We start from the raw sequence: 1,020,384 nt of genomic DNA on the forward strand, positions 1-1,020,384 counted from the left end.
AAGTGGTTCACCATTGGCTTACTCCATACTATGTGCACCTTGTTGGTTTCTCACTTATCTATCTGTGGCTGGCTGGCGTCACCTTTACAGTAACTACTAGCAGTACTCCGTAGCTGTGCTACTATAGGTAGTATTGTGTCTGTTCAACAAACTCGACAAGGGTCCCCCAAAACACGGCAGTCGATATTGATCCTTTGGCAATGGTTAAACTTTACTTGAGGTGTTATACAACTTCATTGGTTGACGGATTACTATCCGTTGCCACCCCCTTAGCTTAGGTTTGGTTCGTTTCTCGGGCCCTAATTACTGGTTCCCCGTCAAACCAACGCCAAAGAATGATGCCTAGGCGACGCGGACATCTCGGACGGTCAATAATCGACAGTCAAAGCAAAGCAAAGGCAAGGGATATGCAAATAGGCGCGTCTCATTTCATACTTCTCCCCCGTTCGTCCCATTGCCATCTCTCCGCTCTTCCCGAGGGATACACAACCTGAATAATTGACGTACTAATAAACCACACAGCATATAGAAAGCACATATACTATGTAGTGCACAGTGCTGCATTATCCACACTATCAGACCAAGTCTACATAGTTAAGCCAAGCCAAGCCAAGTCAAGTCAGAGTATCGCTGCGGTATGAATGGCCCGGGGTTTGTCAAGCGCCGCACAACCAGGCCCGGCCCGTCCGGCATCCCTCCGCGAGCCAACCCCCAGCGAGCTTGGTACATATAAACCTTTGATCCGCCTCGTGTTTCTGTGCAACAATGCGCAACCCGTCAAAAACGCAGCAGCCCGTCTCCCATCGACACTCGGTGAGCAAATTCTCGCCTCTTTCTGTAGGTGGCCGCACACACTCTCGGTGCACCTGTCCCTCTCCTCTCACCGTCATCCCTTTTCTTCCATCGCATCACAATTTGTTGGCGTGCGCTCCGTTTCGTCCTGTTACATTGTTTCGCCTACGACGCTCCTCCCCGCCGCTTTGCCGTGTCCCGTATCGTGAACTGGTCCATGTTACGGTTTGTCGGAACTGAACAAGAACGATCAATCTCTTGGGCTATAGCTTCTTCATCCGGTCCTCCACACCCAATTTAGCTGTTTATGTCATTTCTCTTCAAACCATCACACCAGTTCGGCTCTTTCTCTGTACTTCACCTGCTCTTGACCGCCTTTTCGTAACAAAAATTACCCTGGCATTTTAAAATGGTTTCATTATCGTTATCATCGTCATCGTCATTATGGCCGTTACTGTTGCCGCCGTCATCCACATTCACCGCCCTTCATTCGCTTCCTATACAGTCTCAGTTCCTGCATCTCCGCTGTGAGTACAGCATCTTCTCAAACTCTGCGCCTACCCATTTGGTTCCAGGTCACCCATTGCCTCCCTACTACCACAGAAGACAACTAAAGATGTTGTTGGCCAACCAAACCCGATCATATTGTTGTTCGAGGTTGCCAGTTGGTCTCAAACAACTGGCTGACAAAAAAGTAATCATGCTCGTACACGGCCTTGTTCCGGATTTCCTCCCATTGCAACGCTGAAACCACAGAGTTCAAGTTAGCATCAAATCAGAGAGCCATGGTCACAGCTTGTATGGTTCTACATCCCCGAGGGTCGACTTACCATATCGTCTAGCCAGGTTGCTAGTATGATGGACAAACTTGATCTTTTCTTTATCCAAGCCTGCCAGTGTTCGCAAGTCTTGGTCTTTACAATCTTCCGAGAAAGGGTAGATGCCCTTGTTACAGTAGTGGAAGTGTGCGAGCAAGATGTTTGCGCCTGTTCAATCCCCAGTCAGCAAGCGCTTCCGTGCAGGATGGACCGGGGTGGTTGTGTGACTCACCTAGGTGGTATTCTTTGACCTTCTCCTCACGCGCAAAGCGTCGCTGCAAGTACATCGATAATCAGCAAACGTCACGGGCCACTATCGACTTTCAGGGCTATCTTACCTTCATGCCGTGCTTCTTTGCGTATCCAGCATCATGAGCTGTGATGAGAGCTGTGTTATGCAAAAGAATGAAGATAACAAGATACGTTACTAGCCAAGTGCTCTGCTTGTTCTTTGACATCATCTTCTGGAGTTTGTCCAGAAGCTCTCTTCGCAGCTTGGTCTGTATATGGTGAATCAGGATAAGATCCATCTGAGCGCCAAGTACAGGCGGAAGAGGGATCTTGCCATGGTTCGGGTTCGTTTCGTCCAGGATATTTTGCTTCATCCCCAAGGTCTCTTCTCCAACAATGAAGCTCGACCGCGTTGTCAGACGAATCGACATCCACAACAAGAGTGTATGATGAATAAGTTCCACGCACTCTGGCGTAGTGGAAGGGTCTTTGAAGATTTTCCAAGCACGTAAGTACGTCCGGAATAGCAGGCCTTCAGGTGGGCCAAGCAACTTGGTAAAAGCATCCTGCATGCTATTCTCAATGTGGTCCAGGTATTCTTTCTTCGCCTCCTCGAGGTTGACCATCGCATACGGAGGAATCTTCACTGATTTCTTGACACCCTTGTAATCCCAAGTACGTTCCAGCTTGTCACCAGCCTGAGGAATGAATCGTTGAACTTTCACCTTAACAAACTTATTCGATAGCCCCTCGGAAAGATAGATGGTTCTGGGCTCTTCAGTCGTAGCCCAGCTCTGTATCGGATCCGAAATGTTGTTGGTCCATCGTCGTGTCCATTCATAACCGGGAACTTGGCCCGGCTTGAAAAGTCGGATATCCGTTATCTTGTATCTGAGGCAAGGAAAGCGCCCTGCTCTCGAATTGGAGACTTTTTTGCATGTCAAACAGGCCCCTCCCTCTTCTTCAGGGTTGTTTTCACACTGCATCACTGGTTAGTGGCCTTTGCGCACCAGCCAAAAAGCTCATTACAAGTAAGACATCATCTTATGTAACAGAGCCGGACAGTGCTACTTACACGAATTCTTTGCATTCTGCACCTGATGCAGGAACCAATCTTTCGGGTTTGGGCAGTTTGTTCACGGAGATTTGGGTCCTTGAACGGACCTCTCTTTCCTCCTCTTTGGTTAGGGAGCACGACTTCAAAATTGGCTTGTTGATCCATTAGAGACCACCCGTTCTGCACAGTATCTTCGCCAAGTTGAGTATTGATTAGCATACTATATTGGGAAACGCTGTCGGGTGGAGCCAAGCTCTGGTGAGTAATAGTATTTGTATCAATAAGGTTGGGGTCGGAACTGTAGCCGACCTGTGGAAGTGCCTTGGTGACAAGCTGTTGACTGGGCATCATTACTTGATTCTCCAGCTGTGGTTCCTCTTTGAAAGCTTGGGCGACGTAAAAGTCTCTCGCTGAAAGATTAGGTTGATGAGTTGGCCCAGGACCACTCATCACAGGCTCCGCTAACGCCGTCTGATCAGAGATGAGAGGAAAGTTGACAAGGGGCGCAACATTCAAGTTAGTTTGCTGAAAGCTGTAATCCGGTTGTTGACCAGAGCTCAGAGTCGTGTTATCATACGGTTCAGATGATGGCATTGTCATAGATGGTTGTTTTTCTGCCATGTAAGGAGCATCTGGACCAGAAACTGCTGGTGCAGAGCTCGGTAGCTGTTGATAGCCTTTCAGGGTGATGTCAGCGAGGATCTCAGGTGTACGTCGGTCGATCCGGCAAGGTTAAGAGAGTCAGGCGCTTACCATCTTGATGTCTTGGGTCCCAGCCACAACATGGGCAGAAGAATAAGGTCAGATCCGCCATACGCCTGGCTAATGGGGAAGTAGAAGATGGCATTGAGTTCTGGCCACAGTCGTCCCAGCTTGAAGATGCCCCATAGTGCTCATCGCGTTGACTGTAAGGTCCTGATAATGGGAGTTTTATCAGAGGTCCCTGGGACGAAGCCGGTCCTTGCTCAGGTGTCATTGGGACCGATGGTTCAAGCCTTCTCCTCTTCCTACAATGCTCTTGTTCAATCAGTTGATGTAATTGAGAACCAGAGGCTATTCCATAGAATTGTGCCAGTTGCTCAAGATTGTCTTGGATCTCAAATGGTATAAAGGTGAAGTTGTCATTCACGGGAGGGGTGAAAGATATTGACGAAGAGCCCGGATCTTCAACTCCCGGTTGGAGGAGAGGCCTCTTAACTTTGGAAGGACAATGTGGATTCTATAGAAAAAAATCAATTCACCGCACATTTGGGTCTCATGGGGAGGGGCCTAGGGCAAAGAAACGGGAGAAGATGCTTGTCCGAGAGTCATGGCACAAGAGCCACGACGGGGCTGCGAGAAGAGGAAACGGTGGTGATTGGCAACAGCCGCAGGGGTCATGCAAATTGGACGATGGGATGGGGGATCGATGATATAACTCCATGCAGCTTGCCGCCAACCGGGGAGAGAAACTCTTACCATAATGGCTGCAGTGAGACAGGACGGGGTGTGGAACAAACACTGCCTAGCAGTAGGAGTAAGAACAGAAAGACGAAGGTCAAGGTACCACCACGCGGAATCAAACTCGACGAAATACAGTTAATGACAAAGAAGAGCTAGCTTGCCCGGTCTGTCTCTCAGAAGCGGTAGTCAAAAATCGAGCGACGCCGGGGTGAGAAGAGGGGGAGTGTGGTGGGAGGCTAAGGTGCCACGAAAGCCATCACCAGGCACTTGACGTTGAAACCCCCCGTATTGCGCCGAGTGGAGCACCAGCGATGGCCGAAGTCAAAACGACGGCCGAGAGAAGGATACCAGACGGTCGGGAATAGAAAATACTGTGATAAGGGAGGCGAAGAATCCGGGGAAGCTAGGCGGAAAGGCGATAAGTAGGTATGTTAGTGCAAACCCAATCAGGTCTTTGAGGCTCCTTGCCAACAGATGGAAGGTCGATGAGACGTTGGTGTGCTGCTCGCAGCCGCCAACCTGAGAACCTCGAGCCTGAGTACGATTAGAACAGGACGTGGAGCCTTGTCCACCCCGTCCACTGCTTTAGCAACAAGGCGGGCTGAGCTGTCGTGGTACTGGCGACAGAACGTGGAGTAAGTAGCCGGTGGTGCTGGTCCTGGTGTTTGCACCGTTGAGCGAAATCAGCACAATATGCCTGCGGCCGCGATCGTATGGATGACGGCTGATGCGGGCTGCGGGCTGAGCAAGTATGCGGCTGGCGGTGTGGTGGTTGTAGTGACTCGGCGTTGAGCGCTTCAAGCAACGGCTTGACGGTCTGCTGGGAACGGTGATGATGAACGAGTCTGTGAGAGAGGAAAGTGGACTCGGTGAGGACGGTGTTGACATGGCCTCGTGCTGAGTAGTTTTTGACCGGTCTGAGGGGTACCATGGGAGTGGCAGGGGGCCTTCTGATTGTAGTGCTCAGGCTTGTCAGGTAAAGGATTTTGGGATATTACCCGCTCTGCCGGTTCAGTGCGCCTGAAGTTCTCGATCTAACGTTAGGTAGTGAAATATGTTATTAGGAGCCGTTCCGGCGGGGCAATTAGCAAAAGAGAATTAGAATAAAGGCTTTGTTCATGGCTTAGGAGCTTGGGTGATTGAAATCGTGCGTGGTCGTAGATCCCTAGACAATAATGCAGCTCAATCCTTTGGCAATCGAATCTTCGGATCGGGTCATTGTTCCATAGCCACGGAGCCTAGCCATGCCAACGGTTAATTCGTGCATTGAAATGGCCATGTGATTGACATGGGGCTGGTCAATGTCGGTCATGGCTGCACAGCCGCTCAGCTGGGATTGGATGTACCATTCTCAAATTGCTTTTTTTCACTCACAGGGTCTCGCAACGCCAACCCGCCCGGGTATCTCACACCAGGGAAGGGAAAAAGTACTGTACATCGTCAACTCCGCAACGTAGCAAAGGTTCTCAAAGGTACTTGAATAGCCAAGCAGTTCAGAAGAAAGATCGTTTTTACCCTATCGTCGATGTAGGCCCGGCGTTGGAGGGCCGGCCATTCTCGAGAGTAACGCATACAAGTCTGAGAAAAGGCAAAGATACCTCGACAAGTACTGAATGAGCAGTCAAGTTTCTAACCAGGAGGAAGTTCCGTTTGCCAAATGCACTCGGATGCAGTGGTGTATCGTAAACGAACAAATACCTGAGCGTTGTTTCAGGCCCTTTCAGCTCCCCTTTCACCAATCTCAACTTGACCAAGGCTGACGAGTGTTAACAGCCAACATCTCACAGAATGTTGAGACCAGTGGTGTTATCTGCCAATACCTGGATCATTGCCAGAAGCCTGCCTTCTGTCCATGTGATAAGACGAACGTGTGTTGTCGTCACGCAAAGGCTCTGGTTGGTACGAGGAGGAGGCAGGGGCAGCAACCGGTGAGAACAGTAATTACTTTCACTCTTGGCCGAGAATTAGAACTAAAAGATCGGTCCGATCGATATCCGGTTGTGTACGTTATCATTGCGGGCTTCTTACGACAGAACCTGCTAGCTGATGTTCGAGCCGGGCGCACTAACGAACGGCACGATGCAACTCATGTCCCTGAGCAGCCGCCAGCAAGGCGTGGCCCAGCCACAGATTCTGCGTGAATATGGTTGCATCTTTCTGGGTTATATTACATCAAAATGCAAGTGGGGTATGCGTGGCTGCGTCCGCGTCTCTTGGCTTGACGGTATTGTCTCTTCTCTCGCCAAATTGTAGTGGTTTTCGATGCGAGAATGGGTTCCTGGCGATATCAGCCAGCCTGTGACGTCGGATGGATGGGATGGCAAACTATGCAGGTTGCAGAAATAATCACTAGGCTTTTTCTGGGACCACAAGAGGTGTCTTGCTATGATTGGAAGTTAATTAAGTGGCGCTTGCGCTTTCCCTCGAGGAAGGAAGGTCCAAGTCAAGTTAGTAAAGTACTTTATTACGATGGACGTTAGAAATTTTGCTTTGCGTTAGTACAAACCGCGCAACGGTCTGACGGAAGAAAGGTCCGTTACCGTTCACCGGATTTCCACACTGGGAAGTAATTGAACACCCATTTGTTTCATATCCAAAGTTAGTGCCTTCTAAGCTCCAGACCGAGGAATCCAAATCTTCACCGGATCCAGTACCTTGTCCCTACCTAAGCGCCGATGAGGAACTCTTTCGTTGATCTACAAAAGAGCATGGATGCCACATGGAAGGACTAATATCGTTAGTCTCCATCCACCAACGGGTCTTCCCGCGTTCTAGATGGGGCGTTCTAGATGGGACGAATCGAACTGTTCCTCAAATAGAAATCGTTGAAGCTTTCTCCTGGTTATGCCTACCAGTCCTACCTGTAGCTACAGCTCGTTCTGTCAATTCTGTGCTACCTAGACGTACAGGATGCAGGTAAGGGATGGTTATACATATGAAGTCGCATCCCTTGCTTTGCTTGCAGTCACAAGACACCATCCGTCTAAGCCCGTATTCTCTTCAGCCATGTAAGCAGCCATCGGCCAGTCATCGTTCCAATCACCCCTGCTCCATATTCGCCAGCATCAATAGACATTGGCTATTATCCAGCTTCCACGATATGGTAACGCAGCAGCAACAGAGCGAGTCAGTGCAGCCACTCGGGAGCTCCGCGAGCTCTGCCCACGGACATTACAATGCTGGCTTTGCGCACTGTCCAAGCCTCCCCGCCCGGCCGGGAAAGAAAGAAAGCTATGGTCAAAACCCCATTGGGTGATCCATGGGTGATAATGGTTCTCCGGTGCGCCTCTCCCGCTTCGGTGTCGGCTGGCACTTGTTATCAGAAATCAAATATCGGAATGCAGCTTGCTTCAGGGCACGCCAGTCAGCGCGGATGACGTTGCCTATACACAAGATCCCAAATGGTCGGTATTTCGGGAATGAGAAATGTGACTGCTCACCGGTTTGCCAGGAGCCCTTGTTCCCAGAAACTCGGTATTCCCCCACGCTGATACTTGAGGGGCAGATGCCGGCATTTACCTGTCCAAGCCAGGTACGGTATTTATTATGGAAGTCGTATGCTGTTTTTGATGGAGATGGTTCTATTGATCGGCCCTGGACGAGCCCTACCGAGCGCTTAGATGAGGTTGTCTCGTCTTGACATTGGTTAACCTCACTCGTGGCCTGATGCTTCACGGAGTATACCTGGCCCATCTCGCTTAAAGCTCCCAATTTCTTAAGCTGGGTCAGGTCATTCAGTTTTCGAACTGATTAATATGCCAACTCCTGTATGTAACACTGTCTGAGAGTCATGACCAAGACCTTGACTTGTCTCACCAGAGACTCCTCATGACACCCAGTTCGAACTTCCCCTGAAGCTGTCACTACAATAGTGCCCTCTACCACAAGAATCTGACTGCCTTCAGTCAATCCTTCGTTGCCAGGTCCATCACTTAACTCTTTTTTCTGCTTGTACACAAGTTTTGCAGCTGATCTCTCATGCAAGACTGTTTCTTCATATTGACTCTAGCTTATTCAAAGAGCATTTCATCAACATCCCTTTTAAATGTCAATCCTTGTTTCCCTGGGCGGCGTCCAACTTACCAAACCGTTAGCGAACCATGTCGATTCTGGCTTCTCACCAGCTTGCGCGTTCGTTTACCACGACTAGCGACGCAAACAAACCACCAACGACTCGTTGAGCCATCACAGCGCCTGTACTCCCGCGAAGCCCAATACAAATGGCCTTGGCTTGGTGTATCTCGCATTCACGGGTATTGAGAAGCTAAATTTTACGGGACGTGCCACAACAACCTTTGGAATAAAAACAACTATCCAAGCAGATATTGTGACCGGGTCTGATCCCGTGATTTCAGGAGGCAACGGATACCTACCTTGATCCCTCTGCATGGAAAGCATGGATGATTTGTTAATGTCTGGGAACGAAAAATATTCGTTTGCCAGGCAACATGCCTCTCCGCAGGTGGAGCCTTAGGGTACTTGCGTCAACCGTGAAACTTAGTTGGAAACTGGATCTTGTCGTTCAAGTTTCGATGTTGGAGGCAATCTCCGTCGCGGACGACTGCTTGCCATATTTGTTCGCTCTTTCTCACCCAGCAAGAACAAGTTGTGATCAGTCACTCTCGGTTTCACAATAACCAACAGGCTTCCTTCGATCATGTGATCAGACAGCATGACCAAAAAGAACCGCGTACTGAGCATCGAAGCCAACCACCCAACGTGACCCAATTCGGCTGTGTCATCCATCTTTGATACCGTCGCACGACAACGCATATTCTTTTCCCTGAGATTGATGCTGACCGGTGGCACGCTCGGCCTTGTCCAGTAAATCTTGCTCTCGAGTCGAACCGAGTCATTTCTCTTCCTGGATTGATATCGGTCACTCTACGCTGCTGACGATTCAACAACTCCTCGCCAACTATTCAGCCTCTGGCCGCCTTGCATCCGAGACTGGAACCCCTCACCTACAGCCGACTGTTTGTGTTGGGCAGCATCTAAGACATTTGTGCAGGTACTTGATGATTTGCCGTGGAACGCTGCGCTCTGCTGACTTGAGCCGTCTTCTAGTAGCTTTCGGCGTCCAGAGTATTCATCAGCCCATGCCATGGAGTTGAGTCAGGAATCTATTCACGATGTTATCCACCCTACTGCAGCCTTCTCGGGTCCTCCATCAACCACCCAGCTGGGCTCGGCAGTTCAGGATAGCCATGTTGCTGACTGGCAAAACTCATCGCTGAACCCAAAGAACCGCATTGATAGCCTCAGCCCACTGGATCGTCCTCTCTGGCGCATCGATGGCTGCACTGCTTTCGGGAGCCAGTTCTATGCTGTTCCTTTATTCATCGACTCGATGTCTCCTATTCGAATGGATGTTTTTATTCCTGAGCCCTCGAAGCTCTCACCAGAGCTTCGACTTGCACTCGATGTTGATGTGGCATTTCATACCACGAGTGCAATGCGCATTTCGCGTCTCGGAATCACTCAACATGTGCTCCGCATCCTGCAACACTGGACAGCTCGGCAGCAGGGGCCTCTGCAAATCTTCAGTAACATACCTTTTGGTTCTAGGATTGTGCTTAGGAACATGCCCATGAAAGTTGCTGACGCGGAGGTCACCATCGCTCCAACCCACTATCTCGAACGCCAACTTCTGTCTGTGGCTTCTCTTGAGAATGCTTGGGGAAGCGACGTTGAGTTACCGCCGACTGTCGATCTTGGTGACGTGGTATACGTCTCACAGCTACACGACAGCGTCTGCCTCGTCAGAATCGGAGGCAAAATATGGATTTTCAAGGCACTTACCAGTTACACCAAGTACCTTTATCACGAGCTAAGGCAGCTGCTCATCATCCCACCACATCCCAACATTGTCTCCCGTCCTGTGCACCTGGTTACAAAGAAATGCAGTTTTGGGAGTAAAGTGGCTGTTGTCGGATTTACTCTCGAGTACCATATCCACGGTAGCCTGCGTGATCTGATTCCTTTTCTCAAGCTTCACAACATGGTGTCCCTGGCCGACGAGACAAAATGGGCTATACAACTAGCGTCGGCATTGGTGCACCTTCGTACAACTTCCAGTATCTTCTATCCGGATCTCAGGTTAGACAACATCGTTCTTTCAGCTAGTCGAGATGCTGTTATGGTTGATTTTGAGCAGCGTGGGGTCTGGTGTGAGTTCGCCGCTCCTGAAGTCAATGCTCTGGAGTACGTGAGGCTTCTTGCTATCGATGAAGAAATACCCACAGAAGTCAGCGAAAAGTATTCGAAACTCTTGACAGAGATGCTTCCGCATTGGGAGGCGATGGGTGAGAGCGAGGAGTACAAGTGGCCATGCAAAGGCTATAATGTCCCATGGGCATGTCTCACACCAAAAGAGCAGGAGGCATGCGAGGTGTATATGCTTGGTCGTGTATTGTGGTGCATCTTTGAAGGGAATAGCGCTCCCCAAAGAGCCGCGGTCTGGCTTTCATATCGATGGGAGCCTCTTGTCGAGTTTCCAGGATACACGAAGACTCCTGGAGCCATGCAGAAATTAATTGATCGTTGCACGCGCGGAAGGCAGAATGGCCTTAGTAGGCTGATTGTGAGGGAGAGGAACCAGCTCGTGCTCCGAGAGCTCGAGAAAACAGGGCTCTCCACCCCAGATGGGGTGCAACGGACGGCCAAGGAGTGGTGGTCGAGAGAAATCGATGCATCGGAGAGGTGGCTCAGGCGAAGGATCGAAGGTATGAAGAGGGGTGATTGGAAGGAGAACTATTACGATCGGCCTAGTCTGAAGGATGTTCTTGCGGACCTTGAGGCCTTTCGCGATGAAAGGGGATTCAAGTTCTGACTTGGGCCGGCGACAATCGTACAATCCGGACATGTCTCACTCTCCACTCAAAAGCATAGCAAACAGCAAGCGAGTTATTCAATAAGAAGCAACAGAGTTCGATACACTGAATTCTATTTCATAAGTATGGCCTAGTTAGTTTTATATTACACAAATCTCGGTCTTTGGTATTCAGCTTGTAAAGCTATTCATATCAATAAATGATGCTTATTTTCGATGTACATTGTCACCAGTCGCCCAAGTCTCCGTGTCTCATCTGGTTCTCCTTGTCTTACGACCACCCGTTTGCCCCTGAACAGACCTCTTCAATCCCGATCCTGTACTCGATGTTCTCAGTCTTCCCAGCATTGCCCTAAATCGTTGTACATAGCCAGCTGGCGCTCCATAAATCTCAATCTTGCCGAGAACTTCCTCGAGGTTATGTAGGAACTGGCTCGCAGCTTCGGGGATCAGATTAAGGACGTTAAGAATGAAGTCTTGATCTCGATCTCCAATTAGCCGTAGGTAGAGGTTTCGGTCGATGCGGGGTGCATCTATTGGACCATGGTCTGTATTGCGAGATACCACCAAGTCCAGAATGTGCACAAGGCTACGAGCTGCTGATAGGGCTTCTCTTGCTGAAATAGGGCTTTCGCGGGAATAAATATCGTGGCGCATCCGACGAACGCAGCCTAGAATATGTGAAGCTGCCCATATGACATCTCGGGGGGGATCAGGGTCTGAAGTTTGGCCTGGGGTGTCGAGATCTCGAACAACGCGGTTAATGCGCTGAGTAAGTTTGTAGAATACGTCCTTTATAGGGTCTTGTGGGCGAGATAGTGAGCGGAAATAGTGAAAGAAGTGATGGTTATCTAGAAGCATACGAGATATGGTTTGTTCCAGGTCGTTGCGTTTGATGATCTTCCTGCGATGAGTAACCTTTTCAAAGATATCTGGTCGAAAGTCCCCTGGGTCCATTTTATAGACAGAGGAAAGCATTTCTCGAGCTTCCTGGGCGCGGAAAGCGTCAGGCTCGTTGTTGTATTCTGAGTCCGGGGTGACGAGATGGCAGTGAAGTCCCTCCGCCAGTACATCGAGACGAAAATTAGATATATTTTGGAAAACTTCGCCCATCTCCTCAGCATAGCCTACTGGGTTCATCCTGAGAGGCTTGTTGAGATCAGTTTCGTACAGAGTTTGTTTGACGATCTGATCTAATAGCCAAAGGAGGTGCTGGCAAGGCTGTCCGTCATCTCGACATGAGCAGCTGAGGTTGGAAGTGCCGTCTTGTGGCGCGCGGATCCGCACAGAGCGCGTGACAAGCTCTGTCATTTGGAACGCATATGTATCGTCTATGCGACGGCACTTTTCTAGGGCGATCTTTGGGGGCTCTTTGAAGGTATCGCGGACGATTGACTGGGTCTCTTCAGGGAGATGGCCGACGAGATATGTGAGTTTGGTTGGGGATCGGATAGCAGAGGGCTCATCATCATCGTCGAATTCTGAACTGTAATCTACATAGCCAGAGCTATCTGAGCTTGTATCAGAGTCTGAAGATGATTCATCGTGGTGAGATTGCTCGGTCTTCCGGCCTAGGGATTGAGCCCTGGTGCGAGAGCGGGTTTCTGGAGACATGCTCTCGAGAGATAGTCGACTAAAACGAGATGAAGGAGGATACATCGGCTTATAAAAATGTTCAGTGCCGTGGTAGCGTTTATGAGAATACAGAGTGGTTATTCTATGGCTTTATATCGCATGTCGACCCAACAAGGCTGCAGCTGGCAGCGACTTATATCGAGAGACCCCAGTTGCGGCCATTGGTGGTTGGTTATAAGCCTCATGGCCGGGCACAAGGACACATGAGGGGCCCAAGGCATCATGACCAATATAGAACAGAAATTGTAGCCTTGAGACGGGATCGAATAAGTGTAGACCACTGTTCAACGCTCGCAATAGGTAGAGAGCTAGAGGTTCCAGCTGTGGCTGTGGAGTCCCGGTGGTGCGTTCTATGGCAATGGGTGCAGGTAGTGAGATACCCACTCATGATCGAAGGAATGACTCCTTCGGTAGATGAGTGAAGTTCAGGCAGCTGTTGTTGGTAGCTTTGTTGGTTGATGATTGGTTTATACAGGCTTGAGTATACTTGGATTCTTGACTCAAGTAGATTAAAACATGCACATGAAGCTGTCATTCATCGAATCAACAAGTGTATTACAGATGACTCAACACTTAATACTGTCAACTCGATAAATCAATTAAAATCAATCATATTCAATACCACCTCAAACTAATACCTACGTTGCAATCCACGTTGGTTTACTTTATTCAAAGCCTCCCACACTCAGCCACAAGCCCACTGTCTGGCGGCTAAAGAACCACTCACAGCTCTCCACGGCTGATATCGCGACCTCATCGGCGGCCCAGCTGGTGAATCGATAGACTTGCAACTTATCCGCAGTGCAGGCCAAGACCGATGCGACCGGGGAAACATACCGTTTGCAAAGCCAATCTTCTGTCTGGCAAGGCATTTTTCAATTGACAGCCCCGAGAGCTGGCAGACAGCTTGTCCACGGCTTGTTGAGCAGATTGCAAGCCAGCTGAGTGACCAATGAGACATGGTATGTTTCTATCTAATACGGATTTCTAGGGCCTTTTGGGTTGTGTATATCGTTTCTGTGGTGTGATATGATGGCATCGATGTTTTCTCATCTTCTTCCGGAATAGCCTCACTTATCACAAGAATATTTTTGCAAAAGACATAGCGCCCAAAAATAACCTGAAAGGTAGAGTGAAATCATCGTAAGCTTAGTCATTACCAGAGACATCCATCTTCTCGAGGGGCGATCAACTGAATTTTCAGCAAATCCCCTTTCTCGACCTACAATTCTACGTTACTGCGAACCAACGATTAAGTCTGAAGACAGCTGAACCTCACGAGAGCGCCCATGGATCAACAAGGTCATCCAATCGTGGCATTCGATACTGTCACACGCAGACATGTTGTCATTGATTCCATGTGTCTCTTGGTAGTGTTTGTTATTACAACCAGCTCGACTCTCTTAGTGGACAAAATATATGCAGTAGCCTAATATCGTCGTGGACAGACTCAAGCTTTTTTGTATTGGTTCCTTTTGGTGCGGACTATGGTAAGGCGTAAATACAATTGTGAACTATGGCTTGTGAGGTTAGATCATCTACCAGGGATCACGCTCAGTGAGCAGTGTCCAGGCAGAGTTATGTTTCATCTCTCGAACTAGTTCGCATGTCATAAGTCTGGCAAGACTCTTCACAGGGCTCAGTCCTTGCGCAGGGGACCTTCAATCTTGAAGGATGAGAAGGACTGATTCTCTCATTATCAAAACAAACTGACTTCAATCTAGTTTACTGGTGTTTATCTGTTTCTTTCCCCATTGCTGATCTCAAATTTCGTAAAATGCGCGACGTAAAACCCCCAGCGGGGAGATGGAGAGTCAAGGCCATTTGTACGTCACACATCTGTATGGTCGCGAGTCCATCAGGCAGATCATAACCGTGAACGAGGGGGTATTGGCTTCTCATGGCCAAGGCTTCCAGATCGAATAAAAATAAAAGGAACAAAGAGACGCGAAATGCAACAAAAGCTATACACAGGCAACAACATCATCAAGGCCTTTCCTATCCCAGGCCATGTTTAAAAGAGCAGTTTGTGACTGGTCGTATCGCCACTTGCTGAATCAACCTTGAATTTCCCCAGTGCACCTAATTCCCAGAACCGTAAAGGAGAGGTGTTTGCGTGTCAAGCGAAGTCCGAACCAATAGTAAAACCACCTCAGAGGTGATGCGTATTTGGGCTCCTGTTATAGAGCCCCTCCAAAAAGCGATAAAGATGCATCATGCACAGGTCAGTGCAGGTCGAAGTCCGTCATCGAAACGGACGACTCGGGAGGATGCGTGGCTCTTGGCGGCTGCTTTGGTTGGGGTCCTGCCTTTTCGGAGGATCGTCTTCGGATCCGGCGAAGGAGATTTGGGAGAAGACGAAGACCGGCCTGCAGACGAGGATTTTGAGTTCCTAGGCAGGCTATCCACAGACCGGTCGGATTGTCAATCGATGCCATGCTGTTGCTTGAGCTGAGCTAAAGATTCCCGGCGGGCTTCGAGGTCCTCTTTTGACTTGGCCATCTTGTCGGGCTGGTGGTATAGAACTGTGATCTCGGTCAGTATTCAATTGCCCCAGTACATACGTCCAACGCAGTCATCGAAAAATGAACCATTGTGACGCAAGGGTGACGAGGTGGACGCACCAACGAGGTATCGGTTTTGAAAATTGAAGCCGTTGAGCTTGTCGCAGGCTTGCTTGGCGTCGGCTACGTCTTCATAGACAACGAAGGCAGTACCCTTGGTGTTGTTGGCGATACCCTGTCGAACCTGGCTACAATGGCTGTCAGTATTAAATCGCAAAGCGCACATCGTCTCGGAGTGACAAGAAGGTTGTCTTCAATGACAATTGTCGCGTGTCGAGTAACAGGGTCTGTGCATACCGAATTGGGCCAAATTTTCCGAAAAGGTCGAACAACTCTTCCGGAGTGACGTTGTAACTATGATTCGATATCGATTAGTCGTTATTCGGGTGGGAGGTTATCATCGCGGTTCCTATCATACCTCAAGTTCTTTACGAACAGAGCTCTAGAAATCAGTTAGCGAATGTCAGACAATGCAGGTACGTATCGCCGAGGTCGATCGAGGTCGAGAATGCGATGTGATGAATGAGGCGCAAGAATTCGAATGACGATTTTTGGTCTGTGCCAGACGTAACAGGAGCAGCGACTTACCGATTGACTTCTGGGGCTAATTTACCGCCGCGACTACTCATCTCTTGGATGATGGTTTGATGGTGATGATACAGGTTCTGTAGGAACGGAGAGGGCGCGGTGGTTTAACGGGACGAGAAGAAGGGATTTGAGCGGAGCGGAGAATGGGAGGACGGGCGACGGAAGGCAAGATCTATGCACGTGACCTACTAATCGGGCGACAGCACGGGCGGAGCGGCTTTTGACGAATCACGAACGTTTAGCGTGAGCAACCTCGTCACTTGATCCTAAGGAACTCTAAAGGCGAGGAGAGATATGATAATGGGAAGACATATAATTTATCCCAGTTGCTCCTGTCAAACACCTACTTCTCATGTTTCCTTTCTCACCTTTCACAACTGTCTGTCCAGGCAAATTGCTCCGACATTCGTCACGCGACCCTACCAGATGTCAGTATCAAGTCACCGCATCTATTCATACTCAGGTCAGGCTAGATGAGTGACCTGTCGCTACTTGAGGCTTACCGTGACAACGTGTGGCCAAGCGGCCAAGGCAGATAAGGCCAGGTACCGTGCAAGTGCACCGCGACATGGAGTTGCGTACCCGCTGATAGGGAATTGGGCGGCACTTCTAAGCCGAGGTGCAGGCAAAGAGGCCCTGCAATGACTGGCTACTAGCGCCTTTGCGTGCTCAGGTATCACTGCAGCTGTGAGTAACCCGGTCACCTGGACACGTGGAGGACTTGTTTTCAGGGATCATTGATCAGTCAACAACCAACGTCAGTGGACAAGTCGGTCCAGGTTAGCTCTCAGTTCAAAGACTACCACAACGTGCTCGCAAGCCGAATAAAAAGCTTGGTTTACTAATTGAGGAAGGGCAACTTTGTTCAGCTCATCAGTATTTTATCCTGTCATATATACTAAGTTTATCATCCATCAAAGAAAATATTTATTATTTAAATCTCGGTTACTCAAATACAAGAAATGACTATTACCGTGGGCCGATTTATGATTCTCCACTAGCAAATGTGGTTCACTTCCTCGCCGTTGGTCAGCACTACTTGATAGAGCATATGATGTCAAAGGATTCATGGTGATAAAAAGACGAATGAGTACGCAAAAGTTCGAGAGCAACAGCAGCCCTCAGGCTGCCTGGGACTATGCTGTACGGAAGGAGAGAGACATCTTACTAAGGTATGGAGACGGAGTTACCTCGTTCATTCACCTGAGGTGCCAAGTACTGGCTCAGTTCACTTCATCAGCAACCTAACTCAGTCCAGCCATCCTCATTTACTTCATTTCATTAACTTAATTTCACTTCACTTCACTTCACCTCCCATCCGCTCTCTCTCGCAAAATAAGTTATTTGAATAAAACATTTTAAATGTATTATTCGGGGTTGAAGCTATTGGTTTATCCCTGAAAATCAGCTCTGATCAAAGCAAGGCTCAGGTCTTGCCTCTTCGCAACGGACAAGCTGCTCCAATACGTCTCCATCTTGCACCAAAGAGTTGATCGACATGAGTGGCTCCACAACGCCTCGTTTCGGCTACGACGTCCTCTCCGTATTCGACGTTCCTCCAAACGCCCGAGATTTCCTCGCCGACGTCATCGAGTCCAATCGAGCACCAGAAGAGACCGAAGAGCTTTTCCAAGAGAGCCTGCTAGCACGCGCTGCAGATTGGCATTATCTGATCGAATGTGCTAAGTCCATGCGAAGAGCTCGCCCAGAAGATAGAAACAGCTTGCAAGCGCAAGACGTCCTTGCAGACGTATGGTACACGCTGAGCGGGCAGGATCCTCCACCTGGCGAGGAGCCATGGGAATTAACCGACAGGCTTATTGCTCGGGCTAAACAGCTCGACGTTGACCCCAAAATCCGACCACCACATATCACCGAGCAAATCGAAAATCACCGACAACAGTGGCTTGGATCAAAGGTTTTCCCAAAGACAACGACATGTCTCACAACATCCCCTTATTGGTCTGACCAGCCTCATGGGAGGCGCCCAGAAGGGAGTAACAACCTTGCGAAATGGAAAGATCGAGCATGCCTCCCTCTAGCTTCCTCACAAGCTCGCGTCTCTGCAATACTACATTCACAAACACCCGACAATGAGACTTATCAAACTCTGAGTGTTGATAAGCCTGCTGGTGGGCAGGGTTCCCCGCAAGAAGTCGCTCTGTGCGACATGACCCTGATTCTCAAGCCTCAAAGTTCAATTTCACCATACTTTGTAGCCACTTCAGCATCGGACGAGGCTGGCCAAGCCATTGCACTGGCGCGAAAGCGACCATTGCGGGGAACTGTTCCTTCAGTCCCCTTCGCGCCTCTCACATCGCAGGAGTTTGGTCTTATCCAAGAAAAGTTTGCCCACGAACCATTCTGGCTCCTCACTGTGGTGACGTTCCTGATCCGGACTAAGGGCACGCAAGCAATCCCTACATTTTATAAGGTAAAAGAACGATTTCCTACGCCAACACACATTGCAAGTGAAGGAAACACCGAACCGCTCGTCGAGATGATACGCCATCTTGGCCTTGCGGAGCACCGTGTAAGTTTGATGAAGAAGTATGCTCGGGGCTTCTTGGACCAGCCTCCAGTTGCTGGCATCTATCACAAGGTGAAGAAGTATGACCACAGGGACATTGACCCACTGAGCCTCTATCAACAAAAAGGAAGTAGTGCACTGTTGGTGGACAAAGACTCATATGGGCAAGATCTTCTAGAGGCCTGGGAGATTGGACACCTTACACAAGGCAAGTATGCTCTAGACAGCTGGCGCATCTTCTGTCGGGATGAGCTACTTGGGCGAGCGACGGGCTGGAACGGCGAGGACAGAGATCCTAAACTTCAGCCTGAATGGATGAGGGTTCGTCCAGATGATAAAGAATTAAGGGCATATTTGAGATGGATGTGGATGAAGGAGGGCTGGGAATGGAACCCAGACACAGGTGAGCGTACAGTGCTGTGCGAAGAGTTGCGAAATGCTGTCAATGAAGGGAGAGTTGTGTATGATGAGAAGGGTGGGTTGAAGATTCACAATCTGGCCTATTCAGCAAACGCCTTGATATTAGGGGAGGAAGAATTGATGGCTGAGAGCTAAAGGAAAGTCATTGTTGACTGACCAACCTTGTCCTGCTGCGTTGGTTACTCGTACGAGTATATACTTCGTAGGTAGTTGTTGAGTAAACACTAAAGTAAAGGCTAAAAAGATTCAAAGACAAAAAGTTCATCCACCTACCATAGATTATGCCTAGGTACCCGTATCCAGGTATTTTAGCTGTCGAGTCTGTCTGTTTGGTCTTCCGTGGTACCATATCGTGATACGCCACTGAGGTAGCATCGATTGGGGATGTTTCCATTCTTGGGCCATTTAGCTCCCGGCTCTAACCAAAGTGGTGATGGGGAGTGGCTGGGTCCCTTGCTAAGGCAAGGCACTGTTTAGCTGCCCTTCCTGACCTGTACGAGAGAAGAAAGACGAGGGGAGGTCCGAGAGCACCTGCAGAGTTAGGTAGTCGGTACCTTTGATTTCCCCTCTGTTCGGCAGTAGCTCCAAGTCATGCAAGGTCTCAGTGGAAGCACAAATAGAATGGAAGGGAAGGGAGCTTAAAAGTGGGACGGCAATGGGCTCCATCACGGGATCTCTAAAGGACACCGTTGTACAATCAGACCCGACCCTAATCTAAGCCAATCCGATACTACCATACTGCTCTTTTTTCTCTATTCGACTCGTCTCGTCTGAGCTGAGGTCATCGCCTGCAATTGATTCACAAAGGACAGCTCGCCTCGTCTCGTTCCTGTTGTTTTGCCTCTCCTTGCCCTATTTCTCACTCTTTTTACTTTACGTACCTAAATTTTGTTTGTCGAGCTTCTCAAACAATCCCCCCATTTGCAATTCATCTGCTATTGTCTCTGGTCGAATCAAACGCCCTCAATCTAATTCCACCAGGCTTCACCAGCTGCCCCAAGTCTCCTTCTCTTCCGCTTCACGACGATCACCGACTTCCACTCCTGGGAAGCCTCGCCCTGTTTCGTCTCGCCCGTCAGCAGGTCTGCACGTGAAACAAGCTTCCATCCGACACGAACCTCTACATAAAGCAATGTCCCAGCGATTCAACTCAGGCTATGGCCTCGGTGGCCCCGCGCCTTACGGCGGCTCCCAGGCTGCTGATCCTCAGCAGGGTGAGGGCTTTCTTGAGCAGATTCGTCCCTATACTAGCAAGATTGAGGATGCGCTCGACACCATTAGCGAGCCTATCAAGCCGTGAGTCGAGCGACGTCCTTTATAAATGCCTTTGGAGCTCCGAGAGCTGACCATTTGCCCTCTTTGACAGCTACCTTCCTGCCATTGGCCGTTTCCTAATCGTTGTCACTTTCTTCGAAGATGCCCTTCGCATTGTCACCCAATGGTCCGATCAGCTGCTTTACCTGAAGGACTATCGTCATAGTAAGATGCGCATTGCGTCTCTTATCCCAGATGACACCGTCGGCAGTACTGACATATGACAGTTCCTTCCGGTATCACTCATCTCTTCCTGCTCGTCAACATTATCGCCATGTTCTCTTGCTCTACTCTTGTCATCATCCGAAAGCATTCCGACTATGCCGTCGCCGGCCTTATGGGCGTTGTTGTCACACAGGCTCTAGGCTATGGTCTCATCTTCGATCTCAACTTCTTCCTCCGAAACCTTTCTGTCATTGGTGGCCTTGTCATGGTCCTGTCGGACTCTTGGGTTCGCAAGACGCAGGTCTTTGCTGGTCTTCCCCAGATCGATGAGAAGGACCGCAAGATGTACTTCCAGCTCGCTGGTCGCGTTCTGCTCATCTTCCTCTTCATCGGATTTGTCTTCAGCGGAGAGTGGTCTCTCTGGCGTGTCATTGTCTCCTCACTTGGAGGAATTTCCTGCGTCATGGTCGTTGTTGGCTTCAAAGCCAAGTACAGCGCCACTCTTCTTGTTGTCATCCTGAGCATTTTCAACCTCTTGGTCAACAACTTTTGGACAGTGAGTAACTTGCGGCGTGTGCCGACTGCACATAAAATGCTAATAAGTCCCATAGCTCCACGAACACCACCCCCACAAGGACTTTGCCAAGTACGACTTTTTCCAGATTCTATCTATCGTCGGTGGTCTCCTTCTTCTCGTCAACAGCGGCCCAGGCCAGTTCAGCATCGACGAGAAGAAGAAGGTCTACTAAGTTCGGGACCAGAACCAGGACAGCAAGCTACGTCCAGTACAGTGGGCGCCAAGGTATCCGGCGTTGGCAGGGCATTTCCTATTTACTACATTGAGAAGGAAATTGATAAGAAAAAGGTGCGATCATCTGCATGATGGCCGAGCGCGTGATGTGGTGATAGTGGAGTGGCACCAGTTTTGGTACGATATATGGAGATTATATATCTGCCGTTACAGCATATCAGACGAAATGAATACATGGATGATCTTTACGTTGGTTGATGTTCATATCGCAGATAGGTTGGAATGGCTGGCGTCTAGATTTGTTTTGCTTGACTGGTTGTCGTGGATTTGAGACAGCCTCAGGGAACAATTATCCCAGGTGATTTGCCGAACAGTGGGCTTCTGTTTGTATCTCCTTATATCAACATCAACATTGATTGGAAACGAAATCAACACCTGTTTGAACAAATGTTGGACTGCATGTGATCATGGGTGTGGTATCAAAACGGGCAACCAAGTCTCAAACTGAAAGGAAAGGAGAGGTAAAACAATCATGTCATAGTTTTGTTTTTCTCATCACGTACTGCGCTTTCATCTCCTGCTATAATCCTCCGCGTTGCCAGTCTCACTGTAACCCAGAGTAGCTTACTTACCGATATGTCCCGATCACCCATTCACACGCCTTCACCAGGCCGCGAAAACGGCATTACAGATAATAGCAGGACAAAAAGACATACAACAGCGGGGATTCGCTGGTCGTCACCGACCCAACTACTAATCCGCCCCTTATTAGTTTATCTATGGGAGATCAGACGGGATCCCGAGTTCTCTAGTAGGTATGGTCGTATGTGATAGTGATATGTTCAAGGTTTGCCTATGACAAACGACGAGAATCATCAGGCCTATCTAGGCAGGTACTGAATAAACAAAGTCTTCATGGTCCTACTGCAAAATAGACTGAGTGCCTGAGTTAAGTCTGTGCAGCTCAGAGTTGAGGGCTGCCTGTCTATCACATCTCTATACCCGAACTACTAAAAGTCGTGATAACCTCAACAAGCTAAAAAGTTCGTTATGCTTTGCCTCACGAACAATGAAAACTGGGTACCATTAATCCTGTCAGATCTATACATGTCATAGGTTATATACAACTGTCACATATAGTGAAGTCCTGGCCTCACCTTGACGAAAGCCTTTCAGCATTTTTATTTTATTTTCGACAACTCCATACCATATGATGCTTCAACCCTCTCTGCCTTGGTACAATAGATCTGTGGGATTCTTAACTCAATCAAAGGAGTTTAGCGCCGGCCAGTTCTCCTCGGCATGTCCACCACAATCTCGTCCTCTTCACGGATGTCAAATTACGATCACGTAGCATGGCAACATGTCTCGTTTGGAATGAAAAATAAACCAAATCAAAATCAATTTACACCATTACTTTTCGCCAAGTCGCCTCTTCCTCATTAATAACTCGTTCATCATAGATCACACCATACTGACTACTTGACGATCATTAGTCCGTCGTATACCAAGACCATGCCTTAGGCAAGGGGTTCCCCAAGTTTTGGCTTTGTCCAACAACGATGCGGTGCTGTATTCCAAATCCACAACTTGGGATCTATGAAATGGTCAAGTCTTCTATAGAACAAGACCCTTGGTCTGCTTCAGCTTCTTGACGTTGATGTTCCTCAACATGGGCACCCAGATGAAGAATAAGGACGCGATGCCAACACCGGCAGCAAGCATTCTGACTTGCGCAAAGCCATAGGACTCCTGAATGGCAAGTCGTGCAGGGCTGTTGATGGGGTAGGCCAGCTGATTGACAATGTTTCCAGCAATGAGTGGTGCATTGGCCAGCTCGGACTCTGGAAGGTTCTTCATAAGCTGAGGGATGAAGGTATTCGTCCAGATGGCACCGGAGATAGCTCCTCCAACCGCACCACCAACTCCTCCAGCGACATATAAAGTAGCGAGCGCAGCAGCGACATATTGATGGGCAACGGCAGCAAGGACAGCAAGCTGCATAACCAAGATGAAGACAGCTCCACCGATGGAGATAAAGATCTCGCACATGATGATGTATCCGACATACTGGTTAGGAGCGCGGAAGTGGATCATGAGACCAAGCGCAAAGATGTAGATGGGTACAGCAAAGTAAAAGGTCCATTTGTAGAAGCCAGTCTTTCGGATGAGGAAGCCGACGATGAAGAGAAGAACGCCTGAGACGACCTGGAAAGTAGAGTTGACGTAGCCAGCTTCAGCAGGGCCGAGGTTGACAACGACCTGCAAGAATGAAGTAAAGAAGTAGTTCCAAGTATAGTAAGAGATCTGGTAGGTAAGATCAATCATGCAAGCGGCAACGACAGACCTATCGAGGAGGAAGCGGCCCTGCAAGAAAGGAACAGGGGCGAGCCAATACTCCCAGACACCAAAGAAGACGAGAGTGCAGAAGCCAACCACGATCATAGCGATGATGTAGCTGGTGGACCAGCCGTCAGGCGCGTGTGCAGCTAGGTTGAAGGGGAGGAGAAAGACGACGAGACCGCCGCCGAAGAGGAAGATACCGATAACTGTGATTGTCAGTATGAGGCGCTGCAAGAAGTTGATAAGAGTAACTGACCGTCAAACTCGTTGAAGACCCACCAGATGCTACCAAAGAAGCCGCGGCTTCTATGAGTCTTGGTGACTGTACCCTTCTTGAAAGCCTTGTGAAGATTGACCTTCAAGACAAGGAACAGAGGAATAGTGACACACGGCAGAACAATGGCTATCCAGCCGAAACCCCACCGCCAGTTCTTGACATCAAGAACAAAAGCAGCGGCAGCCTTGGAACCGGCAAAAGCCGTAATCATGTATGGTGAGGAAGTAAAGGCAAAAGCTAAACCTCGGTTCCTGAGATTAGATGCATCGGCAGCGAGGACGCCAACAGCATAAATCATGCCTCCCCATCCGACAGAGTAGAAGACTTGTGCAGCACAGAAGGTGGCGAGGTTCTGAGATACAGCCATGAGGATAAGACCAAGAGTTGCAAAGCCACTCATGAGCAAGAACCCCTCAGCGCGTCCCCAGACGTCGAGAGCCTTGGCCATGGGGATGTAGCAGGCTGCAGTCATGGCGTCTGATACGATGGGGATGGTGGTCATGAGGGAATGGGCCTGCCACTCACTGGTAACGTAAGGCACCAAGACGAGGTAGAAGGAACCACGGAATCCACTTATAAGGAAGAGTGTCCAGATGCTATTGAAGTCTGGTTAGACAAACACCAAGAGTCGGTTTCGGGAGTACAACTTACAGACACAAAAGAGCAGCCAGAGATCCCTTACCCCAAGTGAGGGTAATGGCCTGAATCTCCTTGACTCCAGTCTGGACATCTTCACTGGGCACATCAGAATCGTTGCCCTTATCATCAGGAGGGAGAGCACCAGCAGTGGCCTCCTTGTCGTGGCCAGGACCAGTCTCGGTGATGGTCTCGGGAGTCTCTTCGATCTCCTTCTCGTGGGGAGCCAGAGTATGTGTGACGGCAGTATTATCCTCGCGAGCGAGGCCCTCACGGATCTTTGCCAGGGCTGACATTGTTGCTGTTGAGCTCAACACTAATTGATAGTGCAGTGGAATTACGATCGAAGCTGCAACACACTGGAACTGTGATTTAAAGAGTGAGGATAAGAGGGGGAGCTATTGCATTCTTTATGTAGTGCAATGTAACACTGACATGGGCATATGCAAAGGACAAGAGTTGGGCAATTATCAGTTGTCTACATATTCCCATGTGTTGGTTCTGCACCGGAACTCTCTCCCCACGCGGTACACTCCCCCTGCAACAGTCCATTGTAACTTGCCTCGGAGACGAGCGAGGCTTTAGGCCAAGGAGCTATCAAAACATCGGGCTCTGGGCTGAAGGGATGCTCTCAGTTGGCCTTTTCCCCAATAGGACGGGGTCCGCAGCTGGTCGACAGACGGGATCAGATTGCAGGTGGCAAACGAGTGGGGGAACTGACCCGAGATCGGAACATGGATCATGTGAAAATTTTTATCTAATCTGATTGATGGATAAGATCCAATCGTCAACAGCTTCATCCTTTCAAGGGGGCAAAGGGAGTGTCGTGGTTAGTGGCATGGCAGTCTTGGAAATAACTCGACATACCGAACAAGAGCCAACAGCACCACAACGCTAAATAACTGAACGGACCAATAACATAATGCTAGACCTAAAAATGATGGGAAACTGAATAATTTACGATGCCGAAAAAAGCTGCCCATGGACCCTGGTCGCATCAAGTGGCTTGGCATAAGCTTGGGATCGTCTGAGCCCACTGCAACTAGCAAGGGCCGCATGGAAAATCCCTACGCTTTGTGGATACCTATCGACTCGGGAATACAATAATCAACGTACAGTTCAGGTTCGTCGTGCTATTTTGTGCCTTGTAGGTAGCTTATGGATCAATTTCCTATCTCCAGACAAGACGATGTTGTTTACAAGGGCCGGTAGGCTACCTCGCCAGAAACTAATAGGGTGTCTGTGAGCAGCCTTGCATGAATACCATCTCGTGCATATTATATGACCAGGCCCAATAACAAGAGTTGAATGGCCCCCCCACGGAATGAAACCTGGCTAGTATACTTTCGGTCTTGATTTTCCTCACTCAAGCGATTAATCCCGAATGACTGATACTAGTAAGTACACGCTGGCTCTCGGTTCACCGGTTTACCAGGGACCTACGGTGCCAAGCCATAGTTCAACCGAGCGATAATCCAAGACTGTTCTTAGATCAATCCCTTGTACAGAGCAGCTTTTGTTCCATTCCACGAAGCGGAGTTTGCCGAATGTTCCTTTTTAGACGGGCCGCGTGGCCAAGACCAAGAACGATGCGCGATATAGCCCACATGTTCCATTATCATCCTCACCTCCGGCATTAGATGGAGTTGTTGCCACCACCTGATGCAGGAAGCCAAAGAAACTCCAGAAGATGGGTGGATCAGAGCCAAAGCAACACCCCTTCTGTTCTTCCAGGTCTTTTTTTTTATTTTATTTTTTGTGTTGGTCTAATCCCTCAAGTGAGGAGTGAAAAGGAATTTCACCAACACTTATCAAGACACAAGGCTGCCGTTATTTTGAAATTCATGTCACAATGCATATAAATAAACAAGATTTAAAATCAGAAAACGCTCAAGCAGTTATTGGAGATGATGTCTAACGCTACTACAACACCATCGACTACGCAGCACATGCTTGTTGTGATGACCATTCATCCCTCGTGACTCGATATTCCACCTCACCCTCCTCGATTCCCGGAGGAGGATTGTCGTACTTGTTGTGGAACGTTCGAACATGCTTGAGTCCAATTTTTGCCATGATAGCTCGGGACCCTTGGTTCACGGCCATGGTTTCACCAAAGACCTCTTCCACGCCAAGGTCCTCGAGACCATGCTTGACCAGCGCTCGAGAACCCTCTTTGGCGAACCCCTGACCCCAAAACTTGGGAAGGATCCTTAGGCCGAACTCGACTCGCTTCTTGTTCACCTGAGGCGGATCGTCGTTGCTTTGACTGGGCGCGAGCACCCACCAGCCCACAAAATCGTCCCCAGCAAATCCAGCCCAGCATCCAAGGCCAGACCCAAATGATGCTGTCTCGAGGAGCAGTTTGTGCACAATCGCCGACTCATCGGCAGTGAGTGGCTTGCCGTATCCGATGTACTTCATGACTTCCGGATTCGAGTCGAGCTGATAAATATGATCTCCGTGCTCGTGCCCGAGAGGCCGTAGTTCGAGACGACTGGTGCGAAGGGTTGCTTGGCTCATTGTGTTGGTCGTGATATTGGTGGCGGTTTTAGGTAAGAAGCTGATGTGTAAGATGGCACAAGTGATTCTTCTCTCCAACGAGTTGCATAGAACGAGGGCTGATCTAGATATCTACAGACAAGACCTTTTCTCAAACACCATCGTGCCTCGTCCCCTCTTATATATGTAACACCAATAGATTCAAGAGCAGGGCTGTGATCTTGCTAAGATGCTGCCTTCTGAAACTTGACAAGATCAGCATCTTGGCAGGTATTGGCTCTGTGCAGAGAGGAGGTTCCTGGATGTTCTCCTCTGTGTAGAGTGGCAGAGCTCAGCACGCACAGCACTATCCAGAGTGTCAGATCAACTGCCGTAGACAGCAAGCGTGGGTTATGCTCTCTGGTGGGTGAGCCGCCAAGATCTTGTGAAATCCAATGGATCTGATAAGTGGGTGATTTAAGCATAGTATTAACCTTCCCACTTTTCTCATACCTAAATGCAACTCTAATCGTTTGCCCAATCATGCATGCTTGTTTCTTGATTCTAAATCAGGTATCAAACCCGATGAAGCAATTCATGTGAAGGATCTACTACCCAAGATCGGCCCACAGATGAGTTCTTTTTTGGACCATGTGCATTCCTCCCACTTCCCGATACCTGCCTGAGTCAGAGAACAAATCCACCGGGAGAAGTCAAGCTATTTGTCGACACCAGCATCTTCTGACCACACTCAATCTCCGTTCCCGCTGAATTGAATTGACGATGAAATAAGCATAAAAACGCCTCTCGGAACATTGACCTCCAGCTAGGCAATTTAGTGGCCAAACAGCGGTTCCTTTACTCCGATAGGAGGCAGTCATCCCGACGCCTCTCCACCATTTCCCCACGCCTGCGGCTTAATCAAGGATTGCTCACGCTAAGTTCGTCATCCTTGTCATGACAAATGGATCATTTAATTCCATCCAGCTCTCTTCTCAACTGTTTCTGAACCGTCTCAAAATGATCTTTCTCGAGCAAAAAGTTGCTTAGAGCTGCCCTCCCCCCGGCAGCCAAGACGATGCATTGGGTCGCAAATACGGTAAAAACAGGTGACGATCGCTTCCGATGCTCGGCGGTTTACTCCACTTCTTGTCGTTTCGGCCTTGGCGCCATGTCACATTGCATCTTATCATATCAATCACACCATCTTATCTGATCACCATCACATTCTCTTTGGCCCAGGGTTTCTTGGTGTTGCTGGCTCATTTTTAGTCCGCCAACACAATTGGCGTATCCCACACTCTTCTCCGACTCACTAGACTAATACTACCTAATCATCCTGGTTTATCTGATCCTCAACCCTGGCCGCATGTGTACACGCGTACGTTGACCAGATACAATAGAGTTCTTGGAGGATAAACGTTTTACCTGTCGCCAATATACCCTCGCATCGACTCCACCATCTAGTACAAGGGTTCTCTGAGCTGAGGCTGCTGAGCAAAATGTTGGTCGAAATCCTCACTCTCGGCTCCCTACGATGATCCTACCTCTTCTGAGAGACCCATCAAGTCCATGTCATCATGGACTGTGCCAAAGCGCAGAGTGCAATGCAGGGCCATTGTATCCATCAGCGCATGGTTAGATGCCCAGACCGACCACACTTTCATACTCATAGTAAATGATACTTGCATGACAGGGTCTTCTTGGCTCAGGGCTCCTGAATCGGCTTTCTGAACGACTACTGACGTGTCGCATTGATTGCCGAGATTGCTCTGTCCTCTTCTGTCAAGCAATTGTACTTCCTTTGAACGACGCGAGAGCCTTTTCGTGGGTTACTAAGACATCGTTGAATTTTCGACGGCTCTGTTGGTGACAGTCTCGTTACTCAACCGGCAGTCAGTCATTGGATGTGCTTCTAAGAAACCTTCGCTTTACCCCTCGATCGACAGCGACAGCCATGGCCGTCACACTTGATCAGTCGGGCACAGAGAAGCCGAAAAGAAGCTTTCTCTCGGTAGGTCAACACCATCTCCAGGCCCCAGATGAATGCTGTAAGCAAACGATACTGATACGCTTGTCAGTCTCTCAAAACCTGTTTCATCTACCTCGAACTCTTGTTCGCTGCGGGTCCAACATGGGTCGATTACTTCCTCATCGCGTTGGGTACTCTCTGCGCCGTTGGAGCTGGTGTTCCCTTCCCTCTTATGGGCGTCCTATTCGGCCAGCTCATCGATAACTTCAACGGAGCCACTTGCGCCGCCGGTGGTAGTGGCTCCGGAGCGAGCGATGCAGCATCTGATCCTCTTGACTATGAGAATGCTATCAACGACAAGGTCATAAAGACAGCTTGGATTGGCGCTATTGCACTTGTCCTGATCTATGGCCATCTGACCTGTTGGAACATCATCAGCCAGCGTCTTGCTCAGCGGTTACGGACTCGCTATGTATCCGCACTTCTGCGCCAGCCTCCAGAATTCTTCGACACTCGTGGAGCATCTGGGCAAGTCTCAAGCCGACTCCAAGGCGATATCACAGCTGTACAGGCCGGTACATCAGAGAAGGTTGGCAACATCATCACAACCATGAGCTTCTTCGTCACTGTCTTTATTATTGCCTTCACAAAACAGCCAAGACTCGCCGGTATCCTCATTTGTATGCTCCCTGCCTTTCTTCTTTCCGGAATACTAGGAGGAAGATACCTGGGCAAGTTTGTGGTCAAACAAACGGAAGCATCCGCTGCAGCCTCGTCCATTGCTTCCGAGGCTCTGTCGCACGTTGCAGTCGTTCAAGCTTTCGGTGCCGCTCCCCGTCTTGAAGAGAAGTTTGCAGAGCACATGGCCCGCTCTCGCAAGTACGCTATAGCTAAATCTTCCATTGCCGCTATCCAGACCGGTTTGCTGTACTTCATCGCTTACTCCGGCAATGCCCTAGCTTTCTGGCAAGGCAGTAAAAAGATCGTTGAATCTGTGGCACGCAACGACGGGAGCACGACTGTTGGTGAGATTTATGCCATTGTCTATCTTCTCGTAGACGCTTGCGTCATGCTGGGCGGAATGGCGCCTACTCTTCCATTTTTGGGAGCAGCCGTGGGTGCATTCCAGCGGCTCAAGGAAGATATTGATGCTCCTTCATCCATCGACGGCACTTCACGAGAGGGGGTTGTACTTCCTCCAAGTGCGGCAAAGACCCTGACGTTCCGCGATGTGTCATTCGAGTATGCCTCTCGGCGAGGCCAGCCTGTCCTTGAGAACGTCAACCTTGACTTCCCTGCGGGAAAATATACGGCGATTGTTGGGCTTTCAGGGAGCGGCAAAAGTACTATCGCATCACTGATAGCACGTCTGCATGATCCCACCAAGGGCACGGTCGAACTGGAAGGACACGACTTGCGAGAACTCAACGTCAAGTCTCTCCGAAGTTTTATTAGCTTCGTTCAGCAAGAACCCTCGCTTCTCGACAGGTCCATTCTTGAAAATATCGCACTAGGTCTGGTGAACTCTCCAAAGGAGTCCCACCAACACCTCAAACCATTGCTCAAGGGCCCCGAGCTTGCGAAGATGGCTGCCAAGGGCAAGGGCGCACTAGATTCAGCTGCATCTCTCGGACCCGAGTTCGTCGAAATTGCCAATTTGATCCGTCACGCCACTGAGCAAGCCGATGCGGCCAGCTTCATTGAACGTCTTGAATTAGGCTATGGTACGACTGCTGGCCCCAAGGGGTCGCTTGTGAGTGGTGGTCAGAGACAACGCATTGCACTTGCTCGGGCTTTGATCCGTGATCCTGAAATCCTTGTCCTGGACGAAGCAACAGCAGCTCTCGATTCTGCCAGTGAGAAGAGAATCCAGCTCGCTGTCGAGAGGGCTGCTGCTGAGAAAAGAACCATCATCTCTATTGCGCATCGTTTATCCACTATACGTAACGCCGACAATATTGTCGTCATGAAGGCTGGCCGAGTCGTTGAGCAAGGAACTTATGATGATCTTATGGCCAAAGAGGATGGCGAATTTGCGCACATGGCAAAACTGCAGACAGTCGGCAATAAGAGTGACACAGGATCTGTGGACGGCGAGTCCATCGGCGCTTCAACTCTCCGAAATGATACGCAGCCGAACGAAAAGACCGAGGTTTCTGGGGCGAAACAGTCACTAGATTCCCAGATACTGGGCCGGGAGAAGGAAGAGACCAAGAAAAAAGATGAAATAGCATCAGATGATCATGAGCTGGACGATGTGAAACCTTTCAGCTCTGTCATCAAGGGTCTTGTCTGGTTGATTCGACCATCTCTGGGCTGGTTCACCCTCGCCATGATCGCTGCTGTCTTCGTTGGGGCTACCTTTTCTGGTTCCGGTATCATATTTGGCTTCACTGTTGGAGCGCTCAACCCTTGCGCAAATACCCTTGACCACATAAGATCCATGGGCAACATGTTCGCAGGCTTGTTCTTCATGCTCGCAGGCGTGGAGCTTATAGCTAACTTTCTTGCTTGGCTGGGCTTCGGCATTGTCGCTGAAAGGCTTCTCTACAACCTGCGGGTTCTGTCGTTCCGATCCTTGCTGGAGCAGGGCATCCACTGGCATCAGTCTGAAGGACGAACGCCGACCAGCCTTCTTGGCATCATTACCAAAGATAGCATGTCTGTAGGTGCCTTCAGTGGTTCAACTTTCGGTACCGTGTTTGCTATCCTCATCAATGTTCTCATCGCGGTCATTATCTCCCATATCTTTGCTTGGAAGATTGCCTTGGTGTGTCTTGTGACGCTTCCCATATTGCTTGGCTCAGGCTTCATGCAGCTGCGCATGCTGGCGCGTTATGAAGAGCGACACCGCGAGGCCTTCTCTACTGCCACCGCACTTGCAACTGAGGCTATCCAGTCCATCCGTACAGTGGCAGTCCTGTCCCTTGAGAATGAGTACATGGAAGGTTTCGCCCGATTATTGAAGCCTCCAAGGGAGCAGGTTGTGCGCGCCTCAGTCACAACTAACATCTGGCTGGCCATTTCATACACAACCGGTACCTTTATCAACGCTCTCGCGTATTGGTGGGGCTCACAGCTCATCATGAAGGGAGAGTATACTCAGAAGGACTTCCTTATTATATTGGTCGCCATGTTGACGAGTGCCCAGCTTTGGAGCGGCATGTTCTCACTTGCTCCGGAATTCTCTCGTGCTCGCCTGGCCCTGTCCCGCGTCATGACGGTGGTCAACATGGGAAGTAGCACACACGCAGGAAAACCTGGACAGGATCCTTCTAAGACTGGGAGGGATATTGAAGCATCCGGTGGAGAAAAGTCTCTCAGCCCAGCGGATAACCATAGTCGTGGAGGTGCAAAGGTGACGTTCAAGGGCGTTTCCTTTGCTTATCCTAGCCGACCTGATGCCACTATACTCGACAATGTCTCCTTCACGCTCTCGCCTAACCAGTTTTGTGGTCTTGTTGGTCCTTCAGGAGCGGGCAAATCGACCATCATGAACCTGGTTCAGCGTCTATACGAGCCCACATCTGGCAGCGTGCTCATCGATGATAATGACATCAGCAAGCTTCCAGCGTCATTTCGAGATACAATTGCTCTAGTCCCTCAAGATCCTGCCCTCTTTGATGGTAGTGTACGTTTCAATGTTGGCTTGGGAGCACCTCCCGGTCATGAAGCCACAGATGATGAAATTAAGGAAGCTTGCCGTTTAGCGAATATACATGATGTTATTGCGGCCCTTCCTGATGGCTACGATACTGAATGCGGCCCCTCGGCTTCTCGTCTATCAGGCGGTCAAAGACAGCGCCTCGCAATCGCCCGTGCTCTTGTTCGTCGTCCCCGGCTACTGCTCCTAGATGAGAGTACCAGCGCGCTTGACGCCGCCAGCGAAGCAGCTCTTCAAGAGGGTCTCGAGAGAGCATCAAGGGGCACGACGGTATTGGCTATCACTCATCGACTGCATACTGTGCAGAAAGCCGACATCATTTTCATCGTTGAAAATGGACAAATTATTGACAGTGGGCGGCATTCTCAACTAATGGAGCGGAGGGAAAGCTACAGACTGAATGCCATGCAGCAGATGTTGCAATGAAGGGTCAGTCGATGAAAAGACATAATGTGACTTAGCATGTATAAATTAGATGTTATAATTTGTGTATGTACTTCATCAGAATAATTTTTTTATTGATAGGTTTAGTTGCAAGTGTGTAACTCCCAAGCAGCGTATCGTCATGGTTGAATCCACATCAACTCGAAACATGTATGCGACGATTGGACGTTTGCCGTTCGAATCGCGATAGGCCTCTGATGGCCTTAGATTCTAGGGCTGATTAAGCGCCAATCCCTAATCTACCTAATCCAACTCTAGCTGGCATGTGCCTGGAGCTCACAAATTACATATCATTATCAGTATATGCTTATAATTAATCACCTCATGTCAAAGCCTTTAACGTCTCACAAGCCTCATCCCGTCGCTTCCTATCTCGACCCCACACTCTAACCCAATGGCTGAAGCCGTGGGAACTGCCCTCGCGGTAGTAGGCGTTCTCGGCCAACTCTTCGACGGCTGCGTTAGAGCCTACAGCCTCTTCACCGCAGCAGCTAACCTTGACACAGATAGCCAGAGACTTCTATGTAAAGTACGCATTGAGGAGATGCGCCTGGTCGTCTGGGGCCGGGATTGGGGCGTTGCGGAGGGAAGACTTGAAGCTCATCTTGAGAGCACAAGGAATCCCCAGCTGAGGAGTTTGGCACTTCAAATCCTCGAGGAGTTGCATAGCGCAGTCACAGACTTCAAGAAACTGAAGAACAGATACGGGCTAGTTGATGAGGGGAGAGCCAGCTTGGAAGTCACTGGATCGAAGCCAAGGAAGTCGCCTTCGCCTTCAAGAAAGAGGTCAAAAGATGATGAGAGTCGCGACTTGAATGGTGCTTCAAGGGTAACAAGTGAAAGGAATTGGGGGAAGGAGATGGGTTTAAGAGCAAGATGGGTTATAGCAGGTGAGTCCTCGAGTCCATCTGTCATATCCATCAAAACAGAACTGATCGCTCGTAGATAAAGACAAGTTCATAAACCTGCTAAGGGACTTGCGAGGTATATGTCCCCTCCTGAATCAACAGTTCAGAAAAAAAAGAAGAAAAAGAAGAAAAAAAAGCTAAAACCTCGACTCTAGACTTCAACGATGGCCTCGAACGCCTTTTTCCAACCTCCCATCTCCCATCGTTTCAACGGGCTTGGACAAATCAGCTCCTCGAGTCTGCACAGCGTGACGTTACTCAACTTACTCTCCTTGAAATAGCCTCAGACGGTGTCTACCCCAAGCTCACCACTTCGGCCAACCTCAAGAAGCTCCGAATCAACCTAGACGCCAAGCCCCAGGCCTCATTCAAACCGACGTTCGCTCTCAAGGTTCCCCGTGCTGCGCTTGATCTCAGTGGGGATGGTGGTGATGGCGGGAGAAGTACAGGGCGGCATGAGAGCGCGGGTGATGTTGTGATTGAGTGGGTTGACTATGATCGCGATGATGTAGATGAGCGTGTAGCTCATGTGCGTCGTCTTGACGATCTTGCTCGCATGATGCACTCCGCTTCCGATTGCCATCCTGACCTTCATAGCATCGACTGCGTAGGCTACGTTGACGATACTTCACGGTGCAGATACGGGCTCGTATACAAAGCGCCCTCGCCGTCTTTCTCGACGCTCCATGAACTCATCGCCAGCTCGGACCTCAAGACTCCTAACCTCGATGATCGAGTCCGTTTGGCACATACGCTCGCCGTCGCCTTATGGTCTCTGCACTCACTTGACTGGCTTCATAAAAGCCTTTGCAGCTCAAACATTCTCTTCTTCCCTTCAGCCTTCTCAGCATCGGCTCACTCGTCCACTGCTGCTGGGGCACTTGTGCCAGATATACAGTGCCCTTATCTGACGGGTTTCGATGCTTCAAGACCAGACCTTGATACCGCGCTCTCTGTCGCGCCCCGTAATCCTTCTATCCTTACGCTACACCGACACCCAGCTTCCTTGCGAGGCTTTCCTCACTGCAAGCCCATGGATATCTATAGTCTGGGTTTGGTGCTACTCGAAATAGGTCTCTGGAAGGTTCTCCAAACATACCATAAACCACACTACTCCACGGGTCGATGGCGCGACAAGGTCCTGCGTGCGGCTCTCGTTCCCGGTCTGGGTAGCAAGGTCGGTAGTCGATATCGCGATGTTGTGGACAAGTGTTTGGCTGTGAGTGAAGAGATGACAAGTGCTGAGGCTGGCAAGGTAATAGAAGATGTTGTCACTGCTCTCGAAGCCATCCGGACCTGACAGTGAACTTCATATGAACTGGATACGAAGCAATATAGATAGATTATCAATATGGGCCAGCTTAGACCATCGGTCACCAGACAGAAATCCACAAAGAATGAACAGTGTAAGAGATGTATGTATTTCAGCTCTTGGAAACTTATATAACCGTCGTAAAAACCCGCTACCGTCTCTTCTTCATTGCCCCTTCTTTGACTATCATCAAGAAACAACAAAACCCAGTGCAATGCCAAACCAAATAAGTCCACAATAATAATTTCAACCTTGCCTGCCTGTACGCCATCGCAAATTGGAACTCCGGTATGCCTTCAGTCTTGCCCTCATCCGAGATAGTATGCATTATTCACGTCTCTCTAGTTGCCCTCCTCCTTGACCACGACAAACTCCATCGAAGTCGTAGCCGTAATGATCCTTGTATGCAGCAGAAACTGAATTATCTTGCAAGTTTCAAATGACATTAACTGAAAGCCAAACACTTCTCGGTAAGCAATCATGCATGGGAGAAGAATCATTAACATTCAAACATAAACCGCTCGTCATCCTCTTCTGAGCCAGAAACGCCAATGCATGAGAGACGTTAACATTGCCCGTGACGTACGTGAATCATGATCGTGACGTGGAATCGTACAAGTGTCTGTTACGCTTCGCGTTAGAACGCTGAAGCGGCTGGACTCGCTGTGCTGGTGCTTTCTAAGCTCCAGAAACTTTACGGGCCGTCGAAGCTGCCGTCACTGACGCTCCATGATTGGCGCTGCCTACTCTGCCGCTGGTCTTTCGAATGCCAGCAGACTCCTTTGCCCGAAGGGGAGACTCTCCCTGGCGCTTGCTGCCGCGAACCTTTGTCAGAACGCCAGGGGTACTAGCAACTCGTTCGACGTGCTTGGTCCGCACAGAGCCAATGTTCTCAGCGTCGTGTGATGCATCGTTGTCAATCGTGTAGATAGCTGTCGTCTGGCTAACCGAGCGTGTCTTTTCACTGCGAGCAGGTGATTGGGAGGTCGCCTTACGATGACGGCGCATGCGCAAATGCAACTCCTCGTCAGACTCTCCGCCGTGAGCCTGGCTGTGCGTCGCAATGTACTCAGCTTCTTGCTCAATAGTGCGCTGCTCTTCAACAGCGAGCCCGTTGGAAGTTGAGCGCTGGTAAGGGTGATGACGATCCCTGGCAGTCTTTCGCGGTTGGCCCGGGGTAGGAGCTGGTAAATAGTCTTCCTGGACCCCAATATTATTGCGGTCGTGGTCGACTTCACTCAGCGGAGTACGGTTTGAGGGGCTTCGGTTGGGGGGTGTCGAAGCCTGGCCGTTTCGAAGTGTTGTCTTTTGCATGGCACGAATGGGGGTGCTGGGAATAGGGTTGGCAGCAGCCATCTCCCTCCTGAGTCTGCGCTCAATTCTCTCTTCAACCCACCATTCGCGGAATGTGCCCTGGTTCAAATGGAGCCAGTGCTGTTGAGGGCCAACAACCATGCCAGGTCGCATGAAGCGCATGAATGAGATAACTTCATTGGCGGTGAAACCGTGTCGGTAAATGAGATAGGCACCAATCAAACAACCTGTGCGGCCGAGGCCAGCCTTGCAATGAACAGCAATTCCCTGCTTACGGACAGTGATGGTCTCGTGAGCGAGTCTGATGAACTTGCGGACAGTCGAGAGCGAGGGGCATGTGCCGTCGTCAAAGATCATGTCCAGGTGCTGAATACCCAGCGCCTCAAAGTACGAGGGGGAGTAGAGTTGAGAGTTAAGTCGGACCACCAGGCCAATGTTCTTCTCGGAAAAGTGCTTCAGCACATTCTTGAAGGGCTTTGGCAACTTGGGATGGGCATCCACGGCGGCTAGCGTCCGTGGAAGCAATGGGTACAGATCGGATCCCTCTGTGATTTTCTGGACCGGCGCGTGCTGGGGAGAAGCAAATGCCAGGAAATGGGGAGTGATCCAGTTGAAATCACCATGTTCGACTCTCTCGAAACGCTCGTATTCGTCTAGATCGAAGTTGTCTAGATCGCAGCACTTTTCTTCCTTGGCCTTCCACACACCATAGACAACATCTTGAACGCTAATGCCATAATCGGCTTGACTGTAACCCGCGTCTCGGAATGGCATCAGAGGAGGATCGACCTGCGCAATCGGGGCAAGGGCCAGATGGGGAGGCCAGTTCTGTATGAGGACCATGTAGCATGCGAGCATACAAGCGGCGTTCGCGCGACCTTGACTTGATGTTAGTTTCCTTGCGCTTCGTACAGATTACACGGAAAGGCTCACTTCTAGGGTCAGCAGCGCTCCAGAAAACAATAGGGCGGTCCTTGTTTTGCTTTGCGCCTAGGATATCATGGAATTGGATGGCGAATCGGTAGAGGTGGCCGATGTGCAGAGGGCCAAAATCATGGTGGAAAGCGTTGTACAGAAGAGTATCGTCGACGGTAAAATAGCATGGCTGCGGTCGGTTCGACTTGGCGGCGAGCGGGGTCGCACCCGCAGCAGCTCGTTGGCTTCGCTTCTTGGGAGAAGCTGGCTGGGGCTCCTCGGGGTAAGGGAACGGGGTGTCTGGTGTGGGAGGCTGGATGTAGGAGGCAAGGTAAAGCCGGTCTGAAATATAGTTTAGCCACGATGTTGGCAGAAGCATGTTGTGAACATTGATGTCGATGAAGCAAGGTGGAGCCTTGAGCAGCGGCGAAAACTGAAAAGGATAACAATGCGACATGGCCCTGAAAAGCCAAGCGGCCATCGTATGAATGATGTGTTGTAGAGAGTAAAGATTTACCTGGTATGTACTCGACTATCTGCGCCATGTTTTGCGATTGCCTGGTAGAAGGAGCCATGTTGTTGTTATGTTGTTGATATTGACTTGCGCTTCAAGGAGGCTGGCGGTGGGACCGTCCAGAGGCTGTTGTTGAACAAAAAAAGGGCAGGGGCTTTCGAATGCAGTCGAAAGATATCAGATTATAGCAAGATATACACAGTCAATGAATTGAAGCAGCGGCGATGTCTCAATGTGACGAGCGACAAATGAACAGAGCAGGCGGTGACCGGGGATGAATTGCCTTTGACAGTTCAACGGGAAGCTGCAGCGTTGAGTGAGCTAAATAGGTAAGGTAGGTGAGGTAGGCTGGCGTTAACAGGTTAAAGAAGGGGGGTCTTCAAGTCCAGCTCCAGCGCGGACAAGAGAAAGCACCAAAAGCCAGAAGGCAAAGCTGGGGAAGGGAAAAGAATTGAAGTTCTTGGTTGACGATGTTGATGTAAGATTGGACACTGGGCTAACGATTCTTTTGTATGGGCGATTGTCGTTGTTTTTTGGCCCCTGCCCGAAACAGGTTGCTCCTTGGTGCTATTGCCATAGCAACAGTGACTTTTTAACTTGGCCCGGGCCCTGGACCACAACATACCACTCCGCTCCAGCTCCAGCCCAGCTCCAGCTGTAAGTCCCATGCGACGTTGGTCTTGGTGGTATTAAACACCCAGCACTTCCAGTTGTTCCTCACGCGACTTCTACTCGCGGTAATAAAAGCCGTTCTGACATAAGGTAGGTATCTTTGTTTCCCCAACTGCCTCTATTTGATGTCCTAAGTACCCTAAATAATCAATTCTGTTTTGATAGACTTTGTTATGATATCAAACTACACGGCTATAGCTCAGCATAAACGCTTACATCTTAGGGAATTTAAGGAACTAGTGTTACATCAGGAGTATCTGCAATTAAAACTGCAAGGCTTGTTTCCTAAATGGAGCAAATGCAACAGATTCCAAGGGTATCCAAGTGATTAGATTCTACTATGGTAGTTATTGTTATGATTGAACCGTCCCCGGCTGTGGCTTTTTCTGTGGCTGTGTCACAAATCTACAACGTCAATGGTCTAGAATTTACCGCCCGGTTCCTGTAATAGATTCCCCCACGGCCAATCAATCTCATCCCCACGCATCTATCAGAAACCTCCAATCTTTTTCAAGATCAGAGTCGCACACAACTCACCTCACTCACATTCAAATACATATCCTATCACTTATACTCACTTCTAACTCAACTATCTCAAAAGAGGCCCTCTTCACTATCGAATCAAAACGCAAAAATTCCCAGGGGTTGACGTTCCTGTCCTTTCGATTTCGGGCTTAGGTCTCCATTCCTTGTCACGGCAAAGGCCAATGCTAGCATCGTCATTATAAAACTACCGCACAACCAGAATATTTAAGCATCGGGAAACGAATAGATCGATCACAACAAGCAAGAGAGATTAGAGCGTCGCTACCAAAGCAGTGACCACTTCCGCCACAGTCACAACCATGACCGCCATTCCCGATCCCGAATTTCCCTGCTCGATGCAAGCCACCCCCCTGTCCTGTGACGATGACGACCCCAAGTCTGAGGCTACTAAGGCCAAGGCTGGCTGTTGTTGTTATTGTTGTTATTCTCGTTCTCTTTGCTGACCCCTACCCTGGTTCTCAGTGTCCTCAACGTCCCCTTTCCCACCGCTCGACTGGCCACAACCGCCCTCAAGGCCATTCAGGTGGACCCTGAACTCTCCCCACTCGTCAGGCGACAGCTCACCGTTGTCCCAGCGCCGACGTCAACGCAGGGTTCTCCGTCTGGCGGCGATGCAGATGTCCGGCTTCTTGAGGTTCAGTACAGGGCCACAACCAATCGAATGCTCCGAGTCGCTGTCAACGGCTTCATGGAGAGCTTGAAACTCGTGGTGGAGGTTATGGAGCAGTTAGATACTGACGTTCTTGATCATCAACAATAACAGCCATCCATATCACATAACAATAAACAATGCTCTAGACCCCTAGCCAAACTACTTCACCACATTCATCCTTTAATTCATGTCACTCCTCGACATCTCAGAGCTTGGACCCATGTCTCGCTTCACTGTGCTTGTTAACGTGACCTTTATTATTTAGTTCTGGTATTTCCATGCTCCACAACTCTTGTGAGGCCGTCAATCCCTCGTTTCCTAGGTTATCCATTGCCTCTTCTAGCGATTTCAACAAATACACTCTACAACAAGCCCATCTAGGCCCAGAGGCACCCGTCTAGTATCCCGCCCTGTTCAACGCCCCAAGCAAAACGCCGAAACAAAAATCGCTGCCGCCCTTGAGGATATTACGAAGAGAGTTGACCCCATCACGTACCAGACCTATCCAATTATGTACCAGGGAAGTTCCCGCCTGTTCAGCGCCTGTGTATATCATGTAGTGAGCTAGATGCACCCAGATCCTCTTTGTCATGCCTTTTCTTTATCGTCTGTTGACCCTTGCAGCCCTTCCAGTCGTCTTTTAAGTTCCTCGACCTCTTTCTTCAGATCGCCGTTTTCTTTCTCGAGGCTCTTCATGTGCACAATGGCGTTTTCGACAACACTGGCCTTGCTGTTTTGCGCGTTCGCTTGCTTCCCATCCTTCTTGTCACCTTCATCCGCAAGATTCGTCTTGTCTCCACCAGGCAATAATCCAGCCATGACCTGTAAGGCCGAGTTAATTCGGTTACGGCGCCCCTGCTCTGCAATTTTGTGCGACGTTCGCTTTGATGTGAGATTTGTTGAAAGTTCGCTCGGATATGAAATTCCTGGCACCTTGTTGCCCTCGAGGATATTTTGGTAGTTGGATTTCGACATGAGCAATTGCGACGCAGCACTCTCCGCTGGTGTCATACCCGGTGTGCCGGGTAGAAGAGGCTTGATGCTAGGGGATATTCTAGGCAACAGCGCAGGCGAAACATGTACTGAACCTGTTGACCTTTTCCTGTTCGACCGAGGCGCGAGCTGAGGAGTTTTCCGTGCGGATGGGCCTGCCGAACCGGGAGCCAATTGGGGGCTCGCACTTGCTGATGCAGGTCCCGAAGCCTTGGGGAATACTGGTGATGGCAATGGCTGAAAGCTCGATCCTCGTCGAGATATAGGTTCTACAGAAGGAGACTGCACAGAAGAGCGCGAGATGACCGGGGTCATGGTCTTGCCAGATACCGACTCGGGCAACTCAAGCGATTCAATGTGTTCAGACACAACCGGTTCTTGAGGCCCATTTGCCTGCTTGCTTGCCCTGGATGCCGGGAGTTTCATGAGCGATGCCGGAGTAGCTGGAGCTGGACGTGAATCAACAGGGCCAGAGACAGGCGTCTGCTGGTTGCTCGACTGCGCTTGGATGTATGGCGATTTGCTGGTCGATCTCCTATTGGGGATTGGCGGCGGGGGCATCTCCGAGAGGGCCTCAGGGGATACCGATGAGTTCTCCTCTGCCGAGGTCTCGGTAGAGGTCGCAGGCATAGGAAGAAAGGCACCATTGTTCTCTTCAACCTCACTGAGTACATGTGAAACGATGGCCGGACTGGGACCTGTTTTCCGACGCTGAGGCTTGACAATGGGAGAACTTCGAATGCTAGCCTTTGCCCGTGTCTTGGTCGCGGTCTTTTTCCTTGTAGCCTTCTTGGGCAAGTCCAAAACGGAGGTAACGGGAGCAGCCGATCTGTCGAGATCTATATCGATTGGTGAATTATTGGTGTTCGTAAGGCGCGGATCGTAGACTGTAGAGGGGTCGTTCTGCGCGTGGAGAGCTGGTGAAGTCAGAGGACTAAAATAGGCGCTGGGAATAGTATAGCCACTGTCCATGGAGAAGTTGGGATCCAAAGGGGTAACTGCGGGGGAAACGAGAGGTGTGAATGCCATCTAGAACCAAGTTAGCAACAGGACATGTAGAGGCGGGCGTTGGTGATGGACTGGAGTCTTACATCTTGCTCTTTCATGCGCTGGTGATAATTTCTGTCGTAGGCACCTGATGTTGGAATTTGCTCAGCCTGTGAATAGAACTGTCCACTGTTGGGCATCTCAAGACTTTGTGGTGTAGGGGGCACTGAGTGGTTGTGATTATGGAAGAAAGCCACCTGCTGCTCTTGCATCTGGCGCTGCTGCTGTTGGAACTTTTGTTGTTGAAGATATTGAATCTGGGCGTCGATATTAGAAATCGGATCGCTTGCGGGCGTCATCATGTGCGCGGGAATGGTTGATTGAACCGTAGATGTTGACATGGGCATCGTGTTTGGTGTAGACATTAGGCCTGGATTGTCGCTGTCGGTCATTATTGTGTCGGGGGCATCTCGCGTTTGGCTCATCAGACCCTGAGCAGAGCCATCTTGGAAAGATTGGAAGTCGAAGTGCATGCCATCGCCCAAACTTCCCATGCTGCTCATGTCGAGAAATTGATGAAAGTCGTCCTCACCAGTCGAGGCCATTGTCTGGTCCTGCCCATTCCATGCCGTCGAACTCATCATGGCCGGGTTGCGGCGGGTGTTGATCGAATAGAGGCAATTACAAGTGAGTTTATCTGATCAGCCAGGCGAGTCGTGAATTGCGCCAGTCAAGGCTGCACAGGATGGAACTAGTCGTTGAAGCAGCACTAAAAGCGGAGAAAGTTGACACCAAGCGAAGGTGACGAGAGATATTTACAGAATAGAAACAGTCGATATGCAGTATCAAGATGCGTTCCAGTCGGACTTGGTCGGTGAGTAACCAGCTGATCGGCGGAGATACATGCAATGGAAATATCTGACAATGGCGCAGAGACGAGAAAGCTTGCGATGCCGCAAAAGAGTTGTGATGGGGCCGAGATTGGAAGCAGAGGCCACGATGACGATTTGACCTGAGAGACAGTGGAAGGTGATGAGAGGACCAGGGAGACCGTCAACTGTTCTGGAGGCGATGTAGGTGTAGATGCCAATGAACTGTGGGAGAGGAACCCAAAAAACGAAGACGCAAGCGTGGACGCGGACGAAAGACGAGACAAGCCGATGTTAACTCGGACTGATTCAACTCTTGGTCAATTAAAACGAAGAGTCCAAACCAAAGGTGGTTGGTCGTATAGTGGCAACCTTAGCACAACTACCTTAGGTAGGTTCATCTAAAGTGGGCGGGCGACGGGCAGTTGCTTTCTTTTCAGACGCTGAATGTAGAGAGACTTTTTGTCGACAGAGTGGAGTTTACCTATTGCCCGTAGGTGAGAGTGGGGTTCTCGTACGCTCCGTTTTGGTGGAGAATAGCCAGTCACCATTCTCTTGCCCTATGCTTAATGTGAACTGGAGGAGGGCAGGCGGGGGAGGAGCCTGAGGAGCCAAACTGTAGCTTTCGTTTCACTTTCTTGTCTGCCACCATGATGGAAGCAGTTGTCAATCCCGCCAGGGAAATCCATCGAGCGACTTGTTAAAGTGCAGGGATCCAATAAGTACCAGTACTTGGGGAGTGGGATGTCCCCTCCATCATTCATCCATCTCCTGCAGGACATTGTCAGCTGGGGATCCCCAATTAGAGGATATCGTCAAGGGAGATGGTGGGAGGGTCATTCCATGGCAGGGGTCAGTGCCCGTATCTGGTTGGTGTAGAAGTTCATTTCTTTGGTGTCATCCAGGGCCAGACGCCAGAAGAACCTTCACGAGCATGGCTCACGGGGTGGGTTTTCTGTCTGAGATACTAACTACTGAGCTCGAGGATAATGGACTAGAGCTGAGTTGAAGTTGCATTGCTGACTGTCTTTCTTCCCTCACATGATGATTTCCATCTTGACCTCTGTTCTATTTTACAGTTTTACACGCTCTTATTCATGTGACTAGACTCTGTGACACCTGTGGTTGCCGCCAGCGTGGGATGTCCCTTGTTCCGAGACCCTTCTGCAGTGGTCTCTCACACTAGAGGCTCCAAGGAAGAAAATCGGGATACTTCGGTAGCTTCCTAGTGGTAAGAAGTTTCTTGATACATGTCCAAGGATGGATGTGTAGTACCTTGAGTACACCAAGAACGATCTGGCCTACTGACACTTGTCTTAGAAGTTTTACTAGGAATTCAGGACTTTTACATTACCTACCTACCTACCTACCTACTAACCCAGGGATCACATCAACGCAACTTCATCTTTTCCTTCGTTGAGGGGGAACACACGGTACCCGCGGACAATTCTAAGTGGTGGATATCCGCCTGGTCTATGCGTAAGGTTGGGAGTGTTTAGTTTAACTGCTCGGGTTAGCTTCAGAGACCAGACTCTCTCCTCCGTAATAGGCCCTGTAAAACTCATCGCTGGGCTATGGCTCGCCTACCAGAATTGGAATTTGGCCGTGCTGCATGGGGGCCATATCAGGTCCATCCTTCCCCGAGTTTCTGGACATGTTTGAGCTTCTGTTTGGGCGACCGATGTGTTCATGGCTCTGTCTTCTTACAGACCAGTGGACAAAGGATGTACCTTTGTACCTTAGTACCTTACCTAGGTAGAATGCATCTCACACGAGGTGGCTATGAATTTTTGCAATGCCTAGAGCCAACTTCTTTAGGGACTTGCCTGTATGGTCGGTAGCTTCAGGCATTACTGATCATCACTTTTGAGAACGAATATAGCTATATATTTCCTCGCATTGTTATTCTCTCCGGGACTGTACGGCTCTAATTCGTGTTTCATTGGACCTTTGCTTCTCCGACTCTTCTTCAATATCATTCCCCGAATGCAAAGAAGCTTGTTGAGCCTCTCCATCGAACTTCATCCACTCATATTCATATTCCACATTCAACATTAGTCCTGATGATTCCCTCCCAATCTGACTACCCTCCCTCCTCCGACGACCAGGGTCACCCTTCACCCCCGGCAACATCTTCCGTAGGATAGCAAGGGGAGGCAAGAAAACTTAGGACCTCTATCCTAATTAACAAAAAGACTTGAGTAAACTCTAGTATAATTTAGTACCTATAGATTTAGGGGAGCTTAGATTAGTTATTTTTGACACCTTGGTTCAACGTCAGAGGTTTTCTTGCCTCCTGAGGGATAGGTACGGAGAAATCTGCAGAAAGCTTTATCATCTGTGCCTTGCATTACATTGCAGAAGGATTAGCACCCGAGGCTAGGTTCAAACGTGATTCCTTTCGCAGTTTTTGGCTCATAATCGTCCAGTCCCTACAGTCATGTTGAACCCTCATCCCAAAGAAACACGGCCACCAGCTAAGCGGCTGAGAAAATCTCTCAAACTCAAAGAGCCGCTTGATCATCACTAACCAGGATGCCAACAAGACCCTGAAAACGCCATTATCCTTCGCTTGGCTCTAGGGCCCACTGGACGAAAAGTTAATGACAACCAAGACGGTTACTACAGGCGACTGCCTCCGGAGATTTCTCACTTTCCTGGGACGTTCTGGCTCGTCCAACAACTGGGTAACTGGTGCAACTCTGTAGGAGATACTACCAGGCTACCAGCAGTCTCAGGCGCTTCATATGTAGGAAAAGGCCAGAAAAGAAATTATCGTTATGTTTTTCATACCGTTGTTAGACTAACTGCAAGGCATGAGAACTTATGGGTGTTGCTCAGCCATTTCATCAACTGTTTCAAACACAACACATAGTCTACATCTTCCGTTCATCGATTCATGATGAGCAAAACTCCTCGGATCTAGATCTATTCATCTACGAACCTCGTAGACCCTTGATTCCACTTGTCATAATGTCATGATACTAGACAAAGATCTTTATTCCCTTGCCCACCGCGAGGCAACTTACCAGAAACACTCACCGAGCTCCTCGCTTAACATGCCCCCACGTGAACCCGGGGGTGAGGCTCAACAATACATGGAGACACGTCTCAAGACGTACCGCTTCAAGCTGCAGAAAACTATACAATTGCGCACTTCGTAGATGAGTCCCTATACGCAATGGCAATTGGGATTTCGTTCGAGAGGTAGCTGTATGAGTGCCTAGGAATGATTCGTGACCAACTTTCGTGTCATGAGCTTCTTTCCAAGGGGCAGCACTTCCAGAATAAGCGCGAGCTACGTTTCGAATCTTCCATCAAGCCATGTTCTGAATCGAGTTACATCATTCAGGATACACTAATAAGCTTCAATTGCTTGATGAAGCACGTGGTCATAATAACAAAGACAAGGCTCGGCCCGCCGCTTGCGAAAACTCTGATGCTGGTAATGGTGAGTAGAGATGACTATGGATTCCCCATCAGTCGGGTTCTGGACATGACAAAGGTGTTGATGACAGCCAATCTCCAAGGCGGGGAGGTGTTCGGTGACCGCGAGAATGAAATGGAGAATTATATTATATCACACAACAGCGCCCTTACTCTAGCTAGCCACACCAGAGTTCGCCGTCGAAGAAGATTCAACAACTTAACTGGATGTCCAGTTCATACTTCAGCCAAGTCGTGTTTGAAACATCACACAGGTCACATGTATGAAGGTACAGAATGTAGAAGATTGTGCAAATATTTTGATTTCGAGGAATTTCGGCTTGACAGCCCCGGCTTCCTCCAGCTTCCCTTCACATCCAGATATGACTCAAGAGATAACAAAACTGACTACCGCCGCTCAACCTCGGCCAGCAGTCACGTCCCCTTCACCTCATCATCAAACCTCAACTCAACCCAGCATCTCTTTTGGCCCCATCCAATATCTCCATCATCTTGATCATCCCCTCCAGGTCCCCTTTTCTTGCTACACTAGCCAATTACATACGTCAGGAGATGGTGGTATCATTAGAAACAACAACAACAACGATCGAAACAAAAAGGACGGGAAATAACGACCAATCCCGGGTCCACGTCTAGAATGTACAGGATGAAAGCGGCGCCAAGAAAAAGACACAAATGAATACGAGCAAGATTAAGCCGGCGGATACACACGCCGATGCCGGTTCATGCGATACTTTATCAAAAAGAAGAAAAGAAAATAGCTTCTCTCGGAAGGACACTAGGTCTGAGAGGAGTAGTGAGTGTGATTGAGTGCGTGTGCCGATATGTGCATGCACCGAGATGTAGATAGTGAATGAGAGTGATAGAGCATTATGTATGCTCAAAGCCATGGGTTTAACCTGAAATGACTATGCGCTTGTAAGGGGTACGTGTGCCAAGCACGATGGGGGTATCTTAGTAGCTCACAATGTGCATGCAGAACTCAAAGACGTCATCAGTTCATAAAAAACTGCGGCTGCTCTACTGACGAGAGCGGTCACCGAGGTTCAACCAGCTCATATCTGATGACTGTGAGGCCATTGCGAGCTGAGGCTGCGTGCTTACTCCAGATGGGGGTGTCTGAGGTGGTGGGACCCGTGGAGACAAAGGTGCACCGAAGTAAAAGCTTGGGTTATAAATGCTGCTAGTCGCTCGGTCTGTGCCCCAAGGTTTGTCTTTATGATCAGGGTCCCATGTCTCGTTCACGCTCTCGGGAATGCCGCTGGAGTAGCCAGAGGATGCCTTTGAGATAGGGCGCTCGATTTTGCCAGCGACACCGTCTCTGAAAGGAATGTTCTTATTATACTCAGCGACGACAGGGCTTCCGGAATTGACTCGGTTCATCTCAGGGCGAAATTCGAAGTTCAGAGGGGGCACAGTTGCTGAATCTTGCGTAACACGAGGGTTTCGATGCGGGATCGCATCTGAGTAGTGCGAGTCGCTATCAGAGCCGACAGTGTTTCTCTTAGAAGAGCCGAATCCTAAGATCTGAAGAGCACTACCGCCTGACCAGTATCGGTTCCAGCCTGAGCTCCTTCGCAAACCGTCCTGTGTCTCGAGGGGTCCATTCCGAGGTCGAGGCTCGGCAACAGTTGGATCAAAAGCCACTCCGCGGGTGTCTTGTCCTTGTAATACAGGGTGTTGCATTTCCTGCAGGACTGGTTTACCAATGGTAGATTTAAGTTGCTTGTGTTCAGTGCTGACGGAACTACGGTTGGTGCCGTTGCTCAGATTGCGAGAAATACCGGGCTTGTTCTTGCCAGCACGGCCCATCAGAATCGCCATAGATGAGAATGATTCTTGTGACATGTTGGAGTGGTGGCCGCGGAAGGGTGACACAGGGCCGCCACCAAGCCCCATGGGATCCTTCTCATCAGAGGGGAAATCGTGTCTCGGCTGCGTGTTCTCAGGCGATGGTTGACGGGTCTTCTTACGGCGGCGCAAGAGCAATAGAATGACGATGAGCACAGCAATGAAGCCCAAGATCGTGCCTAGTGTGATACCCAATATGGCATTGGAACTAAGGCCAGATTTGTCATCACTACTGGCACCGCCAACCGGCGCGATGTCACTGTTGGTAGCAGAGCTAGAATCAGAGATGGTCACCGATGAGAATGAATCGTCGGTGGCTGTTGCTGAGGTAGTCGACGTCACTAATGTCGATGACAAATCGCTGCTGACAGACTTGGTTTTTGTGGATGATTCAGTCGATGATGTCTTGGTAGTGCTGGTTCTGGTCTTGGTTCCAGTGGTAGATTCCGCCGAGAGAATTTTCTGTGACTCGTCACCTACAATTCCAGAGGCATCAAGCCAGGAGTTCTCCTTCATGTCAAAGAAGGCGAGAGGCTCATCTTTGTTGCCACCAACAAACACAACTCTGCCATTTGAGTCCTGTGCCATCGAGTAATCGGAGCGTGCTGTCGTAGGGGCTAGTGTCGAGTTATACTCAGGCCAGTCATTCAGGGACAGGTCACGCTTCACGTTTTGATCCGCAGCATTTTGGCCAGGTGCATTGTTGTTACCCCAAACAACATAACGGTGAACTTTGTTGGGACTGACTGAGAGATCGAAAACGTAAAGACTCTTGGAGCCATCGTCGCCCTGAACAAGCATGGCTTTGCTGGAAGCCGCGACAGGCGTGGACAGCGTGATGCCCGTTGTTCTCCAACTTGTTGCGGCGTTGAAGAGTAAAACTTGCGTGTTCCAGTCACTGCCACCAAGCAGGCAGACTTCGGCATCGGACCAGGCCAGAAGAATGGGATTGACAGACGCGGCAGATCCCGCTGCGCTCTGGAGGATATATGGTCCTGAGGCAGCGAAGTATCGTGAGGTATCCGAAGGTGTTTCTCTACCGTCCTGACTACCGCCAGAGACGACTATCTGGTCGGTATTCTTGATATAGGCAGCACCGTGGTGTTGTAAATTTCGGAAGGCTGTGTCATCAATAGGCAGCGTCTCCCACTTCTTGTCGGCGAAAACGTATTTTTGCAGACCATTGTAGTCAGCTTGACCACCACTACCTCCGATGATGAATAGCGCTGCATCAGTTCCCACACAGGCTCCTCCGGTAACTTGTTCTCCCATCTTCAACTTCTTCCATTCTGCACCCTCCTCAAGCGGTAGCGACAAGAAAGCAGTTGGCGTAAAAACATAAAGGGTGTTGTCGTGGACAACAGAGCAACCATTGTCCAGCGAGGACGGCGGCTCAGGTAAACTCATCGCGGCAAAGGTTCCCAGTCAATCACAATCTTGAGAACAAATTAATATGATTTCGATGGCATGACGGGTTCGAAAGTTCGTCAGTTGGTGTTCGCGTCGCAAATCGAATCGAAGGCCGAGTCAGAAGCCAGCAGTGGTCAAGACTGTCGGAAAGGAAGTTCAATTCTTGGAAGGCCAAGAGAATACACACGTCGCTGAAAGACAAGTCGTCACGGGTAAGGAATGAATCAAGTTATTCGCAAGCAGACAGAGTTGAAGCTAACGGATGTGGCGACGATCTGATGAACCCGATGCCTGGGGAGAGCTGGCCGGATGCAGCAAGAAAGTGTTGGTGTCGAAAGGAGTGGAAAGGTGGCTGAGTTCTCAACACCACAGGTGCGAGAGTGACAAAGACGCCGACGTAGAGGAAATCGCTGTGATCTACTTCAAAAATCGAAGTGGCAGTCGTATTCGAAGGCGAAAGATGAGGTGTTCGGTTCGGGAGGGTAGATGTCTGTCGTACGCTTGGTCGATATCGCTCTCAAGCCAAACGACGGGAATGCAAGTCAAGCGTGCAATTTGGCGCTATAGGTAAAAGGAGGGAGTCCGACGATTGGCAGTAAACCTCGACGTTATCGTACCAGACGGTGTTGCGAGGCCTGGAATGGGTGTGGCAGAGACAAGCGCGGGAAAAAGAGCAGACAAAACCAAAGCAAAGCAGATGATCCAGGAGAAAAGAGAGAGAAGAGAGCAAATACAGCGCTGGGGGGACGAGACGTATGACACGAGCTCGTAGTGGAGAGTCGTGACTGGGGTGACCTTGTCCAAGGCGAAGTCTTAGAGACAGGCAAAAATGTCATGGACATGAGTTGACAGACACAAATGAGCAGGGGTCTGACGCTCGTGGTCCTGCAAGCAACCACTGAGTACGCCGCACCGTACCACACGAGCCATGAGCAATCTTGCTAGGACTTAACGTGGTATTATGACGATAGCTCGGCGCACTTCTAGGGCGTGCTGTCCGTCTATGATTCGGCAATTGCTGATCCCAAGTTGTGATTTGTTGCGATTCTCTTGTTATCGTGAGCTTGGGCAGTGGCGGAGTTGAGACCAGAAGTGAGACGCCAGTGCCAACAGAGTTCAGCAGCCAGCGACGATCCATACAAAATCCAGTAACTGCAGGTACAGTGGGTCCCTCGCTCCCTCCACAAGAGGCTGGTCCTCCCGCCCAGGGGTTAAGGTCTCTTATTGGTTGGTGCTACTCTTACCAAACGCTTCCTGACGCCCAGTGGCAGGGGCTCCTCACAGCCAATGCAACATATCATTGGTGGCATGGAATGCCCATTTCAGAGACGTCGGGGCATTGTGAAATGTTACAGGGCAGCAATAACACCTCCACTCGAATCAGGGGTACTAACGAGGTCTGTTCTAAAAGAGGCGCGCGGCCCGTGCATCCACCCTGGGCTTGAAGAGATTAAAATAGGGGCAACCACTAGAAGCTCACAAGTTCGTCACTTTTGTCAGTCAAGCGACGACGTTATAGGTTCGGGATGTTATATAAACGTTAAGTACTCCGTACTGAGTCATCAATATCAATGCCATTATGGAAGAAACGTCGTTGGCATGGTATTTCAGGTATCACATCTTCATATAAGAACCTGCAGGCTTTCATAAGACATGCATGGCAGTAATGCAATGGATATCTCACACACTTTTGGTAGGGTAGGCAATTATCTGCGTAAGTACAATGTTAGACCACACTCTTGAGAATTCGCGCCCGTAGCAAACCCGGCGAGCCGAACATTATAGGTCACCAGCAGAGATGAGCAAATACGAGAATTGAACTTCGTGTTGAATGGTGCTTGGGCTGTGTACACGTTTGTGTTTCGCTTCGTTCCTTTCTCACACAATACCACACTTGTTGGGCTACGTGGACCTGGGTATCTGATGTTGAGAGTCAGAGATTATCAGTGATAATGATGTCCATGGCCAGCCTGACCTGGGTCTCTCTAACTCGGACAACCCCTCCCATTAATTGGCCATGTCTGCTTCGACACTTCGATCTAGTATCCCGCCAATTGTTGCAGTAAGTGCTCGCTGGGCCTCGGGGAGCAAGAAAACTTGAGACATTAGAAGAGGATGTCAAAATAAACTCAGTAAAGAGTCCCCTAAGCTTGGGCTAAATTCCCTGAACATTTTTGTCGTTTAGGGTCAAGGTCCTAAGCTTTCTTGCCTCCCCTAACTGGGGTCCTAGGCTAAACCCACAAGTCTCGATATGAAACGCGCCATTGCGCACCCAACCTGAGGACCCTGGTCCCCTATCGATGCTAATAAGAGCTTGGATTCTTTTCACCTGCCCTTCTCGAATTGCTCGCATGAACCTGCATAGGTATTTCCTCTCGTGTACGATTTTCAGCAAGAATGGTCTTGACAAAAGCCGCGTGTGAACATGTTGATTGAATTGGAACACCCAAATCGGCGAGTACCTCATGAATTACTTGTTAATGCTCATTGTCCTTTCAGATGACGATTTCTTCTAATATGCATATACCCTGGCGATACTCCGTATTATGATCTTGGTTCATCTTCAAGGGATGGACCTGTATGTCATTGGATTGAGCCAATTGTCTAGGTATCTTGGACATTGAAAACATACACACGTCTTGTGCTCGCTAACACCGGTCAACTTCTACTAACCTCCTCGCTACCTACCTAGGTATTGATTGTTTACCTAGTCATGAAATAAACCAATGGAGCAAATGGCAGGCCTACTTTCTCGGATATTCGCAAGATCGTGTGATGCAACGCCAAGTACCTCGGTTAGGAAGGTGAATAACGTTCCATCGATGCACTCTCTTTCCATAAGTTTAGTGGCCAGCAATAACTTCCTATTCGAATATGTGCATACTATATCACGAAATGAATCGTCGCCTGTAACTACTAGATATTTTGTAGCAGTGAACGTGTTTAGTATTCCGGTGGGGCGAAATTCATCAAGGGCATTCAGAAGATCATCGCAACGAACCCGTTAAATCTGAAGGTATAGCCACGGATTATACTAATGAACGAATCGTAGGCTGGGAGACCACTCACCGGTGGCGGTTCCTCTTTGCATTGAGTAGGTTAGCAAGAGACGATTAATTCAGATATCATATGATTGAATAATAGTCACCTGAAACCAATACTCATGTAACTATTGGCAGACAGATGGATCGATGTTACCCTATACTGCCTATGGGAAAACAAAAACAAAACTCAGGTAGTTGTCAGTTTATTACCAATGTAGAAAGTGTATCGTCTGTGTTCTATTTGGATTATGGAGCAAGCCTAACCAATCGAAACAAATGAAGAATGATGGCCATCCAATGGGATTTAGGTATATACAGTGCACATTACAATTGTTAGTTGCTTGGCCAGGTCTGTACGTTCATTTCCTCGCGATACTCCCTCCATAGGTATAAACGCGAGTATGAGCGACCCTGTCAGGTACCAGAACACGATTGCAGCCGAAACCTGACCTATAACACAATTCCGAACGGGTTATAACCCATTCCCGATATAGTAGAGGGCTTAGACCAAGGAGAACATATAGATACAGCGTCTTCATTCTGTAACGGTATTTCATTATAATTTATGCAAACTGCCTGCCTTTCCTCACCAAACCGAAGTCTTCCTGGATCCGAATCTCAAATAGTATCGCCTATAACCACTTATGATGCAAATATCCGCATGGACCAATAAACTCCAACAGTGCTGCAAACCATCGCTGTTAATCTAATTTCTACCCACTCCTTTTGATATAATTGTCCATTCTTCCCCCGACCTTGTGAGAACCCTAAACACACTGCATGTTTCCGTATCGTCCTGTCGTAGTTGGGTCCACAGCCTCGATGCTTGGCCAGCCATCCTATGAGCCAATCATCGTAGCAAAAGCCTCAGCTGGAAGTTGTGACTGGAATTGTTAGTCCTCCGTACCCGCTTTCATGATAAATGAGACCCATACCTTCTTCTCGTTAAATATTACCAAAGCCTGGTCGAATTCCCAATTCACTTGGGTAAGACACATCTCGGAGTATTGGGGTGTCATGCCCGTTTGCTTGCATAACTCGGTGATCATTGCTTGGTGTTGATCGGCTGGTGCCGTAGTAGGAATTGAGGCAGGCGCTGCGAACACGTTGGGGAGTTGACTGTATGTTCGAAGCGACAGCATGTCGCTAACGACTCGGATGACCCCCTGCCCTGGCTTTGCGGGTCCAAGGATGAACGTACGGGAGAAGCTTCGCTTTCCCGTAGCATTGGTATTGGGGTCATGCTCCTCGAACTCACCGTGCACTGCAATTATCAAGCCATCGACGCCTCCGGAGCTCTGGCCGCTGGGGTCGACAAGTCCCTGTAAAGGATGGCAATCCATGATGTACTTGTTGATTTCCACTTTGATGTCGGGGTGTCGAGTAAGGGGAAGGGTCTTCCAAGCATCCTGAATGCTAGCAGTGCCACGGAAGAGTCGTTGGATGCGAGGGTTCGGCATGGTGATTTTTGTCAAATTCCGCGATAGTTTGATATACGAAGCCCAAGACATAGGTGCAGCAGCGTTGGGATCCGGAGCAGCTCGTGTGTCAACCGATATAGAAAATCGACTGTCTTCGTCGTATAACCTCGACGCAAGGCCAGGTCGGTCGCTGTCATATGCCGCAAAAAATTCCAAGAGGAAGTTTTCGCCAATACCACCGACATCCCTGAAATCAGGACCGTTCTGGGGAATTGGCTTAGGCCTAAGGGCAGCCTCCTGCTCAGCAATCTGCTCCAGGGTGCGTAGTTGGGTACCGTTGATGTTCTGCAACCTGGGAAACCATTCCAGAAGGGTTGATGGGTAGCTCGGATCTGTGGTTTCAATGGGATTCCCTGTCATGAATAGGGTTTCGAGGTACTTGAACTTGCCCTTCCATGGTTGGAGTGCTTGCATTGAAGCCACCTGGTTGCCACTCATGTCGAGATTTTTCAAACGAGGAAAAGTTGTAGCAACGACTTCCACTTGACCAACATCATCGATATTATTGTTTGCCAGACTGATGCTCTCGATTGCATCTTGCTTCTCCTTATCCGTCTTGAAAAGACTCTCGCAGACAGCCATGAGTCCCCTGAATGTCTTCAGAGCACGTTCTCGACTCTCAAACATGCCCAAAGTGACGAGGTTTGCGTCTGAAGCAAGGGCATCCAAATTGAGAAGCTTGTTGGTGCCAAGATATCGAGAACTTAGAATTTCCTGAAGTTTGGTACGGAGCTCTAGAGTAGACTTGGACTCGATTGCCGTGCCCCTATCAGGGACTTCGTCCACTTCGATGACCTCCAAAGGCGCACCAGCAAACGTGAATGTGTTGAGCTTGATTAATTCGGAAGCATCCTCCCCACTCGCTCCTATGTAGACGTAGTCACCGACTGTATGGTGCTACAGTGAGTTAGCAGGCGTTGTTGAATAGCATCAGCTGAGGTGCGGGGGTGTATAATTATATAGCAGGATGCATGGTAGATCGATAAATAGTTCTCCGAATCTCGCATAGCCGAGTCGAATATTCCGCACCTGAAGCCCTGTCAATGACGATACATACCTTTTTGATGGCGACTTTTCGCTTCGATCCAGTTCGGAATGAACCAGCTTTTCTCTCCATAAAGCCAAGGAGGTCGTTGACACCTCCTCCAGCATTGCTGGCTGCTTTGCTTTCTTTCAAACCACCAACTCGTAGAACCGTCAGGCCTGTCATGTCTTGAGATCGAGTCTTGGGACCCTTGCCAGAGGAAGCACTTGAAATGCGAGAGGCAAGGGATGCAGCGGTGCCGTTGCTCAAATGCTTCAGCACATTTTGAGCATTTTTGGAGGGGCCGCCACGTGTTGAAGTTCGAGTACTGGACCGAGTAGGTTTGATATCAGCAGTGGTAGCCTTCTTAGCACGTCGACCGGCACTGTCCATATCCAAATCGCCATCGCCATCAACACGACCAGCCTTGCGCTTCTGAATTCCACCTCTGGAGGTGGTAGCTGGTTTGCGCGCATTCCGCGTCTCGCGCCCGCTGGTATTCTGACGACCTCGAGGCGCCATAGTAGTAGGTGATGGTTCGAGATAGTGATAGTAGTGGTTTTTTCCCTTCACTTCTTTTTGGTAGTCTTGCCTGTACTTCTGGTTTTTTCTCCTTCCCTTTTTTGTATGTAGTTTTTCTTTATAGCGTGGTATCAGAAGCGCAGGTGATTGCACTTGCGAATTTGTGGGAGCCGTGTGGTGATCTCACAACCTCAAATGCTAAACGTGATCGAGTTCGTGGTTGAGGAAGGTGACCAGAGCTAGTCAGAGATGCAGCAGATGATAATCCAAGCCTCGAGCCGTCAAACGCGATTCCTTCAGATGGCGATCGCAGCCTGAAGATGGTCTACACCAATGCAGGGACAAGCGTGTGTAGGTCGGTCGAGATTCGTGCGACTGTGTAGTGTAGTGAGTTGAAATGAATAAGACGCGACGATTCGGCGGCGTTATCTCTGTCGACGTGAGAGCGAGAGCCGAAGATTGATGACAAAGATTTGCGCAAGCTCCGCGACGTTTGTGGTGCGGAGATGAAGCAATACGTGAGGAAGAAGGTAAAATGTTGTCGAAGACAAAGAAGTTCTCTTCGCGAAGCAAGCTGTGACGTTTTACGAAGGCCCCACTAACCCTGGCGAGCATAAAAGCCACTCGACCAGGCAGCCTCACTACCTGATTTGGCCAAATTAGCGGTTAACTTACCAGAAAGCCAAACGGTGTAAATTCGGAACCTAAATGGAAACCAAGGATCGATTACCTTACAAAGGTACCTAGTATCTACTTTGCTTCACATGTAAAGAGCGAAAAGTAAGTGCTTCCAAAGGAAGTACGAGAAAGACTTTGCGTACCTAAGGTACACCTACCTTACCTTAGGGTTTTCCAAACACTGCGCATTGATGGCCTGATGATGTATTTCTCAGCTAGCCAACCTACCAGGTACCTACTAACCTTATACCTACCTTACTAAACTTAGGTACCTAAGTTCAATGTTGGACCTGAGTAAGACATTGTCAAAGCTGGAAAGATCCTACCTAAGCTATACCTACCTTACTTCGTACCTGCCTCAGATATGTCTCGGATCACGTGATATCGCGTTTTAACCCAGCGCGACCCGGACATGGGCAACGCGCCCTTGCCTTCCTTAGCTAAATCAATCATCTGCATGTGCCTGGTTTTTGTCAGGGAACCACTATCACAAGGGGAAAAACAACATCATCGTCCAGAATGTTTTAATTATTGATTCAAATCACTGCATACTGAGAAGCCGCGCGTCACTACACTTATTCGCCACCATGGACAGTGATGAGTTCGACGATGACATCGCTGATGAGGATTTCATTACCGCTCTTGATCAAGTCTCGTCTTCTATGAACGGACAAGGCAACAGAAAAGCTTTACATGCAGTAGTATCGCAACCCTCAAACAGGCCAAACTCTGCAGCTGTGGCAGCTTTGGAGTTGGAAGATCTCCCCTCAGATGCATTCTCATCCCCAGAGCCACAGTCGAGATCGAATGTGTCTGTAGCAGCCCCAGCTGGTCCAGCCCCTCGAACAGGGTTCAATCGAACAAGTTCCGGAAACTGGCGTCAGACGACCCTTTTTGGCGGCTCGCTATCAAGCGATGGCCCGCGCCCTTCCCAGCCAGCAGCGACAAGAGTGTTCCGCGCCGATCTTCCTCGAGAAGAACCAACACACCATGAAGTCGACACTGAGGCTATGCAGACATGGGTTTATCCCACCAACTTAGGCGCTATTCGAAATTACCAATTCAGTATCGTCAAAAACAGTTTGTTTAACAACACCCTAGTAGCATTGCCAACTGGTCTTGGGAAAACTTTTATTGCTGCAACCGTCATGCTCAACTTCTATCGATGGACCAAGAAAGCCAAGCTAGTATTCGTCGCTCCAACAAAGCCCCTTGTGGCACAACAAGTCGATGCTTGCTACAATATTGCGGGTATCCCCCGGTCTGAAACAACACTGTTGACAGGTGATATCCCTCCAGCTCTCCGTGTTGATGAGTGGGAGTCACGTCGAGTCTTTTTCATGACTCCCCAGACGCTACTAAATGATATATCACACGGATATGCCGATCCGAAATCTATAGCTCTGTTGGTCATCGATGAGGCTCATCGCGCGGTTGGAGAGTATGCATATGCCAAGGTCACAAAACTCATCCGACGATTCTCCAAGAGCTTCCGAGTACTAGCATTGACTGCCACACCTGGCTCAAAAATCGAGACAGTACAAGAAGTCATTGACAACCTGGGCATATCTCATTGCGAAATACGCACAGAAGACTCAATAGACATTCGTCAGTATGTTCATCAGAGGAATATCGAACAGGTTGTCCTTGATCCGTCCGACGAAATGGTCCTAGTTAGCGAACTTTTCACCAAGGCCCTGAAACCGATGACGGATAAACTGAGCTCGCAAAATATCTGGTTTGGACGAAGCCCGATGGCTATCACAGCATACGGATTGATGCAATCCCAAAGAGAATGGTTCGCTTCTCGAGGGAGGCATGCGAACCAGGGCGTGCAACACATGATGCGAGCTGTCTTCAGCGTTCTTACCAGCATCGCACACTCGATAAAATTGCTAAACTTCCACGGTATTAAGCCATTCTATGACAATCTTGTCGACTTGCGTAGCGAACAGGAAGGCAGAGGAGAAAAGGGTTCCAAGTACAAGCGCCAACTGATTCAGGATTCTAATTTTCAGGAGATGATGGATAAAATTTCCAAATGGCTTCGTACGGAAGGGTTTGTGGGACATCCCAAACTCACAGCCTTGGCCGACACTGTGTTGAATCACTTCATGGACCAGAGTGATAATTCGGCGACTCGTGTAATCGTGTTCAGTGAATACCGAGATTCTGCTGAAGATATTGTGCGCATGCTGAATAAACATCAACCTCTTATCAAAGCTAGTGTCTTCGTTGGACAGGCTGACGGCAAGAGAGGAGAAGGCATGAAGCAAGCACAGCAAATTGAGGCAATCAATAGGTTCAAGAAGGGTGATTTTAACGTGCTCGTTGCTACCTCAATCGGAGAAGAAGGACTGGACATCGGACAGGTCGATCTAATCGTATGCTATGATTCTTCGGCATCCCCAATTCGAATGCTGCAACGAATGGGAAGAACTGGCCGAAAACGAGCGGGTAACATCGTGCTGCTACTTATGCGTGGCAAGGAAGAGGATCAATTTGCCAAATCCAAGGACAACTACGAAAAGATGCAAACATTGATTTGCGAGGGAAGCCGGTTCAATTTTCGATTTGATCTCTCGACACGAATCGTTCCGAGAGGCGTTGTACCCGAAGTGGACAAACGACACGTTGACATTCCCGTCGAAAACACACAGGACCAGTCATTGCCGGAGCCGAAGAAGCGTCGAGCACCAGCAGGAAAGAAGAAGCCACCGAAAAAGTTTCATATGCCTGACGGAGTTGAGACGGGATTTCAGAGTGTGGCGAGCATGTTAAAAATTGGTGGGAGAGCAAAACAACAACAGAACAAACGCAACCCGGAGCTGGGTGACCTCGCCACAGTGCCTGAACTCAGCAAAGTATTACTCGATGAAGAAGAGCTTAAGGAGCTCAACAGGGCATACCGCAACTTGCCGTTCAATCATAGCATAATTGAGGAGACAGATATGCCTGATATGACAGCGCACCCAGAACTGCAGAGGCAGCTCAGACCAGTATTTAAGCTAAAGCATGGGACACGCACCAAACGCTTTGTCAAAATGTGGCACAAGATGGCACATGATCCAGAAAGCTTGGTTTTGCCGTGTCGATACCAAGATAGGAGCAACTACCTGGAGATACCAGTACACGCATTTGCTGGATCTGAATCAGAAACCGAACCAACAGACGAAACACCAACAACGAAAGCGAAAGGAATTGGAGCAACAGCGTCAGTCAAGAAGAAACAAAATAGAAAGCCACCTTCAAAGGTACAACCTCGTGCGAAACGAAGGAGATTGTCATCCGATTTAGCACTGCAAACATTTGCTGTTGGCTCCATGGTGGATGAGGGCCTTTCTGAAGAGAATGATGAAGAGGACGATGACGATGAAGAGGACGAGGTCATACCTAGAGGTCGTGGGCGACCAAAACGAGGCAGCAAGCCTAGATCGAAAATGAAACGAAAGCCTCGGCAGAAGAATGGCGGGCTTAACAGCGACGAGGTCGGTGATGATTGTGAACGCGACAGCGATATGATTGAGACTGATGGATCCGACAATGGCGAAGATCTTCTGGACTTCATCGTTTCTGATAATCACCCGATGTCGAGTGGGAGGGAGCCCGTTTCTCTACGAACAAGTTTCTCATCCGCTTCATCAACATCCACTCCTGAGTGTGCCCATGATAAAACAACAAAACCTTTTTATGTGCCGACCCAATTCCCAGGCACGCAGGAAAGTGATGATATTCCAGACCTCGGAGAAGTTCTGAAGATGACCGGGAAGCAACGAGGCCAGGAGTTTTCCGATAACGATGTTATTGTAAGACGCACAGCACGTGGACGGCGAGTTGTTGTGGATGAGAGCGACAGTGATTGATTCGTACGATGGCCTGCAGAAAGTTTTTCGGTAATTGGCAACGAGAGAAGTCACTAGAAGAAACACGTCAAGATGTAATGACAAATGGTACATAAGCTATATAGACTATCTTAAAGAACAATTGATGAATGGGCGAATCGCAGTAAGGGTGTCATTGTTTCATATCTTTATCCTGACCGTGTCAATACCTTACGAATCGCTCACTGGTGTAGATCCTGCTAGTGTTGGTCAGCCGTGTGACTATATATGATGATCGAACATAACAAGGTGACAACATCTCGAAACTTCAGAAACCCAGTTTATAAGCACCACCGCCCCCGACGCATTTGCCAGGCTCACCGACCGCCCGCTCGCTCATGATTGTCTCCGCGTGCAAACACACGCGAGAGCGGCGCACAGCAGAGACGAAGAGAAGAGCATCTTGTCAGGAGCTTAGCTAGCAAATACATATGCCGAGGGCAGTCTCAGACGGCTCTTCCTATGAGAAATGGAGGGTTTGAAAAAAGGAGCTCATCATGCGAGATTATACAGGAAACAAGTGTGGTGTAACTTACAGGTGTAAATGTGGCTGTTGTGCGTTTTGTTAAGAGTAGAAGAAAGGAAGAAATTGCAGAATCACGACCTTGAGTTTTCTGCGCCTACAGTGGAGAAACAATCCTTTAAGCGATGTGGTCCACTTTAGACGCGGAGGCGCCAACTTCAAACGCGTGCTTTCTAGCCACAATGGCACCCCTAGACTGGAGAAAAGAAACTCCGAAGAGGCTTTGTGAAGATCTGACCTTTTCAGGGATAACCAATTACTTATAATAATATGAGGCTTGCAGTGGTTTGTAAAAAGGCCGCGGGGTGTCAAAATACGTCAGACGCGGGAAGCCGCATTCACCATACAAAATCAGATCTTCACGTCAGACGTTTTCTGACCACCCCTAGCCTTATTATATTACCCCTCCTGACCCCACTCACGCAAACAGCTTGCAGCTGGAGCGGCTGCTGGCCACCCCGGGGAAAGGATAATCCAGCAGGGGCCTCCTGGGTTTCGTGGTAGACTACTTGAGTACCTATCGTGACCCATTAATCACATCATTACTTGCTACTAATCTATCCCCCACCCAGGGATATCTTGCTTATCCATTAACATCGCCGAGAGAATAACAATACCCATTGATAAAGAAGCAAGCCATTAGCCATGACTGCGACAGGAACGAGCGTTTCGCTCCTCAAGTTTGTGGGCACCGTCTCGCTGGGCTTACTGACGGTACGTTCGGATTCTACCATTGACCCTAGCAGCCTGTGTATCAAGTGATGTCACAGAATTCTATCACATCTACGCTCGCAAAGAACTGAACATAGCATATACCTTTCTTTGTCTATGGCCTGGCGTAATCATGTTATGTTGTCATGCCTCGTCGCATGCTGCTTCGCATACTGCTTCACATACCATCGAGTTCTTACCAATCTTTGCTAATATTTGTCTTCTAGGGTGTCTCTTATTCCATCACCTCTCTCGCCCTTCCTGTCCTACTCCGACTTCCCTCTTCTAACTCCGCCTCCCACGGTCTCACCTCTCTAAACGCTGCTCTCAAGACACCCATCCTCGCCCTCACTTCTCTCGCCTCTGCGCCCTTCCTCATCAGCTTTGCTCTCGCTCCCCGCTCCTCTCGCCACCCTTACCTTCTCTATACAGGTCTCCTCGCCACCCTCTCATTCGTCGCTCCCCTTCTAATCCCCGCGCCTGCTCCCCGACATGTCGCATCATCGGCGCCTCGGCAATCCCCAAGAGCTAAAATGGAGGCTAGCTACGAGGTTTTAGGCGACGCTCACAGTGAGCCTGCCAGTGAGGAAGATATTGATGATATCAACGGCGAGGGGGTGAGAGTGGAGGTGGAGGGCCTTGTCCACAGCTACATTGCACGAACAGCCTTCTCTGCTCTGGGTTTCACCATGGCAGTTATTGGAATCTGGGGTGATGGTGCACCTCAGGCAGTTGTCTATGTCTCATAGGAGAGTTTGACACACTTTTGCGATTTGCTTTACAAGTTGAGAGAGATAAGTTAAACACAATGGCGTTCCCATTTTCTTTTACGAATGATATTTCATGATTAGTTAGGACCATCTCATATCAACAATTCATTTTCGTCTCAAAATGTGAAAACGGAAAAAGAAACATGACAGCCGCATAATAAGTAAATAAACCCCAAAGTCCCCAAGTGCAAGCTCGTTAAGAATCGATTGAAGACTCGATGCATATTTGAGAAGAAAATCAAATCCTTTGCCTTGATGGCCACAACATAGACACCACTCAATACAGTGATTCATAAATATCGGAACTTTCATCGGAACTGGAAGAACGACCGTAATCAGAGCCCGACGAACTGTTTTTTGAGCCATGGCGTCGCTTCGTCTCCCAGGCTTGAGACAGACGAGACTTCATCTCCTGGACAGCAAAATCAATCGTTGTGCCGGACTCCTTTTCATCGGGATCGACTTCTTCGTCGTCAACCCGAGCTTGAACGCTGAAATACCTTGACGCTGAGTACTTCTCACCCAATCTCTTAGCAACATCATTGGCTTCATTCAAGCTTACCAACCGGCGTTTCCCGGGATGTTGCTTCATTGTGGTGCGGCAGAGATCCCATAAAACGAGGTCGATGCTTCGGGATTCGAGCCTTTTGCTTGAACGATTCTTCTCAACACCCATGGAAGCCAAAATCAGAGGAACTTCCTGTGGCTTGTAGGTGTCACTGAGCCCCAGACTTTCGAGCGATCTCCTCTGCTCTGTTGAATGAGCGTCCATGGCGGCCTCCTGGATAAACTCCTCCGAGTTCTTTCGCAAGGTATCGTGGACGCGATTTCGGTCTTTGATGCTGGGCTTGTCAGGCATGGTAAACTTCTGGCTAGTGAGTTTGTCATGCGCGAGCTCAGCAGGAGTCCGACCGACGGCGTTCTCCCGGTAGACAAGGCTGGGCTTAAATTCTACCAAGACGCGAACAGCGGCAATCATGCCAGTCATAATCGCCGTGTGAAGGCACGTGTCCCCTGCACCGTTGAGCATCTCGAGTTCCTCGCCCTTGGAATACTCGAGAAGGAGCTTGAGCATCAGGACCAATTCCTTCTCTTGGCCAATGTATGGCTTAGCATACCCTGAGCCGTTATATCTGCGGTAATTGTTGCGATTGTCGGCACCAAGTGTCATTCCTGAAACTTGGGAAATCCAAGCGTGTACGGGGGTGGTGCCGTTCTCGTTGAGGTTCTTTCGCTGGAGGAAAAGATGGCTGCGAAGGCCTGAGTCCAAGAGGTCCAGAAGCTCACGAAGCTGATATGCCTTGGGGCTGCGTTCGATTGCTGCATGGAGGATGTTTTCACCCCTTTGGTTCCGAGCCGACTGATCCGCATTGGCTGCTAGCAAGATTTTGACTGCGTCGATTCTTCCAAGGCGGCAAGCTACCATCAGCGGTGTATCACCTTCAGAGTTCTTCTTCTCGATGAAGTCTGGGCAAGTTTCAACAAGATAATCAAGCAGCTCGTTAGCATTGTCTCCAGGATACGCCAAAACCGCGCAATGAATCACGAGATCATCTGTCAACAGAGTCAGTACTGTTTGTAAAGATTTTGGTTGAAGTGCTTACTATCAGCTCCAAGCCACTTGGAGATTGCGCGGTCGAATCCGCCAGGACTCTCCTTCAAATGCTTGAATCTTGAGTCCTCCTTGGAGGCCTTGGACTTGGCAAACTCGCCATACAACCTATGCGGGGCATCTCCAAGGAAGAGTTCGACGCTCTCCACACTACCACCCAGAGCAGCATGGAGAAGAGGCGGCGTCCTCAGTCCGCTGCTTTTGATAACCATACCACGTCCAGCATTTGCCCAATCCTTTCTGTGAAATGAATTAGTGGTGAGTAAATAAGACGATGGACGTTACTTCGTACCTTTTCCTGCCGTAGACGGTCAGCCCCTGGTAATATCGCGGCTTTCGCTTCAGCTCGACACCACTCTTCTTGACGAGATGATCGAGTGGTATGCCTGCCCCAGTCCGTTTGATCACTAGGGCGAGCAATTGAGTCTTCCCGTGCTCAACTGCCCACTTGAAATCCGACTGGGGGAAGGTAAAGCTGCAGGTCGAGCCTTCGTCCTCTTGATCGGCGTCATCGCCTTCAAACTTCTGACCTGAATAGTGTTGTGCCAAGTCCAAAAGGAGCTTGAGGCCAGTAGTATCGTTGGTGTCGAACGTGTGGACGAATAAGCTTCTCTTCTGATATCGGTACACAACCTTCTCCTTCTCCATCAACCAGCTTGGAACCGATTCACATATGATTTGGAGGGGTTTGGTATGAGACTCCACCTCCATAGAAACATGCCCAATATCGTCGATGGTGAACTTGTCCTGCACCTTCTCAGACACTATTCGTGGTTCGTTCTCGCTGGAGTTATCAGAGCCATCGGAATCAGACTCATACTCCTCATCTTCGTTGCCAGCCTCCATTCTGAAGCGGACCTTATCCTTTTTGGGTGGAGACCATTGTGCCTTTACAATTTCAAGCAAAGCCCTTGCTAGGTCATGGTGTCCTCGAAGGAAGGCTACCGAGAAAGGAGTGTTGCCCATGTTATCTGAGACAGCGATCTTGAGCGGTGGTTGATCCTTTTCGGCACCCCAGGCTTGAAGGGAGAGCTCCTTGACCTTCTCAATGTCTCCCGCCCACGCAGCCTCCATTCTGTTCCAATTAGATAAGACAATGAAAAGCGATCTGGATGTACTTACAGCTCAATGTAGCCATCTCTTCTCTTTTCCGTCATATCACGGTCATTGTTGAATGAGAAGTGAAACTCGAAAGGCTTGATGGCCTTTTTCTCGTCCTTGATTCGGCTACTTGTGCTTGAGGCATTGTTCCTCAGATTCGTCTTGATGTCAGGATGCAACTCATCAAAGGTTTTCCCACCTCGGCTTATGAGTTCTTCTTCAAGGGCTTTGAAGCCTGCTGACAGCTCCTTGATTGCTTCCAGCTTTTCCGGAACTCCTTTAGGCTCTGGATTCTTCTTGATATCCTCCTCATATCGCTTGAGACGAGACGCGAATGACCTCTTTTCACTCCCAACTTGCTCTGAAACAACCCAATGAGAGTAACTTCCAGGAGTGAAGTGGCTCAGGAATTCATCCATCCCTGGGGTCTCCCTTGGTTTCACAGGTCCGTTCGTTTCAACGGTGAATCCACGAAGACTCTTCAGCGACTTCTGGATCAGGTCTAAAGCTGATTGACCCTTGTTCCAGTTTCTCTGATACTCATTGAAGATTAGCCGATGTGTCTCTGTATTCAGTGAATTTGGGTCGGCGCCGCCTTCAAGAAGCTTGATTGCAACGTCTGTGCGACCAGATCGGATGGCGGTGATTAATGGCTGTTCCACAGTCTCCTTATACATCTTCTGGTTGGTCTCCAGATTGCCCAGGCGCCCAGACATGTCGGAGACCTTGGCGGACTTCAACCAATTATCGAAGTCGATGTGAGCTGCAGCACCAGCAGTCAGCAGCTTCAACACCAAAGCGACATCACCACTCTGAACCGCAGTGTTGATCGGAGCAATAGTCTCTGCGTTCCAATAACTTCCATCGCAGACCATGTGATTGATAGCTGCCTTGATGCCCGTCTTATCGTTATCCAGGAGCGTATCGATGAGTTCCACCTCTCCAGATTCAACATATCTGTGGAAAGCAGTGCATCCTTTTGAATCAGCTTGGGCAGATGTTGCACCGAGTCGCATGAGGAGATTTGCCATCGATTTGGCCTTGTCATTAGGCAGTGTCAAGGCCAGAACTAGTGTCAGAATCACACGACTGTCGCCATGTTCCGCGAGAGACTTGACGGGCAGAATCGAATCGGTCCCGTACTGCGTAGTATTTGTCAGTAAAAACTCCTTGACATCTAGGTTAGGGAGTCAGATTTGATTTCACTTACATCACAAAGAACCCTGACAGCATCCTCGTTGCCTTCTGCGATGGCAAGATGAAGAGGAGAACACTGGAGATCCCATGCTAAGGCGTCAACATTGAAGAAATCCGGCTCGTCTGATGACTCTTCGGGAACAAGATCCTCAGCATTCTCTGCTTCAACTTGCTTTATCTTGACGAAAGACCCAGTAGTCATAGATGCGGCATCGGCATCTGTTGTCTCGTCATCAATAATCTCGCCATCTGATTCTCCATCGGGATCTGATGCAGCACCCTCGTTACGAACCCCGTCATTATTGTCAGAACTGGGCTTCTTTGCTGCTCGGCGCTTCTTGTCCTGTCGTTCCTCTTCAGCCTCTTCGTTTTCGATTGACTTCTCCATCAAAATTTTGATAATCTCCACATCACCTCGTGAGGCAGCGAGGTGTAGGGCATTCTTGCCATCCGCCAGTCGTGCAGTCAGCCGTGCACCACGCTCAACAAGACACTTAATGACCTCTGGCGTCGATGTCATCACGGCGAGGTGGAGAGGGGTTCTGCCAGTGTAGTCTCTCTTGTTAGGGTCGGCATCTTCCTGGCTTAGCCAGTTTGATACGTCGTCAACGTCACCATCGACGATCGACTGGCAAAGCCTGGTAACGTTTCCCACATACGCCATATCAGTCCAGTCTTGCTCAGTCAGAGGGTTGAAAGAACCAATTTGCTGTCGACCAGGGTCATCGATCAAGAAGGAGACTTTGCCTTTGATATAAATCTCAGCCTCCTTCTCTGCAACCTCCTTTTCCTGGTCCGTAACAGCCTCTGGGCAGCAGCCGCAGCAGTCTTCAATCACGTCTTCTACACGCCCAAAGAATGCAGGGTGGCGATGCAGGTAAACCTCTCGATCATCGGGCTGGTTCCATTCTGCATTGAGAAGAAGATCGCGCGTATAACAGAGTTTCTCGATCCGCTTGGCATTGAAGTGCTGCCCATAAGGCACAGTGAAGGTATGATAGTTACTGACGTCCTCCTCAGACAACCAATCAGCAATTTCATCCTCATGATAGTCCTTGATGTTGCCGTGGAGGACCTGGTGGGATCTATAAACCCTGGGCCGGCCTCGCTCCTCACGTCTCTTGTCGAGATAAGTATCTCGAGCTGTGGTGGTTGGAAGTCGTTCAAGAACAAGGAGACGAGCCAAGCCTAGAGTTCTTCTGAAACTTCTTTCGAAGATGGTTGGATCGATCTGGTTTCGATCGAGTTCAGGCCAGTAGACCTCAAAGTTTCTGTGTGAATACTTTGACAGTCGATTCTCGTAAGAAGGGCTTCGACGAGTAAGATCAATGTGGTTGATTTGCGTGATGAAGCTTCCGAGAGCCCGGGGAGTCACATATACCTGAGTCCCGTTAGACCAAGCCAAAAACTCCGGACCCCCTTGCTAAGACAATGTGTTCTCATGACGTATGCTGACTTACCTGAGTTCCATCATATGCTCCACCTGCAGCGTCAATGTCAAAGCCAGTGAGGATTTCACTAACAGATTTGTAGACGCGGAGAACAATCTGGAATACAATCAGTGATCATTATGGTAGACGTGAGGCAGTGTGGGTTTCTGTACCTGAATGTGACGAACAGGATATTGACTAGCAATTGTAATTGCATATTTTGTTCTCACGACTGTTACCTCATTCAAAAGAGCATCTTTGATTGCCTGTTCAATCTGTTTGATCTTGTCGATGGCCTGATCGTGATTGAGCCCATACAGAAAGAGATCAACATCGGAAGCAGGGCAGAACTTCTCGTGGTAATACTCTCGAAGTTTTCTTTTGGTTGTGTTGAACTCTTTAGGGACAGGCAGAAGACAGTTGACGACTGAAGAACCAGCAGCCACAACGTTTGACCAGTCTAAGTCAGCCAGTGATGATTCTGAGAATATGTTGAAGTTCTTCTGGAACTCTTCGAGGTTCGCAACCGTCGCAGGGGAGTCATGAGCACGACGCTTATCATCTGGAAGAGCCATTATGTACTTTGACTTTTCCTCGTCAGACTCGGCGTCCAGATTACGTGCGCGAGTGGTGATGAACTTGGTATTCTCAGTAAAGAGGGGAACCACATTGAGATAGGGGTCACCGAGGATTGGGTTCTGGCGATCTTGTGCATATATAGATCGCAAGTTCGCTTCATACTCGCGATATGGCTCCATGATTTCGGTGATGTTTATGTCTTTGTGGTCAAAGATGTACTTCGCCAGCTCCGAATGAGGAGCAGGGAGCTTTGGGAGACCGGCCATTTTTGTTGGAGATCAGGAATTCTGGACGTAGTAGAAAAGAGCTTGAAGGATAGGGTGGGAAATAGAGAAAATAAGGAAGCTGAGGGTGTATAGGGGAGAGAAAACGTGTATAAATGCGAAGTACTGAGCTCGTTCAATGCGGATGACACAAAGTGATCTTGTCGCAGTAGTCAAACGAATATGATATCAAGCTATTAGAGCGCCTTAGGTACTCAGAGAAAGAACACCCGAGCAAGAGAGGATTTCTCAACAGTTTTATATACACATGAATGGAACTTGCCCAAATGCCAACCCCTCCTCTTTGACCTGGCCAGCTGAAGCCATCCCTACCGCCATCAATAGAAGTCTACCCCACTACCCTACGCCTAAATGTCAGTGAGGTTAGACCGCGTCCCACAACGCGTGTTAGTGGCAGCTTCCTGGGGTACAGGGGTATGTGCTGCCTAAAATGGCGAGCAACCAACACGCGAAAGCTCGTGATCTTGGCCAACACCTTGACCAAAGAGACCCACTGATGCCTGGCTTGGAAGGCAGCATCTACTTATTGAGATGATCGTTATCACATTCAATGGTCTGGTTGCGGTGAGACAGCGTGAATTGGAATTATTTCCCGCCAGAAGTCGTGAAATGGTCGGCGATGGACTCTTTGGGATTTTAGTCAGGCAGAAAACCCCTAAATTCCACTCGAATCGACACTGACTGATCAGTCAAGAGCTTGACTAAATACACACTATTTTAGTAGTGCAGGTCAATTGATTGAATATAACATACGATCTTGGTGCAGACCCATACCAAATTATGAAACATCCATCTGTTGTCTTCCGCTATCTTCATTTAGATAAGTAACCATTCTATTCTGTTCGTCCATGTAGCTTGAATATACCTCTACGATTGAGTTGCAAACAACGTTATGAAGTATAAAACCGCAATTGCGCCATGACATGCTTCGGTATTTGGTGGTAACAATGAACGCTACCTAGTACCTTATGCAATAGAAACAAAAAAAAAAGAGAGCCATTCAGAGGCTGAATGCCTACCGCTAGAATGGCACGTCTCTAAATTTGAAATCATACTCCAAAGTTGGCAGTAAATTAAGGCAGAACAGTGAATCACGTGCTCTCGCACCTCCCACTTTAGTACCAAACGCGTGACGCGCTAGAGCGGGACAGCCACCTTCGAACCCTGGGCCATGATAACAAGCAGAGCTTTTCCAAATTCAATCATTTTGCCACGACTCGAGATATCACAATATACCAACTACTCGATGTTTCTGACAAAGGCAGCTGAAAGACGCTCCGACATCATAGTGTCGGCTTCATGACTCGCAACAACCTTGCCGAGCATCTGTCCTGGCTGTTGAATGATCAAGCCTGCTCCAAGCCTGTAACGCCATCTTTTCCAGTCTGTAGCGACTCTTCTCAGATTAGCTTGCCTCAATCTCAACACTCAAGCTCCCAAGCACGACAGAACATACGGACTACTACATCTGACCGCCCCGAAGTCGTTACTCGAGGGAGAAGCGACGCGTCCGGTACATCCAATGGACGGGCTGGATTGGGCCCAATATCGCGGCAGATGGACCAGGTGATATTCGACGACGAGGAAGACGCCATGGGACGCCTTGTGCTCAGCTCGAAAGCCAAGAAACCCAGCCTTGTTTCCAAACCACAGCAATTCCCTACGCCTTCAACTGCCACTCAGGACATTTCAACCCAGCGAGATGTTATTGTCAAACGATTGAATGAGTCGCCACCCGAAAAAACACAAGTTCCAATGTCGGCTCCAGCCCGACAGCCCACGAGTAGTCCCGACTTCCCAGAGCTCAAGACTGGCGGTATCGATTATATGGACTTGACCGACGATACCTTTGCTTCTTCCGATTCATTGTCTTTCGATAGTGACGTGAAGCTATGGCGCGAAGACTATGCGACTCGACCAGAACCCGAGCCGGCCGTGTCAAGCGGTAGGAAGAGGAAGAGCAATGAGATTTCCAAAGAGGAATTTAGCGATTTCGGTGATCTACCCGACGTCTACGAACTTCTAGGCACCGAACCTCCACCTCCAAGCCCGACACGATCCGCTCGACGCAAGAATGGACTGTCTAGTACTCGAGCTCGTCAAATCCGCGACATCCCATCAATTAGCGAGGAAGACCATGTTATGTTGTCGCCTTCAACTCGGGTTCGCAACCAGTTTATCCGCGAAAAGAGAACAGCCCCCTTTAATGAGTCCAACCAGGACCTGAAAGGTTCTACAAACCCATTGAAGGCACCCGCAAGCTCTGGAGATACCAAATTACCACGAGCACCATCACTACCGCCAAATACAATACCTACAGGGGATGAGCTAGTTATTCCCGACTCTGATGACGAGTTTCTTACACCGCCGTCTCATAATGACTCTCTCACTATTTTGAAGGCTTCCACGGTCGGAAGCGACAGCGTTGAGTCGCCGGAGCTCAAGCCTCCTATATCGGCTGTCAAAATTGACCTCCATACGACCTCCCAACGTCAAATTTCGTCTGGCTCAACTATTACTGGCGAGCCAACAAGCACAACAAACAGCTCACAGTCCAATAGACCGATAGCTGGCGATAGTCTTCACGAGTCACGTGGCGGGGCCTTTCCTCCCTCCAGCCAAGAACCGGTTCTCCTCAAGCAATTGGCTTCCGACTCAAATGCCTTGACCAATTGGGCAGAGTTTCTCGATAGACTCATTCAAGAAAATGGAAAGAAGTTTTCGCAGGCAATAAACGAAAGATGGTCGAAACCGCAGCGTGCAGAGGTCAAGGCTGAGAAAGAGCGTCTGAAACGGCAACGATCTGCTATCGCTGAACTCGCTGGCCCAGTCGAAGAATACAGAATCCTCGGCGAGAAACGAGAGAGGCTGGCCCAGCAGATCGCTCAAGCCTATGAGGAGAGTCTCGATACAGACGAGGACGAAGTTCGGTTAGATGATCTTACTGATGAAATCCAAGAAGTTGAAGATGGCCTCCTTAAAAGCATTCGGGATGCTAGGCTCGATGTTGGCGGGTTTCTTGCGACCACTAAGACCTCACATCTTGGTCCAGCCCCTGCACCAGTTGTCGTACTAGGTACTCAACCCGTCTTTCAAAACAATGTCAATATGTCGATGGCTTCACGAGATGCCATCCCAGCTAGCGAAACGGGCACACAAGTGGTTCATCAGACTCAGTTACCTAAAACAAACGCTTGGAACCCCCCAGGCTCTAGAATTGAAGCATCGCAAGGGCTAAGCGTTCTTTCACAGGAGGATGACGACCCTTCTGCACTATTCCCAAGAGATCCTACAAGAGCGTCAGGAGCGCCTTATCAACAGGGACGGATACTTAAATCTAGGCCAGCAAGTCTCATCCCTGTGGATGCAGAGTTTGATGTCAGTGACGAAGAGCCGTCGGATCCGGAAGACATTCAGTCTCGTACCCAGGCCCGGCCTCCAAACATATTCCCGCATCTGAGTAGTAGTAGCCGACGGACGCCGCAAGCGACACATCACCGAGCGTGCGATGAATTCAGTGATTTCAGCGACGATGAGGAGATGCTCGCTTTTGCACAGGACTACGAGACCCGTCAATCTCTGGCACCCGAATCGCAAGACCAGAGAAAGATCTTTTCAGAGACGTCAGGTAATGCGCCAGCAGCGGCAAAGTTACGAGCGATATCAAAAAAGTCGCTACCCTTGATGGCTTCTGAAGCGATCCCTGCCCAGCTGATGAAGTACCCATGGTCATCCGAGGTCCAGAGGATGCTTAAAGATCGGTTCAGAATGAAGGGTTTCCGTTGCAACCAGCTCGAGGCAATCAATGCTACGCTTGGAGGCCAAGATGCCTTTGTACTAATGCCGACGGGCGGCGGCAAGTCACTGTGCTACCAACTGCCGGCTGTTGTCAAGACTGGAAAAACTCGTGGTGTCACAATTGTTGTGTCGCCATTGCTCAGCCTGATGCAAGACCAGGTTGATCATATGAAAGCTTTGGGGATACAGGCCGTTGCGTTCAATGGAGAGTGCTCAGCTGAATACAAGAGGCAAGTCATGAGTGCTTTCAATGAGAAAAGCCCGGAACATTTTCTGGAACTATTATATGTTACCCCGGAGATGGTGAGCAAAAATGTCAATTTCAACAGCGGGTTGGAAACGCTTCATCGTAAAGGGAAATTCGCACGTCTTGTGATCGATGAGGCACACTGCGTCAGTCAATGGGGTCATGATTTCCGCCCAGACTACAAGATACTTGGTCAAGTACGCCAAAAGTACCCAGGAGTGCCTGTTATGGCCCTCACAGCTACCGCGACCAAGAATGTCATTGTCGATATCAGGCACAACCTTGGAATGGACAACTGCCAGATTTTCTCACAAAGCTTCAACCGCCCGAATCTGTACTACGAAGTCCGCCCGAAGACAACAAACGAGAAGGTTATGGATGCAATTTCTTCTCTTATTCATTCCAGATATGCAAATCAGAGTGGAATTGTCTATACTATCTCACGAAAGAACGCTGAAAAGGTTGCTGAGAGCCTCTCGGGTAACGGTATCGCGGCCAGGTTTTATCACGCAGGTTGCGATCCCCAGGAAAAGGTCGATGTTCAGAATTCCTGGCAGAGAGGACATGTTAAAGTTGTGGTTGCTACAATCGCATTTGGAATGGGTATTGACAAGCCTGATGTGAGGTTCGTTATACACCATGGTCTTCCAAAGAGCCTGGAAGGCTATTATCAGGAGACTGGCCGCGCAGGCAGAGATGGCAATCCTTCTGACTGCATTCTTTTCTACGGAAAGGCGGACATAAGAGTCCTGAAGAAGCTGATTGCGGATGGAGATGGTAGCCACGATCAAAAAGAGCGCCAAATGTCTATGCTGAATAGAGTTACGGCTTTTTGTGACAACAAATCTGATTGTCGAAGAACTGAGATTCTTCGCTATTTTGGGGAAGACTTTTCTGCAGCACAATGCAGAAAAAGCTGCGACAACTGCAAGGCTGGGTTGACTTTCGAGCAACAAGACTTTTCTGAATATGCCGTTGCTGCCATCAAAGTTGTCCAAGCCCAGAACCGCATCACGGCAGTGCAATGCTCCGATATTCTCTTGGGTAAAAGGTACCCCGCGAATGAAGCAGAACTTTCTGACGAGTGGCATGGCATGGCAAAGGGCCTTAAGAAACATGAGCTGATCCGAGTCATCGACAAGTTATCGGCCGAAAAGGCTTTCAATGAGGATAATCAGGTTGGTCGCCATGGCATGGCGATTCAATATCTACGTCTTGGACCAACATATCGATCGTTCCTCTCGGGTCAACGTAGGTTGATGCTGTCGATTCAGGTGCCGGAGCCTGGTGCAGCCAAGAAAACCCCCAAGTCTCGCTCCAAGAAAGGCAGCAAGGCATCGGCCGAGGAAGAAGTCTCGAATATGCCCTCAACGTACGTTTCTTCGCCTGTCGGCCGGCAGAAAAAGAAGTCGCGGACGACCGAGACTGATCGCGGGAACACTGGGCAAACAGCATACTCGTGGGAGGATGCAGGTTTTGTAGTGGACGATGATGATGACTACGACGACGCCTTTGACAATCTCCCCCAACATCGGCCCGCGAAGCCACCCTCTCGTACTTCCGGGCCGCCGATATTGGTCGATACCGACCTGGGAAGCCTGGATGAAATACACCGAGACATGGTTGAAAGTTTTGTAAGGGAAGCAAAGCAAACAGAGGAGAAGATTCGCAACCAGAAAAGCTTGAGAAGGCCTTTGTTTACCGACAAAGACTTCCGACTCATGGCTATTCATTGGACTACCTCCCTCGAGAAGATGCGCAGGATCCCAAGCATCGACCCCGACAAAGTCAACGATTACGGTCCTAGGATCCTCCGCATTTTGCAAAAACACTACAATCACTATCGAGAAGCCATGGATCCTCGGAGTGGTAGCCGAGATCAGGACGTGGTGGACCTTATCAGCTCGGAAGTCGAGATGGATGATGAAGGCCTCGAGGACGAAGACGGCGAGGATTCGCACTACTTCAACGGCAGCTCAAGGCCAGATGTGCAGGCATTTCACAGCAGGCTTCAGACCCTAGGCAGCACACAAGCTCAGACCAAGACGCGAGCGTCTAGTAAGAGCAACGGAGGCACGAAGAGGTACACAGGGGGGAAAAGATACCCCAGCAAGAAGCCTACAAGTGGCGTGACAAAACGCAGAAGTACTGGTGCCAGCTCCAGCCGTAAAGCTAGCGGCTCATCGACAGTAGGCAGAATCTCCGGCAGCGCCCCAAAGACGCTCAAGAAGAGCGGGATAGGGTTGATGCCCATGTAAATCAGAGATCAAGTGCACCTTCCTTTTTGATTCACGAACCCGACACTATTAGAACATGGAGATATGGATACGGATACAATTGGCAGGGAGGAAGTGGAGGATGGATGATGAATATTTCAATGACATGCATGGGCGCTTGTTTCTCCCTTCTATGATCATACCCCTTTCCCACGAAGCTTTGAAGAATCGAAACTCCAAACATTAGGTAGATGACAGTGATTTTTGAGCGGGCGGGAGTTGACGGTGTTTCTTCTGCATGGGCGGCGATTGGGGGCTTCAACTTGTTTCGATTTTATACACCACACAACCCTCGGCGTTTCTGGGACGCACGCACAAACAAGGAGCTTTGCATTAGTCTAGGCTTGCATTTATACATTAAGGTAGCTAAGTAAGCCACCTGTGCCATGGCATCGAGGAAAATAAAGCCTGATTGTCACAAACATGCACACAATAATGAAAGAGAAATCATACTATGGACCAGAAACGTTCTGCTTTTGGGAACTGTTAGCATAGAACCCTTTACTTCTTTGATTAGAGTGCTTTCTACATCTAGACAGGCAGCTCGTCGAGCGGAAGCATGTGATGCGAATGTTGCGATGCAGCAATAGTGTGCCAGCCTAGATTACCACTTAGCTTCCTTCTTCTCCGTCCTAATTCCAGCACATCGTGCACAATTTGGCACAAAAAGAAAGAAAATGTTGAGCGAAAGAGTTTTGACTCGTGGCTGGGGACTACGGAGTCCAGACAAAGAAAACGGGAGAGCAAGACTGTGTCATCCCTTAAGTTATGTCCCAAACTCCGTCAACCGTCTTGATGTTAACCTGGTACGCCATGCTGCTGAAAAGAATTATTTCGTAAATGGTACGCCAGGCTTTTTGATAATGTTGAGGCCGATAGCGAGGCCACGAGGTTCGTATAACGAAGTCAAATCGATGGAATATGATGTTACATTGGAACGGAAAGCATCGTTCCTGGGTGAGACTGTTAACACGCTATGCTGCAGTAGAGGTGTATAGCTTTTAGTGCCTCCATCTGGGCTTTGAATCTTTCGGCTCAGCAGGAGAAGGTTTACGCATTGTAGACCGAATACTCGAGACAGAGGCAGGGCTGGCCCGACCGGTTTCTGTGGGCTGAGGTAGAAGACTAATCCTCCTTGTAGACATAGCAAGAGAGCTAGCAGGCCTGCTGTGCCGGTCTCCATCGGGTCCGATAGATCTTGAGGCCTGTAGAGACGAGCGTCTGCCGGAGAGGGCCGTTGTTGATTGATGAGAAGCCAGGCGTGGCTTTGGCAATGGCTGAGAGTTTGCACCAGGGGACGCAAGCCTCTCCCGGAATGAGAGGTTTGAATGACTGCCTCTAGTCGGCGTTTCGTCGACTCTGGGAGACGCTGATGAGGCACGTGCTAGAGGGCTGCGCAATGTCGGTAGCTTTGAGGTACCAGAACCTGGTGTAGTTGAGCCAGCAGATTTGTGTGCGACAGGGCTCTTCTTAGCATATGGACTCGGTGTCGTTAGCGTAAGAGGTTTAAAGTTGTGACCAGTATCGACATCTGACGTATTTGTCGAAGCGTTCCAACGTGGGCGGTGTGCAAGCTTCGAATCTGGTCGTTTAATCTGGCTGGGCGGCAGACTGGCAGTAGACGAAGAGCCTGTGATAGTGGAAAGGCGAGAGAAACCCGATTTCCTGCTTGTTTGTGATGTTGGTGCTGGCAGTGAAGAGTGTCGACGGTTCGAGGGAATTGGGCGGTTGGCAGCACCTGGCGTAGCCCGTACTTTTGGGTTTTTTGATAATGGCGTATGAGGATCCAGTCCCAAACTCGACATGATAACCGACGATGGTGGTGAGCTGCCGGGGGTTTCACGTCCGCTACCTAAGGTTGAGCGATCGTTTGAGAGCATACTGGAGATGGAATCCCGTAGCTGCTGACCCTTATCTGCATGAATTTCCTCAATCAATGACTCTGCATCTTTCATCTGCTGTTTCAAAGCCTGCCACCTATTTTGCATGTCGTTATGCAAACGCAGAATCTCACCATTAACTGTTAGCCGCTCACTGACACCCTTGTCGATGATTGAGAGGACACGCTCAATAGCTGGCCCGTAATGCATTCTTTTGGCCTCGTAGCTTTCCAACTTCTTCATCATAGCAGGCTGGTTAGTCAGATGCATACCGGAGTCGGCAGCCTCTCTAAGTTTGAGAAGAGAGCGCTCGACAGACTCTTGCATCTTCTGCGCTTGTCTACCAGCACCTCGGAAAACAATAACCCATCGATCCTCTCCTAACTCCTTGCGCAGCGACTCAGCATCCTTCTCTAGCTTCTTGTAGCTAGCATCAAGTCCTTCACGACGCATGTTTAGCTCCTCACAGGCTGTGGGAAACGATGGCTGGGCCCTCGCCTCAAACATGGACAGCCGCATCGGCAGGAAGTCAAGAGATGCCCTCAAGGGCTGCATTCGAGCAAACAGAGCCAGTAAACTCGAGTCGTCCTGCGACAAGGTGGGCGTGCCTGGTGAGTTAGGTGTTACTGGAAAGGTCGGAAGGCTATAACGACTTGGTGCCTGCAGTCGAGCTGCCTGAATAGGGTTTTCTTCCACAATTGTCTCAAGGTCCCCAATGTCAACACTGTCAGCGTTGGCAGCCATCAAGCTCTTGTGGCGTCGTTCTTCCATCTCAAATACCAATCTGCTGAGTTCGTCCATTTCCCCTTGTACATCTCCGAGAACGTTGTTCCAAAGTTCCTCCCACTCCATAGCTATTTCCACCTGAGCTCTTACCACATGTAGCGTCCTGCGGATCTTCTCCCACTCATGAATGACTGACTCCATTTGCGAAACAGCTTGGGTCAGGTCTTGCACAGATACATTGGCAACATCTTTCCTGTTTTGCAACTGCTCGATAGCTCCAACATAGGCTTTGACAAGCTCCTCAAAGCGAGTAATAGCCATTTCTACTTCAGCCAGGCCCTCGCGACCACCAGCTGCAGCCCACTCGACATCATCTTCGCTATCCAGGCCTTCCACAACCTCCGATGCCTTGGATATCCAACTCCTGATTTGCTCGGCAGCATTGATCAGGGCTTTGGCAGCCACCTGAGCCGTTGGAATAGCAGTAACCTGGCTCGCTAGCGATTCCGCATCTGGGAGTTGCAGTGACGTTAATTGAGCAAGCTGGGAGGCAAAAGAAGCGCGCGATAATGTGTATATAGAACCGGGGCGGTTATGGCCAGGTGTGAAATATGAGTTGAGGCTAGGAACGTAATCGGTCGGGGGCGTAGCCGGCGTAGAAGTTGCGATCGGTGGTGTATCCTTCGGGGGTGGAGGAGGAGGAGGTAGGCCTGCACTATCAGGAGATGGAGGGCGTGTGGTGCGCTCGATGTGTTCGCGACGAGTGTCCAGGGTGACCTTTGTCCCATTGCCGTTGGTATGGTCAGGGAGACGATACTTTTGAGTGTCCATGTCCAGGGGTTCGGGGGTCTGAATCTCGGGCAACAAGGCCACGGTAGACTCGGGAATCTCGACCTTGAACGGCGGTAGCTCAAGATTGGGGTCGTGGGCGACGGGCTTTGGTGAGGAAGAAGCACCGGCGCCCTTCCACGGGCGACCGCGCCGGGCGATGACCGATTTGACTGAACCCGCTTGGTGCTTCTCGTCGAGCTGTCGAAGCTGATCCTCGTTCAGACGGCCGATGCGATCGTTTTGAGGCGTTATCGGGGGCGTAGAGAATTTTTGGGCGCCAAATCCCAAAGCTTTTAGTCGGGCAGCTAATCCTGGTGAGGTCTTGCGAAGAGCAGATGATGGTAGGGGCGACGTTGGAGTAGGAAACGGGAGAAGAGCGTTTGTTGACGTTGACGTTATTTTTGTTATCGTGGCAGGGGTTGTCGCGGCTGAGGCACCGACAGTCGTGCTAGTCGTGGGCGTATCGGTGACAGACGAGGCAGACGAAGTCGGAGTCGTGTCAATAATGGAAGATGAGAAAGTGAGCAAGCTGGAATTAGGATCTGGGGTGTAGGTGGAGGAGGGATTGGCAGAACCAGGGTTGAATGGCAGGTGAGATAGTTGACCAGGGACATCAGCGAAATTCAGCAGGCTGTCCGTGGGCACATCATGGTCCTGGTCACTGTAGCAGTTGCCGCTGGTAAGCTCGCCCACGTCGGTAGGTCGGTTAGTTTCAGGGCTTGCAGCAGGCGTTGATAAAAAGGGATCAGCCTTTGGCATCCAGTCGCTGTCGTTGTTATCTTTGACGGCAGAGGTCGTCGCGTTCAAATCGCCGGTGTTCATCTAATCGTTGGAGTTGGCCCCTCGAAAAGCGAGGGACAGCTGGAAACCTGGTAAGAAATTGGTTGTACCAGTCCAAGTTATGAAGTGCAGATCCAGGTCCAGAAGCCAGGATTTGTTGGATGGGTTTGGGCACTCGAGATCCAGAAGCGAAATGTTCTTTGTAACCCGTCAATGCGCAGATGGAAAAAATAAGACAGGACAGATTGGATGATTGTTGGTGAGGCGTGAAATCTCCAACTTTTTCTGCGTAACTGTCACAGAGTGTCCTTATGCACTCAGAGCCTCTCCCTCTATCTCCCTGAGACAAATATCTTGCCTTTCAGTGCCACTAATCACTCTGGCCCAACCGTGCGCTATCAGCTGTCATGGTATTGCGTAGCCGTGATCGCTGAGGCCAATACGAACCCCAATGACAGTGTCGGGGCAGAAAGTTGGAGGGAGAGTGGTCGAATGAATTACAACGCTCTCACATGCACATGCACATCTAGGATGTGATGGATGGGCTGAGGGTTGTTGTCAATGATAGCTTAGGTGGAGCTAGCGGCCAAGTTTTGAGGGTCCTCTGTAGCACAGCTTACCAGACTGCCAGCCACTGATTGGAGGTAAGGCAGCGCACAATAAGCGCAAGAGACTGCTGCAGGAGTGCAGAAGTAACTGCAATAATAGAAGCAGGCGGCCCAATTCCCTGGTGGATCAGCAATGAACAGTCAAACGGTCATACACTGCCGTTTGAGTCGATTAGGAGCTGTCGTCTCGGCCTCAAGCTATAACCTCGCCTAGCTCAAACAGGTAGACAAATGATAAGCACATCGGCAGGACAGGTGCGTTGGTGAAAAGTACAACAAGAACAGTCGTATCAAATGTTGTCGCAGAGGAAAGTTCAGATGGGACCGAAGTATTTGAACTCTCATCAAACGAGAGCAACACGGTTATCGTCCGATGGGGACATAGAGACAGAGAGTGTCAGGCGGGGACAAAAGGGGGCCAAAGTTTCGGACAGAGTATTTGAAAAGAGAATAATAAGATGTGTCCAAGATGAAATGACTGTCGTAAGTGGAGAAAGGTAGAGTTGTAGTTGGCAGGAGAGAAAAACCAACAAAGATGAGTTTGTAGTCAAACGCTTGTAGTCAAAGGTTAAAGAAAATCTTGCTGGCAACTTAAGGTCTTGAAGATTGGTGACTTATTAGATGGGGATACCTAAATGGAAGGGCCAGAGGCATGGAATAGGCTAGGTTTCGGCAGGTACAAGGTTGGTAGCCAAGGCCGGCGAAAATAACTGGGAGTTCTGTTTGTATAAAAAACCGTGGGGAAAAGAATAGAGTGAACAATAAAAGTTAATCTCAATCCGGCAATCAGAACGATAGTCAAAGAGAAAGGCCAAACGAGGTAAGATGGAAGCCACTAAAAGTCAAAGACCTCAGCATAAAGAAGGTTTATGAGGTGTCGTTAAAGCAACGGGTACAAGCTCAGATGAACACGGAGTCATTTCTCTCAGCACTCTGCAAAGAGACAAGAAGCCCGCAGGAAGGAGTACAGTTGAGGATTTTGAATTCCATACCCATCTATTCGTAGTCTCGTCTCTTTGTACAATACTTGGACGCAGGAAAGGACGATGTTAATATTACGTGCTACGTAGTATGCTAGATTGATGCACACTGACCTGGGATAACTGCCGGGATTGGATCATAGGCTGCCTCTGATTTGCTTGCGAATTGTGTGAAGAGGTACATCCCTGGTCAATGATCTCGCCTAGCAGCAGCCGGTCGGAATTAGCGTATCGACCAGTTCATGGATAGGCTGCTGTCGATCCAGAGGTTGCTTAAAGTGAGGAAGCTTGTAAAGTGGACAATTAGTTGGTTGGGAACAGAATATCATATGTATTCAGTCTCGAATTAACAGACATTGAAATGTACGGAGCCACGAAGAGAAGTCATTCTGGAGAAGATGCGTTGCAATAGAGCAGGCAGAATATGCCATTTGTTAGATCAGTCGTCAGAAAGCTACACTCTTACCAGAATCATTTATTGATGAACCTTGGAGAGGAAAAAGAAAACAAACAGTGGCAATACGGTAGATGCAATAGCATATGCACAGAGGTATCAACATCAATCTACTAGGTATTCATTCACCAATTACGGTTAGATTTCAGAAAGCTTGAGCTGTAACAACCGGCTGATAGTGGAAGTCTGCATTTCAAGTGCATAAACCCAATAACGGAAGAATTAACCATCGGGCCCGTCCCGAGCCCCAGGTTCGACTTTCACAGGGTTCCAATGGCCTTTGTTGAGCACGGAACTTTCTTGTAAACGGCTCCTTGTCGTCATCGGGATGGAGTTCCAATGAAAGTCTGAAACTCGTAATTGTTGATGCCCATAGCAACGGGCCCAGTGCAGGCAAGCAAGAATTCCAATCAACCTGGAGGAGATTAGTATGTCCGATAAAGCCTGTGCTAGAGGTCTAGCCCTCTGAATCTGCAAACCCACGATCCGTTCTTGTACAATTGCACGTTGCCCGGGGATATGATACTGGCGTGCTGTCGGTTATCGACAATTGTGATATTAAAAGAGCTTCGCTGCTGTGCTAATGATGCCGATGCTATTGCTCCATATTCGATCCTCCCCTTGACCCCATCTATTTCTTCATCCCTGACATCTGACCGTGCAATTTGTCGTGTTGATAAACGCCTACTATACCAATTGTTCCAAGCTCAAGGAACGGGTGGTCAGATGTGTCCAGTCAACAGCCTCTTATTCGAGCTTTATTACTTGTAGGGCTTACTGGATGGTCTTGCAATTTGTACCTGTGTATTGCAGCTGCTTTCCCTGTCTTTGGCGTCTGTGATGCCGATCTTAATCCTCTTTTGTCCCAGGCCATAATAAGTATCTGGTAGCTCTTTGTCGACTCTAGATACATCTCAAACCGCCATCACGATAAACGAATACCTAGAAAACGTATCGACTCTCCCTCTACCTCCCTCCTGCTCCTGCTCCTGCTCTACCGATAAACCCTGACGACACGCGGCTTCTGGAAAACACGAAATCTTTCTTCAATCCTTGCTCTGTTTACGACCAGCAACTTAGCTTCTCCATCGCCGTTTAATCACCCCTGTCACGCGTTGGCCCTTCGTTGTCCAGTCGGTATCCGTGAGAATTGGAGAACTGGATGTGTAATTTTACCCTGGCTTTGCCCGTGCCTGTCCCGCCAACCACTGACTGAATCCAGGCATCAGGTCGCCCCATCGCCGTTGGAAACCCCCTGGAAATCATTCATCCATTGAATTTCCCCTTCCCGTCTTGTCGCCGTCAACTTTTTAATTAATTTAATTCCTCCCCCTCCTTACCTGGTCTCATCTTGTCTTGCTGTCCTGTCTTCTGTCTTTGCTACCCCTCGATTACTGTTTATATTCGATCCTCGCCTTTTCTGTTATTCGCTCTCTCAATCATTGTCCCTCAGCCGCAGCGCAACCCAGTCGCAGTTCCCGGGCTGATCCATTATCAAGCCCCAATTTCCAGGCCAAGCTATCCCCGAGATATCGTGTGGGACCTCATTTCTCGTGTTTGTGAATCTGTGTAAGTGCAGATCATTGTTCACAGACACAACGTCACTGTCAAAAGTCACGAGGTTGATCTCGCGAGGGTCGGTCGACTACTGTACTACTACGCATCGATAAATCAAGTTCAAGCTCTATCGCACTCTGCACGCTCTTTTGTTTAGCACGGTACCAGCATAGCATCCATAGCATGATGGCTGCCACCAACGATCAGACACCGTCATTTCGCTGCGACTCCCCGCCTCCAGACGCTCTTCCAACACCAGCTATCGGCGCATGCCCAGAGCTCTCTCGCTGCTTGTCGACGACATCCTCTTGGTCGCATGGCAGTAACGATGCCAATCCTCGGGATGCTCTGGGCATTGAGAAATTCAACCGTCATTCCACCGGAAGCCTCGACACTAGCACGCTGAAGAATCGCCATTCAGATATTTCGGCCATTTCTCGTCACTCCAGTTATAACTTTGACGGCAGGAGTCGCCGACGGGGATATATGCGGCCGCAAGGAACTGATTTTGCCGCCAGCGCCCGATCCCGCGAGAGTGTGATGAGCCTGGGCAGCATCGCGCATCTGCAGTACTATTTTGCTCGAACAGGCCTACTTGACGGCAAGGGTGGTCAACTGGCCAGGAAGAAGCAGCAGCGCGCCACCCTGGATCTCTCTTCCTTGGACACGAATGCCGAAGCTTTGCCCAAGATCGTGGGCTCGGATTTTGACTCGTCATACGCCTCTACCGACAGCAGCCCAGATTTCAGCTCCCAGGGCTTCGGCACCGACCTTGTTGAGTCTCCTATCGAGGAGCTGGATGATTACTATGAGGACAACTTCAGTGATCTTGGCGGTGATATGCTCCCACCGACTGTGAGTACGTATCACCACCGTGAAAAGGTGGTCCCTAAGCCACCTACCATTCTGGAGCTCAAGTCAGAACTCGAGCAAACGCTTGGCGACGCCAAGAAGGCACTGAATGAAGTTGAGGCGCGAAGAACCGGTACTTACGAGGCACCGTCCAGTGCCCCCGATTACCCCAACATGCCAGCGGAAAACACGCAAGGATGGTTTGAGCTGCAAGGAATGCATATTCTCGATGTTGTTACGCTGGCAATCCGCGCGGCAAAAATCTACTACACAGCACACGAACTGCCTGACCGTCTTGACTCTATTAAACCCGAGAAGCAAGTCAGGGCAGACCTGCTAGCTGTCATGGAAACATTAAGGCAGATGGCCACCCGAAATTTCAAAGAAGGCATGAGGCAAGAGGAGATCAAAACGATGAATGACTGGGTCGAGAGTGTCTTCGACATCTTGAAAAAGGAACAGGAGATCGAAGATGCGGAGAGGGCTGAACGGGTCGGCTGGACATGGCTCAAGGGCGACTGGTCTGGTCGCGAATTGGAGCGGGAACGGGCGTTTCTCATGTCCATGGACACGGCTTCTGAACCTTTACCAGAATGGAAGTCAATGTCGCCTGCAGATGCGAAGCCTACCCCTTTCCTCGAAGCCATGCAGAATGGTGTGCGACTGGTTAAGCTTCACAATGCCGTTGTGCACAAATCACGAAGGCGATTTGGTGCCATTGGAAGCTTTCACACCGATACCCAGAAGCCCTATCGCTGCGCTGATAACTTACGATACTGGGTCAAAGCTGCCGAACTGCGCTTCGAGGTCATGTTGAAAGTCGATGTGCTCGGAGTCCAGTACAACACATCTCCACAGGTCTGGGTTGATTTTGAGACCGCCATTCTCAAGTGGTCTCGCCATGTGCGCGAGGAGATCACTCGCGAGCTTGAGTTATAGCAAGCGAATCTTACACACTCTTTTTTGTTTCTGAAGTGACGAGGGACATGCCCAGCTCGATTCACTAATACCCTAATGATTGGACGTTGAGGACTACACAGGAGTTCACTTTGCTGGTTTTCACTTTTATTTTCTTTGTTATTCCTTCACTTTTTTTACCCTGGAAAGATCATCGGAAATTGCATATTGCGCAAAGAGCATACCGACCTCTTTTGTTCCACCGGCATGACGAAAGCACTTTGAAGCACGTTACTTTATATTCACCTTCTTAAACACCACCGGCTTGGAGAGCCCGGCAACGCCCTTTTCTTCTTAGACAGAACTCCCACTACATTCTAGCATATACCCATTGCATAGGCTTAACGCGGATGAAGACATGTTCAGCTTTAAGCTGTTAGACTGAATAAATAACGTAAATACACTATACTCATCACCTTGATTCTCCACTCTGGCATGTGAACTTGGATCAGAAAGGCTTACAGGGACTAGTCACGTCCGCAAATAAAGATTTTGATGAATTAATATATGTATGTATTTATTTTTTTTTCTTCTTATTTTTCTTCTTCTTCCTTTCTTTTTCCGCCTCTGAATAAATATATATATCGTACCTACTTTAGGTATTCGCGCCAACAGAGCCCAAATTAAAACCAGAAGCTAAAACTACCTTATCGTGAAACTGACCAAAAGCCATAGCAGCTACCAAACTCCATTACAAGTGTGGATATCATAACATATCATTTCCAACCTTTCCAATCCTTACTCAATATCGATCTTGTGGATCTCAGTCCACTCTTTCTCAGCCTTGGGCACAGTAATAGCCAAGACACCGTCCTCCATCTTGGCGGTGATGCCCAGACCGTCAACCTCGTCGCGCTCATCTGCTCCCGTGGGCGGCAGAGCTACGTTGCGTTCAAACATGCCGACCTTGCGCTCGCCAGAGCTGAGAGTGCTGAGGAAGGCTTCATCGCCAGGGCGGTGGACGACGCCTGCGATCTTAAGAAGGTTGCGGTCGGCATCCCAGTTCACACCAATATCCTCCTTCTTTGCGCCGGGGAGGGCGACGTGAATGACATATGACTTCTCGGTGTTGAAGATGTCGATAGGTGGGTTGAAGGAGGAGTCGGATGAGTCATTGGTGTCTTGTTCCTGGTTCTGGTTCTCTTGGAACTGCTCGCGCATGTTGCGAAAGAAAGGATGATTGCCCCATCCGCGGAAGAGGCCAGAAAGGTCAAAGGGGCCACCGTAGGGGGGAGGGGGAGGATGAGGGCCGTGATGAGGACCATGGTGAGAACCATGGTGAGGACCGTGGGGGAAGCCACCGCGGCCTCGACCTCGACCGCATCGAGGGCCTCCACGGCCACGGCCACGGCCTCGCCCAGCCCATTCAGGCCGAGCTCCGCACTGATTCTCTTCAGGAGCAACTTCTTCGGGGTCAGGGACGTTCATGGTCTCGTCAGACTCGTGACTTTCACTGCTGGTAGCTTGCTGAGTCTCGTTTGCCTGCTGGCGTTGCTCATTGCGGATTCGACTGTCGGGAGCACCTTCGCCAGAGAACCAAGGACCCCAGACGAAGCCGTCAGCCTCAGGGGGTGGAGGAGGTCCTCGTGGACCATGTCCATGCCCATGGGGATGAGGATGGTGAGGAGGGTGAGGGCCAGCTGGCGAACCAAAGGGGAAACCCGCCATGAAAGAGGGAAATGGAGTCTCAGTCTGGTGATCTACTCCCCGGCCAGTTGCTTGATTGGGGTCAAAGTGCTGAACAAAGTCCCAGAAGTTTGCATTGTTGAATGGGTTTGGTTGTCGACTCATTTTGTGTAATGTATACTTATCAAGTAAGGTTTATAGTAAATGATGATAGTGAGGAGAGGTCAAGAGTGTTTATAAATGTAGATGATGTAGAGTAAGCTGGTGGTAAATATCGTACCATGTCGACATAGCATGCGATTTATATAAAAAAATTCTCCATTGAGACGGGCTGCCAGATGGGGCATCTCATCCGCTAGGAGGCGAGATCTAGACACACATGCGTAACCCGCATCGTAACCTTGACTAGGCACAATACACACACGTACCAGACTTACATGAATTGGTCGAACCATTTGGATCAGCAGAGAAGGCAAATGCGTTTGATTCGGGACATTCTTGTTGCCGCGCGGCCACTCGCACACTCACATCTCCTTGAAATCGCCTCCAGAGAATAAGGTCTGGGGTTGCATGAGGGAGCATGATCGGTCCCGAGACCAATAAAACACTGGGGGCGGATAAATTGGGCCACACTCCGAGTTCGTTAACTCGGCGCCGGTTTGTGTTTTCGCACTATCGTAATATGCGAATGGCGACTTTTCGCAGACAATACTATCCGAGCTTATTCGAAGGCAAAAGCAACTCAAAGAATTAATTAGCGACGATTCGTTGGGAAGAAAATACGCGCTACCTAATTTCAGCCGACTGCTGAGTCATTCAGCAATCGTACACATCATCGCCACATCAGATTAGATCAATCAGTCTGCCAGCAGCCGCGTGGCCTCTAACTGATTGTCTACTGGGCTCTGAGATTAAGCTTGACATTAATAACAAGATTTGCTTGAGCACTTTGTCAAGCGCGCTGTGTGAGAGATAGTTTTCCTTTAAAAGACAAGTGAACCTGAGATTCAGTCTCAACACGCTCATCTCAGAGAGGTGTTCTCCGGAAACTTAGATTTTTATTTATTTAGCAAATATTCAAATTAGTAGACGGTTTCTAAATGCTCTTGTTCTTTTATTCTGCTTTATTTCCAAGATCTCCAAAGATTGGCACTTTGGGCCACAGCTGCTTGAGTTTGCCCACTTACACGGCTGGTCTACGTCACCTGTGCCGTCAACCATTTCGCACGCGTGGAAACACACGACTACCAGTGCTGATTCGACATTTTAACATGCTTGTCTGACTCATTGAAACTGAGCAATAACAATCTGTCTATGGCATAGACATCGTCGGGGGCCTTTAAACAGCCAGCAACCACTTTAGACCCTCAACAGTATCTCGCTCACGCTTCTGCGATATCTCAAGTTCTGGAAAGATGGCCCAAAACGCATGAGGCAGACCCGGGTAGATGTCAATCTTTGTAGGTACTCCCTCGTCCTTGTAGACTTGCTCAAGCACAATGCTGCAGTCTCTGACAGGGTCCATTCCACAGGCCTGGAAGTAAGTCTTGGGAAGGTTTGCATGACTGGGGAATGCAACCGGAAATGCGAGAGGGCTCTTTGGGTCAGGTCTATATTTCGCTGTGAAACTTGTCAGTACAGCCTAGGCATGGGAGAATTGCAGGCATACAGTGAACGAATTTCATCGACTCTGCGTTAAACACGGGGACCTTGGCATTTTGCTCGTAGCTGATGAAGTACTCCTTGTACTTTTCAGGGACCGTCTGATCATTCACGCCAGAAGTGATTGGAGCATAAACACCCGTTAGAGGGTGCAAGGTCTCGGCTTCTCTATAAAGATGGGAGATGGTCAGAGAGATGTCGGCGCCTGAGCTGGTACCACCAATGATGAAGCCTTTGGACGGGTTGATTCCAAGCTTGTCCACATTTTGAGATACCTGTCTGGTTTCAGCATTGCCACATTCGTCTCTTGAATGAAGGGTCACTCACCCAAATAGTAGCATCAAAGGCATCGTTGATAGCTTGGGGGAACACATGTTCGGGAGCATGGCGGTAATCAATATTCACAGCAATGCCTCCAAGCTTTGTGAACTCGGCACATAGTCCTGCTTCAGTGTCAAGATCACCTGTGATGAAGCCACCACCGTGAAAGACAACAAGCCCAGGAAGTCCGTCAGTCGGCACATCACCATCGGGCATGTATGATCTGGCGTCAACTTCAAAGCCATCTCTCAGAGGAAACTTGAAGTCTTTAGTCTGATATGAAAGTGCGGCCGCGTCAGATTTAGGTCGATACTGTTTCACCTGAGCCATCATTTCGCGAAAAGATTCCAGGTCAGTGTTCATATCCCATCCGTTAAGCATTGGGTTATGAGCTCTGATGATCTGAAGTTTGTGAATAACTTGTGATGTCTAAGAGTATTGGACAACTTACAGGCTCAAATTCTGGATGGACATTTCCGAGGGCACGAATTTCCTCAATGTTAAGCATGGTTAGGTTGCTGAATAGATAGAATGAAGACCGTATTTTTATGCCTGGCGAGTTTGCTCTGGGTCCGGAAGCCTTTGGCTTTATAGCTAGAACTGCAGCTGATGATCTGTTGAGAGGAAGGCTCAGTATTTCTCAAGATTCACATTAAGACAAAGCGATTTACGGCTCAGATTCACTGGGACTTGCGGCTGACCCACGCAATTGGGGGCTTGAGCAGAGCACAGGATGGATTCACGAGCCCGTGGTAAGCCAACAGAGGGAAGGGTCAGTAAAATGATTGGATACGGCTGCACCTTCAACCTTCAAGTTGCAGGATATCTCACTAGGCGAGTGAGAATATGCCCTTGTCGCCGGCGTAAATCCGTGAGGCCCGGAGAGCGGGTGGACCCGCGATGCCAGTCCCCGGAAGACACCGGCTCCAAATTACAGGGACCTATTCCCCAGATTGGTAATTTCGTAAACGTCAAGACCGATGTGTTAGAACCGCGATATCGAGCTGGATATGTTTGTACCCAAGTCCAAATCGGAACACTCATCGCAATGGATCTCTACCTCACTGCATTATTTGCGTGACTGGAAAGAAATGACGTCAGAAGAGAAGCGCGAAGTCCTCGCGACTCCACGTGAGCCATAAGCAATGATTGGTCAGCGGCCTAGGCAGAGCTTAGAAATCTGACTCCCTGGCACATTTCGCCATTGGAAACGAATGGCCGCATTCAGGTCAACTTAGCCGACGATCTATTTTCTTGACTTGTTAATTCACAACCACGAATTACAATTAGACACAATGGACGCAGCTCAAACAACAATCTGTATGTTATAGTCTCCCAAGCACTCAATTGGTCTTAAATTCACACTAACTTGGCTCTATAGCTTCGCCCGTGGGCGCCGCCGCAAATGTTGCGTCCCCTTCCACCACAGCTGCTAGCAAGCCCAAGGTGAGCTTCTCCTTGGTCAAAACGGCTCTCAATCACTATACTAACACCCCTTCAAGCCCTGCTGTGTGTGCAAGGACGAGAAGGCCAAGCGTGATGAGTGTATGCTCTTCTCTAACGCAAAAGATCCTGCCGCCGACTGCAAATCCCTAATCGACCAGTACCGATCATGCATGTCGGGATTTGGATACCAGGTGTAAAAGATTCATAACTTCACACGATGGAATGACTTCGGCCATAGAATATGGCCATGTATAACAGATACGATAAATGTAGAATAAAGGGCAATCCATGCATGTTCCCCTCCGGAGAATATCGTAAACATTGATGGTCAGCAGTGGCGTGATATGTCCTCTTAATTTGTAAGTGATGCACATTCCTGAAGACTTGTCCTTGATGGCCGCCGGGTCAATGTGAATAGCGAGAAGAACTCATAAAGGCTTGAGAGTTCGTTGATTGTGAGTGTCCGTCATAGGCTCATGCGCAGGTTCGTTTCCACTGGCCTGCCTCAAACCCCCAAGAATGAAATGTCCCAACAAGAAAACATGGCCGTGAGTTCCAGTCATTTAGTCTTCTTCACATCGTCTTCCCTGCCTCGAAGGCCTGTTTTCATCATGCTCTCAACCTCCTGGGTCTTGTTGATTAGCCGAGAAACGAGTGTTTCCATCTGCTGCTCAATGCCTTTCCTGCGCTCTACTGCTTCAATAATCCTGGTCACAGAAATGGCAACGGCGCGGACTCTACCAATCGTCAGTTGAATCCTTGAAATCATTCAAGGCTCTGCTAAAATGCATACTCTTTTGTTCGTCGATCTTGTTGGAACCTGGCGATGCTGGTGCGTAGCTTGTCCATCCCTGTAGCTGACTCTTGAACAATAGCATTCATACGCTCATCTCGCCCCTTCTTCAACTGCCATCGAAAGAGTCAGAGAAAATCCGATTATAGGTTAGAACGTTGTGAGTCTTACCTGTAAAAGGCGCCCCTGGGCTTTTGCAGCAAAATCGGGATTGTCGTCCTCATTGCTTGAATAATCGGATTTGTTGCTTGAAGCCATGGCTGAGATAAATCGCAGCTAAGTAAATGCACGAATCAATATCGTAAAGCTGAAATTCTTCGGTTGGACCAAAGGAGTTGCTGGAATTTTGTACGAACAAACCTTTCTTGGTACCTCAGGTACCTCGAGTCAACTTGTATCGCAAGGTAGCAGATGGAAGGAGCGAACTTGCCTTCCACTACCGATTCTCCAACATTAAGCACTGGTGAGTACCTTGCACATACAACACAATGAATGACAATGGAAGACCTCAATTAATCACCACGCATAAATTATGGGTTTCACCATACTCTATAAAATGCAATGCTTTTGGCAGATCCAGAACCCATTTTGGTATTTTCATACAACCCAAGGCAGATGCTGCTGGGGGATATCTCACTCTATCGGGTCAAAGCAATGTCGTCTATCCTCAGAATCATCTTGACTGTCTCAGCCGCCAGCTCGATCGCGCTTGTGCTAACAAGAAGAGGCTGCAACACATTCTCCTTGGAAATGTTGGTGTTGACTCCTCCGGACTTGATACTGACTCCTGCATTCTTCTCGCCCATCTCGTGTCGGTGTCGTAGCTCCGTCACCACCTTGATACTGTTGAGACCCGCGTTCTCGGCCAGTGTGGTGGGGATCACCTCAAGAGCATCCGCAAAGGCCTTCCAGCAGATGGCCTCGGTGCCTGTCAAGCTGCGCGCTTGCTTGGACAGCTGTGCAGCAATTTCAATCTCAGGGGCACCACCACCGGCGATGAGAGCCTTCTTCTTGACCAAGCATCGTACCACACAAAGAGCATCGTGCAGACTTCGCTCGGCCTCCTCAAGGATCAGAGAGTTGGCGCCTCGTACAACCACGGAAACGGTCTTGCCGACAGACTTGGTGCCGGTAACCTTGACCATGCGCGATCCAGAAGACTGAACTTCCTCAACCAGGTCCGCATAGCCCAGCTTATCCTCGGTGAAAGAATCAATATCAGCGATGGGTTTACAGCCAGTTGACTTGCAGATGAATTCGACCTCATCGCGCTCGATGTCCTTAACAGCAAGGATACCAAGCTTAGCCAGGAAGTGTAGCGATAGATCGTTGACAGCATCTCGCAAGATGGATTTCTGAATGAACAGAACGTTGCACTTCGCCTTCTTAATCTTCTTGGCCATGTTCAGGAGGTATAATCGCTCCTCCTTAACGATCTTGTCCATTTGTCGGTAGTCGTTGACCTGGATAGTATTCTCCATCTATAGATTGTAAGTAAAAAATATTCCTCATACGACAGAAATGGACATACATCAGGCTTGGGGGGGCTCAGCTGGAATTGGATGAGACCAATTCGAGCCTTCTCCATACGGGCCGGACCACCAGCGTTCTTGAGCACAGGCTGGGTAAGGACGAGACCATCAACAAGTTCACTATCTTCAATCGTTCCACCAACTCGCTTGACAATTCGAATGTTCTTAAGATCGACGTTATCGGCGGTCTTTAGGTCGATGGTCTTAGTCACTGAGTTCACCGCCATGGGTCCAAGCAAATTCGAATATTGGGAGACAATCTTGGACGACAGAGAGGTGTTGGCAGCTTGCAGTAACGAGGAAGTATCGCTCAGAGTGATTGGGAGGGACATATCGTGTAGGACCTCGACGGCAGCAGCGGCAGCTCGTTGGAAGGACTCGGAGATGACGGAAGGGTGGATGCCCTTGGAGAGAAGTCGGTCGGCAGCACCGAGAAGACTTCCGCAGATGACGACAACAGATGTTGTACCATCACCAGCTTCAACATCCTGGGCACCAGAAAGGTTGACAAGCATCTTTGCTGTGGGATGCATGACAGACATGCTCTTGAGCATAGTATTTCCATCGTTTGTGATAATGGTCTCGCCCTTTCCACCTCGAATCATCTTGTCCATTCCTCGGGGACCGAGAGAGGTTCGGATAGCGTCCGCGACAGCTGTTCAACCGTTAATATTTGAGAAGCTTGTTGTTGCACCAAAGGCGCCTTACCTCTAGCGGCGACAATGTTCGAGGAGCGCACCGCCATGGGCTTCTCCTTATCCTGTCTAAAGTCAGCGGGGTGAAGCTCAAAAGCCTGTCTGGAGCTCTTCATACTCGGAAAGTAGCATTGCTAGAGCCTCCCGCTGCAGGGGCTGGAGCTGCGACCGGGGCAGACATATTTTGATAATAATTTGGCGGTCCCTAGATCCTCAAAGTAAAGAAGTGATGTTGATGGCGGGGCTTTGTAGGAATACGACTGGACTTCTTGGAGATGTCCCACCCCCCCTAGGCTGCCCTACTCCGCCATGGAATTGTCAACCTAGAAATTTTGGATCGGGGGTAGAGATCATCCAGCTCCGAGAGGTTCCTTGAGCTAACTCTGAACGTCCTAGCGTGCTTTTGGCTCCAGCGGCACTATTACATAGGTCCGTGCTCCAAGCTCGCTCAAGGCAACTCACAGATTACGGAAGGCATTCGGTGACACACTCCAACCCCAAACAATCACGACCACAGCAGCAACGATTCGACTCTCTTTGATCATAGATTATCCACCAGTACCTTCGTAATTAAAGAACTCTCATATCAAACCCCCGCAACACTATTATACGATTGGAGAGCTGCGGTCCTCATCATGGTCAGTCTCATTGCAGGCATACAAGCTTAGTTGTGTCCTATCCCATACTGACAGCCAGCAACAGCCTTCCGCAACCGGCTCCAACTGGGAAAAGTACCAGAAGAACTTTGCCGACGATGAGATAGAGGAGAAGAAGATTACACCTCTAACAGACGAGTGCGAATGTCCTTCTAGAAATGAGAGTGCGATTAGTCCGCTAACACCAGCGCCAGGGATATTCAGGTTCTCAAGACGTACGGTGCCGCGCCTTATGGTACATCTATCAAGAAGCTCGAGAAGCAGATCAAGGAGAAGCAACAAAGTGTCGATGAGAAGATCGGCGTCAAGGTTGGGCGGGAATCCTGCGGATGTATGACAGACTTCTAACATCAATAGGAATCCGACACAGGACTCGCGCCCCCCCATCTATGGGATGTCGCCGCCGACCGTCAGCGAATGTCTGAAGAGCAACCTTTCCAGGTGGCACGTTGCACGAAAATCATAGCTGACGAGAAGGGCGATGAGGCCAAGAGCAAATATGTGATCAACGTCAAGCAAATCGCAAAATTCGTTGTCCAGCTTGGAGAGCGCGTCAGTCCTACCGACATCGAAGAAGGTATGCGCGTGGGTGTCGACAGGAACAAGTACCAAATTATGCTTCCCCTACCGCCCAAAATCGATGCGAGCGTTACGATGATGACGGTGGAGGAGAAGCCCGATGTCACCTACGGCGATGTTGGTGGTTGTAAGGAGCAGGTTGAGAAGCTACGGGAAGTTGTTGAAATGCCTCTACTGTCTCCTGAGCGCTTCGTCAACCTCGGTATTGATCCTCCCAAGGGGGCTCTGCTCTACGGTCCTCCTGGTACCGGAAAGACCCTCTGTGCCCGAGCTGTTGCCAACCGAACAGACGCCACCTTCATCCGAGTTATTGGTAGTGAGCTGGTTCAGAAATATGTCGGCGAGGGCGCAAGGATGGTTCGAGAGCTGTTCGAGATGGCCCGTACAAAGAAGGCATGCATCATTTTCTTCGACGAGATCGACGCCATCGGTGGTGCTCGATTTGACGATGGTGCTGGTGGAGACAACGAGGTTCAGCGAACTATGCTGGAGCTTATTACGCAGCTTGACGGTTTCGACGCTCGTGGAAACATCAAGGTCATGTTCGCCACCAACAGGCCCTCTACATTGGATCCTGCCCTCATGCGACCCGGTCGTATCGATCGAAAGATCGAGTTCTCACTGCCCGATCTTGAGGGCCGTGCTAACATTTTGCGCATCCACGCTAAATCCATGTCGGTTGAGCGGGACATCCGGTGGGAGCTCATCTCTCGTCTCTGCCCCAATGCAACGGGTGCTGAGCTGCGTAGTGTTTGCACTGAGGCCGGCATGTATGCCATTCGCGCAAGGAGAAAGGTTGCATCCGAGAAGGACTTCCTCAGTGCAGTTGACAAAGTCATCAAGGGTAACCTTAAGTTCAACTCGACGGCGACGTATATGCAGTACAACTAGACATACTCACCATAAGGCAAGGTGTATTTTAATGCGGTGTATGAATACAGGGCAATTGGATGGCGGGAATATAGACGTCACAATGGAAAAATTGCTTCTATGAACATGCCCAATAGTGAATTACATTAATGACTTTGTTTGTGATGCTCCCGATGCCATATTGATATCTGCAGAATCTATCTACTGTGAAATTACTCCCGTGGTTCATTTGCAATCCGAAAGCCACAAAACAAGACCATCAAGGTCCTGAAAACCCGAAACACCGTTCCCGTGATATGCCCATAAACGCTAACGTGCAATATGAGTCCATTTCCGTACCATCCAAAAAAGCAGATCCATCGCTCAAAATACCCTGCAGAACTACCTTACCTAAGGCAGATGTGTGCGCCCAGCTTAAGCCCGAGAAAACCATCATTATTCGTCCACAAATTCCCATAATGCCATGCATGTTCCGACTCATGAGCCTTCCATCCGGGAGAAGCAACCCAAGCATGCGACGTCTCCTTCTGCTCCACGCTCAATACTGCACCGACTGCACACAACAGCCCGGTGTCCAACAGCGTTCCATCCCTTGTCCGCTTGCCGTGTTCCGTTCTTCGTATCGTTCTGTTCTTGTTGCTGTCTGTCATCAACATCATCCATATGGAACGACCTTGAAAGTACTTCTTGCTCCGAGACACCAGAGCCACCGTCCAGGTTCCAACCATGGCATTCTCTGATACAAATGAAGCAAGTGCGCTCGCCACATCCCTGACAATCTGCAAAGGAGTCGAGATCAGATTTCTTGGTTGGTTTGCGGTGGCAGATGTTACAGGGAACAAGGAGAGCGCCTGTCACTCGAGATTTGGCAAAGGCGGGCTGCACCGGCAGCATCTTAAGTTGCGATGAGCGCCGTCGGCGGTGGGGCGTATTGAAAGAGAAACTGGAAGCGTTGAGACCGTCTGTAACGTGAATATCGTCGCCGGTAATACGGGTTCGCTTCGAAACTGGAAGGACCTTTCGTAAGGCTAACTCCGGCCGTTGGTCAAGGATATAATAGTCCTTGGCTTCCTCTGAAGGGTATAGAGACAATCTGGGCTGCTCATTGTCATCGCTCCATCGTCGCTTACGTCCTGCGTGGGCGTCTTCTCCAACGAAGGGCATTGTGGCGTGGTCCTTGCCAGTACTTGTGAGGCACGCACGGCGAGGCAAAATTGAGTATGGCAGCGAAACTAGTGTAGTCAAGATTCGACACGGAACAAAACGCTATTGAAGTATCCCAGCGGCGCTAAAAGGAAGGCGAATAAGACAGCAATCGAGTATGAGGGCGTGGAGGTGAGAGGAGGAGGTTGAGAACCAAATAGGATTGAAGGGGAGTGGTTAAGAGGAGCAACAGTGACTGGTCAACTAAGGTACCTAAAGAAGGCACCTGCTGTAACCTAGTGAAAAGTGGTTCCTGTTTGGATAATGGAGTGGAGGTTGAATGTTACTAGCTGATTATCGTCCAATGACATGGGAGGAGGCCTGCACCAACCTCAGACGTAAAGTGAACAAACCACTGGAACCATTCACGCATTTTACGGTTTGATATGGATGGCAGCATATTGGATTTTCATCTCCACGGCTTGTCATAAATGCTTGCCAAGTTGAAGCATAGAATCTAGTAAGGCTACAATCAAGGATAGCCTAGGTACTTATGTAATAGCTATATATCTCAAGCCAATAACACAAACTTAAAGTCCCTCGCTGAGAGGCATTTCAAGGTATCCTGATGAGCCCGAGACAAGACCTTCCAGATATCACTCGTCATTTGTTGTGTATTGATAACAATATATTAGTCGGTTGTCTTGATAGAATCAGTTCTGCATGAAAAGTATGAGACATAAGTCTGGGGGTGGGGTTGAAAGGTGACATAGTAAACTTAACCAAGGCTTTTGATGAGAATCCAATGAACTCGGGTTATTCAGATCAGGACATGAGAATCATATCAAGCATTAAAGTTGGCCAAAGTGGCAGCCATGAGTACAGAAAGCTTTCACATTTTTACCACCAATCACCCCTGCATATTTCCCAGTGTAGTTTGTCGAATAAGGTATTGAAAACGATTCATCTGATTTACACTCTAACATCCACCTTTCCTTCCACGACCAGGCTTCTTTTCTACCCGCCACCGCCGACAAAGGAGCTGCTCTAGGGGCGACTAGTATACAAATGAGACTTTGAGATGTTGCCCCTTTAGCGGCGGACCTTGACCTCCTTAGGGGGGTCGTAGGCGATCTTTCTAGACTTCAACCAAGCCCACTTGTATCGCTTCACCCAGACACTGACGGCCCACAGAGAGGCAGAGACGACAAGGACCTTCATACCCATTCGCTTTCGGTCGTCCATCTCGGGCTCGGCAGCCCAGTTGAGGAACTCGACAACATCCTTGGCCATCTGAGAGGTGGTGGCGGGAGTACCATCCTCGTACTCGACGAGACCGTCGTAAAGGACACGAGCCATGGCGATACCGGTACCGGGGAAGTAAGGGTTGAAGTTCATGCCGGGAGCGACCTGAACACCAGCAGGGGGCTCTTCAGGGTAGCCGGTGAGCAAGCTGAAGATGTAGTCACAGCCACCGTGACGGGCCTTGATGATAAGAGACAGATCCGGGGGAAGAGCACCATTGTTGGCAAATCGAGCAGCCTCCTCGTTCTTGTAAGGAGGAAGCATGTAATCGGCCAGCTTTCCGGGACGCATCTGGATCTCGCCCTGCTCATCGGGCTCACCGGGGTACTCGTTCTCCTCAGCAAGGGCCTTGGCCTCGTCAACGGTCAAGACGGAACCAACGAGAGTTCGGTAGGGGATTCGGCTGAGGGAGTGGCAGGACTGGCAGACCTCCTGATAAACCTGGAAACCACGGCGGAGACTACGAGGGGGTCAGTAATTCGGCACGGCGTATTCAACAGGATCGGTGGCATCTTACGCCTGGTGGTCGAAGGTCTTGAACCACTTGTTGTGAACCCAAGGGTACTTGGTAGCGTGAAGTCTATATGGGCACTGTTAGCAATTGGTGATGCAATAACAGTGCGGATCATCGATAGCCAGCATTTATGCCTCATCACCCAAATTGAGATGATGCAGAAACACAACAATCAAGAACCGAAAGCATCACGTACCCCTCTTCAGCGGGAGTCATAGCAAAGGCGACAGGTCCATAAAGGTGATAGTACCAGGCCATGGAGCCGAGGGCGAGGGTAGTCGAGGCGGCGGCAGCCAGGTTCAATCGGGTGGCAGAGGCATCGCTGGCGGCGCTGGAGCTCGAGGAAGCGGCACGCTGGGAAGAAAATGGGGTCAGCAATCGTGTACATGCAATTGAGGCGCATTCTGTTGCGATTGGCGTGGTTGCGGCGTGTCGAGGTTCGTGGTTATGATCTCTCGGCAAACGGGAAGCTCGCTGGCAGAGGTGGTAGGATCGTGCCATACCTTGGTGACAGCAGAAGGGCCGTTCCGGAGGCCATTGAAGGTGCGCGTCGAGCGCAAACACGACCTGGCAAGCATTGTGGGCGAGCTATACCGTCGCTGGTGCGATCGAATATGAGACGGCGAGATGGGGAGGTCGTTCTCGGAGTCGGAGGACAAAAGGGCTCAAGCAGAGATCATTAGCAGCATCAGACAAAATCCTATCGAGCGTTCCAATAAGCCGGCTCTGATTGGATGCGGGTCGGATCAATGTCACGTGTTTGACCACTCTCGCCTTGCTCGGCTGAGCGGCCAGGTGACTTCCGATGAGTGAGTGTTCCAAATTTTTCCGACTTCCGGGTTGAAGTCGGGTTCTTTTTGGTCCATGGATACTAACAACCTACTAGATATTGGCGTAGGACAGTAGAAACAGTCATATGTAATAAGAGTTAGTTCTTACAGGTACGACTATTGTAACTACGAGACCCTACGGAAGCGAGTCATGACCATTTGTATGATGTTTCAATTAATCAAGCCATCTTCAAATGATCGAATGAGATGAGTGATACCTATGTATTCCTGTCTGTTCGTAGTCACTCACACTCGCTCATTGACGAGCCGCTCCGAGCAACCTAGCTCTGCTGCCCATGGCAATGGGAAATTACATAAAAAAGTCAGGAAATGCTCTAAGCCTGATCAAGAAGCCTAACTACTGCCTAATTCTGTCTGCTGCCCCACCCCCACCTTGACTCGATACATCTTCACACCAAACAGCGGCGACATTCTTTTGATTTTATTAAACCGACTTTTCCTTTTAGACTTGGTCGTCACCATCTTTGCTGTTTAATTCTGAGCGAATTCCTCTTTTCTCGATTTACTATAGAATGGCTTCTTCCGATAAGATCTTTTCCCTCGAGGGAAAGGGCCTCAAGCTCGACACTGCTGAGGATCTCGAGCCTCATATTGCCCCTCTTCGATCCGCAGACGTCGAAGAAGTTCGTATTTTGGGTAACACTCTGGGTGTTGGCGCCTGTAAGCTTCTTGGTGAGGTTCTTGCGACCAAGAAGAACCTGAGAGTACGTCAAACATCACCTTTCCCTGGCTGCTATAACTTGCCAACACATTTCTCTCCAGGTCGCAAACTTCGCCGATATCTTCACCGGCCGACTCCTGAGCGAGATCCCTGACGCTATATCTTCGCTGCTCACCTCCGTCCTCAACCTTCCCAAGCTCAACACTATCAACTTGAACGACAATGCCTTTGGTTTGAATGTCCAAGCGCCTCTCGTGGCCTTCTTAGCCGCCCACGTGCCACTGCAGCACCTTTACCTGAACAACAACGGCATGGGCCCTCACGCTGGTATACTCATCGCTGATGCGCTCTCCGAGCTTCACTCCAAGAAGGAGGCTGCGCGAAAGGAAGGAAAGGAAGTTCCCGATCTCGAGACTGTTATTTGCGGCCGAAACCGATTGGAGAATGGAAGTATGACGGCGTGGGCAAAGGCCTACAAGCTGCACAACAAGATCAAAGTGATCAAGATGGTCCAGAACGGTATTCGACAAGAAGGTATCTCCCACCTTCTCGCCGAAGGTCTCAGCCACGCTTCCAAACTCGAGGTCCTCGACCTGCAGGACAACACTTTCACCGTCACTGGGGCCCGAGCTCTGTCAAAGGTTGTTGCCAACTGGACCTCACTCCAGGAGTTGGGAGTTGGTGACTCCCTGCTTGGTGCCAAGGGTGGTGTCCTCGTGGCAGCTGCTCTGGCTAAGGGCAAGAATGCTAAACTCGAGACCCTGCGCCTGCAATATAACGAAATCACCTCCAAGGGTATCAAGGCCTTCGCCACTGCTGCCAAGGATGGTCTTCCTGCTTTGAAGCGAATTGAAATCAATGGCAACATTCTCACAGAGGACGACGAGTCGATTCCCGTCCTTCAGGAGCTTCTCGAGGAGCGCAAGGAGAAGTTCGGTGGTGATATCGTCAACGAGGATGATTGGGGTGTTGACGAGCTGGAGGACCTCGAGGAGCCAGATAGTGACGCGGAGGAAGAGGAAGAGGAGGAAGAGGAGATCGAGCCTGAGGACCGAGCCGAGAAGTTGATCAAGGAGGCCGAGGAGGCTCAAGAGGAACCTGTTATTCCTGTCAAGGACAAGGAGGTGGATGAGTTGGCAAAGAAGCTCGAGAAGACTGGAATTTAAACATAGATATAGATGAACTGCATGATGATAACCATTCACTTCACAAGGCGTGAATGGAATTTGATACCCCTTTTACAATGACCTGGACAATCAGCAATAAAGATATGGACGTGACTTGTTACGCATAAACCATGAGTTTTAGGAAGTCGAAAAATGCTGTTTTTATCAAAAAGCTTTTTTATTGATTCTAGATGGATACATAGTGGGTGAGAGCCTGGCTTAGATATACTGCTAGGAAGCATATATTAAATATCACGGTCCGGGAGCACATTGAGTGAGTTGCAGCCCCGAAAGGCAGGTGTTGAAAAGGACGACGTACCTGTGGCGAACAAAACTGCTGCCCTTGCACATACTCTCTCTAGGTAGAACTAAGTGTTAGCATACACAGCAAGTACTTGACGAGGGCGATACTGGAGGAGGGAGCAAAATGATTTGCAAAAAATGAAAGTTCCACCAACGCCACCCTATCCACTCCCCTTTGGAAGCCAGTTTCTCATGATAAACTCATCCAGCAACCTGATAACCATACTAAGCAACAAAACCCAAACAATGACTAACAGCCCATGGCTCTATCAACAAATCCCTTTCCTGTACGCACATTGGCGTATAACTTGTCCACCTTATATGATATCCCATCTCCCTCCCGAGCTTCTATGTAGATTGACCGTTGAACATCTGGTCATACTATTCTGCTGCTCGGTTTGGACAGACGATGTTTATTTACATAACATCCATAGTGTCCACCTCCGGTGCTCGGAATCCTTGGTAAGCACCGTACTGAGTTGCCATCTCCAGCAACTGCTGTTCACGAGCGTAGTCCGGACCCATGTAGACAGGGTCTGTAGCGTGTGAGTAGAGACCGTAGGTGCTCCTGGGCTGGCTGTCCCGGGCCTCTCTTTCACGCTCTCTTCGCATCAGCTCCTCGTACCCAGAAGTCATGTATGGTTCGACCTCAGGCTCTGAGTTGCGAACCCACCTACCATCAACTGCCTGAACTTGGGTACCATCCAGACTCATGACTTGTTGCTGCTGGTTCAGTCGTTCGTAACGCAAGCGGGCAAGTTGCTCCTCATGTTCCACAGTAGTGCTACTCCAGGCGAGAGCTGGGATATCGCCGCCGTTTCCGGGAGGGCAAATATTCCAAAGTTCAATAAGTCTCTCTTGCTGAGAGGGTTCGGCAACTTTGAACAGCTGGAGTTGTGAAGGCGTCAGAGTAGCTGGATTAACACCATGGTGTTGCAGTATAGCTTCAACCCTGGGTCCTTGCGTCTGGGGTGGCTCTGAAGCACGACGAGGGACGTCTTGGTGTTGAGCTGCTTGAGCTATGTGTGCAGAGTGGGTGTAGTGGACTGAAGTATAGATGATGGGCTCAGCATGATCGGCCTTGGGTTCTTGTTGCTGTGCAGGGGCAGGCTCGGGAATTGGGTTGAAGCTGAGGTTACGGGCCAGGAGAGCAGCAAGCTCATCCTGTTGCATGGCGGACGGAGAAAATGACATGGTTGGTTCTATTGTTTCTGAGAGTTGTTAGCAGTTGATGCATAATATTGAGCTCAAGGGTAGTTGCTGAGTACCAACTGTGGTGCGGTTATATGTATCAGCAGGAAGAGCACGAGAAGTTGTTGCTTTATGGTTTGATATCAGAATATAGAGACGATAACTGTAGCTCTTGGGGTCGTCTGCCTATTTCAATTCGATGCCTTTTGAGAAATCCTGGTTGAGATAGCAACGAATTCGAAATGAAGCGATATACGGAGGTGTTTCGGGGTCATGCGCAATGCAGATGAAGAAAGGAACAGGAGGATACCCTTGTTCTTTGTTATATTTGGAAGCTAAGCTAAGCTTTTTGACAAGCAGTCAAAGGAAAGCAGACAAGGTCAATATAGAAAGAAAGAGAGATATGTATAACAAAAGGTTGAGTCAAGAAAGAGAGGTTTGTCTCTTGTTCTTTGGCTCAAAAGACCCTTGATTAGGCCTTGACTTTGAGGGGCTTGTCTAAGAGCGGTGGACCGTTGGGTCGAGTTGCAGGGACCGCACGGGGAAGGGAAGTGAGTTGTGAGTGGGGAGACAAGAACGCCTGAGACGATCTTTTGGAGGTTCTTTATGCAGTTTTCAAGTGAGATAATGAGACTTTGGAAGCGCAGAGGCGCTCTATGATGTTTCTTTAGGTCGAAATCAAGGCGAGCGTTGTTAATGTGAAGAATCAAGAGTGAAGCGCGGGGGATATTTCTATACAAAGAAAATACATGGAGGGGTAGGCACCTATGAAACGTGGGACAGTTCAATGGGACACACACCTGCCAATTCATTTACTCAGGCACCCTTCTCAGGTCATGACGCAGTAAAGACACAACTAACAGAGGCACATGATGGGTTTTATGACAACATCCACTTCCATTCACCACCAGCACTAAACTTAATGCTTTTTTGGTGCATTATTTGTGTATTGATCTTCGCTCCCAGGCAATATTGCTCTCAGATGTCTATACTATATCGAGGTACCGATACTTCATTCACTGGCCTCATTCACGCCTTCACAGAAGGATTTACACTCTTCCAACTCCAAGAGCTTCAAACCCTGGTCTTATTGACCTTGTGCGACCCAATAAGCCTGTGCCACAAGGCGACCATAACACACTAATTGCTGTCCTATGCTCTAGCTTAACGCCGAGATGGTCGTCTGTTGCATTCCATTTCCGAATCATCTCCTTTGACGTGGTTTACTCAGTTTCGCCACGTTCTCAATCATTCTGGGCCGTGCATGTCATTCTGTGAATCAAAATACAGGCAGCATGAGATGGAAATCTCAGGATCATTCACTGCCCTAACCAGCTCCCCTTAGGCTCCAACACACATGAGACTCACCGCCAGCAACAAAACAGTCATGCCTAGGTACCTAAGGTTTTATAGTGGTATTTTGTGGTCCTCAACTGTTGACGCTATGAGCTCTTACCTGCCTTGGCAAGAGACATGCGAACTTGACGGCGTGCTTGACTTGGGTCTCGATGTTAGCCTGGTCTCACTTTCTACTTTAGTCTTTCAAAGCGTCAAAGTTGCGGGGGACAGAAACGATATGAGGTATTAAAAAGTATCCACGAGTGGTGTATATGGCTGGCTATTAGAGGAATCTCGTGAAAGAAATATCATGCTATAATAAAGTATCATGTTATGTCGATTCAGTCCACTGGTCCACTGCATGCGATCCATGGATGTTTGATGTGCAGTTCTAGACCCCAAATCCATGAAGGTCTCCTCCTGCAGGGGAGATCGATTTACACGGGAAGAGCTAGAGGGATCCGCCACTCCCGCTTTCACAGCCACGTGTGTGCCACTCCTCTCAAGGCTGAGCTGGAATGTGGCGTGCGAAGCGTGGCGCTTAGTTGTGGCACATACATTTTACACCTCAGGCATCAATTCTCTAGCCTTGCATGTACCTACCTACCTCAACTGCAACACGCAGCTCCAGGCTGCCTAGGTGAAGGAAGCTCCAAGTCAACGCCGTCGCAAACATCTCGACAACACAGTTCCCCTCCACGTCACCAATTCTCACCCCATCTTCTCTTGCCTTTCGGATCACGCTACTTCACTTGATCAGAAAATTCAGACATCATGGTAAGCTAACCTCTACACTCGCTCAATCCTGATTGTCGTCATCGAGGGACAGCTTCAAGTGCTGACCTAGCTTGTCTTTCACGCTATAGACATCGATAGGCACGGGTTACGATTTGCTCAACTCCATCTTCTCCCCTGATGGACGCAACTTTCAGGTCGAATACGCAGTCAAGGCAGTAGAGAATGGCGGTACCTCGATCGGTATTCGAGCTAAGGATGGTGTTGTCCTAGCTATCGAGAAGGTCGTTTCATCCAAGCTCCTAAAACCCGGTGCCAACAAGCGCATTGCAACTATCGATAGCCACGTCGGAGCTGTACGTTGACCTACCTGCAATGGCTAGCATGAGCTCGTACTAATCTCACCAGGTATCTTCTGGTATGGTTCCTGATGGACGTCACTTCGTTGATCGCGCTCGCGACGAGGCCCAGAGCTGGCGACAGAACTTCAAGACCCCCATCCCCACATCCGATCTTGCCAGCCGCATGGGTGGCTACCTTCAGGCCTACACCATGTACGGATCAGTTCGACCATTTGGCATTACCGCCATCGTGGGCGGCTACGACACTCCCGAGGAGACCCCCGTCGATGGAGAGGTTGGCTCAGGACCCAAGGTTGGCGCTGGTGGCAAGATCGAGGGCAAGCACGGCGGTCCTTTCCTTTACATGATCGAGCCCAGCGGTATGTACTGGGGTTACTACGGAGCGGCTACAGGCAAGGGTCGACAGGCTGCCAAGGCTGAGTTGGAGAAGCTTGACCTACCCGCTGGTAACATTACTCTGGAGGAAGCTGTGAAGCAGGCTGCGCGCATCATCTACATTGCGCAGAAGGATAACAAGGATAAGGATTTTGAGCTGGAGATGACCTGGATCAGTGGGCCTGACGGCCCTACCAAGGGACGACATGTTGAGGTGCCAAAGGAGCTACGAGAAGAGGCTGAGCGATTAGCAAAGGCTGAGGACGAGGATGATGATGACGACGACGACAACGAAGATGAGGATGCAAAGGATGATAAGATGGAGGACTAGACGAGTTGTGTCAAGAAAAATCAAGGCACCTGTACTATCACGATGACGAGCTCTTAGAATTTAATGGTTCATCTGCAGGCATTCGAATTACTCCCAGGGTGACTGGTTTCGATTCATCCTATCTGTCTGGGGGAATTATGTCTATTAGGGTATCAGTTCCGAACTTGCTGCATTGCATTTCGGTACCAGTTTTGCCAGTCACCAATGAAGGACGACTGCAACTTCACCTCACCAGAGAAGCAGCTCGCTTGTGTCTTGCTATACACAGCAAGAATATCCTCCATTTTGCTCTTGTCCGCAGCGACGAGGGCCGACACAACGATTAGACTCGCCGTACTGGCCGCTTTTGCGTATGCATGCGAGTCATCCTGACCGGCAGCCTTATGAATCTCGCGCAATAAGTCTAGCATGTCATCAGGTTCAAGAATCTGGACCTCTTGGCGGTTACTGCGGGCCTTCTTCAGGCCCTTTTGGTAGTTAGAAATAATCTTGCTCGCACGGGCAGCAAGGGGTTTTGTGCTGGTTGTGCGCATCAGATCGAGTAGGGGTAAGAGAAGAGTAAACGAAAGAGGGCTGCGAGACTCATTGCGAACGTAGATGTCGATAAAATCAAGAATCCGGTTCTTGAAATTGAGGACTGACTGCTTGGCCTCCTTCTTTTGCTTCTTGGAGTCGTTCGAGCGGTCTTGAATGCGTGGCTTGATAGCTGCTGCGAGCTGCTCGTCGATTGCAAACATTTCAGAGTCAGACATATCACCCTCGGAGTCTGATGACTCGGCATTGACGTCCTTGTCGAGTCGATGGCTGTTGAGGATCTTCTCGAGTTCATTGTCCAAGTCCTCAGGTCTGTCGAATTCGCCTTTGCTTTTTTCTCCATCTTCGTCCTCGTCGTCTTCTTCGTCTTCTCCGCTTTCATCGTTCGTCTCCTTAATATCAATGAACTCGACATCAGAATCAATCTCGATATCCGAGTTATCCTCCTCATCAGCATCTGTTCCTTCTTCGTCCTCATCCTCGTCGACCTCCATCTCATCCTCCCCGGTGCTGAACAATTCCTTCTGGCCTTTGGTATTCTCGCCAGATGTGAGGGGACCGGTCAAGAGCTCCAAACCTGCAGCTGAGATCTGTGGTGTGAAGGCACCAAATACTTGCTGCGTAACTTGTCTCATGAGAGATGAAGGCCGTACAACCATTGACAGCAAGATCTCAAGGATAATCTCCGATGTGCCGGCCTCGCTCTCTGCGGACTTGCCCTTTTCAAGGCGGTCGGAACATTGGGCAAGGTCGTTGAGAACCTCCATAGCATCTGGGTCCTCGTTGTAGAGTCGGAAGATAGACACGGCGTGCAACATCGCGATACTCTGAAAAAGATTTTTCTCACTGTCGTCTCCCGCCTTGCGCCTGAGTAGCTTTTGCATCCTCGACAACGCCTCCTGGACAGCTGTCTTGATCTCTTCGGTCATTGCTACCGAGTTGGGATCAATGGATGACACAGCAAGACATAGTGAGCCGTAATCCTCTGTTCTTCGGCTGACCTTGGCGAATGACGACTCAAGACGAGTTCGGCAGAGCTCTCGAACACCTTCTGTGAGCGTATCTACCGGTATGTTCTTGGGTTGAGAGTATGCCAGCTGAGAGAGTTCTTGTAGGGCAGCTGAGAATACAGTCTGTTGAAACTCTCCCGATGTAGGCGAGGCCGAAGCATTGAGAATTTTTGAAAGATAGTCCACGTAAACTCGGAGTGTTGATGAAGCCTTCTTTGTGTCTTGTTTAGCAATCGTGCTGAGGGGGGTTCGGATGATCTTCAGTATCTCTTCGCCAGTCTCTCCTGATATATTCTGCAAGATTTGGTCGACAGTTTTGGTATTTGTTCTTTGGTCAAAGTTATAAGCTCCGTTCTCGCCTAGTAGACCCTTGAGAATGGGAACAAGTGTCGCCGGATGCGCCGAGGTCGTTGCCTCAATTGCTTTGAGGGCCTTGTTCGCTGCTCGGTGAAGATATCTATCCTCTTTGGAAGCTTGATTCATGAGGCAGAGGGTGAGATTCTTGCTGAAGAGAACCTCGATATGGGCAGGAAGTTCAAACAGGCCCTCGAGCATCTTTCGAAATACCATGAATCCCCTGAATTTCTGGCCTTCTGTGGCACGTTTAGAGAAAAGGGAGTCTAGCAAATGTCAGTGACGATTATTTCAAGGGTTTCATGAAACTCACCATCTACTACACGAGTCCAGAACTGCTTAAAATCCTCAAGTCCAGCTTCTCGCTTCTCGAGAAAGTGTTCCAAGAGGATACTCCACACGTAGTGCAATTGAGGAGACCAGCCTGGGAAATTAATCTGCTGGCCAGGCTCTGACTGATCAGCAAAAGAATCCTTGAAACTTTCTCGCAGAATTGCAGCGAGATCGCCAAAAGTGTTCTTGTGGAGAGGCACCGGCCAAGGCTTGATCCTGAGACCAGGGAATCGAGTCTGGGCAGCGATCCAGATTGCTACTCCTTCGGGTGTCTTGGCCAAATTGGCCTCAGCGACCTTCTCCAGTGTAGTCTCAGCTTGCTTCTTGTTCAGCTGCTCGATGGACTGGACGATAACCCAACCGCATTGTGGTCGAAGCCACACCTTCCTGCTTGAAAGGTCTAGAATGAGATCAAGGACCGCGTTCCATCGGGATATGTCGCTGAACAGAATCCCAGATCTAACGAAAGCGAAAATTCCGAAAAGCCGCCCGAAAACGAAGTCCCTCTCCTCCTGCCCAGGGAGATTGCCGATGGCTTGTGTATTCTCAATCAATATTTCCAGGATCTTCTCAAAGGTGAGTCCCTGATATCTCGACTCGGCAAGGTTTTTCTCTCCGAAGAGTTGTCCGAGCACTTCTGTGAGTACGAGGCTGAAACCAAGGCGCGAGGCATTGCGACCACTTGCAAGTCCACGGAATAGGCGACGATCTAGGTGCCGTTGCAGTACAGTCTCGGAAACGCCCTCTGCAAGCAAGCTGGGAACGATACAATCGGCGGCCTCGATTCGCTCGTCGGGATCCTCACTCCCTAGTAGATCATAAAGCCCAGCCTCTCGTTTCCGCTCGTCGCCAATTGGCGCCTCGACGAAGGGTGATTTATCGAATGCTGGCTTCGAGCTTGGTCTGACGGATTCGTTGTCGCTCTTTGTGCGCTTGGGGGCTTTCTGTGCGCCATTTGTGCCTTCTTTGGCTCCGCGCTTCCTTTTGCTGCCCATGATTTGCCGCGCGTGGGATTTGGAGATTTGTTGCTAGATTCCTTACCTATCGCGATCCTGTTGGCGATACCTGGGCAAGAAAAATTACAGGACTTGACAGTTCTGCCAGGTGCGACCGCCAAAAAGTCCCCGCGACCCCACGTTAATAGTGTCAGATTTGATAAAGATTATGATAATCTTAGGAAATTTCATAAGAACTTTACCCTCAGCCTTGTTCTTATTATACTAAATTTATTATCAATCTTCTATCGTACTACTAAATTTATATAGTTTTTCTTCTTTTTTTTTTTTTTCCTTTTTTAGATGTTTTTGAAGTCGTAGGTAAAATACTTGAGTATCGGGCGCCAATACTTTTCCGCTGACTGTTCCGTCGAGGCAACATTGTGTCTACAGCATAACCGAAGACATAGTACGTATAAAGGGTGCAATAGACTGATATAGAGAAAAGGAGAAGCAAGAGTCCTTGGGTCAATTGTGAGCTGGAACAGATCTCGTAGAATTTCATTATCAGAGTGAACAAGTAAGTGGTATAACAAAATAAAGTGATATAACAAAATGATGTGAGTTTTCATCAATTATAGTACACGTATATGGAAAATCAATGACATATCTCTTATGTATTCATAAGAGATATGTCAATAATCAGTTTATGTTCCGTAACTGCGGTTATGTTTGGAAAGACTCTAATATCATCCGTGGATAGGAGCTTGGAACACTCAGATAGACTCAAGTATATAAACGTTTTATGAAGAAAAGTATACTCCTATTGTGGCTTCTTGGAAAGCTCTGCTGTACAATTTCCGCTATTCGGACATTTGCTGTGGAGCTTGATGGAACCTGGTATATCAACCGAGAAGCGAGCGTCTTCAAATGTCAAAACGCAGCCCCGGTAGAAGGGGCAGAACCAGGTATAAAGCAACGGTTACCGAGTTGACGCAAAATATCGAGAGTCAGCATCCATGCTCCAGCCGCAGTTGTGGAAACAAGGTCGCGTTTCACTGATAGGTTGCTGAGTTACTGTCGTGACTACAGTACGTATATGCAGGCTTCAATCGAAGCTCGTCCAATATCATCCGTTGTGTATCCAACCCTTGCATGTTCGCAAATGCTGTCTAACACAGATGTGCTTTTATCAATTCAATACTAAGATTCATTAACTTTAGATGCCTGTTCTATATCCATTGAGTAGCGGATATTACCTAGGCCGTGTGTTCCTGAGCTAGAAGTTGTTTGCCCATGACCTCTTGCCTGGATTATCTAAAATCGATGAGCACCACGTTGTACCCCAAGTGGACAACGTTTGCTGACAGGATGTGCCCTTGAATGTAGGGAAACATGTGGATGCTTATTCTGATTCGTAGAGGTACTTATTTCACGTGGTCATTGCAGGATGGAAGCATGAAGCTCAATATCGTTGTGTTAGGTTTGCCCTGTGCTCAAACAACATGAGGCAACGACCCATGTGGTGTCTGCACTCGTACAACGACTAACCACCTCACTACCTTACCTACAGATATATCTCATGCCGTGCTACGGGCAACTACGCTGGGTAGCTGAAGATCATGCCCATTGGGCACATTGCTAAGCCCACATCGTATGAAAAAAATTGTCTGCGCTTCTGGCTATTCAAGACGAAGCTAACATCTGGACCCTGAATATCTTGACCCTGAGCTACCCTGTATTTGGAACTTTGTTCAAGATGACTTCGCCGACGCTTGGATCTTTTTCAGCAGAAAAATGGATTAATCCACTAACTACTCACCACTGTCATGGGTCGGGATGATGAGAATGACTTCCGAATTCTCAGGCGTCGCGGCAGGCCAGAGATGGCAATTTTCGTAAACACCTCAGAAATAAAACCTTGTCTGTATACTCCCGTATCCTGAGGAGTGAAGTCTCACCAGTCTCAGTCCAAGTTGGAAAGCTTGGACTTGTTTTTTCATTTCCGCCTTTCCGTCGTGTCCGTGCTTCTGGAAAGGCAAGCTGCGAACGTGTTCACCCACAGCTAGACCTAGAGATGGAAACACTTAACGCAGGGGGTTTATAAGAAGACTGTGTACAACCGTGATAGTGCAAATTGTCTATGCCAAGCATGAATAATCATGTATAAGTCTGACTGGGATTCGTTGACGAAGAAGACAAAGGCATGAACCAGGAGATCGAGGCTCCCACTCTTGAGCATAGTGACATGGTGCTAGGTCTTTCGGCATTTAACGACAGAACTAATAATATTATAGATTCCAATTCAGCATATAAATGCAAACACGGAGATGTCATTGTATGCTACGTAGTGACGTGTGTAAAGCTCGGATAACGGGCCAGGAACTTGGAAGCTATGGTATGCGGAACACTGACATAGCAAGACATATAATGTAATGCAATGGCTAAGTCGAAGTCGAAGTCTAAGTCTACAGCCTCACTTCAAGAACCGGCTTGATGAACTTCCTGGGCCGGGAAATGAGTCTGTTGACTCGTAGAAAGGGACTAGAAGGTGCCAAAATGAATGTTGGTCGATGCTCGTACTAGCAACCGTAGCTCAAGCGTAGATCGCCTGGGCAACAATTCAAGGATCAAAGCTGGGGAGAGCTTGAAGACAAAATGACTGGGACAGGCCAGAGAGGGAGTCTTGAAAGACGAAGAAAGTCAGAATATCTTAGTCGAGGCCCCCAAAAAAGAAAGAAAATGTGACAAAGGGAGAAGAGGCGTCAGAATATGGTAAGCCACCTTTTCTTATTGTGACATGTCTTCGCCGACAAAGAAAAAATAAAACAAAATAAGATATGGATTGTAGATTTGATGTTTGCGCTAGGGTCTTTCTTGGCGCCTCAAAATCCCAGGAGCGTGGGTCGGTCCACTAAAGCAGAGAGGAGCACGAAAAGGAAGGAAACATAATACGATACTACTATGGTGACTGTGATGAATGAATGTGTCTACCTAAGAAGGGTGTCTATGTCTACCGGCTTAATGGCAATAGCTGCAGTTTGATCTCTCAGATCACATCAGTCTTTCAATACCTTCCTAGAATAGTCTTCCTCATCTCGAATGCCTAGGTTGGCTTTCGGCAAGTATTGCATAAGCCTTGTCTGAGACGGCATCAAAGGCAACAAAACGGTGTGAGATCTTCCATGATTGTCGATAGCATCTGGGTGATAAACAGATTGATCCAGATGGCGGATCTTGCGATCTGCGCCACGAACAAATTTGAAGATTACAGACGAATCTCATCCTTATCAACAATAGATTGGAGAGATTGGCTAAGTTTGGCGCCCGTCAATGGTGAGGCCATTTCGAAGCTAGGAATGATTCAAAGCTGAGGACTAAGTTGGGTTGTCTAGATTGTTAGCAAGATCTGGGGGAATCTACAAAGTGGTCGGGAGTATCGGATGTCCACCTCATCTGTTCGTTCATGAAGCGAAAGAAAGCCAGAAGTAGAGTTGTTAGCAAAAATGCACGTGACGGCGCGTTAGACCCATAGAAAAAGAAGAAAAAGAAGACGCGACACGTTTTCCTATTTGTTTACTTTGGAAAGCGGGTGCCAATTATCACCCTTTATTACCCCACGACGTTGGAACTGGGAGCATGGTAATTGCAACTGCGCCGTAGCGAGCACTCACGACTCTCTGTGCCCATGTCAATTCTCTAACAGAATTCTGCACGCGCCATCACACCATCACATTAGTGAGGGAACTTATCGTCGCGATTACCCCTCATTCGACGGTCAGGAGACGCTTTCGCGTTGAAGTCTGGTAAGGCTCAGGGATGGTGAGCCTCTGGTAGCGTCGGGAGGGCTTTGAGGAGGGGTGACGTGGTGGAGTCTAAGCCGTGAGTCCATCCCACATTAGGAGGTGGTAATGGATCCTCAGACGAGCTGGAGAGCTGACGAGCAGCGGACTAACCGACTGATGCGAAGCGATTGGGTCGCTGAGGGCGTCTCTTGTAAATTATGGGGTTTTGGCTGCAGCTCACCACAACGTGGAACCCGGCTTCTGCAGTGTCATTCGTCTCTGGGGAGATGTCAATCAAGTAAACAATAAAACCTAAGGTGAGATGATACTGTGAGGTATCCGTATAGCTACTAGCCTACGCCGTCGCATCTCGGCCTTTGATGGCTGGTAAGTGGCAGCTAGAGGTGGACTATTGAGAGAACTCAAAGCTTGCGAAGCCACTGCTCTTGGCTCTTCCGAGTCTGCTTACCTACGGGCCGCAATGCAAGGGAATGCAAGTTCTTCGATAGCCATCTTCATTGGGCATGCGCAATGGCCTACGATGAGGCTCGGCTTCGACAAGCGGCAGTGTGCGTACCGTAAACTGGGCCTAAAGGGAGGGTTAATATCCGATTGCGCAGTTAATTATTCTGACCACCATCCGTATACCAACTCGACTCCAGTGCGATGACGATGTTTTAATAAGAGAAAGACGGTCACGGCCAAGAATGACGTTGAATCTTGAGACGGTGCCAGGAGGGAGGATCGGGAATTAAGGTCATGGATCGACGATAAAGATACTGTACAGCGCACTTGGGCCATGTCTTCCTGGCCGGGTTGTCCAAGTTCAAGGTCCCAGAATATCCGAACTCTGGGCACTTACTGATTTGGCAGGCATTGGCATATTGAGTGCAAACGGCCCGTCAATCTGTCAAAAGTCGACCCGATACTGCGACAGAGGTTAATGTAGGTCTGCTCGAATTCGTTATAGCATGAAAGGATAAACCTGGTTTTCAGCTGTGTTATTGTTTGCTTTGGCCATTGATAATCCCTCGAGAGGCTTTTAGACACCACTAAACAGGAATATCCCCCGCCCATGAAGTCGAGCGATGACTTGATTGAGACAGTCTTGTCGGGACTGAAATCGAGATTGGCGATCTTGAATTGATTAAGAAACCTGCCACAGCTTGTTTTGGTGCCGCTAAGGCAGATCGAGGCTGATGAGGATGGCTGAAGAATAGTCCAGGCAGTGTCTCGTCATCGCATGTCACTAAAAACACGCCATTGATTTTGACTCAACAGCGACACCATTGAACCTTCGTAACAGTCTAAAAAAAAACTTCAAGTGTGGTACCTTTGGAGAACAAGATCCAACAAGCCCGCGCTGTCGGGAAGGCTTCGATCAAGCAAGAGGGAATTATTCTGCATTGACCGCCGAGTTTTGAATCTTGGTGAGGTTCAGGGAACAGAGGCAGAAATATAGCGATTGACATAACTCCACCAAACATGATGGAGATTCGTAACGGTTACTGTACTTCTGGTGGGAACTGACCTGAAAGAATGGAGTCTCCATCCTTAGGTGGTTTGATATATGGAAGCTAAGAAACGAGCAAGCATAGCCCATGTACAGAGAGACCAATGGGTCGAGCCTGTTACTATGAAACTTGAAGATTCGTGTATAACCCAGGCTGAAGCTGTGTTTCTGATTCTGATATCAACTGATGATGTTGTGTCGATACAACATTGACAAGGGCCATTGCTGAATTCTCAAAGCTGAGCCGCTGGATATCGTGTTGCCCTCAGTCACAAGGTCGGAGCCGCGCACTCAAAAAGCTGCATCTTCCAGGTACGAACAATGCAATGCAATGCAATGTAACCGAAGAACTGGATGGTGTGGGTTGGACACAGACAGCTTGATGCCAAAAGCGGTTCGAAGTAAACAATTGGCTTTTTTTTCTTCTCTTTGATCGCGTCAAGACGCGGTCTCAAGATGTTGATGTTAATTTTCCATTGGAAGATATGGGATTATTCATACATAATCAATGACTATGGGTCAGACTTCTCCATCTGTTATGATTGTTCGGAAGGCTTTCAAAAATGGCATCTGTGAATCGCAGCTGATGCTGTTGCGCGTCTCATAGACTGCGCCGAATGTCATCAACTCCAGCTTCCCCTCACATGATTCTTTCATGGCGGCAGGGAAGGACCCTGGTAAACCTTGTGAAGAACAGGGAGGGTTGCTGCAGTGTCAGCGATAGCATCAGCTTGGCAGCGGAGGCTGTGCTTGGTGAGAGTAAAGGTGACGCTCATGTGAGCTAACGACAATAGTGATGGTTTGACTGAGAGCTTTGTTTCGAGAGGAGGGGGCAGCGGCTCCCGGCAATTAGTATTCTACAGTACATCTTTGGCGATCAGAAGCTAAATTTTCAGCCTTTTCTTTGAGTCAATTGAGCAATCATGGCGCATGGCTGAAAATCGTATCGGTTAAAGTCAATTCTTATTGTCTAAACGATCAACATATCTTTAGTGGGGGGAAAGTTTTAGCACACCAACAAAGACTACAAAGAAACCAGACAAAGAAACCATCTCAATGAACTCAAGCGTCTCGAAGAAACAAAGATCCGCGATCGTCCCGCTGGGGCCACAGGCTTCGGACCTTTGAATGCCGAGGACAAGACGCAGAGATGGATCGCATCCTGATACCAACTACGAGCACTCATACAGAAACACAAGGCTGTAAACTGAACAAGGGTGTGAAGCGAAGGAGCCACGATCAGCAAACAGGTTCGTTCGTCATATGGCGCTCTAGCCTTGCTATTGGACGACTTGGTGTTGGTAGTGAGCAGTCTGACTTTAGGTGTAAGAGGATTTCTGACCTTGGCGTCGGAGACCCCGCGCAAATAACACCTGCTGAGGTGCTGTCGCCATCGATAGCTCTGAATATACCACCTCGAGATAACCTGTTCTGGCTGTGTTGGTTCCCATCTTGGAAGAGAGCAATGCAAGTTGCTCGGGGACTATTGTTGGAGAATGTTGTCCATCAGCCGATGTCCACACAAAACTGGACTCAGCACTCAGAGCCCGGGAACGAAACGCCTCCCGAAGGAATTCAAGGGTCCGGTCCCTTGGCCAGCCTTTCAAAATCTATACGAGTATCGAGTCTTCAGAAGGTTTCACATGATAGCTATCGCCCAACTGTCTGCATTCCTCGCGCTGTCATGCACACGTGGGGGACCAACATTGAGTAAAGTCAAATACCTGCGATGGAAAGTCTGGAAGCCGTTTTCATTCTGCAGAAGCTGGGCATATTTCGGAAATGGCACTGCGATCATATTTCGGAAATGGCACTGCGATCATCTTTGGATGGTATCAAGTCCGATAGGTAGTAGGTATGCATCTGCAGCAAAATCAAGGACAGGGTTGGACTGATCTGCGAACCGCATTTAAATCTTGGATAATTTGCAACAGCGCAATGCTCATGCAGTCCCGATCCTATCCGCAAGCTACAAGGCATTGGATATCTGACTTGTTCAGTGATGAGAAGTTCGGGTACCTGATTCCTGCTGCAAGTCAGTCGTATGTATGGAGGATGTATGTAAGTTGGCGACACGAAGGCTGAGTTGCAATTGCAAGCATGAACTGCCCTTTTTGGGCTCTTCTCTATTCACCCCCACCTCGCTTGTTCATCCATGGAGTTGCCTCTGTAGCTTGTCTCCAACTTCTCTATCTGGACACTAGCATCGGGCTAGACAAGGGTTGGATCTTGCTTCTGACCCAACAACGCTGCGTTAATTGATCGTAACCTTGCACAACTCACAATGCCTTGCATTGCATTCACTCAGGAACCATCATGTCATGTAATTCTCAGCCCAGTCCAGTCGAGTCAATAATCGCGATTCATATTATGCTGAGAATGTGGATATGTCTCTCGGAGGATTCCGCATGATAATTGCACTGGGCCTCGATGGTTTGAATTTGCCCTTTTCACCAAATAGAGGACAAATCAGGCTGAATAGGGAATCGCTTTGAGTCTTCTGAAGCGCCAATTCACCATTGTCATTCGTCGTGCTCGCTGTGGAACCGCTGTGTTTCTAAACAAGGGCCCTAGTCGGAGTGTGACTGTCTCACAAGAAGAAAAGGACCCTGAATTTTCACAGAGACAGATGGCTCCATCCTCTTTCCATGTCCCACGGAGCCGCTTTGATTGACTCTTGCCCTGAACCTGAGCGGTAGCCACTGGTCTTAGCGGAGTGCTCTCTACAAGGACATGCTCTTCAGTAAAGACGGTCGAGGCCTCGAGAGGCGTCATTCTCAAGAGCGTTCAACGGGCGCCGGCGGCTTCAGAGTTGAGGAACCCAGTACAGGGAACAACCCCCAGTTGACGACAGGGGACCCAGGCAACCGAGAGACGCCGAGGCTGCTAAGTTCCTGGGGCACGATGATGAACACATTGAGCATAAGTGAACATAGCATCCCATTTAGCATAAGCATAGACCAGGCATTGAAACAACAGCGCACACGAGGCAAGCGGACAGGGCTGTAAAGATGACAAGGACGGATATCAAGATGTCCAGTGCAGAGTCGAGGTCGACCAGGGGTCGAAGAACGGCTCTGTTACAGTTGAGGCAGTTTTTCAAAACAACAAGAACCGGTTTTGGCGGGTGAACGTAACTTGGACCAAGATCCCAGTGGGCGGTTAACGTCATGCCTCAGGGCACGCACTCAAGGCACGCACGTACAGCTGGAGCTCCAATGCTAGATCCCCGGAATAAAGACCAGCAGCACGGTTGTCAATTGTGCGAGTTTCGGCATGGGAAATGCCTGCCCCAGTTGCCAAAGCTGTGTGCTATTCCTAGCACAGAACAAAGACCCGGCACCAAAGAAAGGGAGGCGACATTTTGACATTTGAATTGGAGCAACAGAATGGAGACGTTGGGGCCTTTTACTTTTTTCATCCGAGACACAGACATGATAGTGTGATTACAAAGATGCTGAATTGAACGTTTGGTTACGAAATATGGAAATTATTATGGACTTGACAGCGGTCTTGCCCAAGGGAGGGAGATTTACCTACGCAGGGAGAGATAGCTCATGGTGAGAATGAAGCTGTACCCATAGCCGTAGGACAGTCGACTCACAAATCACTCTATACATCTGACTCGTTTCTTCGTTCCGACCTGACACATCTTACACATCCATATTAAATCTCTACCGCCAGCGTCACTGTCGTTGTCGCTGTCTCAACCGAGTCGCGGAGGCACGTCGTAGTTCCGAGGTCCTGGTGGCCAACGAGCATCGAGATTCTCAGACAAGAGGCGTTCACGGTTCCTTTGTCTGAGTTATATCGGGCTCCTCACGCCACTGGAGCCGCTGTTTCTGGCGGAGCGACAACTGACAAAGAGCTGACGTGACTTGACTTATTGTTGTCCAAACTCGAGGTTGTTTATCCAATCCCGAAGCGACGGTGATTTTTGGCACGACACTAGGACATAGAAGCTGCAACAAGCCACAGCAATACAGGCTCGATTGATCACAGTTAAGTGCTCAGTCTTTCATCATGAGGCTTGAGAAAGGCTCCGGATTGAGAAGTGCTGTTTCTGGGTCTTGATTGGTGTGAAGACCTGTTTGGCTCAGAGCGAGAGAACAGATACCTACCTTAGATAACACTGCGTTTGACTGTATATCGTCGTTCGATTAATTGAGCAACAGGCATTTTGTTACGGAAACAGAGAAGTATACTATGTACCTCCACTTTATCTTTGAACCCTTTTAGGTAGTGACTTATTGTGGATTGTTTTCGAGGTTGATCTCTTTGAGACTGCCCATCAATATGGCTTCAACAAAGTCTCAGCTGCAGGGTGAGTTTCTTTGTTCAACGTTTATGCAGGCAGCGGTATCCATGCTTTGGGAATATTTGATTCTCCTTTTCTTGTCGCCATTCTCGTGATAACTCATCTCCTGTCTTGTCTTCTCATTCATGTTACTGGGACGACGCATGGTCATGGATCCAGCTGTTGAATTAACATATCCAGCGTCGCGGGTCGGGAGGACGCATGGGTGTAAGTATACTTTATTACACATGTCGATGCCCTCACCGCTTCTTATCCTAGGGGGATGATGTAACCCGGTTGGTCGGTGCATGGCTGATGGCATAGAGAAACGCATTGAGCAATTGTGTAAGATATCCATCGATTGGATGTGTTGCGTGCGTCAAGGCTGACCAGGGGAATGGGTGTCGAAAATAAACGGTCGATCATTCACGCAATGGGATCAAGTTTGTCGATATATCTGTGCTAAATCGAGATGAACAAAGACGATGAGATAGTCTATCAATAGCCAAGAGTCGAATCTCTTGCGATATGAGTTTGAGACAATACCAGCAAGTAGATGGCGTTTATCGCTGTCATGGAAGTTTGTCGAGTATTCATCGGCAACTGTTTAATTTATCATGACTCTATGGGTGGTATTCTTTATGCGAATTGGAACTGCCCTGACGTTTATGTCTGTGCAATGGATCCATAATGGTAAATGGAAGCTCTAGAAGCCGGGAATGCACATGACAGAGTCGAAAGACACAAATGTCAATCAGGATGCCTTACCTTACCCAAGACACTATCAAAGGTTATCCAAGGAAAGTAAACAAGATTATCTCGTCTGCCAATCTAGCAAAGTCTGACAGAACCAAGTTTGATGCAAAACATCCAAATTCAACTGCATATCATCCAATTCAAGGCACAGCTTCACAAGCATAGCATAGCATAGCTCTGCCCTGCCCTGCCCTGCCTTGGCCAAGGACAAGCTCCCGCACGGTACCTTAACTGAGGTGCTGCTTGACCTTACCACGTAAAGTGCCTATAATGCCCTGGTCTTGTTCTGTTAAGCGCCAGACGAATCCAGGACAAGGATGGCCCCAAAGGTCCAAGGTGACATCCCCACCTCCGCTGAGCAACCGCGCGCTGTCCTCCGGGGCGACGTCCATTCAGAATCGAAAGATACCTGGTAAGTGGGCAGTAGACCGGCTGGGGAGGGGACTGGCGAGAGATGTGATTTGCTTCAGCAGTGCAGGCCTTTGCTGCAGGACGCAAAACGACTTACGGGAGCTCTGTTGTGCTGCCCGGTACCTTGTGCCTTGCCTTGAGGCCCTGAAGGTGCAAGTGAGAAAGTGAGGTGCCCACCGAAGGCACGGCATCTATCCAATGTGGGATCTTGGTGGACTTGGCTCGACACGCCCCTTTCATACCCTCACACCTCTCCCTTCATTGCACTGGGCGTGCAGCTTTCGTCCACTAAACTCCACTGTAAGTCGGTGCTCCCCAGCGACCCCAAGGCCCCAGCACGCTCCCAAATCACCCCTAACAACCTTGGTGGGAATCGCCTGGGAAAAAACTCCAACCAGACAAGCCTTTGCCTGGACTGGGCTTGGTTGAATCCATTCAAAAGGCTTCAGCTCCCGCATTCACATCTTCACTTTGCTCCCCTTTCCCACCCATCCCGTCCGACAGTCTCCCCAAAAGGCAAATACGGTTACGGCTAGCCATCTTTATATCCAACTTAGACAACCGCTCGTTCTTCTAATCAATTGGACCCCATATCAGTCCTTCTTCGATCCAGCCAACAGCAGCACTAACTAGCTTGAACTCGAAGCCCACCCTCGGATATCGAACAGGTTCTCACCAGTGGTCGATATAAAGAAAGAAAAGGGGAAAGCATTGAAAGACAAGAAACACGGGGGAAATACAATTCTCGTTCTTGGAAAAAGGCTTTCTGTCTGTCTCGGTGTGCTAGTTTTAGCATTACGGTACTCAGTAACCTTATCTTTTCCTTGGTACTAGCATTGCCTGTACTGTACTGTGCGTATTTGAGACCTGTGCGATTTGGTCCTCTGGTCCTCTGCCATCCGCCCAGCAACGCCCACCCCTGGTCAATTTGGCACTTGGTCTGGCTCAGCTTAACCATCTCGATCCCTCTCGAGATAGACTAAGACCTCGACGTCTTCTCGACTCAACTTGACTCTTCGCCTCATAATCGTAAAGGCGACGACTCTCCCTGTCGTCGGACGCATTCACGATTACGTCTCTATCGAGTCTTGTTCGCCCCTCTTTCAAATGTCATTCGAACGATTATAACGACCGTCACACGCTATCGTCGAAACCCCGCCACGAGCTAATCTCCCATCATTCATCTAATACTTGGTTCGCCCACGAGTCGATTTCAATACAATTCAATCTGTACAAACCTTGGCTTCAAGGCATTTGCCCAGACGCTCGTTCGATACCGTTATAGAGGTGTTACTGCAGCATTGACTTACTGCAGAACTACCTCTACAGTCCTCCATCGCCGTGTCTTCGATATCGAGTAGCTCTTAGTAGCTGACGTGCTTCGACAGAACTCGATTAAACCCGGGTTCCCTCGAATCGTCCCGCTGCTTCATTACCATCATTCACAATGGAAGCCTCTTCACCTCTGGCGGCGTTACACCGCCCGTCCATGCTCCCTAGTTGGGGTAGTCGAGATGTCTTTCGCGGGCACCCTCATTACTCTACATCATCTGTCACATCTGCAAGCATGAGTCTACGCGAGCAAATGCACAAGCATTCTGGAGACTATTTCAACGTCAAGGACGTACGAGGCTCCTCGCCCGCTGCGAGTTTGGCTGCTGATCTTTCACAGAACTTCCGACTTGACAGCGATTCGAGGTTTGTTGCGGCACCTGGTAATCGGTTTACAGTGTCTTGGCTAACATACTCCCAGTCCTCAGTTCCCCACTCCCAGAAGAGCACTCTTCACTGCTGGCATGATGGGCAGCTTGGAAGGTCGCGGTGAGCAAGACCAACAAGGTCTAGAACACAGAACCTCGTGGCTAATTGGCATGTTCCTACAGATTCAGTCACGACTCCCCCATTGCCATCCTCGTCGCCCGCCCCACTGGCCGAGCTCAAGGAGTTGATGGAGGTATCACCTCTGCCTCACAAGACACCTTTCTTCACTCAGTTCGAGATAACTTCTCCAACTCCGGGGACTACACCAGCCGCTGACGATGAAATGGTTCTTGATTCACCGGCTCCTATCTCTCGGCAGTCTTCCTTGGAACCTCCCAAGCCCATCATGGCTGAGTCAGTCTCATATTCCCACATTCCTCCTGGAACTCCAACTGACGTCTTTTAGAAACCGTAGAATAGCTGTCCCACGAAGACCATCCCTAACCCGGATGAAGGGTTTCAGTACCACGGCGGTACCGAGTCGCCAGGCTGACACGGAGCTGCCTCCGTTCCGCTTCGGTGCTGGCTCTCGCCTGAACCATACCAGCTCCAACCTGTCTCTCAGCGAATGTTTCGAGTCGACATCACCACCTCAGGAGCGCAGACCCGCATCTGCCAACAGCCCATGCCCTGGTCTTTTTATCGGCCGCACTAGACCCCAATTCCTCAACTTCAATGCATGCTCTCGCAGCAATGGCTCTCCTTCCATGAACTCACATTCCCGGCGACAGTCCAATCCCTTTCTCAGAAATCGAAAGCAGTTCCGTCGGTCATTAAGCATGTTCGAGCATCCCGCTGACGTAATGAAGAGCAATTCAGAGGGAGAGGAGACCACATCCTCCGCGCTTCAATCGGTTATGGATGTAGAGGAGGCTCAAGAGCCCGTCCTCCCCCATTTCCTCTTGGAAGACCCCACCGATACCATTCCTCGCATCACTCGAGAGACACTCGTCGACGTCTTGGATGGCAAGTACAGCTCCCACTTCGACCAAAAGATTGTGATCGACTGCCGGTTTGAGTATGAGTACGAGGGTGGCCACATTGACGGTGCTGTCAACTACAATGATAAGGACCTGCTCACAAATCAGCTCTTCCAGACTCCTATGGATGGACGGACGCTTCTCATCTTCCACTGCGAGTACTCAGCCCACCGTGCCCCCCTGATGGCTCGTCATGTTCGATCTGAGGACCGCACTGTGAATGCTGAATTCTACCCCAAACTTACATATCCCGAAGTCTACATTCTAGACGGTGGATATTCGGGCTTCTTCACTGAACACCGGGGTCGTTGCTATCCTCAAGAATACGTTGAGATGTCCGATGAGGCTCACCAGCGCACTTGCGAACGCGAGATGGGCCGATTGAAATCTCGTAAAGGTCTCAGCCGTGCCGCGACTTTTGCTTTTGGCCAACGTGAGCCTTGTGTGGACGAGTCACCAACTGCTCCCAGCAGGCCTCAGTCACGAAATCTGCATGCACCAATGTCCCTCCTTGGTGCCTCCCCTATGATTGGCGACCGATCACATGCTCGCCGTATGGCCTCTTATTAGACGTTTTGATCTTTACGACTTGGTCTGTTTTGCACGTGGTAGAGTTGGACTCTATCGGTGCTGGTTTCACCTTGTCTGCTACTTCTGGTCTATGGTCATTCCTCTCTACCGTCTCCTCCCAACAATGTTGTCAAGGGGATCCTTCATTCTATCCCATCCACTTTGATGAATCCAACGGCCAATCCGACCGCGGCGCTTCAAAAGCCAGTAATATATGCTTTGGTCTGCTTTGACAACTTGTCCTTTCAACTAATCTTCACTACGATTAATCATTCTCATGCTCCTAGCACCACCACGACCGCAACGACTTCTTCGCTTTTAGATCACTGACACGAGTTCTCACTCATCGACTTATTTTCCTTTTTCTATGTTTTACGCATCAGCAGACAGACCCATTCATGGTTTTCAACTTTTCACGCTTTACATGGTCCAATGATGGAACCTCATTCACCAAGGAGCCAACTTACTCCCATTCTGCATTAGGGCGCGCATTATTCTTTCCTTTCTTTTCACTCAACTGCATCTGCTTTGGCGATTTCCGGACTTGCATTTTTGGCTTCTAAAACGTGTCTCGGGAACAAGCTTTCCCCGACGACTGTGGCGCTGTTCGCAATAGACATTTCGATACCAGATGTCTCGGCCTCTCAGTGGCTTCACCCTAGGGGACACAGAATACCCCTTTTTACAGAAGCCATACCGTGGCCAGGCACAGCATGACTCGCATCTGTCACTCGGTACCCTATTCGACAGTCTTTTTGATACCAGTATCCTAGAATCATGGATACCTACCTATAACATCCCATCTGCGCATATTGTCGCACCTATACCCCCTGACCTTACAAAACGGGAATGGTTCACCTCTTTTTTTTTGTTCTTCACTACATATTCAAACAAACCCTTCCCGCAAGAGAAATGTTGGGAAGATGGGAATTACATATCACCCTCAGGCCTGGAATGTATTTATGTTCTGTCCGTAATAGGCACAGGCCGCAATGTCGCAGTATCATGAAAGATTGATACTGCGATACTTTCTGTAAATCTAGCTGGCGGAGCAGCAAGATGCACATGGCTGGTGAAAAGTGGTTTTGCTAGTTGTGCATCACTTGACATTGAGGAGTACCCCTGGCTAGATACCTGAAATCGAGGGACAAAACAGTTAAAAGTTAACGTGCTGCTTCTTGACGTGATTGAGTTTTGTCGCGATTTCGCGAAAGGGCGTGACATCAAATGCTGGTTCATATGGCTGCGAGGGCTTCTAGTCAGTCAGGCACACCGTATTATTTGATCAAAGAGTCAATTTCTCGATACAGTATTGCGTAGTCGTCTAAGACGGGCATCTATTACGCATCGCTATTCAGAGTCTCTCAGACCAGATGGGAAAAAACAACGGCCCCTTAAATGAAGAAATTTCACCCAAAACCCGTTCTTTTAAACGCCGCCCATGCATCTGATATAGTATACAAAACCGAAGAACTCAAGTGGCAGCTTCTTCACCCTCTTGAAGTGTGAAATCCCATTCCTTGAACGCCGCCCGAAAAGCCTCGACGTCTTTCGTCTCCTCCTCAACGGTCTGTTCACAATCCTTCCATACCAGGCGACTTTCAAGACCAAGAAGCTTAGCTAACACACGACGTCCGAATTGAAGATCGAAGCGCATGTCTGAGGGCAGAGGCATGACGAGGGCTTTGCCCTTAATACGGTCCTCACCATCGTCCGCCCAGAGCCATACGCGGAAGAAGTCACCCCCTGACTCGGCCTGCTGTTCGAGCGTGAGCTCCCGAGCGGTGAATGCTGGAAGAGACTGATTCTCCGCCTCGACCTTGAAAGCGGCTTCCGCAACGCCTTTGCGAACGAGATCGGCTGCGAGAGGCATTAGTTGCCAGATAAGGTGAACATTGCGCTCTCGGCTGATCTCCCACGTCACGACGCCGAGCTTGTGTGAGCTCTTGGAGGCAATCATAGCCTGAACAGCTTCTCGGAATCGTGTCATTTCGTTGTAGGTTTTTGCGGCTTCTCCTGCTGGATCAGTGACAGGACCGATGCTAGGTATTGTAGGGTTGTGTGGTAGTGGAATGATGATCAAGTGGCCTGGAAAGGCAAGGCCTTGCTCTGCAAATGTGTTCGAGGTTGGCAAAGGACCTTTGGCCGTGGAGATGTAGGCGTCGTCACCGATACTACAGCACATGTGGGCCGATAGGTTGGGATTGGAGAGACAGAAGTAACATCGATCAGGACCCGGAGGTGGCGACCGATGGCGCTGCTTCTGGCGTCGGCCTCTATGGCCTCTGTTGTTATCATCGCCCCCGTATCGGCTGTAAGAATCATCCTTCGGTGCACGCTTCTTAGTCTTAGGGTTGAACGGCGAGGCTGTCGCGCCGGGGGGTACTGAAGCATCTCCTTTGTTGAGACTAAAAGCGTACAAAGACTTTGCTTTAGCGTCATTGCCGAAAGGGGCCATTGAAATGAAGCGAGTGATGCAGGTATTATCCGTTTCCTTCTCGGTGGGGTGAACGAAAGCCTCTCGTTCGTAGAAGAAGGCTTCTGGTGAAGCTGTTAAGTGATAGCGCGGTTTGAGCGCTGCACATAGTTCTGCAATGTTGTCCGAAACGGTGAGTGACGCTTGGCTTGTGGGATCGAGCGCAACCTGAGAGCCAGTCCAGACACTTGCTGGCCATATTGACGTCAGGAGAATATCAGCGTTGTTCGCGCCGCGCAGGCTCTTTGCGTCATCCGCTGTGTGGAATGGGAGGTGCTGTTCCTTAGATAGTCCTGCAATGAGGTTGGCATCCAATTGGCCACCCAAGACGACAATCCTCACACCATCAGATGTCTTGGTAATGCTGCGCTTGCCTAGGAAATGTAGGTTCTCGCAGATCTCCTCCTCGGCTTCAACCTTAGCAGCAATACGAGGTGGGAGTGGGTGGGTTCCAATGGTGAAATAGGTTGGTAGAGGGACTTCAATGGCCCCATCTAGAAGCGCATTCACAGAGTCATCGTCTTGGGTTGCGCTGAAGACATCGCCAGTGAGGATGGCCATGGAGAAGCTGTTTTTGATGTGTAATGTCGCTAGCTTCTTGAACGCCGGTTCAAGCTGGCCATTGAGGCTGCCCAAGACAATACTTCATGAGAATTGTCAGTCCGTACAAGTGAGTAGTGAGTTGGCATCGTAACCTACATTTTTGGTGCAGCCATCTTGGTTGTGGTTGTGGTATAGTGAGGTTATCACGATAACTTCTCTCTCAGGCAATGGATGAAGAAGCTATGATGAAAGTGCATACAGAAGCGCGTTGAGCTTAAGAAAGATAAGAGGATGCGGCGCGCCTATGATTGGTCATAGTGGGACTTCCTGCATTAGCGCCGCCTTATCGGTTTTACCGCCTATCAGCCGGCAAAAAAGTTTTGGAGGGACGCATTTTCGCAGTATGTGAAGCTCTTTTTCGCACCAAGATCTGGATCTTCAAGTCTGAGAATTTTGTCCTTCCACAAAGTCATACCGCCAAGATGCCGTCCAACTCATCAGGGCGCATCACCAAGGCGCGGAAGAACAAAAATACAACACCCCATCAAAAGAACCACCGATGGGAGTCTTTTACTACGAAAATATCCAAATTCAACTCGCTCCAACCATTGCGAAAGGTTCGCCGCCATGACCTCGATACCGAAGACCTTTCCACCACGACGTCCTATTTCCAGACCGGGCTTCAGAAATGGGGAGAACTCAATGTCTCAAAACCTTTTTCTGCGTTCAAGACTAAGGTCTGGCCGCTATGCGAGAGCCTCCCGCAACTCCTCCATTTCGAACAGAGGATAATGGACTTGTTGGCCGATTTCATAGCAGGACAGGATAAGGAAGCTCTGGAGCCCCTTTTGGACCTTCTCACCGCCTTCTCGCATGATCTGGGAGTTCGATTTGAGAAACATTATGGCAGGAGTTTGGATTTGATTGTGGCTATTGCTGCGAAGCCCCAAGATGTCGATGTTATAGAGTGGACGTTTGGCGCCCTCGCCTTTTTGTTCAAGTACCTGTCAAAGCTTCTTGTACCAGACTTACGACCAACCTTCAATGTCATGGCCCCCCTTCTCGGAAAGTCACGACACCCTCCCCATATTGCTCGATTTGCGGCTGAAGCCCTCAGCTTCTTGGTTAAGAAAGCAGCAGCCCCCTCACACCGCGAGACAGCTTTGAAGCGCCTGGTCGAATGCGCGCGAGATGATCTTTTGAGTATCAAGGATGACCGCCAGTTTACCTTGTACAAGGACGGATTGATGAATATGTTTGCTGAAGCAATCAAGGGTACTGATAATATCATCCACTCAACTGGCCCGGCTGTTTTCGCCGCTCTCGTTGATGCAATTCCCGAGGAGGAGCGAACTCTCACCGAAGACACCACTTGGACCGATGTCGTCTGTGGCGTTCTCACCAGTGTTATCCACCACGCGACTGCTGATACTTTTGGAGATTTCGCTACCGGAGTCCATGAGACCATTCGAGCCAACGTGGAGCGTGTGTCTCCTGCTGATCGCCAGTGGCAAGCAGTTCCTCTCTTCCGGATATACGGCACCATGGCTGGTGTTCGGAAAGGAAATCGCCTTACGGACTGGGCACCACTTATCAAGAACTTTGTCGAACTGTTATCTGAGGTTACTAAAGCTGGTCTGGAAGTACCACATGATGCCGCAAGTGCTGTTTGGAAATTTGTTATCGTCAATATTGCCATTGTCTGGCACCATGCACCTATTGATGCATTGATACCCCATATCGTTCCTCTTACTCAGTCACTGAGCAGGGAGCCCTTCATGAAGTGGTTCATCCCCTTTTGCTCTTATTTCTGCGAGCTGGATGCCCAGCGCTTTGGAAGCCTCTTCCGTAACGATTTTCAAAGGTGAGTATTCGAGATGAGAGAGGCTTTTGAATATTTGCTGACTGTGTTAGATTTATTGCGAACCACTGGTCTGAGGAACCTAATGAGGACATGATTTGCATTCTGTTACCAAAGATGATTGAAACCCGTGCTTTTCCACCAGCTGGTGAAAAAGACAGTTGCAGAATGCCACAAGGCTGGCAGGATCAGATTGTCTCCAAGTTCGAGCGCCTAGAAATCTCGCCATTTCCTGAAAGGGGGCCTTACAACAAAGATCCTCAAGTTTGGCGGGATAGATGCTTGCCAAAATACTCGGCTCTTCTTCAGATACTTGAGTTGACGACTGTTCACCCATCAACAAATGCTCGTATCGCCGAACTCCTGCTCCGGAAACTCAAGCTCGCCCTTCGCCCTTCATCTACCCTGGCATCCGATGAAGTTCATTTCATTGTTGGTCAAGGATTCCATGCTTACCTTCGTATGAGCAAGGCCGCCGGCTCCGTCGACATTACCCTGAGCCCCCTGCTCCGAGCTGCAGTTCCACGTTTCTCCCAGTCAGTAAGCTTTCTGCATGCCTATCTCGCGTACGAAGAGATCCTGCAAAGTAAGGAGATTGCACGGAGACAAGACAGTACCAGTAGCGATAGCTCATCCAGTGAGGAGGATCCGGTGACTTCATCATTGATTGAAAACCTGAGTTCTCCATCCCACGATCTGAGGCTGGCGTCCTTGAATTTGCTGAAGGCACTTAGCCCGACGCCAGACAACTGGAACGCTGTCGAGACTATGATAGAGACCGAGGAGACTCCGTTAAGTCTTGCGCATACAAGGACAATCGCCATGCATCTTCGCAAGCTAGGTCAGAATTACGCTTCGTTTGAGGAGGGCTCTTGGCTGCAACGAGCTGTGCCTGCTTTCTTGTTTGGTATGCTGACAGTCAAGCTGTCGCCTGTGTGGGATGATTCGGTGGAGACTATGAAGCAGATCACACAGACCAAGGCCGGAGAAGAGGCAATTTGCGAGGTTGCTTTCCGCTGGCTGAAGATTCCCTCAGCTCGCTGGGGTCCCTCACAACCTGAAACCCAAAGCTCGCGTCCCGCATTCGTTTCTGACTTTGAATGCACCAACGTGCGTCGACTTGAAGAAGTCGCAGCCGAGGTGGAGAATATTATTGATCGCCCTGATGAGTTGATGCTGCAGAATTTCGACGACAAGCAGCAAACTGCGGAAACAGCCGCTGGAAACTCTAGGTCTCGTGCGCTGAAAGTGTTTAACGCGATTCCCTCAATTGCAGAGAGGAGATCGCGGCTCCTTGTGCCGCATTTCTTGGCTTGGGCGAGTGAAGACCGAACCCCTGATTCAGCAAACGATCAAGATGTTTCCGAGGGTGCCACTTGGTCTCTCGCCGATCGCAAGGCTATGCTCAGTGTCTTTTCACAGTTCATCAACCCCCGGGTCTTGTACCAACATGAAGAGGTTTATACCGCACTCATGCAATTGATGGAGAATGGTGATGTTGAGGTCCAGAAGGTTACCCTCAAGGCCATTCTCGCCTGGAAACAGGAGGCGATCAAGACCTATCAAGAAAACCTGGAGTTCCTTCTAGATGAAGCTCGTTTCAAAAACGAGCTCACAGTCTTCCTTCAAGATGAGAACGCAATCAAGCCAGAGCACAGGGCTGATTTGATGCCTGTTCTCCTTAGATTGCTTTACGGTCGTACAATTTCCAAGAAGGGTGCAGCAAGCGGTAGGCATGGCTTGCAGGCCACTCGGCTGGCAGTCCTTCGGAACCTCAGCGTCGAAGACATGGGGAGCTTTTTGGACATTGCCACGGGTAAGCTGAAAGATGTCAAGGTTGTCGGCGCCTCAAAGACGATCTTCGAGGAGCCTATCCTTCCCATCAGGAAGCAAGTTGGTTTTCTCAATATGATTTCCTCCGTCATCTCAGAGCTTGGCACCAACGCCACGCCCTATTTGGATACACTCCTCAATGCTGTTTTGTACTGTCTTGTTTTTGCCTGCCGTCAACTCAGCGCACAGGGTATGGGCCCAGAGAGCGAAGAGGAGGAAGAGAAGGCCAGCACGCAGTCTCTTCTCAGGGTCATTCGATCAACTGGGTTAAAATGTTTGATCGCTCTTTTCCAAAACGCTCAATCTTTCCAATGGGCACCATACCAGGATATCATTCTTGAGGATGTTGTGGCCCCAAGGTTAGAAAATTTGCCCAGCGAGACAACACAGGGGGTTTCCGGCATGCTGCAACTTTTTGCTACTTGGTCTGTTCTCCCCAGAATTGCACTATTCCTTGCACCACATAGCAAGGTTCCTGAGGGTATTCTTCCCAAAGTTATTGAATGTCTTTCAATTGAGAAGGGTAAGGATGAAGTCAAAATTCATGTTCTTACTATAATTCGAAACTTGATCAAACTTGCTACTGCGCCTGCACAGGAGTCCGAGTTCAATGAGGTTATCAAAGCAGACCTTCTCGACACCAACTCGAAAACAATCTTGTCACAGATCTCTACTGTTCTGGATATGTCCGGGATTAGTAATGACTTAATGGAGGCCTGTGTTGAGACAATCCTGACTATGGCTCCTATTGTTCAGGATACCGAGGACATTCAAGCCGTGATTGAGATCTCCATCTTCCTTCTGAACCAACCTCCACGGAGAGTCAGCCCCAAGCTCAAGGGCAGAATCCTGCTCATCGTTGAGCAGTATGTCACTCGTTCCACTGCTTTTGAGAACCAAGCACTTCTCGACAATGTTTATGACACTATATCGTCTCTTTTCAGTTACTTCAAAGATCGCGAAAACAGACAATCTCTTTCAAGGGCCATGCTGGCTATTGCTGGGAAGGATAACAGCCTCCAGGAAGTTGCTGGTCTCTGTGCAGCTCTCAATTCTTTCAAAGAGGGGCGAATCGATGAGCCGGATTATGACAGACGCCTGGCCGCTTACAGTGCAATCTCGGGCGATCGGGAGACTCCATTGACTCCAAAGCAGTGGCTACCTTTGCTTCATAACTTGACTTATCACATTCGAGACGATGCTGAGTTCGGTATTCTTTCGTCCAACTCGGCCGATGGACTTCGGCGGTTCATTATGGACGCAGCGACATGCTCTTCTGAAATTTCGAGGGGGAGATTTGACATTCATTTGAGAGGTGTCATCTTGCCTGCTCTTTACGCCGGAGCCCGGGAGCCATCCGACACAGCTCGACGAGAGTATCTTCGAGTTATGGGTCATCTCCTATCAACAATGCCCGAATGGGAACCTGTAGCTGACCTCAGCGCATTGTTGAATGATCGGACCGAGGACAGCGCTGAACTAACCTTCTTCTTTAATATCTTAAGTCCTGCAACCGCAAGACAGTTAGAGGCTCTGCATATTTTAGAAGCAGCCAACAAGCAGAAGGAGATGGGAAGCCAGAATCTGGCCCAGTTCTTTATCCCACTCCTTGAGCACTTCATATTTGGTCGCGCTGATGGAGTTGATGACCATGGACTTGGTGCTCAAGCAATTATCACCATCGGTAATCTTGCAAGCTCTCTGCACTGGAAACACTACCGCACCACTCTCCAAAGATACATCGGCTATGTTGAAGCCAAGCCCGAACAACAGAAGCTAACAATTCGACTTTTAAGCAAGGTCGCTGATGCACTTGTCGATGCAGCTGAAAATGAGCCGCAGGAGCGCATGGAGATTGATGAGGTTGATGCATCATCATCAGCCACCACCAGACTCCCCCTCACTATTCCGACGGCGGAGAAATTGAGCATCGAGGTTACTAATTCCTTCCTGCCCACGCTTGTCAAGCATCTCCACGAAAAAGACGAGTCGGAAGTCAGCTACCGTGTCCCCGTTGGCGTGATCATTGTCAGACTTCTGAAGTTGCTGCCCTCGGACCAAATGGACCAGAAACTGGCTGGTGTCTTGACTGATATTAGTCACATTCTTCGCAGCAAGTCTGTCGAAGCTCGTGATATGGCTCGAGACACATTAGTCAAGATTGCTGCTATCCTCGGCTCCTCGTACTTCGGCTTCATCCTGAAGGAGTTGCGAGGAGCTCTGACCAGAGGTTACCAGCTCCATGTGCTTTCATACACCATGCACTCCATTCTGGTTGCAATCATCCCTATCTGCTCTCCTGGTGATTTGGACTATTGCCTTACCTTTGTCGTAACGGTCATCATGGATGATATTTTCGGTGTCATCGGCCAAGAGAAGGACGCTGAGGGCTATACCACCCAGACCAAGGAGATCAAGAGCAGCAAGAGTCAAGACTCGATGGAGCTTATAGCCAAGAACGCTTCGATCAGTCGGCTTATCGAACTGGTCAAGCCACTGCGCGCGCTTCTGATGCAAAAGGTTGATCTCAAGATGGTTCGTAAGCTTGATACCCTGATGGCGCGTATTACGGCCGGACTTCTGCAAAACCCTGCCGCCGAAAGCCGCGATACCCTTGTTTTCTGCTATGAGGTCATTCAGGACGTCTACAACTCTCAAAAGCCTGAAGTTGAAGAGAAGCTGGACCCTCGAGTTAAGAAATACCTTGTTCAAAAGGGTGCGAAGAAGAGCGGCGATCGAGGCAAAACGACTAAGCACACATACAAGCTAATCCGCTTCGCGGTGGACATTCTGAGAGCAATACTGAAGAAGCACGATAGCTTGCGAACCCCTACCAACATTTCCGGATTCATTCCCATTCTTGGCGATGCTATGGTTGGTGGAGAGGACGAAGTGAAGATCTCAGCGTTCCGACTACTCGCTGTCATTGTCAAAGTGCCATTCCTTGACGATGAGGGATCCAAGTTGTACAAGGTTGCAGTGAAGGAAGCAACCAAGAGCATCTCCATGGCAGTCTCTACCACAACCGACCTATCTCAAGCAGCTCTCAAAATGCTAGCCGTTGTCCTTCGAGAGCGTCGTGATGTTGTCGTGAAGGATGCGGCGGTTGATATGCTCCTTGCCAAGTTGAAGGACGATCTCACTGAACCCCTTTACCGCCATGTCACATTCAACTTTCTGCGGTCGGTTCTGGACCGACATCTGGAAACCGCCGCCGTTTACGACACTCTGGACTATGTTGGCACAGTTATGATCACCAATGATGATAAGGACACTCGTGACCTTGCTCGAGGTGCCTTTTTCCAATTCATTCGTGAATATCCCCAGAAGAAGGCCAGATGGGCTAAACAACTGAACTTCATTGTTGCCAATCTCAAATACGAGCGAGAGGGTGGCCGGCTATCTGTCATGGAGATTGTTCACCTGCTTCTTATGAAATCATCAGATGACTTTGTGCAAGAGATCTCCTCCACATGTTTCCTTCCGCTATTCTTTGTCCTTGCCAATGATGACAGCGAGAAGTGTCGAGTTGCAGCTGCTGGACTACTAAAGGAGATATTCCGCAAGGCTGACAAGGAGAGGACTCAAACTTTCCTCGGACTTGTGCGAACATGGCTAGATCAAGACGGAAATGAGGCAGTTCTCAAGCTTGCCTTCCAGGTTTTCGGCTTCTATCTAGAGTCCGACGAAAATGCATCCAAGAACAAGAAGGATTTCAAGCTCGTTCTAGGAAAGATCAGCAGCGTCATTGAGGCGGAGGATATTCGAGAGGCCGATGGGGAACTCTTAGACGCGGCACTTGAAGTCATCCGGGTCTCATTGTCTGTGTTCCCTGACAAGATTCTGTCAAGCAGCAGCGAGAAGATGTGGTCCAGCATCTTGAGATGCCTGTCACATCAATCGACTTCGGTCAAATTGTCATCTATTGGACTGACAAGCTCATACCTGGCTGATTTTGCTCAGCAAGCCAGTGACGTAGCGGTTGGCGAAGCAGTGGTCGGCAGCCATGGTCTTACACTTGATTTGCCGAAGGTCCAAAATCTGGTGAGACTTGGTTTGGGTGTCTTGGCGACTCGAGACATTGACGAGAAGCTCGGAGCGGAAGCTGTCCAGGTCCTTGCTTTCTTGGCTCCTCGCCTCCCCCTTCGACCTGTGACTGAAGGGGAGAGGTCTGACGATGATGTCGAGCAAGAGCAGCAGAATGAGGAGGAAGAGGACGAGGACGAGGAAGAGGAAGAAGAGCAGGCTGAGGGGACACAACGAAAGACTGATCTTCAACATCTGTTCTGGAAGATCTCTCATATTATTCGACGAGAGATCCCCCCTAGGGCTGCTGCCATCACACCAAAGGTGGCTGCGATGGAGCTTCTTGAAACAATTTGCCGGAGATCTTCAGCCGATCGCCTGCGACCATCTTTCAAGACTATCCTCGTTCCCCTTCACAATCTTACTGACCCCTCCATTGCACCCCCTTTCTCCAACGATGAACTCTTCAAGACGAAACACGAGGCCCTCAAGACAAGAGCGCAGATCCTCATGGATTCCCTGCAAAAGAAATTTGGTACGGCTGAGTACTCGAAGCAACTTCTTGCTATTCGAGAGGAGGTGAGGGCCAAGAGAGAACAGCGTTCAAGCAAGAGAAAGATTGAGGCACTGGCACAACCGGAGAAGTATGGAAGAGATAAGAGAAAGAAGTTTGAGAAGAATAAGGAGCGCAAGAAGACTCGATCAAAGGAGCAGAAGGTCATGCGACAGTCTTTCAAGCGGTGGTGAGGACGATCAACGACGTTGCATCAACTGGCGTTAGGGATTCTTGTCATTAGGTAGATTGTTTCTCGGCGTCATGATCTGGACATATAGTAAAAGTCATTTGTAGAAGTAGACGAAAGGAAAATTCAGCCATTACCAGTTGCAACTTATTCCACTATCTCTCCACGCGAGGGCTACCTATCAGTTGGAACAATATAATTCTGATAAACCAGTCCTGCATGAGCTGGACTCGTATCTTTCTTGGGGCTTCCAATCCAATCCAATCCAAGAATCGGATATCGGCCTCTGCGCCAGCCATCAGCACACCAGTCTCCATCCGACGCCCGGGAACAGTGGTATGGAATCTTTACACGAAATGACGTCTTGTGCTGATACTACGACCTGTGTTCATCAGCATGCTTGAGTTGGACCAGACATTCGGAATTCCGAGCGTTCAGCATCGTTGAAGCTCGTCATAGTTAGGAACTCCGAAGTCCCACTCCAACCCATCTTGAACAAATACACGAAAAGGGGCTTGACAACGGATTGATTCCGAATCAAATAAATCACAATGTAACATAGGTCTACCTAGACAAGGCTCAAAACTCATCAGAACAGCATTCCCCTACACCATACAACTCAATCATGAGCTCACAAGGAGAAGATGTCTGTACAACTATCACTGCGGGGAAGTTGTTACGCCAAAGGATAGAAGCGAGTGGTTTCATCCTTGCTTCAGGTGTACACGATGGATTCTCTGCGCGCATTGCGCTCGAGGTTGGATTTGATGTCCTGTACATGGTTAGTCTGCTATGCTTTGCTATCAAAACTTGGACTGACGAGTATAGACTGGGGCAGGAGTCACGGCATCCGTTCACGGATGTGCTGACCTAGGGATCGCAACACTGAACGACATGCGGCGGAGCGCAGAAATGATCGCCAGTTTGTCACCATTTACGCCTGTCATTGCCGACGCGGACACCGGATACGGCGGACTAATCATGGTGGCACGTACGGTTGAACAGTATTCGCGCTCAGGTGTCGGGGTGCTACATATCGAAGACCAGGTGCAGACCAAGCGATGCGGTCATCTCGCTGGAAAGGTCCTGGTGGACTTGAAAGAGTATTTGGCCCGTATACGGGCTGCCGTGCAAGCACGCCGAAGGATTGGAAGCGATATAGTCATCATTGCACGAACAGATTCCATCCAGAAGCATGGATATGAAGAAGCACTGGCATGGCCAGTGTTGCTGAATATGGTGGAGAATAGCGTCACGCCGAAAATCTCAGCTAAAGAAGCAAAAGGCTTGGGGTTCAGCATGATGATTGTGCCGCTGGCCACGCTGGCTCCGGCTTATACTGCAATCAAGGCTGGTCTGCAAAAGCTGAAGGAAACAGGTTTAGCAGATACCGAGCTTACACCACAGGTGAAGATACAAATATCCGCCCCAGAATCCAGTAATCTAATACTGCAATAATAGGACCTATTCCGAGTATGCGGGCTCGATGAGTCGATGAAAATTGATGAGGAGGCTGGAGCTTCCAACTTTGAAGGTGGCGTGGACTGATACGTCCTAGGATGCCATGCTACGCTCGAGGCTGGCCATCAAAACGTTTTGCTTAGAAGACGCTGTATGTAGCTCCTTGAAGTATCCATGCTCTCTCTACCCAAGATAGTCAAGATCCAGAGGGAAGTTCCAGTCCATGTACACCTCGGGGAAGTTGGATGATCCGAAGCTGTCGCCTACAGGCGCAGCTGTCGAGTTCCAGTACGTGCTGGCATCTGTGGCACCCGTCTGGACAGATTCTGGCGCAGTCCTGTTCATGTCGTATGGACTGCCTTGCCCGTTGTATTCGACTCGTCACCACCAAAGAGAGTCAAATACCACGCTCATAAACTATGGTAGTTAGGTGAGTAGACCTAGGGGCATCTTCTCTTGCACGTACCAAACGACTACGGATCCTCAGATCCAGCCCATTAGCTGTAGTAGTATCCATCGAATCGCTATTTGACCACAACTGCGAGAGGATCGTCCCATACCTCTCATCAAGGTCGCCGTGTTGCATGGAACGCCTTTTGACGAATGATATCGCCTTGAATAACGATTGTTGAGCATCACGCAGGTCAATGTGCTCTTTCAGCTGGCTCCTGACTAGTCGTAGGATGCAAAACGCCGCTAGCAAGGCCATGCGCGTATAGTAGTTTGAAGCATATAACGCGAAGTCCTGCATGGCATCTAAGCGAGGCACGGCATCAAGAACTTCTGTGGCTATTGAAAAGGTTGTGATCAGGCCTGGTCTCTTAAAGTCATGACTCTGTAGGAAGAAGTAGTAGGCTGATATTGCGAGACGGATGCAGCACCGGGTAAGGTAGCCTGGTAAGTCAATTAAATTCAGTCCAATGACGCTTTACTTAAAGTCGGCTCACACATACATAAGTCATCACGGAGAGGAAGTGGGACGATTTCCACTTGTTCACTGAAGATCCTGATTAGTGGTAGCAACGACTTACTGCCCTCGCCCTGCTCGTCTATGATGTCGCCAAATGCTCTAGTGGCATCAATTAAGATGTCGTGGCACTTGATGCGGTAATGGAATGAGGCGTCCACAATCTCCTCGAGCCTAGTTTTCCTCTGGTAGGGCTTGGATTCGGAGATAGAAAGATATGGGAGGCCATCGCACAGGCTAGTAATATTCACGTTGAGCGAGTACCATAATTCTACAGACAAGAGAACTTACGCTTGGAATACTAAACAACAGTTGAGCCATAGATGAGCCCTAATATCTCTGATCTCTTTGGACAAAGAAGTATGCGTCCTTGCAAAGTCTTGCTCGTGACCGTTGACGAAAAGCCCATTCTGAACAGCGAGAGAATGGGCTGTGCCTGCATACACATCTGAAGGGTCTTTCCATATTGTGTCCACTGGTAGAGGCCAGAGACACAGAATCAGGGAGCTTTTAATAATTGGAATAGGGTTCGTAATGTATAAAAGGGGCTGGAATGTTCCGCCTCTGATGTGTTGAACAGCTATCCGGTGCAGCTTCGTGGCATGCTCCAAGCGCCTGGAGCCTGTGGCAATTATTGTCCAAAACAGGAGGGAAGACTCTTTCAAGTACGATTCGCAGTTTACCTCGTTTTCATTCAAGATTCCAGGCAGGAGCTTGCTGTAGTGGTTGAAGAACCTAGCATTTTCAGTTGGTGATCCATTCGCTGTGTGTGGTAGACAACACTTACCGAGCAAAGCAATCGTCTATCTGTTTTACCGCAATGCCCTCCCGACCCAAGATTTCAGAAAGTGATGAAGATCGGTCTGACTGTACAGCATATGATGGGTCAACTTCAAGTGATGGCTCCGCAGCGGTATAGATCAAGGCACTGCTTGAAGTTCCTACAGCCGTGCGATCAGACCGAGCTGGCGAAGCGTCCACAGTAGCCTCTGGAGCTTCCACTATATTGTTGCATTCTATGTGCATGCGTTTTCAACGTGAACATGGCTGTCCGGGGTGCTGATACAAGTCGCACCTCAACTGCAAGCCATGAATTAGCAGATCTCAATTGTCCTGGGCCCAAGGAAGTCTTGAACCTTCTGTCGCCTGCAACGAGCACAGGCTTTCATGCGACTTGTCATATGCATGATTGACTCCTCTGAAACTGCTGGAGGCAGTTTGACAAGGGCCGCCGTATTGCCCGAACGGTTGACTTATGAATTCTGGGTCGGGGCTGGGACAACTTCCCCACGATCAGCGGGCATTAGTTATGTATGTACGGAATTCCGACTGCGGATTCTTCGGCAGATCGACGCTGGGTTTAAGTTTCAGGCATATTGTTTTTACTGGAAACAGACTAGAGCATAGAGAAACGGAAACTTTATTATTCCCAATCCAACGTCCATGTGTAAGCAGCACAAGACGGCCATAGCTGAATATCATTCTGGGCTTCACCATATGAACTCACTCAAACAACATAGCGGAACCCCCTTGGATGATCATCGCCTTCCATTCCTACACCTACGCCGGCATCCTCAATCATTACTCTGTCCAGTCGCTTATTCTCCCAGCGAAGTAAAAGTGAGTAGGCTATGCTAAGTAGCACGACCAAGGATGTAAACCCACAGGAGATCCACGCACCCTTGTGATAGTACGGTCCCTGGTCCTTGGGGAATATGTTCGTGCCAACCAAGGGCCCAAACTGGCCCAGCGTAGCAAAGATTGCCCACCCACCAGCGCGCTTGCTCTCAGTGTGGTGTAGACTGGAAACCCATGGAAGAAGAATGCTGATACTGACAAAGATTTGCACACTGAGGAAGACTCCGGCGTATCGAGCAGCAACCCCCTCGGAAACACCAAGAAGGCAGTATCCTACTGTCGATACAATCGCAGCAGCGGCCACAAAAGGCCCACGCAATTTAGCGCGGTCGCTGGCAAAAGCACATGCTAGAATTGTGACAAAGCAGAGAGCGTATGGGGGAGCGGACAGTCCATTGCTTTCTTGGTGGTTGAATGTACCCATTTCGGAGATGATAGTCGGAATGAAGAGAGGCAGCGAGCCGAAGCATACGTTGCAGGAGAAGTACATCAAGCCTGGTACATAACCTAGCACAATGAGTCATCAGCCCGAGCATGTAAAGAATAATGGAACTACTCACTCCGCCAGTCCAAGAATGCTGAGCGCCATTCTGCCCAGCTAACCCCTCCCGCTCCCTGTGAGTCGACAGTTTGTCCCCGTCCAACACACTGCCAGGCAACCTCTTTTTCTCTGTCGGTGAGAAATTTGGCGCTCAGAAGGTCGTCCGGGAGATAGAACCATGCCAGGATGGCAACGATCCATACTGGTAACCCTTCAATGAGGAACAGGCATCGCCATGGCGCAACTGAGCCCCGAACACCCAGAATAGCATATCCCAAAACGCCTCCATATGCGTTTGCAAGGGCAGAGCCAGAGAGGAAGATGCCTTGGCGGAAGCCAACTTTGTCTCTGGGGTAGAAGAAGGACAGATATAGAGGCACCCCGGAAAACATGCCTTCGAAGCAACCGAGCAGCACACGCAGGGCGACCAGACTGGCGTAATTGGTGACAGCGGCTTGACATGCTGATATGGTCGAAAACCCTATAGCAGAGAAGAAAACCCAATTATGACAGGACTTCTTTGCTCTGTCACCCTCTCAAATGTATCCTGCTGAGCCTTTTCTTCAGACATGATAGATCGTTGAGGTCTTGATGGTATTTGCCTTGACACGTGCGTAGTACCAGACAGTTTCTTGACAGAAAAGCTGGGTGGCCTACATCAAACTCTCTCGCCTATACTCGCGGTTTTAATACTTCCACAGCCTGAAAGCAGGGCGATTTATGCGAACCTTCAGTAGCCTCGAGGATCTGTCGGGGTGGCATGGAGGCAGTCTGAGGGTAAGATACGACTCGGAACTCCGATGTTGACTTCCCCCAATACATGCGCATGGCCCCAGGAGATTAGCATCAGTCTAGTCAACCGCAGTGATATAATCAACTACCACTGTACGTGGTAATCCCAAAGCTCACTAGGAGTGGCCCAGTTCAGAATGCAACTATAGCGTTAGAGGTGATCTCGGGCCTCCTTGTAGCTTCTGCTTGATAGCCTGCCTGGGTACGTAGCTAGTGCATTGTTCGGAATTCCGATCGAAACCGGCATAACATTTGCGTAGCGGACTTCGAACTAAGACAACTCCGATGCCTTCAACTTGATGAGCCGACCAGACAGGAAAGCCTGAGCAACATCCCGTTGAATACTGAATCTCACCGCAAAGAGGTCGTGTATAAGATGCTCAAGTGACCTAGGGCAGTGGTGTCCTCTTATCCCTTCGTCATCTACCAGCGACTTCAGCATGAGTGAACCAAAAACCTAGGTCACCAAGCCCGACGGTGCAACTGTCACAATGGATCTCAAAGCTGAAACTGGATGACATCCCGGACCGAGTGTGTACTCGAGCAAAGTACCTAATTCTCGATGGACTGGCGTGTGCATTTGTCGGATCTCATCTACCTTGATCCGAGACGGCAGCGCAGGCGATCCTCAACCTGGAGCCAACACAGGGAGACGCCTCGCTCATTGGGTGGGAAGGACGCAAGGTTACCGCTCTCACTGCCGCGCTTCTAAATGGAACCTTTATCCAGGGTTTCGAGCTGGATGACTGGCACAGCGAGGCTCCCCTTCATTCGAACAGCATCATCCTGCCAGCTCTGCTTGCCGCTGCGGAGCAAGCCAATGCACAAGCTTCTCACTTCACAACCTCCGGAAAAGACTTCCTGCTCGCGACTATCGCGGGCTACGAGACAGGACCACGTGTAGGCCGTTCTCTCTGGGGCACACATGTTCTCTCATCAGGCTGGCATTCTGGAGCAGTCTTCGGACCTGCTGCTGCCAGCGTGAGCAAGCTTTACGGGCTCGATGCGGACACAATCGAGGATGCTTTTGGGATAGCATGTACCCAGTCGTGTGGGCTCATGTCTGCCCAGTTCGAGAGTGACGTAAAGCGCATGCACCATGGGTTTGCAGCACGGAACGGTCTTCTGGCTGCTGTCTTAGCACAAGGCGGCTATGTGGGTATCAAGTAAGTCTTCGAGCGCGAGTATGGAGGCTTCTTGAAACAATTCAGTTCTGGAAATGGGAAGCAACCCCAATATCTACCGCAGGAGTTGACGAGCGAGCTGGGAATCAGGTGGCAGACGAATGGCATTGTGATCAAGCCGTACGCAGCGATGGCAGGTACACATCCTAGCATTGACTGTATCCGCCATCTCCAAGAACAAAACCCTGACAGGATGAAGAGGTTCGATGGAATAAAGAAGATCGACATCCTCCTTAGCGAAGCTGCTTTCCATCACGGAGGCTGGAGAGCCGCTAGGCCCCTCACAGCAACGGGAGCCCAGATGAGTAACTCGTTCACGGCCGCAACACAGATTGTTCATGGACAAGTTTTGATGCCGCAGTTTACCCCTGATACGCTCGTTGATGAGGATGCCTGGAGACTTGTCGATCTCACTGAGTGCAAACTCCATATCACTGATGGAGACTCCATCGGCTGTCAAGAAGTGAGGATTAGGTTTGAAGACGGGACGGTCCTACATCACAGTGTGCCGAGTGCTTTTGGCGTAGAGCCACCCCTTTCTAACGACGATATAGTGGCCAAATGGAGGCAACTAACCAGGGACATTGTTGAGAATGAAGTTGTAGGAAAGATTGAGGAGATAGTGTTGTCTTTGGAGGAGCAGGATGATCTTGTGGCACTTTTTGAGCTCATTCTTCAAACATCGAAGAATCCGTTGACCAGATAGAGCTATGCTACTTAGACGGTGCTAGCAACATTCAATCTATAACGGACTTGTCCTAAGATAAATGGATTCTTGTTTAAAGTACTGTTAGATTAGCACGACTCGCTAGTAATGGTCCACTGACTACAGAGGTACTGTAGTCTACCCTCCCTTCACCTCTGGGGCGTGTGACTGGACTCTGAACCATGGTGAACATGACATGAAGTTTGTAAATCATAAGGTAGTACTGATTTGTTTTGTATTGATAAGCTCATGGACCTGCATGCAGCCTCCAAGGATTTAAGATGATGCTCAGCGAGCAATAGTGATGAAAGCCTAAGCAAGAGAAGTGTTTCCGACCAACCAGACCCAGCAGGTAGACGTCCAGTTCTCCTCTACAAGCAAGCTTAAGTGTAGATTTATAATTTCATTATCGAAATGCCAATCTAGCAACAAATAAGGTGAAGCCGAAGGCAAGCAAGCAAGATAACAAAATATGTGGTTTTTTAACATAACACAATATGTAAATTTAGAATAACCCTGATGTATAAGAGTACAATATTATCATTCAAGAATACGCAAAGCTTAAGATAGAGGAGAATAAGCTTGTTTTAATTCCAGGTCTATGTTTTCAGTCCCGGGCCCTCAGTGGAGGGTATCCCATCAACGCCACCCAATGCTTTTGCCCAACCTAGGCATTTGACAAACCTCACATTTTTCACTCTATTGTTACATCCCACTAGTCGCATGCTATCATGAGCTCTCGTTATTACCAGCTTGAATGTCTCCTGGAAGAGATTCCTCTGGCCAAAACTCAATATCGCCGTCTTCGCCTAAACTTCCCCTCTTAACAAGACGACCCTTTTCCCTCATAAGGTCTTCGATGGTGACTTTTCTGTCGCCAAAGATGTTCAAGTGGTCGCTGATGACGTGTCTGTTCCTGCACTCAGGACATGTGATGAGCGTAGAGCCATAATGGTAGCCCTGCTTAGAGACATTGTGGTGAGAGCGATGGCCACATGGAATGCACGTAAATGATAACTGGTAGTGTGACGCCTTGATCTCGGGCCTTTCTCCTTCGCTTTTTGGCGTCTCGCCAGTTTGCGCCTGCTCAGGTTTCGGTTTGGCGTATGTTTGGGTAGGTGGTCGTGGAATGTTATGCGCTGCGCGGAAAGACTGGAGGTTTGTAGTGGCAGGACGAATAAAAGAAGCGCGCAGGAATGGCAAGGAGCGCTGCGGTTGCTTTGTCAGCTGGCGCAGGACTTTGGAGGCGAAGGAAGGCGCCCGTGAGGCCATTTTGCGAAATTTGATTGACTTGGAAGGTGAAGGTCGGGGAAATGTTTTCATTAGAAGAAGAAAGGTCTTGGTCTTGAGACGTCATTTGTGGGGCTACCCATGTTAGGAAAGATGGTGGAAGGTCAGCGAATCATATCGTTCCTATCACTTACACGTCTTTCACTGCTACAGGAGAAAGATAGACGCCGTCTTTGCCTTGATTATCTTCCCTGACTTGGATATCCGGAAGCTCAGTAGAGCTACGTATCTCTTTTATACGATTAGCTGATGATCTTCTAAGCTAAGGTTAAGCATGAACTTAATAATAATACTTATCTTTCAGCTTTCCGATTATGTCTTTATAAACATAGAGTGTATCGAAGAGTGATGGATCAGCAAGTACTCTCCTTCTCTATAACAGTCTTTAAGCAATTGTACCGCGAGTCCCTCGTCACTAAATCCTACACAAGGTACCTACCTAGGTAGGTAGCTTAGGTAGTAGCTACCTCACATCTCCATCCTCCCTTCCTCCTATGAAGTGAAGACTTCTTCTTGCCGACTTTCACAGAAGTCAAAACCTAATAAGGTTCATCTACCTCAACGACGAAATTTCTGCCTTAACCAAGCAGTGCTAGTACCAGTTACCTCTTTTTTTTTTTTCTCTTTTTTTTCTTCTTCTTCTCAGCACCTAGGCCAACATTCTTCCTTCAACCCAAAGGATCTTCAATCGACCCTGGTAGCATATCACGCCGAATTCATCCATCGCACTTCCACTCAAAGGTCAGTCAGAGCTTAACCCAGTAGAATATCAACCAGCAGATTCACAAGTACGATTCATAGCTGTACATTAGGTACCCCTCAGGGAGAAAGAAAACTTCTGACATTAAATCTAGGTATTGAAGTAAACTGGTCTAAAGGCTTGCTAAGATATACTAAACTTACCTAAGTCTTTTCATTACTTAGAAAATAGGTCCTAAGCTTTCTTGTCATGCGACTCACAACTCTCGGTGCCTCGTTGTGTTGCATGGACTTCCGTCCCGGAGATTCGGTTATAGAGTCGCAAGACATCGTCCATGGCCTACTCAGGCTCAATTCAGCACGTAATGCAAATGGGTACCGTCCTTTGACTTGGGACCCTGCCCTTGCTTCCAATGCGCAAGACTATGCCATCCAATTGGGCTGTGGCGCCGTGGCACCTGGCAAGCCGGAGAGAACTGCTGTATACAAAGAGATCTCGGCCACATGCGCGGGTCAACCACATACGCGTACTTTCGAGACTGCTGCGAACTTCTGGCTCACTGCCAATTACAGGCCCAACCGTGTATCAGAGGACTACTATAACTACCGTAAGTGATTTCTACGCTCCGTTAAAATATTCGCATCTTAATGGCTAAGGGGAATGCATGGGTCCTGAGGCAGGTCGAGTCGGATGTGGTCAGTCATATGATCATGAAAATCACTGCGTTTTTTACACAGTTTGTATGTTCTCTTCCCACAGAGATTGGTATGTTGTCCTCAGAGATCAAGTTAAAAAGAGATACTGACGGTTTGTGTAGTGTGAATGCATGAGGTGACCTCTGCCCTTATGGTTGCCATCATAAAGAATGCGATGAGGGAACGGTAACATCTGGTATTATATCATGCAATAGGCGGTGAAATCAAGAGTTTGCTTTGCTAGTAGTGATAAATCAGAACCTTTCTTCACGGTATCCATCTCGTCCTTCAATTATGTGACGATGTCTACAGGGTAGGCAACCGGCTTATATAATCATGGTCGGTCGATTGGCCCGTGCACTCTGCCCTGCAGCCTGGTGGAACAACGAGCGACGCGATTGAGAAAAAGGTCCCCGTTCGCGCGACTCCATCAAGCATTGAACGTTGAAGCCATCACGACAGACAGAAAACTCCACATATCTCGACATCTTTAGTCCACATCGATAGTGCTATCATCATCGGGTAAATTTTGGCATCTGAATCACTTGTATCAGTTCCAGCATCCGGCGATAGTGAGAAGAGACTCTTCGCGTGTTGGTGAAGCTCCCTTTCCGCAGCATGAGATGACCATCGAAACCTCATAGCACACACAATGGAACGATCAAAGCCCCAGGCTTTCTTGACAAGCTACGCGCCGCGACTGCGCGCCTACAACAACTCTCTCCTCACGCCCGTTCTACCAAGCAGCGCGCCCGCCGGACCGGCTTCGAGAACCACAAAGCGAGGGACGACGATCATAAATTATGCTGAAGATGGTTATGATGACCTGGAAGATGATAGCGACGATCCTAGACGACGGCCGACAGGCTTGAGGAGCTTGCGAAAGGAGGACTCGGTCAGCAGACAAGACCTCGCCGACAAGATTGGCAAAGACACCAAAGAGCCTGTCGAGGTGCAGGGCGTCTGGCGCGATTGGATCGCCAAACACAGGCTGCTGAGGAGCGACCAGCAGAATGCCGTTCAAGCAACATTGCCTCTCACCCTGATTCCGATTCGAATCGATGTGGATGTTCCCGCATTCATCCCACCAGCTCCATATCCCATGCCGCATAATTCAAGTACAGTGGACACCTCACTTCCCCAGTATCGTCAACAGGAGGCGACAGTGCCGTATAAACTTCGGGACATCTTTTGCTGGAATCTGCACGAGACCCTTATCTCTACCGATCAGTTTGCCCAAACTCTAGTGCAGGACCTCGATCTGCCAAACCGGCAGGTAGTCATTGCTGATATCAGCAAGCAAATCCGGACGCAACTTGAAGAATACTCAGGCGTTGCCCTTCACCCACTATTTCATAGTGACCCGCAGGCCCTCTCTGTTCCACAGCCCACGACTGCTGCACTGACACCGCGGCCAAGCTTCGCGCTGAAGTCTCGGGATGACTCTCCAGTCTCCGCCATCCGAGGGGCCTCCCGGCCTGACACTCCGGCGCAGACAGGAGGCGCGGCCACTCCTTCGCAATCCCAAGTTCCCGATGTCACCGCAGAGGCGACGCCGATTCTTCCTGAGTCTGACGACTACAACCCTGACGATACCTATCGATGCATCATCAACTTGAACCTTAATCTGGCATCAATGCTCTACACTGATAAGTTTGAATGGTCTCTATTGCATCCGCCCGGAACCGCTGAAGCGTTCGCCAAGGTCACTTGTACAGATCTTGGGCTGACAGGAGAGTGGATACCGGCAATGACGCATGCCATCTACGAAGCGGTTCTGCGGCTGAAAAAGGAAGCCTGCGAGGCTGGCGGCCTCGTTGCTGGATGGGGTGGAATGCAGCAGGAATTACCAAACGATGCTGCCCATGGCTCTGAAGCTGGCTGGAGGTACGACCCGGAGCACCTTGGCGATGACTGGGAGCCGAAGGTAGAATTCCTGAGCAAGGAAGAGATTGAGAAGAGAGAAGGCGACCGAGAACGTGAAGTTCGTCGATTACGCCGTGAGACGGCACGGTTCAGCTCTACAACAGGAATGCTCGGAGGCACGCCCTTTGGTGCGCCGATGGAAGTCGAGGAGGAGAGAATGGGGCGAGGCGAACGGTCCAAAAAGAAGCGGCGTTTCCGAAGCCTGAGTCCGCTTGGCCGAGGTGGTACACCGGGAGGGCGAGGGACACCAGACGTTGGGGGATACGGAGGTGGCGGAGCTTTGACAGACCAAGAGAGATATCAATGGAGGTGCATGCACTGCAGGATATGGGGCACAAGCGTCTGGGCTGTGAGGGATGGACCAGCAGGTCCAAGAGTAAGTTCGAGGGTTGGCGGCTCCGTTTTCATTGCTAACATTACTCAGACACTATGTGCCAACTGTGGTTATCTCTACGAGCGTGACCAGAGACTGCCCCGTCAAAGTAAAAACATCCATATATCAGATATCCGTGGATAGAAGTCCCACCAGTCCGGTTTTGACAAGGAGAAGACATCTGGCTGCACTCGGCTTCTCCTGCAAACCACGCATGAAAGCAGGAGAGCCGGGCAAATGTCATTCCATGCTTTAGTTCTGAACATCGAGGCAATTGAACGGCATCCACTTGTTCACGGGGAATGGCGAATAGTACTGGCAACACGTCACCCTGACAGCCAGTGATGGTGGTGTTTGTTTTTGCGAGCAATAGCTTTTCTGGAGGTGGAAATTGGAAGGGATGATTATACGGCGTCTCGGGAGGATTTAGGGTTCCTCATGTGGATGATACTTCCCCCCTATCTTTGGAACGTTGGTAATTGCGGGAAGGACATGAGATGCAGTATTGCGAAATACGCATCCTTGTAGATTATATTGATGCCCGGTGGTTTACAAGGGGTGTTTGTGATGCGTCCATTGACACTCTAGCATCTTGAATTATAGATGGGTTGAGCTTAACTCAGAATTATGTTTGTATGAAGAGCAACGCAGTGTGAGGTGGTCTACCTAAAGATGTGATTTTCACCTTGTCTAGACATGTGTAGATGGTTCATAGAGAAAGGCACTGTAGGTGATATGCGGTCATCACGTGTGCCAGCTTGACCCGACCTCCATATTTCCTAAACCTGACCACAACAACCTCATTCTATCCTTAACATGGCCCCGTTAGGCAAAATACGTAACTTCAACAGAGCATCATGCGTACTACCCAAATATGCAAGTCACCTCTGGACCCTTGCTATTGCATAGCATTACATTGGCTGTCGAACCACCCAGACAAAGCCGCACCACGCTTTGGGGTAATCCGGAAGAGCCTCCTCCACGATCCAATCCGTCCACTCTAATGCACCACATCACAGCCTAAGGAACGATTAACTCACACCCCGCACTTCTGAAATGGGCTATTCTGTACCTTCCGAAACAGTGGATATCACGTCCCACTGGGGTACTGGACGACTTGGAGACGCCCCCAAGGCGGTTCGAGCCGAGAAGATGCTGCCGATTCATGCAGGGTTGGTGACTTTGATGCCCCTCGTTAGCCGTCTTCCGTGTCTGGAAAAGGCATTCCGTTCGAGAGCCTCGGCAGTCTGAGGAATCTGTATTGTCGTTGCGAGTGCTTCGAATATTAAAGAACAGAAGGTAACACGTCTCAGAATTGAGGCGGCGAAAAACAAATAACACTCCCGGACAGTGCTCATAAACCAAGTGCAGTCAGTCAAGGCCCGGCGGAACAATTGAATCACCGTAACATTCGTGTCGATTGTGCGCTGCACATTCACCAGCCATCACATGAGACTACCAGTCACAGACAAGACCTGGTTGCCTGCCTACTCGCCTGGCAAGGCCTTTACACATGACCGGCAGGAGAATCCTGGTCTATAGTCAACAATATGCCGGGGTTATAGCCACTATCTCGGTCATGATGTATCCGAAACTGCTGAATTTGGACGAGAAAGCTCTCCAAACCCTTACCTCCATGCGCTATGTCAGGGGTTTAACTTCTGCCACCTCCGCATTGCCCGGCAGCTGACCAACAACAGCTGTTTTCGTGATGGGCATGGGCACACAACGAACACATGAACAAACTAAATTTGACGGAAATTCTTCCACGATACCTGCAGTTGCCGTCTTGAGACTTCTTTTAAGCGGACGGATTGAATCCCGAAGTACCGCGAGATCCCCTCTACCAGGACAACTCATCTTAGGTTCTACGGCTGTAATTGTTCCACCATCAAGAGCATATGAGCTTTGAAACTTGAAGTCAAATATACATCGCCAATGTTTCGAGTTACGGTTTACAGATGGGAAAAGGAACATCAGCGCTACCAAAGACCGATCAGCTGGAAACGGATGCTCGACAGACAGTGTGATGTAAAGGCGCCCTTCACTTCCCTTAACAGATCAGTATGCATAAATTGTCTCCAAACGGAATATATAATCTTTACCGGAGCTACGGCCCATGGAGGCGATATCTACTGAGGAGCATCGTGCCCGTGGTGCAAGGCACCTGTGGATCTCGAAGACAGGCTTCTCCATATTGAATCCAGACGAAGATGTGACGGCACCGCATAATTGGTAAACGCCATGCTCGAATAGTGGCAAACGGGCCAAAACTTTGGGTCCTTGAGAGAACCAACAGGTTGTGGGGTCAGCCTCCTCACTAGAGGTACGGCTAAGTAGAATCAACCCTGGGCGGAGATCCATATGGTTAAGATCGCAGGGTGACTGAAAGGTGACCGTTCACTCATAGTTGCCTTTCCGGGACTGGTAACTAGACTACCTCACGATCATTCTATGGATTATATCACGGGTCTCATTAGTCCACGGCAAAAAGATGATGGAAGCGACGGCCCGAAAAACGAACGATGTTCCTATCCTTTAGAGGCCTGTGAGAACAGTAATTCGGAAACTTGTTCTTATTCTTACACGGCCTTGTTAGTCCAGGTTACAAGGTTCCTCCAATGAGCGAAGATCGTGAGTGCAGCCTCTTCGGAGGCCAAACATTGCTCTCCTTCGGGAACTGCGGACCGGCCTACTCGTTCTCTTTGCTATTGTAGGTATTCATCGGGCACTTACCGTACGCCACCGGAGGCTATCACGGAGATCGGCTCAGGAACTGCCCCCTGCAGTCACCGTACCTCGTTGTGGCTCTACTCGACAAGTCTCCGCTCTGGAGGCATGCCATGCTTTGCCTGTTATCACCAAGCGAGACATCACTGGCTCAGCAAGGTTCTTCTTACCTTCATACTGTCTAAGGGCATGCGGCCCGCGACCCGAGTCTCTCCTGAGGCTATGAAAATGGAGCCTCATCGGTATGGCGGCTTCTCTTGATGTTGATCACTCCTTTCTTTCAAATTTGGACATGGGTGAAGGGGACGATCTTCTAAGTTCCAGATCTTCTTGTTGACGAGTATATAACAAGCTCGGTTTCCCAATCCAAATCAAACTCACCACTCATCACTCATCACAACTTCTTCAGTCAACTCAGTCTCATCTATCCAACGGTCTAGCTTCACTTCACAATGTATCGCATCGTCGCAACCGCCTCGGCTCTTATTGCCGCTGCTCGGGCTCAACAGGTCTGCTCTTTGAACACCGAGACCAAGCCTGCCTTGACCTGGTCCAAGTGTACATCCAGCGGCTGCAGCGATGTCAAGGGCTCCGTTGTTATTGATGCCAACTGGCGATGGACTCACCAGACTTCTGGGTCTACCAACTGTTACACCGGAAACAAGTGGGACACCTCCATCTGCCCTGATGGCAAGACCTGCGCCGACAAGTGCTGTCTTGATGGCGCCGACTATGCTGGTACCTACGGAATCACCTCCAGCGGCAACCAGCTCAGTCTTGGATTCGTCACCAACGGCCCCTACAGCAAGAACATCGGCAGCCGAACCTACCTCATGGAGAACGAGAACACCTACCAGATGTTCCAGCTTCTGGGCAACGAGTTCACCTTTGATGTCGATGTCTCTGGTATCGGCTGCGGTCTGAACGGTGCCCTCTACTTCGTCAGCATGGACGAGGATGGTGGTAAGGCCAAGTACTCCGGAAACAAGGCCGGAGCCAAGTACGGAACTGGCTACTGTGATGCCCAGTGCCCTCGTGATGTCAAGTTCATCAACGGAGTTGTAAGTATTAACCTAGAGTACGATTGCAGGTTTGAGACAGACGCTAACCAGTATTTAAGGCCAACTCTGAAGGCTGGAAGCCCTCTGCCAGTGATGTCAACGCTGGTGTTGGTAATCTGGGCACCTGCTGCCCCGAGATGGATATCTGGGAGGCCAACTCCATCTCCACCGCCTTCACTCCTCATCCTTGCACCAAGCTCACACAGCACTCTTGCACTGGCGACTCTTGTGGTGGAACCTACTCTAGTGACCGATATGGCGGTACTTGCGATGCCGACGGTTGTGATTTCAACGCCTACCGCCAGGGCAACAAGACCTTCTACGGTCCTGGATCCAACTTCAACATCGACACCACCAAGAAGATGACTGTTGTCACTCAGTTCCACAAGGGTAGCAACGGACGTCTTTCTGAGATCACCCGTCTGTACGTCCAGAATGGCAAGGTCATAGCCAACTCTGAGTCCAAGATTGCAGGCAACCCCGGTAGCTCTCTCACCTCTGACTTCTGCTCCAAGCAGAAGAGCGTCTTTGGCGATATCGATGACTTCACTAAGAAGGGTGGCTGGAACGGCATGAGCGATGCTCTCTCTGCCCCCATGGTTCTTGTTATGTCTCTCTGGCACGACGTAAGTCTAACGCAACCCCCCCATTCACACCTGAAATAGGAACAACACATACTGACTTTTCTCTACAGCACCACTCCAACATGCTCTGGCTCGACTCTACCTACCCAACCGACTCTACCAAGGTTGGATCTCAACGAGGTTCTTGCGCTATCACCTCTGGCAAGCCCTCCGACCTTGAGCGAGATGTCCCCAACTCCAAGGTTTCCTTCTCCAACATCAAGTTCGGTCCCATCGGAAGCACCTACAAGAGCGACGGCACCACCCCCAACCCCCCTGCCAGCAGCAGCACCACTGGTTCTTCCACTCCCACCAACCCCCCTGCCGGCAGCGTCGACCAATGGGGACAGTGCGGTGGCCAGAACTACAGCGGCCCCACGACCTGCAAGTCTCCTTTCACCTGCAAGAAGATCAACGACTTCTACTCCCAGTGCCAGTAAAGGGGCTGCCGAGCTATCTAGCATGAGATTGAGAAACGATGTGATGAGTGGAAGATCAAGGAGAAGTGTGTGGATGAGATGAACTTGATGTGGGAGGACAGGGGTTGGCTTTCAGTTTTCCGAGTACTCTGTGCTCTTCTTTTGCCCTTCGTTTGTCTCGCGCAATAAAAAGCGACCTTTGCCCCTATTATTATATACATCGGTAGAAAATAGTTACAACTGTCGTTATCAACCTACCTCTTACTCGACTCGCTTTGAAATTTCTGTATAAGTAGCTGTTCTACCGAATATCTCTCCAAGATAATCTATGGCTTTCTGGAACGCCCGTTTGCATCCAGTTCTTGACAAGAAACGATGTGGCCAAGAAAGGCATGGCCAATCCTGTCGTCAAGATGATGTGGGAACAACATAGGAGACCAAGATCTTGGAGATAATATCGGTGTTGCGAACACCGACTCTAAGGTATGGATAAGGCTGTTGAGTTAAAAGAAGCTTCGAGCCCAATGCGAAGACAAAGCTCCCCAGTGTCAACTTCATGATATGATGTCTGTCAGCTAATATCCTACTACACGATCTGGATTGGACGTGCCACTTTCTGGGTACTGGACTTTTCCTGGGGATCACAATAATGTCTCCATATTTCAATGTATCCTTATATCAACACGTATGTCTAGGTAGATACACGGCTAAAACGATTGCCTCCCGCATCTCGAATTCCGAGATGCAGAATTATCCTAACTCAAATCCCCCATCAATTACAGTAGATTTAAACAGACTCGCGCTTCTTCTCGCTCTGCTGAATCTCAGCCCCGTCCTTGAACTCCTGGGTCTGATGCTGAGCAGCGTCAACGCCGAGCATCTGGGCGCCCTTCTCAGTGTGATCGGCACCACCGAAAACAGTATCCATGTGCTCAAGGGAGATACCCTTGGTTTCAGGGACAAAGAAAAACACGAAAACGCAGAGCAGGATATTGACGGCAAAGAAGAAGAAGAGGCACTTGAGGCCAGTCTTGGCGAGGAATGTTGGGAAGAACTGTTGGAAAATGGTGTTGGCCACATTCTGGCACTGAGAGGCCATACCGACGGCCTGGGTTCGGACGTTGGCGGAGAAGACCTCACTGGTCCACATCCAGACACCGGCACCCCATGAAGGCTTGTAGAAGAAGCTGTAGGTATATGTTAGTGTGCGTTCAAGAAAGGCGAAGAACCAAGAAAACTCACATGAAGAGGTAGAGCATGACAACAATGCCAATAGCAGTGGGCTCGGTCTTGGGGGTGGGAGTAGCGAGGCCAATGACGGGAACAATCAACATGCAGAGGGCCATACCCGCGGCACCGACCATGAAGAGCCATCGGCGACCAAAGCGATCGGCGGTCCATACAGCGTTCAAAGTGAATAGAATACCCATGGTGGCCCACAAAGCGTTGATGAGGTTGATCTTTTCAGTCGAGGTCCAGACTTGCTTGTAAATGGAAGTGGAGTAGGTGTTGAGGGTACCCTGGCCGGTGAGCTGCTGGCCGACGTTGAGGACAACTGCAATACCGAAGCGCTTCCTGATAGAGGGGTCCTTGAAAAGGGCACGGTATCCAGGGCTGATGGCCTCCTTCTCGTACTCGATAGCAGCCTGGATAGCCAGGACCTCATCCTCAACCTCCTCCTCAGTGTCACGGATACTTCGAAGGGCGGACCGGGCATCGTCGATCTTGCCCTTCTTGATAAGGAAACGGGGAGACTCTGGCTGGAATGGGAGCAGGATGATGACCAAGATGGGAACGAGGACCTGGAAGATAACAACCATGCGCCAATCCCACTCGCCGAGCTTCTCTCGGTTCTTGCCACAGGCGAAGTTGATCCAGTAGGCAATAAAGGCACCGACCGAGTAGAAGAGTTGCCAGAAGGTCATAACCTGACCTCGAATCTCAGGGGGGGAGACTTCACCGATGTAAACAGGGCCAGCAGCTGAAGGAAGTCAGTGACCAGTCACAGGAGCTGGTAAAAGTATATAACTTACTGAGAGCGGTGCCCTGACCAATACCGATGAGGACACGGCCGAGAATGAAGACACCAAGCTTTCCCTTAGGGGCAAAAGCCTGGATGATAGCGGCGATGATGGTGATGAAGCAACCAATACCCATACCGGCACGTCGACCGAGCCAATCAGCCAGGGGGCCACCAATGAAGAAACCACTAACGATAGCACCGATGGTGTAGCATGTGTTGATGAGACCGACAGTGTAACTGTCATTCTTGAGGTCGAGATTGAACCAGTTCAGCCAGTTCTCTGAGGCCTGGAGAGCGTTGAAAACACTGGAGTCAAAGCCGTAGAGCGTCATACAAGACGCAGCTACCATGGCAATGAACCAGTTGTAGACTCTGGTCTTGCTGGGCATGTTGGCGGTGTTTGGCCCTGAGCCTTTCTTTTTTTCGGGTGTCTTTTATCTAGAGTTGCCGATTATATGACTCAAGAATGAGAAAGGTCGATCTCAAAAAGAGGCAGAGAAGAGAATGAGGATAGTGGGACGAAGAACAGAGGAGAGAAGGAGTGAAGATGATGCTTCCCTTGCTATCTTTTTATCTTCGAGACGAGGAAGGGACCCCCAGAGGCTAGAGCCGTCTTTCTTGCCCCCAGACCCCAGACTATGTCTTTCCTAGGTTAACCCCAGACCCAACCCCAGGATGCGGTTGCGGTTTGCGTTGCGGCTACCTATGGATGGTTTACGGACGGACGCACCTTCCCCACCATCCATAAGCCTCTAATTGTGTGTTAAATCTGATGTCTCAATTTGAATGGCCTGACTTTCTTTCTGTTGTTCTTGCTGTCTCCTGAAATTTTAACTTGACTATTCAGTAGAAGAGACAGCATTTACACCCACCATTCACGCTCGTAACTCGATCCCTGGTACTTGACGATAAGGCAGTCGAGCATGTATATCGATTCCATGTATGTATCCATCCCTCTTATCGAACGTTGAGAATTCGCTTAATTATTGTTGTTTCCACTTTTCTAGTACCGAGTCGGATCCCATCATCCCATCGTTGAGCCTTCAAAGTTCAAACCCCCGCAACTATTGAACGACTTAGCTCAAGATCGGAACCCCCAAAGTTGCATCCTATTCCCCCACGATTCATTTACCATGAGTCTAAAGAATAGAATTCAGTCCAATGTATCAAAAGAAGACTCCCTTAATTAGACTTGTGATGCTACTGTGCCGTGCCGAGTTCCGTCTGCCCAGGTCGCTAACCCCTGTCATGCCCTCCACCGGCTCGGCGCCTCTGTCAGTTTTGGGTGGCATGCTTAACGCCTGTTGGAGCAATTTCTTCCTGGCTTTCTCTTAGACCTCGACTCTCTTTGGAATTGGCTTCCTTGGGGGAGTGGAGAATGGGGGAATGTCTTTTTGCGGCTGATGGTGGCCGTACCGCGTGGCCAGATGGCAGGGCATCAAAAGCTACGATTGGTGGAATATCTAAGGAAATAATTCCTCCGTCGAGATAGTCAAAATTTAACTCTGCCCGTGCTAGACCCGTTCTAAGCCAAGCTCCATGCCTCCACCTCCACGATTCACCCGTGCGGAGTAGACCGCTTCTCGTTTTCCTGGATCTCTTCCCCGCATTGGATTTACCTTGGATATGGAGAAGAATCTCGGGGAGAAAACAAACAAAGATAAGCGGCTATTGGGAAGTGATTACTCCGTGATCGTTGGTATTCTATCTATGCTGCGATATGCTACAATTAGTAACTGAGTCTGATGGCGCCACATCATCTATATCTTTGACAGTTGAGTCTATCTGAACAGCATAGAGAGCAAGGTAACCCCAAAACGTAAGACTCAAGGGTCCTCCAACTTGACAGCGACCTCATGGATGTAGTAGACCTGGTCAAGGCGCGGCATGACTTGATTGACTCCAAAACTGAACCACATAGCTCCAGCTCCAGCTCTTGCCAAGATATCGACCCCTTATTCAGCCCGATCTTACACCCTCTTACAAGTTGTCATATTGCATCTTGACCATACCGCTTAGACGACAACAACACACCACACCATGAATCTCAATGCCAAGTACGATTAACCCAGGGTCCCAAGCGCCACTGACAACAGACCGATGCTTCCTTTGTGTAACGACAACGTAGTATTCTACCTCGCAAGTGTTTAGCCTTTTGTAGAGTACCTAGTAGCTATTCTTCACAGTTTCCCTCTCCTTGACAGCAGCACAGTTAACGCTAACTGACTCTCTCGCGGAAGTACATTCAACATAAAGCCAAATCACGCTACTCCTATGTTCGGCGGGGTCGGTCGATTGCTAACTGATAGAGATTACTATATTTCTGCCTCAACTTCATCATTCCAACTCCGAATTACAGCATTGTCACCCCCAAACTTTGCGCCTATCCCCATCATTCATACACTAAACAATGCACAATTGCTTTCGGCTAAATTCGAATCGATGCAGTGGTGTTCATCATATTTCCCTAACTTTAGCCAATAGGTTGCTTCACGGGGGTCTAGTCGAGGGTCTAGTCGATGGTCTGATTGTTAGGTCCTAGTCGTAGAGTCACAGAAGGCATTGCCTTTCTAAAATAGGCAGACTACCTATTCAATCCTGTCAATGAAACTCACATACCATGAATCATCCTGATTTGATATCATCTTCATAGCAATTGAGTCTGGATTCATGCCAGCGATAGGTTTCACCCTGTACACGGCTGCCCAACGGACACCGAGAGTATTACAAAGTCGGAACCTCCGGTCTAACCTATTGCATAGCCTTACAAAGACATAAATAAGGATTGGGATTATGTGTCACTTTGGAATTGTTTGAACCTTAATGTTCATGAGTATGCCTATACCCAACTTCCTTCTTTATAATTTCGAGTCAAGTGCTAATGCGGTTTGGCCAACCTACATCAGTGAAATTGCAGACTCCAGCTCCTCATTTACACATTGAACCAGATATAATACACTGCATCTCGGAGCACCAGTAAGTTAGGCTTTAACTCTACCCTAAATCTAACCAAAGAGCCTTGGCCCTAGAGCGTGCTTGGAGTTAAGCATGATGAATGTTTCTTCCATCATCTTCCAAAGCCCGATTCTGGGATATATTATCAGGAGTTGCCACCGTGGAACATTTGTGTAATATCAACTCCTCCCCATGGCATCTCCTTGAATTGCTGTGAGCTTTGTATTTAAAAACCAGCCTGAGTTTGGGGTGGTATACCTCTGCCCTGATACTGTAATTGATATTGTTCTCTAGCAGTATCACGTATTTGCTTTCGCCTCGAAAGTCGGTCCACCATTTCCTGGGATATCATACTAAAACTTTCTCTCCAGGTCGAGGCATCTGCCCAACGGTCTCCGTAGGTATCTAATGTCTGTGAGACCTTATCGAGACACCTCAAGCTGCGATCAAGGTTATCCTCTCCATTCATTCCTTGGGGTTGCAATCGTCTTGGGAGAGGAGGGGCAGGTGCAGCACCCGGGCGAGAAATTGGAATCGGAACCGGCATTCCCGAAAGAAGCATATCTTCCGCATCCCTTAGAACCGCGAGGAACTGATTCGCCATAAAATAGACCCTCAACACATCATGATATGTATAGAATCCGGAATTTTGTGCACCATGTGCTATCTCATGGACAGTGTCAAGGTAGGCCATCGAGTGCTCAAAAATCAGAATACGGTTATAGTCGGTGATGCTGGGTGCCCTGGCCGAGGGCGCAATACAGTAGACGTAGCTATACCTCAGCTCCTGGTCGAACAATTGTCGGATTTCAGGGGCCAGATTTGTCGGCAGAGTGTCTTGCCATTCGCGCATATCAAGACACATTTTCCAAATATAGGAGATTGGATCCTGCAGAGGGACCGAACCTGATTGATACAACTCCTGATACCAATGGGATTGCGCTCGCCGGAGTTGAAAGAGCAGCAGAGCAGGGTCTGCGGGTTGGGGACCGGTGATGGGACCTGACACAGAACTCTTTCTCCCGTTATTAGACGCCTGAGGAAAGGCGACATTAACAGTATCATCAGTAAACGAAAATGTTCGCGCATGGACCATACTGATGGCACTAAAGTGTAGGTTAGCAGGTGCGGGCTTGTTCACAAAGAAAGGGTTATAGAGACTTGCCGATCAAGAGCATAGACGCAGTAAAAGATTTTGCGTCGCATGTCCAGAGAAGCTTTGTCAGGGATAGAAGACAAAGGAGGGTCTTGGTGAAAACCTAGGTCAACTATCGCACGAGCTGTGAAACCTATCAAATGCCAGCTATCGAAGTGGGCAGGGTCCAACATGGCATATTGCGTCAAAAGAAGAAGCGACTGGATTTGTGTTACGTATCCAGGAGTGAGAGCACCATCAGCATGATTCATAGCTCTTGACGCATACTCGAGGCCAGTAAGATAGTGTGTATCTTGGCTACGTTTGCTTTGGACTGTAGAGCCAATGGCAAGGACCATGTACACCATCCAATAGTCCGAGTCTTTGATAGTCCGGGTATCTTCTTGATATATGTCGTCAAGAGCGGTTAAAAGTGAGGTTTCCGAAAAGCAGGGGAACAACGAATAGACATTGTCCATGTAATGCTGGACCAGCACATGGGCAGTTTGTCTCGGAGGTAAGCGGGCTTGGTCAGACTCTGGAAGGGCATCGTTCGTTGTTGCCGCCAAGACTAGTCTAGCAAACGTCATGTTTGTTGATATAGGTTCAAAGTCTCGCGTTGTTGCATTGACAGAACTATCGAGGCATATTAGCACCAAAATCAAGGACTTAACTTGCTGTTGAGTACTTACAGAAAGCCAAAGTCGGATACAAGAGAGTTGACATCAGAAGTCTCCCGCTTTTGCGCCGCTTTGCGATGTATAGCGGCGCGAATGAGCGCAAGAGAGTCTCTACGGTCCATCTGTTGCACATTAAAGGCCGATGCATCCGTATCATGGAGCGCAACGGATGCCTTGCGTGATTTTGCAAACTGAAGCCGTTTTTCAAGCTTTTCTATGCGTAATTCCAAGGCCGCCACGTAACTGAGCACAAGAATTAGATCGGCTCGCACTCTCAACGACCAAGTTATCGACCAACCTTCTCTCCTTGCCTCGAGCGAACTGGTCGTTTGCCGCTGAACACTCATTTGAACGACCAGCCTTTTCGCAGGCTGTACAAGCTGGCAGTTTGCCATCACACTATATGATATTAGCCTCTGTCCGCAACATATGAGCGGCAAGCTAGTTGTTTTTACCTTGACCTTGGCAGCGCGGCCTTATACACGAATTCAGTCAGCAAACATGGCCCCTCGAATATAGTCTCACTACTTACACCGAGAGCAAGCGGACACTGGCCTTGACACCCTCAAAAGCGGGTTGTGAGAGAAACTCGGACGTGGCATTTTGTTAAGCCTGTAGATGCCGACCTAGCACAAGGTATCGACGAGAAAAGTCCTGAAGGACTGATATTGCGGAGTGTCCGTGCAACCAACTACAATAAGCGTAACGAATAGAGCTTGACTGGAGATAGTAGTTGATGGGTGAGGTCTGGGGTAACAGTTCGTTCGAGTGTCGTCAAATTTCTCCACTCGGAAGCGGGACAATTAAGACCACGAGGACCAGGTCGGTTCCAGAAGTCAGTGGACAAGAGCCAGTGGATTGACCTGTGATCTAAGCCGTTGACTCCGGTAATACGAAGGGATTGTAGTTGACCTTGAAGAATCTCAAGGAGCCTGACCACAACGTGAAGCGCAATCAGAAAGGGGCGTGGGAAATGGGCGCGGTCTTGTGCAGGCAGTCAATCCACTGTTCCGTGGCGTCGTTGGCTAGTTCTTCTGAGTGGACGGTTGCGGGACAATCATCCAGGAATGGACTTAAAGAACTCGATGCGTCGATAACGCGTTGTATTGGGGTTTCAGACCTATCTCTAAGTTTCTGAAAAGGACAAGCTGAGATGATGACGGGAGGGAAGTGGCATCTCAACCGCAAAACATGGCAATGTAGTTTTGGCGACAATAAAGATAATAAAGTGCTGTTGTCTCATCAAGTCGACTCGTGTCCCTCGAGTTGTCGAGCGGGGCGGGGCAACAAATGTGGGTGGATAGATGGCGTAGTGCGGTTATACAGCGGCACAAATGACGATTAGCAAGAGGTACAGGTACTATTATATGGTCTGTGATGGGCAGTTTTAGTATTGAAGAGCGTTGCTATTTCTGACGGTGATAATGGTTGTTGTTATTGCGTATCAAGAATGTCAGCGACATGAGTGTAGGGAAGAAAAAAGATCAGGCGAGCCTCCATGACAGTACGGACAGTTCAGTTGTTATTGGCAGGTGAGCTCATCCCAGGCGGGCGTCAGTAGAACAACCACCTCGGTTCATGATTGTAAACTCTATTCATCAACCTCAGAACAAAATTGAGGGTCGGTGATCAATGACTCCCCGAAGCTTCAATATCTAATATGCCAATTCCCGCTAACAAATTTCCCTGTGTACAAAAGTTCCGAACTCTATCATATGCTGTCTTATGCCGTGTTGAGCCACCGAAATGCAGAGTTATAGAACCAGGGCGAATTTAGGATACGACGAATCTCAGACGGACTGACCGGATTCATTTCCCCGATGCACGTCAGTTCAATGCTATACTTTAAATACCTGCCGAATATTCAATGTGTCTGTGTACGTACTTGACCTGCAGAATACTGTGCAATCGTAGCTCCCTTCGACCTCATCATGACATGCCAACGTCTGTTGTTTTTAGAGCTATAAGTTTCTCTACTTCGATTGAAACTCTCATGCTTGGACTTGCGACAAGTAAATACTATAACATTAACGACTGAGTTACAGTCTGTAAACGCGACTGAGTAGCGGGTAAGGTTGAGTTTTATATCGACACAAAACAGAGTATCAGATATTGAACGTGGGATGGCAGGATGGCAAGGTTTTGTAGCTTATTTATCAACCGATAGAGGCGCGAACAGACTTCGAGGCTAAGTAAGATACCTGTAGTAGCGGGTCTCGTGAGCAAGACGTCCATGGCAGATGAAAACAGAAGAAACCATGCATGCACGTCCGGCTGGAGAAGAATCAATTCCGCACGGTACTTGAGTATCGAGCTCAAGTTCCGCGACCCATAAAATAACACGATGTAGCACGATGGTTGGACAAAGCTGGGAGTGGGCTCTATCAGATTACGGCAGATGCCTGAATCTACAACAGGGAATCGTATATGGATCCTTTACGTGTTGTGTTGTGAGGGACTTCCTGAACATATTTGCGCGACATGTCATTGCTGACACGCGCGCCATCGAATGTCGTATATGGCTTCTCGGCCACATGATCCACGCGAAATGCATGCCCTGGAATCAACGTTGAAGGACCCAGAGGGGGCTGACCGAACAATAAAATTCATCACAATTCAGCACCTGTCATTCAAGGATCTGCACTAATAGAAGCTAAGACTAGTCCTGTCGAGGTAAAGTCAATTTTCGTCCACCTTATCTGGGGCAGGTTTCCTGAATGCTGAAACATTCATCACTCAGCCAATATGTTGCGCCGAGCTGTCAAACAGCTCGTGACATCTGGTACTCATCAAGAAATCTGCAAACCTTATCCTTCTAGCGGATCCAAGCAAATAAACTATGGTCCGGCGGTTTAGACCAGCAAAAGATTGGTGTTGATGTCTATTCTAGCTAGCTATTATCTCTTAATTGTCACCAAAGGCCCTAATTCTCTAGGTCAACTTACTAAGGCATTGGTGATGCGTTGACATACCTGACCCGCCCAGCCTTCTGTGCCACTTCAACTCCCAGTGGAGGCTTCAAATTTCTCGGGGTCTTGTTAGTGAGCATCGACCTCGAACAGTTTCCCCGCTATTGCAACCTCGCTTGCCCTGGACGCTTGGGCGTCGCGAGAGTCAAGCAGCCAATCAACAACAACTAACTTGCCCATCGACCTGTTGCCTTGCCCCTCGTTTCCGCGTCGTCCAAGAACTGACCTGCTTTGGCGTACATCCATACCTAGGTACACAATCACTTTGCCTGTGTCCTCTACCAAACACTCCCACAACACAATCGTCTGACCAATATTATCCAGTCAACCAGCGGTGATGTTGCCATCAGCGTATACATCCCTTACCATCACGGATTATCCATAAACGCCTGCTCTGATCCAGGAGCTAGAATCTATCGTCATCGTTTTGGTTCAAGGCGTCCCTGCGCCCTGTCTGCTTTGTTTCTATTCCCCGTGTGCGTGCGTAACCGTGCCTCTCAGCGCATCGGCCTCTCGATATCGATAATCTCGGCATCGGATGCCTGCGCGCGACCAAGTTCATCCTACCTCTTAGGCGATTGCGCCGATACATCCCATGGACCCGGCAGATATCTTCCGGCAAGGCTTCGGCCAAGTTGCTCCCCGCCAGAATCCCGTCTTCATGGGTCACCCTCAACACCACATGGTCCAGTTCCAGCAGCAGCCGCCACCTCCGCCGGCTTTCAGGAAACCTGTACAGCAGACTGACGAAACTTCGGATGGCGACGGCTCGAGTCACCGCATTGCCCACACTCTGACAGCTTGCTGCCGTTGCCGACAGGTACTTATCCTCTTGGTGCAACTCGATAATCTGAGCTACATGCTAATGTATTCCTATGTAGAGGAAAACTCGATGCGATCCAACTTTGCCCCGCTGTTTGCCATGTGAAAGATCCGGATCGACTTGCGAATACCTTGATGCAGCCAAAGGTCGCAAGATCAACAGGCATTATGTTATTAGGCTACAGGACAAAGTCAGGCAACTCGAGGCGGAGCTTAGCCAATATACCGACGACGAAAATGAGTACCCTACAAGTAATGAAGATATGGTACGGCCCGGCGGAATGGTTCGGCTGAATGGTGGCGATGAGACCCCTCGATACCTAGGACCCAGTAGCGGTATCGCAATGACACGTCTTCTTATGGAGCAAGCGAAAAGATACACTGATTCCAAACGCATCTCCGATCTCATCCCCAGCGTCCGCGCCAGACAAGCTCGTATGCAGTCTATACAAATGACGGGGCCTTCGGCAAGGAGAAAGAGTTACCCCATGATTAGCCAGCATCCAGCCGAAAGTTTGCCCACAAGAGCTGTTGCAGATAAGTTACTGGAGATCTTTAACCAGAAAGGTAAATCTCAATCCTATTTTGGACTACTCCATTGGGAATGCTAACTTATAAAAGCTCAACTCTTCTGGCCTGTTCTGCACGAAAAAGATCTTCTACAGGATCTAGATGCGGTCTACAATGGCGACACTGATCCCTATCGGCTTTTTATTGTCAGAATGCTTGTAGCCATCAGCTTACAAAAGCTTGACACGCAATATGCTGGTTTGGCAGACAGCTACTACTTGGCAGCAATGCAATTATTCGAAGACGTCGTCCGCCCCAAGGATCTCAAGACATTGCAATGCCTTGTGCTTCTCGGAGAATATTCGCTTCTCACCCCTACAAGGACGCCGATCTACTATGTGATCGGCCTGGCCGCTAGAATATGCCAGCAAGAAGGACTCGCTAGCGAAAAGACTATTTCTACAGGGTACAACTTGGATGCCAAAACAATCGATATGAGGAGGCGGATTATCTGGACTGTGGCCGCGATGGAATATGGCTTGGCGCACAGTATGGGTAGGCCCAACAGTTTTGCGACAGGCGACGACCGACTAGACGTCGAATTCTTCGCAGCAGTCGACGACGACAATATCACTGACCAGGGCATCCAGCCTGGCCCTCCCAGTGAGCGTAAACTTGTTGCTATTCATTTCTACAGAATGAGAATGTGCCAGGCCGAGATCCGAAGGGCTTTGTATGAGAAGAAGAAGGAAGAACCAAAGAACGACTCGCACCCTTGGTTTGCAAGAATTGAGAAGATGAACAAAGAATGGCTAGATGCATCACCTACAAGCCCCGATTGGTGCAAGCCTTGGTATGTCCCCCTCCATGCTATTGCTCTCATGTCTAATGCGATTCGATAGGTTCACCGGCAGGTATCATCAGATGAGGATATTCATGTATAGACCTTCTCCGCAGATTCCAAAGCCATCACCTCGCGCCGCTGCGATTTGTTATGAGAGCGCAGCGTATATCATCCAGCTCAATGCTAAGCAGATGGGAAGTGGCGCAGATCTCACATGGGTTTTCCTTCTGACTGTGAACATGTCCCTCAACACACTCTTATGGACTGTTTCGTATCCAGAGGTGCGCCGAGCGCATCCCCGTCATGAGGTTGAAACCCTCGTTCAGACTTCTATGGAGGTTTTGGATCGTTGTACGGAAAGATGGCCGGGGACTGCATCCGCCTCACAACTTTACTCCATCTTCTCGAAAGCTTGTTTACAAGGCTATGATGAACGCCCAATGACGGGACAGGCAGCCGGCTTCTTCACCACGCCCCCTTCCTTCGCGGACCCTAACTCGCCCGAAGCCTTCCAGAACCTTCAACAAGTCCAAGCCCCTTATCAGAACCCACCTCAGTTCAATCATGTATTCAACTCACCACCAGAGGCCATGAATGCTTACGCCTTCGATCCCAACTTTCCTCCACCTCAGCCGAGCTTCAGGTCTAACTCCATCTTCTTCAACCCTGCGAGCAATGAACCTACGGGGCGAAGATTCTCATACTTCCCACCCGACTTTATGCAGCCCGGCGAGAACATGATGGATGACCCAACACCACCAGCTACCACAACCCCTGAGCAACATATAACATCGCCTCCGGACCACATGTCAGAGCAATTGCCAACTCCTCCTGATAGCATCCCGACCGGCAATATGGCAACACCAACCCCTAGTAATACTTTATCGCCCTCAAACACCCTGACAGCCCATCCTACACCTATTATGCAGCATGCCTCGCCAGCTGGAGTTCCCCTGGTGCCCGTGCAGACAAACATGTCCCCTCCTATCAAGATTGAACAATCTCAACGTGGGCCCACGTTCGTTGTACCCCAAAACCCACAGGCTGCACCTACCCAAAGGCCTCTACCAACCCCAAGCGGTATTGGCGATTGGTTCTCGCCTCCTGCACCATTTATTTCCCCGTACGCTTTTAACAATATGAGCAACAGTTTTTTCAACGATTCCATGGCGAATCCTGGGAACTATGGCGATATGTCAGGCTCTGGTCTTGGGTTGCAGAACATTCAAGGCGGGAATGCCCCTCCTCCTGAGTTTGACTATGGTTTTGCTCGGCAAGGTAGCCTTACACAGTCACAGCAGCTTGAGTTGATGAATGTGCTTGAGACCGAGGGTATGGGAGACATTGATGCGTTCCTCAACGGGGGAAACATATCTAACAACAGGTGGTATTAAGATTATTGCTAAATATGAGATAGGATAGAATGAATTGAGGTAATGGATTGGTTTCACAGGATATGTAAGCATGGACGGCGTTTCTTGGTTATAAAGCATTAGACATTGTCTGCGGAAGGACGCTTGAATGATAGACCTGCACTTATTTCAAGTCTTGATTTATACTGTATGAAACGCATTTGTCATGAAAAGTCCCGTCCCGAGATCACTTAGTGAAGTCCACGAAATATTATCTTTCGGATATCAAGCTTACTCTTCATCATATAAGGTTCCCGCAAATGGGGGCAGGCGACACACCAACTGAGTGGCCAAAAATGGCAACCAAAGAAATACGGGGTTAGCAAATGGTCGTTATGGCGGCATAGTTTATTTTCCATCTTCAAGGTTCCTCTTCTCTGGAAGGCCAGCTAGTGAGGCTGCCCTGCTGACAGTCTTCTTGGTACGCTTCTTGCGTCGCGTGGTACCTGTGACGATGGGTGCTTTCTGCACCCACTGTGCGATAAGGCTAGCCCTCACACTGCAAAGGGGGTAGTCCTTGCTATCGTCGTCAGACCATCCTTTGAGACCTGAATTGTTAGTAGATGTGGCATTGGATGAAGAGCCGTTGGCAGCAGCGGCAGTTGCAGCACGTTCTTTCTCATCGCGCTTCTCTCTAGCCTCAATGGATGCACGGAAGGTGGCATCATCACAGACTCGTTCATCATTGAGGGCTTCGTAGACTCGCTGGTCGTGTTCCCGCTTGCGCTGTCGACGCTTGTCTGCCGGACTCAGTACGGCTGGTCTAGCGTTGTCGGATCCACCATTGATTAGAGATGCGGCGGCGGCAGCAGCTTCCTTACGAGAAGCACCGATGTGCATCTTTGAGACATCCTGGGGGAGGGTATCGTATAAGAACGGGAGGGGCGCAGGTATGCATAAGGTCTCCCAAGAGGCGCTGAGCTGTAGCCAGTTATCGTCGGCGCGGCGGAGAATTTCAACCCAGTCAGACCGAGCAGCAGAGCGACTAGGTTGGAAGACCGGATAGCCATCGGCGAGACGGATCAGTCTTGCCGCCATGTAGGTGTGGCGTTGAAGCTCCTTGGCCGAAGTTTGGGTGAGGCAGTGACAAAGGAGGAGGGAGTGAAGGGCGTCGGCCATAAGGGGGTGGTACGTCGACCATTCGCATGTCTGGGGCATATCGGATGGCTGTGTTTTCCCATTGGAGTTTTTAACCTCTTGGTTAGGATATGGAGGGAGGTCTGAAGGGGGGACGGCGGCGAAGAGTTCCGAAATGGCGTAAGTGGTATGTGGCTCGAGAGAGTATGTGGCCTCAGAAGGGCGAGGATGGCGGGTGCCTTTTGCGGAGGAATTAACTCGATCATTAAAGTCCTTTGCGATGGAGGATGGTAAATTGGGCGCGTACTCGAAATGTGACATAAAGGTGAGGAGGTCTCGAAGCGCCCACTTTGCGTACTTCTTGACAAGCTTCCGCGCTTCGGCCTGTTCACGGAGAGACTTTTCTTCAATCTCTGGCGACTTGCGGCTACTGACTTCTGGATCAAAGGCCTCGTCTGGGCTGTGTGAATCGGCATGCCCACTCTGGCTCTGACTTGTTGGGATGCCACCTTCGACATACTGACATGCCAGTGATAGATACGCCGCGCCACGAAGGAATAACAGCTGAGATTCTAAACTACTCGGTTGATCTTTCTCAGATGGGGTGATGTCTTGACGCCATCGTCTGCCTCGATGTGCATACTGGGACTCGAGTTCGTTGCCACTGAGTCGATGGGGTTGCTGATGTATTCGACACACTGTGAGAGCGACTGTCAAGTCATGAGCCGCACCTTCGAAATCCTCCTTGAAAGTTTTGACGATTGCACGCGTTCGGAGAGCTTCGCCTTCGTTGGGCCTCTCGGATATGATGTCTGTCAAGGGCTGAAGACTAGTAGACTCTGCCAACTGGCGGGAGGGTATTTTCTCATGAAAGAAATGTACATATTTGGCATCTTGATCCTGTGGGTTACGCAACAGCACCAGCGCCCCAATCTCATCAATCGGTGAAGCACCCTGCATTGTTGCAACGCTGCAAGCAATTTCATCTAGATGGTATGCACGGCTAAGCTTCTGGCTTGCCTGCTCCCTCATCCGAAACTTGCGCTCGCGGCTCAATCTTGTCCCATGTCCTGGCCCTGTCATTCCCAACACAGACATAGAAGATGCGCCGGGTAGTCCACCATGCACGTTAGTCAACACGGGTGAGGCAATGTCACTAGCAGCTCTCACGGCGAGATTGGTGGCTTCGTCGACGAGACGGCGAATCTTCAGTAGGTCATAGAGGACGGCAGGGTCAATAGGACACGGCCGGGGGGTATTGTAGTTGATGTTGGCAATTGTTTCGAGGATTTCGATAGGCATTTGGAGCCAAGGACCGTGGAAAGAGGATATGTATCGCCAATGCCTAAGGTAGAGCGTCAACGCCGTAATCGAATGGATCGCAAATGGCCACTTTGCAAGAAAATCAGCGGCGCATAACCAAACCTACTTGTTCCGGCAAATGTTAAGTGTCTGGAAAGACGAAGACGAGGAAGAAGAACCTTCTTTCGACGTCTTTGGTTTCTTCTTTTGACTCCCTCCGTTTGTATCCATAGTATTTGAGGTTTGTGGATGCGTTTGCGAAGCGTTGTCCAGGGTCGCATTCTGCCCCTCACCACCAGGAGTCTGGTTGCCTTTTTTCTTTGCCATTTTTTGTACTGAAATAGCGGCGTAGGCGAAAAGTGCGAGCAGATGCCTTGTGCGCTGGTATAAAATCTGGAGACCCCCGAACCGGCTTGATCGCAGACCGCAATGCGTAGATCGATAAAGGGTGTATTCTGGTATCGAAGACGTGGGGTAAGTGTAAAGAATCTAGTTGCGACGATTGCATGAGGGACGAGATGAAAAAGCTAAGAAATTTCTACTATATTGATGTTGGCTGGGAGAGAGGAAGAGAGAGCTCTTAAGAATTTTGTGGTCCAAAAACAATAAAATGGTCAGACTGCTATTGTGCTCGAACGCAGGCAATCGTCGTCTTTTTCTGTAGTAAAGTAAGGTGGTTTGGATATGATGCAAATCACGTGAAGGCAGAGTGCTGCGAAGTTGCTGAGGAAGGTGCTTTTCAACGATAAGCGAAGGGTAAGGTAACCGGCAGCAACCTGGAATGGAAGCTGCCTTTCCTTAGTAAGGTGTTTGTCAAATTGAAAATATGGATCTGATATCTCTTACAAGTGTACCAGTACTTAAATGTCATCGTTGGGCTATCTTTGTCACGAAAGGTCATGCTCAGAGATCTTTTAGGTCTTGTCTGATCGTCTTTTCTTTAAAAGCCCTTGTTCCGTGAATGTATTGTCCCTGGCGAGAAGATGAAGACAGAATTCGAAGCATGTACAAAGACGGAACGTCTCTGCAATTCTGTGACTGTTGGATAATTGACTCAGCATGACCCGAGATACGTTTTTTTTATTATCTCAAGGAAATATAAAAGCATTAACTTAGGTAGATTAGGAAGTGATGAAGGTGTAGGTGAGTATAGATATTCCCATATGAGACCTATCCCCAGCGGCTTATGTCGACAAAGACACAAAAACCACACCAATTTCACACAAAGCTCCTTTGATGCACACCGAACTTTTCAGTTCACTCCTCATATAAATTCAAATAAACATCAAGCCCTTCCACCACATATTTCAATGCTCATAAACAAGGTCGCGCTCACTAAACTCCTTTTCGGATGTAAGATAGGGGAACTTCTCCCGTAGCGGCAAATCCTTTGCTGTTCCAAGCAATCGTGGTATTGGTGCGCTTTTTGTGCTGAACTCGTTGGAAAGAAATGATATGAAGGCCTGTATATCTCGCTTCGTCGTCATGGGACCGAGACTCGCGCGAACGATTCTGCTCCTGTCAGTCGATGAATTTGATGATAATGGTGAAACATACCCTGTTGGCTTATTATGTATGACTGCCATCTCACTCGATCCACAGGCGTGTCCGCTTGAGAAGATTCTGTCCCATTCCCAGTCCTCATAGTCCAAGGCTTTAGCGACACCACCAGGGCAGCAAACGCCTGAAGCATAATCGTCAGCAGTGTTAACATGAACCCAGATGATGTCCTTACCTCCTGCTCGTATGTATACTCCAGCGCTATTGGCAAGCCTCTCTACCTCCGTCCAGGGGATATATGAACCATCCTCTTTCATAATGTTGAAGGCAAAAGTTGGCCCTTGAAGTGAAGGGTCGCCATACATGAATGGGCTATCAACATATAGCTCGATCAATGGAGATCCGTTTCGGTGCTTCAGATCCACAAGACGTTCATATAAGTAGCGAGCGAGATAACAGCAATGACGAGATATCATATCCTGCGACCAACCGTCAGTTAATCCCAATTTTAAAGTGTCATGACAACTCACCATTGAGCCATAAAGCCTTAGGTGTGTATCGATGGCGACTCCAAGCGCCAAGATACTGTGAAATGGCAGTGTGCCATCCTCGACACCTTCATGTATATCCCATATTTTATGCAGATCCCCCAGCCCGGGAACTTTCTTCATAACCCGGGAGTCTTTTGAGGGGGATAACTGAGCAATTGTTCCTCCGCCAAAGTATCTCCTCAGGTTCAGTATATGTCCGGATGCCCGCCTGACAACCAAGGCTCCCAAATCAGGGAAGCCAAATATCTTGTAAAACGAAAGGCAAGTGAAGTCGGGTGCATCCATCGGATCGTGGAAAAGGGAGCTGAGGGAGCTAGTCATAGCGAGAGCTGCAGCATCGAAAAGGGTATAGACATTTCGAAGTTGAGGGTGTTGCCGTATTCTTTTCGACCAGTCCTGTGGTAACCGGCGTCCACTAAGATTGGACTGGCCTGGATATGCGAACAAGCCCAGACTGGTCGATTTTCCTCTCCGGGACTGGCAGCTGAAAGGCCGCGAGATCCATTCTTCAACACTCTCATCATCTTCGAAACAATGATAGTCCCCAGACGTAAGTGCGCGAACCCCGATAATACTCGTGTGGGCTTCTTTGTGACATCCATACCAGAAACCCTTGGTAGGGGTCTTCTCTCCGATGTCCCGAAACGCGTCAGCAACGAGCTTGATAGCAGCCGTAGCATTGGCGACGAAGACCAGGTCGAAATACTTTGGATCAGCACCAAGGAAATCAAGAGCTTTTGCACGAATATTATCAATCATATCACCCGACAACTTTGCCGGGAGATTCTCTGAGTGCGGATTACCCCAGAGGTTACCAATCATTGCTTGGGAGAAGCCGGTTATAAGTGATCGCGCATATATGGTAGCTCCTCCATGATCAAGATAAGCCCCTGTAAGCAAGCGTCAGCGGATCTGGGGATGAAGAACCAAGGAGTGAGACTGGCACACCTTGTACCATGTTAGGATATTCATATTCTCGAAAATCCTCGACCGATAAGTTGTATTCCATGTCTGGGGAACGTATATCTCGCTCTGAACGCTGTTCGAGCGCTGTATTTGTGTCTACCTGAGCACGTAGTCAGTCTCCTTTCAAGATAGACAGATTGGTGGCTCTGGATTACAAAGCTGACGTACCATGACTGAGGGGGACATGGAGGCAGTTGATGTACAAGCAGCTGTGTTTGGGAAGGGAGAAAGACTTCCCCGAGTATTGACGGAAGATGAGACAGTCTCGGAAGATAAACAAATCTTCAACGATAAGTACCATCGAGATCGGTTAACAAGTACTTTAATTGACTTTGCAAGCAAGGAACCATGGTCAAGGGATATCCGGGGATAAATCACCACCTGGCTCACAGCCACTCACCAACCAGAATCAATATATGACACAACTCTGATCAGATCAGCCCGGTTCCTCGGCTTGGCCTGCATCTGTATCTGCACGTCCAAGCTAGGGCAGTTTCTCTTTTTGACCCTTTCCATGTGATAGAACATTCCCGAAGTGAATACTAGTCAGCTACCCAAGGCCAAATCAAGGAAGCAATGCTGATTGCAGTAACAAGGGTTTGAAGAGACTTTAGCCAAGGGCTGCTTGACTTCTCAAAGGTTGAGAACCTTGGACCTTGCTTGAATGTTAGCTGATGCTTTCCATGTTGATGAGCTGAGCAGCCTGGGTTCCAGCTGAAAGAAGAGATGGATGCTGCTAAAATCCTTAGGCTTGGCTGGTCAGCTCTAGTGATTCTTACGTGCGCTAGGGCCGGGCCTCGAGAACGATGATTTGGGGGCAGAAGTGCACTAAAATAGATGCAGGAGATCCATGGTTGCTCAGCATCCACTCCAAACGTTGCGCGCAATCCCAGTCTTGATGCGAGCAGGGGGGTAATAGAATCCGGAATCTTCTATAGCAATCGACTGATTGCGCTACTCAACGAAGCTACAAGAAACAGTGCTTAAGATTGATATTAATGCCTCACTTATCACATCTTTCTCATGAAAAGTGGTTCGCCGTTGATTCTTGAAAGCCCTGGACGCATAAATTGATAACTTCGGTGGAAAAGTACAGCTACCCGCGAGTGTGTCAAGCTTCCTCACAAGGAATTCAGCTGATAACAGTTAGAGCAGCTTAAATCAAAAGGTCAAGGAGTTTTTACAAAGGGCTCCATCAAACTACTCAAGTGAATGAAATGAGAGCTTCCGAGATTTCCATTCAAGAATTAGATCAGCATTTTCTTATACGTACCTTGATATTTATCAACTGGCTACCATAAGATGCCTACATACCTACTTAGGTAATTCATAGGTCAGTGACAACTAGCACATCTGCGCCGTACAATACTGGCCACCAACCCGTTACCCCTAACCGCCGATTTGCATTAATATTCACTTGGACATGCGCCACAGCCATCAAGATAGGTTTCAAATAGGATTCTTTTATTATGTCTGTTTGTCAACAAACTAGAACACCCTGCAGCTCGTATCAAGCAAGCTTTGTTAAAGGGAACAGCAATCTGCCTCCAGACAAGAATTTTCAATATTCTCAACGAACTGAAATCGCCCCTCGCATCAAATCCAGTTTCATTATTCACCCCCCTCACATCGCAAGAATGAGAGCAAAGACACCGGCCAGAGCAAGGTTGATTGGGAGCGTAGCAGACGAGGCACCGTTGGGACTAACAACGCTAGTCTCAGTAGAAATAGGTTTGCCGCCAGTGCCAGTGCCAGTGCCAGTGCCAGTGCCAGTGCCTGATGGAGTAGGAGTGTTCGTCTCAGGGTTGACAGTCTCAGTCGGAGTAGGGAGGTAAGCTGGGGCAGTGAAATTCGAGTCGATAACACCCGGGTTCAAGTTAACAAAGTTGGCGCATGTCAGACGGGTCTTGTTGGCGTAATGAAGAACAAAGGACCGGTTGCCAAAGTAGGCCCCGATACCTTCCTTGGTCGAGGCGTAGTAGTCGATGTAGTCAGCTGTGAAGGGGTCGCTGGTGATCTTTCCATGCTTTCCACTGTTGTCTCCAACCTGACAAGAGGCAGGTTTCTCAGGGTCACAGGGAGGCTCCTCGCCACGAGCGAAAGGGTCGAGATGGGCGAGAGTGGCGGTACAGTTGCCATTATCGGGAACAGGTTCAACGTGGATGTGGTATGCTATGGCAAAGTCAGCTACAGTCTGGTTGAGCGATAGTCGAAGAATTACTGAAGGGACCTCCCTCCTTGGGAAGGTTGCTGAACTGGACCTTGAACTGGACGCCGTGTCCATCACTCGGAGCTTCAGCCTGGATAAACCCCTTCACATTGCCGTCGATTGCGGCATCTTTAAAGAAAGGCTCCTTGGGAAGGGTAGCCTTGTATTTGACACCAATAGGGTTGTCGTTGACTCTGGGAGCATCGTGAGGGTCATCCTGGCCAATAACCTGTCCGGCAAGCGCCGAGAATAAGACGGCCACGATAGCTTGAGTGCGCATCTTGAGTGAGATGGTAAAGCTGTGCAATATATGTAGGCAATGCTGTGTGTAAGGCAAGCAGGTGCGACTAAAGACCGTCGAGGCGAAGTAGGATCTCGATATTAGAAGTATACGAGCGAGCGAAATGACCACTAGGGCCCGACAGAATTATTTAGGTGCTGAGACTGGCTCAAAAGTGAATCAACGGATCCAGTCTTAGGTTGAGATGAGATGATGAACGGCAGTGAAATTGACAGTGGCAGTGGCAGCCGAAGCTATATATAGCGTGGGCGCTGAAGCTTGCCAAGAGCGCCATCACTAGGTGATAATCCTAGAGGATAAATGAACATGGATTGGCCAAAATGTAAGCAGCTCTCAGTACAAGCCGCATAAACGAGGAAATGCTAAAGTTCCCAATCCGTGTTGGGCAAAGCCTGGTATGAATTTGTGCAGCAAGCAGCAACCAAAAAGAGGCTCTTCACCTCCATTCCCAATGAAAGAATTGCCTAGCAAATAACGTGGGGGAGAGACGATCCATTCTAGGCCCGGTAGCAAGCAATAGTCTCCCTGTGCCGAGAGATCTGTCCAACGATTGGTGGTCACAGGGGACAGCCCGTATTCACGAGCGACGTGGCTTAGGCTTTGCTTGTTTCAACGGACACGACGCCATGCGTTTGTTCACCTTTTGATTCAACGGCTATGACGGCCAAGCACAGCATGGGGCACCAGCGGACAGCTTAAGCCCCTTTGAAAGCTCTTCGGCACACGGAACCCCGTGTTTGCCAGGAGGGTGCTGGGGTCGGCGCATCGCTGACAGGCGACAGACGGCCAACAAGCAACAAGGGAGGGTTGCGTAACCTCACACGGCGTCTAAAAGCAACATCCATTTTTACTAAGCCCTGGCTTGAGATCTTGCTGTTTGTGTCGCTGTTGCACAACAAGCAAAACGAGTGCGTAATGATGGCATCACAAATTTCCTTTTGATGAGATGCTCTCAACTTCCGAGCCTTGGTATTGCCTCATTAGGGCCACTTATCTAAAGTCTCTGACAAGGCCGTCATCTGACGGAATGGAACCCTCCGTGGTAACTCTCTTGATCATCAGCTTGGCGATCATAAGCATGGCGCTTGCATGTTTTGTCTTGTTTCGTTTCGTTTCGTTTCGTGTTGAGCTCTGGGCAGAGGTGTGCCTGGAGCTATTGGAGCGTGAAGCACAGAGCTCAAATGCCAAGGTCGCTTAAGACACCAATACATTTCCGTTATTCTAGTTAGAGGCTCAACCTTTTTGGTAGGCTCCAATGTAGTCACCATTTAATATACTACGTAACTACATTACCACGAGATTAGTAGTTCAGTTAACCTCTGTGATCAAGAACAATCAGAGAAATAGTTACGCAGTTTTAGTGGTCATGGCTAGACCATACACCTGGTTGGTTGTATCTCGGGTTTCAGAATATTCCAACTGCACGCCATGATTCTGGTTGCCTCTCGTCAGCCAAGATAATATCTCAATTTCAATGTTACACTTCTCCGAGCCCGGATTCCGGCTTGAGGAAGATCAGTCAACTATTCTTTCGGATTTCACAAGGTTCACATCCTAGACCATCCGTGTAAGTCAGCATCTAAACATTGATTTGTGGAGATTTTGGTTAGCACTGTCTGCTCAACTGCGTAGCCAGCATCAGACCAAATTAGGGGAAAAACAAAGCTGAACAAACACTGAGACATGCATCTTGCACTGATAGTCTAAGGTAATACACACCGAAAAATTTCAAGGCGTACCTAGCCGTCCCTGCCTGGTCAAGATCTAGCTGGGTTTCTAGTGATACAGTGGCGCATCCAACATGTGGCGGTGCTTGTGGCTCATTCCCCAGCCTTGTTGCTGAGGCAGGAAAGGAGCTAAACGGCGACACATTGACGCATTACCACCAGCAGCAACGGAGCTATAGTTACCTAGTATCAACGTCGCAAACAACAATCCATCACCACCACACTCATAACGATACATCGATTGGCCAGCCATACTTGAGCTCTTTCCAGATACGCCCATCATGAAGCCCGTCGTCAGCGCCTTCAACGCGTGGTCATGGTTTGCCAATTCCTTTGAACTGCTTTGGTTTGATCATGATGATGCTAACATGAAACTTCCAGCACCGTTCTCTCCGTTTTCGCCATTGTTATTCTCAGCGCTCTCGCAGGTCTCTATCGAAGCAACCATGAAGAATTCACGGGTGGCGTAGATGATCCCGAAGATGGCAAGGCAGTTTCAGACACCATCTTCATCGCCGTCCTCGTCTACGTTGTACGTCCTTCCACGATCAAACGGATTGGCCATCCGCAACCCGAACCCAATCTTGCATCTTGCTGACAGCAATAGGCTTTCTTCGTCTTTTGTGGCTTCCAAGGATTCCTCCATACCCGAGAAAGCCGTCGAGGCGCGATCGCTCTGTAACAATACTATCGATCAGCGAGCAGAGCACGACACGGAACCTGGCGTTCTGGGGATTTTTATTGATTTGAGTTTGGAATGGCATTGTATTTGAAAGACAAGCATTATAGTTGCGTGGGCAAAAGAGAAGATCAGCATGGGACGATGATCAAGACGACGCGTATACTGTCCAAAGGCACGCGATGTACAGAATATTCTTTGGCTTAGACGGTTTATTAAGTTTTGCTTCCTACTATTCATCCTGCAATGTAACATACTGTCTTGTGTGGCTCAAATAATATTACTATGTTGAATGACCCGGCCAGCGCTACGTATGTTCAAGCTTGGTTGGCTGTACTAAAGCTGTTTTTGAATGACCACCGTTTCGGTATCTCAATTAAAAGTGTCCAACCGTAAGTGCGCAGGTGGGAGGGGAAACGGATGCCTCGCGATGTATCCGTATTCCGTACAACAATGGGATTCCCTGGTCAGGAGCATCGGCCGGACACCACGATTAGGCGACGGGCCGTCACAGTGGGGCCGGTCCGGATGGTGCCGAGCGGATGAAAGCCATCGGTGGCCGTCCGAAAGTTCCATTGTTTGCAACTTTCTACGTCACAGCAATCTCATCGGCATTGGGCTTTTGAGCAAAGTACCGCACATGTGCGCCCCTCTTTTCAACAAGAAGATCGTCATGTTCGCGTGAAGATAGCGAAAAGGTCATAAATATCTTGCCAGTTTCTGCCGTCATAAGCCAGCGTACGACCATGACGATTGGTCGATAGCTCGATCTTTCTATAAACTGATAGAGGAGCTCCCACATCATGGAAAGCCAGACGCCAGATTAGAGAAAGAGTTGTCCGCATGGATGCTCATTTTTGCTTGGCTGGCCCCGTTAATGTGACAAAGAAATGTGCAACCCTGACTGTAGTGTCGTCATCGATCGATCTTCATCAGAATTCGGATTGAATGCTCCGTGTGTTCTTATACGACGAGTATTAAAAAGAGGAGGCTCTTCCGAGTAACTTGGAAAGAACTTTCAATTCCCTCCAGCCCGAGAAGTTAATTGCACAATTGACTATAATCCAGCCACTAAAATGACGACCCAGAACTTCAAGAATGGTGGGTTCTCCCTCGCCACTCTCTACAATTCAACGACACAGCAACTGACCAAGCATTAGAGAAGGATATCCCCGTCTCTCACCAGGACTTCCCTGGTACTGAGAGGGAGATGCCTAACCCCAAAGCCACCCGTGACGAACTACCTGAGGCCGGCGGCAATTCGAGGACATATCAAGGCTCTGGAAAGCTCAAAGGCAAGAAGGCACTGATCACTGGAGGCGACAGTGGCATTGGTGCTGCTTCTGCTCTTCTGTTCGGCCGGGAGGGCGTTTCGGATATTGTCATTGCTTATCTACCAGAAGAAGAGAAGGATGCTCAGGACACCAAAAAGCAGGTTGAGAACGAGGGCGCCAAGGTCCATCTTATCTCTCTTGACCTCTCGAAACAAGAGAATTGCAAGAAACTTGTTGACTTTGCCGTGGAGAAAATGAACGGGATTGACATTCTATTCAACAATGCAGCTTGTAGGTTTATCTGACAGTATCGACCATATCGACCATATCTGACAATCGATCTAGACCAGATGATGGTCCAGGATATCAAAGACCTCCCCGAGGAGCAATGGATTCACACCTTCAACATCAACATCCACTCCTTCTTCTATATCTCTAAATACGCCCTCCCTCACATGAAGACAGGAGCTACTATTATTAACAATGCTTCCATCAACGCCTACATCGGTCGCCCTGATCTCCTCGATTACACATCCACAAAGGGTGCGATTGTTTCATTCACACGCGGTCTCAGCAATCAATATGTCGGCAAGGGTATTCGTGTTAATGCTGTCGCTCCTGGACCCGGTATGTTAAGCCGATCTCATCAATGTATGATACAACTAACAATGCATAGTTTGGACACCTCTCATTCCCGCCACAATGGACGACGAAGCGCAGAAGCAGTTCACAAGCCCCATGGGACGACCTGCTCAGCCATCAGAGATTGCTACGTGCGTGGTCTTCCTGGCGTCGAGTGACAGCTCGTGTGTTAGTGGACAGACCATCCACTGCAATGGCGGTACCATTGTCAATGGTTAAAATTGGGAGAAAGCAGAATGACCGAGTAATGACATTGATGAAACATTAATCTAGAAAAAATACTGCACCTTGGTTCCATCACCCCGAAAGGCATTTAAGTGTACAGTGCGGTGTCTTAATAAAATTACACTGTACCTAGTCCCTATGCGACGACTTCCCTCATCAATCCCAATTCCACCTTGTGAATGACCCTCTGACAATGAATATTCTTCAAATTTCAGCTTCGTCGTACTCCTCTTAAACTCTCATATCTTATTTCAGAGAGTTTGTTCGGGGTTATTCCCACTTGTCCCCTCACCACTCTCAACAACCTGTGAGCCTTCAAGCTCAAGAGCTGACATGAGATGAGCAACTCAAGACAATCACCAGTTCATTTCCAAGATACAGCTCGACATGAGACTCATAAACACACATACTTTTCAACTTGAGTTTTATCCTGGCGGATCGCGTCGATATGCCATCCTATCCCATGTCTGGGGTGACGATGAGGTCACTTTTCAAGATGTTGCTTCAGGTGATCCCGAGGAAGCGCTTCATCTTGAACGCTATAGCAAGCTGCGCGAGAGCTGTAGAATGGCACGCTCTTTGAAGTTGGATTATTTATGGATAGATACTTGCTGTATCGATAAAAGCAGCAGCGCCGAGCTTTCGGAAGCTATCAACTCGATGTTTCGTTGGTATGCTGAATCGACCATCTGTATCGCCTTTCTTGAAGACGTTCCCTCCTCAGAGTCTGAAGAGGAACAGAGAAAGACATTTGCAACCAGTCGTTGGTTTACCAGAGGCTGGACACTTCAAGAGCTCATCGCACCGGGAAAGGTCATTTTCTACGGACAAGGCTGGCAGCGGCTGGGTAGCAGATCTGAGCTCAAAGAAGATATAAAGAGTGTCACTGGGATTGATTATGAGCTTCTCGACGCAACACATCATATGGCGGAGATCAGGCAAAGTCAGCTTGGTGAGTTTTCAGTCGCCCAGAAGATGTTCTGGGCTGCTGGGCGCGAAACAACGAGGCCAGAAGACATCGCTTATTGCTTGCTGGGTATATTCGATATTAACATGCCTTTGCTCTATGGGGAAGGTCAAGTCAAAGCTTTCAAGCGGTTACAAGAAGAGATTCTTAAATCTACCGATGATGAGTCAATTTTTGCTTGGCGGCAGCCTCGATATCGGGTCGAAGGAAAAACGTATTGGAGCCTTCTTGCAAACAGCCCTTCAGCTTTCGATCTCGGCCAGACCTCAAAAGATCTCAATGGCCTGGTGCCTAGGAGATCCAAATACCTATCACTTAGGTCAGGAAGTTCAATGTCTATGACAAACCGTGGACTGGATTTAGAGCTTCCATTAACGCCGTTCCCAATCGATACGTCAGGGACCATTTTCTTGGCCTTCTTGAACTGCGAGTTTCGAAGAGGCCAGACATCTATCAACCCGGCTATCCTCCTTCAGAGGGCAGCGTGGGACAGAAACTCACATTTTGTGCGAATTCGACCAGACATATTAGCGTTGTCCATGATGAACAGCATCATTCTTCCCGATGAACTCTTGAACATGATACGAAGTGGTCAAAAAGATGTTTTGCAGGAGGCCATTCCACGACAGATCTTCGTACCACATAACACCCCGGACCTACGATATTTGAAGGGTGTGATATTTCGCCCAGAGATGAAGGGCCTTGCAAAGGAGAGTAGGATGGTTGTCAGAGTGCGTTCACGATCACCAACATGGCAATATTTTGTCGATGCTCGAAGTGGCCCCTCGACCACGCCAGAATCATATGAGATTAACTTTGACCTAGCACCTGGTCCTTCACTTGGATCATTACAAGCATCCATAGTTCTGGGAGTGTTGGAACTTGACCTAGGCAGCTCAGATTCCATGCAGTGCTTGGTCATGGGATTAGAGCCCTTGCCTCCAAACCCTTTTCAAACGATGCCTCTTTACTTCTTACCGTGGTACGCATTTGAAGAACAGACTTGGATTGCAAAGCAGGACTTTTCAAGAGTTCTGGACAAAACACAGCGAAGGCTGGAGTGGAGAGTTCCAGATATCGTGACGGCGAAACTTGGAATTGAGAGCAGGTATTCGAGTTTATTCTACAGTTTGACTCTGGAGATTGAGAATAGCCGGAAAGTCAATACCTGGTTTTGAGGACAGAGACAGACTTGGTTCGGGATTTCGCTTGTTACTATTATACAGGAACATCTGTCATTTCCAGCTTGGTATGAACTGCTTCTGGCACCTCGAACGGCCTCTCCTCGAATATCAGACCCATACTCAGCAGTTCTTCGTCGGTGATACCTGGCCGCTCATCGATCACTCTCTTCAGCTCACGTGCCTTATCCGTGACATCCTCAATCTCAACAATCCATTCATTCGCCCACTGCTCACTTAGGGCTCCTGGAATGCCAATTTGAATACTTCTATATGGCAATACCTCCAGCTTTGCTGTCCGCTCAGGGTCCCACTGAATTCTCACATCAACCGTTGTCTCACGCTTCTCGCCAGGGTTGAGCTTATGAGCGTGACTTGATAGCACACCTCGCTCAAGGAGAGCGATGAAGTGCTCGTGTTTCATTCGCAAAGCCAAGATGCGGGATTGGCCAGGGTCTTTGTAAGAGTACCCGGCGCGGTACATCATCCATGCCCAACTGGGCTTGATCCATGTCATTCGACCTGATTTGAAATCAGGGGATGCATTGAGCTTCTGCGCATCTACAGCAGCTTTAGCAATGGATTCTTTGTAGGCTTGGTACACTATTATAGTGGTGTCATTGTAACAGGCACGAACTTGGCGGTAGGGGGCGGTTGAAAGTGCTGGTGGCATTATGGAGAAGTCGATCAAGGTCGATGATGTCTGTTCAAGGATGGTAAGACATTCTATGGTGGCCATTCCAAGAATTAAAAGCCCCTGGCTTTATATCTATAACATACTGTCTGCACCAACGCCTTTAGTCTGGTGACTCTTTCGGTGAAAGGATTGGTGGTGGCTCAGCTTTCAGCTGATTGACACAAGCAGACTCCAAACAGTATAGTTGGTTGTAGTGATTGATTTTGCTATTACATTCTTCATAGCTGGAATGGCCGAGTGGTCTAAGGCGGTGGTTTTAAGTTAATCTATTTAACACCACTCTCGAAAGAGGCGGGAGTTCAAACCTCCCTTCCAGCAAATTCGCTTTTGCTCTTTTTTTACTCCCAGGAGTACATCTAACCCTTCTGCCTCTAATTCTGTCCTTGTCTTTTTCATTATTGTTGAGACTGCAGTCTTAGGAAGTTCTGGACAGTATCGTCGGATCGCAGCTTGTCCGAAGGATTTGGAACTTACACTGCAGCATATCCCCTGTAACTATCGCGACGTCACAGGTACGCCCCCCTGTAAACACACTGTAACCAAGCTCCCCACAGAAGTACCAATTGCCCCACTTCATGGAGCTCCAAATAAGTGTGCGCCTGACCAAAAGCTGAGGCAGTGGTTGCTGGAAGGAAGCCTAGCTTGGAAGATGGAGAATGAGGGGTCCTGCCATGCGCTCCATCCAGCTTGCTGTAGTTACGTTTGGGCTCTAACTACAGGCATCCATTGCTGAACTCCAAGAATCCGAAGACGCTGACCCGACAACATCGCCAAACGACAATCATTTTGTGGTAGTTGTTGATCACCTGCGAAGCGATTCGTTATCAACAAGCCCTAAACCTTATTGACTTTATCGTCGTCGACGACCACCGCTCACTGAAGACCCACGATACAGCTTTACCTTCAGCCTCGTAGGACAGTGAATGGGCACTATCTTGTCTTACACAAGTCAACCTTTCGCCTTGAGCCCGATTCTCCAAAACAGCTACCTCGCCGTCGAACCTTCAGAAGCTTTGCATGTCTCCGCCGGAGCAATCCACAACTTCATCTAGCCAGCCGATCTTAGACGAGACGCTGTCTAACAAACCCAATGTCGAGTTGATGTCTGCTCAGGACCCTGCGGCAGGGACGCCTGAAACCACAGATCATCATAGCCATGGATCGGACTCCAGGGACAATACTGGAAAGGAGGACAATTTGATCGACTTTGGTGATCAGGCAGCTGACGTTGCAGCACACGAACACAAGGCTGATGCTGCTGAGCAAGGTCCCTCAGAAATGGTCAAGGAAAAGCAAGCTGCCGATGATTATCAAGCTCCCAGCAGTTACTTGAACACTCACGCCTCAACAGCAGCCAAAATCAAACCTATTGCATTACCCTCGTCGAACGATGCTACCACCCAATACCTCACCGCCGAACCATCCACCTATGTTGACCCTACGCCTGCGACCCCGATAACCTCTCAGCCGCCTTCGCGGACCCCTTCAAATGCTGCGCGTTCTCATGTCTCTGGAGATTCTACTCCTCCTAAATCAGACGCAGAATTTGACGAGAGACGATATATAAGTGAAGATGAGCACGAAGGCGGTTCACAGTCCGAAATTCAAAGCATCATGGAGCAGTTTAGCGAGTTTGGTGGTGGTCCTGGCGAAGAAGAAGTCATGAGTCCCAGACTGGAGATCGCCTCGCCGATGCTAGGTCATCCCGTTCAACATCCTCCTCGAAAGTCTAGTCTGGAACCTCTTGTGCCTACGCTCTCTGGTCAGATGCAGGGCCTACACATCTCCACGAGTTCCCCTCCAGCTGAGACCCCAAACAATACTGGTGTTGAGGATCTGGGGCCACCTGTTCCACCCAAGGATGGTGTTCATGGAACACCTCCGCGTCCTAAGATAGAGCGGAACATGAGCGTTGCTTCTCCAAGCTCGCCAGCGCAGTCACACCGGCCTCCTCCTCCTGAGCCAGAGCCAGAGCCTACTCAACCCTTTGATTTCCACCGGTTTCTCGAGCAATTGCGAAACAAGAAGGCAGATCCTGTGGCAAGGTACCTCAAGTCTTTCCTCTCTGAGTTTGGCAAACGACAATGGATGGTGCATGAGCAAGTCAAGATTATAGGGGATTTTCTGGCCTTTATTGCCAACAAGATGGCGCAATGCGAGGTCTGGAGGGATGTATCTGACGCGGAGTTCGATAACGCTCGTGAGGGGATGGAAAAGCTGGTCATGAACAGACTGTATACTCAGACATTTTCGCCTGCAATCCAAGCGCCCAAACCGATTCCTGGGGCGAAGCCGAAGCGCAAGGGCGGTGATATTCCTCTTGGCCCCGGCAGGCGAGGCCAACACCAAGAGGATGTTGAGAGAGATGATATTGTTAGGCAGAAGATGAGCATTTACGGCTGGGTGAGGGAAGAACATTTGGACATTCCGCCAGTCGGCGACAGTGGACGTCGGTTTTTGAAACTAGCCCAGCAAGGTCAGTTCAAGGTTACAGACTGTCGGTATTTACTAACTTGATCCAGAGCTGCTAAAAATAAAATCCTACAGGGCACCGCGAGACAAGATCATTTGTGTGTTGAACTGCTGCAAGGTGATCTTTGGTAAGACAGCTGAAAGGTTACAGCTGCATAATCATATTAACGACTGACAGGTTTATTAAAACATAACAAGTCTGATTCCTCAGCTGACTCCTTCATGCCCCTGCTTATTTATGTTGTACTGCAATCAAATCCAGAGCACCTAGTGTCTAATGTGCAATACATCTTGCGCTTCAGGAACCAGGAAAAGCTTGGGGGTGAAGCAGGCTACTACTTGTCCTCGTTGGTATGTTAGTTTGCTCTGGAAGTAGTCACAATCTAACACATTGTAGATGGGTGCTGTTCAGTTCATTGAAAACATGGATAGAACTACTCTAACAATTACTGATGAGGAGTTTGAGAAGCATGTAGAAGAGGCCGTCTCAGCAATTGCTGAAAAGCATGCTCAATCACCGCCAGTCACCCAACAGCCAGTATTCAACGAGAAGTCTGGGCCTCTTCCTGGAGAAACTTCTGCTCGTCCTTCTCTTGACGGACCACGCACTTCAACTTCGAATGACGAGTATACGGGCGAAGAGAAAGCTGCCATCACTGGTCTTCTCAAAACTATACAAAAACCTCTTTCCAGCATTGGTAGAATGTTCTCTGACGATCCTGGCCCTTCCATGGATCCCGGGCCCAGCAGTGCGCCTCGGACACCAGCGCCTCCGGAGCGTCACAGCCGTGAGGAGCCTCGCGAACATCAGCAAGCACCTTCAAAGCATGCATTATCTGCTGAAGAGGCTGCCGCACGGCAGGCGAGCGCTGAAGCAGCCGAGGCTCAGCGACTTTCCCGTGCAGAGCATGCAAATGTCGTCGAAACATTAGCAGGCATGTTCCCTGACTTGGACAAGGATGTTATAAGTGATGTGGTTTACGAGAAGGAGGGCAGGTAAGTGGTCCTTAAATCGATGTCTTTTGGGCCGGAGCTGACATGTCTCTATAGGGTCGGCCTGGCTGTTGATGCGTGTCTCGCTCTTTCAACATAATGCAACTGGGGAGCAGATAATTGTTGGAGCCAAGAAGCTGCCTCTGCGCTCCTTTTAATTGGTCTGGAAGCATCGCGGTGCGATTTCAGATTATGACAACCGCCGTGGTTTCCACTGGCAGCAGGATAGAACAGAAATACCATCATCTTTTGTTTCAATGAGATCTGGTGTCCCACCGCGTGCTGTTACAGATGTTGATAATCTCGCTGAGCTTAAAAGGGATCAGCACCAACCGTTATGCATACCACGTTGCAGCCGCAGTGACACCTTATCTCAGATCTTGTAGATCACATTTCCAAGCATCCGGCAAACTCAATATTCCTGGCAGAATTTCTGTGCCTATAAGATCGGCATCGACAGTTCCTGTACCAGAGCTAAGCTACCTGATTCAAGCCTTCACCTCGTTTACATTTCGAAAAGGCCTGACCAATAAGTTATTTTTGAGCTTGTTGAGTACATTCTATGAAACAATTGCTTGTGCATGCAGCTCATTATCTTATAGGCTCAAATGCCTGCTCCTCTTTAGTTCGAACGATTCTTCATCCCAGTAGGGCAGAAAGCACGGCCTAATATTAACAACATTGACTCAGACCGTTTCAGCTTTCTCACGTACAACTTAGGTGATCCTTGCATTTGAGTCATATCATCGATTCACTGACCCTCCAACGCTTAAAAGAAGAGAATCCTCCTCAAACCCTCTCAAGCTCTTCTTTGGGAATCGACTATCTAGGACAAACTTCATCAATCATGCCTCGAAAGCTCGTAACAGTCCGCCACGTCTCGGCCATAACAGCCATCCCGCGGGCAGACCGTATTGCGGCTGCCACTGTCGGCGGTTGGACATGCGTCGTTCCCGTCAACGTCTTTGAAGTGGGGGATCGCGCCGTATACTTTGAAATAGACTCGCTTCTACCGGCCACGGACCCGCGATTTGCTCCTCTGGCGCCGAAGATCATCGGGCCAGACGGCCCCACTTCCGCACCGGATATCCGGGTTCAGACTATTCAGATCCGGGGCGTGTTGTCGCAGGGGCTTCTATTGCCATTGGCCGATTTCCCGGAAATAGTTGCTCAACTGGATGGCATTCCATCAGATAAGCTACGGGACGTCGGATTTGAGGACATCCTCAACGTGGGAAAATTTGAGAAGCCTGCCATGCCACTTCAACATACTTCGACATCAGACGCACCTTTGCCTGAGTATCCTGACTTCATACCACGAACAAACCAGGAGCGCGTGCAGAACCTCACAGATGTATTCGCTGAGCATGGTACTGAGATGTTCGAGGAGTCGACCAAGATGGACGGCTCATCCATGACAGTTTTTTACCTCAACGACGCCAACCCTCTCGCTAGCACAGTCCCTAGCGAGACGAGACATAACGGCGTGGCAGTTTGCTCGCGGAATCGTATTCTGGTAGAGAATCATCCACGAAGCCCGCCTCTCTTTTACGCTACCGCACGAGCACTCAACCTCCACGAGACGTTACCCAAGATCGGGCGTAACATAGCTCTTCAGGGTGAACTTTGCGGGTCGAGCATACAGAGTAATTTTGAAGGATTTGCCAAGGGAACGCATTGCTTTTTCCTCTTTGCAGTGTATGACATTGATGGGCAGCGATACCTACCACCAAGGGAGGTGTACGAGACCTGGGCACCACTACTGGGCGTTAAGCACGTGCCTGTACATGGATACCGGCCTTTGAATGAGATGGGTTCGCAGGTCACAGATCTAGTTAATCGAGCGGAAGGAAGGGGAATCAATGGGCGGAAGAGGGAGGGGATTGTGTTCAAGCGCGAGGATGGGCAGTTCAGCTTCAAGGCGATATCCAACTCTTACCTGCTCACACATGGAGAGTAGTGAAGGATGTAGGGGAAAGCCGTGTTATGTTGCATCAAATTTACGAAAGATACAATTGAGAGTGTTGTTTGCATAGTTAAAAGGTTCTATTGACAAAAATGAATGATTTGATGCGCTTCCATAGTAAACAAAGTCTTTCGCTGTAAACCTCGAGTACTTCCGTACCCCGCCCCCAAAATGTAAGTGAGAGATACCCAGACTTTGATAATCTTTTTTTGGTACAAGCAGCCAAAAATCGTATCGAATAGATAAGAGCCAGATGGCGTTAGCTGTACAAGCATATCCAAATATGCTAGGTAAATCGCATTATGGACAGTGAGACTCAACTGTTGCCAGCTGTTCCTCAAAACCCTCTATAACCGCCTCCATTTCCATACCCATATGTTTGTTGCTTGTTGAGAGGGCTGTAGCCGGTATCCCCAGAGTCGTATCTTCCCATGCCCACTGGACTTGGGTCTCGGTTGGTCCACGCTACAGGTGCGGCGTTGTCCATCAGATACTGAGAGTCGTTGTTGTGCTCCATGTTGGTAAGGTTTCGTTGCATTGGGGGGCTCGAAGACAGGTAGTTTGGTGGTGGTTGTTGATATCCTGACTCAGCGTCCCTGTATTGGTCAGGGGACATAGATCGGCCCGAGCCCTTTTCTTGAGGAGCAGGCATGGCGAACATGGAGATGTTGTTGTTGTCCTTGCGATCAAGGAGCAGAGAGTTGCGGGCATCCAGAGGGGTGAGAGTGTCCATATCACGCTTGGCTTTCTCTGCAAGATCTGTCAGTATATGTTTCAGTTCATGGTTTTCAAATCAACTTACCCATCTCCTTTCTTCGCTTGCGGTGTGGGTTCTCCTTGACGAGAACGTTGATCGCGTTCCAAATGATGAGGATAACCAAGAGACCAGTCAAAGCAGACTGGACTGCAATGAGGACTACACCAGCGATTGTCTTGCTGTCCTGGGGGATCTTGAGCTCATGAACAAAGACAAGAATGAGAGCAACAGACAGGACTCGAACAGTCTGAATGGCGATACCAATGATGTTGCTGGATTTTCGCTCGAAGGGTCGAGTCCAGACGAGGAGGCACAGGAAAATGGACTCAACAACAAGCTGGGCAATGGTCTGAGCCATGCCATTACCATCGCCAACAGCGAGAGTGCACCCCTTGGCAAAGAGATAGACAATGGTGGGGATGAAGATCCACCAGTAATCTTTCTTATAGGATTCATAGAAAAGAGAGTACTTGACCCAAATTTCCTTGTCGTTGTACAAGGCATCAGCGTTGCCCTCAGTGCTCTTCAGTTTCCTGACTGTGCTGAAGATTTTCCACGTGAACCAACCAAGAATGGCTGTAAAGATTGCGAGCGTGACACCAGCTAATAGCTGTGCGGCCCACGAGTCGCCCACTGTAAACTGGAACACACAATACAATACCCAGATACCGTAGAGGACGAGGATTAGATGGGTGATGGTACGGGCAATGGACCCCCAGTAATGTTCACGGAAACCAGCCAAAGATTGTGGAAAGCTGCCAAACAGAGCCCAGAATTCGAGGATAGCCTTGACGAGAAGAATGCTGACAATGATGGTCGCGATGATGATGGCGACAACAAGCAGAACCATCATGAAAGTGTTGGACTTGGGAACACTATACTGCTGAATGTAGGCCGAGATTCCAGAAACTGAGAGGGTCTGGTTCTTGAGGCTTTGCCCACCTTCACTCTCTGACGCATCACCCACTGAAGTCTCAACGCCACGGATGGCGAGGTTGGCCAAGGACTCGAAGGTGTTGAAAGCGCGCTTAACTTTATACGAGTGGTCCTCGGGAGAGCTGGTAGAGTTATCGGAGAAGACCAGGGTAGCATTTCTGAGCACCTCGAAGCTGTCGTTGGTAAGATCACCTCCGGTCATGTTACGGAAGTTATCGATAGACTTCTGCAAAGACTCCCATGGGATGATACCGGCTGAGAAGCCGAAGTTCTTGGCAAAGCTGCGGTACACAGGGGGGTAGTCGACTGAAAGCATGCCGTTCATGGCCATGCCCTGGAACCATCCGAGAGTCTCGGCAAAGCTTGGACTAGGAGCACCACCATGTCCAGCGCCTGCAGTACCACTAAGGGCGGATGAAGCTGCGGATGCACCCGAGACGAGAAGGGCAGCACCAACAACACCGACAGAGAGATAAGTGACAGCGGGAACGGAGGCAGTCTTTCCATTGCCGACTTGAGCCTGGAAACACGCAACCTGCTCTTCGGGATTGTCGACTGACACGAGTCGGAGAGTTGCTTGAGCTGAGATATCAGGGACCTGGAAAGCAATGGAAGGAACTTTGTTGGCCCACTCCGAGTCTATCTTTTGATTTCCAGCGGCAGCGAAATGCTTGTTGGGGAGAGGGCAGAGCTGGGGGATGGGAGTGTCTTTACTGCAGGGGTTGATTGAATTCTCGTAGACCTTGCGGCCATATGCGTTGACTTCGAGGATGGCAGAGACATTTCGCTGCTTGTCACTGGTACCCGCAACATCGAAAGTGACAGTTTGTTTGTCGTTGTCGTAACTGATGTCCAACTTGTCAATGCTGATACCGGGCTCTGAACCGCAATCAGCAACACCAGATGTCTTGAGAATGTTGTCACCAAGAACCCCGGTGACGAGGGTCGCGGCCGTTACAGCCACCTTCCAGGCACTCCAGTTAGAGTGAACTCGGGTCATATTGAGTGTATGTCGTGCAAGATGATACTACAGAAATACGGGAAATTCGTGGCTCGTTCGGAACTGATCGAGGAAATGGCTTGAGGAAGTTTCTGTCGTAATAGGTATGTCGATATATCCAAAGAAGGATGGGATATAGAGTAGGAAAGATCGAGGAATAGTTGGAATTCGTTTGACGGAACAAGACTTTAAGGAATGGTATCAAGAGACGATGAATGAAATATGAGGATAGAAAAACAATTTGGAAAGAGAGCAATGAATGTCCGAGATCAAAAAGATATCTCAAAGGTGTCGGCAAAGCAGTGCAAGCACGCGCACAGAAGTAGGCCGAGGATCAACCTGGAAAGAAGAGAAGATAAGGGGCAACGAATTGCCTGAAAACCCGTGAATGTCCAACGTGCCGGCGTTAAAGTCGTTCGAGGGTGTTTCGTATCGTGAGACCAGAGTCTTTTTGGGAGACGTGATGAGGTCGTCGTCGAGTCTAAATTTGGTGGTTGTGTGTAGTTGGTTTGGTGTTTTCTGTCTATGTGACGCTGAAATGAGAGGCTAGTAGTCGACAATGCCGCAAAGGAAGCAGCATGTCCTTGTACGGACGGCAAAATCAGATAGTTGACAAAACAACAGAGAGTGTGAGAGAGCTGGAAAGAAAAACAGAGACGCTTCTTGTTTATTCAAGATTATAATGCAACAAATAAAGAGATATGAGACGATGAGAGTAGGAAGAGGGAGAAGAGGGAAGGAATAGATCAAAGTCAACAGGGAGACGAGTACAGTAAAAGGCAAAGATGCGAGCAGAAAAAGAGGAGAAAGCCCCAAGAGGAGAAAGGATGGACGAGACGAGCAAGGAAGCCAAGGAGATGCAAGGTTTGGAGTGGACAAGAAGGGGGTGACGAGGTTGAAGCGACGCCCTGGACCACAGCTTCCAAATGGTATTGGGGGAGAAAGTGCTCTACAGCGCCTCACACCAGGAGTCTCTCCAACTCTTTAGCGTCCAGGGTCCCCTCCAAAGTCCCCAAATCACAATTCTCAGTGGGCAATTTGAATCATCCATGAGACGGATCCCATCCACTTCCTCTTCCATCGAACCACACAACAAGAAGAAGTTGAACCCCTGAGACTGCCCATCCAAGATCCCAGACCCGTCTATGCCAGGGGCCAGGGGTATCTTAGTGGTTCGTTGGCAGCTTAGTGGATGCGGTCTCTTCCAGTGGTGCTCATCATCCAATCACGGACAATTAACGGAGGCCAAGCTTGTTGCTGCAGGGGTTTCCCTCGCGGGTGGCTGACCAGTCTCGGGCCAAGCTAACGTCAACCCCAGCTTCTTCTGAAACCAGCCAGTTGAGGTCGAAAAACTTGGATGAGAACTGGTTCGGTACAGTTTGGTTTGTGTACGAAAATGCGTATGAATATGCATTCATCGTGTGTCTGGAAGCAAATCGTGTAATGGAGAAATTTTCACGGCTCCTTGGGCAGTTGGTGGACTGAATTACTGAGGTTGGGAGCTGAGAACTAATAATAGAGATACTGACTATCTCCACCGTTGTCAGCCTCTTATACACATACACAAACACACTATGGATACATTAACACAAATACTACTATTGATCGATAAAAATCTCCCACTGTCTCGCTACTCAGCAGACGAAGATCGATCATTTACCAGTCTGGTCTCGAGCCAATATTTGCATAACCAACAATCACAGTGGAACCTTTGATTCTTCTGGCCAGGGTTTGTGGTGAACCACCTCACATCATGGCTGTCCAAGCTTCATGTCCTCACTATGCACAAGTGCGTACAAAGTGCAAGGGATAGCCTGTGCTCTACGAACGTTAACAACCCATCGCTTCACCCTTCATCCGCTCAATTCTGCAGGTGTGACTTTCTACACAAATCACGTCCCAGAGTGTCCCGTGGCTAAGGGACCCTACGTTTGATGTGTCGACTAACACACGACCCAAAACTCAATCGTCTCATAAAATGTCACCACTAACTCAGGTCACACAAATAAGAAAGGTTACACAATCTTGAATTCATGATCGTCGTCACTAATTCACAAGTTCAGAGACGGTGACTTTTAGCCAGAAGCATTGACCTCAATCTGCCACTCCATGGATCATTGATGAACCGCCAATATAGCCTCCCCAGCGCAATCACCGCCAAGTTATTATATTTCTATACCATAGATAGAAACAACCTCCCATAATCTAACAAGCCTAACTCATCGCTTTCCTGCCGAGCCAAGAACGTTCACGCGACCAGGCCATTGCAAATCTCGGTAATCCGAGTATCCCAGCTACTGGCATTGAATCCCTGACAATGGCAATTGCTTCCCATGAAGCGGCGCAAGAAATTAAATTAGGAGAGAAACAAAAGATAAGAGAATCAAGCTCATGAAGGAACAGTCAGGAGCGGTAAATTGGATTCTCAAATCCTCCTTGCCCCATTGCCGTGGAAATGAGAAGCATCTTGATTTTAACGCCATCAATCTCAAACACTTAGTGCATTATAATACACGATATCCCTTACCGTGCTCGACTATTATTCAAGATTCCCCACTGCGTGTGCTGGCCCTTGATCCTCCAAGCCACGTTCCTCGGCACCCTGCACTCCTTTTGAATCCAAAAGCTTAGCTTTGCACTCGCTCCATCTTTTCCCTTGCTAGATGCGGACTACCAGACCCAGGGACTCGTAAGCACTTTGCTCACGCGCAGGGCGGCCTCCGCTGAGCCTCCATCTTGACCAAGAAAGACGCATATATCTGGTATATTTAGAAATGCCAAGTTGCAGATCAGAGAGTCTAGAAAGACTATTTGCATTCATAAGTGCGGTATCCAGACGCCGTATCCTGTTCCAATCCCTTCTTTCTCTTCTTCATCTCATAATACTCCAATATTGGTCGCCCCACTTCAGGATATCCATCCCATCATCCTTCAACGCACCCCGTGGACCAAACAGCAAGCCCTACCTAGTCTATTCATTCCGGAAGAACAAAAAAAGAAACAAGGCTATCGCCTGTAAAACAAATTCGTTGCCGTAAGAATCATCATGGTATCCAAAAACACATTTTTCTCATCCTCCCCTTTTTCATTCATAATTGGACAAGATATTATGTCGTGTGTGTGGTTTCAAGAACACAAAGCGCCTTCATGAATAGGAATATATATCCGAACTGCCGGTACAGTGGCCATTCTTACTGGTATCCAGCCATGCGTCTATCACCCCACATACCGTTACCAGTGTTGGCATTCAGGTTTGGAGAGTGAGAGTAAGGAGACATGGATCCTTGTCCACTGAAAGGACTCCCATTTCCACTCGAAGGGTCCGTAATCCCGTCATACACCATCGGTCCCATTTGTCCCATGGGCATTCCATGGTTTTGAAGCCCCAGGGGGTTCATCTGGTTATATGTCTCTAGCCCATTACTGGGCATCATAAAGGCATTTGCATTTTGCTGGTAGCCAGCACTGCTCGCAGTCATTTCCTGCATGGGTGCAGCATTAAAGCTCTGGTGGTTCATCGGATGCATTCCCATCTCTGCATGTGCCGACGGAAAGTTGTGGGTGGCGTTGCTGGCGTTGGTATACTGGTCAGTGTAGAACCCTTGCTGCTGCTGCTGCTGCTGCTGCTGTTGGTGGTAGGGCTCCGTTGGCATCATAGGGTACGCCATTTGGTTCTGGTTGTGGTTCTGATAGATCTGTGGAGTTGCCTGTGGAATCTGTTGGTGTTGTCCTCCCACGGGATATTGCATCGGCATATTGGTCTGAATAGGCGTGGTCAATATGTTGCGTGGAGGAGGGTCCTGTACTGGGCTAATAACAGTGTCTGCGCTGAGCTCACTGGCTTTTGCATCTACCAGTCGAAGTACGGGCAATGATATTTGCTCCATATGCTTGGCCAGATGGACCGTCAATTTCTTCCATGTCGGGAATGTCTTTCCACAGAAACGGCACGGCTCATCGTGTGGCTTCTTCGTAGTCTCGTGGTGACACTGTTCAACCTTTTGCCACGTCGGCTCAGAGCCGCCCGCCTTCTTGACAGCAGCTTTGCTCTTGACCTTTGGCTCAGGGTACTTGTGCTCTCGAACAAGATGCTGAAGGAAATTATCACGACGATAACACTGGTGATGACAGGCTTCAACATCGCAAGTCCACCACTCAAGCTGCCGATGTCCTTCGTTTTCGTGTCGGACCCAATCGGCTTTGCGCTTGAACATCTTTGGCCCGGGACATTTGTCCCAGGTGCAAGTGAATGGCTGAACATCTTCATGGACGTGCTTAGTCCAGTCAGATGGTTTCATGAACTTCTTGGCAGCGAAGCAAAGTCGGCACTCAAACTCAGCTGGAAGGTGAGAAGTTGGAGGCATTGGAATATCTTGAGGGAAGCTCTCGGTATTGATAGCACCTTCAACTGGAGATCCATCATCCTCATCGTTTGGGGACGAAAGAGGATCCAGCTCTCGTACGTTCTTATTCTGGTCCAACAAGGTAGCAGAGCCGCCTCTAGAAACGCACATTATTCCAGAGTTGCATGCAGCACCAAGGCCGATATGAGCAACCTTGTTTTTCAGTAAGTATTTGTATCGTTGAACCTGGTGGTATGCGATGCGGTCGACCAGAAAGGTGTTGGTAGTCGCCAGGCCAGGGTTCAGGTCAATGATGTGTTGCTGGAACCCTTCGAGATTGGGGGTGATGTTGTCAATGACGTTTGGGTTTGTTCTCATATCAGCTTCATCGCTGAAATCGTCGTCATCGTCGTCATCATCATCCAAGTCGGCATGTTTGGTTTTGGCTAGGGCTGCTACAGGTGGGCCTCCCGTCTCACGCTTCCACATCGATACGAGAGTAGGATGGCTTTCTGTCTGCATGCCAGCTGGGGTAGGTTTAGGAAGTTCGGATTTGCTTCGGGGGCGGCGTATCGACTTTTTCACGGAAAGGCCACTAAAGGGACTCTTTGGTGATGTGATGGAACCGCCGGGGGTGCCGCTGCCACTCACAGAGCCGCTTCGAGCATGCGTAGTTCCAATGGATGCAATATTGCTCCCCATGGAAGCAATCGCCGTGTTGATAGAAGGCATGGGTTTCTTGCCCCAGCTACCTATGCGGTTTGGTGGTGCAAGGTGAGAGACACTGTCTCCTCGCTTGGAAATACTATCGCGCTTCGAGTCTTGGCTCCCTCTACCCTCACTGCTTGGTAAGCTCTCCTCGTCGTTACCGCTGCTGAGGGTGCGCTTGAGACGAGACGCGCTAGGTCGCCGCACCAGTCCTCGAAGATCTCTTAGGAGACTCCCCGGCTTGCTTGACCTGCTCTCTCGACTGCTTGAGAGCTTCTTCAGGATACCACCACTGGTGCCGTCGGCCATATCAAGATCGAAGACACTAGGGAGACTTCGCCGGCGGGTTCCCCATGTTGCTGCTCTCGACAGAATGGAATCAGTATCACGATACATCCTCTCAAATCTCTCCATGGCAGCAGCTGATGACTCGGGTTGGTTTCTTCCCGGCACTCCACGGCTGATAGAAGGGAACATAGGTGCGTCCGCCCAGTTACGGTTAGCAGCGATGATGTCGCGGTCTTGTTGGCTCATTTCGCCCTGGTCACGGTAGTAGGTCTGACCGGGAATGAACTTATTCTCAGTCTCCCGGCCAAAGGGAATCATATGTTCATGTGCATCGTCTCGTTGGCTGTCCAGTTCGTTAATTTGGTCTCGTGAGTTGTCGTCTGGCCTCACTGAAAGGTCGTTCATCTTGTCGGCCAGCCAATCACCCACGAGTTCTTTACGTTCATCATCATCTCGACGAGTTGCAAGCTCATTGATGCTCGGCACTTCGTTAGAGGGGCGGTTGTTGGGGTCAAGGCCAGAGTGGCCTGTTAATGGATTCTGCTGCCATCTGCCAGTAGAGTCACGGGCAGATGAGTTGTCTCCGGAAGATATCAAATCTCCAGCAGACTCAAAACCTCCGCGGACTGTGGTGGGGCTGTCTTCAAAACTGCGCTCAACAGAGGTGTGAACAGGAGTCTCATCATGATTGCCCCACATGGAGACAGTAACACGAGGGCTCGTCATGGTAGCGACACCTGGTGCAAGGCCGTCCTCGCTAGATCGGCAGCTGCTACTGTGACTTGGTGTCAACTCAGACGCTTGTGTGTTAATTGGGTGAGGGTTGAATCGTTTTTGAATCTCTTGGGGTGAGATACAGTTGGGGAGTTCCGATGGTGCAGATCCTTTGATAGCGTATGACAGATCACCCTGAGGTGGTGTAGCATGAACAGATGCCGTCTGCTCAGGCGTCAATGGATATGTGCCAGAGTCCACGTCCTTATCTGGCATAAGGCCTGGAGTAAAGGACTGGTCCAGTCCGTTCAAGTCCTGTTCCAGGAAGTTGGGAGCACCTCCATCAGCGTTGAAGTCGGCACCAAAGAAAGGGTCGTCGTCTAAATCGCTGAAGTCACTGGCTTGGTAGTGACTCAAGCTTGAGGTGGAATCTGGTGTCTCGAGGTAGTTGATCGGGGAGAGTGAGTCGCTATCCACACGCGACGGTGTGGTAGGCAGTTGATTCGAGTCGAAGGCTGAGGTTGGTGCTTGCTGGTTCGAGGTAGGGAAGGGTTGGTTATCCTTGTCATAAAGACTGGCAGGTGGTACATCAAATGTCGAAGCCATGGTTGCGATCAAGTGCAGGGAGGAGCTGAAGTATATATGCAACAGGTGGACCTTGACTGGGCGAGCTCCCGGAGTCAGATCACAGGCTAGGGAACATAGCCTTCGAGATGATACCGTAGAGAAGTGAAGTGGATCGGCTCAAGTGCAGAGGAACTATTGGAGCTGCAGAAGAAATGCCGTTGAGATCCCACGGGCCGTTACGCGCCTCATGAACAGGGAAAACAGAGTCTACCAGGAGATTTGAGAACAACAAGCGAAGGATTGCAGTGTAGTATCCCTTGTTCAAGAAATGTGAAAGAGAAGAGAGAGGAGGGGGAGAGGGCTGAAGTTGGAACGCGGCGTTGCGCGCGAAAGCGGATCAAAGAGCGCTTAGGGGTGCCCCTGCTTAGTACCGCAGCTAGAAAGGCACGGTACCTATGCCAGATGCTATAGTTAGCCCAGGATATCGAATCCGACGAGCAACAGCTCCAGAGCTCAGGTATCAAATGCGAAAGATTTAAGATCGGCGCGGGATTGTGGTGTGCACATCCAAGCAGGACTGAAGTGGTGAACTGTCCAGGACACGAGCGACGGGGCAGCTTCGCACTTTGCTGATTAGATGCAAGGTGTACAAGGTGTGTTACTGTAAGCTGTTGGTTGTGATATGATGGCGAGAGGGGCTCGCGATTGAAATGGGGACAAAATGGTACAGGCAAATTGGCGGCCGTCCAGGTACAAGTCAAAGTGCAGCCAAAAGGCAGACCGGAGGGCAGACAAGAAGAGATTGTGGCAGAACCAAACAGAAGTGAGGCTTGATCAGTCAGAGCCGGCGTCTTGATTAAGAGAAATCCAGACGAAGGCGGTAAGATCGTGCGGTAGTTGGTACAGTAGATACATGTAGGGTCGAAAACAGAACGAGGGGCGTTTTAGGCGCAGGCGTGACATACAGTACAGCCTGGACCTGGTTCCTAGTCCCCAGTCTCTTTAATCTGGCGCTTGTGTGATGCATTTGTTGGAGGAGGATGGGGAGTGGAGGAGCGCCCAGCTGCAGGGTTGTGGATGGAGACTCGTTTGCCAATAGGCGGGCCGTCGGGGAAACGGTTGTTTGATGTCTATGAGATTTGGTATTAACCGATGCTGCGATACTTGAACCCAGCACTGGCATACAGCACAGGATACTGGTATTCCTCTATCGTGCTGTGCATGACCATCCATCTCGACGAGGCATTCTCAATGGGGGCTCTGTTGCCGAGGCGCATTCACCAAGCCCCACGCCCCATCATGAACCCCTGTTCCAGCTCGTCCGTCGCTTGGCCATTCAAGAACTTGAAGACAAGTCTCAAGGCATTTTCCTATTTCCGACTTTGTAGTTCGAGTATATTGTGTGTGATGGTACTGCGGCGCTGACGGTGGTTGTTCGACTTCGAGGAGGATTGCAAACAGTCTCTATATGTCGTGTTGCACCAAAGGCTCCCTCCCACCAGCCCTGTAGGGTTTCCTTGATGTCACTGACGATCTGAGACTTGTCTCAGTGGCAAGGCACAAGTTTCCGTATAAACCGCATTGCTTGTTGCCCGACCCTCCTAGATTCCAGGCATCCTTTTGAAAAAATTGATCCGGCATGCTTCAGTTCTTCTTGTACGATGTTGTTGGGTTTTTCCACTTTGTCTCGAGGCTGAGACTAAAAGTCGCTACAAAACACAGCCTCCCCTGTGCTGTGCATGCATGAGCCTGTCAGGGCCTGACAAATGTTGGAGATCACAGATCACAGTCGATGCATTGCATATGGTTGGTTGTTAGATCGCACCAGTTTGTCTCACAGTTAATTCCGCTTTATTTACCCTCGATTCCGTAGAAGCATACTCGACACCACGTTAGGTTGTATTGTTGCGCGCCCGATAAACGGACCGGCAGAGTTTAAATGCGACCGTTTCGCCTGACCAACATTGTGACATTATCAATAGTCTCGTCGTCTTGGTGGATCGCATGGGCCGGGCGAGCCTTCAAGGCTGAGAGCGACAGCCTAGACCAAACCCGTCGATAGACAATGACCCAGATGTGACGTTAGAGTCTTGGAAACATAATTGTCTCTCCAGTGTTCTCCATTTTTATCTGCGCGGTCCTGTCATATGTTGTGTTGCGTTCCTGATTGGGCAACCATTGCGCAACTTGAAGAGGTCGAAATCGCGATGGATTGGATGGGGGCCAAGTCGACGAACTGCATGACCGAGGCCAAGCAATTAAATCCCGAGCCTAAGCTTGAGGCTGTGCAGTGTCATATTAAAAAGGTGTCAGAGCCCAAAAGCTTGTTTGATTCCTGTCTAAAGGATGTGAGGTTGTGGATGGACTATGTGGCAGTGCATTCAAAAACGAACGATGAAGGTTTCAGCTCTTCTATGACAGAGTCGCAACGAAGGGCACTATTATCCTTGTCAGATTTAGTTTCTCTTGATTTATAAATAATACTTAAAGGTTAGATTTATTCCCATGGCCGAGTATTTAAAACTACACGCGACACACGATTAACGTGATGGTTCCATCGTACAACGTGAATAAGACGACAACGTAGACTACTGTGTTAACATGTAATAGACATGACATAACTAACCTCCTTAAGTGCGCTCTCCATCCACCGGCCCCGACGGAAAGCATTCAGCGGAATATCATCTTAATAACGATAAAGTCGAGAATGAACTGGTCTAGTGCTCCAGGAGTGTGCCTACCCGTGACCACTACATGGGATGACCGGCACCCATGACATTTCTCAGCCGCTAAACCGGAATTGGTCTCCTCAACCTCAGCTCTTTCATCTTCACGCAAGAACAAGACTGGATTGCATCTTCGTGAAACTCAGGACTATAACCGCCCACTAACTTACCTACGTCTCGCTATACACAAAGCTTAGAGACTCACACACAATTATCTGCGGGATTGTTGCTCACACGCTCTCAGGAGGCAATACGCTTACCATGTTCCAGGTTGGTAGCCGAATTTGAGGTTTATATAGTATTGGATGGATGCTGAGAATGTTTCTTGAACGCAGCCTCACCCCGGTGATCAATTCCACCTCCGCCTTCACAGAGCACGTTCAGTTGTATTGACGACACAAGAGTAAGTTCAGTACCACTGAGACAGGATTCACCCTAGACAACAATCCACATTCGATGTCGTATGAGGACCAAGACATGTTATTGTCCGCAGTCTGGAAGACACGAGATGAAAACGATGCACCTTACTGACATGTACAGGCTCGTTGAGGTCAGAGCAGCTCAGCGTACCTTCGAAGGTGCCTATGTCCGCACAGCTCTCGGCCAGTTCTCATTCGCCCTTATTATCCTCAAAGTATTCACCGAAGAGTTCTATGCCATCGGCGCCCTTTTTGCTGTGTATGGGGTTGCAGTAATGCTCGTAGCCATATACCGCCGATATGAAGGCCAGAACCAGTTCTTTACTTCTGAATCCGCGGACGGGTCACTGAAGCGGAAGTTCAGGACGAGCGGGAATAGTGTATTGTTGCTGACCATACTGAGCTTGAGTGCGTATATAACTTTGATGGTTTTGACGTGGCGTCTAGTCTCATAAAGTCACTTTTTGCACTGTCGTGTCAGGAAACGCCAGTTCTCACGCAACACAGCACCTGGATATCTTAAGATATCATCGGATCTCTACAGGATAGTAATACCTTGCACATTTGAAGCAGATAATATTCTCCCCTTCTGTGCTGCTTGCGACTCATTCCTCTCCATTGTGCCTAGGTCCTTACTTTTCAAAGGGAAGATAAAGAGAGATTAGCTCTGAACGACCCTGAGAATATATGATAACAGACCATCACCCCAACTGTTGCTGTAGATATAATAACTGGAAACATTCGAAATTTGTTACTACTGAGCATGGCTCTTATCAAGACACATTTAGTAGATCTCAAGTGCAGACATCAAGTTTATGTAAATCTTATTAATATCCTAGAGATAGAACAAGGCGACATACTAAAAAGAACACTTTATCTTACACACACTCCTAGTTAGAATGAATATTTGCCTTTATCCCACAAATACTCTCAATAACTATGCTAATAACCACTTGATTTTTCTATAGGGCATGGTCGTTCATTTATCACAAAGTTTGACTTTACTACAAACTCATAAATAATTCAACCCTTCCAGGAAATTTCTGATCACCTGACTATCCAGTACTTGAAGCTAAGTAAAATAATGAGTTGGCTCATCATTCATGGGCTTATATGTACTTGCTTCAACAATTTACATCTCAACTGTTGAGCTCCTGGAGATCCTTGGGGGGGGGGGGGGACTCCTCCCACCTGCATGAAAAAAAACCCCGAATAATCCTATAACACTAAAACACCATATATCAATGTCAAATTCCCGAGATAAATTATGGAGGAGTGTCTGGTAGTATGGTAGACGAAATCTGCACGACAGGTTGCCCGGCCTAGTATCTCTGCCTCAGCCAAAAGCTCATCCTCGATAACTTCAACCACCCGATAGTACACTCGGTCGCAAATTTCAAATGAAATCAAAATTGCTGCCCTTTGTATCCCCTGGCAGTGAAAAAGACACTGGAATGGCAGACCACGCCATGTGTTTGGTCGGTGTGACCCTAAGCTTCTCTTGGTTCATCTCAGCTCTTGCTCTCCTGGTTTTCTGGACAGATGATGACACCTCGTTAAGACCAAGGCCTTTTCTATTAGATGGGTTGTTCAATTATGTGCTCTCTGTCTCGTCTAGTTATCTTCCGGGCTAGATAAATGAGGATGGGAAAGATACCTAGAACGGATAGGGAGACTGCCACCGCCTATGAGCCACGAACAAGACATGAGGCTGTATCTTAGTTTTTGATACCTGAAACCTTCTTCTACTTACATATTAGCACAGGTATTTGGGGATCCTTGTTTAGTAGTATTGAGATATGACGGAAGCTTGATACTAGGAAAAAAGAACAACTTCAAGAACCTGATGCCAAGATAGGGTGGATTGTTCACTGCTATGCATGGCAAAAATGACTCATACACTCAATGTGGTAGTTTCTCCATTGCCCCAGGATATACACAGATGTCGAGCTATATGTGGTTATCAGAACAAAGGCAAGACTTTTGATTCGACGTTTACAGAGACAGGCGGATTCAGAATCCAATCAATGCCGTGAAAGGATTGGAAAAAGACGAGTTTTCGTTTGATGAAAAAAGGATTAAAAGCCAGTCTTAGTCCACAAGGCTACCTCGGGGAAAGTCCAAATCCAAATATGAATTTTCAGTTCATGCCCACATCAGTCGGGTCAGAGCTATGCAGTAAAGTCACATGTTCAAACTTAATGAAACACATAGTCAGTTGTGATGTTTCACGTTCAGGATTGCTTTCTTCCCATCGATGTTGGTATAACACCACATTTGCTGCACCTTGGCCTTCTGAAGTAACTGCACAAGTGGGCTTAATTAATAACTGGATTTAAGGCAAAGTGAGATTCAAAAGGCTGCAGACTGTTCGTCAGTTCACAGTAACACAGCAGAGTAACACCAAAATAGGATATATATATATCATTATAAGTCTTACTCAGATCACTTGACGGACTGAGCAAGTCATCAACGCCGCCACCATGAACCGTTCTCGTCTTATTACAAGCCCAAGATATCTTCTGTTCTGTATACCATTATCGCTGGGTTTGATATGCATTCATGGTCGCGTTATTTATGACCTGTTGACCAGAGTTCCCCTGAAGTTGCCGGTCTTGCCCCCTCCTTTCGTGAGACCAATCATCACCGTAGGTCTCTTGATTCTTCACATATGTGTATCCAGGATATGCCTGCGTTTGGTTCCATGCTGCGTAGTTGGTCGCAGGCACCGCGTTTGGTGGGAACGGAACCGCTGTGTTCATGCTGGAGCCATCGAACCCAGGGACCATACCGCTCATAGAAGTCGTATAGGCATCGGACAAAGCGGATGGCCTTCGCTCGAATTGTCGACCTGGGGCCATCAAAGAGTACTGAGAAGGATGGCCGCTGGACAGAGGCTCTCCTCCGTACGACATGGACCGTGTTGGTGGTGCAAACTGACCCCAAGCCATGTCCATGTCACCCTGGGGTACTGGCTCCGAGTTCACAGGGGGCCAGCCAGATGGGGAGTGGTTCACTGAGGTAAATGGAGAAAATTGCGCACTCATTGGAGATCCTGTGGCATATGTATGCCATGGAGTACTCAAATTCGAGGACGAAGTTGGGCTGCGCTCGGGTGCTGTAATTATCCAGCTGGTAGGATGTTGGTTTCCCGCTTCCGGAGGGGTCATACTTGTAGGTGAAGTCCCTGAAGCTGCAACTCTTAATTAGTTTAAAATGATAAAAGGTTGATGATCATAGATGAACCTTTTGTTTGAGGTGGAAACCCTTTGACTCCTTCAGCTTTTGTAATTTTGGGAACTGTAATTGGTCCAGGTCTTTTTGAAGATGGCACAAACGGTGGCTTTGTCTTCTTCGGCTGCTCAACTGGATTGCTGATCGGAGTTGCTGGAGACGATGTTGCCGAGCTCCCTTTTGGACCTGTAGAAGATTTCGATGTTTGCTTGCTTCGTGAATCGTCAATCGATGCTTGGTCTACAGGGAAGAAACTGCAATCTTTCTTCAAACGAATGCAGTTGATACAGCGTCCTTGGGTATCATTAGGCGACGTGATGCATCTGATCTTTCGGCGCCGGCAGTGACCTTGTGAAAACAAGTTAAGACGAGTACACTCATATATTGGCAGACCTAGACCTACCACAAGCCACCGAAGTACGATGGTAACCCAGCTTGTTTCTTTTCTTCTCGCCCAAGTTCCCGTTTTGCTGTTGTTCTTCTGCCTCAGAAGCCAGTAAGGCAGCATTGTTCGGTGCTGAGTAGGACCCCTTCATATCCAGACCATGATCTTGACCTAGTGACGGGGCATGAGGGTCGGCCATCGTCATAGAACAGAGTTGTTGAGAAGGAAGCGTATAGGAAGGCATGAAGCCTTGGGGCGGCATACCCATCTCATTGTCGGCAGGGGAGAGTGGTGGATAGTGGTAAGACATAACGCCAATCATGGGAAGCTCGGATGATGTACTCTCCCACGAATTACCAGCTCCCAACGAATAAAGTTTCGAGCAGTCCTGCGACGTTATCGCGATGGCCATGGACACTGTGCAGTGCAGTGCAGTGGTTGTGATTGAAGTTGTCGGCAATGAGTTTAGCTGGGCACTCTTTGAGCATTCGAAAGCATGAGACGAATTTGCCTGCTTGAAAAGAATGAACAATCGGATCGAGTTGAGTCGAGAGCTTGTGCAAGCTGTAACTGGAGCTAGAAATTTCGCAGAGGTGGTATGTCGGGGACGACACACTTGGATAGAAGTACCGATACCTTACAGTATCGGTACACAAGACGAAGCAGTATAATAGAGAACGTCCTTGGAGACGTTACTGAAGAACCTGGGTCGCAATGGCGATACCGTTTTTGATGGGAACGAAGTATACTTTGACCAGCAGGGCTTTCTGAATCTGTCACAAAGAGAAAGCAACGAAGAAGATGCTCCCAGCGCGGCAGCAGGTAAAGGTACGTTGTGAGGGAAGATCAAGCTCAAAGATGGTAACAATAATAGGATCAGGTTTCTGACCAGATCAAAATGTGGTCCCTGGCATGTATTTGACCTCTGGTCCCGAAGACGATCGACTTCTAGGGTCAACGCAGACAAGGGTCTTTGCTCTTAAAGATAATGTATCTAGCGGCAACTAAACCATGGACCAGGAAAGGGGGGGTCTGGGGGGGTGAGGGATTCAGATCGAGTCGGAGGCTAAACCGACCAAGGTGGTCTAGTATGCAGTCTCTTGTGGATTTAGCACTGATGAGTACCGACGACTAAAATGGTGGATAATAAAAAGGGTGGTGACAACGAAGTAGTTGGAGCGCCACCGTGATGATATATTGGCCCAGAGCAAGCTGGGTGCAACATGGGCTACCTAAGCGGTTATCGACAGGTCAGAGGTCGATGATGTTCAATACCTTCCCTAGTATATTTCACTGCCTGGATGTCTTTTCTTTTCTCGACTTGCCCCGGCGGTGGTGGGCTAGCACTACCGCTGAAGTAACAGCACGTAAGTTTGTTGATGACAAGCGGCCAAGACATTTCTGGCCCAGGGCCGCGGAAGATGGGCCTGCCAGCATAAGTGCCAACTGGGATGCAAGATCAAAAGTAAGCCTGAAGATCCTTGGAGGCAACAAGGGTGATATGGACAATATCACACAGTTGATTTCCCAAGTGATTCTTCAACAAGCGCGGTGGTTCAGTAGTGTCAATTTAAGTGTCTCGATGCTTCCCAACACAGGAGCGGCTAAATCATAACGCGGGGCCTCACAACCAGAATCAGAAAGAAATGTGAGCTCATCAAGGGTTATCAACTATCGAGAGGTGCTCCCCGACCTAAGATCCTATGAAGTTTAGGTCGTACGCTGGGCCATAGAGTATAGTGGCTCCAACCTCCACTGAGCTGCGTTCGGTGATGGCGGTTTGCGGAGGAACCTAGCCAACAGCACAACAAACACTCTTGCTTGTGAGGCTTACAGTACGAGGCCGTCACCCCTGTCAGGATATGAATGCCGGGACCGGGGCACCAGGGCAAGAAAGCCGGGGCCCCGATGCCATAGACTTGATGGCCCATGAGTTGCGGTGCATGAGCATGGGGCATTGATGTTGACGTGAGCGATAACCATTCTCCTGCATCAGTCCCAGTAGACATAAAGAGCTGGCTTGATTAGTGTGAACCATTGACAGTGCGGCATCGTAAGTACCAAACTCTGATCCAGTAGGCTCTATAAGGATGATAGAAGCATATCTGGTCAGCCAATAATTTACAGATAAGGGGCAATATGACAATTTGAAGCAAAGCTTCCAGGGCAACCATAGACATCCTATTTTTTTACCCTTGGAAATAATTAGAGCTGCCACCTGTGAGTTGTCGATGGTTCCTGAAGTACCATTAATCATAGTCGTACCCGAGAAGTCAAATTGGCGCGTTACAAATACAGTACGTGCGTCTCAGCTCGTTGATGTTACCCCTTCTCTCCACTGATTGATATGTGCATGTACTGATATCTATTTGCTCATTGACGTCCAGGGCGGGTCGGCCACATTTGGCGAAGAAGAAAAAAAAAGCAAAGATTAAGTCGCCTACAAAAGGCCAACGGGTTTTGTCGGTATATATCCTGGCCCAATTGAGGAACAAATGGCCCTGAGAATCGGACAAGGCGCGGATCATCAGTCAGATTTTCATATTCCTGTTCGATTTTGGGAATCTCAAAGGCGGGGCTCGACTGGGTGTGTCCTAGGGGCCTTGACGCTCCAACTGCAAAGTCCAAAAAATTATAACACAAACCCATTAACATCCCAGCTGAACCTGGCATCGACCAATTTGTGGGTAAGCAAAGTTGTTGATCAGTCCGCAAGGTAGTCCCAATGCGGCAAAGGGGTCGGAAAACAAGGTTCAGCCAGAACGCAAAACCACTCAGTGTGCGTTATGTGAGCCAGGTCAGTTCTCAACTCAGGTATAATACCCTCCTTATTCAGAGAAGTTGATGTCGTATGTCTGTGCGCTTCCCTCTGTGCTCTGACAGCTCTGCAGATTCGCACACACGCGAGATTATCACAAGAAACCTCGCTTGGCAAATGTCTATCGCCGTAAGCGCTGCAGGTATCGATTTGCCGATCTCTTGACGTTCAAATTTTTGTGGATGTCGCCAGGTGAGCACGATGACTGTACTGGTACTCTGGCATCAGACCCAGCAGCTCCAAAATCCCGGCACATATAAGGATTTCAGCGACCGAGTTTCAATGAGCAAGAGCCTGTCGCAAATTGATTGCAAAGCCCCTGTACCCAGCAGTGCCCCCTCCTTCAAGTTGGCAACGAGGTCTGAGAACACCACAGACCAATACGAGCCTGACCCTTCACACAACATCAACCTGAGAATGCGTCTGCAACTAAAGACATGCAGCGGTGTTAATAGACGCCACCTAGCTGATGTTTTGGTAGGTTCCATGCCAATGGTGTCTTGGTGCGAGATGACCACTCCTTTTCAGCAGTGCTGGAAAGAAGGGAGTTGACTGGGCGCAAGCTTACGCAGACACGGGCCAAAAGGATATTGGTGAGCACGTCTGCTTCCAGATAAATAGAAGAAGTGATGCCGTCTCCGGGGCATCATGAATTCGGGATGGCTAAAGAGTTCAAGATCTTCCCGACAGAGGCTTCACGTCGATCTGAGGATACTCCCGGCGCTAAATGGACGGGCGTCGGGGCGAAGTCTGCGGAAATATTAGTGCCAATAGACACGAAGCTAAGAAACACCAGAGAGCAATGGCTTGAGGGGAGATGAGCGACGTTGACTTGGGATTGGGTGTTTCCAAGAAGCTGCGACTTGAGGACCAAAAATCTAAGACCTAGCTAAGGCTTCTCCTACAGCGGAGAAGACCTGCCTAACCTGCCTCCATCTCCTGTGAGACTGTGAGAGCCAAACCCAGCTTGGCATGGGAGGGGGCTGCCCACCCACTGATTGACGGGAATCGAGCATCCCGCACGTGCACGTTCCTTGACGTGCACTGAACTTCCTATCTGGGGTTGCCTTGGGTGCACAGATCCCTTTGAGAGCCCATTTTACCTGTGCTACACCTTAGTCTCCCCACTTCAGCTGCTTGTTTTCTCCACCAACCTTGTCAAGTGCCGGCTCGCCAATAGCAGATCAGATCTACGCAATATCTCCTTGACATTAGCACATTCTTTTGCGCGGCCCGTACAGGTACACGGCCTCCGGGTCATGTGCCGCGACAAGCCTCTTGAAGTGTGTTTGGTAAGAATGGAAGTTTTAGTCCGTCAACATGGTCCTATTACCTGATTGGCTGACGGACAGACCTGACGAAAAAGCTGAGGCAGGTAATATGTCAGAGATGGCCTCTGCCTCTACCGTATAAACTGATTAAATTGAGTAGTGCCTGTGGGTCTGAGCTACTGCGTTCATTTGACCAATGGTGCTTTTTAGCAAAACGTCAGATCTTTATGCATCAGTCAGCAAATCGGCTGATTGAAAAGGCCTAGCGCGGACCCATAGGCACTACTCAATTTATTCGGTTTGTACGGTATCTTTGCAACTGAGACACCTTCTCCAGAAGCCCAATGCTCTGAGTATTTGGCGCTGGATAGCAAAGTCTTCTTATTGAGCAATTTACGTGAAGCGGCCATCAGCTGGATCATCGTAGCTCCTATACACTGACCATTCAGATAACGAGGGGTTATGTACGTCTCAGGTCCGAGTACCCCTATTGGCCCATCGCCAATAATGGCCTTACATTAGACATCTTACAACATGCTGGCAATGCCGAACTTTGCAAAGCAAAACCGCCTCTCATAATCACATCACTTACGCTACACCCATGCCATTGAATAGACAGGCTGGACAGGAAAAACAACCCCAAATTCATCAGGGTCTGACTGTATGTCGATCTGGTGGGGGAGGCTTCTGTCCCTGGATCCTCGCAGATGGCCAACCTACCAACTTCCAGGAATTCAATTTGAAATGTGGCTTGAGCCCGCGCGCTGAGATCCAGCGTCTTGGGAGGGTGAGAATTATTCTAACCAAGGAGAACTCCAAGGGAAAACCGTCCATCGACCAAGCGTGTCACATTTCAACTGTGGTTTCATTTCCAAATATCTGAATGAGTTGTCATTCAACACTCCACACAGACACCCAGCGTGGAAAGAAATTCGTTATCAGAATGAGACTAGGTTGCGAGTCCCTGTATCATAACACAAGCCCTTGCAGCAACTGACTGACATGGTTATTGGCCAACAATTTTCCGTGCCCCATGCCAACCGCAAGTGTTACACAATGCCCAATTCTAGGGATAGATGTCAGGACCTTCTCAGACATTATCCAGATGCGAAAACATAGCGATGATTGCAGCGGCTCTGAACTAATTCGTCGCGGGCTCTCAAGGCTCTCAATAGTTACGCCGCTAACTTGAAGGTTATCCATATTGTCGGGGCATACTCATTCACTTTCAAAAGCCACCCCCACCATTTGAATCCGTCAAGTTGGTGAGAGTTCGGGGAAATATCAACTGAAGCATTCTGTCTCTCGGATCCCCCGAAAGATCTTATTTGAAGATCACTAGATCTTTACGCCAGGCTGTTGGAGGCGGCGCCACCGTGAGATGGCTCTCTCGAGTCTCAGATCTTGCCCTTGGAACTATTACAAAAATATCCGAGAGACACTTTGTCCCATCATGGTCTGTGAGGAGAAGACCTGTGACCTGAAATCCATGCAGTCGGAGATCCCAGCCTTCTGAATTGTATCTCCCACATATACAGGCCACTGAGGTCATGTCGTTCGTGTCCTTGTCAAGGATTTGCATGTTGAAGTCTTTCGAAAAGAAAAAGAAATGGGGCCAGGAGTCGTCACCCTGGGATTGCACAGTTTACGAGTTCATGCCAGTAGCGGTTCTTATTCACAGCAATTCCACTACTACGCGGATACCATGACATTACTCAAATCGCCCAGGCCTGTCTACCTTTTACGAGTGATTCAAGCAGCTTGACAAGCATCAAGAAAATGCTCTAAAGGGAGCGACTCTTTAGTTTGTGGGTAATTCACACCATAATTTCTTGCACCGCCCTCTTCTGATGTCTATTTGTACGTCTCCGCCAGTGTACAGATCAAGGCAGCGCACTAAAAAGTTGTAAAGGTCATAGATTCTATTATTCTATTTTCTACGTGAACGTCCTGGGTTATGCGGCCAACAGCTGCTCAAGAGTTGTGAGTATCTGTGTGATCCCGGCCACATCGGTGAGGTTGCGATATCCGAGGACAGATACACTCGCGCTGCAACCAATGAGAGTTAAGGTCATGTCGATCACAAATGCGAATGACAATTGCGTGACGTGCTTTTTTTGACCTTAATATTTGTCACTGGTTTTCTAGCTTTCTTTCTGTCTCCTCCTGTGCCACTTTGCTGCTTTATTTAGCTTGTTCTCCATTCCTCTCTGCAGTCAACAGATGCTGGAGGGCAATTTTCATATTGAGTTCTCGTTTGCCAGCACCACAATATCGGACCAGGATGCAGGAACATGGAATCTTAGAGCCGCTAGCTGAGCGCCAGCGAAGTCGCTTGAGCAAGATTAGGCACTCGAACGGTGAACGGTGGGCTGCTAAACCTGTTCAGGTTGATTCGGCGTCGAACAAGGTTCCTGTTTCTTTTGCCGACAGGGGTTCGGGCAGGCGATGTTTCTTCCTCGGCCGAGTGTCTCGTGAAGCAGAAGGGGTTCAGAAAATTCCGAGGCATTTGTGTTGGTGGTGATCCAAATTGTCTATATATCGGCTACAGGGTAGACGAATTGTTCAACGTGAATAATTGTTCTTGGTTGCCAATAAACTGCCCTTGATTCTTCCCTAGGTCAAAAAGAAAGGGGCGGGCAAATAGCCGTGGAAAGTACCTGCAGTTATACTATATTGACATCGTGATAGGATTTTCCACTTTCCCTCCCCTCCCCACGAGGGTCAAGCAGCCGTCGCCCCTCAGGCTGTCGAAGAAGTGAGCTACTGCATGGGTGGGTGTCAGACAGACCTTTCAACATCTAAAGAATGAAACTATGATGCTATAGTCAAGATGCGTTGAGCCTAAGATCTAGGCGACGCGCCGAGCCAGAACTTTGTGGCCCTATCAGAGAACAGTGTGGCCAGAAGCTTAACCTTTTGACGAGATAGCCATGTCAATTCACAGTGGCTTGATCGGACATGGAGATGTGGGAATATTGATGCTTGGGCTTTGATGACACCTCGATCAGTTGTTATCGAATTAAACGACATGCTAGGAATAGCCGAGGTTGCATATAAAATGTAGTCAACTTGTTGTTCGAGACTCAACTAAGTACTGACCGGTCGAAATGGCTTTCCTTAGTAAAAGACATGTCTGCGTTCACAAAGAAGCCGTTCTCAGGTAAGTCAAGGAACAGTATTGTTACAAGACAACCTACCAACTTAATGACGAGGTTTATTAGGAAAATAAAAGAATGGATAGAAACCACATGAAGAAAATATCCGCACTGTAGATTTGCTGTCGATTTCCGTATCGATACAGTGTACACTTGAAACACACACACTATGCCCCAGTGTTTGCAAAGGCAAATTGATTTGGATTGTGCTGGTTGGCTGACGTGGGTATCGCCCGACCATCATCACCAGTTGCTAAAGACATCAGAGGACACTACTGCGGCTCCCATACTGTGCTAATCGAAAGCGACGTCGCTCGTAGAAAGCTAGAGGCTACCACGAGTGTCAGCACCAGGAGCGCCTCGTGCCGTTCGCATCTGTTTTGGCATATTGGCAGTGCGAATGGAACCTACGCCATCTACACACCGTATCTATCATGAGCGACCTGCAGCGAGCATGGGCCAAGGCCAAGTACAGCATATCTAACGATACATTTGACGAGGTCGACGAGGAGCACGAGAATGATGTACTCCCTGAGTTGCCGGAGCCTGTCGACGATGACTCTTCCTCAGCCTCGTCCGCCTCGTCCGTCTCCTCGACAGGAACCATCATACCATCGCCCAACCAGAAGCTGTTCGCTCGACCTCAAGGGTACTTTCCAATCAGCACTTTGCTCAAGTGAAACATGGCGGGACTGACAGGCTACAGAGTCGCCCGCGGCAGGACCCTGGAGCAGATCCCCTGGACAACCTATTTTGAGCGCGAATTGTCTCTGAAGTCAGAGCAGGAACCGGAAGTAGTCTATCATGCCTACCTCACTTCACCGGTCGGGAAAGGACCACTGTTTGTGATGCACCATGGTGCAGGATCATCAGGGTTGTCGTTCGCCGTTGTTGCTTCCGAAATAAAGAAGCGGTTGTCAACAGCAGGTATCCTGGCCATTGACTGTAGAGGTCACGGGTCCACAAATGCACCAGGCGACAAGGCACTGGACATGAGACTGGACACTCTATCTTCGGATCTGTTCAGTATGGTGCAGCTCACAAAGAATGAGATGGCCTGGTCAGAGATGCCCCCGATAGTGCTCGTGGGACACTCCTTGGGCGGAGCAGTTGTTACTGACCTGGCCAAGTCCGGTAGGCTAGGAACGTCAGTTTTAGGGTATGCTGTGTTGGATGTTGTGGAAGGCTCCGCTATTGATGCTCTACAAAGCATGCACACCTACTTGTCTACGAGACCACTGGGCTTTGCAACTCTGCAAGCAGGTATCGAATGGCACATTCGATCTCGGACGATACGAAACTCCATTTCTGCTCGGACATCTGTTCCTGCGCTACTCGTCTTTAACGAGAACGACGACCCGACAAGGCCGTGGCGATGGCGGACCAACTTGGGCGCAACACAGCCTTACTGGGAAGGTTGGTTTATAGGGTTGAGCAAGAAGTTCTTGGGAGCGAAGGGAGGAAAACTCCTACTGCTCGCTGGTACTGACAGACTGGACACCGAGTTGACCATCGGTCAAATGCAGGGTTAGTTGACTGTTGGACTAATGCCGCTTTCTGAACATTGTGTACTGATTGACCGATTAGGGAAATATGCCTTGCAAGTGTTCCCTGAGGCCGGTCACTTCATCCACGAAGATTTACCGGAGAAGACAGCCGTTTCGCTGGTCGACTTTTTTCGCAGAAACGACAGGAGTGCTCTCGTACTTCCTCCCAAGGTTTCGGATCTTCTCAAACAGGGCAAAAGAGTATGAGAAAGACTAAATTGACAAGGGCTAACGTGTTACTCATGACGTTGGCTTCATCAAACCTTGTTTGATGCCGACCCAACGAGCGGTGGCCCAAGAGCCGGGTTATACTTTCAAGATCACATTGAAAGTGGGTAGGTGAACATGACAGTCATGCAAGGTGCAAATATGCAACCTGCCACTCCAGGTTCCTTCCGAGCATCTTACAGCTCGTAGGAGAGGATATGATAGTAGTTCTGATGGCTGTGGCTAGCAAAGGAACTATTGGCGCAGGCGTCTATTGAGCAGAGATAGACTTCCTATGAATAACTGGGCTGGACCCCAAAGATAGAAGCATGAATTGAGACACTAAAGGATCAATAGTGATTGCCAACCATTCCCAGAAAATCGAGACGTTCTTATGTTCCAGAACCTTCATATTCCTTAGGTACCTGATGATGAATTTCCCCTTTCGGTGTACTTGCACCAAGGTTGGTACGCTCTAAAAGCGCCTGGACGATCAGGAAGAGACTAAGTTCTATTGATATGAAGTGGCTTGTATAGAGACACATTTTCTGAAACCAAGCTACCTTGCTACCCTTGTTGATCACATCTCCCATGTTGTGTATGTAACATACAGTACAGCAAGAACGATACATCCTGTTCAAGTTTGAATTTAATTGAAATTATTGCAGATGTTTTGGTATTGATTGATCATCGTCCCCACGGGGCCGTTTCACCCGATTATAAGGCGGTTCTATAGCTATACGTACCGGTCGCGGCGTCCAATCTGCCGAAATGGTCTAGACTAGAACACGTGGAAATGCGGCGATTGGCTGGTGATCTGCATATCATTAGAGTTGGGGGAATTACGGATACGGTTCACACATTTTGCCGCTTCTGGGACCGTGAGCGTTTATTACGAAGGAAAATGCCCGCTAGCATGGTTACAACTAAGGTCAGGGTGCCCAAAAGTACATAATGGGCGTAGCTCCTGGGTAAGCTTGTTGCCGTTGGTGAGAGCTGGGTAAAACTGTCTTGTCTCACTTAAGGAGTCTTTTTTAAATCTACGACGCGCGTACGTGAAACCGGATAACTCTCTCTTCTTGACATTCATTCAGTTTCAATTTCAATTATCCTTTCATTATCTTTACTGTCGAGTATTCATCATGAAGCTGTCTGTATTCACATCCGTCCTCCTGGCTGGCCTTGTTGCCGCTCAGCAAGAGAAGTTACCAAAATGCGCTGTACGTCGCAGAGCCTCCCTCATCGGCTGATTATTCCGACTTGATTCGTTACCGCTCGCAATTCGACGATGCTAATCTCTCCTGTCTATGTAGCAACCATGTGTTGACCAGTACACCACCGGTGGCGGCGTCGCGGGATGCGGACAGCTCGACGTCAAGTGCATCTGCAGCAACAAGAACTTCCTCTCTGGCATCGCATGTTGTCTCGAGGACAAGTGCGATGCCGCCGGTAGGGATACCGCCGTCAAGTACGCCAAGCAGATCTGCTCGACCGCCGGAGTGACCGACCTTCCCGACCAGGTTACATGCGACAAGAACGCCGCCTCGGGCAGCGCAACTGGTGCTACCACTCCCACTTCCAGTGCTGGTAGCAGCCAGACCTCGCCGGCGACTGGCAGCGCTGGTGGCGATAGCGGCAATGCTGCTGCGCGTGAGGGCGCCGCTGGTGTCTTGGGTGTTGTCATGGCTATGCTCTTTGCCCTGTAAGGGACAATAGTTATACTATGTACTTCGTTTCAAGTTGTTTCATCATCATCAAGAGGAGGGATATAATTGGGAATAAGTAAAGCAATTGGGATTTTCTGTTCTATGCATGCAAATTTATGGAGTTTGAAGCCATACACTGCTATGTGGTCGCCACAAGACTACTATTGTTGGTGATGGTTTATAAATTTATATCAATTGAAATTCGGTCTTGCTTAAGACACACTCCATACTGCCCATGCTTGACCCGAAACATCCTTCTATCCTGGTTCCATGTTAGGCGTAACATCTTCGTCGTTCCATGAGTCAACACAAAGCGCTTACACCAGCACCACAATTGGAGATCAATTGCATACTGGTTGTTTGATGCACCTCTTAACAGCGAACAGACCAACAGCTCTACATAAAACCCATGACAGGCAACCAACATGTCAATCTGAACCGGGTTCTGTTGACAACCTCCAATGACCTTTGAAGGCCCCTGGCCCCCCACAAGCCTCAAGGGCATCAACTTCCATTGGCATGACCCCACCAAAACCGTACGTCACTAGGCGAGATGGGTATTGGAAATAACCCCACCATCGACGAGTTCCAAAAGATAGACCAATTCTCTCTCCACCATCATACGTGACTCTTGAACAGTCCTCCTTTGATCGTGTATACTCCCAACAATGGCTCCCAAGACCATCATTGCTCCCTCCATTCTGTCAGCTGACTTTGCTCAGCTTGGCCATGACTGTGCCCGTACTATGGAGCAAGGCGCAGACTGGCTTCATGTCGATATCATGTAGGTCTCGAGTAGTAAAGCCAAGGGAACTATACTGACATCGTAGGGATGGCCACTTTGTTCCCAACATTACGTTCGGTCCTCCTGTCGTCGCATCCATCCGAGGACACGTCGATCAGCCCACAGAGGCCCATGGCCGGGGTACCTTTGATTGTCATATGATGATTGCAGAGGTAGGAATATCTTTCCGAATGCGAATACACAACGTCTAGCTTACACCGGGATGCCAGCCCAAGAAATGGGTCAAGGAGTTCAAGAAAGCTGGCTGCAACCTCTACTGCTTCCACTATGAGGCCGCCTTCTCCAGTGCCGCCGAGAGCCCAGAGCAACAGACCGACGAGAAGACTAACCCCAAGGCTCTTATCCGATATATTCACGATCAGGGATTGTTGGCTGGTATTGCTATTAAGCCTGACACTTCTGTCGATGTGTTGTGGGAGATTCTGGAGAACAGCGATGAGAAGGAGAGACCTGATGTAAGTCTCACTGGTGTATCCATAAAGAATGCCAAGTTGACATATAGCTACAGATGGTCCTCGTCATGACCGTATACCCTGGCTTTGGCGGCCAAAAGTTCATGGCATCAGAATTACCCAAGGTCCAGGCCCTCCGAGAAAAGTATCCCGAGCTCAACATCGAAGTCGACGGTGGCCTTGGACCCAAGACAATCGACGAGGCTGCCGACGCTGGTGCCAACGTTATTGTTGCAGGCAGTGCTGTCTTTGGGGCCAAGGACCCCTCCGAGGTTATCGCCCAGTTGCGACAGGCCGTTGACGCCCGAAGTGCAAAGTAAGTCTGAGATGTACTATGCATGTGGACATAGGTATAGACAGGAGTTTAGTGATGATATGACGAGAGATGAAAGAACATGTAAAAGTCGAGGGAGCTTCTAGAATAAATTCCTTTTATTGTTGAGTTTCTGACTTGCTTCAGTGCTTTTCTCCGCCCTTCTTCTTTACTTTGACTGGCCATGATGGTGATTATGTGGAACTCCCAAGACCATTCAGAGACGTCAAGTATAGTTTGAGAGCGCCACAAGTTAAGAATCTGTTATCTTGCCACATGTCCCTCGAGTTTCCTCGCATACTCTGATTTTGTAGAAGGTATAATGGATGTCTCATGGGATTCTCGGGCAAGGTGATGCTGCAACCCACGGCGTATGAGGTGTTCAGACATTGACCAATACGACCCTTGCTAATGTCTTGGGTCGCGAAATAGTATCCCATGCTGAACATCCTCAGAAATTCTTACTCGATGAGGGCTGAACCGGCGTGTACATGCATAGCCCTGCATAACCTTTATGCATCATGCTGGCTCCAGCCAGTAATCAGATAAGGTCCACCATCGGCCCATCATCATGGCTGCTCTCCTTAGCGCCCATGGCTGGTTCATGAGGAAGAGCTGGTCAATAAACGGCAGGATTAACGACAATTGAAATATGAAAGATAATTTTAGATTCGACTGAAAGAAACTGAAATACTCAGACTACCTGAAGTATATACGATTGACATTAAATAAACTCTGTGGTCTGTTGCTCCAAATCTCGGCCCTGCAGTATCGAACGTACATAGCGGCTCATACGCTTCCTGGCATGGGTCGATTTTCGGAGCCAAAATTTTAAAGATTGGCGACGTCAGCCCATTCTTTGCGTTGCGACTTCGCACAACTTTCGCTACCTACCTTACGTCCTCAATTTATCTACAACAAAAGCCCTCCCACTTCGCACAGCTTCTGGAAATCAAACCAATTGCGCTGGCCATTATGAAGAGAAAAGCGGAAGCAGCTGTTGGAACCTCCAAGACCGACAAGAAAAAGTCCAAGCCTTGTAAGCACTGCCAATCGTTCTTTCGCGACCTTCCACTCACCAGACTTTTTCAGCCTTGAGCGCAGAGGAAGCTCAGAAGCGGTTTCGTGCTGGTCTTTTCGACAAGAAGGTCCTCAATTCGTATACGGATCAATATGCTCAGTCAGAACCTTACAAGCATGCCGTCATCAACGGCCTTGTTGACGATTCCCTTCTTCGATCGGTTCGCAGCGAGATCAAGGCCAACGTCGAGTTCACCCCCAAGGAGACCGATATCTACAAGATCCACCAGTCAGGCGACCTGGCCAACCTCGACGGTCTAGACGACGAGTCTCTAGCTAAGCTGCCTTCGCTGCTCAAGCTGCGCGATGCTATATACTCCGAAGCCTTCCGCAACTATGTCTCTCACATTACCAATTGCGGTCCGTTGAGCGGTCGCAAGACTGACATGGCTATCAACATCTATACTCCTGGCTGCTACCTCCTTTGCCATGACGACGTCATTGGTAGCCGGCGCGTTAGCTATATCCTCTACCTCGTTGACCCCGACACGCCCTGGAAGCCCGAATGGGGTGGCGCGCTCCGTCTGTTCCCCGTACAGGAGCTCAAGGACAAGGAGGGCGAGATCGCAAAGACACCGCTTCCTGACGTTACAAAGGTCATTCCACCTGCGTGGAACCAGCTGAGCTTCTTCGCTGTCCAGCCTGGAGAGAGTTTCCACGACGTCGAGGAGGTCTATCGCGCCGAAACCAAGGAGCAGCTAGAGAGGGACGGTGGTCGCATTCGCATGGCTATCAGTGGATGGTTCCATATTCCCCAGATTGGAGAGGAGGGCTACATCAAGGGAGAAGAGGAGAGAAACGCCAAGAACAGCGGCTTAATGCAACTTCAGGGCAATCCTGCTCAGTACGATATGCCTCAGCCTCGGGTTATGAAAGTTGACAAGGCCAGCCAGGAGGGCTTCGACGAAGCTGATCTTGAGTTTCTGCTCAAGTACATCTCGCCTGCATACCTGGTTCCTGATGCCTTGGAAGAGATCTCCGAAACCTTCAACGAGATGTTTGAAATCACTTTGCCAGATATTTTGGGCAAGAAGTTTGCCCAGCGCCTCAGGGACTACGTTGAGGCTGAGGAGAAGAAACCCGCACAAGAAGATACTGCTACGATAGAAAAGACGACTTCATGGCGTGTAGCCAAGCCTCCACACAAGGCGCGATATCTCTACCAACAACCCAGCGGACCTGATCAGCTTCGCACCTCACAGGAGGAATCCCCCATCACTGAACTTCTCGACATCTTTCTGCCCAGCCGTCAGTTCCGCCAATGGCTCCAGATGGCCACCAAAACCACCATCGAAAGTGCCGATCTCCTCGCGCGTCGTTTCCGCCGCGGTCTCGACTACACTCTCGCCACTGGCCACGAGGGCAAGGCGCGCGTAGAGATTAACCTCGGATTCACACCTACATCTGGCTGGGGCGATGATGAGGAAGAGGACCCCGAGGAAGAAGCTGAAAATCAGAACGGCGAGGATGTAAAGAGTAAAGGCAAAGGCAAAGCCAAGGCTGTCGAGAAACAGAAGAAGGTGGAGGAGGAAACACCTGAAGTCGGCGGCCAAGAAATCTTCATGTCTGGTGATGATGATGCCGATGAAGATGCAGCTGTATATAAGACAGGCGATGACGACGACAACATTCTCTTCTTCCAAGCTGCGTCATGGAATAAGATGACTATTGTTATGCGCGATAGCGGCGCTCTTAAGTTCGTCAAATACGTCAGCAAGAGCGCCAAGGGTGACCGATGGGATATCTCTGGTGCCTTTGAGATCGAGGAGGAGGACGATGATGAAGACGCTGGCGAAGGAGCTGCGCCAGATGATGATGACGAGGAGGAGGAGGAGGAGTTCCAAGGCTTTTCACCTGATGCAGCTGAGAGCGACTCTGAATAAGAGCGATATGAGAATAGAGATTGATACTTGCATTTTATTGCAACAATAGATACCAGGACAAAAAAGCATGGCAATGATTGAAAGTATGTTTGATAATGAATTTTTTCTTTTTAAATAGCCTTATTGATGCAAATTGACACGCTTTCGCGTGATAGTCTGTATGAAACTCCATCGTGGTATCATTATAACCAACTCCCTATGTACCGCTGTGATTCCGTTATATGTGCATGATAAATATTGAATGTCCCAAAAACCTGATCCATACTTGCCTTTACTCTTTCACTCCTCACGACCCGAGTGCGGGTTCGGATTTGTGGTTGAAAAGGCTAGCCACTTCTGCCTGCAATAGCTCCGTAACTCCCTGCGCTTCTTGAGTTCTTCCAGATTGGGTCAAGTGGTTGACTGTGTCGTGGCCTAAGAAGGCGAGCCATGATACGGTGCTTAGCTTATCTGGCTTCGACTTCTTGGGCTCAACAGTATTAACTAGCTTTCGTAGTCTTTGCTTGTCTTTGAAGAAGTTCAGAGCAGGAAGGTGATCGGGATGTGTGGGGTGGTAAAGGTGCAAATGAGCACGTTCCAGAAGAAAAGGTTGTGGCAGACGATCGGCCGTGGCAATATGAGCATCAAAGAGTTCTTCAGATGGAGCTGGTCGACTGTAGGACTCGACGGTCGAGAGCCATGAAACTGACCTCCATGACGAGACTAGAAGATCCGATAGTAGCGGGCTGGTCCGGAAAAGTTGCTGTGCTTGCAACATGGTAGAGATGCCTGAATCAAGGTTGCCATATTGAGGCTGACACTTTGTCTTGACGAGTTCTCCGAGTAAGTTGGATGCTCTCCTGAGACGCTTTTCATTTGACAGGTCTCCTGAGGTGTTGTTGATTGTCCGCGCAAGCCATTCCCAAGCAATCTCCTCCATGCCTTCTGCCACCAGGAACGGAGACAACGCTCTGATAAAAGTATAATTGTCCATAAATCGTAGATCCTGCTCAGCACCACAAGCTCGTAGCCATCTTATGATACGCCCTGACATACCCGATGTAGCGAGACTCCCAAGGCCTGGCTCATTCGCTTGCAGTTGCTTTGCTTTGGCGACCATCACACCGATGGCGGCCTTGGGTGTCATCAATCCTCGAGCTACAGCATGGTCGAAAACCTCTATAGGATCACGCGTGGGTGCAACCAAAGAAGGGGATGCTAGGCTTGAAGGGAACGTCGATGTGACATCTTTGTTGTAGCTGAACAGCGGGTTCGACAGGATATCTTTCAAATGGCGGTTTGTAGCAGATAGTCGGGCAGGATCAACATCTACGGGTTTCGCGGCAGCCGGTGATAGACTATTGGGGCTCTCTCCATATTCGCGATCGAGCTGTTTTCGAAAGGAAGTCTTGAGACCGTCAAGAAGCTTTTGAGATTGCTGTTTCGACAAGGGTAGGGGTTCGTGATAGGATGCGAACAGATTCTTGAGTGACTGAACCGACTTTGTTGTGAACATGGCGGGCTAGAGAGAGTGAGTCTGGTAGGCGGTTGTATTACTGGCAAACCCTACCCTCGAGAACGCCAGAGGGATGTAGGGATGCAACGAGTCGTCGGGAAGGCAGTGTGAAGTGGGGTTGGTGTTGATGGGTTTCGGTCATGCGTTCTGAAGTTGAATCTAGCATGATGCCATCGTCGAACGAGTTACGCCACAAAGCGGGCCGCTGAGACGCATCATGTGATGCAAGGGGGCTTCCAGCCTTGGGTGGCTCAATCCTAAACATGGGGAAAGCCACCACTGCTCCTTTGGCTTTCAAGAGGCACCATAACAAACATCCCTGCTCATCTCTTACTCGTCATGCTATACCTTTCTCATAATACCTTTGCAGTACCGATCTCCGTTAATCTCTGGGTTTGAGTGGTCTTTTACAGAAAGCTACTGGTACTCTTTACCTCCGATAGAGGGCGAAATACACAATACGTAGTATGAACACAAACACGTGAGTATGAATTGCGGATGGACATGCAAAGCAAGGAGTGGAGGGAGCTTGAGTGGACACAGCCTGACTACGCTAAGCGTGCTTGTGTTGCAGGAGCCCCTGGCCTGAAAATTGGTCTTTGTCTGGTGTATCGAGACTTCGATGATGATCTAGCTCATTCCTTTTGAGCGCTAGATGCGGCCATTCGAAAAGTACCGGTACATGATATTCGAAGGGTACCTGACAGGAGCCTCACAGCTTACGGGTGAGTGCTGACAGCCGAATATTCAGGTGCCGCATTCTCAAACCACCATTTGCAGTGTATTGAGGACATGGCGCTTGATTATCTGACCGGCGTGTAACCACCAATTGCGTCTCACTGAGACTCGGCACGCCTGAGAAAAGAGCGGTGATGGAAAACGCACCTCTAGGGACATGTATTGTCGTTATGTTTGATTTTCCGCATGAAGCATCTGATAGGCAAGTCCCTATCCCTGAAATGCGAATGTGACGTTCTTCTCCAACAATTCAAGCCCAAGTCCGATTATTTGCTACGTGCTCGTGTGGGCTTCTCGCAGGGGCCCGAACACGGCGAGCTCCAAACTCCAAGATCCTTGGCTGAACTTGGGGCTAAGCGACCAAGGGAAGGTCAAGGCTCTGACTCTCGAGGTACCGAGTGACACAGAGACGGCAAAGGACAGTCATACGTCGAGCAAGTAGCTGTACTTGCGGCCATGCCGTTAAGGTACTGACGCCACCTGGCAAACAGTCTCCAATAGTTAGGTCGATCTGCTTCCGGCCAGGGCAAAGTGTCGACGTCGGACGTTTTCAATTGGACGAATTGAATGTTTTAGATCCTTGGACGCTTTTGTTAGGGTGTTCAACGCAGCGTGGGAACACCTATTGAGCCACTGTAAGAGGGCTGAGATATAGCGCAGACGTGTCTGTCAAGGGGGCCAAAAGAGGCCTGAAGAAGGGACGTTCTCATAGTGGTGACCAGCCGCTAGAGGCAAAACCTTCGTAACCTCCACATCCTCCACTGCCACTGACTGACGGAGCGGGTGCTGAGTGCCCTGAAGGTGAACCGCAAGCCCAAGGCTCCATTTCTTCTGCTTTGCTTCTGGGGAAAACCTCGTCCCGTCTCCTCCTCCTCTCCCTTTGACTAGCACCAACCAAAACACAATAAACTCTTTCCTCTCGTCTCCATCCATCATCGACGCCTTCAACTGTCGACCACGGATTCACGGTCGACTCTGTCCTTCAACCTGCCTGTTGTTCCCGCAGAGGACAGCTGACAGGCCGCTTCCTTTTTTCTTCCATTGATTTCCTCTCCACACTTTGAGTTTGAGCCTCCATAGCTCTCCTCCCGCACAACACGCACGCACACACATCCAACACATAATCAATCACAACCCATCTAATGTCCGAAGTGACTTCACGGACGTCCGCCTCGCGCGGTAGAGGCTCTGGCCGCGGCGGTAGAGGAGGTTTCGCCGGTCGCGGCGGCCGACGAACCAATGGCGACAAGCCCGACCACAGCACCGCTGATTCCCAAGGTGCATTCGAAGATGAAGGAGACTTTGGCGAGCTTCGAAAGCAATATGGCGACAAGACTTCGGTGATTCGCGAGATGTTCCCCGACTGGTCTGAGGCCGATGTCCTTTTTGCTCTTCAGGAAACAAACGGCGACGAGAACGAAGCTGTCACCCGCATTGCTGAGGGTATGTTACGCTCTTTACCCACCTCAACCTCAGTCCACCCTTCGCGCCCACGCTATACACGTATAATCTGTTCGAGATAGCTGCGCATCAACTCCCCACTACCCTTGTGACCTCACGCCGCCTGTTTCTGCTGCTAACACATTCTCTCTTCCAGGAACAATCTCTCAATGGGGCGAGGTCTCAAAGCCCAAGAAGGCTTCCCGAGCTAAGGTTAAGGACCAAGCTCCCGCATCTTCGAACGACGCGACGTCTACTGGACCCCGAGCCACTCGTGGTGGCCGAGCTGTATCTGAGGGAGGTCGTGGCCGAGGCCGAGCTACAGATCGAGGAGGCCGTAGCACACGTGGCCGATCCTCTGTTGTTCCCACTAACGGCGCTGGAACCAAGGACAGCTCAGCCTTGTCCGTTCCCACAGAGGAGTCATCTGCTTGGGGCACTAAGGAACCTAAGAAGGATACCTCAGAGGAGAACCAGCCCATTGCTGATCAACCTGCCCCATCTGCGACAACAGAGGCACCCAAGCCTGCTGCTCCTGCAGTGAAGACCTGGGCAAGCATGCTCCGTCAGTCCGCTCCTCCCAAGGCCCCGCTCAAGCCAAAAGAAGCTCCTGCTACTCCTCAGCCAGCTGCCGAACACGCTGAAACTGAATCTGCCCCCGAACCTGTCGAACCCGAGGCTGAGGTCGTGCCCGAGCCCGAGTCCGAAAACGTACCTGCCCCCGCCGTCGACGAAGCTGATGAAACTACACCCGTTGTCGATACCGCTACTCCCACCGAAGTTCCTCACGTTAATGTAGAGCCCGAGGTGGCTCTCCCCCCCTCCAAGGACGAGCTCACCGAATCAAATCTTGAACAGGTTGTTGACGAATCCAAACCGCCTCCGACTGGTACTGTAGCAAGCACCGCCGCTGACTCTTGGGATCCTCGACAGAACCCTGCCAGTGTTACTGCTACACCCATCTCCGCTGCTCAGCAGCAGCATGCCGCCCCTCCCAGCGGATTCGCTGCCACCGCTGCTAAAGCTACAGCCGAGCGAACCGCCCGTACTCCCAGCCATCATCACCATCAGCGCCGTGTCCTCGATCAGGAAGAAGCTGTGCGTATGCCTGGCAACCGAGAGGTTGACCGAGCTGCTGTCCAATTCGGAGCCTTCAGCCTGAATGGCGATGAAGACATTGACGGCGACCGAGAGGAGCCCGAGACTAGAGCTCAACCTCCTGCCGACTCGCCTATCACTCATCCTCGGACCTCGCTTCCTCCTGCTACTCAAGCGGCTGTCCCCGATTCGTTCGCACAGAAGCCCACTTCTACAGTTGCCCCTATTGCGGCTCCTACCGGTATGCCATCCATTGCTTTCAAGTTTGCTGTTTAAACGCTGACATTTCACAGCTCCAGCTGCGCAGGCGCAGGCTCAGATTCCTGGCCAAGGTCCTGCTAGTGCTCAGCAATACGGTCGATTTGGCCAGGCTGGTGTCCAGGAGACGGTCGGAACCCCTCAGAAGCCACTGGACCCCTTCAACCAACAGAGCACTCCCTCTACTCAGCCTCCCTTCGACAACTTCGCTGCTCAGACTTCCCAAGCGCAACAGCCTGGTGGCGCTTTCAGCTCCGCACCCAGCGATTACTCCTCCTACTACACCGCGAACCAATCCGATCGAAATCCCTACAACTACTACGGCCAGCAGTTCGGCCAGCAAGGAGGACAGGGCCAGCAGGATGGCACTGCGTCTCAGCAGCGACCTTTCGGTGGGTATGGGGCATCTCAGGTGGATAACCTTAGCCAATACCCCCAGAGTGGTCTGCACAACCAACCCCGATTTGGCGGAAGTGCCGTGGATGCTCAGAACAGCGGGAACAGCACTCCCAACCCTACTACACAGGCCCAGCAACAGCAACCTCAACAGCCCGGGCAGCAGCAACAGCAGCAGCCAGGCCAGGGATCTCAGCCTCAGTCACACGGCCAGCAGTATCCCGGCTACAACCACCCCTACTACAGCAACCCGTACTATCATCAATACTACTCTGGATATGGCCAGGGCGGATTCGGCCCATACGGTAAGGGCGGCATGTATGGCCAGCCCTACGGCATCTCCCCCAATGCCCCCTATGATCACAGCTCATCCCCTGCTGGATTTGCTCAGTCTTCACTCCATCGAGACAGTGGTCTGGGCTCTGGTCTTGGTGATTATGGTCGTGCCGCGACAACCCAGGCTGGCAGTCAGCCCGGCCTTGGTGGGAGCACTTTCAACAGCGTCCATGATACCTTCAATCGTGGAGGCTCCGCTTTCCCGTCTCAAGGCCAGTCGTTCAACAGCCCAGCCCAGCCCGGCAATGCCGCGGCTGATGACCTGAAGCCATTTGGCGAGCCCAAGGCCGCTTCTGGCCCTTCTCCCTCTCTGGGCGGAGCTCGACCTGGTTCCGCTACCAACGCCCCGCCTGCTCAGAGCGGTCTCCCGCCACCCCAGAATGTTGGCGCGTATGGTGGTTATCCTAGCCATCTCCAAGGCCATGGCCTCCATGGTAGCAACGCATATGGCATGGGCGGTAACGCCGGTACCAACCAGCACGGAAATAGTCCCTACGGGTCATACGGACAGGGTTTCAGCGCCAGCGGCTACTACAGTGGCAACCAGCAGCAGCAGCAACAACAGCAGCGCGGCGGCTGGGGAGGCAACTATCATTAGAGATCAGATGCCCAGCAGGAGCGTAGCGACAGACGAGGCCGATGCCTGACGACTGGCTTGGCGATAGCCGACGTAATGCCTTGCGGAATATCTTAGGGGATGAGAGGGGACGAGAGGTGAACTATGATCAAGGAGTCGGGGGGTTATAATCAGCATGATGCATATGGCTTTCATGGAGCCGGACGAATATTCACTCTCACACCTCAAATGTGTCTACGTGTACGTGTACGATTGTTTCTTTTTTTTTTCTCTCGAGAATCGCCTTAAGAAAAGATCAGGGTGGCATATGGCAAAACAAATCAAAGGAAACGGAACGGAATGGAAGGGCAAGGCGTTTCGCCATGGTCTTTTTTCTCTTTCACTCTCTATCCCTCACTGTCATTCTCACTTTACCTGGTATTTCTTCTTGTGAAACACCTGGAGCCAAGTAACGAGATTGCGTGCGTGTCATTTTCTTTCCCTGGATCAGGATTTGCTTGCTTTGATGGTATTTTTGGGTTGTTTGTCGGGGGGAGGGCTCAACTGCAACGGCTGGTTTCTTATTTACGACAACAAACAAACTTTTAGGAGACGGGGTTGAACGCGTGTTCGTTTAACAATGTATTCTTTCTTGACTTGAACCGTAGGGCGATGAGGAAAGGGAAAAGGCAAGGCGTGCATGGGAGAAGGCAATGGAAAGGAATTGAATGAATTGGTTTGGTCAGGCATGAGATTGAGAAGCTCCCTTAAACGGGCTTTGATCCAATGATATCGATGAAAATGAGAAAACTTATTGGAGAGGCATAGTTGTCGAGCATGACGTGATGAGTGAGTACATGAGTGACTGGGTATGTGCATATTGTGTAGATTGAGGGTGTTGATTGTAGCGAGGCCTGTTGGGGGGTATAAATCTTACTTATGCAAGCACCCCCAACAGGAGATAGACTCCGACCTGATTTGTAAGTAAAGATGCCATCGAGGTTATGACATGTGTACCACGTAGATAGCAGCGCAGGACTTTGCGTGAGGAGAAAAAGCTGGCCGCTTCGTATGTAAGACTACCAAGTCGTTAACCGTGAAACTCGGCTATAGAGAAGATTAGTCACCAGCTCAAGCGGGGAGCTATGATCAAAAGAGGAGAAAGGGAGAGAATGACGGGATAAATAACCTCCTGCTCTAGAATTAGGCAATAGATGGACTAGATTGTGTTGTTGGTGCTGGATGGCTTTCTCCGGCAGCGGAACCCGGCATGTGAGTTGGGGATGAGTGGGGTTGAAGATGGGAAGAAGATCTAGCATGCGAGAATACCTTACTTATCCAGTGGTTCGTCTTGCAAAGAGGGAAGAGAGTGTCTGTTTCATCGTGTAGGTGACCCATCGTGTCATTGAGATAAGGTTGTTGTAGCGATGATCACCTTGGTAAAGTAAAGAGTTATCTACTGAAGCTTGTTTGCCTGTCAATGTAACCAAGTGTTGCAGCTCCGGGAATAATATTATCCTCGTCAAATGAAAAGGAATTCGTCATTCGGCTAGACCCCATCCCCCACAGTCTACCCCAGTCAATTGACTGATTGATACGGAGCCTCGAGGCCTTTGGATGAGGGTGCGAAAATAACCCGATCAAAGAGCTTGCCAGAGCCACTCCAAAATATCCTGAACATGTACAGTTATTTTTATCACTCAGAACTGAAGTCCTAAGCTTTCTGTCACCCCTCAAGTCCTCCATTGGGGGTTTAGGCTTGGCTCTCAAGGGTTTGGGTCAATGTAATATATATTACCCTGGGCATTTCCCCATTGTTTCCGAGGTGATGACTTTTGAGACTCTCTCGTTCTTCATTCTTGCTCCTTCGAGCGAGAAAACAGAGTTGAGATGATGGCTGACCATTCCAATGAGAAGAGACCAGACTTTGTCATCGACTCTGCTTCCCAAAATACTGCTCTAACCTCCTCAGGGCAGGAAAAGATTGTGCCTGGAGATGTGATCGATAATGAAGAGTCTTCTCACCCTCTCAACTCCGACAATCGGCCTGAAGAGAACATTTCTTCCAACGATGACGGGAGCGGTGATGCAGAATCGGTAGATTCGAAGGATGAGTTGAGATTATCGAAGGCGCGTTGTATAGCTCTCGTCTGCACCGTCACAGGAGCTTCTTTTCTCAACGTGAGTCTGTAACAAACAAGTATCGAACACACACTAACAATGATAGACTCTTGCCAGCCAAAGCGTCGTCATCATCCTTCCTCAGATTGGCCGGGCCCTCGATGTTCCTGATACGAGACTTCAATGGGTAGTGTCATCCTACGTCTTGACATTTGGCTGCTTCCTGTTACTCTGGGGTCGAATCGCAGATATCTACGGCAAGAGACTGATTTTTATCCTGGGGTCATTTTGGGTTACTATCTGCTGTGTTGTCAATGCTTTCATACCTACTGAGATTGCGTTCGATCTATTCCGTGGCCTTCACGGGCTGGTAAGTTACATCTTACTATAACACAGGACACGGCTGATATGTCCAGGGCGCTGCTGCTAATGTTCCCACGGCGATTGGCATCCTCGGGACTACGTTCCCTCCGGGGAAGGCAAAGAACTACGCTTTCAGTGCATACGGTGTGTTTCTCCACATACTTCATCAGGAGCTTGCTAACAACGCCAGCTGCCGGTGCCCCCCTCGGTAGCGTCTGCGGCAATCTAGTCTCCGGTCTCATCGCGGAATGGGCCAGTTGGAAATGGGTCTTTGGTGCCCTAGCCATCATGGCCGGCATGATCGCCGTTGCTGGTGTCTTCTGCATCCCCGCTCCGCCCCCGGAACTCCGACCCGAGCATAACAACCTGCGGTCCAAGACGGCGGCTGTGGACTGGATTGGCGCTACTCTTATCACATGTGGACTCCTTGCACTTATGTTTGCTTTGACAGAGGGAAACGTTGTTGGCTGGACTGCACCTTGGATCCCCGTGCTCATCGTTGTTTCGTTTGGAGTCATCGTTGCATTCTTCTTTTGGCAGCGATATCTTGAGCAGAAGACGAATCGGCCGCCCCTTGTCAAAGTGTCAATCTTCAGCAACTGGCGATTCACAGCCGTCATGATTATCATGGGCTTTTTCTTTGGTGGATTCAACAACTACCTCATTTACGCAACGTACTATTTCCAGGATTACCAAGGTCTCTCACCGCTACAGACAATGTTGCGATTCATCCCTACTGGTGTAAGCGGCTTCGTGGTTGCTTTTTTCACGGCGTACTTCCTTTCACGGGTTCCGACTTTCTTTATCCTGGCGTTCGGACATGTGGCTGTTTGCATTGCTGCTGTTTTATACGCCGTGCCAATCCCCCCGACGACATCGTACTTTGCATGGGGATTCTGGGCTATGATTCTCTCTGTTGTTGGAGCCGACACGGCCTGGCCTTGCCTCACGCTCTTTACTTCACATTCCCTCCCCAAAGAGGATCAAGCTGTTGGCGGTGCACTTATCAACTCTTCTGGTATGATCGGTCGTGCTATTGCACTGGCTATTGCCACTTCGATACAGTCATCTGTCATGGCTAAGGAAAGAGGTGTAAGTGTTCAAGATGTTGGATCGGTCAAGGAATGGGATGCACCGTCTCTAAAGGGTCTTCGCGCTGGAGCTTGGACAAACTTTGGCATCCTTTTCATTGCACTCGCACTCGTTGTATACACTTTTAGGAGTATGGAAATCATCGGAAAGATCCCAGATCGCCCAGAAAGATCCGAGGGTGTGGTTAACCAGGAGGACACAGACGTTGAGAGACGAGGATGATGAGGCTACAACGTGACAAATCTAACAAGCAAAGGAAGAACAAGTATCCGATATTTCTATTTGCTCCTGATTTGGTGACATGCATGTCAGGGCCGGTTCCTCTATTGCGCCGTTATCCTATTCCGTGCCTTTATATCTCTCCGGCCGGGCCATCAGTCAGACCGATGCGTGGGGCCGTCTTGGCCGGAGCAGCCGTTGGAAGGACACAGAGTCCAGCTTATAAGGGAGATGGACAAGTATATTTATGTATCTTGATGTCTCATTTCTAGATAGCGCCAACGTCCACGTCAACATAATGATCGACATTGTCCTCCTAGGTGCAACGGGCTACACAGGCCGCCTGTGTGCATCATACATGGCACAAGTCCTCCCGGGGAATGTATCGTGGGCCATCGCAGGTCGCAACAAGAGTAAACTCCAAGTCTTACACAGAGAGCTTCAGCTTGAAGAACCAAAATGTCTGTTGTACCCCCTCGTATTATATCCACTTATTAAAAGCCTATAGGCACTGTGTACGCTCTTAACCTCGCCTCCGACGAAGCCATCTCCGAACTCGTCAAGACATCCCGTGTGGTTATAAATACTATTGGTCCTTATGCTACCACATGTGGAACGGCTGTGATCAGAGCCTGCGCTGAGAACGGCACCGATTATGTGGATTGGTAAGCATACACCATCTCCCAGCGTGTAGATCACACTCCGACTTACACCAACAAAGTAGCGGAGAGCCCGCCTGGATGCGAGATATTATCGCCCAGTATGACACGACAGCCTGTAACTCAGGTTCAAGAGTATGATCATTAAGCTGTCTACTTTTCCGATATTTGTCTGACGCTGCTAGATTATCATGACCGCAGGCTGGGCTGCCGTTCCCGCAGATCTATCCGTCTATCTCGCCGCTCTAAAACTTCAACGTCAATTTTCCCTTCCTACTCGTGAAGTCCTGGTCTGTCTTGAAGACGTCCGCGGTTCTTTCAGCGGTGGAAGCCTCAACTCACTGTGTAGCCTCGAACCCGTCAACATCGCCCCTTTTGATCTATCTCCTGTGCCAAGGACTGAACAACAGGTGGCCAAAAACGGGGTTCTCCCGCCCCCCAACGCTCTTGACGTCCAAATTGTTGATGAACTGGGTGTTCTAGTGGAAAGCACCCATGCACAGATTGAAAAGACTCTCGTCGGCCGAAGTTGGGGCTTATACGCTGGTCATGGACCAGACTTCCCGAGCCCAGAAGGCTACGGAAAGGATTTCTTCTTCTCGTCACGAATGAGATGTTCTAATGCTTTATCAGCATTGATGTTTCGAACAAGCCTCTCCCTTCTCACAAATGCAATCACAAAAATACCTCCTATACGCTACTTGGCCGCCCGAATGTTCCCACCAGGAACAGGTCCCTCTGAGGAAGCGCGTAGAAGCCACTATTTCAAGTATCGCACTCTGGCTATAGCAGACAACAAAGGAGCTGAGCCTGTTCCGAAAGTTGAAGTCAAGTTCGCATATGGTGGTGATCCGTATGTGTTCACAGGCGTGGCCCTGACCCAAGCGGCATTGGTCCTTCTGCAAGGAATTATACCTGCTCACAGACGTGGAGGTATTTTGACACCCGCAACACTGGGTGAGGAGTTTGTAGCGAGGCTAAAGCAGCCAGAGGCAGGTGTCGAGATAGAGGTTGAGGTACTGAGCGAATAATTTGACCGCGTGTGAAAGAAGATTCCTTGCTATGTCGTGTTTCATGTCCAAATCTATGCAACGAGCAACACAATCCCAATGACATGAAAGTACTGATTATCTATAGGGTATCAAAACGCCATAATCACTCACGTCAACGTCCCCGGATCCCTTCCTCAATGCCGTTCTCGAATTCATCCTCCTCTTCCACCTGCTCATCACGAGCAAGTCGCTTTAAGCGCTCTCGTAACGCCGGATCCTGCTCTAACTCCTGCCATAGCTCAACGTCCCATTCTTCGATGTTCTCACCGCGACGACTCTTTCCCCAGGGCGGCCAATCCCAAAGTCCAGCAATTAGGAGAAGACGCTTCACGCATTTGAGCACGATCTCGAACAGACCCAGGAGCCCGAGTACGATGAATAATGTTGCCCACCATACTGCGTCGGCCCCGAATGCTTCCGTGAAACTATTTCGGATAGCGTATGGCCCAGACGGGCGGCCCGCAAAGGCTGCGTCGAGGAAGCACAGCCAAGCGAACCAGCCGACAGTAGTAATAAAGAAAGATGCCATTACAATGGTAGATTTGTAATGGGTTTCGAAAATGCTAATTACGTTAGTCACGAAACGGTACCAAAGCCAGGTAGTCACTTACAAAAGTTTCCAGTTGATCCAGAGAACTCCAACTGAAAATGCGAGCGTCCCCAGGGCATACAAGCCTTGGTCGCGCGCTGCCGGTGTGATCCAACCATAGCCAGCCCAGACGCCATACCAACAGACCACACCCTCAATGGCACCAAGAAGCATCCATCGACCAAACTTCCAGATGTTGAGGCCCTGGTTGCGCTGTCCATAGACATAAAGCTCGGGAACGGCCAACAGTGTCTCGGCGCTGAGGTCTTGCTCCCAAATTCCCATGCAGATAACGCAGAGACTCGTGAAAAGTGTGTTGAAAACCGTCAGACTGGTAGCTTCATACAGAGACGTGCCGCTATAGCCGGTGTATCTTTGATACTGCGCTGTTGGCAGGTAAAAGAACATTTCCTTCCAGAATGTGTAAAGAATGAACTTGGCGGTACGGACGTAATTCCATCGTCCATGGACAAGCAGCATTCTCTGCAAGAAACGGAATTGAGCAATGGCATAGTCTGCCACGCGAGCTGCTTGCAGGCCTTCCTTTCCAGATATACCAATGCCCACGTGGCTGGCTGAGATCATGGCCAAGTCATTTGCACCATCGCCGATGGCCAGGGTTAGGCCTCGACGTTTCCTACCATGGTATTTCTTGAGGCGCGACCGGACGGTGGTTACAAGTAGTGCTTTCTGCGCTGGAGAGGCACGGCAGCAAATGACCGAGTTGACTTGCAACATCACCTTAAAGAATGTAGCAGATAATTCTGGCGATTTTTCAACAGCCGCAAGCGTTTGGCCATCAATAACAACCACACTATGGACTGAGCCAGTTGAAAGATCCTCTTGCAGGGCAATCAACTGCGAGTCAAGACTTCCCTTGGAAATGTCGAGAATATAGAGATCTGAACCGGGCCGGCAAATTCTGGCGGAGTGAGCGATGTTGATAGCGGTCTCTCGCTTATCACCTGTAAGCATCCAGACCTTGATATTGGCCTTTCGCAACCTCTCAATTGTCTCAGGGACGCCCTTCTGTAGCTTATCCTCGATGGCAGTTGCACCAACAAGATCAAACGACTGCTCGATCATATCGCCGGCATCCTCAATGCGCTGTTGACGATCACTGAGGCTAGTCGTAGCCTCGTCCCAAGTCTTTTTCCAGGCCTGATACTCTTGTTCCGTGATGAACTTTTGCGCAAAGAGTAGCGTCCGAAGACCTTCGGTGGCAAAGTCATCCAGATGCTTAAAGCACTTAGCAAATGTCTCAGAGTCGTCAAGCAGAGCTGGATCCTCGAGGAAGGCCAGGTGTTCGGGAACTGGTTGCTGGTAATGAACGGGAGTGCTCAAATACTGGCCTCGAGGGAGATCGATTGACACACCACGAGTCGCAATGGACAGACGGGGCTTATCCTCCGAGCGTCTAGAAAGTCGGCCAAATTCGAACGACTTGCTTCTATCCACATTGGGTCGTCTGCTTGTACTCCGATCCCTCGACACGCCTGGGTTTCGTCGGATGGTGAGACTAGGCCTACCACCAAAACTGTTGCGTGGCTCTTGCTGCTCGCTGCGTCGGTGCATCTCGCGCTCAAGCTCAGCGCTCTTGCGAACCTCACTAGCTTTCTGCTTGGCGATCTGCGACATCTTCAGACGAGGTAAGATAGCAGAGTCGGCACCTTTACAGATGACCGACACACGACCGTCTGGGAAACGAACAACGATCGACATCTTTTTCCTTGCACTGGTAAATTCAATCACGTCCAGGACCTCGTACTTGAGCTCTTCCTCGTGGCCGTCAGGCTGAGTGACCCGAAGAGTGATGGTTTGCGTCGTTCGGTTAACGACAAGGTAACCAAGTTCCTGAGCAGCCCTGACGAGAGCTAGCTCGTCGGGAGATGCTGCTTGAAACACTAACTCTCCGTTCTCCTTATATTCAGGCAAACAGGTATGGCACAGAGCTACGGCGAGAATGTACTGCTTCGCCTTTCTAGCAAAACCTGAGTTAGGGCGGAGGCGTAGGTATTCAATAAGATCATTCGTGGTAACGTCGGGCTGAATATGATCCGGTCGTCCCGTTGAGCGCCATTGGGACGAAGACCTACGACTTCCAAATGAATTGCGCGAAGGTGCCATTGAAGGTCTCGAGGGTGCCATAGATGGGCGATGAGACATGGAGGGTCGAGATGGCGAGGCGAGAGCTAGTGGTGTGGATGGTTCATTCGACGCCTCAGCCTGTTCCTCTCTGATAACGACCGTGACGGGGTCTGTCTTGTAAACTGAGGGCTCACTTGGCTCTGACTCTTCATCGAGCTTAAAAGCCTCAGCTTCATCGACCTTTGGTTCCAGGTCCATCTCATGCAACCAAACAGTTCCTGCAACGCTGATCTTTCGAAATTTCATGATATTGTCCGTCAAGGTTCCCGTCTTGTCTGAGAAGACATATCCCACCTGACCCAGATTCTCAAGGATAGTATTCGTATTGCATCGGGCAGGGGTATCAGTCTCTTCATCATACATTTCAACATCCGAGTTCAGCATCAGCAACTGGCCGATTTTGACGATTTCGAGGCTGATATAAAGCGACAGGGGTACAACGTTATTGAACATAATAATGAACATAATAATGAATGCAATGATGATCTGGTAGAAAGGCACCTTGGCTTGTTCCAGATACCATGAATGCCTTTCTGTGCTCTTTTGCCATTTGACATAGCCCATAGACACCCCAACAGATAGGACCACAACATAAGTGGCAAGAGTAACGACGATTTTGCTTACAACTCGCTCTAGGGCTGGCTTTTTGGCTTTTGGGTGCTTGTTGGCGTTCATGCGAATCTTGCAGTCCTCGCCAGTGTTGATTACAAGCCCAATTGCTGTATTGGTGTTGCGAACAACACTTCCGCGATAAATAACCTCATTTGAAGTCAAGGGCACAGTCTTTCCGCTGACTGTCACGCGACCGTCAAAGTTGTAGAGGTCAGGGTTTGGGTTCTCAACGACAAAATCCGCCTTGCACTTGGAAATCCCCTCGATCGTGTCGCAGCCTTCCAAAGCGGGCGTGACCTGCTTGCTCTTGAGATTGGTCTCTCCATCGAGAGCCATGGTTTCGATGTACGCCAGCTTGTTCTCCCCGTCACTGTGTAGCAAGACAAGGTCTGCGGGAATAGGCTCGTCTCGGCAAAGTCTGATGACATCTCCGACCTTGATCTCGCTCCATCTCACAGGAACCCAACGCAATCCATTGAATTCCTCCTCCGGTACGGGATACGGTTCAGCGGTCGAATGGGTCAAAAACGGGTTAAGCTTTGTCCACTTATTAACTGGTTGTAGCTTTCCCGTGTATTTATCTTCTCGTCCAAGCACAGTCGCGAAGCCAGCGTTCTCGATTTTGTCCAGGCGATACCTTCGATAGTCATCGTAACCTTCTTTGACAATTGTCAACATCACAAAGAATAAAAGCGGTAGAATAGTAGTGTAGGACCCGGTCGTCGAAAGGCCTGGGACCTGGTGTAGCTGTTAGCAACAAATCCATCTTCAAGGTTCCGCTCATACACACCATCTGCGGTATACCAACGCAAAGGAAATAAAAGTTTCCAACGCGAGAGAACTGAAAGAAAAGTTGCTTGGGTATAAAGTCCCATACTGTATATCTTGACGTTCGGATGCTGTTCGAGACATATGCAAGACCACGACGAGTATCGATTAAAGGGGTTTCGTGTTCGAGTTCGAGAGGTATGCGTCGCCCATCAGTCGACACAGTAACATGTTTGCGACGCAGAATAAGCTCAACAACGGTCTTCTGATATACATCTGCAGCAACATCCTTTATGCGATTGACCAATGGCGCGGAACGACCGGCACCACTGTTGCGACGACGAACATTGACCTTTGAACTGGCTTTCGGTGATTCAGGGCGTGATGGCACCTCGGCCCCAGAACGATCTTGGAACATGATGGCTTGGCGAGGGGGTAAAACGAGTGTATTGAGGTTATCTTGGCCGACATGCGGGATGTTCGCTGACGTCGCAATGAATCGATTGGGCGTGATCGGTCGATTAACTTGAAACGAGTGACTGTTGTTACTGTATTTCCTGCCCTGACCCCAACTGTTCAACCATGGGGTAACGGTCTCTGCCCAGGGGAGAGAAGGACGGCTGAGCAAATCAAATCATGAGTGAGAATGGAAGGGATGAAAAAGTGGTTGATCTCGATCTGGAGTAGGAATTTTGGCCTGCCTTGATTCGGTGGTGGCGTGTCTGTGTCAGGGTTGTTTTGTCCGATGGTAGTCGGCTAGATAATAATAAGGATAAGCTTATACGAGGTGGCTGACGCGTTGTAGCGGGAATAAACGAATATGAATTTAGATATGAGTTTAGTTTATCATGATTCGAGAAGGCTATTTGGATGGGTGTATTGATGTTATGACGAGCTTTACAAGTAAAGGGATAAAATATGGGGAGTACGCGTGGAGCGTTGAGGCCGAACGGGAGGCTCCTCCTCTATGTCTCAATCTGGGGGAAGTCATTAATAGAGTGCATGACGATTTTAATCTGATAAACTTTTGCAATTACACCCATGCGTTCCTAGGCAAATGTTTACTTTACAAATTGATTGGAACCTCTAGAGGGTTTGATTAGAAAATTGGAACTGAAATCTCCTTCTCCGATTTATAGTCAGCCGCAATCCAGGTTCTCTCTCTGGCTCGGCCGTCGTAGTGGATCGTAAAACCACCTGTGGTCTACGTACCGAGACGAACATCAGCAAGTATCAATCTCATCATCCGCCAACCAGCTTAGGATTCTATCATTCTAACATTATATGATTACTATATGTTCTCTAAACTCAATTACACATGCTCTTTTGACAGGTTGAAAAATTGCTATCTATATCTTTACCACCATTTCATGGTTTTGGGAGAAAATCCATAAATCACATCATGGGAAACACCAAACCCCAATTCTTCATTTGACATTCACTTATCGCAATTATATGATGCAATCTCGCGAAAGGAATAGGCATGGATATACTTCCGGATCTTTCTTGAACCCCGAGGCATCAACTCGGGCTTTTAACGACCCTCCATGTTCAACTTCCCCTGTCAACCACACATCAAGGATCTTCAGTTGTAGCGAGCCCTGGCTCCCTCTCTAGACCCCCTTGTTGGACCGCTATTGCCTGCTTTCGTGCAGTTCCGGTTGTGACTTTTTTTTGCTTCTTCCGCTGTCACTTGTGCAGCTACCCGTGGCACACCACGAGCGTGTTGATGAGCAAGGATTATCGAAAAGTCCACAGCTTGAGTATCTTGGCTTTAGGCATTTGCTCATAAGTTGCTTTGAGAACCATGTTAAGGTGTAATTTGAGTATATATGTTGAATACAATTAACTTTATTATACTCCTGCATGTCAAGCACCCGTAAAACAGATTGCTGGACTAGCTTTATCAACCCCTTCGCATCAACTTTTATAAGCACAACAATGCAGAACAACGAAAAGCAGATAGCCTCCCTCCATGATTGTTTGGTTCCATTAACCATTTTGCCACCCCGATTCAAAATGCCTCCCAGATGAAACAACGAAAAATGATCTTTGCAAAAACAAAAACAAAACAAAAAGCAGATAGCCACACCCAATTTTGACATTCGCTGAAAAGACAAGAAAATGCGCCCTGAAGATCCAAACCGTTTTCTGATGCATGCGTAAGCCTCCGAATTGTATCGAGTTTCCCTATTTGATCGTGATCTTTTTGGAAATTCCTCTAAAAAGGTACCGGTCCTGTTGGTAATATGTATCATGCTGCTGTGGTCTGAACCTTTGATCTTTTGCCCCTTTAGTGCACTCCCGCGTGCTCAAAAAGAGCCCGGATGGCGTCGTTGTCCATCTTGGCCTCAAGCGCGAGTTGGAGCTGGATCCTCGCTTTTTGGGGGTTAAGGAAACCAGCTCCGATTCCTGCCTGACAGGGTCCCACGAAACCGCCTTCTGGTCGACGGCTCACTATCACGGGAATCTTGGTTTCACGGACTATGCGTCGGATCTCCTCAGTGCCCTTGGAAGTCCAGAATCCAGCACCAAGGCCTGCGAGGACGATGCCTCGTGCGCCGAGATCAACAGCCGCCTTGAACATGCCAACGCTGAGCTCCTGGTAAGCGTAGAGGATGTCCACTTGAGGCAGCGCTGACGATGGAGGTCTGGATTGTAATTTGAAATGGTGGTGGCCCAGAGGCCGTGATGGCGGGTAAAAGAAGACAGGCTGGATATTGACAAATGTTCCCAACAAGCCGCTATCAGGAGCTTGAAAAGCATCGAGATGGTTGGCGTTCACCTTTGTCGTGAAGCGAGCAGATCCGATGCGGTCGTTGATGGCAATCATGACTCCCCTGCCTCTGGCGTTCTGACTAGCAGCCAAAGTCACTGAAGACAGCAAATTCATGGGTCCATCAGCGCTTATAGCCGTCGCAGGACGCATAGAACCCGTTACAACCACGGGTTTATCGCTCTGGATCGTGAGATCAAGGAAGAAAGCCGACTCATCCAGAGTGTCGGTTCCGTGCGTCACAACAGCGCCTTGTGTAGATGGACTGTTGAGATCAGCCTGGATTTGCTCCGCCAACGCCTGTAACATGTCTGAACTCATGTCTATACTGTCTGTGTTGGCGAATTGAACGCCTCTCACGTTGGCAACATTGCACAGCTGTGGCACCGCATCAATGAGGGATTGGACACTCAGCGCAGCTGATTGATATCCCGTCGTTTGGTCAGCCGAACTAGCAGATCCAGCGATAGTGCCCCCTGTCGCATAGATGGTGATATTTGGAAGATTCGGACTGAAGCAGTTGAACTCAGGGGTGGTTGAGATTTCAAACGGGATGCCTGTCTGTATTGGCGCTTTTTGCAGTGCGGAGAAGTGTGGTTGAAGATACAGCTCATGGACAGGAGGGCCGAAGACTGAGGCGGCCCATGAACCAAACTGGAGCAGCGCCGTTGAAGGGGCCAACACACTCAGGATGATTCGCCACAGGCAAGTTGTCCAAGAAGCCGATGAAGGGGCCATCTTGATGGTCGACGAAGCAGCTGGTCCAGAGCAGTAAACAGGAGCAGTAGCAACCAAGGCGCGGCCGTGAAGCCGTTTAAAGCTGGGCATCATGATTTGTGATTCTTGAGTCTTTAGTTTAGACATCCAGTATAATACCGTAGGACGCTTGTCCTTCTTTCTCGCCAGCCAAGGTCCAGCCTCTGAGGAAAGTGAGAGAGGGAGATTTAGATATACTATGAACCCAGCAGCGAAATGTCCCATTCTTGTACTGCGCGTATGGCTAACTTAACCCATTTGCATTCGATTGTCTGTTTACAGTACAGTACAAAAATATTAGTCAATTTCTCCAACCTCGAGCTTCTGCTTCTGAGCACGGTGCATCGGCCCGTCAGACGAATCGCAGTCTATCTTACGACCCCTGACACTCACTGAGCAGGGTATGGAGCGTGGTCTGACATGGTTGCATTTCACGCATTTTTCTGGTTCTGCAGCAGCTAACAATTGATGAACTTTGCACCTCGTCCCTCGGCAAGGCCCTCGTGGTGATTGCATTTTGCGCCATTAGCCCAGGGTTCTCTTCCACTAAACATGGGGAGAGCGGAGGGGGGTCCCATGTTGTTATGGGGCAGCCAACGGCTATGGGGGCAGGCAAAGCAGACGGAATATGATGGATCAGTGTGAGTGGGAGTTGTAGTGAGTGGGTGTGTGCATGTGGTGGTGATAAATACAGTAGTGGATGGACGGATGTGATGTGCAGTAGGGGAAATGACTGAATAGCAGCCGAGAGAATGACGATGGCTGCAGGAAATATGTAGATGCCTTGCCTATTACGAGGTCATACTTTGGTGCTTATGTATGAAAATACCTTAAGTATCCGCTGGCGTATCGTGAGTAAGTGAATCATCCTGTATGCAGCTATTCATTCTGTCTTTTTGCTCAAGCCAAGACAATGACAGCCTGGTCAACTCGGCTCCGACAAGGGTGCCACTGGCACTTTGGTGTGCTCAAGGATGTTCGATAACTAATGAATACCCTCTTGAAAACTGCACGATTATCCGATCCAGTCCACATCCACGCTTACGGGTTTAGGTTCATGGTTTTATCAACGTTGCGTTGCGTTGCGTTGCGTTGCGTCGTGATAGATGTGTTGTTGGCTTCAGCTAAGCGGGCATGCAACTAGAGTAGACGTGCGTAACAAACAACAATGGATAATTGTTATATTGACTCGTGGCATGACATGCACAATATAGGTAGGTACGTTATGCTATCAGCGTCTCTTTTCCTAGGTTGTCTTTTCATGTATCTTCTGAGTCAAGAGAGTCAAAATCCAAGAATAAAAACATGGTTATCACATTTTATTACCTATCAAACACAGCCCAAAGCAGACACGACACTGCAACGCCAAGGTTACTTTGCACAAGATGCAAGACACACATGCACTGCACATGCTGTACAGGATAGTAACAGCAGGGTTTTCATTCTCAATTCTTCTTCCACCTGTGGGGCTTCCTAACCTGGCTCCTCATCCGATGCCCCGTAGACCCATTAGACATGCCGTCTGAGGCAATTCTAAACATCCATATCCATACCGATACAGCATCTTGCCTTAGCCTGGCTTACAACACATGCCACTTTATTCCGGCGGCGCATTAGCATTGTATATGCCAGCATCATCTTGATCCATCCGGTCTTTCTCTCTAGCTGCGCTTCTCAATTCGGTGCTCCTGGCCCGAGTCTTTGCACCAGTTCGTCTTTTGCTTGAATTCCGGATTCGTTCACACCACTCGAGTACGATGGCGCAACACCATCTTACAATTCACATGATGTTGCTGACACGCACCTAATCAGCTATGTACCCGAGTCTGTTCATAGGTAGCTAGAACCTTTTGAAGGGCTGATTCCTCACGTCACACATACAGACGGGAATAGCAGCGAGACATCAGGTGCTTTCTTCAGCTTCAGCTGTTGCATACCCATATGCACGTACATACGTAGTGGCACACAGGGAAACAGCCTGCAGCCTGCATCGTCAACCCGTGCAATGCCAAGACTACTATCAAAGGGTCCTCAGATCATAAAGAACGAACAAGGCCCCCACGGCAAAAATCAAGCCTGGCTCCTGCTTAATAAACCCGGCCGGGTATGTTATTCCTTATGTAGAGTAGAGGAGACTTATCTGCCCCGTCGAAGAAACATCAACAGCGGGTCTGCATTAGTAGCACATCCTAGCCTTCCAAGAACGATCTAGAGTAGAATTTTTCTTTCTTTTTCCTTGAAGAATGACAGGCAGCGGATTCAAGGTCCCTCCCGCGGTTTCACGGCATTCCCGCCCCATCTATTCCCACTGCTGACGACAACTCATGCCGGCACTCAGAAGAGGCAATGCCAACTAGTTGCCAAGGGATTGCAAGAATGAAAATAAAAAGTCTTGAGTTTCACTGAGACTGCTTTAAGGTTTCATGGCTGAACATCATTATATCTTCACAGACTTCCTTGGTTTCAGTCTTTGTGTAAATTCAATACGCTGCTTGTGGTCCACCCCGGGACTTCGCTATGTTTAGAAAAAGAATAAGAAAAAAATACAAGGCGGCAATTTCTTTATAACATCCTTTAATGCCGGAATAACGTCATTCTATACCATGATAGCACATGGGCGCTCCTATGCCGCAGTAGCCGGTGTAAGCTTCTCCATGCTAGCCCCTCCCTCGAACCACTCCTTCGTGATGAGCTGCTCGCGGGCAGCGTACAAGTGTTTGTAAGCAGTCTTGACTGTACCATCGCTGACACCCGCCTGCTTGGCTATAGGTAGTGAGCTGCGCGATTCTCCGACGATCTGGCACGCCATGTAGATGCATGCTGCGGCAACGGATAGAGGCGATCGTCCTGCGAGTGCCGAAATATTGTTGGCCCGCTCTGCCAAGGAGCGAGAGATCTTTGAGATTTTGTTCTGTTTCGTGAAGCCAAGCTGAGACACATAACGGCCGCATAGATCCTCGGCACCCACTGATGTGTTCTCGTAGTTGGTGACTGTGTTGAGACCTGTGGCTTCGCCGTCTTGGTCCTGCAGCTTCTGCAGAAAGCTCTGAAGTTGCTTGAAAACTCGACCGACTTCCTTCTTGCTCACGCTAGTCAGGTTGAAGATTTCACGGAAGGTTCGAGGCACGTTGTTCTGCCGGCACGCAATGAAGATGCAGCCTGCAATGACGGCCTCTTGGGGCTTTCCTTTGAGGAACTTGTGCTTATCCACGAGCTTGAAGATGTGCTTTGCAGCGTTGGATACGTTCGTGCCCATGTTGATAGCTTCGCAGTAGGAAACAATCTCCTTATAAGCTTGCATGAGACCCTTCTGTGACTTGTCTTGGTTGGTGTTGTTTTGAGTCCTGGACAGAGCCTTGTGTGCCTTGGTTTCGGAAAAGGCTACAGTCGTCGCGAGTTGCTGGCCTTCGACAAACTCATCCTGCGGTCCACCAACACGGCTGGGGTCGTCGCCTCCTTGGTCGTCATTTGCAAAAGTTCGCCATTCTGATCTCGTATCAATGATTCTCGAGCCGACTACCATGCCGCAGTCTTCGCATACTGTATCACCGCTGGAGAACTCCTCGACTAGGTGGGGCGGGCTGATGTTGCACTCAGGGCATACTAGGATGTTACTGAGGTCTTCCTCAAAAGCAGGCGCATCGCTGCCGTTAGGGGGCATCATTCGAGGCGGCGCGTTCTGCCGTTTAGGTTGAAGAGGATGTTTCGTTCGAAAATGAGATGCGGCGAAGTTAGGTGAGGAAGGGCGCTTTGTCCAATGGATTGTATGATAAGAATGACTAAGCGAGCTCTGACTGCGATGGCGTTTAGGCTCCAGACCTCTGGGCAGGCAGCCTGATTAAATACCTTGCCTCGCACAGCTTCTGAATGAATCACAAAGGGAAAATATCAAGGACAGTTGCTCAGGTTGTGTTTGCAATTAAATAAATAAGATGGACATTCACTGCTAGAGTTCATAAAAGCACACTGAAGAACAGGTGGTAGAGATCTAGAACGATACATGAGCACGTGATCTCTTTGTTCTTGCTGACAGATTCTGCAGAACCTTGGGGAAAGTTTACAAATTACCAACAAAGAAACCTTGAACAAATAAAGCTTTGGCAAGTCTGCTTGTTTTGTTCTTGTAGGCTTGACTTGATTACCTACTCCGTAATCCTTCTTCGTCCACCTAGGTACCTAGGTATCTAGCCTAAATAGTAACTCCCGACAAATCACAAGTCTTAAGCGCCAAGCCTGACCTGTCGATGCTTTGTCATGAGCCTGGCCAACGCAACTATGATAGTTACAACAGACTCTGAGTTCTGGATATGTACTTCCGTTTTCCAGGGTGATTGATATTCCCTATTCCTTTCACCACGAATCTCTCTGTAGTCCCAACTAAACGTAGTCATCGCGAATTCAGTATTGCTCCAGCCACAGCGGGGACTGTTCCCTGCCAAGACATTACGAACACTAAACTACTATAAGCTCTCCCTTCGACGTCATTCCTTCAAGCTGTTTTTCAAAGGGCATTTCAGATAATTCATCTTATAGAATGGCCGAGATTAGTCATTGGTAATACCAGCACAAGCCTTGGTTTGTATTTTAGCACGTCAAGGTAAGAATTCATCTCTCTATGTTAGATCTCATGATGTTGCATGATCAGGCCCATCATGAAATGTCTCTTTATTTTGTCCTCCTCCATCAACGATGCGCTAGAGTTTCCATTGTCCGAGGTCGGCCAATCACCAAGTGCCGAAGGACCACTCCGCAGTACGTACTTTCGACTCATTCACAAGTTGAGTCAATAGAACAAACATCTCAATATTGAACAAAGAAGAGCGATACCCCGATCAACTCACCAACCGTGCTTGGTCGATTCTCCCCATCATCGCTCTCTATCCAAGCCTCCTGGTCGTTCTAGCAAAGTACCAAGATGGCATCTCAATCCCAAGATGATGGGCAAAATGCCCTCCCACCTGTCAATATCAAGCCTCTTCTGACCAAGCTCTGGCCTAACGAGTCTGCTGTCTCTCCTCAGGAGATTGCCGAGGCGATCTCTCACTTTTTCACAAATCAGGTCACTGAGGCTCAAACAGCTTCTCTTCTCATGGCATTGCATTTCACAAAGCTTGATTTCAGAGCTGATGTTTTGGCTGAGTGCGCGCGTGTCATGCGAGAGGCCGCTGCATCTATTCCTGTAGAGGAGCTGAAGGAAGTTATCGAACGAAGAGGGCGAAAGGAGGGGGATTACAACGGTGGATTGGTAAGTAATCGGACCAAATCTACTTGATGAATGAGCAACTGTTAACATGATCTCAGTGTGACATTGTTGGAACTGGAGGTGATGGCCATGATACCTTCAACATCAGCACCACCTCATCCATCCTGGCCTCAGCCTTGCTCATGGTTTCCAAGCACGGTAACAAAGCCAGCACCTCAAAGTCTGGCAGTGCTGACTTGGTCGCTTGTATGAAGCCTCAGCCTCCCATCATCAGCGCCATCCGGCCTAGCACTTTGGTCAAGGCCTACTCTGAGACTAACTACACTTTTCTGTTTGCCCCTGTGTTCCACACTGGTATGCGCTACGTCGCACCCATCCGCAAGCAACTGCCCTGGAGGACAGTTTTCAACAATCTCGGCCCCTTGGCCAACCCTGTTGAAGATGTGCTCGAAGCCCGTGTCATTGGTGTTGGCCGAAGGGATCTTGGTCCGGCCTTCGCTGAGGCGCTGTGCATGGCTGGTTTCAAAAAGGCTCTCATCATCTGTGGCGAAGAAGAACTTGATGAAGTCAGCTGCGCTGGCAACACTCTGTGCTGGAGGGTCAACGAGACCAGTGCTGGAAGGCTCGAGGTTGAGCACTTCACCGTGCACCCGAGCGACTTTGGTCTGAGCACCCATCCCTTGGATACAGTGTCATCTGGTAAAGAACCCTCCGAGAATGCAGAGATCTTGTCTCGAATTCTGCACAATGAGTTGCCTGACGATGACCCGATTCTTGAGTTTGTTCTCCTCAACACTGCGGCTTTGCTCGTCACATCAGGTATCTGCGAGTCTGATACCAGCAACATGGGTGAGGGGGATGACGGCAAGGTCATCACTGAGCGCGGCCCTGGTGGGCAGCGCTGGAAAGAGGGTATCCGAAGAGCTCGCTGGGCCCTCAAGAGCGGCGAGGCCTGGAGACAGTGGGAAAAGTTTGTCAAGGTCACAAATGAAATCGGCGCTTAAGAGATAGGAATACGTTATTACGATTGAAAATGTTGTCATACATAAAGGCTTCATTCTCATTACACCTCTGACATGTCAAAGGCCGTTCCCGTCGTCTCAACGCCACTGCTCCCATGGTATAAATAATTCCAGTTCTTGTCTAAAAGTTATGTAGAGATATGTTGGTATATGTCGTGATTGTGGGTTTTGTTTCATGGTCCATACTTCATGCTTCAAGCCTGTGGTATTAAAACGCTCTTCCTATTTCTGGCGAAGCTGGGCTTGCTGTTGAAGTTGATGTCGTTGGTGAAAGCGGAGAGTAGGGGTTGGTTGAACTTGATGAGAAAGATTGTGGTTGAGGTCGGGATGAGGAGGATCCTGCGTGAGTTTGTATTCTCGAGCGATCGACTCCCGGGTGCCTTCGCATCAGCGTTGATTTGTTTCGCTGAATATCAGCTTCGTATGCTTTCCAGTCTGTCCTGAGACTTGTATTTCTATCCTCCTCTTCAGTGTCGTTTTCATCTTCCTGTCGCACAGTTGCTCGTGAAGAGGCGCGACTTTGTAATGACTTTCGAATTATTTTGGATCGCTGAAAATCTTCCTTTTCGTTCTTATCTAGCCCTGACTTTGTGCGCTTCTTCTTGCCAAGAGAGAAAGAAGGAGATCGGCCTTCACGTTGACATTGGCGTGGTTTGACCCACGAGTATAAATAACTTAGGATAGGCATGATGATAGGAGAGGAAAACGAAAGAAAGTGAACGAATGAAAGGACGAGCAAGAGATCGATAACCTGCCAGATGCCTACTTTAATATCTTGACAGGAGATATCGGTAATTATAATAAGATTTCAAGCCTTCCGTGAATGGGCGGGGATATCCTGGGGAGCCACAAGCTATGAATGGATGATCCTAGGAACGGGTCAACGGTTGCGTGCCGTGCAAGGCCACGTAACTACGGGGACGGTTATGATATGTTAGTTTATGGCAGAACCTCTGTTATCCGTAGGCCAAGATTAGTTGATCTTTGCCTTGGCTGGACTGATCTGTCTGGTGTGGTCAAGGGCGCACTACGGCTCGCACACTTGAGGCGCGGTTCTATAAATGGGAGCGAGCCGGGGTCGAGAGATTGATATATGTTTCTTTCTGGGCCCAAGACAAGCTCTCTCCACGAGCAAAGACGCTTCATTCTGGTTGATGGGATTGGTAAAATGGTTAGTTCAGGTCACGGCATGTTTCAGGTCTATCTTTGGAGTAGATCTCTTCCGAAATTCGCTTCTAGACTTCCATCGATGCATCAAATCGCGACAGAAAATAGAAGCATGAGACGGCAAGCAAGGATTCAAATCCCATAGCTATTTCAGAATGCAAAACTCAGAAGCCAAGACCAAACCACAAGCCCAGCTATCCGGAATGGGAGCAACCCCCAAGCACCAATACGAGCCGGTGGTGGCTATGTTGAGCCTATAATCAGACGAGATATTGACATGGACAAGACTTTGAATGGGATGCAGCTAGCGATTGGAGTTTTGTGGGAGACGCAACATGAGAAAAATCTATTACATAATGATGGTACAACAGAATCTTTACAAGCCGAACTGATAACAATGATATCTTGTGAGTTTAAGTTAAGAAAGAAGCTTTTCGGGAGGGTTCACTTTTCGCTGAAAGGTGAGTGTGGCTGAAGCATCACCAGTTTGCTACTAAGTTATTGATCGGCAATGCTGCGCCCGAATGAGACGTATGACACTGTCGCAATCTCACAGGCTCAGTCCTCTGGAAAGGACTGTGATCACTAAGCACTGATCATATTTTTCAAACAGCTATCGTGACTTCAAGCCTCTTGGGTACCGATCAAATCCAAGCAGACTAACATTTGAATCCAGGCCCAGGACATAATTACTCATAGCATTGGCTGCTGAATGAAGCATGTCACACACCTTCTCAACCAACCATATGGAAAGGTCTTTATAGCTTCTTCATTGGTGATTAGCTTACCATCGCTTAGACGGCGAAACTACAACGTTGCCGATGATGCGAATACATCTTGTCATCCATCAATCAAACTATTCACATCGTGATCAATTACCCCATGGGAATCATCGTTAATCGTCGGAGCCGAGAAGCTCCAGCAACGGCAAAATGTCACCCGGCACCGAACTCGTAGTGATTGGCCATCTTCCCCAAAAGCCGAGGTGCAATCCCCGCATGGAGCTCTTTGTTCAAGCTCAATTAGACCACCTACAAGCTCAATGCACAATTCCGAACTCCCGTAGCTACCCATCCGGTTCCGATGACCGGTGTCAACATCTCAAGCATCAATTTATATACCATATCTACATACCGTTGCACAAGATCTTAAGTCTCGCAATTGAGTTGCTCAACTTGGTTCATATTTAGCACTGCCAAGCTGACAGTCTGCTGAGGATGAACTTGTTCCTTGCTGCTCGATCCTTGAGGTCTAAGCCCGTCAATGGCTGTGCGTATGGAGTGCGCCGGTACTCAAGTGCCGTGAAAACCGGACTCCCACTTGAGGGCATTCGGGTGCTGGACATGACCCGGGTTTTGGCGGGTGTAAGTCGGGCTTTTGCATGAACATGGTTGACAAATGCTGACCTTCATAGCCTTATTGTACTCAGATTTTGGGCGACCTTGGGTAAGTTTACTCATGTCATCAATGACCCTGGCCGTTTTAACATGGCCGAATGCGCAGCGCTGAGGTGATCAAGATCGAGCACCCTGTTCGCGGCGATGATACCAGAGCTTGGGGACCTCCATATGCAAAATACAAGGATGGGTCGTCTGCCAAAGGCCCTGGAGAGTCTGCCTACTTCTTAGGGGTCAGTTTGTGCCTTACCTATACTGAACTTGTCTCACAATGTCTGCAGGCAAATCGGAACAAAAAGTCGTTGGGCTTGTCCTTCCAGCACAAAGAAGGAGTCGAGGTTCTTCATAAACTAGCTGCAAAATGCGACGTCTTGGTCGAGAACTACCTCCCCGGGACTCTAAAGAAGTATTCCATGGACTATGAGACCTTGCGCAAGATTAACCCAGGTCTGATATATGCCTCTATTACGGGCTACGGCCAAACAGGGCCGTATTCCAACCGCGCTGGCTACGACGTCATGGTTGAAGCTGAATTTGGTCTGATGCATATTACTGGAGAGCGAGATGGACCTCCAGTCAAGGTTGGTGTCGCGGTAACTGACCTGACGACTGGTCTCTACACCAGCAACAGCGTTATGGCGGCGCTTTTGGGACGGGCTAAGTCAGGAAAAGGTCAACATATCGATGTCGCACTGAGTGACTGCCAAACAGCGACATTAGCCAACATCGCCAGCAGCTGTTTGGTGAGTGGAAAGAAGGATTCTGGCCGCTGGGGCACAGCTCATCGTAAGTTTGACTGTCTGAATAAGAATTTCAATGCTAACTCAGAAGCTTCCATTGTTCCATACAAGTCTTTCGAGACCAAAGATGGAGGTATTCTGTTTGGTGGAGGCAATGATCGGCTGTTTGGTGTTCTCTGCGATGGTTTAGGTCAACCACAGTGGAAGGACGACGCGCGATACAAAACCAACGCTGATAGAGTCGAACATCGAAACGATCTAGAGGCCAAGATTGAGGCAATCACAAAACTTAAGACAACCCAAGAATGGCTTGAGATCTTCGAGGGCAAGGGTATGCCCTACGCTGCCATCAATGACGTCCAGGGGACGCTCAACCACGAGCATACAAAGGCCCGTAACATGGTTGTCGAGATGGAACACGATGAGTGCGGCCCTCTAAAAATGGTCAACACGCCTATAAAGTTGTCGGAGACTCCTCCAACGATTCGCAGCGCGCCGCCTATGTTGGGTCAGCATACCAATGAAGTGCTACTAGAGCATCTTGGGCTGAATGAAACTGATATTACTGCATTGAGGGAAAAGGGTATTGTCGGATAGAACACGTATAGAATAGATCATGAAGCGCGAATATATATATATTTGAGTATCTCGACGTCTAGGACTCCGGCTGTCTGTTTTAGTGGTTATGAACAACGGCAGGGACTAAACTGAGCACCCGGGGTGGTTCCTGCTTTGCACAATCAAAGTACTCCACGTGACCACACGTGTCACTGATTGAACTGAACATCTCACTTTGCCATGTAAATCCATTGTTTCCAATCTCAACAATAGTTGACCTTGCAGTCCCATTCTCAAATAATACTTAGTCCACATACCAATCAGCCCTGGAACGGGGCCTTCCTCTCATTTTGCAGTCTTTCTTACAGTTTTGGATGTCGGATATTTCGCGACAGTTACAGACTTTGACAGCAGCCTACAAATGGTCACTAACAAACCATCTCAGGAGGACGAGAATATACATGATGGACCAAGACACACAGCAATTACGCGTCGAATCCCCGAAAACCATTGAACTAGATGTCACGATGGAGGATATGTCTGCCAAAGATGTCATTTCAATTACACCGGCACCAAAACTCTCATATACACCCCAGTTCCCATCAGAAAGCTCAGTCATCTTGAGCCGTCTCAAGAATGATTCCCAAACAGAGGGCAACGAAAATGTCAGAGAGAAACATTTCGCAGACTTGAAAGACACATTGACTATGCCAACACCTACCAAAGCCAAAGGTCAATCCTCACTCTCATACTCTCTCAATGCAGGTGTGAAACGAAAACGAGAAGAGCCGTCGGAAAAGATTGATCTGACTCAAAGCACTGTCCCCTTCCCGTGGAAAGTCCGCTCTCAAATTCAACAAGCTGCTATCGAGGCTCAGCATACCAGAGAGGAAACCCGATGTTCAATGTGTGACGGTTCTGCTCAAGTTTCCCCCTTAGTCACATGCATCAGATGTCTTGTATCTTGGCACCAAAAATGCCATCCTCCTTTGATGAGGGGCGAGGACATGACTTCTGCAAGCTTCACTTGTGCGGATTGCATTGCGGGCAGAGAACAGACCGTCAGACTCAGGGGCAGAGTTAGCCAGCAGCGGCAGCACGAAATCGAGCGGCTTCGACAGAAACGTCTGTCTGCTCTCCCCAAGGGTGTTGTCCCTGCAAAACCTCACCTCGTGGGGTTTGGTCCCGGCCGGGCTTCGGATGTTTCAGTAAGTTCTACGACACTTGAGAAGGATATCATGGCTCACATGACGATAGCGAGCACAATACTTTGAATCGATGCCGAAAACGGACCTCCTTAACATTCTATCATTGTGCGATCAACTGAAACCAAACCTTCTTGTTGATGTACTTGTATCTATCTCAAAAAGGCATCCTGAAATGCCCATATTCGATTCGCCAGACTGGGATAGTCAATTGTTAAACACCTCTCGCCCTCCTAAAACAAAGCATGACGAGAAGCCTCGACATGGCCATGTCCTTGTCAACAGAACAGCAAAACCGAAGCAAAAGACTACGAAGAAGATACTCAAACGCACTCGGGTCATAGAAGTCATTACAAGTGCGCCAGAGGAAGATAATGTCGATATTCTGCCGCCAACTTGGGCAAAGGCTGGCCAGGGATTATACTCGCAGTTACTGCCTGATACAGAAGACAGGTCACTCCTCATGGATGAGAATGACGAAGAATCGTTCAGTCACTTTTTGGTCGATGGAGCTGGGCGTCAGATCATGGAACCTGTGGGTGCTTAATGGGGAAAAGAGCAGGCGCTTGTGTCTTTTTGGTGGTTCTCTTTCAGCTAATTCGGGAAAAGATTCGGAGTCAGTCTAGGCATAGGAGTTGTTCAAGGGAAATCTCAGCTTCAGGCCAATCAGCCACTATGGAAGCTCATTCGTTAATAATTATCACTAAACACAAACTCGAGGCCGAGAAAACATGATTCTATTCCAGGTTTTAGCGTTATCATATGAATTATTTGATTTGTGATAAGAAACAGAAGACATCGGCAGACGAGTGGGATTATCCGGTAATCCCCATCAAAGAAAAACATTCCAGTTCCAAGTCATCCTCCATCCATTACATATTAGACCGTGAGTACCCAACTATTCGTCCATAATCATTTTTAACCACTTAGCAGTTGCATCCGAAGATACCCTTGAGGCTGACGTGGATGCTAGCAACGATGCGGATGAGGCCCTGGATCTTGACAGAAGCACAAGCTCCGACCTTGTTGACAAAGAGAACGGTGTCCTTGACAATGCAGAAACCAACGAGTCCGTTGACATAGCCACCGATGCTGCCACGGACATCGACATAGTTCTTGCAGCCCTTGGAGCAGTAAGAGACACAGTCATAGACCTGGCAGTTGCCGAGACCGAGGAAGCAGGTGATGCTCTTAACGAAGTCAACAACAGCGTAGACGAGACCGCCAGTGACGCTACCGGGGCGAACGGCATATCCGTACTTGTTGGTGTTGAAGAGGGCGACGGCATCAGCGCTGCTCTCGAGGTAGAGACCAGCAAGACCACCACAGACGGTCTTGAGGCTGGCGCTCAGCTGACCCTTGACGTTGATGGCGGCACCGCCATAGAGAGCAACCTCGGCGCCAATAGAAAGAGGAGCAAGGAAGACAGTATTCTTGAGGCTGGCCTGGCAGTAGGCGTGCTTAGTATCGTACTTGACGATCTTGTAGGGAGAAGCAGCACAGTAAGTGCCGAGCTTGACGTCAACGCCGGCGCCGGCGTAGACACTGGCACTGGGCTTAGGCCAGCAGCCGGAAGCCTTCTTGCCAGCGCACTTCTTGGCCTTGCCGTCCCAGGACTGGCCGGGAGGGCATGAGCAGGCCTTGGTCCAGGGGCAGTAGGACATGGCACCGGGGCAGGAGAAGGTGGTGCGAGCCTCAAGGTTGTTGGAATCGGAGCGGATGGTGAAGTCGCTAGGGGAGATGTTGGAGGTAGTGTCGAGGAGGGCATCTGGGGCGGGGATGGCGGAAGCCATAGAGGCCATCGAGGCCAGAGTGACGAGGAAGTTGGAGAAGTACATTTTGATGATGTAGTAGGAGATTTGGTAGTAAGATAGAGAGTGGTTATTTGTTTGAAATGGATGGAAGAAGTGAAGAATGTTAAATATGCCTTTGAGGCTTTGTTGAAGCGAATGTAAGTTGAAGAAGTTGATAGAAGAGAGAGATGCTGATGAGAAAGAGTTGATTGTACGGGATATCAAGAGTGTTTATATAGCCATCATGAGTTCTCTCTATGAGGCCGAGGATATTTTTATCACATGGTCACTGCGAAGTCTTCAAAGACGGCTCAGTCCTCAGTGTTAGATTACAGACTCGGTTTCTCCCTGCTAGTCAGGCGATGCCGGTGATAGTGTCAAGAGGTCCAAGCACAAGCTGAGTCTGGATGTTTTTCGGCCAAGGTCAAGCTGATAGATGGAGATGCTTGCGAGGGGCTAACCAGGAGTAGGCTGGTGTAAGTTCGCGGACTGAGCTTGGTTGGCTTGATATTCGATGTGCACGTTGTTGACGATTTATGCAGACACTTGGATACGGGCTGTTGGTCGAGTCTGAATTGTTCTCGGGACGAGGTGGCTATTGTAGCGTTTTGGGTGATATTATATTGAGAAGAAGTTCTGTCGTCTTCACTCGATATCTCTCATATTCGTCATTGGGACAGAACTCATTGAGTCTTCGCGTTAAGCAAGATATTACAGCATTACAGCAACAGCTAAGTTTCAACCTCAATCCTCACTCGATAAGCATAACTTGGTCCTCCATTGATTATCCCCGTTGAAACAACGATCAAGACCGTTAGACGTTCTGCCCACAAGTAAACTCCGATCGGAAGTCGGCTTATTAAATTAGATTCCACCAAAAAGGAGGTTTACCTGCATAGCATAGTCACAGTTAAAATGTTTCATTTCTCGGGCCGCACTGGTCCATCCAAGAAATCAGCTCACCACTTACCCAAAGAGGCAAAGCCATCACGACGAGGCGTTTCTTTAATTAAACCAACAGCATGTTTCAGGCCTGAGAAAGCTGCACTGCACAGTTCAGCTGATTTTTTTGTCCCGAAGAAAGATATCAAGGACTGGCCTTGGAGAAAACTGCAAGAGTGAGTTGTTTATGTGTCTCTATTTTTAATATGTGTGGGGATGTGATTTATGTGATACAATCATATCGGAGGCTAATGGAGGAGGGGAGGGTTCTGGGGTTGTGGAGTTGAAACAATTGCTGGGATGCTTTGGCCTTCGGCAGATCGACAGTGTTTTCTTCCTTGTTGATGTTTTCTTCCCTGTCGTGATCTGTCAAGCTGAGGTCTGTTCGGGTGCATCCGATATAGTGCTATAGTAGACTCAGCGTTATCATAGCAGCAGCTTGGTAATGTAACATCATGACGTTGATGCTCTACAGCACGTCCAACCTTTGATGGTATTATTTGAACCTTATGCTGTGAGAACTCTTTCAAACTCAACCCACTGGGCAATTCTCCAAGGCGCATCATTCAGCTGCACCAGCCAAACCGCACGCATAGTCTTGGTAGTGGATCGTCAAAGAATAGCTACCGGTCTAGATGCAGCCTTTCTCTCAGAAGAAAATATTCACCTGCAGCTCCGAGGTTTCAGGCTCTGGTAGCCCATAGCTAAATAGCGGCTCACGCACGGTTCATTGTTGGTGGCAGCGGTGATGGCTTTAGCTATCGTTTCTGACATAGGAGCTGGGTTCGTTTTAGTACATATCCACATGGACCATCCTTGTTGACAATCATGTTCTGCATTGTTTTGTTTCTATATGTCAATGCTTTAAGGTTTTTTTAGCACGTACCGTCGGCCGAGAGGTCAAGGTTATTGACCTGAAGGGTTTGTGAGGCCATGCTCCTGTATTTCCGTTGTTGGCTGTACTGATGGCTTTGAGTGTAAGTCATGACTCTTGAATGGGTCCCGTGACTCCATCTTGGACAATGAGCTATTGGCATCCACCATAATTCCAATTACACCTTATTTGCGCCTATTTCCACCCGTGACACTATTTCTCGGTGATTCCGTTCAAGTAAAGTGACCTAGAAGTAGAGGGAAAACTGCGTCATCGATTTTCAAGTGATGGCTTCGATGTCATACAACTATGAATGCAGAATGCTCGACAAAACAGGCGCAACTTACATCAGTAATCAAATTACACAACAGTGGCAGATATAGATACGAAGATTACTATTGTTATTCATCCAAGAGAACAAAGCAATGTGTTCATTTGACAAGATGTCAGTTCGTTGGAAAACTTCCAGACGCATACCCTATACTCGATCACCTAGCACTTGGTTGAACATACATGAAAGAGCATAAAGTCTATCATCTGCCCATATAAAAAGCTATGCATAATATCATGACATCGCATCGATGCTGAAATGCCCTCCTTCTAATGCCAGATGAACGATTTCCCATGATCAGAGCCATTACTGACTGATCGACAAGAGCCAGGGATACCTGATATTTTCAGTCATCACATAATAGCACGAAGAACTCATATGTCAAACTTGTCATGGATTCATATTTGATGTAACAGAAATAGGTTAAATATGGTTAATTCAGAATTTTATTGTTAAGTTGTGGTCTTTGCCACACATATATTCTCTTACTTGCTCTCCTTGCCTGCCTTGTAATACTAAAGGCAACATTACCCCCGCGTTTATATTCCAGCATGTATGGAGACTTCAGATGCAATAAATGGGATATGTGGGTCAACAAATCCCCCCCCCCCGGCCAGGTTATTCTTTCATTCTCTCCCTTCAGACAACAAGGAAAGTCATAATTCATGAGACCGAAACACAGGTCCAGCCTCGCTTTTCCAAAGCTGACTGCCGCGAGTTAAACCACCAGGGTCCGCTTCGTCCCCTTCGGTGTCCCCTGCTTGATAGCCATCGACGTCGAAGCATCTGTCGGTGTCCCCAGGAGCACATACGGGCCCAGCACTCGACAGTTCGTCGAGACAGAACGACATGAACAAGATCCCATCCCCTACGACCAATTAGCCCATATCACTCGTTGTATGTTGAAGGGCACTTACAAGATAGCAGAGACGAGACCCAGTACAGGTGCACCAGTTTGTGAAAGAGGCAGGCCCCAGTACGTGTAGTCTGACGGGAAGACCCTCTCCACGGCAAGGAAAGATACTAGACTGCCGAGGAGCACTGACGCTGTGAGTGTCCGGAGCAGGACTGCGGGGCCGGTCCAGGGTCTGTCGTGGTGCACGATAGACCACATGCCAAGGCCTACATCACAGGTCAGAGCCGCGATGAGAATAAACGCCTTGATGCTACAAATATTAGTCAGTCTTTGGCTCTTATACAGTATCCAGAGATGTGACGCATACCCATGGCTGGAAACTGCAGCTCCAGAATACGAAATAAAAAAGATGGCCAGCATCAAAATGACAAGTAGACATGAAACAATCTGCATAAAATCCACCGCGACCCTAACGGCTCTGATAGCAGCGCCTGTCGGCTCCTCAACTTCTTCAGGTAGAGGCGTAAGTAGAGGCGTGAGCTCCCTTGCGATTGGTGTAGTTGATAGCCGCGGGAGAGATCTCGGCCTTGTGACGATGCTGAGGTTCAGAGGCGGTGGTCGAGTTCCCTTACGCATGTCGTCGGTTTCTTCGGTGAGGAATGATGTGAGAATGCTGATGCCAGTTGCTGATGTGAAGGTTGAGTAGGAATCCCGGTCCCTTACGTCGATGAACTTGTTGAGCATGAAGAAGTACAATGAGGTCAATGAGGTATAATGAATGAATGAGATGGCGATTTAATCGGAAGCCTCGATAGTGTTGTATTTGTAGTGAGAGAAAGAGCAAAAAGAGATAAAGAACGAATACTAAAACAGTGGAAAACGAAAGAATAGAATGAATTGATCAAGAATAACGAAAGACCGAAAACAACGAGGAACAATTGAAATAATAAAAGAAGAAGAAAAAGAACGAATTCAATCGATGCTCTCTTGTCTTGTCTCGACCTCTCCCTTTGGCGCGCGCCAGTTCCCATTCCATCCACAGCGCAAGGGGTTTTTTTTCTCCTCGTATCGTATCGATCTTCCGCTTAAAGGCCTAAACGCGGGCCTAGGATGCGTTCATCTGCAGGGGCACGTCGCACCACAACCACTGTTTTCTGCGGCGGTTAGACGGTGGCCAACTGAAAACAGTGGAACGCCCTTCTAATTTTGGTGTATCCCGCCGGCTCTCTCGGTATCGAATGATAGCATTTCTTCTTGGCGAGACGTGATTGGGTTCCGCGCTTGTTTCATATCGATTGATGTCGAATCTTTTGGCGATTGAAGACATGGGTTTCGACTGCTTTGGGCTGCCTCCTTGCTTAGATGCTACCACATGCTACAGCCTCTGACCTTCGCTACGCCGCAGGGTCCAAGCGTTATCGTTATCTTGCATCATTGTTCAAGGATCACCGTGTTCATGCCATAACTTATCTATCTATCCATCACCCTCTGCTTTAATTCAATTCCGATTACCTCAGCTCAGACTTGCCTTTACGACTTCAATGACATGATCCATGCATAAAACACGCCGAAAAGAGGGTTAGCAGTCGATAAACTGCAAACACACAACTTCCACTCAGTGTTTGGCCCATGGTTGCATATGTCTCAGAAGTATCTGAAGAATCATCACTGCCGAGTTGTTCCCGTCGTATCTAAGTCACTCGACTCGAATCTCAAGTTGAAAGCACTGTCGTCCCTTTAACCTTTCCACTCTCCATCTTGGCAGTTCTCGCCCCGAATTGTATCTATTACGGCTCATTAGTAAAGAGTTGTCGGAACCAAGTTGTCACTTACAGCTCGCTTCTTCTCCTTTGAAACAGAGCTCATGCCAAGTGATTGAGCCACCAGCCGCAACACTCGTTTCTCGGCGTCGAGATTCCCTTCGCCACCAGGTGTTTCGAAATCACACTTCTCCCACACAGGAGACTCGATTGCCCACTTGACAAAATGCTCATCCAGATAGGGAAACCTCACTTCTCGACCCCAGTGTGCCATAACACGGTCATCTCGGCCAAGATTTCTCTTTCCAAGCCGACTGACGTCGAGCTTCAGCTCCTGTACAACTCCGCCGTAGCCACGATGCGTGTAAGCCACGCCGTGCCGACCATATCCACCAAACAGCTCATCGGCACCCAGACCGGAAAGCAATACTCGCGCTGTCGTGCTATAAGGCTGTGGATTTGAGTCGGCGGTTGTTTCGCCAAGTCCTTGTCCTCTTGCAGCAAAGTATAAAGCACACGCAATGGACAGATCCATCTCTGTGTTATGAGGATAGATAAGACGAATGACTTCAGCTCTGTGCTCGAGATTCTCAGCATACGGCACGTTCACCTACCTCCTGTCAGTCATCTATCCCGAAGCGAGTCCAGGTCCACATACCGCCACGAACCGCCATGCCCTGCCAGGACAGACACGGCTAAGCTCTGCAAACGCATTTCTCCCTGTCATTCGATCCGGACACTTCTCATAAAGCTCCTCTCGGGACAGGTCCTTAAATTGCCCTGCAACTCTGGGGTTCTCAAACGCGACATTGATTAGGTCAATACACTGATCCGCAGGAATCATGTCATGAGACAGCCTCGCAAGCACAGTACAGTCAAGGCCACCTGAAAATAGCACTGCAACTCTCGCATCCGTAGATTTGGCTTTTGGAGGTAGTGGCACGTCTAGAACTCGCAGTCGAAGAGATTCGACTAAGCGAGAACGCAGCTCTTGCACAGATCTTGAATCTTGTCGAAGGGCAAAATTCTTCCGTGGGAGATCTTCGTTAAAACTACCGATGCTCGATATCTGAGGACGTAAGTAGCAGGCTTTTCGGGGTCATACTCACGCTGAACTTACCAAAGTAGTATCGGCAGTCCAATCGTGCCGGCCTGGCACTAATCCTTCAGGCGAGTCGCCCTTGGAGAGATCCAGAGTATAGCATCCATCAGCCTCGACCTCGGTCCATCCATCGACCGGCGTCTCGGCGATACTTGACAGAACAAATGGAGAGCCATCTCTGACCAACAACGATCGGCGGCCTAGTCGATCTCGTCCGTAGTAAAGCCGCTTGGCAGGTTTATCCAGGTAAATAAACGCGAAAGGCCCTTCGATGGCCCGTAAGATGTCCAGGACATCTCCTGCGCCACGACTTGCCTCGGCCAGGAGGGCAAGAATAGCTTCACCATCGTTACCCTGTACAGATTCCCCTCGAATACCCCAGGCCTCTCCATTCCAGCATAGAATAGATTCAGTCACATGATCCACAAGCGGCTGCTTTGCAACGTGATCACCTCGCAGTGATAACACGGTTGATGTAAAAGTCAGGAATAGATCATCAAGCTGCATCCTGACAGTCCCTGTATGATCTGGTCCTCTATTTACCAAACATCGCTCTGACACGGATGAGAGTGTTTGTTCGGGGCTTGGGGATATAATAGCATGGATTCCGCACATTTTTGCGCGTTGCTGAAAGGGCGAAGACGCGGTTGGAAGAATTGCAAGCTTGTTGGTGTGGTTGAAATTGATTAATTATTGCAAGCGAAATATTGCAGATCCACCCCGGAGCAAATTTACCCTATACCAAAAATGTGCACATAAAGGTAGTTGAGCCGTTGCTTAATTCTTGATGCGGAATTACTTTTTAAGAAAACCATGATAAATTGTTGCGTTTTAAGTTTGAGCTTGCACAAATAAATATTGTGTGAGTCATGTATGGTGACCAGTCTTAAGAGTCTGTTGCAAAAAGCACCAGAGACTGACATAACCACACGACTTAACTTACTTTGTGTCCTGGAGGACCGCTGTCGGGTATTCCAAAGATGCTCTCAGTTATGGAATGGCATCTTGTGGTCACTTTGTGAGAAGAATTCTATACTTGACATGGGTGTGTATTTCTATCCCAGACAACAGGAAAGAGAGGCGATCTCTATACCAGCTAAAACCAATTCTTTGCCGAATCGAAATGCACTGCGAAGCGGTGATGTGAGATGGCGTTTCACTCAAATGCCCAATCTGACTGCGAATAATATCCTCCGAGGAAAAACCAAAAACCATTGTCCTGAGCCCCAATGGCCCATTCCTCCATCCGAATCTCAACCTGAGGCAAATCACAAGCTCAAGGAGTTAACAAACATCTGAAATACATGAAGAAGCCCTATCCCGCACTGGGTGGCCTATGAAAGTGTCGTGTCTCATCAAACCAAAAAGACTGTTTGGCAATTTTGTTGGGGAACATTATACAATTTTGAGTAAGTGCCCCTTTACCCAATATTCGGGTAGTTCCACGGCAGAAGATCGGATCCCTATTCTCCGAGGTTCTGCTGCAAATCAACGTTTGACCAGTCCATCATCTGAAAGATGTCCTGAGAGTTCTGGGAGAAGCCCAGATTGGCGCTGGGGATTTCACCAAACAGTGACTGATAATCATTGGTCTTGGTCATGCCATTGCCATTGTCATTAGGGAAGAGAGGAAAATCCATGCCGTCTCCTGCAAAGGAGTCGTCAAAACCTTCATCAACATCCCGTAATGAATTTGGAGTATAAAGCATGGCTGTTTCCTGGCCAGTTGGCGAAAAGTGAGGAGCAACAGTCTGGATGGGAATCTGCTGCTGGGGTTGCTGATACATAGGCAATTGCTGTTGCATCATCTTGAGGTTGGGGTTATACATGACAGGTTGCTCAGGTGTGGGTAGCTGAGCTGGAAGCTGCATATGAGCAGCATAGAGGTCCTCGTTATCGAGGATGAAGGCCGAGCCGTTCTGGTAAGGGGCATACTGCTCGTAGGAACTAGCCGAAGCAGGCGAAGTGGAATCCATAGCCAGATCCAGGTGAAGTGTCTCGGTGGGAATGTTGTTGATTGACATCCAGTCCGAGTCATTGGGGTAGAGAGGGAAGTCGCCAACGAACTGCGTCACGTCGTTCTGAGGAGGAGTGGGCACACCGTTGTATTCAGTAGAAGAAGGCGTTGACATGTTACCCAGAGGCGGAGTCTGTTGCTGAACGCTGCCAGCAACTGATGGTAGCTTCTTTCCGTTGGTCTTGGTTCGAACGTAGGTCCAGCCATGGGCTTTCTCCATATGCTGCTTGCAGTTGGATTCACGTTTCGACTTATAAGGGCAAGGCTTGAACATGCACTCATACATGGCAGGGGCAGCAGAGTGCTTGTCGTTGTGGTGACGGTCCATTTCCTTCTCAGTAGGCCATCCATAGGTGTGATACTTGCAAGTCGGGACAGGGCACTTCCAAGGGCGAGAGTGGGTCTTTTCGTGCTTGGTAAGATCGCAAGGACGCTTGAACTCCTTGTTGCAGCCGGGCTCGCGGCACTTCTTGGGAGCTAGCTCCTCGGGTGAAGCATTCTTCTTGCGGCGAGCCATGGATCGTTGAATCTCCTCCTCGTCCTCGAGCTGCTGGCTCAGGGATCGCTTTACTTGCATTGGCGAGTCGCTGTCAACCTCAACAGGCTTACCAGTGTCCAGAGAGATGTATGTGCCGTCCTTGCGGACACGGACGAGCTCGACGGGGCGACCTTCGTGAAGACCACCGATGAGTTTGATCTCGTCAGATCTTCGGCAAGAGTTAGTTGGATAGTCCAAGGGAACGAAGCTGGGTACATACGCGTCGATATCCATATCGTCACCGCTGTTCTTTGCGGCAAGTTGTTTTCCGTATTGTAGAATCTGGTCCTTCAGGTCGAGGAAGTATCCGTTAGTGTAAGGCCGGTCAGCAGGTCGAATTTGTTCGCGGTCGCTGAGATATTCGACGGTCGCTTGAATGCATTGCACGGACGTAAGGCAGAAATCCAGGTACAAAGTTGCTGACTTGGTCTTCTCCTTCAAACACAAATTCCGATAAGTATTTTCCCAAACGCCAAAACCAGTCAGAAGCTGACTTACCGGTGCCATAAAGATCAATGTTTTCTCAAGATCTCGCAAGCAAATAATTTCCTTTGATCGAATTCGTCGCGGGATGTCAAGGACAATGGGCTCAAACTCCTTGAGAGTCGGCTTTGCCAACAAAGGGCGCAAAGTGTGCTCGTGAATGCGGTTGATAGCCTTGGGCCCCAGAGAGGGAAGCTTTTCCGATGCTGCGGCAACGGATCTTGTGATGGCGGATCGTGTTTGCACCTTTGTCTCCTTCTTTGCCGAAGTGACTGCACCCCGCTTCTCGTTTGTGGAAGCCACCGATGTACCCAAACCGCTATCAGATTCATGGTGCCGTGAATGGCGAACAGAGCGAGGGCGCAGAACGCGCCTCTCCTCTTCTTTTGTCATCTTGGGGTCGACGATAGGTCCCTCGAGGAAGCCGCGAGGGATGGGGAGACTGGTGTCTCGAAGCGTCTTGATCTTAGACTTTGGCGACAGAGAGAGCTGATCCAAGGACAGAGCCTCGTCAATGTCGTTCAGAGCCAGGGCCACACGTCGACGGTTGGCATCGACGACATCGTCCAAGTGAGACTGAGCTCGAGGCAGCGTGGGAGGGACAAATGTGTTGTCTAGAGTCGAAGATGATGAAGTAGGAGAGTGAAATGTCGCACCCTTACGGAGGGTAGAGCTGTTCTTAAGGGACAGGGCATTGTCGGTGTCGCTGTCCGGGCGAGTCACCGGAGTCCTTCGACGAGGGTGGGAGAAGGACATGGCTTAGATTCAAGGTGGGTATGAGATAAAGAGACAGTCGACTGATGGCCACAGAAGTCCTGAAGCTAAGCCGGGGAGTCCCGTTAGTTCAAGAGCGCGACCTTTGATGCAAGCAAGTGCTTGGTAGTGAAGGACGGGGAAGTGAGTCACAGTCGAGATTCTTGAATCCCACACCCAGGACACAAAGGCCTAGACGTTGATCAAGGCCAGATTGGGACACGGGATGATTGACCAATACAACGAGTTGAAAGTGATACCGGGGAAGGTCGAAAACACGACAAAGTCGAAGTAAAAAGACGAGACTGAGTTGTCAAGACGATATAAAATATGAATCGTACCAGGTCAGAGACTGAAGACGTATGCAGATAATCAGCCTTGATGTCGAGGAACCAATGCGGTGGAGGTGGCGCAAGAGGATAGAACGACAGGGAAGGCGAGCGATGAACTGAATAATATATTGCTCAGGCGGTAAGACAACTCGGCGAGACTCGAAGAAAGATGCTAAGCGAGACGAGACGTCGAGTGACAAACGCGTGAGATATCGATGAATGAAACAGACGCAGCGCTGAATGTTGGCGATGCGAAAGGCGGGTGGAACTGGAGGAAGGAAGAGGACGGGCGGAAAAGGGTATATGAGGGTTGACCGAAAGGGTGTACAATTTCGGGACCCGCAGGGTGTGTAAAATCTAAAGTTCTAAACGGAAAGAGGCCGGGGTGGTTGAGAAGCTGAAGCTGGCGGCGGCCTCAGGATAAAGAGGAAATTGGTGAGGTGAGAGTGGAATTGAGAGAGAGGTTTGGAGAGAGGAAGAGGGCGAAATGGGAAGCGTCAACGGATGAGCGAGGTTATGCTTAGAAACCGACTCGAAATGGGCTCCGCAATCTCTCAGCCCATGGCCACTGTTGCCTAAAATCCTGGGCGCTAAATCCTCTTCGAGCATGGTACGGGCTGAGGCGCAGGATCCCCCCTGCACAAGGTTGAGTGCGATAGCATCCTCCCCGAGGTAGTACCCCAATCACTAACAGAGTTGAAAGTCCAACTCCCTTCGACTTCCCAACTCCCGAGCATCTGACACCAAGACTCACACCAATTCCCTCGCAGAGCCTCAACGGTCTCAGATTCGGAGTTACGACTTGGAGTACCTCGACTATGACAAGCGACCTTTTCTGTATCCCCACAAACTCCGCCAGATCCGACCGCTCCTCTCCCGCACCCTTAGAACCTTTGTGGTTCACTGCGCATCATCCAGTTCTGTCTGTCCGTCTCGAGAGGCGCATGAGGCAGAAGAATTTCCAAGCTTGTTATTGATCTGAGGGAAAAGCCAAGGAGCAGTTGACGATGAATTTGGGGGCCAGAAATAGCACCATTGCGTATCGACTGTCGTGGCCCTCTGCTTCTCCGCGAAATGACGGTGTTTGTTTTCATTTCGGTTTCAAATAAGCTCGTGTTTTAGATGAAACCAATTCTAATCTTGGGGGGTCACGATCACAAACCAAACGCAAGGGGAGAAGAGGAAATGGTGTTGTCTACGAATTGTGCTAATAATTTACTTACAGATGACGTCGGATCGTGGTGGTTTGGCAACCATTGTCACTGTTGTGAACCCATGGAAAACGCCTTGCGGAGAGTCTGCAGGGATCGACACCGGGCGCATCTTTTGGTGGTCCGTGACCGTTGACTGTCAGCAATAGAGTGACTTCGGTTTAGCAGTCGGGAAAGAACTCGGAATTCTTCTGGTATGGATACCAAGATTAATATTTCAAGCGTCTAAGAATGATGATCTTGATATTCGTATAAAATTGTGGGAGAACTATTCTTTCAGAGACCTATCTTCTATTATCCTGGCAGACTACACGCCCTCGTTTGGTGTTCAGTCAATGCCGGCCTCTTTTCCGAATGATCCTCGTGTGGCCATTCTAACATCCTACAGATACTCATCCGGTAGCTCATTGGCATTGACCACGCTAATGTGGCATAAACTAGTCGCTATTCTATTCGTCGGTGGTCTCTGATTGACGAGATGCATTGGTGTTGCAGTCGATGCATTGCATTTCCACCCTCCACCTCAGCCCTCTTTGACGGCTGTGCCTTGCAATCGATGGCGATGCGCAGCCTCTCTGCATATTTTATGTGCATTGATTTGATAGGGACTTTGGAAATCTTGAACTGTTTTGATTGATCGTACCAGGAATGTTTTGTAGCTCGTTAGGAGGGAGACTCACCGAAACATGCATTGTCGTTGCTGGACCTTTGAGCAGATGAAACAGGATATGATCGACTGACAACCTTCATTGAAGAGGACACGACGACTCACGCGCGTTATCAAACATCACCAATACCTCATCTTGGCTGCATCTAGATCGAACACAAGACACACCAACCTCAAGTATTCTCCTTCAACTGGTTCCTGTTCCTGTTCCTGTCTCCATGGACTCTCCACCGCCAACGCCTCCTTTCCCGTAGCATCGGCCCACAGCCAATGGACCGATACTGCATTTACTCCACGCATAGGGCTGCTGCTCTCCGCAGGGGTTGGTCGAAACGAAGGTCATGTCACCGTTGACTCAATGACCGGCGATTTCCCTTTTTGGTTACGAGCGTGGACCCCCATCTTTTCCCAAGCTGTTACATTGCATTTCATCGCACTGCTAACCTTTCAGAGCTTCTGCCCTGAAGCATGCGTCCCAGATTGAGGCCGCTCGTCCTAGATTTACCAGCCGGAACCCGTAGCCGCCACCAGAATGATTCTCATCAATTGATCAAGACAAGTCGAGTCATCGCTGACGCCCGCTCTTTGAATCTGCGTCAGTAATCACGCGTTTGTAGATTCTCGCGCCTTGGCATATCTTTTTAAGGATAGCACGAATGCACGAGGGTCCTTTTGCAACAGCATGAAGGCATCGTAATCAGTTGGTATAGTTTGCCAAGTTTAGGTATCTTGTCACCGTATTCCTGCTCACAACCAACCAAGATACACGTACGCAATATGCATACGCCCTTTCAATAGAAACAACCACCAAATACGTAAATATACACGCAAGCCCGGTGTTTCATTTCGGCCCTAGTTGCAATTCGTTCATTTATTCCAAGAACCTTTTGTCTTGTACGATGTTATCAAGTCCTATGCTATCAGCCATTTTTAAACACGTCCCTACCATAAGCCAATCAGAGTCAATTTTATCAAGCAGCCTACCAAAGACCCTCTTGTGTCCAGGGACAAATCTGGATGCCTCGAGTGGTGAACCCCATTCTCAAGGCATCCGTATTTCTGGTTCGCAGGGGATACGTATGCATTTGCGCCGTTTCTGGGAATCAGCCAGTATTGTAATTCGTTTTTGACATGAACATGTTATCGTGTCCCCTGTATGATTGTTGACGATACTGCTAGTCTTGGGGTCTTACGGCGCAAACCAGAATAACTTCTTGGCAAGCTTAATGGGGGAGCTCGTGATCAAGGCACTTGCGAATTGGGACTTTTGATTCGACAATGACATATCTAGGTAGAGTCAATGATCCATGTTGTGATTACAAGATCCTAGTGGTGATCAGTATCAATACAATCTAGATTTTCCTTTCCTGGTATGGGTCTCCTTGCGTTGTCTACCTGTGGCCCCAGACTCCGAGACCCATTTAGATATGTTCCTATTTTCAATATGACGAGCTCCCGTATAGTTGAATGTCTTAGAAGCGTGCGATGAAACGGTAGAAGTTCTGCAGGGAAATATGAGAAGTCTCCTGAAGCCCTAAAATCTTTGGTGTACAATCTTTATGATGAAGATATGAGCGGGATAACTAGTCCAGTGCCAACTTGCCATGAATCATTTCTTATAGTACAATCGCATAAGTACTAAGTTAAATATATAAAAATCGAAGAACGAAACAGGGTATCGAATTCTCATAACTCGGATGATTCACTTGAACCTCTGTCTATTCCTTATTTCCAATGCCAACGCCAAATCAAACCCGATGACGATCTCAAGGTAATATCACAGTCTTATATCCAATGGGTATACTCGTCATGCGATGGGATGTCCACATGAGGAGCGTTCCTTTCATCCTCTGTAAGAGGAGAAACGGTATAGGACCGATCAATAAGATCCTGCACACTGCCAGCTCTTCTAGGACTATGTCGTACACTCCTAGATCTGCTGGGATCTGCCGCCTTGTACTGTCCTTGAGGAGGGAGAGGAACACCCTTGTCTATGATTACCTTGTTTCCTACTCGTTGACCGCGAACGGTACGTTCGCGCTTGGAGAAGTTTGCGTAAGGGTCATTAGATTGTATTCGTGGCTGCAGATTAGTTAGCTCAATTCCCCGAGGTGACGAACCTACCTGTTTTGCACCTTGGCTTGGTGCCGGAGAGAAGTTCCGGGCGTATACGCCTGGGGGGCTGGTGTATAGCCGATCGGAAGCTGATTGGGGCGTTGGTTGGGATGCCATGCTCATATGAGGCTCCTCTCTATATGCCCAGTGTTGGTGGGCTCTTTCAGGTGCTCTCACCTCCTGATGACCTCTGGTTGACTGTGGTGTCTGCGCCTGTCTCGTCCCATGGGAGGCTCCAACACCATGGGTTTCCTGAGCAGTAAACCCCCCATAATCCCTTCTTGCCTTCTTCTTTTTCGATCCCTCACAGTTAGAACACAATCCTAGTTGAACATGACGAATCTCAGTACTGGCGTGCGTGCCCTTGTAGGGGAATACCCCAGGGAAGGACAAACAGGGACAAAACACCTCCCAACGATCTTGCCAGCAAGCTTCAGCTCTGATAAACTTATGATGCCGGCACTGCTGGTAATCGTAGTAGATATCTCGACACATTGTGCTAGTATGTGAGGATAACAAGTACTTTGCTTTATAATATTGGCGCAGAAATGGCGCCGTTGGAGGTTAAAGACGTAGGCTTGATGATGGTCTGCGTCTCAAAGGGGAGTTTGTTAAGATTGTGGTACAAATTTGTTAAATAATAAACAGGCCGCCACGATTACTATATATACTCGATCGCTATTGTTTGAAACATGAGGCTGTTTCTCTGTCCTAATGGTGAACAACTGTCGAATATGTGAGTCAGCTGAACAAGGAGTTTGGTCATATTCTTGTTCAGCGTCGTTCCAGATGTTAAGACGATCATGCAATTGCGACAGAAACAAGGATATGTAATGTTCTGTGTTCATATCAATGAATAAGTCTGAAGTCTAGGTACATCTAAACTCCTGCCTCTATTCTATTGAATAAATGGAACATTTTCTCTTTTCCGGTAAAATACTAGGTACAATAAGAACGCCGTCAACATTCACTCTCTTTTGCCAAAGACCTTTCTCTTCTATAACCTGGCCAAACCACTCGAACAAAATGCCTTTCCATGAACGGACTCGAAATTCCTCCGTCGCTGGTCGACAGCATGATCAATGCCCCCGAGCACGAGGAGGGTGGGAAAAAGTCATATCGTATCTCATTTGGCCACGTCAGTGTATAACGAGACTTATTTGTTGGTTGACTGGAGCATCCCTGAGAGCAGATCAACCTGGGAAATATGGGCTTACTCGATGGAAAACCTTCCTAGTGAAGTTCTGGTTGCACGGATACCACTTCGTACAAACCGCTACCACTTGGCTAGATTGCGTGATCAGGGTATGATCCGGGAGTCTCATGGCCAGCCTCTTGGCCCCCCCACAGCAAGGAGTTTCGACTTCTCGAGTTTTGGATAGGTTGAGAACGGGTATTCCATCCCGCCCATAAGTCATTTTGACGACAACGCTCCTATCCTCTCTAGTAGTCCTATGTTAAGCACCCCAGTTTACCTAAGCCCAGATGAGGCTACTCCCCTTACTGTAGATACGGTTCGCTGGCCCTTCCTATCCTCATCTTCTGAGTCCGATGAGGAACCAGACGACGAATCAGGCATGGGGATGGAAGCTGTGACCTCCATAGCTAAGCTGCCCGGGTTCCTTCTGCCATCTTCTTCTGAGAATGATAATTCAGATGAAAAATTACATGGGAGAATCAGAGCTGTGGCCTTAATGGCCAGGGTTTTCAAAAACCCTCGCAGAGTCCTTCCGATTGTAGCTGGCGGTTTTTGTGAAGCTTTGTAGCCTCACGCGTCACTTGCTAGCCCCTCTCCTATAGAGGACTTCTCTTCAGACTCTGAGAGTTCCTTAAACGCTTTATCTCTTGCATTTGGTGTCGTATCTATAGTCGAGACCACCGAAAACAGGTGTGAGGGTGAAGATGAGGAAGACGAAGACTAGAAGGAAGAGGCAAGGTCTACCGCTGTGCGATCGGTACTATTGTCTCCAGTTGGTCGACCAACTTTGATCCACCAACTTGCTCGACCGCAAATAAGTCCAGGACATCGAGTTCTAGATTCTCCCCAGTCCGATTGGTAACGTGATTGAAAGACGTGCCTGGTCGAGTTGATCTCAGCAAAAGAGAAAGTGGGAAGGAAACGACTTGAGAGAGGAGAGGGTTGATCCCAGATGTAGATGTTAGGAGAAAAGTCGCTGGCTATTTGATCTGGCATTCAGATACGGAAGATAGTATGCCGGAACCATGTTGCATAATATCATTGGGCGTTTCTTTAAGATCAGAGTGTCTTTCTGCATGTCCTAGAACTCTTCACACTTAGAATAGACAATCTTTCAGATTGACAATATGGGTATCTTACCACCAATTCCTTTCCTTCTCGCTACCAAATATCTAAACATGTGCCCAACCTCTTTCAACAAGAACCTGCATCTCGTTAATCAGGCAAAACTCGCCAGGTTCTCTCCCCCCTAATTTCTCCCACTCCGCAACACGTCTCCTAACCACCCATGCGTCAAACGGTGATGATACCCATCGCATTATGCGGTTGGTCCAGAGACCGGAGAAGATCTGCCATGTCGACACCCATGCGCCTTGTTCGGGGTGCAAGGCTTGGTATGCGCGTAGGTTATAGCCTACGCGGACATGAGGATTGAGGTATACACCTCTAGTTTTGGAGAGGGGATTGTCGGCGTGGATAAGGCAGCATTCGCAGCCTTCGAGGTGGTGTTCAGCTAAAGAGTCTGGAATACCTCGGAAGCGCAGCTTCGACGATGAAGTAAAAGGCTCTACGGGCATGGCGACTAATGAGGCAGTCAGTGAGGAAGCACTCGTCTTTAAGCGTAAGAAAACAAACCAATTCCATTCCAGCAGCTCGCAACAGGCACAGCATCCAAGTGATTAACAAGAGCATTCCTCGAAACACTGCCCTTGAAATACGGCCAGGTAGGCATCGCATGCGCCTGTCCATTTGTATCCCTCAGTGCAAATGTATCATAGTACTGCGGCGGTTTCGAGAAATCAAGCGAGCAAGCTGCAGCGTAGTCGCCGCCATTCGTGCCAAGGAGCTTGAGCACATCGTCTGTCTGCAAACTTTGTGAGATGCTGACTACCCTGGCATAGCAGTTGACGTACCGTGAAGACGACATCGTTGAGAAAGAGAACCTTATCGAAATGCTCTCCTTTCTTGGATAGGTCTATCAAGTCCTGTAACGTCCTGTTTCTCAGCTTTGCGAGAAACGGTATCCTTCTCAACTCACGCTTTCCCCTAGGTGTGTCAATCCAGCCTTCTCCCTTATTCGGATTCTCAATCTCATCTTTATGCGTGACATCCGACATCTCCACACGATGGGGAACTCCCAGTCTCTCGAGCTCCTGATCCATGTGGTGCAGCTCCCTTTTAGTCTTGTCCCAGCTCCCGCTCTCATACACACTAACAAAGACATTCTCTCGCCCGAAAAGCTTTGCAAGTTCTATCACCGCAGGACCCCAGTGGTCTCTAATTACGCGCTCGTTGTTGAAGTGCATGCTTGCGATATAGATGCGCCCGGGAGGCTGCGAGAGCTTCGGGGCTGGAGTGCGATCGGCATCGAGGAGGTTTCTATGAATTCGAAGGACATCGAGGACGTTGATTATGACGACGAGGATGAAGACTATCTTGGGGAAGCGTGAGCGTAGGAGGCGACGCAGGTAGAGGCGGTTCGTATGCGAGACCATGATTCCTTATGCGTGGTTATGAGGACAGCAAAGCATCATAGAGAGTGGAATTAGTAAGATTGGTGCCACCTCTGCGCAATTTAGCGGGCAAGAGCATGGGATATCATCCGAGAAGAAAAATCATCGTTGATTACGATGTTAACTGCACAATTGACATTGGATCCATCCCTTGCTTGGCTCATGCCGACCTAGTACCTATAGTCACACCCGACAAGTCTGGCCATCTAACTTAAGTGGTTGCTACCTTGAGCTGACTGAGCGACCGCCTACTATAAGGGGAAAAGTTAGCTCTCCCCCGAAGATTGACGTGCGGCAGAATTCTGTTTCAACGACATATCTTCTGTGAGGTCATTTATAATTCGAGCCCGCACGTCCTTGTGTTCTACTCTCCTTGCCAGACATGACTCTTTCAAGATGTCAGCTTAAACTAGGTATTTCCCAAGGACACGTTCTCTACTAGGCGTATTCTCACTCTCGAATCTTCCTATATCTACCGCCATGGGGCTTCCTGATCCTACCATCAACCTATCCAGAAGGATGAGAGAACGCGCTGATGCCTCATTTCAATATGGCAACAAATGACCTACCTCCAATCACTTGTGCGCCAGAGCTTGATGACTGTAATGTTATGACTGTCCTTAGGACTGATCTAGATCGATGGATATGTATTGATGAGAGTGCTGGGGAGGGCATTACTAGGGAAAATACTAGCCGCTTCCTGCCGTGGCCACCTCGACGAGGTAGGGAGCTGCTGGCTACCAAGGATAGTGTCATTGAGGCGCAGGCGAAAGGGGTCCTTGGAGGGCGTGATGGCGTAGTGTGAGGTAAAATCTAATCTTTTCTATAACAGCATCGAAACACTTTGAACGGACACCCAACAACTCCCGTCGTTCATCATGGTTGCCCGTCGATTTGGGGGGCTAGGTCTCAGCACAACACAGGGGTCCCCTGCCAAAGCCCACTGAGCTTACGAACACTTTAGTTCTTAAGAAATGCAACTCATGGATGAGCATTGCGTCCAAATATTCAATCAAATAACAGATTAGCTTCTCTATGTTTTCAATAGGTTACACATGTTCCTTCACGTATCTTATCATATAGAGATACAGGAGATTGGTTTTGTCTGGCACTTATGGTCCAACCTCCGTCGACCTGGTATATCCCATAACTAATCTTGTCATGATCAGTGTCATGACGCCTTCATTAACTCGACCCGAGTCTCATGGAAAAAATGCCAGTGGCATGTCCACTTGAAATTCGACGACCCAAGAATCTTCAAACTCAAGATTGGTCAAACCACCCCATCACCGTCTATTTGGCAAAGTGAAGGTCATATCCTAGCCACTTCCTTCGGAGAATGGCATCGACGGAGAGACCAGGGTAACCATAGGTGAGAGGCAGGAAGAAGTACCAGCCAGCAATGATCAGAGACAGAATAGCACCACAGGCAATCCAAGCACCGAGCATGCTCTGGCCGGCGAAGCGCTCACGAGCGGTTACGTGATGCCTGGGGCTAACAGGTCCCTTCTTGTCCTTGATAGTGACCTCCTCAGGAGCTTCAGAGTTGAAGATGAACTCAAGAAGAGCGCCAGCAACAAGACAAGAAGCAAGATGAGCTGGAAGGTAATGATGCAAGAAAAGTTGTCGTCCCATGAGGAAGAACGGGAAGTAATGAGTAGCCCAAGCAAGGAAGAAGAAACCGGTAGAGTTATACAGGCGCGATCGAGTTCCTAAAATTTCGTTACTAAATCAATTCTTAAGATGTATTTCGACAAGACTTACGGCGGTCGAGAGCATCAACACCACGGCGCAGAGACACCTGATCAGCGAGAAGAATACCGGCATAAACAGCGAGAAGGCTGCTAGCGAGCCACCAGCCAATCGGGTTGCCCAAGAAGTAGATCTGTTGGCGCGTCTCGCTCTGAGTCCAGAAGCTCACACCACGGAGCAGGAAAGGCCACTGATAAGGGTGGCTAGCATAAGGGTGGCTGCTGGTAAGCTTGCTGTTATGGTAGAACATGGCGCGCTGGAGCTCGAACCACTTCTGGAGGAAGGGCAGAGACTTGACCTTGCGCTCAGGCTTCTGACGACGAGGGTGGTCAGCAGGCAGAGAGGGAATGTCCTCAGCGATCCAGACGTTGGAGCTGGGCGCAATCTGCTTGTTTCCGTTGATCTCCTGCTGCTTGTAACCCCACTCAGGGAGAGGCTTAGTATGGGTCCACATGGCAACCTTGCTTGGGTTGTGAATGAGCTTGAAGTGGCCAGCGACAGTCTTGAAGTTCTGGTTCTTCTTGCCGTGCTCGATTCGGACCTCGAAAAGAGTGTCCTTCTCACGCTTGCCGAAAGCCTCCTCGGGAGTAACAGCAGTGAATTCCTGGTTGGTGGGGTAGTAAGGAGAAGCGACATCGTGGGAGAGTAAAATCTTGTCGGTTCCAACGTGGCGAAGGCGAACCAGTTCGTGGTTCTTGACAATGCGGCCAATCTGCTTATCGTTATTGGCGGGCAGGATCTCCCAGTAGTTGTTGGTGTCGTTGTAAGGGTAACCAGTGATCTGCTGGCCCTGGGACGAAACACGGCCATCATCGTATCGGAGAGGGTAACGGTCCTCATGACTGTGAAGGTATGTCTTGGTCTCCTTGTGTCGAATTGTGATCTGGTCATAGTACTGAATGTCGATCGAATTGGCCAGCATAACGTTGTCGCTCAGGGTCTCCTGGAATTCAGGAGTCATGAAATCATCACCAGGACCGGATCGGTAGAGAACGGCAAAGTGAACCTGGAACCAGAAGAGGTAGAACAAGAAAGGCATGATGATCAGACCAAAAGCCCGAGCGGCAAAGTGCTTGGTAAATTCCTGCAGGCTGATGGCACCACCAGGTCGGTTAATGTTAAGGAGGTCCCAGAGGTCAATAACAACGGCAGAGCCAATGGTAACGAAGGCAAATACACCAACGTACTTGACCGAGATATCGCAAGACAGAGCAAATCCGGTAAGGATGAGCCACTTCCACCACTTTCGGGAGAAAGGCTCATGTCGGAGCTTGTACCACTTGATGTAGAAGAGGAGACTGCAGGCCATGGCGAGGACCAAAGTAGCATCTAGGAGGATGAGTCGGGTCTGGCCGATGTGGGCATTGTCGAGGAGGACAAGACCAGCGGCGAGGATGCAAGCGGGAAGGCTGTAGCCAGATTCCCACATGATGAGATATGTGACCGAGACAGTCAAAGCACCTAGAGTAGCGGGGAGAGCTCGGTACGCGACATAAGGAACTTTATTCGCAATGTAGGAGTCGCCGATGTTCTCGAAGTGGAAGTTACCATCGTAGCCAACGAGCCAGCCGACAAAGGCGAAGAGAAGCTTGCCGAAGGGGGGGTGGACATCGAAAAAGTAGGTTCGCTCGAGGTAGTATGAGGCGAACTATCAAGCAGCGGTTAGCTATAGCATCGAATACTAGTGAATCCAGTCGTGCTTACCTTTCCAAAGTGCACCTCGTCAAAGACAACCTCGTTCGGATGGCTGATACCCCAGAATCGAGTAACGAAGGACAAGATAGTGATGAGGAAAAGGCCAATCTTGTACTCGGTCTCGCTCTGGGCAGCGGCTCGCTGAGCGCCAGCCTTGGCAAGCTTGTCAAGCTCGATATTAGGATCGAAAGAGTCTTCTTCGAAGGGCTTCTTTGATGGTGCGCCCCTCTGTCGCAGGCTGCCCTGCGGCGTGGAGCTTCGAGCCATGATTGAAGGTGGCCGTAAGCTACAGATGCGACAATCAGTTAAAGACCTTATAGACGTATATATAAGAAAAGAAAATGACATGAAATATGCAGAGAAACAACCACGTCTCACAAACGATTCAGAGGAACCGTAGGTCTCAGGCTTACCTCAGGGGTTAGATAGTAGTGCCCTGGTTACACCAAGTGATTTGTAGAAGAGAAGAAGAAATAGGTGAACAAAGGAATGATAGAAGAGCAAGTAGAGGTAGCTGCCAGAAGCAATTACCACCTCAATCGAGAAGTTTCACAAAATAAAAAGAAAGGAAAGAAAAAGGGGCGATTGATTAAAAAGAGAAACCTCCCTGTGGTTGAAGTTATGGGATCAAGTTGATGCTTCTGGCGTCGAGGACAACCTGGCCAGCTTGCCTTTTTTTACCCCTGTCACTGGAGGAGTCTGGGCTAGATGGGATGGACGCAGGGGTAAGACCCCACTTGTGTTAGCTCTCAGCCACTTGACAGCTGAAGCTGCTAACAGTTGGATGTTCTCAAGGGGAGTGAATAAGGAGCTACGGGAACCAATTGGGTCCCGGCGTGTTTTAGCTTCAGTGGGAATTCACTGTCTCTGACTTCGGCCAAGCTTTGCTGATGATGCCGGTTTTGGAGATGCTCAACAACAGGGCTGAAAGCATACGGTGGTCGATTGGATTGTGATTACTGCTTGACCGCCAATCCCGATTTTCAATTGAACACAAATGCTTCGAACATCGTGGATTTTTCACAAGTGGAGTACAAACTCTCTCATAGACTGTTTGATTGCCGTCGTCGTTTGTCACGTTGACACTTGAGTTGGTGGCAAAGCACAAAGAGACTAGTGAAGCTGCACTTGCAACAGACAACTAACTATCCTTCTTCTGGTGTTGAATAGAACATCAACAGAGACCCCTTTTGTTCAAACCTGTACTATAAGTCTGTTTGTCAAAGCATTTCCATCGAGCTCCTGAACAAACACTGCGATATATGCAACACGTCCAACATCCAGACGCCGTGGCTTCATGTCAATAACCAAACAACAAAGATGAGACAGCACCACGCCGTCCTCTGACTTTACCTCTTGAATTACATACCGCAATAGCTATAATAATAATAGAGCTCCCAAGAGAAAACTCATGTTCAGAGCTCTTCCAAACGCTCCTCGGCCGCCGTCTCCGGAGGGCGCAATGCGGGGCGGCCCGGAGAGGTCGCCAGACCTACCACAAGTTAGCCGATCAACGGAGCTCAGCAGCAGTAAATTAACTGATTTTATGTACCTGTAGCAATTGACCAGATACAACCAAGTCCAATCCATTCTCTCAAGGTGCTTTCCATTGGCTAGCTTCGGTTTACCCCTCCGAGTACTCACCGAACCTCCGGAGCTCTCGTTCAAAACACGGCAACCAAAGCTTACTTGAACCCCTTGGAAACTAACTCAACACAACCTCAGCTCTGAGACTCCAATTTGATCATTCTCCTTACTCTAGGTACGTCGATAATCACAATTGTTAGTCTTTTCCTGCCATGTCATTTCCTCCCATTGCGCGCAGAGCTTCACGCTTTATCACCTCTTCCATCCGGACAATTCCCCGCCAGCATATCGTAGCGTCAGCCAAGTTCACACGTTCAACCAGACACCAATCGACAATGTCTTCCGACCAGCAGATCGTTTTCACCAAGGACGCCCCTGCGGGTAAGTTGTATGGATTCAATTTCTGGTAAACCTTTACTGACAGTATCGAAGCCCTTGGCCCTTACGTATGTTAAGCTACCCCTCACTGACAAAACCAACACTCATGATATTTCAAACCAGTCTCAAGCCATCAAGACCCCCAACATGATCTACTGCTCTGGCCAGATTCCTCTTACGCCCGAGGGTGAGATGGTCCAAGGTATCACCGAGCAGACCCGCCAGGCCTGCAAGAATGTCCAGGCTGTTGTTGAGGCGGCAGGCTCGTCTATTTCCAAGGTGGTCAAGACTACAGTCTTCATCTCTGACATGTCCTACTTTGCTGTCAGTGCCTCAGCAAGGCCAATCTTCCATTCAGTTACTGACAACTTCTAGGAAATCAACACCGAGTATGAGAAGTGGTTTTCGCACAAGCCTGCCCGCAGCTGTGTGGCTGTCAAGACTCTTCCCAAGAACGTTGATGTGGAGATTGAGGTCATTGCTCTTCCATAGAGGCAAAATCTAAGCAAAGCCAAGGCCCGCGACAAAATAGAACTTGATGAAAACAATTCTGCATTACTTCGGAATCCGTGAGAATTGTGAGTCTTTGGGGATAAAGTGGTCCTATTGCCAAAAAACCATCAAACCAGTCTCCGTGTGGGGACGGTGCTGCCGAATTTTGACGGATATTAAAGCGAAGAAAGTTTATTGCTAGCCACTTGACTTGCATCAGAGATACGTGCCATGAGAAATGATCATTATAGGTGGCTTGGTATTACTGAGGTTGGAAGTTCTGGAGCAAACAGACGGTGTGTCTTATGAGGCCTCGTAAATGCCTGAGTTGTTGGATAAGTAGTAAGTTAGGATCTACCTAATGGGGGGTAAGGATCGAGAAGTACATCAAGACTTTACAAAGAGACTTTCTTCTGAGTACACACGGTACATAAAGTACTGCAAACGCCCGATATAAATCAAAGCCAGTGGTGTCTGTGGGAGGTATGAAGTTTGTAGACCAATGGCAAGTTACCATGTAATCTGCCCGCTTTCTAGCAGCAGTATATATTGTTTATTCAAGCTATCTAAGTGCTCCATACCACAACTCTGCCATCGACGCCGCTTGCTACAATCTGTGTCAGTTTACGCAACTTATAGGTACGACTTTGTGCTTACTGCTGAACATGGTGACGCGGTCACCAGAGGTTTCGAAAGGCCTGACGGTGCTGATGGTATTTTGGTGGATAGTCTTAAGTTGAGTGTCATCCTTAGCGTTGCCCTTGAGATCCATTTGTCTGAACATGTTCAAAGCAGATTCCTCACGGTGCTCGCCCAGACCAGGACGGCCCTTCTGCTCAATAGCACCAGCTAGCTGCCAGCCTGCCTCACCACCTTGGAAGCGGAAAGCCTCGCAGTCGTAACCGGCAGCAATAATCTCATCTTCGCTGGTCCAGATCAGACTCTTGAAAGGAAGCTGCTGAGTGGAGACGGTGACAACTGCACGAGGAGGCTGCTCAGGGCCGGACGGGTAGACGACAGTGATGCTACTATCATGCGCCGCGAATGCAAGACTGTCTCCGCTTGGAGAAAAAGAGACAGAGTGCACCCATCCAGCCGAGTTGTTCAAGAACTCCCCACAAACGGTGTTGAAAGGGAGTCGCTCGCCCCAGACTCCAGGAGGAGGACGGGAGTCCATACCCTTGATGAAGGCAGAGAAGACTCTGGCGTGAGCATCAGTGGATCCAGCAGCCAGGAGAACAGAGTTGGGGTGCCAAGCAACGCTGGTAATGGTGCTGCGGATGGGCTTCTTCAGGTGCTTAGACACCCACCAGTCGTTCTCCTCTTCGAAGTAGCAGACGGCAATGACGCGATCGCCGGATCCCACGGCGAACTTGTTCTCAGAGGGAGACCATCGGACAAAGGTAGCAGCCCGGCTGATTCGAAGAAGGACCAAAGTAGGCTTATAACCGGTCGGGGATGGCTCCCAGACCAGAGCGTTACGATCTGGTTATCATGTAAGGTACTGAACGAGACACTACATAGGGGTAACTCCACGGAGACTAACCTTGAGAGCAAGTAACGATACGTCCACTGTTGGGAGCAATATCGACACTAGTGACCGTCTTGTCATGGCCCTTGAGCTCGTCTTTTAGCTTAAAGGCATTGCCAACCTTGCCATAGAGCTCGACAGCAGTGTCTCGAGCGACAGCGAGGACGGAGTGATCGGCCGAGAAGGAGTGATCGGCGATGGGGTGGTGGAAGAGGTGGTGGACTTCGGGGGCGGCCATACTGATGTTATTCGCGATAGGAGTAGCTCTCTACTATCGCTTTGAAGCTGATTGAGAGTATAGGAGTAAGAAAGGCCGTGTTGAATTGGGTGCTGACGATCTATGTCTAGGCTCCAAGTTGGCGGTGGGGGTGGGGGGTTACGTAGTGCTGAAGCTCCAGCCAGTGGATGGTAGGGTAGGCAAGCTTGGGCCACAGCGGCTGTGCTTGTCTTGTAGTGCGAGGCTGGCAATTCTAGGCTCGGCGAAAAATCTCCAATCCATCAACACCGCCGAATATCGATATCTTGGAATCCAATTGCGCCCATTATCAATACCACAGTCTTGGTATAAGCAGCACCGGAAAAGTGCCGAACTTTCGATTGCGACACATCGATTATCAACATAGAACCACCGACGTCTGTTCAACTACCACAATGGCCGCTGTAACAACCGCGCCTCGTGGTCTTCAACCAAACGCATCTTTACCAGCCAAGGTTCAACCTATTCCTCCTAATCAAACGTGAGTCTTTTACTGCCCTGCACTACCCTGTACCTTCTCAAGTCGTGCTGACTCCTCAGTCTCTACGTAACGAATCTCCCATCCTCGAAAATCCAGAAAGCCGACCTGCGAACCGCCCTCTACCTTCTCTTCTCCACATACGGACCTGTCCTCGACGTTGTCGCTCTTAAGACAATGAAGATGCGCGGTCAGGCCCATATCGTATTTCGGGATGTTCAGTCTGCTACACAAGCTATGAGATCTCTAGAGGGACAAGCATTCCTCGGTCGCGACTTGGTCAGTGGAACCTTTCCGTGGTGGTGGAATCAGTCTAACTCGTTCGCTAGAAAATACAATATGCGAAGTCCAAGTCCAACTTTGTGGCTAAACTCGACGGCACTTTCAAGATCCCGAATGTCGCAGGTGCCACCAACGTCGAGCAGACTGAACTGCAACAGAGCATCTTCAACGCTCCCCCTCCCGGTTCAGCGCCGGCACCGACGCCCGGCTCTGGTCTTCCTGCGAAGCCTGCTGCGAACTCGGACCACGTTATGGAAGACGCCGATACACCAGGTGGCCGAGGACAGAAGCGAACCCGTGACGATGAGGATAGTGATTCGGATGTTGCCATGGAGGAGGACAGTGATGATGATTGATGAGCAAGAATGAGCCCATGAAGGTCGGCGACATTTCTGAGAGACGCAATCGATACGCTACTACATTGCCATTTCCTTAGGGACCCATAGCCCTACGCAACCTCCTACAAGTCCGAGCCATATCATGAGATAGTTCGTCCTGTCGCACTCGAATTTGGAAATTGCGTCTCCCAGCAAGCAGGGGTGGACAAAAAAGGATGGGACGCCCGTGATAGGGTGGTGCTGTGAGCAAGATGTTAGTTAGGCCGACCAATCTTGACGATACCCAGAATCTTGAAATTGACTTGTGCAAACAGCTCTCCCCAGAAAACGTACATCGGCCGAAATACCGCCTACATTGCCCAGTGCCCGAAGCCCGGCCTTGTACTCGTCTGGTACAAGGCGGCGAAAGACAGTGTCAATGTTGAATGCTGGCTCATCGGCAGGTAGGTTGCGTAGATTGAACCATAGACATGGCACACGATACGTGGGGTGAAGGTGAATTTCATACTCCACCATGGCAACTTCTGGGCGAGTTCGTTGTCTGATTAGAGCGGCCTGTCATAATCTTTAAGACGAAGTTCAACATTTGGAAGATATTATATTGAAGATAAGTTACCTCGTCTGCTTCTTCAGCATCTAACATGTCCTTATCCCCACCTATTGGTACATGCGTTTTGTCGTCTGAGAAGGAGAATCCATCCAAATCTAGTGAAAGATCTCCATGATCCAGATCAAACTCGAGAGGCCGCCTTATTTGGATATATGTTGTGAAACCCCCACCATAGGCGAAGTCTGTGCAAAGAGCATTGCAGAGCCTCAGCTTCCACCGTGCTCGTTGGGGGCCCAAAGACGCTTGGCAGTATTGTCTGTCAAGGTGATGGCATGCTTCTGAGAACTCTTCCGCGGTAAGAGAGGGGAAGTTTTCAATAGCCATTCCGACTGGATTATTGTGGTCGAGGTCTGGAGAGTTTTGATATCAGAGGTGAAGTTTGTGATTGAGTTGGGTATCACTTCCACGTGCCGTTATTTTAGGTGCGAAGGGTCCACGTACCTAAGCTGGTGGTAATTTTAGTGCTTAGATCTAGCACAGCATGATTGTTTGACAGGACTATATTTGGTTGGATGTAACATTCATGTAAGCTTTGATTTGTGAAGGTACCTATTTATTTGTTTCTAGGGACTACCGACGGTACCGGTAAGAAGTCAAAAGGTTAGAGTTGTACTTGATGTCACATAAAAAAAAGGAAACACTTTCACATCATCAACCACGATTACTTTGCTCTCCCACTGCAACTCATAAATAACATAAGTTTCGACTGATGGCAGCTCATGCGATGACATCATTAGTCAAGTCTGCTTCTGCCATTATAATGACTTCAAATAAGTCATACAATAGGTAGTGATTCAAGTTGTAACGATTTGGTTTCGCAATATAAAAGGGAAACGGAATTGCTAGGTCCGAGTGCTCGGGCCAGGGCGCTAAACTTGACCGAGAGTTGGTGTCGCAATCGCAAACGACACCTTTTGTATAACCCTGGTCGCGTGCCGTAAAGTAAAAGCTACCCCAAGCTCCTGATTTCGGTTCTGTCTGTATTTCTGTCCTTTATTGGCTCTGGTTGTTTCGTCTCAAGCTTGAGACTTTTCTTGCCACGTTCTTCGTAAACTGCTTCCTTGCTTGCGACCTGTACATACTAGTTCTTGTCCTGTCTTGCACTGTGAATTCTAGCGTCTTTTCGAGTCATTTGCTCTCACTCTACTGGCTAGTCCCACCTAGAAATGAAAACACCAAGTCAATGATTCGAGATCCGTTCAACATCCACCGAACCACAAGCACCTTTGGACGCCCGCAATCTCGAAACATTCCTGCGCAGTCGCAGGCCGAGGCCGATGAAGTAGCTATGGCCTTCTCTATGCCCCGAACCGTTCCGTCCTTTGATAGTCGTCAACGAGAGCTTGAGGATCGATTCTGGGGTTCTGGCCAGAGATCCAACAAGTCGGATCGACTCCCAATGTACAAAGACAAACCTTATGCGTCGCCTTACGACGATGAATACAGACCCTTTTGGAAGCGCAAGAAGTGGATGGCTATTATTGCCTTCGTTGTTTTGACATTAATATATTGGACTGGATCCTCGAAGAAACCCTCGCCGAAGAGAACTGTAACAACCGATTGGAGCTACACAGGCTTGTCCAAGGATGATAGAAAGGCGAACTGGGATCACAGGAGAGATCGTGTGGTCGAGGCATTCGAGCTGAGCTGGGATGCCTACAAGCGATATGCCTGGGGTACGTTCGGCCGAATATCTGGACGGGCGATTCAAATTGGCTGACCGAAGAACTCGACAGGATTCGATGAATACCACCCAATTAGCAAGACAGGTGAAAATATGGCACCAAAGGGACTCGGCTGGATCATAATCGACTCTTTGGATACTATGATTCTCATGAACCTTACATCTCGTGTCCAAGACGCTCGTCATTGGATCTCGGACTCCTTGACATGGGATCAGGATCAGGATGTCAACACCTTTGAGACGACAATTCGAATGCTGGGTGGGCTTCTAAGTGCACACTACTTATCCACCGAGTTTCCGGGGCTTGCGCCACTGGCCGAGGATGACGAGGGGGCAGCCGGCGAAGATTTGTATCTTGAGAAAGCTAAAGACCTGGCTGATCGTCTCATGAGCGCATTTGATTCCCCATCTGGCATCCCATATGCGAGTGTCAACCTTGCTAAGTTCGAGGGCATCCCCTCACACGCAGACATGGGAGCGTCGTCGACGGCGGAGGCCACAACTCTCCAGCTTGAATTTAAGTACCTCGCAAAGCTCACAGGAGAAAAAGACTTTTGGGACCGTGTGGAAAATGTCATGAAACTTGTCGACAATCAGGGAGCTCAAGATGGCTTGGTCCCCATCTTTATCTATGCAACCTCGGGCGAGTTCAGGGGTGAAAACATTCGTCTGGGAAGCCGCGGCGACTCATACTATGAGTATCTTATCAAGCAATATCTTCAGACGAATAAGCAGGAGCCTATTTATCAAGATATGTGGTACGAGGCGCTTCAAGGCGTTCGCAAACACCTCGTCACATATACTTCGAACTCGAAGTTCACCATCATCGGAGAGCGACCGAATGGATTAGAGATGCCACTTAGCCCGAAGATGGACCACCTTGTGTGCTTCATGCCCGGTACAATAGCTTTAGCGGCCACAGAAGGCCTTACTGAGGCTCAGGCGCGCAAACTGCCGACGTGGTCGAAGAAGAACGAGGAGGATATGCAGCTGGCGCGAGAAGTCATGGAGACATGCTGGGGAATGTACAAGTACATGGCAACAGGGCTATCGGCCGAAATTACCTACTTTGAGATTGACAACCCGCCAACGGCTTACGGTAATCCTCGAAATGGTCCAGTTAATTTCGACACAAGTCCGGACGCGGAGTGGCGCAAGGACTTTACTGTCAAGTCTGGCGATGTTCACAATCTCCAGCGACCCGAGACGGTCGAGAGTCTGTTCTACATGTGGAGGATCACCAACGACAACCGATACCGCGAATGGGGTTGGGAGATGTTCAAGTCTTTCATGAACCACACAGCTGTGAGAAATGGAGGAGGCTTTACGAGTCTGCGCAATGCCAATGTTGTCCCGCCTAAAGTGCGGGACAACATGGAGAGCTTCTGGCTGGTAAGTGGTAAAGATGTGAGCGAGCAGCCGGCCAAGATACTAACATAGCCACACAGGCTGAAACACTCAAATACTTTTACCTCCTGTTCTCGCCTCCTGATCTCCTACCTCTGGACAAAGTCGTTATTAACACCGAAGGACACCCACTGCCTCGCTTTGACATGGGACAGTTATTCTCTACAGGATGGAAGAGAAAGCCAAGAGACGCCAATGGTAAGATCATCGCTACGGCCGTCAAGGTTGAGAGTAAAGAGAAGGAGGCCGTTATGCAGGACGCCAAGAAGGTGAATTAGAGCAGCTGATACCGTGGGTGCGGTGATTGGATGCTGTGAATAAGCTCAAGTGATGCAGGGTGGCGAAGTTGCGTTGAGCGTATGTAGCATTTATTTGATATATCATACTGTTTGAGCATGAATAGAAGCCTGAAGCCTTGGTACTGAATTTCTTGTCTCAAATGTCCCTTCTGGTCAAGACAGATACTCTTTTCGTGGCTTTGCAGCTGCCTTTCTGGTCCAAGCTTCAAGGAAGGCAGGGTTGTGACGATCTCGAAAAATATGGTTCGATGGATTACGGGCTTGTGCTTGTCTATTTGACGAGCAAGAACAAGGAGACAGATAGGAAAGGATCCGCTTCCCCGTGTTTTTGTTCTTGGCATGCGATTGTGTTTGCGATAGGCCCTGGATTATCGTATCTATGAATCGGGACTCGTGAGGGCTAGAACGTGAGGTAGAACAAGGGGATTTCCTTTTGTCGGGACCGAGAAGAGGGGAGACGCAGTTAGCCGATGGATGGAAGGGTCCTCGTATCAGGGCTGAATTGAAATGGAAGAGGGAGGGACGGGAGTGTGATAGTCAAACTTAGTGATGAATGCACCTGCTGGAGATGGTTTAGGTGGGTTGCTTGGGAAGACAGGGGTTGCTGCTGTTGGTTTTGAAGGATTACCTTACCTTAGCTTGTGATTTATTTTCGATATTGCATTGGGCCATGGTGTATGTATACTGACCAAAATCTGGTGTTTTGTCTCTTGGACATCTAAGATAGACTCCACCATTTTCGATACCGAGTAGTGAATCCACATCTTCAATTCTTTACGTATTCTTTCAAGACTGATCGGATGCACAGACAGACAGAACCCGGCAGCATGGTCCAGGCGGTAACTTCAGCGTGCGGGGGGGTTCCAGCCAAAAGGCGTTACAGCGTTACAACGACTCACTCTAGACGTTCTAAAGCTCCCCACCTCCACTGCAATAGCGTCACCTCGGTCCCTCTCCACCAATGCCCGTGGTTGTTCCTCAACGCTTGGGGCGTTTGACAGCTCGATCTCAGTGGCGTCTTAGTTGACTTCGGATTAGCATTTGCTGTAAGTGGTCAGAAGATGATTTGATCTGATACCAAGGATCCCTTTGCCCATTGGGGGTCGTTCAACGCCAAGCAACTGTCACCGACTGTATTACTCCCTCTGAGTCTAGAATGATAAGCCCACCTCCAGCCCCTTCTCACACGACCTTGACGTTATCTACTACCTTGTTTCTCTTTCTGTTGCTTTGATTAGTTGATTATTGCGCACATGCAGTCCATTAAACTTGACTGCCCCCATTTTCAGCTCTAAACTTAAACATCGCATGTCGACTTATATATTAACACATATCCACTCTTCGCGACAGCTACATCACTGCTCTTTCTAACTCCACTACCCTCTTGGTGGCGATATGCCGACCGTCTCACTACGACTATCGAGACGATCAAGATATCAGCAAACCAATACATTGCATCAAATACAACCACCTTTTCTCACACCTTGAGTCGTTCGCTAAAGCACTGTGACCCTGACGAACCCCACGAACCAGCGTCCTCCGCCGACAAACCGCTTACTCACAACATATACCTCCCACTCACCTCCCACATCCGCATACGCCTACGCTTACAACTCCGACAACAATCCCCAGCGGAGGGCCAGCTCCAGTCATCCCACCGTTCGGGATCGACCAAGCGTGAGCTCGGCCCGCGCCCAGCGCGCAGGCTCAAGCGCAAGAATGGCGCCTCACGATGTCGAGCGCGGGAGCATTAGCAAGATGAAGGAGGAGTCGCTCGCCCCCGGGAGTTCTTTTAGTATGCGCGAGCCCGAGTACGGTGATATTTCCCCGCCTTCGTACTGGGACCGGTTTGTCGATGGGTTTAGGCGTGATCAGAGATCGAGTTTGTTTACGAATGATCCGTTGGGGCAGCACGAGGGATCCGGGAGGGTGCATGATGGAGCGCATTACTACGATATCCAGAGTGCGATGTTGGAGACGGCGAATTCGGGCCTTGCGAGAGAGTTGAAAGGAAGACATTTGCAAATGATTGCAATTGGAGGCTCCATCGGTGAGTTTATTCATGGTGGTTACAGCATGCCTTGATGGAGAAAACTAAGACATAGACATAGGTACTGGGCTTTTTGTCGCATCGGGAAGAGCTTTGGCAGATGGAGGTCCAGCATCGATTTTGCTGGCTTTTACAATCGTGGGTGCCATGCTCTTTTGTACATGTCAAGCGCTGGGTGAGCTTGCAGTCATTTTCCCAATTGCTGGATCGTTCTCATCATGGGCGACTCGGTTCATCGATCCGTCTTGGGGATTCGCAATGGGGTGGAAGTGAGTGTTGCTCTTTTGCTGCTGGCCTGGCCTTATATGCTGACTTACACAGCTACGCGATGCAATGGCTCATCGTGTTACCGCTCGAGATCATCGCCGCATCCCTAACCCTCTCTTACTGGGACGAGAGTCTCACACGCGCCATTTTCGTCTCTGTATTCCTAGTCGTCATCATAGTCATCAATATGTTTGGCGTCAAAGGCTACGGTGAAGCCGAATTCATCTTTTCCATTATCAAGGTCATTGCTGTTATAGGCTTCATGTGAGTACTTTCAACTACATGTCCTCAAGCGTTGCAGAATTAACATTCCACTCAGCCTTCTCGGCATCGTTCTCAACTGTGGCGGAACGCCAGATAGCGGGTACATTGGCGGCCGCTATTGGCAAAACCCTGGTGCTTTTAACAACGGCTTTAAAGGAATGTGCAATGTGTTTGTTACAGCTGCTTTCTCCTTTGCTGGCACTGAGCTTATTGGCCTTGCTGCCGCCGAAACAGCTAATCCGCGAAAATCGCTGCCAACGGCTTTGAAGCAGGTGTTTTGGAGGATCACGCTTTTCTATATCGTTGCTTTGACCTTAGTAGGACTGCTTGTTCCACACAATGACCCTCGACTCGTGGGCGGTAACAGCGATGCGGATGCATCAGCCTCACCATTTGTCATAGCCATTGAAGAAGCCGGCATTCAGGTCCTACCGTCTGTCATGAACGCGGTCATCCTTACTGCCGTCCTGTCCGTCGGTAACTCTGCCGTCTTCGGTTCCTCGCGTACCCTTGCCGCTCTTGCAAACCTTCGGCAGGCCCCCAAGATCGTCGGTTACGTCGACCGCAAAGGCCGCCCACTCGTCGCTATTGCGATCGCAAGCGCGTTCGGCCTCATCGCTTTCCTCGCAGATCTGCCCGAACAAGGAGCTGTCCTTGACTGGCTCATGGCCATCTCAGGCTTATCAACCATCTTTACATGGGGCTCTATTTGCGTGTGTCATATCCGTTTCCGCCGTGCGTGGGCTGCCCGAGGCCGCTCTGTCTCCGAGTTACCCTTCCAATCCCAGGTTGGCGTTGTGGGTTCTTGGGTTGGTATCACACTGAACGTTCTTGTCATCATCGCGCAATTCTGGGTCGGCGCTTTTCCCATCGGCTGGCAAGAATTAACAAGCGCCCAGGTCGCGCAGAATTTCTTCCATAAATGGGTTGGCGCACCCTGCGTTTTGGCTTTTTATATATTCCACAAGCTTTATTTCCGAACTACGTTTGTGAGAATACGAGATATGGACGTCGACACTGGACGTCGGGACTTTAACGTCCCTATCCTTGTCGCTCAAGAACGAGAGGAACGAGAAGGTTGGCCCCGATGGAAGAGATATTATAAGTTCATGTGCTGAGCCATGAAAATTATGACGAAATAATAAGAGGCGTTGGATATGTATCTCATTGTGGATTTGGTTATTACCCAGGTTAGCATGGAGTTGAATTGGATGCGCTCAGAGCGCGGGATTCGTTACTTATGATCACCCACTATACTACCTTTTGTATCTGCACTTGTAATAACGCCATGTTTATGCACATCGTTTCGAGTCAATTCCATACAGCTGCGGAGGTGTGCTGAGCGTCATACAATACCATGCCACGGCATCAATTAATATTAATCACTGAAAGGCACTCTTGTGCCCCTTGTGATGAAGTTTCAGAAAATGTGATAGCAATGGTATCTAATTCGAGTCCCCCCTATGTTAATACGTCGTCTTGAGAACATGCCCGCATATCAACTAGGCTGATCGTCCGCTTCCTGCCAAATAATTTGTCTTCAGCAGCCTACTACGTAAGCGAGGCCGTAAAATAAGCAAATAAGAAAGAGCAAGATAAAGGCAAAAAAAGATAAAAGACGAAGGAGGACCCGAGGGCTATGATGCTTTTTCAAGCGGGGTTTCCAAGGCGGAAAGTAATGCTGATGAACCCTCATGAATCATAACTCGTGCGTTTGCATGCAGATGTGCACACAACATAACTGAAGACTGTAGCAATATAACAGGACGCACATTGAGATCTATTTAAGTCCGAGTGTTCTCCCTAGCAAAGCACTCTTCTCTAAAAGTCCCAGAAGTCCTTCTTGGAGGATGCGTTCTGCCGTGTGGGAAGAGGCTGCTCGTCCAGTTCACCGTAGAGCCAGTCTCGGTTGGTACCCTTTCGACCACCCATGCCATCGCCTGCAATGTTGATCTTGTGCTTATCTGTGTTCTCTCTGACTTCGTTGGTGGGCGCGGTGCTAGATCCTGGTGTTCGGGTAGGGATCGATTTGGTGGCTGTTGCTTGACCGCCAGATGTCTCGCTCGTCTCATTGTAGAGCCAGTCACGCTCGGTACCCTTCTTACCGCCCATACCATCACCTGCAATGTTGATCTTGTGCTTGTCGGTATTCTCCTTGATTTCACTAGCAGGTGCGGCGTTGGATCCTGGTGTTCTTGTAGGGATCGGTTTGGTGGTCTTTGAGTCATCAGCTGTCTCGCTAGTCTCATTGTAGAGCCAGTCTCGCTCAGTACCCTTCTTGCCGCCCATGCCGTCGCCTGCAATGTGAATCTTGGCACTCTTGGTCAAGGGAACGCCCGAAGCAACAACATTGGGTTGCTTGCGGGTGGGAATCGACTGAGGGACATCTTGAGTCTCTCCATAGAGCCAGTCCCGGTTGGTGCCCTTTCGCCCTCCCATACCATCACCGGCGATGTTGATCTTGTGGCTATCGGTGTTCTCGATTGGTCGGTTTTCCTTCTGAGCGGCAGGAGACCTGTCGTATGTGTCCCAGTTGTGTTGCATCATTTGGACAGCTTTCTGGTGGCCTTCAGGGACGCGATCTTGGGGGTGGGCTGGTGACTCGTCACTGATATCGAAGTGGTGGTCAAAATCTTTTCCACGGTCTTTCACGTTGGTGATGTTGCCTAAAGCGCGTTCGTTTTGTCCTACGTCCTCCTTGTCAAACAATTGATTCTTATAAAGCCCTAGGCCCTCGTTATGAGCATAGCCCGGGGGATGGGAACCGGGGCGCGGTTGCTGGGGCACTCTCTCACCGTCGTCAAGTAGCTCGAAGTGTGCGTCGGCATCGCGTCTAGGCTTGGCAGCCGGGTGGCCTGGTGTCTCATCCACAACATCCTTGTCAGTGTCCCAATGGCGAACATCCTGGGTGCGCATAGTTCTGGAGGGCTTCACTTTCTGTGGCGTCACGAAATCCTGGAAAGACCATTGGCTGTCGTGCTTAGACTTTGGTCTTTCATCAAAGGATTGGCCCGGCTGGGGGGCGTCCTGGGGGTCACTGCCATCGGCAAAGTCGAAATGAGAGAACTTCTTTGGGTTAGGGCGGATATATCGCTTGTTCTTGGGCTGAGGCTGCTCCTCCGGTTGCTCGACATGCTCTTGACCATCGAAAATTCGCGAAGGCTGGAAGTTCTTACCCTGGCCACGCTTCGAAGGCGACATATTTCGACGGCCAGAGCTGGGTGAAGTGGGTTCGTCACCCAAAATCTCGGTGAAAGACCGCTGTCGAGGGCGGCTAGTACCAGCGTAAGGGGATACAACACTGGCGGGCTCCCCTTCAATTTCATCTCGAGGACCAAACAGCCTCAAGGATGCATGGGGGTCGCGGAGGGCATTAGTGGAATTAGTTCGGTTTCGCGCAACGGTCTCGTTGTGGCTGGGGGCGACAGGGGCACCAGTGCCAGCCGTTCTGATGCAAGACTGGATAAATGCGATCTGCTCTCGGCTATCTCTAATGGGCCAGTTGCGGCCAGACTTTCCAATCACTTCAACTTGCTTGAGAAGCGAGCCCTGGTCCCATTGGAGTCGAATCTGAAGAATTTTGCCAGCTTCATCGAAGGTCACAAAGTGAGTCTGTGGGGAGCAGTTAATACATGGTTCGTGTTGGCGCGAGGCAGAAAAGAGCACTCAAAGCAGATAAGCAACGTACAATGGGGAGGTAAACATCACGGGCAGACAAAAAATTGTCATCAAGGCCAGGGAGATAAGGACCGCCTCCAGTTTGAAAGCCGAGACCTGTGTCAACTTCTAAGGCAATGACGTTTTGCCCATCAACAATATTGAACACTTCCTCCTTCTTCTTTGCGACCTGCTTCTGAAGCGCATTCAGATGTTTGATGATCTCAGTAGGACCAGAAAAAGTCGTAGTCGTGGTAACGTAGTGCAGTGCAGCCGTATCGGCCAGCAGAGACGAGCTGGGCGCAGCAAGGAACTGCTTGTAAGTGGCCGCCATGTTGATGACGAAGTTGCGACTTATGCAGGGTAAGGAGCGTTGTTGATGTCTCAAGTGAGTTGGCGGCAGAATAAGTAAACACAAAGAGCCGCGGCTTGATGTGACCGAGGCAGAAGAACACGACGGCGAAGACAACGATGATGCAAGAAACAAGTTGCGAAAGCTTTGAGTTGGGGAGAAGGAGAATGAAAATCAAGGGAGGATGGAAAACACGGATTCAAAACAACTTGGAAGTGAAGGTGGGATTGAGATCTTAGTGGGAGAGTCAGGGGTCCAAAGGGACCTGCCTATTGGTGCTGGGACTAACGGCCCCCTACCTTGGACTTTAGTTCCCCTCATCTCCCTAGCCAAGCATGATGAATCCTAGGATCTTCTTATGATGGCGCAGTCAAGGAGCTAACGTTTCTAATCTTGGTTGGATCTGAGGGGAAAGTTGAAATGAAAGGGATGATAGCCCTGGCCAGAAATGATGCACTTACACGACGCCTGTTTGTTCCTGCCAGCCATAGGCTACCACTCTTCATCCAATTGTATATGCACTAATAACACACCAACGGCAAGGTATGTTTGTTAGAGTAACAGATTAGTACCTAGTCGCAATTCGTTGTTTGCTGATAGAGAAAACTCAAGGATTGAGTTTCGCTGTGGCTTCAGGAACGCTATTGTGAGTAGTCCCTGAAGGTAATTGATAGTCGATTCACCACTACCTAGATAGGTACTCACTCATAGAGGAATTACTTCCACCGGTAGAACTTTAAATCGAGGTTCGCGACATTCAAGCAAATTTGCCAAGTTGGTCTAAATCGCTCCAGCAGAACACATAACTATAGGCTCCCCGTCATCTTTACAGATTTGTCTATGTTTGCTAAGTTTCGTTTGCCTAGATGTCGTGAAGGGCACTAATAACATGGACCCGTTTGCTCTCGAGTCCCACTTGTCGACGGGATGAATATCAAGGTCAGATTGGCTCTTATCACAAATTTCAAGAACTCTCAAGCCTGTGCCACTATATGCAGATGACATCTCTCATTACGGTTCAGTGGCAAGGTATCACTTAGTTGACTTTACATCAATGCATCGATAATGTATACTTATTATACTTGTACCTGTCTGTGCTTCGACTTGAGTCTACATCTCAAACGGGCATGGCTTTCATGTGAGACTAATGTACCGTACCTGAGAAATACGGAGCCCCAGGCCGAACCAGGGGCCGCATCACCTCGCTACTCCACAGCGTTTCAGCTCTTTTGATACACCTTTCCTATCTAGGAATATCTGAGCATTGTTATCAAAGGCTATGGCTGGTGGTAAAGATGGTTCCCTCTAACGGTATAATGTTTATCACAAAATCATCAGTCATGGAATCTATGACGTGAAAGATATGATTTGCATGTGGCACTTACCAATAAATATCGTTATAACTCAGCCCTACGGACGTCACGGATTGGATGCTGTTAAATGTGCACCTTCTTGAGCCTGCACCTATCCATAAATATTTGTATGAGCTCTCATTGTATGTTCTTGAGAGCATCATCGGCTAAGTAGATAAATCTAGAGTCTGGTATACGCTATAATGCCTGATCCTCATGGTCGTAATGCAATTCAATAAAAGGCACAAAGTTAAGCTTCATGTATGATGCCGAGAGTTTCGCCTTCACAACAAACATGATTATTCGATCTCTGCGTGTTCGCAATTGCACAATATGCATAAATCACTGGAATTCCATGTTCGTAAAGTCTCCATTTGAATGCTTGGTTTGTTCTAGTTCAAGATTATTCACTGATCATCGATGCCAAGAATGCGATCTTCCAACAACCATGGTATTTAGACTACCCGAGTTACTGATAACTGCTGATGGCGCCACTTCATGCATTCCAGCACTGTTAAAGTGAAAGAAAAGAAGGAACGAATGATATTGGCTACATAGGCAGGTAATTCTAGGATGCCTATCTGCAAATTGTAATTGTGAATCATTTTCCTACAGCACTTAATCTTTTCCTTATCAGAGTATCAGCGCTTCACCAAAAGACTGACGTGTAAGGAGCAACTAACGTTGTGTGGCGAAGCTCGACGCCACACCAACGGGGCGAAACAGCTGCCGCCTCATTGCTGACGTGCCTCGTAACTTAACTCGTAAGGAGCAAAGTGTCCTACGTGTGGTAAACTCCATCAACACGTCTCAAACACGACTTCAAAACGATACTTCAGAGCCAGCCACTTCTCTGTTGCACGAACCTTATCGAAATTGCGAGATCCTCGCACCTTCCGGCTGTGTTTGCTTCTTCATGATATCTTTACTGCAACTTCCGCCGCAATGATGAGGTCCTCAGCCTGGGCCGCACTCTCATGGCGCGCCCTCATATTCTCGCTGCTATGGACAGCTGTGGCAGCAAAACAGGACAAGCCGACGGTCGACGCTTCCGTCGCGAAGCATCCTCCTCTTAACCTGAATTACTTTGAGGACAGTGACGTCGTTGTCTTCCAAGATATCGAGGAGAGAAACATCTGGAGGTCCGAAGATGCAGGCAAAACATGGGCGCAAGTCCCTGACATCCCCGACCGAAGCGCAACCTTCTTGTACCTTCACCCCTTCGACTCCAATTCTGCTTTTGTTCTCACGAAAGATCGGAAGCACTACAAAACCGATGACCGTGGCAAAAGCTGGAGTGAATTTAACAGCGGCACAATGCCTAGTGCTTTCCAACCCGATACTCTTGTCTTCCACGCAGGCGACCCAAAGCGCATCATTTTCAACGGCATGAACTGCGATGGAATTTTTTGCGACGAGGAAACAACATATACAATTGATGGTTTCAAGACTGTACAGCAGCTGCGTCCCAGCACATCGGGTTGCTGGTGGGCCAAGGCAAACCGAGAGTTCACAACTGGTGATGCCGAGCTGGACAAGACCAGAATCCTTTGCATCGTTACCGACCCCCTGAGTCTCTTCAAAACAAGCCAGAAGTTATGCGTCTCGGATAACTTCTTTGCCAAGGGCAGTGGTGGAAAATTCGACGAATTCGAGCCAAGTTTGGATGGTCAACGTGATGTAACCGGTGTTGTTAACATTGCAGCTGTCAAGAGTTTTATTCTTCTTGCCTCGTCATCCGCTGGCAGTGATGAGATGACTCTCTTCGTTACCAGTGATGCTCAGTTCTGGCACCGAGCCATGTTCCCTACAGACGACAGCCATGATCATTCCCACAAGATCAACCAAGAAGCTTACACGGTGCTCGAAAGCACCAACTACAGCATTCAAGTCGACGTCATGACTTCTCACCCGTCTACCCCTATGGGTGTCATCTTCACCAGCAACTCGAACGGTACATACTTCACAGAGAACATCCCGTACACCAACCGCAATGTCAAGGGCCACGTCGACTTCGAGAAAATCAGCGGAATCCAAGGTATCTTCCTGGTCAACACCGTCGAAAACGGCAAGGATGTTGATGCAAAGAACGCAAGGAAAGTTGTGGTGACACAAATCACATTTGACGATGGAAGAACCTTTGAGCCAGTCAAAGCTGGACAAGACCGCATTCACCTACATTCAATGACAGACATTGACAATATCGGGCGTATCTTCTCGAGCCCGGCCCCTGGTCTCGTTATGGGCAATGGAAACACGGGCGCCGCGCTCGGCGAGTTCGAGAGTTCCAATCTTTACGTTTCTGACAACGCTGGCGTGTCATGGAAAAAGGCGCTCGAAGGCCCTCACAAATATGAGTTTGGTGACACAGGCGGTATCTTGGTCGCTGTCAGAGATTCTCTCAAGGAGGACGTCGATAAGATTTCCTTCTCCCTGGACTATGGAGAAAACTGGGAGTCCGCCCCGCTCCCTGATGGCCTGAAGGTTAGGCCTGTTATCCTGACAACTACCCAGGACTCGACGAGCCTCAAGTTTCTGCTTGTTGGTGAGAAGGACAGAACTTTTCACATGATTGCCATCAATTTTGAGGGGATGGAGAAGCGCACTTGCGAGAGCAAGGACATGGAGTCATGGTATGCACGTGTTGACGACAAGGGAGCGGCAACTTGCATCATGGGTCACAAGCAGACATACAACCGCCGCAAGAAATCGGCGGATTGCTTTCTCAAGGCCGACTTCCGTGATCCTGAACCCGTCATCGAGAACTGCGAGTGTACCGATGCCGACTTTGAATGCGACTACAACTTTCAGAGGGACCCCGATGACAACAAGGTCTGTAAGAAGGTTGGGCCAGTTCCTATTCCAGAGGGCTCTTGTAAGGGCAAAGATGAGACTTTCAAGGGATCGTCTGGGTGGCGCCTTATTCCAGGAAATACATGTACTCGAAAGAGTGGCGCTCAGAAGGATGACCCAGTTGAACGCAAGTGCTCCGATGGCGGCAGTTCCGGTGGCGGTTCGACACCTGGTACTCCGGCCAGTGGTGAAATTTCGCTCAAGATCAATGAGTTCAAGGACATCAAAGGCCAGGACATGCAGAAATTTTACCTCATGGGTGTCGAATCTGAGAGTCCTACCAGCGAAGTTGTTATTGCTCGACCCATTGGTGAGAAGCTACCTGACGGTAGAGTCGAAGTGGAAAACAAGCTATGGATCACAGCTGATCACGGCAAAACTTGGAAGCGCATTCTTGAAAAGGAGAATATCTTGGCACTGATTCCTCATACCTACTTCAGGGAAGTCGTCTTCTTCCATACAGATTCTGAAAAGGTCATCTATACCATTGACCGCGGTCATAGCTTTCACAGCTTTAAGACACCATTTTCTGATCCTAGTGCCGCAATGAGTTTCCATCCAGACAAGAAGGACTGGATGATCTGGATCGGAAAGCGCTGTGGTGATGTTGCGGGTAGTAAGGATTGTTACCCTGAAGCCTCAATCTCCACTGATCGTGGTGACAACTGGAAGACTCTGCAACGCTACGCGACCAAGTGCGAGTTCACAGGAAACTCTGCCTTCAAGTTCCGCGCTCAGAATCAAATCGTCTGTCTTGTTCACAAAGACGAGAACATTGACAACGACAAAACCATTGTCACAATTGAGGACTTTTCTGCCGACGACAAGATTATTCACAACGGCACGGTTGCAGCGTTTGCAACTATGAATGAGTTTATCCTCGCCACGGATGAGGTTATTGAAGATGGCAAGGAGAGCGCCGGCCTGCAAGCCATTGCTAGTATGGACGGAAAGCATTTCGAAGCAGCCCAATTTCCGCGCAACTTTCACGATTCTCACTCGTCGTTGTACACCGTTCTTGACAGCTCTAACCATGCTGTCAACCTATTTGTCGCCACTGATCTTTCCGAAGGCCGCCGCCGCGGCTCAATAATCAAGAGTAATTCTAACGGTACAACATATGTCCTCAGCGCATCCAACGTCAACTCTGACGAACTGGGTTACGTGGACTTTGAAAAGGTCGCGGGTCTTGAGGGCGTCACGCTTATTAATTCTGTTTCAAACCCTGTTGACAAGAACGGAAAGAAGGTGATTCAGACAAAGATTTCGCACAACGACGGCGCCGAATGGGGTTTCCTTCCCCCTCCATCAAAGGGTGCCGATGGCAAGTCTTATTCATGCAGCTCCTCGGGTGGTAGCAAATGTGCTCTCCATCTACACCACTACACAGAGCGAGAGAATAAGGGCAGAACTTTCTCAGCAAGCACCGCTGTTGGCCTGATCTTTGGCTATGGAAACGTTGGACCAAGCCTTGGAGATGTCAAGGATGCCGATACATTCATGTCAGCTGATGGCGGAATCAACTGGAAGAGCGTTAAGAAGGGTGTATGGACGTGGCAATATGGTGACCAGGGCTCGATCATTGTGCTCGCACAGCGTGCTACCCACGTGAACAAGGTCAAGTCGAATATTGTCTCATACTCAACAGACGAGGGCAATACTTGGACTGACTACAAGTTCACCGACAAGGAAGTAACTATTCAAGACTTGACATCTGTCCATAGTGGAACTTCCCGAAACTTCTTGGTGTGGTACCAGACAGATGACAAGAAACTCTTCGCTGCCAACCTCGATTTTACAGGACTCACAAATCAGCCCTGCAAGTACTCAGATGATTCTTCTTCAGATTACGATCTCTGGTCTCCTAAGCATCCCCTTCAAAAGGATGACTGCCTTTTCGGACATAAGGCCAAGTATCTGCGAAAGAAGACGGACCGCAAGTGCTACAATCAAGCAAGCATGTCACGATTGCGGGGATACGAAAACTGCGAGTGTACCCGGCGAGATTTCGAATGGTAAGTATATGGCAATTGAACGTCCCCGAGAACATAAACTAATAAGTCGCAGTGCATATAATTTCGAACTAGACAATCATGGACAATGCGCTCTGGTTCCGGATCATGATGCCATCTCGGGCGAGGAGTGGTGTAAGCAACATCCCAACGAGACATCGTACTTTGACCCTACAGGTTATCGCCGCATCCCTTTAACCACCTGCGAAGGTGGCCAAGAGCTGGATAAGACCTCCACAGAGCACGCTTGTGCAGGACATGAGGAGGATTTTGCACGCAAGCGTGGCGCTTCAGGCTGGGCTATTTTCTTTGCTATCATCATCCCCATCGGACTGGCAGCCGCCTTTGGCTGGTATGCTTGGCGCAACTGGAGCGGCAAATTTGGACAGATCCGACTGGGTGATAACAGTGCAACCTTTGACAGCGAGCAACCTTGGATCAAGTATCCCGTCATTGCCATTTCAGCGCTGGCAGCTGTTGTTGCTGCGCTACCACTTGTCCTGACCTCCATATGGCGATCCGCCACTGGAGTCTACGAGCGCGTATCAAACCGAAGCAGGGGAGGCAACTGGTCAAGACGATATACCACACGCGATAGCTTCGCCCGAGGACGGGGTGACTATTCCATGGTCGATGACGACGAGGGCGAGCTACTCGGTGAGGAGAGCGACGAAGAGGTTTGAGCAAGAAGAATGTACGAGCTACGACGTGAACCAGGACTGTACTATGATATGGTGTCTTATTGGGAGAACTTTTTTATTTGCCGAAAAGATGAATGCGATGGAATGATACGAGCGTTTTGGTAAGAAGATAGGACTAGTATAGCAGGAGAAATAGAACAGAAAGGCAGACAGGCAGACATCATGGTATAATCATCACTTCAAATGTGCTACGACTCCGTAACTCACTTCACGCATAAGAATGAGACACACTTATCGTCGCAGAGGGTATGATCTTACTCATCATACACCAGCTCCAATCCCGTGAAGATCATGCTGACAGTCATCATTCAGCTCCGACATGCCAGCTAAGACTTGCATGAACTATCTGAGGCAGAGACAAGGAGGTAGTGACCGGAAGTGGATATTCGTTCCGGTCATTTCTTGTGCGAAAAACCCATGGTTTGGTGATAGATGCACGGGTATCACACTTGCCGTGTGATACATCCGTGCTGGCTGCATGACAAAGAATTTAATTGCTTGGGTGATAACGCATCATGTTATAACGTCTAGAGGACTGGGATAAAGCTCTCGAGATATTGCACGAATAGTGTAATTGAAGGATTTCGACAACTATGACAAGTCACAAAGGCACTATTGAATTGTAGTTCATGTCACTCAGTGGTATTGCACAGACAGACCCATGCAGCTCGGAGCTATATGTCCATCATATTTGATTTATTTTTGTAATTCCAATCCCTTTTTGCGCCATGCTTGCTATGATGCAGTCTGTAAAGAAGACTCTGCTCTATTCATGTGTCCAATGCCATTGCGGTCAAGATTATTTCTCAACACAACGAACACGCCAAAATATTAGACCAACTCCTTCAACTCCTTCCAATGAGTAACCGAGACTGTTTTGCTCATGTAATGCCTGTATATAAACCGGACCATAGCAAATGCGACGTAACGACAGGTCTAAGATAGCAATTAAACGATTTGGGGTATTTGATAGTAAGGAAAAACAAAAGAATGTATAAGACAATGCTTGCTGCTCAAGAATTGATAACCAATACATGATTTTTTATATTGGCTGGGACGCCTAGGTGCTGGTTGCACCATTGCAGGTGGCTGCGCTGTGGCGCTATGGCTCGGACTATGACCGCTTGACTCGATTCCAGAATCTTTTCACGGTGCGGTTATCATGATCGACAGGATCTTCCCACTGGTCTAGAGCAGCGAGCTGTCTTTCAATGCTCTGTTTGGGGTTTCCTTCACGAGCGTACAAGGCTGGACTAGGTGTGTGTTCTCCACGACTTGAGCTCACTCGACTACCAGCCTGTTTCCAGCCATAGATCTGATCCTCGCTTTGGCGAAGATCTGGTCGTGTCAAGGTCATACGAAGTGTCATTTCTCGACTCGCTGCTGGGTCGTATATAGATTTCTCTCCTCTTGAGTATGACGAGTGCTCGATGCTACTTCGTAGAGATCGAATATGCGGTGTCTTGTCGAACAATTGAGGAGTTTTTGGAGAATCGGGTTCAGCTGCAGAAGCATCGTCGCTGTATCTTGATGATCGATCATCTTCTAGGAAGCTTCGCAATTTATCCGGCTCGCATGCGGAGGCCTTGTTAAATCCCGTGTGTGGTCGGGGTCCGTCTTTGGAACAGAATCCAAACTCAATGGCCTCATCAAATTTCTGGGGTGAAGCGAGATAAGCTCGAAGCTTCTTTCGAGCCTCAGGGTCTCGATAATGAGCGGCAGAAGGGTCGAGGGGTGGGGTCAAAGGAGAGGGAGACGCCAAGGGTGTTTGTCTGTTGGCAGATATCAACGACAGCGCGCGAGCACGAGACTTCTTCCGCACATGGCCAGATGAGCCAACACTGGAGCTGTGTGAGGCAGACGGCGGTAGAGCGGTGGGGGAAGCAGGGCCTTCTCCTAGTCCATTGACAGAGGGTTTTCCAAAGGGTAGCTTATTAATTGATAAGTGACGGCGAAACGATGGTCTTCGGCTCTTGTTTGGAACCGGTACCTCCTCTCGCAGGTTGATGTGATAGTCATCGAGATATAAACGTAGATCCAACCCCTCTTCATCGTCAAGCCATCGGAAACTATCATAGAAGGAATCCGAACGCTTGATGTCTGAGCTTGTCATGGCTCTGTCATTTTGCCTAGACAGCATACCCGAGAATGGCGATGTTCCTTCAGACAATCCAGGACTAGGGAGTGGCGATGGCATTTTGACCTCTTGAGATGGGATATCGACTTTATTCGATACTGCTTCTGGCGCGTTGCTGAAAGTGTTTTGTGGCTTATACGCCAACTGGAGCTCTTCCTCTGTGAGGTGGCGGCGTTTTATCTTTTCAGGAAGGTTGGCGTAGAATTTTTGGTCCGTTTTAGCAATTCGCGAACGATCTGTGCGCAGGACAGAATCATCCGAAGTAATAGGCCTTTCTTGGTGCTCGTAGCTCCCTCTAGGTTTGGGTAGTGATGGCCAAGGGGAGAGAAGTTGATCTTGTCCGACGCTACCGGCCCGTTGACAGTGTCCTAGGTCGGGTGATTGAGCTAGTTGTGATCGCTCGATAGTTGAGAAGTACTGTCAAGGGGAAATGTTCAGTACGAGACACTAAATAAATATAGCCAATGTAGCAATTAAATAGAGCAAACATAAAAATGTAGATAAGTCATGAAGGGGAAACCCTGATTCTTAAGGTACAGGAGAGGGGCGGGAATGGTTATGTCTCAATTCAGGAACGAAACGACAGAGCTAATGCAGAGAGTCGTCCACTAAAAGGCTCGTGGGGCACGACTCGAATGTCTTGGGTGTATGACGCCTGGTGATTGCTGGTACACAAGCACGTTGGTGCACCGGGTGGCATGGATCATCCAGGAACTGCACGTCTCGGGCGTCGTCACAACGCCTTAGGTTGGGGGGATGTGATTGCTGAGCGAAAGAGAGCACTTTCTTGCTCCTGTGTGCTCTGTATCAGGGGTTGCGTAGACAAGACATGGGAGGATCGGCCAATGGCTAGGCACTGAGCGGACGAAGTGCGTGGAGCCGCCCAAACGGCCACCGCGAGCCAAACCAGACAGGGCAAGGACAAGACATGGGTATTGGACAGTGGCTTCTTTTGGCGATTCCTGATGGTTCCCCGTTCCTCTCGAGGTCCCTGGGGCTCCTCAATTTGACGATTAGGCGGCGACTAGCCCCCTGCACCTGCAAGATGACCCATATGCAGACAGGTACATAGAGTAGACTCAACCTCGCCAAGTCATATTGATTTCGTACAGCCAAAACCCATAGACTAACGCATACGAGGTGGGCAGAGACGCTTGTCGAAATGTGAAACCTTGTTTCGTTTGAAAAAGCAAATGGTGATGAGGATTGCCGTGGCATGAGAAATCGATTGATCGCATCACTAGGGGCCTTTAATCTTCGCCTGCTTCGACTCCCTTATGGTAGTACCGAAACAGACCGTGAGAAACAAAATATGGGACACACGGCAAGGGATCCGCAAAACAATGAAAGCCACGAACTTACTTTTCGTTGAATCGTTGGTGGAAGAGCCTCGAATTCTTGTCTCGTAATGGTTGCTGATGGTCGATTTTCTGTGGTAGGAGGCTGGACATCAGAAGATACCCTCTGATGTTTTGAAGAAGTGGACGCAGCGGCGTTTGGACTACGTCGCCACTGAAGTAGGTGACTGCGGGAAGATGATGGACGGTGATCTGTAGTGAGACTATCGTCAGGGAAGAGGCACTCTGTATCGATTTCGCTAAGCAAGTCATGATATTGCGAGTTGTGTCGCAGATTATCGGTATCAGGATTCGTCTCTGAATGTATTCGCAGCTTGATCTGCTCCTCTTCTGCCCAGGCGCGATAAACGCTGTTACTGCATGTTGGATCATTCTTTGTGGTCGTCACATCTGTAGTTGCAATGCTCATAGGTCGAGAAGGCAACAAAAAGCTGTGATCACCAAGGCCTTGGCTTTGATCGATGGCGCTGGTATCCGTAGAATCGTCAGTGTCGAGCCTTGTGGGAACACGGCGTTGGCGTTGCGGCTGCAGTGGTGGCTTTGGGCGCTGTAGAGAGTGCATGGTTTCGAAAATGGGTGCATACACATGCGAGGGTTGTGCATGTATGCGGCTCTTGTTGATGTGACTCGTTTGATTCGTGTAGTGGTGCAGAGGTCTAGGATAAAGAGGTTGAGATAAACTTGCAGAACCCGAGGAGAGAGTCTCGTTGTCGAAGAAGCTCATAATATCATCGGGACGGCCTGGGCCCTGGCTATTAACGCTGCCGCTATCTCTTGCATTCATGCTATTGCTGTCGATAGCCACCACTGCTTCAGCTCGATCTGGCCATTGATCCTCGTTCCATCCCAGGGTCGAATCCAACGCTGCAATTCCACCACCCTGGCTCATGACGAAGTCGAGTTGATAGTTCGGCTCGTGCTAGAGCTGCGCAGCAGGGTTGTCGAGATTTGGCGACAGGGAGTGGTGATGAGGCCGAATAGCGACCTAGTAACTGCTGATCATGAGGCAATCGGAAAGGAACGGCGATGCAAGGTCCACTGCTGTCAAGTTGGCCCCCCGCAGGCACCGTTCCTAGACTCCTCGTCCCTTACCTTGGGATGTGATTGACGCTCGGCTGACAGTGTCTTACCGGTAGACGAGAGCCGATCGAGGTCGAAGGTTTGCAAGGAGGAGAGTTGCAGTAAACAAAGTGTCGATTCGGGAAGAGTCGATACGAGGGGCAGATCGGAAATTGTGGAAGATGCTATTATTGCTCGTGCCTCGTCGATATGCTTCAACGGTCAAAGCATACCGTCATAAGCGAATGCAATTCCCGAGGACTTGTTGTAAAAGTGCCGTAAATGGAGATAAAAAAGGGCAAGCACGGCTTCAATTTTGGTTAAGCGGGTACAAGAGCCAAGCCTCAACTAAAAAGTAAGGTACAGCACGGTAGTGGCAGATACGGAATTTGCCAATTGCTCGAGGGCCAACTCGAATTAGCTCGCAGCAACGGTGAGAGAACGTTAGGGGTGGGAAGGTGTCCGAGGCAATAGAGAAATCAACGATGTGACTTTGGCGTCAAAGGTTGGTAGGTTGGCGTCAAAATGCGTTGTCGTACCTAATGAAGTGTACATATCATACAATTGGAGATGGAAGAAAGAGAGGAAAAAAAGAAGGAAAAGAAGTTCGGTCAACTACGGATACCTAGTCCATACATAACACAAATTCTAAGTAATAATACTCCGAAGAGTCAACCAAACCTCAGTCCAAATGTCGCGCCGTTCCGTGCCGTGCGTCGTGGTGTCGTGTGCTGCTGTGTCGTCTTAATGGGCGTCAGCTCCGGCATCGAGGCCAGATTCGTATGGAGCGAGTCCCTAGCGAGCAGGCATGGATGGATACGACCGCTTTCTGCTCAGAAATCACGGCGGTGCTTCAGAATATGTCGATGCCCGTCCCATCACCATCAACCTCGATCCCTGTAGCTTGGCTTAACGCTGTGCTGTAGGAACTGGACCCAACTCCCTGGCAACACCACAACAGTTGACGAGGTGGGTTCGTGAACGGTGAACCCGCCTCCCAAGACCCAACCCAAAAGCCAATCTGCTTAGCCTTTGGGTCTAGCAGTGCAGCGGAGTCCCAAGTTTCCGGGCACAGATGTCGATAAGCCAACCTCTATTGGGACAAGTGCAGCTACAATCTGCACGGTACCTGACTTGGTGTGTTTATGCTGACATTCTTTCAGGCGCCGTGACCGGACTGTCTCGAATAGTCTAGCAGTTCTAACATTAGGTATCACCAAGGCTTTAAGTTAAGATAATTCGTACTGGAGTGGGACTTCAGTCCGGGGGTCACAGTCGAGTGATTGAGGGTGAAGCCGCTATTCTACCCCTGAGTTGGTTTAGTTCATTTCTGGGGCACTGAAGTTTATGACTTGAAGACCGCAATTCATCGGACTTCTTCCATCGCCTCCACAGTTGGAGGAAGCAAGACGAAGGTCGACGGGAGGGTCACACCTGAAGTGACCTAAAAAAGCAAACATCTGCAGATCCACGTTTCTTGGTTCCATTATGATATAGACGTGTTCAGCTAAGTTTCCGACACGCACCACACATCATATCATGTCTTGTTATTATATCGACAGCGAATAATGACCATAATAGTCAGCATAACTAACTGGTGTACAACTCACTGGTGTGCCAGGGCAACCTTACCACCTCAACTCTACATATGATAAGAGTTTATGAAACCCAGTGATTGTTTATTATTAGGTGTCCCCGCGTAGCAGTCTGGGTAGACATGGGCTGCTTGGTACCGATCAATATAACTCGTTGGTCTATCCACCTTATTTCCAGCTTTCAAATTCATCACCCCCACAAGGGACCAAGTTAATTATCGTAATCACCTGCCTGCTTAAGACATTGATAGTGCCCATCACTTCCAGACATTTCTTAGCTCATACAAGTGACAGATTCCCATGCGACGCTATCATACTACGGCGTGTCAGGGCTGATATCTGACAAGCAGGGTACTTCGCTGTTCAATATGTTTAAGCGACGCCTAATACCACCCGCCACAAGCCAACTCACTTCACAGTAAGACCCTTGAAGCGCTCCGCCAGATTGACTTTAATCCCACCAACCAGCCATATCGCTTTGGGAATCTGACCCGAGTTTGTAGCATTTGTTCTGAAGATCTCTCGGAGAGCCCGCCGAGTAGCGTAGTTCGACACTATGACAGGCTGCCTTTGGATGATATCTTGCTCAACCAACTCAGCTCAGAAACAAGCCCCTGGAACATACATTTGCTGTGCCGCATTCAACCCTGATTTTGGTTCAAACCAGCTATCACGACGCTGGCTTTTGGCTGTCCGCTGCCCCTGGTAGCATTCGGAAGCTCCGTAGAAGCGGTATTGTTGGCTCTGTTAAAGGGGTTCGGCAGTTACGGGTCTGGATCCTACGAATCCTAAACTCCTGCTACCAATGATGCCGGTGACACGAGTACACGTTATCACGCATACTTTTGGGGTTGACTTTGCCCTGGGTTGCTCAAAGTGTGTTCACGGAGATGCTATGGTAGTATGCAGTTTCAACCCATGGCCGGTGCAACAGACACAGAGCCCTTATACGAAGTACAGCTGTTTGAGAGTGCAAGCATTGCCGCATTGGTAGTTTCCTTGTCCCTCATGTATCGAATACTTCTTTAAGTTTCGGGGATTTTCCATCTTGATCTCGAGTTTCGTACCTGATCTGGGAGGCATGGATCTTGTAGAGGTCCTGGACCTGTCGGCAGTTACCACCTACAAATATCAGATATAACTAGGTAGATGTCATATCGGAGTCAATGCACTATCGGCGTCCGTGTAGGTCCGTGGAATGTGTTTCCCCCACAGTTGAGACTCTTTCAAGACCTCAGGAGGACTCTGCCTAGTTTGTCCTCGGGTTATGCGGCTTGTGGGATTCGCCATACAAGAAGATAACAAGCTCAAGGTTTCGATCACGGGTCAAACACCGCATAGGTACTAGAAACATGATGCGGTGTAGGGAATTATGGAGTATGTTTCTATCGTCGAGGGAAATAGTGTAGTCTAGTTGTGCTACATCGACCTGAAACTGTTTGGCGGAGTGTGGATCACGGCGTGCGAAGCACAGACGATGCGATGCAAGCTTCAGGCTTGGCTTCTCAGCGCCACAACATGCGGTCTGATTCTGTCGTGCATACAGTATGAGATCCATCATACACGTGCCTTGGGAGGTCTGTGATGGAAGAATGGCTCCATCTTCCGATGAAAGGACCAACTATGGCTGTTTACGAGATGCACCAGTGCCCGACGAAGTCCTATCGCAGAGTTAAACAGGGTGTTCCCGCTGTGTCAGATAGAAAGCAAGGTCCAGCTTCTGAACTAGATGGCGTGTTAAGGAGGCAAAGGAGACTCTCAGAAGGAATCAGGCGAGATGGTGGAGGGTGCTTTGTTGTTTTATCGAGGTCGGAGTCAGCATTGGCCAATGAATCTTGTATACTTTCGAGTTTTACTCGTATGCCTGAACTCACGGACCAGTATGGTAGCACAAGAATCATGGAGCTTGAATCTGGAAAAGGGCGCTGCTCGAGGTGCATTCGAACGTCGTCTTGGCTGAAGTCAGCGTCTGTCAAAAAGAAACTGGTTCAAAGTCATGTTCTCAGGTCTATCTAACCATAAGCTCATTGGTGAAAGAGTTAATAGGACCAATCGACAGTATATTATTCACCGATATAATGACATTCTTATTGGCAATATACCTATTAAAGGTGTGAAAGTCACATACCTACTATATGTTATCGTCGAGACACGTGCTTGATCAAACTAACAAGACGCGTCGTGTCGTTCATTGGTTGAAACACGGTCATTCGCATCCACTCATTAACTTCTCTGAGCCAACGATAGAGCTTACAGGACGACACATTTGGCTTCAGCCTCGAGACAACCTCAGCCTTTCTTACCTCAGTCAACATTTAACTTCATTTTCAGCCTTTTCACTTAAACTTCGGGCCATTTTGCGGACCAGGTAAAAACTATAACTGAATCATTATATATATTGACTCATCGTGCTTCTTATTCTGATGTAAAAACTTCACTTCCAACTGTTGTTTTTTTGGAGTATTCTTTCTTGATACCCCGTACTACCACCGATGACATCGGAAAAGATGCCGCTCATCCTGGATAACCCGATGCCAGTGGAACTCAACGACGTAGATGACCTTTTTGGCGATGGCGTTGGTCTGTCTTTGCCCGCGAGGGCGCAGAGTAAACAGCTTCAACAAAGAATGGACGATGTCAGGATTCGAGGATGTTGCCAGTAAGAAGGCCCAGCTTGCAGACACTTATGCACGTTTTTCTAACCCTGGATAGAACTGTGGCGTGGTCAAGGACAGGAACGATCGCCAACATCACACCTGATGGTCAGAACCTTGAACTTCGCTTTCTGCGACGCTCCCCAGAAGATGGCTCCTGGGACCTCAGTGAACCCACCACGTGCCCCTTTGTCAAGGGGCTCCCAACCATTCCCATCGTTCACTTGGTATGGGCTGGTACCAGCAGCCCAGATCTAGCGGTAATAGATGCCGTTGGTCGCGTCTCTATCGTCAGCTTCTCTATCTCACTAAATCACCCGTTCCCTCAACGGAAATGGGACGCTGACCCCACTGACGATGTGCACGCTGTCGTCGGTGCTTACTGGCTTAATGTTTCTCCTCCAAATCAGCAGGTATGTGTTGCTTGAAGAGGTTTCTCAATGTTTCTGACTTTTAGCAGGCATCGTACAATGTCATGTATGGACCAGCTACAAAACATGGCAATGGGTATACTTATGAAAGCTCATTCGTTCATGCTGGAGGACCAACCCATCCCAGCCCTGCCAAGAGTGCTCTGCTTACTATCACAACGCATGGTGTCATTAGGATGTTTTGGTCACAGAATACCAATCGACTTGAGGAGACCACCATGGAACTTGAAAGTATAAGTGCTTCTGATGAGCTCATTACACATGCATCGTTTGCATCCGAAAAGAGTAGGCATCTGAACTATCGTATTGCTTTGCGTGTATCACTAACAGCCGGTAGAACATCTCCTTCTTGCGGTTGCTACAACCTCAAAGCAGCTGAAACTAATCAAAATCGAGATTCAATGGGGCCAGGCATCACAAGCGGACAAGGCGACTGGCCGACCCGCAGGAAACCTGAGCCCTTCCCTGGTTGAGAAACATCTGGCCACCACAAACTGGCTTCAAGGTGGCCCTGGTGATTCGAGCCTCGACATATCCATGATCGAGCTCTCTCACTTGGAAGTTCTTCCTTCTGTGGTTGATAGCACGGGTAAAAACACCACACCACCCATGGTTGTCACGGCACGGTCACGCACTCCTACTGAGAGCTCGTATCAGGGGAGTCAGAGTGTTGTTGATCGATGGGAAGCTATCGAGCAAAAGCAGAATCTGCCATCAGCCTATGAGCAGCTTGGAGGTCGACGAAACAGCATCTCTTCAGAGCTACCCGCGGTGACACAGCTGCAGAAGGTTGCTCCCGTCACGGCCAATAAGGTTGTGGTTGCGTTCCAAACTACCAGTTTTGGCAAAATCCTAGTACTGGCTTTCGCAGATGGCACTGTAGAATACCGTGACCGACTGACGTTCGAGGAACTATATACAACTCAGGAGTTGAATAAGGTGCAGAACCTTCGACAAATAGGCTGGACTTTCACAGATGAAGGGCCATGTAAGTATCCATATTCCAGAGTGTTGCTCTTGTCTAACATAGTTGTAGGCCAGCAAGTTGCATTCTCCCCTACTTTTTGCTCCATGGTGCAAATGGGCGAAGATGGAAAGATCAAGTGGAACAAATTACATTACCCTATGGGCGATATCGGAAATTCTATGCACGATGGTATGTTGACGATGAGAGGATTGGCGAGTTACTAACCGTGTGCAGCTCAATACTGTGGCAGCATTGCGGCCTTGACCGTGACCGCAGCACCGTCAATGTTCTACCAGAACAACTATGATGATCTACTTGCTATTGTACGACCATATACTACCAAGAAGAGTATGTCCACCTTTCGATATCTCCCATACGCCTGCTCACACGGAATAGGATTCGTCCAAGATTTGGTGACCGAACTTATCAGAATTCTGAAGATCCAGATCGATTACTCTGAAGAGATCCATCATGACTCACTTGTCAGAAATGGATCTCTACAGTACTGCCTCAGTATAATGAACGCACTCGGATTCCGTGGAGACTTTCACCCCCGATCTTTCCAGGGCAAATTCTCGATGCTATTTCTGAATGTGCGGAACGTAGTCGTCCTCATCACAATTGCCAGTAATACACCAGTTACTGTCAGGGAAAAGCTGAGCCCCCTTGATGATCCTGGTAAGTCATGCTGCCTACTCCTTTGGTTTGTTTATAGCTACTCACATCAATACAGAAGTCATTGAGACACTTGTCGGCTGTGCAAGGTGGGCGCTGGATCTGATCGCTTGGCTCATGGATTGTCTTTTCGAGCTTATGAATGACAATCATTTCCAAGAGCTCTTGACTCGTGAACGTTTCCATGAACTCGCTCCTTATCTTCACGAGAAGAACAACGTCGCTTTCCATTTCTTGATGAGCTCCTCTAGTCGAGGATTTCTCTCGGCCATTTGCCGCAGACTGGCGCACCTTGAGGCCCTAAGCGGCAGGGCTATCGAGTTCTATCGAAAGCAATCGGCTGTTGTTGAGGGTGTGGCCGGCGGTCGAGCAGCCCCTCAACTACAACAAGCATACCAGGCAATGCAACAAGTTACCTCTTCAGCTCTCGTCAAAGTGTCTGAGGTCGAGACTCTTCTCACAGGTCTGAGTAACGAGATCCGACAAGCCTATCAAATCTTCCTTCCATCCCTCGCCAAAAGCCAAAATAACCAGTCGCAGGGGAAACAGCTGGATATGACGATGAAGGCAGCCCGCGTTCAGATGGAGCTCTCCATTCTCCTTTCAGCTGCGCCCCCTGCACCATTTCTCCAGATCATCAAGAAGTTCTTCAACACAGACTTGCCCGCGTTTCGGAACACTGTAAATCCAGGTCGGTTGTTCTTTGCAAATTACGATCTTCTCGAAGTCGAGGATGACGAACATAGCTTGGCGGCGAAGAAGGCACGGGGCATGGTGTATGTGGATGTGTTCAAGCGCATGCAGATCAGACCCTCTCCGAATAAGCAGTGGAGACGGTGCTCAAGATGTACTGCGGTTATGGAGGATGTGTTTGGGAGTCGTTCTGGGTTTACATTTGTTCTGGGTCAACAACGTAAGTGCTCGTGTGGAGGGCAATGGACTTTGCTTCCCAAGGGACACGTTGCGTGAGATCTTGAAGTTTGGGAGGCGTATATTTGGGTCATGGGATTAAATGCATGGGATTGAAGTGGCATAATAAGTTATTAGTAGTGTTACAACAAGTAAATACAATAATCGTATTTTCCCATCTAGCAATGCTCTTGAAGTTTGTGACCTTTCGTGTATCTATACATTCATCCCAGTACATTCTCGGTACAACTCCCGAGGTAGAATATTTCCAGCTGCATGATAGCCTTTCAGTACGGAGATTCTCCCACCTCCCGGGTTATTGGTAATGTCACTGGCCACATATTAGTGCGAGGTCAGTCCTGGCTAGACTGTTCGAAGGTCTCGGCGAATTTTTGGAACCGTTCATCTGGATTATGGTGTCTCACTAAGGGGTCGGTCAACATGCTTCATCATCGAGCCATAAGAATCTACCAAAGGCTTGCAACTCAAGGCTAGACTCAATCTTTGGACGGTGCCTGAAGAGAAGCCAATTGTGAAACTGACACTGCATCAAGCATTGTTGGTGGCTCGCTACGTAATTTCAAGACTCTCACCAACGGCTCTGCGATGGAGCAATACACATACCCTATACTCATCGCCTCGACACCAAGCTCGGAGAGGTAGCCTATCCCCATACCCCAGGGGAGATTACGATGTGATGACCCCCAGAATTAACGTCGCCGAAATGGCAACGATAGTGCCGCTACGATTCTAACGCTTCAGGTCGCATTAGAGGAGCGTGATACCATGACCAGCAGATCGATCAACATTAGACCACGAGCCGCTCAGAGCGCCACCTAATTTCGAGTCAGTGGGGGGAAGAATGATCATCAGGGTTTTTGATAGACAAACCAAGGTCGGTAGTTGCATTTTGCTGTCGATTTTGGTAGCCTTCCGATGTATCCTTGCGTGATAGCGGAAGCTTCGTGGTGTGGTGTAAGGATCGGCAGTTTGCCCTGGTACCTGCTGGATGCGAGTGTTTGACAACAAGAAACTCTCCGTTTATAATGGTAATCTGAAGTTACAAAGTACAACTTACATGAATGTGCATATCAGCTTGTGGCTGGAGAAGTTTGTGCTGCTGCACGACAGACTTCTTAGCGTGAGATGGAGTGGTTCATGCAACAGCCAACATGTGGACTTATCACGACTCAAGGAACTTCTGGCTTGAATACTACGGAGTGTCCAGACGAGAGCACGATAAGAAACTATTCTATGGACTGCTTATAGTGTAAATTCAACATCGTTCGATTATGTTTCCCAGGTTGACTGCCGAGCATTGGCTTTCTATGTACAATAGAGTTTTCAGTCGGCAATAGACAGGAACAAAGGAAATAAAAAGACCCTGAAAAAGAAGATGCCATTTCAATACGGGAACACAGCAGGGAAACACCCTGTAGTTGTTGAGTTCATGCAACTATCTACAAGTGCCTTTACGGAGTACTATTACAAGTTATCAACGGAACGAGAGTCAAATGCCCCGATCAAACACCAAGAATTTAGTTCGCGTCGACAATCTTCACCGCTTGTTTCCTGCGCTATACCGGGGTAGAAGTAATTTTCGTAAAATAAAATAAACGCCAACGGAGGATATCGAGGCTCTCTACGTTGGTTCGTGGATGTTTGCTGTGGGTTAGGCACCTTCTCTTATTTTTGTCCAACAGCTTATTACCTTAGGCTCCCTGTCGAGCACGTGAAGCGCTAGACAAGGGGTAACTCACGACCCCTGGGCCATGAGGCGGTAGAGCTGAAGCAGTAACTGGGAATCATCAAGGTTGTCTTGATATTACACAAGCGAATTGTTTAACAATTGCAGCAACGAGTGCGCCTGCAAGTATGAACGTTTTCATCCATAGAAGAAGAAAAGAAAGAGAAAAGAGTTTCACCTGTTGACAAGTGGCTATTTGCATATGCATAGAATGTTTTGATAGCCGCCACCATGATATAACGGTAACACAATTACGCGCTGTCGAGGAACAATGCTTTTTGAAGGAACGCGGCCAAGGACAGATGATCCCTGAACTTCTATGTTTATTAATCCTGTTTTAGCCTTGTCCATGCCTTGTCCAACCGTTACCTGAGGCATTGACCACAGATTAGTCGATGATAGATCGCTCTCGTTCTTTTAAGTCAATAGATAATAGGCAAGCAGGTGAGATGATGTTTATAAGATGGAGAATAGGGGACCTGAGCTGGTTCTCCTTCTATAAGCGCAAGATGAAATATCGTCAGTGGAAACTGTACTCCGCACCACTCCGAGACAAAGGATTGTCCATTTAAAGCGACCGACAGTTGATATCTGGAAGGTAACATCACCAACATCCACTCCAAGAGTTTGGATGGTCCGAATTGGTCTGAACATGCCGCTCTTTGCGCGGCGCAATCAATCGAATCTGGTCCATCACCTTAATACCCCTGAACGTTTTGGTCATGGTAGCGCCCAGGTTATGGCGCTAGCGCAGGCACTCTACCATCTCTGCCTTTGTCACCACCTTCACCACAAATAACCCCTGGTCGTTTAATTGCAATTGGTTGATTAGCCCGCTCACGTTCTTCAGGCACAGATTGTTTCTTTGCGCAACGGTCTTTGACTGGTCACACCTTCATTGATTGCGATCCAATGCGAACAAAGACATCAAAGGGCCTGGGTCGGCTCTGCTTTCAAGCCTCATCATTCCTCTTGTCCCTCTTCCGAGATCCAATTCGCCCCTCGCATAAGAGATCAGCAAACCAACCAGTTCAATAGCTTTTGGCCAAACACAAAGCCTTGTGGGGAGTTCACGCTTGCGGATCAGGGGTTAGCTCCCTTTTGGCTGGTGAGAGGTCAAGCTAATAGAGCTGTAATTATCGGACCCCTGACCTTAGCTTGGACTATTGTGCATGGTCCCCAGCCATCGTCGCAATTCTCCTCTCTAGTTGCTGGGCTTGTTTTCCATCCATTCTTGCTCCCTTCGCTTCATCCCAGGGGCCAAATTTCACTTCTTCCTCCCTCACACGTTGGTGATTGAGGCCTTATTCCGGTGATAAGACATTAGTATTGCTGCTACTACTGCACTCTACTACCTGAACCTCACTATCGCTTGCTGGTGGCCCCTGGGTCAGCCGTCGATAGGTCGTCGCCTCACTTGTCACACACCCCCACTCCCTTCTTCTCTTTCACACCTCCTATCGCGCGCACACACACCAGCTTCACTCTCTTACCGCCGCGGTTCTACTACCCAGGACCTCACGAACCGTATAGTACGGTACCTTTGGGTGGCTCGTAGCGAGGACCGGTATATCTTCCAAATATGGAACCCGCCCTGGCCTCCGCTCCGGGGTCTGGAGTAACGGAGCCTTCTGCGACTTCTGATACTCGTTCTGATACCAAGACACCTCCTGTCGACGTCCCATCTGCAACATCTGCTACAGCCTCTTCTGTCCCTGCCGATAACTCTATTCCATTATCCTCACCATCAGCCCACCCGCTTCAAATCGAAAAAGAGTCGCATCCACCTTCTCCGAAATCCTCTCCCGCACACGCTCGATCTCAGACAGTAGACGTCCTACCCGGCTCGTCCTCGGTCTCCGGCTCTATTGCGTCGCCTTCCAGTTCCGTCCAGTCTCCCATCGGAGGTCCAATTAAGCGCAAACCTCTGTCATCATCAGCATCAGCATTGGCATTGCGATACTCTGCGTCGGGATCTCCCTTGCCGTCACCTCTGGATCTTGGAAAGCCGAGCCAGAGATTCGCGAGACCTTGTTCAGTCGACAGTCCCACCCTCTACGAGTTCTCTCCTGCGCAACGCGCCGCACCACCAGCTGCCCCGTGAGTCCTCTTTTCAGCTTAATTCTTTGTCCCTTTGTCTCCATGTCTTACACATCCAACTGGACAACCCCTCACTTCCCTCACAGAATCTGTGGCTAACTGGAACTCTTCTGGTAGAGCTCCCGACGCCAACCTGGCGTCCCTTGCCGCGACAACCCCTGGATCACAAAACATTCCAGGACACAGCCCTACCATTTCGAGTTCAGACTTCTCTGACGTCCTGGATGGGTATGATGATCTGATATCAGACTCAAAATCAGACTCTGCACCAGACATTACCTCTGAGACCATCCTTGATGGGAGCGATAGCGACGACGACAAGGGTCAGAAGATTCATTCAATCGACAAAGAAACTGTCATTGTTCCTAAAACCGCCGAGCCAACCGATCGCTCTGAAACAGAGGTTCAAGGAACTCGATCACCTGCATCTGACGATACTATATCAGCCCAGACTCTCGCTCCCGCCCCCATGTTTGTTCCGAAGCCAACACCACCACATCTCAAACTCGACAAGGTCACAATTGACGTTGCGAACTACGACACATCACCGGATGAACCAAATTCCCCCTCAGGCCAAGGAACACCACAGCTAAACAAGCCATTACCCAAGTCGCCGAGCCAGAATTCACCATTTGCTTCTCTCTTCCACTGGGCAGCACCATCACCATCTCCCTCTGCGACGGAATTTTCGTCCACATCATCGCCAATCTCCCCTTCGAAACGCGGCGTGGCCAATGATACCCCCTATTCTACGGTTAGCAACCCTTACTATATTCGCGAAGATTCCTCAAGCGTGACGGATATCTCGAGCTCTCGTAACTCATACTCATCGGTTTTACAGTCCCCTACTTACGCGCAAATCGACGAAATGGAAGATGAATTAAAGGCCATCAGCGCCGAGCTGGCAAGCTCAATCCGGCGCGAGATGGATCTGGAAGACCTAGTAGATCGACTCCAGGAACAAGTCAACAACCCTCAAGCTCCCGGTAAGAGGTCAAGCGATTATTACTCCGACTCGGGTTATAGCTCGGCAAAGATGAGTGAAGCCGAACCGAGTCGAGAGGAACTTGAGAAGATTCAAAGGAGGGCCGAACAAGAGAAGGCTTCCATAAGATTAGAGCTCACAAATAAGCTTCAGGACGAAAGGGGGAAACGAAAAGCGCTCGACCACCAGATCAAAGAGCTTGCCGAAAAAGCATCGCAAATCGACCTGGCGCAATTAAACAGTCAGGATGCCAGTGGTCGACTTAAGGATCTCGAGACTACTTGCGGCGATCTCAGGAGGCGACTATCTGAGGAGCGTGTTGTTAAGAACAACTTTGAGGACCTCATCAACGCCATTAGGGGAGAGCTCCACGAAGCGACCAGTGAGCGAGATAACCTTCGAGACGAAGTTGTTCCTCAACTCAGGGCGCGTGTCGAGGGCCTCGAGATAGAGGCTGCTGAATACTCGAACTTGACCTATGAGTCCTCCAAAATGCAGCAAGAGCTTCATATGCTCAGGAAAGAATATGACAACTTGCGAGGCTCATCGAGGTCCGGGTCTCCGACGCCTTCAATGAACCGCATGTCTCGCGCTATGTCTGGCGGTTTCGGTGGCGGCCTTGCCCGATCAAACTCGGTTGCAACAGGCTCGTTCCGTGGCCAACGACCCTCTGGCCTATCACGGTCTAACAGTGTTAAGAACCTACAGAACGAGTCTAGAGAGGCCCTCTCTGAGCGTCTAAAAGATGTCGAGGCCCAGAGAGACGCCCTCCATAAGGCACTGAAAAATCTACTTGACCGCCAAGAGTTTCAGAACCGCGAAAACGAAAAGAAGATCAGGATGCTACAGAACGAACGAGAGAGGCTCCTCTCAGCATCTCCAAGGAAGGCTGGATTTGAAAGAGAAATCTCAAACCTGCGCATAGAGATCAATGTTCTTCGTCGCCGAGCTGAAGATGCGCTTGAGCAGAAGTGGCAGGTTGAAAGCGGCCTGGGCGGACTGAAGATGGATTTGGACAAGGCCGAAGAGGAGATTTCTTTGCTTCGCAACCTGCTCAAGGAGAAGGACATCCTTATTCCCGAGTCATTCGCACGCTCAAGTGGCTCCAGCAACGCAAGCAGCTCGTTTGGTAACCTGAGTACGCCGGTTACATCTGAGTCGCTTGCTAAGGCTTACAATGAGCTCAAGGCTGCTTATGCTGAATCACTCGAGAGAATCAAGCAGCTCGAGCATGAGACAGTTGGTGATGAGAAGACTCAGCTCGCTGTCGAGCGATTAGAGCGCACTCTGTCCATTGCAGTTTCTGAACGCGATGCCGCCCAACATGAGATTGAAAATCTAAAAAATCAGTATGATACAATGAGCGAATATGAGGTCAAGACAATCGAAAGTGAGCGCGCTCTTGCTGACGAGCTTAACGACTCTGCTCGTCGGGTTGGAGAGCTTGCAACCCAGGTTCAACAACAACTCGCTGCAAATGCTCAACTCCGAGAGCGTCTCTCTAACGCTGTTGTACGAGGCGACAACGATCGCAAGGCTAACTCGGATCGGATCGCTGACCTACAAGTCCGCCTCAAGTCTATGGAAGAGCAACTCATCGCTGCTCAGTCAGCATCTGAAGATCGTGTCAACCGTCATGAGGAGGAGATTGCTGCTATCCGCGAGGCGCATAATGCCCAGCTCCAGCGCATGAGCAACAACACCGGACTCAGCGGCCCTCGATCCCCTAACTTTCAGGCGAACCGCAAGCCTTCGCTCCTCAGCCCCCTATCACCACGATTCCCCGGCTCTCTACGCTCCCCTCGTCTGCCTGAGAAGTCTTTTGAGGACGCCGCCCAGATGGAGGTGCTTCGCAACCGCATTGCTGAGTTGGAGAAGGCACTCGAGGACGCTGAGCAAGAGATGCAGGACGTCGTGGCTAGAATGAGCACTGCTCAGATCGAGGTGCTCAACCTGCAAGATGAGCGAGAGGCCGCTGTCCGCGAGACACGACGCCTACAGAAGCTTCTGGAGCAGGAGCAGATGAAATCCTTTGAGGATAGATTTAAGACGCTTAGTGGCAGCGCCTGAAAGAGAAGGAATGCGAATAATTAAGACCACATGGGTTGGAGTATCATGATGGGAGCACCTTTCACGGTTGGTGCCCATGTTGCATTTAGCGAGACGGAGTTATCTGATTTCACCATCATCATTATTTGGTAATGATTCTCAGCGACCAGGAAACAAAGACTTGGGCACGCATTCTACACGGACTTTGAATAGTCTTGGAGTACTTTATTGGGTACCTATCATCGCGCTCACAGAGGCGTGCATTGGAAAAGGAGCACTGGGGCAACATTTGTGTCGAATATTTGATACTTGTTTTGCATCGAACACAGACCGCAGAAGGACGTGTATTATTGAGTATATATAATGTTTTGTATTCTCGTTTGGCTATGGGTTTGTCGGGGTGCTTGCAACCTGTTGGTTTGTAAGATATTGGAATGAATAACCAGCCGATCAAGTTAACCGTTGTATATCAGTCGAGTTTAATTATAACGCATATTCAAGTACATCAAATCTGTGACGGATGATTGCCTTGCGTTTGTGCATGCTGTTCAATAGTTCTTTGTGTAATTTCAGTGTATAAAACTTCACGCTCCCAAGATTCTGGTGTTTGCTCCTCTACATTGGTTCTGTGGTAGGGACGATTTCTGCCAGAGCTACCTTGTCTCCCAACGTGATTGGAAGTCGCTCTATGCCATCGTGGTCGTGATTGCTGTTGAGCCCATTTACAAACTGACTTGGAAGCTGCCACACACGTTGTTACATTATTCATTACTTTCGGGCCCTGCAGGATATAACGATTTCTAACAAGGCTCATTTCTTTCAACTTGTTGTATTATGTATACCATAACATTTCAGGTCAAAGCATTTTCACTATCCTTTAACCCCGATCCCCGAGTCTTAAATACTGTCCTCAAGCTTGACTGAACGCAATGCTTTCGTTCAAACATCACGCCCTTTACTGGGTCTTGTCACTCTTAACAGTTCCTCTTACCAGCATCCGGAAGCTTCTCTTCGGCCATGAACTCTTTATGGGCTCTATTGACGAGATCGAATTTGCGACTATGTGCCTCTCAATGTATTTTGTTGTACGCCCTGTGTTAGACGGACTTCAAGACTTCCATCGAGAAGTAGAAGTTGGCGTGGCCAAGTGCAGTGGTCTCATCAAGGTGGCTGCTCTCGAAAAGCCCGTCGAGGAGAATAGCATCACGAAAGAAGTTGAATCCAGAAACGGCAATGCGAAAGGAACAAAGCCCAACAAGGGCCGGAAGAAACCCGCCAAAGGTGCAAATGACAAGCCTCGAGCAGTTCATTTTCAGAAGGAGTCAAGCCAAAATGGAAATGCGAAGCTATCCAACGGGAATAGAGCTCTTCAGAACATAGCGGCGGCACAACGACTCCGGAAGAAATCTACTGGTCGATACACTACCACCCAGCAGTCCTTCTTCAACTTGGCCTGGAAGTACCTTGATGTTCTGTATTATATGTCTCTAGGGATTCTGTTCACTCATACAGAGCCTCTATTTGGGTTTGGTGAGTGTGTAGGAAACGATCACCTCCAGTCAGTTGGTCGAGTACTTGTGAGCTTTCTAGTCATAGGCACTCTGGAACCAATCAGACAGAATGTGAGTAGTTGTTATGTCGTTCAACCTCGCTTGTTTGCTAATGAGTTGTTTTTAGCGCTGGGACGTCGAAGTGTCTGGCCTGGGGATGTTCTCCTACTGTTGTGTATTATGCAACGAAGGGCCTGGGCCTTGGACCTCGACATTGATGGGAATTTGTGGCTTGTTGGTCATGGGAATCCTTGTGGAGTGTTCCTTTTATATAAAGCTGCAGTATTGGCCTTGGTGGCCTGGTGTCTGGTTCGCTGATAGCCTCAGTGGTCCCGATATTTTCATTCGTGTTTGGTTACTGGTGCCACTCATTGATATTGCCGAGACTGTAGGTTTCCGAGACGTTCTGAGAGTATAAACTAATGCAAAATCAGATACTGTACGCTATTGCTTCCAAAATCCGCGCAGAATGGTATAAAAAGAGACTTGAGCTTATGAAAAGACCCCTTTAGTACACGAGGGTTGCGCATAAGATCTTTGTCATGGTAGTCGCCTGGCTTCTTTTTACTGTAATTCGGACGGCTTTCTGGCAGCCCCTATTTTTGAAGCAGAACAATGGAGATACCTTCATTGACACGGCGACACCTATCGAGTCGATGCAGACAGGGGATGGTCCGACTTGCGAGAATGCTAAGAGTCTCCTAAGAAACCGCAATATGTCCTAACGATGGCTGAACCAGCTAGTGGAAACGTTGAAAGCGGTCATAACTACGAGGAATCAGGAAGCGTGGTCTCGTTACAAAGACCTAGTCTCTATACAGCGTATGCAGCTCTGTTTTGCACAGATTAAGCAGAATAGGAACTGATAGGTACATGCTCCAATGCCCGAATGTCCGCAATTAGGCATGCTCGCCGTGTAAACGCACTGACTGAAACAAAACGCCGTATCCTAAGCCACGCATTATTGGTAGAGACAGGCCACTCAACTTGAGGCACAAGAGAAACGTCAATGTTGTTGTAATATCTTTCGACAGCCTCGGGAAAGGTAGAAGCTCTCAGACAACTTCGATCTTAGAGTGACCAAAAGAAATCCAAGATAAGTCTAGGATATCCCAGGACTATTTTGGCGAGCTCTTTGAGTAGTTGTTTTTTGGCCTTTTGATCCAGAGTCTTAATGATTCTGACACAGCGAGGCCTGCATAACTATGCATATGCATCTCACCTGGTTACGATTCAGGTTCAAACAGCTCTTTGCATGTGAGCAGGGGCAAGTAATGAGAGTTCGACAGCATGGATTATGACCTGTGATAAGATCCAACAGCATTTATTTTAGATTTTACTAATATTATTCTCATTATCCATATCTTGCTGAGTTTCATCTCATCCAGAACCTCCAAGTGCCGCTGATTCTTGACATGCCAATATCATCTTCTGAGGGGCAGTGCAGAGTCAGATATCATAATTAGCATATTTACAATCCCATCCATGTTCATATGCTTTATCTCGTCTTAAAGTCCGAGGAGATGCTCACAAGGATTCACCATCTAACTTGGCGGAGCCCGTGTGGCCAACAGACAGAACTGAAAGACAGAGCATGATGATGAAACAAGACATATCAAATATCACATCACAATAAGAAACGTGAACATCATGATTCAAGCCACCTTCCAAAGACTGTCGACAGACTCGAGATGTGACATGACGAACTCTGAGCTTTGACGTCTGTGTTCGCTCACCGGAGGTCTATTAAAGCTGGGCGTTCAAGATGAGACCCCCACACCTTGGCTGGACCAATCAAGGTGAAAGTGCTTATCAGAGACCATGGGTGAGCTTCAGTTCAGTGGCTAAGAGGAAGTTTCGTCAGGTGTGACGGTTTGACTCAAGCTGATGATTTCTTTGCTTTTTTTTTTTTCAAGGAGAGGAAGGTCGAGTCCTGTCGTTTATACGCCGGGTGAGTGGATAGTTGTGAAAAGATAACATTGAGTGTAGAGTTATGTAGAACTTCCTTGTAGAGCATCAATCTGCATCTCCGGAGGGAACCAGAGGCAAATAGATCAACATTACATGTAAGCAGTCAGGGGCAGGCTGGGGTCTGGGGATGTCTTATCAGAAGGAAGATCTGGGGTTTTATAGCACTCTTTGCCATTTGTCGTGCGTTTTACATGAGTTTTTGGGAAAGTGAAGCGAGATATCGTAGCAGCGAGAGAAGTCTGATGCCACTACAATGGAGGACTGATATGTGTTCCTGCATATCGAAGCCTTGTCAGGGCTAGAACCGCATAAGTTTGCAATGAATTCCTTACAAGGCGGCATGGCGTGGTCGAAGAGGATTGGAAGGGCTACAGAAGGGAACTGAGTATAAGGGGAAACTCTATGTGAGCTTATGAAGTAAGTTGCAGTGAAAGTGCGCCCGTAGTAATACTTGATACCTTCGTCTGCGGGCAATTCATCTGGATGCTCATTCAGAATACAATTGAGATGAAGGCTGGCGATGAAGATAGGTAGTGTGAGGGTGAGAAGTGAGTGGCGAGGCTTAACTAAGGATAACTCTTCCGCAAGTCAACAAGCGCCCGCTGTACTGGATCGTCTGGCCTGGGGTGACCCCCACTGTATAGTAGTTGACAGAATAATTCAGTCTTGAACCGCCAGATTGATATGTGTGGCTACTCAATCTATTTCGTCACCTCCCACTCTAGGTCAGAGTCGAATTGCCTCGCCCCGAAAAAACGTCACGGCGGTACCGGTAGTCTCGAGACCCTTTTCGCGTCGTCGTCTCCTCCTCCATATTTTCCCTCTTAACCAAAAGCCCACGGAGTCAGACCAGATACTCTAACTCGGTATATTACGTCGTCCCAGGGGTTGCACAGCCAAGCTCACCTCCAGGGATCTCTTATCTCTCTCCCGCCTGAACCGGAATCGCGCCCTTTTTCTCTCACATTCTCAATCTCAGCCGTGCACACTCTCAACACCAATTGCACCCCCTGCCTGGATCTCTTATCTTTTGAGTCTCTTCCTCCCTTCTTCCTACTTTACTGTTGGCCCAGAATGTCACTATCACGTCCGCTGTCACGCAGTGCAACCTCCTTGACCTTGTCACATCATCCCTCTTTATCGAAGTTGGCATTTCTATTTCTATATCACTCCTCCCAAGTCAGAACCGGCGTCATGGCTATGGGAGGCGATGGTGATGCTCGAGGAGCAACGCAGCTCAAGTATAACGGTACAGGCGCAACAGGTGCTAATCCGCTCAATATGGATGTCAATATCTGGTACGAGGTGAGTTGTCTATCTCCGTCTCTCATTCTCTCCTCTTTGGTCCTCACTCTGTTCACTTTCTATTTCTCTTGATCTCTCAGTCTTCTCATCTTTCTCTCACTCAAAAAAAAAAGAGTCTGAGAAAGTCCTTTGAGACAGGCAGTGGGTCATGTTGAATAGTGGCCCCTCCAATATCTTGAACGCCCGCAAGCTGACATTTTGCGCCCGCAGCCTGGTGATATCGCCTGGATGCTCTCGGCCACAGCTCTAGTGCTGTTAATGATTCCTGGCGTTGGGTAAGTCTTCTTTGGCGCTGTTCAATTGGATCATTGATCTCATTTGCTGATGTTTGTGTCCAAAGCTTCTTCTATTCAGGTCTCGCCCGTCGCAAATCGGCTCTTTCGCTTATATGGCTCTCAGTAATGAGCGCCGCAGTGACAACTTTCCAATGGTTCTTCTGGGGCTTCTCTCTCACGTTCTCGCATACGGCCGGCCCGTTTATCGGTGACCTTGCCAACTTTGGCTTCCGCGATGTCCTGGCCCGGCCCTCGGTTGGTTCCGCACATCTCCCCGATATGCTCTTCGCCGTTTACCAGGGCATGTTCTCCGCCCTAACTGTCGCTCTCGCTACCGGTGCCGTCGCCGAGCGTGGCCGCATGCTCCCCTGTATTATCTTCATCTTCGTGTGGGCCACTGTCGTGTACGACCCCATCGCCTGCTGGACCTGGAACCCCAATGGCTGGTCCAACAAGATGGGCGGCCTCGATTTTGCTGGAGGTACCCCTGTGCACATCGCTTCTGGAAGCGCTGCTCTGGCTTATTCCATGATGCTGGGCAAGCGTAGTGGCCATGGAACGCATGAGCTCAACTATCGCCCTCACAATGCTACTCATATCGTGACGGGAACGGTCTTCCTCTGGGTTGGATGGTTTGGCTTCAACGCCGGCTCTGCCCTCTCTGCTAACCTTCGTGGCGTAATGGCCGCCGTCGTAACTAACCTTGCTGCTTGTGTCGGTGGCATGACCTGGTGTCTCTTGGACTATCGTCTGGAGAGGAAGTTCTCCACTGTCGGCTTTTGCTCTGGTGTTGTTGCCGGTCTCGTCTGCATCACTCCTGGCTCTGGTGAGCAGGTCATAATCTTTCAAAACCGGCGTGAGCTAACATCAGTCTAGGTTACGTCCCCCCATGGGCTGCTGTCATCTTTGGTGTTGTCGGCGCTGCTGGCTCTAACTATGCTACCAAGGTGAAGTTCCTCCTTGGAATTGATGATGCACTCGACATCTTCGCCGTCCACGGCATTGGTGGTTTGATCGGCAATATCTGCACCGCCTTCTTCGCCACCCCAAGCATCGCTGCTCTCGACGGCTACTCTCGCATCAAGGGCGGTTGGGTCGAACGTCACTGGGCGCAGATGGGTTATCAACTGGCCGATTCTATCTGTGGAGGCCTATACTCATTCGTCGTCACTTGCATCATCCTATTCCTCATGAACCTCATTCCCGGTCTGCGTCTTCGAGTCGATTCGGATGCCGAAGTTCAGGGTATTGACGATGCCGAGATTGGAGAGTTCGCATACGACTACGTTGAGCTTACTCGTGAAGTCGTCAGCGATATCGACAACGAGTCCGGAAGCCGATACTCGGCTGATCCTACGGCTTTCCACCATTATGAAAAAAACCACATCCCTATGATTGATGCTCGCATGTTTGGTGGCCAGCCCGCGCATGCCCCTGTGACGTTTCCACAGTGAGGTTGCTTATGACAGGCGGGACGGCTATATGTATTGAGTCAAATTGTACGCATCGAACGGCGCCATGGGTTTGGAATTGTTGAGTTATAGATACCCCGGTTCTTGAACCGATTTTATTGGATGATTTAGTTGTATAGTACATGGTTTCATTGTTGTATCAGCCTGGGTAGACACTTCAGTATAAAAAACAAAAGGCATATTTTTCCATCCACAGATCCCTTTAGTCTCCGCGATGCACCATGACAATGGGACTTTTCCATTCACGATTATCCTTGTTAATTAGCGGGTCGGACCGTGATTCAGCACTGAAGCCTGGCGGTTTTTAGCGGCTCATGCACGAGACTGGCCAATCAGGCGAAACAATTGTCTTTGATCTTGGCAACCTCTTGAGTCTTGAATGCACCATGAACATTGAACATATCCTCTTGGACTTATAGCAGTCTGAACATCTAAATCTGTACACTACTATAACACATAGGCTCACATGACTAGCGATATCTCACGGCAGTCATCAGTCAGGAATTTTGGGGTATGATCGAAAGTCTGCCTTTTAAGTCGCGTTTCATTGCGCAAGTCTCCCAGGCATAAACAAACTCCGGAACCTCACCATGACTTCCCTGCAAGAGAAGACAGCTTTCTTCGATCAGCTAAAGCCGCTCTATAGCGATGATGAGCTTGACACGGACCAACAAAAAGAAAGGATGCGCTCTCGGAGGTTCTTCGCCGTCAAAACACGCCCCAAACCACCAGCGAAGGAATCTGTCGTGCTTGACCTAACTAACGGTGAAGCTCAAAAGTCGAGAGTGACACCTAGAAGGGTCACTTCACTCCCAACGCCAGCACCTGCTGATAGAACAAAGATCATCAAAGGCACCCCAATGACTGCAATCGGCCAAAAGACCAGGCTCGGCACGCTCATGAATCAACGCAGCGCTGGGGCTATTCTAGTCGATGATACACCTATCCCTGACTCTACAAGGCAGACACAGAGAACACTCCCTAGGAGCGGGTCTACACCTTTGTTCCCGTCGGGACGAAATCTTGGACAAATAGTGGGCGACTCGCCTTCCCCAAGCTTGGCAATGAAAAAGCGAAAGCGTGAAAGTACGATCAAACTCAGGCCAGAGAGCGAACAGATATTCAAAGGACTCACTTTCCATTACGTTCCTGATGACGATGTTGCACCAGCTCGTCGATTACGTATCGCAAAGGCGCGCGAGTTTGGTGCAACATGGGTACGGACTCCACGCATTGCTACTCATATTGTTGTTGAGAAACACATACAGTACAAGGATATCGAGAGCGTATTGAAGAATACGAACAGAAACCTCCCGCCTAGAGTCGTCAACGAAGAATATCCCATTGACTGCATCCAATTCAAAGCGCTGCTTCAATGCAGCCAAAAGAAGTATCGGCTTATAGGCCAACCGATAGTCCAGGAAGAGGATAACTCACCACCTGTCCCATCAAGCTCCGGGGAGTCTAATGAGTCTTTGCAAGTGAAACCGCATCATAGGAATTCGAAGAAGTGGGATTTTGTTCCTCTCACAGGAACACCTGAAAGGAGCGAAGAGTCTCCTCATCACAGTCAAGTTGCCGAGACTCCTATCCTGATTGATTCTCAGCCAGTTGTGCTTGATCTTCAGGGGATGGCCTCATCTCATCATACGGCTAGTGAAAGACCTACGATTTCCCGACAAAATTCCCCGATATTTGTTCAAGAACCTAGTGGCTCAATGCAGCGCCCAGATGAAGATCGCCATAAGGACGAGCTATCTGAGTACATCAAGATAATGTCGGAGTATAAGGACCTCCCGTTAGATGCGGATGATGATGATGTCCAGACGGTTACGGAAATGGGAGACCTGGAATCCGAAGAACAATCCCTTTCAGGCTCAGAAGATGAACGGGCCAACAAACGAAGGTCACGAAGAAAGACTAGATCTGATCGCAAGGACATTGCTTTCGAAGATCGATTCTCATGCAACTCCGCCGGGGTGAAAGATGCCAAGGCGGGGAATCCAAATTCGCGCACAATCGAGGTTCTCCAATCTATGGCTGATTACTATACCCGGGTGAACGATCACTGGCGAACAACCGCCTATCGAAAAGTCATCAGCACCCTAAAGCGTCAAGAGACGAAAATCACGACAGCCGAGGAGGCAGAAAGACTACCCAGTGTGGGACCGCGTCTGGCGCAGAAGATTGAGGAAATCGTCGCTACAGATAGGCTCCAGCAACTTGAGTACGCCCAGAAAGAGCCGATGGACGAGGCACTCCAATTGTTCCTTGGAATTTATGGTGTTGGAAACAGTCAGGCCCAGCAATGGTTGGCTCAAGGATTCCGGACGTTGGACGACTTGAAAACGAATGCGAAACTCTCACCAAACCAGCTCGTAGGCATCGAGCACTATGATGATCTCAATACCAGGATTCCGCGTCGTGAGATTGAGGCCTTAGGCGCTATTGTGAGAAGAGGTGCTCAGCGTGTCGATCCTCAGGTTGAGTTGATCATTGGGGGGAGTTATCGAAGAGGAGCAGAAACGTCAGGTGATATCGATTTCATCATCACCAAGTCGAATACCGAGTCATCGGCTGAACTTAGGCCTTTCCTTGATAGTCTTGTCCAACGCCTCGAAGCTGAAGACTTCCTTGTGGCACGGCTCGCGTCATCACGATCTGCCAGCGACGGAAGTAAATGGCATGGATGCTGTGTACTCCCTAAGATCAGTGGCTTCAACAAGGAGTATTACAGACCCGTATGGCGCCGCATTGACTTTCTCCTGGTTCCTGAATCAGAGATGGGTGCGGCCCTGATCTATTTCACTGGCAATGACATCTTTAATCGCAGCATGCGACTATTGGCTTCCAAGAAGGGAATGCGACTGAACCAACGGGGTTTATACAAGGATGTGATGCGAGGCCCGCAACGGGTCAAGGTCACGGAGGGAGAGCTAGTTGAGGGACGAAATGAAAGAAAGATCTTTGATATTCTGGGGGTCAAGTGGAGAGAGCCTCATGAGCGGTGGTGTTGAGGATCCAACCAGTGATTAGTAGAGGGATTATACCCAAAATTTTCTTGATCATTCTTCGCTGGATGGACGGCGGTCAATTCGTTTAATAAAGTATAACAGCGGAGGCGTCTCAAAACATAACAGAGCCTCACGGTTTCATTTTTGGTCTGCCGAGGTCAAAGTGGAGGATTTTCGGGATGAACCAAGGGTACCTGAATAGCGTGGAGTTTAGGGGTCAGAAAATGGAGATGAGGTCCATACGCATAAGATCGATTTTGAAGCATTCTATGAAGGCATTGAAAATGAGATATAGACTATACGTACCTAGTCGTCCCATGTGAATCTGACTGATGTGAGATTTCCCCAGATCTTGGCTAATGCAGCTGGAACCTCCCGTCGAACCGTCATTCACATGTGAAATTCCTTAGATCCAATCTCCTCTCCAAATCTCAGCACCTTTCAGTGGACAGCTCCCGCTGCGTCATAGTCGACTAGGCACTGTAGTGTATTCTCCCAGTGGGGGCATATTATTGCCGGTGCCATTCTCCGCAACACAAGCCGAGCGCAAAGCCAAAACATCCGAGGCTCAGCAGACAGGTGACATAGCACGTATCCATAATCCGGGGCGCCCTCAAAACCCATGAACCTACCAACTTTATCGATACCTCTGAATCCATCCATGCTCCTATACGACCCTTCCGCACGTGGAATCTGACCTACAAAATCACGCGACTACATTCGATGCCTTGAGACTAAAGCGGTTTCCGACAAACATCCTCTCTTGACCCTGCGACCGACCCTCTCTTTACGTTCTTTTGCCGAGGCTTGGGGACAAGATGGCCATGTCATCTTCGCTGGAAGTGCTAAAGGTACCGCTCTTATCGACTTGCGACACGATAGAGTTTGCGCTGACGGGTTTTGGGTAGAACACGTTGGAGGAGATTGTCAAGGACCCGCGATACCATGATCTCTTGTCCTTAGTCAAGACGGCGCGCAATGGTATTATCTACGGAACCAAGGTGCGGTTTCCGCATGCGCTGGTGTAAGTCACATGTACTCTCTTGGCAACCTCAATACTGACAAACATGAACAGGATGGTGTTTCTCTTCCGCTCTGGAACGTACGTTCGACCTGTCATGACACCCGACCGGCAACAACGCTGACGTGCAACAACAGATTCCCACAGAAAGTAAACCTAGTCCTTCGAGCGACAAGACATCATGCAACCAATTTGGCGCGCTTTGCCCTTATTTATAAGCTGACCATGCTTGCGCTCAAATACTTTGGCGCAGAGCCTGGAAAGGAGGGTACGTCATCGTCACCGAAACTTAACCTCAGCATGTTACCCAGAATTCTGACTATGAATAGGAACATACGACTCCTTCGTTGGTGGTCTTGTGGGCGGATATTTCGTCTTCGGCGGTCGTTCCAAGCGTACGGGGAAGATCTCATCGGTCAACCAGCAGATCGTCATCTACGTCTTTGCGCGAGTGATGCTCGCACTCGCCCGTATCGCTGTGAAGCCAGGCCACGGATTCCCATTCGTGTCGTCCGAACCTCTCCATGGAATCATTAATCAATATGCCTGGCCTGCGTTCGCGTCGCTCTCGTGGGCTATGGTGATGTTGATCTTCCGATACCACCCCGGGGAGCTGCAGTCGAGCTTGAGAAGCAGTATGACGTACATTTATAAGGACTGCAATGACTTTGACTCGCTCCGGACTTTGCTTTGGCATAACAAATAGACGATGATTCTTCTGTCGGTTAGTTGGTTTGGCGTTGGGCGTGAGAGATGCTCGATAATTTTGCATATCGGGATTCATTGTTTTAGCATTGCAGTCGTTATAGGCTGGAACCTTGGGTTTTTAGGAAGCATGAGTAGACATGGATACATGAAAACCAATATGATAGAGGTGAATCTGTCCTACTTGTAGGTTGGGAATATTTTGATGCAAATTCTCAATGTCATACCATAGACTCTATGCCGTCATAAAGAAGTTTAACCAAAACTTATATCGTCGCGTTAAAACTTTAGATGATATCAACAATCAAATTGCGATTGATTCGGCCATTAAGAGAGATTTCCAGTTATTTTTGAAGCCAAGGTAACATTACCTAGTGGTCGTCGTGGCACCCCGGTATTCTTAAGCAGGTTTGATTAGCACGTCTTGTAAGCTTACTTATGAGTTAAGCGTCTTGTCAATTACAACCTTTGTCATCAAGATGGACGGTATGAGAACTTATTAAAAGTCCAGCTTTAATAGCTGCCTCAGCCAGATCGCGCTAATCCGGCAACCTACCCCGCTAGAGCTGACCCCTGCTTGCCCCTCCACACTGGCGCCTGTGAGCCTCAACTTTACCCCCAGGCAGCTATACCTCCACCTCAGTCCATCATCTTTGAGTCTAACAGATTCCTACCAACCGACGACCATGGCACCAAATTCCAAAGTCGCGGAGGCGATCTCGAACACTGAGTCTTATTCTGGAGAGAAGGGACCTCTCTACGAGCAACTGCTCTCCGAAATTAAGAACATTTCATCCCCATCCACCGCTACCGACGACCTAAATGCTATCATCGACTCCTTCTTTAACCAGGCGCTCGGCGTCGTGGCTACGCGAACCGTCCTCGCGTCTTTTATTGCGACACTCCGAGAACTAAAGAACGAGGATATGTGGATCGAGGTCGGGAATCGTACGCTAAACACCATCGCGGCTCAGCCATCATCTTCTTCCTTCGTTGATGCTATCGCCACTATCCGTGAGCTCATTGCAACGGCCCACGAAAGCAACGGTGACTTCCTTGATGCTGCAAAGACTCTGGCCGATATTCCCCTTGATAGTTCTCAGCGCAAGATCACCGATGAGGAGAAAGCTCGCACATGGATTCGCATTGTTCGAAACTACCTCGAAGTCGACGACTCTACGGCCGCCGAGATGTATATCAACAAGCTCAAGAACATCATGCATACCGTATCTGATCAAGAACTAAACTTGCACTTCAAGCTCTCACAAGCCCGTATTCTGGACGCTCAGCGCGACTTTTTATCCGCATCTCAACGATATCACGAGATCAGCTTCTCGCCTGCGATCGACGAGGAGGAACGCCTACATACGCTCAGCATGGCGGTGAAATGTGCTGTTCTGGCGCCCGCTGGTCCCATGAGAAACCGAACATTGAGTCGCCTCTACAAAGATGAACGTTCATCGCAACTTGAGGAATTTGGTATCCTGGAAAAGATGTTCCTTGACCGGCTGTTGTCACCTGAGGAGGTTGACAAGTTTGCAGAGGGGCTCCAGCCACATCAGCTAGCAACTACATCAGATGGCTCCACGGTACTTGCCAAGGCTGTCGTCGAGCACAATCTTCTCGGCGCATCCAGGCTTTACAGCAATATTAGATTCGAGGCCCTGGGAACACTATTGGGCCTGGATGCTGATAAGGCTGAAGAGACCACTGCACGCATGATTGAGCAGGGACGTTTAGTAGGACGCATGGATCAGATTGATGGCATTGTGTACTTTGAGGGTGGCGAGGCATCGGGAGAGAAGGGGAGTGGGCGAGCAGAAATTATTGTTGGCAAGGAAATGCGAAATTGGGATGCTAACGTTGAGAGTTTGGCTGAGGAGGTGGAGAATGTCACCAACGCGCTGCAAAAGGAGTTTCCCGTAAGTGTTCCAGTTATTGATCATGGCTTTGGTTAATCTCGTACTGACTCTATTTAATAGGAATTTGTTGCCGCAACCCTTGTTGTATGAGAAAGGGACGGATTAGAACCTTGTAGTGGATATGGCGTTTAGGGGTTGGGATGACCAAGGGCTGTTTATGTCCAATGCATAGCATATGAATCCCTTTGGTTCTAGACTGGCAATTTTAATAAGCCAAAAGCTTTAGTCCAAGTCTTTCTTGCGGACTACCACGTATCCTTCATTGATATTCCGAGGGTTGCCATCCTCTTCATCGAACTGGAGTTCATCCTCCAGTGCCAAGACTTCTGAGGGTTTGGAGTTGGGGGGCTCTTCAAATGTGCCTTCGCTCCAGAGGATGTCTATGAGGGCGTCGGCGATGTGATTACCCATCCAGTCGTAGCCCTCGTCTCGAAGATGGAGACCGTCATCCCAGTACCTTTCGCGATCCCGTTCTGAGAGCGAATGGTAGGGTATCTTGGAATGAAGGTCAAAGGCGTAACTGTCAAAAGTCAGCATCAACTGACAGCATAGACAGCCATTTAATAGTTTAAAAAACCATCTAAAAACTTTTGTAACGTCGTTAAACTTACTATCCCGTGTCCTTGTTCTTGAGGATGCTCTGGTTGAGCTCGTTTCTTGACGACGTGCCTCTCTTGCTTTTTGACTGGCACTCAGGGACCGTTAGAGCGAGGACCTTGGATTCTCGGCTCAGAGGGACATCGTATATATCCTTAAGGGCGGAAAAGATATTTTCAGGCGGGACACCGTACGCTATATCGCTATAGGCGCATATCAGCATATTTGTATCTGGCAGAAGGGGTTTGTATAACTCACTTCGTACCGCCGAGGATAATTGTCCAGTCGTAAGATTTATCCTCCCCTATACCTCCTTGTTAGCCGGTTAAACGCCACAGAAGACTTGAATGAACATATAATGAGATTCACATACAAGCAGCATCCATTCTATCTTTGAAGCGCTTGAAAGAAGCAACATCGCCTGGCACAGCATTCAGCACGATCTCAAAGTCCACTTCGGGAAACGTCCCGGTGAGCCGGTCTTCCAGCTTGAGAGCGTATGGATGTGAGTCCATGCCATGGCAGAAATATCCCGAGGTTAGGGAGTCTCCAAAGCATAGTATACGAAGCGTCTTGCGAGGCATGGTGACAATGTCTTGTGTTTTAGTGGTTGTGTAAATGGTGGGTGAGTGATAGCGAGGCGGGGTGGTATGAAAGGTGATTGCGTAGGTAGGTCGGTTGGTGTAAGCAGGCTGCAGCAATGGAGGTTCTGCGAGAGGGTTCAAGCGTGTGTGCTTTTTATGTGTTTGTAAACTCCTGAATGGCTCATTCAATTCTATCACAATATACCTGAATAGCTCCGCGTTTATTTGGGCTTTGGAATTATTGTCAGAGATTCGCTGACTGGTTAATTCCGCTTTATAAACTTTACTATAGATATGTAATTTATAAACAAATTAGAAGCCAGCGGGCAACACATCATATAACTACTAAAATAATTAATTCAGCGACTAGGTATAGCACTTACTAGTAAAGAGATTCTAAATATAAAAAGAAAGCCCTTATTTAATATAAGTAATAAAAAGGCTTATTATAAATCTTTATTAAAGGTATATTATATGAAGTAAATAGCTTATAATTTAAATTTAAAATTTAGTAATAAATTAATTAAATAAGTGGTTTCTTACATGGATAGAAGTTGAAAAGGAGTATATAGACAGTCATCTAAATAAGAAGTCTTTAAATAATATAGCATCGGTGAGATGGCCGAGTTGGTTATGGCGCCAGGTTAAGGTTAACCTTAACACCAATTTCCTGGTGGAGCAATCCTCCTGGGTTCGAGTCCCAGTCTCATCAGATCTTCTTTTTTATATATTGGTTATTGTTCCTATCTATCAAGTGAGCTAAGTTCCTTTTTGCCGCTCGTGCGATGACGGAGTTTTCCCACGACATCATGGTAAAAAGCTTAAGCTCCAATCTTTTCAGGCTTCCTAGGCTTAAACTCAATTTATAGCTATTGTCATTACTGATAAAAGAGCTCGCATCCCTCCAAATAATTCCACTACGGACGACCTTCAACCTCCGCATTTGTTCGTCATATCTCAAGCTTTGACCAAGTATTTAAGGCTGATTCCCCTGCAAAATATTTATAATTGTAGCAATTCACAGCAACACGGCCCACGCTTGTTGCTGTTTTTTCTGCGACTGCCCCGCCCCCTCCATTGCTCTTCCGCAATCGCTACTACCCCGCCAAACTTTTTTCCTTTTGGCCTTTCCTTACTCGCCCGAGAGCCCAATCCAAACCTGAATGAGACGCCCTCTTCCCACTTACATCTTTTCTTATTTTTCTTCTTCGTCGTCCCCTTCTGTCTTTCGTCTTCTCCCCGTTTTCTCTCCCAAAAGGTTCTCTTTTCTAGCTTCCAAGATGTCCTCCCAGCAGAAGATCGCCATCGTCTCAGTCTACGACAAGACCGGTCTTCTGGACCTGGCTAAGGGCCTTGTCCAACAGAATGTTCGAATTCTCGCTTCTGGAGGCACCTCCAAGATGATTCGAGAGTCGGGATTCCCTGTCGAGTGAGTCAATACAAGCGCTCAATTGCTTGATACTAGAGCTAAATGACTTCTGCAGGGACGTCTCTGCCATCACCAAGGCCCCCGAGATGCTTGCCGGTCGCGTCAAGACGCTTCACCCTGCCGTCCATGCAGGTATCCTGGCCCGTGATCTCGCCTCCGACGAGAAGGACCTCGCCGAGCAGAACATCAACAAGGTCGATTATGTCATCTGCAACCTCTACCCCTTCAAGGATACCGTCGCCAAGATCAACGTCAGCATCCCTGAGGCCGTTGAGGAGATTGACATTGGTGGTGTTACTCTTATCCGTGCTGCCGCCAAGAACCACAAGCGCGTCACTATCCTCAGCGACCCTAACGACTACGCTGGCTTCCTCAAGGAGCTCGAGAAGGGCGAGATCACTGAGGCCAGCCGTAACCGCTATGCCCTCAAGGCTTTTGAGCATACTGCCGACTACGATGCTGCTATCTCCCAGTTTTTCCGCAAGGAGTACGCCGGCAACGGCGAACAGTACAGCGCCCTTCGATATGGCGCCAACCCTCACCAGAAGCCTGCCGCCGCCTATGTTTCCGAGGGCAACCTGCCCTTCAAGGTTCTGTGCGGCTCACCCGGCTATATCAACCTCCTCGACTCCCTTAACGCCTGGCCTCTGGTCAAGGAACTCAAGAAGGCTCTTGGCAAGCCTGCTGCTGCCAGCTTCAAGCACGTCTCTCCCGCTGGTGCTGCCATCGGCCTGCCCCTTACCGAGGACGAGAAGAAGGTCTACTTTGTCCATGACATCGAGGGTATTGATGAGTCTAGCCTCGCTCAGGCCTATGCTCGTGCCCGGGGAGCCGATCGCATGAGCAGCTTTGGCGATATGATCGCTCTCAGCGATGTTGTTGACGTTCCTACTGCGCGTATCATCTCCAAGGAGGTCTCCGATGGTGTTATTGCTCCTGGCTACGAGGATGCCGCTCTTGAGATCCTCAAGAAGAAGAAGGGTGGCCGATACCTTGTTCTTCAAATCGACCCCGAATACAACCCTCCTGCTACCGAGACCCGCACCGTCTACGGCATCAACCTCCAGCAGCACCGCAACGATGTCGAGATCACCCCCAAGCACTTCAGCACAATCATCACTCCGAAGGACACTGCTTCTCTCCCAGAGAGCGCCGCTCGCGATCTGACCATTGCCACCATTACTCTTAAGTACACCCAAAGCAACTCGGTGTGCTACGCATACAATGGCCAGGTTGTTGGTCTCGGTGCTGGCCAACAGTCCCGAATTCATTGCACTCGACTTGCCGGTGATAAGGCCGACAACTGGTGGATGCGTTTCCATGAGCGTGTTCTCGGCATCAAGTGGAAGAAGGGTACCAAGCGACCTGACAAGAGCAACGCCATCGACCTGCTCGTCAGTGGCCAGCTCCCTAAGGACGGTCCTGAGCGCGAAGCTTTTGAGGGTGTCTTCGAGGAGGTCCCAGCTGCCTTCACCCCTGAGGAACGTGAGGCTTGGATGAAGCAGCTTAAGGATGTTTGCGTTTCCAGCGACGCTTTCGTAAGTAGTATATCCATTAGCCAATTGAATTTTACTAACATGCATGATAGTTCCCCTTCATTGACAACGTCTTCCGCGTTGCTCAGTCAGGGGCCAAGTATGTTGCCGCTCCTGGCGGTAGCCAAAATGATGCCGCCGTATTCGATACCGCTGAGAAGCTGGGCATTACCTTTGTTGAGCAGAACATTCGTCTGTTCCACCACTAAGTGATACCTCATCCAAAGTTTTTTTTTTGCAATTTGATATGGAAATGGAATTGGAAAAGTAAAAAAGGGCTGAAAGTTTTGGCCTGGAAAAGAAGGATTCCCAGAGATTGTGATCTGTACGATTGCGATATTGTATATATGATAGACTTAACGCCGCGCCCAGACGCTCACTTCAACGTGATGATGATTTAAACCATTTGTAAAAGCTTTCCGTCCCTGTCCATTTCTCCCCTCTCGCTCAAAAGTCGGTTTACGCGAGACCGTGAACCCAGCCCAAATTATCTATCCCCTTTGCTCCGTTTCATTGTTGTCATGATCTTGACACCAAGCGCAAATAAAAACCAGATGAACCTCAAATCGCATTGCTTCCATGCACCCATTCCGTATTAACCATTTATGCCCTTAATCCTCAATATCATCATCACTCAGCACCAATTTCTGAGCGAGAAGCCCCGACACATTTCCTTCCTTTATACCCGCACTTCTCTTCCGGGGACTCATTTCCTCTGATGGCTTATCTGTTGCCCAAGCTTCTCCCGGCTGCATGTCGTCATCTGCGTCAGACTCTTCATCGGCAGCATTAATGCCTTTAAATGCAACCACCTTCTCAAGTTCGCGCAAACGGAAGCTTGGTGTCTTTCGAGCACGAGCTATGTGCGCCATATATGGGAGACGCTCAAGGAGCATCTCGCGCCGGGCTGCGCTGCCAAGTGAGAGAAGCGGTGGACTATCAGGATCGTCTCCTTGCTGCTGCTGCTGCTTTACCATAGCTTGACGATTTAGTTGCTTACGCTGCATCCAGGAAGTCTCGCTAGAGGATTGCTGAGGACGACGAAACGCTGTGGCTCCATCGGTGAGATTTTTCGTTGCTCCGTCATCGCCTTTAAGTAGTTTTGTAGACCACATATCCACAAACCCTTCTAACTCTTCCTTGGCTCGCCAGAGTTTCAGACTCGTTGGGTAGAACATCTTGAAGGCGTCGCTGCCCTTGGACATGGTTGATGATTTGCGCTTAACAGGGTTAGGAAGTGAGAATAACATGCCCCTGACAGCTACCTGGAAAGTTATTTCGTCCTGTCGTAGCACATGGCTGCCAGAGTCTGGGCCTGAAAAGCCACCTCTGCCGCCGAAGAAGATATCTCTTGATGGTGAGAGGAGATCTGCTTGTGACAGATACTCGATACAGTCATTAACGTAGTCCATTGGTGTTGACAAGTCCATAGGATCTGTGCTCTCACAGGATAGAACGTAGTTTTCATGTAATGCCGAAACAAAAGTATGTGTATCTGTGCCCGTCTCATCGATGAGCGTGTCAACAGACACTTGTGAGCGTTTCGGTCTCGAGAAATGCGAAAGGAAGCTTGGAAGATTCTCGACATTGTCACCTCCTCGTGGAGGAAGTTCGTCTCGTTTGTTGTAGACAACCTTTCCAACAGCATGGAAAATACCTAGACTCGCTTCACGTTGAGATACTTGTTCCAGACTCTCCTCTTCGCCTTGTGTGAGCTTGATAGCATCTTTCGCGCCCTTGGTCTGCTTTGTGAGCACGACTTTGTTGCCCCAATCTCCTTGCTGGTCACCTTTCAGACACAGGAACTCGAGAGATGACACGGCGTTTCTGATGTCTCCAATTTCACCAAGGCGTTTTAGAACTTGAGGGCCTGGTGTTTTCCTGCGACCAGATTTTCTGGCCTCTTTCTGAACAACGAGCTCGAGTGCCTTCAGGAGTAACGACGGGGCGATGGCATTGAACTCAATCATACCAACCCCTGGATGTTGCAAGATTTCCGGCCCCAAAAGTCGATGGGCAGTAAAACTGTCCGCCGATGCAGAAGTTGTAGTCAGATGAGTTTCTGAAATGATCATGACCACTGGCGTTATGGGCTCATGCTGCGAGGGCTTCGCAAACATGGATAAAGAGGGTGTACTATTAGCAAGGTACTGTAAAACGGTGTTCCGGAACGATGTTAACGCCGTTGAAGATCTTGAAAATGTGTTAGGAAACTCCTCGATGAGGATAACTCGTTTCGAATCATCCTTTCGGGTGGTCTGAGAGCTGTTCTGGGTCGATGACACTGAAGTATCGGTCTCTAATGCTCCAAATTTACCACCACGCCCAAGAAACTCTTGAAATTGCGCAGATGCTGAAACGAAACCCAGTCCAGAGCTTCCTGCAGGATTTCGCCATTCAAGAAGCTCACTACCCATGTCGTTTGCCAGAAGTCGCATAGTCGTTGTCTTTCCGGACCCAGCAGTGCCTTTGAGAATAAGCAGACGCTGGCGCATGCGCCCAGCTATCACATCCTCCAACCACCGCCTCACATCGGAGACTTTTTTCTTGTGAACTGCTAATTCCTCCAGATTTCGAGGTCCAAATCGTTCTGACCAAGGGCGTGCGTCGTCATTTGGCCTAGCTATAGGTACTGGCTTAGGTGGTTTGATGAACTTTTGGCTGGCGCTGGGTGCACTAGACAACGACGATTGCGAGTCGTTTCGCAATCTCTTCTTAGCGTGCTGCCCAACTAAGCTTGCAGAGCTTGCCTTATGTTCCGAAATCTCATCATCCTCTGAGATAGGATCACTGATGATATCTTCATGAGGAACGGATCGCCTATCTCCAGCACTCGACCGCGCAGCCCTTTGTGCCTGGTTCGAAAAGAGCGTCTTCAAATCAGCTGTCTTTCCCGTATCTGCTGCTTTGCCAACATCCTTGGTACGCTTCGCGCTTGGACTCGTGCTATTGCTCTTCGCTTGCGCTCGACGAGGTAGCCGAAGTGAGCCATTCTTGGTTGGCTTGTTGTCAACGATCTTAGGTTTTGTCGGGCTCGGTGAAGCTGTAGTGACGCGGCTTTTCGTAGAGGAGCTTGGCGAGGTAATCAGAAACTTGGTCAGGGTGTTTGCACGGGGCGGTTCGTCTTCATCGTCTGAAGCGTCAACGACATTTCGTCGGCGGCGCTTCGCGGGCGGAGCCATCAGCGCAGAGGGTGCATTTGCAGCAACAGCATAACGTTCTGAATGGGTACGCGATCGAGTTGGGGGGCGCTTGTCGGAGATTTTCGCATGCCGTGGGGAGATGGTGATGATGCTGTTGACTATCTGATAGCTTTGATGGAGCGTTATCGTGAATTGAGACCCGCAGTACAGTGTATGGCCCACGGAAGCACGTTACAGTACATTTAACCCCCTGCTTAAATAGACTCCCAAATCGAGGATTTGTTTTAACAGACGAATCACTAGCCACAGCATATTCTTGATGGGACAGTTTCATAAGCTCGTTTTCGCATTGCACCGTAGTGGTCATTTCGCAATGCTATCAATCTGAAGGTGATTTTACAAGAAAGTATATAACTGATCCGTATCCAGGGTGCGCTGTTGCATCGTTTTCCCAGACTCCTATTTCAGGCAATTCATATCCTTATACTACACGCTTCCCATCTCAGTATGTCCACCCCTTGAAGTTGTCGACGAAAGTCAGGGCTGCCAGAAGGTATCGATCGTGAACGTCGCCCCATGTCTTTGAAGCCTCCTTCAACACCCGGATTGCTTTCACAGGGTTAGTGGACGGGGATGTAGCAACTGGAGAAATGGCCTTACCTTTGACGTAATGAGCATCTGTAGCCCAGTCAGAGTTCACTGCCTTGTCCTCAACGTAATTCCAGCCTCGTTGTTTGGTGTCGCTGTCCACGTTATCCGGATCTGGGAGTGGCCGGCGTTTCACGATAAAGATGCCCAAGGCCAGAAGCCACCATTGCCGGACAAGAGGAATGTGATATTTCTCGGGAATGAAAGGAAGAAGAACTCGGACGGCATGACTGGTTGTTAGTATATGCACGAGCATGAAGTTGAATGCATGGGTGCCTGGCTTGACTGTGGCAACTAGCAAAGCAGCTGCAGCTTCTTGGGACAGTTCGAACTGCTTCACAGGATCCGTGATTTCCCATGCGTTCCAGTACTCCAGGATGATATCCTCATACTTGCTGAAGAGCTCTTCCAGGTCATACCGGTCGGATCTGACGTCATCAAATCGATCGTCCTTCGATAGTTTGGTGAGAAGATCCATTGGGGAGGCCGAGGTGAAAGGCGCCTTTCTGGTGTACGACTTGTTGTCGAGGTACTTATGGAGAAAGTCATGCTGAACACAGGCAAGTCCAAGGGCTTCCATGGCAAGTTCCTTACAATCCATCTCAAAGGCATAGCCTAGATGGATCAACGGGTGTCCGACTGTGAGTGTTAGCAACGGCATGTTTTATTCATGTGGAATTGTAGACATACGACCGCCGATCAGACCATTGATGAGAGGCTCATCGCCAGTGAACAGGTAATGTTCCATTTCTTGGTGCCAGTCATAATGGAATCGCATAACGAGCTTGTCTTCAAAGAAGTCCACAAAAGCCCGCTGGTACCTCGCATCGCCCCGAAGCTCTTGCCAGTCATCGTCTCCGATCTCAGCGGGCGACGGTACCCATGCCTCCAGCTCGCGGATTTCACTGTCGTAGATGTCATTTAGTTGAGGAACACTTGCTCCCAAGAGGTATGCTGAGCTGAGGATGTGAGCATTGTGATTATCGTATTGAAGGTTGTTGTAGACGATTGAGTAGTTAGCATGATTTGCTTTTAAGAGGTGCTTCAGACATCTTGCCCGTTTGCTCGGGTCTGTCTCAATGTGATGAATCTCAACCGAGGGGATGTTGATGGCTTGACGGTTACCATCAAGTCCCAGTAGTTTATTAACCACAGGAACTTGAGCAAGAATCCCGGACATTGTAGGACCGCAATATGAGGAGATGTTGACTGATTTCAGGTTATTATGATGAGAGATTGTCAAAGGCTCATGACGTTGAATCGAACAATGAAATCAATCTTCCGTTGGGGCTTCCAGCGGGCACTAATAAATCATAGCGGGGCAAACCTTTTCTTTGGGGGCAGGGGGGACACTGTAACACAGAGGTTCCCCAATGACGCGTGCACGGGCCACACAATTATCAATCTTCAAGTTGCGCGTCTCGTTCCAGAATCTTTAAACCAAGCAAGCCACTCACTTCAACAAGATTTCTTGAGGATGACTTCTCAAACTTCCACGATATATGCAGAACTTCTGTCGAATATCAGACAAATTTCTGTTACTGTATCGCTATTAACATCAGTCGATTCTTCAACAAAAGCAGAAATCTCACCGGATGGCCGGCAACTCAGCGTAACACACCACGGCCACACAGAGCACGTCACTTTGCCGGCACAAACATCTGCCATAGGCTCATTACCCGTAGCCCAGATTGGTCGTTCAAGTCTATCATGGAGGCTTCCAGTCTCACCAACAGAAGCGAGGCCCTCTCGTTTCTCTTTAGAAAGCCAAGCGTTGCCATGGACATCAGTCGATATCACAACTGGATCATCGGTAGCCTGCCGCAGCTGTGGAAGCGAGTTCGTCGCGCAAAGTATCATCAATACATGGAAAGACTTGCCGAGTGAGAACTGGGCGGAAATGATGGAATTTTGGCATTGCCATAAACCTCATGACCATGACCACCAGGATCCTGAGTCTTTGGCCACCAAAGGCTACGGTGCCAATCATGCTATATCCGCCCAACAGGGAGTTGGCTTTGTCGACCTGACATCATTCCTATTCTCGGAGTCCGACTGCCGAGGCCTGCAAGTAAGTATCAATCCTGCAGCACTGATTTGTCCTTGACTACGCTTGGCCAAACCTCAAGCAATCAATCTACGGGGAGAAAGAAGATGTCCATGTCGGTATCCCAAACCTTTCAGTGATCTGGCCATCGATACAACTCCCCAATATGAATGCACTTGTCGTCCCCACCCCGATGGGCAGCCAGCTTTCTGGAAACCTTCTTCACAGAGCGGGATCCTAAGGTAATCTGAAGACGCGGCCTCTCTTTTTCATCTAACCTCCCATAGATATGGGTGTTTAGAGATTACCGAGAGGCATATTGCTCAAGAAGTTGCATGAAGTTTTTGATCATTGGCAGTTTACTTACACACTACAGTATTCTTCCTCAACACCGGATGCTGGGTTCGATCTATCTTCGTTGGCGCTCAATGACGACGAGAGCAGGAAGTTTTTACACATATTTTGCCGGGAATGCACGACAGAAGTAGGCTTGTACAATATCGCGGCATTGTCTGTCACACTGTTCAAATGGAAAATCACTTGCCAAACCAAGACCGCAGATCCTAGCCCAAGCAGTTCCGAGTGTCTTGCAGCAACTCTGCTGGCTACGATTTCGAGGTCGGGGTCATCCAAGTCTATTATCACGCCGCATACTTCTGAGATTGCAAAATCCGAAGCAGTTTCTCATAAGTACCTTCATCTCTGGGTGTTGAACCCCAATGTCGTATATACAGCGTCCTCTACCGCTGACCGCAAGACGGCGATAAAGATACTCTACAAGCATATCGATCCAGTAGAGAGTGAGAAGCTTATCACGTCCATGACCTCAGATGTCCAGGAGATAAGTCTGCCCGAGGAGGCTATCAAAGCAGCAGATAATTGCTTGTTATGGAGCAGTGAATTACTACCCGTTCAAGAAAGGACTTTCAAGGAGTGGCAAGTGGGACTGCTTGAGAGATGGGAACCTGCGTCTTGATGATAGATAATCAATATATCTTGACTTTGAATATCAAATCTCATGGTTTCATTAGAATAAAGTTCTTAAAACCCATCCGTCATTTAGGTATTAGGTAGATTGGCAGATATCATCGAGCCCCGTTGCCAGACGTTGGTGTATAATCTTTTACAGTGTGTAAAACTGTAAGAGCTACCGTAAAATGGCCGAAAACACTGTGCGATGAAGCTGTCCATACTGTAGGTTTCGCCCACCCTGTAGGCAGCCACCTGTTTTCTCTTCCTCTGACCAAACATCCCCCTCGCATGGGCCAAAACCAAGTGAGATCTCATATCAGATTTTCGATAAACCCTAATGAGTACATGGGCTTGCCACTGCGGACTTCACTTTGTGATGAGAATTAATGTTCGCCCTTCTTGAACTAGCGTCTGCTCATGCCTCGTAGCAGCCTTACTCAGATCACGATGCCACCAAAAATAACAGCTTTCATACCCACTGGGTGTATACCGATCAAGAGAACGGAAATCAAACTAGATTCGGAATGGTTCTTAGATGAACTTCGGGAATGGAGAACCTTCGGCTCGTTATCAAAAGAAACCGGCGAAACAGACTCAGAAGATGACGAACCCTTCCTCCCAGATAACCTGGAAATTGCTTTGACTCGTATAGGGACACTCCGATCATGTATCAAACTTTTCCGGGCATCCTGGGCAAAACTTCAATTCAGCATTCAGAACAACGATTCCGATAATGGCCTTCTTAGGGTCTATCTTCTGCCCGATGATGTCCTCCGTAGCATGGTGGACCGCTCCAACCAGTCTCTATTGAAGGCAAGAAACGCTGTCCTTGGACAATTGAACTACTCACAGGAAGCCTGGGCTGGAAATCCAAACGCAATATGGTTGGATAAGCCACTCCTCCACGAAGCTATTGTCCAGAACGAACATCTAAACGAAGGCATGTCTCTGTTGCAACTTTTCAACAAAATCCCATCACCTACGCCTAGAATCAGCAGCATCGAGGAAACTTACTCAAAGTCTGCCATGTGCGATATTTTGGATGGCCAAGTTCCAGGACTGAAGTCGGAGCTGTATCCGTATCAGCGAAGGTCGTCGGCCATGATGCTACAAAAAGAGGTTCAACCCGAGCAAGTGCTTGACCCGCGTCTACTTCACGTCAAAGACCAAGAAGGAGGATCATGGTACATTGATACTGTGGCTGGTACAGTGCTCAGGGAGCCACGACACTATGATGGGGTCTCTGGCGGCATCCTTGCTGAAGAGATGGGCGCTGGAAAGACTATCATCTGTCTCGCGCTCATTCTTGCAACAAAAGGACTGCCCACTCAACCGCCCGAGTATGTTTGTGCTGAGAAAGCCCCAATCAGGAAGCGTCTGGCTCCTTTGGCTGAAATGGCTGCGTCTTGTGCCACAAGGAATGCAGTCCCCTGGCGTCCCTATTTCGACCTTTACAAGATAAAGCTAGGGGACGAGTATGAGAGATGCATTGCAGCACTAGAAAGAAACCCAGGGTACTACTTTATCCAGTCATCTGAACAGCGACGAACTACGAGATTCTGTACCGGAATTCAGTCAAAAAAGAAGCGGCTCTACCTTAGTAATGGGAGTATTGTGGTTGTGCCCCCTAACTTATTGGTGCAGTGGAAGCAGGAGATCAGCAAGCATACCGATGGCCTGGAGGTTCTCGTTGTGACGCGAGATCAGCCACTACCGAAACCAGAAGACTTATCGAAATTCGATCTCATCCTCTTCACTCAGACAAGGTTGGAAAACCTACTTCGACAAGAGGGTGGACTTGAACAATCTCCACTGTCCAAGGTCCATTTCAAGCGATGCATTGTCGATGAAGGACACAAGCTCGGGCATTCGAGGATGAGTAGCAAGAGCAATATGCTTCTCGTTCTGGATGCTTTGCATTTCTCTGCGCGATGGATTGTGACAGGGACTCCATCTCAAGGCTTGTATGGAGTCGACATGCAAACAAAAACACCGCAATCTGTAGCACAACCTGAAGAGGGTGGTTCAGTGGCGACTTGCAACACATCCAGAAACTCTATTCTGGAAATGGAGAGAAGGGATCTGGAAAGGATTGGTACTATGGCAGCGCTCTATCTGAGAGCACGGCCATGGGCGAACACAACCCTGGACGTTGGTGACACTATGGCGGACTGGGCTACTTACTTGCTACTTCCGAAACACAAAAAGAATAGTGGAGGCCGCTGGGACTGCTTGAGAGCAACTCTCAACTCTCTCATCATCAGGCATCAGATCGCAGAGGTCAATAGTCTCTTCCCACCTGTCAACGAGAAGCTCGTTGTATTGGAAGGTTCGTACCAGGACCAGATGTCGCTCAACATCTTCTCCATGATGATCATCTTCAACTCAGTCCAATCCCAGCGAACCGATATGGATTACTTTTTTCACAACAAACAGCGAAAGGCTCTTCTTCAGATTGTCCACAACTTGAAGCAGGCGAGCTTCTTTGGAGGATCGTTCTATTCTCAGCAAGATATTGAAAAAGCTGTCGAGACCGCTGAAGATTTCCTTGCCGAGAAAAAAGTACCCACCAGTGACCAAGATCGAGAACTCCTTGAGCAAGCGATTGAGTTTGGGCATGTTGTTTCAACCAATAAGGTCAAGGCTCTTAGCAATACGTTTCACGAGATGCCGCTCAGCGTCCACGGTTTACCGCACAATGTCAGCGCATCTTGGTCACTCGACCAAGAAGCTGGGGACCACATATGCAGCTCGTCAACCATGTTGGTGACACTCCAGAAACTCATCTATAAATCAGCATCAAAACCCGAGGAGCTGAATTCTCTATTGAATGGCCGATTGATTCAAGAAGGTGTCGATTCAAGAATGCGCATGCTCACATCAGATGAGACAACAAACAGCTCCCAAACCTTGGCCGGTAATACGAAACTGGGAGATGACAAACACCGAATCACTAATTCTCATGGCATTAGTGATGTGAAAGCGGAAGTCGAAGCTACCGCTGATGGTGCACTTGGGCCGTTGGAAACAGTTCAGATCACATCCACAGTATCAGCCAAACTTTCATACCTGATTGATAGCGTTCTCAGGTATCAGGAAAATGAGAAGATACTTATCTTCTATGAAAATGACAATATCGCATGGTATCTAGCCGGTGTGCTGGAAGTTGTAAGGAAGGATATGCCTATTATCAAACCCAATACTAACTTCAAACAGCTCCAAGTACAACATCTAATCTATGCCAAAGGACTGACCGTTCAGAGAAGATCACAATACGTCAACACTTTCAATCACAATGATGATTTCAGGTGAGTTTCTGAACCGCTCTTGATGCCATGGGCTAACAAGGACGAAGAGTTCTCCTTATGGACATCTCACAGGCAGCTTTCGGCCTAGATATGAGAGTTGCGTCACGGATCTACTTTATCAGCCCAGTCCTAAACCCTCAAGTTGAAGCGCAGGCAATTGGCCGTGCGCGAAGGATCAGCCAGCAAAAACCAGTCTTTGTCGAGACTCTAATACTGAAAAATAGTATAGACGAGGTTATCTTAGAACGGAAAGAACACATGACGCAGGCTGAACACCGCCGAGTTCAATCCATTCTAGATGATGGCCCAATTTACGAATGGGTCAAGAATGCCCGGATCACGCCATTGCCGGGAGGCGAGTTCAGTAAAGAGGACCAGATGTCACCTCTGGATACACCGCAATACGTGTTCAGACGAGGATTTGGGAGGACTATACACCCTGATGAAGGCTTGGTACTGGACGAGACTCCAAGGTCTGATGGGAGAGTGCTGAGGCCTCTCGAGATGGCGAATGAGAAGAAACGAACAACACAGTTTGATGCAACCACAGTTTTTCAAGATCAGAGTCAACACATAGACTCGTCATCCAACACAAGCGATCTTGCCGCGCGGCCATCGAAGAGAGTGCGGTTCGGGTGAAGGGTGAAGAAGCATCCCACCTACTTACTGGATGTGCAGTACTGCGCCACGCACGGCCACATCCCCGCACTGAGGTGTGGCGAGTGGGAAGCTAAGTTTCAGAACCAAGTCAGAAGTTGGTAAACATTGCAGGTGCCAGCTGAAAGATGCTGATGCACGTTGAAGAGTTTGGAGTTTGGCGTCATGGAAGAAGAGTTCGGTTGCTAATTAAGAGGAGCTAAGGGAAGAAGCTAAGGTGTATGGAGTATCGCACAGAGCCACCGATCAAATGTACCTGCAAGTTTGAGACCAGCCACCTGGAAAATCAGCAACAAAAATGAACCTAGCTTGGTGTTCCTGGTTACCAAGAGCCTTAAAACTTGGACAGATGATGGGGCTGTTTATTAGCTTCTGTAAGCGATGCAGCGAAAGACTGATGGGAAAATGACATCTTTGATGTTGAGAACAGAATGACCCTTATGTTAGCAGCGGTTACTTCATGGCAAGGTATCCCTGTATACCTAGTAGGTACTGTATTGAGGCTCAGCAATTGAGAAGAAGCGGTATAGAATGGTAAGTCAAGGGTTCGATAACTCATTGTTCAGAGGGAGCACAAACCACTAGATGAATAAGAATGATGCCATGACTGTCCAGTTGTATCCCAATCTCTCAACCATAACGAGAGCTACATACCTGCGGATATGTCGGTTCTCATGACGAGTCCCCCCCCCCCACAGCAAATGCCAACACACGCAAGATGCACGCATGTACTGTACATATGGGTACGCAGTACGGTGAACCGTCAGGAGGATTCGCATCACCGTAGTTTTAACCGAAGCTTTCAAGACTTGGCGATAATTGTGAAATGCGCAATTTGTGTGGAGGGATGGCTAGTCGATATAGCGTGGGTACCCGTACAAATCTCCGAGATTTTATGCTATTGAAATGTCTGTGTGTTTTTCTTTTCCATAATGGAAAACGTTCCCTGCTCTGATCGGAGGCGAGTAGCCTGGGGGGGTCCCTTGTTGCACAAATACGTAGTTATTGAGTATTGAGGTCCTGTCAATATGCACATGTTGAACGGATCGAACGGTTATTGTCCCGGGGATCCAGTCCCGAAAAGTACTTGGTACGTATTGCCAGCCACTGAATTACTCTGCAGCCAACCTAAGGATTCGGAAAAGAACTGTCCAAGTTGTTGAAGGATTGAGTTGATGTTGAGGTCATGAGAACCCCCCCGCTGCGTTGGCTGTGCTTTGCTTGGTATTGGTATGGAGGTTCTGCAAGGCATAGAAAATTGGGTGTTACAAGCAGAAAAAACAGGGATGAGCTGTGTTCCTGACGCGATGCTATTTTTGAACTGGCGGTTGGGTCTCCAAGTACTCCGAAGAGGCGACATACTGCTCAAGTATTCCTCCCTATAGATGATTTAAGCACTGGAATATCATCATATTAATATCTAAGCTCTGAAAGCATTTATATCTTCCTCAAATGTTTACTGTTATACAGTTCTCTCCTGGTCAAACCCCAGGTTTACGTCTTCAAGATTTACAGTACAACCCCAGCAAATCCAAAACACAAGCAAGCAGGGGACAAAGCAGGGTTCTCGTTCTCGACCACCCAAGCTACGGATCTCTATTGGCTCCGCACCCTCAAACCTGAATCTTGGGTTTTCCCTGTGGCTTTGCCTGAATGGATTTTGCTTTGTGAGATCGATCGGGAGCTGCGTGCGTTACTTGAGCGACTGTGCACAATCCATAAGTTACTTAAGGTTGGCGCAAGCCCGTTTCGGGAGTTTACCAAAGTCTTGGGTCTTCTTGCTACTGTCTAAGTAATCAATGCTGTACTTCTCACCTGGTCAACCAAAAAGTATATCGACTCTGCTGACGAAGGGGGCTGCATGTCTGAGATACCCTTACGCCAAACGATGCAGAGGCGTTTGACTTGACCGTGTATTTTGCATTGGATAGCATCCAATGAATGGCATGATTATAGGACAAGCCTCCCTCCCTGATCAAACTTATCGTCTGCCTTTTAAGTCCTCATGTCCCCCTGAGCCGCTTCTTCCTTGTCCTATACTTCAACATTCATATTATTTCTTCGGTTACGATATTCTCGACTCTATTGGTCCGGCAGTCAACATCGGAACATTATCACGACAATCTGGTGCAACATAAACGAATATTGATAGAAAGGAAAAAAAAAAAAATAACACCCTGTCACAATAAATAGCCTCCGTCGATCATCTCGAAACTCCACATTAGCGACCATGTTCGAGGTTCAACATAACCACCACGGGCAAGAGTTCAAGCGCTTCTTTCACCATGGTCGAAGCTCAATGTCTGCCATTGAGGACAAGAGGGCAGAAGAGTTTAGGAGACATGTCTGGGCGGTTACTATGATTGATGAGGATCCATTGGCAGGGAGTGGGAAGACGAAGAAGAACCGCCAATCGATTGACCTTGTGTGAGTAAAAGAGTTTCTTTTATTATTATTCGTCACCTGTTTTACAGTCAGCTATACTCAACATCCCATTCCTATACCACACCACGCAACAACATAATGCATTGTCTGTTTTATAACCCCTTCTTTTCTATTCTTCTCCCTCTCTTCACCCCTTGGAAAGTTCCAAAGTCAAGCCCATGGAAGACATCTGGAGAAAAGAACAAGAACGCCTCATCTCGTCCAACCCCTAAACCCGGCGTCCTAGTGTCTTGGTCTTGGTGTTGGCCGCATGCGACTCCCGCTCTAGCGCATTCAGCTCCAACGAGGCTCTCACATCTCGATGTGTTTTTTTAAATTACATGTCCACATTTTCCCCTGCGTGGCGCTTCAAGCTCCCTGTCTACCGCAAAGGCACAGCCGAAAACATCTTTCTGCCTACGTCAGATCTTTATCCTAAGAGGCCAATTATGCCTAGTCTAGGCATTTGCGTGTACCATGGGGAAGTGGTGTGATTCTAGGACTTTTTTCCCTTCCTTAGTACCCATTTTGAATGATATACTTGCGGTTTCCGTTGACTCGCGGAGGTTGTTGGTCGTTGCTTTCGAACACATGTTTTTCTAATACTAATAACTTAATTCCTGGTATAGCCGTCCTGGTTCAAACAAACTGAGATCCAAGAGAGCTTCCGCATATGCTGGATCACCGCCAGTAACAAAGCCCAATGACAAGCAGCACAAGAACCAGCTCAAGCTTGACACTCCTGCAACTATGAAGGACCCTACGATTACTGCCCGGCCAGTTCACCCGCCGTCTTTTGGCTCACCAAAAGATCTGTCTTCAGTTCAAGAAAACGCTATCAACGCTTTCCTTGCAAACACTGAGTCTCCAAAGAGCAAACAAGACAACTTTGCTCCAACAGCGTATCCTCGACCTACATATGCTGTTCTCGAAACTCCCCTGGCAGATCCTACAAGTGCGAGGCCAAATGCCGCCCTTAACCGTCCTCGAAAACTTTCCAACAACTCAGTTACGACTGCATCGTCCTTTCAATCTCGAGAAAGCATGGTCTCAGCAAGACGGACCCCTTCTTGGGGAAGTAGAACGAGTATGGAAACGAACGAATCGACATCTCAATGGCGACCTGAGTATATGTATCAACGGCCAATGCCCATCAAGAAACTGGCTTCTTCACGAGCTCCCCTTCAACCGAATGAGCTCTTTGCCAGATTGCCCTCAGAGATCCTCTCAAATATACTGGAGCAATTAAGAGACATTCACCTGGAGGATAAAAGCGGGAGCTGTGCAACTTGTTGGATGCGAGATGCTTGTAACATCGCAGTGGCTTGCCGCAAGTGGTACAGGCCCGCTCAGATAGCACTGTAGGCACATCTCTTCCAACCACACATGAGGAGAAGCTAACTGGTATCAGATACCAAAATATCCAACTCGTGGGTCCAGACTCAGCAACTCTCAAGAAGAAATTCAAGATGACACAGGGCGTTCGTGTCCTCATGCTTCGGCGCATACTCCGCTCTAATCCTCACATCGCCGGAATCGTCCGCGCACTTAAAGTTCCGGCCCCTGAAATTGTCGCCAAAGGCTCCGGAACTGCCGAGTATGAGGATCTTATTGCGACGCTCGTCATGGCGTGTCCCAATCTCGAGAGTCTCACTGGTTTGTCGGTTCCGTACGACCACTCCTTCAAGAAGATCTTCCATGCGTTATCAGCAAGACCTATGTTAAGAGAAATGAACTGGCTTGTACAAGCTTCACCCCATCAGAGACAACAGAGAATCCAATCGAGTACTCAGCAGCTTGGTTTGGTAATGCCTGGAGAACTCAAGCCTTTCCAGGAAGCTGCCTTTTTGGCATATCATGATAATTGGTCTCGCCTGGAAACCTTTACTGTGCATTGTCTCCCAGGAGCTACCGTCACGCCCGAGAACCTTCTCACATCAACACTCAAGCGTCTTCCGAACCTCAAACATCTTCATCTCTGTAACCTACCGCCCAATAGCTTCGACGACTCAACTCTCCTCGCTTTGCCGCCTCTACACTCCTTGACGTTGTCTCACATCAGCGGTATAACCTCGAGCGGGCTATCATCATTCGCAACGCAGTCCTCCAGCCTTCCTCTGCGTAAGCTTACTCTTCGACACACACCTCTCACGTCTCTCGCTGCTCTAGCGCGCATCTTGTCTAATTTGAGAAACTTGCTCAACTTTTCTCTGGTTCAGACTTTCCCACCCGTCATGCCGGAAAACGATAGCTTCGCACTCTGGATGATGCCATATCTTGCAAACAACAGTGTGCAGTGTCTCCACTGGGATATCACCAGCCATGCTACCTGTGTCAATGCAGCGGATGATATTCTCGCTCGCAGTATCTCTGCAGGAGGATTTCCAGCTTTGAAGACACTTCGAGCACTTAACGACCCAGACGGCATCTTTCAGGATCTGTGCTACCCCGTCGAGAGAATTGATCTTCCTTCTGATCGATTCCGAACCTCTGAGCAACCAGAGAGCACATCACCTTTTGCATTTCCTCCGAGCTCGGCAAGCCCTATGTCTCCCACACGCCTGTTCAAATCCAACAACTCACCTCTCGCTTCTCCACGGACCCCGATATCTTCATTTGGCGACACACGCCGCCCTTACACAAGCCTTCATACCGCACGGCTTGCCGCCCAAACCCGTCTTGAAGCAGCACGTTCCCGGCCAAAATTCACCGTCAATGTAGTAGATGAGGACGGAACTGTCACTGAGACTTTCTCCATGGCTGGATTCATTGGTACGGCTGGAAGCCCTATCAAGTACCACCTTCTTCCTGACCGGGGTACTACAGACGAAAAAGGCGGTCTTATTGATGTGAGAGATTTAGATAGCGATGCTGGTGAGAGTCTCATCGGTGGGAGGGAAGGATGCACTGGACGCTGGAATATGCGTGATGGCATCGTGGCGGATAAGAAGGAGAAAGAAAGATGGTGGCATACAGAGAGAGGTCGGTGGACCAAAGTCACTCTCTGAGGGTTCTCACCTGAAAATATACCAAAAATTCTTGGGGAGATAAATAGTATGGTTACGATTTACGGCCGGCACGTATATGGAACTGGAACGGCATGGCACGATATATATCTGGAAAGTCCCAAGGTTCAGGGATATCATTACATGGCGTTCTCGCTCAGATTGGTAAACAAGACTGGGCTCATAATATAGGCACATATCAAAAACATATGAATAAAAAAAAGAGAATGCCAAATGACATTCAGCCATTGTGCAAAATTCACATACTTCAAAGACATACTATGCGTGCAAATATGTAGTATCGGCACCTCCATCTTGGCTCAACCAAATAATAATAATAATACTAATAATAATAAAATAAACGAAACGTATGTGGAATGAACCCATGTATTTAGCTCAAGTAATTAAACCTACCAATGCCACCGAATAAACGCCGTTGTGCTCTATCTTGCAATATCGATAAATTTGCTGTACGCCAAAGCCTCATATGCAAAAAGTAAACAATTAAACATTTTTTTCTTCCGGCCAATTAAAGACATCGTTTCTATCAACCATGTCTAGGTTAAAACTAGATAGTTATGATCCCGTCCCGACTACATATCTGTGTAGATTTTTGATTTTGTTCTTCTCATGCTAAATGTCGTTAAATAGTAAAAGGGCTAGGTTCTTGTTCTGCCCGACCTCCTTTCCAAAAAGTATATGATGTTGCGTATATGATGAAGTAGATGAGAAAGTCAAGGAAAGGAAAAGGAGAAATAGTAACAGCCCGCAAAGTAGTCAAAAGGTACTTGCAATGAACCTTCGGCTGAGGAGGTCGTTGCCATATTAAGGTCGCTGTGATTGGATAAAAGCACGCCAAAGCCGGCGGAAAGTCGTGCACGCATACAGGGAACCCGGCAGCTAGCTGTACAAGGATTGAGCTCCAGAGCCCTTCGAATGACGCTGGGCAAGTTCTGACCAAGGAAACCGACAGTAATTAGAAAAAGCGGCTCTTCTTCTTTTCTTTCTTCATGGCATCGCTGCGCAAGATATCGTCGAAGGTTGCGCCAGTCTGCTCGGGAGGAGGTGACTCTGTTTGAGGGAAGCCCTGGTGGCCAAAGGCTGCCAGGTTACCCACAGATGAGTTCCGCGAACCCATCATAAGACTGGGAGGACGTCCACCAAGAGAACTACTACGTTCTCCGAATGGGCTTGGGGGCTGGAGAGGTACAGGCTCCAATCCCAGGGCGATACTGGATCGCCAAGCTTGATTGGCTCGGCTTCCGCCTGGCGAGTGAGTTCGAGGGCGAAGAGAGCCCGAAGGGCTGCCAATAGGGGATGGAGGAGTGTTGTAACCGTTGCCGAAAGATGGTGGTGGTGTGGGCATAAAGTCCTCATCCAGGAACATGGACCGCGGGGGCTGCAAAGGTGACAGCGAAGGTTCCGTTGGTGCCTGGGCTTGAAGTCCTGAAGCGCCGCTCTCCCACTGGGTAGCAGCAAGCCAGCAGTGACTTCGGTGGTAAGTGGCTTCCACGCTGAAAAGAACAGCATCTTGAGAGAGCTCGACCAAGCCACCTGTGCCGGCCACCTCATACCACATCTTCTTGACTTGCTGATCCGGAACCCAAGGAGGGTTACCTAGAGGAGGCTCACAGAGGAAGTACTCAACACCTTCAGTGAACTGCATGCCTGGAGCATCCACAACCAAGACAGGAAGTGACTGGATGACAACGTAAAGGAACAGCCAGTAGCCAATGCGCTGGTCAGCAAAATCTTGAGGCGTCTTGCCTCGAGCCTCACGAAGCTCAAACTCCTTAAACTTGTCCAAGAAAGGAACCTTGGTGGCATTAGTATCATAATTGTAAGCCTTATTTAACATGAGCATGAGTTCATGTTCCTTGATGCTCTTGTCGAATTTTGCCTGTTTCTTTGGCGACAGCGTATCGTAAGTTTCCAGGATAGATGTCGCAGTAGGCAATTGCGGACAATCGTAAGGAATGGGAGGAAGAACAGGCGGCTTCGAGCGATCGAATTCGGACATGATGTTTCGCAGTGCAGACATGATCATCTTATCGGGATCGTTAGAAAGTTCAGGAACAGCATCCATGATTCTCGAAGTTCGGTTGGTGCGGTCGACGAGCAAGTCATAAAGAGCACACATGTCAGAATACAAAACCTTGAGGACAAGTCTGTTGAGGCCGCTCTCGGAGAATGGGTTCTTCTTGCTGCTGGCTTTGGGTGGCCAGTTGCCGAATGCTGTCTTGTAGTAGCTCAGAGCGAAATTACGCATCTTGGTGAATGACTGCTTCCACACCTTGAAGCGGACGCTTCTAAGCTCTGACATGGAAGTTGAGTTTGCAATACCTGAGAAAAGTGCAGGGAATTCGAATTGCTCCAGGTGCATATTGGCATTATGCTGGCGGTTGTTCAGATCGGTACTGGCACGTTCCAAGTTCGTGCGTGTCTTTTCCGAAACCTGGTTCCAGAGAGGAAGCTTCAGATCTTGGATAGCCGGAAGCTTGCCCGCAGCATGGGCAAATGCTTCATTGTAGAGATCGGCTGATCGCATGCGCTCGCCCAGAATCAATGCCTCGAGAGTCTTCTCCCGGCTGTTCCGGCAGTCTGCAAGAGCATGCTGGTCCATGTAAAACCCGAAACTAAGATCAACAGCGTCTCCAAAAGTGGTTCCATCATAACTTGTGAAGCCATACTCTTCCAAAAGCTTTGAAATCTCTAGGAAAGCATGGAAGTTGGTAGGGCGAGCCTTGGTCGCAACGAGAGGCTGTCCGGTCAAGAAGGCGAACAGGTTGCGGATAGCAATCAAGCGATCCATGTCGGGTGGTGTTTCTTGGCCGGGAGTTCCATTGGGAAGATATAGGTGGAGGCAGTCATCATATCCATCATCCGGAGCAGGAGGCGAGTTTGGTGGGGAGATGAATCGGTTCGCATCTTCGGCCGTCAGGCTGTCGCGGCCGCTGAAACTCCTAGTTCGGTCCCTACCCATAGGCATCTCTCGCTCTCGCTGAATAAGTTCATTGAAAACCCAGGACGAACTGATTGTGAATTCTTGAACCTTGAACGACGGCCCGAAGCCACTGCCCTTGGGGTAAAGGTAGACAAGCACAGCTCCGCTTTCGTTCCATAGTTCCGGAACCTAATCGAGCGCAAATATTAACTCTGAAACCAGGGTTTGACGGTAGAGCAACGTCACTTACCTTTTCTCCGTTCTTGAGAAACGAAGCATTGTACTCAGCTTGTGTATCGTCGGACAGTACCCACGCGGTTGAGGTATTTGTGTTGGAGACGTCCATCGAGTTTGATCGCGATCTTCCACCAGGCAACCAACTTCTTCGGAGACGACCCCGCGTTGGGCTCTGGCTCGCATCACCCTTTGATGAACCTGGTCTGATGGCGAGGGGTGTGGAAACTACGCGGCTCTTGGTGTTGTTATTGCGGCTGTTAGGAGACTGGACTGAAGATGAGCGGCGACCACGATCAGGAACTGGAGAAGTTTGTCGAGTCTTGAGAGCCTGGATGGAGTCACCATTGGAGTTGCTGGATGTGTGCTGGAGAGAGCCACTTCGTGATCGAGCGGCGGGGTTTTCCTTTCGCAACTTTCCACCACCACTGCTGACATTATCTGAAGGAGAAGTAGGAATCGGAGGAGGTGGCATGTTGGGTTCCTGGGGGCTCATGGTGGCTCTCTGGACCTCTGGGGATGGAGGAATCGGCGCCATGATCTGAGGCTGAGGGTTTAATGAGCCATCGAGGCTGTCGCTGCCGCGGGTTGGGATCGAGTCCGGACTAGGCGGGGAACCAGCATGGCCTGGTTGGTATTGGCCATGTGCCTGGTGGGTGAGGGCGTCGTGGTAATCGCTCGTCATCCGGACGGTGGGGTCGATGATGCTGGGAGTAGTAGACGAGGCGCTATCGTCAACGGTTGTAGGAGGGGTTGCAGCGGTGTTAGTGGTGGTCGAGGTATCCGTGGGAGAAGAAGATTTGGTGGGTGCAGGAGAAACAGCGGCTGTAACAGCGGAAGCGGAAGCGGAGGGCGCCGCAGGTACCGGAGGTGTTGGTACAGATTTTGGCGTAGGCTCAGATGGCAGAACGAGCGATGGAAGAAAAGATGAAAGTCGATTTCTCCAGCGAGTTGAACCCTTGGTAGGAGAAAGGTTTGTCGTCGACTGGGATTTGGGCAAGGACACTTTTTGAGTAGAGTCGTTGCGTTTACGAATAGTCTTTTGCTCGGCGGAACGTGGACGGTTGTGTTGTACAGCGTCTTGGTCTTGCTGCGAGTTGGAGCCCATGTGAGGCAAGTTTGTGGTGGACTTTGACGACCCAATGTTTGAACCACGCAGGTGAGCGAGATCGGAAGTGTTTGACTTTTTTACGCTCTTGCGAGTAGAAGATGAAGAATCAGGATCTGTGTTTGACCGCAGCATAGAGGGCATTATAGAAGCCCGGAAGGACCTGCTCGACGTCATGACGGGCAGGGCAATTCGTTCGTCCTAGCAAGTAAATGCAAGAGGTGACCAGATCGTCTAGACGCCAGCGTTACATGCAGCAAAGCAGAGGAACAGGAAAGGTAGAGTACCTATGCTAAGAATGGCAGCAGAGGGTACTTGTGGCAAAACGAGTGACAGTTCAAAGAGAACAAGGCAATGCAAGGCAGGGCAAGCAAGGTGAGCTAAGCTATGCAAGCTTGGTCAGGCAAGGCAGTAAGTAAGCTGGTAAGTAAGAAACCTGGTTAAAAAAATAAAATAAAAAGGTGTGTAAAGGGGACCGGCGGATGGGCAATTCTTTATTGTCAGGGGACTGCCAGCAACAAAAGAAAGAAGAAAGAAAAGAAACTGCAACTGAGGAGAGCTCAACGGAGAACTTGACTTCAGACTGGAGTGGAAGAGACGGCAGCAAGCGTCAACTAAGAGAAAAAAAAGTCAGGCAAAAGCCCTTTTCCGCTAGATACTAAGGGAGGGAATACGCAGGGCACACAGTATTTTAGTCTGTGGCTGCGTGTCAGATCTAGGACGGGTCTTCCCTGCGCCGGGACAAGCCCCCCAAGAGATGGAGACTCAAGGCCCATAAAAGGCCTGGCAGAGCTTGACGCTGGCTGGTTAATTAGCAGGTACTTCAGGTACTCGCCTGGTACTTGGGTGGTTTTGCTGCTACTTTTGGGTGTGTCTCTGGATCAACGGGGTCGGGTCCGGGTTCGGGGGCTCGGGACTTGGTGGATACGCAATGACGTTGGCTGCTTGAGTGCGAGTGGTGCTTAGAGGGGATTGGCCTCTCCTGAACTGAAGAGGAAAAAAAGAAGCCCAGAAAGACGGGCGACGGGCTGAAAGGGAGCTGTCAGTCAAAGACATTTGAATCACCAAAACCCCCGCTGATTCAGTTGACTTGTCAACTGCGGAAACCGGATATACCGTGTCTAAAACAGTGCGCTATTCACATCCACATCCATGCATCTGTATTCACCCTCTTACGATGGGATGTCATGTCTCTCTTTTCTCCAGCCCCAGACAGGCTCGTGCTTGTGCTCTATTCATGTTTATCGCCTTGTTACTCGTGTTGTGCCGCGTCGTGTCGCAGGTGCTGTAGCTTAGCTACGCCGCTACCAATACCATTACGGATCCGTGACAATGGAAACGAGGCATCCAATTCGAATCCTTGAATCCTTTTTCATAGTAGCGGGTCTTTTCTGGTCTGGGCGGCTCATCCATCTCTTGACTGGTCTGCGGAGTGATTTCAGACTGATGACAAGTGGAGAAGACATTTGATTCACCACAAAAGCCAAGACTGAGACTTGAAAGGGAGAGAAAGAGAGACATCATCTAATGTCGGCAGGGAAGCGAGTAATTAATTCATATTGTTAGTCTGTTTGAAAGACGCTCGGTTGTGAAGTAATTGATCCTGTATTTTGAAGCTTCAACATAGCTTCCCTGGTAAGCTAGCTGTCTATAGTACGATGATGCCACTTATTGTCTGGGAGTTGAATGAATAAATACCACATTGGAGAATAGTCACGACCCTGCCATTTCGAAACATGTGCCTGGGGTTCCTCGTATTTCAATGTTTGATCTACAAACCTCTGTAAATCTCTTTGAGTCCCTAGATTCCTTCTATTGCACCAGCATAAAACGCACCTGAGGCCCCCCCTCACCATCAACAGCTGAGGCATGGCTGTGAATACCGAAAGTAAGCCTTCTAGAGCAAGCATTGCGAATCTTCGTTGCCCAATGCTCAGCTCAGGGTGTGCTTTGGCCAACGGTGCGCAGATTTCTCCTCAAGGGTGAGGTGAGGTGCTTTTCTCTGTTGCGAGCGCCAAAGTGCATGGGGTCGCCGACGACAAGGAAGTCCGGGGCGTTGAGAAAAGGCCGAGAAAAATCAGTGTGCAACATGTTTATTAGTTAGTGGTGTCCATCTGGTGCAATTAGCTGCAGCTATGGCGAGTCCAAAGATGCAACTGTGGTAGACAGAGTGGGATTGAGCCTCAAGGGCCTACGTACATAGAGTAAACACACTGACACGATACAAATGGACCCTGCGTGTGGTACCTGCAAGTACCTGAGAGTGACTTTAGATATCTGATGCTCAGATTGTTTATGATGATCCTCAGCCAGGCTGAATTGGTGTTGACAGTAATGCAACAGTACAGTTGGATTGGCTTAGAGATTGGAATTACATACACCTCCTTGATGCTTCATTACTTGGCCAGTACCAGCACTATTATTATGCCAGGGATCGGAGAAGCAGGATGGATCAGCGAGAGCCAACCGTCAACCCCACGGTCTCCCTGTCGCTCACAGTGCTTGGCCGTTTCGAAGTTTCAGCGTTTCCTTCTGGGCGTTCCCCCGAACGGTTGCCTCACATTGAATACCAGTTAACAGATTGAGATGGTGGGTTTCTGGTCTAAGATTATCAGTTACGTACAACTCGATCGCTCAATTTCCCCATATCCAGTCTAATCTTTTCGCTGTTGTTTTGTCTTCGACTGCAAACTGTGATCTGCATGAAGCAAACTTTTTGGGACTCCCGGGAATCAGCCACATCCCGAAACAGTCATGTTCCTGATGGTTGGTCTTGGTATTGATCTTGTGGCTGCCTTCTGCCGTCGACGACGCCCAAACCGGTTACATTTATCGGCATCGGCACCTCGTCGAATCATGAAAAGTCCTCACTTCTTTTCACCACCATCATGTGTAAGCTTCTCCCATCGTCATTCCCATTGGAGGTCAAAACAAAACTCGTCATCGCAGTCAGAAATTGAGAAACTCCAATAAGTCTCGCCCTGCTTCAAACTCCTGCATTGGCCCCCTAGGCCCCCTATTCCTTCACATCGGAATTATCTTATTCCCATTTGGCCCGTCTGTGGCTGGTTCTCGCCCTCGTAAGATCTGCAAAAACCAACTCACAAAAATACAACGCCCAGCCGTGGTTGGCCGCTCTCAACAGAATGGACCGTCTGGCGCAGAGGTTGCAGCAGGAATCCAATAAACTGGGGAAATCTACCCGGTTACGATGTTTCGCTTCTCGTATTTCAGACCGACTCGACAGCACATGATGGGTAAAATATCGTATACTCAAGACAGATCCCCATCAGTAAAGTCTTGGACGATTTTAGACTTCGGTACCCGACTCGTACTCTGTGTTCTCCAGATTTCTCTCGGCCGACTCATGTGTGATGCCCAGCAGCGCCAGCAATTAGTTACACGAGTCACCAATTGCGCCTTAGGGGAAAGTGTCCGTAAAACAGGGGGCTTACGGTCCATGATCATCGCCTCTTACTCATGCTCCTCGACCCAGACAAACCTCAGGGATTTCATCGACGAGTTACAACTTACCTGTCATCAAGTGCGTGCCACCCCGGAGACCGAGCTCAATAATTGACGCCGCAGTAATAAATTTATGTGTGTATGTGTACACAAATCCCTGTCAGAAAGACGCATGGCGGTACGCCTCATGTTGCGCTTCACAATCCAGACCATCAGGCTGGGAGTTGATTATGGAGATAATCTGGACAGTGAAAAATTAACCCCCAATTGCCGCACACTACACCATAAGGGTACATCAGATCTCCAGACCAGCTGCGTCATACTTTAGACCCCTGGCTTGGGTGCTCCATCGGCCGTTTTTGAGGGGCTTAGCGGTAGCCGAGATTGGCTCTGCACATCAGACAGAAAAGGGAGAGAATCCATTTTGCCCAGGAAAAGTCGAAGGATGGTGAGAAGTTGTCGAGATTCTAATGGCTCCTTCAAAGTCTTGGCTCCGTCGTGGGATCCAGTTCTCGGGTGCATGCTCGTCTCTGCTGCGTCTGCATGGCTGTGCTGCTCCGCGTCTGGTACCTTTTTATAGAACATTCGGGAAAATCGTCCCACCCTTGTAACCTAGCCTGGTGTCTGTTCGCCCCAAGGAATACGCCAAAAACGGCCGTGTGGATCTTTATCCCTACTGGACGAGACTCAGCTCGGCGCCTGTGCTGTGTTGTTATTGCGCTGACCAACATTTTGTGCACTTTGTCTGAGACGGACTGTCGGATGAACTCTCGTACTTGTGTTCTAGACCCGCTGAACCATTGTAACACTTCAGGTGTAGACAGAGATACAGTTATAGAGTTGCAGGAAATATGCATATTGCCTATATCCGAATCTTGTTACTGAGGCGGGTTTGACCAATGCTCCGTGGTATCAACGTTGTGAATGTCGGCTTAATTTAAGAAACCCTAAAGGCAAGTGCTTATACGTAAGATGCTAAAGAGGGCGGTCTAGACCCCGATATGCATTCCAATGCGATGCTTATCTTCAGCCATCCGCAGTCAAGCTCGTTTCAGTCAAAGTTTATGTTTGTCCTTGACTCAAGACATCTGTCAAAAAGGGAAGCATTGCTATTCGCCTGTCAGTGCATGCAGTAACTTCACGTGACGTAAACTTTCCTATTATGGCTCATCTAAGCTCACCGAGGAGCTGTTAATGCTATGATCTGATAGGACAGTAGAGGCCGGTGCCCCATCTTTCTCATTATCCTAATGACTGATGAAAGGATATCACAAGTGCAAAGAACAGGATGTCTCGCTGATCTTGGTCTACTACCAACTTATAAGTTCTTGAAAATGGAACCAACAATCCTCCAAGAAGGACGCTTTGAGCCATACTCTCCTGGAGTCATTGATCTTGAAGAGTTCCTCGACATTGAGCGTCTCTGTGAGGGAACTTCAACACCCTCAAAATCAGCCCACCCTCTTCCACCTTTAAACGAGATCCCTATCCCTGCTGCCACTAGCAAACAGCAATGTTCCGAAAAGAAGAGACAAGATGATACACAACGTGGCTATGAGAGGAATCTATCATTTAGTCAGCCAAGGCGCAAAGGAATTCGTTCAACTGTCTCAGTCCCTGAATATTCCGTCATATGTTTCCCCTCTAACCCCACCAAGCCCGATGGTATCAAGAAGAAGAGAAAGGACTTTGATGAAAAAAGGAGGCTTGAAGTTGCTCGAGTCCGGAAAACTGGTGCTTGCTTCAGATGCAAAGTTCGAAGAATATCTGTATGTCTCACTGCGTTTGCCCAGGCACGTACATACAGAAGTTGACCTTTTAGTGTGGCGTAGGGGCTCCATGTCAAGCATGTGAAAAAGCGGCTGGTATTCTTGGAACTCAGTTATGTATCCGTGAGAAGTTGACGAAAATGAGATTCAGCTCAGGAGGTAAGCCTGTATCTGGCCGGCATTTATTTTAAGTCAGCTAATAATTACAGATCTTCACTATATCGATTATACTGCGAGGTTACTGAACCAGGAGCTTATCGTAGGCACAACTCATCTTGGGCCACATCGAAAAGTCTCCTTGTCCATGGACTACCTTGACAATCCAGCTCTAGAGGTTGAAGTTCAGGATTATTATGGAAACACAACACCACCATGGTTCTGTTGCTGGGTCGTGACAGACCAAGTCGGCGAGCAAGTCGAATCATACCGCCAAGAAAGCGCCCGCTATGCCTTACCGCAGCTTCTTCCACCAAGCCAACTGATTGACTGGGTCGAAAGAATGGTTGTTCACCAGGATACCCGCTGTATAGGCTTTCAGCAAACCGTGGATTCATTCATCTTGAGGTACAGTCAATCGGAAGCATCCCTGCCTATGGTAAGCAAAATCTCATCTTGACGCCTTGCTCAGCCCATTTACACGACATAGTGCGCGTTTGTCCGCAAAGTACACAGGCTCAATTGCCTGACCAAAATCCGCTTGGGTCTCATTCTTTGCGTGGAAAGGGAAGGGAGTATGACTCCGCCATCTTGTGCGTTGCATACCCAGTTTGGCCAGATCTCAAAAGCGGCCTCCCAACCAATAGAGAAAGAGGTTCTTCTTGAGCTCGAGAAGGTTGTCTTCGGTACAGTAGGTATTGGGCCTGATAACTCAATCGCCCTCTGGGCTAGCCTCTGGTGCCTGATACTGATGTATCGGAAACTGGTCCACACGTATATGGCCTTCCAAGAATTTCCTTGCCATGTGCCTGAAGATTACAGCGGATTTCCAGAGTGCAAGTTAGAAGTCGGGACGCACTTTTATCACTATCTCGTATCTATCTACGCAGCCCTATTCCGCGTAACTAGTCCGCTCTATGCCGACTTCCGGGTAGCTGCAACACGCAAGCTTCTCAACGATGACGAGTCTCTCATCGAAGCCTTCATGAGCTTACGCACTGAAAGCTTCTATTTACGTTAGTGGCTTTAATTTTATTTGTGGAACAAGAGCTGACTGTTTCTTAGAAAGAGAGTCCATGTCCATGTCAGCATCACACGATCAATTGCTGCGCAGAATGATACTGGATCGAGAAGCGGGGCTGAAACCGAAACAACTAAACATAAAGTGATTGTTCCTGTTGCTCATGTGTTTTTGTTCAGTTGGTTGTGTAGGCTTAGGTATTGTTAACATCAAACCGTACGAATGATATTACGTTTCATAGGCAACCCGAATGGTTACCATAACATCCAAGTCAGCAAGCAACCGTCTAGACAAGCAGTATATTCAATAAACCTTACACAATCTGCTCATGAGTGAAATCCCTATTAGTTAGAAGAGTTACCATCTGCTTCTGTTGATTATCATTTATAGTTTGCAGACTAACATATAGTTATATGCACTGTGTATAGATATCTATCCGTCAGACTCGCCCGCTGCAACAAGGACTCACTATTACTTGCATCATATAATTAGAGTATTACCATGATATCGGTCAAAAGACCATTGAAACCAGGAATATTAAACGCAGAAATAGAGACCAAAAGCTTTGGGGTTCTATACCACCCCCCTTAGGAAGGGAAGGGGGTCTGTGGAATCTCCGTCTATGGAAGCCATTCAAAACCAACATCTCAAGCTAATAACTGAGTTCAGTTGACCTCGTCGTAATATCTCGCACTAACTTCGAGCAGACCACAAGGAGTAGCAAATGTTCACACACCAGAAAGGCCAGAATGCAGTGTATCAGAGAAGAAGATAGCAACTGGTACACAAAATGGTGAATGGTTCATTTATGCTATCCATTCATTCTCAAAGTACACCAGAGGTCCAGTAGAAGGCAGTTCTGGCCAAATGGAAGGGGGTGGTTCGGGTCAAGGAAGACAAGAAAACTAAGGATCTCTATCCTAAGTGATGGGCAAGACTTAGGTAAATTTAGTGTAGAATTAGCAAAGCTTAGGTAGGTAGGCTACCTACCTAAGTACCAGTTATTGTTGGCATTACACCTTGAGGTCAGAAGCATTCTTGCTCCCTGATAGGGTGTACTTGCTGTAGGCAAGGGTGGAGGCAACTGAAGGGGCATACCAATGCGACTTGAAGCATGTCAAATACTCCCTAAGTCATCGATCTATTCGACAACAGCAGACCAAGTACGGTTACCTTCAAGAACTACGACACTGGTTCATAAGCTATCGCGATGGGCGCGAAATCTGACATCGCTGGAGACTTTAGCTCCTAGCCAAAGCTTAGTCGAAGTGATCGAGAAACGACAGTTGAATTCAGGGCAATGCTGGCCAACTTGGACCCTGGCCAGTTTGCAGATAACTCAATACACCATACTCCAATGAAGACGCAAGAGGTACTAGTAAGAGTCATTCTGAACCCTGGTGACCTCTTCGACCTACCAAATGTACCAAGAAACTGTACCCAGCGTCTCGTCTACCTAAACGTGGTGGTTCAAGCTGGTGCTGATAACATCGCCAAGAAAGAGTTAAATATATATGGCAAACCGCCGGTGAAGACGTCAACAGTTACCATGCGACAACTCAATGCCGACAAAAGTCTATACAGGTTCAACAATCAGCAAGGAGGGAGGATTCTGACGAATCGCAATACACGAGAAAGAGATCCACAACACAACTGCAACTGCCGCAAATGCTAAGCACTATACCTTCTGCAGGAAGGACAGTGTCGCATCCAATTTCCGCGTGGTAGGGTTGTGGCGGAATCCTGCCCTGCTCAACGGCTAGACTTCAAACCAGGACGTCAAACGATGGCTTCCAGTGTTCTTCGAAGGGTTGCTGATATTTTACTTTGGAACCTGTCATAAAACAAACAGAATCTATGGTGATCGAGCATTCCTCTGCAGCAATGGTTCATATAGGTTGGTGCGAGAGGTTCAGGAAGGCCTAAGCCTTCCCGTCTTCCACGCCCATTTATTAGACCAAAAAAAGGAGATGGCTTAGGAACAAAATCGGGACAGGCTCAGAATGAAATGAGATAAAAGATACTAGGTTCAATGAAACGCTTACCTTGCTTTTGATCCATTGACCGTCATTTGATACTAAGCTTTCTACAGAAGGGGCTTCACGTTGATGCATATCAAAAAGTTGTTGATAATGGGTTTATTATGAGGCTAAATCCCTGGGGAGGGGGATAAACACTAGTTACAGCCTCATCCTCCTTCCCACACACCCCACTTCGATTTTTCCTTCACTCAAAAATTTGTCCGCTTCTTATGGGAAGACTGGACCGTTCGCTGGGGGACTGGCCTCGATTTCCTCGGCAACTTTAACCATTCGCTCAGCTTCCGAACGAACGCACGAAGATGCAAGGTGCATTTTGGCGATGTGAAGCGCACTGTCTTCTATGTCGATGGTAGGCTGCGGGCGAGACCCTTCTCGTGACCATTTCTTGATGGCCCGACGTGCGTTGGCTCTAACGTACTCCTTATTGAACTCATCGATGCGTTCTCTCTCATGATCATCGTAGTTTCGAATCGCTTCCGCTCTCATCTCAACATCTGTCATCCCATCGAAGATTTTGAAAGAGTCTGTGGGTATTCCTCCGCAGAGGAAGTCCCCTCCAAGTCCAGAGGATAGATACGGTTCCGTAGTTGATGGTCAGTCCGAAATACACCGTCGCTCCGATGCGTCGTTCAGGCTTTTAAGTAGTAATGCCCTTAGCGATTTGCTCTTTGGTGAGGGGGAGAGTGTGAGTAAGCGTCCCGGCTTCAATTATGCGCATCGTTTATCTTCCTGTCAGGTATGACGGGATCCTTAGAAGCCCGCTGCTGCGAGTTCCAGCCCGCAAACACATTAACAATGAATCTATTCCGATCTCTGACCGTGACGGGAATTCGTGGCGTATATGCTCATCCCATTCGGAGGATTATAGGGACAAGTGCCTTTTTATGAGGTTATATCTTCAGGCTGGCCTGAAAATAACCAGCTTAGAATGATAAGGCCTAAGATCTAGATCTCTTTAGGATCGCTCTAGAACCTCTTTAGGAGCTTAAACACCATGTGGCCGACCATGAGGCCGCCAAATCTGAGGTTTGTTTAACTATAATGATTGCCAGAAGGATAGAGCTCGAAATTTATTTCTCGAGCTCGTCATTGCGCTGGCCCGACTATGGATCATGGAGTGGGCAAAGGTTGGGAGCACCGGAGGATATGTGTCTCCCAATCCTGAGTACTCTCCCGCCGGCCTCAGAAAACCCCATCATAACATTCCCATACTGTTAGTAGACGGTGAAGGAAGCAGAAGGCATCGTTGGGCGAATCGAGTGGCGAATCAATGGGTTTTACCTTACAACTGGCGTTTTGGAAAGCTATACGAAAAAGGCATTTTATATCCGCAATTTATGATGACTTCAGGCTCACTTCATGATTTTATTTTACAGAATTTTAGACTAAAGTTATCCTAGACCTCATCAAAGTCTTGACCAGAGAGATAAGCAGTCAATTTTGTTTCGAGTCGCGTCTTCAATGAAATAAAAAGCAAGTAGGAAAGCCGCGCTGCATTGCTTTGAGAAAATCTGGGCACATGACTGATGTCTCATGCAACTCATCATGTCTTGCTCGATAAGGCAACCAGCGTGGGTCTCGCTTCCCAATTTTACCGACGCGGAGCTCCGGTGGCGCTGAGGTTAAATTTGACCACGGCCGGAGCCGTTGTCGGCCCCGCATTGCCGGGACGGGGCGCCATGTGCTTAAATTAAGGCCGGACGAGAAATTAAATCCTAAATTTGATAGACGATATCTAAGTTTTCAATGAGTGATTAAAATTAAATTGACTTAAATTTGAGCCCGCTGTCGGATATAAAAACTGTGTAGTTGCGATAGCTAAGAAATTGTCAGTATTATGCAAACATATTTGCATTTACTGTGTCTAGAACCACTCGACTTAGTACCATTCAAATTGAACAGATCGAATTTCAATAACTTATAAATGATGATGTTTTGATGATGGACGCGGCGAGTCTTTCTTGGAGTCGTGAGTTCTTAGAGGTGACATCCCTGTCTATACAACCGCACGATCCCACTTTGGGATGTCAATGAACTAGCAACACCACCAAGCTAAGTGCTGACACTGGGAAGAAAAGCCCAAAAGAAGTCAATCGCAAGTTTCCTCTGGTTTTTATGATGGGTTCTGATATGTATCTAGTTTTGGTTTGACCAATTGAGTGTTTCGGTTTGAGTTGATAACCCATATATCACAGCTATACTCCATTGCTCTACTACACGACACCAAGGCTAACAGACCGCCCGTGCGGAGGACAACAAAGGGAACTAATTCCATTACTGACAATTGCGACTTTAGTTGACAGTTTCGCAAATGCAATTGATCCCAGGAAGTAATTGGCAGCCCTGACTTGAATATCATTGTCTTGTCTGGTCATCCAGGTATCAACACCAACAGCACATCACGGAGGTTTGATAGCATCAACAGGCAATTGCGCCAGCAACACTAGATAATTCTAGCCGTCAAGTTTACCATCGATAAAGTTTCGCCTCTCCTCCATCCCAACAATAGTCATATACACTATTCCCGTGATCTAAGTCTACTAGCAACTCGTAGCGTTCTCTCGGACTGAACTCGAGTCGAAAACCGGTAAGACAAGGTTGTTTTATTGGTCAATTACAGTGGAAATTGGTGAGATCTAGCCAATACAACCCCTGTCTTACACCGAGAAGTGAAGAGGAGGATGGTGTAAGTGAACAAGTCCACCACGAGTGTCGAGGAAGGCCGAATTATAACTCTCTGGTGCCAGGACGTGTCTCTGAATCGCTCAATCTTGCACGCAAGCATCAGGCACATTGGAACTTTTCACCTTATCGTCTTCTGACAAGTATTTGCTGCGTGCTTCAATTCGCCCAGCGCAGACATCGAGGTTCCACCAAGATAGCTCCTCGTGACTTACACCGGAAACAGTACATTACATTGCAGGGCAGGCAGGTCGTCAATATGGATAAAGGAGGTGCTTCCGCTGCTGTCTTTGCGTCCAGAGACTTGTCCCAGATAGGTCAAGAAAACCCGCGTGTTCCCACCTCCCCGGGCCTGGACTATGATGAGCTCTTCAGGTCTGTCTTTGACTGGGATCTCTACTGTGACTCGACCAGGTCTCAGGACTACCCAGGAGCTTCTAGCTCCCCTCGCCTAAGCTACAGGGACCTTCCCTCGCTCATCACTGATATCCCTTCCTTTCTTGATCATCTTTCTCTTGACAGGAGCGAGGCCGAATACCTAAGGATGACCCCTGGCCTGAGCCCGGACGATGGAGGGATTACCACATCCGAGTCCATGGGTCAGACCCCACCAGAACTCGTTAGAGGTGGTAGTACCTCTCCTTCGTCTCACTCTGGCTCCGTCTTCTTCGATGGCGTAGACGATGTCCGTCGACGTCCTCGAGTCAGCCTCCAAGAGGTTCAGGCCCAGGATGATAAGTGGACGTACCCCCAGGCCGTACCTAGCAAGCACGCCCCCCGGGGGTATGGCTACCCACATCAGATCCAGGTACACGAGTCCTCGTCCCGCCGCTCAAGCCACACCAAGACATACTCATACTCACCCTCCTCAAAATCAACCTCTGGTGTCAAGCGTCAGCGTTCTGTGGAGAAGAGGTCAAGACAGCTCTCTGATCCAGACCAGACAGCCGATGTCCGCAAGAGTGGAGCCTGTCTTCCGTGCCGTATCTCCAAGACCCGCGTAAGAAAACCAATCCAATACAATGCCTATACAAGGCCATTGCCCCTCTGAAACAAACACTGAACTGAGCCATTACCCAGTGTCAAGACTGTGGCGTCTGTCCCTATTGCCGTAAGGCCTTCCCAGACCACTCACACCTAGTCTGTACCCGTAGGACCCCTGCGGTTGCTCCGCCTGTGATTCGTCACATCGTCGGTATGTCGAACAACCCCCCTGGCCCCCAGCCTCAAAGTGAGACATGTACACTGAGACATATCATATTTAGACGTCTGGTCACCCGACCCTGCGGAAGAGAGGCGTGTCGTTGATCATGAGCCTCGTTTTCCCACTGCCAAACCCAGAGATATTGTCATCTTCTTCACCCGCGATGCCGAATCCCCTTTTCTTCGGGCATCCGTCCAAGCATACCATTCTCAGAATGGAACCGATGAGAATCCAAGAAACGCTGCTTTTGAGCGGGATAGATTTCCCACTTATGGTGAACTCCAGCGCTGGGTTGAGGCACAGATCCGAAGAGAACGCAGCCCTAGATTTGAGCATATGGTGCAAAACTTTTTGCTCTCATATTATGAGGACGGCCAGGGACTTCCAAAGGTAACACCCGCAACCCACTCTTATTGATCCTTGCAGTATCCAGTAGAACTAACTGTTATTGTAGCACAACCTCGTCTCCAAGGTCCACACAATGAATTGTTTCTTCAGAATCTGGAAAGCTCCGCGCTTCACCTGCTGCAGCTCGTCCAACAAGCTCTCTCAGGTCCCCTTTACTGTTCAAGCCGAGCTTAGACGCATTGCATGGAACGCACTTGTGTCCCATGAGCACGATATCCTCAAGCTCCTCGAAGACTGCTTGGCGCAACAAGAGTCTCTCAAAGCTCAAGAGAAGATGGCAGTCTGGGCCAGCTTGTGGCAACTCATGATCATGTACAGAGACTTGGTCCTTGCACATGATGGATATTTCGCCCGAAACCCAAGTGCACAGAGAGATCAGAATATTGGTAAGACAATTTGACTCGAAGGTCAAACACCATTGCTGATAATATGCAGTTGGGGCTTTTGAGAACCTTTACAATGGATTCTTCCCTTTGATAGCCATATTCTATCACTGCCAATTCAAGACTCCCAAGAGAATGGAGATGTCAATGGACTGGCTCAAGGATTATCCTTCTCATGCTCGTCATAGCAGCAAAATTCGCCAGTTCTCGCAGGATATGATGGACACCAGAAAGGAATTCTGTAAGGCCACAACACCTTATTATGTGGGACGTGCCACTGACCTTTCACCAGACGAGAGAATTCAGCGTTCGTCGTACAAGGTTGACGAGCGACTAAGCGCCTTGGTTGTTAACCATGAGCTTAAGAAGATCTCATCCAAGAGACGCCCTCGAAGTAGTACCAAGAGTAAGGGAAGCTCGCGTGATATTGCGTAATAATTGCACAAATCATGTCCAGTCATTACAGAAAATGATTTGCGAACGAAAAGGCAAAACAGGAAGAAGAAAAAAACATATGGAAAAGACAAAATACGAACAAAAAAGCATGATATGATGGTTCTTTTATGATTTATAACGAATACAACGACGTTCGCTGCATATGGGCTTAAGCAATGTGGATCGAAGGGGAAACATGTGTGTATTGGGTTGGTTTATGTTGATGAAGAAATGTGTCACGGCAATAGGCTCACTTGGGCAGTTATCTTGTATCTTGGCTTCTTTCCTCCATTCTTTTTGGCGGTTTTCTCAACTCTGTCGGCGAGATCTTCTAGACTGACACCCGCTATGTTGGCGGAGGCGACTCTGATCGTTAATTCAATTCTCTCTTTCTTATCCTCTGCCTTCTTGAGATGTGTTTTTATGCTGTGTTCGTTAGACAACAAGTCTTGGCATACATCTGAAGAATGACACTAACCTGATAGCATTTTTCACCTCCTCTGCAGTCGTCGGGATGATTGGTACAACCATGGCTATAAGCCCGGCTACAGCACCAATATACGAAGCCCAAAATGGTGCGTCAAGATGCTGGCTCCCAAGAAGTGCCGATAGACTCTGCTGGAGCTGTGAGTCCAAGGGCCCTAGATTGCCTCCCCATCGAGCTGAGGCTGAAAGCGCCAGTAGGGCCCTTCCGGTGTGTGAGAGTCCAGGGACCTCCGCATCTCGGGTAATTGCATGATGCAGTACAAACGAGGAGTTGTTATCCGAATCGTGGCCTTGACGAGTCCAGATATCCCGCACAAAAAGAGAGTCCAGCCCAGGAGTCAAAACGTTGGGCAAGGATGAGAAGTCGACCTCTGCAGGAAGAGCACTTCTCAACGTGTTCAACACAGCATCAAATACGGGTTTCTCATCTGGTGTGACTCCCGCAAGAATATTGAGGGGGTTACACTCGCGGATTTCGAACGGAAGTTTCATCATAAGTGCACCTTGACGATTCGAACCGCCACAGAATGTCACGTTGCCGATATTGGGTACCGTAGCGAGCAATGCATCAATGACGGTAGCGATTGCAGGGAATTGCTTACGACGACGCTTTGAAAGTCCGAAAATTCTACTGTCGTGTTCCTCGTTGACGCGACGCATGTGCTCAACCTTGGAAAAGAGTGTGCCTGGAGCCGTATAACCGTTCGTATAGGGAATAGGGTACGGGCTCACAGGATCTTGGTGCATGAGCATGCTGCCATAACCGCGAAAGCCACCTCCACACATGAAGACGTTCACGCGAGAAGCCTTGTCATGAGAGGCCTTCAGAGCGTTAAGTGCAGGGAACTTGGAGCAGAGGTTGGCGTATGCCTGTTGCATGCCGATTTGAAGCTTTGATATCTCAGAAACCTGAACATCGGCTGGCTGCTCTTGCAGCACGCGAATTAATCTCGCAGCTCCAAAGGGCAGACTCACTCCAGCTCTGGCAGCCTCTACCTCGTAGTTTGGCTTGCTGGTGTCCACCCACGTCATCTGCACGCTCCCGCCCCCGAGGTCTAGGAACAGAGCGCCACCTTCAACGCCAACGAGACCACTGCGAGAGCCCATGACAGCGCCAAAGAGGGTCTCGACAGCGGGCTCAAGTATGCTCACTTTGAGGCCATTAGTCACGGATGAAATTGCCTCGAGCATTTCAGAAGCATTGTCAGCCCGGCGCATGGCCTCAGTAGCGAGGATGGTGATGTGCCTCGCTGGCACTCCATGACGCGCAGCAAGTTGATGAAAACGCCCCAGTGTCTTGGATACGGCAGCAATGGTTTCCGGAAGAAATACTAGACCTTGGGGTGTGTTCTTGAGTGCATCAAATAGTGAGATGGCAGCGCGAGTTGAGTAGATGGGACGAAGGAGGCGTGTAAATGGAGGCGCTAGTGATGTGATGGAGAATCGAATGCCATTACTGAGTTATATGTCAGATATGAGGATTGTTTGACTTATTTAGAACTATTTATACCTTCCCATATCAACTATGGCATATAGTTGACTTTCCCCCTGAGGGTTCCAGGGTGTAATAGTCTGCGACAGATTGTCGAGAGTGACGATATCGGGAGCATGTGAGGTCATGATTAACCTTGACGGCGGATTAATCCAATCGAGACGAAATTTACAAAGAGAGACGTTTCTATAGTCTATGAATAATCTTGGGCGCAAAGGATACAGCATGCGCTTGCTGTTGGTGCTAGTGTCGGTGAGGCTGAGATGACTCAAACAGAGAGCAAGAGTTGGTTCAGTGCAAGTTTGAGGTTGGCGGGGGATGTGGGGCGTCATGATTGCGGGGTTGCCGTCCCAAGCCCCGTGACGGCGCCGTATTATCCGGAGCGACTCTGCTCTTGGCCGGGCAACTCAGGAGACAACAAATTGATTTCTCATACTGTTATCTTTATCGTTCTTGATTTATTAAGAATTTACTAATTGTATCGCTTGAGTATTATGAGGCAGGCATTGGGACCCACGTTGTCTCATAATATTTTAAATTTCCTAGCTAATTTCATTACACAACGTAAAAGCATCTTATCCATACGCTTCTTACGACAGACATAAGAGTTTCTAGTGAAAGTTTAATTAATAATCGAGGAAGATATCAAATATAACAATATCATATGACTAAATTAAGATCTCTTATTTTTGCATTATTTACTCGGTTCTTAGACTAATAGCAGATATACTAACAAGCACATCCCTATCTTATATATATATATATATACTCATAGAATAACCAATAACCCAAACTATGGAAAAATTGCTTATACCATGACATCTTGTATATATATGGCTCTTAATATCAGTCTATTCTTCAGATTGGTCTCTATATCCAGGCGTTCTTATAGCTTCTTTATCGTATACTCAGCTCTCTTTTATTTTATCAGTGTCACAGCTCATTGTCCCCGAGCATTCATGAGTTTCTATCCTTAGTTCATTATGACTGAATACGTGAGAAACAGCAGTCACCCCCCTGTGCTCCCTCCTTGGCCTGTACTCAGGAATGCGTATGTGAAGTGATTGGCCGTCCCTGGATGAGCGCCATTTGATATCTATCCTATCAACTCAGTTGCGCAATTGGACCGTCCAATATCAGCAAGGGCCTAGATGCCAATGCAAAGAGCCCGACTAGTTCTGTTTCTTGCAACTTTTCTTCCTTCTTAATTCTTTTTAGAAGTATTCTTTAAGGGAAAATGCGCCGTCTGGTTTCTGCCCAAACCCTATCACCGTGCCTACTCCAAACAAACCTTCGATTGATACAGCTATAAGCTATCCATTCAGTCAAGCAACGGCAGAGTTTAAATGCCCAAGTTACATCAGTCTTGCTGATGGTGATGTCAGAATCCGCCTCCTCGACTTGCTTTCTGCGTTGAAGGCTGCCCCTACGTATGGGCTTATGGGTTTGAAGTGGCGACTCATATGTCTGCGGACCGCTTCTCGGTATCCATCATCTTTGACATGGGCTTTATGTTGCTCTTAAGTATTTAGCATGCTGTCGTATTCTCGGGGGCTTGTGTAAGAACATCTTGTCCTACATAGCGATGCACCACATCGTCGAGGGCCGCGATTGCCAGAAGTATTAGTGAGAAACCCCCTTTGAACCCAATGTACGATCATCTTCCAGCTATATTTGCACCCTTCGCTCGTTGCTCCGTCTCGGGTATGTTTATGTAATAAAACATATACTCTACATCTTTGCCTTCTGGGCCTACGTTGACATGAGGTCTAGGTGCACGTTACACGACAATAGGATTCGAATATTCATTTAATTGTAGCTTTCAAATAGTGGCCAGGCTATTATGTGTCGATGCCTAGACTGACCTCGACCTTGATGGTGGACTCAGTTCCCTACTGCAGATCGGTCCATACGTCTTATAATCTCGAACATTTGGATAGAAGATAGTGCGTCGAATAAAGTCAATGGCCATTTCCAGATGAACCTGAGTATCAATCGTCAACCCGGTGGATAGACTCGCCATCCCTCCACTGTTGGTTGTTGTCGAAAGAACATTTACAGGGAATATCACCTTACGAGACACCTCAAGGGTGCAAGAGCGTTAGATACATGACCCAGACTTCTTGCAATCTTGACCCGGTATTGGTGAGTATTCCTATCCATTATCGTGAGTGATTTTGATCACAACCAAGGTTCCCTCCCATATGAGTAGACTGCGTAAATAGGTGTCACGCTACCACCCTTATCAAGAGAAAAGTTGTAATAGAACTTGCGGCCCATGGCCTTCTTCCCAACTGCTACTGACCTTTCAGGGTGTACGAGAGGTTCCTCATTCTCTTATTGAAGAATTTGTTTGCAACGCTTCAATAACCTCGAACATATCCGTCTGGCATACGAACCATGGCACCCTCGAGTCCACCTTTGAGTACATCGTCGGAGTTACTGCTCTCATTCTCTTTTTTTGCATACATACGATTCAGGTACGTTAATGGGGAGTGTCTGCAATTGAACAGCAGTCCAATATCTTAATATGAGACACGTCTGTTTTATGAAGGACTCGAGTGACTCCTTTACAATGGTCACAATCAGTCAACTTTCTGGACAAAAAGCTGCAGCAAGACAGGGTTTTATCTCCCTCCTGCCTGCACTATATCTTTATCAACTCCCACGCCGTCGTATGATTCAATTTATAGCAGCCAAGATGGTGATACCCGCAATGGCATTTGCAAACTTTATGTCTCAAGATATGAACTCACCAGCTCGATTAGATCTATACAATAGTACGTCATGCCATACTTCATTTTTGTGTGTTTTTCTGTCCGTCACTGTTATGTTAGTCTTGTTGATTGGATGTCCATCTCTAGATACACATGACATCAGTGTCAGCTGTAAACTTGGACTATAGTGCCCTCCTAATGATCCAGGCTTTATCATCCAGGTTGTGATGAGTTTAGCGTGGTGCTGCACTCGTGTTTTTGTTAGTGGCTACTACCTACCAGTCTCAGCTCAGATGAGATCAGCACATCGTAGAAAAACACAGTGTTCCATCCACTTCCCTTCTAGGCCGTTCTCTGTCACACCTTGGCCTCTGATTTGACGGTCGCTTAAGAGCCAATCCCGGCCTCTGTGAAGCTACCACCAAGCTGAGAGGGGTAGGGCACCACCGCCACTGCCACCCTAGACATCCTTTGATTCTGGATAGAATTCTTGTGATAACAAGAATGGAGCAGTACCGAAAGGTGTGCTGCAAGCTTGTCCAAATGGAAATGAGATACTTACTGTGCTTCATGGATAAGGATGGTAAAGAAGCTCATCATGTAGCTGTGAAATAATTGCATCAAGATCAATTGAATGCTCTGATTCGTAGTTGGTCTGCTCAAGCTACAACAATGATCTAGTTCGTGTGACTGACAAACCAAGGTGCTTTCTCATTGGCTCGTCGGGAGTGACGCGTCGACGCGTTCGGTTTTCGCGTTAATCCCCAGCCACCTTTGTTCCAAGTTTTTATGGTGTACTATTTCTACGTAGTAGTTGCTTTCTTGAGTGAGTGTTAGGTGCGCTAGGTTAGTTGGAGGTGAGGAAGTCTATGCTTCCTCATCAATGGAAGGCAGGATCGATAGAAAGGAAGATCCCCAAGGTATTTCCCAAGGTTTGAGTTGTTTACATGCAGCGTCATATTGACCCATTTCTCTGTTTCGTTTATCAACCCCTCACCCTCAGACGACATCCACACATTTAAACCTATTCAAACAAACAACCCCATCAACCCCCAAAAGGTCATTCATTTAGAGCAAATGCATGCATGTGAGTGCGGGCGATAGCTGTGCTGTGCGTCCATTCCCTGCGCTGTCTTTCATTCTTGCCGCCGACGTGCAGCTCAGTCTGGATGCTTGGGCAGGGGTCGAAACATGCTGGCGCTGAGACTTGTCTAAATGACAGAGGCAATCTGCCTTCTCGTTGGATCGTCACATTATACTGCTATTTGCTAGCTCTCGACGCATTTCCCCTCGCCCTTTGCTCTCAACCAAGCAATTCTATCATCAACTCACTCTCTGCAGACGCACATGCTGGGTGCCTTAGGTCACCAATAAGTGGTACCCGACTTCAAGGCTAGCCAACGGGGAGCGTGGAAAACCTGGGTTACTGTTGTCTCATCTGAGGCTCTCAGATCATAACAAACAAACATGAGTTTGATCGCGTCTTCAGTGTTGTTTCCAGAATGTCATCCAGCAAACGCTCATATTCGAGAAACTTGAACTCTTTCATAACAAAAATTATATTTTTGATTGCTCCATGTGTGACAGATTCTCGGCCATTATTCACATTTGCCTTTCTGCAGCCGCTCCCAAACCCAAGAGACTGACCATACGCCGCATCTTTCTGCGAGGTCCCGAGCGAGTCTAAGTCAACACCCACGGCCGGCCGCCGAGAGTTGACCGCTCCAGAACCAGATCAGAGGAACAAAGACCGGTGAATGGTACTTGAATGCAAAAACTGCCAATCCTGGACTCATCATCACGTCTGCAACGATAACGGGGAAGCAAAGCTCACATCAAACAAATAAACACAAATCTAGGTCAACCATACCGAGATCTTCCTGGATACTGTACGGTGCTGTACGCTTGCAACGCAACAAGGCACGCAGGGTCTCAGTCGGTTGTCCTTTTGTCTCCATTCCATCACATGGTCTCGATCACCTTGAGGATCATCAACCTCTTCATCAGACCTATCACGGTTGCTCTACCATCCAGGGTTATCGCTCAAGCTGGCACAACGTGCCCTCATCACCCACTGACCGCTGCTTGAGCTCTTCCTTGTCACGGACGCTGCCGGGGTTGACTTGACAAGGGCTTTACGTTAGCACGCAGCCTTTTGGGGGCTTAGTGCCGTCCTCACCACCACCGTCAAGGGACTCACCACTGGATCGCCAGAAACCGTAGAGGTCAAGACACGATTGCAAAGTGCAGCGCAGCGCATCATATAATATAACATCGATATCGCGTCCTGTCGTGGAACGAGAGTCCTGTCCTCTGCTTTGTCCTCAGTTGAAGCATAGTGTTGGAGAAGCACAGCACCGTTGGGACCGACCGGCATCTAGCGAGCCAGTATCTAGCCAACAAGCATTGCACAGCTCTTCTACCAGGTACTGTACATACTTACTTGGACTGCAGCGTTCGCGCCACCCGCTGTTCGCTGTTGGCCCACATCCACGGCCTTGACCAGTGTGCTTCAAGTTTTTCTCTACCCTGGTTGGGTCGAGAGACAAGGAAGAGGAGACGTACTGTGCTTAACGAGCCGCCCGTCCATTCCCAGCTGGCCCTGCTCTCCACTCACCTCCCGTTGAGCATTTGGCTTGCCCATTCATACATAGCGCACACTCCCGCCCACCACACCCACATCGTCCCGGTCTACTTTCCTTTCTCTTCCCACTCACCGTTTCTCCATTCCAGTCTCTCGTTTGCGCCCAATACTCCCTTCATCTCTCGTGCTCCCGTACATTGCGCCGACTGTCGGTCGCGCGAGCTCAGCTTGTTCACTGCTTGTCTACGGGACCCTCAACTGCGACGGCGCGTCGAATCGAGACCGCCACCCGCTGTTGTTTATTTGCGACTGGGAGACCTCCACAAATCCCGCGACGGTGACAACAATAAACGGCCATCGCCTTTTATGACGACCATAACCACGACAACGACTCTCGTCTAAGACATACTTTCCTTGTTTTATTACCGTCTATCACATACCAAACTCGACGACAGGCGATCGAACAATCAACACGCTTTCTTGTATTTTCGTCTATTTCCCTGGAAAGTATTGGCGCGCGCACAAATAAACAGTCTGTCGCATCCTGTCGCGCTTAAACCTTCGGCTCGATCTTATACTTTGTAACTCATCCGGCGCCTGAAAGCACATCGCCGAAAACCTTGTCGATAACTTCGAGCTCAGTATCGTTTAAGTTGCTGTGCGACATCTTGACGAGATCTAAGACAGCGCTGTCGCATCCCGAAACATTCGCCTCGACTCGTTCTGCGCTCAAACCGCCCCGCTTATCGCTGCTCTCTCTCGAATACTTATACCACCATTTCGGAGTTCACGCGACTCTGGAGCGCATTCGCGTTCCTTGTGACCCGCCATGTCGCACTTCCAATCTCTCGCGGCCCCTTGGCCGAGAAGCGCGCGCCGTGAGGACCTCCCTAGAACGCCCGAACCTGCTCTAAATGGCGAGACTCAACCACCATCCCCACCGCGACCCCGATTCCGAGTCAAGAGGAGGAATGCGTCAAATCTCAATGCGCCCACAGAGCAGTTTCTCGCGTCGGTTGCCGCTGCAGACATCCCTATTCCCAGTATCGAGGAGCCTCGTGTACTTGACGAGGAGATGGCAGAGACGCTGTACCCGATGTCACATTTCAACAACATGGACGATATACCCTTCACACCCCACGGTGGTTCAGAGCGCATGTTTTCGCCTCCAAAAACTCCTGCTCCAGACCTATTACCAACTTTGACCACCAAACAATATCCAAACTGGTCTATCGATTCTACTCTCAGTAGCCTCGAATCTAGTCCCGATTATGAGTCCAGCCGGCCTTCAACAGCTCATTCGACACACACGAGTGCTTCCCTGCTGAGCTACTTTTCTATCAGCTCTGAGGATTTGAGTCAATGCATCAGCCCAGATAATGAGCACGCAGATCTTGCGAACGAGCTATCAAATGCCGACGACAATAGTAAAACTCTCAAGCCTGCCAAAACGGAGGTTCCTCGAGATACCATTCGAAGAGCACCCTGGACGAAACCTATGAACCAGCACCTATGGTCTACGTATATGATGTACTTGCAAGACCCCAAGGTCACGCCCTTCCGTATCGGGAAGAGCGGCATCCCTCCTCATGGAGTCTGCTTGCGTGTTGCTCGAGAGGCGAGGAGGAGTTGGAAGGGGTCAAAGGCTCAGACAAATATTGATCTCAGTAGTGGGAGCATCACACCCACTCAAGGAGCTGCTGGTCCATATGTTCAGTGGCCTCATACTTGTGCCGCCACTCGCGCCCAACTGCGGGAGCTTTGCAAGATGAACGCCAGGTCTAAGGCGCGGGGTTCACAATATTTAGCTCCCAGCCCTGCTCCATATAACAAATCCGCAGTTCGTTATTGGAATCGTCGAACAGTCCTCGGTCGCTCCCCCTCGGTCTTCTCAGGTCAAGATATGGCAATGTCATTGGCGGTTAGCACTTCTGATTCTATGCAACTGCAAGGTCCTCTGGCTCAATTAACAAACTCGCAACCTGAGCCTCAAATCGACGAACTTTCGCTGCCTCCACCAAGTCACGAGACGTTGGAGCCAGTTGAAATAAAGCACACACAACTTGCGTCTCCCTTTGGAGCGCGAAGCTACGGCCCTAGCTCATCAAGCTCGCTACCCTCAAACTTCGTTGTGGATTCTAAGTTGCAGAGACAAACTCACACAGGCGGCCCGCGCCGCGCTCTCATGTCTCCGGTCCGACTTACACGTAGCCGATCAACCCACAAGCGCCGGTCCAACCATCTAGAGGCTCGGAAGATTAAGCGACCCAGTCTCGGCTCCGATCTTTGGGTTGACCCAGCCTCAATCGTTGACTTATCAGCCACCAATGACCAGTTCGCAACGCCTCAGACTGAACCTGAGATAGACTCTGACGTCGTTGTCCCACGCAAGAATCTCCAACAGCTGTTCGAAGCGTCGCAGCCACTAGCTGCTCAGCAGCAAACGCTGGCCCCTCCAGTTGGAGACGTGCCCCCTCGACTAGGCTCACCTTTCGCTCTTGGAGGATCTAGTTTTTCCTTCCCGAATCGCCTGTCACATGGAGCTGCCAACGACCCCGACGCTCTTCGCCGGCCGTTCGCAACCGTACAACAGTCTAGCGAAGGCAACCACGGAGTTACCCGATCATCGCTAGCAAGCCGACTGGCTTATATCGACGAAAGACTTAAGGATTTCCGTCGTCGAGACCAACCACGTCGACGTTCCGAGTCACCGCTTTAACACACCTCATATGTGTTTTTTACTTTTCTTTATACATTCCACAAGGTTATGTCACCTGACGAGTTTTATGAGTTCATGGATACCGACACACCCATTGATCAAATCTTATTGGGACCGCGACTCAACATTTGCATATGCATCTAGACAGCAGCAGTCTATCTGACGATAGCCTTCATTTTCTGGTTTCCTTCTGCTTCTACACTTTGCTTCACCTTTCTATACGCTGGGATTCCCCAGCACGCAGGCGAGCGTCTTTGCTCATCGCGTTTTCTACCTCGACAATCGCCCAACGACATAACTTGTCAATTTCCTTTCAATTCTTCCCCAGACGGGATGATTTTTCAACAATTCATGATGATATGATGGAACGAACAGCATGCAGGCCAAACAGAGCCTTACGTTTGCCGTGTTATTTTTTACCCTTGCAATTGAGTAAAACAGACATCCCCATAAATGGGGATGTTGTGACGAGAGACACGATTGAGCTCCTTGTGGGCCCGAACCATGAAGATGTATCAAGCTTGGACGAATGATGCAATGGAACTTAATATCCATAGAACGAGCAACGATCTGAATGATGTCAAAAAAATACTTTTCATAAATAAACCGTCCATCGAAAGTGAACATAGATATTATTCTTGAGTAAAATGGAATGAGATAGTTGAAGAGTCCATGATGTTTGATTATTCTCTTGTTATGATAGGATGTCTTGTCGTTATGTACATTAAATACTATTTTACAAAGAATATTATCTTGTTCTTAAGACTCGCTTGAACATTGGCCATCTCTCTCCGGGAGACCTGACTAGGTTGCGTATAAAAAAGAAAGGAAAAAAAAAACTGGTGGAACAACCAGTATCGTCGTATGACGAAGGCCCATGTCACAGACATGAGGCGATATATATAAAGGCCCCCGAGCTTCCTAACCGAGAGACAACGATGTAACTTTCTGGACGTGCTCGAGAACAGTGGGCTGGTCCAGTTGTCGTCCTGTTTGATCTTGATGATCAAATTTCAAGTCAAGTTCTTTGAGTTGTCTTGGGGCTGTTCGAGAATAATGGGGTCGTGATGGCGATCAAGCAGATCAGAGTTTCACACCCAGGCCCCTTGCCGGATTCATTCTCATCAGTCACTCTCTTCAGCAATGATTGTCTCCCTTCAAGTCTTGAGTGTACTTGAAATAGATCTTACATGCTTTATCGCTTTTGAAATTTCGTCATCGTCGTCCTCGCCGATATCTGAGTCCATCGGTCCGGAAAAGAGTGGTCTGGGCACGACATCGCGATATCTCCGGGTTGGGGCGCTTAAACCTGTGGATTCTGGCCCTGATTCCTTCACCGATGATTGGTAAACACGGCGGTGCTTTGTTGAGCCTGATTCGTGAGGGCATCGTCGCTCGCCAACGCTTGAGCGATGTGAGTGGAAGGAACATTGGCGGAACCCAAATGCGCGCTCATCATTGCGGAGGCGGTTGGCTGGAATGCGCAGCTGTGGGTTCTTGAAGCGAATGTCGAGACCTGAGAGCCGCATCTTTTCCATATGTATGTCATAGTCGCTTGCAAATTCCGGTAGCTCTTCTAGTAGATCACTGAAGCGGGTGGGTTCCGAAGTAGCAGATTGCTGAGGGTGGAAGGTGAGACGGGGCCCGCCGGTAAAGGAGAAGGCGACCATGGCGACAGCCCATCTTCGAAGTCGAATAGCAGCGAGATCCTCGCATTCTGTGTAGAGGAAGGTGATGAGACCAGAGGGAACGTCCCAATCGCAGCGAAGGTAAAGGTCCTGGATGGAGTCCATGGTGAGGTCCTGAAGTCGATAGAGTCCAAGACGCGATGCAAAGAGGTGCAAGCGGATGAGAGACCAGTGGATGTTTTGAGAAGCTTCAAGGCCAGCATCGTATGCATTAGAAATCATCTCATCAAGATGTGGGCGAAACCGAAGACCGAGGTGAACCCAGTCAACAAACAAACCGAACATGGAGGATGATTCGCGAGGTAGCCATAACGAGATTGACTTGGAACTCGAAGGATCACCAAAACGGTCGGCAAAGAAGGGCGAAGTTGCACATAACAGTCGCTTGTTGACCTTGAAGCGCTGTTGCTTGGGGCCAATAAGTACAGTCGCCATTGGTTCAGGCGAAGGCTGCGAAGGCGAAGGCGAAGGCATTGGCGAAGGCACTGACTTTTGTGAAGCGCTTGCGGTCAAACGGCTATGGCTATCCTTGAAACGGCCAAAGCCAGAGGGGCTAAACAGAGGAACCATGATCGTCGTATATGTCTCTTGGGGCAGTTGGCAAGAGTGTTTTGTGAGTTTCAGTGAAGGACGAGACCCGAAAGGAAACAGAAGGAATAGGGTGTTGAGGGGGTAAGAAACAAATATAAAACCAAATCAGTCTGTATGTAGAAGGAAAGTGCTGGGCCGGCCAGTTGATAGCAAAACAAAACAAGAGGAGAATTTGAAACAGAAGAGCCGTCACCAGGAGTGGCTCATGGCAGGATTATCAAGTATCTGGGGAGAGAAAAAGAAGTCCTCAGACAGAGCTCGCTTGAGCCCCTTGCCAGGACGACAAGGAGCTTCGATAATCGGCCAATCGTAGCGCCATCCATGTACATCATCAGCACCAAAGGCGGTCGCTAGTGGGTTTCAAGGCGATCATTTGGGGCATGTTCTAGCCTTGAAGGCAGCTAGCGTTCTGGGCATCCTCGTGGCGATACAGTGAGCAGAGAAGCCTATTGATCCAGAGGCTTTGGGCGTTTCAAAAGGTCGGATCCAAAACGGGCCCCTCGTGCGGATATTCCGTCCAGTCAGCGTGAGGACCCTTGCATCAGCTTCCATGTCCGTCACACTTGACCTGCGCAATGCAGATGCAGATGCATCTGTGCTGCACAGCGCTTCAGGCTATCATAGGTCGAACCATGTAGCCCTCGGCCCCGCGCTGGCGCCTGGCCAGCCAGTTGAATATCGCGATAGGGATGTCAGAGGAGATTGATGCTCAGCTTCACCACGCACATCATTCTTTTCTTGCAACGATGCTGTGTGGACATTCGGTAAGTTAATCTCTTGTTCCTGCGTCAACTCGTATCGGGCATCAGGGGTCTATTTTGCCATGACATGAAACCGAGGTTCTTCAGACGCACCTATGGATGCATAACAGCCGACGAGGGATGAATGCTATCGCGAAGTAACACAACGCCATTGAAAGTGATAATGACCAGATTTAGAACAGAGCAAAATTACTCCGCTAACCAGAATAAGCTCAAAGTTACTCTTTAAATGAGACGTTTCTTTGGTTTCGAACAAGGCTTTGTCTCTTCAGTGTTTGCGCAGGCGCTCCACTGAGCATGCCCTTGTCTGTGGACTTTCACAACAGACCTTAAACGGGAGGAACCTTCCGCCCACGTTAGCTGGGCGGCTGTCCAAGGCACGGTCTCGATTCTATCGCCCCTATCCTTTCCTCTTGGCTGAAACGCCTATCGCCTGTCGCGGCCTTCTCAAGAACTAAAACCTCTCGTGACTTGAAGTTATACCGAGTCATGCGTGGGCCCATCAATTCTTGTTGGTGATGTTGATTCTCCTTGCTGCGAAACATCTACAGCTTCAAGTAAAATACTTGAATATTCAAAGACGTTGCCTTTGTGACTGTGCACACCATTGCAACATTGTTTACAGACTTCAGCAGGAGTCGTTAGCATCTTAACATATTATATTAATAATGTACAGCGTTTTGATGATACCTATTGACTCCAAAACTGTTTTCGCGTCGAGATCCCCTAGTGCAATATGTACACGCTCATATATACCCTTAAGGATATTTTTTCGACGCCTGTTTCGACCAAAGATCATTTAGAAACCAGTGCTCGCAGCCAAAACCCAGTTGTCCTGGAAGCAACTCTGATGTCTTGCCCTCCCAAGATTCCCATTGGTCTTTTTGTTGATTTGGCGCAGCATCATTGTTTATGTTAACCGGCGTCCGTCAAAATGCTTATTTAACTCCGTCCCCAATGCACCCCAATCCTGACTTTCCTGTGCGTTCACTTCCTGATGTCAGGGGTATCAAATCGTGTAATCCCAAACGCCATGCTCATGCTTGCGAATCTGTAAAATTAGGAGATAGTAGCCGGAATGTCGCCCTCGCTATCACTATCGCTATCACTGTCTGTTTCCGAATTGTCGTCGTCGTGAATTGACATGGGATCATCGAGGGTCCCTCGCATCGACGGTCTGGTTCGCTCTGCAGAACCAAACACCCTAGACTGGCCACCGAGGGCGGCTGTTTTTGATGGCGCATAACGGGGCTGAGTTGGGTTCAAGTATGCCGTAGGATCTGTGAGTTCTGCGGTTGCTGATGACCCCGAGAGTCCGCCCATCTCTGACACAGGGACCCTCTTCTGGGGACTTTCTTGAGTCCTTTTAGTCGCGCTCGATGACGGCGACTGGTCATCGTCGGTTCGTGCCCTCTTCCTTGAGCGAATATCGCCGTCAGATGCGGCTGTAGCCGGTGGAGTCGCGGTGCCACTTGGAGTCCCCATCAGTCGAGCCTCCTCAGCTTCAATCTCTCCTCGGGTTCGCCTCTCGCGAAGTCGGATACCAAATTTCTTGCGAGTGGTGCTTTGCTTTGTGTTATATGAGTTTTTTAGACTTGCCAATCGTTTCGATCTCTCTGGCTCGTTGAGGAGCATAGCATCTTTCATTAGACCTCCGTATTTTGCTTCTGCACTCTTCATGATATCATTGAACCTCTTCAAATCTTCCGGGCTGAGGTGGGCGTATGGATCGCGACCCGAATCACGACTTGGAGTCCCAGTAGGATATGATGTCGTTGAGTGTGCCCAGGTCGTTTGGGGCTGAATCGGCGGTAAAGGCACTTGGGTATAAGGGATGCGTGTAACTTGAGAAGAGGGGTCTGGCACAGGAGGCTGCGGATTCTCAGGACGAAGAGCGAGAAGCAACTTCCGCATCATTTCAGCAGTGACGCGAGCGTGGTTTCCGCAGACGTTAGACTTCTCATGGTAGAGTAAACCACCGCCACTGCCGAATCTGCAACCGCAAAAGAGGCAGATATCTCTCCCAGCTACGTCATTTGCTTGGATTCTGTTGCAGGCGCTCTTCTTGTGGTGCTATTCGCTGTTAGACAAATCCAATTGACTTGTTTGAATTGGCAACTTACATAGTCGAGTGCCGCTTGCGAAGCACATGGCCAACCACACTTGCACCAAACGAGCCCTGGAAGTTCTGACGGGTACCTCGTCGGAGTTTGAGTCGCTGGTTCATTAACATATTGCATTGGCGGTGGGGGAGTTTGCGAAGCGACGGGGGGATTATGGTATTGCCTCGCACTGAGTGCCGTGTTTGTTAGAGGCCCCATGGGCTGCGGCTGTGGCTGCACTGGCAATGAGTGCAAAGAAGGGATGACATGCTCATTATGCTCTTGGACGATATCCTTGACATCGTAGCCCAGCCGTTCTGCACGCGCCAACGCGTTGACAAGCTGACGGGCTGGTATCGTCTCCAGACGCCTTGCAAGGGCCCTGTCCAGAAACTGTGTACTAACCCGAGGGAGTATCAAGTCGGCGAGCTCGTCAAAGTCACTGGCGTTAAGGTGACCCAATAACTCGCGCTTAGACTTTTGTACCAGGCTTGCACCGAACTCCTGGACGGCCTTAGCAATAGTCTCGGGAGATGCTTGGTGCATAGTCGCATTCAACTATGAAAGAGTTAGCAAGTCATAGGAAGCAAGAGTAGAAAGTGTGGGAGCTGTGATGAAACCAACACGCTCAGAGGAGGATACTCGAGGTAGACTTGAACCAAAATGCAGCGCATGAGAAACTTACCAAGAAAGCAATGTGATACTGTGAGCCCGCAAGAGACTTTTCCCATTTGTCTCGAACAACTTGGCGAACAACGTCAGCCGGCGTTTTCTCGACTAAAGCAGTCAACTCATGGTAGTGATTTGATGACTCGACGGAGTGCGGCAGCTGATTCAGTGTTGGCGACATCAGACCTTGTGCCTGCGATGGGGCGTTGAGTATCTGCGTCTGAGAGTGCTGTGAAATTGTCTGGTTCAAATGATTTGTCTGCATTGGCGGTGATTGGTGATGTCCTGGTGGGAGAAAAGGAGTTGTTGGTGAGGGCGAAGCGCTCTGCTTTTGCGCAGTAGGAGTAGAGGCGACTGACGCAGATCGCGAAGTAGGAGCATAGCTTGGCAGAGGTACTGGTGTTTGGCCGTATGGATGAGCGATGGTTGGATTAGGACTCTTTGCACCATTTGTACCATTCTGCAATGGTACGCCAGCTGGCGGAGATGTAGCTTGTGTTGCCATCCTCCGTCCCCGAACACTCCAGAGAGAAGTGCCGCGCTTCTCCTCGCTCTCAGCGGCTATCTCAGAACCCCAGAAACTTGAGAGGAGCGTGTCCAGAGTTGCTGGGGACTACTCGGTTATCATCGAAATATGGCCTTATAATGAATGAGGTTGAAAACAAGAAACAGAGTAAAGAGTATGATGAAAGCAAGAGAGCAAACAGCGAACAGGGCTGACTGACTGTGAGCCTTCACCAACGGATGAATATCGTCGTGCCTTCTTCTGTGCCCAAATGCCAAATGCCTTCAAGACGCGTTCGCACTTGCTTGCGCGCTAAGGGGTATAAAAGTTAGCAGGGGTTCCGTATGCGCCAAGGGTGTGGAAAAAGTCAGGGAGGGTTATTGCTTAAAGGGGAGCCTTTAGCCTTATAAAAGTTACTTAGTGCGTTAATAGCGCTAGCGTGATTCAGAAATAGCCTCTCAAAGTGGAGAAGGGTCACGTGACAGTTTATGCATAAGTACTTAAGTATATATTAAAATGAAATTAATAATAAATCTTATAAAGGCTTATTAATTATAACTTATAAGTTGTAAGTACTTTTATATAGCTTATATATTAATAGTATAGTATTGATTAGAAATATGCTTTAATATTGACACCTAAGGTTATATGATTTACTTTCTAAACGCATTAACAGTGAATATAACTCTTAATTCATACCTGGTATCTTAATCTCATTCTCTACAGGTCCTGTAGCCATTCAATGTCAAGACAACGCATCGTCATGGCAAACGCCCCTCATTACATTGAGCATCGGCCGTGAGAGGCTGTGAAGCCCGACTCGAATCCATATCATATCCTTCTAATCGCGAAATCTGCCCTCTCATTTGTCTTTTCGTCTACTCCACCTCTTAATAAGGCTCACCAATTGCTGCGAGCAGTGTTTTTCGATAGTCACCCGATGTCTCGCCGTAAATCCGTTTGCCGAGACTCTTACCGTATCTTTGTTGGTATGCACCCTTGACGTTGTTGAGCGTGTTTCGATCCCAATGGTAGCGGATTGTTCTTGAAATCAGGAGATGATCCTTTGTTCCCATACCAGCCATTGAATCCTCAAGAAGCTTGGCTGCATGCATGTACTTGTCTGTGGCATTGCGTAGCTGGAAAAGGAGAGCATCCTCCATGTGGCCAGAAAATTCCTAGGTCACATTAGTAAGTTGTTTCATATTGTAGTGTCAAATGTACTCACGCTCTTGATAACCTTTTCAAGGTCCTTGTTAAACTTCTGCTTGTAGGTGTGCGCAATGGCGCGAATCTGATTATCGTTCCTTGTGCTGAGAATGCTGCATACTAGAATCTCGTCGGTGCCCATCTTGCCCTCGGTAGCCTTGTAGATCTGCATGACATCGTCATCAACCTGTCGAGGGTCGACCGGCGCAGCGTCCTCAGCTCTCGTAGCGCCGAGAACAATCATGAAGTGTCGCTCAGTCTTCATGCTCAAATCGCCCTTCACTACATCCTCGAGCTTGTCGTGGAAGGTTTGATAGTACGCGCTCTTGATTGCCTTGAGATCTGCATTTGATCGACCAAGCAGAACATCGTTGAGAACAACCTCTTTAGTTCCAGGTCCAGACATGGCGTCATGCAAGGCATGCACGTCAGACAGGAGCGGGCCGCGGGCCAGTGAGACCAAAGCCTTCTGGAACCATGAACTTGTCTCACTCTGAATATCAGAGACCAGTTTGCGACGATGGTTGCGTTCGTAAGCAGCGCGGATCGTATCAACTTGCAGAGGGTCCTTATTGGCCAAAATGGCGATCAATGCTTTCTCATCAGTACCAAAGCCCTTCATCGCTTTGCGCAAAGCGTCAGCGTCGGGGCCGCCATTCCATTGGATGATCTGAGGCGGCCCGTAGCCAAGCGAGGGTGGAGTCGGTTGGACTGGCGGCGCACCATATTGTTGAGGAGGAGGCGCGCCGTACTGACTGGGCGGCGCAGGTGAAGGTTGGCCGTAGGGTTGATGATGTTGCTGGTGAGGAGGAGGCGCGCCATAATGGCCCTGTGGAGGTCCTGGAGGTGCGCCGTAATGTTGTGGAGGAGGAGGTTGCTGCTGGTATCCGCCGTAAGGTTGCTGAGATTGGGGAGGACCTCCGGGAGGAGGATAGTGGCCGTGAGGTTGCTGATACCCGCCTTGCTGAGGAGGATATTGTCCAGGAGGAGGCTGTTGATAACCACCATACGGCTGCTGTGGTGGGGGATATTGACCATAACCTTGTGGAGGCGGCGGTTCTACATGTTAATCCAGTCAGATTGCCTTGCCTGTCGTATCATAGATATGGACAGTTTACTTACGGCCGTAGGGAGCACCGTAACCTTGGTAAGACATGGTGCGTATGACTATGGTGACGTGATATTAAATTTGTATGGATATTGCGGGGTGACGGAGGGGAAATGATGGGTTTTGTACAAACGGAGTATGTACGGAAGTGCTGGCGGAATGGAAATGGACAGTGGCACCTCGGTCTCTTATTTAAAACCCAAACTACTTATGGTACCTGAGTTGCCTTGGGCTGAAGAGAGACGCGCATATGCTGCTCAGCCTTGAGGCGCTATCTCAATAATGGCGATCCATGTGGGTTGCCCAGAGGCGGAGCAAGCCAACAGCCAAGATACTAAACTTGGGATCGGATGGAACGTCATTTTCACCAAACAGAACGTCTTGTTGACAAGATTTTGCCCCTCATTCGAGGACTTTGGCAGGGGCATCTTGATTTAAGCATCTAGTCAATGCAGCCGAGACTCGGATACCATGCAGCAAGAGCTCGAAATATCTTGGGCAGATGCAAGAAATGAATGTCAAAGGATGCCTGACCCGCTTCCTCAGCATGGGAAACCCAGTCTTTTGATGAGGATGCGGAGACGATTTTTGTCACGTTTTCCCGGCAAAATGGCCACCATTCGAGGTCCCATTCGAGGCTGAGTGGGTGTGTTGACGGATGCGCGAGGAATAAGGGCTCGCTGCCAAGCTCGCGTGAGTCGTCATCGCATGACCTGTTCGGACTCTCAACTGCCATGATCATGGGTTCTGGCTCTCTGCTAATTAAACGACTCAGACAGGCAGTCTTAATTATTGGGCTTGCCGGATTCGGAGATGTCCTTCAGCCACTTCAATGACACAAGCGCCACTCCACCGCCACAAACGCGCAACTTAACTTCATCATAGTTCCAGAGCAGAGCCAACAAAGAGGGTCTGGAAAGCTAAAGAATAGATTAGACCATGTTAGATGGCCAAATAAGGGATTGAACTTCTTAATTTGCGTTTTTCGGATAACCCCACCGATGCTATGCAGCTGAACGATGCATTCGAGATAACGTTGGCTCACAATTCAACCAATCAAATCTCTAGGTTGCGTTTATAGGTGGTTGGTGAATCGCTCGCTAGGACCAACGCCCATAGAATCTCCCGATTGTTCCTGACCAGAAGATGCTAGCGCGTTTTTGGTGTCACTCCAACCTCCATGAATTCAAGTCTCAACACCTGCTAGGGATAGCAGCTTTCACCAGCCATCTCAATTGCAATGAATAAAACTATTCCTAGGACATGCCAGGTTTGTGCCACTTTCTCTTGTCTTGTCTTCCTAGTTTCACATAAGATTCAACATTTGTCTCTCATTTTCAGACTGTGATTATCCTTCACTCAGTTGTGAATCGCTCATGGCATTCACTCGCTCTTGATGGTCTCTTGTTAGCTGCCAGTGCCAGCATCCGCAAGCACCTTAAAGCACCACCGCGAGTCCATTTCCTATTTCTTCACCAAATAACACCAAACTCACTACCTGCAAACAACAAACGCATTCAGCGAAATAGCCTCGTCAAGATGCGCGGGTTCATCCCCCTTCTTCTGGCTCTTTCTGCTTCTTATACCACCGTCACTGCACTTCCCCAGCCTAGAATCGTGCACCGCGATGCTACAGCCAAACCCAAATACTCAGTCGTTCCTTTAGAACCTGGCGACGATGACCCCGCCTCAGGTGACCTTGGTGGAGGAAATGGAGATGGGCATGGGAATGGGGGCAGCAGTAATGGGAGCGGTGGCGGTAGTAGTGACAACGACGGAGATGGCGTCGTGACAGTTATCCGAACAGTGACACGAAAGCCAGTCACAAAAATTGTCACACAAACCGAAAAGCCCAGTATCGTCACTGCTCCCGGAAAGACTGTCACCAAGGCAGTCCCTACTACCGTCTCGGTTATCAACATGGACGATGAGCCAGTCACTGAGACGGTCACTGTCCCTCACCCCAGCTCAAAGCCCAAAGCACCGGAAAAGCCGACAACCACACAAGAGCCCGGTACTACTACCGACGAGCGAGAGCCGATTGCCCAAGGTACAACTGATCTAAGCTCGGCTGCCGCCCCAGGCGTGACATCTCAACCTCAGCCCATACCCCAACCTGAGCCTGAGCCCGAATCACCTACCAACGTTGAGTCGCCTCAGACTACTGAAACATCGCCAATCACCTGCATCACTGACTATCCTCCACCCGTTGAGACAGTTGCTCAGCCTCCTCCCACTATCGAAAGCCCAGCCCCGGTTTCGGAACCAACTACCCTCCTTACCCAGACAAGCGAGAGTGCTGGAGCTCCAGAACAAACTGAACGTCCTACACCGGACGCTCCAGTGGCGCCTATTCCTTCACAGGGTACCTTTGCTGAAAGCCATGCGACTCAGGATCAGTCCTGGTCTACTGCCGCCGTACCTTATGAGCCCCCTGTAGCGCCAACGACTTTGATCAAATTGACTACCACTACCACTTCAATCACCGAAACTAGCACCCTTGAGTCAAGCTCTGCCTCAAAGACACACGATAATGGCGCATGGCACACCTCCTACCCAGCCTGGAATGGAACAGTACTGGCGATCTGATTTCGAGATATTTGTGAAAAGTTAAAAGCATCACTCAGTTGCGAGTTCAGCATGCATTCAACGGAGGATATAGACAAAAAGGTAAGCAGCTTGGCGAACAGGGAGGATAACTGGCATAGCATAACGGTTTCCTTGTAATATTGGGCACAGTTTATAATAGACCCAGCGAAAGGAGGCAAGCGGACCAAGCGCTGGGACGTTTTGCCGCATGTAATGAATAATACCAATCAACACCAACCTTCTATAAACAAAGGTGCAGAGCAAAGCATCAAAGTCATGTCTTGTGTAACGACATTAGCTGAACCCTGCTAGAGTGTACACTATAGCTGTTGAATATAATCTGACGGCGTACTAGCGTGTTGGTTGTGGTCAGAAGAATGATATATCATCTCAGAGCTTCTAGAAGTCATGGCGCACACGGGCCTGGCAAGTTTGACCGCATGTTAGATACAGACATAAACAAAGGGCCGAAACATTCAGGAGAGGCAGAAATCCACATTATCCCAGAACAATACTAACAAGAAAACGACTCATCATTCCTACCGTTTTTTCGAATTTGTACAAATATTGGGCAAACCCACAAGAGAGCAATGCCTAACTCAATCATTTCATTCGTTCTCACACACTGCGAGCCTGGTGCAAGCAGTTAATCAATTTTACTCAAGTTGCCGTTCTTTAATCCACGATCTTTTGCCGACACCCAACATATACAAAACTGTTCGTCACTCTCTGCCGCCTTGGATAAGGGGCACTAACTAACAAGTCTAGGAACACCGCAAATATCAGACTTCAAAATTCTTGACTTCACACTTTACAACAATCATGGATTCTTCTATGGGTCCCTTCAGCACCAATGGCAACGATAGTTCCGCCAAGTACATTGTCGACAAGGCCGGCAGTCACGATGAGGCGGTCATCATCGGAGGAGCCATGATCGGCTCTGTTTTCTTCGTCGCCATCGTTGGAGTGGCTTGCATGTTCTTCAAGGAGCGGTCTCGAAAGATTAAGGACCAGCAGGCCGCGACCAAAACTGTCAGCGCCTCTGAGTATGTCTGATTCAGCAATGTGGGAAGTCAGGGCATTGTCTATCATAAGGTGATGGTCCGAACAGGATGTTGGTGGAGGGAAATGAAGGTGGAAGTCGAGAGATATAAGGGTCTGACTGTCTGAAAAACAGCACACAGCATTCATTTCTTAAGTAAGGTAGTCGGGGCTATTTGGATCTACACTCATTTATTTCTATCTCAATTTACAATTTTGGTTGCGGCCCTTCAGTTCACAGGGTGCCTGATTGTTCTTCTAATGCTGTGAATGAAACTATTTCTGGTCGCACATAAGTTTGCATAATTTCCTGGTCAAAGAATAACTTCAGGACTTTCGGAATTGGTCAGTTACTACCTGCCAGGTACAGAATTATCCAACGTCGTTCCAGGATGCTCGCCTTATCCTCGATTGGCTCCTGGGCTGCCACAAGCCCTCACTCACAACTGCAGCATCAAATCACACTTCAAGCCCAACTTACCTCAACCCTATGCAAGACTCATCACAGCTAAGACTCCATATCCACATGAGATCGCACAGTGTGACAGGCCTCGAGCCTCGCTGCCAAAAAAGCCATCTCCCCATTGTCGCTTGTCTTCCTTCTCGAGTTCTCCAATGAGACCGATCCACGTCCAGTACATGACCCACGCTGGGCAGCAACAGTTCATACAAGCCAAGGCGAGGCGATGTGAGGCGGTATGTGAATAGGAAATGAGATCAAATATCGGGGTTTGAGGGGACAAGTATTTAAACCTCCGGTCTCTACGGGTTTGGAACGTTGAAGTTGAAACAAAGATCTGTAGTACAATTTCTAGAAGTCATTTGTTTCTTTGCCTTGGTCCACTAACCCCACATAACGCCGGCTCCGCCTCCGAAACCGCCGATCTCATCCGGAATCCGGAGTGCCCAATTACATCAAAATGCGTCCCACCTCAATTTATCAGCTACCAGCAACGTTAGCGGTACTTCTTCTATTCTTCTCATGCCTCGTTCTGGCCTCATCAGACTCAAAAGATGCCCGCAACACGTTATTTCAACGCGACGAGGAAGCAGGTTCAGGGTGCAGTACAGAGGGCCAATGGCACTGTATGACCAATTCATTTCAGAGATGCGCAGGTGGACACTGGTCGATCAAGATGGCTATGGCTGAAGGGACAAAATGTGAGCCAGCGGGATACACTGATGACTACAATTTTCGAATTGAGCATGATGGACAAGGGAATGGTGATGGGCGTGCTGAAGGACAGAGCAGTAGAGGATCTAACTTGGGATCAAGAGCTTCGGCAAGCGGGATTACTATCGTGGTTATTTCTTGTTTGTGGATTACTCTGGGAAGTCTCTGCTAGGCTCAGGACTTTATCATGACCACTGGCGTTTTGGGATAAGATTGTTGCGATCTGGGCATCTGATTGAGGAGGTTTAACTAAATACAGGAAATATTGTACGGAAACCAATTGTCACATCCTGACAACTAGCTCTTGCGACATACTGTGATATAATGATACAGATTGCTAGGATATGAAATGGCATGTCAAGGGTTCTGTTGAAGTGGACAATTCCCCACCAATACCATTCCATCAAGATACCATAAACGGAAATCACGTAAACTTCGGAGAGATTTCGTTGCAACTCCCCCCAAATTAGGTCAACATAAGGCGGCAGTTTCGGCATTCCTTGCAAATCATCACCAAGAGGAGTTCGTTCACTTAAAAAATACAACGTCCGCTAGGAGCTGCCATCCCTACCCCGACCTTGGTCTTAGAAGCACGGGCATCGCTACATGGCTCGGAAAACTAGCGTTTGTTTCAGCATTCTTCCCACATTACGATGTTTATAGTTTCTCCTCCAATTAGCTTCCCTGTATCATTATATCTCTGGGGTTGTAAGGAGCACTCCGCCAAGCATGCAATGGGTGGATATATACTCATCTTATGCCGTTGTAAACTTTACACGGTTTCCCTTTTGCTTCTTTGAATCGTTTTCAGGCCTCTCGTTACATTCGAAGACATTCTTTTCGCTAAATCTTCTCTTCTTTTTTTTATACTGTCCTTACTTGGCGATCTGGCAATCGTAAATATGGTCAGCTTCAAGTATCTCGGTGCTCTTGCGAGTGCTGCCCCGGCTCTGGCAGCCTTTGGCGTCACCACCAGTGGTAACAATCTCGTTGTTGACTCTGGCAACTCCAACGGTTTCTCCGTCACCGTCAGCAAGAGTGACTGCTCCATTAATTCGATCAAGTACCGCGGAGCTGAGTACCAGTATAAGTCTCAGACTTCTCACATTGCGTCTGGTCTGGGATCGTCCACTGTCCAGTCCACTGTTCTCAACAGTGAGTATAGAGCGTGCGTCAAACGCTGTAACATGCTGACTCGGGCGTAGACAAATATATTAAGATCACATGTACCACTAAGTCCGGAGACTTTGATCTAACTCACTACTATGTCGTCCAGAATGGCCAGAGCGTGGTCTACATGGCCACTGACACAAAGTCACAACCTGCTATTGGCGAGCTTCGCTACATTACTCGCCTCGATCGCTCTCAACTGCCCAACGAGATACCTTTTGGCGAGGCCTCCAATACCTCAGGCGGTTCTGCGGTTGAGGGCTCTGATGTCTTCAATGTCAACGGCGAGACTCGTTCCAAGTTCTACTCGTCCCAGCGCTTCATCGACAACGATGTCTGGTGCTTCCAGAGTAGCGCCAAGGATGTGCACGCATGCATGGTCACTCACGCCTCGCGCTCCTACGAGAAAAGCTCAGGCGGTCCCTTCTTCCGTGACATTAACAGCAACAACAACGGTGACTTCAGTGCCCTTACCTTCTATATGAACTCCGGTCATGCCAAGACTGAGGAGTTCCGCCAGGGCTTCCACGGCCCTTACGCTTTGTCCTTCTCACGATCTGGTGTTCCAAAGGCTCAGGATATTGACATGTCCTTCTTCAAGGATCTTTCTATTCCTAACTATACCGCCGACTCCTCCCGCGGCCGAGTGAGTGGCACCGCCACTGGTGTTCAGTCTGGCTTCCAGGGTGTTGTGCATTGGTTCAACAAAGACTTCCAGTACTGGGCTTACACCTCTTCCAACGGCGCTTTCACCTCTCCATTCATGGTACCGGGAACTTACACTCAAGTTCTCTACCAGGGTGAGCTCAAGGTTGCCTCTAAGAGCGTGAGCGTCTCTGCTGGCAGTACTGCTTCTTCTTCTATCGCCGCCAACTCCGACATTACCACAGGAGAGCACACCTCTGTCTTTCGTATTGGCGATTGGGATGGCCAACCCAAGGGTTTCCGCAACGCTGCCAACCAGCTACGCATGCATCCTAGTGACAAGCGCATGGCCAGCTGGGGTCCTCTCACCTACACTGTAGGCTCCAGCTCTGTTGGTGACTTTCCCATGGCTATCTTCAAGGCTGTCAACAACCCAGTTACTATCAAGTTTAACCTCCCCTCTGCCATCTCTACTGAGGCCACTCTCCGTATCGGTACCACTCTTGCATTTGCAAGTGGTCGCCCTCAAGTCACCATCGGTAGCTTCAAGAAGGCCTTCGATGCTCCCGTCAAGATCGACTCTCGGGGTGTTACGCGGGGAGCTTACCGTGGATTCGGTGAGGTATACGATGCTGTTATTCCTGCAGGCACCCTCAAGGCTGGCACCAATACCATTACTATCGAGGTCATCTCTGGTAGCTCTGGTGCTGACTTCCTGAGCCCCAACTTCATCTTTGACGCCGTCGAGTTGTTTCACTAAACAGACCAAGTTCAGCACAACGAGATGCTCAAGGCACGTGGTCAATCATAGTTTTCCAATGTACATATTAGTAATGAGAGAACAATTACATAACAATCAATCCCTTGATGTTAAATATTATATCTCGAAGGCTCAACTGAACGTGCGGCCAGTACAGATTCAAAAGACAGTCATACATGTCCGGTGGGGATACCAAGCAATATGTATGATCCATTATCAGTTTTCTAAGATATGCCATCTCAAACCCGATTACGACGGCTGTAGTCTACGATTACCGTACCAATGTCGAAAGATATGTGGTAGCTAGCGGTCAAGGGCATCTAATAACATATGACATAACCAGGCGGACTTAGTTGAAGTTCCTCTAGTAACCAACTGCTACAAGCTGGCTTATATCAGCCAGGCGTGTTAAGACTAGTCTCAATCTTTGGTGAAGAAAGCACCTAAAATGTCAGTATTCACTAATAAAAATGGGGTCACACATACTCTAGGAGTACGAGGGCTAACTCCGAGGATCAGTTGTATAAAGGCAACAAGTCCGCGCAACAAAGACAGATAAATCAAAATCTGTATTTGTTTTACATTCGCATTCAGAACCTTTTTGAAGATGTCGTCTTCTCAAGGTACTATTCTGATCACTGGGACCAATGGAGGGCTCGGGTCAGCCATTGTGACCAATATCCTGGGCAAACCAGAACTGGCCAGCAACTACACCGGTGTCTATACTGTCAGAAGAGCAGCAGCGGCAACTCGACTTCAACAGGTTTTGAAGTCAGCTCCAGAAGCTCATAGGCATGATGTCGTTGACTTGGACCTCAGCTCATTGGCGAGTGTCAGAACGATGGCAACCGGGATCAACCGTAGGGTTGCTGCTGGAGACTTGCCTCCCATCAGAGCACTCATCCTCAACGCTGGATATCAAGACCATGAAGAGATTGTGAGTTCGGCCCTAACGGTCAAAGATGCCTTATACTCATCAAAAACAGAACATGTCAGATGATGGATACGAGATGACTTGGCAAGTTAATTTCTTGGCCAATCAACTACTGACTCTTCTCCTGCTTCAGAGCATGGATAAAGAAAATGGTAGGATCCTTCTGATAGGAAGCTGGTCTCATGAGTAAGCCGTGGCATACAAGCAAAATAATATTCGCTGATAATGTCCGTAGTATCAACGATGACCGAAACAACACAAATATCAAGTGTTACATGGGGTACGATAGTCTCTTCCCCGGCCCAGAGGAGCTCGCCAAGGGAAGATGGAGCAGACCAGATTCTGGCGGAGGATGGCTAACGGGATATCGACGATATGGGGCAAGCAAGCTATGTGCGGTGATGCTCATGTAAGTCCACCAAGCCTTTTGACTGAGTTAGCATCTGACGACTGCAGGCATGAACTCGCTAGCCGTCTCGTCCAGGATCCACAACTATCCAATATCACTGTGGTTGGTCTTGATCCCGGTGCCATGGGCTCAGACCTACATCGACGGGGCAGTTTTGTCATGTCTCACTTCCTCAAGATCCTAGCCCCAGTCATATCTCTTCAGGCCAGGTTCAAACCAAATGGAGAGTTCCGTCCACTGTGGAAGAGTGCTGAAGATGCAGTTCGGCTCGCCTTTGAAACTGAGGCTCCGACGGGTGAGCTGCTGTATCTGAATGGTACAGACGAACTTGAGACCGGGAGGGAAGCAAGAGATAGCGCCAAGCGGGGAGCCTTGTGGAGCTATGGTCTGAAGGCGACAGGGATTCAACAGGATGATACAGTTTTGAACGGATGGCAGTGACTTGGGATGACGCTGAAGTTCGCTTTGCCGTGTTTGATGATTGAAGTCGGTTTTGTATTAGTGGCTGATGATGAGTGATGGTTTGTCAATTCCAAGGCCTTGCTTGGGCTATATCTGATCGAACAGAGACAGATCCTCGACAGTCCTTACCATGTTCGGCATATTGCCTCTTGCTCTCTTTAATAAGATCATGGATTGCTGCTTGGATCTTGGGGACGGTGTCGCTTAAGTTGGCGATCGGGCAACTGATATCCGATAAGAAGGCGATTAAGTCGTTTGAGTAAAGCTGCTCGTTATCTGTCGGTCTTCAATGGTCCCGGGACCATCAAGAACAGTGACAGCTCGAAATCTCCTGACATGCCATGCCATAAGAAGTGAACGGCAACAGCGGTAATAAACGGGTCTTCCGGCAAAAGACAATAGGGGATGCTGTGAAATAGGTAGCTGGGATCAGGGTCCTTCGTAAGGCTCAGCAAGAAAAGTAGATGATATCCCCGACGGAGAAATACAGAGAGAGCTTAGCTTCAACAGCTGTCGCAAGGTTTGGTGTTTTAGGGTGATGATCCGCCAACGTCTAGCTCTGTGTGGACTGAGCGGGAAAGGACTAGGAAAGGTTCGCATTCATGTAAATGAGTTGTTGTTTCTTTTTCCTGTCGGTGGTTCCACTTGGTCGTCAGCTCTGAGTTCACGGAAGATGATGCCCCAAGTTTCAAATCATAGCCCCTGAGCAATCTGAAACAAGTCCGCTTAGGCCCCCTGCGGAATTGACAGGCACAGGCCCAAAAATGGAAAGATCTCTTTCATGGTGCGGACGATCGATCAAAGATACTTTTTCTAGAGTGTCAATCTTTACCTTCTGGTGTTGCTCGGCTTGTGAAAGCTTGTGATGACGGGGATGATCACTCCTGGTTCTAGCAGGTGAAGAGTCACTGTTCATCCGAACTCTCTCCTTTTTACTGCAGTTTTGAGTTAAAGTAAGCTTCTTGACAACAGTTCTCGTTAGCAATTACTGGAGGATATGCCACCGCTTTTCTCTGGTACGTCTTGACGGAACCTAGCGCCAGAGCGACTAATGGCGGCTCGTTCAAGCCAGTCAAACTGCATCTCCAGTCTTTAGATGCCACAACACGGCGACGGCGCTTGGGAATACTATACTTTGGCGCCTGTATATCCAACACAATTGCTGTCCGTCCATACATCATGATATCAAAACAAGACCCACGGGCTAAACACTCCACCAAAGCACTGGCGCTACTCTCGGTCGGTTGGCTATCAAGAGCCACAATTTTACGGTAGATACCCATCGTCCTATGCCGTCGTATTGTCGTATCCCTGCCTCATTTAAACAAGAGGCGCCAACAGCCTCGAGAGCCGGGGAACAAGGTAATCGGTTGGCGCTGATTGCAAGCACCAGGCCTTAAATTAATACACCACGGCTCCAGTGGGCTTCAGGGGACTGACTAGCCAACAGCCAACGACCGTTGCACCTAATTTTGAAAAGGTTTTGATTAAAGAACCCCCAGGTTCCATGCTGTCAACAAGGAATCATTTCCCTGCTGTGCTCGAGTCTTCTCTCTCTTGTTTGTGTGTTTGTCTGTCTCTTGCTCTTTTTCTTTTTTTGTCGCTCTTCTTCACTCTAACCCACATTCATTACACTTGAATCCAGGCTTGGAGCTGGGCTCGTGCCTACAGTATACGACGGCGATTCAATTGCTTTTTCCTTTATGCTTGTCTACTCCGAAACCTTCCAGACTTGGGTCATCCATTGTTACAGTTTTGAGCAAACTCATTCCAGTCCTAGCTTCTAGAAGGCCTCCGCCACACTCAGGTCCCGCCGACGTTTGAGCTATTGCTGCCGTCAGCACTGCACAGTCACTTACATCGCCGTATCGAGGTGAAGCTGAAGGATTCACGCCCAAAAATAACAACCTGAATACAGTAGCGGCAGCACGAGGCACTTTCAGCCCAGCGATCCCTACAATCTTCCAACAGTCACTGTCACTGACTGGCAGCTGACAATAGAGATGCCTGCCATGTGGGACAGCTTCAAAACTGGCACTGGCCCCAGCATTCATCAGCAACCACCTCGAGAGCTCAAGAACCGACCCTTTCTCCGCCAGACCCAGAGTTCAAGTTCATCACAGGCACTGCCACAGAATAGGTCCACCACGAGCGTCAATAGCAGCAACGGTAGAAATTCGAACAAGTCACGCGACAGCAACTACGACAACCAAACATATCTCCAGGACGACTTCGAAAACCGTCTCAACGGTCTCGGAATTCAAAACGGCCCTTTCAGATACGAAATTCGACGTGGTAAGACAGTTCGACAACCATACAGCGCAGGCCCACCTCGTCTGTAAGTGCTGCTTTCTTTCGTTCTATACTTCTATTCCATACACTACACCAAAAACGATTCGGAACTGCTGCGCCGAAAGGATGCAACCCAACACAGCCCATCATGACAAAGGGCCCATCAAGAGCTTTGTTAGAACGCATGATGAACATGAGACGAGCTGGCGCAGCAGGGTTCCCTACATGCGCACGCCTCATTTTCAGCACGTGCAGGGTACAACAAAGCGATGAAGGCTCATCAGTCTCTTCTAGCCAGTTGGGCATCGGCAATTGCTGGAGTCGTTCGTCGTCATATAGTACGTACGCTCAAAGATCGACAAGCCTGCAGACATGTGCAAAACTTGGGGCTTTTTATTCTACAGTCACAAAAATGATTACTCTAACGACCTACTGTCTTCTTTACTAAATCTACCTAATCTTTTGGTCACTCAGGATTGAGGTCTCAAATTTTCTTGCTCCTTCCCTAAGGGCACCTTTAATACTTCTCATGCGCCTGATACGACTTGGCAATAACGACCGTATATCTGTTCCTGACTAACACATTATCTTCTCTCAGCTCCCCTGCTCTCGGCTCAGACGACATCCGAGCGAACGCTCCTCCCCGAAACCCTCGAAAAGGCGAGGACGACTCTCCTTGGAGACCTGCCTCGTCCGTTTATCCCGACGACGAATTCGACTCGAGCAAGCGCCACTCTCGTCACTTACACCATCGATTATCTCGCTCCAAGGCGCCTGCCAAAGACATGTACGGGCGTTCTATCGAAATCTCCCCTCCAAGCTCCCCCGAGTTTGATGCTGCACGTTACGAGTGAGTAACCTTGGTTCTGAATCCTTTTTGTTGCAGGTTTCTTGGGCATTCTTGTCGTGACTTATTGATTCTTTTTGGAATTTGTCGGCACTCTGCGTGCTGTCCTCAAAATGCGATCCTTCCGAATCAATGTACAATCACTAATACGATGCTTTGCTTGCAGACCGAACTCTCAAGATGTTTCACCAATCGAAGGCAGCCCAAATTTATCTCAGCTGGATCTTCTAGGGGAACGCCGCCTCACCCCCAGACAATCACAAACACAGCTTCGTAGCCAAATACCAACTATGCGTCGCGATAAGCCTACAAGCCCTGGTCAACCTTCACCACTTCGCACGACTAGGTCAACCGATCAACTTGCAGATATCACCACTCCATGGGAAACTATGGAGCCACCGGCTGGCTCATCCGACATGCCCCAGCAAACATTTGGACTCACAACAGTCGTCACTGGACCGCAGCGTACCACTTCCGGTAATCCTTCTCCTTCACTAGGACAGCGAATTCGCAAGTTTGCTAGAGCAAAGCCAGAGCCTGTTAACACCAGGCCACCATGGAATGGGGCAAGTGGCCGTGCGCCTATGGTCGATCCAGTTCGGGACGATCTAACTGTTGCACCATTGAGCTTGCAGCGCAGGGTCAGCAAGCGTGTTGGGCTTGGTCGTGGCCCGTCTCCTGAAACACCTAGCGGCAATGCTGGAACATCTCGACGACTCCTGCCTTCACGGTCCACCCAGAACCTGAATGAGGCTTATAAAACACCATCTCCCGAACTCATTTCTCACTCATATCCCAGTCCGCCTAATACTGGCTCTCCTCCCTCCCAGCCCACGATCACGCATGCTGCCGCTGCACCCATGCTCAATCCTAACATGGTCCCTGACCAACTCAAGGCAGTCAAAAGGAAACCATCGCCATCGAGTCATAACCCACATACGTCGTGGTCAAGTTCCGTTTATTCCGCAATGACCGAAGATACACTCCTTGGCAACAAACCGGTCATTAACTCTATAGAGCCAGGAAGTCAGTCGACACCAGAAGACCCTTGGGTACAGCCTACTTCTCGCTTCAGTGTCACGACATGCAACACTGCTGCTGCTGCTGAAACACCTCGTTTATCTGACAATGAAGGTCAAGCTTCTCCGCCGGACACACCGAAGCAGCAACCGTCAGTAATGGATCGTAGGAGACCAGTTCCAGGCGGAGATAACTTCAGGAGAGCCTCGAATGTACCAATCATCATATCGATGAAATCAGCTTCGCCATCTAATGATCGCCCGGCATCTATCATTTCCACAGATAAGGCACTTCCCCCGGCGCCGCCAGAGATGCAGTCGGCAAACGATCGTGTGGCATATCTCACGGCTAGACTTGACAGTCTGGCGCACCGTCGCAATAACATCAACAAGAGTATTAAGCAGATGACAGAGTTGATGCCTACCGACAGGCTTCTGTCTAACACAGACGTTATTCGCAAGCGTGAGATTGAGAAGAAGAAAGTGGAAGGGCTCAAGGAGGAGCTGGCGGAGATTCAAAGGGAGGAGCACGACTTGGGCTTGAAGCTCTACCGAGCGAATAAACGTCTTGAAAGAGAGGCGGCTTTTGAACCCTCATCTCTCTGGGTCAGACGCGTCACATCATAAAGAGTTAATGCTAGTGATAACGTTTTTGCCTGTGGGTTCGAGAGATTGTATCACTGATGTATAGGCAAGGCGTTGAGAAGATATGCATAGCGGATGGAGTTGGGCTTATTTGTTTTCGATTCTTTTTATTTCTTGGAGCCACATGTCCGTGGTTCTGGTTGTCAATCATACAGGCACAAATTCTTTGATGGTTCGAGAGACCAACTACAACGGACAAATAGACCACTGTCACTTGACAATGTATACAATTCACATCATGTTCCTTTAAAACGTGTTCTGGTAGGACATGCAAATATTTTTTTCTTCTGTAATACTAATAGCTAATAGCACAGACCAAATGACTATTATTTAGTAATTAACCATTTGCAGACTCCAAACTTCTGCTGCGACGCCATTTCAACCGTGGCCGAAGCTAACCATACTTAACTCCTGGCTTATCCTGATACTCTGCTTCTTACCATAATGACCTGCTCACCACCGACCCAGGAGGCCGTGGTCCATCACAACGCCCCTCCCAGCACCTCTGGCAGTAATCACCCGGCCCACCATCTTCAAGAGGGGTGATGCAAGCACACTCCTCGATTAGATAATGACGACAAAAGAGATAGACACCTGTACGAGGCGGCTGTGGAGGAACCTCGTCCTCTTTTGATTCCGTAGCCAAAAGCCCACGTACGCCGTCGACCAGCTGTTCCGAGAAAGATCGTTTATTAGGTGTTTCTGAAGTAGAGTTTGGCCGCGAACCTCCCTGGTTTCCATGATCGAGCTCCGGTGAAGAGTGATCCGACTCGGGAAGCCGCGGGAACGAAACCAGGTCGTTAGAGTAAGAGTCGACTGCAGGAGGACCAACATAGTTCCCTGCTTCATCGTAGTGGTCTGAGGGGTAGGTTTGTCGAAGATTGCGACCTCCATGGGAGGCAGAATATGCCCTACGATTCTGATAGCTTGTGGCATATCGACCTGGTTGGCTGAAGTTTCCAGAATAAGAACCTCTGGGTAACCCATATTCAGAGCAAGGGATGCTTCTTGGTTGGTCGTTTCCAGAGCGGTAGCCCCTTGTGCGATACCCAGTAGCCTGAGGGTGAGTGCTGCTTTGGCTTTGAGGAATAGGCCTAGGGCGCGAGGCGTTGATTCGAGGATTTGCCGTGGTATAATATGTTCCGTGGGGACTTGGTCCTTCTATGCAGTAGGACTCTTCGTCTGTGAAGTCTCCTTCATCTGCTGCAGAAAAGTCCCCTGAGCAATGCGCATAAGTGATTCCGCTTGTGGACGATGCATATCTGCGAGGCTCAACATGGCCATAATCGACCTTACGGTATCCAGATTGTACGGTTTGGGCATGCGACGCACTCACAGCGCGTCGATGAGACATATTCGCTCCTCGGACCTATCTCTCTCTGTTAGTTCTCTCGATCGGGGCTTGGAAAAACCTACCTTGGTCTTTTTATGATCGTTATGCTTTGGTTCTTGCTTCTTGTGCAATGTGCTCGGTAGTTGCAGAGCAGATACTAAAACAATTGATCACGAGAAGCTATCCTGTCGTACAGGTTACGTTACCGTCGGGAGTGTTCCAACAGAGCTTCTTAATAGTGTTTGCGTGTGGCTTAGAGTCTGACCTGAGCGGGAGGGTTTATTTATATACCAACATTCAACCGATGCTAGCGGGGTCTTTGACTGTTTGATTCGTCGGTTGATAGCATTGTTTCGCTGAACATGGAGTGTGCTGAATGGAGATGCTTGTTCTCTTGTACGCCGCGAGGAGACATCAAGCTTTGGTGGGCAGGAGCACGAACAGGCGCCCAGATCCGTTGTAAGAGGGGGAGTTAAAAGTTATATCACGGTAATAAAGAGTGACAAGGCCGGACTAAACCTGTGCGTGATTCATGTCGCTCAGTGGCTGTCAGTCAATGGAAGCAATCTCAAGGTTGTGCAACGGGTCACTCTTTATTTCGTCTAGGATTCTGTCATACAGGGCACAGTTATATCTAGTAGCCGTGATTCAACTCTAATCATAGATGTCTAATAGTTTCAACTCTTTTCCTTTGAGTCCCAACCCTGATAGTGCCTCAGTTTGATGTGATAGTGATAGTTGTGCACTCTTCTCCCATTAATCGTGGTATTATCAGTATCCAGCAAGGCAATTTCTTTGATGCTGAAGACCGCAACACGAGTCATGTGAGGAACATCAGGGTCTGGATGCTGCGACTCAACGAAGCGCATGTTGAGCGAGATTATGTGTGGATGCCCTTCCTGCGCGATATCAACACGGACGGAATCATGCCAGTCCAGCGGCGAGATAGGTCGTTCAGGGACCACATTCTCCACGCCCGAAATCATCATCATCATGCCATTATCGTCCTCGTAATCGATTTCGAAGGTAAGTTTGATGCATGTTGCGCTGCCAAAGGGAACTCGAAGATAAGATTTGAGATCAGGGTAAAGTTCCATGCCTCTGCAATGGTAGATACCTTCGGGGTGCCACTCTCCGATGGGTCCTCCAGAACCCATTCGAACTTCAACTCCGGTATAGGAGCGCTGGTGTCTCAGAGGTATACCCATGCCAATAACGGCGTGGTGATGGTTCCAGGCGTACGCATCCGTGCTGTTGTGAGGGAAGAAAAGGTTCTGGATTCCAGAAGACCACATGGGTCTTCTAACCGGGGGAAGTTCATTCCAATCAGCGGCATCGACATCGTTGTAGAAGAATACACGGTGGACCGTCTTTGAGATATCTTTGATGAGAGTTTCGGCGAGGACGCAACGTGACATTGAGTAGAAGGGTTTCTGCTCACTGTCTATTCCGAGAAGATGAGGCTCGCCCTGAGGACCTCGCCCACTGATAGACTCGAACATTACGGTGCGTGCCTTTCCGGCTACCTCTGATGGGTTTTCCGCCATTTATCGATCCCTTGGCTTCTTGTGAGGTTAGTGATGGTGGTTATCATATACTTCAGAGACTTACCACCCTACGCAGACCGCGGACTTGGAGAACCTTCCTCTTTTCTCCGTCTGTGAAGATTATGCATATGGAGGATACAGATCCCTAGTTAAATGATCCGCTCCTGATGGTTTGATAGTTATAGTCTAAAGCAAATGGCAGATGTGCGAAGCAGTGCCAACAGTGCCAAAAGTGCCCTCCCTCTCACCACCAATAAGCTCAGTCTACACAATAGCACCTCTTGCTTTGGGTCTAATATGAAAGATTCCAAACATCTAAAAAAGACTTTTTGCAGCCTGCTTACTCAAATGATCACGTTTGGGTTGACACTAATCAAACTGGATTGTTCTTTTCCTCACTCACCACCAAGCAAAGCGACATTTATCAGTAGTCATGTAAGTTTGGCGGGGCGGAGACCAAAGTCGATATAACACTCACCAGTGGGGATAAGCCAAGTTCCCCTCGCTGATCGTTGTCAGTTCTCACAAAGATATCTTGGACAAGGCCTCGGTGCCCCCGGGGGTACACCGCCGGGAAATGTGGGCTTGCTCGGTCTCCTTCTCCGCATCGATCGGAGCTACAGGGTATCATCCACGTCTAAAAACAGCAACTCGAGCGAAATGTTTCATGATTACCTCGTGCTCTGGTTGCTTTGAAGCATATTTTGGGTGACAGCAGAAACGGCCATTCTTATGTCAAATTGTAAAGGATTTTCTATAAGATGGATAAAATGATATAAAAATGAACCAAAAGAATCAAGGCTTTTACAGGCTTTTATGTTTTTGATCATACATCTCATATTGTCTTATATAGTGTTCCCAGAGTTCAGATCAGTCTTGTAAAATCTTTGTATGTGGCATGGAGAAGAAATAAACCGTCTTTTCTCCTAGGAAACCGTAATATAAATACCAAGATAATGTACTATTAATATGAAAGCAACTATAAGCATAATATGTAATTCAAATCGAGATTTGAACCTTTATTTATTTATTCAATTCCGTCCTGGAGTCATTGCTTTTTCTGCTGTTCCTGGATTACCCTTGAATTCACCTTCAAGAAACAACGTGATGGAACCAAGTGAAGCAGAAGGAAAGCAGACCGCAAGTCGTCATTCGCCAGGATTTATCGATGTTTGAACTTTTCGTCCAGGATAAATGGAGCGTTCTGTTTCCACTTGTTGCAAAGAGTCACTTGCAGGGAAGAAAAGCAAAGTGTAGACCAACACCATAGAAGCCTACAAAATAACGCAATCTCTTCCAGTTGCAAAAATCAGATGAAGCCAATATTAGAGATTTTGAAAAAGGAACTCTAGTTCTCATCTCCTATCATAAAATTACGATGGAAAATCCCGTAGTGGCTGGGCGTCCCTGGGTAACAAGTTGCTGATATAGCTCGGAGTGATGTAACTGACCACTTCACAAATGGATGGCCTCAAACAAGCCGTCATTACTTTGACGGCTGAGATAAATTTTTGAGTATCAGTTCATCCAAGATTAATTCTCTAGATGTTATGGGCTATAATTGGAGGTCTTTCGTGTTATTAATCTATTACATACCATTAACCCCCTGCACAGAAGCAACAAGCATGCATATTCTTGTTTCTAGTGCTCCCGGTCGAAACCGAAGCCAAGTCAAGAGACTCAGAAAGGGCCAAGTTTTTCAATATAAATCATCCCTCTTCGGATCAGTTTTTCCCATGGTGCTGGCGTCTCAGTGTTACCGTAGCACTGAGCACATGCCTCACGTCTTCAATTGTCCATGATGATCTCGGAGGATATCCCAAGCGAGAGCAACGCAGTGCTGATTTACGCCCCAAGCGTTACTTTCTTCATTGTGACGCCTATCTTTATACTTTTCCGCATTTGGAGCCGTGTAGCTAGGAGATCGAGTCTGGGTTGGGATGATACAACCATCATTATATCCTTTGTAAGTTATGCCTAATACTAGTACTCACAAAGGGCTGACACTAACGAAATAGTCATCTGCCTTGACTGTACAAACTGTTATGGTAGTCTCCTGCAGCTACGGATTTGGTCGCCATATTGAAACCTTGACCACAGATGACAAATTGATGGCGCTCAAGGTGAGTAGCATCTACTACATAGCTTCTACAACAAGTCACTTGATGATAACCCTAACGCCTTTAGTTGTTCTATGTCGCTCACATATTCTACAAACTCACTGTGAATCTCGCCAAAATATCCATACTCCTACTATATCTCCGCATATTTGTCCAAAAATGGTTCCGCAGGTGCTGCTATACCCTCATAGGCACCATTGCCTGTTATATGTCTATAGCCTCAGCCTTATCAATCTGGCAGCGCCATCCACTCAGAGGCGCCTGGGACAAGTCTATCCAGCCAACTTGCATTAGCCTCAACATGAACTGGCACGCGAATGCTGGGTTTTCCATCGGCACCGATGCCCTTGATATTGATGTTACAAATGCAGCCTATATGGATAAGTCAACTACCCGTCGCGCACAAACGTGCACTCATGATGGTTCTTACCATGGGTGGCGGTGTGTAAGTAAAATCCGGCCAGACAAGTACCAGGTGAACTCATTCTACTTAGTGTTATAGTGACATCCATCGTGCGCATGACAACCCTCGATCTGGCAACCAAAACTCTTGATACGACATGTACGTGCCTTGCATAAGAATACAAAGTTGATCTTACTGACAGTGTTCTAGTCGATATTAGCTCCACAATGTGGACTATAATCGAACAAAATTTAGCTATTATCTGCACATGTCTCCCTATGTGCCGCATCCCCATCGCTATTATCCTCCCATCATGTTTCTCTACTTCAAAGAAATCATCACACAGTGTTTCTCAACGCATCGATGGATCTCGAGGTCAGACTGGAGCTGGGAATCCTTACGTTAGGCCCAGAAGTGTACAAGGCCTTACACGAAGTGTCGTACTTCCAACCGATGAAGCAAGTGAGGAAGTCATATTGGGCTCTTGAGAAAGAACTGATACGCCGTCCACATTGGCAATTGCTGCTGGTGTGATAAGGAAGACTGTTGAGTATGGGGTTACATATGAGACTAACCCAGAGGCCAACCCGTAGTCTGGGGCAAGGGCTATATAGCAAACTTTCAGGTCTATGCATGTTGTTCTTCTCTTTATTCTCATTTTGCCCACCACCTAACCTCATATTATGAGGTGTAGCTTTCTCGGGGAGAGCATAAAATATTTCTTCCATGTTTCTTCTTTACAGATATGATATACACTGGGGGAACAGCGGAGAAACTAACTCATGCCCTCCATAAACTCAACGCGATCGAGAATCATCTGACGGTAACCCATGTACTCCTTCAGACCCTCCCACTCAGGGCCTGACTCCTCTCCATGCCTCCAGGGCTCCTTGAAGCCCCAGGCACACGCAATCTTGTCCATAGCAGCCCGTTCCTCTTCCCTCAGCCACCTGAGACGCAGTGGTGTGCCAGGCGCCCAAGTCACACGCTTCATCTGATCCTTGTTACTTAATTTGGCAATCATACCCATTGATCCCACAACCAAGAAATATCCAGAGATACCAGCAACACCGAGGCCTGTTGCTGTGGATATATCCATGGTGTTCTGCCAGTAGGCAGCATATGCTGAAGCAAGACCAAAGATGCCAAAGGGAAGAGAACCAAGGGCGAGAGCAGGGGTAGTGGAGTGCTTGATAAGCTTTTGACGTTTGAATGCGGGAAGACTGAAGGAGGCCTCAACAACGCCCAGTGCTGAATCTAGATTCTTGGCGTCAATAGCTGTCTGCAAAGCCATATCCGCAACGCCTTTTTCAATTGCTTTGACTGCAGCGTTGGGGTTTGAAGCCACGTATTGGACCACTCCATTCTTGACGACCGGCTTCTTCTTGGTCGCAAACATCTCGAACACGGCAGGAAGCGACTCAGGCCGGCCTAGTGAAGCCTGAATAGCAACGTAGAGTTCAAGGAGGGCGGGTGTTATCTCGACATTGGGTTGCGAAATGATTGCATAGGCCGAGTACGAGATCTTTTTGACGCTATCGGCAAGTTGGGGGTCCATAGAATTTGGTCTTTGGCCAGTTCGCTCTGCTCCCAACTCCATGAGCTTTGATGTGGACGTCCGTGACTGAGCCTCAGCCCTGTGAATTTGAGGCTGGAGGGCTTGAGCAGCCTTGAGGCACGTCTCGAGGGCCGCAGTCGTCAGTTGCTTCGCCGGAATTCCATCTGTCGCCAGGAACTTCTCCTTTGTGCTCTCGACGATATTTGCCAGTTGTGTCGGATCAGTCAATTGTCGAGGAACTTTATCGGCATCGGCCGGCTGGATATTGAGGTCTGGGTATGTTGATGCGGTCGCAGCCCATCGTGCACGCGGGCCCTTTATTGTTGTCTTTCTCCCATGGCGAATGGCAGCTAGGAGTGTTCCGCTAACGAAGGCTTGGTTTGCGACTGTCGGTGCTGGTGTAAAAGCGCATCGATGGCAGATATTGCCAATGTGTCGGGTACCGACTCGTGACATGATTGTGTGTCCAAGGTACAATGGCCGATTTTGGTTTCTAGAAGCCCCAGTCGTTTCTCTATCCCCAATTGCCCGCGTCCTTCTTGAGTAAAACTCTTCCTGCCTTGTTTGTCGTTGATGCTATTCAGAAACCGACTCTGAATTTCGCAGCCATGATACGCGAGCGGGAAGCCCCACCTGTTAGTGATTGACAATTGTGATAGGCTGCTCACTTCCAAGCAAATTCTAGTGGAAGCCAACCTTACAAGTCATATCGCCCGTTGAATAGACAAGACCAGGTGCTGTGCTTGCAAGACTGCTCATATCTCTCACATATAATTCTAGTCGTCCTAATTACAGTGAAATAAATCGCTTTATTTCTGGCGTATATTGTCACGGTCGCATTAGTAAAGCTCTAAACAAAAGAAACCCAAGATATCTTCAGGAACTTTAGGTTACAAGAAAGCGGGGCGCAGCCCAGACCATCCATGCCCAGCGTGTCCACTGTAAGTAGCGGTGCTGCCTTCCATTCTTTCCATGCGGCGTAAGCGTGCCATTGGCCATGACGAAACATGAGGTGGCTCTCGCCTTGAGGTATCCGAACTAATCCAGTACCTTGAGCTCAACCTTGACCTTTATATAACCGCTCCTTGGCTGGTCTTCACATTCACTGCTGCCTCCCCAGGCCGTGTCGTAGGACTTGTATAGAAACTCAAGGTCGGGACCCCACTGTCCAAGTCCGAAGACCCCGACTATCTCTTATTCATCCGCAAAACAACCTCAACCACCCCATCCCACGCAGTTCAGGACATAGAACGACTCCGTGATGCCTCCTCCACCTCCTCCCCCTCCGCCGCCGCCGCCTGGTGCCATGGGCGGTCCTCCTCCGCCGCCTCCACCTCCTCCAGGAGGTCTTCCTGCCCGTCCGCCTGCTGGGGCAGGCAACAGAGTATGTTCATTTATTGCGAATACCTTCATTCGTCGCTATAGCTAGCTTGACCAGAATCTGACAATTCTCCAGGGCGCACTTCTATCAGATATCCACAAAGGCAAAGCCCTCAAGAAAGCTGTTACCAATGACCGTTCAGCACCTCAAGTTGGAAATACATCAAATTCGTCCGCAGGTCCTCCTGTTGGCGGCGCGCCTCCTGTCCCCGGCTTGGGTGGTGCTCCTAAGCCCCCAGGGGGCCTAGCACCACCGGTTCCAGGAGGACGAGCGAGGAGTAATAGTGATCAAGGATCTCGCGATTCGACGACAGGCATGGATGCCGCGCCACAGTTGGGTGGCCTTTTCGCTGGTGGAATGCCCAAGTTGAAAAAGAGCAGGGGCGGCATTGACACAGGCGCAAATGCTGATTCTTCATATCGATCGGATCCTGAATCTACTACCTCAGCACCCAAACCTCCAGTCGGATCCGCACCAAGGCCTCCTTCAGCAGCTGCGCCAGCAATCCCCGGGCGAGGACCTCCAGTACCGCCTCCGGGAGGAGCAGCAAACTTGAGAAAGACGACACCGGTGGGATCCAAACCTCCCCCTCCTCCTATAGGAAAGAAGCCGCCTCCCCTGCCGACATCACGAAAGCCTTCGTCAATGTCTCTGCCACCATCCGCGCCCTCACCATCCTCAGCGCCCCCTGCTCCACCACCTCCTCCACCCCCTCCATCAAACAGTGCATCAGCTCCTGCCGCTCCTCCTCCTCCACCACCTTCTGCGGCACCTCCTCTGCCGAGTCAGTCGCCGGCCTCACGATCTTCAGTACCGCCTCCTCCGCCTCCACCGCCTGCAGCATCTCATTCGACACCATCTCTTGCTGCAGTAGCTGCCATTCGCGCCGCTGGTCAAGCATCTCCAAGCGCGGCACCGCCTCCTCCCCCACCTCCGCCTTCTGGGTCAGTACCAGCACCTCCAAGCGCACCTTCGCCCCCACCACCAACGACACGTTCTCGAGGTTCATCACTTCGTCAGTCCATGTTGGATCCAAGTATGTTCACCTTGACAGCCAATGGAGCAAAATCCCCAAGCCCGAAGCACTCACCAGCGCAAACCCCCGGTGTTAGTGGTGGGGCACGTATTGTGATCAACGACTCTAGGTGGCAGTTCAAGGACGAAGGTTTGTTCCCGAAACCCAGGGACTTTGTAGGCGGAACAAGAAAATATAGGGCAGGAAGAGGTAGCAGTGTGCCACTGGATTTGAGTGTTCTGTGAGTATCATACACCTTAGGCCCATAGAGCTGTGCTCTCAAACAGTTTGATGATCAAGCTATGCCATTCATGATGAGATGAGCATCATGCGATTGTTAAACAGATAGGATATTCGAGATAAATACGACTCAACATATCACGCAGTATGAAGTAGTCGAGGAGATTTGGTGTTTATCGTGAAATAATGCTGGTCATGAGTTGAATCTATTGAATCATTTTCTTCATGCCGCAGTATGGTACAGTCGAGTTACATACTCTTAAGTGGTGTACATATATAGATAGCCATCTCAAATTTACATAGACTTGAGGTAGTTGGTTTCCTTGATCTTGGCCCTTCTCTCCTTGCGCATCGCCTTCTTAAGTTCCTCTCGCTTTTGTGCGGCCTCAATGTTGTGCTCGACTCCTCGATTCTCCTCTCCGAGGATATTAATAGACTGGCGTTGAAGAGGAATCTTAGGAGCCAGAGCCTCCAGATTACCCTCAGCCAACAGCTTGGCCTCGAGGGCCTTTTGACGCTTGGCTGCCAGTTTTCTTTGCTTCTTCGACTTGGCTTTAGAGTCGTTAGTGATGTCTTGCCTTGTGGTACGATATCAGGTATAAAACATACAGAATTCGTCACCAGCATCCGCATCCGCCGAATCGGCACCCTTCTTCAGGACTTCCAAGCAAGACCACAACCATTCTGGGTATTCATCATCGTTCTTTGCGACAGGGTCCTGTCCACCCTTGGTATAGTTCAGGCCATTGAGAACAGTTCCAGGTGCACATGATGATCGTGCAGCAGGGACATCCTTCTGTGCCTCGCCGGGCGCTGTAACGGGAGTCGAAAGTTGAGGTTCGGCGGAACGGAAATTCGTCGTTGTCGAAAATTGTCGAAGAATCGGCTGCGCGCGCCGCAAGGAGGTGGCGCGCAGACACCGAGTGCAGAACATTATGATTGCTGGTGGTGGGTTGGTGGGAGATGAAGTGTGACGAGGCTCGAAGTTCTGGAGAAATTTTGGAGGTCCATTTGGTGGAGAGCCAATGAGAGGTGATGGAAGATGTAAAATGTCAGCCTCGCGCCCAATTGGAAACCTCCGAAATGTTGAACTACGATTATGTATTGGCTCTCACAGATGCAACTGTGCTGTTTCCTTATAGTTTCTTTTGATTCGTTTCTTCCTGATATATACAATTCATACAAGGTCAGATGATTGCGTCACCCTTTTTGGTGAGCCGAGAAACTCAAATCATGATATCTAGACCATAATTCCCTCTCATCTAAACATCACATCCATGCAATCCCTTCCCAACTCAGATTCTGGTTTAATTAAAGGCTTACGAGGAGAATCGGCCGTGGTTGAGCTTGGCAATCTTGTCGCTAGTGTGAACTCCGGCAGCGAGATCAAGCTCTTGATCCTTCTGGTCAACATAGTTTTGTTGCAGGAACTTGGTGCCCTTGATCTTGTTCGTCTTCAACAATTGCAAATATCTCTCTAGTCTCCAAAGTCAGTAAAAGTTCAAAGCCTACTCTCGGCAGCCCTCGGGAAAAGCTCCATGTCCAATCAAACTAACCTCGAAGGTGGCCGCAGTTCTCCAGGTGGTTGACACCCTCTCGAACGTAGCACTTGTTGAGCTCCTCTCCAACAAGACGGGTCATCATAGCTCCAACCCATTGCTCTCGGATGAGGGCATCCTCGGCAGCCTTGAAGGCTTTAGTATCATCGTAATCGACGCCATTGAAGGTAGGAGGAACGGTGGGCTTCTGAGCCTTAAACTGCTCGGACTCGGGAGTAGGCATGGTGAATCTGAGTGTGCCTTTTTGGCTTTTGAGTAGATTATCGAATTATAGCGAAGGACAGCGCGCAAGGCTGACAATGGGACTCAGTCGATATCGGCAACTTGGTATGTCCGAGTAGCTTGAAGCTCAACCTAGGTGGATTGAATGTCCAATAATAGGCGACCTGAATTCTCAGGCAAGTTCAGACCCACAAGCCCACCAAGACCACCTTCCCTGTCAGTCGAAAAGTCCTCACCGCCCTCAGTAGCCCCACCATTCTGACGGCAGGAAAAAAAAAGTGAGAAAAAAAAAAAAAGAAGAGTCCAACCACCAGCTTAAAAGTCTGTTTTCTACATCCGCCCTCTTCCCATTTTTCTTCCTGTTCATTCTCTCCGACTAGACATTCACCCTTTCCCTACCATCTCTTACCCCCTTCTACCTTAATACATAATCACAATGGCTAAGACAAAGACAAAGGAGAGCAAGGCCAAGGTCGCTGAGCCTCTCAGCACCGTCAAGGCCGGAGGCATCACCAAGCCTTCCAAGTCCTCCAAGTCCAAGTCCAAGGAGCTTGCTAAGGCTGCCGCCAAGAAGGTCACCAAGGAGAAGGACACCAAGAAGAGCAAGAAGAAGGCCGAGCCCGAGTCTTCTTCCGAGTCTGAGTCTGAGAGCGAGTCTGAGGCTTCCGACTCCGATTCCGACTCTTCTTCCTCTGAGGAGGAGAAGAAGGTCACTAAGAAGACCGCCACCAAGGCCAAGGCTGCTGAGTCTTCATCTGAATCTGAGTCCGACTCCGGCTCAGACTCCGACTCCGATAGCGAGTCTGAGGAGGAGAAGCCCAAGGCTAAGGCTACCAAGGTCAACGGTACTGCTAAGGCTGCCGCTCCCGCCAAGAAGGCTGAGTCTTCTGACTCATCCGACTCTGAGTCTGGCTCCGGCTCTGACTCCGACTCTGACTCCGATGACGAGAGCGAGGAGGAGAAGCCCAAGGCCAAGGCTGCCGAGAAGGTTCGTACACCCAAACTCTATCTACTGAAGCTACTTCTTACTAACCACATACATAGAAGGCCGATTCTTCTGACGACTCCGACTCCGACGATTCTGAGGATGACTCTGATGACAGTGACAGCAGCGACTCTGATGAGGAGGCCGGCGCCAAAATTGAGAAGACCGAGGAGGCTCCTTCCAAGAAGCGCAAGGCTGAGGATGATGGCGATGCGGATGCCAAGAAGACAAAGACTGACGAGCCCACTACCCTCTTCGCCGGCAGCCTAAGCTGGTCCATCGACGACAATGCCCTTTACGAGGCTTTCAAGCATATTGAGGGTCTTGCCAACGCCCGTGTCATGACTGAGAAGGGTACTGGTCGCAGCCGTGGCTTCGGTTATGTCGACTTCAACGATGCTGCCTCTTGCACCAAGGCCTACGAGACCATGCAAGGTGTTGAACTCGAGGGCCGTGCCATCAACCTCGACTATGCCAACGCTCGTCCTGCTGATGCCAACCCCCAGTCTCGCGCTGCCGATCGTGCCCAGCGTCATGGTGACACGGTCAGCCCTGAGAGCGATACCCTCTTCGTCGGTAACCTTCCTTTCGATGTCGACCAGGACACCGTCCGTGAGTTCTTCAGCGAGGTCGCTGAAGTTGCCAGCGTTCGCCTCCCTACCGATCCGTAAGTAGCAATGTTCACTCTGACTCCGCGTTCCTGTTACTAACTTTCAACAGTGATAGCGGTAACCTCAAGGGCTTCGGTTATGTCAGCTTCAACTCGGTTGAGGATGCCAAGCAGGTCTTCGAGGCCAAGAATGGTGCCCCTATTGGCAACGGACGTATGTCCCGCAGCGTCCGCCTGGACTATGCCAGCAGCAGGCCTCAACAGGGCGGTGGCGGCGGCTTTGGTGGTGGTCGTGGAGGTGGTCGCGGTGGCGGCCGTGGTGGCTTCGGAGGCCGTGGAGGTGGTCGCGGTGGTGGTGGTGGTCGTGGCCGCGGAGGTGGTCGCGGTGGTAGCTTCGGCACTGGTGCTAACCGCACTCCCACCACTTTCTCTGGCTCCAAGATTTCTTTCGATTAAGCGTGGGTTGATGCACAACAGTTGCGAACTGAGGGCTTCTGGCGGGTTTACCAATAAGTGGGCTTTTGTGGGCTGTCGATTCAACACAAGACAAAACTCCGTCATGGAGTAGTGGGCTTTGAGAATACGCATCACACGCGTAAAGCAGTTATAGACCTGGGGGCTATTACACTTGAGGGACCGTGGGCTCGTGGCATCTTCATAAAGCACCTTCCTGGTGTCTTTGGCTTTTTGATCAAGCCTGTCTTCAAGGCAGACACCACGTGGGCTTCTGAGGGATTTGTTGACCACTCTTTGGGAAGAGGCTCCCTCTGTCTTCCAGACATTGTGGAGTGGACCAAGTCGGTTCTCGCGAATGCTCTTGAGGGTCCTGGGGGCTTTTCGAAACGATACGACCATGCCTATGCCTAACCTCAGAACCAGTTGACGACGATCTCCTGCCTTTGAAGACTAAACCATCTTGATTTCTTATACCATGTACAATGTTTTATCGTTTGATGTTGGTGAGTATACCACTGCCGTTATTCTTTCGATTTATGTAGCAACGGGATAGTCCACATCTCGATTATAGGGGCGCAATAAAAGTTCAATTATGTTTCTCTCAATGACATCACGAGGGTCTTTTCATGAGTGAATGTATCTACAGTATAAGGCAACTTAGTGAGTATTTTGCAGTGGGATGATATTGTTGTCGAGATCATATGTTCTTTACATATGATACTTTGGACAAAACGCTTAAATTATGGGTATGAGTTCATCTTGGGTCAAGTATAGCACAGGGGTAGAAAGTTCATTCGTAACATACAGCCCACTGTACTGTTGCAGAATTAGGACGCAGCTGTAGCCTATCAAAACGTGCAGTCCGGGGATTGATATGTGCAGCGTGTGATGGCTGTGTCATATAAGCCGCGAATCAGACGGACGGTGGGGACGGAGTGACCAATCTAGAGAGATACTACTTACGCGTGAGCAAGTCAACATGATGGTTGAACACTGATAATCGAGGTGAATCTGTTGGGAAGGACGAAAAGAATATTAAGGAGGTCAGTCTTGAGAGTCAGCTGCTATGTATGGTTCGGTGAGGTGTCAAGCTACAGTACCTAGTTGATACACTAACTAGTTGATATACGATACGTGTTAACCTCCAGTTCCGATATTGTTCAAAGTCTACAGATGACGCAAACCCATAAGGCATTGTGATGGTTAACAAGTTCGGGTTTTACTGGACTGGGGTGCCGTGTTGTATTGAGGTGCTGGCTGGACGATCGTTGCGCCATAACTTTCACGGCTCACAGGGAATAAATGGTCCAGGGTATTGTTTCATGATTCTTTGTTTCGCGCATAATGCAGATCCATGAAAGTCGACAGGTCTATGAGCCCAGAGCTTAATAAAGGGTCTTTGTTTAATCCACGTTGGCAAAGGAGATCATAAGAGGCATCGAAAGACCTCCTTACATACTGAAACATGGTCAAGCTGGACAAAGTAAATACTACCTTACATTTAACAACATGGGCTGGAGGATAACGTCAGCAGCCTCAGCCAGCCCCCTTTCCTCTTCCATCTACTTGCAAATCTCTTTACGGTGCTGGAATTTCTTTTAGGAGGTCGGCTGTGAGCTTGTTTGGGTGATCTAAACCCCGCCTTGTACTCATGACTGTAGTGTTCGTGCTGCGTGCTCAGATGTAAGGCGGGGGCTGATGTACCGATACTCATAGAAAGCTGCTTCACCGCTCTCGCGACCACAGATATACAGTGTGCAACAAGAAGAACGTCATCGTTACAGCATCAGTGCGGCTACACCAAATGGGTAACATGCCTGGCATGTGGGTGTTCCATAGCTAGTATGCGCCATGAGCCCGCACTGTCTCCCCACCCGCACCACAAGTACTGCTACTTCGTCGTTATCACTGGGCAGCGAGACGTGCTCTCGTGCCTGTAACAAAGAAGCAATCGTCCACACTCTACTTTACCAACGGTTTCCCCAGCCCCGACTTCGCTGGCCAAGAATTCGCTACTTATACTCTCTATCTTTTTTATACCCTCACTTTGTACTTGATCTGTCTTTCTTCTGCTTCGCCATCTTTCAACTTTTTGGCAGCCTCCTGAATAGCAAGCATCACCCCATAGCTAAGAGATAAGCGAAGTTGCACTGCTGATCTAGCATACTGAGCCCCGTGCCTTCTTGTACTCCGCCTCGGAACTTGAATACCGTGTGTCCCAACAACTCAACTTTCAACAAACTTCGATCTTATCTGCGCGAAGAGGAGAAAAAAAAAATGGACGGAGAAGCAAACCAAAGTTGGCAAGGAAATAGGATGTCTCCAAATGGAGCGAGATCGAGTCCTGGGCTTCCCTCACAGAGACGTCACGATGGTAAGTCTCATACCGTAGGTCAAACTGTCAAAACTTGTATGTTAACTTTTCTAGAATCTTGGGTAGAAGTAGCATCACAGCCCTCGTCTTCCTCCCTGTCCAGTATTGGCGATGAGATTGTTACTACCGGCCTGCGCGTCGGAAATCCATATGTGCGCCGACGACGATTACAGCAATCAGCACGATCACTCCCTCAACAGCAGACTGCCATTCATAACGTGAACGCGGCCGATTTGAGTAGCCAGGAGGAATACGACGAGAGCGATAGCGAGGACGATCGCCTGCTTACCAGCTCGACCGAGAACGCTCAGCGGTCCGAGGAGGAGGCGGATATGGATTCAGAGGCCGAGTCGGATGGTGATAACGTCACCGCGCTCGGACGTGTGTCTGATCAACCTACCGAGCCTGTCTTTCGACCTCAGCCAAACGCCTTCACTCATCCATCCACGCAACGAAGAGACTCGGCTCCAGCCATCCCAAATGCTCCTCCTCCTCCTCCTCATCCTCATAATGGTCTTACACGGCCATCCTTCACCCAACGATCGCAGACGCGGCCCCACCGTGCGGGTCCAAGCTTTATGTCCCCAGCTGTCCGTGAAGAGAACGATGCGGCCCTTCGTGCATCCCTCACTACTCTTCTTTCCTGCGCGCATGCTGCTAGAGGTCTGCCCAAGTCAAAGGAGGAAGCAGAGGCCCAGAGGACCGCCAACGCAGGTGTAGGTCCCAGCAGTCAACCCATGGAACTCCGATTCGTACCGGAGTCGGAGCTGTCAACGGAGCCGAGACGAGCCCAACGACCTGCGGGCCCATCTCCACCCCGTAAACGGGGCTCTCCCGCAAGATCCCCTTCACGAACCTCTGAAAGAGGCAAGCACGGCTCCGGATCGCCAACGGCTCCACGGGCTACTAAGAAAAAGAAGGTAGCCCAGATGGAAGAGCCAACCAGCATCTCACCAACCCTTCTCACATGGGTTGTCAGCGCCGGAGTTGTCGTGCTTGTATCTGTGGTGGGGTTTGGTGCTGGTTATGTTATCGGCCGTGAGGTCGGCAAGCAAGAGGCGCTGGCTGCCAGCGTTGGAAGCGTCAACGAAACAGCATCCTGCGGCCAGGAAGTAATTCGGTCTTCGGGCAATGGACTTCGTAAACTTCGATGGGGTGCTGTTGGAAAGAGCATCGTTGCTTAGAAGACATGATTCTCTAAATGTCTTCTGTCGTTTCGATGATAAGCGCAGACGATATCTCACCAGGGTTGAGACATTTGTTGGGAGTTGGAGTTTGTAAGACGACTTTGGCGGTTATGGTTGCGACATAAGTAACGCAGCGGACTTAACAAGATAACGTTCGCGTTTATCTTACCTGGCGGCTCACTATGTATAGGCGGATTTCGAGCATTGATGCAATTTGCGTGCATTTATGGGGATACATGAAGAATTTGGCATGCCTTTTACTCACTCACATATTTTATTGCCTGGCGAGTATGTGTTTGCTCTTGGTAGATACTCTGATTACAGGCGTCGGTAATATTCCCCTCATGATTTTCACGATTCATAGTTTAGGGCACAGGAATAAAAAAAATAGTTATACATGCTTTTTTGAGTCATTATCACCCTGAGTTCCTAGGAAGAGCTTCGATTTTATACGGCACAGTATTGCTAACCACCATGTAGTCAGAATATGTCGGTCAACCCCGCCGTCTTGTTGGCCCCGTGGGCAGTTTCAAAGATTTCACGATAATAGAAACATGGACGGGCGTCTCATGGACTTCTTCTACGAAGATAAGAACAGGCACAGTGACAGACAAGGTTGGCCTCAAGGAGCAACAAACCCTATCAAACTGATAGTTCACTATTGTACTGACAATGCCCTGACATGGCAGTCATTTCAAGTCTCTTGAATTGCATGAACGTCTTTTGACACTTATGAGACTTGTGATTTCGCAACTGGCACCGGGGCATGCCGTGTAGTCTGTAGAGCCATCGGCAGAGAAAAATTGCAGAAAAATCTCAAACCCGGTGCCTATCCTCAGATGCCGACCCTTCCCACAGCCCTCGTCCGGGCCGTCACGCCAGTTCGGCGCCGGCCGGGACGGATAGGCCCCGGTGATTGGGATTGTTCTTGACCGTTCCGTCTCACGAATACGGAAGTGAGTCGGGCGACGTTTTACTTCTTCATACAAGATGAGCCCCGCGAGTGTCAGCCCATATTAAGCGGGGCTTTATAGGCGAGGTGATTTCTGTGATCGGGGTGATCCGGGGCTGGGAACAAACATGATATGTTTTCATTGTTAATTGCGGCGACTTCAGGGGTAGCTTCTGAGTATTTGGTAGCATTTCCGGTGGTATCGTAGCCTCGAAATTTGTCGAACAAACATTTACTATCGTAACAGTAATAGAAATGGCCCTTGCCATTTGAGCAACTTTTTCAAATCAATGGTCATCTGTACTTCCAATTGAGGCCATAGAACACCACGGAATTTTGTGAGCTCTTCCAGAGTTTGAATCGTATTCTACTATCACAAGGATTCCATCAGCCATTAGGTAGCAGATCGACATGTGAATACTGATACTTCTCATGATCCGTATTTTCTCATCCTGGACACGTCAAAAGCCATTGACCAATAACCAATATGGTCTTATTCATCGAGGACCCTGGAAATGATTCGAGAATCGTCACATTAAATAGCCGGGTAGTTCACGGCTGATCAAGAGTCGGGTTCTTATTCGGACCATAGCAATGAAGCCAATCAGGAACTCTGTGAGCCAAATCATCGGACCATTTTAAGAGTTCAGTTGTTCAGTACAAGGGGCAGAGAAGGAAGGGCCGCGAAGTGATCGGTGGAATATTAACACAAGGGAGAAAATAGTATTTTCTTCATCGGAACCTCACCTGACAAAGGTGTTTGACCGTTGTGTTTGAGCTCTATTGTCGAAGGAGGATAAAAATACAGTTTGGGGGCTGAACTTACCTAACCTCTGGTCAAAGTTCCATTATACTTGGCAAAGCCTGCGTACCTACTGTAGGTAGGGTATCTACAGAACGTAAAGGTACATACAGAGTAGGTACTACGTAAGCAATCAATGCAAACAAATAAATAATTCTATTGGCGGGCAGATAAGAATGCGAAAAAGGAGGGATGGAGGGGCTCAAGATCTGGCACCACAAAGTATATGCGAATACGAATCCGCAACTCTGAGCCAATCATATCACACCCTTTCGCGACGGGACGGCATGATGCCCCATTATTTCCAGGAACCGTCCATGGGCCACATCGGGTTCTGTTTTACAGGGCAGCAGGAGTGCTGTAGACTGTGAACCACAAAGGGGGCGAGGCAGTTCTACGGGCTTAATCTCGACAGAGCGCAGGCGGTGTACCGTGCTGTTGGCTGTTTTTGCTCGGCAGGTCTGTGGGGTCTCTTCTACCAGCTAAGACACCCCGGTCCGAAAAAAAGACGTCGGGGTCTGTCGCAATTACATATCAGTTAATCTCCTTCGCCATCGTTCCCTTTTATTTTCCTGTCAGTCTCTACTTTCTACAGACTCGCCATTGGGAATTCTTGTGCTTCCTGGCGCCGAGGACGATACTTTCTTCTTCTTTACTTCTCTGCAGTAATTCATCCTTCGAAACGGAACGAAAACCCTAATATCCTCCTTACAAAACCCAACCATGGGTCTCCTCCAAGAACTTGCGAGCCACCCGCTCGCGCAACAATATCAGGAGCTCCCCCTGGGCCAGCAGATTGGAATTGGCTTCGGAGCATTCATAATTCTCTCTGTCGTTCTGAATGTGCTCAACCAGCTACTCTTCAAGAACCGCAATGAACCCCCCCTAGTCTTCCACTGGTTCCCTTTCGTTGGAAGCACTATCACATACGGAATGGACCCCCCTAAGTTCTTCAAGGAGAACCGCGCCAAGGTACGTTTAACAAGCCCAAAAATCTAGGATTGGAGGCCAGTCTTGGGCGCACAAGGCGCCAGAAAACCAGGGCTCTCATGCTAGAAAACAATGCATGACGAAAAGCTGACTTTGCGCTAGCATGGTGATGTTTTCACCTTTGTTCTCCTTGGAAAGAAAACCACTGTCGCTGTTGGCCCCACTGGAAACGACTTCATCCTCAACGGAAAGCTCAAGGATGTCTCTGCCGAGGAGATTTACACTGTTCTCACTACTCCTGTCTTTGGCAAGGATGTCGTGTACGATTGCCCTAATGCCAAACTCATGGAGCAGAAGAAGGTTAGAAACGACAGTCAGATCCTTGCGTAGCAAACATGCTGATAGAAATGCCTCTAGTTCATGAAAATCGCCCTCACGACCGAAGCCTTCCGATCATACGTGCCTATTATCTCCGCCGAGGTTCGCGATTACTTCAAGAAGAGCCCTGATTTCAAGGGCAAGTCCGGTATTGTCGATATTCCCAAGAAAATGGCCGAGATCACTATCTTCACTGCTTCGCATGCCCTTCAGGGCAGCGTCATTCGTAACAAGTTTGACGAGTCTCTGGCCGCTCTCTACCACGATCTCGACATGGGTTTCACTCCCATCAACTTCATGCTTCACTGGGCTCCTCTCCCCTGGAACCGCAAGCGTGACCACGCCCAGCGCACTGTTGCCAAGATCTATATGGACACCATTAAGGAGCGACGCGCTAAGGACAACGATGACACCGAGCACGATATGATGAAGCATCTCATGAACTCTACTTACAAGAACGGCACCCCTGTCCCTGATCATGAGGTCGCCCACATGATGATTGCTCTCCTCATGGCTGGCCAGCACTCTTCTTCTTCTACCAGCTCTTGGATCATGCTCCGTCTCGCTCAGTACCCTCACATCATGGAAGAGCTGTACCAAGAGCAGGTCAGAGAACTCGGTGCTGATTTGCCTCCCCTGACTTACGACAACCTTGCCAAGCTGCCCCTCAACCAGGCCATTATCAAGGAGACTCTCCGCCTTCACGCCCCTATCCACTCTATCATGCGCGCCGTCAAGTCTCCCATGCCTGTCCCTGGAACCAAGTACACCATCCCGACCTCGCACACTCTTCTCGCCGCCCCCGGTGTCAGCGCTACTGACTCGGCCTACTTCCCCAACCCCGATGAGTGGGATCCTCACCGATGGGAGGTCGACTCTCCCAACTTCCCCAGAATGGCTACCCGTGGCGATGACGAAGAGAAGATCGACTATGGCTACGGCCTTGTCAGCAAGGGTTCCGCCTCTCCTTATCTGCCCTTTGGTGCTGGTCGTCACCGATGCATTGGCGAGCACTTTGCCAACGCCCAGCTTCAGACAATTGTTGCTGAGGTTGTGCGTGAGTTCAAGTTCCGCAATGTGGATGGCGGCAACACTCTAATCGACACCGACTACGCCTCGCTTTTCTCGCGACCCTTGGAGCCCGCCAACATTCACTGGGAGAGACGCCAGCAGTAGATTTTGGCTCGAAAGCAATGATGAGACAACACGAAATAAGTTGTATATATGCGGCAAATGCAATGGGCATGCTGGGGAGTTGAGTGTTTTGTAATGGCTGGGCTGGTTTTTCCAAAAAGAAGTCAATTGTCATGCCATGCCAGCAAAGATCTGGCGATAGAATCTATACATTTTTAATAAGCAACGATCAAATTATGAATCAACACAATTTTCTGCATGCTTTCCCCTGACTGTAATGATCTGATGGCTAAGTGAGCCGATCTCATGGGGGCATTCCCGCTATGGCGAGGTCAAGTTGGAAGTTGGCATTTGGACCCCACCAAGCTGAGCGCCATCCATGACGACTGTGCTGCATTCATACCAGTCTGAGTCTGAGAGGAAGCTTTGTTATTCTGCGACAAGACTGGCAACACGTCTTTCACCAGCATTATCACCAGCTCTGTTTCTGCTCTTGAATTCTTTTTAATCAGGAGGATTCGACCTGTTCAATTAGCAAGCAACTGTTTATCAATACCACTTACATCAGTACCCTTAACCAAAGCCAGGGACCAGCACCTCGTCCAGACATCATGAGCGAGTCATATGGCCCTCTTGTCCGCCTATGGGGCATACGTCCTTCTAAACTTCCAGCTGCAGGGGCACAACCAGAAGAGCTCAAGGTTCTTCTCTCCTCAATTATTCTCGAAGCCTTGCCTTTTCTAAACTCCGTCCCTTCCGAGATCCCTTCCGTGGAGCCTGCTACTGAACTCCGGTCCACAAGTGAGCTCTGGAAACACAAGACAGTCAAAACATACGACGGATCTGCCGCTTCTGTCCATGTATTCGAGCGTACTGTTGATGCTGAGACTCTTGGGGTTGTCGCTCAGAAGAACCCTGGGCTTGGGATACCATCTGATAAAGCGCAGTCAGAGCTTTGGGCGCTTCGACGGAGTACTCACGAAGCAAAGAAAGAGAAGGGCACGGCAGATTGGGATGAGTTTCTGAGATGTTTCAAGGAGAAGCATGGTGAAGCGGAGAAGACCTTTACGCCAAGCGTGGTGAGTTTCAAGCGACTACAGGAATGGGATTGCTCAGGCATTGAGATTCAGCTGAACGGCGAAACTTGGATTGACTGGACACTGCGTCATGAGGAGTCTGTCCATGACCTTCCCGGGCCGTTGTCAAAGCGTGTCTTTCCTGTTCTACAAGCCACAGCTGCTGTTCGTGGACGCAAGGAGTTCCTTGTCGTTCAAATCGCGATCCGGGCCGGTGACGATGCAACAAACGTGGCTAAGCACGATGGCCCAATTCGGGCGGCTTACACAAGTGTTGAGAGGGTAAGAGAATTGGGTGATGGAAGCTTGGAATGGGTGATGGGGACAGCATCTGATGCGAAAGGCTTGGTGCCAATGTGGGCACAGAAGCTAGGTCTTTCTGGGGCGATAGCTAAGGATGTCGGTATATTTATGGACTGGATTGGTAGGGAGAGATTGAAGGGGAAAGATGCTGAAGTTATTGGTGACCTGGAGTAATGAAGGCCATGGTGCGAAGGCCCTTGGGTAACACAGATGTCGGTCTTGCACGCGCGAGTGCATACATTATTATAGCAAGAAACGAGCTATTCGATGTACAGGATTTGCATACGCTCAAATTGCAAATTGTTCGAGTCAAGGTCGGATATATGCAATGGTTTCGCTGGGCTACGGAGTCCCATTTGCCAGAAGCACACCTCAACATTATAGAATGCGATGCTAAGTAAACCTTATTACTTATCAGATGAGGTGGAAGATGGTGTAGACTTCGAGCTGTATAGGTACCTAGGTGCTTCCTTATGAAATAGGTACCTTAGGGCGAATCTCTAAGATAGGTAGGTACGTGTTGTTCGTGATTCAGAAGCTTCTCTTGCCTCCTGTTCCCTTCTCTAAACCTACTCTAAACCTAGCCCCTTCCTTCCTTCACTCTTCGATAACAAATTTGGAGCACTTTTACTTAGAAGGAAACACCCAATAGGTATCTGGCACCTTTTTATACCTACCTAGGGAAGGTAGATGGGAAAGCCAAACAACCTAATAATTGGAACCTCACGGAGGCGTCATGTCTCCTCCCCTCTTTTCCCTTCTATATCATCACCGGGCCATTCATGTTCTGATGAGCAACCTTCAGCGATACCTGTCTCGCTTCTCTTCTCAAATAAAGAAACCAAATTTGCTTTCAACATGAGCCAGAACCGCCACCGATCAGTTCCTAAGGGAACTGGTGCACCTCTGTCGCCCCCTTCAAGTCAAACCTCGGCCAACTTTGCTCCAGCGTTGACTGCATCGAAACCCTTCCCTGATGTCGCGTATTCGTCCACCCAGACAACTCCAAACAGCCCAAAGAGTGAAGACAGCCAGCTCTTAAAACAAGCAGAGGCGCTCGCGAATATGCATTTTGAACTCAACCTCCATACTGTCTTCTCGCTTGCCAGTCGACTTGAAAAAGAAGTCCAGCAGCTCGTTTTCCGCACCGCTGATGACCAAGAATTCAGACGCCAGAATGAAGAACGAATGACGAAGATGATGATTGAGGTCCAAACAGTCAAGGCTTACATGGCTCGCATGGGACATAATCATGAGCCTGCCACACGAGCGGACATCGAGAGGTTACAGCAAGCCATGAGTGATACCACAATGGAGTGGAACAACCAACTGGAGGGCGCAAGGACAAAGATAGATGAGATATCAGGTCGAATGATTAACGTTTCGCGGCATGCAGGTGTCAGGGGCAATGAGCCTCAGACAAGCCCATCGCTGGTTGGAATAGAAACACGAGCAATGCGAAAGGCAAAAACGGATATCATCTCAAGCGCCCACCAGCAGCAGAGTAAGTCGTTATGGCCCAGGACCATAAGATTCCCAAGCACTAACTTATGACGAAGCCTCTCCGAGCTCGTCGACTCTAGAGTCACGCATCAACGATGCAATCAACTCGACAAAACGCTGGAACCGCGAACACAAGACCACAAAAATGAGAGAGAATCAGTTCATCATTAGCTACCTCAAGAAGCAAGGGCAACGAGACCCGGTACTCGCCAAGGTACTGCTTCAGGCGATTCGCGAGCGCGCATCCAACACAAAGACAAGAACTAGCAAAGCAAAGAAACTACCAAGCCTCGAGGAAACTTGCCGCAATACATCGTGGCAAGATGTTATAGACTCAGCAACAGAAGTTCTTGTGGTCAACAAAACACAGACCCTCCAATTTCTGAAGCAAGCTTGAACCAGGGGTGGACAGATTATATGGAACATTGGTGTGTTTTGACTGGAGCTTAGCGAATCACTGTCAAGGAGGAGAAAATGATAGAAGGCTGTTCATGATTTCCAACAATGCTTGATAGATGGCCAGCGGATAAAAGCGGGTCTGGTCCATGATATGCGCGCTGCGCGGTTCCTCCATTTCAATTTCATCACCATACCTACCTCAACTTTAATAAAAGGACATCTCGCATCATTTCCAAGCATCGATTTTATCAGTGCAGCTTTTCACCCTTGTTCCCCCCTACGTCAGAGTCACGAGGAACGAATGTCATATTTAGTTTATCCACGCTTGAATTGAGCATCGTGAACATCTTAAGCGCTGCAAGCTCTCCATTTGCAACATGTCGACACCGACCCCAACAAAAGATGGCCAACCACCCGCAAAACCTCGTCTAAAGATTAACGTCAGCCGGTCTTCCTCTTTCGTCGCTGATGCGAATGCGACACCTTCAGTCTCGGCCCCGGCTGGCCCAGCTGCTCCGACTCCAACTCCGACGGAAGGTAGCCGCAAAGTGAAGCTCAAGATCGGAAAGTCGCAACCCTCAACGCCTGCGGAACAACCACCAGTGAAGACGAAAGCTGGCCGACAACCTAAGCCCACACAGAAACTCGTTGAGAGCAAGAAGCGCGCACACGATGAACTGGATGATGAGCTAGGCTCGGCGCATCCAACAACAAAAATAAAACTTAAGCCAACGAAATCAGGGCTCACTCCAACGGTCGTGGTGAAGCCAAAGGGACGCGCACCAGTACATCCGCCAGGAGATGGTTATGACTCAGAGGCGAGTGATCGGGAGAAGGATCCATCGATAGAGGAACAATTTGTCCTGAGGATGCTACCAGGAGAGCACTGTGACTATGTGCGCTGGTGCATGGAGAATGGCAAGATGGGCATTCCTCGGAGCCAGGGAGGAGCAGACATTCAACTCAAATTCTTTGAAGAGGATTCTCGAAGGGCGGTCGTGTCAGTCAAAGGTCAACCGTTTGCCGCTGTTATGGTGGACCTGCCTACAGTTACAGAAGCGATGAAGACATGGGATCGCAAATCATTTCTCAAGTCTGCAGACATCTGCCAAATGCTTCTGGTTTACCAGAAAGTTTCCACCGAAGCTGAAGCAAGACAAACACCTCTACCAAGCATGATCGACCAACACTTCAAATGGCCACACGGCCTAACACCGCCCATGCACGATTGTGTGAACCGGCGATTCGCCAAGACCATTAGTCGAAAGGAGATTGAGGATAAAGAAGCAGAAGTCGAACGCCTGCTCACCGAGGATGCTAAAGCCGGCTCTACGCGCTGGGAATGGGTCGACGAGAGCAAAGACGACGACGAGGAAGGCGGAGATGAGGATGCCGAAGGCGATATGGATGATGACGATGATGGTATGGACTACTTCCAGAGCCAAGATGTATTCGGAGATGGCGACGATGACCTTGCAGCCGATCTGGAGGCCGCTTTCGGGGAAATGGGCGATGAAACTCCCGCTATCGGTATGGATGCTCCAACGCCAATGACGACCACACAGGCCAATACCCCCGCGCCACTCCAAGATAGCATTGAGTCGGATGAGTCCGAGGAAGTTTCGGATGATGATGACGACGACGACGACGAGGACCTGGACGAGGATGCTCGAGCCCAGCGCGACGAGGAAAAGGGTGTCAAGTCTTTCATCAACGACCTGAAGAACCAGCTTGCCAGCAAGCAAGAAGAACTGGCCCGTAATACAAACAAGCTCCTCCGGACTCGTATTGAGCAGACCATCAAGCAGCTCAGGGCAGAGATTGAACTCAAGAACTCGTCTATCGGTATCGAGACAGATGACTGATGAGGGAGTAGAAATCAGTGCACGGTGTATATCAGTTGCTGGGAAGGCAGCTGAGTTTATGGTAGGTAGACGGCGTTAAGGTGTAGCCCAAGATCTGGGCAAGCGATGATTTGATTCTGGATTTGGACCCCAAAAATACCACATTTACTATTGCTCAACCAACTGCTAGTAAAGCTTTCATACCTCACAAGTTGTCTCCGTTGCGTGCTTGCTCACTGATGTGAAACATTATACTTATACACCAGGATAAAGATAGAGCCCAAACACGTTTGAACACCATCTTTGTAATACATTTTCATTGAGTAAAAGAGGAAAAATTGGTTCTCATTCGCTATCCAGAATCAACGCCAACCAACACCGTCCTATGTTTGTGACATCAAGTACGTCTTACAGTTGTCCTCATGCCCCTCGGGACTTATTTTCACACAAGAGAAATCATTCAATGAAAGAGAGAAAATTTGCCTTTACCTCACCAGTCGATCCCTGCCCAACCATAGGTTCCATCAACGTTATGCCAGCCCCCATTCTCCATGCTATCCTCCCATCCCATCATCACGGCCAGTAGGCGGCACCCTGAAGCACTCACGGTGCAAACAATCTTATCGCTTGACTCCGAGAGAACGGCTAGATCCATCATATACGCTCGACCGACGAGACTACGGAGTCGGAGCGTTTCTTCAGAAGGCGGTGCCATATGTCTGGCTTCTTCATTCACGCCATCGACATTCACTCCTGCTGGTGCTTCAGCCGCATTATTCTTGCTTTCAACACCAAGATTCCAGAAAAGGGGAGCAAAGAAACCGCCCTCCCAACCAAACGTATTCTCAACAAAGTTATTTAGCGAATGATGATTGCCACTTGCGCGGGCAATCGCACCTTTTGAAGCTAAACGAATTCGATCTTGGGAAAGAATGGTATGAGAAAACTCAGGCTCCTCATGAACTGTGGGGTCGTCCGAAGCCAGGAGAGTGATATGTCGGCGTTGTGTGTTATCTTCCGTTCCTGTCATGTTGTAGTATTCGTCCACATAACGGATGACTTGTTTAAGGTAGACATCAGCCGGGATATAGGTATCGCGATATTGAAATTCGAGTGGATGCTGGTCACCATGACGAACGTGAAGCCCAATGATAGGTATATGCGCCATGAGACTGCCCTCAGTGTTGGCTTTTGCTTGAATTGCAGTCACACGCTCATCGACATAAGCCTGATCCTCATCACTCAAGATAAATAGATCCTCATATCCAATACGAGCCAGTTCGAAGAGATCCCGCAATCCATCTTCGGTTCCTGCAACTCGATGGTTTTGGGCCAGCAACGCCGGGAACACCTCCTTAGCTGTCGCGGAGGAAACGACCAAGTGGCGAGCTTGAAAAGGACAAGGAACCATGTGGTGTCGAGGAGGAGGACGACAGTCAGGGACAGGAGGAGCTTCGAAAATCTCGGTCCAGGGTCCGTAGGCCCAACGTTTATCCACAATGAAGAACTCACGGTCGAGTTGCTTTGCTAGTCCATAAAAGGTCCACAGCATCATGAGTGTGTTCCCAAGGCCAGCATCTGAGGATTCCAAAACAAAAGTCATGGTGCTTTCGCACACCGGCTTATGCTTCAAGTGCTTTTTATCCACCCCAACAAATTTGCCCTTATTTTTGGCACGAATGCCTTTGTAGGGTGCTAGAAGGCCTGATCTCTCAGCATCATACACGTCGATATAGTATTCATCTCTAGCATCATAGTTGATGATGGCCTTTTCGGTGATTGGGGCCTTGTGATGAATATCTCTTGCCCGGGACGAAACCTCTCGACACTGGCTGCCCATCTCTGCATATTGGTCCATAGTCAAGGGGAAGTCCCCGTTTGGTGGTATAAAGACGGTCCACTTCGAGCGACCCTTGTTGTCGTTGATAAGAATGGGCGTGGGGAAGTCTGGAAAGGCATCTTGGCCGACCATCTCAAACTCCTCTTGTCCAAAATAAGGCCAGACTGCCGCTGGGATGGCATCTGGATTCTGAAAAGCCAATGCCACAAGGTATGTGATTGAGAGCAAGATACCGAGAAGGAAAAGTCGTCGAAAGACTCGGCTCGGTCGAGCGACCAAGATCTGGCTCGAGGTCCTCTTTGGAGGTCGAGGTACCAGAGCTGGAAGTGCTGGGGAAGCAGGCGGTGAAAAGAATAGGTGGTTGAAATTGAAACGGGACGAAGTTGATGAAATAGGCCCACGATCTTGGGCGTTGTAAGAGCTAGCTCGGCGCAAGTTCAGTGCTGGCGGCACGACCAGCATCTTTGATTGAGTTGGACCAGACATCATGGAATTGTATGAAAATGAACGTAATGCGGGAGAATCAAGCAATATGATAATAGAGTTGCCAGTCGAGAACCCAAAACTGTTACTCTGGAACTGCGAATGTAACGACGAAGGATCCGGTGGACGACAAACCAGGTCGAACAGAGCGGATTGAGTTGAAAGGAAGGCCTATGACAGTTTACTTTGCTTTGCCTGTTTGTGTAACACAAGAAAAAAACCACCCGTATTTCTTTAATGGTAATCGCAAGTGCTCTCAAACGGGACGTTTTCGATCCCTATAAACAAACGGACGTCTCAGTGGAAGTTCTTCATCTGGCTTTGGTAGACCTATAGGGAAGCCAGCCGTTGAAGTCGTCCTTCCAGTTACACGCACAAGGCAGTGATATATATCCGAAGATAAGTAGTAGAATCGAAACCTGAATGGGCGAGCGGCCAAATGTTCAGAATAAGACAAAAATAGAATGCAAGGTAAGGAATGTGTAACGAATCGAATAAGAGCTCAAGTTGCGATAGACATCAAGCCTTCGACCTGCACTGCAAAGAACAAGAGAAGAAGAAAGATCCCCGTGGGGCACAAAGAAAGGGTAACAAGAGTTCTAGATTTCAGACGTTGAGGATATGAAATCCTTCGGATCATCGACTTGAAAAGAAGACGAAGACCGGATGGGGCTCGGCCCACGACAGGGAGTACCCTGGATGGGAAGCAACTCCGAAGCAACACCTGCTGCGGGATACTTTGAGCACGGATAAAACATCAGATTAGGGAGGCATAAGGTACCTTAGGCAATGTACAAAAGCATGGCTACCTTACCTACATTATGCTAAGTACTATGTACATGTTCCAACAGAAGGGAGCTTTACACTTTCCTTGGAAGTCAAAATGTAAGCAGTAGGATAAGGTGTGGTTTGGTTTGGTAAATGTTCCTTCAAATCTTACCACCTCCATACTCATCAAACTGTATAGCATCCCGTTCCTCAGACCGTTGAAAGATGAAGCATCGCAAGCTAAGCTTAGTCCGACAGTCGTGTCACACTGCGTGGGGTTCTTCAAAAACAGCGAACGAAGGAACGCCAGGGTTTGACGATGATTTGCCTCAGACTGATTACGCAGGCAGGGGAACAATATGCTGTGCACAAAAGTGCTTCCCGCCATGTCATCATAAAATCAACAGGAAACATATCGTGTTCCGGTTGCCGACGATCATCACATGGGCCGACAGATCTTGCGCCGTTTAAGCTGAGAGCTGTTACAGATGCTTGGGAGACAGCCAACTATGTGGCGGCGCTTCACGCAAGCATTGAGGGGATGGAATGGCGATGGGCTTGCTGGCGGCCCATCAATCGCCAGACAAAAGCTGTCAACGGGATGTGGTGGTTAACAGCCGAAGCGGTTATGCTACTCTTCCTACGTGACACTTTAGCTCAAAGCACCTTCAGCCTTTTCATTCGCGGATTCTTCGGTCCTTGACAAACATTGTCACCAGCTAAGCAGCTCTTACGAGGTCCGAGAGCCTCCCACCCTAGTCCGCGCTTCTGCAAGGTACAGCCCCTTGCCCGTCTTTGACAGGGGTAGAGGAGGCAAAGCAAAAAATGCCGGGGTTTCTCGGGTTTTCGCTAATTTCAGACCTGTTTCAGATTAAGGAGCTTCAAACGGCCAAAGCCAATAAGAAAGAGTTATTCTCGGACCCATTCAACTTCCTGCTGGTGATAATCTAAAGGGCCACACCAAAGACAAGAACTAATCGAATATCTTGGGCTTCATGTTTCAATCATACAACAAGAAACAGAGAAGCTCCCCGATGTTTCGAAGACACATCCTTCATGGGGCTGAGTAAACCGATCATGACAAATTGGGAACGGAAGTTGATAGAAACGATATGCCGTGCAAGCTACCGGAAGCTTCTTTCTCCTCGTGTTTTATGTTTGTATGAGAAACAATCTCGGGTCCCAGCACGAGGATTGTGTGAGGTTGCCTGACTTGATAGTCATGCCACTATGAAGCCTTGGGCAATAAAAGATTTAATGCGATGTGCCTTATCAGGTTGCTTTGTTGTTCTAGTGACCTCAGGGCTCTGGAAGCCGGTGTTTCAATGCATCTTTAAAGCATATCACAACTAAGTTGGTATCTTGCAGGGCTCTGATCACACACAACCTTACACATTAACTTACATGTCACATACATCTCTCATCGTTATTGAAGCCCGAATCTCAAAATTCCTTCATTCTTATCTCTGTCTCATGTTTTCTCGTTCCCCATCATTAACTCACTGCAGCAGCCAAGTGCTGCATCCTGATGTTGCTGTCAAATCTCCCACTCTCAACTCATCATGGTATAAGTACATAACTAAGCTCTCTTCCCCCAAAGAATAAAGTAAAACGAAGGTAACAATGTCCTGTCAAAAAGGATGTCGCCCGCTTCCTGGCACAAAGAAAATTGTTCGCAAAACACAAACGGGCTCTAAGGTTCGCTGTTTCTCACCAAGTCCCTGAAACAAACATAAAATGCGGCCGCTTGCATGAGCCAAGGGCGGAATGTCTTCTTGATCCTTCCGTTTCCCTTTTCTCTCGCTCAGCGACAAAAGAAAGTATAATCGGGTATAACGCAAATAAACCCCCTTTTTCCCGCAAGAAACAATGCCAATTTCCTTAAACGCCTGTATGCTCAATAAGTCTCCGACCCGGTTTACTCCAGATAGGGGGCGATAAAATGAATTCCTCGACTTTGTATCATCTTCTATGCCTCTGCCGACAAATCTTTCCGCTCCTCAGGGGGATTTGGTGTGGGAGTTCGTCGTAAAGGCTCAAAGTTGGGTTCTGCTAAGGAGTCCATCTTCTGTCCACCCGCCAGGCGTACGCTACCTCGCTTACCACGTACCACCTGGCCTCTCTCAACCCGATCTTGCAGCATCTCGTCCAAAAGATTATTCATCTCGTCAACGCCTCGGGTTCGCTTCTTTTCTACCTCCACTGGCTTCGCGCCGCTAGATACGTCGAGGTGCGCCTCTTGTTGAGGAGGTGGAGAACGAGGCTCAACAGTTGCTTCGGCTGTGTCGCGTGACCGTGCTGCACTTCTCAAAGCGGCCAACATTCTATCCTTATCGTCGAGTCTTGCTCGAAGATCTGCTATCTCGGAGTCTTTTTCCCTCAAGGCAGCAGATACGCTGTGATCTTCTCCGACCATAATAGCTTTGTTTGGGGCCGCAAAACCGACGGATGCCCGACTAGAGCTCGCGCGACGTGCTTGAAGAAGACGCTTTTCTAATGTCGCAATATATCGATTCTTGTCTGCAAGATCGGCTTGTAGGGCACGATTCTGAGCCGTCAAGGATGCTGTACCGTCACCAAATTCGCCTGCACTATCATCTTCAACATCTGCAACTTCATCTCCGATCTTCTGTCCACCACTAGAGCGACGGCCGATGGTCGAAGATGCCGATGTCATAGATGATGTGCGTTCCATCAGTGGTTTGCCACCCACAGAAGTAGCAACTGACGAGCGAATTGATGCCGGCAAAGATATCTGCGAGAACTGAGAAAACCGGGCATATTGACCGAGAGAGCTTATTGACCCATTCGAATTGACACCGATGGACTTTGAGCTGAGAATGAGGCGGTTCAGATGGTCGATTCGTTCCTTCAGGGCTGTCCGGGCGAGTTGCATCTCAAGAATTTGCTCCTCATGTCGCTCTGCAGCCTCAGCTTCTCTGGCCTTTTCTTCCTCTTCGTTGTGTATCTTTTCTTCCTCCACCACTTCCCCCTTGTTCTTTTTTGCCTGCGACTCAAGTTGCTGGCGCAATTCCGAGATTTCCATGCGATAACGCTCAAGCAGAACTCGAGCTCCGCCTTCGCCACCAGCTCCAAGGGCTTCCTCGGCCTTCTTTGCATGGCTGACGATATTATTCTTGGCTCTCGAGGCAAATTTGAGGGTATTGATTGTTTCCAGGGTGTGATTGTTGGCCAAGGCCGCGCTATTCCCGGCTCCGATCTGAATCGTGCAAAGAATACTCACTAGAGAATTCCCAGATAAAGCTCCCTGCAGCAGCCGAGTGAGTTTGCTATCGCGATATGGAAGATGCTTCCCTTCCTTATCTGTACCCTTTGCTTCTTTTTCCTTCCACTCTGAAAGTTTTGAAATAACTGTGCCCAGGGTGAGCAGACTCTTGTTAATATGAGCACCTTCTTGTCTACGCTCTTTAGATTCAGCAGCCTTCTCGGAGCCAGCAAGGTCGATTAAGCTGAGTGTTGACACTCGCACGCCACCAGGCAAAAGGCCAGACCGCTTACCGTCGCCCGCAACTGAAACACCTGGTATTCTCTCCCGAGACTCCACGACGATTTGAACGACTGCATGGCTTCGTGAACTCCGAGCGTTGAACTGGGTGCTAGCGGTTCTTCGAGCTTGGTCACCTCGTGCAATGACTCGCAGCAGCTGTGTAGGGCTCTGAACAATCTCCTCCTTCAGCGGGGTAGCATACACACCGCGCTTGCTGTCTTCACGGAGCTTAATCTCTTCTTGCTGTGCACCCCCTCCAACGCCATTCGCAATGGGCATACTTAATAAATCATGGATTTTTTCATTGTAAATCTCCAGGTAGCTGACTCGCAGCAAAAATTCCCGTGATGGCGTTTCTCGGATGTATGAAAAGATATCGGTGATAGCAAGGGGAATCACGCCTGGTGATGAAGCGGTTCCTTGCATAGAAAATGTCTTTCCGGTACCGGTCATACCGTACGCAAAGACAGTACCATGGTAACCCTCCATAACCCGTCGGACTAGCCGTTTTGCAATATGGTCGTATACTCTAGAGTTATTGTCATGTGTCGTGAAAACATTGTCTAAAATGTCAGTCTAGGCAGGACTTCATTTGCTTGAGTGCATACCGTAGTAATGGTCACCACCATCCTTCCCTCTGAATGAGATGAGCGACTTGCGCCCATCGACCATCCACTCACCCTCAGGGCTCCCGTTGTTTCCGTTAGCGTCTGGCCGAACCCTGACACTTACAACGACATTCCCCTTGCCATCATGTTTGGATGCTCGCTTGTCAGTTGAGGCATCGGATTTCTGGCCCGATCCTTCCGCGGGGTCATCATATGTCGTAGCTGATGTCGAGTATGAATCTTGTGCTGAAGAACTACGACTTTGAGGTGGTGACGCAACACTGATCAAGCCGTCTGACATGCGTACACTCGTAATTGACTTTCCTTCCCCGCTACCATTAAGGAAGCTTGGTGTGCTCGAACTAATCGTGCTGTACATGGATTCCTTCGCGGCTTTTGAGGGCTTCCTTGTCGATCGGGGTTTGTCTACGGCCCTTGGACTAGGCGGAACGCCGCTGCTTGAACGTGTGTCTCCCCTGGGTGGTTGTGGGAAAGAGTTGATGCTGACACTCTTGCGGAGAGTCTTTCCGGGACCATTAACACCTGAGCCAGTCCTTGGCTGTGGGAGTGCGGCTGACGGTGCTGGGCCTGGGGGGGCCAGGCTCATTGTCGATGGCGTTCGAAGACCGGATCTGGGGGTGCCTGGGGCTGATCTGATCGAGGCTGTGGGCGAAGGGATATTTCCTGTACTCTTGCGCGTCTTGCTCACTGGTAGGGCCGGCAGTGCCATATTGGGAGGCCCAACTGAAGGCCGAGACGGGCGCGGCAACGTTGTCGTCATTGTAACTTGAAATCGAATGTGCAAAAAAAAGCAATACAAGGATTCGAATGCGCGCAGGCTCGAAATCGGAGGCCTGGTGCAGTGGCTTTTTAGGCGTCCTGAAAGGCCGGTCGGTCCATTAACAAAGTAAACTGGAAATCAAGGTCGGACGGCTTCGCTCGATTAATGTCACCCTCGAAGGTTTGAGCGTCGAATGTAATATCAGAAGAATGTCGCAAAACGTGTGGATTCTAATCCTTCGTAAGGATGGTCTAGTTTGGTTGATCAAGGGAGTAATAGATCGGTGGAACGCGGGAAGCTGCGCGGAATCGGATGTATGTCTCTCAAAAGTGGTATCGATTTGGCTGTGTATTGTCAGTGACCTGAGAAGGGACGACGCAATACTGCATAATAGTGTAGAGATTCTAGCTCTAGCCAGCACAATGAAAGAAAGGGATCGATATTGGAAAGAAGCAATTTTCAAAGTAGAATAAAACCGCCAGCAACGAACTCGGCCGTTGAATTCTTTGAGGGGAGGATTGAAATGGAAAGGGGGGTAGCATATGAGAGAGTGTTCCAGGTGCTGTCTTCGAAGTAGCAACGCAACAGGAGAGGAAGTGAACCCTTACCCTTGATAAAAAGCAAACCACAGAGAACAAGGACAAGCAAGGCTAACGTTAGTGTACCTCGACTAGCGCGGCGGGTAGCCTTGGTTGAGCACGGTGACGATGCCAGCTTCTGACCTCTTGGGTTGCAACAATCGAGACCGGAAAAAGTCACAGACCAAGACCGGGACAAAGCGGGCAGTCGACTGCGAACTGGAGATCGTGGACCGAGTCTTGATTCGAGAGCTAGCAGACAGTATTGGCGCGGAAGCGAGTGATAAATGGAGTCTGGCGTCGATGTTCGCAGCTGAGAAGAACAAGGGCAAAAGGAGGATCGGTTTCAGTAATATCGTGTATGCATGACACAGACACATATACAGCTGAGATTACCGCGTGAGGTGCCGTCTTTGCCTTGCCCAGACCAGTGTTGATGTGGGGAGAAAAGAATGGAAAGAAGCCGTCGAGGTCAGTTGAGTTTGGGGTGGAGGTAAATGGCTAGACAACTGGGATGGAGGTTCTAATGCAGTCCCACCACAAGCGCGGCGCAAGCACAGAGAAGAAAGTGAGGGTATGAGTGGCGTGACGTATAGAATAGAGACAAGGGAGAGTCTTGGGAAAAGGTTATCAGACAAGAGCAATAAGAAAAGAGACATATGACTCCCACAGAATGGAAATGAAGAGAGTGAAAGAGAGCCCGATCCAGAAAATGATGAACGCGGTAGAAAGGTGGATGATGAGAAGCCTACCTCAATGTGCCTGGGCTGAAAACGGCCCGCTTAAGCACCTGAAGCACTTGGGATCTTAGAGGACTGGTGCACTAAGTTGAGGACCGATGCGTTCCAACTGAAGCGCCGACAGCACTAGCGTGGGGGTGTTCAGTAAACCTTGGAGCCTATGGATCTATGGCTAGCAATGTTTGTTTGAATAATCAGTCAATGTTTATCGCGGATGAGATCCCAGACATGGTGTCTTCTGAGGCCTCTGAATGCATCTAGATTGTATGTGAGCATGCATCCTGTTACCGCAAGGGCTTCGAGGATACCGCTGCAATACTAGAACAAGGACTGTAATTACGATATGCAAGCCCAGGTCACGTCGTCGAGTAACATTGCATGCTAAAAACTCGATTGGCCCGGGGTGCACGGTCTAAAAAGTCCCCCAGTCAAGATAATGAGCTCAACTTTATGGGACGAGCCAACCAGAGTGTCTTGCCTGGACGCTTGAGGATATCTTCCCCGGCTGGTCTTGTAACCTACGACCATTGTGGTTAGACTGGAAGACAGAAAAGAAAATATCATTGTACCATCCAGCAGGCTGACTATCATAATGCTGCTGTGAAGACTGTAAAAATCCAGGGAACACGGTTCAATCTCAGAACTGATATCCCTGGCTCCCCTCTTCCCGTCAAAAGAAGGTCCATCCAATTGTTATACATGGACTCGAATGTGAACCTTTTCCCTCACATAAGATTCTTCTACTAATGCAATAGCATGCGCCAAGTAAGATACTAAAGGACGGCCCGGAAGTTGCCCCTATTAACAAAAGAACAACCCACAAGTTCGTCGGGTAACTGCGTCGTCGATCGCGCCGACAGTCATGTACCGACCGAGCTGTAGCCTGAAGGGAGCTTCTGAAATCACCCACTTCCCCCTCCATTGGGTCCTTGCGAGGAAGCTACGGCACCTGTGATTTAGCTCCCGGCACCCGAGCAACCTCAAACAGCTAACGCAGGTACTACCGCTTGTGCCTGGTTAGAATAGCAAAACTTGGTCCAGAAATGGAGGTTTGTTTCGAACATCATCATACTCTATGTTAGTAGGTAGTGGAGCTAGGTACTAGGTACTGAGTTTATAGAGCAGCGAGGTACTAATGGTACCTAATGAACGCAACAATTGCGCCTAGCTTGGCATCTTGCCCAAGGGTGTTTGGCTCACGAGCACTGATGTTGATCAGTAAACTTTCATGTTTCATATCCAGCTCCTTGCTCTTGAGCTGAAAATTCTCCATCACTTAGAATTCCAAGCCTTTTCCTTGGCCTTGTCTTAACACGGCGCACAGCAATGCTCCCTCCTTTGCATATATATGCATATGTATCCGTAACTATATGGATATCTAAGTACTAATCTAAGGCGTACATAGTAGATTGCCCAAGCGTCGTTGTCTCAACTTCTCAATGAGCGTCGACTCCTTGCAGCTCGACTTGCTCCCCTGCCAACCTTCAAGGGCATCATTGACCTGCTCCCAACCCAGCGCGGCAGCTTAGCCTCAAGTTGGTCATAACAGCCGGTCGCCCCTTTCCGTGTAAGGATTGGACCCTTTGCAATATTTTTTGCTCCTTGTTGGCGGAGCGCTATTACCAGCTGCCTCGAAATTCGATCGTATCAACGACGATGACACCTACCAAGAAAGGCATCCTCGGATGTGGCAGATCCCACATCAGACGGTGATGAGTGTCGTCTTTCTCGACTCGTCTCCTGTAGTGTTTTATTATTACTCATGCAAAGCATGCATTGGGGAGATCCGTTCAGTCTTGGGTTGTCCACGAGGAGAGCCAATGATCCTCACGTACAGCGGAGTACAGTACATACTGTAGTACTGTACCTGCATACGCCTCCCACAGCGGGACCCTTCATTCAAGATTTGCAAATTCCATGGAGCGGAGTGTCTCAATAATGAGACCCTTGCCGAGAATGCCCCCACTGCCCAGCTTATAACCTATCCTATAGACAAGGAAACTTATGGGTGTTGGTCAATGGTTTGCAGCTCAAAAGCGTTGATCATGAATACAGCCCCTTGCGCGCAGGTCTCATCGAACAACACGAGACTAGATGCTACATCAGATCGCAACAGTCCCAAACTCGGATACCAGATGGGAGGGTTCCAAATCATACTCAAACAAAATAACGGTGTGAAATTGGAAAGAAACATTCTCACTGGGATGGCGCATTCCGTCAGCAGTCTTCAGCTTTTGCCCTGTCCCGATGTTGTGGGAGCAAACTCTATGGCATTTCGACAGGCTCGCCCATTATTGGTCTGAACATCAGATACCATAAAATGCAATTTATAAACCCCTGGCCTGTGGTCTTCCAGTTTGCATGGCTCATCAAAAGGCTTCAAGGGACCCTGTCTGTGCCCCTTTCACGGTTCACCGGGGCCCCAATGCTCCATAACTGATAGCGCGGTTGTGGTTGAGCCACAAGCTTTTGGTAAATCGTCGTAGACCTATAGATAGGACTAAACTTTATCACAGAATTACAACCCATTTCTAGCTGCACATACTTGTCACATCGGTAGCATGTTGCTTGAACATCAATGGTGGATAGTGATAGTCCTGCCGATCAGCTGAAAATGCGATTCTTACGGACTTACTACATATGCCCGACTAACATGTTGTCAAGCCTGTCCATAGGATAAAAACATGCACACTTGCAGGGGTATTCTCGCTTTACCTATCCTTCCGATGTGACAGCCTCGTCCACTTGCTTTCAGGGTTCCACCATCAACGGTTCTTTGACGGCCGTTGCACCCGTTGTAACGAATCGCTCACTTAAGGCTCATCTCGCTCCTGGTACCACGAGGGTCTTCTCCGCCTATCATAAAATCTCGATGGTACGTGGATTATCACTTTAATCCCCGGTTGAACATCGCATTGGTCTGTTCTGTGGAGATAATTTCCTAGTACTTCGCAATATGCTCTCTAAAAGCTGACATCTGAGCTCCTGCGATTTTGATCAACTGCATATGCATGATGATTTGTTACCAATGAACAATAAGTGAACATTGATGATAATGTGCTGATACCTAATGCCACCACCTCAGATGGTTGTCGAGACAGAATTGGCTAGACCCAGTCCATCTACAACTTGCTACTCCATGAACATGCCAGTCTGGATGACTGCGTCAGACTCGCTAGTGATCGTGTCCACTCAAGATCAACATTGCATATGCAGACTCTTCCCTTTTCTTTCTCGTTAAAAGTCTGGCCTGGTCTGATCTGACATTGTCTTGCTTTTGTCTTTCATGCCTAAGCCACATCAGGTGAAATCCCCTCGCTTGTCTCGATATTCCCATATGACAACCCCAGTTCAAAGCTCGATAACGAATGGGCAGCTCATGCCTGATGACTTTAAGCTTTGGAATCAATCCTAGAAAAGACATGAAGACACCAAGCTTTCTCTTCCAACGAACGAGCTCTCGGGTACGGAGAGCAAAGTATGTATACATTCCGGGGTTCAGATGAATATGCATATGCTGGCCGGCTTGATCGCCAACTCGTCGCTTTCTTATCCTCCTTCCTTGAAAACATATATAAAAATAGCCGAAAACCCGACGGAGTTGCGCTTCGAACGACGGCAGGAGTTTATGTTGTTTGACGCATCGCGAAAGCAGAAATCTTTCTTAGTATGTATTCTATCATAAAGTATGGACAGACGAAGAGTCCAAAACCCCGAACACTGTTTGACGAACACCTACCCTTGCACTCGCCTAGGCAGAGTGTCAGTATTAGATTCAATGCCTGTCAAGCGTTCCCTATCACAGTCGGATCACAATTCAATCACAACTGTCACACTTGGAAGCCTTTCCACTCCAATCGGATGTCTCAATGTGTGCGGGCTTCATGCATGGTCGTATAAGTACCCTGCTCATATTGAGGCGTCAGCAATAACTGTAGAAGACTTATATGTTCTATTGCGGGTCGCATATTGCAGCGCATATTCAGTCGGCCTCGTTGCTGTTGGTAGGTGATTCGATTGGAAAGCCTATGTTTATGACTTGAGTCTAGATCTATTAAAACAGAGTGTGTCTCCCCCCTTTGATGCATCACAGAAGTTCGTTGTCATCTTTGCTTGAAGCATAGGTACAAATGAGTCTCAGAATAAGCTTTCCACGAGTAACACCATAGTCTCATGCGCCAACAAACTGAAAATCGAAAAACAATGCCGTGTACTATTTGACGCTTCGTGTCAACCTCCCAATGCTCTCACTCCTCTTCCTACGCTTCCCGTCTCAAAGACTTCCACAACGCCTAGCCCTACGGCTTCTCCTAAGACCCAGGACCATTCAACTCCCCAGAACTCCTTCCAACGCGGTCCATAGAGTCCACCACCTTCGAAGCGCTCCTTTAACCAGCTCTCTGGCCCTTCCCCCCAACGCGTTCGCCGTAGGGCGTCTCGCACCCAGTCCACGGTAGCGGTCGCCAGCTTCAAATGTCGGCCATGACCTGGGACTGATATTCGGAGGCCAGATGGTGTTGAGGATGAGCGTGTAAGTGTTGGGGCGCCTCCACCGCCGCCAGCAAGATGAATGGCATTATGGCCGCCCACGGCAGAGGCTGTGCCTGATGCAAAGCGTGAGACATGGTGTATCGATGTCAGTGTCGTTCGGTTTTCTGGCCGAATATCGAGAGTACTTTCTGGTGTTGAAGGTGTTGAGCTTGTAAGAAAGCCTGCACGAACAAGTTCGTCGGCCTGTGTGTTTTCCAGTGCACCCTTATATAATATCTGCGTAGTTGGGTTCTCTTTCAGAAATGCCCTGAATGATTTCCTCGTCTCCTCATGTAGTGATGCTTTGTCTAGCATCTCATTGTAGTCCGTCATCTCTATCAAGGCTTCACCTCCTCCACCACGTCTCTCAACTCTCACTCTCCGCACTATGCCATTTGTCGCCAATTCTGCAAGTTCCCGTTCAACTTTTCCTGGTGAACTAAGAATAGCATTGAGATGGCCTACTGTAACGAGAGGTGCCGTAGTCGCGCGGTAGTTAAGAATCTCAGCAGTTCGTGTTGAGCTGAAACCTGTTTGAGGCACGGGACTGTACATCCGAGCACGGATGTATCGCATCGCTTGGACGACATCTCGTAATGTAAGTTCTTCCTCCAAAATCTTTGTCAGGCCTATGTCGTCGAGTTTATCATGGAATAGATCTTTGTCTTGATGCTTGGACTTGAGGGTCGGTCTTCGCGGGGTTGTGTCAGAACGTTTACGAGAGGGCGGTGATGTCTTTAGAGGTTTGGTAATTCGACCTGACTTGCCGAGTATAGACCTTATGGTTTGTGGCATGTTGGTGGACTAGGTGTTGATGGCAGAGATGTTGTCAAATATAATATCTGAACAAGTAATTCTTGTTCAATGTCATACGCCCTTTGATTCGGGTGGCGAATTGGTGGAGAACTTGAAGACTCGACTCTCGCACTCTGGCGAAAGGCTCATTTGAAAGGAAGGATCAGGGACCCATCGAAACAAAATTCTAGACAGTCACAAGACAAGAAAACTCAAAGACTGTCAGAGTTTCAATGTGCAAATCAAATTGATGCCTATCCAACTGCTGAACAAAAAAATACCCTACACCGAGGTGGCTGACTAACGCTTCAAGTTTCGTGCATACTGATCTTTTCACTCCCGTCTTGTCAGACTTCATGCAAGAAACCAATAGCTATTAATTTATACATATTATGGGCCACTTGAACTCAACCCGCTGTTGTCAGTATGTATGAAGTGATAGCACTCATCCTCTCGCTTGTCAGCTTCAGTGATATCTTTAGCAGCTCTCTTCCAATTTCTGGTTCCTTCTTCTGGATTCTGTCCCACTGGTCTCGATCCATCAGCCAAACCACACAGTCACGCTCCACGACAGCAGTTGCAGTTCGATCTGTTTCGGAGAAGAAAGGCAGCTCGCCGAGGGTTGTTCCAGCCACGATACTCTCGCAAAGCCAGCCCTGAGGAAGATCATACTCAGCACGTACAATACCACGTTCCACGAGGTAGAACCCATTGGCTGGCTCTCCACGTCGGAACAGAACAGTTCCAGCAGTTATCTCACGCCGAGAGAAGTAAGAGGCTGCTGGAAACCAAAAGTCCTCGTTCTTGTCACTCAAGCCTTGGAAGACCTGGAGCATAAGACGGAGGGGCTCCTTGAAACTTTGCCACTTCTTCGGACGTTGTACTTCCACGCTGCTCAAAGCATCGCGAGCGGCCTCAGCAAGGTGAGTACGACGCGGTGAATTGAAAGGTGGATCGAAGGAGGAGAAACCAGATGATTTGTTGGAAGGCACGTCCAGATTCTGCGCTGAGTGTGCCGATATACGTCTCAGGGAGTTCATCTCTTCCTGTCTGGCGTACAGAGTTTTCAGGAGTTCATTTTCGCAGCTCTCAAGAGCAGAGTTCAGATTTGGCAACATCATGACCTCGATACCATCGTTTCCAAGTCCGACAGCTCGTAGGTTGCGACCAAGTTGAGTTTCCGAGTCCACGCCACTCAAAACGAGGACGACATCCTTGTTATCAAGTAAGCGGCTGATGGTGTTGAAAGCCTCACCGGCGGAATAGTCGAGTCCAGTAACGTGCCACATGTCAAGAATCAAGAACTTGATGGGCTGCTTAGTGAATGTGCTGTCCTCCAAGAGGCCCCGAATCTTTGCCTCAACGCTGACGATGGTCCCAAAGAAGAGATAGCCTGTAAGTTTTATGATATAAATCTGTCGGCCGACCTCATGCAAGTAATGATGCTGAGAAGGATTTCGTCGCACAGTGGAGGAAACAATATCTCCAGAGTAGTTTCCACGAATGGCCGACACACGAGAGGTCTGTAGGACCAAGGAAACAAATGCCAATAGTATGCCAACTCCGATACCAACGACAAAGTCATGAATGCCCATGACAAGAACAATTACCACAACAGTCAGATACTCTGCCAGCTTGAGTTTCTTCCGTGGAAGCCAAAGAGCTTCAAGCAGCAGCTCGAACCCTAGATCATAGATCAGAGTGCCCACCATCATAACTGGGATGAAACCAATGAGTGATGGACCAATGACCATGACACCAAACGTTGCTGCGGCCAGCATATAACCTGCAAGCCGGCTATTACCTCCAGACCGCATAAAGAAAACTGTGTTTGCATAGACCAAGTAATTTTGAATACTACCAAAACAACCGGACAAGAAGTTGGAGTAGCCATGCAATCTTAGCTCCTTATCAAGATCAGCATGATCCTCGCCGCAGTTTAGGGCTAAGGCAGGGACGTTGATCGGGACATGCAAAATGCCAAAGAATGTCAATGCAAGCATAGCAGGCACACATTCGATGACTGCATCCCAGCGTACAAGTTTGAACTCTGAAACAAATGGTTAGCCTGGTAGTGAAAACAGGGGAGGAGGCATTGGACTCACTGTAAAGGGTGTAGAAGTACCACCATGGCTCCCCGGAGGGAGGTCCCTCAAAGATCCAGCCATGGTCGCGTAGTACATCAACGTCCAAAGAATCCAAGGCAAGGACAAAGAAATAGAAGATGAGGGGGATCGCGAGAATAAATAGGGGGAGGAAGAATTTGGATGTGATCTTAGACTGGCCATAAAAGAGAACAATGGCGAGAACTAAGGGGACAACCCAGAGAGGGACGGTGGCCGGGTCTGAGAGCTGTTTGAGAGTGTCGAGGTTGTACTGGAGGCTGCCATCTAGTCGAGCAGAAACCTCGAACCCAGTTGCGATCAGGAACCAACCAACACCTCCAATACAGCCAATGAGAATATGCCTGGGAATAAATCCCACCATGTAACCGACTTTAAATCGTCCCATCAAATAGAAGACGAGACCTGTCATCATGGCACTGACGGAAAATGACACAATTGTGGTGGCGATCACGGCATCAGGATTATCTTCCCCAACAATATCAGTGATCTTTGTAGCCATATTATGAAAGAACGGAACCACTTCAATCTAGGATGGTTAGCAGGCATTAATTAACTTAGGGGTGCGACTGACCAGCTCTGAACCAACGGCACCCTTAAAGATACTACCAGATGAGAATGTTATTTGCGAAACAATAGTGCTAACATAGAAAACAGAAATTCCAGCGGATCCCAGGTGAGAAAAAATTGGCTTTCCTAAAGGGAAGAGGATCATTCCTAGGCTTGTTAGATGTCATGCATGGACTTCGAACTACAAAACATACCATATGATAGAGCATCCAGGATATTGAGCAGCAGACCAACAGCAACGGCAGGTAAACATGAAGTTGGTGTCAGGACCGCATTATTCCAAAGCGCATGACGATCCCACTTCTTGGGGTTGATGGCGATGGCCACTCCTTGGGAAACCCTTTCTTCCATTTTATTGCCGACTTCCACAAGACCACTAAACCATGGTCGTTTAGTCTGAGGCTTTTGACCCTCGAGGTCAGAGTAGGACCTTCGGCCAGCGGATGTTATCCGTGTGAGTAGAGGGGTCTGCTCCGTAGCATCCTCTGCGTGTGCAACTCGAGGTTGCTCCCCCTCCGGTCGACATGCGTCACCGTTTGGCTCCTCATCCTCGACTTGTGGTTGGTTTGGCGCAATCGACTGGGGAGGAGATCGCTTTAGGAGGTTTGCCAGTACGGACGGTCCCGCATCCGCGTCAGTATCGTCATCGCGACCCTCTGGAGACGGCGGCTCGGAAACTTCAAGGATTGTTTTGGAGGAGCGGGTGTTGTCGGCCGTAGATGAGTCGTCGATAGCCTCCGAGTCAATTGAGTCCTGGTAAGAAACCCTTGCACGTTGGAGAACGGTCGAGCTCTGCTGTGTCTTCGGGTCGGAGAGCAAATAATTCGCAAGCTCTGCAGTATCCTGCCGAACAGATAAAGCGTTCTGAACACTATCAATTGGTGCTGTAGATGGAGGAATCAGCCGAAAATGCGGGCAGACGGAAGAATGGGATGTAACATACCTAAGCCGTCTCGCACAGAACCATGGATGAAAGATCTGATAGGTTCTCTATGAGCTGCAGAGCTAGAGGACGGTCTTGCAGCAATTGGGACATGGGGACTATGGCCGTGCTGAACGGGAGAAGTTGAAAGCTCGTCGCGCTGCAATTGAGCTTGCTCGCTTTCCGATTGTGAAGCAGCACTCAAAGCTCTTCTCCTCCACGGTGTAAAAATGAGCGGCGACGACATCGTATCGATTTTAGGCGGCCGCAAAGGCACTTATGAGCGCGGGTTGCAGCTCACTTCAACGCTGTCGCATGAGCGATACACAAGGTCGACGGTCGATTATCTTTCAATGTTTCTTTTCTTTTCTGCTTCCCCTCCGGAGTCCAAAAACAAGGGAAACTCAGACAATAATGAGCGAGACAATAAACATTCCAAGTGAAGCTTTCACGATAAAGAGAGATGGCGAGGATTTGGTAGGGAATGGAGTGACGAATGCCAACTGCAACCCGACGCAACGCAGCGTAGCGCAACTGAATGGCCAGGGCGATCAAAGCCATGTGGGTCGTATCATGACACTATCAAACCTAGGCTCATACGCCCGCATTGAGTTTTCACAACCAGTCAGTTTATGGGCTATCAAAGGGCAACAAATACATGAAAAACACGTAAAAGCTCAGCTTTGCTGTCACCGGCCAACAAATTAGCGGCTTAAATATGACAGATTTTTCTTAATCTCTCATTATAGTGATGCTCTGATACTACTAGAATCAGACTTGATCTTCGCATACAGCAGAAGTATGTGTTCTGGAATCCTTGTCATGAGCCATGAACTGCATGTCCTGCAGCTTTTTTTTTCTGCATGGGCGAAAGATCCGCTAAGACTGACCGAGAACCCACTAACAATCGCCACGGCCTAAAAACATGTCAAACTTGGTCGTAACGGCCGCCGAGACTCGCCGGACGGGCCGAGTTGGTTAGCGCAAGGGGATGTTGAGGTGAGAAATGATAAGACGCCAATGGTTAGGTAACAGGTTTCGTGTTTACGTGAGTATCCTCTTGTCAATGAGGATCTATTCCTATCTGTGCGTCTGTCTATTATCTAGTCATGATTAAGAGTTTGCAGGGTTATCTACATCTCATGTTGCTCTGAGACACCAAGTCATGTCATGCATCTATTTTACAATACTAATACTTTGCTTGAGCATTATCAACAAGAAGAAACTTAAGGCATTGGGCCAACTGCCTCTTTTCCATGGAATCAAGTAGATCTTAGGACGTATCACATTTGGTTGTCCTGAGGTTGTGTGTATCTCCTCACCAAACATATGATGTCTTGAGGTTCCACCATCACTACAACTTTGAGGGGCAAGCATTGCGGAAGAGATTATCCATTGACAAGCGATGAACTAGCCTGGACCAATGTATTGGAAAGTCGATGCCCTCTGTAGCTTACGTACTACATTAAGCTACGAGTTAACGAATTGATGTTTACGGGAAAAGAGCATGAATAAACGCGATAAATTGACATGCGATCTTATCAATATTCATGACGCAGGGTATAATACTAGAAATAATATGCGACCACCATCAAGCTCCCTATCACTTGTTCAGACCCCGCTTTCTCTCATCCAAGCTTATACAAATATCCCTGTGCAATGAGTCTCTCGACGTCCCCTTGTCGTACATAAAACTGACTGTTCTTGGTCAATGTTATAGCCCTGATTCCATGGTCAGTTCATCGCATGAGGCGCAAGTGATGTTGATATTGCGCAACTCACCCGTACTCTGTTTGGATTTCACCTGCATCCTTGAGAACTCGCACATCGATGAACAGGTCTCGTGGCGGCTCTAGGCTCCCCGTAAGGTCGATGTCTGTCCATTGCCCCTTGTAGGCTGCCAACAGGTCGCTGTACTGTCTGACATATTCCTCCTCTTGGGGGCTTAGACTACTCTTTGATGCATCACTACCGCCCGCACCGGAAGCACTCGCAGGATCCCGTACTTGTTGCCCAGACAGATCTACCACGTCTGATCCATTCCATACCAATTCTTCAAGCTTGTCTGTCCGTGTCCGGTGGTACGCGAGCAAGCAACGCTTGTTCCTTCGCATCGAAAGGTGATTTACTAGCAGAGTGCAAGCAACATCTTGGTCGGCGCTTGGATCAAATGAGCCTTGAAACGGCTCAAGAAGTTCTGCTACATCTTTGTCCAGGTCTCTCACTTCTCGTGCCACCGCTCGGACAATTTCGGTCTGGTAAGGTGGTAGATGGGTCAGATTTTGGGTTCTTTTGGCGTGTTGGACCTGTCGTCTATATGTCAGATCTATGTCAGGAGTATATTGACAAAAAGAATACCAGCTTGTTGCCCAAATCTCCATACATGATGCAGCTGGTCCAGGTCTATGAGCGTGTCGGGTATCCTGTTAAGCTGTTCTCGTGTCCTTCGCATTAATCAAGTAAGGGAAGTGATGGAGGATGATCGAGGACTGCCAGACCGAACTATGTTCCAGGCAATGACATCTTCACTTTTGTTTTGAATAGAAGAAATGTTATGTCGCGTTGGTAACGTAGGGACAGTTGACCGCGACTAGCGAACTGCATGGACACGCGCGACAAGTCGAATTTTACCCCGCCATAATATGGCTTAAAGCGATACGATTCAGTACCTAGTTAGGTAGTTGCAACTTCCATTGAGACCCCTCACATTACCATTAGATAGGGACCTGAGTCAGAGGGGTGTGGTAATAGTGGGGTAGGACTTTTTTTTTTCTTTCTCATCAACGTGGATGCGTTATCACATACGAGTGGCTCCAACTTGCGGGGTGAAACATCCTGAAAGCTACTGGTAACGAATATTATACTCAGTCATATTTGTTTTTGTTTTCATAATCTATGGTCGGTACGAAGGGGTAGGATTCATGACTTTTCCACCTGTACGTAGCTCATTCGAAGTCATAAGATCCCATTGGTCATAAGTCCTCGCCGTCGTGCCTCATCATAAGTTTGACGTAGTTTCCGCAGGCTTTTTATAGCTTCTGCATGGCAGCGACGTCAGTGGACTGGACGTAATCCTCAAGCTCCTGGATCTCCTCCTCAAGGTCGGCAACGGAAATCTTCTCGTCCTCAACAACCATGTTGATCTGGAGCTTCTTGACACCGAAGCCCACGGGGACGAGCTTGGAAGCACCCCAGACGAGGCCGTCCTTCTCAATAGCACGGACGGCAGCCTCGAGGGCAACCATATCGGTCTCATCATCTAAACATCGTTAGCATGGGAATTTTTGAAAGAACGAAAGGGAAAAACATACCCCAAGGCTTGACGTCAAGAGTGACGACGGACTTGGCGATGGTCTTAGGCTTGGCCTCCTTCTTCTTCTTGTACTCAGCAAGACGCTCCTCACGGACGCGGGCAGCCTCCTCATCCTCCTCCTCGTCGTCGCTGCCAAACAGGTCGACATCGTCGTCATCACCTCCCTCGGCCTTCTCAGGAGCCTGGGCGGGGTTGATGGTCACCTCCGCGGTCTCAGGGCCGTAGGTGGTGTAGGGAGCAGCAGCATCACCAGGGAGGGTGGCGAACTGGCTCTCGTAGCTAGCAATGTGCTTGTACCATCGAGCGGCGTGGGGGTACTTCTCAGCGTCAGGAGCGCTAGAGAGAGCCTTGAAGGTAGCGACATCAGCCTGAGAGGCTGATTGGCTGAGAGGATGTATTAGCACATATTCTCAACTCGTTATTCAAGAATAAAACATCGGATGTTTTGAAAACTACTCAGAGGTGCACAAGTGCTTGTTGTTTCGTCAAACGGCGGGTCTTGAGTCCGCCTCCGAAACACGGACCAATTTGTCTCATCATAGAAGTTTGAAAAGGGAGAAAGAGTAGGTGAGGTTTAAAACAGTTCAATACATACCCAACAATGTAAGAGCGGGTGCTCAACCAGCTGTTGAGCACTGATTTCAGGTGTCAGTGTCCATGGTGCGGAAAAGAGAGGCGCAAGAAAACTATGAGGCCAGGGACATACCGGTAAGCCCAGCATCGGAAACGAGATCGGTGAAGCCCATTTTGAAGGATGTGAAAAGTCAAGTCGGAAAGAAGAGAAAGGTCGGGTATTTGTAGAGCTGGGAGAGATGTGAGAAAGAAAATGGGTTGTCTGGTCGATGTCCAGGTGGGGTTTATGAGATTTTTCACCTAATCTGCTTTGACTGGGGCTCACTACTAAATGCTAAGTGAGGGGCGGAAAAAGTGACGGATTAATTCTCTCCGCTAGCCGGTCTACGAGCGTCATTGAGCTAAGGTGTAGGTGGGTCCGAGCTTCCTATCTTAGGTAACTCCATTCTATATATCACAGCTGGACGACGTAAGAGCTTCTGCCGCCTTGTGAATCAAGTCGTTGTATAACCTTTTCCCAACACACCACAGTTTTCTCTCTTCCGGCACATATCCAAAATTTCCGAACATGCCAATTTCACCAATTATCACCTTCAAAGCGGGCCAGTGCGAGGTTGATGTACGTCTCATCCAGTGCCCAGGAATTAGTAGGAGCATACACTAACTTCACTTGTCTCCAGGCCTCCTCCAAGCCTTACAAGGTGAAGCCGCAGCCTGAGCCGGGCTATATCTACCTATACTCTGAAGATGGTGAGTTTTCAAGGTCGCCCGTGTTATTGCTGCATGGCTAATGACAGAACAGATCTCGTGCATTTCTGCTGGCGCAAGCGAAGCGAACCCCTCGACAACCCCGAACTTGACCTGATCATGGTCCCTGGCGATGGCAGCTTCACTCCTCACGAATACACATCGTCTTCCGAGCCCACCTCCAAGACCAACGGCCGTATCTTCGTCCTCAAGTTTACTTCTTCATCCCAACGATATCTCTTCTGGCTTCAGTCGAAGCCTCAGGGCGAAGACGGAGATCCTGCCTACTACAGCCCCCGTGATCGCAAGATTGGCGAAATAGTCCATCAACTACTACAGGGTGAGGAGGTGGATGTCGCTGAGGAATTGTCAGCTCTCCGTAACAACGATAACCAACCCGACGACGAGGATGAGACCATGGAAGACGCCGATACCCACCGTGCACCTCGAGGAAGCGGCAGCGGAGGTGCAGGACCTGACGCTACGGGTGGAGACGTTCGAGAGGAGGGCGAGGGCTCACGAGAGGGCGGAGCTGATGGTGCTAGAGCGTAGGTGATTCCCTTTGCGTGGTTAAATTGGATGGTATGCTAGCGAGCGATGGGCTTGGCTTGTAGATCACAGATCTGGGACAACAGGTCAACTGTGTAAAACTAGATTTCTTCACTGCGAGAGGAGAATTGGGAACTAGTGTCCTGGCGCTGGATCTGTGGCATCAACTCTAAAATGTGACTGTGCTGACCTTGTTCCAGGGCCTCTTCATCTGCCCCTGATGCCGATGCTGCTGCCGCTGTGAAGAGCTTTTTGGACAGCCTTCGAGGCCCGTCAGGGCTCTCTGGTGGACAGCAGCAGCAAACCACCGACAAGGCATACCCTCATCTCAACCACCTACTTCCCACTTCCATCACAATACCTATGGTTGACTCGGCTCCCGAAGAGTTCACAGACGCATTGATCAGCCTTCTCCCTCCTACTGTTATTGTCCTTGCAAGTGGCGCAACAGATTCTGTTGATGGGAAATTGGAGCCGTCAGCTTCGGCTGTGGAGGATGCCAAAGCCTCATTATCCCTGGACGACAAGCGGACGCTGTTGAAGAAGGTTCTGAGAAGTCCCCAGTTCAACCAAGCCCTGGCAAGTCTCACAATGGCCATACGGGATGGTGGTTTGCCAAGCATTGCGGATGCTCTTGGTGTAAAGGTCCAAGATGGAGGATACCTAAGAGGCAGCGGCATGCCTTTGGGTGGTGGCCAAGCTATTGAGGCATTCGTGAATGGCGTTAAGAAGACAGTCGAGGACGAGAAGAAATGAAATAGCGATGCATTCTCGCGAGGTATATTCTCGACTGTGGGCTTGCGTTCTCTAATAACACGAAGAAAGAAGCAATACTTGAGATATATTGATGAAGGTCAATACCTGGTAGGCAACGTGCAGCATCAAGTGGGTTTTAGAGATTAGACCACTTGTCCCAATCTCTGTTTGTGATTTCAGAAGTAAAATAGATCCATGATTTTAAGATGGGTTGAAATATAAATTTAATACTCATACTATTGGGCTATCGATACCAGAGTTATAATTAAGGTACAGGTAAGTGCCGTTGGGTTAGTACCAAAGCTGCTAAGGTATATGTAGTACGGAGGGTTGGCAAAAAATCCTAATTTTTTCTAGTATTAACTTATTAACTTAGTAGGTAGTAGCTTAGGCACCTAGGTGTTTACTCAAGGTGGGGACTGAGATCCCGTCGTTGGCCCCCACGAGGATAGCATACCGAGAGAGACGCATACTGACGTACTACACTATTCCTCAGGGTAACATTTCAAGCTAGCTCACCAACAACCAAAATCCAACCTACACCTCAAGCTCTTTTCAGTCGCTACTTCATTCAAAACCCCCCCCTGACGTGCTTGGACGCTCTGGTATTGTCGCGATGGACGTCTCATTTCCTACGGACCCTCGTGAATTCGACAGCGATGATCGCATATCATTTTCCAAACTTGACCAGAAGTTCATTGCAGTTCACGATGACGGCAACGAGTACGAGTTCGACGCCGATTCCAAGCGATGGGTGCTTGCAGATGAGAATGCACTAGAACCACCAGCGGCTGGCGCACTCAATGACTTTGCAGAATCTGTATCGCATGATACTGTAGATGGCGGAGCAAAAAAACGCAAGAATGAATCGAGTCATGGTTCTGAAGTAGGTCCAAACATCGCTTCGCTGTCGAAACTGTCTCGATGCGTGTTTGCCGAAAGGTTATTGAAGCTAACTATTGAGTAGACTCCCGAACCTAGTAAACCTTCACGACAAAACAAGAAGCAAAAGGCACCTCAACAGCCTAAACAGAATACAGCCATCTATGTCACAGGTTTACCTGCTGATGCAACAGTTGAGGAAGTCCACGACCTCTTCTCTCGAAAGGGCGGCGTTATCGCAGAGGAAATTGACAGCGGAGCACCACGAATCAAACTATACACCGACTCAGAGGGCAAATTCAAGGGTGACGCGCTGATTGTCTTCTTCAAGCCCCAGAGCGTGGAGATGGCCATTATGCTTCTTGATGATACAGACTTCAGAATCACTCCCAGTGGCACGCGTGAAGGACGAATACGTGTTCAGGCCGCAGACTCGAGTTACAAGAAAGTTAAATACGACCAGGAAGGTGGCGCAGGTGGCGAAGGGGGAGATGTCACAGCTGAGCGTAAACCACAGAACAAGGATCGCGACAGGCAAAAGATCATCAAGAAGACTCAGAAACTCGATGCGAAGCTGGCAGACTGGGATGACGACGTGCCCTACCCGGGCCAGCCGGAGACAGCGACCAAGTGGGACAAGCTTGTGATTCTTCGGCATATGTTTACGCTGGAAGAGCTTGAGGAGGACCCTGCTGCCCTGCTGGAGATCAAGGAGGACATCCGAGAAGAATGTGCCAAGCTGGGTACAGTGACAAATGTTGTCCTGTTCGACCAAGAACCGGAAGGCATAGTCTCAGTCAAGTTCAAAGATGCGGATTCAGCCCGTGCATGTATCAATCTCATGCATGGAAGGAGTTTTGATGGTCGAACAGTGGAAGCTTTCCTAGCGACAGGAAAAGAGAAGTTCAAGCAATCGAAGGACGATACGAACCAGGGAGACTCAGATTAGAAGGTCTACATCCGATGTTGGCATTGGAAGAAGATTTTATTGCATTGTAAGATACCCATTAGCTCTGATACTAGAAGCCACATCCTAGGCAATGATTCATTTTCACAACATGAGCATTTCCCTATTCGCATCCATATGCCTAACTCAATGTAGGTTTACATGGATTTTGGACATATCCCCATTTCGAGTTCTTCGGCGACAGTGTACCATATAGCAGCTTCGATAATATTGCAGATGACCTGTAATTCTTCGTCATCTAATGAAAGTCTCGTCAGCCCATTGTTTATGTTCGCAACTTCTTGCCAGTTGCCTAGAAGCAAGTCTCACCTCGTGGTGCATAGATCATGACAAAGTCTGGGGAGACGGGGCTCTTGAGGAACCGACTTCTCCAAGCGAGTGGGTGCCTCTGACCCCAGCCTTTTTCTAACACCTCCTTGATATCGTCCGGGTGTAAACACATATGCATGGAGTGGTCCGAGTCGTGAACATGACAGATCTCGCCCTGGCAATTCGTTTGTACTGGATGCCTGGCAAACAGTGCCAACCCATGCTTCTCTATGCACGACTTCTCAGTGCCAAACTTTTTAGGGCTCCTATTCGCTAACTTGGCCATGGACCAACGGAGAGCTCGGTAGCATACTCGAGATCCGTGCTGATCAAGTTGTCTTTGGGGTGCTATGCCAGCAACAACAGGTCGAGGACCTGCGCGGTATGGGAGACGCTGGCGTCGGAGGATACCTGATGTTGGGAGACGCATAGGGTCAGGCTTTGGGGCCGCAAACGGGTCGCTGAGAGCCCAAAGACGGAACCATGATATACGCAGGTAGCCGCTGAAAGTGGAGGGCGTGCCACCAGGGCCAAGGTTGAGGAAGTTCTGGTAGTCGTTGTGGACGAGCAGCACTATTGGGAATGAAGCAATGACTACCTCGGCGTGACATGAATCAAGGAAGTGAATAAGCAGAACTAAGATAAGGGACGACAAGAAGATGGTTTTACCATCAAGAGTTACGGAAACGGGCTGCTGGCGAAGCGCATAGGAGATCTTAAGATGTTCCAATTCAGCTTCGCCTTGGAGATCGGGAGGGGGAGAAGACAAGGTCTCGGCTGAAGCGATTGCAATTGATGACATTTTAAGATAAAAAGGCAGAGTAGTCTCTTTCTTTGAAGATGAAGAGGGCCTGTTGGGGACAAATTGGCGACCACAATGCCGCTATGTGGTTGGAGAGCGGGGTGTTGGAGAGCCGTGTAAGTGTGATGTGATATTGAAGAGAGCTGTGTTTCAACTTATAGAACGATTTACAACGGTCGACCTCTTCCAAATAAAATCGGAGAGTGAACCACTGCAGTATTTAAATAAATCGCCTGAGACAACAGCCGAGTCTTACAGGGCAAGGTCAAGTCAAGAATTGGAGACGGTGAAAGAAGCGACAAGAGGGGATCGTCATATGATGCTCAGCCAGCGTCGCAACTAACCAACCCAACCCCGACGTTCCGACAGGCGTGTTGGCAGCCACCATAGCGAGCTGCAAAGCAAGCCTTGGATTTGATCAATCTGTTTGGTTAAACAGTAGTGAATTGATATGCACTGCAGCCGTCGGCGGGGCATGACGTTGGATTGAAGCTACACAGTCTTGTGGCTCTGGAATTTCCGACGAATAGGACAATATTATGTCACTAGTGAGCGGCGTATTGGATCGCAAAGAGAAAGGCTAACAAGGTAAGACGGCATAGAATGATTTGATTGAGTGTTCTATGAAGCTTGACTGTGTTTGGGTACAAGATCGTCAAAGCTACCCTGGACAAAGCGCTGTGATGGTGGTCAGAATAATATCTTCGCGCTATCTAAACGCCAAGCGACCAGGTTTTTAAGCAGTTGCATGGAATTCGACAAGAAAGAAGCAGAGTAACTCGGGTGTTTCCCTCTTTATCTCATTCCTTATCCTTGATTCGGAACTAAAGTTGAGGCACAGCCAGCTTGCACTGATCAACACAATCACACGGGCATTGGTAAACATGCAAGACGAAGTGTCGAAAGACCCTGGGAAACTCAATCCATGGAAGGCCTCATATCCATTCATCCAAACAGTCTTTGGCTTGTCAGCGGCTATTTGATTGTCATGCTTGGCGATACAAACCGTATCAAGGGCTGGCGTCGCATCTAAGCCCAAGCTGAGCGTTGCTCAGCAACAGCCGGATCCGTAACAAAACAGACCAGCGAATGACGGAGCTCCCATCATGGGTCAACCACAGCTAAGAGCGGTCTAAATCGCAGCGAGATAACAACTTTTCCCAGCTCTCCATGCTTTATATGCCAATTTTTTTTTTTTTTTTTTGTAATACTCAGGAGCTCATATCATTCAAGCAAGTTGTTATTTTAGCATCAACCAGTCACTCTAACTTCGACAATTGAGTATCACAAAGTGCTGAGAAATTGTTCCCTCTGGTCGAAAAGGTCAGTACCCTCTGGGTAGTTCTGAGACCTAAGATTCCTCCGTCAATCGCTAACATTCCTTCCCAGAGATATATAATAGTCCCATTATGGGGTTGCTGCCAAATCCACTGCGGCCGCGCGAGCCTCAGCTCCCACTATATCAAAAAGTCAACTCTCCAACGAAGGAACGATATTCTGACGACGACTATTCAACCGAGGATGAAGATGACTACGAAGACGAGCCATACTCCCCTGAGAGCTCTTCAGCTGGCTCTTCAAGGCATACATCTGGATCTGCGAGCAGTGGACTTTTGATGTTGCCCAGTCACCAAAAGAAACCTCTCCCTCTTAGACGAAGGATTGCCAAAGTGTACCCCTACCGAATGCCAAACAAGGTCACTCGCTACTTATTTTGCACTGTGATCACATTCATTATCGTTATGGTGTTGAGTCTTGTACGAGCCAGCCAAGTTGAGAACTGGAAAGTTGCCAACGGTAAGGTTGATAACCGCCCACCGCCACCGCCACCTGCTTGGGAGAAGTTCCCCTTCTTGGAAAGATACTATGGTGGTCTCAAGAGCCTGGTCACTTTCGAGGAGCTAAAGCCGGAATGGCCTCATGTGAAGGATGAGCCTGAGATGCTAAGTGAAGGCAATGACTGGAGCAAGCAAAACGAAATTAAGAGCGACAAGGATACCGACGAAACCGACAGGGCCGCTACCGAAGAAATTGAAGCCCAAGCTCAAGGCGCAAATCCTACCAAGAAGGAAGCGAGGGACGAAGTCAAGCCAGAGGACGACGTTAAGGCCGAGACAAAAGGTGGTGCCGCGGAGGAAAAGGAGAACAAGCCCCAGGATGATTCCAAGGTCAACAAGAAGAAGCTCCCTAAAAGCAACGACTGGAGCGATTATGCGAACCGAAGTGAGGAAACCGGAAGCAAAGAATGTTTTCTAGATGCTGACGGCACAATACGGGTTCCCCAGCTCCGATACTATAATGGTCGCCCCCAAGGATTCCCTGAGCATGCCATCGGATCCTACGAGACCCTGAACCTGCCCGAGAACATTTGTTTCGACCGTTATGGCCGCTATGGCCCCTATGGGTTTGGCTATTCCTCAAGAAATGGTGGTCTTAGCGTTGGTGAGCATGGACAAAAGGAAGGGTCGGATGCTGTCTGGGAGAAGACTCCTCGCGTGGACTATCGACAGATTGACTGGGCTGATGTCCAGCGCCGTTGCTTCAAGGCCAACCAGGCTCGCTTCAAGGAGCTTCCCTCCAAAATCCAGACTCCTCATGGCTTCTTTGCGCACGAACCCAAGCCTAAGCCACTTCCTACTTCAACTCTGGAGCGCCGCGGTGCTAAGGAGGATAAGCCCGAGGCTGACAAAGAGACCGCTGTCTCTCAGGTTGAGACGTCAAAACCAAAAATTACTCAACAATTCAAGTCCGAGGCATCACAGGTCGCATACTCAAAGGTTGATGACTCAAAGACTGAGCCTACCGAGGCTTCTGTGTCTCAATCAAGTGAGCCAAAGCCTCAGGAATTAAAAGCAGAAGAGTCGCAATCTGGAAAGCCCCACGAGACCGAATCTAAGGATAGCAAGGAGGACGAGAAAAACCAGGAAGAAAAGCCTGGGAATTCCAATAATGCGTCGCCCAAGGCTGCTGGGAGCGGGGTGCCACGAACTGCTGTTGTTGTGCGCTGCTGGGACGAGTACAACTGGCGCGAAGATGATATTGCCAACCTTCGATCTCTCATTACTGAGCTCGCTGTGACATCTGGTGGTCGCTATGATATCCATCTCCTAGTTCAGGTCAAGAATGAAGCTGCTCATCCGGTGTGGGCGGACGAAAGAATCTACCACGAGCGCATTGAGGAGGCCATTCCTGAAGAGTTCAGAGGCTTGGTTACGCTGTGGTCCGAGACACAGATGCTCGCTCTTTACCAGGGTATCTACGACCACTTCACTCGTGGTCCTGATCTCCCCGTTCACGGCGTGTACCGCGGTCTGTCCATGGCCATGCAGTACTTTGCCCACAAGCATCCTGAATACGACTACTTCTGGCAATGGGAAATGGATGTGCGCTACACAGGTCACTATTACGATCTCTTTACCAAGCTTGAGAACTGGTCTAAATCACAGCCTCGCAAGGGTCTCTGGGAGCGCAACTCTCGCTTCTATTTCCCCAGTATTCACGGTAGCTGGGAAGACTTCTCACAGATGGCTCGGGTTCAGAGTCAGATGGGTGTCGTAGGCGCTGACAATGTCTGGAAGGGAGTTCCTGGTCTTGAGGGCAAGTCCCCTGACTCTGACACCAAAGGCCACCGCACTGTATGGGGACCCCTTCGTCCTAAGGACGATGATGACTGGTTTGAGCCTGGCAACGATCCTGTTGCTCCTACCTCCTACGAGAAGGATCACTACAAATGGGGCGTTGGAGAAGAGGCCGATTACATTGCGCTTAACCCGATCTTTAACCCTGATGGTACGACTTGGGGTCTCAAGGAGGACATCACAGGCTACAACCGATCCGAGGGACTCCCTCCCCGCCGGGCCAACATCATCACCACTTCGCGTATGTCGCGGCGACTTCTGACAACTATGCACAAAATGACGGCTTTCAAGAAGCAATTCGCCTTCCCTGAGATGTGGCCTGCCACTGTCGCTCTGCAGCATGGCTACAAGGCCGTCGCTGTGCCCCATCCTGTCTATGTTGATCGAAATTGGCCTACAGCGTACATGGCACAGGTTTACAATAACGGCCGTGACGGCGCAAGTGGAGGCTCTCGAACCAGCATCTTTGGTGATCGCGAACACAACATGCACGGCCTTTCCTGGTTCTACAATTCGGGCTTTGCACCAAATATGTATCGTCGCTGGCTAGGTCTTCGAGTGAACAATGACGGCGGCGAGGAATTTGAAGGCACCGAGGATAAGAGCAAAAAAGGGAAGGGAGTTGGCAACATGCGTGGTGGCGAGGGCAGAATGTGTCTGCCTCCTATGCTGCTTCATCCCGTCAAAGATGTCGAGCTGCCTGTTGAAGCCCCTGAAGCTGATGCTGATGCTGAGGCGGGTAAAGCCCCTGAGTCTGATCCTGGAGCCTAAATGATCTCCTTACCTTTTGCATGCAATGGCTCTGAGAGTCAAAACAAGGCGTTGGTTTTGCTTTTCTGGGGTTTTCTTGCGGGTTCATATCGTGTCATGTCAGTGATGAAATACGCCAACGAGATGAATGACCTTGATTTGAGCTACAAGGCATTGTAGTATACAAGACATGTTTTCCAGGATAATTGGTCATAGACTTGCTCGGGTTGAATAATGAATTTGAAATTTCAAAACTGTGTGCATCTACCGAAGATGATTTGTAAAATAACATCAAAGCAGTCACGTAGACTTCCTGGGACCCTGTCTTGATCCAGATGCAAGCGACATGGGGCTCTTCTCAACGTAAAATGTTATATTACATGCTCTCCCTATCATCACATTTGCGTAGGTTTCCAATTGCTCTTTTGTATCATCGTTTCATCCTCCCTGAAGTGCTCCCAATATAATACTGCGCCAATCCGTTCTTCACATTTGCGGTTCGTCAAACAACATTTCCGAGTATTTCAATGAGTTGATCTTTTATCAAGTCGTCATGCACCTAAGTCTACCCCTTAAACCACCCGCTTGACCTCGAAGAAACGTCGCAGCCACCAGACCTGGAAGAGAGATTCACCAATGACAACACCAATGACGAACATGTTCCACCACTTGACTCGGCTGTTTGTGCTCTCGGCGGTGTTTCGGTGGGTGCGCTCACGGATCACGATGTATTCTTGTTCGTCCTTGACCTGGGCAAGAAGATCGGACAGCTTCCGAACTGCAGAATGTTGTAAGCTAACTTGGTCATTCCCAGACGGGAGAATGCTCATTTACCTTCACGGTCGAGGGGGTCGGCAGGCATTTCGTGCTCGCTCACGTAGACGATTCCGTGGACGTTGAAGGAGACCTCCTTGGTGTTGGCACCCCAGTTCTCATTTCCGAAGCAGTATATGTATTTGCCATCATGCTTAGCTGTGAACGAATAATCGCCGTTGGAGATACTCTTCTCGTTTGTCTCGTATTGACCAGCAGGGTTGGTGATCTGGCTATAAGTTAATATCTTGATTGTTTGCCTAGCTCCCAAAGCCACGTACCCAGAAGTCGATATCAAGGTTGCCTGCGCTACCGAATTCACGATCGCCAACCTGGAAAGTGACAGTCATAGTGTCGTCCTTGTGTAGGGACTCGTGAAAGCATTCTCGGCCGTGAGCAGGCAGGACGATGTTGTGAGCAGTGACAGCTGAGAAGACAGCAGCGGCCACGAGGGCCTTGGCCGCAGAGACGAAGTACATTATCGGGTATGTATCGATCCGATCGATCGCTATAACTTCAAAGGAGTGTCGTGGTTGTTTGCGATGCTAGAGTACTCTGATCATGAGCATTGAATCCCCGTGTTGGAGCTATTGACCAGTGTCCACTAAGTCAAGTATGGAGTTTGGATCGCGACGAATTGACACCTTTTCGCAGCTAATTGGAGGAGCCGGGGGTTGCTCCTGTTGCGGCTCTCGTCTGGGAAGCCACGGTTTTGCCGAGCATGTATCTGAGTTCCTGCCAGCTTGCACCTTTGTCTGCGTGCCAAAATTCACAAGCCAATCCCATGTCCCCAAGCCTAAAGGGGGGAAGTGGGCGGGTGGAGTCTTGCTGTGGCTTGATCAAGCAAGGGCTTAGTAGAGATTACCTTGGTTTGTCGTTTATCTGTCCTTGCGACTTCAAAAAGGGATGAGATGGACCATGGCGGGACCGATTGCGCGGCGTTGAATTCGTGTTATCTGACGTTGAGAAGCAATTTTGGAGACGACATACATTCCCAGGTGGCACTGCAGCACTCAGAAGTTTCAAGCATAGAAATATGTGAATGGCATATCTTGACACGAGACTGACACAACAAGTGTCGCCATTCACAACTTCTCTTTTCAAAGTACCTGAATCGCTTAGAAACAAGTACCCGAGATCAAGGTGACCACATGTGGCGGTGCAATTGCGTTGTCTGCCCCTCAGCCCTCCCTGTCTGTCCCCTGAGATGTCGTCGAAAATAGGCCTTGGCTCCAGTATTTTCTGGCGATCAACCAGTAATTTCCCCTCTAACGGCACGCTCACCAGCCCCGGCCCCAGTAACAAACAGCCCGAGGCCAGAAAAAATAAGAACCTAGCAGCTGGAGCCCAAAAAGAGAGCGATAATGTCTCTCACCCCTCCCCGAGTGATTGTCTTCTCACACCGACAAGTCAAACCACACGACAGCGCCCACCCCCAATCCATCCATATCCATCCATCCATCGCCGCTCGTCGTTTTTTCTGCACCACCACTCCAAGGACCGCCCCACGATCCAGTAAGTTCAGCGTCTTCCTGTCTCTCGCTCGAGTCTGTCTAGATCCCGCTGTTTGTTGCTTGTATATTCCCGATTCTCCTCTCGATGGTCTCTTCAAGAAGCTCCCGTCTCACGCTGTCGCCGCCCGATCACCAAATTCGCCGTCATGCTATTCCCCCGTTGATCCGCCTCGTGACGGCTCTGAATCAACTATCGACGTACAGCATAGCATAGCTGGTCATAACGGGTGATAGCGGCAGCCTGGAACGGGGGTGCTTGCAAGCTTGAAGGACTATCCAGGACTTCGATGATGGTGACGACGGAGTTGTGTTGCTGGATGAGCTCTTGATCGTTGCCTTGATCATTCCCTTAGGTGTCCTTTCGCGATACTCTATAAAGCCGTCCCGCCTCCACCATCACCAAAACATCCAACCTCCTGCTCCTCCCTTGGCTAGACGTCTCCCATATATTGTCTCAGCCTGCCTGCGGCCTTTGTCTCTTCCCTCTTTATCTCATCCCCCTTTTACCCCTCGCCACTTCGTCTTCTTTCAACATCCATCCACAGCATCGCTGACCTTGCGCCTTCGCCTTTAGGACCTCTTTTTCTATACCTAGACACGCAGGCCTCGAAGCCGTAAACCGCAATCATGGGTCTCGCCTTCTCAAAGCTTTTCGACCGACTGTGGGGGAAGAAGGAGATGCGAATTCTGATGGTTGGTCTTGATGCCGCCGGTAAAACCACCATCCTCTACAAGCTTAAGCTTGGTGAGATCGTCACCACCATTCCCACTATCGGTATGAGACGCCCTCGAACCTGACAAAACCTTCATGCCGCTAACATTGGGATTTCCTTCTCATCTTATCAGGCTTCAATGTCGAGACTGTAGAGTACAAGAACATTCAATTCACCGTGTGGGATGTCGGTGGTCAGGACAAGATTCGTCCTCTGTGGAGACACTACTTCCAGAACACTCAGGGTATTATCTTCGTCGTTGACTCCAACGATCGCGATCGTATTGTTGAGGCACGAGAGGAGCTCCAGCGCATGCTCAACGAGGACGAGCTCCGCGATGCTATCCTTCTCGTCTTCGCCAACAAGCAGGATCTTCCCGTACGTCACGACCCCACCTCGACACTTTCTCCCATATCTCGCCTCAATGTGTCATTTACCCACGGTACCATATACTAACGCTACGCTACCATTAGAACGCCATGAACGCCGCCGAGATCACAGACAAGCTTGGCCTCCACAGCCTGCGACAACGCGCCTGGGTAAGTAATGGACAATCAATATCTGACCCCAGATGTCGTCTCTTTGTTCACATGCTGACCTCTTGCCTTCTTCCGTCAATAGTACATCCAGTCCACCTGTGCCACCTCCGGTGACGGTCTCTATGAGGGTCTTGAGTGGCTCGCCAACACCCTCCGAAAGGCGGGTCACCAGTAGAAAGATGTCGAGAGGCCTCTCCATAAAAACTCGCTTTTTCTCTCCTGCTCTGCCATATACTCTCAAATGGCTCTTTGTCTCGACTCGAGGTTTCGGTTGTAATTTGCAAAGTTATCGGTCAACCAATCGAAGATAAATCCTTGAACCAAAGTCGCGTCTATTCACGTTTTCTGTTTAAGCAACCTCTTTTAACGCTTCCTTCTTCTCTCAATGGTGCTTCACTGTGAGCCTTCTGGTCAACATCTGCTTGCCATCGCTAGCGTCAGCTCGCTTCTTGAGGACCACAGAACGTACTTTCTCTTTTTTTCTTCTTGGAGGAAAAGTCGGGTGATGATGGGAGGCGTCTTATGGGGATCCCCGGGATATTTGTACAGTCATCAATCGGGTGTTGTTTGCTCTTTGAAAAGAATGCATCCTCGCTGATTTTACAATACTCTCGCAAACCGTGGCGCACTGGTATATCTATCGTTTGTTAATTTCTTTCTTTCCCATGTCACTTAGGGAACATGACCATGATGAGCAACTCAAGTAACGAGGGTTATAAACGAGGCATGAATTTGGGCCACCGCGAGATTGGCCTGTTGTAGAGATTCTCTGTTTTATTCCAAATCTTTAGTGAAACCGCGAGGCTTAGTTGATTTGAGTGACACACGGCCTCTAGTTTTTTGGCTAAGAGGACCAGAGGCTTGTGTCCCGAATACTGACTTTAATCTTGAACGGAAGACCTTTTAGAAGGGCAAACGTATGGGGAACGGATCCATAAGACACCGACCCGAGTCAAGACCCTGCCTCCTAGAGGATCGCACAAGTCTGCTTTGCATCAAAGATTTAAGCCACAATGTTCCAAGCAGAATTAATTCCACCAGCAATATGAAACATGACATTCTTCAGTGCGTTTTGATATGGGTTGGTCTCAATTGAGTGGTTATGCATTATTTGGTGTTTAGTTACATTCTATGATGCTATATACGCTTTTGTCATACAAACGGTACGAATTAGACATGAAACACATTAAGTCATTAAAAGAATCCCGGATAGTCCTTCATAGTCAGGTCATTTAAGCATCCTTGGACTTGATGATGATATCTAAGCCCTCCTTGTCGTCACGGATCTTAACCTCAGCAGTCTCGCCCATTTTCAGCTGCCCTTTGATGATCTGGTCTGCAAGGCCGTTGCCAATCTCATTGGTAATGAGTCGGTTCAGGGGGCGAGCACCGAACTTCGGGTCGTAACCACGCTCCGCAAGCCAGTCTCTGACATCGCCGGGAACCGAAAGGATAATGCGGCGGTCGTCAAGACGCTGCTGGAGCTCCTTAAGGCGAATGTCGACAATATCACGGATAGCGCTGCGGGCGAGACGCTTGAAAATAATGAAAGAGTCGATACGGTTAAGGAATTCGGGTGGGTAAGCCGAGGCGACAACATCCATGACAGCCTTACGGACTGATGGGTCCATCTCGCCATCGGGTGTCTCAGTATAGGGGTGAAGGTGGTTTTGGCCAACAAGGATATCAGCGCCCAAGTTCGATGTCAGAACGATAATGGTGTTCTTGAAATCAACCTTGTGGCCTTGGGCATCGGTAAGGTAGCCCTCATCAAGGACCTGGAGGAGGAGAGCGGAGATATCGCGGTGTGCCTTTTCAAACTCGTCAAAGAGAAGCACAGCATATGGCTTACGGCGGACAGCTTCGGTCAGTTGGCCAGCGTCCTCATAGCCGACGTAACCGGACGGTGCACCAATAAGTCGAGAAATGGTGTGCTTTTCTTGGAATTCTGACATGTCAAAGCGAACAACAGCAGATTCAGTCGAGAACAGAAAACCCGCCAATTTCTTGCACAGCTCTGTCTTGCCCACACCAGTAGGGCCCAGGAAGAAGAAGGAGGCCAGTGGTTTGTTCTCGCCACTCAAGCCAGCTCGTTGGAGACGGACGGCATTAGAAACTGCCTTGATGGCTTCATCTTGGCCCTTGACTGCTTCGCGGAGGGAATCTTCCATATGAACCAATTTCTCTATGTGTCCGGAAGTCAGCTTCGACACAGGGATGCCTGTGATGCGGGAGACGACATTGGCGATATCGTCGGGGCTGACAGAGTCGTGGATCAGAGTATCGCTGGACTTTGCTTCTTTGGCCTCTCCTTCCTTGGGCAACTTCTTCTCGAGGTTGGGAATAACACCAAACCTGAGCTCAGAGGCACGACCAAAGTTCCCTTCTCTCTGTGCCTGCTCAAGCTCGAACTTGGCTTTGTCAAGGTCTTCTTGGATCTTCTTGACTGATTCGATCTCAGCACGCTCCTTCTCCCAGCGCGCATTGAGCTCAGAAATTTCCTCGTTGAGTTTCTTGAGGTCACTTTCAAGTTTCTCACGCCGCTCCTTGCTAGCGATATCTGACTCCTTCCTCAAACTCTCAAGTTCAATCTGGATGGTCATGATCTTGTGGTCAAGGCGCATTATATCCTCGGGCTTGGACTCATGCTGCAGCTTGAGATGACTGGCTGCTTCATCCATGAGGTCAATAGCCTTGTCTGGTAAAAATCGATCGGTAATGTAGCGGTTGGACAATGTAGCAGCAGCCACCAAAGCGCCATCTGTAATGCGGACACCATGGTGAACTTCGTACTTGTCTTTGATACCTCGGAGAATACTGATTGTATCCTCCACAGAGGGCTCGCTAACAATGATAGGTTGGAATCGTCGAGCCAGCGCAACGTCCTTCTCGATTTGACGATATTCGTTGAGAGTTGTTGCACCACAGCATTGAAGTTCGCCACGGGCCAAAGCAGGCTTCAGGAGATTTGATGCATCAATAGACCCTTCAGCCTTCCCAAGTCCGAGGAGTGTGTGCAATTCATCAATAAAAAGAATAACTTCTCCTTGAGCTTGTTCCACCTCTGTCAAGACCTTCTTCAACCTCTCTTCAAAGTCTCCTCTGAACTTAGCGCCGGCAATGAGAGAGCCAAGGTCAAGGCTGATGACCCTCTTGTTCTTGATACTCTCAGGGACGTCACCTCGGACAATACGGAGGGCAAGACCCTCAAGAATTGCTGTCTTTCCAGTACCTGCGTTACCGATCAGGACTGGATTATTCTTGGTTCGCCTTGACAAGATTTGAATGGTTCGCTGAATCTCTGCGTCTCTTCCAATAACTGGATCCAGCTTTCCATCCTTGGCTCGGGCAGTCAAGTCGATACCAAATTGTTCTAGAGCAGGCTTCTCTTCTTCGCCGCCCATATTCATCCGGTGAGTGCCACCAGGAGGATGTGGACGGCCATTGGCATATGACCTGATAGCAAGACTTGGAATCAATCGTAGAGAAGTTGGTCTCAAAGGTTGGGTGGCAAGCACCCGTGTAAGTGGTTGGACGGATCGGGTCCGGGCACTAGCAGCCATGCGCTGTGTTGATGTGATTATTTGCTTGCGTGCTTGCATGTTGGGCACTGTGATAGAAGGCATGTAAAGAACGTCTAAAGGAAAGAAAACGAGGACAAGATCGTGGATTCCTTCGACATGCGGGAGACCTTTTATTATCTACGACACGAAACTCGGCTACACGCTTCAAGGCGAATGGAGCATATTCTCGCAAGTTCGATCATCCGTCATTGAGAGACGCTAGAGCTGATAAGATAAGTAGCACCAACTGGTATCCGATAATCATGTGACTGACTGCGCAAGACAGAAAACTTACGTGATGGCCTCACGCATATATTCTGTCACCTAAGAGGCAGCTTGTCTAGTGAGAAGCAAGGTAAGGAGACCAGGAACACGGTTATTTGCAAACGCAAATCTTCTGGTATGTTCTTCTTTCTCATGCTTCTGCCATTCAGGCATAATTAAATCATGTGATGCTTGTACATCGTTGGTCTTAACCAACTTCTAAGGCTATCTCGTTATTAAGTGGCACGCTAGAAAATTTTGGCAACCACAACCACAACTGGCTCATTCTGCCCTAAGAAGATCTACCACGTGACTCTGTCGGTGGGGACTTTGGCTCGATTTTGATTGGGCAGTTCGCCACACTTTCTAGGCTTCGCCCACAAAGACAATTTACATTTTGGGCCTACACCACCTCAACACCACCGACTTCACTTCCTCTTTTCACCCAACCCCAAGTCAACCAGCCAGGAGAGTCACAATGTCGGCGAAGCCCACGAGCAAGACATTCGGAAAGTCGACCCGAGAGGTTCCTGCCTCTTCGGAGAAGGCTAAGAAGTGGTACCCCGCTGACGACGATGCCGAGAACAAGAAGGTGAGTCTTTTGGTGATGATTGCGATGCATTTGCAGGCAGTTGCGTTATGTTTCGGAGTGCGCGGTTGGGATATGGGAACCGAGGAGTTGAGAGAATGAGTTTGGTCCATGGCAATCCGACTGCCATCGCAAGAAGGACACACTTTGAACGACGAAAGGCTTCGAATTTCAATGCCATATATATATCGAACGCACAGATCTGCAAAGCCTGCGACAAATATCGATTGACGACTGCACCTTCTCTACATATAGCAACTGCCTGCAGCAATATTCAGCTTAACCAAGTGCCAGCCTGCTAACAGCTGAAAACCACAGGTCCGCAAGGCTGTCCGATCTTGGGCCCCTCGCAAGTCCCTCCAGCCCGGCACTGTCCTCATCCTCCTCGCTGGCCGCTTCCGTGGCAAGCGTGTCATTCTCCTGAAGTCCCTCGACCAGGGTGTCCTCCTCGTCACCGGCCCCTTCAAGATCAACGGTGTTCCTCTGCGACGAGTTAACTCCCGATACGTCATCGCTACCTCTTACAAGGTCGACATCTCCGGTCTCGACGAGAAGAAGATCGAGGAGGTTTCTCAGCCCAAGTACTTCACCGCTGAGAAGGCCAAGGAGAAGGCTGGTGAGGAGGCTTTCTTCAAGCAGGGAGAGAAGCCCCAGGTACGATACAACAAGTCCAGAACAGTACTCGCGAAGTATCAGGTCACTGACAGCTGTTTACAGAAGAAGGAGGTCAACAGCAGCCGTGCCGCCGACCAGAAGGCCATCGACAAGGCTCTGATTGCCAACATCAAGAAGGTTGACATGCTGGCTTCTTACCTCTCCAGCTCTTTCAGCTTGAGGAAGGGTGACAAGCCCCACGAGATGGCCTGGTAAACGTGCAATCTTGTGCCGGGGTGATGGGAGTACCGGGGTTGCGACACAACGGGTTGTAGAACGGCAAGGGTCTCCGAAATGGGCTGGTTTGGCCAATTGCATTTGGAAGTCGACGGCATCGGTCCTATTTTGGCGTCTGTAATCAGGTTTTACAGTCAAAAAAACAAACGAGCATACAAAATTCTAGAGGCTTCCGGTCAGAGGCCGATGATGATGAACTTCACTCGGATATCCCATCTCCTAAGTGATAAAAACAACTGGTGTGAGCGATCTTAAGAGTTCTCAGATCTGATCTGGTCAAAAATGGACATTGATTTATGAATGATTAACAAGATTTCAAATTTTACGTGCGTTCATCGGTCTGCTGGTATGTCAATCCTCTCGGGGGGGGCAAAGGGTGACTGAGACTCAGATTCATAGCATCAATATGAGTACTATCTCTTCTCTTCACTTATCCTAAGATTGCCATCCAGTTAACGCAGCCATGATGTTCCATTTTTGATTTTACAAGTTGCGCTCTACCCAGCTCTCAATCATGCCAGTCAACGAGGCTTCGTAGTGCTTGATCGAAACCTTTCCAGATGACTCATCCAGAGACGTGTTGGCCTGAACGAAGACCTTGCGAGGCTGCTTGTTTTTGAGAACAATGTCACGGACCTTCTTGCCCCAGAATTCAGTGTCAACAGTTGTCATGTGGACGTAAAAGTCAGTACCAGTCTTAACATCGGCGGTCGATTTGTAGATGTGCAGCTTCTGGAGATACTTGGCAACAGCTGGCGGATTTGTTAGCTCATGTCAAGTCGTTTGAGATAAATCTTACCATCTCGACCAGCCGTAAGGATCTTGGAGCGATCCAACTTGATGGTCAAATCGGAAAGATCATCCTCTTTGTAATCAAGCTTGCAGAAATCGTCCTCGGCCTCAAGGAAGCACTTGAGGATGGAGAAGCGAGCTTGGCTATGAGCCTGGCCCCATTTCTGGCTCTTAGGATCCCACATCTCAAGGGAAGCAAGTCCAGCTCGGGCCATGGATAGGTAGGAGGCGAAAAGGACATCACCAGCTTCGCCATTGATATCCTCGGAACCATCACCAAATCCGAAAATCTTGAGAACAGGGAACTCGCAGCTTAGGTGCATAGCAACAAGCTCGGCACGGCACTCCTCGTACGAGGCAGCAATGCTACCAAAGACAGAACCCCAAGTCTGACCGGGCTTGTACCAGGTTGTGATAGGCTTGTTATCCACAGGACTGACGGGAGGTTTCTCCTTATCGAAGTTGTAGGTGCCTGGGGATGTCTCTTGGAGAAGTTTACCGCAACCATGACCTGACGAATATGAGCAGTAGATTCAAGAGACTCGAGGTAGGTTTACATACCAGTAAGTTCGTGGAGGCCAACTTGAACTTCAAAGGAAGCATCTCTCTGCTTCTTGTAAACCTCAAGATCTTCGTCTCGAATGAAAGGAATCTTCTCATCAGGTGCCTTGGCACTGAGAACATTTCCAAGTGACACATTCTTGAAACCCTCAGTCTGGCGGATATCATCATAGTTGGGGCTACGAACAATGTCAACAATCCACTTTCCGCTTGATATCGGTTTTGTTCTGGGAACCTACATGTTTATACCAGCAGGAATACCAGAACCTAGATTCATTGTTAGCATGTCTGGATTTGATGAATCTAGTATCACTAGGTCACTGACCAGCAAAGGTGAGAACCTCGAGGGATGTGAAGTCGGGAGACAGGAACTTGTCCTTCTCAAACTCCGAGCCCCAAGGCAACAGAGGAATGAGCTTGGGGGCGTTCTTCACAAGCTCTCCAAATGCGCGAGTTCGCTCAACTGGGCAACGGTCAGTGATTGGTCAAATCTTTGGCTAAATAAATCTTACGGTTGACCACTATATAAAAAGTCAGTAATTCCTCGCCCAGGGCGTATATTGATAAGAAGCTTACTAGAGGCAAAGCCTTCCCACTCTCCACGAATACCAGCAGGGTCTCGATAGGTCTCGATGAAGCCAATGTTGGACTCAACCATAGGACCCTTGTCCTTGATCCAGTATCTTTGACTATCCTTGAAGGCCTCCAGTGAGCCGGACTCGAAGGACTTGCTGTAAGCCTCGTGCATCTTCTTCTGGGTATCGTTCTCCGCATTCTCGGCAGCACCGTTGATGAAAGCTGTGATGTTCTTCATCTCCTCAGCATAGTCGCCGTAGACCAGCTTGATTGTCTTGCTCTTGAGAGGTCCATCCTCCACGGTAAACTCGGTCTGCTTGCCAACGTCACCTCCTTCACTGGGGATTTCCTTGACAGCTGAAGCGATTAGGATCTCGTAGTTACCCTCTGAGGTCTTGCGAAGTCGGTTGTTCTCGGGCAAAAGACCCTTGGACTCCATCCAGTCAGAAACAGCCTTGATTTCGTCCTTCGTAATGTGCGAAGATTCGGGGTAGTAAGTAGTCATGTGGCCATCGTCGGGATAGCCAAGGTGCATCATGGCGGGGTTACTAGAGCTGAAGATGCCTCCCTTTGTCGCCTCGTAAAACTTGTTGGCCTCAGGTGAAGTGGAAGCGAGAGCAGCCACGGTCTTCTCCGAGCACCGGGGAATGAACTTGGAGTCGCCGAAGCTCTTGTAGTTGCCATTGTTGCCAAGGAACATGGCAGCGTACTCGAGGAAGCGGGTAACCTCATCTTCTTCGACGCCAGCCTTCTTTGCTAGGGCAGTCCAATCGCCGTTGGCAGACTTGTGGAGAGTCAAAATCAAGTCAAATATTGGCTCAGACTCGGGGGAGATCTGTCGAAGGACAATTCTGGTACCAGCGAAAGCAGCTCTATGATGGTGTGTTAACATAAGCCACACGACCCCTCCCTCATAAGCATTGTTACCCCTCATTCCAATTTGATCGAGCTTCACAACAACTTATACACAATCGGTAACAAAACTTACTTGCTGATAAAGTGAGCGTAACGCTTCTGCTTGTCATTCAGGGCATCAAAGTGCTTCTCAATCTCGAGCCTAACCACCGAAGGGGGCTTGTCGGCGAGGTAGTGGACCAGCTCGTTTGGGTTCATGACGATGGCAGAGGTTGAAAACCTGTGAAGGCTCTGGTGGTTGAAAGACTTCGTAAAGCGAGGAACGGGTCGTCGCGTCAGGAGGTTTGACTTTAAGGCTGTTGTTCTTAGTGAAGGCAGTCTCTGAAATACGAGAGACGGTGAGATTAAGTTGGGAGAAGGCATGCCCGTGGCTGTGACAGACGTTTTCAGGTCACGTCGGCCAATGAATCTTTGTTAATCTGGGGACAAACGCAGCTTCCTAAACGTGTCAAGGCGGCAAACAGAAAGGCCAGAGCTTATTACCTATAGCAGCTAGTAAGGCGGTGCACAGAGCCCCAGCATAAAAGCCAATGAGGGCTCTGCGACGAATATTTTAGTATCATGATGTTGGATAAATTTGAAGACATACAGATGAATTGACCATGCTACTGAGGAACGAGGTGTTGCTTTCACTGGACGGCTCTACACAACAGTTGTGCCAATGCCGCCACCCTGTTGCCAACACGTCCTATCCCCCGGGGCCATCTCAACCTTCAATTGGCTCCAGTTCTGTCACAGGTGCCAAAACTTCAAAATAACCTCGTCATGCATGAATATCTTGTATTGATGAGCCACCGCTGGTGAAATCAGTAACAGCTCGTGTTTGGTTCCTATCATATATGGTTGCCATGCTAAATATCGCAATTCATCCACAAATTGGAACCAGCGAGAAGCCGTGAAATGTGCTGAGGCCTAGGGTAAGTAAGTACTTGATACGTTCAATGAACTCACATCACGACTATTTTCCTGATGTGCAACTTGCTGGTAAGTATGAAGCCCAGCCTTTCTTGCATTGATATGTTTAAAATTGAAAGGTATTATCCTCATTACGTAGTGCTTTTCGGGATGTGGACGCTGGTCACTTTTTTCGACCACGTATGATAATTAGTTCCTCTCAAGCGAAGCAGGATAGTAGCCGACACATTTGAAGAAAGATGAAGCGAACCGAACCGAAGCATCAAGCCGAGGAGCATTTCAGTTCTACCACCTTAGCCATCTTAGACGGGCGGGCACTAAAACCCTATTTGTGTTTTTATGCAGAATCCCTCCCTCGGATGTCCAATGCCATGAAAGGCTTCACTAACATTTAACGACACAGTGCTTTCCGAAAACCGAATCAAATGCATACCCTCTTGGTAGCTATACTGCACAGGCGAGGCAAGACAAATATTCGTTTACATGGACTGCGATCAAATAGGTACATATACGTGTTGTGGCCAAGAAAAACCCACTGACTATCTATTACTTCTGGTCTAACTATTGCAGAGATACTGATGGGAGGACACACAACACGGCGAAGTTGCGCATGTACTAATGAATGTCCCGACTTGTATGGTCAACAAATCCGGGGTGCTTCCATCGGGCGAGCTGCCCCATGCTGGTCAATTAACCCGGGCTGCCTGACTATGACAACACACCAAATACATCCAACAAAGGGCCAATAAAATATCATGTGCCGCCAAACAAATAGTTGCATAATACCAAAATTATCTGAGGATTTAAGCATTCAGCTATTTTAAGCGGTGTGGCGTTACAGGGTCGCAACTCGGCAGAGGATTGAGATGTGAAGCTAGGCCAAGCCTCATCCTGCAAGCAAGCGTTAGTACGATCAACGACATCAGCCGGCGTTGTCAACCGAGCCAACCCTTCGGAATCTAGCAGACCAGCTGGGCGGGACACCAGGGTTGGGGTGACATGGATGGCTGTCTAAGACAATAACTCCAGCCGGGGAAGCTTTTGTGGTTCCCCCGAATTGGGACGATGCCAATGTGATTCCCGGAGCAAACAACTGATGTGTGACTGATTGCCAATGTTCGCCGGCGGAAATGGGGAAGGATTGATCATGCCGAGTTCCCATTCGTGGTGTTCACAGATATGTTTGATCGATGAGGGCATTCGCATATATCCTCTGTCTTGCTCATTGGGCGATATGACCTCTAACCGATGTTTTGCATAGTGTTCCTATACTCGATCGGAAGAACGTTTCATATTTTGTCATTTTGTTCGTGACCGAATAATAAAATTGCTAGCTGGAAGATTCTGGTTGCAGTGGTCAAGGCTCCGTGCTTTGAATTGACGTTCACCAGCTGACCTTCTACCCCCACGCTATTACTCCACACTCAACGCTACTGGCGTTTCTCTCCTTGTGCCTTTTCCGTTCCCCTTTGCCCTGCCCTGTTTTGGGTAAATCTCACCCGAGCCGTGACTTGTGATTGGATCAGGAGTCGAGGTCTTGAAAAGTGATACTCAGCCGAAAGAAAGCAAAGCCGTGCGGGAATTCCCATGTAGAAGAAAAGCTATGATTCGGTTTTGGTTGGATCTTGAATTCAACTGGGAGGCTCTGCTCGGGCCTCCAGTGGGTGAGGTGAGCGACCAGATATCCATCAATACCTAGGTAAAGCTAGGGTGTCTAAAACCAGCATTTATGGATAGCATGAGCGACGACCGCGCACTCAGTTTAGTGACCTCGGTCAAATATGTTTGTAATAACAGGGGCCGTTAGGTTACTCGTAAACCACCCCTATGGAGCAAGAACACTCCTGACTTTGAACCAGAGTGCCAAAATCAACTGGTCTATGGGCGTACTAAACTATTATGAACTTACCTAAGTCTTTTTGTCGTTCAGGATAAAGGTCTCAAGTGTTCTCGCCTCCCCTGGACCACTCAGGAAAGAGGATGTTCAAAGTATGATACATGGAGTGGGAATGTTGAGAATGAGGCTCTCAACGGACGAGTGTTATCAATGAACAATGACATGGGAGGGTGTCCAATTTTCCGGTCGGGAAATTCGGACCAGCACATCGGTACGCCCGATCATCAATCAAGTTTTAAATCCTTCCTTTCTCTGTCACTGGAATTTGCTGTTAAGATTTACCATGAAACCATGTGCCAAGTTTCGGCTCATGTCAGCCGGATAAGTGTTTGAGACTGGTCCTCAGCAACACTCGACTTTTGCCGGATTAATTAGCTTGTTCAACATTATTATCGAACTCGAAAGGAACAGAGCGACAAATAGAATCCACGACATAGATGATATAGATTAAGTGACGTTGCATATCGTTGGTATCGTTGATCGTGCGAGCTGGCACACATTCGGTTCGGCGGCCAGAGTTTCCAGAATTACCCAACTGCGGAAACTCCGCGCAAGGATTTTTTCCGGGGAGCATGATAGATTCGCCCCTGTTCTGCTATATTCAAGCTCCTCCTATCCAGGCAATGCGAAGCTGATAGTTTGCACTCCATATATGTATCGTATCGTTGCATAGCGCCAAGTGAGATACACAATTTAAATAAGAATCCGCCGGAGTTGTGGTTTTATAAACCGAACTGGAACACGAAAAGAAACGTGCGGTGGGCTCGTGACCTCACATACCATGTACATATGAGCGGGAGAGTGACAGGGGCTGGTTCTGGGTAATGTGAGTTGGATGGAATTTGGGGTTCAAGGAACCATCATGTCCCACAGAGAGCAGCGTCATGGGCCAGATCCTCACCAATCTTTTTCCCTTTCCCCTGATAGTCTCAGATTGAACGACATTGCCAGTCCATCTCGAAATTCTGCTCCACCGTAACATATCCACTGCCATGCTTTTACTCTCCAACACACAGCTACGTAGATACATAGCACAAATGGATGTGATCCATTGTAACTGGACAGCCTAGTCTAGACAGAAAGATGCCTGGGTACAGCAGATTCTGGTGACCTTTTTCCGTCCTCAACCAATTGGTCTAGAGCCCTAGTCACCCCCGGACGGTATGCCCTGCTGGCACCGGGCTCCAAAGCCTGGCCTGGGTTGTGGAGTTGGATCCCTTCCAGCGGGTGACAGTCACCCCCGGGCCCATTTCACTACACCCTGCCCCCACGCCACCTGTGGAAGCAAATGTAGGTCGGGCTGTGCGAAATAGTGGATGTTGGAAGTTTCGTGTCTACCCCGGGCTTCTCTCCGGGCCCTTTTCCTTGAGCCTGAATTAGGTACATCAGCTATGACTTGTACCGTCATCAACCTTATATAGATCCCTCTGGCCCCCGTGTCTCTCTGTCAATCTGCTTCACCGATTTGCAATTCTTGGCTTTTTCCTATTCACATCTTGATTTACTCAACCGATTCATAGACATTTGACCGTCCCGTTACTACGTCATTATCATTATCATTGTCATTCCCATTATCACTGCCAATCTCACCTCGACCTTCAGTTATACACCAAGCGGCAGGCGTCATTAGGGGCAACAACAAACTTGCGAAAGGGCTTCTTTAACATTATAAATATTCCTAAAAGATCGGCTTCGGCTCTCTCAATTACTTCATACGAAAATGCTTTCCTACGAACCCACACCAATGTCAATCAAGACTCCCACAAAACCAACTACCATTACTTTGCCGCCCACCACATCGTCACCAATGACGGTAGCGCCCCCATCCGTCAACTCTGCCTCCATCAATGGCCACAAAGCCCAGGGACAACAACACATCTGGCTGGTTACGGGCCCTGCCGGCTGTGGAAAGACAACAGTCGCTGGATATTTGGCTCAATCATTAGGCCTGCCCTATATTGAGGGCGATTCGGTATGTAGAACTTTTTGCAGAACGCCCCACGTTATGAAAATGCCCCGGCGTCACCACTAACACGGTTTTCTCATTAGTTCCACCCTCCAGCGAATATTGATAAGATGCGAAATGGTATTCCCCTAACTGATGCCGATCGATGGGATTGGCTCACAGCTTTACGGGAAGAATCCATCAAGAGACTGAATTCCGGATCCAATGGAGTCGTCCTTACTTGCTCGGCTCTCAAGCGCAAGTATCGCGATGTCATCCGCGTTGCTGGATACTACGATCACCGCATTCAGATCCACTTCGTTTTCCTCGACGCTTCTGAGGAGCTTCTTCTCGCTCGTGTCGCCCAACGACAAAACCATTACATGGGTGCCAACATGGTCCATAGCCAATTCGAGACCCTTGAGCGGCCTTTGGCCGATGAAAAGGATGTTATCACCATCGACGTCAGCCGGCCCATAGAAGAGGTGGAGCGAGAAGCGCTCAGTAACGTGTTGGAAACAATCACCAAATCTCAAGACAAGCCATGAGCATTAGACGGCGTTGGAAAACATCGTTATATACGCTTTACATCATTTGGTACATATTTACCGGCTTCATCTTACACTGCCGACCCGCCATACACAGTCATTATGGACCATTTTAGGCGAGGTCTTATTATCAAGCAGGGAGTCACAGCGTTATGGTTATATATGCATTCAGGATTCTGGAGTTCAAGATTTAAAAGGCGTTTGGAACCAAGAGTCTCGTCATTGCCCAGTACCTACGCACTCGGACAGCTCTCCGATGAGGCGCGACCAGGGAAAAGGAGACTAGCTAGCTTGGTGCAGTCCCCCGCAAAGTGTCAGAGTTACAGTCGTTGTACCGCATGAGCACAACTGGGGCTGCTTGCTTACACGGATAGGCTAAAAAGAAGGGAAGGAAAGGTACTCCCTCATCCCCAGGGTTCTGATTTTACGCTACGCGCGCATGAGAGCCAAATTTGAGCGAGATGCGAAGTCAGTTTTGAGGGTTGCTATATTATGAACTCATCTTAGAAGATCCATGATCTGCTTCACTTATTAGGGCAGAAATACACACAAATGTTCTTGCACTAAACCCATCAGTACTATGCGATGTATGCCGTCCGTTGCCATGAGCCTATGAGGTTTCTTGTAATTTTGCTCGTGAGGAGACATCCGTCACGGCATCGGCTCCCAGCTATTCCGACGAACATTAAGTCTCCTGCATCATGACAACTCAACACACTTGACCGCGGCTCAGCGCGTCTGATTGAAAATGCCTCTGACCGACAAGCGAACGAGTGATAGCTCATACAAATACTTGAAATGTAATTGGAAGCTTCGGGTCGGTGTGTTGTCATTATGCACAGTAACACCCATTCGGCATCTTGGGGCCTGAGCGATTTGCATCACGAGGTTATCAATGCAACGGAATCAGGGTTTATAGCTTGGGCCAACATCATCATTCTTCATGCAGATTCAGATTGTCTCGATTCTCCGGCCACTCACTCCCTTCGCTTGGCCATTAACAAAAATGAGACCTCAAGATTTAGCCAAACCGGGAGCCATTGCCGAGGAACAATGCAATATCACGGCTCAGCAGCGTCTCACCAGCTTTGTATATCCCCTTTCGGGTTCGTAATTTATGAATTTTTTGGTAATCTAGATTATATACATTAACGCCCCTCTTATCTATTTCAGATGCATTACCATAAGATCCGGCTCTTCCACTATTTGTCTTACTACCTCAGCGGCTCGCGCCATGGTAGCGCCATCAATAACTCGGTGATCAGCACTCCAGCTGAAGTTGGTGACCTGCTTCTTGACAACATTGTCGTTCTCGTCAAACGCAGGTACTGTGCGCATGCGTCCAATGCCCAGAATGGCCACTTCACGTTCCACAATGACAGGACTGACATATGTACCACCCACGTTTCCAATATTGGACACTGTAATGGTGCCCCCTTGGAAATCAGCTGGCTTAAGCTTACCCTGGCTGGCCAATGCCTGAAGCCGTGAGAGCTCTGCCGCAATGGATAGGATGTTGAGAGAAGCGACGTTCTTGATCACGGGCACAACGAGCCCCCCGGTGGTGTCCATAGCGATACCAATGTTGTGTTGTGATCGATGGACGAGGCATGGCTTGTTAGTCTTGGGGTCAACATCCACCCTGGCATTGAGCATTGGGTACTGGTTCAACGCTAATGAGACAGCCTTAATTATAAAGGGTAGATATGATAGCTTGCTAGGTTGTCCCTCGACTGTAGGACCCTTAGCAATAACGCGGTTCAGTCGCTTCCGAAGCTCCACGAGACTCGAGAAGTCAACCTCGTCCGCGTAGAGAAAGTGTGGGATAGTCAAGGACCTTGTCATAGTCTTGAACATCTGCAGTTGTGTGTTAGAAAGAGGCACAACTGTTTCGGCTTGTACCGAGGTGTCTTGGGGCTTGGAAGACGCAGCAGTTGGTGATACTTGCTGGGCACTATCCTTGGCATCTCTCTCCTTGATAAATCTGTAGATATCTTCCTTGAGAACCCTGCCATCTCTTCCAGTGCCATCAACATCTGCGATATTCACATTGAGCTCCTTGGAAAGATGTCGCACAGCTGGAGTAGCGATGCTGGCGCATTTGCCCTTCTCCTTGACTGGTGTCTCGACAGGCGCTTCTAGATTCGCTTGCTGCTCTGTTCCGGCCTGAGTTTCTGTAGGTGGTGGCGGAGGAACATCCTCCTTGTCGGCTTGTTGATTTGATAGTGCGTCAACGTCCTCGGCCTTTGCCTCGCCTTCAATATCAATGTCAACAAAGGGCTTGCCGACTTTGGCCATTTCGCCGGCTTCGTAGTGCAGCTTCTTGACCACGCCTGAGAAGCGGCTTGTAATCTCCACAGACGCCTTATCACTTTGGACTTCGCATAGCGGAGAGAACTCTTCGACGCGGGCACCGGGTTCCACGAACCATTGAATGACTTCACATTCAACGATGCCTGGCTTGTGTTAGTCAGACCGGATGACATGGGGTAATTCGCGTTCACAGGCTTACCTTCACCAATGTCAGCCAGAACAACAGGTTTGATAGCCATTAATCTTCTGGATTCACTGAACCATCTTTGAGTCTTGGCCATAATAGGAGCTCGAGAGCCCATTGCCATGCTGCCCATGCCTCTGGCAACATGCCATTGCTTCTGTAGCACACGGGATCCTCGTTGAAGAAACATGGTTGCTAGCAATTTGGCCTGTAAGGAGGAGAAGAATGTTCAGAGATTGTCAATAGAAGAGCCCGAGTCATCCTCATAAGAGAGAGGAGATGGTAAATATCCATGGCAGTTTAAGCCGAAGGGCTGGCTTCCATCGGCCCCGTCCGTGGATAACCGCCAATCCGGGGGAATGACGGCACTGACGAATACTAAGCCCGATCGAACCGCATCTTCGGCTCTATCTCACCCCCACACTGCCGATACAGGCAATGGCCCTGTGCTCCACTGCTCCCGTCAAACGTGGGGACTCTATGGAAACTCAAGTGAATTTTCCAACGTCGGGTCTCAGGTTTGGAGAGCCGCAAAGTCCGTCCCCTCCCCTCCCCTCCCCTCCCCTGCCAGTCATGATGGCATCACGACGACTCGAGCTGAGCCTCTCCGGCCTCACTCGCCGACCTCTAACATGTTTCCTTTGCGAGGCTCGTCGCTCGTTCACCACTTCGACCATCCGACTAGCGAGGACTGAAAAGCCTGGATCTGGCGCATCGTTAAATCCTCAAGAAAATGTTGCTAAGCCAATTGAGGCTCCACGAAGTTATGGAAAGCGACAAGAAGGACACTTCGTACCGAAACCTCTTCCTCGTCCGATCGGAATGCCCCTACCGCCTAAAGCTGGAGAGAACACTGGAATTGATAGTCGATCGCTGCGACAGCGACGTGAGGATTTTGTTAATTATGACAAGCACTTGCAACGGCGCAAGGAGCTGTAAGACCATAAAGGCCGGCTGGTAACACACACACACACACACACACACTAACGCTTCTTTGTACACAGAACTGCGAAGATTTCACGGCCGTACTTTCGAGATTGGGGCAACCTTCAATACCATGAGGGTAAATCCTTCATCGCGCCCCCACGCCTATTTAAGGCCGAGTTGTCACTATTCTTCCCCAACTTTTACGGCGAAACTCTATTGAAGACGGATAAGAACCCACGCGATACTACACCACTCCTTACTGGCAAGGCAACAGTCGTCTCTTTCTTCAGCAGCCGCTGGGCCGAGCAGCAAGCTGCGACCTTTACATCTAAGGTGGAAAACCCCGGGCTCCATGAAGTGCTAAACAAACACCCGGGTACGACACAAATTGTCCACATCAACTATGAAGATAATGCCGGCAAGGCATGGTTGGTGCGTTTCTTCATGGGTTCATTGCGAAAGCAGTTCCCAGAGAAGGATTGGGACAAATACTTCCTTGTGCGACGAGGCGTTACCGACGACATTCGCGAATCCATCGGTCTACTCAACAGCAAGGTCGGATACGTCTTTCTTGTCGATCAGTATTGCCGGGTTCGGTGGGCGGGCAGCGGAACCGCTCATCCCGTTGAAGCAGAGGGCTTGGCAAAGGGCCTCTCACGTATAGTCGATGAGATGAGGAACGAAGCTACCTTGCCCGCCACTGCAAAGGAGCAACATCCAGGCAAACACCATCTTGAGGTTCCAAAAATGCTGTAATTAGACGCCTTCTAGTAGAGGAAGACGATTGTAACTTTAGACATCCTAGACATCCATGGTCCCACCATGATTGTACAATATCAAACACGCTGATACCCCTGAACACCTGTGCATTATACAAAGGCAAGCTCGTCAGTTTTACGAGAAGAGGAAGAAAACAATAAAACAGAACGCAACAAAGCTTCCCATGATAATCCCATCCCTCCTCTTCTTTGCCGATATCCTTCCGATCAGCGTATTGATCCCAGGTACTTGGCTTGCCGCGTGCGTAATCCTCCGATTGATACTCGCCAAGGTTTCACGCTGCAGATTAAAGTTGTCATTAACTGCGTACGCTTGGCTGAGAACACTGTCCGCCATATTGTTGCTATTGTCGATACGATTGCGCTCTTCCAGCATGTAATCAGCCTCGGCAGCTTCAGGGTTGTTCTGGCGGTATTCATCGATATCCGAGCGGACATTGGTCAGAAGGTTCGCCCGATCGCGCGCTTGTTGTAGCGTTGAACGCAGGCGCGCCAGATCTCTCTGATGGCCAGTAAGCTTCCTTCGAAGGAGGGACAGGTTGTTCTGTTTTGAAGCGGAGGATGCGAGATTGGGTTCGGAATCAAGAAGTCGAGTGAGCTGGTCGTTGACTGTTTCGCGCTGATGCGATGTTAGTATGTCGTATAGCAGCTTGCCAGCGAACAAAATCAGCGCATACCTTCTCTAGCAATTCTTCCAACTTTCTTTCTGTTTCGCGCTCTTCTTCTGTAGGCTTCGGTGGTACGTTAGAGGCTGTCGAGAACTGCGAATATGTGTGGAACAAGGTCTCCGTCTAAGTTACGACGACGTCAGCTAATAGTCTGGCGCATGGTATTGTTTGATGTACCTGGGTCTCCAACTGTCGAGCTTGTTGTCGAAGCTGGGCCCATCCGGCGACTCCATTCGTTGTCGACATTCTGTCTATTAAAATTCTGGCTTCGTGACAATATGGTGATGTATTCGTATAATCGTCAACCTGAACTAGCCTTCGACCTCACCCATCAACACCCTGACGACCCATGTCCGAGGGATGGCAGAATCGGGACTCACACCGCCTTACGCTAGCGTCTGGATTCAGTCACGTGATATCACACGTGCCACTCCGAAATCAAAATTCTTTGTGCAGGAGGCTGCCCCACTGCCTGCCTCAAAGCCCTAAATTTCTAACCTGCGCACGGCAACGATATCGCGACACTGAAAGCTTGAGGCAGATATCTTCCCAACACCTCGTCGACACCACTTCGCATACCACTTCGAAGCTATTCAAGATGGTGAGTACGAATAATCCTCGCCCTCTGTCACGGTAGTTGTCGGCTTGTTTTGTCGGCGTCTCGTGCGGCTGTCAAATCTTTCGAACTTTTCATCGACCAAAACACACAAAACACATTCACGATCGTTTTTCCACCCTCGAGCCTCGGCCATTGTTTCGATATAGCAACACACAAAACATGAATATGGGAAGGACAAATCGCTGACAGGTTGCAGTCGTCGGGCAAGGTCAAGGCTGGTGCGCTCTGGGGCAAGAACAAGGATGATTTGACAAAGCAGCTCGCTGAGCTCAAGACCGAGCTTGGTCAACTCCGCATCCAGAAGGTCGCCTCTTCTGGCTCCAAGCTGAACAGGATGTGAGCATTTCTCTCTCTGCAACATTGGTGTTGAAGGAGATCGTAAAATCAAAAGTGGCGTATCGCTAATGCGTTTCAAACAGCCATGACATCCGCAAGTCGATCGCCCGTGTCCTGACCGTTATCAACGCCAAGCAAAGGGCTCAGCTTCGCCTGTTCTACAAGAACAAGAAGTACGCCCCTCTCGACCTCCGACCCAAGCAGACTCGTGCCATCCGTCGCCGACTATCACCTGAGGAGAAGTCTCGCGTCCTCGAGAAGACCAAGAAGCGCACTGTTCACTTCCCTCAGCGCAAGTTCGCCATCAAGGTACGATGATTCGACGCCTTTGGAGGATTCAGAACTCTATATATGGCAAGACACTTGTTCAGAGAACCAAAATACTAACGACAAATTGCAGGCTTAAGTTAAAATGCTTGTAGTTTCTGGCGTGACAAGGACAACGGGTAGAAAGGAAACGGGGTATGGAGGGCGTGGCGTGCTTTTTCTTTGAACTAAAGGCTTCGAAATTTGCATCGCATGGCTCAGGGAATCTCGGTCTGACTTGTACTTATTTCCCGGCTTGGGCCTCGATTCGGGACGGCATGTCCACAATGGACTGCCTGGACAGGCAGTCTCTAAAAACAAAAATGAGGTCATGATCAAGAAGTTCTGAGTGCATCCTTGTGATAGTTGTGACAAGATGGTTGCGTCCATGTAGGAGGAGGTCGTATGCCTTGGACAATCGACTCTTGGACAATCAAAGCCTATGACTTTGGCAGAAACCTGAAAGATAGACAATTTACCATATTTCGTCTGAGACTATACCCCAGATCTTGCGTTAGTTTACGTTAATTCATCAATTCGATTCAAACTGACCTGGTTCTCTTGGACCTACATATGATAAAATTCTTTCGTACGGGTCGGCCACATTCGGTTGGTCTCTGAGGCGCCTCGGATTGCTCCAACCCGCGTCACCCCCACCATAACCCCAACGACATCTTTCCATCAATGAGTAAAAGACATAGAGGAAACCCAGCTTCTCATTTTCACTTCATTTCCCTTCAGCTTCACCAAACCGGACACACCTGTTGGTCGTTTTGCCTCACTGATCTCATATATGAGTCACTGAAATTGCTTTTATTAATTGGGCCCCTCGAATGTATCAAATGCATCAGCGTTTAAAAGAGGACCCCGCAAAGGCAGTGAATGATAATTTGATCTGCTAAAGAATCGAATTCGAAAGGATCGCGCATTAACCAATATATTGTGCATCGCTTATGTCTCAATGGAAGAAAGGGGTGGTCTCAATGATAGGCATCCAACTATTCTCAAGTGCAGAGTTGGTTGTACAGTTTTCTGAGATTCACGCCTTCAGTCAGGACTTTCAATGGACGGTATGCGGGACGAATGAACAACTATCAGAGGGCGACAATGAAGATTGAAATACCCCTCCCGGCCTCCCCCCATTGCCAAAAACGATATCATTACACGACATCGGACACAGTATGCTCCAATTCTAAACTACCAGTACCTGTCGCGCTCGGCCGAACATTCTGGATCATGGTCAATCAACTCGAGAGCTTGATCTTTTTCGTGTCCATTATGGAATCGGGTATCTATCTACCTTTATCTGAGTCTTCCGCTCACTTCGTAAATATCATGTGGCTCGTCCGGAGCAGCATGGTCCAGGAACGCCAGTTTTCATCACAAATTTCAAGACGGCTTAATTAGGAAAACCTTCAACGCCAGTACCAACCTCAAAATCCCAAAACGACAGCACTTTCCTTTTTTTTTGCTTTCAAAATGAGATATCCCCAACTGTGGGAAGTTTCAGAGCTTCATCTCATGAGCTTTTGCTACTCTTGCGGCCGCCATCTTGCAGATGAGTTTGCAGATGCCGACGAAGTTGATCCAGCCGATGAAAGTCTTTGCCGCAGTGCTCACAAACGTGGTTACCACGAACATTGTGCGTGCGACGGTGCTTGGATAGATTGGAAGATTCACCAAACCGCTTCCCACAGATTTCGCACTGCAAAGGCTTTTCTCCTGTATGCGTGCGCATGTGCATGGCTAAAGAGCGAGTTAGCATTTGGTATTGAGCCAGGAGTTGACATATTTACTAAGAGCACTCTGTTGCTTGAAACGCGCTTCACACCCCGGATGTTCGCACTTCCATGGTTTCTCTCCTGAGTGGGTACGCATGTGCTGCTCCAGGGATTGCTTTGCTGAAAGCATTATGCCGCAAATCTCGCATTTAACTGGTTTGTCTATCAGACCAATTAGTACGTTCTTCGAGATGGAGCCTGATATTCAACCATCTGGGACAACTCACATCCGGTATGCGTCTGCATATGCCGTTCCAATTTGCTCTTTTGTGAGAATGGACCGGGTCTTATACAAGCGTACCATGTGCAACAGAACCCATTTTCGCCCTTCTGCAGAGTCTTGACATGTTCATTCTTACAGTGGTCCTGGAGTTCTTTATTACTTCCAAACCTTTTGGAACAGAGGACGCCATCTCCTTCACAAAGCCATTGGCAGGTGAAATCGGCTTCTCCTTTTATGGCTTGCTTCTCAGCCAACTCGGTTTTCGGTGTGGGGGATTGTGAAGGCATAGAAAAGGCGCCATTATGGCTCAGCCCTGGGCCACTGGGACGACTTGCAAGATTCCCGACGTGTTGGTTGAGATCCTCAGTAAAACTAGGTCCGATTTCATGAGAGAAATCGCCAAAGTCATGACCCATCGCGGAGTCAATATCCAGAGGAACACCCTGGCCTGGTTCGACTGGGCTCATTAGGGTATTGACCACGGGTTCAGGTTCTGCCGAGGGCGTTGTAACAGACACAGATGCCGGAGTAGTGGAAACGGTGGTGCTCACGCAATGCGAATCGTTGCAGGGGATTGCTGCCTCCTGGCAAGAGGCATCAAGGCATGGCTCAAGAGCAGCACAAGTGGGTTCGAAACAACAGGCAGCATGGGAGAAGTCAAACTCATCACAAGAAGCATCGAAGCAGCAGTCCGCATGATCTCCATCGCCACATTGACTCCAGCATTTGGCATCGCCGCATGCAGAAGTGCAGTCAACAGAGGCGGCGTTGTTGCATCCCATATGTTGTGTCCACGACATTGGCATGCAATTAGCGACGTTGGCCTGGCCCATCATGTTGGCCCAGGAGGGAGCAACGGCTTGTGGCCAACGATCATAGAGACTGGGCATTGAAAACGCATGGTTCTGGTGTTGGAATTCGCCAAACGATGTATGTTGGCTGTCTAACAGTGGCATGTTGAAGTTGTGCTGCAAATTCTCGTTGACGGTCTGAAGAACGGCTGTGGGGTCGATATGCTGGAGATTCTGATCTTGTTGAATGCTATGAGGAGAGTGCATTCGGTGCACATGCGACGACTGCTGATAGTCCAGTTGGTGATGATATTGATGCGTCTGCTCAGACTGCCTCCTTCGCTTTTGTCGGTGCGCTGAGACTCTCATTGCCGCAGTGGACAATGTTCTTGCAGGAGAACTGGATATGTTTGATTGGGTACGGCTTTTTGCCCTCGTGGAACGGGCGTTGTTGGCCTGGTCATGACGCTGGGAGACCGTATCAGTACCGTGCTTAAGATCGAGGCCGATGTCAAGAGCGTTCTTGGTGGCAGCAGTTTTACCATAGTGGTCAAAACAGCGTTGATCGAGACAAGCGTTCTCAGTGTTGTTGCAGGTACCGAGAGAATCGAGACCGTGTGTCAGGCAGGTATCGTGACCGAGCAAACTGTCAAATCCATAGTCGACTTTTTCGGATTCGAAAGAAGTTGGCTGGTTTTGCTGCTGGTGATGATGAGCGAAAGGCGCTGAGTGGTCCATGATTTCATATATGGAATCACAACAGCAATCGCTCGGTTTGATAACGGCGATTGCTTCTCTCTTTTTTTTTTATCCTTTCGCGCGCGAATGTTTCTGAGTTAAATTTATGATTGAGGTGCTCATCGACGGCATTAGTATGATAATGCGAAGGCCTGGGCGGCCCTAGTGGGATGCTGCGAACGGCCCAAGAGAATCGATGAGAGTGAGAACCCGGATGGCCAGGCGGCTCAAAGGGTTGAAGGTGGAGGGGCAGGGTATGACACTAAGGCACTTTGTGAACTCCAGTGGGTCATGGTGCGTTTTAGTGGGACCAGCTTTCCTGGAATAATTATGCTCAGCCAATGAGGGTGGAGGGATTGGGAGAGCAAGACAAGAGCAATCTATGGTTGCTGAGTACCTACCAGGTCGCAGAGGCAGTAGGCATTCGTTCGCTTCTATCTTTCCTGAACTAACGGATAGTTTTTAACACTAAGTAATAATGTACCTGAGGGAATAAGTCAGCAAGTGGAGGGCTTACGATTTCTTCCAACCCTGCTTTACCCGTGAAGAGCCAGTCGCGTCAGCTGGAAGACAAGTCACCAAAGTTGAGCTGGGGAACTGGGCGGGTTTGAGGACGTGGGATGCCAATCTCGGTCAATATTTATGCTTCGCTTGTTGTAAATCCATAGCCGAACTGGTTCAATACCTCAAAGTCGAGTCGATCACTCCATCCTCCGCGTGGGGTTCATGTCTCTTGATCGCCTGCATGTATGGATATGGCCAATGACTATGACATCCCAATTTCTGCATCGATGGAATCTCATAGTCTCTGTATAGTACTTTGTGTGCAGTTAATCCACTTCATCGCTCCAGCATGTTTCTCGGTAACTTTTCCGACTAGAGCACTGACGATATGGCCCATACAACTGGCTCAGGGACTTGCAGCGGATCGATACCCCCGGATGGCTAAAGCTGTGGTCTTGCCTTTGTTATTGGGTCTCTTTTTCAGTTGGTTTGTTCGTTGTTCACTGTTACAGCTATTGTGAATATTTGTTCCCACTATTCAGTATCAGCTTGTGTTGATGCACGTCTATGCTCATGACAACGTAATCATATCCAACCCGTACGATTTTCTACCAACAAGTGGTAGGTATAGCTGGAATAAGGATTACATATTTCTAATGACTAGCCTACCACCATGTGAACCACATGTGCTAATTGAACAGAGAGTTGAGGTGATAAATTCAAGTTTTCAGGTGGTTACCCTATGCTTGTGCATCTTATTGTATTATCTATCTATCTTACCTTATCTATTGACAACGACACCAGCCACTCAGACCTGCTATGAAATTTCTGTACTGAAAGTAGAATAAAACTTGTCGAGGCTGCTGTATGTTTGACTGGCGTCTAACTTGCATTACGTAGATAGGCTTCGAATTGATACAGATAGTGGATAGCCACTTTAGATATTTAGATACAATCGCATACGGATGTAGTTGACTCCCATATGTAGCATGTAGACTGTGAACAACTTCAGAATTTGCCTTTACGAATGGCTGATTCCATGTTCGCAGCGACCTCCGTCCAGTCTTCCCGGTACCGCAACTCCCCGCCCCGGGTACGGCAGATGTAGACCCACTTGACTCCGTAATGCTCTCCGTCTTCGTCACTCAAAACTTAGGTATGAAGACCTCTTAGATAGAGAGAGATATACCAATGCAAGCCACTCGAAACCCAATGCGATTACCATCATTATCTGTCAAAGATATGTAGTCGATGAAATTGAAGTAGTTGTATTTGCCTACTGTTGCGACTCGCACTATGCAGCTAGACTAACGGTACGTAATCAGCGAATAAGCTAAAAGGCTTATCTTAGGCTATTATATAGGTAGTTGATATACTGCTTGAGGTGTGTTTTTGAGAGTGTTTCCTTGAGTTAATAGGCCTGACAGCTGATGTTTGCATCGCCCGCCTTACCTCGACGTTGCTCACATGCCTCCTGAGGCGCAGCGCTCCATCCCTCAACCCATCACGATCATCCTTTGCAAGTTCTATATGACCGCAGAGTTGACTACAAGGAGTAACTGACTTCACCACGACTGAGTGATCGTCACTAGATATCTTTATACACTGACATTTACCGACACTCGATTGGGGGTATCGCAAACAAAGCTTAACGCTTCCGACCCTGTTTCCCTATATGGAAACCCCTCCTGACCTCGGATCTTGGCATAAAGAAACTCCAGCCTCACGTCTCTCGCTGCCACACAACGCTCTAATTCAATTCATCAAATTTCAATCTGGCAATCTCAGCACACGCCCAGTCTTTTCTTTGCCTTATCCCCTGTATTGTAGCCCAACAGAAAATATTGAACCCACCGCACCCCACCATCGGCAGCCATGGGCAACATCTGCGGAAAGACAGAGCCAGAGGCTTTTTCGCAGCCGGGCAGAGTCTTGGGCTCCGCTCCCGCTCCAGCCGCTGGCACAGCGCCGGTTCCGAAAAAGGTCGGAGGCCCGCCAAGGACTTTGGGAAGTGGTCCAGCTGCGGAAGCTTCAGGAGAGACGGATGACGCCCGGAGGAAAGCCGCGGAAGCTGCAGAGGTGAGATCGCCCCCTATCGCGTGACTGTCATGGTGATCTGAATCTCAACATTTGTTGTTATCTTGACTGACTGAACATTGCAGGCGCGCGCAAAAGCATCCTCAAAGCCAGGCGGAAAGTTGCAGACACAATTAGCAGCACAGAAGAAACAGACACGTTCAGAAACCCTCAAGGACGCTAGCCAAGAGCAGCTGCGAGCGCGTGAGGCCGATCAAGCAGCTGAAGCACGAAATTGGGCATGATGATTCAGTGTTGACTTCTCAAGAGCAGACACGTCAGAAGATGGCGCAGAGTAGCTGGTCCACGAGAATGCGGATTGGAAGGCAGCGTTTACACATTGTGGTCATCCAATGGCGCCTAGCAGTTCCGAGATTTTCGTCCATGTTCAGTTGGATTCTTATTTCAGAGTATTTTCAAACAAGATTATAGATGTTTTATTTCGAAAACGTTACAAGTTCAAAAACTCGGTGGGCTCAGCGTTAACCAATGTTCCCTCAGGGCTTTCCACCGAAGTAGGCATGCGACGCCATGATTAACTCCTATTTGTATACATTTTCTTCTTCTTCAAACTTCCACGTAGCCTCTGCAACGCCGTCCATCAACGAACCAGTAATGAAAGCAGCGGGCCGACGTCTTCCAGCGAAAGACCTCATATGGCTAGGTAATTGTATATCGTCCACTGGCTGGTGCTCGACTGTCGGCATCTGCAGCAGCTATTGTTCCCTCTCTTAATAGGCGTGTGAGTTCGCTGAGAGCGGATCCGACCACAACCTCGGTATCGCCTTCGATGAGAATATACAGTTTTGGTTCGGCTCCTGCGGGAACCTCTTTGCCCGGTGGGTAAAAGTTGCCCTTCGTTGTGATCGATGTACCTGTAGCCTCTAGGATCTTGGCTACGTTGGTTCGGTTGGTGACAGCCCATCTGGCCTTTTGAGGGAAATCGTTGATTTCCAATGTGGCATGGAACGCACCAGCATCTGGGCCCTTGTTGTCGATGGGCTGACCAGCACGAAGTTGGCCAGCCTTTCCGAGGCGGCTGTTGATGGCGGAGACGGCTGAACTGACCTTGTCGAGCGGGTCTTTGGACTTGTCTTTTACTCCACCAGTAATGTTTGCCTGTTGGGTAGGCTTCACTTCTGCGCCTTCAGCCTTTGCTGACTCGCGGGCTTGAACGCCTGATGCTGCCGCGCGGATCGCACTGAGAGCCTTCTCTGCCTTATCGTCCTCCTCTTCCTTCTTATCTTCCTTGACCTCCTCCTCCTCGCCCTCGGCCTTGTGGGTCTTGCGCTCGCGGAGACGGGCAGCCTCACGTTCCTGATCAAGACGATCGAGACCCTTGCCGCCAAAGCCAGATGTGTCCTTGGCCTTGCCTGATTTGACCTTTTCACGATGAGCTTTCCTCATCTCGTCGAGCCTTTCTGGTACCGGCTGCCCACTCTGTTCAAGAGCCTTGGCAATGCCGACAGAGCAGTTCTCCTGCTCTGGCGTGACGAATGTGACAGCGACACCAGTATTGCCAGCACGACCAGTTCGGCCAGCACGATGAACATAATCCTCCAAGTGGTTCGGTGCATCGTAGTTAATAACGAGCTTGAGTTGCTTGACATCAAGACCACGAGCTGCCACCGAAGTAGCGATCAAGATAGGCACTACACCCTTCTTGAAGTCTGAGATGGTAGAATCACGATCAATCTGATCTTTACCTCCATGAATGGACATGCAGGGGTAACCCTTGATCATAAGCTCTTTCAATAAATCGTCGGCCTTTTCTTGACGTTCCACGAAAATGAGGGTGCGGGCGTCTTCATCACGGTCGTAGAGCTCTCCAAGCAGCTCGAGAACACGCAGGAACTTGGATGGCTCATCTCGAACTTCAACGATCTGATCAATCTCCTTTGCCACAACACTACGACCGCCCACTGTAACCTCGATAGGATTCTTGAGTACCTTCTTGGTCAGCGAGTCGATGATGCGAGGCATCGTAGCCGAGAAGAGGATAGTCTGCCTGTCAGGTCGCATGTTTGCGAAGATCTTCATGACCTGAGGCTCGAAACCCATATCGAACATTCGATCAGCTTCATCAAGAACAACATATGTAACTCGCTTGAGATTAGTAACCCGCCCTTGGTTCGCAGCTAGAAGATCGATCATTCGACCAGGTGTACACACAATGATCTCCGCGCCACGCTTAAGTTCAGCAATCTGATCTCGGATGGGCGCTCCACCGTAAGCACAGACAGATCGAAGACCCATCATCTTGAGAAAAGGTTTACAGTCTCGATGAATCTGGACTGCAAGTTCTCGTGTTGGAGTCATAATCAATCCGATAGGCCCATCTGTATCCTTCAATGGAGGCTGGTCCTTGATGTGTCGGAACATGGGAAGCAAGAAAGCCATTGTCTTTCCTGAACCAGTCTTCGCCACTCCGATGACATCGCGGCCAGACATGAGAGCAGGAAGAGCCTGCATCTGGATGGGGGTAGGTTTCTCAAAGCCTAAGTTATCAATGACGTCGAGTGTTTGTCGCGTCAGACCACATTGCGCCCATTTCTGAACAGGCTTGGGAACATCCTTTCCATTGACTTTGATGCCGTCGAGTTCTAGGCGAAGATCAGCTACCTCGGCCTCTGTGAGTAGGCTGAGTTCAGCTGGCTCGACCCAGAAGTTTTTGCGGATAGGTTCAATTTCGATCTTGCTGTAATCAATCGCCGGAATGTCTTTCTTCTTTCGCTTCGCAGTCATCGCTAGCAAGGCGTTTGCGTCACCCGTGTCCTTCTTATTGAAATCATATTCATCGTCGCTGAAGTAAGCCTCCGGCTCCTGGATCTTTTGTGCTTTGGATGTCCTAGCCGGTTGTTTCACGTCTGTCTGCCTGAGATCAGCCATGAATGCATCCAGTGGGTCGACGTCATCCTCCTCCTCGTCAACCTCCATCTGTGTGGTGATGTCGGGTTGAGCGGCGTTGTTGTTCAACATGGTATCTCCATTGATCTGGATTTCGGTCGTCTTTGACTCTTCCTCACCCGTATCCATTTGATTCTCTGCCTGCAACCGTCTCTCGTGAGCTGCACGAGCAGCAGCGGCGGCCTCCTCTTCAGTCTCCGCGAAGTTGTCCCCATCGGATTCATCATCATCCTGATCGGCATATGGAGTGTCGTCAGCCTCGATGGGCAGGGCAGGAAGCTTAGTAAGTTTTCGTTTAGTCGTGTCTTCTTCATCCAAGTCAAGCTTCCGTTTAGTGGGGAGCTTGTCAGTTTCTGCATTATTCTTCACGAATCCAAACCCACTAGCTTTTGTTCGATTCGCAGGGAGAGCCGATGCTAGGATAGGTTTGTCAGTTGAGCTTGAAGGGAGAACCGAGGATGAGAACCTACCGCTGGTAGACGGTTTTACAGGCACTGGGGGCTTGGCAGGGACCGGGAGCTTTTCGGGCTGCCCCCCCAGAGAGCCCAAGGCTGGTTTTACGCCTTCATGTGTCCGGGAAGCTGCCGATTTCTTTGCGATGGCCTTAGGGTCAAACTTGCCAGAGTATGGGACAACAGGTGAAGCAACAGTCGGTGTTGCAGCCGGCGAAGCAGTCGCAGAAACTGATGGAGAAACTGTTTTTGAGGACGCCCCACTCGCTTTCTTGTCCATTTCAGCCAAGAGGTTCCTTGTCTGGCTAGGGTTTACTTCTTTTTGTTTCTGGCTCGCATTCTCCTTCTTCTTCTTCCACGCTTCAAGTTTGGCTAATCGTTCAGCCTTCTTGTTGACCTCCGGCTGTCCAGAATCAGCCTTGGGTTTCTGCAATCGACATCCATTAGCAATACTTTCATGAAAGAGAGACTGCAATCGAACCTCCTCAGTATCGGGATTCCCACTGTCGCCAAGTGAGATCTTCTGTGTTCTACCATCTTCACGGATGCTGCGAGTAAGGGAGTCAGCCGTACCCTCACGGCGCCCAGGGGTGCGGTTGCGGGAGTCGTCTCGCCTTCTCACATCCCGATCACCTTCTCGGCTGCGGTTGTGTCGCCTATCGGGTGATCGATTGCGATCATCGTAGCGTTCTCGGGATCTCCTGCGATCTCTTTCGCGGTGGTCTCGTCGTCCACCTCGGTAATAATTGTCGTCGCGCCGGTCTATAGAGCGGTCTCTCCGTCGATAATAATCTCGATCTCGCCCATGGTCTCTATCTCTTTCGCGGTCGCGGTTTCTGGGCTGTTCATGGATAAGATCGTTAGAATAAAACCGGCCATAGTTAGGTGGTTGCCTTCTCACATCTGGACTGCGTGATCTGCTACGTCGCCGATGGTCCCGTCCATCGTTACGCCGATCCCTAGCTCGACGATCATCATTGCGGTGACGGCGAGAGCTGTGGGTGCTGCCTGCAGGACTTGGTGAGCGCGAGTCTCTCGGCCGAGCCATTATTGGTGGTCTCGCAGGCTCAGCAGGACACTTCGTTGGTGAGTAGTACTTTGAAACGGAAGGCCGAAGCCTAGGCAATGCGCCACAAGCGCGTGATCGTATATTCGCGGCGCAAATTTACAGGCCCGTAAGCTTCCCTCAAGCGCCTTGTCCGAGTAATCAGGCGCCGCGGTTTGTCTCTGGATGAATATAGGGAAGGCCGTTGTGTTGATGTGAGAATGAAACTTTAGCTTCATTGGAAGGCTGATGGGCTGAAAGTCTGGGGTTCATTATCCGGGCTTTATCCAACAAAAAGACCCACACACAGGAGCCGCGCTAGTCCCAAACGGATTCTAGGTCAAGCTACCTCGGTTTCATGTTGATTGACTGCGTCAGTCTCATCTCCAACATCTCAAAGTTCAAGGTGACAGTATGGCCGGCCTCGTCGGATATGCAAGCAGCGATGATGAGGAAGAAATACAAGAGGTCGAACCTCCTATATCTCAGAATAAGGTAAGAAATTTCCCATGACTGTTCTCCACCATATAGCAACAACTTTGTCTAATTATCATCAGCAAAGAGTGAACACTACAGATGACAAACAGCAAGATCGAGAAGTAAAGGAGAAGACCAATACATTGGGTAAGGACCTCCTCATTCGCACTCTCCACATACCTGATTCCGTTTCAAGCCATCTCTGACCTTGCTACTATGTAGCGTCTGAGTATAAGAGTCTGGAAGATGTTCCCATCGGACCAGTTCAACAAAATGCTGCGCCCTTGGGACCTTTCCTGCCACCCATGGAAGGAGCTGTTCTAGATGATCAAGATCCAGCATCTAGATCTGCTTCACCATACTCGAGCAATCGTGCTCTTCTTCGTGACCTGACGTTACCATCAGCACCTAACCTAAACATTCCCCCATCGCCCCCAGGATCACCACCGCCCGGCACAAACAAGAAATTTGAGAAATTCCTTGAGCTCAAGAAGAAGGGAACACACTTCAATGCCAAACTGGAGCAATCAACTGCACTCAAAAATCCCAGTTTGATGGATAAACTGATGAGATTTGTCGAAGTCGATGAGCACAGTCAGTATTCAACTACATTAGCTACGGATTTGTGGAATCCTGCAGCGTTTCCAGAATGGGCGTTCAAGGAGAAGCTACGGAAGAGCCACGACAAAGTGCTGAAGGAGAAAGAAGCAGAGAAGACCACTGGTACCAGGACGACTGTTGAATTTGTCCCATCGTCAACATCGGCAGGCCAGGATACAACAGCGAGAAGTGGACTCTTAAGAGGCGAGAAACGGAAAAGTAGTTGGAATTAAGAATGAAGGCGCCAGGTCACAACATATGATCGCAGCGACAGCACTTTGCCGAGGAAAATGACAAGCAGACATCACACTCACGAGATGGAGAGCCGGAAGTTTTTATTCAGAGACCTGTTGGACACAGGGCGACTCGCATCAAAGGTATCATTATAACCGCCCGCGCCTTTGGTCAAACCACCACCTCCTCATAGCTTTACATTAATCGACCCGACGGCGTACATCATCCATCGCCACCAGAATTGCATAATTCATGACCTTTCTGTTGCTTCCATGCACACAGGGCATGCAGCCCAAAATCCCAATGAATTCTGCAATTAATCATTCTTGCTCTGGCACTTGACCTCATAGTCGAGGTCCTTCTTCAAAATGGCACCAATGTCGATTTCAACTGTTTGATTTGAACTCGCCAGTGCTGCGGCGAAATAGGTAAGATTTTCACCATGGTTGATGACCGACTTGCCCAGTAACTTGAAGGGGAGGACGCCTGTTTTGCAGTAGGGCTCTTGCTGGACGGCGTTGAGTATAATACTCTGGTTCATGCTGGCGGTGATGTTGACGACGTTGTCACCTGGCTTGAGCACCAAGTTTGGAATCGTCAGGGTGCCGACTTCAATATCTCCAACAAAATTTGTGAAGGTGACGTTGCCCTGAATTCACGATTAGTTTGGCAAATGCATCGACTGTGAACGATAGCTTACATTATCTAGTGTGAACACGGAAGCGTTTGGAATCGTGGTGGTGCCGTTGAAGTTGGGTCCGTCTTTACCACTACCAAAGCCGATGTGGCCGTCGTTGACTTCAGTGCCAGCGAAATGGTTAAGACCCTTGAGTTCCAATGTCTTCTTGAAGGTGACGCCGTACTTGCGCGATAGACCGCTTGGCTTCACTTTCGTCTTTCCGTATACGGTGACACGGACCGTCTCATTGTTGTGGAACCAGACGTTGAAACGAGTGAACTCCTCCATGTCGGTGATTGTGACCTGCTGGCTCACATTGACGACCTGGTGTTTGTTGCTGTTGGTCTCTGGCATCTTCACGGTAGCAAACGCCACATGTGCTGGCCAATCCTCGAGATACATATCAGCCTCAAAAGGATCAACCTTGGCATGGATCTTGCCATCGGTTGTGATAGAAGAATCGATTTCCATGAGATAGGCGTCACTCTCGGTGTCAAGAATTCGAACGGATTGGATTTCCAACTTGGCTTCGTTGATCTTACTTTGTGCAATCTTCGGGACAGCGACAAGAATTCTAAGGGGTAAAGTCAGTTCTGCAATGGACGCTTGAAAGAACAGCGGCTTGCAACTCACATCACAGGAACCACGATGACAACAATGACGCAGAGAATAATGAGATAAACCCACCAGAAGCGTTTGCAGTGTCTCGCGCAAGTTCGCTTCTTGGACCTGGGGACAGTCCCATTCTCGGTCTGGGTGACCTCGTTCTTTTCCGACATGTTGACCTGATGATAGGAAAGAAAGGATAATTAGGGGTGTGAAAGGGGTGTTGTAACAAGACAGGACAGGTCCGACGTCGTGGAAGTGAAGAACAAGCCAATCTTCAACATACACCAAATGGCGATGAAGAGGGAACAATGGCCGAATTTAAGTATTTCCACCAGGGTTCACCTACTCGGTCGAACTGGCAATCTGCAAACCTTGCGGCGAAACAAGAAGGAAGTAACGACACCCACAAATAATCTATGCAGCCTTCAACCTTGGCGGGACTAGATCGCCATGATCCGAGTCCCTTTGCATCTGTACCCGGGCATTGACTGCCCAATCAGGCAAGTGTCCGATGAGCGACACGGCGCTATTCCCCAGGTTTGCCCCGCATGGGTTGGGGGTGGAGAGGGGATGCTTCCTTCGATTGAAAGACCCTGGTCAAGCCCTCCTGCTTCTTAGGCTCCTGGTCCGTTATATCCATTGTTCCTCGGCAGCTTGTGAATCTCCTGGAAGCACCACATGTACATGGGGTATCTTCTTGCAGTCTCTGTGTCTATTGTCCGACGTCGCCAAACCGCGCTGATTAACCCGGACGATGCCCGGGACGCCCTCCATCTTCTGCTGCATACACGCAGGATCGCGGATCGCTCAGACAACCTTGCTCTCTTTCCCTAGTTTAACAAAGCTTGTTTGTGAAAGGACCCCTCAGATTGAGGGCAAAGCATGGGCATAAACTGGGCCGATTTGACATGGCACATGATACAACACGTTGGATACAAATCGAAGCCTCCTTGAACCCTGCCGCCGCTTTAAACAATACATTTTTAAATTGTCTGGTGGCAAGGTCTATATAGGATACTTTTAATTAGCAAGTGTTCCTGAGCCGTCCCTAATTGGTTAAGCAAATTTACGTGGCAGAGGTTGTTGACGTTGAGGAATCATCAAACGGAGTCGTCTTTTTCTTACTCTGTGTTTCCACGATGAGACACCATGCCAACTGAAAGATGAGCCCATAGAGTCAAAATATCCACGAAAAGAATGTGCCGAACGGAGAGAAGAGAACTTTGCACGCGACAGGCATAGAATTGAGGTTGCTAATTAAAACTGACGAATCACGAAACATCCTTCAGCTAGGCCAACACAGAAGCCTGCGCCCTCCTTTCTCAATTCGACGATCAACATCAAGCAGCAAGCAGACTAAGCCCAACCGGGTCGAACAGAAGTTGGAATGTTCGTCCAACGGAAATGCATCGTCATTGACGGTTGGGATTGTCTGTCATATATCGTTGATGGGTCGTAACACCCCTCTTCCTACATTGCACCAAATATTTAAAGTTGTTCAGTGGCTTGTCATGACAACCAACCAATTTATTCTGATTGGCATGAATGACACGACACGCCACGTTAGAAAGCGGCACCTGAGCTTCGGAGTGGCTCCAAGAGAAGCAAGCGGCGCAGAGGGGTTCAGCTCAGTTATCCATGTGCCCTCTGGGAGGGCCGGCTGTGACACACCATCTCGGCCGGGCATCCTCTCATGGTATGGTTGGTTTCCAAGTTTTCTAAGCCCAGGGTGTGATTTGATTTGATAACCCTTGTCCCTGCATTGTCACCACAAATCACTACTACATAGTTTGGCTTTGTGGAATCTATTTATTATTTCCGCCATGACTGCAGGGCAAGATAAATTGATTAACAGACAACTGATCGGTACTTGTCTCTACAGAGAATTCCGTGACTTTTTTTTCTTTCTTCATGACATGTTCTTCCTGAAACACTCAAACTTCATTAGTTCACACATCGCCAGGCAACCCTAGAAACCAATTCCAACTGCGCCGCATGATGCCTCCTCGGCACAGCTAACATTTACGGCCAGCCCTTCGTACAGTATCGTATCATTCTCCTTATTCCCCCTCCGTGATTACTCAATTTTAGCTTTCAGATCTCATTGCTTTTGCCTCCGAAGCGGGCCACGATTCCCCCTGCAAGGTTAGATAGTGGTGAAATCAAAAGTTTGGCAGTTTTATCCTGAACTACTATTGTAAATTTTTTACTTGCAGTGAGAACATCCCAATTTCTTAGAGAAACTCATTCTTTGGAATAATGTTTTCGAAATGTATTAGTACTGTGGAAAAGTTGAAGGATTTCATCAGAGAGATTCTTATGCCTCACTTTTCCCTATCCCCGCGATGTTACCCAGAGGCAACGGTGTTGGCCAGCCCACCATATTACCAAAGCCGTCTTCCCCGAGAGCTCCCGCTGTTGCCGCTTCGATTAAGGAAACAGGGCTCCCTGGTAATTGCAGTGGAGACTGAAGGAGATCTAGTATCCAAGCCGAGGCTGCATCTGGCATATGAAGATATCGACCGCCTGCTGCTTCATACTTTACAGCTTAGACTTTGTCCACAAGCCCTGACGGTCCAGCCCTGAATCTCCATCGTAGATATCTCGTTCCACCTGTCGAGCATTGACCTGCCAAGCGAGTTAGTCGAGATCGCCAACCACGGGGAGCAGAGTCTGGGGAAAAGATGGGGAAATCTTACGAATTTAGGTCCGAGCTCCGAGATACTCTTGGCTCCGAGTAGTCGCATACATGTTGCTGTTTCTGCCTCGAGGACTGTTTTGCATGTGTTAGCCGGGGTTCGGGCATTCTCAAAATCACAGGCTCAACTTACTCTCGAGTGTTCTCTCAACGCCGGCTTGGCCACCAGCGCCAAGTCCAAAGAGAGCACCTCGCCCAATACCGACTCCGCTGGCTCCTAGACACAATGCTTTTACAACATCTGTTCCTCGCTTGATGCCTCCATCAACCCATATTTGGACCTTGCTCAGAACCTCAGGGCAGTATTTGCGGATTTCGAGAAGTGTGTGTATAGCTGGAGGGGCTGTGTCGGCAGCACGACCGCCGTGGTTCGATAAGATGATGGCCTTTACTTGAGGAGCATACTTGGCTGCGAGATAAGCATCCTCATGAGTCTGCAGACCCTTGAGAACGATGGGTAGATCTGTGTGAGCAGCTAGCCAGGGAAGAGTTGTCTTCCAAGTCAAGTCGGCCGCTGTGCCGAAAAACAGCTGTTGACCAACACCTCCAGCACCGGGCTTGCTCTCACCACTGGCAGGACTGGGTTCAGAGTAATCAAAGTTTTGCTTCTCATCCAGCTCGCGTTTACCAGGAACAGGCGCATCAAGGGTCAGGCAGATAAATTTGTAGTACTCTCGCATAGAGTTGATGCGCTTGAGCATAGCCTCGCTCTTTTCTCGCTGGTTCTGGACGTAGAGTTGCCAACCAAAAGTCTGGCCTGGCTTTGCGCCCTCGATGATTTGCTCAGGAGTCATCGACGCGTTGTTCGACACAATCTGCATGGCACCGAATCGAGAGCATGCCTTGGCGATGCCTTGTTCTCCATCGGGATGAGCTAGACGGGCCATAGCAGCAGGGGCGACAAAGATTGGTAGCCCGACTCTGTTGCCAATCAATGTGGTTGAAAGATCGCAAGCTGTACAATCAACAAATACGCGTGGCCTAAGAAGTATATTTTTATAGACATGGTTGTTGTACGTTTTTGAAAATAGATCGTCGGCGGCTGAAAAGTAGTATGCCCAAGCCTTTTTCGAAATGCGCTTGGTAGCTTCTTCCTCGATCTCATCAAGATTCATGAGTGATGCCATTGGTGGTGGTTGGTTATCTCGGGACTGTGTGGTGGTGTTTTCGCCGGTCGATTGGGAGTCAGTGAGTGTTTCAAGATTCACTTCACCGAGGATATTCTCGGGCTTGAGGTTCTCCTCGAGGGTTCCCGGTGGGTGAACGGGATCATATTCATCGGTGGCATCCTTTCCCGCCAGCTTCAGGATGATCTTCTTACCACCGGGGTGCGATGGAAGAAACTCAGTCACATCGTAGACTTTGCCATAGAGAATGACCCAGCAGCTCTCCGGGGTGTTGTGTTTGGCCACTATCGCGAGTGTGTCAGTTATTGCGCCCTCTGTTAACATTGTTGAGTTCCAATCGGCGTTGTTCATACCTTCAGCCGCGTCGAAAACCTTGGCCATGCTGTGTATGCGCAGAGTCGAGTCAATTGAGTTGCAAGAGGAAAGATGTGGCGCGAAATGGTCTATTAAAGATGTCAAGACCAGTTTGACTGATCTACAGACTCGGCAGATACTGTCCCGCCTCCAATTGGGTTCTCAGAATTGGGGGTTTCCTTGGGGGTGGTTTGTGGGACGCAGATGTTGTGAGAATGTAATTGATACGGAAATGTGACTAAATGCCCAAGAGAAATTGATGAGGCGGCTTCGAATCACAAGGACGCTCTCATGAGCAAGGATTCATATAATTTACATGGAGATATCCATTGTTCAGTCTCATCATGGCACGAAATACAAGGCTGTGTACAATTACGTTGCCCGCCATTGGGTCGGACTGGATCCCGATCATGACCGGCGACCTTGGCCGAAAAAACATGGAGCAGCGTGTTGAGTCTGTACAGGTACTTATGATAGGGCGCCCAACACATTGGTTTCACTGGTAAGGGCCCCGCTAGAGGTAAAGGTACAGAGCCCATCATGACAACCCAACGCCACAAATCAAGCCGTTTGCGCGCCACAACCGATGAGGTCAAATTTGCGCTAACGATTTATTACGACATCCATCGGGAAAACGCCTTCCAAAGCTATACTTGCCAGGAACGACCATCTATTTTTTATCAGTAAAATTTCCTGTCTCGGATTCATTCATTTCAGTGCACTCCTACATACCTTCTTTCTCCGGACCTTTGTTCTTCAGTGCCCTAAAAGCATGCGACACTCTGTTACTTCTCCCGCCGTGCGCGACCTTTCTCGGCTTTGTGTCCGGTGTCAACTCCGAGTTCGCCGAGCTTCAACTCTTGTGCCATCGCATCGACCGTCTGTAGCAGCGACGCCCACACGACATCATGTAGCTCTCGGAGTGGCGGTTCGGGGCCCAGCAACGAACAGAGCTCATGCCCGCGCCGTATCTAGTGCCGCGCAGGCCGAGCAAGAACCGGCCTCGTCCGGTGCACCACCCTCGACACATTATGACCTCTTCCCTGAGACGCTTCCCGATGGTCCTCCTCCGGCAGGACACTTTCCCATCGATACTCGCGCTTTGCGCCGTGAGTTTCTCCGTCTGCAAGCCCGGGCTCATCCGGATATGCATCCTGCTCAGGACAAAGCTCGTGCCGAGGCCATGTCAGCGCTCATAAATGAGGCTTATAAGACGCTTTCTAACCCTCTTCTGCGAGCACAATATCTACTCTCTCTTCGAGGTGTCGACGTCGCCAACGATGAGACCCTCAAGGTGGAAGAGCCAGAACTGTTAATGCTTGTGCTTGAGGCGCGCGAGGAGATTGAGGATGCCGAGCACGAGGAGGATCTAGACGAACCTCGTGCCGCGAACGATGCACGCATTGCGGAGAGTGAACAGGTACTCGAGCGCGCGTTTCAGCATGATGATATCGAGGCTGCGAAACATGAGGCTGTGCGTCTGCGCTATTGGGTCAATATCAAGGAAAGTTTGGATAACTGGGAGAGGGGCCATCATGTTGTGCTGCAGCATTAAATAGACAGAAACGAAAAAGTCCTGGTGGCATTGCTTGGGTATCACCCAGGTTCTCTTGACATGATAGATAAGATAAATATGTGACCAGACTTGACCGATGTATCATGAGCGCTGCTTTGAAGATACTCGCATGGTTTTAATTGACGATAGCATCTTATAATGGGAGTGGATTCAGGCCTGGAGCTTCCTCTTGGAGTGATGTGTTAAGCAAGTTTTTCGCATTCGACTAGGGAGTGGATTGCTGTTCATCAATCTTAGATCGAAGATATGCAACATGCTGCAGGGGTTTGGGACTTTTCTTCGTCCTGCAACCTCGAGATGACCGATGACCTCGAAGGCGAGTTGCCTGGCACTGACTTCACGGTACTGGTGACCCTCTTTGTATATCATTGTATGAATATCTCCAGAGTTGGATAATAGATCCTGATTTCCTACTGAAATCAATGGCTGGAACTTCGTACAAGAAACAACTTCAGCTCAAAGCTAATCTTCATCCTCAATAATAATTATTGTTATTTGTTGGTACAGGCAGTAACAACTTTATCATGATTTGACTTTCATCATATATCCAAACGCTAGGGTTCCCACCTATGCGCCAGCAAATTATATAGCATACCCATCATATCCCATACACTCATACGCCTATGCAATACACACGCCTCTACGTACACCAGCTTATCTTTGGTAGGCTGGCAGCTGCTCTCCATCGGCATGCCTCGAAGTCCCAGAAGGTCCCGCACTAGATCCGTAACCTGGAAAATCATCATAATCATCCACCACTGGGGCACTTGGAGCGCTTGCTTCCGCATCAGCTTCCACCTCCCTCGATGGGCCTTCGTCCGCTCGTCGTTGCATGTCCTCAGGAACATCTGGCGGCGCACTGGCCTCGTTCAAAAGCCGTTGACGTTCGAGTTCCTGTTTGTCTTCAACAACCCCTGGGAGAAGCACTGTTGGCAAGTCAACATCGTCTTCTGAAGGGGCCGAAGGTCCCGCATCAGGGGCACTTGGAGCGTTGGGAGCACTTGGAACAAAGCCACCACCAAGATCAGGAACACGGGGCGTATCCTCGGCATCATATATATCTTCGTCATCATGACTTGTTGATGGGCCCGCTTCCGGCGGTTGGCTTGGTAAAAGTCGTGTTTCTGCTTGCCTAATCCTCTCCTTCTCGGAAAGATTGTTCTGATTCAGTATCTCCGGAGGTGGGATGTATGAAGGCGCGGCAGGAGAATGAACAGGGCCGCTTAAATTTGACCCAGCAACGTCTTGAGGCCAGAGCGACGGGTGTTGCACCGGAACCAGTCGTGAATATGGCTGCGGAGGATGAGAAGGGATCGTTGGAAGTCGGCTCCCATTGGCCTGTGATGGAAAATAACCACCAGGCGAGAGTGGCGTGCTGTTCGAGTATGGCTCAAGGGGAGGATCGTCGGCGTAATTTGGTTCTTGGCCTAGGACCTCTTCTTCGTCGCTTTCAAGAATCTGTACGCTTCGCGAAGTGGGCGAAGCTCTCGACTTTTTCTTACCGCGAGATGAATCAGTTGTGCCAACGACTGTTTCCATCGATACCGCGATAACGCCCTTTTCATGGCGCATCTGAGAAGTGTCTGCAATATTAGCGCCTCTTCTTGGCCCGTATGTATGATTGTCTGCACTTCCATGGCCATAAGGTCCGAATCTGGCTGGGCCAGTTTGCATTTGATTTGACAGTCTCCCACCAAGGTCAACAACTACTTCAACCACATACTTGAAGCTGATCATCTCTCCAGGCACACCTTTAATTGTCGGAAAGGAGTCGTCAGGTAGCTTAACGGTCACGGTGACCGATGTTTGCATGGTGTTAGGGTCGATGATTAGTGGTGCTATGTTCTGGTCAAGGTCCTTACGGAATATGCTTGTAGAACTCGAAGATGTCAACGAAAGACCACCCAAACCGGTCCGAGATCGTGGAAACACATCCTCCTTATCAATGCGAGCCACATCGTCACGACTTAAAGTCTCGTCAAACAGAGCACTCGGTGGGTTGCTGTCGATTTTGCCTTGTCTGAGGAGTGTTACAATCACACCAGTCATGCTCTTCACCCTTTTAGTATGTTGAACCGTGACCCGCACGGAGACAGCATCACCCGGTAAGCAACCGCCCTTCAGCAGCTCAACTGTCGCGGTAATCGTCTTTTTATCAACTGCCTGTTGCTTAGCCGATGTGAGTGTCCCGACCTGGGACAGCGCGGCTTCCGGCCTACTCAAGCTTGTGCTGTTGCTGACGCCACTTTCGCCGCTGATTTCGCTTCGCATATCGCTCTGTATTGGACTTCTCGGATTCGTCACCTGCTCACGAAGGTCTTCTGTTGGTGTTTCCAAAGGATCTTGCTCCGAATTGAATTCGTTGATCTCGGAGGGAGCTGCAGTTGATTTGTCCATCACCATAGACTTTCTCCTACGATTTCGTTTCGATATCGGTTCCAAGAAGATGGTGCGCGGCCGAGGGACAGGCAGCAGTCCAACATCCACATCCTCTACTAATATAACTTTTCGCTCGCATGATGATGTTGGGGCAATCGATGTTGGTCGAGTTAGCGTGGCTGTTACCATATATGAAACGGTCCCTCGCTCGAACTGCATGGTAAATTAGTGACGAGAGAATAATTGAGGAAAGCAGTAAACCTACGTCAATACTGCTTGGAAGTCCTTTGTCAGGAAACAGTAGGTCGAACCCAAACTCGTATCTGCCAGGTTCCAGCCTCCCCTCGCCGCTTAATACCTGCTCGTCTTGGAAAAGGCTTGCGAGACCATTGCCGTGATATCGTGGGCGCGCCGAGTCCCCATTCTGCGGTAGTACGATACTTCCTTGCGCTTTTGCGACCGAAGTCGGATCTTTTAAGACACGGACATATCCGTGTAGCGATACGGTTAAATGAGTAATGCGAACAGGTTTTACGACGACTATGACGACAGCACCACGGACATTGTCGCCAGCACTGTATCGACGGTGTGGTTCCTCAGCACGAATATGAAAGTCGGTGATATTGCGATTCCGATTGCGCAAAGGGAGCGAGAGAGGGAGGCTCAGGCGCGAAAGAAATCTTGGGCGCGTAGAAGAGGTGGTAGATGCGGTGGGGGAGGTAGCCCGCGGGGCGGGAGAGGTCGCTGAGCCAGCAGACTCGGCAGGAGAAGATATCTCGAGGTTCGTAGGCGTATTTGGAACGTTAGAGTTCGTAGGACCAGGAGCTCCTGTGGGATTGGAGAGCGAGGGAGAAGATCTCGACCGGCGGCCCATTCCCAGACGTGGTGCCAAAGGCATAAGAAGGACCAGGATCCAAGGTCGAGAGCGACGTCGAGCTCAGAAAACCGACGTCGCAATCCTTGGAGCGAGAGCTCGCAGCCTCTTGCTCTGGATTATTTTTTAAGTCTTATCGGGAAGCCGTTGAATTATATGTATGCGGCGGGTACGACCGTTGAAGCAGAGGCGTTTCAATCTGTGGGCGCGTCGGCGGCGGTTGCGGCTGCGTGTTCTAAGCCTGCAGGAGGGGTACGAGAGGGTGCGAGATCGACATCCAAGAAATCGGCCGAGAATATGAAAAACAATAAACCCAATCAGAAATACAAATACTATACACTATAGATGAGTTGAGGCAGAAAATGTGACCTGAGTGAGCGAATGACGAATATTGGGTCGTGGAGGCGGAGATGGATGGCGGCGGTAGCGGCAGCAAGTAGAAGTGACGGACGATACTCAGTACCTACTGGGCACTAACTAGCACTGCCTTAGTACCTGTAAGCCAGCATGATAGAAGGTTTGCAATCGCGGGATGGACGGGAGGGGGTGAAAGAGCCAATTGGAAAGGTACCTTCCTAGCGGCTGCAGAGGTCCCCGTAGTGGTCCCTAGCGCCTCCCGAACGGTGTCGAGCAAGATGGAGAAACGGTTGGAGCTTGTTGGGATAAGAGCAACCATTTTCAGGCGCGGCGAAAACATGCGAAGTGGGCATGACTATGAAATCCTCAATGCAAAGCACATCCCCCGATTGAAGATGAAATTTCTGTCAATTGGGCATATGACTTGATCTCTCATATTAGTACAGTCATGTACGGCATCTCGAATCTGCCCTACCCAGATTGTCAGCCTGCAGATGCCAAGGCTTTGTAGAACATCGCACCGCCAAGAAAAGCTTGGTTAAAGTCTCGACGAGCTTGGCTCACATTTCCTGCCAAATGCCTGGGTCATGGATGGTAAAAAGTGACAGGTCTGGCGACTAGCGGAAACGGCCAGCTGAGTGCATTCTGTCGTCGAGGCTGCCAGAATCACAGCTGGACTACCGTTGCCCTGTGCTTTTACTACCTCCGAGTATCTGACTGTTTCCGGGCTGTCAGTTTTTATGCCATCATACAGAACGGACGCGAAACACAGCATTCTCTACCTGATGCAGTGTTCCTTGCCAACCACATCCATAGGATTAGTCTAACATGCGGCGCGGATGGATCCGGTGCAGACGCCACTGCTGGCCATGACGCGACAGACACGTTCCTTAGTGCAACCTTGTCGTGGGGTGAGGCCGACGAATCCTAGGTTGCAATATATGTAGAGATGCTTTTGATATCGTCAAAATAATGCAAGGGCACATTGCATCTGGCTAGGTAGGCTGACAGGGTTCTCGACTGTTATCGACTCTGCTAGACTCTATGAAATTTCCGCGAGTGTAAAAAGCTATGAGGTAACGAAAGGTCTATTCGACAAGGAGCCATGGCACTCAACCATTTCAATGAGGTGGTTTCCAATGTATTCCTTTGTTCTATGTTATCCATGCCTTTTTAACTTTCTAGTCTGTTCGTCACCCCCAACCAATTCTATGCTGCGGCTCAAACAAATCTCAAACTACAATTACATAGGTACATGGTATCATTATCCATCCAAAGAGTTCTGGAATCCCGCCCAGACCCATGCTACCGCCTGGCGCAGTATGATACAAGACAATGATGAAGAGTAATGAAAAGAACCCATCGTTAATAACTCAAGCCAAAACGCCATACAGTGCTATGCCATGATACCTTCCCGTTGAATGCTTTTTGCAGTCTAATCCAATGCTTCTCCACTCAAAATACTTTTTAGGATGCCTGCGCCAACGCCGTCGGCTACAGATTCGATCTCTTTTTCTACAACACAGCTCGTGATTCTCCGCTCATCTCCACTTGCGGCAAGAGTCTTGCGACCTCGCTTGCTGGGTGTTTGTGGTGCGGCAAGGCTTCCGGTCTTTCCATCGGATGCGTTGACTAACCCCAATGTTTCGAGACTGCCGGCAACCTCGCGGAATTCAGAGCTCGATAAAGGGTGCAAAACCGAATCGCGGGTACAGAGCTGACAGTAAGCATCGAATAAAGTCTTGATAGTTGGTGCCAAAAACTTCTTTTTGGAAGGTGTGGCGCCGTTGTTGGCCATCTTAGCGGCAGCCCGGGTTCGTTTCTCATAAGCTATCAAGGCACAGAGTGCTGCCTTCTGCTGGAGGTTAAGTGCCTTGAGTCGTTGTGTCGTTCCGTTGCTGAAAGCTGCTGCTGTGATTTTGTTCAGATGTCCGATCGATGCTCGGGGTGCAGTTTCTGCTGTGAGAGCCTTCAAAGAATTCGCCATTAGTTGAAACACGGTCTTTGAACCACCGGACGCGCCGTTGATGTTTTCCCCAAGAGGTCGTTTCGAAGGGGTCATCTGTAGAAGTTCCTCCCTCGCTTCTTCCTCGTACTTCTGACGCGTTTCGGTCTCAATCAAGTCAAGTGCACGGCGACAGATCTCGAAGGCTTTGCGAAGGTCCCCAGTCTGACTCGAAACCTTGCGGGAGCAGAGTTCAATAGCAGCAGGGTGAATGAATGGCACGTGACCCTCCTTTCCATCAGCAGGCATCAGGGACTTGAGTCGCATGGTGATAATGTTCTTGACCTGGGCTGCGGTATAGGGCAGGAATGGCAGAAGATCAGGCTTCAGGTTCTTGGCCTTGAGTCGAGGGAGGAAACGATCAGTTAAGTCCAGGGCGTTGGCAATACCGACAAGAACCAGGCATGAGTTCTTTTGTAGCGACCACTCAAACACGCGATACAGACTTTCCAGACCCATCGTTAAAATGTGGTCGATCTCGTCCAGGGTAACAAGATAGACGGTTGCCGACTGTGTCTTGGGCACGAACATAGCCTGCAAGCTCGAAATCGCATCTGCCTCGGAAGAGTCGAAACCTTGGCCAAGCGCGCCGAGAAGTGTGGTGTAGAGATCTTTAGAAGACTTGACACTCATGCAGTTGACATATGCAGACATGACACCTTTGCGGTTGGCAAACTGTCGAGTTATCTCGGTAATCATGGCACTTTTGCCCGTGCCTGGTGGACCGCTCACATAAAGGCAACCGTTAGGGGTAGGCGAAGAGCATCGTCCGAGGAATTCCATTAACTGGTTTCGTTCTGCATCTCGGCCGATAAGTTGGCCAGGCTCAGCTCCACGGGCAAACAATTGTCGTGCTGAATGGTAAATGGTTTGGATGGTGCTTGGTGAAAGTGGTGTTTGTGGTGTGAGTCGCTTGAAGAGTTTGCCTGCCGACATGACAGCATGCCGAGGCGTAGTAGGAGGTACTGAAAGTGCATCTCGATGCCGGGGTGTCGAGGGTGTAACAGGATTCTGCTTTGTGGATGCTTGTGAGGGAGACTTTCGGTTCCGGGCAGGTAGCTCGGCCAATATGTCGTTTTCTTCATCATCATCGAACGGGGAGTATGCAGGATCTTGGTTCTCGTCGTTGTATGAAACAGTCTTTGCAAGGCGGCGACTTCGTTTCGTAGGAGTAGCCACTGGGCAGGGCATGTCTTTAAATCATAATATTAGTAAAGCAAGGCTCTTGTTCCTTCCGCCAGAAGAGACTCACCAGTTTCATCAATGCCGCGGGCTCTCTTTCCTAGTGTTGCTCGAACCATGGCTATAATGGTTCCTTCCAACTTGTGTAGATATGCAGAGTTGTAAGCCGAGAGCACTTTCCAACAATTAGTGGTATAGGGTTGTGAAGGTCTGGAAGTTGCAAGAGGGGTGCTTGCCGAAAGCAACTGCAGGTTATGTCCTGCGTCGAATATTAAGAATGGAGCCCCATTACTCAGGGCGCTTCGCGCCACGATATGGCATAAGACGTGTTGAAGTCGCGTAGAAACGCGACCTGCGGGCCACGATCAATTAAACATGTGGCCAGTGCACTGAGACGCGGTTAAGTCAGCCACAATTCACCACTCTAACGCGTAAATCAAGCCCCAGACCCCTGAGAATCGCGGCTGGTCATTGGTCCGCTGATGTGATAATTGGATTGGATATCAATTTACGGTGGAGAGGGTAGCCTACTACAGAGTACAGGAGTACGTATTCGTTGCTTAGAGACCGAGTCACAAGAAATTTCCCCTTGTCTTATTTGAGTAGCCAGTTCGCTACCGAGAAGCATTGACAGGTCTACTTTGCATAGATTCATGGCATTTAATTCGATCGTGATGGAGCCATTTTATGCTCTGCATCTGAGTTTTGAATCTGTCAGCCCACTCTACACCTAATTAATGATCTGACAACTCCGGGCCTCGGCATTGGATACCTTCCCCCAAAAATGGATTACGTCATTGTCCTTCAGTCGTTGGATATTATCATGCAGCTGTGATACCTCTAAATTAATTTCTCTGCTCATCCCTCATCTACTGCCAACAAGATCGCCGACAGTAAAGTGCTCATCATGACTACATATATTCCCGCGCTCACACTGCCTGACGCGGTCTTCCTGAAGCCCGCCCTATCCGTCTTGCTGCCCATTGGCCTTGGGACAGCCGTTGGCTTCAGTGCCACTCGTGAGTTGACCTTCACGTCCATATCAATCGATCACTATTGACTAATTCATTGCCTGGCTTTAGAGACTCAGAAGACCTATCTTGCTCTCAAGAAACCTTCGGTTCAACCTCCGCCATGGCTGTTTGGCCCTGTCTGGACCGTCCTCTACGGGTGAGGATCGCCAGGCTAAGTCATTGACGTTCATAACTAACCCTTCTCAGTCTCATGGGTTATGCCGCCTACCGAGTTGCTGACATTGGTCTTTCTCCCTTCTCAAGCCCTGAGACTATCGTGAACACTCGACGTGCAATGACGCTCTACTCAATTCAACTCGGCCTCAACCTTATTTGGACCCCCCTCTTCTTCGGCTTGTATCGACCAATCGAGGCGTCGGTTGACATTGTGACCCTGCTCGGCGTCAACGGCTACCTTACTTACCTCTACAGTTCCATTGATTCTGTTGCTGCGTGGAGTCAAGTTCCCTACCTCGGCTGGCTCAGCTTTGCGACCTACCTATGCACTTCCATTGGTCATCTGAACAACTGGGACTTGAAGACCAAGGAGGTAAAGGACGAGTAAGCCCATCTTATGATGAATGCAGTTCTGCATAAGTCATGGGTATTGATCTACAACAAGGACTGTTATATGTTGTTGCGCTTGTGTTATTTCAAAGCCAAACTCGCTCTATCCCCTTAATATCAAAAGCATCGTCCTTGCTATCTTCTTTCGACCCCAGAGAGATACCCTCTATTGATGCTCCAATTCAATAATCGACATTATGTCGAACCAAAATTTGAACGCCATAGATGCTTGGACCAGTCGCTGCTATCCGTAGATAAAATTTCCTTTCCAAGTAATATTGAAACTCGATCTATCACACACATCATCTCGACCAGTTTTCTTTTCCGTTATCATCAAAGAGGAAAGTGCCGCTTCATCCCATCATAAACCATGAATATGAAGGCAGAGCTTGGCGCAGACCGGAGGCATGTAATACCACAGCCACGGTACATGCCTCGTATCCCATGTTGTTCCCAAAGTATCGCTCCCTCTTTCCAGAATGTTCGTCGTTGGCGTAGATCACTGACAGTCGAGGTTTGCATGCGTGATTTGATGGTGTCTGCAGGAAAGAAGAGGAAGTTGTATGACACACCCGCTGATGCGCCAGCAATCGCTTGCTGCCAGAAAGGCAAGGGTGTATCAAGAATTATCTGCTTCTCTGTTGCTGATGTCGCGGTCTTCGTCTTGAGCTGGTAGAACATGCTTGTTACTGTCTCCTTGGCACCAAACCAAGCAGAACCACCACCAGCCTCTCGAATCAGTGTACCAAGCTGACCATGCCAAAAGCCCCGAAGGCCTTCATGGCGGAAAACCTGCTTGATGACAGGTATAGGGCGGAGAGGAGGGCCGGCAGATCCATCAGCCGACATGGGAGCCTGAATCCTACACTTGACAAGCTCAATTGGAGTGAGGACAAACGAAGTGAAAGCTCCAGAAAATGCACCTGTCAGCCAGAGATATGGCAGTGAGAGTCCTTGTTCTCGGGAAACTAGGCTGCTTGTGAACAGTAATTCACGACCAAGACTCTCGAATAGAAATAGACTGCTTGTTTCTGCTGCAGCACCCACTAGGGGAGCTGTAATGCCACGATAGAGCCCCAGAACTCCATCACTTTTGATAGACTGCCGGAAGCAATCCAATGGACCAGAATATCTTAAGGGGAGATGATCGGGCTGACTCTGTAACCGCACTTTGACCGTATCGAACGGATACTCGATGTATTTGCCCACAGCGCCAGCAAACTGATAAAAGTCAGTATTCAAAGAACTGGCTCAAACGAAGACACATACCGATCCGCATAGTACGTCTTCAAATGCCTCCATAAGCGCCGTCTTTTCCTTGAGGGAGAAGTTGGGCGCATGGCCAGCAACCTCCACAGATACAGGGCTAGGCTCCATGGAAACGATGGCGCTAATCAAATGCGATCTCGAGAGAAGAATGTACGGGCGAAGAGAAACGACGTATAATGTTGAGCACCCTATTTAGGGTTGACAGCAAGTGTTGGAAAGCGGTGTCGTGGCTACCTAGTAAGTATTGTCAAAAAGCTTCGAAGGAGGGGCACTCCAGTGATATTATAAGCGATCGGAGGATGGGTCCAGTAAGGTAGTTAAGGTAAGGCAAGGTAGATACACAGACTAAGGCTGCAGTTTCGGGGTACTTGGTGCCTTTAAATTCGATGTATCGCCGAGCAGTATCCAGAAGCTACCCAGGTGGTTGACAAGTAGACAAATTTGAGATGTTTAGGGTGCGGGATGCATCGGATATAGCTGTGCTATGTGTCGCTGAAGCGCAGTCGCAGTCAGTGGAACAACCGCCGAAAGTCGGTAAACGAGGATTAGAAGGATATGATGTCCTCGCAGCTACAGGGCAAGCTGATCTGTCAAGGTGCAACGCAACTTTGTGGGCAATGCCTGTGACATATAATCGCTGCCCTGTGCTGCGAATTTGCAAGGTGAACCGTCACGCAGAGAGATGCTTGCTGTGAGAGTCGTTTTCGGGCATCAGGCCCCAAAGAGAAAATTCTCTATACATTTCAGCATGTGACATCAGATCGCCCGCTTTTCACAAAGATTCAACCAATCAGACTATAGTTTTCTTTATCAGATCGAACGTGCACACCTTGGAGCTGGATGTTTCAAGGGTTCCTTTACGTTCGTCTCGTATAATTGTGGTTCAACAGGGGACGAGGGGTTTTTCTCAATATCGTCTGAGTAGTGTTCCGGGTCAAACGGATCCATTTGCAAAGTTGATCTCCCTGATCAATTGGAATTCCCCTGCAATATGGAATGGACCTTGACCCCTTGGGGAAGTTTCCTGACTAGCGTCCTGCACCTTGATCGCTGATTGATAAGATTACCCACTCCGACACCGGTGCATCAACCAAAGACCAGGAGATGTCTAGGCAAACCGTAACCCAGTTGCACCTAGTCAAGGATAAAATTCTGCGTAGGTGGAAACACTCCTTAACAAGAACCTTTGCAGTGTGCTAAAGAACCATCTTAGGCACTATTTCCATATTAACCCGCGTCGAAAACAACACCAAGTCGCTCGGTCAAGAAACGTCCAGTATTCTCCAACTTCCATGCTAGAATTTGGGCCGTTTCTCGCTCCCAATCATTGCATCGGAAGTCCAGAGAAATCTCAAGCCAATTTGAATGCTCAGTAAATGCTCTAGTATGTTGGTTTGCCATGTATGACCTCGTACCTGAGAAAGCACCACTCATGAGCTGGATAAGGTACGTACTTACCTTCCCTACCTAGGTAGGTGTCCCATCCTTGGACCCTGATATTCGGTTCGGTTTAAGTATTCTCCACCAACTCCAGAACGATGGTGGGGCAGCGGGGTGGTCGCGTTTACGCGACACGACGCGACTGCAAGTTTAATTGATTTCATCCGCTCTCGGGAATCTGGTTACCTAGGATTTCAATACATCTGGACCCAATCATTCCCAAGCAGCAGCCAACAATACTCACTCTCAGTATGACCATGACACAGAATATCGTGGATTCAAAGCCTTCGAACGGCTCAAAGTCGATCAACCACGAAGAGCATCAATATCTTGATCTTGTCCGAGAAATCCTTGAAAACGGCGAGCGTCGACCGGACCGGTAAGAGAAGGTAGCATCTATTACCAGGCAACACTCTAATCATCCACATAGCACCGGCACTGGTACATACTCCATCTTCGCTCCTCGGCCCCTGAAATTCTCACTGAACAAGAACGGAATTCCCGTTCTTCCTCTCCTTACTACAAAGCGTGTCTTCACCCGAGCAGTCATTGCCGAGCTCTTGTGGTTCATCGAAGGCAACACTTCCTCTAACAGCCTCAGTGAAGCTGGCATCAAGATCTGGGATGGCAATGGATCTCGCGAATTTCTTGACAACCTCGGCCTCAATCATCGTGAGATCGGCGATCTCGGCCCCGTGTATGGCTTCCAATGGCGACACTTTGGTGCCGAATATATTGATGCCAAGACGGATTACACAGGTCAGGGTGTAGACCAGCTTGCCGAGATCATCCACAAACTACGAACTAACCCTTATGACCGCCGCCTGGTTCTTTCTGCCTGGAACCCTGCCGATATGAAGAAGATGGTTCTGCCACCTTGCCACATGTTCGCGCAGTTCTACGTCTCCTATCCTCGGAGCAAGGATGATGACTCAGAAACTAAGCCTCAGGGCCATCTTCATTGTCAGCTTTATCAAAGGTCTTGCGATATGGGTTTGGGCGTTCCCTTCAACATTGCCAGCTACGCGCTGTTAACTCACATGCTTGCCCATGTTTGTGAACTAGTTCCTGGAAGCCTTACTCATGTCATGGGTGACGCTCATGTGTACCTCGACCACGTTGACGCCCTCAACACTCAATTAGAGCGTGAGCCACGAAACTTCCCCGAGTTGGAAATTTCACGAGAAAAGGGCGGAAGTATTGACGGATGGAGAGCGGAAGATTTCACCATTAAGGGCTACGACCCTCATAAGACAATTGCGATGAAAATGTCTGTATGATTCGTGTAATAATGTGGTGTACTATAATTTATCGAAAGCTCGAAATAGACTGCGTTGTTAGAGTTAAGTAACGAGGGGCCGTGTTGGCTCCCGCGTGTGCATTTATGCTTATTGAGATTGAATATTGCTTCGTACAGAAACCCGACTGTCATGCACACTACTTCCTGGATCTGTATATTCGTATATGCCTCCTGAAGTGATTGGCACGAGAGCTCATAATGATAGAGTCCATCGCTTCTTATCATTCTATACGGTGGTGATGTTGGGTCAAATCGGAATGAAGAACAGAGTGACAACTGGGGAAGCACACGGGATGTCGATTAAATAATTTACAAGTTATACAGTGACTAGTGCATTTGTGTGCAATGAACGCACTTATCTAAATAACCACCCGAACCCACAAGTCGTTAACCCTGACATTGCGATGCTACACTGAAAGAGCATTTTACTGCTTCTTCTTGGTGGAGGCCTTGCTAGGGGAACCCTCCTTCTTTTCAGAGGCCTCCTTGGCATCGACAGCGGCGGCGTCATCAGCCTCCTTCTTCTCGGCATACCACTCGCCGACTTGCAGAACGAGAATGCCAACAAGAACAAGGGCAAGAATGGTATTGCTGGCCGAAAGAACCTTCAAGCTGTCCTCACGACCAAGAATAAGCTCGCCGCTCTCACCCTCGTGAGTCTTGCCATCGAAGCCGTCGTTGGTCCAGATCTCGGCACTAACACTTCGGAGAGCCTTGACAATGTTGGCGACGTAGACACCGAAACCAATCAGGTAAAGAATGAGGGACGCGCCGTCAAACAGGAAGTTGGCCTCACTGGGGCGGAAGAGCTTAATAAAGAAACCGATGAAGCCGATAGAGATGACAATGTGGAGGATACGGCTAATGAGCGCCGGAGACTGGTGTACAAACTTCAGATGTGTTTCGAGGTGATCAAAGAAGTTATCGGGCACAGGAGCCTTGGTCCATAGAAGAGGGAAGTCGTAAGGGAATGAGGCAAAAAGGATGCCCAGGAAGAAGCACACAGCTAGAGACATGGATCAGCGCGAATGCGATAGATTGGTCGCGTACGGTCCACTTACGAGCGATGATCATAAAGGTTGCAAATGAGCCGGATCCATGGTAATTCTTCGACCTGGTGTTCTTAGAATAATCGATGAAGGAGGTCATGATGATTGATTTGGAGGGGTTTTGTAGTAGGCGCAAAAGGTTTGTCGCAAAATGCGGAGTTGCGTAGGAGGTGTCCCGTGATAGCTGGACAACGACAATGCGCGAGAATTGAGCCAGATGAGCAATACCGCAGTGCGCTCGAGATCAAACTCGGTGATAGTGACGATGGACGTGTTAGATAGATGTGGAGGAGGAGAGGAGAGAACTGAAGAGGAGAGGTGGTGGGACGAAAGTAAGGGTACCACCAAGCTAGGCTAGCAGGTCACCTACCTTCCAAATCGGTGGTAGACTGGAGACTTGCGGAGTAGCGTGCGGAGCCACAACTGATGTTTGATAACAAATCCGCAAACATCGTCCATTTTACATATTCAAGGTACTTATAGTTTGGATAATTGTTCTCATTCTGACTTCCATAATATCAAGGTTCTGACCTGTCTCTTGGCCGCTAGAAACTCGAGGCCAGCGAAAGAGAATCGTCTTATTAATATAATGCGTGCCTCGCCTTGCCGACGAATCCCCAGGATAGATGTTAGAATAGAAGACTCAGGATCTTTGGAGGCTAATATCCCCATCAACGCCACAATCAAACATCTATAATTGAATAGTGAATTGATAGCTTGAGTCGTTTTCCAACGTTTTCTTCTTCTTGCCAATCCAGAAAACACCCTTTGTCTCAGGAGGTGCCTTTATCTGAACGGCCATTTTCTTTGACTTAATAGACCACTTGACTTCGAGTTCTCCTGATGGATATAGAGGAACCTTTGCACTCGCATGAGAAAGACCCATGTGAGCTCCAAGCTCTGGGTTCACTACCCAGTTCTTGTACCCGAAGCCCTGAATACCATCAGCACTTCGCAAACCAGCGACCCATTCGGTAAGGATGTAGGTTGCGGCGCCTCCCCACGGGTGACCCAGGCTAGTGAAAGCACCCAGGCCTGGCTGACCGGAAGGCGTGAGATACTCCCAACTTGCGCCGCTCCTTGTCTCAGGGTCTTTCAACATTGCACCCCAGACGTTGTATATCAGCTTGGCGGCCCTGTCCCAGTCCTCGCCGGCGAGAATGGCCTGGAGGAGAAGTCCGTTAGTGTTAGGAGAGATCTTAGTTTCGATACCGTGATCATCGAGAGTCGAACGATCTTTGTACCCCAGGCCAAGCTGTAACTCGTCAAGGGCTGCAACAGCAGACACTGCTCGTTCCTTTGACGCCACATCGGATGAGAGGCAGAAAGCAGTACCAGCTACTGAGGAAGTATTTAGGTCTCCCAAAGCATAACCATAGGTCCCCAGGGCTTTGTTCCATAGTTTCTGGTTAACTGATCGTGCCAGGTCAGTCGCCAACTTACGGTACTTTGGAGACGTTTTCTTGCCAATTGCTTCGGCGATGTCTGCAGCAGCATTGAGGGTCTCGACTGTGGCACAAGAGCCCAAGGACCCTCCCTGGGCAGCACCGAGGAAGGTAAAGCCAAAGTCAGCAAGGCCGCTTGTGGGATTGATGTTGCTGGCGAGCCACGACAGCTGCTTTTCCCATTGGGACCAAGTCTTCCTCGCGTATTGGAGGTCGTTCGTCTGCCGGATGTAGTGGGCGAATGCAAGGAAGCCCAAAAGCTGATAATCGTCCAGACCGTAGACTCTTTCTAGCGAAAGAGTCCCAGTTTTGGTAGGGTCGTACCCAAGATAGGGGGCTATGGCTATTTGCCCACTCCGGATTTGAGTTTGCAGCAAAAAGTCGAAAGTACCTCTGGTATAATTGAATCCACCCGTACTGGCCCCGATGATGCGAGACGTATGGTAGAAATCGCCCAACCAAACAAGGCGATCTCTTTTCGGGCCATCAAGACAAACAGTACCCAGGTTTTCTTGCGTCCCATATTCAACTAGTGTTTCTGGGCCGGTCAACGGGTTCCTGTATATCACAGATTTGTTCGCAGTGTCATAGGCAATGGCATTCCGGAAATATGCTGCTTGGTCTTGCCAAGCACCAAAGCCGAAAGGCCCAGTTGTAGGTACAGGTTTTCCTCCAGGGGCATAATTTGTCAAGTTGACTTTTAGAACTTCTCGTCCATCAACTGAAATCTCTAGCTTTCCTTCTCCACCAAGCACTGTCTTGATGCGGTACCAGGTCTTTTCCTTCACCGAGAATGGAATCTTGGTCGAAGCCAAGATATAAGATGGCAAAGTGGTCTGGTTGACAAATCCAAACCCACTTGCTAGGAGCAGAGTGTTTGGGGGCGTCACAGTGTTGTTGGTGTTGGCGAAGGACGACCTGGAAGGCATTTCTCCCGTTAACTGAATGTGGAGGCCATCTAATGCCAACGGTTGCGCCTGGGGGTTTGTTAGTCAGAAATATCGCATTGAGACAAGAGTTGTGTATCATACCACTGCCCACCAGAATCCACCTCGGTCGATGAAAGCATCGAACTCCAGTGTATAGTTAGTGAAAGAATGGCCTTCAATGGTCATTGCTGGGCGTTGATTGGCAACATATGCACCGTTGTTGGGATCAATCTGCCATACTGCTGGTTGCGTGGACTTTCCCAAACACGAATCAATCGTTGCCCGAGCACCAAGCTTCCAGATGTCATTCAAAATGTTATCACTGCAGGAGAAGGCACCGGGAAGGTCTCGAACTTCAACTGTGTTGATGGTCGACTCAAGCCCCACGTTTCTGATAGTTACAAAACTGTCAGTCAAGAGTCGAAGGGCTTGCCATCGTTGCCCCCCCTGAACGAATCTTGATTTGTAACAACCTGGTTGTGTGATGTTGAATGTTTCGACTCGAAAGCTGTTTGCCTGACCTGTGTTAAAAAGATAGGGCCCATCTGACCACGGCTCTTTGAGGTAAATGAAAGCCTCACTGAACCTCAGCTCAACTTGGACTGGCTTCTCCAGCTCGACGACCTCAAAGAAGGGTAACCCAGCACGTTCAGTCCCGTAGTCGACTGTGGCAACGCGGGATCTTGAGTTGAGGGTGAACCTGCTGAGCTTGGATGTCTTGGCTTTGTAACTTGTATCTACAGCAATTCCATCTGGCAAAAATGACGGAGCCACGCTTCGACATGGTTTTGATGTTGATCTTGATGTGCCTAGTGAGGCAGAAGAAATTTGTAAGAGCGCCACAAGGATAGCCTTGAAAGCAAGCATGATGGTGAAGTACAAGTGGCTGGTTCATCATTTCTCTTCCTCCTCAAGTGCTCGTTCTCACCGTCTCCTTTTGTAATGCATGGGAAGCAATGGCCGTTCCATATCGAACTAGTTGTCGGCAGAAGATGCACCGAGATGATTTGCAGAATCTTGAAGGTATAAATGAGGGTCCAGGCTTCGGTTCGGCATTTCCTCCACATACCGATTCCGATGAACGAAAACTACCCCAGATTCAATGTGTTTTCCCCGCATTCTGATGAAACCTCCGATAGAGTATAGATGTCTTTTGTGCGTTTGTTAATACTTATGGCGGGGCTCTCTATATAGACCAAGCAGTCTAACATTGATAAGCTAAATGAAATCTGGAGGCTGCTTAAAGACACCCCCATAAAGCTCCAATATGTCGATGCTGCTAAATAGGTAGGTAAGTTAAAGCCTAACAAATGTTTTATCCTATCCGATATATAGACTTCCTTTTAAGTCGAATAGTTTTATCGTCAGACTGCTTCTCAATATTTGCGTAGCCTATCCATGAAAATACAATGCGTGGAGCTCATCTCCTTTTCCACATGAAGAGGGCGTCCCGAAAACAATTAAGAGATATCCGTATCAGTAACTCAACATTTATGCTGGATCAGACAACTGGAAGCTCTAAAATGGCATAGTAAACAATTTTATTTTGAAGTCTCATACTTTCACTCTCAGAGTGTCTTCTTTGCTGGCAGAGCTAACCCAAGGAACAGGAGTCCTAAGGCAGCGCATTACCCATTGTCTTCATTAAGGTCACTGTAGCCCCAAGAACTATGCAGTCTTAGGTGCTTCATATCTTACTCGGCTCCGTAACCGAAAGTCTCTCACAATACGGGTTTGGCAATTATAGATTGAGCTACCTATCTCGTAGGTATATAAGGTCCTACCACCATCTCTGAACGCAACCATGGTGTTAGCTAATGGCCACCGAGATTGCTCGACTAGCCATCTGTAAGAGACTTGCATAACTTGAATGAAGTCGGTACTCTCCGGGCTAGACCGTGCTTATCGCTAAGTTGGGGAATCCGTCAATTTCTCTGTGCATTCCAGTGGTTGCATTACCACGCAAAGACGCCCCCACCGTTCCTCATAAATGGGAAGTGGTTTTCAAATGAAGAGGCTTTGGTTTTCTCCTTGAATTCTTTGAATTCTGTTTTACCGTATCACTTTCCCTTCCTTGCTGTCTTAGCTCAACCTGGACCCGAGATTCATGAAGCACAACTTGATTGTCAGATATGGTCAAGGTCTCCAGAACAGCTGCAATACTGCTGACGACTGTCACGTTCTGCAAGTCACAAGAAATGCTTGCGTCCAATGGAACAGTCCCGGGCATATATAGAGAGTCTGGACAGTACAAATACCATGGCTGCTACAATGAAACCATGCAGATACAGGATTCGGCGCAGGAGCGTGCTCTAACCGGCGGCTCCCACCTTGTAATGGCGGGCAAGATGACAGTGCCCATTTGTCTCGAGTTCTGTGCCTCGAATGGTACACAATATCAGTACGCTGGGCTCGAATGGTCAAGGTATGTTTTGAGTGTTCTGCTTTCCGGAAACTTTCTAATAGATTTCACGGACAGGGAATGCTGGTGTGCGCCGTATTTGTCGAGTCTTTCAGTCCGGCTCGGCGACGGAGACTGTGAGAACTCGTGTGAAGGCAATTCGTCTCAGGTTTGTGGCGGGCCGTTGAGGTTGAGCGTGTACGAACTTGCAAAGGGAGGGGATGCGCTCGATGGAGTTGCCATCCACCAAATACCTAGGGGTTTGTTTGTGTTGACTATTATATCTGGCATGTCTCTCTTATCGGTCTGACATATAAACATGTTGACACTGAGTAGAATCCAGGAGCAAAATATGGAAAATCATGAAAAGGGGGTATCTGCTGAGACTTAACATTAAGGTTATTGTGTTTTTTTTTTTTTTGGCGTAGTGTATGACGCCTTATATTGTGTTGTGTTGAAAACAAACACCTTATTTTGTTATCCTGCTTTAACGCCTTTGGCTTCACTTTACGCGTTGCTAGATGGGCATTTTGACTTTTAAATGAAAAGGGGGTATATGATTATAATCTATGGTGTCAGAGTTTCCTGTGTGCAACCAACGTTTTCAGAGTTTCAATGGAGCCATGCCTAGTTGCTTTACAGCATCTTGCACAATCACTTTGATAGCTTCCACCGATCGTCGCCAAACCTCCTGTCCTCGCCCTTTTCTACCATCCTGTTCAACTATCACATCCAACCACTTGACCAACTTGGTTGCTTTTTCCAAATCGCGTTCTTCCTGGATGACCTTCACTAGAAAATCTTCCAGAACCGCTAAGTCCCGGCGGTGCGGGCCCAACCTTCTTGTTTCTGAATGCCAAGCATCTATCATATCTTTAATCTCCCGCGTTGAGGTAACTCCTGAGGTAGAAAATGAGATCTTGCGTGGCACTACAGGAAATTGGATTCTACACTGGCCACCTGGCAATAACCCTTCAGGATTGGGCGTGCTGTTCCTACGCAAAGGTGTCTCCAGGCTTGTCTCTCTGGCTCTCTGACGCTTTCTATGTTGCTCAATGACCTCTTTTCGCATTTCTTCAGGTAGCTCGGCGAGAAATTCTGGATCCAGCTCTTCAATATCTTCATCCTCGAAGGCGTCGCCAACTTGATTCAGCGAACGGAAGTTGGTTTGTAAAAGACCAGCTTGGGCATCCCGTTGCCGCTGAGCTTTGCCAAACAACCCCCGTGGTCGACCGCGTTTCGATGGAGTAGGGGGTTTCCTCGATTCCATTGCACTATCCTTATGTGGGGACTTGAGAGGTGTCGTTTGCCTGGTTTTTCGTCCATAAGTGGCCAGGATCTCGGTCTTCATTTCATCCGGTAACGCATTGAAGACCTCCGGATCAACTTGAGTTGGGCATGCGTCAGATGGCATGGGGCTCTGGGATCTTGATTCGGTTATAGGAGACTCGACGTGGATATCTGACATTCGTGACCCTTGAGCCATCAGTTTACGGCGAATGGTGTTGGGAAGCTCTGCAAGGATGGTGGCGTCCGCGTTACTAGGAATGATGAACTGGGTTCCAGAAATATTGAGATGCGTCTTTGCTTTCACGTCATCGTCGCTGGCCTTGGTCAATGCCATAGCAGGATGGATCTTTTGCTTTCGAGGTGTCAATGGATCATCAGCGATAGGATCCTGACAAATTTCACGGCTCGGTGTCTGCCTCTGTTTTCCAGGGCTCTCGATTTCGTCAATTTGCTCCGTTGAGGAAGCTTCCCTGGCTGGTGACGGTTTTGTAAAAGTCCCGAAAGCCAACTTTTTCTGGCTACCATCAGGGGCCGCAAAGTTGATTTTGACAGGTTCCAGCTTCGTCATTTGTACTCCCAGCCCACGCAAATCACCCGGGCTGAATTTATAAGACCGTAGTATATTAACGGCCTCCTTGCCGATTGCTTGCCCATCATTGGTGGCCACCCCGAAGGTAATGCTCTTGTTGAACGTGTCGCATTTGCCGTGTCCTAATGATTTTGGAGGGTCCAGAGGAGCGTCTATCGCTCTTCTCATGATCTTCATCGTTAACTGACGTCCTTTGACATTTTCATTCGAGAGTCTTTTCTCAAGTTCCTTGCACAAATTACAGACGAATTCTTCTGCTTCCAGCTGGCTGATGAATCGGATGCCCCAGTTAACTTCCGCCGAGACGGATTTTCGAGGTGGTTGCTCTCCAACTTCTGAGCGATCAATACCACGAGCATATTCCCGGAGTTTCTCGCCTGTTTTAGGTCCAAGAATTGACGTGAGACGCTCTTTCGAAACTTCTCGCAGGTCTTTAACGTGAGTAACACCAATGTCCTCAAGCTTCCCACCGATACTCCGGGCAACTCCAGGAAGCTGATCAACTTTGAGATCCCCCATTATATGCAAGACATTTTCAGATTTCAGTTGATATTGACCTGCAGGTTTCGCTTTCCGAAGCGCCACTTTGGCTTGTAAAATGTTTGCTCCAATGCCGACCGAAACATGGCAACCTGTCAGAGATTTGACCTTGTCGCGAAGATCCTTTGCAAGCTTGTCTGCCATGTCATGCTCCCGAGCCGTGTTTTCGGCATCAGAGCCCGTGCCCTCCGAGTTGGAATTTGTCAAAACGATTGGCGTTATGTCGACTAGAGCCTCATCAATACTCACACTCTGCACCAGGCCGCCAATGTCTAGGATTGATTCGTAAAATAGACGGCTCGCTTCTTCGTATGCAGGAAAATCATAGGGCAGTACCTTCAGTTCGGGACACATTTCAAGTGCCGATTTCATCCACATCCCATTCTTGACGCCAAATTCTCGTGCAGGATAGTTGCAGCTTGCAATTTCCGACCCTGACCCTGTGCTGTGCGCGACAACAGCTGGCTTATCGATATACTCGGGATTTTTCTTCAATGAAACCGCACAGAAGAAGCTGTCAAAGTCAACATGCATGACGTATCGTCTCGCGCCAAGTCGCTTCTTGGCTTTTTGACAAGATTGACCCTTTTCTGTAGCAAGCCGTTGCATCTTCGATTTCAGCTCGGCTTTCCATGTTGAGAGATGATGTAGTCGACTTTCAGAATAAAACTGTCTAAGGAAATCCGGGTTGGCCGTTGAGGACTTCCTTAGCCTGGGATCGGACAATAGCATTGCATTATGCTCCTCGGATGTCATTGGCTTGGAAGTGTCTGGGTGTGTGAATTGTGCTACAGGCACAGGAAGAATTCCTGTTTCAGGTCCAAGCATTTCGCCATCAGTTGCCTCTAAATCCAGTGAAGCCACAACTAGTTGATCCTTTGGAGAGACACCTGGGGGAGTTGCTGGCTTCTTAAAGCAGAGACTATTGACATCTGCCATTAGAGGTGTCGTGTCTGCACCATTTGTAGGACGAAGAGGGGTCCGAGCCTTCTCAACAACTTGACTTAGAGACTGGCTAGGCAAAGAAGATGCCTTAAACTGGTTCGCGTAGAAACTGTTCTCTGTTTGTTCACGGTAGCCTTGTTTCGAACGAGGGGTTGACGGCGACAGACCGCTACCACCGTCGAACTTGAGAACTTTTTGCCTTGGTCCTTCGTCCAGAACCCGATAGTTAGACCACGGGAGAATTTGCCCGGCCTTGATAGAATCTATGATCCATGCCGGTTTAACGATCCGGTACCGGCTGAAGTCGACAGATTTCTTAGGGGGGAGCGTCGAGGCAACGATGTGAGTCGCCATTGTTTTTGAATCTAGGTATTGAAGAAACCCACCACCATGCTGCACAATCTCACGATGAAGACTAAGTTTTGTCAGCAAGAGAATCCTATCCAGGAACAAAAAATAAGCCTACACATGTAATGGTGGTTGGGTATATCCAGTAACATGAGCAACAATCCCTTTGAATATTTGAGGTTTATCTGAGTTGGCTCGTATTTCAGCATCGAGGTTTTGAAGCTTGATCTTCTTGCGCCTGAAATAGTCGTTGAACCCATTGAATTCACTACCCTCGTATTCCTCCCCTCCTTCGTCTTCAAATTTGTGCGTTTCGATACGCTTTCTCACTTGCGAGGAGTTTTTCTCGAGAACACTCCCCATTCTGGTTGTTTTCCCGGTCAACTCGTCGATGTGATAATCTTAACGACAATGGCAGTGGCGGTTGTGATGCGCCAGTTAACAGAGTTCGATCATCACAATTCAGCCTTGGACGGAAATTTGATAAAGGAGGACAGCATCATGCAGTGCAGGGTTCACCACAACTGTTGGAAACGCTAATGCTTCAATACTGGCGTTGTGGCGATGAAGTTGTCACAAATATCAAGAAGCCTGAATGATGTCAAGAGCGCGTAAAGTGGAGCGCCGAAACGCGAATAAACACGATAACCCGTGATAAGGCGCGCACAGCCACATGCACTAGCCACCTCGAGCAAGGTCCTGGAGTTCCATCTGAATCCTCGGATCAATACCATTTAAGTTTTCATCTACGGACTATGTCCTTCTGTGGGTGATTGCCGCTGCGATGAATAACGAACAGTTCCGCAAACTGTTGGCTGCGAATGCAAAGAAGAACTCCGATAGTCAAAATGGTGCACCTGCAGGCACCGGGAATGCGCTCGGTTCGAGGCAACGATCGAGCATCCCAATGACACCGTAAGCACTTCTGCACTGCTAAGGACGAAATCTCTAATAAACCAATACAGACGCGCTCTAGGGGGTGCTCAAGCGGACTTTGCACGACAACTGGCTGAGCGAAACAACGCGGTTCGACCTCAAAAGAAGTTCAAATCTTACGATCCAAAAGGCGTCAAACTCGCCTCGGGCTACATCGACCGATCGAAAGAACGTGACGAGAAAATAAAGGATGATCGGGAACAACAACTCAAAGACCTCGAAGAACAGCTCAAGAACGAGGAGATCGACCAGGAGACATTTGAGAACCGTCGATTCGAGATTGCAGGAGGCGATTTAAGTAGCACGCATCTAGTTAAAGGACTTGACTTTAAGCTCCTCCAACGAATCCGGCGTGGAGAAGATATATATGGAGAAAAGAAAGACGGAGCCGAGCAACAACCCACAGATGAGCCCGCCGCCGAGATTGACGTCGATGACGAATTTGAACAGCTGGCAGAACAGGAAGTCCAGGTAGTGCCCAAAGAAAAGACCGAGACAAAAAAAAAAGGCCAACTATCTACAGTGTCACTGGCACCTGGAAAAAAACGAACACGCGATCAAATTCTTGCAGAATTAAAGGCGGCAAGAGAAGCTGCCAAAGCACAGCAAGGGAATGTGCTTGGCGACCGTTTCAAGAAGGTTGGTGTCAAACAGAAGGCAGGATCGCGAATAGAGAGAGACAGCAAAGGACGAGAGGTTTTAATCGTTGTGGATGAAGATGGACATGAAAAGAGGAAGGTTCGGAAAGTTCAGCCTGGCGCTAAGGAAATTGATGAAGGCGATCGGATCGGGCTTCTCATGCCAGACAAGAATTCAAAGCCGCTTGGCATGGAGGTTCCAGAACAATATAGGAAAAAGGAGGAGCCCGAGGAGGACGAAGATATCGACATCTTTGACGGCGTGGGTGATGATTACGATCCACTGGCTGGGATAGACGATTCAGGTTCAGACTCTGGTGCAAATGAAGATTCGAAGAAGATGGAACAAGAGAAAATGGATGAAGGGAATATTGCTGACCCATCGATGCAACCGCCACCGAAACCACAAGCGCCTCGAAATTACTTCCAGGGAGCGAAGACGGGTCTAGTGTCAGAGGAGCAGAGCAAAGCGCCTTCTATGTCAGATCCAGCCATCATGGCAGCGATCAAGCGAGCAGCGGCTCTTAATCCTATCAAGAAGGCCAGGGATCATGCTGAAGAAGATGACGACGATGACGACGGTCAAGCTGATGAAATGAAGAAGGAAGCGATGGAGGAAAAAAGAAGGAGGCTTCTACAGATGGCGGATCGCGATGATGAAGATCTCGATATGGGCTTCGGTACTAGTCGGTTTGCCGACGAAGAAGATTTTGACGACAGTAAGGTCAAGCTTTCAACCTGGGGAGACAAGGATGACGATGGCGAGGGGCAATCAAAAGGAGGGCAACCAAAACGAAAGCGAGGCCCAAAGAAGAGAAAGGGTGATGCTAATAATGCTGCGGATGTATTGCGGGTTATGGAAGCGCGCAAGAAGTCATGATGGACGGCATGAGGTTCTCCGTTAGTATACCTATCATGAAACATATCTTAATTCGGCACAAAGCCGAGGCTTGATACCCCAGGTGCTGTAGTTAGGACTGTATACCTTAACATAATGCTTATTCAACCTTTCATGTCACACTTACCGTGGAAGCAAAAGATCTATCAATTGCCTCCTGGGTCATAACCACCTGCTTTAAGAGGAAGCTGCTTGACATTGTTAGCTCGCGCCAAGTTGTTAGTTGGGTCAGGTTTGCTCGGTAACGATCTAAACCAGCAAAGTGAGGGGAAAACACCCCACTACAACGTACCGTAGGTAAGCCAAACTGTTTCAGCGTCCACCTTGGTAAAAGAGTCTCTCGGTTTGTGAAAACGTCAAAACTTCAACAACTCACCTACAGTATCGTATTTCCCGCAGTTGGTCAAGTGAACATTATCCCCATCCCGCCCTATTCTGTCACTTTATCCTTCCTTGCATTGAGGCTGAAACCTGGTCTTTTCTTTACACCGTGCCTTTTGTCTTTCTGTTCCATTATGTCTGAAGCTCAGGTTCCTGTTTGGCTGGACTGTGATCCAGGTCACGATGTACGTATAAACAAAAACGGTGCTGATAGCCTTGATCTCATACAACTTCTTAGTTCTATTACGGGACTCGAGTGATGTTTATGATTTGGTTGTTTTCTTTCCTCTTCGCGTCTCGTAATAGCGCTCAGCAGTACTAAATTTCTTGATAGGACGCTTTCGCCATTCTTCTGGCTGCTTATCATCCCCAGATCAGATTGCTCGGTGTCTCAACGGTCTTTGGCAATGCATCTCTTGAGTATGTTATTTAAAACAATCTTGACTTTACGACAATGTCATCGAGAACAGTTTGTTAACATTTGTTCAGAAACACTACGCATAATGCTGCCTCCATCCTCACCGCCATTGGTATGCATGATATTCCTCTGTATATCGGCCTGGGTAAAGCTCTTGAACGTCCTGCCCTTCATGCACCAACGGATATCCACGGTGTTTCTGGATTAGATGGCACCGACCTTCTTCCTGAGCCACTTGTAACCCCCTCTACCATCCCGGCTGTTGAGGCGATGGCGGAGGCCTTGCGTGCTCAACCCCCTGGTACAGCGTGGATTGTTGCAACGGGTGCCCTGACGAACGTTGGAGCCCTGCTCCGTGCGTATCCAGAGCTTGTCAGTCACATAAAGGGTGTCAGTCTTATGGGAGGCTCTATTGGCGACAATTTCTCAGATGCACCGCTCGGCGAAGTTGATGGTCGCCCCAGAATCGGAAACTACACGCCTTGGGCTGAGTTCAACATCCTCGTTGACCCAGAAGCTGCTGCTACGGTGTTCCATACCAAAGAGATCGCTGCCAAAACTACGATTGTGCCCCTCGATCTCAGCCATCAGGTGTTAGCGACATCGGAGGTGAGAGAGATGCTGTTGTACGGCCCCGATGCTGAGCGAACAGGTCCGGGGAAGACAACCCTCCGTACCATGCTTGTTGAGCTCCTCTACTTCTTTGCTCAAACATATGCGTAAGTCAACACAAACAATGGCATGCGCCCTCTCGACTAACAATTTAGTGATACCTTCGGTATTACCGCTGGTCCCCCTCTGCATGATCCTATTGCCGTTGCTGCTGTACTTATCGGCACCGAAAGTGAGATTCCATTCTTCGAGTGGGACGCCAAGCACAGCCAGCCCCCTGAGCATAACGAACGCTTCGAAGTCACAGTCATAACTGAGGGCACATTCGAAGAGGCTAAGGAGGGCAAGCAGACCGGTCGCACATTGGCCAAGTTGCTTCCGCCAGGTCAACAAGGTGTTAGAATTCCTCGGGGAGTCGACACTGCCAAATTCTGGCAGGTTATCGAAGAGTGCATTGAGCGAGCAGACGCAAAAAATGCTGCGCTTGCGCTTGCGAAGTAGTTTTCAGGGAAGAGTCAAGGGGCTATAGTAGAATAAAAACTGCGCATGTAGGATTAGATAATTGGACGACATACTGCGTCATGACGAATCTATCAAGTCTTGTTATAGTCTATATTTCATCGGGGATGGTCTCCTTACTGCCCGAATCCCAATCAAGCATCAAATTCAAGCTCTGTTCATATGTCCAGAGAGTGACAGCGCTCGCAGGGGCCGATTTGAGAAGACTGATAGTCAGGCCCTTGTACAAACCACGGAAACCTTCTGTGCGTAATATCGATAAAAGTGCGCTCCGTGCCGTGGTGTACTCGGGAATGTTTTGGTAGACGTATTGCCGTCGCGCTGGTCCCTGCACCTGAATACGCTTTCGCACAAGATCGAGAGGAAATACAGCTGTTTTGGATAAAATGCTGGCACACATGCCAGCAGTAGCGTCTCCGCTGCCCCATGGCATGTGTAATCCCTCTAGAGACGTTCTAAGGGACTCATAAGTGACGAAAAAGATGCCCATAAAGGGTATGATTTGGCCAAGTCCAGGCCCAATGCCTCTAAAAAAGCCTCGCCAACCCTCATCGCGTTTTATATCCCAGACGGCACTGCGGAGTGATTGGTAAACACGGTGTCGACCCTGAGCTGCGAATCGTGTTCTTAATAAATCGAGAGGATATGTGATGGTGGTGGCAGCTGCACCAGAGGCAGCACCAGCAATAAAACTTTCGGCAGCATCGGGCAACCTTGTGGGAAATGCCGTTCGGAGGAAAAGGGTCGCCGAGCGGTATGTTGTGAATTGTACGGCACCATAGCATACATACATAAGCTCTGCAGGAACATTGCCCTTCCACAGGCCTGTCAAACCTTCATGCTTGAGGATGTGTTTCAGGGTCTCGAATGCCCCTCGATAAGCAGGTGCGTTGCGCAAAGCTGCTACAGGATCGGACAGAGAATGAGGCTGGAGTTGGAGACGGATCTTGACGACATCGAGGGGAGCAACAACGAATCTAGAGATCGGATAGTATCAGTACTCACTACCATTGTTCAAAGAGGGCTGGAGATAAGAAACTTACCTAGAAACCAAACCTGCTATTGCTCCCGCAGCTACGACTTGGACCCTCGAGCCCTAGTTCCCATTGTCAGCCAGCTCCCAAGTAATTGAGAATTAGCACCTTACCTCATCCTTGAGGTGCCCTTCTTTGTGCGACATGCATTCAACTACAGCCCTGAAGGACCACGGGCAGAAGAGATGCTTTGTATCTCGAACGGACTTTGCTACAGCCTAACCAAGAGATTGTTGGTCGAGAATGCGGAAATCGACGGTGTTAATGATGTGTCGGTTGAGCGCAAAGCGAAGTCGTTCAAGGTTGATGAGCCAAGTTGCTGATAAGGTAAAATAATGCAACGTTGGCGGAGATAGATGCCCGTGGCAGGATTAGTAAATGAATATGGGCTGCGCTTTTGCAAATTGTCGCCAATTGTGTCATTTGAAGATTCTAATGGAATTTGTTTGGATCGAAAGTGCTCTAGAGCTTTCTTCGAGGAGCGTATTGGTCAAGTAGTCATTCTAGGTATCACAGGAAATGAAATCCGTGCTCAGATTGGCTAAAATTTACCCTTGGTCACCTTCAAGCTCATGATGGAATTTTTTGTGTGACGGCATGATTTCCTAATGTCGACAGCGGTTTGCGACGGTTGTTAACGGTAGAGACAACGCCATCGTTTTGCTCGGGATTCTATCGATGGATCAATGGCTCCTGACACTGATGAGGGAGATACGAGATATTTCCCTTGTGGAAGATAAATCTGAGATTGTGTGAGTAAACTATACAATAGTACCAACCAGCCTCGGGGTCTCTTACACCGATGGACGAGGAATTTATCAACCGAACCGATGGCGATCTGCCCGAAACAATGAACGATAGCCTCAAGGGTCTCGGCCAGGTTCCACAGCTCAGGCCGCTGGAACCAACCAAACAGAAGTTCAACAATCTCACCCTGAAGTTCCGTGTGTTGATACTGGTATATATGTATAAGGCTCCAGGCCATATAAAGCGCATAAAGCATTAACTTGATGAGATATAAGCATGGAAGAAATCGCAAAGTTGCTCATAGACGAGCTGCAAGAACCAGTAGGTCAATACCAATCATGACTGCAACAATGTTAATTCTACTAAGCTCGGAGTAAAACGTGGGGTTTCCGTCTCCACACCACGAACTGCTACCCAGGCAAAAAGAGCCTCTCGAGGAATCCCGGGCGCCTAGTCTCCATTGCTCCGGCCGAGAACCTGCTCCTCAAGCTACTACTCCGATGCCGTCATTGGCTAAGGCCATTTGAAACTGCAACCCAGAACAAAGCTTGGAGACATCCGAGACCTCTCTCGGAGGGAAGCACGCATGGGTATGGCACGTCACTTGCCTCTTTGATACCTCGTGCCGCACCGCCGACAACTCTTGCCGGATGCACATGCTTCTCCGGCTCTTATATTTCACCAACCCTCCCACTTTAATCTCACTTCTTCCCGTGCTACCAGATTTTCAGAGACACTCTTAATATACTTCGTCTCATAGCGCTTAATTCTGTTCTCCATCTTTCCGTCTTCACAATCCACCCTCTGGGCCCTCGATTTCGACCAACGAGACTACTCCAGTCATACATAAGATTACATCCTTTACACAGTCCTCCCACGATACCCTCAACTCGGTCGATTTCGCATACAACTGTCACTGTGTAGAACGCGACCACAATAACGACACCTCGTCCGGCCCCGCGGCGCTCAATCTGACGTTGACAATGGCCACCACACAGCTTCCTTCGCCAGACACAACACAGCTTCTTGCGCCGTTTCTGCCTGCTCTCCCACCATCTGCTATCTCTACCGAACCTGCGATCGGTATTCTACCACTCTTGTCCCCTATACTTCGCCAGCGAGTCAAGCTTCTATCTACATCAAGTACCGAGCCATGGATTCGACTTCTGTGTTACGACAAGGCAAAAATACCTGAGCTGATTCAGATCGCCCAAGGCGGTAGTCTTGAGCCACATCCGGTATCGGGTGAGGTCGAGGTCGACTGGGATTATGATGCAGAGGTACGTTTTCGTCGGGTCGATGAAGAGACTCTGCAGGCTCTCGTTGCGCTCTCCACCCTGGGTTTGGCCTTCCAGTTGATCTACTGTGTTGGGGACGTTGAGGGCGGAGGTGATGGCTGGAGGGTTGGCGAGGTCACTATAGCAGACAAACCCTCACCTTTCTTGCAATTTGGGGGAGCATCCAGCATCGCAGAGGCCGAGAGACAATTCAGAGAAACACAGGCAAAGAAGGTGACCAACCAAGCCAAGGACGCCAACGGCCACGGCCATGGCAATAGCTTGCATATTCCTCATAGTGGCCACGAAGAAGACGAAGAAGACGACGATGATTACTGGGCACGGTACGATGCAACTCCATCCCGGACACCAGCGCAGAAACAGTCACCTGCACCTCCTTCGAAATCTACTTCTCAAATCGGTGGTGTTCGTGCATCTTCGGCAGAGGACGCATATTTTGCTCAATATGACAGTGTTCAGCCTGCTATGGATAATCATGATCCGGATGAGGAAGAGGCTGCTGCGCAAATTGCTCCACCACTGGGACTCGGACGTACCCAAGAATCTGCCGAAGCCACAGAGCTTAATGAGACACAGAGCGCGTGGACATTGGCCGAGATCGAGAAGAGTGATTCAAGCCCAACACAAAACGGAGATGATACCGAGCGCCACGCCGCTCTCCTTCATCCACGCCCAGCCTCAAGCGCCAGTTCCAACGGCTCGGAAACAGTTGCTAAGCTTGAGGCATCTGCCGGCAAACAAACACAAAATGAGTTTGGTGTCAAGCAGCATGTATCGCGCAGTATTCGAAGCCTGTTCATGCTTTCGCGTGCTTCAGGTATTGATCGCCAGGAGTTTGAGAGCCTTGTTCGTGCCGAGCTCGATATTCTTGGCATGGTTGAGGCCCAAGAACAAGTCTGATCTGGAACACCATTTCACCACAAATTTTCATATTTCCGCATAAAGAAATTGGAAAGCCTTTTCAGGCGGAGTCTTGCATCTTTTTCTACCCAGTATTTTTAACATGCATGTAAGGCGTTGGTTGTTAGGCATTTGGACGGCAGCTTGAGCATTGACAAGGCCTTCAGCCTTCTTACTTAACTTGGACGGAACTTGGACATAGAGGATAGGTTGGACAGTATCTTATGAGAGAATGGTAAATGGTTCAATGCGAAAGGTCCAACTGGCCAAGTCTGTTGTGCATAGCGATGATATCGGTGATGACTGTTCACCTTATAAGCTCGACAGCCCCCGGTTCGTCGTATATGCCACTCCCGAGGCATGTCACGATAATATACGGTCTTTGATCTGAACAGGGCATGATCGTATTGTCAACATATGCCGAAACAGTTCGTCGATTAAAATAGTAAGTTTCCGCAAACAGGGAAAACGCTGCATTAGGTCGTGCTGACAACTCAGATATAAGCTTCCGAATCACCAGCCCTCACTTGAACTTACAAAAACTTCATCTTCCAGGTCTTTCATAAGTCCCCCCCCCCCCCGACCTTTTTTTTTTTTTTTTTTTTTTTTTTTTTTTTTTTTTTTTTTTTTTTTTTTGGCTAGCTCAGCCCCTACTCAAACTTCTGAACCTTTCTACGTATGTTCTACCTACGCGATAACTAGATTTTCCAGTGCAATACGTGCTGTCTCGAGGACTTTGGTACAATTGCGCTCTGCTGGAGAACAAGCCTTAGTCGGGTAAATAACTCCACGGGCCGCTTCATGTGCGTGCCCAGCAGCATGAAGTGCGTCAAGAGCATCATGTCGCTTTTTGCTTCTCTCCTCAAGCTGCCCAACCACATCTTTGAGCCCAAGTTGTCGATAGGTCATCGCGCCTGGGATCTCCTGGTCCTTCTCATCCAACCCGTAGACATCGAGGCGAAGAAGCCCCCTGATTGTCATTCTCCACATATCGGGAGGCATGTTCTTGTTGTTGTAGCTTTGATAAGTCGTGCAGCCCTTAGGCGTACCCCCAATGCAACCCCAGAGGCCACCAATTTCTTTGAACGAGAACCAAAAGGTGCGTCCTTGCAGCTTGGCGAGGGTAGTCTCTTCATCTACCATTTCTAGAATTCTTGCGTAGGCGTTGCATGCAGATGGAACCAGAGCGCCAAGAAGCATGAGGTTCTGGAAGGATTGTATGGGAGGAGGCTTAGTGGGTTCGTCAAGCAAAGATGCAGAACAGACAGTACATCTGATAACATCGTGAGCGACCTTGGATGCATTCCGTGCGACTTTCATGGCCGGTATGACCTCAGCTGGCAGATTTCCAAGAGACTCGAGAGCTAAATAAAGTGATGACAAACAGCCGCAAGACACTGTAGGTACAGGTCGCATAGAGGGAGTCGGTGTTCTAATCACATTCTCAGTGGATTCAACAGAGGCACCATTTTCGCTGGAGTCAGGTGGTGTCGGTGTGTCCGAGTTCTGTTTTAGTCCTGGGTTTGGGGATTCAATCTGATCTACTAGGTATTGCTGCAGTGTGTTACTGAGATCCTTCGAAATTGTTTCTTGCGGAGCGTCTGTCTCGCCAAAATTGATACTGCCAAGGAGGTCGACACCACTCAGATCCAATGTAGGTAATGTAGCATTGTCAACGAGCAAGCCTTGGGGTTCCACGATCTGCGGGTTGAAAGAAAACGTGCCATGACTAGATTGCAAGCCCCATGTATCGGCGTTTGCATTAGCTGGCTCGTCTAGGAAGTTGAGATCCAGAAGATAATCTCCGGTTGCTTGCGTTTGATTCAGGTGCTCATAGGAGATATGATCATCTGGCTGGAGAAAAAGTAGAGCTTCCTCTGGCGGCTGGGAAATGGTCGGTGCTGGCAGAATGGCCTCATCACCCACATCCACATGCCGCCTCTTTCGGGGACGGCCCATTTGCTTCTGCGGAGAATAGTAGCATATTATTCCCTCCTTTTTACACCGAGAACAGCCCTCGGGTTCTTTGGAGCATGCGAGTTTTCGGGATCCTAATAACCGATAAGTCTCCGATTCGGACACATGATGAGGCACTCACGGCATTCGTCGCACGCTCTATGCTTTGTAACCCCATCGGCAGCTGCAGTTGGAGCCATTCTTCTTTCCAAGGTCAATTTTGAATATCGTATTCAAGCGGAGTCTCACTGTATGCAACAATATATGATACAGCAACAGATTGTGATATGGAACAACATTCAGATGTCGCAGTCAGCATGAGTCTTGGCTCAATACCACGAATCTGACTAATGTTGAGACACCACCCTCATTAGGTAGCTACAAACTACCCAATCCGCCAATTTGATCTCCCACTCCAGAGATCGACAATGCATGTGGTTAAGTGGGTTATCGTGGAATTTGAGCCCCTATACTTAATAAAGTACTGGCCTTAGCTTGCAGAAAACATCCATAACTAATACCGTTTACAATTCTATTGGATTTAAAAATAGTTGCCTATGGAATATGGGCCAAGTCCAGATAATACTCGAAATCTCAATAGCAGTTGTATCATAGCATTGGAGCTGATAAATGAATATCCAATTGGATTCTAATCATTGATCACTTCAGTACCCCCCTGGACCTTAGTGACCAGATGACTCTCCATGACCACCACTAGTGAGTGCAAGTTAACATACCTTGGGTATAATGACAACAATTAGCGACTCAGCCCGATCACCAATAATACCTAAGAAGCTACTGCTTAAGTGATTATAGTGTCTCTTGTGTTCTCGGCATGGGATTCTCGAGACTGTAGCAACATGAGCCTCTGTCTAACGTCAGCAAGGACACGTCGACTCAGCAAAAAGCAATTCTTTCGCCCGCTGAAAGAGACGTGGCTGCACACATCAGGCTTCTGTATCCTCATGCGCTCCTCGCCTATTACAGTATGACCTAGTTTTTGAGGCTCCGTTCACGGGTCTATGGAGATAGTTCTTACTTGGTCCAGAAAAAAGACTTCCCCACAGCTTCATCACCGCCAAAATACTGTTTGGGTACAATCCATGACCCTTTGATTGGTGTTACCTGTTTCTGTACCATGAAGAAGCCATAACTTCCGAGGTACAATTACAAGCCAGGCTTCGTTTCTTTCTTCCCATCCAGGAACTTTTTCAGTACGAATTCTTTGCTGCATTTATTGCCTGTTGCTACTTTGTTCCCGCCTCGTAGAAATTGTCAACCAGCTTGCGTCATGATAGAGTCGTAGACGCCAATACAACCCTACGAGAAGCGAGCTTGCCGAAAAGTCCTGCAACTGAGAGCAATTAGATTTGCCCCTGCATAACCCTCCGAAGTTGTCGGCGCAATGACAGTCACTCCTGTGGCCAATCTTGGCAATATCGCCCGCGCCGAGTACAAGGCGCTATTCGATACAGAAGTTGCCAAAGGGATTAGAGAACCCCTTGTTCTTCCTTTCTGCCTTTTCGGTCCTTTCATTTTGCCTATTGTCTATTTGGCAATCCCACATCGAAATCGGCCATGGCTTTACCACGCACGATGGCTTGTCGTCGCTTTTGTCGTTGCGTTCGATGCTTATATGATTCAGTATATGTCTAGCTACAACGTCGCTCCAGCATATGCGTCAGGTCTCATGGGCGGATGGGGTATCTTGACGACTCTGAATCTTTTGGTTTGGTCCGATCCGCAACTCGACTATGCCAGAGTTGTCAAGATTCCCAAGGGCAACAAGTCGCAAGCATCGTCAAAACAACTGTCCATAGATGTTGCCAATGGATCAAACCAAGAAAGCGTAATTCGACAGCGAAAGGCTTACCACGAAGCCATTGCACTTTCAGGGGACGCCGAAACCCGTGCCAAGAATGGGAGCTCTAAAGATGTGGTTTACGCCTGGCAGAAATTTCCTGAAAACGGATCGTTCGGTGAACGGCTTAACTGGACACTTGACCTTGCTACAAACTTTAGGGAAATCGGTAGGTTTGGAACGATTATCTAGCACTTACAAGGAGGTTCCTGGCTAAGCTTTTTCTCCAGGCTGGAACTGTTCTATCTCTTCCGTACCAAGACCAGATATCCCAAGCAATATTCGCGATGGGGATCCTGTATCCTTCGACAACATGCTCATTGTGTCTAGAAGCGGCTACTATCGTAACTTGACCGAGAGGGAGTTTGTATGGAGCCGTATTCGCAGAGTCCTCCTCCTCACTTTTCTTTTGGACTTTTGCTCTGTTGCGATGGTCAAGGATCCCTACTGTGCCTATGGGCCCGATCAGGGACTTGAGCTCCCTTTATTCCTCCGGCGGCTTCCTCCGTGGCTGCGCTTCATCTATCGCGAGCTCCTTTGTCTTGTTGGTATCTATGCTGCCATCGATGCCATTTTTAGCTTGCATGACCTTTTTCAGTTCTACGTTTTCTCCTACTTTTACCCCATGCGAAGAGAGTTATGGCAGTACACCAACATCTTCGGTCCTATCTCGCAGGTGCTTGATAGAGGTCTTGCTGGTTGGTGGGGGGCGTTCTGGCATCAAACCTTTCGTCTTCAGTTTGTTGCGCCCGCAAAGTTCCTCGTTGACCATGGCTATCTTCGAAGAGGAACACTACGTGCTCAAATTGTTACCATGTGCTTATCCTTCATACAGTCCGGTTTACTTCACGCTGGTGGAAGTTTATCGTCTATGCCAACCACAAAACCCTGGAGAAGTCCGCTCTTCTTTGCCCTGCAGCCTCCTGGCATTATCTTGCAGCTTCTTTTGCTGCAGACTTTGGACAAGCATTTCCCCGACTTCCCTCAAAGACTCCGGCAGGCATTCAATATGGTATTCACTCTGGGCTGGCTCTGTCTGACCGCATTTTTCTTTACCGATGATATTTCATCTTCGGGTATTTGGCTTCTGGAACCTGTGCCGATTTCCCCCCTGCGCTGGCTTGGTTTCGGTTACCCAGACGATCATTGGTGGCGATGGAGGAGATATATGTTCCCAATCTGGCATTCAGATAAGTACTGGTGGAAAAGTGGTATACAGCTTTGAGGCTGGAACATCTTGATGTAAAGAAAATATATTTATCGGACACGCGCCATGTTTGGGAAAGCAAGGGGTAAGTCGATTATAATATTTATCCTAGACTAGTCCTCGTGCATAGAAGAAACAAAGTTATTAGAGATAAATTGTTTAGCCATTTCATCTGAAGTTACTATTCGCCTAGCTCATGAAACTCGCAGAAGCTCGTATTTTTGGCCCGAGGCAAGCCTATCAGCTTCATTACGGAGCCACTTCACAACAGGCTGATAGTTGCTCTGCTTCGCTGCCAATACCTTCTCAAAGGCAAGGCACGCATTTCTTATCACTATTAGAGTACTGCCAAGGAACGGCGCGGCGAGAAATACTTACAGAGCAACTTGCGATTTTCGCACGTCACAGATGTATTGGGGATATCTCATCACCCGAGATTTGCTAGTCAAGAGCAGGAAGGCAACGTCGATCACTTTAGCAATAGTTCCTTGAGAAGATCAGACATTAAATCAGCCACATCATGAGTTTGAGTGACTTACGGAGTATCATTTCACTACTCGGTTGCTGTGTCTTTCCGAGGCAACGCAGGTAAGCGTACATTTTGCTCGCAGTCTCAACAAAGGTACTTCGAAGCGAGTTGAGAACGGTTCGGTTTGCATTATGGGACGTGTCATAAAACATCAGATGAGATTGAATCTTGAAAGCGTCTGAATGGTCATAGGAGCCTTGGTTAGCAACTCTTTGGGTTCATGCGGTACGGGGGACTAACTTAGAACTTTTCGTTGAAAGTTCTGACCAGGTGTGCGGCCGAAGTCGACGGTGAGAGAAGCAGATACATCTTTCTAGGTGTAAGTACTGGTCTTGGATTGGACTAGAAGCAAGACTCTTGAGCGTACCAATATTTGCATCTCTATCTCTATCCTTGGTGATATCCAGTGTCTTGCAGTTTATAGTGGTTCCGCAGTAGGGGAAGCCTTTCTCATGATTAGACTTCTGCAAGGGCTCACCATCATATAGCATGTCAAAGTTGACCATGGTCTTAATCGGGTTGACCGCAACGCCATACTCAGGAAACCCAACATGCATAGCATTGACAAACTTGATCGCCTTTTCCTGGTCTAGAGTGATTAGAAGAAAATCGTCAATGAGGCGTAAGAGTAGGCAGTCTGGCGAACGAAGGAAGTCCAAATGTTTAACTTCAAGGTCAGCATAGAAATAATTGCATAAGAATGAGGACAACACAGAGCCTTGAGGGATTCCGGTTTTCTGTCTGTAGTATTTCTTTCCAATCTTGACAAGATTATACTCGACATGTTGCCTGAGAAGATGCATCAGTTCTCCAACGTTTTGAGTATTGCGTAAAGCGCTGCCCACAAAGACAGTATTTTTCTTCTTGTGAGCCAGGTTTTGCTCAAGCCGTATGATGAAATCTGGGTTTTCCTTCTCGCTCAAGGCTGTTGCATGCCATCGACGGATAGCTTTGGACGAGGTCTTGTCGTCAGCTACCGCTGCCCGTTCCCCAGGCTTCACTTCTGCGTGTTTCATGATGGTATATTTCGACTGACTTGGCACGGACTTCATCAGATTGACAACTGCCTCTTGTGGGATGGTATCGAAAGCAGCCTTGACATCAGCCTTGACAAAGTACAATTTACCATATTCAGGGCCCAGAGATTGCTTGAATAGCTTCAGTCGGGTATAAATATCGCTGACGGAGAACATAGTGGAACCCAATTTGGACGGGTTGATCCTCTGAATTTCGAGTCAGCTTCAGCCCCCGAATGTTTGTCGCCTCACATACCTTCTCTAGCTTCAGCAACGAATGCACGGGACCTAAGATAGTATTTATACTACGCCCAAGCTTGCTTGAAGGTCCCCTGGTCATAGCCCTGCGCCGGAGATTCATGATGGGGCGAAGTTTGTTGCCTTTTGGAAGGAGTCGAACTTGGCTAAAGCCCAGCTTCCGAGAACGCAATACCTGCAGTGCGTCATCCAACTTGACCTCCTCAAACATGTCTGCCCTAAGTTCCATCATGGCTGGCTCTGCTATTTGTCTCCAAACTTCATGGCGAAAGTAAAAAACTTGGTATCGATGGGTGTTAGACTCGGTAACATAAAATGTGTTGCGGATCAGGGGCATCAAGAGAGAATCAAAAACGAAATAAATAAATTCATTAAAAATCTCCAGGCGCTTTGCAGTATCAGTTTTGCTTGGTTTTCGGTCGCCCAGGACTGGCGACTGAAGCCAAGAGATTTTTGCGATCTGGTAAATGATTAGCCATGGTCAAGCTTTGGCACTATCGGACACTAACCTTCATATTTTGTGTTATTTCATGTAGCGACATGGTTTCAAAACGCCTGAGCCTGATGAAACTATCGACACTTCGCATGATAGTGGATTTGTTGCGTTTCTGTACGGTATCATCCCCCCAGAAGTCTCTGGGGATAATCTTGGACAAGACGGCTTGGCAGAACGATGAGACCTGAGATGATGGGGTGGCTAGCTCTACCAGGGATTTATGATATGGGAGTGCTGGCGCTTGCGTGCTCGAGAGCCCTAACTCGGAATGCTTCTGGGATGGAGCACACTGATAGTAGGAAACCGTCTTCGGGTGTTGTGATGGTCTAAGCTTTCGAGACGATATGAGACTCTTCTTGGTCCTCAGCTTCCTAGTTCGCGATGGCCTGTCAAAAGTGCAGGGGCAGTGGTGCTTCAAGAGCTCGATATATGAACATCGGCCGTGGAGAACTTGCAAGCGTTTCACAAGTTCCTCAGTATATCCACGAAGCCGCTTGGGTATTTTTGGCATTCGCGACCCGGTATCTCCTGCTTTTGTTCGAAAATAGGGAGCAATCTCTTCTTCTCTCAACGTATAGTCTTGAAACTTCTGCGAGGTTATAGTAGGATCGACCTGAGAAGTAAAGACGTTGTGAAGTCCGAATTGCCGAGGAAATATGTACATCATCACATTGATCGTACCTTGGCGCTGGATCTCTAAGTCGTTAGACATGGGAGCGTTCGTGTACCGATTCAACACGTCTGAAAAAATATTAATAATATGTTTGATTGTATGTACTTTCTATACTTACGAATGTGTTTATAGCCGGGCTGAACAAGTCCTTGTGCCGTAAGGGATGGCTTAGCATAGAATATTCTGCTTCTCACTAGAGTTATGTCTATAGGCTTGCGTGCTTCGCTTTTAGATCCTTTAGTCATTGACAGACCGCCTCCATGAAGGTCAAGCTCTGCAAGTGGTACACCTAGAATGGTCAGATTTGTACTTTAGTGTTTTGCTGTCTTACCTGTCAGTTGATAATAATTGTTGAAACCTGCTTCAACCTCTAGATATATAGAGGCGTCGACAAGGAGATTGATCATGATTTTCTCTCCAGCTCTGCCAAGAAGGGCCAATAATTGTGGCCAAGGGTTTTCCCTCAGCGCCTCAACGTTAGAGTTCGGAAAGAGGCTGAAGAGTCCAGGAATAGTGGTAGTTCCTTGGTCATCTGGTCCGGCTGATTTTCTAAACCCGTCACACAATAGGTGCTTGGGTCGTCGTCCGACTTGCACATCTCTGGAGAAGAGACGCCATACAACAAAATCCACAATCTATATGATTATAAGCGGCTTTCCATACAAATAAAGATGCTGTACTAACCTCATTTTGGGAGAATATTGATCCGGCAATCCCATCCGAAAGACTGACATAAGACTCGTCCTGTCTCTGTGAGAATGCTAGCCATTGCTCCCATCTCGTGTCATCGTTGTCGGCCTCCTGATGGGCAAAACAAACAAGTGATGTATCTAGGAGTCGTGATAAAGTCTTCTCAATCTCTCCGGCATCATTTGCTTCGCCGATGGATGCCACTTTCTTCCGTCGGAGTCGAGATCCATGAGGTAGCTGAGAGAGGACATATTCTCTTAACGAGGTGACCCTGCCGTAATGACGTTCCAGGAGGTCGCGCCTCACGGGTATTCCCCCGAGTGGTTTGGCTCGCTTTTGGTGTTCCGACGCGACAATAGTCTCCGACTTTCGCTTTCTCTGGTTTTCCATCATTGTTCTGTATCCTTTTCCCATTTAACGGTTGTCAAGCCGCTGTGTTTTCCGATGATCACTTGTGTAATTTATTCGAGCTAGAGTGGAATTCCATGAGCCACAGAGTTTCGGACATTGATTTGATGCAATGTGGCTGATCCTTACCCGATGTGGGAGCGGGAGCTTATCCCTAGAAGGATTAGCGCGGGTTTAGTGTGAGGCCGGTTCCAGGGGTAAGCAACCGGCCGCTTAACCGAGCGTTATCACAGAATTAGCCGCTAATCATTAACGAAGATTCAGTTGATGAACTTTGTTCGATGCAATCGTAGGAAAAGCCCATATTCTACTACTTATTAGAGCCTTGTGATTATGGGCTTGCTTTTATCTCGGCTAGGAAGTGTGGTTAGCATCAGACACAGCGAGGGTTAGGTAACATGAAAGCAATCTGCTGCTTCTCAACGAGGGCAAGAAACGCGAGGCTTACACATCCGCGGAAGCGACCACAGCACAAAATTATACTTGCTGCGGGAGATAGTGTTTTCGGTGTAGTAGATGGGGTGTGCCTTTGGGGGGGGGGGGGGGGGGGGAGCTGGGATTCCAGATGAAATTGACATGATCGCTAAAGAAGCGTTGTAAGCAGTCCTGCATACCATCACACGCAGTATCACAACGCAGGAACGGCGAGCACGGAGGAAACCTGTGCGTCTGTGCAATCTTCTTTGTGTAACCCAGAAGGCTATAACCTGGCTTGAAAAGTGGTCAGCTCGGATAATTGATGGATATGGAGCCCCGGATCTGCCACTAGGATGAATATTGGGAATCAAATAGACGAAAAAGGAGACGATTTGGTGAATCGTAGTCTCGGATTACGACTTCGGAAATAGAAAGTGACTTCAAACAAAGTGTACTCTTGGCGATGTAAAAATGCCTTTCTTTCTCAGCCCCCACTGACAAAGAACTGGCAGAACCCACAAGAGACATATCAAAGCGTTGCACCGATGTCTCCCGATCAGTCGAAGACCCTAGAACACAAGCTCAGGGGTCAACGAGACCAGGAAGAGGATTTATTGTTATCGTAGACTCATCAATCCCTTAAAAGTACTTAGGACAAGCTATTAAACATAACACATATTAAAACCACAGCCACGCCACTCAATGTCCAAGAAGCATGAATAAGCCAAGGGCAGAAAGTTGCTGGCACAGAACAACTACATCAACAACGAGATTAGGCAATGGAAATGGCATGAGATGTAAGTGGCTTGACTTATCATGTGTTTCTCAAGGCCAACTGTGCGTAGGAGCGCGCATTCTTAGTATGTTTGTTCTTCAAAAGGCAGTCCCCAGGACAGAGCGACCCAATAGCCACCTAAGACTAAAGTTCCACCTGTGGACGGTCAATCTAGGTACCTAACTCTTGGGTACGAGGATCCGAGGTGCAACTGAGATGCAGGAGGGAATGAAAGAGAGGCAGAGGCGAGAAAGGGGATGCATAACGTCAGGGGACGAAAGACTGGATGGGGAATTGAGTAGTCCTGGGGTGAATAGGCAATCGCCATTTGTTCCTCCAACGCAGTAATAATCGAGTGAACGCGACCAGATCGAGCGGGGTTCCCTGGTTTGACATAGACGAATGGCAATAAGTGCAATAGATTTATGAGACATACGCCCAATGTGCTACAGTGTGAAAGCTTAACTGGCTATGTTTCTAGTTTCGACGCTTCGACGGTCATCACAACTCATGTAAAAATGAATGGGGTGGTAAGCCTGAATTCATTGACGAACTGACTTGGTGACTTTGTCCAAGCGGGTGGAATTGAGGCTGCTGAATCGGCTGCCACACGAAACGGTTCGTGGGTTACGAGACCAGTCACAATGCCATGGATTGGATCGCAATGAACCCCTGACGCTTCAAGGGGAAGACAGGCAGGGCCTTTGATTTTCTCGAGATATGTTGATGGTTGCAGAAACTCTAAAATGCTTCGCTAGTCATTCTCATGTTCTAGGACCAATGTCGCAACTATCCGTTGGAAACAGATGGTTCCAAAGCTCTAATTTGGGACATGGGTAAGGATATCGCAGGACTCGGGAATTGATGCAGGGGAAGAAACACTGGACCTTGGGGGCGTCATAAGTCAACCAAGCACCATGTTTTTACCTTCCATGCTAGGTAAGGGGATACCTCCGAGTCTTAGCTTGGTCTAACAGACGTAACTCGACTGCGATAGTAGGCTCTACTCTGTAGTCTCCAGGGCATGTTGTTCGCTTCCATATGTCGAATGGATGACCATAAGGTTCTTCAAGTGTCCTGTGTTCCTTTATTGGTCCCTCGCCCTGCAGTAGACCTAACAAAGTTTTCTTAGGCTGGCCACAACAGGCGGCCCTCCGTCGACGGTCCATTGTTCAAAGCTACCTGTTCTGCGGCTGTAGATACGGAAATGCCAAATGCATGCTCATGAAATGTGGAGGTGTTGTCTACGCTGCTTAAGGTTGATTGCCGTTGTGCACGGTTTATGAAGTATTCTCTTGATGTGATTGATGTGTTTCAACATCCAACCAAAAGCGTCGCCGTTGTTTGCTCTCTATGTAGCTTCAACGGATGTGCTCCACTGAGGAAGGTAGCGCCCCATCTGCGGGCACTTCCCAGTCCAAATCCCAATTGAACGCTGTTTAGGTATTGATACTGTAACTGTGCTTTCACTTGACTTGATATCATACCCGACGACAAGGATAGTTAATAGTAAGTTTTCCGTTCAGATTCGCCTGCCCTTCATAAGATCGCGTCTTCCATCCCACTGCTTCCACGTAAAATATCTTGGTGTTGTTTTGTCTCCGTGCCTCTCTTCTACCGAACTTTCGCCCTCCTCATTTATTGTGTGGTTTGGCCATCTCAGGAAGTGATCCCGCCTATTAGACCCCTATTTCTCCCTTTCCCAGGGATCATCCGCCTTCGAGCCTCATACGACCCGCTTGCTCTGTGCTGTTCGTACCCTCAGCTCTCTGGCCTGGATACAGGTGATTGCCGTATGCACGCACACGCAACTTCGTCCACAGCACTCTTCAGGCTAACCTGCATCAATAAAGCGCTTGACTGGCAGCATCCCCGTCCACCGTCGAAGCCCCTAGCAGAAAGTTGGCCTGCATACGACGAGTTGGAACGGCTGATTCCAGCACCAGCATCCACCAAGAGTGTCCACTTCGATTTTCGACCCTCCCATCCCTAACGTCGTTCAACTTCCAGGGACTGGTGCCCCCATCTTGTTGTTCCTGTTCACTTGTCCACAGCTGGATCCTGCAGTTGTGAGCTTGTGAGGGCCATTGATTTTCTCATACCCCTGGTCGCTACACTCTTCAGGCCCATTTGCAGTTAACTCTGTTCCACTGTCCTTTACAGCACCTACAGTACAGTACTTATGCTCACACCTATTAAGTGCGCCTCACGCCAACGCCCGCACAACGCTTAAACGCCAACGCATCGATGCTCTCTGCATGGGTCTATAGTCCCCCAACCAGTCGCTCCGCTCGACGAGCCTGACGGATGCTCAGGCCACCATGGATAACGACATGGATATGGCCCTTCACGCGGGCCTCCAAGCGGACGTACAGGATGTAGACTCGGGCTTTCGAAACCCCAATCTCGAGCTTCACCACGACCTTCATCACCTCACCCAGCATAATAAGAATCAGCGCCCTTACGATCACGATAACGACCACAATCGTCGCATCGACCACACCACTGACCTCAGACAAGACTATCTCAACGATCAGCTATCTCACGACCGCCGCCATTACCTCCCCGATTCTTCGCCTTCCGCCGCTCCTGCATCTCATTTCGACCAACGTAGCACCTATTCCCATCCTTCTGTGCCTCACGCCGACGAGTACGATTCGATTTCTACGGGCGCCCACCATGCCTTCGCCCCCGTAAACCCCGACGACTTCTACAAAAGCTATCGGGGAACATACCACAATAATCAAGAGTCCCTTTTTATCGGTGCCTCGGCATTGCGTCCGTCATTGCGCTCCAACGGTGATGGCTCAACGCCAAAACATCATATTACATCGCAAACAGAGATCAATATGCGTTCTACGTCAAATCCTGTCGACAACAGGCCTGCTCTTCCTGGCTATAAACCCACTGGAACTCACCCCAGTGTGAGGGATCTGAAAAGGCGCTTCGACCAGAATGGTGCTGCACCTTCATCAATTCCCCGTGCCCCGGCGCATACGGGAGCTGCAGCTAAGATTAGGCAAGATGTTGGTGTCAGTCCACAACCGCGAAATGGTGCAACGTCTTACTCGACATTACGTGATGGTTCAAATTCGTTCAGCAATCAAACAGTGTCCTCGTCAGCCCGCTCCCAGAGATCAAGATATGTTGCCGAGGACCAGGTCTCGAATAATTCTCAGTCTTTTGCAAGTCGTATAGGGAAACCGCGAAGTACTACTAGCGGAAACTCAAATGCCTCCAAACCCACGTCCAACTTGGCACCAGAGTCTCCACCACAACAACCGACTTCTTCTATCTCCCCCACACCTTCGCGTTCCCAAGGCTTGCTTTTCGGCGAGATTCTTCCCGAGCAACACAGTTTTCCCACTGCTGGTTATGGCATTGAGGGCGTTCGCCCAAGAAGGACATCTGAATCCAGCTTACACCATCCTTTTAGCCATCAAAGAAGTCTATCTGATCCACCAGATGTCGCCGAGCCTTCGTCCCCGAGTATCTGGTATCGTAGCCTCAACGGCGACGATAACAACGGGCAACCTACCCAGGCCCCTCAAAAAGGCCACACAAGGTCACATAGCGACATCCCGAAATCCCCTTCAGTACCTCCGGTCTCTCGTAAAACCCCTTCTCGAAAACCACCGACGACTAATACCTCGGGTGCTGGATCTACATCCAAACTGCCACGCTCTGTGAGAAAAGTGAATAGCCCCAGTGATTCAACACCTTCGACGCGTTCGAACTCGCCTACTCTCAAACGACCGCAAGTGAATGGCCGAACATCAAGGGCAGGGACTCCGACGACAAGGGCAAAAACTCCAACGAGGGCCAAGACACCAACCCAGAGCGGCGCTACTCGAAAAACGGCACCCCGAACTCTGGTCACACCAACGAACAATAATCGCCTTCAGGCAAATATCATAGCGCCTCCCCCGAAGCTCTCCCCTCCTCTCCGAAGTTCTCGGCCTCGTCAACCCGTTTCCGTGGCTACAACGGCAAGCTCTCGGATGAGGGCAGTGGAAAGGGCTAGATCACCAAATCCTACATCCATTCCACAGTCTAGGATCGCCGAACCATCATCACGCCGGCGGAAGATCTCTGTAGGACCGATTGATTTTGAACAGCGACGAGAACATATCCGACTAGCTTATACGAAGTCCATTCGAGAAAGCCAAGCGCTCGAGGCACGACAGAAGGCAGCAGACAGAAGGCGGAGGGAAATGGAGGCTGCTGCCAGGGCGAAGGCTACTGCCGCTGCTTCTTCAAACTCGAATTCGCCATCCGTTACGCCAGAGCCAAGTATCACAGAGCCGCCAACCCTCGCCGATATTCCACCAGTTCCGCCCCTTCCAGATGACCATTTAGTATCGTCAGATTTCAGGATTGGTAGTGGGCCAAGTTTGAGCCCGGAGGTTTCAAATGCCACAGAAGTGCAAAATACCTTGAATGTGGTTGACCTTTCAGATACTCTTGCATTCCCAGGTAGCCATGAGGTGTCTTACGATCAGCCTGATGGAGAGCCACGCCGAGACCAGCCTTCACCATTTCTGGATGACCCAACAATGAGTCCGGTTGATATCGCAATGGCACTACCACCCGCTTCATTGATGCTAGCTGCGACCTCGCAGGCAACGCTTACCGACGAGCCATCAGCTCAAGACTTTGATTCACCCACCCTGGGTGTTCCTGGCAGCTTTCCAGCCCTCAGTCCTCCTGTTGGTGAATCAGAGCGACCACCAACTGCCGTTTCGGTAACATCAGAAACAACAGAGTTCGACAACGAACCTCAAATGACCCCTCCAAGGTCCTCACAGACGCCGCTTGAAGTTCCCATCACGATTATCAAGCCACCCAGTCCACAGACTCAGAAGTCCGCATCTCCTCTGAAGGCTGAGTATCATTACCCATTCGAGGATGACCCTGATTCACCAGTTCGACCAAAATCCGCATCCAATACCGTTGATGTAGCTGAACATGCATTGTCGAAGCACGATGAGGTTACTCTGCCTTTCATCCCTGGTGCATTCGATATTGAGGCCAACGCAGACGAGCCCCAACCCGGTGTTGAGTCCTACAAAACTACAATCACCATTCTGCCGCCCAGTGACGAACCAAGAGCGGCTGAGAGCCTTGAAGAAACGGTCCCATTTCCACGAATTGAGCCCGACTATGAATCAGAGTGTCATTCTGATTCAGAATACGATGAAGTAGCGAGGCAGTATCGCCGCTCTCATGACGATGGTGCTATTACTGACAGCTGTACCGAGGACGTGGAAGAGGCCGGCAGAAACGACTGTAGATCAGAGGTGCCGTCCGACGACCAAGTCTCGTCACATCGTGCCTCGACTTGTGAATCTCTAGACACTAACAACGAGCCTCATTATGCTTCTGATGAACAGCAGCGGCCGGAGATTTCAACAAATCTCATGGTACCGACTTTGTCTGCGACTAATAGAACAAGTCAGCAGTCAGCGTGGACTGACTTTTCGATCAACAGTGGCGACATGTCTCCAGCGGGGCGCTCACCAGTGTTTCCCGATGATGACGAAAACGAAACTGGAGATCATGGCCATGTCACGATTTTTGAAACAACATCTATCCATCGAAATAGCCGACCTGTTGAGCGACCTTTGGAAATTCGCAATAGTCAACCGGAGATCCGACCTTCTACAGACTTGACCCAATCGCCGTATCTAAGTCATCAACTCCCAGAGCTAGACACTGGAGATGGGTTTTCCATTCCATATCTTTCCAACAGAGCCAGCAAGAGCTTCTCGTATTTCCCATCCCCTAATCACGAACCTCCTCCCATACCCGCTTCAACATCCGGCTCCGCTTGCAATTCGCAACGAGCATCAGGTGTTTATTATGAGCAGTCCCAAAGTGGAAGCACATTTGTCAATTCTGAAAGAGGGTCGCAAGATTACATCCCCATGATGACAACGCCTCAATCGATGGACAACGCATCCCTGTCAACCCATAATCAGTATTTTGCGGATGCAACCACTTTGAACGGAGATGCAAACTCCGAAACATATGATAAACAGGGTCCAACGGGAAAGGAAAAGCAACGACTTGTTCAACGACGCAACGTTATAAAAGAGCTTGTTGATACTGAAGCTGTGTTCGTGCGCGACATGAATATTGTTGAAGAGATCTACAAAGGGACAGCAGAGGCTTGTCCAAAACTTGACGGCAACACTGTTAAGCTCATCTTCCGGAACACTGATGAAATTATTGCATTCCACACCTCTTTCTTCGCACAGATCAAAGAGGCAGTTCTTGCTGTTTACACGATGCAGAGCCGGCGGTCTGCGCTTGCTAGGGAAGGCACATTGATATCGGAGCCCTCGCAGTTTAATCCTGCTGACATTGATGATACCAAAGATCGTTCCGTCTTGATCGGCCCTGTTTTCAAAGTCAATATGGAGAAGATGAAGCTCGCTCATGAAGGCTTCTTGAGGAACAGTGACGGGGCAGCCAAGCGGCTCATCCAGATACAACAGGATCCCACGGTGAAAGTCTGGCTCAATGAATGTAATGAGGTTGCGAAGGACCTGACTGCAGCATGGGACCTGGACTCACTCTTAATTAAACCAATGCAGCGCATCACTAAGTATCCCAATCTCATTATAACGCTGTTGCAGCACACCCCACAGGATCATCCCGATCGAGAAGGTCTAATCGAGGCTAAAGAGATCCTCGAGACGGCCATCATCGAGATCAACAAAACCAAGAAGAATTTCGAACTTGTCGGCCAGATCGTCGGCAGAAAGCGAAAGGAATCCGATGTTAAGGCAGGATTCGCGCGCGCATTCGGCAAAAGAGTCGACAAGCTCCAAGCGTCAGGTACCCGAACGAGTGAAGATTCCGAATATGCTAAATTGAACGAGAAATTTGGCGACGATTATCTGCGACTACAAGTTGTTCTCCGAGATGTCGAATTCTATACGAGGCAGGTATCTGCCTATGTACACGAATTTTTGCAGTATCTGTCTTCTATCGAGTTGGTGATGAGGCTTCAACCAGGAAACCATCCTGAGCTTGAAAGCAAGTGGGTTCAGTTCAATATCTCGATGCGAGATCTTGAAAAGGTTGCGCTTGAGGAGCATGTACGTTGATTGCTTGAGTGACCTTGTGGAAAAGAGTACTGACGGATACCAGTTATCGCAGGTCCGAAAACATGTCATTGAGCCGTTCGAACATGTTATCAAGGCCTACGGTAACCCGTCTTTGGCAATGAAAAAACGCCAAAAGCGCCGTGTAGATTACGAGCGATACGAACAGCTAAAGCGTGCGGGCAAAAGTATTGACTCCAAACTCAACGAGCTTGTTGAGCAGTACGATGCTCTGAACGATACGCTGAAGAAAGAGCTCCCCAAGCTGTCTGCTTTAACTGAAAAGGTGGGCAACATCTGTCTGGGTAACTTTGTCAACATCCAAACGAGATGGTATGGGATATGGAAGGACAAGATGAAACTAGTTTTGGGCGACTGTCCTGATATGCCAGATCTTAAGGAGGTCGTGGCAACCTTCCAACGCGACTTCCCCTATCAACAGGAGCAGTTAGCCAGTATTGGTATCCTCAATCCCATGTATCGGGGTCGAGTTTCTCAGTCAACCACACGGAGTACCGAAGAATCATCATCCCTGAGGATGCGATCACGCCCGTCTGAGAGTGATTCGCGGGGTCGGGGCCACTCAATCAGCGGTGAACAGACCCCAAGCGTTCCTACACCCGAATTCACAAAACGCCACAGCGGTTCGTATACTGCGTCACCTACAGGTGTCACAGCAGGGAACATCCCTAGTCCGCATCAGTATTATTATCGTGACTATTATTCGGGTATCGGTAACCACCAGCAGGGCACGGCATCTCCTCTCTCTCCAGACCTTCCTGGTAGCACCCGATCATTCGCCGCCTCTACGAGACCCAGTACAGGAAGAAGTTTTGACTCTGGGGGACTTCCACGACAGAGCTCAGACTCAGCTACACAACAGCTCCGAGACTCCCATACGACCTACAGTTCCCAGAACCAATCTCAAGAGGGTCGACGGTTTTCGGGGCTTTTCCACTCAGCTCTACCACCAGCTGACGGACCTGAGGATAGTGCTCGATCGTCTCGGGCATCTTCAAGGGAGCGAGGACCTACAGACGACGGGTACAATGTGCTTTGGCTAGCGGCTTCCCTCTTTGAGTTCAATATTGCAACGACAAAACACGAAGCCGGTTATCCGTACTTGGTGTATCAGGCCGGCGAAGTAAGTTGACTCACTCCACAAATGACCTTGGATTTGGGTGCTAACTGCTAGTCTAGATCTTCGACGTCCTTGGTGAAAAAGGAGAGCTCTGGTTGGCAAAGAACCAGGATGATCCAGACGATCGCGTTGGGTGGATTTGGTCAAAACATTTTGCCAGGCTCGCTGATTCATGACCACGGCCCATGACTGACTGAAACTTCAGCAGGCAAGGTCAAGCCAAACTGCTATCTTATCAACTACGCAACACATCCAAGATTCGTACTAGGATTCAAGGAAGGAGCTTGGGCGTTTATTACATGGACATTACGATTTGGAACTGCAGCAAGAGATTTACCCGGTCCTAAGACGCATCCATGTTGATCGGCATTTCTAACATTTGTCTTTTATGAGTTCATCCTTGCCTTTTTTTCACCCTTCGGCTCCTATTTATGCTGAACTCACTGTTCGACAATGTGTCGTTTGATTCAGTTTTCATTTGTTTGTTTGGGCTTGTATTTGGGTAAAAGCCTTCAGTGTCCTCTACGCGAAAGCAGAAAACATGGGATGAAAGAGAGGCGTGGTTAGGGCCTTGACTTTTAAAGCAGGGGAGCCAGGCGTTCAGAGCAAAATACCAACGTATGTAAGATTTCAGGTGTGAATAACGAGGGATGAACCCGAAACCAACTTAGGCGGGTAGTGCCGCTTGCGTGGCCATGAAGTTCGGTTGCATCAAGTGGCAGTGGAGGAAATGTAAAGAATCGTATTGACTATGGAATGAGATTCCAGTGGCCCAAGCATGATGAAACTTAAATTATTAAACTTGGTTACGTGGATCATTATGTGCGGTCTTGCATGGTTATCTTAGTGACAAGATCTTTGTATGGCGTCTTTTGGCACTCTTATTGAGCTTGAGAATCATTAGTTGGCTGGCTACCGACTAACACATGGTTAACCTTTGATATTTATCATACTCGTCTGCCGTATGTAGATGATGACTCTGTCTGACATGTGACTTGGAACTAATAACCCCAGACTTCTTGTAGAAAGATCCTAAAGTGGAACTGCGGTAAACATACGAATCCCCGCCCTTGCAGGAGAAAGGGGGTTAACATACTACCACTCACAGCGCTAGAGCACTAAGGTCCTTAGGTATTGTGTGTACCTGTACTCTGTACCTACTAGGTACCTACTTCAGTACCTTGAGTACTCCGTAGTACTACCTTAATCAATCTTAGCTGCTCTGTTGCTACCATCCATCAGCTGCAAGTCTGGCATCTCTTCTTTGCCCTTCCTACATTGCTCGACAGCTTTGCCAAGTCTTTCGCTTCAATTTAACCCCTGGCAGAGCAAGAAGCTTCGCGAAAAGGTACTGTTAACTCTTTCAAGGTTCCCCCGTTTCATGACCCACACTACACAGCATGCCCGCGACAAGCTCGCCGGAAGAGCAGGCGATCGATCGCGAGTACCCGCAGCGGCATCGTCATCATCCTCATCAGGAACTTGGACCGTTGCAGCATAACCACAACGTGGCTGAATTCCAGTCTCGGCTTCATTGTCAACAGAATCAAAGCTCACGGTCAACTTTGCAGCATCAAACTTCTCAACAAGATTTACGTCATTCGTATCCTCAGTCTAATACTCACCTCGCTGTCCCGAGTGTATCTGCTGCCGGCTCGACATCCCGCTCGTCTTCAATTTCTCCTATTCCAACACCGTCGATATCTCCCCCAGCTTCTGCCATATCTATCGACGCTCTGTATTCACCTCGAGATTGTTCGCCGCCAGTACCAACTCCCTCTTCGATCGGTACCGGGGCTTACGGCAGCCATCCACAACGAGACTCATACGATCGCAATAGTTCGGGTAGACACAGCCAGGATAACGTTAACTTTGAATCTCAAGGGCGCAATCCGGCCAACATGGCCAGCTGGTCGGGACAGCCCGCTATCAGAGGCAACTCTGAGGCTGTGCGCATGATTTTATTGAGTTTCGTCACCATTGGCATAACGTACGTTTACTTAGCCTGCGACCTGCAGCAACAGTAATCCAATTTGAGCTGGCTTCCTAACATTGGTTCATATAGTTTCACATGGGGTATCGAAATGACATGTAAGTCCACAATTTCATCATCTCATGGTGTACCTTGCTGAAGAGTGTTTAGACTGCACGCCATATCTGCTTAATCTTGGTTTAACCAAAAGCAACACATCTCTGGTATGGATTGCTGGTCCGTTGTCCGGTCTTATAGTTCAGCCTGTTGTCGGCGTCATTGCAGATGAGAGTAAGTCCAAATGGGGACGTCGGCGACCGTTGATGGTCGTTGGCTCTATTGTTGTTGCTATAAGCCTCCTAGTGTTAGGCTTTACCCGTGAGATTGTCGGTTTCGTGGTAACCGATGATGAGGCTGCCAAGCGACCTACGATAGTATTGGCTGTATTGGCCATCTATGTTGTTGATTTCGCTATTAATGCTGGTGTGGTGCCATGAACGTCTCTTTAGCTCCCCCAAAACTAACGAGTTTTTCAGTTATGTCATGTTCTAAGAGTCTCATTGTTGATACATTACCCATCGACAAACAGCAGACGGGGGCGGCTTGGTGTAAGTTTACATATGTTGCTTTAATGTGAGTCGAATTAACGTTCTTTGTAGCAAGCCGTATGTCTGCAATTGGTCATATGATTGCGTATGGTGCCGGGGCTGTAGATTTATTGAAGCTTTTTGGAACCACGCTTGGCGATACTCAGTTCAAACAGCTCACGGTCATCTCAACCATTGCTCTTCTGAGTTCAACGTCACTCACTTGCTGGGCCGTTACAGAGCGGGTACTGGTAGCCTCCAAACCAACCCAGCATGAAGGTCGCTTCAAAGTCTTTCGCCAAATCTGGTCGACACTCCTAAACCTACCTCCTCGAATCCAAGCCATCTGCTGGGCACAGTTCTGGGCTTGGATCGGCTGGTTCCCTTTTCTTTTCTATAGTACCACATGGGTTGGTGAAACATACTTTCGTTACGACGTGCCCGCCGATGCGAGAAAATCCAAGGATACACTCGGTGCCATTGGGCGCATAGGAAGCACTGCGCTTGTTATGTACTCCGTAATCACATTTGCAGGTGCCTGGATTTTGCCCATGTTTGTCCAGTCTCCTGAGGATAACTCCTTTACCCATCGGCCTCCTCAGGCGATCGCAGGCTTCTTGACACGGTTCAACAAGGTGAAGCCTGATCTATTGACAGCTTGGATGCTTGGGCACATAATGTTTGCTGCATCCATGTCCTTGGCGCCATTTGCAACCAGCTTTCGATTTGCGACTGTTCTGGTGTGTCTATGCGGCATGTAAGTCTTACAGCAGCTCTCCGCCCTAAGTATGATGCTAATGGGTGTTTAGACCTTGGACTCTCGCTATGTGGGCTCCGAGTGCTTTCCTCGGCGTCGAGGTCAATAAGCTCGGCGGTGGCGCCGGATCAGATGGCACATATCGTCGCATTTCGGACGAGCCCGACATTGAGCTCTCCGAGATCAGTCACGATGATGCACCTTTGCAGCTTGATCACGGTTCAGAGGTTGACTTGCCTTCTACAGCTTCTACAGGCGAGTTATCGGGTATCTACTTCGGCATCCTCAACATTTATACGACGTTGCCACAGTTTGTTGGTACGTTCATATCTACCATCGTGTTCGCTGTCCTCGAGCCTGGAAAGAGTCCCGAGCTCGCGGGTGATGAAAAGAAGCAACCAGATCCAGATGGTCCGAACGCCATTGCGGTTTGCCTATTCATCGGAGCCATGAGCAGTTTGGTTGCAGCATATGTGACCCGGAAGCTAAAAGTCATGTAAGATGGACAATTCTACGGAGTTATCGTGTACTACTTGTGTTCTTGCTACTTATGGTGTTGCAATTCTTCGTTTATGACTCATCTGACTTGGGATTGGATATTGTTTCGATATATTGGCGCAGAGGTCATTGCCAGCGTAGGCTTCAGACTCATGTGGTGAGTCGTAGCTGTATTTGGAGTATGGTTTGAGTGCAGAGCGTGCCAACGATCATGACATACGTGACGTGGAGTTCATCACCATAGTTCGGCTCTAATTGATATCTAAGATAGAAAGATGTGACTACGCTAAGCACATACACGCCAGAAATCACAGATGTCGCAAGGGGTATCCTCCTCCAGAGTCGTCTCTTTCTCTGCAATCACTAACGCATCCATACCATCCTACCTCATGGTCTGAATTCGTGTCCCTTGACCCGTGTATACAGTGATTCTATTTGTCCTTCTCATTCTCAGCTTCAGATACCTTCTCCCACTCGTCCTCCGTACTGACACTTGACTGTGTACCCGCAGCCCCAGAACGTTGCTTCACTTCCCCCTTTGTCTGAAGAGGCTCGACTCCAGCAGCAGCTACAGCAACGTCAGAGGTTGTAGCGACGACGGGAGACGGCTTGCTCGGGACAGTCGTCTCGACCTCCGTCTCACTGTCTTCACCATCGTTGCCCGACGCCTCTTTCTGTTGTTGCTTCTCTTTCTCCTCCTTTTCACGCTGCTCTCGCTGGGCGATGGCAAGCTCGGCGGCAAACCAGTTGACGCTCCACCACAAACCACCACAGAGGATGGAAAGAATGACGCAGTGGATATTGTATGTAGCGAGCAGGAGACAGAATAAGACGGTCTGGAGAGCGGCAAAGGAGGCATTCGCGGCCTTGAGGATGGTGGGCGTCGGGCCTGGGGTAAAAATGTCCTCCCAAAGCTTGACGATGAAGGATGACATGGTTGATGCTCTATCGCGGGGTCGTTATTGGCGGGGGTTTTGTTGCTCAGAGTAATGGGCTATGAGAGGGAGGATGCTGGTATCTTGATCGCGTTGATGTTGCGACTCTGTCCGGTATATGACGAGGGAAGACAAAGACCTTTCTGGTGTAATTTTTAGTTCGTTGTTGCAGGTTTTCTTCTTCTCGAGGATAGAGGCGGTCGCTGCCTGGCGACCACTCTATTTCGCTAATAGCGCAACTCGTACCAGCCGGCTTTGTACGAGTGTTCTTTGTGGCCCAGTTAAGCGAATCTATCCGTGAATAGAAGAGGATAGCCCGTATTGAAGCAGCACTGTGATTGTTCGTTGAATATCGGGCTGATGTGTCTTACTAGAGAGTGTACCTGCAATGACGACAGGTGGTTGGTTCCTAGACCGTGAATGACCCAGATCGCGTGCCGGGCTTCTATTGGATTACATAAGGGCCATCGCGTTTGAGACTGTTTTCAGCATGATCCCGTGATGAGAATAACAATACAAACATGTCTGTGTTGCTTATTCTTATTCTAGTTGTAAGTTGAGTTCGATGGCTTTTTTCCCTTGAATGTTCTCTTGGTTTATGGATCCTAGGGTGTAGAACCGCATCCCTCGTAGTTTGTTTCTTCATATCATTAGTCTCTTAAACCATTAACGATTTTACGATATGAGGCGAAGCTCCGCTACCATAAACAACACATAAACAATGCCATTATTACGATAGGATGGGAAAACGCGATAGCTCCTAGGAATACCATAAAAGTTCATTACTTTCCATTATCCTCCTTAACATAACCGATGCAAGGCTCCAATGACAAACAATAACGTAGACTACCCTATACCACGCCGTTTGATAGAACCATAATTGCCAACTCCGATAGTTATGTTAGCACCCAACCCTTAAGCTTGAAGTGTAAGGATAATCAAATCGAAACAAGTTTGGAACAGAATATGATCCAATCCCTTCGACTTATATGTTTCGCCAGAATTTATTCTATGTCAGTGCCAAGAACATGCCAACTCACATAACACAACTAAACGTAGTTTTCACAAACACATCCCGTTCTCAAGGAGAACCTATATGAACGGCGATGTTTATATGTCAAAAGTAAGAGCTATGCAACAGTTTGCCGCACTGAAAAGCCGCAGTGCCCGACGTTGCCGCTTGAAGTGAGATTAGAAGAGATCACCAACGCCAAGGTAAAGAGATGTAGCCAATCATGACACAGTCTGACCGAGGCGCATATGACCGATTCTAGCAAGAAACTTTAATGTAAGCGGAAAGAAAATAAAACCGATTACTCCACTTGATTGATATGAGCATGGACAACTTTCTCCATCCTATCTTCCTTCTAACCCTGATCCCATGCACAGCCTCGAAAAGCAAAGACCTCCGGGGGCGCCATGAGGCATGAGGACAGGCGACTCAGGACAGTCCACAGCCACCCCCGTGATATAACTGTACCCCTGGCTAGTAGTCTCATCAGCATCCAGGATTCCACCAGACGAGTTGACACATGTCCAGGGTCTTCAGCTGCATCCTCGGGTCAGTATTCACCCTATTCCGGATACTACATAGCTTTCATCTATCATCTCCAACTTCACTCAAACTCATGCATTGTCGGTCACAAAAGAGAGACCGTTGGGAATCAAGACCCTGTATTTGCGCCTCTTGGAAAGAAGGTTGCGGCCGCTAGAAGAAATCTCACCCGAAGGATTCGGTTCGTTGTTCTTTTCGGCCCACCCCTTGGTTCGTACGGCAGTGATGGGCTCAGGTACCGCATCCCCAACAGCTAGTGAACAGATGAACCTATGTAGACTCCCTCCTCCTCATCCCGCCATTAGTATGATGCCTGCCACAGTTGATCATATGACCCTTGACGCCGTCCATGCATATCATCTCGCAAGACTCGGGGGACAAGAAAAACATGGCGTAGAGTAAACCTTGATATTCCTCTGCGAAGCCCTGTGAAGGAATCCTACAAAGAAAGGAATATATTTCTGGTGCCATTTGTCCTTGGTCCTTCGAACTCCGAACCTAGGCTAGCTTGGGCATTTTTCACATGTTCAATCTGATTTACCACTCTTCAGATTCACCTTCTTGTCTTCCTTGATTAGACTTCAACCAGTTTGTTTGACTATGACCTGACCACCAGAGTTCCATGAGATATGGTCTCCATCCAGCTTGTTTGCATGGCTGCCTTTGCAAGCAATAGAATTGTTCGATATCGTTCAGGATTCTCAACAGCAGAAACTCTGATGCACATACGGAACTGCACAACAACTTGCTCAACAAGCTCCGTCATCCCAAGAAATCGAAGGACCGGTTAAGAGGGTTGTTTTCACCTGTGCCGAAGGCGGTAAGTTGACGCTACACGGATATCTGGGCCGTGAAAAGGAGGCTAGTTGTCCAGGGTACATGAGGCACTGAACGCTCCCGCGGGTATTGACTGATAGTGGAACACGGATATACACCTATATAGAGAGATTTGAACAAGATCATAGTACAAATGGGAACTACCCTGCTGCAGTCCTATTGAGGCGAGTCCCGAAGGAAGTCAAGAGATACACATGTTGTGTCGCTATGGGTATTGCAACTTCGTAGCTTCGCATACCTTGAGGATCTCATAGACTTTGGTCTGCAAGGCGCATAGTATCTTGAAGTTAGAAGATCCATTCAATGCTAAACTTCCTATCAATCAAATTACATGGAAGTGTAGGAAAAGTTTCATACATAAAATGTTTCACTAAACAACACTGCCTCATGTCTCAGATCATGAGAGGTAGACGGACCCCATCGTTCTCTTGAGCACCATATTTTACATGTCATAATGGGTCTGCAACACAACATTCAGGGATTAAAAGATCGCACAGTTCGGGACCGAAGAATGCGGTAAAGCCCATTGGGTTACGATCGTAAAACATGAAATCTTTGTATCTGCATCACGCTCGGTGACGGTGATTGTGCTAGCAGTCGGTGCTCGGGCGGTGACGAACATTTCATGATAGCTTCCAATCAGAGAACGCTACTTACTCGGTAGGTTTCTCTTTTAAACAAATACGCTGGCACTAGTCTTCCCAGGAGAGTCGGAAATGTAGCGACCAGGTGCTGAGGTTTGTATCTTTATGTACACTATAACATGGATACTGTATCGGCTATGGAACCAGGCTGGGACCCTTGTCGTCCAGTGATCGGGTAGAGGTTCTGGACGTCATGTTAACTAATGGAGCTTGTCGATCTTCAACACACGGCTTGAGACTTGAGCCTTTATTACCGAGACGACTGTAGCAAGGCAAGCTCGCCAAGGCTTGATGCACAGAACCCACCGAGCCAGGCCAGGCGAATGTGCCTGTGTTGTTATGCCAATCCCAATGGTTCCGTTATTGCTTAGTATTAGAGGATGGACTGCTAAAACTTGCTCGAGATGGTACCGAATACTGGATCAGGGTATGACGACGGCAGTGGCGCTATGCCATAACCATATTCTTGCAGGCTTTCTCGCAGCTTAGTTAGACGATGAGTGACCAGTCTTGCCAGTCTGCCTTGCCCACTGCTTAATTGGTGTCTGCTTGACCAATACACCCCTCAAACATGCACAAGCCCTTAATACCGAAATGGCATCGATCGTCTCTCCAGGCAGCGACATAAACCAATCTGAGGATTGCAGTAGTCTAGGCCGATCGAAGCTGAGCCCCTCGAGCTGGAGGTGGTTTCATCACTAGGAGGCAATCTGGTTTGACCGGAGCATTTCGCGGCGTGATCTCCAGTGCTCTAGAGGGAGGGATCATGGCCGTTTCGTTGATCCCTAGGGTCATTTCTGGGGATCTTCTTAAGAGGACGGAACCGTGGCGTGTCTGAAACATGCGTGGCGCCCATGAATCGTGCGTGTTTTGATGTTTGATGGCTCTTTGAGTTGGCTTGGCTTTTTCAGCTTTCCTGCAAATGGACTTAGTGTGTTCAACTGAAGGGTGGAGATACCGCGCGCGTAAATTAGCTTGAGTGACTACCAGATAGCTTCACAAAAGCTGAGACCCAGTTCTTGCCTTGAGAACACTGTTTCTTCATGCCGATGATCAGATGGCTTCAAGTTCAGAACCACAATGCCATTTCCCACTTGATTTGCTGCAATTACTCTGCTGTAATAGATTAAAAGTAGTGCCGCATACTTGCATATCAATGGGCTGAGCTCTCTTGAAATGGCTAGTGCTGTCCAGTCTAGGTAGTATGCAGCAAGCGCCTGGCATATTCTGATACCCGTTTGCAGACCAACATGCCATTCCGAGTATTGATCGAAACGGTGAAGTTATATTTCAAGAGCTGTTCTAGTGAGTTATATAATATCTTGTATTCAGTGCTTCCGAATTGAAAGCAGCTCAAGCACCTGGAAGATGTAGACGATTCAAGAAAAGCAGCCTTCGAAAGTAATACTCAAGGAAATGTCACGAAAGAACAAATGAGTCAACTAATCAACCGAAAATTCTCAAAAATCGAAATCGACTAGAAGCAGCCTTGAAGCGACATTGCCAAAAATGCCTGACATTGAATTACAGTACCAGCCCGATGTTACTCTGGTCTTTGACTGATCTTGTATCCTCAAACCGTCCGAGTGCTGAGGGTGGTCCATATCAGAATCTCACGTACCTAGCTTATCGAACAACACAACGGCTCACAACGCTAAGTATGGACTATACCAGTGAAGTAAGATTCCTTTGTCAAGGCGTAAGGCACCATCTAAGGATCTGGGTGTGGAGTTATTCTCTGCTTTGTTTCATACATAGGGTGATAACAAGAGGCTGTGCTATGTTTCAAATGGACATAAGATCATGAAATTTTAAGTGTCTATGGTACTTGCGGGATGACCCTTATAAGCTCAACAGACAAGGGCTAGGCTATTCAAGCTCTGGGTCCATTCATCGGTAATAAGGCTTGAGCCAGAGAGTTGTGTTCCAGCGTTTCTGTAGTCGTAGGGGCTGGCCCGCAAGCCAAGCACAGCGTGATGAAGATTGCCAGCATAGACCTTGAAGTTTGTGCACTGGGATCGCGAAAACATCTAGTGTTGTTTTTGGTTAAGCTATGACCCTGCCAATTCTTCCGATTGGCTTCCTAGGAGTCGGGGGCCAAACGCTAAGGCTGCTGATCCACGTCAATGTCCTTTTGTCGCACTGCGCCATTTGGCTTAGACGATCCCCGCTCTCTTAGACATTGGCTCATTGCGCGCCTGTGGAATAGGAGAGTCATATCGATTGGCTCTATTAAACGCCGTCAGCGCTGCAGCCGTTTTGCCCTGGGGTCTTTACGAGCTGCTGCAAGCATGGCCAAGCCACCATAAAGTGGAGTTCAGTGTTGCAATTGGTCAAGGCTGTCATGATGCATCGGACCGATGCAAGCCAGAGTCCGATTTTTTGGATCTGTCATTCTCGCCAAACACCTACTCGGGTTCATTGTCCTATAATTCGTCTGAGGCGTAACTGGCTGAAAGGGTTAATGAAGGTCTCAGTGATGGTGCAGGTGGACTGTGAGAATGATGACGCACAACTTACTCTGACCAAGCGACCAAGCGACGCGAGGGGATGGGGGGGTATACAGTTTCCCGGTGATTACCTAAAACGGAAATAGACTCGATACGTAGCAGATTTCGCGCTTAGCGACCTATGAGAGCTTTGTGGTTGCTTTCGTGCATGGCTATTCCTGCTGCCTGTCTGGAATGTGAGAAATGGAGGGTAAGGTACCAATGGGGGCGGATGAGTGAGCAATCGAACCTGGGGGTCTGAGGATAAGGGAATGGAGCGATCACGGGGCTGTGCGTGACAATGATAGTCAGTCACCCATGCCACGTTGATGATCCAGGATGTTGTGTTGCATCTTCGATGATAGATGATACCTTGTCAATAGGGAGAGGGGGAGATGCGAAGTCAACGATGATAAATAGAGCATGCACTGAGAGTGTGGAAGAGAGTGCCCCCAGCGGTCTGACAGGCAGAAAAAGTCCGTGAAGTGGGAAACTGCCGGGCTAGGCTAGCTGCCCTTACCAACCAACCTAACTTGACCTGGTATTATTAACGTTAAAAGCCAAGAGTCGGCCGCTCGTGGAAGCGAATTGACAGGGAACATAACTGGGAGGGAAATGGGTTGATAGCGACTTGCGCGGTAGCGGGGGAATAGAATGGATGGTCGCAAGCATTATTCATCCTTCTAGCGTAGTTTGTTGCGCCTGTCAATGGCGCCTACCTAACTTACCCCTACCTAACCAACTCCTCCCGCTTCGCTTGTTCAGACCAACCACGCGCCAAAAGCGGAAGGCGTCTACTAGTCACCATTCGCTCGCACCCACTTCCTGGGTCTGGGAGAAACGGTTGTGCTTTTGTAATCGACCTGTCTGCGGCAGTAGGGAGCCATTCCGACTTATTCCACGGCCCGGCACTCACTCAATTCAGCGGCATGTCAAGCGGGCGCCGCGCGCCTTTGAACCCCCCAGTAGATGGGAATAGTACAGTAGCATTGGATGGGGATGCTTCCTAACACCCTCCCCCTCTGTCCATCCCTATACCCATTGTCCTGTCTTTTCTGATCCATGGATCGCCGTGGACCGCCCTTTCAACGATGAGCCCGCGACCTTGGCCCTGGATTCGATTGCTGTCGACCCGCTGTCTACTGTGTACAAGCCTATTGGACTGGCTGCCTGTTCCAGGGTGCTTGTCCTGGACGGTTAGCATTTACGCGACGAACCCCTCTTGGCAAAAATCAAATCGTTGAACCTTTGTCGAGATGCGTTAAGACCGTCCTATCTCCACGACCAGAGTGATGGGCCTAATTAGACTGTGCCGTTTAGGTCGAGGATTGACGAGACTGCGTGGCCCCTAACGATGAGCTCGCCTAGCATCTGCGCTCGTGCTCTTGGCGGCACGGAAAACACGCTATGTATCCCGCTCATTTTGACTCGTGCTATTGGATTGACGCGCTTGGAACATTATGCCATTGGATTGGGCCTCAGAAGGGCACGAGTACCAAGTTGCGGTTTCTGCACAGCCAAGGAGACGGCTCCTTCTCGTTTGCATCGACCGCTCACTCGTTGAGCCCAGAGAGAAGCGAGTGCAAGGATTCGAATCCTACGGCTTTCTTTGGACTCTTCCCGTCTCTGTCGCCTCTGTCGCCTCTGAGCATAGCTCTCCTTCCAAGGAAACATTCGAAAGACATCGATTCGTAGTTGCCAGCCAACTGCCGCCTGCAAAGCATAGCACCCAGTTTGCGCGTGTTCCATCGCGTGCCATATCCAATATGCAAACCAACATCACAAGCAAGGTCCAAGGTTCAGCATTGACGCGTTAGCGCCAGGCGTCAAATCTCGACGCCAGCAGGGTTTCGGCCTTTGAACCGCGAGACGCATACGCAGCACAAGCGATCATTGGCAACTGTGAATCAGCCTGAAGCACAGCATATAACTGGCATATGGATCATGTTGCGCCTCTTTACCCTTTCATCGCTTGACAAAACTATTTCAAATACCCGCCAGCTGCGGCCCCAGTCCAATCTCAGAACGTTTCGGCTGTCGTCTCATTGTGCCGGTCCATCTTGGGTACTATGGGTAGAGCGATGGGGTCTGCTACCATGACCCGCTTGATTTCGACGTGGGAGTAGAGCCCCCCCCATTTGATGGAGCCTTACAAGGTGGGTGCGCGCGCACTCATGACCCCATGTCAGCTCTAGCCGTCGCATGGGTACCTCGCTGGCCTGGTAAGGCAATCGACATGGGTGCTAAACACGCTGCCGGTCAACTTCAAATCGATGGGTGCTTGTCCTTTCCCCGCTACGCCACATACCAACACCATGACTTCTGGTCCCTTGGGCCATAGCTACTGGATCTCTTTCTCTGAACACGCCCCCCAGCCCTTCATTACCCAAGCTCTTTTCCCCGTTTCCCTTCCAATGGTGCCACTCCCGCAATCATCACTCACCCTTGTTACCGGCATGTTTTCTCATTGCTCAGCGTACGCTATATGGGGCATTCTACACAGCACTGCAATTCAGACCCTTGTCGGGTACTGCCCTGTACTCATGGTTCCATGTCACTCAAGCCTTCTTCGAGGAAGGTTTCCTGTCAGTGTTCCTTTACTTCGTCATGCATGTCCAACGGGATTGTGTACTGCCCTCTTCATATAAGTCGGCATCCTGTCCCTGGCCGTGTTTGGGGCTCAGATGGTCCATAGATAGATCACCGCTTTAAAACCAAGCTTTTCGAGTCTTCATCTCTAACCAGCTTCATAAGGCATTATTATAAGCCTCATCCCCTTACTTATTAATCGCACCTCGCAACAACAAGACCACTCTATCATCGGCTTCATAGCTCTTTGACTTTCCGTATGTCTCAATCCGAGTCTCTATACCTTCCCTTGTCCCCTCCATCCTCAGTCAAGATGGACTCGAACACAACAGATGGAACCTGTGACAACCCGAGCTCACCTCCCACCAGATCAACTGTTGGTAGTCAAGTCTCTGTTAGTGGGGAGTTCGTACTTGGCTCAAACATAAGTGCCTCGCCGCAAACTCATACGCTCGAAATATCCCCTCAGCCTCCAGTTCCCTCGCCAAACCATTACTCATCCACACCCTACTTGAACACGCCAACCTCCGAGTCTACTTACCTCTCCACGCCTGCCTCTCAATCATATTCTCAGTTTCCAACCTTGGCTTCAGCAGGCATTGATTTAACCTGGAGTCAACCAGATCAAGCTCAGGAAGGACCAAGATCATTGATTTCCTTTCCACAAGAGGACAGGCATCAATTGGCACCAAACTCTCGTCAGGCGGGACGATCGACCAGCATGAGGTATTATTTCTTCTTGTCTTGAACTCTACACGAAGTACTAATGTTACCATTCAAGCACTGTTGCTATTCAATTTGATCCAGCCTTTACTATGGGACCTCGATCAGCCTTCACATGGCCAGGTATGTTGCAATGTCTCCTACTCGATGTCAGTCTAAATTGACATCTTTACAGGCCCCGTTGAGTCAAGTAACTCTGGAAGCGGCTTGCTAAGTCCTGGACTGCCTTCAATGGGACATGTTTCTGGAAGTAGCCTCACACCCCCACCACAGTCGAGATCCGTGACATCGAGCCCCCCACGACTGTCTCTTTCGACAGACCAGCGAGAAGTCAAACGACAGTCAGATAGGGCACGTCGAGACTCGAGGCTGGTGAACAGAATGCGCCGCGCCAACAGTAACTCTTACGTCGATTCTTCGCCTTCGGCTTTGGGGCTTGCCACTACCACAACTGCTATGAACATCTCAGCTTATACAACTGCACCTGCTCCCGTGACTCTCATGAGCGATACTCCGACTACAATGAGCAGTTCGACGTATCTTCAATCTTACAGCCCGTCCCTCGAAGACCACCAACCGCAATCCGCACCCGTTTATCCTACCTCATACCCACAAAGCTTGTAAGACCCCTGCATATATAGGGTGGCGCCCGGACCATGCTAATCTCTAACCATCAGACAAGCAAACTATAATATGCCCGTGGATTATGCAGCAGTTTATGCAGGATCCAGTCAGTATAGGTATTTTGCCAGCGTGCATATCTTTCGCGAGCAACGCTAACTGTTCGTGGCAGTACTCGATCACCGCCTGTACCTGTTGGTCAGGACGCTGGTTTTATGTATCAGGTACCTACTGTCCTAGGCCCTGGAAGCGCAAACACACAAGAAGCGGGACATGTCAGAGTCGTGCAAAGTCGGCCAAAGCCGCGATGCTGGGAACACGGGTGCAACGGGCGACAATTCTCAACTTTCAGTAATTTGTTGCGACATCAGCGCGAAAAATCTGGCCAAGCCGCAAAGGCTTCCTGCCCTAACTGCGGAGCCGAGTTTACGAGAACTACTGCACGAAACGGACACCTACTTCACGACAAGTGTAAGGGTCGACGAAACTCATGAGACGAATACGTTTAGATGAACCAATTGTATAAAATCAGCAACACGAGTATGCAGGTCGGATACGATTCTTGCTGCAACGTTCGTGGCTCAGCCTCGAACCGAACCGGATCTGGCGTTAGTGGCTTACAGTCTACCAACATCACAATTGTTGGTGTTTTGCTTTTAAAGACGGCGTATTTTTGGCAGTTACAAGAACTCGAAAAGATCGGGTCCTGCAGTCTGAATTGTTAAAGCTAAAGGGTCGGCTGGCGTTGTTTATATGTCATTAGCGATCAGATATGGTTCGCATCATGAAATAACTTGGGGTGCCTGAAGAGGCAAGGACATACTGTTATTGGATTGCCTCCGGAGCATATTGGGATTGGAGTCTACTTTTAGCCATTCTTGGTATTCTTTCTTTTCACCAATACCCCCGTATAAGAGCCTGGTATGGATGGGATCGTACTATCTTTTTACTTCTATACTGTATCTATTCTCCTTCATTTGGAAGCAGGCCTATAACAACGCTTTGTTTTTAAACACAGATTCATGATGGGGATGGTTGAAGCCTGGTCACCATAGATATATAGGTACAACACGTTATACCAAAGCTTTAGAAAACGAACCTACAGTCAGCAATATTTGGTGTATGCCGTTTCAGGCATTTGGCAGCTTAGCAACTCACTGCCAAAACTGGATGGGGCTGCCAAAAAGCGCGGTACTTAGGTATACTGGTACAGGCTAAGCTGGAATGGATGACAGAAGTGAGCAAATGGAGGAGTGTAGTATGCAAGAATCGAACGAGGCATCGGATTTGAAACAAGCCTACTGTACAGGGAGGACGGGATGCCCCAGACTACTGGGAAGGGGATGTGAGTCCGAAGCAAATGATCGTCGCGGCACTCAAGCCCACCCTTGGCTGAGTGACCAGGTTCAGGGGACACAGCCGCGCCGCAAATAGCATGGACCAGGCCAAGAACACAAGTTGGCTTCAACGGGTGTGCCTGGCTTATGAGGGATAATAATTAGGAGGATAAGTAGTTCTAGATGAGTTTTAGTGCCACCTTACGCGGACGCATAGCTCCATAGTCTGAGAAGGATTTGTGGTTCAAATGGAAACGTTAGTTACGGCAGTAAATCGATCGTTAACTTTGAAGGTTTAAACCGTGACAAGATGATAAGCAAACCTTAACCTCGTGCGCCGGCTGAGACATTAAACTGCTACCCGACTCCGTATCCGTGTCCGAACCCGTCTCGGCCCCGAAAACAAAGGCACCCCGGAGAACAGACTTGGACGAAAAGGCCGAAGATTGACAACTTGTCCGGGGGTATCGCTGGCGAATGGACGGTCGGATCGTGGTCGTCCCAACGGCCGGCCGGCGTAACCACCACGCCCAGCAAGGCGGCGCAAAGTGAAAGGAACTGGAACCCCCCTGGTCTGGGCTGCATTCATCACCCCCTGAGTCTTGCGTGGGGATGCTGTCAGGTCTGATACGCTCACGCCTAGAGGATGTCATCGAAAATGCACCCCAATTCACCGACATGGCATGTGCATTGCATTTGATCTTGTTTAATGAAACGGGGGCCAGCCACATGGTTTCTGGAACAATCAAGCCTGATTCTGTCAGAAAGCTGAACCAGCAACAGTCTGAAGTATAGGGCATTGACAAACGAATATCATGGCCAAAGTAATGCATCAATGTATGTATACATATGTATGAATCTGCTGACTTGACCTTGGCCAATCCTGACGGAGGGCTGGTTGCTGAGTGGAGATAACTGACGCGAGCGGACAGGTTCCCGGTTCTTTTGCTAGAGTGTAAGGGTCAGTTACTCCTGTTGTCCTTGCAGTAAGTCGTTGGATACCGGCATTCGTGTCTACTGTGCTACGTAGCTAATTACGTTTATGTGAGCTAGCGAATCAGATTATATCGACTGTGGCGGAACCTGGGTAGGCAGCTGGTAGGGTAGCATAAACCTATACAGCACAGGCGTACTGTACTGTACAACTGTAGCCTAAGATAACCTTTTGACAGCCGGAAAACCGGAAGAAAATCTTAAATGCTTGTCTGTTCATGACGCCATGGACCACAACGACGGGACCGTCTTTCCATTATAGTAATTGATTCGACAAGCGAAATCCATCACGGCGATAGATCAACCCCTAGACATGAGAATGGCGAGGTCCAGTGCCAAGTGTCACAATGGATCAGATCGTCGCCTTTTCACTTGTGAAAAGAGAGACCTTTGTGTGTCAGCTTTCCTTCCTTATTCGGATAGCTCACGAAAGGCGCGGATGCATTAAGGAGGAACCCTGGCCACCCGGGAGGCGCTGTCATAAGAGAACCCAGTTTTCCTAGGCTGAGGCTCACTGATTAATAGCCCTGCCACCCCAGCGATCCATAGCATAACATGAGAATCAAGGATCTCGAGGCCAGACAAGAGGTCGTTGCGCAATACGACGTTGATCAATGGTAAGGCACAAGCACTCTGGATAGGGCTGGGAAAAGCGGGATGTTATGTCTAGTTAAGGCGAAATAAATGTGGAGGTGGGGATAAAAGGTTGAATTGACCTAAGAAAGAAGGGAGTTGTTACCGTTTTCTTCTACAGCAACTGCAAGGTACCCGAAACACAGGTTCGCAGGGCACAAGGTCGGTGGTAGGCTGCAAAATGACAATGTGCCAGCATAAGGGCTTTCCAAGTTCTGGGGACTAATGGATGTCATATCGCAGACTGGACGATAGCACCCTTCAATAAGACTCTTCGCTACCTTTCTTGTCTTTTCGTTTTTTGGGGGCTTTTTTATTTTTATTTTTATTTTAGCTCCCCGATCAACCGGGGCTGTCAACCGAAACAAACAAGCATCTAAAGAACGCTGGAAGTCAATTCGGCGAACTGTGGTGCACCATTGGCCGATAAACGCCTCGACCGTCAAAACCTACAGCAACACCAGAGTAGGGTAACATTTAACCCTTTCCTCGGGCCTGAACCTGGACGAAAGGCCTCGCCTTCAACTAGACTACCTTACTTCTAATTAGAGGATGATCAAGGTCGAGCTTTAGTTTTCGGAGATGATTGAGCCGTGCCTTGGCGGGTTTCTGCATCGGAGTTAAGAATTTTGGCCGTCGCCAAGCAAATAGAGTCGAGAGCAGCTACGTATCAATGGAGCAAACGCACAAGAGTCGTGCCTACTTCCTATGCGGTATCCTGAATCTAATTATTTGGCGGTTCAACCTTTCAAAGGGAGCTCTTCGTCCGCTGAAAATCCACTGACCAAAATACCGCCCCCGGAGCCGAACTTGTAGCGTATCGGCCGAGACGGAGATGATCTTCGCTGGCCCCAAAAATCTGCCCCTGATGGTCTCGTTTATTACCTAGCTCATGCTTTTCCTCCTAGCGATAATTCACAGTTCACTCAAATCGTGATCCTCCAGGATTCTTTCCATGCTACGGAGTCCGTCGTATTTTTTACTCCCCTATAGCACGCCGTCACCGACTCTGTTCCAACTCTGTCACCCTGGCTGGCTGACTCGCAACGAAGCGATACTCTGCCACCCCCCTTCTCACCCAGTTCAATTTTAAAATCTTTCTCGAATCACCACGGGCCAGGCATCAAGATCTGACATCTAGTTAGTGCAGTGCGCCTCGCCTCGCCCTATAGTAAGCTTAGTTTGCGAACAAATCGATCCTCCAAGCTGGACAAGCCGGCCGCTGGGCTGAGTTTCCGGGAGATGGCGATGGGATGGTCCAAACGTCTGCTGGCGAAACAACATCTTACAGAAAAACAAAATTGAGCCTCATACCTTATCTGAAACGCCGTAAACATCTGGAGTAGACGTATGTACATACGGCATCCGTGCTTTCGTCTAAGGCTTACTGGGTCGTTAGGGGTGTGTGCAACAAAACCCTCCGAGTCAAATCAACAAACTGACTCCGTAGTTGTTACCCATCGTGCCCAAATAGTTGATTTACACGAGTCTTCTTACCAAATGAACTGTGGTAGGTATCAGTAAACAGTCAATTTACAAGGGCTCCATATAGTTCGTTTGCAAATCGCTCACCGGGTCTACAGACCTTTTTTCTTACTTCATTCTGCGATACACTAGGTTCCAAGAATCGTGCTACGAAAAAGAAGAACCTCTTTCCTGTGTCTTTGTAAACCCCCCGATGATCACTTACACGACTTACCATGTTGAGTGTCGGCCGCCCTCCGACGGGGGTCCAACGTGCCGTTGAAGGAGCGCGGCCCGTCCTGCGCCCCACTGTGACATAAACGGTAGAAACCTTGTGCATGTTCAAAGTATCCACTTGCCAGTAACTGTATCCGCACGTACCAACAACAACCAAAACATATCTTTTGTTGACATTCTCACACCCCATTTCAAACCACACTACAATGCCACAATGGTCCTAACAGCGTCGCGATACCGGGCACGCAAGCAAAAGGTCTTCTGGTCCGTTTTCCAGACGGATGTCTCATCGCCCACGCCCCGTTCAACTCCCGTTGCAGCCTTCACCGATCAAGGTGCTGCCTTTGGAGGTCCCCACGCGTCACCTCAGCATGCTCCCCCACCACCACCGCCTCTCTTTCACGAGACTCTCCAACATGCCGATGACCAGGTGAGGTGGGATCGAGCATGGCATGCTGTCACATCCAAGATCCAACTACCAACTTCAGTTGCGGTTGAAGATTCCTTTGGCACTTTGCCTCCAGAGTCACAAGACGTTGACTTGGATTTCCGTGATTCCCTAGCTCTACTTCTCTACCCTGGCCGCTCTTTGCCCCAGGCAGCCCATACAGAAGATATCCTCCTTTGGCACACACACCAAGTTCGCCAGCACTTTATTCACCATGTTATGCCACTGTTGTCTGCGTGTTCCAGTCAGGGTGATCACACACAGGTCTTGGCCTCAAGTGTCTCGACTCTCGAAGCAGCTCACAGGCAATATCTTTGGGGCTTGACACTCATAGTCCAAGGCTACGAGGACGACGCATCTGCTAACGCATCTTTTTCAAAGTTTCGTCGTGATTTACATACCATCATTGGTAACTCTCTCAACCAAGGCTTGACGAATGCCCTGACAAGTGTCTTACAGCGACTCATCCGTTCTAGCCTTGGTATAGGGAGACGCTATGATGGAATATTAGAATCACAAGACAACTGTGGCGATTCGGCGGTTCGGGAAGAGCTTCTGGGACTTATTGAGTCACTTAAGAATGTTGGACTTGTAGGGGAGAGATTTCAAGTGCTCTTCGCCGAAATCATGGATGCCAGCATGGAGGAATTTATCAAGACCTCCTATTCAGGATTCTGGAAAGCGTCTGAACAGTCGTCAACGCCAGGCTCAAGTACCTTGACTGGGTGCCTTGGTCATCTTTCAGATTGGGTTGAAAACCAGTACGGTCGCCTCGCTGTTGAGGTCTTCAGTCGTCTTGAAACTCGTATCGCTTGGAGCGACGTTGAATGCTGGAGGGAGATCGCGGTAGGTCGCCTTGCTACTCTGCGAATCCAAGAGCTATTTGATATCGCCTTGAATTGGCCTGAAAGCCGAGGCGGACTCGAGGATCTTCGTCTGGCCGTTTCTACGCCACAACGTCGCCTTCAATTGACCGACACATTCTCACTCGCTCTTCAGAAGCGACTCCTTCACCCTGGACGATCCACCTCCGATATCCTTCAGACGTACATTTCTATGATAAGGACATTTCATGCCCTGGATCATTCAAAGGTTCTCCTTGATCGTGTCGTTCACGCACTACAGCTGTACCTGTGCCATCGGGACGATGCCATTAGGATCGTGGTCACAGGCTTGCTCTCTAACCCGAGTGAGGCTAGTACGGAGGAGGGAAAGGCAAAGCTTGCGGAGTTGGCAGTGTTGCTCAACTCAGCTTCTCAACAGCAACGGCGCCAGGTCGACGACGAGGATCTGGACTGGAACGACATGACCTGGGTGCCCGATCCTGTGGACGCAGGTGTCAACTACAAGAGACCTAAGAACGAGGACGTCATCGGAACTCTGATCAACGCGCTTGGCTCTCAAGAGATTTTTATCAAGGAGTTCCAACTTATCATCGCGGAGCGATTGCTTTCTAACCAGGCAAACTTTATACAAGAGACCAAAGTACTGAGCCTGCTTAAAAAGCGGTTCGGCGACAATGCTTTACAAAATTGCGATGTCATGATGAAGGATATTCAAGACTCAAAAAGAGTCGATGCAGTTCTCGGAAAGAATGTTTGTCAACCGTCGCTTGATTCAGGAGCACTGGCATATCACTCCAAGATCCTCTCCCGACTCTTCTGGCCAACCTTACCTAAAGACCCTTTCACAGTTCCGCCACCCGTTGCCGCAATGCGGGCCAGATACGAACAAGGGTTTGAGCGACTCAAGACCTCTCGGAAACTCACTTGGTTGGATCAGTTAGGTACTGCAACTGTCAAACTTGACTTCGAGGACCGCACTGTCGAGCTTGAATGCAAGACTTACGAGGCTGCTGTGATATACGCGTTCCGGGACGACAGCACTGAAGGCAAATCCGGCCCCACAGAACGAACTTTCGATGAGATATGGCAACAGCTCATGATAGACGAGGATCTTCTCGACCTGGCTCTAAAATTCTGGATCTCCAGGAGAGTGCTCCGTGATGTTGGCAGCCGAACCTATGTTGTCTTGGAGCGTTTGAATGAGGGTGAACAAGCAGGTGAATCAGGTGATCCTGGTGAAGCTCAAGAACTTGGCAATGACAGCCGCTCGTCTCCTCGCAAGCCTAAAATCGATCCCAAGGAGCAGGAGCGCCGAACTGTATACTGGCAGTTCATTGTAGGCATGCTGACAAACTCAGCACCAACTATGCCACTTGGACAGATGCTAATGATGATGAAAATGCTGATTCCCGATGGCTGTTCCTGGACTAATGAGGAGTTGCAGGAGTTTTTGGCAGAAAAGGTGGCGGAGAATAAATTAGAGCTAGCCGGCGGCAAGTATCGCTTGCCGAAGAAATGAGAATAGGCTACTCGAACATGAGCGTTGTTGAGGGTCGAATGTCTTCATCATGAGGTTCGAGCGAAGTGAGTACTGGCTGCAGTGTCACCCTCTCGACAAACCAACACGGCGCTAGAGCCCGTCAGCGCATGCTTGCACCACAGCACAAACACTCGGGACCGAGCAAGAGATTGACGAGCCGAGACGACTGTTCGATGGCGAATATGTCGTGGTTGCCGCTGCCGCATCGGAAGGGAGAGGGATATATTCTTGTTCCATCCTCCTGTTGTTTTGTATATGAATGAGGCCTCGCTTTGCATCGAAACGTGGCAGCAAGAAGACGGAGCCTAGGGGTCACATGTATAACCGGCTCAGCTCAACAGCCTTGATACATCATCCTTGCTCCTATGTCGTGCCTGGGGGGGATTTATTTATGTACTTTGTTGTGCGTTGCTCCAAGCTTCCAGCCGAGGCCGGGCAAACAGCCAGAATAGGAAATATGAATCAAGCTGCCTCAAATGAGCGGACCCTCCGAGTGTTTGTGATCTTCACCAGGGTTTAAGAAGTTTACATAGCGAATAAGGCATTTGCTTTTGAAGGACACCGGGGACTGTTCTTTGCCATCTTCAGAGTTGACTTAGTGCAGATCTGGAATGGCAAGGGCACCAACAACGTTCTGGGTAGATCCTACGGGTTCCCAAACACCGAGGGACCAGCTGATGTTTCGTTTCGTTTCGTTTCGTGGGCTAAAGTGGTTGCAGCTATTGGTTCTTCAGAATTTCGATGAGGGTGATGTGTAGACACGTGAGGCTGAAGGGCATCTTGCAGTGCTTTTAAGGTTTCCTTAAGTGCTTAACAGCTCGGTCAACGGCTCCAATGGGCAGGAAGGAAAGTGCATGATGGATCCATCTCATACTTCAGTCACGGCGATTTCAATGCACCACAAAGATTGAATATCGGTATTTGGTCCAGCCCATCCTCGAAATCCCTTTCCGTAGCCGTATCCGATTTTCCATAGAAAATGTTCACTTCCTTGACTTTATGACACAGTCGTGTAAGACATGTTTAGGTAAGAGCAATGTGCAACAAGCAAGCCTCCGGCGGACGGGATCTCTTGGCTGTGATGATTTACACAGTGGCGGTCTGAAACATGACCAATTCACGTAAACGATGGGCTGAATTACTATAAAGGCCTCGGCATAAGGTGGTGCGACTTTTATTATGTTATGTTGTGTTTGTGATTACAGTAGGTATCCGCTCGGCTGTGCCGTCGGGAAACGGTATCCTTTGGTACATTTTGGTTGATAACGAGTCTGCTGGGCTGGCAATATTTGTGGTTGATGCAGGAGAAGTCGTAAGAGGAAATAACTTTAATGGTTATGAAGGACAAACGGCACCCGAATAATGGTGAGTATCCTCATACGCAACGATACTGACCATGTATTGAAAGACATGACTGTATTCAGACAAATCCCTTTTAGCAGATTCGCGTATGCTTATGCAGCTTTCCTTGTTCTCGTTCGTTCGCCAAATGACGAATCCGGTCGCCGGACTTGAATAGTTCAGGTAGGAGGTTTTGGCTTTTGCTCGAGCGCTGCCAACGTCAGATGAACGCAAGGTTGACGCCGGGGCAAGTCTGGCTAGTAGTGGCCCTCTCTATGATGGAGGGAGTTTTGGGCTTTTGGTCCTCCTCGCTCAAAGGCCCTTGTCTCTCTAGCTGATGAACGAACGCCTGTTTGTCTTGGCTAAATGGACGTGGGCCCGTGTTGTGAATCATGAATGGCTCGAGGCACGCGAGGCGACGGCTCACATGATGGATCATGTTTACGCCTTGAATCATCACAGCACCAACCAAAGACGTTCATAGTGTATCACCAGAACCTGATAAACCAAGTCAATTATGCATTGGCTAATACTTTGTAACCGGTCATAGCTCAATCATGTTGAGTTTGCTCACTTCCCATTATGCACTTTATTAAGAATCGTCTTCTGATTTATGTCGAGTCTCAAAAGTTTTAAGAGTATACAAGATGATTGATTTCCCAAGAGGAGAAGCTTACTAGGTGCATTGGCTATCTAAACGTGGTTATTTTAGACAGGCCTGATCGAATCCCTTGTGAGGACTTTTGTTTATTTTACTTCGGAGAAGGCGCCTCTACTAGCCATAACTTGGCCCTGATCAGCTGAAACTGGTTGTTTCCGCTGTTGCATGAAGTGATGTATGGGTTGAGTCTGTTGATGAATCGGATACAAGTGGAGGGGTCGGTTCTGTCTTACGGAGTAGTAAGTACTACCTACCTGGGTAAGTATGTAAGAATTTACAGGACTTGTAGCTCACAGTGGAGCTGGCCTGATAACCCCATGCAATCAAGGTGGCCCCCAACCTAATCAAGTTGACAGTGAACATGCATATCAGGCCTCGTCAATAGTCCAACATGGAGGAAGGTCTTTCATGTAAGTCTCATATATTCTATGCGCTGCATCATACGCACTTTCAACATGTCATTTCCCTCGAACCAAAAGGCCATGAAATGTTAGCAATTCCCTGATCAGAGTTTCCGTGCCCTGGCCGATCGATGATGGGTTGTGCCCGCTTGGGCTTGGGGGGGCTGGCTGGCTGGCTGTTGATGGATGGGCTTGAATTCTTCCCTACCCTGCGCATGCAGCTGATGACTAGACTTTCTCTACGCATGACCATGGCCACGACCATGACCATGACTCTTTTGGCGAACTGTGTTTTTAGAAGTGGAGGCACCAATGGTCGGGTGGTTTGGCACGCCGCAGAGTGTGACTTTGTTTGTCCAGGACCGCATGAGGAGCTGGTTTTCCACGTCTGGTGCTCTGTTGAAGCGGTTGACGATGGCCTGTGTTCGTTCCATTGCTTAGGGTTCCTATGTTGCTATACTTGTCTTCTTCACTGCGATATCATTTCCGTGCTAAACCTCCAATTTTGTTGTCGCTTTTGGCATCGTCGATAAGAGGCTCTCGATGATCCATTCTTCGCCCGGTGCGCGTATCATAAACCACGCAAATTCCGCCATTCACCCACCTGTCAATCAGTCCCGTATTGATAACCTCACTACGACCAAGGGCGTCCGCTGGTCGGAAGCTTCCTTGATGGTCACGGTCAACCTTGCTCTCCACCCGCTGCCGAACACGGACGGCCGGTCGGCACATTCATTGATGGATTCAAGTATCATATCCGTCCTTGATGAAATGCAATTGCGACTGCGACTGTAGCAACGACTCTGACTCGAATGACACATTTCGTACAGACCATCCGCTAGGGTGTTTCCCCCTGCTCAGAGTTAGAGGAACACAACACGCCCAAGCGGCCCATTCTCGCTTTTGTTTGTCCACCGTATCATCTAGCTTGGCTTAACTCAATTGACTTGGTTCAACACAAAGAAGGCACTCTTGCAGACCCTTCTAAAGGTCTTTGGCCACCATTTCATTCCACGCCCCCCGTCATCTAGATCTGACCTATGCATAGTTCGTTTTCATTTTATTCGCTGGTACACTACCCAAACGCCTCGTACGCTTCCACCATTGGAGTCCGCGACCACTGGCGCTCACCCAGGCCAAGCCTCAGGTCAGCATTCACTTCCAATATCTTACTTACATTGCCCAACTTGCATAGCACTATCCACGACATCCACCGGTGATTTCGCGACCGGCGCCCCTTCTACAATGAAACTATCATATCTAACTGCGAACGTAAGACTCTACCCCATGTCCTAAACAGGCCCAGCCAACAGCCCAGTCTTTGAACCGAGACGAGCGAGAGCCTAGCTCAGACAGTGGGAGTCAGATCGTGCAAGAGACGACAAAGACTCCAACTGAACGTTAACTGTCGCCCTTCCGTATTGTACCTTCCATTTAGTAGCTTGCCTGGGTAGCTCTGCGACCTGTTGATTTCACTCCCAGCCAGCCTGTCCCTGCAACCCACAGCATCATCACCACCCCCCAGGGAGTCTGGTCTGGTCTGGTCTCATTCGTACAAGCCGTGGCATTCGTTTTATTCTTTGCATTTCTTTCTCTTGTCTCTCACTTGGTCTCTGTCCCCCACACCGTTTTGTCCTCCTCCTCCTCTCTCTCCCTCCTTCACTTCAGTCTTCTTTCTTCCATTCCTCTCTCTGCATCTCCCTCTTCCTATCGACTTCTCGTAGATGCAACGCCGTCCGCTCACACCCCGCCTCATCCTCGTCGCAGAACGCCGCCGCTAGAGCTGAAACTACGTCGTCATCGGCGTTATCGCAAATATCCGATAACGAACGACTCCCCCTCATCATCATACTTATTCATATTCGCCCGTAGCTGCTCTCTCTACCTCCCCACGACTGCTTGTCTGCCCTTCTGACGCTCTACTCTGCTCTCCATCTCCCATCTGCCTCGGGGCCAGGAGAGCTTTGAACCCATGACCACAACCTATCTGCGTTCCCCGATTACCGGTTTGTGAACTGCAGCATGCTACCGATAGTCCTAGTCCAGCACATATAATACGAATACACATATTCACTCATCTTCTACGTGGAGCCCTCGTGCAATCAGCATCCGTCAACGTTCCTCCCACCCGCTTCGTGCTATTCGAAATCCTAGAGCTGCCTTCACGATTGCGCTCGCCTTTATCGAGTTCCAGTGAGCTGCAGCTGGACTTGCGTCTGCGCAGCTCCATTGGTTTGTGAGCCAGATTGGGCCAATACCATTTTCAAGCCATTTGCTCATAATGGATCCTATGGATTTCGTGCTATCAAGCAACCACCACCGGGCTTCCGGCCATTATGACCCTGTGCATTCTGCCTCAAACCATTGGGCACCACATTCTCAGACACAGAACTCACCTGCGTATCCATGGCACGCCCAAAACCCAAGCTTACCTCACCTCTACTCACATCACTATGCCATGCCGCCACACAGCTCTGTTCCAGATCCGTATGGGCATCATGCAGCTATGTTACCACCAATGTTAGGCATGCCGTCTCCGGGCCCGTTTGCAGGTAGCATGCCTGGGCCAGCATCGCCACGGCCAAATGGCCGTGCTCATGCGTATCGCAACAGTATGCCGGTTGCCGTTGCTCCAATACCTTCTGGCACTGGTAGCTACAGTCACGATGCAGCGTTCGCAAACCAAATTCCTGCCAACAGACCTTCAGATTTTCAGCCACAGGGACTCGGTCTGGGCATGCCTCCCCTCGGAGCCGGCCACCAGGAAGTTAATTCACTACACCGTTCGGCATATGTCCATGGCGACTCAAGCGCCAATGGTATGAATCATAGCAACACTGGTTACTTTCCACAGTTTCTCCCAGCCCCGCTACCCCCTCAAACTTTCATCCCGACATCGACAAGAAGAAGCCACTTCACTGCTGCATCGTCATCATCCAGGTCATTCGGTAATCTTCCCTCTCCTACCAGTAAGTCTATCCTATTAGCGCCGCCCTTCTCGACATACCCTTCCAGTCTCGCAGGCTAGTGGGTTTGTGAATCATTTGTTGTTTCGTGCGATGTTGTTGACTGAGCATCTTTCCAAAAGCCAACGCTTACATACTCTAGGGCCTCCTCCTTCGTCATCTGGATTTCGTCGATCTCACCCCAGACAACGCAGGCGCATAATGTCGACAGAGTCCGGACACGACGACAATGAGGATGACGGGTATCATGGCCATCATGAGCATGTTCTCCACAGTCCGAATGGTTCCGAGTCATCACCAGAGGTGGAGGAGGCCTTAATCCGACAGATGCAATTTGTCAGAGGCTCTTTGACGACCAAGATGGTGGCTTCCCAGCTAACGCTCCAGTCACTCATGAGCGTCAAGCTTGAGGACTTAGCTGAGACAGACCGAAGTAAGAACTTCCTCCCCATCGAAACTGATTGAAGCTAACGTGTTTCAGGTTGTGTAATTTGCTATAACGAATACGGCGTTGATACTCCAGAAGGTATTAAAGAGGCTCCTCTTCGTCTACCAAAATGTGGACATGTTTTTGGCAACCACTGCATCAAGAAGTGGTTGGAGGATTCGGATAGTTGCCCTTACTGTCGAGACAGACTACATTCAGAACCTAAGGCACAGACAAATTCGTCCGCCGCCGCATTCCTAAGCTTGATGAGAAATAGAGGCGCGAGCATCCATCCAGTGTGAGTAAAAAATGAAAGAAGGAGGAACACGAATACCTTGTCCGCTTGATCAATCAACTGACGTAGGTAATAGGATGGCAGCAAGTGGTCCACATGATGAGGCTCTGGCACGGGCAATTATGGCCACGTATGGAGCCGCAGATCCACGGAACAATGGCTCGCCTCGATATTCTGCACAAGTACCTGGAGATGGAAGGCCACCACCTAGAGAAGGTGCTGAACACCAGCACCGTCGACTTCGAACGCGGTACGGCAGCTCATCCACGCGTGACAACTTTGCCTTGCCCGAAAATCGCAGCCAGGCAGCGTCGACATCTTCACAGCCTGTGACGACTGGTTCTAGTCTATCAGCCATACCGCAGCAAACGGAACGTCCCCTTATGGAAAGACAGATACAAGAGTGGACGGGTGTACCCACCCAGAATGCAAACGACGGATCGATGATGGTCCGGGATCGCAACGCTGAAACAGAATCATCAACTGGAGCGACGCCAGTAGTCTTGCCAGTCTCACCTTTATATGCAGCACAAGAGGATGAAGCTCAACACTCAAATCTCAGAACTCTTCGGAACCCATTGCAAACACAGACGGGTTCCCCATTTGAGGGTTTGGGGAACAACGAAGCTGCGCCGGATATGACATATCACGGCAACCGCAATTGGTGACGTGCCATTTTGTGACACAATCTTGACTTTATCTCCCGAAAGAATTGGAAGAAAAGGTGGCGGAACAAAGAACGACGGAGAACAGATGCGTTTGCGATAACCTAGTCAGCCGCGCAAAGGCTACTGGCTCCTTGGAGTACGGGATCGCAGTCGCAACATAATAGGTGGACTTTGACATGGGAATTCGGGACTCGCAAAATACATGAGGTCAGAGGCCTTTTGGCACGGGTTGGCGTTGAGTATGATGGTATGGCCATGGTTGAAAACGCACCAGATCAAGGGATTTTTGGTATGTTTCTGGTTGATACCACCAATGATTGGAAGGGAAGTGTTTTGAAGGGGCACATGCAAAGAGACTGAATTGTTCACTACTCCATATCCAGCAATCAATAGGTAGGCGACCTATCGCTGTAGCGGAATTAGCGATAATATTGAATGAAATACTTTACATAGTAAGGGTTGACACTCCTAAAGACCCTTGCTCAGTTTATGGAGCCAAGAATACCTGCTGATCTCCTCGATCGGATTTCCATTGAAGCGTCCAGCTCCGCAACTTATACTAGAATAGAACTAGCGTCTTGATGTCTCCGCATCAAGAGTTGGTCGGTCGGAGTTTTTGTTGCATCGATGATGCCGTTGGAACGGTGCAATGTTGATGACCGACTCGGACCATGTGGTGCGTCCGTTTATATCTCTGACGATTCGAGTATCTCATAGAGCCTTGGATGTCTAGGCCTCCCCACTACACTGAAGATAGACGAATCGCTTATAAGACCATTCCCTGTCGCTGTACCCCTTGAGACGCGCAACTGTCGCCATTGCATGTGTTTTCCTACGTTCAACCTAAGGTTCATAATCTGGCCTTTTGAAATTTCTCTCTTTCTCTCTGCATTTTTATCTAAACTCGAATATCATGGGACTACCATGGGAGCGTATCACAGCCACTGCTGCTATAGGTACCTTATCGCTCGCATGGGCACAGAACAATTGGGCAAGACTACAGCTCTTGGGACACTTTACAGAGCTTTGGATTGCGAGTCTCGCTATCTGGGGCGTCTGGACAGTATGGATATATCCTTTATTTGTGTCTCCCCTGAGGCATCTTCCTGGGCCTTCCGGGAACCATTGGTTCATGGGTCAGGCAAAGAAAATTATGGCCGAACCCTCAGGTGTTCCAATGCGAGAATGGTTCGTGGGCGTATTTCTTGTGTCGAATTCGAGATGATAGAAAACCCACTAATCCGCAAATTGCGTTTAGGGCTTCTACGATTCCCAACGATGGCCTACTCTGCTATCGCGGGTTCTTCAATCAAGAGAGAGTGATGGTCTGCTCACCGAAAGCCTTGGCTGAGGTACTTAGTACCAACAGTTATGCTTTCCCGAAGCCCTCTCATTTTCGATGGTCCATTGGTCGCATTCTTGGAATTGGCATCTTACTTGCGGAGGGGGAGGAGCACAAGATGCAGCGCCGCAGCTTGACACCTGCATTCGCCTTTCGCCACATAAAGAATTTATACCCGGTCTTCTGGAGCAAGGCTAGGGAAGTGACACGCACCATGATGGCAGAGTTCGGTGGGAAGGAAGAGGTCCATGTCGAAATATCTAGTTGGGCATCACGAGCCACACTCGATATTATTGGTCTCGCTGGGATGGGTCGGGACTTTGGCGCCATTCAAGACCCTCAAAACACTCTCGCTCAAACATACAAGCAGATATTCAAGCCTTCACGCCAGGCTCAGGTCCTCGCTTTTATTGGTATGATTATTCCCATGCAATTCATCACCAAGCTACCTTTCCGTCGAAACGAGGATATTGCTAAGGCAGCCACCGATATCCGGGCAGTCTGTCGAGATCTCATCCGTGAGAAGAAGGCAAAAATTGCCAATAAGGAGCAAGCCGATGTTGACATACTATCGGTCGCTCTTGAAAGCGGTGGTTTCACTGACGAAAACTTGGTTGACCAGCTCATGACATTCCTCGCTGCAGGGCATGAGACAACAGCATCAGCGATGACCTGGGCAATATATATGCTCTCGAAACATTCCGATATTCAGAGCAGGCTGCGGGACGAAGTACGCGAACATCTTCCGTCTGTGGATTCGGACGTCGATATCACCAGTCTCGACATAGACCGCATGCCATACTTGAATGCAGTGTGCAGCGAGGTTCTGCGATATTATGCCCCTGTTCCATTAACAATGCGCGATGCCGCCTACGATACCACCATTCTCGGCCATTCAATCCCCCGCGGCACACGCGTTGTCATTGTACCGTGGGCTACTCATTTTGATACTGAGCTCTGGGGCCAGGATGCGGGTCAATTCAAGCCAGAGCGGTGGCTCCCATCGGGTGGAGAGAGTGGTTCCGCTGACCGCAAAGCAGCGAGTGGTGGAGCGAGCAGTAACTACGCGTTCCTGACTTTCTTGCATGGCCCACGGAGTTGCATTGGATCCAGTTTCGCAAAAGCAGAGTTCGCATGTTTGCTAGCGGCATGGATTGGTCGCTTTGAGTTCACCCTTGCGAACCCTGAGGAGATGGATGAGAAGAAAGTGGAAATTCGGGGCGGTATAACGGCCCGGCCCGCGAAAGGTATGCATGTCAATATCAAAACAGTGAGCGGCTACTGATATAATACGGGTCTATTTGTTTGGCGATTATGGGTCAGAAATTCAGTGTGCAGTACAAAGCTTGATTTACATTTACACGATATTATGTTACATAGGCGATATTGCGTGAGATGGTGTGTGCAAGTCGGAAGATTCGCGAGGTGGGTGTGTGGATGCAATTATCGAGCCGTTCATTCACGTTGGAGCTTGTCTTAGCTAACGGGTAATAATGGAACGGCTCGCCGGTACACTATTCCACGAACATTCCTAACAATTCTTATCAGTTCTGCCCAGCTTATGAGAAATGAGACCCTGCTCATACATACCTTAGGCATTCTTATCCAATGAGGTAGAGTTGCAATACGAGGCCGGCACTGTGAGACAATCGACAAAAGAGATTCTCACTTTTCGATACTGTACAGGGTAGGCTCCACCTCGTAGCCTGTAAGAACCGACACCGTCTGCATGTGTGACTGCATATGACTGCCAGCTGGCAATGGATCTTCGATGTGGATATTACGACGGCGCTAGCCAATGTGTGGCGGCCTGAATGAGGTATTCAGACTGTCGTAGCACTTTAATTAAAGCCAAACGCCCACGATATCAGGCCAAGCTTGACAAACCTAGAAGTTGTCTCTTACAACGTGCCCATTTAGATCTACGGTAACACTCGCCTAACCATCAAGTGTATGTACAAGTCAAGATTTGAGAATTAGCGCCCAGGCCTCCTTCCATAGCAAATGGCTCATCGCCCAGCCCAGAAGGCCAGATCAAATCTAAGACCCGCAACGATCCCCATTCTATTTCAGCTTGACCAACGACGTGCGACCCCAGCCACCGCCTGTTTTGCGGGCCGCGGCGGACGGGCCCCATGAAAGCTGGCAACGAGCTCCCGAAAACAAAACACCATCAAAACATCACACTCAAGAACCCCCTCGACGAATTCCGCAACGCTGGTAGACCGTAAACCGGCGCAATGCAGCGAGACAATCGCTCTCGGGACCCCGAGGGCTCTCGCCGCCGGTGGTACGAGTCTCGCGACCGCGATCCGAGAGATCAGGGAGATTCGCGTCAGCAATCATCGCTGTCATCACAACAACAATCACAATATCCCCAACAAACAGTCCCGCAAATGTATCAACAACACTCTCAGCAACGAGCATATGACCCTCAACGTTATGAACAGTCCCCAATGTATCAACAGTCACCGCAGTATCCGCAATTTCCACCACCTCCCCAGCATTATCAACAATCGCAACGCTACTCCAGCGCGCCGCCTCAGTCGGTGCCGGGATATAATAACCCTTATCAACCGCAGCATAATTCACATCGACCACAGACACCTTCAAGTGTTTTCTCGTCCTCAAGTGACACATCGACATCACTATTAGATATCTCGCGATACAAGGACACGAAACAGTTTGGTGGTGTTTTTGGCACATTTTTCAAGGCGCCTTCAGACCGTGTCAAACAGCGTCTCCACAGAAAGAAGAAGCAGAAGCGCCGCGTGCTTTACTTTGGTAACTCATCATCATCTTCTGTGAACTCTGACCTAGCCTACGGACAGGGATACGTCCGGCAGCCAAAAAGCCGTACCCTGAGCCCCCGAAGTCAAAGCCGTGCCTCTGGTCAAGGCTATGCCTTCTCTCCAGGTCATGGTCCGAGTCAAGAACATCGGCGGCGCAGCTCGGGGGGGTCTGATCGCGCATCGCGACCGACGCCTCGGAAGAAGACCGCTGATGAAGAGATAATGGCCCTTGGCCAGCAACTCTCTGACTTAGCGCGGCGGTCCAAGGAAGACGAGCAACGCCTATCCAGCCGAGGATCAGGCAAGGGCAAGGCGGCTGCTCTGGGACTTGCAGCCGGCGCAGCTATGGCATCTGGTTATGGCCGGCAGAAACACGGCTCACGGGGATTGGGTAGCTCAAAGCAGCGCGTCGACACTTCGGATGATGACTCAGACTGGGAGGATGCCTCTGATGATGAGTCCTCTAGTAGTGATGACGCTGGCTCAGCTGCCGACTCAGAGCTTGCATATGGCATCGTCGGCGAATCTATCAAGCCCGCAGCCAGTGCTGCAGCGGCTGCAGGAACTGCAGTAGCCACAACCGCTATGGCTGGCTCCAGAAGGCCCTCAGGTCAAAGCCCAGCGTTTGACTCTCGGCGATATGGAGACCGGGGTTCTATCGTTGACCCTCGCCTCTTTGGCCCCTACAACTCTCTTCGAGGCTCAATTAATACTCCATGTGGCTTCCAGGATGAAGAACAGGCTGCCGCATACCGTCGTGATTCTGCTAGCCTAGAAACTGGTGGACCAATTCAGATGCGAGAGGTGTATCCCGTTCCCATCTCTGATCCCAACCGATTTGACAGAGGCCAATTCCCAATGTCTGACAGGCGCCAGGATTCGTCGACTCGACCCGCGCCGGTTCCCCTGCAACAGCCGGTTCCCAAGCAGGCGGTTTCATCGAAAGTTTATAACGCCGAAAAACTTGATGACATAAACCGCAGGGAATCTCGGCAGCGCAAATCCGAACAGCCCGATGAAAAGGGCTGGGCAGGAGTTGCGACGGCTGGTCTCGCAGCAGCAGCGGTCGGTACGGCTATGGCATCTTCAGCATCCTCGCGAAAGGATAATCGCGAGAATCGTGATGGGAGGAAGCATGACCGTGATGATCGAGACCACCGTGAGCAAAAGCGCATCGACCTAGAGCGCCAGAAAGCCCTAGAAGCAGAGGAGCAAAAACTCAAAGAGCTCGAGCACCAAAAAGCCCAAGAGTTAGAACGGCAAAAAGCCCAAGATCCGGAACGTCAGAGGCTCGACTGGGAACGACGCCTGGCCCACCACACCCAGCGACAGGAAACATTGGAGGACGAGCGTGAACGAAATGTGAAATGGGAGCGTGACTACCGTGGATCGGATCCCGAGCCTATCTTTCCCAAGTATAATGACGAGCGAAAATCTTCACGACGACATGATGATCATGACGATACCCCTACGGATAGAACGGAGAAGAAGAATGTTGATGTTGTAGATGTGTCTCAAAGGGATCAGGGCGAAGTTGAAGCATTCCGTATTGAATCGGGACCGGAGTTCAAAGTGTTACGTGAACCTGTTGTCCAAGCTGACAATAACGAGCGTGATGCGACTCAAGATGGCCGTGACCTTCCTCTACCTGTCGGTGCTGGTCATCGCGCTCTAAGCGACTCAACTCAATCTGCACATGAGACCATCGATCCCTTCCAGTACCAAGTTGCGGACGATGCGTTCACAGTGTCTCAAAGAACCACACCTGGGCGCCCCCTTACACCTAATGTTGTCACCATTGAGCGCGAGCCTAATTTCGACGACTCGCCGCCAAGTTCTTCAGCAGCCGACGCTCGGTTAAGCCGACGAGACTCGTTTGAGATTGAGCGTATGGTTGACGAGTACCGTCGGGAGACTCACGATCCATCACAACGTCGCGATACTCAAGCTGGTCATGAGTTCGAAGAGGACGAGCGAAAGGCCAAATCTATTCTTGATGAGGCCAAACATGCTACAATTCCTGTTGCAGCTGCCGCAATAGCATCCGCCGTTGCAGTCGAACATGAGCACTCTCAAGAGCATGGACACCGTCGCTACCCGAATAATAGATCTCAAGATAGCTCAAGAGGTCGCAAGGATACTGTGCAGGAGGAAGCTGACAGGTTCTATCGTGAGGCCTGCATCGCTCGAAAAATTGCTTCTGACGAACTACGATCTCGAAGTGCATCTCCTGAGCGATCTGTCGTCGACAAGTGGCAAGAAGATAAGAATGATCCATTCACGATTGTCACACCACCGATCATGGAAGACAAGCACCCGGATAATAACATGTTTGATGGACCAGATGCAGATGTGAAGATTGATAACAAGATATACCCCCGGGAAGAACGCCATTTCCGAAACCTGGGTGACAATTCTTCTGCTCTTGTCTTGAGGTCAAGAGAGCCTTCGCGAGAGCGTCCTGTCCTCAATCTGATATATCCTACTCCTGCCACGAGTCGCCAACACACGCCAGCTCCTCAAGCACAAGGTGCAAGACAGGCGGTTGATGAAGTACCCACGCCTGACGATGTCAGCATTGGACCTAAGGGTGAGATCATCTCTGCTAGCGAACCCGTGTCTGTTGCCAAATCTGTCAGCTGGGGCGAGAACGAGACGAAGAGCTTTGAAGTAGACACACCAGAGAACCGAAGCGATTCCGACAATTACTTTCCTACTGATAAATCGTCCGACAAGCCTAGGCCGAAGCTAAACAAGGCCAGTCGCTGGGGTATTCTTGCCGCGGCACTGGCTGGTAGCAGCGCCGAGCCACACAACGAACCTGAGTTTGTAGTGTCATCCAAAAACTCAAATATCCCCAGAAGCTTTCCGGAAGAAGCAAGCAGGGACATCTCTGTTCATAGGGTTGAAGACGTTTCCGGTGACGATACGATGCACGAACCTCCAATTCCTGGGCCTAAACCTCCAAGCCCACATCCTCAACAGATGCCTGGCGGCTTTGCAGATGACTTTGAGTTTGCTGCTACCCTTGCTGCGGGCCTGAAGGATACTGGCTTCAACCCCGACATTGTCATTGATGACCCCTCATACAGTCGGCGTGACTCTCCTCCAGGTGTCCAAGAGGCAAACGGTGACTCTCATGGCAGCACAAATGGCAATTCCTGGTACAAGCGACCTTACGCCGAGGTCATTCCCGAGCCTAGAAATGACAACATTCCAAAACTTCTTCCCGAGCAAGGGTTTGTTCTCGGAGAAGTTGAGACCCCTCAGGAAACGCCCTCTATTCGCCACGAAGGCGAACGCGACATCAAGCCCGACTCGCCAAAGCCTGAAGACGTGCCACTTCCTCAAGACAGTTCTGACACTACAAAGTTGAGCAAGCGAGAACAGCGCAAGCGAGACAAGTCTAACGTTGTCGTTGTTCAAGATGATGGAAAGATTGAGAACACCAAAGCGGAGCCGTCACCTTCAAGGGAGGTCGGCGAAGAGGTATGGGAAGATACCACTCGCAAGAGAGGGAAGAAGGATCGCAAGGGCCGCGATTCCGATGACATGAGCCCGAGAACCTCTTCTACCGATCACTACGCAAGCGACGCACCAGTCAGAGACACCAGATCTGATCATGATCTTGAATCGAAGAATACCCTTGCAGAATACGATCGCAGCCAGAGCTTCAACACCGCGGATATCGCCAAGGTGGCTGTGCCAGCCCTCGCTTTGGGTGCGCTTGCCGCTTCAAGTTCAAGAAACACACCCTCTCGCGACGTTCGCTCTGAAGACGAGCAAGACGTTCCCAGGAAGTCGCACAGGCATTGGAATGACGACGATTACTACTATGACGACAGGTCTCACGTCTCCGCCCCTGTGAAGCCTTCGCACCATCGCCATTCATCTCGAGACATATCCTCCCGAGACGTTCGATCAGACGATGAGCGAGAAGATCACAGGCATTCAAGCAAGCATAGGATGGACCGCGATCCTCGCGACGATGCCAGATACCGAGGTTCTTCTACACTGGACCCCACTGATCGACGGTCTGCAAGACGAGGAGCATCTCGAGATCGTTCAAGAGATCGTTCAAGAGATCGTTCAAGAGATCATAGGTCCAGAGACAGGTCACGGGATAGAACAAGAGATCGATCCCGAGATCGATCTCATCACAGAAGGTCTGATGATGATGAGCGGCCAAAAAGATCGAAGCGTCACTCATACGGCAATGACTCACCAACCCGGTCATTAGCAGCCTCCGAAATCTCTGTTGGTAGTTCAAGCAGCAAGAGAAGCAAGAGGTCGAAACGAAGGAGTGGAGCCGAAGAAGATGTCGACGACAACAGAGAGAGCCCATCGGATCGAAGACGTGACTTCTTCGACGACCGAGATGTTAGCTCTGTCGTATCTGAGTCACGTGGAGATGACCGTCGGCGCGAGAGCGGACATAGACGCAAGTCTTCGCGTTACGATGATGACGACGTGAAATCAGTTGCATCCATGCCTGGCTCATCTCGCAGGGACAAGGAGTACAAAGAACGCAGAACCCCTGAGAAGCGACCAAGCAGTAGTGTTCTTTCTAGCCTCTTCAAATCGCGTAAGGATAAGAAGGATTCTTTTTTAGATAATGCCGGCACCCTTGGCGCGGGTGTCGGCTTAGCGAGTGCAGCGGCCATTGTTGCGTCTGATGCTGCTCGTTCCAACGCCGCTGATACCTCATCAGATCACGAGAATTCTGTCTCTCGTGATGGCCGGCCTCGTGCGCGCAGCTTCGAACTGGTTGACCCCGAAGTCGTGCCCCGTGTTATCAAACCAGCCATTGACCCTCAATATGGTGATCTCCTTCCGCTACCTCCCAGCGAACCAACTAGCCCTTCTTCTGGTCCGGAGGAACTACCCCCTCTTCCCGACAGCAGGCCTGACACACCCCCAGAGGAGCGTATTATTCGACGAGATTCGCGTACTCATCAGCGACGCCGTAGCGTTTTTGACACGCCCACAAAATCACCCAGTCGAACTGCTGTTCCTATCGCCCTTCGTTTGGGTCATAGGTCAAACCCCGCCTCTCCTGTTAGCTTCAAGGCGTCCCCTGCTAGTTCCCCTATAACGTCTCATTCGGATGCTGTGGTCATGTCAAGGCGAGCAGCTCGACCAACATCCTGGGACAACAGTCGAGAAATCATGCCTTTGTATCTTCTTGAACACTCACGACACCAACAACCAACTACTGGCTCAGTGCTACCTGCGCTCCCACCTAGTGAACCTAGCGAGACTTCTGCAAGGAACTCACCCGAATCCGAGTTCCTCAAGCATAATGACGATTATTTCGGCTCTGAACTTGACTTTACCGGGCTTGATCTTCGTGTTGATACCGAATTATCGGAGCAGCATCCTAAGGACTCTGTCGCAGGATCTCAGGAAACAACGCCTCGCGCGGAGTTCATGCCCATGCTCCCAGGCCCTCTCCCCTCTGACGCTGCCGGAGAGCATGAGAAGGAACCGACAACTTCTCTCCCGATACCTGCGGAAGCCATCAGCAAGGACATGGAAACTGACGTCTCTGCTGCACCGTTGCCCTTTGACGCTTCTGCTGTGGCTGCTCCTGTGGCCTTGGCTTCTCATGCTTTTTTGGAAGGCCAGCAACGAACTCACTCACCCGCAGACAAAACGGATGACCTTACATCTGCTGATGAGCATTTCTCGGACGCTCTCGAGGGTCACTCAGAGCAGATGTCACCAGGAGAAGTTGTTTTCAAGTCTGTCACTGAGCCTGTTGCTGAGTCCACTGCTGAGCCTGCCACCGAGCCTGCCACCGAGCCTGCCACTGAGTCCACTGCTGAGCCTGTCGCTGAGCTTGCCACTGAGCCCGTTGCTGAGCCCGTTGCTGAGCCCGTTGCTGAGCCCGTTGCTGAGCCCGTTGCTGAGCCCGTTGCTGAGCCCGTTGCTGAGCCCGTTGCTGAGCCCGTTGCTGAGCCCGTTGCTGAGCCTGTTGTTGAGTCTTCCACTGAGCCCGCTGTTGAGCCCGCTGTTGAGCCTGTCACCGAGCCTGTCACCGAGCCTGTCACCGAGCCTGTCACCGAGCCTGTCACCGAGCCTGCCACCGAGCCTGCCACCGAGCCTGCCACTGAGCCCGCTGTTGAGCCTGTCACCGAAGCCACGAGTGAGACCGCACCTAATTCTTCTACAATTTCTGCAGAGGTTACCACATTCAAGCAATCCGTAACTCCCGAAGAAGATGAAGCTGTTGGTGCTACTGACGAAGTCCTCGAGCCTATTCTTGCAGACTTTTTGGTAGAGGATAGCACCCGAGGACTCGCAGTTGGGTCCGCAGTTGAGGATGTCACAGCACTGTCCCCAGAACTTCCGTCACAGGCAGTTGAGGAAGCAGGCCCTGAGATAGTTGAGCCTTCCAATGTCCAGAACACCAAAACTGCTATCGACACTACTTATGAAAATCCCGAATTCACCAGCGCGCCGGACAGCATATTTGTCACAGATCCCATTATTGAAGCAGTTTCAGTAAGCGATTCCACGACGAAGTCCACCGCCCAGCCTATGGACGAAAAGCGAACTACCGATACTGCTCGCGACATCAACACCGGGGTGACCAACCCTATTACCGAGCCTCAATCCGTACCAGCTATTGTTGCCCATACTGAGCCTGCCACTGAAGACTCGCAAACACCGTTCGTAAAGCCTGAGGACACCGTTGCCCAGCGTGCAGAAAATGAGATTACCACCGAAGAGTGGTCAACCATGAACGCAAAGGATAGGAAAAACATGAAGAAGAAGCTTAAGAAGAAGGGACTTGAACCGATCATTCAAGACTCATTCAACATTCTAGTCCCCACTGCTAGCAAGGATGACCATGCCGTCCCAGGCGACGAGGCTGCCGCAGTGAATGAAGCATCTGAAACAAAGCCGGCTATGGTTGAACTCGAGCCCACTCACGAATCTACACCTCAACCCTCTCAGGATCCTTCTACCGACCCATTCGCCACCGAAGCCGTGAAACCCCAAGAGCCTGAGGCTTCGCATGAGGAACAGCATACGATCGCACAGTCTGAAGAGGCCCAGGAAGTCGTTGAGCAAAACAAACCAGTTGATTCGAACTTATTGGCGGACCGGGAAGCGGAGGAGCCACCAAGAGGGCTAGACAACGCCATCGAATCTGTGGTACCACTAATAGAGCCTGAACCCGTAATCGAATCTTCTGTCAATGCTCAAACTACCACGGAATCGACCTCCATCACTGCTTCGCCTATTGCAGAAACGGCCCTTGAAGAGCAACTGGTGTCTCCATCCAAGAGTAAGAAGAAAAAGAAGAAGAGCAAGATGCAGCAGCCATCCGAAGAGGAAGCAACTTCTGTAGAGCCAACAGTCACCGAGGTTGAAGGCGCAGGTCCAGCTGAAATTTCTAAAGCTGAAAAAGATGCGTTTGATGCTTGGACGGAGCCAGTCGCGCCCACTGAACCCTCTGCTGAATCATCTGAAACAGTTGCTCATGGTGACTCAGGTTCTATGGTGGAACCACTCTCAGAGTTCCCTGTTGAGCCTGTCGATGCAGATGCATTCGATGCCTGGGCCCAACTAGATACCATGGCTGAAAGCGTAGATGCTCTAGAGAAGACACTGGATAAATCTACGAAAACTTCTGACCCGGCTTCCGAAACTCCGATTGTATCAACACAGGGTGACAGCGCCGCTACGCCCAAGTCGAAGAAGAAGAAAAAGAAGAAGAAGGGCGCCAGAGCCGATGATGAGCCAGTGGTGGAGAAACAAGACATGCCTCAAATAGGGGAACCTCTTCAAGTTGAGGACACTGGAGACAATGAAGCGATTAAGGATACCAACAAAAGCTTGATAGAAGAGCCGCCCGTTCTGGTAGCTGAGCCTGCCGATGTTACTCAAGACGATGAGGCTCCGGACTCACAGCCTGTTTTGTTATCCAAAAATAATGATCAAGTTCTTGATCGTGAAAAGGCTTCTCCAGTTGAGGCTCCCGAGCCTGACGATCCTGAGTCCAAAGATGATGTCGACTATCATCCGACCGCTCGTGATTCCCACACTTCCGCCAAAGATGCACGAAAAGACAGACAAAGCCAAGGATACTTCCCATCTGCTCTTCGTGCACTCCCCGCCACGGCTGGAATTTCCGCTTTCAAGAGGATGTGGGGATTCCGGGACCAAGCGCAGACACAAAATAAATCGGGCGAACCTGAACCTGATGCTCAGACCCAGCCTGATGCAGTAAGTGCTGATAAGTCAGCGGCAACAGACACTAGGTCTGATATTATTACACCGAAACTCGATCGTGACGCTCCCAGGGATAAAGAGACTACTAGCGTAAGCGCTGAAAACCCAGAAGTTGCCGACATCGAGCCAGACATTCCCGCTGCTGAGACCGCTCCCGATACGCATGCCAACAAAGCGGCTCACACCACATTAGAAGCCCAGATTTCTGAACCACTCTTCTCTCAAGGAGATGCGCCGGCAGACGAATCTCAAGGAACTTCTTTTGGACTGGAACCTTCTCAAGTTGACGAATCAGTCAAAGCCACAGGGGATGCTAACCGCGACATTCTTGCTGAGGATGAAGTGACTACCACCATGGACAGACAGCTCACCGAGACAGCCCCGATCTCGGTTGTTGAGGAGGAATCCGCCGAAAGGTTAAAAGATAATGGCATAAGTCATCCGGCAACAAGCGTGGTGGAGGCAACAGGGGCTACTGAAGTCAAGTCCGACGAAATCAAACAAGAAGACTCCTCGACAATAACTACGGCTGATGATAAGTCCCCGGCACATGAATCCACTGAGGCTACGTACAAGGACTCAACAATAGCAGCTCAGGCTGATCTTGGCCAGCTTGTCAAAGAAGAGCCTATTAATCCAGTTGAGGATGAGGATGTGAGACTTGTTGAAGCAGGCTCAGAATTGAGCACAAAGCTTGTCGAAGCCAGCACTGAAGAAGTGCCCAAAGAAGATGCCAGCAAGACAACTGGAGGAGAGAGTGCGAAGTCCAGTGTGGAAGCAACTGGCGAAAATAACGAAGCCGACGCAACGGGATTGAAGAAGAAGGCCAAGAAGAACAAGAAGAAAAAGAAGAACCAACCTAGCCAGGATGAGGCTCCCGAGGAGGAGACCAAAGATACCACTACGCACGTTGAAATCAGCCAGGACGTATCAGGTGCCGAAACAGCAGTAGTGCCTGGCAGAAATAATCTTGACATTCTGCTGCCAGATCCCATGGTTGAATCTTCTGACTCTATTGTTGAAAATGCTCTCCTCGACCAGAAGCCTGATGACGAGTCGACACATGGCGTACTAGACGAACCAGAAGCCAAGGACCAACCACCGTCTGATGATAGGCCAGTTGAGAACGAACCTCAAGAGCAGTCACCGTTGGATACTGCTTCAGTGGGACCGCAAACCAGTGAACGGTTGCAGACTGATGATCAGGTGTCTGAGCATGGGCATAAGGAACGGCTGCCGAGTGACGCTGAGCCGACTGAACCTGAAATCAAAGAACGATCACAGATTGATGACCACTCGGCGGAGCATCACGTTCCGGATCAATCTGGGATCGGAAAAGAGCCAGTAAAGCCTAAGGCCGAAGAATTGGCGCACATCAATGACGAACCATCTAAATCTGAGCTGAAGGAACAGCTTCAAGCCGATGGCCAGCCATCTCAGCCTGGAGCTGAAGAACAGCCCCAAATGGGTGATGAACCGTCCGAGGCTGTGTCTAAGGAACGCTCGCAGACCGATCTCCTAATGGGGCCCGATACCGAAGAACAGGCACCCACATTTGGCAACTCAACTGTCCCTGATATCAGGGATGAATCACAAACAGCAGACGTGTCAGCTGGGCCTGAAATAAGAGGCGAGGCACAGAGCGAAAAGCCAGTGAACGAACATTCACTAGATGAGCTACCACCGGCCGCAGATGATGTTTCCCCTCAACTTGCTCTTGATGAAGCCCTGCCTCCAGAGAGACCAGATGCTCATCCTCTGGAGGTGGAAGCCGCCGAGGAAGAACCCTCACTCGCAGTTGGGAGCTTTGAGGCAGAGAGCGAGAAGGCAGAGATCGAAGCTCTCCTGGAGAAGAGAGAGAGGAGGAAAGGGCGTCTTTTGAAGAAGGATCAAATACGTCTTGCTGCCCTTGAAGAGAGTGCCGCTCGAAGGTTAGCGGCACCAGTTGTCCCTGAAGTCGAAGAGCAAGTTTCTGAGAAACCGATGGACCTCAGCAATACTGAAGGACCCGCCCAGGAGTCTGAAACAATCGACACATCAAAGAAGGCCGAGGGCACTCTAGAGAATGACAAACGTCACCCAAGTGAGGAAGTGCCTACCGCCAGGCCTCCGGATGTCAGTGAAGTCCGCGCCAATGAAGTTTCGACTGAAAGTGAGACTCAAGATGTTGGACAACCGACCGAGACCACCGAGGCGGCAATGTCCCTGCCGGTTGTAGAAGGGACCGAGGAAAACATTGATGCTATTGACACGGTTGTGACTGCCGAGCCTCAAGATGCTATAGAAGCTCCTGAAGGCGAAACTTCAGAGCTGGCGAGCAGCAAGAAGTCAAAGAAAAAGAAGAAGAAGAAATCGGTATCTCTTGTTGAGAACGAGGAAGTTCAAGGTGCAGCAACACAGAACAGCGAACCGCCTGTTATAGTATCCGAGCCCGTGCGCCTCGATGAGTCTACAGCCAGCGTCAACGAAGTACCGGTTGCGGAACCAGTTGCCAAGGAGGCGTCAATTGAAGTGCCACCAAAGGATGCCGAACAGCCTGACATCCCTGCTGTGAGCCATCCCTTGGAGCCTGCAAACGAGAGAACGGCCATTGAAAGCCACCCTGAAGCAAATTCGGCTGCTATTGTGGAAGAGGCCGAGCCAGAGACCTTATCCGATAAGAAGAGCAAGAAAAAGAAGAAGAAGAAGAAGAATGCCTCTTCTGACGAGCCAGAGAAGCAGCCTGAAGCCGAACCCACACTCCAAGAACCTCCTGAGTCAACTTCTGAAGATTTGATCTCTGATACAGCCAAGAACTCTGCCTTGCAAGAAGCAAAGTCCGACGTTGCCCAGACTGCAGAGTCAAGTGGCATTGAACCTACAGAAACGCCTGTCCATCAAGATGAGCTGTCGCCTCCCATGGAGTCGAAAGTGATAAACACTGTCGAGACTACCCCATTAGATGATGAGCAGACACAGCCAGCTGATGCCAAGACCACCGTAGAAACCCCTTCTGTCCAGGAACCAACACCAGCCACCGACAGGCCTGATATTGTAGCACTCGATGAACCTCCCTCCGAAAATCCTCCCAAAGTCGAGGAACCCGATTCACCGGCGAAACTATCAAAGAAGGACAAGAAGAAGAAGAAGAAGGCCGAAAAGAAGAAGGCTGCTCTTGAAGAAACCCAGGAAACTGAAACTGAGCCTGGCCTTGCTGCCTCTTCTCAGGATGCTGACGTTTCGGTCGATACTGGAATCAATGCCCCAGCCGAAAATCCTCAAGCCGCGCACGATGAGACCCCTAAGCAGACCGATGAAAACGAGACACCTGACACAGCGGTTCCTTTGGAGGATAAAATAACTCCTCCAGCCGATCATATCAATGTACCAGATACCGGTAATTCCGGAGAGCTTCCAAGCGAAGAACCAGCTGGTCCTGAAGACGAGCGGGGTGGGTTTAGCCTCAGTCAATCCCAGACCGACCAAAAGAAGAAGGCTAAAGACAACGATTTTGAAATCCTGCAGGACCCCGAGACCAACCGTCCAACGGAGCCGGAGACGATTCCGGATCCGGAAAAGCAGGACGTCGCCGCCGCCGCCGTGGATAAGGCCCAGAGCCAAGGATCTACAGAGGGTACAAAACGGAAGGAGGACACGAGCATAGCTGGCGATCTTGAAGCCTCTGTCGGGTCCGGGACGAAGCTGGAGCCGGAATCGGAACCGGGACAGGAACTAGAAGACAATAAGGAATTTGCAGGCTTGTCAAAAAAACAGATCAAGAAGTTGAAGAAAGTCAAGGCTCTGGCTGCCTTGGACTCCTCATCCAAACCACAGACGCCCAAGGAAACCGGAGCCTCTGAAGAGGTACCATCGGAACCATCGGCTGAAACTGGATTGGAATCTGAACCAAAGCCCCAGGTTCAATCTGAACCTGTTGCCCAAAGCTCTACCGAGGCAGATCCAGAGCCTGACTTTAAGAATGAGAAAGAAGGACTCCCGGAGATTGAGGAGATTGTACCTATAATTGAGCCCGTCATTGAAGCTGAATCTGAGTCCAAAAATGAGACTCAATCTCTGGACAACACCAATATTCACTCTCCGACTGGACAAGCTATTGCCAAGCCTGAAGCTGATGCCGGCATTCAGGGATCACACCTTGAGTCTAAGCAACAGACAGCCCCTGGACAGGATATCATTGTTCCTGCGCCGGAGGTTGATACTGAGGATCAAGTCGCTAATTTTGGTAAAGGCCCAATTACTAATAGTGGAATTGAGCAGAAGAGCGTGGTGGAAATTGATGCTTCATTAGAATCTTGGGCTCTACCAAGACAGACACTCAAAGAACATGTTGAAACGATTGAGGTCTGTGGCTCAAAATTTGAGGCGGGAAAAGAGGCCGATGTCGCAGCCAAGCCAAATCTCACGGAAGAGCTCATTCAAGATCCCTCGCTCTCTTTCGAAATAAAGAATGATACGACAGACAGCACACATGTCAGCCTATCTGAGGAAGCTGCTGCTTCGGTGCTCGAGTCTTCTTTGTTAAATGAGAATATATCGACAGGCGCACCTCTCGGATCTGCGGATGAAATTGCCCCTGGACAAGCGACTTATGATAATATTGAGTCTATTCCGCAGCTTTCTGGAGCTTCTGCAAACCCCTATTCAGAGCTCGACTCCGTCAGTGGAAACACTGATGTTCTACATGGTCTCAAAGAAGGCAAACCAGATCATAACCGGGAACTCAGTGTCACAAACACAGCTGCTTCTGATACCGTTGCCTATGATGTCTTCACCTCCCCACCACAGCAGATTGCAACGAAGGCAGTTGAACAACCCCCCCTGGGCATAGAGTCTTTCGAGGACCACCCTTCACCGCCAGACACCACTGAACAGGCGTCAGATATTCCCGCCCAGCCCAAGTTGCCGAATTCAACCTCTCAACAGGCTCATGAACAGTCGCATACTCCACCGATCCCGCTCATCGTTCAAAAGGTTACCGATGCTTCCAGTCCAGAGAGAGCACCTACAGCTACTTCTTTCTTTTTAGAGAATTCAGCAGACCCTGACCACGGCATGACTGAGGCCTTTGAAAGTTTGTCTCCAGCAGAGAAAAAGAAGTTGAAGAAAAAGAAAAAGAATAAGAACAAGCAGGAGGCTCTCAATGAAAATGTCGACCAGGTGGAGGAGCCAAGCAAACCCGCTGACGTCGACATCGCTCCAAACCTCGCAGTCGTTCATGAATTGATGACACCTGCAAATCCTCCAGCAAACTCCGTAATTACTGCTGCATCCACGTCTGACCCAAGGGCAGGCTTGGGAGCCTCTGATTCCCCTGTATCTGCCGCAGAATCCAAATCAATGATCCCTCTTCAGATTGCTGTCGACATAGAAAATGAGGAACAAGATCAGTTTACGAAGGAGAGGACAACAAAACCCTCTTCCGAATCTCAACATGAAGAATCTTCTTCTGCACCATCTCATGAGCTTGCTATTTCTCATCGCAAACTCAAATCATTGGATGGTGTAGGCGTCCAAGATTCCGAACCAGTCAATGAGGCCGATGAGAACCAAGTGGCCGAGGGTCTCGCGACGGCGAATCCACGGTCTCGACAAATACCAGGGTCGATTTCGCCTGATTCTCCAAACCAGCTGATGGACACTACAGGTGATGAACATCCTCATTCCTCAGGCCCTCGGCAAGCTGAGAATGAGTTTACCGCCGAGGAGTGGGCAGCCATTCCTTCTAAGGACAGGAAGAAGATGAAAAAGAAGTTAAGAAAGATGGGTCTCGACCCAATCATTCAGCCTTCTTTTGAACCGACTCACTCAATTGGCAAACCTCTGCCCGAACTTGTGTCCGAAACTAGCCCTCCTATATCTCAAATCGAATCAGTTAGTGACAATAGTGGTGGACAACTTGCGCAAGATCTGGAGGCGCCAAGGACATCTACTAGTAAAGACAATGTTGGGAAGAAAACGACCTTCGAGGTTCGCAATGATGGCATCCACAAGGGCTTTCTCGCAGACGCAGCACCTGCACCTGAGACACGATCAATCCGCGAGACTGAGCTTGATCAACAAAAGCCGCTGGATGGTGATACTGGACCTTCTCCGATGCAACAAACCAAGAGGGAACCGAGCAGCGACACAAAGACGGACGACGAAGTTCAGGCTTTGACCGAGACACAAATCATAGCAGAGACACCCGTGTTTTCTGGAAAGGATCAACACGCGTCTAATATGCAGGAAGACGTTCATGGCTCTCTGCTGACTGAGAATGCAAACAAGCAGGAGCCGGGAAGCGACGGCGTGCCAATTCCATCAACTATCGCGTCAAAATGGGAATCACCGCCGCAGAGCAAGCCGAATCAAGAAGTGAAAACAGAGCAGCTCACTAGCCAAACACCTCCAGATTTGGAGCACTCGTCCCAAGATATTCCAGAGATCGATGCGGGTCTTGTCAGCGCTAGATGTGCCGTAGAGACGCTGTCACAACAGGAAACACGTGAAGCCAGTGATGAAGTGGCACCAGTTCTAGCATCTGACTTTTTGCCAGAGGAGACCAAGGAAACCAGGGAACACGATGAGCCTGCCCTTGTTCCAGCAGAGAGTTTCGTCTACAGCGATGAGCCAGCCAATTCTACTAGGGCTGAGACGGACCACGAAGCTTGCCTTCTATCTGCTGAGCTTGTTCAAAAGCATCAAATTGACGGCAGGTCCTGGGACAAGTATAGTGCGGTTACATTCGCTCCATCAACAGATCACTCCCCAACCATGATCGACCATCCAGCACCTGACGTTCCACAAGAACCCCCCAAACAAGCGATGAGCTTTGATTTGGCTGAACTTAGTAACGCTGATAACTCAGTTGAGGTTTCCAGGTCCCATCTGGACACAGAAGGAAGCTCTGGCCTACGAGTCGTTTCTGTCAAAGAGTCTGATGAATCTATGCACATAGGCACACTCACAACCTTGAAGGATCTGGAGTTCGAGTCAACAGAACCTCGGCACGATGCCACAACGCGATCAGCGACAGATATCCCTGATTCAAGAAACAACACCTTAGATGTTTCTCCATTTGATGCACAAGCTGAGCTGTTCCAGGAAGATCTTGTCGGTATCAGGCCAGGCGATGAGAATGCCATACTCCCAGAGAAGGAAGAACAGAAGAAGCAGCCGAAGCCGAATTCAAACACTGCTCCTCTCGTACTAAGCGATGTCAACAAAAACTGTGCAGTCTTGGACGATGCCCAAACACAACAGGAAATTCAAAACCAGCCAACGCCTGCTGATGCAATGTTGAACGATCCTCATGAAACCCAGCCAGGAACCGGACTTCCAACCACTGACCAGGTTGGAATTGATAACAGAGCAGCACCAGCCAAGTCGGGCGATGCCTTCCCGGAGCCAGAACCACCATACGGGGTAAAGCCTATGACAGCCGCAACTGAGATCGAGAGTAGCTGTCACCCCGCTGTGCCTGACGAATCAAATGTACCATCAAACCAAGTTGAGGAAGCTGCTCAGATGGAAGACTCAACGACACCGCATTTCCAGAATGACAAGAACATAAAGACGGGCTACGCTTCTGAGACGTTAACCACAGAAGAGAAAGCTTCCCCAGAGCTAGCAAGCCGGACGCGCACCGAGTTCCCCCGAGCTTCTAACAGCAAGTCGACTCTGGATGATTCAAAACTTGATGATAGGGCCCAAGAAGTTATGCCAAACCTCTCACTTGTGCCCGAGGCCCCGGGGACCGATCAGGCACCGCATCAGGCCACAGAAGGAAAGCAACACCTTGAAAACAAGTACAGGGACGACCCTGTTGTTGATTTAACTGTCGCCGAGAAGGAAGAAGCGGATGTCCTCCTTCAAGATTTTGGTACTGGAAACCCCACTGTCAAAACTGCACAAAGTCCCCCAACATCGACAGGCGAATCATCTGCTTTTAGCAAAGGCGGGCCGTCGCTGGCGCAGGTTGAGGCAAATGCATCTGTTGGGCCCTCGCCAAGACAGCTCTCTGAACCTTCACCTGCTGCCGCAGAAGATCCGCTCGTAAAGTTGGCCCAAAAGAAAAAGAAGCAGAAGCAAACGGATCATGGATCTATCGAAGCAGCAAGAGAAAGGAATCAAGGAATGCTATCTAATCAAGTTGTTTCTGGCGATCCTGTCAATAACTACCTTCTCTCAGAACCGAATGCCCCAGTTTCCAAAGAGCTTGCGACAACGGAAGTGTTAGATGATTTACGGCCAATACTGGTCAAGACGGAACCTGGGAAAAAAGAAGAAACAGACAAGCCGCCACAGGACGGTGACCTAATCCATGCCAAGCCTTTTCAGCCCGAATTGGTAATCGAAAGTCAGCCAGATACAGCCGTTCAAGTTGCATCAGGTCCTGGAACAAGTGATATCGCTCCTGCTCCGACAAAAGATGGTCACATAGCCCCAGAATCCCCTGTGACAACTCCCACCCTGCGACATATCCCCGCAACTACACTTGTACATGATACAGTGGACGAGGATACGGAGATGACGCCAGCTTCCACGAGTCATTCCATTGCGGCTTGGTCGGAGGAGATAAAATCGAGTGGAGATGCACGCTCTAGAGGCATGACCTCTGAAGAGAGAAGCAGTCACTCCAATGGGCCATCAAGTTTGACTGCGACAGCGACAGAGCTGCGTGACATCAAATCTATTGACAAGTTGTCGAAGAAACAAATGAAGAAAGCCCGGAAGTTAGGCTTGGAAGCGAGATCCTCTGGACCATCAGTCTCATCGGAACATGCATCTGCCATTGATCGAGATGCTCAGTTTTCACTTGCAAATGAGGCAACACAGCTGAAAGAGACTGACAGATCATCATTACAACAAAACTTCGATGCAAAAGAGGGAAAGAGGACCCTAAGAGAATCCGAGTTGACTTCCATATTTCCGAAAGGATCTCCTGATGCGAGCCCACAAGCCGTAAAAGAACCTACGGGTCAGCCTCCAGAGGCTACAGCCGCCACCTCGGACGTTTCGAAAGATGAACCAGACCTGCATAAATCCAGCAAGCCCAGTACATCGACATTTGCTGGAATGATTGCAGCCACTGCCGCAACGTTCAGCTCTGCCATGTTCGGGGACTGGGCAGAAGGCGACAAGAGTAAAGGCGCAAGACAAGAAGAAAAGAAACCCAAAAGCAGGGATGAGACAGTGGAAGAAAGGAACAAGGAACCGCAAAATGATGTGGAAGCAGCAACAAAAGGCTCAAATGACACCAAATTAACTGCGAAAGATATTGACAAAAGGACACAGGGAGAAACCCCGACGCACCAAGACGTCCAGGATGCGAGGAGGAAGAAACCAGAAAAAAACTTCGCTAGTGGTAGTGCTGACCACAAGGAAAGGCATCGTGACATTGTTACAGATGCTAAAGACAAAAGCGAACTGGCAGAGAGAAAACCAAAAGCTTCAAGAAAGACAAACAATGTCACATCGTCTGTTCATGAGATGTTGTTCGATGCGCCAGGAAAGAGTAGGCGCTCGGAGAGCTACGAGGGAACATCGGAAGTTCGTGGCACATCTGAAGGTCCTTCAACAAACCCGAAGAAAGAGCGCAAATCAACTTCGCGGCAGTTATATGCAGAAACGTCAGACACGATGGAAAGTCCGGTGCTTGGCAAAGGAGAGTTGGAGCTGTTGAGAAGCTCCCCCCAGCCTCTTCTTCGTCGTGGATCTGACGTTGAGGAGCCTAAAAGCGGTCTGTTACGAGAGGACAGCAAGACATTTACACCACAGGTGGGATCGGAATCGGACATTAGTGATCTACGACGATCACCAAGCAGACTCTTGGAGCCAGTCCCAGAGGTTCCCGAGGCCGAAGTTGAGCCAGCCAAGGATGCATTCTCAACACCAAAAGCCAAACGCGACAGCGCTCCTGTTGGTGAAGCATTGAGCTTCCAGAGACGAAGTAGACGCTTGAGTGAAGAGGCACATCGTGACAGCGGATTTGGAGGGGAGGTATCAACTCTAAGGCGAAGCAAACCTGCTAGTCAAGAGGCTTCACGCGACAGTGGAGCGCATACCGAAGACTGGGCTGAAAGGGAAAGTCAGATACAGCCAGTTGCAGACCGCGCGGTCTTGCAAACTCCCGATCCACCGAGCGAGCGAAGACTTCGTCGATCTCCGCGAGGCACACCGGTGTTGCGAGAGCCTGCAGTACCTGGACCAACACCGGAGCCAGAAAAGAAGAAACAATATGGGGCTCTAACTCCAGCTGGCACGGCAGTCGCCGCCGTTGCAGCGGGTGCGGGCTTAGCGGCAGCCCTACGAGGACCTGAGCCTTCAACACCAATTCCAATTCCGACTACGAATTCCAACCCGATTTCATCATCAGTTTCTGGTCAGAGAAGCGCTTCAGACAATGCCACTCCTTCTCGCCGGTCAACACCTCGTCTCGAGGGTTCCGGACGTCGAACTGTCTCTAACACCAGCCTCTCTCGGCGTCGGACCCCGGAGCCGCTTAAGTTGAGGCCTGATAGCCCAGGCATCAACCGCTCGTCAGGCACCCCCACACCACCGCTCCGCCGTGTTGACAAGCGAATGAGCAGTGATTTGCGGGCTCTACGTCAACAAAACACCACCGCCGCCGCACCCATCAGTTCCACGCCTGTCGCAAATGAGGGTCGCGCCCGTGCCAAGGACATGGCCGACGTCTATGTAAGTCTATCACCAATTTTTATCCTAATGTAATATGGCACTAACAATAACAAAGGATGGCTTCGGTGAGGGTCGCATCGGCTCACCCCGGTCACCAACCCGGCCACACAGCATGCGCCGCCGACAAAGCATGCAGGTTCTCGAACTCGAGAATAAGGTCGAGCAGCTAATGGCCGAGAACCGAATGCTCACAGAAGCCCGTGCTATGGCTGAGACGAGCCTTAGTCAACGAGCTGCCAGCAGTTTAGCCGATCGCGATGTTGAAATCGACAATCTCAAGCGGTCATTACAATTTCTTCAGAACGAAGTCTCTAGACTTACAGAAGTTAACGACGGTCTTGCAAGCGCCAACGCCGAGCTTGCAAGCAAAGACAATGGCCGTGTAACTGATCTTGAGAGTCGCAATGCCGCTGTCGCGCGTGAGCTAGAAGAAGCTCGACGCGAGAAAGGCAACACTGAACAGTCTCTTGAAGCAAAGGACGCAGAAATTGCCGAGCTTCGCGCCAAACTTGATTCTGCCAAAGAGAAAATTCGTGACCTTCAGCGCCAGATTTTAGAAGCCAAGGCTGGCGACGACCATTTTCTCAACATCCGCGATGAGGATCATTTCGACCATCGTTGCCAGCAACTTTGTTCCCATGTTCAGCAATGGGTGCTTCGGTTCTCCAAATTCTCTGATATGCGCGCCTGCCGCTTAACAAGCGAGATAAATGATGAGAAGACAATTGATCGACTCGACAACGCCGTACTTGATGGATCCGACGTCGACGTTTATCTCCGGGACCGTGTGAAGAGACGCGATATCTTCATGTCCATGACCATGAACATGGTTTGGGAATTTGTCTTTACTCGCTATCTTTTTGGCATGGATAGAGAGCAGAGACAGAAGCTTAAGTCACTGGAGAAGCTGCTGACCGAAGTCGGCCCTATCGAAGCGGTACGCCAATGGCGCGCCGTTACCTTGACTTTACTGGCGAAACGCGAAAGTTTCAAGCGTCAACGTGATCTGGATACAGAGGCTGTTGTTCAGGCCATCTTCCAAACACTGTGTAAGATCCTCCCACCACCGTCGAACTTGGAAGATCAAATTCAATCTCAGCTACGACGTGTCATGAGAGAGGCCGTTGGTCTCTCGATCGAGATGCGGACGCAAAAAGCTGAATATATGATGCTGCCGCCTTTGCGCCCTGAATACGACGCGGACGGTGAACTTACCGCGACAGTTCAATTCAACGCATCAATGATGAACGAACGAAGCGGCAGCATTACAACCTCAAATGAAGACCTTGAGGCACAAGGTGCCATTGTTCGGGTTGTGCTTTTCCCACTTGTCGTCAAAAAGGGAGATGATAATGGTAAGGGCGACGAAGAGATAGTGGTATGCCCTGCACAGGTTCTTGTGCCCCGCTCCAAGGGTCTGTTCGGTGGCGCAAGTGATGGTGGGAGCACTTCCATCGGCGCTCGGAGTCATATTAGTCTTGTGACTGAGACAATGGGTCAAACTGAGGTAGATTATGTAGATTAAGGGATACAGGATATGGGAAGATACCACTTGGGAAAAGGATATAGGCGGTGTTTTGGGCTTTGGAATTCTGGGGACAAACGCATTACTAGCGAGGATTTCCTTTGTTTGTTTCTGGTCTGGGCATGAAAGGGGAAAGGGTCTCACGTTCTCAGTTTTATGTTTTATGTTTTGCTTTTCCTATCTCCTTTTCACGTCATGCGTGGGTTGATCAAGGGCGGTTCAATCTTCTTCGATTTCACACGTCTTATGATATTTTCTTGCTTTTGTTGTGCTATTTATTCGTGTCTGTAATGACATTTAATGTATGGACGCCGGAGATTTGCAGTATCTATTGAATTCCATCTGTAAATTAGATTTGATAATGACACGGTCTCATGATTTCTTCGTCAATAGTCTGATACGTCTTTTGATTTGTTCTTGCAAGTTGCCTTGCATCACATCAATCCAAATTATCTATTATCCCTAAAAAGATTGTCAGGCATGCGTATCAAAAGCTGTCTACTGCCGCATGGGCGATTCTATGTTCGTATTCGTTCCTTTATTCTTCGGGGCTATGGGTTCTGCCAAGTTCCACATGGACCTATGTTCACGAGGCGCTGAGCGTTTTTAAACTTTTCTCATCAAAATTGATGGAATACTCTTTCTTCTTCTCTCCTTGGGGTATTATATGTTAACAAGAACCACATCATGCATTACCTAAAAGCTTGAACCTATCGCGGAGTTGGCCTCTGCCTTTCGTCGTTGAGCCTTCATGATAGATTCCAAAGTACGTTCATCTTCCACCCTGTTGTCGTCGTCTTCTCGTGTTTCCTTGCTCTCGATGTCGTACCTAACTCGGCCGATGGGTGGCAGGGTCTGCTCCCATGCTTGTCGAAGGGGTCTTTTCAGGCTCTCTTCCAGAGTTAGTTGCATTGAATCTTCTAGGAGCTCCTTGGTCGGTTCTTCTGATTTGAAATGCGCCTTCCTCGTTGGCGCTGGCATTCGTGGCATCTCCCCCCTTCTACGCCTGTTGGTCCATCTCCACCCATCAAGCGAGACGGCAACCTTTGCTGCCTGCTCTTTTCCATAGAAATGCCTAATCTTTTTGACCAAATATCGAAGGCGTGTCTTGCGGCCCATCTTACCCTCCTCGAGATCTTGAAGCAGAATCTCAGCTAGAATTTGTATCGCGGGCTGTGACATATGCTGTCCAGTCCTTTTGCCCCAATTGATTGCGGTTTCAATATATCTTAGGCGCTGTCGGGTTGTCAGGCCGGGTTTCTTCATGTAGAACTGACATATCTCTTCCAGGAAGTCCATCATAAACACAAGATTCCGTACGATGGGGGCTTTCAGCCGGGTAGCAGTCTTTGATGAGCAAAATTCAGCGATCTGCCAGATGAGGTCTGGTGGTAGGTCCGGATGCGTTACTATGGCTTCTGCATGTCGTGCCCACATGTACCAAGGGAATTTATGCTTAACTGACGCTCCTGTGTTATATGATTCCCAAAGCATGACGGCACAATACGGGTCTTTCTCCATCTTCATCATATCTTTTATAATCCCATGATGATCGCTCACCAGTCGAATCGACTTGATCAATGTATCAAGGCGTCCAAAGGTTTCACTGGTATGTGTAAGCGCCCTCAAGTTCGCTATGCGTTTCTTGGTTTCGCTATGACGAGAGTCCTGAAGCATTGCTGCCCAGCAGTGTAACTGTGTAGGCCCGGTAATCCATTTGTATAATTGCTCAGGCCGTATTCCTCCCTGCGTCGTGCTCATAAGACGAATAGCCATGAATTGCCAAACTTCTGATTCTGCCCAATCTTGCATGTTGTGAACATTGCCGGCGAGGGTAGAGAATTCATCTGCCTTGAGACCTGGAACTGCCGCCAATTTCAACAATAGCTGAAAAGCTAACGTACGTTGGTCTGTGGTCTCATCGACGAACTGGAAGCAATGTTTGGTCAAAGCTTCAAATGTCTCCATTTGCGTCAGACCTCGGGCAGAAATTAATCGAGTCAATTGCATACTGCGGCGCAAGAGGCGGAATGATATAGGTCGTGTAGGATATTGTTCGCCCTGTGCCATTTCCAGTCGGTTATGGTTATGCATTAGGTCGAGGTAGTCACATGTATCTAGTTGTATTTTTTCGTATAGAGCAATCAATCTCAGTAGCTCCTCGAGGCAATGGAACGTAGAGGGCTGGGGTGCCATTTGCAATATTGTTTTGAGGCACTGGTGCCAAATATGGCTCCCATACAAATCTCCAGTTGAGGTGGTCCGGGTACGATACATGGCGTGGATTATGTAGACCCATTGTTTGGCAACCCTATTATCGAGGACTTTGGCCGGCGCTCGTTGCCTGAGATGGTCGTCGAATGGATCGAGAGCCCGGATAAGGTCGTCGTTGGAAATCGTCCTTTCCTCGACCATCTTCAAGATTTGAAGAACATAGGGCTCGCATATCTTCTTCAGTGCTTTTTCGTCTTCGAACTTGTAAAATTTGGCGAGTCGCTCGTTCATATCACCCCGGGCCTGTTCTATTGATGTGAGAGTTACTGCCGCGGGCACCAGATCCGCCTCCGGTGGTGGTGTAGCAGCTGCAAGGTTGGTATTTTTTTCGTGTCCCATGTCCTCGAGGTTCCTGAGAAAGCGCTCGAACAGACCAATCCTTTTTTTATGACGATCATTCGGTGCAACAGGAGCCTCCCAAGTCCACTCGCCGAGATTAACGGGCACTTCGATCCTCCAAGGAAAGGGTGAAGCATGAGAATTGGGTACAACGGCAACCATATGTCGCTTGCCCAAACGACGTCGGCTCTCGAGAGGCCCGGCATATGAGCTCAAGCATCGGCTAGGAATCGGATCGAAGCGTTGGGATCGCTCAATGGCTCGGGCTAATAGGGTATTGGCGATCCAGATGCCACTTGGTGAGCTTGAGACAGGGCACACACCCGAGCGCCGGTACAGTGAGGGATAGTGCATCGTCGAAGGATTGGAATTCCTCGAATCGCGGGACACAGTATCGGAATTCGGTTCATGTCAGCATCGTGGGTACCTTATGCTCTGCGCGAAATTCACGTTAGAGCTGGTTTCTTGGAAGGTAAGGCACCTAGGTACTGGTAGGAAAAGGTGGTGGGTGAGAGAACTTTCAATTTGGAGCATTTGGCCCACACACAAGTGGCCAACCAGAAAAATGATATTACCCCAGGTTCTTTGAGTTCCATAAGCTAACTAAGTGAATGCCTCAGGCGTTATCAATCTTTATCTACCATGCTCCACAAACGAGTCCCTGGCGGCATCTAGCGTCTCCTGCCTCTGTCATAAGGTCTCGAGGGGAGGGGAGCAACAAGACTCGAGACTTTGAATAGGGTGCCTAGAGGAGGCAAGAAAACTTAGGATCTCTATTCTAAGGCAGGCCACAAAAAGACTTAAATGAGTTTAGCATATCTTAGCAGGCCTTCAGAATATTTGATTCTAGCTTAATGTTTGAAGTTTTCTTGCTCTCAGGGACGTCTAAAAATAAACTGATAAAGGCACCTAGAGTTCATCTTCGACTTACCCAACTAATTTTGTCACTTCAGGACTTGGGTCCTTGAGTTTTTCTCACTTCCTCTAGGGGCTAACATGTGTTCAAAAGCTCCAGAGCCCCCGTTTGCTGTATGCTGATACGCTGTGTCTTGGGTCGTCCCTGCGTCTCCCTGCACCTTATTACGTCTTTCACAGTTGACTGCATAAATAGTATCAGTTCGGCTCGAAATTACACCTAACAAGGCTAAACTTCAAGCTTCCGGGGTCTGTATACTTTCCGTCAAGGTTGCGGCGCTTTTGACAGGCCCTTGATAGCCACACGATCCCTGCCGCGGCTCCGGCTGGCCACTACGGTGAGCGTGGAGCTCCCCTAATTGGCAACATCAACGAACCAGCCTGTCCCTGCTCGCGCTCGTCTAATACTCCGTAATCCGTCCATACTGTTTGTCGCCTTCTCCTGAACACGACACTCGTACTGGTTTAATCAACATCGCAACAAGATATCACATACGACACTTTCACTCTGCATCGATCAGCACCGCTCGATGGCTCTGTGTGACTGCTTATCGACCCCGACGACGTCACAGAGAAGCTAGATGGAGCCCGTGGTGTATGAGGAGACTCCGTTCGCCGACTACCTCAGAGGTGAGCGAGCATCATTCTCCCTTGCGCGCGATACCGCTCTTCCCTTATGTGGACTAACATACTTCAAGATGGGGGAGATGAGCCCCAGGCTGACTGGGCGCCCGGTGCAGTAACGCCCGAACTTGATTCATCCGCTGGTCGATCAAGCCCATCACCACCATCCAGTCCATCCCCTTTCGCACCCACTGGTCGACCTTTGGTTAAACCAAGATTCCGGAATAAGGCTCCGAATGGGCTTCATTTACAAGTTCCGAAGCCCTCCTCATTGCGATCTGCTAGCAGGAAATATTCAGTACGTCACCTCGAACTGGTGTAACCTATCAACGATTGCTAAAACCACTTGCCATAGGCCGCGGTCGCAGCGAGTATCGACCGAGCTGACAACGCCAAATTTCTCGAACGATTCCGATATACCATCATTGCGTCTCAGCTTTTAAGTGGCCATTCGGGCCTGGGGCAGTCGCAGCTCGATAACAGGGGACCTAGCCCGCCAACGAACGAAGATGAATCCCTATTGTCCACGGAAGGAATTCTGGCATCAGTTCTTGCCGCTCTTGCGGTTGCGGTTGTTCTGAGTTGGGTTCTTGGCAGTGGTGTTACCAAGAAGAGGCTGGTCTTTCTTCTCATGCTTTGCGCAGCGGCCGTCCTGCTTGGCCAGGTTTACATGAAACGACAATGGCTCCGGTATCGAAGATCGCAATCGCTGTCTGAAATCACTTCTTTCGTCGAAAACTCACACAACTTTGACAGTGCGTCAGGTGCAGCTATCTCTCTCATACAAGAAGTCGAGTTGGTGTCTCGAGGTTACAGACTGTAGGTCTTTCATTTTCTTGCCACCACATGCACTGAACAATTTACAGCAGCGCTCCCCTGCCACCAATCAGCCGTATAGAAGACCGTACCCAAACCCGGCGATGTGTCAGACTGCGCAAAGCCCTGAGACATTCTTTTCAAGAGGTTCTTGATTCTTACAACCAGGTTTGTACAGTTGTCAACGGATTTGCGGAGCAAACAGACTTGGAAAAATATTACGATATATACGACATTACCGACTTCGACATGTCAGACGCCCGTCAAGGACTAAGTGATGAGGATTTGGACGATCCTGAATCCTTGAGGACCCTCAAAATTCTGGCTGCTCGATTCTCCACCATACGGAAACTATTCCTTTGCGCCCTACTTGCTCTGGATGCCAACAGTGATGCAAATGATTTGCTTCGTTGGACAACGGCCGTAGAGTCTCTTTTGAGCGTGAACAGCTCAACTCAAACTGCTCATGCTAGGCTACAGAGCATTCTCAGCGAGCAAGATAGTAAGAATATGATGCAAGTTCTCATCGATTAGTCACATGCTCACGCTTCCCTAGCTTTTCCATCTTCCCCTACGCCAAAGAATGCCCTTACGCCTGGACGGGAGCGCTGGAGAGCTCAACTTCGGAAACTCAACTCACTATCAAGCGGAATCAGGGGCCTACAGGCGAAGCTGCAACTGCTTCGTGAAGAATCTGACAGAACTCTGAACGACTCGAACGACATCTCGGAGCTCGGACCGAATCTAATGGCGCAATATGAGTCCATCGGCATGGATCTGAAAGACCTGATGGCCGCGTGGGAAGAGGGCAGGGCTGCTTTGGCACTCGGCATCGATAGAAACGAGAAGAGGCTTTCATCCATGAGTACTCTGCTGTCGCCTGTTAGTTCTCTTAGTGGACTCACTACTGTAGACGAGAACGGTGGGGCTGCTGCAGCTCTCAAAGCATTGACAGGCGAGTCTCCGCCTAGTTCTGAGTATGCTGGTTCCACGGAACAGGAGGCACCCGAAGTTTTTGAAGCCGTTGCTCTCCCGCGACCACGAAGCATGCTCACTCGAGAAGAAAGAATAGTCAAGGTTCGGGAGGAACGAGAACAAAAGGCTCTTGCCCGACAGCACGTTGATGCAACCAAGGGTATGCTTCGGGAGCTAGAGACAGTTATTAACCTACGACCTCGAACTCGTGCCAGCGCACCAGCAGGTCGGATTGTGTCAATGTAGGGATATCGGTTTTATGAAACAAACATCACGATCATTATCTTCAACACTTTTCAATCGCCTTCTCCCGCCTTCACCAAGTACAAAACAATCGTCTGAATCGACACCGAACCGTTTTTTTATTCTTGCTATCGACTTATGAAAAATTCACATTCGAGCTCCACAGACAGATAAATATGTCAAGCACAGGTAGCGTCACGACGACACGCACAATTCTCTATAAACGACACTATTCTATAGACAAGCCATGGATGGCTGCGGCGTTTCAGGTTCAGGGTTGGGGATCTTGGTTTTGTATTATTTGCCCACTATCATCATTCTTGGCGATCAGGTTTTGGACGACATAGAATCACACACCAATGTGCCCTTATGGAAGATAGCCGCAAGACATATGCGCTACAAGCCGGTCTTCTAGGAAATCATTCGGTCTTGTTTACCGATCTATTTCGTTCAATGTAAATGATGAAGGGAGAACTTATTCTTGGTAACATATGTATGATAGCTACCTAAGTAGGTACTTAACTACCTTGCACATAACAGGTCATTGGACAATTCTTATGGACAATTTTGGCACCATCTCTCTCTACCGGTCAGTGGTGCCTTAAGGTAACAATAATTAGGTACCGGTACCTACTCACCTATTACCTTAGGTAAGTACCTAGTGGCTTGAAGAACTGGAAAGAGCCTGAGAGTCTACCTGGGTACAAAGACACTTCTGCGGTTCGCACCCGTCGGATAGAGGGCCAAAGGATCGAGGACCTCTGAGTTAGGTACTAAGGTGGGCATCCATCCATATTTTGGAATAACAGGGACCTCACTAAGCTTAGGAATAACATATCCCTCTCAAGCTATGATCTTATATATACGTATCGAGATATAGAAAACATAATCTCTGTATTGGAACTTAGGATCTCTAGAATAAGTGATTAAAATAACTACCTACCTACCTAGTCTAAAGACTTGCTTAGTCTGCACTAAATTCACCTAGAGCTGCTCATCACTCAGGATAATTTCTCGGTTTTCTTTCTCCCTGAGGCTATAATAGAGTTAGTGAATAGTGGTGCTTTCCAATTTTCTACCGATGACAAGCGTCCGCCTGAAACGCGACGCGTCGGTTGTTTGATGGTCGCGCGTTAAGTGGCTCCCCACCTGCCAGCTAGCGTAAAGCAGCCTAGCAATTTCGCGACAAAAGCACATTGCTATCTGCATCTTGCATTTCATCCACCAGACAACCTCCCATACTCCTTCCATAACCATAACACACCTTACTTTGCGAGCTATTCCGTTCACTTATCCTTTGCTCATATTCCCTGTCCGTATCTAGCCACAATTTGCCAACAAACCTTTCGATCAGTCAGTCACCCCGAGCAACGAACACCCCGCCCTTTTCATATATGCGTGGCAGCTTCACGTCTCGTGAGGAGACGTATCAGTGGTATGCTAACAGATAAACAGATATGTTGGAAGCACGACTCGCTCAAGCTGATCTTCTGAAGAAAGTCGTCGATGCAATCAAGGATCTTGTCCAAGATTGCAACTTCGACTGCAATGACAGTGGCATTCAGCTGCAGGCCATGGACAACTCCCATGTTGCCTTGGTTTCCATGATGCTTACTGCTGAATCCTTCGAGCCATTCCGCTGCGACCGCAACATCTCCCTCGGTGTCAACCTCACATCCCTGACCAAGGTCCTACGCGCTGCTCAGAGTAACGACGTGCTCACGCTCAAGGCTGAGGATGGCCCTGATGTGCTGAATATGCAATTCGAGAGCCCTGAGAACGACCGCATCAGCGAGTATGACCTCAAGCTCATGGACATTGACCAGGAGCACCTGGGCATTCCCGACACCGAGTATGCTGCTACAATTGCGATGCCATCTGGCGAGTTTCGTCGCATCTGTACCGACTTGATGGCTATGTCAGAATCAGGTTAGTTCTTGCAAGGCTCGCGTCATGTTCGGCTACTGGATTGTTATCTAACACTAAACTCGGCAGTGATGATCGAGGCCTCCAAGGACGGTGTCAAGTTCGCATGCAATGGCGATATTGGTAACGGCTCAGTGACTCTTCGAAGCCATGAGGATGTCGAGAAACCCAAACAAAGTGTCTCGATTGAGTTGACCGAGCCTGTCGCCCTCACCTTCTCCCTTAAGTACCTGGTCAACTTCTGCAAGGCTGCTGGCCTCTCCGAGCAGGTCAAGATCAAGCTCTCTAATGAAGTGCCCCTCTTGGTTGAATACGATCTTCAGGGTCAAAGCCATCTGCGTTTCTATCTTGCGCCTAAGATTGGTGATGAGGAGTAGAAGAGTGCCATGATGCAATACGACACCATCCTGCTACATGGCAGAAGCTCGGCGCTTGCGGTTGCAATGATACCATCCAGCGATTCCGACGGAGCACATGTCAAAGAGGGCAATGCAAGAAATACGGATACCAAGAAGTTTGCCTGCTTCTTGGAAGCATTACTTTAGGCATCAAAGGCGTGTGCGAAGGGAAAGGAATGTAAACGAACAGGTTAGATAGGGAATACAAGGATGCCAAGTCAGGAGCTTTAGTCCCTTGTTGACCATGACGATAAATGATAATATGAGATCGTGTTTATCAAAGTTGATATTGACTTGGCACAAATTATGCCTGCATGATTCTACTGTGCCATTCAGAAGCCTGCTGCGGGGCAATGATTACAATGGATCGTAGCAGAGGCTGGCGGGGCACACGACCAAATGGAAGTCACTGGTAGCCTTTCGCTATCAGCTCAAAAGGGTAGAGAAAATACTGTCTATCCTCGCTGCAATTGAGCCAATTGCTCGTTTCATTATTCAGACCGATATTGGACAAGTAGGTAGGTATTCTGAAGTTTCTGTTTCCAACATTTGTACATACAGGTAGCTTGTTGATGCTCCAGGCTTAACCCGATTTCTTCAAGTTAACTCGTGACTAATATCGAGCGATATACAGCTCAAAAGACGCTGCAACCGAGTTCTAGAACTAATTTACTTCCTTGAGTCAGCGACGGATTTTCTCTTCTGTTCCTTCGATCTTCACAAATAACGCTCAGGCTTCCCATTTCATCTAAGCTCCGGTGTCTTAGGATTCTACCGCAGAATCGTCCGCTGACGCCGACTGAGAGGTTTTGTTCAGTGACGTCTCTCACACAAGCAAAATCTTGGGTTGCCTAGGCTTGCGTAGACTTCTATTCAGAACGTTTGCAGAATATCAAGAAGAGATCGAGGAATTGAACTGGTGCTTTTGGTAACATGTCCATCACCCCAACAATACCCGATACACGGGTTCTCGCTGTGGCAAGCCATGTATGTATGCCATCAAATATCCTGTCACTTTCAAACATCTTGAGCCGAGGCTGATAGGTCGTTGCTGTAGGTTGTCTCTGGGTAACTATCTTTTCCCCCTCGGGGTCGCAGTGACTCATATGCACTAGGTATGTCGGTAACAAGATTGCCGTCTTTGTGCTACAGTCTTTGGGATGTGATGTCGCAGCTCTCAACACCGTACAGTTCAGTGAGTATTCATGTCATCTCGATCGATGGAGTGAAATAATAAACCAGGTTTCTAACTCGCGGACTTCACCTGTAAAGGCAACCATACCGGATATAAGCAATGGAAGGGAACGAGAGTCTCAGCACAGGAGATCATGGATCTCTGGGAAGGACTGAAACAGTCGTACCTGGATGATTTTGATGTTATGCTTTCTGGATATATCCCAGGCGCTGAAGCCGTCGATACGGTCGGTAAGATAGGCCGGGAACTTAAGAAAAAGTCAATTAAAGCACCTGGCAAGTTCTTCTGGGCTCTCGATCCCGTCATGGGTGACAATGGAAAGATCTACGTCTCCGAGGAAGTGGTGCCAGCATACAAGAGGCTCATCCACGACGCGGATCTGATTCTTCCAAACCAATTCGAGGCCGAGTATGTTTAAGAGCATTTGTCGAGATTTTAGAGATTCCAACTAATAATTCTTACGAAAAGGCTGCTTTCGGAAGTCAAAATCCATGACATGGACAGTCTCCGAAAGGCTATCCAAGTGCTCCACGACAAGTACAAGATTCCTCATGTCGTCATTACTTCAGTCAACCTTGAGGCGCCAGACCATCCGCCTTCGCATCTCTCTGTTGTTGGTTCAACCATGACATCTACTGGCAAAGCTCGCTTTTTCAAGATTGTCTTCCCATCAATCGATTGTTATTTCAGTGGTACAGGCGACATGTTTGGCGCTCTTATGGTAATCCGCATGCGTGAGGCTGTCTTCAATGCTGACGAGCGGCTGCGGCATACCGCCAGCTGGCTTAGCGACGATTCGGTATCGGCTGTTGAGCTACCCCTTGCACGCGCTGCAGAAAAGGTCCTAGGCAGTATGCATGAGGTTCTATCCAAGACCTGCGAGGGCATGAAGAGGGTGGTTGAACGAACAACGGACGACATGAAAGATGAGGATCGAATTGACCAAACTAAGGCGCACCTCGTAAAGAGCAAGGCGGCAGAGCTTCAACTTGTGAGGAATCTGGACTGCTTACGCTCCCCCGCGACGCAATACCTTGCGAAGGCCATTTAGATCTAAGGGGAGGGGGATTGTCCAAGGTTACAATGACCACTATAGTAGAAACCAGCAAAGATTAAATAGAAATGGGTAGAAAGGTTGTGGAATAGATGCCTGATCAAGAATCCATTCAAGGTTTTCACATCTATCGTCCAGGGTTAAATAATTCACTCGGATAGCTTCTCTTCCATAATCAGCCTTCTTCAACTGTGTACAGTAGGTCTATTGCATTGGCCCAAAACCCAATTCATTAATTCATAAAACTCGGCAGAGGAGAAGTCAGCATATCCTCCTCGAAGATCTAACCAGTGCTGCCGAAGCCACCAGCGCCTCGGACACTCTCCTCGAGTTCTTGAACCTCGACAACCTCGGGGGTGTAGATGCGCTCCAGAACAAGTTGAGCAATGCGGTCGCCCTCCTTCACCTCAAAGTCGGATTCGTTATGGTTGAAGAGCAGGACCTTGACCTGGCCGCGGTAATCGGCATCGATGACACCAGCGCCTGTGTCAATGAAATGCTTGGAAGCGAGACCCGATCGAGGGGCAATGCGTCCATCTGTATTCATCATTTTGTCAGGTAGCTGGCCTTAAGCTGGTTGATCAGGGCTTCAACTGGCTATGTACTTACAGGTTCCGGCAGGCACAGCCATGCTGATATCAGTGTCAACTAGCGCCTTGCCACGAGCGGGAATTGTTGTGTCGCGAGCAGCGTAGATATCGTAGCCGGCAGCAAAGGCACTCCCACGAGTGGGCAAACGACCCTTGTCGGAAAGCTTCTTAATCTGCAGTGGTGGGGGACCTTCCATTGTAGCGGCGGTCTTGGCACGTTTGGCGGGAGGTGAAGAAACGGCAGAGTTATCAGGGACGAGAGTTTCAGAGGTCATTGTGGAATATGAGGAGGGAGAATGGAGAAGCAATTGTCGTGGATACTGCATTCGAAGCTGGAGTTTAAGGGCCAGCCAGCTTGGGCCACGACAGACGCGACGCGGTTGGGTGGGTAACGCTCCTTGGACTTCAAGAACACGAGGAATATCGATTCTCTCCCATCATGTTAACATAGCCTGGGGTTTGTAGTAGTCTTCCTTAGCTAACAACAATGTTGCCACGGGATTCTTAAGCTTATCATCATAATTATAATTCATTACAAGTGTCAAGACACCTACTTTTTTGTATATCAGAGAGATAATCCGGCATCTCTGCTGTTTCTGGCGTTCCATACCTAGCGCGTTAATCACTTACAGAATTGACCAATCAGCAGAACCTATTTTTAAGAGGTTGCTTGTATGCTGTGCCGGACCTTATTCCGCGCAGATATCATTGCGGAAGTCTTAGGCCTATGTTTGCATACAATTATAATTCATGATGAGCTATCCTCAATTGTTATAATGTACTCCAAACTCCACAATCACCATCGGGAGATTAGCTTCTGTCAATGGTGGGAATATTCACTTGTGTGACTTTACAGAAACATAACTATAAGACATATGGGGTTGTTCTTGAGGCTTTCATTATATCTGTTATTACTCAGGGTTCCAGATCTCGTCCGAAATCCACCAGTCTGAGCCTTGTTGCATCTCTAGGATGGAATTGTGCAACCTTAGATCTCACCAAAAACCGTGCAGCCGCAGATTCACGCGACAATTGCACATATGATGCTGAGTTATTACCTTGTGCTTCAGCAAGCGTGTTGAGAAGCTCCTCTGTTAGTTGCTTCATCTCTGCAGCTGCAGCTGCAATCTCGTCCTGGCGCCCCGTGCCTCCATTAGTAGCCTGTCCCCAAATCTCATCGATTCTGCGTTGCCGTTTATCTTCTTTATCATCGCTGTCCTTTGGTTTCCTTAGTTTCCCTTGTGCATTAAATCCGACGGCCAAATCGTCTCCATCAATACCTATAAGGTCCCCAACCACAGGCCCTCCTAGCTCTTCTGCCGCAAGCATGGGTGCCAGATGATTATCGATGAATCGAAGGAGAACCTTCATAAGTTTTGACGTCTCTCTGTCATAAGACTTCTTCTTAGCTCTGAGTTCTTGCAATAGTTCCTTTGCCCCTTCTTCTGGGGTGACGTGAGTACCCGCATCCACTTCATCGCGTAGCGACAAGATACGTGCAGTCAGAGCATCGCCAAGGAGCTTTTGATCTTTGAGACGCGCTTCATCCGCCTCAAGCTGACGCGACAGTTGTTCATGGCCTACACGCTGAGAGGCAAGATAGGATTTGGACTCTTGAATGGTCTGGTGAGTCTTGCGGAACGCCAACAGCGTCGGTAACAGCGACCCTGGCGAGGGGAGAAAGGGATCCGACTCTGTCACCTCTTTGAGAGCCACCTGTATGAGACGCGCCTGTCCAGCCGCTGACTCTGGGGGTTGGCTTTGCTCCGAACGAAGCTGTAAGAAATTAGCCATTGGTATAATGTTGGTTTTTGGCGCGTGCATACCTTCTCCAGCTCATTTTCATGTTGTTGGACTCTCTCTTGAAGTTCTCTTAATGTCTGATCAACATTCGCTGTGTACTCCTCTTTTGCTGTAGGTTGCGACCTGTAGTCCATTGTCGTAAGGTTCACGCAACTGGCTCAAGTAATGGGCAAGGGTTTTGACTTTGCTGGAGCATGGGCAGAATTGAGAATTGTGAGGATGGAGGGACCCAGCGTATGTACGGGTTTAGGTGATCGAGATATGTCACTTCGCACCTTCCAAGGAGCTGTTCAAGACAGGCAATTGTTGTTCAAATGCAACTAATCGGAGGTCTTCAGATATAGCGAGACAAGCGTAGTCATCGCACTTGTATCTATGAGATATTTGAAATTTGTTCGGCTATCAAAAAGAAGGTTCCAGTGCCAGAGGTAGGTACTAGTTATATCGTGGGTTGTGATTGTCTACTACCTACCTTTACTAAGGTAGTATCATCGCCAGGCGGGTGGAGCGCCTGAGCTCTTGTGGCCCAAGCTTCAAGCCCAGATTGAGGTGGTGCACGTGACATCTCACAGCGCTCCATGCCTAGCACCTACCTTACCCAGGATGGATTCTCGCAGGGCTACTTCTCCGGCTTTCTCCCATCTCCTCACCCCAAACCATCGACCTTTGTCGTGTCATATTCATTCCCCCCCTTTTTCACCTGCCATTGCTCTCGTGAGATCCTCGTTTTTCCATTCTCAGCGATTCCTCGTAATCGTTTCTGAGATTTTCTGTTTTTCTTTTTCTTTCTTCTGATTGATTTGGATTGGTCCTTCCCTGGTATTGGGATCCATTGCGACAGCGAAAGTTCTAAAACACCGCGCGCCGATCCATTTGAGAACCTGCTTCTCTCGTCTCAGCTTCTCATCCTCCGACGCTTCGCGACGAGATACTTCGTGCTCCAGATTCTGCGCTTGAGCTCAGAACTCTGGCGACTTTTGCGATCAATAAACCTCGAGTCCGGGTCAGAAGGTTTGAGCTGAGCACTGCCTCTTTTTGCTTTTTAAGAAGTCCGTCCCAGTATCGATCGCTTCACCTATCCTCACCACCATTCAACATTTGCATCACAAGACAATCATTCCGCCCTCCCTCTCCCGCCTATATCTAGGAGATCTTCCCGGGTAATTACTCGACGCCCGCTGAAAGAGTTCTGGAACCCGCCCTTGAGCCCGAATCTCGAATCCCTCTTCCTTCCATTCAGCCCGCAACACGCATCGTCTTTACGCGACATAAGTCACTTCACGAGTATTTCACCGAAGCACACCCAGCGAGAGTCACTACACCAGCACGTTTTCCTTCGAAAACCCCTGAGTGTATATAAGACGAACAATAGAAAGAACGAGACGTTTTCAAATTGTCGATTGTCAGAAAGACTAAACTCGCGTGAACAATAACAATTTCAATATGTCTGCTTCCCCAACACAACCAACCCAGTCGGCTAAACGCCCTTTGGAAGAAGCTTCTTCGCCCTCACGCGCTGGTGATCAGCCCGATGCCAAACGACCTGCTCTCGACAAGAACAAGCACGACGACGATGTTGAGGTCCCTGAAGCTCCCACCGAGGTCCCTGCAGAGGACCATGATGATAAGGTCAACGGAGCCCATAAGTCTGAAGATGATGACGATGCCGCCTTGGACCATGCATCTGACACTAAGGCCGCCGCTGCCGCCACAGTTGCTGCCTCTGCATCCAACGCTGTAACGTCTGCTGCTGCTCATGACGAGACCTCATGGATTCACATTCGCGCTGTTATCTCGAGCCCGGAGGCAGCTACCGTCATTGGAAAGGGGGGCGAGAATGTTTCCAACATCAGGAAGCTTTCCAACGCTAAGTGCACAGTCAGCGACTACCAAAAGGGGGCCGTTGAACGTATTCTTACTGTTAGCGGTATAGTGGACGCTGTAGCTAAGGTATGGTGATTCTCCTGACGCATGGTTTACAAATTAACATCAATTCAGGCTTTTGGCTTGATCATCCGAACACTGAACAACGAACCCCTCAACGAATCCTCAACCGCATCTTCAAAAACATATCCCTTACGGCTACTCATTCCGCACATTTTGATTGGCTCCATCATTGGTAAGGGTGGTGCCCGTATTCGTGAGATCCAAGAGGCATCTGGTGCTCGGTTGAACGCTTCTGACTCATGTTTACCTATGTCAAGCGAGAGATCGCTGGTAGTGATGGGTGTCGCTGATGCCGTCCATATCGCAACTTACTATGTTGGCAGCACCCTTCTCGAACAGCTTAACGATAGGTTTGGAGGTCCTGCTGCGTCTGCCTACGCAACCCGTAGCGGCGCCCCTGCTGGCTCGATCCCAGGCGGCATGCAAGTTGTTCCCTACTCACCCCAACCTGCCTCGGGCCACTACGGACGAAGTGAAAATTACGGCCGCCACAACGACCGGCGATCTCACCATATGCCACCCGCGCCTTATCCTCAGCAATACCCCCACGCAGCTGCTCAGGCCAACCCTGCCATGCCTATGCATTATGGCGGTGCTCAGGGAGGAGGTGCCTATGGCGCAGCTCCTCACGCCCAACCGCACATGGCCCCTCATGCTGGTCCTCAACCTCATGGTGGTGCTCCCCAAGCTCAGCCCATGGGCGGTGCCATCCCCGGCGGGCCCATCACACAGCAGATTTACATCCCGAACGATATGGTCGGTGCTATCATCGGCAAGGGTGGACAAAAGATCAACGAGATCCGCCAAATGAGCAACAGCGTGATCAAGATCAACGAGCCGCAGGACAATAGTAACGAGCGACTGGTGACTATTACCGGAACGGAGGAATGTAACCGTATGGCATTGTACATGCTCTACTCTCGACTTGGTGAGGTGCAAAACAGATCCAGCAAGAGTTAAATTTCTAACCTTGAAATCCTAATACAGAATCGGAGAAACATCGTATCTAACTTTTTGATACCGGTACGACGACGTTCGAGCGATCAACGGAATAGGACGAACAGAAAGCTATTTGCAGGGGACATCGAGAGGCTAAAAGGAGGATGCAGTGTGTTTTGGAGGTTCAAAATGAGGGCGATATCAGGCCACCGGGTACAGTTCAGAAGTTTGAGAAGACCATTCCACCCACCTGAGATGAAGTTTCAAGGGTGGGTAAGAAAAGTCGCAGGATGATTGAATGGTATAGAAATGGTGTCAAGGACGGATCGCATTTCATCGGGACGAATACGGAAACAAGACGGTGCTTATTGGCAGGAAGAGAGAGCCTCACATTGACAAGTGACAGCTTTCAAGGTATCTGATTTTCGACGGCGCATTGACTCAGTGTTATTTTGTTCTCTACTTAATCCAATAACAATCTGATATTATCTGCAAGCTTTGGGCGTGAAGCTGAGTCTCTCAGAGCTTTTTGAAAGGGACATGATACTACATGAGATGTTAGTTACTCAGGCTCTCACTATTAACTTCCTAGATGGCTCACTATTTCAAGGCTCTGATTCCGAGCAAGCAAATAGTATACGTTATCATCAATCACTTTGGTGCAATTCAGTCAGTACTAATGGCGCAACATCAAGAAATGAGACTTACCACTTCCATTGTTTTTGTGTTGCAAATGGGCCTCTTTGCTATCCCAACCCATCAGTAGCCTGGATGCTCGACCAGGAATAACTGAAGGGTTCTCATGTTCTCCTTGTACAAATTCGCCATAAGCCAAGCCATGAAGCCCAGCCAACCCACCCTCCTCACAAGCAACGGCGAATGGCTTCATGTTATCCTCCGTGAAGGTTTCATCAGCACCCCAACAGGTACAAAACTCTGTAATGGGTGCATGGAGGGCGAGCTCGGCACGGCCTGTATACTCTGCGATCGGACTGACGATAGGGTGCTCAGTCAGCAGGGCGCGCAAAGAGGCATGCCAATCGGTGGCAGCAGAGCCGGAAACGAAGGCATCATAGGCAGGGCGCGAGGCCCAACGGATACCCAGAACCCAGTAATCAGGCTTCTCGAGGGGCCTGCCAAGGTAAACGGACTCGACCCCAGGAATTGACTTGAGGTGATCGGTCACAGATGAGAAAGAAGCCGGAGGGGATTCGGGGTGTTCAACCAGGATGGGTTTGAACTTGATGAGAAGAGATTCAAAGACTACAGACATTGCGAATGTGGATGGACAGTTATAAGTTGAAGGTTATGGCTATCAAGAGAATAGTATTCTTAATTAAACTTATAGGCGTTGGGTGAACCAGACATGAGAAGTCATATAGATCCGGGCAGTAGTGGCTACAAGTGAAGAGTTCCGTACATACCTGGACTTTACCAGATGGTTCTATGATGGATACCCAAGAATGACGCATGACGCCTCTCAAGTTCGATGAGGGGTATCGAACCAATGATGAAGCTCGCCATGTGGCAGCTGAGATTGAGTGTGAGGATAAGAGTGAGGAGAGGGATGAAGCTCTGAATCTGATAGTCCAGTAACTTTATTTTACTGGTGGAATTGCAGGGTTCCTGGAAGCTTCTACATATCTTAGTTCAAAACGAGAGCTGAAACCGTTTAAAGTGCCTACCTAAAGTAGAGGGGGCAAGAAAACTTAGGGCCTTGATCCTAAGAGAGACAAGACTTAGGTCAGTTAGTCTAAAGTCAGGAGGCAATATGATGAATTTGTTTTGGCATCTTGACCTCAGGCCTGAATAATACCTTAGCGAAGGGACGCAACGAGAATAGTCTATCTCTAATAAATATACTAATAGTTATCATGACGCTAACTTCTCACAGAACAAAATTGCATGAGACAGAAGGGCGCCAGCAACAAGAGGAACACCCTATGACTTTAGTAGTGCATCACTAATCATTGCTGCTCTATCACTCGGCTTTCCTCGACCCCTGCCGCATCTATACCTACTAACTTACGGAGTAGTATGTAGACCTCCCGTTCGGTAATCAGCCCCACAGGTATCGGCCCCTCCTTGGAGCGGATGGTCCGGGTGACCACAAGTACCGGCAGTGTCCCCAAACAAGAAGGAGGCGTGGTATTGGTTCAATTAGTGTTCTGTAAATTATCACATTAGACTCCTTCGCGTCGCGTGTTCTCACTCCTTTTCCTTGGCGGTGACCGTCCATCGCATCTCCCTCATTTTAGAATTTTGCTTTCGATCGTAACTAATAATTTGTACTATTGTCGTTTTTACGCTTCTTAGGCTCTACCACTAATAGCAGTGACACCTGGCCGGTGCCCTCATCTAATTAACTAATATCCAGCAGCCGAGGCATCGCGCCACGTTCAATATTTCCACCCTCCGACCTGAGATCCAAAACTTGTCCCATGCCCGGTCCCTTGTCTCACCCTCTTTCTCCGACGGTCTGATATTTACGAGACATATCAGTCACCATTACTTCCGCATACTCCACCGGCGCCATGGTCATGGCAAGTGACGCTGCTGAGCATGTCACAACGCCTTCCACCATTGCCGTCAACAATGATGATGTTCATAATCTCCCCTCTGAGATCAACCTCTTGACCCTCAACTGCTGGGGTCTTCGCTACATATCGACCCAGCGAGTTGCAAGGCTTGACGAGATAGGTCATAGAATTGCACATGCTGTCCCTACACCGCATATCGTTTCCTTGCAGGAATGTTTTACGCAGGAGGACTACCAAGCCATTCGGCATCACACTCGCCAGGTTCTCCCGTATGGAAAGTTCTACCACAGCGGTGCTTTTGGTGGCGGTCTGGTCATCTTGAGTCACTGGCCGATCGAGGAGAGTACCATGTTCAAGTATCCCCTCAATGGACGGCCAACTGCATTTTGGAGAGGAGACTGGTATGTAGGCAAGGGTGTTGCTTGCGCCAAAATTCGCTTTGGGCCAAGGAGAAAGGACATTATCGAGGTCTTCAACACACATGTGAGTCTGAATCTCTTATATCGCTTTTCAGCCTGTTAATTGACTTGAATTCTTAGACTCACTCCCCATACGAGCCCGAGCCCGTGAGTACATACGATTGCCATCGAGTTGCGCAGTCATGGGAGATTTCAAAGCTTTTGCGCGGCGCTGCTGAACGTGGACACCTCGTTATCGGAATGGGTGATTTCAACATGTTACCCTTGTCCATATTTCACCGTGTGATAACAGCACATGCGCCTGTTCATGACGTCTGGCGCAAATTACACCCTGACAGCGCTCTTGGTCCTGCCTACCATCCATCTGAGAAGGATCGTCATCGGCCATTACCGACAGCCGACTTCAATCTTGTCGAGAATGGCGCAACTAGCAATTCCGTCTATAATACATGGCGCTGGAACAAAAATCAGCAGAACAGGCTCAAGGGAGGCGATCTCTGCGAGGTCCCACCCGATACGATTGATCCTCAAGGTCAGCGACTCGACTACATCTTTGCCTCGACAGGTATCGACCCCGATGCTCCTGCTACCGCTCCTGGTTGGATCGTCAAGTCGGCTCATGTTTCAATGACTGAGCGGCATCCTGATCTCCTCTGTTCCCTCTCCGACCACTTTGCTGTTCAAGCCACGCTCGTCCGGCATACCCCTTCCCCATTGCCTATTAAAGCTGATCCCCGCTCCGAAACACCATCTGCTGCTCTCCAGACTGGCGCATACTTGGCCCCCAGTAGCCCGGCTAGCAGCATTCACTCAGGTGACGCAGCGCAGACTGCGGATCCCGATACCCAGCTGAGGCGAGGTCGCTTCTTTAATCGCGATTTATTTCACGCGTCCACCTATGATGAGATTCTGGGAATGATACAAAAATACCATGCTCGCGAGATTCGCCAGCGCTACTGGCGGGGTGTGCACTTCTTTGGCGCATTGCTTGTCTGGCTAGCATGTCTTGTCGCTGTCTGGTTTAGTCCTGGAAATTATGTCGCATTCGTCCTCATGCTGGCCAGCAGTCTTAGCTTGGTCGCTGGTGTTATCGATGGTCTGCTCTCGCTACTCTTCTTCTCTTGGGAAATCCGGGCCCTCAAGGAATTTGAGTGGGAGATTCGCAATGCCAAAGCCGTTGCATCTGGTGACCCAGCTGCTTTAACAGAGTCTGGTTCGTACAGCAACACCAACCAAAGGTCCAAATCGCAATGAAGGATGCACGCTTAATATTATGGTAATGATTTGATGTTTCTGCATAGGGATAGGATGATGAAATGAGGATCAGGATGAAGGTATACATGCCAATAAGGCCTAGCGCTTAATGTCTATTCGTAATACTGCTCTCGATGATTTTGAGGGCTGAACACCTTCGTATCTCATACCGGCTTCCTTTTCTTTTTATTCAACACTCAATGTTCGGTGTCAAAGCCTGGCTTTCGTCCATGTTGGGCATCTCTGTTACTTTTGGATCGATATATCCACCGGGTCTCATCCGACGCCAGGTATAGCCCATGAAAGCCGTCTCTTTTCGAATTCTCAATGAAGTCTTTTTGGTATCCTTGTCCCGGAGCAACATGTCTCTTGGTCGTTTGCGCTCTTTATGACCATAAAATCTAATAAACTGCTTCAGTGTAGCCTTCTCACTCGGCTGAAGTTCCTTTGATGAATCAATATCACGGTCTATACTTCGAAGCTTGGCCGTGTCGAACGGGATTTTGATAAGCTCCATAGCCTTTGCTTGCACATGGGTATCAAATCCAAAAAGTAACTCCTTGACATCTTCCGATTTGAGACAGACGCCCGACGGTATCGACTCAGACCAGTCTTCCAATAGTTCGGATTCATCAAAGTAGTGTGCATCGTCGTCGCTCTTCAGATTCGGGGTGAATGGAGGAGGCATTGATTGCAGGCGATCCCAGGGCATGTTTCTGAACCACCTGTGCGCTTTGATATCTTCCGCGTCATCGGGAAACACGTAGCTCTTGGACGAGTACCGATATTTGTCCTGGTACCTCCTTGAACACAGCCGAATATCCTTCTCTTGGATCAGGCGGCAGATGAGATCTTTGCACTTGTCGCTTACGAATGGCCTGGGTGGAAACTGAAAGTTCTTCTTGAAGTCCTGCGGCCACTGTCAGTCATTTACCTTGTTCAAGTTGATACGGACATACTCACAACGATGTTTTGTTTCGTCTGCTTGCGTCCTTCTTCTGCTAGAAAGGGCGTCTGCCCGTACAGGCATTCATACAGGATGATGCCGATGCTCTACTAGTCACACCTCCCGTCATATTTCTGACTAAGAACGACTTCAGGAGCCATATACTGACTGGTACCAACGACGGAACGCGCAGCAGTGCGATTACCATGTCGATTTCTCCAACCGATAAGACTTCGCAAGTCCTCGTTACTCGCCAATGGATGTTTCCCATGCCTGTCAAGTCCGGAAACAAGGGACTGGTACCACTCAAGATGCTTCAGGAGATCCTTACTGCCTTTTTGATCTGTCTCGTCACCATTGATGTTCATATTTAGTCTTCGGACCAAGGAATACCGGTGGGTATTATAGTATGCTGCGTCGTGGGACCAGTGATCATTAAATGCTAGCCCAAAGTCGGATATTTTTAAGTGACCAGTCGCGGATATGAGGAAGTTGTCTGGTTTTATGTCACGGTGAATAAAGTTCAAGCGATGGGCCTCTTCAATAGCAAGGATCATCTCTGCGATGTAAAACTGTGCAATGGGTTCCTGCAGAATGTTTTGCCGAATGAGTAATCCGAGGAAATCGCCACCAGGCATGTACTCCATCACCAGGTAGAGGTTCGTTGTGTCTTGAAAGCTGGCAATCAGTGGAACAGCCCTGAGAAGGTGCTTCAGTCAGTCAGTCACCTTGTAGTGTTGGTCAGCTTTGGTACTAACCACTGTGATCCTTCAGAAGCCACAAGAAAATCCCTCTCAGCCCGCAAATGGCCTTCTTGGCTGTTCCGCAGCATTTCTGTCTTTCGAATGACTTTCATAGCATAGACTTGGCCGGGGAAAGCGTGTCCTGGAGCAGGTTTTTCACGCACCAGTCTGACTACTCCGAAACTGCCTTTGCCTAGAATTTGAAGTGGCTCGTAGTTGTTGGCCAAGGGGGAGGAGTCCTGGTTTCCATGGTAAGCCAAAGAACCTGCCCTCATTGCCCTCGACTCTCTGAGATGGCATGTTTCCTGCCTTCTATATTGCACCCGAATCTTCTCCTTCTCCTCTGGTGTTATTAGCAAATAGTTGCACAACTGAGACTCAAGGCACTGGTCCCGCAAAGCTCTTGCATTTGGTTTATAGAGAAGTTCATTGAAGTAAGTCTCGAGGAAAATCTTGGCGGCGGATGCCCTCTCTACAGTTGCAATGGTAGGTCGAGCAAGAACAACACCGGCCTCGGGAATAGTACTGAGAGCGCGGCCTTCAGGGCTTGAGCGGGTCCATGGATTTCGCCTATTGTATCGCCTATCCATGATTTCCCAGTTCGGCAACGTAGATGATTCCATCGAAGTTTTCGCTGTGGACTTTTCATCGGCTGTTGTAAGTGTATCGCATGCCTCGGAAGAGGGCGGAGTGATCAGTCCACTGGAGGGAGTAGGATTGACCAGCTGCAGAGAACTTCGTGCTCGTTTTGGGGAATTTCGGATCACCAAAGTAGAGTTGGATGTCATAGCCGTGGGATGCAACCCCAACTTTCGTATCATTACTTCCTTTGCATCTGGACTTCTCGTTCCACGTTCAAGTCTTGGGACAGATCTGAAAAGTAAATGGGGTTTGGCTTGGTCTTCGGGGAGGTCATGAGCATCTTTGGATACTTCAGCACCTACTGCATGTTAATGGGACAAGAACAAGACAGATAGGGTAGCTTACGACTGCGTGCGCTTTTTCTCATGTTCTTGAAGGCACCTCGAAAAGGTGCCCATCTTTTGGAACCACCATTGCGAAATTTCCGTGAATTTTGCACCTCTGAGCCGTCTGTAATATTCAATTTAGATCCTGGAGACGCTTCAAATATATTCTTCGAATCGCAGGACGAAAGACGAACGAATTGTTGACTGGCTTTCTTGAGCAGGGTTGGTGCCATGATGCTCCAGGGTAGTCAATAAAGAGAAAGTTAGCACTGCATCGATGAATATCTGAGGGCAGGCCGCGTTTAATAAGATAATGCAGTAGCCAGATGCGGAGAGAATGGCGCTCGAGCTTTTCTCTCGGCGATGTTGTTGCGGAGTAGAGTCGGAGGCCGTTGAGTCCAGAAGGAGATGAACCTACCTCAGGTAAGGTAGTCGGTGCTGGGAAGGTTCGACATTACGACTTCATGAATCTCATAAGGAAACCAACACGGAGAAGGATCGACAGGTAGGAAACATCAAATGAAAAGGAAAGAAATAGTATTTTATCTGCATAACCTTACAAAATCCTTTCAGGCACAGGGAAAATTATCCCGCCATCAATAGCAAAGCGCAAGCATAACCCTTTTTATCGTACGCCAATTCATGTCATGCAACGGGGACGGTCCTCGCCACATCATTCCTGTTTTGCCTTTCTAAAATGGCCACCTTGTCTCTGTTCTAAACATCGAAGGCCCTCGGCAGAATGTACAAGTCCGGGCTCTCTTATCCTCGCATGCAAAACAACAACACCGGGTGAACAGCAGATATGATATGAAGCCTGGGGAATACAGGCGTCACGACGTCATCAACTTGTCGCCAGACTCTGCCGCCTCTGTTTGGGGGGTATTATGTCACGAGGTCGGTGGCAAGTCGGCTTGGTGTCGAGTGAGAGGAGGCATATGCTACACTCACTTGATCTCAAGAAGTTTGACATCGAAGATCAATGTGCTATTGGCGGGAATGCCAGGAAGGCCACGGGAGCCGTAGGCAAGATGAGCGGGGATAGTGAGACGGCGCTCACCACCAATAGCCATGCCAATAACACCAATGTCCCAGCCCTTGATCACTTGTCCCTTGCCAGCCTTGAAGGAGAAAGGCTTACCCTTCTTGTTGGCTATCAAAATGTTAATCAAGTTGAAGATACCACGTGAGCTAGTTACTTACCGTCGAACTGCTTTCCGTTCTGGAGCTTGCCGATGTATCGGACACCAACAGTGTCGCCGTTCTTAACAGTGCGGCCGTTGCCAATAGTTCGGTCGTCGATGGTCACGCCCTGAACAACCTTGACACCGGTGGTGGCCTTGCCCTGCTTGGCCTTCTCAGCAGAGCCAGTAGGGCCCTGTTCGAGGTTCTTTGCGAATTGAACCTTCTTAGCGTCCTTCTTCTCCTCGGTAGCAACAGCCTCGCCCTTGTTGTTCTTGAGCTTCTTCTGTTGCTTCTTGGACAGCTTGGCATCATCCTTAGAGATGAGCTCGTCAAGACCCTCGGTGGCCTCTTCAGCGGCGCGCTTGTTCTTGCCCTTTTGGACGGAAACGAGCTTGGGGGCCTCCTCCTCGTCAGACTCAATCTCCTGAACACGGGGGTCCTGGACACCATCAAGCTCGTCACTCTCGTCGCTCTCCTCACCCTCGAGGGCGTATTCAAGCTCATCGGGAGAAAGATCGTAGTCATCCTCGTCCTCATCGTCCTCATCCTCATCATCGTCCATGATGTAGTTTCCGGTGAGGTAGATGGTATGAGTACCAGTAACGACAAAGAAAACCTTCTCGCCATGGTTGACAGTGATATCGAGGGGTTGCTGGTAGTTCTTACACTAAAGTTAGCAGACAATTTCGGGATTCTGCTTTCGTAGACTCACTCTTTCAGTATCGAGAGTGCAGATGACAAAGTTCTCAAGATCGGCACCCTCCTCGCTGTCATCATCGGAGTCGTCATCCTCATCCTCATCCTCCTCGGTAGCCTTCGCCTTGCCCTTGGCCTTGCCGTTGGGCTTAGCATCCTCCATCTCCTCATCAGATTCCTCCTGGGCAGACTCAAGAAGTTTCTTGATGGCAGCAGCCTGCCTCTGCTTCTTGGCCTTGACGGGGTCGCTAGGGCCACCGTTAGCCTCCTCATCAGAGTCCTCCTCATCGTCGGAGCCGGCGAGGAGAGCCTTCATGTATTCATCATCGATCTCATCATCCTCATCCTCATCGAGACCAGGGAGAGCACGCTTGACGAGGCGCAGGGTGGATCGAGGAACAGTAGGAATGTTGCCCTCACCATCGGCCTCAGGCTCTTCGGTAGGGTCAACAGCAGCCATGGTAATGCGGAACTGTAGGATTTCACGGTTAGAACTATGAGGTCAAGACCATACCGAACTGCTATCGCAAATGATGCGCCGCCAACTGGAAGCGAGCCAGCGCAAGGCAGCGCATTGCATCGCATCAACAACGATTCGGCGCACCAGAGAAGAACTTACAGAGGCAGGGAATTCCATGGTGGCTGGAATTAAGATCTCTCCAGGAGGGACCTCGAGGCCGTAAACGGGACCAGGAACAGCAGACATTGTGGCGGTTATGTGATTACTTTTGTTTCAAACGTAGGATGAAATGTAAAGCGTATGCCGGAAAGAAACAAGAAAAACAGAAAAGTGAGAGAAAGGATGAAGAATGGTGATAGAGTGAGGTTTTCCTGAGACTCTTGTTCACTGCAAAAGAAGAAAACTAAGAATCGAGAAGCAACTCCAGAGCTTCGAAATTTTTTTCGGGGCTCAACAAGGGCCCCACAGGCGCAACCAATAGAATTCTGCGATAAAGGCTCTTATCGCGGTGGGGTGTTCGCTGTCACAGCAACACGAGTTACCTTGTCTCCGCTTTGGTGCAGATTTTCCCGCCGCAAGCTCCGCTAAGAAGTTGTGAACAGAGCCGCCTGAAGGCTGGCAGGACGGCTGGGGAAGGTCAGAAAATTCTGGACTGACAAAAGTACATACCTGGGTTGGTAGGCCTCAGGGAGCAAGTAAACTTCAGACCCTAGGTTTAGATGTCAAAAATAACTAGCCTAAAGGCTAGTGAAGTCTCACCTAAGTTTACCTAAGTCTTAATGTCATATAGGATTTAGGTCCTAAGTTTTCTTGCCTCCCCTTGGTTCTCGCAGTTCTGAGTACTATGACAGAAGATCTTAACGCTTTCTGAATACTGTAGGAGGGTAGGTAACCTAACCAGGGGAGGCAAGAAAAGTTAGAATCTCTATTCTAAATAATAAAAAGACTTAAGTAATATAGATTTATTCAACGTCAGATTAGGTATTTTCCGTACCTTGGTTTAATACCAGAGGTTTTCTTACTTTACAGGGCCTGGGTACTTCCTTAGTGGGCTAGACATGAAAAACTTAAGACCTGAATCCTACTTTCTGGATAGCTTAGTATAGAGTATACACATATAGACTCTTTTAATAGGTTGATTTTTTATTATTTTTTATATATATATTTTTAAATATATACTAAATATGTTAAGCCTTCTTATACTCTCATGTTTATATATAACCCTGTTCAGAAAATCCGATGATTAAGCAATGAATAACATCGAATACCGTCGTTCCATATTGATTTCAACAGCTTGATTCTGTGCTCAGTGGGTATCTGAGAGTTGAATGTTGTATTATGAGTTAAGGCGAGTTACTTGAGATTCCTAAATAGATGTATCTTCGCCACTACCTAGGTAGGTATTTAGGAGTCCTTCTTGGCCTTGGACATACCTTTCCCAAATGGTACCATGCTGAAAAGCCAGCCCTGGACAACTTGCCATGCGAATACTATAAAGAACTTGCGCTGGCTCTGATGGTAAATCTGGGGTCGATCACCTACATCGACCAGCATCGCACCCAGCTTAGAGATCGAGTTTGGCCAATATTTGTTTTGTGCCTGAGCATACGCAGCCATGAGATCATTGCCGTTGGTTATCCCGCCTGTTGTTTCTGTAAGCAACTGGCTCAAACTTGGCCTGGCGTAGACATACCGCTTGACCAAAGGTTACCATCCTGAATCCACCGATACTCCTCTCCCACGAAATGCGTGTTTGGGTATTTTTGGATTAATTCATCTTGAAGCCCTCTGGGGCCACTTACCCGGCGGCCGTCGAGAATACCTGCAGCACCGCATAGATAAACACCAGTACAAACGCACAATACATCAACGCCCACGGTGTTGAAATGGTCTCTTAGCCACTTTGTCGATGCCTCTTCAAATTCGTCCGCTGGATCTGTACCAGGCACGACGATAATGTCAAGTTTGCCGGGACTAACGTCATCATCTTCGTACGTGTGTGATGCACGGACGGATAGATCTGCAGTTAAGTTTACGGTTGGAAACAACTTGGGCGATGTAATATAGGTAATCTTTGTGCTGGGTGCTATTTCACTAATGTGTGCGGGGAGAGGAAGGAGGCGAAGGTATTCCTTGGACATTGAGGCGAGAACATCGACAGTTGCCAGATCGAGTAGTTGCACGCTTGAGGGCATGAAAACGCCAATGTGTAGCTGCTTCGAAGACATTGGTATAAACGATAATGATGAATTCTGCTTAATTAAGCGGTAGATATTGAGGTAATACTTGTTGGTTTCGGATAATAAACAAAGGTACTCTATGTTCTTTGCTCGTTAAGTGTACGCTTATCTTAAATAGTTTTTAAAAGGTATCTCCGTCGATAACCCCTTCGACTTACAGCCCGTATGAGCTAGGCATTATCTAAGAATAATGGCATGCAGTGGTTAACAAACATTGGTTCCAAATGCTGAATCCGTCACTCAGCCTTCCTCTCATTGGTTCAACTAACTTTAATATCCGACGTGGTTCGGCACCAGAAGGCCCCACTCCGACCGGATATTCAACGTTCTTCCTTGTGCATCTTGGCGTTATTTAACTTGCCAGGAAGTAAAACCTATCAGTAATAATACAATATTATATCTATGAGTCTAAGAAGGATTTAAACTCAAGATCTGTAGCTTTCCATCTAGATAGGCGTGGCATAAGCTTATAGTATCAAAGCAATATGTTTGGTCCCGAATCTTTTGTAGACCTCATGTATTATTTAGGACTGTATGATATCTGTAAGTAGGTAGTGAAGAGCAAGTATGAATCTATATACACAAAGCAATGCACCATAGACCCATCTGCCTCTCCTCGCATTAGTAACATTATGTATATCATTCTGAACACGCTTCAAGATGATCTCTTGAAGACGCCAACCCTTATCCTAAGTATAAATTACCCTTGCCAAATGCATGTAAACTTTCCTGAATAGCCAAGTTATTGGTATATATTCTTCCCCAAATTAGTTCCGAAACTAACCATCTATACCCATCATCATCATCATAAACCGTTGCTTAACACTTCAAGATCCTAGTGGCCACGATGACAGTATTCCTGGTCTTAGGCCATGTTGTCAACCTTCACGACGGGTATCTGACGCCGCGTTGCCTTCTTGCTCACAGTATAAACAAGGTCTTGGCCCCAAAGCTGGCAAATCAAAGCTTGAGCACTGGGTATGGTGCCATATAGAGGAGCGACAACGGGAATCGCAAAGTAGTCATACCAGTTGTTTTTGAGAGATCGTCGGGAAAAGTCCATCCCGTTGGCCAGTCCAGCCTTGACCATTTCCCTCTCCCGGCTGGCGACTCCCGTCTGGTGAAAGCTTTCGTATAGAGACACGTAGACTCCAATTTGAAAGAAACCGTAAATGCGAACAAGATTACACCAGCTAAAAATCCAAGCCAGGTTTCGTGGGTCCTCATTGCCTTCTGTGAGCTTGACATAAAGTGCCGAAGAAAGTACCAGAATAGCCATATGAACGGGAAGAAAGTGAGCTTCGAAAAGGCGGTGCAGCATATAGAAAACATTTTCCCAGTGTGGATGTTGGACAGCTTCCCTGTGGATGCTTGAGAAGATACCGTTGTCATAGGTCTGTCCGCTGTGCTCATCGCCTGGGAAGCTTTCGGGAATGGCAAGATGATCGGCATCTGAGATGGTGTAGTGAAGGGGTTGATAGGAACGACAAGTTTGCTTGCGATCTTGCCATAGCTGAACCAGTTTACGAAGCGCAAAGCCAGTATCAAGAGCACCCCACATGTGACGCAGAGCCTGTTTATAACGCGCGCGAGTGTCTTTCAGTAGCCCGCCACCTCCCGTGACGTTACTTTGGCTGACAGGGCTATAGATGACTCGACTGGTTAAGTTACCATTGAGGGCAAAAAAACACTTGATATACATATGCAGGTCTTCACCGATGGCTTCGCTGCCACAATCCCATCCGCCAACCCGGTCAATCAAATCCAGAGGAAGAGAATAAACGGATGTAGGCGGAGAAATAGAGGAGCCAGGGTACAAGCCAGACATACCAGCGGCGCCCCAGAGTATATCAGCAACACGGACAAGAGATGGAACACAATGCGCGTTCCTGTCGAAAATAATAGGAGCCGAGTAGATGGTAGTCAATGCGGTTTCAGAATAGGATAAGTGCATATTTGTCAGAAGTGTAAAGTAGTTCGATGAAAGATGGCTATCGGCTAGAGAATCCACGACAGTCAGTAATGAGCGGGCGAGGATGAAGGATTGGTTTCCAAATAGGCGTACCATCAATACCGGTGATTATCACGTTCTTCCTCACGGCTACTGAGTACTTCTCGCTCAGCTTGCGAGCAGCCCATGCGAGATTGCTGCCTTTGCCAGCGGCCTCACCAGGCATTTCTGATGGGTGAAGTGTGAAGTCAAGGAATCTGAACTTCTTCGCAAATTCCTGTATCAGTCCAAGAGCCTTCGTTTCGGCGCTACTCTCTCTGTGTTCCATTCCAAGAAAGACCTAGTGAAAAATATCAGTGAGCGACTTTAATAGACGAGTCTGGCATGTTTATTGGATACTGGTACAGTGTTACGCCTCGACTTTTAAGAATAGAAAAATCTTACATCATATGAATAATGAGCCTGAGGATGGGATGCCAGAACGTCGAGGGTCTCTCTGAGCGTATCAACCTCTTCCTTGTAGTTTGGAATGATGATGACATGGACGACGTTGTCACAAGCCCCTGGCACACCGTCCGTATAGTATTCAGGATCGTAATCGCCGGCTTCACTGGTAGTGGAGGAAGACGGACTGTTTGGACTGGATATGAGAGTCTCGGAGCTCGATACTGAAGTATAGGAGTCCCGACGTGAAGCGAGTTTCTTCAGATCAAGTAATGAATCGCTACGCGCTGCTCTTTTCATGGATTGGGTGAGAGTCCAGATAGTCCAGCAGGCTCGGAGGGGGAAAATGCAAACCAGTATATGAACAAAAAGGCAGTAATATGCGAAGACGTAGCTCCAAACACCAGCACCTATAGCAGAATCGGTAGGGTATTGGGAGGCAGGCTGCTTGCCTTCATATCGGTATTGTTCAAGAGAGGCATCGTGGTATATGACCCAATAGCAGAGAGCACTTAGCGCAATCATACTTAATCCCCCTGCGCGTTGCGCAAACCATGTGAACAAAGACATGTCGTGTAAGATCAAAAAATAAGGTTTCTTGGATATTTGAAGCTGCGATGTGTTCAAGAGAGCCCGAGCAGCCCAGAGGCGGTTGGCTCAAGTACGATGAGAAAATGCAAAGCAAGAATAGGTTGCATAGACCAGGTCGACCAGAGCAAGAAGCTGTTAACTGGAAAGCAGCAAGATAGGAGAGAAAGGCAAAGCGGGCGGGATGACGTTGAAAATGCATGTGTAAGTGCGAGGCTACGGAGAGATATTCGACCTGATAGATTTGAGGTAGGCTAGGCAAAGTAAACCATGCCCACCTGATTTCACAAAGCGAAAATTAACATGAAATCTAAAAGGAGCTAGCTCTGAGAGACCAGAGAACAAAAAACATGGGAATGGCCATGATGGCCAAGTCAAGGGCACAAGACAAAGGATATTCGCCAGCCTCCAGATCTAAAGATATGGTTACCAACCCTTATGGCACGCGCCATCTTCTAGCTTTTCTGATTCGGCCAGAAGAACAAGATAACATCTTCTTGAAGCTCCACGACCCATGTGCCGAAATATGAGGTGGGCAACATGGGACATGTTACCTTGAGGCTTGATCGCCATGCTGCTTGCGAACTAACCACCAACTAGATACCAGTCAACTTAACTAGCAGTATCTCGAGGCATCTCTCGGGCTGAAACTGGGGGTGATAGCGGTCAACATGGTTGCTTTAGTCCAATACCAAGCTAATGAGACTTAGCAAACAAGCTCATTAACTATACTTCTGCTAAGCATTAATGAATCATGGCAAGTGGATCCAAATCGGACCCTAGACTTTGGCTCAGGATTATCTTTAGCCACTCACAAGCGAACAAATGCCCATGACATAATGAAGATACCATACTTCCTGTTCCCAATCACCGTGATGCAGATACTGAAGTCATGGACCTCAAAGGCTCCAAGCCAGAGATATCTTCGGTGCTGAGATGTATTGCACTCAGTCGTTTTCGACCATGTAGACTCATATGATTCAAGCCACCCATGAAGCTCAATGACCGACTTCAACATCTCAAACCCAGGTACTTGACGTTAACACGGAGCAAGCACTGGGATCAGAAATGACATTATTTAGAAAGTGCGACACTTCTGGATCCAGAGTACCTGGCAAGTTCTCGTCTCTGATCCATGTACTTGTTCATTCATCTCTATGCGGTTTCATGGCAATGCTCTGCCCGAAATCCAAAGACTCTCTGTTGACACGAATCAAAACCTGATCTGCACGCAAGGGCTCAGGTTACTGTGGCCAGATGAGAGTCCTGCTGCTTCTCACCAACCCAAAGTTGACCGTCGTAAGGTCTAGTTGCTCTTGGTCGGTGTCATGGCGATATGTATCCCCCAGGACAAGATTTGGCACCCTCGATTTGTCTCAGAAACCACATACTGTGTCAGTTCTACATCGAAGACCGCTGATAGGCTTGGGCTTCGATTGTTGCTTGCTCAAGATCTCAATGGAAACTGAGATGAAGAGTGACGGGCTTGATGCAAGACGCTTCGCCCTTTGGTTGATGCCTGTCCGACAACGTTGATATGCAGCAATTTTGACTGGCTCGAGGCTGTGTCCACGAGGCTCGCTCAACTTTCTAGTGGTTGTGTGACCATTGTAACATTCCCTTGGTCTTGAATGATAGCCTGAGAAACCCGTGTCAATCGCAAGCCGTAACCACAACACGCGCCGTTACCAGTGGTTGAGGATGCCGCCAGATACCTATGGGTCCAAGTCCGGTCACGGGTAGGAGTTCGACCACGGCTGGTGATTGTGGTTTGAAGATCTACCCGAGTGGTTTGTGATCCATTGGTTGTAGCAGGCATCCAATTCGACGAACTTGTTAGTCGACGTGGTTGTGCAGGGTCTCGCTGATGTTGCATGACCATCATTGGCCCACGGGGTTAAGTGATTGGATCCCTTGCATTTTCGGAAGCCCACCCATGTGAATTTTCGGATAGCCAGAAGCTAGCTTAGACCTCTATCCTAAATGACAAAAAACTTAGGTAAATTTAGTATAACTTAGTATATATTTAGTGGACCTTATATTAGGTATGTTTGGCACCTTACTTTGACGTCCAAGGTGTCTTGTTCCCTGGGCTCCTACTCAACTGTGATGAGACATAAGGCATAGTTTGCTTGTGGTATGAAGGGAAAATGAACATTAAGTTCTGTATCGGTGTAGGGTCAAAATCGCAGTCGTGGTGCTGTTGTTTTTGTTGTTCTAATCAAGTTGGCTATCAATTCTGAGACATATGTCGCGCTTATAGCAAACGCAGGTCAGAGCGGCCATATCACACTTGGATACTGAAAACAGTCTTCGCTTGAACCTGTAACTGAAAGACCAAGGGTTCCCATAAAAGAATGAAGCATGCCAACTGCCCAGTAGCCCTTTTCGCGAAAAACAGAACCCTCGGACTAACGCAGGTCGAGATTCGATGGGAATACTTGCCGATTTTTGCCGACTTCTCTTTCAATGGGTATCTTATGTTTAGGAAGTCTTATAACGTTGCTCTTCGTGGTAAAGCCTTCCCTTGCGGTTTCGTTCAGTTCCATAAACGCCGTACGCCAGCCTGTAATTCTGCAGGTGATTTCGATTAAGTTTGCAACCTGAGCTTCAATATCCAACACTCACGCGTTTCCCCTAACGTCGTGATGTCAGTTCAAGACTGGCTCAGAAGCGCATACTCGGCGAAAACCACCATAAGGTAGTTCTGCATGTCCTCCAAGAAAGTCGTTATTTAGGGTGCCTTTTCAAACAGCTTCTGAATCGGTTTGGCAGCCTAGAAAAAGGTTAGGACAAAAGCCAGATCGTGATTAGGACAACCGGCATCAAGAATCTTACATCAATGAATTTTTCCAAATCATTATCCAAGTTGGCAAGGTCATCCTTCCTTCTTTTGTTGTCCGCAATCAGCTTCTGCTTTCGCTTAAGCAGCTCCTGTCGCTGTTGCTCCAGAGCTTCACGCTCAGACCGTTCGTGATCTATGCGCGCAACCATCAATGTATTCTCGTCGTCATTCTCGTGTTCGGGGTGTTGGGCAAGGAATTCCTCGACAGTGATAAGAGGCAATTGTTGGTATTTGTGGCTATGATTTGTTAATGAAGCACTGAACTCGACCCCCAGCTGCAGCTGGAGTCAGTGTAAAAGGGCTTACTCGTATGATTCGCATGCGGTAATCTCTCCTTGGAGGTGTCGTTGTTCGTAATACAGATTCTGAAGCTGGAGATGCAGGCGGTCGACTTCTTGACGCGACTCGGCAGTCTGGGACTTGGTCTCACGGGCGGAGAAACAGACGTTTCGGTGCAGTCCTTTCAGATGCGCCATGGTTGTGAAAAGGAGTTTTTGCTGCTTGGCGATTTCAGCTTGCGCTTCTGCTGATGGAGGTCTTTCGCTGCATGATTGTTCACCCAGACTGAGGAGTGCGCCAGCCTGGTCGCGTGCCTGGTCTGAAATCTGCAAGACTGCGCAAAGCCTTGGGTCGGTAATAATCTTATCGATCGCCATGTTCTGTATCCGTGGGTCGTACTTTTCGATGCGAAAGATGTAAGTGCAAGGTGTGGAGAAGAATAGCTGGATGAATTCGAGGAGTCACGAACTCGACCCCAGGCTTTTTGTTTGTTCCTGGGCTAACGGAAAGGTGGGGCTGGGTTTCATGAACATGATCTACCGTGCTGCGTGGGCTAGGTACCCAAAAAGATAGGCAACCTTATACTTGCTTTTAAGAGAACGGCCTATTTTGCACAGCAAACCCTTTACGCGAATATTCTCCTAAAAGCAGTCTGAGTATAGAGACATCCCTTGTCTGCATGGCCTCTATGTGTCCTGGTTCAAAATACACATTGGTGACGTAGTTCTTGATTAGCTCCCTTCTCTAAAAATCACCGGTATGCCGGTCATATCACATGAAAAGGGCGATTGCAGCCCCCCCGTCACCTACCTAAGTAGCTTTGGGTTGCAGAAAAATGCGAAATTGGGATGTCTTCCAAATGACGAGTCCCCGTGGCGCAAGAAAACTTCTGACATCAAGGTGCCAAAAATATTTAGTCTAAGGTCTACTAAATCTATACCAAGTTATGCTAAGTTTACCTAAAGCTTTTTGTCACTTAGGATAGAGGTCCTAAGTTTTATTGCCTCCTCTTGCGAGTTCATGTTATTCTAGCCAACCTTAAGCTTAGGATATGTTGATCATAGATCTCTGATCTTGTCAATTAACCTCTCAGTCATATCTTCAGTCAATACTCACTCATCCACTGACTCTCTTTGTCGATTCGTTTGAGTGCCTACTGCTTATTGGATATAAGCCAGTATTTTCTCTCTCACCTGCTTGCTCAATGGATTGTCGTCTTTTTAGGCCCCTGTCGCAAACCAAGTGACTTTCCAGGATTGACTTCAGCGGTTGCACCGTTCCTCGGCGGCGTGACAATACAGTTACGCTCAGACATAGTCTCAATTTGCATTCATGTCGGGGATCATAGTTAGGATTGATTCTGAGACTAATAAGCAGGCCATTGACAGTGCTACGTTAATGCAAAACAAATGACTCTTCTGGCTTCTGTCGGCTATGGGATCACCAGAACAGCTCTGATATGGATGGGATCCATGAGAGGCCTTGGAACCAAGAACAACGACTGCTGGGTTGTGAAAGAAACTTGGCGCCGGACTGCCTTAATAATCGAAATATTTCAAGACTTGTTAACCACTATCCTGCTACCTTTAACATCAACCTCTACGTACTCCGTCGTCCAGGAACAAAGACCAAACGAGAGCGACACCTCAATGCAAGTGGTCGGAGGGTGCATCGGAGGTGTTTTCAAAGTTGGCACCCTATTGGTTCGAGAATGCGTCTTTCTTGCGCAATCAAAGTCCATAAGCGGGCCGTGGCGGGCTGAGTTACCGAGCTATCTATCTCGTGAAAGTCAGGGGCTGTATCGACGGAAAGGTCATATGCGCTCATCAAGGAATCCGGATGTCCCTCTAAATACCCTTCGGAGTCGTGGATACTTTGCTGGTCATGGAAAGGGACCGAACTTGTCTCCCGATTCTACCGGTATGCCATGTCTTTGCCTTGTTTAAACGACCTAATCGTTTTTCAAGTGGCGTTCGTTAGTAACCCAACAAGGACGCCAAGACCGCCCCTGGTACCATCATTTCAGCTACTGGGATTGTTCCAGTCCTTTTTTCTTTGATTTGACTGCCCAATTTCTCAACCTCTCATTCATCATGCGGTCTCGCTCTGTTCATTCCTTCGCCCTCTGACCCTTCTTTGCTTGTATTTTCATATCCCCACGAACTATACTCTCCTTTAAGTCTTCATATTCCCAACATCACATCATTTCCCCATTTCCAAGCCTTGGCTGCTTCTTTACACGCAGATCCTTATCCAACTCAGCAAGAATAGGAACAGGACAGGACTATTTCCGCCAACCAGACTCGGCAATCGTTGTCCCCGCGTGTAAAATACCCGCAGGGTCCGCAAGGGTGCTTCTCTTTGCTGCGCCCAACTTGTTCCGAGACTCCTAATCATTCAATAATAACCAATTGTGCTCTTCATTTTTTGCTCGTGGTCTCGACAAAGCCTCACGTTAGCCAAGTCGCACAGAAGTTCGAACGACACCATCCACCGTTTACCAGCATCACCAGATGCAGAGAGTTTAACTCGTCGCCACCATCGTTGCAGCGTCACAGCGCTTGCCGGTTCAGCTTAGCCCAATTGTCGCGGCATAATCACCAGAATATTCGTCTCAAGTCGCAGCTGCCATCATGTCAGACGTTACCACCGCCATCACAACAGCCTGTGCCTATAAGGCTCGGGACGGGGATAATATAGCAAGTACATCCGGATCCGACATTCGACCTGACGTCGAACCCCGAAGACGACGACACTCCTTCTTCATTCCCAGGAGACGATCCATTGTTGGCCATATCATGGATGGCGAAGAGGGTCTTCTTCTCAAAGTCGACCTTTTCCTCTCGGAACTCGAGCGTCGGCTTGATTTTATTGAGAACTATGTTGATTTGAGTAAGGACTCCAGCATCTCCCGTACCTTCTCTACACTTCAGGCTGTTCGTTCGAGATGTTCCCACGCTTCTGAGGAAGTCCTTGGTGCAGGACGACGCCGTTTACATATTATGGTCGATACTCTAGAGGCAAGATATAAGGAGACCTTAGAGGCCGCCGAGTCGCTGAATGAGAAGGCTCACGTTGGAGTCGATTTACTTGAAAACATGCTCTCTGATTTCGAAACTAGAGCCTACAAATTGCGTGAGCAGGGCTTCGCAAACGCCGCCAACGCTGCCGAGGCTTTCATGGATGAGGGACGCCGAGTTGCCAACGAAGGAATCGAGCGTGCCATTCAAGCCGCTCTTTCACTGGAGGAGCACATTCAACAAGCTATCGTTCTGGCCAAGGAAGGGCGCCTCCTCTCCTACGATGACCTCCCCTCACCTTGGCGAAACAACCCTCACATCCACAAGGGTTACCGTTTCACTGAATCCAAACTCGAATGCGTACGCTCAGCCTTTAATCTTTCCAATGAGCTAGTCAACATCTGGTCCCATGCACTGGGTCTTATTTTGGTCCTCGCGATCGCGCTTTATTTCTACCCAAATACTGCCAACTTTACACTCAGTACTAAGTCCGATGTGTTCGTCGCGGGCGTTTTTTTTGTTATGGCTTGCCTCACTTTGGTTTGCTCAACGGTTTGGCACACTATGAATGCTGTTGCAGATGTCGATGCCATTTCAATATTTGCCTGCGTGGACTATACCGGCATTTCTCTGTTGATTGCTGCCTCAATCATGACGACTGAATACACAGCCTTCTACTGCGACCCTGTCAGTCGATACGTCTATATGGGCTTAACAGCTTTCCTCGGAATTGGAGGCGTCATTCTCCCGTGGCATCCTCGCTTTAATGGTGCTGACATGGCATGGGCGCGAGTCGCTTTTTTTGTTGGCCTTGCCTTGACCGGGTTTATGCCTATGGTTCAGCTTGGGTGGACTCACGGACTCGACTTCGTGTACAACTTCTACTCGCCAATCTCCAAGTCGATGCTCGTGTACTTTACGGGCGCAGTTGTTTACGCCAGTAAGATCCCCGAAAGGTGGTTTCCTGGCTGCTTTGACTATGTTGGTGGAAGTCATAACCTCTGGCATGCCGCAGTTCTCGGAGGCATCCTCTTCCATTACTCGGCCATGCAAACCTTCTTTGCCAACGCCTTCCACCGAGCAGAAGCTGGCTGCCCTTCATACTAAATCATTAGGGGGTGCTGGATGGGCCTTCACTGACCAACCCAGAACGGGCCAACAAGTTTCTCAGCCCCCTCGAAGCGTGCCAAATGTTTGGCTGATTCTGTTAAGTCTTGCTCGGCTTGGCCCGCGCCGTTTGGATCTTGCTATGGTTAGTTGCATGCTCTACTAGAGTTGATCTCAGCGTGACCCCTATGGCAAGACTCTAATCAAGTACCTATGCGTGCCTTGGGTGCAACATGAGTCCAATGGCACTGCCTATACGAGGGGTATTGCGCCGGAGACTTGGGTTGAAACAACTTAGCAATCCTGTTAAGACGTGTCGTTCGTCCATGATACGAAAACTTCCCAACCATGGCAGGCATACTTGAGTGATGATAGACAAAAGCTATACACTCAGATCTTCTTGATGAAGCTAGAAGCTTGAATGTCGTCTGATGAAAAGCATATGCATGTAAGCCGGCGCTGAGTTTGATTGGTAAAGGGTCGAATATGACCCAACAGGCATGCGTGGACGATGCAGTAAGTTCGCAATATGATACGAGTCACATGTAAATAGATAATAGATAACCAATCGTATATTCATTCATTCATCCTAGAGCATCCGTCTCTGTCGGAACCCTCTAGTACCCGTTGAAACCCGCTCAAGCTCATATCGAGCATCATTAAAGTACCATCCATCGTCCCATCATAACGCGTTTCAATAATCATAAAAAAACATAAACCAAAACCCACTTTTGGGTACAATCCCCTTTCCCGCTTGCCGGTTGTTTACAATTGAGTTTGGCAATATCGGCCAGGATTAGAGTGTTTGTTGCGAGACCCTGAAACATCTTTATAAGCCGCTGGGTAACGGACGAGTGGTTCGAAATAAACTTTCCATCTGCGTGGCAGTATGCACGTCAGTTTAGGAGTTTCGCGACCAGACCCCTGCTCAGTCATGTTGTGCCCCTGTATCACCCGGAGTGGCCACAGCGCTTGTAAGTCAATCCAGAAATACAAAGGATGCCCCATATTTAAAGAGCGTGAGAAACGATCTCAGCATAAACATCGTCGGGTATCTTCTTGATAATGCCAATGGTGACGGATTTGACGAGATCAGCGTTAAGCTGGGGGAAGGATCTTAAGACCTTATTTGGGCTATTTGGAAATCAGCAATTATTTGAGTCAGGCTTTCGCATAATCCTTACCTGGGTGACTGAAGAATTTGAGTCCGCATAATTGTAAGCTGCGCGACAATGCAGACGATATTAAGATGAGGACCATAGGCGAACAAGAAGTCCCAAAGCCGTAAAACCTCAGGAAGCGGTGGTGTACATGCACACAGCGTCAAAACGGAAGGGAAAGCATAGATCTCAGCCGAAAGACCCTTCGCAGTAAGGTACATGCTTAGTTTGGGATCAACAATGGCAAGGACCTTATCAACCAGAGCAAGGCCACGATGAACGCCGTCCATGGCACCGCGAATATACCCCGGGCATTCTCGAGTCAACAGGGAGTGGAACGCAACGAATGCTTCCGCTTCGCTGCGAGCTGCGTAAAGAAATGGTGCTGCCAGAACGTTCATACCCTGAACGTAGGTGCCGGGTTCTAGAGTCGCAGCGCCTGCGCCGGATTCAGAACCCTCGGTCGTAAGTGTTAAGGCCCGCGCGCGACTGCGAGCAGTTGGTGATGACGTGCTTGTGCCTGACTGAGAACGACCGGAGACGCTACTACCGCCAGGGAGTGAAGCTCGGCTGCTACTAGGGCGGCTTTGGCGTTGTTCCTCACGCGCATCGTGTAACTTCCATGCAATGGCGTTAAGTAAACGAATCAGACTAGCCTCGCTGACACGGCGACGGAAGAGAGGGTCGGTCGTAAGTGTGCGGAAAGTGTCGTTGCGGATCTTGGAGTAAGCCGGAGAGGCTCCTCGGTGGATGAGGGCGAGGTAGTCATCGGTCGACAGGATAGGAGCGTCCAGGAGGACGAGCCAGACGTATATTCTCAATGTTGACTACCCAAGACCGCTGTTAGTACATCATGCTGGGAACACCTGAACAGTCCTCTTACCATGCCATCCTCAGCACTCTTGACACCTTCATCAATAACCTTCCACCGTGCGCTCTCCAAAGCGCCCAAGAAATCACCATCCGTTGGGCCTTCGCGGATAATCTGATGAAGAGGCAGATGGCCATGCGAGAATACGGGTTTCTTACTCCCAGCACGCTTGCTGGCTGTGACAACATTCATCTGGTGAATAAGTGGCGGGGTGGCATCGCTATTAGCGCGCCCGCGCTGAGGTGAGCGATTGATATTCTGGGAGAAGCTGGGTGTGCCTGAAGCAGCAGGAGGCGCTTGTGACGGTCTTGTAGGTGAAGCATTGCGCTGGGTGTCGCGGTGGCGCTGCTGAGAGATGAGTGAGGGCGTGCCTTGCTCGCGTGCGCGGGCTCCAAGAGTGTGCGCGGATTGAAGTCGTCGAAGGGCGCGATGAGTCCGCGGCGATGGCGGGGCCTGGAGTTGTGTGGTAACTGGGGCGGGGAGTGAGGGGATCGCCGATTTGATGCTAGAATTGGAGTTCGAAGGCGGCTCCATGGTTGCGATGCTTGAGGAGAGTTTGTCAAACCACGACGATAGGGGTAGGCATGGGTGTTAAACGACAATATATGCGAAAAAGAGCCAGATAACCGAATTGATGGGGATACTAATTAGGGCTGATGACGCTGAGAACGGGCTTTAGTCGTTCGGAGCGCAGTATTCCATTAGCGGGAGGCTGGAGGCTGAGTTGAAGTGTGAAAGGGACGTGATGTGGATGCAGGGACAATGATGAATCGTGTTGGTTTCGCGTTCTTCAATTAACCTCTACACTAAGTAAGACCTATTGAAACCTATCTTGCTCAGGCTGACCACTACCACCAATTGTTCTTATAGCAGATCCTCTCAACATTCAGTCGACACATTGTTATTAATTCGATAACTCGCGAAGGCTGTTTGGCCCCTTACTTTGGATGTCTTGGTGTTTGCCTGCCCACGACATTGAGGAATGCACATCATTTATCAAGAGGTTGGGTTTCAGGTGTGCTATTTTGAGGTCGGGTCGGAGCTGGATGGACCGATTCGCCGACTTATTAAACACCTATAGGCGGATGTTCATGCAAGCAAGTATTGGATTAGTAGGTTAGTAGTTAGATACCACCTTTAGCAGGCAGTGAAATATTGAACGTACCTAGTCATCTAGGCATCCATATGTTGGTTGTTATTTTTTTTTTTTTTTTTTTTTTTTTTTTTTTTTTTTTTTTTTTTTTTTTTTTTCAGATTGCAATAAACTCCGGAAATTGAAGAAAGACAATATTTAGGTAATTCACATAAACTACTTCTAAGTAAAAACTCTCAAAGTTTGATAACCTCAGACTTCTTGGTCTGTTTCCTGCTTTTTCAATAGCACGACCTCAGGTTCTCTTTCCTTTTACTATGTTAGTTGTACCTTAGTTATTCGTGCTCGCCAATTGAGAAGATATCTTGAAAGTCTATGGTATTGGATACCTGGGTAGGAAGGTAGTTGTGGAAGTAGGTAGCAATAATCCCTGCAACTTGTTAAACTTGGCTTATAAGCCATATGGCAAGAAAACTTAGGAGCTCTCTTCTAAAGTGATAAGAAGATTTAGGTAGATATAGGTAAGTTTAGGATATATTTAGTAGAACTTTTAATTAGTAAACATCAGCACCGTACTCAGGTTTAGGTCTGAAGTATTCTTGCTCTATTACCTACCGTAGGTATCACGTCAACGAGAAACTGTCATTGCCATATGCTCATCTATCATCTAGAAAATTTGCTGACTATTATCGCAAATCTCGGGATATCGCTAATCATGTCACATTCTTGGTTTTCTGAGTTGAGACTACAGGATCTCAGACGTGGGGTTTGATACACTTATTTTCCTGATCTTGTTACGCTATTGCCATGAAGGGAAAAGTGGCGATTGCGACATCGAAAAACACCCATTTTTATATCATGCTGAATGCTCACAAGCTGACCAAGCGCCACACGACTTTGTCATTTATTCAGAAAAAGATGGAGAAGCCGCTGAATAGAAGCCATGACAACACATCCTGCCCCTCCATATCTCCTCTCCACACAATGCCGATTACCGATGGCTCGGGGATCACTAGTTTCTCCGGGCTCATCATGAGTTTTACCACTCTTTAAATACAAGATTGAAGCTCTCGCCACACCATAGCGCTGGTCTTCTTCGATTTATGGCCTCCTTACTTTGCCTTTTGAAGAACTAAGGTTACACAGTTATCCCAGCTAAAACGCATTGTCAGATTCCCGTTTTACTGTCTTCCAATTTTGAGATCTCATCTCATATCCCACATTGCAACCTCCAACGATTATGTCGCCTTACACCCCACGATATTCGTCATCGGCCTGAACTAAGACCCCAGACCACAAGATCAAAGATCAACACATTTGCTATTATCCTATTTGCAAGAAGAACGGCCCTAAGCAGCTACTGTCTACCTTACCCCTTCTTGAACAGCTCAGACCTCCACGCCTCTATATGAAATCGGTTAGCTACAGCTGGTCCGGTGATCACTGCTTTACTTCAGAGCAGGTTTCCCATCATTAGGATCAGAGCTGACAGATACATACGAGCGATGGTTCTGCCTGAGTTAGCGACCGTTTTATTTTGAAAAGAAGCTAAAGGGTGAGGTCATCCTTGGCTACCGTAGTCTGGATCTTCTTCTCAAATAGTTTTTGACATCAACCGATACACATGATGCTAGGCCACACAAACCCGTTGGGCAGGGGGGTGGCTAACATTCTGGGCATCAAACTCGAAGACCAAAACCAAGACCTACAAGCTGAGATACCAAGCAGTTCATCCATTTTTTCAGAACAAAGACACAATTCATTCTACGAAACTGAACCCACATCGTCGGAATGGATTAAAGAACAGGTCCCGTCGAAGGAGGAGGTTGTTGCATATGCAGCTTCATTATTCCCGTTCGCTACTTGGATCAGCCACTACAACCTGCAATGGTTTGCGGGTGATTTGGTCGCTGGTATCACCATAGGTGCTGTAGTTGTTCCACAAGGCATGGCCTATGCTATTCTCGCAAACCTGGAACCCCAGTTTGGTCTCTACTCGTCTTTTATAGGGGCCTTGATCTACTGGATATTCGGTACCTCAAAGGATATATCTATCGGTCCCGTTGCAGTTCTTTCGACCGTCGTTGGGAATGTTGTTCAGGATGTCCAAGATTCGGGACAAAACGTCCCGGCCCATATTGTTGCGTCAGCGTTATCAGTCATCGCAGGCTTCATTGTCCTCATTATTGGGCTACTCAGATGCGGATGGATAGTTGACCTCATTTCCATTACCTCTCTCTCAGCTTTTATGACGGGCTCCGCCATCACAATTTGCGTCGGCCAACTACCAGCGCTTCTCGGTCTGTCAGGATTTTCGAACCGAGACCCTCCATACAAAGTCCTTGCAAATACGATCGAACATCTCGGAGAGGCGGGTTACGATGCTATCGTCGGAGTCTCAGCCCTATCGATTTTGTACCTTATCCGTCAAGGTTTCACCGCTGCGGCAGAACGATATCCAAAACATAAAAGACTATTGTTCTTCACCAACACAATGCGTACGGTTTTTGTTATTTTAGTGTATACAGTAATGAGCTGGGTCCTCAACATGCACAGAAGAGACGATCCCCTATTTAAGGTTCTAGGGGCAATCCCAAAAGGTATATCTCAGCACAATCCATCTATTTGAGTCAAAAAGCTAACAGCGTAAAAGGATTCCAGAATATTGGGGTTCCGAAGCTAACAACGGAGCTCATTTCGGACTTTGTTCCATATCTCCCAGCTACCGTCATCGTCTTGCTTGTTGAGCATATGGCGATTTCCAAGTCGTTTGGGCGTGTCAACAACTACACCATCGATCCATCTCAAGAAATGGTTGCCATTGGGATGGCTAACCTTGTTGGGCCATTCCTTGGGGCATATCCAGCTACAGGCTCATTCAGTCGTACTGCGATTCAGTCGAAAGCTGGCGTACGAACCCCCGCTGCTGGGATAATCACTGGACTGGTGGTTTTACTTGCAACGTACCTATTGACCGCTGTCTTCTTTTACATACCAAGTGCCGCTCTTGCGGCTGTCATCATTCACGCTGTAGGAGATCTCGTCACACCTCCCAACACCATTTACCAGTTCTGGAGAGTTTCACCTATCGAGGTTTTCATCTTCTTCACTGGTGTCACCGTTAGTGTCTTCGCTCAAATAGAAGATGGGCTATATGCTACCGTCCTCCTTTCAGGAGCTGTGTTTATCTATCGTATCCTCAAGGCCAAAGGCAGGTTTCTTGGCAAAGTAAAAGTTCATTCGGTCATTGGCGACCATGTTATTGGTGATGATCACCGAAAAGTTGTTGGAGAGTACGGCACAATCGAGGATTCTGATGTTTCTGCAAGAAATGTTTTTCTCCCCCTTGGTCATGGCGATGGCTCGAACCCCGAAGTTGAAGTTGATCATCCATATCCCGGAATTTTCATCTACCGCTTCTCTGAAGGCTTCAATTACCCCAATGCCAACTCCTCTCTGGACTATCTGACCGACTTCATTCAGTCCAACACGCAACGCAGCAGTCCCGAAGCTTTTGAACGACCAGGCGACAGACCGTGGAATAACCCAGGGCCGAGGAAATCTGCAAAACGTCCTGTTAATTCAGACCCAGACTCTGCACTTCCGACACTGAAGGCGGTCATTTTGGATTTCAGTTCTGTCAACAACGTCGACATCACCTCGATTCAACGACTGATCGATATTCGTAATCAGCTCGATTCATATGCCTCTCCTGACGGTGTAGATTGGCATTTTGCTTGCATAAATAACCGATGGTCCAAGAGAGCATTGGTGTCAGCAGGGTTTGGAGTCCCATACAAACCCAACGAAGGCACAGCACATCGAAGATGGAAATCAATTTTCAGCGTAGCGGAAATCGGAGGCAAGGACTCTGCTGCAGCAATCGCTCAGGAGACAGACCTCCACGAACTGACACCAAAAGATACGGATAACACAGACGAAGAGCCCTTGATTGGAGGATTTTCTTCGGTAAAATCCTATGGCTCAATGTCATCAGGAGACCTCGAGAAGCAGAAGCGGAGAGGTGCTGTTGTTCATGGCCTGGACAAACCATTATTTCATGTAGACTTGACGAGCGCGTTACAAAACGCAATAACCAATGTGGAAGAGAGGACGATATCAAGAGAAACAGCACACGATTAACAGCTGGATGGAGTACAGGTAGACTTGCAATTTTGCTGACGTTTCGGCGCACAACATGAAGGGGAAGCATTTAGCGAGCGATCATTTTCACTATGTTTACCTAGAACAGCATTTCGTAACGAGACCATGAGATGTTCTGTCGATTTACTATTTCCTTATGCTAAACCCCATCATACTGATAATATTGCCTCCGGATTGGAATCGTCTCTTACAACATGGTCACAGCGTCTCAATGCTGATCGTCAATCGCTCTGGTTATGCTAGACCCATACCTATTCAAAGACGTTGTTTTATACAATGAGTCGTCCAATGTAATCTTCGGCTTGCAGAATTCAAGCACCGTGGAAGCTTTCAGCAATTTCTTGTCACAAACCACTATAGCCAGGCCAGTGACGACATGATTATTGTCTCACGATCGACGATCTTTGGCTGAAGGGATAGGGTCGCCATCTTGTAATACCACTGAGGTTTCCAAAGACCTCTTACATCAGGTTTCAAATATAAATTATCCTTAACTAGAGAGCCGACAGGTTTGGCTTTAAAATGTCCTACGTTATCTGAGTATTCTTTTCACTTCAGATTATACCTCTACATGATCTGCATCCCCTAGTCACTAGTGTATTGAATCCATGTTAGTGGCCAGGAGCGGCAGCTAGTGCTTATTATTAGCATCCATATGCTAATTGGGGGAGCAAGAAGGCTTCCAGTAATTAATAAAGGTGCCAGCCCAAATAACTAATCTAAAGACCTACTAACGCTAGGCAAGGTACTACTAAACTTGTTTAAGTCTATCCTAAACTTACCTAAGCTTTTTTCACTTATAGTAGGTGTATGTCCTAAGTTTTCTTACCTCCCTTAGCTGAGGTACCTGCAACTGGTAGGTACCTAAGGTTGGCACATTCTTGAGTGAAAGCTCCTATTTTGCGGAATCGAAGCTCCTTTTGTAGAACGACCACATGTGGAGAACTCTTCCTATTCCTTTTTTTACTCGTCTTTGCTTGAGGGCAGCGTACACGCACTCAGTCTTGTTGACTCGGTGAGACTGTTTCATGGCTGAGTCTTCTCACCCAGGTGAGGGTCGTGGTCATGTTCGTTGGGGGCGCATAGAAGAGCATTACCTGGTGTGTATAACAGCTATTTCACTATCTGTACTTGACTCACAACCAGCAGGATCCTCCGCGGCCTCGCAGGCGAGAGATCAGGTATCCCGCTAGGCGAAGTACATTTGAGAGAGTCGATGTTCCTACTGATGGGGCTCGTGTTCCTAACGATACTAGACGGGTAGCCAGGACATCTTCTCGGCGGTCTACAGATGACGTTCCGGTACAGACCTACGCTGAGTGGGAAACCTTTACTGAGCTCCCAATCCAGGCTTCAGCTACACCTGATGGAGACTATACTGAGTCTCCGCGCCCGATTGAAACTTATGGCGAGGATGAAGAAGAAAGCCCTAGACAGAGACAATTCTCTTATGACAGAGGCGATTACGGCCGTCGTTACAGAAGTCGGTCAAGATCACCCATAAACCCACGCTATAAAATCCCAGGACGTGAGGGATATCTTTCTCGTGATGCTCTCTCGCGCACTGCAGGATATAACAGTGACTGGTATTCTAGAACAAGGGGCGGGAGCCTTTCAAGCAACGAGTATGATCCTTACGATAAGTTTGATTTCTCATCCCGGGCCCAGTCGATCATAGATTCCTCGAAAGCAGACGATTCTGAAGTCGAATCTCCTGAGTCTGAAGAGACAACCATTGTTATGGAGCGTTCCAACCTCATGAAGGACGAGACAGTATCTAATTCACGCTCTCAGATGACACTTGTTCATTCTTCGGCTTATACTGGGAGTGCTGAAATGGGTGGTTCTCATGCAGCAGTCTTAAATCTTGTTCATGATCCTAAAGGACAGAAAAATTCTCTATTCCGCTGGCTGTAAGCTTCTTCAACTATTCAGGGGGAGAAACTGTAGTTGTACTAACTTTGAACAGCCACGTTCCACAGGACGTGATGAACTTTGAAGATTTCTGGGTAAGCCAGCTTCTTCATGTGCACACGCTTTCAAGCTGACGATTCGTATCAGGTTGAGATTAGCCGGATCTCCGGATTGACAGAGCTGGAGAAGAAGGCCGTAACGAGGCTTCGTGCTGACGTCAAAAAGACCTGTGTCAAGTCTAGGACCAATCCTAAAGGTGCCAAGGTTGGATACTTGGACCCGAAATACATCGAGGTACCATTGAAACCACTAAAAGCCGAGGCAATGTCGTCCGGTTCAGTGACTGGCTCAGCACGGTGGATTTGTATTCCCTTCTTCTCACTCGAGCAGTACTCTGGTCTACTCGCAGCTGCCAGCGCATCTCTTTTTCCAGCTCAGACCTTGCTGCAAGTCCAGTACTCCCGAAACACTGTGGCAAGGGACATGGAGCAAGCGGTGGTTCAGCTGGGAAATGCAGAACGCGGAGAGTGTTTCCATATATCTCAGCTGTGGTGCCTTGTCATTGATAACAGTAACGACTCCTTCACCGATACAATAGGAAACTCACTGACGATTAAAAAAAAAGGCTTAATAGTAACATGTGGGACGATGACTAGAGACGATCTGCTCGGCCAAGGGCTTGAGATTAAAGAACGCCCATCTCGTGCTGTAGTCAATGAACGCAAAGGGCGAATATTGGTGGCATACGGCGATTCGGTTGTTTGGTCGTTTGATGCCGATGAGTGCCGGACGTGGTTTGTAAGTCAAGCTTCCTCGTCCAATGACAGATCTGACACTTTACACCAGGGATTCCTGTCTAAGTTCCAAGCATTCTGGCCTAAAGTTCCAGAGTTCTGGCACAAGGATCAAGCCGTCACAGCATACACATGGCCCAGAATACTCAAATTGGCCTCGGCCATCAAGGCGATGTCACTTAAGATCACCATGAAGCTAGGTTCCCTGCCTGACCCTCCCCCACGAGCCATTCTACGGCCAGATCCTCAAGTTCTCCCAAGTACGCATGGTGGAAAGGGTAAACCCGGGACACAGGAATTTGCTCATATGCTGGCCTTGGCGACAGGGGACTCCAGAGGTCCTCCAATCCAGGGGACTGGTTTCAAGCTCCTTGAAGCTCAGCTGGATGCGGCTGAGACTTTTTTAACATGTGATACAACCTATACGGATCGGAAGGCATATAAGACCTGCAAAGAAGCCACGAGAAAGGAGTGCTATGACTATCTAGTCGAGTTATCTGGTCGAATCGAGGAAGTTGAGAGTGATTCTTTACGACGTGCATACGAGGAAAAGGTGGATGTCTTCAACGCTGCCGATATTGTTTACAGCTTCTTTTTACCCACAAATTTCCAAGGCCCCATGGTCGGAAAGTTCTGGGGCGCGGTCAGATCCATAACTGAGGTAGGTGATAGGCAGAGATTCTCTATAGTGGGCGTGCTAACCCCAACATGAAGGTAACAATGCTAGATGGTAGGCCGGTTTCTGACATCGCCGGTAGCCTCCGGGTCTCTCTCAGAGACTTGACGCGAAATCTCCTCGCCCTCCAAAATCTCGTCATGTATTCATCCGATCAAGAGCGAGCTGAAGTTGAAATGCCGCCCGAGTTCTCCAAAGCATGGCTTTACATCACCATGGCCATAGTCTATGGCTCCAATGACGACCCTAAGTGGGATGATCGGATGAGGAGGGCCGAAGAGCTCATCGGTACGGGTTCCAAAAAGCTGGCGCAAGGATTCGGTGAGAACAATTTGCTAGAAAAGGCTATTGTATTGCCGCTTGAAGTGCTTTCACTCATCACAATGGGCCTGTTGCAAGATCAGGTCGGCAAATCTGATGACATATGCGATACTTACTCTCAGTATCTTGACTCTCTAGTATGTTTCGATACAGATAACGCCATAACCCGGGTCGGCTATTAACATGCTTAGGATCATGCAATCACGTCGAAACCCTCCGACAGGTCCTTTCAACATCAGCTCGATCTAGTACAACAAGAGCTCGTGGCCGTCAAGCGAACACTCTGGAAGCAAAAGTCGCTTATCTATCGACTACGAAAGTCACTCACCGCTATTGATACAGAAGACATTGTCATGAGTCAGATTGAGCATGAAATCGTGTTGAAAGAGGCAGAGAAGCAGTACAGCAACAAACGGCACTACTCGGAGGCCTTACCGCCGCCTCACTCACAACGTCAGGATGAGGACTATAATCGAATTGTCCCTGTTTCTTATGCTCAGGAGGTTACAACTGCGAACGACTATATGGGACTGGATGATGACTTCCTGTTTGATTTGGCTTCATCTTCAAAACTGTCTCCTACAGATGCGGGAGGTTTACGCGGTCTCTTCTTCCTCGAATGTTCACGTCTCATCGAGCAACGCGAGTTTGAGTTTCGACGCTTCAGCGATTTTTCTAAAGACCTCGAGCGGGCGATTGCATATAAGATGGACTTCACAAGAGACCGACAGGAGCGCGCTATCTATGCCTTCACCCTTGTTACTATCATTTTCTTGCCCATCAGCGCGGTTTCGAGTATATTTGGCATGAACACGACTGATGTCCGCGATATGAACTACTCACAGTGGTTGTATTGGGTGGTTGCTATACCAGTGACGGTTCTCGTCATTGTCCTAGGACTCTGGTTCATGGGAGAGTTAGGAAACCTGGCTCGATGGTTATTTGGGCGACCAGGAAAGGGGATCTACGGCGAGCCGACAGTCATATCACAAACAGTCGAACCGGCATATTGGGCGGCTCCTCCAACCACGCAGCTAGCTGCCCAACCGGCAGAGTATTCATCGCCACCATATGAGTCGAGGCGTAGAAGGGCTCAGGCTCAACCAAATTACCCTGCACGCCAGAGTCGCATTTATCGATCACGATAGGTGACCTGGAGGCGAATAGTTAGCGCACATGGTGAGAAGTGCTCAGTTGAGGGTTGCTTCATAAATATTGTAACTTTGTCCTGGGATGTGTTAAGATAATAAGTCTAAAATGAGGATGTTTTGCGATGGATAATAGTCTTAGGATTACAAGTGAGTTTCGGGATAATATAGGATATATTTATTAAAGTTTGCCCTAAAGATACTCAAATTTCCCTAACTCCTGGAGAAACACTAGTTAAGAAAGAACCAAAATCATCAATCGTAATACGGATAAAGCCGTTACAGAACGGTCCATTCTCGGTCATTCAAGTACTCGCTAATCATCGGTAGTACTCACGCTCACGGTCCGTAATACGGAGCCGTACTCTATCATCCTCAATCATCCGCCTGGGCGGTGATGGAGGTGAATACTCTCGACGTCGAGTTCCCTCAACGTACCGGAAGGTTTCATAGCGAGGCTCGACTTGAACCGGGACAGGAACAGGGACGATCCTCTCACGCTCGATGACACGCTCTCGATCGTGATCATATGATGAGTGGTGGCTGTGCCTGCTTCGGGATCGAGACTTGGGCTTCTTCTTTTTCTTGTGTGGCTCAACGTCGACCGCAATGACCTCGATAGGCTCCTCTGGTGGAGGTGAAGGGGGTCTAGGCTTCACAACCGGAGGAGGCGGCGGCTTGGGTTTCTCAGCTGGAGGGCAAGGTGGAGGAGGCGGTGGTTTCTCGACCACGGGAGGCGGCGGTGGTGGTTGAGGTTGCGGAGGTGGGGGTGGTGGCAGCGGAGGTCTGACAATGACCGGAGGTGGTGGAGGAGGAGGAGAAGGTTCAGGAGGAGGAATTATTCGAGTTACGCGATGGCTGACGATGCCATAGTCCTGCTCCGGGTGCTGGAGATAGAGTCGTTTCTTCTCGTAAGGTTTGGTGACTGTTGCGATGACGTCAGTGACGGTTGAGTTTGCGATATGGCACACGGCAATGTGTAGCAAGAGAAGACATACCCATCTTGTCGGCGAAGATAGATATAGCTTTAGCGACAACAATAATGAAATGCAAGTAGTTACCCGCGACGCGATATACAAATAGCCAAAGGGCAGTTGACGGGGAAAACCCGAGGATGATCAAGTGGGGTACTCAGGTCACGATGGTGAAGTGGGATGCTTTGGACAGTGATGGATGGTTGGCAGTTAACGGTGGCGATAGGCGGGTGGGAAAGGGAAGGGCGATCTTTTATGTTCTAATTGTAGATTCGAATGATCAGGCTGCAATGGAAGGCATGGCATGTGAGAAAAGGCTATTAAGCTTCCATGATTTGTTCCAACCCAACCTAACCAATGCCCAAGCCAAAAAGCCGGACCAATCTAATGGATGGATGGCTCTAGCAACTCCGAACTTGGAACACAAAAGGCTCTAACTACCAGTAAAACTCGAGGTCACCGGGTCATGACGTCGCACATGCGTATGCACGTCAGCCCCCACCTCCAACATTCGGTCATCTACAAGAAACCAGATTTCGCGATTGTGATGGGCAGGGGCTGAAAGGTGCATGTTGAGTAGGCCAAGAATCCAACCAGTCATGTGTGTATTTTTCGGCATAGCCTACGCTCTGGACCCCTGGACCCTGAATAAATGGAAAAGATAAAGAGAAAACCTTGGTGCCAGGCGGCAGGGCTGAGTTGTTCTGGTTGGGTTACGGAAAACCCCCATAGAACCTTGGCGGTAGATTGGCAACGGGGAATGCCATTGTGTTTGTGTCAACGAACAAAGATATTCCACTCGGGGTGTGTGTGTGTGTGTCGAGTACATTACCAAGGTAGCGTGACTCGCAGCTGAGCTTCATTGGCTTTTGGCAACGGATATCATATTTTAGTCAATGAAACATTAGAGTGGTCTCAAGTGACAAAGTTGTCTACGGCATTTCAAACTTTCAGAGGCCGGTGCCAAGGCCCGGATCGGATGCTAGAGACTCGGAGCGAGTGGGTCCGAAACGCCGACTCACGGTCATAAAAGCACCGGTACAGTTTCGGAGTCACAACACTTCCGGTAGGTTTCTTCAACGTCTCGCTTAACAAATTCATGTTCTAATCTTACGTAGAATTTTAGTTAGGTACTCATCCTGGCAATCACCACCTCCACCGCCTCCTGAAACCAACATGTGCACTACCTAGAAACCCCTGAACTTCGGCAAGTCATCAGGGGTGCATTCTGACATGACAGGATTATTCTGATCGCCAGGGTCGAGGGTTGGCGATCGTTAGTTCAAATTCTCCAGGATCTAAGTAGGGTTACCTTCGGGGAGCAGGAAAACTTCAGACGTTAGAAGAGGATACCAAAATAAACTTAGTAAAAAGTCCCTTAAACTTAGACTAAATTACCTAAATCTTTTCGTCGCTTAGGATCAAGGTCCTAAGCTTTCTTGCATTCCCCAAGGTAAACCATTTGCTGGGACTGGTGGCAGAGTCCTGCAGGAAACTAGTCTACATGATAGTGACGATACCCTATTCCCCCAAGACTCCGCCACTCCGTTCTGTCGTGGGCCCTGTTATTTTGATACTTATCGCGAATTGGTATAAATTATCAGCCAGTACGGAAACGATTCAACAGTACGTTTAAATATGATGGCACAAAGTGTATATATATCATTATAGCGTGGTTGAGCGGAAGAATTCAAACTATAGCAGGACGGAAATAACATTACTGAGATAGATCAAAATTCAAGGCTTTACCTATTAGCAGTCGAATCAGGTAGTCCCAACATTCGAGTTTGTCCAAGAGTATACCCAGCAGCACTGAACTGGTTGAAGGTAGGTTCTGGGCATTATTTACTGGAAACCTGCACCTCGTTGATATACTCGGTTGGGCCATCTACAAGAACCGTCGTTACTTATCCGAAAATGTAAACAAGCTTCCGACAAATACCTGAGCCAACACATCTGGTGTCAGAACTTCCGTCTTGTCGGCTGCTGGGCTCATGCGTAGGGCGAGAAATCCGAAACAATTATTGTCTTCTATTTAGCACCTGACTTGGTCGTTTGCCGCTACAAGTTGACCTATTTCTGTCCTCAATGGAGTTCATGCTTCTCTTTCGTGTGATGTCGATGGAACTATGGGAGCCGAATATCCGAAACAATTTGCACCTATTTGTGGTAGCTTAATAATCTACCAATGCGAGACTCCGTGAATAGCAAGTCTCATATTGAAACAAGCTGTCTGGGGTTGAAACAGTCTCACAATCCCAGGTTGTAGTCATTGTTCTAGCTCCAGGGAAGGCTGAAGGGTCAAGACGGTCTGGATTCAATGCCAGACACGAGCTTGTGGGCTACTCGGATGATCTGAGTGGGAAATATGTTCTTCAAGCATTCATGTGTGGTATCGTTCTGAATGTACGGGGACGTACTGTGTCCCTGATGATCGGCTGATCTATGGTGTCTGAATTTAAACCCGAATAGTTACAACATCTCCCAATTAAGGATATCTCAAAGTTAATATACGCCAACCATAGGTGCCCAAATATGCATCTGCAAAGACAAAAAAGTAATACAACATCCATCGTCGCCACCGAAATATCCCACATAGACGAATAAATTCCTAGTTCCTAGCGGAGTCGAGGTATATTTCCTCAACCCTACCCTGTAACGATAGGACCAGTCGAGCTTGGGAATCAATAAGGATATGTGCAGGCTGGGCATAAAACACAACAGACAGTTCCAGAGAAAAGACACCAAGGAAATGCAGTGCAGAGAATTGGCACAACAAACTGTCTCATGCGTTGCGGGCGGAATCATGATGATCGAAATCACCAGTTTACAAGGTATGAGAGTAGTGGGGAGTATCCATCACCTATGTATTAAGCTGCCATGGTATCCGAAGCATACGTAGTATGCATAATTAAAGGAGCTCGGCACTGGTAACACACTTTTTAGATCCATGGAAGTCCGGAGCTGTCTACTCCGTAATGAGCAAATGAGGACTCTTATCACATTTTCAAATCACACCGCTTTTACCCACACTGCCCAGTTTTAGGTACTACGTATCTACATACTACCTTATCTTCCTCTCTTCCTCAAAATATGGTAACTCTTTGCACAATTTTGTACGGCCCATACAGAAGGAATGTATGACTTTTAGGGCTTGCATATTAATAGTTTATTCGAATGTTTTATCCCCTTTCTACTCTGTATGTACCTAGACACTTCTGACAACCCAATAATTCATCATTCTCTCACATCCTCCAGTGACCAACTTTGTCATTTCATGCAATGGGGCTATCTGCACGTGGGTTTCGGGGAATTGAGCCAGGCGAGGAACCGGATTTATGAAGTCGGTGTCTTTTCGTGAGAAAAGCCATTATTCGGGATGAATCTTGGCCCAAATTGCAACCATGCCCTGCTTGGTAGATCGAACCGGTACCAACAATACGGACCAGGGGCTGCGACATATGGATACTTCCAAGCCTCATATGGCTGTCTTACCGTACACGATCATTGCGCGATAAACCAGCCACACGGAATGATTCTGAGTTTTCGTGTTGAGAGACATCCCCTGTGCCGAGGGCTGACGGACTGTCTCAGTCCCTAAAGCTGCAAGGAGTGTTGTACTGGCATGAGTTGAAGATATGTCTTATGGACTGGCCCCTTGTTTAGTTCATGGATCAAGATAAAGAAGCAAGCCGAAAGCAAGGACGAACTGTCCTTCCTCTCCCATATGCACCTCGTTCGTCTTGGATGTGATACCTTCGGGGTGGCTTGCAGCAAATCTGTCAGATGGCTGTTGTGTTTGCCTCGAATACGCGCTGAAGTGTGGGTTGTCATACCAAACATTGGACAAATGAAGGCACATATTGCTAAGAATAATTTCGAGTCTCCATTGTTACAAGCTATGCTAGCCCGAGGCGCCTTGTGTTTCTCCTTGAGATCCCAAACAGAGCCGACATGATTCACTCCTTGGTAAGAGTTGAAGAGATCGATCCGAGGCTTGCTTTGTGTCACCCGCCAAGCAGTTTGGTCAGTGCTTCTTGATTATTTGGCGGGCGGTTAACGCTGGTGATGCTGACAGGGTTCTAATAAGACGGACGAGTGATACAGATGGATCTTCGGAGTCCGGACCACTTGAGATGGCCAGATTGTACCTGCATACAGCAGATAGAATGGATATCGACTGAGGGTGGGACACGTGCATCTGTGCTTTTTATTGACCATACCTTCTGTTTTTGGACATATCAGAGCATAAGCGAGACGTGTAGTGATTGACGACAAGTTGTGAAACGTGCAGGGCAATCACTTGCGAGAATTTGACGATAACAATCAACAACAATATTTGCCATTAGTATTGGTATCAACATTCTGAGGTGGAACCTGGTGGTTCTCAGCTCATTCATTCAATTCCATCCAGAACACGGTCCCATCTTTTCTTTTCCTAGCTTGTCTGGGTTGTGTGTCTTTTACCGAGGACCCAATGCATCTCAGAAATCTTCCGGCCACCCACCCTTCATGACCAGACAAGAATGGTTAGGCTCAACTGCCCTTGCACGCTGGAATCCCTGGAGTGGTTTGTTTGACCGTGCTGGATCCGGCAAAGTGCTGCGAATCATTGGGAGCTAGGATCAGAAGTGACAATAGCCACTGCGGCTCTGATTGGAACACCCTTCACTGAGGCTTCTAGGGGCCCTTGCCCTTGTGATTGCTTTAGAAAAGAGCCCACTTAACTTAAGGCCACTTACAGACTGTAATGGTCTTTTGAGGGACAGGTCTGTAATGATTTCCAGAATAAAACACGTTAACAGAGAGATTAAGAGGTGATGTCAAGTATGTGAACAAATATAGCAGCCACGCTAGTTGAGACCATAAAGTGTCACAAGATTAAACTAACTAAAGGATTTCAAGTTGAAGAGCGACCCTAGGCCCTGAGATTCCACCAAGAACTTGGGGCTATAATGCTGAGTCTAGGTAGGTTTGACCTTTGAATAGGGCAAACCTCCAGAGCTCCCTCGCATCCGGGATTCTGGACCCCAATCCCTTGAGAAAAGCTTACAATAAGAAACCCCTGGCTGAACTGCCGCGTGAACCTAAGCTTTGGCACTAAATCGTAACGTTATTGTCCACGGGACGGGAGAGTAAAATCTCACAACGTCCCGCCGTCCGTGTCAGCTTGCGTTCCAGTCGTGTTGCAGTCTGAACCAACTATTTTGAGCATTTGATATGGAGGGTGGCTAATTCGGATTCTAGATCTTCCAAGCCTCCGTTTCAAATGAAACGACGAATGTTCCTCTGGGCTTTTGTTGGACTTGTTTAGTTTTAGACCTATCTTGACCTCCACCAGACTCTCTGCTCTGAAGCATCATGACGACCATGACGATGGAAAAAACAAATATCGAAATTATTCCCCGCAGCAGCCGCCGTTCTTTATCAATGGAACCGAGTCAGTCCAGTGATTGAACCCTGACACAATCAACTGGACTGGCATCATCCACAGCCATTAAGTGGACGCTTGGGTGGCGTCTTCTAGTGAGGTACGATTAACGATTTTGAGTGGGCAAGGCGGAAGCCTCGCGTGCTTCGTTTGCTATTAGTGGCCTTTAGTGGGAGAGCCGGCGAGTCACCCCTTATTCATACTGATTGTCTTTATCCGGCATGCATCGAAACATCCATTTGTAGATATGGTGGCAATATCTGCTTGTATTCGTACTGCAGATACAGTTAGTTACCTGACATATCCAGCATCTAGGTATGATATGTAGGATAAGCGCCTTGAGCTTTGTGTACGTACAGTCTGTGCAAGTTGCAAGGACATCTTGTGTTAAGGTAAAGGGGTCCCTTGACCCTTGTAAGCTTCTCCAAGGAAATGTAGTCCTCAGGGTCGGAGGCACCTCCGTGCACCTGGCCAAAGCCTTTAGAAGTGGGCAAACGACTCCATCGTGTCAGTCTCAGTGGCGCCGAACGTTGATTTACCTGACTCGATTTTGTGTGTAGAAACAAGAGTAGTTACTCATATTGAACAAAATATGTCAAGCTAGAGTGAACGTCGTGTAGCTGGTGCTAAGTTTTGTTAGGTGCCTGTTATAGTTAAAACTCTCAGGTCACTGATTCAAGTAAGCCGACAATCGCGACCGTTTCCCGCCGTTTTTCCCGCCCCCCTTTCCATATTAGGATTTACGAGGGGCGGCACCTCACTTTTCGTCGATAGTTGGCCATCAAATCAGCAAATCTCCCCCTCAAATCATTTCTCAATATTCATTAGTACCCGTACCTCCTTTTACCTCTTCGCATCACTTGGTTCCCTTGCTTTCTTTCTCGTTGATAGTAATTATTGGAACGCGCCGGCGCATACACGTTCGAGCACGTACCGCATTCGCTTGTCAATTTGCTTGCTTGACCAGTCTCCTCCGCAAACGACATTCCCTGCCGGCAGCCGCCATCGCTCCATTTCCAAGGCAAGGTATATTGTCTTGTCGTACAGGGCAGCCTGGCATCCACCTTTTTTTGCAGCTTTTGCGACAGCTTCCCAGGTTTCCCAGTCGTTCGCTTCAAATCTCTTCCACGTCTCCCCAGTTAAACGACACTCCACACCTACCGAAAACTCTCTTACTACCAGCTGTACTATACCCGTATCCATCCTCTGCTGCCGTTTTCTTGTCCTGTTCTTCATACTAGACGCTACTGTACCGTCTCACTCTGGCTTGTACTCCGCTGTAACGCGGTTACAGCTGCATGTAACGTTGGGGCTCGGACTGTTCCCACCGCAGCAACCGGCATCTCGAAACGCCTCACTTACCTCGCATCAGCACCTCGCGCCTTGTACAGTACGCTGCGGTATCTGCGACCCATTGGCTGATGCCTTCCGGTGCATGACACCGCAAGGGAGCCCAGTGCACCATGCCACAGCTTGCGCTCCAGAGCGCAGAAGCTTCTACTGCCTCGAGATCCAACTCCATCACCACTCCAGTAGAAGCTACTTCATCATCCGATCAAAACCTCCTTAATAGGGCTCGATCTCCCTACGAAGTCCCCGTTGACGATAGTCCTACGGTTGGTCGCATCATTCGTCCGAGTCCAAGTGTCCCATCCCTTGGTCCATTGTCCTTGTCAAGTCCACGGTAAGCATACATAATGTACATGTCTTCAGCAGGTTCATCCCAACTCCAAGCTATCTCTGGTTGCTTGCTCTTCTTGGGTCCTCTCCACACACCCCCCCGGCCATCTGACCCGGGCTTCTTCTTGGCCCCCTTCTGTCTCTCACAATCTCTCCCCTCCACACTTCTTTACTCCTTTGCCGTTCTTAACCAGCGATTATCTTTCTTACTCGCCCCGGGTTGAACGTTGTGCGAGGTCTCCATTGTACTTCGTGCTATCACCATTCCTTTCCCCTCCAACGCGGGACCATATTGCGCTCTGCTGTGGAACCTTTCGATGCGCCACCTCTAACACACTGCGATCTCTAGATCCCCACGACCAGCTATCTCAAGTCCGCTCGCGACCTCCGCCAACTTCCCTTACGGACAAGCAAGTCCCAGTCCGCGAACCGCCGCTTTCCCGACTCGGTCTACTCCAACGCCGACATATCGAGCTAATCAAGAACTTGAGAACAAATCGAGTCTTGTTAAGCAGACCTCATTCTACAGCGATTCCTCAGACGAAGGATCCCCAGAACCTCGCAGCCCTAGGTTGGTCTATTATAAGTGGTTATTGGGCGCAATCACCACGACTACCCAGGCATTACCGCTGTAGGCTAACATTCTAATCAGACAGGGCTATGCAGGCAGTACGAATGTTTTACGAACCGTCTCCGAGCCCATAACTTCAAAGCCTGCTCCAGGCTCCGACTCAACTAAACAACCGGCCATGGCGGGTCCCGTATCTGCGGCCCAGGCTGAAGCTTCGAAAGGAGTCGCCCGGAATTCGTCTATCGACTCGGCGATTTCAGCAATATCGACCAAATCAGGCACAACTGGGAGTCAAGATGGTCCCCATGGACCTTCAGAGATTGCTCATCTTATTAAGACAGCAGGCAGCCCCGAGACCCTTATCCAGTACTTGCTGAAAGAGAAGCACTCCCAGTCACAGCAGAACAGCCAGTTATGGCGTCTAGTGGACAAGCAACGGGCCATGATTCTCGGCCTTAACAAGGACTTGGAAAGGGCTTTGAAGGATAAGGAAAAGTATAGGAAGAAGCTAAAGGAAGTCATTTCACTTTCCTCTGCTTCGGTGTCACCTCAAGAGAATACCAAAGAAGCTGTTGAAGCGCCTGTGCTTTCGCTTCCACGAGTTGATATTGAACGAGCTAAGGAACAAACCACACCAGAGTCACCAGTCCTCGAAGCCGAAAGTCCGAGAAATTCACCGATCGATATTACCATAGCGCCTTATCCCATTACTCCTCCAGCAGATCAGCCCAGCGCACCACATTCAGCTGTGGGCGAACTCTTGAACCCTGCACATGCTATGCCCAAACCGCAAGACCATGCTTTAGACAAGTACGATCACGAGGCTGAAGAACGGGCCGCTGAGGAGGCAAGGAAAGAGAAGATTGAGGAGCCTCTGAAAGAGATTCCCTACAATGTCGCCATCCCTCCATCGCGTAGCCTCCCCAGTGAACCGCCCAAAATGCCACCGCCCAAGCCACCGGTAAACCACCTTCCTACAGTCGCGGTCCTCGAGGCTACTCCCCAACCTGACGAAGGACTATCCAAGTTTCCGGTGCCGCCACCGAGGAAGCCACCTCCAGCACCCCTGAAATTGAAGCAAGAAATGAGGACGCAGCTGAGCCCATCTCCGGAGGATGGAGAGACTGAGTCCGATTTTGACGATATACTGGAAGTTGATGAAATTGTTCACGATCGACGTGGTCGGCGAAGAACACGAGAAGAAGACGATCGAGACCGAGAGATCATTGCTTTGAAGGAGGCGGCTGCGCGTAGTGCATCCAAGAAGAGCAAGTCAAGCAAGTCCAGCCAACCTGGATCTCCGATTCAAATGCCCCAGGCCCCTGCGCAGGAGCTCGCTACGGCCTCACTCGGTGAAATGCTCAGCGCAACAAAAACAAGGGAAATCCCTGCGCCATTGTTAAGTCCCGGTCTCCCCGCAAGCCCTCGGCCTTCAAACTTCAGCTCGCCGCCTTTGTCTCCAAGGTCGATGAATTTTCAGGCTGCGCCATTGTCCCCGCGACCACCTCGTCAACCAATTCCACTACCACCAAACACCCCTTTAGCAACTCCGGCCCCAACACCAGCTAGAGCGACTGGCAAAAGTATCGTCTCTGAGGAAACTTCGGTATCGCAGAAAAGTCGCACCGTACAGCAAGAAACCATCAGCCACGCGGATCAACCATCCATCAGAATGTCTAGCCCTAGCGAGCGTACAGAAGTCTTCAAAGGCCTGGTCACAGAAGAATATCCGGATCTTCTGCTCCCGCCAAATGCTCTGCCCTCCATCAGAATTGCAGTTGCATCATCACGCATGAAACCATCTCGAGCAAGTATGATGTCTCTCACACAACTCGAAGAAGATCCAGTGTTTACTCTCGCTATCATCTCACGATCGGACAATGGCGAGCTTTGGAGAGTGGAGAAAGACTTGGCTTCGTTGACAAAACTTGATCAAAGGCTCAAGCAATGTACATCCTACACAGTCAGAGCTCCAGAGCGTTCGCTGTTCAGCGGTCATGCGCCGGCCAAGCTCGATGCCCGTAGGACGGTCCTGGAGCAGTTCATGGATGACATTTTAGATATACCTTTTGACACAAAAACAGCTGTCGAACTTTGCAAATATTTGTCAACTCATGTTCTCCCACCAAATCTAGACGACTCGGTATCAATTGGTGATTCGAGCTCTGAGATGAATGGCAATAAGATAGGGCCCGACGGGCGACCTTGTCGCAGTGGTTACCTAACAAAGAAAGGCAAGAATTTCGGTGGCTGGAAAGCAAGGTACTTCGTTCTCAATGGGCCTCTACTCAAGTACTTTGAAGTGCCTGGAGGTGCACACTTAGGCACAATCAAGCTGCAGGGGGCGCAGATTGGCAAGCAGAATCAGAATAACGACAACCAGTCACCAGCGCGTGTAACAAACGGTGATGACCTGGACAACCAATTCCGTCATGCTTTCCTCATCCTGGAACCGAAGAAGAAGGACACGAGCAGCCACTTCAGACATGTTCTTTGTGCCGAAAGTGATAAGGAACGGGATCTTTGGGTGGATGCTCTCCTCCAATGGGTTGATTATCGTGATCCTGAAGATTCTGAACCTCCACCATCCCGGGGTGGACCTGTTCAGGATCGCCAAACACAAGGTACAGCCACAGGCACAGAGCGTCCCTCTGCAGGCAAAGTTCGAAAACCCCCTGGGAAGCCATACCATCATCCGTCAGATTCGGATACATTGGTTGGCGTCCGGTACGATTCCACTCAAGCAGGAGATGCTCCCCAAGTTTCAGGACCCGCTCGACCCAAGACTTCAGGTGGCATGCCTGACCAACATCACAGCCATGGATTTGAGAGCTTTTCCTCATCTCAGAGCAAGATCATTTCGGGACCCAAGGATCCACAGCCTATATCCGACTTGGGCGCCTGGGGAAACAAACCGAACTATGGCCCGACGCCTGATGAAAAGAAACAGAGGAAGCGAAGTTTCTTTGGTTTTGGACCCAAGACTAGGTCTTCATCAGAGGGTCAAGATTCCTTGTTTGGTGGTAGCGAGGTCGGTGCGAATGCAACCCCACCACAGAACTCTTACCAAGGTCCTGTGCGACAAGCCTTTGGAGCACCGCTGGCGGAAGCTGTTCGATTTTGTTCTCCTACAGATGTCAATGTACCGCTCCCTGCCGTCGTTTACAGATGCATCCAGTATTTGGATTCCAAGAATGCTGTGCTTGAGGAAGGAATCTTTCGACTGAGTGGATCCAACGTGGTTATTAAGCAACTTCGAGAACGGTTCAATGTCGAAGGGGATATTAACTTGTTGACTGACCGTCAATACTATGACATTCATGCTGTGGCCTCGCTGCTGAAACTGTACTTGCGAGAACTACCAACAACAATACTGACAAGGGACTTGCACATGGAGTTCTTGACAACGATGGAGATTGCGGACCATGCCGAAAAGATGACTGCTTTGGGTGAGCTGGTTCATCGGCTTCCTCAAGCTAATGCCACTCTCCTCAAGTATCTGATTGGCTTCCTGATCAAGATTATCAACAATGCGGACATGAATAAGATGACTGTTCGCAACGTTGGCATTGTCTTTTCGCCAACCCTAAACATACCTGCACCAGTCTTCGCAATGTTCCTCCAAAATTACGAGGGAATCTTCGGTGTCGATCCTGAGGTTTACGAGCTTCCTTCACCCATTTCTGAACCCGAATTGCAGCGCTTTGAAGCACCGCCGCGATTCGATCTACCTGCTCGCCCATCAACGTCTGGAAGTTTATCTCCTCACGGGCAGATGCGGAAGGATAATGTTCGAGAACTGCAGCGATCTACTCCGACTCCTCCGCTCCTCGTTAACAATGCCCCAGTGCGAGCCTCACCCCCTTCAAGTGCTACTAGGCCTGGTTACGAATCTCCAGCTGGTGCTTATGATATTGGGTACCGACCACCTTCAGCCAACGAAGGACGCGGTGCCTACGACCGACGTTTCTTGCAAGCTTCACACGAGGATCTCGCCAGCGCCTCCGCAGCATACGACCAAAGCTTCGTACCCAGCAACAGACGCCGTGAGAGTGCCATCTTCATGGGTGGCATGATGGGTCCCCACCACCAGGGATCCAAGAGTCGCTTGCGAGAAGAAACGCGATTCTAAACTGTATATGTGCTTGGTTTTCTATGTGTTTTGCTATTGCTCCATACCCACTCGTTTCAACATGCGATGATACCATACATACTATACCATATTATTTCATAACGACTTACACTATTAATATCTTGCATCTCGGAGTTTGATCAATGGTGATTTGAGGAGGAATACTCTTGTTTTGGATTTACTGATACTATGAGGAGATTGAGCGTTGCCACGAATTGCCCAAGAGAAGATCAAGGTTAGGGACATATGCTGATATAACCCATATGGAAACGTCAGTGAAGAACTTCAATGACTGTAACTGGAGCGAATGTCGTTGATCTGATCTTGATGATGGGCGGTGCCGCTTTCTACTTAGCATGGCGTTGTGGATAGTTTTTGAGTCAAGAAGATGCCGACATAGTCCAGATCTGAAAGAATCGGCTTGTCATGGTTCTTCTTGTCTTGTGAGAAATACTCTAATTCATTCTGCGATTTTGTTGCCCAACTGTCTATTTAAATGGGGTTTTCGGCTTTTGCAACACACCCCTTGCTGATGCACTGCCGATTTCAAGTCGAGGCCCATGCGTGATCTGTCTCATCGCCCGTGGGCTATTATGCAGACAATGCTATGTTCCAATAGATGTGCTACCCACCTGGCTTGGGGCAGACTTTTCTAATCTTGTGATAACTAAGGATAATTCAGGTAATTTCAGGGTATTGATGGTCCTAAGACTCTTCTAATATTATCTTATGCCTTAGTATTCCTTTCGGGCCCTTTACCTATGAGTTCAATGGTTACCTAGTACCTAGTACTCTATATAAGGTAGGTAGGTAAGGTAGGTAGGTAATCCACTTGCCTGCCGGCCCATTAGCCTGTCTATTGGATTAATAATTCACCGTAAATCCTAGAAAGGAAGATCGAGGCATTTATACCTGTTTTTTGTTTTTGTAGACCCTCATTCGTTTCCGCTTCCCCTTTCGCGGTTTGCCCCTCCTTGACTCACCTCTCCTCAAATATTCAACACTCCACTTCTACAGCTTTAATTATGACTTTCACGCTTTACGATGCGACTATCGTCGAGGCTAAACTGGCCCTGGCATCACTGGACCATATTCTCACTGAAGCAGAGAAGCATAGCAATGCAGCCAGCTTCCCAGATGCGCGACTCCACGAAGACATGAACCCGCTGAGCTTCCAGGTCCATGCAGCCACTCGATTCGCGGAGAAGTTAGTCGCCAGGCTCTCTGGAAGGGAGTCTGTCGAGTTTGAAGACAAACTCGTCACATTTCAGGATATGCACTCGCGCATTCAAAAGGCCCAGGAGTTGCTTGGAAAGGCTGATAAAGACGTCGTGAATCAGCAGGGAGAGGAGGTTGCCCCGACAGCATTGCCATCGGCGGGAACAATGGACCTGCCCGGGAAAGCATTTGCCATGGGAGCGGCTGTCCCTAATATCAACTTTCACCTGTCAATGGCTTATGCTATTCTGAGGAAGGAGGGTGTGCCTTTGGGAAAGAAGGATTTCATCATGCCTTTTGTAGGCGAGTATATTGTGAAGATGCAATAGATGCGGGATAACCTGAAGTAACTGAGATGACAATTTGACCACCTACATATTGCTGTTTGGCCTTACACCTCATGACTTATATCTATGCTCAAAAAGGTCTGCCATTGAATGATCTCGTTGGTCATCCAATTCTTGGTCTTATGCTGGTAGGGCCTTGGACAAGGTACATCTTTGCCCCTTTATGCTGTCGTTTGGAGCTTATCAAAGAGTCTTATTCTAGCCATGCAATATATGCGCAACCGTTGTGATTAAAGAGTGAACCCAATTGAGAGCAGATAGTTGTAACCTTCTATAAAATTTGATATAGTTGAAGGGAATATGATGAAAGCAATCGCACCGATGGCCCGGAGATATGGACAAAATGCTCCGACTTTTGCTGACTCATTCACAACCACTTCTCGGAAGCGTCGGAGTCGGCGATAACCTTCGCCGTCCTCTTCCATCGCATCATCAAGACCGGCCTACTAAAGTAACAAGCTCCGATGGAGCTCGATCCTCGGCTCGGCGCAACTGGCGATAGAGCCTCAGCATTAGCAAATTTCGGCGCGGAGGCAACCTCAAGACCATCGCCGGTCCATCATGTCCCTCATGGCAATAGTGCTCTGATACCAGCCCACGACGTACAGGATGATCACAACAGTGCCGAGAACACCCCCAGCGCATCGACCGAAAACCGAGATACGCCACAACATCAAAATCAACAGCTTCAAGATGCCGAACACGATGGAGATGGAATCGATCCGAAGCGACCGAGGGCCTGTGAGGCATGTCGTGGGCTCAAGGTGCGCTGCGAACCGGATCCCAATGACGAGGGGCCTTGTAAGAGGTGCCGGAAGGCTGGAAGGAATTGCGTCGTGACAATGCCTACGCGAAAGCGCCAGAAGAAGACGGACAGCAGAGTGGCCGAGCTGGAAAAGAAAATTGATGCCTTGACAGCGAGCTTGCAAGCAAGAGCGGCACCTGGAGGAGGCCAAGCGCATACGCAAAGCCAAGGTCACGGCTTGGGAGAGTCTCCTGGAAATGTTGCGCCGAAACCACCCAACGAATCCAACACAGCCGTTTCTTCTTACAATAACATGAAATGGCGAAATCCCGCGCAAACCCCTGCATGGGGATCGTTTTCATCGACACAATCCCCAATGCCGTCGATGCCGACCGCGGAACAAACAACAGACCGCGCATCCCCAGCCCAGTCCACGGCAGCACTAGCTACAGCAGTCACTGGGCAAAAGAGGAAGTTTACAGATGGCCGCGAAGGCTCGTCTGAACAGCTTGCTACTGAGGAAACACCAGCCGAAGCTCTGGCGGCTTATCTCACAAGGGCAAAGGGTGGTGATATCGTTGACCGTGGTGTTATCACGATGGAGAAAGCTGCTGAGTTATTTGCTCGCTATAATGACCATATGATTTCACACCTGCCGGCTATTATCTTCCAACCTGGTTTCACGGCATCCGAGCTCAGAAAAACAAAACCTATACTGTTTCTGGCTATCATGGCAGTAGCCTCTGCTGAGTCGCCCATCCTTCAGAAAGTGCTTCAAAAAGAGATGAAGCTCACATTCGCCGAAAAGGTGATGCTTTCGGGCGAGAAAGGCTTAGAGCTAGTGCAAGCACTCAATGTAGCTGTGATCTGGTATTGGCCACCAGAACATTTTGAGGAGCTGAAGTTTTATCAGTTGGTCCACACGGCGGCTGTTATGGCCATCGATATTGGACTCGGCCAGAAAATGAAGCAGCGCCGTGGAATAGTCGTGCCTGACACCTGGCGTCCTAACCCAAGTACCGGACCAGGTGGCCAGAGCCGTCGATGGGCACCCCCTGATCCAACAAGCATAGAGAGTCGCCGTACATGGCTGACATGCTATTTCCTGGCAACCAACACTTCTATGGCTCTTCATCGACCGAATCTCATCCGATGGACCCCCTTTATGGAAGAGAGTCTTCATCTTTTGCAGTCGTCGCCAAACGCTGCGCCAACGGATGCTTACTTCTGCCATCTGGTCTGGACACATCACCTTTCTGAGCAAGTTAATGTGCAGTTTTCTCTCGACGACCCAATATTTGACGTCCATATCTCAGAAACGAGAACACAATATATTCTCAAAGGCCTTGAAAAAGACCTAAAACGGTACAGAGAGAAGGTCCCCCCTGAGTTGCTGCAACGTATGTACTCAATAAATCAACCGCTGGAATCGTTCACTGACCAAAGTAGCAACGCTTCTGATAAGTTTCGGTGTCCTCAACTTGTACATGCATGAGATGGCGTTGCAGGCTCGTACAAGTGAACCTCTGCGACCTCCATTCTCAACAAGCTCTCTACAGGAAGGGCTTGTAGGGGGGGATAGACTATCCCCAGCACACATCAGTGCTATATCCGTATGCCTCGGTTCTATCAAAGAAATGCTTGGCACATTTCTGGCCATGGACGTTTTCAGCATACGCTGCTTACCTGTGTTCAACTTTGTCCGGGTTGCATATGCCGTCGTTATGCTCATCAAGCTCTACTTCTCAGCCTCAGCAGCAGGCTCAGAGCTAGGCCGCGTTATTGATAAGGAAGATATGCAAGTCGGAAAATATCTTGACAACCTGCTTGACAAGTTCCGCGCAACTGCAGCGGAGGATCGTTGTCGTCCAGCAGCCAAGTTCCTCGTGGTACTTGTTATGCTTCGTAGCTGGTTTTATAGACAAGCTGAGTCGGAGGCCAAAGAATCGACGAAGCCTGGTCCAACAGCTTCTGCGATAACACAATCTCCTTCGCAGGCACAACAACAGCCTCCGCAACCTGCCAATACTTCGGCACCACAACCTTCTGACCACGCATCTACGGCCAACACTCCACTTCAACTCCTTTCAGAAGTTGCTACCGGAGCGGGCTCCCGAAACCGTGACTCTTCAGCTAGCAGGCCATCGATGGTTGGATGGGGCTCAAACATGCCGCAGCCTCCGCAGCCCTTCTTCCATGACACCCCCGACAACAATTCAAGCTCTACCGCCTCCATGCCCTACCACAACGAGCCATTTCCCGCAGATTTGGCTGCTGCAATGGCGCCCGCAATGCCATCACTACCCCCCACAGCGGATGGGATGGGAGGCTATAACTCTGGAGATCTTCTTGACTTTGCAGGCTGGGATCTGGAAGGCATGGGCATGGGCATGGGGTCGCAGGGGATGTGGGAAGATGGGATGCGTATTTTCCTCGAGGAGCCCTGGTTTAACACGATGTTCCAAGGCAACCCCCCAGTTGGCAACAACGCCATGAACTTCTGATACCCTCCCATAAGCCATCCCTGCTGACAAAAATAGATATTGGTGGCTTATCTTTCACATTGTCAATTTAGACTTTGACTGTGTATCTAAGCAGCCACGTCAGACATGGCTTGGCTTTCTGCATAAGTACTCCTCAGGGAGCAAGAAAACGTCTGACCTAGAGGCTAGGTACCAAAATTAACCAGCCTAAGGTCCACCGAACCTACACTAAGCTTACCCTAGTCTTTTTGTCACTCATGATAGATGTCTTGAGTTTTCTTGCCTCACTTAGGTACTCAATCAAAATGCCCCAAGCCTGGATGTTTGCGTCTCGAACAGTCGGCTCACGGAACGCACCCCCCGATATGCACGTGGGCTGCAGCTTCAAATGTATGTTTTAGGTGCATTGGCGCCATTATAGATTTGCATGTACTCGAAGCGGTGTGAGCATTACTTATCGGTTCTCTGAGAGAAGAACGAATTTACTGAAACATTATTCACATGCTTTTTAGCCGGGAGTCTGGACTATGTATTAATGAGATTATGGACTATCAATTACACACTTCTTATGAAGCTAGAGACATAAGTTCTACCGGATGGAGGATTTTGTATTCGATACATTGATTTGACCGTATGGCCTTTTGCGAAATCCTGATACTACATGATCTTGCGGTTTAATAAGCTTGCTCAAGTCACGAGTCCTTCGGAAGGACGCTTTAATTATGATAAGACCAATTCCATTCATTCTAGCTGTGGTCTATCACATCATCGACACTGAACGCCCCGGCTGTCATCTGCTTCCAGTTCCATAATCCTATGTTCTTAGGTCCCCGCCCGTGGTGGTAAAAGCATCACCGTGTCCCTCGATGTTCCCAGGCTCGGAAGCGTCGACAGCCCCTATCCTCTTCGTGCACCATTTCCACCAGGTTCCTAGTTACAAATATTGGCATACCTGTGCTCATAAAACGAAGCCATAACGCCAACAACTGATCAAGTTCAAATATTCCCTATGCTCGCTCTTGTCGTGATTTATAATTCGAAGTTTCCCTCCCACCGTCCTTCAGTGTCTTGTTTCAAAATAACCTGTTACCGCTCCTTTATACGCCTTTTGTGTGTTTGATACAGCTTTGCATGTTTTGTGGCCAATTTCGCATTTTCCGTAGATCCCGCTAGAAAAGGTTCGTTGCAAAACACCAAAAGCATAAAACAAACTAGAAGCCACGTTTTCAGCGACAGATCTCCTTCAAGGGATATTTGCTGAAAATGGCAAACCATGTCAGGAACAACATTGCGCAGTGCAGCTGGAATTTAAAAGGAAGCATACGGCTATTAGGAGCGCCGGACAATTGTGGCAAGGTGGGCGAATCGTCATTGTTGGTGTCATCATCGTCGTCGTTATCATCTTCAAGTGAACATGTATCTGAGGCGTGGATGCTTTCAGTCCATGTAGAAGTCACCCTTCAAAATTCTCTCCTGAAAGGCATCAGGCTTTGGTCTTTCAGGCTGTCTGGGCGGCTGCTTGACAGAAGAAGCCTGGGCAGGAGGCTGCGGCATCTCAGAAACAGATTTCGCCCGGTCGTGAATGGAGCCCCGGGGTGGGGAGGAGGAGGCGAGCGAGAAGGAAGCCCGAGGAGCACCGATGACGGAACTCTCGGCACGAGACCTAAGCTGCTCGGACCAGTTGAAACCTTGCTGGTCTGGGCGCGAAATATAATTGTCAGATGTGGCTCTTGGGTTTTTGGTGTTGCTTGCCTGTGTGACAGAAGAAGCGAGGCTGGGGCGACGTCCGGCAGACAAAGCTGCCGCGAGGCTCGACCCTTGGCTGGGGGAGCCAACGAGCGACGCCTTCCGACCACTTGGGACGGGGCGCCCGTTTTGAGAAGTAGGAGGAGAGGATGGGTTATTACCATTGCCAGGGCTTCCATTTGGGCGAATGTTGCGCATGTTCGAAGTGCCAAAGCTCATTCGTCGAACGAATGGTGTTGTGGGTGCAGTCTTGGAGTACATGTCGTCATCTTCGATGGCATTCTCATCAATAGAGTCTGAGTTGTTGGAGTTTGTCGACATGCTGCCTCGACGAATGAAAGAGGTGTTGGTGGGCGAAGTGCCCGAAAGACCAAGCGTGGTAACGGAGAGACGTCGACGACCGGTGTCAACTGGACCCGAGGACTGATTTGGAAAGCCGTTGCTGTTGGGAACTGAGTTCCCTCTTTGAAAGAGATTGGTCAATGCGGCCTGGGTGATTGATCCTCGTCTGTTGCGTGTGTACATTTCGGCGTTGGTGTTATTATTGGGGGGTGCTGTGTCTGTAGACATGATGGGCGACTAAAGACGACGGCAGCCGTCGGTAGTTATAGTTTTGAAAATGTTGTGATATGGGGAGATATGCGAGGTAATGGCGCCAGAGTGGTTCGAGAATGGCAGCAACAGCGTTTCACGTGAATTTGATGGTGGGATGGTGCTTAGATAGTTGTGGGCTGCCGAGAGCGTTTTCTATGAGGCCAACAATCCTAAAAATGAGAACAAAGAAGCCGCGATAGATGGAGTAAAGGGGGGAAGAGAGAGAAGAAGAAAGAGTTTAGAAAACCGAGATGGGAACGGGGGGGGGGGGGACCGAGGGTTGATAAGGACGGACAGTGATGGGTTGGTGAAGAGGACGAAATGGGGGTCAATCAACTCTAAAACAGGGGAGAAGAGACAGCTGGTTAGCGATGAGAGATCGCCGTTGCCGGTTTGGGTAAAAGGCAACCTTTAGGTCAACGTTGGAGGGGAAATCGGCAGTCAGCGGCAACTTGAGAATCGAGCGAGACCGGCGCAACACCATACCCAAGGTATCAACCAGTGTTAGTCTACGTAGGCCAGAATCGACGGTCGTCCGTCAGTGAAGTGCCAAGACCAGGATCTAAGGCGGATGGTAGCATTCAAGAATTGACCAGGGGCCTTTGGTTCGTGGACCACCTTGGTAGGCAGGTTGGTAGGTAGGCATGTTCGTTTGTCGAGCTGACGCCGGTACATGCAGTCGCGGCTAGCTTCAAGGTTGTTTTGTGATGGGGGTTTTCAGTGACGGATGAGACCTTTGCTAGAAAAGATGGGGCAAAATGAAGGGGAAATGGCTGCAGCGCGTAGATTGAGTCCGGGGGCCGAGTGACGTAGTCGCTGCAGAGTGGAGTTTCCCGCCGGAATCGGGATCAGGGTTGGTCGAGCTGTTCAAGGATGCCTGGGGCAAATCTGCGTCGTGGGGCACTAAACAGCACTGTAATGCTCAAGGGTTCACCGTGGAGGGTGTCCCCTCCCGAAAGAAATGGAGAATGCCCTGGGGCTGAACCCTTGTCTCTTGTCGCTTACCCAGTTCTGAACTTCTGAACATGAGGCTAATGGTCTATCTGGGTCTGGGGTAACTGGCCACTAATCTTGATATAATCTCTTGGGCTCTCAGGTAGCTATCGGAACCCGTCAATTCGACTCGAACTTCGTGATTCGGAGATCTTGTTCGTTCAACGGTCGGCTCGGTAGGCGGTTCCTCTTTCTTTTCATCTATCACTGCTGGTAGACTGCCAAAGCCCATACCGGTAAGATCTGATGTGGGCATCAGAAGCAGTACATAGCGTACCCTAACGGACTGATGCAGAGGAACTGTTGGCAGATTACCTTGGCTACAGAATCGAGAAAGGATGATCTGTCCTTATGCAATGTTTCGTTGAGGGAGGGCGGATGTGTTGAGGGACATCGTAGTTTTTCAGTCATCAAGGGACCTATGAGACAGAGGACCTCCATGCCATGCATTTCATTTCAAAGAACCTTACAATGTCAGAAGCTCTCTTGGGGCTGGATCAAGCATTTTGAGCAGCCAGGGCACGTCCTAAAAGGGCAATGAAGCAGAATTGGAAGGGGCGATACCGCTGTTAGTTCTAACCGCTCTTTTTAAATGTAGCTGACGAGCTTCTTAGCCTGGACCGTAGCAGCGTAGGTAGTAGCAATTTCACAGTTGGTCTTTTGCCTAATTTCAGTTTGAAGGTAAGTAAAAGTGCAAAGCATTCACGAACGTTTCTTATTGTCCAGTCAAGACAACTCACAAAGAGGAAGCATTACCTACTCTTTCCTTTTGTCATATTGGTTTGATCATTAACTATAGGTATGAGTCTCTCAGGTGCTGTCTCTCAGGGTTTGGTAAATACTTTCTCCTAGGTTATCGAACGCAAACAATACCTTTCCCTGCTCTCCTCTGCCTACCTCGCATAGAAAACACATGGAACCTGGCCCTTTTCTCCTTCTCTCATCAACAGCTATCTACCAACACGTCAACTCTTATACGAGCCCTTTTTCTTCTGGTGACCGAGCAACGAGACCAAATTCCATTTTGGGCTTCGACCTCTTGTAGTTTTTACCTCTTATAGCAGGACCTGGCAGTGAGCCCCACTGGTCCCTGTTCCCCCCGGCATCTGCGGCTTCACAGACCATTGTTAGCGCCGTTTGGTTGACTGCGGAGAAAACGGGTGCAAAGGGACCGCCCCCGGTAAGCCAATCTTATCTCGAAAAAGGCGCCTCGTAGGGCACCTTGGAGCTTCCCGTCTACGTCACAAACGGGTACGTACTGTGGAATGTTTGCCATTTTGCGGGGTAGTCTCTGTAATGAAAGGCAACCAACTGAGACAAACCTTCAAGCGTTTTATCGGATTGCGACTCTGCCTCATAGGCACAGTTCAACAGCGGCAACAGAGATGAAGACGCGACGATTCTGAAGGAGGATCAAAGGTCTCTCCCGGTCTCACACTTTCGCGCCAGCTTATCTCGACTTTCTGTTACAGCACGATGCACCGACAGACGGCCGAACCAATGAGAACCTGTGATTGGTCGCCCACCAACCACCAACTGTATGTGCCTTGCGTGCCAAACTAAGCATGATGTCCAGAAATATAATGGCAGCCCAGCAAGCGAAGCTCTTGGGCGTTGCTAGCCTCTTTGTCATCAGACAAGCCCATATGCTACTGCTAGCACAGCAACGCCATTAGTAAACAGTGGTGGAAGGGGGGATTGAATGTGATGATAAGATACGACGTAACTGTAATGTGCATACGAAACACCGTAATCTGCATTAGCTTAGCTTTGGTGCTGAAAAGGGCCCCCTCCCAGAATTCTTGAACATGCGTTGACAGTTTGACTCATGGATCGCTTTTACGGTACTCGAGCTCACGTCCAATCCCATTTCAGCTGTTGGCAGCCCATCACACCTCAGTTTCCCCCTTGACATGACTCTTGTCAAAACCTTGCATCACACACGGCCTGGTCCATGCTTTTAGCGTCGAGCATCTCAGATCAAGTGATGCTCCTGTCTGGTGTTATCTCAAGCTTCAACAGCGATCAGCATCGCTCGGGGAATTGGGCGCTATGAAGCGATGACACACGGTGGGTGGCTGAGTTGTCATCACCATGCCATATCCATATTTCGGCATTCATAAGCAATGCTTGCAGCAACCTTTTCATCTCGTTTGCATTTTGGGACCATGCTAGGTAGGTAGGTAGGCATGTCTGTCGCTGTTCAAGGTATGATGGAGCGTAGACAGCCCATTGTTTTACTTTGAGAGACATTCCATATGCTTGTGTCTACGTCTTGTCTTTTTAGCCTTCATGCTCATTTCTTCCACAGGGCAATCCCTAGACGTGGACTGTTAGCCTTTGGACTTCCGCAAATGCCACGTTATTCAGGAGGTCTGAACTCCGACTAAACACGCACGGTTAAATCCACTACCTGGAAACTAAAAACAGCGTAACGAGGCCCTTTAATGTCTAAACCAAACCTCCAGATAGCCAATCATGGACCGAGAATGCTACCCCGCGTCCGCCCACATGCTCCCGAGACCGGCTCACGGCATCCTCGGCCGCTGAGGTGCATTGGTGTCCTTGGCTTTGGCTTCGACTTCGACAGCCTGTCTGTCTTTTTGAGCTTTTGGTAAGGATTCCTAAATCCCTTGACACCCTCTTTGGTGTATTATGTGCTCGATGTTACTCACCCAACACTACCTGGCCAGTGTTGAGTGTCACCACGCTTTTGCTCTTGATTAATGACCATCAATTGGCTTATACTCCTCGAGGGATGCCCTGTTGCTCCTGAATTATCACCGTCTGGGGTGGCAGTTTTGTGGCTTTGTTAAATTGATAGCAGCCATCTATAGACAAAAACTTCATGTACGGAATCGCATTGTCTGGAATCCAAGACCAGGTATTGGAGGGACGAGGTTGGGTCTTGGCCAACACACCACCAAGAGATTGGCGAACTTTGTGGCGGCCATAGCCACCTGTGGGTGCAGAGATAGCGTCAAAGAGGGGATGCAAAGCTAGGAAGTTATCCACGATGCCACAGCTTGCAGCCCACAGCCGAACAATGGGTTTGCTGCACTGTAATACACACTAGCTCAATGGTAGGTCTGTCCCTGATGGTGGGTGGGGAACCACATCGTCAATATCAAGCCCACCCATGTTCTTGAAGGTCTGGACCTTGGTGAGCATGTCGATCTGATTCGAGCCACCCAATGGATATCCTCGCCAGAAAACACTACATAACAGAATGATTATGTGCTTCAGTTACTGGAATCTGCTGTTCCCTCACCCATTTCTTGTCTCATCCCCATCTCTCACTCTTTTCTTACCGTCTATTCTCAATTTCTCCCCCTGTCTACTGTCTTTACAGCATTGCTTACCTTTTTTTTTTTTTGTGTGTATATCGTATTTGTGCCTATTCTTCTAATCTTTCGATTATTTTCTACTCATCTTCAATACTCTCCGCTCTGATATTCACCGCTGTTGTTTCCACTCCCACCTTATCTTAACTTGTTCCCCACGCTCCGCGGATTTCTTCGTCCTTCTTCTCACCTTGTCTTCGACCCTCCCTCGACTGTTACGCGCATGGAATATGACCTGAAATCTGCCGCCGGTCAATCGGCCCGCTCCCCATGAGTAATGCACCTCCTCCTTTTGTTCCCTTGACAACATGTATGATGCTCGATTTGCCCTCGATTGCCGCTCTTTCGTAGAAACACCACGCATTTCCAACTCATCTCAGCACCATCAGTCGCATTTGTAACTCTTCAGCCATTTTATAACTCACCACGGAGCAACTCATGAACGAAAATAACCATGTAAGTGGCTGCTGTCACTAACAGATGCAGACCCTCTCGTTACCTCACGCCTGTGACGCAGCCCTTGGTCATCTCCAATGATCGGGCATTAGAACCGCGATATTCCTAGGTGTGCCGGAACGTGCATGATATGATGAAGAGAAACGGTCAAACTGGTATGACTTTGAGGGTGTTGCTGTTAGGGTGACAGCACTCACAAATTGTAGATCCTTTCGGAACGAGCTACACGTAGCAACATACCCGGCATGGATTTGGAGGACATGTGGAGGGGAGGATTTGTGTTTGCAGGTTAGGTTCAACATGGAGGTTAACCTTTGTAAATAGGGACTCCGCTGATCCCTCATGAAAGCGAATCCTGTGTAGTCATCAAGGCTCCAAGACAAGCAATGAGAAGATCTTTCCAAGCCAGTGCTCTCAATCGATGAATTGCAATGCAACCAACTTGATGCACCAAAGTTTAACAAAATGATAAGAGTTACAACTATTACAACTACAAGTGCTACATAGTGGACATAGATTCATTTTACCTTGGAAAATGTAGGATAAGGATCTTTTTATTGTGTGATCGTCTTTCATAGCATGTAGTTAAGCCTATAATTAGAACTGCATGTCTATGAAATCAATCTCGAGTTTAGCATAATGTAGAAGTGGAATATTTAACATATGACTGTAGTCTTTGGTATATTTGAAGGCCAACAGATGCCGACAGATGGCTGAGTGGTTCTGTTTTTCTCTTGCTGTTAAAGCTTCATGGAAGACAGACTTGCCCATTTTCTGTTCACACAAGAAGCTCGATGCTCATACCATTTTTGATTCAAGAACATCGATGCTATAATACCATGCAATATATGTCTCTGAATGCGAACTGCTCTAACATTATCATTATTGCCAATGAGAACTTCAGTCTGCTACAGTGCTGCGGCGTTACTGCATAAATCATTCGACGCATTTGCATCAGCATCGCCAAAATGAGTCGTCATGCCTACTGCTCAATAGGAATGTTACTTGGCTTCCATCGTCAAACATAATCTTTCATCGTAATAAGCAGGGCTTGATTCACTGCGGTTTTACACAGCCTCCGTTCTTCTTTGACCACACAACCCACAAACCCCACAATCGCCAGCATTGCGATATTGCGTAGTTTGACATGTGTCGGTTGAACACTGCCACGAGCCTGTTGTTGAGGAATCCAATACATTGGCACACATTGCACATGTAAGTGCTAAATTAGGATTGTCGTAAGAGCACATGGAGCAAGTTCCGCCAGAGCGTGCCTGATTGCTTGTCGAGTCGACTGGCTGAGCTGAACCTTGAGGGAGCGAGACTGGGGACCCGTTCGTGGCTTTTGCATTGTTTGCCGATTTAACAGGCCTCGATGTCGTTGGTATCCTAGGCTGTTTAGATCTTCTGGTAGGTTCTGCCTTGATATCACTGGCAGGTGCCTCTGTTGGCGGTGACTGGTTGTTGAGAACTTGAGGCCCAGGTTCTTGAGGTGGTTCTGTATCTTGTGGCTCAGGTGACTCCCTCTTGATGCCCCTAATCATTCTTTGAAGTTCCCGACTCTCATCTCTGGCCCCAGGATCATCTGCATCCTCATCTTCACAGACTTTGACCATGCCGCGGCCTTGTCCATCAAGCAGTTTCTTACCATTCACATCGACAGTATCCTTAGAATCTTCCCCAGGCTCATCCTCAAATTCGCTGCCACTTCCGGAATCTGTCTCGTCATCATCTTTAATGGGCTCAGGCTCTGTCTTTTGCTTTTCGAAGCGAGCGAGTGCCGCCGCCGCCCGGAGCTCGCGTCCTCTCATGCTTCCAGCAACCCGAGGTTTTGCTTGGATCTTCCTGCCACTCTCCAACTTGACCTTTTCTTCTTCATCGGCACCGAGAGCGACCCCATTCTTGCCAAACTTCTTCAAGATTCGTCTTTCCTTTCGTTCCTGGTAGGACAGTTGCGGCTTGACCCGTCTCTTGCGACGTGATCTGTAAGTACCTCCGCAGAGATGCTCTGGTAGAACCTCATCAGCAAGCACGCTATTCTTTTCCCATTCACCAGTGGCAAGGTTGGCACCCCTTCCCCAGAGGCCGTCTCCGGTATAGTTTTTGGACCAAAGCTCGTGCATCTGAGAAGCGTACAAGTTTCGAACGGTCCAGAATGCTCTTGAATGATTCATTTGCTTGCAATGTGCCAGCTCGTGCATCATGACCATCTGTACATAGTTGAATGGCAGCCAGCGGCCAGTACTGGGCGACTTTAGAACGAGTTGAACGACTTCGCCTGCATTAAAATTCCGTCCAACGAATTCACGATTTGGTTCGTACTCCTCTAGCGAAGTAACGTACAGGTAGTTTTCTCGCATAATGGGACCTGATAAGGACGAATATCAATACCGTACTACTGATCCAGGAATGCAGTTAACTCACGACATTGTGCTGCTATTCTCTCAAGAAAGTCCTGAGCTATCTGCTTGTCTGAACCCTCTAAAGGCTTGATGAAGACAATATGGGGATTCGGTTGCGATTTCTTTTCATTTAGCCGCTGGTACCCAGCAACCATGTTGCTTCGAAGTCAAGGGCAATAAATGGATTGTTTGCAGATATGAGCACGTATTTCAGTTCTGAACCGTTCTGGTAATGGTTGTGTACCAGGTACCTGGAACCCGAAACTGAAGGTGAATGACGCACAGGGAATCCGCAACTGAAAGACGCGTAGAGTAAAAAACTCCACACGCGACGCCACGTGACTGGCTCACGACATCAAATCCTCGACCACTCAAACAATCAGCGAATTGTCCTGGCCTTGCATAACAACAGTGTCCCGGATTTCATTATAAATTAATTGAAGAACCTTGCGATAAGAGAAGGGAAACCACCAAGTATTTATAGCTAAAATTTTCAAGGCCTATACGGAACTCAACTAACAGAACAGCTCATTGTCAAACTCACAAAACTACCGTCAAGGGCTCAGGTTTAGAATGTATGTTCTCATTGAATTCTGAACTAAGAGGCCTATATTCCCGGGCTCACCTATCCTTCAAAGCTTGAATCTTGCTTTGATATAAAGAACTTCTGTCGCTTGCCATTTACTTTCAACATAAGCATATTGGGTCCCCCACATTTGGCTGTTGAATAAGTCAAGGATATGCATCAATTCTTGTTGGTGACCATTCTTATTGACGCAGAGAGCCGGAGAGTTCAAGGGTTCTAGTACTGAAGCCTCATATTCGTCCTCTCTTCCTCTCTGCGAGGCCAAGAAAGGATAGCCATTGCTTTCACCTGATGGCATGCGGGCTACAATATATATCCGAAATGATAAAAAAGACTTTAATAAGTTTAGTATAAATTATGAATAATAAGTCAAAAGACCCAACAAGTTATCCTAAACTAACCTGAATTCTTTGATTATTTAGGATTGAGGTTCTAAATTGTCTCGCTGCGCTGAGGCATGACGATATCTGACCATGGGATGATCTCCAGTATGATCGCAGATGGCCGAGGGTTGAGTTCCATTCACCACAAGGATTGCAAAAGCGGTTGACGATGCAGTCTGCTCTGTCTAGTAGAAGTTGCTGCTAGTGCACTTGCTCTCTTATATCTTAACGTGTCGGTAGTGATAAAATGCACGCATAGCTGTAAGTTCTATCTGAATAGTCTTGCTGGTTATGGGAAGCTGATGTCCTTGGCTGTCTGGAGAAGTTATACTAGCTGTAAAGTATTGTCGAATCTTGTTGCGCAGCTGATTTCTGAGCTGATAGCCTGGGTCAACCTGGAACGAAATACACCCCGGGGCCGACCTAAAAGAGTTTCTTACTCTACCTGGGAACTCATTGCCAACACCAGCCTTTATTCTTTTTTTTTTTTTTTTTTTTTTTTTTTTTTTTTTTTTTTTTTTTGATACAAATAGCTAATGTTCGCCACTGGTTATCAATGGCTCTAACTCTTTTGTCTACAATATAGTTCATTGTAGCCAGAACTCCAAGAAAAAATACCATGTTGCCTTGTTCTCAAGTCCTCAAGCAAGCAATAAATCGAAAGTTACAGCGAGCCTCGTCTCTCGCGATGAGTGAAAGAAAAATCACTTCTCTGGCCCTTCAATTCTTGGTCAGAACCATCGTCTTCTGTTTGCGTCCCCACTGACTTTGAAGGTTCTGGTGGCTCCTTTTCTGCTTTCGTTTGTTCGAATAACTCCAACAATGCCAACTCATCTGGCAACGGACTGTTGAATAAATGGGCGCTTCGGCACAGATGCTTATACTCAGCAATATCATGCATACTATTTTCCAGAATCTTTTGCCACGGCCTTTTTAGATCGCTGGCAAAAAGAGGATGCCGTACCACCCAGAAGAGCACAGCATCAAGGATGCTTGCCATAGCTAGCCTCATGGGCACCATCAGCTTCTGAGGCTGTCCCCGAACAATGATATCCAATGCCCTCTGATAGTGCCATGAGAATTGGACCCATTGGGAGCAGTCCGGCTTTTGAGAGATATGGTCTCTACGTATTAGAGCTCCAAGTTCACTGGAAGTATTCTCGATCACGCGAAGAAGATGGCATGTCATTTTCGCCATACGCAAGTAGACAGCAGTGGTATACGCCAAGACACAACAAGGAATATGCGCAGCATTCCAGGGCTTTTGGCTATCGATGTCGCAAATCTCAACTTCTGTTTCACGTATCAGTTCCTGTCTCCTTCAATTTAGATAGAGCCCGACACGTACTATCGGTATAGATGAAACGTAAACAATGAGCGACCGTTTCGGGAGCGAAGCTCACAGTCACCACAACTGGTGTCCCATCCTGAAGTTCTCAGTTTGCATAACTACAAGCTGAACGGAAGAGAAGATACTTACCATATTGGGTGGTGGCAGGTTATCGCGGAACCAGCCCGACTGAGGTACCACAATATTGCGATGGACTCGAAAGCTTAAGTTCCCTGACCGTACCACCACATCAGCACCGAAAGGACAATTCCATAGACTAAAGGCGGTCAGTTGATGGTACTAGGTGAACACAGAGAAGAATCAGCTCACTTTGAAGTCGCTCGTGGTGCCGCAGCCTCAAAAATATAGCGAGATGAGGAGGAAGTGATGGAGGAAGGGGACGTTGATCCAGGTCCAAACGCACCCGATACTGTATCGTCTATAGATCTCTTTTTGCCTGGAGAAAGCGAGGAAGCCCTGGACATACTTGCAGTAGGTGTTTTGACTGGCGACGATGGTGCTTGAGGCTTAGGCAGAGGCGGAAACATTCCCGCCGTAGAGTTGACCAGAGGCTTTTTGGCTGGAGCCCATGGGTTACTTTTGGGAGGTGAGGCTGGTCGAAGGGATGGTGCTGCATCTGTCTCTGACTTGCGCGACGGATAAAGAACCGGTACTGATACTTTGTTCCTTCGCCGCCCATCTATGGAGGCATGCTCCATGACGACTAGTTAGTAATGAAACGAGAGAGAAATCCAGGATGTATGGAATAGAATGCTTCGCGAGCGTTGACTGAAAACAAGTGAGCGCATGGAAGAGCGCACCAACTGTGCGAAGATACACTCCAAGGATGCACAATAACACTTTTGTGTGAGGTCCGAGTCGCACGGAACTCGGAACAGGATCGAAGCAGGGCGCTGAAATATGAATCATAAACAATTTTCGCCTGGCTGCGAGGACCGTCAACAGCTGCCAGCCGTCTGCCGCTCAAGCACCCGTCTTATTGTGATTCGCCCTCGAGCGGATACCTGCTGCACTGGCGTATTGTTTGCGCAAGATAAAACACGGCCTCTGTTTTATGTTTAGGAAACTCTTAAACGTTTGGTTCTTATGATTCTCTGATTTTCTGATCTTATGCCCTAAATGACTAATATGAGGAAAGGAAACCAAACGAACACTGAACTTCTTCATAGATATCCAACCCACCCCTGATATGTGATAAGTTCTCTGACCATTTTGTAAGAAGTTTATTGATTTATATGACTTCCTGGTGATACTTCGCGGAGGAATAAATAGCGCTACATAAAGTTCAAATTGTCTCATTTCTGAGCGCAGTAGGACAGCAAACAACTTTGCCCATGTATGGATAGGCAGCTCAAGAGATCGTAGCTTTCCAAAACTGATATAGCCTGATTATTTGTATGGATCTCTCTCTATTCTCTGTTACCAAAACTCTCATGTGAAGGCCCACAGTTTTCATAAACAGAGGTGCAAGTTACCTGTGGTGGTTTCTGCCAGCTACCGAGCAGTTGCTGCACACCTGTTCTTGCCAACTTGTCATCCAAACGTAAATCAAGTATTCCCACGCACACCTTTTCATTTTCTACTTCTCGGCATTTGGCAAGATTGTGTTACTCCTCATATTTTGACAAAACCCATTGCCTCTTCTCAACTTGAACCTCAGCGTATGCCTTCGGGTGCCAGTGCATTATTTCCACCTGGCACACGATGTCTAGTCGACAGCCCTTGATTGAATTTGGCCCTCCGCTTCAAGGGCAGAACGCAATGCCATCTTTAGTACCAACTCCGTCGCTGAGTTCCAAGATCTACAAAGCGGTGATATCGCCGTTCCAAAAGCTCCAGTTGCTCTTCCCAAGAGTGTCTGGAACATTCGGCGTGAACTTCACAGCACAAGATGGTTTGTCTCATTCTATCTTTCACACTATTTTATGCTGAATTACTTTTGTAGCACGCCGACTGCTACGTCTAAAAGCTGAGATTGGCGGACCAAGCAAAGAGTTTGATACGACAAACTGCGCTACTACAACATTCCACAAGTTCAATGGGCTTCCTGTTGAGCTTCGAACAATGATCTGGAGATTGTCCTTCAGAAAGGCTAGAATCTTTTGACTGGGTCCCATGTCAAAGGACCTGGATATACTATGGTTGAGCTTTACAATCTCTCATAAAGCCCCAGCTTCCGCCCAAGCGTGTCGCGAATCAAGGGCATTGTTCCAAGCCGAAGCTTTGCAGCTGTTCGGCCAAAATATCGGCGTATACAAAAGCCTTTGGTTCCTGCCTTCCTTAGTCATTTTTTACTGGAACAGGTACAATATCTCTCCAGGGAACGTCCCTAGCGGCGACATACCATGTGTTCAGAATGTAGCAGTTGACTGGCCTAGTGGTGATGGAACCGATATGGGAGAAGTGATTGACGATATTTGGTGTATGTTTCTGGACTGCAAGAAGGTCTTGTTTGTCATGAGGCACCATCCTCTGCCTGATACAGATGTCCGGATTACCAAAGTCAAGGAGAACGATGACATCAACATTGAATACGAGAAGACTGGTGGCAATGGGGACACATCTGGCCACAACTTCGTGATTCATGGCCAACTTATTGCATCGGTGGCCCGCCAGAAATGGAGGCAGTGGAGGTTGTGCCTGTTCGCGATGAAACTAACCCCCCTTGAGCCTGTGCTGGAGTATGTGCAGGAGTAAGAGGGTGGTATCAGAAACCGTCATTCGCCTAGAGAAATATGGTGCCGAACCATTTGTCTGTCGATGTGATGTAATAGAGAGTCTTTTAGTGTTTAGATGAGAGAATACTGAAGTTCTTATTTATTCCATCCTGGGGACTTACCAATATCATAGAAGCATATGTTCTACAGCCAGGATTAATGCGGAGCAATGGCTAAAAATCACATACATAGGCTGCAAATATCGTTGCCTGATTGAGTCGGTTGATGAGCACCATGTTCCGGTACATATTCGTAAATGAAGGCTGAATGAGGCCAGCCTTAAATGGGTTCCTGCGATTGTTGCTACGCTGCGGTGTTCCTTGTGTTCTTATCTGAGCTTATTCCTTGCGCCAGGTTGGCACTGTTGCTTGCAGTGGAATGTCACGGCAAATATCCAACATCAACTCACGGACAACGGTATACACTTATAAGGCTATCAGATAACTTACGTCATACATTCGTAGCTGGGTCATCTATATAAAAGAGCCGTAATTATAATTACAACTTGGATTCATCTACCTCATCGTCCTCACCAAAGATGTTGAGAAATGAGATGTGAACTTCGTCAGTCAAGTCGCTTGCCTGTAGACTGCGTCCTTTCTTGGAAAAGGCTAGACGAGAACATTCCTAGGAGACAATCAGTATGATGCTTTGGGACCATAGAACTCAGGGGTTCGTCCTCTTGGCGGGAAGCTTAAGAGAGAATGGCAGCCAGAGGTGGTGATCTGTGCCTTTGAGTCGGAGAAGGGGCAAAAGACATACTCTTGTGATAGCAGAGCCACCGAAGGCTGCAAGTCCAACCAACTCATGCTCGCCGATGGGATCCTTGCCGACATCCCACAGACGGTCTAGGTAGGCTCTTCTCCATCCCAGAAATGTGGCAATTGAACCAGTCAGAGTATCTCCCTGTCCACCACTCCTCTTCTTACCACCTTCAAGGTCCACAGTCAGTGTCGTTTCGCCGTTGGAGATGTAATCCTTGGCACCCTTCTGAACCACCGTCACACCCTTAAGAGTCTTGGCCAGAGCCTCAACGCGAGCGGTCTCAGGCGCATTGTCGTCGACCTTGACTTTGAGTGCGTCGCACAGTTTGCCAAACTCGACAACGTTGGGTGTCAGTACAGCACCGTCGTAACCGCTCACCAGCTCGGGTTGCGTGTGTACGATCGCCAGAGCATCAGCATCCAATACAATGGGGAGCTCTTGCTCGCGAGCAGCGCGGATAACGCGGGCGACAGTGGCATGCATCAGGGGATCACGACCCAGACCAGGCCCGATGACGAGGACATGGAGGCGAGGCAATAGGTCTTTGATTTGTGCCGCAATGTGGTCAGCATTGGACTCGGGGTCCTTGGAAGCATTCCAAGCCGCAGGCTCCTGTTCTTTTTTGGCGTTTTCACTCTGTCGCATCAGCGGATGGACCATGAGGTTTGGCGAGTATGACTTGATGACAGTCGCGGCAGCCGGCGTGCAAATGACATGCGACTACATACGAGAGCCATGGTTAGCCAGGATACATCATTGAGAAAAGTACGAGAATTACCAGATCAGAGCCCAGCCTTGCGCTCGCCATGGCCGAGAAGTAGGGTGCGCCTGTGTAATTTTCACTACCACCGATGACGGCGACTCTGCCCAGCTGGCCTGTTCTTGCGTCAGTCTTCAATCCTGCAGAATCAGTGCTTTTGGCAACAAACCCTTGTGAAACTTCTCTAGCATTGGCGGAATCATACGCCGCACCTTGGAAAGGACCTCTTTTGTAGCAGAAGACATTTTTAGGCCAGATTCTTGAGGCGACATCGCAAGAGACTTATGTGATGAGAGGATGAAAGTTGAGGCTGAGACGCTGCAGGGAATTGAGATGTATCTGTGAGTCGCGGGGTGTTGATCAGATCAGATCAGTTTTACGCAGAAGGTCCCGCTGATTGATAGAAAAAGAAAAATATGTGAATGACGCAGCTTTTAAGAAAGAATCGCAAGACAGTCGGTTAGATTTTATTTGACCGGATTCCAATCGATCGGAATCGATGAGGTATTGCCAGCTTGGTGTTACAACTTATGATGTCACTTTTATGAGCTTTAAACTCCAGGTGCATCGTTCAATAAAAACAAGCCCAGGCAAAGACCAAATAATTGACGGGTCCTAAGTTTGTTAGAGGATTGAATTAGACTATCTACAAGACATAGGTATCCAGTTGGCTTCATTCGACCGTTTTGATTATCCCGGGGCCAACCAAGAGAAGGCCGAAATCCCGAGAACTCTATCAAGGACATTGACGAGGAAGAGCTTGAGATTTTAGAGAAGCACCATTATTAGCAGAGGCAACAAGACTTGGGTAGGACCTTTATCCTAAAAGACAAAAAGACTTAGGTAAATTTAGGGAAACTTAGTAGGTTTTCAGGCTCGTTCTTTTTGGCTTTTTGGCCCAAAGCCATAAGCTTTCTTCCTACCTAGAATGCAGCTACCTATTCTAGGCGTTATGCGTTGCCGGTTCTCTTCTATCTCGTCTGTTATTCTTGCAGACTGGTAGCATCTTCTCAACTAAGGTATTATGACTCTCAACTCAAAGTAAGGGGCGTCGTCTCAACTAGAAGCAAGCTACTCGAACTTCAAGGAGACCTCCCGCAAGATTCGACGGATGAAAAAAAGGCATCGTTCAGATATAAGGAGGTTGCAATTATAATCCACCCAGGAAGGTTCTTATTCGAGGTGAAACAAGAAAGGGGGTGCCAAAGAAACGCCGAAGCAAAGAGCGAGCGAGAGAATCACAACTAGCGGAAGCTCGAAGAGAACGGCGCAACATCAAACGGGTGTCGAAACAAGTTGCGCCTTGGCTCCTGGAAAATGCGGAAGTCAATGCCATTTCTGATGTATGGCAAAAGAACATTCCGGCCAAGACCGAAACGATCCCCCATGACAAACATCGATATGATTTACCGCGAGAAGACTTGAATTGTTTAGAGCGGTGGTAACAATAACCCTACGAACGATGAGGCCACAACATGAGCTCGTGGTATAGCTGAGATGGTGTTTTCAGAGCTCTGGGGATTGAGGAGGGAAGACTTGACATGGTAATGGTATTCGGAATTATGGACGGACTCTGATATCGAAAATCTAGTAGGTTGACAAGAAAATATGGCTCTCTTGGTGGTAGAGAGCGACAAGTTAGCCGCTCGTGGATGTGAAAAGGTGAAAAAGGTGATCAGAGTTTAAGATTGAATCTCTCGTGAAGAGAGAGATTTACGAACGAGGTGCTTGCAGTCACACCCTGGCGGTAATTCACCATGACAGCCACCTCCAGGGGATTGATTCATCCTGCCTCAGGCTACGGGTACTCAAGAAGAATCTTTCCACTCTGCCGATTTTCCCGGTGTTCAATCCTCTTCTCCCCTCTCCTGACATTCCTTGTTCTTCTTCTTTCAACTACCCTTCTCTCTTCTTTCGCATATCAAGCAAGTTCGAATTATATCTCTTTCACCGTACATTCTCAAGCTCCGATGCTTGGATAAGCATCGATCGACCTCATTTCGTGCACGACAAAGCCATTCAAAACATGGCACTTCACAACGATGACTGGGTATCTACTGCCTCGGGATTGCACATGACCCTGAGCACCTTGAACGAGAATAAAGCATCAAGTCATCAGGATCCGATCAGACACTCGCATTACCACAAGTGATTCCAAGGATTCGTTCAAGAATTTAGACTACAATACAACTGAGGAAGAATTCACCCCTGGGAAGTTCGACACACAGAATGTGCCAATGTCGGTGCTGTCATCCTGATTTCAAGCCGCTTTTGTTACTAATTTTCTCTACAGTGCCGAGCTTATCCTCGTCGTTGGCGAGTGCATTAGAATGTTGTCAATTATTACATTAATTGCCACCATTCGAAGAGGCCAGTCGCACCAAGTGTCACTGAGTTCAGCATACGACAAGACAATAATGTCACACAGAGGCCGACTGCATTAGTCGCGTTCTGGCTCCCATATGTCGACAAGGCTCAAACCAGACTTTTTTATCCTCAAAGATGGGAGGGACGGTCTTTTCAAAATATCACCTCTATCGAATCTCCAGAAGAATAGTAGTTTACTCGGAATTCGTCGTTCATTCGGCCAACAATCCCAAGAAGCAAGCCCCTTTGATCAAAAACACGATCCAGCAAGCTGCACGAGCTGCAAAAGCTCGTTTCGAACTTGATCAGCCACAGCCAGTTCCATATGCCTCAGCATTGGCACCAAAGAACCTCTAAACGACATAAAGACTTAGGTAAGTTTAGTACAACTTAGAAATAACAAGTCTAAAGGCCCACCAAGTTATCCTAAACTTACCTAAATTCTTTTGCCATTTAGGATAGAGATCCTAAGGCTTCTTACCGCCGACCTGATGCATGGTGTGAAGTAATCATCAAGCTTGACAATTCATTACCAGCGGTCATTGTCGACGCCTATGAGATCATCGAAGAAAGCTAATTGACTATGAAGTCGCAATAGCTGATCAGGCTACCATCACTCCCGCCGAGTGGAACTCTCTCCGAAATGACGAGACCGCTGCAGAGGTTGTAGCTGAGCTCATGATCCGAATCATCGACATGAGGCGGGATGAAGCCATCAACCTTTTGGAGGTTCAGGAATTTCGAGAAATGACTGCCGAAAAGCTTGGCGTCTAATGGCGGATTGACGACGGTGCGGCTGGGGCAAACCAAGCCCTTTCTGAACATCTGGACGGAGCTCGTGCGATTTCTCGCTAGGCAGCAGGACATGTGAAAGCTAGGGGACAGAGCGCCTCCATTGACTTTAGTCAAGATGGAGTGAATGGAACATTGCTTCGGGAACGGTTGGTGAAGGTTAGGTGGCAAGTCTATCTTCCATCAAGCCCCAACAGCAAAAGAAAAACAAAAACCCGCAGCCCTTCGTCAGCCTTTGAATATACCAAAAACTATAGTCATATGTTAAATGTTCTACCTATATAGATATGAAATTGTAGTTATAAGCTTGATTATATGCTATGAAAGGTCTTAGTACAGGGTTTCAATGAGAACATGCATCCTGAACCTAGATCACAAGTAGTAAACCTACCAAGCATAAGGAGGCTCTGGCACATTAGATATACTATGATTATATCAGAAAGATAATGAGGTATTTTAGCTGTTAAGTTCTATTATATATCTAGATAATTTTACTTCAGATACTGAAGTATAGATGTGCCTATTCATGAGTTTTCTGTTTTCTCTAGGGTCGCCCAATCTTCACCACCCGTTTTCGAACTTTCAAAAAGCTCTTGGCTTGATCCCGCATCATATCAGTTATTCGGATCATTACATATAAAACTACTTCATGATTTGCTCGTCCTCTTCCTCTTCTTCTTTTCTAATTTCTCTTCCTGAGTTTTCAGGCAGTCAGAATTCGGCCTGCCGGGATATACAAACCCCTTTCACGGCCATCCCAGCTTTCAACTTTCTTTTCCTTTTATTATCTCTGGTTCGAAGTTGGCAGCTGCCCTACACTGCCAGAGAGCAACGCGGCTCTCGGTAATCGACAGAATACCACTAATCGGTATCGCTATCTCCTCTTCTCCTCCAAACTTGAACCTTTGACGAATAATCCGGCCAAAGCTTTCGATCCTCACTTTCCATAGCCGACTACACACGCGATAGAGCTTCCGGTGAGATATAACATCATCTTTTTCCATGTAAGTATATCCTCCACTGACATGATCCTAGCAGAACTCAAAAGTCCATTCGGTACAAGAAGCGTATGTCCCTCAAAAGTCAAGCCTCACACGTCAAGCTTCCGACACTTGTCCAGATAGCCGGGTGGTCCGCGGAGGATAAGACAATAGTCCAGGAATACTTCGGATTAAGCTTTCATCAGCTTCTATCGGAAGTAAAGAAAATCGAAAACGCGCGAAAACGCGCGGCACTCCAGCGGGCAGGAGAGTCAGACAAGAAAGCCAGAGACGGCATTCGGAGTCCCATCGACCCAGATAGTGACACTCCCTACGAAAGCTCCAACTCCGAAAGCAAGGCAGAATTGTCCGTCTCCGACTCTATCATCAGCGGAAAAGTTCACAGCAAAGGTCGTGCAACCGACACGCAAATCAACATGTCAGGTCAACAGCAACGTCGTGGCACCACAGCCATTCTCCGCACAGACGACTGGTCCTTGGAAGACGCCCTTCACGCTTTGGATGCTGAGTTTTACTGTAGAAACGAGGCACATGATCCAGAGAGTTTCGTCCCAGGAGTGTCCACTATACTGAGAGGTGAACCAGGCTATGACTTATGGGTTGAGCTACGCGCCAAGATTCGAGAATACTTTTCAGTTGCTGCAGCCAATCCAAATCTCAAAGGAATGAAGCATCCCATGACTACCCAGACCATGAGGAAAGCACTTACGGCTGTGCGTGCCTTCTATGGCGACCGATATGTTGACGTTGATGGAGGGCGAGTACACTGGGACCAGGCATTACCTGACAGAGCGGATTGGATTGTCGACCGATTTTGCAGTCCCCTCCATGGATGGAACCCAGTCCTGAGTCATGCTGCCTCTGTATTGGGATTCGCCAAATGTCTGGACATCCTGGAACCTCTTCCTGGAGCCCAAAATTCTATTGAAGGAGGCGATGGCTCCATGCAAGAAGATGATGAAGATGATCTCTCTGAAGATAACTCCTCAATCAAGGACGAATATACCTCCGTCAAGAACGATAATTCCCTGTCGAGTCTGAAGTTAGAAATTGAGAATCAACAAAAGCAGACTGAACAGCGACATGACGAATTCAAGCAGCTGCAATCCAAAGTTGAAAACCTCGAGAAAGAAGGCAAAACTCAAAAAGATGACCTGGAGGTGCTTAGGGATAACTACCGTCGCCTTGAAGAAAAGTCAGAGAAGCAAGCCAAGGAAATGGAACAACTTCAACCTACGAATGTTGGCTTGACAGCGAAGGTGGATAAGCTCCAGACACTCACTGATGGACAACAGGAGCTTCAGAAAAAACATCAGGATGAGGTATCAAGGCTGAATTCTGTGTTGACAACCTGCATGGGGCAGATCAAAAGCTTGGAATCTTCCAAACTCCAGCAATTACCAGCTGGTGTGAGTCCAGTTGCCAGCGGTGAGGCCACCAAAACCGCTGGGGACCCATTTGTCAATGTGCCTAAGCCACCTGACATTCTATCCAGCCAGGACAAGGCGACAGGATCTGCTTCTGGGTCTCAGGATCTTCCTGCTGATACAGCTGGTGACGGAAATCTCTCTAAGAGTGCCGCTTCCTCGGCACTCGGGACTCCTGAACCTGGCCCTAGCAGTGCACTCATTGGAGGACGGTTATCGCTTAAACGCAAGGCCACCCCAGAGACTCTTACTCGAAAGGGGCGAAAGTTTCCCGCTGCCAACACGCCCAAGTCCTCCTCGCCTGCCAACGGTGGACGAAACCCGTTTGGTAGCCGTACTCACACAACTAGTGATACAAAACGCCCGAAAACCAAAGGCAGCAAGTAATTTACGCCCCAAAAACCCTGAAAGCGGGCAGGAATATTCGGCCTCGTGTTAAGATTTGGGGGGTCAAGAACTGTACTGGGACGGTGGAGAAAAAGTCTTGGAGTTTTGGTACCGGTATAACAAATTTCGCTCTTCACTGTTAGCTAGTCGAATTGAGATGCTTTTCATCCTGCCTTCTGATTGAACAGTAGATTCGCATTGGCCTCTTGTACTTGTGAACTTTGACGAAGTTTGATAACTCTTGTATTGTTGCTATGCTATTACCTTTATTTTAACAAGCATGCAAGGATGTATTTCATGTAGCCATGGATCTCCCATATAATATCGACTCCTATGTAGTCACCAGCTTCGATGACATATGTAGGAAATTTAAGTAGGTTATTTCGATATTTCGATATTTCCTATCTAACAAGGCGATAAGGTCGTGTTGGCTCAAGATCCAACATAATTCGCAAAAAGCTCTTTGATCTTGAGAATATCTCTCCATAGACGACGAATTACTAGAATTGATGTTATCAAATTAGAAATCAAAGTGGGCTTTGGCTAAACCTCTTTTCAATTAAGTACACAAGTTAACAGTCAAGTCGCCAGAAACTCCTAAAAGACCATGATATCTTGAATTGAATCATCTAGCCTAGTTTCTTTCAAATACGAGGCTCTGAACCTCCCGAATTAACTCCTTTGGCCCCGAGGCTTAGACATTTCCTGCTTGGCAAGCTTATAAACGTCCGTGAACCATTCATGGCGTTTCTTTGACATTCCTTCTGGCAATCCGGGCATTTGCTTCATTGTTGCTTCTGCACATCGTTCTCCTAGGTTTTGATGCTGCATAGAAATGCTTCTCGAGCACGCTTCTTGTCTTCATCGGTAGAATTCTCTGCGTCTATAACTGCCAGAAATTTGCGAAGACATTCTTCCACGTTTTCGGGCAGTAAACCAGGAACTGAACTCTCGAAGTTAGAATATTCTTGGAGAATCTTAAGCACCCGTCATATATCTAGACTGCTGACCTGAGGAATTCTGATCTGGTTTCTTGGCCGTAGTAGGCTTGTTGCTGGTCTTTTGATTCATATCAACGACTGACCCGCGAGGAGACGTTTTGTTGGGATAAGACTTCTGAAAGGTGGTGCAAGGTGTGCACACCCAGGCGGCAGTTTGAGGGGAATGGGAACAGTATGGGACGGAGTTCAGTGTTTAGTATTTGATAGATGTATCTAGGAGATAAGTTGAAAGGAGTAGAAGTGTTTCGATTGAATTTATTAGTAATTAAATATTAGATTGCCAGTGCCTGACAGTGATTCACTGCATCCTGAAAGGCAGGTCACGTGCCTAGGAGGCCTTTAAGAAGCATTCAATTTACAAATCTCATCCCTCAGTTCTTCATCATCTTCTTCTTTTTCTTTCTGACAAAGTACTCTGATTTCATTTTCCATCGGCGTCGATACCTTCCATTGCCCCGGAGTACATGACGATTTACAGAACTTGGTACCAGTGTGATACTGAACTGAATCGACCAGACGCCAACAAGTACGCGTGATCGACTTCAGCGTGCCTTGGTGGTTAGGCTCGATCATGGATGAGGAGATACAAGACTGGGCATTTAGTGACTCGGGACTGGCCTACAACACAGGAAAGCCAGGGCGAACCAAGTTCCAGATCATACGAGTGAAACTACCCAGCAACCAGAGTCTAAGCTCGAAATACGCAGTCAGTTTCGCGGCTTTGGACACAGGGGTGACCAAAGCAGACTTCACTAAACAATAGAATGATTGGGACATCAAAACAACGTCTATGTAAGAGTCACAGAAATTTGCTATGGCTCGGTTGCCAACTCATAGTAATAGCATGGAACTTGTCCTAGTCGTTGGCGAATGCTTAGCTGAGAATGATGATCGTATCCTCTCAAAACAATATCTGAAAAGTCATTTTCGTACGATGAATGTTCAATCTTTCGACAGCAACATACATGCACATCTGAACACGATGGCGTCTGGTTTTATTGTGCAATTATTGAGAGAATGCTGAAAAAAGAAGATTCTTTACTATCGTCGATCGACAGGATGGCCTTTACAGCTTGAGACCACTCGCTTCGGTTAAAACACTTGGGAATTACAAAAAGTGTTACTGGTATTCTGAGTTCTTTGTCGACAACCGAGACACTGTCAGAGAAAAACAGGCACAGATCATCAAGAACAACATCTCGCAGTTCATCGCCAACACTATCGAAAATATAGACGTGCCCGTGCGTCCAAGGATTTCCCAATTGTCGGTGGATGACCGCACATGCGCCTCCATCAATCCAACGTCTTCGTTACAGTCTTTGTGTATGTCGGCATTGGCAGTATACGATGCGACTAGCTCGGTTGATGACCTGAAGGAACTCCTCACGGCTTCACAAATTGCGAGAGGCTCTCCTATCCCAAGTGAGAAGTATTTGGCCATGTCAATCACCTCCCCCAGGCTTCTATGGGTGCCCATCGCCGTCAAAATGTCAGATACTCCAAGCCATGAGCTGAATGAGCTGTAAATACCCCAGGAACTGTATCTGGAAATTTCACGCTGGTGCGGCAATCCGCATGTTGACCCTTCTGATCCTGTCGTGGAGGAATGGAGGCTTTTACTATAAAAGTTCAACGTGCTTAAATTACAGGGTGGTACCCAAGAGAGTATGAGCGGGATCCCTCGTGCTTACAACTCGTTCCGATATGACGACAATATAAATACTTCCAGAGAAGGCATTCGGTACGTCTTGGCCATCTCCTACCTTACGATATCTAACAAGATCTCTCAAAGGCTGGCATCAGTTGTCATCGATCGACCAGAACCTGAGAACGGCCCGTCTGACATGTTACCGGGTCGACTTGCCGCAGCTCTCTATAAGATGACCGGACTTCACAGTCTTTCCCTCGATCTGGAGCATTTCAATGATGGACAAGATGAAGACTCCCAAAAGCAGATGGCGTTCGGACAGCTCGTGTGGCCAAAGCTTCACTCACTCAGATTCCACGGCTCTAGCGGTACTGGCAGAACAATTTTGAGGCACTGTGATCCGAATGTACTTCACACCCTCCACCTTCATACATGGACAGACTCAGAGATAGTCGAGAAGGCTAGAGGAATCGTGAACCTCAGGCGATTGCATTTGTACTATGACCGGGCTGATCTTACTGAACCTGCTACTTTGGCATGTGTCAGCGAAAAAACATGGGATGAAGTCCGCGCGATCCTGTGGGTAAGGATTCACAACTCGGTGTTCATGGATTACCTTATCTTGCGAGAAGCAAATGTCGACATCCAAGGGCATCTCGACGATGATCAAGACATGGTCAGACTTGTAAGTGTACTGCAAAACTATACTTGAGTCCCCGGCTGACGTTGAGAATCTAGATAGAGGCCTTGAGGAACATGCAAACGGTGGTCAAATACATTCGGCACCTGGCCTTCTCGCTCGATCATAGGCGCTTCAGCCCTAGACTTATTCGTTTCCATCTGAACGGAAACCAAGTTCACCACGAATTGACCCGACGCGAAGTCGATTTATGGTACAAAAAGATTATCGTTGATTTGATGGATGTAAAACGTCTGGTCGAAGTTTGGGTTTTTGCTTACGACTCTCTTGCATTTCATGGCACACGCAACAGCGACAAGACAGTTTCTGTCAGGCGCATAACGCTCAAGCAAGATCCCCAGAAGAACAGCTTTCCCTGGGGAGTTCTTGACGACTGACAGTACCACCTCTCTAGTGCTAGGTCTAAGATTCCATAGTAAAAGAAGTTTTTCTGGTCATCAATATGACTTCCGGAGTAGAATAGTGATAAACGAGTTTCTCATATGCTGCGCTCAACATCATCATGTGTCAGTAGCAGCTTTAGAGCGAGTGATTGCGTTGAGAACAAGTTCTTTTCATATTGAACGCTCAGTCCTATGAATGATTGCATCTTTGTAGCTATGCTAACTGCACGGCACTCAAAAAAATTAATTGGTTTCTTCCTTTTCCATAGCGGAGAGTAACTGAGATAAGGAAATAAAAGTAAATGTATTGACCACAGGAAGCTCTCAGAGTCGGTGTGCTCTTCTCTCCCACTGTATCGATTTGATATCAAGCAGTCATGTCAGGGGATGTGAATATGATAGGTACCCAGGCCCTGCGTTCTGAATCCATTCCTCTGACGAGATCAAGTATTTACACGCTCACCATTCGTCGTTTCTTCCTTTCTGCGCTTGCCGCTCTTCTAGCCTGAAAGTGCATCATGCTTTTCTCCCGATTCCTAAAACGATCCATTTGATCAGCGAATATCCTACACCCAAAAGCACCGCTCTTACCTTGACAGGTGTTTCAGATGAGACAGGCCGTTCATCGGACTTTTTCTTGCTAGCTTTAATTTTCTCCTGGTAACCAAATTAGTAAAACAGTATTCAATACCATTGGACTGCCAACCAGTCTGGGTTTTTGTGATAATACTGACTTCCGACTTTCGACTGTGATTCCTTTCTGCGGATAGTCCACTTTCGCCCATCATACGAACTTGTTCCCATGATGGGACTTTCAAGCTTTTCAAGATCGATGGCTCAAATACGTAAGGCATCGTCGGTGGAGGAGACGACACAAGGCGAACATATAATACCAAGGCCACGAGCCACACTGGAAGCAATGTGAAGTTTTAAGTGTTCTCCAGGCTCAGGCTGTTAAGCGGGATTCTCTCGTTCGCCGTCGGCTCGAAGGATAGATTGACATAAGCGCCCGATGCAAGTTGAAATGAGAGAGACTTCACTTTCGCATAATCAGGTGGAACATTGTTTGGTTTATAAGGTATTGAACAATGCGAGTCACGTGTTGTGAATCAGCACTGATACCTAAATTTCATTTCATTTCCTATGAATGGAATGCATTGTGATCCTGATCCTCGATCCTGGCCCTCTCCTTTATTTATTGTTCTTCTCCAACTCCTCTCCTCCGCCATTGATACCCGCCACTCTCCCGGTCTATTGTCTCTCAGTTGCTAATTGCTCTTGACGGTATCCTCTAGCAATATTACTAAGACATTTCTTCTCTTTCGGCTTTCCCTCATCGACTACATCCTCTATTTCACACATATCAAATTGGGCGGCTCAAACAGGGAATACACAACCCCAGCTACTTATCCCGAATCAAGTTTACACTGCCTGTCCTGGTGTTTGTCTGTCCATCGCCGACATGGAAAGTCTGCTACAATATAAAGGCTGCGATGTTGATGAGAATTCTGGCGCCATAACATTGGCTCACTGGGCCCGTCATGAAGCGAATCGTCGCTGGGCTATCATCACCCACCCTTTCACCGACATGACCGCTGCTCCTGTGTAGCACATGAGAGAACCGATCATTGACGAGCTGATGGCATTCATAGCAACAGGGTCCTATCAGATGGATTATAAAAAGTTGGCAGGCTTCGTATGGGAGCGCGACTTCTATGATATCAAAAGCGATGATCAGATCGCTTGGGGCGATGCGGACTCCATCAAATACATGGATTGGTGGACGGATCTTGTATCTGTTAGTAATGTTGACTAAGTATATGTTTTTGGATGTTGTGCATCTCAGGCAAACTCGTTTTGGTAACTTGCGGAACGGTTGCCTGGGTTGCATGACATTATTGCCCTATAATTGATAGACTAGACTCAGGGGAGAGAATCTATTGAGTTGACTGATTGAAGAGTTTGGGGATAACAGAAAACTCACTTTTACATAGATCAACAGGAAAATATCAAGTCTCCCTGGAACCCGAGACGTGGTTGCGTCAAAGTTTGCGTCAAAGTTTGCTATCATATAACGATTCGAGATTCATTTCCGCATCGATTTGGGTTTCAGGTCCACGTACAAGGGCTCGTGTAGACATAATTAGCTTGCAAATTTGGAGAACAAAAAGAATAGAGGACATTGATTGAGTTTTAAGCTCTATTTTACATGTGAAGATGCTACAGGAGAATCTCCCTCATCTCATTCCCGTCGCTCCATTCAGGCGCGACCCCTCGACATGTTCCCTCCGCCTCAAGAGAGAAAAGCGACAACAAATATTCGGTATAGACAGCGACATCCCCAAAGGCCCCCGTTATTCTCCGCGTAAGTTGCTTTTGATTATATTTAACCGAGGAAGCTCTTGACGAAGGACTGGGTGACGTCACGGAGCTTGGCCTCGGTGTCCTTGGAGATAGCACCCTCCTTGTCAATGGTGGCAAGGAGCTCAGACTCGTTGGTCTTGAGGTGAGCAAGGAAGTCAGACTCCCACTGGAGAATCTTGTTGACGGGGACGGTGTCGAGGTGACCGTTGACACCAGCGAAGATGAGAGGAACCATCTCGTTAACAGCCCTATCGAAAAATTAGTATCAGAACACAGCTGAGAAGACGGGCATGCAAACATTGGGCTGTATTGTCTTTGCTTAAGTAGCTCAGTAAGCTGGGAAATGATTAGTTTCGTCCTTGTCTTGTTGTGCGGAGAAGTATTCAACTTACACGCTCACCACGGTTGAGGGTCTGCTTGGTAGCGGCATCGAGATCGGAACCGAACTGGGCGAAGGCAGCAACCTCACGGTACTGGGCCAAGAAAAGCTTCAGGGAACCAGCGACCTGCTTCATGGCCTTGAGCTGGGCAGCGGAACCGACACGAGAGACGGAAAGACCGACGTTGATGGCAGGTCGGACACCCTTGTAGAACAGCTCAGCCTCCAAGAAGATCTGACCATCAGTGATGGAAATGACGTTGGTAGGAATGTAGGCAGAGACATCACCACCCTGGGTCTCAATGACGGGAAGGGCAGTCATGGAACCACCACCAAGCTTGTCGTTCATCTTGGCGGCACGCTCGAGCAGACGAGAGTGCAGGTAGAAAACGTCACCGGGGTAAGCCTCACGTCCAGGGGGACGTCGGAGAAGCAAAGACATCTGTCGGTAAGCGACAGCCTGCTTAGAAAGATCGTCGTAGATGACGAGAGAGTGCTTGCCGTTATCACGGAACCACTCACCTAAATTTCAGGTCAGTAATGGAGTTTCATAAGCATTGAAGAAAAACAAGTCGACGCTGAAGAGAACAAGACACCTGGAGATTCATAACATGTTGATGTGAATCTGTTGCATGCGTGCATGCTGGATGTTCGACTGGAAAATGTTCCTGTAACCCGGGAGGGAAGGAGCCAAAAACTTACCGATGGAGGCACCAGTGAAAGGAGCGAGGTACTGAAGAGGAGCGGCCTCAGAGGCGGTAGCAGCAACGACAATGGAGTACTTCATGGCGTCGTTCTCCTCGAGAGTCTTGACAAGCTGAGCAACGGTGGATCGCTTCTGGCCGACGGCGACGTAGATACAGTAGAGCTTCTTCTTCTCATCCTGGCCATCGTTCCATCGCTTCTGGTTGAGGATGGTGTCAAGACCAACGGCAGTCTTACCGGTCTGACGGTCACCAATGATCAACTCACGCTGGCCTCGGCCGATGGGAACCATGGCGTCAATGGACTTGAGACCAGTCTGGACGGGCTCGTTAACGGACTTTCGGGGCAGAATACCGGGAGCCTTGAGCTGAGCACGGCGCTTCTCCTTGGTGTTGATGGGGCCCTTGCCGTCGATGGGGTTACCGAGAGCGTCGACAACACGGCCGAGCATCTCAGGGCCGACGGGGACATCAACCTTGGTAATGTGTTAGGTTCAAACTGATTATCCAGGATATTCAAGAATGCTTACAATCTCGCCGGTACGCTTGACAGTCTCACCCTCCTTGACGAGACGATCAGAACCGAACAACACAACACCGACCTGGCCGGCCTCGAGGTTCATGCACATTCCCTTGACACCGGAAGCGAACCTGTTACATAGTTAGCTATGTGATGCATGACGGAACTGTTCCATATTTTGATCAGTACGTACTCGACAAGCTCCTCGGCCTGAACGTTGGCCATGCCGTGAACACGGGCGATACCATCACTGTAAATTGAGTATTAGTATCGGTTGCATCTCAATTGAGTCGTTCCTGGGCATCAGGGCCATTGACAGTGTGGTGTTGTTGTTTGAGAACATTATGCACCACCTGCGCCTTGCTCCGGTTGCTCCCAGTGGAGATCCACATACCCGACGGAGAGGACACGGCCAGTCTCAGCGAGACCGGACTCCTCCTGAACACCACGAATTCGCTGCTCGAGGATGGAAGAAACCTCAGTAGGAGTGGCCTTGGCGTCGGAGGCGTAGAATCGGGCGGCGTTGATGGAGGCGGGTGCGGCATTTCGGACCTGGTGGTGAAAAACAAGTTAGCCGAAGCCCGAAAAAGTCCTCGACTGGTCAGCGGCGACAGCGGCCCCAAATAGCTCAAAAAAGCTCATGCGAGACTGAAAAGCATAATCCAACTACTCAATTGAGCTCTTTCGATGGGTTGTCGATGGATGCACGATGTTTGGGGGCGCTGGTCGATGGCATTGTCGATTCGGGGGCTCGGGAGAGCACGTTTTAACTTACCGCGGCGACCCTGCCAGCAGCAGAGACAGCGCCGACGGCGCGTGTCGACTGTCGAAGGGCGTTCCGGAACATATTAGAGGTATACGGGAGGTTTGGAGATGAAAGGAGAGCAATTGCAGCCGGGTGCAATTGGGAGGAGGGGAGATTGGGGAGTGCGGTGCTGCCTTTACAGGAGAGCAAATGGAGATTTTTGAGGAGGATGGTGATGGAGAGCAGAGTCTGTCTGAGGGATAGAGTGGGGTTCAGCTGCTCCGACGGCCCAATCACGATTCAATGCGCGGTTTTGCCTGGATATTCCGAAGCAGCCTTAACAATTTCTTAGCCTGTTTTTCCAACCCGCTTGAATTTCGGAGCTTCATTTCGCCCACGGAGCTGACGTTCGACAGAATCTGTGAGATCGATAAGAGAACGGAAAAGATTGAGATGGCCAATTGCTATCATCTCTCGCTCTGTGTCACCAATTGATCTGATCTTGATCTCTGAATCCCCAATAACCTCATCGTGCCTACTAATCGACTTCTTTCATCCCAGCCAACTCCCGTACCGCCGAATGATCGGTATTACCCGGGTAAGTGACACAAGTTAGTGCCTGAGATATGCGGTTGCAAAAGGTTGAAGTCAGTCGTACAGGACCAGGGGGATGCCTCATGGAGCTTTGATCCATCAAGCTGTGGGTGGTTTTCGTTGTGGAGCCTTGCACTGGCCCGGCCTCGGGGAAGCAAGAAAACCTCAGACCTTAGGTACTTTCAACTCAGGAAGCCAAATAAACTCGTCAAAAAGCCCCCTAAGCTCTTACTAATTTACCTAAGTCTTTTTCATCAGTTAGAATTAAGGTCCTAGGTTTTCTTGCCTCCCCTGGCTCAGCTACGGAGCAACAAAGTGAATGGCCCAACTGGCAAAGCTATCATGGACGCCAGGCCAACACTTTACCCGTCAAATTGATCAATGGCGAGCTCTGGTAGCTGACAACCAGGGCACGCTTGTTATCTTGTAGCCTTGCGCCGGAGATTTTCGATCTAAAACTCATCTATGAGGCCTCGAAGCCTTGTTGCTTGTAATTTTCCACATTAACTGGTTTTTGTTGACGGAGGTCCTATGTGCCCCAAGATATCAGATGCCGTTAATCTGGGGTGCATCCACAATAGGACAAATGACCCATGAAAGCTATGGAGATCGGTTTTCTTTCTTTACGGCTTTCCGAGGGCGAGAAGAATCCGTGTCTCATATTAGAGCGTCCAACCATTAAAGATCATCAGACGCCATAAGCTATTCTCAACCTACCTGAGTCATTTTGTCTCTGAGGATTGAGGTCTTGGGGTTTCTTACCGCCCATGGATGCTATGGTACTCCTGCCTTCGTAGGTGTGTGTTTTTTTCCCTTGCACTTGGGGAAATATCGTGATCTTGATCCCTTCTATACGAAACAGAATTATCTTGGGATATGAGAGCCAGCACCTTCACAGTCGTATCGCTAGGGTGCAGTTGCCTGTGCGCTTGCTGTGAGATGATAACCTGAAAAAGTTGACAGGGAACGATTGTGAATTCTTGGCGCACAGAGTTGACCTTTTCGCACCCAAATTTGATAACTCATGGCCAAATAACCCTGACATCATACGGTGTTGGCATCGGAAGCATCAAGCTCTATTCAAGTTACATACAAGCTGGCCGGTCACCACTACGTTGACAACCATTTACCAATCGGTAAGCATGCAACATCACAAGGAATGACTCAGAATATAACAGTCACACATTGGTCAGGAGCATTGACATTACTCCAAAGAGGAGAAATCATCAAGGATACAAGTGATGCACCAAAGTCCCCGAAGGACATGTTTATAACGTCTCGCGTAGACGTAAACAGACGAGAGGCCAAGTAGACAAAGTACCAGTGATCTGACGATTGATGGCAATGTCACATTCATAGTGAATATCGGAAAGCCGGCAGAGCGCCGGTCGGTCTCTCAGGCCGTGGCTTGACTGAAAATTTCAAGTCAAGCTGATGCAGCAAAGGCAACAGAAAATACATGTCCCATGTGAGTTTTCCCCTTAATGTTCGCCGTGACCATCCGTAAATTCAAACAACCATTTTTTTCAACCGTTTATCGGACAATGCCGTCGAAGCGAGACTTGAACCACTTGACGGTCTCCTCGCGCTTGATGCGGTGGCTGGCACCGATGCGGGACTTGGTTCGGCGGCGGCGGGTGACGCGCTCACCAGGTCGGGTCATGCAGCAGTAGAAGTCCATGCCGTAGATACCGATAGAGGGGTCGTACTTGATACCGAGATCGATGTGCTCGCTGATACCGAAGCCGAAGTTGCCAGTCTCGGAGAAGTTGCGCTTGCGGAGCTCGTACTCCTTGACCTTGAGACCACGCTCAAGAATCTCCTCGGCCTTTTGGATGTTAGCATCTCTGCGCTTTGCCATTTCCAATATTGATGTGTGAATTTACCTTGGGGCCTCGGACGGTAACGTGGACAGCAATCTTTTCGTTACGTCGGATACCGAAGGTTCGGACGGTGTAGCGAGCCTTGCCTTTGAAAAATTCAGTCAGATGGAATTGCATCGCCATGTCCAAAATTGGCAAACTTACTGTAGACGGGGGTCTGACCAGAAAGCTGCTCCAGCACCTTGGCGGCACGGGTAAGTCTGTCACCAGACTCTCCGACGGAGATGTTCAGAACGAGCTTCTGAATCTTCAGCTCCCGCATGGGGTTGTTTGCCTTCTCGGAAGCCATGGCTGCTGTTATTAGTCGACCTGGTGATGGAGTTGTCGAAGATCGCGAAGGTTGCAAGAGTAATTTTTCAGTTTTTGTGAGCTCGCAATTATTTAGAGGGTTTCTCTGCCCTTACCGGGTTCGGCGTTTCGCGAAGTGGAGTTGGCGCTAATCCGAAGCGTTCTAGCGCAGAAATGGTACTTTGTCGGTGTACCTTTCAGCCTTCCGCATCAGGCTCCGCAGATTTTGGACCTCATAACTCACCTTCAGAGCTCCAGGCATTGAAGGTTGTTACGATCGCGCGCAAACACACCGCGGTCTAACATCAATTTTTGAAACACAGAGAAACTGCCTCAGCACGCTCTCAGAATATCGCCAAAATGTCGAACAAACAAGGAAAGATGGTTCGTCTACCCCCTACTCTTACGCGTTTTGAGCTGCTTGATCTCGATATGCTAACCATATCTCTTTCCCAGGCCGGTTACGTACGTATACCCCGACGCGCATGCGACTCGAATGCTACGTCTTTGCGATCGTTCAATCAAGCTGACTAGGACGGAACAGATCAACTGGCGGATGCGGGTTACTCTTAATGATGGAAGGGCAATGACCGGTCAGATGCTTGCCTTCGATAAGGTACAACATCTCCAGCCATTATTGTTGAGACCAAGGCTAACTAGAATTCAGCACATGAACCTTGTACTTGCGGATACGGAAGAGTTTCGGCGCGTGAAGCGCAAGCAAAACAAGCCCTCTGCCCCTGGCGCAAGTGGTTCAGCTACCCAGACCATCGAGTCTGAGGAGAAGCGAACTCTTGGCCTCACGATCGTTCGAGGCGCCCATATCATCTCCCTCTCCGTTGAGTCGCCTCCTCCCGCCGATCCTAGTGCTCGACTAGGCAAGAGTGCACCTGGTGGAATTCCTTCTGCTTTGGCCGCTGGCCCTGGTGTTGCTCGTCCTGCTGGCCGAGGAGCTGCCCCTCCCTCCCTCGCAGTATGTGTTTCTTTTCCCCTTAAAGTTACCTGATTAATTGCTAATATTGATAAGGGTCCTGCTGCTGGTGTTGGTGGTGCTCCTCCGCCTGGTTTCCCCGGCTTCCCTGGTGCTCCTGGTTTTCCCGGCCGTGGTGGTGAGTTCAAACAGTCCCGATACCCTCGAAGAGTCTCTAACGGTCTCCAAGCCCCTCCTCCTGGCTTTCCTGGAAACTTCCCTCCTCCAGCTGGTTTCCCTGGAGGCGCCCAGTTCCCTCCTCCCGGGTTCAACCCTGGTGGTCCCCCACCGCCTGGATTCCAGCCTCCTCCCCGAAGATAGGTTATGTAGGCACTGGTTACTTCGGGCAAATTTTAATAGCCTGTAAGGAGGCTTCGATATCGTAATAAGACTGAGAATGTCTTGTTTGCTCGTCGAACCAAAACGTCGTGGTTGGAATAAATGTTGGGATTATGAGCTTGGCACAAAAATGTATGTGAATTTCTTCATGGCACTTTACCGTCCTCCATCAATGTTAACAAGCTTGCCAAGACGTTATACGGAGCACTTGAGGCGCATGATGGTGCATTGGACTAGAAGTGATTTGTTGTTTTATAGGATAATAGGCCGCTCCAAGATTATGAGTTGGTGTTGTCAAACTACCACAGTACATTTCGTGTCAACAGATTATGGACAAGCGTGAGCGGGATCCTTTGCTGGTCTGTTTTGTGTCCCTTGCATTTGTTTACCCAAGCTTGAGCCTTCATGCACCCGAAAAACATTCGAACTACTTAACTGTGCTGGTCTATGAATACTGTGAAGGTCGTAATCAAGTCCCAGAATCTCGCAAGGGTGGTAGAATTATAAACTGTTATCATATGGAGCACCGCTTCGTCTAAAGATAGGTCGAGAGCCATATCTCATTGAGGACAATACCATATGCAACCGCTCAGTCTAGAACGAGTGATAGAGGAAGTAAGCCAAAGTCATTGGTGTTTAAAATAAAGAGCAGAGACTTCAATGAAGCTATAGGTATATCTTAATGATCTGAATTCCACCATGAAGAGAACCTGGAGCTAATGGTCAATAAGATGCCAAGCTTTCCATACGGTAAGTCTGAATGAGCATAATAACATAACCCATCACATTTATAACAAGATCCAAGTATCTTAGTTTCTTAATCCTTAGCTTACCCTTAGAATCATTTTACTGTCTGATGATAAATATAGGATATTTTCCGAATCTCATCCCTATTCTGGCACCACTTCCGCAAATAAAACCAGGAAACCGGCAAGTTGGTCACGTTTTCCAGAGCAAATTCGGCTTTGGATCTTATCAGGTTGTGGCTTTAGACAGTGGTGTCACCTGGCACCAGGTCAGTCAAAGAAGCGCCTTGCGTGCTAACACTTCAAACTTCGATGTTCTCGGGATGCTTTATTAGCCCAGAAGTAGGCAGAGAACTAGGCAATTGGGTTTAACGCTTCTATTCTAACAAGACGGTACGTCATGAAAAGACATCAAACAGCTAAAATTATGATCCAAACTGAGTGTTCATTATCTCTTTGGTTGTCGTTGACATACAGCGGGAGTGAGTTACTGTTCATTGAAGCTAATTCTGGATAACATAAGCCACATGGTAAGATATGGATATCTCTGCCCAGAAAGTTCGTGTTCGTTCAAGTCCGAAACCCGATATGATACGAGTCTCTCTGGGACGGTATGGGTACGCGCAGTGAATCTTTATTATCGATTGTATACGTGTATTCCTGAGAAACTACTTAGGTACTAACTTCCATCGGCTCATTAAAAATCGTCTGTTTGCCGATACTGACCCCAACTCCGAGAGCGCCCAATAAACCCAGCCTTGATCCGTTCCAGGTTCTCGACCTTAAATACCAACAGCATGACTGAAAACCTTGGCTGCCAACTGGCTGAGCAGCCTTGACTTGTCGTCCTGGGGAAGCTCCTGAAATACAGCGTAGACACTCTTACCCTTCGCATCGCGGACAGCTCCTAGTCTGTTCCCCGCAACGGCTCCTGCGACAAGACCTGGCACATTGGCTACGATGAACCCCAGAGCGCCGCCGCTGACACCACCCACCATACTCCAGAACTTGCCAGTGGGGTGGTTATCCCTGCCCTCGGCCATGCCCTCCTCGCGCATCATCTCCTCGAATACATCACTAAACTGCGCATCCTCAGTTTGCTCGCGATCCTGAGCAGGGGCTTGGCCTTGGTTGGTGAAGAAGTTCCATGCCCAGGAATAAGGGCTCTGTCGCGGCGCGGCGCCACCCTCAGTTTCCGTCTCAGGAATGTCCTCGAAGGGATCTGAAGGGGTGCTGGTGTTGAAGAGTTTGCGCTGAGCATCATACTCGCGACGGCGTACAGGGTCAGAGAGTGTGTAATAGGCGTCGTTGACGAGCTGGAACTTTCGTGTCCGTTCGGCTCGCTCTGGGGAGTCATTGGAGACGCGGTCAGGGTGCGTCTTTAGGGCAGCGCTGATTACCGGGATTAGTTGTGTCGCGAGTCGAGACTAGAAAGCAAAAGTGACATACCGCTTGTAAGCATCTCGGATTTGCTGAGTGGTCGCAGTATCAGAAACCTCGAGAATGGCATCTACATAAAGTTCTAGTCAGTTTTCACTCTGGCGCATTCACATGTAGTGGGGTCATGATGGCAGCTTACAGTAGTTCGGGGGAGCTCCAGCAGTCATGATGAGTTCAAGTAATACAAAGGTCTTTACAAAAGACAATAAAATTAGAGTCGATTCTAACGAGCGAAGGGTCTACAATTTTCCTCGCGAGGATATGCCAAGTCGCAGGTGGTAGGTTGGTATGTAATGCGAGTGTTGTTGAATCAAGGCCATAGACGACTATCCCAGGGCGGAAGTGTCAACGTCATTGTGGCGGTGCCTGCGTCAATGTGGCGATCCAATCAAATCAACTTCTTCAACTTCAATTCGCTTCATGGAACGTTGGGTATCTCAAACTAGAACTCCAACCAATGGCTTCTCAAGGAAGATATCAAATACTCCTAATCATCGCTGTGCTTTTCTTTCGTGACAAACCAGAAACTTCACTCGCTGAGTAACTGCCGTGGAAATTACTCATGAATGAATCATATGCCAATTCTCGACGCCCCCGTATCTTATGCCATGACGCCCAAAACCTAATAGCTTTGTTCCGAACCACCCCATTTTATACACATAACTCCTGAACGGTACATTGATGATCTTGATTATTCGACATCCTGCTCCAAGTATCTCTGGGCTCTCGATAACGCATCAGCTGTGATCTTGTTGGCGTCTGCTTGTCGCCCAGCTTTCTGATAATGCGCTGCCAGCACCCACATATCACGGATGACTCGCAGGTTGTTGTTCGCACCGTGCGCTACCTCTCTTTTCGAAATGGCATGCCGTAGGTTCTGTTCGGCCGTGTCCCATTCCTGCCTCGATTCCTGTACTCGAGCCAGCATCTTGCATGCGTATGCGTGAAATCGATCGTTCGATCTGGGTCCTTGTTCGGTTCTGGTAAGATCGAGTAAATTGATGGCTAGCTCCTCAGCCTTCTTCTTGTCACCAACATCCATCTGTGTGAACTCGAGTCGCAATGCTTCGACTCGTAACTGATCCGCATCGGTTGAAGATGAGGTCTGACTCTGTGCTTCAGCCATTCTCTCTAGGGCCTGATACATCGCATCTTGCCGCTTGCCAAGTTCGCTTTCCCTACGGAGGCGTGTTCTCCCATCCCAAATTAGTTGTTCGTAAAGCCAGAGTCGATGGGCATCCGATGTTTCGATATGTTGGCCCAAGAGATTAACATTCCGTAGCCAGGCCTGGCGCAACAAATGACACAAGTATTTCCTTCCCTCATCTGATTGATAATCGCAGTAGCGAAGCTGTTGGAGAATAAGGAGGAGCGGGTGTTGAGCAGGCAGCTGTCGTTTCGCGAGTATTGTAGCATGATCCAAGAAAAGGGCCAAAAGTCGAAGATGGCCTCGGTCCACCATATCGTAGATTGTATCTAGCACATGCCAGATAAGGTCGGGGTGATCATCGCTCAACACAAATTCGAGCACGTAAAACCCTCTTCGTGCAGCCATACCAGCAAGGTCACCCTTTCCGTGGAACCAAAGGTCGAAAACAAGCTCGAAAATGCGGTACATTGTACGACTGTCTCGGATAGGGGGGGAGTTTGGGGTTGCTAGGTATTCTGACATAGGATCTGACATGACAGGAAAGATTTCTAGTTTGGATTGACTCCAGTTGAAGACGCCGCCGAGAACCTGTTCCAAATCAGAGTAGGGGCCAGTATTTGATGGCTGTATCAGAGCCATAGACGTAGTTGGATCATCTTGGTGCTCCTCTGGAGAGGCTGAGGATGAGGATGAGCTTTGTTCGTCAAATGTACTCGTCCCGGAACATTCAGTAGTATCCAGAGGAGTGGAAGCTGCAGAGCCAGGTTGACCTTTCCGATATGTACGTTTTCTTAAGCCCCATTTCTTTAAACGCTTCTTGAACATCTGCTCCCTTTGAAAGACGAATCAGTTTTTGGACCTTGCTGGCACCACATGCGTGGATCCCACTCACGTTGCTGCGAAACCATATCTTGCCTGAAGGATTGCCATAGTCTCGTTCAGCTTTCGATTTTCCTGAATATATAGCTTCCTGATGACGTTGCGCATACTCTCCCACTCCTCCTCTGTGTGCTCCTTTGTGTAGGTCCTGTCATCTACCGCCGGCGGACAGCCCGGAAGCCGGGGGGCCAAGACTGGCAGAAGAGACGACATGATAACTTATCATGAAGTGGGATATGATATAACAGAGGAGAGCCAGGGGGCCAACAAGCCCAGTGGGAGTTGCTCAGCTTGCACGGCAACAGTGACGGTAGTATCGACAATAGTGGTGGTAATAGAAAGCATAACAACCTCCGCATAGAGCCTCACGGTAATGTATCGGCAACGGCATGCCGGACCGTTGACTGTGCATGGCGAACGGGGACTCAACTTGTCAAAGGCGCCTCCTCCGTGGTCTTTAGTCTTTGATGCCCGGCATATGAACCCGTTAAGAAGGGTTCGGCGCCGGTTCAATCTGATTGGATGACTTAGTTCCCTGCATATTGGGCCTGGCCTAGGCTGGTTCCGGCCATGGTCGGGAGTCTATTTTGCGTGTTTTTGGTCTCGAATACAGTGGATTTTCTGCTTGTTCCTGGTGCGAGCTGCAGAAATGGTGTCAAAGTTGACAGCCTCACCAGCGATCATGTTAAATCCGTCCAGCCTCCTTTTCCGATTGAGGAGAATATGTAACATGTAGATTTCCTGACACGCAGAGACCCACAGAACCATGCCCCGGCATTTACTATAACGCAAGTTTTGCAGCTATTGTTGTGTGAATGACAATGGTGATGACCTCATTGGTATACGCCCCGAAAGCTGTCGGACCGCCGCGATATTGGCTATTGGTGCCAATGCAACCGTGCTCAAGCCACTGTAGACGATACCAAGGTCATTCTGCCGTTTGGTGTCAAAACAAGCTCGTTATCATTTAATGGTGGCGTATTAGGCGAATTCGAGTTTTGGAGATTTGTGACTGTCGTGGTTATTCGTGTATGTAATGCAAAGAAACCTGCATCTTGGAGATGAGCCTAGTGACGTTGGCGAAGAGACGTCATCGTTTAAGTGGTCAACTGAAGCTACTACTGCACGTTTTGATGAGCTTAAATCCACTTCTTCGATGATAGATATCGATAAGTCCGAGCGCACCGTAAATTTAATCCAATTGAAGTCAAGCGCTTCGACAGGGGTGAAGTCCCAGCTCGGTGACCTTACCGAAAGCCAATGCCAGCTAGCTTCGCTGGCCATCGAAGTTTGTCCTTGTTCTTCAAGGGTCCTCTTCTAGAAAATATCCAGGGATCGAAATTCAACGAGAGTTCTCTGGCTATTATGCATTGAATGCCTCAGAAGTGTGAGCAGAAGATGTTTCATTTCAAAGAGCAAATGCCAGCATGTTTCATGCGTAGAAACTCTACTGCATGGTCCCAGCAGCGTCTTGCGCCTTAACTCTTATTGGCAATTCATGAAGCAATCCATGCAAAAAGATAGTGCATTTGTAGCTCAGCCAATCATATTTGCTATGAACTCCCGATCAGGATGTGGGAGAACATCTACCGAGGGGAAACGAGACAAACTTGTTTTGTATGTCCTCTCAAAACTTCCACAATAGGGACAGTCCCTTCTCGAAAACGCCATACACTCAGACAATTCCCATAATTGAACCGCTAGTCTGTGCATCCGTATGCCGGGCGCCACCAACAACCACTACCGAATACCAAGCTTTTCGCTCGGAACTTGCCAGAGGCTCTTTTAACTCATGGCAGCCTTGACGCCAATGCAGGGCGCGCGTACTGGGACCACAAGAGGTTAGGGATGCCTCACATCACTGCAGAGCCCGGCCGAGAACGCGTCTGTAGGTGCGGATATATGCCGTCATTAGTTGATGTGTTGTTCCGCACACACACACACACACACACACAAATCGAAGCACCTAAGATGGCAGTGCTCCAGATAGTGTCAACACAACGACTGGTCCCTTGAATCCAGACTCAAATAGCCCAAATGATCGGCATTTAACGTCGTTACAACGGGCGCAACTCCAACGCTTGAGTCGTAATATCCTGGTGATGATCCTGTGGCGCTGGGAAATTCCGTTTATGATGCTTCATATCTCCATAGGAGACTTGCGCCTTCGATCAGGAAAGGAAGGTGCTCTCGTCTTGGCTTTTCTAGTAGCTCTCTCATCAGTGTTGAATGTACAGCTTTCAGGAATCGTCTTTTGAATCGTCTCCAATCATCGTTCGTCGGCTTGCGGTTCAGCTCCACGTCGTCATCCTCACCATCTAACACAGACTTTTCTATGTCAGGCTCGTCCTCTTCCACCTCTTCTTCAAAGTGAAGAGGATAATATAGTATCTCGTTCCGACGAAAATGCCAAGCAGTCCGTGACTGGTCATCTTCTTGGGACTTCACAAAGCTGCTGGATAAAAGCTGCAGCTCAAGTTGTGACTCCGCTCTGTGGGGATTTGAGATGACACACTTGAATTCCTCATGAACAACAAATAAAACTTTCCCTAATTTGGAGAACCTTGCGAGCTTTTTCACAAGCGTTTTCATATTGTTTTTGGATACTTTGCCGCTTAGTATGGGGTGGTAGATACCAGTGCTGAATCCATAGGATGTCCCAAATGCCACTTGGCGCAGGTCTCTCTTCATGAAGTCCACCTCTGCGAGAGAATGAAGAGTCCTCAATAGCCTTTTGATCAAGAGGTAAGGCTGAAGCAGAATTATATCTCGGCTTGGGTCGATGTACTTGATTGTGTCGGAGAGTGTTAGTGGCCGGTAGCGACGAAGCACGAAGGCACGGGACTCTCTGCATACGGCTGCCAGTACAGGGGGCGCATCATGCGAGCTGCTGGAGAACATGAGCCCTGTAGAGGCCGGGGTCTTGAGCGTTGAAAATGGCGTGTCAAGAATCTCGTATACTCGAGGCTCTGGTAGGGCGTATGCCCAGACCATAGACCGAATCTCGGCTGGTAAGTTGTTGAAAGCAACAAAGCCCATGGCGGATTATATTCTCCACTGTAGGACAGTACAGACAGTTTTCTCGTTTTGAACCCCGCAGGCTTCAAGAAATTGAGTTGCTTGTGCGTTGTAGGCGTGCGAGTGACGAGCGTTCTCATAATGCTAGAGTAGAGTTGCAGCTGGTGCCGCACTTTAATCACCCCATAATCTATAGCGGCGCTTTTCTATAAGCTTCATGTGGCTCGAATCTTCCGGCCCGGTTGATGTGTGGCATAACGTAAACCACAGTGGCAGATCCTGAAGCTTAAAGGGTCGTTTTTGCACGAATCGCGGGGTTCCATCCCGTGTCCGCACGCGAACCAGTTGATGATGACGGACAATACAGGAAGTAATCATGGCAACGAATCTTATGATGTTTATTCCCACGAATTTCCGATCATCGGTATGATGCCCATCGAATTCTCATCATGACATGATGTGGACTTGGCAGCCGGTATATCTTCATCATGGCCACAGTGGTTGATATCATCAAGCCCGACAACAAAGAGCTCGACACTGTCTAGCGAGCATGTGCGCACCATTCAAAGAAGTTATATACATACCACCCGGGTCACACAGAATCAAGAGAATGTATCATGATCACACGTCAATATATCGATATGGCACACATCATGATCACCCTGTACACTTCACCCTTTGCGTTCTGTTACCCTACAGCTGATCCGCCCGGAGATCGGAACGATTTTTAACCGAGTAAGATACGCACGGACCATGCTCAGATTCAGCGGCTTAAAATCTCGAACGCGTCGTCGAAGCAGAGCTTTTCTTTTCTTCTTTTCTTCTTCGTGCGGCTGGCATAACATGAAATTTTTATACCCGTGTTGCTCGAATCCTTGTTTCCGTGGATGTAATCGCAGCGTCAGTTATGCCCCAGATCAATCATAATTGCAGGCCCGCCCTACCATCGTCTGGTTTTGGTGTTTTCACACATCTTAGTCGTGGTTGGGAGGCAGGACATATCAAAATTTCTATCCCGTGACATGTATGTGTAAGACTTACGTCAGTATCCCGTTCGATCATGGAAGTTGGAGAGAACAGAATCAACAATTGCAGAACTGTACAATGGGGGAGTTAAAACTGTGTCTATCTGACTGGGCGGTCTTATTTGATCGCCTTTTGCTCCTAAACTCCTATTACCTGTTCCCTGTCGAGGCTATGTTTTAATGCATGCTAAGGCACAAGGAAAATGCGCCGATATTCCATTGCGAACCACAGGACTCCTACCAGAGAAACCTTACTCGTCCTCTCCCACCTTCTGAAGCTTGCCCATCTCTCGCTTGGCTCCAGCTTCTCCAATGAGTCTCACTCTGTCGAGACGAACAGTCTCTCCATCACCCTCACCCTGCTGAACGTAGATCACAAGACTCGATGTCTTCTGGAATTTTACATATCGCAAGCTCAGGCTCACTGTTCCCTCCTCGTTCCAATCCTCGGGAGAAATCTCGATAGCCTGTGTTGGTTCGGTATCGTCGGCTTCGTTGAAGTCGAGGTTATGAGTGCGGTTGATATACAGGTGAATGTTGCCGGGCCTCATCACGTCTTCGTCGTCCTTGGGAGGGAGGGAAGTGAGCTGTTATACGCAGTCAGTCAGTGTCGGACTTGGTGCAACGTGAAGGGCCAATAAACTGACCTGGAGAGTGTGGAGTTTGACAATGGACTGGAAAGGGATGTACAAAAGCAGCTGGTCATCTGCACCGCTCTGCACGTAGTCCTTGGAGGTTCCCTTGCTGTTACCGAGACCGCTTGGCTTGGAACCATCGAAGAGAACTCGAACAGTCCCGGCGTTCTCATCCGCGTTGAGAACCTCCAGATCACGGAGTTCTATTTGGTCGGTGATGTCGTTGTAGCCTCGTGGAGCTTCCATACCCTTCCAGCTGGGACCACCGCTGGCCGAGCCAGCGTTTTCTCTGGCGGTCTTCTCATTGAGCGAAGCAGCCAAGGCAGGTATTTTCATGAGCGTATCCCTAAGTTTCTGAGGATCGGCCCCCTGGACCTGGTCGACCTGCTTTCCATCTGCAAAAACGATGAAGGTTGGCAGGTCTGTAATTTTGTATTCTTGCGAGAGCTCTGGTTGGTTGTCGCTGTTAACCTTGACCAACGTGATGAGATTCGGCTGCGCTACGTCTTTGGCGAATCTTTCGTAGATAGGAGCGATCTGGTTGGAAGAGTCAGACCAATCGGCGTAAACTTGAAAGAATCATTCGTTAGCTTTTATCATCATCATTTGTGAGAAGGGAATGATAGGTCGCATCGCAGGATAAGTTGACTGGGATGGCGGGGTATCTCTAGAACTACCGCAAGGATCGTAAATTTGATAGGATATACTTACAGTCAGCGATGACTATGCGTGACGACTTGAGGACCGAGTCGAAGTGACGCTTCGAGTCTATAGTGACGACTGAGTTCTGCGACATGATGGATGGCTTGTGATGGTTAAGGTTGACGAGGTATGACGGTGTGGTAGAGACAATCAGCCAGGAACCGAAACGCTGAGCCCCAGGGCTCCAATAGAAAGTGAGTTGGAGGGGTCATTACTATACCGGGGCTGGCGTCATTCGGCCAATGGCGGATAAGTAGCGGCTTCCAAAGCCACCGACCCTGTATTAAGGTACCTATGCAGACCTACCTTACCTACTTCGGGACCTTAGTCAAACCTACCGATAACTACATCGCCCTTGAATGACTTTAGAGATCGTGACAGAAAAAATGCTACGAGGTTAAGCCGTAATGCTTTCAATGGCCATCATAAGCTGCTGTTATGATCGTGTAGCTCCGTCTGGGTATATATATAAACCCTAAAAGCGTTTCATTCTCCAATAGCTACGCCTTCCATTGTCCTAGGAAGAAAATCTAGACAGAACTGCCGGCTTAAATCTGCCAATCGTCACCCTGTCAGGTCTATAAGACTTCTCTAATCTACCTATCTTATGTCTCATTCTGTTCAGCCTGTTGAATAAGCCTGTGCTGTCTTGATGGCATTCCATTGTCATTAAATTCAAGGTTCCTCCTTAACCTCCTCGGGTGTTCTGAGGCGGCCAAACATGCAGCCCTCGTTTCCAGGTGCCAAAGACTGCTCCATGACGACCACGCGGGGTGTTGGCCCTTTGTGTTGTTACTGACCAATGTTTCCTGGAAAAGGCCACGTGCGATTGCTTCTGCAATTCGATACGCGTGGACAATGGCATCTGCGAGCGGCAGATCGCCGTTGAGGTCGAGGTTGACGTTTTACCACAGAACAGTAAGATGAGTGAACGGAGGAATTCGTCAACGACAGCTGATGGGTCAACATCTCGGACCCCAAGATCTACTTTCGGCTATTAACGAAGGACAATAAATGGACGAAGTCAGCCAAGGCCGTCATAGTCGTACCGCCTTCTCCGAGCTGTTGAATCTTTCTGATGCTTTCTTCTCCCACTGCTTCAGCGTGACCTTCCAAGTTCGACGGGCTCAGCGCAGCTTCTTCTGCCCCCAAGGCCACAGCAAGGTTCTAGGGAAGTCCAAACTCGCCATCGAAGGCAATTGCTGTCATAGACTCGGTTTCCGTCGAAGTATTTGCTTCACTTTCTGGCGCTAGTATTTTCATGACAGTTGAAGGGTCACTCTCAGACAGCTCCGAAGATCCAGGAGAGCCTTGTTTCTCCAAATCTTCAACGATACCCTTTGGTAGCTCGTAACAGTATCGCGAGATTGATCTGTTAAATCTCCTGGACACAACATCGTTCGCCGACCATGAATTCCGAGTAAACCGTACACTTCTTAAAATGGTACCTTATAGAAGAGAGATGTTTCAAGTCGCAGAGGCTGTTCTTTTTGTTCTTGACGGTGAAGTATTTGATATTCTTACTTTCGTCTTTGATCAACTTCACAGTAAATGCAGAGTCTCTGGTTTTAATGTCTGCGTGGATTCCGTCGTTGAAAGTTTGAACAATGTTGCACGTGAAGTTTTCTTCAAATAGTATCCATCGAGGACCTCAGCGTTGTACTCTCGAAACATTTTCCGATGATGAGAGCGACGTCTTGTTGTTAATGTGGATTAGCAGATGGCACTCGTGTCAGTGACGGGTGAGCCTTACATGTTAGTGGTTCTCATATCAATGTTAACATTCGTGTCACCGGATGCATCCTGAGATACCTCAGTATCCAGGGTATTAAAGGGAAAAATGGATCCCTTGGAGGTCCTGTTCCCCTGCTGGACTTAGGTGATCAGTGACTTTGGTCATCTGGGCTTGCTTGTGTTGTAGGTCAGCCCAGAGCAGCTGAACGCTCAATCCTGTTCTTGTTGCTCAGCCATGTCCAAGTAGTGAAGGTTACCCTGGCAAAAATAAAGTAAAGGGTATAGTCGGGGGATCATATGTTTGATAGATGGGATGAGCCAGCGGAGGTAGAAATTTCGTCCTCGAAGGTATACATGAACAACGAAAACAGATGATGGGGTCGGTAGATAATCAGGCCTAATAATAGCTAGTATGATCTAGTGGAAACAAGGAATTTCGTCGTCGAGTGGTATGCTTGAATAACGGAGGAGATGAAGAAGGATTAAAAGAACAAAAGAAGAAGTCTGAGATGGTATGCCCTTGACAATGGATATGGATGGGAAGTCGTCCGAAAGCCCTCTGAATCACCGACTCGTCAGAGAATAAGGACCTACACCAAGCCCTCAAATCATACCCCAGGTTTCTCTTAGTTTAATATCTCATAACTAATACAAAGACACAATAGGCTGAGCTGAGCCCTATATCTACATGTATGATCTGTTCATGTATAGCACAAGAAAAAGAGGCGGTGAGGGTTTATAGATAGTATCTTGGGGGATTAAACAGGTTACTGCCAGATATCCATGAAAAGGTAGGCTATTTTCTGGAGTATCTGAATTATTTTATTGTATTTAACTTGAAAATTCAAGTACACAAACTCTTGTATATTACCCAATAGTATCACCAGGAGATCGTGAAGTCTGTTGTGCGGCTTTGACATCTGCTATTTGTTTTCTAGACCTGCTGCTAGATGCCATTACCCTACCCTATATGAGAGCTAACGGCCAAGATTCACATACTTATGTTGATACTTAATGTAACTACTGTAACATCTATAGTATCTCGATCATCCCATGGAAGGCTTCCACTAAATACGGCCGAAATGTAAAATGTAAAATGCTAATCTTCGTTTTATTTTTCCCAGTTTCATCTGCGGACACAATTATTGAACACGGTTTACACTCCCCCACATATGTCATACAACATTAAAAATGAAATTCAACAGGAAGTAAAATACCAGTAGCTAGTGTGTAGTAAACATACAAAGTAAAGTTGCCCTGTCTTATTGGATAACCCTGGATTGATGTTCAATGGCTTGTGGGAATTATACAGGCGATTTCTGAAAGTTTGGTCAACCTGAAGAGAAACTGGTGATACTCCTCATAGTTCCAAACATGCACTATGCTCCCGACACAATAGATACGAACCTCCATTGGAAAGGGTAATCTTGTGGCTCTCATAATGATCCGTAGTGCAATTACTCAGTGAGTGAAATGCTTCGTCCGAATCAAGAACAGTGAGACAAGACCGTCCCGTCCACAATGGAGTTGATGGGACCAATGCTGAAGTTCCTAGTCCCACCCAGTAGAAGGACCAGAAAAAGTATCAGCGCGCAAGAGCAGCAAAACAAGGAACAAAAGTAAATGCAGTTCTTGCAGAGCCAAGCCAGCGGTGCATCCGACGTCAAACTTGACAGTCAACAACAAATCTTGCAATGTCTCAAGCTGTGGCGCTCCGGGTTCCTGCGGCAGCGAGGATACTGCAATATTAGAGTGTCTAGGCCGTCATCGTTCTTGCGACAACAATGAGAGACAACAAGGATGCATCATGTATGCATATGCGAGGCATTGCATACTCTCAAGAAACTGTTGGTCGAGAGACGAGGCTCTTACAGTAGCGTACGTGCATGTTTTTCTGTGCTTTTGTTGAGTTTTTCGTGCCGTTGCCACTCCCGTCTCGCGTGGCCGGACCAGATCCGCGTGGTTAACGGTGGAACGGATTGGTACTATTATGGGGGCCTGTGGAGTGGAGATTATCGGGGCTTGACGTGAGGGAGAAAGATGGAGCTCAGTCGCTATTTATTCCTGCCCTTCACCTTTCTGGAAGCATGCATGAGGCAAGGGATAAGATGAAGGATTTTCTTCCGCGCATATACAGGAGGATAAGAGGGATTTGCTGAGACTCGGGGGAGCCGCGTATCAGAGCAAAACTGGAGAAGTCTGGATTTTGTCTTGCTCTAAAGGACTTTCTCTTGCATGTTTTCGAGCCAACCTCCTAAATCTGCATCTCGCCCCTACAATCTGGGACTGTAAGATTACCTGTCTGATATAACGCCGCATAGGCACATGTGCAGATGCAGCTGCCGGAAGTGGGTTGCATTGCTGTATCGATCGGATCCTGGGCTCCCATCAATCTGGCATTTCCCTTCTGTCGGGCCTGTCACTGCTCTGCCAAAAACTGTCCATTATAAGATTCAGTACACGGCTCTGCTTTGGACAGGCATGCTTTGACTAGTTAATTGGATAGCCAGCACTAATCCAAGGAATACTTTGGGAACTGACAAAGTGAAGCCACACAAGCGCATGTCACACAAAGATGGTTCGTAGTTAAGTGACACTCCCGCAGTTGCCCTGGGTCGCTGATGAAGTGGTTCCATCAAGGTGACCACAGACCTGATACATGACAATATGAAGTGAGATATTCAGCCAAGTCAAGTTTCACTACCCAATGAGTTCTCATCTATGCACTTGTGGAATGTTTTGGATTTCAGATTGCTGCTCTAGCTGTTCCGTAATATGAAGACCAAAAAGCGCCAATATCGTGAATAGTCAGTCATGGGGTATAGTTTGTGCATGCTGTCGATGTTTTGTTTTAGTCTGGTCAATTGCATAAAGAACGTAGGAAGGAAAGCATTACCTGATCAGGCCTCTCCCTATTAAACAACACATTGAAGGGGTTTCGGCCCAGTACGTTCAGAATCTTGTTTGCCCATCGTGCGCCTGAACCTGTCGCTTCTAAGTCTTACAACAGACAGTGGCAAGCCTTCAAGAGGTCTGACAAGACGAACACAGCTGACGAATAGGTTGAGTAGGACAGAAATCCAGTACCAGCGAGGGAACAACAGAACATACGAAAACCGACTATCATGAAATTTAAGTTCAACCAGACACATTATCTGAGGTAAGGGCTAGCACAAGGGATTATGAAGGGAGCGTGAATAAGTTGGATGCTGTGCACAAAACTCCTTTTTTTGCCTCTCGTGGCCGAGCCAGCTAGCCACTTTGCCACTGACTTCTGTGAAACCTAAAAAGTTTGAGTGAGACACTATGCATCTTTCTTATGAAGCAGGCTTGTTACTTGTCGCTTGTATTCGTGAGCGATTCAGACTTGTATGACCCAAAAAGCAAGGGGTAGTCTTGCCAACAAGACCGGATGTCATTGGCGGGGTAAGCACGACTCGGGCCCGGTCATTGAGGTCTTTTGATTGACGGAGACGAGTCCTGAAAAAGCCTAGCAGAGACACCAACCAAGGCAGAGGAAGTGAGATCTGATGGGAGATCTGTCATAACAGACGTAAAAAGAATATACGGGGTTCTCTTACCAAAGGTCGAGAGCCTGCTAGAACATTTGCGTAATCGTCGTTCCCGTGCCAGAGAGTCATGGTGAGCTTCTGACTTTCTATAATGATACATAGCCTCTGATTGGTCAGGCAACCGTGAGCCTCATATTGCACATACCCGGGGTTACGAAGCTAGTATCAAGTGATTTTCACACATTTGACTCGGGATATCTGCCGCAATTCATTACGTCGACAGCTGCAAAAAGCTTCTTTGTCTGATGCAGCAACTGTTGACAAGGATACAAGAAGCTAGGAACGAGCAGTTCTTACTCGAGGATAAGGTGCACGGCCTAACAACCATGACAAGCGGGGAAGTCCCATGCACTCCGCCACCACAAAGGGCCAATGAGCAGTGATGAGAGAGACAAAAGAAGCAATATGGACCCCACCCTTCTAGGGTCCCTGTGAACAAAGAGACAAGGGCTCGCCATCGTTTTTGAAGTTGAACTTGACTCCATTAGAGTGTACAAGTGACGGAAGGTCCGCGATGATTGCCAGGAATGTTGTATTTGACTCTTTGTATGCAGAAACTGTTTGGTCTTACCTTCATATCTGCCTTGTGCTTCGAACAAACTTGAGCATTGTGTTGCAACCAGGAGCCCTTATAGAGAACCAAATGATGGGAAACTCCGCTTGTCCGCAAATGGCTCGTCGAAAGCTCACCTAGTTGTTCTCATGAGTGAGCATATATTACACCGCTGTAAGTTAGATATTTCGTCTGCTTAGGACTGTTAAGAAGAAGAAAAAGGTTTAGGAAGCGGAGCTCATGATATGCTGAAGCGTCTACCCTAGTTCTGACCCTGGCTTTCCGCCAGATCCTGATGCTCGTCTGAGACACGGACCGTACGTCTGCCTGTGCGTAAGTCTTGGCCTCGGCAAACTCGTAGGACAGAAGACGAAAGAGTAGCACTCATGGCTACGTGTAACTGGGAGTCAAAGCAATGAGCCCATACATGAGGCTACAACTCACCCAAAGGACAACAATGAGTTTCGAATCATCAATTTAAAAGAGTGCTATGAGGTTTATGATGGCATCACCCGAGAATTCAGTGACAACCCTAATCGCAGAGCGTGAGCAAAATTTGCGCCGTATTTCTTATATCCACGCGTAACTGGAAAACCACGACTCCTTGCGGAGTGATGATGGGTCACGGTATATACCCGGCCATGCAAGGAATTTCCGATAGTTCCTTAATCATGATATTTGCCCCAAGCCAAGGGCCTTTCGGGAAGCCACTTTCAGTAACGAAAGTCCCTCGCTCGCAGCACCGCACTTCTGACGGCATTGTCCAGGATGCAAAAGGGTCCAGCGAGGGGCCTAAATTGGAAACTCCACCTCGACAACAGAGTTCTTGGTCTTCAATACGATAAGAAGCAACTCGACATAGCACGTGCCTGAACTGAATTTACCCTTGACGGAAGTGATCTGCTCTTGCTGATAACCTTCGCGTCTTGGAGCTTCCCACGGTATACAAAGATTCAGCTTGACAGGCCACCGTCTTTTCAGCTGCTTCTGTATCAATAACAAACAAGGCAAATTTGCGAATAATTCCATCTGAGAGACAAAACATGCTAGTGGAGATTTGCCTATGACTAGAAGTAGACATTTTGCCTGCGAAACCGGAATGCTGGCATATTACCTAGCTAGCCGGATTTTTGTCAGAATTACATGTGAGTAGCGACGACAACGCTAGGAAGGGCTTGGTTCACTTCGACGGGAAAAAAAAAAGCAAGTCATCCACCGTTGGCCCAGGGTACTGTACCGTATCGTGGGGGAAAACAAACCGCGGTCTGGTCTCTCGGGGAGAGATCAAGGAGCCGCGCTCCTTGCAGCGACTAAAGTGATGGCCCTTGTTAGTTCGCACCGGCAGTGGTATCGCTTTCCCGTAACATATCCTAACATCATCAGAGCGCGATAAACCTGGGTCTTCTAATGGATCAGCACTCTAGATGTGTGGTGACATCAATGGCAGAGCGCATGATTCGTCGTGTATGGAAAGGCACCTAGATGGCGAGCAAGTCAATTGCCGTGTCAAGGCGATCGAGTCGCAGAAGGGCAGGGATGAGAAAGAGCCTTGGGTCAGATATAGGAGACAGGGGTAGGAAACAACATTCTCTTCGAGTATCGTCATTGTTTGCCTATACTCGAACTTGAATTTCCTCTCTTCTCATGAGTAAGCAAAACATCGTAAGGACATCTCCGGAGTATTCGAAACTGGGCAGAGTGTGGCTATCCCGCGGGCACTCGGACAAGCATGTCTCTCGCAAATGTCTCTGCTGCGCGTGTGCCCGTTTCTCTTCTTTAAAGAAAAAGAAACCACAAGCAACTCTCAATGGATGCATCCAGGCGTTATTGAGGAGTTCAGAACAGGACTAGCCCAAGTTTGCAAGGGTACTGGGGGTGCTGAAGTCGAAGGGAGTTCGTGCCCTAGGGAGAATCTGGAGGGAGTGCAGGGGAGCGGCGTCAGCTATGGGTGTGCTCAACTGCCCCAAGTGGGGCTGACAAGGGCGCTGGTATCCCTATCCCTGCTCCCGCGGCAGCCACAAACGTTTTACCCTCCAACGTCCTATGTACCGTTGGAGCTGGTCATTCCTTACTGAGTGATGCTTAAAGTCTCCCTGAAGCCCAGAGCTGTTTTCTTTGACGGATAATGGTAGAAAGAAGGGTCGTTCCTGTTGTTTTAAATCGCTAAAATTACAGCATACCTGACCTTGATTATTCATCTCATTTTTTACTGCTTATTTGCATTATCGGCAGTCGTGGTAGGAGAGCTACGGGTCGTCCTTGGTGGTTCTTGCCTCGTGCAACACAAACACAGCCTCAGGTTCCTTCCCTCTCTTCACTCGCTCCGTTACACCTGCTGTGCAACCTTTCTCACACCATACCGAATTGCATTTGTTTCCTCTCACACCTCGCACAAAACCATCTTATTTCCTTTTCATCACTTACAGCTCAATATCAACATTTAGATCGCTTGTTACAAGAACAGGAGCACACTATTTCACTGTTGCGAAGGGCCCAAGGGCTTTACTCTGCCGCAATTCACATTACAGTGCAGAGTAACAAGGACGAGGACAGGATAGTACAACATCAAGCTCGACAGAACCAACCCATTCCGTGCTTGTCGCTCTGGAATCACATCAACTAGAATACAATTGTTCTTCAATCAACAATCCATATCGAACCAACGTCTCGAAGAGCACGAAGCTCTGCGTCGGGATTCTAACTCATTACATCTGCCCTTGTGGCCATGAATCATTCTACTTCCTTCGATTCTCCCTTCGTCACTGCTTGATACAGTCACACCCGACTCAGTCTCGAACATCTAGCGCCATTCAGCTTCAACTCCAGTCTGAACTGTTTTGCCTTGTTCTCACAAAGCACCAATTTCCACCGCGAGTGGCTCTGATTCACCCCAAAGGTCACTTCGGCTTACAACTCGCCTCTTCATTTCCTCCACTGATAAGTCTTCACTGCATCAGATCTGGTACGTTGCAACCAAATTTCTTCGTTTCGTGCACCTCTATGCACGAGGTGCGCTCAATACTATCTTTCACTTCGCTAACACGACTCGACCCAGGCATCCTGCGCAACGTTCACTTACCTCTTCACTGACCAAAGGTTCAATATGGCCAATGGTTTCGGAAGCCTCGAGCGCTTCTTCGCCAAGAAGAAGACGCCAGCCTCCTCGACCGAATCAGTTGAGCCTGCTTCTAACCCTCCAACAATACCTCAGTTTCCTTCACCTTCTTTTATTCGCCCCAAAACAAGTCGCATGGCGGCGCGAGAGGAAGTGAGAAAGCAGCCTGGCAATCGAGTTCCATCTCTACCGTCTCCTCTTTCTCCTCATCGAGTGGACTTGATGCACGCCCAGAGCCCCACGCGCTTCTCAAATTCGCATAAGTTACAGTATTCCCCTCTCAAGGCTTCTTTCATGTCTACACAAGACGATTCCTTCCTAGACGACTTTGATGTTTATCAATTTCCGCGACCTCCAACCCGCCAGGGAGAAACATCTGCTTCTTCATCTACCTGTGATCCAAAATCATCCATGGAAGCCCCTAGTGAGCGTAGCCTTCCATTGCGACCCTCGAGAAAGCCTGCAACTAGAACTTCGCGGCTTGATACTCCCCCGTCCTCAGACCTGGAAGATGAGGGTACCCGCAGCCCTCAATATTTCCGTGACAAAAAGCTTCCGGCATTACCTCCCCAGAAGCCTCCGACGCCAGAGTCTTCACCAGAGCTTCGTCCGGTTCACATTGCTCAACTTCGAGCATCCAAGTCTATCGACTTTCTGAACAAGGCAGTTTGCAGGGACATCCGCCGCCATTTTACCAAAACTCTGGATCAGAGGCCACTTCGAAAAGCTATCAGTCAGACTAGCCTGGAAGACACCACAAATAGGCTCTCCATCACTAGCTCTACACTCCGAGAACCGGACTTCAACGAGTTTTTCAACCTCAGTGATGATGATATTGCTGAATCGGCTCCCGCAGATGCGGATGCGGTTGAGACATCAACATACGCCACTGCTCCTTCTGCCCCCGACTCTCCTCGTTCTTCCCTCCTGACACTCACCCCACCTTATGCAAGCAAGCCTGCAACTGCTGCAGCATTTGAGGCGGCTAGGATTGCTAAACGCTACAACTTCGATCTCGTTTACGTGGTCAACTTATGGACTGACTATGAGCGACTTAATTCTGAAAGTCCTGCCAGCATGAACTCACTAAGCAAGAAATTTGGACCCTTGTCTGGTCGCCTCCTCGCCGCTTATGGACTGGAAAATGTCAACCTGCCTTTCCAAATATCAACGACAGCTCATAGCAAGATTTTGAAGACTCCAGGTTGGATCGAGTATCGCGCAAAGGAGGTCCGTAATGACGAATTTGCGCGAGGCTATGCCTGCGCTTTCTACACTGGCGAGTGTTCAAGAGGGGGCTCTGTCATCTCGAGAAACTCTTCTTCTTCAACATGCTCTGTCCAATCTATGAACACTGACCGTGGAATCATTTTCGCGGCGTACCGAAAGCCGCGAGCTGACGGAAGCTTACTTGGGATTTCTTCTGGCCCTGCCGATCTTGTCAACGTTCACAAGGATGCGGAGGCGCTTGTTGAAATGCTTGTGGACATCCATGTAACGAATAGACTCCGAGAGCCTCAATCGCGTTGCCACCAATCAGAAGAGACAGGCCCAATGCCATCACAGCGAGTTGGGCGTCTGTGAGGCCAACAACAGGCCTCATTCTTACAAACCACATCACAACGAGATATGTTTACACGACTTTATTTCATTTGTCTTTCATGCGAGCAGGTCATACTTCGCTACGATATTATTGCGAGTTTTGCGTTTACTTGTTTGACTCAAGATACCACAACGGGCGGTCACCTGTCGATTTTCGTTACACGTTACGGTCATGAATGGGCGTCACGATTGATATTGCCAGGTCGTTTTTGTACGCCGGCACAAATTTGAGGAATGCGGTTATGGAGCCAACGAAGGACATATTAATGCGCCTCACGTAAGAGTCGGTAATAGTTTGTCATCTATAAGCCATTGATAGGTAATGTGTGGATGAACTATACTTGATGCTTGATGCATTATGGTTAAGGAAAGCAATGAGATGTTTAGTCAACCCAACCTCACTATGATAATATAAATGAACAAAACTTCTTAATGCCTCTCTTCATGCCATTCGAGTCATTATTGGTACCAGCGTCGAAGGCTCTCTTGGGAATATGACTGCTATTTGAAACCACCTCAATGCTCCTTGGAGTGCCACCCCTTATCCCTGTTCGTGCTTTAAACATACGGTCGAGAGTACCAGGATAAATGATAGTGAAGAACCATAAATTGGCTTATGGAACTTTGGGAGCTCCAAAGAAGTTAAGGGGCTATGGAGTATACCGCGTATAGACAAAAAGAACAACCGAAAGAGCCTGGCTGGATATTATGAGTGGGATAGGGGATACTCGCACCATGCCCATGAGAGTCATATCTATTATCAGCCAATCCAACCGCAGTGTAAGCTGACCCCGTGGTATATTTTTGGACGGTCACATATAGTCTATTATCTAGATTGAAGCATTGATAGAGCCTAAAAACAGGGAATGGTCCTTCCGCCCATTAAAGGTTTGCTCAAGAGATCACAAAATCTTCAGGCGATCATTTGTAACCTCTCATATCTTCATGGTCAAAAGAGAGAGCATTCCTTTCGACACCAATTATTGACAGTGGCACTTGCATATGTATGTGTATGTGCATATATGTATATATATATTCAGTTCTTACTTTACGTACTTTGTCTTCATACAGAGAGCTTGAGCAACTCATAAGGGGGTGAGGAGATATCGGACGCTGATTGGCGATAGTAGGCGTTCAATAGTAGATCAGCTCGAGAGTTGCTGAATAGGTATTTGCAACATACCTAGTAGGCACCGACTATCACTTGAATGAGGGAACTCTCTGAGCGCTCTGGCAATTAAAAACCTCTTAGATCTGAGATGCGAAATGTAGGAGCGACGAGTTCCCAGCTTGTAAGCTTCCAGGGCTATCTTCGCCGTGATTTATTCTCCTAATTCGAAATGTTGGATTCATGATGACTTACATATTAAGTGTGGCCTGTCACGTTTATGTCAACTTTCTAGATCGGTCATTGTCGTCTTGGCACACATAGTCAAGTGACTCCGCAGCAGTCAATGATGTGCACTGCCGTGCAGTCTTGCAACCACTTATTTGAGCCATGGAGAATCTTAGGGCGAATACCGTTGAAGCCCCAGATACCCTCCAGCAGACGGATGACCAAGAAGAATCTGAGAAAGACGAACGCGACCTCCTACCTGACTATCAGGGAGCTGAAGATTCCGGCGATGGCCACTGTAAGAAGTCTAGCGTGAAGGAGGATGCAGATGTGAAAGAAGACCTGGTCACTGACCTTGGGGCTAAGTGAGCATGAGATATAAAGAAGTGAGAGGGGCATTTGCGGAACTACTATGGGCGTTGTTGAGATCTTCTTCAATCGACGATTAAGTTCGGTGGAATTGAGACTGCATCACCAGAACTAGATGGCTTTCATCCCAGTACCCTCTGAAAATAGTTTTCCAGTCAATTATACCCATCTAATACGCGCATCGTTTGAAATCAACTACGACTTATGTATAGACAAGTCTTAGATAAACTCGAGCCGAATGAGAAAGCTTATTATTTCCATAGGCGATTGCCCTATACCAAGTCACTCTATGGAGATAAATTATCTCCTTAGTAAGTACACCCTACATTCTGATTGAATTTCAGGACGCAATACAACTTGTAGCAACAAATAGATGGCTGGAGTGGGTTAACTAGATTGACTACAGGTCCCACCGTAAGATATTGAACCTGTTGTGTGTCAGTCATATTATGGGAGAGAAACGTTAATCGTCTATCTTTCTTCCATATGCCTCTCTCTTGTCTCCCGGTTACAAGAAGAGTTTTGAGTAATAGAACATCTACGAATATGGACTGTTTGTTATTGGGCTTGGTCACGATAGGGGTTAGGTCGGCTTCCTCAGGAGATATCTGTGCTGATATTCTTATTCCGGGAAGAAAGATACGGTATAACAGAATGATAACGCTCAAGTATTCACCGAATGATACCTTAGCATGTCTTCTGTTGTTTAAACGATTGCGGCGCGTTTCTACGATGGATCTCATATTCTCCCTCCAAACTCGATCGTCCTGGGTCGGGAACATATCAGCCATAATTTTCACGTATCTCATGTCAGAATCTCTGTCCCTTTGAGATTATTTAGGGAGAGTTCTGAGGTTCGCGCCCCCCTTCATTAGCTTGTCAACTTTGCCGCTCTCGCTAAGTATGGTGAAAATCAATGCTAATCGTCCAGTGGTCACCCCTTAGGCAGCCAGAAGACCCAAAACCCTTGCATCAGGAAGCGGAAAAGCAACGATTAAAGACACTACTAAGTCTGCCTTAGATTATGAAGTTGTAGGTTCTCTGACGACTCTTTGTTATTTCTGTTCCTCGACCTCGACAGCTTCTGTAGAGTGACTGACGAGTGTTGCTTTCGTTATGGGGTGCTAAAGTACCAGCCGCGTTGACCAGAGGATTAATGATAGCCCCAGGCAGGCTTGAGTTGACCATCTGGGGAAGCATAATTAGCAATAGATTCCAACGTATTGTTAATAGCATTTGAAGTCTGACCAGCATGGTTGCCCCTGTTGCTTTCCACCCTTCACAACGTTGAAATCAGGAAGTAGTCTATCTTCAAGCTCAGCTTTGACTTGAGGAACTTGTCTATGAACTCGAAGGTCTCCTCTCTCAAAGCAGTTTGTTCTCAATCCTGATAAATTCGTTAACATCAAGAGTCTTTTATCCCTAGCCAAACGTTTGTCTTTCTACGTGGGTCTGTGGGGATCATGCCATGGAGAGCTTCCGCACGATTTGCCAGAGCCTGAACCTCGTTGAGTTTATGTATTGTTTCACCCATGGCCTTCCTGAGCCCTTCAGATTATTTTGGAGTATCTTGCATCCGCTGAAAAAATTGCGACTGAGTTCGTTATAACTTCACTGGTGACCTGGCCTAGAGAGTTTGACCACTTCGTTTGCACGATGGAGGACAGTCAACACCTCTTGGTAAGGTAATCTGGATAAGCCTAATATTTTGAACTCAACAGAGGTTAGATCTCGCGGGTTCTCTAATGGTTGTCTTACTACAAACCATTCGTTCTGCGTGTAATACTCCGTGTGACGAACTCTGAACCACGGAGCTGGAGAGGCTAGTCAGAGCATGAGCCAAATGGCTATCAAGTCACCATTCATTATTTGCATAAGCAGTATAAAGTGTCACGAGGCCACGGTGCGAGGTACAAGTCTACAACCTAGTGAATCTGTATTGATCGTTGATTTGGCGGTGGCGACATTAGTCGAATGGGATTCTTCGCAATCCCTGATCACCACCCCTCTTTTTCATCTCTTGGGCAGCAGCGATACTGCTCGGAACCTTGATACCACAGCAATCACCCCAACCTGTGCCATCGTGAGCCTTTCCAGTGTGGTCATGGCCCTCGTGTGGATCATGTTCGGCATTCTCGTCTTCCCCAGTACCTGTGTCTTCGCTCATGCCATCTGCTGCTGGCACGAGAGATCCAAAGAGGAAATGCTGCATGACAGGTAGCTTGCCCAAGACTTCAGCGACGAACATGCGACGCATGCCACCATCGATCTTTGTCCACGATCTCGCTGATGAGATATCGTCTAGCATGGGACTGTGCCATCTCAGACCCTTGACGGTCTTTGTGCTGTTTACAAAGCTGACCTGGCCAAGATACATGTAGTCGTGACCAAACTCCTCAAGGGTAAGGTCTTGATGGATAGCTCTTGGGGTAATGTATGGGTGGTGCAAAAGCTGTGTGGCACCGAAAAGAAAAGGGAGAAACTGGTAATCATCAAGTCCCCAAACTCCATGTGATCCCGCAGGCTCAAGGTAATAAGTCATCTGGATGACACGCATCACCTCAAGGTAGCGCACGAATACACGGAGGACGAGGGGTTTGAAGTCGGATTGCTTTAACAAGCCCAGCTGGTAAAGGCAAAGGAGCCAAATCATGAAGTTCAACTCGTGACCAGATCCATAGTCAATTCGGTTTCCGTTACCGAAAGACTGGCAGAAGTATGTAGAGAGCTCGGCGATAGCTCCCTCGTCTTGTACGCCGATCTCTCGATGCCAAGCTGCACTGTTGCTTTGCGCAAGCTCGAGAAGGCCGCGGAACGCCTTGTTACCAAATCTTGATCCACCTTGTTCGTTCGGAGGTGATTTAGCTACCAGCTGTTCCGTCTCATCGAGGATATGTAGTATGACCTTGAGAGGGCTGCTCAGGTCGGCGTCTCGAACTGCAGAGTTGGGAGTGTCGACCACAGACTCTGCTAGCCCAAATACCCAGGCCGTAATGATCTCATATGTTGGTGAAGACAAGAAGATATCATGATCCTTTTTTGACAAGATTCTTCGTGACGGTGTCTTGAAAGTCCAGTCGGACGTATCGGGTGGCGTTGGTAAGGCGGGTGTTTCGGGAATGGGAGTAGGATTGGAGGTAGCTGAGCGTCGCTTTCGAGGTTCGAGCTTCGGAAGTCGGTCTTTAAGATTTGGTATTGATGATGCTTCGCCTTGTAATGGTGCGGACTGGGTAGAAGCTTGCGAGTCCATATTGTGAGAGTTGATCTATTGTTGATAGTAGATGTAGATGTAGAACGGAGGTTCATTGAGTGTATCGTGAAGGCTGCATGTCATGAGTTGTGGAGCCATGATTGGCAGCCACCTCTGCGGGTAGCTTCTAAACTGCCCCACTATCAAGAAATCCGTAACTTCGATATCGAGCCAACAAACTCATGGAGACTCTGGGGAACTCACTCTTTTGCTAAATTCCATTAATTCATTTTCCCTCCTCTGAGTTACCTCGCTCAACCACATTTTCAGAATCCAACCTTGTATCTCCTACCGCTCCATTACCCTTGTCCCGTGCGCCACGCTGAGCTAAACTCCAAAAATCCAAGAAAATTTCCAGCCTTACACGACTAAATCGTCCCAACACCAACAACAATGGCTCCTTTAGCTGAACCTGCAGCAGAGCTGTCACATCTCGCCAAAGCTGACGGCTCTGCGACATTCTCATACGGGGGATATGCCGTGATAGCCGCTGTCAATGGCCCTGTAGAAGCCCAAAGACGAGATGAGAATGCCTTCGAGGCTCTAGTGGACGTCATTGTTCGTCCTGCCGCTGGCGTTGGAGGTGAGATCCCCGACATCCCTTGTTACAGAATAGCAATTCCTTATGCATGTTGCAACAGGTACCCGTGAGAGACAGCTTGAGTCAATCATGCAGGCAGCGATCAGGCAACTTATCCCTGTGAGAGACTACCCTCGGTGTGTGATCCAGATCACTCTTCAGGTAGCGGAGACACCTGAGAATGCCTACGTCAACGCAAAACTGGTCCAGGCACAGTTGGTAAGCTTCAATGTCAAAACTTTGGTGGTATCGATAAGCTAATGCTCGTTGCAGAATCTCCCTATCATTCCTGCACTTCTTCACTCTGCCATCCTGGGACTCCTCAGCGCTGCCATCCCTCTGAAGAGTATTGGCGCGGCGACCCTTCTTGCTATTCCAGAAGAGGAGGGCAAGGACATTATCGTCGATCCAAGCGCTGTCGATATTGATCATGCTAAGTCGGTTCACGTTCTCGGTTTCACTTCTCATGATGAGTTGCTCTTGTCGGAGAGCGAGGGCGCCTTCACTCCCGCCGAATGGACCAATGTTCTTCAGCTTGGACAACGTATATGCTGCGAGCATCAACAGCCTGGTTTCGATACAACCATGTCCGGCGATGACATGGAGTCAAGAAGCATGAGACAGTTCATCCGCTCTGTCATGGAAGCGAAGGTGGCGGAGGATCTCTACTGGAAATGATACACCAAACCATGTGCATGATATCCCACGCTCGGTATTTCCAACATGCTTCTCCCGCCAAGATGATAATCAAACTCTCGTCTAGGCGCCCAGCCTCGGCTGGCTTACCAACCTGATCAATCTCAGCGTCAGCACGTGGCGAAGGCTTACCGCATTTTGAGGCCAACCTCAATCCTGAGAAAGAGGGTCAAACCCTCAACGATCAAAACGGCCATTGTACTAGTATTAAAACCGCCAAGCATAGTTGGCAGAGTCTCGGGACTTTCTGATCCGGGCTGCTATCGGATAAGCTCTGGATATAGCGGCTCCTCAGTGGGCAAGTTCCTGGTTCTGTGTTTCACCACGGCATCAGAAATTGTATGGGCGGTCTCAGGCCGATTTGGGGGTCGAATCTGTTTACGAAGGATCAAAGATACCATTGAATTTCGCAACATTTTTGATTCACATTTTCACGATCGTATTTTACGGTAGCTGGTTGGTTATCGTAACTTGACACTCTAAGACGTGATGCGCTTTTACGTTCTCTAACAGGGGGTTGACAAACACTAGGGTTTGCATTGAGATAACAACTGTCCAGTCAAATGTGATATTTCCTTGCAATTACCTAACATGGTGTTTAGCAATGTTTTCGAATGCATGCCCGGATATCTGAGTGCTCAACAAGAGCTGAGTTGAAGTTGAGAAGCTGAGACGAATTGCCACGCCTTTGCCCAACAATGTTACATTGGTTATCGCCCTCGAGATTTCGCCGACATGTTTGGTAAACAACCTGTTACCTAGCTTGGCGCCACGAATACTGATACCTGGTGTCACAATCGCTAAAGGTTTATCACAACTAAGGTTACAACGAGTAAGCTCGGGGCCTGAGGTCGACGATCTACAGAAGAAAGTTTCAAAGGACCAGGACGTGAACATCAAGTTGACGAACATTGTATAATTTATGCCAAACCCTTCTAAAATACATAATGTGCATTATCGTTGGATCGAAAACGATTAAGCCACTGCAGCCACAGAGGGAGCATTGGGCGCTACTGAGACCATGAATCAACAGACTGGGGAAATCTGCAACGACCCTGAACCATTGAACCGTTGAAAAGCAAGACGGTCCTCAGGGAGCAAGAAAACTTTCAGGCCCTAAGTTTAGGTGTCAAAAATAATTAGTCTAAAGGTTAGTTAAGTCTCACCTAAGTTTACCCAAGTCTTTTTGTCATTTAGGATTGAGGTGCCAAGTTTTCTTGCCTCCCCTTGACGGTGCCCACTTGACAACTGTTAGTTCCACTTTCCCGCACGGTTATAACAGAGAAGTATAAGTGGTTGAGTTGAGCCGCGGCTGTAGACCCATTGGTTAAGGATCCATAGAACATTAACAACTATATGATATGATTTTGATATCTTATTTACATCGATTAAGGAATACTATTTGTTGTTTCTCCTGCCTTGTTGACACTAGTATAGTACTTGCTAATTCGCCAAGTCTATAACCACATACCTCGTTGGGTCCCTGTACAGAGACTGCAACATGGTTTCCAATCGACGTCTCAACAGGCGCTAGACGAGGAAAAGATTTTGTGACAAGGAGTTCTAGGCTGAGAAAGGGGTTACCAGGGTCGATCCTCCAGTGGAAGGGGCTGGACTGTCCACGACGGGAGCCTTTCCTTTCCCAAAGCTGGGACCCTGGAGCTAAAACACAGGGGATAGAGGCGGGTTTTATAGCTCGCGATATTCGAAAACACACGCAAGGAAAATGAAGGCAGAGTATTAAAGCCCAGCTAGAGCACACAGCAAATTCCTGGGTTCGGTAGCCGGTCTCAACACTCTCTTTCGAGCACTCATATTTTGTTCTTCTTTACATTGATTGTAATCACGCGTTCGCCGACAAGACTCTGTGAGTCTCGTGCAAAATCGCCCACTTTATTTTCATCTTCGCCTCTCGCTTACGGCCTCTTTTGTATTCCTTCGCTTGGTCACCGATATTCTTGGTTCGCTTGCTGCGTCTCTGTCTTCTTTGTCACAATCCCCCATTGGCGCCAAGTAGTTTAACCTGTTGGTTCTCATATTCTTTTTTGAGGGCTGAATCTGTTCGACAACCTATCTTCTTCGCTGGTCGTTGAAAACTTACATCACATATTTGTGGCTTGCAGCTTTGGACTGGCGGCCGCGTAGTGTTGTGTTACATCTGCACTGCAGCCAAAAGAGCTCCCGAAATCCTTGCCTTGTTTTCTTTTCTTTGTGTGGCTCTTCGCTGTTTCTTCCCGAAATTCCGGTTGCACTTTGTGGATTGCAAGAAGGTTCTTTTCCCAGCCTCAACCTTGATTCAACTGCCGCCGTGACGTTGAATTTGAGCAACATATAAAGTCGGCAGCCGAACAACTGGAACCAACAAGATCAACCAACAGCACGACCAACAACCTCAGGATCTAGTCTAACCAGTCTCTTGGTGCTTGATCCCAGCTGCTCACATCACCCACGTGCATCGTGTATTGCTGCGACTCAAGATTCTCATCACAAGCACCACCAATAGCGGCGTGTCCCTCCCGCTCGGCTCGGCTCTTGCGTCTCGAGAAGCTATCGACATCCCTGGCGTATCTCCGTGAGTGGGTGTCTCATCCCCGCAACAGACTGGGGTTCCCGGCGAGATTTGGCAACGGCCAGAAAGATAGCTTGTCACGGGGGTTACGGATATCACTTTTCGATTTCTCGATTCTTCGATTTCCAAGAGTGGGCTGCTACCGTTTTTCCTAATTGGATATTCTACACCCTGCCGCACTGCGCTGCATCGAGGCGAGATTATTGGACGAGAGTCTATTAATATCTTGATATTCAGGGAAAACGGTGACTGATTGATTCAGTACATCAACCGCTCTATAGGCACATCCTTGTATTCCATTCGGGGGATCACAGGGAAGCGAGGTAACAAGAGACTTGTACTGCGACGTCATCTGTATCTTGCTTTGTCAGGCCAGCCCCTGGAGGGTTCACTCCTTGCGTGCAGCGCAAACTGGAATTGAGATTCGATCGTCGGAACGTGGTCGGTACTGTACCTGATACGGTTACAAGTACGGCATTGCATTGGCATTCACACTTATCAACTCCGAAGCTTTTCTCCGCTTGTCTCCGCGGCCCGCTCACCTGTGTCGGAATTCCCATCGGCCAAGCTTACTGCTTATCGCCGCCAGGATTCATCGAAAAAATTCACTTAGCAGTGAACAAGTTCGCTTGAACAAAAGTCGGGTGAACAATCAAGTATTGTGCGGGAAAGCACACGATAAAAAACAGAGACAACGAGAGAGATCGCGTGCTCCGTCACATTGGACCCCCATCTAATTTTGGGATTTTATCCTATTTAGGGTCCTGGTCTAACATCCCCCATCTGTTCCACGTTACGGATCACTTACAGGGCCTCGTCCACCAATTCCTTTGCCCCCTCCCCTCCAAGTCTACCTACCTTAGTCTCCTCCGCCAGCAACGGAAGTATGACAGGCGTACTGTCTCCCACGGCTCTCCACCCAGCTCTTGGCAGCCCCCGAGGCAACGGGTATTGCTTGTCTCCTGCTCGCTCTTCCCATTCACCTGTCCTTAAGAGGAGCGCACTCGCCGATACAAGTTTAAGCTCGGACACTGTTCAGACCACACAATTAGAAGTTGAGCAGCCAAGTGTGTTTTCAACATTGTCCCCATCCCCTTTGTCGTTGTCAGTCTCGGATCGTTTAAAACCTCAAACTCTCCTGGAAGATTGTGGAGCCTCTACTTTGTCATCTGCCCCAAAAGATACAACTTCGTTAAGCTCGCCCTCTTTACAATCTTCCACTTCACCATTACCCTCGTCAACTGCATATCAATCAGCTTCGTCTTCTTCAACTCAGAAAGACGCCCTTCGGTCTAATTCTGGCCCGAGGGCTTTGGCTTCGGTGATCCGACACAACAAACCCGACGCTCTGTCACTCGCACTCCCACACACAAACATGCCTTCTCTTCGCCAGACGGAACCTTCAGAGTCTGACTCTCAACCAGCCTCTTCCGCTGGCCCTCTACCTGGCTTCACGAGTGTGTCTAAGAACTCTACCGCTGCCACGCCTTCGCAAAGCCTAACTGATGCCCTCAATGACCTCGCCAAGTCTCGCTTGACCGCAGGCGCCATTAACACACCCAACACCGCCCGGACTTACACTTCCACCTCTAGCAATGACACAACTTCATCTGATATGGCCGCTACCATTCTCGCCTCAACTTTACAGTCGCCATGTTTCTACCATCAGCGATTTGCTGATGCTGTCGACATCGGCAAGGTCCTCGAGGAAATCAAGAATGATGTTTCCATGTCACATTCGCGTCTTGTCGCGACTGCAACTGGTGTTCGAGAGGTTTCCAAGCAGCTTCAGCGTCGTCCCATCAAGCGCGCAGTCCGCAACATCATGATTGTCACCAAGGCACGCGACAACCAGCTCGTCTACCTTACTCGCGAGCTTGCCGGGTGGCTTCTGCGAACCCCACGTTATGGCTCCGACCTCGGCGTGAATGTCTACGTCGATGCTAAGCTTCGCAACTCACGACGTTTTGATTCATCTGGTCTCCTCGCCGAGAACCCCCGCTTCCAGCACATGCTCAAGTACTGGACACCCGATCTGTGCTGGAGTCAGCCTGAGAAGTTCGATCTTGTCTTGACTCTTGGTGGCGATGGTACCGTCCTCTTCACCTCATGGCTCTTCCAGCGCATTGTACCTCCTGTGCTCTCATTCAGTCTGGGAAGTCTAGGTTTCATGACCACGTTTGAGTTTGAGAAGTACAAAGAACATCTCAACAGAGTCATGGGCGATGATGGCATGAAGATTAACCTCCGCATGCGCTTCACGTGTACTGTTCATCGCAGCAATCGTGGAGCCGGTGCTTTGGACGCACCCAAGCTCGAAGAACCCGAGCAATTCGAAGTTCTTAACGAACTCGTCATCGATCGTGGTCCTTCCCCCTATGTGTCCAACCTGGAGCTCTATGGTGATGATGAACTCCTCACTGTTGTACAAGCCGATGGTTGCATCTTCTCCACCCCAACTGGCTCTACAGCATATTCTCTATCTGCCGGTGGCGCTCTTGTTCACCCTGACATTCCTGCCATCCTTCTTACACCCATCTGCCCTCATACCCTATCATTCCGACCCATGGTCCTTTCTGATACCATGGCTCTCCGAGTTGTTGTTCCTCGGAATTCTCGAGCCACTGCCTATTGCGCTTTTGATGGCAAGGGTCGACTCGAGCTGCGACAAGGTGACCACGTCACAATCACTGCCTCTCAGTACCCCTTCCCTACTGTGACACGCACCGATACAGAGTGGTTTGACAGCGTGAGCCGTACTCTCCGCTGGAACGTCAGAGCTTCCGCACAGAAGCCTTTCGATGCCGACACCGGAGATAGTTGCAACGATGATGACGATATCGGTTGGGACATTGACACCGACAGTGCATGCTACGCAAGTGAAGATGGGAGTGTCAGTGCCAGCCCCATCCGTCGGCAAATGAGCCTTCTAGGTATGTGAGGAAAGTCCATGGCATCAGCGGCCTTGGATAAGAGCTGGTTTTAGGCATGGTGTTGGCGGCGTTACAATTATTGTCTGTCATTTCAGATTATCTGGGTACGATGATAGATCAATTTTTTCTTCATTTTGATATAAGCGGAATGGCAAAGTGTGGTTTTGAAACTATAGCGGGAAATATTTAGACATTTAGATGTAAGACAGATTACGATCTCGTCAAGACAATACACGATATGTGGCCACATAACTCAACAGCAAGATGCCCGTCAAGTGATAAGCGTAATCTCTCGAAAGCTCGCTCACCATCTAGTGCCTCCTCAACTTTGAAGCAACAAAAGAGGGATATTGTAGGATTGGCGTTGATACGGACTCCTATGGTGCCTCGGGAAGTAATAGAAGCAATTTTTGGTATTTCCAAAGTGTCTTGAGGGTAATAATAATTTGATACATGAATATACTCCTACAGAATATCGTGTAAATTTAAGTTGCTGCTTCAATTTCGATAGGTTTCTGAATATGCTTATGTGCTTAAGTCAACTATGAGCGACGGCCGTCATTTCTTCTGTTACCTCGGTTTTTGCCCAAGTGCTATCACAGTATCATTCTATGTTGGCCATCATTGAACATTCCATTTCAAGTGGTAAACTGAGTCTTTCCTTGATGGTCTTGCGAGACAGTCTCTTATTGTCAATTCTTCTTCCATCCAGGAAGCCAAGTGACTGGCTCCGTTCTCCATCACATCAAGTAACAGTATGTGAATACGAAGATATTTACAAGCACAAATTCCAGGCGCCGAACTCTATCCCAAATCCCAAATCCCGTGCCGCCATGAATCAGGACTTTACCGAACATTATACAGCTGTAAACATCGAGAAACCTGACTCGTGTGAGCCATGCAAAGTGATTCCTTATCTGCCACGGAAGAGGAAACGACAATAGTCAACCTAGGCTATATCAAGTCATTTCGCTGCTTCCCGGTATTCCGTTCCCCAACATCTACAGATATAGTTTTTCCTTTATCTTTTCTTCACCTCCAAGCTCCTTGGCTAAGAGAAAGAAGACCTGCCACGCAGTCCATATCGGGCTTTTTACTAGGACTGATTGAACCTCGAACCATGTCTTGTTCCCTAGAAGACAGTACTGGTTTCATCCTGTCCTGGAAAATCTCCAATCCTTCTTTGACGATGGAACGTGGTCGTGTGGGCGCCATGTTTGCGCGGTTTGCGAGCAGGTTTGGGCTCTTTTGCTCCTGCAGGGCTCGGCCAACTCGTCGAGGGTTATCGCCAGCATGTTTGGGGGCAGGCGGCAGAGGTCGACGGTGGTAAGGATCCGGCGAACTGGTCTCTTCGTCAGGGCTCAAGTTCTCCTTATCCGAGTCACCACCTGTCGGAGAGACCAACATCGAAACCTTCACCTTGCCATGCTCCCTGTCAGCCTTTTCCCTTTCGTCCAAGTCCGCGTCGAGTCGTGAAATACTTGACCCAGTAGGATCCAGCTTTGCCTTCTTTGCCTGATGAGGTCGTTGGGGCCTTGTCATGGGAGCGTTGCGTTTGGCGTTGCTTGGTTGGAGAATCCCGCTCGTGGAACGAAGAATGTTAATAGCTGCAGCCGCCGATCCGTTCGACTCGTACTCGGCCTGCGCTGTCAGCTCATCACGGTTCTCAGCGTCCGCACATTTTTCCCAGGCATGCACATCACGAGACCGACCTCGCACAAGACTAGGAGGCAAACTGCTAGTGAGTTCCGACAGGGGAGGGAGAGTAACAGCGCTGCTACTACGTTGTAGGCCTCGTTGCAGACCACGCTGTCGCTCCTCAGGCAAGTATGGCGTTGTGGAGGACGGTCGAGGGGGTAATTCACGTGAAGGAGAGCCTTGGTTGGAGACTAACTCTGCCTTTCCGTCTAAGGATGTAGAGAGGTGAACCTTGGGCTGGCTTTGGGAGAGAGGGGTGGCAATGACACGATCAGAAGCGCATGAAGACGGAGGGAATGTATCAAATCTACTTTAATTAGTGAAGGCACACCGAGTATAATCGTATGCGGCATACCTGAATGAATCGTCACCGCTGCGGGTAAAAGCAGCTGGCGTAGAGAAGGAAGTGGCCCCAGCATTCCACCGGTTGGACAGATAGCCAACATTACTAGATATAGAGCTTGACAAAGAATGGGATACATCTCGAGCTTCGTGTGGGAGAGTAGGATCGATGCGGTTAGGAGTGGCGTCAGAATAGTAGCGAAAACTGTCATGGCCAAGGGTGATTGGAGTGCTATTCACAAGGTCTGAGTGATATCGTGGCATGGAGGGTGTCCGGTCGAAATGTCGAGGGGGCACAGAAATGGGGTCTCCAAATCGAGATATAGAACGTTCGGACACTGGAAATGGACGTTCGGGTTTGCTTGGAGTTGTAGTGTGTGTAATTGGGTCGAAAGTTGAGGGATGCATAATTCCATGATGAAGAGCAGCAACTTCTCCCGGTGACAAAGGGCGAGATTTCCTGCGGTCATTCTGTCTTCGATTTTGAAACCAGATCTGGAGGGGATGATGTTAGTTTGGTAATTTCAAACCCCATGAGAAAACGCGTGGTAGGTCGCCATGTCAATGTCGAGATCTAATAGCAAATGCAATGTTGTCAATGCCATACCTGAACTTCCTTCTCGCTTAACGATACGCGCTGGACAATGTCCAGGCGCGCCTGTTTATCGGGTTTAGGGTTACTGCTGTATGCCTCTTCCAGAACCATTTTGTCTTTCGCCCTGCACAACGCCATCAATTCAAAATTAGCTCAGTCCTCCCAATACATCGCTGCAGCCAGAATTGAAATGTCGGGTAGATCAACATACGTTGTCCGTTTCCTTTTTCCCTTGGGATGCTTCTCCGAATCAGTTGCAGATACGGCTGAATTGGTTGACGCATCGGCGAGAGGAGGGAGACTCTGGGGCGTGACGGCGATGTCATGAAAACGCGGGGCCGGGGGAGCGTGTTTATCGGGCGTGGCGGCGAAAGAAGGGGATTTGGTAGGGTCGGCCATGATTGCGGTAGAGAGGAGGGTAATGGAGATGGCCTTATTGAAGATTCAGACGCATTACTGCCCAGTCAGAGAGACGCCAGAGTCGTGTTCTGGAGAAGAAACAACAACAATCGGGAGATATCAATTTAGAGATAGGCTTGGAAGATGGGAGCGAAATCAAACCTGATGGTTTGAATGCTTTCTGAGATAATGATGAAGATGACAAGTGAAGAAGAGAAAGAAGAAAAACGAGGTTGTCTTGATGTTGGCAGGCGTGCTTCTAAAACGAGGCGGCCCGCCTAGGATGAGAGTCGTCCCTTCGTACCTAGGCCCTTGAGTGGAGTCCCCTCTGTACTCTGTAAGGAAACCCCATTTGTCTTGGAGGCTTTTGGCGCTTGTGCCTCCGCGTAAACCTTGTATAGTAAACGCGCACCCCTGTCAATTTACGTATCCATCCGCGTGTGGCTCCTGAGATGCTAACAGCTGGCGGCCACCTGCACCATACATGGATGACAAGAGCCAGCAGTAACAAAAAACCAACCTCCCCTACCGACCTTTCTAGATCTACATTATGTTCTTTTAGATTAGCTTTCCCGCCTTGTCTTTTTTGATAGCCCAGTTTTCAAAAAACGCGGTACATCAAGAGCGTGTCTTACCGTGTCTTGATTATTTAAGCTTTTCATATAAAATGTCTTATTCCAGATACATGAATGTTTTATCGGCCAGATACGAGAAAATCTGACTCGTCCCCTTACGTTAGGTAGGTAGTCTGGATGTGAAGCACTGTTTCCCCTTTCCTTTTGCAACACCCCGCAACAACATAAAAAGACGCGCGCTACAGGGCAATCACAACGCGTGAAATGCTAGGTACCTATAACTCTTATTTTTTTCCCTGTCCCGTTTGAACTTTGAAGAGAAGGGTAGAGCACATAAGCCACGCAAGAAAGTTCGGTCTTGGTTTTTCTTCTAACAACCTTTTACTGATCGATATGCAGCTAGTCATCCCGTTGCATAGATTATGCATGCGGATGCATTTGAATATCAGTTAGGGACATGTTTCCGATTGCATTTTAGTCGTCTCGTGGGCGACGCAAAGAGACAAAATCACATAGTCTCATCAATCTTTCTCCATTCCCTTGTTTCTCAGTTACCATGCTGCCCCACGTAGTCAATTAACAAGTGGTATTAGCGATCCTGGGGACCATCTCGTGGTCAATTGACACCCCTGTTTCATTAAGTGGCTGCATGCGCCAGCACGCAGGGGTGTCATGCCCGCCATCCATCCTTTTTAAATAGGAACTTAACCTAAATAAACAAACACACTGCCAAGCTTAATCTCAAGTTCATTCTTCCATCAGCTGGATCCTTGTAATTGCTACTTTTGATATAAACCTCTAAATCACCTGCGTTCCATCATCGATTATCGATCGAGGTTGGAGATCTCCAAAGTCGCCACTTTTGTGATATCGATTACTTAACGCTTCGACGCCCACCTCAGTCTCTCGTATAACGGCCAGGTAGTTATGGATCCATTCATGGCTCCAATGTTTTGTATTGTTTTGATGGGTCCTCTAAACGCGTCTCACATCCGGGCTACTGCATCAACAAAAAAAACACAAACAGAGCATATATGTCAGTATTGAGACGCGCTTCCAAAAGCTTTGGGATGTCGTGCGCATTTTAACTTGGCCTTGGAATCCAAATTCCTCCTTTGCATCAAGGGTTCAAGTTAGTACCACCTGAGCACTGCAAGACTTGATTCACACATTCATCAAGGTCCTCTACTATCACGTTTTATTCCACAACGCAGGGAACTATGTCATGGTTTTAATGGTCGACTAGTAAGGTAACTTTGATGATCTTTTGAGTTAGAGTTCCACCGGTGTTTATTGTGTTATCAATCTAACCTTACGAATCAGCGTTCACAGAGAGCTGCTGTCGGCGTTATTGGCCAGTACGATCAGATCTACTTCTTACTAACCTAAGTTACCTTACCAGGGATTTCACGCCTATGTGCCGATGTCGACAACGAATTAAACATTGAACACATCTCCACATGGAACCTTTGATATACATCGAACTTGTTCATTCATTACAAAAAAGGTAGGTATCCATTGTGTCGTGATCCATAGATACCGACGTTTAAGCTCAGCTCACTGGCATATTCGAAGAAATATCGCCACAAGAGATCAACAATGTTGATGCGATCTTCTCAAGTTGGACAATAACTATGGTCTTTGGCATGATGTCTCTTTTTGCGTTTGAGAAAACCTTATGGCTTGGTAATGAAAATCCAGCCCTCTTTCGGACTCTCTACGAGCACAAGGAATTCTCATAGCTGTGCTCAAGGGCTGATCGAGCAGTGTACAATTCTGCTCACGTTTCGGCTGAAGATTACTGCAAGCCGGCAGGCTGCATGCAGAAGATGGGTAAAGTCAGAATTGTCAAATCAAGGGTGATAACTGAGCTTCCATAAGTCGTGTCACCACAGTACCAGCTTTATGTGATGAGGAAGGCTGAGTACCGCAGCGCCTCCATACAAACGAAGAGCTGTAGGTTAACAATTCCGACAACTGGGGTTACACATATCTGTATGTAGGTATGCCAACCTCATCGTCACATGGGTGTCGGCGTTGACCGTACCTAGACTTCGATTTAAGTATCTTGAAACCTGCCCTTCTCTACTATGAATTGCTCGGAGCCGATCCTTTGCTTTGAACATGTCTTGTATCTTTTTATGATCACTTTATGCACAATAGCACGGTGAATTCCATCAAAGGGCCATTGGTCATTGTCTTAGCCAAGCCACGCAAACTTGGCCCTATTCGTTGTTTTTGGTGGAGGAAGTCTAGCTAAACTAAATAAGACACTGCTCTTTGCAGTGGTACCGTCCCTTGAGCCCCAAAGAAAGGCATGACGGCCTGTCTTTTGTGCCGCCCCATAATCACGCTACTGTAAACTCCAGGACTTTCGCCCTGTATCTCATAAATGGTCGTTTCGGCTGCCTATGTGCCATCCTCAAATACTGCCCATGCATCGTTCCTTGGATGTTTGGCAGCATCCTCCTCAACAAAAGTATTCCGTAACCACACGAGTCATTTACAGATCGTCGTCGGAAAGCTCACCAGGCAGAGGCATGGCGGCGGCCTCGTCCATCTCCTTGCGGTACTCCTCCAGGAGCTTCTCGTCGACCTGGGCAGTGGGGGGAGCCAGAGCGGGAGCAGCAACGAACTCCTATCATATCTGATTAGCATGTAGATTCAACTGTCAAGAGATCGTGAGATATTATCTTACAAGCTGAGGGTTTCCGACAAGCTTGCGGGCGAGCCAGAGGAAAGGCTTCTCGAAGTTGTAGTTGGACTTGGCAGAGATGTCGTAGTACTGGAGGTTCTTCTTGCGGTGGAAAGTGATGGTCTTGGCCTTGACCTTGCGCTCCTTCACATCGACCTTGTTACCGCAGAGAACGATGGGGATGTTCTCGCAAACTCGGACGAGATCACCTGGAATACTATTAATTGCGGGTTTGATGATATCATGGGCGGGGTGGACTCACGGTGCCAGTTGGGGACGTTCTTGTAGGTAATGCGGGAGGTAACATCGAACATGATGATACCGCACTGGCCGTTGATGTAGTAACCATCACGGAGACCGCCAAACTTCTCTTGACCGGCGGTATCCCAGACATCGAACTGAATCTGACCGAAGTTCTGTGATGGATTAGTGCCCCGCATAGGTCAACGTGGGGTCGCGAGACTTACGGTGGTGAAGCCAAGAGGGTGAACCTCGACACCGAGGGTGGCCATGTACTTCTTCTCAAATTCACCAGTCAAGTGACGCTTGACGAAGGTGGTCTATCGCACATGATGGTTAGTCGATGTTGATGCGTGATGGGGATCGCTTCATATCTCTCGAGAATCGACTTGACGGAGTAAAGCTCGACGGTCGTTGATAACATCGCGAAAGAAATGTTGCGTCATAGGATCCTACACACCTTTCCGGTACCACCGTCACCGACAAGCACGAGCTTGAAGGTAGGAGTCTGCTGCTCAGCCATCTTGATGGTTGTGTCTGTGGTGTTGTAGCGACAGATGCAGAGGATGTAAACAAGCGGGGTGCTGAGAGGCGTGAGTTAGCTTCTGTTGAGCGGTCGGCAACAGCGCAAGGTGATCGATCGAATGGGTATGGAATGAGATGGACGTCGGTACGAAGTGATGCTGAGGGAAGGGATCCTAAATACCTGAAAAAACCGTTGTTGACAATGTGGGTATACCCAAGATTGATTGACAAACTTTCAAGGTCGACCTGATGTTTTGAAGGCGGCGGGGGACTTTGGGCAGGGAAGGACCTCAAGCGAAAAATTCAGTCGCCCCTACCTACCTTGGAGTGGATAGACTGCACGTGATACCCGCCCATTCAGTGCCTCCAGCCTGCTGCAAGTGATCCACCTTATGGCCTTCCATCACCAGCCATTACCGTCACCGCCTTGGAGCAATTCTGTGTCGTTATTGGGCACCGCCCAATCGATTCGGTCTTCTGCGTCTTCCTGTTCGCTGGCTCGATCCGTGCTGGGCTGCCTAGTGGTGCCTTGCTTGTTCGTCATTTTTCTTTGTGAGGTGATCTAAATGCTTGTAAGTCAGGCCTTGATCCATGCTTGCACCCCGATATCATGGATCGGGTGAGCTGGCTACCTAGCTGGCTACCTTACTCCATATTCTTTGCATCAATATGATTTAGTCAGCATTTCCAGGCGCGCTCTAGTCATCTTTAGGTACCAATTCGTGCTGGGTATTACGAGCTTTTATTGGTCATTTTTACTCTTCCTGCAAGCTTTCTTGCTTCATCAATACTCAGGCTGTCATCAATGAACCTTGTCGTCATCTGACAAACAACTTTCCGTATCTGTTGGCCACCTCTTATCATGAGGCCATATACGGATTCCATGAGAGTGTCCAGCACACCTTGACTGTTTTCTAGACAACAAATACGAGGGCCATTGCTAATCTGCTGGCACCAACGAATACATACCTCATACAAAGTACCTTGATTAACATATTGTTAAATGATCATATACCAGTAGCATAGGTGAACTGTGAGGCCGCCTTCGACCAGTTACACATTTCCTCAAATTATGCCTGCCTACCTGCCTTCCTTGGCTGTACTCCAGTCGATTGATAATCTAGCCCCTAGGTCATTAGAAGGCTGATAACCCTCGTGTCAGGAGAAACAAATAAGCTGGTTGACTCACTGACCAAAACTGCACTATAGTACACTACTTTACTTATCTAGGTCCTTTTATTTATTCCAGGTCAAAGTCCTAAGTTCTCTATCATCTGCTGCTAGTCAATTAGCAAACCCAAGGATTTTACTGGATTACGCAGAGAATCGCATGTATGAGCTCATTCAATCACAATGTATCAAAAAATGTTTCGTTATATCAGCATGAGACATAGTCCTATATGATCCACTTTTGTCTTTGCAAATTAGGGTGCGGTTGTTCTACTCATATATATCATGAGAGAAGTGTTTGGATCGCGGCGAGGTTTGAGGCCTTGTACTAGAGAGCCATTGGTTGCAAAGCACACCAGTAACCGGATATAGGCCAAAACACAAGTCTTTAGATAAGTTGCCTCGATCTAGTAAAACCAATAATTTACCTCGCCCGGAGTGATTAGGCATAGGCTTTCTGGTTTATCATGGCTTTCGCGACTACTCGACTTATAGAGGCAAGATATGGCAGCCCAACAATCCTCGCCCACCCCAGTCCTTTCGTGGAGTCAGGGTCAGTCGCAACTCTTGCCGCTCGGCCACACCATCTGGCCTCGACACTCTGATGAAAACGTTGTTCTAATGTATTGTCAACTGGCGGCCTTCGTGTACAATATCGGAGCACAAACTTACCCCTTCGTTACCCTGGACACACTCGGCCACCTTTCTGAGGTTGTCGTGGTTGGCTCGATTCACATAACCAAAGTTCCGAATTTCGTCTCCAGGTTTCAGGCCGGCGGATTCTGCTGGACTTCCTGCAGCTACGGTGTTGATTTTGGCAAAAGGAGGGTCTAACGCTGTAGAAACTGAGTCTGGCAAGATGCCTTGTGAGTGACTCGAGCTTGCAACTGGCGCAGATTCATTCTCATCAAGACTCGCAAAATGCTCATGGAGGAATTTCTCAATCCGTGTCATGAGAGCGGTATAGTCATTCCGCAGTCGAATGATGCGAGCTCGTGTAGTCCGGACTGTCACGCTGTTAGTGGTCGAATCTTGAATCTGGATATAGTGAAGTACTTTGAGCAACGTCAATATCCGCTCGAGGAAAACCATCGTTTGTTAGGAGAGAAGTGTTCATATCAACCCCATGCTATAATCGTGTTAGAGCATTATAAATTTTATTTCGTAAATTTCGCAAATACCGAGTCAAGCACCCCTCCTAAAGCCTTGAGTTCGGCCTCAATATCGTCCTTCTTTCGCTGCAACTCTGCAAAGCTTAGATGCCCCGCATCGCCATTTGTGACAGGAGCAGTGGTTTCCCCAGAGGGCACTGTCGGCGCGTGTAGATTTTCCATTGTTGGAATGGAGACACAGACAAGTAAAGTTTTTGAAACGGGGAGCTTCCTATGTTGTCGGCAAAAAGGGTTGAATGTGAAGACGTCTTTGTCCCAGGCTGCGAAGGGTGACGCCGCTTAGACGGAGCTTTCAGGACTCTTCAGTGTACATCCTCCCTACAACAAAAGAAGTGCAGGGGACCTGTTTGGTGGTGTGCGTAGGGAAGCCCGCGCTCCACGTAAAATACTGGTCCGTGCACATACACTACCGGCATTCTGCATGAGGCTCCGAGCTTGTGCTGGCGACGTCACTTTTCTTCCCTAGCAACTTTTTCTCAACAACGCGTCTCTTCATACTACAATATCAAACTGCTATTGCGACTTCTCCAATATGGCCACTGGGGTAGATGCGCGACTTTTGAAGTCGACCAGATTCCCCCCCGAGTTTAGCCAGAAGGTTGACATGCAAAAGGTTAATTTGCAAGTCATGAAGAAGTGCGTGATCTGATTGCCAGCCTCGTGTTACAACGTGCTAACTCCTCCATTCAGATGGATCGCCAGCAAAATTTCCGATATCCTGGGAAGCGAAGATGACGTGGTTATCGAACTTGTCTTCAATCTCATCGAAGGACCGCGATACGTATGTTTACCGAACCCCGACTAGTCCAGAATGCTGATAGGTACAATAGCCGGATATCAAGTCGCTGCAAATACAACTAACAGGTTTTCTTGACAAGGACACGGCTGTGTTCTGCAAAGACCTGTGGAAGTTATTGCTGAGTGCCCAAAGCAGTCCCCAAGGCGTCCCTAAGGAGCTCCTCGAGGCCAAGAAGCTGGAGCTTATCCAAGAGAAGGTATGCCAACCCCTAATCCTGTACAGTTCGATCCCTGATAGCTTTTGATCCAGATTGAGGCAGACCGCGCTGCAGAAACTGCTAAGCAGAGACGAGACGACTGGGATCGCCGTGACCGTGAAGTAGCCGATCTGAAAGACCGCGACCGCCGCGACCGGGCTGCTGCTCGTGGAGATACCTGGCAAGGGCGCCGAGGTGACCGTGATTTCGAAAACCGGGGCAGAGGGGGTTTCAGGAGGGGAGGTCGCCGATCAAGATCGCCTGGCCCTCGCTTCCGTGATGCCAGGGACACATATGGGCGTGATAGTTACATTCCACGAGGAAGGCGTGGTGGTGGACGCGCCGACCAGGGCCGACGAAAATCACCCCTTCGATCACGTTCGGAATCTGCCTCGCCCAGGCCGAGCTCAAGAAGTCGCAGCGCCTCCCGAAGCACTGATCAATCGAATCAACGACGAAGACCTGTCTCTCCTGGGGGACAAGCTGACACACGCAAGAGGTCGCGATCACCCAGAGGAGATACGTATCGGGGTCGGGCAAACAAACGTACTGAGAGAGATCGGCCAGCTCGTCCATCTCGATCTCTGTCTTCGGAGCGAAATTCTCCCGCACCAAAGCGCAGACGTTACTCTTCATCAAGGAGTCGTTCTGTAACTCGCCGAAGACGGCCGGCTAGAAGCATCTCCTCATCGCGATCCGAACGAACATCAGACTCCCGTAGTAGAAGTCGAAGTCGCAGTTATAGCCGCACTCGCAGCCGTTCCAGTAGCGCGTCACCGGACCGCAGGACCAAAAGACGACCGAATCATGGACGTGGTGGCCAGCAGCCCTCCAGGAAGAGAGATTCGCCTAAGAGTAGACGGCGAAATAGTTCTTCAGCTTCTTCGCGATCAAGGATTCGAGAAAATTCAGCTGATGTTTCTGAAGATGGATCTCGTGCCCTGCCGACCAAACCCGAGGCAGAGGTTCCGGCCGAATGAAGTATCTGAGGTCAGTTGGCCATAGTGTCTTGAACCGGCACAATCACTGACTTGCTTTGTTCGCTAAGATTTGACCTTGCTCCTTGCAACGCCTGCGCCGCCAGGACGAGGATGAGAGTGATCGAGGTTGTCTTCTTTTGGGGAAACCTAAGCTAACAATTTCTTCAAGCCCTTTTTGAGCCATGAGCATAACAATCATGTTAACAATTACTGACTTTACGGCGTTGGAAAACAGGAGCCTATAGAAAGGCTTTCTTTGTAGGATATTGAGAGGACCAAGAACACACATAACTATCAAATTGAAGCTTTTATTAAGTTCGAGCACCTATAATCAGCAAGTGAAAGCGTTCAATCTGTAACCATACTGGAGACAGGAGTGCGGAATGCTACCGAATCCCTGCCTCAGAGATATAATCTGAGTATCGAGCTCCACTACCACAGAACTCACTACACCAGGTTCAACCTGGCGATCTTCCGTAGTATAGTGGTCAGTATGCAAGCTTGTCACGCTTGAGACCCGGGTTCAATTCCCGGCGGGAGAGTTCCAGCCACCTGCGATACACAGGATTTCATTTTTGCTTCATTTACAGCCTTGATCATTTTCGTTGTTGTTATGTGGTTAAACCCTTGATTTAACCGAGATACATAAGCGTCTAACGCGGCTCCCCGCGCTTCCTTTTAAGCGCGCCGCATTATCCAATCGCAACCTAACTTGTATTCTTGTTATCAAACGCGACCATTCATCATCTCCCTTGACGAGGACATCCATCGAGTATTGAACCACAATAACGCCGACCTGCCGAGACAACAACGCGCATGGCTGAGAGAAAGCCATCAAACGGAGCTGTAGCTGGTACTGGACAAGTGACGATGTCCGAGTACAAGAAGGCGCAAGCCCGGGTTCGGGATCTGGTCGAGAAGCGCAGAATGCTAGAGAAACGCTTGGTGCGCATTTGCCACTGAGTGTAAACTGTGTTGGAATTCGGCTGAGATTTTCATAGGCACAAGTTGAAGACAGCATCTCCCAGAAGGAGACTGCATACCTCGACAGCACACCAAGCGGCAACATCATCACCGGTTTCGACAACTACATGAAGGGCATGAGTGGTGCGGCAGCACAGCGACGAAAGGCTGGTCCGATGGAACAGAACAGAGTCTTCTCACGATCGTCGATTTCCTACCGACCTAACAATCTGGTATGGATGAATATCAGTTACAGCATCACACAGGATATGCTAATCATGCTTTCGTAGGAGGGTATCACACCCGGATCAGGAGGCTCGACGCCAGCTGGGGCGACACCATTATCCGCCGCATTTAGAGACGGACCCTCGAATCACCCGACACCGACATCTTCGACTGCGGCTAAGAACGCAAGCAAGTCGAAGAAGAAAACGGTCGAGCACGAGGACAGCGAAAACGATACTTCGACGAGCAAGAAGCGAACGAATTTTGGAGCGCAGCGCAAGTAGCGTATGTACAAAGATGTACTCATGAGATTGGGCGTTTAACAGGGAATGGATTCAACGGTAGGGTCAGGATGGCGTTAGGATTCATATTATAGATCGCCCTCGAAACAGAAGGCGGCTTGGAATTGAGGCTATGGTAGGTTCAGGCTAGAAGTAGCACGAAAATATGCCATTTTTAATGGAGGTTATTAAGCATTTTGGAACCGTCGAGGTACCAGAATACTCAAAGAGTTTGCGTCAAAGAGCATACATAGTTCATCCCAGCGTGCCCTAGAATATCCTCAACCTACCTAAGTTATCTCAATATTTCTATCACTCAAGATCAAAATGTCCGTTTTTCTGCCATCATCTCAACAAGTAAGGATCCAATTGCTTGGTGTCAGATCGCCTATAAACCTCACGGTAGTTCTCCCGTTACTGGGAATTGCCTTAGGGGTGAAGTTAGGTTCAGTGTATGGTCTCCCAGTTGTCGTTACATATGTTTAGGCCGTGTGTCATGTCTTGAAACCATTTTAAGCTATCCCACGTCAACATGAACGAGATCGAAGCGACGTCGCGACGTCGGTCAAATACGGTTGTGTTTAATCGCAGCGGTTGCAGTGAGATTATACCTTGATTAACCCTTCAACTTTTATAGATGCGTGTAAAGGGATTACTGTAATAAAGTAAAATTCCCAGGCCAGTATTGTTGTGAACTTTTGATTTGAAGGTTAGGTAGCACTAATGGTAAAGGAAGGTAGCATGAGCAGTGGATTCACCGGAAGAGAGGGGCCGAGCGGGCGGCTGGTCATGAGAATGAGGAGTCGTGAGGGGGAACCCATGGCACTAGCACTTATAGGTGTTCTGCATACCTGGGCTGGTTGTATGATGAGTGTGTCAACTGGACACAGAGGTTCTTGATTCTCCTCTCTTCAATATCCCAAGAGTTCTTTACTCCGTTGTTTCCCCATCACCTCCAATTACTAGCACCGCATTCTCTCCCTCTCTGTCTCCATGATGACGAGGCAGGCCACGCGGTTCACACCCGAGGTGCTGATTTCGGCCCCGCGTCGTTCAACTGGAGTCCCAAACTCCACTGGGGAGCTCGTTCTCTATACGGTGAGTTGGAGCTTGGCAATGCCTTCAATTGGTTGTGTCAAACTCATGCTAACATGTTCAGATCTCGTCGTACTCATTCGATAGCCACTCCAAGTCGTTCCAGATCCGTGTTCTCAATATCAAAGATGACTCTTCTCATCTCGTTTCCGAGGACGCCCATGTTAGCGATCCTATTTGGATTGGAGAGAAAGAGATTGCTTTGATTAGAACAAATGATAACGGCTGCTCATCTCTCTACCAGCAGCATGTCTTGGATGGTTCCGAGTGAGCATATATTAAAGGCAACATGACGTCTCCAGGGAGCTAACAGATGTACCAGGGCACGCTTGATTAAATCTTTTGCAGGCAGCATCTCTAACCCAAAGGCAAAGGCACTATCTGATGGCAAGGTTGCGTTCATTTGCTCCGCAGTGACTACACCCAAGGGCAACATGTATTGGCAGGCAACCGAGCCCAAGACATATACAACTGCTAAGATATATACTGGCCTTTTCGTTCGCCACTGGGATACCTGGAACACCGAGAACCAGAACTCGCTTTGGTACGGCGTGATCACCAAGAAAAATGGTAGATGGGTGTTTGAGAAGGATGGGCTCACAAACCTCTTGGCCGGTACGCAACTGAGCTCACCTGTCCCTCCTTTTGGTGGAGCAGGGGACTTTGACATTTCAGAGAATGGAATCGCCTTCGTTGCTAAGGATCCAGAGTTGAACCCGGCGAGAAACACCAAGACAGATCTGTACTACGTACCCATCAGGTCTTGGACAGACAAGCCTCCTCAGCCACAGATCGTCAAGACTGGACGACTGCGCGGCTATAGTAGTGCCCCTACTTTCTCCAATGACGGCAAGAAGTTGGCATTCGCTAGAATGAAGCACCAGCAGTATGAATCTGATAAGACAAGACTGTTGTTGATCCCCAACGTGGATGACTTAAGTAACGTTCAAGAGTTTTACCAGACAGACGATGACGAGGGCGGTTGGGATTTGAGGCCTGATTGGGTTATTTGGAAAAAAGACGACACTGAGCTGTATGTTGCGGCTGAGAAACATGGGAGATCAATGCTTTGGAAGCTACCATCTGATACTCTGAAAGCTCGTGATCTTCCCGAGGCCATTCACAAAGAAGGGTCTGTCGTTGAGGCCCACACTCTGGAAGGCAGTGACTCTCTTCTCATTACATCCAAGTCGCGAATCGAGAGCTCGAGCTACGGAGTCCTGGACCCGGAGACCAAGGTTGTTAAAGTGATCTCCACCAGTTCCAAAAACGGCAAGACATTCGGTCTCTCCACGTCTCAAGCAACCGAGATATGGTACCCCGGGTCGGCCGGCTATGATAACCACGCTCTTGTGATGCTGCCTTCCCACTTCGACAAAAGCAAGAAGTATCCTTTGGCCCTCCTAATACATGGCGGCCCTCAATCAGCATGGACAGATGATTGGAGTACTCGCTGGAACCCGGCCATCTTCGCTGAGCAGGGCTATATAGCTGTGTGCCCCAACCCCACCGGCAGTACTGGATACGGGCAAGCTCATATTGATGCGATTGCCAACCACTGGGGAGGTGCTCCATACGAAGATCTGGTGAAGTGCTTTGAGTATCTCAAGAATCATGTTGATTATGTTGATACTGATCGAGCTGTTGCTCTGGGAGCCTCATACGGTGGATACATGATTAGTGAGTTCAAACGCTCTTGGGCATTAGTTGCTGGTGTTATACTGACATGAGGACAGATTGGATTCAAGGCCATGATTTGGGCCGCAAGTTTAAGGCTTTAGTGTGCCATGATGGCGTCTTCTCAACACAGAATCAATGGTCGACTGAAGAGCTCTTCTTCCCAGAGCATGATTTCGGTGGAACCCTGTGGGAGAACCGTGCTGGATATGAGAAGTGGGATCCGTCTCTGCATACTGGCAATTGGTCCACCCCTCAGCTAGTAAGCATGATACCAGGCGGCGACAAGAAATATGCTCACATCTATCTAGGTCATTCATAACGAACTCGACTACCGACTGCCCATCTCAGAAGGATTGGCCATGTTCAATGTCTTGCAGGCTCGTGAAGTACCTAGCAAGCTTGTCATGTTCCCCGATGAGAATCATGTGAGTGGTGAAACAATTGGTCTATCTTGTTTATTTGCTGATTATCGATGTAGTGGGTGCTGAAGCCGGAGAACTCACTCGTTTGGCATAGAGAGGTCCTGAATTGGATCAACAAGTACAGTGGCATCGCAGATGATGAGGCCAAGCTTGAGAAGCAGACTGAGGGGATGACTGTATAAATACGTATGTATTACTGAGAATGTTATTAGGGTATTATATGAGGGAGCATACTGTGTTTTCGAGGAGAAGACTTTGATAAGCTTTCAGGTTGGAAATACGCCGTAACGTGATATTATAGGAGATCGTCTTATGTATTTCATCGATTTATTATTCTTCAGCAACCAGAAGAAGGCCCTCGTGGTATCTTGGGGCTCTCCGAGATAATGGCAGCGTACAGAGAACCAAAGGCTGTGAATAATGGCACCACTTGTCTCAAGGCTGCTCATAAGCTTAATCATAAGCTCGCTATGGCCCTAATGTGGCCATGGACTTGCCATGAGCCTAATCACAAGAAGCCTGATCATTAGTATACATGACACCCTAGGTATGTAATAAATGTAAGGTCAAAAATGACAATGCTATGTTCGTATCTTTTGCCCAGATGATCAAAATCACTGCATAATTAAGAAATCCTAGAGAAAAGGTGTTGACATGATCTTCTGTATTGTTTCTCTCAATCTTACCTACGTCGTTCCATTGTTGTCGTAACATCTACCTAGCTGGTGTAAGTCGTGTGCCTACCAGTCTGTATGCCATATAGAAAAGGCCCCACTCTTTTATTGTTAGGCCTCTGCTCTGGTCTGCACTTGCCCCAAAGGGGGCCAACTTCATACCTTTGGAGAAGCTCATCGCAACAAGCTTCAATAAATTTTGTGTAGATTCCAGGCGCATTGTTCGGGTATGCGCTGTGAAGCCATAGCCTTAAATACCGATGACGGCCCAGCTTTGCTCCCGCGACATCGATATCAAGACGAATCAGTAACTTATCAACTTACGAACGCATTCTTTTGACACTCGCAAGCCGAGCGCCGCCAGGGAACTGATCACCATTTCACTCTCACACATAGAAACTACAACAATCGCCAGACAAATATGACGACACCACCGTCCCTATTTCACGCGCTTCTCCGGCCCTCCATACTCCAGATCTTACGCTCAACGGGATACCATTCCACGCGCCCCGCGGTCCTCGACTCTCTGACAGATCTTGCCGCCCGATACCTGTCGCTTCTCTGCCAAACTACTGCCCAGCATGCGATGCATAATCAAGGCGACAGCGCCGACTTCACAATCGCTGATATACGGATGGCGCTTCAGGACGCGGGTGCGCTGATGCCAGAGCGCGTACCTACCGAAGAGATGTGGCGCGGCGAAGAGGACTTGCGCGGAGTTGAAGAGTTCATAGCGTGGTTCGCGGGACAGCGCATGAAGGAGATGATGGAGGTCGGTAGCGGGGACGGTGAGACGGATGCTACAGATTATCTCAATGGTTGGTTCCTACGGATGGCTTCCAGAAAGCCCAGCTGACAGTGGCTTCACAGCTTTGAAGAAGAAACATAGTAAAACCGGCGAAGATGCCAAGTACCACGGTACCATACTCGGCCGTGGCCACGACACAGGCGAGATCCAAGTCGAAGGAGGGTCAGAGACGACCATCGCCGAATGGATCTCCAACCGCGCCTCGCCCCAAAGCAGCCCAACGCCCGGCGAAGAACAGCAGCCAGACGAAGATCAGCCTCCACAGCAGCAAGCACCTCAACAAAACGGCCATGCTAGTGACGATGATTCAGGACTAAGTTCAGTGGGTGATCGTATAGATCAGGATACAATGGACTTATCATAGTGAAGGACAGCGGCCGGACAAAGTGAGGCAGGCAGGCTATGGAAGTGGTGGTTACAGTGATTGGTTCTTGGTTAATTGCATAGCGACGGAGTTCTTCAGGGAGGAGGGTGACTGAGCCAAAGGGAATAAAAGAAACTCTTTGGTCTCGGGGGGCTTTTCTAGCCAGGGTGTCTTGCTGCTTTATTTGGGCTGATTTAATACCAAGTAGACGTGCACATGCAGAGCACTTATACGAGCGTTTCTAGAATTATATCCTATGATTTCTTCTTTTATCAAGCTTGAATGCTTCGTTGGATATTCGGGACCCTGGTGATATCTCAGAAGCAAAGTAATATGTACCCGTTCATGCAATGTTATCTTCTATCATAAATCTTGATGAATGCTGCTTCTGCGCATATCTAGTATATAATGTTACAGTGGGCATCGCCTGGCCCTTTTATGCTATTATACATGATTCGAGTAGATCAGCGGATATCTAAGCACCGGTCTTCAATGCATCGCGCTCTACTCCTTTGCCCCTTTTCGTAAAACATCATACACCCCCATCTGCTCTGCAGCCTCCTTGAACATCTTTCTCTTGAGAGCATCGTCGCCTTCAGTAGGCCAATATCGTTTTTGTAGATATTCAAAAAGCGCCTCGCCACGATGCTGACCCTCAAGACGAGAAGCATCTCCCTCCGCCCATGAGAGAAGACCACGGTCGAGATCTCGCTTGGCAGTCATGAGACGGCGCCGATGGGTCGGCGAATCCCATGTCAGCTTGGTCGTCTCCAACATCAGCTCGAGAACGAGCGTTTCGGGAGGCATGAAGCCGAAAGCGTCACGGAGAGTCGACAATGCGACAACAAAGCCTGTATTATCCTTGATACGACGGAAAGTATGTAGGATCTTGCGTGCAAGCTGACCATCCATGCCATCGGGTTGGAAAACATGTCTGAACTTGACAGTCTCGGCAAACATGGCACGAGTGGGCTCAGCCTGATCAGGTACAAAGCCAGCTGAGACGTGCAGGCGGTTGACGGCGAGCGTCTTCCATAATGCACTAAATGTATAGGGATCAGGCTCGACTCCCTTTTCCGATACGAGCCTCAGGTATAGGTTTATAGCTTCCTTCGATTGTCCTGCTTGGATATAGGACTCGAGAAGCTGATTGATGATGAAGGAGTCAGCCTTCATATCCGCTTCACGGAAAGCTTCCCAGAGCATCAGCAGTCGATCGTGTAAGTCTCTCACTCGATAGTTCTCCGCTAATAGTGAGAAGGTTTCCAAGGTTGCTCGTGGCAGAGGTAGTGCGTCGTCCTTCTTTAAAGGCTCGTTTTGCAAACTCATGTCATTTCCTCGAGATTTGACGAATTGAATTCGAGTCTCAATCATGCCCCAAGCCATTTGATCCGCCTTCTCAAGATCTTCCATACCGCCAGCCCGTTGCCAAGCCGCGATGAGACCATTCAGCTGGATAGGAGCTGGCTCAATACCTTTTTGACCCATAAACTCTACAACGCTGTGAGCTCCGTTCAGATCGCCAGCACCAATCAACCTCTTCAGCCACTTTCCAAAAAAGAATTTGTTGGCGACCACTGATGGCATGTATTTTTGCTTCTTCAAATCGATTTTGCCATCGCTCATCATATCAACGAAGGCGTATAAGGCATTCTCGGTCTGATGTGTCGTCAGGAAGTAGGATATAACTTGATCATAGTCGGCCAGCTTCATGTCCTCTCCAAGAAGCTCGCGGAGTTGACGGTATGCAGCCCAAGCCTTCCCCTGGGCCTCTTCCGTGCCCAACTCAGACCAGGTCCTAATCAAAGGCATCAGAATGCGAGGGTCGGACTGCTTTTGGACGAGTTTGTTGATGGCTCGCTGTGCCTCTTCCAGATCACCTGTTCGGCAATACATCCTCACTCCAAGCTCCCAGAACTCTTGAAATGTTTCGGCATTTTCGTTACCAAGTGTGCTCAGACATCTCTTCCAGTTCTCGATTGCCTTGGACTCCCATCCATCAACAAAGACCGCCTCAATTGTCAGGAGTTGCTGAGCAGGGTTCAAGGTCACATTTGCCTCGCTCATGTCTCGAGCGAGAAGTGCAATATGTGATAGGCGATGAATGTTGACAGACTCATCGGCTGAGAGGATCTTCCACAGCAGATCCCACACTTCAAGGGGGACATGACTCCAGCCGTGAGCCAGAGACAGTCTGGCTGAGTGATAAGCCTTGAACACCCCTTGCACAGTCTTTGTTGTGAGTTTGACATCGCGGCGATAATCCCTGGCAGTCTTTGATAACGCAGTGTTGAGGCGAGCGATCTTTTTACGTTGGTTGATTGTCCATGGCTTTTCTGGAATTTGAGGTAACGTTATTCGAGAACCCAGATTTCCAAATCCTGGCAAGCCTGGAAGTTCTGAGTCCAGTCTCTCCAACAGCTCTTTTGGTAGGTCTGCGCCGGTTTTGTCAATCTCCTCATCGATCGCCGCTGTATATGCGTCCAGTTTGGCAATAATTCTCTCGAGGTCGTCTGCCGTCTTCATGTTCTGCCATTCGGGGCCCAGTTGATCGACCACATCCTGGAAAGCTTCTTTTTCGTCCTTTCCACCAATGTCGTCTTTGATTTCCAGAAGGGCTTCCTTGAGACCGGATGTATCGACTTCGTTCAGTGATGCGCCGAACGCTTCTTCTCCAGAAAGTTCTGTTCTCTTGTTGTTGTCTTGCTCGAAGAACCGCACACTGAATGTCTCGTTTCCGTCCTTCTTGGGATTTCGAAGAGACTTGATCCGGTCGATGTACTGCTGCAGCTCAAATCTGCTGGGCTTCTGTGTGACAGCATCATCGATTGATCGCTTTGTAGTGGCTTTGGTGCTATATGATGCCGCTATTCGTGGTTGTGTCGGCCGCTGTCGAATTACCAACCGGCAAGATCGACATATTGTGTCATTGCTGCTTCGTAGCTCGCGTAAAAGCGGTCGGCCCGCCATTCTCAACACATAAGGGCCCAAGGTAAAGGTGAAGCTTTGGCGAGACTGACGCTGAACCTTTTTCAGAGGTTATCGATAAGAACTTGAGGAACGGATCTGCCACTTACAAGAGGTTGGGGGGAGGTCAACGTCACCGCCTTCCGTATTAGGCTGCATAGACAACTTTTCCAGTGGCAGAAATTAATTTTTGTTTGGTACTCGTCGGCGGGCTGGAAATATTGCGACTCCAAGGATACCCTCAAAACAGCAGCAAAATGTCGAATTCCACGCCAGAATTCCTCCGATTCACAGGACATCGATCCTTCACCCAGCGTCTAATTCTCTCGACGCTGACCGGTCGACCTATCCACATTTCCAAGATCCGAAGCACATCGCCTACGAATCCAGGTCTTGCCCCCCATGAGATTTCTTTCTTGCGCCTGCTTGAGGCTGTCACCAATGGCAGTTCCATGCAAATTTCTTATACCGGTACAACTATAACATATCACCCCGGCCTTATCACCGGAACTATCGCTGGTTTTGGCGCTTCTGACGGCGATGTCATTGAGCACAACATCTCCGTTAACAATACCCGCGGCGTCACCTACTTCCTTATGCCTCTCTGTTTACTTGCGCCCTTTTCCAAGGCGCACATGAACGTCCGATTCACTGGTCCTGGCGTTATAACATCGTCCACCGAGACAGGGGACATCTCCGTCGATTCTTTCCGAACTGCCATCCTCCCTCTCTTTGCCCTGTTTGGCATCCCTCCCGCACGGATAGAGCTTAGGGTACTTCAACGATCATGCGCTGGACCCGGTGGAAAGGGTGGCGGTGGCTGTGTGGAGTTGCGATTCGCAAGCCAAGTGCGACTACCGAAGACACTGCATCTCAACCGAAGCCCTGGTCGGATAAAGCGCATTCGCGGTGTCGCATACTGTACTGGAGTATCCGCCTCCAACAACGCCCGCATGATTCACTCAGCACGAGAGATCCTGAATCCTTTGGTTTCCGACATTCATATCGCTGCGCAGTATGACCAGGCACCGCTTGTACCCACTGGCGACAAGGCAGGAAGCAAGAGACGGCTTGGAATAGGATTCGGTTTGAGCTTGGTCGCTGAGTCAAGCGCTGTTGGAATCCTCTACTCTGCAGACGTAGTCGTTCCTCCCCAGGGCGGCGTTGTTCCTGAGGATATTGGAAAGCAGTGCGCTTTCCAGCTACTGGAGAACATCTCCCAAGGTGGCTGTGCCACCCAGGTTTCAGCCAAGACTATGCTTGTGCTTATGGCTATGGGATCAGAGGATGTTGGTCGTCTTAGAATCGGTAGGGAAGTGCTCGCAAACGAAGAGATGGTTATCCTCGCGAGAGACCTGAAGACGTTTGGCGCAAGCAGTTGGGGCTTGAGAGACGTTGGGGACGATACGAATGATATCATTGTTTCTGTTAAAGGCACTGGCGTTGGTAATGTTGGAAGAAAGATAGCGTAAAAGCACAGAATAATCCATTTATATATTTCAGATTCAGACCTTGAAAATTATCCAAACTCGCTAAATTGATATCATTGTCTATCGTTCTGAACTGTTCGAGCTGGCACATTGAGGCCTCGTCTCCGCGCTTCAATGGAAGCCATAGTTGCTCCATAGCTAATTGTACGGAGAGAATATGCGGCTGTTCTCTCAATATTCAACGCTGCATTGTGAAGTGAGTGAAGAACATGATATTCGCCGATGATCGCATTTCCGGAACTCAGGACATCAGACAGATGTGACCGTGTTGGTTCATCGATGAGTGGCTCTCTAGCCGACGGCTCTGATTCTCCCGACGTTGAGTTGGCCTCCTCAGTTGTACTGGTACGTCGCAAGGGTTGCAACTCGATGCCGTCCTCCTCATCAGCTGGTAATGAGCCGGGCATGTCCCTTGATACTCCACGCTCTTCCGCATCCAGATCTTCTATGGTAGGAACCATCTCCTGAGCCACATCAGGCACCATAGGTCGGAAGGTCTTAAGAGTCACCCGCAGTCTCTCCCGCTCAGTATGGACCGTCAGCATTAGACATTGAACGGCGAGGATCATGACATCTGCTAGAACATAGTAAATGCGAGAAGTGGGGGGCTTTTGCCCTATGAAGTCGATGACCAGGCCACCGTGCATATAGCCTCGGTGGTAGTCAGGACCGACAGGCAGAGAAACAAAAATATGCAGAAGTATGCAGATGATGTTAGGAATGAGAACGAGACACACATGTATGGGACTCGCAGGCATTAAGAAAGGAAATGACTCATCCTTCGGCGTGAGATATAAGTACTGGCCAACAGATCTCAGGATGAATCGAAACATTGAGCACCTAGAGGGGCATCACTGGTAAGCGGAGTTCAGGAAAGATGCGCAAGTAGTCGAACATACTCCATATAGTACAGTCCACTCAGCTCCGCGAAAACCAGGGTATCAAGACTCCTGAGCAAATGTGTGACAAATTCCAACTTTCTCGCTAATCCAGGGTTGCGCTTCTTCCTGCTTTTCTTCTTCTTGCGACGCTGAGGGTGCAACTGGGCGCGCGACCGAGCTGATCTCGAATGCTCGCGTGGTAGATTCCATGTGACACGGCTGCCGGATGAAACATTGACTGGTTCGGCCGTGGAAGCTTCATTCGGCGCCGTAGAGCTCGGCGAGGCATCATCGCTCATTCTCGAGTATCGTCATCTGTATCTGCATCTGAAAGGGAGCTAGTTCTGCATGAGCAGGGTGACAGCTCAGGAGAAGCACGTGTGGCTCATGAAGTGTTTGCGGAAGGTGTTTGGCTGCAGCAGAGAGTTGTCTAATAGATTCAAAGTGTGTATAGCAATGCAGTTTCGACTGGCGCTATGGGAATGTAAGATATCGGCTACAACACGCTCGTGAATTGAAGTGACTTGTTGCAGCATGAGGCGACTTGAGACGCCATGATAAGATTGCAGGGATTACATGTAACAGCCCCCAGGGCTTAGGTGCATCGGCAGACGCATCCATAAGATAGCTGGGTCCTACTTTTGGTACTCTGGCCGGAAAAAGAATGGCCCGAATATGGCGGGACAGATACCTTACCACAAGTACCTACCAGAGTACCCCGCCATCGGACCGCTATGGTGGGCGATGCAGCACTCCAACGGCCCAAATAATTTCTGCCCTCCGTGACTCAGACGAACAACGACAGGTCAAGAAGAGCCCAGCTCACCATTTTCTCTTGGCTCCTCACAACCCAAAATACTCCGACATGACGACTTCAAGCTCCGCTCCCTCGGGGGATCTCACCTCCCAGATCCTTCAGGCCCTGTCGGAAAAGAGCCCCTTGCTCTCCTCAGAGGCCTTCCCCGCCATCGCCTTCCAGGACATCAAGGCTGCACTTGATCGTCTGGCTTCACGATCTATGATCACATACGAGACAATTGACAAGGAAGAGGCTATCCTTGAGCCCGAAGCGGAGCAAATTGCTGAGCATGGTAGTCATGAGGCGCGTGTTTTTGAGGCGCTTCGAAATGCCGTGGAGGGGTTGTCGATCCAGGACCTAGAGAAGGCCATTGGCGACAAGACGGTGACCAAGGTCGGACAGGGCAAGGCTTTCAAGGAAAAATGGATTAAGAAGAGCGCCGACGGCAAGCTGGTAGCCACTGTATGTCGAGCTCATAAGTTCTATATATGAATTTGGGTTCAACTGTTAGCTAACCTCAAGTAACAGGCTGAGTCGATCGAAGATGTCACCCAAGCGCAGCTACAGAAGATCAAGGAGACCCGGACACACGAGCCCAAAATCTTGACCGATCTGCGAAAACGAAAGCTGATCAAGATGCAAAAGGTTATCAGCTTCAAGATTGAAAAGGGACCCAAGTTCGCCCTCGAGATTCAGAAGGAGGAGACCGACTTGACAGCCGACATGATTGCTTCTGGATCATGGAAGACTGCCAATTTCAAGCCCTACAACTTCAAGGCTCTCGGCGCGGACCAAAATGCTGGCGCACTTCACCCCCTGAACAAGGTCCGACATGAATTCCGACAGATTTTCTTCGAGATGGGTTTCGAGGAGATGCCTACCAACAAGTTTGTCGAGACTGGATTCTGGAACTTCGACGCCCTCTTCGTGCCCCAGCAGCACCCCGCCCGTGATCTTCAAGATACCTTCTACATCTCAGACCCCAAGGTGGGAGACGCACCACGATCGGAGGAAGGACAGAACACAGAAGAGTACTGGGAGAACATCAAGCAGGTTCACCAGAACGGCAAGTTTGGGTCGATCGGTTACAGATACCCCTGGTCAGCGGAGGAGACCAAGAGACTGGTGCTCCGAACCCACACTACTGCCATTTCAACGGCCATGCTTTACAAGCTAGCAGCGCAGAAGGGGCCTGATGGACGCCCACCTCCAGCGCGATACTTCTCTATTGATCGTGTCTTCCGAAATGAGACAGTTGACGCAACCCATTTGGCCGAATTCCACCAGGTTGAGGGTGTTATCGCCGACTACGGTCTCACTCTTGGTGGTTTGATGGAGTTCATGGAAGTCTTCTTTGCCAAGATGGGCATCACCAACCTCAAGTTCAAGCCCGCCTACAACCCTTACACCGAGCCCAGTATGGAAATCTTCAGCTATCACGAGGGTCTGGGCAAGTTGGTGGAGATCGGAAACAGTGGCATGTTCCGACCTGAAATGCTGGAACCCATGGGCCTGCCAAAGGACATGCGGGTGTTTGGCTGGGGTCTGTCCCTGGAGCGACCGACCATGATCAAGTACAAGATCTCTAACATCCGAGAGCTGCTGGGCCACAAGGTTGATCTCAACTTTATCGAACGGAACCCTGCGGTGAGATTAGAGAAGGAGTAAAAGTTTTTTTTATGGATCTGTACTAGGTAAAAATAAGAACAAAGGAAAGATACGTATGATGCGTGTTGGGTGTTAGAGGGCGGCATCTAGAGGACCCGGTGCAGCTGGTAGTATCACGACTAGACGAAATAAGAAACAAATTAGAAAACCCGTTCAAGCATACGTCTGGATCTGAGACTAGGGGTCCCCTGACGAGATGATGGCTGATGAGGATAGACCCTGACTAGAGACGGGAATCGAGGCTTAAGATGGAGTCGTGTCGTCAGTGAAGCTTGTCTCAGAGATAGCGCCCCGCAAGTAACGAAGCCATTCACGTCGTTGACGGTGATTACGCACACGGCAGCTGGACCCTTGTTTTGAGGTTTCTCGGCAGTTGATATTGTCCTAATATGTCTGATGGTGGTAGAGCCTGTCAGCTTGATTCCTGTTCATGTGATTGATGGCATGGAATGATAACCCACGACTGCAAGTTGCAAGTCCAGCTGCTGCGTCCCCGCTCTCGGCATCTTCCTTGTCAGCCTGTCTCTCGATGGCTCTTGGGCCCCACGGCTCCGAACAGATCGGCCCCACGACCCTTGAGCCCCGCCCCGCGTGTCTGCAGGCCAGGACGGGTGCATCCACTTCAAACCTCGTCATTGAGATCCAGAGACGAACTTTGACGTCTATTATTCATCACGGCTATCGAGAATGTGACCGCACCATGTACCGATGTACCTCTTATAGCATCATATCACCCCGCGTCTTGAGGAAGCAAACGAGCAGCTCAGAGTAGGCAATTGATCCTCATGAACTTTGTAGAATGCAACGCTGCAAGCATTGGCATATGCATGACAGCTACTTGTCGGTTGCGGCCTGGGGACAGTAAACGCCTGTGGCGTCCTTCCCCGCGTAAAGTTACTGGTGGTTGTAATTCCCCTGCCCAGTTGATGGGTGGTGTGACCTCTCTCAGCTCTGCTTTGAGGTATTGACAAGACCTCCCAGGTTCTCCGCGTTTGGATTGTAGGAGGGATCAGCGGTCTTAGTTAAGGGATCAGAGAGTCATGATGCTCACTATTCATAAGCGAGATGCCCATCGTTTCACCGTCTCGTCTCCCTCGAAATTTTTCATCAGATTCGTAGGGAAGCTTTTCCAGTATCTGACGATCGCAACGTGCTGGTTGGCCGTGACAGCTCCCCAAGGGAACTGTCGCAGACAGCAAAACAGAGGCGAATGGGGACGCCACTTTTGTCATGGCCTGGTTGGCTATGCTCCAAAGAGGATGGCCGGCACGTTTGGATGGGATGTCCGGCAAAAGCTTATACATTGACGCATCTATTGGCCAGTTCGCTTGCAGCTCAACAGTGATGATGGGTGATTGACTTCCCTCCCGTGGCACGCGAGATCAAGCCCTGGCTTGGTCCAGGCATCCCTAGCTCAGACAGAGTAGCACTCGCTCTTACCTTTTGCTGCAAGAGGAGAGGAAAGGTCCATGGATCGACGTGAACTGGCCTGATCTCTCCTCCTCTCACAAGATATAAACTCATCTGCTCCCCTCCACTTGGCTAGGTTCTCTTCTCTGTCAAACTACCTACACTATACACCAAACACTACTGCCGGACCATAACAGCGAAGGACATATATCCAAATCCACCAATCACCCCAGTACTCACTCCAACCACTCCAAATAACCGTTACCATGGATTCCGGTGCTCCTCAGACTGCTCCTACTGGCAACGTCAGCGGCCGTCGCCGAGTAAGTTCCTTCTTACACCTCTTTTGTAAACATCAATCTACTAACACAGCAATCATTAGAGCTCAGGCTTCATGCCAGCCTTCGCCAGCCTCAGCGAACAGAAGCGAGCCGGCGATGCCAACGCCGCCCGTCGTGCGAGTATGTCGGACCAACAAGCAAAGGGTGGCTTGTTCAGCCAGTTCTTCCACAAGTACGTCACTATTATCACATCAACACCGGTCTCTTATATTGACAACTGTCATAGCAACTTCGGCAAGAACGCTGCTAAATAAATGAAATGAGAAGATGACAAATTGAAGGCATTGGCACTGTATTATTAGTATCATGATGGCGGATTGCAGGGTGTTTGGGCCGTCTAGTATTGTTTTGTTCGCGATTGGTAATTAGGCTACGGAGATGCGAAGCCAGTTTAAATCTTGGAATAACACAGCAGAACGAAGTAATGTGATCCAACTTACTGCATTCCTACTTTGTGAAGAATGTTTCGTGATCTGCACGTATAAACCAGAGATCCATGCTTCGAGTTTGGTATAGGAGTTGTGCCATGCAATTACACATTGAAGTAAATCGTGTTATTCTCCAAATCGGAACTGATCCTGCTGGTAAAGATATTTTTACCGTGAGATGCTGGTTCAGCTATTTCATAGTGCAATATAAGACTCTTCTAACATTACCATGCGACCTGACGCCTCCGCAACTATGCAATATACATCCGTATATCCGACAGTCATGATCTACATATCCTCAACCATCTAGTCTAGGTGCTTCTAAGTGCGTATCCAAGCAACCTGTTTACATCTTCATATTCTATGCTTTGACCATGAAAATCTGTATAAGATTAGTAACGTAGCCATGAATTATTCGGAATAAGTAGTACATACCTGGTTCAGTGCCTTGGTGTCAAGCACAGCCTGTCTCTTTTGCGCAATAAATCGTGACCGCACAAAATTCCTGCTCCCTCTAGGTGTCGATGTGCCAGATGGTGTTGTGGCTCCTGTCCCAGGGACCGAAGCCGTGGGCGTAGAGTTCTGTGTGGCTGATGTGCTGGTTGATTCGGATGCTTGCTCCTCCTTCTTGCGCTTCTTCTTATCTTTCTTATCTTTTTTAGACTTCTTGTCCTTCACCTTTTCTTCGTCTGAGCCCTCAGGGGACCGACTCTTATCCTTGGACTTGGACTTCCGCTTCTTTGAGCGCTCTTCGACATTCTCGTCGTCTGAGATGTCCTCTGTGGACTTTTTGCGGGACTTCTCTTTCTTGTCTTTTTTCTCTTTCTTCTTCTTGGCCCTGGCGTCGTCAATATCGCCGTCCTTTACTTTTCGCTCTTCCTTGCGTCTTTTCTTGCTCTTTAAATCGGTTTCTCGACTTGAACTTTCCTCCTCATCCTCGTCGTCGGTTGCCTTTCTCTTCTTAGACTTCCTCTCCTTTTTGGATTCTTTCGGTGCAGGGGCGGATTCCATGACAACGTCCTCGTCGGAGTTTGACTCTGTTTGCTGGTCGGCCTTCTTCTCTTCCACTTCCTTCATCTCATCGCCCACCAGTAGACCACCGTAGACGAACTTCATGGCTCCGTATCGTTGCTCAACAAAGTGGTGCGTCTTCACAGCGAGTCGCGCTTGTTGATCCTCCTCGATGGCATCATCCGTCTTTCCGTTGAGTCGACTGAGCAGATCTTGAAAGACATCTAGACCAGTAACTTCATCCTCTTTCGACTTGCTGAAGCCCAATCCCTTCATGTCATCCTTAAGAACCACGCGAATGTATGAGGCGTTGGCGGCCGTGTGCAATTCCGAGTGCGGCGCATCTTGTGCTCCGAGGAACTGGCCCGGTTGCCAGCCTTGAGCTCGCAGGATCTTCTGGCCGAAGGTATTCGTATCTTTAGTCCATTTTGTGTTGTTTGGATCCTTGTTGATCTTCCGTCGACTGTAGTTGGTTAGCGCATGCTGTAGCAAGACACAGCTTGAAAACATGTGTCCCTTACGTCTTGTTTTCTGCGAGGAGTCCCATTTTTGCGAGCTTGAATTCTTGAAAGATCCGGTCGCTCAATGCGTTCGTGATGGTAGAGTTGGACAAGCCTACAGAAAAAAAAGGTGGGCAGTGGGGATGTGTGGCCGCGAAAATATCTTATCGCAGGATATCATTGGTCAGGCAAAGGACATGAGCGCCCCTCCCTCTGCGCTAGCTTATCTTCATCGAGACTCACCAAGAGTTCAATGAACATGCTAGAGGGAGAATCTTTAAAAACTTCCATTGGGGCCTGTAAAGATGGGAGCACTTAGGATAGTCCAGATATTGTAGCATGAGCTTACAGGCTCTTCCACTAAGGCAATCTCACTTTCTAGTACTGGATCAAAGCTGAAACCCCATTTCACAAGCTACTAAAGGACAGGTGTACGGGACTAGAAACGCTTCTACAGTATAGCAACTAAGATAATTGATTCATGTATGAAGCCTTCGTTTGCTCCGTTCTAACTTGCATCAGGAGTACCATTCAGGCCTGCAGGATTATGTGCATAACTGCAACCGCCTTCTAAGAATCTTCTCCGTTTCTTGGGACCTTTGAGCAGGAGGATAGGGAACAACAATTGGATATAAGAAGAAGCATTCTGTAGGTAACCACTATTTCCAGGACTATTTGTCCATCAAAACCCGACATGAGAGCAACATGTGTAGGCATATGTTACATAGAGTCTAAAAGCAGCGACCTTCCCAGGATCCAGGTACTTAGTGATTGATATTAAGAAAAGCAGCAAACTCCGAAGCGTCCAAATCGCCTTGCTCTGGAAGGAAAGCATAATGAGCAGCTTAGTAATTGAGCTCACCACTTCCACCACCCGAAACCTGGTCCAAATCCTCATAACTCTTAAGGCTTCGGCCCTGGACTGCCTCCCGAGGCCCGCCCGCAGCACCTCCAGCGCCGTCACCCCAGCGTGACCCGCCGTTGCGGTTACGACCACCGTCAAAACGGTTGCCGCCTCGACGATCATAAGGTCCAGAACGGTATTGACCTCGTCCGCCACCCATTCCTCCACGACGGATAGGTCCTCCACCAGAGCGTTCGTCCATAGGGTTCCAGCTTCCGGATTGCATGTTTGCAAACATAGGCGAGAAGTTGCCTGGAGCCATGGGGAAGCCAGGCATCCCTCCTCCCATCATACCGTTCATGGTAAAGTTCTGCAGGTTGAAGCCTCGTGGTGTTCCACTGCTGGATTGGCCATTGGAAGGTGGGAAGTGACCATTTGAGTTTGCGTCGGTTCTTGAGGGTGCAATGTGAGAGGGGTCCATCACATATGAGTTTATGAGTTCAAACTAAATATCTTGGTTAGCACAGCACGGTGAAATGTGACGAGGCGAGAACTCACCTCTTGCCTCAGGTTATCAAGCCAATCACCGTGGCGCTTCTCAACGTGCTTACGCCAAAAATGCTCTTCCTTGAACAACTTGGAGCACTCGGGAGCTTTGCACCGCCATTTGTGTTCATCCTCCTGCTTCACATGTTTGAGAAGCTCTTCATCGACAGCCTCATCAGCAGGTCGGCCACCCAGCTTTCGAATATCGACAGATTGAGGGTCCAGAATCTGGGTAAGCTTATCTTCGAAAGTCTTAACCCAGTTAAACGCCCGAAGGAGTTGCTGCTCCGTCTTGTTTGAGGCGTTTCGAAACTTCTTTTCACCTTCAGTAAGCTCGCCCTCATTCTCTTCTGCCCCTTCGCCCCTCTTCTTGCCTGGGAATGGTTCTCCATTGGCGCTGGCTCTAGCAACAGCTTTTGCGGCAGACGAAAGTGTGCTGCGAGGTCTGCGCAAATGACCACCAGGGCATTTTCGTGTAAGTTCGTGAATTGAATCACTTTCGAAAACACAAAAGAAGCAAAAGTTGAAGACGCGGCGCAAATATTCAATCAAAAGATCAAGTTGCTTCTTCTTGACCAAAAGATCCTCGTCGTCAACTTCTTCATCTTCTACGGCCCCCTCCTCCTCCTCCTCTTCTTCCTCAATTTCAATGACGCCATCTTCTTCCTCGTCCATAGCTTCGTCCATTCCCACTTCTCTGATTTTCTTGACCTTCTTGACAGGGGTTGGAACCACAGCCGGTTGAAGCTGACCCGCGTTTCTCAGGTCTTCGACCTTTTCTTCAATTTTCAGAGTGGCTTGAAAATCGGACCCGAATTCTTCCTCAAACTTGTTGACAATTCGCTGGACAAGCAAGAGGTCCTTATCGATGCGCTCAGGAGCGGAGAAGAGATCCCACAGGGCCTTCTTTCGGGGATGGACAGGTGGGTTGTGGACTCCAACGTGGCAAACAAAGTCTCCTCTGACCTCATCTTTGACAGTCTTACCGTTGATGGCCTCCAGAGCCTTATCGGCAGTAGATGCCGGCTGAGGAGATGTTATCGCCTCATCGCCATCCTCATCCTTAGGTTCAACGCGGTCTACGGGGAGTGCTGTTTCGGATGAGGGGTGAAGCATGACCCAACCAATACGGTGGTACCGCTTACTGGGGTTGGGATCAGATAAAGAAAGCCACTTGAAGCCACCTTCCTCCTCGCCGAGATGCTCCTTACAAAAGGCCTCGAGGTTCTGGCGGCTAACATGCGGGGCGATGGTCTTGATCAAGAGAGTTGGCTGGAACTGGCTCTCGTCGCGGATGTCAGCACCATTGACTGGAACCAGATCTCCAACACCCAGGATCTCGTTTGTGGCTGTAGCCTCTCCCTCTTCCTTTTCAACTACACCGCCACTGCCGTTGCTCTCACTCTTGGGAAGACCCTCAAGAGAAAAGTCATCAAAAGTACCCGATTCAAGATCTTGCTCCCACTGGCTGTAAGCACCGCGTCGGTATTCGTTCAGCTTTCCTCTGAAATCATCACGAATTTCCGGAACATATCGCTCCTTGAACCATTGCTCTTTCTTATGTTCAGAAACAAATGTCCGTGCCATCTTGGCTTGGAGTTCTTCTTTATACGCATCATAGGCAGCTTGAATCCTGGCTTTCTCCTTTTCGCGATCTTCTGGGCCGCGAGCCCGTTCCGGTTCACGGCGTCGACCAGTACGCATTCGCTCTTTCTCCTCCTTGATCTTCTCGTTCATTCTCCACCATTCTCCAAAGTAGGAGAAGCCAACTTGGTAATGGAGCTTGGCAGGGTCGGGGAGGGGGTTAACAGTTGGATTAGTTGACCCGGAATCCTGGCCAGGTACGTATCGGTCAATATTGGCAGGTGGCGACTGCATGCGACGCCTGTCATCACGGTCCCGGTCGTCTCGTCGGGGTCTAGGTTCGTAGCGGTCGACAGTGGCTGGAGAGCGAGACCGGCGGCGGTCGCGGCGGTCGTGGCCTTGAGACTTGTAAGCTTTGTCTATATTTACTGTGCTGAAGCCTGTCACTGCTTGGTGGCAGGAAGCAGAAGCGTCTTTGGAAGACGAACCTGGAGATCTCCCACGGTAAAATGAGTCCCCGCGGTCAGGACGCTCATCTCGGGTACGCGAGTCATCTCGGCTCCAACTACGATCGACTGGAGAACGACCTGAGGCGTCGCGAAAAGATGTGTACGAGTCCATCGTTTATATCGTTGCCAGCGACGCGTCGCGGCATGGAAGGAAGCGATATTTCTGTGTGAGTCTTCGCGGCTCGATATTGAGCACTTTGCAAGGAATACAAAGGAATTATCTATTGTTTGGTAACATGATCGACGTTAGAGAGGTTATCTTGAGCAACGTATGGACAAATGGTAGTGGAGGGAACGAAAAGAAGGTTGCCAAAGAGGCGCCATGAAGAAGAAATTTGGGGGACAACGCGCCCTGGGCGAAGAATGAGCATGAGAAGAATTGAGAAGAATGATTTGAGAATCGCAGACGGATATGCCGCGTCAAAGAGTGAGGAGGAAGGGAGAACGCGAGGCTGCGGATGCGGCTGGATCGACGAGTTGGAAGAGCTGCAGGAGGGATAAGGGGGGGAAAAGAGCAGGAGATCAAAGAATATGGGGAGACAAACTAATTGACGAGCGCAGTCTTAAAGAAGAATTCAATGGAGTGATAGCGCTTGAGTCGAGAGATGCGCGCCCTCACTTCACAGTGATAACAATTCAATGCGATTTGATGTGATGAGTGAAGTGAGGTTGAAGAGGCTGAGTTGGTTGGTTGGCTGGGGGCCAGTCGGAATTGCAGTTCAGCTGGTAAGCGAATTGGTGGAGCACGAGCTGGGATCCCCGGGGCCTCCGCTACGAAGAAGATGGATCTTCTATACCGAGAACGAGAAGCTCTGAGGCTGCTCTAGGAAAAGCGCGGTACATATATGATCCAGCTACTTTACTGAATCACATTGTTTTATGCTATTTCTCTAGTTTGATAACATTTTTCTTAGACCTCTAAACACTATATCATGTCTGCTCTACCATGATTAATTATCAATGTAGTTTTCGACAATTGATGCCATAATCATTAAACGGTCTGAAGCAATGAATTAGGCTAACCAGGTACCTGCCTTTCCTCCGCAATAAATTGACCAATAATCAACGAGAAAAGGCCTGTCGGCAAGCAGCGAATGTTGATACAGTGCCTGGAAACAGGAAAGTGGCGATCTCCGCTAGCAACTAACATTGAAATCTGGGGGAGTATCCCGATATGCTCAGCGTTTTAGTCGCTAAAAGGGCGGCAAACAACAAGGCAGCTGACCAAGATAAGATGTCTATTTGTTCGGATATTGTCATAGCCACGTCGGTCCTGTCTCCTCCTTTGTTTTACAGCTTGTTCAGCCAAACTGGAGCAACTTGAAACCCTCGCATCATAACCAACTTCCCTCCTCGGCTTGGTTCGAGCATGTCTTCTCCTCCACTCTTCACCCCACTCCCACTCTCTATCGCTCGTGATAGTGCCATAGAACTCCTCATCAGAATATGATAAGGGTTGTGCGGCGTATAACAAGCTCTCAATATCCACCGGAAGTGCTTGGTCTTTCTGTGTCAAAGAAACTTGAAACATTGGGAACTTTGGTTTCCCTTCACTCGACTTATCTTGGACATAAGTTGTCAAGATGACTGTGCCTATTCTGGGTGGCGACTCAGGCTATAATCGAGCCGTGGAGCAATTCAGAGAAGCTGAATATCCAATGATTCAAGGTCATAATACCTAGATATGCTTCTGAACTGTACTGACCTGCGAAAAGACTCGATATACCTTGATCACGCCGGGACAACATTATGTTCCAAGTCATTGATGGACTTGTTCGCCCACGAGATGACTACAGTTCTCTATGGCAACCCCCACTCTGCATCACCATCCTCGCAACAATCAGCATCTCGCGTTGAAGATGCTCGTATGAATTTGCTTACCTTCTTTGGAGCGGACCCAACTGAGTATGATGTGGTGTTTGTTGCAAATGCCACAGCGGGAGTCAAACTCGTTGTTGAAGCTATAAGGAATCAACCAGAAGGTTTTCTATATGCATATCACCAAGGATGTCACACAAGCTTGGTCGGCGCTCGAGAGGAAGCTGTTTATAGTACATCGGTTGACGATGGTGATGTTCAATCATGGCTTGAAGGACAGTTCCCGTTCCGAAATATGACCGATAACTCGTCAGCAACAACACTGTTTGCCTATCCTGCGCAATCCCATATGGATGGCAAAAGATATCCCTTGACTTGGGCGAAAAACTTACGGAAATTGTATCGCAAACCCCAACATCGATTTCTCACATTATTGGACGCCTCCTCATTTGCTGCTACATCTTATCTCGATTTCAGCGATCCGAACTTAGCACCAGACTTTACTGTCTTCAGCTTGTATAAGATTTTCGGATTTCCCGATCTTGGAGCTTTGCTAGTGAAGCGTTCTTCCGAATGGGTGTTTAACAATCGCAGGTATTTTGGTGGAGGCACGGTAGACATGGTTGTTTCTGGAAAGGAGAAGTGGCATGCCCCGAAATCACAGTTCCTCCACGAGAGGCTAGAAGACGGGACACTTCCGTTTCATAACATAGTGGCTCTCGACATTGCTATGGATATACATCGACGACTATTTGGTTCCATGGATCAAATCAGCTCCCATACTTCATACCTCACCCAACGCATGTTCCAAGAATTGAGCAATATGCGCCATGCAAACGGTGCCCCGGTTTGCAAAATCTATACATCTGCATCTAGCGACAAAAACACTCTTGGAAATGGGCCTGTTGTTTCTTTCAACCTAAGGAATAGCCAGGGCGCTTGGATAAGCCTTGCCGAGTTTGAGAAACTTGCGAATCTCAAAAACATCCACATTCGGACCGGTGGGCTTTGCAGCCCAGGCGGCATTGCTTCAGCCCTAAACTTGCAACCTTGGGAGATGAAGAAGAATTTCTCAGCCGGGTTTCGTTGCGGTGCAGACAATGATATCATGTCTGGTAAGCCGACCGGTGTCATTCGAGCTAGCCTAGGTGCAATGAGCACGAAAACAGATGTCGATGGCTTTGTTGCTTTTCTCAAGGAGTTCTACCAAGAAAGAATGGTACCAATCGTTTCTTCTGATCTAGACCTCCAGAAATCCATCGACGTCCCTAACTCTTCCGCACTCAAGGTAAAAACTATTACTATCTACCCAATAAAAAGCTGCGCCGGGTACTCGATCCCATCTGGGGTTCCTTGGGAGGTTCGACCAGAAGGTCTAGCATGGGATCGTGAATGGTGCTTAGTCCACCATGGTTCCGGACATGCTTTGAGTCAGAAACGCTGCCCTAAGATGGCTTTGTTAAGACCAACATTAGACTTTGGCAAGGGCGAGCTGAGCATCACATATCATGGGACACAGCATAGCGGCCAACCAAGTCAAATATCCATCCCTTTATCAGCAGACCCTTCTGTCATTGACTCCAGTATTGACAGGCAATCATCCAGAGTTTGTGGCGAGAAGGTGAGCACACAGATATATACATCGGATAGGATTAACTCTTTTTTCTCGAATGCTCTTGGGGTTCCTTGTGTCTTGGCGCGCTTCCCCCCTGGTGGCCTGGGGCTGAAAAGCCGTCTTTCCAAGGCTCAGATTCAAAGATATCAACAGCCATCAAAAATCCACACATTACCAGGTTCCTTCCCAGATGTGCCATCACCTCCTGATTCGGACTCTGAACAGCAGAAACCTGCCAAGATTCTTCTCTCTAACGAGAGTCCTATCTTGGTAATCCACAGTTCGAGTGTTGATGCTTTGAACCAGCAAATCATTGACCGTGGTGGAAGCTCGATTGAAGAGAAATCATTTAGAGCAAATATAACACTCGAACAAGCTCTTGGTTTTAAAGCACAGCCAGCCTTTTCTGAGGATCGTTGGGGCTCTATGAGCATTGGTCGCCAGAACTTCAGGCTTCTGGGTGCGTGCCGCAGATGTCAGATGGTATGTATAGACCAAGAAACTGGCGAAAAGAAGGAAGAGCCATTCGTGACGCTTGCGAAGACAAGGCGCTTCGATGGCAAAGTTTACTTTGGGGTACATATGCGCCATGATCCTTTCGCTGAAGGCGACGTTATGAAAAAAGAGGCACAATACCCAACAATTGAGGTTGGAGATTCTGTATCTGTAGAGCTTCGTGGGTGATTTAATCACGCTTTACGGAACATGAGCTCGTATTTGTAGCAGTAAACTAATTATCAAAATAATTTCATGCATTCTCCGAAGGGCCCACGATGGAGTAAATAAACAATTGTGTTAAACTTGGCCGCTTTTCGTCTGCGGTCTGCCTTCCAAAGCACCCTTGTATTTTACCTTGTAGTACGGTCCAGGTTGAAAGCCGCACTGATTAAGGCTAGATGACTGAATGCCTGAGGTGTATTACCAAGTTGTTCCCCAGATCTTGCGATCTCCTCAGAGAACATGCAGAGATGATTAGAGAAACCGAGCATATTCTCAAAGAGATTTACAGCCCTGACCAGATACTTCGGCTCGTAGACGGCTGCTCGGGTCATGGCTTCGACGAGCCAGAAAGTACACATACTAAACGCACCTTCATGACCGCCTACTCCTACATCGCAATTTTCTCTCATTAGCAACTGCGCCTCGATGAAGTTATTGTGGGATTCCTTACCATCGTTGGACAGCTCAGTGTCATATCGGTATACTAAGCCGGTACTTGTCAAACCACCCTTTTCTGGGGGTAAGAGAACACGGTCAAGGGTGTTGAGAAAACGTGGATCACAGGGTGAGACGAAAAACACAAGAGGAGCTATAAGAATGGAGGAGTCGAGCATAGTTCTGCTCTCAAAGCTTTGCACAAAGCACTTCATCTCCTCGTTATATCCTGTAAACAGTCAACACTATTCATCAATGGAAGTTTTGCATAGATTACCTTGTTCCATGACACGCTCATAAATGCTGTCTCTTGCCTCCATCCATTTAGCGCGATTGGGACATGGAAAGCATCTCTTGTCAGCAAGGCGAAGGCCGCGATCAAATGCGACCCAGAGCATTATCTGAGAGTATGTGAAGTGCTGCTTGTTATTTCGGACCTCCCAGATAGACATGTCGGGATCTATAGCGTTTAGCCAAAACCCGAAGCCAAGAGCTATATATCTTACCGTCGAGGATAGTCAAAACATAATCTGAACACATGTTAGCTCGCCAAGAGAATGGTAAAGGTGGTGCAACGTACCAAGAATCTCACGAACAGCCTTCCAAACATCCCATGGAACTGGCTTTCCGTATTTGTTATACAAGTAGATAGCATCCATCAGTTCGCCATAGATATCAAACTGTTGATGAAACGCCGCACCATTACCGATACGAACAGGGCTACTGCCGCGATAACCTTCAAGATGATCCAATGTCAGTTCCGGGATGTCAGTCTCACCTCGAATGGTGAACATAATAGGCAAGCCTCCATCTGGGCCACGCGAGTGAACGAATCTTTCCATGATGAACTCCATATAAGCATCTGCTTCGGCCTTGAAACCAAGACGTAGCAGGATGTAGATAGTAAAGCTCGAATCACGAATCCAAGAGAAGCGATAGTCCCAGTTTCTTACGCCACCGATGGCTTCGGGAATAGAAAAGGTTGGGGCAGCTATGATAGCACCAGTAGGCTCTATGAAAGGTTAGTCGATTTCTCACAGGTTGGATCTGAGGGAGAACCTCACCGTAAGTCATCATCTTGAGTATCATCAAACTTCGAGACACAACCTCTCTCCATCGGCCTTTATACTTCGATTGCGCAATGAAATTATACCAAAAACTCTGCGTAGAGTGCTGCTGGGCATCAAGCACGTCAATCGTAATATTCTCCGTGACATGGTGTTCAATATCATTTCGAAGGACAAAAGAAATCGTCTGGCCTTCTTCAATACGGATGCAAGCCACGAGGCCCTCGCCGTTGACGCCAGGACGCTTCTCTTTTCTGAAAGTTATGAGAGGACAACTGGTCTCGTTCTCTCCCTTCTCAATTGCAACGTCAAGCTGCAGCTGAATATCCTTGCTATGAAACGAGGCAACTTTACTCTTGTTATCGGTTGTGAAGTGCTGTTCTTGGAAGAGAGTAGTCTCATGCTCATCTCTTCCGTAGTTGAAAGAAGGAAAGAGTTCGATATCTGAGCACGATCAGTCATTGCCTCTAGTTACGTGTCGAGATGGCAGTACCAAGATTCATTGAACCACGAATGCATTCCACTCGGCGGACCAACCACTTCTTAAGCTCATCTTGGACTTTGGTGACTTCCCGGTAAGCACTCAGCTTCACACCTTTGGTGGTAACCGTGATATTCTGTGGGCGAGGGAAAAAGTCAACCACATCGACGACACCATCTTCATGAATGGACCTTGTTTGTAGAATACATGATGATGGAAGATACTGCTGCTTGGTAGTACAGTTTACATAGGGAGGGGGGGAAATAAAGAAATGCCCTCCTTTGTCCTTGTCGAGGAGCCGGCAGAAAACAGAAGGGGAGTCAAAATCAGGCCTACAATTCAAATCATCAGTCAAGAGCTCCAAGTCTCATCTCACCGGTCTGCACTCACCAGCACATATAGTCAATACTTCCATCAATTCCCACAAGAGCACAAGTGTGCATGTTTCCAATCATTCCATAGTCCTCAATTGGGAGATATCCCCCGGTTTGACCCCGACGGGAACCTCCCGGGAGTGTTGAAGAGCGCCGACCCTCCATTTCCAATGTCGCTATCTTGTAGTCTCGAAACTTGAGGTAGAAGAAGCTCCAGGAACAGGAGCTTAGTATAGTTACCCCGATTTGGTAGCTCAAGAATGATGTAATGGATTGTGTCAGTGGCCCAGGTGGACAATTTAGGTAGTGCTACTCCGGGATCTCCGGCGAATGATAAAACTGGATCCAGAGTTCTCTGAGCTGTGTTTCCAAATGGTTCTCTCTCAAAGTCAGTTGAATATCGTGAGTGAATGTGAGCAAGATGCGGGGGAGGTCACTTATAAGCTTTCATGTACGATCTTCCGCTACGTACTTCACTTTCAGCTCTGGTGGGAATGGTGTGGATGACTACTTTATTACCTTATCAGCCTTTCCGAAAATGGTGAACTGCTTTTGGGACTTGATTCATTGTTGAAGCTGACCAAAACATGCCTCAGTTCTCGAGATGTTGGTCAAGCTTTGTCAACGTCCATTTTACATACGAGCCAATCGTCAAGTAATATCCATGCCTCCCTCCTCGTGCAAATAGAGCCACACCCATGCGGGAAGTATTACTAAACAAAGCGAAAATTACATATAAGTTATTAATATTTTAGCTACTTGAACGCTGGTTGGAGTAATTTGGTCGAGTTTAGGGTAGGTCTTAGTTGGAGTCCTACCAGCCAGTTCCGATGTAACTACTACTAATCCTCGATGACATAACTTTATGATACCTGACCTCAGGAATTCCACTAGCAGGCAACTTTGTCTTGTCCAAGGCAGAAAAGTCACGGTAGATTCAACCTAGAAGGTAGATGTGAAAGGTAGAATTGATACTTGAATCACGATGGGTTTAAGGATAGAGCAATCTGAAAAATGCAGGTATGGCAATCAGGTCTAATAGAATTGTTGACCTTCCTAATTAAAGGTCTGATAGTTACCAGGTAATGTGAGCTAGAAATGGCATTGTCATTGGCTTGAAATGACTGCCCATACCGGAAGGCCACTAAACTCTTTTTTAGTGATCAACTGTAAGCCCAAGATGTTCACATTGGACGAGAAAATCCCAACTGCTGATGAGATGAGGGATCAAGGATTCAGGATAGATGAACGGCAGATAAAGCTGAACCGATGCTGGGCAGATAGGCCTATCGAATTCCAGATTCACCAGGCCATCTAGGGAAGCGCTCGTAGCTCTCGTACCCCTCCAGCTAACACGAAAACAAAATCATATATGATGAACATATAGTGCCTTATTGTGCAACTACACGGGCTCGTTTGAAGAAGAAGTGTTAGAAGAAAGGACAGCTGGCAACTGATAGGCTTGGTTAATACGAACACAGAGTGTGAAGAATGAAGTTTGATTGGCAAGGTCGTATCTGATAAGGACCGTGCAATTCGGCTTTTGCTCAAGTCAGGATAGTTTAGAAGAAGGTGCCTAGATCGAGCTAATAAATCGAATCTTCTCCTGAAAACTCAATTCCCAAGGCTTACTCGAGCCAGGATGCCTTGGTTGCCACCGGCTCCAAAGACTGCTCAGCTGTCAAGGCCATCAGAATCCTGATGATTTATCGGCTCGCCTGAATATCTGACAAGGATTTTGGACCCGGCGGGACGCACGTCTTGTCTCGGTAGAGGACCCTCTCCGACAGATGGAGACCTGTTAGATTTATTAGGGACACGACAAGGGCATTCATTCGGGTAGTCGGGCTCTAAATTGGTCACTTTTTAGAATACGGGCCAATGCCGTGAGTTTTACTTTGCCAAGGCCTCAAATGCCGTCTACCATAGGCGAAGTGAATCAGAATGAGAGAAAGGGGCTCGTCTACTACCGGTACTCCGCAGCTACAGTCATAGAGTAGCAGTCCATTGATCAGGAACTGGTCATGATATTTAATAACCACCTAGTATAGTGCCTGAGTTTTATGCACAAATCAGAGACCCATCCGATACGAGATGGGGACTTCTTGTTGCCCCTGGATTTGTGGGTTGCAGGTTCCTGGATATTTCAACTTCAAATGACATAAAAATCCTGAAACGCAGGAGCTAAAAGATTACAGAGAGAGTATGCCAGGGTCAGAGCGGAATACTGGAGTATTGGACGTTAGATGAGACTTATTAGATAAAAACGCGATATAGGGATCATGTGTCATGTGGGCACTTTGATGGGCTTGAAATAATGTACACGTGCGGAGGTGATCAGCGGCCGGATCGCTGTGGACTGAAGATCATTGATGCTATGGGTAGTCACTGTTTTATTCCCATCTCATCGCATATGACGAGAAGCAGTTCTAAACTACCTGAGCTACCTGTGAAGTAACTGAGTTCAGCGTGTTAATTTGTCATTGTTGAGATGAAAGCTACGTCCCCAATCCTAATGCTCGGTGGTCAGACAGCATTTATCATATACCTTTCAATGACAGACAACTTCAAGCGATCTTCATGATATTTGTGCTTATTGTTGCTTCGGATTTGCTGCAAAGCTCTTGTAGGAAATACCAACAGGTGGGGAGCACTTGTTTGACCTCTTTATACTTGGCATGGGCCTCGAACTATGCGCACCTTATTGTCACAAACCTCTAAAACATTATCCTCAAACGAATCATTTCCTTTTTTGAGGCCTAGAAGCTGTGTCGCGTGCAGATATGCAGTGCGCCACGGGGTTCCATGGATGTTAATGCCAAGAGACCTAACGCCTTCAGGTCCACTCCGCACTTTGGTGCTGCTGGGTTAACAGTGTAAGAAGAAGGACAACTTGTAACTCGGGAGGAGACCTTAGGAAAGAAGTTGTCATAACCAGAAAACTACAGAGAAACCAGTTCTTGAAGAGTTATGCTCATATATCCAAAGTTAGAGGAGGTGGAAGTTGCCGTTCAATGCAATCGACGTCAACAGGTCTCACTCTCGGAGTGTTCCAGTGATCACACATAACCCCCCAAGTGACTTCTGTGCTACCTCAGACACGGCGCTACGGTCCCCTACCATGACGGCCCCGACTTTAACTATTGCCCTATGGGGATTAGCTCCTCCGCCTTTCCAATGCACTACTGTACGAATGGAGTCCTTGCGACCACCTAAGCCAGCAGACCTGGACCAACCCAACTCATTACCATTAGCCATCCTGGGTATCCTTTGCCATCACTAACTTATGAAAGCCCCATCGTATCCCCTGCTCTAGTCCTTCTTTTGTCTCCATCATGACCGCTCTTCCTCCTCAACCTGATCCCATCTCCTCGCCATTTCCCTCCTCACCATCACACCCTTCGTCTTCGAAACACGCAGCAGCTCCAGATCGCCCCGAATCCCCCGAATCTCTTCTCATTGACGACTCTCTATCAGCCAAAGACTCGAGTCCCCTGAGATCAGTGGCAGGATCGTCATCAGGCACAACAAGAGTGGCTACATCGCGGAACTCTGGCCTGGGTGGAGGAAATCAAACGATAGCTGGCCCGTCTCGTGAAACCGGCTTGAGGTCTTTCAACGGTGACGAGGAAAGCGAGAGCGACTGGGATATAGAAATGGAACCTATTGCAGGACACCGTCGACGGCGAAGTAGCCACAACATGGCTGGTCGGCCAGCTGGATCACCTAGCCGAACCCGTGTCACAAGCCGTGGTCCCGCACCCACTGGCTCGACAGAAGAACCTAAGATATCCGAAGAAAATTTGGATGCGAACGGCTTTGCGATCCAGAAGGATGAATCCGCCGATGACAGCTTGAGCGATGAAGACCTCCAAGACGACGAGGAAACAGGATTGACCCGTAAAGACAAGCAGAGGCGGCAGAAGAAGCGCAGCAGAAATACTCAGCTGGATCAGCGGATCGTCAGGGACAATAAGGCTATATCAAAAGAGGAGCGCAAAGAAGCAGACAAGACCGTTTTCAAGAGCTTGATGGTAAACGTTGTGTTGATTCTTTTGTGGTACCTCTTTTCGTTATCAATATCGATTGTACGAAACGGCTCTTGCGCCCCGTTCCCAGATAACTCAATTGCTGACTTATTTACAGTACAACAAATGGATGTTTGATCATGACCGGCTGAACTTTGCATTTCCTTTGTTTACGACGTCTATGCACATGGTGGTTCAATTTGTTCTCTCAGGTCTAGTTTTGTACTTCGTGCCCTCCTTGAGACCGGGATACGGTGTTCATCTGTCAGATATGGGCAGGTCGAGACACGATGACGAGCCCAAGTCTTACGGCATGACCAAGATGTTTTACCTCACTCGAATTGGACCTTGTGGTGCAGCTACAGGCCTAGATATTGGACTTGGCAATACCTCTCTCAAGTTCATTAGCCTTACATTTTACAGTATGTTGTCTCTGCATCTGAGCTATTGAGGTAACTAACATTTGCTTTAGCTATGTGTAAATCCTCCTCACTCGCTTTCGTTCTCATGTTTGCATTTGCTTTCCGCCTCGAAACCCCGACATGGCGCCTTGTCGCCATCATTGCTACCATGACACTCGGTGTCGTGCTCATGGTGTTTGGTGAAGTTGAATTCAAGGTGGGAGGCTTCGCCCTCGTCATCTCAGCTGCCTTCTTCTCTGGCTTCCGCTGGGGACTGACCCAGATCCTGCTCCTCCGCAACCCTGCGACATCAAACCCATTCTCCAGCATCTTCTTCCTTACTCCAGTCATGTTTCTCGTGCTTATTTGCCTTGCCGTGCCCGTGGAAGGAGTCGGAGCTCTCATTGAAGGCTACAAAGTTCTGGGCGATGAATGGGGTTATTTCATGGCGCCCCTTTTCTTGCTTTTCCCTGGTTGCATCGCCTTCTGCATGACAGCCTCCGAGTTCGCTCTGCTGCAGCGCACTTCCGTCGTCACGCTCTCCATTGCTGGCATCTTCAAGGAGGTTGTTACTATTAGTGCGGCTGCTCTTGTCTTTGGTGACCGCCTTACACCCATCAACTTTGTTGGTCTACTCACAACCATGGCCGCTATCGCTGCCTACAACTACATCAAAATCACAAAGATGAGGCAGGAGGCGCAAGAAAGTGTTCATGTTCGGCATGTGCACGACGATGACGCGCCAGACTCCCCTACGAGCCAGACTAGCGGAATCATAGACCGCGATGGGGATACAGACGCGGAAAACACTGGTCTACTCCGTGACAGCATTGACGGCTTAGATCTTGATGTACAACCCCATGCGCCAGCTAATGAGCGTCGCTAAGGGAATAATCGTTTCAACGTCACAACTTCCTTTTTTACATCTGAGCCTGTATATAACGACTCTATGGGCCACCTTTCTTTGTCATACTGAGTGAGAGTCGATACAATGACTCGCCATCTTTTGTTTATATGTATCATAACAACGGCGCCAGGGGTTACTTGGGGGATAGAATCTAGGTTGGGAATTTTCTCTATACATGGTGATATTAGAAGAGCAAGAATATCAATATACCCAGATACCACACATAATCTACTTGGTCAATATTCTTGCCAGATGATATGCGCCAAGTGTTGCATGGAACGGTACCTTCCTAGGTCAATACCTACGTTCAAGGCACAAGTGAAGAGTAAAACCAAGCCAGCGACTTTTCGAAGGACATGGTCAACACGAAATAAGATGATCGAATTATACCATTGCAATGTAAACGAACCCAGGTACCCTGCAGTAGACCGGATATTCTTCATGGAATTACTACACTTAAACCGGGTATGTACGATCCCTCTGCAAACACCAAACACCAAAACGCAACACTTGCTCCGTCGAACAGTTCGTCAAACGCTTAGCCAAGCAGGCGAAGGCCATTCTTGGTCTTTTGTCCAGGCTTGACCACTCCACTGCCACCCATGGGCCTTAAGCTGGGTTCATAGCCAGCCCCATGATTTCCACCGCCATGACTACCCTTCTTATTTTTATTCTTCTTTCCATGCCTGTCCTTCTCCTTGACATTGGCTACCTTGATTTCGGTGTTGGCTTTGCGAACTGTTACAGGGTGGCTCTGAATGTATTTGTTGTTCATTTCTTTGGCGGCTTGGAAAAAGTCGTCAGCGTCGCTGAAACTGACAAAACCGTAGCCCTTGGACTTGGATGTACGCTTGTCACGAATGACGCGGGCCTTTTGGACAGATGGCCAGCGCGAGAAAGCCTTGAGAAGGGCGTCGTCAGTGGTCTCGCCTGCAAGATTACCGACAAAGAGTCGTAAATGGGAGGGATCCCATTCGAGAAGACTGTCGTCTGTCCACTTCTTACCACCGCCTTCTCGGATGACTGTCTTCTTTCGCTCCTGGTTTGCAGTGGTAGCCGCCGCGGCCGCAGAAGATTGGCCATCTGTTCGAGGCCCGGCAAACCCAGGGGCCTTATCCTTGCTATCTGTCGGGGTGCTCGAATATGCGCTCTGCCATTGCGCTATCTGGGCGGCCATCTCGGGGTTGTAGTCGGTCCCCGCAGCGCCTGGCGTAGGGAATGGATTCGCAATCTGTGGTGCTGCGCCATAGCTTTGCGGTTCGTAGCTCTGAGGGCCATAGCTTTGTACGCCGTAGTTCTGGGTACTGTAACTCTGTGGCTGTTGAGGATACGAATATGCGGGACCCGAGTTCACCGCGCCGGGAGCAGTAGTCGGGTACGAAGAGTACGATGGGCCATACTGAGTTGTGGATGGGGCATTGGGAGCAGAGTAACTCGAAGGGCCGGAGTACGTCGGCGGAGCGTTCGAGTACGCTGGCTTCGAAGCAGCCTGGGCCGCCGAGGAAAACGCAGGTTTGAAGCCTGACTTGGAGGCGGGCGGTCTCGGTGGGAGAGAGCTGTTGCTGATGCCTGGAGGAGGAGGGTACGCCATGATGAATACAAGCGGATATACGAGGAAGCGGTGTAGTGTTTGCAAGAAAACGTACCTTGAGCCAAATTCTGCTCAAGTTCCTCTTTCAAGAGATTCCCAGCGTCCGCAGCTTTTATCGAAAGGGTTCGGCGGTGCTTTGCGGCGGTGCGACGCGATTGCGATTGCGATGGCAACTGTTGTTGTATGGAAGAAGATGGATCTGATGATAGCCTTGTATGATTCGCTCTAGCCTCATTTTCCGGAAAACGGCCTAAATTAAGTGGGACTTGAACATCACGTGCCCTCTACGAGATACTTCCTCTTCAGATATCCTCATACCTTAGCATAAAATAAAAGACAATGATTATGATGGAAACTCGATTCCAAAATACTCTTTCCAGAATAAGATGCCACTGAAGAACGTATATCAGGGCGTTGTCACAGCCACTGCGAGCATGAATAAGGGGACGGGAAACATCCTGCTCCTCCACATATATTTTCAGGGTAATTAAGCTTCTATGAATACTATCTCAGGCCACATAGGTTCAATTGTATGGCTTAGGATTCAGATGCCAAGACCTAGTGTTGCTTTCTTGAATCAATGTATTATGAAAACCCCCGATTCTCACTTGTCATGGGTCGCGATGTCTGGCACAATGGGCGTTGTCGCCTGTATTAAATAGCTTGCACCCCCACGAGATGGAGTGGGTGATGCGCAGCCTATGTCTTCAGCGTTAGAGCCTCTTCGGATTATGAAATCCTATGGCAGATAGATTCCTCGGCTCGGAAGCAGACGGACTTGACGGTGTCTCAACGCTCTTGTTTGGAGAGAAAGATACCGACCAATCCGAAAGATTTCATGGTAATAACGGGCAAGTTGGAGAACTCTCAACATCATGGTGCGTCCATACTTTTCGTGACAACATTGGTTCTTGGGGGTTATCGTGAGCTTTGAACATTCAATGAACCCGTAGTTACGGTGGCTCTTTTCACCTTGGGGTGGGGGTTAATATTGTATATAGCGCATAGCAAGTTCTGGAACTTGATAAAAATGTGTATCCGCACCTATTATTTGAGAGGCTGGATGAATGTTCGGATAGTTTAATCTCCATGTACATGGGATGAGTGAAAATGGACGACTTGATCCGTTCTCAAGATAATTTCGGCGGCAGAATTTGGCGGCTAATATGGACCGAAGCAAGCGGAACTTGATTATTGCCTTTTATGCCGATATCAAATGTTACTTGCATCTCCGATGGGGATTTTGAGTCTACATGAGCCGAGTCAATCGGAATTCGGTGTTACCAAGCGTGGCTCAACAGCATTGTCTTGTTGTCGCTTTAAAGTATCCGGCTGCCGAAGCAGGCTGAGGCATCCTGAAGCGGGTATTGCTTGGCCAGTCTGAGGCTTAACTCTCTGTCTCATGATCTCCTTGGCTGTTTCGTCATGAGCGACTTCGGACACTGGTGAGGCTATAAGTTGGTTCGGCGCTTATACCGCGCTGTGGCACTGTTGCCGGGTTAAATTCCGGTGGAGCATTTCGGTCAGGCTGGACTCATGAACTGGGCTGAGAGTGCACCTGGGTTGGTTGAGAGTACACCTGGACTGAGCTCAGCGTTTGCGGCCTTTTTCTTTGGGATTCTCCGTATCCGCCTTCGGGGCATTCGGTACGGATTCGCGAAGGCTAAGGCGCGTTGGGGTTCGGGCTACTGTCCGATGAACAAGTCAATTGGCACGGTAGTGATTACACGGGCCCGGAAGACGTGGGTCCCAACACTCGGACAGCATTGCAGGATCGCAAAGAAAGGCTGGGCTTGGAGGTTATCCCAACAAGCATAAGCTTCAAGAACAAGCTGAGACGAGGAGATGTCGATACCGCGTACGGGACAGGTCTAGGACTAAGGACTTGACTATGGATGCTAGTGAGGCGAGGCGGATACCACGGAAAGCAATTCATCCAGACTAATATGCGGCGAGCTTTGTACGAGATTTGTGTTGCTTGTGTCACGGTTTCAAAAATCTTGGTAAGCTTTGGGGTTCATCTTGGGGGTAAGACCGCAGCAGCACCGCAGAGTCGTCATAACGTTGGAGCTGAGGGGCGTAGAAGGGGGGACCTGGAGGGGTAACGCTGCGAGGCGCTACAGTCCACTAAATAAATGTGAGGGAAAATCCCATCTCTGGAACTTGGTGTCCGTAAACGATGGACCCCTACTGATGGTCATTGGCCAGCCAGCAGGTACAAGTCCATGCTGTTGACCAGGGAGGAGTGGAGGGGCATTACCTCAGTCATGATGATGATGGCTGCTGAGGAATTGATGCAAAGTTAGTTTGTATTGGTAACTGTAAGTGTTTGCAGGGCTGGCATAGCGAATGAGTAGATTGCCTTAGTAACGATGATTAAGGCAGGATGAGTGGGAGATCAGCTAGATACAGCAATTACTCATAATCACCGAGCTGTAGTCAAGGTGATGTAAATGGAAGAAAAAACACCTATCATCTGAGTATCAATCTCGGCCGCACCACAGTGACGATGACGATGAATAGTTGAGAAGAGCCCCGCCAATCAAGGTGGAAGCTCCACCATACTTGGCGTTATGCCCGACCAGGTCAATTGTATTGGATTGAGCCTTTTGAAGCGCATTGCGTCGCGTTTGCTTAGTTGAGCCAAATGCAAAGCGGTAGAAAGAAAAAAAAAGGTGGGCATCCTTCCAGCTCAGACAGGAGGTGACTGGGAGGTGAGTGCGGACAATGTACCGAGCGCCCAACTTTGGCACGGGTGTGACAACATTCATCACCAGGTATATTTCTCTACAACTTTGCATCTCCTCCCACCTTCTTCCCTTCTTTTTCTTTCTCTCCTTCATACATCTTCAAAAACCTCAATCTATACCTACCACTCCCCGATCGCATATCATAGCCCATCATGTCTGGCCCTGTGTAAGTTGAAGCTTCCCTCATACCTCATCTCTTGACATTTTACCCCACCACCCCGCCACAGCCTCATGGTGATGCTCTCATGCTCTCATTCCCGCGCCCTCCGGGCGCTGGAGCGAGAAATGAAGGGATCGCCATATTGAATCCGTGCCTGGACTGTTTGGGGCATTCGCGGTCTTCATCCTCATCGTGATCATGGCTCATGTTCTCGAGGTAGAGCTCGTCTCGCTCACCTCAACCTGGGTGCCCCTCAACAACACAATTCCTTGACCTCACTCTCAAGCTCTGCTACGAATCAAAATGCGACGAATGCTGACATTATGGCAAGTGCGGATCTGGGCCTCATCGGCCTTGCTGTCATGTAAGTTTGACCCATGAACCATTCACCTGGCAATGCCAGTGGTAGCTCATACTCACACGCTTCATAGGGGACAGAACCTTATTCTGAACATGGCTGACAACGGCTTCACCATCTGCGCCTTCAACCGAACCGTCTCCAAGGTCGACCGATTCCTGGAAAACGAGGCTAAGGGCAAGTCCATTGTCGGCGCCAAGACTGTTGAGGAGTTCGTCAGCAAGCTCAAGTCTCCTCGCCGTGTCATGCTCCTGGTCCAGGCTGGTCAGGCTGTCGACGACTGGATTGAGAAGATTCTGCCCCTCCTTGACGCCGGCGATATCATCATCGACGGTGGTAACTCTCACTTCCCTGACTCCAACCGCCGCACCAAGTATCTTGCTGGCAAGAACATCCGCTTCGTCGGCTCTGGTGTCTCTGGTGGTGAGGAGGGTGCCCGATATGGCCCCTCTCTCATGCCCGGTGGTAATGAGGAGGCCTGGCCTCACATCAAGGACATCTTCCAGAGCATTGCCGCCAAGAGCGACGGCGAGGCTTGCTGTGAGTGGGTTGGCGACGAGGGTGCTGGTCACTACGTCAAGATGGTTCATAACGGTATTGAGTACGGTGATATGCAACTTATCTGCGAGGTATGAAGAGATAGAGATAAGGGCCGCCTCGCACAGAAGACTAACCAAGTATTATTAGGCTTACGACATCATGAAGCGTGGTCTCGGTCTCTCCAGCAAGGAGATCGGCGACGTCTTCGCCAAGTGGAACAAGGGCGTCCTGGACTCTTTCCTGATTGAGATCACCCGAGATATCATGTACTTCAATGACGATGATGGCACTGCCCTCGTTGAGAAGATCCTCGACAAGGCCGGTCAGAAGGGTACCGGTAAGTGGACCGCTGTCAACGCTCTTGACCTCGGCCAGCCCGTGACCCTCATCGCCGAGGCTGTCCTTGCCCGATGCCTGTCTGCCATCAAGGACGAGCGTGCCACCGCTTCCACCAAGCTTGAGTTCGTCAGCCGAACAACCAAGTTCGAGGGTGACAAGGAGCAGTTCCTCGAGGATCTCGAGCAGGCTCTGTACGCCTCCAAGATTATCTCTTACGCCCAGGGCTTCATGCTCATGCAGGAAGCTGCTCGTGAGTTCAACTGGAAGCTCAACAAGCCCTCCATTGCCCTCATGTGGCGAGGTGGTTGCATTATCCGATCCGTCTTCCTCAAGGACATCACCCACGCCTACCGCTCCCAGCCCGACCTCCAGAACCTTCTGTTTGATGACTTCTTCAACAAGGCCATCCACAAGGCTCAGCCCGGCTGGCGAGACGTTGTTTCCAAGGCTGCTCTCCTTGGTATCCCCACCCCCGCCTTCTCTACCGCTTTGTCCTGGTTCGACGGTTACCGCACCAAGGACCTCCCCGCCAACCTTCTCCAGGCTCAGCGTGACTACTTCGGTGCTCACACCTTCCGCATCAAGCCCGAGAACGCTAGCGACAAGTACCCCAACGGCCAGGACATTCACGTCAACTGGACCGGCCGTGGTGGTAACGTCTCTGCCTCTACTTACCAGGCTTAAGTTGCTTGTTGGGGTAAAGAGATGGAACTATGATTGGTTAAAGAATGAATACCACCGGGCTGTACGAAGCTCGGTCGCTGCGTTTTTATAAAAATCTGTGCTTTGGTACACAGAACACGGTAACGCTGCAAGGATAATGATGAATGGGCCGGTACGGATTTAGAAAGCTTAAGTGATGAAATTCAGGTTTGCGTTTAGAACCTGATGAGAAGCATGAAAACAAGATCAAATAATATTTTCCGAATGAAATACACAAATCGGTGATACGTGAAAGTTCCTGGTCGTGATAACCGTTGTAGGACTCAATTTGTTGTTTGCGCAACAATATGAAGTAAAGTTGCTCCACTTGTGCATGATTTACTTGTGATTATGTATGAGAGTCTTCATCCGCACTGCTCAATACTTTTTAAGATCGTTCTTACCCGCAGGCAATTTAACACAATATCATACCATCTATCAAGGATTAAGTTATATAAATTACCAGAACTTGCTTAACGACCTCGTTCTTTCCCCATGGAGGACAGGAACTTGAGACCCGCTTTTACTTGCCCAGCTCCATAGTTCTGATTGGCTATCTGCACGTTCGCAGCCTCGTCGCGAGAAGTTTGGAGCCGCGCAAGGGCATTGACTTCTAACATCTCCATCGCAAGTCATATCGTGAATTGCGCCACGCCATCCCTTCACCTTCTCAAAGTCAAACCATCTTGGCTTTTTCAGCACGCTAAATGTTGAGCAACGCGCATACCTGGAGATCATCAATCGCGTAATTAGATATACCAACACGCCTAATATCGTCCATCGCGACGCTCGCCCACTATGGCTCAACCGGATCCTAGCCAGGGCGTCCCTCAGGACCTTGTATGTAATGCATACGCGCAACGATGCAATGGGCATCGCAACATCTTTCTGACAGTCCTTTAGATGCCACACGTCCATCTGATCTCTTCATTTCGATACCCTGTGATGCCTCGACTTGACCTAAATGAGGTTGCTAAGTGGCTTATGGCTGCACCACAAGTCGCGCGAGACCGGGCGCCCTTTTTCTGGACATATCTCGATAAGCCTACAGACGGCACGATACTTTTGACCTGGCAGCCCCTTCAGCGTTTGGGAACGACCTTCGCAACCGATGGTTATGTCTGGGCGCCTCCAGAACAGGTCTACAAGCATGATCTGGGCAATGGACTGGTAAGGACAAGATGAGTAATGGACAAAGAGACAGCCTGCTGAACCTCACTAGATGCTCGAGATTTACTATCAGAAAGCTGGTTACATCCCCGGCGAGCAGTACGCTCTCCACGCCCGTCGACGATGCCGACTAGTCCCTATCCCTGGTCATCCTAATCCTCCTCAACCAGACGTCGGCCTCTTCATTGTGCATTACGGACCCGCCGAACCGAATGACAGAGTTCCTGTCTCCATGATTCCCTTTGACGAAAGAGTCAACAGCATCATGCAGCAGCGCCACTTTTTGCAGCGCGCTGGCCAGATTCGTCGCAAGGAATTCATGTTATCCGACCGAGTCAACTGGCCTACCCTGCCTGATCTCACCCGTCAGCCGGTACCTCCCCAGATGGCCCCTCGAGGCGTTCCTCAACAGATGGCATATCCCACACAACCCGCACCGGGTCCTCCTGCTAAACGAGCGAGGCACGCCGCTGGCCAGAGTGGCCAGCCCCCCCTACCAGGAATGCCTCAGCTAGACGCTGCCTTCGACGATGAAGAGGATGTTTCGCGAGGAGATATGTTTGACCACCTTACTCCAAGAGAGATTTCTATGAGCCGATACCAGCAGAACCACGAGTGGATGGAAGAGATCCTCTCGTCTCCTTATAGGATAAGCCAGATCACCCCTGCCGATTTAAACCTCGGTTTCAAGGGTGAGTTGGCATATTTGACCGAAGGCATCTTTCCCGCGCAAGGAGTTGATGCCTCCAATTCCGTACCTGAGAAGCCGTATATCGGCCGGCTTGATCCCGAAAAGGCTGATGAATTCCGCAAGCGAGTCTACAATCACATTGAGTCAACCAAGGCCGAGATAGAGAAGATGCAGGCCGACCATGCCGCAGCTCTTGCAAAGTTCAAGGAAAATTCCATCCTCAGCACAAAGGAGAAGGAGCTTCGAAACACTGTCGAGAGTACAGGCACTGAGATTTGGCGAATTGAGGGCAAGGTTGACCCCCACGACGAGGATGCTGTTCCTCGTCCCGTCAGTACGAAAACAGTCGAACAGATAGTGTCTGAAGTCGAAGCTGCTACGGGAAAGAAGGTTGATACCAAGCCGACGGTATCTCGTGTTCAAGATGGAGGTTATCAGCCACCAGCACCAGAACCCGTTCAGGCTGACGCTTCGCAACTATCTCGTCAGCCGTCGCAATCTGGCTCGCAGAACAGCGGCATCATGATTGGCGAATCTGATATCGATATGGGTGGCACTGCTGCTGGATTACTCGATCAGATGCATACTGGCATTTCCAACACCTCTACGCCTCTGAACAACTTTGGAACCCCTCAACCTCAATTGTCAGCGGCTCAGTCTGGGGCTGGAACACCTTCCAATGCCACCGCAGTTGGTTCTGGCGGTGACGTGACGATGGGCGGAACTCAGGGACTAAAGGATCACACGACAGCGCCCGATCAAGGAACTGGTAGTGGAGACTGGGTTGTTGTGCCCAAAGATGGCACTGCGAACGATCAAGCGAATCAGGGACCTGGCTCGGGTGCCGCTTCTGTTAACGCAAACACACCCACTACTACAGGAATTGACGCTGCCAAGTCAGTAGCTAAGACTGCGTCTGCTGGTGCCACCCCAGCAGCTGGGACACCCGGCGGCTCTGTCTCCTTTGACCAAAACGACTTCAGCTCCCTTGGCGACCTTGACACAGCAGGCGATGCCCTTAACTTTGACGGCCCTACGCTAGACGGCGCAGCAGGCGAGCTGGGTGAGGGTCTAGATCTCAGCATGGACATGGACGACTCAGCATTTGGAGACGCTTTCCACGGCGTTGAAGCCTCTGGAACTCCCCAGGGTCAGGATATGTAGAACGCACCCCTGTCTGGCGAGCCGGAGGATGAGTTCTATTGAAAAGGGGGAAAGAATGTTTTTACTGAAAGACCGGAATTGGTTCTCAAGACGTCGGAGAATGGCGCGTCTTTGTTATCATAGGGAGTTTTTCCTTTTCTTCGGCAATGGGGGGCTATAGGACTTGCTTTTTGTTAAGAGTTTTTAGGTACTGTCTCGGATCACCAAGGCCCGATGTAGGACATTAAGCTTTATGCCTACGGAATAGGAAAGTAGCTTGTAGACTAGAGGCAAGTAAAATCCACAGTTGAATAATTAATATGGTCTGTCTTGTATATATGTGCTTGATTTTAACATTATTTGGCCCTGCGCTGGCCGGAGCCCTTGCGGCCGTGAGAACTTATGATAGAAAAACTGAGCTTATGATTGAAATATACTATGCAAGCTGGGACTTATGTCTGTCGTGATAATAATACTAAACTCACGACAATATCCTATCAAGTGACTCAAGGGGTCGTCGCCCTAAAGTAATGGTTACCTTCAAGATCACGCACTCCAACTGACTCAAACATGAAAGCTCATCGCCATTCTCGGCTTGTTGACAAGTTGCTCTTCCATTTTAATTGCTACATTATTGCTTGAGCTGTAGAATATGATACAATATCTGCTATGATGGGAATATATATGGGGTCGAGAGGAAATTGCTCCTGGTTTTTATGAACAGAGCGGTTCAAGTGAACGAATATAATATCATGTAAGGTAACAAGGGCTTTTCTATATTCTATACAGTGACAAGTTCCCAATCACATCATCTCAAAAACACAGACGAAAAATGGAATATTGCCAAGACTCCAAACACATCCAGCATATATCCATACAAAGTCCAGCACAAAGGAAAAGTAGCCAGCGCTGTTCGCTAAATCAAGACGGCATTCCAGCTCGTATGTTGGCGTATGCACTCGTGGGGTATTTCAAAAGATTGTTGACCGTCTCAAGAGTGCCCAATGTGCGCTTTACACCAGAAACGATGCTCTGGGATCCAACCTTATCTCCACTCGCCTCCCAAAAGAAAGCACCGCCAAGGTTTCGCTGGTTGATATAAGCGGCTTTGGCCTGACCCGATTTGAGATCATCGTAAGTAACAAGTTCCCGCGTCTTGCTGTCATATGAGTAGCTGGCTATGAGGTCTGCGTCATAGGTAGCTTTGGCACCAGACCGTGGCAACGCCTTGTATAGGTAAGTTCCCTCTGAGTTGCCGCCAACACCCGAGTAGGATTTGCCAAGTCCAGCGGTGTTAAGGAATGAACGGCCGTAAAGAGGCATACCCATGAGAATCTTGTTTGGGGGAACTCCTGCCGCGAGGTAATCGTTAATTGTCTTGTCAGTGCCAAGTTTTGTTGAAAGAGGGTTCTTCTTGGAAACGAAAACGTTGGCCTGATGACCGGTGGTAGTATCCCAGGAGCCAGCATAGTCGTACGCCATGAGGTGCCAAGCGTCAATCCATGGGTTCATTCCTTTCAAATCCATGACTTTATAGTTTGCTGGACCGGCTGATGTAGCAACAGTAAGCATAAAATGGTAGTTTAGCTTGTTGTTCTTTGAGTACAGGTCGAGGGCTTTTCTGAGATCCGAGAGTAACAAGACATAGTTGCGAGCTTCTTGGGCGTTGGCAGGGTATTCCCAATCGACATCAATTCCGTCAAAGCCCCAGTCAGTGATTAGCTTTATGGCGGAAGAGATGAACTTTTTGCGACGGTCTTGTGTGCTCACACCAGTGGCGAGATCTGGACTGTTATTCCAGCCGCCGATTGAAAGTAGCACCTGTTCGTACGTCTTAGCAATTTCACATTAGGCTGCTTGGTCGTGGTAGTAGAATCACCTTTAAATTGCGGTTCTTCTTCTTGAGAATGTAAAGCTGTTTAACACATCCATAAACGTTCTTTCCACCCCCAGAATCACCAGCATAGAGTCTTTCGGTGTCAGCATAAGAGTCTGATGAAAACCTAACGCTTTGTTAACGAGTACGATATATTGATGGGGTTGATATACTTACACAGTTCCGTCTTTAGGGTTCACCTTAGCAAAGGAGTATAGAACATGTGTGATCTCCTTCACCGGCAGATTTTGGGGCTGGAAGTTCGCCCCATAGGTACCCCTGGTTCTTCATTATTAACACCCATTAGTTGCACAGAAATATGCCACAACTCACCAGTTTGTGAAGTAGAGGATGTTCCGCTTTCCAACACCCCGAGCCTCTAGGCGAGTAGGTGCGTTGTTGGCGTCATCCTCATCATCAAAGTCACCACCAAAGTAGTTCTTTGCGCTGCCATCACCCTGGGCATCGGCGGACTCGGAATTCTGACTTGCCTGCTCAGATGTGTTTCCGGCAGGAGTATTTTCAGATTCATCATCAGAACCGTCCTCGCCATCTTCAGGGCCGCCCAGGTTTGGGAAATCCTCAGGGTTGTAGTCGTCCTCATCTTCCTCATCGAAGAATTCGTTATCTGCAACTTCCTCGTCACGCCTGAGGAGCTCAGGTGCAGGGATGACTTCATCATCGCCACTGGCAGCTCGCTGGTCGGCATCAGGAATGGCAGTTTCTTGCGAAGTGTCCTGGTCGTCACTCTCCGTAGAACGAGTGTTGTGCTTAGACTGTGCCCAGGGGTTTCGCGGAGGGATAAACTGGGGAACTGTATCTCGAGGAGTGGCAGCTTGACTCTGTTGAGGCTTGCGAGATCCTCGGAAAGGCGCCCTAGGCGGGATGAAAGTTGGCTCTTTGTCTTTGTTGTCGTCTTCTTCATCCTGGACCTTGGCAACCGTCTTCTTCTTCACAGATGCAACCGAGGCGGACTTGTCAGAGCTATCCTGGTCCTTAGTCGACTTTTGCCAAGATGCTTTTGCTACGAAAGGCATCTTAGGTGGGATGAACTCAGGAACGATGGTTTCTTTAGGATTGTTCGGATCAGCGGCAGTAGTGGTGGTCTTGCGGATTTTGGTGTTAGGGTCAAGTGCGTAAGGCATCTTGGGAGGAATGAACTGCGGTGCGGCGGTTTGTTCTGTCTCGCGGCGGACAGACGTGGTCATTTTGGTCTTGGTCCCATGTGTATGCTCGATGTGTCCATGAAGATGTTGGTGTCTGGGCTCCACTGCAGGCACAGCCAGTGCTTGCACCAGGAGCGGCGCAATGAAGATGAGTTGCTTGAGCATGTCTGATACACAGCAATTAACCTCAAGATGAAAGAGAGTTCGCAATTTAAATGTCCTCTGGCTTGAAGAAGCCTAGACAATGAATGGATGATATGGGCAAGTCAAGTTCAAGTTGGCGAGTATAAGTGCTTCTTATAACAACAAGCTGTTTGTAAAGGAGTGAAACCTCGTGATGTGTGAGGTAGTACTCAGATAGTCCAAGGGGTCCAACTGTCTTGTGAGGGAGTTGAAGCTGAGACAAGATGCTGAAGCCGGGCTGGTTATGAGACAAGGACTAGGGTGACGGAACCGGAGAGTAGTCTATGAAGCACTATACTTTAAAGAATGAGATGAAGTCAAGGAACGAATGACGTGGGTTGAGTGGCGATGAAAAAGGAATGGCTTAAGGGTGAGATCAACTGGGAGAGAAGAGGGGCCAAGGACTTGAGGCAAGGGAATCGGCGCAAATTTATTACATTGGACGTAATGAAGAGACGCCACTTGATCAATGGAGGCATGAGGGAGGTAGGCGACCTTGAAAGAGTATAGCATCACGACGAAAGCGTAGCTTGGCCGCGTGTTGGTCTAAAGAAGCCTCCAAGGATGCTACGGAAAGCAACGCTGGGCTCCAGTCGAGACGATGCCGTTCTCGACTGGGAATGCCCTGACGCCGGATGAGACATGACAAGCAGATCATTCGAGCTTATCGAGCGCCACAAGCCCCTAAAACGTGGACCTGGTATGTCTTGGGACCTCGATTAGGAATGCGCTTAGTGTCTGGAACCAGTGGTTCATGGCGCTAAGGGAAATGGTCGGAGTTTAAGACATGGTCGTGGCTGTCAATGTTTGTAAGTTGGCATCTTTTGTATTGAAAAAGGCGGCACAATAGAGCCAGGTAGAGTTTGGGAGGCTTGGAAAAGAGGCTGTGGGCGTGAAGCTCATGATGTGGTTGTAAGTGGGTCATGATGATGAAGGGTTAAGGTAGAATTTCCCTAGGTACCGAATGGCGTCGGGATCTGATAGTTGTTCCTGCGTAAGCCTCCTTCCGTTTAATCGATCTTTGCATGTACCTTCCTTTCTGTTCCTGGCGCGTTTTGGTCCCTCCCTTCCTAATTAAGCACAAGTGATTGTTTGAAAGTGGGTGTATCTCAAAGTGATCGTTTCTGGGGATCCCTTCATTGCCGTGCAAGATTTGAATATTGTCTATATATCAAATCAACTAAAGGGAAAACATCAATTACGAAATCCCTGAATCATACTAAAACAACCCTTTATTGTACCGTAAGGATATGCAAAGACAAGACGCCGCTCCCGGCAATGTCTCGTCTTACCCTTGTGCTCCCGCATTTGAAGGGAGCAAAGACCCCTCCAACAATCTCACAACTGCAACTCCTCAATATTGTCTTCACTTCAAACCAGAGAAATTAAGACAAAATAAACTGCCCTAGTATCAAGGGTCTAGATCATGATCCAGGAGATGAACGTTAGTAAAGGCGTCGCCGATATTCATTCTGGACTCATGAATAACGGATAAATCGGTTCAACGTGTGCTCTCTAGATCAGCCTGCACAACGTCCAAGCTTTGGTGATTTGAAATAAACAGTTTTTTCTCTCTTCGTTGTTCCTGATTCATACTCTTTACGGCAGAGCTCATGACTAAATTTCGTGATTGTAGATGGCTGACCCTAAGACTAAACTAGTGAAGCCATCGCCATACCCTCGCATGGCGTTCCAATTTACGACTTTCATTCCAGTCATTGACAAACTCGATTCGTAAGCTCTCGGTGGCCCCGTTTGCATCGAAAATTCTGCAGTTTATCTCTGATCTGAGACATGGTTATATTCTCCGGATCCCCGACACCTCGTTAGCATATCGCCTTGACCAACCTCTTGTCAACCAGAGGCATCAAACGCAACTCGCTCACTATAGCATGAGCCTATAACCCATAGACCCGGCACGGCGCGGCAAGAAATAACTTGAATTGACGCCCTGTAGCCTAGCTTAGTTATGAATCGCCGCATGGACGAATGTATTGACACAAGATGACGACTTCCTACACTTGCGACCTTTAGTACGTAGAGCTGGGATGTAGCCAACTATTATTGAATCCTATGGTTTTCTATCAGTGATGGTACTTCATCATGGCTTACTTGACATCTGAAACTTTTACACCCAGTGGTTGGACTTGGAAGATTATGGTTGTGTATTATTATGTTCCGGGATATATGGGCTGACCTATACTGTAAGCTGTCTTTCGAAAATAATATTTGTGACATTCTTTGCCCAATTGTTAGATACTACATGTAATATAGTTAAATCATACACAACATCTCTCAAACTTAAATATACTCAACAGTAACAACGCCGTACCCATAGAAGGCTCGAAGGCGATTCGCTCCTTATCTGTATCTAAACCGTGACGTTCGTTCCTCTCTGATGAAGACTCCATTTCCTCGTCTCCAAAATCTGTCTCTGCCTCATGTTGGTAGCCCCAGTCAATCCCCCATCATACCCTTCCTTCGCCCCAGAATGGACAGTCTCCAGCTCAGCCAAGTCATCTTCAGGCCGTGGCTTCTCATCACGCCTCGCGGAAAGGTAGAAGAAATCCCAAATGAAACTTCGTTCTAGCTTGCGCGGCTTTCCATCTGCGGTCCAGAAACGCTCCTCGCTGAGTTCTTGTGAGAGATGGCGTCTGAAATATCGATCTTGGGTCACCCACCAGGCTCGCCAGACGAACAAAATCAGAAGAGTGAGTGGGATCACGGTCGCCCAATAGTACCAAAAGTTCTCTCCAAAGCGGTTTACCTTGACTTGGTCGGTCATAGGGCCCGAGGAATCGTTGTCTTCTTCATCTGGGCCGAGCCAGTCAAACATGGACATGCCGAAGAGAGTTCCAAGAAATTCGCCGGGTAGAAAGATGGCGGTTATCACGGCGAGAGCTTTCATGGAGGAACTGTCGCGTGATGATGCTACGGCCATTCGGGCGTTCAGGATATTGTCTTCTTGGGCCATCTTACTGTAGATCTACTGCTTTTAGTTGGTGTTCTGTCTTTCGACTTTGTACCACTTACCATATCGATCTGAGCACGGCATCTGGCCTCCGACATGCGTCTATCCGTCTCAAGACCCATGCAAAGACGCAATAAACCATCAAGATACTGCCTGATCTCATGCCAATGAGGTCCCAATGAATCACCATCCGTCACTTCATCAGGAAATCGAAGCCTAGGGAGATCTCTGGGAGGCAGAACTGGACTCACTGCAGGAGGTCCCCCTAGAGGGTCGATTACCGTGGGACTCAACATACTGAGATCGTTGCCGAAGTTAGAATAGTTTCCCATTCGTTCATTCAACTCGTCCCCGGCCAGGATCAACACTTTGATGGCTCTCTCCATCCAACGAATAGTATCCAGCAGTTTAATGGTGTCCTTGAGAACTTCGTGTGCCCTTTTCATGAGTTTGGTCATGGTGCTTGGGCCCCAGGCAATTCTCTCGCCATCTTTTCCATTGCTGAATGTGCGACTGAGACGTCTCCCAGTCTCTGTAGCATCAAATCCGGCAATGTTGCTGACATCGTATTCCAAATGAGCCACGTTGGAGTTGTTCTCGATAACAGCCTCTTCACACCGCATGAATTGCACTTGGAGAAGCACGACGGGCATGATGAGAGGGTGCGCCCAATGATTTCTGCATGACTCCAGACGATGGTCATATTCGTCGAGGTCATCGAGGTTGTGTCGTCTTGGCTCCCATGACTGTCGGACGAGGATGGTCGCGGAGCGTTCGCGGACATCATATGTCATGGACAGAAAGTCACAGGGCGTCTTTGGCATCTCTGAGAATGCGAGAATAATACCTAAATTATTAGGGAGAGTTATGTGTCGCATTGAAGGAACTTACTCAGCTGAGATTTGTCTTTTGACCAAAATCTAGATTCTGTGGTAGTTCGAGTTGAGTATTGCAGCGTGGCAGGATGAAGGTTCATGGCAGCCAGGTCATCAACCGTCATGCTGAGAATGTCTCGACCACCGTCGTATATAGTTTTACGCTTGAAACAGATTCTGTGTTCAGTTAGCCAAGAGATCTTGTGTATCAACTGTTGAAACTTACACTCGGCGTATTCGGCCTTCCATGCCGGCTAATGGTGCTTCATCATCGTCTGGTTTTCGAAAACTGCCCTTCAGACAGTTAGTTCACCGCTCTCTGTTCAATGGATTGTACTGACTTCACGATCAAGCATATGCCCACGCCGAAAGGCTAGGTCAAAAAGAGCTGTTCCCGAAGCATCATCGCGAGTAAAGTGGTGGGTGATGTGGTCGTCATCATCCACCCAGGGATCTCGCTTTGTGGATGGAGCTCCAGGCTCCTCTGACCGCTTGTAGACAACATACTCGTCATATTCAATGTTAGACGGGGTATCTTTTGCAGTGATCAAAACTTGGTTAGAGCAGGTTTTCTGATCGTAGTTGAACAGGTCTAGGCCGTGGTGTACCAGCCCCATTAAGGCGGTTTTGCGCCTCCTCCGGAGACCGAGAGCGTGATCTTGCGGAACTTGAGAAGAACGGCCACCCTAATGAATGGGGTGGAGAACTCTGGATTCATGAGAATCTGAAGTTGTTGAGACTGAGTTGATAGTGTTGGTGGGGAGTTACTGAATGCACTTCGTAAGCGAGAAGAATATAGCTAGTCTTTGACCCCTATGCAATGCACGCAATGTTATTGAGCGTCCAGCGGCGGGCCAAGCTTTGTTTATGAATTGTCGAATTGTCCTGAACGCTGACTGCCAAGACATCGCTCTTCAGCCCCCAAACAAGGGTGCCTTGCTCGTTAAGAGCCCGACTCTCCATGGGGTGTTTCGGGCAACGCATAACTCCGTCATGGGACCACTTCGAGGGATGGGATAGATCCCCTCAGCCTCGCTGCATGTTTTCGTTTAAGTAGGAAACGGCTGATAGGCCTGTTGACCGGCTTCGGATCGGCGAATAAGACGGCGGTTGAGTCTCCGGGGCGGACCCGCACGGGGCGGATCGGAGGTGGCTTAGATCCGGGGGCAAGAGACAAAGCCGGATTGGTTCCTGTTTTGAGAGCCTGATATTAGCGAGCTGCCATTCTGGGTTTATCTCGGGCGTAAAGATTGAGGCGCAGGTTCGGATAGAGTGACATGCATCCAACATCACGGGACTCATTCTTCGCACTCATAGCCATTTACGGTAAGAAATCTTTCAGTCTTGCTGCCCAACATATCAGATGTTCTTTTGTACGAACTCTGGCTATTGGCGGTTTTTGCAATGACGGCTGTATGAAGCAATTATTGAATAGGTTGGTTGACAAACAACACGTCAGCACTCAGACAAGATGGTAAGAGGTAGAGTTACAAGGATATAGACTACGAGAAAGCTGGCATAGTAGGTTCGGTTGTAAAGTTCTAGGTTTTACGTATATAAATTCATAAGTGAATGGGTGCAGATAATCGGGGGTTTATTAATAGTCGCGTATCTGAAAAGTTGAGGGAAGTCAGACGAGTTGCAGGCAGTCGATTAAGATATTGATGGGCTTCTCTATATATTCTGACAGTTGATGATTCGGCTTTACTGTTTTATATACTTCCTTCAGTGTTGAAGACTTGTGAACTGCCTTGGCTACTTCCATCACTTGCAGACTCATCCTCCTCAGCTTCACTCTCCTCGGTAATACTCCCAAGTCCCGTCCCAAAACTCCAAGAGTTCGCTTCATTACTATCCCTATTTTCATCCTTCCTCTCCACTTTCTTCCTGTTGTCGATCTTCTTTTCTTCCGTATTTCTTTCCCTGATCTTCCTCTCTTCTATTCTCTTCAGCTTTCGCTTAACGTCGTCAATGCTCTTCTTTGCCCTGTCGAGTTTGCCATCCATCGTGATACATTTATTGCAATCCGTCTGTATCCTCCACGAAGTCGGTACATGAGGCTTCTTTATGACACAGTCATGATTTAACTTTCCGTCGCGGAAGTCTTTGGCTGTTTGGCATCGCTTCACGCAGATGCCCCAGCGCTCGTGGGCGCATGTAAAAACGACTCGACCGTAGACGCACATACTGATAATCTTTTTGGGCAAGAGTTTGGAGGTGGCGGTGGGGGATCCCTGATCTAGGAGAGGAAATTGGACAAAATTCGAGCATTTTATCGCTTTTGTATCTGTATCGGAAGAGTGAATTGTTCTTATGTTCATCAAAGCTTTGTTTGTTGATTCATTGTGACAAGTGACATGCATGAACAAGCAATTCCAGAACAAAAGAACAGATCATGTGTGGCGGACCAGCCTTACTTAAATTCCTTTCAAAGCATTCAGTGATTTCATCTGATGTGAATATTACATGGACCAGGAAACGCAAATATATTAAAAGGTACTTAATTCGGCAAGCGTCCGTGAGTCCCCAGGGTTGTCATCACAAGTCTTGTGTTCAGTGCATGCACGCTTTTTTGAACGCTTTGATGTTGAGAAAACCATGTACATCCAGATGCTATTAACATCAACAAAAAAGATATGTAGGGCTCTTTCAGAAACCGGAAGCTTTTTGCTAAGCCTCATGCTTCTAACACGCCACTATCCAGTACTTCTCGAAAGTTCCTCGCCCAGGATATTTTACCATTTCTCTTCTCTCCAACATGTGGCACTTCAATGCTGACCCTTCTCAGTGTCTTTAGCAAGGAAGACTCCTCGTTGTCCGATATGACTACTCCTCCTGTAAGCAGACACTGCATATCCGTGGTCGAGTCCCCAAAATAAACCACCTTCCCATCCTTCTCGTTGATGATATGTTTCAAAGCTTTCTTCTTCTCACATACATTGGTCATTCTCCCCTCGAAAAACTCTGGTCCTTTTATTGTTCCGTCTGAGGCCGGCTCGTTGGCAATAACCTCAATTTTATGCGGTAAAAGAGCTCCTCTTAGAAAGGCCCGGGACCAATTGACCGATATGACACTCACATTCCAGCCTCTCTGTCTTGCGAGGGTTATAAGATCCGTAAATCCATCTCTGATCTTAATTCTGCCGGCCTCAACAGCGTCAGCACCAGCTTGCGACAACGTCTCAGCGTCTAGACCAGCAAAGATGCGTGAGTCAGCAATGCGTCGTAGAGATGTCTCTTCCACGTCTTTCATTCCTGATAGGAACTCTATCTCATGATCCACAGATGTTCGAGTGACCTCTGGTGATGGATGGTTGTCTTTGTAGTGTCTGTAATCGGCAACATAAGATTGCACCACTTGGTCCCAAGAAGTCTGGAGGTCATGGCCATATTTATTCCTCTGTATCTCGAGAGCTGAGCGAGCAAGCTCCCCGATAGAATCTTCTTGGGTGATTGTGCCGTCAAAGTCGAATACCAGATGCATCTTGGGACAGGTCGGATAGTAAATGTTGTCTCGAGCCTTGGTTATAAGCGGGGTTGTTCGGGTGATTAAGAGGAGAAGAGTGTATATGAATGCATACATCTAAGCAAAGCAGGTGATTCCAGCCCTTGGACAGCAGCTGATCCAGTCTTATAACAATCGGAAAGCGCCTCCGACCAGTTTAGAGTGCATTGGTTACTGCGGGGAAGTTATTACGTAGGTAGTTGTGATCTAGAACAATAGTGAGTGGATCATGATAACCAAGTGCGAGAGTAGCCCAGCCAAGAATTCTAGAGTCCAAGTTCGATCTCAGACCGGATAAAATAAAGATGGTTTCAGTTGACGAGCGAATCACAGCTCTCAAAGCATTTCGCTAGATGGTTGACTACAACTGGTAATCTATAAGACTAGAAGGGTATCGCCGCTCTAAAAACCCTACCCTGAATCCTTCGAACACCACATTAAATGATATCCTCTGTTCGTTATCCTTGAAGTGAAATCTTGCCCCTTTTTGTCCTCTTCTAAGAGGTCCGTCGATGCTGATACTAGGAGACGGGCAACACATCCTCCATCTCCGCATCGTCCTCGTCGTCATCAACAGGTTCAGCAGCAGCCTCCTGGGCCTCTGCGCCACCCTTGTCGCGGTAGGCATCGCTCAGGCAATACTGGTTGGCAAACCGGCCACTCTTGTTGAGAACAGCAATCTTCTCGAGCACCTGTCGAAGGTATTGTTCGGGCTGTTGAAGCTTTTGTCGCAAAGCCTTCACTGACCAATACTGATACTGGCGGAAACACTCGAAGATGAGATCCAGAAGCTGGTTCTCTGGAATACGAGCTGCCTTGAACACCTCGCCCTTCTTTGGCTTGGCTGTGGCAGCAATGTTTTTCTAGGACGTTTGTTAACATAACCGAGAATGAAAGACTGTACGGGGACAAAACGTACGATGAAGCTGTCTCCAAATTCGGCTGCGCGGGTAGTTCCAGGGTTCACTACGGCTGAAGCTGCGTGTCGACTGATGATTTGGACCTTGGATTTGTTCGCCTCTGCATCCAGAATCTTCTGCTGAAGCACCCGCTCTTCCTCATCTTTGCCGTGGGGTTCAACACGAACATCATAGTGAATCTTGCCAAAGATCTTTGTCTTTTCTGGGATGCTGTGTTAGCACTTATTCGTGGCACGGCTATGCGAAACCAAGCTTACTCGGGACAGCTTTTCGATAGTATGGTTGATATCGGCTCCTACGGTCGTAGCTCGGACGTTCTGGTCCGTTGCTGTTGCCTTGTTTCTGCCTCAACAATGAGGCAGGGATGCCAGCATCAGCAGCCTCTTGTCGCGCCTTGCTTCGCGCCTTGAAACCGGGCAAATCCTCCTCGCTGAAAATGAAGTGGTTGCTAACGTTGTGTTCTTGGACCACTAGGTCATATTCGCGAGGCAGCACCTGATGCTCTGGGCAGTTGGCGGAGAGAAGCATGCGAAGTTTGGTCTATGCATGTCAGTATGGTGCCATGACGTCTTATCAGGTATGCATACGTCTAGGCTGCCATCCGGCTTTTGTTCATTCCATGTTCGCAGAGTGCCAATTTGAATCTCGTCGTCGTCGCCGAGTCGCTCCGTCAATTTAGACCAAGCTTCCCACATGTATCGAGGAACGCGCGCGAGGTAGAGTTGCTCGAAAGCGCCAGCGTTTTTTTCGTAGAATTCGAGGTCGCCGGCATCTTCATACAGATCTTCTTCGTCGACTTGCGCAGGAGAACCAGGCGCCTCAGGATCGGGTTTGATGAAGGGCTCCTGCTTGATGAAGGATTCGGCCATGATGCTGATCGAAGTTGTGCAGGACGAGGAATACTTGGAGATGCAACAACTCGGGGGACCTTAGGTAGATACTGGGCGAGAAATGTTTAGGATATGTAAGTTTATCCAAAGTTTAGGATTCCTCTGTATAGGGAAGAGGAACTTTGTCTGCGCTTTGTTGATTCGCGCGCCCCAGGGAATGGCTATCAGCTCGTGAATGATGTCTTTGAGTGGAGACCCAGGCACGCTCATGGTGAGCCTTTCTCATGCTTAGTACAGTACTAGAACGCAGATAGGTACACGGTATTGGTATAAAGGTGTGGAGCTCTGATTGGATCATGGGACAGAATCGCCTTTGTTAGTATGTATTTTATCCATCAGCTCGCACAGTAAAGCCTACAACTGAAGCTGCCGTTAGTTACTCATTGTGTGCATAGGAACAGCAGCCGCGAATGGAATTTAATCTAATGGCAGGCACACTCCAATTAATAGTAAGTTCTATGTTCTTTATGCCAGTGAGTAAGTGTCTTGCGGATCGGCCAGCCTACTTTCACGCTAATCCGATGAGGCAAAGCCTATATGCCCCAGCTGCCAACGGATTCCTCACCTATCACATCCCTGACAACTACGTCGTGGCTCAGACCTACCTATACTACAAAGGCTTCCCTTGACATTCGAGTACCCTTTCAAGATCTCAACTCTCTCGGAACATCACACATTTACGATGCTGTCGCTTTCTTTATAGCAATGCTTGGCTGCCTTTCCAAGGGGCTTAACACTTAACCACTCTTCTTTCTTCCACTGTGCCGCCCACCTTACCTTATATAACCCTGCCTTAATCCGTCTTACTCCTCAACTGTACCACTGCTATTCAGGCGTCGCTATAATTATCACGGAACACTCCGCATATCTCCCCATATAAACACCATAACGATCGCATAAACTTACGAAACGCATGAACGAACTTTCGACACGTTAACCCGAGCTTCAAGATGCCACCCAAGTCTCTGTTGGAACTTGCCACTGCGGCATGCATCAAAAACATCCGCGAACTCGACAGTGTTGGCGACTATCTTCCTTATAAAGCCGTCCGCCTCCTTCTCCTCAAGATCGATAACGCGAAACAACTACGAACTATCGAACTGAACTCGCCTCAAATCCAGGGCGAGACAGGTGAGGTATGGCTGAAGCTTATCAAGCATGAGTTTCCTATGGAAGTCAAGCAAAAGGCATATAAACCACCAAACCCAACTAAATGGTATCGCGTCTATGAGAAATACAAGTCAGATCACCAGAAGGCCCTCTTGGAAAGTGAGGCGAAGCTCAAGAATGCTCTCATGGGACTCAAGGAGGACAAGGAGAAGAACACCAGCAAGATTGTCGATGACAGAAGACTTCTGCCCCGAGGAGGCAGAGTCGGTCCAAAGAAGGCTTGGGGATTTGGTGCGCGAGACCCCAATGGCAGCACGCTCGCTTTCAACAGGGGAAGCCGTACCAAGACTCACAATGGTGCAAGCGTCATGCGCAAAGTACGACGAGAGACGAAGGAGATTGCCAGTATCCACGGCGCATTGTCAAGGCCAACACAAGCATCAAATGCTATCACAAAACTCCGCAAGGCGCCTGCAGCTATGGTGAACGACTATCAGAGAGCCGCCAAGCCAACAATCCGACCTCCGCCCCCTCCTCCACCGAAGCCAACAGTCTCTGATGTAGTTGAAACCCATGAGGCACGGGCGCAATACATCTCGGACTCTGATTCTGAAGATGGGGATGATCTGTTTGACGATGAACAGCCGGTACCCCGTCGAAAGGCTTCGTCTCAGGTATCTTCGTCTCCTCTGAAGAAGCCTGCTGCTGGCCACAGCGACTCTACAAGCAAGGTCAAACGCACTGGTCTTCTATCCAACAGCTATAAAGGTCCTAAGCCTCAAACTGCAACATCTTCACGGCCCAGAGTGACCGTTTCAGCTGGAAAGTCGCTATCTCCTACCCCTCAACAGAAACAAATATCTCTTTCTCCCGAGCCAGCCGAACAGTCTTCACCTACACGTCTCACAAATACACGACCTAATCTGGGCATCGGACCACGCAAGCGCAAGGCTACGGATGTCTTCATGAAGCCTAAGAAAAGAGCTTGAGATCCAAACAAACAATTCTTTATATATATATATATATGTTTGACACGGTTTGTCGGGAGGTTTATTTGAGGGGCAATTTCCAACCCCATTGCATTACAGGAGTACAGTGTATAACGGGCCATAGCAAGGGAACCAAACGGCGATAAGCGAGTGACAACAATGATAACGGACTAATAGTCCATAAATCGTGTAATTAGATTAGGAATAGAATGGAATATCGAGGTTGGCGCATATACCAATTTGTGATGTGTATGATAGCAATAAGACGACAAGCGAAATATGAGCATAGCCAGGCTTGTTAAAACGGGATGCTTCAATGAGAATAACTTTATCGTATCTTTTGGTATTATCACCGTGTCTCCTGAAAGTGTTTGATACTAGCAGCAGTGTTCGCGCATGACTGCTCCAGCTGACTCGACATCATGATCCCGTGGGTTCAACAGCTCTTGTACTGTGCTCAGTCATTCCACCTAGTATAATCATCCCTCGTCATCCTCGGTTGTCGAGCGGCGAACTCGTTAAGCCGGGATGAGGTCCACTATGTTCGCTCAAATATTCGTTCGATGTATTTATGCCATCCATCGTCCTCCTCTAAGGGCGAGAACGAGATGGAGAGTGTCACCGGCGGAGAGGTTGTATTCGGCAGCGGTCTTGTCGTCGGTCCTAGACAGGGTGCGTTAGTATACTGAAAGACATGAAAAGTTTGTATGAGAACGTACATTTGCTTGCCGCCATGGATAAGTCGCTGTTGAACGGGCGGGATACCCTCCTTCTCCTCGACCTTTTCCTTGATCTGGGAGACCTACAAGCGGTCAGCTGAGATCTCTCCACTTCTATTGTCTGCCGCCTTTCAAGATTTACCTTGTAGTCCGACTCAATATCCAGCTCGATCTCCTTGCCGGTCAATGTGCGGACCCTAGTTATCGCAGTGTTAGTTTGCTCCCATGTTTGCCAGCATGACGTCGAAATTCCGGCATGTGACGTACTTGATCAACATTTTGGCGGCTGTAGTGAAGAACCGGGGTGTTGTGTTCTCGAGAGCTTTTACAAAGAGTTTGCAAAGAGCAAAGAAAAGAGCGTCGTGTAGGTTTCAAGTATGCGAGGCTGATGTGAAGGTCAAAGCATTGGCGGCTGTTGGGCTGACTGAGCTAGATTGATTCATGGTGGGGTTATGGGCTAACACTGACGGAGGGTGAGGGGCGACCCTTGCAGTGACTGGAGCTGTTGCCTACCTCGACGATATGCCTACCTAGTACCTATTGTGAGTTCTGCAGCTCATGATGGTTAGAGGCTTTAGCGAATACGATCTTGCTAAGATTGAAGATCCAATATTCACCTATTTGCTCATGTCCCTGTGTCAAGAGCCGAGTTTTGAGACTCAACTACTGTTTCGCGTCGTTTGCATCCGTAGTGGTTCACTCTTGTCGTTCTTGAATTGAGACCAAATTTTATGAAATCGTTTGCAGCAGAGCAGAATTGGTAGTTTGGCTTTTTCTACCTCATTATTCCTAATAGTACAACCCTTTCGGTAGACATACAGTGGAGAGTTCATTAAATCCATAAGCACCTCTCCTCGTTCACGGCTCGTCCGTCCATATCATCCGATCAGTTCTTGTCATTACTGTCGAAGACATTGAGGCCCAGGCCCTCAGAGTCAAGCATGAGTCTGTTCTTAGAGCCAGCTTCTTGGAGCTGAGCAGCAATCTGCCGAGCGTTCTCGATCTTCTTGAGCTCAACGTAGGCCTTGTTCTTCTTGATGGCCTCACCAATCAGTTCAGCAGAGCGAGCCTCACCCTGCGCCTTGACAACCATGGCCTGCTTTTCCTGTCGAGCCTTGTCGACGATGAAAGCAGCTCGTTGCGCCTCTTGCTGGGCAACCTGCTTAGCCTCGACGGCAGCTGTGAATTCGGGAGAGAAGGCAAGGTGCTGCGGGATGTCAGTCAAATGCTCTTGTTCAAGTATGCGATTATTTGCTTACAGTTAGAGATACGTCGTCGAGGAGAATGTTGAATCGAGCAGCTCGTCGAGCAAGGTTCTCTCGAACCAGTCTGGCAACGTTCTCTCGCTGCGTGATGAGCTGGCTAGCGTTGAATTGGGCAACAACACTCTTGAGAACCTCATTGACAATAGACGGCAACACGCGCTCGTCGTAGTCGGTGCCTAGTGTACGGTAGATCTGAGGCAGAGCATCAATCTGTGGGCGAGAGAGCACACGGCAGGTGATGTTGACCATCTGCAGATCCTTGGTTCCGGTCAAAGACGCAACATTGCGTGGCTTTGCTCGGACATCGTACACAATTGGTGTCTCAAACCAAGGGATGTTGATGTGCGTTCCTGTTTGCCCAAGTAAGTGTCTGAGCCGAATCCTCCGAAGTTCGTTTTCTCGCACCTTCATTGTAAATCTCCTTGCTCACACCAGTTAGCCTCTGGTACTTGATGGCTCTGTGACCACCATCGACGTTGAATAGGGAGTTTGACAGGAACAGAGCACCACCAGCGAGTAGCAGACCGCCGAAGAGGGCACCACCGGCTGCTCGAGGCATCTGAGGGCCACCTCCTCCAACACCACCACGGGCCTGCTGCATCTGTCGAAGGCGGCGCATAGCTTCCTCCTGCCAGTTGTTGTTCGACATTGTAAATGTTTATTTTCGGAGCGAGCGTGGACGAATCGAACCGATGTGATATGTCGACCGACTTTGGTGGTGATGGTTTTAGGTGTCCGTGTAGTCGTCAATGATGGCCATGAAGCTACTCGATTGAAGCTGTCGGCTGATGTGGGTCCCCGTTTTTTGCCTGGCCTTTCCCTTTCTAGAACAACACCCATTTGCTTCTGGCCTTAGTGGTCTAAATCAGAGTGTATCAGAATAGCAATAGACAAGTGGGCAGCAAAATGGTTGTCGATAATAGAATGTTATTTACTCATGCACTATGTCTGGCTAGGTACTCTATGTAATCATTTTCATCTGGTTTATTTTAAAGTGCATTGCACCACTCAGTCTGTCGCTACCTACATCGTACTTAGCTTAGGTACCTATGTTGATTGGAAATTGTGGCCTACCCTGAATCATAGTAAGAGTATGCGACCGCAAATAACTTCATCAGCATCCATCCATTATATGACATGCTTAATGAGAATTGATCTTTGATATCTTATTCAAGATTCATAATACTAGTGTAGCAGTACATCAACTGGGCCAAAGGCGTAGTCAGCATATTAATAAAGCTTTCTTTAAAACATGATTTAATATAAGCAATCACATACTGTGCCAAATACTCATGAATAACATATCTTAAGTTATTTCTTAGATTTAATGCAAGTTTAGGATACGACGGCTGCTTCGTTTTTATTTTGTTATATAAACTACCCAGCAGTTACACCAAGAGATCTCTTCTTGACTAAGGCTAATATATCGTTATCTCGTAAGACCAATCTCATACACTTTCAATGTTGACCTGACTTAATGAGTCACACTGCGTTTTTGGTTTTGAGCTGTATAATTAACTTGTGTTTGGTCCTATCGATATTTTTATTCCTGTTCAAATAATCTTCATACAAAAGAAAACCTTTATTCCGTCAAGTAGGATCCGAACACCATGTTCTGTACTATTTACAATGGTATCTGTAAGCACATAGCATGATATATCCAAACCCCATTCGCCAAGCACATGCAACCTAACCTAACCACCCGCCATTACGCGTGAAACCATCACGCATCCAAACATCGTCTCTCATACTTAGTTGTTGTGTCCCTTCCTATATCCAATCCCAAAAAATAAATCTTCATCTATGTATGAAAAGTGTCGAGCGAGTGCGAGTTGACAAAGGAGAATCTTCAATATTTAACAGATCACTCACAGAGAGCAATCTTGATGGTCTCAGTACCAGCCTTGGGCTTCTGAGCATAACCGCTGAGCATTCGGAAGCCGGATTTGCAGTTTCGGCCCTCCTCGAACACGGCAGCAACGCCATCCAGACACTTGCCAGCCTCCTCCATGGCAGTTCCAGTAGTAGTAGTATCGGCGAGTCGGAGCTCACCAGCAACCTTCTCCATCTCACAGCGAAGGAGCCATCGCTCCCAGTTCCAGCCGCCAGCAATGCTGCAAGCGCTAGCAATATCATCACTGCTTCCCATAACCATGGCGTCCATCTGGCAGGTCTTGACATCCTGGCCATTAGGGCTATCCTTCAAAGGAGGGGTAGGAGGCTTGAACATGTTTCGCCTGGCACCCATGGGTAGACACATCCAGATGCGGCGAGTGTCTTGGAAGCCGGCACGGGCCAGGCGACCAAGCCAAAGCTTGGTAGGGTTAGGGTCATAACCAAGAGTCTTGAGGGCAAAGCCGAACTCAACGCTCTTTGCCAGTCCAACGGGACCAGCGTTGATGATGTCTGAATCCAAGAGTGAGAAGTCAAGATAGCCACCAGGCTTGAGAACGCGCATGCACTCCTTGAGACAGGTGTCCCACTCGTCTTCCCCGTTCTCACCAAAAAGCTTGAGGATGCTGTGAAGCTCCCGGGCAGAAATGAGATCGAATTGGTTGTCTGAGAAGGGGAGGCGAGAAAACTTCTCAACAGCAACTTGTCGATGGTTGGGGGGACCACGGACATTGCAGTTGGAAAGTTGACGAATGGACTTGGTGGTGACAGTGTAGACCTTAGTGTTGGGGAACTGGAGCGCGCAGTGCCATGCCCAGTCGCAGGTAGTCTGCCCGCCCAAGTCAAGGACTCTAGCGCGCTCACGAGTAGTGCCGCCATGTCCAGGGGCTGCACGAGAAAGACGAGCAAGTCGTTTGGTCACTGGAGCAGAGATGAGGCGACCACCGTTAAGCATCTTCATGGCGGCAACATGCCACGCAGCAACGGTCATCTGGTTCATGGCCTCAACTTCCTTCTCTCGGCGGAGCTTCTCAGGGTCGTCAATGATGTTATCATCGCCACGAGCAACATTGGCGCTGAGTCTCTTCTTGGCGGACTGGGGAACGACGCTGAGCTGGTACTTGCCGAGAAGCTGGTTGCGGTGAGACTCCTTAAGGGAAACGCGCTGAGCCTGGATAGCCTCAAATCGAGCAAGCTGGTGGACAAACACATCCTGGCGCTGGATGCGGATGATATAGTCTTGGAATGCCCGATAGTAGGCAGACTCGCGGCGGACGAGCATGGAAGGCAGACGCTTGGGGTGATCAGAAGTTGAGACAAGGTTGGAGAAACGAACGCTCTTCTTGACAGGAACAATGGAAGTTTCGGGCTGAACCTTGAGAGGAGGAAGTTCAGTTTGAATTTGAGGAGCTTCAATTTCCTCCTCAGCCTCCTCAGTGATAGTGTTGAGCCCACCATCGTCCTCGGTTGACTCATCTTGTACACCACGAAGGTAAGATCGTTGGGCCATGAGCCAAAGCTCAGTGCGATCAAAATGGGAGAGAGCCTCCTTTTGTTGCTTGCGAGCATACTCAGGATCGTAGTCGACCACAATCTCGGTGGGAGCATCCTCAGCCTGAGGTGAAGCTGGGGCATTGGCGGACTCGACAGTAGAGGGAGCAGTCTTGTGTTCAAAAACGGGTCGAGCAGTGGGCATGTCGTCCGAGAAGTCATCCTCCTCCTTAAGCTCAACGACTTGCTCAACGATGGGCCCAGTGGGGGCGGGTGTAAACCTAACACTACGATAAAAGTCCTCGACGAGTTCCTTACGCTTAGGGACAGGGGGAACCGAAGCATCCATGTTCCAGGGACATCGGTAGAACTGTTCAGCGGTGGTGGACGTAGGTGGCGGCATGTCCTCGGGGGACTTGGAGGGCATGTGCCATGTGTTTCGGCTTCGGGGAGATAGACCGGAGAAGAAGCCACCTGGAGATGGAATATCAAGCTTTGTCAAGTCTGCAAGAGACTGACGGTTAGGGTTGGGAGAGAAGGCTCTGTTGATAGCTGGCTGCGACTGGAAGCTGGTGATGAGTCGCAGTGGTTGTTGTCGCATCTCGACAGCTGGCTGGGCAGAATGTTGTTCAGGTACCTCAAGAACTTGAGATGGCTGTTCATGAAGGTTCTCCTCGCCACTAGCAAGGGCGTGGAGGGTAGCAAGAGCGCCGGGTTGTAGTTGAACGCCAGCCCAAGCATCTTCGGCGTTTGAATCCTCATTACCGATTATGGGTGTGGGCGGGGCGCTCATAGCCGCGAGCTGCTCAGAAGTCAAACTCCCATCCAAGGATGGGGGAGCTGACATGGTTGGTGTCTCTGCTGCATGTTGCTCATGCATGAACTCCATCTGAGCAGGTGACATGGTCAGTTTGACAGAAGGGGTCAGAGGGACTGGAGAAGTCATCGACTTCTTCATGTTGTCCACAGCAGACCACGTCTCAACAGAGTTATCGCGTGTTGCTGGAATGACGAGCGGAGTTGGTTGCTTGGCCAGGACCTGCCTCGACCTAGCAGACGCTTTTCGCTTAAGCATATCCTCTTCATCATCAGTCACATCGTAGAGATCCTCAAACTCCGTGGCCTCGGTGGCGACACTATGGCGATTCCAGGGGTTGCTGGAGGTGGTTGGTGAAGTGTCCGCAGCCGAGTCGGTTGAAGGTGATGATGGGAGAATAGGAGCAGAAAGATAGTTCATTCCTCGTGGTGTAGGGAAGTGGTCGCTCATCGGTGTTAACCATGCCTCAATCTTGAGTTGGGCATTGCCAGCGCGTCTCGTCCTGCGACCTCCATTTTGAACCATACCATCATCGCTATCCTCCTCAATTATAGGATTAAGTCTCCCCCTGTGCTTCCGGGCCAGCGAAGAGTCCAGGGGGTAGTATCGGTTTTGTGTATCAGCCATGTTGCGTATCTGTCAGTTATTCCCGATACCTGACTCCTGCCCGGGGGCTCAACGCAACAAGAAGGCTATGTATTAGTCGTTATAGTAAGATTTGGTCGACGGCCGGCGTCAGTATTAAGTGTGTGAAAACGACAGGATGCCTCGATCAACGAAGCCTCTATGCAGATCTGCGAAGTGACACAGCACGGAAGGCTGAAGACGGAAAGAAGAGAATGCGGAAGAAGGGGGCCAGACTCCTGGCCGGGGGATTGTCATAGTCTTAAAGCCCGAGGACTGGTCCAGAATCACCAATACTCGCTGGAGCGGCTATCCGAAGTGTGGGCTTAGAATGAGTTGGGCGGCACGCACTTGCAGTAGCACATCCCAACTCCACGTCTAGGTGGGCCGATACGTCGACAGACATGGTAGCGTGCCGCTCATGAAGCGTGGTGGAGGCGGGGCCTGAGAGCGCCAATATCCTGCTGAAGAACCTGACTGGCACACAAGGCTGCGAGAGCTATGTGAAGTTTGTTGGCGGTAGACAAGACGAGAAGAGGTTGCATCAAGGTAGCATCCATTCCCGGCCACTAGGTCGGTTGATCCCCGCTATCGAACAACTAATATATCCAAAGAGCCAATAGGAAGCATAATCGTGGATTTCTATTTTTGGCTGACAGCGATTGACAGGGGTAGAACCTGTTGCGCGCGCGAAAGTTGTGATGACAGTTACAGGCGTGAGAGACTATTGGTCCATTATTACCGCTGTAGGGCCAATTAGCCGTAAAGTTGTTTCTTCGGCGGCTAACTACCTCTTGGCCTGCGTCTCTCGGGTTGCTTGAATGCAGAAACATTTTGTGATAGCACTGCCCGAGCGCATGAACAAAGAGGCCATGAGGTCGCTCGATTGATACAAGTCATGCAACAGAGCTGGCCGAAAGGAGCGATTTCCGAACAACTCGGATGTCATTGAATGAGTGTAGCCTCGTTTGGACAGATCACTGGCCGTAGATAGTTCAAGATGAAATGAGGATGGCCAGCTTGGCAGGCCATGGTTTGATCGATCAAATGTTGCGAGATGAGGCAACCGCCGAGATATGAGGTGATTGTTTGATATTTTGCGACCCAAAAGCCCTCACAATATGGAACAAGTAACTTATGGGGATGATACTAGTGACGTACGTCATGGTCGACTTCACGACGATCTCCAGGAAGCTCATGATGTTGGTTCGGTAAGCATCCGTTCCCTCTTGGTTGTGGGGGCCGAGATGCCGTCGGTAGCAAGCGCGCATATAGTTTCGATGCAACCCTGTCGACATTATCACCAACGCGTAGTACTCGTTTGTTACATCGCGTTGCATGGATGAGTCTTGTATTGTGGTTTACTTGTGGATCTAGGTAGACCTTCAAGATTGCATGTGCTGCCTCAGGCCCCAACCATGCCCCGCTGTAGATAGGTTATGTGAACCAGGTCCTGCACTTGGCCTTACCTCACTCACCTTACTCACCTCGGCCGGCTCACCTTGGCTCACCTTGGGACAAGGCCCAAGTGCCCCTCCATGAAATTTACCCCGCCATAGGTTAAGCAAGATCAATCTAGCACGAGCAGAGAAACGCGTATCGCTTCCATACAACCATAACCTTTCTTTTCTTCTTCAAGCTCTTTGTATACACTTACTATTATAGCATACAGTTTGAGATCTCTATGGCTGACGTTGAGCAACCTGAGGGCGAGCCCCAGGGTCGTATTGTCAAGTATTGTGGCGGTATGTTCTTTTATAACGACTTTTGGTTGATTATGATACAGAGCAAGAACCGATGGCTGACACAACATTGCTCACAGTTTGCACTCTACCCCCCGAGGTAAGAATCTTCCTTTACGAATCTACGCATCGTCGAGAGAGTTCATAAACTGATTAATCGGCCAAGTAGTACTGCGAGTATGGCGGAACCGTTAAGAAGTGCCAGGAATGGCTAGAAAAGAACGAACCAGAGCTTTACAACAGGATCTGGTCCGCAGGTACGAAGTCCAAAATACCCCGGACGTGGATACGCGTTGACACTGAGCCGTACAGAGGCCCTCGAGGCTGCTACCGCATCACTATCCGTCGAGGCCCAGAAACGAGCCGCAAAGGACGCACAGAAGAAGACCGCTAAGGCTGAAGCCGCTGAGGCAAAACACGCCGATCTGTTAGCCAAGAGTGTTGTCACTATCAAGCGCATTGAGCGAAACAAGAAGAAGTTTGTCACGGCCGTGATAGGACTCGAATCATTTGACTTGGAACTCAAGAAGGTGTGTTTCCTAGCTCAGCAGATGATCACCCCATACTGAACATACCATAGGTCGCCAAAGATCTTGGCAAGAAGTTTGCTACAGGCTCTTCAGTGACTAAGCTCCCCGGTGGCGGAGAAGAAATTGTTGTGCAGGGTGATGTTAGCGTTGAGTTGGAAGAGTTCCTGCTTGAGAAGTACAAGCAGATCCCCGAGGATCATATTGAACTTGTCGAAGACAAGAAGAAGAAGAAGGGCGGTTCATAAGTTTGGGAGATACCAAAAGGCATTCGTGATTGAAAATTCCAGAGTGTATTTTTGGAAACACTCGCGCTCCTGTGTTTCTCATGGGCATATACAGTTTCAAAAGAAAATCATAAAGTAACATGGAGCATTCCAGTGCACCTCCATGCGCTTCGATCCTGAACTCCTATCCCGTGATCCTGTAATATGTATCGAGACAAACAATATACCAATTACGACCCAGTGTCATCTTTCATCAATATTCGTTCTATGCTCGTTTTCGCAAAGTTCGTCCTGTACCTGTGCTTGCAGTTGAAGGGTTGCTCTTCGCTGTGGTTTTGCGAACTGCCCCTGTCGTCCCCTTACGCGATGCTGTCCCCCTTTTGACCGGAGCACTCTTGGCTGCGGGCCCCTTCCTTATCACGGTTCCATTGCTCGACTCACTGGACTCACTGTTGGCAATAGATCTACGCGTTGTTCGTGTACCTGGTCGAGAAGTAGGCGCTCTTGAAGTAGTACTTGTTGCTGGTACTGCTTTCTTATTTCTGGTGGCAGCAGTGCTGTTGGTCGACATTGAGCTTGCGGTAGAGTTTGTCGTCATCTTGCGTCCAGCGCCAGCGCCAGCTCGCGTCGCCTTTGCCTTCTCCACCATGCTCGACAGCATACCAGAAGCTGTAGCCGGACGCTTCAGTGGTGAAGCTGGTCGTGCAATACCAGACTTAGTAGGCGATGGAGGCCGATTTGCCATTCGCGAGTTGGAGGATGTTGGCGACAAAATTTGTCCTGATCGGGCATGTGACACGTCCGTGGTTGTTGCAGCTCGAGCCCTCTTCTTAGCAGTCTCGGTATGCTCGACCTCGTTTTCTTTGTCTCCTGAGATTGCATCACTGGATCCTTATTAGTTTACGAATTCAAGGTTTCATATTACGCATACCTCATGCGCTTCTTTGTGCGTGGCGCGGGCTTCAAATTATTTGCGGCCGATTGAATCTGCTTTGGTGGGCTTGCTGCCCATGTTGCTGTTTGTTTTCGTATAGCGGCCGATTTCGCGGCTCGTTGTTGCTCCTGATCCATGAATTTCTGTAGCAAGTCTCCCATCTTGATGTTTCTCATTGACATGGGGACGCGGTTGAGTCGCATTTCGATACGGGAGCGAACTGTTGTTGCCATGTAATTATATTGGGCTCTTAATCGACGAGCGCGTTCTGTAACTACGAGATCGTCAGCGGTGTACTTCGTGGCAGATCAACAACCACATACTCTCGAGCTGCATGTTATCGATCATAGCCTGTTTTTGTTGCATCGTGATAGCACCAGGCGTTCGCTTTCTGATGGGGCTTCGTGGTTGCGCCGAAGGGCTTCCACTGTGCAGAGGAACATGTTTAACCATGGTCTTCTTGAGAGGGGACTCAGCAAGCTGCTTTTTTGAATTTACTGGAGCCATCGTCATTGTCAGCGCTGAATGTGTTTATAGACAAGTGCTAAAAAGTGCTGGAAATGTATCTGAAGTTGTAGTGGTCTACCCCAAGCGCGTTGGTTAGAGGTGGAGCTGGCGGGAAGTAAACAAAGTGTGTGGGTCTCTATCATTAGGTAAGCCAACTAGCTGCTCTGGCGCAAGCAATTGGTAGCGGTGAAAAGAGGGTATAGGTACACGTTCGTGCGCAGTGATCCCCGCAGTAACCAAGTAGCACTACTTCGCATCATCGAGCTACACTCCGCCAGGCTGAACTGCGTTACGACACTGGGAGCTTGACCTTCTCACCATCAACCAAGCTCAACACCAATATCAAACACTTTCTCCACGTACACACTTGCCACAAACTCCTATAGCTGCATACGATATTTGCACAGCTGTTGAACAACAACAACAACACCCAATATGGTTCTTGAGGCGGTTATGGTTGTCGTAGACAACAGCGAGAGCAGCAGAAATGGCGACTATCAACCTACTCGATTCGAATCGCAAGTCGACGCTGTCAACATCACCTTTCAGACCATCACACAAGGAAACCCTGAATCATCCGTTGGGTTGATGAGCATGGGAGGCAAAGGACCTGAAGTGCTGGTGACTCTCACCACTGAGCAGGGCAAGATTCTCGAGGGCCTTCACAGGACGAAGAAGAAGATTGGGGGCTCATCCCATCTGAAGACGGGTATCCAGGTAGCTACCGTAAGTCTTGAAAACGACTGAATATAGCGGTGTCATGTACTGACCTCTCTTTAGCTTGCCTTGAAGCATCGCCAGAACCGATCCCAGCGCCAACGAATAATAGTCTTTGTCTGCTCCCCCGTTGAGGAATCAGAGAAAGAGCTTACCACGCTCGCAAAGAAGATGAAGAAAGCCAATATTTCTGTCGACTTTGTCCTGTTCGGCGATCTCGATGACGACAGCACTAAGAACAAGCTGCAACTCTTTATTGACACCGTCAAGACCAACGAAGGCTGCCACTTGGTCGTCATTCCTCCTAGCAGCAAGCTTCTTAGCGACCAACTCATTTCGACCCCCATCCTCCTCGGAGAGAACGCAGGCGGATCTGGCGGAGCTGGAGGCGCAGGCGGTAGCAATGATGAATTCGAGTTCGGTTTCGACCCTGCAATGGAACCCGAGCTCGCACTTGCACTACGCATGAGTATGGAAGAAGAAAAGGCTCGACAGGAGAAGGCAGCTCGTGAGGAGGAAGAAGCTGCAAAGAAGGCCTCACTGGGCGACGTCAAGGAGGAAGATGAGAACCAGGGATCGAGCAGCAAGGACCAAGATAAGGGCGGAAAGAAAGGCGACGGAGACAAGATGGACACTTCATAGTAGATTACGGTCCAGCTCTGTCAACATTGCAGCAAATGTATAATAGACACAGGCTAGGGGGGTTTAGACGACAAGAAGATTAAAGCCATTACGATACATGCTGATTCCGATTACTCCGCAAATCTATCCAATACCCGTCTATCGATTATTGATCTCCCGGATGTACGAAAGTAGTTTCCGGTCAAAAATATCACACCGAATAGGCATTTCAAGAGAATAGAAGGGGTTCTTCATGACGTAGTCTGCATAGAGGTCATAGATCCTGCGGATAGTGACATCGACATTTGCTTGTGTTGTATCGGTGAAGAGGAGGAACTTTGTCCCTGTCATTGTGTTGAAGCACTGCATGCGGAAGTTTTCCGTCTCAAGAACCTCTAAGCCTGATGATGGCTCAGGTCTGTTTCCTGGCGGTGTTGCGCCTGGTAGGTTCTTGACAGGATTGAGACGAGATGTAATGGCGTGAACACTGGAGATTGATGTGAGTTCTGACATGCCCGCGAAGAGATTTGGGCAGCTTTTGAAGGCTGAAGGGGTACCTACCCGTGAAATGTTCCTGCGAGAACTAGATAATCATTTGTGCTGATTTGTTGAAGGCCTTCGTGGAAGTTTTTGTTGTAAACTAAACCTCCGGCCTTGTTGATGACGATGAGAGCAAAGACAGTCCTGACTCATTAGCACATATCTTCATCATAGTTTAGTGTTCGGCCTCACATGATTCCTTTTGTGCGTGTATGATCGGTCTCTGTCTGGTTATGAATAGTCTGTTTAGCTTGCCCTGAAGCTCACTAAACCATCTATATCAAATGGGAGACCATGAACAAGGGTGAGAGATGAGGGAGAGATGAGCTGTGAATGAGAGAGTTAGTGTCAGTCGCGGTTGTTCAGGAAACCCTTACAGTCTATAGCGATTATGCTCATGAATTTCGTCGATTATACGGGCCCATCGAGCTTCCTATCTCGTTGTTCGTTCTTAGAGGTTGACAGATTGACAAGCTGCTCTCAGCGGGACCGCCACGCGACTCCATCACCGAAAGCAAGTACCTCTGTTTAGGGAGGTGCCTGGCCTAAAAGACAGCCCCACTAATTAAGCTGGGGTACGTACATTGCATTGTCTTGTTCTTCCTTTCAGCCTCCGATCTCTAGATTCTTCCAGGCTCGTCTTTCAACTTTCAATAATTCACACCCGACTTCTCTGAATCCGAATCTCCCTCATTCACCGACTTTCTTCCAACGTCCGCGCATAGAGTGCAGACACGCAAATACTGCGCGATCGAAAAATCAGCTTCAGCGCATTCTATACAACTACTCTCACAATGGAGGATGAACAACAAATCCCAGCTGCTGCCGCGCCTAGGAAGGTTAATCACCCTCGCACCTCTCGACCCAAGCCCGCGGCTCCTGGTAATGAGGAAGCTTCCGCAGTTCTGAACCTTGGCGAGTTCCAAGATGTCGACACCTTGACGCTCTCCGAAGCTGCGCTGGTTCTGAATGCCCTCCACGCGAAACGAAAGAACGATCGTAGGAACGTTAACAATACCGAGTAAATAACCCCCGTGGCCGTTAGATCGCGGGCGGTAGGGCTGACTCTTGCTAGGATGCTGAACTCGACATTGACCTACCTCGATAACTTTGCGCGGTTCACTCAAAAGGAGAACGTAGAGGCTGTGGAACGCCTTCTTAGCGCACATAAGAACCTCGCCAAGTTTGAGCGCGCACAGCTGGGTACGGTTTCCAGGCTTACTAAAAGATTATACATTTCTTGAAAATACTAACAGGCTGTCTTTAGGTTCTCTGTGCTGTGAAGGAGCCGACGAGGCCAAGACACTCATCCCTTCATTGGCCGACAAGATTTCGGACCAGGACCTTCAGGATCTCCTCGATGAGATCTCTAAGCTCCAGAATCGGTGAAGGGCCTACCTAGCAACAAGATCTGACTTGAAATTTCGGTCCAAGAACGGCGTAATTTTTACAGATTGGTTATCACGTATCTATTTTTTACACCAAGAATGACGGGGAGACTTTGGAGGTGGGAGATAAAACTCTCGAGGATGACGAATTACCTATCTTGCATTTGAGGCGCATAGCGGGGAAAAGGGACACCGCATATTGTATTCAGGGGACGCAGAGTGATTCCCTTGCAATTTTCCAGGTTTGATATCAAGATGGCATATTCCTTACCTGGGCAGAACTTGGGACACTTTGTTCTTGCACTACTGATGTTTTATGACAAAAGACTAATAAATCGATTCGCTTCAATCTCGGTGAGTAGAGCTCTGGCATTGTGAGTTTGCCTGTGAACTTGGTGCTGGCTTCATTTGTGATGTGGAAGCCTCTGATACGCCAGAGAGTCACGGGTGCCATTGCGAATTTCCCAGGGACATGCTCCATGCACTCTATTGATATTATTGATAAGTGCCATAGAGTAATAGTGTGCTAGAACTGCGTATGATCGTTACAAAGATCACTTGCCTGACCTGGTCAACAAATTGATATATAAGGAGTCAAACTACAGCTCAGACAACTACCGCATCAATCGACTTGAGGAAATCCCGAGCATTTCCGCCAGCACTACGATCCTGCTCCGCAACATGCCTCGAGAAAGCATCTCCCGTCTTAATCACAAATTCCGGGATCTTAACATTGCCCTTTGTCCACACATATCCCTTGCCTCCATCAGCAGTCCTCTCGAAGCCACGCAGGGCTTTGGGCTTGTAGCTCGGAACTTTGCTCATGCGATACTTGACGCACGGATGGATCATCTCATATGTATCACCTATCTCGCGACCCTTGTCATCCTTGGTATAGTTGCCAGGGACTCTGTCGACGGAGCCTCCAGCGATCATGGCGCCGGTGAAGCTGTCGACAATAGGCCCGGTTGCCCAGCCGCTGACTGTCTCTTCTGGGATCTTACGAACGTCTGCTTTCTTGATACCTGTGCGGTCCAAGGAGGCTGCGATGCGGCTAGACAATGGCCCAGGGCCGTAGTCCTTCTCATCTCCGTTTTGAATATTAGTTAGGAGTGGCTTGAGGAGGTTGTAGCGGTCTTGGACTGCTGATTTGCCAAGGTCGCCCAAGCTACCGTCTTCGACGAACTGCAAATAAGGAGCGACTTGCTCACACATCCAGGCGAATGAGATCAGTGCGATTTCTATGCTTGTCAGTGCACACCCAGCAGCTCAAAGATGCAAGAACTTACGCTCGAGATCACTCTTCTTCTCAGTAAGGAGGTCATCATTCCCGCCACCAATGTTGATGTGCACGCCTGGGAACCATACTTGCAATAGTTCTGATTTATTGCCCTGCAGATGTTCATACATCTCGCCATCAACTACAGCACCCCATGCATCTTCTAGCTGCTTTTTTGTTGCGCTGGAGCTCTTGTATATCTTCTCCCAGTCGGACCAAAGCTGCTCCACATCCTTAGCAGGCTTGGGAGGGCTATGGTCCTTGCTGGCTGGGAAGTGCCAAAGGCTGGGCGAGAAGGGTGCTCGATGTTCATCCAGAGCCAAAGCATGGTAAGCATGCTGAATGTCTGCGAAGTTGTCAGTTCTGAGCATATGAATTGCGAGAGGGGTTACTAACAAGGACTTAGATGAATGTTGTGAAAACCAGGGTCAGCGATCCCGACGGCCTTCTCGAGGAACTTGAGATTGAAACGAGTCCAGGGTAAATCGGGGATACCCAAGCTTCCAACAGTGTCAAAAACACCAACAACCTTGACGAATCTGGACGACTCAGGGGCATCATGATGAGGAGGACTGTCCCATTGAGACTGAATTTGTGATCCCCCATTAACCTCCTTTTTGGATGGCACACCGTTAACCCATTCCATGTAAGCTTGCGACTTACGGAAATGGAAACCATCAGGATTCTTCTGGTACAGGGCGTAAAGGTCAGGGAAATCTTGCAGATCCTTGGGACAGACAATACCAATATCAGTGACGAGACCTGCGACTGCACGAGCGGTATAAGCTCCTCGAGAGAAGCCAAAGCAAAAGATCTCGTCACCAATATTGTAGTTCAGGACGATGAAGTTGTAGGCTTCAATAACGTTGCCCACAAAGCCAATGCCAGCACCTCCCTGCCGATTGGCCTCTGCTTGACCCAGGTCTCCTGTTCCAATGCCGGCATCGTAGTAAACTACTTGCTGCCATACTTTGTCGTCTTTGTCCTTGCCGCTACGAGCAATTGAACGGGCAAGTCTTGTAACATTGGACGGGATGTTCTTCAGGCCTGACACCGAGGACTGCCAAGTACCATCGCAGCAAATGATGATGCGTTTGGGGGCTGCAAATGCATCTTCTTTTGCTTCGTGGTGCGAGCCATCCTCGAGCGGAAGGAAAACTTGTTTGGATTGTGGTTGAGAAGGCATGCTGATCAGTGGTGCTACTGAGAACGGATAGTACGAAATGCTCGAGTCTGGGCTAAATCATTGCGGTCAAGGTAGCAGTCTCTTGACGGGTCTTTTATAATTGCAATGCTGGGCTGGCAGGCTGGTTGCTCGCACACTGCCTCGTACCCGCCTGTCAGATTCTCCCTGCTTGCTGCCGTATCTGAGCCCAGCTGAAGCCACAACCTGTTGTGTCTTGGTCGGTGAACCCATATAGGCTCGATATACCATCACCCCTCATCTTGGCAGGACATTGTGCAGGATACAAGTGTCGTGATAGGTCCCTGTCGAGAACGAGGCAGTTGTGGTGAAACTAGTCCAAGCTATGACTGGTAATGTATGTACAGTCAGACATCAGCCCAGATTGGTCGACTTGCGTATCCTGCAAGGTAGCAGCGGGGGTTATGTACAGTACAGAAGTTCTCGACATATAGTAAGCTCGAATTGAATGGTTGTCATCATCTGGAAAGGCATAGTAAGCCGATGGTCAGCTGTACCCCGTAAGCAAGCAGTGAGGTGATACAGCAGGAACGGAAACTCGCCCGATTCAGCCCCGTGGAGCGGGCCGCAGGCGGGAAAGATTGAACTACCGAGTGTGTGCTGTCGTTGTCCAATAAGAGAATCTGCATGTCGATACGGTGATGAGAGGGGCTTTCACATCGCTCAGATCTGCGCGCCACCTTCTGATTGTTGCAACCTACTTATAGGTAGTATTCGACTTCCAACTAGCGAGTCATATTGTACAAAAAGAAAGGGAGAATGCAAAGCATTCATTCTCCGCACGACGCCAGAAAATGCTTGTGATATTGACCTCGTCAATTGTGAACAACACCTGAACCCTCGAGACTTCCATAAAATCCATTACCCTTGATGCGCACCCTCTCCCAGGGCTTTATACTGATTCCAGTGGTTGACAAACTGTTTTTGTTGGCGATCTTCAAGAGTGGCATTGAGGTTGGCCCGAGGGTCAACAGGATACATAGTCGCCGGGGGATATTCAGGTGCTGCGGCAGGTCCATTCTGGAAAGGACGGCCTGGCTGGCCGGCAGCCGCATGACCCCCTGTCTGAGACTCATTTGCTTGGGCGTCGCTGAAAGTGGCTGTCGGAAGCTCATGAACAACGTTTTCTGTGGCATCCATCTCAAAAGTGCCAGTGGGTGGGCGGAGGGGATCGTCTACTCTGTCGATACGGCCTGCAGAGTAGTTTTAGTGTTTGTTTCGGAAAAGAGTCGGTCACTTCTGATGATGACTCTGATGGTGCATATCGACGAGACGTACCTCCAAATGGCGCAAACGGATCGGGGCCTCCCCTGCTGGTGCTGCGTGACAACATCCGGCTGAGGTAACTCTTTTCCTCCTTCTCATCAAAGTTGTTGTAGGGCATATCGGCACTATCAAGTTGCTCGTCGGTATCCTTGCGACGACGAAGAATAATCACAACGAGAACTATAAGAGCTAGAGCCGCAACACCCCCAACCACGCCTCCTACAATGAGACCAATGGAAGGACCTCCAGAGTCACTATCATCTGTTGAAAGGCTCGAGGCTTCTGTCTCTGTGGGGCTCTGGGCCGGCGTACTCTGGAAGGAGGCGGTTGGGATTGTATTGACTGCGGTCTCGGTGATTGATTCAATGGATGTGCTGCTGGAAGGCAGCTTGCTGGTGAATATAACCGTATTCTTGGTCACCGTAATTCGAATCGAGTTAGGGATTGTGCGAGTAGTACCCGAGTCTGTCATAGTCTTCGAGTGTGAATGTCTACGAGGCGAAGCGTCGTTCTCAGTATCGTCGTCCATGCTGGTGTGGGAAGAGGGCCGTCTTCGAGTCACGAGAGTGCTTTCGGTGTCAGAGTCATCTAAAGGAAAGCTCGCAGTGAAAATGCTCCCAACAGCAGACCTCACATCTATGACACTCTCAATAACAGTGGTCTCTGAAGCACTGCTCTCGGTGTCTGACATGTCGCGAGTTAGCCACGAACCGTGGCCTGAAGAATCGTCGTCGCGACAGCCACGAGGCCTGATGCATGGATTGTGAGAGCAGCAGCCTTTAAACTCAAAGTCGAAGTAACTACATTCGTGGTATGCCTTGTCAGCGCGGCATTCTTTTCCATGGCGAGATTGTAGGCTTGTGGCCATATCGGCAAACACAGTATAGCAAGAGAAGCAAACGGGCAGTCGAGAGGAAGAAAAGAATATTTGTCTGCCTGTGTTTCGCTCCCTGTTGAGTATGATATTGGTTTGCGTTTGTAGCCACCCCAAGCAGTTTCGTTCGATATAGTATCGCAGTCTCCGTGAATCTGGGGAGAAGAAGGTAAGTACCTACGCAAGATTCTGTTACTCTGCTCCTAAAAAGGTGGATGATATTACCGCCGACTTGATAGAAAAGCACACAAACGAACGAAAATCAACGAAGAAGAGAAGAAAGCAGAGAATCGAGGAGAAATGAAACGATTGCATTTGTGACGTTGCGCGCGTTTTGGCGGGTTCCGCCTGATACAATGAGAAGGAAAGGGGGCGGAGGCAAAGGAAGTTTGTCAGTTGCCAGCTGCCAACAGCTGTCGGCCAAACTTCCTCCATCACGGCCACTTAAAAATCACGATCAAAAGCCATGTTACAAAGAGGTACTTGGGTATACTCACAGCGTACCTTAACAAATGGCTAAGGTACCTCCTATAGCTGAGTGACGATTGTTTTGTAGCAAATAAGTACCTCCCCCGTGCAACAGTTTGCGAATCATCAGATCACGAACACACCTCGTGGGAGCCGAGGAGTGTGATAGGTTTGAATATACTCAAGTCAAGCTAACGTAAACATACTCGATTTATCATGGTTCGGTGGTATTGCTCTGTGCCTATAACCCATCTGCTAGTGAAAAGATTGGCAGCCCAGTTGCCCCAGTCTCCTCCTGAACTCTGAATGCCTCACAGAAATCTAAAGACATTAATTGATCTTCACACCTAGGCAAGGTAGTATGAAACGTTGGATCACTGTAACACTTCTAACTGCCATGGCAACACAGAGTTACGCAACACCTTTGAAAGGCCACTATATTCAACGGCCAGGCACTCTTCTGTAAAGCACAGAGAAGTCGCCCAAAGCACACTCGAGTGATATACGTAGAAGGTGGGTTAGCATCCAGATGTAAGTATGTATATGACAATTTCCATTCCATGGTGTCCTCCCACTTCTTTACGCACCTACACCACAGTCCATTCCTTACAAGCCCTACGTCCCAAAGAGCCCGTATTGTGGAAGTCTCATCAAGATACAGGCAGATAAAACCGTCACTGCCATGTGTGACCCTTGCGGCGCAATACTGTAACCGTTAGTTGTGTACATCGTTGCACTGCACCAACCCAAAGCAACCAATGATTGCCTGGCGCATTTCCTGCGTAATGGTGAAATGAAAACAGTACTTCGTGCATCGTTTCATCGTGCTCGCAATATTCGATGAAAATCAGTGCTGATCACTTGGCTGCAATGGGCAGTCAGAAAATGGATAAGCAGCATATCATAGTCCGTGATATCATTGTCAAAAACACCCTAGTTTTATACGCCTGATATATGATAAATAAAGCACCTCATCTCTATCCATTGTCCAATATCTTCAAACTGTGCTTTACAACTTCTCCAACAAAAGCTTGCTACCAGCATTACCAACAGGCTTGTCGCCCTTCTTCTTACCCTTCTTAGCTCCCTTAGGCGCAGTTTCCTGAGCCTCACGTGCCGCCTTCTGCTCAGCTGTCTCCTCTGTCGCAGCCTTCTCAAGAATCTTCTTGTTCTTCTTAAGTGTTTTCTTGAGCGCATCAACCTCACTGAAGTCACGGGCCTCAAGGAGACCCACAACAACAAATGAGCCGGGGCCGGTGGCCCAGTCCATGATGTGTTCCTTGATGACGGGATAGAGAGTGTTGGAGAACTCCAGAGGAGGGTCTACAGGGATGATCTTGCCAGCTGCTTTGTCATATTTGCCCCCTTGGATTAACGACTTGAGCATGCGAGCGCCGTGAGGTGTCCGTGAAATGTGGATCTGGGGTTGGAGGTCGTCTTCGGCTGGCTCCTGGCTGGGGTCACCGCTGGCTGATTGAGCAATGGCCTCAAGAGCAGCTTGCTTTTCACCAACTCCCGAGAGAAGAACGTCGGTAATGAACTGGCAGCCAAAAGCGGTTGCGGTCAGCTCAGTGGGTGCCTCTGCGATGGCGGTGATGAGCTGGGGAGAAACAGCAGTAATGAGTTCGTTGCGTCGAATGTCCTCATCTTTCTTACTTGTTGTCTTCCGGATCTCGTGAACCTCCTTGAGAAGCTCGACATCGAATGATTGGCTAGAAGGGAAAAGGCTCTTAGCTAATCCCTCGAAAAGGTAGAGAATCGTTGACCTGGCAAAGGGGTTGTTGGCTGTTGCGACAACATTCTGGGCGATGTTCTCGCCTTCGCCGATGAGTTCGGGAAAGATGGTCTTGGCAGTCAGTTTGGTGTCATCGACTACGTCGTAGGCGGTAAGGAGGATAAGGTGGGCCCAAATATCGCCGGACATAAGGAGGTAGGTGTCCTTATAAGTCTTGAGAATCTGCTTTCGGTCCTTTGAGGAGCCATGGGCAAGAAGCAGGCATGTGAGCTTGGCGCCATTACGAGTGAAAGCCATGTTCTTCAACAAATCTCCGCTCTCGTCGCCCTTGACCATCTCGAAGAACTCGGTGAACTCTTCCGTGCCGACCTGGGTGTTGGAGAAGTACTGGAACATGGCATCATGGAGCATAGTGAAACCGGTCATCTTCTTGTTGACAAGAGAGCCGATCATGTCAACCAGACTCTTCATAATGGGGCTGCGCTTGCTGGGCTCAGCTTCCAGGATAGTCTTGAGGTCGGCAGTGGGCTCCGTGTCCTTGGTGAGCTCCTTAAGAGAGAACTCGGGACCGTACCACTCGCGGAGAAGAATGGCCTTTTGCTCCTTTGTCGCAACGCCTCGGTAAATATCGTCGAGAATCCATGATGCCTCGGCGTGGTTGATCATCTTTCGGACACGGCCGTAAAATTCGGGGATAATGATATCGCGGATCTCCTCATCGTTCTGGACAAGAAGCTTTCCGATCAAGAACTTGGCATATCGACTCTCAGCAAGCTGAGCATATGTACCCTTCAGCTCACGGGCAATCTGCTTCCTCTGCTCGGGTGAGGCGTATTTGATGGCGGTTTGAACAGCTCGCACAGCATCGTGCTTGAGGACGAAGTCCTTAATGCGACCCGTGATGATGGTGAATAGTTCGTCGACCAATGTCTGTCGCTCCTCCTTGGGAACGTGAGACTTTCGTCGCAGCCGTTCCCACAGCTTCTTTGTGCGTTGAACTTCGTCAGCAAGAGGCTTAGCGGCCTTGCGCTCTTGGGCGAGCTGCTTTTGTTTAGCATGGGATTCGCGTGAAGTTTGGCCTAGGAGAACAGTTAGCATTGGCCAGGCGCGCGTGCAGTATCTACAAAATAGCATACCTCGCTCAAAGTTCTTTCCGTTTTGAGCACCATTCGAAGACTTCTGAGGAGCCTGTTCACTCAGTTCGGCACCGCCGTCCTCCTCGTCTGAAACGTCCTCCATATCATCGTCCTCGGGCTCTTCAACGGGTTGTTTTCGGACCTTGGTCTCATCAAGTCGAGCCTTCTTAACTTTGGAATCAGTTTTGGCCTTGCCGCCAGGAGCGGACTTTCGCTTGTTGCCAACAGCTGCGGTTTTGGTAGCCATTGTCGTGAACTTGATGGGTAGATGCAGAGTCGCAATTCAGTTCAGCAACTTTTTTTTCTAGCGATAAGGTTGAACTCCCGCGCTTGGCTAACTGATAAGAGCGGTCCCATTTTTCTGATCCAGGTTCTATGAGTCACGTGCACCCCTTGCCATCCTCTTACACTAACGAGCTTGAAACAAAGACACCTCGGTTTTGTTGTGATGTATTAAACGCTAAATAAGTCCCAGTTGATATTCATGCTGGGTGGTTATACATATGTCTTAACGAGTTTCTTACCTGTGATCTCTTCGAGCTGGGCATATGGTCTCGAGTTGCAGTCTAGAAATGAATTACAAGAGAGTAGCTCTAGACAAATAAGAGATCCTGGGTGCTGGAGACTGTAATAATTGGTAACTAGAAAGATTGGATGTGACGATGTCTCTTGAGCGCTAGATGAAGTGTCTGACGGCGAGTTCAGCACCAACTAATAGTACGGGGACCACAGATCAAAAGCAAATACAATCGTATTTGAAGGAATCTTGATGCAGAAAACCTTGTCCAATTAACATGATAATACTATTTCGCTCCCCTGGGTTGAAAATTGCATATCCCGACTGCAGTTGATATACTACCGAGTCCAGCCTCATATTATACGTCCGTTGACTGAATGAAACACGTTCATAGACCCAGGAATCCAAGGATATTCGGTGCCACAATGAACTTATCGCACAATATAACAGGCATTGAAGTCCTGTGAGTTGCCACTTAAGTAGCCTCTGCATGTGAGGGGTCTGCATAAATGCAATGCAGCACGTTCCCGGCTCCGGCGTTGGTGATCTGAGTACGATCAACTTTCACTTTCCAGAGTCAATTGAAACTAAAAAGAGCCGACTCTCATCAATCACAGATAATATGGACTCCCCATCAATTTCTCAGGTTGCCCCTAATCTGTTTGTTGGGAATGTTGCAAGTTCCATGAATCGCAATGTTCTTCGCCATCACAACATCACAGCAATAGTCTCCCTCTTGGACGGCCCATATTCGAAATGGGAGAATCCCAAAAACAGGCAAATTGTCCCCCAAGAGTGCCATCTATTTGTGCCTTGCCTTGATAATTCAACGATGGACATCCTCTGCTTATTAGACGACATCTGCGACTTTATCGACCTACAACTAGATCGTCACGGTTCACTGCGGTCGCCATCTTCTTTTATCTCAGAAGAATTCGACCCTGACACGGCTTCAACCATCGAAAGCGAAGATTCGGCGCGAGAATCGAATGTATTGATCCATTGTCGCCTTGGGATGTCCCGATCAGCTTCCGTTGCAATAGCATATCTGATGCGTCAACGACAACTGAGTTTGGACGTCATTATCGCTGAAGTCAGGGCAAGGCGAAAGGTGAAGCCACGTGGGAACTTTATGGACCAACTCCAAGTTTGGCAAGCTGTCGAATATCAACTATGGGAGGACAACCAGAAACGAATCCCCAAGGCACCCTATCAGAGTTACCTTGATGGCCGAGCTGTAAGACTGGCGGCAAAGGGATTAACGGGTAACGAGCCCATAGTCCCGCTCTGTGACTGGGACGAATATTGATCGGGCCGGTCGGTATCTCTAAGATCAATATGCAAGGAAACGGGAGTTTTGAGGTCATTGGATAGTGGGTATTGCAGCAAGTTTCACCTGGCGCATATGAATGTGGGGGAAGCTGAGCAACAATAGGATTGATTCAAGCGTGACGAAGCAAGGAGATGAACAAGACAGAGTAATATACTGAAGTCCACAAGTACGTCCACGAGGTCCGTGAGATTTCAATGATATAAATTCGGACCATGTCTTGAGAAGCCATCGATTGAAGATGAGATATATACCTAATCGTCCAGTAAATTAGAAGTCAGAGTGTGAGCCGCCCATGACTAACACGGACGGTAGAGTATTTAGAAATGCCGGGCGGTCAACGAGACACTAAACCTGTTCCGCCTTACACCCCGCGGCCTGTAAACCTCCCCACTCCCATGAGGACTCTTGGGACTCTCGTCATTCGGCTCTATCAAAAGTAACATTTTACAGTTATAAAGGCTCCCGAAGACAGCCCGCCAAAATGGGGCGAGAAGATCAGATCGAAGAGCGCGAAGTGCTTGAATCTATTTTCCCTGATGAAATCACAGGTACAAATCTGCTGCTGAAAAAACATGTTGTCTTTTTTGCCTAACCATTGCTGTAGATATCTCTGAAACCGAGTTTAGAGTATCAGTCGCGTTAGACATTCCAGGTGAAGAAGATCAAGATCCTCCTACCATACTTCTCCAAGTGAGATATCCAGAAGATTATCCCGAAAAGCCACCTCATCTCGACATCCTCGCTCCTCCAAATGCCACACCCCACGAACACTTCAACATTGCAGAAGACCGCGACCAGCTCCTTGCCAGTCTCGACGACACCATTCAAGAAAACCTCGGAATGGCCATGGTCTTTTCAATCGTATCAACACTGAAGGATAATGCCGAGCAGCTTGTCCAAGAGCGCAAGGACGTCATCACAAAGGCACATGAGGAAGCTGCGCTGGCTGCTGAGGCAGAGGAGAACAAGAAATTTCACGGCACAGCTGTTACGCCCGAGACATTTTTGAAGTGGCGTGAGGGCTTCTTGAAGGAGATGGAGGAGAAGAGGCAGCAGGAGGAAGACGAGCGTCTTGCTGAGCTGAAGAAAGCGAAGACCAAGGAACCCGCCCGCATGACGGGTAGACAGCTCTGGGAGAGGGGTCTTGCTGGCAAGGGTGAAGAGGAAGAGGACGACATGCCTGTCGAGGGTATCGAGAAACTTAAAGTTGAGGCCGCATAAGGTGGTATATGACAAGCATGCATTACTTGGAGTTTGGGCTTGGGAACTGATACAAAAAGGCGAACAGCTTACTACGGCATGAGACGATGGATGTTGCCACGGATTTATCTGGTCTTGGTTGGCTACGACAGGCCTTGAGGGGCCTAGTACTGCCATGATGATATAGACTTGGGTCTGGACCATCCAGTTTTAACTATAACTAGAGGCAACAAGATTTCTTCTAGATATGCCCATTTTTTGTTCCTAAACGCCATACGTAATGCTCACGTGTCCAATTTCTCTGTCCTTGTATAAAGTCATCAACCTTGCATTTCAGCGTCTTCCTCTGCGCCATCGCTGGCATCCTCCCAGTCATCTTCCTCACCATCAGCTGGCTCGCCAAGCTCCTTGTTGATCTCTGATAGCAATTCCTTGGCATGCTCACCCAGGCGCTCATCTTCGTAATCCTGCTGTTGATACAGTTTCAAGCACTGCATAAGCCACTGCCGCGATGACTTCCATGATCCCTTCCATTCCTCGCTGACCTTGGCTTCGTCGTTCCATGGCTTTGAGGCAGTAGTCTTGAGCTTTTCGCCGGTGATATATAGGCACCAACCACCTAAGTACCATGCCTCAACACTTGTGTCGTCATCTGTAACAAGTCGCTCCAGCACACTCAATGCCTCATCTTCCAATTCAGTCTCCATCAACAAACGAGCAAGCGCAATTCTGGTGGGGAATTCGGGAACATCAGGGTGCTGAGGAGGGAGTTTCTGCCACAGCTCGAGACTTCTGCGCAGAGCTGTCTGAGCTTCGTTGGCGCGGCTCTGTGAGATTCTAACATTGGCGACGGTTTGCCATGTCTCTGGCGCAGCAGGGGCGAGGAGCATAGCCTCAGTGATAAGAGTCTCACAACGTGACTCGGCATCAGGTTCCCATGACAGATCGGTCATGTACACTTCAGCCACAGCGCACAGGACTCCTCCGAGCTTGTGTTGCTTCTCTTGAAGGGTGGTCCTTTGCTCAGGGGTTGGCGATCGGAGCTCGCTCAGGACTGCGATCTGCTTTCGAAGAGCGGTAGCACCTCGCTCATACCATTGCACACTATCGAGGCCACCCTCCTCGCTAAGCTGTGCAAGCAGCAGGAACTTCTCAGGACCTCCACCAATCTTCTCATCTGCGGTACCATCTTCATCAAGAAAGACTGCGCGCTCAAACGCGGCTCGCGCCTCGTCAATGTCGCCGGACTCGACAAAAATTGTACCTAGAAGATTGGCAGCACTGAGCTCAAAGTCGCCGCCCTGACCGGTAGCATCAAGGGCCTGCTGGGCAAGCGTGGCAGCCTCTTCTAATTTTCCGACCTCGAGCTGAGTTTGCGCATCGACAAGGAGTCTTGCGATGTCCGGGTTCGTCTTTTTAGCGTCAGGTCTCGAGGGCGCCATGATGCTATGAGGCGGGGTGTGTGATTGATATGAGATATGTCGACGCTTCTAGAAGAAGTAATGATGCAGTAGTATTCTATAAGGCTATATGTGAGCCACGGTCAGATATCGGGGTGTGAGATCCAGTCAAATAGCGACTGCTGCAAGAGTTTTAAACGAGATATTGTGTAGCTAATGGACAGTCTTGTTCTGTCAGAAGCTTGTGCCTTGGTGTTGAGTGGGAAACTGAAAAATTTAGGCGGGTCTTATCGATAACGACCCATGAGGGAAGCCAGCCAAGAATCTTGGTTTTTGATTATTGTCTCTCCCTCTCCAGGCAAGAGTTGACAAATGGTGATAAACTAAATGCAATTTCCATTTTCATGTGCCAGCCAGGTGCTCTGCTGACGTCTCACCATTTACATTGCTATCATTTTCTTTTTTCAAAGCCAGGCACTTCGTTGAAGACTGAGGGGCAGAGATTGACAGAATGCCACCCCGCCTGGTAACATGGGAGGTTGACACGAACCGTCATGAGTATTCGGATTGACAGGTTTATTAAGCCGGATGATTAGGCAAATGGGCTTCTAAGGAACTACTTTACCACTCTGAATACAGTTTTACGAAATCGATATGCTTGTGCGGCAATAAAGCATCAGAACCCAAAGCTGTCCCGGTATTTCTTTCAGAGCCAGTGCGGGGCATTCGCGGGCCGCGGGGCAGAGTGGAATAGCATCAGTACCCATCCGACTCATTAAGCATTTGTCATTGCTTGTTACCTGTAGACTTTCCGTTAACTTCGATATATAATCCTACCTATTCAACATCGCTGACCCAGGCATCAAATCATATATTCCCATCATGTTTACCGGAATTGTTGAAGAAGTGGGAGGTTCGTTATGTTCACTTCAATATTAGATACTCACTCACTCACATGCTTCTAGTTGTCTCCAACCTCAACACCAATGACTCAACAGGAGGCACCTCTCTGACCATTTCCATTCCTTCTGGGTCAAAGCTCCTCTCAGACTGCCATGACGGCGACTCCATTTCTGTCAACGGCGTCTGCCTTACAGTCACATCCTTCACCTCCGAGGCTTTCACCATTGGCGTTGCCCCCGAGACTCTACGCATCACCAACTTAGGCGATCTCAAGGAGGGCAGTAACGTCAACCTTGAGCGTGCTGTTCGGGCTGATACCCGCATGGGCGGCCACTTTGTTCAGGGTCATGTCGACACTACTGCCGAGATCCTCTCTGTTGAGAAGGATGGCAATGCCTTGACCTTCCGGTTCCAACCAGCCCGCAAGGATATGCTGCGGTACATTGTGTACAAGGGTTTTATCGCCATCGATGGCACAAGCTTGACTGTCACCAAGGTCAACGATGATGAAGCATGGTGGGAGGTTATGCTGATTGCGTACACCCAAGAGAGGGTTGTCGTGGCGCAGAAGAAGAAGGGTGACACTGTCAATGTTGAGGTTGATATGATGGCCAAGTATGCAGAGAAGTCTCTGGGCGGTGTTGTTGGCTCGGAACCTGGAGCTGCTGCCTCGTTTCCCTTTATTGAGAAGATCGTTGAGAGAATCGTGGCCCAGGGATTCGGCGGAAAGCCATGAGGCTAATAGATTTCATCATTAAAGGTTTAGGTTCGTATTTCTCATAATCCTGGGTATCACTATGCTCATGGATCCTATCGGCTTGATACCACCAACGCTTTAATACAAATGCCTTGAAATACCGGTCATTCCATCCTGTTGACACCGTCTGCCTTTCAGTATAATCGGAATATCCCTCCTTTCCCAATATCCGTACACGTTCGTCTCCTCGCACGTATACAAAACTATCATGCATCACCCCAGACTTCTGCAATTTTGGTGCTCAAAGCCTTGGTAAACTTCTTTCGTCCGACAAGATGACTTGTCTGACTAAAGACCAGCTCGCGTTTGCGTTTCAGCCCCTGTTCGCCACTTCCGCAGGCCTCAAAACCCTTGACAAAATCATATGGAGTTTTCCAACGCTTCTGAATCTCGAGCGCTCTTTCTCCCGTGACGCCCTTGGTGGTCATAAGCATTTTCAAAAATACGTCTCGCAGGGTTATAGACTCTGACTTGGATGCAAGTGACGAAAAGGCGGGATAAGTGATATACCAGTCTGGAGATATAGATTCTCTCAGGTGCTTTAGCAGAGGAAGATAATTCTGAGATGTAAGAATTTTGGTAGGAATGACGTTGAGTGGTTTGCTCTCGTATGTCCGCTTCAGCATCGCTGTCATGCGAGCAAGATACCTGACTGTGTCGTCCATTTTTGCCGTCCTCTTCACAAAGTAGCCATTGACTACTTGTGTGGAGGCAATGGCTGACCGGACGGCTTCGGTATATCTAGATGTTACTTCCGGGTCCATGGAGATCTCTTCGATGATGTAAATAACTTTCCTCACACCTGATCGCTGCAGACGAAACTTTTGCTCGTGGAATCTGCCATCCTTGATACTCCCAATCAGGTCATCAAGGCGTTTCCTTTCAACAATCCAGTCCAAAATGACCTCATCGCCCTCAGCACCTTGTGATAGGAGCAGATTTGGATCATGGCATTTTGCGATCCACTGGGCATCTCCAAGTTCCATACTGCGCATGATGGGTTTTGCGCCCAGTTTTGCAAGCTCCTCTTGCATGTAATCGCGATCAGTCTTCGCTCTGACCTCGCGAACGTCTAGCACTAAGTTAACAGTAAAGGATCCCGGAGGTAGTCGAATTGGTGTAAAATTTGGCAACGAATTGTCGTCCGACACTGTTGGGCCATCAGACACAACGTTTTGGTATTCTGAAGGCGCTTTCGCAGGTTCGAAAATTTCAATCGAAGGCGACCTAGGCCTATGATTGGATTTTGGTTGGCAAACTGGATTAACAGGCTGTGCTGAAGTCGGGTCTTTAGCTCTTCCATTCTCGGCCTGCCAGTGCTCCGTGTCTTTTATACGTTTTGCAACTTCCCATCCTTCATCAGTTAAGGCGTATCTCCGTAGAGGTCGTCCTCTTTCGTACACCAATTCCTTTTGCAGCAAAGTTTTCATCGAGTTCCAGGCAGTGTAAAATTTGGTAGGGTCGCTAGGAGCCGAGAAGGATGAGTCGCAATGCAGTTGTGCAACTTCGATGAGTTCCGCCTTTGTCATTCCAACAGAAGAGTCTTCATCCAATGTAGAAAGGCCAACTACTAAGGCAAAGGCTCCAGAGCGTAAAGCAGGAACATATGCTTTAGGCTTCCGTGCTTTTTTGGCAGGCCTTGAAGAGCTCTCGCCATTGTCGACTCCAGCAACTGGTATCGCCTTACGAGACCTGGGGTGTGGGGGCATAGGCAGGCCATTTTGTTCGCAGAGTTTCTTTAATTGCTGCTCAAGGCGTTCGCAGAGTTTGGGGCCGAAACCTTTGAGCTGCTGCAACTGTGCAGGGTGTTCAAAGGTGATTGGACATGCTTTTAACGAATTATAAGCAGTTCTGTAAGTTGTAACACCTTTCGAATTGCGTTCGCGCGCCAGATCGAGCCATTCTTTGACCCAAGCTAGCAGCTGCGGGTTGGCCGAATCGGCATCATCCATGTTGCCGTCACCCTTCAGCTGCACAACTGAAGGCCTCAAAAGGGGCAATTCTTTAGATATCCCAGAATTTGGCAATCAAAATGCAATACAAGACTAGCGGCAGTCCGCCCAAATCCGAGCTCGTCAATGTTGTCCTCGTCTTTGTATGTCGTGAAAATGACGCGTCGAGAGCCTCGCGTTGCCTGAAGTGGGTGTGGAGACTTGACACGCGATCACGTGCCTCTTTCGCTCCTACGGGGTCATTGGGCGGTGAGAGATCTTGAGGTGAGAGAAACATACATGCCCGAGGTGAACTCCTAAGGTAGCCTGTAGGCTGACGTGAGGCCCTGCACCAACAAAATTGTGGCGGGTAAGGCGCTGAGCGATGCACCCAATTAAACCAGGTACAACCCCCACCTGCGTACAGCACCTTACATAGCTCTGGGCATCGGGTGGGGCATATCTGAGAGTCTTGTGTCTGTTTTTAGCACCTCATAGAAACCATTCGATTGAAGCGGTATAAAAAAGTATTTTTGACCGCCGAGAAGACCTCTCCATAGCCCCATCTCATAGCCCGTTGCCTTTAAGCTAAGCTAAGCTCAGCTCAGCTTGTAGGATGAAAGTGCAGTGGCTGGTTTGCATAAACAGGTAGACAATGCACTGTAGACCCTTGCAGTAGGTAAGCACTGTTACCTCATTTAGGTACCCCTCGTATGCTGAGGTGCCCTCTGGAAGGTCCCCCGCCAGGTCGTCACTGCGGAGGCCTCGATTTGTTTCAAAAGGGACTCGCGAGCTCCATCTTTCTCGTTTCCTCCCGCCTGTGTCTTGTCTTCTCTGGTCTTTCATTCTTTCATCTCATAAACGGCACCATTAATTTTTCTCGAAAAGAAATCGTAGAATGTCTGACGACAAGTTTCTCGCCGCTTCGGCAAAGCACCCTATTGTGCCTAACCATGTCTACAAATATGGCACTGCGGGGTTCCGTATGAAGGCCGATCTTCTTGATGGTGTTTCGTTCCGTGTCGGTCTCCTGTCTGGTCTTCGAAGCCGTAAGCTCAATGGCCAGGCCATTGGTGTCATGATCACTGCTAGCCACAACCCAGCTGTCGACAATGGTGTCAAGATCGTTGACCCCATGGGCGAGATGCTTGAACAGGAGTGGGAGACTTATGCTACCAAGCTCGTTAATTCTCCTTCTGATCAGGAGCTTCTCGACAACTACAAGGCTCTGGCTTCTCAGCTTAAGATTGATCTCTCCTCTCCTGGCCGCGTCATCTATGGCCGTGACACTCGTCCTTCAGGCCACTCCCTCGTTGCTGCCCTCGCCGATGCTTTCGAGGCTACCAACACAGAATACACCGACTACAAGATCCTCACCACCCCCCAGCTTCACTACCTGACCCGATGCGTCAACACCGAGGGCACCCCTAAGGCCTATGGCAAGGTTAGCGAGCAGGGTTACTACGAGAAAATGTCCGAGGCTTTTACTCGCGCTCTTCGAGGCCGCAAGCCCCAGGGACAGCTTATCGTGGATTGCGCCAACGGTGTTGGAGGTCCCAAGCTCTCTGAGTTCCTCAAGGTCTTGCCTCAAGGTACCATCGACATCAAGGTTGTTAACGATGACGTCCTCCGGCCCGAGGTTCTGAACCTCGATGTAAGTACACTTCAGATCTTCGGCTGCCAGTCGCAATAGCTGACATTTATTCTCTTAGTCTGGAGCGGACTTCGTCAAGACGAAGCAGCGAGCCCCTCCCAGCCCGAAGCCCGTCCCCGGCGCCCGATGCTGCTCTCTCGATGGTGATGCCGATCGTCTGATTTACTACTGGGTCGATCCTGAGACAGGCTTCTTCATGCTCGATGGCGATCGTATTTCTTCTCTCAATGCCTCTTTCATTGGTGACCTCGTTCGATCTGCCGGCCTTGCTGATGACCTCCGTATTGGCGTTGTTCAGACCGCCTATGCCAACGGTGCCAGCACGAACTATATTGAGAAGCACCTTCAGCTTCCCGTCGTCTTCACTCCTACTGGTGTGAAGCATTTGCACCACGCTGCTTGTCAGTTCGACGTTGGTGTTTACTTCGAGGCTAATGGTCACGGTACTGTTGTCTTCTCTCAGGAGGCCATCCGTGCTTTCCGTGAGACCGAGCCTCAGTCTCCTGCCCAGAAGGATGCTCTCGACACCCTCGCTGCCGTCAGCGATCTCATCAACCAGACTGTTGGCGATGCTATTTCCGATATGCTCATGGTTGAAGTCATTCTTGCCCACAAGGGCTGGACTCTCAAAGATTGGGCCATGACCTACAATGACCTCCCTAACCGTCTTGTTCGCGTTGAAGTTGGCAACAAGGACCTGTTCCAGACCACGGATGCTGAGCGGCGCCTCAGCCACCCTGTGGGTGCTCAGGATGAGATCGACCAGTGTGTTAAGAAGTACACTAGTGCCCGATCCTTTGCTAGAGCCAGTGGTACTGAGAACGCGTGCCGTGTCTATGCTGAGGCTGCTACTCGCTCCGAGGCTGATGAACTCGCTAACAAGGTCGCTCAAATCGTGAAGCAGTTTGGTTCTTAAGTATACCCTGGTTAGGTGAAAATGGAATCGCATAAAATAACTCGGGGATAAAAGGAGAAACGTACCCAACATAGTATGTGTGGGGAAGTGGATGTCTACAAAGAAGGAAGGAAAAGAAACAAGAAAGGTTTCCCAAAAATGGGTTATCAAGCCCAGGTCAGGATTAGCCAAAGGACAAGAAGCGGGATGCTCAGTCCAATTTAACGATGAATGAAATCTCATTACTTTATCGGTCAATAGATGGTCTTGCTATTGCAGTTTCACATAGTCAATGAGATCACACAGGGTCAGGACGAAAGACTAGATATTAAACCAAAAGATCTTTGACTAGGTAACTCCGGAGTGCTGTTTTTGTGGTATCACTCATAACGGGTCGTCAACTCACTACGCCGTCCCTCGCGATTATGTTGTTTTCTCTCTCCTATGTTTGTATCTAGCAGCAATGTTTACCCCGTGTAAGATGCAAGACGCCGTCCCCCTTATACACAGATCCCAAGTTTCCGCAAGTGTCTATCTCCTTGCTCCCTGGGTCTCCTTTTTAACCCTTAGATGTCTTTTTTTTACTTCTCGTGTCATCATTAGCAAGAAATCGGCACCGTCTTATATAGAAGCCTTTTAGCACATGCGGTACTCGAGCGCACCCTTGGAGGCACGGTTGGCATCCTCAGTTTCCAACTCGTAGGAGATCTTGATGTCAAGATCACGTCTGTTCTTGGAGTTGGGTCGGACATCAAGGTTGAGAGCAATCTGCTCGCCCTGCTGGACGGTGAGAACATCCTCGAAGTAGAAGACGGTCTGCTTCCAGTGGGTGTACTTGGTATGTGGGCCAGTGGAGAAGCGGATGGGCTTGTGGCAGGCGGTGAAGTCGATGTCGAACCACGAGACCAGGGCGTGGACGAAGTCATCGCGGGTAACAGAGAGCTTGAAGGGGACCTGGAAAGCCAAATCGTCTGTGGTGCACTTGTAAAGATCGAGCGTGAGGACGGCGGTGGGTTCGGTGACAGCGGCCTTGACCTCGACGGTATCAACGAGGGGCTCGGAGAGAGCAGTGGCCTTGAGGGGGGTGTAGTCGAAGCCATAAACATCGTTCCAGACTAAGACGGTGTTAGCAAATAAACTTCTGAACCGAGAGTCAAAGCACGGTAGTCACTTACACTCAATCTTGTCCTCCTTGTAATCGCCATCCTCAATACCAGCGAAGAAGATAGTGGCCTTGTCAGGGAAGATCAAGCCATCCTTCTGGAGATAAGTGTCTCGGGCGTAAAGAACGGTGTCGAGCATGGACTCATATAGAAGGAAGTAGCCCATCCACTCTGAGATGATGATATCAACCTTGGGGAAAGGCAGCTCGACCTCCTCCATCTTGCCCTGAAGAAGGGTGATCTTGTCGGAAAGACCGTTAACCTTGACGATCTCACGGGCCTTGAAGATGATGGTGGACATATCCACACCAATAACATGTTTGGCACCAGCCTTAGCGGCGAACCTGTGAATAATTTCCGTCAATTCGAGTTCATTTAATGTTTCGTCGGGTTATAGAGAACATCGCATGTTGCAAAGGCGGGATGTGCTGTCGTTCCCCAAGCGCGGGGCATAACGAGGGGCTTTTGGAGGATCTCGTTTCGCACGTACATGGAGAGAATGGCCGTACCACAGCCAACATCAAGAACCACCTTGTCCTTAAAAATGTGCTTGTTTTGCATGATAGCGTTCATGTACGATCGTGTGCGGACCTCATCTTTCTGCAGTTATAGAAAACCTGGTCAGCCAGTGCCCGTACAGCAGCGCAAGGACTGTGGGGGAGGGGAGCTACATACCAACATCTCCTCGTGGATACCTATCGTAGAGCAATAATATGTCAGTGTTATTCTTTCAAATGGTTATGTAGCTTCAGTGGTTGTTCGTACCATGGTGATCGTAGCTATGTCGGTGCAGTTAGTATACAATGATTCTCTTGTAGAGCTGAGCGAACTGACCTCTTGAAGTAATGCTGCTCGCTATGCTCCATAGAATTCATCTTTTGCTCAGCAATCTCGACATCCATCTTATCGCCGCTCATTTTGAAGAATTATTGAGTGTAACGGAGGGTTAAAACTGTTGAATCCTGTTTTTTTTCTTTGGTTGATGGAGAGATGAAGAAAAGGCAGAGAGGAAAAAAGATTGAGTCGCAAAACGGAGCAATACAGATTTGGCGGGCGAGACGGGGAACCACAGACCAATGCGATTTTGCTAGTTCGGGCAGAAAATAATTTATCGCCGTCACCGCCCGATTTTTTTTAAAGGCGGCAAAGGGACCCTTTTTTCAACGCCATCTGCCTTTTCGGTTAGCTTGAAAAAGGTACAAGTGTAGACGAGAGTCAGGTTGTCCAACTCTTTAAGCTAAGGTAATAATAATGGCTGAAAACAGTCAAAGAAAAAAAAAAAACCGAGGCATAACATTTGACTGATGAAATTTAAGATGTCTTGGCTGAAGCCGGTTTGGGAGTTTTGAAAAGAGGTGCAGAGCTGCAATCAACCTGGCGTCGTTAAATTTTATGTTATTAAAAGCTGCACTGGTAACCCATACTAATTGAAAGTTTGAATGTCACACCCGTTATAAGAAGAGTATACCCTCAGCTTTCCGATTAGTTACAGCACAATTCTCGCTCCGCAAATAGAAGTAGCTCATATGTATGTGAAAGGATCGGAATTAGTACTTGTAGCAATAGACGCTGCTACTTAAGTACCTTCTAGATCTTGTATTCATCTATCTACGGCCTGATCAAGATCTGCCTTAGCAGAGCGTGGCCTATAACTCGAGTGAGTCTTCTTCATCACAACTGGGAATCTTCAGTCGACAATCAACCCGTTTACCAACCATCTACCATCATGGCCATTCTTTTTCGTGCGGTAATCCAATAAACGCCCTGGCGCCAATACATGCATTCGAACTTAGACAAACGAACCCTCTTAACGTTGTGCGGCAACGCCGTTGAGCACATTACACCAGCAAGACACTGTTGATGCAGCCCTCATTCTCCGGGTTGTTAGTAACCTGCGCATAGCGACCCCAGACGACCTTTCCGCCGGCGGTGACGAGACCAAGTTCGCTGACGTTGACCTCGATAACGGTACCCTTGGTCAAAACACCCAGCTGGGTGTAAAGAGGGTTCTGGGGGTTCTTCTTGACGCTAATGATGGGGAGCTGGACAGTGACACCAAGCTCGGGGTGTGTGACATTGGCCTTCTTATAACGGAGACCCATAGGTCGAATGAAGCGCTCGTGCTTGGGGTTGCGTCGAGTGAAGTCGGGTCCAACAAAGGTAGGCTTGGTGACCATGCGCTTCCAGGCCTTCTTTTGGATCTTCTTGCCGGTCTTGACAACCTTGAACATCTCCTCCTCGCTGATACCTCGGACCTTGGGCAGGGGAACGGCAAACTTGGCCGCCTTCTCAGCTCGCTTGTTCTTGATGGCGCTGCTGAGAGCCTTGGCAGTCGAGGGGTTTGTGCGGTCCAACAGGTAAGAGGGCATAGGTGTTGTGGGCTCCTTCTCGTCCGCGGTCTTGACGTTGCGCTCCTCGTGCGCCTTGATGGCCTTCTTCATCTGAATCTTCTCCTTATGTCGCTTCTGCTGGTACAGCTTGGCTCGGAGACCACGCAGGTTCTGGGCATCCTGAGAGGCTTTGTGGCCCTCACGGGCGGTACGCTTGCGAACTCGTTCCTCATGATCAAGACGGCGACCGTGTAGCTTTCGCCATCTTTCCATATACTCGTTCTGAGGCTTTGAGGAGATTAGTTGTTCATTCTGGCAATCGTTCGCTCTTTAATGCATACCATGTTGTCTGTATCGCCCAGGCAGGGACTTTATTATGGCTAGCGGGGAGTTGATGCTGAAATTTCCCTGACGATAAAAAAAAAGTGGCGGTTTATCGGGAGGCGGCGCTGGCACTGAGACCGTTCTGTCGGCGCTCGGTAGTACGCTTTTCCGAACGCACCCATTGAGCCAACGCCTGAACTTTTTCGAGATGCACTACAACGACTTCAAGGCCGACAGCCCATTCCCCTCAATTGACCAGCGATAGTGCCCAAGCCCGAAAGGCACTGCGGTCCATAATGAGCAGGGCACTTTTCCGCTCCATGCTGGAGCTTAGAGCTCCCAGCGCTCGACTCTCGACACCCTCGTCTATATTGGCAATCCAAGCCCGCGCCTTCACCTCCACAGCTCCCATCGTCGAGCCATTCCCTGAGCGTCACCCAAAGAATGCCACCAATCCCACGGCAAATGAACCTCGACCCCTCGCTTTCAAAGTCAGCCATCCTACACCGCCTCCAAAGCCTATGGAAGACTCAGTCAAGAACCTTCTGCCATTCCTTGCCGCCCAGCCAGACCACTACATCACTGTTCATGTCCATGGATTTCCCTACCTTGTGCGCGAGGGCGATCAAGTTCGTCTACCTTTCCGTATGCCCGGCGTTCAACCTGGAGATGTACTACGACTCAACCGTGCGAGTGTTCTTGGTAGCAGAGATTACACCATGAAAGGCGCTCCCCATATTGATGAGCGGGTTTTTGAGTGCAGGGCTACTGTTGTTGGAACAGAATCTGAACCGCTACGAATCAAAATCAAGAAGAAGAGGAGGCAGAGGAGAAAGAGACAGGCAAAAAGCAAGCACCGATATACTATTCTACGGATTTCGGAGCTGAACATCAACAACTTGGAGGATATCGAATGATTTACGAGATGGCACAGGGTTGAGAGGAAGATGTTTCGAGGATCTGTTTCAACAAAACTGTTGATGTCCATGTACAAATAGGAAATGCCTCGAAACAATGTACCATTACCAGCATCAAGCTGGCTGTACAATAATACAGCAAACTTTACAAAGCCAATGGAGCGTTTGAAGTTTGTTAATATCGCTGAAAATGCTTTTATTCAGTTAAGTCGCTGAAACGCGCAGCTAAAAGCCATAGACGCCCCTGACTTCCGAAAGCCTTGTCATATTATAAAAAATCCCTTATGTCTGAAGTACAAAAGTAGGTATGCAGGTATGCAGCGAACGGCAAGAATGATACTCCTCAACACCCAGCTATGAATGCTTTCTTTCTAATCCGTTCAAATTGGTCATAAACTCATTGATCCAGCGAGCAATAGCGCCCCGACAACTCCAACATTATACATGATAATTCTTCTGTCACATTCTCCCGGCCATCGCTTTCTTAACACTGGCCCAATAAGCCTGTGGCCAGACGCTTAAGCTTTCGCTCTCTGTTGGCATGCGCTCCCGGCATCTCGTCACCACGCTCTGGATGATTCTGGCAAGCAGCTCCTCGTCAATGGGGAGGGCCTTGTCGGTGAGCTCTGCGGGGTATAAGAAGGGGTCGGACTCGTGCAATAGCTCCTCGCAGGTTGGTCGCATATGGTGATCGCGGTTAAGACAGCGCTTCATAGTGCGGATGAGTGAAGGGGGAACGGACATGCCTCCCATGCCGCGTGAAGGAAACTCGATGTCGTGATCCCAGTTAATGATGGCTTGACACCTTGACATCTGGTTGGCGATGTGGCCAAATGGAGGGAGGCCATAAACCATCTGATACAAAATGCAACCCAGAGACCATATGTCACTGGGCTTGCCCAATTTCATAAGCTTAGGCCGACCTGGAACGCGGCCACCCCGGGGGTTATTTGAGTCCATGAGAGACTCAGGTGACATGTAATTGGGTGTTCCAACCTGAGTCTCACGGTGGACGTTGACAGTCTCGTCGGTTTGAATAGCGTTCGCAATGCCAAAGTCAATGAGCTTGAGCTGACCCTTCACAAGCACAAAATTGGCAGGCTTGAGGTCAGAGTGGACAATATCACACTGGTGAACTGCTTGCAAACACTCGAGCATCTCTTTCCAGTAAAATCGTACAAAGACTGGATCGAACTTGGAAGCCTCGGGGTTATACCGTTTTCTCAAAAAAGTGTTGAAGTCGAGTTCTCCAATCTCCATAAGCTGTGCCAAGTAAGTAAATCATCCGCGCTACTGGCTGATGTGAACTTACCAAAGTGAGAACTTGCTTCTCTGTATTCATCTCACAGTCAAACAGCTTGATAACTCGCTCCACCTCTCCAAGCTTCTTCAAAAGATCAATCTCACCAAGATAGCCCTTGATGGTCGAGTCATCTGCATTCTCAAGAGAGACCCGCTTCAGAGCAAACATCTTGCCATTCTCAGCAGCAACACGGTACACCTTTCCACTGCCACCTCGGCCAAGACAGTCAAGTCGAGTATAGGCTACGCCATTCACCCGCAGAATATTCCTCCTTTGCTTTGCCTGTGTAGTCGTAGCAGCACCCGCAGTAGTAGTGGCAGCCTCGAGGACAGACATCTTGGGAGGTGGCGGTGGAGCCTGGCGAAGGGGAGTATTTCTAGCCATAGAAGCAAGAGGCTTTCGGTCGGGTGAGACTGTTCTTAGGGGAGCAGGGTCAGCGCTCATCGGTCTTTTTGGCATCTTGTCCAGAAGAACCTCCATTGATGGCTTCGTCCTCTTGAGGCTTGCTTGGACATCGTTCTCTTGATCCCGACCTGAGGGGAGTTCTGGACGAGGTGCGGGGAGTCTGTAATGAATCTCCTCCTCCTGTTCAGACTTCGGTTCGGGCTCGGGAACCTGAACCTCTGGTGTAGGCTCACGAGGTGATGTTTCCCTGGATGCTCTTGCAGAGCCTAGGCGTAGGTCCATGTTGGAAGCATTACGGCGATGGACTGCCCTCGCAGCGGCTTGTCCGCTTACTGGGCTTCCTGAGTTGAAATCTCGAATACCGTCTCCATAATATGAAGCGGCATGTTGATCCTCCCCGGGTTGACTCTCAGCTTCCTGACTAGACAATATCAATTCTAAATCAGCGTTGGCCTCCCCCTCCTCTTCGCTCTGCCTTCGGCGACCGCGTCGGGCTGGTCCGCTCAAAAAGCTACCTGCAACCTTGCTAACACGCTTCACACGCATTGAACTCTGTAGGTTAATATTATCCTCAGGTCGTGTCCTTGTACTTGTTGAAGGGTATCGAGAGACACTGCCTTGGTGGAAGGGAGGAGGATTTCGCGCGACTGTGGCTGGCTCTTCAGGTTGGTCGTTGTCCTCAATAGCAGATCTATCTAGCATGGATCGCTCCATCGACCTCCCTGAAGAAGGGCCAGTGGAGCCAACTCGGCTCCTGTTGCTTGGAGAACCAGCATTAATTCGGACGACGCGTCCACCTTGTGCAGGTGTGTTCACGTCCAATTGAGAATCATGCTTGGAATCCTTAGAGTCCTGCTTGGAATCCTGTCTCTCGTCAGAAGACATATCGCGGCTACCAGGGCGGCTGTGAGGTCGAGATCGTTGATTTGATCGGGAGACTGAAGTTGAGCGTCGCTTTGTTGGCTTCATTTGGCTGAGACTCTGAGGTGTGTTGCTTAATCTTACAACCCTCTTTCGTACCGGACTTATTTCTCTGCTTGTAGCTGGTGTCGGGCTAGCTTGTCTTGAAGACCTTGTATCGTGGGCCTGGGCGCTTCCGGATCTTCTGTGCCGGCGTGTCTCAGTCGCTGATGATGTGGACGCGTTCAGGGCACTGGTACGTCGCCGCGTCCGGGGAGGTGAAGGAGCTTGCTCTGTTGATGTAGGAGCGCCGTCGTTTAGAAGCGCCTTGGTGAGAGCGCTCAGCTTCATAGGCACTGGGATCTCATCCTCGGAGCTGTCGTCGTGGAATTGCTGGGGTTTGGGATGGTAGCCCTTAGGGAGAGCAGCATTCGTTGAACCATGGAAGTTGTCGCTGTGATTCATAATGGGTCGCGATGGCAATCTCCTTAAAGCTTGCCGCTGGGATGTTCGTCGGACAAGACCATTGCCCATGGGCGTCGGCGAAGCTGTCGCCATATCGATAATGTTTTCAAGGTAAAGCGCGTTCAGGCGTGTAATGATCGAAGCGGTGAGGAATTGGTGATGACTGATTTGGCGGCAAGATAAAGTATTTGCTACGAGTCGGTTATTATTACCATTGCTTGCATTGCAAGACGGTTTCCAAAACTTGAGACTATCGCGTCTGCGTCAGGGAAGAGAGATATGGAAAGCAAGGCGTGTTGTTCGACGAGAAAATATGGTCCAATCAGGGAGCTGTCGGTTGCCGAGCAACCAATCTCGCCTTAGCTTAACTAGCGGCCGAGTGTAGGGTTGCAATTTCATGCAGGATGACTACTGGAAAGGATTTGACTGATGCCCAATCTTCTGAAAATTGGTAAAAGCGATATGGACATTACCGTTGAAACGGATAAAGCTTAGATTACATCTGAGTTAATTATTTAATTTGTTTTTTAAGTTGTCATGTCTAATGTAATTCAACAAGTACTCTGTAACGGCGTTGGATCTGTACAATGTGCAGTTAGTTGCAGAATTTAGCAAGAAGCATGACTTAAAAGAGAAAAGCAGATCCAGTCCAAGTATATCATATTTGAGCAGACTATAACAGCCATACATCCCAGCTAAGGCGTAGCCATTTTGAAGGTTTTAAAGAGTCTTCAGAGACATTTACTTTGTCAAATATCACAGTTTGGATTTCGAAGTCTAGCTACCCCAGCGAACAAGCAAGCAGGTCCTTCTCCACAAAGAAACTAGACCCACCAAAGCGGTCATAATTAGGATCTCTAGCCAATCACGCATGTGAAACATCAACGTTACGTCGAGTTGCAAGTGAGCCACATCGTCAAACCAGCTCAAGGTACATGGAGTATCTCCCCCTCTCTCATGCAGGTTCGCATTATTTCCAACCTCATTCTCTCGCCATTCAAAGGTCGATGCGCTCGCAATGGCAACTCAAAGGGGGCGGCCATGGGCGCGGATTTTTTCCTTGACCGTCCTCGTCCTCGCTTTCACGGTAGTTGTCAGTGCCTCAACTGGCGACAAGTTGCCAGAATTTAAGGACTGTCTCAAGGTGAGCCAATGCAGCACAAAAACCACCCCAAAGATTAACCATGGCCACAGGTCTGCAATGCTGAAAACTGCTCCCCTGATAAACCGCAAACTCCAATCCGTATATTCACCCGATCCGCGCGCCTAAAGACACAGCTAATGTGAACTCCCGACAACAGCTGTTCTACATCGACTCCTATTCTGGACTTGCGCCAGCGAATGCGATTATGCCTGCCAGCATATTGTAACTGGTCAGCGCATGGCCACAGGCCTCACGGTCGAACAATTCTACGGGAAATGGCCCTTCTATCGCTTCCTCGGCATGCAGGAGCCCTTTAGTGTCCTCTTCTCTCTCGGCAATCTCTGGGCGCATTGGGATGGCTTGAAGAAGGTCCAGTCTAGGATACCGAAATCTTACTCCCTGCGAATATTCTACGATTGGCTAGCGTATGTCGGTATCTCCTCTTGGGTTTTCAGCTCTATCTTTCATACTCGTGATTTCCGGCTCACTGAGGAGCTTGATTACTTCGCTGCTGGTGCCAATGTCCTGTACGGTCTGTACTACACGGTGGTAAGGGTTTTCAGACTGGATAAACGCACCCCGCGAAGAAGAACCACCCTACGAGTTTGGTCGCTCGTCTGCGCCTCTCTCTTTCTTGGTCATGTCTCGTACCTCAAGTTTATCCGCTGGGATTATACGTACAACATGGCTGCAAACGTGGCAGCAGGCATCGTGCAGAATGTCCTGTGGACCTGGTTTAGTTTCAAGAGATATAGGGAGTCAAGGCGCATGTGGGCTGTTTGGCCCGGTTTCGTGGTTGCTTGGATTATATTTGCCATGAGCATGGAACTGTTTGATTTCCCACCTTGGCTGGGTTGCATTGACGCTCACAGCTTGTGGCACCTCATGACGATTGGACCGACAATTTTATGGTACAAGTAAGTTTTGCAGGCCTGATCACTCTTCTCCAATTGCTAACATCAGGAAGCTTTCTAGTTAAAGATGCTCGGGACGATATGGCTGGAAGCCAAAGACTCAAACTTTAGTAAGAGACAGACTAATATCAGTGTCAAGATACACATTTCATAGAATTAATTACATAGTTCATATTATCCACATCCCTGAGTGATATGGAATATATAATTATCATAATACTTCTTTGTTGCAAAGTTTCCTGTATTGAGAAGTGATTCTTGAATAATGCGAGTCGTCCAAAACGGTCCGGCAAGAGGGCATGAACATAAAAACGACCCCCACATCATTCTTTCCAACTCCTTGCAAAGAGTGAACCGGTTCAGGTTTCCCACCATGATCTCGTGTTCCGCTTTCTCATCATCCGACGTCCAAAACAAACCCAATAGATACAGCTCTTTATTTTCCTTCGACTTTTGACCAGATCTATGGTTCCTATAAAAACGCAGTTGAAGCAAATATGGTCTGCCCTCTTCGACCTTCAAGGGCAATATTAAATCTCTCGAAGTCCTTCCAGATGCTTTGCGTCGATGCCAAGACAAGGCAAGGTTTTTGTGGCAGATACAGTCTCAACCCAGCTTGAACATGCCCATTAGTCGGCTGTGTACCATGACTCTTATGTGCTTAGGAGATCGCGCACTGAAAGCCCTCGGCCTTTCGAGTCACGACGATCGTTGTTCAGCATCAGCAATGCAGCCATGGCCTCTTGATCAAGTTCGCTCTGGGGATTGAGAGCCGGGCTTGTCAACGCTGAACCAGGTGCTGAGGCATCGCTGCGGGCATAATGTGGCGCCCCGTATATCTGTGGGCCGAATGCTGGAGATGTGCCAGCAGAAACGCTGTAACTATAACGTCGATGGTCGGTTGAAACAGACGAATATGATTGCGCCCTGTTGCGAGAATCCTGAGGTGGGAGAGCAGGAGACACTGATGGGTGGCGAGGGTTACGATCTGACATTGCAGTCATGGCAGGCGACGTAACATCGGAGTCCTCCATCTCGACATCCTCATCGCCGACTGGGTCTTCTTGAAAAGTCGGGTGAAATTCACGAATAGACGGCAAACGGTCGCGTCCCGTGGGCGTTTGCCGCCCGGACTCGGTCTGACCATTATCTTCCTCCTGTTGTGCTTTCAGCTTGGAGACGCAATCCTCCAGGTATCGAATATATTCGATCGAGGCCTGCATTACAGAGCCTTTAGTCAGCTGTATCCCTATTTTCGAGGACAACTCAGGCACATACCTGGAGGATCGACAACTTATGCATATCTCCTGTACAAGCCGGGATCATTCCTTTAAGCACGGCAAACTCCTCATTCATCTTACTCCGCCTTCGACGCTCGATCAAACTGTGTGCGGTCTTTCTGGCAATTTTTCGACCTGCTGCGCTTGTAGCACTCGGTTGCTTCTTCTTCGCCTTGTCGTCCGCGGCCGCATCTCCTGATCCTGACGTTGTTGTCTTAGAAATGGCTGCTGTGGCCGTTTTTGCTGATGCAGAGTTCTTGCTGGTCGTCTTCGCTTTATCTTTGCTGCCACCGTTGTCACCATTACTATCCTGCCGGGGCTTCATCTGGATGATTTTGCGTGATCTCGTTGGTGGAGGCGGCAGGGCAAACGAATTGTCCTTTTGGTCTTTCGCAGCAGAAGAACGGCGGCGTGCCTTCACTGTCTCGGCAGGCTGCATTGGGTATGTTGCTCCTGGGGACGTTGTGGTGAGTCGGTGCGATTTTGTATCTGTTGGTGAGACCTGAGATGACATGGTCGGCGATATGCGGGAAGCATCATGGATTGCTGGAGGCGGCAATTCAAAAGACAGCTGAAATGAGGAAAGCTGTTGAGTTCCGTCCTTGCCCTTGATATCAGATGAAGAACCCGGTGTGAGAGGAAGGCCCGGTCGAGGCATCCTGGAATCGTGGAGTCTGAACTCGTCCTCAAAAGGCAGTGATGATACGTGGTTGCTCTTCGCGAACGATGGCCAATCGAACACGACGGTCAAAGTTTAAATCAAGAGAGCACTCAAGAGAAGGATAAATAAAGGGAGAGATACAACCACTGTGGCTATCCTGAAATTTTTGAGGAAAAGGGTATATGGGAGTCCCAAAGACAGTCAAGTTCCAGTCTCGTTTGAGAGTCAAGATAAAGATACGGGCATGGGGGCAAAAGACATTAAATTGGTCACCGAGATCAACCTACGGATACAGTACCAGACATGCTCCAACGACAATCGATGAACCAAACGGAACATGCACATGCAGACACGAACACGCAACTCAGCGCACCGTAACGCCGCCTAGCCAGCGAGTTTCACGTTCGAACCCGCTTCTTCCCTCCAATCCAGCGCAATGAGCAGCAGACTATATCTCAGGCTTTGTCCAACTTTATCCTAGAGCAACCAGGTTGAAGGGATGCGATTTCATGGACCAAGCATCATCGAGGAAATGGTCGCGTGCTCTATTTGGTGTTGGGCGAATCAGCGTGGGGAATTGATCAACGTGGTCGGGGTAGACTTTTTGGTGGGCAGGGGTCCAGTCTCAGAAGAAGAGGAACGAGGCTTAGGTTGGCGTCCATTCTCGATGGAGAAAGAACTAAAGTTACTTGGGATCTTTAATGGAGGGCACGAGGGTTGGTAGCGTGCGGCATTGGCACCTTTGTGACATGAAATGAAGGTCAAGGTATCATGATGCTTGTGATGGGTATAAGTCACGGTTTTTAGGTGAGTGAGCTCAATTGTCTATTCACGAACGCCTCTCATCCTTCACTATCAAATGAAAGGGAAATAGTATCGGGAAATAGGATACTGGGAGTCCGCACCGACCAATATCCTTCGAGCTTGGGCCCAGATCGCTCAGATAGTTAGGGATCAGAGCGTGAGCCTACAACGAAAGCTGGAGCTTGATGAGATCTCCAAACTCTCCAAACTTTCGTCTCCACCTCCACCCTTATACATACTACAGTACATAGGGTACTGCACATCCGGCTCCGCAAGCCTTTGAAAAAGCGCCGAGCAGCGAACAAATTCAAGAAGCATCATGCATCCTTCGGTTTTCAAATAGGCAAAGATATACAACCAGTGCAGAGTGGCACGTGTCCCATCCTCTTGGAGCTCAGACTCGAAACACTCCGGCATTGGGACAAGACAATTTCGACATTCGATTCAACTGTGGAACAATAAAGGTCACAAAGATATTCGGATGAACCCGGCTGAATTGAGAACAAATGGCACGGCACGAGCGCGCTACCAGCGATTCAGCGAACCCCATTTTTCCCCCAATCCTACACGGATGACAGCCAACTCTCACCTTTGACAACAGAGACCCTGGGTGCTCTTGGCCAAGAACAAATCCCCGAACTCCACTCCAGGTGTTGACCATACGTGGGGATTGATCCTGGGGGGTAGACCTTGGTGCTTCCTAAGCTCTCGAAAGAGGAACGACTTATTGGCGCCTTGTTCCTGGAGTCTAGTCTTGTTAGAACACGATTTTAGCGTGCGATGCACCTTTTGACATGAATAAGTCAAGTATCATGAGCTTGGAAAGCCCAGTTTTTAGGTAGTGATCAATTGCCCGAACCTCTCATCCTTTCACATCTTAGGGTAGTTGGGGTAGGAACTGGGATGAGAACATCCTCAGCTTGGCAGATCGCTGCCGAGTGGTAGGGAATGACGTGACCACCAAAGCTGGAGCTGGAGACCCAAACCTCCAAACTGCTCTTGCAGTTGACATAGAAGTTACAGCGTTACATAGGGCTCCTCGGCGAAGCGGGAAGCCTCACGGTCAGCAGCGAACTTAGAAGCATAGATCGGTCTCAATGAGCTTGCAGACATCAGCCATGGCGTTTGGCAGTGTCATATCTTGATGGGATAGGACCGAAGAACTCAGTAGAGAAGGGGCTTCCGACATTCGTAGTGGATAAAGGCACCACAGAAAATCGGCTTTGACGCCTTGGTCATGGCACGGCGTCGGTCACGTCGACGGGAAATCATGGACCATCTTTTCCCCCAATCCTTGATGCCTCACCCATCAAGCTTCCCTGGGTGCCAACTTGAGAGTGGCGGCACTTCTGGCCCGAACAAGGCAACCACGGACCCACGAGCAGGTTGACCACGCTGTAGCGATCAATCCTTGGGTTGCCAGCTCTCAAAAGATACACGAGGACAGCCTCTCAGTGGCCTGTGACCATGGCTGAGATGGTGCTCAGTGTCAGGCAGCTTGAGCACCTTGTGATCAACCAGGGGTATCACCAGGGGAAACATCACTGTAGAGACGGACTGGAGAGACAGCCTCGTTGCTGGGAGGTGACCTTGGTGAGAGTGAACTTCTTGATCGAGAAACAGACGAGCGGGCAGGGAGGTGGGCTTGGCAGCCGGTTATCGTTGGCGGAAGCACGAAAACCACAAGGCTGCGGCCGACCAACGGCAGGCCGGCAGTTTGCTCAGACTGGCAGCGTTTTGAGGCTCCTGGCGAAGCGGGAAAGACGGTCAGCAGGAAACAGCACCAGAGGCCATAGGGGGCCTCAGGCTTGCAGCATCAGCAGGCGTGGGGCAGCATCGCATAGATGAGGTGGTGAGAGGCGGCTCAGTGGAAGATGGGGGGGTTCTGGGGAGGGCGAGATAGTGGCATGAAGTAGCCCTTGGAGAGTCAAGACAACATGGTCCTTGCAATGGCCTGCATGAAGAGCTTCTTGAATGAAGCCTGAATGACGGGAACCCATGAAGGGAGCTGTTCTGGGGTTCTCTTATGGCCTCAACCTCGCGCGCTGCTACCCTTGACTCGGGTGGTTGGGACGTTAAAGTCGAGAAGTGGCATGCAGTTTGGCTGGCTCACACCAGACCTGCTTGGCGTTCAACCTCGGCTTGGGCAATTGGTGGAATTCTTCGAGTTAACGCACGAGGAATAGCGCTCGGTATCGGGCACCAGCTATGACAGGGGAACATAAAGACAGCTTGTTCCACGATCGAAGTGGAGAAGCAGAAAGTGGAAGACGAGGAAGATCAGAAGGGGAGAAGAAAGATAAATTCCTGGCACGACCAGCAACGATCCTGATAACAGATTCCGATCTTGGAAAGTCACTGTCACGAAAGACCGACAGAGACACAAAATACTGCACTGATGAAGTTAAGACTAAGCGTCACGAAACTAAGCACACTACCCAGACGCCAATCTTTGCTACTTTTTAGACTGCTCAGCGTAAAAGTGAAGCGGAGGAAATCACAGCTCACACGCTGTCTTCGGCTGCCAAGCTTCTTGCCCGCCGGCTAGTCCGGCTGAATCAATCTTGGTGATGAGGTCGGCCCCTTGGAAGAGCCGCACCGTACCACTAAAACTACTGCTCCATAGACAAGCTCTGATTTGCGGCCGAAACATCAGATGAGGTAGCATTTAAAGGCAATGCATGGGATCTGTGTTAGAGCAAGCCGGACTATACATTCCATGTACTTTCATTTCAATCCTTCATTGAAATTTACCTCTCCACAGCCAGGGATCTAGCTTTCCCTGGAGCTTCTGATAACTATGGCTGCTCACTACCCGAACGTGGGGGTTTGGGCTCGTTACTTTGGGGTCTGACAATCAACGACTTCGCTTTGCTTTTTGATGGCTGGGGATCTTATCTGCTTCACAGACGTGTTGATGGCAGAAAAACTTTAACGATGTGATATGATATAATGCTGTCTTCGTTATCGGGACGTCGAAGAGAATCACGCAAACACAGTACAAGACTCTTGTTCAAGACGATCAGATGTGAAGAAAACGGAAGACAGGGAAGCCAGAAGAAAAACATGAGAAACCCCGGAACCAACGACAACGATCCTACTACAGTCGATCTTGGAACATTCCACCAGCTCTCACGTAGTCCTCTCCTCGTCTCGCAAAAATACTGCCTCCGTTGCCACGTAATTGTCTCTCACCAAGCTAACACGCCTCACGGTCTTTCTTTGTTGGTCCGGCTTTCAGCCCAATGCGTTGGACATCCACGTCCGCTGTCTTCGCTCGTTAAGCCCGTAGACGCTGAAGGTCAATGGTCTCGATGCTGGGGCCGATCTCCAGATGGTCCCTGGATGTTATCTTGTTTTGCCCGCGAAGACCGACCGTACACTGCGTAGTCTCTTTTTTTTACTGTACCAGTCAAGCCATATCGATTTTTACTGTTTCCGTAATGCATGATGAGGTAGCATTTTAGGCAATGTGGGATCTGTGTTGTAGTTGAGCTCCGGCTTTGTTGAACTCCTTCTTTTCCTTGTGTGGTCCCTTCATCCTGCCAACATTTGGCCTCTGCCCAGTTTCCAGCCAGGAGTAAGCTCTGGACTGTCATGGCGTACCTGTAACATGGCCGCACTCCGACGTGGGGACTTTGCAGTCTAGGTGAACATCACCTCCTCATTGGCACAGATAGTTTTTGAAGTTCACCATCAGTTCTCGTCTTCTTTTGACTGGGGAAGTGGGGAAGAAATCTTTCCTTATCTGCTTCACAAGAGTGCTGATGGCAGGAACAACTGTCCGTTCAAGACATGTTGTGCTACATCACATTATTTAGCTTGAGCATGACTCTATCACGTTACTCGTCTCGATATTCATGAATGTTTTAAGACATCTCCTGCCGCAGATCCGACAGCCTACTGTTGCCGAATAACTTAACCAGTGCATTTTTATGTTGAGGCAATTGCCGAACGGGTAACGAAACAATGAATGCTACCGCATGGGAATGCCCACCTTACGGTCGAACTAGTCATGTTGAGGGATCTCTCAGCCGATGCCAGGTGACATACTCAACATGGGTGCACATCTTCCATTTTCGCGTCGCAAGCCGGCTCTCCGGCTGGATAATCGTTGGACCCAGTCGATATTGCTCTTCAGCATGAGCGAAACACCGGCCCGAATCTAAGTCTCGTGTTTGACACCCCCCCCATTGATCAGCCCAAGTCCTCCCTAATGCTGGCTGCCTGACGTGACCGACTCTCTAGCGTCATGGGCTCGTCTCGATGTCTAGTTGAGCAATGGTCCGTCAAGCCGTACTCTCCTTCGTCTCTCCGTTGTCAGCTGGTTGATCTCCAGCGAAGAGCGAGGTAAGTTGTCCGTCGTTGACCGCCATGGGGTCGATGCTGCCGTTGTATGTTTGTTCCAGCCAAACCTCTCCCTCGTGAAGTACCTGGCCATCGACCATGAAGTTCTCTCTGTGCTCGTCCGTTCTCGTCAATGCTGCCATTGGGGCCTCAGGATTGTTGGCGAGTTTTCGGTATGGTTTGCAAAGTTCCGGCTTGGCATTGTCAGTTTGTGGTTGGCCGTCTTGTTTGAGTCGCCCGGGCTTTGTTGAACGATCCAACTCTCATCCGTCTTAGCATTTGTGGATCTTGTTCTCTGGCCAGGAGTTTGCTAAGCTGGGTGGTCTTGTTGACATGGCTGACGAGATAACATGACCATGTACGATGGTCCTCCTCAACCGGAACCAGGCTTGGGTTGGAGTAGAAACGACTCGTCTTGTGCAGCTAGGTTGAAATCACCTCCGATTGTCACACATGTTGAACTCGGCAGATATTTTTTGAAGTTCAACCATCAGTTCTCGTCTTTCCTTCTTGTGTGTCCTGGCAGTGTAGTGGTCATCCAGATCATCCAGAAGATCGATGCTACCGTCGAACTGGTTGAACAGACTTCCACCGAGTCCGAACCGTTTGTTGAGGATCTTGATAGGACCCATAACAGGACTGCGGAAGATGTTTTCAAGCCAAGTCAAGCGCTACATCACATTATTTAGCTTGTTTGCATTCCGACCTACTGGATCTATTTACTCACGGGATAGGCGATCGGAATTCCGAGGAGGAGAATCAAGTGTTTAATTGACTCTCCTGCCGCTGATGCTGCTTCAAGCTCCGAACGAAGCCTTTGGAAGACCTTTTTGTATGTCTCGGGATAATTGATTTGATGGCGAGTGCGCTGTACAGTTCATTAGCTGACCGAGGCTCACAGAAAAAACAGACCCAATTGAAGAACCTCTACTCGAGCGTCAATCCAGCAGAGCAATCGGGGCCACGTGTTGATGTTGAGTGAGCGCTCAGCAACGTAGGGTCGGGGTGGTCGCTGCCGACGATATACTGGGGACTCAACATGGTGCCAAGGTGTACCTCAGTTGATTAGGATCGGCTTGGGCTCGCTTTCTCAGGGCGCTGGTCTACATAAACGTCGGTCCATTTTCTTTCCAGCAAAGAACAAAGCTCCTCGAGGCACAAGCTAAATTATACGATGGAGGAGGTGGATATATGCTGGAAGAGCATGTAATATTTATGAGCATCGATACCGCGGAATATCACACTGCATGAAGATCGACATATGAGCCAAGACCCATCTATGAGCAATTGTGGGCATCATAGAGCCAGAGCCTTCCAATTCACGTCGTGGTCATCCCTAGATATTGGTCGGGAATTCCGTGACCCAGCAAAGGGATCATTTATGTGCTTTTAGTTTTTGAGGTAGTATCGTCGCTTCTGCTCGCTTGTCTCTGGGAACGAGCTTCTCCGTTTCGGATTGCATGACAGTCCACGGGCGGAGAGGACATCAACTCTAATGCCATCGTTGTAGATCTGGTCACCACCAGCCAACCATTGGACATGAAAAGGAATCTCGCGTGCTTTCGTGCCACTCTTTCCACGCGCCGGTCCGCTCCAAGCCTCCTCGTCGGTTCCAACACTGAAACTTGCACGAGTGGAACATGATACGCATGGACTCGGTCTTCGCAGTACGAAAACTGTACTCGCTTGTGCTGTCGAGAAGCGTATTCGGGCAAAGCATATTCGATATAGCTGGCCTCTGTGTAGCTTGAATTGGGCATCTAACATCGAAAGCTCCAGAAGGTTTGCGCTGTAAAGACATTTCGTCAACACGTATCTCCTCTTGAACCCCATTGTCGTTCCTGATGGAGCCATCTTCATGGCTGAACAGCTTTTCAGGGTCAAATGCTGGTCCCAAATTTTCTGCCACCTTCCACGACAAGAACGCTCCCATACCATCGTCCCTCGTTCATACGACGATAGTTCAGAAGAGGACCACAGACGATCGTCTTCCCATCAGGGGCGTTTTCTCCACGGGCGCCTTGACCAGCATGGCTCTGCCCTACATTGTCACCTGCAATGCTTCCATTGATATCACTAGCGGCGGCGGTAATGGGTCTGTACTTTTCCGTATCACGATTGTCGCCTTCTGGCTCCATGCGGGACTGGTTTAGGAAGTCTGCAAGCTCGCCCACGTTACCGGTCGTTTGGTGAGGGTCTCGTGGTGCGCCATCGCCAGTGAGCTGTGAAGCATGTGCAGCATAAGCAGATGATTCCTGGTGTCGCCAGCGGCTGGCCGACGCATAAGGATTTCGTTGCGACTCGGTAGTCGTAGGTTTGCCTCCTGGCTCCGACATTTTTGTTGTATGATCGCAATTTGGAGTTGAGCGCTGGCCCTCAGGTTCTTGCCTAGGTATGTAGGTAGATATGGAGGCCTCCAGGTTTTGTTGTGGCACAGGATTAGTTGTCGCAGTATGCGATCGACAAATTGACGACGCGGTTTATCGCTGAACGCGACAATAGACAACGGTAGAATTGAAGGCGAAAGACTTGTTTATCATCTGCTGAGTCCAAGAAGACTTTGATATGAAAACTACAGAAGAGAACCTGACGATGTTTGGGACAAGAACTCGAAAATTAGACTGACGGCAGAAAAGGCCAATCTAATAAAAAGAAATGTAAGACAGCGGCAATGGTACAGCACAGCTGGATGATGACGCAGGTGCAGCCAGAGCACATCGGTGCAGGGGTCACGGGGAGTTGCGATTGCCTGCCTACCGTACCTACCTGACTTTACACTTGGTACCTTATGAAAGTGGCAGTACCTCTCCACCAAGCAGAAGAGAAGATGTACCTCATGATGTTAAGCCAATGCTGCTTTGGGTCCTTCATCAGCTGGTCGCGACATAAACGTCGGTCCATTTTCTTGCTTTCCCAAGCAACAAAGCTCCATTCGAGGCACAAGCTAAATTATACCGAAACTGAGATCAGGGAATTGGATAGGATGAGATGGCGCCAAGAAGATAATCATGTCTCTTATTGGGCTATCGGCTATAGTGGACGTGATCCCTTGGATCATCCATGAGAGGACCAAGACACCATCTGAGAACCAAGCCCCATTTGGGATTTGGTGGTTGTCCCCTAGATTAGCTGGCCAGGGTGTGAACCCTTCCCAATAAGCAATGGTTGACGGGGTAATGATCCCCTGTGCAAGTATTCTGCATCGCGAATTCCGATGACCCAATGGGTAAGAATCGATCATTATCATGTGCTTCAAATTCCCGTGTTTTACGAACGATCCAATACGAATCGCTTGGCAATGGACGAGCTTCAACAAGCTGCCCGCTCGGAGGGGGACATGAAACCCAAACAACCCACACCCAATGCCATCCAATCTTAAGCCCACAGAGAGATCTTCGCAGCAGTTCATTGGATCATGTATTGGTTTTTATTATATGCATAATTCACTGACTTAGTAGTATGTATTGATAACCTCTTTCTGGACGGGCTTCGTTATTCCTTCCATTATCCTACATTATCCATTTCATCCCTATAAACTTGTGTATCTGTTTAAGCTACTAATTAAGCATGATAGCGTGTGACGTCATGGTCATTATTGCATGTGCTTCCGCTACCCTGGAATTGTCCGCCTGCTAACGGTTTCGACGTTTTACTATGGTATATGTGTGTAATCCTTATTGATATCTCAGCAAGATAGATAAAGGCAATTATATTCACATCATTACCTAGCTGCATTGGTGTTCTGTTATTTATTTTTCGAAACTCCACGGTATGGTTATCTAAACCGTTTAATTTTCACCTTTGGCGTCTTGATGGATGCCTCGTCTAACGCCAATGGAATTTGGAACTAGACTCGTTCATGTAAATGCTCGGTTTTCTCCAACTTTTTGGCAAGCACAACGCGCCGGCATAAAATCTGCCTAAGTAAGTACCTAATACACAAGAACGCTTCAGGTATAAATGTGTCAAGCCAACCTACGTACCAGCGTTTAGTGGTACCTTAATTATCAAGAAACTCAATATGTGAACTGCAGATTACCTACTCGTTCCTGCTGAGATGGCACTCCTGTACCATCGTGAAGGCTACCAATCGCAGTTAGCCAAAGCCCCATATTATAAATTACGTAATCAACCAGCCATCTTATCAACCTCGAATTCTCGCGAAAAATTTCAACCCTTCAACAACTTTCGGTGAATTATTCCCCAAGAGTGTCAAATGACTGGCCACCAACAAGCTGCACCACATTATCATTACGATCCATTCTAGATCATCTCTAGATCACAGCATCATGCTCGTTGGAGAGTTCGAACACGAGGAATGCAACCAGCGACTCATATGTGGTTCAACTCGACGTCGTGATAGCACGAGATCTTTAATACGAGTATCTAGGACTCAACCAAGGTTAGTACCGGTGAAACAGTGAAGCGCATTCGAACTGCGAACGGCATTAGTGTGTACAGCAAATGAGCTCTTCAATGCTCGCCTTGCTGAAGGAAACTTTATCGTGCCAAGATTGCTATTCCCCTACTATTACCAAACACCTCTGCTCTTGTAATCCCACGGACACTGGTGCATGAAGATAGGGGTACATGCGACTATATTGCGCATGTGACTGTCAACAAGTGAAGCTTTCCGAGAGAACTGCACAGATTTGAAAGGTGTTTGTGAGGTCAGTCGTATCGTGTGGCCACCTGATGCCCTGTATCGTGACCCGCCGAGATGGCTGTGAATGAGCATGCAACGCGAGAGCAAAACTGCCAAGTCTGAGACTATGAACCTTTAATTTGCCAAGTCGCTTCTGTTATTCCAAGGATAGAACGGCAGCGGGGTCAATTGTCGTAGGTCGCGTATTGGGTAATACTCTCGAGCCAAGTCAGACAAGCCTTGTTGGGCGGCCATCAAATTGATGAAAAGTCCGCATCACCACACGCTTGCGGTCTTGGTATCAGAAGGAAGATGCGGTGGAAGAAAAGACGACGCCGTGTTAGGGGTTGTCCTTGTTGTGACGGACCAACGCACGGCGTGGATGGTGCCCACAGGCCCATTGAGCTGGAACTCTGTTTCCCTCGGATTCAGCCGACCAGGGATTCTCACAAGCGCATGTGTTATTCTTATGTGCGTCTGGCTTGCAGGTAGTAGTTGTTCATCTCCTCGGATCAATTGCCCATCAAGGACATAGCCAGGCCCAGCTGAGAGAATGGGGCTACCAAGAGGGCCAGCCGTATTCCGGAGTTGAACAGCATGATGCATGTAAGGGAAATCGAATTGAGGGTTATTGCTGCAATGTTGTGATTCCGACCATTTCACACTGTAATCTGCAGTAGTGGTCAGACACAGGTGCCTCGCAGCCACAGCCGCAGCCGAGTCGCAGTAAGCACAGGAATAAACTGGGGATAATAACATGGAGAAGTCTCGTCACCGCCACATTGATATACCCAGATGTTCCCAGCGGAAGAGTAGACCAATGGGCTCAGCACGTGCCGATATACAAAGCGTAGAATCATCATTTTCACCGCATATCGAATGTGAAAAGTTGACCTTCAACCCTCTGCGTTGACATGTTCAATGCTGGGCTAGCGATAATGGCCGAGCGGGAGACAAACCCCCCTGGCAGTAAGACAAGACTCGAAGAGAAACATTTTGGTGTAATAACCCCCCAACAGCGCTTGTTCTCAGCTGTGAAATTACCATGTGCCGGATCAGTATTTGGCGCGGCCATTGAGCATTTAGCATAGACTCTAAGCTTGATCAGGTAAGACACCTGGATAACATTAAGGAACGTCATCAACACGTTATACCTTATTGACAATGAATACATTGAGGTACTTTGGGTGGGGGCCAGTGAGAAATGAGCTCTCCTATGTACAATGTCCATGGACAGACAAATGGACCCCTTGCTCGGAGTATGAGCCTTCCGAAATCCGTATCTTATCAGTTTGTGAATATGTACTTGATGATGAGCCAACCAATGATAAAATTACTGAACATGGAGACTAAACAAGTCGGGAATGCTGAACGACTGGGGAAATGGCTTTCTAGACTGGTCATAAGAATCGTCTAAGAGGTCTATTTTATGGCCGGCGGGTACGGATGACGATGGGCGCATCGATTGGATTCGTTACCGCTTTAATGGCGGCTGTAGTTTTCAATTCAGGTCCAGCTAATAATGAAGTGATTTCTCCATTGACTATCCGTATACGATTTAGAAGCCTGTTCTGATCCGCCCTTGTATAAGCTTATGGACAGTTTCTTCCCTTATCAGTTGGAGCTGCCCGTGTGGTGTTGCGGTCGGTCCACAATCTCGGTCATGTCCAGAAATTCCACTTCTTCTGAGGACTTTTTTAGCTTTGCTTAACTTTGCACATGTCAAGTTCAACGATCTGATGTCTTGGACAGGAATTACGGACAATGGTATCGATATAAGATTGTCTACATACCTTACCTTAGATATCAGTACGTATCCTTCAGTAGAAAGCTGTAGATCTCAACCCCAGACATGAAGCCCGTTGCTGTGTCCATCTCAGCCACTGCCTCCTTGTAAGACCACAAGAGTCAGCCTCAACGGTGTAGCTCCACTGTCAGTTGTCATGGCCCTGGCTCATTCATATCCACTAACTAAAACCTCAGCCCGACAGCGGTTGACTGACAAATTGATGATTTCATCTGGCAAGCCCAGGCTATTTCCAATTTCGCGCTTAACTGGCGGTAACAATATGAGTTAGGGGGTTATATTACTTTGAATCGTCCCCCTATAGTGAGGAAAGCTTGATAGCATGTCACTGAAAAACTTGGAAACAACATGTACTCGAAACACCCGTTTTAGAGACTCGTGGATGATAACACAGGATCTTGTAATGCTTCTCATAGAAGCAAGTCACTCGCCAGTGAAAGCGGGATACAGACGATCATTTCGAGGCGTGTCATCAAGTTGTAATGAGACACAAGCCATATAAAGCCAATGTTCTACGCCTCCTCCACCGCCATCGGGAGGTTCCTCGTGGGGATAAATTAGCCATGTTATAGCTAGGTCATGGATAGCAGTGAGACCGCAACATGGCACAGATCGGAATAAACTTGGATCATGATGATCGAGGCATGTCAACATGAGTTACATAGTGCATCTCACTGCATCTCACTGCATCTCATTGCTTAGTTGTCAATGCCTACAAGACATTTGAGGGTTGCATTCGGTTCCGTCTGCCCATCTGTGCCTCTTCAGCTCTGTATACCGCCAGGCTTTGCACCCCTGGCTTTTGTATAGAGGTAAAGTGTGGCAGACTAACGAATCGTATCTCCTCGACATGAGGGCAGCGCACTAGCTCTCCTGCAGGCTGTGTGCCTTGATTTTATCGCGAGTCTTCTTTCAATAGTCCTGGATACGCTTATTAAACTTGCGCCTTAGACAACCCATGATAGCGGGCGCACTGTCGTCAGACGTTTCACCGGGTCTGTTTTGTGTGATGTGATTCAATGTTCTAGGTTGTTTCCCGAAAGATTGGAATTCAATGACACAAGAAACAAAAGAAAGAAAGTGCTCTGACCCCGTTGTCTTATCAATGACGTTTTGTTCATTTCGCCGACGTTGATCAAAATTGGATAGGTACTCGTTAATTCTTCAAATAATTCATTTGCTGAGCTGAAGCTGCAGCAAACGTTTTGTGTCTGGAGCACCTCCGCTCATTCCACGACCTCTATGAGATCAATTTCGAAAGCTATACATCTTAAATCTCTAGCCTGGTTCCCCAATCATACGCACCGTCAGAATAGAAGAGAGAGAAAAAGAGACAGACTGGAAGGAAAAAAACCAACAAAATATTTCATCTCTTATTCCGTGCGCGGCCCCGTTCTGACAACAGCGCGTCGCCCCTCTGGGCATAGCCTCATTTTCCACGGTACAGCCTGGTACAAGGCCAACCGCACGGAGACTTCGGACTCTCTTAGTCGCTTCTCTAGGGGGGGCACCCTGTCAATCACCACCTACCTCCTCCGTCTTGCCGCTCCCCCCGGCTAGTCCGTGGCGATCCATCAATCCTGTGGTGTGGAGGTTGCAGGCTGCAGCACGCTAGCAGACGCCCAGGTACTCTATGGTACAGTACGAGCCAGTCAGTTCACTTCGCAGTTCGCAGTTTGCCTATGGAAACCCTGAGAAAGCCTCGTCTTTCTTTCTTTCAAACCACCTCGAACATTCTCCTCCGCATTGCAACCCCATACCTTTGCTCCTATAACCCTCATTCCTCTGCCGGACAGAGTAGCATCGAATAATGGTGATTTGAGATCAGAATTATCTGCTTTGTTGATTTTTTAATACGGTCGGGTTTCCAACAAGAGGAGCACCAGCCTGCGGGACGCTTCTCTCGCTGAGAGCTGCCTGATTTGTCTATCGTTTTGTCATGAGATGGGAGGCTCAACTATGATCATGGCTTCGGCTGTGGAAACGACGTCTTCCTTCCCGCGGTCTCACTCTAGCCCCGATCTAGAACTTCTCTCGCTATCATCTCTCGATAAATCCTCCTCCACTCAATCACCGCACCGCCAGAGCGTGTCCGACCTTCAATCAATACCAAGTTTCGATCTTCCCACGTTTAATGTCGAGTTCAACCTCGATACAACTGTTTTCCTCGGAGGGGAACAAGCTGGCAAGACGGCACCGGTGTCAACCCCTTCAATCGTTGAAACAAAAGAGGTTCCAGAGGAGCCCTCACGCACCAGACATGCCCGAAAAAGAACAAGCTCGCTCATAGACACCCGCGGTTGGCTATCAAGCTCCAAGAGCACAACAGATCTTCACGAAGAACCTCCTCGACCGACAACTTCTGCTGGCGACAAGAAATTTGGCGATGGATCGATTGGAGACTTGAAACCCCTACAGAGAACGATGACAAAATCAGGATCTTTCGCAAACTTTGCCAAACGGTCATGGAGGCCATCTCGCTCCCCGTCGCCCATGAAGAATGCAGACTCGGCCAAGGACAACGAGGAGTCATCTGGGCGTAATCGATCCGAGAGCACAACATCAGTCAAGCTTACAAAGACTCGTAAACGCCCTGGTCTGACCGTCGAACAGGCAGACAAGAACAAGTCGACTGATTCACTCAAATCTGCTGGTCCTAAAGCCTTTTCACGAGCGAGCGGCTACTTTTCAAAGCTCAAATCGAAACAAGCTGGCCTGTCAAAGCTCAATACCAGCACCGACTCGGACAACAGCTGCACTTCTTCGGCCACAAGTCTTGCAGCACCAGCTTCGATTATCGCTGCAGAAGAACGTACGCCGCAATCTTCCACCTGCGACACCACCTCCGCTACAACCGTGACCGATGAATCGGCGTCCGTCGAGATGCCACCTCAACAAAGAGACGTCCTGTGGTCGTCTTTCAAGGCCATTGACATGGATTTCAAGGGATTCCTTGCCAAGAGCACAGCCCAGCGAATGTCGCAGGTTCAAACACAGCTTCTCCCATTCCTGCGAAACACGATGAATCATGAGTCCACCAAGAAGCTCTACCCCGAAGATGTCGATCGAAGGGCGACAATTTTGAACAAGTGGTGGATTGCAATCCTGGAAATGCTGGATGGTCAGGCGCCCCAGCCTGTCCCTGGTGTTGATCGTCCGGTTCTTTTCGATGCCGCGACACTTCTCATGACGCGACACGAATGGCGACAAGCTACATCATACTTCCTACCTCTTATCAACCGATCTCCGGCTGAGCGCGTTCGAGCGCGATCTCTGACCACCTCTTCCGCCTCTTCTGTCACATCGAGCCAAGCGGCTTTCTTAGAAGAGTCAGCCGAACACAATGTTAGGACTATGTTTGTTTCCAACTTGGTCAAGCAAATGGGTTTTGTAGTTGAAAAGCTTTCGCTCCGTCACGTCCCAGTCAGCCTGGTTAACTTTGCTGGAAAGGCTTGTGCCTATGCATTTTTCTTCGCACCCGGCGTTGCAGATATCCTGATCAGACTCTGGGGACTTTCCCCTGAACTCATTCGACGAGTAGCTGATGAGCTTGGCCTTCCAAGAAAGAACAAAGGGGAGAGCGACGACATTGCTGCTTTATTCCCTCCGACTATTGGGGTATTCGCCTGGACATCGCCAAAGGGTATGTGGGATGGCCTTAAGAAGGTTCCCAGATTGCCTATGCTGGTGTCTAGAATCCCTTGGACAGGTCCCTGGGCGGCTCGCTGGAAAGGCCGAGACACAGATGTATTCTTCATCTTCTGCAAATATTTCCATATCCTCTCTGAGCAATTCATGCCCTCTGGACTGCCCCTGCTCGAAAAGGCTAGGTCTCCTGCATTTGCTCTTGTTCAAGCTCAGCTTCTTTACGTTCTGGATACAACAGTTCACCGTCAGTCTCCAATGGACGGTAGCTTTAGCCCTCCTGCGATGGACTCTATGTCAGGTGCTGATGCCGCAATGGCTCTGCCATTACCTGTCAGCAACGTTATGAGAGGCATGTCCGAAAACCGATGCATCATGCTGTTGAAAGACTTCCTTTCAGTTGAATCAACCGAGATCGCCGGCGCTCGTCACACATTTGCAGAGACCTTTGCAACCATGATGAAGGCTGCGACCCGCAAGGTGTCGAAATACAACCATCCTGCTTGTTTCACCCTGTGCGACTTCTTGGAGGAAGTTCTCGTGCTCTATAGCGAGTTTGAAGATCCTGACTGCTCGAATAGCTATCTTGACTGGGCATTTTGGTTTGACGTTTGCCAGAAAGTCATGAGCTCTTTCAACACCATGTCTGAGATTCGAATGTTGGCATTGGTCTACTCCATCTGGGATGCCATTTCGAAGGACCCCGTGCGCAAATTGGCCGTATGCAAGGACTGGCTGCTCACCGAGGAGACTTTTAATGAGTTTTTCAACCACTGGTGCCCAATGGTTCGGGCTTACTACCAGCGTTTGCTGTGCTGGCGGATGTGCCGAGATACGGGAACGCTGGATGAAGTTGATGGGTAAGGCGCCCTCGCTTCGCTTTTGTGATGCTTGCTAACTCGGAATAGTCAAATCTTTGCTCTTGTAGCTGAGCGACTTCAGACGACGTGGTCTCACTATCTGCATATAAAGCACACTGCCGAACAAGAACAGCGAATCCCCCCTTCAACTGCCCCAGTGAATCCCGCACCCGGCAAACGTTTTATGATCATTCGCCAAGAGATTAATGTTCCCCAGCCTGGGCTATATATGGGTAGCTTTGATTCCTTCGCGAAACTTCCTAATAGCGACACAAGCGTTCTGAATGGCCTGCCTCCTGACCCGTCTAGGAATGACGGAAGGAAACGATGGTCACTATTAGGAAAAGTCCTTTCTCTTGGCGGTAATGCGGGTGCAGGCGCTGGTTGGGACGATGATTTCCAGACTGTCCGTCGTGAGACAGCAGAGTCTCGTTCTTCTGGTGTCGCCCAAACGAATAGGAACTCCAATGTTAATCATAACAAGGGCCGTCCATCTGAAGATGACTCCTTGTATTCTCAGCCAACCTACGAGGAGCCAAAATATGTGTTCAAGTTTATTCTTGCTTGGCAACAACAGGCAGCACCTCTTCGAGATCGTTTCCTGACTCGCCCTCGACTTCCCGGCCCTGCACAGACTCGCATTAGTGGACCTTTACGAGTCAATGGCTTTACTGTGCCAGCTGGATATGCAGCGCCAACACGCAAGTTCTCTGGCAGCCCCCAGCAAGGGCTCATCGACAATGCTAGGAACGCAAATTCGCTGAGCCCAACTGATGAGCAAAATGGGTCTCCAAGTTGGAAGCTTGAGGTCACGCTTCCGAGCCTGAGTGACGAATCCCCTCAAACACCCAGCATCAAAGCCAGCCCCTCGCCTTCACCATCACCGTCACCGTCACCGTCGCCCAACCCAAACATGGGCTCTTTCACCGATGCTGTGGTGGATCCTGTCAAGCCAATTGGCCTGTACGTCAAGAATTCTGTCTATACTGGACGCTCGCTCGCCGAGTGGGCGCAGGTTGTTTTTGAGTGCAACAACTTCGTTGAGCGTCGTCGTGATGAGGGAATGGAAAACCTTGGCGACGTTGAGATACCTATCCTTGGAGTGGAGGGCTTCCGTAAAGTTGGCGGCTAGAAGCTGTGACACCTGAGACAAGCTCATTTTCCAAGCACTCTACACATTGTGCAATACGTTCTTTCTTACTCATGATTCCCTTGCCTTATTGCATGCGTTCACTATGAGCATGGTCATATTTGCTTTCGCACAAACATACATCACTGAGGTGATTTCACGGCTTCTTTGCATACAACCGGTCCCAGGGGCTTAGATGTGGGATATGAGGGACCTGGTATGAATTCAGATCGCTCTGAGTGATCTTCTCATTTGTTGGAGATTTTCAACTATACTTGTATTTGGCATCCAATTTTAAGGCGTTCTCGAGCAACAACTGGTCTGCTTTGCTTCTTTTTGTTACATATATCATATATTAGTCTGCCATAGGGCACAAGTTGGGACAGGTCTTTGTTGGTCAAGGGGATAGGTGATCACGGATGGAGTAGGACTGCATGCAATTCAAAGTTCATAGCCGGCGTGGCTACAGCACAGGTTCTGAGCGATGGGCCACTGAGCGTGATCTCTTGTGTATATATCAAATTGGTTGGGGCGGAGGTTGAATACAGAAGCTGTGTCTTCTGCTTTGGAGCATTATAATGATAATGGCTTTAATGACATTGCGTGTCTTCGAGCGCAGCTATAAACAATACTTGTAACAATTCGCGATCTGCATTGTGCTATTCTCTCATCGTTGCTATACTTTCATTCGTAACTCACTCCCAGCCGACCATTAGCTCTGCCTTCATCTCAGTAACCTGCGGCTTGAGCGCCTCATACCTCTTGAGGGCATCATCTCTCAGGTAGTCCTCACGTCTGGTATAATACCCCTCAAAAGATGGCTTCCCATCGTTGACAGTTACCCAACTCTGACGATTCTGCGTGTAAATGTGGGCGTCCGGCTGAATATCCCAGGGCCTGTCCAAGGTCCCAACACGAACATATGACAGATGAGGCCCAGCATCCGCGTAGTAATTCCACAGACCAGTATGGCACACAGGACATCCAACAAGTGTCTGTCCCACGCCAGATGCTGTAGGAAGACACACAGACAAGGGTTCGGCTTCGGAGCGAGGTTCACGTGTAGTTGACTCTGCGGATGTAAGACGTGCAAAGGCGGGCTGAACAGCAGAGGGGATAGGGTCCGGGTTGGAAGAAGAACCAACGATAGTGGGGGGTGCTGAAGGGAGGAGAGTCAGGGCGGTGGACTCTATGACAGCATTGAGGGCGCAAATAGAGCCCGTCTGACGCTGGCATGTAGTACAGTAGCAACAATGAACTATAAGGGGGTGGAGAGTAAGCTGGTAGCGGATAAGACCGCAAGCGCAGCCGCCGGTGAGGGGAAGAATGTCTTTGCGTTGAGAGTAGTGAGCCATGGTGCTGGTGTTGAAGAAGTGAAAAGACGAGAGAGGAGGCAGAGAGGCTACAAGGGGCTTATAAAGGAGAAAGACAGAACCAGGGCATAGTAACTGGCCAATAGTAGAATTACTAACGAAAAGACACAATATTCGTGTGGCATTGTCCTCGTTTTAATTCACTCTTCTCAAGTGACTAAGACCATGTCGAACGAAAGCGGGGTGATGGGAGCTGGCCAGTGAGAGTGAACGGGGCGGCCTAATTAGGAAATTTATGAAAGGCCTCAATGGCGATAGGACACAGGACTCAGGGTTTATGGAGATGACGAGAAATTTCTTCGTGCATTTCCGAAAGATACGATTTCAAGAGAACGTAGTGCTGCTATGACTATACATGAATGACTAAACTCCCTATGATGTTTTCCCTCACGTTTCCCTTGTGACTCTTGCAGTTTCTCCTGTGATTGGCTTCGGAACAAATCTCAAGGAATGAGCACGATTTGCCACGCAAAGAGTCAACCCTGAGGGTTGATTAGTATCGAGTATCAACCGAGAGGCTTCGAAAACCACAGTTCCCATCACCTTCACTGTCCTCATCTTCCAGAAAAGCCTTGCCATCACTGCCCATGAACGCCGTCATCTCAATCTTGCAGGCTTGGTCCATGAGCATATCCATATGGCGGCTAGACAATATCAAGTCCAGTCGTTGATAGCACGCCGAGAGGATACTTGAGAATGGGCTCCGTTGAAAACCTGTGCACCAGTAGTGAGGGTGATGCTCTCCAAATGCAAGCCTTTCGACTTCTTTAAATAGGCGATGCAATCTTGACACGCTGCCTCGATATCCAAGTTGGTCGGCGTTCAACGAGGGCATGAAAAAGGAATCTATCCCAAGGTCTTGTGTCGCTTGGATGAATTTGTCGGGGATGCCGTCTGCAAGGTTCACAGCAGAGCAAGGGCCGGTATGCCAACAGAGTGGACGTTTGGCGAGAATCTTGATTGCTATCTCCTTGCCTTCTGCATGGAAGATTTCGAGCATCTTGACGCGGTGTTGAGCAATGGGATCTGACAGACTCGGGATTAGATAATTGTGGCTAAATCGAAAGTCGTCTTAACTTACCGATCAAAGGAATCAGTCTGAAAGTTTCCAAGTCGTCCAGCCGAGTATGTCTATCAATCAACAAGCTGCCGAATTCGTCGACGTGGCATTTTTCGGCGATATCCTGAAGCATCTCCTCCACCGCGCCCTGGCATCCGAGCTCCCAAGCCACAAATAGATTCTTGCTGTATGCCTGCATCTTCTTACTGCGCTGGCACATGCTCTTGAGCCTTTGATACCACGCTGTCGCCATCGGCCGCAGCGTCTTGGTCATGTCGTATTTGTTGGTCAAGACGCAGATGTTGTAGAGCTCTTGAGGCTTTAGATCCAGAGGGGCATGATCGAAGTTTGCATGGACGATGTCCATGAGAACAACAAAGGCTTCTGGATTGTCCTCGGGAAGCTTTACTCCCCAGCGATGCAGGTCGTTGGCGGGCTTCGAGTCGCTGAAGCGGCCCCGTAGCATGGCGCGGAAGACCTTGGAGGCCCGGCAGAGGGCGTGAGAGTCAACATGGAGGATTTTAGAAGATGAACCGGAACCGACAGTCAGCCAGAGATCTCCGTTATCATCGAAAACGATGATATCGGGTGACGAGGCACCAGGCGATGACATGACGAGCTTCGCGTATTCGGAGCGTGCTAACAGAAGACTTCAAGAGAGTGAAGATGAGGGAGTCAAGGAAGAAAGAACAAAATAAAACAAAACAAAACAAAACAGAGACCAGCGAAGCAAGGTACGTAAGGCTTTCAGTTTCACCGGTGCAAAGTGCATGACGAAAATCGGCAGTTGGCAGTGTCAGCAGCAGTGTCAAGGCTTTTGACATTCACCGTTGGGCATTGGTGGACTAACTACCTTGAAGAGGCGGTATGTAGTTATGTTGGTCTTGTTTTTACATATATGCAAATGAAATAGGTCCGAATGAGTTGTTTAGAAAGACTTTGGCTCATTCTGGCACAAACTTGGTATATAGCCAGCCACCTTTCTCTGATATTCTATAGCTCATACTCGGCTGGATCTGTTTGCTAGTACCAACATGGAGAAATCATCCCTTCGAAAGAAGAATAACAATAATAAACATCCAGTAGTGCCTAAGCTCTCCTTTTGTTCATCCTACATTAATATGAGGAGAAGATGCTTGTCAAATAACTCACACAATGTGACTCACCAATCACCAATCGAAATATCAAATACCGCCCGTTCACCTGTAAACTCATTCCTCGTCGTCATCCTCTTTATCCGAGACCCCAGGAATCATTCTAACCTTGGCGGCTTGGATTTGCAAAGCCCGAAGATGGCTCAAGTAGAGGGGATCGGCGGCTCTTCGAAGTTGTTGCCTAACCTCCTCGACCGTCTCGAGTACTGCAGGGCACCATCCACACAAGTCGATGTAATCAGCCACGAGACTAATCTTGTGCTCAAGGGTCTTCAGGTCTAGATCCGAGGACCGGAATACGTCGAGACTGCCCCCAAAATGGAAAAGGTCGAGTATTCCTTCTTCGCCAGCCTTGCTTAGCATCTTGCCCAGCATCAGACACATTTCCTCTCGGCTATGGGAAGCGCCGCACATACGTCCCTTGACAGAGCTATAGAGGACTTGTTCGCCCAGCTTCTGGCTCTTATACCAGCAAGTTTCTAGAGCGAGTTCGCGGTGTTCTGTGATACAGTCTGTGAGGGAGTTAGCGGTGTTCAAGAGAAGAAACGTGTTTGTACTTACCAAGAATAGGAATTCGTTGGAATCCTTCAAAGTCGCAAAGTCGCTCCTTGTTCTCTCCAATGACGAGCTGATCGTCTAAATCCAACGAGCAGTTGAGCACAACATGTCCGACCATATCGCTGAGCTCCTCAGAGAAACCCAATTCCCATGCGATATATGCCTTCTTGAAAAAGAGCCCATAGTCTCCAGTGGAGGTACCCACGGCATTGAACCAGCGTTCAGCCACAGGTCGTAGGACTTGCGTCATCTCATACTTGCTGGTAAGTATACAGGCCCCATACAGCTTCTTGAGTGATACCTTGGCGGGCACTTTCTCGAAACGTGTATGAATCATGTTCAGAAGGACTGTGAAAGGGACAGCATCGTCATCCGGCAGCTCGATAGTCCAGTCGCCGCCATCTTTGGTGTCTTTCTGGTTACGGGAAACGATCTCCTTGAGTCTAGGAGACACGCGGCTGAGGGCGCGGGAATCGACGAGCATAATCCGTCCTGGGTCTTGTCCCACCTTTAGGTAGAGATCTCCGCTCTCGTCAAAGCAAATCGTAGGCTTCCCGCTCTCATTAGAAACGCTCTCGCTAGTTTCTGTGGATACAGAATCGTCGTCGAGAGTATGGGCATGGGTTTCAGGATCAGTGTCAATGCCCGTGACTTCCAATTCGACACTTTCAATTTCAGTGGTTCTAGCCTGAGCGGCCATGTCCTTGGTGATATAAGGTTCCGGGGTGAGGTATTGGGTTGGAAATCCATTAACGTCCTCATCGAATTCATCGTAAAATTCGAACTCCTCGCCATCATCGGAAAGCTCGAAATCACAAACCCCGGCCTCAGCTAAACCGGAATCACAGGTGGTGGGTGCCGTAACGAAGATCTGAGGGACAGTGACATCGTGAAGAGCAGGGTGAGTGGTAGTATGGTCATCCATAGTGTTGTCGGTCGTTAGGGGCTCTCTAGGAGACTGGTTTGTGACAGACTCATCTTCGGTGCCAAGAACAAGAGTATATTCGGGAGTAGTAGGCTCTACAGTGCCGTATTGGATGTTGGCCTCGATAGAGGAAGCTTGGGTGTGGAAGAATGAAGTGTCCCGAACTTCAGTCTTATCCTTGGGAGTCTCAACCTGAGGTGTCATGGGCTGAATGGAATGAGGCTCAATGTCCGGGGTTGAGGGATTGCTCGTCAAAGTGCTGTAAACAGGCTTGCCTGCATTAATGAAATCCATAAAAGAGCTGCGGGTTAGAATCGACCCGCGAAACTTTGCTTGAAGTTCAACGTTCATCTCGGTAGAGTGGAAGTAGATTTGTGCTGTGAAAGGTATTGGCAGTTGATAAGGAAGTGTGAGATGTATTGGGTATGTATAAGAGGGAAATAAGAGGGAGGAAGATGCGATGGGGGAGATATATAGTGATCTAAAGTGTGTGGTTGCTGTGGTTGTGGGAGAAAGAAAAGTGAGAGGAGAAGAAACTAAGAAGAAGAGAATGTTATAGACGAGGCTGCTGTGCACGTCAAGTGGCCCAAGAAGCCTTCAGTGGCAGCCGGTTGGCAGTGGCAGCAACAGTAGAGGCAATCATTCGAACAATAGGCGCTGGGAACAAATGCAATTCGCAGTGCCTCGCAGGGATCAATGTTCATTCGCCAGACGCTTTTGTGTTTTGAACCTGTGTTGTTGGTGAACAATAGGGCCCTTGCCATCACACGCAAACTCAAGTTCATCCCAATCGTTTGTGTTTATGAATTAAATGTGAGTACATATTTGTAAAACAATAGACATCTATAACCGTTATAGTATATCAATAGTATACTTATACAGTGGAAAGTGTTAGGGTCTGATAGAACATATCTGACTAAATATCTGTTGATATTTGACATCCCCGATTGTATCTTAGCAGCCTGTGTGTGAATATGTTCCCGCTGTTTGCCAGTCAAGACCCTGGGGAATTTGTTCCATCTAAGGCTTCTCCCTTCCCGTCGACCAAGAATCTGGCATCATTGTAACACTAATTCTGGGACAATATTGCCTTCATCTTGGTTAGTTCGTCCTAAAATCTCGTCTCCCAGGCGACAAACATCATTTTTCTGTAGTCGACGCTTCGATGATCCTGGTGAATCTGCATCTAGGAACGGAGGCATAACGATGCTGTCGGACGCAAGGTTGAGAATATATCGTATTAATTGGTCAGGGCGCAGAGTTGGTATAGTTATCGCATGTTATTAATTAGTTACTTGGAGATAGAGTCCATGAGCCATTGTCCGTGAGCAGGGCGAAACACTTCGCTGTCATATTCAAGTCACGGAGCTTTCCATCTTCAACAAACGTGAAAAGCTGTGACCGGGGGTGAAGATTCATCGACCGCCGCTGAACTCAAAGCACTCAGCATGATGTTTCCAATGTTTCCAATGTTTCCAATGTTGCGTTCGAGAGGTGAAGTTTCGCTGGGGTTATGACCATGAGATGTCTCTGCTTCTGCGCCTATGTACCTTTGGTTACGAGAGACGTCAGGTTCAAGTTTGAAACTTCATAGAACTTTCAAGGATTTGACTATGTTCGAGTAATCCAGGCTATCTTAAGCGAGATTTCTCTTGACCAAAGGTGTTGAAAACTTCAACAGTGTAAGAGACAGTGCTGTACAGCTTCCCCGCACGTGATGCTCGTATTCCCTGCTCTGTATCCACCCTTCAGCCCTGTATGGCCCGCTAATCCCTTTCCGAAGACGATAGCTTCGAAAGGATTACCCGTTTCAACTCTGACAATCCAACAACGATAACGGGGCCTGCATGACTCTCTGCCATACCTAGCTACCCATAAAGCTACCCGTGCGTCCTGTCGTTTCTTGAATAATGCCCAACACGGGAAAGCCAAGCAAAGATTGCCATCTTTGTCGATCACGACGTGTCAAGGTCGGTGCAGCCTTTGAGCCACTTATTCTGTGCTTACGCGGTTATGTCATAAGAGAGACGCTCGAGCATATCAACCCGTTACATTCCAATTGCTGACGACATCAACAGTGTGATCTTGGCAGACCATCATGTCAAAGATGCATCAAATACGGGACTGAATGTCCGGGATATCGGGATGAACAGGAGCTTGTCTTTCGCAATGCTAACCCAACCACCATCAAGAAGAGGAAGAAGAGGACTCAGCAAAATGCTCCGGCTCAGACTCGTGGGGAGTCTGTCATGTCTTTTGGCTCATCTTCCTCCTCCTCTTCGTCGAATGGAGATGCTGCCACGCCATCAGTCACTGAAGAAGTTGATCGTGAATTCAGCCCTGTCTCACCCACAATAGTCGACCTTGTCGAATTCACCAGAACTGGAAGGGCGCTCATCCTGCCCCAATCCCTTAATGAGCATTGGACCGCCCATTCCATCCCGATCCTTCTCAATGTCTACTATACTTTGGATTTCCTCCATGACACATACAAAAAGAGCGGTCCTCAAGGGCCTCTTCTTTGGGCCACTCATCTCTTTGCCCGTACATACATCACCAATCTGCGACATCCCACCGCTATCGACAATGGATCTGTCGAGCAGACCGACAAGGAACTTGGAACATACCTTGGTAAAACCTTGAGCTCTGTTAGTGAAGCACTCAAAACACCAGAGGGCGCCATGAGAGATGACGTTCTCGCGACAGTATGGATTCTAACGAACTATGAAGTGAGCAACATGACTTCTTCCCGCCACTCTTATACTTATGTTTTAATAGCTTCTTATGGGCTCCATCAACCGCATATCGCCCCTGAACCCGTGGCATCTCCATACCAATGGGCTATACAGTATTCTTCAGCAAAGAGGAACGGCTTCTTTGCGACGGCCGGGATCGAGAATGGGTTTCTGGCCTGCCTACAACATGGTGGTATGTCACTTCGATCTGATATCTCACTCCCAACTAACAAGCTATTAGCAAGTACGGTGTCTCCTGACAAGCCTCGAGTGCCCTCCGGAATCCCAGGAATGGTTTGCCGCCATCAGACAAACCCTTCATCCAGGAGAAGGATTGGCTGTTGAAGTCGGCGATTATATCTGCAAGATGGCACATGTTCAAAAGCGTATTCTCGATATCATTCGAGCTCGAGACTTTGACACCGCTGCCCTGCAGTACTACGATTTAGTTGGTATCGTTTTCAAAGCCGAAGATCATTTCACGACTTTTGACGCAGGCTACCATTACATTGATGAGGTTTTCAACCCCTATCTACGAAACATGCTCAACTCGGCGCGAGTAAAAGGCTACCATGTCATTTTGACCTTCGCAAACTTTTTAACTCATCATCCGACTGCTCCCATTCCCCTGCAAGAGCTCAAGGTGCTGCGCTCGCATTGCGTATACCAGGTTCGAGACAGCGCAAAACTTGTCATGGAGGCAGTGAATCGGCATCTCGACCCAGCATCTTTCCGCAACAACCCATCACCAAGGACAGTGTTTGACGCGTTGAAATTGATATGGCCTCTGACGGCAGTCTACCTCGTACCGTCAACGCTAAACGAGCAGAGCGAAGCCGCAGGTGAATCGTTACAGTTCATCGGCCGCGAGCTTGGAGTGAGGCAGGGTCTCAAGGTTAACAAGGGAGAGTCTACGCTGCCGCCGGAAGCAGAGGCACCTTCACAGCTGGCTGAGGATGTAGCCTTTGATCCACTTCCAACTAGTCGAGGATTAATGTAATGAACAGAACCGATTTACCACGAACTGTCTCAACAGGTGAATGTTGATCGTGTTCTTGGGTGTTCTTTCAACAATGAGAAGAATGTATCTGTTGCGAGATTTATCTACAGCCCCCTATGAAAGCCTCACTTGATCACCGATTTCAGGGGCTCTCCTTGTCCGGAGCAACTCCGGTGTCCCACCACAAAAGCCCCACAAGAACACAGACGGCTTCAAATCTCAGATCCGCTCCGGGTCAGTGGGCCTGCTTAGAACTCCGAGACCCGCGCCGTGACACCCAAGAGTTCGGTGTGAGATTCTGACCTTGCTGAGATGCCTCGGTTGGAGACCGAACTTCTCAGGCGGCGGTACGAGACGCGATAGACAATACTGTGGAAAGAGCGAGGCCTCGCTTAGCTTTCAGTACTGCATGTCAGCGTGCAAATTAAGCGACACTTCATGAATCTCTCAGTGACATCCAATACCATCTTCACGAATGCGATCTACAGTCACAATTGTGGCGTCGTCTGTGGCGGGAGCTGTTAATACCGGTTAAGCGAGGTGCGGCGGTGCTGTATGCCACTGCAGCAGGACGAAGAGGATTCTGGTTTGGAAGCGCAGGACCGAAAAGGAGGGACGGAAGTTTTCAAAAGGCCGTGCTCAGAAACATGCGACTTGGCCTGCTTGTTTTTTGGTCTAAAGATAACGTTGTACGAGAAGAGAGCATGATCAGCGCGGACAGCACGAGTCCGGCGGGTGGCGGCAGTGGATGGGTGATCCAGTTGCAGCTGTTTTATTTTGATGCGGCTCGTGTTGAAGCAGCTAATTCTCGAAATGGAAAACCCGCAGATTTTAAGTTGATGCTTGGGGTTTATGCTTTCCGAGGAATGCTTCTGGGTGTCGGTACAGGCGTGACGTGCTATAATTATAGTGATAAACGTATCTTGGTTTTGAGTCTAGCACACTGTGCACACAGAGGGATTATCACCAGAGTATACAGTACGATTGAAAGCCCCAATAGCAAAACGGATGGATTGACATCCGAGCCAACCACCATCTTTCATATCATGATCCAGATCGTGATCGAACACAAGACAGCGCAACCAACATCCTACAATCCCTGCTTCCTCTGCATTAGTTGTTTTGGGTTGCTATTTGCATCTCTCTCCTCCTCTTACCGAGTCTTACCCCGGATTCCACGACCGTTGCGTTGCGTTGCGTTACTACACGAAAAAGAAGCCCTCGCAAGCCTCGGGATGGACAAGCAGATGATGCTTCTGCATTGCATGACAGTATCAATGAATCAGATCGTCAAGTTAAAACATCAACACGCGGTCGGGTCCGTCGATCACACAATCCGAAACTGAACACTGAACAGCAAAAAAATCAAGGCCACACCCCCAGGAGCATGTGAAGTCATCGCCACGTCTCTGTGACCCAATCATCACACCGTCGATGCCAAGACCCGTGATGAATCTGGTAATGAACGACACTGCAACCGAACCGGAAATGCCAGCTCGCAAGTTTACTGGGGAGCAATAATATCAACAGGGAAATGAAAGGCCCGTTTACTCACCAGGTTTGGCTCGTGTCCGGATAAGCTTGTGCGCTTGCAATGTTGGTGTGTAAATGCTCACTCCTGCATTTTGCTTGGTTCATCTCGTTAACGGCGGAGGCGTTTCCCTTGCCGGCTTTGCATTCGCTATATCCGGTTGGATATGCAAAGATGAGGATGAGGTAACGCTCATGTTTGAAATGTGCTCAATTGACTTGCCTAGTGCCTAGGTACAATTTACAGCACATGTTGGTACATAGCTAATCGCTATTATCACCAAGGTCCGGGTTGGCTGGCTAACTGGTATGTAGCTGTACCATCTGCGTCCCCATCCCCACGCGCGCCTTGCACCCGCTACGGGCTGTGTTTCGCCTTGCCCACGCCTAGGTATCTCAATGCCTATCGAAATCAAATCCAGACAAAGTTGTCGGGAAAATCGATGATGTAGTGGGCCAGGGGCTGAGAAACAACGGGGTGCTCCGCTGTCTGGGCTGTCTCTTGTCTGTCAATCAATAATCGACATGATTTACACAACGGCCCTCATCTGGTCCAAGTGGAGAGCCCAAGCTTGTTGTTCCTCAGCTCGAGGCGTCGATCATTGTTGTATTAGTTAATTAGAGCTTCTGAATCTCTCAAAAGATCACTCCGACTCCCCCTTGCGAACTCTCTGGGTTTCCTGCTATCATTCCCTCTCATTCAGCACCCCAGGACCCTTTTCCTCAATTGTATATTTTGCCATTGAAGACCTGTCCCTCATCTTCTGTCATATCAAAACTCGCTTGCAGGACATGATCCCTACAGAGTGGTATCGCTTTAAGGTGGCTACATCATAGTACTCGCCGATCCGAGCCACCCAGAGACGCCCAATTCCCTTGGTTACCAGTTATCGCCACAAGCCATCCATCATCCAATCCGTATAAGCAGGCAGGGAAGCGAGCACATGGTCACGATGTCAATGGTTAAATCCCCTCCCCCGTCCTATTCGGGATCTCTAGCTCCAGTCCGGCCTCGTTTTAACTCCCAACGTACCTCGGATCGCCTGCGTGAGGCTCAGACTTTTGTAACACCACCATTTAAAATGGGAGGCGCTATTAGAAAAGGCAGAAGATCCGTCTTTAAAGAAGTTGGTCTAGAACGCGATTTGGATTATCCCACTTCTGCATCAGCACCTTCACTGTTGTCAGGCGAGCAACTTGGCACCCATGACAACGACAAACACTTGAGTGATAGCTCTGATATCCTTCAATCGTCCAGCAATAAGCGACAACTCGAGCAAGGCGACGACCACAGTCAGGATAACAACGACCGCCAACGCCCTCGACAGTTATCACTTTCATCGCCCAAGACTTGGTACGCCATATTATCAAACCCCAAAGGCCGACCCAGAATCAAGAGCACTTCGGGTGTGTCCCCAGGTGTCTCGGGCCTGCAGCGCTTCACTATGTTAGCACTCCTCATCGCCGTTATACTTCCGGCATTCAGTTGGCGAAATGGCCAATCGTTTTCAGATATCAATGGCGCCAGCGCTGGTGTCATTCAGAAACGCGAGATCAGCCCTACCAAGGTTTGCACACGATGGGGTCTTCAAGCTGCCCAGTTGAATGGAACACTCTACTTATATGGCGGTCGCTCAAGATCAAAACCCGACCAAGTCGAAGACACATGGAACAACAATTTTCTAACACTGGACCTCACTAAGGACTGGGATATAGGCTCGCCCGCTCTCAAAGGTCTCGAGAAACCGGACGGTCCTCCCGAGGTCTCTATGGGTTATTTGTGGCACGATTACAATAATCTGTATCTTTATGGCGGCCAATTCTCCGATACACCCTATGTTGATCCCGAGCCCGAGTCTGTCTGGCGTTATTCCATCAAGGATGAAGAATGGACCGAATTTAAGAACCCCAAAACCTCGGCCGGCAATGAATCAGAGCCAGGAAATCGACCAGTACACCGTGCTGCTGAGGGAGCAGGCCTATCTGTGCCTGAGCTCGGCCTAAGCTGGTACTTTGGCGGCCATCTCGACTGGGCCACCACCCCAGGCTGGTCGCGCAGTGTTGATCGTGTATATCTCAAGAGTCTTCTTGAATTCACACACCCAGGCTATGTTAACACCGGCGTCGATAGCCTCTCTGACGGCACAGGCGCAGGTGAAAGCGGGGCCTATCGTAACATCACAAAAGCAGGCATCCAGACCGGTAACTTCACTGAGAGGGCAGATGGTGTCTTGGTGTTTGTGCCAGGCTGGGGCGAGCAAGGTGTTCTGATCGGTCTTGCTGGCGGTACCAACGAAACATTTACTGAGGATCTCGGCACATTGAACGTATACGACATTGCCAATTCCGAATGGTTCCATCAAGAAACGTCCGGAGATACACCCAGCGTTCGTGTTAATCCTTGTGCCGTCATCGCAAGCGCGCCGGATGCGTCAAGTTTCCAGATTTACATGTTTGGTGGACAGAATCTTCCTTTTGTAAGCTGTGACATGGTTTGAGACATACCCAAATACTAACATGGTCTCAGGGAAACCAAACGCAGTACGATGACATGTACATCCTGACCATTCCCTCTTTCACGTGGATCAAAGTCGACCAAAACGACGACAACAGACCCGCTGCCCGAGCTGGCCACTCATGCGCCATGTATGATGGCCAAATGGTTGTTGTTGGTGGAGTAGGAGAGGACATCGGATGTGATCCGGGCATGTACGTATTCGATGCAACCTCTCTCAAGTGGAAGGACCAATTCAAGGCCGGCAATCACGATTCGGACCATCATCCCGACAACTTCGTTCTCGCTGGGTCCCATGGATACGAGGTCCCGGACGCCGTACGCAAGGTCGTGGGTGGAGACAAGGACGGCAGCGCTACCGTTACCACCCCCGCTGTGGGGCCGGCCACCGGTGGTCCATTCTTAACGGGCAAGCCCCCGGTTTTCACAATTACCTCCGGACCGACAGCGACAGTACGGGTCGGCCAGACTGGTACTGCAGCCGCTTCTCCCGATGGAGAAGGAGACGATGGTGGAGTTAATGGCGGTCTCGTGGCTGCAGGCGTAATCGCTGGTATCTTTGGTGCCCTCGCCTGCTATCTTGGCTTCTGCGCCTGGCTCTATCGCCGGCAAGTCAACGCCTACAGACAACACCTCGCAGTATCAAACCGCTACTCCGTTGCGTCCAACTCTCTTCTCAACCCTTCAGCCCTTGCTGCTGGTGGTACTACCCGCCCCAAGCGTGCTATCTCCCAGCGCAGCCTCTTTGGCTGGGTCGGCCCTAGCCGCGATCAGGGATACACCACAGAGCCCAAATGGGGGCCTGAGGACGAAGATGATACCACGCCAGGCGCTCCCGGGTCCAGCAGCGGGTCTGGGGGTGCCAAGCGCAGCGAGGATACGAGACCTGGAACGAGTCATAGCGGAGGCTCGACTGAAGGGCTACTCGAAGGCCAGGAACCGAGTTTCTTCAGCGTCGTCATGGGTCCTCGCCGGGCGTTGCGGGTTGTCAACAATGCAGAGTAAACCGCGCATGTACGATGAGAGGCGTTGTTGGGCAAAGGAAAGGATGGGATTTAATGGTTTGTTTCTCTGAGATGTGAGATGAGTTGGACTGGTTGGTTATGATAAACGAACACGAACGATGTATGAATAACTGGTGGCCTTGTACCGGCACAGCTGCATTCGCTGATACCCCATGTTTCTTAATGTCCTGGTAAAGGGGGCTTTTGGGCAAAAAATACGCATGAGTTTTGAATCAAAATGTTGTGAGAAAACGATAGTGTAATCATAAGATCGTGTATCTTTAGTTATTCTAGCAATTATGCTCTCTATGCGCCATTAACACCATGTATGCCTATTCCATCCGTCTCGTCGCTAAAATGCCAATCATAAAGTTTCCAAGTCAGTCGCTATCTACATGTCTCCGATCATCTCCGTGACCACTTCTTGAGTTGCTTTTCGGGTATAGTGTTGACGAATGCTTCTTGGAGGAAATGCTTCCAAACCTTGTTGGTTTTCCTTCTCTTGTTCCTCCCTTTCTTGCCCCTGGTAGCGGTGAAGTCCAAATCAGAGTCACCCTCTTCAGGTTCTGGAATTTCAGTGTCGTCGTCGTCGTCGTCGTCGTCGTCGTCTGAGTCTGACTCGTCTTCAAAATCCTCATTGTACTCTTCAGCTGCCTTGCCCTTGCCCTTCTTCGTCTTCCTCTTAGCGATTCTAGACGCTAGCCTGAGGTAGCTTCGAACTGTCAAGTCGGGCAGCTTGAAGATCTTGTCGGTAAAAGTGCTGTATTCAACCTCGTATCTGAACTTGTTGGGCTGCGGCTTATCGTGGTCGGGTACTTCATCACTGAAATCGCCGTCGCGCCACTTGCTTGTCTCGGACAAGTCGGTAAGATCATTGTTGATATAGGTGAGGTTGGCAAAGTATTGTGTGTATCCCATGAAGGTGAATGTCTGGCGAGAGTATGCAGGGCCGGGAGGTGATCCCTTTGGGGGAGCTGGTGGGATCACGAGTTCAGGGTTCTTGGGCTTCTTCTTGCCCTTTCTTCCCTTCCTGCCCTTCTTGCTTTTTCTGCCCTTCTTCCTTCGCTCAGCTTCGAGGTCTCTCTTGAGTTCCTGGTGGGCTTCCTCATCTTCAGAAAAGTCGGGAAGCTCTTCGGAAACCTTTGAGTTGATGTCGAATGAGTCGGTCCAGACTGGCGCATCCTCCAGGCCGGTGATATTGTACTCGATTATGCGAATAGTCGGGAAGTAATTGGGGACGACGCTGGGGCTAACAAGAGATACCTGATATCGTTCTCCATATTTGCCTCCGATCTTGCCATGACCCTTCTTCTTTTTACCTTTCTTCCCCTTCTTGTTCTTTCTATTCCTCCACTCGTCGACATCTTCATCTTGCATTTCAAGTTCATCCTCGACGTCTAGATCTTCTTCTAGTGCCTTTGCAGCTGAGCCTGGCAAGTCAGACCAGGACTTTCTAAGGTCTATCAAGTAGTCGCTCTTTGACTCGACGGAAAAGTCGTCATCCATGGGTTCTCGGGTAGTCCCTGCCTTGTCATAAAGGCTCAGGTCAATGTCCTTGGTGTCCTGAAATAGGAAGTGGTCAATGTTCATATGGCCGTAGAGGGAGCCAGTAACAACGTCGCGGAACTGCTTCAGCCAGAGTGTGTATTTTTGCCAGCAAGTTTCGTCCCAATTCTGCTTGTTCTCAGTCCGAGCGGGAGGGACATGGCCGATCAGGATAGCCTTCATTCCACGCTCACGTAATCGCTGAAGTTGAACACTCAGCCACTCCATATGCTTGAAACCAGGCTCCGAGGGAATTGCGCAACCGTCAACGCCAGCATTTCGATCAAAGAAGTACATGGTGTTGAGGCTGATAACGGACAATTGATTGGGAATAACCTCAACCTCGAACCATCCACCAAATCCGAAGGAGTGTCGCTGTTCCTCAGGGATAAAACGATGCCATATGCTGCTATAAGCCTGCAGCCACTTGTTTGGTCCGGGATAGAAGATATTGTGCGGCAGAAAATCGTTGTTGCCAAAAGTTGGGATAACAGGGACGGTAAGGGCTCCGTCATCAGAAAAGGTCTTGACAATCTTTTTGGCGACGTTTCGGTTCATATTCAAAACATGGCTCGAGCTTCGTGGCAGCTTCTCGTCGCTATCGTGGCGCGCCGTGTCACCCGTCCATACAACAAAGTCGATATCATCCTTGACGTTCTTCCGTACCCATTCTAACGTCGCGTCGACGAGGTCCACGGGAGAGTCGCAATCGGTAGTTTCGGCGCCGTATAGACCTGCAGGGCCCTTCCCGCGGTGGCATGCGACACCCTGGGCTGTTGATGAATGCGCTTTGTAGAATTCATCAGGGTGAAAATCTGGAGTTGTGGTTGTTAGTGGGCTGCTTTGGATGCAACGCTGAGTTATCATATTTTCATCCGATGTAGATGCAGGAACATGGGACTTGTTTCACACGTGATATTGCGTACCTGTTATATGCAAGAATTTGCCATTCAGTTTGCGACCCGATTGTCGGATATGCGGTGTCTCTATAGGATCGCGTGTCCCTGTAATTGCATCGAGAACTTTTTGGCCAGCGTCGAAAATTGGTGAAGGAGAGACGCTAGGGAGTAGCAAGGCGGCTGCCACGAGCAGTCGGGCGCCTGAGAGTGGCATCTTGTGCGTTTTAGATTGTACTCTCTATTTAATATGTATTTCGTTTATGTTCGGTGTTGCAGTCGAATTTTGGTGACAGCCAGGTGAGGAAGTGATGCTGAGGTAAGATACAAGGTCAAGCATGGAATTGAAGGTGTGAGGTCATTCCAGTCAATCTTGGTAGCAGCTTTCAAGGGGTAAGATCCTGTTCAAGCCACAAAGACACGCTCTGATTCTGGCTGACGCGTTAGTGGTGGGGGAACAAAGGAAAATAATATCTTTATAGAATACTTGATACAAAGAAAAAATGATGATGGAGAAGAAAAGGGCGTTAATAGACTAATTTCCACAGAACCAGCCTACCTGAGCTATGATCAATCAATACCATCGATGAGGATCCACTGCTCGGTGTAGGTAAACCAAGTACCGTGGAGTGCCAAGACTGCCCTGGCTGATCGCATCGAATATCATAGCGACAAGGGGGAAGCATCGAGTTTAAAATACTCGAGTTCGAAGAGTCAAAATAGTGACACAATTAATGAACAGTACCTATCTTCAGTGGATGCCCCTCCCCCACGTTGTCGTGTGCTCACGCTGAGACGCCTGGTGATCCATTGTTGAAGTTGAGGAAGACGGTAAGATCGGCCAATCTTGAGCGGCGCGGGCTACACGTGTGCTAGAGCAAATGGCGCAAATGGACGAGGAGAATGGGCATGGACGAGACAGAATAAGACACGAACACGCGATGCTTGAAATTCAATCACTGACACCTACTGAATTGTTATTCAAATCTTGTGCCTTTGCATGTTCAAATATCGCTTGTCCACTAGGCATGCTCTTCATCTTTTCTTCACCTCAATCAAAACCATCTGCTCTCATATTCAGGGTCCAGGGGTTACAAAAAACAACTGCAGCCTTGATTCAGGCACATACGTAATGGGCTTTGGCATATGCCATCAGGGTCCCCCTTCTGTAAATCCTCCTCCCAACAGTGGATACCTGCATTGACTGGTCCGTCGAGTCTCATATGTGGAACCCCATAAACGCCCTCGTGAACATTCTATCACATTCGCTTTCATAGAGATGCATACACAGAATTTATCAAGCGTTCATTGTGATTTGTTGCACCTACGGATCATCTACGCTTCATCCAGTATCGACTTGCTTCTGACATCCTTCGGTAATATTCCTCGTGATGACGAGTCTATCCGCTTACTGGCTACCCGCACAAGACTGACTGTCCTGTGCCCGAAGCGTGCTTATTTTGTTCAACACAATAAGTAAACACGACACAGAAGAAACCCCGCTCGCGTGAGCATCTTCGAACAAAGTCCCATAACTACTACTCGGTTCGGTGTTGGACACACTCGATATCTGTCGAAACACCCACCAACTTCCTCACCCAACTCCAGGGTAGGGAGGTGCCCCACTAGCACGGATCTCGCTTAGCATCCGCCGCTAGTCCTCATGTGGGTTCATACATATGCAAAAATTCTGGCTCTTTTCCTTTCTCTCTTCTTCACTACGCAACATCGTCTCCTCGACGGTGCCGGTAACATCCAAAACTGGCGCCACGATCATCTCAGTCTTCCCACAGTTGGTCACCACTTGAAGGGGAGGCCGTTGCTAGACAATATCGCCGCTCGTTTGAGGGAGGCCATACGCTTTTGTGTGGTGGTTTCCTATGGTTTTTTCGTGGCTACATATCTCCGTGTCCAAATTCTCGTGATGTTTTCCTTGATGCTCAACCATGAACCACAACTCTGGTCAACCATTGAGACACAGTTCATTATTGTGACACCTGAAGCTTGATGATGCCAAGCCTTGAAAGTATAGCCACCAAGTCTCTAGAGTGCCTCTCTGATGGTCACACCTCCAAGCGAAACGATGTACGCCGAGTGCTGGCTCGCAGTGTTGTATCTCCCATAAGACATCTAGTAGTATTCGGTTCCAATAGCATGATCAGGCATCATTGAGACCACCTTTCTCTCTTGAGAAATCCCGAGCGTTATCCGCGTTGCTTCGTTGCTTCGAGGCAGAGAAGGTAGCAACTCTAATTGCCACGTCACAAGATAACAGAATGTGATTTCCAGTCCGGGAAGGGACTGAGCCATAATTATGTACGCAAAGCTGGAAGATCTACTTAGGTAGGTAGATGACATGGTTGCATTAGAAGGACATATAAGATGTAGCAGCAGACACAATGGTTGCTTTAGAGTGAACTCATCCTGCAAAACTACTCTTGTCGGCCTCTCAGCAACCACTATTACCATGATCACCAAGGCACTTGAGGGTGTTTTGGCAACGGTGTCGGTATCCGGAGTGGGTTGACTAGCAAGACCTCGGCCGAAGAGAAGAGGGTTGCTTGTGACAAACTCGAAAGACATCAGGATCGAGTCGATGATATGGATGGAAAGGGGAAGAGGTAAGGGGGTGGCAATGCAAATGATATTTCAAGAACATTTATTTTCCGTTGGCTCTAACTTAGTCGTGGCCATAACAATCATAGACTCCAAAGTTTGCCCCCATGTTGAGTTGTCCCCATATACCACACGTTTAATAACTTGACTCGCTTAATACATTGTTCAATTCCATCGTAGACTTTCTAAGCAGGCGCAGTACCCTTCCAGTACTTTGTCTGGATAAAAGGCATCTTGGTGACTGTGCCCTTACGTGCTTTTCCTCGTACCACAACGTCCACCTCGGTGCCGGCCTTCTGGTTGCCGCTCTTGATGTAGCCCATGGCGATGTTCCTGCCAAGTGTAGGGCTGGGAACACCACTTGTGATGACACCGATCTTCTCACCGTCCTTGTGAATCTCGGCACCCTCACGAGCGGGAGCTCCATCGACGAAAAGGCCAACACGGCGGCGGGCGACGCCTGAGCCGCCCTTGCTCTTGGGTGTCAGTTGAGGGATGATGGTTTCGGCACCGTGGAAGCCTCCAGCCTCGCGACGGGCAGGGGGGATGATCCAGCTAAGACCAGCCTCGACGGGTGTTGTGGTATCATCGAGATCATGGCCGTACAGACACATACCAGCCTCGAGACGGAGAGAGTCACGAGCACCCAGACCAGCGAGCTGAAGGCGCTCAGGACCAGCCTTGCTAAGAAGGGCCTGGATAGCAGGGGTTGTCGTCTCAAAAGCAGGATATTCCTTTCCGTTGAACGAAATCTCAAAGCCGTCCTCTCCAGTGTAGCCACCTCGGCTGATGAGGACAGGGTGAGTCTTGCTGCCATCAGCGAGCTTCAGCTCAGCCCACACGGCATTGCCAAAGTAGAGCTTCGAGAGATCAACATCGCTAGCGAGGACCTCGCTGAGAATCTCGGCACTCTGAGGGCCCTGGAGGGCAACGAGACCGGAGTTGTCGAGACGTGACCACTGAACATCTCCGCCGAACTTGCCAAGCTCCTCATCAAGATACTTGGTGTCCTTGTCAAGACAGGCACCGTTGGTGACAACGTAGTAGGTATCCTCGCCAAGTCTGGTGACAACCGAATCATCGACGATACCTCCAGTACCAGGCCACAAGAACGTTGTCAACTTGCTCTGCATAACGCCCTGATTTGTCCAGTCCGAGGGAGTGAGTTTCTCCAAGAAAGCAGCTGCATCCTTGCCCTTGAAGATGTGCTGCACCATGTGGCTCACATCAAAAAGTGAGGCATGCTCACGAGTAAAGTGATGCGACTGAGCAAGTGAGAGGTTTGAGTATTGAACAGGGAGCGAGTAGCCTGCAAATGGCACCAGCTTTCCTCCATTGGCGACATGGAAGTCATATAGAGGAGTCTTCTTCAGATCAGAAGAACCCCCGGAAGCGCATCGTATGCTTTGTTGAGAGAGTCTGAGAGCGCCGAGTGATGTGGGCCGTGTAACGGCAGATGATAAGATTCGGGGACCAGCCCTCGCGGCCAAGCTGAGGCTCTTCATGATGGAATCAATTGGCGATATTAGGAGTAGTTGAGGAGAGTCAATTGACCAGAAACAAAGAAGATTAATAAAGAGGAAAAGAGTTTGTACAAGAAGATAAGAAGCCGAGGGGGCGCTTAAGACTGGTACATGGCATGTACAGTACATATCATGCAAGTCACAAGTCACCCAATTTGACAATTGGCGCTGGTGGGGTTGTCACCGAGTCTGAAGTCACTGAGTCTGAACTTCACCGAGTCACAATCAAAATCGTCGTTTCTAATTCGCTTCTCCACGGTCTCTGCCTCCGAAAACCGACCCCGGACCCCGCAGTCCCCGGAGCGCCCTCCGAGGGCCGAAGCAAGAGGTATAGAAGGAAGAGAAGCGCGGCAAATGCTGATAAGAATAAATAATTGATAAGGCCGCGTGAGACATAATTCATGGGATAGGATCTAATTGTTTAACACTTCATTCTCACGCACAATCGTAGTCGAGGTGATGCTGCTCAAACTACCAATAACTAAAAAGTATGCCATTACAAGCTGATGCTTTCTCTTGTCCCCGCTCCTCAGCTCAGCTCGTCTACTGTGATTCTCTAAGCTTTGCGAACTCGGACCTGCCAGAACTGACGACATCAAGACGCCCGCGTAATAAACAAGACACTCCAGCAGATACTACACTTCTCTAGGACTGATCTCTGACAGTTCACTGTTGCTCAAAACTGTACTTCAACCAGCCTCCGAGAGCTCGGAGACTCTCCCATCGCACGTTTTCGTCATCTGACTGCATGAGTTCCATGATCCTTCTCTTGAGACCAACCTTCTCTAGTTGATATCTCTTCTCGGGAACCTCCTTCACCAGACATCCAACGTCGTTGCAGGCAATGGCAAGCACTTGCTTGTCGTTATCCCAGGGTTGTCGCATGATCTCGGCCAGCTTCCGAGGAATCTCTCCGTTCTCAAACTCGAGGATCTTGCGGGCATTCTCAGCCCAGAAGACTGTGTTTCGGTGAGGGGGCGACCATCGAAGGTGACCAGACTGCACCTCAGCAACATACTCGTCGAATGTGGTCTTAGTCTTGGTATACTCTTCCAGCATTTCCTTGAGCTTTGAAAGATCCTCCAACAAGTCGGGATCAGTCAGATGGCGACCACTGATGTTCTCGAGAAGAGCGGGAAGGCGAGCAAGAACTGCGGTGGGTAGAAGTGATTTCTGGTTTTTGTCAAGAAGGTTGTAGAGTGTAGAAAGGATCAATCGAGTTGTCTTTTCCTTGGGTGATAATCGTAGAAGGTGAGTGTAAAGAAGGACAATATCGTACTCGCTGCGGTCCAGTATTAGTTGTAGTCCTGTTTTGTCTCTCTCCCATGTAAATTCACTTACTCGTTGAGTTCATCACCAATCTCCTCAGCCTCAAAACTTATCTGCCAGATAACAAGGAGAGCATGGTAGAGAAGCTGGAGACCAACCCCTCCACCCAGAGAACCCCCAAAGCCGGTAGATCCGGTACCGGTGTTGCCGCTCCAGAGACTAGCAGATGAGCTGCCTCCATTTCCGATACCAGCTGCAGTTTGAAGAATCTTGATCAGGGGGGCAATCGTCTCGCTTCGCTGGTTCCAGAACTGCTCTCTTGCGACATGCCCAAAGAGCAGAGACGAATACTCCTGTACAGCGATATCTTGTAGGCCGGCATCGTTACTCTTGGCCAAGCCGGAGAGATAGGTGAGAATCACAGGCAGAGCCTGGAGGGTAGATCGGGACTCGTCTCGAGCAAGAGCCATGAGTGTCGTAAGAGCATGTGCAGTAAGCAATGGAATAGGATCCTCGGCATTAGTTGAGTTAAGCAGAGGCAAAAAATGTCGATAAGGCTCCTTTGTCTTGAAGAGGGCCTTGGCTAGAGATGGAACAGCTGAAAGAATGTTATGTTAGCATTGGTGATTGGAGATTATGACGGAAGTCGCTCTATTAGTGGATAGACATGGACTACTCAATGCCACTTCCCAGTGTCGCATAAAGATAAAAGGGACGCTCTTACCCTCGAGAAGGTCGCCAAGCAAGACCAGGATGTACTGGATCACATTCGCATGCTTTCCCGCCGTCTCGAGAACACTCGTCTTTCCATCATCGCCAACAAACAAGACGCGATATCCATCAATATCCCCTGACACAATCTCCTTTCTTTGCTCAGGCTTCTTCGCCTTATCTACAGCTCGAATCTTTGCATATTGCTCCTCGGTGAGGGTGCCGGCCCTGACAGCACCGTCCCAGGGAATGGGTCGCTGACGGATGTTGCTCTGGAGAGAGGCCAGGTACGTTGGCGGGTCGAGGGACATGATTAGCTATGATTAAAGCGTCGCGGCTGCTAGCAGCGAGCGGTTATTTGTGGGATGAGCCAAAGGATATATCTAGGTGACGAGATCGGAGGGAGTAGAGCGGAGATGGAGATGGAGGAGGATGGAGAAGCTGGTAATATGAAGTTTGAAGTCGCTGGTGATGCAACCAACTTGATCTTGAACCGCGTGGAGCGTCACAGGTCAAGCTTGGTGCACCTAACGGAACCTTGGACTTGGTTGGAGCTTGGGTAGCCACAGCTGCCACAATTAGCGCCACACGTTAAGAGTTCGCCAGACAAATGTGGCTGTTGATAAAGTGTGGCTTGACCTGGCTTGTGGCTTGTGGCTGTGGCGTGTTCTGCCATCCTCGTCTCCTCTGCCAAGCTGACGACACGATCCAGACCGACCTGGAATTAATCCCTGAAAAATGCCCTCCCAGCCTCCGAGTTTCGTTTCCCTGTCTAATGGCTCAACTCCTTCCAACACCGCCAATGGGAAGAGCCAAACACAGGTCTCGGCTTGCAAGGACGTTGCGATTGCCCCTGACAGTTTAATTAAAATATGCAGCACGCAAACGGCTTTCACTCTCATGATACGTGATCTGCTATTCCGGGGTGCCCCAGGCGTGTAAGTGGTGATGACATTTACCCGCTGTACGAGGCCTAGCTCCAGGGCCGCAGACACGGGCCTACAGGGGGTGATCGCTGCTCCAGGGCTCCAGCTATCGATAGTTGTCCAGTGAGCAAGCACAGGCGTAGTAGTTGGAGGTATCATGAGCTGGCACCCCACCATTGACGTGCCTCGTATTCCAAGTCTCAAGTCATCCATCCATCCTCACCGACAAGACGAGAGATCGAGAGTTCACAAGAAAAAGAGGACTGAGTGTTCCCCCTTAAAACGTTGCATCGAGTTAAAGAGACTGATTTGTTGGCGTGTGGACCAGGTCCCCTTATTTCGGATGAGCGCGTGCGTGTGTCAAAGTGCCCTTCTAGGTAAATCAGAGAGGCTGGTATAGACTATAGTTGTAAGTGGGAGGTTGGGACTCAAGAGGAAGCCTTTCGTTGCAGCCCACCACCAGCCGCTTAAAACTCTTGGTGCAGCGCCCAGAATTCAACGTTGCCGTTTCTCGTCTCTTTTTTTCCTGCTTGTAATTGACCTCTTACTAACTCTCGGAAGTTTTCTTTTTCCTGGAAACTTCACCACCAAACCTTACTTAGCCTCTCACTCACTCGCATCTCACAGCGACCTTCACTCACCTCCAGTTCCATCTCGGGCACCAACAATACTTCCCCGCGACAACGCAGCCGCTTCTCCCGCATTCCAGAAGCTAAGCTGAGCTGAGCTGTTTCACAAGGGACTCAGATAAATCTCGCAACCAGTCTCGGTTTTTACCCAGATCAAATTCCTCACCTTGTGCACTCATCTCAATTCGAAACTAGCACAAGCTCTGATTGGAATTGGCCTCAAACAATATCATTCCGACCTCGGCTTTCCGCCAATAACCAACCTTTTTTTTTTTAAAAAAAAAAGGTGACGATCACAACCAGAAAAATCGCTACAATGCGCTCCGTGACGAGGCCGCTGCTGCTCCTCGCCGCGGCAGCTCTCTGCTCTGCCAAGCCGCTCCCCAGAGATGGTCTTCATGATCGCGGTTACTCATATCTCATGCACCGAGGATGCGACTCACCCTGTGGCTCCGATAATCAATACTGCTGCGGCTCTGGCGAGACCTGCCAAACATCAAATGGAGTCGCAAACTGTGTCGCTGCGAAGGGAGGCTGGGTCGGCGATTATACTACTACCTGGACGGAGACCAGAACTTATACCAGCACAATCATGACCCGCTGGGAGCCTGCTCCGGAGCCCACAAAGGGCGTTGACTGTGTGCCCAAGAACGATGAGCAAGAAGCATGCGGTGAGATCTGCTGCGCTGGCTGGCAGACTTGCGCGTTCATGGGTCAATGTTCTGCAAAGCCTGGTTACGAGGAGCCCACCGCTGTTGTTATTACCACTGATGGAAAGATCACCACCCAATACTCGGCTCCTTACCGAGTCACTGGTACCACCACTATCACCAACAGCGGCGCGCCCACTGAGTCCGAGACTGCAACTGAGACTGAATCCGAGGCTTCTGCAACGGCCACCGAGACTAGCGAGGGCGCCGCAGCTGGCGAGACCGGAACTGGCGGTGGAGGCCTGAGTGCCGGTGCCATTGCCGGCATCGTCATCGGTGTCATCGCTGGTGTTGCGCTTCTCCTTCTTCTGTGCTTCTGCTGTATTGCCCGTGGTCTCTGGGTTGCCCTCTTTGGCAAGAAGGACAAAGAGAAGAGCGAGCGCGTCGATGTCTACGAGGAGCGATACTCTCGCCACGGCAGCCGACCACCTCCTTCGGCCTCGGCCCACTCCCGTCGTCCTCGACACAAGGGCTGGTTCGGCATGGGCCGTGGTTCCCCGTCTTCGGCCGGCGATCGTCGTGAGAAGAAGTCGGATGGCAAGAAGTGGCTCGGTATTGCTGGTCTGGCGGCCACGCTTCTTGCTCTCCTCAATCTCAAGAAGGATAAGCGACCTGCGAGCACCAAGCCCGCGCGCTCATCTCGAGGATCATCACGATCGCGGTATAGCGACTCTTATTACTCATACAGTGACTACACCAGTCCCAGTAAGTCTCGCTGACAACCCATCTCATCACGTTTTCATACTAACAGTCACAGCAGGCAGCTCAAGCTCAGGTGGACGAACGAACCGCACTCGTCGCACAAGAGACAGCCGAGCGAGGTCGTACTACTCCCGCGACAGCAGGCGATGAAGCCTTTGAATCCCCGCTCCTCAAGTTTTTATCCCCATTCGTCACACATATATACTCCCCATCCTGTACATGTCTCTGCATTTGACATAAGGATTCGAGCCCACATTGTACACGTTCGACTTGTCGCTTCACACATCAAGGCTACTGGCGTTCCTGGTTGTTCACATATTATAGTATTATGTTGTTATTTTTGCGGCCTCTGGTTTTTATTCCCCCCCATTCACCCCATTTCATCATTGATGTTGTTATTTTACCCACGCATTCATGGATGGTTAATGCTGCTGCTTTTTGTTACTCAAGAGATCACGTCACGAAAGGAATTGAAAGGAAGACTAGATGAAATGACTCACAATGAAAGTCAAGAAGAAAAATTACGAGTTTGATAAAAGATGAATATACTGACGAGGCACGTCTTAATGTAAATGCGAGCCTCATTTTTTTCACATGCAACTTTTGATCATAATCGCCTCCTCAATCAACGACAGCCATGGATGTGCGTGGACTAAAGTTCTGAATCATGATGCATTGACTCATTTTACCATTGATCAAATTGGGTAGAATAGATCTTGCAGGACCGACTTCACGATAGACAAAAACGTTGTGGGAGTTCCCAGGCACAGATAGTGTGCGCATTGGAAAATGATTAAACGCCTTTTTTTTTTCTTATCGCAAAACACCCGAAACGAACCCTCGTCTAAAAGCCGGCCCTTTTTTGCTCCTAAAATGGTCACATACACGAATGAACAGATGCGATTCGATTCGTTGGCGAGATTCAAGTGTTTGTCGGCACCAGAGTCATCATCTCTTTGCTTTTTGAAATTTGTTTTGTAGCCCTTTTTTTGCTACATGACATGCAACGATGAACCTTCGCCACTCCTGAGACCCAGAAACGCAAAAGAAACAAGATCCGTGTCCGTACCCGCGCTTATTCGTCCTGGACAATGTTGCCCTTCTCGGAGACGTACAGACCGTCAAGGAACTAGGGCAATTAGTAAGAGTCGGAAAAAGAGACGGTGTGATGCTATGTCCTACCTTTCGGATATCCTTGTTTCGCACCCGGCAGATCTGCTGGATATCGGCGGCACTTTGCGACACGTTCTCCAGAGAGTTACCAGAGAGGACGAGCTCATCCTTCTGGGTGGTGGAAGCCTCAACATCGACACCAGGCTGCATGACAATTCGGCGAACGAGCTTCTCGCCGATGAAGTTTCGGATCTCAACCTCGTACAGGTCGGTCTCGGCGTTCTTGGAGACGTTGACGTTGATGGGGAAATGGGCGTAGACGTATCGCATCTTGTACTTGAAGCCCTTGGTGACACCAATGATCAGGTTGTTGATGAGGGTTCGTACAGTTCGGAGGGTAGCGACATTCTTGCGGACACCGTGGTGAATCTCGATGGAGATCTGGTTCTTCTTGGGGACGGTGAAGTTGACAGCCAGGTGGCTGAGATCCTTGACCAGCTTGCCGCGGGGACCCTCAACGGTGACAATTCGCGACTTAATGCTGACCTTGACTAAAGACAAAACGAGTCAGCTTTTCCGTCTTGTGAGTTGGAAATTCTCGTTTCGACGCTCGTGGATAATCCCCTCGGAAATTGCCAGAGTTTCCATTGTGAGCGCAGTTTATTGTTGGTGTTCTTGTGCAGCCTCCATTTGCGAATAACTCTGGCAATTTTTCGAGGGGACCGATACCAAATTATTCGAGCGACGGCGAGGAAATCAGACTTGAAAATGAAATAGGGCGCAACATACCCCCCTCGGGGATCTCAAGGAGCTCCTGGGAATGAATGTACTTCATCCTGCCGGCTGTGAGTTGATATCGGTGTTGAGGGATACAGGCGAAACAATTCTGAGTTCTTGTGCGGGAAAGAACACTGGAAGTGCGTAGGGCTTTCTCTTTCCACGTGAGCAATTCTGGTGGGGAATGCACGTGATCAGTCTGCACGATGGAAGCTGTGAGCCAATTAGATCTATTGGCAATTGGACTCTTTGGAGAACAACAGTTCTATAAGCAGAATATCGGTAATTATGGTAGGAAAATATGCTAGCACTGTAAGAAAAGTAATAATTCTCAGTCTGAATAATGTATTTGTTCTTTTCTTGTCCATATTCATGTCTGAATTCTGATCCCATTCATATCTTATCAACTCGTTCGGCCTCGTTAAGGTAACGGCGGCAAGCTCGGTGGGTCTTCATCGGTCCCCTGTCTCCCCGGCCGACGTCAGCGCCGACTCTCCTCAACAGCTCGGTCCAGCTCAGCCCAGCCATCCCACTATCATAAAGCTTGCGCCATAGCCTCATCTCACTTATCAACAAGACACTAGGGGCAAGAGGCAGATAACATACACAATTGTCCGCCATGTCGTACTTCTTCGCGACTCCCGTCGATATCGACGTTGTCCTCGATGATACAGATGAGCGTTCTATGGTCGATGTCAAGCTCGACAAGAACCGTCGCGAGAAGGCGCCTCTCTTTATGGATGGCGAGTCTGTCAAGGGCGCTGTCACTGTTCGTCCAAAGGATGGCAAGAGGCTCGAGCATACTGGCATCAAGGTCCAGTTCATCGGCACGATAGGTTCGCGACCCCCATACATCGCAATGCCTCCCTAACGCTTTCACACGCTTGGCAAGCTGCTTCAGTTACTGACTTGTCGCAAAGAAATGTTCTTCGATCGCGGCAACCACTACGAATTTCTCTCCCTTAACCAGGAACTCGCTGCGCCTGGCGAGCTTCAGCACCCACAAACATTCGACTTCAACTTCAAGAACGTCGAGAAGCAGTACGAATCATACAATGGCATCAACGTTAAGCTGCGCTACTTCGTCCGCGTCACCGTTTCACGCCGCATGGCCGATGTCATCCGGGAAAAGGATATCTGGGTCTACAGCTATCGCATCCCCCCTGAGATGAACAGCAGCATTAAGATGGATGTTGGTATCGAGGATTGTCTACACATTGAGTTCGAGTACAGCAAGAGCAAATACCATCTCAAGGATGTCATTGTTGGGCGCATCTACTTCTTGCTTGTGCGCCTAAAGATCAAGCACATGGAGCTGTCTATCATCAGAAGAGAGACGACGGGCGCTGCTCCCAACCAGTATAATGAAAGTGAAACCTTGGTGCGCTTTGAGATCATGGACGGTTCCCCATCGCGAGGAGAGACAATTCCTATTCGACTATTCCTCGGCGGTTTTGATCTAACACCTACATTCCGCGACGTCAACAAGAAGTTCTCCACGCGTTACTATCTCAGCTTAGTTCTCATCGACGAAGGTCAGCCAAGCCCCCACCCAATCTCATGTCTCAGCCACTCAACTAACAACGTTCACAGATGCTCGACGATACTTCAAGCAATCTGAGATTATTCTTTACCGCCAAGCTCCTGACGCCGCACCTGTCCTAAATGCCGGTACCTCCTCACTACCTGCGCCCCCAGAGAACAAGTTGGCTGCTGCACAAGCATAAAGATAAATTAGAAGGGCCTGGCTGTTGGTCTGATGTACATACACTGTCAACTTCATGCGCGTCCTTTAAGCATCGGGTCCTGGCGTTTCGGGTTTCAAGGCTGGAAGAGCAAGATGATGGAAGATTTGTAGTTTCTGTTTCCTCTGCAAATCAAATTAATACATACACCGTAAACAGTCCCGATAATATGTCCTAGATATTTCGCCCGTCCGAGTTTTGAAACAATACACCTCTAGTCTACATAAAGTGACCTGTCCTATTTCTGCATTCATGCAATTTCCATAACGTCGTCCGCCTCGAAGCCAAATTGGTTGTTGTGAATCGCTGCGATTCGGTCCAGCTCATCCTGATACTGTTTGCGAATATCCGCCAATGACACCACCTTGCGCTTTCCTGCATCTTTCTGTCCAAAGCAAGCCGAGGACTCATCATAAATCCAAGCCTGCTTGGGTTCCACACAGCTGAGAGCATTGATGAGCAGGAGGTATTGCCTTGTCACTGGTGTATCGAGGATATCTTCTCCCGTAGCCTCATCTCCCTCTCCGGCGCTTTGCAGCTTGTGGATTCGGTCTAATACAACCGACGCGGCACCACGGTAGTTATTGTGCTTAATACGCCATGAGTAGAGGACCTGGTGGTAGGGGAATCCTTCTATAACATCCAATGATGCTTTTGTCTTCTGTGCCAGGATATCGTCAACCTCCTGTTGGAGACCGGGGAAAGGGAGAGCAACGAGCTCATTGTTGTGATAAGTCGCACACATTCTGTCGATCAACTTGCGCAGATTTGAGATCTTCATGGCTTGGTCCTTAATCGAGACCAATGTTGTGTGTGCGAGCTCAAATTGCGATGTCGCTACTGCAGCGTTGAACAAGCGGCTTTGCATGTCAGTCTTGGTAAACATAGCGTCCTGCTTAGTACCCAAGAACTGCATGGCCAGGCGGGCGAAATCGACCACATAAGAGTAGGCCTTCTGCTTCTCGAACAAAGCAACAATATGCGAATAGTACTTTGCAAGGCCTTGGTAAAGGAGGTTCCACTCTGTGTCATCAAGCAAGCCGCTACTATGGCGGTCGCTTCCGGCATTCCCAGCGCCTAGCTATCTGTTAGTAAGGAGTCAATAACAAAATTGGAAGGGACTTACTCATTCCAATGGCTGCTCTTCTGAAGAAAATCGCAGCGGTATTAAAGTCCTTCAACGCCAGCTGCAAACGGCCCTGGACATATGTGGAGAAGGGGTTTTGGTCGCAGAAAGGCGCAAGATCTAATGCCAAATCAGCCCTCTCTCGTTTGATGAGAGAGCACTGAACAAGCGGTGGTGAAATCTCAATATCGCTGTCCGGAGCGCACAAGTTGGTGACGAGATCTGTGACACTGGTAGCCAGTGGCTCACTTTGGTTCGCAAAACCAAGCAGGTGACCAACATGCGCCTCCAGTGCCGTTACGAGTTGAGCATCCTCAGAACTCTTCTTCACAGCTCCGCTCTCACTCTTTTCTCGGGTGCTTGGCACTGAGATTTCTACCTGGGCGAGCCACTTCAACAGCTCCAAACGTCGCAAGGCCGCAACGAGCTGTCTGAATACGTTGCCAATATCAACGCGATTGTGAAGAGCTTCTGCCTCATTGTCGTGCTCAAACTCCATGTGGACGAGAAGAATCAACTGGCTGAAGTAGACCTTCCACTGCAAGTCAATACTGTCTTGAACGGCTTTGACGACCAGTTTCCTGCCAAAGTCGGTAAGTGGGTGACGTAAGTTCCGTGACTTGGCTTCCTCTGGTGCAGAGATTAGATTCATCACGTCGGCGTAAAGCTCGTCTGTCACTACGTTAAAGTTTGGGCCGAGAACATCGACAACTTGGTTACAGTCATCATCAGTGATTCCTCGCCAAAATCCAGACTTGTCAGAGAAACATGAGATGCGCTCGAGGTCAGTCTTGGAAGAATCCTCAAACAGCTCAGGCCGTAGTGCAGCCTGGCAGAGCGGCATCAGGTGCTCAGGCAACCCAGCAACGAAGTTCAAAGCCGTATCGACTAGAGCCGCCTGTGCAACGTGATCTTCCTCAGGAGAAGTGAGGTTATGGTACAGTCGCTCCAAGCTACTGCACTCACGAATGGCTGAAAGGAAGTCGGCGCAGACAACCCAAGTCATTCCTGTAGAGGGGTCAAGCGTTAACCCGAGTGCTTCTCCTCGTTGCTTATCCAATTCGAGCAACAGGCGGTAGAACCTCAACCACTGGGCCTCACTAGAAGCGCGGAAGGATTCGTACTCCATAGCGCCCGAAGAGCCTCGATCTAGCGTTGCAGCAGCCCCCAATATCGAACAAATCGACTCTGCCAGCCCTCGAGCCTTGGCAGCGGTCTCCTTTGACTTTCCGAAGCCTCGCTCATAAATCGATAATGCTGCTTCTAGGGTCGACTTCGTAAATTGACCAGGCTTCAGGATAAGCTGGAGCCACTTCTCTGTGACATCAGTAGGATCACAGGGGCCAGAACTCTCTGCGGCCTGTATGAGGTTATCTGCATAGACGCCATCCCAGTTCTCCTCCCAGCTCTGTGAGATATTCTTACGATCCACTTCGAGCCTTTGCACCCTATATGTCATGTTGTTCTTCCACAGGGTCCAGAGTTGGATGGCGCTCTCTGCAGGACAAGAGAGAACGAAATCAGCGAGTGTCCACACATCAGAGGATGATGGCGTCACTGGAACTAAGGCGTTATTGGGGAAGATGTCTTCGACGACGACGGTATGCGCATCCTTTGCGATGATCTTCCAGAACTTAAACTCTCCAGCGCCGCTGGGTGAGAAGGTTGCGCATATCCTACTACTGCGGCCCCTTCCAACAATCTGTACCAGGTTCGTCTGTGATGGGTCAATAGCCCACTTTCCAATCTCTTGAGGGTTCCTCTCAGCATTGAGAATATCGCCTGTATAAAGAATTTGGCCATCGTTAATGTTCCAAATTCGCATTCTATGATCGAGACAGACTGTGATCGCAAAGAGACTATCGTCCATTCCGAAACTTGTGATCTGAATCGACGTGGCTGAGCTGTATTCCATATTGATCTTGCCGTTCTTGATTGTGTGTTTTCCTTGGAAAGGAAGAAGACTTCGGAGATTCTGCGCCCATCCCTGAACGTTGAAGAACGATTCCATCCAGACAAGTGACGATGCTGTAAGAATTAGCATTGGCATATTTTGATATCACTAGCCCAATAGTACTCACGTTCATGCGCTTTGTTCTTGTCAAGCCTGATCATTCCTCCATCGTTGACCGTAATCAGCAGTGTCTCCGCGTTCACAGCAATCATGCGATGAGGATGCTTGAAACCCAATCCTGCTGGCGCTTGGACCTTACCAAGGTCAGAAAGCCCAGCATCGACGGCCGATCTCTTCCTGAACAAATCTGGTCGGAGCGTGAAGCTATACAGCTGATATGCTTGGTCGAGAACAAAAACACAAAGGGAATCGTGCTCTTCAGGGTCCGAAAATGTGACGCATCCTGGCTGAATAGGTACTGAGAAGTGGAAGTTCAAGACAAGCGGGGAATCGGTCGCTTGTGTCTTCTTGCAAACATCAACAGCCCGAATGCTGAGGAGAGTGCCATCCTCCAAGACCCTCCAAAGGAAACTACGTGGTGTGTCATGCCAAGTTCGGTGGTAGACGGAAGAGGCAGTCGCTAAGTTCTTCGTTCGAAATGTCGTCTCATCTTCTGCTGTGTTCTCGCGCGCCGGTTTTCGATAATTGCGGCTCTGTATTGAATTCGAGGGTACTCGGATCGTGACAACAGAAGACGAAGTTGGGGGGTCGAGGTTCACTCTTGTCTCTTTGAAGAGATATTCTGTATCGCCTTGATCCATTTTGCCCCCATGAATCGAGTCGGTCGTGACGAGATGGGTTCGAGTACTAGGCGTTGAGTTTGATGTGATGATGGATACCTAAGGTAACAAAGCGAAATCGCGTAGTAGAATTTCTGGCAGAGGTCGCGAACCACGCTAACCTAAAAAGGTAATCAGCTATTGGTCACTGCATCACTGCCGACATATATAGTAGAAAAGATTGGATGCATCAAAGTTATGCACTGTTAATGATGTGTCAATTTCATTCCTTTCGTTGAGACGAATTGCTCCAAAAGAAACTTGTTTTCATTGAAGAGAATTCCAGCTAGTCATCCCAACCACCCTATCCTCTAACATTTAGGTAACATCCATCGCAATAACAACACGTGAAACAACCATTAAGATATGCGCCAGCAACCATACCAAGAATCATCACCATAGACTCCAGTGATCGTACAAACATACAAGGTCATCCGTTATCGTCTAATCCTTCTCCATGTCCTTTGGGGCCGGGTCACCGATACCCTCCTCGCCAATGGCAAACAGAGTATCACTTTCTGGCAGGCATGGGCTGTCGTAAATTTTGGCAATACGTGTCTCCCCACGACCCTTCTTCAGACTGATTCTTGTTGTACTGGCGTGAGCGATAATGTTACCGCCAATAGGCTTTTTTGGATCAGGGTTGAACATGGCACTTGGGCCACCATCGACCTGAGCCACGACTTGATTTGTAATGACAACTGCGATACCAAATTCATCCGCCAGACGCTGAAGTGTCCTCATGAACTTGGCCAAGTGAGTCTGTCGATTCGAGAGCTCACCGCGACCGCAAAAGTCTGTTCGGTAGAGCGATGTTGCACTATCGACGATGAGCAGAGAAAATCGTGTCTCGCACATCATAGCTGCAGCCTGGTTGAGTAATTGAAGCTGGTGATCAGAGTTGTAAGCGCGTGCGTACGCAACATTGTCCAAGACCTCTTCGCCAGAAAGGCCAAATCGGTTGGCAACGCCCAGCAGACGAACAGGTCGAAATGTACCCTCAGTATCGATGTACATGCATTTTCCTTCACCACCGCCCATATCAAAGGGTAATTGACAAGTCACGGCGAGTGTGTGGCAGATCTGACTCTTTCCGGTTCTGAATTCACCGAACAGTTCAGTGACCGAACCTGTTTCAATACCACCGGCAAGTAGAGTATCGAGGTTCTTGGATCCAGTGGTAATAGAAATGAGCTCGCTGCGACGCTGGTGCATCTCTGTGGCTGTAGTGAAACCCATGGGGACGAGCTTGGAGGCTGCGATACTATCAGTAATTTTTTCCGATAAATCCGATCCGTGAGACACTTACCCTCTCCTAGAATCTTGGTCGCCTTCTGTTCCGAGATACCCTTGATCTGTTCCAGCACTCGTCGCGGTGTGTAGGCCACGGACTCGACTGTGTTGTAGCCTCCGTCAATGACAAGCTGAATATCTCGCTTCGTCAAACCAGAAATTCCCTGCAAAATCAGCGTCAGCCTTTATCGCAATTGCGTTTAGACAGAAGTTTACCTCGAGCGCGGAGAGTGGCGTTGGAGCACCAGGGCCAGGCATGCCGCCCTCTTCGCCCATCTGAGCCTCATCATACTCCTCGCTCATTGTGATTCTTGAGTCCCTCTCCTGGATTGTATCAGTCAAAAAAGATAATCACAGACTGTACTGTGAACTAGAAATTTGCGAGAAATGAGCGAAGGGGGGGAAGGAAGAAAGCGCGGTCGCGTCTACCTACCTTAGTGGGGAGGCAACAGCGCCACCATTCTACGCCAAATCACGTGCCATCAGTTGACAAATACATGACGGCCCACTTTTGATTGGTAAATGGAATTGGTGGGCTTCAATCTGCCAGCGGATAGCCATTATCTTTCAATCGTAAGCCAAGGCTTCTGAGAATTATTTACAGATGATATGGAGTTTCTTCATTGGGTTGATGCGGGATCATAAACTTATCATATAGTCATATAAATCGACTTTCTGACTTTAGGATTTTATCCGTCTGCTACCCTTGAGCCCCCTGTCTACTTGGCTGTCTACTTGGCTGTCTTGATTAATATAGGAGCATTTAATAGTAAGTACATAGTCCTGAAGGAGCATGGAAACTTCTGACATTTAATGATATTGCCGAAAATTACAAATCTTAAAATCCATTAATTTACACTAAGCTTGCCTGAATCATTCTGTCGCTTAGGATATAGGTCCTTAAGTTTTCGTGCCTCCTCTAGAGAGAAGGTAATTGAGGTGTAACTAATAACTATTGCAGTGTTAAGCGTTAATAACTTGGTGGATATCGCAGTATATAGATGTATATATTGTCACAGGTAAATAAATAATACGGAATATGTCACTTGATTTTTCATGAATATTTGGGAAGTTGTTTGTAAAAGCAGTTGAATTATTAGTTGCTGTTGTACAAGGAGCGAATGACCAAGCCAGGCCTACAATGCTATTTCATGCTAAGAAACTTCCCAACACCGATCCATGCAATGCTGAAGTCGTAAAGATGAGTCATTACTGATCTTGACTTATCGTGAAATCTGAGAGTTGGATAATAAGGTCGTCAAAGATTCCGGGTTGTGGTGTGTTGTCGCGTTTACTCGACGTTGATGCGGCGAGACTCGTGCTTCTTGGCCTTGGGAACAACAATGCTCAGGATACCGTCCTTAAACTTGGCAGAGACGTTGTCCTGGTCGACACGAGTGGGGAAGTTGAAGCTGCGAGAGAACTCGCCGAAGGTGCGCTCGGTGAGCCAGTACTTGGATTGATCACCGGGCTTCTTCTCGACCTCCTTGGACTGTTGGTGGTGGGTGACTTCGGTGCTCTCGTGAGCTTTGGCCTCGGCCTCGTCCTCAACTTTGGCGTGGTGAGAGTTCTTGTTCTCATCGTTGCCCTCGCCCTCAGCAATGGCGCCTTGGGACTGAGAGCCCTCGACGAGGCCAGCGGGAGGAGTGCCGGCAGTGTATGTGCGCTCAGTCTTGCCGCGGATGGTCATGGTCTGAGGCTCAGTGAATTCGATGTGAACGTTGTCCTTGGTCATGCCGGGGAGCTCTCCATGGAGCTCGTAGGCTTCGCCAGTCTCGCGGACATCGAACTTGGGCTGCCAGTGGGTGAGGCCGCTTCGGCGAGTACCACCGTTCTGTTGTCCCTGACGAGAGTAGCTATCGAAGTCGTCGAGGAGACGGAAGAGGGGAGTAAAGGAAGCATCGGAGTTGTAGAAGTTGCGAGGGAAGAAAGCCATTGTGTTTGTGTTGATGTGTTGAAGAGTGTGTATGAGAAATAGATGGTTGTAGTATGCAAAGAGAGTTATAAGGTTGTGGTTATCGTTGTTGTAGAGTTTCTTGCTTGTGTTTGTTTGCTTGTGTGTGTTCTGATGAAGAATGAAGTCCAGCTTTGGGGGGAAGGGAAGCCTTGCTTTATACCCATTGATGAGGAAGATATGATCGAGATGGGAGTTTCCTTGCCTTTCGCGAAAGGTCGACGGATCCTACCACTTGGAGGTTCTAGAAATCGCACGACTGCAGAAGAGGACTACGGAAGCATTGGCAAACCTTAAGCGAGGTCTACTACGTGATGTTTGCATCAAAATCGTACGAAATTAGGTGGCATCGCGAGTCTGTTGGCTGCTCGTGGTTGCATGAAGCTGCTGGACAGTGGTGGATCATGGTGGAAGCTTCCAACCAATTCGAGAACGTACATATGATACAGCAGCTGCAAAACAGCCCTTGACTCCTGACAGCCACGGAAACTTCTGGTCATCGGATCAGGTGTCATGGGCATTACCCGACCCTGAACAAGCCAATGAATTAGTTGAGGCTTTACGCTGATCAGTTATCGGTTCCATGGACACTCGAAGAATGTTGAGGATACGGAGTACAATACGATGGAATGTCTGGGAAAAATAGTCCAAGCGTTGAGAATGCTGACATAATATGCATGACTCTAGACTTGGTTACCCTATACCAGGCTACATCATGCTTGAACAGGTACAGTTACTGTAGTTCAGTGTCCATCCTATGGTGTATACTCTACCTTGAAAATATTAAGTATTCTGGTCAGAGACTTGCCTTCGTCTTTGTTGGCTGACTCAAGACTGTTTGTTTTGTTGTTGGTACTTTCATAACTACCTTAATGTTTGTTACAACAGTTATGCTCAACTATAGAAAGGCACCTTCAGCTGGGTAAAGGTTCGAGGCAGCCGCAACCTCCAAACAAAAAAACATGTTCCCAAATGTGATAAAAAAAATGGAGTTTTTACTCGATTTATCTGATTTTGATCGTATTACTCAAGAGCTACCATGATGTACCTGCGTTATGTTATATTTCCTCTGAAAGGACAGCTTATTTCAAACCAGTATATGACCTCAAACTCGAGCTGAACAATCCCCTGCAGCGAGTACCATGTAGCAATTGCAGAATATGCTGACATAATCACCGAAGTAGTGAACCTGTGATGCATAAGGAGGTCTGAGAATTCTGCATCCATTGGGTTTGATAATGGGCGAATATTGACACTGAAACTACCCTGAATCGAACCAAAAACGATAGGCAGAGGACAAAGTATTCATCTATGAGAGATACCCTGCATTAGGCCGACTACTACTAACTACCTTGGGAATCAATTAAATATTCTTATCACCTGATACCTTATACAACAAAGACGGCAGAAGCCAAGAGGTGTTGTTGAAGAAGTAAAGAAGGATACTCCCGCCCCTATGATCATGCCTTCACGAGAAGATTCGGAGATGTATGATAATAAAAAATCATGTCCTCTCAAGGGACTGGACCTAGGATGAGTGTCCAAGCTCATGAGGCACAAGTCTGTGAGCTGTAATGTGTCGATGATGAGCACTAATCAGTGATTGAGGATCCAACCACACTATGCCTAATTGAATATGATATGCTTTAAATCAATTAGTGTTTCTGTGCTGGAAACTGTCAGAAGAAGTTGAACTGAGCATATAATCAGCTAAAGAAACATGTGCTGGGAGTACAACCATCGAGATTCAACCAAGTGGCATCGACATTGGTCACCAGGAGCCAGAAGACATCATCCTCAATACGGTGACAATATCCCGTATCTATTGTACTCTACATGTGCACCGTGGCTAGTGGGTATAGACACGATTTTGTAGACCAGGAGAGGGAGGCCTGGATATCGTAGGTGCACTGCATCGAAAGGTGTACCGCTCGGCGAGGGAAGGCTAACGTTCGGTGGCAGATCGTTGCATTAAAGGCTTGGAGGTTCGTGAAGTTCAGCCGTAGTTGAAACGCTGTTGTCATAGGTGAGCAAACGGTTTCTGAGCTGGAGGCCTTATACGGCAATATAAGTAGAATGCCGTAGTGATAAGGAAAGAATGGGTAGAGAGATACACTCAGAAGTACTCAGATGTATAGACTTACAACGTGACCAAGTTAACTGTAAAATAAGAGTTATATTTCAAGGCATCTTCCCATTGATCTCGAATTCGTCAAGAAGGATAACCGGCAGAGAAAATGCCATGCTTCTTGGATATCCTAGGCGAATCCAGGGTCCATATCCAAAGCTCTGATGATATGACAAATGACGTAATTAGCGACAAAGTGAACAGGGGCAAACGGGATCGATTGATCGATTGCTCTAGTAATGATTCATTGTGGCTTGGCCTTACTTGATTTGTTCTGTTGAATTGCGACCATGACTTACAGTAGTACATAGCCAAGGTGCGATTGGGATTCAATGCACATCATGACCACCACCACTTCTATCTCCAAAACTCCATGGATTTAATATCAATGTGGGGTCCGGTATTGGAGAGGAAGAAAAACGGGACAAGAGATAGTTAGAAATAGTCAGACAAATGGGGGCAATGAGTACCTGGCAAAGTGATCAAGTATTTGTGTCACATAACTCTCTTGGTGTGTAATGAATCCTTATTTTTTTTTGCTACCCACTTGGACCGGGTCTAGACCATCTAACACCATGACGTAGTCCATGACGTTCTGGACCTCATCCATGTGCAGCTAAGGTACCCCAGAAACCTCAGCTGCTTTAGGTAAGAAAAGACCAAATCTCCAGTGGCTGAAAGTCAACTTGTCAGTTCCTTGCGCGTGCGTTAGCGCTACATTTGAGGTACCAGGTACTAGACGCTCAGTTTTACCAGATTTCCGTTCTAATCACCCCCCCCCCCCCCCCCCCCCCCGTCCACATCTTCAGCCACAGCCTTGCCACATTTTTTGCTTGACCCAGCTCATCATTATTTGTCTCATCAATCACTGAAACCGTACTGTAATGATGCCCGATGGAATTCGGGCTTTTCATTTAGTTGCGACCCGCTGACGGGCGTTGACGGAATCTTGTATATCCGTGTTTTCGTTGCCACTTGAACCCTGCTCTACCGAGTCGGTCTGGCAGGTTGATCAAGTTTGACGCAAGTAGTAAGGTAGATCCATGATATGATTTGCAGCTAGCTTGCCAGCTCTGCAGCAACCTCTTAAATACTACTCAAAATCCTTCAATTCAGGACCATATCACCACCAAAGCCAAAAATACGTCGAAAACTCGAATAGATATAATCATGAGACGTAAAACTGTCGTGTAGTTACATTTACAACGTCGTTGATGACCCTTGCTCGTCGTGAATTGCCAACTATGTCCAGCATAGATCCCAAACCGTATTCCAGTATCTTTGAATTATCTTCTCGGCAAGTGTGCTTCCAAGAGCATTAAAGCACCTGAGCAGCAGGAGTATCGCTTCGAGAACCCGTCTTAATTTCTCTCCGCCTCTCATTGTCCATATGGCCGCATTGACCCGAAGCCTTGCATCATGACCATGGAAGCCCGCACGCCGGCGTCGACTGCCTCTGGGTTCTGCGCACGGTTGAAGAGCCCAACAAGTCTTCGTCCAACTGAAGGCTCTAGTTCAGTACCATCTCGAGCAATTTTTACTTCACGGTTTGAGTTCCAAGGATTGCGCAATCCTCTCGTGCGGTAAAATGGTAGTCGACTTGTGGATAGCCACTCCAATTTGAAAGGCTTTCCCCATGTCTTAGCAGCACCCTCATCCCCTGCATTGCTCTTGGTGCTTGATGCTTCGCTTTCCGCATCAGACAAGTCATCCGCATCATCACGATCCGCTTCCCAGAAGATAGTGCCTCTGGCCGAGTCGTCAATGATACGCCCCTTGGGGGCTTGTTCGTTCGCTTCGGTCGGTATGGCTTTCGGAAGGTCAAGGTCGTTCGTTGCCTGAGCCGTGGGTGCAAATTCGATGGCTGCCGCAGGGTCTTCGTTGATCTGCGATATCATCCTAGCATACCCATAATATTCTCCTGATTTATTGGCCGAGAAGACCAAGTATACATTGTCAGCGTCCTGTTCGGAAAGGTTAGTTGACAGGTGGCTCAAGGGTATTGCGCAAAGACCAACGTACCTTGAAGGCATTGTTCAATGCTTCTTCATTGTGAGATTGGGTAGCCCAGATGCCAGTGCTAACACTCAATTCAAGATCTTCCACTGTCAGGCTCTTGAGAATGAAGAACTTGTCCTTCTGCGGTATCTTCTCGCCAGCAACTCCAAGCTTGATGGTCCCTGAAGGTTCGGACGCCGGGCCTGGAATCACCATCTGCGATGATGACTTGTCTGCAACTTGGTCCGTCTTAACTACTGTTGTAGCCACCGAAGGACCAGTTGGAGCTGTTACACCGGCTGCACCCTCCACTGTGCTCTTGCGTAGCCGGCTGACGAGGCGAACTGACTGAAATTTCGAATCGTGTAGCTTCTGTTGTGCTGCACTACAAGTTTCCTCATCCTTAAAATTGGCAAATGCACAGTTGCTCTTGGAGATGAGAAACAGTGATTCCAATCCTATAGCCTCTTTGCATACATGATGAACGAGGCTCATGAGGTCGGTTTGCGGAGGAAGGTTGCCGATCCAGATTGCGTGTCCTGATTCAAGAGTTTAGCCGACACTGACGGTCATCGAGGTAAGTAGCTTACCACTCTGCCGCGGCTTTCTGGGAGGGCCCCGAACAGCACTCTTTCGCCTCTCTGTCCCATCTGAGGTTTGCTTTAGCTCAGTTTTGTTGGGAGATTGCTTCCCAGTCCTACCTTGCCCCTGCTTGAGCCCCTGTGGATGTATTCCACCAAAGTCTGTAGTCTGTGCCATCGCCCTTGGGTCGCTGGTTGTTGGACCACCAGCGGCATGGTGGCCAGACACCACTCCGTTCGGAACTGGATGCGCGGCAGGTTGATACTGGGGACCAGGGGGGTAGTAATAGGGAGATTGCTGAGAGCCCATCATCATCTGGTTGGGATAGTATGCCATGCTGTGCCTCTGAGACATCATGTTTGCTGCCTGAGCCTGGTGCATCTGATTTCCATAGTATGGTGCGACCTGTGGCTGCAAGTAGTAACCTTGGCCGGGGACTGGAAGTGGCGGATGACCAGGAAACTGGGACATGTGCTGCATCATAGGTGGTGACCCCGCGGGATTCATGCGTTGGTGAGTGTTTTGGGGATACTGTCCAGGGCGAAAACCCATCGTAGGGAGGGCGTTGGCCATAGGGGCCATGTTATATGGCCCAGGGCGAGGACCGGAAGAGGATTGAGACATATCGAACTGTGTTGAGAACGCGTGCTGAGAAACGGTGGGATGCTCTTGAGTGTGAGAAGGGAACTCATGCCCCTGAACAGTCCGAGGCTCGTCTTGGAATGCCATAGGATCGTCAGATGTCGTTGTGCTGACAGTCTTTGCAGTATCCTGGTCGAGTGCTCCCACATCCGGGACTTGGGCGCTAGCTATATCTCCCATTTGATGTATCTGTTGGTGGTACTCTTATAAAAGTTGAGAGATAACCTGGTGCTAATTCAGATCAGATTAGTAACTCCTCCAACTCAGACGCAGGTTTATAGCAACAAGTTTGTGGAAGGGTAGTATAATACCTTGATGTTCTCTATTGGAGAGAGGATAGGACAGCAACAATCTGATGCCTGAAAGCTGTGGTTGTTCAGGTGAACACCAGGAGACCTGCTAATCGTGCCGAAGTCACAAGCCAACAGGGCTTTTTCCTAAAGCAGAGCAGCCGCCTAGAGCTTCTCGGGTGGATTTGACTGGCTGCTATTAAAGAAAGGGTAGAGAGGGGAAATTATCAAGCAATTTTGTGGCCGATTGTGTGTCAGAGCCGACGATAGCGCTCAATGGGCGGGGGAAATATATGAAGACCCCAGCTCTTACCAACAAAAGACTGAAAGGAGACACAAATTTGTCGTTTTGTATATAATGAATCTGCTTGTAGATCAAGAGACAAGGTGGCGGCGGAAGTAAATACAGTTCCTATAAGAAATTGTTCGAAGAAAGGCGTGTATTATTGCCCCCACGGGGAAACTAGCGAAGTCGTTGAACACCTGTTAACCCAATGCCAAGTTCGGAAGGGAAAGGAGCTGAATGATAAAACGAGATCGAAAATGGGGCTTGGTTGTGTTTCCTTATGGCGTAACAGGGATATGAGCTTAGCCTAGGAACCACTGGGAGAGTGTTGTAGTGTTGAGGTGCAGTGACAACTATTCGAAGTCGGCGATCAGCCACAGAGTTGGACTTAACCCGCGAAACTAATAATCAGTTGTGATGAATAAATATAGCGGTAAAGGAGATATTGGGGCTCAAGATGAGTCGAGAAAGCATTTGTTCATACGTTGAAGGAGCCTTAAGTCGTCATTTGCGAGCTGGCAACAAGCAATGCCAGCTTCAGCAACAAATGGAGGTTACCAGAAATGCAAGCTGGCAAAGTAAGCTCCCCTGAACCTGTGAGCTTTCAAAAGAGAAACGATCTCTAAAGACCTTCGAGGCTTGAGAAGCTTTTGGGGGCAAGGGGCGAAACCTAAGCCAACGATTAAACAGAAGAGGCTTTAACGACGGAGATAGCGAGTGGCTAATAGTCCAAGCTTCCGAAGCTAGGGCTCAAGGAAGGCTTGGAAGGTAAGGAAGTGTAAGGAAATGCAGGGTTAAGAGGGATAGACGGCCAAAAAGAGATCAGTTGAAGGGATGCTAGTGTGATAGATTCATGGGGGGTGTGAGCTACAGATGCGTATGTTAGATGGGAAATACGATGGGCGATCCCAAGTTGGTCGAGCTCTTAGATGGGATTTTGTTAGGGCCGTATAGGTGGAGGAGTGAGTGGAGGGAAGTGGTGGAGGAGTGAGTGGAGGGAAGTGGTGGAGAGGAGGGAGCTTGGACAAGAAGAGGTAAAAGAGAGCGATAGTTCAACGGCAACAACAAGCCGTCAAGCCACACGATGCTCAAGTAACGAAGCCCGCAATCCATCGGTGATACTTGAACTCAAGCGAGGCCGATGTTGGCAATGGCACAGGTATAGATCATTTACAGTTCAATCTTGGAACAGATTGGCAGCGTCCCCTGTTCGACTGGGGAGTTCCAAAGTCGCACGTATACCTATACCTATGTTAAGGAAGACAATCATCCCGTGAGACGGTGTGGCTGAGGTCGCAACATAGAGTTACCCATTACCGCCACCGACCATGCGCCCACCATCTTGGTGAACATTCAGGTACCGAGTGCCACAGATTCTCAACGAGAATGAAGTCAAGAGCTCACAGAGAAATGTGATTGGAGAGTGAAGCTCGAGCCAAGCAACGGCGCCTGCAGCAGGGAAACAGGGTCCAAGAAGAACAGCCACAGCAGAACCCAACCCGGATAACAGGGATGGGGTGTTCGAATAGTAAAGGGTGGAGAGAAAACCTTGTTATAGTACGTAGTGGTGAAGCGATGGCAGAGGAGGACAAGACCATTTCGACGCCAAGAAATGCCCTAGCCGTGACATGACATGCGGTACTTCGCATTGGACTTCTAAATTTGTTGTTCCTGTGGGGAATCGCTTCTTCGATGTCGAGCTCTGCGAGCGAACCCAGCGTCTTGAGGCAACGGTCCCTGAAAACGGATGTTAGCGGGGTCCACCAGAAAGCACAATCTCCGAAATCAGAAGGTGTTTGATGCTTTTAGAGGGTCTCGTGGATAATAGTGGTTTTGCTTATACATGCACCCAAGTATGTGTCTGTTGTCAATTGCATGTCGTCTGATGCCTCCTTGTTCCCAACCGTCATCAGAATGACTTAGATTCTGTAATTAGAATGATGCACAATTGCGTTCCAAAGTCAGACAGGACTAAAATATGGTGGTGCATGGAGGGTTGTCAATGATGCTAGTGGCTTGAAACGTCATGAAACATAAAACGGGCCTGATGACTCTGACACACGTTGGCTTGGGTAAGCAAGCAAAGTTTTTGCTGAAGGAACCGTTCAAGATGGAATGGGAACGTAAAACTCCCCGTCCCGCTGGTAGGAAGGAACCGTTTCGCCACTGAAGGCTGTTCCTGCCCCAGATTTTTAACTCTACGTAGCAGCTTAAGGCTACAGGCTACAGGGCAGTTTGGCGCTCACCGAGTCACTGCCATGGGCATTTTTAGAGAATGGCACACGGCAACTCTATTCAATACATCGAATTTTCCACCTCACTCGGTAGGTAGGAAAGTTAAGTATGTACATGATGTATCAAAGAGTCTCACGATATCAGAAATCATTTGAACCATATCTGCAAACATGCCCAACATCAAGTACTAAGTGGCCTCTGGCTCTGCAACCGGCCAACTGCGCCAGTAACCCGTAAAGAGAAGCAACAACCGCTCGCGATTCAGCGACGCGTACGAAGCTATCGCCACTCAGTCCCTCAGACAGCTGTTCATGAACCTACAGAGTAGGGATCTGCATACAGGGGATAGCCGAGGCGGCAGGGTGGAGGTCCCTGAGATCTGATCGACACGCGCGACAGACCCGCCAGTCGCCTTGCCAGCATGTACGTATTCCTCTGAACTCAATTCGCTTCACTTGGCTGTTAGTTATCAAGGTTGGCGTGATTATTAGGAAACGGGCACTAAGGGTGGGACATTTTGAATTTCATGAGCCATTGTTTCCACCACTATGCAACGCAGCGGATGCTCAACAGTCTGCCTTTCCATGTGGCGTTCTACCCGGGCGAGCTCCGGCGCTCTTTGACTGGTTTCCCTTGAATCTCACTGAAGTTGGACCATCCTCGACGGGGCTTCGAACCACTACTGAGGACCGAGGGGTCTAGCCCGGACTACGGTCTTGGTCCTAAGCTCCACGCCGGCATTCGCTTCTGCTTGCACGAGAGGACACTAACCCACTTGCCGTACTTTTCATGGCAGAATCTTGCGCATGCTGTATAATGAATGATTCGCTGATCTTGATGACTGAGCAGGTTACAATTTGCACTCTAGTCTGACCTTGGATTTCTGCCGACCTGGTAGATATCTTGCCAGAACCACAGTTTCCCCTTAGATCTGAGCGTCCGGCTGACAATTCTTTCCTTGGGGCCCCAGGTAGCTCTTGACAATGGCTGACATGGATAACTTAGCTTTGCTATTCTCTTGCCATGCGTATCATCAAAATACAGTACCTGAAAATCGCGACGTCACAGCCCGACAGCAATATGGAAGCAGTGGGTAGTAAAACGAACGTTCCCAGGCGGAATCCTTGTCGCTTCTGAGCTTTCAATCAGTTGCGTAAGTAGCAACAAATGTCATGTTCCAACAGTCCTTTTCATGGATGTCGATCTATCCCGTTTTCTTAATTCTCCATCACCCACCAACTTTTCTCAACTAGTGCGCCGGGGCGACCAGCCTCCCGTGACACTAGCGTCTTATTGGAGACAATCGCATGGTCCTGACAACTTGGGTAATCTCATGGCTGTTCTTGGGCTTGTCTAGGGACCTCAGGACATCCGTAAGTGGATGATCGACCATCCCACCTCACGATTCTGCCTCAAACACAAGTCATAGGTAGATACATAGGCTCCTCCTGCTAGAGACCTAGTCAATTCCAGATCTCGAAATTGAGCGCCTCGCATCACCAATACTATGGAAGCCAACATGGCCAGTTTCATCAAACTGTTCAGCATCAACACTGACTCCATCAGCTACCATAAGTCGGTCATTGCTCTTCGGTCAGTGATCCGAGCTCCCGGTCGTACGACGGCTTTTTGGACTAACGACATGTGCGCGCCCTACCACCGCTGTGTGTTTAGTTGGACCCTTGATGGGTTCCTAGGACGCCACTTAGCCAATTAAGACCCGGACCTAATTAAGGTTGGCGGATGAAAAGCTCCGTCAGTTCTTAACAAGAATACTTGATGTTGAATTTGCGTGTTCGTCTAGAGGGGTAGATGTCGAGTATGATCAGCTAAAGAAAGAGTCAGCGACGCACGGCAATTGTGTGTGAGAAATCTGCACCAAAAATAAATGTGGAAAGCCTCCAACTTGTGGTACAATTATGACCCGCAATCAAGGTCATTGGGCCCTCAGATAGAGCGGCGCCTGTCGACGACTGTTGCCTGCTTGCCTGACGCATTCGCCACCCGCCTGTCAACCAGGGTCCAGAACCTTTATCGTTGATCTTCACTGCTTTAGGCGCATCCAATGCCTATCTTACCTCTTGTTGCGCAATAGCCAGTGACGCCATGACGACGGTGCTCCGTTTACATGCCTTACAGTTACAGGAAGTCTTCGCCGATGGCGCAACCAAAACAGCAATTGGCCGTCTTCACTGGTGTCGGGAGGCCCGCAGCAAGGGTCATTGTGGCTTGTGAAACGATTATCAGCATTGATCGTCCTTGAAGCTCTGTGCCGATGCGCAACCCGCTGTGAACCTCTCTTGATTTGAGGGCTTGAGGAGCCGAGGACCCCGACATCAATTTCACCCAATTGTGGGCTATCAAGAAACTCGTGTAAGGCTGTTGATGAAGAAAGAAAGCTTTGACAGCTCCCTCCAACGTGGCAAATGCGTTGCGCCGCCTTGCATAGGTAAGTAGGTAGATAGGGTCTTTAGAACGGACAGCTGTGTAACTCTCACCGTTTTCAGTTCTGTCTATGGACACTTGACGAAAATTGAGTGTATTGGGCTTCCACTCCCTATCACATGCCTCAGTTTTGACGATTAGAGGTGGCAAATGTCAACCGACTGGTAACGGTTGTTCAAGTCGTCAGCATTTGAGTTCGGTGCCGTTTTTGCTAGATTATTGTAGCGCTTTTGAACCACTACAATGGCATCTGCCGACACCAACTTGACCATCAAATGCCGGAAAACCCCTGCAATAGCAACTGATCATTCCTCAACACTTGGGCAGTGGGCATCATTTGTAAGATTTCTCGCCGATCAACAAGACGCCTTTCTGATTTCTCCGATGACGGCAAGTTCCATGTCCAAGGATGGAAGAGTTTGACAAAACTTGGAAGAAAAGCTAGACCATAACTGAACCAAGAAACGTAAACAGTCCCGGTCCAAGTGCGGAAATAAGACCATAATTGAATTGCGTTCCAAGTCCTGTAGACTTTCAACAGCGAATTGCTCTCAGCCACACAACATTCGCTCATGTCAGCCAGCCGCCAGCCACCAGCCGCCAGCCTCGAGCCAACGACATGCATGGCTAAAAACAATTCCTAGACCTTGTGAGACATGGAAGACAACACTTGATTGTTGGAAGCTACGTAGGCTTAGGTGGCGAATAGATCAGGACGCTTCTTCAGACCAGTACGCACATCCATCATCTGGAGAGGAACAGATGTTGTCAGAAGTCCTGTCTAAGGATAGTCATACCTCCGATGTAATCAAAAGCTTGCCACTAACTTAGGGCAGTAGTTGTGCCACAGTCTCTGCTGCAAACCGACAGCCTTGTAAGAATTATTTGAATAGAAGTTGTATAACTCGAATTTGTTGGGTAGCTGGTCCAGCTTTGCACAACAAACAAGCCTTTCAAAATCTGTACGCCGAAGATAGCATCATGGAACCCAGCAGCCTGAACAAGTCCGGATGCAGAAACCCCGTTCTGTTGAAGAGGGGGCAAACGAAGAAGGCTTTGTACGGTATATCTACAATGCATATTGAAGGGTAGTTCACTGAACACACACACTAGGTGAACTGCTCGCCTGCCCACTACCCAACAGAAATGTGATCACTACTGCATGATACCCTTGGCACATGGGCTATCATGTCTTAATTTCATTTTTTTTTTCGGGGGCACCAATACCAGTCCAAAGCAAGGATAGTTAGCCCCTGGGCAGCTGAAAAGGCGACTTGTCAGAATACAGCACCTCGAGAGATGCTCAAGCTCCAAGGCTTGATATTCGTGGCGTGTGCACGAGGTGTGGTGTCTGGCTACTGCAATGGCAGTGTATCATGACTTCAACCTTGATTTAGGGTCATGCATATTGTGCGATGGAGCAGACGCCACTACATCGGTTGTGTTAGCGAGACACTCACGCATCCAAACGATATTGAGATACAGTATCTTGCAGAGCACGGAAAAATAGGCCCTGTCCACACCCTCCATGCATCGGGGCATTGCTTAGCTGGGATACCTCGATGGATCTCTGTACAGCCATTGAGGCAAAGGGCGGATCACTGCAACGATGTTCAATCAGCCACTAGGCCTTGAATAACCCTATACTACTGCAACCAGGTCTTGCCTCACCTATCAGAGTTGTTAAGTATATAGTGGACTTGATAGGCTAAGAAAGAGACGGTCTGACCAGCCGGTGTGGGCAGGGCAGGGCAGGGCTGCAAGCGTCTTCGGGACCGAGACTGAGTAGACAAGTACTTGGATGAGCTAGCAATGATAAGTTCTCTCTCGTGATCTGATACCTACATCGGTGGCTAGAGAAACAGCATGGCGGTATTAGACTGCTACGATATTGGCTCGATGGTTAGCATCTGACTCTGATCAACATCAGAAAGAAATCGTTGCTAGCAAATAACCGGACCGTGCTTTGATGATTGTCGGGCATAGGAAAAGTAACAAGCGCTTGAATCTAATGAACCAACGTGGTGTTGCCATTTGCCGCGCTTGTGGTGCGATAGAGGCGCTCCAGAAGAGTCTAGACGCGCTTTTAGAAGTGTAAGTGGTGTTTCACTCTCCCGGATGTAATTCTATCCGCGGACTAATGTTAGGTGTCTCTTGAGATGATCAATGTTGAGTGATTTGGACCAAGGAGCTCAGCTCGACATGGGTCTCTCAAATGCCGTGTGCCGATACCATTCCATCTCTTATTAGCAACGTGACTTGTCCATACTCAAAGTACAACAAAAAGACAGAGAAAAGCAATACATGGCCATGCCAGACTTACGAAAATGTCGTCTAAGAGTAGTGAGGGTGAATAGCTGTGGTACAGCTGATAACTCATTCACAAACAAGCACCAGTGCTCGGTGAAGAGAATAGTTCATCTCTTTCAGGATGGTCTTGAAACCACTGGCTGAGTATGCTGATAAGACGCTCGAGTATTGGTATGCCCATTGAACCTCTCAATGATTAAAGCGTACTTTGAGTATGCCGTTGCAAGTGCTTCGAATCTTAGTTATAAGGTTAAATCGCCGTCATACCATCGCTTGTTTTCCATGCCGTCAACACAGCAAGTTAGGTGTCGGGCAGTTAGAGTTGAAGGCCAATTGATACAAATACAAGGTAACTTGAACCTGGCATACCTTTAGCAAACACCCCGAGTCAGGAAATTAAAACTGTAATCGCATAGTGCCAATAAGTGATCTAGGTGCCCGTGATCTGTATGAATGTTTGATCGAACACGATGGCTTCAGTGGCGTTGGGGAAATCTTCCTCATATCCAGTGCATAGGTGATGTGCGGTCTGCAGAGCTCAGTGTCGCCGAAAGTAATTATAAAACCTAACATCCCAAGTTAAGTAAGACCTTTGCATCCTGAAGCCTCACAGGCCACCTATTAGTTTGCAATTCGTGGAGCGTGACGTTCTCTTTTGTCGTTGAAGCGACTCGGTATCATTTTCATATTCATCACACCACAATTATGCCCCGCAGTTGACCGTAAGGAAGGCTCATTGATTTCGTGGCGTCTAAGTAATCCCCTGTTATACATTCCTCTTTCGCCTTTCCTGCCATCTAATCCTTCTTCAAGGGCAAGAAAGTCTCCTCAATACCGTCTGCTGTGATGATGAGCATTTGAAGGTTATCGCCAACCTCAATGTGACGCTCCACCGCACCATCGAATGCATCCTTGACGACAGTCTCGACCTCTGTTCGTGTAAGAGGACGTCGCTCCCGCTCCTTCAGCTCATGCCCTTCTCCGCTTCCGGGAATATACTGGTTCTTGAAGTTGACCTGGTTGTCCAGGAAAGGCATGATCAGACTGCCCGCAGCACCGCCTGCTCGGCACTGCTCCCGTTCGTAGCTCCCCACGGGATCGTATGAGTACACAGCGCCTCTGCCCTCCTCATCCAGACCGCCGAGCATCGCATGCGAGTAGTAGGGGAAGAATCGCTTCGAGTAGAGAACGGTAGAGAGGCGTTTGGCACAAGCATTGACAGTCATAGGCTTGCCGTGGCGGTAACGGTAGATCTTGCAGATGGTGTCGAGGTGGTCGCGGAGGGCCTCACCATCAGCAGCGAAGCCGACGACAGATAGGACTAGTGTAGCATCCTCCTGAGAGGCAGTGGTGCCGCCGATTCGGAAGACCTTGGGGGACATGCGAGAGTTGATGCTATAACCGCTGGTGTGGCGGGTGTCACCAGCCATGATGGTAAAGTCTGCGCCAGCAATGGCAAGAGTCGAGCCGCCATTGTCGGTGTAGCTTGGATCAGTTAGCTGTAAGCCCTGGAGATGCATAGATGAGGTGTCTCACGGGTTAAATCGATGTTCTCGAAACTCGCCGCTGTTGGTCTTGGGGGCATCGGAGAATGAATAGTTGGGCCCATTCATCAGAGGGTTCTGGCTGAACATGGCAGCCATAATTACCGCCTATGTGACGGAAGGTTTAAGTAAGGTCTTGGTGATCTTTCTTGATGCGCAGAGATGGTGGAGATGGAATTCGGAGTTGGTGATTGATGATGTTGATCTGGTGTTGCCTTGTAACTGACGATAGAGCTGAGGTTAAGATGCACGCGTCAAGCTTGCAGCCTTGCCCACCTAACCTGCAGAGCTGGGGTAGCTACGATGACTAAGCGCGCAGACTGGCAGGGGTTCACCTCCTAAAGTTCACCTAACAACCATCGTCATTTTGAAGATCTCGTTTCAGAAACAAAGTTGTTGACTTGGTTCTTGTTGGTATTTTGTTTCGAATTGCTGTGCTTTGATGCGGCCGCATCGCCTACGCACCAACGATGATAGGCGACATTCGCTCCAAGGCGCTGCAGAAGATAGCTTCGCTATCTGCGTCTAGCTCTACAACATCCTTCGACCGATCCGATCTCGACCGACTATGTAGAGCCTGCCACGCCGGCGCGAAGAGCAAGGACTATGTCAATGGCTATCAGAATAAGAGCTCGCTAGGCCGAGTGCCTATGGTAGGTTGTTCATAGAGCATAGGGATCTGATAGCGCGTGATTGACAATTGTAGTCTATTCGCGAATTCGAGGTCTTGATCGCATTATGCAAGACAGCACCGAAAATCAAATCGAGCCAGAGCGCCCAGAGACTCTCGTATCAGCTGTTCCCGTATATTCTTGAAGCACATATACAGGTTTTCCTTCCTTCGCCATTCTTCCGAAAGATCGACCCGTCCCCGACCGAGGCCCTAGCCTTTCATGTGACAGGCGCCCTGCTAGCACTTGGCATCAATTACGATGAGCTTCAGGAGAATGTGACCGATAAGATCTGGGCCTTCGTGAACTCTTGTAGACGAGCTACCGAGAGCATTATCTCACCTCGAGCAGGAGATCTTGAGAATCCTCACCTGGAGGATGCAATTCGAACTGTGACAATTGCCGTGGCCCTGCTCGGATTTTTGGATGCGGCAGCCGCTCAGGCCGACTTCTGGAGAGCTGGCGGTCGACTGGCCATGATCAAGAAAATCAGAGAGTTGCTTTCTGAGCCTTTCCTTATCGCTGTGGAAACAGCACTATCCACCATTCGCAACTGCCATAGCCAGGATCGCGAGGTTAAAGAATGGAAGAGATACCTGCGCCACTATGCCTCCTCTGGACGACCTCTCGGAGCTATGCTCCTGCACCGAAGCTTCGCTCATCTTATTGTCTCCAGCACTTCACTGATGGTAAAAGACCCTCGTTCTCTGCGAGAGTCTCACGTGCTGGATATCTACATTGCCCAGGGTGAAGATCTCTGCAATATCGCGTCCTCTGCGCTCGAAGCAGACTTCAAGACGGTTGAGGAATATGCTGCCCTGGCCATTGAAGAGATCCAGTATATCGAAGGTGGTGCTGACTTTATCCGCATGGGATCTCCTGACCAGCAGAGTCTCGCTTACGCTGTGAAGGCTGCGGCGCTCATTTCCTACTTGAATTGCGCTCTGCTCAATGAAGATGCTGCTGATGCAGAGATTCTCATGAACTGGCTTCAGGAAACCCTGGATGACTCTGTTCAGATGGCTGACCCTACTCTTGCCTCGGTCACGTTGCGATGTTTGGCCCTGATCTGCCAGATCTCACCATCCTTCTCGTCTAATGTCAGCCGCATCCTACCTAGGTTCATCGTTCAGGATGCCCCGCAGAAAGATATTGTCACTATAGCTTCCAATAGCTTGGCTTATGCTCTCAAAATGCTCTCGAAGGATGCTGTCATCGGCACATTGTATACCCTGGGCAACGTACTCAGCCCTGGGTCGGACCAAGCGTTTGTGAACGATCAGATTGATGGAACGGCAAGTGAAACAGGACTTAACGCCATTTATACCAATCGTCGGTCCATTGGGAGCTCGATTTCACTACAGATGTATGGCGAGGAGGAGACTGCGATCGTTTCAGGCAATGTCGTGCAAACCATCTGTGGGATTGCTGCTGCTTTCAAGGATGAGAAAATTACCGCACTGGCTCAGTCTATGCTTCAGCAGAAGCTCGAAAAGGTCAATACAGGCGTGGATGCCCGGATTATCAGTGGAGCAGCTGCTCTGGCTCTCGAGGGCGGACAACTCGAGTTTCGCTCTTTGCTCAAGTTGTTTAGTAAACTGTGTCATACTGGGGTTGTCGAAAACCAGCTATTCTTACTGGACGCTGTAAGTGAATATGACTTTCTATACTTTGATATATACTGATTTGTGTAGGTGAGAAATGCTCGCACTTTCATTTCTGCCAACCTACGACGTGACTCGCAGCTGTTTGGTATATACTATGAACACTTGCTTGACAGCATCATCGGACTTGGTGATGTACATTCGTCTGGACATACCAAGGAATCTGACGTACAAATGGCTGCAAAGGAGATCGCGGAACTTCTTCACCCGCTGGCAATTTTTATGTCCACGAACGATTTTGCTCTCGAGCCCATCGCCGATGACGAGACGTATTCTCTTCTTCGAGACGCTTGGTTCAACATCGTGGTTCACGGCTTTACCACCAACACAGACCGTGGCAAACAGTATATGAGAGAATTGCGTATGATTGCTATTCACTCCCCACCTCTTGTGGCCGAGCAGCGAGGTGAGCAGGTCGAAAGTGATATCGAGCTCAATACTGTCTTACGACGTGGTCTGAGCAACGATAGAGAGTCTCTGCAGAAGAAGCTTTTGAGTGATCTTGTACCCTCCAAGTCCAATGAGATTAGGAGCCTCAGCTATCGCAAGGTGATCTTCTTGCAAGCAGCTTACCTGATGGAAATTCTTCGAGCCGACTCAGGTGATTGCACCAAGGTTCTGTCCTATTTCCTGGAACCGAGCATGTCCAAGGGAGAGCTGAGCAGCGCCATGGAGGGTGTTGCAGCTGCTGTCATGGATAAGTATATTCAAAAGACTCAAAGCGGCGCCGAACCAACCTTTTCTGCCCAGTACGCTGCCGAGCAGCTCGCTACCATCTTCTGTAGCTGCTGCCACCGTATCGAGCGAGTCCAGCAAGCCGCGTTTGTTTGCGCCGATCGCTTCCTCCGTGAAATTCCTTCAGCCCTTTGCTATAGGTCGTCACTCTTCGCACTGATTGAACTGCTCTCGCTTATGTGGTCTAGCTGCTTGGAAGCCGAGACAGATGTTTATGCTCCTAGGTCCACTTTTACGTCAGAACTTGGCGGAGTGACTGTGCAGCTTTCAGACGACTATGATTTTCGAAGATGGACGGTAGATATCCTTAACCGCAAGGCCAGGGTATGGGTCAATTCTGCCATCAACCTCTCTCCTCTCGATGTCAAGGGAATTCTGCAGACATATCTCTCGGAGTTCAGTGACGAAGGCGCTTACGGCCATGTCTCTTTGGGAAGGTCTTTTGCTCTTGAGCTAGGATCAATTATTCCATCAACAGACAATCGTCTCCAATCCATGGACAAGATTGGCAACTCGAGTGTCAACACAGCCTCTGCCTTTGTTGCGCAGTACACAACTCGCCAAGAATATCGGTATGGTGAGACGCTTCCGGATCGTGGTGCAGAACTTATGAGCTTCATGAATCACAACCGTCGCTTGTCATTTGTGCAGTCATCTGTGAAGGAGAGTGCCAATGCCACTACTGCACTCGCTCATATTGAGGCAAGAATTCTCAGCAAGAAGAGTACATCCATCACTGAAGTCCGAGATATTCTTCGTAGGGCAGCAGCACTTCTTTGCCGCACGAGCAAGGATGAAGCTGCTGTTGCTCATCACCTTGTGAGCATTCCGTTCGCCCTATTCACCAAGCAATCTATCAACTTGGGTGTCTCCTTATGGCTTGGTGTAATCAACGAAAACCCAAGACAGGAGTCGAGACTGCTAAATGAGATCGTCCAGCAATGGGAGTTCACTCTTACGCGAAAGGTCGGCCTTTTCAGCCCAACCCTGAATCATGTTGACCCCTTCTTCTTGAAGGAGGAATTTGCACCCAGCGAACTGGAAGCTCTAGCCAAGAAGAAGCAAATTGTGCATGACATTCTCTCTCCCCATACTCGACTGCTCCAATTCTTTGCCAGTCATTATAACGCTACCAGGCTCGGTAGCCCTGATATCCAGAAGGTGTTCCTCCGGATGATTGATCTTACACTGGAGGCAATGAAGCAATCTGCAACTCATCCAATGGCCAGAGAGATTCGATTCCAAATCGTCTTATTTGGTCTCCGCGTCCTACGTTCCAGCACCACTCTCAAGCCTGCAGCACAGTGGAGGCTCAAGGAGCGACTTCTTACGGCCGGCCTGTCTTGGTTCAGGTCTGCACCCAAGTGGTCATTCGGAAGTAACTTATTGCAGATGAAGACCGAGATCCGTCTTATCTCTGATGTCTTGGCGGCCCTCCAACAGGTCTCTTTTATAGGCGCCCAAACTGTCGGCAATGTCAAGTCTCTGCAGTCCAAAGAGCAGCTGCTCGACCTCCTGCTCAGAAATGAACAACTGCGCCTAATCGTCTGGGTAAACCCACTCAACAATGCGAGCAATCAAGCATTGACTCAAACTGCTGGTAAGGCACCGACCGAGGCTGCACTCTTACCACTCATTAGAACTGCATGGTGGCAGGACCCAGCTATTGCGATCGAACTCGCAACTAGGTTTCCATTCCCTCGCCTGCAGCGTGATATCAGGTTCTTGCTTCTCACCATGCCTGAAAAGGCCATTTTCGAGCCTGAGGCTCTGCATCTGATCTTTGGAGGATTTCTTCCCGATGATGTCGCTTCGCAACAACTCAAGGTAGGTTTCGTACCCTGACTGACATTGCAATACTAACGTTGGGCAGTATTTATTGTACTGGGAGCCTGTGAACCCCGTAACAGCCGTTACCATGTTCTTACCCGCCTACCAGTCGCACCCGTTCATTATTCAGTACGCCATGCGTGCGCTGGAAAGCCATTCTGTCGACGTAACATTCTTTTATGTTCCCCAAATTGTCCAGTCTCTCCGCTACGATAGCCTTGGATATGTTAAGCGCTATATCCTCGAAACAGCTCAGTTTTCCCAGCTGTTCGCTCACCAGATCATCTGGAACATGAAGGCCAATTCGTACAAGGACGATGACGCTCAGATCCCTGACGAAATCAAACCAACTCTCGATACGGTCATGACTCAGATGGTTGACGGTTTCGCCGCTGAAGACCGCGACTTTTATGAGAAAGAATTTTCTTTCTTTGACGAAGTCACTGACATTTCTGGGAAGCTTAAGCCCTTCATTAAGAAGTCGAAGCCGGAGAAGAAGCAAAAGATTGAAGAAGAGCTGCGCAAAATCAAAGTTGAGGTCGGCGTTTATCTTCCTAGTAACCCTGATGGTGTTGTTATCGGCATTGATCGCAAGTCTGGCAAGCCTCTACAGAGTCACGCCAAGGCTCCGTACATGGCCACATTCCGTATTCAGAAGAACAAAGGAGGCGTTTCTGAGGTGGATGAGATGATGGAGGAGAATGACGGAGAAGATCATGGAACACCAGAGAGGACTGTTGAAGTCTGGCAGTCGGCCATTTTCAAGGTCGGCGATGATTGTCGACAGGATGTCCTGGCGCTGCAGATGATTGCAGCGTTCCGAGGCATATTCCACGATGTCGGCCTAGATGTCTACGTCTTCCCTTATCGAGTCACTGCTACAGCCCCTGGCTGTGGTGTCATCGACGTGCTGCCCAACTCGATCTCACGAGATATGCTTGGTCGTGAGGCTGTCAATGGTTTGTATGACTACTTCATCTCCAAATACGGCAATGAGAACTCGCTCCGATTCCAGCGAGCCCGCAGCAACTTCGTCAAGTCCATGGCGGCCTACTCAGTCATTTCCTACTTGTTACAATTCAAGGATAGACACAATGGCAACATCATGATTGACGACGCGGGCCATATCCTACACATTGATTTCGGTTTCTGCTTTGATATCGCCCCAGGTGGTATCAAGTTCGAGCGTGCCCCCTTCAAGCTCACAACCGAGATGGTGGCGGTCATGGGTGGTTCAATGGAGCACCAGAGTTTCAAGGCCTTCGAGGAACTCTGCGTAAAGGCTTTCTTGGCCAGTCGTCAGTATTGCGAGAAGCTCAGCCAGATCGTCTGGCTCATGATGGATAGTGGTCTGCCCTGCTTCAAGCCTGAGAGTGTCAAGCATTTCCGTGAGCGTTTTGTCCTTGACAAGAGCGAGCGCGACGCTGCCAACTTCATGAAACATCTCATCAAGACCAGTTACTCGAGTCACAGCACAGGTATCTACGATCAGTTCCAGCTTCTGACTAACGGCATTCCCTATTAAGGGATGGCACAAGAGGACGATCAGTAGTGAATGGGTCTTGATGTTTTTTTTTTTTTTTTGTTATTATAGCGCTTGTCTAGTCTTCCTTTCCGACTCTTTTGAGAGATAATACTCTTGATAATACATATATAGTACAATCGCTCCGCTTCCCGAAGCGACTGAGGTTTTTGCAAAAACGACTATGACGCTCCCACAGAACTGCTCCGCGCTTGAACACACGCTTCTATATGCACCCAAGCTCTTTAGATATTGCCATGCCCCTTTAGATCTCTGGCGACTAGTCTGCCCGTCTCGCTTGCAAACGGGGGATCTAATCCGCATGGCCTCGTTATATTGTTGCAATTCAGCCTTATTTCTGTTTTGCGGCAGATCCTTTGAGCATATGGGTCGGGGCATTATAACTAGTATAATCGACGTGGACGAATGCTCGGTCAACGATTGGCACAGACTCGAGGAAGTATGTCAGCACCTCGCTAAGATCGTGACTGTCCTTGAGAGGTGTCGCTGCAGAGAGCACAATATCGACCTCGACGAAGAGTTTGTCACCAGCGTGATAGGCGCGCAAATTTTGAATCTGACGAATGGCAGTGGCGAAGCGCATGGTCAAGTATAGCAGCAGGTTTCGCTCGTCAGGCTGGGCGGAGAAGCCTGAAAGGTTACGGACGTGGTGTGCCGAGGTCTGACTCCAGTTGAAGATGACAACAAGGGAGAGGAACAAGCCACCGACAGCATCGAGCCACCAGATTCGCCCATAGTAGCCGACTGGAGCCAAGATTAGTAGGGTTCGACTTTGCAGGGTCTGCTATGATTACTTACTGATGGGGAACAGGATGGAACCAGTGTTGAAGATCACATCCGTCTTTGCATCCTCAGCCCTATGATTTGGTCAGATACAGAGTACGAATGGATGAATATGCCGACTTACAATGCTCTAACACTTGAGTTCTTGACGACACGACACCAGATCCAGCAGGCACCCTTGATGACGATGGTAGAAACCATGATGGCAATAGCTGGAATACCCAGCTCAAGAATAGCATGCTCAGGGTCCATGAGGCGAGAAATACACTCGAGTCCGACTTGGCAGAAAGATGTGATCATGATGATGGAAAAGACGAGGACGCCAAGTGGTTCGAGTCTTACTATATATTAGCTTCTGTTCACTTGGAATGCCACAAGCTATACGGCAGCGACTGAGACTTACTTGCGGCGACCAACAGGATAGCTATATTGGTCTTGATGACTGGACGAGATGAGACGCGTAGTAATCCATACGATGACGGTACTGAGGAAATCTAGCACAGCATCTACTAAACTGGCAAGGACGGACATTGAAGGCACTGAGACTATGACAACAAGCTTTCCAGCGAGTAAAATGGCATTGGCAATGAAGTTTACCCAGATGGCCAATGTCACGATGGGGTCGTCGCTGTCGATTTCAGCATCCTCCAACCAAGGTAACAAGGGCTTGGGGCCGTTGTCATCTTCTTGGCTAGCAGGTCGCGGAGGTTGCTCCTCGTCTTCGTCCTCGGATTGATCCTGACGCTGAAGAAGTGGCAAGTTCTCGGAGGACCGGAAGATATCTTGAGGTGTGCGAGTAGCAGGGAGCTTTGTGGTCGAATTGCTAGGCTTGACACTGACAGTGCCATAGGAGCCTGGAGTGATAGATGCGGATACAGGAGTTGATCCAGTGAGAGGGGGGGAGTCGGATGTGGTGGAGGGCTCCTCGTTGATGGTATCTGGGACGTCAAGTGGTCGGAATGCAGAAGCTTCAAGCTCTGCTTGATACTCGTTGAGGAGATCGTGGGGGATAGCGGAGTCGAGGAGAGCATCGATGTACAGATATTGCTGAATCAACTCATTTGTTCTCTCATAGTACTCGCGCCTGGTGGGTTTGGTCAGCTGCTGCGCGAGACCGAGGCGCGTAATTGGTGGCGCCATTGAGGACTCACAGTGGTTTGGACATAGCAGCCAGCTCCTCCTCAGGCTTCCAGTACTGCTCCCATCGATATCGAGGGTTGCTTCTGCCAATGAGTTTGGCGCTGCGGTTCTGGGGGCCGTGAAGCAATTGGGTGAGGCGGCGCTCATCAGCGAGCAGCCTGCCAAGCTCATCATGGTCGTGGCGGAGCAGTCCAGTCTCCTCATCGTCAGGTCCCATCCAGAAAGAGGGAGGATGCGCGGGAACAGAACTGCTCAAGCTCTGTATGCTCTGGTGAGAGCGACTGCGGATGAGGGACTGGAGGGCGCCACTGCGCGTGCCCAGAGGGTTGTGGCTATCCTCGTTTGAGAGGAGAGAAGGGCGCCGTAATTGAGCATGGCTACCATGCTTTGAGGGAGTGTTTGGAGAGCTCATTGTCGCAAAAGATGTCGCTTTTTCGCAGCGACTGGCGAGAGAATTGGGTGATTAGGATGGAGGAGGCGCAATCATATATCGCGAAGAAAAATAAGATAAAACGTGTAACGAGTCAGGTTTGAAGTATTGCCAGGGTTTTGAAGCGTAAAGTAGAAACAATTGCGACTAGGTAGGTGCCGTACCTTAGGTTAGTAGTCAAAACGTTGTTTTTCCGAGCTTCCGCCTCACCAAAGAGAGATAAGATTAGCCAAAAAGGACACTGGTAATATAATGAACAAACATTAACAAAGATCGACTTGAAGAAGGGGCCCCTCTCCGAGTCTAGCGAGGCAAAAAATATTTTGAATATGGAGAGGAGAGAGATTGATTAGATCCAATGCATCAAAGCTATTCGCCCACATGCTTGCTGGAGGCTCCGCCACAGCATCCATACAGACCCTGGCGCCCCTTTGAGATGGGCCCTTGGCTCTTTAGCTGAAGGGTCCCCATCGTGACGGGGCCCCTCATTCCGCAGAGGGCTTAGCCAGATCCCCTTGATGGGTCCTGCAGGTGTTTTTGATGTTTTAATGTTGATGTTGAGAGAGGGTCTCTCGGCATCCGTAGAGGGGCAAGAGACATTGATGCAGTTCGCGCGCGAGTGTGAGTTTCAAGACACTGAAACAGCTGTGATGTTGTTTGATGTTGATGCTCTTCTATACAATAGGGGAAGGTCGAGAAGGATGACGATAGCTTGGCCTTTAGGTGGTTACCTCATCAGCAGGTGCTAGGCACATAACCTCTTCGGTAAGGTAGTCAGCCTGAAAGCTTAGGTGAGCGCCTTCCGCTACAGGCCTCCACTAACAGAATCGAAGGCGCCAATTCAAACACAACAAGTTCAATTGGATCCTTTGAATGGCTGGCTACTGAGGCAAAGCTTGATCTGCCGAGGTTTCACAGAATGTCCCGCCCGCCCCTAGTTACAGACAAGATGGGGTAACAAAACTTGAAGCTACTGTAAATAAGTGAATACCTTAATAATATGCTTATCACTATTGCTAGGATAGATCAAGGGTCTTCTCGTTGTTCATTGTCAACTCTGCTGACCTATTAGTCCATGTCGTTCGCTCAACCAGCCTGACTCATTCCTGTTGTATAATTAGTTGCCAGCCTCATCCACAGATAGACAACGAGGTTGGATCGCTTATGGGTACTGATACATAGTTGGAAGGGCACATTGAATGCTACTGTGACTATGGAGTAGATAGCAGAGACTTGTTCAGAACATTGCCGACTCAATTACATTGGAGAACTGCATGTGCATCCAAGCGCTGCAGCCGCCAAGACAATGATATATCAAGTCGCCATGGACTTGCAGGAAAAGAGTGAGCATCCAAGTATTGGGTGGCCGTGAACAAAGCAGCAAGAATGAAACCAGATCATACAGCAAGTGAGTGGGCAATATCTGGACTAAAATATTCAAGAACCTATCGTTGCCCATCAAAAGATAGTAAATATGAATATTCCCAATGATTATTGGTGGCTGGGTTTGCCCTGTGGCTTATTATCTGTCTTCACATGCATTTCCCTACCAACTCACCTTACCTGAAGCATGTAACGCATCAGGAAGCGTGCCTCAGGATTGTCGATCAGCACTTTTCAACTTGAGGTCCACTATCCCTTTGTGTTTCAACAGATGTAGAATGCAGATTGCAATAGATTGTGGGGATAGAGTCATTGCGATATGAGTCGGAAGATTTTGAATCTTCAACCGCCATGTCATGTTGCTGATGTTGTCTATTGTCTTTGAATGTCTCACCTACACCGTGCGGCATGTGACCAACGAGCTAATAACTTAGCGTATCGGGGAGTGATCATGTTGATCCGCACAGGACGCGCAATTCATGTCTCTTGACGTGCACCCGCATTGTCTATGTTGTACGAACCCGTCATCAGAGCTAACCGGAAGAATGGTCTCAACCACAGAGAACGCAGCTGAAGCAACTGGTTAATAGAGTGACCTTCTCAACAAAGAATTGGGTGGTGGAGCCCTACTATGTATATTCTTCTCATGCGCCTTGTTTTGGTCACAGTCCTGCAAGGCCATGATCTTTGTCTCTGTCCGAGCAGAACTTTGAACAAGATAAAGATTGACGTTGATGACGAAATATTCAGATTCTGACTCCATATTATCACCCTTACCTGGGCCAGCAAGTCAATAGATGACGTTGGGGGGGAAAAAGAAAAAAGAAAAGAGCGAGACAAGGGCTGCACGGTTAATGATTGCACATTTGTGAGATTGTTTGCTGACGTGACAGCCTATTGATCTTGAACAAAACTCCAACCAAATACGCGCTTCTTGACAATAACAACAACAACACGACAATCGCAAATCGCAATCACAGTCCCCAGTTCTGTGGAGAATCTCAACATCTATACGAAGTAATACAGGGAAACTCGAAGAAAAAAGAGAGGGGCTGTGACAAACCGGTCAAGAACAAGCTTTGAGTTGATGTTGGATTGGGTGATGGCCCTCAATTTTGTGTGCCTGCAATAATAGTAACTGTAACCCAACAACTGTGTGATCAACCACGTCCTAACGCTCAAGGCGATCATCTCAGCAGCCGGTGGCGTGAGACGATGGAGCCGCGACGAGGGAGCCCAGCCTTCTGCTGAAACTGTGGCTCCTGAGCCAGAAATAATTCGAGAATCAGCATTGGACGAACACTCTGCAAACGTTTGCGGAAAGTTTAGCTGTAAATAGGCTGTCAGCAGCCAATGCATCATGAGCTCAGCCATGATTCATCCATCCACATCGTCAATATTGCCTCTCTTGCTTTGCCGTGCTCTGCCTGGTTTCTTAGCCTTGAGGCTCGAGGTATTCCATCCGGCCCAGCCCTGTCCGTACTCCGTGGAATAACGGGAGAGCAAAGTTGGCGTGGCACAGTACACAGCAGATATTCACTCTCGTACAGTGCACGAGCTGCTGCGGTTCCTCGATAGCAACGAAGCCGTTTGAATTCCGAAGCCTTGGGCATCGATGGTCATTGTTAGTGACACGTCCAAGAACACGAGATGGAAATAACTTCAAAACACCCAGAGTATCCATTAATCTCCTCCTTGTGCTACAGTCTTTAGTCCATACGAACCTCACATATCTTGTCTCTCCACGGTTGGGCCCCTAATAAGAAGCATTGGCCAAGCTTTGATCTAAAAAAGACCATCCCGATCCACTGAGCGGACAGGGGCTAAGAAGGAAAAAAGGAGGGCCCTCCCACTCGCTCTGATTTTTTTTTTTTCGAAAGAGTGATGATTTTCAACTGACGAGCCGCGTACCTGAACTTGACCCGATCAGGTTTGAGTTTCTGTGCAGATGAGTTTCCTAATACCCGATTAGGTTGCATACATGCACAGTGCGAGAGGCGACATTCACAATAATTGATTGAGATATCTTCTCAATGCCTGGATCTCGGCTTCTTTCCAAGTTTTGTCCTAGTGCTGTAAGTGAAGAGACGTTGTGAAGCCCGAGTTCTTATTTACGAGATCGTCAACTCGGCTCCTCCTGTAGATCAACGACGTCAGTGAGGAACAAGGGCATGTTTGGAAAAGATCAAAAATCGAGTGATATCTAAAATGGGAATGGAAATCACATCACGAAAGGGGAGGAGCATGGTCATGGTCATGGTCAAGGTCAAGGAGTAAAAGATCCTCTCTCATCCATGAATACAGGCTCATATCATGTGGAACTCTCTGCTCGTGTCACGCTGATTTGGGGCCTTCAGTGGATGCTGCTCGGCTGTCGTGGATCGTGGTGGGGAACGGCCCCCTGTGCCCGCAACCCCAAGCCCGTAACTCTGCAAGCCAGAGCCCAAAGCTCCAGGGGTCTTGAGAAGGGAATGGAATGGAAAAGGTCACGGTTCAGGGCGGGAACGGCGCAAGCGATGCAGCCAATAATTGACTAACTCAACTCTCTTTGAGATCCAATATCCGAAGGCCCCGGGCTGTTATTGTCTTATACTATTGTATCTGATGCTCGAACGCAATAGAACAGACGAATGTCGAGTCTCGGTCAATGACAGAGATAGCTGTGAGTCGATAAATGCCAAGCAGAATCAAGCATTGAACCCTTATCTCCACAAGAACTCCAGTATTTCTCTTTAGTCTAGACAATGTATATACTGTGCGCGTATTGTAGAGAGATTACAGCAATGCCTTGGTTATTCAAAAAACACCAAGGGGTCAATAGCACAGATCAATCAACTATATCTGAGTAACGAGTTATATATATGTATGTCTATTCACGATCAATGTTGAAGTACAGAACTCCACTTTGATATTGAGCATCCTACTATAATTGTCAATCATTACATCAATCATCAATGACAAAAATAACCAACTCTTGGCCAAGAGTATGTTACTAGTAGATGATGGGAAGTCCCCTTGTTGGCTTTTTATCCAGGATACTTTCTTGTTTTCTTCTTCTCCATATTTGACTCAGGGTTAAACTGGGATATAGAATTGGACTATCGTGTCGTCCATTACATAGAAAGTCGAGGGAAGTCTCCATAATCGAGAAGAAGTCGCGTCAACAAAACAATGGATTCGTGAAACGTTGAAGCCCGGTAGCATAACCCATTGGCTCATCATCCGCCCAGCTCACCCAGCTCACCCAGCTCACCCAGCGTCGACTGGGCTTAGACTGTCTCACGAAGAAAAGATTCATGCTGGCTTATCCACATCGCTCCCATCTGCCGCACATCCCCAAGGCTGAAGGGATTTCCAGGAATGGCCATGATCATGGTCTAAATGCAAGCAACAGCGCTATTGAGGTTGTTGGTTGTGTCTTGAATGCCACGCAATTTCCCCCTGCAACTAGCGCACCGTCTTCTTGATATGCCCGGCTTAAAGTGCAGCATTTCATCATTAATGTTTCTGCACCTTGCGGCTTTGAGGAGGTGCCGTAGCTGAATTATCGGAACTATTGAGCCTTTGCGGCTTTGCCCGTCCAGGCCTTGGCCCGCGCCTCTTTTTAGATGAGCAAGCCTCAGTATCAGCTCTTGATTATTGATGCCACTCCAAGAAATAAGGCTTTGAGATATTGTTTCGGACAATCGTGTTCCATTGGACATACGTCAAGCCATGTCATGTTTTGATCTGCCTGCATTTGCATTCGTAGCATCAGTTCTCGTGTAGGTCTGATCTAGGGCCAGCTGAACCTGTACAATACCACATGCTCTCTCCGAAAGTCTGGATGCTATTGGCGAAGCCATGGCCGCGGCTCTGGCTCTCACTCTGGTTCAGCGGTGACCGTGCCCCCAAGACAAGGGTTGCCTGTTCTCATGGAGCAACGGCGCTAGCGAGGTGGTAGTCGGGAGAGGATACGGGCTAGGACGGACTAGATGAACGGGCTGTGACGATGAGTCTACGGGGACCATTAACTTGAGCGAGCCATCTGTCTATTCTGATGCAATTGAGCTGATATGTAGACTCCGATTCCACAGAATTTCACTTGATGAGAGTTTGCCGAGTTTTGACTTGAGTTGACCGAAAGTTTGTTATAACCACTACAGCTATCATAGGCCTGTTATGTGTCGTTATTCTTGATTTACTCACCTCGGTTATTCTATAAACCACTCTTTTGTCCATACTCTTCTATAGGAATTGTAACGTTATATGAAATCGAATCGAATCAAATGGCATCACATCGCAAAAGCAACTCATTCCACATTCGCTCACTGGCTCCGAGAAGCGACTCTTCTCTCTATCGAGACGGAGGCCGTGCGCTGGCCATGGGGGTTTAATAGAGCACACACTCTTTCAGCATTTGCACTGTGCAACCCCCGACCCCCGTTTAGGTGCCTTCGAGGTCTGTCTGTGCTTGGCCGTTCACTTATCCATGACCCTAAATATCCATGTCGATTGGATTGAATTGGATCCATGAACTGTACTGACTGGCGCTGTTTGTACTGTAGCCTGTACCTATCTATGTAGCCTGTCGGGCCACCACTGAATTGGTCAGGTCTGGTCTAGACTGGACTCGCTTCTGCTCGTTCGCCATCTTTCTCTCGTTCAAACCTCACCACCACCACTCGCTTCTTCCCCCCCTAATCATCTCCGCTTCCTAACTTTTTTACTGTTGCGTTTCTGTCGTTGACGTTAGCCGCCTGTCAAGTCTTGTTCTATCAGTCTGTCTTTGCCCATCGAAGAGAGAGACTTTGAGACGAGACGAGACGACTAAGACTGAGCCTCTATCGTCTTACTTTCTATACATACATACTTTCACTCTCGCTCTCGCCTTTGCCCCGACCGTCTTGTTCCGGCTTTAACCAGCCACTTTTTACTCCTAATACAAACCGTCCTTCGCTTCTGGAGATCATAATGTGAGTCTCAACTCTCTTTGCCTTGGATCAATGACACATGCCTCCAACCACCCGGATTATATGTTTCTTCTCTGGAACTTGTCTCGACTCTCTTCATTCCGATAAAGCCTCTTGTCCCCGATTCTGTATACCCACGGCCGTATTGCACTGCTTATTGCTGCTGTTCTGTTGCTGCTGCTCTGTTGCTATCTTTCCCGCTCAATTCCTTTACGTGCGGTGCCCTCAACAACTGCGACAACCTTCAGTACATCATTTGTCACCAACACCAGCTGACCGGCGATCCCTCAATCATGCAGTTATCCGCGTCTATCATACGCATCTTGTTTGCTTGACACGGTTCGGTTCGAATACCCTCGCTATCGTTATCAAACGCCGCATCAACGCACGACCTGCAATCTTTGTTCCCTATCTTGGTTTCGATTTCATATTACCTGGCCCAAAACGCCGCCGTATATCGATCACTAAAACAGTACCAATAACTTCAGCTCAGCTCGGACCGTTCCGAGTCTCTTTTATGGGTTGTATCTAATCCCAAACCGATATTCTATTATTATACCTTCTACATGCCTAGATTCGGTGTTGCGTTTAACAGGCGGAAGTCAACCGCAACCTCGGAGGATTTTCAGCATGCGTCAGTAACACCAGAGCAATCGTCATTCCGAGTTATTGAGCGCACCGACCCTGCGCTCGGCAAATCATTTGACGGAGGCGCCAGAATGGCCAGGAACTCTGGTCATCACATTCCTAAGCCTAGTCGTCTGGAACTCGACACTGAAGATAACATGTTTGCCGACCTCAAGAGTGGCAACAGGTGAGTTTTTCCCTCGATCCCCCGCCTCCTCCCTCCTCTGCCTGTGTGACTCGCCAAGGAATGTTGCACGACTGCCGTTGGTTCTGGAAAGATAAAAATAACACAACCTAAGTCATGCACCATGGCGCTGACTCCTTTCCAGGGGAAGTGGGGCCTCTAATACGACCAAAGCCACATCAACTGATACCTCATCAAGGCACAGCAATGCCTCGACTACTCCGTCTTCTACGAATCTCGAGGGTCAGGACGATCCCAAACATTCCCACTCACAGAAGAAGAACTTGCACGAGATCGCTCCTCGACCTGGAGTAAAATCCAGCGGGTCCGGATTTCTGAACCGAGCGGGTCGAACATTTTCTTTTGGGGTCCAGAAAAAACACAACGCGTCTTCCCCAAAGATTGACAACAACGACATCCCTCCCGTTCCAGCCATTCAACAGGATGCTTTTGGTGGAAGATCTAGAGGCTTGACTGAATCTACAACCAGCACTGCTACACCGCCAAAGTTAGAGATGGAGAATGGGGGCATGGATATGGGAGGTGATTTCGGCTCCATGTTCTCGTCCTTCGATAAGAGAGCGAGCGTCGCCACCATGAGGGCTGACGGGTCCGCGGCTCCTCGCTCACTTACCAGCAACCGACCCATCCAGCCGCCCCCTTTGAGTATCAACAAGATCGCCAAGGTTGAGCCTGGCCCTGAGTCGTGGCACAGCCGCAACGAAGACGACAATCTTCTCGGATCTCAACCTGGGACCCCTGAGCTTGATGATGTGCCACCCCCTGTTCCGCGCCACCAGAGTTCCTTCAAGACGTCGAACCGGCCGTCCGATATCATTGAGGATGAAGATGCAAAGTTACTGCAGGATTCCATCGCAGTCGGAAGGTTGCTTTCCGAGTCCAGTAGCCCCAACCCCCCTTCCGGCCGTTACCGACGAAACGAAGACTCCTTCTCATCATTCGAGAGGAAGCCTCTCAACAGCAGCTTCAACAGAGGAGACGACAATTTGTTCGAAGGAACTTCCGCTCATTCTTCGCGTATCACCAACCGTTTCAATTCTCGAGCCCCTAGCCCACCACGGAACAATAAGGTCATGACCCCAGCCCAGTTCGAAAAGTACCGAAAAGACAAAGAGCGTCACGATTTGAGCGATGGAGTAATGCAGTCAACCCCCAACGATGACGATGACGACGAAATCAATTATGATGATGATGAGGACGAGATTGAGAAGTCCAAGCAGCAAGCAAAGCAGAGGAGAAAGCAGGAGGCTCATATGGCAGTCTATCGACAGCAGATGATGAAAGTCACTGGAGAGCAGCCTGATATGCAATCACATGAAAGGCCTGGGCTGGCTAGCTCGATGAGTGCACCTCAACTTCACCTCATGAAGACACCATCTCCCGGACCCCCGGCGGGTGCTTCTGACGAGGATGACGACGAGGAGGTTCCTTTGGCCATTCTGCAGGCTCACGGCTTCCCCAGCAAGAACCGACCACCCGCTAGACTCAGCACCATGGGCTCCAACCCCAACCTGCGAGCATCAACCCAGCTGGCGCCCCCAAGACCCGGCTCGGCGATGGGCGAGAGCAGCGGTCAAAACCAGCGCCATTCGATGCTACCTGCATTCGCCCGGGGTCTTCCTCAGGACCCTTTTGTTGGTGCAGGTATCGCAAAGCCTGCTATGCGGGAGTCGCTCACTTTCAGCGGCGGTCTTCCTGCCTCAGAGTCTCAGCAATCCCTGCCTCCTGGAGGGTTGGTTGGCGTGATCGCCAGTGAGGAACGCTCAAGAGCTATGCGCCGCGGCGGTCCTAACGCAAATGGCCAGAAGTTTGTCCCTGGCATGAATGGGCCTCAAGGACCTCCTTTCGACAACATGCCCCAAGGCGTGATGAATGGCATGGGCGGCATGTACAATATGCCAGGTATGGGCATGTCTCAACAACAGATGCCTATGCCCATGGCGCCACCACAGCTCACCGTGGGAGACCAGGCACAGCTTCAAATGACCCAGCAGATGTCACAGTTCATGCAGATGCAGATGCAGTTTATGCAAATGATGGCTACCAACAACCAGCAACAGCAGCAACCCGGAATGATGCCACCAATGCAACCTTATGGAGGACTTTCTGCCACTCAGTCTATGAATGACCTCTCATCTCGCCACTCAATGATGCTTGAGCCAGCTTTAGAGCCTCCTCGCCGCATGGACGCCGGAATGCGTACCATGAGCATGGTGGCGCCACCTTCAGGCGCTCCCTTCCTGCCACCACCTGGCGGATACGCTGGTTCGATTCACGGCATGCCCCCTATGGGATACACTCCGTCAATTGCGCCATCTGAGCGAAGCAACATCGGTCTTCCCGGCCGATATCGCCCAGTATCACAAATGCCGGCTGCAGCAGCCCCCGACCCCCACCGACGAACCAACACTATGTCTGGAGCGTTGGGTCGCTGGGATGATCCCAAGGGCAAGTCTACTATTAACGTGGTAAGCTCCGCTGGTGACGGTTCAGATGATGACGACGAGGAAGGGTGGGAGGCGATGAAGGCCAAGCGAGACAAGAAGCGTAGCATGTGGAAGTCAAAGAAGGGACTGGGAAGCGATTTTGGAACCATGATATAATTCGAAGGATTAGTGAGTGCGGAATTATTACAAAAGAGACGGAGGTAAGATTGGTTTATATGCTCTATTTTTGCATCTGGATATCCATGGGTTGAAATAGCTCAACCGCCGAGTGGAGAGCCACATACAATTGTATATTCTAGAAGTGCTTTTCACCCGGGCGTCGTGGGGAAAGATATGATAAGCACTGGCTCATTAGGACTGAGACTGGCGCATGATAGATACATCTTTATGCGGTAATTGACTAATTGGGAGGTCATTTTCGGAATGGTATTCATCTGTGGCCCAAGTCATGCTTTCATCGATCCGTTGACGAGCGCCAAGGTTATCCACGCCTTGTCCAAAATGTGATATTTTATCATTTGTCATGCACATTGCTGTTCTAACCATCAATGGTGCCGTTGGCCCACTCCTTTCTCTTGACACCCATCTCGACAGCCGCCAGACCCCAATCCTCTCCATGGTTGTGGCCCTTACCGTCGACACCGGCACGAGCCTTCGCTTGGTCCTCGGTCAGAACGGTCAAGACACCAAGAATGACGGGAACGCCAGTGTCGAGCTGCACGCGCATAAGGCCCTGGCAAGTTGACTCGGCAATGTACTCAAAGTGCATGGTCTCTCCCTTGATTAGAACGCCGACAGCGATGATGGCATCAAAGGCGCCAGAGGAGGCGGGAAGAGAGGTGAGATCGGTAGTGGATGAAGCCAGAAGATCGGTTGCCGAAGGACCGCCAGTCGAGGTACCCTGGATCTGAGAGGCGGAGAACAGGCTAGACAATGGCAATACGTCAGCGACTCGGCATCAACGGATACAAATGAATGGGAGGTTACCGCTGGACGGCAATGGGGAGCTCCCAGGAGCCAGGGCAAGATTGGGTGACAATATTGGACTCCTTAACACCAGCTGCGAGGAGCTTCTCCTTGGCACCGGTCACAAGAGGGTCGATGATGGTTGAGTTCCAACGAGCGTGGACAATGCCGATGCGCAGGCCAGAGCCATCGTGGTGTTGCGGAGAGGGACCCTTGAGAGACATCGTTAGAATTCGAGATTGAGATCAACTGGGGTGCTGCGATAGAGAATTTCTGTATGTCGGTAATTGGGATGAAGCTGTCGCAATCTACTGAGATGGGTAGGTAACTAAAAGACGAGGTTGGAGGATGGTTTAGGTTCGGGAAAGGAAGCTTAGCAATGGTTTCTATCCGCCAGAGACAACGCGGGGCTACTCACAGCGGGGCTGGAAGGTCACGTCACAGGGGAACAGGGACAGATGGTGCCCTAGAGGCTCCAGGGTTGGATAGATGGAATGCAGGGACTGAAGGTACGTACCTTGATCGGACCTTTCTAACCTCTTGGCGGCAGCTGGTGTACATTCTGTGTGTGATGTGTTAGTCGGAAGGAAGGACTAAGGGGGACTAAGGTAAGAGGCTGAATCACCTCCTTCTTCAAAGAATCTCTCTACGTTCTTGATTTGTATGGAAGGCAGACGAGATATCACCACTCGTCTCAATTGTTTTTCTTCCCTTTCATCTTCCTCTTCTCCAACACCCCCTGCTTTAATTCCACTTCTTATATAACCCACCAGCATAATATCCACATGATCCGTGTTAGTCTCTCGGGCAACCAGATGCTGTGTCTTAATCCAGCATAAACTATCTGGGAAGTTCATATCTCAATTCCATCTTCAAGCCATCTCATCATCACAATGTCAATATCTGTGTTGCCACCATCTTTAGCACACCTCCTACGGTCCTCGTCTTCGCTTCCAGACCCTCTCTCAATGGTCAAGGAGCTTGTTGATAATAGTATTGACGCGGGTGCTACATCTATCGAAATCACGGTTGCTCCCAACACCGTCGACAAAGTCCAAGTCCGAGACAATGGTTGTGGGATACAGGTGGACGACTACAAGTCATTGGGGCGTCGGTCTCATACGAGTAAGCTCCGAAACTTCGACGAACTTCATTTGAAAGGCGGCAAGACACTTGGTTTTCGTGGCGAGGCTCTTGCTAGTGCCAATTATCTGGCTACAATCAAAATCACAACTCGAACAGCTCAGGATCCCATTGCATCACTACTTCTCTTAAACACAAAATCAGGCGGAATTAGCAGACAACAGCCTGTTTCCGCTCCTGTCGGAACAACTGTCCAAGCTTTGAATTTGTTTCAGAACCTTCCTGTTCGGAAACAAAATGCTATCAAAGTGAGCCGAAAGACCCTGGCAGATATCAGACGACTCCTGGAGCGTTATGCGATCGCACTTCCACACATCAGACTCTCATTCAAAGTGCCTGGTAGCTCAATCCAGCCGTGGGTTTACACACCATGCTCAGCACCAAGCACGCGAGAGGCAATCACACAAGTGTTTGGTCACGCTCTTACTACTCAGCTCGTGGCAGTGTCATCGGACTCTCGCGCTGGAGCAACTTCAACCGAAGTACAGTCGAAAAATTTGAAAATTGTAGCCTCCTTACCCAAGCCTGACTCTGATGCCAATATCATCAAGGGGAAGGGAGCTTTCATCTCGGTCGACTCACGACCCATTTCATCGTCCAAAAGCACGGGAAAGAAGCTAGTTTCTATTTTCAGATCGAGTATTTCCGCAGTCCTAAACTCACCCGAGAACTCGCGAGCACCCTCCAATGCATTTATGCAACTTAGCATTCAGTGTTCACCTGGATCATACGACCCCAATGTGACGCCTTCGAAAGATGAACTTCTTTTCGTGGATGAACCAGCCGTCCTAAGTTGCTTCCAGAATCTCTGTGATTCCGTTTACACCCAAAAACTTTTGGGTGACAAAGAACTTCAACACAAGTTGGTGGCGCTGGAGAATAGCCTATCACTTCTGCCATGGGCTTCGAAGACGGTTGAGCCAAGACGAAGAGATGGAGCACGTCTTGATAGTATGGAAAAGGAACTCTTGTTGACCGACCAAGAACTTGTCGGTTCTCTTAACGATAAGCCTGAGAGAGTTCTTGGTGGTACTGGCGTATTTGGAAGTGGCGAAAGGGCTTCTCCCGCTGCTTTCACTGTTCCCACTTCGCCCAAGAAAAGCTCACGATCTGGAAACCTGGACGAGACGAGGGGTCCTAAGAAAGCCCAACCAGTTCAGGAGATGATGAGGACACGATTAACTGTCAATCTTTCACGGAGGGAAACCGCTTCGACCGACCTGGACGGCAAAGAAGGACTAATTCCTGTGCATGTTACACCTCGACGAGCTGCCACTCCTCCTGTCCGAGATGAATTGCAATCAAACTCTCGACGTCGAGGATTGACTCTAAACCGTCGTTTTGGCAACATCGATGACTATTTTCGCTCATCAAGGGATGAGCCGATCCAAATCGCAACAGATGAGACTGCCACGCCCGAAATACCTCATACAAGGAGCTATCTGACGAGTGTCTCTCATAATCGACGCCTTCCACTGAAGGAACTGTCAGAATCACTCCTCAACCTGTTCCGTGAATATGAGGAAGAAGACTACGAAGACGAAAGTGATGACGAGTCCTCATTCAACCTTCCATTTGCTGGGCCCAATGCCGTTCCATCTCCCCGCACATCTCCACGTCGTGAGGCTCCTTCTTTCTCAAGCCAGCCTTTCAGGCCTCTCTTAGGGCAGCAGTCAATCCGCAATTCAATGCCAGACTTGCAATTAACACTGCCGGCAAATTTACAAACGCCGCCATCATCAGACCCTACTGTTGCCCATAACTCAACTCGTCGTGATTCTCGTCGACAATCCACCAACAATATCTTGGCCAGAGCCCAGAGGTCTTCTCGGGGTAGTGTGGTACCGTCAGTCAACAGACGAAGCGGTGACGAGTTGAGACAAAGCCGCTTGCTCCTTGGAAGTGGTCCCACTGCATCCCAAGGCAGACGTCGGTCGGACCAAGTTTGGTATGGCAATGGACTACTTAACCGCAGAAATGCACCGATGAGCAACAGCCGTGACGACTCGGACGCATATCTTAAGGAAATGTTGCACAACAGTCACGCGAACTCCGAGGACCAGGAAGGCTAGCATCCTTCTAGCCCTGGAGAATCCTCCTCTCAGGCCTATGCGCAATCTTGGTTGTCCGATCAAGTACCACACAATCATCTAAGCTCTTGCGGAGGCATGAGGGATTCTGAACGAAGTCAAACCCAAGGTAACAAGCAGTGGTCGCACTCTCTACAGGTGTTACTTCAGAGAACACCACCACCACCACCACCACCACCACCACAAGCCACAGGGTCGGACGAAGAAGCTACTGGTGAATACAGCCCAGCACCGCTAGATCATATCCATGACCAGCACAATGAGGGATTCTACTCAAGATCATTCAAGCGACAGCGACGCTGTTCAAGCGTTTCAACTTCAGAAAGCGCAGAATTGGATTCCAGACGCCTTCTCATGAAGCGACAGCGTATTCATGCAAACGGAGGGAGATTGAAACGCATTGCGTCGACAAAACTTCCACTTGAAATAATATCGCAAAACGATTCCACAGTGAACCTTTCGGTCAAGGTCGAGGTTCAAATGTGCGAGCTACAAGCTGCTGCTCTTGAGTTCACGAACTCTGGTCGAGCTACGAAGCCAGACCTGGCCCTGCAGTTCAAGAACATGGACGAGGTTGAAGTGGTTGACAGGCGATTGAGGCGAGTTACGGAGTCGTGGCTGAAAGGAAACCCATCTGTCACGGTGGAGTACATACTTCGATCTGAAGTGAAAGGCAAATCGAAGGCGTAAAGTGTTTTGTTTGGGGCTCGGGCGCAATAATGTCTATGGGAGGAAGCAATCATAGTGTTCATTCATTCATATACCGTTAACTATAGGGAAATTGGGGAAAGGGAGGAGCGCTTGCTTGCGGAGATTGCTTGTACGACGGAACGACTAGATTGACGAGGCTAGAGACGTTGGGCTGCTGGGCTGCTGGGCTGCTGGGCTAGATGGTCAGCCTGCAGAAGGTAGTTAATGAAATCACACTAAGAATTTACTAGTAAGCTGAACCTGAGGATGGTGATTGTATCTAAGAGAACCCTGGTGCAGCTAGTAGCATTTGTTGGGAGCCGCAGTTACATACTGCAACTACCTTAGTTGATCCTGAAACGTGAGTTCTTTACTAGGCGGTACATAAAGCACAAGCCGCTTCAAGATGAGGTGTTTATAGAAAGCACGCCAATAAGACCAAGAAACATTAGCTCAGAAGGCGGTCATAGCGGCCAAAGTGTTTGGTCGTTTCCATGTTCCGTTGTAGCTTACCTTATTAATCTTGAAATTAGCAAGTGCTACAATACAACCAGGCCACAGGGTAAGTCAGTAAGTGAGGCATCGAAGTTGGTACATGTCTGGTGATAGAGCCAAGAAGTTGCGAGATAGGCTATGTAGATCTGCATGTGCCAGTTGGTCAGCCGCGTGGCCTCCACTGTACATCACCATCAGACAATAGGATCTAGGAAATATCATCAACGGGGAGCAGGATATTTCATGCTCCGATGGTGGCTGGATGGTTTTTGGGTGGGCGACTGAGACTGTGCTACTGGCGAGAGGGTGTAGTTGAAGGGTGAGGGAGAGGGTTCAAGGGTCTAGATCATTGATGGAACCCTATGATGACCCAATGATGAGCTGGCAAATCATCGAGATGGCGTTTTGAATGATTTTCTAATGACGGGCGAGATAAAACATGAGATATTGACATGGTAATGATGCGGCTGGCTTGGAATTTACTAGAAGATGTCGGGTATATCGATGGATGGGGGGCCTTTGAAGCGAAGTGGAGGTTGATGGGGACCTCAAAACCAGATTCCAGGCAACAAAGAGGGAAGGTATATATCATCGCTTAACGTTGACGGAGGAATCGGCAGCAATTGAGGGACAAGGGTTGTAAGTGGATTGTGTCACTGGGGCTAGTAAAACAGATCATCTCTGTATGTAGAAGGATTACTGATTTACGAGCTTATTCCTCTGCATAGAGTTCTTGATGACAATAGAAGAGACTGCCGGTATAAACCGTATGGTTACGGTAGAGATGAGCTGAAGATTAAGACTGGAGCGCATGGATCCCACTGTTATGGGTGGATGGAAGGATGTTGCTGAAAATAGCCCACTCGGTTGGTCCGTCCACATGTTAAGTTTGGCACTACTGTGACAGGCTCTCGTGAAAATGGTCAACGAATAGGGCCAGAGCAAAGGTCAAGATGGGAACGGGAATACCCACGCTGACCCAACTCCCGCTCGTATCTGCGCTGTGCTCCACGGAGCGAAGAGTGAGTCGAGGTTGGCAGAAGCAACTGACATGAAATGGAGTCCTTCTGTTCTGTAACGTGTAGTTCGATGTGGTGATGACTAACAGCTCAGCTCATCACAGACCCATCCCGCATTCAGATATCGAGACCTCAGCTGCTGGGAAGAAGAGACTGTGTCCGACGTGAGTTGTAACGTGTTATGGCGTCCAATTAAGAGCCTGCGGTATCATGTAAAAGAGTAAGCAGCTTATATGTGCACTGCGTACAACGTTGTATGCGAAAAGCATCAAATTCAGAGAAGTAGCCCAGAGAGGTTCAGTGACTGTGATATACGTTGCGTTCCGCTCCATCGTGGCTGTGGCTGACAAGATGGCCTCCTTGCATTGATGAGTTGGGAATCTGGAATTCTAGCATATTTGCTCCGGATTCAATTCAGAAACTGCGGGCAACGAGTTGGTTAGGTATGTTGGTGAGGAGAGAAGACCACTTTGAACTCGAAATATCATGATATATAACCTAGGTAGCAACACGTCGATCAAATGATGGAAAGATTTGTAGGTGTTGTCCAGCGGCCGTTGCCCGTTTTTAGAAGGGACAGCTCCATCATCGGGCTCAATCTAAGCCGCAAGCCATGACGTTTTGCGCTAAACGTCAAAGGCTAGCGCAGATTGGGATCCAATGGGAGGGGATTTGTTTTACGAAAGCTGCAGGACACAAGTATCAGATACTCGAGGTTCAGAGAAGGGAATCCCTAACAGAAAGGCAGTTCTATGTAGTAGGACAAGAACTGCAGAGGTTGGAAGCAATCATCACCTCTTACATGCAGCATCTCTTAAATGATAATTTGAACTGGTCGCACAAATCAATGGAAGTCTTCTCCTGATAAGCATCCATGACTTGAGCCCTGAGATGGCATGAGATAAAGATAGGACATGCGTTCTTAGCGTGGACCCAGCCACAATGCCCAGCTTTGAAGCAGACACCAGAGCCGATAGCTCCAAAACCGAATCCTTCCATCTACCTATTCATTCCACAAAATCTCACTCGAGGCCAGGTGTCGAACTCCTTCGTGCCAGGGCTGATTAAGAGGAGATTTAAGCGTAAATCATGGTGCATTATGAGACACAAGAAGTATGAGATACGGGTCAGTTGAAGAAATTCCTAGGTAGTTAGAGCTCGTAATGCTCACCAGGAAACAACCCACTTACACTTGCAAATCCTCACCAAGCCTGCCAGGGTTTCGTTTACTACGGGAAGCAGAATCCCGTCCATCCAGTTCAGCTCCCTACAGCCAGCAGCTAGTTCAGGTGCACTGCCGTCTGGCCCGGAGCGTCTTACAGGCCCCTCTAGCGTTTTATCCCCAGCGCTGACTTGACATGTACCTGATACTTCTCCATGGGTCCCCCGTTAGATTGTTCTTTCCACTTCAACGACTGGGACAAGGGCGTCTCTTTTCCCTTGCTGCCCCCCAAAAAAAGAATCCATCCGTCAGGTTCGATCGACACACGACCATTGCATTGCGCGCACAGCAGAACCTACCTATTCGCTCACGCATTTTGCTACTCTACTGTTGGGCCTTTTTTCCCTCCTTCTCCTCCCTTTGGTTTCTTCCTTCCTGCCTAATTCTTCACTCGCTCGTTCCGTCAATCGATTTCGCTTCGCTTCGCTTCCCTATTTCTGTATTTCAGGTAGCTTCATCAGCTTTGTCTACGCATCGTAGATAACTCTAGTAGCAATCAGCATTTGATCCGTGGTCATTTAAACAAACATCATCTCACATCCGTTGCCATCTCGAGAATCACGTCGCTCACTCCTTCGTTCGTTTGCTCGTTTGCAGGTCGGTCTTCTAACCTTCTGTCGGCTTACTCTTCTCGACACCCAAGATGATCTTCGTCTGAGCCACCACGAACCTCCCGGATCCGATTACTCGCCTTCACAGTTTGACTCCACTGGCAAATTTCAACAGTCTTGGTTATTTCAGCTTCTTGGATAGTCTTAATCTCGAAGCTATGCAGCTTGGTCTGACCAGTCAACAACTTGTCGACTGTTCGCAAGATTGCCGCCCTTACTCACACCATCGCGGCCTCATCCAAGACCTGCCCAGGAGGCGACATGTGGCACGGTCGTCGAAATCCCCGATATCTGGCTCCGCGCCTGCTGCCTTCGCTCCCGTAGATTCTTCTGGTCACTCACGCAATCAGTGTTATTCCACTACCATGACACAAGCTGTCCCTCGACAAAGGGCGTGGCTCCCTCGATATAGCACGATATCCCGGTTGTCGAAAAGTCTACTCGTTGCTCTTCTCATTGCAATGCACGCCGTATCGCCTGCTCATGCCGTGAGGATCCCTTTCACAAACTGCCTCAGCGACGCCTACCGCTTGCACGAACCGACGAGGCTGCAATGGGTTCCCTTATACGCCGATGCCGTCTTCGATACCGAGAACGAGAAACACAACCTTCGAGTTATTGTTTGGGGAAACGTCACGGGTGCCCGAACGACCAGCGCGCTGCCACCGCCCGATGACCCTTCTTGGAAGGATGCCAGCGATATCAATGGCAAAATCGCCGAAACTCCCCAGAAGAAGGATGGCTACAACACTGCTACGACTTACTTCCCCAAGGTTCACTTCTTGACATATGTTCCGTACAACAACGACAAATTTAATTTCTGTAACACTTCATTGGTAAACGGATCTTGCCCGCTTGGACCTTACTTCGGAGAAGTCGATTATAGGTACGTCCTTGTCCATAAACTACTCATGAATTGAAGTCAAGACAGATGTACTGACCATAAATTTATAGTGATGCATACAAGTTACCTTCTATTAACATCACATGGGACGCCTACTCAACATATGCGTTTGCGTCCCTAGCACCTAGTATGTCGATTATTGATGGGACTCGCGATGCTCCTCAGATTGGCTGTGTTTCCATGGCGGTGACTCCGGATCTGGGAGGTCTCTCGTGGCTACTCAAGTTTTTACCCATGATAGTGCTCCTTTTTACAGGTTTTGCAGTCGTGTTCTCAGCCATCTTTAGTCCCTGGGGCTCATCTGATATCTTCCACTGGACTTCCAATTATGGTCGAGATGTTGATCTGCTCCGTCTTGTCACGCCGGGCTTTGGAGATTGCCTTCAGTATATCCAATTTATCGCGCTAAGCGGTGGCCTCACTCTTGACTATCCCGGCTTCTATCAACCCATTGTCAGCCAGATGGCCTGGTCGACTCTAATGTTCAACGAGAGCTTTGTCGCCGATGCCCCATCATGGCAGAGCGTTGTCGATGGTATTTATGTCACCAATGCCACTTACGGACTTCAAGAGCTTGGTCAATTGGTTGGCATGGCTGAGAGTAGAGATATCTGGGCCGGTATGATGGTTTGGCTATGTGTGTGCATTGCTTCTGTTACCGCTCTAGTTCAGGGCGCATTTGCAGTGCAGTGGCTATTCCGAAAGATCAACAACACCCCGGAGGAAGATCTGCGTTCAAAGAACGTCCCCTTTTCCGTTGGCAACGCCGTCCGCATTGTCTTCAACTATTTCTTATTCCCGATCATCGCCCTGTCGTGCTTTCAGCTCGTCACTGCTGGCGATTCTCCGACCTATACGATTGCTCTCGCCGTCGTTACCTTGGTTTTCCTCATAATCTTCGCGGCATACCTCTTTTACCTCATAATCAGAACGAGGCCAAAGTCCGTCCTCTACGATGATTTGCCGACTGTTCTTTTATACGGCCCTCTGTACAATACATACTCCGACGAGGCTGCTGGGTTCGCTCTCATTCCCGTCTTCCTAACATTCCTCCGGGGTATCACTGTCGGTGCCGTGCAGCCTAGTGGTATCGCTCAGGTGGTACTGCTCGCCATTTGTGAAGTGATCCATATCCTTACCATCCATGCCTTCCGACCGTTCCAGCGTTCAACAGCGATGAATGCTTATCATACACTTTTTGGAGCACTTCGTCTAATTTCTATCTTACTAATGGTAGCATTCGTGCCTACTCTTGATGTTTCTGAGGGCGACAAGGGTTGGATTGGTTACATCATCTTAGGAATCCACGGTGCGGCTTTGATATTTGGTTTCTTCCTCAACGCCCTGCAGACCATTATCGAGGTCGCGGCTCGCATACTTGGAGCTGGCGGAGACGACGCTCGAGGTCTGACCCGTGGTGGACTCACAAAGATCTTTGGTATGCGACAGCTGTCTCGCCGCAACACACAGCAACGTAACACTGGTCCATCCCGAGCAAGCCAGTTGTCGACAGCAGCAATGTTGGACGTGGACGATAGCGGGAAGTCAGGATATGCCATGCCAAGCGGAAGGGTTCGAAGCGAGTCTGGTGCTAGTCTCGGTGGACTCATGAACCCTCGGCATAGGAGCAGCTCGGCGCTCGATAGCATCGATGTTTACTCTGGCATGCCGCAGAACGTGGATAGCAGCAGCTCATACATGCCCAACACCCCTGGGGAGAGGAGTACATTTTCATTCCTGCCCTCCCCCAGCGCTGCCCGCCATCATCCTACACAATCAATAGATGCTGCCGATCCCTACTATCGACCTCCTCGAAGACGACAGACGATGAACGAGTCCATCCACTCCGAAGGACCTGGTGGCTCTAACGCAGCAGATGTTAAGGGCGCTAACCCAGCTGGAGGTCTAGGTGATCCTGCAGATATGGGTGCGGATATTTCTCGAGGAGCAACACCAGCGCCCCCTCCCGCTGGATACTCTCAAGCCAGTATACCTCCGAACCGACCCGATTATGCCACTCGCGAGGTTGACTTTTACTACGGGGTTCGTGGACCCGCCTTGAACTCGGACGGCCCGGGCCGGAAACTTGGAACTGGTCCCGCCGATCCAACTGGTCCTGTGGCTACTGCCTCGGGCTGGTTCCGGAATCTATTCGGTGGAAAGACAAAAGAGAAGGGCAAGGGTTTCGAGGTTGTGAGGAGCTCACGGATGCCTCCAGCCATGATGGCTAGGAATGGTGGAGAGTCGCCCCCTGAGGGTATCCCAGTGGCTATGGGCGTACTACGGAACGGCCCAATTGACTCAGATGATGAAGACGAGCCTCGACCAAGGCGGTCTCCCGGACGTCAACCTCAAAGTGCTCTACTAGATGACAACGGTGATCCTCAAGACTCTGAGCCGGAGAGTCCTGTGCTGGAGCGACCCCGACGTACTTTCAGTGCCGGCAGCGAGAGTTTCCCTCGAGAGCCAAGCAAGTCTTTGTCCAAGGCGCCTCATATCGCACTGCGCGAAGCTGAGGATGACGATGCCCCAGAGATTCCTCGGAAGAGCTCCAAGCGTGCTTCTGGCCACTTTGGAGGCAGTGATCACAGCCGAGCACCATCTCTTACCCTCATGAATATGCCAGGCTCAACGATATCCTTTGAATCCCAGTGGCGAGGAGAACCCGATGCTGTTAGCCACACTTCAAGTCACCACCGAGCTACACTATCAGCGTCATCGCGGCTACCGTTTGAGCGAACCAACTCCCAGAAGCGATTGTCGTCCAATTCGTCCATGGAGTTCCCCGGCGAGTTCACCAACATCGACTTCGGCCCTTCAGTTGATGAGCGGCCGGCCAGCTTTGGCATGGTGTCACAACATGGTGTCAGCCGAGTTGACCCGTTGCACCGTGACGTGGATCTGCTCGGCAGCTCCGCCGAGCTTGTCGAAGATCCTCCTGCCAGACCTCGCACTTGATACTTCTGCTGTTATAGCCAAGTAGGAGGTCTATTGGCCACTCTTCTATTTTGCTTACCATAACACACTCGTCGATATGATCAGTCACTACACCCTTCTCGGGTTTCAACCTAATACTAGTTTCTTTTTTGTTTGGTTGCCTAAAGGGCCAAAACCATGTACACGATTTATAGACCAAGGTCCCCAAGGTCCTTGCACATGAGCACACATGCTCACCTTCCCTCATTTTTGGTTATGAATTGAACACAATTCAGTCGCAGCCGCAGGTTCTCACGAAGGAACTCGAGCTCTGAAAGTACAAGTGAACGAGAAGGCGTTACATACGGGTCTTTTTATGGCAAAATTTCATTACTTGAGCCTGACTGCCTTGAGTCAATTTTCTTTGTGTTTAGGGATATGTTCTTTTTGAGAATGTCCATACTAGCGTTGGCGTAACAAAAAGCTGGTTCAGGGAGGGGGATTTACACAAGGGGTCATCAAAGCCCCAACATGTCTATTGTTTTTTATGTAGTAGGTTTTGTGGGAATGAAAGTGTAGTTATATAATTTTGGAGGGATATCCTGTCAAAGGTTCTGAGTATGACTCACCATCCTGGGACGATGAAGAACCAGGATTTACTAGGCACAATTCTAATGAGAAGTTGTAATGATCATTGTACTTGATCTCGTTTATTTGTGCACGTTTTAACAGACGATGGTCTGTTTACATGCAAGTAGTCTTTTTGTAATACGATAAATAGTCAGTCCCTCAGCAAGATATGCATTTGCTACGCATCTGGCATTTCGTCTTCAGTTGCAACAGTATCCTTTGTTATCTGATACCTTCGTGTCCCTTTGGTATTTCACTTCACCGAGATAAACCCAATGCCTGACCGAGCCTTGCGCGCCGCTTCCTTGAGCGCCTGGTCCTCGACATCAGTCCACTTGACACTCAGGTCGTTCCAGTTCTTACCGGGTGTGTTGTACTCCTTGCGCCACTGGGCCTGCACCTTCTGCAGACGCGACATCTCGCGCGGGTCGCCCGAACCGCTGTACAACATGAAGGCTGTGCAGGGCGGCAAGGCATCATAGATGCGTGTGAGACGCTCTGTAAGGCGTACGAGGGCCTGCTCGAGCTCTGACTTGTCGGATGGGATGGCCTCAGAGTCTCGTGGAGGACCACCGTCGCTGTTTGTGTTGTCGACACGGTTACGGTTCCACCAGCCTTGAAGGGCCTCAAGCTCTCGCATTCTCGCCCAGACAAAATCAACTCCGCCGCCGCGGATTTCGAGGCCATCCGGGTCTCCCTGCACAGCACGAATTACGTTGTTAGTTACATCCTCGTCGTTCTTACAGCCGAGCTGATGTGTTGCGCCGGCTCCAGCCCCCTTGGAGGGATCGCCCCAGTCAACAGCTGCGCTCGTCTTGCCGACCTCAGCGCCACCTGCGGTTCCCCCCTGGGCCTTGTATGCAGTTCCAGCTCGCGCTAGTCGGCGGAACAAGTTCTCTCCCTGTGAGTCAGATGTTCCCCAGGCCTTGCCCTTTTCACATTTTTGTTTGACAAGATCGAGGCAGGTCTTAGAGTCTTCGATGCTGTCGTGGCCATTTGCGCCGCCTTTTTGAATCTCCTTTGACAGATATTTTTGCGCCAGCCATTTTAGAGACGATTTGAGAGGAGGACCGCGAGGATGCGGATAAATGATGGATGTGTCGATGATAAAAGGGTGAGAGATGCGGAGAGCCTTGGTATCTGACTCTAAAGAGTGTCCTATCAAGACTGTGCGAGGGGTCAGCAGTTCAAGTAGCTTCTGCTGGATGTCATGTAATGTAGTTGTTACAGGTGCAAGCATCTCTTCTGTGATGCCAGAAAATTGGGTGACGTAGTCGATAATAGGCTTATCAGGCTTGACAAGTTCATCGAGTACAACGTTGCCGAACCAGTCGACTATGCTGATTCTCGTCAGAGAGAACTCGTTCTCTCCAGTCATACACATTTCACAATCCAGGGCCAGAACACTTCGTCCTTCTGTGATGCTGCCCTTTTCAATTTCGTCTTCTGGAACTTGACCTTCTTCAAGGCTTTTCACATGGGTGATGACCCATCCTTCGGGGAGAACGAACTGGTCTTTGGCAGCACCTTCCAGCATAGCTGGGTGAACCAAGTAGCCGTTGTCAGTCAGATCATCGACTGTACAAAGGAATTCAGTGATGCGTGCTCTCTCGTTCTTCCATCCCGAAGGCTCATGTGCTGGTTTGATGCCCTTCTTTGTCCCATTCTTTTCCTTCGGGGTGGGGGTTGTTAGGAAAGCGGCCATGGGCGAATGCATCTTTCCGTGTCTATCATCACCTGGTGTCTTGACGGGCCATAGATGCGTGAACATGTCCGCGAATGGTTGCAGAGCCTCGGGTAGGCGCTCTCTCTTCAGTGGTCGGGGATAATAGTCGTCCGGCGACGCCGCAACAGCGTTTTCCTCCTTATCAGCATTGTTGTATGTATCGAAGTCAACGTCGTGCTTGAACATAGCCTCCTCAATACCGGGTATCATTATAGCCACAATCTTTCGGAACGCTGGGCGATGGGTAATGCCGATCCATTGAGGACCAGCTCCGTCGGCAAAGATATATGTAACCAGGTCTCGCATTTGGGAAATATTGATCTTGGATTGCAGTCGCGCATTAGGCGAGAATGCAATGGTGGGATAATTCTTGCCAGGTTTAGGGACCTTCTTAAGCTTCTTTGAAGCCCGTGAAACGACCTGCCACTCTCCGCCGTCGTCTGCGTCATGGGGATTTGAACGCTTCAGGCTGCCGTCGCTTTGTGTTGAAGCATCCTTCTCGAGAGTCGCAATGGCCGTCGTGACAGGAACACCTTGGTCGAACTTGTCGGGCGTTTGGGCCTCATCTTGATTGTCGCTTGAAGAGGCCTTGTCGATGGGATCGGGGATTGGGTCAGATCCTAGGGCTGTAAGGGCTTTGTTGACGAGTTTGGCAGCTTTTCTCTTTGCCTTCTTACCCATTATGAATTTTACACGAGTGCGAGCGCAAATAATGCGCCGCTAGAAGGAGAAACGTGAAAAGAGTTCACGTCGTGAGGTAACAATGTTTAAGGAAATAAAAAAGAATTGCGATCCAAGAATGCAGATGCACTGCTGTGCCAAGTGTACGTACCTGTTTGCTTGCCAGGCGTTTTTTCAAGGGACTTTACCTAGAGAGTGGGGCGCAAGCTTGTTGTGAGAGCAGCCAATGAGAGTGTCTGTCAGCTTAACCACTTTACGCGTCTTGCACGCGGCAGGAGGGTTGAAGTAGATATAGGAATCTACCTATATAATCATGTAGTGTTACGGTACTCAATAATAGGTCCAAAGTCTTCAAGCATCTAAATTCCTGACTCGCGAATCTATTGGGTTCCAAAACCAACACTAAGTTGTCTCTATTTAATAGCCAAAGTCCATCTCAAGTATCTCAAGTCCCAAATTCGCCAGAGAATCTACTTGCTTCACTACAGCATACTCAAAGAAGGGTCGAGCTTGTTCACCCTCAGGATTCTCTTTCCATGCGTTAATAAGAGACAACTCCTGGTCTCTTCCTGGTAGTTCATTGATCTCATCCAGCATCTGCTGAGCAGTGGCCGAGACTTCCCATTCTCGAACATAGTCTCTGGGAACAGACCGTATAATCATGATGAGAAGCATCTGGCACAAGGAAACTTGGTCAATGTCCTGCAGTGTCTGAATGGCCCTCTGGTTAATATCTCCTTTTGATGCCACGGCTTGTGAGTTACCGAGTGAGGCTGTGTCAGCTGCCGTATTGGCGAGTAATTTGGCGACGAGTAAAAGGCCCTTGATGCGAATAGGATGACATGGAAAGACATGTCGATAAGGGTCGCTGGAAGTCGCAACGAAGCATGCCGTAGTTAAGGCATATATGAAGTTGCTTTCTTCGATGTATAGGATTGATACCTCAGTCAGCAGCTGTGGGAGTGGTGATACTGCCCAAAGCTTCTCGGCTGTCAGCCCTTTACATTGCTGGTAACGAGCTCGAAGTGCTCTTCGACGATTCTCTGGTGATAAGGCAGGGTCTTTCTCATCTATTAAATCAGACAGTTGCTCGCTGAAACTCGCCGCCGTTGAGGCTTTTGTCGAATCTGTTGCAGCAGGGTGCTTGCCAAGCTTGCCGACATCAGCGACAAGGCTATGGCGGTTCATATTGATGATTGGAGAGCCAGCGCAGACTTGGTAGACGTTGAGGTCTTTCTCGCATCTAGGGCATTGACAATCAAAAAAGTACGGTGCAAGTGCATGTTTTCTCTTGGACCGAGGGAACGTGTAATCTGATAGCATGTCAGTGGGCATCTTGAGGAGATGACGGGGAGACATACCCGTGTAAGAGATCTCAATCTCTTCATCGACTTTGATCGGCTTTTCAGCTCTAAGTATGGCCTTCCTGCCAACAAACTGCACCATGGCATTGGGAATGCAGGAATGGTTGGCCATGGCGAGCTTTGGTTCGAGAAAGATGCCGACCTGTCCAAGATCGGCATCATATCTATGAAAGGCATTTGTCTGAATCTGTGATATGTCAGTATATTGACCTGTTGCCGTACATTTCTGAGGACTTACCTTGCAGAGCAGAGCCAGCGTCTTCTGCAATTCCTCTTGACCCGTGCCCTGCCCAGTAAACGCAGTAGCACCCATGGCCATCATCTCCATGTCAGCCCATTTGTCACTCTTCCTCCAAGACTCGACATTTCCTTCAAGGTTCTCCAGCGCAGCGCCAATACCAGGCTTCACCAGCGCCTGAATCACTGCGCGCACAGGCGTCGGTATGCCCGGGTGTCCTTGCTCGGTCACTTTACGCAGTAATTTGCACTCTTTGGAGTGTACTGCAGTCCAGTTTGCAGATTGGCAGGCGGCATCGCAGTAGGACACGGCGTGGCAGCCGGAACAGGAGCGTACGTCAGCCGGCTTGAAGCAGTGGCTGCAGATGGTTTTTATGTGAGATAGTGAGGGGATGAGAATCGTTGGTGTGAATGGGAGGATGATGTCGCCTGGAGAAAAGGCTCTGGTGGAGAAGATTCCACGACCTTTTTTATCATGCCTTAGCTGGAAGGGTACGTCTTGATTCATTTTAGACGAGACTGAGGTTTGGTCCGAAAGAGCCGGATAGCAGAAATACGTATCAAAACGGGGCCGATTGTGGTATATAAGTAGGTACTTATCTCAGGATTCGGGTGTCAGCAAGATCCATGAATGTTTTGTTAGTTGTAAGATGGAGTAAGGCCAATGTCCGAAATTCTCCTGCACCGAGCTCAATCTAGCGAACCACATCAGGATCAATCCTTCAATTGCACCACATTTGGGCACAGCAATCTCACATGCAGAATGTCGCAATACTCAATTTTACAGCTTGAAATAGTTGCTCTATTGCTCTGCTTATAATAATCTCGCTTGGCAGATGCTATGCTGTGCTGTGCTGTGCTGTGCTCTACAATTCAACGCGAGGAGGCACCTTTCCGCTCTTCCTCAATGCCGCAAGCCGATCATGTAGATCCCGGCTCCAATGTCCGCTGTCTCTCTTGTTCTCCTTCAGGATCCTCGCAACATGGTAGTCCCAGCACCCCTCTCCGGTGCTTGTCTCAAATACTCGACATTTTGCGTCGCTGTCTCGCTCTGTGCGAGGCCACTGACCAAGCTTTGCGCCCATATCTTCATCCAAGAAAGTATCTAGAACCAACTGGCCGACCTTGCGCTGTGTAGTATCCCATTCTTTGCCTTCAGGCACGAGCACCTCAAGCAACAGCTTCATGCCGTCGTTCTTGAGGAATTCATCTCGGATGACATCGCTCTTGATGAGGCCGTTGATGGCTCCAACCTTGGCTTTCGCTGTAGAGGCCAACGTCTTGGTGCTGAGCGACGATGGAACATGAGCGGGCACAAGAGGTGTATAGAAAGACTCCTTTAGAGACTTGCTGTTGCTCGGGCACTGACCCTCCATGAGACCAGGCCACTGCTTGGTGATCTCTTTCAATGCCGCAGCATTGTTCTGCAGCGCGGCCCCGAGAATGGCAGCTGCTTGGTGATCCCGAGGAGTGATATCCGCAGGGTGAGCAACATCTGAATCCGCCATCATGCAGAAGAGAGCCTTCAACACCGCCGCGTCTTCGGTGACCTTGAGACCGTAGTAAATATCATGTGACAGTTCTTCCATTCCCTCGAGCGCATCGTCAAGCTCCTTGCCTTGGCCGGTCTCGCCAGCCTTCAACATCTTCATGGCGGTGAAGAAGGGCTTACCGACGAAATCGTCGCCCTCAGGCTCCTTGATTTTACCAATAGGTTCATAAGCCGGGGCGCCCCTGGGAATTTGGGGATCCTCCTGTTGCTGCTGATCGACGACAACAACAGCTTGGTCAACCGGGAGGCCTTCGAGTGCAGGGTTTCCTTCATCGGGGACATTGATCTTGGCCTCCTTCTTGCCGTTGGACATATTCAGGCGAACATGGAGTCCGTGGGGAAGTTCCTGATCATCGTGGACGACCTGGAACTCATCTGTTGGTTGAAACACCTTTGGGTAACAGTCTTTGGGGTTATCTGTGTGGCAGATAAGTTCGACATCTGCCTCGGGAGATGGTTGTGAGGCTGGAGCTGAGGCGAGTGTTGGTGCTGCGAAGATGCAGAGTACAATACCCAGGACGAGGGCGATCATGAGCGACAAGGATTTTGCCCTTGAGGGAGCCATACCGAATATCTGATGCTTTAAACAGGCGAGAGCTCTTCAAGGTTGAATGGCGAAGGCGGCCAGGGTCTAATATTCGATCTGAGACTAGGGAGTATTATTGGTGATTCTTGTAAACCCTCGAGCAGAGTATTGAAAGGGCAGATTTAAAACTGTAGAAGGTCGGAGAACTCAAGGGTAGATGTCTGCAGTGAGTTCAAGGGATTGTAATGTAAAATGGTGACAGACTTTGGAATCAAAAGTGAGATAATAGATAGGACAAACAAATAAATGAATATGCTTTTCCCGTTATATGCTATGAAACTCCAAGATATGACTCAGTCGAGTAAAAGGACACTTCTTTTTATCATAAATCGAAGTCACTAGAAATGCAACTTGTCAGGATCCATCAACGCCCGTGCCACTATGGATGCTCACTGTAAAAAAGAGTTTTGGCAGGTTTCTATTGGTTCGGAGCAGCATTCTCGATTAGTCATGCTTCATATGGCCTTCATGTAAGTCAATATCATGAAAAAGATTAACACGTCAACTTCATAGTTCTGATGTAGGTTTGATTCAGATCGCTGCTTGATAACATTCAAATCGTGGTATTGTAACCCCACAAAGTCACATGTAGCGCGATTATTGAGAATGTCTCACAAGTACCAGCCTTCCCTTTCCACGAGGGTCAAATCAACATTGACGACGATCTCAACGGCCAAGGAAATAGCTTATATGGGGTGTTTAAGACTTGTTCATATGAGCTTTATCCTGATAAAAGGGTTCATGTGATGGAGGGAGCATAAGTTGAAGGGGCTGGCAGGACCAGAAATAGTTTCTTGTCGCAAACAGCTCTATTAGAAGATTGTCTCAGTGCGGCCCACGACCCTGCAAATTCCTTCCGAGGGGCTCCAAGACAGGACGATTCTGACCGAATGCGGTACTGAAGCATGGAATAGACTCATTGTAAGTACACTACTCGTCATATGGTCTCAATGGGAGAAGGGAGTAAGGGATCTCAAAGGACATATAAGAGCGAATAGCCCAGTAGAGTTTTCGTGATAGCAGCAAGCACATAGTCAAACCAATTCATTGCATCACTTCAGCTCACAGCACAAAATGTTGTCCTTCAAACTCTCCTTCTTCCTAGCCTTCTTCCTTTGGGCCTTCACTCTCGAGGCTGCACCAGCAATGCACCATCACCGCCATGGTAATCAACATCTTCGACACCTCCACGCAACAAGAGCAGCTCTTCTGCACCGCGCAAGATCACACTATCACCATGGAGCCCCCCAAGTTTTGTTCGAAGAGCCTCAGAAGCCTAGTCAGAGTGTGCGAGCACAGGCTGTACCTGACCAAGAGATGCACCATTCCGTGGAGCGGCTGACGGTATAAATATTCAATGGTAGGTGACAAGCCCACGATTAATATGATGCATATACTGACTTGTAGAAGAACAAAGTTTCGCAATAATCGGGTGGAAGTAATGAGAGGAAATCAGAAGCTGGCTCTTCTGATATTGGCATGTTGGACGGAGTTTGTTTAATATTGGATGGCCATATGGGCGTTGGTGAGATACTTGAACCAAACATGGTTTATTATCTTATATGTTACTTTCAAATACTGTAACTCTTTGATTTCCCACAGTTTATAAAATTCATAAGATATTACTGCTCAAATTCTAGGTTTACCAAGCGTAGAAAATGAAATGCTGTCCATCTGTAGCACAGTCCATGATGACACACACTGTCTTATCCCCATGAGGCGCCCTGATTGGCCACAGACACCAAAACCCTCCGCTGGAATTGGAGAGCTCTCTCCCTTACCTCAGGTTCTAATCTGGAGAATCTGTCCCTGGGAGTCGACTCTCGTATCCCGTTCCTCTTCATTTCCGTTTCCATTCCCATTTTCCCACCGTCATCTTCGGCTCAACACCCCAGCCGACCGATATTTCTCTCACTGTCCTTCTCGTCTTTTTCGACGCTCCTTAATCATCGCTATCCGAGACAATCCTGCTGCTCCTCCATCAACTCCAATCGCTCGTCGCGCGACGCTCAAGAGCTCTTGACCAGAGCTCGCTCCCTAGCGCATCCACCCCTGGTCCCGAGATCATCATCCCGCCGAGATGCCTTCTCCACGCCGAGTACGCCTACTAATCCTGGCGACGATTGGCACATTCATCTTTATCCTCTTCTACACCTCAGGATTCGACTCGCATCACGATGCAGAGACCTACACAGGCCAGGAGTTCATCAAGAAGACCCAAAATGCCATGAGCGCAAACGAACCCCCGGCGCCTATCGTCGACTTTGCAACTGGAGAGAAGGCTGGACAGCCTCACGCTGATAAGGATGGAGACGGTGATATCGACGCAGACGACCAGAAGCTAGCTGCTCAGATGCAGGAGCGTCTCAAGGCTGCCGAGGCCGAGGCGAAGGGCAAGGCGAACGAGAAGGGAGGTCTGCGACCTGATCCTCCCAAGAAGGTTGTGGGAGTTGGAAGTTCTGCGGAAGGTCAGGATAAGGATAAAATCGTCAAGCCTGTTGGCGGAGTGTCTGGCGATATTCCAGCTCCTGCTGCCGCGGCCGAGAAGAAACCCGAGACAGAGACGAGGAGCAAGGAAGCAATTGCGGCTCGCGAAGAGCTTGACTCTATCCTCAAGAAATCGCCCGGTAGGTCTCCAAGAGCAAACACTAGAGGAACCATAATCACTAATTGTCATCCAGTCATCATCTTCTCAAAGACGTACTGCCCCTTCTCGAAGCGAGCCAAGAGCCTTCTGATCGAAAAATACTCCATCACACCCGAGCCCTATGTCGTTGAACTCGATATCCATCCCCAAGGCCAAGCCCTGCAAGACCAACTACTCGAGACAACCGGCCGAAGGACCGTACCCAATATTATGGTCAACGGTGTGAGCCTGGGAGGTGCCGACGACATCACCGAGATGGACCAGGCAGGCAAGCTCGTCGGCAAGATTGTCGACCTCGGAAACAAGCGAGTCGAGGTTCTGGAACGAACCAAGTAGACTGCGCGCGCACACTTTTTTTTCTCTCCTTTATGACCTCTTTAATCTTCACGGGGCACTTGTACAAGGATTTACTGCTGGGTTTTGGGTAAGAAGGGACTGTCATTTTGGGCCTTTGGCAGCATGATTGGAGTCTGGGCGTCTGGGAATTCCTTTTGTCACTGTGTAATGGTGTCATGAAAGGAGCACTAGGGAAGATACTCTTCGACCAACAATGATGTACACAACTACACAGCTAATGAATGAGATATATATACCTCTATATCCAGCCTTTCCCTTATTTGCGCGCCATTCCTCTACTTCATGTATCGAGTAACGGCATTCCAGCCTGATCCTAAAAGTACAAAACCTTATCGGATTGAGGTGGTGACTTGCTTCGTTGGTGTAATCTCATTAGCGCCATGAATACGGAGTCAAACAGGATTGACACTAACATCCCAAGTAGGCAGGTCTTGTAAGCCAACCCAACCAAGCTTGGCCATTTCCTACCGAGGCATGATTTTGGCATAACTTTAACCAACATAACATATGAAGTTACATCTTGGTCGCATGCACTAAAGCGAAGCCATGGCATCATGACTCGCAGCCCAGTTCATCATGTGAGGTTGATTCCATCTCTGATACCACTACATCATCGGTTTTGAAGCTTCTATATGTTGCATAAAGTTCGTATGACAACCCGCATCATTTCCACCTTCCTTGAGTCTTGTTGTTTTGCATCTAGAATGGTCCCTCGATATAAACAACATCTGAATTCGCAATGGAGTTCGCAGACACTATGACCAGAATACTCGCGGTCCCGGAATTGCTGGAACTCATCCTCTTACACCTTGACATGAAGACACTTCTTGTGTCTGCATCGCGGGTATGTCGTCACTGGGCTGCGATAATAGGAGAATCTCCCAGAATACAGCAAGCGCTGTTCTTCCAACCCGTGTCTTCGGCAGGGGCCCGAAGACCGCAGAGTTTCACACTCAATCCGCTGCTGGTTGAAAAGTTTGGACGATGCTTCTTCGATATCGATCGCAAGTACACGTACCTTCGAAGAGCAGACTCGTTCCTTCGCTTACCTTGGGCTCCCGAAGGTGCGATTAAAGCACAAGGGGAAGCAAGAAGCTTATCTATGCTGGAGAAGACGGAGCGGCTTGAGAACTTCACAATGGGCACTTCCAGTTGGCGACGGATGCTTGTATCTCAACCACCGCCTCCGACTATGGGATATCTGAAATCAGAGGGCTTTAACATGTGGTTCCGCAATGTTCGCACTGCTCTTATCAAGCCAAAATCCTCACAGGGCCTCTGCATGGGTCAGCTATACGACATGGTTCACAGCACAACATGCCAACCGGAGAACTACTCTATGTGGTACCGGATCAGCTGGGGTGATGCGCGAGAGACGCATCAGACCCAACTTTGCCGGGAACAGTGCGAGCTGCTCTTCGGCGCGACTAATCTCGTGGTTGAGTTCTACAGTATGGATGGAGGGGATTGGGACTGCGGACCGTGGAACATAGACTGTGTGAGAGAAGTGTTTACGTGTGCCGATAGTTGTGGTGGTAGAGTTGAGAAAGGGGAGGAGGAGGCTAATTTGGAGGAGTTTGAGACCTTGGGTTTGGATGTGCTTACATCGATTTGGTGGCATAATGAGGAGGATGATTCAGCTGTAGATGTCGATGCGAAGGGTTATGGGGTATAGCCAGTGGCCTCAGCGAATGGCTCAGAGAGTTTGACGTGTGAGTGATAGGGAGGGGTTACATTGGGTTGTCTAGACTGTCTGAACAGCAACTAACCGTGAGGAAAGGGAGATGTCTCTGGAACGTCGCATTGTATTCGAATTAGAATATATATGAGACCGTTATGATATGAAGAGAGATTTGATAAAGATTAATGATGTATTACTATGTCTTTTATTGTATCAGAGCGACAATACCATAGTAATTCCTCGAGATAAGTGGAACTGATTAAGGTTAATGAAAGTGGGTTCACCCTACAGTAGCGCGGGGTCAGTAACACTACCACCAAAGATCTAGACCCTGAAAGGCAGACAAGGCAAGAGGCAGACAGATAAAGTCGGGGAAGAGGAGAGGAGGAGATAGGATAGGACAGGACGGGACAGTACCTACCTTCCTATCCCTTGCCTCCCATATATAAAGCTTCAGCCTCACCCCCGCCATTTTAGCTCTCTATCAATTTAATATCACTCATACAAATAAAAGCGTCTCCTTCTTTTCAAAGTCAATTCGTCTGTCGCAAAATGGACACCACAAGCGACGCTGCCTCTGTCCTCTCAGGCTCAACCGTCTTCTCCAAAGAAGCCCAGGACCATGTCTCACCGACAAAAGCCGACACGGAGATGTCTACAAACGAAGCCGCAAAGCACCGCAAGAGTATGCGACAGCGAGTTCGCAATGTCGTAGCCGACCTCGGACGTCCTCCGACTGCGAGAGATGATGCCAAGAGCGGAAATGTCACGCAAAAGCATGTGGATGTTGGGCCTGCGGCCGGGACGGTCCTCATGGGCTCTGCCACCGTCTAATGCAAAACCATCGAATATTTGAGGCTGGGAATTTAATGGGATGTATGGAATGGATCAACGTTTTGGATGGCTGGATCAGATACCTTTTACTGTACGAGTTATGGCGTTGGAAATGAGTTAAATTGGATTTCAAGTATTGACCACCGTTTAACGGGGCCATTTATTGGCGATGGCATGATTGACAAACTAAAGCAGCATGGAATCCTGATATTGAATCACGCCTTATCACTACTATCTTCCATTCAGCTCGATTTTGACCATTTATTACTGCATCATTGATTAAATACTTTCCTCTGTAAGACTTCATCTTACATCAGCATATCCACCTCAGCCTTGAAACTCAAACCCATTATTGTTGAGTCCCATCTTGCACGCGTGGGGCCCATGAACTCTACCCTGCCTTGCCGCTTGCTTGCATCTATTCACAAGGTCGCCTTGTTTTGAATACGAAACATTGTGCGTGTTTCCTTACATATGTAGAAACTTCGGTGGGGCTCATTTAGGCGTTCCACGGAGTTCAAGCTGACAAATATCTACGTTTTAATAATACGACTATATATGCATTACGCATTACGCATTATCAGGAGATGAGATCGCGAGTAAAGTAAAGAACAGTGAAGTATATATAACTCTATAGAATTGCTATGTCTGCAGAGTGACATCGTTCTACTCATCATCATCAAGCCATTCATCACCTACACCAAACCAAGCCCGTCATGTCTTCTATCCCCTCAACTCAGCAAGCCATAGTCCTCCCTGCAAAACGCACCCCGTTCGCCTTTCAGACGGTCCCCGTGTATCCTCCCGCCCCTGGTGAAGTCCTAGTTCGTGTTGCCTGGACCTCTTCAACTCCTCTCGACCTTCATCGTGCCGATGGCGGTCTACTCATCTCCGAGTACCCGCAGCAAATGGGCAGTGGAGGCGCCGCTGGAAAAGTCGTGGCTGTTGGCGATGGCGGTGACCTCAAGGGGCTGAATGTCGGAGACCGTGTCGTTTCCTTTGCTTTCCATGGTGGAAAGGAGGCAAACCATCAGGAATACATCACAATCCCTGCATATCTTGCTTCCAAAATCCCAGACAACATTTCTTACCAAGAAGCGGTGACAGTCTCCGTGAATCTCGTGACTGTCTTTCACACTGCCACTGCGGATCTCAAGCTGGAGCTTCCATGGCCTGTCCCGGAAGGTTACACGCCCAAGCAAGCTGATGACCCTATCCTTATCTGGGGTGCCTCGAGCAGCGTCGGCATCTATGCCGTTCAGGTCTTCAGGCACTGGGGCTTCAAGAACATCATCGCTGTCGCAAGTGAAAAACAACATGAGTACCTTCGCAGCATTGGCGCAACCGAGACTTTTGACTATCGAAAGCAGGATGTTGTCGATAAGATTCTCCACTTCACCAGTAACAGAACAGAGCCCAAACTGCCTTATATCATCGACTGCATTGGTTCTCTAGAGGGCACTCTAAAGCCTCTGTCCAAGATTGCTCAACGCGGCAGCACTGTGGCCGTTATGCTCCCTGTTATTCTCAAAGATGCCACACTTGAAGAAGAGCCTGAGTATGAGATGGACGTCTCCAGGGTGTTGGTCGGGCAATGGGCCGATGGTGTTGAAGTTCGCGGTGTGCGAACACATTTCTACCTCTCCGTAAGCCACTCTTAGTCACCTGAAGCGACCAAAGACTAACATAAACTAGAATAAGTTTCTCAAAGAAAAGGCCCAACCAGAGATGGTACCAAAGCTACTCAGAGACGGCGTCATTACCCCCAATAAGTATCGTGTTGTGGAAGGTTCATCGGCTGTTGAGAGGGCCCAAAAGGCATTGGATATTCTGAGAAATAAGGAAGTCAGTGGCGAGAGGCTGGTCTGGAGGATCACTGAAGATGAGGTCTGAATAAGCGTCAAACACCTGTCGATATAGCATTATTGCAGTAGCATTTGGTTGTCACTTGTGTGTTTCTGAATAGTTACCAGCTCAACAATTTGTTTGTAAATCAACCTGATCCATGATATCGTGGACAACTTGGTGAATACCAGCACCCTGACGCCTAACTACCATTACAAAACAAATGAGACATCCGTTACTTGCGCAGAATCAACACGCAGCACCCATCATGAACTGATCGATAGCTTCTGGGCCCATTTGTCTGTTTCATGTTAGATATAATAACAAACTCGACAGATGGAGTCACTTACGCAGTAAGCATTAGCTTCGTAAACTCATCAACATCCTCAGGCTGAGCATGCAACCAGACACCCTTGAAGTCGAGGTTCCGCACCGGGTATTGTGGTTTGGTCTGCCACGCACGGTAGAAGGCCATTGATGAATCGGCTTCCCAGAGGTATCTTGATGCAGTGAACTGAAAGGTTGGACTCTCCATGATACCGCAGGGTGCTGCGAAAGTGTTAGATATGAGTACAGGTAAAGAGAACAAGACATACGCTCAAGGGACTTGAGTATGCTTGTCATGCACACAAAAGCAAATGACATGACGGTAGTTCGGCGTATACTCTCGGCGAGCAGCCAACTCTATCTCAACGTCAGCAAGAATCCTCCATGGCACAGTTCTTTGATCATCTTACCTCCCAGCTCGGTGGAGGTGGACCTTTCATCGTTGTAGCACCAGGTTCATCCCCCACTGACAACTCCTCTTCCACCTCCTTGAGAGCAAACATCCACGCCATAAACTGCGACAGCTCGCGCTCGCTCGTTGCCCTCAGAGTAACGTCACCATCAAACATACGGATAGAGTCCAGAACAACCAGCGCTTGCACCCGCGCCAGCTTCTCCGCCGGCGTCGAGGCCCGCTCACCCTCGCGATGGATCTCCTTGGCCATGTCAGTGATGAGCTTGTACACCCAACCTTTGTTCTCGGGAGTTCGCGCTGAATAGGCTGACGCCGCTGAGAAGGCTGCTAGCATGGTCTTTGGGAGGTTGGAGCCGTAGAGACGGGGGTGGATGAAGGGCAGCCGGCGAGTCCGAGCGAAGTCACGGTAGAGGTTGGTGATGATCTCTACAGTGTATCCCACGCGGGTACGAGGGTCGTACACGTCCAGCGGGTTGAAGTCGGCCAGGCAGGCATCTGCTCTATCTAGAACAGCCACATCGCGGATGACGACAGGCCCTGCTGGCACGGGTGGTATACTGAGCTTGTTGTTGCCATAGTCTCCCATGTTCCATAGCTCGGAACCGAGAGATGTATCGTTGGCCATGAGATGGTCGATGATGGAGAAGTCAAGGGGAGAATCGAGCTCTATCGACGATGTGGTGACTCTGTCGAGGCTATCGGGCGTGGTGTTGCTGGTGCTGGCACTCGAGTCTGCTCCCAAGTTGTTGATATCAAAGCCCATATCAAAATCAGGGACTTCGTTCAGATTATCAGTAGCGCCAAGACCGGCACACAGATCGTCGTCGTGAAAGTTGGCCCCTGGCGGCAATCTCTGATATACACAGTCGAGGCCCTTTGCCGCACAGCGAGTACAGCGGGGAGTCTTCTTGTCGCACTTGCGCTTCCCTCTCACGCAGGCGTTGCAGCTCTTCTGTCTCGAAGCAGCTGAACGGTCCATCTTGCGCGCAGCCAGCGACCCGAGTGAGTCCATGATATATGTACAAGTGAGATAGAACGAGTGAGTGGATGGATGAGAGTAGAGGCGAGTGAGAGTGAGAATGATAGAAGAGGAGAGGCGGAAAAAAGGATCCCAAGAATGTCGACGGACTTGACGTCGGAGAAGGAATAGGCCTACCAGAGTGAAATATAATCAAGAGAATGGAGTAAGAGGAACCCCTGATGCATCCTCTTTGCGGACTTTGTCTGGTGTAAGCCGTAAGCATTAGCACTGTTTTCTTTAGTCAATCGTCAATGGTTACTGCTCGTCTCTCAGACCGAATCGGGGACTTTCTCTCTTGGGCGGGGCTTCCGCAAACTCCGCAAGTCCGCAACCCCCAACTCCGCCCGGGCTCGGGCTGCCCCGTATATCCCGTATCCCTGGCTCCGGTCTGAAGGTAAACAGTCCAACTGTGAGCTGCCCAGTGCTCATGGATCATCTTGTCTTTATCTTATCATATCACATTGTTTCATCAGATCACGTCATGCCAGTGGTATCCGTAGTACTCTATATAATACGGATACTCAGATCTAGGTATGCCCACTGCTTTCCAACATGACATGGCAAATAACCGGCAGAGCATGTTCATTCATCTCACAATTCGCATAATATTATCAATCACAAGCACGATTTGGTGAAGATGAATATCTTGTTCTCGCATTTTACCATCAATCCCCCGATACACCGAGACCATACGATACGCTCACAACCACGCCACTGCACAGAAGAGAACAAAACGTCTTCCAACTGTATCACCTCCACGACATGTTTGTTCCACAGCACAGACCCTTCCTATCCGCTTCGCCTCCTTTCAAATGGGTATATACGCCCTGAAACACTATCGCGCCATCTCCATATTTTCCATGACGTCTTTGTCCTTCCGAGCCCAAAAACCGAGGAAATCCTTTGCAACCAACCCCATTGCACCTATTCCTTATCCTTGTCCCTGCCTTGCCTTGCCTTGCCTGATCATCCGCACCTAACCGTACCATACCATTAAGTGGCCTATATGTCCCAAACCTAAACAAACTCCTAACAGCCACCTCATTAGTCGAGCGTGGTGCATGTTTAAATAAAAGAAGAAGAAGAAGAAGAAGAAGAAAAGAAAGAAAAAAAAAGACAGAATGAGATAAAGACCTAGTACTGAACAAGAAATTGACAAAGAGTGACAGTTCACGGTCCGTTTGCCGTACTGGTACACTGGGCGGCAGCGTTGCCGAAAAAGACAAAACAAAACAGAAGCAGCTAAGCAAATCTAATGCCACGGCGCCCTTGTGTTGTGGCTCAGAGCATCGCTGGTGACCCAGCGATAGTAGTCGAGTCCAGCCTTGTGCTCTCCCGGTGTCATAACTTTTCGCCGTCATTCATTCATTAATCGAGTTCCAACAGGTTTAAGATGGTGGACGTTTTTGGGGGCAAGTATTCCCCGCTGAGCCTCATTTCCCGGAACATTCGATTGGTCCCGTCTAATGATAGCCATTTGTACGAGGACTGTCGTACTGAACACCCGTCATAGAGTCCGGTCCATTTGGAATACTGTTACGGAGCGACCTGAGGGGTGGCAGTTCTGGTCGGTTCGGGTTAGGGTAGGGGTCTGCCTGATAAGTCCCGGCCTGTGGTGCTGGTGTTGCTGCTGAAGATAATGGAGGGCGTGAAGAGGAAGAGTTGAGCTCTGAACGAAGCTGTTGGTTTTCCATTCGTAGCGCATGGACATCTCGGCGAAGCATCTCGTTCTCGGCCGTGTTGGACTTGTAGTGATCTTGTAATGCTCGAATGATATCTTGCTGCTTCTGATGCTCTGCAATGGCTGTCGAATTTCACGTCAGTCGAGATCTAGCCCCTTTCTCGTAACTTACTGACCTTTAGTTAGAATTTCCCACTTGGAGGCTTTGGAACCTCGTTCCTGAGGCATGAGATCTCTAAGCTGATCAAAGAGCTCCTTCATCTCCGTTCGTCTTTTCCGTTCAGCAAGCTTGTGGCTGACTCTCAATTCGGGTGTTCGACTATATGGTTGCGAGCCCGTTGAACCATTCCCTTCTTCGGCCTGGAGGTCACTCAATTGCTTATGCTGCATAGAGTGATGGTGAACAGGCGGAAAGTCGGATGCGTTGGACATGCGAGAGTACTCGGACTCGTTCAGTCTCATCTGACCAGGAGGTAGGCGAGACTCTGTTGTGAATTGGCTACTCGCGATAGACTCGGTGATACTGCTACGCCGCGAGTCGGTGTACGTGGGGGCGCCACCGACTCGCTGAATCTCTTCTTCGGGAAACGCCCATGCTTGACCTTTGGTGGGCTCTGCAGCGCGCGCGATGTGTCCGGTGGCAGGACCAGTGATGGCCGGTGCAGTTTTGACCGTCTTGCCCTCAGGGTTTCGCTCCGCACTGGGTTGGTAGCCGTTTGAGATGCGATGGACTGATAAATGATGAGGGTTCCGCTGATTATGGAGGGTGTTTTGTATCGAGGTAGTTGAGTGATTGTGAGATGCATAAGGAGAGCCTCCCAGGCGCAAATCGCCAAAGTTCTGGTTGATGCGGCTGTCAACACTCTCCCTTCTCATTGCTGCCATACCAGGCGCCAAGGTGTCGCCCATCGTAGGGCCAGGGTTGGGACCGAGACCGTTGGACTCGATCGACGTGGGTCGGTCGCGGCGTGCATCGAGACTGCTGGGAGTACTGGGGGATACCATTGCGGCAACGCTCATGTTGGTAGTCGATGGCGAGACAAGTCCGTTGGGAATCATGTTGGAGGCAATCGGAGAGGGTGTCTTCTCGTGCGACGAGGATTGATAGCCGGAGCCGCTTGGGCTAAGACCATTCACGTTGAAGGATGCGGCGGATGTGTCTAGGTAAATCAGGTTAGCAATGGAGCCGAGGCATTGGCACAAACAGTAATGAGCAGCGTACGCTTACTGGAGGCGTCTGCGTTGGAGTAGAAGCCCGAGTCTCGCATGTGAGGCGGGCCGTTAACGATTGAAACAGGTGCGTTGTCGTTATTGAGAATGTTATTAAGTCCAACCGGTTTGGGAGGGGGTAGACGCGGCTGGTTGTGGACGTCCATATCTGTCTAGAGGTCGAGTTGATATCGAGGGTATCGGTCGAGTCGCAGCCAAAGCGAATCGGTTACAGTGAGCCCGACGAGTCCCCGTTAATGGGAGCCCGGTTAGCAGAGGGCAACGGTGACGGCAATATGATTGTGCTCGATTGTTTGCGTTCAAGGCGAGGCCAGGGTAGCGAGCAGCAGGCGAGAGGCGTCAGTACGACGAGCCAAGGTGGAGATTGCAACTCAAAGTCGGCGGGCCAGGACAGACAGGCAGACAGACAGGACAGCAGAGACGCGACAATGCGATCCAAAGCCAAATTCTATAGTGGGCGGGCGTGTCAGAGCATGAGCCCTGAAGGAGGGTTTAGAAAGGGACCGTCGCCTTGGACAAGATAAAGATGTGATGTGATTGAGAACAAGAACGTAACGTAACCCTGATTTGTAAAAGGTGAAGAGAGAAGAGGTGGAAATGGAATTGAAGAGGGAAAAGTGCACACGAGAACGAGATGACCCTGGTGAAGGCGAGTGAGTGACGGTCCGGGGGGGATGGATGGACAGTGGAGGGCACTGCAGGTGAGGGAAGGGAAGGTGAGGAACGCCTAGCTAGTTCCCCGGTAGGTACCTGGGCTATAGAAGGAACCTAGGGCATGTGCATACCTATAGCACTGCACAGATAGTACCCGACAGGAGAGAAGAGGAATTGAGTGAGATGGATGGGGGGGGACAGGAGGCTACCTAGGTAGCGTTGGTAAGGAGCCCTATGACAAAAAAGAAACGAGAGAAACGATACCAGATGGTTTCTCGGATGAAAAATGCAGGTGGATTACTAGACCTGAAAGATCAGATCCATCAATCAATCAACCGGACACCAGGAACATCAAAATGACCTGAGAGCAAGCCTCATTTCCCCTAGCACAAATGGTAGTCTCCATGTCTCGAAACCTCTAAGGGAAAAAAATCATCTGGCGTCGTACGCTGAAATGGTTGGGTCCCCAGCACATGCATGTTCAGCACTGTATCCACCTTCACTGTCCATACAGTAAGGTACCAACTCAAGCTCAAGTAACAGAGAATGGGATGCATGTGGACGGCAGCTTTGAAGCAGGGGACCGGGCAGCGAGACCTCCCTCCAGCTCTTGGGCGGGTCTAAGCAACGAGCCCATGGCAGGCTGGCTAGAATTTACAAGGGCCTCACAGTGGCCGTCCCGCTGGCTTCAGCACCTCACTTCTGAACTCCACGCTCCCCATTGCAAAACACGGCATTCATGTACCCATCTCATCCCTGTGTAGACTTGCAGCGCGTACAGTACTCGCTCTTGCCGTACTGCGAAACCTTTGCCGTTGCCAGGGATCTGGCTTCCCACCGACAAAGCTTGTGAACCATTGGGTTCAACAGACAATTTTGAAGCAGGCGAAGAAGCATTCAGAGTCTTCTTTCGACCCAAAACGAGATTTATCACTATATTGGCGCATCTCAAGTAGTCTTCAACCTCCTTCGAAACAGTTGTACAAACAAGAATGGCACTCTCGTGGTTGAGGCACATGTTGGTGATAGAAACAAAATCTACCCGAAAGGCTCGTTACTCTCCCACCGCGTCCTCCCATGTGTTCGAGTACGATACATCCAACGGAAGGCGGCGCTGTCGGGGGAGTGCTGTAAGAGTTTGTTAGAGGCGCACCTTGAGCGGCTTAGAGGCGACGGTGTCAGAAGCCACTCTTCACCCCTGGAATCCCTTTTCTTCATTCCCCTCTGGATCCCTCAAAACCTTGTTTCTGCCATTGTCCGAAAGTCAAGTCGTGGAGGGTGGTGCGGGGAGCTTTTAGCTTGGGGGATCGGGGCGGCGGAACTGGAAATGGACGCCATGTGGTTGCTCAGTCTAACCGGTCTGATTCTACTCACAACCCCTTTAAGGCACAGCATCCAGTCTTGATGAACGTAAGGCGCCATCCGGAGATTCAGGCCACGGAGGGTTGCGACGACAGCACGGCTGGACGGGTTGGTGACTGCGAATACCTCAGATCGAGGGTCAAACATTTTGACAGAAAGTACCGACTTAGACTAGGGTCAAATTGTTTTGAACTCAACGTGGATCTAGATCTGGATCTGGCAAGCCATATTTGCCTTCTCGGCTTCAACCCAACCAACACACATGGCTCGCACTGGTCCAGACAAGCATTTCCAGCCATTGAATAATCCAGCCAGGGAAACGCAGTGGCTGCAGCATTGTCATGATCTCAAATTTGATATGAATCTGGATGAACTTGTTCCAGGCAATACGTATCGGCACCCTATGTGCTGATTACGTTGCGGGATGCAGTCATCCACATGCCAACTCTTGCCCAACTGCCGCCAGAGACTCGGGACTGCACTGTACATATCCGGCCATACTGTACTTCCGACGGGAACCCATTCCTGCTAGTGGTCAACCACGTATAACAAGGATCAACTCCATGAAGTAAATCCATGATAGGTAAGAGTGATAAGCATGCAGACAGAATTAACGAGGCTCATCGAAGCCCTTGTTGCTCGTTGCGACCAGCAACTCCTCAATCGCGTCTTAGACAGATAGAAGGGCTGATATCGCACCCAGTTGACCTTGTGGACGACAAAGGAGCTAGCGCCCTGTCCAAGTGAATACTGTCCACGGACAGTATTATTGTGTGCAGCAATTGGATCTCGTTGCGGATGATTTTCCGGGGTGTCCTGTGTGATACTGCGAATATGAGATGCTCACCAAGGGATAGGCAGGACTGCAAGCCTTGTAAATGTGGCTTGCACCAAGGCCGGGGCACCTCGTGCGCCGTTCACTAGCGTATCCATGACCCCATCAGACGGCATGGTTCTCGAGGTCCATGCCGCGGTACAAGGATATGCTCACGGCCCACGTCCTTGAACTTGCACAGGACTGGCTCATCGCCATCTGTAGGCCCCTCCATCGCTCGCCTCGCCCCCAAAGTTTAAACCCCCCCTATGTTTGATGAGCATGGAGTGGAGCAACTAAGCACCCCAGTACCACATGCGCGATCTTCCGCAGCCACGTGAGGGTCATCTCTCAGAAAGCAGATCGACTGGTCCACCAGTCGGTCTTGGCCCAATATTGCGAGAAATAGTGCACATGGGCATGATGTATTTTTGCTTTATCCCCTCGTAAGCGCAGTCGTGCCGCGCAGCAAATAGGGCTACGTACCGCCCCAAGTTTGCGAGATGCCATGTGGCAGATCAGAGGACCTTGGGAATGTCATATTGGACCATGGACCCGGCCGAGATAGTTGGTTCACCCTGATATCTTCCTGGCTGATCTTTCCTAGAATGGTAAGCAAAGAGCATACGCACAGAACTTATCATACCCAAAATTTCATAAGCGTTACCACCATGAAACAATCGGGTATAATTGTGCACTGTAAGCCTTCGTCAATCATTGCTGCTTGTGTCTAGCAACGTTTGCAGAGAGAACGCTGCTGTTCCCTAATACACTCCACGCACGTGTCGGGGCGCGTCCAAGAGATCTAGCCGCCCTGGTGACTAGCCGGTACGATTTCGGGGCGCTGATCTCGACGAGCTAGGCGGGCCAATCGACAAGGGTGTTTCTAAAGCGACACTGCATGATGGGCTGGTCCTATAAAGAGCGCTCGTGAATATCCTCGTGTCTGGTGCAAATATTGATGTAGAGTCACGCCGAGGTAGTTGATGCGAACAAGAAAGCGTATGAGAGAACTTTTGTTTCTAATAACTACCTACTAATGTTGTTACGGAAGTTGCAAGGATGCATACAACTGTTTCGTACACCGAATACCTATTACCTTAGGTAGGTGCGGGATCGGTATTCCTTTTGACTCAGAAGATGCGACAGCGATGTAGGAACATAAGGTACCTATGAACAAAGTATGACACTTGCATTGTATGCCATATTTGGAGTTTCTTGACCATCCAATCCTGTCCCCTTTTGTTGTAGTTCCATCTATCAACTCCATCCTCAACTTGAACAATGAGATAATATTAATTACTTTTCTCACTCAAATATTGCTTTGGCCTTCCTTACGCTATCGCTTCAGCTCATGCACCTTGCCGCTTTATCATGACCTTCCGTGGGACACGCTTTTGGTCTGAGTCGCTGCGAAACACAGAGAAATTGCTTTTTTACACAACTCATATCATGCGACGTCCCAAACAACAAGTCGGAATCGGTCTCTTGCTTCGCTTACAGACTGTTGATTACGGATACTATACTCGGACTATCAGATATAACCCCCGAAGTCAATGGTGAACCTGGTATGTTCTGCAACGCGGCAACGCAAGTCCTACCACTGAGAATGTTGAACTATGGCGCCCCTTGTCTATTTAAGACAAATTTACCCCCGCAGTCCGAGGCCAGCGCGAGCCATGGTCATCAAGCGAGTGCCCAAAATCTCTTGGTGTGGTTTTAACGCCAGATCCGACTCTAAGGGCCCAAGCACCCAGCAGCTACGTTCGGGGACATTCTCCTGGGGATCCTTATTATCGTCCTTTCGACGAGTAAGCCAAAAGCTGTCGATCTCTACTTTGGGGTTTCCAGCCGACTCATGGTTGCGAAACTGTAGCTGAAAATTATTTCTACTATGCGTCCCACAGCAACCCCTGTTACGAGTCAATTCCCCTGATTGGATGGATAGTAAGCCATGATTGGTGAGTCTGGCTCCCATGTCAGGGTATCTATACAACGTTTCATGGAGATCCGAAATTTTATTATCCAGCCACTGACATCTGTCGATACTGCGGCAGCATGGGTTGCTCAAAAACATCAACGCGGGCCTGATGGCTTATCCGTGCTTGGCAAACTTCAGCTTTTGCTAGTTGTTCAGTCATTGGGCTTCAAATCCCCTATACATGTTCAACATGGCCTGCACATATTCAACATCGACTAAGATACCGCGCTCGACTTTCGGCGCCATGGTGAGAAGCCTTGATTAACACACCACGGTAAGTGCCGGCTCGGTGATTAATATATTTGCCAAACCACGATTGTTTGCCTTGACAACAGTGGTACGGCCATGCATTATCACGCCGACTCGCTTGCTTAGTTACACACTGCGTCACTGATGAACCAGATCAAAGTGATACCCGTGGAAGACCATGCAACCAGTCCCTCTTTCACACAATTTTTCATCACACGTCCCACTCCCCTCATATCAGCCCTGTGCAATGGTATGGCGCAGTGCAACAGGCGAATCACCGCTTTGCTTCATCTGGGCTAGTTACGGAAGACTCGAGATATTGAGCCCCTTCAGCTCTGAGTTTAGAGCAATTATCGTCAGATGAAGGGTCCCTCCAATCTCTCTGGGTTGTAGTACCAAAACGCCTGGATTCATCCATAGCGGGGAGTCGGCCTTCGTGCTAAAGCCTCTTTTTGTCGAAGCGATATACCCTTGCTCCTTGTCAATGAACACTCGCATTGGCTCTTCTCAGATGCTTGTGGGTTCACAGGCTGTCTCTGGACCCAGCCGTCTGGTAAAGCCTAGGCACTTCACGAAAACAGACGAAGTGAACAAAGTTTGGAACTATCGATAGTGGATATTTTGCAGTACAGTATCCTTAGAGGCCATCGTTCAATCTTGCTCACCATCATTGCTGGGGTTGTAACTGGTGAGGACCAGATCTGCCCTCAATCAATTAATACTTGATGACGATGCTGTTGGGCACTATTAGAAAATAACCCTCGATCTAGTGAATGGCGGCAGGAAACGACAGCCACGGACCGACAAGATAGCATTTCTCCACTGGCACGGATCCAGCAAGACCATGTCGCAGAACGAAGTTTACTTCAGATCTTAGCTAGACCACAGTCTCAATCAATATCCTGTCTGACGGACAATCCGAGTTTAATTAACACATGCCGCTGAGACACAGATAAGCGGTCAGCTGCAACAATAAGTGCTCACACAAGTATTGGCGAAGTGCTTAGGGAACATGGAAGCATATTAGCTGCTACTTCGCATATCAATGACAGTGCCACAGCTGCATCCCTTTCTCAAATTCCTGTTCCACACTGAAGTTGGTAAACCACCCATGTTTGGGAGTTCAAATTCTTGCTGTCGACTACCCTGCTACCAGAGGATAAGTGAGGCAATGTACAATACATAGTCGCACCCCAGGGCACGTCAGTCCGCAATGAACTCACTTTAGTATCGTCACTTCTGCACCTCGATCAAGCATGTTGGCGCTTGGATCGAATCTGGGGCCCCTAGACTAAGTGACTAGTTCAACGCCCTCCGTTTCTCAATACCCGATGATGGGAGCCCCGTGGATGGCCCGTCATAAGGTCCAGGTCCAAAAGTGCCATCTCAAGAAAGGTCGGGCAAAGGATAGGTTTGTTGGCTAGCAGGAGACTTGTTACGCAGCGGAATCTCCAGACAGCCGTGTGCCACCGTCAGCCTTGCTTGTTTGGGCCGACATTCAACAACTTGAATAACTCGCTTCATGGCCGCCTTTGAGACCGTGAAGGATGTGTTGCTTCTGGAGGTCCTGGCGACGAGGGGTTGTCAAGGACAATGTAGGGAGGACCAAAGCTTTCTGCAGGATCTGGCCGGTGTCTTGGCTACCCTCAGTCAAGATAACATGCATCGCATGGCATCACTATTTTGACAGGTCTGTCTCCCAAAGCACCCATCCCATCGACACATAACCTGATTTGAGCAAGACTTTGCGTGTTGCATCTCTTGTCGTTCGTCACATAGATGTCTTGCTCAGCCCAATCAAGTCAGTCAAGTGCCTGAGACCTGTCTCATACTTTTTGCTTTTGCCAGCAACATGGTCCAGTCATTGCCCCAGCGCGCTTCTCCCCTTGCGTATTCAAGCCCCGATTCTGTTGGATGACCTTTCTAGCCTCTTACATCTCAAATATTTCTCCACCTCGGAGAAGAAGCTCAATGTCTGATATCCAGCTGCCGCCGTGGGCTCTATAGCGGCTGCATGGGTTACGTCTCGTTCTGGCGAGACATGCATCAGCCTTCATGAAAGTGCATTTGGCCTGTAATAACAGACGGCACGGAGTTGGCTTCCTATTGATCTGAAGATACCCGACAGATCGTTCTTCCCGGAAAGCTACTTGACCTCTACACTACCCTCGGCAACAGGACCAATGGCAACAAAGACAAGACTAAATCAACGGAGATGAGAGAGAGTTGGGTGGGAATACCGAGGAAATAATAACGATATGTCACTCTCATGCTCACCAAGGCGCATGGCTCAGATCACCACCGCCCATGCCTAACTTGTTAGTAAAGCACTCAATAGAATGACTCGAGATGTGTGGCCATTCGGCTAGACATAGACCGATGGACCACGGGGCCATCGAAGCCGCGCCGACCAGTTCTGGATGTCATTAGCCTTCAATCCATAAGTTAATGATCTGGCTGTCCTAACATTGCCATCGTGCGAGTCATCTGGTGTAACACTAAAACGCCTGGTTGAATCGCCAGTGGGAAGGGTAAAATAAGTTTTGACCTTTCCAACATTTGTTCATCATTGCATTGAAAGTAGATATTTTCAGACTGGTCTAGACTTCAAGGTTCAACTCTATTAGTGTCTTTGCTTCTCGATATCGTGGTTTCACCTTGAACTGTGCAAAATGTGTCACAAGCTCCAATTTTGACTAACCTGCACATAAAGATAGCTTGCTAGATGTTCAAGCGTGCCAGCTCATGCATCGAGAGCGCTTCGGATGATTGGCAAAGTCTTATGAGGGCATATCTCCAAGATTAGAGCTAATAATGGAAGAAGTCCTTCATCTTAGTCGACACAACCACTTGCGGCAGTGACCACTTTTCCACAGCAGAGATAAAAATGGGTTCTTAGCGTCAATTGATGCATAGATGCAATGTATATGGTTAGCCTGGCGTAACTATTCGTAGACATTGATGCATGATAAATGAGCGTAGAAGTGGTTAGACACTATATGATATCGTTGCTCCAGGGACGACATCACTGCGATGCAAATTCTTCCAGAGCCATGCATGTCTCTCATATATAACATCCAAGCTAGGGCCAAAATCATTTCCCACAGCAAACGCACTATTGCTGAGCCCTCTCCGAACTTCCTTGAGGCAGACCGCTTCTTCATGTAAGTCAACTCATTCAAAAATAAAACACGTGAAGCCCTAAAACTCAAATTCAGGTCTGAACACATCCGGATCGACACCGGCAACGGTCTTCTCCGCCAAATCCCGGCGACCCATCTGTGTAAAGACACGCCGGAGGGTATCGTATAGGGTGCTGCTCCGGTTTTGCGCCGACATGCGGTCGAGTGTCTCATCGACGCCGGAGGCATTATCGCCCAGAATCTCGTACGCCTTGCTCCGGCCGGACTTTTCAATGGCCTTGTGCATCTCCAGAGCGGCTAGGAAGTGACAGGCAGCCTCGTGGTGGCAGTGAATGTTGATGCAGCTGACACCTAGGTTGTAGCGGGCTCGTACAAAGTTGGGAGCCATAGCAAGGGCCTCCTGGTATGCCGCAATGGCTTCTTCGGAGCGTCCACTATTGGCAAGAGTTGCACCGAGGCGGTTCCAGAGGAGATGAAGCTGCTCCTGTTGGTTGGATGTACCAACCTCTGATGAGTGGAGGGCAGACTGGAAGCAGTCCACTGCTTTATCATAATCCTCTGCGCCATAAAAGAGCACTCCAAGGCCTACTTGTACATCGGGATCCATATGCTCACCGTCAGGGCTCAGCTGGGCCGCCTTGATAAACAGATTTGTCACCTTGTCATGAAGCTGCTGCCGGTCTGTGAAACCCATCTCTGCAGGGGGGTGTAGATCTTTGGGGTCGAGAATGTTAGGATACTTAACGGACAACCACCTCTCAAGAGTTCGATATGCTGTGCTGTCATATCCTTCATTGGTGTATGATACGGCCAGGCCCATCAAGGCCGCCAAGTTGTTGGGGTCGAGTTTCAGCGCTTGCTCGAGAGCCCTGATGGCTGCTGTCTCTTTCTCATTCTGTGCCTGGGCTGTTCCTAGGTAAACCCACGCCTCGGTATGATTGGGATTCTGCTGAACAGCAGATTCGAAGGCCAGCGCGGCCAAGGACAGGTTTCCGCCTTCTCTCATGATGCGCACACCCTCCTCGAAAGCGTTCTTTTCGTCGCGAAAGAAGTTGTCTTGTTCGAATAGGTAGGTTTCGACGGCCGGGTCCCCGAGGCGGCCCCAGTCGCCCATACCCTCGAAATCGGGCATCATGTTGTTGCTCCATTCGGTATCGAATTGGTCAAAGTCTTGTCTAGAAGCAGCCGTCTCAGCTTGTATTCCTCTCCATATAGATTCGAAGTCACCCAACTCATTAGTTTCGGCCGTTAAGCCTTTGTCCATTTCGTTAAGCTCCTGCTCTGCGGCATTTGCCTCCTCTTGTTCCTTAGCCTTATCACTATCTTGCAGCTCCATCGAGGCGAACTGCTCCTCCCACTTGTGGTCGTCGAGCTCCACGAGGCGGCCCTTGCCCTTGACATCCTGCTGTTGTGGTTGGTGCATGGGCTGTTGGTTCTGGTACATAGGCTGGAACATGGGAGTGTAGCCCATCGGTCGGTTCATCATGCCGCCCATCATGGGTCTTTGTTGGTTCATCTGGCTAGGAACGTTGCTTTGCATCGGACTCGCTCTCGCGGAAGAACCTTGTGTGTTAAGCTGCTGAAAACGGGCAAATTCGTCAGCGTTAAAGTGCGATTGCGTAGCAGGTGGCGCCTGGAAAGCTGATTCCATCGCTGGCTGGCCATTGAAGTCGTGCGCCCATGTTGGTGATGCCGAGTTGGCTCGCATATGGGACTGGGCTGGGCCGAGAGGGCCCATCTGGCCCGGCTGCATGGGGAATTCTTGCTGGAGGCTTGGGCCTTGATTAAGGAAGCCGTTCATCATCTACAGCATCAAGATTGGTGTATTAGTAATAGCTTCAACGGCCTTGTATGGCGGCGCACCTCATCCTGGGGCGCATTGGCGCTCTGGCTTCGAAATCCATTGAGCTGTCCTCCAGGTCCTCGACCAACTAGACGGTCTTGCTGGAGTGTTCTGTCATTCTGAGTATGCTTATGAAGCTGGCTGAGGGGGTTCGCAGATGTCGAACATTCAGCGCCACCCATAAACGACATGACGGCTAACGTTCAGTAGGATAGGTCTTAAGTGATCGGGTATGTCGGTAAGCAAAAAGAAATGATGGGAGTTTCGAGTCGATGATGAGTTTGCGCTTTATTGATATGACAAGATATGATGAGTTGTAGTTTACAGTTCAGATGGAAGAGGGTTGAACTCCTACTATGAGCTAGCGAAACCCGAAGTGATGCCCGCGCTATGGCGGGGAAAATACCGAGGCTCCGCCGTCTTCTTACCTTTAGCGGCAGTACTTACCGAATGTGAAGAGAACTGTGCCGCACGTGACTGCGGGGTGGCCCAAAGTCAGCGAGCAGGGGTCTCACCGAGCTCAGAAGGCAAAAGGGGGCCATTACTTTCGGTGAACGGTGAGTAGCGTGTAGGCTTTATCGATAAGAACATTTTTTTTCCTCGTTCCTATTCTACCAAGGTTGCAAGCCAACCTCCCACCTTGAAGCCTCACCACCGATCTTTTCAAGGACATCTATTATTCCCAATTTACAAGATGCTCAGACAAGTGTATGTCAAGCCGACTCTCAACCACAACTATTGCCCCATAAACTAACAATCATGAAGTAAACCTCGCAATGCGCGCTCAAAGCGAGCCCTCGAGAAGCGCGAACCAAAGGCAAACGAGAATCCCAAGACGTGCCTCTTCCTCCGCGGAACAACATGCTCTCAGATCATCCAGGATGCCCTCAACGACCTTCATCAGATGCGCCAACCTCTCGCTAAGAAGTTCACCAAGAAGAACGCCATCCATCCCTTTGACGACGCCGCCTCGCTCGAGTTTTTCTCCGAAAAGAACGACGCCAGTCTCCTCGTTTTTGGTAGCAGCCAGAAGAAGCGTCCCCATACCTTGACTTTTGTTCGCACTTTCGGTTATAAGGTCCTTGACATGCTTGAGCTCTACCTCGACCCGGAGAGCTTCCGTTCTATTGCTCAGTTCAAGACTAAGAAATTCGCCATTGGTCTGCGGCCTATGATCCTGTTCGCTGGTACTGCTTTTGAGAGCCCTGTCAGCAACGAGTTCACCCTTGCGAAGAGCATGCTCCTTGATTTCTTCAAGGGCGAGCCCAGTGACAAGATTGACGTCGAGGGTCTTCAGTACATCATCTCCATTAGCGCAGAGGATAGCACTGGCGACGGTGATGTTAAGCCCGCCATCCACTTGCGAGTCTACACCATCAGTACCAAGCGATCCGGTCAGCGTCTTCCCCGTGTTGAGGTTGAGGAGATCGGTCCTCGCATGGATTTCCGTGTCGGCCGAGTCAGGGAGCCCGATGAGTCGATGCTCAAGGAGGCCATGAAGAAGCCTCGCGGCACCGAGGAGCGCACCAAGAAGAACATCACAACCGACTCTATGGGTGACAAGATTGGCCGCGTGCATCTGGGCAAGCAGGATCTCAGCGAGCTGCAGCTCCGCAAGATGAAGGGTCTGAAGCGAAGTCGAAAGGATGCCGAAGATGCGGTGGATGTCGTTGAAGAGGAGGAGTCCAAGAGGATAAAGCAATGGTAGATGTGCGGCATTGCATGCTCGGAGTTGGGCGTCTAGGAAAAGGTCTTGTAAAGGCTATGTCAATAATTGATTTACTGGGTTCCATCCCTAAGTATGACAGGCCCTGTCGTATGTCTAATTGAGGTTTCTGATATTGATGTCATTTATCTGGGCATGGTGATCCCGATGCTGTCATCTCTGCTTTGAAAGTCAGCCATAGTGTCTAAATACAACTGCTTGAAGCAAGGCTAGCGCTCCTTATATGTTCCAATTATTACAAGTATCGCTCGCTGAACGATATCATATGCATGACTACATTCAAAGCCCCGAACCGCATTTCTCTATTGTAATGACATTATATACTAATTAAATCGAGATCAAAGTGGAAGGCTCCCCTTTCCAGCGATGACCTGGACACTTGTGCTGGGTATACAATATGGAGCAATGAAACCATAAGCCCAAGCTTCGCTTGGGCTTGTTCGATCTAATTGTACTGTTTCCCGTGCCTGGCTGAACCTTTCAACTCGTAAGTCGTGATCAATGATAGGCTTGCCATTGTGCTGATCAACACAATGGCCAAGTCCTGTGGGTGCCTGGCAAAGAATCTCGAACATTAAGCTTTTCCCTCGTCGATAGATTATCGCGCCGCGAATGTAATCGGACTGTAAGGTGCCATGTGATCTCTTACACAAGTGATCATTGGGACCATCTCGTCTCGATACGTCTTGATATAATCACCGGTTCCGATTGTGAGGAAATGGTCGTGAATCATCAAGTGGAGTGATGCTGGCCGTCCTCTTCTGTCGACTGTAGATGGAAAGCATTTCTTGCTGACCAGCGACATGCTGAAGCTGGTTACCAACAAGATATTGAAAAGGCCGCGAGACCAGCTCTAAGCCCTAGGGCCATCATGGCTGTGCATGGCTGCCACGACCCTTCAGTCAGGTGAGTCAGGAACTATGAGATCCTCGTCTGCAATGGGAATAGGAGGCTGTGCATGCTGGTGCAACATCTCAGCAAATATCTCAATGTGCTGTGTCATGGAGCCAACAGTCTGTTGCTCTGGTGCTTGCTCTTCGAGCTCCGTGCCCCAGATGTCTTGTGGTATAGAGCTGCCGTCCAACAAAGCGATCCTTATTGGCCACTCAAGGTGCCGCCACCACTTAGATCCGGGCTCGAATAAGCTGACCAGGCCCATGACCTCTCGGCGAGCCACATCTTGCAACCACCATACATTATCCATTCGCTTCAGCAATGCAAAGAAGCAAGCAAGGATGGCGAGAGCACGGGGACGTCTTGCATCAACAAGATCAACGTAGCGCTTCGAAACAGTAGCAGGGAATGTGAGCGCGGCAGCTGCGTGATAGTTTTTATGCGCCCAGTTAAGCACGCTTACGGCATGTGAGTAAGCCTGAGTGGTCGTTGAAAGCAAACGAGGATCTTCGTTCATCAATTCATCGTTTAGCCCTTCTAGCATATGGCCGAAGAATGAGTCAGGCGAGCGCGGGTTGAGGTTCAGCTGGAAACCAGGTTGTGAATCAATGACAACTTTGACGATGTCGCTGTGATGGATCCATTGCCACGAGTTTGCGACCACGGTCTTGACGCCCTGAAAAGCATGGAACCAGGAGAGCGGGGGTACATATCGACTCGTTGAATCCCCAGGGGCAGAATCCCCGTCGTCCTTGACAAAGATGCGAGAGGCACTGGCTTGGAAAGCAATTAGCGTCGCTGTGAGGAACAGAGCCTCCGCATTGTCGGGTGTAATGCCGGAGCCTAGCGACGCCCCGAATGCAGAAAGAGAGGAGGCCGAGTAAGCATGTGAAGCGCGCACCAATGCTTTGTCATTCGGAGACATTGAGCGTAGATGGAGGGCTGCGACAGACAAGATGGCGTCGGCGAGGTACGTCTTGCCATTGCCAGAGAAGGCCATCTGTGGGACGGCACGCTGCCAGATATCCTCAGCGGCAGGCGAGTTGGTCAGGAGCGTCTTGGAGGTGACATTGGTGTAGTGATGCATCAAACGCAGCTCGAGCATTCGTTCGCCATGGTCTATGGTGTTGGTGGACGAGCTTATCGAAGGTTGCGAGTAGACGGAAGTGGGAGGGGAAGGGTTTGGTCGCGGCGCTCTTGCTGGACTTGAAGGGGCACGTGGGCGTGGTAGCGGCGTTCTTGGAGCAGAATTGAAGTTGACAGTCGGCGCAGGCGAGGGAGTAGGTGCGCCGATACTCTCAGTACTGGTATTAGTTGATATGGCAAGTTCTTCGAGAACATCGGGGTTGCTGAAATCGCAAGGAACGCCGTGCTTGGCACAATTACCACATCGTGGGTGAACCTCGTCGCACTACAACCAATGGGAATTTCGAGTCAGTCCAGGCGTCCAAAAAGACCAACAGTCGGGGGTGGGGGGCCATTCAAGCCAACGCGAAGAATGTCTATGTTTGAACGACAAGCGTGCAATATGGTGCGATGCGTTGAGGCATAAGCAGAGGATCGATAAGACCTACTTTTATCTTCCTATTCTTACACCTCCGACAACCCGCCCGAGACTTTTTGTGAGAGCGTCGAGGAGGCATGATGGATTGAGAAAGGGGCGAAAGGAGGAAGAGATATGTATTTTTTTCACGTGTCGTCTGTCAACAAGTTCCTTGAGAATGTATGGAGAGGACCCTGAAATGTGAGTACAATCGCAGCATGGCCGCAGAGGCAGAGGGCCTCTAAACGGTTGGCTTTGAGTAAAGGAGAAGCAACAGTAGAGAGCAGAGAAGGAAGAGAGATTATAAGGAAGAGAATTCCATGACGCGTGTTGAAGAACGAAGAGAGGCGAAATCGTGGTTGAGCACGAAACGGTAAAGTTTTCGAACTTGGGGGCAGAAGCTGGTAGTTACTGCTGAGATTCCCCGTTTCGAGCAAGTGCGGTGAAGGAGAATCTGGTGCTATTGTGATGTGATGAGATGCAAATGAGGGCAGAAGAGATGCAGCCAGCAGCCACCGCGCACCATGAAGTGGAGGGGCGGTCCCGTCGGCAGGACAGCCTAGTGGAGCTTGGAGCCCCCGGTTCAGCGCAGTTCTAACCTGTCATGTCCTTCTGTTGGCGTCTACAGCGAATGGGAGCTGGGAAGGCTGCACTGCCACAGCAAGTCAAAAGTCAACAGGGATATGGCCCTGTCCTGTCGTGTGCTTCTTCTTTGCTCCCCGAGCCCTCCTGATATTGCTGTGCGTGTCTTGCCTGTGTCGGGGATGCTTTTGGTATCAGCTTCTCATTGTGGAGCCCGAATATCGACGCTTTGTCGATCGTGTCCTTCGCCTAAGGAACCACGTAGGCGGGTGGACTGAGGATAACATAAAAAAGGATGAGGACGGCCCGGATACCACCAGATGGTTTTCCTTTCTTTGATCAACTCTATGGCACAATGGGCTGAACGAGAGACAGGTCGCAGAGGACCCTGTGACAGGAGAGACATCCATACTCAGACACCTGCAAAAAGGTCACACAGATTGAAAGATTACGCATGGACCCCTATCCAGACGTACTATGGCGTATTCCAACCAACATGACAGCCTCAAAGCCACTCCAGTTCAGACTCATCTTCATGTCAATCGGGTGAGATAAGTTGTTCCGACTGAGGCTGCGTCAATTGGACGTCAATGGCAACTATGACGGGTAGATAATGGATGCATGGAGATATTAATCTTTCGTCCAAGAGTACCTACAGAATATGGGGGTTCTCCCTCTGTCGGATATTGGGGTGGTTTGGTGGTCCGATCGTATCATGAGATCTACCGTCTTTTGGGGACACGGGACGATGGCGTCCAATGAAACCACGACATCCAGTCAGACTGAGAAAACGTTGAGCCGTCGGGGATGTGGTTATTCCGAGGGTTAGGATGAAGGATTCAAGACATTCGGTGCCTGTAGATTTGGATGACGTTTTGAGATTAATTAATTGATGGATTATGATGCATTTTCTAATTGATCTGCGGCCTCCGTACTCGTATCATAATGTCTGTTACAGGCTAGTCACCTTCCTACCTTAGTAGGCGGATTTAGTTCCCTATTGTCCAAGGGAGGGCGTAAAGGTGATAGTGCAAACAGAAGCCAGCCGATCCAGGCAGTGTTACTTGTGTCCAAAATGCACGGGAACAGAATATGACATATACCATGGCATATTTTATGTCCAAATGCCATAGACTTTTACAATAATACTATGCATTTCTGAAAGAAAAAGTCAGAGTTAGTTCCTTCATTCCATATCTTTACAAGGATCCATGCATGTTTTTTCAAGGGTGCTGCTCGTCATGACTATCGGTTAAGGCAGCAAAATGAGGCTAAGGCATTAGAATTGTTAATTCGATCCAACATCACTTACATGCATACTACAGAGTACATAAGGTACTTATCAACTCTTCTTGTTACAGTCATTGATGATCCTGGCTTCATTTCAATTCAGTATAACACGTCTTCTTTGGTAAATCTCAACGATAAAATCATTCAACTCTACACTAGACTTGATCTTGTCCGCAATCTGTTGGTGCCAACATTAGATCTGCTGACCTCCATTTCCGGGCGGACATGACGACACGAATAATCACGACATCGTCGACCTGCAAGGAACCGCTTATCTTTTATGGCAGCTCTCTCCAGGTGTGTGAGACTTTTGCGGGGGACACGGGACAATCACAAATGCCATCGGCCTCTGTACCTAATAAGAATTGTGTTGCAGCCACATAAAGAATTCGGTAAAAAGAGGTTGTACACACCAACGGAACAAATCCTTGCACGGGATGTCGGTCATGGATTCTATTTGAGGATCACGACTTGAGCTGATGCACTGATTCCAAAGCAAACAGCGGAGTTCTAATTATCAGATAAACACAATGTGACGCGAGTTCGTAGGTACCTAGTTTGCTCGAAAACATTACGGCCATATCGGCTCAATACTCTGTTTATATCACCGAAAGGAGTAGGTAGGTAAGTAGGTATTCCGGTGGAACTATGGATTGGATGTCAGACATGGGGCGGCTTACAGCCAGCGAGAACCGTATCTTATTACCAAAGACAGGTTCTCCCTTCTATCACGACATCGAGCACATGATGCGCCAGAGCCTCACCGATCAAAGGTTCTCTGTTAGCTGAGCTGACTAAAACGCTTGAAGACTTTCCTCCGTTGTCTCTCGCGGTGAAATGATGGATACAAGAACACCCCCTCCACTTATCGCCGAAAGGACCGCATCTGCCCGTCGCAAACCCGACAAACAATAGGAAACATCGAATGGTATTCGCGCGCCTTGCGCCAGGGAAATAAGATGATACGAAACCAATATATGTAAGCCATCGAGGACATAGGGAGGGGACCTTTGTTGCTGCAGTGGCGCCAAATTACCATGGATATGCAGATACTGCATGGTAGATAATAAAAAGGCGAATGCTTCTGTAAGCAACTTTTCTGGGTCACATTTGTCATTGAGGCCAAGGAAATCAGCTCGGGCACGCCGCAAGGTTACCCAAACAGGCATTCACCTGTCAAACCGTCAGTTGCAATTCATACATTTTTGGGCAGCGGACTTCGGCCGTTTTCTTTTCTTTCCATGCATACTAGGTACTCTGACGGATGACGAAAGGCACAAGAGGCGGCGCCATCCGGGCCATCGGCCAGGATACGATCTTGTACATGAGATATCACCAACTCTGAGGTGAAGTTGGGGGGATGTGCAAGTAGACATGATGTACACCGATTGAGTCTTGTGTAATGCATTTCCCGATTGTTCTCCTGGTCTATCTATTCAACTTACAAATGTATGGAATGGAACCAGCCATAGAAGAAGGCAATCCATCTAATCCAATTGTGTAATCCAGGCGCTAGAAGAAATGGAAATTTGATATAAATCAAGAGAGCCCATTTTTTCCTTCGCTGAACCCTTCCATGATTCCACAATCCCAGCATCCAATCTGTCTAACTGATCCTTAAGCCGACGATATCTCTCTGTACTTTGTACACCGAGAGCCGATAACCGACCACGAAAAAACACAACCCAGCCAAAGTTGCATATTTTTTTTTGGCACACGAGTCACTCACTAATCAATTCTTTTTACGTTTATTTACTCTTTAAACCATAAATTATTAATCTATTGAGTCAATTTCCCCGAGAAGTTGACATCTCATCATTGTCTTTTTGACTCTTAAAACTCTCGATCCCTTGCTCAAGAGGCTGCTGTGACGTGATCGTCAAGGTTTCAAACCCACCTGCTCTAGACCTCTGAGACTTTCTGTCTGTCTTATAATCGACGACACGACATTGCTCCTTCAGGACTAAACTCTACGCCCTCCGCCTTTTGCGCATCATCTCGACCCTGGATCGCGTCAAACCGAGGCTTCCCTTTGTTTCTCTGTAACTTGGCGCAGCAGGATTGCATGCAGTAGCTAAGGTACCTAGCTCTGATATAAAAAGGGTCCCCTCTCACGTTCCCCATACCTATTACATTACACAACAGACCAGGGCAACACAGGAACAAGGGAAAAAAGGCTTTTTTCCCTCTTTTTTTTACCCTTCAGCCCCGCCTGGACCTCCACTTGCTTGTCGCTAGAGCCCAGAGTTTGTATCTATATTAACATCTCTGTCACCACATCCATCCCACCTCAACCTCTTCCTTACTTCACCTCAACTCGCCAACTTTCTTCAGCTTTTCTTCTACCTCGTATAGACCTTATCGAGGCTCAATCATACCCCTCTCCTCTCTCTTTCACACCCTCAGTCAATCCTCAGCTACAATGTCGGCTGCTCCTCTCAACTCGGACCCTGTGGCCACCCCACCTCGCCCTCCGTCCCCCGTCCACAGCTTCGGTACTCTCGCCGTCCACGCCGGCGCTCCACATGACCCCGCTACCGGCGCCGTGATTGAGTCCATCTCTCTGTCGACCACATTTGCTCAGTCCGCCGTTGGCAAGCCCGTTGGCGAGTATGAGTACTCCCGATCCTCCAATCCCAACCGTACCAACTTCGAGACCGCTGTTGCTGCTCTCGAGCACGCCAAGTACGCCCTCGCTTTCTCCTCCGGTTCCGCCACCACCGCCACTATCCTCCAGAGTCTCGCTGCCGGCAGCCATGTCATCTCCGTCTCCGATGTCTACGGAGGTACCCACCGATACTTCACTCAGGTCGCAAAGGCCCACGGCGTCAAGGTGACCTTCACACCAGAGATTGAGGTCGATATCAGCGAGCACATTACCCCCGATACCCGTCTGATCTGGATCGAGAGTCCTAGCAACCCTACCCTGCGCCTTGTCGATGTCCGAGCTGTTGTTTCTGAGGCCCACAAGCACGGTGTCCTCGTCGTTGTTGACAACACTTTCCTCTCCCCTTACGTCCAGAACCCGCTCGATTTCGGTGCCGACATCGTTGTCCACAGTGTCACCAAGTATATCAACGGTCACAGTGATGTGGTCATGGGTGTTGCTGCTTTCAACAGCGACGAGCTCAAGAACCGTCTGAGCTTCCTTCAGAATGCCATTGGCGCTGTACCCTCAGCATTTGACTCCTGGCTTGCTCACCGTGGTCTGAAGACTCTGCATCTGCGAGCTCGTGAGGCCAGCCGCAACGCTGACGCTGTAGCCCGAGCTCTCGAGGCTTCTCCTCTGGTCATTGCCGTCAACTACCCCGGTCTTGACTCTCACCCTCACCGACATATCGCCAAGAAGCAGCATCGTGATGGTCTGGGTGGCGGCATGCTCTCATTCCGCATCCAGGGTGGTCACGCTGCCGCTGAGCGTTTCTGCCAGGTGACGAAGATCTTCACTCTCGCTGAGAGTCTTGGTGGTGTTGAGAGTCTGGTCGAAGTTCCCAGCAGCATGACTCATGCCGGTATCCCTCGAGATCAGCGTGAGGCTGTCGGTATTTTCGACGACCTTGTCCGCATCAGCTGCGGTGTTGAGGACGCCCAGGACCTTACCAATGACGTTCTCCAGGCCCTCGAGAAGGCTACATCCGCGGCCAAGACCAACGGTTTCAACGGCAACGGAAATGGCGTCAACGGCTCCTAGGCGCATGTCCTAATGGTTTTTCCCACTCGGTTTATCCTTTATTTAGAAGAAGATGATCTATGATGACATGTTATGAGAATTATTTCCTTTGTTTAAAGATGCTCCAAAAGCAAATAAAAAAGATAGGGGCGTGCTTCATTCAAGGCCCCCCTGGGTTGGCATTTATACAGCGGCTATGGTCAAAACTGATGCAAATCGCATCTCTTTGTTATTGAGGCTTGGATGGCAAGCTACCTGAAGAATATTATTTCGATTTCTCGAAGTTGTCTATGACCAATGGGTCGTGATATCTCGTCGTGAAGTAGGTGACCCCGAATCGTCATTAAATATGTTCGTCGTCAGAAGGTGGGATATTAAACAAGTTTTCCGTGAACTCGTTTGCCATACTATTCTCGGCAGACCACTCGTTGCGACGCCGATGTATCTCACTCATGCCTTCACATGCCGTCTCAGCGATAAAATGTAATTCATCGAGAGTGTTGGAGTTGCAATTTGGGAACACGCCATCGATGCTGCGTTGCCACTCTGACGTTGAGTTGGCAACAGCCGTCTGGTACGCATTAGTATCGTATTCAACCACTCTCAGGGCACGATTCCGTGGGAGTAGGTTGTTCAGAAGACTGTCGAACAGAGCGTCCGCAGGAAGGTATTCGACTGCATCTTTAGTAAGAGCCGTAGGTTGGCGGATTCCCATGACCACTTCAACAAAGCGCTGAGAGATGCTTCGACCAAGACCACAGGGGTCAATAAGGTCAAACTCTGGCTGTGTGGGCATATCTTCGAGCATGTAGTGATCATAAGCCAGGAAAGATGCTCGGCAGATTCTCAGATGTGGTGTTGCACATCTCAGCGCCATAGCAATCCAATGGCAGTCATCCCCTGGCCGTTGGTTGGGCATGCCGACCCAAAGGATTTTCTTAGAATCCTCGTTCCAGTCGCGCGATTGCTCAACCTTAAGATATACTTCGTTCAAATAAAGCTCTCGAAGTGTGGTCCCAAAATTTTCCGCAGTACGTACAAATACCTCTGGGCACAACTCGATCCGTTTGAGCTCCAAACATGTGAGGTTAGAGTGTATTACGTTAGGCGCCGGTAATGACTTTGCGCGCCACTCGTCAACAGGCATCTGCCAGAATTTCGTCTGTTTCAACCCTCGTGGTGGGCGATCGTCGTGGTCCATCCCTATCAAGCAGAGACTCTTGAGCTCTCCCGCGTTCTCGACAAGGTTCCAAAGGCAGGATCCGAATAATCCCACGGTTATGGGCTCGTTCTCGTGTCGCCGTAACGTCAAGACGAGGTGTTCCAGCACCTCCAAGACTTTCATGATGTTCATCACATCGATCGGGTTCATCCAGAGGTGGCGTATGGCTACATCGGTCACATTCTCTACGACGAGTGTATTGAGCTTCGCTGAGTCTTCCTCGGGTCGCTGCGCAAAGGCTTTCAGTGTGTTGGCCAGGATCATTGTGGCGGCGTTACAATGGCGGCCGACGAGCTGGAAGGGGAGGTTAAGTCGTAGACGGTCAACGTCACGGCAGTAGAATAGCATTTCCTCGACCTTCTGATAGTAATCTGTCTCCGTGAAAGATGTTTCATTCATGCAGTATTTTTTGTGTAGTGTTTGACAAAAGTCCGCCATGGACGGGACTCGTGCAAATACGGTGTCAAGGAACTCGACTTCCACTGGCAATCATCAGTTAGCCACCACATGTGCGCAAGCCTGGGGTCGGACACTCACGGTCATCTCTCAGAACCATCAGGTCAATGTAGAGGCTCTTGCAATGATATCCTATCGTCTGGAGTGCGTCTATTTGTGGGTGTTCTATACCGCTGGTTTTGCTCAGGCGCGAGAATTCCAGGTCCAGAGTCCGGCATGCGAACGGCTTAAGGATCTGGTCAAAGACGCGGCAAACGAGCCGAAGATCGAGGACTGCATTCTTGGGGCCATATTCAATACATTGCTGAAGTATCGCATCGATTAGTTCGCGTGGTAGGCGATTCATGATAGGCAATGTCTTGTATGGTTCTGCTGATGGAGTTGGCTGATTGTAGGAAGGAGAGGAAATGGAGGGGTCAGCAGCAGTTGGTGTGCATCGAGCGCTGCTGTGCGGCTTCAGATTTCATTCGAGAGTTGCATGGAAGAGAAACAAAGGCCCTTATTTTTGTCGGAACATAACTCATCAAACCTGTATCGTAGGGCAGAGAGCTTTTGATTGACGGGCAGACACAGGTCCTAAGGGCCGTGAGTACCCAGGTAGGTAGTTGAAGTTGGAGTTGTTAGGTTGGGCTATTAACCAATGGAGTTCAGGAGCTGAGATCATCATGCAGGGACCCGACCGTGTTACTTGACGGGGAGCTCTCCACCCCCACTGATTCCGAGCTTCGCATTTTGGTGGAGTACTAATGAAGTCAACTACCCTGGATCCAGCTACCCGCATCCATCTGAACGTGAAATATCGGTATGTCCTCTCCGGTTGATAGAAACGCCAGCTCCTGCCTTGTCTGACCTTTGATTTTATATAATCTTAAAACATCCAAGCTGAACAATGGAAGAGTTCCACTCTTAGACCAGGAACAGTTGGGCGATGGGCTTAGGTGTATCATTAACGACACAGCTGATAGACTATGACAGTACTCAATTTCGACATCAAAACCCAAAGATTCAATGGAATTTATCTAACAACAGAAACGAACAACCCTCTAGCCCAAGGCAAGCCCCGAGTTCTCCACAAAAAGGGGCGACAACGAGCCCACTTGAACCATATGAAAACCGAAGACTCGAAAGTTGGTGTTGTTTATGAATATTCCATGATGACGAATGAATGTGTTGTCTTAGATAGGACAGAAAACCACCTGGAACTCGGAAAATCGTGCCGAGCTGCTAGGGAATGCAACGAGATATTCATATAAGACCGTAATTACTCTCTGATGGAGACGGAAAAAACGGCACCATGTTGTGCCTTAGAAAAGGAGTATTGTTTTTGCGGAATATCGGCAGACATGAACTGGAACAAACTTGAAGCCATTGGTTTTGGCCGCGTAAGAGCCAGCCCAACTCAAATCTACTCTTATCATACACTGTACGCGTAGCTCGATGACAACGCCTGAACGGCTACCCTTGGCAGCAGTTGAGGAGAGGTGAAGTTAAAAGGCGGCTAGCAACGTTAGCCATCCGCGTGTGGCTGCAGGGGCGCTAAAAGAGTCCAGAATTCTGCAAGCCTGGGCAACCTCCGCGCTCCCTCCTAGCTCAGCGAATGCCAGCAACAAGAGCCCTCGTGATAAGAGTATGAGAGGCTGGTCAACCACAGAGCTGCCAACAGCAACGGCAAAAGAAAGCCACTCCTAGCCGCGGCACTAAATTGATGGTCATAGATAGGGATCGAAGATCCTGAAATCATCCAGCCTCTCAGCGTTCTCTCCTCTCGCCCGTAACATGGTAGTTGGAAGCCAACAACAGAAGATTCAAATCGCAGGGAATGATACCTACACAGCCATGTAACCTCGCTGGGTCGTAGACCTGAATATTTCTATGCCGCTAAGGTGAATCCCAAGCTAATAAGCCATGCCCTCCCTGATGGGCAACTTACAACAGCAGCCACAGATACGTGGCGCTGAGTTGATCGTGTCTGGGGTGCCAGTGAGGTTTCTCATTGGCGAAAACTGACACAAGCTTGTCAACAAGACTTCGTTTGAAGGCCGGCCTCGGTTTCATCGTGGGAAATTGAGAATCAATGAATGATGCGGAGTTTTCAGGCCGTGGCCCCTCAACCTGGACATGATAAAACTAACTCCAAATCAACTCCATACACAGACAGCCAGTGACTGCAAGAAGAAAACAGCCTGTTGACACCTGAACAGGGTAGAGAAAATGGTCAGATTAGTTCGTGACGGGGATAATGGAGTGACGCACTTTAGATGGGACGAGACAAGGGACAAGGGAACGCGGACCAAGGGTGGATAAGGAATTGCGCTAACCAAGTCTTTTATCATCCACTTGTCACTTTGCTTGATGAGCTGCTTCTTCGGTGAAAAGCGAGAGGGGAAAAACAATAACGGGACCTTTTATTTCTCTGCCAGATGTGAAGAGTCTCGAAACTGCTGAAAATCAATATCACGAAACATGAGGAGTCTTTACTGACAAAGCGATTCGACTCCCAAAACCACTTCGAAACTCATGTATCATAATTTAAAGAAATAGCATGCAAGGGCTGTAAATGAAAGTAGACATGGTGGATGGAGATAACCTACCCAACATGAACAAAAGGTCCGAGTGTCTGATACAACCATCGGCGCTGAAATGCCGTGACCCCGTTGGAGAAAAGGTAGCATCTTGGCGAATTGATTTCTTCATGAGCAAGTGACATGAGCATGAAAATTGCCTTTGTCTTTTCCCGTCTGTTCCGGAATAGCGCGTCTGGGCACATCCGTCTCCATTTCTTTTAGTCGCACAGCAAAACCAGCCTCTCGCCAAGTAAACATTGCCCAGCCAACCCCCTCAGTTGCAGCTGTTGCAGCGATAGAATCTTGAAGTGTGTATTAAGAAACAATCATGCTTCTGCTTCTGTGCTTGTTTCTGTTGCGAGCACGGAGAAAGACGGTGATATGGTAGACCAGTAAGATGATCCGTGCCAGAAATCAGAGACAATGGTGATGCAAAACGTCCGAAATCATTGGCTCGTCTCATATACGGGCCTGCAATCTTTATATGCTGGGCGGACTTTTTGCTCGTCTGTGAGAACCGAGCCTACCAGGAGTGAAAACCGACGAAACCAAGTCACAGTTCTCTCATAATTATGAGAATTGACGGTAACACAAAGCCTAAACTTTGGATTCAGTACCACATATCGTAAAAAAAACGCCGAGCCTTTAGGCTATTCACTAATCATCCATTGTTATGAAGCTATTTTATTTTTATTTTTTATGATGGTTGATTCTAAAGGCCGCCATATTTTTCTAGTATACTATGTAGTTGCTGGGGAACCCTTTGTGCTTGGAGACTTTCAGTACGTGTTGGACTGAGAGTGAGTGATGAGTGATGACGAAACTGGAACCGGACACCGCTGGAATCTAGCGCGATATCGAGAGCTCAATCTAGTGCCCGTCAACGTGCATGAGAAGATCCTGGTCACCCATGAGTGAGTGACAATAGATTGTTGATTGTGTCCCACTTGTTCAGTCCCAGCCGCTTACCTGGGCCTTGTCACTCCATGCGAGATGGGTTTTTACCCGGAGAGGATGAACGAAAATGGTATCTCGATCGCCAATATGAGAGGCGGCGAAGGCGCAGCATTGCTCGGCTTCATGAATTCTCAAGCTCTGACACCTAGACGGAAAATCATGGTGGTTGAGGAGCCATCACGACTAAAACGGAAATGGCGCTGGCCAAGCTCGACTAGGGTCAATATGGTGTGAGTGGTAAGTGGCTAAGACAGGGAAGGTGTGGGTACGATGCGACCTCTAGCCGAGCTGTGCCTGTGCGCTTTTCCCTTGTTGAGAGACGGGGAGAGTTTTGCAGCGAAAGTCAATGGCGGATGCTACCAGGAGGATATTCTATTGGCCAGATAGCCCATCGACTTGCCCGAGATGGAGATACTCATGGGTGACGGGTTGTGGGCACTTCATGCCGGGGCCGAGTTCCAGTTCCAGTTCCATCGATTTCAGTGTTGTTACCAGTGTTTACAGAGGCCCAAGGTACCTACCCAACTGAGTCTGGAAGCACGGTCTTGTCTAAGGCGAGCAAGGCAATCAAACCGAGGCCAGTCGCAAGTGACGGCACCTGCCCAGACAAAGCCAAAGCCAAGGGACACAGAAAGTTAGCCTGGTTAGCTACTATCCGCACCTGCCCAAACTCTGTTGCTGTTTCTTTCCCATCGTTTAAAACCTACTCTCCGCCTCGTCTTTCTCCTCTCTTCCTTCCCCGTTCCGTTTGCATCAGAAGACCTCTTGACCCAAAGCATAAGAAGGATTTCAACCTCAATTCTTCCACTTGCAAAATCAACTTTTCGCAAAACATCGATTCATCATCGTTCCACTTATTGCACCGCCTTCATCACGATAATCGTCTCACAATAGATCCACAAACATTATTCACGATGCGTTCATCTTTTGCCCTCCTCGCCATGGCCGTCTCGGCCGTCTCGGCCCAGTCTGTCAAGGACTACAAGAGTTCCCTTGACATGACAATTGACCCCAATACTGTGGATCTCGCTACCAGATGTACGTGCTGAGAATAGAAAACTCACAAATGTTCACCGGCGTGCTAACATTTCACAGCTTCCTGGTGTGGTGCCCAGCAGAACACCTGTGATGCTCTTTGCAAGGACGATACCAACGAAAATAAATGTACCGAGGTATGTAGTGCTGTTCAAATCACTTTCTCGTCAACTTGAACGATGCTAACACTTCATCAAGAACGATCTCAAGTGGGAATGCACTTGCTCCTCTAACAGCTCGACCCCCGGTCTCCAGTACTACACCCAGACCATGCCTACCTTCATTTGCCAGGAGCTCTTCAGCCAGTGCATTTCGCAGAACACTGGCAGCCAATCTGGTCAGAGGGAATGCACTTCCAAGATCGACGACAAATGCGCCAAGCAGAACCCCCCTAAGGACGTGGTCAGCGACGACGACGACGATACTACCAGCACCGCTAGCGACACTGCTACTACATCTGCCACTCGTGCCTCATCGGCAACTACTGGCACTGCCGAGTCCGTGACATCGACGACATCCGATGGTTTCGCTGCCCCTACCATGGCGCCAGCGGGCAGGGGTGCGGCCGCCGCTGTCGCTCTCGGCATGCTTGCCTACCTCATCTAAGTGTTGGAGGTTGAAGCATGAGGTGCTGCTTCAGCAGTGCTACGGCAATATCCTGGCTCCCCATCACGTGCCACCCTTGGCCGATGAGTAACAGGTCAGAGCCTACCCCGTACACCGTTCTTCACTTCTCTTGCCCATTTTATTATACAATACACCTTTTCGACGTGCAATGCGATACCTTTTGATGAGTTTAAGACCCAACGATGTAGCTTTGTTAAAGCTTGGACGAGGTAATGACACGCTTCGGCGTACCGACTGGCGGATTGAAGGACCGGGGGTGTTGTGCGCCTTTCATGGGGACGACGGAGAGGTGCACTGGCGAGGGTGGCGATTATTTGTTTATGCTTTGCACTTCAATACGTTCATAGCAAGAGGCGAAAGGAGTAGGAAAACTCGATCACTTTGAACAAGACAAAGAAACAATGGCTTGACCTTTCACCCCTCTGAAAAACCTTTGGACTATGGATATTGTGCCAATTCTTTGTGTGATTGTACACCGAATTGCCGGGATGTTCTCTCGACCCAGCGTGTGTTAACCCTCTGAGTTGCCGAAGATGACAACTTTATGTCTTGAAAAGGTCGCCTTGGTAGCATGCTAACAACTAACGAACAGGGACCGAACTGTCTCAAGTCATGTACATATAAAGAGTCGATGCCATCTCCGGGTCCAACAATCTCGAACAGCTCATAGCATCTGGTATCGAAAGTCGAGGATTGAAGCATTATACATTTTGGTAACTTCGGAACAATAGAGCAGGCTCTCTGTTGATCACTCAAGCATAAGGACCATATTTGAACATGGGGAAGCGGAACATTACTACCAATACTCGGAATCAACTTGCTTCCGAGCAGAAAGCAAAGATGGAGCCTCGCGTTACCAATGAGACGGACCATAAGCACGACGACCAAGTATACTCGGCCTCCGCGCGCCAGCTTCGGTTTTGAGCTAGAATTCCTGGTGCCTCTAAACCCAAGGAAAGTTGAAGCAGACGACAGCATCTCTGGCCTTGCGCCAGTCGCGGGCCACCTTGATGGCGTAACAGCAGTTTTAGAATTGCTACGAGATCATAATTTCTATGCAAGGACGGTAGAAGCGAGTTATGTCCCAAAGAAGTCTGAAACGAAGAGATATCCATGGATCGTCACGACAGACGGCTCAGTGTCAGAGTCTGGAACAGAATGGAAGAATGAGGCCTATGCGTGGGATGCGGTGGAGATAGCAAGCCCACCGATGTATGCTTGCGATGAGGCATACTGGCTTATGTCAGTAGTTGTTAGACTTTTGACTAATAGCTTGCGTCTTCGGGTCAATACCTCATGTGGCTTCCATGTTCATGTCGGCAATGGGCCCCATCAGATGGACATGCATGCATCGAGAAACCACGCGGCCCTCCAGTGGGCATCCGACCCGGTGCTATCTACTCTCCATTGCCCAGCGCGAAGTTTTGCTCGTTACTCCAAGTCTATCCGACGCTTTACTGGTATTGAGTTGAGTGACAACGTAACTGCAGATATGGCACGGCGAGAAGTCACGGGGCTGAATTTTGTACCTCGATATATTTCACGGGCGAGGAAACTCGGAGGAGATCCTGTTGCTTCTAGTGTGACACTGATCGAACCTCTTCGCGAAGCCCGCGAGAAGGAAGACGATGGAAGATTCCTGGATCCTGAGTGTGAAAGTGATGATTCCGACTACGAGTGCGAAGACGGTAGACCTTTCGATCGACCAAGGAAGGCCAAGAGAGTTCGGCGAGAAGTTCGTTATATGCCCCATGTCAGAGAGTTAATCAATTAGGATAAGGCTAAACAGTTAGATGATGAATCTAACTGTACCCGTCGTGATCTACCTCCACAGCTCGATTTTCCAGCCTCCCAGTCAACCGCTTCTTGTAGGTCATCTGATGGCGTGCCTTTGCTAGACGAGCAACGGAAGAAACTAAAAGCTGTATCAAGGCAAGCGGACATCCCGTCACCCGTTTATGATATGGATCATGACAAAGGTGGTGATGATGATGACTCACTGAAAGCCTCAAAGGTTGCTTGGAGAGGAGTCACTGAGCTCCTGGCCTGAGACGTGGGTGTGCATCAGGCCGCACATCTCATGTGTGACAATACCACTTTGGAGAAATGTTACAGTTACAACTGGAAAGGTCAGTTGATGGGAGAGATACCGCCCTTGATAAGAAAGGAGACTCACGGCACTGTCGAGTCTCAGCTCGCAGCCGGTAGCCTCTATGCCGAATGGATCGTCACCTGGATTAAGATACAGTGTCGTATGCTCGAGTGGGCACGAGATGCGGAACCTTCACAGCTCATGCGTGTCATTGGCAAGCTCTCCCGGGACAACGTATCTCGCGAGTACACATACGATATCTTAAACTTCCTGAGGGATCTCGGTGTGTATACAGAGCTTTCAGGAGCGTCTGCTCAGAGCTGAGGAAGCATGGTTCGAGTGCACGATGCTGCAAGTACGTGGCTCATCATCTTACTCGGGAGCATCATCTCATCCAAAGTCTTGGTCTGCAGGCTCCGATAAGCAGGATTCGGGAGACACTTGGGGAACTCCTGATCAAGACTGGGGAGGTGAGTGGCAAGTTGCCTTGGATCCTGATTTATCCAGCCTTTGGTGAGGGATTGGACGACAAGTGTCGTTCAATAGAAGTTAACCGGCTCTCCTATTAGATGGGCATGATCAGCCAAGTTGCTTATGTGTTTTCTTTTTTCCCTTTTTTTTTTTTTTTTTTTATTATCATGGTTGAGTTGTTTGGCAGGGTACCTACCCCATGAGTTTATATCTTCATTTTTCGTTTAAATACAACAACCAAACTATACTAGATCAAGCAAGCACTTTACATGGCGGGATTGAAGAAAGAAGTGATAGTTACAATATGTACAGAATGCACCTAGAGCTTCATTATGGTTCGGCTGACCATGAAAACAATTGCTCTGTTCCTTGGAGGTATCTTACCCTACATAAAGAATATGAATCAATGCCCTGGAAGGAAGTGGACTCACCGCCTCTTACTACTTTGTCCAGCCTCGACTCCTGAAACACAAGTATAAAGCTTGACGACATTTATTCATGGCATTGCAGGTTTGTGGCTTGAACTATTCTCGGGAATTACCTGGGGAAGGGGAGGAAGACCGTTGGTGCGTGGCTTGACGAGTCATTCATCACTAAACAAGCAATGATCAGTTGCACAATGAGTTAGAACAGGAATCAGATTAACGCCTCCAAAACATTGCGGCCCTCGAATAATCCCAGATACAGTGGCGTCTAACATACTGCAACACAATGTAACATGACACATTTTCACTCTGATCCTCTCAGAGACTGTGGATATGACATCAAGCATTGGTTACCCTATACACGGACTGAGCTCCATAGCCGAAGCAAAAATAAGAGTACGTGGTGTACATTGTTGGTGGCTTATGAGGGAAGTAAAGATATAATAATATAGTGACCCCAAAGTGGCATGGTCTGTTTTATGCAGAATGAAGCAAAATACAACCCTACACGGCGATAGCATTGTAATATCAACCAGTTAAGATCGTGATGGATGCGTCAAGTCAAAGTCCAATACCAAACTCGGGTAAAGTTAACCACTGGAAGGTCTTGACGGTAACTGAATCGAGATTCGGGCACGGATCTGACCAGAAACCGATAAAAAGAACAACGATATGAAACACAAAGGCTCAGGACTGGTGAGAACTAAGCAGACACGCATGAGGCCATGGTGGTATTGGGCTTATAGCGGGCTGTCAGCAACCGCATGACCTGGCAAAACTCGGCTGTCAATAGTCGTAGAAAAATAAAAGAGCGGCATTTACTGAAAGAAAACGGAACGCGAAGAGGAGGATGATTTGGTGGCAAACCACACAGTAACTCGCATGCCACGTTTCATGCGGCCAACTTCTGCGACCCTAGGTTGTATTCCAGGAACCGGCTCAGGAACGGCAATGGACCAACAGATTGCCTTTAACCAGCCGTGACCTACTTTTGAGGCCTTCTACCCTGCCTCAGCCCTAGAAGATGTTTGTCGTACGGAAGCAAGAACCTTGACCACGGCCTTGGGATGCGAGATAACAGGACGATCAAGGTTTGTGCCATCCTACGATCTGCTGGCACCGCACACGGCTTGTTCATGGCTTCTGCAGCTGCTATTTGTCCAAAGATCCCTGCCTAATCACACAAACTGGGTGAACTGTCTTTTGTGCCTCGTGCTGGGATGTTGAAGAGCCGCATCGTCTTGTATGAAAAGAAGGAGTCTGTGTAGCAGAGACTTGGCTAAGTTGGGCCGTAACGATCAAGAAGCAGTGGTCCATAACCATCAACTTCACGGTGGGTATCTTGTTTTGTGTCTCTGCTGGATTGGACCGAGGGATGATATGTGAATGCGAGTCAGCTTTGAGTGCATTAGCTAGGTGCATAGGTATTGCCGTAGAGATGGAGACCAAAGTCAACCAACCCTTCCTGTGACAAGGAGAAACGGGGCCCTTTTCACAAAAGAGACATATACCTAAAGTTCTGTGAGGATTGTGGAGGAGTTGACACTTGAACGGTCTATTCTTGGTGTACTTGCGTGACCTCTTGACTGCAGTAGAGTTGTAAGTCTCGAATTAGCCACCGTGAACGAAATATTGGTGGAGAACTGGCCAACAAACGCAAGCCAACGCAGTCCACTCCGGTGCAGAGTGTGCATCTTCGAAAGAGCTCAACGATCGTAAAGAAAGCCGTTATGATCCATTGCTTAACGGATTTAATGAAGCATCAAAATTCTAATAAGCCCTGGAAAACACAGACCACTTTCTTTGAGGACGGACTCATCATCTTAAGCAGGGATGATGCCTGCGCCGAACCCTGCCAGCTTAGTTTAGCTTGCCGCAGCCTCACAACCGTGCAAAAGCCAAGACCAGCCACAGCCATGGAAAATAGGCATTGAAGTGGTCTCTTTATTTTTTATACCGGTAGTCTTTCTTTCTTGTGCAGCTTACTCGTGCTTGCGGCTCTCGCGACGTTGGGCACACGACTCATGCTATGGCCTGTGTGTATCAAAACATGTTCGTAGAACAGGAGTGTTCGTTGCGTGCAAGACATATACTTGAGATACCTTGTTGGCTTGCGTAGTACCATCTGTCACTGGGTCCGTTGCTCATTGAACCCGAGACCTCCGTGAGTATCAAGTGATAGGATCATCGGCTTATCTTATCAAGGTCATAATTCCCAAGTTTTCCGTTCAATACCAATGCCTTAGGTCCTTTGTCAAGAAGCCGCAGGGTCTCATCGCATGCGGATGATTGCATTGGGATGGACAAGCGAATGATCGCTATTGGAGGAGAATACGCAAAGCCTACTTGCTGTATCGATGGCAGATTAGAAATCATTGATTGTCTGAAGGTTGATGAAGCGAAGGATCACCGTACATACATTAGTAAAAGCCGACCTGACCAAGAACCATCTCACGTCTCGTCTGGACCCGTTCGCGATGTAATGTCAAGGTGGAGCAACCCGGCGTCTGAAACGGCGGGGGAGGAGAAACACACACACTGAGTGGGTTTGCAATGACGCTGATGTGCTCTCGGCTGTGAACTCGTGGGCTATATCCCTTGTCTGGTATCAACGGACATGTATGTGTGGTAGCATCAGCTGTAGGACCCTGGAAGATGCAGTCATGTCCCATGTATGTACAAACATACCTACATAGCATGAAATTGAGAGTGCAGCCATCGCTTTGTTATGGTTTGTTGTGTTATTTTTATGTCGTGAGATAGGACAGGCAGAGAACTCAAGTTCAATATAAACCACGGCAGCCTCTATATAGCATAGTTAATAAGGATGCTAATATCGTCGTCCAGGTACCAACGGCATGAAGAAGGACGGGGAGAGTAGCCACCGAGATGACCCGTCTACCGTTCCATCCAACATATTCTGATGGGAATCGTAAACCCTGCATTTTGATATCAACTCCATCTGTCCACTCATAACGATTCTGCTTAATGTTGAACGTGTGTAATACATGGTAATTAAACTCACCCGCTCGATCCTGTCACGGGCTCAGCCTCGTGCCGCACGTGGACCAGCGGCAAGAGACGATCGGGGGATTGCTGCCCCGAGGCTCTCGAGCTACTACTGCAAGTCATTTCTTGATGGTGTCGTCATGATCTTAAAGGAGAAGGCCACGACGAATGGCACGACAAGGAGGATGCGGACTTTGGTCTTGAGAGATTCTTCCAGCCCCGCCCAAGTCGCGACAGAGGAGAACACCAATAGGTGTCGAATTCGACCAACCAGCGGCCGACCCTGGACCTCAATCTTGAAGGTATGCCCATCCTACCCCTCACAGATTTTGCCATGATCAGGAGGGCTCGTGCCTTGCAGTAGAACTGCGATCAGGCAGGTAAGAAAGGGCTGGGCGTGGCTGGCTCTTCAGCCCATTTCAGTTGAGGTGTGCACTTCTGGCCAACCGAGGGCCTTGGTCTCAGTCGCCCACCACCTTTTTTTTTTTTTTTTTTTTTTTTTGGACGGGTTTACTGTACTCCGTACAGTACAGACCAATGCACAGCTGGACGGCAGCAGAGAACCAACTCATGGTGGTAGCGGTTCGTGGGATGTGGGATAAGAGGCTTGGCAGGAGCCCCGATATCTATCAAAGTTGGTTACGGTAGTGGTAGTCTCATCGAATCCTCAGTACGGTAGGCTTGCCTGTTCGTTTTTACATAACTAGTGGCCGCAGGTTGCTGTAAAGCTGACGAACGCGCTGAAGCAGCTGGGGCTCGTCCTGCCTCAAGATCTATTTCTGAAGAAGCGGTGTATGCTGTAGGAGTTTTTAATGGAAAGAAGCTCACCAACATCCTTCAGACCTGAACCAGGCATACCCCTGTTTGTCCTCTCCACACTTGAAATGGACATGGGCAGGGATCTAAAGGTATAATGGTTCATCATAACCCCTCCAAGCATCCGATCTCAATACTGGCCAGCAAGTGGCATTGCTCAGCCTCTCAGGTCATGAGGCAACAAACTCTGTAACAGCGACATGCATGTTTGGTCGACAGTTGGGTGCGATGCACCTTCAAGGTTGCTTGACGTCGCTTTCAACTGACTGACTCAATGTGCAATTGATGCTCTCTGAGGAGTGGAGAGCAGTTGGCCAGAACTTGAAAAATTGAGTTGCGGGAGAAAGCGAAGCCGATCAATTAATTGCCTGGTGATAAGTCAGACTCGTCAAAAAAGGTGTTGCGCTAGAAGGAAGAATCCCCCTCTGAGACCGGCACCGGACAGAAGAGGGTTAGTCGCAGAGGATCACGGTCAGAGAGAAAGGGAGAGAGAGACTAACCACAAGATCTGACTGTGTGCCGTCCCGCTGATAGGCTCTTCCCGCCCGTTAATCACGGTATGGTTTCGCTTGGCTTCTCGGAGGCCATGGCTCACTCGGGTTAAGCGAACGCTTGGACTTCTGGCCGTTTGTTTCGTTTTCCCTTTCTTTTGTCTGGCTTTTGTTAGATATGCCAGATGCATCACCATCGCGATCGCGATACTCAGTCTATGCTCTGCATGTAATACACATAGATAATGTATTGTCACGAATGAGGTGGATTGCGCCAAGTAAAGGGGCTCTGAATCATATGTCACGGAGTATCAATGCAGCCGAGCGAGTATAGTGGTGAACCCCAAACGCCATTCTCGATTGAATGGGCCCGCTGTACGAGACGATATAGCGGTCTGTATCAAGAAAATGCTCACTATCCAGCTAGCGCATATGGTGCCGACACAAGAAGCGGAGGTGGACCAGGTTCAAGGTGGAGTTATCTTGGAAGTTGTTTGTTCAGCTGCAGTAGTGGCGTGATCCGGTCAGGAACCAGGAACAAGCAAAGTCAGGCACAGGAACAGACTTGAAAACCCGCAAATTCCGGAAGAGCCTCAAAGCGAACAAACGGTTGTCGTTATGTGCTCTGGAAGCCTTTTCCCTTTATATTGGTTTGTGTTACTTTCTGACGAGCGTAACGAGATACTGATTTGCTATCATGGCTCAGGTTGAGTGCCGTCTTGGTTTTGTTGCAATACCTTGCGGTGGTCCACAACCGGACATGACAGAACTTGGCTTTTGAGGCGGTGACGGCCGGAACGTCGAAAGGTCAAGAGTCTGAGCCTCAAAGTCTCAGGCCGTCTTATTAAGTTCGTGTTTCAATCGTTTGATCTGACCGTTAAATGCTAATTAGACTAGATGATTAGATCTATTGTGTGCATTCAGCCCAATACGCAATGACGGACGACTTTAAGAGGTTGGGCCAGGGCTGGCGGCAAAGGGGTTCGACAGGGGCCTGGAAGCTTCCCACGTTGACAGCCAAACGGTGAAGATGATAGGCCCGTTTATTGTTCGATGGCTTACCAGCCAGCCTGCCTAAACAGGAAAGCTTGTGCCGGACAGGTCAATACCCGTCCAAGATGGTAACAATGGCTAAAGTTCTAGGCCAAGGATGTTCGATGGGATTTCGTCGTGCATCCCGATTTGGCATCTTGTACGGTGACAGCTCGATCGAAGGGATGATTACTGAAGCAATGACAAAATGTAAAAGCGGCCTCGTATTTTCATCGTGACTTGACGCTGTTCACCATAGATAGCATAGATTATTGATGAGGATGATCGAGTGATAGTTTGTAGGTCGATGGCAAAGGAAAGATATTGTCGGACAGCAGAATAAGAATAGGCAGGTTGCATAATAAGCAATGCTAAGCTCAACGAGCGGACGACTCTGTGCCTAGCCAACAGATAATGCCGTCCCTTGAAAACGATCTAGGCGCATGGCTTGATATCTCCGCGAGCAAAGGAAGGGTACTTTTCTGCTGCAGGCGTTTCAGCGCCATTAACCAGGTTTTGCTTATGTGTAGAGGCTTTGGGAGGTACATAAGTGATAAATCCCTATGATTTTACACGGGTACTTCGTGTTCCGTACAAGTCCGATTTTTGATAGGCACGGTGTCAGTTCGCCGGCCCGGTTGATTTGTCTCGGTTCACCTGAGGTGACTTGTCATGCCGAATGAGCCATGATAAGAATGCATTGTACGGTGACAATGATTGACAAGGTACAAAAAAAAAATGGTTCGTGGAAGGAACGGCATAATTCTCTAGGACACAACAATTCATCAGCTGCTGCCGAGTTCACATGGAATAAGGCCGCACGTATTCGTGAAGCTATTTTGCCGAGTCGCTATCCCTCATATTAGTGTGATCGTAGAGGGCCGTGGAAGGAGATCATGGGGAGCTATTGAGCGTGAATAACCTGATTATCGCGCGTCCCCATTCTAGACCGCATCGTCGACAGGCAAGACGAGACGTGACGAAGTGAGACATGGGCTTCATGATGGCAGATGAAAGACAACGAGCCTGATTTAATCTCAGCACATTCCAGCCGGGTCAGGCGAGGCCGCGTTTTCGAGGATATCGGCAACCTTGCAAGTAGCCATCTGCTCCCTTGCAGCCCATGCCATCCTACCAGCGTGACCGCACCATTACCTTGTGTGATTAGAGCGAGTGGTGACATACCATCCATCGTTGATGTAGCGTCCATTTCTGGAATCGTGGGTGAGGAATTAACCGAGGAGCCCGAGCCGTTTATTGTCTTTGCTTTTTGTGTGCTTTGATGGGATGCGTCTATTATGGACGGGCTTGACTGGTGAGTGGTGAGGTCTGGAAGCAACCGGTTTTCGTCAATCTCCCTTGCTGAAAGGCGCAGATGCATGTTCTGCTCAGCTCAGCTGCATGCTTGTCTTAGACCCTTGGCAAGACCGGACTAGTCTGTGTCCGTGATTCTAGACGAAGAGAGAGGCGGGTTGATATGTGAGGGGTTCAACGAAGAGGTGGTGAGGCTCCAAATCCGGGGGATCCTGGCATATGTCGATGACGGTGAGTTTTGAATGCAAGTCTGAGGTTGGTAATATGTAAAGCATGATGGAAAAAGGGATGAGACATGAAGTCGGTATTATGTGAGGAAAGTTGGGAGTCGGCTTGCTACTGCCTCGTAGATCGAGATATTTCAAGGAAGGAACTATTTACAGCAACTACCAGGAATGGATTTGGCGTAGAAATGTGCAAATACAGTACATGGCACAGCAGTTCCTGCCGCTCTTATCTCTACGAAGCAAATTATAATTTATGAGGGTTCTATGCGAGACTCTCCTGTAAGAGAGTTCTTGATACCTTAGTAGGTATAGAGTTGAGGTGCGTTGATAGCACATCAAAGTATTTCAGGTTGTTGAAATACTGTTCTGTAGTCCTGATAGATGGCCAACATTCTCATACGTGGTAATCAGTAATCACTGAATTGAGCTCACTCACCACTCATCACCCCTGTCTGTTCCAGTAGATCGTATGCACAGAGAATAGGGACTGTTCGTCCCTGAGTGTGCCACGTTCATGATGCTCCTCCAATCCATCAACGCCATGGCGCTAGAGCCCATCAATATCCCCTGTCTCCTGCCCCTCAGGTCCGGACGACCGACTCCAACTAGAATAGTCAGTTCCCTTCTGGGGCCTGGCCTAAAAAACTGCGTGGCCCTAAAACGTCCATGAACCGTGCCCAGCGCCGTCTCACCAGGGGGGGTATCCACTTGTCTTCAGTGATAAACTGACACATGAGGGACAAAAAGAATTGTGCGACGCAAGGCACGAGTCGAGCTGGATTGGTTGTGCGGGAATTATTACAGTTTCAACTCGTTCAGGCACGAACTTGGAGGGCGATTCAGATTGGCTGTGGCCTTGTTTCCTGTTTCTCCCTACATTGACACTTTAATGTGTTGCCTTGTGCCTCTTTGCGACTCTTTAACAATGCAATGCAATGCAGGGCATTTCTCAACCCTGCACGTTAACGAAAAGAAATGCAACTCTGCTGTAATAATTAGAAGTCGACCTCTTGATCGTAAATAATGTACGGATAATACTTGGCAGACCAGACCTCTTTGGTGGTTTGTAGACCAGGGTTTCATGTATCAGCAGCTCAGAGCCTAGTCTCACCCCCTATCCACTCACTACCCACCATAGCCCACACCCACTCGAGTGAGGCTTCACACCTCCTGTCTTTCACCATCTCGCATGTCTCTCATATCTTGTTCTTATTCTTGACTAGCTAGGTACATACTGTACAGCACATTTTTCTTAGTAAAGACTAACATCTGGCGTTGCATGCTCGCTGGCCATGACAATCCTAGGCCTGCAATGTTCCCACTACTACCGTAATGCTTTAGGTAGTCTGCACACCCTTTCCCACTCTTTGAAACCCCCAGTCTGTATATAGCTTCAACCGCCCCCCAACTCACATTCTGATCTCTTGACCTTCGTCCTGCCTGTGCCATATACAGGGCCTTTGAGTTCCTGGTCGATATACCTTCACCTATACTCCTCTCATCTCACCTCATCCCACCTCATCTCTACCGACGTCCCACCCAACGTCGATACCTTGAGGTTGACTTATACCGACTGTCGAATCGAGTTTAATCGAACCGAGTGAATTCAATTCCACTGGATCCGATTATCACCGAAGCTCAATCCCGAGCAGTCGCTTGATGATTGTTAGTTAACATTGCCCATTTAAATATATGAGTGTGCTATGTCTGTTACATGGATGATATATAGTGATCGGTGCATTGATATGCATGGACACCATCCATCATCTCATATCTCATCCAGCTTTTATACAAATGATCTAGTACAATAACTAACCGTCTCCCAGTTGGCTTCAGCTCGGAAGCGTATATCTTCCAAGCTCAACATTCGCTCACCTTTTCTCCTTCCACCACACCTTTGGACAACATTGGTGTGATTTTACTGATACTTGTCAGCCTCACTTCACCTCCCTCTGACGTCTTCACATACAGACACAGAATGGAGATATAGCCATGAAGGACTCACACCTCCAAGCTCTCATCATTGTCCTCGCGACCGTGGTTCCCGTCACCGCCATCACCGCAGTCGGATGTTTCCTCTACCGCCGCAGCCGCCAACGTCGATTTCTCTTTATGAACAGAGGCATCACTCCCATCGGCGACGAGGAAATTGAGTCGTGGAAGAAGGACAGGAACCAAGAAAAGGCACGCATCATCGAGGCTGCAAACAACGAAGCCAATGATCTAGAGCGGCAACTCCAGCACCAGAGACAGAAGAGCACATCGTTTAGTTCCATACGCAAACCTCCGAGTGTTATCGTCTACGATCGTCCTCATCCCCGAGTCTCTGAGGAACTTTCACCACGCTCACTTCACCACAAGCGCAGCATCGATACCCCTTCAACCCCAGTCGTTGCCCGTGCTCCCAATTCTCGCCCCGGTCTGACTGATGAGGCTGTCCAGGGTGAAGATGCCTTCATCCCACCTGTGAAGCGTCAGCCTTCACGATTAGCCAAGCTTCCTCCCTCTGCTCGCCACAGTCGAACTCGCAGCAGTCGCAGCAGCACCATGAGCGCAGTGTCGCCCCGTGATCCCTGGCACGGTCACTATCCCGATGCTTTCTTCGGCACTCGCAGTTCCAGCGAATACCTACCCAGAGCAAATCGGTCATTGGATATTCGACGACAGCACCAGCGAATGCATTCCATGTCAAACATGAACCGACTCTCATTCGACGACGAAGTCTTCCTGGGAGGTCTCTCACCGCGACCTTTGATCCGCAAATCAGAGATTGGCAGGGCCATCGGCTGAGCCAGAAGAATCTGACGATACTGTCACTGAGAACCAATACAACACAACACAATACGACATGCATACCCTTGTATCGTTGATTACCATCCCGAGCCGTATCAAGAAACGGTTTCCGTGACGGCTTGTTTCAACCCCCGTCAAACCCCATCAACACCCCAGTCACAGTCAAAATTGGCGGGGCCGAGATCATTTTTGACCCATTTCTAGAAGGACTATATCCGGTCCATAGAAACATTGCCATTCCATTGCCGCTGTCACTCGGAGGCGATTCGATCGTGATGGGCCCTCGGCATTAACCTGAAGATATTGCTTCATCTCGTTAATGACCAAGAGATTCGGCTTTATGACGCTCGACGCAACTCTACCCCAAGCCTCGACCTCAAACACCCACTTACATTCTCTTCACGAATACGCAAGAACCCACTGTCATTTTCGATCTTCGCTTCTCACTCCTCTCCTAGAAGAGGCAGTAACTATGAGACCGGTTGAGTCCGCCTCATTTTACCCTTGGCATTTGGATGCCGGGGGGGACCATGGTTTTATGCGCTGGCGTCTATGCCCGGTGCTGGAACACGGAGGAATTTGTGTGCATTTTAATGACGGATATACCCCAGACTTTCCTTTATTTTTTCTTTTTATGTTATCATGACCAAGCGAGCAAGTGATATGAGAGGATACGAGACGGTCCGTTTCATGCGATGCAGATGATATCCACGGCTGACTCGAGCCTGGCGACGAGAGTTCTCCTATTAAGATAAGGAGCTGGACAGACAAATGCGTCCTTGGCACTATCAATCATGTGCCAAACATCTATACGAAAGCTATATATATAGATATGCACTCCAATTCAAACAGACTGACAACAAGCCCTCCCTCCATGCTTCTCCTAAACCCTTGCTTGAATCTTGGACGCATCGGACTGATAGACGAAGTAGTATCACTGACGCAATTAAGATGAACAAGATTAAACTTTAGATCGACATAGTTAACCTTGTACCAGTCACGTTCTAAAACGTCTTTATGAAGTTTAATTGATATGCCTTTGGCTTTGCTTTGTATAATCGCACTCTGTTCCCGAGGTAGCCTTGTTCCACTGAGAAACCACTTAACGCGTCCCTAGCCACTCACAGCGGGGCATCGCGTCCAGCCACATCCCGTCTCGATCCCATTTGGCGCGTTCACTAAACTTGCACTCAACCTCAGTCCAAGTTCACTTGCGTTCTCACTAAATTTCAAGCCAACAACGAATTATCTTGGTCAGAATCTACAGCGTCCGCAAGCATCGAGATTGAGTTCTTACTGCGTAAATGAATCTCGACCAACAAAATAGGGACCAATACTAATCTCGAAATTCCTTGCTCTCCAATATCCGACTTGAGATCATCACCAGAAAGGGGTTGAGAAGAGAGTGACCAAGTGGTCGCCATATCAGAGGTGCCCTCTCTGATACTCATCAAGTACAATAAGGAGATAACATTGCTGTTCGATCAAAGTATTCATTTGCCTCATCCCAGCTGTATAGGTAGCAAGATCTACACAGCCACATCTAAAGCATCTGTTCCCAGCATCAACATACTATTCTCACCACCATTCACAATGCCACCTCGCAAGTCTAGCTCGCGAAAAAGCGACACTTCAACTGCACGATTTGTCCCGATGGATGATGTGTCACCCTCGGAGCAAAGTCCAGCACCCGCTCCGACACATGACAACGATTCCATGGCCACACAAGTACCTGCACCAGCACCAGCACCAGCACCCCCAGCTGCCAGTGAGACTGCTGCTACGGAAGCTGAAGCGGATTCTTCTATGGCCCAGAATGGAGACAAGAAGGACAAGGACAAGGACAAGGATAAAGAGCATAAGGAGCACATCACCATCGAGGTAGGTTCAAGAACAGCAACCCACCCACCTCTCAATCATTGAGTGTCCAAACCTATCAATAAGGGACGCTCAGAACCCAAGACTTACTGACTAATTCAAACAATAGGACTTGACCCTTCCAAAGTCTATAATAACCCGTCTGTCCAAGGGTGTTCTACCCCCCAACACACAGATCCAGGCCAATGCCATCATGGCTCTAAGCCAGAGCACCACAGTGTTTATCAACTACCTAGCGTCTCAGTGCGTAAAATCTTCTTCTCCCCCAAGAGAAAATCACTAATTGCGAATTAGCGCCAATGAAAACACAGTAAATGCAGGCAAAAAGACAATCTCCCCTGCAGATGTCTTCAAGGCCCTTGAGGAGACCGAGTTTGCGTTTCTTAAAGAACCTCTTGAAGCTGAATTTGCCAGTATGTCTTTTTATATGCCCTGCCATGTCTTTCGTTATGGGACAGATCGTATGACAAGACTGCTAATACCCTACACAGAGTTCAACGCTATCCAGACTGAAAAGCGCACATCCTACCGTCAAAAAGTCCGCGCCAAAAAGTCAGACGGGCCAGACACTGACATGCCAGACACCTCCAACATGGAGACCGACGCAGACACGACAGCTGTCTCAACAGGCCCTCTAACTAAGCGCCCTCGTGTAGAGCCTGGAAACGCAGAGGCGGAGGAGGATGCCGTGACGGAGGATGAGGTTGAGATCCCCGAAGATTCAGAGGACGACGAGGTCGAAGAAGAAGACGAGGAGGAGGCAGAAGCTAGCGGCGATGATACCCAGGATGCCCTTGAGCTCAAGGAAGGGAGAGAGGAGAGAGACGAGGCATTGGATGGGGATGAGAGTGATTAGAAAAATGTAGTTAGCCATTCGGCCTAGGGGTTGGATGAACGACTCTGGTGTTCATGGTGCCACTGTCACACAATTTATTGACACGCTATTCTAGTTTACTTTCCTTCAGTTGCCTCCCTTGTACCTACACGGCTGGGTAGGTATGACAAATCCTACTGTAGTCTGCTGTACAGTTAAAACCTAAATCTCAACTGTCGTACTACGCACCTTGTCAACACTCTCCAGACACTCCACATTCCTTGCCCTCTCACAAGATAAGCCCCGTTGCGAATACTGTCCCGGCGGAAACATCCGGGCGGGTGTTACCGTGCTGTCACTTCAAATGTAGTACATAGGACCTAAACATTGGACGACAACATCCCAGGCTGCCCGATTCGCTGGGCCGGGTCAAAACATGCTGTCGTGGCTTGTATATCACATAAACAGACACGAACAGCACGTCGAGTCCGGGTTTGTTGCACAGCTTCGATACTGACTGACACGAGCCTCAGCCCACGATGCAAAGAACATCACAAAGCAACAAGATTAATCAAGACCCTAAACGTCTCATCAAGCATCATCATTATTTCCGCAGCAAGCAAAGCCGCAAAGTAGTCAAGGTAAGACTATAGACATGAAATATCAAATGTGAATCAACAATCCAATCCCCAGTATGTCATCCAGTCGGTATCACACCCCTCTCGAGCGACACTCACATGTCGTACATGCATACACACGCTTCACGACTGGTACGTTGTACCCCAGGAAGAAGAAATATTTAAAAAGGACGAATCGAAGAGTGACGTGGTATCAAAATGAAAGCCTAATAGATGTATGCCTCGCCAACACAAACAGTACCCTGCGACGACGCACAGGCGAGTCGCAGTGGAAAACTCATCCGTAGTACCACCAGAACAACCAAATCAAACCAAACCAATAATCTGCCCAAATAATATCAGAGTAAACCCACATGCCTGCATCCAACAGAATGGCCTGGTAAACATATAATAACAAAAAACAACAGCAGGGTATGTTGCCGCCGTGAATGTACCTAACCAGACTTACTACCTCATATCAAAACCCACGAGTAGAAGAAAACATAAAAAACCAACAATCATGTGTCCCTGTCCTGTCCGACTCCTCTATCCCAGCCAGTCCAAATACTATTAGCAATTCTTCAAGCCAGAAGGCCCCTCGAGATGCACATAGCCCCTCCACTTATCTGCATACCTGGAGACCCAGGAGGGAGGAAATCAGACCAAGAAGATAGTCGTCTTCTGGCTCAAGTATGTAAACACAAGATAGGTCAAGAAAGAAATAAAAGAAATAAAAAGGGCAAGTGGAAAAAAAAACACAAACAAACCACACTATCAGATTGGATTTCTCAACGGAAGCAAGTGAGATCGTGGGCTATATCATTCCATCATTTCGCATCACCAGCTGGTGTTCACAGACTTATTGAGGCTGCTGCCCTGGAGTCCACCACTGCTGGGCAGGTGAATGCTGACCGGACCAGCCTTGGGAGACTGATGGTCCACCAGCGCCACCTTGAGGCATGTATTGGCGAGGCGTTTGATCTGCAGGATACATGCTCTGACCCGCACCATACTGCATACCAGCCATGCCGGGGAACTGCATACTTTGCATCTGGCCCGAGCTCCCTTGACGGAGATGCGAAGGTGACTGCGACGGGTGAGGTGCTTGGGACTGAGCAGTGTAGCTGCCGTAGCTATGCTGTGGCGCCTGCGGAGTCTGCGGCCACATTTGACCCGATTGGTAGTTGTAACCAGGTGTTCCCTGAGACATGGAGCCCCCTGTACCGGGAAGTGTTGGTCTGATCGATTGCGTGGGTGATTGAGCCATACCTCTCATGGGTGCTTGACTGAGACTGCTCTGCGCGCTGATTGACTGGGAGTAGGGCGCAGTGGTCATCATCATTTGAGGGCTCTGAGTGGAAACCAGTCCAGGCTGCTGCGACATGGCCGTAGCCGTAGTGTGAGGTGAGTGTGAAGGCCTGCTGGTCGCCGTGTTGGAACTGTCGGCCGAGGCCACAGGCTGCTGGGTCAGATTGGAGGGGGGCTGCTCATGTGGGCGTCGCCAAACGCCTTGGAGATATTCGTTGCGCATATCCCGCTGCTGATTAACTGACCTGTTGAAATCTGCGGCATGATGGGCCTGGGCGTTGAGCTCCCCGAGGGGCGAAGGACGGGTCTGGTCTTGGTAAGCAGGGCCGGTGATCTCCTGACGAGGTCCGCCTTTGAGAATTCCTGAATAATCGCGCGGCCGGGAGTCGCTTAGGTCTGATCCTAGTGTCAATCCGGGCATTCTTGTCGTGGTTCCAGGTGGTGGTCCGATCATACCTGGTTGAACGAGGTGCGGCTGCGGGGGGCCGGGGAACGGTCCTGGGTTGTTGCTATACACAATCTCTGGATGCGGACCAGCTAACAAGACGTTGTTCTGCTGGGCCTCGGCCGCCTCTCTTGCCTTCGTAGCACCGGGGCGCTTCTCACCGGCAAGGTCAGCCTCAGTGAATCCCTGTTTCCGGGCCTTGGTTTCCCAATAGTCATCGCGAACTCTGCGACCATTGACAATCACACGGCTTCCAAACTGTCGAAACATGGACCTGGCGGTGACGATGGCAATCTGCCTGGAGCGATACGAGAAGGGAAGGATTTCTTGCCCAACCAAATCATCCTTTTCGGCCTGGCTTGCGATAATCTTGTACAGAGACCTGTTCTTGTTGAATAAGAGGTACGAATCACGGTAGCCCAAAACCCTAGCACATTCGGTAGCCAACATGAACAATTTATCCCCGCGGTTAGGGACCAAGAATGTTCGGCACTTGTATTCACGTCCTCCGTTGAGCGTGCCGTTGAGCTGGACTTTCTTCTCTCCGAACTCATCGATTTCGCGGGGTATATACTCATCTCCAGTCGGGTTGAGCTGGTCGGTCGTGTGGTCTCGCACAGTGGGCAGAGCCTTCAGTGTTGACTTTGTCGGAGTGGTCTTTGGGGGCATCTGTGTCTGCGGCGTGTAGGCGGGGCTCGTTTGTGGCAGCGCTGAGCCTTGAGACTGGGGAGTCTGCGGTGGAGGAATAGTCTGAGGAAGGGTCGAGCCTGCGGCCTGCCCGGGAGCCTCGGAAATGCTCCCTGTTGATCGTTTATTCATCGGTCTTGCCTTCTTTCGAAGTGGTTTCGTATCACCTGCAGGTTGCAAGATTGGTCAGCACGTTCTCTCACCAGTTGCATTTTTGAGCCCGCAAGTACTGCAACGAAATACGACGTAAAGCATATGAACAATAATAACAGTTAAAAAAGAAATCGTAATTGATCGCCGTGTCTGGCGCAAGGCAGTCGGGTGCCGAAGTGAGTAAAGTAGCGGCGGAGTACTAATCGCCGACATACCGTCATCGCCAAGCTGCGGCGCGTCGTAAACTCCAGGAGAATGACTGCGCTTGAGTGTGCGCTGGGGTTGTTGCGTCAGACCTATGACTAGAGAAGGCTGATTAGCATGTTGAACCTTGAATTGAATTAACGGACGGTGGTGACGGGTGGCGCAACCTATTTCACGCTTGAATACCCTGTCGCAGGGCACGAAAGTTGTAGTGCGGGGCAAATGGATTCATCATGGAGTTTGAGCGCAAGTGATATTATCACTTGTATGTATGTATGGCATGATATAAGAGTGGAGGAAGGTTTGTGGAGGCCATGCGATTACGAAAAGAAAGAAATAGAGTTATTAAACTTACCAGGTGAGCTGAGCGCAGCTGGATTGATTGTCGCATTATCAGCGCTGGTTTGCTGAGCGGAGTACATCACAGAGCTACCGAGCCAGCGGGGGATGGGTGAAGTTGCGACCACGGGAAAGCGATGGCGACGTGTCCAGAGATGTTTGGACTGACGAGTTGACGGGTTGGAGAAGATGCAGAAAGGAGGCAACGCCAGTCGCACGTGGTTGGCAGCCAGAAGGAGGCGCGTCGTTGAGCGTGAATGGCGAATTGTAGATATTTGGCGAGCTTAAAGTGGAAAACCTGCCTGGCCTTGTGATGTGCGATTTGGCCAGCCAGACCTTGGCTCGGAAGGGAGAGTCAAGCGCAGGCCGGGGCATAGACTCCAGCCGGAAGTTGAGCCAAACCGAGACAAGATCGTAGTAATCCAGACGCTGGCCGCGGCAGCAGCGGGACAGGTGTGTGAAGAAGCAAAAAAAGACAAACAAGACAGAAGGAGACGAAACAAGACGTAGAAAGCAAGAAGGGGAAGATAAACGCAGAATCGAAACTTGGGCTGGATTTACCTTTGTCTGGTGATAGAGTGATATGAAATATAGACGCGGAATCGCGTTGTGCGACAAATGCGACAACGACGTCAAAGAGGCTCACGAATGAATCTCAAGGATCAGATCAGCCAGTGTATGGCGCGCAAGTAAAACCAACGGACGATCGCGTAACAAGAATATCAACAGAGCTCTGAAGATTCCAAGATGCGCGTCAAACAAAGTGATTGATAGATTGTCCACAGGATGGTTGGACGATGCGATGGAGCGGGTGTATGCGTGTGTGCGTGCGTGTGTGATGGCGGAAAGCCGATGGTGGATGGATGGATGGATGGCAATGGGTTAATGATGAACGATGGGATGGTGGCAGGTGGAGGAGGGGGACGGGACTGCGCGCTGAATCTTAATGGGGTGGGAGGGAAGGTGCAGTAGTAGTGCGAGCAGCTAAGGTAGCAGCTGCAGTGAAATCTGGGAATCAGTCGCACTTGCAGTAAAGGCAGTGGCGATTTGAGACCAGGAAGCTAAGGTAAGAAAAACCACTCTTGGGAGGCAGGAGCATGCCCGAGCAGGAAGGGACCAATCAATAAACCCTGAAATGGCTCCAGTAGAAAGAATCCACAAAAAAAGGACCGGGGATATCAAGACCAAGACCCAAGAGTCAGAATCAGAATCAAAAACCAGAACCAAATCCTTGGAGGCTCAAGCCGGAGGAAGTGGAGGAGCAGGAGGCGGCGGCGCAGCGGGGGGTGTAAGCAACGGTGAGTGACTCTTAATTAGGGTCTCTAACACGGGTGATTGCGCGCCAGTGATACTGTAGCGTAGGTAGCGTAAGGTAGTATGAGATAATGCGACAGAGGAGGCGCGCGTGGATGTGGAGAAGAAACGAGTCTGAAGCGTTCAAAGCGGAGATCGTCTAGCGCATGGGTTGTATCAAATATCGACCCGAGTCGAGTGTGGTTCAAATCCAGTGTCAATGCGATGCGATGCGATGTGATCGCTGCGCTTTGAAATGCGTGCGCTTTTCAGAGAGAATGAATGAATGAATGAATAAATAGACGACTGGCGCGTGTTAGGTAAGAAGCGTTAATAATGCGACAAAGGCAGAAACAAGATTCGCAATCAATGATATGACATATCGCGACTGGAGTGGTAAAAACGTTTGATAGCGGACAGGGCAAAGTTCAACTTGCTGCGCTCTGTCGACGCTGTACAAGTTGCGCGTGTTGCGCGCGTGAGCTGTGTTCCTTGAGATTCAAATTCAAGTTAAGGATGAACAACTCGAGGGGAGGGGACTTCACTCCCGGGTGCTTCAGAATGCCGTAAGAGGTGGTGATGGGTGATATGATGAGGGGAATGCTGTATAAGGCAGAGTGAAACGAGGCAGTTGGCCGTGTAGCGACAAGAGGTCGATAAGATGGTGATGGTGCCGACGATGTTTAATCACCGTATTGCCAGTCTGGGCGAGTTGATTGTTTGATAGACAGATGAACAGACAGATGGATGGTTTATTGTAGGTGCGGATGGCATCCGTCTCCGGTACAGACCAGCACTGGAGGATGATGGAGGGAGGAGGAGGACGACGAAGAGGGAGTGGGACAAAGATGGCTGCTGGGATATCAAAGAAGATGGAGTGGAGGGCAAAAGGGTTTACCGTTGGAAAGACGGCGCGATCGAGGGAGACGGATGACGAAGAATGGTTGGTTGAGATGGCGCAAGCCTGGGGGAGGAGGGGATGTGAGTGGAGAGCTAAGCCAAGGCATGGACAAGAACAAGGGTCAGCGAGCAGGGGAACAAAAGCCCTGGTTGGCTATGGTTAGGAAATGGTGTGTATGTATAAGAGTAAGACAAGACACAGTGAGGAAGAGGATGAGGAGACGACCAGGCGGAGGCGGAGTCGAGCTTTGAGCAGCAAAGATAATGATTATGGTGAAAGAAACTATCGTCGAAAGATGTGACAGAATGCGGTGTAGACGGTTCTGGCGGGAGAAGCAGCGCAATATCAAGAGGTGTGTTTCCGAGATAAGAAACTGTCGATGGTGAGCAGGCTTGACAGGATAACCAAACTGAGACTGTTCAACTTCCTAGCACAGTCACGTACATCAGTTTCCCCGCGTCATCAGCATCAGCATCATTGGGACCTTTAGCTCAGCTTCGGCTATAGCCCAGCGCCTCCCTGGCCAGTCTCTCAAGTAGCAAGATGTCACTGGGCAAGGTTGCTATTGAGCTTGCAGATAGAAAGCAAAACCCAATTCAGAATACACCGTAACGGCTGAAGCCTACTGGTTCTGGTAGGCTCAAGTAAACGGCTTGGGTGTCATCGGTTGTCAGCATCTCGTAACGCGTCAATGTGTCTGCTGGATATGCCTACATATGCAGCTTGATATTGATGAAGTTTTGATGCTTTGATCTGCTTCAGCCGGCAAATGCTTCCTCTATCATAGGTTATTGTTTCCTCAAAATCCCCGGGCCAGGACTTGATTCTGCACCTGACAATGAAAGCCGCGTTGCGGTCTTTTGGCATATTCCTTTGTGACAGATCCATGCACTAGGCAGGTTCCTAGCTTTGAGATGGACCTAGACTCTCGAATGGGATAAGGCCAAATATCCGCATGTCTGTGTGTTTTTCTGACATTAACCCAAGTCTGCACAGAGGTAAATCAAACTGATTAGCTTCGTTCTTCTGGCCAAGATAATAGTTGGTCGAAGACTTCGGCATAGCATCAGTGATCCATCAGTTTGCTCAGTACTAAGTTAGTTGGTCTCAGAAGACTCGAGTCTCGAGATTGACGGTTGGATATGGATATGGAGATCCTCGCCAGCCTCTGATCCGCTATACTGGGTCTGATTGTCGCACCGTGCGCTGTGTGGTCCCATTCCCTGTGACGGGTGTGTGGGTATGCCGCTCACTCCATGCTCCATGCTCCATGCACGCAAGCGCCCTTTGTCCCCCTAGCCTCCAATGTCTGCCTGTCGCTTGTCCTGTGGGCGCCGTCACGATGCTAACTGCATGCAGATGCCATTACATGGCTAGCAGTTCTGCCTTCAACGACATGAAACGTTGTTGCGTTGCTGCGCCGCAGACGTTGATCAACATTTTGATTTCTCATCGAACAGTTAATAATAACTCTCTTTCCATACCCGTATATGCGATTTGCTTAGGTGAGCTTCCAGTTGTTGTATCTGCACAGAAATTCTTGCGGTGCCAGACAAACAACATAGGGAGCCCCTATTCAGGATCTTGAAGCATTGCAGCACCCGACCAGCTGCGTCGTGAACCATAGTTCGGTCAGTCTGGGCTTAACACGGTATCAACATACTCACCGAGGTCCCAGTCGAAACAGGATGAGAAAGACTTTGATGTCGTCTTGCTTCCTGTGTCTCACCTTTTTGGCCCGTGATATCTTGTCTCATATCGTGTGCATTTATTACCTTGTTTGACCCACATCGCATCTCTTCCGCGAGATGGTCTCGCCTTAGCATCATGTAAGAAAAATCCATTAGGCTAACTGCCGCCTTCATTCTCGTCATTCGAGACGTGAATCTTGTTCCTTCCAGCCTTCTTGAGAAACGAAGGGACGTCATAAAGTCGCACTCATGTTGCAACCCTCGTTCGCTCATCTTTAGAAATAGCCTTGCACTCTGTTCCTCGACAGCTGGTCAAGAATACGGCCCAGCTTGACAGTAACTCAACGATAAATTCGCGAAAGCTGCACAGCATTGGAGGAACCTGAGCAAGTTCAGTAATAGCCCGTCGAGTAATGCCTGATGATGTAATAGTGCACTCAAGATCCGGAACACGATCTCCCTCGACGGTATTTCATAATGAATCAAACGAGTCGAGGTTCCTTACACACCTCGAAAAGCTCCAGTAAGGATTGGAAAAAAACACCGTGAAGTGATCAAGACACCAATTCTCAGTCAGCCATTTAGATGGAACCCACCTCTATGCAATAACGTTGCAAGTCTCCAACGTACCGTTGCAAAAGGCTCCAGGTGTCTGGAACGCCAACCGAGTCGATCAATCGCGACCCCAGAATCATGATCCGTTCCACTGTTGTCCACTCAACTCCCTTGTCCCTGTCATGCCTCTGATGTAACCTGCTCTGCTTGATAACGCGCTCTGCAGAGCGTTCCAAGAGTTCGTAAATGTGTTTAAGATACTATAAGAACTCACCACCCAGCAGACTGCTAAGAAATGCATTCCTAGGTCCGGATAGTTAGCAGTCAGATGGAGCCCCGGGAAACTATGCCAGAGGGAGGGAGGTGCGGGAACGATCGCCCCAAGACCCCAGACCACACCAATTCATGAGCCCAGCCCAGCCTAACCAGCCCAGCCCAACCCACGATCCTCGTTCACCATCCATCCGTCCCCGCACGCACACAGTTCCCGCTATGTGGCTCTCCTCCCTCCATGGACATTGTACGATCATGGAGAAATGCCATGGCTAGCGAGAGGCTGCATCTCTGCATAGTACCAAACAGGGGGACCCGCTACCTATGTTAGCAATGCGAGTGCTCCTAAAGCTTCTACAGATCCAGGATCTTCCATCCACCGTGACCCCAACCTGGACCCCAGAGGCTGCTGTCTCCGCCATGGCCCATGGATTGACCTAAGGTCGTAGACGAGATACGCGAGAAGCATGGCCCTTCACCTTCTGGGAATGGGAGAGACATCTGTGCCCCGCGTTCCCTCGTGATGCTCAGCTCATATCCACAGACGGGCTGCACGCCTGCGAACTAACAAGCCACAGTTCCCATTCATTATTGATGAGCGGGGGCTACCGATATCGATCACCAAACTGATCCACCTCGCCTATGTTTGACTTGGCCCGCCGCGGCTTTTATTCCATGCTCCAACAACCTGCCATCTATGAAACCGTTCAGCCGTTGGTATCTTTGAGCCTCATCCTCATGCTTTTTTCATACTGTGGCACGAATCTCTAGCGAAATTTAATTAGTCTCTGTTGCGTCGTCATGGTTCGCCCATCACTCAACCGTCGTTGAGATGTGCCCAAACACATCAAGCCAAAGGCGCCCTAACCATGGACCTTCAACTTCAGTACCTGCCTTAAACCGTAACGTAAAAAATCTCGCTTGTAGATCACTGGCAAACGTCGTATGAGGTTGCTTTCCCGGCCGGCCCGCACGTGAAACCTTGCCGGCGCCGGATCCCCAGTCTCTTCGCCTCGGCTTAATCTCTTGTGGAAAATCACCGTCAAGTGGCTGAGTTTCCCCTCTCCAGATCCTGGTCTCGCGTCCCCAAGGTATAATTTAACCTCCCGTTTTGTTTGGCTGGCTGCCATCTCCTTCACCTTGCGCGGTTTCTCGATTCTTTGAATAACTGAGTCGCCATTGTCTCTTTAGCCCGCTGACAATACCTGAGTCAACAGCCTTCTCCATAAATCCGGGTCCGCATTGCATCATGCTGATGTATCATCCTTGCTAATCTGCCCTCGGCTCTCTGTCTTGTGACGCCTGACCAGCTGGAAACTTCGTCTTCTGGCTGACTTGCGAGTACGACACCAATCACATCAGTCCGTGCGGCCGATTCTTGGCTACCAACAAGAGGCGTTTGTCTCGGCCCTCATTCCAATAGCCTCACACCCAGGCCCCTGTTCTTTTTATGATATGCTTGTCCTTCAGATGGTTCAAAGTGCAGCAATCCGATTTGAATCATTTCCCATTCGTTACCACCGATGCCTGATTCCATCCAGTGGCAGAACGATAGTTCCTGTCCACCAGGTAAGTCCTTACCATCGAAACGTTCAACGGGTGTGCCGTGGGTTTCCTTTTCTACGACGCGCGCCATGCTCTTGAGATACATGTGGCATGAAAGCAAAGCGACATGCTTTGTATAAGTTGCCCACCATGTATTGACGTTGAGCCCTTCGCAACCAGGAGGGATTATATTCTGCTCATGCTCGAATGCAAAGTCTCTTTGGGACATACATCCTCTTGTTTCTTACGAACTCTTATTGCACGCTAAACGCGACCCCGTGAGCTCTTCTCCGACGCGCGCCGCATTCTCAGACTCGAGCAAACCCCCGGGCCTAACAGTACCCGGCGTCATGCATTTCCTAATACAGCAGCCTGCTGCTACCCCTTCGCCCATCACATGGATCGACGCGCTGTCCTAGGGTTCTGCTCACCGGCCGCAGCCACGCCTGGAAATGCTAAACACAACGCTCGTGTAAACTGGTTGAAGAATCGAGTAATTCACAAATATCTGAAAGGACTGACAATAGATCCGAATAGCCTTCGGGTCTGACAAGACCCATCAATATGCAACAACCAAAGCCCTGCAGTTGGCAGAAATACTTCGGTTGGTTGCATCTGTCCCCGTCAGGCAGACTGAAGGTGAAGAACGGTCATATCAATATGTTGTCATAAATGCCCATCCCATTCTTGAATGCTGTGAAAGCACTACCGGTGTGAGTTGCTTGGTTTGCCAATATATGTTTGAAATTTTGATACGATATCAACAATCGCAGCCTCAGTCATAGCAATAGGCTACAGGGATATTGATGACAGCAATGTCGCGACTGCAGTAAGCCCCAATGGTCACTGTTGCCCTGTGGGCTATCGTTCTCGACAACTTCGCTAGTATTAGAATTTGCCACTATCGTTGTGATATCCCTCTCATCCTTCGCAAAGGCTTCATATCGCCAGCCACAGTATACCTTGCAAACACAGTAACTTGCCTCCATCGGGCGAAATAGTGGAGTAGAGGTTGGAACGAACCGAGCAATAGTTTTGTGCTCGTCAAGTTTTATTGTATATTGTAGATAGGATGTTTGAATGATATTGCAGATGGCCAGGGCCAATGATCGGGCAGAAGCCAACTCAACATGATCATGTGTGACTCAATGCCCGAGGCCTGCGGGAAGAATAAAATGAGGACAAGGGAAGCACATCTATCGGGAAGTTCTACTGCCCTGCGGTATCCTTGTGAACCCTCGGAGCCTGAAGAGACTTTACCAAGTCGATCCCTTTCCGTATCAATGCTTCTCATGACAGCGCATAGCAAGATTGCCATTGGTTCAGGACGCTATCTGCATATTGAGGCTGACTGTCAAATCTGTCCATCATTGTAACAATGATTTCAAGTCACATCAGGCAAATCTGTCGGCTCTGGCCCCCGAAGCAGCCGGTGCATTATCAGCGGAGAATCCTCCCGGTATTGAACTGTGAGATTGAACTCGATAGATGTACAGGAGACAGAAGCGCCGAAAGGACTGCTTTCTTTAAGGTACTAGGTCTGAGAATGAGGCTGGTGGTTTCTTCTGCTTTGCAGTATGCTCAAACCCTGAAGCGCATGCATTGTGACCTTCACGGCATAGCGTATGTCGGACTACAAAACTAATCCGAGGGTATTTTCCAAACTTCTTAGGTGTTGGTGAGACCCCTAGGATATAGAAGCTGTATATTTTCGAGCCGGGTGAGCATTTGGCCATCTTCCTGGTAAGCTCTTGCTAATACGACTCGGGATCCGACGTTCGTGAGAGGGTAAAAAGTGCGAGCCTTGACACCGCACACAGCGATAAACAGAACCCCTAAGGTATTATAGCACTTCATGGCCAAACTTTTCCTTGTAACAGCAAAACGCTTCCTGGCTCATCTCTATGGTGATAGTAGGGCTTGGCCAAATGCAGTGCTCGTAGCTGCTAACAGTGTCCCACCTACCAAGACTCTGCTAGACAGTTAATACTGTGTATCATGCCTTATCATGTAACGGGCTTTGAGGAAAGACACGTCTCTGAGCCCGTGTTGGAGAAGATGAACTTAGCGCAACCTAGAGGGCGGGTAGGATAACACAACCTTGTGTATGAATTTGAGACTGTGAATCTGTCCCTTTGCCACATGACCGCAATAAGGCTTTTATGATTGGTTAATACAAGATGTTGAAAGCTATCATCTAATTTGCGGTCTCGTTGACTAGACCTCGCAGGCTCTGGACTGGCGGCTCTGAGTGCAACTAAGGCAAGGTCCAATGATTCCTCTTTTCTCCATTGATGAAAAGGAGTTCCAGTCAGATATTCGACGATATGGAGAGATGCTGAGGATTCTGTGCATTAGAATAGCATGCGACTGTCGGATCGGATATGTGTAAGTCATGTGTATTTAGCAGATGGAGAACGCAGCAGGAGCTTGGCAGCATGCTTCCGGGACAACGCATGTTCTCTCTAATAGCTTAAACATAATCTGTTGTTGTTTCAATTTCAAGCTCCTGGTGCTCAGGGCATCGAATTTTGTCCTGTAGATAGAAGATCTGAGAGGAAGGTGAAGTGAAGTGAAGTTCAGAGCACGTGACTTTATCGTCATGTGATAAGGATGTGCTAAACACAGATTTCCAAGAAAGGGAAAGAAGTAATGGGAATTATCAGCTGCTTTACAGTCCATACAGAGAGAGACTCGCTATTCCTTTGTTCTCTCTCTTCAGGAGGTAATAGCCCTCAAAACTACTATCAAGATTCTTGCTCGTTCGCAGGACCTCGAAGAACATGAACAATTGCTGACTTATCGATAAGCGCCCCACTATCGCCTACTCGAACGCTTTGCGATCAACAGTCTTTTCATCATTATTATCTGCTCTGAACTTTACCACGTCGCGAGAAAAGCAGCCTGTCAAAGATGGCGAGCTTGAAAAGATCTACCGAGACAGATTCTTTGGCCTCAAACATCTCGAGCAAGGTCTACGTGCGATCAACCCGGAGTGGCAAGGTGCAGAAAATCGTGAGAGAAGTCTACTTACGAACTGACATCCCCTGCTCTTCCAAGCTCTGCAAAGCTTGTCTTCAGGATGCCCCTAGAAATGCCGCTCAGCAAGGTGAGACTATTTCTTTCGCCTGACTCGTTCAGTCTATTAATGAGTATTGCAGCTCAGCCTTTTGTGCTCTCGGACAAGCCAGCAGGCACCGAGACTTTCCCCCAGGGCCATTACCTGGTGCCTGATACTAACGCGTTGCTCAACGCAATGGACCTTTTCGAGCAGAGCTCAGCTTTCTACGATGTTATCATCCTGCAAACAGTACTGGAGGAGCTGCGAAATCGGTCATTACCACTCTACAACCGTCTAGTGGGGCTCACAAAGAGCGAGGATAAGAGATTTTACGTCTTTTTTAACGACTTTAGGCTCGAGACATTCGTCCACCGTCAGGCAAATGAGACTGTGAACGACAGGAATGACAGAGCTGTGCGGTTAGCCGTCAAGTGGTACGGCGAGCATCTTGCCAGGACAAAGGCGAAAAAGCTGCCAGCAGTAGTGATGCTTAGCGATGATCGAGAGAACCTTCGCAAGGCCAAAGAAGAGGGGCTTCACGCATCTTCTCTCCGGGACTATGTGAGCGGCCTCGAAGATGGCGAGAGACTACTTGATATGGTCGCAGAAGCTCAAAATCAAGAGTCTTTTAAGAAGCAGGGTCAGATGCTGTACCCTGAATACTTTACTCTATCAAGGATGATGACCGGAGTCAAGGCTGGGTTGATGCATCAAGGAATCTTCAACGTGTCGCCATATAACTACCTCGAGGGTTCAATCAAAGTACCGGCGTTCCCCAAACCTCTTCTCGTATTGGGTCGCGAAAACATCAACCGAGCCGTTGATGGTGATGTTGTGGTTGTTGAAGTTCTTCCCCAAGATCAGTGGAAAGAACCTTCGACAAAGATCATTGAGGAGGACGCCATCACCAAGAACGAGAATGCAGATGTGGAAGAGAGCCAGGATCTCGTATCTGAAAAGGAGCGAAAGGCCTTGCAAGAGCAGGTCAGGAAGACTCAGAGGAGTGCATCGGAGAGCAAGCCACAGCCTACGGCCAAGGTTGTGGGTGTTATCAAGCGTAATTGGCGTCAGTATGTTGGTCATATCGACCCATCGTCAGCCAGTAAGGGTTCCAGCCAAGGTCGCAAGCAGGATAGCGTTTTCCTCATCCCAATGGACAAGAAGATTCCCAAAATCCGCCTTCGTACACGACAGGTTGCTGACCTTCTTGGCAAGCGCCTGTTGGTAACTATTGATGCCTGGGAGCGTGACTCAAGACATCCTGTCGGACATTTTGTGCGATCTTTGGGTGAGCTGGAGACCAAGTCGGCCGAGACTGAAGCTCTGTTGCTGGAGTGGGATGTTCAATATCGGCCTTTTCCCAAGACCGTATTGGACTGCCTTCCCAGAGAGGGACACGACTGGAGAGTGCCGACGAGCATGGAAGATCCTGGCTGGAGGCAGAGAGAGGATCTCCGAGGTCTTCTCATCTGCAGTATTGACCCTGTTGGGTGCCAGGATATCGATGATGCTCTCCATGCCAAACAGCTCCCTAATGGGAACTATGAAGTTGGTGTTCACATCGCCGACGTGTCCAACTTTGTCAAGCCTGCCAACGCCATGGATACTGAAGCCAGTATCCGGGGTACCACAGTCTATCTCGTCGACAAGCGTATCGATATGCTGCCTCCTCTTCTCGGTACGGATCTTTGCTCGCTCAAGCCTTACGTCGAGCGATTTGCATTCTCGGTGCTCTGGGAGCTGAACGACAATGCTGACATCGTCAACGTTCGCTTCACCAAGTCTGTCATCAAATCTCGAGAAGCGTTCAGCTACGAACAGGCCCAGTTGCGAATTGACGATGAGTCTCAGCAAGACGATCTTACCAAGGGAATGCGCATGCTTCTCATGTTGTCCAAGAAATTAAAGAAGAAGCGAATGGATGCTGGTGCCCTGAGCCTCTCTTCCCCAGAAGTCAAGGTGCAAACTGAATCTGAGACGTCTGACCCTATTGATGTCAAGACAAAGCAGCTTCTCGATACAAACTCTCTCGTCGAAGAGTTCATGTTGTTTGCCAACGTTAGCGTTGCAGCCAAGATCTATGAAGCATTTCCTCAAACCGCCATTCTCCGACGTCACGCGGCTCCCCCAAAGACAAACTTTGACGAACTATCAAACCAACTCCGCACCAAGCGTGGCATGGAGTTGCGGACCGACTCCAGCAAGGCCCTTGCCGATTCTCTGGATCAGTGCGTGGACCCCAAGGAGCCATTCTTCAACACCCTTGTGCGTATCATGGCTACTCGCTGCATGATGAGTGCAGAGTATTTCTGCTCTGGAACACAAGCCTATCCTGAATTCCGCCATTACGGTCTTGCTTCAGAGATCTACACTCATTTCACCTCTCCCATTCGACGTTACGCCGATCTTCTTGCCCACAGACAGCTCGCTGCTGCCATCGACTATGAGGCCATACACCCCAACGTCCGCAGCCGGGGTCGCCTTGAGGCTGTCTGTAAGAACATCAACGTGCGCCACCGCAATGCTCAGATGGCTGGTCGTGCCAGCATCGCCTACTATGTCGGCCAAGCCCTGAAGGGCAAGGTTGCTGAGGAAGACGCGTTCGTGATGAAGATTTTCAGCAACGGCTTCGTCGTTCTTGTTCCACGCTTTGGTACAGAGGGCCTGATCCGCCTTCGAGACCTTGCAGAGCCTGAGCCCGAGGCTGAGTATGACGCAGAGACATACACGCTTACAACCAAGGGAAGCCGCGAGATCAAGGTAGAGCTCTTCCAAAAAGTCAGGGTTAGAGTCCGTGACGAGAAGGATGAAATGACAGGCAAACGCGGTGTCAAGATGGAATTGATCGAAGCATAGATATAGACGAACAAAAGCTGGGTTGTGTTGGGAGGTACACGGCATCATGCATAATCTACGAGTCACTTGGTAAACCATGTAGGAGTTTTGGGAAGACAAATTGTTTTTTTACGAATGTATATGCACGGATATAAACCGTTCTACCAGATCCTTGAAACGCCAAACTTTCCAGTGAAGAACTCATGTTAACCCTTCCGTCATTTTGCTGAACAAAACCGCTGAAACACTATTCTTTACTGCTCCATAGCATCGGCGGCTTCGGCACTGCCCTCATCGTCACCCCATAGGCCCTCGAGCTTGAACTCGGCAGCCCATTCGGTCACGATCTGCTTCTGGTCAGCAGCAACCTCGTCCTCGCCAGCGTTCTTGATGGCCGACTTGGAGGCGGTAGTTGTCGACTCGACAGCTAGAACAGGAGGCTCAACCCATCCCTGGATGCGGCCGTCTCGCCAGTCAGTGACGACTGTCATAGCAGCAGCAGAGAGGTTAGGAATACCGCCACGACCAAGACGGCCTCTCTTGCGGGCGACTTGAACGAGGAAGTCGGTGGTGATATCACCATCGGCACGATCAGGGAGGAGGGCAGGAATATCGTAGACGCTTGTGAGCTTCTGCATAAGATCGGGAGAAGCTGACAGACGCTTCAGGAGAAGAGTTACGGCGGGCATAGGATCGTCGATCTGCTTGGGGGGGACAGCGTTGAGGAGAACCAAGTGAGCATGTGCCTCAGTGGCGTTCTTGAGAGAAACGAGACCAGCAGATTGGGTGGAAGACGATGAAGGGAAAACAACACCGGGGGAGTCGAGAAGAGTAAGCTTGCTGTCGATCTTGACAGAGCGAATACTTGTGGTAACACCAGCTTCGGCACCAGCAGGGCAAGCCTTGGAAGAGCTGCCACCCTTACCGCTCATCCTTGAAAGAAGAGCGTTGATAACAGAGCTCTTGCCGACGTTAGGATAACCGATAACACCAACAGAGACGGCGCGCTTGAGTTGTCGGCTGGCGGCAAAGCTCTTGAGGGCCTTGAAGAGCGTGGCAGAGGTGCTCTGGACGGTCAGGTCGCGGTGGTTAAAGGTGTGGGCGTTGGGAGCAGCGCCAGAGGCTCGGAGAGGCAGAGTAGGGAAGTATCGTCGCAGGTAGATAAGCCAGTCTCGTAGAACCTTGGGAGGGATGAGATCAACCTTGTTAATGACAAGGATCAGTCGCTTGCCACCAGATGCGGCAGCCATAATCTGGCGCTCAACCTCGCGAGAGCGGGTGCCCTCGGGATCGCGAGCATCGAGGACATAAAGAACAACATCGGCCTGCTCAACGACCTGCTTGAAGACTCTGTCGTAGGTCTTTCTTGATGAGGCCTGACCAATGGACATCTCAGGGCCACGGTCGTTGTCGGAGCCGTCGCTATCGTCGTCCTCGTCCATATCATCGTCGTCAGCGAGTTGTCGATCATAGGTAGCAGCAGCAGCGCGGGCGCTCGCGATAAGCGCAGCCATGGGGTTTGACTCGTCGATATCCTCGTCCATGCCGTCCTCCTCCATCTCGTCGCCAACGTCGACCTGGACATCGGTCATGGCCGCCTCGT

The 1,020,384-nt window shown here is 49.1% G+C and overlaps 314 protein-coding genes and 3 non-coding genes across 317 annotated transcripts in view; 156 read left to right on the forward strand and 161 right to left on the reverse strand.

Annotated features, from left to right (window-relative positions):
• Positions 1-1,432: 1,432 nt before the first annotated feature.
• Positions 1,433-3,567, reverse strand: FOBCDRAFT_125568 (uncharacterized protein; the record flags this gene model as incomplete). The annotated part of the gene is made up of 5 exons (XM_059607798.1): positions 1,433-1,536; positions 1,623-1,778; positions 1,843-1,885; positions 1,949-2,821; positions 2,917-3,567. Coding segments are annotated over 5 exons (1,827 nt in total), but the record flags the coding sequence as incomplete, so codon positions are not given.
• A 5,818-nt stretch (positions 3,568-9,385) lies between these two features.
• FOBCDRAFT_4305 (uncharacterized protein) lies at positions 9,386-11,330 on the forward strand. Its single transcript, XM_054702810.2, has one exon. It carries the CDS (start codon positions 9,446-9,448, stop codon positions 11,171-11,173), a length of 1,728 nt encoding a protein of 575 aa, XP_054558785.1. The 5' UTR covers positions 9,386-9,445; the 3' UTR covers positions 11,174-11,330.
• Positions 11,331-11,425: 95 nt separating this feature from the next.
• Positions 11,426-12,787, reverse strand: FOBCDRAFT_173598 (uncharacterized protein; the record flags this gene model as incomplete). The annotated part of the gene is made up of 1 exon (XM_031181993.2): positions 11,426-12,787. The coding sequence occupies one exon, from the start codon at positions 12,785-12,787 to the stop codon at positions 11,426-11,428; it is 1,362 nt and encodes a 453-aa protein (XP_031042761.2).
• A 2,445-nt stretch (positions 12,788-15,232) lies between these two features.
• On the reverse strand, positions 15,233-16,530 carry FOBCDRAFT_194998 (uncharacterized protein; the record flags this gene model as incomplete). Its single annotated transcript, XM_054702811.2, has 7 exons — positions 15,233-15,333; positions 15,373-15,560; positions 15,670-15,726; positions 15,791-15,814; positions 15,961-16,003; positions 16,308-16,379; positions 16,464-16,530. 7 exons carry the CDS (start codon positions 16,528-16,530, stop codon positions 15,233-15,235), a joined length of 552 nt encoding a protein of 183 aa, XP_054558786.2.
• A 506-nt stretch (positions 16,531-17,036) lies between these two features.
• Positions 17,037-19,205, forward strand: FOBCDRAFT_211652 (uncharacterized protein). The gene has a single exon (XM_054702812.2). It carries the CDS (start codon positions 17,459-17,461, stop codon positions 19,043-19,045), a length of 1,587 nt encoding a protein of 528 aa, XP_054558787.1. The 5' UTR covers positions 17,037-17,458; the 3' UTR covers positions 19,046-19,205.
• An 837-nt stretch (positions 19,206-20,042) lies between these two features.
• Positions 20,043-21,138, forward strand: FOBCDRAFT_235435 (SURF4 family-domain-containing protein; the record flags this gene model as incomplete). Its single annotated transcript, XM_031182000.2, has 4 exons — positions 20,043-20,206; positions 20,277-20,389; positions 20,452-20,945; positions 21,001-21,138. The coding sequence occupies 4 exons, from the start codon at positions 20,043-20,045 to the stop codon at positions 21,136-21,138; spliced, it is 909 nt and encodes a 302-aa protein (XP_031042768.1).
• A 1,619-nt stretch (positions 21,139-22,757) lies between these two features.
• On the reverse strand, positions 22,758-24,692 carry FOBCDRAFT_123992 (major facilitator superfamily domain-containing protein; the record flags this gene model as incomplete). The annotated part of the gene is made up of 3 exons (XM_031182003.2): positions 22,758-23,689; positions 23,740-24,356; positions 24,412-24,692. The coding sequence occupies 3 exons, from the start codon at positions 24,690-24,692 to the stop codon at positions 22,758-22,760; spliced, it is 1,830 nt and encodes a 609-aa protein (XP_031042771.2).
• Positions 24,693-26,334: 1,642 nt separating this feature from the next.
• Positions 26,335-26,919, reverse strand: FOBCDRAFT_195002 (GNAT domain-containing protein; the record flags this gene model as incomplete). The annotated part of the gene is made up of 1 exon (XM_031182004.2): positions 26,335-26,919. The coding sequence occupies one exon, from the start codon at positions 26,917-26,919 to the stop codon at positions 26,335-26,337; it is 585 nt and encodes a 194-aa protein (XP_031042772.1).
• A 1,915-nt stretch (positions 26,920-28,834) lies between these two features.
• FOBCDRAFT_255596 (P-loop containing nucleoside triphosphate hydrolase protein) lies at positions 28,835-32,975 on the forward strand (the record flags this gene model as incomplete). Its single annotated transcript, XM_031182005.3, has 2 exons — positions 28,835-28,891; positions 28,959-32,975. The coding sequence occupies 2 exons, from the start codon at positions 28,835-28,837 to the stop codon at positions 32,937-32,939; spliced, it is 4,038 nt and encodes a 1,345-aa protein (XP_031042773.2). The 3' UTR covers positions 32,940-32,975.
• Positions 32,976-33,169: 194 nt separating this feature from the next.
• Positions 33,170-35,260, forward strand: FOBCDRAFT_211661 (prion-inhibition and propagation-domain-containing protein). The gene is made up of 3 exons (XM_059609331.1): positions 33,170-33,847; positions 33,903-33,941; positions 34,021-35,260. Exons 1-3 carry the CDS (start codon positions 33,352-33,354, stop codon positions 35,163-35,165), a joined length of 1,680 nt encoding a protein of 559 aa, XP_059463845.1. The 5' UTR covers positions 33,170-33,351; the 3' UTR covers positions 35,166-35,260.
• A 420-nt stretch (positions 35,261-35,680) lies between these two features.
• Positions 35,681-38,042, reverse strand: FOBCDRAFT_4348 (protein-tyrosine phosphatase-like protein). Its single transcript, XM_031182009.3, has 3 exons — positions 37,924-38,042; positions 37,425-37,748; positions 35,681-37,369 (listed from the first exon to the last, which is right to left on the reverse strand). Exons 1-3 carry the CDS (start codon positions 37,979-37,981, stop codon positions 35,856-35,858), a joined length of 1,896 nt encoding a protein of 631 aa, XP_031042777.1. The 5' UTR covers positions 37,982-38,042; the 3' UTR covers positions 35,681-35,855.
• A 1,022-nt stretch (positions 38,043-39,064) lies between these two features.
• Positions 39,065-40,032, forward strand: FOBCDRAFT_211664 (CTAG/Pcc1 family). Its single transcript, XM_059609332.1, has 2 exons — positions 39,065-39,475; positions 39,601-40,032. The coding sequence occupies exons 1-2, from the start codon at positions 39,438-39,440 to the stop codon at positions 39,896-39,898; spliced, it is 336 nt and encodes a 111-aa protein (XP_059463846.1). The 5' UTR covers positions 39,065-39,437; the 3' UTR covers positions 39,899-40,032.
• A 346-nt stretch (positions 40,033-40,378) lies between these two features.
• Positions 40,379-42,411, reverse strand: FOBCDRAFT_195006 (uncharacterized protein; the record flags this gene model as incomplete). Its single annotated transcript, XM_031182011.3, has 2 exons — positions 40,379-41,812; positions 41,875-42,411. The coding sequence occupies 2 exons, from the start codon at positions 42,409-42,411 to the stop codon at positions 40,379-40,381; spliced, it is 1,971 nt and encodes a 656-aa protein (XP_031042779.2).
• A 4,433-nt stretch (positions 42,412-46,844) lies between these two features.
• On the reverse strand, positions 46,845-49,476 carry FOBCDRAFT_4368 (uncharacterized protein). Its single transcript, XM_031182012.3, has one exon. The coding sequence runs from the start codon at positions 49,342-49,344 to the stop codon at positions 47,107-47,109; it is 2,238 nt and encodes a 745-aa protein (XP_031042780.2). The 5' UTR covers positions 49,345-49,476; the 3' UTR covers positions 46,845-47,106.
• A 3,274-nt stretch (positions 49,477-52,750) lies between these two features.
• Positions 52,751-56,399, reverse strand: FOBCDRAFT_173618 (uncharacterized protein; the record flags this gene model as incomplete). Its single annotated transcript, XM_059608485.1, has 7 exons — positions 52,751-52,931; positions 53,169-53,230; positions 53,327-54,769; positions 54,930-55,471; positions 56,022-56,122; positions 56,260-56,311; positions 56,369-56,399. 7 exons carry the CDS (start codon positions 56,397-56,399, stop codon positions 52,751-52,753), a joined length of 2,412 nt encoding a protein of 803 aa, XP_059463847.1.
• Positions 56,400-56,683: 284 nt separating this feature from the next.
• Positions 56,684-59,959, forward strand: FOBCDRAFT_283734 (uncharacterized protein; the record flags this gene model as incomplete). The annotated part of the gene is made up of 1 exon (XM_031182015.2): positions 56,684-59,959. One exon carries the CDS (start codon positions 56,684-56,686, stop codon positions 59,957-59,959), a length of 3,276 nt encoding a protein of 1,091 aa, XP_031042783.2.
• Positions 59,960-61,035: 1,076 nt separating this feature from the next.
• On the forward strand, positions 61,036-62,083 carry FOBCDRAFT_4387 (uncharacterized protein). The gene is made up of 2 exons (XM_031182016.3): positions 61,036-61,214; positions 61,439-62,083. The coding sequence occupies exons 1-2, from the start codon at positions 61,146-61,148 to the stop codon at positions 61,958-61,960; spliced, it is 591 nt and encodes a 196-aa protein (XP_031042784.1). The 5' UTR covers positions 61,036-61,145; the 3' UTR covers positions 61,961-62,083.
• A 175-nt stretch (positions 62,084-62,258) lies between these two features.
• On the reverse strand, positions 62,259-68,166 carry FOBCDRAFT_283738 (uncharacterized protein; the record flags this gene model as incomplete). The annotated part of the gene is made up of 7 exons (XM_059611640.1): positions 62,259-63,535; positions 63,586-63,833; positions 63,886-64,668; positions 64,716-65,836; positions 65,905-67,314; positions 67,352-67,438; positions 67,561-68,166. 7 exons carry the CDS (start codon positions 68,164-68,166, stop codon positions 62,259-62,261), a joined length of 5,532 nt encoding a protein of 1,843 aa, XP_059463848.1.
• Positions 68,167-69,483: 1,317 nt separating this feature from the next.
• FOBCDRAFT_283739 (uncharacterized protein) lies at positions 69,484-74,487 on the forward strand (the record flags this gene model as incomplete). The annotated part of the gene is made up of 1 exon (XM_031182025.2): positions 69,484-74,487. The coding sequence occupies one exon, from the start codon at positions 69,484-69,486 to the stop codon at positions 74,485-74,487; it is 5,004 nt and encodes a 1,667-aa protein (XP_031042793.2).
• Positions 74,488-75,307: 820 nt separating this feature from the next.
• Positions 75,308-78,764, reverse strand: FOBCDRAFT_283741 (uncharacterized protein; the record flags this gene model as incomplete). The annotated part of the gene is made up of 1 exon (XM_031182026.3): positions 75,308-78,764. The coding sequence occupies one exon, from the start codon at positions 78,762-78,764 to the stop codon at positions 75,507-75,509; it is 3,258 nt and encodes a 1,085-aa protein (XP_031042794.2). The 3' UTR covers positions 75,308-75,506.
• A 3,614-nt stretch (positions 78,765-82,378) lies between these two features.
• On the forward strand, positions 82,379-84,268 carry FOBCDRAFT_4456 (uncharacterized protein). Its single transcript, XM_031182027.3, has one exon. It carries the CDS (start codon positions 82,505-82,507, stop codon positions 84,110-84,112), a length of 1,608 nt encoding a protein of 535 aa, XP_031042795.3. The 5' UTR covers positions 82,379-82,504; the 3' UTR covers positions 84,113-84,268.
• Positions 84,269-84,608: 340 nt separating this feature from the next.
• FOBCDRAFT_314077 (HSP20-like chaperone) lies at positions 84,609-86,071 on the reverse strand. Its single transcript, XM_031182028.3, has one exon. It carries the CDS (start codon positions 85,919-85,921, stop codon positions 84,869-84,871), a length of 1,053 nt encoding a protein of 350 aa, XP_031042796.1. The 5' UTR covers positions 85,922-86,071; the 3' UTR covers positions 84,609-84,868.
• Positions 86,072-86,867: 796 nt separating this feature from the next.
• On the reverse strand, positions 86,868-88,628 carry FOBCDRAFT_211690 (Alpha/Beta hydrolase protein). Its single transcript, XM_031182029.3, has 4 exons — positions 88,191-88,628; positions 87,746-88,141; positions 87,426-87,693; positions 86,868-87,376 (listed from the first exon to the last, which is right to left on the reverse strand). Exons 1-4 carry the CDS (start codon positions 88,245-88,247, stop codon positions 87,096-87,098), a joined length of 1,002 nt encoding a protein of 333 aa, XP_031042797.2. The 5' UTR covers positions 88,248-88,628; the 3' UTR covers positions 86,868-87,095.
• Positions 88,629-88,934: 306 nt separating this feature from the next.
• On the forward strand, positions 88,935-89,584 carry FOBCDRAFT_211694 (cytochrome C oxidase copper chaperone-domain-containing protein). The gene is made up of 3 exons (XM_031182031.3): positions 88,935-89,059; positions 89,121-89,185; positions 89,242-89,584. Exons 1-3 carry the CDS (start codon positions 89,035-89,037, stop codon positions 89,380-89,382), a joined length of 231 nt encoding a protein of 76 aa, XP_031042799.1. The 5' UTR covers positions 88,935-89,034; the 3' UTR covers positions 89,383-89,584.
• Positions 89,585-90,248, reverse strand: FOBCDRAFT_255610 (uncharacterized protein). The gene is made up of 3 exons (XM_059611170.1): positions 90,150-90,248; positions 89,979-90,091; positions 89,585-89,922 (listed from the first exon to the last, which is right to left on the reverse strand). Exons 1-3 carry the CDS (start codon positions 90,234-90,236, stop codon positions 89,745-89,747), a joined length of 378 nt encoding a protein of 125 aa, XP_059466581.1. The 5' UTR covers positions 90,237-90,248; the 3' UTR covers positions 89,585-89,744.
• A 219-nt stretch (positions 90,249-90,467) lies between these two features.
• On the reverse strand, positions 90,468-92,487 carry FOBCDRAFT_211697 (chaperonin Cpn60/TCP-1 family). The gene is made up of 4 exons (XM_031182033.3): positions 92,324-92,487; positions 92,219-92,270; positions 91,510-92,165; positions 90,468-91,459 (listed from the first exon to the last, which is right to left on the reverse strand). The coding sequence occupies exons 1-4, from the start codon at positions 92,384-92,386 to the stop codon at positions 90,617-90,619; spliced, it is 1,614 nt and encodes a 537-aa protein (XP_031042801.3). The 5' UTR covers positions 92,387-92,487; the 3' UTR covers positions 90,468-90,616.
• A 154-nt stretch (positions 92,488-92,641) lies between these two features.
• FOBCDRAFT_211698 (P-loop containing nucleoside triphosphate hydrolase protein) lies at positions 92,642-94,438 on the forward strand. Its single transcript, XM_031182034.3, has 4 exons — positions 92,642-92,843; positions 92,908-92,999; positions 93,056-93,170; positions 93,219-94,438. The coding sequence occupies exons 1-4, from the start codon at positions 92,841-92,843 to the stop codon at positions 94,329-94,331; spliced, it is 1,323 nt and encodes a 440-aa protein (XP_031042802.3). The 5' UTR covers positions 92,642-92,840; the 3' UTR covers positions 94,332-94,438.
• On the reverse strand, positions 94,439-95,722 carry FOBCDRAFT_211700 (uncharacterized protein). The gene has a single exon (XM_031182036.3). The coding sequence runs from the start codon at positions 95,472-95,474 to the stop codon at positions 94,788-94,790; it is 687 nt and encodes a 228-aa protein (XP_031042804.1). The 5' UTR covers positions 95,475-95,722; the 3' UTR covers positions 94,439-94,787.
• Positions 95,723-96,204: 482 nt separating this feature from the next.
• Positions 96,205-98,020, reverse strand: FOBCDRAFT_211702 (cytochrome C1 family-domain-containing protein). The gene is made up of 4 exons (XM_031182038.3): positions 97,776-98,020; positions 97,469-97,626; positions 97,276-97,338; positions 96,205-97,218 (listed from the first exon to the last, which is right to left on the reverse strand). The coding sequence occupies exons 1-4, from the start codon at positions 97,848-97,850 to the stop codon at positions 96,546-96,548; spliced, it is 969 nt and encodes a 322-aa protein (XP_031042806.1). The 5' UTR covers positions 97,851-98,020; the 3' UTR covers positions 96,205-96,545.
• A 458-nt stretch (positions 98,021-98,478) lies between these two features.
• FOBCDRAFT_211705 (GTPase-activating protein RNA1) lies at positions 98,479-100,031 on the forward strand. The gene is made up of 2 exons (XM_031182039.3): positions 98,479-98,827; positions 98,886-100,031. The coding sequence occupies exons 1-2, from the start codon at positions 98,636-98,638 to the stop codon at positions 99,948-99,950; spliced, it is 1,257 nt and encodes a 418-aa protein (XP_031042807.1). The 5' UTR covers positions 98,479-98,635; the 3' UTR covers positions 99,951-100,031.
• A 344-nt stretch (positions 100,032-100,375) lies between these two features.
• Positions 100,376-101,664, reverse strand: FOBCDRAFT_4495 (uncharacterized protein). Its single transcript, XM_031182040.3, has 2 exons — positions 101,522-101,664; positions 100,376-101,464 (listed from the first exon to the last, which is right to left on the reverse strand). The coding sequence occupies exon 2, from the start codon at positions 101,445-101,447 to the stop codon at positions 100,671-100,673; it is 777 nt and encodes a 258-aa protein (XP_031042808.1). The 5' UTR covers positions 101,448-101,464; positions 101,522-101,664; the 3' UTR covers positions 100,376-100,670.
• Positions 101,665-103,409: 1,745 nt separating this feature from the next.
• Positions 103,410-104,665, forward strand: FOBCDRAFT_211709 (nucleophile aminohydrolase). The gene is made up of 3 exons (XM_031182042.3): positions 103,410-103,559; positions 103,649-103,873; positions 103,926-104,665. The coding sequence occupies exons 1-3, from the start codon at positions 103,557-103,559 to the stop codon at positions 104,583-104,585; spliced, it is 888 nt and encodes a 295-aa protein (XP_031042810.2). The 5' UTR covers positions 103,410-103,556; the 3' UTR covers positions 104,586-104,665.
• Positions 104,666-107,960, reverse strand: FOBCDRAFT_152001 (DNA-directed DNA polymerase). The gene is made up of 2 exons (XM_031182043.3): positions 106,797-107,960; positions 104,666-106,749 (listed from the first exon to the last, which is right to left on the reverse strand). The coding sequence occupies exons 1-2, from the start codon at positions 107,809-107,811 to the stop codon at positions 104,738-104,740; spliced, it is 3,027 nt and encodes a 1,008-aa protein (XP_031042811.2). The 5' UTR covers positions 107,812-107,960; the 3' UTR covers positions 104,666-104,737.
• A 12,000-nt stretch (positions 107,961-119,960) lies between these two features.
• FOBCDRAFT_283749 (uncharacterized protein) lies at positions 119,961-121,824 on the forward strand (the record flags this gene model as incomplete). The annotated part of the gene is made up of 4 exons (XM_031182045.2): positions 119,961-120,211; positions 120,267-120,334; positions 120,397-120,628; positions 120,681-121,824. 4 exons carry the CDS (start codon positions 119,961-119,963, stop codon positions 121,822-121,824), a joined length of 1,695 nt encoding a protein of 564 aa, XP_031042813.2.
• A 1,302-nt stretch (positions 121,825-123,126) lies between these two features.
• On the reverse strand, positions 123,127-125,016 carry FOBCDRAFT_283753 (CwfJ C-terminus 2-domain-containing protein-like protein; the record flags this gene model as incomplete). The annotated part of the gene is made up of 2 exons (XM_059611641.1): positions 123,127-124,868; positions 125,000-125,016. 2 exons carry the CDS (start codon positions 125,014-125,016, stop codon positions 123,299-123,301), a joined length of 1,587 nt encoding a protein of 528 aa, XP_059463849.1. The 3' UTR covers positions 123,127-123,298.
• Positions 125,017-125,325: 309 nt separating this feature from the next.
• Positions 125,326-133,453, forward strand: FOBCDRAFT_283761 (armadillo-type protein; the record flags this gene model as incomplete). The annotated part of the gene is made up of 2 exons (XM_031182050.3): positions 125,326-126,707; positions 126,758-133,453. 2 exons carry the CDS (start codon positions 125,326-125,328, stop codon positions 133,308-133,310), a joined length of 7,935 nt encoding a protein of 2,644 aa, XP_031042818.2. The 3' UTR covers positions 133,311-133,453.
• A 478-nt stretch (positions 133,454-133,931) lies between these two features.
• Positions 133,932-134,854, forward strand: FOBCDRAFT_173662 (Pyruvate/Phosphoenolpyruvate kinase-like domain-containing protein; the record flags this gene model as incomplete). The annotated part of the gene is made up of 3 exons (XM_054702816.1): positions 133,932-134,087; positions 134,135-134,713; positions 134,768-134,854. The coding sequence occupies 3 exons, from the start codon at positions 133,932-133,934 to the stop codon at positions 134,852-134,854; spliced, it is 822 nt and encodes a 273-aa protein (XP_054558791.1).
• Positions 134,855-135,148: 294 nt separating this feature from the next.
• Positions 135,149-136,944, reverse strand: FOBCDRAFT_255622 (uncharacterized protein; the record flags this gene model as incomplete). Its single annotated transcript, XM_059611171.1, has 5 exons — positions 136,522-136,944; positions 136,026-136,349; positions 135,721-135,971; positions 135,234-135,661; positions 135,149-135,184 (listed from the first exon to the last, which is right to left on the reverse strand). The coding sequence occupies exons 1-5, from the start codon at positions 136,758-136,760 to the stop codon at positions 135,149-135,151; spliced, it is 1,278 nt and encodes a 425-aa protein (XP_059466582.1). The 5' UTR covers positions 136,761-136,944.
• Positions 136,945-137,241: 297 nt separating this feature from the next.
• On the reverse strand, positions 137,242-138,407 carry FOBCDRAFT_122797 (major facilitator superfamily domain-containing protein; the record flags this gene model as incomplete). Its single annotated transcript, XM_059607761.1, has 2 exons — positions 137,242-137,867; positions 137,933-138,407. Coding segments are annotated over 2 exons (1,101 nt in total), but the record flags the coding sequence as incomplete, so codon positions are not given.
• Positions 138,408-138,713: 306 nt separating this feature from the next.
• FOBCDRAFT_314096 (uncharacterized protein) lies at positions 138,714-140,595 on the forward strand (the record flags this gene model as incomplete). Its single annotated transcript, XM_059611962.1, has 3 exons — positions 138,714-138,798; positions 139,322-139,871; positions 139,917-140,595. 3 exons carry the CDS (start codon positions 138,714-138,716, stop codon positions 140,593-140,595), a joined length of 1,314 nt encoding a protein of 437 aa, XP_059463850.1.
• A 514-nt stretch (positions 140,596-141,109) lies between these two features.
• On the reverse strand, positions 141,110-141,915 carry FOBCDRAFT_211726 (DNL zinc finger-domain-containing protein). The gene has a single exon (XM_031182053.3). The coding sequence runs from the start codon at positions 141,865-141,867 to the stop codon at positions 141,325-141,327; it is 543 nt and encodes a 180-aa protein (XP_031042821.2). The 5' UTR covers positions 141,868-141,915; the 3' UTR covers positions 141,110-141,324.
• Positions 141,916-142,834: 919 nt separating this feature from the next.
• Positions 142,835-143,415, forward strand: FOBCDRAFT_195035 (uncharacterized protein; the record flags this gene model as incomplete). The annotated part of the gene is made up of 3 exons (XM_031182054.3): positions 142,835-143,192; positions 143,323-143,350; positions 143,403-143,415. 3 exons carry the CDS (start codon positions 142,835-142,837, stop codon positions 143,413-143,415), a joined length of 399 nt encoding a protein of 132 aa, XP_031042822.3.
• Positions 143,416-143,708: 293 nt separating this feature from the next.
• Positions 143,709-146,210, forward strand: FOBCDRAFT_4536 (uncharacterized protein). The gene is made up of 2 exons (XM_031182055.3): positions 143,709-145,582; positions 145,631-146,210. The coding sequence occupies exons 1-2, from the start codon at positions 143,933-143,935 to the stop codon at positions 145,721-145,723; spliced, it is 1,743 nt and encodes a 580-aa protein (XP_031042823.1). The 5' UTR covers positions 143,709-143,932; the 3' UTR covers positions 145,724-146,210.
• A 2,489-nt stretch (positions 146,211-148,699) lies between these two features.
• FOBCDRAFT_283766 (putative exoglucanase type C) lies at positions 148,700-150,649 on the forward strand. Its single transcript, XM_031182056.3, has 3 exons — positions 148,700-149,370; positions 149,430-149,996; positions 150,065-150,649. Exons 1-3 carry the CDS (start codon positions 148,762-148,764, stop codon positions 150,431-150,433), a joined length of 1,545 nt encoding a protein of 514 aa, XP_031042824.1. The 5' UTR covers positions 148,700-148,761; the 3' UTR covers positions 150,434-150,649.
• A 470-nt stretch (positions 150,650-151,119) lies between these two features.
• On the reverse strand, positions 151,120-152,830 carry FOBCDRAFT_283770 (general substrate transporter). The gene is made up of 3 exons (XM_031182061.3): positions 152,446-152,830; positions 151,655-152,393; positions 151,120-151,599 (listed from the first exon to the last, which is right to left on the reverse strand). Exons 1-3 carry the CDS (start codon positions 152,822-152,824, stop codon positions 151,200-151,202), a joined length of 1,518 nt encoding a protein of 505 aa, XP_031042829.1. The 5' UTR covers positions 152,825-152,830; the 3' UTR covers positions 151,120-151,199.
• Positions 152,831-155,616: 2,786 nt separating this feature from the next.
• On the reverse strand, positions 155,617-157,807 carry FOBCDRAFT_283772 (fungal-specific transcription factor domain-containing protein; the record flags this gene model as incomplete). Its single annotated transcript, XM_059611642.1, has 6 exons — positions 155,617-156,496; positions 156,532-157,161; positions 157,218-157,448; positions 157,504-157,604; positions 157,661-157,680; positions 157,738-157,807. The coding sequence occupies 6 exons, from the start codon at positions 157,805-157,807 to the stop codon at positions 155,617-155,619; spliced, it is 1,932 nt and encodes a 643-aa protein (XP_059463851.1).
• Positions 157,808-160,403: 2,596 nt separating this feature from the next.
• On the forward strand, positions 160,404-163,912 carry FOBCDRAFT_4548 (fungal-specific transcription factor domain-containing protein). The gene is made up of 4 exons (XM_031182067.3): positions 160,404-160,994; positions 161,056-161,563; positions 161,618-162,359; positions 162,409-163,912. The coding sequence occupies exons 1-4, from the start codon at positions 160,770-160,772 to the stop codon at positions 163,742-163,744; spliced, it is 2,811 nt and encodes a 936-aa protein (XP_031042835.2). The 5' UTR covers positions 160,404-160,769; the 3' UTR covers positions 163,745-163,912.
• A 198-nt stretch (positions 163,913-164,110) lies between these two features.
• FOBCDRAFT_122610 (pyridoxal phosphate-dependent transferase) lies at positions 164,111-169,201 on the reverse strand (the record flags this gene model as incomplete). Its single annotated transcript, XM_059607758.1, has 8 exons — positions 164,111-166,184; positions 166,269-166,522; positions 166,567-166,668; positions 167,464-167,653; positions 167,699-167,825; positions 167,877-168,120; positions 168,172-169,082; positions 169,141-169,201. 8 exons carry the CDS (start codon positions 169,199-169,201, stop codon positions 164,111-164,113), a joined length of 3,963 nt encoding a protein of 1,320 aa, XP_059466584.1.
• Positions 169,202-170,601: 1,400 nt separating this feature from the next.
• Positions 170,602-171,934, reverse strand: FOBCDRAFT_211742 (superoxide dismutase). Its single transcript, XM_031182071.3, has 2 exons — positions 171,380-171,934; positions 170,602-171,330 (listed from the first exon to the last, which is right to left on the reverse strand). The coding sequence occupies exons 1-2, from the start codon at positions 171,645-171,647 to the stop codon at positions 170,783-170,785; spliced, it is 816 nt and encodes a 271-aa protein (XP_031042839.2). The 5' UTR covers positions 171,648-171,934; the 3' UTR covers positions 170,602-170,782.
• A 1,568-nt stretch (positions 171,935-173,502) lies between these two features.
• Positions 173,503-174,349, forward strand: FOBCDRAFT_211744 (uncharacterized protein). The gene is made up of 3 exons (XM_031182072.3): positions 173,503-173,714; positions 173,777-173,927; positions 174,003-174,349. Exons 1-3 carry the CDS (start codon positions 173,677-173,679, stop codon positions 174,075-174,077), a joined length of 264 nt encoding a protein of 87 aa, XP_031042840.2. The 5' UTR covers positions 173,503-173,676; the 3' UTR covers positions 174,078-174,349.
• A 323-nt stretch (positions 174,350-174,672) lies between these two features.
• FOBCDRAFT_211748 (uncharacterized protein) lies at positions 174,673-176,352 on the forward strand. The gene is made up of 4 exons (XM_031182074.3): positions 174,673-175,175; positions 175,235-175,639; positions 175,694-175,975; positions 176,025-176,352. Exons 1-4 carry the CDS (start codon positions 175,151-175,153, stop codon positions 176,207-176,209), a joined length of 897 nt encoding a protein of 298 aa, XP_031042842.3. The 5' UTR covers positions 174,673-175,150; the 3' UTR covers positions 176,210-176,352.
• Positions 176,353-176,602: 250 nt separating this feature from the next.
• On the forward strand, positions 176,603-178,360 carry FOBCDRAFT_235470 (heterokaryon incompatibility protein-domain-containing protein; the record flags this gene model as incomplete). The annotated part of the gene is made up of 1 exon (XM_059610023.1): positions 176,603-178,360. One exon carries the CDS (start codon positions 176,603-176,605, stop codon positions 178,358-178,360), a length of 1,758 nt encoding a protein of 585 aa, XP_059466585.1.
• A 40-nt stretch (positions 178,361-178,400) lies between these two features.
• Positions 178,401-179,036, reverse strand: FOBCDRAFT_283786 (uncharacterized protein; the record flags this gene model as incomplete). Its single annotated transcript, XM_031182077.2, has 1 exon — positions 178,401-179,036. One exon carries the CDS (start codon positions 179,034-179,036, stop codon positions 178,401-178,403), a length of 636 nt encoding a protein of 211 aa, XP_031042845.2.
• Positions 179,037-179,283: 247 nt separating this feature from the next.
• Positions 179,284-179,378, forward strand: FOBCDRAFT_t9. The gene has a single exon. It is a non-coding gene; the product is annotated as a tRNA-Leu (tRNA).
• A 699-nt stretch (positions 179,379-180,077) lies between these two features.
• On the forward strand, positions 180,078-182,625 carry FOBCDRAFT_124371 (uncharacterized protein; the record flags this gene model as incomplete). The annotated part of the gene is made up of 5 exons (XM_059607781.1): positions 180,078-181,536; positions 181,608-181,630; positions 181,731-181,883; positions 181,930-182,528; positions 182,583-182,625. The coding sequence occupies 5 exons, from the start codon at positions 180,078-180,080 to the stop codon at positions 182,623-182,625; spliced, it is 2,277 nt and encodes a 758-aa protein (XP_059463852.1).
• Positions 182,626-183,683: 1,058 nt separating this feature from the next.
• FOBCDRAFT_211756 (uncharacterized protein) lies at positions 183,684-184,507 on the forward strand. Its single transcript, XM_031182079.3, has one exon. The coding sequence runs from the start codon at positions 183,781-183,783 to the stop codon at positions 184,483-184,485; it is 705 nt and encodes a 234-aa protein (XP_031042847.3). The 5' UTR covers positions 183,684-183,780; the 3' UTR covers positions 184,486-184,507.
• A 14-nt stretch (positions 184,508-184,521) lies between these two features.
• On the reverse strand, positions 184,522-187,457 carry FOBCDRAFT_4587 (uncharacterized protein). The gene is made up of 2 exons (XM_031182080.3): positions 185,294-187,457; positions 184,522-185,241 (listed from the first exon to the last, which is right to left on the reverse strand). The coding sequence occupies exons 1-2, from the start codon at positions 187,182-187,184 to the stop codon at positions 184,829-184,831; spliced, it is 2,304 nt and encodes a 767-aa protein (XP_031042848.2). The 5' UTR covers positions 187,185-187,457; the 3' UTR covers positions 184,522-184,828.
• A 2,832-nt stretch (positions 187,458-190,289) lies between these two features.
• Positions 190,290-194,172, reverse strand: FOBCDRAFT_4594 (uncharacterized protein). The gene has a single exon (XM_031182081.3). It carries the CDS (start codon positions 193,841-193,843, stop codon positions 190,376-190,378), a length of 3,468 nt encoding a protein of 1,155 aa, XP_031042849.2. The 5' UTR covers positions 193,844-194,172; the 3' UTR covers positions 190,290-190,375.
• Positions 194,173-199,403: 5,231 nt separating this feature from the next.
• On the reverse strand, positions 199,404-200,980 carry FOBCDRAFT_283787 (uncharacterized protein; the record flags this gene model as incomplete). Its single annotated transcript, XM_031182085.3, has 3 exons — positions 199,404-200,142; positions 200,196-200,531; positions 200,587-200,980. The coding sequence occupies 3 exons, from the start codon at positions 200,978-200,980 to the stop codon at positions 199,487-199,489; spliced, it is 1,386 nt and encodes a 461-aa protein (XP_031042853.2). The 3' UTR covers positions 199,404-199,486.
• A 6,946-nt stretch (positions 200,981-207,926) lies between these two features.
• On the forward strand, positions 207,927-209,944 carry FOBCDRAFT_211772 (protein phosphatase methylesterase 1). Its single transcript, XM_031182088.3, has 3 exons — positions 207,927-208,464; positions 208,522-209,342; positions 209,403-209,944. The coding sequence occupies exons 1-3, from the start codon at positions 208,250-208,252 to the stop codon at positions 209,567-209,569; spliced, it is 1,203 nt and encodes a 400-aa protein (XP_031042856.2). The 5' UTR covers positions 207,927-208,249; the 3' UTR covers positions 209,570-209,944.
• Positions 209,945-210,494: 550 nt separating this feature from the next.
• FOBCDRAFT_4617 (uncharacterized protein) lies at positions 210,495-211,364 on the forward strand. Its single transcript, XM_031182090.3, has 2 exons — positions 210,495-210,789; positions 210,883-211,364. The coding sequence occupies exons 1-2, from the start codon at positions 210,712-210,714 to the stop codon at positions 211,273-211,275; spliced, it is 471 nt and encodes a 156-aa protein (XP_031042858.2). The 5' UTR covers positions 210,495-210,711; the 3' UTR covers positions 211,276-211,364.
• Positions 211,365-211,874: 510 nt separating this feature from the next.
• Positions 211,875-212,974, forward strand: FOBCDRAFT_211780 (ribulose-phosphate 3-epimerase). The gene is made up of 4 exons (XM_054702827.2): positions 211,875-212,059; positions 212,106-212,232; positions 212,290-212,535; positions 212,589-212,974. The coding sequence occupies exons 1-4, from the start codon at positions 211,944-211,946 to the stop codon at positions 212,850-212,852; spliced, it is 753 nt and encodes a 250-aa protein (XP_054558802.2). The 5' UTR covers positions 211,875-211,943; the 3' UTR covers positions 212,853-212,974.
• A 741-nt stretch (positions 212,975-213,715) lies between these two features.
• On the forward strand, positions 213,716-215,951 carry FOBCDRAFT_4632 (Oxoglutarate and iron-dependent oxygenase degradation C-term-domain-containing protein). The gene is made up of 2 exons (XM_059612202.1): positions 213,716-213,884; positions 213,938-215,951. Exons 1-2 carry the CDS (start codon positions 213,821-213,823, stop codon positions 215,806-215,808), a joined length of 1,935 nt encoding a protein of 644 aa, XP_059466586.1. The 5' UTR covers positions 213,716-213,820; the 3' UTR covers positions 215,809-215,951.
• FOBCDRAFT_4636 (uncharacterized protein) lies at positions 215,894-217,456 on the reverse strand. Its single transcript, XM_031182093.3, has one exon. It carries the CDS (start codon positions 217,301-217,303, stop codon positions 216,095-216,097), a length of 1,209 nt encoding a protein of 402 aa, XP_031042861.1. The 5' UTR covers positions 217,304-217,456; the 3' UTR covers positions 215,894-216,094.
• Positions 217,457-219,080: 1,624 nt separating this feature from the next.
• FOBCDRAFT_4644 (uncharacterized protein) lies at positions 219,081-222,439 on the forward strand. Its single transcript, XM_059612203.1, has 3 exons — positions 219,081-219,484; positions 219,639-220,820; positions 220,873-222,439. Exons 1-3 carry the CDS (start codon positions 219,184-219,186, stop codon positions 222,165-222,167), a joined length of 2,778 nt encoding a protein of 925 aa, XP_059463853.1. The 5' UTR covers positions 219,081-219,183; the 3' UTR covers positions 222,168-222,439.
• Positions 222,440-224,018: 1,579 nt separating this feature from the next.
• On the forward strand, positions 224,019-225,923 carry FOBCDRAFT_283789 (major facilitator superfamily domain-containing protein; the record flags this gene model as incomplete). Its single annotated transcript, XM_031182098.3, has 4 exons — positions 224,019-224,306; positions 224,353-224,616; positions 224,663-224,753; positions 224,800-225,923. 4 exons carry the CDS (start codon positions 224,019-224,021, stop codon positions 225,921-225,923), a joined length of 1,767 nt encoding a protein of 588 aa, XP_031042866.3.
• Positions 225,924-226,218: 295 nt separating this feature from the next.
• On the forward strand, positions 226,219-227,970 carry FOBCDRAFT_235481 (Saccharopine dehydrogenase-domain-containing protein; the record flags this gene model as incomplete). The annotated part of the gene is made up of 5 exons (XM_059610024.1): positions 226,219-226,381; positions 226,429-226,585; positions 226,645-226,714; positions 226,765-227,575; positions 227,717-227,970. 5 exons carry the CDS (start codon positions 226,219-226,221, stop codon positions 227,968-227,970), a joined length of 1,455 nt encoding a protein of 484 aa, XP_059466587.1.
• Positions 227,971-228,238: 268 nt separating this feature from the next.
• Positions 228,239-232,394, reverse strand: FOBCDRAFT_283797 (uncharacterized protein; the record flags this gene model as incomplete). The annotated part of the gene is made up of 2 exons (XM_031182100.3): positions 231,771-232,394; positions 228,239-231,718 (listed from the first exon to the last, which is right to left on the reverse strand). Exons 1-2 carry the CDS (start codon positions 232,164-232,166, stop codon positions 228,239-228,241), a joined length of 3,876 nt encoding a protein of 1,291 aa, XP_031042868.3. The 5' UTR covers positions 232,167-232,394.
• A 1,150-nt stretch (positions 232,395-233,544) lies between these two features.
• Positions 233,545-235,566, reverse strand: FOBCDRAFT_211793 (Asparaginase/glutaminase). Its single transcript, XM_031182103.3, has one exon. The coding sequence runs from the start codon at positions 235,503-235,505 to the stop codon at positions 234,042-234,044; it is 1,464 nt and encodes a 487-aa protein (XP_031042871.3). The 5' UTR covers positions 235,506-235,566; the 3' UTR covers positions 233,545-234,041.
• A 2,047-nt stretch (positions 235,567-237,613) lies between these two features.
• On the reverse strand, positions 237,614-239,212 carry FOBCDRAFT_4677 (cyclin-like protein). Its single transcript, XM_031182104.3, has one exon. It carries the CDS (start codon positions 238,942-238,944, stop codon positions 237,904-237,906), a length of 1,041 nt encoding a protein of 346 aa, XP_031042872.3. The 5' UTR covers positions 238,945-239,212; the 3' UTR covers positions 237,614-237,903.
• An 854-nt stretch (positions 239,213-240,066) lies between these two features.
• On the forward strand, positions 240,067-241,600 carry FOBCDRAFT_4681 (glycosyl transferase). The gene is made up of 2 exons (XM_031182105.3): positions 240,067-240,525; positions 240,582-241,600. The coding sequence occupies exons 1-2, from the start codon at positions 240,196-240,198 to the stop codon at positions 241,485-241,487; spliced, it is 1,236 nt and encodes a 411-aa protein (XP_031042873.2). The 5' UTR covers positions 240,067-240,195; the 3' UTR covers positions 241,488-241,600.
• Positions 241,601-242,378, reverse strand: FOBCDRAFT_4682 (uncharacterized protein). The gene has a single exon (XM_031182106.3). It carries the CDS (start codon positions 242,191-242,193, stop codon positions 241,714-241,716), a length of 480 nt encoding a protein of 159 aa, XP_031042874.2. The 5' UTR covers positions 242,194-242,378; the 3' UTR covers positions 241,601-241,713.
• A 1,323-nt stretch (positions 242,379-243,701) lies between these two features.
• Positions 243,702-245,461, forward strand: FOBCDRAFT_211799 (CoA-transferase family III domain-containing protein). The gene is made up of 5 exons (XM_031182108.3): positions 243,702-244,036; positions 244,087-244,118; positions 244,176-244,302; positions 244,351-244,855; positions 244,901-245,461. The coding sequence occupies exons 1-5, from the start codon at positions 243,890-243,892 to the stop codon at positions 245,404-245,406; spliced, it is 1,317 nt and encodes a 438-aa protein (XP_031042876.3). The 5' UTR covers positions 243,702-243,889; the 3' UTR covers positions 245,407-245,461.
• Positions 245,462-245,629: 168 nt separating this feature from the next.
• FOBCDRAFT_211802 (uncharacterized protein) lies at positions 245,630-247,327 on the forward strand. The gene is made up of 2 exons (XM_059609333.1): positions 245,630-246,575; positions 246,625-247,327. Exons 1-2 carry the CDS (start codon positions 245,742-245,744, stop codon positions 247,117-247,119), a joined length of 1,329 nt encoding a protein of 442 aa, XP_059466588.1. The 5' UTR covers positions 245,630-245,741; the 3' UTR covers positions 247,120-247,327.
• On the reverse strand, positions 247,328-248,538 carry FOBCDRAFT_211803 (uncharacterized protein). Its single transcript, XM_031182113.3, has one exon. It carries the CDS (start codon positions 248,408-248,410, stop codon positions 247,499-247,501), a length of 912 nt encoding a protein of 303 aa, XP_031042881.1. The 5' UTR covers positions 248,411-248,538; the 3' UTR covers positions 247,328-247,498.
• A 2,637-nt stretch (positions 248,539-251,175) lies between these two features.
• FOBCDRAFT_195066 (uncharacterized protein) lies at positions 251,176-252,112 on the reverse strand (the record flags this gene model as incomplete). Its single annotated transcript, XM_031182114.2, has 3 exons — positions 251,176-251,380; positions 251,430-251,678; positions 251,736-252,112. The coding sequence occupies 3 exons, from the start codon at positions 252,110-252,112 to the stop codon at positions 251,176-251,178; spliced, it is 831 nt and encodes a 276-aa protein (XP_031042882.2).
• A 714-nt stretch (positions 252,113-252,826) lies between these two features.
• Positions 252,827-254,845, reverse strand: FOBCDRAFT_283802 (asparagine synthase-domain-containing protein; the record flags this gene model as incomplete). The annotated part of the gene is made up of 4 exons (XM_031182115.3): positions 252,827-253,152; positions 253,202-253,738; positions 253,787-254,197; positions 254,249-254,845. 4 exons carry the CDS (start codon positions 254,843-254,845, stop codon positions 253,081-253,083), a joined length of 1,617 nt encoding a protein of 538 aa, XP_031042883.2. The 3' UTR covers positions 252,827-253,080.
• Positions 254,846-255,611: 766 nt separating this feature from the next.
• On the reverse strand, positions 255,612-258,367 carry FOBCDRAFT_4726 (uncharacterized protein). Its single transcript, XM_059612209.1, has 2 exons — positions 257,006-258,367; positions 255,612-256,954 (listed from the first exon to the last, which is right to left on the reverse strand). Exons 1-2 carry the CDS (start codon positions 258,022-258,024, stop codon positions 255,694-255,696), a joined length of 2,280 nt encoding a protein of 759 aa, XP_059463854.1. The 5' UTR covers positions 258,025-258,367; the 3' UTR covers positions 255,612-255,693.
• Positions 258,368-261,812: 3,445 nt separating this feature from the next.
• Positions 261,813-262,841, reverse strand: FOBCDRAFT_255656 (uncharacterized protein; the record flags this gene model as incomplete). Its single annotated transcript, XM_031182125.3, has 2 exons — positions 261,813-262,313; positions 262,356-262,841. 2 exons carry the CDS (start codon positions 262,839-262,841, stop codon positions 262,017-262,019), a joined length of 783 nt encoding a protein of 260 aa, XP_031042893.2. The 3' UTR covers positions 261,813-262,016.
• A 1,875-nt stretch (positions 262,842-264,716) lies between these two features.
• On the reverse strand, positions 264,717-266,039 carry FOBCDRAFT_267374 (cryptococcal mannosyltransferase 1-domain-containing protein; the record flags this gene model as incomplete). Its single annotated transcript, XM_059611402.1, has 3 exons — positions 264,717-265,126; positions 265,180-265,408; positions 265,458-266,039. The coding sequence occupies 3 exons, from the start codon at positions 266,037-266,039 to the stop codon at positions 264,717-264,719; spliced, it is 1,221 nt and encodes a 406-aa protein (XP_059463855.1).
• Positions 266,040-266,351: 312 nt separating this feature from the next.
• Positions 266,352-267,050, forward strand: FOBCDRAFT_211819 (uncharacterized protein). Its single transcript, XM_059609334.1, has one exon. It carries the CDS (start codon positions 266,593-266,595, stop codon positions 266,860-266,862), a length of 270 nt encoding a protein of 89 aa, XP_059466589.1. The 5' UTR covers positions 266,352-266,592; the 3' UTR covers positions 266,863-267,050.
• FOBCDRAFT_211820 (Dolichyl-phosphate-mannose-protein mannosyltransferase-domain-containing protein) lies at positions 267,051-270,192 on the reverse strand. The gene is made up of 4 exons (XM_054702831.2): positions 269,918-270,192; positions 269,514-269,790; positions 267,822-269,457; positions 267,051-267,769 (listed from the first exon to the last, which is right to left on the reverse strand). Exons 2-4 carry the CDS (start codon positions 269,769-269,771, stop codon positions 267,351-267,353), a joined length of 2,313 nt encoding a protein of 770 aa, XP_054558806.1. The 5' UTR covers positions 269,772-269,790; positions 269,918-270,192; the 3' UTR covers positions 267,051-267,350.
• An 876-nt stretch (positions 270,193-271,068) lies between these two features.
• FOBCDRAFT_4754 (YjgF/Yer057p/UK114 family) lies at positions 271,069-272,097 on the forward strand. Its single transcript, XM_031182132.3, has 5 exons — positions 271,069-271,266; positions 271,414-271,472; positions 271,524-271,537; positions 271,593-271,793; positions 271,845-272,097. The coding sequence occupies exons 2-5, from the start codon at positions 271,427-271,429 to the stop codon at positions 271,959-271,961; spliced, it is 378 nt and encodes a 125-aa protein (XP_031042900.2). The 5' UTR covers positions 271,069-271,266; positions 271,414-271,426; the 3' UTR covers positions 271,962-272,097.
• A 355-nt stretch (positions 272,098-272,452) lies between these two features.
• Positions 272,453-273,853, reverse strand: FOBCDRAFT_211828 (WD40-repeat-containing domain protein). The gene is made up of 3 exons (XM_031182138.3): positions 273,508-273,853; positions 272,619-273,446; positions 272,453-272,568 (listed from the first exon to the last, which is right to left on the reverse strand). The coding sequence occupies exons 1-3, from the start codon at positions 273,728-273,730 to the stop codon at positions 272,528-272,530; spliced, it is 1,092 nt and encodes a 363-aa protein (XP_031042906.2). The 5' UTR covers positions 273,731-273,853; the 3' UTR covers positions 272,453-272,527.
• Positions 273,854-273,985: 132 nt separating this feature from the next.
• Positions 273,986-274,925, forward strand: FOBCDRAFT_4775 (uncharacterized protein). Its single transcript, XM_031182141.3, has 3 exons — positions 273,986-274,229; positions 274,289-274,505; positions 274,556-274,925. The coding sequence occupies exons 1-3, from the start codon at positions 274,144-274,146 to the stop codon at positions 274,862-274,864; spliced, it is 612 nt and encodes a 203-aa protein (XP_031042909.2). The 5' UTR covers positions 273,986-274,143; the 3' UTR covers positions 274,865-274,925.
• Positions 274,925-275,780, reverse strand: FOBCDRAFT_267379 (uncharacterized protein; the record flags this gene model as incomplete). Its single annotated transcript, XM_031182143.2, has 3 exons — positions 274,925-275,086; positions 275,180-275,401; positions 275,463-275,780. 3 exons carry the CDS (start codon positions 275,778-275,780, stop codon positions 274,925-274,927), a joined length of 702 nt encoding a protein of 233 aa, XP_031042911.2.
• A 650-nt stretch (positions 275,781-276,430) lies between these two features.
• FOBCDRAFT_211833 (glycoside hydrolase) lies at positions 276,431-278,971 on the forward strand. Its single transcript, XM_031182144.3, has 3 exons — positions 276,431-277,132; positions 277,193-278,532; positions 278,589-278,971. Exons 1-3 carry the CDS (start codon positions 276,640-276,642, stop codon positions 278,823-278,825), a joined length of 2,070 nt encoding a protein of 689 aa, XP_031042912.2. The 5' UTR covers positions 276,431-276,639; the 3' UTR covers positions 278,826-278,971.
• A 1,594-nt stretch (positions 278,972-280,565) lies between these two features.
• FOBCDRAFT_283808 (amino acid permease-domain-containing protein) lies at positions 280,566-282,604 on the forward strand (the record flags this gene model as incomplete). The annotated part of the gene is made up of 4 exons (XM_031182146.3): positions 280,566-280,896; positions 280,958-281,165; positions 281,218-281,427; positions 281,483-282,604. 4 exons carry the CDS (start codon positions 280,566-280,568, stop codon positions 282,543-282,545), a joined length of 1,812 nt encoding a protein of 603 aa, XP_031042914.1. The 3' UTR covers positions 282,546-282,604.
• Positions 282,605-282,860: 256 nt separating this feature from the next.
• FOBCDRAFT_283812 (uncharacterized protein) lies at positions 282,861-285,418 on the reverse strand (the record flags this gene model as incomplete). The annotated part of the gene is made up of 2 exons (XM_031182147.3): positions 282,861-285,039; positions 285,116-285,418. 2 exons carry the CDS (start codon positions 285,416-285,418, stop codon positions 283,249-283,251), a joined length of 2,094 nt encoding a protein of 697 aa, XP_031042915.2. The 3' UTR covers positions 282,861-283,248.
• A 2,139-nt stretch (positions 285,419-287,557) lies between these two features.
• FOBCDRAFT_314138 (uncharacterized protein) lies at positions 287,558-292,543 on the forward strand. Its single transcript, XM_031182152.3, has 2 exons — positions 287,558-291,656; positions 291,709-292,543. The coding sequence occupies exons 1-2, from the start codon at positions 287,734-287,736 to the stop codon at positions 292,334-292,336; spliced, it is 4,551 nt and encodes a 1,516-aa protein (XP_031042920.2). The 5' UTR covers positions 287,558-287,733; the 3' UTR covers positions 292,337-292,543.
• Positions 292,544-293,021: 478 nt separating this feature from the next.
• Positions 293,022-296,738, reverse strand: FOBCDRAFT_246893 (uncharacterized protein; the record flags this gene model as incomplete). The annotated part of the gene is made up of 2 exons (XM_031182153.3): positions 293,022-294,908; positions 295,854-296,738. 2 exons carry the CDS (start codon positions 296,736-296,738, stop codon positions 293,469-293,471), a joined length of 2,325 nt encoding a protein of 774 aa, XP_031042921.2. The 3' UTR covers positions 293,022-293,468.
• A 4,272-nt stretch (positions 296,739-301,010) lies between these two features.
• On the forward strand, positions 301,011-304,258 carry FOBCDRAFT_283827 (mediator complex, subunit Med16; the record flags this gene model as incomplete). Its single annotated transcript, XM_059611643.1, has 8 exons — positions 301,011-301,162; positions 301,216-301,570; positions 301,618-301,873; positions 301,926-302,576; positions 302,625-302,744; positions 302,790-302,903; positions 302,952-303,233; positions 303,289-304,258. The coding sequence occupies 8 exons, from the start codon at positions 301,011-301,013 to the stop codon at positions 304,197-304,199; spliced, it is 2,841 nt and encodes a 946-aa protein (XP_059463856.1). The 3' UTR covers positions 304,200-304,258.
• A 3,210-nt stretch (positions 304,259-307,468) lies between these two features.
• Positions 307,469-311,504, forward strand: FOBCDRAFT_283833 (uncharacterized protein; the record flags this gene model as incomplete). Its single annotated transcript, XM_031182155.3, has 2 exons — positions 307,469-307,986; positions 308,104-311,504. The coding sequence occupies 2 exons, from the start codon at positions 307,469-307,471 to the stop codon at positions 311,039-311,041; spliced, it is 3,456 nt and encodes a 1,151-aa protein (XP_031042923.2). The 3' UTR covers positions 311,042-311,504.
• Positions 311,505-311,949: 445 nt separating this feature from the next.
• On the forward strand, positions 311,950-313,396 carry FOBCDRAFT_314142 (uncharacterized protein; the record flags this gene model as incomplete). The annotated part of the gene is made up of 3 exons (XM_031182157.3): positions 311,950-312,642; positions 312,698-312,958; positions 313,005-313,396. The coding sequence occupies 3 exons, from the start codon at positions 311,950-311,952 to the stop codon at positions 313,080-313,082; spliced, it is 1,032 nt and encodes a 343-aa protein (XP_031042925.2). The 3' UTR covers positions 313,083-313,396.
• A 1,915-nt stretch (positions 313,397-315,311) lies between these two features.
• On the forward strand, positions 315,312-317,782 carry FOBCDRAFT_211850 (ammonium transporter AmtB-like domain-containing protein). The gene is made up of 4 exons (XM_031182160.3): positions 315,312-315,846; positions 316,057-316,121; positions 316,187-316,947; positions 316,998-317,782. Exons 1-4 carry the CDS (start codon positions 315,616-315,618, stop codon positions 317,573-317,575), a joined length of 1,635 nt encoding a protein of 544 aa, XP_031042928.3. The 5' UTR covers positions 315,312-315,615; the 3' UTR covers positions 317,576-317,782.
• A 197-nt stretch (positions 317,783-317,979) lies between these two features.
• On the forward strand, positions 317,980-320,878 carry FOBCDRAFT_211851 (uncharacterized protein). Its single transcript, XM_031182164.3, has one exon. The coding sequence runs from the start codon at positions 318,184-318,186 to the stop codon at positions 320,608-320,610; it is 2,427 nt and encodes an 808-aa protein (XP_031042932.2). The 5' UTR covers positions 317,980-318,183; the 3' UTR covers positions 320,611-320,878.
• Positions 320,879-321,172: 294 nt separating this feature from the next.
• On the forward strand, positions 321,173-324,345 carry FOBCDRAFT_173749 (Tim17/Tim22/Tim23/Pmp24 family-domain-containing protein; the record flags this gene model as incomplete). The annotated part of the gene is made up of 10 exons (XM_031182165.3): positions 321,173-321,458; positions 321,516-321,631; positions 321,683-321,709; positions 321,766-321,896; positions 321,958-322,263; positions 322,335-322,356; positions 322,463-322,519; positions 322,566-322,694; positions 322,845-324,255; positions 324,316-324,345. The coding sequence occupies exons 1-10, from the start codon at positions 321,426-321,428 to the stop codon at positions 324,343-324,345; spliced, it is 2,262 nt and encodes a 753-aa protein (XP_031042933.3). The 5' UTR covers positions 321,173-321,425.
• On the reverse strand, positions 324,287-325,465 carry FOBCDRAFT_4841 (SGNH hydrolase-type esterase domain-containing protein). Its single transcript, XM_031182168.3, has 4 exons — positions 325,226-325,465; positions 325,111-325,156; positions 324,867-325,055; positions 324,287-324,775 (listed from the first exon to the last, which is right to left on the reverse strand). Exons 1-4 carry the CDS (start codon positions 325,434-325,436, stop codon positions 324,478-324,480), a joined length of 744 nt encoding a protein of 247 aa, XP_031042936.2. The 5' UTR covers positions 325,437-325,465; the 3' UTR covers positions 324,287-324,477.
• Positions 325,466-326,048: 583 nt separating this feature from the next.
• FOBCDRAFT_t10 lies at positions 326,049-326,148 on the forward strand. Its single transcript has one exon. It is a non-coding gene; the product is annotated as a tRNA-Leu (tRNA).
• Positions 326,149-326,716: 568 nt separating this feature from the next.
• Positions 326,717-328,609, forward strand: FOBCDRAFT_267393 (cytidine deaminase-like protein; the record flags this gene model as incomplete). The annotated part of the gene is made up of 3 exons (XM_031182169.3): positions 326,717-326,865; positions 326,921-328,403; positions 328,454-328,609. 3 exons carry the CDS (start codon positions 326,717-326,719, stop codon positions 328,607-328,609), a joined length of 1,788 nt encoding a protein of 595 aa, XP_031042937.3.
• A 402-nt stretch (positions 328,610-329,011) lies between these two features.
• FOBCDRAFT_124274 (Rad17 cell cycle checkpoint protein-domain-containing protein) lies at positions 329,012-331,582 on the reverse strand (the record flags this gene model as incomplete). Its single annotated transcript, XM_031182170.2, has 1 exon — positions 329,012-331,582. The coding sequence occupies one exon, from the start codon at positions 331,580-331,582 to the stop codon at positions 329,012-329,014; it is 2,571 nt and encodes an 856-aa protein (XP_031042938.2).
• A 281-nt stretch (positions 331,583-331,863) lies between these two features.
• FOBCDRAFT_173754 (uncharacterized protein) lies at positions 331,864-333,481 on the reverse strand. The gene is made up of 2 exons (XM_059608486.1): positions 332,882-333,481; positions 331,864-332,830 (listed from the first exon to the last, which is right to left on the reverse strand). The coding sequence occupies exons 1-2, from the start codon at positions 333,369-333,371 to the stop codon at positions 332,046-332,048; spliced, it is 1,275 nt and encodes a 424-aa protein (XP_059463857.1). The 5' UTR covers positions 333,372-333,481; the 3' UTR covers positions 331,864-332,045.
• Positions 333,482-333,575: 94 nt separating this feature from the next.
• Positions 333,576-335,251, forward strand: FOBCDRAFT_314149 (HECT-like ubiquitin-conjugating enzyme-binding-domain-containing protein). The gene is made up of 3 exons (XM_059611963.1): positions 333,576-334,030; positions 334,140-334,262; positions 334,615-335,251. Exons 1-3 carry the CDS (start codon positions 333,902-333,904, stop codon positions 335,212-335,214), a joined length of 852 nt encoding a protein of 283 aa, XP_059463858.1. The 5' UTR covers positions 333,576-333,901; the 3' UTR covers positions 335,215-335,251.
• A 406-nt stretch (positions 335,252-335,657) lies between these two features.
• Positions 335,658-339,178, forward strand: FOBCDRAFT_283843 (P-loop containing nucleoside triphosphate hydrolase protein; the record flags this gene model as incomplete). The annotated part of the gene is made up of 3 exons (XM_031182174.3): positions 335,658-338,378; positions 338,427-338,518; positions 338,566-339,178. The coding sequence occupies 3 exons, from the start codon at positions 335,658-335,660 to the stop codon at positions 339,155-339,157; spliced, it is 3,405 nt and encodes a 1,134-aa protein (XP_031042942.2). The 3' UTR covers positions 339,158-339,178.
• A 1,918-nt stretch (positions 339,179-341,096) lies between these two features.
• On the forward strand, positions 341,097-344,744 carry FOBCDRAFT_283853 (uncharacterized protein). Its single transcript, XM_031182176.3, has 3 exons — positions 341,097-341,602; positions 342,229-342,960; positions 343,011-344,744. The coding sequence occupies exons 1-3, from the start codon at positions 341,406-341,408 to the stop codon at positions 344,605-344,607; spliced, it is 2,526 nt and encodes an 841-aa protein (XP_031042944.2). The 5' UTR covers positions 341,097-341,405; the 3' UTR covers positions 344,608-344,744.
• An 836-nt stretch (positions 344,745-345,580) lies between these two features.
• On the reverse strand, positions 345,581-349,067 carry FOBCDRAFT_235507 (uncharacterized protein; the record flags this gene model as incomplete). Its single annotated transcript, XM_031182178.2, has 2 exons — positions 345,581-347,737; positions 347,799-349,067. The coding sequence occupies 2 exons, from the start codon at positions 349,065-349,067 to the stop codon at positions 345,581-345,583; spliced, it is 3,426 nt and encodes a 1,141-aa protein (XP_031042946.2).
• A 4,354-nt stretch (positions 349,068-353,421) lies between these two features.
• FOBCDRAFT_211875 (uncharacterized protein) lies at positions 353,422-355,633 on the forward strand. The gene is made up of 4 exons (XM_059609335.1): positions 353,422-354,124; positions 354,178-354,283; positions 354,334-354,719; positions 354,771-355,633. The coding sequence occupies exons 1-4, from the start codon at positions 353,606-353,608 to the stop codon at positions 355,299-355,301; spliced, it is 1,542 nt and encodes a 513-aa protein (XP_059466590.1). The 5' UTR covers positions 353,422-353,605; the 3' UTR covers positions 355,302-355,633.
• Positions 355,634-360,284: 4,651 nt separating this feature from the next.
• Positions 360,285-362,851, forward strand: FOBCDRAFT_283859 (uncharacterized protein; the record flags this gene model as incomplete). Its single annotated transcript, XM_059611644.1, has 6 exons — positions 360,285-361,025; positions 361,106-361,220; positions 361,291-361,619; positions 361,684-362,023; positions 362,073-362,261; positions 362,313-362,851. The coding sequence occupies 6 exons, from the start codon at positions 360,285-360,287 to the stop codon at positions 362,453-362,455; spliced, it is 1,857 nt and encodes a 618-aa protein (XP_059466591.1). The 3' UTR covers positions 362,456-362,851.
• On the reverse strand, positions 362,692-364,561 carry FOBCDRAFT_235509 (Ppx/GppA phosphatase family-domain-containing protein; the record flags this gene model as incomplete). Its single annotated transcript, XM_031182183.2, has 3 exons — positions 362,692-362,881; positions 362,934-364,397; positions 364,452-364,561. The coding sequence occupies 3 exons, from the start codon at positions 364,559-364,561 to the stop codon at positions 362,692-362,694; spliced, it is 1,764 nt and encodes a 587-aa protein (XP_031042951.2).
• Positions 364,562-369,005: 4,444 nt separating this feature from the next.
• FOBCDRAFT_195098 (uncharacterized protein) lies at positions 369,006-369,932 on the reverse strand (the record flags this gene model as incomplete). Its single annotated transcript, XM_059608808.1, has 4 exons — positions 369,006-369,173; positions 369,351-369,527; positions 369,594-369,660; positions 369,868-369,932. The coding sequence occupies 4 exons, from the start codon at positions 369,930-369,932 to the stop codon at positions 369,006-369,008; spliced, it is 477 nt and encodes a 158-aa protein (XP_059466592.1).
• Positions 369,933-370,350: 418 nt separating this feature from the next.
• Positions 370,351-372,588, forward strand: FOBCDRAFT_4901 (uncharacterized protein). Its single transcript, XM_031182184.3, has one exon. It carries the CDS (start codon positions 370,564-370,566, stop codon positions 372,451-372,453), a length of 1,890 nt encoding a protein of 629 aa, XP_031042952.2. The 5' UTR covers positions 370,351-370,563; the 3' UTR covers positions 372,454-372,588.
• Positions 372,589-373,113: 525 nt separating this feature from the next.
• On the reverse strand, positions 373,114-375,190 carry FOBCDRAFT_211884 (uncharacterized protein). The gene has a single exon (XM_031182186.3). The coding sequence runs from the start codon at positions 374,709-374,711 to the stop codon at positions 373,611-373,613; it is 1,101 nt and encodes a 366-aa protein (XP_031042954.2). The 5' UTR covers positions 374,712-375,190; the 3' UTR covers positions 373,114-373,610.
• Positions 375,191-376,168: 978 nt separating this feature from the next.
• FOBCDRAFT_283870 (uncharacterized protein) lies at positions 376,169-379,028 on the reverse strand. The gene is made up of 3 exons (XM_031182188.3): positions 378,281-379,028; positions 377,617-378,153; positions 376,169-377,566 (listed from the first exon to the last, which is right to left on the reverse strand). The coding sequence occupies exons 1-3, from the start codon at positions 378,767-378,769 to the stop codon at positions 376,553-376,555; spliced, it is 2,040 nt and encodes a 679-aa protein (XP_031042956.3). The 5' UTR covers positions 378,770-379,028; the 3' UTR covers positions 376,169-376,552.
• Positions 379,029-379,392: 364 nt separating this feature from the next.
• On the reverse strand, positions 379,393-381,285 carry FOBCDRAFT_4916 (uncharacterized protein). Its single transcript, XM_031182189.3, has 3 exons — positions 381,101-381,285; positions 379,998-381,037; positions 379,393-379,947 (listed from the first exon to the last, which is right to left on the reverse strand). Exons 1-3 carry the CDS (start codon positions 381,132-381,134, stop codon positions 379,660-379,662), a joined length of 1,362 nt encoding a protein of 453 aa, XP_031042957.3. The 5' UTR covers positions 381,135-381,285; the 3' UTR covers positions 379,393-379,659.
• Positions 381,286-382,625: 1,340 nt separating this feature from the next.
• FOBCDRAFT_267407 (uncharacterized protein) lies at positions 382,626-384,731 on the forward strand (the record flags this gene model as incomplete). The annotated part of the gene is made up of 2 exons (XM_054702838.1): positions 382,626-383,660; positions 384,444-384,731. 2 exons carry the CDS (start codon positions 382,626-382,628, stop codon positions 384,729-384,731), a joined length of 1,323 nt encoding a protein of 440 aa, XP_054558813.1.
• Positions 384,732-385,527: 796 nt separating this feature from the next.
• FOBCDRAFT_211892 (uncharacterized protein) lies at positions 385,528-386,199 on the forward strand. Its single transcript, XM_031182193.3, has one exon. The coding sequence runs from the start codon at positions 385,637-385,639 to the stop codon at positions 386,060-386,062; it is 426 nt and encodes a 141-aa protein (XP_031042961.2). The 5' UTR covers positions 385,528-385,636; the 3' UTR covers positions 386,063-386,199.
• Positions 386,200-386,701: 502 nt separating this feature from the next.
• Positions 386,702-388,465, forward strand: FOBCDRAFT_255686 (Rhamnogalacturonase B, N-terminal-domain-containing protein; the record flags this gene model as incomplete). The annotated part of the gene is made up of 2 exons (XM_031182194.3): positions 386,702-387,045; positions 387,096-388,465. Exons 1-2 carry the CDS (start codon positions 386,793-386,795, stop codon positions 388,463-388,465), a joined length of 1,623 nt encoding a protein of 540 aa, XP_031042962.2. The 5' UTR covers positions 386,702-386,792.
• A 607-nt stretch (positions 388,466-389,072) lies between these two features.
• On the forward strand, positions 389,073-390,249 carry FOBCDRAFT_195104 (uncharacterized protein; the record flags this gene model as incomplete). Its single annotated transcript, XM_031182195.2, has 4 exons — positions 389,073-389,402; positions 389,452-389,585; positions 389,635-389,808; positions 389,856-390,249. The coding sequence occupies 4 exons, from the start codon at positions 389,073-389,075 to the stop codon at positions 390,247-390,249; spliced, it is 1,032 nt and encodes a 343-aa protein (XP_031042963.2).
• Positions 390,250-392,043: 1,794 nt separating this feature from the next.
• Positions 392,044-395,334, forward strand: FOBCDRAFT_4926 (uncharacterized protein). The gene is made up of 3 exons (XM_031182196.3): positions 392,044-392,608; positions 393,161-393,412; positions 393,576-395,334. Exons 1-3 carry the CDS (start codon positions 392,274-392,276, stop codon positions 395,053-395,055), a joined length of 2,067 nt encoding a protein of 688 aa, XP_031042964.2. The 5' UTR covers positions 392,044-392,273; the 3' UTR covers positions 395,056-395,334.
• A 175-nt stretch (positions 395,335-395,509) lies between these two features.
• FOBCDRAFT_267412 (uncharacterized protein) lies at positions 395,510-396,427 on the reverse strand (the record flags this gene model as incomplete). The annotated part of the gene is made up of 1 exon (XM_031182201.2): positions 395,510-396,427. The coding sequence occupies one exon, from the start codon at positions 396,425-396,427 to the stop codon at positions 395,510-395,512; it is 918 nt and encodes a 305-aa protein (XP_031042969.2).
• Positions 396,428-397,083: 656 nt separating this feature from the next.
• On the reverse strand, positions 397,084-397,908 carry FOBCDRAFT_195107 (uncharacterized protein; the record flags this gene model as incomplete). Its single annotated transcript, XM_054702839.2, has 1 exon — positions 397,084-397,908. One exon carries the CDS (start codon positions 397,906-397,908, stop codon positions 397,084-397,086), a length of 825 nt encoding a protein of 274 aa, XP_054558814.2.
• A 1,846-nt stretch (positions 397,909-399,754) lies between these two features.
• Positions 399,755-400,974, forward strand: FOBCDRAFT_314164 (uncharacterized protein; the record flags this gene model as incomplete). Its single annotated transcript, XM_054702840.2, has 5 exons — positions 399,755-399,919; positions 399,972-400,076; positions 400,445-400,518; positions 400,568-400,635; positions 400,687-400,974. The coding sequence occupies 5 exons, from the start codon at positions 399,755-399,757 to the stop codon at positions 400,962-400,964; spliced, it is 690 nt and encodes a 229-aa protein (XP_054558815.1). The 3' UTR covers positions 400,965-400,974.
• Positions 400,951-402,712, reverse strand: FOBCDRAFT_246911 (uncharacterized protein). Its single transcript, XM_031182204.3, has one exon. The coding sequence runs from the start codon at positions 402,488-402,490 to the stop codon at positions 401,252-401,254; it is 1,239 nt and encodes a 412-aa protein (XP_031042972.2). The 5' UTR covers positions 402,491-402,712; the 3' UTR covers positions 400,951-401,251.
• Positions 402,713-403,102: 390 nt separating this feature from the next.
• FOBCDRAFT_4938 (uncharacterized protein) lies at positions 403,103-404,797 on the forward strand. Its single transcript, XM_031182205.3, has 2 exons — positions 403,103-403,418; positions 403,491-404,797. The coding sequence occupies exons 1-2, from the start codon at positions 403,296-403,298 to the stop codon at positions 404,673-404,675; spliced, it is 1,308 nt and encodes a 435-aa protein (XP_031042973.2). The 5' UTR covers positions 403,103-403,295; the 3' UTR covers positions 404,676-404,797.
• A 38-nt stretch (positions 404,798-404,835) lies between these two features.
• On the reverse strand, positions 404,836-405,662 carry FOBCDRAFT_4942 (mitochondrial ribosomal protein L37-domain-containing protein). Its single transcript, XM_059612222.1, has 2 exons — positions 405,280-405,662; positions 404,836-405,222 (listed from the first exon to the last, which is right to left on the reverse strand). The coding sequence occupies exons 1-2, from the start codon at positions 405,602-405,604 to the stop codon at positions 404,966-404,968; spliced, it is 582 nt and encodes a 193-aa protein (XP_059466593.1). The 5' UTR covers positions 405,605-405,662; the 3' UTR covers positions 404,836-404,965.
• A 327-nt stretch (positions 405,663-405,989) lies between these two features.
• Positions 405,990-406,452, reverse strand: FOBCDRAFT_267418 (uncharacterized protein; the record flags this gene model as incomplete). The annotated part of the gene is made up of 2 exons (XM_031182207.3): positions 405,990-406,147; positions 406,227-406,452. The coding sequence occupies 2 exons, from the start codon at positions 406,450-406,452 to the stop codon at positions 405,990-405,992; spliced, it is 384 nt and encodes a 127-aa protein (XP_031042975.3).
• Positions 406,453-406,760: 308 nt separating this feature from the next.
• On the forward strand, positions 406,761-408,568 carry FOBCDRAFT_4949 (uncharacterized protein). Its single transcript, XM_031182208.3, has 3 exons — positions 406,761-407,439; positions 407,496-408,103; positions 408,157-408,568. The coding sequence occupies exons 1-3, from the start codon at positions 406,888-406,890 to the stop codon at positions 408,500-408,502; spliced, it is 1,506 nt and encodes a 501-aa protein (XP_031042976.2). The 5' UTR covers positions 406,761-406,887; the 3' UTR covers positions 408,503-408,568.
• Positions 408,569-410,447: 1,879 nt separating this feature from the next.
• Positions 410,448-412,476, forward strand: FOBCDRAFT_255694 (uncharacterized protein). The gene is made up of 2 exons (XM_031182212.3): positions 410,448-410,876; positions 410,931-412,476. Exons 1-2 carry the CDS (start codon positions 410,780-410,782, stop codon positions 412,058-412,060), a joined length of 1,227 nt encoding a protein of 408 aa, XP_031042980.2. The 5' UTR covers positions 410,448-410,779; the 3' UTR covers positions 412,061-412,476.
• A 1,890-nt stretch (positions 412,477-414,366) lies between these two features.
• Positions 414,367-416,586, forward strand: FOBCDRAFT_4973 (cytochrome P450). The gene is made up of 3 exons (XM_031182213.3): positions 414,367-414,789; positions 414,910-415,107; positions 415,165-416,586. The coding sequence occupies exons 1-3, from the start codon at positions 414,541-414,543 to the stop codon at positions 416,299-416,301; spliced, it is 1,584 nt and encodes a 527-aa protein (XP_031042981.2). The 5' UTR covers positions 414,367-414,540; the 3' UTR covers positions 416,302-416,586.
• FOBCDRAFT_4971 (uncharacterized protein) lies at positions 416,587-417,873 on the forward strand. The gene has a single exon (XM_031182214.3). The coding sequence runs from the start codon at positions 416,871-416,873 to the stop codon at positions 417,810-417,812; it is 942 nt and encodes a 313-aa protein (XP_031042982.2). The 5' UTR covers positions 416,587-416,870; the 3' UTR covers positions 417,813-417,873.
• Positions 417,874-418,496: 623 nt separating this feature from the next.
• Positions 418,497-419,593, forward strand: FOBCDRAFT_283873 (uncharacterized protein; the record flags this gene model as incomplete). The annotated part of the gene is made up of 2 exons (XM_054702841.2): positions 418,497-419,142; positions 419,198-419,593. 2 exons carry the CDS (start codon positions 418,497-418,499, stop codon positions 419,536-419,538), a joined length of 987 nt encoding a protein of 328 aa, XP_054558816.2. The 3' UTR covers positions 419,539-419,593.
• Positions 419,594-419,737: 144 nt separating this feature from the next.
• FOBCDRAFT_4977 (TAFII55 protein conserved region-domain-containing protein) lies at positions 419,738-421,583 on the forward strand. The gene has a single exon (XM_059612223.1). It carries the CDS (start codon positions 419,918-419,920, stop codon positions 421,403-421,405), a length of 1,488 nt encoding a protein of 495 aa, XP_059466594.1. The 5' UTR covers positions 419,738-419,917; the 3' UTR covers positions 421,406-421,583.
• A 273-nt stretch (positions 421,584-421,856) lies between these two features.
• On the reverse strand, positions 421,857-423,711 carry FOBCDRAFT_283877 (uncharacterized protein; the record flags this gene model as incomplete). Its single annotated transcript, XM_031182217.3, has 1 exon — positions 421,857-423,711. A coding segment is annotated over one exon (1,837 nt), but the record flags the coding sequence as incomplete, so codon positions are not given.
• Positions 423,712-426,262: 2,551 nt separating this feature from the next.
• Positions 426,263-429,378, reverse strand: FOBCDRAFT_4989 (kinesin motor domain-containing protein). The gene is made up of 2 exons (XM_031182220.3): positions 428,592-429,378; positions 426,263-428,546 (listed from the first exon to the last, which is right to left on the reverse strand). The coding sequence occupies exons 1-2, from the start codon at positions 429,370-429,372 to the stop codon at positions 426,445-426,447; spliced, it is 2,883 nt and encodes a 960-aa protein (XP_031042988.3). The 5' UTR covers positions 429,373-429,378; the 3' UTR covers positions 426,263-426,444.
• Positions 429,379-434,650: 5,272 nt separating this feature from the next.
• FOBCDRAFT_211915 (serine-threonine protein kinase 19-domain-containing protein) lies at positions 434,651-436,243 on the reverse strand. Its single transcript, XM_031182221.3, has one exon. The coding sequence runs from the start codon at positions 436,013-436,015 to the stop codon at positions 434,921-434,923; it is 1,095 nt and encodes a 364-aa protein (XP_031042989.2). The 5' UTR covers positions 436,016-436,243; the 3' UTR covers positions 434,651-434,920.
• FOBCDRAFT_211916 (sulfate transporter family-domain-containing protein) lies at positions 436,238-440,144 on the reverse strand. The gene is made up of 5 exons (XM_031182222.3): positions 439,652-440,144; positions 438,903-439,592; positions 438,713-438,855; positions 438,121-438,667; positions 436,238-438,065 (listed from the first exon to the last, which is right to left on the reverse strand). Exons 1-5 carry the CDS (start codon positions 439,875-439,877, stop codon positions 436,423-436,425), a joined length of 3,249 nt encoding a protein of 1,082 aa, XP_031042990.2. The 5' UTR covers positions 439,878-440,144; the 3' UTR covers positions 436,238-436,422.
• A 994-nt stretch (positions 440,145-441,138) lies between these two features.
• Positions 441,139-442,267, reverse strand: FOBCDRAFT_211922 (uncharacterized protein). Its single transcript, XM_031182224.3, has 3 exons — positions 441,989-442,267; positions 441,413-441,936; positions 441,139-441,352 (listed from the first exon to the last, which is right to left on the reverse strand). The coding sequence occupies exons 1-3, from the start codon at positions 442,013-442,015 to the stop codon at positions 441,259-441,261; spliced, it is 645 nt and encodes a 214-aa protein (XP_031042992.1). The 5' UTR covers positions 442,016-442,267; the 3' UTR covers positions 441,139-441,258.
• Positions 442,268-442,397: 130 nt separating this feature from the next.
• On the reverse strand, positions 442,398-443,826 carry FOBCDRAFT_211924 (uncharacterized protein). The gene is made up of 4 exons (XM_031182226.3): positions 443,650-443,826; positions 443,539-443,578; positions 442,942-443,327; positions 442,398-442,889 (listed from the first exon to the last, which is right to left on the reverse strand). Exons 1-4 carry the CDS (start codon positions 443,687-443,689, stop codon positions 442,660-442,662), a joined length of 696 nt encoding a protein of 231 aa, XP_031042994.1. The 5' UTR covers positions 443,690-443,826; the 3' UTR covers positions 442,398-442,659.
• A 130-nt stretch (positions 443,827-443,956) lies between these two features.
• FOBCDRAFT_211925 (proteasome complex subunit Rpn13 ubiquitin receptor-domain-containing protein) lies at positions 443,957-445,803 on the forward strand. The gene is made up of 4 exons (XM_031182227.3): positions 443,957-444,135; positions 444,197-444,266; positions 444,319-444,811; positions 445,013-445,803. The coding sequence occupies exons 1-4, from the start codon at positions 444,085-444,087 to the stop codon at positions 445,566-445,568; spliced, it is 1,170 nt and encodes a 389-aa protein (XP_031042995.2). The 5' UTR covers positions 443,957-444,084; the 3' UTR covers positions 445,569-445,803.
• A 263-nt stretch (positions 445,804-446,066) lies between these two features.
• Positions 446,067-447,508, forward strand: FOBCDRAFT_211927 (uncharacterized protein). Its single transcript, XM_031182228.3, has 2 exons — positions 446,067-446,454; positions 446,536-447,508. Exons 1-2 carry the CDS (start codon positions 446,185-446,187, stop codon positions 447,397-447,399), a joined length of 1,134 nt encoding a protein of 377 aa, XP_031042996.1. The 5' UTR covers positions 446,067-446,184; the 3' UTR covers positions 447,400-447,508.
• On the reverse strand, positions 447,509-448,914 carry FOBCDRAFT_211930 (uncharacterized protein). Its single transcript, XM_031182230.3, has 2 exons — positions 447,727-448,914; positions 447,509-447,655 (listed from the first exon to the last, which is right to left on the reverse strand). The coding sequence occupies exons 1-2, from the start codon at positions 448,526-448,528 to the stop codon at positions 447,555-447,557; spliced, it is 903 nt and encodes a 300-aa protein (XP_031042998.2). The 5' UTR covers positions 448,529-448,914; the 3' UTR covers positions 447,509-447,554.
• A 1,023-nt stretch (positions 448,915-449,937) lies between these two features.
• On the forward strand, positions 449,938-453,140 carry FOBCDRAFT_283882 (uncharacterized protein; the record flags this gene model as incomplete). Its single annotated transcript, XM_054702842.2, has 1 exon — positions 449,938-453,140. The coding sequence occupies one exon, from the start codon at positions 449,938-449,940 to the stop codon at positions 452,935-452,937; it is 3,000 nt and encodes a 999-aa protein (XP_054558817.1). The 3' UTR covers positions 452,938-453,140.
• Positions 453,141-453,488: 348 nt separating this feature from the next.
• Positions 453,489-454,522, reverse strand: FOBCDRAFT_173802 (emp24/gp25L/p24 family/GOLD-domain-containing protein; the record flags this gene model as incomplete). The annotated part of the gene is made up of 3 exons (XM_059608487.1): positions 454,011-454,522; positions 453,751-453,958; positions 453,489-453,715 (listed from the first exon to the last, which is right to left on the reverse strand). The coding sequence occupies exons 1-3, from the start codon at positions 454,206-454,208 to the stop codon at positions 453,489-453,491; spliced, it is 633 nt and encodes a 210-aa protein (XP_059463859.1). The 5' UTR covers positions 454,209-454,522.
• A 1,158-nt stretch (positions 454,523-455,680) lies between these two features.
• FOBCDRAFT_5050 (ADP-ribosylation factor family-domain-containing protein) lies at positions 455,681-456,787 on the forward strand. Its single transcript, XM_031182233.3, has 4 exons — positions 455,681-456,018; positions 456,090-456,334; positions 456,430-456,495; positions 456,578-456,787. Exons 1-4 carry the CDS (start codon positions 455,871-455,873, stop codon positions 456,668-456,670), a joined length of 552 nt encoding a protein of 183 aa, XP_031043001.1. The 5' UTR covers positions 455,681-455,870; the 3' UTR covers positions 456,671-456,787.
• Positions 456,788-457,727: 940 nt separating this feature from the next.
• On the reverse strand, positions 457,728-460,097 carry FOBCDRAFT_235529 (P-loop containing nucleoside triphosphate hydrolase protein; the record flags this gene model as incomplete). Its single annotated transcript, XM_031182236.2, has 1 exon — positions 457,728-460,097. One exon carries the CDS (start codon positions 460,095-460,097, stop codon positions 457,728-457,730), a length of 2,370 nt encoding a protein of 789 aa, XP_031043004.2.
• Positions 460,098-460,800: 703 nt separating this feature from the next.
• On the forward strand, positions 460,801-461,781 carry FOBCDRAFT_235530 (ribosomal protein L6e-domain-containing protein; the record flags this gene model as incomplete). Its single annotated transcript, XM_031182237.2, has 3 exons — positions 460,801-460,914; positions 461,230-461,565; positions 461,629-461,781. 3 exons carry the CDS (start codon positions 460,801-460,803, stop codon positions 461,779-461,781), a joined length of 603 nt encoding a protein of 200 aa, XP_031043005.1.
• Positions 461,782-462,285: 504 nt separating this feature from the next.
• FOBCDRAFT_267439 (peptidase family M49-domain-containing protein) lies at positions 462,286-464,844 on the reverse strand (the record flags this gene model as incomplete). Its single annotated transcript, XM_031182240.3, has 8 exons — positions 462,286-462,554; positions 462,602-463,105; positions 463,156-463,334; positions 463,395-463,422; positions 463,481-463,618; positions 463,668-463,676; positions 463,732-464,603; positions 464,720-464,844. 8 exons carry the CDS (start codon positions 464,842-464,844, stop codon positions 462,286-462,288), a joined length of 2,124 nt encoding a protein of 707 aa, XP_031043008.3.
• Positions 464,845-468,903: 4,059 nt separating this feature from the next.
• On the forward strand, positions 468,904-470,196 carry FOBCDRAFT_5100 (P-loop containing nucleoside triphosphate hydrolase protein). Its single transcript, XM_031182243.3, has 2 exons — positions 468,904-469,430; positions 469,508-470,196. Exons 1-2 carry the CDS (start codon positions 469,179-469,181, stop codon positions 469,949-469,951), a joined length of 696 nt encoding a protein of 231 aa, XP_031043011.2. The 5' UTR covers positions 468,904-469,178; the 3' UTR covers positions 469,952-470,196.
• Positions 470,197-471,051: 855 nt separating this feature from the next.
• On the reverse strand, positions 471,052-472,794 carry FOBCDRAFT_246925 (2-oxoacid dehydrogenases acyltransferase-domain-containing protein). The gene is made up of 2 exons (XM_031182244.3): positions 472,464-472,794; positions 471,052-472,407 (listed from the first exon to the last, which is right to left on the reverse strand). Exons 1-2 carry the CDS (start codon positions 472,636-472,638, stop codon positions 471,116-471,118), a joined length of 1,467 nt encoding a protein of 488 aa, XP_031043012.2. The 5' UTR covers positions 472,639-472,794; the 3' UTR covers positions 471,052-471,115.
• Positions 472,795-473,024: 230 nt separating this feature from the next.
• Positions 473,025-474,131, forward strand: FOBCDRAFT_125122 (ATP10 protein-domain-containing protein; the record flags this gene model as incomplete). Its single annotated transcript, XM_031182245.2, has 2 exons — positions 473,025-473,383; positions 473,453-474,131. The coding sequence occupies 2 exons, from the start codon at positions 473,025-473,027 to the stop codon at positions 474,129-474,131; spliced, it is 1,038 nt and encodes a 345-aa protein (XP_031043013.2).
• Positions 474,132-474,200: 69 nt separating this feature from the next.
• Positions 474,201-475,170, reverse strand: FOBCDRAFT_5113 (vesicle transport V-SNARE protein). Its single transcript, XM_031182246.3, has 3 exons — positions 475,000-475,170; positions 474,832-474,945; positions 474,201-474,773 (listed from the first exon to the last, which is right to left on the reverse strand). The coding sequence occupies exons 1-3, from the start codon at positions 475,066-475,068 to the stop codon at positions 474,270-474,272; spliced, it is 687 nt and encodes a 228-aa protein (XP_031043014.2). The 5' UTR covers positions 475,069-475,170; the 3' UTR covers positions 474,201-474,269.
• A 42-nt stretch (positions 475,171-475,212) lies between these two features.
• On the forward strand, positions 475,213-476,630 carry FOBCDRAFT_211951 (ribosomal L29 protein-domain-containing protein). The gene is made up of 4 exons (XM_031182247.3): positions 475,213-475,423; positions 475,638-475,777; positions 475,861-476,086; positions 476,178-476,630. The coding sequence occupies exons 1-4, from the start codon at positions 475,421-475,423 to the stop codon at positions 476,181-476,183; spliced, it is 375 nt and encodes a 124-aa protein (XP_031043015.3). The 5' UTR covers positions 475,213-475,420; the 3' UTR covers positions 476,184-476,630.
• Positions 476,631-477,324: 694 nt separating this feature from the next.
• Positions 477,325-479,836, reverse strand: FOBCDRAFT_5143 (uncharacterized protein). Its single transcript, XM_059612228.1, has 3 exons — positions 478,092-479,836; positions 477,880-478,026; positions 477,325-477,829 (listed from the first exon to the last, which is right to left on the reverse strand). Exons 1-3 carry the CDS (start codon positions 479,614-479,616, stop codon positions 477,603-477,605), a joined length of 1,899 nt encoding a protein of 632 aa, XP_059463860.1. The 5' UTR covers positions 479,617-479,836; the 3' UTR covers positions 477,325-477,602.
• A 2,159-nt stretch (positions 479,837-481,995) lies between these two features.
• On the forward strand, positions 481,996-482,441 carry FOBCDRAFT_195139 (uncharacterized protein; the record flags this gene model as incomplete). Its single annotated transcript, XM_031182253.2, has 2 exons — positions 481,996-482,199; positions 482,283-482,441. 2 exons carry the CDS (start codon positions 481,996-481,998, stop codon positions 482,439-482,441), a joined length of 363 nt encoding a protein of 120 aa, XP_031043021.1.
• Positions 482,442-482,856: 415 nt separating this feature from the next.
• On the reverse strand, positions 482,857-486,603 carry FOBCDRAFT_267447 (uncharacterized protein; the record flags this gene model as incomplete). Its single annotated transcript, XM_059611403.1, has 2 exons — positions 482,857-485,519; positions 485,574-486,603. 2 exons carry the CDS (start codon positions 486,601-486,603, stop codon positions 482,857-482,859), a joined length of 3,693 nt encoding a protein of 1,230 aa, XP_059463861.1.
• A 390-nt stretch (positions 486,604-486,993) lies between these two features.
• On the forward strand, positions 486,994-488,216 carry FOBCDRAFT_5158 (HCNGP-like protein-domain-containing protein). Its single transcript, XM_031182258.3, has 3 exons — positions 486,994-487,095; positions 487,158-487,224; positions 487,300-488,216. The coding sequence occupies exons 1-3, from the start codon at positions 487,015-487,017 to the stop codon at positions 487,908-487,910; spliced, it is 759 nt and encodes a 252-aa protein (XP_031043026.2). The 5' UTR covers positions 486,994-487,014; the 3' UTR covers positions 487,911-488,216.
• FOBCDRAFT_5161 (uncharacterized protein) lies at positions 488,069-489,640 on the reverse strand. The gene is made up of 3 exons (XM_031182260.3): positions 489,224-489,640; positions 488,612-489,164; positions 488,069-488,560 (listed from the first exon to the last, which is right to left on the reverse strand). The coding sequence occupies exons 1-3, from the start codon at positions 489,367-489,369 to the stop codon at positions 488,228-488,230; spliced, it is 1,032 nt and encodes a 343-aa protein (XP_031043028.2). The 5' UTR covers positions 489,370-489,640; the 3' UTR covers positions 488,069-488,227.
• A 1,796-nt stretch (positions 489,641-491,436) lies between these two features.
• On the reverse strand, positions 491,437-493,755 carry FOBCDRAFT_211969 (FMN-dependent dehydrogenase-domain-containing protein). The gene is made up of 4 exons (XM_059609336.1): positions 493,378-493,755; positions 492,031-493,308; positions 491,899-491,972; positions 491,437-491,827 (listed from the first exon to the last, which is right to left on the reverse strand). Exons 1-4 carry the CDS (start codon positions 493,403-493,405, stop codon positions 491,741-491,743), a joined length of 1,467 nt encoding a protein of 488 aa, XP_059463862.1. The 5' UTR covers positions 493,406-493,755; the 3' UTR covers positions 491,437-491,740.
• Positions 493,756-493,958: 203 nt separating this feature from the next.
• Positions 493,959-495,383, forward strand: FOBCDRAFT_211970 (uncharacterized protein). Its single transcript, XM_031182265.3, has one exon. It carries the CDS (start codon positions 494,151-494,153, stop codon positions 494,931-494,933), a length of 783 nt encoding a protein of 260 aa, XP_031043033.2. The 5' UTR covers positions 493,959-494,150; the 3' UTR covers positions 494,934-495,383.
• On the reverse strand, positions 495,381-498,677 carry FOBCDRAFT_211971 (or S-antigen, N-terminal domain-containing protein). Its single transcript, XM_031182266.3, has 2 exons — positions 497,599-498,677; positions 495,381-497,546 (listed from the first exon to the last, which is right to left on the reverse strand). Exons 1-2 carry the CDS (start codon positions 498,229-498,231, stop codon positions 495,609-495,611), a joined length of 2,571 nt encoding a protein of 856 aa, XP_031043034.2. The 5' UTR covers positions 498,232-498,677; the 3' UTR covers positions 495,381-495,608.
• A 917-nt stretch (positions 498,678-499,594) lies between these two features.
• On the reverse strand, positions 499,595-502,205 carry FOBCDRAFT_314199 (P-loop containing nucleoside triphosphate hydrolase protein). The gene is made up of 2 exons (XM_031182269.3): positions 501,822-502,205; positions 499,595-501,762 (listed from the first exon to the last, which is right to left on the reverse strand). Exons 1-2 carry the CDS (start codon positions 501,868-501,870, stop codon positions 500,000-500,002), a joined length of 1,812 nt encoding a protein of 603 aa, XP_031043037.2. The 5' UTR covers positions 501,871-502,205; the 3' UTR covers positions 499,595-499,999.
• A 453-nt stretch (positions 502,206-502,658) lies between these two features.
• Positions 502,659-503,329, forward strand: FOBCDRAFT_195147 (TspO/MBR-related protein; the record flags this gene model as incomplete). The annotated part of the gene is made up of 3 exons (XM_031182271.2): positions 502,659-502,770; positions 502,834-502,921; positions 502,972-503,329. The coding sequence occupies 3 exons, from the start codon at positions 502,659-502,661 to the stop codon at positions 503,327-503,329; spliced, it is 558 nt and encodes a 185-aa protein (XP_031043039.2).
• Positions 503,330-503,496: 167 nt separating this feature from the next.
• On the reverse strand, positions 503,497-504,877 carry FOBCDRAFT_5183 (mitochondrial carrier domain-containing protein). The gene is made up of 2 exons (XM_031182272.3): positions 504,601-504,877; positions 503,497-504,552 (listed from the first exon to the last, which is right to left on the reverse strand). Exons 1-2 carry the CDS (start codon positions 504,706-504,708, stop codon positions 503,665-503,667), a joined length of 996 nt encoding a protein of 331 aa, XP_031043040.2. The 5' UTR covers positions 504,709-504,877; the 3' UTR covers positions 503,497-503,664.
• A 1,122-nt stretch (positions 504,878-505,999) lies between these two features.
• FOBCDRAFT_235540 (thymidylate synthase/dCMP hydroxymethylase domain-containing protein) lies at positions 506,000-507,320 on the forward strand (the record flags this gene model as incomplete). Its single annotated transcript, XM_031182274.3, has 3 exons — positions 506,000-506,046; positions 506,231-506,419; positions 506,471-507,320. 3 exons carry the CDS (start codon positions 506,000-506,002, stop codon positions 507,318-507,320), a joined length of 1,086 nt encoding a protein of 361 aa, XP_031043042.3.
• A 297-nt stretch (positions 507,321-507,617) lies between these two features.
• On the reverse strand, positions 507,618-508,712 carry FOBCDRAFT_211977 (Shr3 amino acid permease chaperone). The gene is made up of 2 exons (XM_031182275.3): positions 508,402-508,712; positions 507,618-508,346 (listed from the first exon to the last, which is right to left on the reverse strand). The coding sequence occupies exons 1-2, from the start codon at positions 508,487-508,489 to the stop codon at positions 507,766-507,768; spliced, it is 669 nt and encodes a 222-aa protein (XP_031043043.1). The 5' UTR covers positions 508,490-508,712; the 3' UTR covers positions 507,618-507,765.
• A 136-nt stretch (positions 508,713-508,848) lies between these two features.
• Positions 508,849-511,630, reverse strand: FOBCDRAFT_314204 (Six-hairpin glycosidase-like protein; the record flags this gene model as incomplete). The annotated part of the gene is made up of 2 exons (XM_031182276.3): positions 508,849-510,811; positions 510,866-511,630. 2 exons carry the CDS (start codon positions 511,628-511,630, stop codon positions 509,081-509,083), a joined length of 2,496 nt encoding a protein of 831 aa, XP_031043044.2. The 3' UTR covers positions 508,849-509,080.
• A 2,071-nt stretch (positions 511,631-513,701) lies between these two features.
• On the reverse strand, positions 513,702-517,466 carry FOBCDRAFT_173843 (uncharacterized protein). Its single transcript, XM_031182277.3, has 2 exons — positions 516,995-517,466; positions 513,702-516,943 (listed from the first exon to the last, which is right to left on the reverse strand). Exons 1-2 carry the CDS (start codon positions 517,237-517,239, stop codon positions 513,769-513,771), a joined length of 3,420 nt encoding a protein of 1,139 aa, XP_031043045.2. The 5' UTR covers positions 517,240-517,466; the 3' UTR covers positions 513,702-513,768.
• A 160-nt stretch (positions 517,467-517,626) lies between these two features.
• Positions 517,627-519,441, forward strand: FOBCDRAFT_5204 (uncharacterized protein). The gene is made up of 2 exons (XM_031182278.3): positions 517,627-517,791; positions 517,842-519,441. The coding sequence occupies exons 1-2, from the start codon at positions 517,661-517,663 to the stop codon at positions 519,328-519,330; spliced, it is 1,620 nt and encodes a 539-aa protein (XP_031043046.2). The 5' UTR covers positions 517,627-517,660; the 3' UTR covers positions 519,331-519,441.
• A 230-nt stretch (positions 519,442-519,671) lies between these two features.
• On the forward strand, positions 519,672-521,377 carry FOBCDRAFT_211986 (Inosine/uridine-preferring nucleoside hydrolase domain-containing protein). Its single transcript, XM_031182279.3, has 4 exons — positions 519,672-519,914; positions 520,064-520,149; positions 520,219-520,866; positions 520,915-521,377. Exons 1-4 carry the CDS (start codon positions 519,864-519,866, stop codon positions 521,258-521,260), a joined length of 1,131 nt encoding a protein of 376 aa, XP_031043047.2. The 5' UTR covers positions 519,672-519,863; the 3' UTR covers positions 521,261-521,377.
• On the reverse strand, positions 521,370-522,829 carry FOBCDRAFT_173851 (mitochondrial carrier domain-containing protein; the record flags this gene model as incomplete). The annotated part of the gene is made up of 3 exons (XM_031182284.3): positions 522,426-522,829; positions 522,322-522,374; positions 521,370-522,255 (listed from the first exon to the last, which is right to left on the reverse strand). The coding sequence occupies exons 1-3, from the start codon at positions 522,456-522,458 to the stop codon at positions 521,370-521,372; spliced, it is 972 nt and encodes a 323-aa protein (XP_031043052.2). The 5' UTR covers positions 522,459-522,829.
• Positions 522,830-523,734: 905 nt separating this feature from the next.
• Positions 523,735-525,535, forward strand: FOBCDRAFT_5223 (uncharacterized protein). The gene has a single exon (XM_054702847.2). It carries the CDS (start codon positions 524,043-524,045, stop codon positions 525,255-525,257), a length of 1,215 nt encoding a protein of 404 aa, XP_054558822.1. The 5' UTR covers positions 523,735-524,042; the 3' UTR covers positions 525,258-525,535.
• Positions 525,536-525,885: 350 nt separating this feature from the next.
• FOBCDRAFT_173853 (uncharacterized protein) lies at positions 525,886-527,763 on the reverse strand. The gene is made up of 2 exons (XM_031182289.3): positions 527,356-527,763; positions 525,886-527,308 (listed from the first exon to the last, which is right to left on the reverse strand). The coding sequence occupies exons 1-2, from the start codon at positions 527,411-527,413 to the stop codon at positions 525,945-525,947; spliced, it is 1,422 nt and encodes a 473-aa protein (XP_031043057.2). The 5' UTR covers positions 527,414-527,763; the 3' UTR covers positions 525,886-525,944.
• Positions 527,764-528,618: 855 nt separating this feature from the next.
• On the forward strand, positions 528,619-530,299 carry FOBCDRAFT_283905 (uncharacterized protein; the record flags this gene model as incomplete). Its single annotated transcript, XM_031182291.2, has 2 exons — positions 528,619-529,243; positions 529,305-530,299. The coding sequence occupies 2 exons, from the start codon at positions 528,619-528,621 to the stop codon at positions 530,297-530,299; spliced, it is 1,620 nt and encodes a 539-aa protein (XP_031043059.2).
• A 144-nt stretch (positions 530,300-530,443) lies between these two features.
• On the reverse strand, positions 530,444-530,792 carry FOBCDRAFT_5230 (uncharacterized protein). The gene is made up of 2 exons (XM_031182292.3): positions 530,660-530,792; positions 530,444-530,608 (listed from the first exon to the last, which is right to left on the reverse strand). The coding sequence occupies exons 1-2, from the start codon at positions 530,707-530,709 to the stop codon at positions 530,476-530,478; spliced, it is 183 nt and encodes a 60-aa protein (XP_031043060.3). The 5' UTR covers positions 530,710-530,792; the 3' UTR covers positions 530,444-530,475.
• A 7,072-nt stretch (positions 530,793-537,864) lies between these two features.
• FOBCDRAFT_283913 (uncharacterized protein) lies at positions 537,865-544,240 on the forward strand (the record flags this gene model as incomplete). The annotated part of the gene is made up of 3 exons (XM_031182293.3): positions 537,865-542,649; positions 542,702-543,799; positions 543,856-544,240. The coding sequence occupies 3 exons, from the start codon at positions 537,865-537,867 to the stop codon at positions 543,970-543,972; spliced, it is 6,000 nt and encodes a 1,999-aa protein (XP_031043061.2). The 3' UTR covers positions 543,973-544,240.
• Positions 544,241-545,196: 956 nt separating this feature from the next.
• Positions 545,197-547,641, forward strand: FOBCDRAFT_283919 (major facilitator superfamily domain-containing protein; the record flags this gene model as incomplete). Its single annotated transcript, XM_059611645.1, has 6 exons — positions 545,197-545,786; positions 545,862-545,887; positions 545,940-546,251; positions 546,305-546,376; positions 546,428-547,112; positions 547,165-547,641. The coding sequence occupies 6 exons, from the start codon at positions 545,197-545,199 to the stop codon at positions 547,610-547,612; spliced, it is 2,133 nt and encodes a 710-aa protein (XP_059463863.1). The 3' UTR covers positions 547,613-547,641.
• Positions 547,642-547,823: 182 nt separating this feature from the next.
• Positions 547,824-548,685, reverse strand: FOBCDRAFT_5259 (ER protein Pkr1-domain-containing protein). Its single transcript, XM_031182302.3, has one exon. It carries the CDS (start codon positions 548,543-548,545, stop codon positions 548,042-548,044), a length of 504 nt encoding a protein of 167 aa, XP_031043070.1. The 5' UTR covers positions 548,546-548,685; the 3' UTR covers positions 547,824-548,041.
• Positions 548,686-556,972: 8,287 nt separating this feature from the next.
• On the forward strand, positions 556,973-558,497 carry FOBCDRAFT_267470 (uncharacterized protein; the record flags this gene model as incomplete). Its single annotated transcript, XM_031182304.3, has 5 exons — positions 556,973-557,385; positions 557,441-557,505; positions 557,558-558,002; positions 558,060-558,122; positions 558,176-558,497. 5 exons carry the CDS (start codon positions 556,973-556,975, stop codon positions 558,495-558,497), a joined length of 1,308 nt encoding a protein of 435 aa, XP_031043072.3.
• A 4,371-nt stretch (positions 558,498-562,868) lies between these two features.
• On the forward strand, positions 562,869-565,503 carry FOBCDRAFT_283941 (uncharacterized protein). Its single transcript, XM_031182307.3, has one exon. The coding sequence runs from the start codon at positions 562,882-562,884 to the stop codon at positions 565,477-565,479; it is 2,598 nt and encodes an 865-aa protein (XP_031043075.2). The 5' UTR covers positions 562,869-562,881; the 3' UTR covers positions 565,480-565,503.
• Positions 565,504-570,078: 4,575 nt separating this feature from the next.
• On the forward strand, positions 570,079-572,728 carry FOBCDRAFT_5308 (uncharacterized protein). The gene is made up of 4 exons (XM_031182309.3): positions 570,079-570,872; positions 571,012-571,302; positions 571,351-571,594; positions 571,668-572,728. Exons 1-4 carry the CDS (start codon positions 570,185-570,187, stop codon positions 572,257-572,259), a joined length of 1,815 nt encoding a protein of 604 aa, XP_031043077.2. The 5' UTR covers positions 570,079-570,184; the 3' UTR covers positions 572,260-572,728.
• A 344-nt stretch (positions 572,729-573,072) lies between these two features.
• On the forward strand, positions 573,073-596,842 carry FOBCDRAFT_246942 (uncharacterized protein; the record flags this gene model as incomplete). The annotated part of the gene is made up of 120 exons (XM_059610790.1): positions 573,073-573,447; positions 573,518-574,871; positions 574,982-574,999; positions 575,197-575,241; positions 575,522-575,552; positions 575,990-576,077; positions 576,135-576,150; positions 576,184-576,292; positions 576,326-576,385; positions 576,422-576,653; positions 576,684-576,801; positions 576,835-576,859; positions 576,893-576,937; positions 576,968-577,003; positions 577,040-577,199; positions 577,239-577,338; positions 577,390-577,458; positions 577,498-577,552; positions 577,589-577,643; positions 577,683-577,755; positions 577,795-577,808; positions 577,872-577,926; positions 577,960-578,227; positions 578,264-578,535; positions 578,569-578,800; positions 578,837-579,119; positions 579,156-579,227; positions 579,258-582,225; positions 582,379-583,783; positions 583,814-584,061; positions 584,098-584,193; positions 584,227-584,283; positions 584,317-584,346; positions 584,380-584,437; positions 584,474-584,666; positions 584,709-584,727; positions 584,764-584,979; positions 585,013-585,053; positions 585,090-585,291; positions 585,331-585,406; positions 585,437-585,571; positions 585,626-585,654; positions 585,694-585,801; positions 585,832-585,877; positions 585,911-585,981; positions 586,045-586,125; positions 586,183-586,242; positions 586,273-586,434; positions 586,465-586,568; positions 586,632-586,655; positions 586,722-586,893; positions 586,948-587,023; positions 587,060-587,187; positions 587,218-587,482; positions 587,519-587,547; positions 587,590-587,709; positions 587,746-587,859; positions 587,914-588,013; positions 588,047-588,067; positions 588,119-588,250; positions 588,281-588,300; positions 588,346-588,408; positions 588,451-588,480; positions 588,529-588,534; positions 588,571-588,630; positions 588,670-588,846; positions 588,895-588,903; positions 588,949-588,978; positions 589,012-589,107; positions 589,147-589,238; positions 589,299-589,401; positions 589,438-589,624; positions 589,664-589,733; positions 589,809-589,950; positions 589,990-590,197; positions 590,237-590,281; positions 590,318-590,342; positions 590,394-590,508; positions 590,551-590,604; positions 590,662-590,823; positions 590,863-590,868; positions 590,905-590,991; positions 591,037-591,075; positions 591,115-591,130; positions 591,173-591,231; positions 591,271-591,349; positions 591,407-591,543; positions 591,595-591,684; positions 591,721-591,733; positions 591,770-591,852; positions 591,895-591,969; positions 592,003-592,041; positions 592,075-592,110; positions 592,144-592,289; positions 592,323-592,353; positions 592,393-592,531; positions 592,574-592,671; positions 592,702-592,875; positions 592,915-593,050; positions 593,129-593,203; positions 593,240-593,269; positions 593,345-593,351; positions 593,472-593,531; positions 593,571-593,596; positions 593,642-593,674; positions 593,705-593,732; positions 593,763-593,983; positions 594,026-594,099; positions 594,133-594,168; positions 594,208-594,270; positions 594,316-594,418; positions 594,458-594,537; positions 594,589-594,618; positions 594,658-594,816; positions 594,847-594,904; positions 594,995-595,040; positions 595,092-595,102; positions 595,145-595,269; positions 595,300-595,317; positions 595,373-596,842. The coding sequence occupies exons 1-120, from the start codon at positions 573,173-573,175 to the stop codon at positions 596,840-596,842; spliced, it is 17,676 nt and encodes a 5,891-aa protein (XP_059466595.1). The 5' UTR covers positions 573,073-573,172.
• A 465-nt stretch (positions 596,843-597,307) lies between these two features.
• FOBCDRAFT_212032 (uncharacterized protein) lies at positions 597,308-600,005 on the reverse strand. Its single transcript, XM_031182316.3, has one exon. It carries the CDS (start codon positions 599,807-599,809, stop codon positions 597,539-597,541), a length of 2,271 nt encoding a protein of 756 aa, XP_031043084.2. The 5' UTR covers positions 599,810-600,005; the 3' UTR covers positions 597,308-597,538.
• Positions 600,006-600,777: 772 nt separating this feature from the next.
• Positions 600,778-603,118, forward strand: FOBCDRAFT_5367 (Mysoin-binding motif of peroxisomes-domain-containing protein). Its single transcript, XM_031182317.3, has 5 exons — positions 600,778-601,000; positions 601,069-601,292; positions 601,350-601,813; positions 601,861-602,312; positions 602,367-603,118. The coding sequence occupies exons 1-5, from the start codon at positions 600,952-600,954 to the stop codon at positions 603,029-603,031; spliced, it is 1,854 nt and encodes a 617-aa protein (XP_031043085.2). The 5' UTR covers positions 600,778-600,951; the 3' UTR covers positions 603,032-603,118.
• Positions 603,119-604,223: 1,105 nt separating this feature from the next.
• FOBCDRAFT_212037 (proliferating cell nuclear antigen, N-terminal domain-containing protein) lies at positions 604,224-605,634 on the forward strand. The gene is made up of 3 exons (XM_031182319.3): positions 604,224-604,381; positions 604,484-604,957; positions 605,024-605,634. The coding sequence occupies exons 2-3, from the start codon at positions 604,486-604,488 to the stop codon at positions 605,329-605,331; spliced, it is 780 nt and encodes a 259-aa protein (XP_031043087.1). The 5' UTR covers positions 604,224-604,381; positions 604,484-604,485; the 3' UTR covers positions 605,332-605,634.
• A 401-nt stretch (positions 605,635-606,035) lies between these two features.
• Positions 606,036-607,695, forward strand: FOBCDRAFT_5386 (Ribokinase-like protein). The gene is made up of 5 exons (XM_031182325.3): positions 606,036-606,339; positions 606,410-606,420; positions 606,468-606,547; positions 606,625-606,955; positions 607,016-607,695. The coding sequence occupies exons 1-5, from the start codon at positions 606,286-606,288 to the stop codon at positions 607,596-607,598; spliced, it is 1,059 nt and encodes a 352-aa protein (XP_031043093.3). The 5' UTR covers positions 606,036-606,285; the 3' UTR covers positions 607,599-607,695.
• A 189-nt stretch (positions 607,696-607,884) lies between these two features.
• On the reverse strand, positions 607,885-608,466 carry FOBCDRAFT_267478 (dUTPase-like protein; the record flags this gene model as incomplete). The annotated part of the gene is made up of 2 exons (XM_059611404.1): positions 607,885-608,138; positions 608,211-608,466. 2 exons carry the CDS (start codon positions 608,464-608,466, stop codon positions 607,885-607,887), a joined length of 510 nt encoding a protein of 169 aa, XP_059466596.1.
• Positions 608,467-608,974: 508 nt separating this feature from the next.
• FOBCDRAFT_212046 (uncharacterized protein) lies at positions 608,975-610,456 on the reverse strand. The gene is made up of 2 exons (XM_031182328.3): positions 610,018-610,456; positions 608,975-609,967 (listed from the first exon to the last, which is right to left on the reverse strand). The coding sequence occupies exons 1-2, from the start codon at positions 610,126-610,128 to the stop codon at positions 609,107-609,109; spliced, it is 972 nt and encodes a 323-aa protein (XP_031043096.2). The 5' UTR covers positions 610,129-610,456; the 3' UTR covers positions 608,975-609,106.
• A 981-nt stretch (positions 610,457-611,437) lies between these two features.
• FOBCDRAFT_283954 (uncharacterized protein) lies at positions 611,438-613,133 on the forward strand (the record flags this gene model as incomplete). The annotated part of the gene is made up of 2 exons (XM_031182329.3): positions 611,438-611,944; positions 611,993-613,133. The coding sequence occupies 2 exons, from the start codon at positions 611,438-611,440 to the stop codon at positions 612,899-612,901; spliced, it is 1,416 nt and encodes a 471-aa protein (XP_031043097.2). The 3' UTR covers positions 612,902-613,133.
• FOBCDRAFT_283958 (uncharacterized protein) lies at positions 613,134-614,190 on the reverse strand. Its single transcript, XM_059611646.1, has 3 exons — positions 613,589-614,190; positions 613,482-613,534; positions 613,134-613,426 (listed from the first exon to the last, which is right to left on the reverse strand). Exons 1-3 carry the CDS (start codon positions 614,151-614,153, stop codon positions 613,400-613,402), a joined length of 645 nt encoding a protein of 214 aa, XP_059463864.1. The 5' UTR covers positions 614,154-614,190; the 3' UTR covers positions 613,134-613,399.
• Positions 614,191-615,091: 901 nt separating this feature from the next.
• On the forward strand, positions 615,092-617,266 carry FOBCDRAFT_5404 (inositol phosphosphingolipid phospholipase). The gene is made up of 2 exons (XM_031182335.3): positions 615,092-615,903; positions 615,960-617,266. The coding sequence occupies exons 1-2, from the start codon at positions 615,415-615,417 to the stop codon at positions 617,091-617,093; spliced, it is 1,623 nt and encodes a 540-aa protein (XP_031043103.2). The 5' UTR covers positions 615,092-615,414; the 3' UTR covers positions 617,094-617,266.
• Positions 617,267-617,283: 17 nt separating this feature from the next.
• Positions 617,284-619,983, reverse strand: FOBCDRAFT_283960 (kinase-like domain-containing protein; the record flags this gene model as incomplete). The annotated part of the gene is made up of 5 exons (XM_054702851.1): positions 617,284-618,003; positions 618,057-618,094; positions 618,179-618,738; positions 618,798-619,722; positions 619,770-619,983. 5 exons carry the CDS (start codon positions 619,981-619,983, stop codon positions 617,284-617,286), a joined length of 2,457 nt encoding a protein of 818 aa, XP_054558826.1.
• A 287-nt stretch (positions 619,984-620,270) lies between these two features.
• FOBCDRAFT_212055 (uncharacterized protein) lies at positions 620,271-622,549 on the reverse strand. The gene is made up of 4 exons (XM_031182337.3): positions 622,251-622,549; positions 621,648-622,103; positions 620,954-621,596; positions 620,271-620,903 (listed from the first exon to the last, which is right to left on the reverse strand). The coding sequence occupies exons 1-4, from the start codon at positions 622,335-622,337 to the stop codon at positions 620,698-620,700; spliced, it is 1,392 nt and encodes a 463-aa protein (XP_031043105.1). The 5' UTR covers positions 622,338-622,549; the 3' UTR covers positions 620,271-620,697.
• A 908-nt stretch (positions 622,550-623,457) lies between these two features.
• Positions 623,458-624,494, reverse strand: FOBCDRAFT_255752 (uncharacterized protein; the record flags this gene model as incomplete). The annotated part of the gene is made up of 4 exons (XM_059611172.1): positions 623,952-624,494; positions 623,894-623,913; positions 623,525-623,734; positions 623,458-623,483 (listed from the first exon to the last, which is right to left on the reverse strand). Exons 1-4 carry the CDS (start codon positions 624,317-624,319, stop codon positions 623,458-623,460), a joined length of 624 nt encoding a protein of 207 aa, XP_059463865.1. The 5' UTR covers positions 624,320-624,494.
• Positions 624,495-625,146: 652 nt separating this feature from the next.
• Positions 625,147-627,296, reverse strand: FOBCDRAFT_173883 (glycosyl transferase family group 2-domain-containing protein; the record flags this gene model as incomplete). The annotated part of the gene is made up of 3 exons (XM_031182339.3): positions 625,147-626,329; positions 626,397-626,622; positions 626,727-627,296. 3 exons carry the CDS (start codon positions 627,294-627,296, stop codon positions 625,197-625,199), a joined length of 1,929 nt encoding a protein of 642 aa, XP_031043107.2. The 3' UTR covers positions 625,147-625,196.
• A 2,682-nt stretch (positions 627,297-629,978) lies between these two features.
• On the reverse strand, positions 629,979-630,883 carry FOBCDRAFT_5419 (Fms-interacting protein-domain-containing protein). The gene is made up of 3 exons (XM_031182340.3): positions 630,466-630,883; positions 630,153-630,396; positions 629,979-630,090 (listed from the first exon to the last, which is right to left on the reverse strand). The coding sequence occupies exons 1-3, from the start codon at positions 630,813-630,815 to the stop codon at positions 630,049-630,051; spliced, it is 636 nt and encodes a 211-aa protein (XP_031043108.2). The 5' UTR covers positions 630,816-630,883; the 3' UTR covers positions 629,979-630,048.
• Positions 630,884-632,784: 1,901 nt separating this feature from the next.
• Positions 632,785-634,770, forward strand: FOBCDRAFT_5427 (hemolysin-III related-domain-containing protein). The gene has a single exon (XM_031182342.3). It carries the CDS (start codon positions 633,072-633,074, stop codon positions 634,563-634,565), a length of 1,494 nt encoding a protein of 497 aa, XP_031043110.1. The 5' UTR covers positions 632,785-633,071; the 3' UTR covers positions 634,566-634,770.
• A 383-nt stretch (positions 634,771-635,153) lies between these two features.
• FOBCDRAFT_152235 (rab-GTPase-TBC domain-containing protein) lies at positions 635,154-637,345 on the reverse strand. The gene is made up of 3 exons (XM_031182343.3): positions 636,609-637,345; positions 635,750-636,552; positions 635,154-635,699 (listed from the first exon to the last, which is right to left on the reverse strand). Exons 1-3 carry the CDS (start codon positions 637,128-637,130, stop codon positions 635,576-635,578), a joined length of 1,449 nt encoding a protein of 482 aa, XP_031043111.1. The 5' UTR covers positions 637,131-637,345; the 3' UTR covers positions 635,154-635,575.
• A 1,971-nt stretch (positions 637,346-639,316) lies between these two features.
• On the forward strand, positions 639,317-641,912 carry FOBCDRAFT_283971 (sulfate transporter family-domain-containing protein; the record flags this gene model as incomplete). The annotated part of the gene is made up of 2 exons (XM_031182344.3): positions 639,317-640,289; positions 640,343-641,912. The coding sequence occupies 2 exons, from the start codon at positions 639,317-639,319 to the stop codon at positions 641,830-641,832; spliced, it is 2,463 nt and encodes an 820-aa protein (XP_031043112.3). The 3' UTR covers positions 641,833-641,912.
• Positions 641,913-642,881: 969 nt separating this feature from the next.
• Positions 642,882-646,899, forward strand: FOBCDRAFT_255759 (uncharacterized protein; the record flags this gene model as incomplete). Its single annotated transcript, XM_059611173.1, has 7 exons — positions 642,882-642,953; positions 643,003-643,766; positions 643,823-643,862; positions 643,915-644,565; positions 644,614-645,222; positions 645,276-645,695; positions 645,750-646,899. The coding sequence occupies 7 exons, from the start codon at positions 642,882-642,884 to the stop codon at positions 646,704-646,706; spliced, it is 3,513 nt and encodes a 1,170-aa protein (XP_059463866.1). The 3' UTR covers positions 646,707-646,899.
• Positions 646,862-648,043, reverse strand: FOBCDRAFT_212070 (uncharacterized protein). Its single transcript, XM_031182348.3, has 2 exons — positions 647,705-648,043; positions 646,862-647,631 (listed from the first exon to the last, which is right to left on the reverse strand). Exons 1-2 carry the CDS (start codon positions 647,706-647,708, stop codon positions 647,027-647,029), a joined length of 609 nt encoding a protein of 202 aa, XP_031043116.1. The 5' UTR covers positions 647,709-648,043; the 3' UTR covers positions 646,862-647,026.
• Positions 648,044-654,504: 6,461 nt separating this feature from the next.
• Positions 654,505-659,588, forward strand: FOBCDRAFT_283984 (uncharacterized protein). The gene is made up of 3 exons (XM_031182349.3): positions 654,505-654,795; positions 655,141-655,362; positions 655,444-659,588. Exons 1-3 carry the CDS (start codon positions 654,575-654,577, stop codon positions 659,492-659,494), a joined length of 4,494 nt encoding a protein of 1,497 aa, XP_031043117.2. The 5' UTR covers positions 654,505-654,574; the 3' UTR covers positions 659,495-659,588.
• Positions 659,589-660,342: 754 nt separating this feature from the next.
• FOBCDRAFT_212077 (uncharacterized protein) lies at positions 660,343-661,348 on the forward strand. Its single transcript, XM_054702852.2, has one exon. It carries the CDS (start codon positions 660,520-660,522, stop codon positions 661,039-661,041), a length of 522 nt encoding a protein of 173 aa, XP_054558827.1. The 5' UTR covers positions 660,343-660,519; the 3' UTR covers positions 661,042-661,348.
• Positions 661,349-661,523: 175 nt separating this feature from the next.
• FOBCDRAFT_267495 (uncharacterized protein) lies at positions 661,524-664,308 on the forward strand (the record flags this gene model as incomplete). Its single annotated transcript, XM_031182354.2, has 2 exons — positions 661,524-663,204; positions 663,254-664,308. The coding sequence occupies 2 exons, from the start codon at positions 661,524-661,526 to the stop codon at positions 664,306-664,308; spliced, it is 2,736 nt and encodes a 911-aa protein (XP_031043122.2).
• A 1,070-nt stretch (positions 664,309-665,378) lies between these two features.
• FOBCDRAFT_5472 (uncharacterized protein) lies at positions 665,379-666,862 on the reverse strand. Its single transcript, XM_054702853.2, has 2 exons — positions 665,612-666,862; positions 665,379-665,544 (listed from the first exon to the last, which is right to left on the reverse strand). The coding sequence occupies exon 1, from the start codon at positions 666,601-666,603 to the stop codon at positions 665,725-665,727; it is 879 nt and encodes a 292-aa protein (XP_054558828.1). The 5' UTR covers positions 666,604-666,862; the 3' UTR covers positions 665,379-665,544; positions 665,612-665,724.
• Positions 666,863-672,085: 5,223 nt separating this feature from the next.
• FOBCDRAFT_212088 (WLM domain-containing protein) lies at positions 672,086-674,097 on the reverse strand. The gene is made up of 2 exons (XM_031182361.3): positions 673,845-674,097; positions 672,086-673,788 (listed from the first exon to the last, which is right to left on the reverse strand). Exons 1-2 carry the CDS (start codon positions 673,975-673,977, stop codon positions 672,488-672,490), a joined length of 1,434 nt encoding a protein of 477 aa, XP_031043129.2. The 5' UTR covers positions 673,978-674,097; the 3' UTR covers positions 672,086-672,487.
• A 1,243-nt stretch (positions 674,098-675,340) lies between these two features.
• Positions 675,341-676,840, reverse strand: FOBCDRAFT_314240 (uncharacterized protein; the record flags this gene model as incomplete). Its single annotated transcript, XM_031182362.3, has 4 exons — positions 675,341-676,084; positions 676,140-676,218; positions 676,272-676,398; positions 676,452-676,840. The coding sequence occupies 4 exons, from the start codon at positions 676,838-676,840 to the stop codon at positions 675,456-675,458; spliced, it is 1,224 nt and encodes a 407-aa protein (XP_031043130.2). The 3' UTR covers positions 675,341-675,455.
• A 1,006-nt stretch (positions 676,841-677,846) lies between these two features.
• Positions 677,847-678,248, forward strand: FOBCDRAFT_195196 (uncharacterized protein; the record flags this gene model as incomplete). Its single annotated transcript, XM_059608809.1, has 2 exons — positions 677,847-678,036; positions 678,088-678,248. The coding sequence occupies 2 exons, from the start codon at positions 677,847-677,849 to the stop codon at positions 678,246-678,248; spliced, it is 351 nt and encodes a 116-aa protein (XP_059463867.1).
• Positions 678,249-679,300: 1,052 nt separating this feature from the next.
• Positions 679,301-680,782, reverse strand: FOBCDRAFT_212091 (NADHX dehydratase). The gene is made up of 4 exons (XM_031182364.3): positions 680,554-680,782; positions 680,403-680,500; positions 679,622-680,344; positions 679,301-679,486 (listed from the first exon to the last, which is right to left on the reverse strand). The coding sequence occupies exons 1-4, from the start codon at positions 680,654-680,656 to the stop codon at positions 679,358-679,360; spliced, it is 1,053 nt and encodes a 350-aa protein (XP_031043132.3). The 5' UTR covers positions 680,657-680,782; the 3' UTR covers positions 679,301-679,357.
• A 2,294-nt stretch (positions 680,783-683,076) lies between these two features.
• Positions 683,077-683,525, forward strand: FOBCDRAFT_267501 (uncharacterized protein; the record flags this gene model as incomplete). Its single annotated transcript, XM_054702855.1, has 2 exons — positions 683,077-683,125; positions 683,341-683,525. The coding sequence occupies 2 exons, from the start codon at positions 683,077-683,079 to the stop codon at positions 683,523-683,525; spliced, it is 234 nt and encodes a 77-aa protein (XP_054558830.1).
• Positions 683,526-684,300: 775 nt separating this feature from the next.
• Positions 684,301-686,530, forward strand: FOBCDRAFT_212094 (uncharacterized protein). Its single transcript, XM_059609337.1, has one exon. The coding sequence runs from the start codon at positions 684,613-684,615 to the stop codon at positions 686,356-686,358; it is 1,746 nt and encodes a 581-aa protein (XP_059463868.1). The 5' UTR covers positions 684,301-684,612; the 3' UTR covers positions 686,359-686,530.
• A 2,496-nt stretch (positions 686,531-689,026) lies between these two features.
• On the forward strand, positions 689,027-690,107 carry FOBCDRAFT_284011 (uncharacterized protein; the record flags this gene model as incomplete). The annotated part of the gene is made up of 3 exons (XM_059611647.1): positions 689,027-689,100; positions 689,152-689,692; positions 689,746-690,107. The coding sequence occupies 3 exons, from the start codon at positions 689,027-689,029 to the stop codon at positions 690,082-690,084; spliced, it is 954 nt and encodes a 317-aa protein (XP_059466597.1). The 3' UTR covers positions 690,085-690,107.
• Positions 690,108-692,222: 2,115 nt separating this feature from the next.
• Positions 692,223-695,033, reverse strand: FOBCDRAFT_5536 (P-loop containing nucleoside triphosphate hydrolase protein; the record flags this gene model as incomplete). The annotated part of the gene is made up of 8 exons (XM_031182370.3): positions 692,223-692,702; positions 692,753-692,790; positions 692,847-693,355; positions 693,536-694,013; positions 694,068-694,188; positions 694,251-694,307; positions 694,452-694,609; positions 694,833-695,033. Coding segments are annotated over 8 exons (1,788 nt in total), but the record flags the coding sequence as incomplete, so codon positions are not given.
• Positions 695,034-696,567: 1,534 nt separating this feature from the next.
• FOBCDRAFT_5548 (ribosomal protein L5 domain-containing protein) lies at positions 696,568-697,645 on the reverse strand. The gene is made up of 3 exons (XM_031182371.3): positions 697,424-697,645; positions 697,283-697,365; positions 696,568-697,224 (listed from the first exon to the last, which is right to left on the reverse strand). The coding sequence occupies exons 1-3, from the start codon at positions 697,566-697,568 to the stop codon at positions 696,931-696,933; spliced, it is 522 nt and encodes a 173-aa protein (XP_031043139.1). The 5' UTR covers positions 697,569-697,645; the 3' UTR covers positions 696,568-696,930.
• A 136-nt stretch (positions 697,646-697,781) lies between these two features.
• FOBCDRAFT_5551 (uncharacterized protein) lies at positions 697,782-699,031 on the forward strand. The gene is made up of 6 exons (XM_059612238.1): positions 697,782-697,951; positions 698,024-698,032; positions 698,112-698,183; positions 698,235-698,540; positions 698,595-698,676; positions 698,728-699,031. The coding sequence occupies exons 1-6, from the start codon at positions 697,928-697,930 to the stop codon at positions 698,856-698,858; spliced, it is 624 nt and encodes a 207-aa protein (XP_059463869.1). The 5' UTR covers positions 697,782-697,927; the 3' UTR covers positions 698,859-699,031.
• A 1,213-nt stretch (positions 699,032-700,244) lies between these two features.
• Positions 700,245-701,370, reverse strand: FOBCDRAFT_5561 (DnaJ domain-containing protein). Its single transcript, XM_031182378.3, has 3 exons — positions 701,202-701,370; positions 701,072-701,132; positions 700,245-701,014 (listed from the first exon to the last, which is right to left on the reverse strand). The coding sequence occupies exons 1-3, from the start codon at positions 701,227-701,229 to the stop codon at positions 700,405-700,407; spliced, it is 699 nt and encodes a 232-aa protein (XP_031043146.1). The 5' UTR covers positions 701,230-701,370; the 3' UTR covers positions 700,245-700,404.
• A 318-nt stretch (positions 701,371-701,688) lies between these two features.
• Positions 701,689-703,304, reverse strand: FOBCDRAFT_284013 (Clr5 domain-containing protein; the record flags this gene model as incomplete). The annotated part of the gene is made up of 2 exons (XM_031182379.3): positions 701,689-703,044; positions 703,105-703,304. The coding sequence occupies 2 exons, from the start codon at positions 703,302-703,304 to the stop codon at positions 701,754-701,756; spliced, it is 1,491 nt and encodes a 496-aa protein (XP_031043147.2). The 3' UTR covers positions 701,689-701,753.
• A 1,917-nt stretch (positions 703,305-705,221) lies between these two features.
• FOBCDRAFT_267510 (uncharacterized protein) lies at positions 705,222-706,130 on the reverse strand (the record flags this gene model as incomplete). Its single annotated transcript, XM_031182382.2, has 1 exon — positions 705,222-706,130. The coding sequence occupies one exon, from the start codon at positions 706,128-706,130 to the stop codon at positions 705,222-705,224; it is 909 nt and encodes a 302-aa protein (XP_031043150.2).
• Positions 706,131-706,888: 758 nt separating this feature from the next.
• FOBCDRAFT_173914 (PITH domain-containing protein) lies at positions 706,889-708,633 on the reverse strand. The gene is made up of 3 exons (XM_031182383.3): positions 708,481-708,633; positions 707,782-708,338; positions 706,889-707,721 (listed from the first exon to the last, which is right to left on the reverse strand). The coding sequence occupies exons 1-3, from the start codon at positions 708,563-708,565 to the stop codon at positions 707,386-707,388; spliced, it is 978 nt and encodes a 325-aa protein (XP_031043151.1). The 5' UTR covers positions 708,566-708,633; the 3' UTR covers positions 706,889-707,385.
• An 8,800-nt stretch (positions 708,634-717,433) lies between these two features.
• Positions 717,434-719,086, forward strand: FOBCDRAFT_284016 (uncharacterized protein; the record flags this gene model as incomplete). The annotated part of the gene is made up of 1 exon (XM_031182384.3): positions 717,434-719,086. The coding sequence occupies one exon, from the start codon at positions 717,434-717,436 to the stop codon at positions 719,027-719,029; it is 1,596 nt and encodes a 531-aa protein (XP_031043152.2). The 3' UTR covers positions 719,030-719,086.
• A 3,583-nt stretch (positions 719,087-722,669) lies between these two features.
• FOBCDRAFT_212120 (uncharacterized protein) lies at positions 722,670-724,082 on the reverse strand. Its single transcript, XM_031182386.3, has one exon. The coding sequence runs from the start codon at positions 724,000-724,002 to the stop codon at positions 722,719-722,721; it is 1,284 nt and encodes a 427-aa protein (XP_031043154.2). The 5' UTR covers positions 724,003-724,082; the 3' UTR covers positions 722,670-722,718.
• A 93-nt stretch (positions 724,083-724,175) lies between these two features.
• FOBCDRAFT_5592 (exosome non-catalytic core subunit RRP46) lies at positions 724,176-725,399 on the forward strand. Its single transcript, XM_031182387.3, has 3 exons — positions 724,176-724,585; positions 724,644-724,801; positions 724,856-725,399. Exons 1-3 carry the CDS (start codon positions 724,396-724,398, stop codon positions 725,258-725,260), a joined length of 753 nt encoding a protein of 250 aa, XP_031043155.2. The 5' UTR covers positions 724,176-724,395; the 3' UTR covers positions 725,261-725,399.
• A 3,823-nt stretch (positions 725,400-729,222) lies between these two features.
• Positions 729,223-730,788, forward strand: FOBCDRAFT_267515 (ATP-NAD kinase-like domain-containing protein; the record flags this gene model as incomplete). Its single annotated transcript, XM_031182388.2, has 1 exon — positions 729,223-730,788. One exon carries the CDS (start codon positions 729,223-729,225, stop codon positions 730,786-730,788), a length of 1,566 nt encoding a protein of 521 aa, XP_031043156.2.
• Positions 730,789-731,349: 561 nt separating this feature from the next.
• FOBCDRAFT_212125 (uncharacterized protein) lies at positions 731,350-734,157 on the reverse strand. The gene is made up of 4 exons (XM_031182389.3): positions 733,627-734,157; positions 733,428-733,539; positions 732,834-733,315; positions 731,350-732,785 (listed from the first exon to the last, which is right to left on the reverse strand). Exons 1-4 carry the CDS (start codon positions 733,812-733,814, stop codon positions 731,813-731,815), a joined length of 1,755 nt encoding a protein of 584 aa, XP_031043157.2. The 5' UTR covers positions 733,815-734,157; the 3' UTR covers positions 731,350-731,812.
• A 2,404-nt stretch (positions 734,158-736,561) lies between these two features.
• On the reverse strand, positions 736,562-738,191 carry FOBCDRAFT_152272 (ras family-domain-containing protein). Its single transcript, XM_031182396.3, has 5 exons — positions 737,785-738,191; positions 737,552-737,644; positions 737,347-737,500; positions 737,088-737,293; positions 736,562-737,027 (listed from the first exon to the last, which is right to left on the reverse strand). Exons 1-5 carry the CDS (start codon positions 737,845-737,847, stop codon positions 736,893-736,895), a joined length of 651 nt encoding a protein of 216 aa, XP_031043164.1. The 5' UTR covers positions 737,848-738,191; the 3' UTR covers positions 736,562-736,892.
• Positions 738,192-739,208: 1,017 nt separating this feature from the next.
• Positions 739,209-740,529, reverse strand: FOBCDRAFT_212130 (uncharacterized protein). Its single transcript, XM_031182397.3, has 4 exons — positions 740,201-740,529; positions 740,076-740,148; positions 739,692-740,026; positions 739,209-739,637 (listed from the first exon to the last, which is right to left on the reverse strand). Exons 1-4 carry the CDS (start codon positions 740,351-740,353, stop codon positions 739,509-739,511), a joined length of 690 nt encoding a protein of 229 aa, XP_031043165.2. The 5' UTR covers positions 740,354-740,529; the 3' UTR covers positions 739,209-739,508.
• Positions 740,530-740,657: 128 nt separating this feature from the next.
• On the forward strand, positions 740,658-742,471 carry FOBCDRAFT_5610 (uncharacterized protein). The gene is made up of 4 exons (XM_031182398.3): positions 740,658-740,827; positions 740,882-740,972; positions 741,022-741,186; positions 741,240-742,471. Exons 1-4 carry the CDS (start codon positions 740,724-740,726, stop codon positions 742,164-742,166), a joined length of 1,287 nt encoding a protein of 428 aa, XP_031043166.2. The 5' UTR covers positions 740,658-740,723; the 3' UTR covers positions 742,167-742,471.
• Positions 742,472-742,636: 165 nt separating this feature from the next.
• On the forward strand, positions 742,637-742,708 carry FOBCDRAFT_t11. Its single transcript has one exon. It is a non-coding gene; the product is annotated as a tRNA-Asp (tRNA).
• A 177-nt stretch (positions 742,709-742,885) lies between these two features.
• Positions 742,886-743,884, forward strand: FOBCDRAFT_5615 (histone acetyltransferase subunit NuA4-domain-containing protein). Its single transcript, XM_031182400.3, has 3 exons — positions 742,886-743,111; positions 743,168-743,362; positions 743,420-743,884. The coding sequence occupies exons 1-3, from the start codon at positions 742,983-742,985 to the stop codon at positions 743,636-743,638; spliced, it is 543 nt and encodes a 180-aa protein (XP_031043168.2). The 5' UTR covers positions 742,886-742,982; the 3' UTR covers positions 743,639-743,884.
• Positions 743,885-744,478: 594 nt separating this feature from the next.
• Positions 744,479-747,335, forward strand: FOBCDRAFT_212138 (Alpha/Beta hydrolase protein). Its single transcript, XM_031182402.3, has 6 exons — positions 744,479-744,733; positions 744,795-744,997; positions 745,053-746,410; positions 746,467-746,669; positions 746,719-746,835; positions 746,889-747,335. Exons 1-6 carry the CDS (start codon positions 744,629-744,631, stop codon positions 747,012-747,014), a joined length of 2,112 nt encoding a protein of 703 aa, XP_031043170.2. The 5' UTR covers positions 744,479-744,628; the 3' UTR covers positions 747,015-747,335.
• A 318-nt stretch (positions 747,336-747,653) lies between these two features.
• Positions 747,654-748,954, forward strand: FOBCDRAFT_212140 (uncharacterized protein). Its single transcript, XM_031182404.3, has 2 exons — positions 747,654-748,324; positions 748,377-748,954. The coding sequence occupies exons 1-2, from the start codon at positions 747,928-747,930 to the stop codon at positions 748,676-748,678; spliced, it is 699 nt and encodes a 232-aa protein (XP_031043172.2). The 5' UTR covers positions 747,654-747,927; the 3' UTR covers positions 748,679-748,954.
• Positions 748,955-749,000: 46 nt separating this feature from the next.
• On the reverse strand, positions 749,001-751,823 carry FOBCDRAFT_212141 (uncharacterized protein). Its single transcript, XM_031182405.3, has one exon. It carries the CDS (start codon positions 751,646-751,648, stop codon positions 749,183-749,185), a length of 2,466 nt encoding a protein of 821 aa, XP_031043173.2. The 5' UTR covers positions 751,649-751,823; the 3' UTR covers positions 749,001-749,182.
• FOBCDRAFT_212142 (RNA 3'-terminal phosphate cyclase/enolpyruvate transferase) lies at positions 751,805-753,158 on the forward strand. The gene has a single exon (XM_031182407.3). It carries the CDS (start codon positions 751,903-751,905, stop codon positions 753,115-753,117), a length of 1,215 nt encoding a protein of 404 aa, XP_031043175.2. The 5' UTR covers positions 751,805-751,902; the 3' UTR covers positions 753,118-753,158.
• FOBCDRAFT_212143 (uncharacterized protein) lies at positions 753,159-754,599 on the reverse strand. Its single transcript, XM_031182406.3, has 2 exons — positions 754,035-754,599; positions 753,159-753,975 (listed from the first exon to the last, which is right to left on the reverse strand). The coding sequence occupies exons 1-2, from the start codon at positions 754,313-754,315 to the stop codon at positions 753,189-753,191; spliced, it is 1,068 nt and encodes a 355-aa protein (XP_031043174.2). The 5' UTR covers positions 754,316-754,599; the 3' UTR covers positions 753,159-753,188.
• A 163-nt stretch (positions 754,600-754,762) lies between these two features.
• On the forward strand, positions 754,763-756,635 carry FOBCDRAFT_212145 (tRNA synthetases class II core domain (F)-domain-containing protein). The gene is made up of 2 exons (XM_031182408.3): positions 754,763-755,277; positions 755,344-756,635. The coding sequence occupies exons 1-2, from the start codon at positions 754,882-754,884 to the stop codon at positions 756,481-756,483; spliced, it is 1,536 nt and encodes a 511-aa protein (XP_031043176.1). The 5' UTR covers positions 754,763-754,881; the 3' UTR covers positions 756,484-756,635.
• A 1,524-nt stretch (positions 756,636-758,159) lies between these two features.
• On the forward strand, positions 758,160-758,488 carry FOBCDRAFT_267527 (uncharacterized protein; the record flags this gene model as incomplete). The annotated part of the gene is made up of 3 exons (XM_031182409.2): positions 758,160-758,216; positions 758,276-758,406; positions 758,461-758,488. The coding sequence occupies 3 exons, from the start codon at positions 758,160-758,162 to the stop codon at positions 758,486-758,488; spliced, it is 216 nt and encodes a 71-aa protein (XP_031043177.1).
• A 535-nt stretch (positions 758,489-759,023) lies between these two features.
• FOBCDRAFT_195223 (uncharacterized protein) lies at positions 759,024-763,701 on the reverse strand (the record flags this gene model as incomplete). The annotated part of the gene is made up of 8 exons (XM_059608810.1): positions 759,024-759,044; positions 759,098-760,156; positions 760,417-760,470; positions 760,523-760,551; positions 760,702-760,770; positions 761,036-761,522; positions 761,576-763,552; positions 763,636-763,701. The coding sequence occupies 8 exons, from the start codon at positions 763,699-763,701 to the stop codon at positions 759,024-759,026; spliced, it is 3,762 nt and encodes a 1,253-aa protein (XP_059466598.1).
• A 1,538-nt stretch (positions 763,702-765,239) lies between these two features.
• On the forward strand, positions 765,240-767,773 carry FOBCDRAFT_284027 (pyridoxal phosphate-dependent transferase; the record flags this gene model as incomplete). The annotated part of the gene is made up of 2 exons (XM_031182417.2): positions 765,240-765,324; positions 765,372-767,773. The coding sequence occupies 2 exons, from the start codon at positions 765,240-765,242 to the stop codon at positions 767,771-767,773; spliced, it is 2,487 nt and encodes an 828-aa protein (XP_031043185.2).
• Positions 767,774-767,788: 15 nt separating this feature from the next.
• Positions 767,789-770,235, reverse strand: FOBCDRAFT_284039 (Six-hairpin glycosidase-like protein; the record flags this gene model as incomplete). Its single annotated transcript, XM_059611648.1, has 8 exons — positions 767,789-768,197; positions 768,261-768,473; positions 768,522-768,704; positions 768,751-768,774; positions 768,825-769,256; positions 769,309-769,755; positions 769,805-770,124; positions 770,183-770,235. 8 exons carry the CDS (start codon positions 770,233-770,235, stop codon positions 767,938-767,940), a joined length of 1,932 nt encoding a protein of 643 aa, XP_059463870.1. The 3' UTR covers positions 767,789-767,937.
• A 3,111-nt stretch (positions 770,236-773,346) lies between these two features.
• On the forward strand, positions 773,347-775,749 carry FOBCDRAFT_255796 (triose-phosphate transporter family-domain-containing protein). Its single transcript, XM_059611174.1, has 3 exons — positions 773,347-774,254; positions 774,313-774,616; positions 774,667-775,749. Exons 1-3 carry the CDS (start codon positions 773,502-773,504, stop codon positions 775,479-775,481), a joined length of 1,872 nt encoding a protein of 623 aa, XP_059463871.1. The 5' UTR covers positions 773,347-773,501; the 3' UTR covers positions 775,482-775,749.
• Positions 775,750-777,370, reverse strand: FOBCDRAFT_212157 (uncharacterized protein). Its single transcript, XM_031182421.3, has one exon. It carries the CDS (start codon positions 777,091-777,093, stop codon positions 776,041-776,043), a length of 1,053 nt encoding a protein of 350 aa, XP_031043189.2. The 5' UTR covers positions 777,094-777,370; the 3' UTR covers positions 775,750-776,040.
• Positions 777,371-779,689: 2,319 nt separating this feature from the next.
• On the forward strand, positions 779,690-782,190 carry FOBCDRAFT_212160 (6-phosphogluconate dehydrogenase). The gene is made up of 4 exons (XM_031182423.3): positions 779,690-780,009; positions 780,335-780,367; positions 780,435-780,990; positions 781,049-782,190. Exons 1-4 carry the CDS (start codon positions 779,996-779,998, stop codon positions 781,922-781,924), a joined length of 1,479 nt encoding a protein of 492 aa, XP_031043191.2. The 5' UTR covers positions 779,690-779,995; the 3' UTR covers positions 781,925-782,190.
• A 357-nt stretch (positions 782,191-782,547) lies between these two features.
• On the forward strand, positions 782,548-785,265 carry FOBCDRAFT_152302 (uncharacterized protein). Its single transcript, XM_031182424.3, has 3 exons — positions 782,548-782,782; positions 782,846-783,112; positions 783,165-785,265. The coding sequence occupies exons 1-3, from the start codon at positions 782,741-782,743 to the stop codon at positions 784,965-784,967; spliced, it is 2,112 nt and encodes a 703-aa protein (XP_031043192.2). The 5' UTR covers positions 782,548-782,740; the 3' UTR covers positions 784,968-785,265.
• A 540-nt stretch (positions 785,266-785,805) lies between these two features.
• On the reverse strand, positions 785,806-788,153 carry FOBCDRAFT_284041 (glycoside hydrolase superfamily; the record flags this gene model as incomplete). The annotated part of the gene is made up of 4 exons (XM_031182425.3): positions 785,806-786,767; positions 786,826-786,949; positions 787,000-787,101; positions 787,156-788,153. 4 exons carry the CDS (start codon positions 788,151-788,153, stop codon positions 785,868-785,870), a joined length of 2,124 nt encoding a protein of 707 aa, XP_031043193.2. The 3' UTR covers positions 785,806-785,867.
• Positions 788,154-790,389: 2,236 nt separating this feature from the next.
• On the reverse strand, positions 790,390-792,919 carry FOBCDRAFT_212164 (uncharacterized protein). The gene is made up of 5 exons (XM_031182426.3): positions 792,359-792,919; positions 792,244-792,311; positions 792,034-792,194; positions 791,205-791,989; positions 790,390-791,157 (listed from the first exon to the last, which is right to left on the reverse strand). The coding sequence occupies exons 1-5, from the start codon at positions 792,632-792,634 to the stop codon at positions 790,543-790,545; spliced, it is 1,905 nt and encodes a 634-aa protein (XP_031043194.2). The 5' UTR covers positions 792,635-792,919; the 3' UTR covers positions 790,390-790,542.
• Positions 792,920-793,729: 810 nt separating this feature from the next.
• On the reverse strand, positions 793,730-794,273 carry FOBCDRAFT_314279 (uncharacterized protein; the record flags this gene model as incomplete). Its single annotated transcript, XM_059611964.1, has 1 exon — positions 793,730-794,273. The coding sequence occupies exon 1, from the start codon at positions 794,201-794,203 to the stop codon at positions 793,730-793,732; it is 474 nt and encodes a 157-aa protein (XP_059463872.1). The 5' UTR covers positions 794,204-794,273.
• Positions 794,274-794,596: 323 nt separating this feature from the next.
• FOBCDRAFT_212166 (HAD-like domain-containing protein) lies at positions 794,597-795,700 on the reverse strand. The gene has a single exon (XM_031182429.3). The coding sequence runs from the start codon at positions 795,598-795,600 to the stop codon at positions 794,695-794,697; it is 906 nt and encodes a 301-aa protein (XP_031043197.3). The 5' UTR covers positions 795,601-795,700; the 3' UTR covers positions 794,597-794,694.
• A 128-nt stretch (positions 795,701-795,828) lies between these two features.
• FOBCDRAFT_212167 (transcription initiation factor IIF, beta subunit-domain-containing protein) lies at positions 795,829-797,519 on the reverse strand. The gene is made up of 4 exons (XM_031182430.3): positions 797,030-797,519; positions 796,700-796,982; positions 796,442-796,644; positions 795,829-796,385 (listed from the first exon to the last, which is right to left on the reverse strand). Exons 1-4 carry the CDS (start codon positions 797,309-797,311, stop codon positions 796,044-796,046), a joined length of 1,110 nt encoding a protein of 369 aa, XP_031043198.2. The 5' UTR covers positions 797,312-797,519; the 3' UTR covers positions 795,829-796,043.
• Positions 797,520-797,962: 443 nt separating this feature from the next.
• FOBCDRAFT_5719 (RNA polymerase II transcription factor SIII subunit A-domain-containing protein) lies at positions 797,963-799,712 on the forward strand. Its single transcript, XM_031182431.3, has one exon. The coding sequence runs from the start codon at positions 798,283-798,285 to the stop codon at positions 799,429-799,431; it is 1,149 nt and encodes a 382-aa protein (XP_031043199.2). The 5' UTR covers positions 797,963-798,282; the 3' UTR covers positions 799,432-799,712.
• On the reverse strand, positions 799,713-800,560 carry FOBCDRAFT_5713 (ubiquitin-related domain-containing protein). Its single transcript, XM_059612240.1, has 4 exons — positions 800,418-800,560; positions 800,293-800,347; positions 800,151-800,233; positions 799,713-800,094 (listed from the first exon to the last, which is right to left on the reverse strand). Exons 1-4 carry the CDS (start codon positions 800,426-800,428, stop codon positions 800,001-800,003), a joined length of 243 nt encoding a protein of 80 aa, XP_059466599.1. The 5' UTR covers positions 800,429-800,560; the 3' UTR covers positions 799,713-800,000.
• A 317-nt stretch (positions 800,561-800,877) lies between these two features.
• Positions 800,878-802,193, reverse strand: FOBCDRAFT_212173 (prohibitin subunit PHB2). Its single transcript, XM_031182433.3, has 3 exons — positions 801,821-802,193; positions 801,410-801,765; positions 800,878-801,357 (listed from the first exon to the last, which is right to left on the reverse strand). The coding sequence occupies exons 1-3, from the start codon at positions 802,062-802,064 to the stop codon at positions 801,037-801,039; spliced, it is 921 nt and encodes a 306-aa protein (XP_031043201.1). The 5' UTR covers positions 802,065-802,193; the 3' UTR covers positions 800,878-801,036.
• A 675-nt stretch (positions 802,194-802,868) lies between these two features.
• On the reverse strand, positions 802,869-806,243 carry FOBCDRAFT_173968 (uncharacterized protein; the record flags this gene model as incomplete). The annotated part of the gene is made up of 2 exons (XM_031182434.3): positions 802,869-803,035; positions 803,288-806,243. 2 exons carry the CDS (start codon positions 806,241-806,243, stop codon positions 802,998-803,000), a joined length of 2,994 nt encoding a protein of 997 aa, XP_031043202.3. The 3' UTR covers positions 802,869-802,997.
• A 1,118-nt stretch (positions 806,244-807,361) lies between these two features.
• FOBCDRAFT_284050 (translation initiation factor SUI1) lies at positions 807,362-808,938 on the forward strand (the record flags this gene model as incomplete). The annotated part of the gene is made up of 6 exons (XM_059611649.1): positions 807,362-807,451; positions 807,913-807,985; positions 808,027-808,082; positions 808,152-808,239; positions 808,295-808,512; positions 808,563-808,938. The coding sequence occupies 6 exons, from the start codon at positions 807,362-807,364 to the stop codon at positions 808,755-808,757; spliced, it is 720 nt and encodes a 239-aa protein (XP_059463873.1). The 3' UTR covers positions 808,758-808,938.
• Positions 808,939-809,001: 63 nt separating this feature from the next.
• FOBCDRAFT_195239 (Borealin N terminal-domain-containing protein) lies at positions 809,002-810,123 on the reverse strand (the record flags this gene model as incomplete). The annotated part of the gene is made up of 3 exons (XM_031182437.3): positions 809,002-809,620; positions 809,668-809,944; positions 809,994-810,123. The coding sequence occupies 3 exons, from the start codon at positions 810,121-810,123 to the stop codon at positions 809,002-809,004; spliced, it is 1,026 nt and encodes a 341-aa protein (XP_031043205.3).
• Positions 810,124-810,434: 311 nt separating this feature from the next.
• FOBCDRAFT_246979 (uncharacterized protein) lies at positions 810,435-811,622 on the forward strand. The gene is made up of 2 exons (XM_031182438.3): positions 810,435-810,903; positions 810,958-811,622. The coding sequence occupies exons 1-2, from the start codon at positions 810,613-810,615 to the stop codon at positions 811,534-811,536; spliced, it is 870 nt and encodes a 289-aa protein (XP_031043206.1). The 5' UTR covers positions 810,435-810,612; the 3' UTR covers positions 811,537-811,622.
• Positions 811,623-812,556, reverse strand: FOBCDRAFT_212179 (TRAPP subunit TRS23). Its single transcript, XM_031182439.3, has 4 exons — positions 812,433-812,556; positions 812,248-812,382; positions 812,077-812,199; positions 811,623-812,002 (listed from the first exon to the last, which is right to left on the reverse strand). Coding segments are annotated over exons 2-4 (453 nt in total). The 5' UTR covers positions 812,250-812,382; positions 812,433-812,556; the 3' UTR covers positions 811,623-811,674.
• A 117-nt stretch (positions 812,557-812,673) lies between these two features.
• On the forward strand, positions 812,674-813,861 carry FOBCDRAFT_212182 (HRDC-like protein). Its single transcript, XM_031182440.3, has 3 exons — positions 812,674-813,076; positions 813,131-813,258; positions 813,323-813,861. The coding sequence occupies exons 1-3, from the start codon at positions 812,850-812,852 to the stop codon at positions 813,442-813,444; spliced, it is 477 nt and encodes a 158-aa protein (XP_031043208.1). The 5' UTR covers positions 812,674-812,849; the 3' UTR covers positions 813,445-813,861.
• Positions 813,862-814,036: 175 nt separating this feature from the next.
• FOBCDRAFT_284054 (uncharacterized protein) lies at positions 814,037-815,908 on the reverse strand (the record flags this gene model as incomplete). The annotated part of the gene is made up of 3 exons (XM_031182443.3): positions 814,037-814,684; positions 814,733-815,068; positions 815,119-815,908. The coding sequence occupies 3 exons, from the start codon at positions 815,906-815,908 to the stop codon at positions 814,050-814,052; spliced, it is 1,761 nt and encodes a 586-aa protein (XP_031043211.2). The 3' UTR covers positions 814,037-814,049.
• A 666-nt stretch (positions 815,909-816,574) lies between these two features.
• On the reverse strand, positions 816,575-817,883 carry FOBCDRAFT_255813 (uncharacterized protein; the record flags this gene model as incomplete). Its single annotated transcript, XM_031182445.3, has 2 exons — positions 816,575-817,119; positions 817,205-817,883. 2 exons carry the CDS (start codon positions 817,881-817,883, stop codon positions 816,788-816,790), a joined length of 1,011 nt encoding a protein of 336 aa, XP_031043213.3. The 3' UTR covers positions 816,575-816,787.
• A 1,505-nt stretch (positions 817,884-819,388) lies between these two features.
• Positions 819,389-821,710, reverse strand: FOBCDRAFT_212188 (armadillo-type protein). The gene is made up of 2 exons (XM_031182446.3): positions 821,406-821,710; positions 819,389-821,348 (listed from the first exon to the last, which is right to left on the reverse strand). Exons 1-2 carry the CDS (start codon positions 821,650-821,652, stop codon positions 819,544-819,546), a joined length of 2,052 nt encoding a protein of 683 aa, XP_031043214.2. The 5' UTR covers positions 821,653-821,710; the 3' UTR covers positions 819,389-819,543.
• A 490-nt stretch (positions 821,711-822,200) lies between these two features.
• Positions 822,201-823,520, forward strand: FOBCDRAFT_212189 (protein-tyrosine phosphatase-like protein). Its single transcript, XM_031182447.3, has one exon. It carries the CDS (start codon positions 822,437-822,439, stop codon positions 823,229-823,231), a length of 795 nt encoding a protein of 264 aa, XP_031043215.2. The 5' UTR covers positions 822,201-822,436; the 3' UTR covers positions 823,232-823,520.
• Positions 823,521-823,630: 110 nt separating this feature from the next.
• Positions 823,631-824,626, forward strand: FOBCDRAFT_5762 (RWD domain-containing protein). The gene is made up of 2 exons (XM_031182448.3): positions 823,631-823,803; positions 823,860-824,626. Exons 1-2 carry the CDS (start codon positions 823,737-823,739, stop codon positions 824,474-824,476), a joined length of 684 nt encoding a protein of 227 aa, XP_031043216.2. The 5' UTR covers positions 823,631-823,736; the 3' UTR covers positions 824,477-824,626.
• Positions 824,626-826,091, reverse strand: FOBCDRAFT_5765 (uncharacterized protein). The gene has a single exon (XM_031182449.3). The coding sequence runs from the start codon at positions 825,895-825,897 to the stop codon at positions 824,776-824,778; it is 1,122 nt and encodes a 373-aa protein (XP_031043217.1). The 5' UTR covers positions 825,898-826,091; the 3' UTR covers positions 824,626-824,775.
• A 469-nt stretch (positions 826,092-826,560) lies between these two features.
• Positions 826,561-827,616, forward strand: FOBCDRAFT_212193 (uncharacterized protein). The gene is made up of 2 exons (XM_031182450.3): positions 826,561-826,768; positions 826,821-827,616. The coding sequence occupies exons 1-2, from the start codon at positions 826,738-826,740 to the stop codon at positions 827,492-827,494; spliced, it is 705 nt and encodes a 234-aa protein (XP_031043218.2). The 5' UTR covers positions 826,561-826,737; the 3' UTR covers positions 827,495-827,616.
• On the reverse strand, positions 827,617-829,602 carry FOBCDRAFT_212194 (uncharacterized protein). Its single transcript, XM_031182451.3, has one exon. The coding sequence runs from the start codon at positions 829,465-829,467 to the stop codon at positions 827,722-827,724; it is 1,746 nt and encodes a 581-aa protein (XP_031043219.2). The 5' UTR covers positions 829,468-829,602; the 3' UTR covers positions 827,617-827,721.
• A 650-nt stretch (positions 829,603-830,252) lies between these two features.
• FOBCDRAFT_5772 (uncharacterized protein) lies at positions 830,253-832,324 on the forward strand. The gene is made up of 2 exons (XM_031182452.3): positions 830,253-831,100; positions 831,159-832,324. Exons 1-2 carry the CDS (start codon positions 830,345-830,347, stop codon positions 832,014-832,016), a joined length of 1,614 nt encoding a protein of 537 aa, XP_031043220.2. The 5' UTR covers positions 830,253-830,344; the 3' UTR covers positions 832,017-832,324.
• Position 832,325: 1 nt separating this feature from the next.
• FOBCDRAFT_5769 (S-adenosyl-L-methionine-dependent methyltransferase) lies at positions 832,326-834,247 on the reverse strand. The gene is made up of 6 exons (XM_031182453.3): positions 833,993-834,247; positions 833,924-833,937; positions 833,834-833,853; positions 833,649-833,758; positions 833,171-833,502; positions 832,326-833,110 (listed from the first exon to the last, which is right to left on the reverse strand). The coding sequence occupies exons 1-6, from the start codon at positions 834,073-834,075 to the stop codon at positions 832,632-832,634; spliced, it is 1,038 nt and encodes a 345-aa protein (XP_031043221.1). The 5' UTR covers positions 834,076-834,247; the 3' UTR covers positions 832,326-832,631.
• A 438-nt stretch (positions 834,248-834,685) lies between these two features.
• Positions 834,686-835,901, reverse strand: FOBCDRAFT_212197 (ribosomal protein S8e/ribosomal biogenesis NSA2). The gene is made up of 2 exons (XM_031182454.3): positions 835,830-835,901; positions 834,686-835,776 (listed from the first exon to the last, which is right to left on the reverse strand). Exons 1-2 carry the CDS (start codon positions 835,830-835,832, stop codon positions 834,997-834,999), a joined length of 783 nt encoding a protein of 260 aa, XP_031043222.1. The 5' UTR covers positions 835,833-835,901; the 3' UTR covers positions 834,686-834,996.
• A 137-nt stretch (positions 835,902-836,038) lies between these two features.
• Positions 836,039-836,904, forward strand: FOBCDRAFT_5790 (mitochondrial 54S ribosomal protein YmL49). Its single transcript, XM_031182455.3, has one exon. The coding sequence runs from the start codon at positions 836,109-836,111 to the stop codon at positions 836,727-836,729; it is 621 nt and encodes a 206-aa protein (XP_031043223.2). The 5' UTR covers positions 836,039-836,108; the 3' UTR covers positions 836,730-836,904.
• Positions 836,905-837,188: 284 nt separating this feature from the next.
• FOBCDRAFT_284058 (kinase-like domain-containing protein) lies at positions 837,189-839,895 on the reverse strand (the record flags this gene model as incomplete). The annotated part of the gene is made up of 2 exons (XM_031182456.2): positions 837,189-837,992; positions 838,042-839,895. The coding sequence occupies 2 exons, from the start codon at positions 839,893-839,895 to the stop codon at positions 837,189-837,191; spliced, it is 2,658 nt and encodes an 885-aa protein (XP_031043224.2).
• Positions 839,896-840,709: 814 nt separating this feature from the next.
• FOBCDRAFT_212201 (Per1-like-domain-containing protein) lies at positions 840,710-842,079 on the forward strand. The gene is made up of 4 exons (XM_031182457.3): positions 840,710-840,946; positions 840,997-841,045; positions 841,104-841,863; positions 841,914-842,079. Exons 1-4 carry the CDS (start codon positions 840,821-840,823, stop codon positions 841,969-841,971), a joined length of 993 nt encoding a protein of 330 aa, XP_031043225.2. The 5' UTR covers positions 840,710-840,820; the 3' UTR covers positions 841,972-842,079.
• Positions 842,080-842,513: 434 nt separating this feature from the next.
• On the reverse strand, positions 842,514-843,843 carry FOBCDRAFT_284060 (uncharacterized protein; the record flags this gene model as incomplete). The annotated part of the gene is made up of 2 exons (XM_031182460.3): positions 843,139-843,843; positions 842,514-843,077 (listed from the first exon to the last, which is right to left on the reverse strand). Exons 1-2 carry the CDS (start codon positions 843,796-843,798, stop codon positions 842,514-842,516), a joined length of 1,224 nt encoding a protein of 407 aa, XP_031043228.1. The 5' UTR covers positions 843,799-843,843.
• Positions 843,844-848,894: 5,051 nt separating this feature from the next.
• Positions 848,895-851,288, reverse strand: FOBCDRAFT_267565 (uncharacterized protein; the record flags this gene model as incomplete). Its single annotated transcript, XM_059611405.1, has 5 exons — positions 848,895-849,146; positions 849,441-849,623; positions 849,680-849,820; positions 850,718-850,814; positions 850,888-851,288. 5 exons carry the CDS (start codon positions 851,286-851,288, stop codon positions 848,895-848,897), a joined length of 1,074 nt encoding a protein of 357 aa, XP_059463874.1.
• Positions 851,289-857,363: 6,075 nt separating this feature from the next.
• Positions 857,364-861,041, forward strand: FOBCDRAFT_122547 (uncharacterized protein; the record flags this gene model as incomplete). The annotated part of the gene is made up of 2 exons (XM_031182464.3): positions 857,364-859,909; positions 859,958-861,041. 2 exons carry the CDS (start codon positions 857,364-857,366, stop codon positions 861,039-861,041), a joined length of 3,630 nt encoding a protein of 1,209 aa, XP_031043232.3.
• Positions 861,042-861,733: 692 nt separating this feature from the next.
• On the reverse strand, positions 861,734-862,447 carry FOBCDRAFT_314304 (uncharacterized protein; the record flags this gene model as incomplete). The annotated part of the gene is made up of 1 exon (XM_031182465.3): positions 861,734-862,447. Exon 1 carries the CDS (start codon positions 862,391-862,393, stop codon positions 861,734-861,736), a length of 660 nt encoding a protein of 219 aa, XP_031043233.2. The 5' UTR covers positions 862,394-862,447.
• Positions 862,448-862,904: 457 nt separating this feature from the next.
• Positions 862,905-864,084, reverse strand: FOBCDRAFT_267568 (uncharacterized protein; the record flags this gene model as incomplete). The annotated part of the gene is made up of 2 exons (XM_031182466.3): positions 862,905-863,437; positions 863,493-864,084. The coding sequence occupies 2 exons, from the start codon at positions 864,082-864,084 to the stop codon at positions 862,905-862,907; spliced, it is 1,125 nt and encodes a 374-aa protein (XP_031043234.3).
• A 598-nt stretch (positions 864,085-864,682) lies between these two features.
• FOBCDRAFT_122565 (uncharacterized protein) lies at positions 864,683-866,459 on the reverse strand (the record flags this gene model as incomplete). Its single annotated transcript, XM_059607757.1, has 2 exons — positions 864,683-865,137; positions 865,187-866,459. The coding sequence occupies 2 exons, from the start codon at positions 866,457-866,459 to the stop codon at positions 864,683-864,685; spliced, it is 1,728 nt and encodes a 575-aa protein (XP_059466600.1).
• A 1,464-nt stretch (positions 866,460-867,923) lies between these two features.
• FOBCDRAFT_5818 (uncharacterized protein) lies at positions 867,924-869,904 on the forward strand. Its single transcript, XM_031182468.3, has 4 exons — positions 867,924-868,078; positions 868,187-868,837; positions 868,887-869,036; positions 869,085-869,904. The coding sequence occupies exons 1-4, from the start codon at positions 868,019-868,021 to the stop codon at positions 869,841-869,843; spliced, it is 1,620 nt and encodes a 539-aa protein (XP_031043236.2). The 5' UTR covers positions 867,924-868,018; the 3' UTR covers positions 869,844-869,904.
• A 2,422-nt stretch (positions 869,905-872,326) lies between these two features.
• FOBCDRAFT_284079 (uncharacterized protein) lies at positions 872,327-875,136 on the forward strand (the record flags this gene model as incomplete). Its single annotated transcript, XM_031182470.3, has 2 exons — positions 872,327-873,850; positions 873,901-875,136. 2 exons carry the CDS (start codon positions 872,327-872,329, stop codon positions 874,891-874,893), a joined length of 2,517 nt encoding a protein of 838 aa, XP_031043238.3. The 3' UTR covers positions 874,894-875,136.
• A 5-nt stretch (positions 875,137-875,141) lies between these two features.
• Positions 875,142-877,863, reverse strand: FOBCDRAFT_5832 (Metallo-dependent phosphatase-like protein). The gene is made up of 2 exons (XM_031182479.3): positions 877,364-877,863; positions 875,142-877,252 (listed from the first exon to the last, which is right to left on the reverse strand). The coding sequence occupies exons 1-2, from the start codon at positions 877,548-877,550 to the stop codon at positions 875,298-875,300; spliced, it is 2,142 nt and encodes a 713-aa protein (XP_031043247.2). The 5' UTR covers positions 877,551-877,863; the 3' UTR covers positions 875,142-875,297.
• Positions 877,864-879,975: 2,112 nt separating this feature from the next.
• Positions 879,976-881,671, reverse strand: FOBCDRAFT_212217 (uncharacterized protein). The gene has a single exon (XM_031182481.3). It carries the CDS (start codon positions 881,599-881,601, stop codon positions 880,135-880,137), a length of 1,467 nt encoding a protein of 488 aa, XP_031043249.3. The 5' UTR covers positions 881,602-881,671; the 3' UTR covers positions 879,976-880,134.
• A 182-nt stretch (positions 881,672-881,853) lies between these two features.
• Positions 881,854-883,996, reverse strand: FOBCDRAFT_212219 (armadillo-type protein). Its single transcript, XM_031182482.3, has 3 exons — positions 883,466-883,996; positions 882,814-883,339; positions 881,854-882,754 (listed from the first exon to the last, which is right to left on the reverse strand). The coding sequence occupies exons 1-3, from the start codon at positions 883,761-883,763 to the stop codon at positions 882,139-882,141; spliced, it is 1,440 nt and encodes a 479-aa protein (XP_031043250.2). The 5' UTR covers positions 883,764-883,996; the 3' UTR covers positions 881,854-882,138.
• Positions 883,997-885,051: 1,055 nt separating this feature from the next.
• Positions 885,052-886,658, forward strand: FOBCDRAFT_5861 (uncharacterized protein). The gene is made up of 2 exons (XM_031182484.3): positions 885,052-886,422; positions 886,475-886,658. Exons 1-2 carry the CDS (start codon positions 885,324-885,326, stop codon positions 886,567-886,569), a joined length of 1,194 nt encoding a protein of 397 aa, XP_031043252.2. The 5' UTR covers positions 885,052-885,323; the 3' UTR covers positions 886,570-886,658.
• Positions 886,659-887,447: 789 nt separating this feature from the next.
• On the reverse strand, positions 887,448-888,439 carry FOBCDRAFT_5850 (ribosomal protein L6, alpha-beta domain-containing protein). Its single transcript, XM_031182488.3, has 3 exons — positions 888,322-888,439; positions 887,602-888,083; positions 887,448-887,548 (listed from the first exon to the last, which is right to left on the reverse strand). The coding sequence occupies exons 1-3, from the start codon at positions 888,365-888,367 to the stop codon at positions 887,495-887,497; spliced, it is 582 nt and encodes a 193-aa protein (XP_031043256.1). The 5' UTR covers positions 888,368-888,439; the 3' UTR covers positions 887,448-887,494.
• Positions 888,440-888,643: 204 nt separating this feature from the next.
• Positions 888,644-890,162, forward strand: FOBCDRAFT_212222 (retromer subunit PEP8). The gene is made up of 3 exons (XM_031182490.3): positions 888,644-889,145; positions 889,230-889,844; positions 889,903-890,162. Exons 1-3 carry the CDS (start codon positions 888,929-888,931, stop codon positions 890,034-890,036), a joined length of 966 nt encoding a protein of 321 aa, XP_031043258.1. The 5' UTR covers positions 888,644-888,928; the 3' UTR covers positions 890,037-890,162.
• FOBCDRAFT_212224 (nucleoporin Nup120/160-domain-containing protein) lies at positions 890,163-893,975 on the reverse strand. Its single transcript, XM_031182491.3, has 3 exons — positions 893,262-893,975; positions 891,181-893,208; positions 890,163-891,131 (listed from the first exon to the last, which is right to left on the reverse strand). Exons 1-3 carry the CDS (start codon positions 893,893-893,895, stop codon positions 890,305-890,307), a joined length of 3,489 nt encoding a protein of 1,162 aa, XP_031043259.2. The 5' UTR covers positions 893,896-893,975; the 3' UTR covers positions 890,163-890,304.
• Positions 893,976-894,115: 140 nt separating this feature from the next.
• On the reverse strand, positions 894,116-895,621 carry FOBCDRAFT_212226 (Rad51-domain-containing protein). The gene is made up of 3 exons (XM_031182492.3): positions 895,423-895,621; positions 895,223-895,370; positions 894,116-895,169 (listed from the first exon to the last, which is right to left on the reverse strand). The coding sequence occupies exons 1-3, from the start codon at positions 895,507-895,509 to the stop codon at positions 894,358-894,360; spliced, it is 1,047 nt and encodes a 348-aa protein (XP_031043260.1). The 5' UTR covers positions 895,510-895,621; the 3' UTR covers positions 894,116-894,357.
• A 589-nt stretch (positions 895,622-896,210) lies between these two features.
• Positions 896,211-897,312, reverse strand: FOBCDRAFT_5885 (HSP20-like chaperone). The gene has a single exon (XM_031182494.3). It carries the CDS (start codon positions 897,140-897,142, stop codon positions 896,498-896,500), a length of 645 nt encoding a protein of 214 aa, XP_031043262.1. The 5' UTR covers positions 897,143-897,312; the 3' UTR covers positions 896,211-896,497.
• A 3,355-nt stretch (positions 897,313-900,667) lies between these two features.
• Positions 900,668-902,690, reverse strand: FOBCDRAFT_235608 (YT521-B-like domain-containing protein; the record flags this gene model as incomplete). Its single annotated transcript, XM_059610025.1, has 3 exons — positions 900,668-901,252; positions 901,311-901,825; positions 901,877-902,690. The coding sequence occupies 3 exons, from the start codon at positions 902,688-902,690 to the stop codon at positions 900,668-900,670; spliced, it is 1,914 nt and encodes a 637-aa protein (XP_059463875.1).
• An 8,030-nt stretch (positions 902,691-910,720) lies between these two features.
• On the reverse strand, positions 910,721-911,865 carry FOBCDRAFT_5908 (nucleophile aminohydrolase). Its single transcript, XM_031182523.3, has 2 exons — positions 911,613-911,865; positions 910,721-911,561 (listed from the first exon to the last, which is right to left on the reverse strand). Exons 1-2 carry the CDS (start codon positions 911,717-911,719, stop codon positions 910,874-910,876), a joined length of 795 nt encoding a protein of 264 aa, XP_031043291.1. The 5' UTR covers positions 911,720-911,865; the 3' UTR covers positions 910,721-910,873.
• A 136-nt stretch (positions 911,866-912,001) lies between these two features.
• FOBCDRAFT_212242 (uncharacterized protein) lies at positions 912,002-918,104 on the forward strand. The gene is made up of 4 exons (XM_031182517.3): positions 912,002-912,273; positions 912,327-913,937; positions 913,986-916,517; positions 916,564-918,104. Exons 1-4 carry the CDS (start codon positions 912,091-912,093, stop codon positions 918,043-918,045), a joined length of 5,808 nt encoding a protein of 1,935 aa, XP_031043285.2. The 5' UTR covers positions 912,002-912,090; the 3' UTR covers positions 918,046-918,104.
• On the reverse strand, positions 918,058-920,867 carry FOBCDRAFT_212245 (uncharacterized protein). Its single transcript, XM_059609338.1, has 5 exons — positions 919,998-920,867; positions 919,250-919,930; positions 918,971-919,183; positions 918,862-918,920; positions 918,058-918,807 (listed from the first exon to the last, which is right to left on the reverse strand). The coding sequence occupies exons 1-5, from the start codon at positions 920,396-920,398 to the stop codon at positions 918,395-918,397; spliced, it is 1,767 nt and encodes a 588-aa protein (XP_059463876.1). The 5' UTR covers positions 920,399-920,867; the 3' UTR covers positions 918,058-918,394.
• A 6,204-nt stretch (positions 920,868-927,071) lies between these two features.
• Positions 927,072-930,382, forward strand: FOBCDRAFT_5932 (uncharacterized protein). Its single transcript, XM_031182532.3, has 2 exons — positions 927,072-927,565; positions 927,708-930,382. The coding sequence occupies exons 1-2, from the start codon at positions 927,318-927,320 to the stop codon at positions 930,184-930,186; spliced, it is 2,727 nt and encodes a 908-aa protein (XP_031043300.2). The 5' UTR covers positions 927,072-927,317; the 3' UTR covers positions 930,187-930,382.
• On the reverse strand, positions 930,378-931,354 carry FOBCDRAFT_5945 (6,7-dimethyl-8-ribityllumazine synthase). The gene is made up of 2 exons (XM_031182537.3): positions 931,018-931,354; positions 930,378-930,956 (listed from the first exon to the last, which is right to left on the reverse strand). Exons 1-2 carry the CDS (start codon positions 931,218-931,220, stop codon positions 930,569-930,571), a joined length of 591 nt encoding a protein of 196 aa, XP_031043305.2. The 5' UTR covers positions 931,221-931,354; the 3' UTR covers positions 930,378-930,568.
• Positions 931,355-931,757: 403 nt separating this feature from the next.
• FOBCDRAFT_247002 (uncharacterized protein) lies at positions 931,758-936,601 on the forward strand (the record flags this gene model as incomplete). Its single annotated transcript, XM_031182538.3, has 10 exons — positions 931,758-934,087; positions 934,223-934,871; positions 935,006-935,049; positions 935,082-935,137; positions 935,268-935,280; positions 935,474-935,481; positions 935,901-935,995; positions 936,025-936,053; positions 936,349-936,436; positions 936,500-936,601. Exons 1-10 carry the CDS (start codon positions 931,890-931,892, stop codon positions 936,599-936,601), a joined length of 3,282 nt encoding a protein of 1,093 aa, XP_031043306.3. The 5' UTR covers positions 931,758-931,889.
• Positions 936,602-938,282: 1,681 nt separating this feature from the next.
• Positions 938,283-942,397, forward strand: FOBCDRAFT_5974 (uncharacterized protein). The gene is made up of 2 exons (XM_031182540.3): positions 938,283-939,152; positions 939,221-942,397. The coding sequence occupies exons 1-2, from the start codon at positions 938,425-938,427 to the stop codon at positions 942,126-942,128; spliced, it is 3,636 nt and encodes a 1,211-aa protein (XP_031043308.3). The 5' UTR covers positions 938,283-938,424; the 3' UTR covers positions 942,129-942,397.
• A 572-nt stretch (positions 942,398-942,969) lies between these two features.
• On the reverse strand, positions 942,970-945,123 carry FOBCDRAFT_235615 (uncharacterized protein; the record flags this gene model as incomplete). Its single annotated transcript, XM_059610026.1, has 3 exons — positions 942,970-943,413; positions 943,461-943,563; positions 943,607-945,123. The coding sequence occupies 3 exons, from the start codon at positions 945,121-945,123 to the stop codon at positions 942,970-942,972; spliced, it is 2,064 nt and encodes a 687-aa protein (XP_059463877.1).
• A 340-nt stretch (positions 945,124-945,463) lies between these two features.
• On the reverse strand, positions 945,464-949,212 carry FOBCDRAFT_174042 (uncharacterized protein). The gene is made up of 4 exons (XM_059608488.1): positions 947,595-949,212; positions 946,726-947,083; positions 946,485-946,674; positions 945,464-946,436 (listed from the first exon to the last, which is right to left on the reverse strand). The coding sequence occupies exons 1-4, from the start codon at positions 948,839-948,841 to the stop codon at positions 945,541-945,543; spliced, it is 2,691 nt and encodes an 896-aa protein (XP_059463878.1). The 5' UTR covers positions 948,842-949,212; the 3' UTR covers positions 945,464-945,540.
• A 683-nt stretch (positions 949,213-949,895) lies between these two features.
• FOBCDRAFT_212265 (uncharacterized protein) lies at positions 949,896-950,514 on the forward strand. The gene has a single exon (XM_059609339.1). The coding sequence runs from the start codon at positions 949,937-949,939 to the stop codon at positions 950,210-950,212; it is 276 nt and encodes a 91-aa protein (XP_059463879.1). The 5' UTR covers positions 949,896-949,936; the 3' UTR covers positions 950,213-950,514.
• Positions 950,515-950,658: 144 nt separating this feature from the next.
• Positions 950,659-952,107, forward strand: FOBCDRAFT_314327 (thioredoxin-like protein). The gene is made up of 2 exons (XM_031182547.3): positions 950,659-951,489; positions 951,544-952,107. Exons 1-2 carry the CDS (start codon positions 950,943-950,945, stop codon positions 951,843-951,845), a joined length of 849 nt encoding a protein of 282 aa, XP_031043315.1. The 5' UTR covers positions 950,659-950,942; the 3' UTR covers positions 951,846-952,107.
• Positions 952,108-952,460: 353 nt separating this feature from the next.
• Positions 952,461-953,716, forward strand: FOBCDRAFT_212267 (uncharacterized protein). Its single transcript, XM_031182548.3, has one exon. The coding sequence runs from the start codon at positions 952,606-952,608 to the stop codon at positions 953,539-953,541; it is 936 nt and encodes a 311-aa protein (XP_031043316.2). The 5' UTR covers positions 952,461-952,605; the 3' UTR covers positions 953,542-953,716.
• Positions 953,717-954,034: 318 nt separating this feature from the next.
• On the forward strand, positions 954,035-954,523 carry FOBCDRAFT_5995 (uncharacterized protein). Its single transcript, XM_054702869.2, has one exon. It carries the CDS (start codon positions 954,100-954,102, stop codon positions 954,379-954,381), a length of 282 nt encoding a protein of 93 aa, XP_054558844.1. The 5' UTR covers positions 954,035-954,099; the 3' UTR covers positions 954,382-954,523.
• A 574-nt stretch (positions 954,524-955,097) lies between these two features.
• FOBCDRAFT_235617 (chaperonin 10-like protein) lies at positions 955,098-956,274 on the forward strand (the record flags this gene model as incomplete). Its single annotated transcript, XM_031182551.2, has 2 exons — positions 955,098-956,027; positions 956,077-956,274. 2 exons carry the CDS (start codon positions 955,098-955,100, stop codon positions 956,272-956,274), a joined length of 1,128 nt encoding a protein of 375 aa, XP_031043319.2.
• On the reverse strand, positions 956,077-958,203 carry FOBCDRAFT_5999 (uncharacterized protein). Its single transcript, XM_031182550.3, has 4 exons — positions 956,964-958,203; positions 956,823-956,910; positions 956,577-956,775; positions 956,077-956,527 (listed from the first exon to the last, which is right to left on the reverse strand). The coding sequence occupies exons 1-4, from the start codon at positions 957,978-957,980 to the stop codon at positions 956,476-956,478; spliced, it is 1,356 nt and encodes a 451-aa protein (XP_031043318.2). The 5' UTR covers positions 957,981-958,203; the 3' UTR covers positions 956,077-956,475.
• Positions 958,204-958,616: 413 nt separating this feature from the next.
• On the reverse strand, positions 958,617-959,819 carry FOBCDRAFT_6001 (uncharacterized protein). Its single transcript, XM_059612241.1, has one exon. It carries the CDS (start codon positions 959,348-959,350, stop codon positions 958,739-958,741), a length of 612 nt encoding a protein of 203 aa, XP_059463880.1. The 5' UTR covers positions 959,351-959,819; the 3' UTR covers positions 958,617-958,738.
• On the reverse strand, positions 959,066-960,915 carry FOBCDRAFT_212272 (uncharacterized protein). The gene is made up of 2 exons (XM_059609340.1): positions 959,847-960,915; positions 959,066-959,793 (listed from the first exon to the last, which is right to left on the reverse strand). The coding sequence occupies exons 1-2, from the start codon at positions 960,727-960,729 to the stop codon at positions 959,453-959,455; spliced, it is 1,224 nt and encodes a 407-aa protein (XP_059463881.1). The 5' UTR covers positions 960,730-960,915; the 3' UTR covers positions 959,066-959,452.
• A 7,921-nt stretch (positions 960,916-968,836) lies between these two features.
• Positions 968,837-971,311, reverse strand: FOBCDRAFT_6019 (uncharacterized protein). The gene is made up of 3 exons (XM_059612242.1): positions 970,967-971,311; positions 970,336-970,907; positions 968,837-970,278 (listed from the first exon to the last, which is right to left on the reverse strand). The coding sequence occupies exons 1-3, from the start codon at positions 971,135-971,137 to the stop codon at positions 969,162-969,164; spliced, it is 1,860 nt and encodes a 619-aa protein (XP_059463882.1). The 5' UTR covers positions 971,138-971,311; the 3' UTR covers positions 968,837-969,161.
• A 264-nt stretch (positions 971,312-971,575) lies between these two features.
• On the forward strand, positions 971,576-972,892 carry FOBCDRAFT_6022 (Brix domain-containing protein). Its single transcript, XM_031182558.3, has 2 exons — positions 971,576-971,654; positions 971,712-972,892. The coding sequence occupies exons 1-2, from the start codon at positions 971,641-971,643 to the stop codon at positions 972,652-972,654; spliced, it is 957 nt and encodes a 318-aa protein (XP_031043326.2). The 5' UTR covers positions 971,576-971,640; the 3' UTR covers positions 972,655-972,892.
• A 508-nt stretch (positions 972,893-973,400) lies between these two features.
• On the reverse strand, positions 973,401-975,209 carry FOBCDRAFT_284101 (uncharacterized protein; the record flags this gene model as incomplete). Its single annotated transcript, XM_031182559.3, has 2 exons — positions 973,401-974,977; positions 975,141-975,209. The coding sequence occupies 2 exons, from the start codon at positions 975,207-975,209 to the stop codon at positions 973,571-973,573; spliced, it is 1,476 nt and encodes a 491-aa protein (XP_031043327.1). The 3' UTR covers positions 973,401-973,570.
• A 4,045-nt stretch (positions 975,210-979,254) lies between these two features.
• On the forward strand, positions 979,255-981,041 carry FOBCDRAFT_6038 (Cys/Met metabolism PLP-dependent enzyme-domain-containing protein). Its single transcript, XM_054702871.2, has one exon. The coding sequence runs from the start codon at positions 979,404-979,406 to the stop codon at positions 980,670-980,672; it is 1,269 nt and encodes a 422-aa protein (XP_054558846.1). The 5' UTR covers positions 979,255-979,403; the 3' UTR covers positions 980,673-981,041.
• On the reverse strand, positions 980,885-982,946 carry FOBCDRAFT_152410 (uncharacterized protein). The gene is made up of 2 exons (XM_031182566.3): positions 982,411-982,946; positions 980,885-982,355 (listed from the first exon to the last, which is right to left on the reverse strand). The coding sequence occupies exons 1-2, from the start codon at positions 982,673-982,675 to the stop codon at positions 980,995-980,997; spliced, it is 1,626 nt and encodes a 541-aa protein (XP_031043334.1). The 5' UTR covers positions 982,676-982,946; the 3' UTR covers positions 980,885-980,994.
• A 3,383-nt stretch (positions 982,947-986,329) lies between these two features.
• On the forward strand, positions 986,330-987,955 carry FOBCDRAFT_255858 (uncharacterized protein). Its single transcript, XM_031182573.3, has 3 exons — positions 986,330-986,888; positions 986,946-987,022; positions 987,084-987,955. The coding sequence occupies exons 1-3, from the start codon at positions 986,765-986,767 to the stop codon at positions 987,489-987,491; spliced, it is 609 nt and encodes a 202-aa protein (XP_031043341.2). The 5' UTR covers positions 986,330-986,764; the 3' UTR covers positions 987,492-987,955.
• Positions 987,956-988,301: 346 nt separating this feature from the next.
• Positions 988,302-990,216, forward strand: FOBCDRAFT_247013 (uncharacterized protein). Its single transcript, XM_059610791.1, has 6 exons — positions 988,302-988,754; positions 988,785-989,265; positions 989,302-989,541; positions 989,581-989,887; positions 990,018-990,074; positions 990,112-990,216. Exons 1-6 carry the CDS (start codon positions 988,372-988,374, stop codon positions 990,171-990,173), a joined length of 1,530 nt encoding a protein of 509 aa, XP_059463883.1. The 5' UTR covers positions 988,302-988,371; the 3' UTR covers positions 990,174-990,216.
• A 9,165-nt stretch (positions 990,217-999,381) lies between these two features.
• FOBCDRAFT_267606 (uncharacterized protein) lies at positions 999,382-1,000,179 on the forward strand (the record flags this gene model as incomplete). The annotated part of the gene is made up of 1 exon (XM_054702874.1): positions 999,382-1,000,179. The coding sequence occupies one exon, from the start codon at positions 999,382-999,384 to the stop codon at positions 1,000,177-1,000,179; it is 798 nt and encodes a 265-aa protein (XP_054558849.1).
• A 1,167-nt stretch (positions 1,000,180-1,001,346) lies between these two features.
• FOBCDRAFT_212303 (histone-fold-containing protein) lies at positions 1,001,347-1,003,014 on the forward strand. Its single transcript, XM_059609341.1, has 4 exons — positions 1,001,347-1,002,063; positions 1,002,170-1,002,303; positions 1,002,355-1,002,473; positions 1,002,552-1,003,014. Exons 1-4 carry the CDS (start codon positions 1,001,776-1,001,778, stop codon positions 1,002,914-1,002,916), a joined length of 906 nt encoding a protein of 301 aa, XP_059463884.1. The 5' UTR covers positions 1,001,347-1,001,775; the 3' UTR covers positions 1,002,917-1,003,014.
• Positions 1,003,015-1,004,350: 1,336 nt separating this feature from the next.
• FOBCDRAFT_195302 (chromatin remodelling complex Rsc7/Swp82 subunit-domain-containing protein) lies at positions 1,004,351-1,006,710 on the reverse strand (the record flags this gene model as incomplete). Its single annotated transcript, XM_059608811.1, has 3 exons — positions 1,004,351-1,006,098; positions 1,006,300-1,006,380; positions 1,006,644-1,006,710. The coding sequence occupies 3 exons, from the start codon at positions 1,006,708-1,006,710 to the stop codon at positions 1,004,351-1,004,353; spliced, it is 1,896 nt and encodes a 631-aa protein (XP_059463885.1).
• An 8,861-nt stretch (positions 1,006,711-1,015,571) lies between these two features.
• Positions 1,015,572-1,018,886, forward strand: FOBCDRAFT_152416 (uncharacterized protein). Its single transcript, XM_054702876.2, has 3 exons — positions 1,015,572-1,015,610; positions 1,015,696-1,015,994; positions 1,016,047-1,018,886. The coding sequence occupies exons 2-3, from the start codon at positions 1,015,799-1,015,801 to the stop codon at positions 1,018,800-1,018,802; spliced, it is 2,952 nt and encodes a 983-aa protein (XP_054558851.1). The 5' UTR covers positions 1,015,572-1,015,610; positions 1,015,696-1,015,798; the 3' UTR covers positions 1,018,803-1,018,886.
• FOBCDRAFT_174072 (RNA-binding GTPase NUG1) overlaps positions 1,018,887-1,020,384 on the reverse strand; it is a 1,922-nt gene continuing 424 nt past the window's right edge. The window contains exon 2 of the mRNA XM_031182604.3: positions 1,018,887-1,020,384. This exon is cut by the window's right edge and continues 258 nt beyond it. Within this exon, the coding sequence (XP_031043372.1) occupies positions 1,019,036-1,020,384 (1,349 nt within the window). The 3' untranslated portion in view covers positions 1,018,887-1,019,035.

The sequence above is a fragment of the Fusarium oxysporum genome, chromosome I (assembly GCF_013085055.1).
Source record: "Fusarium oxysporum Fo47 chromosome I, complete sequence".
NCBI classification, from domain to species: Eukaryota; Fungi; Ascomycota; class Sordariomycetes; order Hypocreales; family Nectriaceae; genus Fusarium; species Fusarium oxysporum.

What these genes read in the sequence shown, in the direction of transcription:
- FOBCDRAFT_212055 (XM_031182337.3), bottom strand. Translation starts at nt 622,337, where the DNA reads ATGTCTGCTGTTCCTGGTCCCGTTTACGGCCTCGAGGTCCCTCCTGGA. An exon ending in CCATGGAATTCCCTGCCTCT is followed by an intron (nt 622,104 to 622,250) that starts GTAAGTTCTTCT and finishes GAAATCCTACAG; the next exon opens with TTCCGCATTACCATGGCTGC. An exon ending in GCACTCTCGATACTGAAAGA is followed by an intron (nt 621,597 to 621,647) that starts GTGAGTCTACGA and finishes CTTTAGTGTAAG; the next exon opens with AACTACCAGCAACCCCTCGA.
- FOBCDRAFT_212145 (XM_031182408.3), top strand. Translation starts at nt 754,882, where the DNA reads ATGACGACTTCAAGCTCCGCTCCCTCGGGGGATCTCACCTCCCAGATC. An exon ending in ACGGCAAGCTGGTAGCCACT is followed by an intron (nt 755,278 to 755,343) that starts GTATGTCGAGCT and finishes CTCAAGTAACAG; the next exon opens with GCTGAGTCGATCGAAGATGT.
- FOBCDRAFT_211772 (XM_031182088.3), top strand. Translation starts at nt 208,250, where the DNA reads ATGAGCGACCTGCAGCGAGCATGGGCCAAGGCCAAGTACAGCATATCT. An exon ending in CTGTTCGCTCGACCTCAAGG is followed by an intron (nt 208,465 to 208,521) that starts GTACTTTCCAAT and finishes GACAGGCTACAG; the next exon opens with AGTCGCCCGCGGCAGGACCC. An exon ending in GACCATCGGTCAAATGCAGG is followed by an intron (nt 209,343 to 209,402) that starts GTTAGTTGACTG and finishes TTGACCGATTAG; the next exon opens with GGAAATATGCCTTGCAAGTG.
- FOBCDRAFT_212120 (XM_031182386.3), bottom strand. Translation starts at nt 724,002, where the DNA reads ATGGACTCGCAAGCTTCTACCCAGTCCGCACCATTACAAGGCGAAGCA.
- FOBCDRAFT_211828 (XM_031182138.3), bottom strand. Translation starts at nt 273,730, where the DNA reads ATGGCCGCCCCCGAAGTCCACCACCTCTTCCACCACCCCATCGCCGAT. An exon ending in TATCGTTACTTGCTCTCAAG is followed by an intron (nt 273,447 to 273,507) that starts GTTAGTCTCCGT and finishes CATGATAACCAG; the next exon opens with ATCGTAACGCTCTGGTCTGG. An exon ending in CCGCGTCACCATGTTCAGCA is followed by an intron (nt 272,569 to 272,618) that starts GTAAGCACAAAG and finishes CACAGATTGTAG; the next exon opens with CAAGCGGCGTCGATGGCAGA.
- FOBCDRAFT_283958 (XM_059611646.1), bottom strand. Translation starts at nt 614,153, where the DNA reads ATGTCTGTAGTCTTTGAATCTCTTCTCATCAAGTTCAAACCCATCCTG. An exon ending in ACACAAAAACAATGGAAGTG is followed by an intron (nt 613,535 to 613,588) that starts GTAAGTCTCATT and finishes ATTGCACCAAAG; the next exon opens with TGATTGATGATAACGTATAC. An exon ending in GGAATCAGAGCCTTGAAATA is followed by an intron (nt 613,427 to 613,481) that starts GTGAGCCATCTA and finishes CATCTCATGTAG; the next exon opens with TATCATGTCCCTTTCAAAAA.
- FOBCDRAFT_5367 (XM_031182317.3), top strand. Translation starts at nt 600,952, where the DNA reads ATGGAGCCCGTGGTGTATGAGGAGACTCCGTTCGCCGACTACCTCAGA. An exon ending in GTTCGCCGACTACCTCAGAG is followed by an intron (nt 601,001 to 601,068) that starts GTGAGCGAGCAT and finishes ACATACTTCAAG; the next exon opens with ATGGGGGAGATGAGCCCCAG. An exon ending in CATTCTCAGCGAGCAAGATA is followed by an intron (nt 602,313 to 602,366) that starts GTAAGAATATGA and finishes ACGCTTCCCTAG; the next exon opens with CTTTTCCATCTTCCCCTACG.
- FOBCDRAFT_5818 (XM_031182468.3), top strand. Translation starts at nt 868,019, where the DNA reads ATGCCCAACACGGGAAAGCCAAGCAAAGATTGCCATCTTTGTCGATCA. An exon ending in GGATTCTAACGAACTATGAA is followed by an intron (nt 868,838 to 868,886) that starts GTGAGCAACATG and finishes ATGTTTTAATAG; the next exon opens with CTTCTTATGGGCTCCATCAA. An exon ending in GGCCTGCCTACAACATGGTG is followed by an intron (nt 869,037 to 869,084) that starts GTATGTCACTTC and finishes ACAAGCTATTAG; the next exon opens with CAAGTACGGTGTCTCCTGAC.
- FOBCDRAFT_211986 (XM_031182279.3), top strand. Translation starts at nt 519,864, where the DNA reads ATGTCTGAAGCTCAGGTTCCTGTTTGGCTGGACTGTGATCCAGGTCAC. An exon ending in ACTGTGATCCAGGTCACGAT is followed by an intron (nt 519,915 to 520,063) that starts GTACGTATAAAC and finishes ATTTCTTGATAG; the next exon opens with GACGCTTTCGCCATTCTTCT. An exon ending in TTTGGCAATGCATCTCTTGA is followed by an intron (nt 520,150 to 520,218) that starts GTATGTTATTTA and finishes ACATTTGTTCAG; the next exon opens with AAACACTACGCATAATGCTG.
- FOBCDRAFT_5713 (XM_059612240.1), bottom strand. An exon ending in ATATTGAGTCGGACTACAAG is followed by an intron (nt 800,234 to 800,292) that starts GTAAATCTTGAA and finishes GACCGCTTGTAG; the next exon opens with GTCTCCCAGATCAAGGAAAA. An exon ending in ATCCATGGCGGCAAGCAAAT is followed by an intron (nt 800,095 to 800,150) that starts GTACGTTCTCAT and finishes CACCCTGTCTAG; the next exon opens with GACCGACGACAAGACCGCTG.
- FOBCDRAFT_212242 (XM_031182517.3), top strand. Translation starts at nt 912,091, where the DNA reads ATGATAGGCGACATTCGCTCCAAGGCGCTGCAGAAGATAGCTTCGCTA. An exon ending in AGCTATTCTTACTGGACGCT is followed by an intron (nt 913,938 to 913,985) that starts GTAAGTGAATAT and finishes TGATTTGTGTAG; the next exon opens with GTGAGAAATGCTCGCACTTT. An exon ending in TCGCTTCGCAACAACTCAAG is followed by an intron (nt 916,518 to 916,563) that starts GTAGGTTTCGTA and finishes AACGTTGGGCAG; the next exon opens with TATTTATTGTACTGGGAGCC.
- FOBCDRAFT_5850 (XM_031182488.3), bottom strand. Translation starts at nt 888,367, where the DNA reads ATGAAGTACATTCATTCCCAGGAGCTCCTTGAGATCCCCGAGGGGG. An exon ending in CCTTGAGATCCCCGAGGGGG is followed by an intron (nt 888,084 to 888,321) that starts GTATGTTGCGCC and finishes TTTTGTCTTTAG; the next exon opens with TCAAGGTCAGCATTAAGTCG. An exon ending in GAAACAAGGATATCCGAAAG is followed by an intron (nt 887,549 to 887,601) that starts GTAGGACATAGC and finishes TAATTGCCCTAG; the next exon opens with TTCCTTGACGGTCTGTACGT.
- FOBCDRAFT_211930 (XM_031182230.3), bottom strand. Translation starts at nt 448,528, where the DNA reads ATGTCATCAATTGCAATCGCTTCAGCCGAGACCTTGTCTTCTCCCCCT. An exon ending in CATGATCTATGCACCACGAG is followed by an intron (nt 447,656 to 447,726) that starts GTGAGACTTGCT and finishes GACTTTCATTAG; the next exon opens with ATGACGAAGAATTACAGGTC.
- FOBCDRAFT_4681 (XM_031182105.3), top strand. Translation starts at nt 240,196, where the DNA reads ATGGCATCTCAATCCCAAGATGATGGGCAAAATGCCCTCCCACCTGTC. An exon ending in GGGATTACAACGGTGGATTG is followed by an intron (nt 240,526 to 240,581) that starts GTAAGTAATCGG and finishes ACATGATCTCAG; the next exon opens with TGTGACATTGTTGGAACTGG.
- FOBCDRAFT_211884 (XM_031182186.3), bottom strand. Translation starts at nt 374,711, where the DNA reads ATGGTTCCTCTGTTTAGCCCCTCTGGCTTTGGCCGTTTCAAGGATAGC.
- FOBCDRAFT_4594 (XM_031182081.3), bottom strand. Translation starts at nt 193,843, where the DNA reads ATGGCTTCGACATTTGATGTACCACCTGCCAGTCTTTATGACAAGGAT.
- FOBCDRAFT_5861 (XM_031182484.3), top strand. Translation starts at nt 885,324, where the DNA reads ATGCGCTCCGTGACGAGGCCGCTGCTGCTCCTCGCCGCGGCAGCTCTC. An exon ending in CAGTGACTACACCAGTCCCA is followed by an intron (nt 886,423 to 886,474) that starts GTAAGTCTCGCT and finishes TAACAGTCACAG; the next exon opens with CAGGCAGCTCAAGCTCAGGT.
- FOBCDRAFT_5945 (XM_031182537.3), bottom strand. Translation starts at nt 931,220, where the DNA reads ATGTCTCTCAAGGGTCCCTCTCCGCAACACCACGATGGCTCTGGCCTG. An exon ending in CTCCCCATTGCCGTCCAGCG is followed by an intron (nt 930,957 to 931,017) that starts GTAACCTCCCAT and finishes GCCATTGTCTAG; the next exon opens with CCTGTTCTCCGCCTCTCAGA.
- FOBCDRAFT_314077 (XM_031182028.3), bottom strand. Translation starts at nt 85,921, where the DNA reads ATGAGTCGACAACCAAACCCATTCAACAATGCAAACTTCTGGGACTTT.
- FOBCDRAFT_283770 (XM_031182061.3), bottom strand. Translation starts at nt 152,824, where the DNA reads ATGCCCAGCAAGACCAGAGTCTACAACTGGTTCATTGCCATGGTAGCT. An exon ending in TGGTCAGGGCACCGCTCTCA is followed by an intron (nt 152,394 to 152,445) that starts GTAAGTTATATA and finishes GACTTCCTTCAG; the next exon opens with CTGCTGGCCCTGTTTACATC. An exon ending in GTCATGCTCTACCTCTTCAT is followed by an intron (nt 151,600 to 151,654) that starts GTGAGTTTTCTT and finishes ATATACCTACAG; the next exon opens with CTTCTTCTACAAGCCTTCAT.
- FOBCDRAFT_211971 (XM_031182266.3), bottom strand. Translation starts at nt 498,231, where the DNA reads ATGCCTTTGGCACCACGTCTGGGAATGGGCCGCCGGTCGAGATCTTCT. An exon ending in GACTTCCAAGCAGTATTGAC is followed by an intron (nt 497,547 to 497,598) that starts GTAGGTTTACTG and finishes TTTACCATGCAG; the next exon opens with TTCGAGCGAGGGACCGTTTC.
- FOBCDRAFT_4989 (XM_031182220.3), bottom strand. Translation starts at nt 429,372, where the DNA reads ATGACGACAACGTTGCCGCGCCCGTCTCGGCCTTCAGTTGGGCCTCCC. An exon ending in TGGTGGTGACCATTACTACG is followed by an intron (nt 428,547 to 428,591) that starts GTATGCACTCAA and finishes CTGACATTTTAG; the next exon opens with ACAATGTTTTCACGACACAT.
- FOBCDRAFT_4841 (XM_031182168.3), bottom strand. Translation starts at nt 325,436, where the DNA reads ATGCCTCGCAAGACGCTTCGTATACTATGCTTTGGAGACTCCCTAACC. An exon ending in AGATAGAATGGATGCTGCTT is followed by an intron (nt 325,157 to 325,225) that starts GTATGTGAATCT and finishes AAGGAGGTATAG; the next exon opens with GGGAGGATAAATCTTACGAC. An exon ending in AAGAACAAGGACACGGGATA is followed by an intron (nt 324,776 to 324,866) that starts GTAAGTTTAACG and finishes GACTTTTGACAG; the next exon opens with TTACGCCTTTGACCTTCATT.
- FOBCDRAFT_212167 (XM_031182430.3), bottom strand. Translation starts at nt 797,311, where the DNA reads ATGGCCGAATCCTTCATCAAGCAGGAGCCCTTCATCAAACCCGATCCT. An exon ending in CTATCGAAAAGCTGTCCCGA is followed by an intron (nt 796,645 to 796,699) that starts GTAAGCTTGGTT and finishes ACAGCATCCCAG; the next exon opens with AAAAGACAAAGATCTTTGGC. An exon ending in AATTTGGAGACAGCTTCATC is followed by an intron (nt 796,386 to 796,441) that starts GTACGTTTTGTC and finishes CAAACGTCCTAG; the next exon opens with AAAAACATTGCTGCCACAGC.
- FOBCDRAFT_211951 (XM_031182247.3), top strand. An exon ending in GGCTCCAAGCTGAACAGGAT is followed by an intron (nt 475,778 to 475,860) that starts GTGAGCATTTCT and finishes CGTTTCAAACAG; the next exon opens with CCATGACATCCGCAAGTCGA.
- FOBCDRAFT_211799 (XM_031182108.3), top strand. Translation starts at nt 243,890, where the DNA reads ATGAACTTGTTCCTTGCTGCTCGATCCTTGAGGTCTAAGCCCGTCAAT. An exon ending in TGACCCGGGTTTTGGCGGGT is followed by an intron (nt 244,037 to 244,086) that starts GTAAGTCGGGCT and finishes TGACCTTCATAG; the next exon opens with CCTTATTGTACTCAGATTTT. An exon ending in CAGATTTTGGGCGACCTTGG is followed by an intron (nt 244,119 to 244,175) that starts GTAAGTTTACTC and finishes CCGAATGCGCAG; the next exon opens with CGCTGAGGTGATCAAGATCG.
- FOBCDRAFT_212142 (XM_031182407.3), top strand. Translation starts at nt 751,903, where the DNA reads ATGTCGAATTCCACGCCAGAATTCCTCCGATTCACAGGACATCGATCC.
- FOBCDRAFT_212037 (XM_031182319.3), top strand. Translation starts at nt 604,486, where the DNA reads ATGTTGGAAGCACGACTCGCTCAAGCTGATCTTCTGAAGAAAGTCGTC. An exon ending in GATGGCTATGTCAGAATCAG is followed by an intron (nt 604,958 to 605,023) that starts GTTAGTTCTTGC and finishes TAAACTCGGCAG; the next exon opens with TGATGATCGAGGCCTCCAAG.
- FOBCDRAFT_314327 (XM_031182547.3), top strand. Translation starts at nt 950,943, where the DNA reads ATGCCTTCTCCACGCCGAGTACGCCTACTAATCCTGGCGACGATTGGC. An exon ending in TATCCTCAAGAAATCGCCCG is followed by an intron (nt 951,490 to 951,543) that starts GTAGGTCTCCAA and finishes ATTGTCATCCAG; the next exon opens with TCATCATCTTCTCAAAGACG.
- FOBCDRAFT_5223 (XM_054702847.2), top strand. Translation starts at nt 524,043, where the DNA reads ATGGCCACCACACAGCTTCCTTCGCCAGACACAACACAGCTTCTTGCG.
- FOBCDRAFT_5719 (XM_031182431.3), top strand. Translation starts at nt 798,283, where the DNA reads ATGCCACCCAAGTCTCTGTTGGAACTTGCCACTGCGGCATGCATCAAA.
- FOBCDRAFT_314149 (XM_059611963.1), top strand. Translation starts at nt 333,902, where the DNA reads ATGGAGGCTTCCAGTCTCACCAACAGAAGCGAGGCCCTCTCGTTTCTC. An exon ending in TGCCGCAGCTGTGGAAGCGA is followed by an intron (nt 334,031 to 334,139) that starts GTTCGTCGCGCA and finishes CATGACCACCAG; the next exon opens with GATCCTGAGTCTTTGGCCAC. An exon ending in CCGACTGCCGAGGCCTGCAA is followed by an intron (nt 334,263 to 334,614) that starts GTAAGTATCAAT and finishes TACACACTACAG; the next exon opens with TATTCTTCCTCAACACCGGA.
- FOBCDRAFT_246979 (XM_031182438.3), top strand. Translation starts at nt 810,613, where the DNA reads ATGGTTCTTGAGGCGGTTATGGTTGTCGTAGACAACAGCGAGAGCAGC. An exon ending in CGGGTATCCAGGTAGCTACC is followed by an intron (nt 810,904 to 810,957) that starts GTAAGTCTTGAA and finishes ACCTCTCTTTAG; the next exon opens with CTTGCCTTGAAGCATCGCCA.
- FOBCDRAFT_152001 (XM_031182043.3), bottom strand. Translation starts at nt 107,811, where the DNA reads ATGGGCAGCAAAAGGAAGCGCGGAGCCAAAGAAGGCACAAATGGCGCA. An exon ending in CTGGACTCGTGTAGTAGATG is followed by an intron (nt 106,750 to 106,796) that starts GTGAGTTTCATG and finishes GACATTTGCTAG; the next exon opens with ACTCCCTTTTCTCTAAACGT.
- FOBCDRAFT_211970 (XM_031182265.3), top strand. Translation starts at nt 494,151, where the DNA reads ATGCGACACTCTGTTACTTCTCCCGCCGTGCGCGACCTTTCTCGGCTT.
- FOBCDRAFT_173914 (XM_031182383.3), bottom strand. Translation starts at nt 708,565, where the DNA reads ATGTCGCAGAACTCAGTCGTCACTATAGACTCGAAGCGTCACTTCGAC. An exon ending in ACGCATAGTCATCGCTGACT is followed by an intron (nt 708,339 to 708,480) that starts GTAAGTATATCC and finishes GATTCTTTCAAG; the next exon opens with TTTACGCCGATTGGTCTGAC. An exon ending in TCAAACTCCACACTCTCCAG is followed by an intron (nt 707,722 to 707,781) that starts GTCAGTTTATTG and finishes TGCGTATAACAG; the next exon opens with CTCACTTCCCTCCCTCCCAA.
- FOBCDRAFT_212125 (XM_031182389.3), bottom strand. Translation starts at nt 733,814, where the DNA reads ATGGCCGACCCTACCAAATCCCCTTCTTTCGCCGCCACGCCCGATAAA. An exon ending in TAAGCGAGAAGGAAGTTCAG is followed by an intron (nt 733,316 to 733,427) that starts GTATGGCATTGA and finishes CATCCCCTCCAG; the next exon opens with ATCTGGTTTCAAAATCGAAG. An exon ending in AGCGGTGACGATTCATTCAG is followed by an intron (nt 732,786 to 732,833) that starts GTATGCCGCATA and finishes TAATTAAAGTAG; the next exon opens with ATTTGATACATTCCCTCCGT.
- FOBCDRAFT_4901 (XM_031182184.3), top strand. Translation starts at nt 370,564, where the DNA reads ATGTCGCACTTCCAATCTCTCGCGGCCCCTTGGCCGAGAAGCGCGCGC.
- FOBCDRAFT_4387 (XM_031182016.3), top strand. Translation starts at nt 61,146, where the DNA reads ATGACTGCGACAGGAACGAGCGTTTCGCTCCTCAAGTTTGTGGGCACC. An exon ending in TCTCGCTGGGCTTACTGACG is followed by an intron (nt 61,215 to 61,438) that starts GTACGTTCGGAT and finishes TTTGTCTTCTAG; the next exon opens with GGTGTCTCTTATTCCATCAC.
- FOBCDRAFT_5765 (XM_031182449.3), bottom strand. Translation starts at nt 825,897, where the DNA reads ATGGCGCCCTCGAGACCTGACGCTAAAAAGACGAACCCGGACATCGCA.
- FOBCDRAFT_5762 (XM_031182448.3), top strand. Translation starts at nt 823,737, where the DNA reads ATGGGGCGAGAAGATCAGATCGAAGAGCGCGAAGTGCTTGAATCTATT. An exon ending in TTTCCCTGATGAAATCACAG is followed by an intron (nt 823,804 to 823,859) that starts GTACAAATCTGC and finishes CCATTGCTGTAG; the next exon opens with ATATCTCTGAAACCGAGTTT.
- FOBCDRAFT_211875 (XM_059609335.1), top strand. Translation starts at nt 353,606, where the DNA reads ATGACTGATGAAAGGATATCACAAGTGCAAAGAACAGGATGTCTCGCT. An exon ending in GCAAAGTTCGAAGAATATCT is followed by an intron (nt 354,125 to 354,177) that starts GTATGTCTCACT and finishes TTGACCTTTTAG; the next exon opens with TGTGGCGTAGGGGCTCCATG. An exon ending in CGGAAGCATCCCTGCCTATG is followed by an intron (nt 354,720 to 354,770) that starts GTAAGCAAAATC and finishes TACACGACATAG; the next exon opens with TGCGCGTTTGTCCGCAAAGT.
- FOBCDRAFT_212091 (XM_031182364.3), bottom strand. Translation starts at nt 680,656, where the DNA reads ATGTCGCCTCAAGAATCTGGCCTAAAAATGTCTTCTGCTACAAAAGAG. An exon ending in GCTAGAGAAGTTTCACAAGG is followed by an intron (nt 680,501 to 680,553) that starts GTTTGTTGCCAA and finishes ACGCAAGAACAG; the next exon opens with GCCAGCTGGGCAGAGTCGCC. An exon ending in CAAGGCTGGGCTCTGATCTG is followed by an intron (nt 680,345 to 680,402) that starts GTAATTCTCGTA and finishes TCTCGTATGTAG; the next exon opens with TCGCATGTCATTTGCACGCC.
- FOBCDRAFT_4916 (XM_031182189.3), bottom strand. Translation starts at nt 381,134, where the DNA reads ATGTCTTACCAAGGTTACGGTGCTCCCTACGGCC. An exon ending in TTACGGTGCTCCCTACGGCC is followed by an intron (nt 381,038 to 381,100) that starts GTAAGTAAACTG and finishes ATTAACATGTAG; the next exon opens with AACCGCCGCCTCCACAAGGT. An exon ending in TTGAAAAGGTTATCAAGAGC is followed by an intron (nt 379,948 to 379,997) that starts GTGAGTACATTT and finishes AATGTGACCTAG; the next exon opens with GAATTTTCTGGCCACATGGA.
- FOBCDRAFT_246925 (XM_031182244.3), bottom strand. Translation starts at nt 472,638, where the DNA reads ATGTTTCTTCAACGAGGATCCCGTGTGCTACAGAAGCAATGGCATGTT. An exon ending in TCTGGCTGACATTGGTGAAG is followed by an intron (nt 472,408 to 472,463) that starts GTAAGCCTGTGA and finishes AACACAAGCCAG; the next exon opens with GCATCGTTGAATGTGAAGTC.
- FOBCDRAFT_212222 (XM_031182490.3), top strand. Translation starts at nt 888,929, where the DNA reads ATGTCGTACTTCTTCGCGACTCCCGTCGATATCGACGTTGTCCTCGAT. An exon ending in CCAGTTCATCGGCACGATAG is followed by an intron (nt 889,146 to 889,229) that starts GTTCGCGACCCC and finishes CTTGTCGCAAAG; the next exon opens with AAATGTTCTTCGATCGCGGC. An exon ending in CTTAGTTCTCATCGACGAAG is followed by an intron (nt 889,845 to 889,902) that starts GTCAGCCAAGCC and finishes CAACGTTCACAG; the next exon opens with ATGCTCGACGATACTTCAAG.
- FOBCDRAFT_5790 (XM_031182455.3), top strand. Translation starts at nt 836,109, where the DNA reads ATGAGCAGGGCACTTTTCCGCTCCATGCTGGAGCTTAGAGCTCCCAGC.
- FOBCDRAFT_211748 (XM_031182074.3), top strand. Translation starts at nt 175,151, where the DNA reads ATGACGACCCAGAACTTCAAGAATG. An exon ending in TCTATTCAACAATGCAGCTT is followed by an intron (nt 175,640 to 175,693) that starts GTAGGTTTATCT and finishes CAATCGATCTAG; the next exon opens with ACCAGATGATGGTCCAGGAT. An exon ending in TGCTGTCGCTCCTGGACCCG is followed by an intron (nt 175,976 to 176,024) that starts GTATGTTAAGCC and finishes AACAATGCATAG; the next exon opens with TTTGGACACCTCTCATTCCC.
- FOBCDRAFT_4973 (XM_031182213.3), top strand. Translation starts at nt 414,541, where the DNA reads ATGGGTCTCCTCCAAGAACTTGCGAGCCACCCGCTCGCGCAACAATAT. An exon ending in TCAAGGAGAACCGCGCCAAG is followed by an intron (nt 414,790 to 414,909) that starts GTACGTTTAACA and finishes ACTTTGCGCTAG; the next exon opens with CATGGTGATGTTTTCACCTT. An exon ending in AACTCATGGAGCAGAAGAAG is followed by an intron (nt 415,108 to 415,164) that starts GTTAGAAACGAC and finishes AAATGCCTCTAG; the next exon opens with TTCATGAAAATCGCCCTCAC.
- FOBCDRAFT_5161 (XM_031182260.3), bottom strand. Translation starts at nt 489,369, where the DNA reads ATGTCGGAAAAGAACGAGGTCACCCAGACCGAGAATGGGACTGTCCCC. An exon ending in GTCATCGTGGTTCCTGTGAT is followed by an intron (nt 489,165 to 489,223) that starts GTGAGTTGCAAG and finishes TTTACCCCTTAG; the next exon opens with AATTCTTGTCGCTGTCCCGA. An exon ending in CCGTGTTCACACTAGATAAT is followed by an intron (nt 488,561 to 488,611) that starts GTAAGCTATCGT and finishes TCGTGAATTCAG; the next exon opens with GGCAACGTCACCTTCACAAA.
- FOBCDRAFT_4926 (XM_031182196.3), top strand. Translation starts at nt 392,274, where the DNA reads ATGCCTGCCATGTGGGACAGCTTCAAAACTGGCACTGGCCCCAGCATT. An exon ending in AGCGCAGGCCCACCTCGTCT is followed by an intron (nt 392,609 to 393,160) that starts GTAAGTGCTGCT and finishes ATCTTCTCTCAG; the next exon opens with CTCCCCTGCTCTCGGCTCAG. An exon ending in TTTGATGCTGCACGTTACGA is followed by an intron (nt 393,413 to 393,575) that starts GTGAGTAACCTT and finishes CTTTGCTTGCAG; the next exon opens with ACCGAACTCTCAAGATGTTT.
- FOBCDRAFT_212138 (XM_031182402.3), top strand. Translation starts at nt 744,629, where the DNA reads ATGATGACGAGGCAGGCCACGCGGTTCACACCCGAGGTGCTGATTTCG. An exon ending in CATGTCTTGGATGGTTCCGA is followed by an intron (nt 744,998 to 745,052) that starts GTGAGCATATAT and finishes CAGATGTACCAG; the next exon opens with GGCACGCTTGATTAAATCTT. An exon ending in TGTTCCCCGATGAGAATCAT is followed by an intron (nt 746,836 to 746,888) that starts GTGAGTGGTGAA and finishes TTATCGATGTAG; the next exon opens with TGGGTGCTGAAGCCGGAGAA.
- FOBCDRAFT_212166 (XM_031182429.3), bottom strand. Translation starts at nt 795,600, where the DNA reads ATGTATGCATTCATATACACTCTTCTCCTCTTAATCACCCGAACAACC.
- FOBCDRAFT_5419 (XM_031182340.3), bottom strand. Translation starts at nt 630,815, where the DNA reads ATGGCGATCGATAAGATTATTACCGACCCAAGGCTTTGCGCAGTCTTG. An exon ending in ACCGCATGCGAATCATACGA is followed by an intron (nt 630,397 to 630,465) that starts GTAAGCCCTTTT and finishes AACAAATCATAG; the next exon opens with CCACAAATACCAACAATTGC. An exon ending in ATTTGGAAAAATTCATTGAT is followed by an intron (nt 630,091 to 630,152) that starts GTAAGATTCTTG and finishes ACCTTTTTCTAG; the next exon opens with GCTGCCAAACCGATTCAGAA.
- FOBCDRAFT_4632 (XM_059612202.1), top strand. Translation starts at nt 213,821, where the DNA reads ATGAAGAGAAAAGCGGAAGCAGCTGTTGGAACCTCCAAGACCGACAAG. An exon ending in CAAGAAAAAGTCCAAGCCTT is followed by an intron (nt 213,885 to 213,937) that starts GTAAGCACTGCC and finishes AGACTTTTTCAG; the next exon opens with CCTTGAGCGCAGAGGAAGCT.
- FOBCDRAFT_211726 (XM_031182053.3), bottom strand. Translation starts at nt 141,867, where the DNA reads ATGGCCTCACGGGCGCCTTCCTTCGCCTCCAAAGTCCTGCGCCAGCTG.
- FOBCDRAFT_6019 (XM_059612242.1), bottom strand. Translation starts at nt 971,137, where the DNA reads ATGTCGTTTATGGGTGGCGCTGAATGTTCGACATCTGCGAACCCCCTC. An exon ending in CCAATGCGCCCCAGGATGAG is followed by an intron (nt 970,908 to 970,966) that starts GTGCGCCGCCAT and finishes TTGATGCTGTAG; the next exon opens with ATGATGAACGGCTTCCTTAA. An exon ending in TTAACGGCCGAAACTAATGA is followed by an intron (nt 970,279 to 970,335) that starts GTTGGGTGACTT and finishes GGCTGCTTCTAG; the next exon opens with ACAAGACTTTGACCAATTCG.
- FOBCDRAFT_211969 (XM_059609336.1), bottom strand. Translation starts at nt 493,405, where the DNA reads ATGGCCAAGGTTTTCGACGCGGCTGAAG. An exon ending in GGTTTTCGACGCGGCTGAAG is followed by an intron (nt 493,309 to 493,377) that starts GTATGAACAACG and finishes CACTCGCGATAG; the next exon opens with TGGCCAAACACAACACCCCG. An exon ending in CGTTGAGAGAACACTCGAGA is followed by an intron (nt 491,973 to 492,030) that starts GTAAGTTGAGCC and finishes CATGCAAAACAG; the next exon opens with TCCTCGAGGCAGAAACAGCA.
- FOBCDRAFT_211833 (XM_031182144.3), top strand. Translation starts at nt 276,640, where the DNA reads ATGATTCGAGATCCGTTCAACATCCACCGAACCACAAGCACCTTTGGA. An exon ending in CTACAAGCGATATGCCTGGG is followed by an intron (nt 277,133 to 277,192) that starts GTACGTTCGGCC and finishes AGAACTCGACAG; the next exon opens with GATTCGATGAATACCACCCA. An exon ending in ACATGGAGAGCTTCTGGCTG is followed by an intron (nt 278,533 to 278,588) that starts GTAAGTGGTAAA and finishes ATAGCCACACAG; the next exon opens with GCTGAAACACTCAAATACTT.
- FOBCDRAFT_212140 (XM_031182404.3), top strand. Translation starts at nt 747,928, where the DNA reads ATGACGACACCACCGTCCCTATTTCACGCGCTTCTCCGGCCCTCCATA. An exon ending in TGCTACAGATTATCTCAATG is followed by an intron (nt 748,325 to 748,376) that starts GTTGGTTCCTAC and finishes GTGGCTTCACAG; the next exon opens with CTTTGAAGAAGAAACATAGT.
- FOBCDRAFT_5427 (XM_031182342.3), top strand. Translation starts at nt 633,072, where the DNA reads ATGTCAGACGTTACCACCGCCATCACAACAGCCTGTGCCTATAAGGCT.
- FOBCDRAFT_211850 (XM_031182160.3), top strand. Translation starts at nt 315,616, where the DNA reads ATGTCACTATCACGTCCGCTGTCACGCAGTGCAACCTCCTTGACCTTG. An exon ending in TTAATGATTCCTGGCGTTGG is followed by an intron (nt 316,122 to 316,186) that starts GTAAGTCTTCTT and finishes TTGTGTCCAAAG; the next exon opens with CTTCTTCTATTCAGGTCTCG. An exon ending in CTGCATCACTCCTGGCTCTG is followed by an intron (nt 316,948 to 316,997) that starts GTGAGCAGGTCA and finishes ACATCAGTCTAG; the next exon opens with GTTACGTCCCCCCATGGGCT.
- FOBCDRAFT_212130 (XM_031182397.3), bottom strand. Translation starts at nt 740,353, where the DNA reads ATGGAAAATCTACACGCGCCGACAGTGCCCTCTGGGGAAACCACTGCT. An exon ending in TAGGAGGGGTGCTTGACTCG is followed by an intron (nt 740,149 to 740,200) that starts GTATTTGCGAAA and finishes ACACGATTATAG; the next exon opens with CATGGGGTTGATATGAACAC. An exon ending in GGATATTGACGTTGCTCAAA is followed by an intron (nt 740,027 to 740,075) that starts GTACTTCACTAT and finishes ACAGCGTGACAG; the next exon opens with TCCGGACTACACGAGCTCGC.
- FOBCDRAFT_212143 (XM_031182406.3), bottom strand. Translation starts at nt 754,315, where the DNA reads ATGAGCGATGATGCCTCGCCGAGCTCTACGGCGCCGAATGAAGCTTCC. An exon ending in AGTGGACTGTACTATATGGA is followed by an intron (nt 753,976 to 754,034) that starts GTATGTTCGACT and finishes ATGCCCCTCTAG; the next exon opens with GTGCTCAATGTTTCGATTCA.
- FOBCDRAFT_173843 (XM_031182277.3), bottom strand. Translation starts at nt 517,239, where the DNA reads ATGGGGAGTGTTCTCGAGAAAAACTCCTCGCAAGTGAGAAAGCGTATC. An exon ending in ACCCAACCACCATTACATGT is followed by an intron (nt 516,944 to 516,994) that starts GTAGGCTTATTT and finishes GACAAAACTTAG; the next exon opens with TCTTCATCGTGAGATTGTGC.
- FOBCDRAFT_211742 (XM_031182071.3), bottom strand. Translation starts at nt 171,647, where the DNA reads ATGCGCACTCAAGCTATCGTGGCCGTCTTATTCTCGGCGCTTGCCGGA. An exon ending in CAAGGAGGGAGGTCCCTTCA is followed by an intron (nt 171,331 to 171,379) that starts GTAATTCTTCGA and finishes ACTTTGCCATAG; the next exon opens with CATACCACATCCACGTTGAA.
- FOBCDRAFT_212141 (XM_031182405.3), bottom strand. Translation starts at nt 751,648, where the DNA reads ATGGCGGGCCGACCGCTTTTACGCGAGCTACGAAGCAGCAATGACACA.
- FOBCDRAFT_211664 (XM_059609332.1), top strand. Translation starts at nt 39,438, where the DNA reads ATGACCGCCATTCCCGATCCCGAATTTCCCTGCTCGAT. An exon ending in CCCGAATTTCCCTGCTCGAT is followed by an intron (nt 39,476 to 39,600) that starts GCAAGCCACCCC and finishes CCTGGTTCTCAG; the next exon opens with TGTCCTCAACGTCCCCTTTC.
- FOBCDRAFT_5386 (XM_031182325.3), top strand. Translation starts at nt 606,286, where the DNA reads ATGTCCATCACCCCAACAATACCCGATACACGGGTTCTCGCTGTGGCA. An exon ending in TCTCAACACCGTACAGTTCA is followed by an intron (nt 606,548 to 606,624) that starts GTGAGTATTCAT and finishes TCACCTGTAAAG; the next exon opens with GCAACCATACCGGATATAAG. An exon ending in CCAAACCAATTCGAGGCCGA is followed by an intron (nt 606,956 to 607,015) that starts GTATGTTTAAGA and finishes TCTTACGAAAAG; the next exon opens with GCTGCTTTCGGAAGTCAAAA.
- FOBCDRAFT_212303 (XM_059609341.1), top strand. Translation starts at nt 1,001,776, where the DNA reads ATGCCACCTCGCAAGTCTAGCTCGCGAAAAAGCGACACTTCAACTGCA. An exon ending in AGGAGCACATCACCATCGAG is followed by an intron (nt 1,002,064 to 1,002,169) that starts GTAGGTTCAAGA and finishes TTCAAACAATAG; the next exon opens with GACTTGACCCTTCCAAAGTC. An exon ending in ATCAACTACCTAGCGTCTCA is followed by an intron (nt 1,002,304 to 1,002,354) that starts GTGCGTAAAATC and finishes ATTGCGAATTAG; the next exon opens with CGCCAATGAAAACACAGTAA.
- FOBCDRAFT_211819 (XM_059609334.1), top strand. Translation starts at nt 266,593, where the DNA reads ATGCCTCATTTCAATATGGCAACAAATGACCTACCTCCAATCACTTGT.
- FOBCDRAFT_5158 (XM_031182258.3), top strand. Translation starts at nt 487,015, where the DNA reads ATGGCCGGCCTCGTCGGATATGCAAGCAGCGATGATGAGGAAGAAATA. An exon ending in CTCCTATATCTCAGAATAAG is followed by an intron (nt 487,096 to 487,157) that starts GTAAGAAATTTC and finishes AATTATCATCAG; the next exon opens with CAAAGAGTGAACACTACAGA. An exon ending in GGAGAAGACCAATACATTGG is followed by an intron (nt 487,225 to 487,299) that starts GTAAGGACCTCC and finishes GCTACTATGTAG; the next exon opens with CGTCTGAGTATAAGAGTCTG.
- FOBCDRAFT_212077 (XM_054702852.2), top strand. Translation starts at nt 660,520, where the DNA reads ATGACTTTCACGCTTTACGATGCGACTATCGTCGAGGCTAAACTGGCC.
- FOBCDRAFT_212189 (XM_031182447.3), top strand. Translation starts at nt 822,437, where the DNA reads ATGCAGCACGTTCCCGGCTCCGGCGTTGGTGATCTGAGTACGATCAAC.
- FOBCDRAFT_4636 (XM_031182093.3), bottom strand. Translation starts at nt 217,303, where the DNA reads ATGTTCACAACAAAGTCGGTTCAGTCACTCAAGAATCTGTTCGCATCC.
- FOBCDRAFT_4754 (XM_031182132.3), top strand. Translation starts at nt 271,427, where the DNA reads ATGTCTTCCGACCAGCAGATCGTTTTCACCAAGGACGCCCCTGCGG. An exon ending in CTGACATGTCCTACTTTGCT is followed by an intron (nt 271,794 to 271,844) that starts GTCAGTGCCTCA and finishes GACAACTTCTAG; the next exon opens with GAAATCAACACCGAGTATGA.
- FOBCDRAFT_4682 (XM_031182106.3), bottom strand. Translation starts at nt 242,193, where the DNA reads ATGCCTATCCTAAGTTATTTATACTCGTGGGTCAAACCACGCCAATGT.
- FOBCDRAFT_5995 (XM_054702869.2), top strand. Translation starts at nt 954,100, where the DNA reads ATGGACACCACAAGCGACGCTGCCTCTGTCCTCTCAGGCTCAACCGTC.
- FOBCDRAFT_5772 (XM_031182452.3), top strand. Translation starts at nt 830,345, where the DNA reads ATGTCTGACGACAAGTTTCTCGCCGCTTCGGCAAAGCACCCTATTGTG. An exon ending in CCGAGGTTCTGAACCTCGAT is followed by an intron (nt 831,101 to 831,158) that starts GTAAGTACACTT and finishes TTATTCTCTTAG; the next exon opens with TCTGGAGCGGACTTCGTCAA.
- FOBCDRAFT_211924 (XM_031182226.3), bottom strand. Translation starts at nt 443,689, where the DNA reads ATGGGCTTCACCGATCTCGTTTCCGATGCTGGGCTTACCG. An exon ending in TTCCGATGCTGGGCTTACCG is followed by an intron (nt 443,579 to 443,649) that starts GTATGTCCCTGG and finishes ACCTGAAATCAG; the next exon opens with TGCTCAACAGCTGGTTGAGC. An exon ending in ACCCGCTCTTACATTGTTGG is followed by an intron (nt 443,328 to 443,538) that starts GTATGTATTGAA and finishes ACATCCTCTCAG; the next exon opens with CCAATCAGCCTCTCAGGCTG.
- FOBCDRAFT_174042 (XM_059608488.1), bottom strand. Translation starts at nt 948,841, where the DNA reads ATGGCTCCCTCAAGGGCAAAATCCTTGTCGCTCATGATCGCCCTCGTC. An exon ending in CGCTGGCTCTGCTCTGCAAG is followed by an intron (nt 946,675 to 946,725) that starts GTAAGTCCTCAG and finishes GACATATCACAG; the next exon opens with ATTCAGACAAATGCCTTTCA. An exon ending in GATTGAGATCTCTTACACGG is followed by an intron (nt 946,437 to 946,484) that starts GTATGTCTCCCC and finishes ACATGCTATCAG; the next exon opens with ATTACACGTTCCCTCGGTCC.
- FOBCDRAFT_5908 (XM_031182523.3), bottom strand. Translation starts at nt 911,719, where the DNA reads ATGGCTGCCATGTTCAGCCAGAACCCTCTGATGAATGGGCCCAACTAT. An exon ending in CGAGAACATCGATTTAACCC is followed by an intron (nt 911,562 to 911,612) that starts GTGAGACACCTC and finishes AACTGATCCAAG; the next exon opens with CTACACCGACAATGGCGGCT.
- FOBCDRAFT_5592 (XM_031182387.3), top strand. Translation starts at nt 724,396, where the DNA reads ATGGCTCCTTTAGCTGAACCTGCAGCAGAGCTGTCACATCTCGCCAAA. An exon ending in TCCTGCCGCTGGCGTTGGAG is followed by an intron (nt 724,586 to 724,643) that starts GTGAGATCCCCG and finishes ATGTTGCAACAG; the next exon opens with GTACCCGTGAGAGACAGCTT. An exon ending in AACTGGTCCAGGCACAGTTG is followed by an intron (nt 724,802 to 724,855) that starts GTAAGCTTCAAT and finishes TGCTCGTTGCAG; the next exon opens with AATCTCCCTATCATTCCTGC.
- FOBCDRAFT_212265 (XM_059609339.1), top strand. Translation starts at nt 949,937, where the DNA reads ATGTTGTCCTTCAAACTCTCCTTCTTCCTAGCCTTCTTCCTTTGGGCC.
- FOBCDRAFT_211802 (XM_059609333.1), top strand. Translation starts at nt 245,742, where the DNA reads ATGTCGGATATTTCGCGACAGTTACAGACTTTGACAGCAGCCTACAAA. An exon ending in GCCGGGCTTCGGATGTTTCA is followed by an intron (nt 246,576 to 246,624) that starts GTAAGTTCTACG and finishes ACATGACGATAG; the next exon opens with CGAGCACAATACTTTGAATC.
- FOBCDRAFT_6038 (XM_054702871.2), top strand. Translation starts at nt 979,404, where the DNA reads ATGTCGGCTGCTCCTCTCAACTCGGACCCTGTGGCCACCCCACCTCGC.
- FOBCDRAFT_152416 (XM_054702876.2), top strand. Translation starts at nt 1,015,799, where the DNA reads ATGGCGAGCTTGAAAAGATCTACCGAGACAGATTCTTTGGCCTCAAAC. An exon ending in TAGAAATGCCGCTCAGCAAG is followed by an intron (nt 1,015,995 to 1,016,046) that starts GTGAGACTATTT and finishes TGAGTATTGCAG; the next exon opens with CTCAGCCTTTTGTGCTCTCG.
- FOBCDRAFT_212088 (XM_031182361.3), bottom strand. Translation starts at nt 673,977, where the DNA reads ATGGTTGCTGGGTACCAGCGGCTAAATGAAAAGAAATCGCAACCGAAT. An exon ending in GAGAATAGCAGCACAATGTC is followed by an intron (nt 673,789 to 673,844) that starts GTGAGTTAACTG and finishes CGTCCTTATCAG; the next exon opens with GTCCCATTATGCGAGAAAAC.
- FOBCDRAFT_212245 (XM_059609338.1), bottom strand. Translation starts at nt 920,398, where the DNA reads ATGAGCTCTCCAAACACTCCCTCAAAGCATGGTAGCCATGCTCAATTA. An exon ending in TATCCTGTTGGTCGCCGCAA is followed by an intron (nt 919,184 to 919,249) that starts GTAAGTCTCAGT and finishes ATATATAGTAAG; the next exon opens with ACTCGAACCACTTGGCGTCC. An exon ending in TTCCATCCTGTTCCCCATCA is followed by an intron (nt 918,808 to 918,861) that starts GTAAGTAATCAT and finishes TCTTGGCTCCAG; the next exon opens with TCGGCTACTATGGGCGAATC.
- FOBCDRAFT_4971 (XM_031182214.3), top strand. Translation starts at nt 416,871, where the DNA reads ATGAGCGAGTCATATGGCCCTCTTGTCCGCCTATGGGGCATACGTCCT.
- FOBCDRAFT_212188 (XM_031182446.3), bottom strand. Translation starts at nt 821,652, where the DNA reads ATGGCTACCAAAACCGCAGCTGTTGGCAACAAGCGAAAGTCCGCTCCT. An exon ending in CGGAAAGAACTTTGAGCGAG is followed by an intron (nt 821,349 to 821,405) that starts GTATGCTATTTT and finishes CTGTTCTCCTAG; the next exon opens with GCCAAACTTCACGCGAATCC.
- FOBCDRAFT_5610 (XM_031182398.3), top strand. Translation starts at nt 740,724, where the DNA reads ATGGCCACTGGGGTAGATGCGCGACTTTTGAAGTCGACCAGATTCCCC. An exon ending in TCATCGAAGGACCGCGATAC is followed by an intron (nt 740,973 to 741,021) that starts GTATGTTTACCG and finishes TAGGTACAATAG; the next exon opens with CCGGATATCAAGTCGCTGCA. An exon ending in TGGAGCTTATCCAAGAGAAG is followed by an intron (nt 741,187 to 741,239) that starts GTATGCCAACCC and finishes CTTTTGATCCAG; the next exon opens with ATTGAGGCAGACCGCGCTGC.
- FOBCDRAFT_211851 (XM_031182164.3), top strand. Translation starts at nt 318,184, where the DNA reads ATGACTTCCCTGCAAGAGAAGACAGCTTTCTTCGATCAGCTAAAGCCG.
- FOBCDRAFT_4977 (XM_059612223.1), top strand. Translation starts at nt 419,918, where the DNA reads ATGTCGACACCGACCCCAACAAAAGATGGCCAACCACCCGCAAAACCT.
- FOBCDRAFT_211916 (XM_031182222.3), bottom strand. Translation starts at nt 439,877, where the DNA reads ATGTCGTCGCCGCTCATTTTTACACCGTGGAGGAGAAGAGCTTTGAGT. An exon ending in TTCTGTGCGAGACGGCTTAG is followed by an intron (nt 439,593 to 439,651) that starts GTATGTTACATC and finishes CTCCATCTACAG; the next exon opens with CACCAATTGATAGTGTTCAG. An exon ending in GTGCCGTTGGTTCAGAGCTG is followed by an intron (nt 438,668 to 438,712) that starts GTCAGTCGCACC and finishes TAACCATCCTAG; the next exon opens with ATTGAAGTGGTTCCGTTCTT.
- FOBCDRAFT_6001 (XM_059612241.1), bottom strand. Translation starts at nt 959,350, where the DNA reads ATGACGGCGAAAAGTTATGACACCGGGAGAGCACAAGGCTGGACTCGA.
- FOBCDRAFT_5769 (XM_031182453.3), bottom strand. Translation starts at nt 834,075, where the DNA reads ATGAGCGGCGATAAGATGGATGTCGAGATTGCTGAGCAAAAGATGAAT. An exon ending in GGTACGGCCATTCTCTCCAT is followed by an intron (nt 833,503 to 833,648) that starts GTACGTGCGAAA and finishes AATTATTCACAG; the next exon opens with GTTCGCCGCTAAGGCTGGTG. An exon ending in CAAGGAGGACAAGATTGAGT is followed by an intron (nt 833,111 to 833,170) that starts GTAAGTGACTAC and finishes ACACCGTCTTAG; the next exon opens with TCTGGAACGATGTTTATGGC.
- FOBCDRAFT_4495 (XM_031182040.3), bottom strand. Translation starts at nt 101,447, where the DNA reads ATGTCATTTTCTCCGTCCGCCATGCAACAGGATGAGCTTGCTGCTCTC.
- FOBCDRAFT_212032 (XM_031182316.3), bottom strand. Translation starts at nt 599,809, where the DNA reads ATGCACTATCCCTCACTGTACCGGCGCTCGGGTGTGTGCCCTGTCTCA.
- FOBCDRAFT_211690 (XM_031182029.3), bottom strand. Translation starts at nt 88,247, where the DNA reads ATGCTTAACATTGAGGAAATTCGTGCCCTCGGAAATGTCCATCCAGAA. An exon ending in TCCATCCAGAATTTGAGCCT is followed by an intron (nt 88,142 to 88,190) that starts GTAAGTTGTCCA and finishes CACAAACTTCAG; the next exon opens with ATCATCAGAGCTCATAACCC. An exon ending in CCTTTGATGCTACTATTTGG is followed by an intron (nt 87,694 to 87,745) that starts GTGAGTGACCCT and finishes GAAACCAGACAG; the next exon opens with GTATCTCAAAATGTGGACAA.
- FOBCDRAFT_211922 (XM_031182224.3), bottom strand. Translation starts at nt 442,015, where the DNA reads ATGTATGGAGATTTGGGCAACAAGCTG. An exon ending in GAGATTTGGGCAACAAGCTG is followed by an intron (nt 441,937 to 441,988) that starts GTATTCTTTTTG and finishes TATAGACGACAG; the next exon opens with GTCCAACACGCCAAAAGAAC. An exon ending in GAAATCCAAACAGAGTACGG is followed by an intron (nt 441,353 to 441,412) that starts GTGAGTTGCGCA and finishes CCATGGAATCAG; the next exon opens with GGCTATAACATTGACCAAGA.
- FOBCDRAFT_255610 (XM_059611170.1), bottom strand. Translation starts at nt 90,236, where the DNA reads ATGGCTTCAAGCAACAAATCCGATTATTCAAGCAATGAGGACGACAAT. An exon ending in CCCAGGGGCGCCTTTTACAG is followed by an intron (nt 90,092 to 90,149) that starts GTAAGACTCACA and finishes TTTCGATGGCAG; the next exon opens with TTGAAGAAGGGGCGAGATGA. An exon ending in CAAGATCGACGAACAAAAGA is followed by an intron (nt 89,923 to 89,978) that starts GTATGCATTTTA and finishes GACGATTGGTAG; the next exon opens with AGTCCGCGCCGTTGCCATTT.
- FOBCDRAFT_4677 (XM_031182104.3), bottom strand. Translation starts at nt 238,944, where the DNA reads ATGATGCCCCCTAACGGCAGCGATGCGCCTGCTTTTGAGGAAGACCTC.
- FOBCDRAFT_247013 (XM_059610791.1), top strand. Translation starts at nt 988,372, where the DNA reads ATGAGACGGACCATAAGCACGACGACCAAGTATACTCGGCCTCCGCGC. An exon ending in AAGTTCGTTATATGCCCCAT is followed by an intron (nt 989,266 to 989,301) that starts GTCAGAGAGTTA and finishes AAGGCTAAACAG; the next exon opens with TTAGATGATGAATCTAACTG. An exon ending in CAAAGGTTGCTTGGAGAGGA is followed by an intron (nt 989,542 to 989,580) that starts GTCACTGAGCTC and finishes GGTGTGCATCAG; the next exon opens with GCCGCACATCTCATGTGTGA.
- FOBCDRAFT_211925 (XM_031182227.3), top strand. Translation starts at nt 444,085, where the DNA reads ATGCCAATTTCACCAATTATCACCTTCAAAGCGGGCCAGTGCGAGGTT. An exon ending in CTACCTATACTCTGAAGATG is followed by an intron (nt 444,267 to 444,318) that starts GTGAGTTTTCAA and finishes ATGACAGAACAG; the next exon opens with ATCTCGTGCATTTCTGCTGG. An exon ending in GGAGCTGATGGTGCTAGAGC is followed by an intron (nt 444,812 to 445,012) that starts GTAGGTGATTCC and finishes ACCTTGTTCCAG; the next exon opens with GGCCTCTTCATCTGCCCCTG.
- FOBCDRAFT_4949 (XM_031182208.3), top strand. Translation starts at nt 406,888, where the DNA reads ATGGCTAAGACAAAGACAAAGGAGAGCAAGGCCAAGGTCGCTGAGCCT. An exon ending in AGGCCAAGGCTGCCGAGAAG is followed by an intron (nt 407,440 to 407,495) that starts GTTCGTACACCC and finishes CCACATACATAG; the next exon opens with AAGGCCGATTCTTCTGACGA. An exon ending in GTTCGCCTCCCTACCGATCC is followed by an intron (nt 408,104 to 408,156) that starts GTAAGTAGCAAT and finishes AACTTTCAACAG; the next exon opens with TGATAGCGGTAACCTCAAGG.
- FOBCDRAFT_4305 (XM_054702810.2), top strand. Translation starts at nt 9,446, where the DNA reads ATGGAGTTGAGTCAGGAATCTATTCACGATGTTATCCACCCTACTGCA.
- FOBCDRAFT_5561 (XM_031182378.3), bottom strand. Translation starts at nt 701,229, where the DNA reads ATGACTGCTGGAGCTCCCCCGAACTACT. An exon ending in TGGAGCTCCCCCGAACTACT is followed by an intron (nt 701,133 to 701,201) that starts GTAAGCTGCCAT and finishes AACTTTATGTAG; the next exon opens with ATGCCATTCTCGAGGTTTCT. An exon ending in ATCCGAGATGCTTACAAGCG is followed by an intron (nt 701,015 to 701,071) that starts GTATGTCACTTT and finishes CCCGGTAATCAG; the next exon opens with CGCTGCCCTAAAGACGCACC.
- FOBCDRAFT_5832 (XM_031182479.3), bottom strand. Translation starts at nt 877,550, where the DNA reads ATGCCACTCTCAGGCGCCCGACTGCTCGTGGCAGCCGCCTTGCTACTC. An exon ending in CAAATTCTTGCATATAACAG is followed by an intron (nt 877,253 to 877,363) that starts GTACGCAATATC and finishes CCACAACTCCAG; the next exon opens with ATTTTCACCCTGATGAATTC.
- FOBCDRAFT_4456 (XM_031182027.3), top strand. Translation starts at nt 82,505, where the DNA reads ATGATGGCTGCCACCAACGATCAGACACCGTCATTTCGCTGCGACTCC.
- FOBCDRAFT_211744 (XM_031182072.3), top strand. Translation starts at nt 173,677, where the DNA reads ATGAAGCCCGTCGTCAGCGCCTTCAACGCGTGGTCATG. An exon ending in GCCTTCAACGCGTGGTCATG is followed by an intron (nt 173,715 to 173,776) that starts GTTTGCCAATTC and finishes TGAAACTTCCAG; the next exon opens with CACCGTTCTCTCCGTTTTCG. An exon ending in TCGCCGTCCTCGTCTACGTT is followed by an intron (nt 173,928 to 174,002) that starts GTACGTCCTTCC and finishes TGACAGCAATAG; the next exon opens with GCTTTCTTCGTCTTTTGTGG.
- FOBCDRAFT_212219 (XM_031182482.3), bottom strand. Translation starts at nt 883,763, where the DNA reads ATGTCCCTCGACCCGCCAACGTACCTGGCCTCTCTCCAGAGCAACATC. An exon ending in GCTTGGCGACCTTCTCGAGG is followed by an intron (nt 883,340 to 883,465) that starts GTAAGAGCGTCC and finishes ACATTCTTTCAG; the next exon opens with CTGTTCCATCTCTAGCCAAG. An exon ending in ATTGGTGATGAACTCAACGA is followed by an intron (nt 882,755 to 882,813) that starts GTAAGTGAATTT and finishes ACTGGACCGCAG; the next exon opens with CGAGTACGATATTGTCCTTC.
- FOBCDRAFT_255694 (XM_031182212.3), top strand. Translation starts at nt 410,780, where the DNA reads ATGGACGGAGAAGCAAACCAAAGTTGGCAAGGAAATAGGATGTCTCCA. An exon ending in CTCACAGAGACGTCACGATG is followed by an intron (nt 410,877 to 410,930) that starts GTAAGTCTCATA and finishes TAACTTTTCTAG; the next exon opens with AATCTTGGGTAGAAGTAGCA.
- FOBCDRAFT_4942 (XM_059612222.1), bottom strand. Translation starts at nt 405,604, where the DNA reads ATGTTCTGCACTCGGTGTCTGCGCGCCACCTCCTTGCGGCGCGCGCAG. An exon ending in GGATGCTGGTGACGAATTCT is followed by an intron (nt 405,223 to 405,279) that starts GTATGTTTTATA and finishes ACGACTCTAAAG; the next exon opens with CCAAGTCGAAGAAGCAAAGA.
- FOBCDRAFT_283941 (XM_031182307.3), top strand. Translation starts at nt 562,882, where the DNA reads ATGGTCCTAACAGCGTCGCGATACCGGGCACGCAAGCAAAAGGTCTTC.
- FOBCDRAFT_212160 (XM_031182423.3), top strand. An exon ending in CTCATCGGCCTTGCTGTCAT is followed by an intron (nt 780,368 to 780,434) that starts GTAAGTTTGACC and finishes CACGCTTCATAG; the next exon opens with GGGACAGAACCTTATTCTGA. An exon ending in ATATGCAACTTATCTGCGAG is followed by an intron (nt 780,991 to 781,048) that starts GTATGAAGAGAT and finishes AAGTATTATTAG; the next exon opens with GCTTACGACATCATGAAGCG.
- FOBCDRAFT_5259 (XM_031182302.3), bottom strand. Translation starts at nt 548,545, where the DNA reads ATGTCATCCTTCATCGTCAAGCTTTGGGAGGACATTTTTACCCCAGGC.
- FOBCDRAFT_5308 (XM_031182309.3), top strand. Translation starts at nt 570,185, where the DNA reads ATGGATCCTATGGATTTCGTGCTATCAAGCAACCACCACCGGGCTTCC. An exon ending in TAATCTTCCCTCTCCTACCA is followed by an intron (nt 570,873 to 571,011) that starts GTAAGTCTATCC and finishes TACATACTCTAG; the next exon opens with GGCCTCCTCCTTCGTCATCT. An exon ending in GGCGCGAGCATCCATCCAGT is followed by an intron (nt 571,595 to 571,667) that starts GTGAGTAAAAAA and finishes CGTAGGTAATAG; the next exon opens with GATGGCAGCAAGTGGTCCAC.
- FOBCDRAFT_5100 (XM_031182243.3), top strand. Translation starts at nt 469,179, where the DNA reads ATGCTTTCCTACGAACCCACACCAATGTCAATCAAGACTCCCACAAAA. An exon ending in CCTATATTGAGGGCGATTCG is followed by an intron (nt 469,431 to 469,507) that starts GTATGTAGAACT and finishes TTTTCTCATTAG; the next exon opens with TTCCACCCTCCAGCGAATAT.
- FOBCDRAFT_283984 (XM_031182349.3), top strand. Translation starts at nt 654,575, where the DNA reads ATGCCACAGCTTGCGCTCCAGAGCGCAGAAGCTTCTACTGCCTCGAGA. An exon ending in TTGTCCTTGTCAAGTCCACG is followed by an intron (nt 654,796 to 655,140) that starts GTAAGCATACAT and finishes TGCGATCTCTAG; the next exon opens with ATCCCCACGACCAGCTATCT. An exon ending in CCAGAACCTCGCAGCCCTAG is followed by an intron (nt 655,363 to 655,443) that starts GTTGGTCTATTA and finishes CATTCTAATCAG; the next exon opens with ACAGGGCTATGCAGGCAGTA.
- FOBCDRAFT_5999 (XM_031182550.3), bottom strand. Translation starts at nt 957,980, where the DNA reads ATGGACTCACTCGGGTCGCTGGCTGCGCGCAAGATGGACCGTTCAGCT. An exon ending in CATACTCAAGTCCCTTGAGC is followed by an intron (nt 956,776 to 956,822) that starts GTATGTCTTGTT and finishes ACACTTTCGCAG; the next exon opens with CACCCTGCGGTATCATGGAG. An exon ending in ACGAAGCTAATGCTTACTGC is followed by an intron (nt 956,528 to 956,576) that starts GTAAGTGACTCC and finishes AACATGAAACAG; the next exon opens with ACAAATGGGCCCAGAAGCTA.
- FOBCDRAFT_212217 (XM_031182481.3), bottom strand. Translation starts at nt 881,601, where the DNA reads ATGTACTGTACATGCCATGTACCAGTCTTAAGCGCCCCCTCGGCTTCT.
- FOBCDRAFT_4587 (XM_031182080.3), bottom strand. Translation starts at nt 187,184, where the DNA reads ATGACCCGAGTTCACTCTAACTGGAGTGCCTGGAAGGTGGCTGTAACG. An exon ending in CAAGCGAAGAAAGGAGATGG is followed by an intron (nt 185,242 to 185,293) that starts GTAAGTTGATTT and finishes CAGATCTTGCAG; the next exon opens with AGAAAGCCAAGCGTGATATG.
- FOBCDRAFT_4368 (XM_031182012.3), bottom strand. Translation starts at nt 49,344, where the DNA reads ATGAGTTTACCTGAGCCGCCGTCCTCGCTGGACAATGGTTGCTCTGTT.
- FOBCDRAFT_4644 (XM_059612203.1), top strand. Translation starts at nt 219,184, where the DNA reads ATGTCCGAAGTGACTTCACGGACGTCCGCCTCGCGCGGTAGAGGCTCT. An exon ending in TGTCACCCGCATTGCTGAGG is followed by an intron (nt 219,485 to 219,638) that starts GTATGTTACGCT and finishes TCTCTCTTCCAG; the next exon opens with GAACAATCTCTCAATGGGGC. An exon ending in CCCTATTGCGGCTCCTACCG is followed by an intron (nt 220,821 to 220,872) that starts GTATGCCATCCA and finishes GACATTTCACAG; the next exon opens with CTCCAGCTGCGCAGGCGCAG.
- FOBCDRAFT_5404 (XM_031182335.3), top strand. Translation starts at nt 615,415, where the DNA reads ATGGTCATGGCAAGTGACGCTGCTGAGCATGTCACAACGCCTTCCACC. An exon ending in TCGAGGTCTTCAACACACAT is followed by an intron (nt 615,904 to 615,959) that starts GTGAGTCTGAAT and finishes TTGAATTCTTAG; the next exon opens with ACTCACTCCCCATACGAGCC.
- FOBCDRAFT_5050 (XM_031182233.3), top strand. Translation starts at nt 455,871, where the DNA reads ATGGGTCTCGCCTTCTCAAAGCTTTTCGACCGACTGTGGGGGAAGAAG. An exon ending in CACCACCATTCCCACTATCG is followed by an intron (nt 456,019 to 456,089) that starts GTATGAGACGCC and finishes TCATCTTATCAG; the next exon opens with GCTTCAATGTCGAGACTGTA. An exon ending in CCAACAAGCAGGATCTTCCC is followed by an intron (nt 456,335 to 456,429) that starts GTACGTCACGAC and finishes CGCTACCATTAG; the next exon opens with AACGCCATGAACGCCGCCGA.
- FOBCDRAFT_314138 (XM_031182152.3), top strand. Translation starts at nt 287,734, where the DNA reads ATGATGAGGTCCTCAGCCTGGGCCGCACTCTCATGGCGCGCCCTCATA. An exon ending in ACCCGGCGAGATTTCGAATG is followed by an intron (nt 291,657 to 291,708) that starts GTAAGTATATGG and finishes AATAAGTCGCAG; the next exon opens with TGCATATAATTTCGAACTAG.
- FOBCDRAFT_212182 (XM_031182440.3), top strand. Translation starts at nt 812,850, where the DNA reads ATGGAGGATGAACAACAAATCCCAGCTGCTGCCGCGCCTAGGAAGGTT. An exon ending in AGGAACGTTAACAATACCGA is followed by an intron (nt 813,077 to 813,130) that starts GTAAATAACCCC and finishes GACTCTTGCTAG; the next exon opens with GATGCTGAACTCGACATTGA. An exon ending in GTTTGAGCGCGCACAGCTGG is followed by an intron (nt 813,259 to 813,322) that starts GTACGGTTTCCA and finishes GGCTGTCTTTAG; the next exon opens with GTTCTCTGTGCTGTGAAGGA.
- FOBCDRAFT_314199 (XM_031182269.3), bottom strand. Translation starts at nt 501,870, where the DNA reads ATGGTTCGAGCAACACTAGGAAAGAGAGCCCGCGGCATTGATGAAACT. An exon ending in CCGCGGCATTGATGAAACTG is followed by an intron (nt 501,763 to 501,821) that starts GTGAGTCTCTTC and finishes TATGATTTAAAG; the next exon opens with ACATGCCCTGCCCAGTGGCT.
- FOBCDRAFT_152272 (XM_031182396.3), bottom strand. Translation starts at nt 737,847, where the DNA reads ATGGCTGAGCAGCAGACTCCTACCTTCAAGCTCGTGCTTGTCGGTGAC. An exon ending in GTGACGGTGGTACCGGAAAG is followed by an intron (nt 737,645 to 737,784) that starts GTGTGTAGGATC and finishes CATGTGCGATAG; the next exon opens with ACCACCTTCGTCAAGCGTCA. An exon ending in ACCCTCTTGGCTTCACCACC is followed by an intron (nt 737,501 to 737,551) that starts GTAAGTCTCGCG and finishes AATCCATCACAG; the next exon opens with AACTTCGGTCAGATTCAGTT.
- FOBCDRAFT_211694 (XM_031182031.3), top strand. Translation starts at nt 89,035, where the DNA reads ATGGACGCAGCTCAAACAACAATCT. An exon ending in CGCAGCTCAAACAACAATCT is followed by an intron (nt 89,060 to 89,120) that starts GTATGTTATAGT and finishes TTGGCTCTATAG; the next exon opens with CTTCGCCCGTGGGCGCCGCC. An exon ending in CAGCTGCTAGCAAGCCCAAG is followed by an intron (nt 89,186 to 89,241) that starts GTGAGCTTCTCC and finishes CACCCCTTCAAG; the next exon opens with CCCTGCTGTGTGTGCAAGGA.
- FOBCDRAFT_211709 (XM_031182042.3), top strand. An exon ending in TCGATAGCCACGTCGGAGCT is followed by an intron (nt 103,874 to 103,925) that starts GTACGTTGACCT and finishes TAATCTCACCAG; the next exon opens with GTATCTTCTGGTATGGTTCC.
- FOBCDRAFT_4775 (XM_031182141.3), top strand. Translation starts at nt 274,144, where the DNA reads ATGGCCGCTGTAACAACCGCGCCTCGTGGTCTTCAACCAAACGCATCT. An exon ending in CCTATTCCTCCTAATCAAAC is followed by an intron (nt 274,230 to 274,288) that starts GTGAGTCTTTTA and finishes CTGACTCCTCAG; the next exon opens with TCTCTACGTAACGAATCTCC. An exon ending in CATTCCTCGGTCGCGACTTG is followed by an intron (nt 274,506 to 274,555) that starts GTCAGTGGAACC and finishes CTCGTTCGCTAG; the next exon opens with AAAATACAATATGCGAAGTC.
- FOBCDRAFT_211700 (XM_031182036.3), bottom strand. Translation starts at nt 95,474, where the DNA reads ATGCCCTTCGTTGGAGAAGACGCCCACGCAGGACGTAAGCGACGATGG.
- FOBCDRAFT_212224 (XM_031182491.3), bottom strand. Translation starts at nt 893,895, where the DNA reads ATGGATCAAGGCGATACAGAATATCTCTTCAAAGAGACAAGAGTGAAC. An exon ending in CAAGAACAAAGCGCATGAAC is followed by an intron (nt 893,209 to 893,261) that starts GTGAGTACTATT and finishes TAATTCTTACAG; the next exon opens with CATCGTCACTTGTCTGGATG. An exon ending in AAGAGCAGCCATTGGAATGA is followed by an intron (nt 891,132 to 891,180) that starts GTAAGTCCCTTC and finishes ACAGATAGCTAG; the next exon opens with GCGCTGGGAATGCCGGAAGC.
- FOBCDRAFT_283853 (XM_031182176.3), top strand. Translation starts at nt 341,406, where the DNA reads ATGTTCGAGGTTCAACATAACCACCACGGGCAAGAGTTCAAGCGCTTC. An exon ending in CGCCAATCGATTGACCTTGT is followed by an intron (nt 341,603 to 342,228) that starts GTGAGTAAAAGA and finishes TTCCTGGTATAG; the next exon opens with CCGTCCTGGTTCAAACAAAC. An exon ending in AGGCCCGCTCAGATAGCACT is followed by an intron (nt 342,961 to 343,010) that starts GTAGGCACATCT and finishes AACTGGTATCAG; the next exon opens with ATACCAAAATATCCAACTCG.
- FOBCDRAFT_211892 (XM_031182193.3), top strand. Translation starts at nt 385,637, where the DNA reads ATGCGTCCCACCTCAATTTATCAGCTACCAGCAACGTTAGCGGTACTT.
- FOBCDRAFT_211820 (XM_054702831.2), bottom strand. Translation starts at nt 269,771, where the DNA reads ATGGCTCGAAGCTCCACGCCGCAGGGCAGCCTGCGACAGAGGGGCGCA. An exon ending in ACGAGGTGCACTTTGGAAAG is followed by an intron (nt 269,458 to 269,513) that starts GTAAGCACGACT and finishes GCTGCTTGATAG; the next exon opens with TTCGCCTCATACTACCTCGA. An exon ending in TGTTGATGCTCTCGACCGCC is followed by an intron (nt 267,770 to 267,821) that starts GTAAGTCTTGTC and finishes ACGAAATTTTAG; the next exon opens with GAACTCGATCGCGCCTGTAT.
- FOBCDRAFT_212201 (XM_031182457.3), top strand. Translation starts at nt 840,821, where the DNA reads ATGGCAACTCAAAGGGGGCGGCCATGGGCGCGGATTTTTTCCTTGACC. An exon ending in AATTTAAGGACTGTCTCAAG is followed by an intron (nt 840,947 to 840,996) that starts GTGAGCCAATGC and finishes CCATGGCCACAG; the next exon opens with GTCTGCAATGCTGAAAACTG. An exon ending in TAAACCGCAAACTCCAATCC is followed by an intron (nt 841,046 to 841,103) that starts GTATATTCACCC and finishes TCCCGACAACAG; the next exon opens with CTGTTCTACATCGACTCCTA.
- FOBCDRAFT_212267 (XM_031182548.3), top strand. Translation starts at nt 952,606, where the DNA reads ATGGAGTTCGCAGACACTATGACCAGAATACTCGCGGTCCCGGAATTG.
- FOBCDRAFT_212173 (XM_031182433.3), bottom strand. Translation starts at nt 802,064, where the DNA reads ATGTCGAACAACAACTGGCAGGAGGAAGCTATGCGCCGCCTTCGACAG. An exon ending in CAAGGAGATTTACAATGAAG is followed by an intron (nt 801,766 to 801,820) that starts GTGCGAGAAAAC and finishes TTGGGCAAACAG; the next exon opens with GAACGCACATCAACATCCCT. An exon ending in TCGACGACGTATCTCTAACT is followed by an intron (nt 801,358 to 801,409) that starts GTAAGCAAATAA and finishes GACATCCCGCAG; the next exon opens with CACCTTGCCTTCTCTCCCGA.
- FOBCDRAFT_211915 (XM_031182221.3), bottom strand. Translation starts at nt 436,015, where the DNA reads ATGCCACAAACCATAAGGTCTATACTCGGCAAGTCAGGTCGAATTACC.
- FOBCDRAFT_4348 (XM_031182009.3), bottom strand. Translation starts at nt 37,981, where the DNA reads ATGGCTCCTTCTACCAGGCAATCGCAAAACATGGCGCAGATAGTCGAG. An exon ending in GATAGTCGAGTACATACCAG is followed by an intron (nt 37,749 to 37,923) that starts GTAAATCTTTAC and finishes ACTATATTTCAG; the next exon opens with ACCGGCTTTACCTTGCCTCC. An exon ending in GAGCGCTGCTGACCCTAGAA is followed by an intron (nt 37,370 to 37,424) that starts GTGAGCCTTTCC and finishes CATCAAGTCAAG; the next exon opens with GTCGCGCGAACGCCGCTTGT.
- FOBCDRAFT_212094 (XM_059609337.1), top strand. Translation starts at nt 684,613, where the DNA reads ATGTCCCTCAAAAGTCAAGCCTCACACGTCAAGCTTCCGACACTTGTC.
- FOBCDRAFT_211697 (XM_031182033.3), bottom strand. Translation starts at nt 92,386, where the DNA reads ATGTCTGCCCCGGTCGCAGCTCCAGCCCCTGCAGCGGGAGGCTCTAGC. An exon ending in CTAGCAATGCTACTTTCCGA is followed by an intron (nt 92,271 to 92,323) that starts GTATGAAGAGCT and finishes GACTTTAGACAG; the next exon opens with GATAAGGAGAAGCCCATGGC. An exon ending in GAACATTGTCGCCGCTAGAG is followed by an intron (nt 92,166 to 92,218) that starts GTAAGGCGCCTT and finishes ACGGTTGAACAG; the next exon opens with CTGTCGCGGACGCTATCCGA.
- FOBCDRAFT_212164 (XM_031182426.3), bottom strand. Translation starts at nt 792,634, where the DNA reads ATGGGGCTGGTACACCACGGCCTAGACCTGTTCAACTACGATCAGAAA. An exon ending in GGCATATGCTTGATCGTGAA is followed by an intron (nt 792,312 to 792,358) that starts GTCAGTACAATC and finishes AACTGTCTGAAG; the next exon opens with GGCAGTTTTCGAAAACCAGA. An exon ending in GCCGTGCTCAGATCGATATG is followed by an intron (nt 791,158 to 791,204) that starts GTAAGTGGTACA and finishes TAAAAGCAGTAG; the next exon opens with ATCTACAGTAAGATGGCCCA.
- FOBCDRAFT_5183 (XM_031182272.3), bottom strand. Translation starts at nt 504,708, where the DNA reads ATGGAGCCTAGCCCTGTATCTGTGGAGGTTGCTGGCCATGCGCCCAAC. An exon ending in AAGACGTACTATGCGGATCG is followed by an intron (nt 504,553 to 504,600) that starts GTATGTGTCTTC and finishes GACTTTTATCAG; the next exon opens with TTTGCTGGCGCTGTGGGCAA.
- FOBCDRAFT_212179 (XM_031182439.3), bottom strand. An exon ending in CTCGCAGGAACATTTCACGG is followed by an intron (nt 812,003 to 812,076) that starts GTAGGTACCCCT and finishes ATCAATCTCCAG; the next exon opens with TGTTCACGCCATTACATCTC.
- FOBCDRAFT_4536 (XM_031182055.3), top strand. Translation starts at nt 143,933, where the DNA reads ATGGAACGATCAAAGCCCCAGGCTTTCTTGACAAGCTACGCGCCGCGA. An exon ending in ATGGACCAGCAGGTCCAAGA is followed by an intron (nt 145,583 to 145,630) that starts GTAAGTTCGAGG and finishes AACATTACTCAG; the next exon opens with ACACTATGTGCCAACTGTGG.
- FOBCDRAFT_4938 (XM_031182205.3), top strand. Translation starts at nt 403,296, where the DNA reads ATGCCTCCTCCACCTCCTCCCCCTCCGCCGCCGCCGCCTGGTGCCATG. An exon ending in CTGCTGGGGCAGGCAACAGA is followed by an intron (nt 403,419 to 403,490) that starts GTATGTTCATTT and finishes ACAATTCTCCAG; the next exon opens with GGCGCACTTCTATCAGATAT.
- FOBCDRAFT_173754 (XM_059608486.1), bottom strand. Translation starts at nt 333,371, where the DNA reads ATGTCCGGGATTCTTGCTCAAGTTCCTGTGGTTAATAAACTACTGGGA. An exon ending in CAATGGTCTGATCGGCGGTC is followed by an intron (nt 332,831 to 332,881) that starts GTATGTCTACAA and finishes TAACACTCACAG; the next exon opens with TCGGACACCCGTTGATCCAT.
- FOBCDRAFT_5932 (XM_031182532.3), top strand. Translation starts at nt 927,318, where the DNA reads ATGCCTAGATTCGGTGTTGCGTTTAACAGGCGGAAGTCAACCGCAACC. An exon ending in GACCTCAAGAGTGGCAACAG is followed by an intron (nt 927,566 to 927,707) that starts GTGAGTTTTTCC and finishes ACTCCTTTCCAG; the next exon opens with GGGAAGTGGGGCCTCTAATA.
- FOBCDRAFT_211698 (XM_031182034.3), top strand. An exon ending in ATTACACCTCTAACAGACGA is followed by an intron (nt 93,000 to 93,055) that starts GTGCGAATGTCC and finishes CACCAGCGCCAG; the next exon opens with GGATATTCAGGTTCTCAAGA. An exon ending in ATGAGAAGATCGGCGTCAAG is followed by an intron (nt 93,171 to 93,218) that starts GTTGGGCGGGAA and finishes TAACATCAATAG; the next exon opens with GAATCCGACACAGGACTCGC.
- FOBCDRAFT_5230 (XM_031182292.3), bottom strand. Translation starts at nt 530,709, where the DNA reads ATGAGATATCCCCAATACATCTGTGACGTGCGAAAATCGCAAGTTGCT. An exon ending in CGAAAATCGCAAGTTGCTCT is followed by an intron (nt 530,609 to 530,659) that starts GTAAGTATTTCT and finishes AATAGTGATAAG; the next exon opens with AAATGCGTGCCTTGCCTTTG.
- FOBCDRAFT_5615 (XM_031182400.3), top strand. Translation starts at nt 742,983, where the DNA reads ATGGCTGAGAGAAAGCCATCAAACGGAGCTGTAGCTGGTACTGGACAA. An exon ending in GAATGCTAGAGAAACGCTTG is followed by an intron (nt 743,112 to 743,167) that starts GTGCGCATTTGC and finishes AGATTTTCATAG; the next exon opens with GCACAAGTTGAAGACAGCAT. An exon ending in CCTACCGACCTAACAATCTG is followed by an intron (nt 743,363 to 743,419) that starts GTATGGATGAAT and finishes ATGCTTTCGTAG; the next exon opens with GAGGGTATCACACCCGGATC.
- FOBCDRAFT_246911 (XM_031182204.3), bottom strand. Translation starts at nt 402,490, where the DNA reads ATGTCACGAGTCGGTACCCGACACATTGGCAATATCTGCCATCGATGC.
- FOBCDRAFT_283870 (XM_031182188.3), bottom strand. Translation starts at nt 378,769, where the DNA reads ATGGCAACACAAGCTACATCTCCGCCAGCTGGCGTACCATTGCAGAAT. An exon ending in AGTATCACATTGCTTTCTTG is followed by an intron (nt 378,154 to 378,280) that starts GTAAGTTTCTCA and finishes ACTCTTTCATAG; the next exon opens with TTGAATGCGACTATGCACCA. An exon ending in CGCAAGCGGCACTCGACTAT is followed by an intron (nt 377,567 to 377,616) that starts GTAAGTTGCCAA and finishes AACAGCGAATAG; the next exon opens with CACCACAAGAAGAGCGCCTG.
- FOBCDRAFT_5204 (XM_031182278.3), top strand. Translation starts at nt 517,661, where the DNA reads ATGAATAACGAACAGTTCCGCAAACTGTTGGCTGCGAATGCAAAGAAG. An exon ending in TCGAGCATCCCAATGACACC is followed by an intron (nt 517,792 to 517,841) that starts GTAAGCACTTCT and finishes AAACCAATACAG; the next exon opens with ACGCGCTCTAGGGGGTGCTC.
- FOBCDRAFT_173853 (XM_031182289.3), bottom strand. Translation starts at nt 527,413, where the DNA reads ATGGCTCCAACTGCAGCTGCCGATGGGGTTACAAAGCATAGAGCGTGC. An exon ending in TAGAGCGTGCGACGAATGCC is followed by an intron (nt 527,309 to 527,355) that starts GTGAGTGCCTCA and finishes ATCGGTTATTAG; the next exon opens with GATCCCGAAAACTCGCATGC.
- FOBCDRAFT_255858 (XM_031182573.3), top strand. Translation starts at nt 986,765, where the DNA reads ATGCGTTCATCTTTTGCCCTCCTCGCCATGGCCGTCTCGGCCGTCTCG. An exon ending in TGTGGATCTCGCTACCAGAT is followed by an intron (nt 986,889 to 986,945) that starts GTACGTGCTGAG and finishes AACATTTCACAG; the next exon opens with CTTCCTGGTGTGGTGCCCAG. An exon ending in ACGAAAATAAATGTACCGAG is followed by an intron (nt 987,023 to 987,083) that starts GTATGTAGTGCT and finishes CACTTCATCAAG; the next exon opens with AACGATCTCAAGTGGGAATG.
- FOBCDRAFT_211780 (XM_054702827.2), top strand. Translation starts at nt 211,944, where the DNA reads ATGGCTCCCAAGACCATCATTGCTCCCTCCATTCTGTCAGCTGACTTT. An exon ending in GTCATATGATGATTGCAGAG is followed by an intron (nt 212,233 to 212,289) that starts GTAGGAATATCT and finishes CCGGGATGCCAG; the next exon opens with CCCAAGAAATGGGTCAAGGA. An exon ending in ATGAGAAGGAGAGACCTGAT is followed by an intron (nt 212,536 to 212,588) that starts GTAAGTCTCACT and finishes ATATAGCTACAG; the next exon opens with ATGGTCCTCGTCATGACCGT.
- FOBCDRAFT_211661 (XM_059609331.1), top strand. Translation starts at nt 33,352, where the DNA reads ATGGCTGAAGCCGTGGGAACTGCCCTCGCGGTAGTAGGCGTTCTCGGC. An exon ending in AGCAAGATGGGTTATAGCAG is followed by an intron (nt 33,848 to 33,902) that starts GTGAGTCCTCGA and finishes GATCGCTCGTAG; the next exon opens with ATAAAGACAAGTTCATAAAC. An exon ending in CCTGCTAAGGGACTTGCGAG is followed by an intron (nt 33,942 to 34,020) that starts GTATATGTCCCC and finishes CCTCGACTCTAG; the next exon opens with ACTTCAACGATGGCCTCGAA.
- FOBCDRAFT_4548 (XM_031182067.3), top strand. Translation starts at nt 160,770, where the DNA reads ATGGACCCGGCAGATATCTTCCGGCAAGGCTTCGGCCAAGTTGCTCCC. An exon ending in GGAGATCTTTAACCAGAAAG is followed by an intron (nt 161,564 to 161,617) that starts GTAAATCTCAAT and finishes AACTTATAAAAG; the next exon opens with CTCAACTCTTCTGGCCTGTT. An exon ending in CCCGATTGGTGCAAGCCTTG is followed by an intron (nt 162,360 to 162,408) that starts GTATGTCCCCCT and finishes GCGATTCGATAG; the next exon opens with GTTCACCGGCAGGTATCATC.
- FOBCDRAFT_5143 (XM_059612228.1), bottom strand. Translation starts at nt 479,616, where the DNA reads ATGGACCACTCAGCGCCTTTCGCTCATCATCACCAGCAGCAAAACCAG. An exon ending in TATGCAGACGCATACCGGAT is followed by an intron (nt 478,027 to 478,091) that starts GTGAGTTGTCCC and finishes TTGGTCTGATAG; the next exon opens with ACAAACCAGTTAAATGCGAG. An exon ending in CAAGCAACAGAGTGCTCTTA is followed by an intron (nt 477,830 to 477,879) that starts GTAAATATGTCA and finishes CTCGCTCTTTAG; the next exon opens with CCATGCACATGCGCACGCAT.
- FOBCDRAFT_5548 (XM_031182371.3), bottom strand. Translation starts at nt 697,568, where the DNA reads ATGGCTTCCGAGAAGGCAAACAACCCCATGCGGGAGCTGAAGATTCAG. An exon ending in TGGTCAGACCCCCGTCTACA is followed by an intron (nt 697,366 to 697,423) that starts GTAAGTTTGCCA and finishes AATTTTTCAAAG; the next exon opens with GCAAGGCTCGCTACACCGTC. An exon ending in TTACCGTCCGAGGCCCCAAG is followed by an intron (nt 697,225 to 697,282) that starts GTAAATTCACAC and finishes AACATCCAAAAG; the next exon opens with GCCGAGGAGATTCTTGAGCG.
- FOBCDRAFT_212226 (XM_031182492.3), bottom strand. Translation starts at nt 895,509, where the DNA reads ATGAGCGAGGAGTATGATGAGGCTCAGATGGGCGAAGAGGGCGGCATG. An exon ending in CGCCACTCTCCGCGCTCGAG is followed by an intron (nt 895,371 to 895,422) that starts GTAAACTTCTGT and finishes CTGATTTTGCAG; the next exon opens with GGAATTTCTGGTTTGACGAA. An exon ending in GACCAAGATTCTAGGAGAGG is followed by an intron (nt 895,170 to 895,222) that starts GTAAGTGTCTCA and finishes ATAGTATCGCAG; the next exon opens with CCTCCAAGCTCGTCCCCATG.
- FOBCDRAFT_211803 (XM_031182113.3), bottom strand. Translation starts at nt 248,410, where the DNA reads ATGTACTTCTCCAACTTCCTCGTCACTCTGGCCTCGATGGCCTCTATG.
- FOBCDRAFT_5551 (XM_059612238.1), top strand. Translation starts at nt 697,928, where the DNA reads ATGTCGAACAAACAAGGAAAGATG. An exon ending in CTGCCCCTCCCTCCCTCGCA is followed by an intron (nt 698,541 to 698,594) that starts GTATGTGTTTCT and finishes AATATTGATAAG; the next exon opens with GGTCCTGCTGCTGGTGTTGG. An exon ending in TGGTTTTCCCGGCCGTGGTG is followed by an intron (nt 698,677 to 698,727) that starts GTGAGTTCAAAC and finishes ACGGTCTCCAAG; the next exon opens with CCCCTCCTCCTGGCTTTCCT.
- FOBCDRAFT_212157 (XM_031182421.3), bottom strand. Translation starts at nt 777,093, where the DNA reads ATGGCGTACCCTCCTCCTCCAGGCATCAGCAACAGCTCTCTCCCACCG.
- FOBCDRAFT_211756 (XM_031182079.3), top strand. Translation starts at nt 183,781, where the DNA reads ATGCCACTTCAACATACTTCGACATCAGACGCACCTTTGCCTGAGTAT.
- FOBCDRAFT_212194 (XM_031182451.3), bottom strand. Translation starts at nt 829,467, where the DNA reads ATGGATGATGCCGATTCGGCCAACCCGCAGCTGCTAGCTTGGGTCAAA.
- FOBCDRAFT_5974 (XM_031182540.3), top strand. Translation starts at nt 938,425, where the DNA reads ATGCAGCTTGGTCTGACCAGTCAACAACTTGTCGACTGTTCGCAAGAT. An exon ending in TTCGGAGAAGTCGATTATAG is followed by an intron (nt 939,153 to 939,220) that starts GTACGTCCTTGT and finishes ATAAATTTATAG; the next exon opens with TGATGCATACAAGTTACCTT.
- FOBCDRAFT_212272 (XM_059609340.1), bottom strand. Translation starts at nt 960,729, where the DNA reads ATGATTCCCAACGGACTTGTCTCGCCATCGACTACCAACATGAGCGTT. An exon ending in GTGGGAAATTCTAACTAAAG is followed by an intron (nt 959,794 to 959,846) that starts GTCAGTAAGTTA and finishes GAAATTCGACAG; the next exon opens with CCATTGCAGAGCATCAGAAG.
- FOBCDRAFT_211652 (XM_054702812.2), top strand. Translation starts at nt 17,459, where the DNA reads ATGAGTGGCTCCACAACGCCTCGTTTCGGCTACGACGTCCTCTCCGTA.
- FOBCDRAFT_211702 (XM_031182038.3), bottom strand. Translation starts at nt 97,850, where the DNA reads ATGCTTGCCAGGTCGTGTTTGCGCTCGACGCGCACCTTCAATGGCCTC. An exon ending in GCCCTTCTGCTGTCACCAAG is followed by an intron (nt 97,627 to 97,775) that starts GTATGGCACGAT and finishes TTTTCTTCCCAG; the next exon opens with CGTGCCGCTTCCTCGAGCTC. An exon ending in ATGACTCCCGCTGAAGAGGG is followed by an intron (nt 97,339 to 97,468) that starts GTACGTGATGCT and finishes GTGCCCATATAG; the next exon opens with ACTTCACGCTACCAAGTACC.
- FOBCDRAFT_152410 (XM_031182566.3), bottom strand. Translation starts at nt 982,675, where the DNA reads ATGAATCGCCTACCACGCGAACTAATCGATGCGATACTTCAGCAATGT. An exon ending in GATGGTTCTGAGAGATGACC is followed by an intron (nt 982,356 to 982,410) that starts GTGAGTGTCCGA and finishes GATGATTGCCAG; the next exon opens with TGGAAGTCGAGTTCCTTGAC.
- FOBCDRAFT_152235 (XM_031182343.3), bottom strand. Translation starts at nt 637,130, where the DNA reads ATGGAGCCGCCTTCGAACTCCAATTCTAGCATCAAATCGGCGATCCCC. An exon ending in AGAGTGCTGAGGATGGCATG is followed by an intron (nt 636,553 to 636,608) that starts GTAAGAGGACTG and finishes GGTCTTGGGTAG; the next exon opens with TCAACATTGAGAATATACGT. An exon ending in CAAATTCTTCAGTCACCCAG is followed by an intron (nt 635,700 to 635,749) that starts GTAAGGATTATG and finishes ATTTCCAAATAG; the next exon opens with CCCAAATAAGGTCTTAAGAT.
- FOBCDRAFT_4617 (XM_031182090.3), top strand. Translation starts at nt 210,712, where the DNA reads ATGAAGCTGTCTGTATTCACATCCGTCCTCCTGGCTGGCCTTGTTGCC. An exon ending in AGAAGTTACCAAAATGCGCT is followed by an intron (nt 210,790 to 210,882) that starts GTACGTCGCAGA and finishes CTGTCTATGTAG; the next exon opens with CAACCATGTGTTGACCAGTA.
- FOBCDRAFT_5472 (XM_054702853.2), bottom strand. Translation starts at nt 666,603, where the DNA reads ATGTCTACAGACACAGCACCCCCCAATAATAACACCAACGCCGAAATG.
- FOBCDRAFT_212193 (XM_031182450.3), top strand. Translation starts at nt 826,738, where the DNA reads ATGTTTACCGGAATTGTTGAAGAAGTGGGAG. An exon ending in AATTGTTGAAGAAGTGGGAG is followed by an intron (nt 826,769 to 826,820) that starts GTTCGTTATGTT and finishes ACATGCTTCTAG; the next exon opens with TTGTCTCCAACCTCAACACC.
- FOBCDRAFT_5113 (XM_031182246.3), bottom strand. Translation starts at nt 475,068, where the DNA reads ATGTCGACAACGAATGGAGTCGCCGGATGGGCCCAGCTTCGACAACAA. An exon ending in CTCGACAGTTGGAGACCCAG is followed by an intron (nt 474,946 to 474,999) that starts GTACATCAAACA and finishes GTCGTAACTTAG; the next exon opens with ACGGAGACCTTGTTCCACAC. An exon ending in TGGAAGAATTGCTAGAGAAG is followed by an intron (nt 474,774 to 474,831) that starts GTATGCGCTGAT and finishes ACATCGCATCAG; the next exon opens with CGCGAAACAGTCAACGACCA.
- FOBCDRAFT_211927 (XM_031182228.3), top strand. Translation starts at nt 446,185, where the DNA reads ATGGACGTCTCATTTCCTACGGACCCTCGTGAATTCGACAGCGATGAT. An exon ending in AATCGAGTCATGGTTCTGAA is followed by an intron (nt 446,455 to 446,535) that starts GTAGGTCCAAAC and finishes ACTATTGAGTAG; the next exon opens with ACTCCCGAACCTAGTAAACC.
- FOBCDRAFT_5885 (XM_031182494.3), bottom strand. Translation starts at nt 897,142, where the DNA reads ATGGCTTTCTTCCCTCGCAACTTCTACAACTCCGATGCTTCCTTTACT.
- FOBCDRAFT_211793 (XM_031182103.3), bottom strand. Translation starts at nt 235,505, where the DNA reads ATGGGACATTTCGCTGCTGGGTTCATAGTATATCTAAATCTCCCTCTC.
- FOBCDRAFT_211977 (XM_031182275.3), bottom strand. Translation starts at nt 508,489, where the DNA reads ATGACCTCCTTCATCGATTATTCTAAGAACACCAGGTCGAAGAATTAC. An exon ending in AACCTTTATGATCATCGCTC is followed by an intron (nt 508,347 to 508,401) that starts GTAAGTGGACCG and finishes CCATGTCTCTAG; the next exon opens with CTGTGTGCTTCTTCCTGGGC.
- FOBCDRAFT_255796 (XM_059611174.1), top strand. Translation starts at nt 773,502, where the DNA reads ATGACCGCTCTTCCTCCTCAACCTGATCCCATCTCCTCGCCATTTCCC. An exon ending in TTTCGTTATCAATATCGATT is followed by an intron (nt 774,255 to 774,312) that starts GTACGAAACGGC and finishes ACTTATTTACAG; the next exon opens with TACAACAAATGGATGTTTGA. An exon ending in CATTAGCCTTACATTTTACA is followed by an intron (nt 774,617 to 774,666) that starts GTATGTTGTCTC and finishes CATTTGCTTTAG; the next exon opens with CTATGTGTAAATCCTCCTCA.
- FOBCDRAFT_4726 (XM_059612209.1), bottom strand. Translation starts at nt 258,024, where the DNA reads ATGTCCTTCTCCCACCCTCGTCGAAGGACTCCGGTGACTCGCCCGGAC. An exon ending in GACGATATGGATATCGACGC is followed by an intron (nt 256,955 to 257,005) that starts GTATGTACCCAG and finishes CTCTTGCCGAAG; the next exon opens with ATCTGACGAGATCAAACTCA.
- FOBCDRAFT_211705 (XM_031182039.3), top strand. Translation starts at nt 98,636, where the DNA reads ATGGCTTCTTCCGATAAGATCTTTTCCCTCGAGGGAAAGGGCCTCAAG. An exon ending in CGACCAAGAAGAACCTGAGA is followed by an intron (nt 98,828 to 98,885) that starts GTACGTCAAACA and finishes ATTTCTCTCCAG; the next exon opens with GTCGCAAACTTCGCCGATAT.
- FOBCDRAFT_212046 (XM_031182328.3), bottom strand. Translation starts at nt 610,128, where the DNA reads ATGGACTACAGGTCGCAACCTACAGCAAAAGAGGAGTACACAGCGAAT. An exon ending in ATGAAAATGAGCTGGAGAAG is followed by an intron (nt 609,968 to 610,017) that starts GTATGCACGCGC and finishes AATTTCTTACAG; the next exon opens with CTTCGTTCGGAGCAAAGCCA.
- FOBCDRAFT_283766 (XM_031182056.3), top strand. Translation starts at nt 148,762, where the DNA reads ATGTATCGCATCGTCGCAACCGCCTCGGCTCTTATTGCCGCTGCTCGG. An exon ending in TCAAGTTCATCAACGGAGTT is followed by an intron (nt 149,371 to 149,429) that starts GTAAGTATTAAC and finishes CCAGTATTTAAG; the next exon opens with GCCAACTCTGAAGGCTGGAA. An exon ending in TTATGTCTCTCTGGCACGAC is followed by an intron (nt 149,997 to 150,064) that starts GTAAGTCTAACG and finishes TTTTCTCTACAG; the next exon opens with CACCACTCCAACATGCTCTG.
- FOBCDRAFT_152302 (XM_031182424.3), top strand. Translation starts at nt 782,741, where the DNA reads ATGGCTCAACCGGATCCTAGCCAGGGCGTCCCTCAGGACCTT. An exon ending in AGGGCGTCCCTCAGGACCTT is followed by an intron (nt 782,783 to 782,845) that starts GTATGTAATGCA and finishes ACAGTCCTTTAG; the next exon opens with ATGCCACACGTCCATCTGAT. An exon ending in ATGATCTGGGCAATGGACTG is followed by an intron (nt 783,113 to 783,164) that starts GTAAGGACAAGA and finishes GAACCTCACTAG; the next exon opens with ATGCTCGAGATTTACTATCA.